This window comes from Schistocerca americana, chromosome X (assembly GCF_021461395.2).
Source record: "Schistocerca americana isolate TAMUIC-IGC-003095 chromosome X, iqSchAmer2.1, whole genome shotgun sequence".
Classification (NCBI taxonomy): Eukaryota; Metazoa; Arthropoda; class Insecta; order Orthoptera; family Acrididae; genus Schistocerca; species Schistocerca americana.
The window spans coordinates 427,466,338-428,606,519 of NC_060130.1; the positions used below are offsets into that span (position 1 = coordinate 427,466,338).

Consider the following 1,140,182-nt stretch of genomic DNA (forward strand, 5'->3'; position numbering starts at 1 on the left):
CTATTGATGGAATCTGGAAGAGTAGGAAAAAGAGGAGGAGCTGTACAAGCACACTGAAAAATTAACAGACACAAGACGGAAAAGACGGTTGAAATTTTACGGACATCTGGCAAGAATGGTCGAACACCGACTAAGCAAAAAGATTTTCAGTTACATCACATCATTAAAGTCTACCTCTAAGTGGGTAGAAGAGATTAAAGGAGATGCACATCAAACTGGTATTACGCTGCAGATGGTCGCAAACAAAGAATAATTCAGAGGAAAAATCAAGAGAATGAAAGCATTTGAAGAGAAACCATCAGCGAGGATGTCCATACATTACATTTCTGAGGAGGAGAGAAAGAAAAGAAGTGAAAGAATGAAGGGGTTCTGGGAAGAGAGGAGAAGAAAAGCTAAAAATCCTTAAGATCTACGCGGTCCACAGTTAGCCAAATTCGGGAGAAAAAAACTGCAAGATATCAACTTCTTAACCTTTCCTAAATTCACGTCTATGTTAACCTGTGAAATCCGATGATAAATACTAAGGCACTGTTTTCCCTCCATTCAGTGCAGAATTTGTGTTTATTAGTTATACACACTCTGTTCGTGCATGAGACCCAGAAAGCTGTAGATAGTGGCGCTCTGTTTGATACCGTGTTCCTTGACTTCCGGAAGGCGCTCCATATAGCTCCGTCCTGCCGCCTAAGGGACAAAAATCAGCATACGGAATATCAGACCACTTCTATAAATTGACTGAAAATTTCTATCAAACATAACACAGCATGTCTTCTCAACGGAGTGAAATCTTCAGACGTAAAAGCAACATCGGGTGTACCCCAAGGAAATGTTACTGAACCATTACTTTTCACAACATGTATAAATGACCTAGTAGATCAAGTCGGAAGTTCCATGGAGCTTTTCGGGGATGATGCTGTTGTATTCAGAGAAGGGACAATGCTAGAAAATTGTAGCGAAATGTAAGAAATGCAAGAAAAGCTACAGTGATTGGCAAGAGACACGCAACACAAACAAATAAAAAACAGACAGAAAAACCCACTATTATATGATTGCAGAACAATCACTGGAAGCAGTAACATGAAAAAATGTCTAGGAGTATGCCTACGGATCGATCTAAGGAGGAACGGCCACAAAAACTAATCGCAGATACGGCTGATGCGAGACTGAGATTCGTTGGAAGAATCCTCAATCAATATAATCCAACCACATAGGAGGTAGCTCACAAAACTCTACTTCGACCAACATTTCAGTACGATCTGATCATTACCACGGTTCGCGCGGCTTCCCCCGTCATACGTTCGAGTCCTCCCTCGGGCATGGGGGTGTGTGTGCTATCCTTAGCGTAAGTTAGTTTAAGTTAGATTAAGTAGTGTGTAAGCCTAGGGACCGATGACCTCAGCAATTTGTTCCCATAAGAACCTCCCACTTTTTATTATTATTATTATTCTTTCTTTTCTCAGACGTTATGTCTGGTCAAAAATGGAAAGTGACGCGGACCTTGATCAAGCGTGACTTCCTTTTAACTGTACGGTATATGTTACATTGCATTTAGGAACTTTCGGGTAATTGAACAAGTATCAATAATTATGGATTTCTGTAGTTGTATATATAAGTTTGGATGTAGCTGTATTGCTTTGATGTACTGGTGGATATTGTGTGGTATCACTCCTGCAGTTGATAGTATAATCGGTATAATGTCAACTTTATCCTGATGCCACATGCTCTTGACTTCCTCAGCCAGTTGGATGTATTTTTCAATTTTTTCTCCTGTTTTCTTCTGTATATTTGTTGTATTGGGTATGGATATTTCGATTAGTTGTGTTAATTTCGTCTTTTTATTGGTGAGTATGATGTCAGGTTTGTTATGTGGTGTTGTTTTATCAGCTATAATTCTGTTCCAGTATAATTTGTATTCATCATTCTCCAGTACATTTTGTGGTGCATACTTGTATGTGGGAACGTGTTGTTTTAGAAGTTTATGTTGTATGGCAAGTTGTTGATGTATTATTTTTGCTACATTGTCATGTCTTCTGGGGTATTCTGTATTTGCTAGTATTGTACATCCGCTTGTTGTGTGATCTACTGTTTCTATTTGTTGTTTGCAAAGTCTGCATTTATCTGTTGTGGTATTGGGATCTTTAATAATATGCTTGCTGTAATATCTGGTGTTTATTGTTTGATCCTGTATTGCGATCATGAATCCTTCCGTCTCACTGTGTATATTGCCTTTTGTTAGCCATGTGTTGGATGCATCTTGATCGATGTGTGGCTGTGTTAGATGATACGGGTGCTTGCCATGTAGTGTTTTCTTTTTCCAATTTACTTTCTTCGTATCTCTTGATGTTATGTGATCTAAAGGGTTGTAGAAGTGGTTATGAAATTGCAGTGGTGTAGCCGATGTGTTTATATGAGTGATTGCTTTGTGTATTTTGCTAGTTTCTGCTCGTTCTAGAAAGAATTTTCTTAAATTGTCTACCTGTCCATAATGTAGGTTTTTTATGTCGATAAATCCCCTTCCTCCTTCCTTTCTGCTTAATGTGAATCTTTCTGTTGCTGAATGTGTGTGATGTATTCTATATTTGTGGCATTGTGATCGTGTAAGTGTATTGAGTGCTTCTAGGTCTGTGTTACTCCATTTCACTACTCCAAATGAGTAGGTCAATATTGGTATAGCATAGGTATTTATAGCTTTTGTCTTGTTTCTTGCTGTCAATTCTGTTTTCAGTATTTTTGATAGTCTTTGTCTATATTTTTCTTTTAGTTCTTCTTTAATATTTGTATTATCTATTCCTATTTTTGTCTGTATCCTAGATATTTATAGGCATCTGTTTTTTCCATCGCTTCTATGCTGTCGCTGTGGTTATCCAATATGTAATCTTCCTGTTTAGTGTGTTTTCCCTTGACTATGCTATTTTTCTTACATTTGTCTGTTCCAAAAGCCATATTTATATCATTGCTGAATATCTCCATTATCTTTAGTAATTGGTTGAGTTGTTGATTTGTTGCTGCCAGTAGTTTTAGATTACCCATGAATAGCAAATGTGTGATTTTGTGTGGGTATGTTCCAGTAATATTATATCCATAATTTGTATTATTTAGCATGTTGGATAGTGGGTTCAGAGTAAGGCTGAACCAGAAAGGACTTAATGAGCCTACTTGGTATATTCCACGCTTAATCTGCATTGGCTGTGATGTGATATTATTTGAATTTGTTCGGATATTAAGTGTGGTTTTCCAATTTTTCATTACTGTGTTTAGGAACTGTATCAATTTAGGATCTACTTTGTATATTTCCAATATTTGTAGTAACCATGAATGTGGTACACTATCAAAAGCTTTTTGGTAATCAATGTATGCGTAGTGTAGCGACCTTTGTTTAGTTTTAGCTTGATATGTCACTTCTGCATCTATTATCAGTTGCTCTTTACATCCTCGTGCTCCTTTGCAACAGCCTTTTTGTTCTTCATTTATAATTTTGTTCTGTGTTGTATGTGTCATTAATTTCTGTGTAATGACTGAAGTTAATATTTTGTATATTGTGGTAGGCATGTTATGGGGCGATATTTAGCTGGGTTTGCTGTGTCTGCTTGATCTTTAGGTTTCAGATAGTTTATTCCATGTGTAAGTGTATCAGGGAATGTGAATGGGTCTGCAATGTAATTGTTAAATAATTTAGTTAGATGTGAATGTGTTGAGGTGAACTTCTTTGGCCAGAAATTTGCTATTTTATCTTTTACAGGGGCTTTCCAATTGTGCGTAGAATTAATTGCTCGGGTGATTTCATGTTGCAAAATTACCACTTCAGGCATTTGCGGTATCATCTTGTATGTATCTGTTTCTGCTTGTATCCACCGTGCATGTCTGTTATGTTGTACTGGGTTTGACCATATGTTGCTCCAGAAGTGTTCCATGTCTGTTATGTTTGGTGGATTGTCTATTTTAATGTGTGTGTTATCTATTGTCTGGTAAAATCTCTTTTGGTTTGTGTTGAATGTTTGGTTTTGTTTCCTTCTATTTTCACTTTTTTTGTATCTTATAAGTCGTTTGGCCATTGCTTGTAATTTTTGCTTCTTTTCATCTAAATGCTCTATCGCTTCTTGTTGTGAGATTTTACCTAACCTTTTTCGTTTTTTTTCTTACATTTCATTTCTTATAAATTGTGTTAGCTGTCCGATGTCTTTTCTCAGTTTTCTATTCTGATCTGTAGCCTGCGTTGCCATGCTGGTTTTGTGGGTTTCTTCTGTGTGTTGGTTGGTTCTGATCTCTGCCTAGTGTGTATATTTAGTGTAGTGAGTGCTCCTATATAAACCAGTAGTTGTAACTGTTCCATAGCTGTGTTTTCATTTATTTTGTTGTGTATGATTGTGTTGATAGTTTTTATTGTTGTTTCGACTTGTGGGTTATTTGGCGGTCTATGCAAGAATGGTCTAATGTTTGTATTTGTGTCTTTGTATTCTATATATGTCAGCTGAAATTTCTCTTCTATATCTAACATGTGTGTCACTTCGTGTTCTATTTGTGCTTGTTCTGGTGGCTGTCTTAAGATTTCGTTTTCCTCTGATTGTTTAATTGATGCGTGTTGGTCTTTGTTTGTTTGCTCTGGGATGTTTGAGTCCATTACTGTATTTTCTTCGTCTTCTGATTGCACATTATTTTGTTCCAGTATTTGTTGTACTTGTTGTTTGATGTTTTCTAATTCTGACTGGGGTATCCTGTTATTTTTGATTATTACACGGATCTGATCAGCTAGTCGTTGTTCTGTTAAAAATTTTAATTCTGGGTATCTGGTAATAAATGTTGTGTGTTGTGACTTGGCAAGACAGCCAAGCCACTAGGAGGTGAAGCCGAAAGACACGCGTTTAAGCTCACGCGGGCTGGTGTGAGGTCTGGAACAGTTAAGGGATTTGAGCCTAGCAAATAAAGTACGTAGCTGTTGGAATACTTAACTTTAATCCATAATTGGTGAACATCGGTCTGACGGTACATGCATCACAAGATAAATAGCAAAGGATAATGGCGCCTTGCTAGGTCTTAGCAAATGACGTAGCTGAAGGCTATGCTAACTAACGTCTCGGCAAATGAGAGCGTAATTTGTCAGTGAACCATCGCTAGCAACGTCGGCTGTACAACTGGGGCGAGTGCTAGGAAGTCTCTCTAGACCTGCCGTGTGGCGGCGCTCGGTCTGCAATCACTGACAGTGGCGACACGCAGATCCGACGTATACTAACGGACCGCGGCCGATTTAAAGGCTACCACCTAGCAAGTGTGGTGTCTGGCGGTGACACCACATTGTGTATACTTGTGATCTGTATCCAGTTGTGTTGGTTCCTAGGTTTGTTGCTTGGTAATAACAGAACATGAGGTGTCGATTAACTTCATCTGACCATCTCATCCTCTGTCTTTGTTTTCCTTCTAGGGTGGTTGCAGGAAGCATATCCTGCAAAACACCTCTATTTGGATTTAAATCATTTTCCAGTTGGCTAACAGTGTCTTTGCCATTGTGGGCGGGCATAGGGTTCAAGCGTCGTCCCCGACCATGACGGCGCTTGTCCGAGGCTTCTTTAGTTCTGTCCTGAACCAAGTAATCTCACTAAAAGGGGGGTTAGCCCTATTAGTGGTTTGTTCTTTTCGTCGCCTTTTACGACTGGCAGAACATACCGAAGGCCTATTCTTTTCCCGGGCCTCCACGGGGTTTATTATTATTATTATTATTATTATTATTTTCTAGAAGAGTATCGCGTTTCGTTACAGGTTCATTTGGTTAGCGCGAAAGCATCAGAGATGCTCAGCCAACTTCACTGGCAGACGTTGTAAGAAAGGCGTTCTGCATCACAGTGGGGTTTACTGTTGAAGTTCTGTGAGCGTACGTTCCTAGACGAGTCAGGCAATGTATTGCTTCCTCCTAAGCATATCTCGGGAAAAGACCGTGGACGTAAAATTAGAGATATTCGAGCACACATGGAGGCTTACCAGCAATCGTTCTTCGTGCGAACTATTCATAACTTCAACAGGAAAAGGAGGCAGTGACATTTATACACAAAAAATTCTCCGCCACACACCGTAATGGGGCTTACGAAATGTAGATGTAGTTGTAAGTGTAAATCTTCGGTACACAAAATTTTCAGTCATAGTGTCAAGTTTGGGCTCTTTTCGGTGGTAGGACTGTGCTATGACCCTTTATTTTCACTCATATTCCCGTGATTAATCAGTGTAATGATTCCCAGCATGATTCGCGCCTGTAAGTGGGGTCGAGTGCGATGATTTCGCGGCTACACGGAATTTAATTCCTTTCCTCGGTCTCCACTTGTTGGAGGAATCGGTGGGCATGGGAGGTGTACCAGTACATGTATATGAACTTATGGTCTAGGAACAAAATACACTACTGGTAATAATTTGTCCAACAGCTGAAGTTGCTTTATCGACTGCCGTCATAGTATGCTACAGCGCCTCCTTCCATTTCCTGTTTTCACCATACACGACAAAACAGAGACGAGTGCAGAGGTTATTCAATAGACTTCCTCATCTTCGCTTTACTATTGGGTATGAAATACGTACTAACTTCGTAGTTAACTAATAGCTAAAGGCCTTACAACCACCTTTCAGAAACGGCTGAAAGGACCTCTTTTAACGAAATTGTCGAGGAAAACTATTTGAGTAAGAAGGTAGAAAGAGGCGAGACAATAAGTTATGTACTGTAGCATTCAATATGTAGAAATTACCAAGCAATTAAGGAACCATCAGAGAAAGAGCGAAGAGAACGTGACGGTCATGATGATGATGAAGATGTGTCAACTGTCGATGGTTCCATAGTTGGAATTTTACTATATTTTTACGGTTATAAACTATCTTTTAACTTCTTGTTGGTTTCAGATTTTCGGACACATGCTTACGATATCATCAGTGATGCGGTGACACAATGTTTGTTGAATTCCTTTTAGCAACGGATTCATGAGAATGAAAATCGCAATAATTTCTACATTTTCCAGAAACCAGGTGTTATCAGTAGTAATTAAGAATGGAACGACAGCGCTGAATTACGGTTTAAACAACTTAAGATGTCTTAACAGTTTGTATCTGAATATACGCGACACAACAATCACTTTTACTTTGTTTTATCCATATTTAGCGGTTGTTGAATGCCTGCGAGTGAAAGAAGCAATGGTTTCCTTAATGTCAAAAGTTCTTCTGTTGCTAATCACGATTTTTGCTCTGCTTATTTGTGCAAAGTTCATTTCGGGAAGACCCATTTATTATTACTACATTGTGACAACTGAAGTTTGTGAGCTGCTGCATCGTTTTGGAAACTTCAGGCATTTTAATGTACTGTTGTATAATAATTCACAAATGCAAATCATGCTTTACACAAAGTTCACTTGTGCACCCAGAAACAAGAAAAGGAAAATAGCGTGAGCCATGTAGACACAATTATATGATGTACTTGTGAAAAACAGAAAAAAATCTTCTAATGACAAAAACAAATATTTAACTCAAGTAAAGTTACTTCCGTAACGTGGAAAGTGCAAATGATTTAAGAGTTATTGATGAAACACTTCCCAAAATTAGATGAAATGACGAATTTCTACTCGTTCATTCCGTTACGGGGTTTGTGTATGTCTTCATTTCGAATGTTTACCAGCGGTTGTCAAAGTTACGGCGATCGAAAGACGGAGAAACGACTGAACCATATCCATCACAGATTCTTACGTGTTTTCTAATTAATGTGACTCTAGCATACCTAGATTCCATCCATCGTACTAAAGCTAATACGTGTTAAAACATAGCAATGCAGGGGCACGTTGCATGCTTATCATCTTACAGGAGGCAAATGTTTGCACTGTTTTATCTACTAACGCGCATGCATGGTGTTTTACGGATTTACGGGCCCAGCTGACGTGCTGGGAGAGAATATAAATTTATCAGATTAGCGGAACAGCAAAGCTACCTTGAAATACAAAGAATTAGTGCCAAGGTGAGAAGATCAGCTATCTAAATGAACGTCAGCAGTGAACTTAGGAGAGGCAGGTTGAGATGGCGCCGTGGTAAAAATACTCGCCCTGCATTCTCAAAAGCGCGAGGTTCTAATCCGAGTTCGACCATCCGCATTCCATATTCTATTGGTTTCCACAGGACACGTCACGTCAACGCTGTGATAGTTCCTTCAAAAGACAACGTCCCATCCTTCCTCCTCAACGGATCTAGTCCTACGTCTTGTCAAGTCTAAATAAAAAAGACGAAGACGAAGTTACCTGAGACGGAAAAGACCGATAAGCGTTTCGCAGAGGGCCTCAGGACCAGATATCGTTTCCAATTTTCATATTTTGGTAAACATCATTTGAGATTTTTAAGTACTTGGTACTGCACTTTCTGGCGTCAACAACAACGGACTGAGCTGCGTGTAGGAAATAGATTTGAATCTCTAACATAACGAAAATAGTTTCTATTTTTATTTGCAAATATTAGCATACTTATCTGCTTGACTTTAACCTTTATGTAACACTTGTAGGATAGTCTGAGGCTGTGTGAATATAAGGTTACTTTTCAACAGTGATCAACAGTTCTGTCACTAGTGCCTTTTAGTGGCGGACTTGGTAGAATGGTGCACTGATTCTCATTTTCATGCGATTATGCCTTTAATCTTATACTTTAAGTCCGTGATGTGCCCTTTACCGTAAAGAAGGTACTACATTTCATGCTTCGTGGTGTTCCTTAGGGTGCTAAATGCTACACACAATCGCATAATACATAAATGATTTAATTAGTGCCTTTTTTCGACTTACACTGAAATTAAGACGTCATATGAACTATAGGACGTTGCTCTTGAGGAAGTGCACATATTTTATTTATTGGTATCATGATTGACATTTCGGTTTTCCCCATGCAGCCATCGACATAAGTAAATCTTAATGACGTACAACTGGTATAGATACAAAAGCAAACTGATAAAAACAAACACTAGTGATGATTACATAAAATAAAAACGATAGCAAAATGAAATAACATACGAAAATTAACAAAGTTATATAGTTTATGTGAGTTAGTTCATATCTCTCTTTGCGCATGCGTCAAAGGAAGTGCATATGTAGAAATGTGAAAGTACAAACACATCAATATGAGAATCAATTATCAAATCGTGTTGTGCGCAGCACAGTAAATCAGGAACTGAAATAAAACCACAAAGAGTATTCTGAATGAGAAATAGCCTTATGTATTCCTACACTCTGCGCTCTTCCACACGTCATGGTGTCAGGAGGCTTTGGTCTAGAATTCACAGAATCCTGGTATTGATGGCTCCAGTTATGCACGTGTCGATCTGTCTGATTCTGTGTACATGGAATGCATAGGGACCTTAAGGTGGTAATAATAAAAGGCCGAAAGTAGTTGCCTAAGTAAAATAACATCTAAAAATATACGGCTGTTTGGAGACTTTTCTTTCGTAAAATTTTTATTTTCGGTCCTCGATGGTTGTGCAAATTGAAGGTAATAGTGTACAAATTTGAATATCCTCTCTACAAAAGTTTATCTCGTGATCGCCAGTGCCCTATAACTCTTCGTCCGAAGTAAAACCTCACTTCCAGGAAAAGGCAGGAGCCACTTGGTGAGAGGCCCAGACTGTTGAGGAAGTGGTCCATCACCTCCTATTTGACTCGTTGAAAAATTTGTAGTGTTGATGCAGCAACATTTGTCGTGCAGAAGATCGACGTTATGTCTCTTCGTCTTTTTTGAATGGAACTGTGTAACCGTCGTAGTGCCTCACAATATGCAGTCTCACTGACTAACTATTGTCCTGTGGAATCCTCAAATAAGGAACTACATGACACCGTGAAGACATGGTTCGAGAGACAGGTACTGGGTCAGGTGGCGCTGTGGTTAAGACACTGGACTCGCATTCGCGGAGATAGCGGTTCAAATACCAGTCCAGGCATTCAGTTTAGGTTTTCTTCGGTTCTCATACATCGCTTAAAGGAAAAAATGCCACGTGGTTCCTTTGAAAAGGACTCGCAGATTTCCACCTCCATTCTTCCCTCAAACCGAGCTTGGGCTCCTTCTCTAATGACCTCGTCATCGACGGGACGTTAATCCCCTACTTCCTCCCTTTTGTGAGAGACACGATGCAGTCTTTTTTGCAGAGAAGATGGGGAAGGTGGAACCTGTAACTACAATTCTCTCAGTTGTTATAGTGATTCTGCTGAAAAATAGTTAATAGATGTTTCCCGTTAACTTGTTGCGTTAATCTGTATGAATGACTCGGTTTTTGAGAACTTCCACCGTTGCCTTCGTCAGCAAAGCAGATGACAGTTAAAGAAAAAACGGAGATCCCACAGATGCGCGATTCAACCACAAAGTGTCGATCACCTACGATTGTCACAGATCTGCCGCAGTCTGCGAAGGCTAGCCCTGGCGTAACATTCGCTGGTGTCTATAAAATTCTGTGTGAATGTGAAAGTTTCTACGTGTAATAATCTCTTCGAAACGTTCTCCAGCTCTTCACCGAACTCCAGCTGTACATCAAACACAGGACCCTAATTACATGAGGTAGTTACCGGTACAATTAATTCGAGAAGGATACGAGTGATTTCCTTCGCCAAACGGAACTTACGCTCAGCCGATAATGACTACATCGTCGACGGATCGTAAAGTCGTAATTTTCGTTCTTTGGCTCTGAGCACTATGGGACTCAACTGCTGAGGTCATCAGTCCCCTAGAACTTAGAACTAGTTAAACCTAACTAACCTAAGGACATCACAAACATCCATGCCCGAGGCAGGATTAGAACCTGCGACCGTAGCGGTCTTGCGGTTCCAGACTGCAGCGCCTTTAACCGCACGGCCACTTTTTCTTTCTTTCCTTGTTGACATTGACACTGGTTCTAGACCACACATCAAGTTAAGGTAACTCAGTCATCAAGGAGGTCGTCGAAGTTAAAAAATGGTTCAAATGGCTCTGAGCACTATGGGACTTAACATCTGAGGTCATCAGTCCCCTAGAACTTACAACTACTTCAACCTAACCAACCTAAGGACATCACACACATCCATGCCCGAGGCAGGATTCGAACCTGCGGCCGTAGCGGTCGCGCGGTTCCAGACTGAAGCGCCTAGAACCGCTCGGCCACACAGGCCGGCTCGTGGAAGTTAGTTAACTGTGTGCTGGTTTGTATGATATATCTTAATCTTTGGATCAATTCACTTTAAAGAATATTAACTTAACTGGTATTTAAATAAGACTGCATGATGACAATTTACAAATTACGTCGCATAGCAGAAATTAGTATTTAGTTTAATAACACAAGTAAGTATACAACACTTTTGCAATTAGTAAGCTAAAAGATTCTAAATTAAATTCATCTATGTAATAGAAGGCGTTTTCCAGGACAGACTTTGTCAGCACATTTGTTTCTAATTTAGCTTTACTGTCTGTGAGACATTTAATAACATTGAGTAAATGATCAAAGATTTTTCTCTTCCAGCATTTTCTGGCCTAAACTCAAGTTTAATGAAGAGTAATAAAGGTTATTTTTCTCTTTTAATATTCTCATTGTATGTGTCATAATTCGTTTTACCTCTAATGGATCAACTAGGAAAAAATTCATGAGATAAACTATATACCGTACTGTGATCCTGTAGGTAAAATACGAGTACCAAACTCGTTAATCAATTATATACAAGATGATCGAGGGTGATCTGCACACATTATCCTTGCGGTATGCATTTGGGAATGAGGACTTTATTTCTTAAAGATAAGTTGCATTGGGAACGCATTTGGGAATGAGGACTTTATTTCTTAAAGATAAGTTACCCTTGAACACAATTCCATATGAAATTAAAGAATGAAGATGAGTAATCAGTATTAATCTGCGGATTCGACACTATCCAAGGGTTGCAATAACATCAAGTGCCAAAGTGGCTGAACTGAGTTCTGCAAGAAGCTCTACAATGTTCCAATTAACGTTCTCATCAGTATCTTTACCAAAATTTTTCAAGATTCTGCTTTACATACTGACTACTGCATTAAATTTATCACAGGTACTACAACCTATGATGTGCAGAACTGAATATGCAGTACCCTGTTTTCTTAAAATTATGAGGGGGATCAGCTGCAGAAAGACAGACAATAATTCCTTTAAACACCTTATTTGCAATTTCCTCAACTGATTTGCATCAGTTGAAATTGATTATAACACCTATATCATCTGCAAAAAAAAAAAATTATGTTTGATGAGGATTATGTGGAAAACTATACACACACACACACACACACACACACACTCACATATATATATATATATATATATATATATATATATATATATATATATATATCCTCTGAATATATATTGAGATGTACAGCTTCCTGCATTCTTTTTCTTAAGTATGATATTATCACGTCGTAACTCGTAACTAGAATCATGTCCAAATATGAAGGAAGGTCGTCAATGAAGTACAACACTTAGCACTGAAAGCACGTTTATTATGACCACCGATCTACAGCCAGAATAGAACAGAACTCAACTCGTTTACGGAGACTGCTGCTATATACAGGGCGAGTCACCTAACGTTACCGCTGGATATATTTCGTAAACCACATCAAATACTGACGAACCGATTCCACAGACCGAACGTGAGGAGAGGGGCTAGTGTAATTGTTTAATACAAACCATAAAAAAATGCACGGAAGTATGTTTTTTAACACAAACCTACGTTTTTTTAAATGGAACCCCGTTAGTTTTGTTAGCATATCTGAACATATAAACAAATACGTAATCAGTGCCGTTTGTTGCATTGTAAAATGTTAATTACATCCGGAGATATTCTAACCTGAAGTTGACGTTTGAGTACCACTCCGATGTTCGATCGTGTGTATCGGAGAGCACCGAATTACGTAGGGATCCAAAGGGAACGGTGATGGACCTTAGGTACAGAAGAGACTGGAACAGCACATTACGTCCACATGCTAACATCTTTTTATTGGTCTTTTTCACTGACGCACATGTACATTACCATGAGGGGTGAGGTACACGTACACACGTGGTTTCCGTTTTCAATTACGTAGTGGAATAGAGTGTGTCCCGACATGTCAGTCCAATAGATGTTCAATGTGGTGGCCATCATGTACCGTGTGTACCGTGATGTGCCTACAACCCCAGAGGATATGAAACAACGTATTGTGGCAGCCTGCGGCGACATTACACTAGATGTACTGCGGCGTGTACGACATTCATTACGCCAGAAATTGCAATTGTGTGCAGCAAAAGATGGCCACCACATTGAACATCTATTGGCCTGACATGTCGGGACACACTCTATTCCACTCCGTAATTGAAAACGGAAATCACGTGTGTACGTGTACCTCACCCCTCATGGTAATGTATATGTTCGTTAGTGAAAAAGACCAATAAAAAGGTGTTAGCATGTGGACGTAATGTGCTGTTCCAGTCTCTTCTGTACCTAAGGTCCATCACCGTTCCCTTTGGATCCCTACGTAATTCGGTGCTCTCCGATACACACGATCGAACAGCGGTGGAGTGGTACTCAAGCGTCAACTTTAGGGTACAATATCTCCGGATGTAATTAACATTTTACAATGCAACAAACGGCACTGATTACGCATTTGTTTATATGTTCAGATGTGCTAACAAAACTAACGGGGTTCCATTTAAAAAAAACGTAGGTTTGTGTTAAAAAAACATACTTCCGTGCATTTTTTTATGGTTTGTATTAACCAATTGCACTAGGCCGTCTCCTCACGTTCGGTCTGTGGAATCGATTCGTCAGTATTTGATGTGGTTTACGAAATATATCCAGCGGTAATGTTAGGTGACTCACCCTGTATATAAACATCGAATATTCCACAATATACAAACATTACGAACATAAGTAATTTCGAGAACCTTAAATTAATAATAAATATGAAATAGCAGATAAATGTTCGTTGTCATGTTTAAGGCAGCCACCGTAGCACGCCAGCCAGCGACGCTAACTGCTGCGCCACATTGCATGCAGCAAGCACATCTCGGGGCAGTATGCCTTGTACACGTCACAGACGGTTGAAAAGACGCAGTTGTTAAACATCATTATAAGATTACAAGAAAGACTTAAATAATTATCGTTGAGTTTCACCACTTATGTCTTTCTCCAAAATATCCGAAACAGTAATGTGCTCAAGAGTAGTCTCACGTTTAAGGAGAAACAGTTTACTTAGCACGTCACAGTTTGGAATACAGGCGGGTTACTCGACTGAGAATGCTATTTATACATTCACTAACCCAGCATTACAAGCCTTTAGCAATAAAATATCGCCAGTTGGTATTTTTTTAGGCTTTCCAAGGCGTTTGACTGCTTTGATCATTCACTGTCTTAGAGAAATTTAAGTTTTTTGAAATAATGGCTTTAGTCACAACTGGTTTGAATGGTACTTAACAAATGAAAAACAGAATTGGTAATGAATAATTCAAACGAGGTTGGAAGGAGAGAAAATGTTATTTACTGCATGGGCCATTTACTGTCCTAGGGAAACTTAAATTTTATGGAATTAGTGGCTTTACACGCAACTGGTTTGATTCGTACTTAACAAATGGAAAGCAAAAATTGGTGATGAACAGTTCAAACGAAGTTAGGAGGAGAGAAAGTTTCAGTTACTGGTTTACTTGCTGGGGAGAAATCACAAAGAGAATTCAACAAGGTTCAATTTTCGGTCCAATGCTATCCCATATATATAGGGTGTATCATAATTAATGGCGTAAACGCATACAGTTGAAAGTACACGATACTAGAAGCAAAAAAGTCACAGTAAACATAGCGTCGAAAATGCATACCTTAAGAGCTACGAGCAATTTCTCATCTTCGATACTGTGAAACAAATCTCTTCTACTGAAAGTTCTTTGCTTTCTGTATTCTGTATTATGGACCAAAATAAGAAAATAAATGTGCAGCTAGCATGTGCTCTAAAACGCATACCTTAAAAGTTACGAGCACTTGATCATTAGAAGAGTTGTGTTTCAAGGTAGCAAAGATGTACAAGTGCTCATAGTTCTTAAGGAATGCATTTTAGAGAACACGTTTACTGGACTTTTTTTTCTTGTTTTGGTCCATTCTACCACTCCCAAAATATGGAAAGCAAAGAACTTGCAGTAGAAGAGATTTGTTTCACAGTATCGAAGATGAAAAATTGCTCGTAGCTCTTAAGGTATGCATTTTCGACCCTATGTGTACTGAGACTTTTTTGCTTCTAGTATCTTCTACTTTCAACTGTATGCGTGTACGCTATTAATTATGACATACCCTGTATATGCGAATGACCTTACACTTAACTTTCATCAAGCAGAATTGGTACTTTCTGCAGACGATAAAAGTTTTATAATAAATTCCATTAGAGAGAAAGCAATAGAAGAGATTGTTAATGATATTTTTCAAAAAATTATTAAGTAATTCTCTAATAACGGCCTCACCTTTACTTTTGGAAAATACACGATATTTAGTTCTATACAACGAACAGAGTCTATTAGCAATTAATGTAAAACATGAGCAGGAGTCCGCAAACAGTGTAGAATGCTCCAAATTTTTAGGGGTATATATTGGTGAAATCTTGATTTGGAAGATGCATATTACTGAGCTGCTCAATCAGTTCAGATCAGCTACTTTTCTTCTTCGTATAATCGCTAGTCTTGGAAACAAGTGAATCAGTATCGTAACATACTTAGCATATTTCTACTTAGTAATGTCTTATGGAATAATTTTCTCGGCTAACTCATCACTTAGAAAGAATGAACTGATTGTACAAAAGCAAAGTGTAAGAAAAAATGTCGTATTCACCCGCAGTCGTCATGTAGGTACCTCTTAAAGAAGTTAGTCATTTTAAGTACACCATCACAATACTTATATTTCCTAATGAAATTGGTCACAATTTGAGAAAAATAGTGATGTCCATAGCTACAACAGTAGTGGAAAAAATGGCCTTCATTACCCATTACTGAAGCTGTCAGTGGCTCACAAAGGAGTTCTATATGCAGCAACAAAAATTTTTGTTCATTTTCCCAATAACATAAAACGTCTGACAAGTAGCAAAGCAACTTTCAAATCTAACCTAAAATCATTTTTCCTGGACAATTCCGTTGAGTCAATTCACGATAATTTATCTAAAAACTGGTAGCCTCTAAGAAAATGTGTAGCTACATGAGTGCTGAGTAAGAGTAAAAAATAAGAGAAGTGAGAAAATCGATCGAGTAATACAGGGTGGTCAGAAACAGTCTGAAAAGCGTGTAGGGGTGTTCCAGGGTAGGTTGTGCTGCGAAATAATTGTTCAGAAAAAAATTCGATACGTTACACCGTTTCCGATTTAACTGGCACTGACGTTAGGCAGTCAGGTCATTATGCGCGCAAATTCAAGTACTTATACAGGCTAAAATGCAGTAATGCACGGACATCTGTGGGTCCATGAGTTGCCACTTGTTCAAATCTTCATCGCCAGTTAAAATACGCATTTTTCGGAAGTGTTAAATTTAAGGTAGGTGAGCAAAATCTATGTTCGTTCGGTTTGACGAAACCAAACGAAGTTCAAGTAGGTGACAGTGTCGCCGGCAGGCTGCTTGAATTTGCGCTCGCAACGACCTGATTGGCTAATTTCAATTCTAATTAAATCGGAAATGGCGCAACGTATCGAATTTTTTTCTTAACAGTTATTTCTCAGCACAATCTACCCCGCAGCACCCATACATGCTTTTCAGATTATTTCTGACTAGCCTGTATAATCGTTGTATAATCTGGTGAATGAATCATAGATATCATAATCAGTTGAACAGCTTTTCTGAAATCAGAATTATGACTTACCTAGTATGTTATTATCGTCAAGGTAGGAGACTATATTAGAGTCCACATTTTTTTCAAAACCCGTAGAAAATGATCTCAGTAGTGAAATAGATTTGGAATTATTGTTATCTGTCCTATCACATTTCCCACAAAGGAATTTAGCAATTTCGTACTTTAATATCCCCGTAAAAACGCCCTGACTTGATTTTGTTTCATATTATTTAATCAGGGGGATAAAACAACAGTGGATTTAGCCCCTGTTCCCCAGTTCTTGTGTGTTACCTCTTCCTGGCAGTCTAGTAAAGCCAGCCCATCATGAACTGTTCTACTAGGCGCATATCTATACGGTGCATGGTTTACCTGTAAACCAGTACTTCTTCAGGACTGAGTCTTTGTCTGCATCATCCATCGGAGTGCATTGAGAAAACTGAGTCTTGAGGAGCACATCCAGCCTGTCATGTGCTGATTTTGTGTAACCTACATACTCCTTTCTTAGCGTGCCTCCTGGATTTGTTGGTATTCTTGTGAAGGTTTTCTAAAGTCTGGCTTTGACAGCTGTACATTCCATCTCCTCACAGAATACCTTCGAGAATGATTGTTTTGCTTGCTTAATGGCAAGATTGTATTTAGCAAGGGCAGATATTTTACCCATCGTCCTTTCTTTCTTGCAAAATTGACCAGTCTTCTTACCTGATTCCCTTGCAGTTCGTTTATTGTTCCATCAAAGTGCATTCCTACTTGTACATTTCTTGTGTCTGTTCCTCTAAAGCTAAAGAATTTTTGTCGAAATTTTATCTTCAGATAAGCGTGAGTTTAGGTCTTTCCTATACACGTCCCAACGTGTTTTTCTAGGATTCCTATAGAGCATTTTCAGGTCAACAACCATTGCAACCACAAACTTGCCATGACTTAGTGATACATCACATTTTTCAGAGGGGATAGGACTTGTTTTACGGCAGTAATTCTTTAGAAATTTTACCATGAACTCTATCCGTTTTTATTTTTGAGAAAGTTTATTATTTTCTTAATTTCATGTCTGGAGGTGGGCGAGAGCATATTGCTTTCACAATATACTGCCCAGATCTTTCCACAGAACTCTTGTCCATATTAACTCCATTACATTAAAATAAACAGAGATGTTAGATACTGTGATCTATTGTCCCAACTATTTTTTCACTCTGTTCCATATACATTCAATTTTGCTATCTGAATTATTAATTTCAGACTGTTCACATAGTGCTAGAAATTTTAATAATTTTTCGTAATAATATGAAGTAATTTTTGTAGTAAGCAACTAAAGCATAATCTTTATTTGTTCATGTTAACATACAGAGTTCCGTTTCACATTACATGATATTGAGATTCCATTACATTTAGCTTCATTTCTAATTAATTTTCTGGCGATGTCTGGTTCTTACACATCAAATGGATCAGTTTACATATATTTATGTACAAGATATCACCCCCCTCTCTCTTTGCGATGTACAAAAAGATAAGCAAATTTAATGTGGTAACTACAGAAGTATCATCTTGCGGAATGTGACTTACGCGGTACTGTCTATCATTAACCTCAGAAAATTACAACTGTTCATAGCGAACAACATACAGGAATACCAAGCTAGCTTTGACCAGACTCTTCCACAATAGATCATATTTTCACCCTGATACAATTGTTTGAAAAGCACTGGGAATGTTTGTCGATTTGCAGCGTGCCTACGATAGCATCCACACGGATAGCCTATAGAGTTCAATGCGAGACATCGGAATCTCTGAGGAGCTAGTGAGAATGGTGCAATTTTGTATTGATGGATCAAGGGCAGCAATGCGTTTCGGAGGGGGTCACATCAGAAACGTCTGAGACTCAGATAGGCCTCAGGCAAGTGGATGCTCTCTCATGCGTTCTGTTCACTGTCATCTTAGGGAAAGTAATAAGCGAATGTAGGCAACAGGAGTGGGCTGGAGTGCAGGTGGATGCTAATTTCAAATGTCTCGAATATGCAGATGATACAGTACTGCTAAGCGAATCAGACCACGAGTTGAAAAAAAAAGTGCGAGAAAATGGACAACTACGCACGGGAGATTGGGCTAAAGGTAAATCAAGACAAAACGGAGCTCATGCAGTTAGGAAGATGACAAAAGAAGGAAGAATTTCTTGAGATAGATAGCATGAGATTAAAGAGATTTCACCAATTCAAATACTTGAGATCCTGGATAGTAATGGACATCCAGGAAATAATTGCAGTGGGAATGAAGTGCATATATTCCCTCGGTGAAACACTCGGTTCAAAATCACTATCAGCGAACACTACGATGAGAATCCATAACACATTGATATTCCCAGCAGTCATGTACGATTCAGAAACCTGGAGCATGACTAAACGAAAAAAGGTAAAGCTATTAATATTTGAAAGAATAGTAATGAGGAAGATGTGGGGACCGATCTTAGATAAATGAGAATGAAGGAGGAGGAAGAACGAGGAAATCTGCCTCTTGATGCAACAACTAACAATCCTACAGAAGCTAAAGATAAAAAGAATCCAGTGAGCGGGCCACGTAGCCCGTACACCAGAAGAAAGGCAGCCGAAGAATTCGCTTGAGGGGAAACCAAACACCATGGGACGACCGAGGCAGCGCTGGGTGGACAACCTGGCAGCTCTGGGGATTAGAGACACCAAGAGGAACCGACCGCAAGACACGAAGGAACTGAAGCAGTGGAAGCAGCGCATGGTCTGCATGGCCTCTCACCACTCGATGTATATGTACATGTATATGCGGATACCTATTTTCAAATAACGACGAAAACTTATGATTTAATATGTTAAATTCGACATTGGTATTCCCTTAACTACTGAGTACTCATTTATTTGCTTGTTCTGACCCTCTGTCTAAAAAAAAAATAATTCATCGGTGTTCTATCTTGATGCAAATGTGTTGGAAAATTAATTACTGAAATGAAATTTTATGATCCAAATAATGTTTTAAGTCATTTTTCCTCATAGATACCTTTAGAATATATACAGCGAAAGTACCACACGCCGTTGTTCGCTTCTTTTTGTCTGATAGACAGCATAACAAAGAATCAAGATACCTGAAATCTAGTTCAGAGTTTCTTGTCGGGGACTATATACAGTTAGATGTTATATGTTTTTAGTTTCAGCTCAAAAGGACATGCGTCTGTGTCCTGATCTCTTTAAAATGTACTTCTTTCAGTTTTTCTAAACTTGCAGTCCTAATGTATAACCAGTCATACTTAACCTCACTAGGCCTGTGGTTATATGGTATTCAGATAGTACGGGCCCTCCATCTTCTTATGACTTCGTAGACCTACCAAACAAAAAGTTCATGTACCTCATCTTTCAGTTCCCTGATATTCTGTAGATGCAAGCTAATTCAAATTTTTAGGGATATCTTACACAATTTGTATGGATCTTCTGCCACTGTAGCTTCCTTTAAAACTTTTTGTTTGAATTCTAATCTACAAAAGATATGTCTCTGAAACTAATAATCACGGTAATTTGTGTGATTGTGGGCTCCAGAACATTCTCCGTAAGAAGCTCAGATAACCTATGCTTCTCTCTCTTATTCAGATATGCAGTAGACGATGTCTGCTGCACTCCATTTTCCACTATTCTAAAGTGTGAGACTTTGTTTCAACCAGTAGGACTCAGTCATCAGAGAGGTTGTGGAAGTTAGAAAGGATTATCAACACTTCATCAGATGTACGGGCTACGTGCTCAACAATGCATGAAAGCAGGCAATTGACACCGAGAACGACGCAGCAAATTACATTTAATCGTTGACGCCAGTGTACGCTCTGGTGTCAGGGGTTACATTTACGTTAGTTGTGGATTACTGGCGTTTTCGTGATTGTCAGTTGCTTTAGTGACTAAACATCTTATCGACGTCGATAAAAAGTTACGAAAAACTGCGTCGTTGAAGCTACACGGAGTTGACCAATATCCTCCACCAAGAATTTTTCGCACAGTTGAGTTTGAAGGGACGTTGTGGTATCGTGTGGGAATAGAATATGTCTACACGTTCATAAAATACACGCTTCAAAGAATACGATGCGAAGTGAGCTTGTGGAGTAATGATTACATCTCTATCACAAATAATGTGTGCAAGCAATGAGACCAAATGAATCTGAATCCCGAGTGCAGTTCTGCCGATGCATTGTGTTACAACGCATTTATTAAGACAGGCGATCGTCACTTATAACTGAGTCCCACTATCAGTCACCAGTCTCGCACCCACAAGTAATCAAAAACTCTTCTTCCTAGTACATATATTCCTCAATAATATTGTTACCATTGGAGAAGTCTTTAACCATTCTACAATCGTTTGGGATGATTAAAGTGGCGAGTGCGACAAAACAATACCAAACGTATTTTCTCTGAAAACAGCTTAAAATAAATAGTTCGAACGTCCACTCATTGCGCATATATATTAGATCTAATTGCAAAAATAGACGTTTGAGGCTGCCAACATGGAAAGTGCTATCAGTAACCATGAGGCTATTCTGCCAATATAGTGTAACATGACGTATTTTATTGTTTTAAGATATAAACTATTCTACATCTACATCTACATCTACATCTACGTGATTACTCTGCTATTCACAATAAAGTGCCTGGCAGAGGGATCAATAAACCACCTTCAAGCTGTCTCTCTACCGTTCCACTCTCGAATGGCACGCGGGAAAAACGAGCACTTAAATTTTTGTGTGCGAGCCCTGATTTCTCTTATTTTATCGTGATGATCATTTCTCCCTATGTAGGTGGGTGCCAACAGAATGTTTTCGCAATCGCTGTAGAACTCAGTCATCAGAGATGAAAACTGGCGATTGAAATTTCATGAGAACATCCCGTCGCAACGAAAAACGTCTTTGTTTTAATGATTGCCACTCCGCTTCATGTATCATGTCTGTGACACTATCTCCCCTATTTCGCGATAATACAAAACGAGCTGCCCTTCTTTGTACTTTTACGATGTCACCCGTCAGTCCCACCTGATGCACATCCCACACCGCACAGCAATACTCCAGAATAGGGCGGACAAGCGTGGTCTCTTTAGCAGCCCCGTTGCACCTTCTAAGTGTTCTGCCAATGAATCACAGTCTGTGGTTTGCTCCACCCACAGTATTATCAATGTGATCGTTCCAGTTTAGGTTATTTGTAATTGTAATCCGTAAGTATTTAGTTGAATTTACAGCCCTCAGATTTGTGTGACTTATCGCGTAATCGAAATTTAGCTGATTTCTTTTAGTACTCATGTGAATAGCTTCACACTTTTCCTTATTCAGGGTCAACTGCCACTTTTCACACCATACAGGTATCTTATCTAAATCATTTTGCAAGTCGTTTTGATCATATGATGACTTTACAAGACGGCAAATGACAGCATCATCTGCAAACAATCTAAGACGGCTACTCAGATTGTCTCCTATGTCGTTAATATAGATCAGGAACAATAGAGGGCCTATAACACTTGCTTGGGGTACGCCGGGTATTACTTCTGTTTTACTCGATGACTTTTCACTTGTTACTACCAACTGAGACCTTTCTGACAGGAAATTCACTAATTGTATTTGTTTTCCCATGTTTTGCTCCAGATCTGAAGATGGTCATCGCTGTCCGAAACCGGTAGTATAAAGATCAAAAAGTTTTCTGGCCATTGACGGAAATAAAAGGAATTTATTTTACAGTTTCTGGATCTCTGTTTTGATCCGTGACTGTGTCGCAGCGTATGATACCGTTATCTATAATGAAGTATTGTATGAAAAAAGCTGTGCAAATATTCAACCTAGAATATTGCGCAAATGTGTGGCTAACATGTCTGATTCAGCCATCATGGTATATTGAACGTACACAAAGAAGTGCAGCACGAATCGACACAGATTTGCTGACCTACGAGAGAGCGTCACGGAGAAGCTGAAAAACCTTAATTGGCGGACACTTGAAGATAGACGCCAACCATCGCGCCGAAGGCCACTACCAAAGTTACAAGAAGCAAGTTGAAGTGAGGAATCAATGAAAATTTTACGACCCTCACGCAGTGTTGACGTAGCGGCCGCAAAGATAATATTACATCTACATCTACATACATACTCCGCTAGCCACCAAGCAGTGTATGGCGGAGGGCACAATTCGCGCCAAACCCATATTCCCCCCCCCCCCTCCCCTCTGTTCCACTCGCGGATACCGCGAGGGAAAATCGACTGTCTGAACGCCTCAGTACGAGCTCTAATTTCCCTTATCCTTGAATGGTGATCATTGCGCAATTTGAAAGTTGGTGGTAACAATATATGCTTTACATCCTCGCCGAAGAATTTAGTGAGCAGCCCACTCCACTTTGCGCGCCGTCTATCTGCAAGTGAGTCCCACTTCAAACTTTCTATGAGATTTGTAACGCTCTCGCGATGACTAAATGTACCAGTCACGAATCTTGCCCCTCTTCTTTGGACCTTCTCAATCTCTTGAATCAGACCCAACTGGTAAGGGTCCCATACAGACGAACAGCACTCTAAGACTGGACGAACTAACGTATTGTAAGCTATTTCCTTTGTTGAAGGACCGCATCGCTTCAGGATTCTACCAATAAACCGCAACCTAGAGTTCGCCTTGCCCGTTACCTGTGTAATCTGATCATTCCATTTGAGGTCATTTCGAATAGTCACACCCAGATACTTGACGGATGTTACCGCTTCCAAAGACTGGGCATTTATTTTGTACTCGTACATTAATGGGGATTTTCGCCTTGTTATATGCAGTAGGTTACACTTACTAATATTGAGAGATAACGGTCAGTCATTACACCACGCATTTATTTTCTGCAAATCCTCATTGATTCGTTCACAACTTTCGTGCGATACTGCTTTCCTGTAGACTACAGCATCATCGGCAAACAGTCTAATGCCACTGTCAATACCATCAACTAGATCGTTTATGTAAATCGTAAAAAGTAGCGGACCTATTACACAGCCCTGGGGCACACCTGAAGTTACGCTTGTTTCTGCTCCCTGTCTGTTAGAAAACTATCTATCCAACCGCATATATCATCGGATAGGCCGTAAGCGCACATTTTTTGGAGCAAGCAACAGTGCAGAACTGAGTCGAACGCCTTTCGAAGTCGAGAAATATGGCATCAACCTGGGAGCCGGTATCTAGAGCGTGTCGTATGTCATGCACAAAGAGGACCAGCTGTGTCTCGCATGACCACTCTGTGGTGTCACCACCAGACACCGCACTTGCTAGGTGGTAGCCTTTAAATCGGCCGCGGTCCGTTGGTATACGTCGGACCCACGTGTCGCCACTATCAGTGATTGCAGACCGAGCGCCGCCACACGGCAGGTCTAGAGAGACTTCCTAGCACTCGCCCCAGTTGTACAACCGACTTTGCTAGCGATGGTTCACTGACAAAATACGCTCTCGTTTGCCGAGACGATAGAGCATAGCCTTCAGCTACGTCATTTGCTATGACCTAGCAAGGCGCCATTACCAGTTACTATTGATACCGAATCATGTACAGTCAAGCGCGACGCTCATCATTAATGGATTAAAGTTAAGTATTCCACCAGCTACGTCCGTTTTTCTAAATTCTAATTTCCTTGTCCTGCTCCAGACCTCACGCCAGCCTGTGTGAGCTAATACGTGTGCCTTTCGGCTTCCTCTAATAATCACAGTGTTGGCTCACCTGCCAACCCACAACATTGGCGACGAGGCAACACTGCGTTCTTAAATATACTGCCCTGATTTACTTGTGTAATGGCTTCGCCAACATCTCCAGATGTACTGTCCGAATTTTATCGCTTACAAAATCAGTAGACGCAGGCCTTACTGGATGCCCTTGGACAGCTCATCCAGAGTCAACGTGCAATGCAAACCTATGCGGCAGCCGCCGCCCCACCGCTAACGCAGCCACAACACGCAGTTGCACCACCTTTTCGTCCTTTTGATGCTGCACTGGAAAGCTGGACGGAGTGGTCATGCCAATTTGGATTCCATCTCGCCGCCTACAGAATTCAAGGTAACGAGCGGCAGCCTTTTTGTTGTCCTTCATAGGGGTGCACACGTACCGTGTGATAGTCAAATTATTTCCCTGACGCGACATAGCAACTCTGTCCTACGACGAAATTTTGTCTGCATTAGATGCATATTTCAAAGAATCAGTCAATGTAGTTGCCAAACGGTACACCTTCTTTTGTACAAAACGTACGGCAGGTCAGACTAATAGGGAGTGGGTTGCCACCTTGCAAGGCCTTACTAGGGATTGCGCTTTTGAGTGTCAATGTGGACTCCCTTATTCAGATACTATAGTGCGTGATGCAATTGCACAGAACGTTTCTGATGTTCGTATATGGGAACAGATTTTGAAACTAGTCAATCCCTCCCTTCAACAAGTGATGGACATATTGGATCGGCAGGACACACTTGAATTTGCTCAGGAATCATTTGAAACTTCGCCACCCGTGTGTCAGGTTAACCGGCCCGCCGGGCGAGCTGCACGGAACAGTAAACAGTCCTCGCGCCCACCCGCGCCGCTGCCGCCAGGCTCTCAGCCATGTGTACCACGCCGACAAGCAAATGCAGTGCTAAAATCATGCCCGCGGTGTGCTACTAGACATTCGTGTGAGAATTGCCCGTCACGCCAAGCTATTTGCTTTTACTGCAATAAAAAGGACACGTTCAAAGTGTTTGCCAGAAAAAGCTCATATCGGAAACTCAAAATCATTCCAGGCCCTTTGCTTCGTGCCGGAATCGGAATTGAACCAAGGATACTCAGGCTCGCGACACTTCGCCCATGGGAATTCATATAGTTCATGCCACTCCACCCAGTGCCACCCTCTCTAACAGTGACTGTGTTCGTCCCACAAATAGTGTGCGTCGACATCGCAGGAACTCCCATCAAGTCGCAAGTGATTTTATACCAGTGTCAGTTCACGCTGCACGATACAGTCGCTCTTTTCGTCAGCAGGGCAATAAACTTTTTGTGGACTTGGACATTAACGGCAAAGTGATACCATTCCAGCTCGATACCGGGGCTGTAGTTTCACTGATCAATCAAGACACTTACGAACTGCTGGGCACACCTCCGTTGCGTGCCGCAACTGTTAAGTTAACTACCTATTCAGGTCACAAGATCCCTGTGTTACGACAGTGCAGCCTTCTTGCAACATACAAGGGACAAACAAAACTTGTGTCATTTTACGTCCTTCATTCTTCCTCTGCAGTGAACTTGTTTGGTTTCAATTTATTTCAGTTGTTTAACTTGTCTATAGTAAATCAGGTCCTATCAGTGAACCAGACTGTGCCTTCCGACAGTGTTTCTCGCCTATGTGAAGAATTTGCAGACATTTTTGGCCTGGGCCTCGGTTGCGCTAAGAACTATAAAGCACTTTTGGAACTGAAAGTAAACACGCAACCGAAATTTTTCAGAGCGCACAATGTTCCCCACGCATTGCGTGATGAGGTCGCAAAAACATTACACGATTTGGAATCACAAGGTGTAATTGAACGTGTGCAGGCTTCTCTCTGGGCATCACCCTTAGTAATTTTGCCAAAACCTTCCGGAAAATTGAGACTTTGTGTGGACTTCAAGGCAACAGTGAATCCACAACTAGTGACTGCAACTTTTCCTTTACCCCGCCCGGAAGGTCTTTTTGACAAACTGTGCCCGGGTACATATTTTACGAAGTTGGACCTAGCAGATGCGTACTTGCAAATACCGGTGGACGAAGAATCCCAGCGCGTTTTGGTGGTTAACACGCATCTTGGCTTGTATCGATTCAAACGACTGCCATTCGGGTGTGCATCCGCCCCTGCATTGTTTCAGCAATATCTACAAACTGTTTGTGCGTCGGTCCCTACTGCAGCAAACTATCTGGACGATATTGTGATCTCCGGACAGACGGAAGAAGAACATTTAGCCAATCTAAGAACATTATTTCAGGTCTTGCGACAAAATGGTCTTCGCTTGCGGAAGGACAAATGTGTGTTTTTTGCTCGTGACTTACCCTACCTGGGACATGTACTCAATGCCCAAGGCATACATCCCAGCCCAGAGCACCTCCGTGCCATACAAGACTTGCCTTCGCTGCAGAATTTGAAGTAGCTGTTCCCCATGCCTCTTCCAATTCAGCTCCGCTTCATCGCTTACGCCGTAAAGGTGTTCCGTTCGTCTGGACGACGGAATGCGAACGCGCCTTTCGCCAGTTGAAATCGGCGTTGCTTTCCAATACTTGCCTTACGCCATTCGATCCCCAGAAGCCCCTTTTGTTGATGGTGGATCCATCGGATTTCGGGATCGGTGCTGTGCTTGCGCATAAAGGTGGATCTCACGATCGCCCTATTGCCTTTGCGTCCAAATTGCTCTCGTCTGCGCAAAGAAATTATTCACAGATCGAGAAAGAAGCATTGGCTCTCGTATTTGGTGTTACAAAGTTTCATGATTTCTTGTGTGGTCGTCACTTTACCATCATCACAGACCACAAACCTTTGACATCACTTTTTCATCCGACCAAGCCTGTACCTCCACGTACAGCGCAGAAATTCATTCGCTGGTCTATTTTCCTCTCGCAGTACTGCTACGATATCTTGTATCGGTCCACTGCTAAGCACGGAAACGCCGTTGCGTTGCCCCGTTTGCCTGTTGCTGAGGATAGAGCATTCGATTCCTCCGAACTTGCTTGCATGTTCATTGATTTGGAAACCGATGACGTGGTCGAATCGTTTCCGATTGATTTTCGTCGTGTAGCTACAGCCACAGCTGCCGACCCTGTCCTTGCTACCGTTCTGCGTTTTGTTGCTACGCAATGGCCCTTGTCAAAGTCACGGATCGGGGATCCGTTGGTTCGCCGATTTTTTGCTCACAAGGAGAGACTTTTTGTACGACGTGGTGTTTTGCTGTTGCGTTCCGATAATGATCAGTCCAGGGTCGTGGCCCCACGTTCGTTACAATCCTCTGTCTTACAGCTTCTCCACCAAGGACATTGGGGTATAGTGAGAACGAAACAACTTGCTCGTCAGCACTGTACTTGGTTCGGAATCGATGCCGCGATTACGAATATGTGCTCTTCTTGCAGGGTGTGTGCCGAACGACAATCAGCACCACTGCGGAAATTCTTTGCATGGCCAAAAGCCACTTCCCTTTGGCAACGCTTACACATCGATTTTGCTGGTCCATTTTGGAATGCTCGATGGTTGGTTGTGGTAGATTCATTCAGTAATTTCCCTTTTGTTGTCCGGATATCTTCCACGACGTCATCTGCCACCATCCAAGCGTTATCTGCTATCTTTTGCATTGAAGGTCTTCCACAGACTATTGTTTCCGACAATGGCCCACAATTCGTGTCCGCAGAATTTCAGTCATTCTGCAAGGCCAATGGTATTCAACACCTGACGTCCGCGCCGTTTTCGCTACAGTCAAACGGTGCCGCCGAACGATTGGTCAGGACTTTCAAGTCACAGATGTTGAAGTTGAAAGAGTCGCATTCTCGGGAGGACGCGTTATTGCTCTTTTTGTCCTCGTATCGCTCTCAGCTCCGCGATGGTCGCTCGCCGGCTGAGTTGCTTCACGGTCGTCCTCATCGCACCTTGATTTCTTTGCTACATCCGCCGCATCAGGTTCCTGTGCAGCGGCAGACACCTACTTTTGCCCCAGGCGACGTTGTCTACTACCGCCACTATCGAGGTTCACGGCGTTGGCTCGAAGGGCGCATTCTTCGCTGCCTCGGCCGCGCTATGTATCTGGGTTTGGGGGCCTCTGGTGAGGTGCAACGGCATCTCAATCAGCTGCGCCTCTGTCGTCGCACGGGATCTGCCGCTCCCCGTCTGCTTTTAGCGACGGTGTCGCTCAGTCACCGCCCTGGGGACCCATCTACTGGCTCGCCTCAGCCCCAGGTGTTACCGACGCCGCCTTCCATTTTGCCCCATGGCGACGCGCCGCTGCCGCCACCGCCGCCGCCGCCGCCGCCGCCACCTGTTCTCCCGTCGGCGACGCCCGCAGTTGATGCGTCGCTGCAACCGCCGTGAGCCTCCCTGGGTCACGCGCCGCAGATCGCTTCCCGTGACCAGTTGTCCTCCGACATGGAGCTCTTGTCCGCTCCGGACCATATGTCGTCTTCGCCCGTCGGGTGCTCCTGCTCGATGGAGGTCGACCCTTCGGCCCCTCCTTTCTCTCTGCAAGCGCATACACCGCATGTTGACGTGCACCCTGGAGCAGGTTTTCAGGCGTTTCCTAGCTCCCCGCGGTCCGAATGGCAGGGTGCGGGTGGCATAGCCTCGCCTGTTGTTAGGCTCCCCACCTCGTCGCATACGTCAACATGGGGTCCTCCCCACGGCGAGCGGAAGCCTTATGCCACAACCGTACGCCGATCTGCGGGGGAGGAATGTGGTGTCACCACCAGACACCACACTTGCTAAGTGGTAGCCTTTAAATCGGCCGCGGTCCGTTAGTATACGTCGGACCCGCGTGTCGCCACTATCAGTGATTGCAGACCGAGCGCCGCCACACGGCAGGTCTAGAGAGACTTCCTAGCACTCGCCCCAGTTGTACAACCGACTTTGCTAGCGATGGTTCACTGACAAAATACGCTCTCATTTGCCGAGACGATAGAGCATAGCCTTCAGCTACGTCATTTGCTACGACCTAGCAAGGCGCCATTACCAGTTACTATTGATACTGAATCATGTACAGTCAAGCGCGACGCTCATCATTAATGGATTATAGTTAAGTATTCCACCAGCTACGTCCGTTTTTCTAAATTCTAACTTCCTTGTCCTGTTCCAGACCTCACGCCAGCCTGTGTGAGCTAAAACGCGTGCCTTTCGGCTTCCGCTAATAATCACGGTGTTGGCTCTCCTGCCAACCCACAACACACTCTTTCCTAAAACCGTGCTGGTTTCTTCAGCTGAGTTTCTCAGAGTCTAGAAAGGTCATTAAGTCTGAACGCAAAATATGTTCCATGATTCTACAACAAATCGATGTCAGTGAAATTGGGTGGTAATTATGTGCATCCGATTTTCTACCCTTTTTATAGATTGCTATGACCTGGGCCTTCTTCCAGTCCCGTGGAACTTTCCGCTGTTCTAATGATCTTTCGTAGATGATGGATAAGAATGGTGCTACATTTGTAGCATCGTCAACGTAAAATCTTACGGGGATACTGTCTGGGCCAGATGTCTTCCTGGCGTAATAGGATCTTAACTGTTTTACAATCCCAGATACACTAAACACTATGTCAGCCATCCTTACGTTTGTTCGATAAATTTGTAGCGTTCATAGATTTTACGTACGACCGAAATTTTTGGGGTTATTTTTAGAATCTGCAGATATAACATTGCTTTCAAATTCGTTAAAAGAATCTCTCACTGACCTTTTGACAACCGCTTTCATTTCGCATAATTTCTGTTTGTCAGCGCGGCAGTGACTACGTTTAAAACGACTGTGCAAAATTCTCTGCTTTCTGAGAAACTTCCTAATATGTTTGTTGTACCACGGTGGATCCTTTCCCTCCCCTCTGTTTTTGCTAGGCACGTACTTCTCTAGCACATGGTGGACAATACCTTTCAACTCCGACAAAAGATGCTCAATATCTTTGTGTCCCATGGGGTGAATGCTTGGAGCTGACTATCAAGATATTCATTAATGACACTTTTATTTGCTTTCCCAACTTCCACTGACATAGAAGCCACAACGACATTATCGTCGCTAATACCTTCTTCTACAATAACTTCCTCAAAAAGATCAGGTCTGTTTGTCGCCAAGATATCTAATATGTTCCCATCTCGAGAAGGTTTTCTAACCAATTGCTCAAGGTTGTATGTTGAGAGCGCTCCTAGAATATCTTCACACTAGTCTTTGCTCCTGACCCCTGTGTTAAACGTGTAATTTTCCCAGTCGATAGATGCCAGATTAAAGCCTCCACCTATAACTAATGGATAATTTGGATATTTATTTCCTATGTACTCAAGACTTTCTCTGAAACGTTCTGCGGCGTTTGTTGCGGATGCTGGTGGTCTATAAAAACATCCTAATACAATGGTCAATCCTTGCCTGATTGACAGCTTTATCCAAACAATTTCACAGTCCGACCCAGTATCGATGTCAACTGCGTTTAAACAGCTTTTAACTGCAATGAACACATCACCTCCCATAGCATCAGTCCTATCCTTCCTAAACATTGTCCAATCCGAGTTGAAAAGTTCACTGCTATTTATGTCTGGTTTCAACCAGTTTTCGGAACCTAATACAGTATTGGCATTGCTACTGTTTATTTCGGAGAGTAACGCGGATATCTTGCTACAGACACTTCGACAATTTACCAACATGAGATTTAGCATATTTCAACCCTTTAGAATGACCTGTTTAGGCGAACTAACAATTTTTACAGTTGGCACACCCACATCAATGCCATGAACTGGTAATTTTTCAGGCCAACGGTTTGTTTCCCGTGGGGAGGAACCTAATCTAAAAAATACCCCATGTGCACGCCACAAGTGCTGTGCTACCCATGTAGCTGCTAATTACAGCACACACATAGGTATTTAACCAATCGTTCTTCCCGCACTCCGTACGAAAGTAGGACGGGAAGAAACCCTAAGACATGAGACAGTGGAAAATATCCTCTGCCACGCTCATGAATGCGATCTGAAGAGTGTAAATGCAGTTGTAGATGAATTAATAATAGCTGCTGTGTTGGCGAGAGAACGCTTCTGCTACCAGTTGTTTGTGTCACGTGCTGGAATGATATGTCAGACCGTGTACCGGTAGTCGCCGTGAAAGTTGAACGTGGGATGGGCAAGTCACAATCAGACGTTGGCTGCCTGATGTGCGCGGTACTCCATACATGAGGTGATGAAGGCTCATGGCTTTTTAAGTTCCTTCGTATCGATGGAAAAAGTGACTACTGGTCACCGTAAAATTATCTGTCGTCGGGTAGAGCGTGTTGATGACGGGAAGCATACCAAACATCATTGGAAGGTACGAGTGTTTTATACACTCATCAAAATATAGAATCTTATCTTTTATGAAAATCTCAGCGCAATTCATCAGTATTTTAACTTGTAAACCCTTGTTAATCACCTCTTTATATTTCAAATCCTGCTGGCTTAAGAGAGGATGGGAGTGTTACCATTGACATTTGTGGGCCAAGTTGGATGAAATACATATAAAGAAAAAAAGACGAAATTATTCGTGAGCTCAACTTACTAATGGTGAATGAGGAAGCTCAGGTACTATTAGTCAGAAAAGCAATGAAGGCACTCACCAATGAAAGGACAAAACTGCCTTGCTGTTAAGGTTTCTGTAAACGACGTTTGCGCGAGACTTGGACGTTGAGCAGCCCCAGTTTTACTTTCAGCAGAGCTAATAGGTCGGTTGTGGATGACATGGTGGTGACTGCAGAGGTGCATAAGTTGCTGGGCGAAGCTTTCTGAGGTCTCAGCTACCAAGCACATAGCGACTCAGCGAAGTTTGGAAGTAATGCTATACCGTACACGCACTCGGAAAACATTTGAAATTTACCCTCGAACGGACTGCCCTGATTAAATTTGCCATTGTTTCCCCCCTCCGTCGCCAAGTTTGGTAATACAAGATTGTACACTGCCATTCGTCCGTTTGCCTTGGCTGTAGGCGGAGCCTGGTGGTGTAGTAAATTTCCATTGCTTACATGAATTTCAACAGAATGTCTTCGGTTAAATTTCACATCTATACTCTGCGTCTGACGGAGTGGGCATGTGACGATATTTATAAGCACCCGTCCAAAAGATGGGACGATAAGGATGGAGCTCTTTCCTCTCATTTTTGCTGGAAATTTGTACATATTTTAGGGTAACTCTTGTCAGAAATAGATGCACACAGGAAACGTAGCTGTAGCATAGTTATTAGGAATATAACAAAAACAGCGACAAGCAGCAAATGACGTTCGACAATCAGGCTACTTTACTGAGACCTCCTTTTGTGGTCGCTTAGTGATGTGGTACTTGTAACACCGAAAATGGAGATAATATACCTTCTGCACCATACAAAAATTTCCGCCGCTTAATATGCATTGATAACTTGTACTGTACTGTTAATTCTGAATCTGTCAGCTTTATTACAGAAACTATCAATAATACGTAATGGATGTAATAGTGTATTTATTTCTGACTGTATATAAGTGATTGTAATTATAATGTAAATAGTCTAAATTGTTGAGTAATAGCCAAGGGAGATTTACTTTCATGTATCAATACCAACTACGAAACGGCAGTAGCTGTCCCGATGTTTATTTTTGCGTATGGAGAGTCTCTGCGAGAGAGAGGAAGCACAGCATCAAGTCATGAATGAGTGTGGAAGTGTTTGTTGCACGCTCCCGCAGACACGGTGTGCAGCTATGATCGCGCCAGTGTAGGCGCACCTACTTCGTTAACCCTCGAGTATTGAGAGTGGACAGTCGGAGGAAACTGCAATTCTAACCATTGTCTGCCCCATAATTATCCGTGGCTCTGGAGACGACTCGTGTTCTCAACCCGCAGCAGCAGCAACAGCGGCAGTCGTCGTGAAAGTTGAACGTGGGATGGGCAAGTCACAGACAGATGTTGGCTGCCTGATGGAGGGTAGAGCGTGTTGATGACGGGGCGCATATTTTAGCAGCTGACAGGTCGACCACGGTTCAGTGCTGAACAAAATCAATCTGTGAGCTGCCATACCATCCAAAATCGTCATGTCACAGTGGGTTACAGAAGATACTGCACGTCGAAAAATATGCAGATTAGCGTTGGCACAGAAACCACTTTCACGGACGCTCGAAACTTGGAAATAGGTCAGTTGAAAATGCACTGAGTGGAGAGGTTGCGGGAGCTGGTCACGTCCCTTCCATATCTGAGGCCTTGGAGTGTTGGAGCCTTGCCTTCCCTGAATTAAAGCACCCCAAGACCTAACAATTGAAGTTAACGTTACTATTACGTAAGAATATGATTACCTTGCAAGAAACAGCAGACAGAATAGTCAAAAGGCATTTGGTAAACAAAATATCGCAGAAAGCAATTATTGTCGTAATTCAACAATTCTTGTGTACCAATGTGTGTTTGATGGCGTCAGTCTTTTTGGAGTCATTCAGCTAATCTCCAAGTACCTCTTACATAGTAATTTGTATGCAAATGCCACGTTATGAACTCAACGGTACGCTGAGAAAACCATGTCAGTCTAGCTCCTGAGATGTTGAAATGCTTGTACGAAACTGACGAAGGGAAAAATGAATCTGAGAGTTTAACTTTTGTTGTCAGCAGGATAATCAGAGACGGAGATGGATAAGGGTGGCGGTGGAAACCATCTCAGCATCTGGCTCATATCTTTTTGGGAAATAGCGAGAAACTTGAATCTGAATGATAGAGCAGGAACCGGAATGCCGCTCTTCCCGCACACGAGACTCGTGTCTCAACATAACGTCAGCTCGCTCAGTTTGTACGAAATGAAATGATACTACGAAAATAACAGCGAACGTTAAAGATCAAACCAAGTTCTGTTAGTGTTATTCAATTCCGACAATTTAGTTTTCAGGAGAATACAGACTTACAAAGACAGGATGACTGGATTCCGTTAATATCTTTTGATATTAATTTATTTATTGACATTCTTTAAATATTTTATAATGCGATGTTCATGGGTGCGTTTTCAGACTGTTCCTCGGCAGTATGCTTCCAGTGTCGATTAATGATGCGCAAACATTAATTTGAAGGATCACACATGGGAACTTCCTCTATTCGCTTTTATAAAGTCTGCTAGACTAAAATGAGTATTAGAAAACATGCCCCTTCTTATATAAACCTACTATCTTCCAACAACACTCCTCTACGGATTTTACAAGCATGATTGCAGTGCTTTTAGTCTACACATATGATCAAACGTACACCACAGTTTACATGTTCCCTGTAGCAAGTCTTGATCATTATTTGAGTCTAGGGTCGTCAAAAGTAACTGAATAAGGTGTGGACTCTTTTTCTCCTATAAAATGTGTTTTATCTGTTTTTCACAGGCTTTATAACTGGCCCGAAATCTATACGTTGTAGATGATACTGTAAAGACGGAAGTTTTCATGTTTGGTGTGTTTCACCTCGTATATCGGTAGCTGTTGCCCAGAAATTACCGTTATTTGCATTACGCATATGCGTTGCTTGTATTAGAATCATTTGATTTGGTTGTTAATTGACAGCTTTTAACTGCGCTTGTCTCTTCTCTCGTTGCGCCGGTACAGCATAGCTGTCACTATTGATTTGTGGCGATTCCGCGTGAGCGGAATATGGCAGGAGTTGAAATAATTAGACTGCGCACGCGAGCTTCGCGTATGAGTGCGTGTATGTGTGTGTTTGTGCGTGTATGTGTGTATGTGTGTGTGTGTGTGTGTGTGTATGTGTGTGTGTGTGAGTGAGTGTCTATATGGGTGTGTGTGTGTGTGTGTGTGTGTGTGTGTGTGTGTGTGAGTGCGTGTGTGCCAAACAAAGCTGCATATGGTTTGAAGCAAGAGTTTGGCATGTTGCGTATAAAAAACGAAACCGAGATCCATACGAGAGCAATGCTGAAAGATGGCGTGTCACGTATAGGAAACGAAACAGAGACTCATACGAGAGCAATGTTAACAGAAAGTGATCTCGATAAGGAATTGGAGCTCAAGCGGATCCAGAAAGAAAAATTCAGCACCACATCTCGCAGACTTACGGTGACGTGAAACTAAATTCCCTATAAGTGATTTGAACTGAGAGCATTGTTTCACAGACGAAGAAAGCCGACACAGAAACTTTCGGGACATACAAATCAGTAAGCTGACATTTTAGCCTATTTTCATTCACTGATGTTCTATGGGGTAATGTTTGGGACAGCTCCTTTTTCGAGAAAAGGTATCCTTTGCACAGAAAAAGTAATTAGAAGAGTGTGTGAGGTTTGCATATGCGCGGCCGTCGCAGATATGAAGTTAGGGTTGTTCACTTAAGTTGGCAATACTCTTGGCCACGCCTTAGAATCGCGAGTGCGGCCACCTACACAAAATGGAAACATTAAAGGATGCGATAGTTTACCTAGGAAATGTCTTCTGCTCGAGGTGTTCTGGTGCTGTATCTGCTCTTGAAGTAGTGGTAAATGCCACACAGTGTAAACTTGAAATCAAGAATTCGATCACATCCCTTCATATTCTGGACCGACGTTAATAGCAAAATCTTCCACGAAATAGCGCGTTGCTGTCTACACAGGTCAGAGGACTTATTGCTCAAGAGTTTATTGTTATCTGCGTGAGCAATAGCCAAAGTTTACGTGGGCGAAACTGAGAGTCCAAATCAGAAGAGGAAACAAATAGTAAAAACGCAAACGCTCTTTCTGTGGGTCGCATCGGATACAGTTTCCATCCTGGAAACACCCGTCTGAGTCGGCCGGCCGTAGCGGCTGAAGACAGGTAATATCTCAAGCCACGGAATTCTATTGATCATGTCAAGGTTTCCAGTTACACCGTTGTATCAAGCCTGCTGTAAGCACGTGGCTGCTAGCTTCCACATATGCGAACTCATAACCCAGCAGTCTTCTATGTTTAGGAGCGCTGAGCAAAGGCATTCAAGCATGGCGTCCCCACTCCACCAAAAGAAAAGACAGCATCAGCCTCGCCCCCATCAAACGCCTTACATTCGACAATAGGATATTTGACTGTTTTCTGGAAATTGTCTTAAATGATTAATTATGTTATTTCATGCTCCTAACATGCTTTTTGCCTCTTGAATTTCAGTATTCTTTTATAACAACGGAAATGTAATTCAAGTAACCTGAACGCCAGCTAAAACATTCCATTCGAGTCATGTGATGCCTGTGACGTCGCTGGCTAGCTCGTTGCTCCTAGTGTCATAATCGTAACTCACAGTGATGTCTTTTTCTGAAATTTACGTTCTGTAAAATGGATTATAAATTGTGTGTAGTACCATGTCGACACTAACATAATTAAAAATATATTGCACTGTGAGGTTGACATTAACTTATCTACGAGATATGCCCTTCCACTGTTACAACGAAGGATAGCGTCACTCAGCGAAATTAAACTCCCACTGAAAATTTCTGTGTTACCTAATAAGATACAACTCAGTTATTCAAAAAAAAAAAAAAATGTTCAAATGTGTGTGAAATCTTATGGGACTTAACTGCTAATGTCATCAGTCCCTAAGCTTACACACTACTTAACTTATAATATCCTAAGGACAAACACACACACCCATGCCCGAGGGAGGACTCGAACCTCCGCCGGGACCAGCCGCATCAGTTATTCGGTAGCTCAGTTGTTACAGCGGTAAACAGTCGAATTTTATAAGAGGACGTCCATAGGTCGCTGGTTCGACTCTTACCCGAAAGATTTATTTATAAAACGATTCGACAATTCTCTTCTATGAAACCCCAATCACAATCACAAAAATTCACCACACCGTTCAGAAACAGAATATTATTGTGTTTTCCTTGCTGTTTACATGCGCTTACATTTGCAATCGCTGTTCACACATGTCACGTTCACAAAGATATTTTCTAGTCAATGTGACCGCACACTTTTTACTTTATTAGATAAAATGTGTTTATCTCCGTACTGTCTAGCTAGGATCCTTAGTGTTTAAACTTCTGCAGTTTCATCAATTTACATAAAGGTGAACTAAGCCTGCTTCAGCCGCTAACGTTAGTTTACACTCTCAAACATCACTGCTCTTATGTTTGTATCACCTCATGTCTTACACGCTTTATAACTCTCCGTATAACCTCATCCTCCTACACCTCGTTGTACTGTGGACGTATGGTGATATCTTGACTACTGGCAATGCTTTCCGAAAAAGTGAACTGTTTGTTCATAAAGTAAATGCATTTATTCCTCCGTTGTCCGTTTATCAGACTAAGACTAATGTGAAGCTATATATAATACATCCCACAGAAACAACAACTGCTGCAATCAGTTCTAGGCAACGCTAGTTTCGTATTTCGTCTAAAACTTTTTAAAATGTGAGACCCTGCGAGGATTCGAACATGGGGTATCTTTCACTACAGTCGGATGTACTATCCGTTGCGTTACGGAACGTCCGCCGGATGGACAATATCTGTTGATTGCCTTCTACGCAGGAAATCAGCACTACGTTTTGTCAAGAATAATTTTACTGTGCTTTGGGTCGTAGCTCTTGACTGGTAGGAGGCAATCTAGTTATAATATACGGAACCATCTGCAAAAATCCTATAATTCCTTACTTTTGAGCGAGTTTAATGATGTTGCAGGGAGCAGGGAAAAGAATGTCCGTCGTTGCACACATCGCAACTCTACGTGGATGGAGCATAGACGCATCAACTTTCGCAAAGTTTCCACTATCAGCGTTCTCAAAATTCCTTTTTATTGTTACTTGAAAGTGGTAATTGCGTTTTCCATCAAAAAATGGTTCAAATGGCTCTGAGCACTATGGGACTTAACATCTGTGGTCATCAGTCCCCTAGAACTTAGAACTACTTAAACCTAACTAACCTAAGGACATCACACACATCCATGCCCGAGGCAGGATTCGAACCTGCGACCGTAGCGGTCACGCAGTTCCAGACTGTAGCGCCTAGAACCGCACGGCCACACCGGCCGGCGTTTTCCGTCACTAAAGAGCTAAACTGTTTGCAGTAAATGTACGTAAAAACCTCGTAACTTCGGCTAACGCTCCTGTAGCACAAGTATCAGCCAGTAACAGAGCGTTTTCGATCTCGTGGCCAGATCTTGATATTCAATTACATAAAAACAACGGATATTTTATGAGAAACCATATTTTTAACATAGGAAAATAGCCTATTGTTAATATTATTGGGTATCTTATCCATAAGTTTAATAAACACAACAGATATACATAACAGAGACTTTAAGGATCAATAATATATTCTCCTTGACTATTTGCAACAGTCTGAGAACGCTAGGATAACTTTTCGATTCCGCGACTGTAGGAATCGCGTGGTTTTGAGTCGAAGAACTCGTCCGGCCACGTTCGGAGTTCATTTTCATTCGGAAAGGAAGTTCCTTGAAGGCTGTTCGAGAGAGAGAGGAAAAGGTGAAAATCTGAGGCTGGAAGATCAAGTGAATATGGTGGGTGCGGACCGACTTCCCAACCCAGCTCGTGTATTGTGTTTTTTGCCAGTCTAGCAGAATCCGAGCTGCTGTTACCGTGGAGTGACATCACTTCACGCATTCTTCCTCGTCGTTGTTCTTGGATAGAGTCTGTAAGACGTCTCAGTTGTTGACAATAAATGTCAGCAGTGATAATTATACCTCGAGGAAGCAATTCGTAGTACACCACACCGTGGCTGTTCTACTAGATGAATAACATTATCCTTTATGGATACACGAAGGTCGTTTTACGGTGAGTTACTGCTTTGTTTGGTCTCAACTATACCTTTCTTTTCCTTATGTTAGCATAAAGACACCATTTCCTGTCAGCAGTAACGATAAAGGATAGGAATGGTCGGTGTTGTTCACGAGCCAACTGATGACGAGCAAGTAAAGACGCTCCACATTGATTTATGTGGTTTTGGCTCAGAGAATGCGGTACCCTTACACTCGATTTTTGAGCCTCCCTCATTGGATGCAAATGTCGCACGATGGTAGAATGATCACAATTCACCACATTTGCCAGTTATCGAGCACACTGACGTGAATCATTGTGGATTAATGCGTTTAAACGATCTGCATCAACGTCGCTGTGGCCGATCGGTTCTAGGAGCTTCAGTCCGGAACCGCGCGACTGCTACGGTCGCAGTTTCTAATCCTGCCTCGGGCATGGATGTGTGTGATGTCCTTAGGTTAGTTAGGTTTAAGTAGTTCTAAGTTCTAGGGGACTGATGACCTCAGATGTTAAGTCCCACAGTGCTCAGAGCCATTTGAACCATTTTTTTTTTCCTGAACGTGGAGAGTCACTAATGTCAAAACCATCCTCATGAAAATGAGAATGCCATCTTCTTCCCGTGATCTGTCCAGTGGCATTGTCCCCATACAAGACGCAAATGTTACTGGCTGCCTTCTAGCGTCCACAGCTCCACTCCAAATGAAAAAATGACAATACGTAAACTCAAATAGCAACAGCGAACTTTAAATAACAAATGGCGATCCGTAAATAAATCAATAGCAACCGAAATACCAATATGCAAAACAAAATGCTACGAACTATACACCATCTAAGCCCTTCCTCGTGGCGACACACGAAATGAGATGAGCATATATCGGTTTTTTTACGACTTTTCTCAGCATGAGTCACAGGTGCGCTGAAAGTGTGTCATTTGATTTCCGACCAGTGAAAGATTAGAAGTTTTGTGCAGTCCCTCTGCACCATCTACGTACGTGTTGTACAGCTGCTTATGTTAAAAAACAAAATACGTAACTACTGAAATTCAGTATTCGTTCCATGGGATTATCCTTCTTCTGAAGATTTCCTCAATCAGCCTAGTCAAATACAGCTGTCCCTATCACAGGATGCATAGCCACCCCAATTTCCTCAAAAAGTAACGACAGGTTTCACGTCAGTGGAGATGCATCTTCGGAGACAGGTTTCTTTATTTTTTAAACATATCGCCCGAAGATACACCTCCACTGATGCGAAACATGTCGTTACTTTTTAATAAAAGCGTCTTTATGTTAACTTCATAAAAAGTTATTGTTCTGTAGTAAGAACTGCTTCCTAGGGGTGTGTCCATCATAGTGGCATTTGTTACCAACAAATGAGACACTTTGCGGTCGTACTCTAAGAAAAGCAGCCAGAAAAACTGTATCAATGGCTGCTACTGCACAATAACTCCCGCCCTCTGACTATCCAGGGGCTCTGATATTGCGCGATGAAATGTTTGTCTTGTTCGCTCATTATTGAACGACCACCAAGAAAATTTTTTTCCAGACAAAAATGCACTTCAAATATGGCTTGATGAATCCAAACCAGTAGATTTCTATTGATGTGGAACTGGAAAATTACCAGAGGGTTGTCTGATCGCTGTAGATAATGTGAGAGAATAGTGTTACTGACTTAGTTTCTCTTTTTTTATCAGTGATGATCAATAAACTAACGAAAAGCTCTTTAAAATATGTAGCTTACCAATGCAAAGGAATTAGAACTCATTGTGATAACCTTACAATTGTAGTCAATTTTAACAATGCAAAAGTATCTGTATCACGAGCCTGTCCCACTCATTCGGAATCAGTAAGATATCAGACATTCTTGTCCTCGAAACAGTTTCTATCTAACGGATCTAGGTCGGCTATAAATTTTCTACATATGAACAAGTTTTCAATTTCTATCTTCTAACCTACACTTTCGTTGTATCTCGTCGAAAGTGTACGGGAGCTACGTGGGTTACTTGTGAAGAAATCCGTGATGTCTCATCGCTTCTCGCGCGCGCTCGGTCGACGAGCACAAATTTACCCCTTCCATCGATAAGGAAATGGTAACACTACAAGGCTTACTCATGCCACATTGACCACTGGCGTTTTTAGAGATTGTTAGAAGAACTATTGAGAATATATGTGAAGAATTAATAATTCATCATCGCAAATCTTAACAGAAACATCAAGAAAACACAAAAGGATGACAGATTAAACCGCAGGAAGGGGTGTTATCTATCTAGGTTGGCGAGGAATCGGTTATTAAGCAGGAAACCAGCGCATAAATCTTTATTTTGAATGCCGCCGTTGTGATGGATTACATACCTACACTAAAGAATGTCCCCGGCAGTTTTCCACAAAAACGCATTTATAGTGCTGTCGCGTTCGTCGATCTGATGAAGACAGGGCCATCGATTATCTATTGCAGGACTGTAGGGTCGGTTGTCGGCTGTGCACCGCTCACGCCGCAATGGAAAGCTGCCAGACGAGCATAGCAAACGACTGCCAACCGACCAGCGACGTGAAAGAATGTCACGCCGCTACCGAAGACACACTCGCATTCAACGACTGCCATTTGAACATCGATCCACTTCATTAAATGCAACTGAAAACTACACGATCTTCAGCTAATTACGTCAGAGCACTTAGAAACTGACCCCAGTGGAAATAAGGCTATACTGGATGCTCAGACGTTTATGGATTAAATTATGCAAGCGTTACAGGACCCTATACTAAGTATTTTGGCACAAGGAACCAATGGGGAAAAATTAATGATTCAAAACCTACGAGGTCTCGAATGAACAATGTGTATGAAGCACATGTTTTAAAACTACTTTTGTTTCACAACAAACATCTACCTACCGCATCGGCGTCGGTGACGCTACCTTAGGATGCTATACACAGTCAGCTGTGATACTTCCAAGGTAGAAATCTCCACGGTTGACAGTTCATGACTGGTTGTCAAAAACGGTGCATCACTCGTTATGGGAAGTTGCAGATGTTGTTGGTTGGTTGGTTGACTTGGGGGAGAGGACGAAACAGCGAGATCATCATTCCCATCGGATTAGGGAAGGATGGGGAAGGAAGTCGGCCATGCCCTTTCAAAGGAACCATCCCGGCATTTGCCCGAAGCGATTTAGGGAAATCACGGGAAACCTAAATTAGGATGGCCAGACGCGGGTTTACACCATCGTCCTCCCGAATGTGAGTCCAGTGTGTTAACAACTACACCACCTCGCTCGGTTGCAGACATGCATTCAGTGCATCGTGGAGCAGGATGTAATGGATGGGAAGTCGAACAAATGTCCAGAGAAAAGTTCCTCAGCAGGTGTCATTCTAACGAAGAAATTTAGCGACGTCAACAGCAACCCTCGAGAAACTGGATCGTTCATCCAACATAGAGCTGACTGAGTTTCTCGACAAAGAATATTGTTGTCCCAGTAGGATTTTATGCCGACGGCCTTGCCGCAGCGGTAATACTGGTTCCCATCAGATCACTAAAACTAAGAGTTGTCGGGCCTGGCTAGCACTTGGACGGGTCACAGTTCGGGCCGGTCGAATGCATTTGGCCATCGGGGTGCTCTCAGCCCTAGCGAGGCCAATTGAGGAGCTAACTGACTGAGAAGTAGCGGCTTCGGTCATGAAAACTGACGACGGCCAGGTTAGTAGTGTGCTGACCACATGCCTCCCCCCCCCCCCCCCCCCCCCCATATCTGCTTCCAATGATGCCTATATGCTGAGGATGACATGGCTGCCCGTCGGTACCGTTGGGCCTTCCGAGGCCTGGAGAGAGAGAGAGAGAGAGAGAGAGAGAGAGAGAGAGAGAGAGAGAATAGAATTTGAGGCGATAGTGTAGGATCGTGTGGGAGAAGATACATCATCATGTGCTAGTCAATTTCCCCACGTGTGCACATTTTATACAGTATAGGCTAGTGGTACAGAAACTTCAAACCTACGTAAACAAGCACTGGAGTCAGTTAAATCTGGATCCAGAGTTCATTTCTGCCAGTGGAGTATCCAGAACAGTATTACTATGCCGAACTTCCCGCAATCTGCATTGTTCACAGACGATGCCTTTTTAAATCGAAATGACGTTCTCAACAGTAGCAATAACCATGTAGTAATGATGAAAATTCTTACACCACGCGGGCCTCAAATCACCTACAACTACTCTTTAGCAGCTTGTGGTCTGGAATTGTACGAGACCAACTTGCGAGGCACTTACCTGCTTGCAAATCTCTGGGTTCTGGGAAGTCTTGAATAAATGCTTAATTGATGTTGCGACACAGAAAACCTGAAAGAATTCTAATATTTGCTCTTCTGGGCGGTGTCCTCAGCCTAACCTTCGTGTCTCACCAGTTACTGGCGGAAGATCGTAACGCTGGTCACGTATTCTAGTACTCATAAATAGCCAGAGGAGATAGTGCAAAGAGGCGAAACATTCGTAAAAGTTGGTTACTATGTAACCATTGATTTATTATACACTCCTGATCTTTCCAAAAAGTAAAGCTCATACACTCTTCATGTATGGCCTTTTACGTATGGTAGATGTATGGTATATGTATCAAATACGAAGATAAGAGAGGCTATGGATGTCGATAAATTAATATCAGATAACACAGAGATGAAACGCCTAAAATGGTTTGGACATCTTGAACGTATGTACGATAGCTGAGGGCCAAAGAAGGTGTGGCTGTGGGCCCCACAGAAAGAAGAAACCGTTGACGACCTAGGAGGATCTGGAGCCGAGAGCTCCGGGATGCCAGAGGATTACAAGAAGGAGACTAGCATTATGGGAAGAAGTGGAAAACTGGAAGCGAGAAGGGGCCCCGGCCGTACATTACTCGCAAGATGATGATAATGTCCTTTTTGGAGACCATCCAAATGGGTTTTGGACTGTCAAGCACGGGTACAAACGTTACTGAAAACTGATTAAAGTCCACTGTGATTGAGAAAGAGAGAATCCTTCGTTCGCATGCTCTCTCGTGGAGTTGTTGCCACCCGGATTTAGATGTACATACGTTCAGCAAAGTAAAAGTAAGAGATGCTAGCTGTGGTCAGCATGTGACCACTTAAACACGCAATTCAGGACGTCTTGTTCTAGCCACTCGGCTATCACGCTACTGTGGACTGCATCATCTTCAAGGAATAATAGGGCAAAAGAAGTTTCTCAGGCACTGACGGTGAAGTCAGACAGCAGCTGTGCTAAACTCTGCTCCCATCTGGTATGGCGACAGCGGAGCTGAGACGCGACACGCCCTACGCGTTTCGTCGACTTGTCTTTCTCTCCCTCGTGTGTCATTGGAGTCTTTTATGGCGTCCTTGGCCCTTTGCTGAGTTTGCTTTTCATTCTACAATGTATTTACCAATATTTGACAAGGTGTTTGAAATCTGAAACTGATGGAAGCGGTCTGTGAGTAGTGTGCCAGTGGTAGGTCCAGGGGAAAGAGGAAGCAAGAAGAATTCGCGATACAACACAAGTCTGAGCTGCTGCCTGCCACTGCGTCAGTGCGACGCACTTCACCTGTTGAGAAGACTGCTCTGTCCTCCGTCAAGGGGAAGCAAGCACAAAAGAGACAAGAGTCTGTAAACTGTCAGCAAATAATGGAACCCCTTAGGGAAATGACAACAAGGGATAGGAAGAATCACCGTGTGCACACAGTGCATATGTGGTGCCTGAAGGCCTCGTTCTACATGTCGAAGAGGTTGTTCTGTCAGTCACTGACGGAACTGGGTGCCACCACCTGCAGATTGTGGCAGACTAAGGAATGAATTAAATCTGTCATCCGAGATCCGATGTCATACTTGGATCATTCCAGCTACCGACGGAAAAGTTTGAAAAGATAAGCCTTCCCCACAGAATAAGAGCTCACAACTGTTTAAATGAATTAATGTTTCCGGTAACTGTCATTTCTTTCTTTACTCGTTGCGTCGTCTTAAACTACACTCCTGGAAATGGAAAAAAGAACACATTGACACCGGTGTGTCAGACCCACCATACTTGCTCCGGACACTGCGAGAGGGCTGTACAAGCAATGATCACACGCACGGCACAGCGGACACACTAGGAACCGCGGTGTTGGCCGTCGAATGGCGCTAGCTGCGCAGCATTTGTGCACCGCCGCCGTCAGTGTCAGCCAGTTTGCCGTGGCATACGGAGCTCCATCGCAGTCTTTAACACTGGTAGCATGCCGCGACAGCGTGGACGTGAACCGTATGTGCAGTTGACGGACTTTGAGCGAGGGCGTATAGTGGGCATGCGGGAGGCCGGGTGGACGTACCGCCGAATTGCTCAACACGTGGGGCGTGAGGTCTCCACAGTACATCGATGTTGTCGCCAGTGGTCGGCGGAAGGTGCACGTGCCCGTCGACCTGGGACCGGACCGCAGCGACGCACGGATGCACGCCAAGACCGTAGGATCCTACGCAGTGCCGTAGGGGACCGCACCGCCACTTCCCAGCAAATTAGGGGCACTGTTGCTCCTGGGGTATCGGCGAGGACCATTCGCAACCGTCTCCATGAAGCTGGGCTACGGTCCCGCACACCGTTAGGCCGTCTTCCGCTCACGCCCCAACATCGTGCAGCCCGCCTCCAGTGGTGTCGCGACAGGCGTGAATGGAGGGACGAATGGAGACGTGTCGTCTTCAGCGATGAGAGTCGCCTCTGCCTTGGTGCCAATGATGGTCGTATGCGTGTTTGGCGCCGTGCAGGTGAGCGCCACAATCAGGACTGCATACGACCGAGGCACACAGGGCCAACACCCGGCATCATGGTGTGGGGAGCGATCTCCTACACTGGCCGTACACCACTGGTGATCGTCGAGGGGACACTGAATAGTGCACAGTACATCCAAACCGTCATCGAACCCATCGTTCTACCATTCCTAGACCGGCAAGGGAACTTGCTGTTCCAACAGGACAATGCACGTCCGCATGTATCCCGTGCCACCCAACGTGCTCTAGAAGGTGTAAGTCAACTACCCTGGCCAGCAAGATCTCTGGATCTGTCCCCCATTGAGTGCAGGAATCGTAGTTGTCATAATATTGATTTCACATGCGCCGGTAGTACGGCTGCTCATCACAGTTTTTAAAATTACGAATATTTCGGATGCTACAGCACTCAACATACGCTTTGAAGCTGTACAAATTTTTATGTGGGCGTGGGACTACAGAGAAATGTTGGAAAGATCTTATGCTACAGTATTCACAGGAATAGAAAGACGGTGTATTCGACGTAAATAAATGATGCTTTCCTTCATAAGGACTTAAGAGTGATAAGGTAGGTTAACTTAAAATACAAGGCCAAAGTGTATAATGTACCAGTCGAGTAACTAAAATCCAGTACATGACAACTGCAGGTAGCATTACATTATTTAAACAATTTATCGCAGCTGTGGACCCAGCCCCAGTGAATATCAGTCCCCAGAGCTGACCATAGCCCTGTGGTCCTGAGTCGAGGAGAAGGCTTGAACCAGCGACATACACTCCTGGAAATTGAAATAAGAACACCGTGAATTCATTGTCCCAGGAAGGGGAAACTTTATTGACACATTCCTGGGGTCAGATACATCACATGATCACACTGACAGACCCACAGGCACATAGACACAGGCAACAGAGCATGCACAATGTCGGCACTAGTACAGTGTATATCCACCTTTCGCAGCAATGCAGGCTGCTATTCTCCCATGGAGACGATCGTAGAGATGCTGGATGTAGTCCTGTGGAACGGCTTGCCATGCCATTTCCACCTGGCGCCTCAGTTGGACCAGCGTTCGTGCTGGACGTGCAGACCGCGTGAGACGACGCTTCATCCAGTCCCAAACATGCTCAATGGGGGACAGATCCGGAGATCTTGCTGGCCAGGGTAGTTGACTTACACCTTCTAGAGCACGTTGGGTGGCACGGGATACATGCGGACGTGCATTGTCCTGTTGGAACAGCAAGTTCCCTTGCCGGTCTAGGAATGGTAGAACGATGGGTTCGATGACGGTTTGGATGTACCGTGCACTATTCAGTGTCCCCTCGACGATCACCAGTGGTGTACGGCCAGTGTAGGAGATCGCTCCCCACACCATGATGCCGGGTGTTGGCCCTGTGTGCCTCGGTCGTATGCAGTCCTGATTGTGGCGCTCACCTGCACGGCGCCAAACACGCATACGACCATCATTGGCACCAAGGCAGAAGCGACTCTCATCGCTGAAGACGACACGTCTCCATTCGTCCCTCCATTCACGCCTGTCGCGACACCACTGGAGGCGGGCTGCACGATGTTGGGGCGTGAGCGGAAGACGGCCTAACGGTGTGCGGGACCGTAGCCCAGCTTCATGGAGACGGTTGCGAATGGTCCTCGCCGATACCCCAGGAGCAACAGTGTCCCTAATTTGCTGGGAAGTGGCGGTGCGGTCCCCTACGGCACTGCGTAGGATCCTACGGTCTTGGCGTGCATCCGTGCGTCGCTGCGGTCCGGTCCCAGGTCGACGGGCACGTGCACCTTCCGCCGACCACTGGCGACAACATCGATGTACTGTGGAGACCTCACGCCCCACGTGTTGAGCAATTCGGCGGTACGTCCACCCGGCCTCCCGCATGCCCACTATACGCCCTCGCTCAAAGTCCGTCAACTGCACATACGGTTCACGTCCACGCTGTCGCGGCATGCTACCAGTGTTAAAGACTGCGATGGAGCTCCGTATGCCACGGCAAACTGGCTGACACTGACGGCGGCGGTGCAAAAATGCTGCGCAGCTAGCGCCATTCGACGGCCAACACCGCGGTTCCTGGTGTGTCCGCTGTGCCGTGCGTGTGATCATTGCTTGTACAGCCCTCTCGCAGTGTCCGGAGCAAGTATGGTGGGTCTGACACACCGGTGTCAATGTGTTCTTTTTTCCATTTCCAGGAGTGTAGAAGGTTCTTCGCATTTGTAATGGATTATCTTCCCTTACATCAGCCTGTGCACATGAAATGTTGATCACTTGAATGATTTACCTAGGCAAATGTATTCTTGAAATTTCATTACCGTACGTTAGTTATTTTTTGGTGCTGCGATTTTTTTCCATCAGTGTATAAACGGCAACTACAACGCATTGGAAGGTTTATATTTTCAGTAAGGAAAAAAATAAACTTATAAAGAAAAGGCACCAACGGCACAACAGGTGTAAGACAAAGCGTAAAACTAAAGACAGTCGCCAAATGTACACGTTTTCCTGTTGAAATGGCAATGCGCGAAGCCATTAATGACCAACGTAACAGAATCTTATCGAAAGACCTCACACAAACCCCAGTAATGGCCTGATAGTTTGTATAGGCTGTCAGTATCACGCCGGCTGGTGTGGCTGAGCGGTTCTAGGCGCTTCAGTCTGGAGCCGCGCGACCGCTGCGGTCGCAGGTTCGAATCCTGCCTCGGGCATGGATGTGTGTGATGTCCTTAGGTTAGTTACGTTTAAGTAGTTCTAAGTTCTAGGGGACTGATGACCTCAGATGTTAAGTCCCATAGTGCTCAGAGCCATTTGAACCATTTTTGTCAGTATCACCAAAGTTAGATACAAATACTCTACTGGTTGGCACAGGGAGTGAAACTGAATGTAGCAAAGCAAAATGAAAAATACTGTGCTCCATTTTTAAATGTTCCTTTAGAAAGTAAAATCCGAGTCCTGTTGCAGTAACCTCATATTTTCGTCACAAATATCAGACCAGATCTCGATAGAGATTCAAACTGATGCAAAGATTGAAGATTTGCTTTAAATGTTCATAAATGTGAAATTATGCGCTTCAGAAAAATAAAAATAACATAGAATTCAATGACTACACTATCAATGAATCGCAGCTTGAATCAGTCAACTCATATACATACGTGGATTAAAAAATTTGTAGTAAAATAAAATGGAATGATTACATAGGCTCAGTCGTTGATAAAGCATGCGGTAGACTCCGGTACATTTGTACATACAGGGAAATGTAATCACTTTACAAAGGGCCATTTTACGGTTTACAAAGTAACTCTCATACCGCCCATTCTAGAAGATTGCTCAGGTGTGTGGAACCTATATCAAATAGCGTCATCAGGGGATACCAAAGAATATAAATAAGGACAGCACGAATGGTCACGGGTTTTTCAAAGTTCCTCTTCTGATGGGTCCACAATTTGCATTAGGTTGGTCAAAGACATGGCATATAATTTTTCAACGACTTTATTAACTTATTATTTATACATGACGAGTGTCTTATTGGCTATTATGGCATTTTCAAATGATCCTGAAATATTAATGATGATAAAATTTTGTGTGTAAAGCTATGCAAATATATGTTTCATGGCTTACGCCTACGTTGGTAATTATTAGCCTTACGTTTTAGATGTTACAATACAGCGTCCTGGAATGCTTTGCTAAGACAAAATTAAATTCGCGATATCAATAAACTTCTTGGACCTGGCAATGAACAATAATAACAACCACTAAAGATTCTAAGTGTATAGGAAACCCACCACGAAAATCATTATTATTAACAATTACTCCTGTGATCCAAATTCACATAAACATACATTCCTTAGATCAGTGATCAACCGACTCACGAACTTACCACCTGACACTGACGAAACAAAGAAAAAAATAGATAAATTACGATACACTGCACAACAGAATTCTCTTAAACCTGCAATAATACTCCAACTCTTCGAGCGATAAACACAATTAAAAAACAAAACATAAGTAAAGAAATAACGCTGAAAAGAGAAGAAAAAATTGCACGCAAACCTACTTACATTACAACACCTACACTGGCTAAATTTCAAGGAACTCAGTAATCTGTTTAAAAAGACGAAGGTGTAAATATCATTTCGTACCAATAACACATTAAAAACAAAACTACAATAAGAAAAAATTAAAAATTCCGACTTTATCAAATCTAGGAATGTATAAACATTCGTGCAATCATTGTAACAAATTTTACATCGGACAAATAGATAGGAACTTTTCAGAATGAATTTTCACTCTGCAACCGAGTGCGCGCTGATATGAAATTATCCTCGCTGATTAATACTATTTGTCGGACCGGGACTAGAGCCCGTCACCTTTGTCGTTCGCGGGCACGTGCTCTTACCACTGGGCAACCCGAACGAGACTAACGACTTCTCACTGCTACATTTGCGCCAGTAACCTGATTTTCTGCCTTCAGAACTTGACAGAATTTCTCCTACATGACTTGCAGGACTAGCGCTTCTGGAAGAAAGAATATTGTGTAAACATGACTTGGCTGACAGGAAACTTTCTGGCAGATTTGGAACCGTGTGCCGGACTGAAACTTGATTCCGGGACCTTTGCCTCTCGAGGGCAAGTGCTCTACCGACTGCTCTACGTACCAGTATCTCATCTCCTACCTTAAAAACGTAACAGGTGTTCTCCTGCGTAACTTGTGGGACTAGCATTTCTGGAAGAAAAAAATATTGCGAAAACATGGCTTAGCCACAGCCAGAAAAGGCAAAGGACTTGCAAGATCAGTAATGGGCATGGGTAGCGTCTTGGGAGACTGTAAGACGATCCACATCTACATGGCTACACTGCAATTCACATTTAAATGTTTAAATGCTTGGCAGAGGCTTCAGCGAACAACTTTTACACTACTACTCAACTGTTCCACTCTCGAACAATCACGCGAAAAACGAACTCTTAAATCTTTCCGTGCAAGCTTCGATTTCTCTTATTTTATTAGGATGATCGTTTCTCCCCATGTAAGTCCCGGCATCAACAAAATATTTTCACATTCGTAAAAGAAAGGTGGTGATGGAAATTTTCTGAAAAGATGTTGTCGTAACGAATTATGCCTTTGTTTTAATGATTGTCATTCCAACTCGCGTACCCTATCTGTGTCCCCTCCTTCCCTCCCCCCCCCCCCCTCCCCAACCACCCGCTTTTCGATAACACAAAATGAGTTGCAGCCCTAGACATTTAGCTGAATTGGCACCCTATAGATTTGTGTGATTTACTATATAACCTAAATAACAACGGATTCATTTTAATACTCATGTGGATGACCTCACACTTTCCATTATTTATTGTCAAGTGCCACTTTTCGCACGACGCAGGTATCTTGATTAAATGGTTCTCTAATATTTTTTGGCCTTCTGATGACTTTACTAGACATTAAATGACAACATCAGCTGCAAACAATCTAAGAGAGCTGTTTAGATTGTCTCCTAGTTATTCGACCTACTGGATGTGACCTCTTTGGCCACCATTCGCAGTATTCTACCATATGGGCTCCTGTTGGAAATCGTCCAACACCAACAAAATTTCTAAAGAACATGCAGTACTTACTATCCGTACAGTCAGCAGGCGTCTTCTTGCCCACTCAGGCATTCCTTGAAAGGCAAACAGAATCAGCTTCTACAAATCTTTTGGCGGGTATAAGTTGAGTACTGCAAAAACCTTGCACAAAAAGAACTCCATGAGAATTACACCACTAGGACTTTATGCCTGGCTGGTATTTATGCCGACATGCCCAATTCTAGTACTGTACCAGGAACTCTCTGTTGAACTTACCAGATTTTGGCAATGCCTGCCAGTAATTTGCCATCATAGGCTCGTTTCAGACATCATATACAGACCTAACACGTACATTTGCTGACAGGTACCGACATGAATCGACTCGAACCAAACATCAAAATTATGGAGAAAATGTATGAGGCGGATCTTGGAATTCATTCCGCCAAACTCCTCCCAAGAAGGTGAGGGAATATTTAGGGTTGTGTGCCAGAGTAGGATGTCACTTACCACATAAATGAGCGACATTTCTTCCCAACCAAAAGGTTGCTGGTTCGTGCTTGTTGATATCGTTGTCATTTTTCTGTGGAAGTAAATGCTCTCTCTTGCATACAACTTCCTACCTCTGTATTTGCAATGAGAAACGATACTGCATTAGCGGTTATTGCTTCGCTCATCAGCCGGCCCACCTTGGGTAATGGCTTGCCAAGTGACCACTCTAATCAGTTTCATTTCCTCCCTATTGCTGACGTCATTGCCCACCCCTCCACCGGTAACTGCTACAGAAACCACTGACAGAAGTGGGTCTGCACCAAGTTCAGCGATTCGCCAGTTTGCTGTAACACTCCTAATCTCAGCAGTTCATAAGTCAATTTTGTTTCTCAGCTCGCTAGAATGGACCTTGATCTTTTCAGTTAGCCAATTTTTTGAATCTTCCATCTGTCCCTCTGTTTGTACCACCCTATTTTCAATGGAACGTAACAACTCTGTATGTTCCCAGGTGATCATTTTGGCTTCTCCAACCTGATCAGTCAGCGAGACTAAAGTAACGTTCTGCTCATGTGCTATCTGGGGAATTGAGATTATCTCTTCTGTATCTGTGAATCACTGATCGGCTGCGCTTAATTGTGTGCCAACTCTAGTTAAGGCCTCCTAGTTATCTAACAGCATCGTATCTATCTGCTCTCTATGCCTCTAAACCCCTGAGCATGATCATCTAACATGCTAGAGAGCTCATTACTGTGAGCCTTAAGGGCTTCTGCAAATGAACCGTTTACTGCTTGTATAGTCTCCATTTGGAGATCTAATTGTGCTTCTACTTTGTCATCTCGTGCATCTAATTTTGCAGGTAACTCTGTATATAATCAGTCACACTAGGCCTTTAATTTAGCTTCTTGTGCATCTAATTTTCCAGCAGATTGACTGTGCATGCATAGCGGCCATCAGCTGTGCAAATATTACTCGCATCATCTCTACAGAAACTGCTGATTGTGAAGCGGCACTCGACTTGGTGGAGCTTGCTTCAACAGCCAGCAGTGTCGAGGGTTGTGCTTAGAGCCCCACATAATCACAGATCTGAGTCATATTGGCGGCATCAGCGACAGTGTACGTGGCAGAGCTGGACGTCATACAGCTAGGTTGTGTGCTCTCGGCACCCGCTAGGGCGCGGGGGGGCGGGGGGGGGATGGGGGAGGGAGGACGCAGTTGACGGCCTCCATCAGTCAGTGCATCGTGGGAAGTAGGCTCTGACGTGGCTCCGGTCGGTGTCCCGGTGGTGCTGTGGGCGGTGAAGTCAGATGTGTTGCTAGTCCAGGGTGGAGAGGCAACAGGTGTCTGGCCCATCATTTTCCTTTTCAACTGCACGTGCCACTTTGCTTCATAATCTCTCTCCCATGGCCATTTCTTTATAAAGTGTGGCGAAAAAAGGTTCTCTTTCGCTCTTTGGGGAAACGAAATAATGGTCACCACCTATGGCCAGACTTGACATACAGGAAACAAATTTTATCACTGTCACCACTTGGAACTTGACTCACGCTCAGTCAATGGCAGTATGTGTGGGTTATTTTTCTGTTATTTGCACTGGTTGACCAACTGATCTGCCTCGCTATTCGGGCTTTAGGCGAAACCTCTGTCACGTCCTGTCATGATTGCCAGGTCTGTGGCTTCCTTCTTTATTATTTTATATAGCCTTGGAAACTCAATGTGTGGGTATTAAATGAAGGTTAGGCACGTTAGTCTCAACAGAATAAGGTCAAAGAGACAGCAAAATGCAATAGTGGACTACTATTCATAGTGACTATTTGACCTGCTACACAAGCTGTAACTTTCTCCAGCTATCGCCAGATAAATAATTCCTTACTTGAAAGATCTTCCTGTCTCTTTGACCACTGCAGCATCAGAGAATGGAACCTACAGCAGATGTTTCAACTGTAAACTGTTGCAGAACTAGGGATGGGGGACGGCCATAAACAAGTAACAGAAGGGCAGAAATTCGGTTGATTTTTGTACATTTTCAACCATAAACACAAATGAAATGAGAGGCAGCCTGTACATAGTGAGGCAGCAACATTCCACAAGACCAGATTGTCCACAGTAATCGCCTATCCTCCACAGGATCGTGAACTGCTAAAAAGGGTATAAAAAAAATGAAAAAAATCGCCCAGTCCCTAGGGGGTTATAACTGCTAAAAAGCATGGGAAATAGATCCGAGAGAAAGAGGGGAGGTATTGTTTACTATGAGAGTGAATGAGATTCGAATGCAAAGGGTTCATATGTGACAACTCTTACTGAAGTAGTATCGGCATGTGGTGTGCTTTGGCTCACAGAGCAGATTGTGCAAGCATGTAGTTTTGGCAACCCCAGTATCCCTGTGCATCCACTTTCAACGTGACCTGATATCTACTATAATACCTCTATACACATCTGACTCAAGGTGATGGAGGCTAGAACGTGCAGCTGGCTAAGATATTGGCAAACTTCCGTATTAGTTTCCATGCACAATCCAAAACCAAATGGCATCGATAAGAACCTGCACGAGAGTGGACTTTAGGGTGCGTATCCCCTAAATTTATTGCCTAAATGGCGCGCCTTCATCAGTAAAACTTAGCCCTGCTACCAGTCTTACAGGGGAGGCTGCTTTCTCCGTCGTAGGCGACTTTCAGGCTCTTAGATTGTTCATTCTGAAGTGGTGCCACTCAAACACACCAAGAAAAAAGGTCTTCCTCCGCTTAAGTGCGACCACGCTGCCAATTTGTACTAAAATATTCCATTTTCTTAAACAGTCCATACCAACTTGGGACTTTTTTAATTAATATATATGGTGAACACAAAATTATTTTGACCTTCTCACTCGATGGTAATATAAATAGGTGGGCCCTAAATTCCAAGCTCAATTGTTTTTATAGGAGACATTTGCCTCGCAAGTTTACCAGCTCATTTAATATGTACACTAGTGACCTGTGATTGCGGATGCTGGATTCGTAATTTCGGTGCTCTTTGTTTGTAATGGCTGGACGAAACGTTCGCTAAGGCCCCTCCACATGTATGTTAAACATCAATATCGGGCAGTCGAATGAAAACGAGACAGAACGAGAAAAGTATATAAATTGGTTATTATTTCAAAAGTAACCGCCATAACTGTTGATACATTTATCCAACTGTGGGCCGAGACTGTTGTTTATGTCGCGTATGGAACCACTGATTCCGCCGCGCGGGATTAGCCGAGCAGTCCAAGGCGCTGCAGTCATGGACTGTGCGGCTGGTCCCGGCGGAGGTTCGAGTCCTCCCTCGGGCATGGGTGTGTGTGTTTGTCCTTAGGATAATTTAGGTTAAGTAGTGTGTAAGCTTAGGGACTGATGACCTTAACAGTTAAGTCTCATAAGATTTCACACACATTTGAACATTTGAACCATTGATTCCACCCAGGGATGCACCTCTTCCTCTGAAGCATATCGACGGCTATGAATGTCTCTCTTCAGATCTCAAAAAATATGTAACTTGCCTGGAGAGAGATCGGGGTTATATTGAAGATGTGTAACGGCTTACCAGCAAAACTTCAGTAGTGTAGTCGAAAAAATCCTCACTGTTGGTTACCATATTGTTCTCAAGTAACCTGCTTAACCAAACTCTCGGAATGCTCGACAGATTCGGATAAAACAGCCAGATATTTGTGACAAGGAATAATATTAATATCATTGCTAATCCCAGAATCTGTTACAAGGGCAAAGAAGGAAAAAAATATTTTGCATATAACAGGATACAAACCTTTGTACTTCAGTTCTGTAACTCAGCATCCCTAAGCACACAGTAATGCTGTAAGTAGGAATGCAAATGGTGTTCTAGCACTGATAACGTCACAAGTGATGTCATAGGTTTCCCTTGTCTGACAAAGGCCAATTGCCCTTTGTATAAAATGGTGGGAAATTCAAATTAGTGGACTATTCAAAAAATAGTTGCATTGTGCTATTGTACTTTCCCCACTCTTATGATGTAGGGCTGTTGTCCTAAGTATATATTGGCAGGAAATTCAAAAATGCAAAATGATGCATTGTCATAATGGCTAACCATGAATATTGGCACAGGCTCTATTGTGTCATAATCCAACTTGGCTAATCTAGAATACTGACCCTGTCTCTGTGGCATCAGAATCCAAGACTTGGAATACTGCGACAGGCTCTATGACCTCAGGATTCAAGATGGTGGAGCTGGAATACAAGATGGCGATCTAACATGGCGACTAGGGCTTATTGGAGACAGCTGGAATACCAGCCCTGGCTCTATAACATCAGAAACATGGCAAAACCCTTCCATCTGCTGTGCGAGATGTGTGAGACAGGCGAAATACCCTCAGACTTCAAGAAGAATCTAATAATTCCAGTTCCAAGAAAGCAGGTGCTGATGGGTGTGAATTTTATCCATCTGTCAGTTTAACAAGTCATGGTTCCAAATAGCAAGACAAATTCTTTACAAGAGAATGGAAAAACTTGTAGGAGCCGACCCCAAGAAGATCAGTTTGAATTCTGGAGAAATGTAAGAACACGTGAGGAGATAATGACTCTACAACTTATATTAGAAGATAGGTTAAGGACAGGCAGACCTACGTTTATAGCTATTGTAGACTTAGAGAAAGCTTGGACAATGTTGGCTGGAATATTTTCCTTGATCCGAAGCTAGCAGGGGTAAAATATAGAGAACAAAAGGCCATTTACAGCTTGTACAGTGACCAGCCAACAGGGTTATGAAAGGGAAGCAGTGGACGAAAAGGGGATGAGACAGGGTTTCAGCGTATAGCCAATGTTATCAGTCTGTACAATGAGCAAGCAGTAAAGGATATGAAAAAAAAATTTGGAGTCACTTGCCAATGTCATTGTAATTCTGTCAGAGACTTGGACGAGCAGTTGAATGGAATTGGCACTGTCTTGGAAGAAAGATATAAGGTGAACATCAACAAAAGCAAAACGAGGATAATGGAATGTAGTCGAATTAAATCAGGTGATGATGAGGGAGTTAGATTAGGAAACGAGATACTTAAAGTAGTAGATATGATTTTTGTTCTTTTGGATCCAGAATAACTGATGCTGGCCAAAGTAGAGAAGATATAAGATGTATACTCGCTATAGCAAGAAAAGCGTTTCTGCAGAAGATAAGTTTGTATACATCGAATATAGATTTAAGTGTTAGGAAATCTTTTCTAAAAGTATTTGTATGGAGTGTAGCCATGGATGGAAGTGAATCATGAAACATAACTAATGAGGAGGGACTGCATAGGAGTTGGGAGAAAAGAACCTGAATAGAAGAAGGTGTTCGTTGATAGGACACATTCTGAGACATCAAAGAGTCATCTACTCAGTATTGGAGGAAAGTGTGTGGTGTGTGGGGAGGGAGGAGGGCAGGGTAAGAATTGTATAGGTAGACTAAGAGTTGAATACAGTAAGCAGATTGCGAGGGATGTGGGTTGCTGTAGTTTTTCGGAACTGAAGAGGCCTGCACAGGATAAAGTAGCTTGGAGAGTGGCATAATACCAGTCTTCAGATTGAAGACGACAGTAACAATCACACCTTCAGAATTCGCATAAAACAGCCAAATATGTGTGACAAGGAAATATACCAATTTCATTGCTAATCTCAGAACCTGTTACAAACGTGAAGAAGGAAAAAAATATATCAGCATACAACAAGAAGCAAACCTACTTTCTTCAGTTCCATAACTCAACACCTCTAAGCACATGACCTTGCTCAACACACACAAAATTTAACAATATTATTATTCGTTTAGGATCTCCTAAAAGCTTTCACCGCCATTGCCCCATTAATTGACACTTAATTATAAGAAATTGTACCAAGAGTGATGTGTTTGTGATAAATCTTGAGTGCACCAAAAACATTAGTAATATAAACCTGCACATGGCTGAAACATAGCACTTTTTGATTGGCCTTCCAGTTCTCATTCTTCATTGGCTGGTTGGTTAGAGCGCAGATGGAATGGTGGGGTTGCTACTAGACCCCATGTTATTTCTTTTCTTGCTTGGGATGATATCACATCAAATTATGAACAGTCGAAACTTTTTTATTTTCCATGAAAATAAGAAATTTTGTCTGATTTCAAAAATCTGTGGTTTCCTAACATTTGCACTTTTTTATCCATCTTTAAGGCACTTGGAATAAATAAGTGTACATGTGTTGTACCCCCTTGCAATTCAGTGACGATGGTATCTGAGAGGAAAACTCGATTTTCTTCGAGTTCTGGCACTCACATTTTCAGAATGTGTAGACAGCAGTGTTCCAGAAGGAGACGACCATTACTATACTTTATATACGCGTTTTTTGTTTTATGTTGTCGTGACTTCTTCAGTGTATGTCTGCTGACTGTGACTTTACTTTTGCAGTTTTATTTCTGGTTTCATGGTGTTCAAATGGCAAGAGTGGACAAACTTCGTTCTATGCCTTAGTTTTGTAGCAATCAATTTAAAATTACAGCTGTTATGAGGGACGCCATCGAAGCTTTATCTGCGAGACAAGAGAAACTAGTGGCAGTGTTTCCAGACAAGAGAAACTTGTGGCAGTGTTTCCAAGCGCAAACATTCTTGTACATATAGATTGTAAGAATCATGTAAGAGTAGTTAATGACAGATCATATGAAAATGATGAAATACAGGAGCTGGAGGCTTTAGGACATTCCCAGAAGATAATAGAAACCATCCTGAGGATGTTATGCAAAGACGTTAGTGGGAATAAACTTACAGACAAGAAACATATTAGAGTACCTCTTCGTCTTATGCAGAATAATACTAATCAACATTAAAGACTAACAGAAAGAAGAAATGTGGGGGAAAGAGTGGGAGTTTGCAGACCATAATAAACGCTGTCTCAGCGACTTGATACACTAAAATTTCTACGTAGTAGAATATACAGTGTGGGTTATACCCGCAAGAGTATTGTAAACAATTTTGCGACCTGCCATAGTAGGTTCTCCCTGAACCTCATCCCACTGGTACTTATCATGGATAATCTTTGCCTTAATGTTGAATCTGCAAGTCTGAACTTAACATGGCATGTAAAACAATTTCTGGTAGCTGAAATATCTGTTGACTTTACATTTGCTTTATGATACTGGTATCATTTTGTATTAACCTTCGTATTTTATTGTAATAGGGTGCGAGTTCCTTTCTCTGGACTTTTCATATTTGTTCTAATTAAATAATGACATGAATTTAGGTGCACAGAAATTATTAATCAAGCTTTCACTTATGCATGACAATCGTAACTTCCTCAATTACTTTTACACTTCTAACACACATAAGACTTGTCTGACAAGCACAAGAAAAATACCATCAGCTATGGCTGTGTGGTAGCCATCCTGTTGCTATGTGTAATTTTGTATTTCATATGCCAAATGCTATGTGCTACACCTATGCTAAATTTTGCTAAATTCAGATTGAATCAACTTCACTTATTTTAATATCGTGATTTTTCCCTCGTTGGTAGCTTCAATTAGTTGCCACAACTTAGAGAAGTAACAGCACATATGTTATGGGTAATTTTTACATCCACTCTTGGACACTTATGATTTTTAACCTCAATTGTCTGGCATTTTTATGTTATACAATTATATTAGAACAAATAAGCCCTCGGTCACAAATATTAAGTCAAAATTGACCAAGTTTCGACGCTACTATGAGCGTCGTCTTCAGAATTAAACTAACTGTTCTAAAACACCTTAGGTATATAATACATCAATAAAATTAAAGTTTGTACTGACTGGAAAGAGATGCAGTACTTACAGGTCACTTTTAAAAAATCTAAGCCGGAAAGGTGACGTCATGAATAGTTGTAAATAAGATGGTGAGCCGCTAAGGGCTGCTCGTACTTGAGTGAACAAGGGTTGCAACAAGACAAATTCATGACGTCGCCTTTCCGGCTTACATTTTTTAAAATGTAACTTGTAAGTACAGCATCTCTTTCCAGTCAGTACAAATTTTAGTTTATTAATGTATTATATACCTACTATGTTTTAGAACAGTTAGTTTCATTCTGAAGACGACGCTCATAGTAGTGTCGAAACCTGGTCAATTTTGACTTAATATTTGTGACCGAGGGCTTATTTGTTCTAATATAATTCTGAAACGGTCACTGAACCATAGCCACTATGTTCAAAGTTTTATACAATTATTATTCAGCTTTTCCTGCCTGAATGTATTTTAGTAGTTTTGCGGAAGTTCAATTTTGATTTTGAATTTTGCTTCATTCCCAGGTGAATCTTGTCACTTGTTACTTGTAAGTTAATAACTATGATACTGAATTTTACTTACTATTAGGACAGTGTGGTGGAATTTAGCCAAAATGGCCTATGGCAGCTGGTGAACGATGTGAGTACATTTGCTAAGAGCATGACATCGCCTGCAGCGCCTCTCCTGCACTTCTTATCATATCAGTTGGACCCTACATGACTCAAAAACAGTGGCCTGGTAAAATGAGTTCTGATTTCAGTCAATAAGAGTTGATGGTAGGGTTCGAATGTGACACAAACCCCACGAAGTCATGGACCAGGATGTCAACAACACACTGTGAAAGCTCCATAATGGTGTAGGCTGTGTTTACATGACATGGAGTGGGTCCTCTGGTCCAACTGAACCAATCATTTACTGAAAATGATAATTTCCACTACCTGGAGACCATTTGCTGCTGCTGCTGCTCCTTTTCTGACTTCCTCACTGTGAGGAGGTTCGGGTGGAAGTTTGTGGCCTGTTGGCCTTTACTCCCCTGGGAATCTTGTAGAGTCTTCTGTCTGTACTTGTGGTTGGATCTGTACTGGCAAGGAGTGCCGATGTCATTCTTGGATTTGACGGTATGTCGATTTTTCTTTTTCTTCTTGCTTGTTGTTGAGGGCTCTCCCTCGGTTGGGATACTGGGTACAGTGTATCCTGCTTTTTCGTATTCTCCGTTGACCAGAGCGAAAATGATGTAGCGCATTTGCCACTCTGTAAAGATAGGGTAGGAATTAATCAGAATGTAATCCTCCCTAGAAAGACCGACAAGGCCTTCTGGATACTCAGTTGGTTGGTGTGGGGGTGGAGGTTTAGGATGGTTAGGTGGGACGAAAGGATAAGGGTTGTCGTGGTGGGGGTGAGTACCATCGCGAAGCGAGTCAGCGATCTTCTTCGTTACAGCGCTTGCGCTGTACATGTCTGGAAGCGGGAGGAAAGGGACTTCTTCCCACTCTTCTTCTTGCGCTGCTGCTCCAGTGTCCTCTTTGTGCTGTGTCGCCTCCCCTTCGGCAGGCTCGTGTGTCTGCGTGGCCACCGTCGCGTAATCCTCCCGTGGAGGAGTCGATTGGGTGGCGGTGTCGACTGTGGCGGAAGCTGCTTTGGCTGAGCGAAGCTCCTGCGTCAGCTCAGCAATCTGACGCCGAGCCTCGCCCAGTTCCGCCAGCATGGCCGCCCTCTCTTCCGCCATGGCGGATTTGAAGGCGGACATGGCTTCTTGGACGGCGTCGTTGAGGCGCCTAGTGATGACGTCTTCGGTGCAAGTGACCACCTCTTCGTGTGTGGTGGTCACTTGCTTCTGCGTCTTCTTCTCCGGTCAGCGCCAATTTCTTCTGTAGGCGCAGGAACGGGCGTTGGCCGCGTGTGCGCCGCCGCAGTTGGCGCAGGTACAGGGGGCGTCCTTCTGCTTCTTGCAGTCACGTGTGTCGTGTGCTTGCGCACACTTTAAGCACGCAACTGCTCCGCTACAGTGCTTGGCGACGTGGCCAAGCTTTTGGCAGCGAAAGCACTGCGCTGTAGTCTTCTTCTTCTTCTTTCCGGATGTTCCTGCTAGCGTGAGCAGCAACTCCGCCAAGGCAGCAGCTTTGCGTCCCCTTCCGCGTCCCGACATCTCGAGTAGCAACAGCGACAATCAGCTTATGCGTAACTCTCCGTGGCGTGAGCGGGAATCCGAGACCATTTGCAGCCATTGATGGACTTCATATCCTAAACATGGATGGAATTTTAATGGCTGACAATGCACCATGTCACCAGGCCACAACTGTTCATGATTGGTTTGAAGAACATTTGAGCGAATGATTTGGCCACTCTGATTGCCTGAAATGAATCCCATCGAACATTTTTGGGACATAATCGAGAGGTCAATTACTGCACTGGCAACACTTTTGCAATTATGGACTGCTATAGAGACAGCATGGCTGAATATTTCCACAGGGAACTTCCAACGAGTTGTTGAGTCCATGCTGCATTAAGTCGCTGCACTAGCCAGGCAAATGCAGGTCAAACACAATATGGGAGGTATCACATGACTTATGACACCTCAGTGTAAGAACAACTCCATGAATTGGTTATACAAAATTCTATTAACTTATGATACACTTATTTCGGATGCTTGGTTTAATTTTGTAATGAGTTTTTATAAACTGGAGACAATGGTTTGAATATTCTATTTTATGCTAAGGTACAATTCGGATAAGGGCCACAAAGACAAGATGTGAGCAATTATGGTTTGTATTAAGGCTGTTAGACAGTTATTTTTCCCTTGCTCTATCTGTGAGTGGAACAGGAAAGGAAATGAGTAATAGTGGTACGTGGGACCCTCCGCCATGCACCATATGAAGACTTGTGGAGTATGTATGTAGTTGTAGATGTAGATAAAAGTGTTATGAATCACCTAAATACCTTAGTTCCAGTCAGTACAGCAATAATTATGGTTATTGATATACATCGTCCTTGTGTATCTATATCAGTGCCATATATATAAGTTGTGCTCCTTCATTAAATCCTATTAACCCGATAATTATTGATAATATAGCTTAAATTAATCTTAATGTTACGAAAAATCATTCAAAAAGTAATACTCCAGTTTGGAACCAAAACATCAAGAATGGAAGGATCTGAAAAGTAGCTTACCTGATAATACAAGATGTGATTGTGAAGTCTTAAGAATGGATCTGCTACTGGTTAGTGGTTAGGTGGGCAGGTACATGGTGGTGGGGAATGAGTCATTGCCATGTCCTTGAACGCCCTCTGACCAGAAACTGCGGTTTCTTTATTCAGTTCGTTGTGGCAGCTAGTTGAGTGCGGGTCTGTTAGGGCTTGTTGCTGGATTCTGTATGCGTGAAAAAGGACGCAAAAACGGAGCAACGAGTTTGTAAGAAATTTTGTTTTAAAACCGGGAGATCAGCTTCTGAGACTTGTGAAATATTAAAAACAGCTTTTGGAGATAATTGTATGAGCCAGTCAAATGTTTTTGTCTGGTTCAAGAGATTTCAAAATGGCCACAGATCATTTGAAGATGAATCACAGTCTGACCATCCTTCCACCTCAAAAACGAATGGAAATGTTGTGAATTCGCAACTTAGTGCGCTCTGATCGTAGACTTACAATTAGGGAGATGGCTGATGAATTTAAGGCTCTATGCAGTTCAGTCAATTTTAACTGAAGATCTCAACATGCGTCGAGTGTCCTCAAAATTCATTGCAAATGTGTTGTCAAGTGAACAGAGACAATACCGACTTGAAGTGTGCCAAGAATCGATTAATCAGGCTAAGAATGATCCAGATTTGTTAAACAGGGCAATTAGAGGTGACGAATCATGGTTATATGGATATGATTCTGAAAGCAAACTGCAGTCTTCGCAGTAGAAGACTCCAGGTTCACCACGACCTAAAAAGGCACAGCGAAGTCAGTCGAAGGTGAAGAGAATGTTGGTGTTTTTTTCGACTCTACCGGTATTCTGCATCATAAATTTACCCTCGGAGGACAGAAAATTAACCAGGAATACTACAAATGTGTCCGTGAGCATTTGCGCGAGAAAGTGCTGAATAAAAGGCCTGCATTGTGGAAAGACAGGAGTTGGGTGCTATACTATGACAATGCTCCGGCTCTTCGTGCCTTCTCCATCGTTGAATTTTTGACCAAATTCAAAATTCCTGTGCTTCCACAACCACCATATTCCCATGATTTGGCCCCTGTGGACTTCTACCTATTTCCTAAACTGAAATTTTCAGTGAAACGGAAGAGATTTGACTCAACTGAAGACATCCAGACAAATACGGAGGGTGTCCTTCACACACTTCAGGCAAAAAAATTCTAGGAATGTTTCCACCATTAGAGTCGGTGTGTTCAGTCAGAAGGGGACTATTTTGAAGGAGATGCATCACAGTAGCATGTAAGTACAACCAATGTACCATTTCAAGCCCATTCTTACAACTTTCCAATCACACCTCGTATTTCTGTTGTATTTCTAATACTTCCACTAGATGTTAGTTATTTTTAGGGGTTTTGTACCCATTCACAGTAGTGTATCATTCATTATTAGTTTTTGCCATACTTTTTTCTAGGTTTGGCTCATTCAGCTCTGATTTTTGGTATACTTTGAATAGCATCTTTTGGGGATACTCAATTTTATGATGATAGCCCACTATTGTTTTTTGACTCTTACTTCCTGAAAGCTGGGATTCTGTAATGTCTATCTACATTGTGGTAATATAACGAATGTGAGCACTTGACATTGTTTTTTGTTGAATGCCAACACTATGGATCTGTATTTCTAACTTTCCAAGATTTCAGACAGTGATTTGTATTCTAGGCAAATAAACATGAAGATGAGTCTATACTGATGTGAAACCAGTAGTCGCAAATAAAGCACCTTCAAAAAGCTATGATGCTTCTGGAAACACCTCATCCTTCTTGACTTTTTAATTGTTATAATTTTTAAAATAATGTGAATGGTTATTGAGTGTTATTACTGCCTTTCATAATATCTCTTAGCTCAGGCTGCCCTCCCCAGAATGTTGTTTGTAACTTCAATACCTTTTGAAAATCACATTTCTTTTCCTTCAAGCTATCATCATTAATTCTCTTAGTTGTACTCATTTGTTTCGTGTTTTTATGTTTTGGACCAAATGTCATGTGGATCTCAGTTGTGTAGTGATCTGAATCAACTACCATACTTCTCATGATTCCAATGTTCTTGATCTCTTGAAAATTATGTCTGGAAATGGTTATGTGATCAGTCTGAAACTCCCCTCAATTGCGGTTTGTTGCTATACATGTGTTTTGCTTCCTAAGTAGATTTTTGAAGTGTTTTTTATGATTTTGAGAGTGTGTGACTTGCCTATATCTACTAATCTTGAGCCCTTTGTGTTAGTTCTGTGCTGAGATGGATAGTTTCTAATAATTTTTCGGAATGATTTCTCCTTACTCAGTTGGGCATTAAAATCCCCTATCATGGTTATTATGTTTTTCTTGTAAACATTTGACAGCCTGTTTTCTGGATCTTCCCAGAAGTTTTCCACTTCATCTTGATTCTTCTTGTTGTCTTCATTTGCTGGTGCACAGCAGCCAAATACTGATTCATATTTATTCCCGCATTTATTGTCAAAGCAGAATGTATTTCACTGTAGGAGTCAAAATCAACATTTTGGATTACACTTTTGTAAACTGAGGGGTCGGACACTAAAATTGTAGGATTTAAATTTTAAACTCTACTGGCTAGTTTACCGTAAAAATTCTATAGTTTTCACTAGCCATTGTTAGGCTATCAGCTTAACTTGTATTTTGGATGGCTGCTAGTGGGATGTTGTTGCTGTTCACAATGTTTATAATTTGCTTGAGTTACTCAACTTTGCCAAGGGAGTGGATATTAAAGTTGGAAATTTATTCTTTCCCTTAAATTAAATTTAAGGGTAAAAAATGTTTTCTGGATCCCCTAACTGTTCATTACATGATGGTGCAGACACTCCAGAATCTGAAAGTCTCCTTGCCCTCCTCTGAGAAATGGTGGATTAGTCACCTATAGTAATATTGCTTTTTTCATCACAATTATTGTGGTCCTATTTTTGCAGTGTGCGTAGACATTTGTGTACCCAAGTCAAGATTAAGATTGTTAGCTTCAGAGTGAACTTTGCCAACTGCCCCTGACATGGGGTATGGATGCTGACCTAACACTGCCTAATCTGGGAACAGACATGTTCGGATTTTAGTGTCTAACTTTTAAGTTAACCCTAAGAGCAGGACTGCATCTTCTACCAGTTCCATCCTACTGAAAATCTTCATTTACACCTGCACTGCCTGACAAGGGATCCTTATGTGGTACTGTGATCTGTTACAGGTGATAGTTTTGCTAAGAATTCGAGGAATGGCAGCAATCCACCTAATGAGAGTAAGGATAAAAACATTATTCACTTAATTTCGTTTTTGTATTAGTATCTGATTAATTTTAATTGATGTAGAATAAATTCATTTATTTAAATATTTAAACTGTATTTTATAATAATTATGAAAACAGAATAAAATATAGTACTTCTGAAATAACTGAATTTTTTATTCATACTATGTGATTAATTACTGAATATGCTAAAAAATGTAATGATGTTCAATTTAATACTGGAATAACAATTCTTAAAATAGTGATTCTAGAGGAGAATGTTCTGATGAAATTCCAAAAAGATGACAATTGGAGCAATTTTTTGTCATATGTTAATCTGCTTGAATAACAATCTAATTATGATTCTTATTGATTGTATAAACTCTCTATTCTGTGGTAATGGACAGATTATTACAATCAACAAAAATAAAAAATGAATATTTTTGATACTGTTATTGAACAGAAAAAAATATAAGTATGAGTTATTATGTCTTATTATTTGATATTAAGTAGAAAAATGAAACTAAATTCATCTTTAGTCCTAACCAAAATCTAAATCAGGAATTTGAAGAATTTTAGAGGAGAGTTCCTGTGACTCATCCTAATAGGAATAGATGGTTTGTGCAGTTGGTCATAAAACAAGACAGAAATGACTAAATAAAGTAGGTTAATATGAATTGATAAGATATTAAGTTGAGGTATACTTATATGCTTTATTTACTGTATAAAGATGACTCTTTAATAGACCTATTCATTTCCCTCTCGTTTTTTAATATGTTTAGTAAAAGTTTTTTAATTTTGCGTCTCATATTGTCCTTAAAATTATTCAACTTTTGCTTACACTGTAAATTTTTTAGCATAATTAATCAAATTAGTTTAAAAACATTTAATAATAGATACCATTATAAGTTTCATTTAACTAATATTGACCGATATATTTATCAAAAGTTATTTTAAAGAGAGATGTAATAAAAATTTATAGTAATATAATTAGTAACACTTCAGTCTTCATATATACATGACAAAATTTGTTATTTAGTAGATACAAATGTAATTACTACAACTGTTATAACATATTTATAAGAAAATTGACCCAAATGGTAGACTATTTATATACAATGCAGAAGTTACTGTGATCATCTGTGATAGACACTTATCTTTTTTCGTTTATATTCTCTTGGTCCTGTTAAATATTTTTTTATTTCAGATGCTGCTACTGGCTAACTGTTTAAGGAGCCCAAACAGCAAAGATCTTCAGTTGCCTATCCACCACCAGAACAGTTGTAGTGTACCCAAACTGCCTGACTATGGTAAATTCTGTGTACAAATGTGAGAGAGTCTTCTTAATGTTTGCATAGTGTGTATATGAGGCAGAATATGGAAACCAGCCTAATATTCACCAAGTGGGATGCAGAAAACAGCCTAAACACCACATCCAGACCGGGTAGCACGCTGACTTCTCATGATTAATCTTTGAGGCAGATTCTATTCGTGGTTATCATCCATCTCTATTACAGAAGTGGTCCCCTTAACATGGACGGCTAACTGGGCAGGTGTAATTTTAGAACTGAATTAGTTATAAATTAACAGTACTATCTACTTCCTCAGTGGATTTGTTTTAGCTTATTTATTTATTTCTTTGTATAATTCGAAGGTTTTGGTAAGATTTAAGTTCTTTTACCCAATAATTTGTTATAATTAGCAAGTTATTTTGGAATAGGCAACTGACATAGTGTAGACATAATGTGTGCCAGCATCAGAGATTAAACAACTGACACATAAATCTAGGACAGGAAGAAGGTCAGCATCATTTGTAATGTCACCTTATTTTATTACAGATCTAGATTTCAGATAACAGTGTAGCTATCATCATTGTGTTATAGGTAGTCATGTAGAATCAGTGTAGTAAAAATCATACATATTACAATACAATTTTGGCATGTACAAACATTTCATAGTTGCCCTTACACGACAAAGTTACACTATAATAGGTGTCGTTATAACTATGCTGAGTCTATGTAAATACCTATAACATACTGATGAGTACTGTGCTGCTATATGAAATCTAGATCTGCAATAAAATACAAATGATATTATGAATGAAGCTGACCTTCTTTCTGTCCTGGATTACACCTGTCAGGGACACTGGTAGAATCAAACCTCACAACAAATAACTGTTATTTATAGCAGTAGCGATAAATTACATCTTTCGTTCAGAGGAATCTATCCCATGACTGATAGCACGCAGTTTGCTGTACTTAATTTTGTTGTACTTCTCTATTATCAGAAATCGCTTTTTAGATTTATATTTCTTTTGTCTATAATTATAAACTGTTTCAGGCCATAGTGCAACTTATCACTTCTTTTATAATGCATTGTTTTTGAAAGTTGTAAATAAAAGCAGATTTGACAGCAATTTTGTTTTGTTAATTTAGTAAACACTGCCTCTGTGGAGTGTACCCTTGCCAGTTGAATTCAATAGATTTATGTAGTACAGGATTTTGATAATGGTTTTAAATCACATGACAGAAGCTGTAAAAAAGTATATACACCGCTAAGAATATTTAGGTAGATGTATAAAACTAAACTCCTCCAAAACAGGCCATGAAGGCTCAACGGTACCGACCAGTCGCCTTGTCATCCTCAGCCCATAGGTATCACTGGATGCGAAAATAGAGGGGCATATGGTCAACACATAGCTCTCCCGGCCATATGTCAGTTTCCGATACCGGAGCCGCTACTCCTCAATGAAGTAGCTCTTCAGTTTGCCTCACAAGGGCTGAGTGAACCTCGCTTGCTAACAGCATTCGGCAGACAGCATGGTCACCCATCCAAATGCTAGCCCAGCCTGACAGCGCTTAACTTCAGTGATCTGACAGGAACCGGTGTCACCACTGCAGCAAGGCCATCGGCAGACATATAAAACATGAGTTACTATCAATGTGTTCCAATACCATTGGATATCTTTCTGTACAAACCACAAAGCCTTGGTTATTTATAACATTTGTTATTTTGTATTTAATTATTCTGTATAAATAATTTTGCCAAGTGTTATTGTATTAATGTAATTTATTAATAATTTGAGTCAATTTAGAAATAAGAGTTTTTAATTTACTAAGGTAAATTTATATTATTGTCGCTTTTCTATTAAGGTTTATCATAATTTAGATAATTCTATATTGATACTGATTTAGTTTCTTTTTCAATATGTCCATAATTATTTTACTGCAGTTATGAAAGAATTAATTGCAAAAATGGAAATTTTATTATGCTCTAAGTTACCTCATTGGCCAAAATATTTTATTTTTACAGTTAATTTTGTGTTTATTTAATTTTCAAGTGAAAATGTTAAACTATTTTGACTTCAGGAATAAACTATAATTTCTCTTAAAATATACTCCTGCTAAACATAATAGTAGAATTCACACCAAATATTTTTTGATTATGTTCTGTTTCATTATTCTTTTCTCTTCCTTTATAATTACTTAACTTTTTAAAGATCTTGTAAATTACTTACTAATTTTTTCAAATTTAATAAATGAACTTAGACAAATTTCTTTCTTCCTGTTAATCAAAAACATTTACTCTTGAAATTTTAAAGTCCAGATTACAAAGCATGATCTTCTTTCTGGTGTGAAGGTAGCATACACATTAATATCTTAATCAGGGGATCAAATAAACGTCTTCTTGAGGAATCAACTGTCTTGTTGAATTTTAAAATATACTTTTCAGTTATATGGGACTTTTCTTGAGATAAGAGGATTACATATGGCATGAAATTTTATTGTTATATGGTTTTTGTTGGTCTTTCTGCATTTAATGATAGTGTTTTGTTGGAGATAGTTTGTGTTTACCTTGATTTGTAATTGGTGGGCATAAGAATAAGTCGCCTTAGGGATTAGAGAAGTATTATATTTAAGAGCCCTTTGATTATGGCACCATACACAATCATTAACCTGGCTCCAGGGAGGTAGGGTGCCCTTCCCTATTCCTCCACTGGGGTAATTCCTGCCTGGCGCGTCCACGTCTTGGGGATGGGCATCCTACACTTCAGTAGGCCGGAGTGCTAGGATGGCTGAGTTCAGGCAGGGACCCAATCCCGAGGGGTATAACACGGAACCCATGCCCAGGTTTACGGGTGAAGACCTTAATGGCAGCCACGGCGGAGAAGGAAGACTTCGGAATGGCGTAGCTGGCAGATGAGGCAACCCTACTTTCTTGGGATTAAATGAGAAGGGAACCACTGCCTTGTGGTGGAGGAGAAACTCCAAAGGCTAAGGGAGACAACCCCAACAGAAAATCCTTCCTTGCGTTAGGCCTAGCAAGCCAGTAGGAAAGTCTTCATATATTGCTTTCAAAACACAGACGAGCATCAGAACGAACCACTCAGGATTTGACCCCACCGCTTCTTCAAGTACTGGTGCAAATGATGGGAGACCTGATGATATTCATCAGTACAAGAAGATGAAACCAACTGGACTAAAAAATAACCTAAATATTTTCACCCTTAATATATTAACCCTCAATGGAAAAATGGAAGAAATGACAGATGTATTAACAGAGAGGAAGTTGGATATATTGGGATTAAGCGAAACAAAGTGGAATGGAAAAGGTGAGAAGAATTTAAGAGGAGGAGGAAAACTGTACTGGAGTGGGAATAACAGGTATGGAAGAAATGGTGTGGCAGTGATGGTGAATAAGAATGTACAAAGCTGTATTGAAAATGTGAGATATATATCAGACAGGATCATAATCTTAAACCTGAGATTCCAAAAAGAAACACTAAAAGTAATCCAGATTTATGCATCTCAAGTGGGATGTAGCGAAGAAGAGAAGATGGACTTTGAAAATGTGTTAGAAAACCATATAGAGAGTGCTAATATAGTGATGGGAGATTTTAATGGACAGGTAGGCAACGACAGAAAGGGATTTGAGCAAGTATTGGGATGTTTTGGATATGGAGGCAGGAATGAAGAAGGGGAAAGATTCCTGGATTTGTGCCAGAGGAATGGAATGAAAATAGCAAACAGCTGGTTTATGAAGAGAGAAAGTCATGTTATCACCAGATACAGTTGGGATGGAAGAACGAAGAGTGTAATTGATTATATTCTAGTAGATAGGGAATGAGGAGAGAAAGTAACAAATGTGAAGGTAATTCCAAGCGTGAGTGCAGATGGAGACCATAGATTACTGGTGGGACAATGGAAAATGAATCAGTGTGTGGAAAATAGAAAACAGAAGAAAGTGATGAGGATACGGGATTGGAAATTGAAGGAGAGTGAATGTGCTGAGAGGTACAGAGAATTAATAACACAAAAATTTCCAAAAGACGTTTTCTGCGATGTAGAAAAAGAATGGAGTTTATTCAAAGACACTTTAGTCGAAGCAGCACAAAAAGTATGTTGCAGAACATCTGGAAAGGAAAAAGTGAGACAGACAAGTTGGTGGGACGATACCACAATCCAAGCAGTTAGAAAAAAAATGGAGCATGGAGAAAATGGTGGAAAACTAAAAATGACGAAGACCATAAAAGATATATAGAGGAAAAGAAGAAGTGCAAAGAAATAGTGGAAACAGCAAAGAAAAAGGCATGGAAAGAGTGTACAAAAAAACTTGAAGAAGATGTGAAGAGCAATAAGAAAATGTTCTATAAAATGATGAAAAATAAAAGGAAGGCTTCTGAAGTACCAGTAAAGATGGAAACAGAGGACGGTACCATTATTGAAGATCCAGGGAATATAAAAGATCTCTGGAAAGAACATTTTAAGAAGCTATTAAACGCTAAGGAGCAGGTACATGAGGAAACAACAAATAATGAAGAAATTGAGAGAAGTTGGGAAGCAGAATTAGGACAAATTACACGGGAAGAAATGGAAAAAGCTGTGAAGAAGATGAATGGGGGGATAGCCCCAGGACCTGATGAAGTATCAGTGGACATGATAAGAGCAGCAGGTCCAGTGGGAATTCAGTGGCTGTATAGAGTACGATCAAGCATGTGGAGAAATAGTAAAATACCTGACGACTGGAGAACGGGAGACATTGTTCCCATCTTCAAGAAGGGCAATAAAAGACTTTGTAAAAACTACAGAGGAATAACCCTCATGAGCCATACAGCCAAGATTTTTGAAAGGATTTTACTAAATCGAATAAGTGAAAAGATAGAAAAGGAGCTGAATGAAGAACAGCATGGGTTTAGGAAAGGAAGGAGCATGATCGACCTGATATTTTCTATCCTTCAACTGATGGAAAAAAGTTGGGAGTATAACAAGAGGGTGATAATGGTTTTTATAGACATAGTAAAGGCATATGACTCAGTTAACAGGGAAAGACTCTGGGACGAACTGAGGAAGATAGATATAGAAGATGGATACATTAATGTTATAAAGACAATGTACAGAGGCCACAATTGTAGAATTAGAACACCATTGGGGAACTCTGAATACTTTGAAATAAGACAAGGACTTAAGCAAGGAAGTATTCTATCTCCTGCGCTTTTTAATGTTGTGATGGAGGGAATGAATAGGGAAGTTAAAGATATAGCAAAAGAAAAAGACAAAAAGATGATATTTGCAGATGATATGGTAATATGGGGTGATAAAGAGGTAGATGTACAGTTACAGCTTGATGCGTGGAAGGAAATAATGAAACGGTATGGATTAAAAATAAATAAAGATAAGAGTGAAGTAATGGTATTTGGAAGGGAGAAAGGAATCAACGGAAATATTACCTTGAATGGAGAACCCCTCAAAGTGGTAGAAAGTTTCACTTATTTAGGGAGTGAAATATCTAGGGATGGAAGAATAACTAACGAAATTAATAGGAGGTTACAGAAGGGAGGCAATTTCTACCAAACAATAAAACATCTGATTTGGAATAATGAAGTTTCAGAAAGAGCAAAACTCCTTATGTATAAGAATTATTACATCCTTATTGTCACCTATGGTGGAGAAACATGGACAATGACAGAAAGGGACTGGAGCAGACTGCAAGCAGGGGAAATGAAATTTCTCAGAGCAGTTAAGGGAAAAAACAAGAATGGACAGAGTAAGGAATGTAGAGATTAGAAAGGACCTCAAACAAAAAAGTATGAGAGAAGAAATTGAAAGAAAGAGGATGCATGCGCAGAGACTCCCCAAAATTACGGAAGAACTAAAGATGGATGGGAAAAGACCTAGAGGGCGCCCAAGAACACGGTGGAAAATGGGAGTGAGATTATCTGTTGAAAGGAGAGGTGTGACCTGGCAGCAAGTGGAGGAAGAAAAGTGGTGGGAGGACCGAGCCAAATGGAGAGGACTCGTCAGCACCCAGACCCGGCAGCAGCTGGAACGGGATTCGGATATAGATAGATAGATATAGATATAGATATATTTAAGAGATAACTTTTGCTTGTGCCTTTATCCCGCATATTGCAGGGTTGGCATTGTTAGAATCGGATTTGGCAAGGTTAACGGTAAGGAGTGGCGGGATGTCCTTTCTGCCGTCACCCCATACCCCCAGGACGAAGTTAGTGCACCCCAGCTGTCTGTGTATAGTATAATCCACAGAACAGTGTGAACGTGTTCTGTCATCTGTGAGTCATGTAACTGTGACGGGACATGGGCTTAGCCTGGTATTCACCTAGGGGGATGTGGAAAACCGCCTAAAAACCATATCCAAGCTCTCTGTCACACTAGCCCTCATTGTTAATTTGCTAGGCAGATTCGATCTGGGGTGGCACGCCTACCCTAGTCCAGGAAGCAGTGCATTAGCGCTCTCAGCTAACCTGGCAGGTACTGTATTTAAGAAATCATACCAACAAACCTGACAGTAATATTATCATTGGATTAAGAAACAGCAGCCCAATAAATAAACCTTTAAGCCCTTATATTCTCTAAGGTCATATCATATTGAGACAGGTCAGTTTCCATTTAAATTAATTTTACTCATTGGCTATATTTATGTTCTTTTTGATAGAGTTGTTTTATTTTTGTATTGTAGTAGATAGGATATCTATACTACAAAAACTGTTGGTAGATGAAATTTCATTAATTCCTTATGAGTACCATATTGTTCTGTTGCTCAAAATACTTTCTATGAAGTTAGTTTAGCTTTATGTTTATAATCTTAAAATATTGTAATTTTTAGATTCAGTATACCTGATTTTATAAATTATATTCTTGTTTAATCTCTTATCCTGCAGCTTAAGTTGCATTGCTTCTCATTTAACTGACACAAATTGTACCCTTTTTTATTTTCTTGATAGTGAATCTGAATTAGTAGCGAGGTTTAACACAGAATACGGTAGAGATGGTTTCACTATAATATTTTAGACTGAGTGTTACACTCATGTTTTTATAATTTTACTTAGAGATTTAATTTTTGAAGTGGGGTTTTTATAATGTTATCTTTTTATCAATTTTGCCCTTATGTGTTTTGGATTTATTTATTTTCGTAGTCTGTTTCTGTTAACATTTATGTTATTATATATTGTTACAGTTGGCTTGGAAACGTTTTTCACCTTTAAGTTTAACTTTTTACTTCTTTGTTGATTTAAAGGTATAATTAAAAATGTATCTACTTAATTTTCTTTTAAATTATTAAGTGAAAAATGATGTAAATTTCTACCTTTAAATTTTTAAAAGAATGCTCTTCTTGAACCAAATAACTATCATTTAAATTATGAATATTGATTCAGCAGCTGGCAAATGAAACTTTTTTTTAAGATTTCTGCTCTGCTAAGTTAATGTTCATCTATCTGTCATTTACCAATTAATTTTATTAAACCTTTAATTTAAAATAAGGTTTGCTTAACAGGATACAATTACATGAATCAAAAATGTGTGTTATTATAATATGGAAATTTATTAAAATTATAAATGATAAGAGTAGAGCAGTAAATCTTCCAGATTTGTCTCGTAAGGTATTGCAAAACTACATATGCAAATAAGATTTACCATACTGGCTGAAGATTTACTGGAGTTATAACATCATCTATTAAAAAGAGTTCCCTGGATCTCCCAGAATATCGAAATTAATAAGAAATTAGATTGTTCATAATTATATTATTCTGAAACATAATCTAAAAATTAGAATTTTTCCGTCTCTCTATTAATCCACAAAGGATTATTTGACCATATCTGATTCATAAAGGGTATGTGAATTGCAGCAACTGGTGCAGTAGTGCACTGAAAAACAAGCTGAAGTGTAACAAGTCTATTGAATGTGGTATTACCTGCAGCAAATACACCTCAATCTCGTTGGATTGTATCTATTCCTAAGTAATGTTAATAACAGTTTCTTGATTACTCTTGGTAGCACCTCAAAACAATATTTAACTTCAAGGTTTCAAATAACAATATATATCCATACATATAAAATCATAATGCATAACTTATATTTCTTATTAATGAATACAAATGAAGGATATACACGGAAGCGCCAAAGAAACTGGTACAAGCATGCATATTCAAGTACAGAGATATTAAACAGGCAGCGATGAAGTGTGGATTTTCCTTCATGACTGTTTCCCGAGTGTATCATGAATATCAGGAATCCGGTAAAGCGTCAAATCTCCAACATCGCTGCATTCGGAAAAAGACCCTGCAAGAATGGGACCAATTCCGTCTGATGAGAATCATTCAATGTGACAGAAGTGCAGCCATTATGCAAATTGCTGCATATTTCATAATGGGCCATCAACAAGTGTCAGAATGTGAACATCATCGATATGGGCTTTTGGAGATGAAGACCCACTTTTGTACCCTTGATGACTGCATGATGCAACGCCTTACGTCTCTCCTGGGCCTATCAACACCAACATTGCACTGCTGATGGCTGGAAACATGTTGCCTTGTTGGATGACTCTTGTTTCAAACTGTATCGAGCAGATGGATGTGTACAGGTATGGAGACAACCTCATGAATCCATGGACCTTGCATGTCAGCAGGGACTGTTCAAGCTAGTAGAGGCTCTGTAATGGTGTGAGTCATGTGCAATTGGAGTGATATGGGACCACTGATACATCTATGTACGACTCTTTCTGATCACCTACATCCATTCACACCCATTGTGCATTCCGACAGACTTGGCCAATTCCAGCAGTACAATGTGACAGTCCACACGTCCAGAACTGCTACACAATGGCTCCAGGAACACTGTTTTTAGATTAGACAATTTGGCTGGCCACCAAACTCCCCAGACATGAACATTATTGAGCGTATCTGGGATGCCTTGCAACGTGCTACTCAGAAGAGATTTCCATCTCCTGTACATTTACGGATTTATGGACAGCCCTCCAGGGTTCATGGTGTCAATCCCCTCCAGCACTACTTCAGACATTATTTGAGTCCATGCTACAATGTGTAACTATGAACCAAAATTTTATCAAAATAAAATACCGTTAGTTGCTGGTAAATCAGTTTTAATACATTTAAATTAAGAATATCTTGGAAATATTATTAAATTTTACTACTGCCAGCAGTGCTAAAGGTAGACAAATTATTCTTATAGTAAAAATAATATGTTCCCTCAAGATGTTATTTAGTGGTAGTTGATTGAACTGTCGTTTTTTATGACTTCTGAAATGTTAAAGAAATCTATAACTATTTTTTACAATAATTAATATAACAATAACAAATATCCTTAAAAATATCATGGTGAATTTGGTGAATCTTCCATTACTATAAATTCTTCTTATAAAAATAAATTGAACTACTGTACCACCAAAAAATGTTGAAAATAAAATGTATGAAAATCAAAACCTCTCTAACATTGTAACTATTATTAATCCAGGAAGGAATGTCTGTAAATTTATAAAATCTGTTTATCACACACAAAGTTTCAATTCAATATCATTAATATTCATATCAATTAATAGGGGTAAATTACAATTTTAATCAAAATGGGAGTTAGCTCTATAAAACATCTGTCTTGAGTCTGATGATAGGGATATTTTCCTACCCCAAGGAGTATTTAATGCAGAGACTGGTTTTATTTCTTCCACCAAAGTCTAATATTTTTCTAAACTATGAAAATTAATGTAAAAATTTTATTTTTCTTCTAGTATATTTTAGTAGTGTTTGTGTATTTTCATCACAGTGATAATATTTACTGAAAGTTTCATTAAGAATGGGCTATACTGTTCTTCATGTATTGTTTTAAATTATTACTTTATCTTCCAGAGACAGATAACAATTTTTTATATTATTTGTTAGTTTGTTGTTTGGAAGTGTGCTGTAGGTATTTACACAGTAGTTTTTTTGGTAAAATTTTTTTAATTCTTTTAAGTTATCTGTTTCTTAAATTTTTATAATGATGTCATTTATCTTGCTATGTTCACTAAATAATTATTGATAATTAGTTGTTTCATTACTCTTTATGCACAGTTTTTTTATATTTTTTGCTAAATTAAATATAATGAAACGTAGTATGGTACCAATTATTTTATTTTTCTATTTTTTCATTAATATTTTCATTTTGTTATTAAATTATTAGTGTTCAAAGTTCATATTATTAATCTTCCTGTCTTTCATATTCTTCTTTTCTTTTAGACTTTGATGACTATACTATATTGTCCATTTACTCCACTATGAAATCTTATTAAGGTCAATTGCCAGTGAATGCCTGGAAAAACACTAAGAATTTTTATAAAGTTTATGAGGGTCTAACTACATAATGTGAACTCTGAATGCAAAGAAATTTTAGGACAATGAAAGTGTTTTAAGGATGTAGATTTTCGTGTAAGAATAATCAGAACAGCTCTGACGTAAACTTTATTATATAAACATTTATGTTGGTCAGTAATTTAAAACATTTCCTGCCAGTCTATGTTTGAAGTTATTAACTACTTTTCTTAGATGCTTAAAACATTGTGCACATATTTATGACACTCTTATCTAGAAAGCAGACTACAATCAAATGATTTCGATCAATAGCTTTTATACTATAAATACTTAAATTAGACAATCAAAATTAAGGTAATTTTTTACAATTAATAAGGATATATTTTTCCTCCTGGTGACAGTAAGCCTGACATATCATAAAAAATTTCAGACCTCTAGCTCAAATAGTTTTTTTGCATAAAATAAATATCTCAGAAAATTTGATTCTTGGGAAACTCAGTTTAAAGGTACGTTTCATCTGTTAATCACCTCTATTATTCTTATAACCCTCCAGTAGCATAATATTCTTGGTTTGTGTGTTCCTCATCTTCTCTTTTCCTTTTCTTGCTCCTCTTTGCTATTCTGGCCTCTTTAGTTGCCTCAAGAACCCATTTTTGGCACTTGGCCACTCTCAAGGAATCAATTGCAATCTAATTGTCTAATACTGAAACCAGGAGTTAGACCCAATAACTCTAAAACATCACATCTGTTAGCCGGCCGGAGTGGCCGAGCGGTTCTAGGCACTACAGTCTGGAACCGCGCAACCGCTACGGTCGCAGGTACGAATCCTTCCTTGTTCATGAATGTGTACGATGTCCTTAGGGTAGTTAGGTTTAAGTAGCTCTAAGTTCTAGGGGACTGATGACCTCAGAAGTTAAGTCCCATAGTGCTCAGAGCCATTTTGAACATCACATCTGTTTTCTGCCCCATTATTAAAGCAAAACGTCTCACCATTTGCTATTGCTTTTTTGTATCCACAGCATGTGTCTACACAACTGTCACAGAGAGCATGGTGTGGATGGTCATCCATAGAAGCTTTATGGAAAAGGTAGCCCATACTGCTTTCTTCATGGCCTCAATATTGTCCTGATTCCTTCTAATGGCTAAGCCATAATAGAGCTGCAGTTTGTCCACATCATCCTTAGTAAGACGACCCCGACCACCAATTGGTTTGCCATCACTGAGCTTCTGTTACGCTGACAACACCATTCAATGATAGGTGACCAAACTTCTGCCATGTCCAACCAAAAGCTGCAGCTATATCAGTGTCACGTTTATTGCATAACACAGTTTCTTCTACAGCTTTCTTCATTGACACAGCACTCACTTGACCAAGACTTTCAAGAAGTAGCTGTCTGTACTTCTCAAATCTTGAAGTGGAGGAAAATTTATGATAGCACAAAATGTTTGAGCCGCCTTTCTACTCTTCCCAATACATACCATTCCATACGCAAGTCTGATATTTGTGTTATAAACTCTTCCTTCACACAATCCAGAAGAATACCCACTTTTAGTTACCCCACAGAAATCACAAAACACTTGTAACTTACCAGCCACACCTTTCCTGCCTTCAAAATCTTCGACGATTTTAATACCACCTTTTCCATGAAGCACACACACAACAGCATTCTTTAGAAGCGAACATAAAGCACTCAATTCAGCAATTATGGAAACACTTTCTGTTACAGTGATTTGATCATATTTTATAGAAATGTCACTCTGGGTACTCAAATATTTTAGCTTCTGTCATGAGTCACTTGCCGGAGTCGGCATAACATCCAGTTGGTTTGTGTATATAATTACACAATTTCTACTTTCCAACGAAGTAAACCAATTACCACAAAACTTACGTTTTCCCATTCCAAAACACGTTTTTGCACGCATAACTGGTTCCGAGAATGACACAGCACCAACAACTCAACAACATACAGAAGTTTGAACACAAACAACTCTCGACAACCATAGATATACAAAGGAAAACAAAGGACCATCGGAAAGTGTGTATGCTAACAGGGTTGTCAACTCAAAAAACGATTACGCAGTGTATTTTTTTGAAGTGGCAAAATAATAATGACGCAATTTGACAGCCCACCGCAGCGGAAATACGGTCGTTGCCGCATACCGACATATATTTAAATTTGATTTTATAGATGTTCCCGATGTCTGAAACGATTCATTTAACTACCATTTTGTTCACAAAACTCTACATACTGATTTAAGATGGAAAAAATTCGAATTTTTGAAGGCAATTCACTAGCAAGTGACCTTAAGTTCTGAATTGATATCTGTGCAATTTTTCATGTAGTACACAATTATATATAATTGCATCACCTCCACAAATATTTCCACTCAGAGGGTATGGTTATTTTTGCTTTGGATCTACGGTATTTTATCGTCAAAATTGGAGTTTAGTCAACTGCAAGTTATGTATGTGATGAGGATTCAGTCTGGCACAAGAGCATTGTTTCAGTTTAACGAATTTAGTTGGTTCTCAATACCACTTATGATAATATGTGCATCACTAATCTTTGCTTTGATACAAGAAGTAAACTGGAAAGTATTACAAGGATTTTGGTCACTCTTCATGTGAAAGTAGGCGTCAGCATTGCCGTTCATAGATGCCCATACACATTCAGAAATTACAGGTGGTTTCAAATGCATGAACAACCATCCAAAATGCATTCCCAGAGTTCAGCGAATACTCCAGAGCTTCCGAATATACTAAACAAAAAAATCCAGTGGGTTCCAGTTTTGAGACCAGGGAGGCTACATTATTGGTGAGTCATTACCAACACATTTGTTGTCAAAACGATATTTATCAATACTTAGCTATCTAGAATGGTGACAAAATCAGATGAGATCAGTTTATCACTTTATATTTTATGCCTCAGTTGTGTTGTTTCAAAATAAATGTAGCCTTAGACATTAACAGTGTTGTAACACTTGCATGACTGTCCTTGTGGAGATCAGGGAAACACTGGTTTTTGGACCTATCTTCATCAGGATTATTTGCTTGTTTCATTGTCCTCTATCGTCCTCTTCTGTTTTCTCACTACAACAGTAAAAATACACTTCATATTTTCAGTAGCACCTGTAACTATTGCAGCTGCAGTTTAGGGATCAGCATCTTGCATTACCAATTGATCTGTGGTTTACATTTCATCATTCAAACAATGTACTTATCAACAAGTTTACTGTGACACACAATAAATTAATTCTCCCAAGTCATAACTTCAGAGTTGAAACTGCTGGATATATTGATCTTTTGTGGATGTAATATGGTTATCTCTTTATATTTGAATTTACTGATGAGATAGATAGTCGTTTTTCTAGTATAAATAGCACATACATATTCCAGTCAAAAAGCTTACTTATTAATCAAGAAAATCAACCTTAATTCTATCGACAACCATTGTCAGCGGATTTATTGCACACTATCTTAACTACAACAATTATATCAAAGAATTAATTAATTGTCATTAAGAAACACCAACATTTGCAAATGAATTTGAACTTAAAGTTCAACTTGAATAACTTCATTCCCACATTTTTTAAATTGCTGTTAACTTTTTTCTTCTTGATTTATGAATGAGAGTAATTTTAACAGTTCTGATTGTTTCAAAAGCATCAAAGACACTGATATGCAGAATGTAAGGGTGAAAGTAACTTGCATAGATATGTCAGTGCCAAGTAACATAGCTTGAAACTTGTACCATATATAGAAAGAACTGCTACATTGTAGTACAGAAAGTAACTGAAAGAAACGCACAATGAGATGAACGAAAAATACATTTTTGTTCAAAGACAAAAATTATACTAAAGTCATGGCAATTTATTTTGGTCCCCAACAGGACTTGAACTAGGATTTTCGCAAAGGGGACAAGCTTAAATTTGCAACCAATTCTTTCATCACCCCCCTATACAAAAATTAACAGCTTTATATAAGTAATTTAGAGAATTTGTTTTAAAATAAATATCATAGTCTGATAACATTAACTTCTTTTACTGACTGAATTAATGTCAAAGTTTAAAACAAACAAAATCATTTTAAAAAATACAAAAAAATAAAATACGATTGCTCATTGTACAAATAATAAATTAAAAATTTCGCTATTTGAGTTTTTCTACAATACAAATGATTATGGTCTGGTCATAGTTTATCAAAATGACTTCTCTGTGTTTTATAGAGATTATACTTAAGTTTGTCAACCTTCGTTGAGCAGTCATATGCCTCAAATAATGCTCATGGTGTTAGAAGCTTTTAATTTCAAACATATGTTCTTCCTTCTTAAGGTCTTCTGCATAGGTAACTGCCAGTTCCATTCCTTTGGCCTTTAAGCCCTCCACTTTGATTTCTTGAATTTGGGCACCACACAAAAAACTGAATTTTGCACTAGTTTTCTGCAGTGTCTTAAAGCTGGTGCCCAGCTCTATTACTACTGTGTCATCTATTTCTAACAGGGACAGCCTGAGCAAGTATTCCTGTGAATGTTCAGATACTTCATTCACACGAAGCTCATCGAATTTTTTTTTACTTTCCTCTGATACCTTTTTCTGAGAATTCCATTCTTATTTTATTATTTTCTGCTAATATTTTGGCCTTTGAAATTGCTTCAGGAGTACAAGAGTCTCTAGAACCTTTCAGAAAACTCAAAAGATCTTGAATATTTTGAGTTGCTTTACCAGTTGTCAGCCTTTCTCTCTGCTGAAAATGAGTTATATTGTCGCAGAACAAGCTGAGTAGGACTGTGGTGTAGTGGTTATGATACTAAACTGTTGTCTGGAGGGTCGTGAGTTCAAAACTCTATATTCGGTTCGAGTACATTCTAGAAGTATCCACAAATGTCAAGTATCATTGTACTGTAATGTTCTGTAGCTGTATAGATACTGTATGTGTTCTGGCCAGAGGCAGTTCGCTCCGGGCTCTTGTATGTGCAAGTGCTGAATAAACCTTAGTTACGTGAAGTAGGTGTTCGTCATTCATCTAATTACACCATCTTCTACGTGACATTCTTCTGGTGGAGACGCTAGGTGCTGCAATTTGTGATAGCTTCCATCAGGCCACGACAGAGCTGCCGTTTACGTGGCGAGAAACCCGAGTTCGAGCAGTATTCAACAGATCACAATCTACCGGAGACAGAAGAAGAAGAGGACATTACGATGACAGCAACGGTGAGCCACCACATGAGACATCCTTCTGGGTTCTCTGGTGACGATGGCCAAGATCCAAACAAGTGTTGAAGGTATATGAGCGTATAGCCAAATTTAACAGATCGGATGACACCGTGAGTTTGGCTAACGTATTTTTCCACTTGGAGGCCACTGCCAAGCAATGGTATGAGAACAACGAGAAGTTCGCAAGCTGGGAAGTATTCCAGGCAGAGCTGCGCAAGTATTTCGGCGACACACGACGACAGAAGTGCAAAGCTGAAGATAAATTAAAGTGCAGGGCACAGCGTCCAGGACAAACGACAGGATCCTACATTCAAGACGTCTTGGAGCTGTGTAAAATAGTGGATCCTCGAATGAAGGAGGAAGATAAGGTTGCACATCTCATGAAGGGTGTTGCTGAGGACATGTATCAAGCCCTACTCCTGAAGGAGGTTTCGACAGCAGACGACTTCATAAAATGGTGCCAGTATATCGAGACAATGCATCAAAAAAGAATTACACGCAAGAAGTTTGAACTGCTTCCAAACGTCGTATCGATGTCTGTGATGGAGGAAGCAACTGATTTCACAAGTATTCTTCATCAGATAGTGAGAGAGGGAGTTTGCACGGCGAGCAAAAAATCGGGACGCTTCAAGAGGTTGTAAGGGAGGAAATGGAACAGACTTTGAACCCAATCTCTCGTCCTTCATTTCCCCTTAAAACGGTGAAAAAGCCGAGACCCAGCCGAAGTTACGTTCCTACAATGCCGCATGAGGAACCTGTTTGGGCACCAAGGAAGACTGACGTCTGCACAACCCAGGATAACCAACCAGTGTGTTTCCACTACGAACGACCGGGACATGTGATGCGGCGGCGGATATTTGATGACGCCTGCGCCAGAAGACAGCACAGCGATCTTAGCCGACGCCAACTCCGGGACGATGAAGATGAACAAGAAGATGTGGGTGCAGGACGACGTAGGTCACCATCGCCGCAAGCTAGGCGCTGGAGAGGACGATACCCAACGTGCCGATCAAGGTCTCCATCGCTGTTTAGAAGCTCCAGCCGATCACCTTGCTGCCGCAACCTGGAAAACTAAAGGGTCCGACCTTCCTTGGAGGTGAGGCTGCTGAAGAGATAAATCCTCCACCGTCGATCACTAAAAAAATAATAGGAAACTACGTCGATATCCTCATGGCTGGCCGACCAGCCCAAGCTCTTGTGGACTCTGGAGCATCATATTTAGTCATTTAGGAGAAGTACCGTCGCCAGTCGCAGAAAACCGTATTCGTCGACAGCAAAACATCTCTGCCGAGGGTGGCTAATGGGAAATATGTAAAACCTACAGGAAGATGTACCCTTCGAGTGGGTATAAGTGGCCATATACAGCCCTTAGAATTCATCGTCTTACAAGAGTGTAGTCATGACGTCATTCTCGGATGGGACTTTTTGAAAGCTTCTCAGGCAGTTATAGATTGTGGTCACTCGAAGATTATGCTGGACGAGATGAGATACTGTGGACTGGAAGATGGACATCCGAGGGTGTGGAGACTATGTGTGCTCGATGAAGTGATCATTCCTGCAAGCAGCGCTACAAAGGTAGCTGTCATGTTTCATGCAATGCATCATCCCATGGATCTTGTAGTGGAAGTCCGCAGCTCGTGGTCGTGCGATAGCGTTCTCGCTTCCCGCGCTCGGGTTCCCGGGTACGGTTCCCGGCGGGGTCAGGGATTTTCTCTGCCTCGTGATGACTGGGTGTTGTGTGATGTCCTTAGGTTAGTTAGGTTTAAGTAGTCCTAAGTTCTAGGGGACTGATGACCACAGATGTTAAGTCCCATAGTGCTCAGAGCCATTTGAACCATTTTTTTTTTTTTTTTTTTTTTTTTGTAGTGGAATGAAAGAGAAGCATACCACTGAAGAATAACTTGGTCATCCCAGCCTCTATCGTCTCGTTTAAGAACGGATTCGGTGAATTGTGGATAGTCAACTGTCGCCGAGAACCGCAGATTCTTCCCTGACACTTGTGCACAGGAAACGCTGAGCCGTTAATTGAAGAACAGCTGAGCATCATAGAAACCTCCCATGCCGAGTCTGTGGGAGAAGTTAGCGCTACCACTACGAGACAAGATCTTATAGCTCGACTATCACCACATCTCGCTAAGGATCAACAGAAAAAGCTACTTGCCATTCTTCAAGAGACAAGATCTTATAGCTCGACTATCACCACATCTCGCTAAGGATCAACAGAAAAAGCTACTTGCCATTCTTCAAGAGTTCTCTGAATGCTTCAATCCACAGGTGAAGAGCAAATTAGACAAATCGACGGTGAAGCACCGGATTAGCACTGGAGATCATCAACCAATAAGCCGGAGAGCATACCGTGTGTCAGCAACGGAATGTCGAATAAAGCTGGCCGGTGTGGCCGAGCGGTTCTAGGCCCTTCAGTGTGGAACCTCGCGACCGCTAAGGTCGCAGGTTCTAATCCTGCCTCGGGCATGGATGTGTGTGATGTCCTTAGGTTAGTTAGGTTTAAGTAGTTCTCAGTTCTAGGAGACTGATGACCTCAGATGTTAAGTCCCATAGTGCTCAGAGCCATTTGAACCATTTGAACGTCGAATAATTCGCGACGAGGTAGAGAAAATGATGAAGAATGACATCATACAGCCTTTGCAGAGCCCATGGTCGTCACCAGTGGTCCTCATCAGAAAGAACGATGGCAGCTGGCGCTTTTGTGTTGATTACAGGAAGATTAATAAGATAACTCAAAACGACGTTTACCCTCTTCCACGAATTGATGATACACTAGATTTTCTGAAGGGGGCTAAGTTTTTCTCAACCATGGATATGTACTTGGAATACTGGCAGATCGAAGTAGATGAGGCTGATCGTGAGAAAACGGCATTCATCACCCCTGAGGGCGTGTATGAGTTTAAGGTAATGCCGTTTGGTTTGTGTAATGCACCAGCAACTTTTGAACGAATGATGGATAATCTTCTAAGGCACCTGAAGTGGACGATGTGTCTTTCTTATTTAGATGACATTATAGTGTTCTCAGAGACATTCGATGAACATATAAAAAGACTGAGGGCCGTTCTCAAGTGTCTCCAACAAGGCGGACTGAAACTTAATCAAAGATAGTGTCTCTTTGGAGCAAAAGAAATCAAAATACTTGAACACCTTGTCTCAAACGAAGGTGTGCGGCCAGACCCATAAAAGGCGAGAGCTATAACGGAATTTCCTATTCCTAAAAGTATTAGAGATGTGAGAAGCTTCCTCGGATTATGTTCTTATTACTGTCGTTTTGTATCAAAACCAGGCCATTACAAGTGTTGTTAAAAGCTGATGCTAAATTTATCTGGGGTGGTGCTCAACAAGATTCTTTCGATGTGCTGCGAGAAGCTCTGACGACTGATCCTGTAATTGGTCTGTATAATGAGAAAGCACCTACAGAACCACACACAGATGGCAGTGGGTATGGAATCGATGCTGTTCTGGTGCAAATTTCGGATGAAAAAGAGAAGATTATATCCTATGCTTCTAAGACACTTACAAAAGCCGAGAAAAACTACTCAACTACAGAAAGAGAATGTCTTGCTGTGATCTGGGCCATATGCAGATTTCCGCAGTATCACTATGGAAGGCCATTCACAGCTGTTACAGACCATCAGATTAGATTAGATTAGATTTACTTTCATTCCAATTGATCTGTAGTGAGGGGGTCCTCCAGTATGTAGAACATGTCAGAAAAACAAAAATACATGACAAATATTTACAACTCAAACAAATAAGCTAATGTACCATTCCACAGTTCCCAGGTGGGATGATTGTCGATCATTTTAGAATACTAATGCACTGAATATAAAATAAAAAAAGTTTATTTATTTATTTATGAGGTAATAAACATGTAATGCAACTACTATAATACTTATTTACAATGAACACATTACTGCACTGAAATGGTGTAGAAGTTAGATTGTACTTACACACACACACATACACACTCACACACACACACACACACACACACACACACACACACACACACACACACACACACATTTATTTACAATGAACACATTACTGCACTGAAATTGTGCAGAAGTTATATATATATATATATATATTTTAATGACAGCCAGCCGCTGTGGTCTAGCGGTTCTAGGCGCGCACTCCGGAACCGCGCGGCTGTTGCGGTCGCAGGTTCGAATCCTGCCTTGGGCATGGATGTGTGTGATGTCCTTAGGTTAGTTAGGTTTAAGTAGTTCTAAGTTCTAGGGGACTGATGACCACAGATGTTAAGTCCCATAGTGCTCAGAGCCATTTAATGACAAATTTCATTAAAGAATAAATATATTGGGAAGCAGTAGTTAGTATCCCTAGTTCCCTAAACAGGCTTCTGCAGGATGTTCTTGAGTTCACATCCCATATAACTCTTACTGCACGTTTTTGTGCCCAGAAAACTTTAGCTTGACTTGATGAATTACCCCAAAAAATAATCCCATATGACATTATGGAATGAAAGTAATCATATTATGCCAGCTTTTTCATTTTTATATCTCCTATGTGTGGCACAATTCGCATTGCATTGCTTTGTTGGCTGACAGGCCTTAATGACTCAACAGGACGACTCGCCAGTGGGTACTACGTCTTCAAGAGTATGACATCACCATAGTGTACAAAAGGGGAAGAAACCACCAAGGTGCCGCCTGTTTCTCAGGAAACCCTGTGCGAGACCATCAAGACTTTGATAAAGATATTGACTGTGTCGCAGCACTCAAGGATCTCTCTGCTCAGCAGAAGAAGGACGAGAAGATATCTCAAATTATGCTTGCCTTAAATCGGTCAGAGGGTGTGAAACGACGATTTAAAGTAGTTAATGGATTACTTTGCAAGAAAAACTTTGATCCGTTTGGAAAGAGGTGGCTACCAGTGATCCATAAACACATGCACTTAGATGTTCTACAGAAACTGCATGACACACCTGAGGCTGGACATTTAGGATTTATTAAGACATACTATAGAATCCACAAGAGATTGTTCTGGCCAGGTTTATTTAGGAGTGTCCGTCATTATGCGTCGCATTGTCGAGAGTGTCAGAGGAGAAAGGCAGTCCCTCAGAAACCACCTGGCCGACTCATACCAATTCTACCAACCGAAACGCCTTTCCAGCCTGTTGGGATTGACCTCCTCGGACGATTTCCAACGTCTGCTAGTGGCAATAGATGGATTATTGTTTGCACAGATTATCTGACACGCTATACCATTACAAAAGCCGTGAAAACAGCCGAAGCATTCGAGGTAGCCAAATTCATCGTGGAAGACATTGTATTAAAACACAATGCCCCAAGGTCGTTAATTACGGATCGACCACCTGACCGACTCATACCAATCCTGCCAACCGAAACGCCTTTCCATCCTGTTGGGATTGACCTCCTCGGACGATTTCCAACGTCTGCTAGTGGCAATAGATGGGTTATTGTTTGCACAAATTATCTGACACGCTATACCATTCCAAAAGCCGTGTAAACAGCCGAAGCATTCGAGGTTGCCAAATTCCTCGTGGAAGACATTGTATTAAAACACAGTGCCCCAAGCTTGTTAATGACGGACCGAGGGAAAGTTTTCAATCGAATCTTGTGCCAGAGATAAACCGTCGGTGCAACATTACTCATCACATGACGACTGTCTACTAGCCGCAAACTAACGGGCCTACTGAACGCCTTAATAAGACCTCGGCCAACATGCTATCAGTGTTCGTCAATGTTGAGCAGAGCAACTGGGATGAGGTGCTACCTTTCGTGGCGTTTGCTTACAACACTGCCAAACAAGACACCAAGGGATAACGCCCTTTTTTCCTGGTGCATGGGCGTGAGGCGACTACGACGATGGACACTGTGTTTCCGTTACATCATGATGACGTGGACAACGACTACATCGGCCAGGTGTTAACCAGAGCTGAGGAAGCTTGGCAGTTAGCTCGACTCCGCACGCTGCAGGCTCAAGAAAACGATCGCCGAAGGTATGACGCGAGCCACCGCCCTGGTGTTTACCAGCCTGGTGACCTCGTGTGGATCTTCACTCCTGTTCGGAAGATCGGTCTCTCTGAGAAGCTCCTCAGGCACTACTTGGGACCTCATAAGGTTGTAAGACAGTTGTCTGATGTTACTTATGAAGTTGCAGTTTTCGACCCCGACACAAGACGACGAAAGATCAGAGATACGGTCCATGTCCTTCGAATGAAGCCCTACAAGAATCCTGCAACCCAGGGTAAATCGAAGCACCAGGGACAGGTAACAAGCGGAAAGGTGACGAAGAGCGTAGCGGCAAAAGAAGTTCTAAGAAGATCACCACCAGGGCGAGCATCAGTCATCGGCAGTCGGAGTATGCAGGAGCGATGACTCGTTCCCGGACTAGGACGACAAACACCGAGACGCTGTTCGCTTAACAAGGGAGCAATGTCGCAGAATAAGCTGCGGAGCACCATGGTGTAGTGGTTATGATACTAAACTATTGCCTTGAAGGTCATGAGCTCAAAACACACCAAGACTGTACAATTTTAATTTCTATATTCGGTTGGAGTACATTCTAGAAATATCCACAAATGTCAAGCATCACTGTACTGGAATGTTCAGTAGCTGTATATATCCTGCATGTTTTCTGGTCAGAGACAGTTCGCTCCGCATTCTTGTATGTGCAAGTGCTGAATAAACCTTCGTTAAGTGAAGTTAGCGTTCGTCATTCATCTAATTACACCGTGACACTTGACAATATTATCTCACTTTCTTTTAAAAATCAGAAAAAAAAGTTGAAGCAATGAATTAGTTTTCTGATAGTCTTTAAAATAGATTTTTCCCTCACTTTTTGTTTCTAGTGTTTATAAGTTCCAAATTCTTTCAGAGCCTTTATAGCTTTATCAAAATGCTTGTAAAACTGTTTCAATCACCTCTATTCTTGCAGACGGTCTGGTATTTTTATGTTATGAGTACATCTTTTTGTAAGATTTTCCATCTTGAAGCTGAGGTGCTAAAGAATAGATATTAATGATGCATAGCTACAAGAAAAGATTGAGGTTCGTCAGATATGTTGGCTACATGTGCTTCTACTAAGTTTAAAGGGTGTGCATCACATGGTACAAAATAGGTCATTTCATTCTTCTCAAGTTTTCTTGACTGGACCCCTTTGTACTTTTGAGACATGCTTGCCCCATTGTCATAAGACTACCCTCTGCAGTATTTCATGTTCGACCCATCTTGTTCTATTTTTTCAGTATCATCATCATCATTATCATCACCATGATCATTATCAAGATTAGCTTCCCGCGAGCCAGGCAAGAACGTTGTGAAATATATGCCTTCATTGACTTCTGTCCTCTTATACGAGGGCTATTCAGAAACTAGGGAACGTTTCCGTCTGACTCCGCTAGGTGCGCGCCGATCGCGTATATTTTGGTATGTGTATGCTCTGCAGCTCAGTTGGCATCCATCCATGACAGCGGGAATGTCTCTGCGCGTCTGGTTTTTTAGATATTCGAATTTGAAATGTACGCTGCAATCGAAAATCACGCCAGTCATGAGCTGCGGTCTGTGTACGGTTTTTGTTGGCAAAAAACCTAAAACCCATTGAAATTTATCGTGAACTGTGCGAAGTGTACGTAAACAACGTAATGAGTGAATGTTCCGTCCGTAAATGGTGCATTTGGTTTAAAAATGGCCGAACCAACGTTCATGACGAAGAAAAGAGCGGACGCCCGAGCATTGTGACTAACGATCTTCTCGCTAAAGTTGATGAAACGATTCGTGAAAACCGTCGCTTCACAATAACGGAGATTTCGCTATCTTTTCAACAAGTTTCATGGACTTTGCTGTTTGAAATTGTCATTCAAAAGCTAGGCGACCACAAGTTTTGTGCACGATGGGTACCCAAAATGCGTACAGAGCACCATAAAGAACAGCGAATGGAGGCAACGTTGACATATCTGGAGGCCTACCACAAACATGGTGATTCAGTACTGGATCGAATCGTAACCAGTGACGAGACTTGGGTGAAACTTGTCATCTGCGAGACAGAATTACAGTCGACTGAGTGGGGCCACACAAGATCCTTCCAAAAACCAAGAAAATGTTTGCAAACCATGTCAGCAAGGAAGATGATAGCGACAGTGTTTTGGGATAGGTAAGGTGTGCTTCTTATTCATTTTCTCGAACGTGGAGCAACCATAAATTCTGCCAGGTACTGTCAAAACGCCGAGGAAAGCTGCAAAATTCTGTATTTGCACGACAATGCCCGACCACACACTGCAAACTGCACTAAAGAGCTCCTTAATTCATTCAAATGGAATATTTTCCCTCATCCGCCCTACAGTCCCGATCTTGCACCAACCGACTTCCACTTACTTCCCAAGATGAAGAACTGTCTTGCAATGCAGCGCTTCGATGACGACGTGGAACTCCAGGAGGGCGTGACTCATAGGCTGAAGTCTCAGGTGGCAGAATTTTACGATGAAAGTCTATCAAAGCTTGTCCACCTCTATAATAAGTGCCTCAATGTGTTTGGTGACTATGTGGAAAAGTACACTACTGGCCATTAAAATTGCTACACCAAGAAGAAATGCAGATGATAAACTGGTATTTGTTGGACAAATACATTATACTAGAACTGACATGTGATTACATTTTCACGCAATTTGGGTGCATAGTTCCTGAGAAATCAGTACCCAGAACAACCACCTCTGGCCATAATAACGGCCTTGATACGCCTGGGCATTTAGTCAAACAGAGCTTGGATGGCGTGTACAGGTGCAGCTGCCCATGCAGCTTCAACACGATATCACAGTTCATCAAGAGCAGTGACTGGCGTATTGTGACCAGCCAGTTGCCCGGCCACCATTGACCAGACGTTTTCAATTGGTGAGATTTCTGGAGAATGTGCTGGCCAGGGCAGCAGTCGAACATTTTCTGTATCCAGAAAGGTCCATACAGGACCTGCAACATGCGGTCGTGCATTATCCTGCTGAAATGTAGGGTTTCGCAGGGATCAAATGAAGGGTAGGGCCACGGGTCGTAACACATCTGAAATGTAACGTCCACTGTTCAAAGTGCCGCAATGAGAACAAGAGGTGACGGAGAGGTGTAACCAATGGCACCCCATAGCATCACGCCGGGTGATACGCCAGTATGGCGATGACGAATACACGCTTCCAATGTGCGTTCACTGCAATGTCGCCAAACACGGATGCGACCATCATGATGCTGTAAACAGAACCTGGTTTCATCCGAAAAAATGACGTTTTGCCATTCGTGCACCCAGGTTCGTCGTTGAGTACACCATTGCAGGCGCTCCTGTCTGTGTTGCAGCGTCAAGGGTAACCGCAGCCGTGATCTCCGAGCTGATAGTCCTTGTTGCTGCAAACGTCGTCGAAGTGTTCGTGCAGATGGTTGTTGTCTTGCAAACGTCCCCATCTGTTGACTCAGGGGTCGAGACGTGGCTGCACGGTACATTACAGCCATGCGGATAAGATGCCTGTCATCTCGACTGCTAGTGATACGACAGCGTTCCGTATTACCCTCCTCAACCCACCGATTCTATATTCTGCTAACTGTCATTGGATCTCGACCAACGCGAGCAGCAATGTCGCGATACGATAAACCGCAATCGCGATAGGCTACAATCCGACCTTTATCAAAGTGGGAAACGTGATGGTACGCATTTCTCCTCCTTACACGAGGCAACACAACAACGTTTCACCAGGCAACGCCGGTCAACTGCTGTTTGTGTATGAGAAATCGGTTGGAAACTTTCCTCATACCAGCACGTTGTAGGTGTCGCCACCGACGCCAACCTTGTGTGAATGCTCTGAAAAGCTAATCATTTGCATTTCTTCTTGGTGTAGCAATTTTAATGGCCAGTAGTGTAATACCTTCTATCGCCTCAGCTGCTTCAGACAGTGGTCTGTAAGGAGCTCGCCCACATCGTCTTAGTCTTCTACATCAAAATTGTTGTCGATGTTGAAACACAACCCTTCATGCTGCTGACACAGATGCGTGAAGAACAGTCCTGCTCACATATACCCACACTAACCTTGGTGATCTGTCTTGCACTTGCAAGTCGTAAGCTGAAGAAGCCTCTTGGGATTCGGGGCATTGTGTCTGTTAATGGGAGCCAGCTCAATTTTTTTTAGCTTCCACCCCATTGCTCTGGATCCAGGTAGTACACTTTATATGATTGATGGAGGCTCCTTGTTGCAGAGATTCGTACGGTCCAGTGAGCATACTGTCGAACAAATCTGCGACTAATAAAGTACAATCAAAGTTCAACAATTGTGTTTGATGGGTACTCGGACTGACAGAAAACTATCAACTCCATGGAGTGCTTGAGTAGGTCGATCAAAAAGCGATCCATGGAGATATAATTTAGCAACACCATTGCAGCAACTGTTTCACAAGTAAATTTTCTACCGAATGTGATAAACAAGGATGCAATGTCAAAATGCAATGAAAGTAGGATGGCCTTTAAGCAGGCAGCTGATGGTGCAGACACACTTACGGTTTGCATGGCTGAATCCCTGGCATCAGCTCACAATGTCGCAATTGTGGGCAAAGATGTGGCGTTCTGGTAATAATGATGGGTCTCCAAACTCTCCTGCAACGTATATTTCCTCAAGACAATGATAAGTACAACCCCTCAGCTCCTCAACCATATGGAAGGTGCAGTGTAGGAGAGTGCTGCCGACCACTTACTCTTCCTCCACACAATGAGTGCTTGTGACCCTATGCTTGTGTTATTCAACCACGGCAAGGTTAAATTTCTAGAGACTCTCTCCAAATATCAGGATTTTGAGTCATACATTAGCAAATTCACTGATCCTTAGCGCACCCAGGAGAAACAACAGCTGCTGGTGAAAGCTTTCTGACTGCTCTTTATGGTGGTAAGCACCCAATCACACAGCTCAACAAGGTGAGATATAAGCAGTAGGAGACATCAGCCTACAAGACAACACCAAACACAGCTTCTATAACTCCCACTGAAGCTGCAGCTCAACAACACCCCCTTCGAGTTTCCCATAAGGTGCATCAGTAGATTGGAAACTACAAGGCTCCAGAGCAGTGGAGATGAAAGTTGACAACATAGTGGCTTGGCTTCCATTAGTACACTGAATCACCTGCATCCTGAGAGGCTTCTTCAGCTTATATCTTGCGCATTGGAGACAGATTGCAAAGGTTGGTGTGGATGTAGGTGGTCAGGACTGTTCTAAAGGAAACTTTGCAAGAAATGTGAACAGTCATGCTCCAACATCGATGACAATTTTGAGATGGAAGACAAAGATGACATGGACCATCCCCTTTCAGTACCAATGTCTGTAGCAGCTGAGACGATAGAAGGTATTAATGTACATAATATTTGCAGTATTATGCATTTTTACTAATAAATTTTTGTGTATCATAAGATTAATGATTCAACTACAATTTTTTTTCAATTGCAGAACGACAACCATTGAGCGATTTGTGGTTTGACCAGTTGGCGGGATGTCCTAGAAGCTTAGTATAGTTCATTGCCAGATTCGCCCCACAGTGTTACTCATAGTTGAACAGTTATTTATGAATAAATGTTCATACCAAAACTCACTATCCATGCATATATCCCATTTCAAATCTATGTCTGCATCCATATACAACTCCACCATCTTTCCGTAATCTCCTCCTCACACACACACAAACACACACACACACACACACACACACACACACACACAATAGAGGGAAACATTCCACGTGGGAAAAATATATCTAAAAACAAAGAAGATGTGACTTACCAAACGAAAGCGCTGGCAGGTTGATAGACACACAAACAAACACAAACATACACACAAAATTCAAGCTTTCGCAACCCACGGTTGCTTCATCAGGAAAGAGGGAAGGAGAGGGAAAGATGAAAGGATGTGGGTTTTAAGCGAGAGGGTAAGGAGTCATTCCAATCCTGGGAGCGGAAAGACTTACCTTAGGGGGAAAAAGGACAGGTATACACTTGCACACACACCCATATTCAACCGCACATACACAGACACAAGCAGACATTTGTAAAGGCAAAGGTTTCGGCAAAGATGTCAGTTGTGGCAGACGTACAGTGGCAAAGATGTTGTTGAAAGACAGGTGAGGTATGAGCGGCGGCAACTTGAAATTAGCGGAGGTTGAGGCCTGGCGGATAACGAGACGAGAGGATATACTGAAGGGCAAGTTCCCATCTCCGGAGTTCTGACAGGTTGGTATTAGTGGGAAGTATCCAGATAACCCAGACGGTGTAACACTGTGCCAGGATGTGCTGGTCGTGCACCAAGGCATGTTTAGCCACAGGGTGATCCTCATTACCAACAAACACTGTCTGCCTGTGTCCATTCATGCGAATGGACAGTTTGTTGCTGGTCATTCCCACATAGAAAGCTTCACAGTGTAGGCAGGTCAGTTGGTAAATCACATGGGTGCTTTCACACATGGCTCTGCCTTTGATCGTGTACACCTTCTGGGTTACGGGACTGGAGTAGGTGGTGGTAGGAGGGTGCATGGGACATGTTTTACACCGGGGGCAGTTACAAGGGTAGGAGCCAGAGGGTAGGGAAGGTGGTTTGGGCATTTCATAGGGATGAACTAAGAGGTTACAAAGGTTAGGTGGACGGCGGAAAGACACTCTTGGTGGAGTGGGGTGGATTTCATGAAGGATGGATCTCATTTCAGGGCAGGTTGGGCATTTCATAGGGATGAACTAAGAGGTTACAAAGGTTAGGTGGACGGCGGAAAGACACTCTTGGTGGAGTGGGGTGGATTTCATGAAGGATGGATCTCATTTCAGGGCAGGATTTGAGGAAGTCGTATCCCTGCTGGAGAGCCACATTCAGAGTCTGACCCAGTCCTGGAAAGTATCCTGTCACAAGTGGGGCACTTTTGGGGTTCTTCTGTGGGAGATTCTGGGTTTGCGGGGATGAGGAAAAGGCTCTGGTTATTTGCTTCTGTACCAGGTCAGGAGGGTAGTTGCGGGATGCGAAAGCTGTTTTCAGGTTGTTGGTGTAATGGTTCAGGGCATCCGGACTGGAGCAGATTCGTTTGCCACAAAGACCTAAGCTGTAGGGAAGGGTCCGTTTGATGTGGAATGGATGGCAGCTGTCATAATGGAGGTACTGTTGTTTGTTGGTGGGTTTGATGTGGACGGATATGTGAAGCTGGCCATTGGACAGGTGGAGGTCAACGTCAAGGAAAGTGGCATGGGATTTGGAGTAGGACCAGGTGAATCTGATGGAACCAAAGGAGTTGAGGTTGGAGAGGAAATTCTGGAGTTCTTCTTCACTGTGGGTCCATATCATGAAGATGTCATCAATAAATCTGTACCAAACTTTGGGTTGGCAGGCTTGGGTAACCAAGAGGGCTTCCTCTAGGCGACCCATAAATAGGTTGGCGTATGAGGGGGCCATCCTGGTACCCATGGCTGTTCCCTTTAGTTGTTGGTATGTCTGGCCTTCGAAAGTGAAGAAGTTGTGGGTCAGGATGAAGCTGGCTAAGGTAATGAGGAAAGAGGTTTTAGGTAGGGTGGCAGGTGATTGGCGTGAAAGGAAGTGCTCCATCGCAGCGAGGCCCTGGACGTGTGGAATATTTGTGTATAGGGAAGTGGCATCAATGGTTACAAGGATGGTTTCTGGGGTAACAGATTGGGTAAGGATTCCAGGTGTTCGAGAAAGTGGTTGGTGTCTTTGATGAAGGATGGGAGACTGCATGTAATGGGTTGAAGGTGTTGATCTACGTAGGCAGAGATACGTTCTGTGGGGGCTTGGTAACCAGCTACAATGGGGCGGCCGGGATGATTGGGTTTGTGAATTTTAGGAAGAAGGTAGAAGGTAGGGGTGCGGGGTGTCGGTGGGGTCAGGAGGTTGTTGGAGTCCGGTGAAAGGTTTTGTAGGGGGCCTAAGGTTCTGAGGATTCCTTAATGCTCCGCCTGGACATCAGGAATGGGATTACCTTGGCAAACTTTGTAAGTAGTGTTGTCTGAAAGCTGACGCAGTCCCTCAGCCACTTACGCCTGACGATCAAGTACCACGGTCGTGGAACCCTTGTCCGCCAGAAGAATGATGATGGATCGGTCAGCCTTCAGATCATGGATAGCCTGGGCTTCAGCATTGGTGATGTTGGGAGTACGATTAAGGTTTTTTAAGAAGGATTGAGAGGCAAGGCTGGAAGTCAGAAATTCCTGGAAGGTTTGGAGAGGGTGATTTTGAGGAAGAGGAGGTGGGTCCCGCTGTGACGGAGGACGGAACTGTTCCAGGCGGGGGTCAATTTGGATAGTGTCTTGGGGAGTTCGATCATTAGGAGTAGGATTAGGATCATTTTTCTTCGTGGCAAAGTGATATTTCCAGCAGAGAGTACGAGTGTAGGACAGTAAATCTTTGACGAGGGTTGTTTGGTTGAATCTGGGAGTGGGGCTGAAGGTGAGGCCTTTGGATAGGACAGAGGTTTCGGATTGGGAGAGAGGTTTGGAGGAAAGGTTAACTACTGAATTAGGGTGTTGTGGTTCCAGATTGTGTTGATTCGAATTTTGAGGTTTTGGGGAGAGTGGAGCAGGAAGTGGGAGACTGAGTAGATGGGAGAGACTGGGTCTGTGTGCAATGACCCTTCACAACGTTTGCCAGATTTTCTGGTTATGAAACTGAAACACGCATTTCTACACAATATACTGTTATGTGAAATGCACTTTCTGTAGAGATGTGGCTTGCAATAACACAGTATTACCTGCAACTGGGGATTCACACACTAGTTGGAGCTACTTGCTTCACGCCTCAAAATAAAGCATTTCAGTTATTATTCCTGAAATTGCAAAGCACTTAATGGGTATTCTTAGTCATCATGTGAAGGTTATTTGATTTTCATTTAATTCTTGGTTTTACAAAGATATTTATTGCACAATTAACACACACACTTTCAGAGTTTAGTTGAAGATGCGAGATGAATGGGGCTGCTCCTGCAGATTTGAGGGTTTGCCAGTTGGTTTGTCAAGGGTGCTATGGTGCTCAGACTTGATCTGTCTTGCTGCAAATTTTTCTACATCGAAGCAATGCAGTGGAAGTACTTTTATTAAGATAAAGAGCAGATTTGAAAGTGTCAGAATTTGTACATGATTTCTCTGATCAATCAGTGTTAAATTCATGGCACAAAACCCTATTTCACATTCAGCTGTAGGTATAGGTATAATCTCGATTGCTTTTACAAGTTCTTTCATGGAAATGGGCTTTTGTTGAGGATTTTCTTTATAGATTCGAAAATGTTTAACTAGTGATCCATATGTGCTTTCACTTAATTTAAAATCCACCTTCTTATATAAGTGAAGAATTGACATATCACTATAAAACACACTTTCATGATCGTCTGAAGGCCATGTTTCTGAATTTAATACAGCTGCATCCGAAAAGAAACCCAAGTCTTCAAAGCGGTTTTTCATATTGTCTACCAAAGACTGGGAAAATTTCTTCTGAAATGTCAAAAATTTGTTACATTCATTTTTTCGTTAATACTGCTTTGAATGTACGCGTTTCCTCCAACTCTTGTACTAACATCCTAATTCGCAGTGAGTCATTAGTTTCCAATGTTTCAAGAGTTTTCATAGTCTCGTCAATTTCTTGTTTCGTTTTAAGGACTTTTGCATAAAGAACAGTAATACATGCAGAACGTCTTGGGCCTCATAAATCACAATTAATTTCATTATAAACAACAACTTTGTGGGATTTTTTAGCAAACCTTCAAATTTAGTTCTCTCGTGAGTTGAGTGGGAACCAACACGGTTCAATTTTTCAAAAAGATAGACAAGAGCACTGTGACTTTCAAGAAAAGAAGAACAAGAACAGCGTTAAATGGTGAAGCAATCCAGCATACACGAAAAACACACCCTGGTTTTAATATCTACGAGTATAATTCTTGTGAAACACACTGCAGTAGTCTCTGATTTTTGGGACTCTGAGAAAACACAGTATACAAGGAATCTAAAAAACCATGTGTGGTTTACATCTGCTACATCATTCATAATATTGTGGACAGTTAGTTAAACTTTTTGTGGTTCATACAGTTGGTTGGGCCTCATAAAGCACAATTAATTTAATTTTAAACAACAACTTTGTGGAATTTTTTTAGCAAACCTTCAAATTTAAGTCTCTCTTGAGTTGAGTAGAAACCATCATGGTTCAATTTTTCAAAAAGATTGACAAGAGAACTGTGACTTTCAAGAAGAACAAGAATAGCGTTAAGTGGTGAAGCAATTCAGCGTAGATGAAAAACACAGCCTAGCTTTAATATCTACGAGGATAATTCTTGTGAAACACCATGCAGTAGTCTCTGATTTTTGGGACTCTGAGAAAACACAGTATACAAAGAATCTAAAAAAAACCATGTGTGCGGTTTACTGCTGCTACATCATTCATAATATTGCGGACAGTTAGTTCCACTTTTTGTAGTTTATACAGCGCACACCAATTAAATCCTTACATAAATGATTATGCAGCTGAGTGGCTACGCCTTTGTAAGGTGCAAGCATTGTTTGTGGTTTTCGATGTCCCTTCAACCGCGTGCAATAAATCACAAGATTCATATTGCACTTTCATCATTTACTACAGTTGGTCAGGATTGTTGATGCACCACCTGTTCCGATAATTAAAGGATGGTTTTTTAGTATATCATAGTTAATGTCATAGTTAATGTCATAACTGTGTACTGAAAATGCTTTCTCCTGCCCCACTGCCCATCAACAATATCGACAAAATAATTGCAACCAACACACTCAAAGAACAAACGTACATATATTATTTAACAAGTTTTTTGGAAATTGTTCTTTCGTTCATCGTGATTCTTAAGTTTATACCTGATTCTACAAGGAAGTGACCAAGATTTTTATTCATTTCTTCTCCTATAAACATAATGATATTTCGGCATGTATGGTCAGAATGAAGCTTATGATCGAATGGTAGTTTGATTACTGCAGGATATGATTTGAATGATAATTTTTGTTTTATTATTACATATAAAGAGCTGAACAACGAAGCAGTTGTGCTCACTTTTTCTTGATGTTGCTTGAGTCAAAACTTTTCACTTTCACTCATGGATTTTTCTAAACTTTGCTTTTCTTTGTTACATATGATTTCTGCATATTTCATGCATGATTTACACCTTGCATGACCACCTGTTTTATCACTTGCCTTTTTTGCATTATAATCAGAAACTCCAGCTCAAAACGGGTTACCTATAAGCACACATTCCATGTTTTCCATCCTAAGTTCACGAATACCGGAACACACTGTGCATATTACCAAGTTTTGGTCATTTACAGACAGCCACGGCTTACTCTTTTGCCAGTTCTGAAAACACGTCAATGCAACACCATTTCCTACTATAACTTCGAGCCTACTGCCGCTCTCATTCCTACCTTAAGACTTCTCACAGTTTTCAGTCCCCAAAGATTCATTCTCTCTCTCTTTGTTAGCACCATCATTACCGTTTTCCTTTTTAGATTCACCATCTGTTTTAACTGTTTTAGCACCACTGTTAATATCCCAACTGTCAATGTTTGCACACATATCTGCTAATGCACTGCTCTTAAGGAACGACGAAATATTGCTTTGTTTGAAAGCCATGCTGAAATTCCATAGTTATTACAGGCCTGCACATACTCAACTCACTAACAGTGCTACTGAACGCTGATAACGTCGTCGTTGAGCTCCCGTAAGCACCAAACCAATGCTACTGAAACGGGAACATGCGATCACCATATTTTTGCGGACGCGAGAGAAGAACCGAAAGGTACCAATTAACTTCGCGTACGCGATACTTGGGGAACCTGCATTAAGCTCGACCTACGTGGTCCATGGTTAGCAAACTCGGACTATCGAATCCCTTATGTCAGGTACCGTTGCTCTGCTTGCCTTGCTTTGTGCTTTTGTCCCTTACGCGTTCGTCCACGCCGCACCGTTGTCAAAATCTGGCCTAACGGTAAATGTGTACTTAGGTACCAGGCTGCTCGCCCTGTGCCAGGGCCAAGGGGTGAATTTCAGCTCCGTCACTCACCTCTCGTGATACGGCTGTGGAACAGCTGTCTCACCACTTGCCTCGCAAGCTCGCAAGTAACATACGGCCGACCTTAGATGAATGCAACAATGACAACATGAGAACAACGATTCAGTTTGAAATGATTTGCAACGTTAAAATACGTAACACTTTTTCCGAAATTAATGAACAAACATGTTTATAGTAATAGTGTATTAATACTTTCTCTGTACAGCTCCACAAATTTAAATTAAATGGTATGTTTTACATATCCAGTAAGAGGAAAATAAACATCCCTGTCGGGGCGAGTAATTTAAAATCAGTGGGGAAGGGGGGATAATTTGATACAGATGGGGGGAAATCCCCCCCCCCCATCTGCCCTTGCAAATCACACGCTGAAAACAGCTCACAGTTCAGCCTGGACCGTCCACAGACCCTGACCCTTTGTCTAGACGTTCCAGTGCCCAATACCCATCACTTGGATCTCCTAGCACCCAAGAAACTTTGTCTGGACCACCAACAGCCAAATGGAGAAGAGTAAAAATCTGCACACTTGACATCTGTATAGGTATTTCTTCATACATCAACAGTTTACAATACAGCTTATCTGTCTATTGTACCCAAATTATATTATTACTATATGGATTCTTTCCTTTCCAGACAGGGAACCTTCTTTAGCTTATATAATGCAAATACTAGACAGACTGCAAAGGTCGGTCCTGACACATGTACATTACTACATACAAATTTCATTTTCATCATTCTAGTCAATCTCATGTGACCCATATTTTGTAAATATAATTAGTTAATGTTTTAACCCAAACATGTTTTCCCATCAGTTTATTAACAACCACGCTCAAGTTCGATATATCGAGCGAGGTAGCACAGTGGTTGTTAGCACACTGGACTCGCATTCGTGAGGACGACGGTTCAAACACGCGTCCAGCCATCCTGATTTAGACTTTCCGTAATTTCCCTAAATCGCTTTCATCCTTCCCTAATCCGAGCTTGTGCTCCATCTCTAATGACCTCTTTGTCGATGGGACGTTAAACACTAATCTCTTCCTCCTCCAAGCTTAATATGCCGAAAGAATAGCGCCAATGAGAGACAGAGAGGTGGGAGGGTTCATTTGCCTGTAGAGCGCATTTTTCGTAATTTTGGCTCTGCTCCCTTCCCCCGTACGAGAAAATGTTTCGTTCAGACATCTCTTGCGGGAAATTTAGTGTACTTTCACTTGGTCAGGTGGTTTTGTTTATCACATGTTTATTTTTTAACTTGGAGGGAACGAGGATTACGAGTTTTGACGTTTTCGCAGAAGGCCAAAAAACACTATTTTTCAGCATGCTGTGTCGCCGACACCATTCGTTAGAAAATCAGACCTAACTAGTGTATTTTGTAGGAAATTTGTCTACTTTAATTTTGTATAGATTGGTTATCTTCTAGAAACGCATAGTTTTAGATATATAAACGAAAAACTGTAAAAGTGAGAAAAATTTGAAATTTTTTTTTGCGCTTTTAGTTGTCTCCAATGTTCAGACTATTTGATGCAGCTCACCATGCCTGGACTATTCTGTGCAACCCTCTTCGTCTGTGCATAGTTGCTGCAACCTGCATCCGTTTGAACATGCTTTCAGTAACCAAACCTTAATCTCCCCCTGCAGTTTGTAAGCCCCACTCTTCTTCAGCTACAAAACTAAATGATTCCTTGGTGCCTCCGTGTGTGACATATCAATCAATCACTTCTTTTAGTCAAATTGTACTGCAAACGTCCTTTGTCCCAATTCGATTCATTATCTCTTCATTAGTTATTCAATCTATCCATCTAATCTTTAGCATTCTTCTGCAGCACCACATATGAAGAGTCAGAGGAAAGAACGAGGTAAGTCAACTTTTATGAAACTCGACAAAAAGCGATTTTAATATTTGAACTGTGATTACAGCAATATTTAAGTACATAAAATAACTTTTTATTTCGTAAATTAAACAGCTTGGGTGTATCGAATGTTCCCAGAATGAAGTAATTTCTCAAAATGTAGTCAAAAGTCACTCTGCATGGGGAAAGAAACGGGTAAGTCAAGTGAAACAGAAGCAATAATTCCATTAATAACCGAGACTAAACGAATTTCTGGTTGTGATAACACAGTGAGAGTACTCTCATCACGTATATTTGCCTATGGGGAAGCTGACTGAAAAACTTCACAATACCAGGAGGGCAAAACTCCACTAGGCTTTAAAAATCTTCATATTTTAGCCTGTCAACTGGAAGAAGATCTGGAGTAAATAATGAAATAGTTCAATTTATATTGTGGCAGAGAGAAGATAAGTGTAATGCTCCCGTGCACTAGACAAGTATAGAATTCTGAAGTTATGCATACCACTACTATCATGAATGGGCAGTTCAGGCAGCTCATCGATTGGTCGACATTGTCGTTTTGATACGTTTGCATTCCTCTATGATAAGTCGTTTGATATTTCAGCATAGGACAGTTGCTGGATTCAGATGACATTAGCTTAATATGTTGCATTTTGCAGTGCACTGTGAATCTAATAGTGTCTTCTAGTCCACAACAATGTTTGCTTAACACTGAACACAGTGAAAGGAGATAGCTTACATCTGTATGCTTCTATCATTTTACTTCAAATCTTCGAGTGCTTCCATCAGTGCCTTTCTGTTCCATCACCGAACATTTTTATTGTATTACCTGGTTCTTTCCTCTTACAGCAAACTTTGTATGCTAATATCTCTGGACTCGCTAAGTTTTCTTTCTACGTCTTAGCCTCTCAACACGTTTATGATCAGTCGGAATCGAGCTGTAGCTATAACTCAATTTCGAAATAATATGTATATTGACTCACTTGGTTTTTTTCCAGTTTTAACCTCACAACACATGTTTGTGGTTAGTCTGACTTGGACAGTAGCAATAACTCAAGATCAAAGAAAAAATGACTTACCTGTTTTTTTTCCTCTGATATTTCAATTATCGAGACCTTCTATTCTCTTCTTTTTTCCATGTTATAGTATCTCATTCTGTGTACTGTAAACAGGTTTGAAGTTACTTACCCATGTATTTGTTCGAAATGATCGAAGTATCAATTTTATTACATATGAATTCAAATGAAACTTCAGTAACAGCGCTAAAGGATTGGGGTATGTAGAATGATTGAAATTACTTATTACTTGCTGCATCACATCTTAGAACCTGGTTCCTTCAATCAAAGCTCTCTTCATCACATTACAATATTGTACACTGTTCCTAGTGTGCCACAACAAAACAGCAAGTCACTTGTAGCTTTTGAGTAGTACAGTGTACACACTTAAGATGTTACTAGCTACTGACCAGAAGCCCATTTATGTATCACTAGCTACAGCAGGAAAAACAGTGTTCCATTCAAATTGTACTTTGTTATCTTTGATACACTATCTTTTTTATATCACAGATGTCAATAAGTAAAGCAGGGACCAACATTTCTTAATTGGGCATATTGCATATTGATATATAGTATTAATAATTAACTCCCCTTTTTAAGAATAAAATTTATACATGTACATAATAAATGAAATAATAATGAAATATATTAAGTCACAAATGTCAAAATAAACTAAATATGTATAATATCAGACCACTGAAATACTCCATAAAACATATTATACACACACCAATGTTTGATCACAAACTTATAGTGCCACTGGTGCGCAGCTATTCACACACTCCACATTTTCCAATTTGCCAAATAGGGAAAGTAGGTAAATATCCCTCCATAATTAATGCGATTTTCAGGTCAGTAACATGAAATAGACAGTGGAAAATTATTTATATTTTTATCTGAGTCATTTAAATGGTTGTTTCTAGTGTAAGTCAATACTGTTCTCAACCTGAAGGTTTGTTTGAACACTTAACTAGGCACAATCTTACTAGACATAGTATGCTATTTCCTTCCTGAGACTTTTCAGCTGAATTACCCATGCAGTTCTGGGGGGATTGGGGTGGACCTACAGTTTTTTCTTAGTTTCTGTTTTCAGTTCTCTTTAACCTATTTAGACATTTTATGGTATGATTTTTGTCCTTTATATATGATGCTAATTATATTGATTATTTTACTCTCCTTACCTAATCTAAGTACTGCCTTATTTTTGTTTGATAATCATTGCCGGAGGCAAGTCCTACGTGAACAGAGGCCTGTGACTGTCTCTTTGGACATCAAAGTCTTATTGCTATTCATAGACTCAGGCACAATGATGATAACAATTTTTGATGCTACTTCCAGTACAAAAGTTTAATGCAAACATAGAAAAATCATATATTATTCGTTACACAGACTACTTTACACTGTACAGGAAATGAGAAATGGAAAGAAACAATGTAAACACTCTTCAGCAATATTACTTCAAACTCAACTTACCTTTAAAGCCATTATTTGCTTCGTTTTCGAGATTTTGTGAACTATACAGACTTGGAACTTGATCTACTGTGAAAAATACGGCTTTTATGTCATGTGATACAGATACATGAACATTAAAGAGCGAAAACTACTTAGGTAAAGGTACACAACTACATATAAAATTTAATTTACTTTGAAAATATAAATACCTTCAGTCTCCAGTTGCTTAATAGTCAGGCGTTCTATACTTTGGATTCATTGTTCATGAATTGGTTCACTACATTTCATATAGCCTGAAGTCTGTTGTCGGAATTACTGATTTCCGGCATTATGTGCATGTTCTTTGACTTTTTAATAACTTCTTTTTAGTAACTTTGGGTAGTTTTCGTGCTGCACAACTACTGCAGGATCTCTACTTGTTCCTGCCAACAGATATATTTCCCTTTTCCTTTATTCAATAATCAGTGGACATAAATACTATTTTCTCGTCATTTTTGGATGTAATAAGCAACTCTTATTCTTTACAAATGTTAAACACTGGTATTTGGTCGCTGTAGGAATTTTTTTAGTCACTTGATGAATGACAAAGCTTTTCCAGGAGTGGATATAATTCAGACCACAATCTAGTAGAATTAGTAGTGGAAGAAACACAAGTGAAGTTGAAAAAAGTCTGGAGAGGTAAAACAAAAGAATGACTATACATAGAAAGACTCGAAGAGGTAGGAAAGCCATTAGATTTGGAAAACAGATTTATGGAAAAATGGGAAAGAGGCAGTGTTAATGAAAGTCTTAATAACAAATGGATAAAAATGAGGGAAGGCCTCATGGACTCTGCCAAGGAAGTAATAGGAATTAGTGTATCCCAAAGTACCAGGAAAGAATGTATAACAGAAAACATGTTAAAAAAGATGGAAGAGCTGAGAAAGTGGAAAAATGTAGAAACTGAAGAAGGCAAAAAGAGGTACAGGAAACTGAATGATGAATTCGGAAGAGAAACTGAAGAAGCAAGGGAAAAATGGATGAAACAGAAATGCGACAAAATAGAGAAAATGGAGAAAGAGGGAAAGTATGAAATGATGTATAGACTGGCAAGACAGATAGTTTTAAATGTAAAAGAATCATAGGAGGTTTTGAACAGATGGCAAGAATATATTGAATGGGGATGAAATACAAAGCGAAATTAATGTTGAAGAGGAGCAATATGTGCCAGAAGATGGCAAGGGATTCACCATCTTGAAAGCAGAAGTATAAAAGGCGTTGAAGGAGGTGAAGAATAGAAAGGCCTGTGGAATTGATGATTTGACAGCAGAACTGTTGAAGAGTCTGAGAAACAATTCAAGAAAAGAAATAGTCTACCTCTGTAAAGAGATATATGACAAAGGGGAATGGCCTGAGGACTTCCTTGCAACAGTTATGCTACTAATAGACAAAAAGAGAAACACTAAAAAATGTGAAGAGGATAGGACCATCAGTCTAATTTCTCATGCAGCTAAAGTCTTGCTGAGAGTGTTGAATAGAAGGCTATGTGGCAAGCTTGACAGAGAGATCTCAGAGGAGCAGTTCGGATTTAGAAGAGGAAAAGAAACAAGAGGTACTACTGGTCTGTTAAGAACTATAGGGAAAAGATATATGGAAAAAGGTAGATAAATCTTTGCTGTTTTTATAGATATAGAAAAAGATTGTGACAGAGTTCAGTGGAACAACCTGATGGATATTTTGAAGAGGAAAAGAGTGGATTGGAAAGAGAGAGACAACTGATACAGACTCTATATTTACACTAGAAAGTAAGAATAAGGATTGGAAATGGAATGTCAGAAGGAAGCAGCATTGGATGAGGTGTTAGACAAGGTTGTTGCCTTTCCCCACCATTGTTTAACACATATCTTGAAGATATTATTGCGAAAGGCTCAGATGGGAAAAGAGGAATATGTATTGGTGGAAAGAGAATAGAATGTATAAGATTTGCTGATGACATGGTATTAGTGGCAGAAAGCGAGCGGACAGTGAATAACATGCTGAAAGATCTGAATGAAGCTTGTGTGGAATATGATATGCCAATACACACAGCAAAAACAAAGAGTATGGTCATCAGTACAAGATGCAGATTGTCCAATATTAAAATAGGACAGTCTACCATTAGCCAAGTAAGTGCATTTAAATATCTTGAAAGCACAATAACTGAAGACTTGAGATGTCAAAAGCAGGTGAAAACTCGAATTGCCATAGCGAAGGAGGCATTCAACAGAAAGACGAGACTCCTATGTGGCAAATTAGATAAAGGTGTAAGGAAAAGGCTTGGCAAATGTTTTGTCTGGAGTGTGCACTATACGGGACAGAAACATCGACTCTGAGATGAGAGGATGAAAAAAGGTTAGAAGCATTTGAGATGTGGATGTGGAGGAGAATGGAGAGAATAAGCTGGATGGAAAGAGTGAGTACCAGTAATGACAGAGTATTGGAAAGGGTTGGTGAGAGAAGATGTCTTCTGAAGGTAGTAAGAGAAAGGATAAAGAACTGGTTGGGACATTCATTGAGAAGGGAGTGCTTGCTAGCAGATGCTTTGGAAGGATTGGTTAGTGGGAGATGACTGAGAGGAAGAAGGAGAGACAAGATGATAGACGACATAAAGGGAAGAGGAAATTATGCAGATCTGAAGAGGATGGCAGAAAGCCGGACAGCCTGGATAACTACCATGTGAAAACCTGCCTTTTGGCAGAACACTGATGATGATGTTGAACAACTCAATTTTATCTACCGATACGTGTTTCGAGTGAACTCATCTTCCAAGTACCGTATTTGTAGAAAGGATACAAGAGTCATGAGGAACTACAGTTTATTTAAAACAAATAATAATAAAGCAGACAAAAGTTAAAAACTTACATTAAAATGAACATACCAAAGAAGGTAAGAAGCTTCATACACCCGTTATGGCGTCGCGTGTGAGTCACCAGCTTCATATTACAACTAACATTACGTACAAAGTAACTAACATGACCACCAAATGGCGCGATTATGAGCATTGCACACGATAAACCAGATAAAGATAGAAAAATGCTTAACAACAGTGCATAATAAATAGAAAATTATACAGTGAAAACTGTAAACACACCAATATAAAATTCTGAATCAAGAGAATAACAATACATACAAACCAAATACAAGGTAAAATACGGAAGAAGTACAGGTGGCACAGTAATTGTGTGTCATATTACATGGACGAAGTGAAGTAACCAAAATGCATAAACAGTGAGCAAAATACTGTAGTATATAAATAAAATGAAAACAATTTATTACGAAAACAAAAAAGCAGCAAGTTGGCATTATTGTGTGACGCTAACTTTAAGTCAGGGTTTTCGTAGCAAGTTCTTCATATGGCATGACGAAGATACAACATATGCCTATACCAATCTGCTATTTAATGAATATATTTTTTAAAATAAATGCATGACTTATGTCAGCTAATAGTAAAAACCCGCTAATAAAACTTAAAAAGTTTAACAGTAATACTTCAAACGCATTTGACATTCGAAAAATTAACTAAATCGTTAACAAATCTTCAATTTGTTGTTCCAGTTCAAGGCTCATAGGTCGACGAAAGCCTTTGTCGCGAGCCCCGTCATTTTTATTTTAATTTCATGCGGATATCTGAAACGAGGAGCTGTCGAATGACAGACCAGAACAATACAAATAGAGTGGAATTTATTCATTTATTGACGCCCTACCCGAGAAATATTATGGCAAATGACGGAGTGGGAAAAATGCAGATCTGCAGTGACACAGACGAATAATAATGGAAGTCCCTTGGATCCCTTTCGTTGCGCTCCGAGTTACTTGCTAGTTATCTATGGCAGAGCAGAGAATAAATTAAAGCAACTACGGAAAATTAAGGTGCCTGTTTATCAAAGTTATGCTTGTGCACGGCTGTAGATACAACAGCCGAGGAAGGTGACTGGTGTTATCCGTCGCTTTAAAAAAATTCTTCGGTTTGAAAAAGAAACCTCATAATTGTTTGTGATTGAAATTCGAATCAATAAATAAGTGTTGTTTATTGTTGCCGGACTAAGTAATGGAGAAAGAAGCAAACGAACGACATACGTCTGATATGTAAGTGATTGTTTCAGTTCCCAACAGCATTGTTTTTCGTTAAAGTGCTTCCTGTCATTTACTTTATGCTTCATGATAGTTGCGGTAGATTAGTCAGTACACAACCTCTTTACAACAAATTAATGGAATTCAATTGCCAATTATGGTTTCGTTCCCGTGATATCGTGTATCAGCTAACTTACCGAAACAAAATGTAGTTTGTGAAATTTCTCCGTGTAGATTGTTACAAATTGTAGATTTCCGTGAACTTCATATGGGACAACTAACTTTGTCGCGAAATTATAGCACTTCAGTCAGTTTCACGCTTGCACGATACATATTGTCATTTTGAGAGCTTGCTAACTCTTTTTGATCAAATCTGGATGCACTGCTGTCAATATTTAAGTTAACCTATATCAGTTCACAAACAGGTTTCAGGTTTCGTTTGGTGTTGCTGAATTTCACATTCTTGCAGTTCGTGTAAGCAAAAAGGAGGTGGTGTTACATTATGGGGGTGCTTTCTGTGGTTAAGATATTATCCACTTATTGGGGTTAAGAAAACACTAAATGTGAAAGAATATAAACACATTTTAGAGCATTGTGTACAGTCGAGAAACAGTTCAGAGACTATGATTTATCAACATTACAATGCAAGCTGTCATAAAGCAGCATCTCAGAGGTGAAGGTTTGTGCACAATAACATTCCTCAAATGGACTGGCTTGCCCAGAGTCCCGACCTAAGTCCAGTTGGAACATCTTCGGGATCATTTAGAATGTCTACTTCCCTCCAGACCTCAGCATCCGACATTACTACCTTCTCTGGTTCCAACTTGTGATGCCATTCCTTCACATACATACAGATACCTTGTTGAAAGTGTCGCCAACATATTTCAAGCCATCATAAATATGAAGGGTGGACACACACACCATATTAATGTCCACTAACAGATGTCTGGATACTTTTGAACTTTTGGTCAGATAGTGTATCGCAGAAGCCTGTCCCCGGAGCTATTCACACTTTATTAATAGATACTGAAGATAATCCCTTACATCTTAAGATGTCTACATTTTGTGAAGAATTGTTTATTTCATGTGCCGTGCAGTTCTCTCACACATAACCTTTGTTAATTTACCTTGAGTATATACCTGCATCCCTCACCCTTCTTTCCCATACCGCTGCCTCGAATGCTATATTTTCTTTGAGCTCTCTTGACTGAATTAAACTTCCACCCCCCCCCCCCCCTCTTTACTGCATGACTTGTTATGGCCGTTTGTTTCTGACTCCGCACAATCCTCCCATTTGAACATCTTATGTATCTCCCTTCACTTGAATAGCCCAAAGTCTGCTATGCATCACTGTTTTGATGCACATACAGTCTGTTCTGATTTGTAGTAAATTTTACAGTTACTTCACTATTGTTTTTCAATTAAAATTCTGGTGACATTGACAGTAAACCTTATTTAAGATAGCCTATAAATAACTTCCAACTGATAGAACTGATTTACATATTAATATTGTGGCTACTGCACTAGTGAAATAATTCTATTGATTTTTTAAATTCAGTGCTGCTGTGGATATATAGTGATAATATTTTATACCCTCTTAAAAAAGAGAGAGAGAGAGAGGTGGAAAAGTAATAATTAGGAGTGCAAGGGAAAATATCTATTGGCTTTTTTTGGGTAAAAATGTTTGTAATCCATCAGAGTAAAGAACTACTATGTTGTGGTAGCACAACCTTTTATTTATTTGATATGGTTTTAAAAGTTATATTGTATTGAATGATCGTACTTTCTCTGTGCTGGTAAGAATATCTGGCTCTTGAGCTGTCAATTCATAAAAAGAAGGATAAGCCACTTGATATATGGATCATTCCCTGCCAAGGGGTCTAACTTAGAAAAAAGTTCCTGCAACCGTCGCGGATTTCGCTGAAATTTTGTCTGAACATTAACACATGTTCCCAATGAACAGTAATAAAGTTTTATTTTAGTCAATTTAATGCATGCATAGATATAGTAATTTGTTTCACTCCCTAGCACAGCTATCAACAGTACAACTTTGAGTTTTTGGCAACTTCGAGACGTAGTGTCTCCGGAAGTATTTTCCTGGAAGGAACAAAACTACTTTATCTTGTACAACATTGTGTACTCTTTTAAACAAAAGAATAAAAATATATTTCCCAAGAGACTTGCATATAGATAATTTGAAAGAAAGTTGGCCGCAAAAGTAAATGCTTGGGGAAAAAAAGTGAAGTTTAGCTTTTTATATCTCCAGAAGTAATTTTGGGATACACTTGAAACTTGTACATAGTAACTTACCAATACAAGGTTTTTAGATATAAAATTTCATTTTCCTACTGCTTTGTAGCAGTTCGCAAATTGAGGACAAGGTTGACAATTTTTCTAAATGTGACAATTCCATGGTACTTAAATTAAGTATGACACCTTTTATTATGTTCTACAGTTGCTTGCTAGTCCCTGTGGAAGATAATATCAAAAGTCCTGATGACTAGGAAATGAGTCAGAAAAACTGTAAATAAGGGTGTTTTTTAAAGCATTCACTTCTACAAAATTCCTTTTATAAAAAGTGAAATGAAATAAGGAATCCATACAAAGAATAGTTCTCTCATTTTGTGGCTCTAATAATTTGACGTAATCACATCTGAAATGCGTAATTTTTTGGGTCCTGTATTAGCAAAATTTCTTTCCTAACAATCCCATTAGTGACATCATCTGGCCAGCCATATAGTTTTCCTCATGACATACTTCAGCAAATTAATGAAACGTAAAAAATACAAGTAGTTGGAAGCTTTGCATCAAGGTAGTCAGGTAGATGCAGTATTTCTTGATTTCCAAAAAGTATTTGACTCAGTAGCACACTTATCCTTATTATCAGAAGTACAATCATATGGGGGATCAAGTGAAATTTGTGACTGCATTGAGGACTTTTTGGTGGGGAGGACGCAGCATGTTGTCTTGGATAACATCAGATGTAGAACCGACTTCAGGTGTGCCCCGGGGAAGTGTGTTGGGAACCTTGCTGTTCATGTTATACGTTAATGACCTGGCAGACAATATTCATAGTAACCTCGTAGCTTTTGCAGATGATGCAGTTATCTTAATGAAGTAGTGTCTGAAAGAAGCTGCATAAATATTTAGTCAGATCTTGGTTAAATTTCAAAATGGGGCAAACATTGGCAATGGCTTTAAATGTTCAAAAATGTAAACTATGCACTTCACAAAATGGATAAAAAGCATAGTATCCTGTGACTATAATATCAGTGAGTCACTGTTGGAATCGGCCAGCTGATACAAATACCTGGGTGTAACACTCTGAAATGTAATGATCACATAGGATCAGTCGGGGTAAAGCAAGAGGTAGATTTCAGTTTATTGGTAGACTACTGGGGAAATGCAATCGGTGTACAAAGGAGATTGCATGCAAATCACTCATGTGGCCACTTCTAGACTATTCCTCAAATATGTGGGACCTCTACCAAATAGGACTAACAGGGGATATTGAACATACACAGGGAAGGGCAGCACCAGTGGTCACAAGTTTGTTTGATCTGTGAGAAGGTCTCAATGAGATGTTGAAAGAGCTGTACTGGCAGACTCTTGAAGATATAAGTAAACTATCCTGAGAAAGTCTTCTAACAAAGTTTCAAGAACTGGCTTTAAATGATGACTGTAGGAATGTACTACAACCCTCCATGTATCACTAACATAGGGATTGTGAAGATAAGATTAGAATAATTACAGCACACACCGGGGCATTGAATAATCATTCTTGCCACACTCCATATGTGAATGGAATTGGAAAAAACCCTAATAACTGGTATAATCCACCATGGACCATACCAACACATTTATACAAATTTTCATGTGTACACTAATGTTCCACACGAACTGCAAACTATACTAACTTCAAGAATGCTACACCTTAAGCCAGAATTAAAAGGCACATCAGTGGCATTACACAATAAAAAAACTAATAATTGTCCATAACATGAATACATTCCAAAAAACGTCAGGAAGACTGTTGTGAACTTCACCAAAATTTATACAGTTTGGCAGTGGTGTAAAACCTGCAGGTTATTTAGATGATGTGTGCTGCAGCTGTTCTGCAACTATTGTGCTGCCCTGATATCCACTGCCTTGGTAATGCACAGTTAAGTTATGAAGTGTATAATCAGTTTGATTCTGTTGGTATATCAGAACAGATTGAAATGTGTCACAATGAGTCATGACAAAATACATGTCTTTCTGGAGTTTTTCAGACTTTACCTCACTTCCTAGTCACCAAGACTTTTGTTAAAAGATTACCCAGGGAGTACTAAACAGTTGTAGAACATAATAAAAGTTGCAGTGGAATGTCGCCAATTTTTAGTGCAACTCCACCTTGTCATTGTTTTTTAGGGCCTTAGATGTTTGCATTGCAAAACCAAATACTGTTGTAACATGGTCTTTCTAATGAACACAGTGAAAAAAGATTTCCAAAAACCCTTTTTTGTAAAGATGGCAACAAATAGCCATTTTTGGAGGTATTTAGAAGAATCATCAAGTTAGCCTTCAGTTTGCGAACTACTGGAAAGCAGTAGGAGAATTAAATTTTTAAGGGTAAGTTATTACCAGCAAGGTTTCAGGTGTACCCTGCAATTACTTCCAGAGATATACAAAGTTAAATTTCACATTTTTAGTGTCCTTTTTTACGACAGAATTATTATTATTATTAATAATAATAATAATAATAATAATAATAATAATAATAATAATAATAATATTTCAGTTAAGAGAGTGCAAAAAATGTACAAAATGATGTAGTTTTGTTTCTTTCAAGAAAATATTGCCAGAGATATTATATGTCAAATTTGGTGAAAGCTCATGGATGCACTTTTGATAGGTGTGCTATGGAATCAAACAAATGAGTACATCTCTGGAAATAATGAATTAATGATCATAATCATGAAACTTTATTGATGTTCATTGGGTACATGTGTGATTGTTCATACAAAATTTCATCAAAATCGATTATGATCATGTGGGAACCTCTAGACCACTTGGCATGGAATGCCCCATATGCATCAGCCTTTACTCCAAACACATGAAAGATTGAAAGCGTGAAGTCCAGACCATGTAATGAGAAGATGGCACACAACTTACACTGCTTAATGCATAGCACCCTTAATTTTTCCCACATAATGTTTTATGAGCAGTATTGGCACTGTGACATATGATTTAGCAACACATCTTGCATTATTACTGACGAGGAGAACAGAGAAAGTGCCATAACCTGATTTCCCAGAAATTTCAGTCAGTGGAAGAGGAGTCACAATAAGCAAACATATGTCTCGGCTTATCTGTAGATACTCGACCGTTTCTGCGAAAATGACAATCAAAGCTTTTGAGATACTTTATGTGTCTTGTAGTGGGTAAATCATTCAGCCAAAGTGGTGGCTAGTGTCCCAACTCCACACTTCTGCACCTTGTGTTCGAAATCCGATTATTACTATTTTGTTTTTCATTTATCTATCCACGTCCGTGGAAGATTATTACACAAATTTTTTCCGATGTATATTGAAATAATACTATCCTTTTTCATCTACTAACTGTACATCTGGTATAAAAAGTAACAATAAATCAATGAGAAAATTATTTGAAATGGTTTTCGGTGAAATTCCTGTTGTGCATCTTGATTCATAATCAATTGCAAGCACCAATGTTCAGTAAAGTGATTTGTTATGTGTGGTTTGCCACAAAATTATTGCCAATGCGTGAAATCTTCAGCAGTGTTAACGACATTTCTTTCTCGAGTAAGATACGTATGAAGAAATGTCTCTGTAGCAAACGTGCCCTCAGATAATGTGCGGAGTGTTCAGAATTTCTCTGTTTCGAATATTTCTATGAACGGTATCATCCAAGGGAATGCATCAAATGTTCCTGAAGAATAAACATAAGAATAAAATATAAAAATTGATATAAGACTGAAATATAACTATGAGAATCGAAAACTATTGTAAAGGTTCGAATCCTGCCTCAGGCATGGATGTGTCCGATGTCCTTAGGTTAGTTAGGCTTAATTAGATCTAAGTTCTAGGAGACTGATGACCTCAGAAGTTAAGTCGCATAGTGCTCAGAGCCATTTGAACCATAACCTATGAAAGTACCACATGTGCGTGTATTACACAGTATGTGTGTGACTCTTTATTTTGAAACCCAGTTGCAATTTTGCAATTAATATAACACCCTTGCATTCCCTAACTTGATAAGAAACAATGGTGTAAGTTACCTTCTATGGACAAGCATAGATAATTGAAATTAGTAAATAAAATAAAAACAATTGGGTTTTGAACGTAGGCCCAAAAGTGAGAGGCCATGGCGCTAAGTACTGAGCCACCATTTCAGCTGACATTGGCATGCACTGAAAGGCATGTAAATTACACTGAAAACTTCGACCATCATTTTCTCAGAAACAGTTGAGTATCTACGGGTAAACTGAGACGTGTTTGTTTATTATGAATCCTCTTCCACTGAGCGAAGTTTTTGGAAAATTGGGTTATGACACTTGCCGCGTTCTCCTTGTGAGACCTTTTGTGGGGAAATGCTTGCATCATGTTCGCAACTCTGGTGACTTTCTCAATAAACTGAACTCATTATGAGTCAGTGAATCAGACTTATTAGTAAATCTCCGTGTTGTCTCACTCTTCACTAAGATCCCTCTCATAGGTTCATTGCTACTAATCAGCAGTAAGTTCAAAGTTGATATGTGCTATTTTGTCAAACCCTTTCCTCAACCTACCTTTTATTCAGCAGTGGATATTTTGAGCAAATAGACTGTGTTACTTTGGATAGTCCTCTCCTCCCTCTAGTGGCAAACTTTTTTTATGGAGGACTTTAAGGAGAGGGCACTTGATTTGGGAAAACGTAAACCAAAAGTCGTCTGGCAATATGTTGGTATCTTTGTAGTGTGGCCCCATAGTGAAGAAGGAAGTCTCAATTTTTTCAGCAGTTGAATTCAGTCCATGATAATATCACGTTTAGTGTGAAACTGGAGAAGAGCAGCCGTTTGCTGTTTCTCGACATCTTGGTCAGTTGGAAAGCAGATTGGTTACTGGGGGCATTCTGTTTACCATAAGCCAACGTATTTCCAGGCATCTAGCTTTCACCACCCTTTTCAAACTATTGGCGTCTTTCGAATATTGGTGCACCGTGCGTGTGGTATCTGATAGATACAGCCTTGCAAAGGAGCTGGATCATCTACACTAGGTGTTCTAAGATAATATTTTCCACATCAGCACAGCTTTGAGGAGGAAGAAACATGACCACTCACAAGGTCAAGAATTTCCTGTGCTGCAGTCTCTCATTTCTCACTATCTTTCCTTCTCATTCTCTCATTCTCATGGTGGCATACTTTGATGTTGACTTGGTTACTGCATTTTGCCTTCCATTTTTGGAATACTCTTTCATTCACTACATTTTAGCTGAGGTAATTTGTGATCCCATTCCGGGTTTGAGCTTTTCTGAAGTGTGGACTGACTAGGGAAGTACACCTTATACAGCACATACTGCATGCAGTGTTGCATATCATCTGTGCACAGTACCTGCATAGGCTGTTATGTGCACTTCAAAGCCAGTGCAGTAGCCAATAGTTGTGGGGTCAGTATGTACCCTTTTGGTTGAATCTCTTGACAACACAGGGATCACACTGCTGATGCCTGAGGTGCTTGCTCCCCACACATGCCAAGAAGTAGGTGCCTGTCATCATGAGGTGCCAGAACTCCAGGCAATGGCCCTTGTGCAAGATGGTCTTTGCTGCGGCTGGGTGATGCTCATGGGGAGAGCCCATGGTTGGAATAGGTGGCAACAGTGTGGATGACAGGAATTGAAACCTCAGCCCAGACAGTTACAACCCTAATGCTTTCCCTACCCTGGCTACAACATGGAAAGGAGGACAAGTCAAACATCTAGGAGTGAAAAATGTATTCAATAGAACACAGTTGCACTTGAACGGATGGGGATATTTCTACTGCAACAAAACCATTATTTTTTGTGGAACATATTGACGATACATGTAGAGAAGTTGGGTCAGTTGGAAAAATGTGCAATGGATTGCTATTGATTAAAGTCCCTTCTGCTGGACGATCTACAGCTCTTCAGGCATGTGAACATCTGGGTGGGTGACACATGAGTGAACCATCACCCTGCACAAGGCTTTGAATTTGATTCAGTGAATTCTCTTCAGGCCTTACACACCAAACAGACGAGGATCAAGTATCCGATCTTGAGAGGCAAGTATACATTTTGTCCAACATGTCCATAAAGGTCCCGAGGATAATGGAATAGGTACAAGTGCCTGAATGCCTTTGAAGTGAATGTCCTCCTGGAAGAAGTTAATCATTGTGTACATATGTGACATGAAACCTAATTTCCCACAACCCAGGAGGTGCTTCCAATGCTTGTGATTTGGTCATATTTCACTTCACTGCATGTCTGACCCAAAATGTGGTAACTGTAGGTGATCGCTCCATGAAAGTAGTCCTTGTGAACAACCACCTTTGTTAGTTCTGTGGAACACTGTCCTTCCCCCAGGGGGCTTACATCTCTTTTGAGAGTATTTGTGTGACCACCACAGGGCCCCCAGCCCTTGCAACACAACTTCCATTTCTGTGCTGCAAATTTATCCTACTGTTCTTTTTTCCCATCTGCCTTTCCATTGAATGGTCTTCTTGGTGCCGATCATGCTTCAGTTTGGTTTATTATTTTGGACACTCATTTTTTCTCCCTTGTGGCACTTTCGACAACTTTCCATCCTTCACGATATGGTCCACATTGTTGGGTTTGACCTACCATTCCAAAATTTTAGACATGAAGATCGTTCAGGGAAGGTCATCCAGTGCAGTGTACATTCTGTCTTTGCACCCTTTGATTTCTAGCAAAACTACTACACTCAAAACCCATTCCTTTTTTGTGGGGGGTGTCATAAAATACCGGCACGATGGCAGCCCCCGGACCACTCAGGGCTCACACTACTATTGCTTCCTGAGGTGGAAATTCCCCACTTATGTCAAGAAGTATGTGCCCATCATGGCTGGGGCACGGGGCCTTCAGGCAATGGGTAACCAGCCAAGTTACCGTTGCTGTGGCTGGGTGGTGCCCGGATGGTGAGCCCTACTCGGAGTTGGTGGCACTAAGGCGGATGATTCGCAAATGAAGCAGATCAAACTTTCATGTGCTGCAGTCTCTTGAGAAAGAAAGAACGAAAGAACTACTTAGATAGAAACAATTACTACGATGTGGAGAAATATAACCCACAACATGTCCTTCCCTGGCTATGTCATGGGAAGAATTTAGGGCTAAAAGGGAAGGGGAGAAATACTCCCCACACAACTAGTTTGCTCTAGGACCAACAGAGATTCCTTTTTGACCACAAAACCATTATTCTTTGTTGAATTTGTTGAGGACAGGTTATGGAAAGTAGCAGTCGTTTCAAAAATCAAAAGTGGTTCAGTTCTGATTACAACAGTGATGTTCTTATAGATATCATCCTCCCATAACAACCTTAATAGGATACAAGGTATCCTTTCACCACCACAACCTCCTTTTACAGACTGATGAGCTATATGCCAATTTGGGGTGACAGGGTGTGCATTTCGATCATCATGTCCAGTGGGAACCTAAAGACAGCAGTGTTGATACTGGCACCTTAACCTTGGCATTTGAAGGCAACTCATTGTGTGAAAAGACCAAGCTAATGGTGTATTGATCCACTGTGAAATCCCATGTTCCCCATCCCATGCAGTGCTTCAAATGCATGAGATTTCCGCACCTGTCTTCATGTTGTAATGCTAGCGCCGTCTGTAGGGACTGAGGATGTCAGTTGCACATGAATGCTCCTTGTGCCACTGTCTTCCCATTTGTGCATCAACTGTGGGAGCACTATTCCCCCTGTTCACTGCACTGTCTTCAAAAGGAAAAAGTGCCACCCTTCGTGTATGCAAGCAATTTTTTTTCATAAACTATTGCTCCTTCACCGTGGGAGATGCTGAACGCCAAATGCAGGATGCCGTACAAAAGGAACACACACTGGCTTTAACTTGTGGCTTCCAGTATTCAGCCGCCAAGATGTGTCACGCAGTTCCGACGCCTTCACATTGTCCATCCATAAATCAAACTCTACCTCGACGACCAATTGTCCATTGTGGTGGAGTCTTATCACTTTTTGGGACTTTTTTACTGGTCTTTGAAGCTCAGTTTATGTGGTTTCCTCATCTTCACCATCTTAAGGGAATGTGTTGGTCACACCTTAATATTCTTAGTAGCACCAGTAACATCGTCTTGGGTGCAGACAGCTCTACACTCTTGCAGTTTTGCAAAGCTGTGATCCTGTCACATGTTGATTATGGCATTCTGGTATATGGCTTGGCATTGCCATCAGCATTGCGGATGCTAGAATCAATACAGTGTTGTGGGGCCTGAACTGCTCTGTGAACAGCCTACTCACAGAGCTGGGGCCCACCAATATAGATCGGGCACCAACTACTGCTGCTCAACTATGTGATATACAGGGTGTACATAAAATCTGGAAGCACTTTCAATTATTTATTGCACAAGAACTAAACATTTTACAGATGTCATACATATTGCATTTTGAAGAGATTTTTTTTACAAACATTCGATATGTGAACCATGAGTGACCCAGCAGACGTCAATATGGCAATCGAATTCCGTCACAGCATGTCATCGTAGACTGTGGCAATCGCTTCCCGTATTCTCTCCCAGAGCTCTGCTACATCACGTGGTACAGGCAGTACGTACACCAGAGCTTTAATGTGTCCCCACAGAAAAAAGTAACACAGAGTGAGATTTGGTGATCAGGGAGGCCATTTCATGAAACAGCTGTCCCCTTCTGTAGCACGGCTGATCCATTGATGCGGCAGCTTCCGTGTTCAGGTACCCATGATCTTCACGATGAAACTGAGGTGGAGCCCCATCCTGCTGAAATATGAATGGAGAGTCCAGTAGCATTTGAGGCATCAGCCATTGCTGCAACATGTCCACGTAGGAATATCTAGTGACAGTGCTCTTGGTGAAGAAGAATGGCCCGTACAGTTTTCGACATGACATGGCACAAAAAACATTTACCTTTGGGGAATCACACTCAAATTCAATGCATTAGTGTGGATGCTTGGTACCCCAGATTTGCCAGTTATGCCTGTTCACTTCCCCAGTAGTGTGAAAAGTGGCTTCATCACTAAAAATTAAGCGATCAACAATGCCATCCCCATCCTCATTCAGTTGTTCCACCTGTGAACAAAGCTCAAAATGCTTGTCTTTTTCGTCATCATTGAGCTTCTGCACTAGCTCCAACTTGAATGGTTTCATAGACAGCTTCTGTCACAGGACTTTCCACACTTTCATTGGAACCATTTCAAGTTCACAGGATACACAACACACTGATTTCTTTGGACTCCTTATGAATGTCCCTTGTATGCGCTCCACATTCACTTCACTCACACTGGGACATTTGCTAGTCATTGCCAGACACAAGCAACCCATCGTAACGAATTTGTTGTGCCAGTGGTAAATGTCCTTCCTTGTTGGTGGCTTCTTACCGTACTTGGTTCTAAACATCTGTTGAACAACTGCAGCACACTTGTTTTTGTAGAATTCTAGCACACAAAAAGCTTGCTCCGCACCTGAACTCACCACGTTTGCGACTGCATGATAAATAATTGAAAGTGTTTCCGGACTTTATGTATACCCAGTACATTCGTACTATTGTGCCCTTTCTCCCTGTAGGGAGACCCACATCCTGGAACAGACGCCCAGGACTGGAGTCACAATCGTAGTTGACGTACAGTGTCTTTGCTCTGAACTCCAAATTGCCACACTGTCGCCTCTTTCAAGGGAGCAATTACGTATGCCTGCATGGTGTGTACACCATCCTCAGATCTGTCTCAACCTATCCTTTGGACTGAAAGACTCTGTGAACTCCATGGTTTTTAACCACCTATTCCTGGCCATCCTTGATACATTTCCATGTTCGGAAGTGGTATACACTGATTGCTCTAGGGACGATGGATGAAATGGTTTTGCCTGCACCGATGCAAGGTTTAGTGAACACCACTCGCTGTTGAATGGGTGCAGTGTATTTACTGCAGAATTTGTGGTGATCGCCCTCAGTCATGTTTGTTCTTGCACCAGCCCCCTTGGGTTCAGCATTCATTTGCTGAGTACAGGCTTGGCGACACTGGGGTTCCTGCGCTGGAGACTGGTAAGTGCCACCAGTCCTCTGTCACCGTAAGCTCTGGTCATACTTCAGCGAGCACTGTGCGGTGCACCGGTGGAATGTTGTGTGTTTCGGAGAACAGGGATCTTGGCTTCACCACCTGGACTGCAACAAAGGTACACAGCTCTATAAAAAAACGCCTCAACCTCAAGGTGTGCTCTGTGCTGAGGAGGTGAATGGCTGCAGAGGTAAAACGGTCTTTAGCGGGCAACCTCTGGGGCAGCGAATTGACGCATGGTGCAGGGAATGGCAATTGAATCTCAATGTAGGCAAGTGTAATGTGCTGCAAATACATAGAAAGAAAGTAGCAGGTCAGCAGCAGGAAGCAGTTAGTTCCATAAATTATCTGGGAGTAGGCATTAGGGGTGATTTAAAATGGAATGATGATATAAAGTTGATCGTCAGTAAAGTAGATGCCGGACTGAGATTCATTGGAAGAATCCTAAGGCAATGCAATCCGAAAACAAAGGAAGTAGGTTACAGTACACTTGTTTGCCCACTGCTTGAATACTCACCAGTGTGGGATCCGAACCAGGTAGGGTTGATAGAAGAAATAGAGAAGATCCAAAGGAGAGCAGTGTGCTTCGTTACAGGATCATTTAGTAGTCGCGAAAGTGTTACGGAGATGATAGACAAACTCCAGTGGAAGACTCTGCAGGAGAGACGCTCAGTAGCTCGGTACAGGCTTTTGTTGGAGTTTCGAGAACATACCTTCATCGAGGAGTCAAGCAGTATATTGCTCCCTCCTACGTATATCTCGCGAAGAGACCATGAGAATAAAATCAGAGAGATTAGAGCCCACACAGAGGCATACTGACAATCCTTCTATCCATGAACAATACGAGACATGAATAGAAGGGAGAACTGATAGAGGTACTCAAGGTACCCTCCGCCACACATCGTCAGGTGGCTCGCGGAGTATGGATATAGATGTAGATGTAGACACCAATTGCTAAGTGTAATACCTCCACACAAACTCAGACCACAGATTCAAGTACGAGCTCATGTACTTGTTGATGTACCTGTGGGGGAAATGCTCCATTTGCAACTGATGTCGTTCAGAAGCCGTCAGCAATAGACTTACCACCTAAGCCACATATCACTTCCCAACATCAGAAGCCAACTAAGCTATCCCTGCAATCCAGGCAACCACCTCCTCCTGTCAGTAAAGAAAACCGCCCTTCAAAAAGTAGTTCTAAGTCCAAGAAAGCAGTAGTTAAACCTTCGGCTTGGCGAGCTCTCTCCCTTTATGATGGGGACTATGCTGTTGAATATAGGGACTGCCATTCCGAGGAACCAGAGAGCAAGGAACCAGCTAACGTTCGCCCTGACCTCCCCGGTAAATCACCACCTCCAAGGAAGAAAGAAAAGAACAACCATCGCTAACCAATGGCTTCTACAGGGACTTCTGTGTTGCAGTGGAATGTGAATGGATGTTGCTCACATTTGGAAGCAATGCAGCTACTGGTATAGGATAAACCTTTCTGCATCTGCTTACAAGAAACACATCTTAAAGTCACAGATACACATGCATTATGGGACTACCATGTATACAGGAAGGACAATACTACTGGAGACAGGGCTAAAGGTGGAGTGGCTATTTTCCTTGATGACAGATGCCACTCCTCTCCTGTCCCTCTTACCACGACCATGCAAGCAATTGCTGTGAAAGTTCTCGCACCCTTTAATATCACAGTGTGTTCTTTGTACCAGCCCCCCAAAGATGCTTTGGATGTACACACACTGGCAGACCTCTTTCAGGCACTCCCATACCCACTCCTCCTTGTGGGGGACTTCGATGCCCACAATGTGCTGTGGGCCTCAGCTATTACTGCTCCAGGGGTCGGATGATCGAGTGACTCGTTCATTCTGAGAATATCTGCCTTCTGAATGCAGGTCAGATAACTCACTTTTCCACAGCTACAGCGATTGACCTTTGTTTTTGTCACCCAGCTATTGCAGACTCAGTTCAGTGGGAAGTGGCTCCAGATTTACAGTCTAGTGACCACTTTCCATTGTGGATCCATCTGCCGACTAGGATGGTGGCCAACAGGAGACCACGCAGGTGGGTGATACAGAGGGCAAATTGGTTACAGTACAGTTGACAGGCTGTTTTTGAACAAAAGGATTGTGCGTAGGAGGCAGTGGCCCATATCACTCGTGAGATCCAAAGGGCTGCCACAGAGTCCAGCCCCAGGTCTAGTAACCGCCTCAGGCAACGGCCTGTACCTTGGTGGAATGATGACTGTCGATTAGCAATCAGGGCCAGACGGACAGCTCTGCGGAACTTCAACCACTGTCCAACTACAGTCAGTCTTGATGCCATCAGGTCTGTGAGAGCATATGCAAGGCGAGTGATCAAAGGACAGAAGAGGGCTTCCTGGAGGGAATTCACGACTTCCATTAATTGGTCCACTTCCACTGCACAAGTTTGGGAATCAAAATGACGGATTTCAGGCAGGGGCAGTACACATCCCTTTACGGCCTTGTCAAATAACGTGGTCTTTGTGGACATGCCAGAAGACATGGCTCACGTTTTAGCTGAACACTTCTTTACTGTTACTACATCATCCAGATAAGCTCCTGCTATTCAGGTATTCTGTCGGACTGCAGAGATTAGGAAGCTTAATTTCTTCTCATGTAATGAGGAAGTCTACAACCTTCCATTCTCCATGTGGGAACTGGAATCCTCTTTGTCTGCAGCCAGAGACACTGCTCCAGGACCTGATGAGATCCATTATGCCATGCTTCGTCATCGAAGTTTCAATCATATGTGGTTTGATGGACAGTACCCGGTAACAGTAACAGTTATCGGAGTGTCGCCCTTACCAGTTGTATGGGTAAGACTCTTGAACGTATGGTCAACTGCCACCTCGTCTGGCTGCTTGAATCCTGAGGTTACCTGAGGCATTCCAGTGCAGTTTCAGGCACTACCATTCCACCCTTGACAAATTAATTCTACTGGAGACGGCGATACAAGAGTCCTTCGTACACCAAAACTGTTTGGTTTGTGTGTTTTTTGACCTTGAAAAAGCATATGACACTACCTAGAGGTACAACATCCTTCGCCAACTTCATGAATGGGACCTACTTTGACGCCTGCCACTTTTGATCCAATACTTTCTCAGGGACTGGTGTTTTCATTACCGCATTGGCAATGCCATGTCTGATTGCTATGTTCAGGAGAGTGGTGTGCCCCAGGGCAGTGTCCTCAGTGTCACATTGTTTGCCACCACTATCAATGGCATTTCCTCCACAGTCAGGAGCCCTATCAAATGCTCTATGTTTGTGGATGACGAGGCAGCTACAGCTGACCATCAGGAGGCTGTAAATATGGGCCCAGACAACTGGTTTTTGGTCCTCTCCTGAGGAGACTATGTGCGTCAATTTTAACCTTGCTCGTTGGAGTTTTAACCAACCAGTGCTTACAATGGGGGACCATATTTTACAGTTTTGGAGACACTGTGCACTTTTTTAGGTTTATTATTTGACTCAAAATTAACTTGGCTCCCACACCTGAAAGACCTACGAACAGAGGGCTTCCGGTTGTTGAATATTTTGAAATGCCTTGGCGGAAAAACATGGGGAGCTGACAGGTCTTGCCTCCTTCAGTTTTATAGGACATTTGTTCAATCACGCTTAGACTATGGCAGCCCGTCCTTCCTACCTCCAGATGTTATATGCTGTCCTCTATGAAGGCATTCGGATATCGACTGGAGCCTTTCGGACCAGCCCAGTTCAGAGTCTGTGTGCAGAGGCTGGTGAACCACCACCATGGATTCGGCGACGTATCCTTTTGGCTCGACAGGTGCTGAAAATCTCAGTGTCACCTCAGTCATTGGCATTTAGTTCAGTGATCCAACCCACCTTTGAACAACTGTTCAGGAATTGGCCCCCCTGCAGGTCCGGAGGTTAGAATACGCCCGAAGTATTCCTTCCTGTTGTAAGAGCCGACTAAAAGGAGTCCACACGTTTCAGCCTTTATGAGACAGTCCTCTGTAGGGTTTGACCTCCATTCTTCAAAATTTTCCAGAAGAGTGAGCCAATTGCGGAAGGGCGCCTTACATGGTGCATTGTGTCCATGGTGCATTGAGATTTTTAGCCCACGTTCTCGTCATAGCAATGCAGTCCCGCCCATTCTCCATCTCTTGGGTGAGGGCACCTTCCTGGGTGTGTTTTCCACCAAGCACTATGAAGTGTCGCTTTACGCATCAACGATGACCCTGGACTTCTTTGCACCTGATATCCAGCATGGTAGCCAGTGCGTTGTGGTGGGGCCGCCATATACCCTGTTGGTTGTAGCCCCCTGACCACACAGGGATTGCTCTGCTGGTGCCTGCGCCGTTAACTCCCCACATATGCCAAGGGGTAGATGCCCATCCCCCTGGGGCATCGGGACTCCCGGCAGTGGCCATCCTGCCAGGTGGCCTTTGCTGCGGCTGGGTGGAGCCTGTGGGGAGGGCCCCTGGTGGGAATGGGTGGCATCAGGGTGGATGACACACGATGAAGCGTACGTAATCCATCATCCCTTGCTGGTGGTGAAACATAAGCAGTCTCTAAGCATTCACGAGCTCAGTTCAATGCACAGAAGTATGGCCGCAAATCATTCCCCTCCCTTGCCACACCATGAGAGGAACGTCAGGCTAAGGATGGCAGCAGATCGTATTCACCCCAGTACCTTGTATGTTCGAGAGCTGATGGGAATCTTTCATGACAACAAAGCCTCAGCTTTTTGTTGAGCATTTAGAGGACACGTTTGGGGAGGTGGAGGGCTTGTCCAAAATAAGATCTGGATCAGTCTTGATCAAAACAGCATCCTCTGCCCAGTTACGGGTGTTACTCCTTTGTGACAAGCTGAGGGATGTTTCTGTAACCATCACGCCCCATAAGAGCTTAAATACGGTCCAGGGTATCATATTTCACAGGGACCTCCTTTTGCAGTCTGGCGATGAGCTGCGCGCCAATTTAGAGCGGCGAGGTGTACATTTCGTCTGGCGTGTTCACCATGGTCCGAGGGATAATCAGGTTGCCACTGGTGCCTTCATCTTGGCCTTCGAAGGTGATAATTGCCCAAGAAGGTCAAGGTGATAGTCTACTGCTGTGATGTAAAACCCTATATCCCTCCCCCAATGCGGTGCTTTAAGTGCTGGAAGTTCGGCCATATGTCTTCTTGCTGTACTTCCAGCGTCACATGTCAAGATTGCGGACACCCATCACATCTCAATACTCCATGTGACCCATCTCCCATCTGTGTCAACTGTGGAGAGCACCATTCGCCTTGCTCACCATACTTCAGGATTCTCCAGAAAGAAAGGAAAATCATGGAGTAAAAGACCTTGGATTGACTGACCTACACTGAGGCTAAGACAAAATTTTCAACGCCTGCATCCTGTGCGTATGACATCGTCTTACGCTGCTGCTGCTGCTACAACAGTTCTGGCACCATCAGCTCCACCAACCCGAGTCACCTCTCGGAGTCGGAAGACTACACCTGCCCCATTGCTGGTGGGGGGCATTTCCCTCCCCGTTGCTACTGCACCACCTACTTCGGGAGCAACACTCCCCACCCCCCAACCATCGGGGACGTCCGTCCCCACTTCTAAGCTGGAGAAGCTTAAGTCTTCCTTGGCTTCTCTTACTAGGAAGGGGTCCCTTGGGTCACTCCCTTCCCAGGTTTCTGCTAGTAGGAAATATGACACCCGTCAGTGGCTGAAGATCCCAAAAGCAGCTGGTCGTAGGGCTTCACTGTCACCCTCAGTCCCGGAGACTGAGCCAGTGAAGTCCTCCCAGCCAGGGAAACCCAAGGAGCAGCGAGAGAAATCCAAAAAGAAAACCCCTAAGACCAAGGAAATTGCTGTGGTACCCACACCACCGCTACCTACAAGCTTTGTGTCTGAGGATGGGGTGGAGATTTTGGTGTCCGCTGAGGACCTAGATCTTGCCAGACCCTCAGACACAATGGATATAGACTGCTCAGGCAATAAGTCAGTGGCAGCAGGTGACTCTGAGGTGTAAACTATGTCATTGAATGTTCCATGGCTTCCCAGTCTCATGATGACATCATCCACCAGTGGAATTGCAGCAGTTTTTTCCACTGCCTGGCTGAGCTACGGCAACAGTTAAGCTTTACACCTGCTTTCTGCATTGCCTCCAGGAAACCTGGTTCCCAGCAATGCGGACCCCTGCCCTCTGCTGCTATAAGGGATACTGCAGGAACCGTAGTGATTGTAATCAAGTGTCAGGTGGAGTTTGCGTTTATGTCCTAAACTCTGTCTGTAGTGAACCTGTTCACCTTCAATCCCCTCTTGAAGCTGTGGCTGTCAGAATAAGGACAACATCGGAAATAACTCTGCAATGAATATCTTCCTCCAGATGGTGCAGTAACCCAGAATGTATTAACTGCACTGATTGATCAACTCCCTAAACCTTTCCTGCATGTGGGAGGTTTTAACTCCCATAACCCCTTGTGGTGTGGCACTGTGCTTACTGGCAGAGGCAGAGATGTCGAAACTTTTGTGTCTCAGTTGGACCTCTGCCTCTTAAATACTGGGGCCACCACACATTTCAGTGTGGCTCATGATAGTTACTCAGCCATTGATATATCAATTTGCAGCCCAGGACTTCTCCCATCTATCCACTGGAGAGCACTTGACTACCTGTGTTGTAGTGACCACTTCCCCATCTTCTTGTCACTGCCCCGGCGTGAGGCCCACAGACGCCTACCCAGATGGGCTTTAAACAAGGCAGACTGAAAAGTTTTCACCTCTGCTGTCATTGTTGAATCTCCCCCACATGGTAACATCGATGTGATGGTTGAGCAGGTGACCACAATTGTTTCTGTAGCAGAGAACGCAATCCCTCACTCTTTAGGGTGCCGGAGGCATAAGGCAGTCCCTTGGTGGTCGCCGGAAGTCGCTGAAGCATTAAGGAACGTCGGCGAGCTCTACAGTGGCATAAGTGGCACCCTTCCCTGGAGCTCCTCATAGCCTTTAATCAGCTCCGTGCCCACATTCGCCAACTTATCAAATGATGGAAGCAGGAGTGTTGGGAGAGATACGTCTTGACCATTGGGTGCCATACATCACCTTTCCAAGTCTGGGCGAAGATCAAATGTCTTTTCAGGTACCAGACCCCAACATGTGTTCCTGGTGTTAACATAAATGGCATGTTATCTACCAGTGCAAACATGATTGCCGAGCACTTTGCTCAAGCCTCTGCGTTGGAGAATTACCCCCCCCCCCCCCACCCCCCCTCCAGCTTTTGGCACTCTCAAATGATGGCTGGAAGGGAACGTCCTCTCATTCACTACATGCCATAGTGAATCCTATAATGCCTCATTTACAGAGTGGGAGTTCCTCAGTGCCCCTGCACATTGCCCCGACACAGCTCCTGCGCATGATCGGATCCACAGCCAGGTGATTAAACATCTCTCATCTGACTACAAGCAACATCTCCTTGTCGTCTTCAACTGGATCTGGTGCGATGGCGTCTTTCCATCAAAATGGCAGGAGAGCACCAGCATTCCAGTGCTGAAACCCGGTAAAACCTCACTTGATGTGGATGGCCATCGGCCCATGACCCTCACCAACGTTCTTTGTAAGCTGCTGGAATGTATGGTATGTCGGTGGTTGGGTTGGGTCCTGGAGTCACGTGGCCTACTGGCTCCATGTCAGGGCGGCTTCAGCCAGGGTTGCTCTACCACTGATAATCTTATGTCCCACGAGTCTGCCATCCAAACAGCCTTTCTGAGATGGCAACACCTGGTTGCCATCTTTTTTTTATTTACGAAAAGCATGTGACACGACCTGGCGACATCATATCCTTGCCACATTGTATGAGGGAGGTCTCCGGGGCCCGCTCCAGATTTCTATCCAAAACTTTCTGTCGCTCTGTACTTTCCATGACCAAGTTGGTGCCTCCCACTGTTCCATCCATATCCAGGAGAATGGAGTCTGTATTTTTAATGGCCATTAACGGTCTAGCAGCAGCTGTCGGGCCCTCCATCTCACCTTCTCTGTATGCAGGCGATTTCTGCATTTCGTACTGCTGCTCCAGTACTGGTGTTGCTGAGTGTCGCCTACAGGGAGGCATCCACAAGGTGCAGTCATGGGCTCTAGCCCACGGTTTCCAGTTTTCAGCTGCAAAGTCGTGTGTCACGCACTTCTGTCAGTGTTGTACCATTCATCCGGACCCAGAACTTTACCTTCATGACAATCCACTCACTGTAGTGGAGACATATCAATTCTTAGGACTGGTTTTGGGCACTCGATTTACTTGGCTACCTCATCTTAGTCAGCTTAAGCAGAAGTGCTGGCAGCATGTCAATGCCGTCCGTTGCCTGAGCAACACCAATTGGGGTGCAGATCGCTCTACACTGCTGCGGTTCTACAGAGCCCTTGTCCAATCCCAAATTGACTGTGGGAGTGTGGTTTATGATTTGGCAGTGCACTCAGCATTGCATTTACTCGACCCTGTGCACCACTGTAGGGTTCGACTAGCAACAGGAGCTTTTAGGACAAGTCCGGTGACCAGTGTACTGGTTGAGGCTGGGGTCCCTCCATTGCAGATCAGACGTGCACAACTGCTTGCCAGTTATGTTGCACACATATGTGGCTCTCCTGAGCATCCGAATTACCGTCTCCTTTTCCCGCCTGCGGCAGTCCATCTCCTGCATCGGTGGCCCAGGTCGCGGCTAACGATTGTGGTTCATGTGCGGTCCCTTCTCTCCTAACTGGAGTCCTTCCCTTTATCACCTCTACTTGTGGTCCGATCACGTACGTGTCCATGGTGTACGCCTCGGCCGCAGCTTCGTCTTGACCCTTCATGTGGCCGTAAGGACTCCATTAACCCTGCGGCTCTCCACTGTCACTTACTCTCGACTCTTGATGTGTTCCGGGGCTCTGAAGTGGTTTAAACCAACAGCTCGATGGCTGATGGTCACATAGGCTTTGTGTATGTTCATAGAGGACATATTGAGCAGCACTCTTTGTCAGATGGCTGCAGTATTTTCACTGCACAGCTGGCTGCCATATCTCGTACTCTTGAGCACATCCGCTCATGCCCTGGTGCATCATTTCTGCTGTGTACTGGCTCATTGAGCAGCCTACAAGCTATCGACCAGTGCTACTCTTGCCATCCTCTGGTAGCGTCCATCCAGGAGTCCATCTATGTCCTGGAACTGTCCCGTCGTTCAGTGGTGTTTGTGTGGACCCCTGGACACGTCGGAATCCCAGGCAATGAACTTGCCGACAAGCTGGCCTAACAGGTGGTGCGGAAACAGCTTCTGTAGATGGGCATCTCCGAAGCTGGCCTGCGTTCTGTCTTACACTGCAGGATTTTCTGGGTTTGAGAGACGGAATGGCATAACAGCATGCTCAACAAGCTGCATATCATTAAGGAGACTATGAATGTGTGGAAGTCTTCCATGCGATCCTCTCTCAGGGAATCAGTTGTCCTCTGCCGGTGCCGCATTGGCCATACATGGCTAATGCATGGTCACCTACTCGGTCTCGAGGACCCACCTCAGTGACACTGTGACTCCCAAATGACAGTCGCCCACCTCTTGCTGGACTGCCCGCTTTTAGCCGCTCTTCGGCGGACTTTTTAACTTTCCCAGCTCCCTACCTTCGGTGTTGGGTTACAATGCCCCAGCAGCAGCTTTAGTTTTCAGTTTTGTCCATGAGAGTGGGTTTTATACTTCTATGTATGTCTTAGCACATGTCATTTGTCCCTCTGTGTCCTCCACCCTAGTGCTTTTAGAGTGGAAGTTTTAATGTGTTGCAGTGAGACTGATTTCTCCTTTTCATTCTCGTGGTTGGTGAGCCACTGTAATCTGCTATCTTGTTTTACTCTCCTCTGTTTCTAGCATCTCTGTAGTTTTCTTGTCCTATTTTGTTCCTTTCTTTCCGTTTTGTGTTATATGTCTCGTCTGTTTTATTGTCACATTTGTGGCATTGTTTTATTATGAACAAGGGACCGATGACCCCGTAGTTTGGTCCCTTCCCCCCCTCTTTTAAACCAACCAAACCAACCTCCAGGGATCAGCCCCAAGGGACCAAGCCATTTGGTGTACATGCTATAGGCTGTCTCAAGGATCTGGCTCTCTCTGGCATGAAAATGCACACCCAGGAATGGAACACACTGCCACTTTGATGTCTTCAGAGGCCCAAAGTGGTTTTGAGCTTGACAAAGTACAAGAAGAATTGTACTCCAGATTTTTGTTTTTACATCTGTGTTTTTGTCTATTTTAAGTATGTACCATAGTTTTATCGTTATTTATACAGATGGATCCCAGCATGAGAATGCTATCAGTTGTTCTGTTGTTTTCCCTGATAGGGTTTTTAAAGTGCATCTTCCAGAACAATTTACAAATTATGATGCGGAGTTATATGGCATTCTGATGGCACTGGCTTACCAGACTGGCATCAGGCATAGCCCTTTCACACATGGCGTCCTCCTCCGGCAGGAGGATCAACCACTCTGTGAAGTCTGTGGTGTGCCGCTTTCAGTTCAGCATATTTTGGCGACATGTGTCCTGTGTACTGATATTAGGGCAGTCCTCGGTCTTGCTGGAGATCTGCCCACCATCCTCGCAGATACTGATACCAGTGTTATGAGAGGAGTGAAATTTTGTGAACTGTCAGGCCTCGTCTGTAAATCGGTGGGGAAGGGTGTCAGACTTTAATACATTATAAACTGCTCTGCATGTGGTGACAGTCTTCGTCCCCACCCATGAGATTTGCATGTTGACTTTTCACCAGGGCGCTGATGACCATGCTGTTGAGGACCCCATCAACCCAAATAATAATAATAATAATAATAAGCGATGGAAAAAACAGATGCCTATAAATATCTAGGATACAGGCAAAAAATAGGAATAGATACTACAAATATTAAAGAAGAACTAAAAGAAAAATATAGACAAAGACTAACAAAAATACTGAAAACAGAATTGACAGCAAGAAACAAGACAAAAGCTATAAATACCTATGCTATACCAATATTGACCTACTCATTTGGAGTAGTGAAATGGAGTAACACAGACCTAGAAGCACTCAATACACTTACGCGATCACAGTGCCACAAATATAGAATACATCACATACATTCAGCAACTGAAAGAGTCACATTAAACAGAAAGGAAGGAGGAAGGGGATTTATCGACATAAAAAACCTACATTATGGACAGGTAGACAATTTAAGAAAATTCTTTCTAGAACGAGCAGAAACTAGCAAAATACAGAAAGCTATCACTCATATAAATACATTGGCTACACCCCTGCAATTTCATAACCACTTCTACAATCCTTTAGATCACATAACGTCAACAGATACAAAGAAAGTAAATTGGAAAAAGAAAACACTACATGGCAAGCACCTGTATCACCTAACACAGCCACACATTGATCAAGACGCATCCAACACATGGCTAAGAAAAGGCAATATATACAGTGAGACGGAAGGATTCATGATTGCAATACAGGATCAAACAATAAACACCAGATATTACAGCAAGCATATTATTAAAGATCCCAATACCACAACAGATAAATGCAGACTTTGCAAACAACAAATAGAAACAGTAGATCACATCACAAGCGGGTGTACAATACTAGCAAATACAGAATACCCCAGAAGACATGACAATGTAGCAAAAATAATACATCAACAGCTTGCCTTACAACATAAACTTCTAAAACAACACGTTCCCACATACAAGTATGCACCACAAAATGTGCTGGAGATGATGAATACAAATTATACTGGAACAGAACCATTATAACAGATAGAACACCACCACCACATAACAAACCTGACATCTTACTCACCAATAAAAAGAAGAAATTAACACAACTAATCGAAATATCCATACCCAATACAACAAATATACAAAAGAAAACAGGAGAAAAAATTGAAAAATACATCCAACTGGCTGAGGAAGTCAAGGACATGTGGTATCAGGATAAAGGTGACATTATACCAATTATACTATCAACTACAGGAGTCATACCACACAATATCCACCAGTACATCAATGCAATACAGCTACATCCAAACTTATATATACAACTACAGAAATCCATAATTATTGATACATGTTCAATTACCCGAAAGTTCCTAAATGCAATATAACATATACCGCACAGTTAAAAGGAAGTCACGCTTGATCAAGGTCCGCGTCACTTTCCATTTTTGACCAGACATAACGTCTGAGAAAAGAAGGATGATGATAATAATAATAATAATAATAATAATAATCTTGCACCAGTGAGATGTTCTTAATAGGCAGTGACTCCCTGAGCAGTCTTCGAACTATTGCCCAATGCTACCCTTGACGCCCCACTGGTCATTACTAAATAGTGTATATTCTTTGTGATCTCTGTCAAGCTGGATGGTCGGTTACCTTCACCTGGACCCTGGGTCACATTGGGATCCCAGGGAACAAACATGCTGACGGGTTGGCCAAGCTGGCTACTAGGATCCCAACTTTGGAGATGGGGGTTACTGGAACCGGGGCGTCAGTCGACTCTATTCCATCAGTTGTTGGAAGCTTGGAACACTGATTGGTTCAAACTAACTGTAAGCAGCAAAGGGGACTGTAACCATGTGGCTGTGTTCCTTTCATGCTTCTCGCAGTAGATCTACTATTCTGTTGTCTATGCATTGGCCACATTTGGCTAACCTATGACCATATATGACGATCTACCCCACTGTCATTGTGATGCCCGTCTGATGGTGGCCCACATCCTACTGGACTGTTCCCTAATTTTGGCCACCTTACGGTGAAGCCTTAATCTTGCTGACATGCTGCCTTTTTGTGCTAGTAGATGACACCAAAGCTGCTGGTCTGGTTTCGCATTTTACTCCTCTCTGTGAGGCAGGGCACTCTGGCCTTATTGGTTGCCTCGGGGATTAGAAGGGTGCCCTGTCACCTGCTCTGAGCCAGGGGGCCTATGGCGGCCCTTGCTCTCTAGTCTGTTCCGGCTCCTGCTCTTACCGCCCTTTTAATTCTTCTTATCCTTTTAGATCTGTTGTTGGTTTCATGGAGTCTTGACCATGTGTAGCTAATAGAGTGCTCACGGGTGCAGCATTCTTGGAATTCTATACAACAATTCAAACAATTAACTTTAGCAATTGACTATACTTAACTTTGAGATTTACAAGTAGTAGTAGCAAACGAGGCGTGACAAGCAATATGATTTTGAGTCCTTGATATGTGAACTGTTCAGGCAAGTTGTCACACGTCACTGATAACTAACATACACAATCTGGTGCCAATCTTAGCGGCTGAGGCTAGCAGGAGCGATGCTTATATTCACTTCTTCCAGGTGTTGCTCTTGGTGCAGCATTGTCCAATTCCGCGCACCATTGGCCAATGTTTCCTCACCGCCTTCTCTGCTCTTGCGATCTGCATCTTCATTCCGGCACTTGTGGTTACGCCAGAACAGGTTCACTGTCATCATTGTTTTCCTTCCTGATATTTTGTCGACTTGTCTGCGTTGCTAGTTTTCTCATAATAATGGAAGAAACGCTGGTCATCTGCAGAGGATGTCTCTCCCATAATATACGTCCTGGAGCCTACAGCTGCTTTCAGCTCGCCTCCCTTCACCCTCTTATCCCTTTCTCGTTTCTACTTGTGTCAGTCTCTTGGTTTTACTGATTTTCGGTTACAATCAGGTTCCTCAGGATTTGTCTTCAGTGTCTGCCCTCCTTGAGGACTCTTCTTGGATTGACGTATATGGGTTGGAGGGACTGATGAGCTCTTAGTTTGGTCCCTTTAACCCCATCAATCCAATCTGACACCATCTTCCATGTTCTCAGTTTGCCCAGTCATGAAGAAAGAAATGAAAATACAGGAATATAAATCTATTGACCACCTGTTGTATACTGAGATACGAATGCATACATCCTCTTGATATAACGTCCAGTTATGTGAAAGCCACAGCTGTTGCTCCCATTACCTCAATTTATTTTTGAAACCAGTTCCCCCACTGCCCACCTGTCATGTGATTACCACGGCCCTGTCTTCGGGAACTTCCCTCAGCCTGCTGGAGGAGCAGCTTCCTCCTCCGGTGTCTACCAGTGACAGGGCTTTCTCACGATCCCTCTCACCAGATCAGAGACCTGATGTTTGTCATTGGGTGAAGGAACCACAGCCTGTGGGTGCCAAGGCTGCCTGCTCTCCACCCATCCCCACACTGATTATGTATAGGCCCTCGCGAGAACCCCCCCACCAAAGGCTGCAGAGGAGGAGGAGGAGGAGAAGAAGAAGAAGAAGAGAAATGGGGACAAGGCTACTACAGTGACCCCAGAGGGGCCAGAGCTCCTCATGCCATCAGGTTCTGAACCAATGCTAGTTGATGTGGGTTCACCCCCATTAATGATGGGCAATAATCCTGGGGTGTCACCACGTTTACCTGGCCCTTCCATGCCTCGCCTGAATGCCCATATGATCATTCAGTGGAACTATAGTAGATATTACCATCACCTGCTGGAACACCACCACCTTATTTAATTCTCTTCAGCAGTTTGCATTGCTTTAACAAGAAACACATACTACCTATGAATCTTACCCAATGCCCAGTGCCCTATGGTTATCATACTTCACCTTATTTCCTCCTCTTCTGCAGTTTGCATTGCTATACAAGAAACACACAATAGTTATCGTGCTTTGTCAGAACTGTGCTGGCGCTCCCAGTACATCTAGAGGGGTCTATACATTGGTTAGCTCAGGAATGGTCATTGGGTCGAATCCCCTTCATTCCATGTTGGAAGCAACAGTGGTGAGAGTGCAAGTGACCTCAGAAATCATCACTTGTAATGATCATGTACCTCCAAGTTTGCCACTTACTTGCCTTGAGTTGACCACCCTAATTCAACAACCTTCCTCCCTTCCCCCCCCCCCCCCCCCCCCCCCCCCCCCCCCCCCCCCCCCCATCCTCGAGGATTTCAATGTGCACCATCCCGTGAGGGTGGAGTGCCACTTCATCTGGTAAGGGCCTTCTACTTGATCAGCTTCTTACCAACCACAATCTGTGTCTCTTTGCTGATGATATTCCTACCCACTTCAGTGTTGTCCATGGCACCTTTTCAGTTATTGATCTAATGTTCACTGCGTTGGTCACTACATGACGATCTTTTTGACAGTGACCACTTTCCACTGATGATGTCGCTTCCTTGCCAGTGCCAAATGGAATTGCCTATTGGGTGCTTCGAATAGCCAACTGACAATTGTATCCTTCTGGTTTTCTGCTCTCAGCTTCACCTCCTCTGTCAGATTTCATCGACAAGGTTGTGTAAGGTGTCTCCTATATGATCACCCACACTGCTGGAGCTGCCATTCCTCTTTCTGCAGCATCCTTTCACTGCCGGCTGGTACTGTGGTGGACAAAGAACATTGCAGTAGCTTTACAGGATTACCGAGAAGCCCTGCAACAATTCAAGTGATATCCTTTGCAGACCAACTTAATCATTTTCAAGCAACTTTGTGCTAAGGCTCACTATCTGATTGAACACAGTGAGAAGGAATGCTGGAACTACTACATCCCCTCCCTGGAAATGAATGCCTCTTCATCCCAGGTGTGTGCAAAGCTCCGTAGTCTTTTGGGCCACCATGATCATGACAACGATTCTGGGTCTTGTCCTTCAGAGGATGGTTATTGAAATGATGTATCGGTTCTTGCTGAACACCTTCCGACCCTCTTTTGACAGCATCAGCATCCTCTTCTTATCCAGCTACCTTTCTGATGCCGAAGTGACAAGTTAGGTGTCCCCTCATGTTTCACCCCCTGCCAAGCTGAATCATATAATAAACATTTCACTGAGTGGGAACTGCTTCAGGCTCTTGCTTCATCTCGCAGTACAGCCTCAGGCCCTGATTCAATTCATAATCAGATGATCCAATACTTGAATGTTGCTCAAAGACATCTATTCAAATATTTTTGGCTCAAAGATGTCCTCCCATCACAAAGGGGATATATTATCATTTTCTCGATACTTAAGCCAGGCAAAAACCCAACATTTCTCGACACCTACTGGCCAATTAGCCTGACTGGCACATTCTGTAAGCTGCTTGAAAGCATGGTTGCCCACAGGTATAGTGGATTCGCAAGTCTTAAGGCCTTTTGTCTCCATATCGCTGTGGTTTCTTGGAGGGACGATTCACAACCAACCATCTGGCCCGGTTGTAAACACTATCCAACAGGCTTTTTCTAAATACCAACATTTCATTGCTGTCTTTTTTGACCTACATAAGGCATACACCACCACTTACTGTAATCACATTATCACATTTTACTTACCCTCTGTGACTGTGATATTCATGGTTCCCTACTGATATTTGTTGTTCCAGGTTCGAGTTAGTACTTCACTTAATCCTCCACATTTCCAAGAGAACAGTGTCCCACAAGGCTCTGACCTGAGTGTCACACACTTCATCATCATCATCATCATCATCATCATCATCATCAATGTGCTGTTGACATGTGTTGGGATGTTGGTCATCCCTGCACTGTGTGTCGAGGACTTATATTTGTCATAGCACCCACTCGGTAGCCTCGGCTGAATTGCAGTTGCAAGGTGCCTCTGTGTCGACTCTTAACTGTGGTTTACAATTATCGCCTGCAGAAACATGAATCATGCATTTCTGTCATTGTGCCATGGTACATTCTGCCACAAAACTTTGCTTCCTTGGGTACCCAGCACTTGGAAGTTGTTCGTCAATTCCAATTTTTCCAGTTTTTGGGCATCCTTTTTGGTAAAAAAACTATTGTGGCTACTCCACATCCAATTAAAGACTAGTTGTATGTCGAAACTTAATGCTCTTTGCTTCCGTGCCCACATCTCTTTGGTGCAGATCATGCTATTCCTCTCTGTATTTATGGGATCCTGGTCTTATCCTGACTGGACTATGGTTCCCAGGTTTAGGGCTTGACAGCACTGTTGGCTTTAAAATGTAGACCCAGCCCATCATCGTGGAGTTCATCTGACTACTGGCACCTTCTGGATTGGTCCCATAGACGATCTCCATGCTGAAGCAGAGTGCTTCTCTCTTCCATTCTGATGGTACCAACTCTTGATCTCCCATGCAGTTGTGATTCGCCACTTCCCTGATCAACGAACATATCCTATTCTCTTTACACATGAGGGGCATCAACCTCCTGATACCCCCCCCCCCCCCCCCCCCCGGACTCCCCTTGAGTAGGATCATCTCTGGGTTTGTGCTCCCCACGTTGTCTCACACAATCACCATGGTTGGTTCCCAAACCACGAATAAGGGCTGATCTATTTCAAGGTCCTAAAGTCTGTTGCCCCCATGACTTTTCAACATGTGTTACATTCAGTTCTTCAGGACTTTCGAAGTGCTACCATCTTTTACTCTGACAGCTCTAAAACCAGGGATAAGACAGTCTGGTACACTGTTTGTTGCCAGGAATATGTAGTGTTTCTACATTGAAGCTGACAGTCATCAACTGAGACTTCTGCTTTCTGAAACAGTCCTCCATTGATTGTGTTTTAATGTGTAGTGACTCAATGAGCAGTCTTCAGGCCATTTCTTTTTGTTACTCGTCGCTGTGGGGTCTCTGCTATTCATAACCACCTTGCTGAACACTGTCTTACTGACTGCTGGGATGTCTTTCTCCATATCTCAAGTCATTAGGGTATCTCAGAGAATGAACTGGCTGACCGTTAAGCTAGAAGAGTTATTTCAGATTCCCCCCACCTCAAATTCACTTTGATGATCCCAGTTGCGGATTTTAGGGTGCAGATGTGCAAATATGACCTCTGTTCACTCTGAGGTGGATTGACGTCTGGTTGACTACTGCCCCCCTCTAATAAACTATGCTCTATCAAGGAGACTACTGCTGCATGGCTCTCTTCCTTCCATTCCTCCCAGAAAGAATCCACCATCATAGTTGCCTCTGCATTGGTCATAACGAGCCACACCCACATTGTAGTTGTGGAGCCTTACAGGCAGTAACTCATATCCTGGTGGCCCTCCATGCTGAGCATGACCCTTTGAATCCTTTGCCTCAGATATTGGCAGGTGATTGATGGGTGGTTAAACTGGTTCTCCATTTTCTCTGTGAAAGTGGTTTTTATTTTTAGATATAAGGTTTTAAGCTACCTTCGGGGTGGGATGGGGTGGAGCGGTGTGGGTAGGGTTGGGGCATCTCCCGCTGGATGCTGGGTCTGGGGAACTCCGAACCCTGCCTCCTTGACCACCTCACTCTTTCATCCTTGAGTTACTCTGCTTTAACAGCTTTTATACACTGTTTGTCTCCTTTTGTGCCACACCCCTTTTCTATTTTAGAGGTAGCACTCTGTTGAACAGTGGGTGCTCTTTCAGCACTTTGGCTACACTGTTGCAGGGGTTGGATGGCTGTGGGTGGGGTGACTCCAGTTGGATGCAAAGCCCTGAGGACTTCCACTTGCTGTTTTGTTTTTATGATTGACGATTCAGCCGATTGTAGTTAATTTTTAGTCCCCTCACTTCTCTGTTCTGAATCTGCTGACTGGAAGACATTCTTTTTCTCTGTGACTGTCTTCGCCCTTCATTGGGCTGGTAGGAATTGTATGCGGGGTAGAGATTGGATGAGCCCTGGGAGACCCCTTGTATTATCTGACCTACACTTCTTTTTTAGCTATAGTATCAGTATTGCCTTCAATACCTCGGCCTTACAGCTTTTCTGTACTTTCATCATACTTCATCAACGTCATTAATTCCAGACGAATTACCCGTGGATTAAGGGACAGTTGACCTTGCTGTTTAGTCCCTTAACCACCAACCAACCACTAGGTCAAGAGGAGATTAAAATCCAGGGCATTCCTCTCATATGTCAGCAACATTTCATCAAAATTAGGCAGATTGTAAGGAAACATTATTCTAAAAGTAATCTTTCAGCCACTTACAAACAGTTGTGTTCTTCTCAATTCAGTAAAGAATGACTTCGGATTGTGGTCAGAATCTGCAGTATACCCAACCAGTGTGGCAAAGCCTACATTAATCAGACCACACATGCAGTATGTGAAGGTACTTTGAACATGATTGCCCCACTTGTCTTTCATAGTCTTGTAAGTTGGCCATAGCTGAGCATTGTATCTCCACAGGTCGTTCTATGGATTGTCCTACCATAGAAATTGTGACCTTGATGAGGTTCTTCTGGGATTCAATTTTTAAGGAATCTGTGGAAATTGTTTGGCACAAGGTCTTGTTGATTGTGACATTGAATTTCATCTGGATAAGGTGTGGGGCCCAGTGTTTTCTTTGACATCATCAGAAAGAAAACATTTGTGCCTAGTGACACGTCAAGCAACAATTACTTTTATTAATTTGACATCTGAATTTTAACTCTGTGAGCCTGCATTGTGTGCATGTGTGCGCGTTCACATGCATGCGCCCACATGATCCACATGCCGTAAATGGAGCAATATATGACAGAGGGTCCTCATCTAGTGGCTGCCTGTGCCAATGAGTCTCCTCCATAGAATGCCTGGTAAATTGTCTGTTGTTCCCTTTTATGAATTATAAACCAGAAATAAGTCACTTTTGAGTGCAAGGACACTGAACAATTTGTTGCCATATGTGTCTGAAGCCTGAAACAAAAATAGGATTGCTTTGTTTGCTAGGCAGCTTAAAGGTGTTGCATCACAGTTCTGTCTAATGAGTGGAGCCATATGGTGGTGCCTTACCACCTTGTGCAATTGCTTATTTGGATATTCAGAGGACCATTGGACTTTTTTAGTAACTACTCTCTGGTTATCACCTTGAAACATACTCGGTTGTGCGCTTCTGTTATGAAGCCTTGCTTCTAATTCATAGCGAATATTGCTTATGAAATATTAATTCCAGAAATATGGTTCTAGCTTCTGGATTTCCTCTTCCTCAATCAATTTTTGCTCCCATACACACACCCATCTAGTTTTGAAACATGTTTGGGTTGTCAGGTTATGTCTTGTATTTAAAAATTATCTGCTAATCTGGATAGAGATACTTTTTTTCTGCTAAAAGAGAAATAGAAGTATCAGACCAAGCTAAAGTTGTCTTTCTCTGATATTTAATTGATGGGAAAGAGCCATTGTAGTGACTAAATTGCAGACTGGCACAGCTGATTTCCAGAGGCTATTTGTGTAAAACAGCTGGTGATCTTAAAGTCGATACTTAGACTGTCTAGCAAAACCACTTCAGGCGTTAACATTTCAACACAACAGTGGAAAAACTGTTTCCGAAATTCAGGTTTCATCTTCCAGAAATTTTTCCTCTTGTAAACAGAGCATTTGAGCTCTTGCAAAAGCACTGCTGTTATAATGTTGCAATAAGAAATCGTGTTACTCAAAAGCACATATGTGCTGTCAACAAAGCAAGACCAGCTGAATAAATAAATACACAAAATGTGAATCTTTACCAGGCCAAGTGAGGTACTTTGTTAGCATTATTATTCTTAAAGACAGCCAGTCATATGTATTCACAGCAACTTTGCATTTTCCAGTTCTAGCAGCAACAGCAGAATTACCAAGTGTTGTAAGTGTAGGTTTTTCTTGCTACAGGAACGTCAGCTGTCAGCAGCATTTTAGGGCTCCCAACTGCAAATTGATAACATAGTTAGGCATTTATAACTCTCATATAAAAAGGAACCACTTGTTTTGTTTGACATTATTGTATTTAATAAGAATTCTTCTTTTCTGAAAAACTACTCGAGCACCTTAAAATGCCTATAAATTTTGGGAGATACTCTTTTCAAAGCAATGTGGTACGCAGCTGCAACATTTAGAAAAGGGGTGTCTTTTCGGGCCAATGTTATTTCCACAAGTGATCATTTTTCAGAAGACTAGCATTGACTGCTTTCAATGATATTATTGACTCCTCTTGGATTTGGACAACTTTCAAATTGATACGGGCATGTACAGGATGAAGTACACAAAAACTAAAAATAGATATTTTAGACATTATCGAACGTTTTTGTTTGTACCGAAAATTTTAGTTCTCCAACAAGTGGTCTCTCTACGCTTTCTGTCTCACAGATATTAGCACTGGCTCCAAAAAGTTGATTAGTGGCAGCTGGATTTTTAATGATTAAGAGTAGCCACAAAAGCTAGAAAACTTAAACAGCAGGTGGTTATATTACCTGTGCTTGGTGAGAAGAAGGGATAAGTTCTTTTTGATGACATACGAATAAGACTTCAGCTTTCTTTGAGCCTTCCAAATTTAATCATGATTAAAAGGTTTTAAGTGGACTGTTGTGTTTATTATTATAAACTTTTGCAAATTCTGTACATCATATTCAGATTGATGAATGTAAATATTATATATACTTTATATTAATTTACTCTTTCGTAATACAAAATAACCCCCACAAACCATGGACATTACTGAGTCAGCATGGCCTGTGTGGCTCACCAGTATTGGGTAGGTGCAACCACAATGGAGGGTTATCTGTGTAGAGGGCAAACTAATCTGTGATTCCTGAAGAGGGGCAGGAGCCTTTTCAGTAGATGCAGGGGCAGCAGTCTGGATAGTTGACTGATCTGACCTAATAAAATTAGCCAACATGGCCTCACTGTGCTGGTATTGCAAATCGCTGAAACTTTTCGTGAGGTCATGCAGCTCTACTGTATGGTTAAATAATGACGACGTCCTCTCTGTTAAAATGAGTGCTGAAGGTAAAATAGTAACCCATTTGGATCTCCTTCTGGGGACTACTCAGGAGGATTTCATCATCAGAAAAAAGAACAAAGTAGCATTCTACAGTTTGAAGTATGAAGAGGAAGAGACCTGGCACACAGGAAGGTTTCAGATTGATTAATGGTTTGGCAGAGATAGGATCTGGATGAACTGAAAAAACCAGAGATTGTTGAGAGTTTGAGAACCCATTTAACAACTTTGGACTGAAAAATAGAGGAAAGAAATCCAAAGATGTAAATGGGTAGCTTTGAGAAATGAAATAGTGAAGGCAGCAGTGGGTCATATAGGTAAACAGAAAAGACCTAGTAGCAATCCTTTTATAACACAGGAGATATTAAATTTAATATAAATGAATGGAGAAAATATAAAAAATGCAACAAATTAAGCAGAAAAAAGGAATACAGGTGTCTAAAAAAAATGAAACTGACTGGAAATGTTGACTGGTGAAACAGGAATGGCCAAATTCATGGCTGCAGAAATACACATGACTAGAGGAAAGATAGATACCATGCATAGGAAAATTAGAGACCTTAGGAGATAATAGAAGCAGCATCGTGGACAGGTATGAGCACATTCTGTAAGAATTAAATAATTGATGTTGGAAGAACTAGGCATCTGAATCACTATCATTGTTTTGAGTTCCACTGTTGTCACACCCACTGATCTGCGACTCCCTACAAGAGGCTTAACAAGACAGCCCGTTCTACTTCCATCCAAATCACATTAATACTGTGTTCTCAGGTTCTTCTTATTCACGAATAATTGTGTTGCTTTCCAATATAAAGGTTAATCAAAAGTGACTATGCGTGGAACTTTATCATACACAGTTTTATTAAACTATAGCTGTATTATTCCCATATAACATTCAGTATTATGATAAACATTGGCTGCTGCAAATAGTAGTGCATTATTCTCTCTCATCCTGTGAAACACTTCTTCTTGCTATTGCAACAGTCTTTTTCGAATTTCATAAATTCTGTGCATGTAGACCAAAAACCCAGATGATGGGGAACATCAATAATAATAACTTGAACTGAAGTTGCAATATATTTGAACAACTACACACATCTGCAATGGACATATTAAAGCTCATAGGTATATAGCCCCCATAGTACTTTGGCCAAATGCATCAATTTTAGTTGAAACATCTTACTCCACAAACATTTAGGAACAAAGCAACCTTAAGCTGCCAGGGAGGTAACCCGTAGTCTTTTGTGTAGTGAGATCGTCTGTTGATGGATATGTAACTTTCTTTGTCATTTCACATCATTCTTGAGTAGTCTCACGGCTGCCTCTATTCTGGATGTGTTTTGTAATTCATGATTACAATCTTTTGAATTTACATGGTAAGATCTGATAATTTGATCAGCAGTCTGTCTTAATGTTACTATGTCAGCCTTTCGACTTTCGCCAGATATCACAATGCTTGTACCATAATGTTCTTCAAGCTTTCTTTTCGTATGTCTTTGATCATATGCTTTGCAGTCTCTTTATTCCATACACTCTTCCATTTTTTAAGTAAGATCCACAATTAGTAATTTTTCCTTACTATTAGATTGAAGGTAAGTACATGTCTTTAGGGCAACTACTTCTTGTTCTTCATTGATGAGTCGCCTTTGTTGCTGCCTCTTTCAGAACTGTTTTATATGTGCATGTGCGGTTGTAGACCATTCATCACAGTATTTATCACAACAGTTGTTTATGCTTTCAGCTAATACAGATGATTGTACTTTAACTTGATATGCTTTCATTTGTATTTTGAAGAAAAATCCACAATAGTTCCAGAAGACAAGCAGCCATTTGGGGTGAAAAATATTGCTTCAGCTAAATGGACACTTCTCTTTCAACTGCATTTATTACTTGTTGATTGTTGTTTATTCTGTATGCCAATTCTTTTCTTATCAGTGTGAGTTTTTTGGCATGCACATGCACTTTGTTTCCAGCACTTACAAAGACTTCACTTCCGCTGAGTTTGCTGGGTGCATTTATGCTGTCAGCACACTTCTGCATTAGAGTGACTGCATCTTGACCATCTTCGAAACTTATGCTTCCCCCACATCCCACAAATACTACTATATTGTCCAGCAGCAACCATTTTTAGTGAAGTGTACCTGAAACAAGAAAATATTACTTACATTAAAATAATGCATTAGAAAACATTTGATCTTACACTAAATAATGGAAACTCCAGGTTGGAATATCAACAATATAAGGAAAAGATAGGGTGCTACTCACCATAAAGATGACATGTTAAGTCGCAGACAACAAAAAGACAGTTGCACATCAGCTTTCAGCCAAAGCCTTCTTCAGGAAAGGACACACATGCCCATTCATTCATATGAGCAAGCACACCTCACACACATGTAACTGCCATCTCCAGTAGATTGGGTCAGAATACAGCTCCCACATATAACATAGTTAAAAAGGAGAGGGGTAGGGAAAGTGAAAGACAGGTGGATACATTGGCAGAGGGCAGCACACTAAAGAAGGTAGGAGACGAAAATAGGGAGGAAGTGATAAGACAAAGCAATTGGAAACTGTTGAGCGGAGGATTTGGGAATAGTAGGTTATCATAAGTTGAGGCCCGGATAATTCTGAGAGTGGAGAATGTGTTCTAAAGTTAAAAAAAGCTGGTAATAGAGGGAAGGATCCACATGAAATGAAGCAGCCATTGAAATCAAGCATGTGAAATTCAGCTGCATGGTGTGGCACAGGTTGGTGTACTTTCCTCTTGGCCACAGTTTGGCAGTGGCTGTTGATCCTGGTGGACACCTGGTTGGTGGTCATAATAGTGAACAGTCACCATCAAACCGTGGCCAAGCGCAAAGTAGGCCACTCTGTGGCACAACATGCAGCTGAACATCACCCTGCTTGATTTCAGTGACTGTTTCACTACCTCAGACATCTGGATCCTCCCCTCCACCAGCCACTTTTCTGGACTGTGCAGATGGGAGTTACCCTTACAACACGTTCTCCACTCCAGAAATCATCCTGCCCTCAACCTATGGTGACCTACTGTCCCCACACCATCCACTGGAGAGTTTCCACCCCCCTCTGTCCTGTCACCTCCTCCCTATTCTCTTCTCCCACCCTCTTTATGTGCCAACGTCTGCCAAAGTACCTGCCTGTCTTTCCCCTTCCCAACTCTCCTCATTTTTACCTCCCCGTTTTCCTCCCCTATCCCCACCTCCCTTCCCCACAGCCTCCCAATGCTGCACCTGTTGGCAGCCCAATCCCTGTACATGCTACCAGACAGCACTTTTCTTTCCCCCATCCATACCCTGCTATCCATTCCCCAACCCCTCCAGATAGCTACTTTCGGTCTACGTGACAGTAGCATTTCGATCCAAGCTGCTGGAGATGGCAGTCAGGTGTGCATCAGGTGTGTTTGCTTTTGTGAATGACCCCCAAACCCCCCTATTGTGGAGGGATTGTCAAGTACCAGCACAGTAGTAGCCCCGTGACCACACAGGGAACACACTGTTTGTGTCTGAGCTGGAAGCACCTCATTTATGCCGATGAGTATATGCCTGTCGTGACTGGGGCAGGGGGACTCCAATTAGCGGATTACTGGCCAGGTAGCCATTACTGAGGCTGAGTACCAGAGAGGCGCCATTCGGAGCGAGTGGAGTCATGGTGGATGAGCTGCATATGAAGCTCTCAGCTGCTTGTGGTCACGAAGCCCCAGCAGTCTGAGGAGGAAAGTAGGAATAAGCGAAAAGCAGAGGTCTCCCCTCAATACCTGGTTTGTACAAGGATAGATGGGAATTCTTTTTTGGACACAAAGCCTTCATTCTTTGTAGAGAATACAGAGATCAAGTTTGGGGAAGTTATAGCCATCTCCAAAATGAAGAGTGGGTCAATTTCGATTAAAACAGCATCCCCTGCCCAGTCAGGGGCGTTGTTTCCTTGTGAGAAACTGGGTAACATTCAAGTTACTGTCACTCCCCATAATAGTCTAAACATGGTTCGAGGCATCATTTTCCCTAATGACTTCGTCTTGCATTCTGTCGATGAGCTACGTGCCAACTTCGAGTGACGCAGTGTATACTTTGCCCCTCATGTTCATAGGGGACCAATGAGCAATAGGGTTGCTACTGGGGCCTTCACCTTTGCCTTTGTGGGTGATTCAATCCCTGAAAAGGTCAAGGTGATGGTATACCGACGTGACGTGAAACCATAGGTTGCCCCCTCCACCGCCCCTCCACCCCTCTATGCAGTGTTTCGTGTGTATGAAATTCAGGCACGTCTTCACATTGCGATGCCAGCACAGTCTGTAGGGATTGTAAATGACAGTTGCTTACGAACATTGAACATTCCTTCTCCCTCTCTTGTCCCCCCGCCCCTGTCTGTGTCGAGAGCACCATTTACCCTGCTCACCAGACTGCACCGTCTGGCAGAGAGATAAACAATACTGGATGGACTAACATACCAAGAGGCCCAGAAAAAGTATAAATGTCTACATCCTAAATGCATGAGAATGTTTAATGCTAGAGCTATGATGATGTCACCCTCTCTGCTAATGGTACTGTCACCCATTATGCCTCCTACAGCGAGCCCTCAGGGCTGCTCAAATGTGCCTACCCCCTGATGGTTGGTGGCTCTCCTTCTGCTGCTTCCCTCACACCCACTTTGGAAGCAATGGCTCGCCACCCACTGAAAACGCTGATCCCCATACCCCAGCCGAGTCCCTCGAGTACACTCCCCTAGTAGGTTTCTGCCAGTCTCCAACCGGATACCAACCAGTGGCTGAAGGAGTGATCCTCAGTCCTTGAAACTAATTACAGGAAGCCGTCCCAGTCATACAGATTCTCTAAGCAGAACAAAGACAAAAAGAAATCTTCCAAGATGGACCCCATGCTACCGGGTCCCACATGTTCTGCTTCAGTGGCCAAGGCGGTAATCGCAGCGGTCCCTTAGGCTCCAGATGATGCCACACAATTGTCTCAGAAACTGTGTGTGTTGATACAATCCCCTCTCATCCGGTGGCAGCAGGTGACCCTGGGACATAACCTGCCCCCGTGGTCCCTTCACACCCTCAAAGTATACCAACAGCATGATTCTCCAGTGAAATTGTAGTGGTTTTTTCCACCATCTGGCTGAGCTACATGGTCCCCTGTGCTTCGTGTGTTCTGGACTCTTTAAATAGCGAACTTGTGCCTCTTGATACAACTTTGGAGGCTGTGGCTGTTTGGATAAGGGTCAACCCAAATGAAGTGGCCCAATAAAAATTAAACTGGTTGCTTGACCATTTTTAAATATTTTACTTTTTTATATGTGATTACCCTATAATTCAGAAGTTCAAAACCGTTTTTAAAAAAATTTACCTTTCACTTTTACTGAATGGCAGCCATTTTAGTTTGTAAGCACGCGACAGTGTTTCAGTTTAGAGACTTTAGCAAAAATATGAATCTCTCTGCACTGGGTTAAGTTAAATCATTGCAATTGACATGATTGTTTTCAGAAAAGTGTCCTCTACAACATTGTCTATTACACAAAATACCCCATAACAGAAAAGTGTCCTCTACAACATTGTCTATTACACAAAATACCCCAAATTAAAAAATAACCAGTCAAAATGACCTCCAAAGCTTGGTATCCAAATTTTCAAAAATCTGCTGTTTAGGCCCAAAAATAACAAACAAGGAGTGATTTATGAGTGTCAATTTTTTTCCTATAGTTAGATATCGTACACTACTAGCCACATGTAGAGCAAGATCACTGAAATTAACATTTATATTATTTTGACATACTTAAAACAAATATTTTCAATTAACATCCTTTGATATGCGACTGTTCCTAAACCTGTTAGTGAATGTTTTATTCCTTCAGACAGCTTCTGTGATATAGAATAAGACCTCCCAGTTGCTGTGGTAAGTTCAAGCACTAGAAGTTTCCTTAAAACATTTTTCATTGGTATCCAAACTTTGTCACTAGTAGATTTCTTGAATGATGTTCTTGGGCCAGCAGGGTGGAAAAAATGCGCAAAAACATCATTGTTTTCCAAACTTATTCGTTCAACCTCTGCAAGCCACCACTGTCCATCATACACACATGCCACTATGTCATTCAACGTTAAAGACAGAGATGTAATTTTACTGACACAATGATCCTCATAAATTTCAGTTTCTGATGTTACATAGCATCGAACTAAGTTTTCTGCAGTGCCAAGGAATTTGTGGAAATGCCTTGTTCCTTCTATTGCTATACAGTTTTCAAATCTGGTTTGAAGTGTTGTTTTCATATGCAGAGCCAGTTCTTCTTTCTTGATCAGAAAATAGGTAATGCCTTTAATATTATCCTTGCAAAAGATATACATGTTCTGTACTGTGAGAATTTGGTCTGTGGTTGGCCTTTGTAGGCTGTCTTTACTTAAATCATGTTTTGTTGTACCACCTACTCCATCACATGCATTTTTACCATGGCAAGATGCGAAAAAAGTGCCATTCAGCCTCCAACCCATTGGTGTACTTTGTGGTTGCACAGATTTGAAAAATTCTTTGTTCTTATACTGACTAGGCTACCACTTCTATCTGAAAAGTATATCAGCTTCTCAACCTTGGGAAAATTTTCTGTTATGTAATTTATTACATACTTCTGAAACCCACGTACAGCCAAAGTGTTGTGCTCCAAGTAGTCACTTAGAATGCAAATTGAAGAATGGCAAACTTCATCTTTCTCATTTTTAAAGTAAAGAATGAATGGATGCACTGTTGCCTCGTCATTGATCCAGTGGTACCCTTGTATTGCATCCTGAATCACAAATGTAAAATTTTCTGCAAAATCATTTTAGAATCATAGTGGTGACTCTTGAGTTTTTATAAGTTATCAATTAAAGATTCCAAGTAATCTTCCTGAGATTTAACCAATGTTATCATTTCTGCCCTATCAGTTGTGACCCACTGTTTGAAAGTAATACTGTCTGGCATTTCCTCATCATATTCGTGAAACAATTCAATAATGGTTTCCTTACCAGGGCATTTATTACACAAACTCATCATGCAGTCACAACTGTTAATGTCACAGACCATTAAATCTTGTAACTCTTTGTAGTTAAGATAACCGAGTTTTACACCTGCAGTCATCAGTTTGACATTTTGATGATATAAACAAACACACATGGAGTTTGTCGCTGAGGATTCAGCCAAAATACACCACTTAGGGCAGAGGTCACAAAATATTGACCTTCCAATTTTGCATTCAGGTGGGAATTTTTGAAAGCTACATAAAAGTTCATTTAAATTTGACAGCACCAGTTATTTCTGCTTCGTTACTTTAACTCCATTTAAAACAACTCTTTTGCTATCTTTGCAACCTGGGCACATTCTACTGTTTTCATCACCTTCAAAAAACTGCTGGATCTTTTTGTTTCTTCACTTATACCTCCTCCTTTCTTCTTTCGCAAAACTGGAAGCATGCCTTGCTCTTTCACTAAGTTTTGGGTTAGTTTAACCAAACTATGAGAAATGTTGAATTCATGAACTATTTTTTTCTCTTGACCATGAGTCAGGGAGCGAACTTAAAATTTTAAAGTTTTTCTCTTTAGATGTCACTGAACATTTAATTTTTAATTTCTCTATTAAGCTCAAATATTCAGCGTCAGATGATGCTGGTATAGGTATTCTTTTTCTTTAGAAATAATGTTGGTATCTGTATTATTAAAGCATGATTCCAAGTCTCTTCTAATTTTGTCTGAAATTTGTTGTACCTTATTTTCCATAGCTGCTTTTCTTTTTCTGGTACATTTTTTTAAGCAGGGGATACGTCTAACTTAGTACAAACAAAATCCAATATGCTAGCAGCTTCCTCATTAGGAGTATAAATGTCATTAACCCTTTAACTGCTCTGGACATGTTAATGCGCGCACCTTTGTACCTGTCCCTGTGTGCTCTGAACGTGTTTATGCACACCACCAGTCCTTCTACCTGGTACTCTGAACGTGTCTATGAGTAGACACATTCAGAGCACACAGGGACAGGTACAAAGGTGCGCGTGTTAACATGTCCAAAGCAGTTAAAGGGTTAACAAGGTTACGTGATTCTGGTTCTGGTTTCACAAAAAATTGTTTTGAGTAACAATTTGGGCACAGGGAATTTCCAGGAATCACATTACGTTTCACTTGGGAAGCTGTTTCACTCTCACATAACAAGGACAAACATTAAAGTTTTATTTCCCTCAAACCTTTAGTAATAGGCTTTTTATGAACTTTCATCTATGTGATTACTCTGCTATTCACAATAAAGTGCCTGGCAGAGGGTTCAATGAACCACCTTCATGCTGTCTCTCTACTGTTCCACTCTCGAACGGCATGCGGGAAAAACGAGTACTTAAATTTTTCTGTGAGAGCACTGATTTCTTTTATTTTATTGGGATGATCATTTCTCCCTATGTAGGGGGGTGCCAACAGAATGTTTTCGCAATCGGAGGAGAATACTGATGATTGAAATTTCATGAGAAGATCCCGTCGCAATGAAAAATGCCTTTTAATGAGTGCCACTCCAATTCACGTATCATATCTGTGACCCTATCTCCCCTATTTTACGATAATACTAAATGAGCTGCCCTTCTTTGTACTTTTTTGATGTCATCCGTGAGTCCCACCTGATACGGATCCCACACCGCACAGCGGTACTCCAGAATGGGACCGACAAGCGTAGTGTAAGCTGTCTCTTTAGTAGACCTGTTGCACCTTCTAAGTCTTCTGCCAGTGAATTGTAGTCTTTGGTTTGCTCTACCCACAATATTATCTATGTGATCGTTCCAATTTAGGTTATTTGTAATTGCAATCCTTAAGTATTTAGTTGAATTTACAGCCCTCAGATTTGTGTGACTTATCATGTAATCGAAATTTAGCTGATTTCTTTTAGTACTCATGTGAATAACTTCGTATTTTTCTTTATTCGGGGTCAATTGCTACTTTTCGCACCATACTGGTATCTTAGCTAAATCATTTTGCAAGTCGTTTTGATCATCTGATGACTTTACAGGAAGGTAAATGACAGCATCATCTGCAAACAATCTAAGGCAGCTACTCAGATTGTCTCCTATGTCATTAATATAGATCAGGAACAATAGAAGGCCTATAACACTTCCTTGGGGAACGCCGGATATGACTTTCAGTCTATTACTACGAACTGTGACCTTTTTGACAGGAAATCACGAATCCAGTCGCACAATTGAGGGGATACTCCGTAGGCACACAGTTTGATTAGAAGATGCTTGTGAGGAACGGTGTCAAAAGCCTTCCGGAAATCTAAAAATATGGAGTCAATTTGACATCCCCTGTCGATAGCACTTTAATCCATGAGTATAAAGAGCTAGTGTGTTTCACAAGAATGATATTTTCTGAATCCGTGCTGACTATATGTTAATAAAGCGTTTTCTTCGCGGTACTTCATAATGTTCGAATACAGTATATGTTCTAAAACCCTACTGCAAATCAACGTTAGTGATATAGGCCTGTAATTAAGCGGATTACTCCTACTTCCCTTTTTTGGGTATAGGTGTGACTTGAGCCATTTTCCAGTCTTTAGGTACGTATCTTTCTGTGAGTGAGTGGTTGTATATAATTGCTAAATATGGAGCTATTTTATCAGCATACTCAGAGAGGAACCTGACTGGTATACAATCTGGACCGGAGGCCTTGCCTTTATTAAGTGATTTAAGCCGCTTTGTTACATCGAGGATATCTACTTCTATGTTTCTCATCTTGGCAGTTGTTCTTGATTGGAATTCAGGAATATGTACTTCGTCTTCTTTGGTGAAGGAGTTTCGGAAAACTGTGTTTAATAACTCTGCTTTAGTGGCACTGTAATCAGTGACTTCACCGTTATCGTGCAGTGAAGGTATTGATTGTGTCTTGCCACTGGTGTGCCTTATGTATGACCAGAATCTCTTTGGGTTTTCTGCCAGATTTCCAGACAGAATTTCGTTGTGGAAATTATTAAAAGCATCTCGGATTGAAGTAAAACTTTGCCAATCTTGGGGATTGTGTGTTCTTTTAAATTTGGTATGCTTTTTTCGTTGCTTCTGCAACAACGATCTGACCCGTTTTGTGTACCTGGGGGATCAGTAAAATCACTTACTAATTTATGTGGTCTATACCTCTCAATTGCTGTTGATAGTATCTCTCTGAAAACATTCCACAACTTTTCTACACTTACATGATCAAATGGGAAGGAGTGAAGACTGTCTCTTAAAAAGGCGTTAAGAGCATTTTTATCAGCTTTTTTTAATAGATATACAGGGTGATTCAAAAAGAATACCACAACTTTAAAAATGTGTATTTAATGAAAGAAACATAATATAACCTTCTGTTATACATCATTACAAAGAGTATTTAGAAAGGTTTTTTTTTTTCTTTTTTTCCTCCACTCAAAAACAAGTTCAGAGATGTTCAATATGGCCCCCTCCAGACACACGAGCAATATCAATCCGATACTCCAACTCGTTCCACACTCTCTGTAGCATATCAGGTGTAACAGTTTGGATAGCTGCTGTTATTTCTCGTTTCAAATCATCAATGGTGGCTGGGAGAGGTGGCCGAAACACCATATCCTTAACATACCCCCATAAGAAAAAATCGCAGGGGGTAAGATCAGGGCTTCTTGGAGGCCAGTGATGAAGTGCTCTGTCACAGGCTGCCTGGCGGCCGATCCATCGCCTCGGGTAGTTGACGTTCAGGTAGTTAACGGACAGATAAGTGCCAATGTGGTGGCGCTCCATCCTGCTGAAATATGAATTGTTGTGCTTCTTGTTCGAGCTGAGGGAACAGCCAATTCTCTAACATCTCCAGATACTGTAGTCCAGTTACAGTAGCACCTTCGAAGAAAAAGGGACCAAAAACTTTATTGGCTGAAATGGCACAGAAAACGTTCACCTTAGGCGAGTCACGTTCATACTGAGTTGTTTCCCGTGGATTCTCAGCGCCCCATATACAGACATTGTGACGGTTGACTTTCCCGTTAGTGTGGAAAGTTGCTTCATCACTAAACACAATCTTTGAAACGAAAGATTCATCTGTTTCCATTTGAGCAAGGATAAAATCACAGAAATCGATTCTTTTAATCTTATCAGCTGCAGACAGTGCTTGAACCAATTTCAGACGATAAGGTTTCATAACTAACCTTTTTCGTAGGACTCTCCATACAGTTGATTGTGGAATTTGCAGCTCTCTGCTAGCTCTGTGAGTCGATTTTCCTGGGCTGCGAACAAATGCTTGCTGGATGCGTGCTACATTTTCATCACTCGTTCTCGGCCGTCCAGAACCTTTCCCTTTGCACAAACACCCATTCTCTGTAAACTGTTTATACCAACGTTTAATACACCACCTATCAGGAGGTTTAACACCATACTTCGTTCGAAATGCATGCTGAACAACTGTCGTCGATTCACTTCTGCCGTACTCAATAACACAAAAAGCTTTCTGTTGAGCGGTCGCCACCTTAGCATCAACTGACGCTGACGCCTAGTCAACAGCGCCTCAAGCGAACAAATGTACAACTAAATGAAACTTTATAGCTCCCTTAATTCGCCGACAGATAGTGCTTAGCTCTGCCTTTTGTCGTTGCAGAGTTTTAAATTCCTAAAGTTGTGGTATTCTTTTTGAATCACCCTGTACTTTGCATTTCTTATTGATGGTTGTAGGTGTTACGGTATTCAGCCTAACAGCAACTGCCTTGTGATTACTAATCCCTGTAGTTGTCACAACGCTCACTATTTGTCGAGGATTATTTGTTGCTAAAAGGTCAAGTATGCTTTCGTAACCATTTACGCTTCGAGTGGGCTCATGAACTAATTGTTCAAAATAACTTTCTGAGAAAGCATTCGGTACAATTTCGGATGATGTTTTATGCCTGCCGCCGGCTTTAAATGTGTAATTTTTCCAGCATATCGAGGGTAGATTGATGTCACCACTGACCGTAATTGTAAGAGCGGGGTACTTATTTGAAATGAGACTCAAATTTTCTTTGAACTGTTCAACAACTATGTCTTCTGAGTCAGGGATTGGTAAAACGATCCAATTAATAGTTGAGTCAGATTGTCACGTATAATCTCTACCCATACTATTTCACATGAATCCTCTACTTCAATTTTGCTACAAGGCAAACTACCCCTGACAGCAATAAATACTCCACTACCAGCTGTATTTAATCTATCCTTTCTGAACACTGTTAGATCGTTTGAAAAAATTTCGGCTGAACTTATTTCCGATTTTAGCCAGCTCTCTGTACCTACAACTATTTGAGCTTCAGTGCTTTCTATTAGGGCTTGGAGCTCTGGTTCTTTCCCAACACACCACTTTCTTCCAAAATTGTGGTTGTACTTCAGAATTTATTTCTTCTCATGATGCTCACACACTGATGTTACAGAAGAACTTACTCGAAATTTAAACAAAGTTTGTCTAACTTCATCGAAGTAATTGACATTTTTCAAGTTTTTTGAAACTGAATGATAAACTGTTTTGTGGCACACTTCATTTGCTATCTGTCCAACAGAGCACTGTTCATCCATGTTATTGCATTCCAGTTAATCTCACAAAATTAATTACAAATTACACACAGAACAAAGCACATAACACATTCTACACTCTCGCTGAAGTATGTTCTGAAACCTCTGTTAGAGTGGATGTACAGACTGGCTACAGCAATGCCACACCCAGCAATAATTTACTTCTTTATTGACAATAAACCTAAATATAAATGGGCATTTTTATTACCATAGAACAAAAGCGAAAGCTCCTATTGTTTAGTATTACATCATTAAAAATAAATAAACCAAATGAATTAACTAAATATATGTCACAATTAAATTTTATTACAAAGAAACAATAAACAATTTAAACAGGCAACAGCCATAAGATCAGTTGTAGAGTAACGTTAATTATTTCCTCATTTTCAAAAATTCATATATTTGTTCACATTCAGATATCAGTGTTGAAGTTTTTACAGCACGTCGCTATCATATAGATGTACAAACTGTGCAAAAATCATATTTTTATACGTGGTCGGACCTAAGATAACTAACCCAAAACTTTACAAAAAAAGAAAACTTTCAAATTTCAAAAATTCATAAAAAAATTAAGGAAACATTTGTAAGTGTTCTTGCTCTATATGAGGCTAGTAGTGTATGATATCTAACTATAGGAAAAAATACACTCTCATAAATCACTCCTTGTTTGTTATTTTTGGACCTAAAAAGTGGATTTTTGAAAATTTGGATACCAAACTTTGAAGGTCATTTTGGCCGTTTATTTTTGAATTTAGGGTATTTTGTGTAATAGACAATGTTGTAGAGGACACTTTTCTAAAAACAATCATGTCAATTGCAATGTTGTAACTTAACCCAGTGCAGAAATATTCAAATTTTCACTAATGTCTACAGACTGAAAAATCGTCGCGTGCCTACAAATAAAAATGGCCGCCATCCAGTAAAGGTGCAAGATAGATTGTTGTGAAAAAACTGTTTTGAATTTCTCAAATACAGGGCAATCACGTATAAAAAAATTAAAATATTTAAAAATGGTCAAGCAACCATCACTGGACCACTTCATATGGATTGACTGATAAGGGCATTTCAGCATTTTACCATCTCTAATGTTTATCTCCTTCCTGATGATGGAATGCCTCAGACTGTATAGTCTGCATTTGTTTCTCAGCTCCCCCACCTTTCCCAATTGTGGATGACTTCAGTGCCTGGACTATGATCACTGGCCACGGTAAAAACATCAGATCTTGACCTCTGTCTCTTGAATACTTGTGCCCCCACACACTTCCAGTGTGGCACATAGGACTTACTCAGCCATTGATCTGTCTATTTGCAGCCCTGCTCTTCTTACATCTTTCCACTGGAGGGGCTAAGATGACCTGTGTGTTAGTGACCACTTCTTGATCTTCCTGTCCCTCCCCCTGTGTCACCCCGCTGGGTGTCCACACAAATAGGCTCTCAACAGTGCTGACTAGAATGCTTTCGCCTCCACTGTTGTTCTTAGCTCGGTGCTACATGGAGGCATTGACATGGCTGTCCAGAGTGCAACAGCAGCCATTCTATTGCCAGCTGATTTCACACTCCATCATTCTTCGTTGGAAGATAGTATATTGGTAGACCTCAGAAATCACTGAGGCCAATAGAGATTGCAGGCGGGCTCTCGAACACGATAAGCATCATCCTTTGATGGCACACCTCATTGCCCTTAAATGGCTCTGTGCCTACTTCCCACTTAATAAAACGATGGAAGAAGAATGCTGGGTACGGTATATTTCAACCATTGGACCATGTACACCTCCTACACAGGTTTGGGCAAAGATCAGATGCTTCTACGGATGCCAGTCCTCTGCAGGTCACCTGTTATTTCCTTGAATGGTGGTTTTGTCACTGTTGCCAAACATTTTGCTCTTCATCATGCTCGAGTCTCTGCATCTGAGAACTATCAACGTGCCTTTCATGTCCTTAAACAGCGGGTGTAATGATTGCACATACCTTTCACCTAGAGTCCTATAATGCTTCATTCAGTGAGTGACAATATCTCAGTGCCCTGGCCCTTTGCTCTGATACAGCCACAGAACCAGACCATGTTCACAACCAATTGTTCAAACACCATTAATGGACTGTCAGTATCAACTGCTTACCATCTTCAACTGTATCTGGAGCAAGGATGAGTTCCCATCTCAGTGTCGAGAAAGCATCATCGTGCAGGTACTGAAACTGGTTAAGTATTCCCTAGAGGTAAACAGCTATTGCCAAATCAGCGTCACCAGTGTTCCCTGTAAGTTACTTGAACACATGGTGAGCCTTCAGCTGTGTTGGCTCCTTGAGTCTTGGGGGCCATCTGACCCCATCCCAGGGTGGTTTTTACCATGGCTGTTCCTCTACTGGAAATTTGGTTTGCCTGGAGTCTGCCATCATGACAGCTTTTGACAAACATGAACACCTTATTTCTGTCTTCTTTGTCCTACAAAAGGATTATGAAATCACATGGTGACACCACATCCTCACTACCTTACATGAATGGGGTCTCTGGAGCTCACGCCCAATTTTTGTCCAGAACTACTTATCGCACCGTACATACTGGGTTCAAGTTGGTGCTTTCCACAGTACCTCCCCCCCCCCCCCCCCCCTTATTGAAGAGAATGGGCTCCCATCTTCCTTGTATGCTGACAATTTTTGCTTTTACTATTGCTCTTCTAGTGTGGCTGTTGCTGAACGCCGACTGCAGGGCACCATTCAAAGGACATGATTGTGGGCTGTCACCCACAGCTGTAAGTTTTCAGCCACCAAGACTCATGTCATGCACTTCTGTTGGCATTGTACTGCTCATCCACAACCAGTACTTTATTTCTACAACCACTTACTCAATGTGATGGAGACTTATCACTTATAGGTTCCAGTCTTTGATGTCTGGCTAATTTGGCTTCCCCATCTTCGCCATTTTAAGGAAAGGTGCTGACTACACCTTAATACACTTTGCTGTCTCAGTAACAGCAGCTGGTGTGCAGACTACACTACCCTTCTCCAACTTTACAAAGCCCTGATCCTGTCCCACCTTGATTACGGGAGTCTGGAATATAGTTTATCGTTTTCCCCAGCATTGCAGGTACTGGACGTGATACATCATCAAACTAGCCCTGTGAACATACTATTCGCTGAGCCAACAGCAACTCAATTATGCTGTACACATTCGCAGCTCCCCTTAGCATCTGAACCACCATGTACTTTTTTCTGGTAGGGAGATCTACCTTCCACAACAGAGACGCAGAACTGAGGTCACAATTTGAGCCTGGCTACAGTGTCTGCTCCGAACTCCAACTTCCGCCACTGTTGCCCCGTGTCAGGGAGCAATCGTGTGCATCCCCATGGCGAGTATCCTGACCTTGGATCAGTCTTGATTTATCCTTTAGATTGAAAGAGTCAGTTGATCCCACGGTTTTTTCCTACCTGTTCCTGGCTTTCCTCGATGCTTTTCTGTGTTCAGAAGTGGTGTATACTGAGGGCTCAATGGTTTGTAGCTCAATGGTTGATAGACAATCAAGTTTTGCATACACACATGCAAGGTGCAGTGAACTGCACTCCCTGCTGAATGGATGCAGTGTGTTCACTGCTGAATTGGTGGCCATCAGACAAAACCTTAGCCATGCTCAGTCTTGCACCGGCAAGATGTTTTTAACCTGAGCAGTCTTCAGGCTATAGATCAGTCCTATCCTCATCACCCATTAGTTCCACAACTATCTGGGACCTTCTTTCTGACCTCCATCAAACTGGATGGCCAGTTGTATTTGTTTGGATCTGTGGATATGTTGGTATCGCAGGGAATGAACATGCTGACCACTTGGAGCAAAGTTGGCCATAAATTCAACTAAATAACTAGGAATTACATTTACGAACAACTTAAATTGGAAGGAAAAAAAAATGTTGTGGGGAAGGCTAACCAAAGACTGTGTTTTATTCGCAGGACACTTAGAAAATGTAACAGATCTACTAAGGAGACTGCCTACACTACGCGTGTCCGTCCTCTTTTAGAATACTGTTGCGTGGTATGGGATCCTTACCAGATAGGATTGACGGAGTACATCAAAAAAGTTCAAAGAAGGGCAGCACGTTTTGTACTGTCATGAAACATGGAAGAAAGTGTCACGGAAATGATCCACGATTCCGGCTGCACATCATTAAAGAAAGGCATTTTTCGTTGTGACGAAATCTTCTCACAAAATTCCAATTACCAACTTTCTCCTCCAAATGTGAAAAGATTTTGTTGACACTGACCTACATAGGGAGAAACGATCACCATGATAAAATAAGGGAAATCAGAGCTTGTACGGAAGGATATTGGTGTTTGTCCTTTCTGCACGCTATACGAGATTGGAATAATAGAGAATTGTGAAGGTGATCCGATGAACCCTCTGCCAGGCACTTAAATGTGATTTGCAGAGTATCCATGTAGATGTACCAGGATGCCAATTTTGGGAATGGGGGATCCCAGAACTGGACCTTCGGTAGACTCTACGCCATCAATTGTTGGAGGCTTGGAACTCCGAATGGCCCATACTGCACTTCACAAACAAGCTGAGGGCAATAAAGGAGACCCTTACTGTGTGCAGTCTTGCCTTTGCACTTCATGCAGGGAATCCACTCTTCTTTGTCAGCTATGCTTTAGCCACAGTTGCTGACCCATGGCCGCTCTCTCTCTGGCATGAGGACCCACCTTACTGCCATTGTGGTGCCTGCCTGATGGTGGCCCACATCCTACTAGACTGTTCAAGTTTGGCTTCTCTTCAGCGATATCTTAAAACTTTCTGACACACTACATCTGGTGGTAGCAGAAGACACCAAAGCAATTGACGTGGTTTTACGATTTACTCTCAAAGGTGGTTTCTACTTGTCTCTGTGAGGTGGTGAACATTTGGCCTCATTAACTACCTGAGGCATTGGGGGGGCACCCATCACTTGCTCTGGCCCAGGGGAACCCGTAACGTCCCTTGCTCAGCTGTCTGGCGTGGTTTCTACCCTTCCCAACCTTTTATTCTCCTTATCTTTTTATATTTTCCGTTTTCGATGTTTTGTCTTTCCCTAAATTGTATCACCTTATCTGGGCTGGTCATTTTATTGGCGGAATGAAGGGCAAGGTAGTGTTGGTTGGATGCAGATAGTACATCTCCTACAACATACTGTGCCTCTAGGATGTCCAACTGCATTATGAGCAGAGCAGCTCACTCACCTCACTCCCTCTTCACTCCTCTCCTACTGCTCCTTGTTTTTATCTAAGTCTTATTGTGCCTTGTTTACAATTAGGCTTCCCAGGATTTGCTTTTTATATTCTACGTCTGAGGCTAATTCCTAGTTTGATACATGTAGGATGAAGAGACTGATGACTTTGCAGTTTGGTCCCTTTAACTCAGACCTACCAACCAACCAACCAACCTTTTCCGCCCCCTCCAGATTGCTGCTTCTGTTCAACATGGCAGTTGCATTATGGTCCAAGCTTCCGGAGATGGCGGTCACGTGTGTGTGAGGTGCGGATGAACCTACATGTTTTTTTCACAAAGGCTTTGGCTGAAAGCTTATGTGTGTCTTTTCGTTGTGGTTGTCTGCAAGTCAACTTGTCATCTTTACAATGAGTAGCAATCTATATTTCCTTACATTGTTAATTTTATACTAACCAATAAAATAATTTTGAAAAATGACCATCATTTGGAATTTCATGTTTAGGTGTTTTTCTATGGTCCAGTTTTGACTGATTTTGGGTATGTTAAAAAGTAATATTTATTGAGTTGAATACCATTTCAGCCACTTGTGAAGCAATTTTAACCAAGTCGAATCATAAATTTACTAGACTACAAGAATAAGCCAACAATTTTTTTATGAACTGTGACGTATTTTCTGGTGTAGATAACCAAATTTGTCTGAAGTATTTGTGTGGGCACCCAAATTTCATATCCTATAATCATTTGGAAATATCAGAGCCCCAACTGAGTGGGTATAGTAGATGCAGAAAAAAAAAATTATAAATTTTTACATACTTCGTGATAGTATAAATAGCATTTAATATCCAATGTCTCTCTTACAGGCTGACTGCTGAGAAGCGTTACAACATTGCAAAAATAGAAAATGAAACAGATGAAGATAGTATTGTTGGTAAGTACTTATGGTTATTTGAGCTCATTTTCTCATTAACATGTGGGCTTTGTGCAAGACATTGTTTACTCTTTTGGTCAGAGTAGCAAGGCAACTCTCCAAACAATTTGCAGTTTAACATATCTAATTTTTTTATTTTATTTTAAATTGAAAAATGCCCTAAACTTGAATGTGGTTAAACAGAACTGATCATCTGACTGGGGATGTTGAGTGTCATTCAAAAAGTTTTAACAGTGATTAGTTTCTGCTCTACCATACCACATCGAAGAAAGATAGTACACCTACAACCAATTTTATTTATTTTATTAATTTATTTATGTATCCATCCATGGACTAATGTATGGATGTTGTTCAGATGTATGTATAAATTTATGGGAAACCATTTCAAGGATATGGGACATACAAATATGTGCATAAAAGTAGAAACAAAATAATACAAGGTCATAGAACTCCTAGTAACGCAGCTTATATCTACAAATATGTTTACAGTATTATAAATGCATAGTTTTTTTTCTATAGAGTTTCACTTTTGTCATCCATAAGCAGCAAATCCTTATATACACTGCAATAAATCAGTGAAAATTTTACATCGTGCAACAGCTGTCAGTTAGGTATGCAAACATAATAAAAAGTTTAGGGGCATAAGACAGTATTTTCAGTCTTGCCTTAATATAAACATTATCAGAAAATGTTTATTGACGTACATAGTCAATAACCAACTGAAAACATTGTTAGAGTAGAATTTTTTTAAAAAAAATTCTGCTTTGAATTTGTTTTTGTGTTCTAGTTTTCTGCTGTAAAGTTTAGTACCAAAATGGCTCACATGCATTTGTGTGTTCATTCTTTTTGTTCATTGAGTTTGGTGTGCTCTACTATTTTGGGTATTGTAGCTGTGGAAGTTTGTCTGAAAACTTCCTAAGTGTACCCTAACATGAAACACATTTGTATAAATATGATGATGGTACTGCTAGCATCTTAAGCTTTTTGAATAAGTGTTTGCAGTGGGTCTGTGAATGACAGCATAGTATTATTCAGCTAGCCTTCTTGAGGGAAAAAAATAAAAAGTAAAAAAAATTATTAACAAGCAACAAGTGGTGGAACCGCAAAGTATTTCTCCATATGTTGCAAGAGACTGAAAATAGCCGAAATATGCTCTCCTGGCACTCTCCAAGGTACAAATGTTTACACGAATTCTAAGAGCAAAACCAACTGAATTGAGTTTCCATGCGTGTTTTATTACATAGTTGTTAAATTTTAAGTTTTCATTGACATGAATCCTGCAACATTGTGGATTTCACTCTGTGGCTTTGTCACTCCATATAATTTGTATTATTTGCATTTAATATCAGTCTGTTTGTCGTGAACAAAGGGAGGACAAGCTTTAGGACTTAAACCAGTAGTTGTTTGCAGCAGTTGCTTTGGTGCACTTGCCATCACACTATGTTGCAAGTCTTAACAATGTATTACTGTTATTAATTGTGGAAGGAGGAAGGAGCAACACTGTAGTAGGAAAGGATTCATTCAACTCCTGTCGACCATGGAGTTAAACTGTAATTGTGTGCATGCAGTTTTTTTAATGCAACAGAGTGCTGGTAGCATTTGAGTTGTGACTGAATTAAATTTCATGGAAAGATCCCTCCGCAATGAAAAATGCCTTTTGTTTTAGTGATTGCCGCCCTAACTCTCATATCATATTTGTGACACCCCCCTCCATTCTGTGGTAATACAAAAAGAGTTGCCCTACTTTGAACTTTTTCAGTATCCCTTGTCAATCTGGTCTGATAAGGATCCCATACTGCACGGCACTACTATAGTGGAGGACTGACAAATGTAGTGTAGGTTGTGTCTTTAGTAGATCTGTTGCATCTGCTAAGTGTTCTGCCAATAAAACACACATTATCTACCTGATCGTTCCAATTTCAGTTGTGCGTAATTGTAATTCCTAGGTAGTTAGCTAAATTGACAGCCTTTAAATTTGAATGATTTATCATGTAACCGAAATTTGATTGATCTGTTTTAGGACTCCTCCATACAGGTATCATGTCAAAATCATTGTGCAATTGGTTGTGATCATCTGATGACTTTACTGGATGGTACATGACCCAAAATCTGCAAACAATGTAAGAGGGCCACTCACATCGTCCCGTAAATCATTTATGAATATATAGATTACAAACAGCAGAGGGTCTATATCACACTTCCTCCGTGAGCACCAGATAACACTTCTGTTTCACTTGGTGACTTTTCATGAGTTACTATGAACTGTGATCTTTCCAACAGGAAATAACAAATCTAGTCACATAACTGGGACAATACTCCATAGGCTTGCAATTTGATTATAATCTGATTTTGAGGAATGGTATCAATCGCCTTTTGGAAATATAGGATTATGGAATCGATTTCAGATCACCTGTCAATAGCACTCATTACTTTCTGAGAATAAAGAGCTAATTGTTTCACAACAATATTTTCTGAATCCATACTGAAAACATAAATTGGCATGTGCGTATGGTTTCCCAGTTCAGTTCTACAAAGAGTACTCTACTGCACTGACCCCTTAGTTAGCTTGAATTCATCACAATTCTCTCACCCAGCGGAAAGTCCCAAGCAACAGAAAAAAGCACAGGTGACTCCTATATATCAGAAAGGTGAAAAAATGGGCGTGCAAAATTAGACAAATATCCTTAACAAGGCTTTGCTGCAGAATGCTTGAGCATGTAATGAGGTTGAGTGTCATAAATTTCCTTGAGACCAAAAAGCTTCTGTTCACGAATTGGCACGGTTTTAGAAGCATCACTTGTGGAAAACTCAGCTTGCCCTTTTCTGGCATGGTATCCTGCAAACTATGGATGAAGGACAACAGGCAGATTCCATGTTTCTTCATTTCTGAAAAGCATTTGACACTGTGCCCCACTGCGGAGTATTAATGAAGGTTTGAGTATATGGAATAGGTTCCCAGATATGTGATTTCTTATGTAGTGGAATCCAGGATATTGTCCTCGACACAGAGTGTTCATCAGAGACAAGGGTATTGTTATGAGCACCCCAGGGAAGTGTGATAGGGTCGCTATTTATTTTTATATATCTACATGAATGATCTGGCAGACAGGTTGAGTACCGATCTACGGTTGTTTGCTGATGATGCTGTGGTGTACGTGAAGGTGTCAAAGTTGGTTATTGTAGGAGCATACAAGATAACTTGGAGAATATTTGTAGTTTGTGACGAATGCTGCTAGCTATAAATGTCAAAAAAATGTAAGTTAATGTGGATGAGTAGGAAAACCAAATACAGCATTAGGAGTGTACTGCTTGACACAGTCATGTCGTTTGAGTATCTGAGCGTAATGTTGCAAAGACGTGAAATGGAGCAAGCATGTGAGGTAAAGCAAATGGTCAACTTCAATTTATTGGAAGAATTTTGGGAAAATGTGGTTCATCTGTAAAGGAGACCACACATTGGTTATGAATGTGATCTACTCTTGAGTACTGCTCATGTGTTTTGGATCTCCTCCCAGTCGTATTGAAGGAAGAAAGCAAAGCAGTTCAGAGGTGGACACTGCTAGATTTGTTACCAATATGTTTAAACAACCATGCAAGTATTACCAAGATGCATTGGGGGCTCAAATGCAAATCCCTGGAGGGTAGACTATGTTCTTTTTGAGGAATGTTATTGAGGAAATTTAGAGAACCGCCATTTGAAGCTGACAGCAGAATGATTCTGCAGCCATCAACATACATTTTGCGTAAGGACCACAAAGGTAAGATTTGAGAAATAAGGGTTCATATGAAGGCATATAGACAGTCATTTTTCCGTCATTCTACTTGCGAGTTGAACAGGAAAGGAAATGGCTAGTAGTGGTACATGATACCCTCTGTGACGTACCGAATGATGGTTTGCAGAGTATGGCTGTAGATGAAGATGACAGTGTGTCAACAGATTTTTCTCCTTTAGGTAATTCGTAATGTTCGAACACATTATATATTCCAAAATCATACTGCAAATCGACTTTAGTGATAATAGGTCTGTAATTCATTGGATTACCCCTTCTTTCTTTCTTTCTGAGTATTGGTATGACCTGAGCAACTTTCCAGTCTTCATGTATGGATATTTCATCGAGCAAGCAGTTGTGTATGATTGTTGAGTAGGGAACTATTATGTTAGCATATTCTGAAAGGAGTCAACTGGGTATACAATACAGACTGGGTGACTTGGCTTTATTAAGTAATGTAAGCTGCTTTGCTACACCCATGGTATTTACTGCTAAGTTCTTGACTCTAATTCTGAAATACTTACTTCAAGTTCTTTGATGAAGGAATTTTGGAAAAACCATATTTAATAACTCTGCTTTAGTGGCACTGTGACCAGTAACATTACTTTCACTATCACGTGGTGTAGGTATTGATTGTGTCTAGCCACTAGTGTACTTCACATACAACCAGAATCTCTCTGGTTTTTCTGCCAGATTTCAAGACAGAGATTCATTATGGAAACTGTTAAAAACATCTCTCACATTGAAATTCACACTAAATTTTGAGCTTCTGTGAAACTTCATCAATGTTGGGGTTTGTGTGTTCTTCCAAATTTGGCATGTTCTTCTCGTTCCCTCTGCAGCAGTGTTCTGACCGTTTTTGCGTACTGCATTTACTTTTGTTGGGTTTGGGCTTTATGATATTCAATCTTGCTACAGCAACCTTGTGGTCACTAATCCCTGATATGTCATGGTGCTCTACTTCCTCAGGATTATTTGTTGCTAAGAGGTTGAGTATATTTTCACAACTATTTACACTTTGAGTGGGCTCCTGAACTAATTGTTCTAAATAATTTCCAGAGGAAGCAGTTAGTAATGTTTTTGGACAATAATATTCAGAGTAAGCCATTTAGTAAGAAGTCAGACAATGTATTATCCCTACCACTGACTTTAAACATACATTTTTGCCAATATATTGAGGGCAGATTGAAGTCACCACCAAGTATAATTGTGTGGGTGGCTTACCTATTTGAAATGAGACTTAGGTTTTTTTAACATTTCAGTAACTGTATCATATGAGTTGGTAAGTCAGCAAAAGGCTTTAAAGTATAACCTCTTCCCATACTAACTCACAGGAACTACCTACTTCAGTTTCAGTAAAAGATACACTACTTCTAACAGCAACGAACACACCACTACCAACTGTGTTTAATCTATTCTTTATGAAAACCCTTAGTTCCTTTGCAAAAATTTCTGCTGAACTTACCTCGGTCTTCAAGCAGCTTTTAGTACGTATAATAATTTGTGCTTCAGTGCTTTTACTATCATCTGGAGCTATGGCTCTTTCCTAACACAGCTACGGCAATTTTCTGCTCGAATGCCTATTGTCCCTACATCAGCCCCTATGCTGTGTTTAACCTGCACCCTTTTAGGCTGAAACCCTTCTTGTTCTTTCTCAAAACCACCTTACCTTTTAAGCAGGACCTGATGCCCCACCATCCTATATCACAAGTCAAGGAATCTGCAGCCTACATAGTTGCAGAACCTTCTGAGCCTCTGATTCAGACCCTCCATCCAGCTCTATATCAAAAGTCCGCAGTTGGTCCTGTCGATGACATGACAGAGGGTGATTTTCACCTTCATCTTACAAGCAAGATTGTCAGTCTCTACCATTTCAACTAGTCACCTGAAACCAGAGAGAATCTCTTCTGATCCAAAATGACACACATCATTAGTATTGACATGAGACACTAACTGTAGTTGGCTGCACTCTGTGCCCTTCATGGCACCCAGAAGAACCTGTTCCACATTTTGGATGACTCCCCCCGGTATGCACACAGAGTGTACACTGGATTTTCACCCCTCCTTCGCAGTCATGTCCTAAATAGTCCCCGTTACACACCTAAAATGGAGCTCCTATCTACCAACAATTGATTGCCTGGATCTTGGAGGCCAAGAGGCTTCCTCTGATACAGGGTGAGCAACTGCACCTGGCTCAGGGACTTTTCATCCAGAGATGGTGCCCAAAACCTGTTTGTCAGACAAACTGGATCTTTCAATCAGCTCTCAGGAAAGTCTTCTGTTGCTTGCTATACCTTGGGACAACCAGCCTCTTGGTAATGTGTGAGGTGTCAGCCTCAGTGCAGGCAGTAACCAGGGCATCAACAGTGGTGGACCTATTGAGGGACATGTGAGCCATGTCTAATGTTCCTTGGGTTTCCCCGTCCTGCCCCCACAGTGATGCCTGCTGGCAACAGCCCGCAAGCTGCATGACCTAAGCTAGCACTGCGTGGAGCTGTGAGCTAAGGATTAACAACTCGGCTGACATCTGAATGTAGCAATCACAGTCCCAATCCAAAGGCAGCGGTACTCTGCACTACATTGCTATTAAAACGCTAGACTGTGCCTAGTAAGCATACAAATGCAAAAGAAATTTAAGAATTAGGCTAGTAATTAATCACACAGATATACTGTTATTTAGCATTTTCATCTAACTTCTGTAATAAAAGCTTATAAAAGAGAGGGTAGGTAACAGTTTTGAGAGGTCTTGCAGCTATAAAGCTACGGAAAAAAATAGCGTAGACCAGAGGTCTCCAATTTACTAGACCATGACGGCCATGTATCATGTTTTGGATCTCATTGGAGGCTGGATAACATATTTTCTCAGAAATTAAAGAAGAAAATTACAGTGAACGTATTAATGTTTAACACAAACACAATATTCAGTTAAAACCTCAAGTACACTTCATTACTCATTAGTACACTTGCACCCAAGTTCCAGATGTCAGATACTCAGGATCTGTACAAAACATTGTATATCTATAGAGTATCAACTGAAACACCAATTTAGTTTGTGATATGTGCTGTCATCCAGTAGAACATGCGTAAACTGTAATTAAAAGTAACACCAGAACTACGGAGGAAAGGAAAAGCATATCTGTGAGTGACTGTTTTGTACATCTTGCATGGGTGCATTTGAAGAGTGTGAGTTCATCGTAGCAAAGGTCCCACGTTCAAACCCCACTGAGGGGAATTTTTTAAAAATTGTTTACATGTAAAACTATTATATAGGAGAACATTTTCCTGACACATAAAAGGACTTTTCGGAGTTTGTAGCAATGTTCTTTTGGAAGTCTGCTTTCGCTTCATTAGTTGAAAGTAGACAAGTGTATAAGAGTACATGTTTATAGATAGGTTAGGTGTTCTGTCGGACATGTGCAATAGAACAGACACCACTTGTGATGAAGCAGCCAGTGCATTTGTAGTTTCACAACACAAACATAAACAATCGGAACAGTAGAATAAAGAAACAATTGCATCGCACCCCCCAGGGGGTCCACAACTCTTTTGTGGATACGTGCGTAGCAAGCACGGGACCCCGAGCTAATGTGGCCCTCCTTCCTTTCCGGGCTGCATACCTTCCTTTTCCTCTTCCTTCCCCATCCCCCATCTTCCCCCCCCCCCCCCCCCCCCCACCTCCGCCTCTTTCCTTCCCTTTCTCCCCCTCTGGGAGTATGTTTAGTGGCTACGTCCGGAGACGGACGCTCGTAAATGTCACACATTCTTCACCTTCTCTGTACGTCTTCATCCTTACTTTGGCCTTCTTTTTTCCTTACCTCTTCTCTTTCCCCTTTTCTGCGCTGCGGCGTTTGAGACCTCTCTTCTTTCCTTTCCCTTTCTTTGTTCCTCCCTTTCTCTTTTCTCCTCCCTGTGCATGTCTGAAGGCCAACCCACGCATTCCCATGCGTAGCCGGTGATGGGGTAACGCGTAATTCCCCACCCTGGGTTGACAGGTAGGACACGTACGTACCCCCTGGTAACGGCCAGTGCCGATTGGTCCCTCCGTCCATTTCTCGGGAGGTGTGACCTGAGGTGTGAACAATCACCTAAGGCGGGAGTGCCCTCAGAGAGGGCCCCCACAAGGAAGGAGTGCACCATTGGAGACGCCGGTAATCATGGGGGATACTTCCACAATGGTTTCCTCATCATCTACTATGTCTGCTCACAAGCGTAAGTTCAATGAGTCTCAGCCACGGACAGTTCTTCCATCGTTGCCACAGTTCCTTGTTGTTTCTCGGTCTGACGAAGGTCAAGACTTCTCCACAGTCAACCCTTTCATTATTCAGAAAGGTGTCGACGCAATTGCAGGTCCTGTAAAGTCTTGTTCCCGATTACGAAATGGCACCTTCTTGCTAGAAACAGTCAGTGCCCTCCAGGCACAAAAATTGCTGCGTACTACACTGCTACACGCCTTCCCTGTCTGGGTGGAGTGCACCGCACTTTAAATTCATCACGTGGGGTCGTTCATACACGCTCCCTTGACGGATTGTCCGACGAGGAAATCCAAAACTACCTGTCTGACCAGGGAGTAACGGCTGTTCATAGAGTCATGAAAAGGCTTGACACGAACATCATTCCAACCCTTGCTGTCTTCTTGACATTTGACAGAGTTCAACTTCCATTGAACATAAAAGCAGGCTGTGAGATAATTTCCGTTCGCCCTTACATCCCAAACCCTATGTGTTGCTATCGGTGTCAGCAGTTCAATCATACCAGCCAGTCCTGTTCCAATCCGGCCAAATGCGTTACGTGTGGCAAGGATGCCCATGAGGGTGCTTGTCCACCTTCATCCCCTCGTTGCATCAACTGTATGGGTGACCACGCTGCTTCCTCTAGAGATTGCCCCGTTTTTAAAGACGAACGGCTCATTCAGGAAATCAGAGTGAAGGAAAAGGTGTCGACCCCCCTTTGCTGCTCGAAAGTTATTTGCCAGTCGAAAGCCCACTGTGCCTCAGACAGGTAAATACAGCACTGTCCTTGCCTCCCCTCGGCCAACAAAGGAGGCAGCCACGCAGACTTGTGATCTCACCTTTAGTGCCACAGTTGTCAGATCGGCCAGCGCAAAGATCGCCCGTTCAACCTCCCCACTCTCACCTGCTCACTCTATGGCTCACCCTTCATCGGGTTCTGCTAAATCTCGAGCCCCAAAGTCAGACCCCCGGACTTCCAAAAAAGAGCCTACTCATGAAGATTTTTTATGTACCCCAACTTCACAACCATCGGTTCCTCCTTCATCTCGGCATCCTTTTTCCAAGAAGGCTAATAAGAAACCCAGTTCCTCTCCTTCTCCACCACAGCGTGTCTCATCTACAGCACCACCTGGCGGTAACCACTCTCGGCCATCTTCTGTGTCGCCGAGGCGCACTGCTGGCGGCTGATCAACTCGCCGATCACGGGTGGCAGGAGCTGCTCCCGAACAACCTATGGATCAGAATCTTCTGCCTTCGGCTGAATGCCGTTCCACGCTGTCGGTCGCAAGCTCTGAGCAGTCGTTGAGTTGAGGGCCACGTTGGTCACATTCTTCCATTTTCTGTCCACCCTATGTCCATTATCCATTGGAATATCCGCGGCATTCGAGCCAATCGGGATGAATTGTCGATCCTCTCACGATCCTACTCGCCGGTCATCTCCTGTCTTCAGGAAACAATGCTGCGTCCCCACGATCGCTTTGTTTTCCCCCATTTTCAGTCAGTCCGATTTGATCTGCCCTCTGTTGAAGGCACTCCAGCACATGGAGGACTCATGATTCTTCTCCATGATACTCTCCATTATCACCCAATCCCCTTAAACACTTCCTTCCAAGCTGTCGCTGTCCGTCTTTCCCTTTCTGGATACACCTTCTCTCTTTGTACTGTATACATTCCATCGTCCACACCAATGGCATGAGCTGATCTCCTTAATCTTCTTGGTCAGCTTCCCCCCCACCCTATTTGATGGTTGGGGGACTTCAATGCCTACCACCCACTTTGGGGATCTCCGCATCCTTGTCTGCGCGGCTCACTGTTGATAGGCGTCTTCCACCAAGCAGATCTTGTTTGCCTCAACACTGGGGACCCTACGTATTTGTCTGCCTCCTAGACAAATTTCTCTCATTTGGACCTTTCAGTCGGTACTGTTCTGCTAGCTCAGCGCTTCGAATGGTTCGCTCTTGCTGATACACACTCGAGTGACCACTTTCCATGTCTCCTTCTATTGCAGCCACAACTGCCATATATGCGCCCAAGACGCTGGAAGTTTGCCCCAGCCGATTGGACACTTTTTTCGTCTCTAGCGACATTCGATGACTGTCACTTTCCTAGTGTCGACGATGAGGTCACTCATATTACAGGCATTATTCTTACAGCTGCGGAACGTTCAATACCTCGCACCTCCTAATTGCCCCGGCGCCCCCCCCCCCCCCCCCCCCCAGTTCCTTGGTGGAACTAGGCTTACCGTGACGCCATATGTGAGCAGCGACGTGCTCTTCGCGTTTTCAGATGCCATCCTACTTTGGCCAACTGTATCCGCTATAAGCAGTTCCGTGCGCGATGCCGCCGTGTCATCCGCGATAGCAAGAAGGCAAGCTGGAACTTCTTTACTAGCTCATTTAATGCCTTCACTCCCTCCTCGGAAGTTTGGAGTTGGATTCGATGGTTATCTCGCGCCTAGTTTCTCCCCGGTCTCTGGGCTCACTGTTGCGCATGATACATTAGTGGACCCCGTCGCAATTTGTAACTCCTTGGGTCAACACTTTGCTGAGATTTCGAGCTCTTCAAATTACCTGCCAGCGTTTCTCCCAAAGAAACGTGCAGTGGAAGTGCAACCTCTTGCTTTCTCCTCTCAAAATCGCGAAATCTATAGTACTGTTTTCTCGATGCGGGAACTCCAACACGCACTCTCTTCTTCTCGCTCTTCCACCCCAGGACTGGATGGTATCCACATCCAAATGTTGCTGCATTTATCATACCCTAGTCTGCGTTACCTCCTTCGCCTTTATAATCGAATTTGGGCCAACAGTACTTTTCCCAGATGATGGTGGGAAGCTATCATCGTTCCTGTTCCGTAACCTGGAAAGGACAAATATCTCCCCTTTAGCTATCACCCCATTTCTCTCTCGAATAGTGTATGTAAGGTTTTGGAGCACATGGTGAATTGCCGTTTAACATGGTGGCTGGAGTCCCGCAGTCTTTTGACACCTGCCCGATTCGGTTTCCGAAAGCATCGTTCCGCAGTTGACCATCTTGTTGCTCTCTCCACTTATATCATGAACAATTTTCTCCGGAAACGCCAAACAGTAGCAATATTTTTTCATCTGGAGAGAGCATACGATACCTGTTGGAGGACTGGCATCCTCCGCACACTGTTCTCTTGGGGCTTTTGAGGTCGGCTGCCCCTTTTTCTTCATGAATTTATGACAGAGCGCACATTTAAAGTGCGGATGAACACTACTCTCTCCCGTACTTTCTCCCAAGAAAACGGGGTATCCCAGGGCTCCGTGCTGAGTGTTGTACTGTTTGCCATTGCCATAAATCCAATTATGGATTGTCTCCTTCCTGATGTCTCGGGCTCCCTCTTTGTGGACGATTTTGCGATCTACTACAGCTCTCAACGGACCAGTCTTCATGAACGACGTCTTCAAGGATCTCTCAATCGCTTCCACTCTTGGAGCATCGAAACCGGCTTCTGCTTTTCTCCCAGTAAGACCATTTGTGTTAATTTTTGGCGGCGTACGGAGTTTCTTCCGCCTTCCTTACATCTAGGACCTTTCAACCTTCCGTTCGCGGACGTCGCTAAATTCTTGGGTCTTATGTTTGACAGAAAACTGTGCTGGTCCTCCCACGTTTCCTATCTTTCGGCTCGCTGTCTGCGATCCCTTTTCACCCTCCGTGTCCTGAATGGCACCTCCTGGGGAGCGGACCGAGTGGTCCTTCTCCGCCTCTATCACGCCTTAGTGCGCTCGAAATGGGACTATGGAAGCATAGTTTACTCCTCTGCTCGGCCGTCTATTCTTCGGCGTTTAGACTCTATCCACCACCGTGGATTACGTTTAGTGCCTGGAGCTTTTTACACCAGCCCTGTGGAAAGCCTTTATGAAGACACTGCTGAACCTCCGCTGTCCAATCGGCAAGCTGTCCTTCTGAGTCGTTATGTTAGCCATCTGTCTTCCATGCCTGCTAATCCGGCCCATGACGTTTTTTTCGACGGTTCCTTGGATTTAGGGTATGCAGGCCGCCCTTCCTCCCTACTACCACCAGGAGTCTGCTTCCGTCAACTGCTCCATTCTCTTTCCTTCCACTTTCCTAAAACTTTCTTGACAACTTGGGGTACAGCACGGCCTGGGCTCCGGCCCCGGACCTGCCTGCTCCGTGACCTTTGTCAGTTTCCCAAGGATGGTACCCCTTCTCTTGTTTATCGTCGGGCATTTGCTGCTCTATGCACACAAATGAGGGATGCCAAATTTATTTACACTGATGGCTCCAAAACATCGTTTGGTGTTGGGAGTGCCTATATTGTTGGCGACACCCCAGATCGATTTCGGCTTCCCGACCAGTGTTCGGTTTATACTGCGGAGCTTTACGCTGTTCTCCAGGCTGTCCAATACATCCACCGCCATCAGCAGATACAGTACGTTATCTGCTCAGATTCTCTCAGCTCTATCCTCAATCTCCAAGCTCTCTACCCTGTCCACCATCTGGTCCACCGGATTCAGGGCTGCCTCCACTTGCTCCACTTGAGGGGCGTCTCTGTGGCATTCCTCTGGATCGCAGGACATGTTGGTATCTGTGGAAATGAGGCAGCTGATATAGTGGCCAAGGCTGCAGTCTCTCTTCTTCGGCCTGCTATTCGCATAATTCCCTTTGCCGATCTACGGAGTGTTTTATGTCGTCACGTTGCTCTTTTATGGCACGCACATTAGTGGACACTTCCCAATAATAAATTGCGGGACGTGAATGCTCTTCCCTGTGCTTGGACCTCTTCCTCCCGAATGCGTCGTTGGGAGGAGGTAATTTTAACTAGACTCCGGATAGGGCGCTGTCTTTTTAGCAATCGACATCTTTTAAGTGGCGATCCTCCCCCACTCTGTCCCCACTGCTCTCAACTGTGGACGGTGAGACACCTTTTACTTGAGTGCCCCTATTTTACTCCGTTGCGCACCTGTCTACAGCTGTCGCCTGATATATCTTCCATTTTAGCAGATGACACGCGCTCAGCCGATCGCGTTCTTGAGTTCATTAATGCCAGTGAGATTACGTCAGTCATTTGAAGCTCTTTTTGGGGACAAACAACCCCCCCTTCTATAGAGGTTTTTTAAGCTTTCCTTCTGTTTTTGGTTTCCCCACTTTTTTTGAGTTTCGCTCCCATTACTGCTGGGTTCCAGTTTCATTTTTTACCTTTTCCTAAGTCACAGACCGGGCGCTGATGACCGTAGCAGTTTTGTGCCCTAAAACCACAACAACAAAAAATTGCATCACAAGTGCGAAAATAATAATAATAATAATAATAATAATAATAATATAAACATCAGATGTGCGTGTTGTGGCTAGAGTCTCGTATTTATGCACATACAGACAAATTGGTCTGCAATTGCTATCCAGTCTGCACGCTACAAGTACTGTTGTTGTGTGGCATGAATCTGTGGAACGCTATTGACATTCTTATCAAACTGTTGCATAGTGACTGTTATTTACAACAACAGAAATAACTGAAGATGAGAGAAAGTGTGCAGCATTCCTATTGGACATAATTGATCAATGGAATGCGTCGAATTTCACCGAAGAGGAAACATTATATATCGAGGAGCGCACACTAGGTTTGTGACAAAGTGAATGGATTAGAGTTGACATCTTTCATATAGTAATCAGAAGGGCCCTCAAGCAAAGGAAATGATGAAATACCACAGAAGTAGAAAAGGGTAGTGTTTTACTAAAGAAACAAGAAAATTGAAGTGCTTCAATATTGGCTTAACGGCAAAAAGCAACCAAAGCCAACCCAAACATTGGCACATCACAGGATGTCTGCAATGAAAAACAGATTTCACACTAGATGTCCTGCATGGTGTATGTTGGATGAATGGAAACGGCAGTGGGAAAGTGGAGAGTTAATGTCTGTGGAGGAGAAGTACAAACAAATTACAGTGCATGTGATGGAGACATTCAAATACCATAGCCAGAAGATGGATATGTTCATGTTCACGATGTAGACATCAAATTGTGGACAAAAACAAAAGCAAGACAGTTAAATTTCCCCAGATTTGATGCCAGTGACAGTTGTGTCTTGCAGTAACAATATTGTAAGCCATAAAATCAAATCTTCTGTTAGAGTGAAAATGTACCACAGCAGAAACGATATCCAGAAAATGATAGGTGACTGACAACAAGCAGCTCATGCACACGACAGCCTACAGAGACACTCATATCTAAAATGTGACGAAATTGGAGTCAAAAAGGAGATGACTGTGGGTCGCACTCTTGCAACTGGAGGTCCTAAAGATATTGTAGGGGTTGTACAGTCCATTCATGCGACAACCCATACGTACACAATTATTCCATTGCTTTCACAGATGGGCAAACTTGCTCCAAAGCTGTTTGTTGTCCTTCAAGAGCTTCATTCCTTTAATACTCATACACATTGTTCCATGTTCCCAGCACCAAATAATCGTCCACTCTCACTCTTCTGGCAAAATGACCAAAGAATTGTTCAGGACATTTCTACAAGAAGCGGTAGTGGAACAAATCAGTGAAGAGAAACTTCTGCTAATAGTGGGTTCTTACAGGCTCCACAAAGACGCTAGTGTTCTTCCTGACCTGCACGTACAAAAATAATGTACCAGAAGACAAAATTACAATTCACATAATTCCAGCAAACACAACCTCCACTTGTCAATGCCTTAGTCATCATTTCTTCAGAATGTAGAAGCATATGATTCATAAAATGTCTGATGCAGCTTGAGATTCTTCAGAAGAGATTAGTCTGCAACAATGGAATAATCTTAAGCTGCAGTCCCTCACATACAATCAGTTGTGTTCTCTACGTTTCTGTAATTCTCACAGTGAGTAATGGCGGAACTGGTTGATGAATCCAGACCCTTTGGAACTTCAACGAAGTTCTGTTTCAGGCACAAGTGTTCATTGTGCAATCTAAAGGGTGGTTGCACAAATGTGGGATTCATCAAATGTGCGTGGTGTGTGAAAGTTAATTTGCTCAACATACTTCTTCGTATGCAACCATTATTGTGAAGCCTTTGTTTCTGAATGTGTCATGTTTGCAGTGATTTTTGAACATCATGTATTTAATATTGATCTTATCTTGGAAGCAAAAGCAAACAGCTAAGACAACGTTGCTGTAAACTCCAAACAGCCCTTTTATGTGTCATAAATATGTTGTCCCATGTAACACTTTCATGCATAATACAGTAAAAAAATTGGCACATTGGTGGGGTTTGCACCCAGAACCTTTGGTAGGATGATCTAATGCTCTACCACCTTCCCCACAGAAGCTATACTTTTTTTTTAAATGGCCTGGTGGTTCCTGTCGGAAGATTCAAGTGGCATCCTGGAGACATTTTTGCTGGTGGCTCAGAAGTCTGATGAGAGAGCTGTTTTGGCACCCACAAGCGAGGCAAATAAGAATCGCTCCAACAGTAGGGTTAATCGTAAGTTCGTGTCTGCGCAATCGTTTTGCAGCTAAGTTGTTAAGCCATACTTGGTCGTGCATCTTGCTTCCATCTGTAGTCAGTTTCCTCATTCGCTGCGATTATCAGCGAGTTGCTCCCACTGTCACTGTCAATATTAAATGCGCACATATCGTGCTTGATGCAATCCCTAAAACGTAGTGAAGGTCTTCCACGAGGTCTCTTTGCTCCTGCTGTTTCACTGAGTAATGTGCACCGGGGCAGACGGGAATCGTCCATACGATGCAGATGTCCTAACCACTGCAGGCGGCATTGCTTGAGTGTGGCAGAGATACTCTTGTTGTTTTTCAGTTTACAGAATCATATCATTTGTCACATGATCCTTCCATGATATTCCCAAGATGCTCCGTAAGCAGTGCAGGTGAAATGCGTTGAGCTTTCGTTCCTGTTTGGCATACGACGTCTATGTCTCGGCTCTATACAGGAGAGTACACAGCACACATGATTGATATACAAGTATTTTTGTTGACAATGTAAGATGTTTGTTGTCCCATGCTCGTGAGCGGAACTTTCCAAAAGTGCTGGCAGCCTTTCTTATTCGTGCATTTATCTTGTCATACAGGGAGAGATTTGTCATTATTGAACCAAGATAACAGAATTTATCGACCACCTTCAACAAAGAGCCGTCCAGTTTGATGACAGGTGGATGTGTGTGTCCTTGTGCCATGACAAACGTCTTCTTTACGTTTATAGACATGGAGAAGAGCTTGCATGCAGTAGAGAATTTATCCACAAGCTCTTTCAGATCGTCTTGAATATGCGCTACAAATGCTGCATCGTCAGCAAATAAAAGGCTATTTACAAGCAAGTCTTCTCAGATTAGTACTCAGTTATGCTTTTCCTGTGCTCCAGAGTTCTGGTGTTACTTTTAATTAACGTTTACATGCATTCTGCTGGATGATAGCACATAGTACGAACTAAGCCAGAGTTTTAGTCAATACTGTATCGACATACATTGGTACCGATCTGAGTGTCTGATGTCTGGAGGTTTGGGTGTTAGTGAGAAGTGTGAAATTTGTCTTTTGAGTCCAAAAATTTCTTAAACTGTGGCTCTAACTTCATTGGTTGTAAGAGTAAAATAGCTTGCAAATGTTTGTCACTCAGGCTACTTCCATATTTAGATTTTGTAAATTTAAGCAAAGAAAATGTTTGTTCACACCTTTAGGTAATACCAAATACGGCTAACAAATCACGTGCAAACTTATTGACCTTAGTATAGTTTTTATCCTAAAGAATTTTATAAAATTGAAAAAGGCTTCTTTCATTAAACGTGTTCTTCGTGGTGCTGTCAGATTGCTCAGATTGAAGATTAATAATTTTCACTTGCAGTGTTGCCTGAACATCCTCCACTTCACAAGAAACGGGTTCTGGAAAACTTGGAACTCTTTGGAATAAGCATTTAAACCTGTGAGCTTGATAGAGGATTCTTTCTTCAGATCACCAAAAAATTCGGTTGCAAACAAGAGAGGAAAACTTGAATCATGTTCACCTTTTAATAACTAACAACTAACAATAATGAAGTTTGAGGAAATTTCGTCTGGTGTTTTAAAAAAAGTGTCGGTTTCTGTCTGAATGCTTAAACATGCGGTTGAATAAAAATATGGAAAGACAGTGAGAAACGCCTGTTCGAACATAAATGTAGATGCTAGCCAAGTCTGCAGGTAGCACTGTTGTATTTGACCACAAGTGGTACCTGTGCAATGCGCCCAATACATAGCAAGTGTCAGCCATAGCCAAAACAGTGTTTTGTGGAGTTGTGAGTGCATTATGTAGGAGTGAATTTGAACATGGTAAAACTGAAGGTGCTCATATGGTGGGTGCTTCCACATCCAAGCTAGCCAAAGTGTTGAGTGTTTCAGGAGACACCATGTTGAAGATGTATATTGCATACAGGGAAAGCAGTAAAGTAGCATCTACTAACACAGATGAAAATGTGTGTTAAGTGATCATGATAGACGGTCATTGAAGGGGATTGTGATGAAAAATAAGAGGATAATGGCTGCAAAAGTCACTGCAGAACTAAGTATTTGCACTCGTGAACTCTGTCAGCACCACCTTGTGAACCCTGTCAGCACCAAAACAACACAGAGAGCACTGTAATGCATTGTAATTGCAGGGTGAGCTGGAGTTCAAAAACCACACATCAATGATGCAAATGCCCATAACAGGAAAACATGGTGCCGAGACCATGGAGCAATGGAAGAAAGTCATTTGATCAGTTGAGTCTTGTTTAACACTGTTTCTAACTTCTGGCAGAGTTTACATCTGACATATGCCATCTCAGTCGTGTAGTGCTTGCTGCCAAGAGTGAAACTTGGCAGGTGTTGTGTGATGATTTGGGCAGCCATATCGTGGTATTCCATGGCCCCCATGGTTACTCTGCAAAGCTGTAGTAGTTGCAAGTATTATGTGATCCAGTCCATCCCATGGTACAATATGCATTCATCAGTGATGATGCTGTCTTCAAAGATGATGAGGGCCCCTGTTCACACAGCTCAGTTGTCTATATTTGGTTTTGTTGTGATCAGGCGAAACTATTTTCATCTAGGTGCATGTGTGAGTTCTTTGTTGCTCAGTGAGATGGCACATAAAAATAGAACACATGGAAATATTAGTTCACTTTATTACATAAATGAATAAAAGATTTCCTTAACTGTGCCCCATTACTTTGCCACAAGAGGACCTGATAATTTACGACTTTCATTGACTAGCAAAGCACTAAATAACAAACTGTTTTCACGAATACAATGTTCGACAGTAAGACCACTGCAAGTTCTTCGACAGTAAGACCACTGCAAGTTCTTCGACGGTAAGACCACTGCAAGTTCTTCGACGGTAAGACCACTGCAAGTTCTTCGACGGTAAGACCACTGCAAGTTCTTCGACGGTAAGACCACTGCAAGTTCTTCGACGGTAAGACCACTGCAAGTTCTTCGACGGTAAGAACACTGCAAGTTCTTCGACGGTAAGAACACTGCAAGTTCATCTGAATTTTAACTATTTGTTGATCCTAGACAATGATGTTGGCTGCTGTAGCTGAGGTCTCAAACTGGGCAGAGCTCTTGCTTCACCTCACCACGAGGGTGCTGCTATGCTGAGGAGGTGTCGTGGTCTTCTGGAGGCCCTCCCATACGTAGTTGTGGATTGCAGCGAGAGCTCTCTAATGTATGTGGTATCAGTTCACATTGCCAACTTCAATGTGGCCCCACAATACCTGTACATTGTCTTATAGGGCAAATGCATGAGGGAGGGGCTGAATGCAGAGGAGGAAGCGGGGAGGGTAACTGTGGCTGATGGTACCTCCCTGCCCACACCCCGGTATCCACCACAAGGTGATCCAGAAACATCGGCCAGAAAACCAGACGCAGGGTGCACCACTCACATACAAAGATCTAGACACTGTGGCCATCTGGACAGTGAGGAGATCTTCCAGAGTAGTGTGATGATCTTCCAGGGTTGTTACAACCACAGACATCGGCAGCAACAGTGGCAGTGAAGTGTCCACCTCCATGGACACCACAGTGGGTGCTGCTGGCTGCAACTGGTGGAGAGATGGCCACAATTGTCAATGCCTGGTCCCATGCGTGGGAGGAATGATTTTCTCCATGGGAGCTGAACATTCAAATGAACTGTTCAGCTTCACTGTTATACTGCAGATAAAAAGATGCAGTGGTCTCATTGTGTATGCCATTGCTTGCACAAAACTGTTGGAAATCGGATGATGTGGATTTTATACCATTATTAGTCAGTGACCTCAGGAAGACCTTCAAGACAAGACAGAGCTGATACCATACTTGAAGTAAAACAAAACAAAACCACTAACAGCCATCATGTGTTCCAGAATGGATCAATGAAATCAATTTGAATGCGCTGTCTTGGTCCGAATGGACGTGGTCTTTCTAAACATCATTGCGGCAGTGCTGACTGATTTTCTGCACAAACTTTGCAACAAATGGTTTTTTACTCAGTCTGAGTATCCATGTCCTGCCATGTACGAGGGTGATTGAGAAGTTCTTGGAATCATCACGAGAGGTCAGCACTAGCGCAACGAGTTGCTGCCTATAAACACGTGCCACGTCAGTGCTCTTGGAAGAGAGCTGTGGTGGTGATATGGCTGTGTTGTTGTTCCCACGTAGAAATTTGCAAAGATGGAAAAAAATCGAGATTCGAACAATGATTAAGTACTTTGTAAAGAAAGGTTTGAAGGCAAAGGACATTCACGCAGATTTCTGGAATACGTTGAGGGACTCTGTTCCTTCATATTCAACTGTTGCCAAATGGACAAATGAATTTAAATTTGGCCAGGAGGGCTTAGATGATGATCTGTGCAGTGGTCGGCCAAGATGTGTCACTACTCCAGAAATCATTGCAAGAGTGCGCAAAATGGTCAAGGAGGATCACCGATTGAAAGTGCACGAAATTTCTCATTCTTGCCAGTTGTCACCTGAAAGGATATATCACATTTTAACTGAAGAATTATAAATGAAAAAATTATCTGCAAGATGGGTGCTGTGCGACTCTTGACACTAGATCAAAAATGCATGAGAATGTACATATCGGAACAATGTTTGGTCTGTTTTAGGAGAAACGAACAAGATTTTTTGTGCTCGTTAGTGACCACAGAGGAAACCTGGGTGCTCTACTATACCTCAGAGACAAAACAACAGTCAAAGCAGTGGAAACATGCTGATTCTCTGCCACCAAAGAAAGCAAAGACAATTCCTACGGCGGGAAAGGTCATGGCATCAGTGTTCTGGGATGCGAAGGGGATTCTGTTTGTAGATTAAATCCCCACTGGGCAAACAATTGCTGGAGAATATTATGCTAACGTCCTGGACAAATTGCAATAAAAGATATGTGAAAAAAGGCCAGGTTTATCAAGGAAGAAAGTCATCTTCCATCAAGACAATGTATGCCTGAATGCATGTGCCATCGCCATGGCAGAATTACACGAACTAAGGTATGAATTGTTGCCACACACACCTTGTTCACCTGATATGGCTCCATCAGAGTTCCATCTCTTCCAGACTTTCATCCACTGAAAATTTTTCTTGGTGGACGAAGACTCACTTCAAATGAAGAATTGATAATTGGAGTGGACACTATTGTGCAGGCCTGGAGGAAACTCATTTTTGACATGGGATAAAGGCACTGAAACATCATTGAACCAAGTGCATTAATCTACAAGGAGACTACATTGAAAAATAAAAAAAGTTCCAGTGATGTAAGTACTTTTTTCCTATTCCGTTCTGAGAACCTTTCAAACCACTCTCGTGCGATGAAGGTAGGCAAGTTGCTTTGTGCGAACTTTGCTCCCTATGACCTTGGTGAATACAATCCATGCATTGTTGTTCTCTCTATGCAGGATCAGAACACCTGAGTGTGCGGAAAGTGTGATGAGGCCACAAATAGTGTCACACCACTGGATGGGTAATTTCTTTCAAGGTGCATGGCCATCCATGTTTCACGTATTGCAAAACGACCTCAAGAGCTGCATCGGAAGCAATTTCTGCAGCAACATGCTGAAAGTAAAGAGGAAAAGTATGAAGACATTTAATAACATAAGAACTGATTCGAAAACTTGATTCCTCAGACAAATCAAACACCGACCGGTAACCAAGACAATGTGTCAGCATTTGAATGTTGGGCAGTGGGCCTGCACAACAGTTCATACTGATGATCAGATAATATCAGAGCCCAAAGTTGCAATTTTTGCCCTGTCAGAGATGGACAGGCTTGGCAGTATTGAACTAGGCTGTCAAAGGCAAACGATCTGTCAGCAAATAAAACTTCTGACAGTGCAAATACTGGTGGAATTTTGTAAAACCATAGAAAAAGCCAAGCACCTCTTTTTTGAAGCTGACCGTAGTTACACTGTACTTTGTTAAGAGTTTTTGGGGCAAAAGCAATAGGTCTGTCAGGAGAACCAATTTTATGGAAGAGCACCGCTTCGATCCCACAAGAAGATGCATCACGAACTAGGTAAAGGTGAATCAAACATATATGACTGAACACTGCCTCTTTCAGTTGCTGAAATGCATTCTGGCATTCTTTGGGCCACACAAAAGGAACATTTTTTCCTGGCGCATTTGGTTAAGCAGAGCAACAATTTGTGCAGAGTTAGGAATATGTTTTATATAATAGGTGAGCCACCTCATGATTGATTAGATCCCCCTTACAGGGTGTTAGCAGGTCTGTAACCGCAGGCAAGTCCAGTTTAATGGGATACAACCTTTGCATTTATTAAGTGACCTAAATAGGTCAATCCTTCCTGGAAGAAGGAGCACATGTCCTTGTTGCGCTCTAAGTCAACAGTTGAAAGAACTTGAAACAAACAGTCTAAATTTGCTAAATGTTCGGCAGGTTTATGACCACAGTACCATCCAAATAGTTTGTACAAGGAGGGACTTCTGCTGGTAATTGTTCCAGGAACTGTTGAAAAATTGCAGTAGTTGTCTTTGAAACTGGAACATACCTTAGCGAGTGTGTATCAAAATATTGCTTGGACTGTTCATCCAACGATAACTGTATGTATGCCTCTCGCAAATCTGTCTTTGAAAAGTATCTTTCCTGTCTCAGTATGTCCATCAATCTATCCAGATGGGGAAGAGGAAAAGAATCCGCCACAGTTTGTGGGCTTACTGTTGCCTTAGTCTGCACACAAATGTAAACCACCTGAAGGATTCTTCAGAATGACCAAGGGTGATGCCCATTGGCATGCTTGAATGGGTTGGATAACACCACTGCCTTGCTATCTCTGTAGTTTCCGGGCAACTTGCCTATGTATTGCATGAGGGACATGTCGTGTGAGAAAGTCATGGCTGTGAATTGTCTTTCACAGTGATGAGATCTACGAAGTCTCTTGCCCTTTCTATACCTGGTTCAGATAGCTCCTTGCACTTATTACACAACTCAGAAAAATTAGCGTGCAGCACAGAAACACTGATTTGTAACACATTATTTTCAAGACACAAGTTGAACAAATCATATAATTCTAACCCAAAAATATTTGCACTGTTTTTAGAATTGAGTACATGAAAAGAAACACACTTTGCCACACTCTGGAAAGTTGCTGGCGAACAACACATGCCAAGGACTGGAATTTCTTGTCTGTTGTAGGAAGACAAAACAGAAATAGGCTGCTGTAGCTGTGAGTTAAGGTATCAATTCTGGCTTAGGTGTCATTACTTATCCGGGAAACAGAAGCACTGATGCCCAACTGCAATTTAATTGTCTTTTGTTTCACTTGCAACTGAACAAAAAGTTTGTTTGCCTGTCTGCATGTAGCAGCAGAAGACTTCCACGATATATAAGTGCATAGTTCGGCTCACACCTGAGTGAGTGGCATGGCCTGTAAAGTGTACACTTGTGGACAGTGTTGCTGTGGCTGCTGTGCACTATCATGATGGCAGCTATCGCCTTTGGCTTGCCTGCCTCGTAAACACACAATTTGAATGCAGGAAATTTTTTCAGTCATGCCTCGAAAACTACTGAGGACACGACTTTATCCACGAGCTTTGTAACACATGCTGTGTGCTATGAGACTGCAAGTTTCTACTTCTAATGCTCTTACTGTTTTTACTGTTTGTTTGAGCTCTTTTCTGAACTACAGGGTGTTTCAAAAATGACCGGTATATTTGAAACGGCAATAAATACTAAACGAGCAGCGATAGAAATACACCGTTTGTTGCAATATGCTTGGGACAACAGTACATTTCCAGGCAGACAAACTTTCGAAGTTACAGTAGTTACAATTTTTAACAACAGATGGCGCTGTGGTCTGGGAAACTCTATAGTATGATATTTTCCACATATCCACCATGCGTAGCAATAATATGGCGTAGTCTCTGTATGAAATTACCCGAAACCTTTGACAACGTGTCTGGCGGAATGGCTTCACATGCAGATGAGATGTACTGCTTCAGCTGTTCAATTGTTTCTGGATTCTGGCAGTACACCTGGTCTTTCAAGTGTCCCCACAGAAAGAAGTCACAGGGGTTCATGTCTGGCGAATAGGGAGGCCAATCCACGCCGCCTCCTGTATGTTTCGGATAGCCCAAAGCAATCACACGATCATCGAAATATTCATTCAAGAAATTAAAGACATCAGCCGTGCGATGTGGCCGGGCACCATCTTGCATAAACCACGAGGTGTTCGCAGTGTCGTCTAAGGCAGTTTGTACCTCCACAAATTCACGAAGACTGTCCAGATAGCGTGATGCAGTAATCGTTTCGGATTTGAAAAATGGGCCAATGATTCCTTTGGAAGAAATGACGGCCCAGACCAGTACTTTTTGAGGATGCAGGGACGATGGGACTGCAACATGGGGCTTTTCGGTTCCCCATATGTGCCAGTTCTGTTTATTGACGAAGCCGTCCAGGTAAAAATAAGCTTCGTCAGTAAACCAAATGCTGCCCACATGCATATCGCAGTCATCAATCCTGTGCACTATATCGTTAGCGAATGTCTCTCGTGCAGCAATGGTAGCGGCGCTGAGGGGTTTGCCGCGTTTGAATTTTGTATGGATAGAGGTGTAAACTCTGGCGCATGAGACGATACGTGGACGTTGGCGTCATTTGGACCGCAGCTGCAACACGGCGAACGGAAACCCGAGGCCGCTGTTGGATCACCTGCTGCACTAGCTGCGCGTTGCCCTCTGTGGTTGCCGTACGCGGTCGCCCTACCTTTCCAGCACGTTCATCCGTCACGTTCCCAGTCCGTTGAAATTTTTCAAACAGATCCTTTATTGTATCACTTTTCGGTCCTTTGGTTACATTAAACCTCCGTTGAAAACTTCGTCTTGTTGCAACAACACTGTGTTCTAGGCGGTGGAATTCCAACACCAGAAAAATCCTCTGTTCTAAGGAATAAACCATGTTGTCTACAGCACACTTGCACGTTGTGAACAGCACACGCTTACAGCAGAAAGACGACGTACAGAATGGCGTACCCACAGACTGCGTTGTCTTCTATATCTTTCACATCACTTGCAGCGCCATCTGTTGTTGAAAATTGTAACTACTGTAACTTCGAAAGTTTGTCCGCCTGAAAATGTACTGTTGTCCCAAGCATATTGCAACAAATGGTGTATTTCTATCGCTGCTCGTTTAGTTTTTATTGCCGTTTCAAATATACCGGTCATTTTTGAAACACCCTGTAATTGAACACTGTGCTATATTTTAGACTGAGTGTCAGATACATTCTGTGCAATGGCATCACATAACACAATGTCACTATAATTATTTCTACATGAACATTTAAATTTGCAATGCCTGGAGAGACCTTGGAGCTCTGCTATCCCCTGTTTGACTGTTTGAGCAGGCTGCTGCTTCAGATGAAAAAATTCAAACTGTACACCTGCTACATGGATTTGACTGTCAAAATATTCATTTAGCAGCTTCACAAGATCATCGTACATGACTTTCTCAGGAACAGTTTATCCATGGAGAGTAATACAGAGGTGATACACTTCGGGACCAACAATGGACAAAAAGGAAGCATTGGACTCTGACCCTGTTATTTTGTGGATAGCAAAGTGTGCCTCTAATTATGCCCTGTAGTCAAACCATTCTTCGTCCTGGCTATGCTACGGGCAGAATTTCAGAGCAGCTTCTGGCAGCAGTGCTGCTTGCTTCTTTAGTAAAGAAATCAATGGGGTGACAGTGAGCAGCAAGCATTCTATCTGCTCCACTTGAAAGTGTGCAGGTTTGGTTAAAGACATTTCCTGTGGCAACTTGTACTTTTTGAAGTACAGGAGAATACACACTAATAGAACTGACTAGAAGCAGACCTACAAAACGTAGAAAAAAGAGATGTGTTCTAATTTGATGAGCCTTCTCCCAGAGCAATCAAAGTACCCACAGCTGTGGCCGGATGAAAGTAGTTTTCCCTGGTCATAACAAATGGCAACAATGATAGACGTTTAGGCAGCTTTGTTCCATTCCAGGTGGCACCCGGAAAGTACCCACAGCTGTGGCCGGATGAAAGTAGTTTTCCCTGGTCATAACAAATGGCAACAATGATAGACGTTTAGGCAGCTTTGTTCCATTCCAGGTGGCACCTGGAATGGAACAAAGCTGCCTAAACGTCTATCATTGTTGCCATTTGTTATGACCAGGGAAAACTACTTTCATCCGGCCACAGCTGTGGGTACTTTGATTGCTCTGGGAGAAGGCTCATCAAATTAGAACACGTGAAACATTAATTCATTTTATTACCTAAATGAACAAAATATTTACTTTCCTTTGCCACAGGAGTACCTGATCATCTACAACTATCATTGCCTAACAGAGCATCACTTGATGCACTAAATAACAAACTGTTCTCTTGAGGTACAGTGTTCAACAGTAAGAACAGTAAAAGCTCATGTGAACTTTAACTACTCATTGGTCCTAGACAATATTTGTGATTGCTGTAGCTGAGGTCTCAAACTGGGCAGGGCTCTTGCCAGCTAGACCTATATTGACCACAGCATCACCTCTGGATGATACCACAAGTTTAGTGAGTATGAGGATGAATTGTCGAATCTCCTTAGCCATCACAGTAACCAGATCTCAATAATATTGAGCCTATGTTGTTAACTTAGGAGAGAAGGGTGTGTGATCGCTATCTACCTCCATCATCACAACCTGAATTTGCCACTATTTTGTAGGAAGAATGGTATAAGATTCCCTTGAAAACCATAAAGGACCTGTATTTATCCATTCCACGATGAGTGGAAGGTGTTTTAATGCCCACCATTTTCCTACATCATATTAGGCATGGTGATGGGTTATGTTTCTTATGTTTCTGTATTTTTGTCCACCTCCTTTATGTAAAAGTGACAAATAATATTGTCATCCATGTGAAGTTTTTATTCAGTTTATTCAAATGGAGAGTGACATCAGCCAAGGAAGCTAGTTTCCGTAGTCATTCTTCATCTTACAAGACTTCCAAAAGCTGTTTTTATCACTTCGAAATCTTTCAGTGTCTCTCCTCAAGAATTGCGTGCTACTTTAAAAAACTATTGCTCAAACACAGGCCAGATTAAATCCGTTAGCGGGCTAGAAGCAACCTGCTGGGTGTATTTTGGAGACCCTTGATGTAGACGGTTCCTGCAAGATATTTTCTCTACTTGAACCATGTATTACTTGAATTTTTGTTGTACTTGTCTGTGGAAAGTGATTTTTAAGAGTACGTTGTGTGAACTGGAAGTAATATCCTGACACCCAGACAGTAGCCTGTCACTACTTTTTTGTGAAAGTACTTAAGAGTGCATCATGGACAGAGGGGCAGAGGATCTTACATGTATATTAACAAATAGTTGTGAATGACGTGAATTGTTGCATAAATTTCCACTAAAGAGAGATTCTCCGTTCTCCTGGAGAAGATTTTTACAAATTTCTTAGGGTGTTTTTTTTTTTTTTTAAATTATGTATTTATTGTTAGGTAGTCATCAATCTCATTTCCAAATTTTTTCAGGCAATGTTAATCTACATGCAACAATTTTAACTTCATACAAAAAGAGTGAAATTTGTTTGCTGTGGCAATTAGTTTAAATTTATGTGGGCTGTATTGTTATAGCTTCACCAAATGCCTGAGCCCTTCAGTCTGCAGAATTTGCTAATTCACACTGTACATGTTTGTTAGAAGTGAAGCAGTGTATATATACTACTCATGTAGTATATAATTTAACTGTTGTTAAGTATTGCCTACAGAATATGAATGTGGCAATAATGCAGTAGCAGTATTTTCTTATTTTACTGTGCTGCTTATAAAGGCTTGTTTCCAATTCTGCAATTTGAATCTTCAGTATGAATTGGAATTATTTCAACAATATCTTAATGTTTGCACCTCACATTGTACAACATAGTCTTCCTGTATCATGCACTATCACTCATTAACAGTGCCCTGCTGATGAAGACTACTGGAACATGTCTGAGGTGCATTGGAATGATATATCTTGAACCTTATGATTTTTTCTTTGGTTACTAGCAGAAATTTGGAAACAATTAATCATGCGGAAACAAATGTGTTCATCACATGTGTTGTGAATTGCACATACTTAGGTTTCCAAGAAGCTTTCACTGAGATACTGCAAAAGATATTGCGTTAATTTGTCACTGAGATGAAGATGTCTTGATGGGTAGGACAGAGCACAGTATATCAGATACAGACACATAATCAGACACAGAGGTAACTTGATATAGTTCATTAGAAACTGTCATAAACGGCAGTACTATTCATGTTGTATAGCAACAGCATAACAGCATTGTAACCTGCTTTTGTTTATTTATTTTTCAAATAATAGTAGTGATCAGTGGTACACTTTCATCTGAATAATTTTGCACAAGATCTCTTCAGAGCTCGACAGAATTGGAGCTTGGTGCACACATTGGCATCTGCTTCTAAATGAATAAAAAATTAAAATTGTACTTTTCAGTAAGTGGCTACATACAACTGGAGCAACTGAGAGAAACTGTTTATGAAGATATGAAATAAGTAAGTCACATAGTTTCAGGAGTGCTTAAAGCATGGGACCATTAGAGTGCATAGGATCAGTATCAGTTTACTTGCATATTGACAAGAGGCTGCTGAACATAATTTGGATCACAATCATTATTCTTATTGTGCCCCTCTCTGTGGAAGGAAAAAACAACATAAAATAAGGGGTGGTATTCACTTGACTGATCTTCACAATATGATGATTAGAATAATCACATAACAATAATGATAAGGGACAGCTGAAACTGCATTATAACTACTATTGAGGCATGCAGTGTAAAAATTTTCTTATACCCCTGCACATTCTGTATACCAATTTCAGATAAATGAGGTATTTTTAAATTTTGTATAAGTCATAACTGGTCAAATGGCTGTAGATGTAGCACCATTGCTGTAACTTGTATCCTTAGGAAACAATGAAAGGCACAGTTTACAATTTTTGGAGAGATTCTGTCAGTTTTCAGTGGACGTGTCAATAAATGTCTATAGAGTTGGAATATTCTGTTATGCTTTGCAGGATGTTGTATCTTTGTTAACACATTAAACAGTCTTATTTCATGTAACTTATTTACAGATGGTACCTTCATCTTGCCACGAGAGATGTGGCTTGAGATATTCCACTATTTAAGCCCAAAAGATCTCTGCAGGTGTGCCCAGGTTTGCAAATTATTCAACTCGATAGCTTATAGGCAGGAATTCTGGAAGGGATTGTACATACCATATTGGACAAAAGGTAAATATTAAACTTCCTTAATTTAAAGCAGTACAGTGTTCTTTTAAAATTTATTGTAAAATAATAGTAGCATCTGAAGCTCTTGTGAGACTGAAAATAGGTATATCACACCAAATAAATTTTTCAACTCACTGGATTGCGTGCATCTGTGTGTTCTTGTATTAATACACTGATGTGCAAAACTTAAGAACGAAGATAGCTTTCGCATGGTGTGTCACTGCCAAGTAACATAGCTGATGAAAACTTGGACCATACATAGAAAGAACTACTATAGTATAGTACAGATGATAACTGAAAGAAATACACAATGAGATGAATAGAAATGACACTTTTATTCAAAGACAAAATTTACACTGAAGTTGTACGTACATATTCATGATGGTCTCCTCGACATTATAAAAGACGGCCCATGGTTATTAATAGAGTGCGAGGTCACCATGGATAGGAATGCAGGTTCTGCAAAGTGCTCTCAAACTGGCCACAAGGTTGGTAAGGAGTTCTTGTTGTGGAGCATTTCATTCCTCCATGCGTATGGTTAACAACTGCTGGACAGCTGTTAGTGCATGTGGACATGCTGCAGTATGTCTCCCGAAAATGCTCGCATGTGCTTGATGGGATTTAAATCGGGGGGACTGGACAAGCCAGTCCATTCACCACATAGCCTCTTGTTACAAGAGCTCCTCCGCTTACAATCTGCGTAGTTAGATTTGGTTGTGCACTGTCATCCATAAAAATAAAGTCAGGTTGAGTGGGCCCCTGAAATGATACATCTAGAGAATTTATTTAGCGTATGGCGCATAACATCACAGTAAAAATTACAGAAACAACACGATTTAAGAAAAATCACATATGTATAAACAGAGCAATAAATAACAGTTTGTATATAAGAACACCGCCAATTGTAGATTTACACTCACAGAAGAGCAACCACAAGCAGATGTCCAGCTTAGATAATAGATAGTCGATTGCCTCTTGGGTCGCCATTAGGAAATCCCATGGGTCACCCTCGTATGCCCTTCGTGGGCATTCCTGAACGATGTGTTTGACCGTCTGTCTCTCAGCGCCACAGTCGCAAGCGGCCGAAGGAAGTTTACCCCATCTGTGTAAGGAGTCGGCGCATCTCCCACAGTTGGTTCTGATGCAATTAAGAGTTGACCAAACTTTGCGAGGGCAGTCAAATCATCTAGAGAAAGAGTACAGTGTCATAATATGTTTATCAGTGAGTTTACTGTGTTCAAACATTTGGAGATCAGTACAAAAATGCAACATATGCCTCTCCACTACATAACATCTGGGCCACCAAGAAATCATATTCGACAATGTTCCTGGGTGCATTTTGTGTTCCCACCTCTTGCCATATGAGGGTAAGTCCCAGATTGTCGAACATGATCATTTTGGTGGTTCAGGTGTCATGTTGTGGGGAGGCATAATTTTGCTTGGGCATACCTACCACCAAATCTTTGAACACAGTATGCTCACTGGCCAATGTTATGGTGACACTTTACTTCTTTCTCATGTGTATCAAAAAGACAATCTGCCCTGGCTTCATTTTTACAGATGGCAATGCATGACCGCATTGACCAGCGCAGGTGGAGGTGTGCTTGCAATGACAGGATATTCAGCGAATGAACTAGCCTGCCCATTCCCCTGACTTAAATCCCATCAAGCATGTGTGGGGCGCTTTGGGGAAATGTATTGCCGCACATCACATGCACCAATGACCATCTGGCAGTTGTCAACCACACTAGTGGTTGAAGGGACTGCCCTACCACAAGAACTCTTCACCAGTCTTGTGGCCAGCATGCAAGCACGTTGCAGAGCATGCATGGCCGTTCTTGGTGATCACATATCCTATTAAGATCTGTGTCCTGTTTTTTTTTAATATTGTCTAGGGGACCATATTGAAACATGTGACTTTAGTGTAATTACTGTCTTTGAATAAAAGTGTCATTTCTGTTCATCTCATTTTGTATTTCTTTAAGTTGCCTTCTTTACTATACTTGAGCAGTTCTCTGTATCTATGGTCCAAGTTTCATTGAGCTATGTTACTTAGCAGTGACATTATGTGAAAGGTACTTTCATCCTTGAGTTTGGCATACCAGTGTGTTTGTAATATCGGTAGGAGTTCAGGCAGGCAATTTATTTATTATTATTGTTAAATTAAAAGTAGACTAAGCTATCTTACAGAGTCCATCAGAGAGAGAGAGGGGGGGGGGGGGGAGCGGGGAGTAACAATCTCAACTGAGCTGTGTAGTGAGATACAAAAGAAGAAGGGGTAGGAAGAGGAAGATGGTGTGTTGTTGACTGTGGGAGTGTGCACGGACATCATGGGGACAGGATAAATGGGCTGCTATGTGCAGCAAAGGGAGGCTGTGGCCCATGGAGGGGGAGAGAAGCAGGGAAGGGGGCTAGGACTGTGCAGGAGTGTTGGGGAAGGGGGAGGGGGAGACAGAAGGCATGTGAGGCTGGAGTGGGAGCAGGATAGGGCATAGAGACAAGTGGAGGCAGGGAATAGGGGAGGATCAGGCCAGCGGCATTACGGGAACAAGGGATATGTCGCAGGGAGAGTTCCCTACAATCCAATTCAGAAAAGCTTGTGTTGGTAGGAAGAATCTGGATGGCACAGGTTGTAAAGCAGTCATTGAAGTCCTGCACACTGTTTTGAATGGCACGCTCAGCAACTGGGTGATACAGAGAGATGGCTTGTTAGTGTGCTTGCCCGTGGGAATGCCTCAGTGTTGGCAGCTAAGTTGGTAGACCACATGAATGCTTTCACAGGTGGCCCTTCCTTTAATGGCATGGGTGATATTTGTGACAGGACTTGGAGTAGTAGGTGCTAATCAGTGGAGGTGTGGGTCAGGTCTTGCTTCTGGGTCTGTTACAGGGATATGAGCTTTGGTGCAAGGAGGTTGGGAAAAAGTGTGGAGTGGGTATGGGCAAAGATACTGCATAGTTTGGGTGGACAGAGGAATACTGCTGTGGAGGGGGAGGGGTACCTTACGAGAATATTTCTGTTTCCAGGGCCTGCTGAAAGATAGTTGAAACACAGGCAAAGAACACAATTCGCTTGCCCCCTCCCCTTTCCCCAGTACATTTGCATTGTCCTTCCTTCCTTCTTCTTCTTCTTCTTCTTCTTCTTCTTGTGTGTGTGTGTGTGGGGGGGGGGGGGGGGGGACATTCGCAGGTGGTTGTGTTTCCATCTCTGAAGGTAGAGTTTGTCTTATAGCTTAGTTTACTTGTAAATGTTCTTTTCAGATGTGTGGGTCTGCTGCTCAGTGTTAAGTTGCAATTTATCCTAATTCTTATTGATGGTGTTGGTTACAGGATTTTAAGTTGTTCACTATTTGTAATATCTTATTTCTGAAAATAATACTACCTTCCTAAGTAAATTGCACAATTTTATTGCAGAGCTATGGAAAAACAAATATCAGAAAATGCCACTGGTTTGTCACTCAACTTGAATTAAAGGGTGATTAGCATTTATTTGTTTAATAATAATTAAGAGAATAACACCCCTTTCTAACAGGTAGCATCTTAAAATGTTATCTTCTTTTTTAGCACTTATCTTATGATAAACATTTTGGTCTTTCCACTTTGACTATATTTGAAGAAATTTTCTCCATATCCAAACTCAAAATAGTTATTTACATTCATTTTCATATGTCCATGTGTCCTAGAGTTCTCATATAGGGAACATGTTTTAGTAAGTTTTTCACCAGAACAATGAGAGATTTTGCATCAGCTGACTTCTACGAAGACCATTGTGCTGTTTGATGTCACATCAACAATATAACTAACTAAACTGAGCAGATATCTTCGAATACAATAATTTTTAACACCTTGGGTAAAATTTATGTGCTGTAATATTCTCCAGTCCCATCAGTTTGTCATCTCAAAATAAAATTGATATTTGACGATTCTGCATCAATCTCATTGGATTAAGGAGTATTATGGGCTATTTTTTATTGTGATTTCTTCATTTATCTATGTCTATAAAAGTGTTGCTGTCAGATTTTTTGCCATGTACTGTACGGACGTTCTTGTCTCATAATTTATTTATCCATTCATTTAACCTGGCAAGATTAGGGCAATCAGGCCCCCTCTTGCACCTAACCAGGCATTAGCAGGACATTGAATTCCGCTAAGAGTGCAGGGCAGCTTGTTCCAGAGGTGAACAGGGCAGCTTGTTCCAGAGGTGAACAGCAGTGACAGTGGAAGAGTTTGCCAGTGTTTTTGTTTTATGAATTGGCATAGCTAGGATACTAGATAGGTGAGACCGTGTGTTTATATTTATGATTGAATGAAAGATGTTTAATCTCTGAGGCGAGATACTAGGGTGCTTTCACACTGAGGAGCCAGTGAAGTAGACATAGCGTATGATAGTCACATAACATGTCCACAACCACCCTAACTGAGTTTATGATGTGCTGACATAGTCATATCAAAAAATGATACAGATGTAATGCACACAAGCATTCATGATTAGCCTTAACTGTCTTGTGCTTTCACTACTTGTACCATGTCAAATTACATCACAGCAGTGGAGGTTCAGTAGAATGAGTGATTGCATGAGTTTCTATTTCATGTCCTGTGAAAACATGTTGAGAAACATTTCAATGGCATAGAGGCAAATCGTCTTTCATATGGTGACAGTATTCTCTGTCCAGTTTAAATGCTCATCTGAAATTACACTCCAGTTATTCACTGCTTTCTGATATGGCTTTGGGATGTCATCATGCTGAATGGCGGTTGATCATGGAATTCTTGTTCACGGACAATATATCCCAGAGCTCTGGAAACAGTAGGTAATATGTTGATTGACCAGTATTCACAAAGTGATTACGGGTTTTCTATCTTAGGAATAGGTGTGACAATGCTTCTTTTCCATGAAGTGGGATGTATTCCATTCATGAGAGAAAAATTAAATATGTATGTTAAAACATATGTTAAGCTATTGGCTATGTTCTTGATCATGATTATGCTAATACCGTCATTACCTATTGCTTCAGAAGAAATTCTTATTGTTGCTTTTCTTGTCATTTGTATTGTTGTGTGGTCTTGGTGGAAAGTGTTGTGGTTAGGTATGTAGGTAGGAGACCCTTGTGGGCAATAGTTCCTTGCCACATGGAAGTTGACTAGTGCAAAGAAAAATTCATTTACTTCATTAACAGAGACCTGACAGTTTTCTTCCACAGGGTCGCAGGTGTCATATTGCTGCATACAAAGAAACAAGCTCTCCTGATGTTGGCATTGCAGACTGGTTGCCTTACCTGTTTTGTAGCCTACTGTATTCTTTGGAATGTTCGGGTTTTGGATTTTCCTTGAAACGTCTATGAGCAGCATCCCTATTGTTCATTATTTGGCATAAGTCTGTTGTCAGCCATGGAGCAGGAGGTTTTCTTACACAGATTGTGCATAGTGCCGGTTTTTTATATAGAACAGTGAGTTTATTATCAAGTTCATGAATTTTACCATCAATTTTGGGCACTCTGATTATTTGATGCCGTGAGGTATGTGGGCAGCAGGCTGTTAGTGTCACAATCCATATGTTTCATGTTCCTACACATTATATCATGCAATTTCAGCTTTGGGAATTGCACAGAGTAGGTCATGAATATTATACCGTGTGCTGAGAGGCCTGGAGCCAAGGTTTGGCCTGTATCTGTTACTCTGTCAATCTTTTTCATTGTGATCACACCTATAAGTTTGTGACTGTGTACCATATGGTGTGCAAGTTCCAACAAAACATGTTCATGTTGTTGCAACTAAACAAGCTTCTTAAGTTAACTGTGTCTCTCTCAACAAATCTATTTTCATGTCTCTCATTATGATGGTATGTTTGTATTGACACTGTACTGACGGCCTGTAATTTCAACTGAAAGGTGATCCTTCAGCTGATTATTGGTGGCTTGTAGATGACACAAGCTAAGCACTTCAATTATTTCAATGAACATGAATTCAGGCCTGTCTTTCTTCAGCAGGGTTTAATGTGCTTAAGACTTTGGGTCTGAGATCAGTTCGTACATATGCCCCAACACCTCCATCTTGTTTGTTTGATCCGTCCATCATAAAAAATGTATGGAAATGCCAGGTGGCTAGGGCTTCCCATCAGGTAGACTGTTCGCCTGGTGCAAGTCTTTCGAGTTGATGCCACTTCGGCGACTTGCATGTCAATGGGGATGAAATGATGATGATAAGGACAACACAACACCCAGTCCCTGAGCGGAGAAAATCTCTGACCCAGCCGGGAATCAAACCCGGGCCGTTAGGTATGACATTCTGTCGCGCTGACCACTCAGCTACCAGGGGCGGCAAGAAATATGTATCCTGGGAGGTGAAAAGATGCAGAGAAAGTGTGTGGTCTGAGCCACATTTCGGAGAGGAAAGTTATTTGATTATTAAATTGGTGGGAGAGGAGACTAAGTTCTTCATCATGTGCAGATAAAGATTGGATATTGGAATGAGAGCTAGTACCAGCTGTGACACATTCTGTTGGGCTGTTTGGTGGAGGCTGTCTATCTCTGCCAGGGTTTCTGCGTGCTGTTGTGGTTCTTGCTCATGACGCTGAAGCATTGTTGATTGTGAGGTGAAGATTTTCTGAGGTTACAGAGCAGTGGGAAGCAGAGTATTCATTGTGAGGAAATATGGATGAGATAGTGATGATTTTGAAAACATTTAACCCTCTGCAATAAAGTACAGTTAAGGATGGGAAACACAGAGAAAAATGGGTTTAAGAACTACAAAATCAGCACAGAAAACTACAATTAAATTAGAAGTTACTAAAATAGCACACACGTGATTTTGTTCTTGGCAGTTTTCACCAAGAAGGTGAGCGAATGATGCAACCAGTGAAGAAAGTAGTAATTATAGTGCTAATATTACAAACAGGCAGACATCTTGGGAAAATGGTTAGTGGTAGCAGTAACTAAAATTCAGTAATACTACAGTTAATTTTTAATGTATTTAGTTTACAAGACACTGGGTACCACTGACCTGCTCAACTTGAGTGTGGTTCTTGGATGATGTATCTGCTTTTGCCAAATCAGATGTTTGATGTTCTTAAAAGTTCCTTCTCATGTTCCAGAGTTGAGATACACTTAGACACTCAACTTTCACAAGTGTGTACAGGCACTATACTGTTCAGTTAAACACAGTTCTGTTGGCCTGGCTAAAGTTTTGTGTAAGCAGACACCCCAAAAAGAATGCCATTTAAAAAAAAAATTGCTACAAATCAGATAGAATAATATTAATGTGTGAACTGGGAGTCTCACCTTCCATAACTAAATAAAATGTAAAACTTAATAACAAGGTCATAAATAATCGTTGCTCCCACTTGTGACAGTGCATCAGATCCATACAGTATTATGCTGCCCCTGCATGCCTGCCTGCCTGCTTCTCTTGCTCACACAGTGACAAGAATATATAATATTCAAACTGAATTAAGTATTTGGTAAATTTCATTATTGTCAAACTGTTTTGTTGGTATGTTACTTCCTCATGCAAAGGAAGTTGTCTGCACCAGTGTGTCCTGTTAAACCATGTAGTGAAAGCTCCATAGCAGAAATTATCTTGGAAAGGTTATTAAAGAATGCTTCATAGACAGACACACAGCTGTTCCCTGGTACTCAAAATTATGCCTGTAGATGCTTTATTTCGCATTATGATAGAGGAAAGATTCATATGGAGTTATCTTGGTTGTAAAATGGATGTAGATGTGCCTGAATGTAAAATTTCTTGAGAAATGCTTTGTTTTATGGATGGCATATAAGCAGGAGTGCTTATATGGTGGAATGAGATGTTATCGATATCCACATTGACTTTTCCTGTATTTTTTTGAAATTTTTAAGAAGATATGTTTTAAAAAGCCTTTTCTTCAAGTGAAAGAAGTCACCGACTGGAAATCATGGCTATAAGGACGAGTGTGGTGTCTTGAGCGTAGTGTCATGCTCCATGAAACATGAAAGCAATATCAAGGATATAATAAATTTAATGAACAAAAACATCTGTTTCGATGGTATGAAAATAAAGGCCAAGAACACAATAACAAGAGCAACACAATAGGTACAAAGGCACTGGCACAGATACTAAAGAAACAGTGGATCACAGTAAGGTCAATCTGGCACTAAGCTCAGAGATCACTTGTTGGAGATTAAGTTTACAGAGAAAACACAGACAGTATGCTCCCTTTGGCACTAAACACTACCTGGAGCCAAGTTGAGAATGAGCACTTACTAGACACTAAGTTCAGCAATGATCAGTGCCTGGATGAAAAGTTCGTGGCCTGTAAGTCTGAGTTCTGGGTTAGGTTCAACCATATAGTACTTGAGTTTGGGGCCGACAGCTGGAACATCCAATTCTGAATAATGTCACTAATGATGAACACACTGTGCTGCTGTAGAAGCTAACATTCCTGAGTATCAGCAGGCATGAGAGTCTGTAGGAAGAAAGAAAGGTGGCTTCTGACAGTTGCATTTGTCCCTAACAATGGACTTGGAGAGCAGTCCTGTTTAATGGGATGAGTAGCACACATTGCTTGGACGAGGAGAGGCTCTTGAAGCTTAACAGACTTGTGCTGTCCTGACGACAGCTTATGTAGAAACCTGTGGCAGCATACTGTTGGAACTATTTCCCTGTCACGTGGCACGTGGATGTGAGCAGGTTCCTTGTTGGCAGCACCCTCTGCAGGCACTGGTTTCACCTCCTGGTGGTCGGTCTTGATGGCATCATGTCATTCTTTTAATGCTGGGGTGTGCGGGGGCAGTGGCGGCTGCCCATGTGATGGAGTTACCCGAATGGTTGCTGATTTACCAAATGAGAACCTCCAACATGGCAGTGAGTGTTTGTATGGATCCCACCCAAGCTTCATCTGTCAATATACTTAGTCCCTACCCAAGTTAATTTTTGACACTATCATGCAGACAGTACCTAATAAGTTGGCTGCTTGATAACCCTACATCGAATGTTATCTGAGAAAGTTCTGTAGCACGTTGACTCATTGGGAAGCAACAGTTCTCTCGCGCCATTCATTCACATTCTCAGTAGAATGTCTTAATGGAACATTAGGTGTACTACTCATTTTCTCAATGTACACGTTTCCATGGTTTACTCTAGATATATGTCAGTGCCATTGATCAATATCCTGTTCCAGATGTTCCTCTTGTCCACCTTCTTTGCACACCATGGTGCTGGAAGTTTTGCAATATTACTCATAATAGATACCTAGAGGCTAAGTTGAGCTTGTTGAGGTGGTAGCATATACTGTCGGGGTTGACGTAAGACTCCCAGTTGCCTCGAAAAAGGCCTTGTGTAGTTCTGTTGTTGACCACAGGTAACCACAAGGCAGAAGGTTCCAATGATGTCACTGCCTGTACATCAGTTCAGCAGGCAACTGAACAAGGTACACAGGCCAGAGTGTCCCATTTACGATTGGAGAGACAGCAGAATGTAGTGAACTGTGCTGAGAATGCAGGTTTCCTTCTACCTCTATTAAACAGGTAGCTGTGAGTAGTGATTTCCATTTGTTGTCAAAAGAATATTGAGAAAGAAGATTCTAATATATTTGTAAGGATATTCCACACAAGTATCACAGTTACCATATTAACAATATGGTACAGTGTCGAACACTTTTCAGAAGCAAGGTATTATGTTCATAAAGGACACGTAGTTTGATGCCTATGCTGGAACAGGTTTGGCTGATAAAACGCAATAGATTACACTTGCCAGTGAGTGTTCAACAAAAGTGAAAGTAACATAGCGTGCCCCCAAGGAAGTGTGATATGACTACGAGTGTACTACCCTCATATCTGCCTTACATTCAGGGGAAGGAGTAAATGAAAATAAGTCTTGTTTTTATTTCACAGTATTTTCTTATTTTCACAAAACAACAATTAAAATAAAGGCATTTTGATCAGAAGTACACATCTGTGGGATCAAAAATTGCTGTTGGGTAACATTCAGTACCATAATGCTCCACAGTATGCATTGAATACGCTTGTGCCTTCTTAGGCATTCTGTGCACAAAATGCTCAATACATTACTGCTGAAGCCTGCCCTACTCTTTGATGGCAGCCTTCCTCAGTATATCGTGGGATCATGCGTTGCAGTTTCCAATTGCAAAATAATAACCACAAAAAGATAAAAGAACCCAGTAGTATCCATTACAAAATCAGGGGTAAAATTATAGCACAGAAGTTAGCCATTCAAACCAGTGTCTTTACAAATTAAAGTGGCTTGCCAAATACAGTTAGTGTCAGTTGTTCTCATAGCGTAGATGATTGTGCATGAGGATGGATAGTGCACAAGACTGCTCAGCCTTTGGCTAGAGTTCAATCCTTACTACTGTCCCTTGTCCAATTTTTGTATCACTCTCTTGTTTGGTTTTAGGAATCGAAATTAAGAACATGTTCAGTGACACCATCTCTGGTGGGCAGCTTGAATTTGTGCATACAGTGGCCTGCAAAATGGCACAGTGTATTAAGTTTCTTTTCTTAACAATTATTCCTCAGCACAGCCTACCCTGCAACACCCTTGCAAGCTCTTCAAACTGTTTCTGACCACCCTGTGTAATGGAATGAACTGTTTAAAACACAGAATAGGAAAGACAAATGGAAGACATATTTGTGGAGAGGATTCTGGAAAAGGCAGTGCCTCTTTAAAAGAGACAGTGTACAAGACGCCAGTGTAACAGAGATGATTAGGCAATGTTAATTTGGAATCTAGGGAAGAAAGTGACACTGTTCTCATGTGGAAACACTCAGAGAATACTATGCAACAGTCCTAGTGGCTCCACTGTATGTCTCAATTTGGAACAATGAGAGTAGAAAAGAAAGATCAAAGCACCTACTGAGGTATATACATATAAAACTATTTTTCCCTCTTAATATATAAATGGAGTAGGACAGATAGTTACAAATATATGTACCAAGTATCCTCTGCCAACGATGGTTCAGTGGCTTGCAAAATATAGATATACTGAAACATCTACTGTGAAGGTCTTGGAGAAGGTTGCCAGTTCAATCCTCAGAGAAGAGTATAGTGTCTAACAGGCCCCGTGAGCCTTCAGAGGTGGATAACAACACAATAATTTTCAAACCTTCCAGAATTATCATCATGCCAATGGCTTTGTGGAAATTGTTGCTGTGATTAGAAATGGTTTTAATATTTATAAGGCAAATTTTTGTTTTAGGCTGGATGTTTCAAACATCATCAGCTGCAGTTTCCTGTTGTATAAGAATTAAGGTATCATTCAAAATCCTGTTTATGAATTGCTGGAAAGAATCACACTTAGAGTATTGTCGGATAATACGCCTGTGGAAAAAGTCTACCCATGAAAATACATTACATTGTTTTGGTATTGTACATAACTGCCAATTGCTGTGCTTGGGGAAATTAATATCATGTGTGGTTTCCAGTGGCACTGTCATTTTACTTTGTAAGTTATTCCATTTTTGTCAGTTTGTTGAAAATTGTTCTAACAGAAGTTAAACTGATGAACAGAATTGCTGTCTGCAAAGTGCTGATCTCTCTTTTCTTTTTTTACCTGTGTACATTCACCTTTCGATTGGAATCCTGTAACAAACTTTCCAATATTCCTGATTATAGCAACCACATCTAATATCTTTACTTTTAGCATCTTGTTCAAAAAATCCAGAAACTAAATCTCTATAACTATGTCCGAAAGACAGACACTACATGTATAATTAAGGTGATGACGGCCAGTGATCTCTCCAGTGCAGGTGCACAACAAGCTTGAACTCTTATGGTAATCAGTGAGATAGTGCGTCCAATGAGGCTAATGAGCAGGGGTGCTACATCATAGTGTGTCGTATAAGTTGAGAATTTGGATCTGATGGGAACCATACTATGCTAGTCAATGCAGCCGTGGTGACGATAGTGTCCAGATGGTGTAATGGTCAGCATACCTGCCTAGTAAACAGCAGACCCAGGTTTGAATCCCAGTCCGGCACAAATTTTCAACTTGCCCTATTGATACAAATCAATGCCCACTGGCGACCGATGTCTTTAATTTCTTTGTGCCTCTTTATAGCAAAAATTATGAAACACGAAAGTCCTCAATCCATTTGTTGGCTCACATTGTGTGTTACATCGATGAGTCACCATTCCACAGATTGTAGTAAATTATAGCATGCATAAAATAAGTTCGCTTTGTGACTGATAGGCGTAAGTGGTGCCAGCTTGTGTACAGCATTGACGTGTCACTCTTACCCCTCTACCTGTAACTACCCATGCTTGTCATATACCTACAAAATGGGCAACACAATGAAAACATGGAGCCTGAGAATGAATTGTGGATAGCTGACACTTGATCCCACTTGACTTGCTGAAGTATCAATTGCAAAGTTATTTTAATTGAAGTATAGACATTACATCACCTTTTGTCATGTCATAATGAAAACAAGCACCAAATTCTAATAGTTGAACAATAACCCATATCGTTCAAGAGTCTAATTACATACTTAAATAAGGAGAATTGTACACAAAGCTGTGTTAGACAACTCTCCTCCCCCCCCCTCCATCCCCCCCCCCCCCTCTCTCTCTCTCTCTCTCTCTCTCTCTCTCTCTCTCTCTCTCTCTCTCTCTCTCTCTCTCTCTCTCTCTCTCTCTCTCTCTCTCTAAATTATATAGGGCTCAATTGACTGATTTTCTGATTGTTTTGTCCAAGTATAGTATCTGGTATAACACACTGTTATCCAAAATTGTGAGTATTGTGTATGATAGTGCAAGATATTGTAGTCGGTACATAATAGCTTCATATTTTGGGGGCAGAAGTATTTATTTATGGAGTTTGTTCTTAAGTGATTAATAAAATTATTTTGTGTGGTTAAACTACACGGAAGAGCCAAAGAAACTGGTACATCTGCCTAACATCGTGTAGGGCAGCCGCGAGTACACAGAAGTGTTGCAACACGACGTGGCATGGACTCAGACTAATGTCTGAAGTAGTGCTGAAGGGAATTCGCACCATGAATCCTGCTGTCCATAAATCCATAAAGTATGAGGGGATGGAAATATCTTATGAACAGTACGTTGCAAAGCATCCTAGATATGCTCAATAATGTTCATGTCTGGGGAGTTTGGTGGCCAGCTGTAGTGTTCAAACTCGGAAGAGTGTTCTTGGAGCCATTCTGTAGCAATTCTTGACATGTGGGGTGTCACAGTGTCCTCCTAGAATTGACCAAGTCTGGCAGACTGCTGCCTTGACCCACCAAGCTAGTGTTAGACTGTTTATGTGGTCATTACGCTCTCCAGATCTCTCACCCATTGGAAGTATCTGGTAATGGGGTGCCTAGATACTGGCTTGCCACCAATCTGCACTAACTATGACTGATGAACTCTGCTATACAGTTGCTCCAGCAAGAAATTCCACTCCTGTATCTGTCATCCAAACTCCAAAATCCAGGCAATCAGACAGGATGCTTATGTAAGTGTCACCTGTTGCATTCATATCTAGACGTATCAGGGGTCCCATATCACTCCAACTGCACACACCCCACACCATTACAGAGCCTCCACCAGCTTGAACAGTCCCCTGCTGATATGCAGGGTCCATGGATTTATGAGGTTGTTTCCATACCCGTACACGTCAATCAGTTACATACAATTTGAAATGAGACTCGACGGACCAGGCAATATGTTTCCAGTCATCAACTGTCCAATGTCGGGGTTGACGGTGCCAGGCGAGGCATAAAGCTTTGTGTTGTGCAGTCATCAATGGCACACGAGTGGGCCTTCATCTCCGAAAGCCCATATCGCCGATGTTTCATTGAATGGTTTGCACACTGGCAATTGTTGTTGGTGCAGAATTGAAACCTGCGTCAGTTTACGAAAGGGTTGCACTTCTGTAATTTTGAATGATTCTCTTCAGTCGTCATTGGTCCCGTTCTTGCAGGATCTATTTCTGGCTGCAGTGATGTCAGAGATTTGATGTTTTACCGGATTCCTCATATTCCCGATACACTCGTGAAATGCCATTGTAGCAGCAGTAACCGATCTAACAACTGCGCCAGACACTTGTTGTGTTATATAGGCATTGCCAACCACATCGCTGTATTCTGCCTGTTTACATATCTCTGTATTTAAATGAACATGTCTATACCAGTTTTTTTTGGTGCTTCTGTGTATGACTAATGCCATAGAGGATAAAGACCAACTGTAATTGTGCTAGCTGAGGGGAATTTTCTTTATGAAAGTTGTGGAAACCTAACCTTGAATAATTGACTATGATTTCTCATTGTTCTCATGTTTATAGACTACCCTTTTCATGCAGTATTGTGATTTGGCCATCATAGAACTTTCTCATTTATTAGCAGTTCATGTGTCATTTATGATCTTTATTTATTCTATCCATTACTTTGAGATTCATCATAATGTATCGTGTTAAGAAAAAAAAAAAACTGAATCATCTCTAGTTTCGTTTAGACGCCATTTGGTAGATCATAGTATAGCATTTTGCATTCACAGGGCCAAACTTGTAAGTAAAATTTGCAGCATATTCAAACCATACCTGTGACTGGATCTTGAACACTAATCTATCAGTTGGATGGGAACCTCATATGAATAAATTACTTTGTAATGAATAATAGAGTATGGGACTGGAGATAACTTAAATGCTTCCCAATTTCTTTTCATCCATTCGAATGCATTAGGACAACATTGTATTCCAGAAACAAATTTTATACACATATTTTAGCTGTTCTGTCCCATTTCCAGGCCTATGGGAGTTTAAAGAAGCACACCGTGATGTTGAATCTGGACGGCTTCCATGTTATCATACACATCCAGCAGAAAGGCAGCTCTGTGATGATGAAATGGAGTTCTATGTGATTCATGGGTGTGTTCTTGTAGTTACTTCTCATATTACCTCATTATCTGCTTTATTCAGATTCTCAGTAGTTGTTTTGGATCAAGTAAATGAACACTTTCAGGCATCCAAAGTGAATAGTTACAGTGTGTCTTGAAAGTGTGTGATATGCTACTGCTTTCGTGTACTATAATTATATTTATAGTTACTGTGAAGGATATGTTTGGTAGCAGAACAGTGCATAGTGTGTGATAAGTCATTTATTTGCAGGATCAGAGTTTTTTACCAGGTATTATTTCACTTGTTTGCTTCAGATGCATCCAAAGTTATAAAACAGTTAATTAAATATTATATCTGAAGTTGATATAAAATATACATTACAAGAAAATAAACTGTTGCTGCTGCAACTCATTGACAGTGTTCTGAAAATGAAATACATTCTCTTCACTGCTGCTTTTTACATCATATTGAAGGAGAAATTACGCCACTAGCCATTGCATTAATAGTATACTAATGCCAATAATAGAATCATGTATTGAAACATAGTGTTATTCATTTTACTGCTTCCCCCCCCCCCTCTTTCTATATACAAAAAAGTCATTACAAACTAAAGTTGATATGCTGCCCTGCCACACACAGACATATTAATTGAGTTTCGTTTTGAAGAAAGGCAGAACATGTAGTCAATACTGAGTAGTAGCAAGTACACGAATAAACTTTTGTCATGTAAGCTCAGAACTAGACCCCAGTCCATCATGAAGTAACATGACTTGTCAACTACTCCCCCCCCCCCCCCCCCCCCCCCCCCCCCCACCCGTGTGCCTTTCTTACTCCCCCCAGTTGGATCTTGGGATGCTGTTGACTGGCAGCTATGTTTTATAACACTGTAAAGCACTAATAATGAATAACTTTCCATGTGCTACAGTGAGAAACCATATCCTCTAAAATTAAGACTAGACCAGTCAATGTGTGTGTAAACAACTGTGTGGCATTTACATTGCGGATTGGGATATCATGGCATACACATTCTCACTGAGCCTTAAGCAATGTATTTTTCCACAGGGACAGTATATACAGTGTTAAGAAACAAATTCTTGGTATGAAATAGACCTGTGGTATGGTAAAAAAGGGCTGCATTTTTATGTAATGTGGTGTGGCCTGTTTAATATCGTTTGGGTAGAAATCAAATACAGATACATTTAACAGCACAGGATTTGGTCATAAAAAATCTATAACATGTAGAGTTAATTGTGTACAGCACTGATGCAAATTAAATGCATTACATAAATTTTTCCACAGGCGTTGGGAATACACAGAAGAAGAAATATTACATCAGAAATTACGTGAAATCAGTCCTTTAGTACTATAGACCTGTTCCAAGAAGATGCGAGTACTTCTCTGCAAATAGGATATACTGTTATTATCTATATTTATAGTGCATATCCCTCCTTCATGAAGATACAGGTAATTTTACACAGTATATGTGACTGTGTTTTGGATTTAAATCAAGGAGGGTTATTTCAGATAGCAGGTATGATAGAACTGGTGGTAACATTTGCTGTTATCCCTCCCATATGGGACTGCTGGAATTTCTGCTGATGGCGACGACTACAATGGTGATATATGTATTACATCATTGTCATTGTTGTCTGTTACTGCTTAGTAGAAAGATGAAGACTGTCAAAAACTGATTGTTCAATCTGTGCAATTTTGGCAGCATGAACACTGAGTTTTCTATATTACTAAACTAGCTGATGAACCCGGCTTTACCTGGATATTTATTTGCATGCGTTGAATTTATTTTGATGTGTAAAGCTTCTTTGTATGATTGGGGACATGAACAAAAAGCATGTTCAGATCAACTAACATGGAAGAGAGCCACATTGAGCCGGCCATGTGAAAAACGACTGACACTAAGACCCACGCTCACAAAATTTAGCATCTGGCCTTGTGCTTTGTTTATGGTCATTGCATAAGGTCACTGGGAATTGTACACACTTAAAGCCGTATGGTGAACTGTTGGGAACAAGTGGGATACAGGATATAAAAACTCGCTCACCTGTGCCATCTTCCCTCTGAATTTCCACTTTTGTGATGTCACGTTGGAGAGAATTAACTTCAAGCATCTGTGAGTGAAGGCTTCATGAGGAGTGATGTAATGCATGTTGCTCTCAAGAGTTACGTCACACCTCACTGTAGGAGTAGTTTCCAAATAGCAAGTTAAAACCTGATGTTCTTGAGCCACAGAAAGTCTCACAGCACAATCTTCATTGGATTCTTGAGATCACATAGACCTCAGTTCGGGTGGATTCAGAAAGACCTGTTTCCCTAGGCATTTTTATATATAAGCAAAATGAAATCAGAATTTAATGAATAGGTCCACAAATCACAAAGGAAACTTAATAAATTTGTTTCTTCCTAGCAAAGAATATAAATAAAATGTATCTAAAGGTGCAAAGCAATGTTGTTAATTTTTTAATATACAGAGTGAAATAAGTCTGTACATCCTAGCCAAGTAAATTCGCTGTTTGCACTCAAAGTTAAGATTATGGCCCTTAATTCTGCCACTGATGTAAACTTCCGAAAATACATCTGTCACTGAGTTAAAAAAACACTGTCAGTGCCATCTATTGGTTCTTTGGTATACTGCGCTATGGTGATTAAACATCCGAACTAGTAAGCTGAGCAGTTGATCTTGGATAAAATTTGAAACTATATCTTTTTTCCATCTTAATATTTTGATGAACTAAAGCCTGTACACTGATTGGCCAGAACACTATAAACACTGACCTACTGAAACTTCCTGGCAGATTAAAACTGTGTGCCTGACTGAGACTCGAACTCGGGACCTTTGCCTTTCGCGGGCAAGTGCTGTACCATCTGAGCTACTGAAGCACGACTCACGCCTGGTACTCACAGCCCTACCTCTGCCAGTATCTCGTCTCCTACCTTCCAAATTTTACAGAAGCTCTCCTGCGAACCTTGCAGAACTAGCACTCCTGAAAGAAAGGATATAGTGGAGACATGGCTTAGCCACAGCCTGGGGGATGTTTCCAGAATGAGATTTTCACTCTGCAGTGGAGTGTGCGCTGATATGAGGAAGTTTCATATCAGCGCACACTCCGCTGCAGAGTGAAAATCTCATTCTGGAACCATCCCCCAGGCTGTGGCTATGCCATGTCTCCGCTATATCCTTTCTTTCAGGAGTGCTAGTTCTGCAAGGTTCGCAGGAGAGCTTCTGTAAAGTTTGTAAGGTAGGAGACAAGATACTGGCAGAGGTAGGGCTGTGAGTACCGGGCGTGAGTCGTGCTTCGGTTGCTCAGATGGTAGAGCACTTGCCCGCGAAAGGCAAAGGTCCCGAGTTCGAGTCTCGGTCGGGCACACAGTTTTAATCTGCCAGGAAGTTTCATATCAGCGCACACTCCACTGCAGAGTGAAAATCTCATTCTGGAAACTGACCTACTATCAATATAGATCCGTCCAGGCAATAACAGCATCACCTGGCAAGGAATTACTGCTAGTCAAGTGCACACATAGTGCATGTAGTATTTGTGAACATGCTGTCCGTGTGTAGAATGGGAATCTATCTGCGTTTGACCAATGACAGATTTGTGATGGCCCGAGGGCTCAGAAAAAGCAGTTCAGAAACTGCACAACTTGTCAGGTATTCAAAGGTGCTGTGGTGAGTTTCTTCAACACATGGCAAAACCAAGGTAAAACCATGTCCAGACATTTTGCGGCTAGGTGGCCACACCTCATTACAGATGTCAAATGTTGTTGGATGGCCAGATGGATAAAACAGGACAGGCAGCATTCTATGGTGGAAATAACATCAGTCTTTAATGCTGGGCGAATATAAGTGCATCTGAACACACAGTGCACTGAACGCTCCTAATGATGTGCCTCCACAGCTGGTGACCCAAGCATGTGCCAATGTTAACCCCACAACATCGGCAACTATGACTAAAATGATGGACACATGACCATCAGCACTGGATGTTGGTACAGTGGCAGGGCATTGTATGGTCTGTGACTCCTGATACCTACATCAGGCCAGTGGAAAGGTGTGAATCCATCGTCTTCCAGGGGAACGGCTTGTTGACACCTCTGTTGTGGGACAGAGACAAGTTGGTGGTGGCCCAATTATACTCTGGGGTACATTCATGTGGGCATTCATGGCTCCAGTGGAGCTCGTGCCAGACACCATGATGGCCAAGGAGTATCGTACACTGCTTGCAAGCCATGTACACCCCTTTGTGATGATCATATTTCCTAATGGCACTGGCATTTTTCAGCCAGATAATGTGCCATGTCACAAGGCCAGGAGTGGGATGGAATGCTCCAAGGAACACAGTGATGAGTTCCAATTGATGTGCTGACGACCCCCCCCCCCCCCCCCCAACGCACCAGATCTGAACCCGATTGAACACACCTGGGATGTGATTGAATGTGGCATCAGAGCTCATCGCCCCCCCCCCCCCCCCCCCCCGCCCCTTTCCATGGAATTTATGGGAATTAGGTGACGTGTGTGCAGATGTGTGCCAACTCCCTCCAGTGACTTAGCAGGGCCTGAACTAGATCAGCTATGCTCGAGTTACCTGTGAAAACCCCGTGAAAATTCATCTAGCAGATTTGGAGATTAATGTGTTCAGACAGACATGATGGTTCTACAGTTTCTTTATTAATACAGATTTCATTCTACACCCCCCAAAACATGCATTTTTCATGTTAGGTGCATTGTGCTGCCACCTAATACCAGGTACTCCATATCAGCAACCTCAGTAGTCATTAGACATTGTGAGAGAGCAGAGTGGGGCACTCTGCGGAAATGATGGACTTGGAATGTGGCCAGGTGATTAGGTGTCACTTGTGTCACACATCTAAACACGAGATTACAGCACTCATAAACATTCCATGGGGCACTGTTTCTGATGTGATAGTGAAGTGGAAATGTGGAGGGACACATTCAGCACAAAATCGTACAGGCTGACCTTGTGTGTTCACTGACAGAGACCGCCGACAGTTAAAGAGGGTCGTAATGTGTATCAGGCAGACATCTATCCAGACCATCACGCAGGAAACCCAAATTTCATCAGGATTCACCTCAAGCACTGTGGCAGTTAGGCGGGAGGTGAAAAAACTTGGATTTCATGGTCAATCGGCTGCTCATAAGCCACACATCATGCTATTAAATGCCAAATGACGCCTCACCTGATGTAAGGAGCGTAAGCATTGGACAATTGAACAGTGGAAAAATTTTGTACGGAGTGATGAATCATGGTACACAGTGTGGCAATCCGATGGCAGGGTGTGGGTATGGCGAATGCCCGGTGAACATCATCTGGCAGCTTTTGTAGTGCCAACAGTAAAATTCGGAGGCAGTGGTGTTATGGTGCAGTTGTATGTAACATGGAGGGGGCTTGCAGCCCTTGTTGTTTCGTGTGGCACTATCACAGCATAAGCCTACATTGATGTTTTAAGGACTTTCTTGCTTCCCACTGTTGAAGAGCAATTCGAGGATGGTGATTGTATCTTTCAATGCGATCGAGCACCTGTTCATAATGCACGGCATGTGGCGGAGTGGCTACATGACAATAACATCACTGTAATGGACTGGCCTGCACAGAGTCCTGACCCGAGTCGTATAGAAAACCTTTGGGATGTTTTGGAACACCGACTTCATGCCAGGCCTCACCGATGACATCAGTACCTCTCCTCAGTGCAGCACTCCATGGAGAATGGGCTGCTATTCCCCAAGAAACCTTCCAGCACCTGATTGAATGTTCCCCAAGAAACCTTGCAGCACCTGATTGAATGTTCCCCAAGAAACCTTCCAGCACCTGATTGAATGTATGCCTGCAAGAGTGGAAGACGTCATCAAGACTAAGAGTGGGCCAACACCATATTGAATTCCAGCATTACCAATGGAGGGTGCCATGAACTTGTAAGTCATTTTCAGCCAGGCGTCTGGATACTTTTGATCACAGAGTGTAGCTGTTTGTAACTTGATTGGGGGAGAAAAAGAAAAACTTACATAGAGTATTGTAATCCCCCAACAAATTTTGAAGTGGCTGATAGTGCAGCCATTGCCTAACATGACAAGAGTGGCATCACTAAACAACAAGACAGTGGTACCTTGAGAATCCTCCAGTTGCTATAGTGTTGACTAGGACTTATTACTTGCCACATTACATTGAAGAACAGCTGTAACTTACATGCAGAACAACATCCCACTAGACAAAAACTCCAATTTTCTGCTTCAGTGTCGCATCTTGTGAGAGAATTATTAAATGTTTCACTGAGATCATAAGTGATTTACAGTACAATTTGATGCCACTACCAGAAATAAAAGAACAGTCATGGTATTGCCACACATTTCCTACCATATTGGCATGTTAGAATTATGCTAAGTCGTAAGAACACATTCACATAGCCGTATCCTTAGCAGCATAAAGGACTGGGAACATCATTGAACAATAAAGTCCTTTGTAGTTTCCAGAGCAGTGAGTAGTAGCACACACTGTTGGCTACAGACTGACTTCGCATTGTGAAAATATCTGGGTGGCAACTGGTGCCCAGTTCATGTATTCCTTGGCTAATGGATGCTTTTTTACTGGCAGCTGGACTGCAAAGCAAACATGCCGTTGTCAGTGAGAGGCCCACTAATGAACACTGACACTATCAATTAGTGTTCGTCAAGGATGATATCAATTGTGACTGGCAGAAAGTAGTATTTTCCAATATATCAATATTGTTCTCAGCAAACAACATTCCAGGTGTGTAGGCTGCAAGGTGCCAAATTGAACCTCAAATATGAGTTTTGGAACTTAAATAGTGGCAAGTATTTATTCACAACTGATACAAAAGAGTTAAAAGTTTTCACCTGTTACTGTCCTTCAAAGTAGTCACCAGCGTTGTGTAACTGGCCTGACCCTACACCAACTACCTATGATAACCTTTGGAACATCACCCTGACTGCTGTGGAGGAGGTGGCAGGAAATGAGATATATATTATCCACCACATGGACTTAACTTCCTCACACAAAGAAACGGAAGACCTGTGCACGAACATTAAGTAGCTAGGAAACCACATTCTGTGCCATTTTAAAGGCCAAAAATATCTTATTAAGAATCAAGAACTGTTTATTCTGCTGATTTTGTGCTTTGTACTTATAAACACATGAACACAGTATCAGAAAAAATCTACCATAAGTGGAATCCAAACTGAACTCTGCCATCACACTGTTGCTTTCCAGCTTGTTGACCATTCTCTCAAGCTATAAACACATTATACTAACTGCTGCAGCGTTGAGATATATCTTGCTGCTGTTCCCCACTTGATACCACCTTATGATAGTAACGGCATTTCCTAGGGCTGTAATTTTGACTATTGCACCACAATTTCCTTCTGTGCTTTTTAGGTGCCAAGAAAACATTCTCAGGTTTCCTGCCGCATCAGTTCACAGTGATTCCATGGCTATTTGGAAGGCATATCCTCTCCTTACAGCATATTGTTAAGATGGAAAGAGAGTATATGGCATGAACTTGATGCAAATTGACACAGCAAGATTTCATTGCATTTATGCTCCTTGAACACCTTCATTTGCAGGTCAAGGTGTTAATCCTTCAGTTGCATTCACAATTACAAGTGTTTACATTTATGAGCAGTACTGTACTAATGTGATTGGTTCTTGCCATATTTTTGTAATTTCAAATGTACCTGATGGGCCTGATAATAGCCCAAGTATTAGTCATGCAGGAAATGTGGGGACTAAGTCAAAATTTAAAAAAAAAATAAATAAAATAAAATAAAAATGTGAAACAAGTTACAGATCATCCAATTTCAGGATGATAACACAAAGAAGACATGCCAAACTTTAGTTTATGAAATGTACAAATAAATAAAATACCCCATTCACAAAAAATTATGATGTACATATTACCAAATTCTAAAATTCCTTGTTTATTTATTTAGTAAAAAAATTGTGAAAATGAATTTTTATTTTCAATAACTTTGTCATCTCTGAAGTGAAGTGAACTCTAGGCAGATGTATTTTATAAAATCATTTCTCAAGTGCTGCTATAAATTACAGCAGCTTGAATGAAACAACATATGTTTATGTTTCCCTCTGCTAAACTTCAGTTTATAACACTCATTTTTGTAGTATCAGATTACATATATTTAAATACACATCAATTATGGCAGCAGATCTAGATATTCTTAAGTGAATGAGTGTAAAAGTTTCAACCTAACTTTCAAAAATTTAGCAATTCTCATGCAGTTTTTCAAGTCTTATCACTGTTCTTTAGCCCAGTCTGTGGGTGAACCAAAAACAGCACTATAAATTTTAATAAAGTGTCCATTATTGTAGTGTAAATGTTAGTGTGCAGTTTTGTATGAAGTAAAATCACACACATCATGATGTTATGTATTTTATGTATTTATTTTTATCTTTCAGTATTCTTAACCATCTTCCAACTATAGGACATGGGGTTGTCTTACTTTGCATGTCAGGTGTCAACTTGACAGATGATCTTGTGAGACTAATGCTGCTAAGCTGCCCTAATCTTGAGACCTTAGATCTTAGCTACACTTGTATTTCAGGATACTTCGCATTTAGAGGGTACGTATCAAAGATTTGTATTTCTTATGGACACCACATAAGTTACGCATCAGCAATTCAATGCAATTTTCTGTTTGGTAGCACTTGAATACTGCCTAACACTTAGCGAAGGAATCATGAAATTGAATTGTCAAATTCTGTTTGACAATTGCGTTTGTTTAATTTTTGTTCCTTTGCTCCTTCAGCTGTTTTCTCCTATTTCCATTTAATTCATCTGCATTTAAAAAGCTGTTACAGAAGTGTGCATATGAAAATCTCTTTCTTGTATTCAAGGAGGTTTCAAGGAGGTTAACTAGGCAACATGGAATTATGCACATACATACAACATTCACAGACATGAAAGCCACATTAATACCCCTTGTATCAACAAGGAACTCTACTGTGACATTGTCATCAGTAGCTTGATATTTAAAAACGAAATTTAGAAAACACATCCAGTGAAAATCAACTTCCATCAAAAATTTACTGGCTCAAATCATGTGATTATCTTCCCTTCAATTAGTTATTCTTCAAATATCAGCATTACACTGCTGTATAAATAACATAAATAACTCATTCATATACAAACAAGTTTCAGCTAATGCAACATCTGACATGTAAAAGATCTGTTATCTGCACTTATTTGAAGATGAAACACTACCCAACAAATATTCTCCCCCCTTGCCTCCCCCTCTCACCCTTGCCTCCCCCTCTCACCCTTGCCTCCCCCTCTCACCCTTGCCTCCCCCTCTCACCCTTGCCTCCCCCTCTCACCCTTGCCTCCCCCTCTCACCCTTGCCTCCCCCTCTCACCCTTGCCTCCCCCTCTCACCCTTGCCTCCCCCTCTCACCCTTGCCTCCCCCTCTCACCCTTGCCTCCCCCTCTCACCCTTGCCTCCCCCTCTCACCCTTGCCTCCCCCTCTCACCCTTGCCTCCCCCTCTCACCCTTGCCTCCCCCTCTCACCCTTGCCTCCCCCTCTCACCCTTGCCTCCCCCTCTCACCCTTGCCTCCCCCTCTCACCCTTGCCTCCCCCTCTCACCCTTGCCTCCCCCTCTCACCCTTGCCTCCCCCTCTCACCCTTGCCTCCCCCTCTCACCCTTGCCTCCCCCTCTACCCCTGCCTCCCCCTCTCACCCTTGCCTCCCCCTCTCACCCTTGCCTCCCCCTCTCACCCTTGCCTCCCCCTCTCACCCTTGCCTCCCCCTCTCACCCTTGCCTCCCCCTCTCACCCTTGCCTCCCCCTCTCACCCTTGCCTCCCCCTCTCACCCTTGCCTCCCCCTCTCACCCTTGCCTCCCCCTCTCACCCTTGCCTCCCCCTCTCACCCTTGCCTCCCCCTCTCACCCTTGCCTCCCCCTCTCACCCTTGCCTCCCCCTCTCACCCTTGCCTCCCCTTCTCACCCTTGCCTCCCCCTCTCACCCTTGCCTCCCCCTCTCACCCTTGCCTCCCCCTCTCACCCTTGCCTCCCCCTCTCACCCTTGCCTCCCCCTCTCACCCTTGCCTCCCCCTCTCACCCTTGCCTCCCCCTCTCACCCTTGCCTCCCCCTCTCACCCTTGCCTCCCCCTCTCACCCTTGCCTCCCCCTCTCACCCTTGCCTCCCCCTCTCACCCTTGCCTCCCCCTCTCACCCTTGCCTCCCCCTCTCACCCTTGCCTCCCCCTCTCACCCTTGCCTCCCCCTCTCACCCTTGCCTCCCCCTCTCACCCTTGCCTCCCCCTCTCACCCTTGCCTCCCCCTCTCACCCTTGCCTCCCCCTCTCACCCTTGCCTCCCCCTCTCACCCTTGCCTCCCCCTCTCACCCTTGCCTCCCCCTCTCACCCTTGCCTCCCCCTCTCACCCTTGCCTCCCCCTCTCACCCTTGCCTCCCCCTCTCACCCTTGCCTCCCCCTCTCACCCTTGCCTCCCCCTCTCACCCTTGCCTCCCCCTCTCACCCTTGCCTCCCCCTCTCACCCTTGCCTCCCCCTCTCACCCTTGCCTCCCCCTCTCACCCTTGCCTCCCCCTCTCACCCTTGCCTCCCCCTCTCACCCTTGCCTCCCCCTCTCACCCTTGCCTCCCCCTCTCACCCTTGCCTCCCCCTCTCACCCTTGCCTCCCCCTCTCACCCCTTGCCTCCCCCTCTCACCCCTTGCCTCCCCCTCTCACCCCTTGCCTCCCCCTCTCACCCCTTGCCTCCCCCTCTCACCCCTGCCTCCCCCTCTCACCCCTGCCTCCCCCTCTCACCCCTGCCACCCCCTCTCACCCTTGCCACCCCCTCTCACCCTTGCCTCCCCCTCTCACCCCTTGCCTCCCCCTCTCACCCCTTGCCTCCCCCTCTCACCCCTTGCCTCCCCCTCTCACCCCTTGCCTCCCCCTCTCACCCCTTGCCTCCCCCTCTCACCCCTTGCCTCCCCCTCTCACCCCTTGCCTCCCCCCTCTCGCCCCTTGCCTCCCCCCTCTCGCCCCTTGCCTCCCCCCTCTCGCCCCTTGCCTCCCCCCTCTCGCCCCTTGCCTCCCCCCTCTCGCCCCTTGCCTCCCCCCTCTCGCCCCTTGCCTCCCCCCTCTCGCCCCTTGCCTCCCCCCTCTCGCCCCTTGCCTCCCCCCTCTCGCCCCTTGCCTCCCCCCTCTCGCCCCTTGCCTCCCCCCTCTCGCCCCTTGCCTCCCCCCTCTCGCCCCTTGCCTCCCCCCTCTCGCCCCTTGCCTCCCCCCTCTCGCCCCTTGCCTCCCCCCTCTCGCCCCTTGCCTCCCCCCTCTCGCCCCTTGCCTCCCCCCTCTCGCCCCTTGCCTCCCCCCTCTCGCCCCTTGCCTCCCCCCTCTCGCCCCTTGCCTCCCCCCTCTCGCCCCTTGCCTCCCCCCTCTCGCCCCTTGCCTCCCCCCTCTCGCCCCTTGCCTCCCCCCTCTCGCCCCTTGCCTCCCCCCTCTCGCCCCTTGCCTCCCCCCTCTCGCCCCTTGCCTCCCCCCTCTCGCCCCTTGCCTCCCCCCTCTCGCCCCTTGCCTCCCCCCTCTCGCCCCTTGCCTCCCCCCTCTCGCCCCTTGCCTCCCCCCTCTCGCCCCTTGCCTCCCCCCTCTCGCCCCTTGCCTCCCCCCCTCTCGCCCCTTGCCTCCCCCCCTCTCGCCCCTTGCCTCCCCCCCTCTCGCCCCTTGCCTCCCCCCCTCTCGCCCCTTGCCTCCCCCCCTCTCGCCCCTTGCCTCCCCCCCTCTCGCCCCTTGCCTCCCCCCCTCTCGCCCCTTGCCTCCCCCCCTCTCGCCCCTTGCCTCCCCCCCTCTCGCCCCTTGCCTCCCCCCCTCTCGCCCCTTGCCTCCCCCCCTCTCGCCCCTTGCCTCCCCCCCTCTCGCCCCTTGCCTACCCCCCTCTCGCCCCTTGCCTACCCCCCTCTCGCCCCTTGCCTACCCCCCTCTCGCCCCTTGCCTACCCCCCTCTCGCCCCTTGCCTACCCCCCTCTCGCCCCTTGCCTACCCCCCTCTCGCCCCTTGCCTACCCCCCTCTCGCCCCTTGCCTACCCCCCTCTCGCCCCTTGCCTACCCCCCTCTCGCCCCTTGCCTACCCCCCTCTCGCCCCTTGCCTACCCCCCTCTCGCCCCTTGCCTACCCCCCTCTCGCCCCTTGCCTACCCCCCTCTCGCCCCTTGCCTACCCCCCTCTCGCCCCCTTGCCGCCCCCCTCTCGCCCCTTGCCCTCCCCCCCTCTCTCTCTCCCCACCGTGTCTCGCCCTCCCCCCCCTCTCTCTCTCCCCACCGTGTCTCGCCCTCCCCCCCCCTCTCTCTCTCTCTCCCCCCCCCTCTCTCTCCCCCCCCCCTCTCCCCCCCCCCCTCTCTCTCTCTCCCCCCCTCTCTCTCTCTCTCTCCCCCCCCCTCTCTCTCTCTCTCCCCCCCCCTCTCTCTCTCTCCCCCCCTCTCTCTCTCTCTCTCTCCCCCCCTCTCTCTCTCTCTCCCCCCCTCTCTCTCTCTCTCCCCCCCTCTCTCTCTCTCTCCCCCCCTCTCTCTCTCTCTCTCTCCCCCCCTCTCTCTCTCTCTCCCCCCCTCTCTCTCTCTCTCCCCCCCCCCCTCTCTCTCTCCCCCCCTCTCTCTCTCTCTCCCCCCCTCTCTCTCTCTCTTCCCCCCCCTCTCTCTCTTCCCCCCCTCTCTCTCTTCCCCCCCTCTCTCTCTTCCCCCCCTCTCTCTCTTCCCCCCCCCTCTCTCTTCCCCCCCCCTCTCTCTCTTTTCCCCCCCTCTCTCTCTCTTCCCCCCCTCTCTCTCTCTTCCCCCCCTCTCTCTCTTTCCCCCCCCTCTCTCTCTTTTCCCCCCCTCTCTCTCTTCCCCCCCTCTCTCTCTTCCCCCCCTCTCTCTCTTCCCCCCCTCTCTCTCTTCCCCCCCTCTCTCTCTTCCCCCCCTCTCTCTCTTCCCCCCCTCTCTCTCTTCCCCCCCTCTCTCTCTTCCCCCCCTCTCTTTGTGTCTCCCTGTTTTTTAAATATCTGTTTGTTCTGTGGAAAGACATTATCCAGATGCTGAGGGCAGTTTCAATCTTGTCTGTGTGCTTTGCTGATCATTCAGTGCCTCAGCTATATACTGATGTGTTAACTTTACTCCTTGTGTTATTCATGTACATAATATGTTCCATCGTGGACTTTCCATTGTATTATAGGATACCTATTTCTCTTCTGAAATTTTCCTGCCTTTCTTCAGTATGCTTGATAGTAATATCTTAAAAGTACTTGAGAATAGCTGCTAACTGCTCTATAGATTAACTGCCTAAAGAAACAGTAAGTAATTGGTTAGAAATAAATAATGCTTTCATATGACCAACCATTCTAAAATTCCCTATTTATGTATTTACTGTATTACTCATTGCAATGGTACTTTCTAGAGGAATAGGAATCTCAAATGCTTGATCTGAACCTAATTGTCATCCAAAATATCAGTACAAGAATTAATAACATCCCAGATGCACTCCTGGAAGATGGTGGAACATTATAGACAGTGTTGTCTCACATTATCCACCTCCTCCAACTGAGTGAAATTAATGTGGATCGTATACAACGCGGACACCTCCAATATTTCATATTTCGTTCAGGAAGTCAAAACAAAATTTTCAACTAGTGATTGTGCACAAAAGGATTAGTACTATGCTCAATTTCTTGTGCTCATTGAAAAGTATTTTTCGTAATATACTTTGATGACACAGTTTGTATGCCTGATAGTAGACCTAAAGTTTCCAACAAATGGTCGTGGGAGATGAGAAATGACTGTGCACAGGTTAGTTTAAATCAAAGTGACATCTCAGACAGGATGAAGTATAGGTCAGTGATTGGCAGCTCAGAAGAATTCCATGTCCAACAGAAATTAAACAGGGAATGGATAGAGAGAGAACATAAAGAAGGTGTCCAGTAATGTGTAGCTCGCACCTAACATGATCAGCAATCGCTGTTAACTAATAATTGAAAAAGTCAAGATATTTGAAAAGAACTATATATACAATAAAACAGATATAGAAACATTTATAGTGAAATACTTCACCAGAATATCCAGAAATAAGTGAGGATTAGGGCTGCCAGCTCAGTGGTGTTTTAATCAAATTTTATAATGTTTACTGAATGATGAAAGTGAAACTGTATTTAACTGACCAGTTAGGCCTCGTTAACGTGTTTCCCATTCTTATGTAAAAACATTGACTGCAGACTTTGCAACTGATACTGTACTACTTGTTTCAATAAATTCTAGTTGTTGTGCATTCACAAAGCATTAGGGTATAGAATGATAGGCTTACTGAGCGAGATGTTGTAGCGGTTACCACATTGGACTCGCATTCAGGAGAGCGACGGTTCAAACCCACATCCAGCCATCCTAATTTAGATATACCATGATTTCCTAAATCACTTCAGGCAAATGTTGGGACGGTTCCTTTGAAAGGGCGTTGCAAACTTCCTTCCCTAATCTGATGGGGCCAATGACCTTGCTGTTTGGTCCCCTCCCCCAAATCAACCAGTTATCTAATGATAAGCTTAATTCATCCATTTGCTTCAATCATTTAGTTCTAGTTGATAATGAAAGACCTATGCTGCTGAAGATACCATACATACATACATATATTCATTTGAGAGTTTGTGTCTTATGAAGCTACATTTTGGTCAGTATCTTTCCTTTGTGTATCTTTGTTGAGGTATCTTTCAGAGCTGTCTTCTCAGGAAAAACATACTACAGTCTAAATACACATATTGATGTAAAAAGATATCTGTAATTTTTATTGTAATATGGGTTGGTGATCAAATGGGTGGTTGTCAGACTACAAATCCAAGAGTCCATGGAGTGACTACTCATTCTGTCATTTATTGCTTATTTTGTCTCTTGACACTAAATGGTTAATGTGAAAAAAAAACCAAGTTGCACCTTAGTTGGAAATCGAAATTAAACTCTGTTATTCTGCAACTACCTGGGTAATTTAGTTCAAAGCTTAGAGGAAGACGAGGACATACTATATCCAGTTGATCCATGTCTTGTGAAGCAGTGCTGTGTAGACCAAATCTTTGGGTTGAAGACAATTTTACCTTTAGATTAATACATTTATTAACAGTTTCAATAACTGACCAAGACTAGAGTAACTGCTTTACAGACTCATGTGTAAAATAAGTCAAAACAAGTAAGTGTTAGAAAGACCATTCACAGTTATTTGCTGAACAAATCACACTCTGAGCAGTGTATATTATTATGGCTATAAAATAATGACACTCTTTTAATCAGTTAATAGAGTAAAGTAGTTCCTTTAGAAAATTTTATTTGGTGTGTGTAAAGTATTTTGATTTTCACTTAACCTTTTTAATCTACACAAGTTCAGTTAACAGGTACAGAAAATATTTAAATGTAATTTTTTGTAAAATATTTTACAGGCTGCACGAATACAAATGCTGTAGACGTCTCAAATATTTGAGCTTCTCAGGCTGTAGGAATCTGGTGGATGAATGCATTGTCAACCTTACGAAGTGCTGGCTATTTTTAGAGCAAACACAAAGTAATGATGATCATATTACAGGACTCATAAGTCTTAGCATGTCAGGCTGTGAGAGGTTAACATCAGGCTCTATAAGTGCATTACTTAATGTTCCAAAGTTTCTGCACAACTTAAAACATCTTGATTTCAGTGGATGCTTCAGATTTTCTTCTGAGAGTCTGTGTGAAGTTGCTAATGTGTGCCCAAAACTGGAACCAAAAAATTTATATTATTGTCACAATGTTTTAAATGGACCATTCATGCTGGAAGCTAATGGTTGTAATAACTTGGAAAGTGCTAAGCGTAAATGCTGTAGTTTTCCAGAGTACTGAACATTTGTTCCATGTGGGAATGTCATTATTTTTATAAATGTGTTAAAAGATTGTTGTTATGAGACTGTTGTACCAGATATTTTGATTTAATACTTTTCAAGTATTTATTATTTCTTGTTAGATCACCATAGCATCTTTATATTTAAGGAAGCAATGTAACCTTCCTTGTGAGAACTGTACGTAGTATTTATTTTTTCTATGTTTAAGTAAGTGCAACTTGGAAGACTACTTAACAAATTGTCTGGAGAGCTTATTCACCAGTAAAGTGTTCGTTTTAAATGTCATTTTGTACATAGTCATTGTGAATTTTTTTTTTATATAGATGTTAGTGATCGGTAGTTACCAAGTAGTGGTTTTTTGTGTGTGTGTGTGTGTGTGTGTGTGTGTGTGTGTGTGTGTGTGTATATGCATGCATTTGTCATATTGTTTGTATATGTCTGTGGCTGTGAAAATATTAATAAGAATGTTATTTAATAAAACTAGTTCTTTTTTTTTGCATTTATGAAAATGTTAACATATACATTTGTATTAGGAAGTCTCCTGTCTTAATTTGAAATAATTTGTTTCCAACAAATAGTACAAATAATATTCTGACAACATTAAGTTTGCAAAATATAAAATTAAATCAGTTATTTGTCCCCATTCAGTGTGTTCACTCCCTTCATAACACTCAGTATTGCTGAACACCATGAAAGTAAGTGGTTATTATTTAAAATTTGGAAAATGTTTCCATTACATAGCTAAAATTTAATTTACTGTAAAATATATTACACCCAACAAAAAATATTTCTGTTAGACAGGCATCCAAAAATGCAGAGTATTATGATAAACAACATACTGCTGTTTGTTAATGTTTACACAAAAACAGGGCAAACAAATGTTACAATTTTTATTTCAGGTTCAACATAAGCAATAAATAATTCCAGATAATTATGTATACAATTACCAATTCTGTAAGCAGTTGTTTGTGTAGGTACTAACATCTGTTAGTATCCCAGTTCACCTTTCATGTGTAGGACAGCAGTAGCTACAGAAAGAAATTAATATGTATTCATTCTATAAGTACATAATTAAAGTTTATCTTTATTTCTAACACATTCACTGTCTTTGGTGATTTAATAGTGTTAGATCAGTGCATCCACAACATCTCTGCTGTGAATAAGTGTCCAAAAGTGTCAAATATTTCTATGCTGTATAACCAGATCCAACTTAAATCTCATGGACATGCAGGCTTGTCAGTAAGATTTTATTTTTTGCTGTTTGTTGTTCTCTAATGTTCTCAACAAAAAGTGGTGATTCATTCAAGTCAATCTCAGCCCATGAAGAGATATGAAAAACAGTTGAAATTTACTGATAATGTCAATCAAAATATTAGAAGATTCTGGATGCAGATCTGAAATGGTGTCATGTGATGAAGGTGACAACTGTTTGGTTCTGAATGTGACTAAATATTTTTTAAAATTACTATTAGTAGTTGATAATAATGAAGGGACTTACTGTCCAATTGATACTTAGGGATGACCTGTTTGCAGTCTGTTATTGTTTGTGAGAAGCAACATGTGGATTGGAGGAAACCAAGCCAAATTAACATTTCCAGAATGAGATTTTCACTCTGCAGCGGAGTGTGCGCTGATATGAAACTTCCTGGCAGATTAAAACTTGTCAGCAGTCAATTTCCTGCAGTAATATATTTTTCACTGTCATGGGGTGTTTTTCTTCAGATTTGTACAGTGAAAATTATTAGCTTACAATACTTCAAAAAACAGACCCTGTAACATGATAATGGTATTTCAGCAAGTTTGAGTAAACGGTGGTTTCTTCTCCTATAACATAGGATTCATTCGAGCAGCAGTACGGAAGAGTCACATGTACACACACAGCAATCAATCTGAGTCTCATCAAGAGTCACAAATGGCTGCCAACACCAGAAAATAGGTGGAGTATTTTTCTCAAGTTGCTGCCTGATGGCAGTCACGTGTGTAGCTTCCCATTCATCTTATCTTATCTTATCTTAGCGTGCACAGCAAATGTAGTGTGCTGATTTTGGTTTGTGTGTTTGGTTACTTCGTTCTGCAAAAGTGATTAAGACTTGTTCATTCGTCTTTCCGCCTTATGACCAACATAAGTAATTATATAAAACTAATTTTTTCGTAATAGTGAAAAAGAATAGCAGTATTTGTGCTATTGAAGAGATGAAATTATTTATTAATGTACAGACATCTAGCGAATGTTGAAACAGTAGTTAGTCATTCATAATATGTATCATCAGGCAATAATGAGTTGCACATATTGAAACATCTGAAGTAATTTCATCACAATATAATGACTATGTTGGTTTTTTTTGTTTTTAAACTTCAAAGCCAGCAACCAAATCACTGAAAATCTCACTCAGCAGCACAAAAACTGTTGGTATTTTCAGATGGCTATGGGAAACTGGAACCACTTCACCAAATGTTAATATTTTTGTGGTTTGCTGACCATCAAACATCACACTTCAGAGATGTTGCAGATAGATGTGCTATAGCACTGTAGTAAAGAGGATGAGAGACTTTCTTAGCAGCATGTCACCCGACATTATAAAATGGCCACCAGCAGAAGAAAGAGCTGCTATAGAAAGACTTGGTTTACCAGGAGTCATTACGACTTCCAATAGCTGTCACATGAAGATACATCAACTTTCGTATGATCTATGTTGATAGTTATACAGAAAAGTCTGTATTCCACCCAGTTTCAAGTTGTAAGAGATCACGAGAGAGTAATTAGGAACCTTTTGTGGGGTGCTCTGGATCTTTTCACAGGTCATTGCATTTAGCCAACACCCTTGAAGAGAAATGATGGTGAACTTTGTATTTTGGAGGACACTGTATACCCTTGTGCTGTTTGATAACTGCTTACAGGAACTTGGAGATTTTGACAAGATAGCAGAAATATTTTAATTTGACTTTTTTTTTTTTTTTAGCTGTCTTGTTGAACAGTGTTTTTGCCTTTTCAAGCAAAAATTTCAGCAGTTGTGAATATTAAACTGCAAAGCATCCATGAGATAATTTTATTACGGCTTGCTGTGTTCTTGTTCAAAATTGTCCTCAATTGCCAAAACATATAGAACAGGTAATTGTATGAAACTCATTTGCCTGCAGTAACCATAAAGAACTAATATGGTCCACATCCAGCCTGTAGTCTCTCAACCAGAAATGATGCCTTCAATAATGAAGTCTCATGTGCATCAATGTTGTTAGTTAATTACAATGTTAAACTATGCTATGCATGAATGAAATTGTGGCTTTCTTTAAGATCCAGTATAACACTTCTGAAAGGAAAAACATTATGCTAGACGTCAAGTGAATACTTGAAATTAGAGATACATTGAACTGAAGTTCTTCACAGAAAGTCATTGCTGCTGAGTACAATCCTGGATGAGCAACTATTTATGACCAAACCTTAACAGACAAAGAGACAATCAAAAGCATGTGGGAAAGTTACAATAAACGTGATGGAAAAGAGGACATAGGAGGACAGAATATGAAGACATCTGTCATTGCTGGTGCTGAAGCTACAGGTATCTTCCTGAAGTAAATTATGTAGCAGTCAAAAACATAGAATACATCTACATCTACATTTATACTCTGCAAGCCACCCAACGGTGTGTGGCGGAGGGCACTTTACGTGCCACTGTCATTACCTCCCTTTCCTGTTCCAGTCGCGTATGGTTTGCGGGAAGAACGACTGTCTGAAAGCCTCTGTGCGCGCTCTAATCTCTCTGATTTTACATTTGTGATCTCCTTGGGAGGTATAAGTAGGGGGAAGCAATATATTCGATACCTCATCCAGAAACGCACCCTCTCGAAACCTGGCGAGCAAGCTACACCGTGATGCAGAGCGCCTCTCTTGCAGAGTCTGCCACTTGAGTTTATTAAACATCTCCGTAACGCTATCACGGTTACCAAATAACCCTGTGACGAAACGCGCCGCTCTTCTTTGGATCTTCTCTATCTCCTCCGTCAACCCGATCTGGTACGGATCCCACACTGATGAGCAATACTCAAGTATAGGTCGAACGAGTGTTCTGTAAGCCACCTCCTTTGTTGATGGACTACATTTTCTAAGCACTCTCCCAATGAATCTCAACCTGGTACCCGCCTTACCAACAATTAATTTTATATGATCATTCCACTTCAAATCGTTCCACACGCATACTCCCAGATATTTTACAGAAGTAACTGCTACCAGTGTTTGTTCCACTATCATATAATCATACAATAAAGGATCCTTCTTTCTATGTATTCGCAATACATTACATTTGTCTATGTTAAGGGTCAGTTGCCACTCCCTGCACCGAGTGCCTATCCGCTGCAGATCTTCCTGCATTTTGCTGCAATTTTCTAATGCTGCAACTTCTCTGTATACTACAGCATCATCCGCGAAAAGCTGCATGGAACTTCCGACACTATCTACTAGGTCATTTATATATATTGTGAAAAGCAACGGTCCCATAACACTCCTCTGCGGCACGCCAGAGGTTACTTTAACGTCTGTAGACGTCTCTCCATTGATAACATGCTGTGTTCTGTTTGCTAAAAACTCTTCAATCCAGCCACACAGCTGGTCTGACATTCCGTAGGCTCTTACTTTGTTTATCAGGCGACAGTACGGAACTGTATCGAACGTCTTCCGGAAGTCAAGAAAAATAGCATCTACCTGGGAGCCTGTATCTAATATTTTCTGGGTCTCATGAACAAATAAAGCGAGTTGGGTCTCGCACGATCACTGTTTCCGGAATCCATGTTGATTCCTACGTAGTAGATTCTGGGTTTCCAAAAACGACATGATACTCGAGCAAAAAACATGTTCTAAAATTCTACAACAGATTGATGTCAGAGATATAGGCCTATAGTTTTGCGCATCTGCTCGACGACCCTTCTTGAAGACTCGGACTACCTGTGCTCTTTTCCAATCATTTGGAACCCTCCGTTCCTCTAGAGACTTGCGGTACACGGCTGTTAGAAGGGGGGCAAGTTCTTTCGCGTACTCTGTGTAGAATCGAATTGGTATCCCGTCAGGTCCAGTGGACTTTCCTCTATTGAGTGATTCCAGTTGCTTTTCTATTCCTTGGACACTTATTTCGATGTCAGCCATTTTTTCGTTTGTGCGAAGATTTAGAGAAGGAACTGCAGTGCGGTCTTCCTCTGTGAAACAGCTTTGGAAGAAGGTGTTTAGTATTTCAGCTTTATGCGTGTCATCCTCTGTTTCAATGCCATCATCATCCCGGAGTGTCTGGATATGCTGTTTCGAGCCACTTACTAATTTAACGTAAGAGCAGAACTTCCTAGGATTTTCTGTCAAGTCGGTACATAGAATTTTACTATCGAATTCACTGAACGCTTCACGCATAGCCCTCCTTACGCTAACTTTGACATCGTTTAGCTTCTGTTTGTCTGAGAGGTTTTGGCTGCGTTTAAACTTGGAGTGAAGCTCTCTTTGCTTTCGCAGTAGTTTCCTAACTTTGTTGTTGAACCACGGTGGGTTTTTCCCATCCCTCACCTCACAATTTTACTCGGCACGTACCTGTCTAAAACGCATTTTACGATTGCCTTGAACTTTTTCCATAAACACTCAACATTGTCAGTGTCGGAACAGAAATTTTCGTTTTGATCTGTTAGGTAGTCTGAAATCTGCCTTCTATTACTCTTGCTAAACAGATAAACCTTCCTCCCTTTTTTTATATTCCTATTAACTTCCATATTCAGGGATGCTGCAACGGCCTTATGATCACTGAGTCCCTGTTCTGCACGTACAGAGTCGAAAAGTTCGGGTCTGTTTGTTATCAGTAGGTCCAAGATGTTATCTCCACGAGTCGGTTCTCTGTTTAATTGCTAGAGGTAATTTTCGGATAGTGCACTCAGTATAATGTCACTCAATGCTCTGTCCCTACCACCCGTCCTAAACATCTGAGTGTCCCAGTCTATATCTGGTAAATTGAAATCTCCACCTAAGACTATAAACATGCTGAGAAAATTTATGTGAAATGTATTCCAAATTTTCTCTCAGTTGTTCTGCCACTAATGCTGCTGAGTCGGGAGGTCGGTAAAAGGAGCCAATTATTAACCTATCTCAATTGTTGAGTATAACCTCCACCCATAATAATTCACAGGAACTATCCACTTCTACTTCACTACAGGATAAACTACTACTAACAGCGATGAGCACTCCACCACCGGTTGCATGCAACCTATCCTTTCTAAACACCGTCTGTACCTTTGTAAAAATTTCGGCAAAATTTATCTCTGGCTTAAGCCAGCTTTCTGTACCTATAACGATTTCAGCTTCGGTGCTTTCTATCAGCGCTTGAAGTTCTGGTACTTTACCAACGCAGCTTCGACAGTTGACAATTACAATACCGATTGCTGCTTGGTCCCCGCATGTCCCGACTTTGCCCCGCACCCGTTGAGGCTGTTGCCCTTTCTGTACTTGCCCGAGGCCATCTAACCTAAAAAACCGCCCAGCCCACACCACACAACCCCTGCTACCCGTGTAGCCGCTTGTTGCGTGTAGTGGACTCCTGACCTATCCAGCGGAACCCAAAACCCCACCACCCTATGGCGCAAGTCGAGGAATCTGCAGCCCACACGGTCGCAGAACCGTCTCAGCCTCTGATTCAGACCCTCCACTCGGCTCTGTACCAAAGGTCCGCAGTCAGTCCTGTCGACGATGCTGCAGATGGTGAGCTCTGCTTTCATCCCGCTAGCGAGACTGGCAGTCTTCACCAAATCAGATAGCCGCCGGAAGCCAGAGAGGATTTCCTCCGATCCATAGCGACACACATCATTGGTGCTGACATGAGCGACCACCTGCAGATGGGTGCACCCTGTACCCTTCATGGCATCCGGAAGGACCCTTTCCACATCTGGAATGGCTCCCCCCGGTATGCACATGGAGTGCACATTGGTTTTCTTCCCCTCTCTTGCTGCCATTTCCCTAAGGGGCCCCATTACGCGCCTGACGTTGGAGCTCCCAACTACCAGTAAGCCCACCCTCTGCGACCGCCCGGATCTTGCAGAGTAGTGATGTATTGCTTGTAAAGCTGTTGTGTGATGAATTATACTGCCATCATATATCATAATTGCAACAACAAAAAATTGTGACATGTTTCGTAGTGAGTGATACTACTGTGTAGGTACACAGTCAAGAACTAAGTTTTTTTTCTGAAAATGAATGTATCCTTGGATTTAACGATGTATAAGCCGTATGTCTTTACACTAAATTTAAGGCACTCTCAGTAATCTGCCACTTCCAGTAATCCAGCACCCATATGTGCAAGGAATGGCATTTGTAAATTTGTAGGAAGTGTAATATACCTAGAAGGAGCCATTGTTCTTTATTAGGAGTCAAACAGCTGTAGTAACATATTCTGTGAATAATATTAAGTATGTATTGTGTAAGATCTTGTTTTGAGTGTCATCAGTACTATATTAAATGTTACAAGCACTAATAAATAGAATGGTAAAATAAAATCACTTTTCGGTACATAATCTCGAATGAGTTTCCCTGTCCAGAGGTACAAGTAATATTGGATCTGATATGACAATATCTACATTATGATAATAGTCTTAGTATTGAACTGAGATGTCAGAAATTTCTGGATTTCAGTGTCAAAGACAAAAAGTGTTCGGAGTTAACACTTGCCAGTTAGAGATACTGGTAATTTTTCTCAGGATGGTTGGCAGATAAATGAGATAAAGAGTTTTTAGTGCTCTGTACTTTTGACCCCACTGAAATGACCGAACTAAATCTCCAGGAGTTGAGGTACAGTCTTAGACATTAAACACTGCCGCCAACTGCCCACTGCTGAGACCAAGTATGAGTCAAGGTGGCCAATAAAATTGGCCACCCTGTAGAATTCTAAGTCCAACCGTATGTATGATTTGATAACGTTGTAGAATGCGGAACTGTCTGGAGGAAGTATTGTCTCTTTCGCATGCTGTAGCAGTGCTAGCAGTTGCAAAATGTAGACACGAATTCGTGAGTTACAGTAACGTGATGAACTTTGGCCATTGTGTGACATTTGCACTCAATAGGCAAAGTTCAGAAGTCAGGTTAAGGAGTACTGCATGTTTTAATCTAAAGCAAAAAAAAAAAAAAAAAAAAAAAAAACGGGTGAATATTATTGCATGAACATTATCAGTCCACTCATTGAGTATTCCAATGCAATATTGTTACTGGTGATGAGTAATGATGTGGTTCCGTTAGCTACTACTTAAGATGAAATTAAAAGCTGAGACTACCAGAAGACATACTTGAGCAAAGGGCAGTGTCAGCATAATATTTTTCATCTGCTGGCTCAAAAAGTGTGTTGTGTTCTACAAACTCCTCCCTATGGGTGTGTCCTACAAAGCTGGTATTAGTCGCCAAAAACTGAGACACCTTTCGATTGCAGTGTAAGAAAAACCTCTGCCAAAATTGCATTACATGTTGCTACTACGTGGTAATGCACTCTGCTGCTATCACAAATAAAACTATCCAGCAATTTGGGAAGTCATTCCTCATACACTTCTGTCTTATGCCCTCAGATGTTTACCTTCCCCATTCCTTATCAAACAACTGTCAAGAAAAGCCCTTTAGGATAGAAATGCATTTCAAGCTTGTTTTGACAACATCCTTATCTCAGAACCAGTAAGTTTTTATGGGCATGGAATCGGTAAACTACCACAGCATTGTCAGACTATTTTAGACAATGTGAAAGAATATACAGGATGGTCCTGGAGGGATGATAAATATTCAAGCATATGACAGGAATGATCATTCAATGAAAACAGTCTGTAAACATGGGCTCTAAGATGCATACTTTAAGAGCTGTGAGCTCTTCTTCAATATAAGACATATGCTCATAGCCCTTAAGGTATGCACTTTAGAGCCCATGTTTACAGAACTTTTTTCTTAGTTTGGTCCCTTCTATGACCTGGGAAAATATGGAAAGCAAACAGTATGCAGTGGAAGAGATTTGTTTCACAGTATCAAAGATGTAGTGCTCATAACTCTTAAGGTATGCGTCATAGAGCCCATGATAACTAGACACTTCCCTTTGAATGATCCTTCGTGTCATATTTTTGTCCATTCCTCATGAAACACCCTGTGTTGTTGATACTAAATGTGTCTATGATGATTACTGTTGTGATCGATAAACTAATGGATAATGGTATTAAAATATGCACTGTACTGATACAAATGAAATAAAACTTTCCATGATAAAAGTCTAGTTAAATAAAACATGAAGTATCTGTAATATGAGCATGCTTGTATTGGCATGAATGCATAAGATATTACTCATTTTGGATTTTGATATGGTGTATGTTTACCGGCTGTCATGTGTCATACAAAAGTAGAATGGAAATGCAGTATTTCATAAATAAAACTATGTATTCATAGTTACCAAAAATTATGTAGGCAGAAGCATAAAGAGGCATTGTCAATTGTGCAGTATCATTAAGTTTTTTTGCCCGTACACTGTGCGGTCCTGGAAGTAGGTAGACTACTTTTGATGGAGAAGATTTGTTAAGGTTTCTTTACTGAATTTTGACCTGGCTGCTTGTAGCTTTGTTACGGCAAGGTTAAAAATCTGACCTTCAGTGAGAATCTGCTATATTAGTCTCTCGCTTACCCTCCCTTTGATGGGTAGAACAGAAGAATCACAGTGTAAAAGAGGAGATTAGTTGCAGCTTCCATGTGGAATGACTTTCCTGGACTTGAAATTGTAAGGCATCACATAAAGTTTTCAATTTAAATTCAAATCACTCTGATTATTCAATGGAACTGTCATGGAAAATCAAATTAATTTAGCAGGATAATTCTGAGCTGACCAAGAAGTAACTCATTAGCCATAGTGTTACCAAACATATTCTGTGGTGTTGCCAATGTTTGGCTATACTACTACCAAGAAGAATACCAGCCGATGAGTTTCTTGAGCAGCCTAGGAAGGAACCAAACTGTTTCTCCCAAAGATGCACTTGTCAAAGTCCAGAATACCAAAAGTATATGTCAGTGAGTCTTACATTTCTGTAACTAGGCTGAGGAACTAGAGCATTGTTACTAATAATAAGACTCTGGTGTTCCAACTACAAAATAAACATGGGGCGATAACAGTCGCAAGTGCTGCTGCTCAGTCTGGCCTCGGCAGGCAGAAATGTGGTCTCGTGTGTGTGTGTGTGTGTGTGTGTGTGTGTGTGTGTGTGTGTGTGTGTGTGTGTTTGTTTTTGATGAAGGCCGATAGCTCAGTTCTCAGTTCCTGACAGCCTTTTTGTTGTGCCTATCTGCGACTCAGCGTCTCCGCTGTATGGTGAATGGCAACTATCCTTTTCATAATTGTTACATTCCATCCTGGATTTTCCATTGTTTTATTTATATTTTTCTGCCTTAAGCACACTGAAAATTAAAAAGTCATACCCAAGATGGAATTCACATTTTTTGGAGTGTTGCAGTGAATGTACTATAAACATTATGAGTAAGCAATGCATATTTTGATCATTATAGACTGTGAAAATATTTTTGTTAAGAACACTGTCATTGGCACTATCCCAAAACATAACAACACAAATGAATAGATAACAACACAAACATCCACTGAGAGACTTTGTAAGCTATGAATAACAAAAGGTTACATATCAAGAAAGTTTACTGTACACACAGGCCATAGGCCACGACCAAAAAAGTGGGCTCAAAAAGGAGTGGAGAAAGTCAAATTAGCTAACATGAAGAAGCAGTTGTCACCTGAACAAGGAACATAAAATGCTGACAGTCTTTTGTAGAAGTCATCCTTAAGCAAAACTGTCATTCAGCACTCAAATACAGAGATCTCAAAAAAATAAAGAGGACAATAAGAGAGATCAGTTAATGCAAAATGCAAGACTGATAGAGGAGACCATCATAATCCTTCAGACAGCAAGTCTATCATCCACAGTATTCAGAACACCCAAGGAGAAGTTGTTTCTGAAAGAGGCAAACTTATAAAAATTCTTGAGGGCATTCATCAGAAGCTGTACAGTCAGTCACCATCAAACCAAAGCCCACATGACAAATCACAAAGATTTGTTATGAATGTGGGATCAGAAGAACTGGAGCCTATGAATAAAAATGCAGTGATAAAAAAAACTCGGAATTGTAAGGTGCCAGGAGAACGTCAAGTCACATGTAAAAGATGAAGAAGCACTCCTAAGTCTATTAGAAAAAATGTCTCAAAGAAAGGAAGATCCCAGAGTCATGGAAAAATGCAGGAGTTGTTCTCTTGAAAAAGGGTGAAAACACTAACATCGAGAATTACAGTCCTGTTAGCCTTTTATCTATATGTTACAAGTTGCTAATGTAAATCATCATGAACTGCAAGAGTCAGATATTTGACTTTTTTAAGAAAGTTGAAGAGATGGTATTCAGAAAAGGATTAGTATTTTTGGCCTTATCCAAGCAGTAAGTCCACTAATGGAGAAATGTACAGGGTATAAAATCCTACATCACATGGCCTTCATAATCAAAACCTGGCCACTATTGAGAATGATGAACAGAGTGCACATGTAATGGGTCTCTATTGTGTGTGGTGTGCAGTGGTGTTGATAACACTCATACACTGTTGAGTAATTCTTTTGCAAATGGACAATAAGTCTGATCTATAATCCAGCTAACAAAGGCACTGTTAAAATAAAGTAGTGGTAGTTTGACATCGTGAATCTGCAGTGTATGGATAGTCTCCACAACTTCTAGAACCTTCTGCCAATCTGGGCCATGACATTCTTCTTCTGCTTCTTCCTCAGGCACTAGATATCCACTCCTGTGCATAGACGTCTTCCAAAGATTTTCATGTGTATCTTTTCTGGATGGTCTGGATCCAGGTTTTTTTCCCTGCGCATCGGTGGATTTTGTGTCTCCATCTTGTCAGAGGGAGACTCCCTTGGACACCATTGCATCAATGTTGTTATCCATTTCAGTTTGTTCCAAGCTGTGTGTCCTGCCCAACACCACTTAAGTCTCAGCATCCGCTTGACAACCTTATCGAGCCCCATTCCTACCCTTATCTCTGTTCATGATCCTGTCTCTCAAACTCACTCCAAGCATTGATCTCTGTGTTGCCATTTTACATACCCAGAGTTGACTTGTGACGCTGATTGTAAGTTTCATAATTTTGAGGCTGTATGTTGTTTATAGTGGGATGTATGTGTCACAAACCTTCGTTTTTAAATTTGTTGTGATACTCAGTTTACAGAAAATGTAACTAAGTTTCCCGAATGCAGGTCAGGTGAGCCCAGTTTGCCAGGTGGTCTCTGCTGTTTGGTTATCTTTTCGAAGTTGGATTTTATGCTCCAGATAAATACATTCATTTATTTCTACCAGAGCATGTTTTTCAGTGGAGATTGTAATACTGAAAGGGTTTATAACTTTGGTCTTTTGGAAGTTATTTTGAGGCTAACAGCTTGGAAACCATCTTGGAGTTCTGAGATAATTCTTGACAGTATGTTTGTGTCACTGCTAAAGAGGATGACATTTGCAAAGCAGAGATTGTCGAGACATTTTCCATGCTTATACATTTATGTCCATAGGATAGACATTTTAACACATTCTCCAGAGTCAATATGGATAACTTAGGTGTTATTTTTTTCTCCTTATCTGACGCCACTTCTCACGGAAACCTCTCCAATGATCCAGTCTTTCTGTATTTTCAGATGTAGATGACATTTTCATAAATGTAACGGATTAATTTGGTATATCTATAGTCAATGTGGGCTCTGTTCATTCTCTTCAAATACTGCCCAGGTTTCAGTTGTGTCAAATGCCTTCTTGTGTATGAAGGCCATGTGACATGAGACATTATCCCCCATAATTTTTCTATCAGTGTGCATACTGCCTAGATATGGTCAGTAGTACTGATCCTTTCCTGAATAATGCCTATTTAACTGGCTGGTAAAAGTCAAATTTCTGAAGCAGGTGCTTTGTAGTGATTTTTGTTAGCAGCTTGTAAAATATAGATGTAAGACTAATAGGCCTTTAATTCTCATTGTTCCTGTTGTCTCCATTTTTCAAGAGGAGAATGACATGTATTTTCCCATGACTCTGGGATCTTCCCTTTCCTGAGGCTTTTATTTAATAGAATTAGGAGTGCTGCTTCGTCTTGCCCCAATTTTAAGCATCTCACAAGTGATATGATCTTCTCCTGGCATCTTACAGTTCTTGAGTTGTTTCAGAGCCTGTTTCCACTTCATTTTTATAGATAGATTCCAGTTCTTCTGATCCCACATTCATAACAAATCTTTGTTATTTGTCACGCAGGTTTGATTTGACAGTGACTGCCTGTAGAGCTTCCAATGGAAGACATTGGCAGTTTTTACAATTTTGTCTCTTTCAGTAACAACTTATCCTTGACCATTCTGAATGTTGTGGGTTATAAGCCTGCCTTTTGAGTTTGGTATGAAGGACTTCTGTTCACATTGATTTTGGTGGTCTCTTTAATCAGTGTTGTGTTTTGCATTCACTAGTACCTCCTGAGCACCTTCTTTACTTTTTTTTGGACCATACCCATTCAGCCATCTCAATAGTAATGTCAATTATGACAATGCAAAAGTAAAGACAACACAACCCCCAGTCCCCGAACAAAGAAAATCTCTGACCTAGGCCCCTTTGCTCAGTAATCTACCATGCTGACCATACAGCTACCGAGTCAGACATATATTTTTGTAGAGGTCTCTGTATTTGAGTGAAATTCTGTCTCATTGTCTTTCTTCGATAAGTGGTTCTGTTCTGAGGTGGAGTATCATATTTTTCTGTTTTCAGAGTGTACTAACTTTCTTTACCACTGTTCAAATACGGCTGGTAATTTCTGTTGTTCCATTCCTCTTAACTTTCCTGTCGGTTGTTAAGAAAATTCATTAAAATTTGTCCTCTCTGGTTTCACATTGAAAGTCCCAAATTTCCAATGAAGGGATGGCCCTGTGTGGACCACACTCCTATTTTGGTGTTAAAATCGCCACATATTACGGAAAAAATGGTGGGTTTTGAATTGTTCACTGTTGTCAGATTTCATAGAACTGTTCTATGCGGGTGTGTAGACACAACTGATTTGAAGGCTAATGTTAGTATTTACCTCAAGGATCATGTAGATCACTCTGTCTGAAATTGGCATGAGCTTAATGATAAAGTGTTCCTGTTGTGAATTAGCAGGGCTACACTGCCAAAATGTGAATTTACATCTGAGTTATTCTGAAATAGGAGATCCCCACACTCGAGGACAGTAGTCACTTTGCTTTTGAGATTCATTTCGCTGACTCCCAGAATGTCCCATTTGATGATCTGCATTTCATGGTACAAACAGCCGAGATGTTCATCAAGTTTCAGGGTGCAAATATTATATGTGACAGCATAGGCAGTTTTGTTCAAGTTGGTCCTATTTCCTTTGAGTCATTTTGTTGTTTAGTTTCATTAGTCAACTTTCTGCCCTCCAGCTCTAGTTGCCTGGGGTGTGCTTGTTTTAAGGTTCAGTATATTCATTCAGGGAAGAATTGGGCCATATCTTTTCATGCTGGTCCAACGTTGGTTGAGAAGAGGTGAACGGTGGTGTAGGAGTTAGTAGAGATTTGGATGAATAAGGGTTTTAGACCATGTTGCCCTAAGGATATCTAGGTGAGCAGGAACAGGTGCTTGTGTAGGGCAGGGTTGCCATTCCCTGACATGATCCTGCTTCCACTGGCTTATGAGAGGAACCACCTATCATTACAGCTATCGCATTACACCTCGATAATTCTCATATGAATATTGTGGTAGCCTAGAGGTGTCATTTGTATGAAACCATCAGGGACTAAATTAGTAAAACTCTGCACTGACTGAAGTGCTGCATAAACAATTAACACTATGTTCAGCTTGGATCTCTCTGTCTTAAGTTTACTGCAAGGTGGGTAGCTCTTTGACATAGACGCTTTTCACTTTTATTGACTACACATCATAGGTGGTAGGTAATATTGTAATCATTATGAGTAGATCATTTTTGTTATGTTTTCAGTATTTATACACTGAATGACAGTTTTGCTTAAGGACGACTTCTTTCACAAAATATTGTCAGCATTTTATGTTCCATGTTCAGGTGACAACTGCTTCTCCTTCATGTTAGCTGATTTGACTTCCTCCACTCGTTTTTGAGCCCATTTTTTGGTCGTGGCATATGGTCTCTGTGTTCAGTAAACTTTCTTGATATGTAATAACTTAAAAGTCTCTCAGTGAGTGTTCATGTTTTGCAATCAATGCAACATATTCATTTGTTTTCCTACTTTGTGGGGATAGTGCCAGTGTCATCAGTGTTCTCAATAAAAATATTTTCACGGGCTACAATGATCAAAATATAAATTGCCTACTCATAATGTTTATAGTAAAACCATTGCAATGCTCCAAAAGTGTGAATTCCATCTTGTGTATGAGCTTTTTAGTTTTCAGTATGCTTAAGACTGAAAAATACAAATAATTCTGACAGTTATTGCCCTATGTTTGCTTTGCAGTTGATGCACCTGAGTCTTATGAGTGCCAGTGTTCTAGTTCCTAAACCTAGTTAGAGAAATGTGAGATTCACTGACGTATACTTTTAGTATCCTGGACCTTGACGGTTGCATCTTTGAGACATACGGTTTAGTTACTTCCTAGGCTGCTCAATGAACTCATCGGCTGGTGTTGTTCTTGCTAGTAGTATAACCGAATGTTGGCAACATCGCAACCCTATGATCAGTGAGTTACTTCCTGGTTAGCTCAGAACTATTCTGCTAAATTCATTTGATTTTTCATATTTCCATTGAATAATCAGAGTGTTTTTCATGTAAGGTGTGGCACAAGGTTAACAGTTTGATTTTGAGTCCAGAAAAATAGTTCCACATGAAAATTACAATTGTTCTCCTCTTTTACATTGCAGTTTATCTGCCCTGTCCACAACTAGGATAGTACGGGAGAGATGAATGCCACATATAGTAGCTAGCTCTGAAGTAACATTGTCACCTGTAAAGTGAAGTCTGCTTTGGTTCATGGGGTACAGCTAGATTTTTTGCCTTTCTGTGACAAAGCTACAAGAGCCAGATCGAAAATCAATCACAACTAATAAGGCTATCACCAATATGTCATATACACTTCAGAGGAAGTTTGAGTATGGACCCCTTTTTTCTGTTGAGAATGGCTATCTGACCTATACTAGTACATCATTAAAAGAATCCAAGGCAGAGAAGAATGTTCATATTGCCACCCTATCCCAATTTTCAGCTTTGTGAAAATGTATGTATACTTCAATCAGGGCAGTAATAGCTCCAGCAGTAAGTAGTCTACATTAAAATTAAACATTCCAGCCAAATAACAGCAGTTTGTGCCAACATACAGTCATAACTTGTACAGGTTTCTGAGGTAAACTAGTAGAATGGGCAACCCAAATGTGGCGGAATCAAAATGGCATCGAGTTGTGGTAGGCAATTTTAGTGATGGTTGTTTTTCATTTTATCAGTTGCAGGAGAATCAAGTGAGATCAACAACACATTTTTGCAAAGCACTTGTGCCATAAATCACCATCAAATAATAACAGAATAATTACTGTGTTACACAATGTAAAGTTTTCCTATCACAGTTGTGCAAATGAAAAAGTCTGCAGAGCAGAACGTAGTAACTTTTTCAAGCTGTGGCTGTACTGTCATATGACAGTGGTGTGAAGTGTAGTGGTGGACAGCAGTGCGCATAGCTGAGGGGCTAAGCAACTGACACCTTCGATTCCTAGCCCAGTACAGAGTCCACCTCACTTGGCCTTCCGGGCAGAGACAAGCATGTAGCACCTAAGTTCATACCAGCAATTCATCACTGCATAAGAAGGAAGAAACAAATGGAAATCAAAGTGCTTCATTATGTGCGTATCATTATGGTGTCTTAGTGTCATGCCTGCAAGGGTTGTTGGTTCAATCCTAGTACAAATTTTAGATAGGTGGTGACTGATATTAATTGAATATAGCAAAGTATACATCACAAAATCAAAGCAGTTAAAGCAAATTGTACAATGTAGCATTTTAGGTTTCCTGATATTCACACAAAAGTGCAAGTTTATGAGATATTCATCAGATATTACCATGGTCTCACTCGCAATCACTTTCTCTGCTGACAGCCATCCAGTGAAGAGGGTGGTGGGCTCACAATGCGTATAGTAGGGGAACACATCACATTAAACATCCTTAACCTTTTTGCTGCTACAGACATGCTCTTTGCAATCCGTGTTGAGGGTGGCTTTTGTTATAGCGGTACTACTGCTCACCAAATTCTGGTGCTTGTGGTGAGAGATTGCATTCCAGCCAACATGAAATACTTATCACTGATTTTTCAAAAATTAATGGGTAGAAAAAGTTGACTTTTGTACATCTTATAGTCTGAAATCTTCGCTCTATGAAGAACCAAATTTCTTTTTGTTATCCATCATACCTGCTGCACTGCATTAAATTAAGTAAAACATCACACGAAATTTTAAAGTTTGCTGAGGTAAAAATGTGCTGCATAAACTTTGCATATGGTTGATTTTAGTTCGTGTGCTGCAGTGAACGAAATGTAGATAAGATATCGAAATTTTATTTAAAATTGAGAGGAGAGTGATATCCCTTTTTTTCTTGAGTTAATGGGTTTTGTGTCTAACAGATGGTTTAATGCAACATGCCCATTCGCTTCCTTGCGCATTGCTAATTGTGCAGTCATAAAACTTGCCATATCTTGTAAATGATTCAAAATCTCGAAAAGATGATTTTTGCAAATGATAACATGCAATGAGGCACATTTGACATATGATAAAACATTCAAAACTTTTTTTTATTCACCAAGATACGGAAGTAACACGTCCACAGCAGTATGAGACCAGTGGCTCAGGAAACCTACAAACATCTGTAGCATTGTAGGAAAATCCAAGCAGCACACGTATACACGTCCACAGCAGCTGGGGAATGGGATAGCAGGATATTTATATATGTCCACAGCAGCAAAAGGGCTAACTCACCTGAGATAGTTGGACCATCTTTGATATTGGGAATGAAAGCAAAAATATGAATAATAAGAGGACCAAGGACATGCATACTGGTGACACCATTTAATGATGGTGTCATTAATAGTTGGATAAGATAATTAAAATATAAGGATAATACCAAATGGGTAAGGTGGTTTCAGTGGCATAATACAGAGCATACCCATTAACAGTGGTGGCTCTGATTGTGACCATCAGTCTACATGTGACTTGCATAGGTTTCATAGGCATCACGATCACTAAGCACTTGCACTGAAAAGCTATCACACATGTGGGTTGTGCTGGTAAAAAAGGCGTAGGTATAATGTGGTGCAAGAAAATTCTATTGCCCGATGTGCAATCTCTCCACCGACTTTTACCTCTATGCTTACATGCATTTGTGCACAGCCAAGCACTTATTAAATGGCTCCCACGCTTCCCATAAGTTCGTTGTTGATACAATTCCAAAGGAAATATATCAAAGCTATCATCATAAACTATTTGTTGGAGCTTAATTTGTACAGTGTGAAATGCTCGTCCAGCCAGCAGTATGTGGTTTTATCATGGCAAGGTGTGTTTACATCACTAGCGGAGCTCACAGTTGATGGTAGGGCATGATGTGGCAACACACCCGCTGTCTGCCCAGCAGCGGTAGGGACTGATGAGAGTGGAGACACCAATTAGTGAGAGTGTGCAGTGGTGCAGGGGATAAGAGGAGGTTCGTCCCTGTTTCTAAATGACTCCTCTGCTGGTGGCATGTGGTACACTGTGCATACAGGTTTTACACACTAGTAAACAAGCATGTGGTCTAGCTCTGGCGGCTGGGCTGCAGCTGACAATGGCAAATAGCACACTTGCATGCCTATCACCAATGTTCACAACACTCTCTTTCGTTTGCATTGTTTACTGTGAACAATACTGTCATTCGAGCAAGGTGCAACTGAGAATGCCAGCATTTACCAGATGCAAATAACCTACTTAACAGTAATTAAGTGAGAGCAATAGCCAAGCAGTTGATGGTCTGTACAATAAATGTAGCAGCCTAATAAAACACAGGGAAATGCATAAGAAAATCTAATTGCCATGCTATGGGTGCACAAGAAGTGTCTCTGATTACAAACATGCATAAGGCAGAACATGAACATGCAGACAAATATCTGTTATGTTGAAGTGCAGGTAACGAATTCAAGTTTTTGTGTACATACATAAAATTAATAAATTTCTGCACACACTCATTTCATTGCCCGAAGCATATCCAGATGATAGTCCAGTTCCACCCATGCGTTGGTCAACATTTCGTGAGAGATGGATGTTATGATTTTGGTAATACTGCGCCACAATGTTGTGATGCCATTCACTGGTCCTTGACACAACCCAGCAGTTTTATGTCCAGATGTTGTGAAGGCCAAATGATGGTACCCTGTCTGACCCATCTTTCCGGAAATGTTGTATCCAAATTAACTAACTGCCAACAAGGTGTTGCAGCATCTTTTTGGAATATTAAGTCTTGAATGTCCTGAATCTGTGGCACAACAAGTGACTGCAACATATCAAGATAGACTTTTTTTTTTTGCATAAGACTGCACCACACACTCAGTTTAGGGCTGTCTCAAACACAGCATGGGGATTCTTGGAGCCCCAGATCCTAGCATTATCCTGGTTGACAACACCGTTCAAATGAAATGTGGCCTCAACAGAGAAAAAGGACACATTTCAGATAATCATCATCTTCCTCAATCTCGGCCAGCATGGAAACAGCAAAGTCATACTGAGCATTGTAACCCATTGGTTGGAGAGCTGCACAATCTGGACTTTGTAGGAGGTTTTTGTAGGATGCAGTGTACTAATGTCTTTGGAATCTGCAACTCACCTGAGGCTCTGTGCATTGACTTCTTGGGACTTCTAATGAAGATGTCCCATTGTATGAAGTGCCTGTGCACTATGTCCAGGCCTACCTGTTCCATGGAAGTCATAGACACTCCTTGTTCCCTTAAACTTTGCATATCACATTGTGATGCTTTCAACATCTGGTGGCTGTCTGTGGTAAGCAGTCTGGAATTTCCTTGGACTGTTTTTGGTGACTGTGTGTTGTGATACCAGATTAGGCTTTCTCCTAGTTTGAGTACATGTTGTTTGCAAATGTTGTCCAATTCCACTGTTGTTATGTCACTGGCCTTGTAACAAACAAAGTAACAGTAAGTATTTATGTACACAAAAACTTGAATATGTCAAAAGAGTTGGTAAAAGAGACATTACAAATGTTTGCAATCAGGGGAAGACTTCCGAGACATCCAGTATTATCCCTGTTATGTTTCAATTTTGCAGCCACATAAGGTTTGAGATATGATTACTTTCTTAAGCATCCCACGAATAGTTCAGTGTGTTCTTCACATATGTGAATCTGTCATAGAATTAACTCCCACATCATAACACAATACTTTGCATAAGGAAGTGAATGTATCTGGAAATCATAACCAAATGGGAATCATTAAAATATGTTCATACTGTCGTAGGCCTTATACTCATAGAACACTAAAATCAAGATAAGGGAATGCAATACTTTGAAACCGACAGTGGTTTCAAGGTAAGGAGGTACCCTCCACTCTCATTCTTCTGTGTGTATGATACATAAAATTACATGAAGCCTAGGACTAAAATTACACATCATCTTAAGCAGTCCATATGCAACAATTAAGTGGCACAGTTTAGCACAGTGATATGAAACATTAATGGTGTCACATTGATCCATTTTTGGAGAAAGACATGCAGGGGCTGGTCCAGGTAGCCATTGACTCGGGCAACATACATTTAATCTCATGATTGGCACCGTTCTGGCAGCAGGCAACTTGTCTTGGAGCAGCTCTAACAGAGCAGCAGACTGGGGCTGCGTAGCATTTCCTTGATAAGTTCAAAGTGAATGATCACGGAGTGGCCAGGCAGCTGTATCTCTGTTTTAACAGGAGAGGTCAAATGTGTAATTTAGTATGGACTGTCATAAGGAGGATTAAACGCATTTGTCTTCCCCTTCTGAATTACTAGGTTTAGCAACAGTACCCAGTCGGCACAGGGGCAACACTGCTCCTTTATTTGTTCTCTGCACTTGTTTGGCTGTAACCTTAATGTTAGTACAGTGTACTTGGCACTATGTCTGAGTACCAAGCTCTGCACCTCCTCTGAGTATACATCCTGTGGTAATTTGTCTATATCAAATGGGAACTTCATGAGTCAGCCATAAACTACCTCACAAGTGGTGTGTCCTGTGGACTCGTGAATTCTGTGATCGTAAACAGATTGCTCCAATGGGATACATCTGTCCAAATCAGTGTGTATTCTGTTCATGTAGTAGTATAGCATTTGAGCAATGGTTTTAGGAACTCACTAATAAAGCCATTAGCTTTAGGATGGAAGGGGTATTCCTCCACTTTTTAATTCTAAGCAGTTTACACACTTGTAAAAAGAATGAGGACATAAAATTTGTCCTCTGAATGTTTAAGATAGCATCGGGACTGCCAAATGGTAATACCAGGTGGTTTACAAATGCCTTAGCCACTGTTTGTGCCATCATATTGGCAATCAACATTAGTAGCAGGTGTTGGGAAAAGTGATCAGTAATTGACAGAATATACTTATTTCCCTTCTGTGTTTGGGAGAAGGGTCCCATTACATCCAATGCTACAGTTTCGAATGATCTGGAAGTTTTCAGTAAGCTTTGCAAAGGAATTCGTAACCGTGTCGACTCTTGACTTCTGGGTGTACAATAAGCATGCGTGTATACACGAGGGGGAATTAAATAAGTATTACAGCTTATTTTTTTCTTGGCTAATTTCAGTTGAAAAAATGTGGAATATGTTGTGGGACATTGTAGAATATTCCCACTTCAGCCCATATAGTTTTGTGAAGTTTCGATAAGTGGGAGTGCCATATGTAGCCTTCTAAATGGTGTCTGTAACAGAGGTGTGTTCCGAGCTGAGGGCTGTCATCGAGTTGCTTTTGATGGAAAACCAGAGCATCAAAGACATTCATAAGCACTTGCAGAATGTCTACGGAGACCTGTATGTGATTAATACCACGGTGAGTCATTGGGCAAGGCACCTGTCATAATCGCAGCTAGGTCACACAAACTTTCTCGATCTTCAGCATGGTGGCCAGCTGCGCAGACTGTGACTCCTGCAATGCTGAAACGTAAAGACTCTCTCATTTGAGGGGACTGATGGATGACATTCTCATCCACCAGTCAGGGTAGGTACTCAAAGGTGTGTGCCCACTAGTGGGGTTCCTCGATGCCTAACAGAAAACTGTAAAGAGCAATGAAGGACCATCTGTGCAGAACTTCTTGCATATTATGAGGCTGATCATGACAATTTTTAACATCATCACAAATGAAACCTAGGTTCACCTCTTCGATTTGGAAACAAAATGGCAATCCTCATCCACTCTACAGCCCAGATCTCGCTCCTCTCAACTTCTATCTGTTTGCCCCAATGAAGGATGCACTCCACAAGACTCAGTACATGGGTGGTGTGGAGGTTATTGATCCAGCAAGATGTTGGCTCTAACAACGACCAGTAGAGGCATCATGCAAGCATGTAGGCCTTGACAGTAAGATGATATAAGGGTGTCACATAAATGGAGATTACGGTAAGGAAGAGTGTTTTGTAGCCAAAAGAGTGGAGAATCATATGGTGTAATGGAATCCTGAATAAAACCAACTTGCTTTCAGAAAAAAAATGTGTTGCATTGCTTATTGAGCGCCCCTCGTACTTATTGATGTCATGGAGATGGCCCTGCCACCAATAATGGGTAGCAATACAGGAGTTTGTAGCCTGTTTGCCACAATGGCAAGGTTGTATGCTATCATGGCCCTGAGTAGTGATTTATGTCTGGAACGACTTTGGTATCACTTACTGGTGGCAAGAGTGGTTTTAAGGTAAAATATACCATCTTCAGACACAAAATCAGGCATTATGGACATTGGGGGTCTTCTCTCTGGGCATCTTCTAATTCAGCTACTATCACTTCATCTGCTTGCACCACTCAGACCTTTCTAGTGAGGGTGATAGCACTGTGGTGCAGTCTTCCAGGTTCATGGCACACCTTAGAATCATATTCTGCTAACCCTGTGCGAGGTGGCTTCTGGATTCAACAACCAACATAAGGCAGCATGGTCAGTTTCAATGGTAAATTTTGTGCCATTTGCAGTAATTGAAATCAAGTATCAAAGCTGACAACTCTTTTTCCATAGTGCTATAATTAATTTCAGCTTTGTTGAGCTGTAAAGAAGCATAACCAATATGTTAATGTTTGCTGTTGTACTCTTGGCTTAGGAATTACAGGAGAGTATAAATGGCTTCTGTACAATGAAAAACCAGCCAAAGTTGTGAATTTCACTTTTTTTATTCAGTGAATAAAAAGAAAGCACTCCGTCTTCAGGCCACGAGTGGCCTACCGGGACCATCCGACCGCCATGTCTTCCTCAGAGGAGGATGCGGATAGGAGGGGCGTGTGGTCAGCACACCGCTCTCCGGGTCGTTATGATGGTATTCTTGACCGAAGCCGCTACTATTCGGTCAAGTAGCTCCTCAATTGGCATCACGAGGCTGAGTGCACCCCGAAAAATGGCAACAGCGCATGGTGGCTGGATGGTCACCAATCCAAGTGCCGGCCATGCCCAACAGCACTTAACTTCGGTGATCTCACGGGAACTGGTGTATCCACTGCGGCAAGGCCATTGCCATTCAGTGAATAAAAACAGTGAAATTTGCAACTTTGGCTGGTTTTTTGTTGTACTGATTAACATAAGTTGCTGACCTACAATTACTCCAGCATGCTGGAAGTTTGTATAAATGGCTTTTCAGAGACAGGATATACCAATAAAGACAAATCTGTCAATACCTCTTTAAATTTTTTGCACAGCAGTTTCACATTCTACAGTGCATTCAAAAGTTAACCCCTTCTTCTACAAACAGGTTAGGGGTTTAGTCACAGTAGCATAATCCTTCACAAAGCATTGATAATAATTTGCTAATTGGAGGAAACTTTGTAATTATTTCACATCTGAAGGAGGAGGCACATTATCTATTACTTCTGTCAGTCATAGTTCTGGCTTTACTCCACAGGAGCCAAAGTACTGAACCTGTGACTCTGCAAAGGAGCATTTTTTCAACTTCAAACTTGCTAAATTGATTACATGTGATAGTATTGCCTCTATGCCGTAATCTGATGAATCGGTAGCACGAATCAGAGGCTTCGAGGGATCATAGGCGGCAAGGCAGGTGGGGCAGAGGAGGGCCTCTCAGAGACCAGGAAATACCTTGTCAACAGTATAATGTCACCTAAATAGACCATACAGGTCTTGTAACAACATATCAGTGAATCTCTACAATGTGGGGGAGGGCACACTTCTTAGGCCAAAGGGCACCCACAAAAACTCACATAAAAGCCAGATGGTGCAATGAAAGCTATTAGTCCTGGGTGGGGGGTGATATTGGAATCTGATGGTACACTGAGGGCAATAAATAGCAAAAATTTCAGTTCCCTAATCTGTCCAATGTTTTGTCAGTACGTGGCAAGGGGTAGGTATCGGGCTTCGTAACCTTTTTTACTGCTACTTCTACACATAGGGAATAGGTCTTTTCCCTGTCAACGTATTTCTTATGTACAGTAACAGGACTCAGGCAGGGGCTGGAAGATTGTTGAATAATCTGTGCAATGGAACTGCAGGCAAATTGAGAAGGAAGCAATGTCCATTATCTTTTCTATCAAAAAGTTTCATGACAGTATGTGTGGCCAGCACACTGCTCCTGGACCCCAAGCTGCTCCTGACCTTACTGAAGTCTACCATGCCTACATCCATCATGACAGCTCTCTGGATCCAGCATAGGGCTCTCTTTCTTTCTGTATACATGTATGACATTCAGTTTCGGTCTACAGCTCACCATGCTAATGCAGACCTTCTTTCCAGGCTGCCCGTTGGCCAAGACCAAGACCCAGACTCTGACTCCAACTTGGAGGTCTGCTCCCAGCTGGACTTAGATGCTAAAGCTGCCATGGTCCATTCCTGTTGGAAATCTCCCTCATCTAAGAACACACAACCACTGATCCAGTCCTGTGATGTCTTGGGGTTCATCAGACACATTTGGCTCGTGGACCAGAATACACTGACACACCCAAATCTGCTGACTGTCTGGGCTCAAAGCCAGGAGCTCTCCGTGGTCAGTGGCATCTTCCTCACCTTATATGGGGTGACAACAGCAGGACTCAAGTTGTCATCCTTCACACACTCCGTAGTGGGTCCTTGCACTTCTGCTTGAGAGGTACTGGGGGGCAGGGGAGGGGGGCACTCACCAAACACCTCACCCATTAACATATCTATTGGAGTGGCAGGGAATCTGCCATCATGTCCATGGTGGCTGCTCGTTCTACATGCCAAAGCAAACAGGCCATGCAGGCTTGTTGTTATTTTCCATGACCCACTATCTTCAGCCCATGGTCCCAAGTCTATCTCGACTTTGCCCGTCCTTCCTCGGTGCCTCATGGTTCACAGCTGTTGATGCGTGTACATGTTTTCCTTTTGTTACCTTATGTCCTCCACATCTTCTGCGCACACCATCAAAGTGCTGACCGTCGATTTTATCATCCCCCCCAAAGAAGGCCTCCCAGAAACTCTGGCTACTGATAATGGTCCTCAATTTACCTCTTACAAACTTACATCCTTTTACACAACCTATGACGTCACTTTAGTCCACACTATGCCTTTTCATCCAGCCTCTAACAGTGCAGCGGAATGATTTACGTGCATTTTTAAGACACAAATGTCCAACCTTTTTCATCATCACCCTCTTAATTCTTAATTATGCTGCGACTCTTTTCCTTGCCTCATACAGGGCCGCGCTGAAAGACAGCTCCTCTCCAGCCACATGGCTCCACAGGCAGCCCCCATTGTTCCTCTCTTTCTACCGTACACCCTCAAGAACAGAGCCACCACCCCACCTGCTTGCGTAGACATTGCTTCTCTTTACACAGTGATGGGTGGGTCATGATGTTTGGAAGTGTACAACCCCACTGGCATCCTAGCACAGTTATAGCAATCCTGTAACATGCTATGCTAGAAATACAGCTAGAGGATGGCTGCCGCAACGGACATCATGTCAACCAAGTGCATCCACGACACAGCCTCCTTCTGCCATCAGGCATGCTAATTCAATTCTCTGTTCCAGATTCCCAGTCCGAGATGGTGCCTGAGGCAAACATGGATGAACTTACTTCTACACTGTGGCACACTGGCACCCACTCCCATGGAGGTTGATTCTATTCCAGAGGACCGGCCAACAATGTTTCCAGTTCCAGCGTCACTGACCCTTATGCCTGTCTTTGTCTCCCTTCTATGGGTTTTTTCTGGGGAGAGGGAGGCCGGGGGGGGGGGGGGGGGGGGGGAGGGAGAGAAATGGTGTGTCCTGACTGTGCACCAATGCCACAATGCTGAAATAGCATGGCAGGTGGCCTACCACTTCATCCCTGCAGCAGGCTAGTGGCTGCTGGTGAGCATTCGGCAAAGTTCAACAGCAAGCACCAGATGGTCCCTATGGCATGGAGGGTCACACGTTGAGGACATGTGCACTGCTGACTTCATTCGTGGAGAATGGTGCACTCATGTTTCTGCAAACACTTTGCGCCACCAAAAAGAAACCTGTATGCATCCACCACCAATGTATTTAGGGCCATGCTGGCGGCTCTTCAAGCAGCTACATCACTGTCAGCTTCCTGATATCCACTGACCATTCAGTAGATCATCGCCAGATGCCACATTGCTAACTCCTCATCAGCCCACTCTGCCACAGCACTGTTCTGCTGAAAACATAGTGTCTCACCAGTTTTTGATTCCAGCCAAACTGATCAGAGAATTCATCTCAGGCTTTCATAGTGAACTTTAAATTTATAGTGGCACTTGAGGTGTGAACTTCAGTTTATGCCTGTGTAATTCAGACTTCTCCTTATACACTGAAGAAGGCAATATTTCATTGAATAGACTTAATTTTTTCATTGGCTGTCTACAAATCTTTTTTCCCAGTAAGATTAAAGGGGAAATTGCTGAAGTCTACTAATTATGTAACACTGTCACGAGGCCGCTGCTGATGACAGCAGAGCTGTTTGCTGGCAACTTTGTGCCAGTCAACATGTTAATACCAAAAAGTGTACAGTTCAAGAGTTTGTTGCCAGTTTTCTTTGGTTAAAGCAATTACAATTAAATTTGTTAAGCATTCTGGATCATGCCATAAATGGCATTATACAAGGGTGAGTCAAATGAAAACCTTAAATTTGTAATAACAAATCGGAATTTCGTGCCGTTATCCTGTAGGTTGGTAAGCATGCTACAAAAACGGTGCAAAATGGCCTGTAGGTGGCAGCATAGTGCAGATCCACACATACCATCGCAGTATAAAGATGGCGGCCCGCTTGCGAGTTGCACCATCTACATCTACATCTACATCCATACTTTGCAAGCCACCCGACGGTGTGTGGCGGAGGGTACCTTGAGTACCTCTATTGGTTCTCCCTTCTATTCCAGTCTCGTATTGTTCGTGGAAAGAAGGATTGTTGGTATGCCTCTGTGTGGGCTCTAATCTCTCTGATTTTATCCTCATGGTCTCTTCGCGAGATATACGTAAGAGGGAGCAATGTACTGCTTGACTCCTCGGTGAAGGTATGTTCTCAAAGCTTCAACAAATGCCCGTACCGAGCTACTGAGAGTCTCTCCTGCAGAGTCTTCCACTGGAGTTTAGCTATCATCTCCGTAATGCTTTCGTGATTACTAAATTATCCTGTAACGAAGCGTGCTGCTCTCTGTTGGATCTTCTCTATCTCTTCTATCAACCCTATCGGGTATGGATCTCACACTGCTGAGCAGTATTCAAACAGTGGGCAAACAAGCATACTGTAACCTACTTCCTTTGTTTTCGGATTGCATTTCCTTAGGATTCTTCCAATGAATCTCAGTCTGGCATCTGCTTTACCGACGATCAACTTTATATGATCATTCCATTTTAAATCACTCCTAATGCGTACTCCCAGATAATTTATGGAATTAACTGCTTCCAGTTGCTGACCTGCTATATTGTAGCTAAATGATAATGGATCTTTCTTTCTATGTATTCGCAGCACATTACACTTGTCTACATTGAGATTCAATTGTCATTCCCTGCACCATCGGTCAATTCGCTGCAGATCCTCCTGCATTTCAGTACAATTTTCCATTGTTACAACCTCTCTATATACCACAGCATCATCTGCAAAAAGCCTCAGTGAACTTCCAATGTCATCCACAAGGCCATTTATGTATATTGTGAATAGCAACGGTCCTATGACACTCCCCTGCGGCACACCTGAAATCACTCTTACTTCAGAAGACTTCTCTCCATTGAGAATGACATGCTGTGTTCTGTTATCTAGGAACTCTTCAATCCAATCACACAATTTGTCTGATAGTCACTAAACGACTGTGGGGTACTGTATTGAATGCCTTGCGGAAGTCAAGAAACACGGCCTCTACCTGGGAACCCGTGTCTATGGTCCTCTGAGTCTCGTGGACGAATAGTGCTAGCTGGGTTTCACACGATCATCTTTTTCGAAACCCATGCTGATTCCTATAGAGTAGATTTATAGTCTCCAGAAAAGTCATTATACTTGAACATAATACGTGTTCCAAAATTCTACAACTGATCGACGTTAGAGATAAAGGTCTATAGTTCTGCACATCTGTTCGATGTCCCTTCTTGAAAACGGGGATGACCTGTGCCTTTTTCCAATCCTTTGGAACGCTACGCTCTTCTAGAGACCTATGGTACACCGCTGCAAGAAAGGGGGCAAGTTCCTTTGCGTACTCTGAGTAAAATCGAACTGGTATCCCATCAGGTCCAGCGGCCTTTCCTCTTTTGATCAATTTTAATTGTTTTACTATCCATCTATTTCGATATCTACCATTTTGTCATCTGTGCGACAATCTAGAGAAGGAACTACAGTGCAGTCTTCCTCTGTGAAACAGCTTTGGAAAAAGACATTTAGTATTTCAGTCTTTAGTCTGTCATCCTCTGTTTCAGTACCATTTTGGTCACAGAGTGTCTGGACATTTTGTTTTGATCCACCTACCTACTGCTTTGAGATCAGACCAAAGTTTCTTAGGATTTCCTGCTAAGTCAGTACATAGAATTTTACTTTCGAATTCATTGACTGCCTCTCGCATAGCCCTCCTCACACTACATTTCGCTTCGCGTAATTTTTGTTTGTCTGGCTATGTTTATGTTTGCTGTGAAGTTCCCTTTGCTTCCGCAGCAGTTTTCTCACTCAGTTGTTGTACCACGGTGGCTCTTTTCCATCTCTTATGATCTTGCTTGGCACATACTCATCTAACGCATATTGTACGATGGTTTTGAACTTCGTCCACAGATCCTCAACACTATCTGTACTTGAGACAAAATTTTGTATTGAGCCATCAGGTACTCTGAAATCTGCTTTTTGTCACTTTTGCTAAACAGAAAAATCTTCCTACCTTTTTTAATATTTCTATTTATGGCTGAAATCATAGATGCAGTAACCGCATTATGATCGCTGATTCCCTGTTCTGCGTTAACTGTTTCAAATAGTTCGGGTCTGTTTGTCACCAGAAGGTCTAATATGTTATCACCACTTGTCAGTTCTCTGTTTAACTGCTCAAGGTAGTTTTCAGATAAAACAGTTTAAAAAATTTCACTGGATTCTTTGTCCCTGCCACCCGTTATGAACGTTTGAATCTCCCAGTCTATATCCGGCAAATTAAAATCTCCACCCAGAACTATAACATGGTGGGGAAATCTACTTGAAATATTTTCCAAATTATCCTTCAGGTGCTCAGCCACAACAGCTGCTGAGTCAGGGGGCCTATAGAGACATCCAATTACCATGTCTGAGCCTTCGTTAACTGTGACTTTCACCCAAATTATTTCACATTTCGGATCTCCGTCAATTTCCTTTGATACTATTGCACATCTTATCACTATAAACACGCCTCCCCCTTCACTGTCCAGCCTGTCTCTGTGGTATACATTCCAATCTGAGTTTAGAATTTCATTACTGTTTACATCTGGTTTCAGCCAACTTTCTGTCCCTGGTACTATGTGGGCATTGTGACCGTTTATTAATGAGAGCAGTTCTGGGACCTTTCTATAGATGCTCCTGCAGTTTACTATTAGCAGATTAATATTGTTATTCCCTGTTGCATTTTGCCTACTCCTACCTTGCCGTGTCTCAGGGGGCATCTTGTCGGGCCTAGGGAGGGAATTCTCTAACCTAAAGAAACCCACATGTGCACTCCACACGTACTCCGCTACCCTTGTAGCTGCTTCCTGCATCTAATGCATGCCTCACCTATTCAGGGGGACCACACATTTCTCCATCCGATAGTGGAGGTCGAGAAATTTGCACCCCAGATCTCCGCAGAATCGTCTGAACCTCTGGTTTAAGCCTTCCACTCGGCTCAAAACCAGAGGACCGCGACGGTTCTGAGAACGATACTACAAATAGTTACCTCAGATTCCACCCCATGAGTGGGGCTTTCCGCCTTCACCAACTCCGCCAACTGCCTGTAAGAACTGAGGATGACCTCTGAACCTAGACGGCAGGAGTCATTGGTGCCGACATGAGCAACAATTTGCATTCGGGCGCACCCAGTGTTCTCTATCGCCACCAGCAGGGCCTCCTCCACATCTCGGATGATACCCCCAGCAAGCAGACAGAGTGAACACTGGCCTTCTTCCCCAACCTTGCCGCTATTTCCCTAAGGGGCTCCATCACCCACCTAACATTGGAGCTCCCAATCACTAGTAAACCCCTCCCCCCGTGTGCCTGCTCGGACCTTGCTGAAGGAGTGGCCACATGTCCACTCACAGGCAGAGCGGGCGATGCCACACGGCCAGCCTCCACATTGACCCTCTGCCTTGTGCGCCGCAAATGTCGCTGAACCCGCCACTCCCCTTGGGGAGAGGGTGGCCCAACCGCGCCTGGTACTCGTGAGGATGTCTCAACAGCAAGGACAGTGGGTGAAGCATGTAACACCTGGGGTGTACCATGCGACGCACCAGACTTCCCACTGCCGCTACACTCCGAGGCGGCAGCCTGAAGATGGCTGACTGCGGCCATCAACACGTTCAGCTGTTCGTGAACAGTGGCCAGCTCCTCCTGCGTCCGTACACAGCAGTCACACATCCTATCCATCCTAAGAAATCAATTTACTGTAGAGAGTTAATCAACTAGACTGCTAAATCACTAAAGGCAGCTGATAGTTGACTAAACTGTGGTTACTAGACACTTCTTGTAGAAAACAATGAAAATAGCACGACCTGTCTCTGGACTGTATTCAAAACAAACATAGCACTACTGGCACTATGGCTGACTAAAGCGACTCTCTCTGACTGTATTCAAAACAAACACGAAATCTATGGAACACTATTACTAGCACTCAACAATTAAAGCTTCCTAAAAGCAAAAACACACGGAAGAAGAAGTGACAAGTAAGAAAAATACAGTTAATACTTAAATTACCGTAGCTCGCTGCATAGCAGACGTGATGCAGATGGCAGTTACGACAACACTGACACTACTGACACTATGGCTGACTAAAGGGACTCTCTGACTGATTCAAAACAAACAGCATTTTGTTATTTGGTTTTTGCATAGTGAAGGTGTAAAATCTATTGAAATTCATCGACTAATGAAGGTTCAGTATGGTGATGCATGTTTGTCACAGCAGCAAGTCTATGAATGGAGTAGGAAGTTCGTAAATGGTGTGACTTCAGTGGAAGATGCTCCTCATCCAGGTCGGGCACAACAAGTTTTGACTCCACAGAACATTGCAGCAGTTGAAGCCACAGTGAAGGAAAACCGCTGAGTGACACTGAATGACATTGCAGCATGTTTACAGATTAGTCATCAGTCAGTACACCACATGGTGCATGATGTGCTCCAGTTTCACAAAGTTTCTGCAAGATGGGTGCCACGGCAGCTGACTCCTGAAATGAGAGAATGACATGTTGATGCTTGTGAAGAACTTCTTCGGTGCTTTGAATGAGAAGGTGATGGCTTCCTTGCAAGAATCGTTACTGTGGGTGATACCTGGTTTCTGTTCCACCAGCCAGAAATGAAGAGAGCAAGCAAGGAATGGCACCATTCCTCATCACCAAAACCAAACAAGTTTCGAACAGAGCCTTCAGCATGGAAGGTTATGCTGACACTCTTTTGGTATGAAAAAGGTATCATTTTGGAGCATTACATGCCTAGAGGGACCAATGTCACAAGTGCATCATACACAGATCTCCTAAAAAATTATCTGCAGCCCTCAATCAAATCAAGTGATGTGGATTGCTGTCAACAGGTGTCCTTTCGCAACATGGCAATGCAAGGTCCCACACTGCTGGTACAACAGTTGCAACAATCACAGATCTGCATTTTGAGTGTCTTCCTCATCCACCATACTCACCAGACCTTGCCCCAAGTCATTTCCATGTGTTTGGACCACTCAAAGACGCAATGGGAGGAAAGAAGTTCCGTTCTGATGAAGAGGTATGCCACGTGGTGCACGAGTGGTTGCGCGGACTACCAAAAGAATTTTTTTCTAAAGGAATTTATGCACTTTTTAAGCGCTGGAGGACTTGCATTGAGTATGGGGGAGATTATGTTAAATGATGATACAGCTTTGTACCACTTCTGCACAATAAATAATATTTTAAAAAATATTTAAGGTTTTCATTTGACTCACCCTTGTATTAACCCAACAGTATTTAAAATGTTTACACTGAAGCAACTGAGAGCAGATAATTAAAAATTATCATATATGGAAATATATTTCTTGAAACCTTTCAAAACCAAACATGATAGTTGTACTGACACAAAAGACAAACCATCAGAGGTGCACGCTAGGTTATACAAGTGTTAACTGTAGTTACGTAAGTAAATTACTCAGAAAAATTTTCATACAAAGCACACAGCACTGCTGTGGGAAAGATGCACTAAATAGATGTATAGGCAAGAACTGGTTTCACTCAGGTATATGACCATTTAACTGTAGCAGTACATTGACATACTGAACATAACACATTTTTGAGCTGCAAATGCCGGCCGGAGTGGCCGTGCGGTTCTAGGCGCTACAGTCTGGAGCCGCGTGACCGCTACGGTCGTAGGTTTGAATCTTGCCTCAGGCATGGATGTGTGTGAGTTCCTTAGGTTAGTTAGGTTTAAGTAGTTGTAAGTTCTAGGGCACTGATGACCTCAGATGTTAAGTCCCATAGTGCTTAGAGCAATTTGAGCTGCAAATGTCAGAGAAAGGACAGATTACATTTAGCATGTAACATGTAAGGTGTGGTTTTTGTCACACTGATGGTACTGTTGGGTCATCAGCATTTCAAAATTTGATAAATGAAAATAAAACAAACTCTTATAATCAGTTTAAATATTTATTGATATTTGAAGATGAACATTCTTAAAAAATCTGAATTAGTGCTGTCCAGTGAATTGCAAACATTTTCTTGTTAAAGTAACAAACATTCAGTGTTCAAACAACTGGTGTGCTTTACCATTACAAAACTGTTAACATTCAGAAATTATTAATGGATGATAACAATAGGAAGCTTATCAGTGAAATAATGTGAACTGTAAACTACTTGAACCAGGAATTAAATGGAACTACATAGCTTTGTAGCAGTCATTACACACACCTCACACAGTGACTGTATATTGATGTGCTACAACTACTACATCAAACTTTTATTTTCCTGTCTTTTGAACTTCGACACATGTCACATCTTACTCATTTTGCTAGGTCAACTGAAGGTTTAGAAGTTTCACATGTAAGAGTTCTGGAAATTTTTCTTATTTCCTGTGGCAGGTGCAGACTGATAAGGTATCTCTTGGGATGTGATTCAATCAACTGCTATTCTGTGGGCTCGGTGAAGTTAAATTGTGACTGTCCAAAATTTTCTATCAGTGATGAATGTATCACAAACGTATTTATCATAGAAGTATTAATGATTGCATACAACAGTGTGAGACCATCTTCTGGAACACCTGCTAGTAGAGTAAATTTTGTCCTTCTCATCCAGACCAGTTCTTCCTTAGGTGCTATTATAGTACCCATTATATCAAGCTTATTTTTTATCTTGTTCAGTGAAGCACCATTATGCAAAGAGGACACTAAAATAATAGCCTTCTTAGGTTTTGGGATGAAAAACATGAAGATGCTAAAGAATTCTTCTCTCATATAACTCACATTTCCAGAAAGTAGCGTAAAGTTTAAGTTTTTGTTTTCTGAAACTTTGCACTGTTGTTTTTGTTTACACACAGTCGTGTGTAGGCCAAATTTGTGGAACCATATTTTCGTGTTTATCTGCAATTTAACTGACTTATTCGTAATAAACTATTATGTTTATCATGAGTGAAAAGTGCTAGACTTGCCATAGAATTGTTAGGCCAGGGCTTTGGTGTGACGGGTACTGTAGTTTTTTCCATGTGGGTGACTGTAGTGGTGTGGGAATAGGGGAAGTAAATGAGACTTATCAGTGTTTTGTAGGATATGTAGTAGAGATAGCAAGATACTAGAACAGAAGGGGAAAATTGCCACCCTTCAGGCTGAGTTAGACAAGGCCAGGGGAGTTCTTGACAGGTTAAGGATGGAGAAGGGTAAAGAGAGGTGGGAAGTGGCAACAGGCAACAGGAGGAACAGGCCTAGAATTTTGTCTGGTAGCTTCATGGTGAATGTAGAAAATAGATTTGATCTGTTGCTTCAGTTAGAAGCTGGTGAGCCTCAAGCAGTTGCAGGTGTAGACAGGGCACAACGAACTTTCAGCAGCAAATTGAAAAGTAAGAATGTAGGGAAATCAGTAAAGAGAAAGAAAGTGTTGCTGTTAGGTACTTTCCATGGAAGAGGTGTTGGCCAACTTTTGCAGGATGAACTAGGATCAGAATACCAGGTCGCCAATTTTTTTAAACCTAGTGCTGGTATGTAGCAGGTGACAGAGGATTTAGGATCACTTTACAAAGATTTCACTAAGGAAGACACTGTGGTTATAGTGGGTGGGGCAGGTAAGAGTATTGACAGAGATTCTCGGTACAGTATAGAGTGTGACCTGGCAAAGATCACATCAGCATCGAAGCATACTAGTGTTGAGTTTGTATCTGTTTTTGGGTGCCATGACCGACCTCATTTGAAGTCTTCTGACAAGAGAGTTAATTTGGAGTTGAAACGGCTACTTATGTCGGGTGCAGGGTCACACATTGGTGTGGTTCCTGTTGATTCTCTCAATAGGTAGGATTATACTAGGCATGGCCTTCACCTCAACAGGAGAGGGAAGGGTAAACTGGCTGGGAAAATAGCAGGAAAGTTAAAGGGGGGAGGCACTGTCATGAGTGATAAAATACCAGTGGTTATAGGGTTCAGAAAAGACCCTTTTTTAGGGTAGGGAGGACAGAAAGAAACCAAATTTTAACAGAAGTTAGGACTGAGTCAAACCTTCAGTTTGAGAAAGAAACCAAAAAACATAATTCTAGCTTTTAAATCAGCATAAACAGCTATTGGTTAAGAATTTTCAGCAGTCAGCGGATATTTCAACTCTACCCAATTTTAACTCAGTCAATGTGAAATGTCAGCTATCTTTATTGCATCAAAATATTCGAGGACTGAGAAATAAAATTAATGAATTAATTATCTGCATAGATGAATTAAGAGTCTTCAAACCCAGCTGACATAATCTGCCTCTCTGAACATCATGTGACCACTGGTATAGAACTTTTAAGCGTTACAGGATTTAGGTTAGTATCTCACTTTTGTAGAGCAGAAATGGAGAAAGGAGGAGTTGCCACATTCATCAGAAACTGTCATAAATTTAAGAACATAGACATTCATAAATTTTGCCTAGAACAGAATATGACGGCATGTGCAGCAGAAGTAGAATTTCACAAAAACTCCTTCATAATATTAAGTGTATATTGAGCACCTGCAGGTAATTTTAATCTGTTCATAAACCACCTTGAAGCTGTACTGGCCCATTTAACAACCAAAAACAAAGAAATAGTGGTTGCTGGTGATTTCAATGTAGATTTCCTTAAAACTCTCCCAATAAGAACTTATTTGAGTTAGTAACACTATCATTCAACTTAATTCCCTCTGTAAAGTTCCCCAGTAGGGTAGCCAATTGCTCACAAACAGCCATCGATAATGTCTTTATAGAAAAGTCCAATGAACAAAATTATATTACAAACCCAATAGTCAATGGCCTCTCAGACCATGAAATGCAGTTCCTTCTGTTAAATGTTAATACTGAACAGGATATAAAATCTATTAAATCTGAGCTCAAGAGGGTAATCAATAAGCCAAAAACTGATTATTTTAGGATACTCCTCAGAGACATTCACTGGAACAATGTTTACAGTGCTCCTGGCATGAATGAAAAATATAACACTTTTGTTAATAAAGTGCTTTCCTTATTTGAACACTGTTTTCCCTCAAAACTAACCAAGGTTAGAGCAAAGTCTACAAAGAAGCCATGGATTACTCAAGGAACAAAAAGAAAACTGTATCTGTCAATCCAAAACAGTTCTGATCTTGATGCTGTAGCATATTACAAGAAATACTGCAACATATTAAAGACTGTAATATGGACATCAAAACAAATATATTATAAGGAAAAGATAGTCATATCAGATAACAAAATAAAGACAATATGAGATATAGCGAAGGAGGAGACTGGTGGAACCAGACATGAAGAGGGACAAATAGCATTAAGAGTAAATGATACATTGGTTACAAATGTGTATAGTGTTGCAGAACTATTTAACAAACATTTTATAACTGTTACTGAAAAGATGGGGTTGTCAAGTTCTGTAGACATTGCTATGGAATACCTCAGACCAGACATTTCAAGTAACTTTCATAATATGAATTTGACCCTCACTACCCAGCAGAAATAATTTCCATCATAAAATATTTAAAATCAAAAACATCTAGTGGGTATAATGAAATATCAACAAAGTTAATTAAAGAATGTGATTCTGAGTTAAGTAATATATTAAGCTATCTGCGTAACAAGTCATTTATCAGTGGAATATTTCCTGGATGGTTGAAATATGCTGAAGTTAAGCCACTGTTTAAGAAGGGAGATAATGAAATAGCATCAAATTTCTGTCAAATTTCACTTTTGTCAGCATTCTCAAAAATTTTAAGAAAAGTAATGTACAATTGGCTTTATAACCATCTTATCTCAAATAACATGCTGTCAAAGTCGCAGTTCGGATTTCTAAAGGGTTCTGATGGTGAGAAGGCTATCTACACTTACAGTGAAAATGTGTTTAATTCATTAGACAAAAAACTGCAGGCAACTGGTATATTTTGTGATCTGTCAAATGTATTTGACTGTGTAAATCACAACTGGGAACTAATTACATGTGGGATCCCACAAGGTTCCATTTTAGGGCCCCTTACCTTTTCTTGTGTATATCAATGACCTTTCATCAGTAACATTACCAGATACCAAGTTCGTTTTGTTTGCCAATGATACAAACATTGCAATAAATAGCAAATCAAGTGTAGTCTTAGAAAGATCAGCTAATAAAATATTTGTGGACTTTTATCACTGGTTCCTAGCCAATTCTTTGTCACTAAACTTTCAAAAAACACACTACATGCAGTTGAGAACTTGTAAGGGGGTTCCCACGAGTATATGCCTAACATACGATGACAAGCAGATAGAAGAAGTGGACAGTGTTAAATTCTTGGGATTACAGCTTGATAATAAATTCAACTGGGAGGAGCACACCACAGAACTGCTGAAGCATCTTAACAAATCTCTGTTTGCAATGTGACTTGTGTCAGACATAGGGGATATAAAAATGAAAAAGCTGGCATACTATGCTTACTTTCATTCCATAATGTCATATGGAATTATTTTTTGGGGTAATTCATCAAGCCAAGCTAAAGTTTTCCATGCAGTAAGAGTTATATGTGGTGTGAACTCAGGAACACCCTGCAGAAGCCTGTGTAGGGAACTAGGGATACTAACTACTGCTTCCCAATATATTTATTCCTTAATGAAATTTGTCATTTAAAATATACCACTTTTCAAACCAACAGCTCAATTCATGGAATCAGTACTAGAAATAAGAATAATCTTCACGAGGATTTAAAGTCACTTACTCTTGTACAAAAAGGTGTGCATTATTCAGGAACACACATTTTCAATAACCTGTCAGCAGACATAAAAAGCTTAACAACCAATGAAATTCAGTTTAAGAGAAGCCTAAAGGATTTATTGGTGGCCAACTCCTACTCCATTGATGAATTTCTCAGTAGAACCAACTGTTTTTGTTTTAAATTCAGTGCATTAGTGTTTGTAAAACGATTCTTTCACATAGTGTTCATTAAAAAAGATGACAATCATTCCACTTGGGACCAGTGGAAGGTACATTAACTTATTTGTTTCAGTTGTAAATATTTGTCACGTATTATTGTTTTTCTGACATGTTCTACATCCTGGAGGACCTCCTCACTATGGATCAATTGGAATGAAAGTAAATCTAATCCAAAACCAAATAATGAAGAATGAGTTTTCTAACAATTTGCTTATAAGAACTGGCTTGGAATCTCTCTCTCTCTTTTCTCTTCTTTTTTTTAAATTTCTCCAGAATACATGAGGCATTTTTTCTCATTCCTTTTACCAGTTCAACTGATTAAAACCAATTATCCACTGTCACATTTTTAAATGACAAAACCATTTTGAAAAACCACCATAGGCCTTTATTGCAAACATATATGTCAATTAATTCATAAAAGTTTTAATACAAATTTTGTTATGAGACATGCAACCCCCCCCCCCCCCCCCCCCCCCACACACACACACACACATACAGAGAGAGAGAGAGAGAGAGAAATCACAATACTGACCAGTTTTGGCCTTTGGCTGTAGGTCCCTCTCACACACTACCGGAAGTGCTGTGGGTGACATGCAACTCTGTGTTCCGCACACACAATTGAGTCAAGCAGAACTACCGAGTCACCCAGAGATACTGTGGCTGTTCCAGAGCAGTCTAGAGAGCTACAACACCAAGAAGAATCACTTCTTGGCTTTTAGCAACAGCAGATTTTGTTTAAAAAGAGCCATGGGTTCTAAGGTAATCTTTATTGACGATAATAAGCAGTATAATCACCAGTTACAGCTACATTTTCACAACATCCGTGACCCTTAAACCAAATGAAAACACCTTCAGTACCCTCTACCCTACATTTACTACAAGTGCAGAGAGTCAACACCTTATCAGAATAATAATAAGACCTGCCACAATCTTTATTTGCTACCTCACCAATGTGGTGAGTGAGATAACCAACCACATTAGGAGAATCAAAGCTCTCCAACCCAGAAGCATCAATAGTATTACAACCAGTTCTTACAACAGCAACAGTAAACCAGCTGTTACCATAACTGTCATTATTAACAATACTAAAATTAAAACTACAGCCTGCAAATACACAAGGACCATGAAGGACAGAGGCAGAGGCAACTCCTTTAAGTTTGTTCTTTGTGACACCCTCTCTAGTGCTACTCTTCACTTCTATGCTCAGAATACACGTGAATACAATTGCAAATGACGCACACATCGATGACGCCCAATACGCAGCGTAGCTCAGTAGCTGTGTTCAATGCAGTTGCTGTGCAGCAGCCCAGTTGAGACTGGCAGTGTGACCAGAAGTAAGTGCGTAAGTTGACTTAGTGTTGCTGTTGTAAGAACTGGCAGTGGCACCACTGCTGTCACTGGGTTGGAGATTTTTGATTCTCATAATGTGATCACTCATTGCACTTACCACAATAGTGAGGTAGCAAATAAAGATTTTCCTACTATTATTCTGATAATGTATTGACTCACTGCCCTTGTAGAAAATGTAGGGTAGAGGGTGCTGAAGGTGTTTCATTTGGTTTAAGGGCTATGGATGTTGTGAAAATGTAACTGTAACTGGTGATTTCATTCTTTCTTGTCATCAATAAAAGTGACCTTTAATCCAATGATTAAAAAAACATGCATTGATCTCGCCAAAAGCCGAGAAGTGATTCTTCTTAGCACTGTAGCTCTCTGGGACAGTCACGGTGTGTCTCTGGGGGACTCAGTAGCGCCGCACAGCTCGATTGTGCATGCGCAACACAGAGTTGCACATCACCCATAGCACTTCTGGTAGTGTGTGAATAATTTCATGTCCATACATGTTCAGCATTACTGGTATGCTTTTCAGCATCACCATTTGCTTCTAACACCTATTCATTTTCCACCTCATTTTCACTTTCTTCTTCTTCACCCAACTCTGAATGACTGTCTTGTCTGCTTCTGTAATTTGGATCAAAACTCAAGTCACTGTTGCAGCTGAAGCCATCGTCTATAGAAGACAGCAAAAGTAAAGAAGAAATTTTAAATTTTGCATTTAAGAAATCATTCACACAGAAAGATCAGACAAACATATCTCCACTGACTGTCACACAGACTCCCTGATGTAGAGAAGTAACTAAGAGTTGAAATCAAATAAGTCACCAGGTCCGGATGGAGTCTCAGTTTGGTTTTACAGAGGTGCTGTGTGGTAATGGCTCCTTACTTAGCTTGCATTTACAATGTATATCTTGCCTAGCACAAAGTACCAAGTGGCTGGAAAGAAGCACAGGTGGCTCCTGTATATAAGAAGGGTAAAAGAATGGACCCACAAAATTACAGACCAATTTCCTTAACATCAGTTTACGGCAGAATTCTTGAACACATTCTGAGCTTGGATGTAATAAAATTCCTTGTAATGGAAAATCTTCCACCACAAATCAGCACAGGTTTAGAAAGCTTCATCTGCACAAAACTCAGCTTGCCCTTTTCTCATATGAAATTCTGCAAACCATGGATAAAGGGCAACAGCAGAGTCCATAGTCCTAGATGTCCACAAAATATTTGATACAGTGCCCAAATGAAGACTGCTAATAATGTTCCAAGCGCACAGATTAGGTTCCCAGATATGTGAGTGGCTCAAAGACTCCTTAAGTAATTAGTGGTTAAACACTGGACTCGCATTCGGGAGGACGACGGTTCAATCCCCCGTCTGGCCATCCTGATTTTGGTTTTCCGTGATTTCCCTAAATCGCTCCAGACAAATGTCGGGATGGTTCCTTTCAAAGGGCATGGCCGACTTCCTTCCCTGTCCTTCCCTAATACGGTGAGACCGATGACCTTGCTGTCTGGTCTACTTCCCCAAAACAACCCCAACTCTTAAGTAATTCAGTCCATTACTCTGTACAAGATGGCAAGTGTCATCAGTGACAAGGGTATCATCAGGAATGCCTCAGGGAAATGTGATAGGACCACTCTTATTCTCTATATACATAAACTATCTGACAGACAGGGTGAGCAAAAATCTGTGGCTGTTTGCTGATGATGCTGTGGTGTATGAGAAAGTGCCATCATTGAGTGGCTGTAGGACATGACTTAGACAAAATTTGTAATTGGTGTGAAGAATTGCAGTGTGCCATGAATGTAAAAAGATATAAGTGAATGCAGATGAGTTGGAAAAACAATCCCATAATGCTTGAACACAGCATTTGTAGTGTACCAATTGCTGCAGTCGTGTCACTTAAATATTTATGCAGTAACGATGGCAGGAGGGAAGACAAATGGTCAACTTCAGATTATTGGGAAAATTTCAGGAATGTAGTGCCCCTCCATAATGGAGACTGCATATAGAACACTAGTGTGACCCATTATTGAGTACTGTGTGAGTGTTTGGGATCCCCTCCTGGTTGGGTTAAAAAAAGTCATCAAAGCTATTCAGTGGTGTGTTGCTAGATACTTTACCAGTAGTTTTCATCTACATGCAAGTATTACAGAGATGATTTGTGGAGTCGAATGGGAATGCCTAGAGAGGAGACAATGTTCTTTTCGTGAAACACTATTGAGAAATTTAGAGAACTAGCATTTGAAGCTGACTGCAGAATGATTTTGCTGCTTTCAACATACATTTCACGTAAGGACCATGAAGATAAGAGAGATTAGGGCTTGTATGGAGTCAGATACACAGTCATTTCTCCCTTGCTTTATTTGCAAGTGGAACAGGAAAGGAAATACTAGTAGTTGTACAATGTACCCTCAACCATGCACCCTATAGAGGATTGCTGAATATATGTGTAGCTATACTTCATCAAGGATTGATTGTAGCCATTCTTGAGCTTAGGGTCACTTACTTTCATTTTTTATGAGACTGTTACACTATTTAAATCTAGGAGAGCAGAAAACAATTCATTAGAGAAATGTCAAAAGCAGTATGAACAACTAAAACAAAAATCTGGGTACAGTCACAAACTTACCTGCTGTAAACACAAGCAGTCTGTTCAACAGCTCAGAGCACACTGTCTAAAAGGTACTGACAAGGGAACAGTCCAATCTGACATGTTGAAACCTGCCCTGAAACCTTTTACACATGTAGAATACACTGAAAGAAACACAACATCCAACTTTTAGTTATTAAGACATGCTGAAAGTATTTTTTAAAGAAATGCTAAAAATTGCTAAATTGGTAGCTTGACAGGTGGCTGGAGAAATGTATACTGCTACCCTAGTTGTAATAGACAGCACAGGTGCAACATGACAGGCACATATCCTTGCTTGTCAGCACATTGATAAACAGATGACGTGGCATGATATGATTGTAAATATGATGAGTGTGATATGCAGTCAAAATCACCTACCTTTCCTGAAGAACTATATATGTGTTATTTATTAGTTAGTTACTTCGAAATTCATTCAAATGATGCCAACATTTTGCTATAAATTGTGCAAACATTAGAAGAAACGGAAAGTAACTGACAATTCCACAAATTGTGGTTTTAATGATGATTATTGTGCTATTTAAAGTCCAGAACAAAAGTACAATACCTTCCAATCCCAAAAGAAAATGTGTACCATAGTAGTTTTCAGTGACAAGGAAGAGAATGTAAATTTTTTAGTTAAACAAAGGAGAGAGGACGTGCTTAATGTTAAGCAGTGTGCAATGTTTTGTTTCACAAAATCTGAATGTAAATTGTGTAAATGGAATAAAGATTTACACACAGTATGAAATATGCACCAAAATGAAACTTGCAAAGGTGTGAAAGAAAAGCTATTTGAAAGATTTAGAACTGTCCATTAAATTTCAGGCATGCAGCCGCACAAACAAAATTTCTTCCACTGATATTTCAGCTGTGTATCATTTGGACATCCTCAGAGTGAGTCACAAGACTGATGACAAGGTGCCAAGTCCAGCCTTATATGCTTCACAGTGGTGGTAGTGCACATGCGGGTCACAGTCGCTGGATGGCAACAAAGAAATACACTTACACATGCGCCACCTGTGGTGAAGGTGTACAGATATTCGATTCACTTATCAATGTATGTTCAGCAGTGGTAACACCATGATGACTTCTTTGCAGTTTAATTACCCCAAGAGTTGGATTCCATGCTTTGTCCAAATTAAAACCATTATCTCTATTTATTAAATTATTAGCTACTCTAATCTCTATAGCTTCCTTGAAGACAGAATCCCAAAAGGAAGAGGCAGATGTTAAAATCTTCACATCGCTGTAGCTCATGGAATGTTGGCCACAGCTACTTGTCTGGTCTATGTTTGATTTGTTTGACTATGACTTGTTTGACCTATGTATTTTCTCACAATTTTGGCAAGGAATCTGATACACACCCACTTTACTTTACGAAGAATACAGATTATTGCTAATTGATGTGCCGAACATCATCACCTTAAGTACAGAAGTATTAAAAATAAGCACTTTCTAAAATCAGTTTAATGAATAAAGTCAAGATTATGTTTGAACAGATGAGAATTTTCGCCCACACATCCTACTGTTGGGTCTCTGTGATTAGGGAATCAATAGAAATTAGATAGTGTGATCACAACATTCATAGAGACACTGGCTGTGCACTTAGAATTTATTTATTTATTACTTTTTAGCGTGTTATTTAGATATAATAACAGACCAAATATTAGACATGAGCTATATTCGTGTATACTAACACACAATAATACAACACAATTTCACATGAGTTAGCATAACTAAGCAATGCATGGAACCATCCACTTGCCAAAGAAAAATTACAGAGAAAAACTTCACACAGGTCACTATCTGATATAAATTATGGCACTGCAAACTATGCTGAACAGCAAGCACAGATGTAATGTAGGGATGAAGAGGGACCATCTTAGCATGTCCTGTCACCATGATATCATCATGATGTAATTTAGCCAATCAGATGCCATCCACTTGGCATAGAAGTGTGAGCCTTGACAGTTTTACAACAGTTAGACTTACAAGGGAACATCACCAACTTCACCTCATATTTTAAGGATAAAAACAGCACACTTGCAATATATCGGCCCCAGCAATAGATACTGTCTGAAAATTTGGTCCATGATTCTGACAGAACACAGTTATGACCATCTGAAAGTACAGCTTTTAAACTTTTGCTCGCATTGATTGTTTGCTACTCGGTATGCTCCAATGCAGTTGCTTAATGCCCAAGCATGAAGTATTGCTGAGTGGTGTAAGTAAGAGGTTTCTGAATTACTGTTTTGACATTGTTTACATTCTTTGGCACTAGTTATAGGTTATAAACCATGCTCTTTGACACAGTGAACAGAGATATCTTTGTTTTGAATGTTTTTGTATTGTGATTCACAAATGCAATGTAAGTGAATGAACGAAAGAAATTAATGTGTCATTAAAGAAGTAGTGTAGTGCTGCTTAGTTATTTACATTGATATTGTGTGTTATTTTCTTTGGATTTTAATGCTGGAACTGTTAAAGTGAAGGCCATCTACAGGGAATGCACTATTCTTCAACATGACTGGCATGATGAAATTGTAAATCTAAAATCATTAACTTCACTTCACAACGGTTCTTCCATTGCTTAGATTTTTCTTCATTTTAATTTTTAGGCATATATGTAACTACTGAATATTAGTATGAGAACATTGTTAAAATAATATTAAATGCATATGTGCATGAGGTTGATATATTACATAATCATATTACTAACTATTTTTGGTGTAGAATAACGTGTTCTTGAACAAGAGCCAGCCGAAGTGGCCGTGCGATTAAAGGTACTGCAGTCTGGAACTGCAAGACCGCTACGGTCGCAGGTTCGAATCCTGCCTCGGGCATGGATGTTTGTGATGTCCTTAGGTTAGTTAGGTTTAACTAGTTCTAAGTTCTAGGGGACTAATGACCTCAGCAGTTGAGTACCATAGCGCTCAGAGCCATTTGAACCATTTTGAACAAGACTTCAAAACACATCAGGCATATGTGTCCACCTTCCCATTCCTCTTCCCTTGTCTTCAACACCCTGCAAATAGGAGGGCTCTGGTTGTCACTCTGCTGTACTGTACTTTGCACTCACATATTAGTTAGCTGCAGTGGTGCAGAGCCAGTGAAAAACAAATGGTCCACATGAAAGTTTAAAAGCTGTCCCTTCAGACAGTCATAATTGCATACGTAACATTGTGCATATGTAAGCAATTGATTTGGTCATCAAGAGTTAGTACAAGAAGAAAGGAATTTACTTGTGTGGCTGAGGGCTAGCCAGCACACCAGGCTGAGGGTGCAGTGAGGCCATGCCAGCTGAGGTGGCCGTCACTGGGTCAACCCAGGTGAGAGATGAGGAGTGCCTGGAAGGAAGTGGGTTAAACTCAAAGCATGTGGACACCAGTCACATGCTTAGAAAAAGAGAGGATGCACCAGCAAAGGTAGAGTGTCAGGCAGACTGAAAGATGGCTTCTTATAGCTCTTAGTAGTTCTATAATAAATCATAGCGAAATAACAGAGCAAATCTGCATACATCAGCAGTTTCAGAAAAATGAGGTGCAACCAGTCAAACAATAATATTTTCTATATCTTAAAACCTACAGAAGTTAATAAATTACAGAGAATAAATATTTTCATAAGGGACCTTTTACTGTACGTAAAAAACAGTGTTACATTTGAGTCCATAGACATATCACGGCACTGCACTGAACAGATATTTGAACGTTGTGCAGGGGCAGTTGAATTTAGTGAAACTAAACTTGTAATTGTTGCTGTTTATAAGTCCCCTAACTCTGACTTCAGAGCATTTCTGCTCAAGCTAGAGGGGGTTCTTGATTCATTTTTTAGGAAGTACCAGAAATTAGTTATATGTAGCGACTTCAATATAAATTTTGTATATGATGGTGCAAGAAAAAGGATGTTGATAGATATCCTAAATTCATATGATCTGATGCAGATGGTGATTTTTCCAACTAGGGTGCAGGGGAACAGTAGCACAGCCATACAAAATATTTTTATTCATTCTTCATTACTAGATGGGCATTCTGTTAGTAAAAGGGTGAATGGCCTTTCAGACCATGATGCACAAATTTTAACAGTAAAAGGCTTTTGTACTCAAACAAATGTCAAATATAATTACAAACTATTTAGGGCAGTTACTCCAACAGCAATAGAGAGTTTTTTTAAACCTTGTCAAGGAACAAGAGTGGCAGGATGTTTAGAGTGCCAATAACATAGATGACAAATACAATGCTTTCCTTGGCACTTTTCTCACGCTCTTTGAGAGTTGCTTTCTGTTAGAACGTACTAAATGGGGTAATAGCAGAAATATGCAGTCTGGGTGGCTGACTAGTGGGATAAGGATATCCTGTAGAACAAAGCGGGAATTATATCAAAATGTTAGAAGTAGTCACAATCAAGCTACAATAGCCTATTACAAACAGTAATGCAAGATGCTTAAAAATGTTATTTGGAAGGCAAAGAGTATGTGGTATGCAAATATAATAGCTGATTCACAAGATAAAATTAAAAACATATGGTCACAGCAAACATATTCGTTACTGATAAATCAGATACATGTACAGTGTTTAACAATCATTTTCTGTGTATTCCTAGTGAATTAAACAAAAATTTAGTTTCTAAAGGGAATCATAATTTTCTTGGCAAATGCCTTTCCGAGATTAATGTCTGAAATACTCCTCTGTGATATAGACATGGGGGAGACTGAGTGAATTATTAAATCACTGAAGACTAAGGACTCTCATGGATATGATGGAGTGCCTAGCAGAATATTAAAGTACTGTGCTGCACATGTTAGCCTTGTATTTAGCCACATTTGTAATTTTTCCTTCAGGACTGGTCAGTTTCCTGAATGATTAAAATACTCTGTAGTAAATCTGCTTTATAAAAAGGGAGAAAAGGATAATGTAGATAATTTTAGACCTATTTCTATGCCATCAGTGTTTGCTGAAAAGGCTGTGTATGTGAGGATAATTGATCATTTTATATCGCATGATTTGCTATCAAATGCACAGTTCAGCCTTAGAAGTCATTTAACAACTGAAAATGCTACATTCTCTTTTCTCTGTGATGTACTGGATGGGTTAAACAAAAGGTTACCAATGCTAGGCATATTTTTTGATTGAACTAAGGCGTTTGATTGTGTTGATCACAAAATATTGCTCCAGAAGTTTTACCATTACGGAATACGGGGAGTAGCTCACAATTGGTTCACCTCCTACTTTAGTAACAGACAGCAAGAGGTCATTATTCACAGTGTTGAGAATGGCTGTGATGTGGGGTCTGAGTGGGGTACGCCGGACGGAGTGGCCGTGCGGTTCTAGGCGCTACAGTCTGGAGCCGAGCGACTGCTACGGTCGCAGGTTCAAATCCTGCCTTGGGCATGGATGTGTGTGATGTCCTTAGGTTAGTTAGGTTTAATTACTTCTAAGCTCTAGGTGACTGATGACCTCCGAAGTTAAGTCGCATAGTGCTCAGAGCCATTTGAACCATTTGAGTGGGGTACAGTCAAGTGGTGGTTGCTCCAGGGGTCAGTCAGTGTTGGGCCCACTCCTGTTCCTTATTTATATAAATGATATGCCCTCTAGTATTATGGGTAACTCTAAAATATTTCTGTTTGCTGATGACACTAGCTTGGGAGTAAAGGATATTGTGTGCAACATTGGCTCAGTTTCAAATAGTGCAGTTCATGACTTAATTTCATGGATTGTAGAAAATAAACTAACGTTAAATCACAGTAAGACTCAGTTTTTACAGTTTCTAAAACACAATTCAACAAAACCTGACGATTTAATTTCACAGAATGGGCATACGATTAGTGAAACTGAACAGTTCAAATTGATAGGTGTTCAGATAGATAGAAAACTGTTATGGAAATCCCATGTTCAGGATCTTGTTCAAAGACTTAATGCTGCCATTTTTACGATTCTAACGGCATTTGAAACGACTCATTGTTTGACATGAAAATTAGTCTACTTCGCTTATTTTCATTCACTTAGGTCATATGGTATTATATTTTGGGGTAACTTTTCCCATTCTCAAAGGATATTTTTGGCTCAGAAATGGGCGGTTTGGGCAATAAGTGGTGTAAGTTTACGATCCTCTTTTTGACCCCTGTTCACGAGTCTGGGTATTTTGACATTGTCCTCTCAATATATTCCTTACTTTCATTTCTTGTTAACAATATTAGCTTATTCCCAAGAATAAGCAGCTTTCACTCATTTAATACTCAGCAGAAGTCACCTCCTGCATTTGGATTGAACTTCCTTAACTCTTGTGCAGAAAGGTGTGCAGTGTACTGTTGCATCCATTTTCAATAAGCCACCACTCAAATTCAAAAATCTTAGCAGTAATCCACACACTTTCAAATCAAAATTGAAGAGTTTCCTCAGGGTCACTCCTTCTATTCTGTCAAGGAGTTCCTTGAAAAATTAAGCTGATTCTTGTTGTATTGTTGATTACATTTGCTTAAACTTATGGACTGACTTTCTTCTGGTTCATAAACATTACATTTTTATCTGTTAGTTCTTGTATCTTGTAATTTCATGTACTGAAACATTCCATGACCTTGGAGATTCACCCCTCAATTTGGACCTACAGAACTTGAAATGTAAATAAATAAATAAAAACTTTCAAATGCTTCATGTGGTTTCTACAAACAATATCTCGGCTGATAGCACTGAACTACAGCTATCATCTGTAAAAGACACATATCTGTAACTAACTATTTTGTTGATTGATTTATTATAGTTTATATCGTTTTCTTTATTGAAATGTCTGTCAAAACACTGGATCCTTCACAATAACATAGCAACTGACTGGAGCATGAGTAATGAATACCTCATACCTTGTCATACTTCCATAGTTTTTAGATTTAAGGAATATGTTACTATTTTTGCCAGTAACTTTATTTAAATGTTGATCACAATTAATATTAAAAATCATGGTAATTTAAAAGTGGTCCATCACGTGTTAGCTAATGATGCCATTGAAAAGAGTACCACAAGACATTTCTATCAAGCAGACACTGATAATTGTTTACTCAATATTTAATCGCATTTAGCTTTCTTTTAATATGAGCACATGGGTGCAAGAATCTGGCTTATTTTTTATGAACAAACATTAATTTATGTTTATTTAGAATGGTCTAAGTGTGGTCAATTGTTCATAACACTTCTTTTATTAAAATATTGTTTTAATATATTAGTTCAGTGCAGAAAGTGGTCAACTTGAGTCAAATCATGTCTGTAGAACATAAATGTGATGTATTTTTTATTTTTGGTTGGGACAACCTTTAGCCAATCTAGAAGCAATCAGTGGCAGAACACCGCTTTAGTCAAGTGGTGACAGACATTTTTCGGGTGCTGCACTCAAGGGACTGATGCTGGACACTTTTATGACAGTTCTGGAAAAAGGCAGACCTACCTGTTGCATAGTGTGATGTTCAGACGTGTGAGTAACAGATTCTGGGCGGTGAACAGCCAGCCACTAAAATACTTTAACTATTGGTGGTATTTTAACCATTGGGAGATCTGAATGTGCTCCAGTGTGGAACTTGTCTGCTTGCTTTACAGGGTCGAAAGTAGAGAAAGTAGAGAAAGTATGAGTTTCTACTCATTGTCTTTCATGTGTTATTGTGTAAATTGTCATGCTGAACTCTGAGTTATTTTGAAATGACAAATATTTTGTGTATTGTGATCATGAAATAGACTTCGTTTTTGTGAGTGTTGGATAACTGCTTAGCTTGAGGATTCTGCTACCATTCTTGTGATGCTCTCAATAAGGTTATCATTCTGTCTGTAAACTGATTATTGCCAGACCACATCCATTTATTTGAGTTTTACTTTCATGAATAAACATTATTCATGCTGATGTCTTGCAAGTGTGTTTTTCTGTCCTTAAATGTTAGTGATGTTTCCTTGTTAGCCCCTGATAAATTGTGATGGAGATTTTATTCAAATTTGACATGACAAGTTAACTGAGAACTTTTTTATCTATGTAAGATTATTATGTAAAACTAATAGTTGAATAGCTTGCAGAAGCCTCTTCAGGGTCCTAGAGATTCTTACACTTATATGTCAATATATTTACTACCTAATGGCATTTGTGGTTAATAATAAGTGTGGCTATAGGAAAATCAGTAAAATTAACTAGTGAAACACTGGAAGTAAAATTAGTTTCCATGTAGACTATGCATCCCTGCCTAGGACTCAGAATGAAATTTTACATTCTGGTATAAATGTGGTTAATAGGTTGCCGGTAAGCATCAGCCAGAAAACTGGAAACCCCAAGATATATAAAATAAGTAACTAAATAAGTGCAAAGAAAAGAGCATCTTATTATCCTCTTGTTCTGTAATTAATCATAGCGTCTGGACTCAAGGATACATGTACTGGTTAACACTAACATATACATTGAAGCACCAAAGAAACTGGTATAGGCATGTGTATTCAAATACAGAGATATGTAAATGAGCAGAATATGATGCTGTGGTCATCAATGCCTATAGAAGACAACAAGTGTCTGGCACAGTTTTTAGATCAGTTACTGCTGCTACAATGGTAGGTTATCAAGATTTATGTGAGTTTGAATGTAGTGTTACAGTCAGCACATGAGCAATGGGACACAGCATATCCGAGGTAGCGATGAAGTGGGGATTTTCACATACGACCATTTCCCAAGTGTACTGTGAATATCAGGACTCTGGTAAAACACCAAATCTCCAACATCGCTGCAGTCTGGAAAAACATTCTGCAAGAAAGGGACCAACAATGACTGAAGAGAATCATTCAACATGACAGAAGAGCAACTCATCTGCATTTTGCTGCAGATTTCAGTGCTGGGCCATCAACACGTGTCAGCATGTGAACCATTCAACGAAATTCATTGATGTGGACTTTTGGAGCTGAAGGTCCTCTTGTGCACCCTTGATGACTGCATGACATGAAGCTTTATACCTCACCTGAGCCTGTCAGCACTGACATTGGACTGTTGATGACTGGAAACATGTTGCCTGGTCAGACAACTCTTGTTTCAAGTTGTATCAAATGGATGGACATGTACGGGTATGGAGAAAACCTCATGAATCCATAGACCTTGCATGTCAGCAGGGGACTGTTCGAGCTGGTGGAGGCTCTGTAATGGTGTGGGGTGTGTGCAGTTGGTGCGATATGGGACCCCGGATACGTCTAGATATGACTCTGACAGGTGACATGTATATAAGCATCCTGTCTGATCATCTGCATCCATTCATGTCCATTGTGCATTCTGACAGACTTGGGCAATTCCAGCAGGACAATGTGACACCCTAAACTTCCGGAATTGCTACAGAGTGGCTCCAGGAACACTCTTCTGAGTTTAAACACTTCTACTGGCCACCAAACTGCCAAGACATGAACATTATTGAGCATATCTTGGATGTCTTGCAACATACTGTTCAGAAGGAGTTCCACACCCTTGTACCCTTATGGATTTATGGACAGTCTTGCAGGATTTTTAGTGTCAGTTCCCTCTAGCACTGCTTCAGAAATTAGTTGAGTCTATGCCACATTGTGTTGGAGCACTTCTGTGTGCCTGTAGGGGCCCTACACGATATTATGCAGGTGGACCAGTTTCTTTGGCTCTTCAGTGTATATAAAACAGATTTTTAACTTTACCGTTATATACACAGCTGATAGTGCTCTTTGTAAAATTATAAAATGCTTAGTATGAAATATGAGAGGAAAAGAACAGATGGGTAAAAAACTATTTCCAGGCTTCAGGCCTCTTAGTTCCTGGTGGACAGATGAAGATGGATAGGCTTGGGAAGATTGGGAATGAGGGGAAGATCACTTAGACCAAAGATTGAAATGAACCCATCTGTGCAGAACACACGTGTGACTGACCCATTCTTGAGTACTGCTCAAGTGTTTGGGATTCCAACCAGGTCAGATTAAGTGAACAATTTGAAGCAATTCAGAGGTAGGCTGCTAAATATGTTACTGCTAGGTTCAGTCAATACAAGAGTATTGCAAATATACTTTGTAAATCTTTATGAGAATCCCTAGAGGGAAGACAACATTCTTTTCATGGAACACTATTGAGAAAATTTAGAGAATCAGCATTTGATGACTGCAGAATGGTTCTACTGCTGCCAACATATATTTTGTGTAAGGACCATGAAGATAAGAAAAATCTGGTTCATGTGGAGGCATAAAGATAGTCATTTTTCCCACAGTCTATTTGTGAGTGGAACAGGAAAGGAAATGATTAGTAGTGGTACAAGCTGCTCTCTCCATGCAACATGTGGTGGTTTACGGAATATGTATAGTAGTGTACTGATCATATATGGTCATATTAGTGCGAGCCTCAGCAGTGTATTGCAGCAGTGCTTATAGCAGGTCAACACAGGACGTTATCACTGTAATAATTCAACAAGGCTGATGGAATGTTGCGAGGCAGGTTAGTTTGTTGAAACAGCAAATGCTATGGTACTGCACAGACTACTGCAGCAAGGGGCAAGGCAGATTTCCACACTGACAATGGCAGTGGTGTTTCAAAATACATGACTGGTAGTGGTGCATATGCATAACAGGTGTGCAGTTGCTGATTATAAGTGCTGGACATTTTTGTAATGGAATTATCAATAGGCTCACAGACCTACCAGGCTGATGGGGCTGTGCTGGACAAGGACACCACATCGACCTGCCAGCAGAAGTCAGTAGTTTGAGGCCACCATAGAGCAATGGCTCTATGCACTAAGTCCCCCCATATTTTGTGCTATGACACAACTGGTCATCCCAGGTTACGAAACTTCCTCGTAGATTAAGACTGTGTGCTGGACCGGGACTTGAACTCGGGACCTTTGCCTTTCACGGGCAAGTGCTGTACCAACTAAGCTACCCAAGCATGACTCACAACCCACCCTCACAGCTTTAATTCCACCAGTGCCTTGTCTCCTACCTTCATTCTGGATCCCAGGTTATATTTGGCAGCAGGGCTGACTCCTGCTCAGGGAACATTGGGTTGCACCTCATGCATACCAACTGTCATCTACCATCTCCAAACAGGCATCTCATCATGTTGGACATACACCACAGTGACACAACCAGGCATTGCCTGGGCTCATGGTGAATACAGCATCATTAAGTGCACACTGACAGTGTGGGGAATGTGTGGTTGGCTTCCATAATTCTGAGCTACAGAAATGAGGCCACAGGTACTCATTGGCATAAATGCATCAGCATCATAGGGCATTCAGGTAGTCAGCCCAGCTGAATTCAGCAGCCAGCTGGCCATTGACCCAGTGTATCAAGTAGCACAGATGCATCAATAAAGAACTTGTTGTATTTCCAGCTGCCCTTCTCTGGAGTCTCCTGGGCTCCCACCTCTCCTCCACCACCACCTCACACCATTCTGGCTCATATCTGCTCCACCCTGCACTGGGGATGCTATAGTTTATTGTCAGAATTAACAGCATTGCCTTCTCTCAGCATAGTGTCTGGACCATGACCTACAGTCCACACAGTACAGTGATGCCAATGAATGATGTAACATTCCCTCGACTAATTCATTGCCACACAGGAAGTATGCATTTCAACTAAGCAGTTAATGCAGCAAGTAGAGCAGTTCAGGGAAGGACGACGACATTTAACTGTGACTTTGGGGGCCATAACACCAAGTGCCACAGTGGCTATAACTCTGATGTGCATAGCTTTTAGTCTTCTGAGACAGAAAATTGACTGTTAGCATAAACCACCAATAGTCCAAATTCCAGTAGACTGGATCTGTAGAGCATAATTGAGATCAAGGGTGTAACCTTGTAGTGCCAATACAGAAAAAATGTAATTGTAGGGTTAAGAGAGAAATAAGCAACAGGACATGCCATGAGAGTTAAATTGCCAGAAGTGCAAAACAATTATGATGAATAGATTAATAAATAAAGTAGAATTAAGCAACGCAATAAGTAAGATTAAATGCAGTATGTAACCCATGTGGACATGCTGTCAGTTGTTTTGATTATAAATTTTCTTTGTATTTTGTACAAACATGTAGTTTAATACGAAACTGCTTTTAAGGTAAACCCAGGGGACTGGGTCTTGTTCATAGAGGGGGTTATGTAGAGTACCAACCATATATGGGCATATTAGTGAGAGCCTGAGTGGTATATTTCAGCAGTCTAACATAATGTTGTGAGGCAGGTTAGCTTGTTGAAACAGCAAACTCAGTGGTATCGCACAGACTAGTGCAGCAACGAACAAAATTTCTGCACTGACAGTGGGAGCTGTGTTTTAGGATAAATGACTGGTCGTGGCACATATGCACAAAAAGTGTGCCACTGCAAACTGTAAGTACTGGATACATTTGTAATGGAAATATTCTTAATCTTGCAGCCCTATCAGGATGATGAGACTGTGCCAGGTGAGGATGCCACATAGACTTGCCAGCAGAAGTCATCAGTTTGAGGTCACTGCAGGGCAACAGCTCTATGCATTAAGCCCTGTGGACTTGGTGCCATGGTGCAGCTTGCCATCTCACGTCATCTCCAGTAGCATGGCTGACTCCTGCCCAGGAGGCAGCACACTGCAGCCTCTGCCCATCAGCCATTGTCCACCATCATCGGATGGGTATCTCATCCTGTTGGGCATCCACCAGTGTGATGTTGCCAGGGGTTGCCTGGGGCTGTTGTGGGTACAGCATCGTCGAGTGCACACTGCTGGCATGGGGCTGTACAGCCGTAGTGTAGCTGCATCATTATTGCAGGGTGTGCAGGCAACTAGCCCAGCAGAATTCAGCAGCCAGCCACCCACTAACTGGTATATCAGTTGCCTTCCCCACCAGCCGCAGCTGCGCCCGCCCCGTGGGGTATCAGCCGACCGCATCTTATTGAGAAAATTCTAGAGGCAGGCAGCTAAAACTGTGTGTTTCTTTGTGGTAAAAACTGAAGCCAGAAGACAATGCCATTCCAGGGTAAGTGAATAGTAGCCTCTTAATAGCTATGCCAATGAATGATGTAACATGGAATGTCCACCTACCATTGAATATGGCTGGGAAATCACCTGAGGAATTCTATGAAGACATCTTCAATTTCCTTCAAGAAGTGAAGAAAGTTCCTGTTGCTGTAACAAACAAACTGATGCAGAAAGTGTCCAAATGGGCCATGTTTCAGTCCATGTCGCCTGGTCAAATACAAAAACTGAGAGAGGAGAATGAAAGACTATGTCGAGAAATCTCTAAATCAGATTCAAGAGCACTGAAAGCCTGTGTTAAGCTTCTAGAGCAGGAGAACTTGAAGATGACAGAAAAAGCAACTACATCTATTCCTTCATATGCCACTGTCACAGCTGCATAGAAAACAGAGTTAAGTATGACATCTAAGACATAGACATTAGCAAACAGGAAACCAACACATGCTTTCTTAGATCCATTGAGAACAAGAATAACAATGACAGAAAGAAGAAACTTACTGATGCAATAAATCCAAGGATAGACATGATTACAATCAAATTGATTCATACAGCTAACAGCCAATAGCTTCGACACAGTATGAACAGAAAATGATGACAACCACAAAAATCTAGAGAAAGCTATTCAGATAAACTAAGGTGGCAAAAGTCATGGATACCAATATACACATGTACAGATGGTAGGGTACAGCATACACAATGTATAAAAGGGCAGTGCATTGGTGGAGATGTCATTTGTGTTAAGGTGATCCATGTGAAAAGGTTTCCGATGTGACTGTGGCCATCTGACAGGAATTACAGACTTTGAATTAGAGTTAGATGCATGGGACATTCCATTTCAGAAATCATTAAGCAATTCAGTGTTCTGAGATCCACAGTGACAAAACTGTACTGAGAATACCAAATTTCAGGTATTACCTCTCACCATGGACAAAGCAGTGGTTGATGGCCTTCATTTAACGGCTGAGAGCAGCGGCAGTTGCATAGAGTTGTCAGTGTTAACAGACAAGCAGTACTGCATTAAATAACCACAGAAATCAGTGTGGGATGCACAGCAAGTGTATCTACTTGGATAATGTGGTGGAATTTAACGTTAATGGGATATGGCAGCAGACGAATATGTGAGTACCTTTGCTAACTACACAACATTGGCTACAGTATCTCTCCTGGGCTTGTGACCATGTTGGTTGGACCCTATATGACTGGTAAACCATGGCCTGGTCAGATGAGTCCCAATTTCAGTTAGTAGGAGCTGATGGCAGGGTTCAAGTGTAGTGCAGATGCCATGAAGCCATGGACCCAAGTTGTCAAGAAGGCACTGTGCAAGCTGCTGGTGACTCCATAATGATGTGGGCTGTGTTTACATGGTATGAACTTGATCTTCTGGGCCAACTGAACCAATCATTGAGAGTAAATGACTATGTTTAGCCACCTGGAGAGCATTTGCAGCCAAACAATGATGGAATTTTTATGGATGATGATGCTCCATGTCACCAGGCCACAGTTGTTTATGAATGGTTTGAAGAACATTCTGGACAATTTGAGTGAATGAATTGGCCACCAGATTGCTCAATATGAATTCCATTGAACATTTATGGGATATAACCAAGAGGTCAGTTTGTGCACAAAAATCCCACATCAGCAACACTTTCACAGTTATGGACAGCTATAGAGGCAGCATGGCTCGGAATTTTTGTAGGGGACTTCCAGTGACTTGCTGAGTCCATGCCACATAAAGTTGCTGCACTACACCAGACTAAAGGAGGTCCAACATCATATGGGTAAGTATCCCAGGACTTTTGTCACCTCAGTGTACACAGCATTAAATGTGAACCACTGAGAAAGAAGAGGCCTCTGGTAAGTGTACAATCTGCCAAAGGAAGTGGACATCAATGGACTTCTCAAAGATATTTATGAGTATAATGTGTCTGAGAACATGCAAAATGAGGAATTTTATGAAGAGGTATGACTCAGATTCTAAACTAGACCATTAGGGAAAACCTATGTCAGTCACATAATGGAAATCACTTCTCATGTTCATAAGTTTCTGCAGCAAAAAAGAAAGGTGTATGTTGGCTTCCATGTTCTAGGAATGAATGATTACATAGGCATGCCAAAATTTAAATCTTATGACTTCTGTCACATGAAGAAGGTCTGTAGTACAAGTAGTGTATGTGCTCCCACTGTGGAGCAGGGGGCCACCAGAAAAGTACATGCACAAAAATCAATGAGAAACCTGTCTGCATGGTTTTTCATAACAGGAACAGAAAACGTGACTCACCTGTGAAAGGCTGTGCAACTTATGCAATTCTGGAACAGACTATAGGTCCATCTAAAACACAAGCAAACATAGAGTGGTCAATTCCATATCAAATCTATGTAACAGAGGCCATGTTGGACAGGATACAAAACACAAGTGGCTACTGACAGTAGCAAGGAATTGGCACCATTCCATAGCCTGGCATCAGTACCTTTTGATTATACTGCAAGGGAGAGGAGTGTCACCTGATGATGACATTCCAGTGCCAATCACTATGAAGTTAATTGAGAAGCAACATCTTGACTTCATGAATGTCATAGATGAAATGATACTGCAGAAGTGATTAGAGTTAGCAGTTGAAAAGAAACTTTAAAGACAGTCTTTTAAGTGGGTAATAATGCAGACAAAAATGTGTTGCGTGATAAATAAACTTGAGCTATGGTAATTTTATGCAAATGAAGCTGAACATCAGGAAGCTTAAATACAGACAATATAACTCATAATGACCTGTCCACAAGACAAGAAGGCACTTCCTCATCATGTCCAAAATCACATCAAATGAAATTTGTGAACATAGTTGAAGGAGAGACCATATGGGAAACACCTGCATCAACCCAAGCTGTAGGGGCTGTTGACAGAAGAGATGTTCCTGGCGCAGAAACATCTGCAATTGGAGACTTCCTGATTTGTCAGCTGTCCAACCTGATGCCACATCTTTATGGAGTTCTGGCCAAAGGGTATGATAAAGATAGTGATGATCATGAAGACATCAGCCCCACAGTAGCAGTATACACACACAGCTTTGACATCGTCTGCAGACCCTCCACTGAAGGTATACAGATGACAGCATAGTAGCTGTGTCTACAGACTCCAGGGTGAGACTTGAGGAAAAGACAGATGATGTTCTCGCTCAGATGCAGCATTGGTGCAAGGGCAACAAAGTGACTGCAGTTTTTCATAAAACCACATAGTACATACTTTTGAAGGGAAGACTTTCCATTGCCAGAAGTCCTCCCCTGAGCCTTTACAGAATCCCTGTAAAATGCAACACTGTTTGTAGATATTTAGGCACTCCTCTAAATGACAAAAGAAGCTTTCTGGAACATGTAAAATCCTTTACTCAGAAAGTGGCTGAAATTATGCTTAAGACTGCCCATGCTGCCACTGCTGACTATATATCACGATTGCATTTGATACAGTCATACCACAAAACTATCTTCAGTCCCGTTTTGGTCTTTGCTGCCAGTGTTTGAGTGCATCGCCTTCAACTTGGCAGCTACAAAACAATACTGTGACAAATTCAGTGAACGTACTTCTGAGGCTCACCAGTGCCTTTTGCAATACACCTTCGAGGGTTTACTTGTGATTCTCAGGACATGTCCAATGGGTGTAATGGCATGTTACAGGAAAGCACTGTATTAGTTGGGGTGTGAACAATATCATCATGTGTACAAAATCACAGAAAATAAAATTACTGATAAAAGACATTTACGAAACCGGAAGTTAGATGAATGACAGTCTGACTGGGGCACTAGAAGCACTGCAAGGTAGGTTTACAGCACATTCCCAAGCATAAGGAATCGCTCAAACTGCAGGACATTTCCCCTACTTGAGGTGTGGTGCACCTATTAACACACCCTGGTCCATATTCCAAACATCTGCATTGATTGGGATGTAGTAACACACCAATCTGTGAATGTAGAGAGGAAGGTTCCACTGATCATGACTTTTTCAGTCGCTCCCTTTTTCAGGTAAAGAGAGATACTGCAGACAATTAGACAGCATTCAGCAGACAGTTGGAAGCGACCAAAACTTATGGAGTGCAGTTAATATGATTACATATCAAATATCTAAAAGGCAACCACTGAAGTCTCAGTCTGTAAAATCAAGTGGATGCTCTGAATATCAGTATAACGAACACAAAAAAATTAAAGAAAGAATGCTATGGACATCCTCACAGGTATATGTAGACTTGACAATTGCTGAGGTGTGCAGAAACCATTGTGGGTAATGTGAATGGTGTAGCAACCACATATTTAGAATTAGGTATAGTTGTAATTAGTTAGCAAGCCTTGAGTTATTCTGAGGCTGCCTGTAACCTATGTAGAAACATACCTTATGTTCTTTTTTTTAAATTCTTATTTGCAATATTGTGTTTTATTTCTACATTAATATTACCAGTGTTTGCTGTTAATATAACTTATTATGGTATATGTAAGATAAAACATTGTATGTCACCATGATTATTGAATGTGTATGACCTTTTTAGTATTTCCAAGTAGCAGGTATAAAGTTTTTGTCAATAAACTGAATTGAACTGAACTGAACTGAAAAAAAAGCTGTATCAGGCAGTGCAGATAAGTCAATAAAGAACTTGGTACATTTGCAGCTGATATTCTCTGGAGCCTCCTGGGCTCTCACCTCATATACACCACCCGCTTGCACCATCCTGGTTCATATCTGCCCCATCCTGCACTGAGGGGTGCTATAGGATTTATGTACGTATGTATGTGTAGATGTAGACTACAGAAAATATTGTGATTGCCTTTCACATTAAAAAATATTGTTGGGAAGTAGCTAGCCTATTTTTTTTATTTATTTTAAATGTTTTGTTCCACATTTAACTGTAAATGATAGACTGTAATAGTGACTCACACCTATGATAGTAACTGACTCGCACCTATAACAGTTTTATAATTTGGAGATTTGAGTAATTTCTACATCTATTAATAATTCCTCCTTCATTTCAAAATGCTGCATACAAATGAACAGCATTATGAAAGACTACAAATAGGAGGATGCAATTGGCACATAACATTGGCATATAGCTGTTTGTTTTTCACAATAACAATGACCAAAATTTAAACATAACACATGTGTGGGCAACTGCACATATTAGGTTTAAGGGCATGATATTGGGCAAGCCCCTCTCCTTCCTCCACTAAACCTTGGTTGGGGTGCCAGGTTTCTCTGTGGCATAGTTTGAGGTCTACCTCGGATTGAAAGGCAATAATTTTGTTGAAAGCTGCCAAACTCGGTGAATATTGATGTAAAATAAAGGTTGTTATGGTAACAGACTGACATGTGGCATAGCCTAATATTTATGTTTGTGTCATATTGCAATACACATTGCTATATTTAATGCACTTTTTTTATAATAGAAATTAAAACTGCAAGGTAAATTGAGAAAATGTATGTTAGACAATGAGTAAGCACCAGACAAGTATTTTGATACATATTATGTACATATATCATATATAGACACTGCAAAAAATGCAAGGGGTGTTACACTACATAACTTTTACCCACATTTGATCTGTTTTTCTGCATTTTCTTCTGCTGCAAAGACAAGTTTGTGTTTACATATTACAAACATTTGCATGTAATTAGATCAGTAGGGAATGCTTTATATGTTGAAGAACATTGAGACATGTTGAAAAGAAAATATAGTATCATGTGTTATGCTGCTCTTTCATTAGAACTAATAACATGTAGTTACTTCACTGGCATCAAACAATTAGGTAACAGTAATCCATAACTCTGATTATCCTACTGATTAGTCTGTCACCATAATCAAGATTACTGTCATTTGAACCTGGTTTCCACATTTAATTCCCACAACCAAAGCTCCATTCAAGAATATGCACTGACCTAACATTCCAAAATTACTACTGTGGGCAGGACTGTATTTAAAAGGTTTGCTTAGCAGGCGAATGACATTACTTAGGTCAACAAAGCTCCTTACAGGTCAAGTCACCAGGTGGTGCTGTAACGGACTTTCAACCTCTCTGATGATGTTATAAATCAATTCTCTGCCATACCACAGACACACCTGGAAATAAAAATTTGATCTTTGCATCTTTCTCTTTGCATTCTCTTTAGCTACTATCAACAAGTGATTAGTGTGACAGCTGCGCAATTTGTGAGTGCATGTTGTAAGTTTGAAAGAGATTTTCTGGGCTGTTGTAATTAGCAAATGAACTGATCTTGTATTTTCTGCAGTTTATAATACCAGAAAGTAATCACATATTGGTGCATAATAAGATATTTCATGGCAAAAGAGTATGTGTGGTGTTGCAATCATAAATGGAGCTAGTATCAAAGAAGTATTTGAATGATGGGTTTTATATGGTGGTATCATATTAAAGAAAATAATTGGTATGAGAAACAGGTCAACCAAAGAGTCTGATTCCACCTGTCTGCTTGAACCGATGATGTAACAGTGTTATGAAATCGTTGAGGTGTGGCGAGTTTGAAATGGATTGTTTTTGCAAAGGGCTTGGTGGAGTATGCTGTGACACATTCTTGTGTGGGATGTTCATTTACAAATTGTTTGTGAGTGATGTTAGTGCAGCACTGGACTTGGTGCTGTGTGTTACTCTATTTCTTGGGTGTTTTATTGCCTTGACAGCAAAGTTATTTTAATGTTGTTAGCTGTTGGCTAATGATTTCTTTTTGATTTGGATATTGTTAGTTGAATGTATAATTAAGGGTTTGAAAGTTCTTTTTTTTTTCATTTGGTACTATGTATAGCTCTTACAATGACATTTACTAGCTACTGGTTGCTGCTATGAGTGACACTTTGGCATTCAAAATTAAATTTATCCTGAGTGTGGCTTGCTGATGGAATGTGTGAAGTGTCAGTATTCTGCAGAATTTATGAAACTGAGCAAATTCTCTGTTTCTCAAAAGCAGGGACAAGTGTGATGGTGTTTTCAGTGGTGGTTATTTTTGTGTGTGTGTGTGTGTGTGTGTGTGTGTGTGTGTGTGTGTGTGTGTGTGTGTGTGTGTGTGTTTCTTTTTTCCTTGCTGAAAGAGGTATTTTAAATATAATAAAGGATTACATCTTACCTGGAATAACCATAGTGTCCAATTTTTTCAGCTCATAAAAGTGCCTGTCCAATGAAGAACTGAAGCACCTATATAAAACATAGCCTTCACTTCAGTGATCTGCCTACAGAAGCACATCCTTACTGCAAACAGAGTGGAAGGAATGTGTTCCGCTATTAAAAGATATTTTCAAGCAATAAGGCAGTGTAGAAAATTGTCTGACTGTTATTTATTTGAATATAGATGAAAAACATTTACGTATTTTACGAATAGTGCACCTCATCTGTACGATGGCAACTCTAAGTGCTATAATTTGCAAGTACAATCTTACTGTAGTACACATAAGTATTTTGCTAGTCTGTTGTTTGCCCCACACATATTCAAATAAATTACAACTGAATTTTTTGTAGAATAATAATTCAGTGTATTTGAAGTGATAGTTACCCTTTGTTTACTGTTGTTCAAGTACATTGTGAACCATTTCAGAGCACTGTTTTTAATCCCATATTTATCTAATTTGTAATCCTCATTGTTGATATTCCTACCTGGAGTTTCCATTGTTTAATTTGTAGATAAGCAAGGCATGGTTCACGGAGCCAGATTCTACAGTACACTTTTTTCTAGGTTCATCCAACTCACAGTGTATTTATTTCCAAAATCAGTCACATTAAATAAGATCACAGCTATATTTATAAATCTGTATATACAAGTTTCAAATATCGTGCCTGGAAACCAAGTACCTTTCTGATTTGAACATTCTTTCTTACGCTGATTCTTCCACCACCTCCATTTCTCCCAAGAAAAATATTCTTTGTAGGTAGCACACTCGTATTAACACACTTCCATGACTTTTCTCTTTTTGTGGTGAATGCAATGGTCCACTTTCAGTGTGGTAAGACACCTGATAATCCGTAAAGTAACTAATGAAATGTGAATGGAATATCTTTTTTTCTCCCCTGCCACCTGTCTCACATCATTATAATGACATGTTACCCTAACGTCCTGATTGGCTGAACCATTTCTAACTTTTGAAAGAATCTACTGTTACCAACATTTGCTCCTTATGTAACATACTTTTATCTACAAATAGCAAGGTAAATGATAGAGAAACCTATGGTGATTATTTCAGTGCACATTACACATGTATACCATACACCAACTGTCAACAATGGAAAATGGAAGGAGGAGACATTCTACATAAGTTTTAATACCTTACTGGCAAAGGAGGTGTATAGGAACAGAGGCTATAGGATGTAAATGCTTAACTTTTTCGATGGGTAGTTCATCTGAACCTTACTGTCATTCTGGAGTGGTTTTCTTGTAGTGTCACATTGGGCATTGTTGTAAGATGTGGCAGTAATTTGGTGTGTGGACAAATACTGTGTTGTCATGAATTATTTCTGTAAGTTCATTACCAGTTCTATTATATGCACAGTCAGATAATTCTATTCTCCCCTTTGAGACTAGTCACTTCACTGATGGACCATGCCCCATAACAACAGGCTAGACCCAAATGTTGCCCTTGTATATGACAGTAGTGTGACCATAGGCAGAACATGATAAGGTGTTCCTAAGGGCATTATGAATTAGTGGCTAGAAGAATGTTGTAAATATGGTAGCTAGGACATAACATTTTATAACACTGGGTCAGACTAATGATCTACACACGACAGCAGCATCTGTCTAAAAAATATTCTGTGTTACTGAAGTCCATTGCTTTATATCCTGAGGCAGTCAGTTTAATTTGGTGGCAGGCCATGTTATAATCCAAATGCACAGGCACGAAAGAAGGAAAAATTGAGGTGAACATCAGCTGAACAAATTTCTGGAGATGCTGGCAATTATAAGTGGTGAAACATAATATTTTCTCATTATTTTCCTCAGGAAATGATGGTCCAGTACAGGTATACATTATGATGTATGTTCGAACACCAAATATGTCTCGCATTCGGGAGGACGACGGTTCAATCCCGCGTCCGGCCATCCTGATTTAGGTTTTCCGTGATTTCCCTAAATCACTCCAGGCAAATGCCGGGATGGTTCCTCTGAAAGGGCACGGCTGACTTCCTTCCCCAACCTTCCCCAATCCGATGAGACCGATGACCTCGCTGTCTGGTCCCCTTCCCCGAAACCAACCAACCAACCAACCAACCAACCAACCAACCAAATACGTCAGTAATATCACACTGGTTTGTATATCTGACTGAAACGGGGTGGAATGCTAGTGTTATGATCCCACCGTGTGACAACTCCTATTTGCGAGAAGTAACACATTTATAGTAGGATTAGTCTTCAGTACAAGTCAATAATGGTGTACATGTGGTTTCCATGGCTGAACAAGAATGCTTCTCTTGACTGATTTCCTCTGGCCCCAAATTTCAATACTATCGAAAAGCACATGGCAGAGACTGTGCGGTCTTGCCCACTCATCTCATACAGGGTACCTAAGGGATGCCGCATTCTCAGAATGCTACATATGTTGTTCATGCAAGTTTGACACACAGTTTGTGGATCACTAATAACTGCTATCATAGCACTCTCTGCTAGGCTGCACTAATACTCTGCAAATACTGTCCACTAATGTCCAGCCGAGGCTAGCAGGAGCGGCGCTTATATTCACTTTGGCTAGATGCCGCTCCTATCGTGGTGACATACTGGTCAGCGTGCTATACTGGTCAGCGTGCTATTGGACGACATCATCCCACTGCCTTCTCTTCTCTTGTGTTCTTCATCTTCATTCTGGCACTTGTGGTTATGCCAGAACAGAGATAAAAGTGATAATGTGAGAAAACTAGCTTCTCTGTGGCAGTAACTCGAGGTGCTTCCAGATCGTCATCATAACTGTCTAGACAAAGATGGTAGAAAATGATTTACTGCCCAGCCCAAACTCGCTCCCCCACAGGATGCAGATGGTGCAGTTATCAAGTGCTGAATAAATCATGTGCTGTGCCCTCTTGAAAGTTCTATACTTTTTAAGGACTGATTTGTTTGTTGTGTTACCTTGGAATTTTTTACTGATTAAACAGATTAATGCATAAACACAAAAATTGACCTTCAGTGGTATTCAAGTAAAAGATTACTGCTGCATTACTCAAACAAAATCTTGCCACCATTTCATCTTTGCCTACAGAGTACCATCTCATTCAGCCAGCTTGGCTGGATTTGCGATTTCCAGGCAGAATGGTCACAGTCTGCAGCAATCAAAAGGATGTCATCTAGTGAAACCAAAGTTGTTATGTCTGGGCTACCCAAAGGAATGGTTATAGGCCCTCCACTGTTCTTAATTTATGTAAATGATTCAGGGAACAACCCAATCTGAGCAGCCCTTTCATATTATTTGCAGAAGTTTCTGTTGTTTACTGACTAGTAAACACACCAGAATATCAAACTGATTTAGAAAATATATGTGCACGGAATGAAAAGTGGCAATTGACCATGGACAATAAATCATGTGGGTTCCTTCACATGATTACCAAACAGATTCTGTAAAATTTCAGTCACATGATAAACTGTATAAATTTGAAGGCTATCAGTTCAACTAAATACCTAAGGATATGTAATCATAAACAATTTAAACTGGAACCATCACATGGTAAATGTTGTAGGCAAGTGGAACAAAAGACCTCAATTTATTGGTAGTTAATTTCTTATTATTGCAAAATGAGAGGAAGAGCGCATCATATCTGATAAGAGAGGTGGGTTGACAATCATCTAAACAAAGGTGCATTTCATTGACAAGAACTTTTCACAAAATTTCAGTCACCAACGTTTTCTCCAAATTTCAGTCACCAACGTTTTCTCCAAATTTCAGTCACCAACGTTTTCTCCAAATTTCAGTCACCAACGTTTTCTCCAAATTTCAGTCACCAACGTTTTCTCCAAATTTCAGTCACCAACGTTTTCTCCAAATTTCAGTCACCAACGTTTTCTCCAAATTTCAGTCACCAACGTTTTCTCCAAATTTCAAAACATTTTGTTGAATCCCAACCAATACAGGGAGAAATGACCATTGTCATAAAATCAGAGCTAGCACAGAAAGATTTAGATGTTCATTTTTTCCACATTTTATTCAAGAGTAGAGTATCTGAGATACTGCTTTTAAACTAATTCTTAATTTTGAATTGCACAGTAAACAAGTAGATGTAGACATACTCTTAACTGAGCCATTATGTGGGAAGCATATTCTTCTCGCAACTATTTGCATTATCACATTTATTCATTTTCCTCTCAACTATTGTTCAGGTTAAAAAGCAGGAAAATTGCTCTAGACTATCATGACAACTCTAACAAATATCACTGTTCTGAAAATACACTCCAGTAAATACTGTTAGCATCTGCCAAGTCCTCACATTCTAAGCTAAGTACTATGACTATCATACCATAAAACTGTCCTCTGCTCCACAGAACAATGAGAGCATTGCTATACAACTTAAAGTGTCAGTGTACAATTTTTCTAGGCAGAAGTGTGATCATGAAAATCAAGTCCTGTCACCACTTGATGGATTGGCCTCCCAATGATCTCTCTCTACTCGTGACTCACGACAAATTGTTTGAACTAGCTGTTGAGGGTTTCTGATGACCATTTTGCACTATAGGTTTTTGAGTTCGGTGGTCCCCACAAATCATTGTCATCTCCAGCAGTAAATTTCTAATAATAATTGCATTTAATGCTTGCTTCACTTTTACAACTTCACAATAAGCCCACAGAAATTGAACCTGGAAAGATATTTTTAATCAGGTGCCTGAACATATTGGGCACACTACAGCCAAGCCTTACTAAACATATTTTTCATTCATTGCAACACGAAATGTCTATGACATCCAGCACATTCATGGGTGTCTGGAGATTTTTGGCCATATAGTGTAGGTTGAAAATTGCAGTTCCACTGTTAAATGGTGCAAAATTGGTTCATAGCTAGTAAAATTTGTTGCAGTTTTAAGTGCTTTTAAGTCTTTGACAGCAGAGTAATCTGTTCAGAAGTAAAGTAGCACATTGACAAGTGACTAGTAGCATCATAATTTGAAATATTGTGTCTGTAAACAAGTAAACACACGGACCGCATGTACTACATTAAAAATCACGAAGCACTACCTTGTCTTATTCAATTTTTTAAATACATACCTGAATAAAAACCAACCTCATACATAATAAACAAACTTAATTTTACATCACATTTGTGGTGTTTTGCAAGCAATTTAACAGGTAACAATGTTCAGTTGTTTCACTGTATTTGCACTTATCAGTTGGTACATCATATTGTTGATAAACCCACTGTCACAAAAACTGCGAGTTTAATTACGACATTCTGATTCCAGGGAAAAGGTATTTTTTCATCAGCTAGTGACTGATATTAATGGATATCACTGCATTTATTTCTCTCAAATAATTACACTATTGCTTTTGTCATAAATATTTTAACAGATATGACAGATCTGCTGCTATCTTGTGATAGTAGGAAAACACCGTAAATGACAAATTTTATATAAATTTATTCTTTTCCTGTAAGTACATCAATGCCACAAATTGTGAAATGTACATATTTTGTCATTAAATGCAGTGAGGGGAAACATTAAACTGTAAGGAACAGTGAAAAAGCACCATTATCTGAGTAACATAGTAGTGCTAAAACAAAGTGTGCATTTACTTTGTTCAGGACATCAACAGGTAAGTGCTATTTAATAATCACATATCTGAAGTTGGTAATACATGAATAATTCCTTATCCTAGTAGGAAAATGATGTGTTATATGGTAATAATTTTACACACTGAATCTAATAGTGATAAGTTATATAATCAAAAAATTATATTTACTCCACTTCACTTCGCAAATGGTTAAGTAATTACCAGCAGCAAATGTTTTGCACATACTTTCATTACTCAGGATAAATAATTAGATAATTTCACAGTCCTCAAACTTCATTAAAAATGAGAAATGCTTAAATCAGTCATTTTATTCCATTTTAGATAAAGGTACAACAGTAAATACACTTCCTTTTAATCAGTAACTTCAACAACAATCACTCTCAAGCTAGGGAAACAGCTATCAGTACATGGAACTTGTTTCTGCAATTTATAATTCAAATATAAATAACTATATAAAAATATCTGTCATTAAAAATCTTTTTTCCACTCTATTAAAATGCAGGACACAATCTCTACATTCAGTTCTCTTCAGAAAAGTGCATGTAACATACCGACACTAACTCAACATAAATACACATTACTAAAACACTGTACTAATATACAGTTTTCTGCCCACGGAGTAATGAATGAATGAACAATAAGAAAAGCTATTTTCTTTGGCATTCTCAACAAGAAGTCCTTATAACACCTTGGTTATAACCAAAACATTTCACAACTGGTACACACAATACCTTTCAAGAATACTCAACAATGCTAAATTCCAGCTGCGTTCATTTCCACTACTGCAAAAGAAGCATCACAATTTGCTGCTTGCATTTTCTGTAATTTTTGAATTTCTGCAAAACAAAACAGGAAATATGGATTAATTAACAGTTAATTTATGTTCAAAACACTTGATACTAATATGTCTTACACCAGTTTTATAACTAATGCATTTTCATTAATTCAGTATTCACAAATATGAAGTACAGTTTTGGGTTTTTACTACCTCTTGTGCCAAGTGTTTTGAAAATTGACAACAGTCATTTTGCTGCACAGATATGTCACTGTAAATAGCTAAAAACAAACTTAATATACCGTACTAGACAGACAAGTTTGCTTAAAAAATTTAGGCATAAATAATTTAGCCAGAACATGTCTGGAGTGAAAAACAGTTTATAGTATATCATGATATCTTGAAATGTTACAATCAAACCATGCGCCACAGAACAGCAACAATCATGCAGGAAACAAACACTACATTGAACTACACAGTGAAAATTTAACTAAACGTAGATTGAAATCCCTGCTCATGGGGGCTACAGATTTACTTCTGCCCTTCAGTAAAACTAGTTCAGTATATTAACATTGAATTTAGAAACTGTTACCTTTTCTACCACAAAATCAACCAAAACATGAAAGTTTAAAATACTCAGAGCAGACTGTATAAACATTGCTGACTGGAGATCAATTTTGACTTAGCTCATAAATTAACATGTTCAGGAATCCACTTTATTGTGTAACCCTAAACTTGGGTCCTCTGAGTGAGGTTCATTGTTGATCTAAATTAGCATAAAACATGTTCACTAAAATCAGCTTTCAATATGATTATCGCACTTTAACTGCAGATAGTAATCACACCAAAGGTGGCATGTTCTAAGGCTGGAGAAAAGCAAGCAGAAAAAGGTGCAATTTTCAAACTTCTCCCCAGCTACATAAACTAAAGTCATATGGTATGAATGACTGGGAGACCCCGAAGGGCAGGTTCAGCCACCTAACTGGAAAAGTTAAAAACTATTTATTGCTGGAAACCATACTGAATCAGTATAGAGACACAATTGAAGATAAAAAAAAACCTTATAAAGTTGCTACAGCCAACAAAGAATAGGTGCGGAACAAAGATGCCAGTGTCCAATTCACAGAACTGGGGAAAATTATGGCTGAGATGTTATGACAATGTAAAGAAAAGGTCCAAGAAAGCATTCCTGGATGAAAAGGTATCATTTTAATATGCAGTTTACAATTATTATGCTTCAGCTTAATGTAACCACATGTGCCATGTCAACTCTAGCAAAAGCAGTGTCAGTCAAAACTTTTCAAGGTTGAACTGCATAAAACTGTAGGCATAATTTCATTAGGCCTACTGCTACAGAATGCAGACAGAAGAACTTTGTATTTCTGAAGGCACAATTTATTTCTATTTCGAATCCTATGCTGACACGGACTTTCATTCAGAAGTTATATGCAGCAATCTGTATCTATTTTAATACGCTCACATTAATTTTTTGAAAAAAATTTGCTGTATAAAAGATAGTTTATAATCATTGTCAACATGTTGTTGTTCTGATAAAGATTTAAACAACATTCAACGTTGTAGTTCATTTGCAACATCAGTAAATGAGGAGATGACAAATTTAAATAAAAATATCATACACCTAATTGATGACAACGAAACAGAATCTTAAGAAGAGAATGGTTACATTGAACTGGTAAGAATGATAGTGCCATCTGACTGCGACACTAAAAACAACCTCTAAATACAATCAGATGAGCAACACATATAGCAGAGGTCTTTTACAGAATGTACAGTGTCAAAATTGTCTCCCAAAAGCAAAAGAACAGAAAATGTTCTCCAAGAGAAATAGCAATTTTACAAAAGGAGTGTTAGAGTGCTTGAAGCATGAACACAAATTAAAAGCAAAATGCATGCTCGAAAACATGAAATAACAATGGTAACATGGAAAGTATACAGAAATTAAAAAAACTGGAACAATAAAAAATGAAATTTATATCAGGCTTTCTAACTGAAAATTTGTTAATTTATTCCAATTTTGTGACTGCTTTTAAGTAAATACATTGTTAGTAAATGCTACCCTCATTGAATTGTGACTCCTGTTAACTTCATTTTCTGTTGTTACTGGAATTTCTTCGTAGACCTTCTGCTAACAAATACTGTTTCCTCTGTTTCAGGCCCATCATATGAAGCACTGGAAGCTGTATTATATTGTGCTAGTGAAATTCTTCAGTTTGAACAACTGTTTCACAATTTACTTTTACTTTGAATCTCATACAACTCCGTATTTTGCACAGTAGCAAACACTGCCACATACAAAATAAACCACCTCATAATGACTAATTGCTTTACATATGATTACTACTAGTTTTGTTCATCAATTTGTGTATAGTTGTCATAGCAATTTAAGCATTTGTTTTGTAGCTAAAAATTTGATGTGTATTGTGTAGTTACTGTTATTCAAACCTAGATCTTTTCACTACAAATATTTCAAAATTACCTTTTTTTTTTACTTCTCCTTTATGTATCTATAAAACATCTGAAACTATTCAAATTGATTATGAATCATCTCCAAGAACTGTTATTAGTCCACTTTTTACCTGCATTTATTACTTACACAACTGATCAATTCCTTAATCTAACGTTACAGACTAAGAAAATAATATTTCATGCTTCAGCAGTGTAAGTGTGTGTATTCATATATTTACTTGACAGTTTTTACGTTAGTAACAACTTCTTTAATATTTACTTCTTTGTTGTTTTTTTAATGAGTAATACATGGTGAGTGCTCAGTTGTAAAGATATAGGAAATCTTTAACACAGAGCTTAAAACTGCTGAAATGTCAAAATGCCAGTCAAATGCAGAGTGGCGTTTAATGCTATATATTAGTATCTGATCAAAGCAGTCATTACTAACTGCACAATATATTTGGTAGTTTTGTTATCTTCACATAAAAATATGATCTTTAATCTATTTTGCCAGAACTACAATATATTCCTTTAATGTTTTTGATCTGACTGCAAATTCCTGATGTGGATTAGACAATTGTTTTAAAAATATTCTGACCAACAAAGTTGGTGCAGTGGTTAACCAAGAAACACATGTTTCTAATCTGAGTCTTCCCATTCTGGTTTTCTATCTTCTTTGGTTTACCTAAATCTCTTCATGTGATTACCAGAATGGGCCCTCTCATAAGATCACAGCCAATCATTCCCTCATTATCGTGCAGCTAAACTAATTTCATAAACTCACATTTATTGTGCCATTTGTTGGTACTGAACTGGCAACAGGTAATATTTTTATCCAGAATTTTAAACTGATTACAGTCAGTAATGGAAACAGTATCACAAGCTATGAGCAAGACATGAATTTCCAAAGAATTCTGACAATGAAATGGGGACCTTTACCACTGAAGAGAATAAAATGATACCATCATCAAGAATAATTATTTCTTATTAAGACTTCAAATTTGTAAGACACTAATTGAGTATATTCAAAATACCTTTAAGTGCATAAGGAGAAGAAAGCAAGGCAGGGAGATTTACAAAGCTTCCTACAGAAATAAAAGAACGCTTTAAGAAACAGATATGAAAAACAATTTTTCAAGAATATTTTCAGAATTTGTTATTAATATAAATTTCTTGCTCTCACTGTTTTGCTCAAATATGAAATCACGCAAATGAAAGAGTAAAAATTTTGACCAATATTGTTTCTTTGTAATTCAAAAAACTAATATTACTCACAGGCAAAATGTCTTAAATATAACCTCCTAAAACTGAAAATAGCATTCTACTAGCAATTTAATTTTATGAGTCTCCCATCCAGAAACATACCTAGCACAGTTTCTCAAAATACCAATTATTCTGCAAATATCGTATACATTTGTGTTTTCCATTTCATAAAACAGACACGAGTTCAATAATGTTCTTATATGCTTTGCAGTAATCCTATTAAAGATATGCTGTTACATATACAAACAAAGGATAGTACTACTAGCCTTGGAAGGACGTCAATGAGATTTTATAGCATTCATTGTGATAAAACAACTATTTCAATTGTTTGAAAGTAATGGAGAATGGCAGCAAAGCATTGTTTTTCCAACACAGACCATAATAGTTTGAAAAGATTCATATTTGTTAATTTTGGTGCCAAAGAAGACATTATTCCATCCTCGTGCTCATGAAACATGTGTAGAGCATCATGTTCAAAATTCAGTTCCATGTTTGAAACAGTGTCTACACAATTGCATCAACATTATCACCTACAATAGTTTCATAGATATTACCAGAAAAGCCTTTTAATTCATTGTGACCATGGTACTCTTTGGAAACATTAATATAACCCTCCAAACCACTAAAGACCCTTGCTGAAGCTATGTAGTTGGAAAAAGACAAGTCTTAACAAATGCTGCATTAAACATTTCCATTGAATAACAGTTCAGGATTTGTGATCTTTGCACTACAGCAGCAGCATCCTTGTAGTCACCCAATTTACAACAGTTTTGGCAAAAGCAACACCACCACAAATTTTTCATTTATGCAGCTCTTTGGCATACTAAGCTCAGCAGTCACTTTTGTGGCATCAGTCTACTTATTAAATTTTAACAATCCACTTCGATGTCATCCTATATTTAGTGAGCATAGTTTTTCCTTCATTCTTATTTTTAACAAACAAAGTTTTCCTATGAACTAGGTACAATGTCCTAATACCATATGTAGTAGCTTTGGATACTTTTAGCACATTTATAACTGTTGTCTCCAATACTACCACTACGAGGACACAAATAATTTGCCATTGTTGGAAGTCTACAAGCTCTAACATGATTGTTGATCAAACCATTACAACAATCACTGAACACTTCCAAGGATGTTAGAAAATAATCTCTGGAAATAAGGTGCTTATATCAATGTTTTTATACTATTTTGTTCAGCCCTTTGCAGGTGAATTCTTGCATAAAACTATCATCAGTGCCAGTTGTCTAGATTCAAAACTATAAAGTAGAGTAACCTGTATCATGAACAACATTAACATGGGGAGCACATTGGGGTCAGGGATGGGTACTGAAATTAGGCTTAAAATTTGTTGGAAGTTGCTAAGTGCTCTTGCTGTCAAATACTGTATGAATGAAGTCTGGGTATTTGCACATCATCAGTTACACTATCTCAAGAAACAGTTTCTAATTGTAAAACTTGTCTTGCTGTGATTAACATTTAATATAAGATTAGTAGATTATGACAAAAATTTTAATTTTGTCAGTAATTATATGAGAGATTCAAAATCAAATTGCTGTTGGATAGTCTTTTTCATAATACAGTTACTTGTATCCGTACCTGAATGAACAACATCTAAATTATAGTACACTGCTTTCATTAGCATGAAACTTTATCACATAGAGCCATTATTTTTCTGTGGTTGAAAGAATTACAAGAGGATCCTCTTTGCACACTGCTCTATGAACAGAGTCTTGCTTTGGTAAGAGGTTTGCGATCACTTCTACACAGATAGCCGATATAATTATTATTGGTGAGGCAACCACCACTTAATGTCAAGCAGTGTGCAAGCTGTGTCACCATTTGAACATCCAATCATCCACCTTTTGGAAGGTGCCTCAAAAAATTCAAACGATGTATCTATTCAAGGTTCATACTGAGACACATTTGACAACAGGAGAAGAAAAGGCATTTTAACTTTGCTCCTTGCTTCCATACTAGGAAGTAACATAGTGGTACTCAGTCATTGAGCATCATATAGAGTGGCATAGCACATTTTCTCCCATGGGTGCAGTCAGCAGGGAACACACAGATTCGATTAGTATGGGGTCATTACTCTTGATAGATATGCATTAGGTTCCTTGGCATACAGAGGTGTAACTTCAAAGTTAGTTTCATCATTGCCCCACTGTTCTTTGAAGTCATTGGTACTTAATGTCCAAAGAGATGCAGTGTGTGTAGTTTATATTACTGTGACATACTTCGCCACTATGCAACACCTGCCCCATAGAAGACAGAGATGTACTCCATACATCTATCTCAAAGCAAGATTAATTTCCACAGCACAAAGTTAATCTGTTTCAACAACTTCTCTATAATACTTCTCTATAATAATTGTTATGTGGGGGTGAGTTTAGTTATAATTACAAACTCTTAACAGTAAATATACCATATGTTTTAATTTCTAGGAACTCCAATCAATAATTCTGTATTTTATTTAAGAAACTTAGTTGGTTTAATTATAAAATAATATGAAACAGTGTAAAACAAATAGTGGCTTCTGTAATTTTACAACCATTCCAAGTTTACAAAAAGAAACAAGAAAATTCATAATATGTGCCCATTTAGAACAGTTTGGAAAATAAAATAAAGAAGAACTCAATAAGAATACAGGGTGAGGGAGGCAGAGAAAATTAATGATAGTGTCAATCTCTACAGAATCTTACCCCCCCCCCCCCCCCCCCCCGAGGGGGGAGGGGGTTGGAGTGGAGGGACAACTCCATTGCCATGAAACCTTACAGCTAAAAATACAGGTCATGTTTTGTATGATGAAATGCTCACTTCTACTTCACTCACTTCTACGTCACTCAAGTGGTACGAATATTCTTTAAATTTTACTTCAAATATTCTTTCTATTTGTCTAACTCTGTTCACAGTAAGAAATGAGGTAACACAAATGATAAATGATAGCATGAATTGCATAATATTTGGATTATACAAATTTAAATGTAACTACCTTGTCAGATAACAAGTTTTTCAAAATACATTCTCTAAATTTGGGACACATTCACAAAAAGATGGAGAAGACAACTGAGTGGGCATACTTATTGACTCTTAATATTAAATGATTTGTGCAACCAAAAATGATTAGACAATAATGAAAAATGTGAAGTATTTATAAGAGTTTGAATTCCTGAATTCCAGTGCCTGCTCATATTCCTTGTTCTGCAAAGTCAAAATCCAGTCAGTGAGCATCTGTTGTTATGATTCATTTCTGATCATTTTATAGTGGCTTCATTATTACTCAACAATGGTAATTGGAATAATATTTTCAAATTAAAGTCAAGGATAACATGCTGCACATACAACAGGCAACATTATTTCTCCTCCAAAAAAGTGGAAGCATTTGGTGTGCCAGCTAACTATGACAAAAACAACCACCAATATTTTAGGACTATGACATCCAACACCAAAACAGATATTTTCAGGACAATATTTACTATAAAACATTAGTACTTTTTGTAGACCATTAACAAAAATAGAAAACAGAACATACTGAAACACACATGAAATCATTCACAATCTTATCAAACGAATAAATACTGTGCAACTCCTCTATAACATTACAGCTTATTACAATTGGTTGAGATCACATCTGCCACTATTCCAATCATATGACATAACCCAAAACCACAGATTGCTTTTTCATCATTTCAGAATCCTCAGTTTACAGCACCTACCAACATACTATAAAAACAATTTACTTGCAGCACCACAACCCGACATGTACAAATGTACGAACAAAATTCCACATATCTCCAGTTATTCACCATTTATTCTCCAGTGCGTAATTACATTTTCATATGGACAATCCTCATATTCTTGCAAGAATTTTGAAGTATTTTAAACAGCTAAGAATGAGGAAAAGGGTTCTCAGTTTGCATTACTATTGCTGAGTTATGGAGAAGGCTGTTACTACAAATTTTACATTTCTTAAAAAAAAATGCTCTGTCTCTCAATTATGGGCAAATGGGCAATATATCTGACAACTTTCAAGAGAAAAGGCTTGATAAATTATAAGATTATTACTTATTCATATTATTGTCACATTTATCAAACCGCACCCAACTGCATAATTTGATTGTGCAGATGGAGGTTGAATATCTAGGAATATTTTTATAATGTACAGAGTGATTTGATTATTTAAATTAATTTATGATGTGCTACTACTCTTTGTCACTCTGGTATTTTTTTTTACACTATCATTCAAAGTACAATATGTCTATACCTATAGTCTTGTCATTGAAATATTCACACAGTCATTCAAAACCTTGTGACTGTTCATAAAAATCCATGATATTTTTGGGAGAGAAAGGAAGGAACCTATAAGCATTTAACATCTCTTCACTGATGAGGTCATTACTGATTGTGCACAGCTTTGGACTGGGGAAGGAAATCAGCTGAAGCCTTTTGAAGGTACCATCCTCGCACTTGCCTTAAGCAGTTTGGGGGAAATACCAGAAAATCTGAATATGGGCATCTGTACCAAGAGTTGAACTACTGTCCACCCAAATATGAGTCCAGTGTCTTACCACTATGACACCGCACTTTGTAAAAATGTGGAATGTTTCATTATTTTGTATGTCATCCTTGCACCGGATCCATGCTAATCATCTTTGTATTGTTCCAGTCACAAAATATATCCTGCTGAGGGGGGTACAAATTTCTAATGGTTCATATATACTACTGGCCATTAAAATTGCTACACCACGAAGATGACATGCTACAGACGCGAAATTTAACCGATAGGAAGAAGATGCTGTGATATGCAAATGATTAGCTTTTCAGAGCATTCACACAAGGTTGGCGCCGGTGACGACACCTACAACGTGCTGACATGAGGAAAGTTTGCAACCAATTTCTCATACACAAACAGCAGTTGACCGGCGTTGCCTGGTGAAACGTCATCGTGATGCCTCGTGTAAGGAGGAGAAATGCATACCATCATGTTTCCGACTTTGATAAAGGTCGGATTGTAGTCTATCGCGATTGTGGTTTATTGTATCGCGACATTGCTGCTCACGTTGGTCGAGATCCAGTGATTGTTAGCAGAATATGGAATCGATGGGTTCAGGAGGGTAATACAGAATGCCGTGCTGGATCCCAACAGCCTCTTATCACGAGCAGTTGAGATGACAGGCATCTTATCTGCATGGGGCTGTAACAGATCATGCAGCCACGTCTCGATCCCTGAGTCAACAGATGGGGACGTTTGCAAGATAACAACCATCTGCATGAACAGTTCGACGACGTTTGCAGCAGCATGGACTATCAGCTCGGAGACCATGGCTGCAGTTACCCTTGGCGCTGCATCACAAACAGGAGCACCTGCGATGGTGTACTCAACGACAAACCTGGGTGCACGAATGGCAAAACGTCATTTTTTTCCGGTGAATCCAGGTTCCATTTACAGCATCATGATGGTCGCATCCGTGTTTGGCGACATCGAAGTGAACGCACATTTGAAGCATGTATTCATCATCGCCATACTGGCATATCACCCCGCGTGATGGTATGGGGTGCCATTGGTTACACGTCTCGGTCACCTCTTGTTCGCATTGATGGCATGTTGAACAGTGGACGTTACATTTCAGATGTGTTATGACCTGTGGCTCTACCCTTCATTCAATCCCTGCGAAACCCTACATTTCAGCAGGATAATGCACGACTGCATGTTGCAGGTCCTGTATGGGCCTTTCTGGATACAGAAAATGTTTGACTGCTGCCCTGGCCAGCACATTCTCCAGATCTCTCACCAAGTCAAAATGCCTGGTCAATGGTGGGCGAGCAACTGGCTGGTCACAATACGCCTGTCACTACTGTTGATGACCTGTGGTATCGTGTTGAAGCTGCATGGGCAGCTGTACCTGTACACGCCATCCAAGCTCTGTTTGACTCAATGCCCAGGCATATCAAGGCCTTTATTACGGCCAGAGGTGGTTGTTCTGGGTACTGATTTCTCAGGATCTATGCACCCAAATTGCGTGAAAATGAAAATGTAATTACATGTCAGTCCTTGTATAATATATTTGTCCAATGAATACCCGTTTATCATCTGAATTTCTTATTGGTGTAGCAATTTTAATGGCCAGTAGTGTATCTACTACTTAATTCAACTATAAAATGTGTTCTGTAAATAAAAACACTTAATAAATGAAAACTAGTGAGTCAGTTAACTAATAGTTTGGTTATGAGAAAGAGTTTGATGTGAACTTTGTTTTTAGTTCCAAATTTCCCTTTATTATTATTATTATTATTATTATCAACTGTACAGGATATGGTGGACCATTTCCATCATTCCACATTCAGTTTATCTTTCTTTGAAGTCTGTATCATTCAGTTCTTGCAATCTGTGCAATACTGTTTCATTCTTTCCAATCATAATTGTCTCAATTTGTCTGAAATTCTGTGGTCTTTCTATGTTCTATTTCTGCTGAAAAACTGTGGCTCTTAAGAAGAAGTTAATTTATCTTTCTTCTCTGCATCTGTTATCTTCAGCTGACTTTCTTGGATACATTGCCCTCCTATCTTCTTTCTAAGCCTTTTCATCAAAAGTTGTTATAAAATCATGTTTCCTTGCATTCACAACAGATGTCTGTATTACAGTGGTTACATTACCTTAGAATCTGAGTGTTGTACACTGACATACTAAAAATCCTGCTATATTAAAACATGAATCAGCTTTCCATATATTTTGTATGTCTTTTACGTCTTTAAACTTGCGTGCACCTTGAGCTCATCACAGTGGTGACCATCAACTTTCACAAATGTAGGCCATCTTATTAGATAAAAAAATTCTACTTATGGAGTTTACCATTATCTGAACCCATACTGTGCACTGTACATTATCTGAAAGAAATCAGATAATTACATTTATGTATTGTTAATTTCTGTTTTTAATTTAATCACTGGTCAGTACAAGACAGCAGCTGTATCCCTCATTTTCGAATTACAAGCAAGTTCCTGGATGTAACATGAAACTGGTAATTACAGAGTTTCCCATGGTTTTATCTAAGTTTTTCTGGTTTTTGTCTCATCTTCCTATTTACGTCTGTGCAGCAAAGAGAGACGTACTAAATTCCTGATTAGGATTTAAATATATTTTAGCAGTCAGACATTATTCCTGCACTTATCTGTAAGTGATTTAATATGGTGTGTGCCTTTACTTCCACCAAACATACCTCAAGCAGTTGCATGAAAGGTAACAATGCTGCTTTGAAAGACTGAATACGCCCAAAATGCATCTGATAATCTTTTGGTATTTTTTAAATGATTGAAACAGCAGCTAATAAACTGCAATTTTATTATTTTGCTCTCTATCAGTGCTAATACGATTTAAAATAATTTTTATGAATTTATCATTACTTGAACCAAGACATTCCCTTGTACTTTACCTACAGAGTTTAGCCTCAAAATTAATTCTGTCATTAATATTATTAGTAACACTGCATTTAGGTACTTCCATATTTTGAAAATTAAATTACTGAAATAATTAAAAACAGAAAAAATGTGATCACCACTGGCACACAGAACAAAGTACAGTCGGTCTATCAGAAATTCTTTCATCCAACAACCTATAAGAGTTATCAGCTCTACATTAATAACTCCCAGAGAAATAAGTCACATCTGGCAATAGGAGATAGTACTTGTGCACGAGGACAAACAAGGTATATAAAGTTGTGCAAGAAATTGAGTATATAACATTATTAGTAGACACCACTTTATACCATATGAGAGCTGTAAAACAGGATACAGTGCTGAGAAAGAGAGTGTAGTATATTTATTTCCCTTATTGATAACAATGGAGATACAAGCCATGACTGGTTTGTTAGCACAGTTCACCAGTGACGGAGAGAATATCAACAGAAATGAAGCAACATACTGTGAAGTATTTGGTGATTTTGGGGAAGGGAATGTATTCATATTCTAAATAAGCTAATTTCAGTTGCTTTTACATGTAACAATTCGTCAGTATCTTGCTCCATTAACATTTCGGGTAAGACTGGAGTAACTGGCTATCTCATTTTTGTGTCAGTGTTCAGTTAAAATTACTCCAACATTTTGTATTTCATGTACCCTCCCTAATAAATTCTTGTTGAGGGTAGCTACCACAATGCGATGGTAATGAATAATAAAAAGTAACATTCTGGGACCAGACAAAGATGGGTCAGTGCAAGGAAAGTGCTTAGCCCAAGCAAAAAAACAACAAAAATCACTCAACTGAGAGTCAGGTGTGAAACAAATGTTATAAAGAAGTTACACAGTGAACATACTGTATCGAAAGACAAGCTTGCTTCTATAAATTTACGTTACCTACAGTCTGAATTTTAAAGACGTGATGGACAGTGCCCTTGACTTACCACAGATGGCATGGTGCAGCAGCAGTTGACATGCGAAAAAGAGACCAGCAGCATTCAATATTTTGCATTCTGTCTTTCCTCATTAGAAAGAAATTGCTCCATCCTTTATGAGAAACAGGTAATAAAACAATGGGAACTGTTAACCACAGTTGAAATAAAACATAAATCTAACTACCCTTAACGTAAACCCATTTGTGACACGACCACATTTTTTTTGGTCTTGTTTTGTTGTAACTACTTAAGCAGAAAGAGTTATGGGGATAGCATTAGAACATTTCTATAATTGATAATCTGCATTAGCTTAGTAAATGCATCCAAAGCACCAAGACCTGTCCTGTTGTAGTTTGTATTATCATTGAAGTTGTGGGTAGTACATGAGCAAGCAAGCACATATGATTCACAAACACTGACTTCTATCACAAACAAAGTACCATTAACAAGCAGGCAACAGGCTGGGAGAGCAGCATGTTATGGAATACCAGTGATCAATGTCAGCACTATGCTGACCCTCAGAACAACCATGATATGTACGTACTGAACATTCTTTGCATTTTCTTTCTTCATTCTTGCACACCAAGGTCCAGAAAATAGCTGTCCCATCTCCTCCAGTGATTTTCCTTTGGTCTCAGGTAGTATGAAGAACAAGATAACCAATCCCAGGAGAGCTACCCCAGCATACAGATAAAATGTACCTGGAAATGAGTTAATGATACATTATGTGTGTGTGATAATCAGATTTCTATATTCAACAACTATCACTGTCTTATTACACATACTATGAACAAAAGAATGATACAATACTGGAAAGCCCCCCGGGTGAAATACAAATAATGGGAGTAAAGGCATATCTCTCCCCCCCCCCCCCCCCCCCCTCCCTCTCTCTCTCTCTCTCTCTCTCTCTCTCTCTCTCTCTCTCTCTCTCTCTCTCTCTCTCTCTCTCCCCCCCCCTCTCAGCCAAAAGTTTATTGGCTCTTGCCCGGCCTATCCTACTGGCAGTAGTTTTTGTGTGGTCAGCTGGTGTAACGCTGCAGCATTTTATTTATATTGCTCTAGCTCAGGAATCATTTGTCTGAAATTATTCAAATTTTCGAACTATTAAGGATAGATCTTTATTACAGTTAAAATGTATGTGATTACTTAAAATAAACTTTCACTGTGCTATACTTTAAACCAATCTTCAAAGCAGCATCCTACTGTACAGTGCCTTCCTGTCGATTTTGAACAGTATTGTTATAAGCAGCAGCCAGAAATTCACATGTGGTCCTTCCTTTATCTTCTCACTGGACTGGAGAGTGCACTTTGTGCTGAAAAATTCCTTAGCTTTCTAAGTATTGTAATGTACCAGTTTACACTTTTTTCCACAAGATAAGGTTGTTTCCATTTTCTTTCTGCTCATTCATTTCCTGAGAAAGAGCTTAACAGTGCATCAGCACCGATAACTAAGTTTAGCTTATGAAGTAATATCTACCACATGTCATCAACAGAAGCCAGCAGTAAATTTTTACCCATGAGACTGCACCTGACAAATGTGTGTTTGGTTTACTGCCAGTGCAGATGCTCCTAGCCTGCAACAGTGTACTCAGGTCCCATGCCTGAAGGATTATATATGAAGGCAACTAGTATGTACTACAGGAATATACTCTTAAGCACCTGACAGATGAGGAGTGAACCCCAGAATGAATTTTCACTCTGGCATGGAGTCTGTTGAAACTTCCCAGCAGAAAAAAATGTGTGCTGGACTGGGACTCGAGCCTCGGCCTTTGCCTTTCATAGGTAATTGCTCTACTGACTGAGCTATCCAAGCATGCCACACATTGTCACAGTCATGCTCAGACAGCTCAAGCAGATGAGAACCTACTCGCAAAAGACAAAGGTCCTGGGTTTGAGTCCCAGTCTGGCATATGGTTTTAGTTTGCCAGGAAGTTTGAAGAACTGAAATGGTAAGTATTTTAAATATGGAATCCGTCAGTTAGCAACATATTATATCCGATCCACTGAAACACACTCCAACAGCCAATAAGCATGTAGTTATGTTCCACTTTGATCATTTTCAGTGCAAAGTGTAATTCCTTTACGCCTGTCCTGTCCTTGTAGATGACTTTTTACAGTGTCTTGTCTTCAATATTTAGACACAGAAACAGGCAATATGTACCAGTAAAAATGAAGCACCAATTGAACTGCAAGTGGTATTTGGGAAAGGTTCTTCATAAATACCGGGTGATCAAAAAGTCAGTATAAATTTGAAAACTGAATAAATCATGGAATAATGTAGATAGAGGGGTACAAATTGACACACATGCTTGGAATGACATGGGGTTTTATTAGAACCAAAAAAATACAAACGTTCAAAAAATGTCCGACAGATGGCGCTTCATCTGATCAGAACAGCAATAATTAGTATAAAAAAGTTAGGCAAATGCGACTTCAGGTAACCCCAAAGCCAATAATCGCATGGACTGAGGTCTGGGGACCTGGCAGGCCAAGCATGACGAAAGTGGCGGCTGCGCACACGATCATAACCAAACGATGCGTGCAAGAGATCTTTCAAGTGTCTAGCAATACTTAGTCTCTTTTTTTTTTTTTGCTCTAATAAAACCCCATGTCATTCCAAGCAAGTGTGTCAATTTTTACCCCTCTATCTACATTATTCCGTGGTTTACTAAGTTTTCAAATTTATACTGACTTTTTAATCACACGGTATATTAAAAAAAGGACAGGAAATTACATGTAAATTGTGACAAACAAAAAGCATCAAACTATGCTGGAAAATCAATAAGAAAGTTAGTTATATGAAACACACATATAAATATTGTTATCAATCTTCAATACAATATGGTGGAAGGCCACAGCTTCTTTTCATATACACAATGCCAGCACAGCATTTAAATGAGACTTAACACTTAAGATCCATGTAAATAACTATGTTGTCAAAACATAATTCACATTATATATTATTAAAAATTAATTCATATCATTGCAACTACATAAGGCCACGGAGACAAATCAGTTTACCTTTGGAACAACTGGGAATGAGAAATTTCAGGAAGGAAGTTGTAATATCAGACGTAAATGTCCTTAACAGCACAGAAAGTTCACAATTCACTCATATTAATATAGAGTCAAATTTTTGCCCCTATAACCTGGAAAAAGGTCACTTTCTAGCAGTCTTAAATCAACCTCTCTTAGTTCATCTTGTCTCACAAGCAAAACATTTTTGGTTTTAGTTTTATTCATTTTCTTTATGTTAATCCCAACTTCTAGTTTCCTCAGCCACTTAGTCTCCAAGTATTCTAGTTCTTTGTCAATATTTTATGATCTCTGCATGTCCTCCTCTTTCCTCCACCCTCCATTCCTATTTCATTGTTTTATTCTGTAAAGTTTTAATACTACATTAATTTTCCTTCCATTTAGATAACTCTAAAACCAGTAATGAAAATTCAACATTATGCACTTCTCATAGTACTGGTAAATGAAACATTGTTATCCAAAACAATTATCTTCAGGAGCAGCAGTTATCTAAGTGTTTTATGCAAATTAATTTCATATCTTGTTGAAATTTTACTACCTATTACATAATAAACATTTGCACAAAATGTGATGATTTGTTAACTACTTCTAACTTACCCTCCTTGGTCAACACTTCAGTAAGTGTGAGGAAAGTCATTGAAACTATCAGATTACATCCATAATTTGTAGATGTTGCAAAACTATTGCAAAAGCTTCTGGCCCAGGTTGGATATATTTCAGAATTTATTGTCCATGGCATAGTACCCATACCTGTAAATCAGGTAACAATTACAAATAGAGCAAATTAAACAGCCTAGTATAGTCTTCAGTGAGTATAAAATACATTCATGTTGTTTATAGTATCAAGTGATGTATTACTACAAAAAAGTAATAAGTTTAGAAAATTTATCTTTAAGACTACAACATATACATCAAAGTGGAGATTTAAAGAAAGAAGGAGTGCGAGGGGTGACAGGAATGTATGGTCTTCAACAGCCTTATGCTACATGCATGTTGGTTTCCACCTTAATTTCATGATGCATTTTTCATTAAGTTGTTCACTGTCCTTCAGACCCCAAGTAAAGCATCTTTCAGTGATGGTTTATCTTTAACAAGCCTCATGTTTTCTCACTAAATATCATACCAATTCATGGTCAAACTGTTAACTAGTAGTTAAAGAATTTGCTTTCATGCATCAGAGTACTACACAAACTAACTGACAATTGTCCAGTAAGCGAGTGGCGAATGGTGAACATCTACCTTCAACATACTAACACATACAGTGGGACAACACTGCTGCAACATCAGACTTTTATAATGCATATACTATTTGTTACTCTATATTAGCTTAGATTAGCTGCTTTTTAAAAAGTATATTCAACTAACAGATTTATTTAGTTTATGATACACAGTACATTATTCCATATGCTTCTTGTAATGGCTTTGTGTACGTGTTAGAAAATATGTTGATAGACTGTCCTACCAAAGTATTTATATATTTTTAATATTCTGTCCACAGAAAGTTAGCTCAGTAGAAAATATTCCCAACAGAACTAGCATCAGTTACAGCATTTTTGAAGGGTAAAAGGTTGAAGTCGATCCCATACTCAGGAAATGAGATTCAGTGTAAGATAGGTGAAATGGGTGGGTGGGGGAGGGATGAAAGGGCAAGGTAGTCCCACACTGCTGTCCTGGCCAAGGTCCTAGTGGACGTGGTTTGCCATTGCCTTTATCTAGTCTGTTACAAGGTGTCAGGTGTGTGTGCATGCATCATGAATAACTATGAAGAGGTAGTTGGATAGTGTGATGTGGTGTTGTGTGTGTGTGTGTGTGTGTGTGTGTGTGTGTGTGTGTGTGTGTGTGTGTTATATCTGAAAGGAACAGAGGTGGTAAAAGCTGTTGCCAGCGCATAGCCTACTCCTCTCCAATTTGACCTCATTTGGCAAAATGATCGCCATCAACAGAGTCACTAAAATAAACAAATGCTAAACTAGTCAGTGAAAGAAAGTCCTTTGTGTGTGGAAAATAATTGATTACTGAACAAAGTGGCAAAATTCACATACATGTAATACAGTGAAAAATGTTGCAGAGAACTCCATCAGAGAAATAGCAAGTGATAAAATATAAATGAAAAACAGTTATCTACCATGAAAAGGATAAATGTGTAAGAGCTGCTAGGAAAGGAAGTGACAAAATTTATGTCCTATTAACAGGTGATTCCATGTTTAAAAGTGTTATTGTGCCAGACAGTAAGATCAATGTTCAACTTTGAATTCAAGCCCATTAGCCAAAGAGACATTTCTAAAAATATACTTTAGTGTGAAAAGGAACATAGCCAGAAATGATAACAAAACTGAAAGAATTGGTAACTAAAAAGGTGATTTTATCTATGTGAAAACAAAACATCCACAGCAGCAGTAAGGAAGAAATACTGAGTGGAACACAAAATCTGATCAGATCAGCAAAATCTGCATAGACAGTTTGCAGTCTGGCAATCAGTGGTATTGTTCACAGAAGATCAGCAAGTGATACTTACCTCAACATACAGATAGTGGCATTAGGGAACAGTGTGATGTTTTGGGGCAATATTGTTTGACCCAAGTAAGTTTTTTAAGTGATAAATGTCTGGGAAAAAAATTGGCCAACACCTCAATAAGTTAGGCTCTATGAACATCTGTGAAAGTTTATAGATTTGTGTGAACTCCTAAAAAGCAGGGGAAACTGATACATCAAGGTAAAAATGCCAAGTTAAAATAAAAAATCTAAATACCAAAGAAAGGACTTGCATCATATCATTATCACAATAAAATGATAGTTAAAAAAAGACTGTATAAAAGTTTTAGATAGTATTAATAATTTCAGGTAGCTAGCAGCTTTCCTAGCAGAAATAAATTCATTGTTGTTGATTCTTCAGTAAGCTATGAAGCAAGCAAAAATTTTAGTTATTTAAATGCAGAGAGAGGGTGAGAGTTGCTCTGTAGAGTTAAGTTATCTGAATACAGTGATTATAGCACTTTGTGGATTTCCTGCATATGCTATTACAAAAGTGTTAAACTTTCAATGTCTCTTGCAAAATTATAAGAAAGAAGGTAAGAAAAAGTCATGATCACAGCAGACTTCAACTTAAACACATTAGTTGAAATCAGTGAAGCCACAAAATTTTGTTTCTTATTTCAGGCATTTTTTTCAAGGTAAACTTTTCTTAAGGTACTAGAGAAAATAATAGATCAATGACCTCCACCAATAATATTATTACAAACTAACAGTTTGCAAATGCAAGTTAGTAATGCTTAGAACTAGGTATTTTGGATCATTCAGCTCTGTTTATTGAGCCGCCAAAGACAGATAAAAAAAAAGCCTTCACAAGTGCATATATCAGGGGAAGTCAAAAAGTAAAGGGACTTTTGAGAAAAGGAATATTTATTCTAATGATAGAAAACTGAAACATACATTTTTTCTACATACCCTCCCTCTACTTCAACATACTTTGTCCAATGTTTCACAAGTTTTTTGATTCCATTGGAAAAAAAAGTATTTTGGTTGTGCCTGTAACCAATTTTTCACTGCATCAATGACTTTTGCATCAGTTGCAAATCTTCTTCTCCTGATTACTTCCTTCAATAGTCCAAACATAAAGAAATCGCTTGGTGCCAGGTCTGGGCTGTATGGCAGGTGTTCCTGCAATTTAAACCCCAACTGTTATCATTTTGGCTGTGTGCTTGGCAGAATGTGGCCAAGTGTTATTTTGCTGCAGGATGACACCTTTTCACAGTTTTCCATGATGTTTGGATCTGAATGCATGTTTCACTTTAGCTCACAACATATCATAATAGTTCTCACTGTTCACAGTTTTGCCTCATGAGGTTAACTGAATAGTGTTAGCATAATTTTACCAACTGATGGTTGACATTTAATTTCTTAACTTCTGGTGATGGTGGTTATTTCCTAACTATGCCTGCAGCCTTACTTTCCGGTTCATTATGATGGACCCGCATTTCATACACAGTAACAATTTGCTGTAAAAATACAGCTCCCTCACAATGAAAGCAGGCCAAATGGTTACGGGATGTCCGTCCTTGCACACACTTTCCAAAAATTTAGCCTGTCGTGCAAGATGGAATACGATGAGCCATGACCAATATGTAAAGTATTGGTGATTTTGTCTACTGTGATTCATCTGTTTTCCACCACCATGCCCTCAGTGACATCCAAATTGTCCTCAGTTTTTGACATCAATGGCATGCCCGGTCATTCCTCATCACATAGAGAAGTTCTCCCTTGTTTGAAGTCCTCTGTCCATTCATAGATATTGCTTCACAATAAAAAGCTGTCACCTTACTGTTCTTGCATCCAGTGGATAATTTCCACGGGTTTAACATCTTCCGCAAACAAAGTGTGAATCACTGCACTCATTTCCTCCTTGGTGCAGATCAGCAATGGAGCTGGCATGTTTCATGGCCTGCTACAATACAATGACTAATGTGGGAATAAGAGTGACACATTGCATAGAATTGCTGCAGACAACAAAACATCAGCTCTGGATAAGAGCAGTGTTACTGAGCCCTATGGCAAGAAATTGCAAAAGTCCCTTTACTTTTTGACTTTCCCTCATATAAAAATGAATTTCGGCAAAGATAATATGGATTTCTTCTGCAGTAAACAAAGTGTTGTATGCTGGCCTGTAGATCACTTAAGTTCAAGCACCACATAAAACTTCTTAAATTGTTTCTTATATATATTCAATTAATCTTGTCCTCCCAGAACTTGGTAAAAGAGAATGTTAGCAGTAAGATTAAGTGGATTACAAAAGGAATAAAAGTCTCTAGAGTCAGAAAGAGAGAGCTCCACAATGAGCTAAAAGCAAGCAGAAATCCTGATTATAAAGCTATACTCAGGAAAGTCATATTGGCTGCCAAAAATGGCATATAATAGCCTACATTCATCCTCCAATAAAGAAATATGAGAAAAATCAGTGTGGTCAGTTATTCAGTCAGAATGAGAAGCCTAAATCAAATATCAAGAGATTCTGAAAATTAGATTTGAAAATAATATAGTAAACCATGTCCCGTTATTTCAGTGAATGCTGTAACATAGTAAGATCAGATGAACATATGACAGCCTACCAAGACAAGGCAATTTTCGTAAGCTTGGAAAACTACCACAACACATCTTTTAAACCATTTAAAAAATAAATACATTAAAATATATAGATAAATAAAATCACCCCAAGAGATATGAAAAATGAAATATTGTCTTAGAAAAACCTTCATCTGAGTTTGATGAAATATTCACATTTTTAATCAAGAGTTTGAATGATATCATTACACCACCTCTGCAATTATTATAACCCAATCCTTTGCACAAGTACATTTTCCAGATGTACTGTATTGTGCAGAGATAAAGCCGTTATTCAAAAGGAATCAACAGAAGATATAGGGAATTACTGTTCCGTCTCAGTTCCCCCAGTGTCCTCTTATGCATTTGAAAGGATTGCAGCAAAACAGATTCAAACATTGCTTACTATAAACGACAAATTTTTAAAACCCAGTTTGGATTACAACTAGGAAAAAGCTCTGTAAATACCATCAATGAGTTTGCTCAAAAAATATGCTCCACATTAGATAAGGACAAAAAGGTCATATGAGTATTCTGTAATAGGCGGAATCAGGGACACTGCTTTACAATGGTTCAAGTCTTACTTGCTAGATAGAAAGTAAACAATTGTAATTTCAAATTCCATCAATTACTCCTGAAACTGGAAAACAATTTTTTGAAGTAGTCCCTCAAGGTTGGATATTGGGTATCTATCTATTCCTCTTCTATATAAATGATGAGCCACTTGCTCCTAATGTTCATTCAATTTTATTTGCTCGTATCTTTTCTAATTGAAAATTATGTGCACCAAAGAATTCCATAAAGTATAAAAATACTTTTGAAAGACTTGATTCTTGTCTCCATTAAAATGGTCTAAAACTATATGGAACTAAATACAAAATAATACAATTTGAAAATTAGTCCTTAGAACAGAGCAAAATAAAAGGAATCACAGAAGCAAACCCTATAAACGTCCTTAGGCCTAAATCTTGATAAAAATTTAAATTGGGAGATAAACAATGACTACTTAGCAAATAAACATAGTACCTTAGCATTTTCAATGTGTATTTTTTCGGGTGACACAAATATAGATACCAGAAAGATAATTCAAAACAGTTACTTTGAGTTGCTGATTCATTATGACAATCTTCCAGGGATATTCAGCAAATGTCACAAGGCTCTTAGCATTATTATGAAAGAAAATACATTGTGAATAATGTGTATCATGTTTACCACCACAAAAAATTAAAAGAACTACCCATTCCCTCCCTTTACATGTATGAGGTGTTGGTTGACTTATACAAAAACAAATGTACACTTGACACTGTTTTCCACCACAACTGCAGCACTCGCTACAGAGAAAATTTTGAATGCCACAAAACATCATTTAAAACTCTACCCAATCACCTCAGAGTACACAGAGTTAAAAATTTACAATAAAATGAAAGCCAGTAATTTACTAAACATAGAGCTTCACTGAAACAATAGCTCTTTACTCACCTGGTGGAAAAGTGCAAATTCTCTGCTGAAGAATTCACTGAAGATAGTTTCACAGTGTGAACAACAGAATAATATATTTTATTCCTTTTGTATACTAAAATCTATAATTATCTGTGTAGCTCATCCACTTACTGCCAAACACTGGCGAGGAAAATTTATTCCACCACCACAATTTGAAATGGCAATTTTAGAGCCAAGTACCACCACACAAGCATACATTGTCAATCTCACTTACAGAGATGTTTCATGAAACATTTTCAGAAAACCTCAATCAGAAAGATCAGATACAAATTCCAAGCCACATTTTCCCAATTAAAAATCCTACAGATACTGTTTAAAAACAATGTTCTAATGAGAATTCTGTAACAGTCTTCCACAATGAATTAGAGAGATTGAATTTTTTGGACTACGATGTTCTTGAGCAACTTGTTTTCCAGATATTGTTAAAGAAAACTTGTTCTAGTCAACTGCTCTACTGTTTTAAAAGAGATATTATTTTGTACTAAGCAAAAATAAGTTCGCTGCTGTAAACAGCATTCTAGATACACTGGGATGTAGTCAAAGAGGCTTCCAGAAAGGTGACTCCACATACCAACTTGCCTCATGAATAGAATATTTAAATTAGAAGTTGACTAAAACTAAATCATCATCCTAGAATGTAACATTTAATTTCACATACTGTTCCACTACTTCACCTTAAGCTAGCAAAATCTTTTATTGTGGACAACTTACACAAAAAAGTTTTTAATTGCTCAGATTCTGTCCAATCCTCTTGCAATAAAAACTGAGACATACCTGGAGCAAAAAACAAAAGGTAGATGCCAAGTGCTGCAACTGCAAGAGCAGAATAACGCGATGGGCACCATCCCACAGCCAGTGTCAGCCCATCATCCACAAGAGTTGATGTCATGTTAGAACATAGCCCCACTAATGCTTCACCTTCAGGATTAACAGGCAGGCATGTTCCATTAGTTGCCACATCAAGATCCCAGTAGCAAAAGCCACATTCAGCTAATTGGTCCACACAAGATGCACATGTCCTGCAGTGGAAAATGGTCAATTTCATATTGTTAAATAATTTTATGTGCATCTATTGACATATAGTCAGCATGGATCCACAAAATATCATTCTTGTGAAACACAAGTTGCTTTTTATTCACAAAGTAATGAGTGCTGTCAACTGTGTCTCTCAAATTGATTCTGTGTTTCTAGATAAGGCACTTGACACTCTTCCTCACAAGTGGGCTTCCAATCAAATTGTATGCCTACAGAGCATAGACACAGTGTGTGACTGAATTTGTGATTTCCTGTCAGAACGGTCACAGTTCACAGTAACTGATGGAAAGTCATTGAATGAAATGGAAGTGATAGCTGGCATTCCAGAGCGAACTGTTACAGGCTGTTCTTAATCTAAACAAACAATTTAGGAGATAATCTGAGCAGTCTTCTTAGACTATTTGCAGATGATGCCGTGATTATAGTTAAGTGAAGTCATCAGAAGATCAAAACCAATTGAAAAATGATTTAGACAAGATATCTGTACGATACGAAAAGTGACAATTGAGTAAGGCATAAAAAGTGAGAGTTCATCCACATAAGCACTACATAGGATCTGTTTAATTTCTGTTAAATTATAAATCACAAAAATTTAAAGCTGTCAGTTCAGTTAAATATGTGAGGATTACAACTGGAATTATCACAGAAAATGTTTTGGGGGAGGTGAAGTGATGACAGTGTTTTATTGGGAGAACACTTAGAAGATGCAGCAGATATACTAAAGAGGCTAGTTATATTAGACTTCTAGAGCATTCTTGGGCAGTATGGGATCCTTATCATATAAGACTGATGGAAGACATCAAAAAAGTTCAAACAAGGGCAGCTCATTTTGTATTACTGCTACAGCAAGATCTTTTCAAGAAATTTCAATCACCAAATTTCTCCTCCAAATGCAAAATTGTTTTGTTGACTCCTATCTACAGAGGGAGAAATTACCATCATAATAAAATAAGAGCTCACATGGAAAGATTTAAGTATTCATTTTTTCCACGTGCTATCTGAGAGCTGAACACTACAGAAATTGTGTTAAAGTGGTCTGATGAACCCTCTACCACGAAAATTTCACTTGTGCAATGTGTAGCCAGAGTTACCCCAAACAAATACTCATGTCTTTCATGCGATGCTCAGTGTCAACAGAAAGTGCCAGTTTGTTTCCCATTACAAATAAAATTATTTTAGCACGGAATTGTGTGTGCCATTTGATAATTGGGTCCAAATTAGTATATTTCAATATTTATTTTGTTGTTGTTGTTGTGGTCTTCAGTCCTGAGACTGGTTTGATGCAGCTCTCCATGCTACTCTATCCTGTGCAAGCTTTTTCATCTCCCAGTACCTACTGCAACCTACATCCTTCTGAATCTGCTTAGTGTATTCATCTCTTGGTCTCCCTCTACGATTTTTACCCTCCACGCTGCCCTCCAATACTAAATTGGTGATCCCTTGATGCCTCAGAACATGTCCTACCAACCGATCCCTTCTTCTGGTCAAGTTGTGCCACAAACTTCTCTTCTCCCCAATCCTATTCAATACTTCCTCATTAGTTATGTGATCTACCCATCTAATCTTCAGCATTCTTCTGTAGCACCACATTTCGAAAGCTTCTATTCTCTTCTTGTCCAAACTATTTATCGTCCATGTTTCACTTCCATACATGGCTACACTCCATACGAATACTTTCAGAAATGACTTCCTGACACTTAAATCAATACTGGATGTTAACAAATTTCTCTTCTTCAGAAACGCTTTCCTTGCCATTGCCAGCCTACATTTTATATCCTCTCTACTTCGACCATCATCAGTTATTTTGCTCCCCAAATAGCAAAACTCCTTTACTACTTTAAGTGCCTCATTTCCTAATCTAATTCCCTCAGCATCACCCGACTTAATTAGACTACATTCCATTATCCTTGTTTTGCTTTTGTTGATGTTCATCTTATATCCTCCTTTCAAGACACTGTCCATTCCATTCAACTGCTCTTCCAAGTCCTTTGCTGTCTCTGACAGAATTACAATGTCATCGGCGAACCTCAAAGTTTTTATTTCTTCTCCATGAATTTTAATACCTACCCCGAATTTTTCTTTTGTTTCCTTTACTGCTTGCTCAATATACAGATTGAACAACATCGGGGAGAGGCTACAACCCTGTCTTACTCCCTTCCCAACCACTGCTTCCCTTTCATGTCCCTCGACTCTTATAACTGCCATCTGGTTTCTGTACAAATTGTAAATAGCCTTTCGCTCCCTGTATTTTACCCCTGCCACCTTTAGAATTTGAAAGAGAGTATTCCAGTCAACATTGTCAAAAGCTTTCTCTAAGTCTACAAATGCTAGAAACGTAGGTTTGCCTTTCCTTAATCTTTCTTCTAAGATAAGTCGTAAGGTCAGTATTGCCTCACGTGTTCCAGTGTGTCTACGGAATCCAAACTGATCTTCCCCGAGGTTGGCTTCTACTAGTTTTTCCATTCGTCTGTAAAGAATTCGTGTTAGTATTTTGCAGCTGTGACTTATTAAGCTGATAGTTCGGTACTTTTCACATCTGTCAACACCTGCTTTCTTCGGGATTGGAATTATTATATTCTTCTTGAAGTCTGAGGGTATTTTATTCATATGTATTAACAAAGACATTAACACACTAAGAGCAACCAGTGCTTCAGCAGTAGCTGAGCAGGTCAGGGTGCTGTTCAGTCATCATTGAAGCACTGGTTATTCTTCATGATCTAATGACCCTGTTAACATTGACTGATGAAATGAATATTACACTAGACTAATTTGGGACTGCTCTATCAAATGGGCAAGGAAAATATGCACAACTGTCTTATTTCAATACCATATTCACTTTCCAATACTGGTTGCAACAGTCACATAATATTTATTGTTTTTGAATAAGGAGCAAAAAATTCTGTAAACAGTCAGCCTTTTAATGATTTTGCAATCTCCTAAAACTTTTTGCCACATGACAGTGCAAAGATTTTTATAGCAGTGGTAAATTCTCCATATAAATAAAGGTTCTCCTACAGCTCACACCTGAAATTTTGTTCTAATTATTTAATGGTGTCATCTTTTTCATTTTTAACCCAAATTATTATGTGAAGTGCTGGGCACACTGGTTAAGCAGGGTAGTCTTTTGGTTCATTAAAAGAGTGTGCACCAAGTGTTTGATGTGCAATGTACTGAACCTGATCCAAATGTGAAAGTTGTTTCTCTGTAAATGCTGCAGACATTCACACACTTGCACATGTGCAAATGCATGTGTTGGTGTTATCAATATAATGAAAAAATGGAGTGTTGATTAATCAAGATAATGTCGAGACTTGCTGATGTTATGGTATGGTTAGTTATGCATCAAAGAAATGGTGTCCTTAATCAAACATTAATTTAAAAACAATAGACAATATGGTGACACTAGAGTTTTATTACAGTTGTGATTTAATATACACTTCTGCAAGCCGAGATGTGTATAACTGGATCTTGTAACTTCTACCTACAGAGGTTTCTTCGTTTTACTTTCCTTTGTCTCTCCATGTTATAATTTCACAATATATGAAAAGGAGAGTTCTTCCAACTACTGGGCATGGATTTTTCTTTGAGGGATATGATCGATTACAGTTACAGAAATGGCAAACTCAGTCACAGATTCAGTATAGAATCTGATAGGGTTTCCATCGAGCCCTGGAGCTTTGTTCAATTTTAATCATTTCAGTGGTTTCTAACCACCACTGAGACTATTATCTATATTACAGATCTCCACAGTGGCCGAGAAATAAGTTGGAGCAATACCCCTAGATATTAATTTGTAAAGAAATATTTGAAAATGGAGTTAAGCATTTCAGATTTTGCATTGCTACCTTCAATTTCAGTTCCTGTCTCATTCACGAGTGACTGGACACTAACTTCGGTCCAACTAACAGCCTCTACGTATGTCCAGAATTTCTTTGGGTTTCGTGAAAGACCATTTGACAGTATTATGCTATGGTAGTCAGTGAAGGCTTCACACATTGCTCTCTTTACAGCCAGACCCATTTCATTCAGCATCTCTCTATCTATAGTCTTATGCTTTTTTTGTTTTTACACCTATTATGCAGTAGTCACTGTTTCATTAGCAGTTTCTTTACAATGATTGTATACAATGGATGGTCTCTCCCATTATGAACTATTCCACTGGGTACATTTATATCCAGTGCATGGTCAACTATTCTTTTGAACTTCAGACATATTTTCTCTACATTCTCCTTTCCTGTGCTGAAAGTTTCAGGTTCCTCATTGAGATATGACGCTACTGCTTTTTTACCTAGTTTATGGCATGTATGTCTCTTTCTACTGGTTTCAGTTGTCGTTTGTACTGTTGTAATCACTGCTGCTTCAACTGCATCATGGTCAGTCATGCCAGTTTCCATGTGAACATCCTCAGTTAGGTCACATGTATTTGTTGCCATTAGATCCAATATATTTCCATCATGAGTGGGGTTCCAAACTGACTGTTCCTGGTAGTTTTCAGAGAAGTTATTTAGTAATGTTTCACACAATGTCTTTTCACATCCACCACTAACAAAACTAATTTTCCCAACTGATTAATGGATAATTAGAGTATACAGCTGTGATTTGGGAAATTTGCTTACAAGCACACTGAGGTTTTCTCTAAAGTTTTCAGTTAGATCAGAAGGCAAGCCTGGTGGGCAATAAAAGGATCCAATTACAATTTTATGCCTGCATCTGATACTGAGTCTTGCCTAACAATCTCATATGCAGCTTCAATTTCTATCTTCATGAAACTGAGTTTCTTGTCCACCACAACTAATAGACCACCTCCACTTCCCATTAGCCTACCCTTTTGATAACCACTTAAATTATACCCAAAAATCTCACTGCTGTCAACTTCAGGTTTTAATTGGCTTTTTGTATCTAGTATTACATGAGCTGCGCATTTTTCAGGAATTCTTCAAACTATGGCACTTTGATGAAAATGCTTTGGCAGTTAATTACTAAAATTTTAATACTCTTGCTTTGGGGGAGGGGACAGGGCATTCTTTTGGATCTTACACTTGCACTTCTGTATCTCCTACAGCTCATTATGTGGAGAGGATGGAGAGTCACCCAATCTAAAAAAATCCTTCTGTGCACCCAACACACAATCTATGTTTCAGCCTTTGATGTGAATTGTACACCAGACTCATTTAGGGTGACCCTAAATTTCTCTACCCAATCGTGCAAGTACAGGAAGTCATAGCCTAGCTTGTCACACAACCTTCGAAGTCTGTGGTGCAGTCCTTCCACTCAACTCAGAACCAGGTAGCCACAATCTGACATGGGGACAATGCTGCAAATTTTGAGCTTTGTTGAAACTCTGTGTGCAAGGTTGATCTTCTCAGCCTTCTCTGCCAGTCGCTGGGATGATCTGAGTGTCCTACTGTGTACACCATCTTGTACCACAACCTTTTACTTATTTCATTTAACTGAAGGTGCCAATGTAACTTCCACTGAGGTAACGAATAAACCTTTTATCTTCCTCTGCAGATAAATTAACTTGTTCTGTAGAAGTCATATTATGTGTACGATTTCGCAAGCACCATGCTTTCAGGTGTATCAAAGTAAAAAAACTAGTTTGCATATGCTGTAGTTACACAATACCGATACCTTCAGAAGGAAGTGTGAAAGTATGTTAGAAAGCAAGTATACATACATGTTTAAATATTTGTGCACATACATGATAATTCAGATTGCACACTACTCCAGTGTTTTCTATAAAAATTTCCACATGTAATTCTTCAAAGCACACTACAGTGTATTATTATTATTATTATTATATTTGACATATTATGAAGTCTGAACACTTACTCAGCTGCAGAACACGGCCCTTCCTGTGCATCAAATGGACTGCTAATGCCTGGTGAGTCTAGTGCCATCAGATGGAAAGAAACACCCAGAATGATGAGAGCCAGTACAACCCCTGCAGAAAGAATTGTGACATTATGTAAGAGATAATACATAATATATATGTACGATAGCTTCATATTTAGGTTCCTGGATGAATCATTATTTCAAGCAATGGAAAGTCCAGCATGAAATAAAAACAATATTATGGAAAGGATAGACTACTCTCTCTCTCTCTCTCTCTCTCTCTCTCTCTCTCTCTCTCTCTCTCTCTCTCCCTCTCTCCTCCCCCCCCCCCCCCCAATCAGATCAACAAAGTTAGACGTTGTCAGGCTTGGCTAGCACTTGGATAGGTGACCATTCACTCTGCTGGCAAGTGGGGTGCACTCAGCCCTTTTGAGGCAAACTGAGGAGCTACTTGATTGAGAAGTAGTTGCTCCAGTCTCGGAAACAGACATACGGTTGGGGGAGTGGTGTGCTGACCACATGCTCCTTCATATCCATATCCATACCCAGTGATGCCTGAGGGCTGAGGATGACACAGTAGCCGGTCGGTTCCATTAGGCCTTCATGGCCTCTTCGGACCGATTTAAGTTCAGTTTTTTGGCTGAAAGCTTAAACGTATAACAGTCTTTTCACTGCGCCTGTCTGTGACTCAATGTCTCCTCTATATGGTGAGTAACAATCTATCCTTCTCAGCTTATTATTTCAGTTACCTAACTACCTAATTTAAAATGTTTTAAATATGCCATCAAGCCTATGGTTGTTTGCAAAGAGTGAGAAACTTTTCGCCAATATTTAAGATACTAGGAACTTTGGTGAATTACCATGAGAATTTGCGCAACATTTCAACTCACAGTTTTAAAACGTGTTGGATATGTTGTAACATTATATCAGATTTGTTTCAGTACAGAAAAAAAGTCATTATGCCAATAATTTCAGTTTTATATAGAAAATACATTTCTTGCCATTTATTTCTCTATTTATTTATTTTACAACCTAGATTTTGCATCATTAGATCTTTGTCTATTGTAACTGACATTTATAATAGTCCAAATATATACAGCAAAGAATTTATGATCATCAAAGAAATAAGTCTCCAGATAAAACTGTGTAAATGTAGAGTGTGTTTTCTGCAGCTTCCATTTTCTGTGGTTTTCCTTAATTGTGGTGACATTTCTCCTATGAAGTATGAACCACAATCTTTGCAGCTGATGTTATAGACACCGCTTTTATTCATTGAGGATTGTGTGCCTTTGTGGTAACACACATTTTTGTCTACTATCTCAGTTGAGTAGTAGAATGTTTCATTTTCTTCAAAATATTTCCTGTTTTGGTAGACTGTCTTCCAACAAATGGAAATACACATTTTTTTGGAAATTGTTTTGGACACTGGTCATGGATGTACCAGTGATTTAGATTCGATTTTTTAGCTTTTTCTTAAGAATACTGTTGATAACAGTGAGCTGGAAACATTTTGTAACATAGCAGCCTAAATCATGGCTGTTCTGCAGTGCTCACTAATGCTCATGATATGATTTACTATTTAAATTTGTTTATTGCTATTTGCATATGCTGATTTGTTGTTAAGTATTACAGAAGGCTGATACTCTGAGAAGGTGGTGGTGGTGGTGGTGGTTGTGGTTAGTGTTTAACGTCCCGTCGACAACGAGGTCATTAGAGACGGAGCGCAAGCTCGGTTTAGGGAAGGATTGGGAAGGAAATCGGCCGTGCCCTTTCAAAGGAACCATCCCGGCATTTGCCTGAAATGATTTAGGGAAATCACGGAAAACCTAAGTCAGGATGGCTGGAGACTGGATTGAACCGTTGTCCTCCCGAATGCGAGTCCAGTGTGCTAACCACTGCGCCACCTCGCTCGGTGATACTCTGAGAAGGAAATAATCATCCCATATTTTTTAGAAACACTCTGGAGCTTGATCTTCACATTTATTTCATAGCTAAAACTGTATGAGGTGCATGCTGTTTGTAACAGTATATACAGAGTGATTCAGCTGCCCTACCAACATCATTTTATGCAACCCATGATGATCTATCTGGTCTTCAAAAACCACTCAAGATTTTCATATTCTCTTGGTTGCTAGGTGCAAACTATTAGCGCTACAGAAAAAAAATGACCAGAACCTTTTCTAGGAAATTTGATGTAGTTAAATTTTGTACTGTGATACATTTCCATTGGAGGCCACAGATTTTGAGTTAGTCAAGAAAACAAAGAGCAAGAGAGGCCTTCAGACATACCTCCATCACCACACTCATCCATCACCAGTCAGAATTTCTAGTATGTTGTTCATGTCACTCTCTCCTATCACTGTACAAAAAACTTTCGATTACATGAACTAGTCCCGATACTTCACTTTTTTTGGTCTCTATTGATTGGGCTATTACACTTCCAGCATAGTCGGCTCTTTCATTAACATTATTGATTTAAACATGCCTGTGTGGGCAATGAAAGAAAAAGAAAGACTACAATGTTATGCTAAAACTAATTACGTAGACAATTCGACTCAAACTTAGCCCTTACAAGAACATTAGTTTCATAGTCAGAAGGCTTGGCGAATACAATGATGTAATCATTTATTTTATGTTGTTAAAATTTACACATACTGTCAATTTTACAATCTGTAAGTCCTTGACTAAGCCCAGTGGCCTAATGAGGCCAGTCAATGAAGACCAAAAAATGTTGAATGTGGGAAATAATTCATGGAGTTGCAAATTTTTGTACAGTGGTAGGAGGGAGTGCCATGATAAATGTCATAGAAATCCACCAGAGGGAGCTAAGTGTGGGAGCACAGGTGTGTCTGAAGGTCACTTTTGTATGTTTTTTCTTGAATAACCCAAAATGTATGGCCTCTAATGAAACACATTAATGTGTTCTAATATCTACTAAGTTTTGCTACCATATGATCATGACAGCCCACAGTGGACCTCTGCGAGTAGCTGCACTGTAATTATAACCACCCCATATTAGAAAAAGAATACAAGCGGGAAACAGCATCTAATACGTAAACTTACAGGTATTTGAGAATTCTCCAATTACAAGAACAGCCAAGTTAAGATTATACTATTCCCTTGTACAACCAGTTGTTACATATGGGTCAGAAATGTGGACAATGACAAAAGCAGATGCGAACAACTAAGTGCATTTGATGGGACAATCCTGCAAAAAATTTATAGGCCTGTGAGAGTAGCGTAGGATTGGAGAGTGAAGTGCAATTATGAAATACAAGAGCTTATGCAAGAGAAAGATACAGTGACATTTATTAAATATGAAGAATATGTTGGTTAGGACATGTGGAGAGGAAGATGTATGACATGATGCCCAAACAAATAATAAAAGGCATACTGAAAGGGTGACAAAGAGCTAGATGGCTGGACTATATGCTTGCTGACCTTACCAAGATGGAGATCTGCGGATGGAAGAGATAAGCAGAGAACAAATGTGGAAGATGGTTGTAGAGGCCAAAGTCCATCAAGGGCTGTAGTACTGAAGAAGGAGACTGGGCGAAAGTTAAAAAAAGGTCAGAGTGTCATTAGAGCTCATCCCATGACCCAGGTGGCTTTAAAATGGACTGACTTAATGTTCTCGGTTAAATCAGTAATATGAAGTATGCAGATTTGAGAATTCTGGTTCCAGTATTTTAATATCCATGTTTCTCGTTCTGTAAAGCCACAACTTAGACAGCCTGGAATGAAAATCATAAGGTGTGCATTTGAAGGTAAAGAAGCATATACAATACCAGAATGTGAGTATTTTTGGCAGTAATAGGTAAAAACCCATTATTCCAAAGTGTATACGAAAAGTGTAAACTAATATTTTCTCATAAGTAACTGGGATTGAATTGTGTGTTACTATATAATAGTTGTATATTACGGTAAAATGGAGTGAATTTTGACCAGTCAGTGCTGCTAAAGAGGAGAATCTTGATTAAAATCAATAATTATGTGAATGAATAATTATTAGTTCCTTTACTGATCACCAAATGCCATGGGTTCAGTCTTTCATATTTTCTTCGACTTTGATTTGTACTAATAAACAATCTGTATTAACTGAAGCCTGTATTCAGACAGCTGGCCAACTGTAACTGTGAAGGAATAGAAAATAATGATTTTTTCATTTTCCATTTTCTCTTTTGCTCATGTGAAGAGCATTTTCAAATTAGGCTACTGCAATATAGCATGTGTTATGATTGAAAAAGAGGACCAGTCTTTCTTTGAGGGAATGAACCAAGAAAACAGAGGAGGCAGAGTCCACAATAATGGTTTGAATGCATTGTTTGAAAACAATGACAGAAATAGAAGGGCATTGCCAACACTCACTTCAGTTGTCATGGTAACTGGGGCAACTGACTTCAGCAACTGTGGATCACTGCTGAAGTGGGGAAGTGATGCATTATAGTAGCCTCAATGACGGCTAAGGTGCAGTGCTCACTCACACCTGATGTTATTTGTTATTTAATATTTAAATTTATTTATTGATATTTAAGTTTGTTTACTCTCATTTGCAGATTGTATTTGCAGATTTGAAATTTGTTGTAAAGGATTACGGAAGTCTGATACTCTGAGGAGCATATAAATATGTAATGTTTATCGTTTACAGGTATTGTTTTGATTGTGTGTAGTTCTTGTTCAGAATCATTAGAAGATACTGAAACTGACAGCAAAACAGTTTTTTCTCCACACAATAATACACTGCCAGACAAAAAGTTAAGCACCCAGAAAGGGAGGAGGAAATGAAATGAAACTTCATGAATTGAGAGGGTATGTGATGTTATTTCAGAGATTACAAAATTGAATCACATTTACATAGAACTTGGTAGTATAAGCTCTGTAATCATTAAGATGCTGCATACTCTCTGTCCCACATGCATGCACTGATCTGGTTAAGAAATGTGTCAAAACTGTTGTATCACCTATGAAGGCTTGGCCTTTAACTGCTGTAACTGGTCCTAGATATCACAGCATTGTAATGGGATCGATGTCCGAAATGGTCCCACACATTGTATTGGGGACAGATGCAGAATCTTGCCAGCTGTGCAAGTATGTCAACATCATGCATGAAGTTCATGGAGACATGTACCATATGTGCCTGAGCATTGTCCCATTGAGAAATGGTGCCTCCATACTGTCACAAGGGAGGTAACACAGGAGGACACATTACTGCCATGATGTACTACAGTGCTGTCAGAGTTCTCTCAATCACTATCAGCTGTGACTGTAAGTCATAGATGGATCTGCACACCATGACACAAAGAGTAACACTGCTCTGCTGCACCTCTCTGAAGCATTGGAAGAATGGGACGTCTCTCCAGGCTGCTGCCATATTTGCTGATAATGGTCATCCTTGAGAGTACAGGAATGTTATTCATCATTTAACACAATGCAATGTCATTCATTAGCAGCCTATGCTTCCTGGTCATGGCACCACTCCAAACACACCAGTTTGTGTTGTGATGGTGTTAACAGCAGCTATGCTTGGGATGGTAATTCCCTACTTCGGCTGCTGCTAGTGTCCAATGCATGTGTGGAATGACACAAAATGATGCAATGAGTCCATTACCTGTTGTTGGATGGCAGTTGCAGATGTGCTCAATACACAGTATGCTGATCCTCCCTTGGATAATCAGACTAGAACCTCGACTACAAGTATGCCTGCCCTCACATTGCCATTCAGTCCAACAATGGGACATTGTCATATCCAAGTGCCCTACAAATGTGGATATTGCACAACTGGACCAGCTGGCCAAATGAAGACCCATAATGAGACTGCTTTCAGTTTGGTCCTGGTAATGCTGTCTCATTCGAGTATGTGGTATCTCTGTATCCTTCACCATGACCACTCAACATCTTATGCTGTTCATACCTGTTGTTTACACTACCAGGCCTGACAACACAGAACACAGACAGCACTGATGTACTCTGTTGTCTGATGTAACTGTCACAGGGAATTGCAGCTCTAATCATTTGCAAACCTGCAGATACTGTTTATTTTAGCCAGTCAGGTTCTACTACAAGACCACAGAATGCTTTGATCATCAAGAAATGGATTAAAAGAGAGCAAAGTGTTATTAATACAGTAAAAATGAATTAATATTTTAAGTGCTAACAAACTGTCACTCACCAGCCTGAGACCACAACGACAAAGGCCTCCGTCCAGAAACCTCTACTAAGTAAAAGCCAATGAATGTACACAGGAAGTTCACACTTGCTGTAGCAGCAGCTAACCAAATTACCAGAGATAGGTCTTTAACTCCAGCCATCTGAATTATACTACCACTGTAATACCTGCAAAAAATAATTAAATGCGATCAAGCATTTCATACATTTTTCCCACTAATTTATGCTATGTACTGAACCAAATTCTTACTAGGTATTTTACTGTCAGCAGCAGCACCACCAGGTAAAAAGTAAAGTAATGCACTGTTAAAAATTGTATTAAATGTCTCTTGCTTTTGCCAGTATATAGACAGCTTATACTGATCTGTGTGAAAGTTACGTGAACACACTGTTTGAAGAATCAGAGAAAAAAACAACTAAGTAGTATAAGAGGAACAGCAGTAGCTTTTTTTCTTTTTAAGTACAGCAGTTGATTTTCTCCTAATAGAGACATACATATGAAGTAATGTCAAAATAATTCTGATAACCATCAGTGTGAGTAGGTTAGCAGTAATCTTAATTTATATATTTTACAGTAGGGGCCTTCAAAGGCTGCTTCTTCCTGTTCACATGTAACTTTATGCATTCCAAATCTCTGGAAATTCTCCTTCATGGTGAGGTTCATGGAGCAAAATATATGAATGGATGGAGTGCCGTTATCTATTTTTATTCACTCCTATCAGCTGTACTGGGTGCTGCATCTCCTGAAGCTAAGATACAGCCAGTCCACCTGTCCTTTTGTGAATATAACATTTTTGAATGTAATATCCATTTTTATACTAATAATTCGATGATCAACAAAAGAAATGTGTGTACTGTTCATGTTACTGTACAGAAGATAGTAGTTTAGACATTAATCCAATTTAATAGAACATATGCTGGCATACCAACTACAAAATAAGATCCACAACGCTAATACATAATACTAAAAGCACAGAATGTAAATGAACCAGTAGAAAAAGATTTTTTACTTATACTGAAATTTTTCACCATGTGCTTCCCTAGTGATATTATGTACTCTATTTTTTCTTCTCTTGCTCTCATTCATTGTGCTCCACAAATATTGTTACACATACTTTATTCCATTACCTAAGAGCAGACATTTTTCATTCAGCTTATCACCAGAAAAGGTACTTACATCACAGTGTTGATGCCCGACAGCTGTTGGAATGCTTGCAGGGCGCATCCCAAAATTAATGCATGGCGTGTGTGACTTGTTCTCAGGATTTTCACAAAAGCTGATTGCCCTGAACCTGCTTGTTTTGCTTGCTGGAGTTCTTCATCTTCAAGACATGAAGCCCTGATCAGCTCAAGTTCATCAGACGCAACTGCCCTGTCTCCTCGGATAGAACTCAGAACTTTCAGAGCATCATCGTACCTAACATACATATAAGAGTGTTATTCCCACAAAAGCATGTAATTTTTATATGCTGAAATAGATGTATCACACAAGAAGCGCAATACTCACGCTTTGTAGATTCTGCAAAACTATACTGACAAAATATGGTCAATGAGTCCGAATTCATGATAATTTGAACTGCCAGTGAAAATTAACTTAAACATTTACAATTAAGAAATATGTCTTTGTTTAGATAGTATGTCTATAAAATAAGGTCAGTGTATTTAGCAACAGCACACACTGTGTTTATGCACTTAACACTTGGTATTGAATGTAATTTTTGATTTTTTTTCCTTTTTCCAATGTGTAAGATAAAATGAATTTGTTAAATGACAATTTATATGAGACAGTAAGACTGAAGCAAAAGTTAGGTACCCCAAATCATTGCACTGGTGAAGAGACTATGTTCTGCCTCAAACTTCTTTATCACCATAAGGTGGCTGTGTGTCTACTGTACAATAATTTCCTCCTAATAGTCCTCTTGCCCCTCCCCCTATTCCACAATCCTTATAGTGGTAAGAGGACACAGATAAAATATGGGCTGTTATGTATTAGGTAGTCCATACTGCAAATCCATGGACTACATTTTTATTTTCAGAGTAATCACAAAGATATTTATAATTAAAATATGGCAAATGTTTATTATTTCGAATTTCTTACTGTTTCAGAAGTGGTTCTGTTACAGCAGTAATTTAATTGCCTTTTCCTCTCATTTTTTTTATTTTCATCAGTTTCTGCCACTTCATTTGAAATAATAGTAAAAAAATCAGAGTGATGAATGCTATCACTCAGGAATGAAATTGAATGCCATCTTTAACACATATTTTCCTGTTGTGGGATCAGGGTGACTGAGTTGTTTGTTTACCTTCAACTATCTCATCACTGGGAGCACTTTATAGATGTCTGGTCAGGATATCTCCCAGTTAATTTAAAGTGCACCTGTCATTTCTCTTTTGTAGAATATAGTATAAAAAAACCATTTAGATTGAGTGAATTACTTGTGAACAGAATTTCCTGGTATTGTGTGCATTCTGGAATAAAAGCTGATATTACTAAGGTCACATTCAACATTTATATGCAACTATTACTCTAATTATCCCAAAAACAATAAATGATAGCATAATGGGACAATTTTGCAAATGAATTTTAAACCACCTACTGAAGAGAACATTTAACGAATAAATATAAAAGGAAAAAGAAGTATGAACAAATTTTGCTGCTGTAGACTGCCACCAAGTATTATAATTACTCTCAATATTACTGGAAGGAATCACGTTAATTTGTTTCATTCCTGTGCTTTGCTAGTAAGTAGTGTATTTAAAAAATTGCTAAAGGGATAAAAAAATTTGTCCTGCCTTTGAAGAGTGTGATGCAGCATCTTCAGCTACACAGGAGCAATGTGCTTCCAAATCAGCTCACAGAAGAGCTTCATCTTTCTCTTTCCAAAGCCTCTTATGTGTTAACTGCACAGCAGCTTGCAAATCTTACAAGTTCTGTAATTAGTTACCAGTACTTCCTATGATTCAAGATTACTGGTTTAGCCAGATCATATTACTGAAAAAGATAGCAAAGATATTATATTTGGCAGCAAAATTTGCAATTCTTTGGTAGATACTTTTTTTCAGAAGTACAGTGAAATCCTGATTTTTCTTTTGTGTCTGGACACCAGGACCAAAATTTCTGAAACACAGGAAAATTTCATGTTCAGAAACAACTGAAAATGTGACATCATTTGAGCCTACTGATGTAAAATAAGAATGAATTCAAAGTTGCTCAGAAATATGACAAAGTGGGGGATCTATACCACAAATGTATACCAACACAAATCACTAACAAACTAACTACTCATCATGTTAGAAAATGTGCAGTACTTTTTCCACTTGCATGCTGTTTAAAACCATTTGTCTTTACAGTTTCCTAACCACACAATATATTTCAGGAAATTATACCTAAACCACATAAAATGGGTCTTACATTAGAAAGGACATACCAAAAATACAACACACAATTGAAATCAATCTTCACTGTGTCAGTAGAAAATTAGGATGGAGAGTGGGTGCATTATCTAAACAAGTTAAATTATTCAATGATTTTTTAAAAAAAATCAACAAAGAGGAGATGAAATTTTGCTGTACAAAGTGAACAGATTTGGACTTATTTGGGAGGAAAAGTCAATCAATAAGAATACATTAACCAATGAGCAGGTACTGTATGAACATTGCATGGGGCGGTGTACTGCCATATTAATCAGTTTACATCATAATGGCATATTATAACAGCTTATGAACACACATGCTTAAGTTTTTAGCTTGTCTCCCATTTTTTCACATTACACTTTACTGTACTGTCAGTTTACTTTATTTTTATTGCGTTCTGGCATTAAATGATACTGGATATGGTGAACTGGGAATATTTGCATGTTTAAACGCATTATGAGTTTGGATACTTCTGAGATATGATTACGCTACAACGACAATTGTTCTTGGCTACTTTTACATAATGTTTAAGCACTCCCCCATCTGTACTATCTGCCCCTTCCATAAATAAGGGCAATTCACTATGGACACACACAAGCTTGAAAACTAATAAATGACCATCACAATGAAAATGTTCAGTTTTTCTGAACTATTATGACTACTGATTTACAATGAAAGGGTTGTTATGATCAAATCAAAATATCCAGAACTGATTTTGTTCTTGAGTGCCCAGCATCTTTTCAGTACTTGTTTAGGGCAGCTCCCAAGAGAGAAATTACAAAAAAAAAAAAAAAAAAAAAAAAAAAAAAAAAATAATTTATCAAATTTGCCCATTACTTTCACAATTTTTTCACAGCAGAGAGAGAGAGAGAGAGAGAGAGAGAGAGAGAGAGAGAGAGAGAGAGAGAGAGAGAGAGAGAGAGAGATGGAACAAAACCAAATGTGGGCGATAAAATTACATCCAAACAAACTAGTTAAGAAAAGTTATATTGTTAAAAAGGGAACAGAACTATAGGCACATATTTTTAAAAAAATGTTGGGTCCATATATACACTGTTGAGCCAACACATTATGATAACTTGGTTAATCGCATGTTGGTTCACCTTTTGAACGTAATACTGCAGCAGTTCTGTGTGACAAGAATTCAACAAGTCCTTTGTAGGTTTCCCAGGGTATGTGGCACCAAATATCTATGCACAAGTCCCACAATTCCTGTAAATTACGGGCCTATTGTTAGTGGGCATGGAGCTGGCACCTGATAGCCTCCCAGATGCATTCAATCAGGTTCTGATCAGGTGAGTTTAGTGGCCAAGACATCAATACAATTTCACTATCATACTACTCAAACCACTGTAACATGATTTTAGCCTTGTGACTGACAGTTATCCTGCTCCCAGCTGCCATCACCGTCAGGGAAGACCTCAAGCACGAAGAGATGCAGGTGATCCACAATAACGTTCATGTAGTCCACAGCTCACATGATAACTTAGATTATTATCACTTGTCGAACAGAAGCCCATGTTATTGTCCTCTGTAGCACAATACTGTTCCCAACCAAATGCATCTGGGGTGTGGGTCTTGTTTTGAGCAGTCGTTCACCAGGATGATGACAAATCCAGACACTACCATGGACCTGGTGCAGCAAGAAACACGATTCATCTGACTATGTGACATGTTACTATTGATCCACAGTCCAGTGTTGATGATTCGATGCCCACTGAAATCATAGTGGAGGAAGTCACTGTGTCAACACGGAAACATGTAAGAGTCATCTGCGACAGACTCCCCTTTTCAACAATGTGCATTTGTTAGTGGGCTCTGAAACATTTTTGTGCCTGTACTCTGCCATTATCTATCACTGATCTCTGTCTATCTTGCTTCACAGAGCAGACATGCCTCCGACCTCCATGTTCTGCGATGAAGTGTGGACGTCCAACACCTTAGGGCATACTCAGTTTCACTACCTTTCAACCACTTTCTATACATGCTTATGACTGTAGCATATGAACAGCTGACCAGCTGAACCATTTTGGAGATACTTGTTCTCGTGTGCTAAGCCATAACAATCTGCCCTTGGTCAAAGTCACTTATAAAGCTCATATCAGTACTAGAATGAGTCCCTATTCATTTCTCCTCCATTTATATACTTTTCTTACCATGTTGCATGCCTGCAATATCACCAGATGGTATTCAATCCTATGGTTGGCAGTGGTCATAATGTTTTGGTCAGTCAGTGTACACTGTTCAGTGGTTGTACAAAAAATTGACCTTGATAACAGGGACAAACAAAATGTTTAAATACAAGGAATTCTCTGAATGTGTTGTTTGGCTTTAATTTTACATGTTATTAACAAGTGGGAAGTTTAGGAAACAATCTCATTTTAGAGAAGCTATAATTTGCAAACCATAAATAAGGTCAACCACAAGAACAACATAGATGAATGTGAATGTGAATAATTCGGTAATAAACAGAGTTTGTTTCATATAGAGTAAGAGTTCAAAGAAGAATGCAGTAGTCACTGCAGATTAAGCCAATAGAAAGAGTGTAATTGATTGTAATAATATCTGTATGTGGCGTAATAGCCATGACTTTCTTTTTCCTATCCATACTCTGCACTCCCACCGCGAAGTGCATGGCACAAGGAACTGCCCATTATTTTACATTCACATATGGATTGCAGGTCGAATGATTCAGTAAACACCTCTGTACATGCTGTAATTAGTCTAAATCTCCTCGTAACGATCCCTATGGGAGTGGTATGTGGAGAGGTTATAGTCTGTTCCTAGATTCATCATTTAAAGCTAGTTGCTGAAACTTGTAACTAAGCTTTCTCTCCGGAGTTTGCTTCCATCTTTAAGTGTTCGCCACTTCATTTTCTTCAATAACTCCACGACTCTCTCTCATGGGTCGTATAACCTATAACCACCTGTACTGAACCCCTCATATATGTTCAATTATCCCCTGTTAAGTTGTATTTGATACGAGTCCTAGAAACTTAAGCAGTACTCTAGAATGGGTCACAAGACTGTATTGTAAGTAATCTCATTTGTAGATCGATTGCATTTCCCTAGTATTATACCAAAAAACTGAAGTCTTTCACGTACTTGACCTACAACAGAACCTACATGATCTTTCCATTTCGTATCTCTATAAAGTGTTACTCCAGGTATTTGTATAAGCTGGTGACCAACAAACATTATATTTATAGGACACTATGTTTTTGTGAAGTGTACAGTTTTATGTTTCTGAACATTTAAAGCAAGCTGCCAATGTCTGTGCAACTTTTTTTTTTCTTTTTTCCAGACATTGCTTCATTATAGATGACCATCATCTGTGAAAAGTCTGAGGTTACTATTAACACTGTCTGTATGGTCATTAATACACAACATGAACACTAAGGATACACTCGCACTTCACGATGTATGCCTGAAATTCCTTCTGCAGCTGTTAATGAGTGTCCATCCAAGATAAAATTCTGCATCCTACATATCAAGAAATCTTCAATTCTGTTACATTTCACTATGACTGTGCTTTTGATATTAAGCATATGTATGGTACAGAGGCAAATGCTTTTACAAAATCAAAAAATGCATGTACCTGACTCCGTTCATCAGAGTCTTTCAGGATGTGTGATGCAGTGTTTCACATGAGCTATGTTTTCAGAATCCATGCTGGTTGGCATATAGGAGGTCATTCTGTCTGTGACTCCTCATTACATCTGAGCACAGAACACATTCTAAGATACAACTGACAAATGGATGTCAAGTCTATGGGGTATTAGTTTCGTGGTTACCTTCTTCTTCCCTTGTTGTTGATGGGTGGGAGCTATACCTTCTTCCAACTACTTCCTTGTTTTTCAAGGGATGTATGATATTTTATGGCTAAAAGAGGGGCTAACTCAGCCACAAATTTGGTACAGAATCTGATAGGACACCCTCTGAGCCCCCATTGTTTTGTTCCATTTTAGTGATTTCAACTGCTTCTTAACATCCTGGCACTAATATCTATAGCACTAGTCTTTGGAGTGGTGCACGAGTTGCAATACTCCTGGATTTTCCTTTGCAATGGAACATTTGAAAATGGAGTTCAGAATTTTAGCTTTCGCTTTGGTATCCTCAATTTCAGTTGTGTCTTGTCCATGGTTGCATGGGCAGTAACTTTCACACCATTAACTCCCTTACATATAACATGAATTTCTTTGGGTTTTGTCAGAGATCTTTATTTTCTGATAGGAATGGTCACTGAAGGCTTTGTGCATTGCCCTCTTGGCAGTAAAAACTGATTTTATTCAGCAACACATTATCTATAGCTCTATACTTAGTTGTACACCGGCACTGCAGAGACACTGACATGGAAGGTCTCTCATGAACAGTTCTACCAGGTGCATGTTCATCAAGAGCTTAGTTAACTATTCTTTTAAACTTGAGCCACAGTTCTTCTACATGCTCCTCTCCAGAGCTAAATGTATCAAGTTCTTCATTGAGACATGACACTACTGCCTCGTTGTCTAGTTTGCTGAACACGTAAGTCTATATGTTTTAGGCGCCCTTTGTTTCTGCAAAGCAGGATTTAAATTCCTGTCTGATAATGCCAAATCCAAAAAATCTGAATCAGTGTTGAAGAGTGCTAAGGCACAGATTTATACAGGGTGCTCTCTTCCAGATTCTTGTTGTTTTGTTTTATGACCTTGCTCCCAATGAGACATTAAACTGGTTCCACGACCATGATGATGATGGTTATAATGAAGTTTGCTTTGCTTACAAATTAGCTTCATTTGGTTACCAGCATTGAGTGATAATGGAATAGCAGTCAAAGTGTCTTTTAGCATTAATAAGAAATATTTATGGCCTGATGGAAGGATGGAGAAACCTTTTAATAATGATATTTTTTCCACCTAACTTTATTTACAATTTTTTTATGTTTAAATCTCATCCACCACCCTTCTAGTTACACATTTGGTTACATTTCATTTTGGTTCCTGTCTCATGCAACCTGTAATCCCCTTCCTCACTTTATTTCCTTTGTTTTGTTCTCTGAGCCTGACAAATAATATGCCAGTTACACAGTATTTCAAAAAATATTTATTTACAAAAACCACTCAAGGGAACACATTCATTTTCTTATCATTTTAAAAGCTCTTAATCCTTCTGGTGTATGTTAGTCTTCTTCCCATAAAAGAAAACCAACAAACTTCTTCCTCATTATTTTATTTTTCGAATTTCCTCAATCTTTTACTTTCTCCTTGGATGTTACTTTATGTCCATATTCATCAATATCATTTTCCATCTATTAATCTTCTATGCTTGAGCCATTACTCTTCTATATTAAGATATAGCCATCTCAAATATAGCTAGTACTTTTAATTTTAATAGCTGTCTACAAACTCCTTTACCCAGTTTCTTTCAACAGTTGTCGCCTTTATACACTCTTTAGTTGGCTTTCTCATAACTCGTGCTGTTTTGTGTTGACAAATAATTTGAAATATGATTCAGGCCAGTATAAGTTACACACCATTTATTTTTAATGTAAGCACCAAAAAATAATTACAGAGGTCCTGGTTCAATCCCCAGTTGGTCTTAAGATATCCTCTTTTGGTAGCAGTAGTTTAAATCGGACATCTGTAGCAGCATTGAGGTTGTGCCGACTGAACAATCAACCGTAACAAATAACTTCAACTGGGAAGTGAGCACCTTTTCTTACACTTTTAATCTTCGATTTTCCTCTGGTTTTAGAGTCTTTTTCTGTTAACATTCCGATTTTGTGCCCTTGTAATTGTGACTGTAATAAAAGTGTAAAAGACCATTCAGGCTGTTTGTACCGAGTTCACCATTGCACCAAGCATTCCTACAGTTGTGACCCTGATCAGAACGAGAAATATCGACACTGCCAGACAATGGAGGGATAAAACGGGAGGTCGATACCAAAGGGCTGTGTCCACACTTCAACGTCAGTAGAAATAATGACTGCTCCCTCCTCTGACATCAACAGTAATAGCATCAGTATCTACTACAGCCAACAGTGCACTGTAGGACAACACAACACAGTGTTCTGGATGTTCAGACCAGAACTTTTGTTTTTATATTTTTTGACAGCACAAAATAGATAAGAATTAAAAAATTGTCTCGTAAGAAACTTTTACGTCTTCTCCAGAGCTCAGACAACTGTTCGGCAAGAAATCACCATGTCAACTTCTGCACGAACTTCACTCAGTAGCAGGACAAGATTTGATACCGGAGCAAACGCTACACATGATGGGTCTTAAAAGACTTCCCGAAAATATGAGAATCGTTTTGACTGAACAAAACTGTGCCTTTTCAAGTGCTGACAGAAAGAGCAGAACTAATGGCGGCATGCATGGAATTCAAAGCAAGCAATGCTGTAGATGGCATTATTTCAGCTGGGGCCCCCAACAGAACATGTTGGAAACAAGTGAGTCCCCCTGGATCGAGCATCATGAGTGAGGTGCAATCTACCTCATCGGAAGTTAGCAGCGACAGTTCACAGTTCAGCCGTGCAGGTGGCAGCACTGCATAACACACAGCATGTAGGAGAAGCTAGCACTGGCAATGGATGACAGTGAAACTAAATGCAATATGACAAATGTTCATGAACAAACAGACCCTCATGGTGGCGGTCTGTTTCACCAAAGATCTGGCAATAGGACTCACAAATGCTCTGCTCCATGTCAGTACCCACACATTCAACGACCTCTAAAGGATGCTCCTGCTCATCGCATACAAACATTAAGTCACCCACAGGACTACGGCATTTGTTCCCTTAAGACACCTTTCGCAGTGGATTCACAGCAAATGTTCACAAATGGTAATCTCTGCAGTGCACACCCAGGTGTGCAACACAAGAAGATGTACAACTTAATGAAGTTCTCTCTGCGCCAGTCAAGCATACATGAGGTGGGTTCAAATGGAATTTCCAATTGGGTTACTATGTTCCACATACTGCAAGCAACAGGCAAGCAGTTAGGTAGCTTTGAGGCAGTAGCCAGGATAGAAGTAATACACATCATAGCAACACCAGGTTATGACATCAACTTTGAGAAGCTTTGCTTTTACAAATACTTCCATGATTGGAAGGTAGGATTTACAACCTTGGCCAACTGGGCAAAGCAGCCATTCGTAACAGATAGGTGCTCCAACATGACATTTTTGCTACATACAGGATCAGATATCAGAGTGTTACCTGAAGGATTGTTCTAACCATACAGCACAGCCACTCCTCTACATTTAGCAGTAGCAAATATTCAGCAATCAAAGTGTATGGAAGCAGATCATTGGTGCTAGATCTTTGCTTCCAAGAGCACACGACGGACTACTGTGGAAAGCAATAATAGTGGCAGTGCAGAATAGTACAAGCATTTCTGGGTATCCCACAAGAGCAAAGGTATAGGTGTAGACACAAGACAACATTCAACATTTCATCTGCACCACACCAGGGCGGCCAGTAGCAGCCAAACCACACTGTCTCATATCAGAAATATTTGCAGTAGGTAGTTAAGACACACAGAAGCAAATGCAAGAGGGCACAACAAGGCCATTATATAGCCAATGGGCATCACCTCTACATATGATCAAGAAATTAGATGGCACATGGAGGCTGTGCAGAGACTATTGAGTGTTAAATTCCGTAACTACCCTGGATAGATACCCTATTTCACATATCAAGGATATGAACAATTCAATGGCAGGTGCACATTTTTTCAGAGCAATTTAATGCACATGAGCATATTGCAAATTTCTGTGGCCCCATTGAACACTGACAAGGTGGCAGTCACCATGCTCTTTGGTTTATTTAAGTACTGTTACATGCTGTTCAGGTTGAAAAATGCTGCTCAAAAATGGCAGCGGTTTATTCATCAGCTGCTGGGTGGGCTGGAATTATTATTTTGCTACATGGGTGACATCCTTATGTTTTCAAAGGCTCAGGAGGAACCTAAGGCTTGCGACTCCAAAATGCTGGTGTGGTGGTCAATTTAGACAAATGTGTCTTTGGTCAGAACAAAGTAAAGTTCCTCTGTTTTGAGATATCGGCAGAACTCCACTGACAGAGCAAATGTCAGTCTCACAACAGGTTCCACTTCCCACAACTTTCAAAGATATAAGGCAGTTTCTTGAAATGCTTCATTATTACTGCCAGCACCACCTTTCTCAGACAGTGAGACTGTTGCAACCATTAACAAAACTACTTAAGGGCAAACACATGGCTGGTGTAAGAAAGGTTCCTTGGAGCAACGAACTGGTGATGGTGTTTGACAGAGTAAAGGAGTATGCTGTCAGGGCAATACTGCTTGCACACTCTCTGATTAATGCACCACTAGCGATTATTGTGGATGCCAGCCAGACAGCCATGGGGGACAGTACTTCAGCAACTTGTCAATGGCACTTTGCAGCTGCTTGCCTTTTTTTCCCCTCTGTTGTTCACAGCCACACAAAAGGCTTTGAGTACTACAGACAAGGAACTTTTTGCAGCATATACAGCTGTTCTTCACTTCAGAGATTCAATTGAAGGCCACACTTTCACTATTTACACAGACCGCACACCAATTACAGTACTCTTCAGCAAGGGAACTCCTAAAGACTTGCCAAAACAACTTAGACATACAGATTTTATTTTGCAATTCACCACAGATGTCCACATATTAGCAGGAGTAAGAATATTGTGGCCAATTTCTTATCATGGTGTCTGTGAGTGTAAAAGTGGTAAACTGAAAACACATTGCCCAAGAACAAACTCTTGACCCAGAATTACATGAATTACGAGTGAATGGACAATGTAGTCTGACACTGAAGAATGTAAAAACATCAATAGGAGATTTAATGTGACGATGCAATGTTACATACAATATGACACGTGTTCATCCCCAGTAATTACTGATGAGCAGTTTTCAAGGTGTTCCACAGCCTTTCACACCTGGGAGTGAGAGCTACAGTGCTATTGCTGGCAAGGAAGGTGATGTGGCCTGTATTGAATAAAGACAGCTACCAGTGTGCACAACGATGTGAGAGATGTCAAGTATGCAAGGTGGGAAGAGAGATAGCCAGCCACACAGGAAACATCATCAAGCACTCAGCAAGATTTTGTCACATTCATGTGGATCTGGTAGGGTCACTAACTTATTAAAATGGCTACTGCTATTTAGTTACTGTAGTGGATCATTTTACAAGATGGCTGGAAGCATTTCTGCTCATAGACAACACTGCCACAACAGTGGCCAAGACAGTACTCAGTGGATGGATAGCAAGATTTGGAGCATCCCAAACTATTACAACCAACAGGGGCAGACAGTTTGAGGTAGCATTAGCCCAAGAACTCTTCCATTTCTGTGGGGTGCAACTACATTCAGACAACTAGTTATCACCCTTACAGCAACGGAACAGAGGAAACATTCTACTGCACTCTGAAGGTGGCACTGATGTGCGCTAAAGAGACATGGGCAGGTGCCCCACCACTGATCCTGCTAGGATTGAGGTCAACACTCAAGGAGGACTTGGGCCACATTTCCGCTCAATTAGTCTATGGCAAAATGTTGCATCTACCAGTGGAATCGCTATTGGAGAAACCAGCAGACCTCCCCGTGACAATGGCAGTTTTAGAGTTTGGGCACCACCTACATGAAACTATGGCACTTCTCTATCTGACACTACCCAAACTGCGTGGATATAAGCTCATTTCTATGCATAAGGGCTTGTTCAGCTCTGCTGATGTGTGGCTTTGCAATAACTCAGTTCGTCCTCCATTTACACCACCTCATATGGATGCATTTCCAGTTGTGCAATGCAGCCCCCACACCTTCAAGATATGGTGCAATAATCAGGAGGAAGCAGTCTCCACCAACCATCTTAAACCAGTGCTCCTGCAAATGGATGAAACAAACACAACTACCAGCGCACACCCTCATTGCACTCAAATCCTTTCACCAGTCCGCACAGAGCCAACTACTGACAACAGCAGCCCAAGTAGCAGATGCCAGTTGCAGCCACCAGAAGTACCAACATTGAGAACTCATGCAGGGTGAGTGGTAAAACACCTGTTATGCGACATGCCTAGGACTCTGGACTTTTTTTTTTTGTTTTTTTTTTGTTTTTTTTTTTTTTTTTTTTTTGGTGACCAATTAATTGTAACACATGGTGTCAACTGGGAAGTGCATCACCTTTTTATACTTTTGATCTTTGATGTTCTTCTGGGTTTTAGCACCTTTTTCTGTTAATGTTCTGATTTTGCACTCCTGTAATTGTGATTGTAATAAATGTGTACAATGCTATCCAGTGTGTTTGCATCACACTCACCATGGCACAAAGCATTGTAGGGTCAAACTACACCATGATTTGGATTTTACGTTATAATCTATGTCCCTCCTTTGTTAGTTGTGCGAGATAATATTCAGCTCAGAGAAAGACATGTTAGGTAGCACTGTGCCTATATGAAGTACTAGCATAATCTGCCCTTCCTACTGGATGACTGATGATTTATAATCAGCAGAAAACTATTCTTCATTGAATATTACAGTTTTTCTATAAAATAATATGTTCCTGTTATGCAAAGTATGATGTTTTATTACAAAAGAACTATGTTTTCCTTAAATGTTAATATTTTTGGTCACTGAAACTCTTCTTAGTTCCAGTTTTCCTAGATATCATTCTTTGCACAGTAAAGGGGAGATGCACATTTCTCTTTCTATTGCAGAGTTAACACAACCAAACACACTCACCAGTTGCTATCGATTATGTGTGCAGCTGCAATATATACTTCAGCCAGATTCCTCAGCCACCCACTCATAAGAACTCTGCTGTTATTTGACTAGAGTGAATTCTTTTAGTTGCAAGTGTATCTGATCATTTGTATTAAGACCTAATCCATCATAAAGCCACACATGGACACAATATTTTTGTGGGGAAATTAACTCCCAGAAAATGAAGTGAAGACAACAAATGAGAGCTTCTTAAAGATTGTCATAATCTCCACAGGAACTTGTCTCTTAATAGCCTGCAGTCATTATTCATTTCTTTAATTATTAAACACATATTTCAATCTTTATATTTACTATATTTTATATCTTCTGATGTGCCTTTGATTACCAGATTATTAAACTGTAGTGGGCACATTAGTTGTATATAATCTGTCATTTCACTTGTATCATTTAATTTACTGTTTAATTGTGCTCTGTAGCATCATAATTAAACAAAATATTTTTTATCTGTACACATTTGTTTTTGATTTACTAATGCAATCTAAGCTAAACATCTTAGTTTTTTCCTTCTGCTTAGGCACATTTGCTGAAGTTCACACTGCTGTCTGTATTACAGCTCTTTCCAAACAACAGGTCACAGTCATAACTGCTGTTGTTCTCCACAGTAAAGTAACGTAGGAAAACTGTGGCTGAGAACAATAATCAAAAGATATTCAAATTTCACAGCAACTCAAAAATAAAGTGTTTCATTACATATTGCTAGTTAGTTTAAATAGCATGACTGAATTCTGACTGCATATCTGCATGCCACTGTGATGATGGTTTAATCATTCCAATCTTGTGCATTAAATATTATATAGTGGAACATTATATTAGTAATTTGTATTGACTCAGCTGACATGAACTAATTATCAATAGCTCCCCTTAAATTTCTGTGAGGTTTTAGTTATTTCATGAGAACAATTTCATATATTTCTTCTCATTCTAATACAAATGTACACTGCAGCTACTGTCATTAATTTATTTGGATTTCATATGGCTACGTATATTCACATTGATGAATACTTTGATAATACATCAGTCATTAAATACTTCTGAATATGTTGCATAAAGATAATTCTTTGAACCTAATTTCCATGAAAGAAAATCATTATTTCCAGAATATTTTATTAAATACATCACACAAATTTCTTTCATGGAATTTCTTATCTTAGGACCCTTCATAAAGTATTATCCTACATTACTGTCACTAGATCACTAGTGTGAAGGTTTTTATTTGCTACAAATTTCATTTATTCTTTTGAGTCTGATCCAATTTCCAGATCTTTTGGCTCATTTTTATGGATGGTGTGCACTTAAAATAATTTGAACAAATGAAGATGTCATGCTATGATCTCTTAATTTGAACAGTTTAGAAGATGAAATTTGACCGTGTTTAATTTGCAAGACAAACTCAATAATTTTCATATTTTAAATGAAATGCTCTTCAATATCTGCAGAAAATTCATAAAAATTAATCTATAATATTGCCACTATAAGGGTAATTTTTTCTCGGAAAATCAGGATTTCACTGTGTTTAAACAATGTGCAACATTCTGAACACAAATGTGAGATATTGGTTTCGTTTTACTTGTTCATGTGGGGAGTAGGTTATACACAGAGAAAGTCATAATTGAATGTCTACTGTGAGGAGAAATATGGAAGTTCTGATAATCGTTTCCAAAAAATTTTCAGCTGGCACAAGAAAAGCAATACAAAAACATCAACACTGTGTGGAAACATGCAATGTATAAGTTTTTTTGTTAATATGAAACAAATAAAAGAAGATTACCACTGTGTTCTGCTGGAATAAATAAGCACATAAGGCCTGAAAGACTGAGACATGCTGGTGCAGACAAGCGCCTTTGATGAACCATTGGTAGTTCATGTCATGTACTTGATCCCTTAAAATTTCACCTTACACTGCAAAATTTTCCATATGTACTGACAAACAGTTAACCAACCAACCCAGTTGTCTTATGAATGTGAAATGAAATTGCACAGTGCCATGAACTTGTTTCTCAAAGTTGATACATCTTCAAGTTTTGTAATGACAGGTGTTTCTGAGAAAACCAATTTCATAGTGGGGCTTTGAGGAGTGATACTAGGAGTGCTTCTGCTATTAGTGTCAAATTCAGTCACAGCCATTATGTTAAAAGAGAAAGAATAAAAATTAAAATTAAAACTACAGCAAAATGCTCAAGACTTGTTTATGTTCACATTTGAATTCTGTCATTTTCAAAATCAAACCCACTTTAGGAAACTGTATTAAATGACAGTATCTATCTTTTAAAACTGTTTTTCAGTAACTGAAAACCATGTGCTCATATGAGGTTAAAGAACTCTTGCTTCTAAGCAGTAACTGTACTCAACAATTACTTACAATCTTAGAAGTAGTGCTTTTTATTAGGACTGAAACAAAAAATCTTAGTGAATAAAGACACATAAAAGCACTTAGTTGAAATTAATACCCAAGTAACTGCCGCAGTTATTAAACACACTGAAAATATGCTAAGACACACTTAAAATATACTACTACATATGTCACAAAATTAAACCCAAATTTTGTTGTGTATGATGTATTTATGAAATACTTGATCAGAGAGCCTTACAAATTTTAAATAATTTTTCATGAAGATGATGAAACTGATGAGTCACAAAGAGCATTTTACTGAATTGTCATACTTAGCATTTGTATAAAATTAAAATTTTGACAAGCAATACACTATGATAACATAATCTACAAGAAAATCTACTGAATCTCTCAAATTTTAGGGTACTGTAGTCCTGAGTGGAATGTTAGATTGCCTCTTCATTTTTCATTGGTGGTCATGATGTCCACTAATGCTACAACAGGTGTGCCGTCTTGAGCACTCTGAACATGACAAAAATAAAATTTGTCTACAAAATCTGGACGATTGCATTTAGTAATAAAACCCATTAACATTATATGACAGCTAATCTACGCCATGTTTCATCTGAAACACAAAATACATGATAAATTATGTAAACAGTTACACATGAACAAATTTATGTCTCACTGAAATTCTTGGCTCATGTATTTAGTTTTGATATCCCCATCAGTATGTCACTCAACCTATTTAACATGATTTATGAAATGTTAAGTACGTACTATAATCATAACTTTTATGACAGTTTGTTCATTTAGTATGTATCACAGTCATTCCACTGCCTATTGTAAACCACTGATTATTAGGTTCAAATAGATTTTTTTAAAGTCCACATCGCACTTCAATGAAACTGACCCACACAACACAAATAGGCTGTACTAAAGATTTTTTTAAGCTAGGGAAAGAGGGAAGGAGGGAGAGGGGGAGGGAGGGAGGGAGGGGGGGAGAGAGAGAGAGAGAGAGAGAGAGAGAGAGAGAGAGAGAGAGAGAGAGTTGCTAACTGTTATACTTTTATAAAATTAATAAAGTGATTGTACCACATGTAGGGTAGGTCTATCTTACGCCTTTTTCAAGAATATGATGTACATGGTTGTTTTAAATACTGATGAAACATTATGTTGGGAAATTACATTCAGTGAAGAAATTTCTTAGAAGCATTTCCAGGAATTCTAATGTCTTGAGTGAGGATGGATAAAGAGGTAATTCCATTTTAATAGTTATTGATTGAGCAATAAAGAAGACCTAAGTTCTCTAATGCAATCAGATTACTCACATATAGAAGCAAACAGTGCTACAACTCTAGGTTACTAGAAATGACAGTAAAATGTCTGTCACTGCCGTTGCAACTGGAGAGTCATTTTGCGAGGTACTCAGATGAAAGCATCCACATACGCTTGAGAGTTTTAATTAAAATTTGTAGTTCAGTAAGCACTGAAAATGTATGAGGATCACTCTTAACATAATGTTTCATTACCCTCAGACATAAACAAAAACAGAGAGAAGCACTTTTGAATGGCCGAAATCCAATGTTTCTGCTGTATATGTAATCAGGTTTTTCTTCACAGAAGTAGTGAAATTACAGTGTAATATGTTTATTCTTTTACTGGAACACAAGTAAGTGCAGTAACTAACTCAGAGATATGCAGGTATTTTTGCCTAGACCACAAAGTGCAAAAAAGGAAGAAGAAGATGACTTACACATGTTGGTAGAGAACAAGTTTTGACTTGATCCAAGAGGGGAAATGTCTTCAATTACTGAGGCTCTCTAATACTCAAAAATCAAGGCTTCTAAAGAAGTCTTTTTTCCATTTTAATTGCTGGAGCTCTGATGTTAAATGTGGATCATTTCCACCCTGTTTTGTAGCAGATGATGAATTGCAGGCTTTAATTTGGCCTGGGGTCAGTAAAGTAGTGGGGGAAAAAAAAAAAAACGCGCAAGAGACGAAATTCAATACAGTTTGCTTTATTGAAAAAATTATAGGCACTGTTTCTATCGATGACAACTTTTTTTTTTTTTTTTTGGGCTGCAACATGACACAAGCACAGTCATTAGTCATAGATATGCAAAAAACATCAAGTAGATCATAGACATGACAAGATTTTAGCACAGTTTTGTTTCCCCACGGATAAGCACAACCTCACCCAAGTCTGAGAACACAAAACACATGAGCCTGAATTCAATCTTGCTACTCTGTCAACCATACTGCCTGAATTAAATAATACAAATTTGACCTCTTTTAATGGAATTTGAAGGTGATGAAAGTGTTAGCAAAACAGTGGGATAGTGGTTACATCTGCACATGAAACTACCTAGTGTAGGACTATACAAGTTAAAGGAAACTGATCTGAAAACCAAATATGTAAAAGAAACAATTAATTATGATTAAACAAAGTTTCAAAAACGTTGAAAAACTATAGTCTGAGAGAAAAAAAATTAGGAGAAACTTGACTTTGAGAATGACACTTGTGTGCCACCCACGATGGCAAGAGGCAGTGAGATTGAGCATGGTTCAGAGGCAATGTCACAGATATCTAGCAAAAAGAAAGTTACACTGTGAGTCAGAGAGATCATAGAATGGTGAGCAACCAAAAATTAAGTGGAAGTAAAATAAGTAGAACAATACACACATAGCCATTAACACTTTCCATAAACATGCCAGTATACTAGACATGAAATTATCTGTGACATTAACAAATAGTATCCAATTTTTAAAAAATCTGGGCATAAACTGTGGAATGATATCATGGGAATTGTGACAAGATTAAAATTTGTTTGTTTTTAAAAATCTTTTTGCAGAGGAGTACTGCAGCACAATTTTTTTAAAGTAGCAACAGCACAATTACAATTGAGCATGGTATAGAAATATGTCTGTATCATAATTTTTCTGACTGACTTCAGTGAACTACAGAGGGTGCACTATCTCATGACCTTTTTTTGTGTTTTATACTGAATACATACAATAGTTTGCTCTATCTTTTACCAGGTACGTGCCGAGTAAAACTGTGAGGGACGGGAAAAACCCACCGTGGTACAACAACAAAGTTAGGAAACTACTGCGAAAGCAAAGAGAGCTCCACTCCAAGTTTAAACGCAGCCAAAACCTCTCAGACAAACAGAAGCTAAACGACGTCAAAGTTAGCGTAAGGAGGGCTATGCGTCAAGCGTTCATTGAATTCGAAAGTAAAATTGTATGTACCGACTTGACAGAAAATCCTAGGAAGTTCTGGTCTTACGTTAAATCAGTAAGTGGCTCGAAACAGCATATCTAGACACTACGGGATGATGAGGGCATTGAAACAGAGGATGACACGCGTAAAGCTGAAATACTAAACACCTTTTTCCAAAGCTGTTTCACAGAGGAAGACCGCACTGCAGTTCCTTCTCTAAATCCTCGCACAAACGAAAAAATGGCTGACATCGAAATAAGTGTCCAAGAAATAGAAAAGCAACTGGAATCACTCAATAGAGGAAAGTCCACTGGACCTGACGGGATACCAATTCGATTCTACACAGAGTACGCGAAAGAACTTGCCCCCCTTCTAACAGCCGTGTACCGCAAGTCTCTAGAGGAACGGAGGGTTCCAAATGATTGGAAAAGAGCACAGATAGTCCCAGTCTTCAAGAAGGGTCGTCGAGCAGATGCGCAAAACTATAGACCTATATCTCTCACGTCGATCTCTTGTAGAATTTTAGAACATGTTTTTTGCTCGCGTATCATGTCATTTCTGAAAACCCAGAATCTACTCTGTAGGAATCAACATGGATTCCGGAAACAGCGATCATGTGAGACCCAACTCGCTTTTTTTGTTCATGAGACCCAGAAAATATTAGATACAGGCTCCTAGGTAGATGCTATTTTTCTCGACTTCCGGAAGGTGTTCGATACAGTTCCGCACTGTCGCCTGATAAACAAAGTAAGAGCCTACGGAATATCAGACCAGCTGTGTGGCTGGATTGAAGAGTTTTTAGCAAACAGAACACAGCATGTTGTTATCAATGGAGAGACGTCTACAGACGTTAAAGTAACCTCTGGCGTGCCACAGGGGAGTGTTATGGGACCATTGCTTTTCACAATATATATAAATGACCTAGTAGATAGTGTTGGAAGTTCCATGGGGCTTTTCGCGGATGATGCTGTAGTATACAGAGAAGTTGCAGCATTAGAAAATTGTAGCGAAATGCAGGAAGATCTGCAGCGGATAGGCACTTGGTGCAGGGAGTGGCAACTGACCCTTAACATAGACAAATGTAATGTATTGCGAATACATAGAAAGAAGGATCCTTTATTGTATGATTATATGATAGCGGAACAAACACTGGTAGCAGTTACTTCTGTAAAATATCTGGGAGTATGCGTGTGGAACGATTTGAAGTGGAATGATCATATAAAATTAATTGTTGGTAAGGCGGGTACCAGGTTGAGATTCATTGGGAGAGTGGTTAGAAAATGTAGTCCATCAACAAAGGAGGTGGCTTACAAAACACTCGTTCGACCTATACTTGAGTATTGCTCATCAGTGTGGGATCCGTACCAGATCGGGTTGACGGAGGAGATAGAGAAGATCCAAAGAAGAGCGGCGCGTTTCATCACAGGGTTATTTGGTAACCGTGATAGCGTTACGGAGATGTTTAATAAACTCAAGTGGCAGACTCTGCAAGAGAGGCGCTCTGCATCACGGTGTAGCTTGCTGTCCAGGTTTCGAGAGGGTGCGTTTCTGGATGAGGTATCGAATATATTGCTTCCCCCTACTTATACCTCCCAAGGAGATCACAAATGTAAAATTAGAGAGATTAGAGAGATTAGAGCGCGCACAGAGGCTTTCAGACAGTCGTTCTTCCCGCGAACCATACGCGACTGGAACAGGAAAGGGAGGTAATGACAGTGGCACGTAAAGTGCCCTCCGCCACACACCGTTGGGTGGCTTGCGGAGTATCAATGTAGATGTAGATGTAGATGTAAATTAGTGTAAACACAAAGAACTCTGTTCACTATAGAGTTTGACAAGTTGTCTCTCTTTCAGAGAGGACAAATATACTAACTTACAGACTAACATCACAGCTACATTTCTATTGGAGGTTTGATACACCTCACACTTGAGTAACATATTCATGACAACAATTAATGATAAATAACCCCACTGTAACAGCCAGGATTATCAAGTTCTGACTGCATTAAGAATACATCAGTCTCTTGTTTTGGTCAAGAACTCATAGAAAACTTCTCACAGTTTCCCATTATTGCCTAATACATAAACTTATGTTCTAAGAGAAGATCTGGCTTGAGATCATGTTGTCTTACTAAGTAGCAAGACGACATGATTAAAAATGATATTAGTAATGTCCCAGAAATATGTAATATGATAAGTGTGGTATGCAAAACAAGCATACATGGCATGAGAGTATGTCCAGCATTGTTCTGAAAACTCTGTTCATTGAATATCTTATGTATTCATAACTGCTGTTGCAAGAAAACTCTGAGAAATTCAAATGAATTTCTGGACAATCACTGTCTTGTGCAGTGAATGAAAAATAGCCACAAATACGGCTTCTTTTTGGAAGCAAGATGCACATGCTGATAAATAATTGGAAAAAAATCTTAGTAAACCAATCAAATTCACAAGGGCTAGTTTTCCTAATCATTTGTGTTACCCAAAAAACGGAGTACAAGCCACAACAAATCAGAATAACTGAAGGGACTGAAAAAATACAAAAATATTAACATTTTGTGATCAGCCAATTCAGTCAACAAAAGCAATTCACAAATACATTAATCAGAATTATTTGAATCTAAGATCATATCAATTTCCTCACATATGTAACATGCTGAATTGTGAGAAATCAGAACATGTATGAATATAAACAGGAGAGACCCCCCCCCCCCCCCCAACCTTTAACATCCTAACTATGAATTGAATAAGAAAAACAAATTAGATCAGCATCAGATATCCTCAATGATATCTTGTTCAACATAAAGGTAGACAGTCAAAGAAAGTTCCCGAAACCAAATATAATTTTTTGTGAGTTAGCTATATAGTTCTAATTCACCTAAGGAAATTAATTTCAGTGGTTAAATACAATAAAATATGTAAAAGGAAGATATCAAGATTTCAACAATGGCTTAACTATTTGCAATAGATTATTTATGGCTTTTGAGGGATAAACTTTTATCTTATGTTATCAAAATTGTGGGGTCAAACTTCATTGAAGGGCGACCTGTGCTATTTAAATATTCCCAGTCTTACATATATTAACAATGTAGTTCATAAAACTGCAACAAAACACAATTCTTGCAAAAATGAAAGAAGAAATGTAAACAATTCTGGGAGGCTAAATGTAATGTTATTGAATGTGATGTGCTTTAAGTTCTGAACATCTCAAGTTTTATATGGGGATGGCGCTGTTTTCATTACAAAATCAATAATAAAACATGTACCTCTTCTTTGAAACAAGCCATCTTGGACTCTCAGGCATTCCAAGGAAACCAAAAAATTGAATGCATGCTGGTATTGCTGCAAGGCCCAACATATACCTGAAATTTAGACACACATCAAAATTTGAAACAAAGAAAATGCCCTGATGCATCTTGACTGTGGAATTAGTATCTGTCTGCTATCAAAATTAAAATGGCATTCTACAGTCAAATAAAGCATGCTACTGCTTCATAAAAGCTTAACAGGATTTGTTAATGGACAGCATATGTTTATGGTTTCTCAACAGTTTTACCAACTGTTTACAGTCACTGACTGCTGTAACAGCAGCATCACCGAAAACAAACACCCTCCCCTCTCACCCTCTTCGTAAAGCATGTTTGCCATTCTGTATGATGAACTACAACTTTTTAGACTAACCTGATATGCTAGATTATCTACACAGTCTCCTACTCTATAATGCAATAATTAAGGATGTCCTGATACATTATTCTCAATTGTATACTAACTATAGTACAATATCACAAAAATATTACTACTTCCTTTTTTTTACTAGAACTGGTGACAAATTCAACATTTACTGTAAAGGTTTTGTGTAGCATTGTGAACATTGATTTCCACTTTTTAGTTAATATGATCTTTAAATACCCAAAATATAAGAACATAATAAATTTTCTGCGTGTGTTTGGTCAGGTGGATAACAATACTGGTGGTGATTGACAGAGTCAGACACAGTGAAAATTGCTCAATGTGAAAAACACTGGCAGTCACAGTACTATGGAGGTAAAGTCGGTTTATTATTTGACATTATAACTCTGCTTTAAGGCTATTAAAATTCCTTCATCCCATTAATATAGCCTCAAATCTGTAACTGCTCTAGCTGGAGCAATCTGGGCAATTTGTGACAATGCCCTAGGCAAGACATTTGCCTGATGTAGACTCAAATGGGCATTTGCTGTAGGATCTCTTCCCCAGTTTTTAAAAGGAACGAGTTAAGGGCAGCTACTGATTGGCGTTGCTTAATCTTTTCCATATCTTTTGTACTACCACTAAATATTGTTACATTTAAATCTATCAAACAATAAAGTAAAACAACAAAAACAATCAAGTATTGATCAAATTATTTAATTTAGTAGTTAAAAAATCTACTCACCAAGCGGCGGCAGAACACAAACATAAAAGACTGTTATTGGCAAGCTTTCAGAGCCAGTGGCTCCTTCTTCAGGCAGAAGAGTTTAAGAGAAAGGAAGAAGGGTGAAGGAAAAGGACTGGAGAGGTCTAGGAAAAGGGGTTGATTTTGGGAAAGTCACCCAGAACCACAGGTCAGGGGAGACTTACTGTATGTGATGAGAAGGAAAGACCTACCTTCTCATCCCACGGTTCTGGGTGACTTTCCCAAGATCTACCCCTTTTCCTAGACCTCTCCAGTCCTTTTCCTTCACCCTTCTTCCTTCCTCTTCAACCCTCTCCCTGATGAAGGAGTCGCTGGCTCTGAAAGCTTGCCAATCACAACAGTCTTATGTGACTGTTCTGCCACTGCTTGGTGAGTAGATTTTTTATCTATCCAAGTAAACAATGAAGTATGATTATATGTAAGGCAAGGTGCAAGTAATTTTTACAAAAGTGACTTTTTCCACATTTTTATAATACAAATCTAACATGTATGTGTTGCAAAAACAACTAACTAAGCAACTAACTTGTAACTTATGGTACCCTTGCCTTGTATCTGCAGACTTACACAACAGAAACATTCTTGTTTCTAACACACCACACCCCTATGAAAGAAACATACAAATGAATTTCCATTATATAATTTGTTTTGGTGAGAAATTTAGAGAAGCAATGGCCAACGTACCTCCAGCCTTCATATGTTTTACTGAAGGCACCACAAAGGACAGCTGCTAAAAACTGCCCACCAGTTATGAACAGTGAATTTGTAGTAACCATTCGACCACGCTTGCTGGGCACTGCACTCTCTGCTATGTACACAGGTACACTCATGCTTGCCAAACCTTCAATAGGAGAAAATTTGGTTTCAGACAGACAGGTAATACTGTTATTCAGCATAAGTTAAAATCTATTCATAAACTCCTTTCAAAATGGACTTTGAAATATTTTAGTGCTCCCCAAGCTATTTGAGACCAGCTACCTTCCTGGCTGTGGGGCAATCTTAAGATACGAGAGCTAACTACATCAATGACTCAAAAGAAAATTAGACACTGTTTTTTTTTCCTGTTTAGTAGTTAAGTAGGCACTACCCAAAAAACATATGCCTCCAGCAATGACCCTCTTGTTTTCACATGTATACTAGCTTCAAATGACTGCTGGTGGTATGTTCCATTGAATACAGTTGCTGATTGACATGGGTGAGGGAAAACACGGACCAATACACAGGAAATTTTACACAGAAGTAGAAAAAGAAAAAAAATTAATTTACCAGAATAACATACAATGGTAACAGTCAGATAATGGGACCTCATGAAGCCCTGCCCAAAACAAAGAAAGAAGGTGCCGGTTTCTCCATAGAGAGATAAAGTATCACAAATTGAACAAGATGTAAGGGGAGAATTATAGAAGAAAGGAAATCCATCTTATTATGTATAGCTCATTAAGATATATTCCTTCTTCCAGCTGAGAAGTTAGCACACACAGACAGTATTCAGCGAAAGAAAACTGCTACCAGATGCCAAAAAGAAAATCATAAAATTCCATTCTGACAGAATTTTGCACCTACAGAGGGATGCAATAGAAAATCCAGCAAATCCCATGGTTTATGAACATGGAATTTCTGTCTTACCTTATTACTAAAAACATAGATGCCATTGCACAGAAATTATGGCTGGTTGTAGCCAACTGATTATTGTTAAATAAGCAGAGCATGTATGAAACCTTCCCACTATCAGGTATATATGAAATTCTTGGCAGCTCAGGGAAGACACACTACTTTTGTAGACTGGATCTAGTAAAAGCCTTTTATCAAATACCTACTGAAGAGAGCAACCAGGAGAATACAGCATGCAGTGCATTATATTGATACTATGAACATAAGAGAATACCTAAGGGGGACTGAAATAGTATCCAGTACCTTACACAACCTTATGACTTCCATAATGACTTGGCTGCAGAAAGAAAATTTCATCATTTATACCATATGAATATTTAGGTCTTCTGCACACAATGCAACAGTTAACAGGCAAATAGCATAGAGTGATTAAGAGTACATAATCAGAAACTGAGTAGACAAATTTGCATTTCTTCAGAAAAAAGTACCACAAATTATCATTGACCTGGCAAGAAAGAGCAAGTCAAATTTTTCTTTGGACATAGTTAAGTATTATTGCTATTCAAATAGATAATACATCTCTGAGGGATACTAAAAGTGGGGAGGACACTATTCCAGGTGTAACAGTACCTGAAAGACAAATTAATAAAACAAATGAAGTGATTGTACCACATGTAGGGTAGGTCTATCTTATGCCTTTTTCAAGAATATGATGTCCATGGTTGTTTTCAATACTGATGAAACATTAAGATGGGGAAATTACATTCAGTGTAGAAATTTCTTAGAAGCATTGCCAGGAATTCAAATCTGAGACGATTCTTTTCCAACGACTCTCCTTGGCATTCCAATCAAATGATTTACGGAAACCACAGAAAACCTAAATCAGAATGGCAGAAATAGTATTTCAATATCCTTCCTGCAGAATAGCAATCTAATCCCTTAGTATACTCTCCTGTCGCCTTCCCCTCTCCTCTAACCACCTGATTCACACTCACTCAATCACCTCTCTCTCTCTCTCTCTCTCTCTCTCTCTCTCTCTCTCTCTCTCTCTCTCTCTCTCTCTCCACCCATCACACATGGATTTCAGATCCGCATCTGCCCATCTTGATTTAGATTCTCTCTAAATCATCTCAGGCTAATGATACTTTCAAGAAGGTCTGCACAATGAATTGCCTTCTACAATCTTGCCTAACATACTTAGTGCGCACTTATGTTTCCCGATCAACAGAGTGTTAGGCTGTTACTTACAATGATGGGTCAAAACAATATGACAATCTGCTTAACAATGTGCTGCTCCACATGTGGAATGCTGTACAGCAGTGATTCTGTAAATTGGCAGGTTTCTGGAAGAATGTGGTATGCACAGGCCACGATATTCCCTTAAATTACTTGTCAGTGGCTTGTGTAAACAAAGCTAGCACCTGGTAGGGTCATAGATGTGATCTATCGAGTTTAGACCAGGCGAATATGGTGGACAAGACAACCAAGTGAGTTCACTATCATGCTCCCTGAACCACAGTAGCACGATACTGGTTTTGTGATTTGGACAGTTATCCTGCTGGAAGATGCCATCACCGTAAGGGAAGACATCAAGCACGAACGGACGTCGGTGGCCAGCAATAACGTTCTCGTGGTCCACAGTTGTAGTCATCCTTCGAATCCTGCCACATCTCTCACTATAGCGCAGGTCAATGTTGCCCACATCACAGAACCTCCTCCCTCCAGCCTGTACCCGTAGCGTGGTGCATGTTACGAGAAGCCGTTTGCTTGGATGACCGTGTACCCGGACACAAACAACGACCAGGTGTAAGAAGCAACGTGATTCATCAGTGCAGGCAACACTGGTTCACGGTCCAGTCTCGATGAATCCGAGTCCACTACATACGTAATTTATGACATCATTGCGTCAACATGGGGACATGTAGATGTCATCTGCTGTGGAGTGCCACGTTCAACAATGTGCGTTGAACAGTGAGTTCCGAAACACCGGTGCCTGTGGACGCAGTGTACTCTGCCGTCAGATTTGCCACAGAACGCCTTCTACGCTGTTTTCCAGAGTGGGCGAGCCTCCGACCTTCATGTTCTGACGTCCACCACCATGTCGTGTACTCGTGGTTTCATTGTACTTCAGCCAAATTTCACAGACGATCACGACAGCAGCAATTGATCAGTTGACTTGCTCTGAGTTTCCGGGAAGCTCTTCTCCATGCGCCGAGCCGGCCATTGTGACCGAGCGGTTCTAGGCACTTCAGTCAGGAACCGCGCTGCTGCTTGGGTCGCAGGTTCAAATCCTGCCTCGGGCATGGATGTGTGTGATGTCCTAAGGTTAGTTATGTTTCAGTAGTTCTAAGTCTAGGGGACGGATGACCTCAGACGTTAAGTCCCATAGTGCTTAGAGCCATTTGAACCCTGCGCCGGCCCATAACAATCCACCCTTCGTCAAAATCGCTTATGGCAGTGCATTTCCCCATTTATGGCCCGTATCACCGCTTGAACGATTCCCCAGTAGTCGCTGCTCCGCTTGCGTACTTTGCTTACCGTGTCACATGTCCGCAACGTCACCAAGCGGCATTCAGTCTCGTGGTGGGGAACAAAATATTTATAAAATTTCCTTTACATTACATCTATGGTCACAAAATTTTGTAAGCAGATTGCCGGTTTCGGTCTATAATGACCATCTTCAGATCTGCAGCAAACTATGGGAAACATAAATACATCAGCAGATTGTCTACAGCTTAAAACAATAAACAGACCATAATGAAAAGTACTACTGACACACATACGCATTTGTGCGCTTAAAGTATGAAGAGGCATAGGCCTACCTGTTTTATAGAACAATATCCTAATGTGCTGGAGCCATAGTGGCATCGTCAAAGGTTAAATGCAAAATCCGCACCACCATCATCAAAAATATATAAATAACAGCATATGCACGAGACATGTTTTCAGCAGCACTACTGTTCAAAAAAAAAACTTCCGTACAGTAGCCACAAAATGTTTGTGTTGTACGTTCACCAGATGTCGCTACTGTAGGCTTACACAAGTCTTTAATGACAAACGAACAGCGTAAAATAAAGGGAGGATACAATCGGTAAAATCTGTAATGGGCTTATAAGGTATAAGAGGCATTACAGTAATAAAAAAGCGATGAAATAGTACACGACAAAAGTTAAGACTGTTAAAATGAGGAAGAGTCAAGAGACAGTATTTGACATATGCACAGGTGCCAATATTCTAGATAATGACATAGTAATAAACAGCTTTCATAGTGCACGTAATAACACAAAAACTATAAAACAAATAGTTAAAGAAGCCACAATGGAAGAAAACATACTGCTGCGCATGATCAGCGCCCTCTGTTAGCGCTAACGCCAGAATTACGCAAAGGCGAGAAGGGGTTAGAGGAATGTGACCGCCAGAGGGCCCCTCATACCTTGCGGCACGCCGTTACAAGAAAAGAATGACAAAATTCCGTATCAGTGCACGAACAACATTCTCTAGTTAATGCAGTATATTAAATGATCAGAGAAGGAATAAGAAAATACTACACTTATGCGCACAACGTACAAAAACGAAGTAAAAATGTAAGACACTCTATACTAGGTGAAACTATCAACGAACATTGATAACAAATTTCATCATTGAAGGTAAAAAATTTTAAGCTAAGACAAATTCTAGAAATTCAATTAGTTCTGTACATAAAGCGAAAAAGAAAGCACCAACAAAACTGCTTAACTGGCAGAGGGACTTCGTGCCCAATGCCTACTTTGCTTTGTTTGACAATGTTTTACTTTAATCACTGACCGCCTCTGTTATACACACATCAAAAGCATCACCCCGGTTCCCAGAATTCCTGAAGATCTGTGGATATTGTCCCTTTGACTGTTCAGAGATGTCACTAAACTCGCCCAAAGATGTAAACAACCGTGCATGAACAGCGCCTATTAGACGTATGGGGTCCGACAGCCGATCAGTTACAGTCATTCCACCAGAAAGGAGGTACCGCAGCTTGTGAAAATATTTGCAAATCAAATATAACACTGAGTTTAAATTTAGGGTCCTATCAAATATACACTGAGGTGATGAAAAGTAATGGGATAGCGATATGCACGTATACAGATGACTAAAACACAAGGTATAAAAAGGTAGTGCATTGGCAGAGCTGTTATTAGTAGCCGGCCGGTGTGGCCGAGCGGTTCTAGGCGCTTCAGTCTGGAACCGCGCGACCGCTACGGTCGCAGGTTCGAATCCTGCCTCGGGCATGGATGTTTGTGATGTCCTTAGGTTAGTTAGGTTTAAGTAGTTCTAAGTTCTGGGGGACTGCTGACCTCAGAGCCATTTGAACCATTTTTTGTTATTTGTACTCAGGTGATTCATTTCAAAAGGTTTCCGACGTGATTACCGCCGCACGACGAGAATTAACAGACTTTGAACGTGGAATGGTAGTTGGATTTAGACGCACGGGACATTCCACTCCGGAAATCTTTAGGGAATTCAATATTCAGAGATCGACTGCATCAAGAGATCACCGAGAAAACCAAATTTCAGGCATCACCTCTCACCACGACAGACAACGCAGTGGCCAAAGACCTTCTCTTAACGATCGAGAACAGTGGCGTTTACGTAGAGTTGTCGGTACTAATAGACAAGCAATATTGCGCAAATTAACTGCAGAAATAAATGTGGGATCTACGACGAACGTATCCGTTCGTACAGTGTGGCGGAATCTGGCGTTGCTCGGCTATGGCAACAGACGACCGACGCGAATGCCTTTGCTAACACCAGGACATCGACTACAGTGCCTCTCCTCGGTTCGCGAGCTTGTCGGTTGGACTATACAGGACTGGAAAACCGTCGCCTGATCAGACGAGTTCCGACTTCAGTTGGTAGGATTCGAGTGTGGCACGGACCCCACGAAGCCATGGACCCAAGTTATCAACATGGCACTGTGCAAGCAGGTGGTCGCTCCATAACTTTGTGGGCTGTTTTTACATGGAATCGACTCTGTCCTCTGGTCCAACTGAACCGATCACTGATTGGAAATGGTTATGTTCGGCAACTCTAAGACTACCTGTTGCCATTCATGGACTTCATGTTCCCAAACAACGATGGAATTTGCCATGTCAACGGGTCACAATTGTTCACAGTTGGTTTGGAGAACGTTTTGGACAATCGAGCGAATGATTTGGCCACCCAGATCGTCCGACATTAATCCCATAGAACATTTATTGGACTTAATCGAGAGGTCAGTTCGTGCATAACATCCTGCACCGGCAACATTTTCGCAATTATGGACGGCTACAGAGACAGCATAGCTCAATAATTCTGCAGGAGGCTTCCAACGACTTGTTGAGTCCACGCTGCACTACGTCAGACAAAAGGAGGTCCGCCACGATATCAGGAGTTGTCCCATGACTTTTGTCGCATCAGTGTATCAAGCGTTTGACGAGGCTGACTATTTCGCACACACGTAATACAGTGAATTGGCCTGTTGGGATTGTAACAGATTACTTCTTATTGGTGACAGTTCACTGCTGTCTGCCTTCGCAAGACAGTGCGTTAAAATGGGTTCCAAGCACTATCAGTGATTGGATATATAACCACCAAAGGACACAATGCAATTAGTGAAAGAAAAACTTAGCCAATGGCTCCCTAAATGCAGAAAAGTCTTTAAAATGTTCAAAATGAACAGAGAACTGGTAAACGTCATCTTTCTCTGGAATTTCCAGACGTTTCTAGGACAACTTTATGTGAACTGTTACAATCTCTGAGCTATAAGAAGCTGCGTGTACGTCCACACACGTTGCTGCAATAGGCAAACAACTTAAAAATTCGGATGAAAGAGTAATGCTATATGACTGCCATCTCTTGCGACAACTCGAAAACTGTCTTTCTTTTGAGGAAAGTGGAGAATAAAATCATACGCAAAGCTGGGTAAAATAGAAGACAGCGGTATTTTACCTGGAAAGTTGGAAGATGGTTATTACAAAATTCAAAAATTGTTTGGAATGGCATGTGATTGGGTGGTAATATTAAATACGTAAATTAAAGAAACCGTTATTAAAATTATCATTTTAGTTAATCGTTCCTTTATAACTGATCGGCTCTTAATTTTGAACCGCCGCTCTTACAATGTAAAAGCGTTTATTAATAAGAAAAAAAGGTTCTGAAAGCATTATAATACTTGGCGTATTTTGCAACTAGACAGGGACCCGTATTTATATCATGGAATGAAGCTTATGTCATATTCCAACAGAGAACTTACTTTCATTCCACCGTGTGTCCTGAGTAGTTCAGATGTCATGTTTGGTATACTCGAAATGAGGATCATGACAACTTCTGCGCATCATTTCCATTTAAGATCCTGTAAGAACTCATTTTATGGCACCTAAAATCGTTTTGTACAGAGGCATCTCAATAATTTCTCTTGTAAGGAGTAGTCCGCGTGGAGGAGTTTGTCTGGAGACAGGAAAAGTACAATTTACATCAATTACAGCAAACTGGTCAGCAGTGCTGTGGCCGCCTCTGGGCGGTATGCCAGATTTAATGGCGCCCAAAGTGGCCGTAAAGGACGGCCCTTAAAAACGTTCAACTCAAGAAACGTGGAATTCGGGAAGCTTCAATTGTCATAGTTAACAAGGAGCTACAACAGAACTGGCGTCTTAACGTAGACACCGGCCGCATCGTGTACGATCAGACAGTGACGCTGTTAAATTAGATCCCTTAAGCAGCCACATCCTTCGAGGATCTTAATGTTCATATCCCGCCTTACTCCACATGCGGTGAAGAACTGCATGCATTGGAAGGTCGCCTTATTTCATGATAAGCCAATACTAAAAATAAATCACGTCATCAGCAACATTTTGAAGATCAGCTTAAATGAAGTTAGTCGAGGAAAATTAAATTGCATTGACATGAACATTAGAGAGACAATCGTCTTCATTCTTAAGCAGACAACTTACAACGATTATGCTTTGTTATCAATGTACTCATGTAAATTCGAACACGCAGGTACATAGCACAATTGGGGAAGCTGCAATTTATTTCGAAGTACCGGTAGGAAGGAAGGAAGATAAGGGAAGAAAAATCTGCTGTCCCCCTTTCAGAGTAATCATCCCTGTATTAGACGTAATCGATTTAAAGAAAACCATGGAAACACTAACCCTTAATGGGAGAGTCCAGCGCGTTAACTACTGAGTCACCCGCCGCTTAGGTCACACTACTAGTACTGACAGTCATTTTAATGTTTTTGGTTCGCTTTGTCTTGGTGGAGGATATTAATCCGATTGCTTTCAGACGGAAACTAATGCCAGAAATGAATGTTTAGTGTTTCACTGACATAAACAACTCACATTCTATACCTACCATTGAAGCCCATAGGTTCAATTTGACGACTGCCAGTCTCAATGTATGCATAAAATTTTGCCGCACTCTTTCAAACATCCACGTTGCTTGTGACTGCGTAAACCTTGCCGGCATATTAACTGAGTAATCTTGTTGGTTCTGCAGCTAGATCACACAAGCACCTTGACAATTTTTCAGCGATACATCTGGCCGCCATCTTCATGTGAGAACAATATTTGCTCAATCTTGCCATCATCTGGTACCATCTGCCTATTTTTCATTCAATGATATGCATTTTGAACAAATTGACGGAGTGGCTATAGAGAGTCGATTATCCTCCACAGTCGCCAATGTATGTAAGATTTTTTAAGATAAGGCGCTGAAGGCGGCTTTTTTCAGAACTCGCCTGTTTTAGGAGCTACGTCGATGATACGTTTGTGGTGTTCCACATGGACTAGACTGTCTTAGCCACTTCATGGATCATTTTAATTGCCTACACACCAACATCAAGTTCACAGTAAAGGCTTCCTTTTTTGGACGTACTGGTCTGAAGGAAGGATGATGGGACTCTCTGACACATTGTTCATAGGACACCAACGCATCTGGAGTGGTATTTACATGCGGTAAGTTGTCGCCCATTGCACCAACGCACGGAGGTCCTAAGAACGTGGGCAAGGACGGCTTTTGCCGTCTCGGAAGCGGAAACCTTGAACAAGAATTAAAGACCTAAATTTTGGGTTCAAAATGGCTACAAGGACATTCGTCGTGATTCGAAGTTTGGACCTCCACCGGAACCAGTAGAAGATGTGCGTAGATCCGTTGCTTTCCTATTACACGCTGGTAGTGTACCTTAAGCGGTAGGAAGGATTTTAAAAAGATATAATACTGGAAGGGTGTTTCACCCGCCAGTCACGATTAGATCTCTTCTCGTCTCGGTTGACGATGATGTATGCCAGGTTTTACAAAAACCCTTCCCATCGTGGGAAAACGTTTATTGACCAGACAATCCACACTATTTCCGACAGATTGTTGAGAAACATCGCCACACACTATTACTAAAACAAGAGAAGTATGCAGTAGCGCAGCACTGTCTAACCAAGGGACACGGAGTGATGTATGTTGAGGTACATACAGTTGTTATGTCTCGCTATTGGGACTGTATCGTAAAAGAATCGACTGAAATTAGTCTGGCAGACAATCTATACTACTTTACTACAATACACTGGTCATAAACAGTCTGAAAAGCTTTCAAGGGTGTTCCAGGATAGGTTGTGCTGAGAAACAATTATTAAGCAAAAAATTCGATACGTCGCGCCGTTTCCGAGTTAATCAGAACTGATGATAGCCAGTCAGTCTGTTGTGTGCAAATTCAAGCCCGCCAGATACAATTAGTGTCAGTTGTTCTCACAGCGTAGATGATAGCGCACGAGACTGCTCAGCCTTTGGCTTGGATTCGATCCTTATTACCGTCCCATGCCCACTTTTTGTATCGTTCTCGCGTTCGGTTTTAGGAAACCAAACGAAGAACACATTTGGCAACAACGTTTCTAGCGGGTTGCCTGAATTTGAGAGATGCAGCTCCCAAGCCTCACAGTTATATGGAAGAACGCAATACGGCTACCCTGGAAGAACGCAATACGGCTACCCTAGCATGGATGAATGACTGATATCGTAAGTAGAACTAAGACATGTATATTGATAACATAATACACATAATGTAGACTTAGGTCCTCAGTCCAGTGCTTATATGCCGTCTGTAGCAGTACTAAAAATTCCAGAATAATTTTTTTTTTATACGAGCACACACCAACAAGAGTTTGCGGAATCGATTTCCACATTAAATCATTAAGATTATAAGCAGATAGATAATATTTTGCATTAGGCCCCCACAGGTCCCAGTTTAGTCGATGAATCGCACAGAACACCTAGGTAAAGACTCAAGACGGCAGCACTTTCTGTTATCTATATCTTCTAAGTGCGGATGTAATTACGTTTTTTTTCACGCGTTTCCTGCAACGTGAATAGCCCCAAGGCCTACGGGTAGGGTGAATGCAATTTTTTTCTGTACTCATGACAGCATATCAATGCAGGAAATTCACTTTAAGGACACCCAGGCCACTATATAGAAATAGAGTAATTGTCTGTTTAAATAATAACTCTCTCTCCTCTCTCCGTCCGAACAGGCCTTGGAAGGCTCAACGGTACCGACCGGCCGCCGTGTCATCTTCAGCCCATAGGCGTCACTGGATGTGGATATGAAGGGGCACGTGGTCAGCACACCGCTCTCCCAGCCGTATGTCACTTTCGGAGACCGGAGCCGTTACTTCTCAATCAAGTAGTTCCTCAGTTTGCTTCACAAGGGCTGAGTGCACCCCGCTTGCCAACAGCGCTCGGCAGACCGGATGGCCACCCATCCAAGTGCTAGCCCAGCCCGACAGCGCTCAACTTCGGTGATTTGACGGGAACCAGTGTTACCACTGCGGCAAGGCCATTGGCTAAATAACAACACATGACCGTAAAATGCTACACACAAGATGGAGAGAAGGCGTCGAAGGATGATAGACAGAACTATCAGGCGACGATGGCGATTCAGCTCAGATTAACTTACTCCACCAGACCTGGGAATGAGATACGAAGCGGCATCTGGATTAACTGTGAATTCGACCATCCATCGTCAAAGTGCGTTCACTCTCCTCCAAAACACTCAACGTTATACACTGAGGTGACAAAAAGTCATGGTGTCCCTCCTAATATCGCGTCGGAGCTCCTTTTGCCCGGCCTAGTGCAGCAGCTCGACGTCGCATGAACTCAAGTCGTTGGAAGTCTCCTGCAGAAATATTGAGCCATGCTGTCTCTGCAGCCGTCCATAATTGCTTAAGTGTTGCCGGTACATGATATTGGTTATAATGATATGCTTTGTATATCTGTAGTTTTGTTATCGATTACATGAGCTACCAAACAGCGATGCTGACAGTTCTAGTGTGGACTATCTCTGGGCTCGATGACTGTCTATTCATCGTAAGGAAACCAGTATAGGTTAGATTACATTCCCAGAAGTTTTTCTTCGATAGTGTTAAGAATAAGGTACATAAAGGAGGCAATATGCGTCGAGCAGACTTAGACCATTACCTACTAAAAGTTTTTGTATATAGAACCCTAAGTACATTCTGCAACTTGTCTACTGGGTAAGTAATACTAGTCGCGCAGGGTAACCGCGTGGTCCAGGGCGCCTTGATACGGTTCGTGGGGTGCCCCCGCCGGAGGTTCGAGTCTTCCCTCGAGCGCGCGCGCGCGCGTGCGTGCGTGCGTGTGTGTGAGTGGGGGGGGGGGGGAGGGTGTAAGCCTAGGGACCGATGACCTCAGCAGTTTGGTCCCATAGGAACTTACTACAAATGTCCAAAATTTATATATATAAGCAATACTAGCTTAGATCTTGTTGATCATGACGTCTTTTCTGGTTATGACTCCCAAAATTAGAATACATAAGTATTATATTTTATTAGCTGCATGTGTACATATTGTGGAAGACTGTAGTTTTAATGAATTATTCGGTAAGGGAAGGATGCAATACCTCGACACTCTACTTAAAAAAAGAATAAAGAAAGATTTAGGACCTATAACAGTCTATAACATCATATGCGGCATGCCTGCAGTTTGAACGTAGAAATCGATTAAACAAAAACATCGATACTAGCAGCTGTTTAGTAGCCGATCTAATGGCGGAATTCGAAGTTGCTCCGCCGGACGTCAAACTGACATGTCGTCTCAACCGGAAACTTCTGGTAAATTAAACACAGCTGAATTGTGTGGTTGCCTGTTCATTCCATGTCCTTAGGTTAGTTAGGTTCAATTAGTTCTAAGTTCTAGGCGACTGATGACCTCAGAAGTTAAGTCGCATAGTGCTCAGAGCCATTTGAACCATTTTTTCAATCGATAAATGGTTACAATTCTATGCACTGTATGTATATAATTTTAAATAATTAACATTATTATTTGAGTAACGTCTGCCCACGTTACTTCTTGTGGAACCAAAACGGGAAACTTGCTTTATTATGACCTCACAACTATGGCTGGCAGAAACAGTTTTCCCGTATGTGTTACTGTCCCACCACGCAGTGACGTTGTAAATAAATGGCGTTGGAAATAAATACCTATGATTGACCTTCGAATCTATAATTATGTATTACATACCTATCATGTTTAGGGTTTTAGAGATGCGATTATCTCCTCCAAAGATGACGGTATGATTAGGGAACACAAATACCAGCGAACTAAAATTTCGCCAAGTTTTCGGTTTACATCTCGAGGTGAGCGTGGTGGTCAATAGGAAGAAGTTGCGTCGGATTCGAGTGGCTCAGTTGTTTAAGAACAAAAATCGTGTATCCATGCTAAGAAACAGCAATTGTCCTAAATGGTTTCTGATTTAAAATTTAGTGTTTCCATGAAAGACATCCCAGAAAACACTAACCAGAGTAAAAATAGTTTAGTTAAGGCAATGGCGAGTGACTGAGGACTGAAGTAGCGTAATTGAAAACGCTTCTGGTTAATTACTTACTACAGTCTAGTGCATAAACACACACACACACACACACACACACACACACACACACACACACACACGTAATCATTACCCGCTTAATAGCGTGTTGACCCACCTTTGTAACTCAATACAGCAGCTATTCTGCGTGGCATGGATTCGACAGTTGCCTGGTAGGTTTCCAGAGGCAAAATTTTAGCTGGCCCTCATAAACCACGCGCGACATTTTCATATTCTTTCGCTTTCTGCGCGCAAACTATTAGTCCTACAGAAAAAAAGGAACAGGACCTTTTTGTAGGAAATTTAATGCAGTTAAATTTTGTACTGGAATACGTTTTCACTAGAGGCCGTAGTTTTCGAATTATTCACGAAAAAACGTACAAAAGTTACCTTCAAACGCACCGCCAATCACACACTCAGCCCCCGTTGGTTAGAGTTTCTAGCATGTTGTTCAGGGGCAACTCCCTCCTACCACTCTACAAATATTTGCGGGTACAGTCAGGAATTTTTGTATAATTGTGGGATGGAGTGCCACAAACAATGTACTAGAAATTATGACTGGTGAGTGACGAGTGTGCGTGCAGGTGCGTTTGAAGGTCATTTTGATACGTTTTTGGCCGGCCGTGGTGGACGAGCGGTTCTAGGTGCTCAGTCCGGAACCGCGCGATTGCTACGGTCGCAGGTTCGAATCTTGGTCTGCACACTGTAGTGATAGTTAACGCACTATTTGTGGATATGTGTGATGTCCTTAGGTTGGTTAGGTTTAAGTAGTTCTAAGTTCTAGGGAACTGATGACCACAGATATTAAGACCCATAATTTTCAGAGCCATTTGAACTATCTGATACGTTTTTCTTGAATGACTCAAAAACTGAGGCCTCCAGAGAAAACTTGGCCCAGTGTAAAATTTAACTGCAATAATTTTCCTACAAAAATGTCCTGCACATTTTTTCCTGTACGGATAATAATTTGGGCGAAGCGAGCGAGAGAATGTCAAAATCTCGCGCGTGGTTTATGAAAACGAGCTATATCATTGCGGGTTGCATAAAACTGCGGTAGGGGCAGCTGAATCACCTTGTTTACTGCATAAAATGTCCAGTTCTCATAGCAAACAAAAATTACTTATTACGAAACTTGTATAAAGGATTGTTAATCAAGACTGCATAGTTAAGAAACGACAAATTAAATTTGTGTTTATATTTTTGTATTTTACACTTCACCTATATGCTCATAGAACATGCACCTTCTTTTAAAAATTTGAATCCGTCCGGGATCGAATCCAGGCCGCCATACAGAGAGCAAACATTCTACCACAGAGCCATATTACTTGTCGAAAACAATCTTCCACATTTTAGCATATTAAACATGGTCGGAAAATTTAGAAGTTTATTTTCTCGAGAATCTCTATTTCCTCGAGAATATTTGAAAATTGCATCAAACTGCTTCAGGAGAAGTATATTTAAGTTCTGAACCTCTCGTACCATAAATATAAATAAAACTACAAAAATACAACTGTAGTATGGTCCCATTGTTCGAGAAAAACAGGAAATGTGATCACATGTGGAGGCACAATTTAATTCTACTGCTAGTTAGTCCAGTTCATAAATTAATAAGCTTTTTGTGTTCATCTTACTTGCAGATATACAATGCCTTGAGTCCGTCTCAATACATTGAAACGCGCCGCGATCTTAATACCGTACGCTTATGAAACCCTGGTCATCTCGAGAGAACCAGGCGTTAGCCACGACCAAATTTCACTGCTGTCACCTCCCTCGTTTAACTTCGATCGAGGTCAGTGCACAATAATTTTGCGTTTAACAGGGTTAAATGCAGAATTCACCAGAGTAAAGTTTTAATCGAGTTTGCTGCGCTCGGCTGCAGATTTCTATGTACAGTCCACGCTATTCCTATAATTGCAGACTGGTGATTTGTGTGCAGAGCTGACGCCCGATAGTGTCCCAGATGTGTTCCACCTCGCTCAGATCAGGCAGATCTTGTGGCCAGGACATGAATGTGTGTTCACGATCTAGCTCCTGAAGCCACTGTAGCGCAATTCTGGCCTTGTGACACGGTCAGTTATCCTATTGGAAGAGGCCACCACCGTCGGGGCAGACATCAAGCATGATGGGATACAGGCGGTCAGCAATTTTCACTTGGTCCACAGCCGTCACAATGCCTTCACTTACCACCACCCCCATAGATTTATACTGCTCCCAGTGGCCTGCATCCATGGCACAGTTCATGTTTCCATCAGCCGTTCGCCTGGATGACGGCATATCCGGCGACGACTATCGATCCAGTTAATAAGAAACGTGATTCATCCAGCCAGGCGACACTTTTCCACCAGCAGCATCAATCTCTCGGTAGATAGTGGTCATAATTTTTTGGCTCATCACAGCATTATCTGTTAAACTGCTATGAACGAAGCTGTAACCACACCAAAAGATAGAAAGAGCGGCGTGGGAATGGCAGTATGTACGCATTGACAGCTCTTGACCTTCCTTTGTTCACCTTTATGTAACTTCTTCACGCTCAACTAAAACAGTTTCCGATGTCTTTGGATGAAATTACGACCGATAAATAAACATTTCAGATCTAGCGAGAGGGGGAGAAGTGCTACACAAAGCACAAATAGTGCGTTAACTATCACTACACTGTTCAGACCAAGATTCTGGCAGCTACTTCATCTTACACTACTGGCCATTAAAATTGCTACACCAATAAGAAATGCAGATGATAAACGGGTATTCATCGGACAAATATATTACACTAGAACTGACATGTGATTACATTTTCACGCAATTTGGGTGCATAGATCCTGAGAAATCAGTACCCAGAACAACCACCTCTGGCCGTAATAACAGCCTTGATACGCCTGGGCATTGAGTCAAACAGAGCTTGGATGGCGTGTACATGTACAGCTGCCCATGCAGCTTCAACACGATACCACAGTTCACCAAGAGTAGTGACTGGCGTATTGTGACGAGCCAGTTGCTCGGCCACCATTGACCAGACGTTTTCAATTGGTGAGAGATCTGGAGAATGTGCTGGCCAAGGCAGCAGTCGAACATTTTCTGTATCCAGAAAGGCCCATACAGGACCTGCAACATGCAGTCGTGCATTATCCTGCTGAAATGTAGGGTTTCGCAGGGATCGAATGAAGGGTAGAGCCACAGGTCATAACATATCTGAAATGTAACGTCCACTGTTCGAAGTGCCGTCAATGCGAACAAGAGGTGACCGAGACGTGTAACCAATGGCACCCCATACCATCACGCTGGGTGATACGCCAGTATGGCGATGACGAATACACGCTTCCAATGTGCGTTCACCGCGATGTCGCCGAACACGGATGCGACCATCATGATGCTGTAAACTGAACCTGGATTCATCCGAACAAATGACGTTTTGCCATTCGTGCACCCAGGTTCGTCGTTGAGTACACCATCGCAGGCGCTCCTGTCTGTGATGCAGCGTCAAGGGTAACCGCAGCCATGGTCTCCAAGCTGACAGTCCATGCTGCTGCAAACGTCGTCGAACTGTTCGTGCAGATGGTTGTTGTCTTGCAAACGTCCCCATCTGTTGACTCATGGATCGAGACGTGGCTGCACGATCCGTTACAGCCATGCGGATAAGATATCTGTCGTCTCGACTGCTAGTTATACGAGGCCGTTGGGATCCAGCACGGCGTTCGGTATTATCCTCCTGCACCCACCGATTCCATGTTCTGCCAACAGTCATTGGATCTCGACCAACGCGAGCAGTAATGTCGCGATACGATAAACCGCAATCGCGATAGGCTAAAATCCGACCTTTAAAGTCGGAAACGTGATGGTACGCATATCTCCTCCTTACACGAGGCACCACAACAACGTTTCACGAGGCAACGCCGGTCAACTGCTGTTCGTGTATGAGAAATCGGTTGGAACCTTTCCTCATGTCAGCACGTTGTAGATGTCGCCACCGGCGCCAACCTTGTGTGAATGGTCTGAATAGCTAATCATTTGCATATCACAGCATCTTCTTCCTGTCGGTTAAATTTCGCGTCTATAGCACGTAATCTTCGTGGTGTAGCAATTTTAATGGCCAGTAGTGTAGTTAATGTTTATATCCTAGAGTTATTACCCAGTATGAGCTGTATGTAATATAAGATATTCCTGAATGGATAAATGAATGTAATTATACCATTACTGCATCAGATAATTACGTTACATACACAGTCCTCGCAATTATTGATGACGTCTAGTCCGCAGCTGTCAACCAACCTTTCTTCGCTTGAGCAGCCCCACAGCATTGTTCCACAGTTCTATTGTTAATTTCAGAATTTTGGGAAATTACGGCATTCCTAATCTAACAACATATTAGCTCGATACAAATGACATGAAACTGCTCGCATTACTAAGGAATTACACCGTCGCACCATATTGGTGCATGACTGTTTTTTCAATGTTGGAATCTCTCATCAAGCTGTGTATAGTTCTACATAATTAGCCAGTTCAGTGGCAGAGCACAAGCACTTCACCAGAGACGTGTATTCGTCCTCCTTAGGAAAGGCTCATGTACGAAATTTGACGGAACGCGAGACTGATGGTCGATGTTACGATAACAACGCGAAACCGCGGCAGAAAACATGTGCATTGTAGATAAATTATATCAAACGTGAGTGCAAAAAGGGCAGAAATGAGAGCAACAAAAGAAGTAAATGCTTTAAGACGTCCTAAACAAGAGGACCAAGACATCAACATTGAAAAAAAAAAAAAACTACGAAGGATGTAGAATGTACGGTTGATAAAGAACTACTAACTTACACAAATAACAGAATCACGCGAGAGAAAAAAATAAATTCCAGTGAAGATTGCATAGAAAGTGCGGAAACATTGTTGGGTAATAACAAAATTAGAAAACGGTATCTTGCATAAGGCGGAATTTCTCTGCAGTTTTTCTTAGCAAGCACCGAAAATAATAAGAGCTACAAATGATGATATACGACTCTGATATTTAAAGACTAGCATTTACACTCTGCTTATTAGCTACTGGAGGTATTTACGTCAAAAATTGTTTCGGATTTCAACAGCTACTGTATCTCAAATAGTTCCTAGTGTCTGCAGTGATATATGTGAAGCACTGCAAGGACTTTATTAAAAACACATGGAAGAAGATAATGCATATAAAGTATGATTAATGAAATGTGAAATACATATACAAGTCACATAGGCTACTTGATAAAATCTGCTTTATAGTTTGTCAGAGGGCAGATGGCGTGATCGCGCCAAATCTATTTTTATTTATTCGGTTAAAATATCAGAAATCTCTAACGAAACAGTGTACGACGAACATAATCAATTTGAATGGTTTTGTCTTTCGTATATTTTTAATTTTAATCAGCATAAGACATTCATATACTTGTTTACGTCAAAGGAAATTTATTGTACTGTTCCTTTTTAATAAAAGGAAATAAAAAGCTCCCACTTCTTCATTTAATGAATTTATCATCTTTCTCACTATCCCAGGTGGACTTTTGAGTGCTGCAGCAATTCTCTAGCAATCTTATTTCTGTATGAATGTATGATCTTACGGCGAAATTAATTAATAAAATAAAATCTTCTCGAGCTTCTAGCCACATCAGGCGGTTAAATTCCCCGAGAAGATTTTATTAAATCGTATTTCTTTTTTTCGGCATTTGTGCTGTTGATGTCTTTGATCCCACAAGCATCTACGACATCTATATTCTCCTAACAACAACGTTCCATTTTCTCCAGACCTCTCCGTCGTTCACGCAGCTATGTCAACAACAAAAACAGTTTGCACGCAAAATAGCAGACGACTCCCTCTGCTGCGAGTGTCGAAGCAGAAAAGACGAGAACTTCTTTTGATGGTTCGCTGCAAGGCCGACAAACAGCGTAACACGAGCGGGTACCAGCGAATGCAAACCGAACCCGACATAATGCTGTTCGCTCGCCTACTGTTTACAACAGAAAGAATTCTCTTTCGCTCGTATTCGCTCCAGTGTAAGCCTGGCTTGCCAGGTAACGTATCTGTGGTTCTTCCACTCGCCGAAGCCGAATTTGGCTCGCCACCCCTTTACTTTCCGCACGATACAAGCTGCCACACAGCGCGGTGGCTGGTGGGAACGACCGTAAAGGTTTTTCCCATTATTTTACAGTCTCTCCCATTAGCCACTGCGACGAGTATCAAGTTGGATTGCGCGAATAATGGTGGTGGTTGTCGCGGTAGTGGTAAGTAGCAGCACAATCAGCGGCAGCAACAATTGCAACGAGTGGGATGGGAGGTGTGTGGAGGGGAGAGGCGTAGAACAGCGAAAGTGGTCGGTGGCACAGGAGGGGAAGCTGCACTGATCGATGCGTCCATTTCCCGGGCAACCGCGGTCTGCTTGTGGAAGAGGTAGCAGCGGCCTAGGGCACGTGCCACGCCGCGCACCGCGCATCCAAGCCACGTCCTTTGGGTCAAGGTTGCAACTGGCATGCTTTGCGCTTCCTTCGATTTTATCTTCGCGCGTTTACACCATCTGATCAAAAGTATCCGGACACCCCTATAACGCAAAATTGACCTCTACAGCCGCGCGGTCTGGAGCGTCTTGTCACGGTCCGCGCGGCAGTGTGCAAGTCAAGTCGTCCTAAAACGTGAATTTTGCACTCCATTTCGGATAGTCGACTTTTTGTTCCTGCATTTCTTTTCTCCTTCATAACTTCAACAATAGCGAGTTTTAGATCGAAAAATCGTTCCAGGCATGGCTCCTTAATTTGGAAATTTGTGGTAAGTTCTATGGGACCAAACTGCTGAGGTCCTCGGTCCCTAGGCTTACGCACTACTTAATATAGCTTAAACTAATTTACGCTAAGGACAACACACACACACCCATGCTCAAGGGAGGACTCGAACCTCCGACGGGGGGCGCCGCGCGAACCGTGGCAAGGCGCCTGAGACCGCACGGCCACCCCGCGCGGCATATGCCTCCTTAGTTAACCACTGTATTTTGCAGTATTATATGAAGTCTCCATACTCTTCGTTCAGTTCCATTGACAACTGTTGAAACTGAGAATGCGTGCGACTCGAGAAATTTCATTATTCGCACCACAAATTTCTTCACGTGCTCTAAGTCTGCAAATTTAGCACAAAGTGCTTTTTGATGCACAGAACAATGAAATCCGTCTGTCAAAAAAATAGTTCAAATGGCTCTGAGCCCTATTTGACTTAACTGCTGAGGACATCAGTTCCCTAGAACTTCGAACTACTTAAACCTAACTAACCTAAGGACATCACACACATCCATGCCCGAGGCAGGATTTGAACCTGCGACCGTAGCGGTCACGCACTTCCAGACTGAAGCGCCTAGAACCGCACGGCGACACCGGCCGGCAATCCGTCTGTCGATCGTTGTAATTTTTGCTCTTTCATTGTCAAATGAATCAAACTGTTTCTGCGTGCTATTGTAATTTCCTTTCATAGCAAATATGTAGTACCTGTTGCTAATGCGATTTGAGAATACTCATTCCTCTTTTCTGTCAGTCCCATCCATTTTAAAGGATTGCGACAGCAGAGCTCTAGGACTGCCTCTTTTTGTGCAAACAGCCAATGGACTCGTGGACGTCGTTCATATCACGAACAAATAGCGAAGGTTAAATAGAGCTGACGGCACGCTTCTGCTGAAAGCAGAGAATTGTGCCGACCGAAAACTGCCACACCGGAATACTAAATGAAATGTCGCTCTGTACCGAGTGCTACCGAGAAGTACCGAGCAAAGCCGATTGGCAGGCTGGGTCTTGGCCACCTTTCTCCGCACACGCTGCACGCGAGAAATCAAGGGACGCCGTGGCCGGCTCTGGCTTAGCACAGTGAGACAAGTATTACAGTTAGAAACTGTGTGTTTGTCTTAAGGCAGCGTAACTAACGTTTCGCAAATACACGGACTTCATTCATCCAGTATTTGAGAATGAGAGCACTTAGCGACTTCCGACAAACTTTCCACACAGTTTCCTCGCTGACGCCTGCCAAGGAATGACAATAGGAAAGAAAGTTTATCGCTTACTACGTTTTCGCCAGTCATGCAGTAAAACTTCAGCATTAGACATGACATTTTCATTTATTACTTCTTTCCTACTAACTTTATGCACGACACACTTTGCGGACAGTAACTGCATACATCACTGAATGTACCTGTAAAATTATATCATTCTGCGACACATAGTTCAGAAGATAGGCCTAACATCGCGATGCATGAAAAACTTACTTTTGTACTCCATTCTACGCAAATTAGCCTGACTGAATTCATAAAGCGTTTCATAATTAAAGCACTTAGCAACTTCCAACAAACTTTACACATAATTTCATACTTTTTCTAAACTTTTTCTCAGTTACATGTTTAACGTCAAATATTTTACACATCAACTCATTAGTACAGCAATTATACGTTTCAAGTTGTTTTCTACGTACAACGGAGTTCGGTTCTTTAAAGAATCGGGGGTTTACTGATATTTAGAGAACCTGTATTCGACAGACTGAGCGAGAATTCTGCTGCCGCCATCGCATATATCGCGAGGGACCGTGAGAATCAGATACGCAGACAAACGCATACTCGTATAGTTAGTCATTTTCCCTCTTTCAAATTACGTATGGAATATGACAAAAACCGCTAATACTGTTACGATTTACACTTCACTACGCCCTATAAAGTGGATTGCAGAATATATGTGTAGAAGTAGATCCTGTCAAGTTTAGGACCACAAAGTCCACTTTTACATCTAACCATCAATTCTTGAAAATTTATCGTTACATTAATTTTGACATGGGTCATGTGTGCCGCATAGTCAGTATGGAACACAAAATTAATAAAAACTAAAGACAGAAATAGTAAAGTGGTAGTATCTACGACAGAATGAAAACCACAGTTTTGTCTGTTAACAGTAGAATACGAGAGAGAAATTACAGGGCGGTAGGTTTAGACTGAGACCTGTTGTAGAAATAGACGAGAGGGAAGAGATGAGAGGTGGAGAGGTAGAGGAACGTGAGGAAGAGTTGAACTGCAGATAATGAAGAGAAGAGAGAAAGAACTCAAGTGGCAGACTCTGCAAGAGAGGCGCTCTGCATCGCGGTGTAGCTTGCTGTCCAGGTTTCGAGAGGGGGCGTTTCTGGATGAGGTATTGAATATATTGCTTCCCCCTATTTGTACTTCCCGAGGAGATCACGAATGTAAAATTAGAGAGATTCGAGCGCGCACAGAGGCTTTCCGGCAGTCGTTCTTCCCGCGAACCATACGCGACTGGAACAAGGAAGGGATGTAATGACAGTGGCACGTAAAGTGTCCTCCGCCACACACCGTTGGGTGGCTTGCGGAGTACAAATGTAGATGTAGATGTAGAAAATGATGAAATGAGTGACTGGAGAAAGCACTGATCGCTCGCTTCACTGTCTGACAGAGAGAAATGCCCAAGCACGTTACCATTTGAGGAAATAATTGTAAGCTGACAAAAGCAAGTGATACAGGATTTTCTTCACAGCGTATTGTTTGCACGCTAAGTGCTGGGCAGGCTGTTGCAGAGGCCCAGCAGAAATGGAGGAGACTGAGTATATTTTTACTTACGAATAGATACAGCCAGAAAACTAGGCAAGTGAGGCTGCGTAGCTATTATGACCAGACGATAGATGTCTGTTACACTGTAGACTGAGTCTAGTGCCTTATTTTATTTATTTATTTATTTATCTATCAGATTCAGTGGGACCATGCAGTCCACAGCTACTTCGTCATAGTACTACAAATCAGTACATAGTTTACACAATGCTGCTAAGACAATTTATAAACGAAATAGTTAATAAAGCACGGAGAACTTTTAAGATAATGTATGGAGAAATAACACGTTACACAGGAAAGGTCTCAATTGCTGCGATGAATTTCTGTGCAGAATAGTAGGAGTGCGCCACAAGAAAATCTTTCTACTTGGATTTGAATACTTGGCGGCCTATCACTAATTTTTTTTGCATTTCTGCTGGAAGCCTACAGGGAAAAAAAAAACCTGCTGGAAAGTGTACGCCTTTCTGTACGATGCTTAAGGAAGTGTTAGCGAAGTACAAATCGTTTATCCGTCTAGTGTTAACTAAATTAATACTACATTTTTTTCTGAATCTGTCAATATTGTCAGCAACAAATCCCATGAGAGAATATCTGTGCAGGAGTGATAGAATTACAATGCGAAGACCTTTGAACAACGGCATACACGAAATTCGTGAACTCGCATATGAATGTAACCGTCCTTTTCTGAGCAAGGAATATTGATGACGAGCGCATGGAGTTGCTCAGAAATAAAACACCATAGAGTGAAAGTAAACAATGAAAATAAGCCTCCACGTTTCAGTGTCGCAGACGGGACATCTTTCTTATAGTGAAGGTAGCAAACAGCATTCATTCTGGTCACAAACATTCTAAGTGGGCGTAAGAGGGATTTGATAGTCAAACAGGCTAATGGTGCAAACATACCGCAAACGATTATTCAATCTTACATCTGTCTGTCTATACTCGTGCCATGTTGGATGACATCACAATAGTGGGATTTTAGCACGAGTGACTGCACAAATTTTTCACTTCAAATCCAGTAGAAAAATTCTTCGAAAATTTTGGATGGTATAGAGATAAGCAACAGTCTTTCTACATGGAACGACAGGATTTTCAGTCCGTCCTGATGACGCTGAAAGAGACAGGAAGGGGAGGCGGAAATTCTACTATTCTCGAAAAAGAACAGCGTTAGGGTTTAACGTCGCGTCGATGGCGAGATCATTATTGACCGAGCAAATCTGACTGGAGATGGGTCATGTACATGTACGAAGGGCGTTAAATACGTAATGCAACACATTTTTTCCTCGGCCAATTTCGGTTGAAAAATGCAGAATTCGTCGCAGGATATCGTGGAAAATTCCCGCTTCAGCCCTATAGTTTCGTGAAGTTCCCATTGGTGGCGGCGGCCTTCAAAATGGTGTCTGTAACTGAGGTGCGTTCCAAGCAGAGAGCTTGTAACACCATAGCTCTAATACCCTACTGATTTATTTTGCCTTTTGTTTTATTTAATGTTACATCGTTGAGATTCTGTAAATGTGTTTGATTGAATAGATAACACAAAATTGTATACTCCTTTCTTTGTTAAAACTTTGATATCATGATTTGATTCTATGCAATGTAGTGTATCTGTCATTTAAATTCTTTGTCCCATTTGGAGGGAGACTAAACTTACTGTATATAATTGTAATTTTGTTTAAATAATTTTTTTATAGAAATGTCAATATGTGCAAAGGTTCTGTTTTATTTAAAATATTTGTTTGCTGTTATGTAAACTACTGACCTTCACTTAGGATTCTTAGTTATGTTGTCTGTAAAAGGTAGTGTGGTTCCCCTCGGGAACGGAACTTAGTAGCGCGCGCAAATTGTAGTTGGCTAAGTAGAAAAGATGGAACAAGAGTCAGTCAGGGACAAGTTACCAAACTGTGCACTGCCCATGTAAAAGTTGTATATTGTGCTGGTTCCGAGGGAGGCTTTTCCTGCCGCTTACCAGTGCCTCGGATGAATGGATAAATAGCTGGAACTATCTCTGTCATCGCCACCAAGAAGGGACGGAGTCCAGCAATTATGCCTGCAAATCCACCTACCAACATGCAATCGCCACCACATTGCGCAGTCACTATGATGGAGCACTATAGTAATGTACAGTGAAGGATCAGCTCATTGGATGTTTTAGTGTGCGCAGATATAAGGTAACTTATAACTGAATTCATTAACCTACCTTGATTTTTTTCCCTATCACAACACCTCTCAGGTTCCTCTCCATTTGAACTATGATTACCAAGTGTCGTAGTTTGTGGAAAAAATGAAAGCCTCAAAGCCAAATATTTAATCAAATAACGTTGTTTGATCTTTGGTAAGAACAGAGTATTCAGATTTACTGTGGATTTAGTGAAATTGTGGGAGGTAGTAAATGTAGTCTTGTGAAAGCCTCCCAGTGATGGAAACAGCCCAGTTTAAAGTTTTTTTTTTTTTTTTTTAATTTTAAAGTCACCTATTTAATCATTTACTTGAAAGTAGAAGACTGTGGTAATAAAGACAATTTGCTGATTCTTTTAAAAATTAAAATTCTTAAAACTGAGACTTATAAAGTTTTGCTTAGTTAATGATCATAGTGCTGCCTGTAGTAAATTTTGAAAGGTGAGTCAGTTTCTTGTAAATTTGTCAACATTGTGTCTCACTGCAGTAAAAGTGGTGAATTGCAGTTGTGGAAAGCAGGATGCTTGCCAAGCACTCGTTTCTTTTGGGTATTGAAAGTGCATATTAATAGTGTAATAAGATCCACAGGTTATCCTTTACCACTATTTATGAAAACAATTTCTTTATTCAAAAGACACTACTTTCTTAAACAATTACGTTAATCTTTCTCTTACCTTATTAGGCTGGCGACTGTTCTCTTTATTCTTTAAACAGTGTAGACAGGCAAAAATATTTGTTACTGTTTGAATATTTACGTAATTCTGACTTTCACCTCCGATAAGCCACCTCCATTAGGTACAACGCGGTCAACTTAACAAAATTCCTCTCAGAGGGTAAAACTGCTCTGTTGCTTTACACCATAATTAATCTAATAAAATACACTCCTGGAAATTGAAATAAGAACACCGTGAATTCATTGTCCCAGGAAGGGGAAACTTTATTGACACATTCCTGGGGTCAGATACATCACATGATCACACTGACAGAACCACAGGCACATAGACACAGGCAACAGAGCATGCACAATGTCGGCACTAGTACAGTGTATATCCACCTTTCGCAGCAATGCAGGCTGCTATTCTCCCATGGAGACGATCGTAGAGATGCTGGATGTAGTCCTGTGGAACGGCTTGCCATGCAATTTCCACCTGGCGCCTCGGTTGGACCAGCGTTCGTGCTGGACGTGCAGACCGCGTGAGACGACGCTTCATCCAGTCCCAAACATGCTCAATGGGGGACAGATCCGGAGATCTTGCTGGCCAGGGTAGTTGACTTACACCTTCTAGAGCACGTTGGGTGGCACGGGATACATGCGGACGTGCATTGTCCTGTTGGAACAGCAAGTTCCCTTGCCGGTCTAGGAATGGTAGAACGATGGGTTCGATGACGGTTTGGATGTACCGTGCACTATTCAGTGTCCCCTCGACGATCACCAGTGGTGTACGGCCAGTGTAGGAGATCGCTCCCCACACCATTTTGCCGGGTGTTGGCCCTGTGTGCCTCGGTCGTATGCAGTCCTGATTGTGGCGCTCACCTGCACGGCGCCAAACACGCATACGACCATCATTGGCACCAAGGCAGAAGCGACTCTCATCGCTGAAGACGACACGTCTCCATTCGTCCCTCCATTCACGCCTGTCGCGACACCACTGGAGGCGGGCTGCACGATGTTGGGGCGTGAGCGGAAGACGGCCCAACGGTGTGCGGGACCGTAGCCCAGCTTCATGGAGACGGTTGCGAATGGTCCTCGCCGATACCCCAGGAGCAACAGTGTCCCTAATTTGCTGGGAAGTGGCGGTGCGGTCCCCTACGGCACTGCGTAGGATCCTACGGTCTTGGCGTGCATCCGTGCGTCGCTGCGGTCCGGTCCCAGGTCGACGGGCACGTGCACCTTCCGCCGACCACTGGCGACAACATCGATGTACTGTGGAGACCTCACGCCCCACGTGTTGAGCAATTCGGCGGTACGTCCACCCGGCCTCCCGCATGCCCACTATACGCCCTCGCTCAAAGTCCGTCAACTGCACATACGGTTCACGTCCACGCTGTCGCGGCATGCTACCAGTGTTAAAGACTGCGATGGAGCTCCGTATGCCACGGCAAACTGGCTGACACTGACGGCGGCGGTGCACAAATGTTGCGCAGCTAGCGCCATTCGACGGCCAACACCGCGGTTCCTGGTGTGTCCGCTGTGCCGTGCGTGTGATCATTGCTTGTACAGCCCTCTCGCAGTGTCCGGAGCAAGTATGGTGGGTCTGACACACCGGTGTCAGTGTGTTCTTTTTTCCATTTCCAGGAGTGTAGTTCTATTCTACAAAATGCCTCCAGCTTCGAGGTTATGGTATAGCAGTAGCATACAGAAGTGCTATAAGCTGTCATTGAGTTTCTTCTGTCGGTAAACCAGAGCATCCTGGTCATTAATAGGGGCTTGCAGACAGTGTACGGAGTGAACAAAACCACGGTGAGTCATCGGGCGAGGCGTCTGTCATCGTCGCAACAACGTCGAGCAGACGTGTCCCATGTCCCGCTCGCCGGCTGCTACACACAGCTCAGCTTGACTCTTGCATCGTTGGGATGTGCGGACACTCTCATTAGAGGTGATGACGGATCACTCCGCTGCACAACCGGACATCTCTGTTGGTAGTGCTGACTCACTCGTCCACCAGCTGGGGTACTGAAAGGTGTGAGCTCGCTGGGTTCCTCGCCGCCTAACAGAAGACCATAAGGAGCAACGAGTTTGGCTCAATGGAGGATGCACTCCGTGGGAAGCAGTACGTGGATGATGGGTAGATTATTTATGCAGCAAGGCGTTGGCTTCGACGTCGACCAGTAGAGTGGTACAATGCGTGCACTAAGGCCCTCCCACTAAGGTTGCGTAGGGCCGTCGCACTGAATGACGATTGTGTTGAAAAATACGGTTTTGTAGCCAGGAGAGTGGGGAATAATATAGTATATTGTAATCTTGAATAAAGCCAACCTGCTTTCAGAAAAAAAAACGTGTTGCATTAGTAATGGAAAGCTCCTCGTAGATAGTGAAGAAAATCGACATGTCTTTTCCAGGAGTCCTATCGAGCAGCTGCCTTACGGCAATCCCAGGAAAAATGTAATGTGGACGGCTGTCGAGAATTTGTATCGCGATCCTCCCGAATGCGACATGAATGCGTTAACCACTGCGCCCCTCTGGCTCGGTATTCCTCTCTAACAAAACACAAAGGCGGCCTCACTTAACGGCCCTGTCTGAACTCAATGATTACTATCGTTAATGTCACATGTACTCATTGCATCACAAATCCGTCTCCGTAGGCGCATGTGCTTTGGCACTGTACTCGCAGGCAGCTGATTCGAATCTTCGGAAAAAATTTTCATCCCCATTATTTGGCTGGCAACGGGAAAGTAGGTGGCGTACAGTTCTTTTGCGCGGATTTCCTGGGATAAATTCCAAACATCTCCGCAGCGAAGGCTCGTGGCAATGCTGATTGTGATCCGTCTGCTGCATGGGACCTTAAAACGTTTCACATTTTGAAACTCCATACCCTGGCGGGCCCATCGGCACCGACCGCCCGTCACGTCATTCTGTGCCAGCAGCGTCCTTGGATGCGGTATGGAGGGGTGTGTGGTGAGACCACCGTATTGTCAGTTTCCGTGATGTGGAGCCGGTCAATTAGCTCCTCAGCTGACCTCACGAGGCTGAGTGCACCTCGTTCCAGTCCTCCAACCAAGAAATATCCTCAGCAGTACCGGGAATCGAATCCGGGACTCCCATAGTCAGCCGCACTAAGCACATAGCTATGGAGGCAAACGTTTCGTCCTCTCAGTACCATCAACAACACAGGCATAACAGTAAACTCCATACGCACTTCTCAGACAGCTACATTGAGTATGGTGTATTTTTAACATTTTAAAAGACGAATGGCGAATTTGAAGTAACCTACCATTTTAAAAATCTGTATAATACTGACTTTTAAATCGTTTTCTTCAAAGAAAAATACCTGAATATACTATATTTTTTCCTTTCCCTGAGAACTGGAGGGGGGGGGGGGGGGCGGGCAGGCGCGGCTCTCCGTTGCCCATAGGCATGGGGGTCCTTGCGGGCAGTTAAACGTCCTACTGAGGTGCCACACGGCTCTACTTTCACTCACTCCGCGAGACACGGGTAATATTGAACATGTATCTCAATGCACAGATGACAGTCTCCTGTAGAATTGGCCTAACAGCCACACTGTATGTGGCCTGACATTTACTGATAGTCTTCCAGTTGGGAAATATATTTCACCATCACCTCTGCTCCTATTGCCGGCCAAACACTGGGAAAGAAAATTTCTTATGCATACAGGGTTTGAGGAGCCTGCCTCTCCGGGTCGGGCGTTAGGGCACGTTAGCAACCTCTCCTACTAAGGAGGCCGATGGTGTTGAAAGGAACCGTAGCATAGCTTTTAATAACAGGTGGAATCCAGTAAAATATTAATAAGGGGACAAAACCCTAACCACGAAAAACACCCCCACACCGTAACTGCACGTCTTGCCAACTTCACTGATGGCATTACACATTACGCATTAGCATTGACTACAGCAATGTGTCGCTTATGAGGAGCTGTTCGACCATCGCACGTCATTCTTTTTAACTCACTCCGCACAGTCATTGGGCTAGTTCGCCTGCTGAAAGCATTTTGGAACTCACGATTTCGCCGATTACGTGTGATTTTTTACAACCACCCTCCTTAATGCTCGGGGGCCCCTGTACATCATTACACGACGTCTACCTGATCTCGGTTTAACTGTGGTTACTCATTCGCGTTTCCTCTTCACAATCGCATCACCAACAGGTGATCTGGGCAACTTTGGAAAGGCTGAAATGTCCCTGATGGATCTGTTACTCAGTTGACATCCAGTGACTAGTCCCATGTTAGAAGCCAATGGGCACTCTCGACCTACCCATTCTGCTGCTACTGCCTCTGTACTGACACCAGTAGTCTCCCCGCCTCTTTTTACACTGGCGGGTCAGCCTCTCGTGACGTCTAGTGGTCAACAACGCGTCTGGGTACTTTTTATCAGTTAATGTATACTCCGGATGTCACCTTGTGGTGTGCGGCGGAGGATTCTTCCGGTAACACTAATTTTCCTGGTCCAGTCTCGAATCGAACGCAGGGAAAGAGACAGTCAGTAAGCAAGCGAGAAACTAACGATAGTATATTGCACGCGCCCACATTTCTTGCACTCTCATGATACCTCCGCGAGATATACACTATGCGATCAAAAGTATCCGGATACCCCCAAAAAACATACGTTTTTCATATTAAGTGCATTGTGCTGCCAGGTACTCCATATCAGGGACCTCAGTACTCATTAGACACTGTGAAGGAGCGGAATGGGACGCTCCGCGCCGTGGAATTCACGGACTTCCAACGTGGTCAGGTGATTGGGTGTCACTTGTGTTATACGTCTGTACGCGAGATTTCCGTACTCATAAACGTCCATAAGTCCACTGTTTCCGATGTGATAGTGAAGTGGAAGCGTGAAGGGACACGTACAGCACAAAAGCGTACAGGCCGGCCTCATCTGTTGACTGACAGAGACCGCCGACAGTTAAAGAGGGTCGTAATGTACAATAGGCAGACATCTATCCAGACCATCACACAGGAATTCCAAACTGCATCAGGATCCATTGCAAGTACTATGACATTTAGGGGGGAGGTGAGAAAACTTTAATTTCATGGTCGAGGGGCCTCTCATAAGCCACACATCACGCCGGTAAATGCCCAACGACGCCTCGCTTGGTGTAGGGAGCGTAAACATTGGACGATTGAACAGTGGAAAAACGTTGTGTGGAGTGACGAATCACGGTACACAATGGGGCAATCAGATGGCAGGGTGTGGGTATGGCCCGGTGAACCTCAGCTGCCAGCGTGTGTAGTGCCAACAGTAAAATTCGGAAGCGTTGGTGTTACGGTGTGGTCGTGTTTTTCATGGAGGGAGCTTGCACCCCTTGTTGTTTTGCGTGGCATTATCACAGCATAGGCCTCCGTTGAGGTTTTAAGCACCTTCTTGCTTCCCACTGTTGAAGAGCCATTCAAGGATAGCGATTGTATCTTCCAACACGATCGAGCACCTGTTCATAATGCACGGCCTGTGGCGGAGTGGTTACATGACAATAACATCCCTGTAATGGACTGGCCTGAACAGAGCCCTCACCTGAATCCTACAGAACACTTTTAGATGTTTTGGAACGAAGTGTCCGGATACTTTTGATCACATAGTGTACGTCGGTGTCAGCGGAACTGTCGCACATGATTCTTAGACTATCTGTTCTGTAAATTTATTCTATAGGTTTTAGAGAGAATAATGTCGCATTTTCTTCAAAAATTCCTATATCAATTCCACGAGTTTCTCTGTTACACATGCTTATGGCGTATACCGACCTGTTACGATCCCAGTAGCGCATTTCTGAATTAGTTTAATGTATGTTGTAATGCCTACTCGATAAGGACTCCAAACATTGGAACAATACTCAACAACTGGTCGCATTATCGCTTGGTAAGCGAGTACCTTTGCACCGTACACTACACTGTTGGCACCACTTCCTTTCAACTTAGCGGGCAAACTGGAATCTATCACCGCGTTCTGTAATTGTAAAGTGGCTGCACTGACATGATGGACGTGTCTAACATGGTCCTAGGGTGAGACTAGTTATCACACGGGGCGGGAACACATTTGGCGCAGCATAGTACAGAGGCCAGACTGTCGCAGTGGTGATCCCGTTTACAACAGTTCCTATTCTGGCACTGTACCACTTCCAGGGCTTACGTGATCAGAAAGGTTGTCCTGTTAACAACTGGGAGGGGTCGAGCAAACTTAACTACCGCCCGCCCCCGCTACACAGTATCTGTTCTCGTCTGCAGCTGACCCCGACAGGTACCTGTGATAGTCGATTAGACCTGATGTGTTTCATCCAGCATACTGATACTAGCACTAACTAGCACTACAGGCTGCGTCTAGTTCTTACGCTGCCGTGAGTTGGACTGCTGTCTTCCATCCGGGAGCTATCTGCTGGCTGACTTCAACCGATTTCAGAGCGTCTACCCGGGGGTCCACGGTTCGTAATTGCACCTGACTTTCTGTTGAGTCGCCACCCGCTCAATGTGCACGCACTCTGTTGCCGCTGACGCTGTGTCCTACGACGGAGTCCTCGGTATGACGATGCGCTCTGGTGCTTCCTGTACTGGGTCCGACTCAGGCTGTTCGCTGGTCGCGTTTTTGCGCCAAACGACGTGACCGTAGAGGTATAATACGGGGCGCCGGCGCTATAGACTCATGCTGTGCGTTGCTCTGAAGCCGGCGCCGCCTTGTTAGTTTGTCAAAAAATGAGCAGACGATTGATTCTTGTTCTGATTTTCTGTCGTGTTTAGACAACAGTTGTTTTAAATAGCAAAAGTTGCAGTGCTTCTGTGAGTAATGCAGCATCAGGAAGGCACTTTCAAGCGATTTTTTGGTCTTAAGTACCTATCTGAAACAGTAATACGACGCATTTCGCCTAGTTAATGTAACGTTTTTTCTGTTACATGTTTCGAATAACCGTGAAGCGGAGTATGTGATGTGAAACGGCTGCTCACGTTATCCAGCATTTTTCTTAATGCGGAATAACGAAACTTGTGTTCCACCTACGCATCTTCCCGAAATGCCGAGGACATATTTTGGTATGCCTGGACAGTTTCTTTCTCACAGCGTTCAACCAGAACGCTCTTCGAGTCCTACTGACAGTCAATCTAACGTCGAATTATAGATATAAAACAACTACAGCGAAAGTAGCCATCGCAAATAAAATTGGTGTATATAAAAGAAAATATCGCTGAACGTGACCGCTTACGAATGTAACGTGATTTCTTTAAACTTTAGACTATAATCAGAACGACTGGTACACCTGTAAAAGATGCAAGCTGGCATTTTTTATCAAAACACTTTCAGTGGGAGCTAATGTTTGGCCCTACCAACATAGCAGACCTCGGCTTCAAGTCTGTGACGTCATGACAACTCCCCTTATTACACCTCCATGGGTGTGGCCGGCTTCCAATGGAGCTTGCTGCCGCTTGCCCGAGCCTGACGCAGCCCTATGGTCGCCGAAATGCAGATATCGCTTCGTCACCGCTGCCGTATTCTCGTCTGGCGATTCCGTGAGCCGGCCGCATGCTGAGCTAACAAACCTGCACCTTGGCTAATTGAACAACTGAAACAGGTCATGAAGATCAGAGACGCTCCACACCGATCATACAAACTACGCCCAAAGCCTGAATCATATTGCTTACAAGAAGAAGCTAAACAGAGCCAGTCCAGCTGTGAGAAATGCTAAACTCAGGCATGCCCATACATTAACCGACAACAGAAACAGGCCAGCTTTCCTGTGGAAAAACCTGAGTGGTCTCGGTATACGGAAAGTAAAAGCTGCAGCTGATCCCCCTGTTCCAGCCAAAGAAATGAACCTGCAACCACAACTGAACCGCAAACGGAACAGAGGCTCACCGATTATTTCACGGGTGGTAAACGTTGTAGTTACGAAAAATTCTGCTTGTTACTTGGAATATCGTCAGAAAAGCCAACATGCATATCTGATCGGCATCTCACTCCAAGTGGTGAAGCTTACTATAGACACACTACTGCCCACTGTAAGTTATCTTCAATGACTCCTTAACCACAAGTGTTTTCCCCGAGGCCTGCAAACAGGGAATAATTAACCTACCACCTAAAAAGGACGTTGCCACAGCATCCTCTCATTACTGATCTTCCGTTCTTCCTGTATGTCCTCGGCCTTAGAATATATAGTTCAAGACCAACTAACAACCTACCTAACTACCAAACAACTTACTAGACAAATGCCAATCAGGTTTCCGTAAACATCGCAGTATAACATCCGCCTTAACAAAGATAATATATGAGCTGAAGCTCGCTGCGGATGCACAAGAGACGGCTATCACGTGCTTCTTAGACCTCAGCAAAGCCTTTGACATGGTCGATTTCGACAATTTACTTGCCGAACTTAACAACCTAAATTTCTCCGAAATGAAGTGCAATGATTGCTCTTGCACCTGACGCCTCGCCAGCAGTGCATCATGTCCAGCACGATGAAGTCACAGAGGAAGACAGGTATCTAGAATCTCAATTCCGAGCTCTGTGTACTATCAAAATGGGCACAGGATATAGGATTAAGGCTCAACCCATCCAAAACCCAAGAGGTACTGGTTGGCCATTCTAGGCTCATTAGCCCGAAAAATCGGGAATCCCTACTATCTTTAACCCTAAATGGAACAAATATTAACTTCTCTCCTTCAGCAAAGAGTCTAGTAGTAGTAGTAGTAGTAGTAGTAGTAGTAATAATAATAATAGATAAAAACCTAAATTGGACTGAGCACGTAACTACAATGTGGAAGAATGCATCAGCATCTCTCCATGCCCTACCAACATATAAAAAGCTCTTCCCTTTTGACCTGAAAAAGAACTTTTACAAACACTTGTACTTCCAATTATTGATTACAGGAATGTTACCCTGAAAGGACCTTCCTCAGGAAAGCTCATGGCGCCTGCCACTGGTTATTAATGCCTGTGTTCGTTACAGTGTGTGATTATTGACTCTTTGCTCGTATTTCACCATCATATGCACAGTTATCCTGGCATCGTGCAGACAAGCTAAGAGATTTGCATATCCCCTGTTTTCTCTACCGTTATACCAACGTACGCTGCCCCTCATGTCTCTCCTCAAACTTAACGCTCCTGTCCGAACATGGCAGAAACAACCGTTACCATCAGAGCACAATCCATTCCGTTCCTCCATCGTTCAGCCACTTTCTTGAAGCCTTTCTCAGTAGCAGGAATCCAACTCTAGAATAATCTCCCACATTATATTAGAGAAATGAATAACCAGATCTTTCTCACTTCTCAGTATTCTTAGCTGGTGCAGTCTCCTTGAATTTCCTTTTTCCAGAACTAGCTATATCGGAAAATCATCATCATCATCATTAGTGACAGTAGCAGCTGTAGTCTACGTACCGCCAGTATTAACCTTACTAGTTCATATTCAGTATTATTACACACATTGTCTGTAAAGACACTCAAATCATTTTTATACTATCCGTCATATTAAAATAATTATTTTTTAGATAACTGATGTAGAAAAGGTGCTGTATGTGTGAAATCCTATTCCGACGTAAGAGGAGACCTGATGGCCTTAATCATATCAGGCTAAATAAATAAGTAACATAAAACCAAACACTGTTCAGGGCCATCCTGCGCCACTGGGAGCTGACCACAGCAAAATGACGTTTTGACTGCGGAACTAATTGTACTGAATACATTGGCTATTGGGTTCTCATTGTTTCTACGCGTTTACGACGACTGTCCACCTAGCTCTACATACCTGCTGCTGCATCGTCATCGCGACCTGCAACGAGGTCAATAACACTCAAAGACATGCTGACCCCGTTGAAACACTTTCTCGGAACCCATCTATCAAAAAAGTCTTTCACTAATCTTCCGTACCATCGATTTTCCGTATTCACTCCATTTCATAACGTTTCTTAACGTTACATATACATCTACACCCCACAAGCCTCATTATGGTGTCTGGCGGAGGGTACTTCTAGAACCACTTACGTCCACCCCTTCCATCCGCGATGGTGTGTCGGGCAGTCTGTAGACTGTATGGGATATATATATAATTTCTTTTCGTGGTCATTTCATGAGAGAAAGTAATGTGTTGCAGGATTAGTTTTAGTAAACCTCTCCGTGATGCGCAGCACCTCTGTCATATCGTCTGCTGCGACGAGTTCAAGAGCATGTCCGTACGTTCTCGCTCTTACTAAGCGAACCAGTGACCAGAAATGCATCGCTCTTCGTAAGATACTCTTTATACTTCCTTAATGTTTTACTATTGATTCTCAACGGATCTCTGCTCGTTCGCTAAGTGGTTTTCCTCGATCGTTTTACTTTGGGACGAGCCGAAAGGATATTCTCTGACATTTTACGGTTGTTACTGTTTCCAGTTATTTATCACCAATCACGTTATCGAAAAATAATGGATAGCTCCTTGTATTTGTGCACAATTTGTTATATTCCTTTATGTTGAGTGTGAACTGCCAGGCCCTGCACCAAAGGCTGAACCTCCGCATTTCACTACTATTTTCTGACGTAGCGATTTTCCTATGTACAACAGCAACACCCTCGAACAGTTTCATGTAGAATCCTTCGCCACCATATCATTTACATATACAGTGAACAGTCCCCCCCCCCCTTATATATATACGCCGTTGGGATACTCCCTAAGTTACCTCTACAGTGCAGATGATACGTCAAGTGACTGCGTGGACGCTTTATTTTTGCGTATGCAATACATTTCTTGCACGCTGTCTTACTGTTGATGGGTTTAGAATGAAAGTTAGGGAGAGGGCGAAACAGCGTCGGCACAATGCACCAAGAAGGCCGAAGAGCTTAATGATCTCGTTCGGCGGAGTAAAAGCACCAACCTCAAATCCAGTGATGAAATTTTCTTCCAAATCCATCATTAAACTTTGTCTTCGGATTCGCCGCCACCTCAGTAGGGTGCGTTAACAATATACACTGTGTGTTCAAAAGCATCCGGACACCTGGTTGAAAATGACTTACAAGCTTGTGGCGCCCTCCATCGGTAATGCTGGAATTCAGTATGGTGTTGGCCCACCCTTAGCCTTGGTGACAGCTTCCAGTCTCGCAGGCATACGTTTAGTCAGGTGCTGGAAGGTTTCTTGAGGAATGGCAGCCCATTCTTCACCGAGTGCTGCACTGTGGAGAGGTATCGATGTTGGTCGGTGAGGCCTGGCACGAAGTCGGCGTTCCAAACCATCCCAAGAGTGTTCTGTAGGATTCAGGTCAGGACTCTGTGCAGGCCAGTCCATTACAGGGATGTTATTGTCGTGTAACCACTCCATCACAGGCCGTGCATTATGGACAGGTGTTCTATCGTGTTGAAAGAGGCAATCGCCATACCTGAATTGCTCTTCAACAGTGGGAAGCAAGAAGGTGCTTAAAACATCAATGTAGGCCTGTGCTATGATAGTGCCACGCAAAACAACAAGGGGTGCAAGCCCCCTTCATGAAAAACACGACCACACCATATCATCGCCTCCGAATTTTACTGTTGGCACTACACATGCTGGCAGACAATGTTCACCGGGCATTCGCCATACCCACACCCCGACATCGGATCGCCATATTGTGTGCCGTTATTCGTCACTCCTTACAACGTTTTTCCACTGTTCAATCGTCCAATGTTTACGCTCCTTATACCAAGCGAGGTATTTACCGGCGTGATGTGTGGCTTATGAGCAGCCGCTCGACCATTAAATCAAAGTTTCCTCACCTTCTGCGTAACAGTCATAGTACTTGCAGTGTATCCTGATGCAGTTTGGAATTCCTGTGTGATGGTCTGGATAGATGTCTGCCTATTACACTTTACGAACCTCTTCAACTGTCAGCGGTCTGTCAGTCAACAGACGAGGTCGGCCTGTACGCTTTTGTGCAGTACGTGTCCCTTCACGCTTGCACTTCAATATCACATCGGAAACAGTGGACCTAGGGATGTTCAGGAGTGTGCAAATCTCCCGTACAGACGTATGACGCAAGTGATGCCGAATCACCTGACCACGTTCGAAGTCCGTGAGTTCCGCGGAGCGCCCCATTCTGCTCTCTCACGATGCCTAATGACTACTGAGGTCGCTGACAAGGAGTACGTGGCTGCACAATGTACATAATATGAAAAACTTATGTTTTTGGGGGGTATCCGAATACTTTTGATCACATAGTTTAGTCTACTGAGTACGCGGCGTTCCCATGAATGTATTCATTTCAATCTCCTATTAGTCGATCTGCTCCGCCCCCTCTTCCTCTCCATCTCCTCCGCCCCCTCGCCCTGTCCACCTGATCGTTTTTCCTCCTCCATTTCAACTCATCCACCCTCATTCTCTGTCCATCTCCTCCTACTCCCTCTGTCTGTCTGTCCGTCCGTCCTTCACTCTCCACGTTATCATCCCCCTCCCCTCCCCCAACCTAATAAGAGATTGCTGGTTCGTACCACCACAGTGCTTATTTCCAGATAGCAAGTAATATGTGTACGAAGTCTGACTGGTGTCGATTCAAGGATTTGGGTGGAGCTTTTTACCAGTTTCTTTGTTACATATTTAACACATTTAACATGTATTTGTACACATATTTTACCCATATCTCCAGCGAATTTCACCCTGCAGTTTCGTTTTCACTCAGCTTAGTGTTTATGACGTTATATCTCCTGAACTATGTGTCGTACATCGATATAATTTTACTAGCACACCCGGTGGTATATGTAAATACTCTCTACGAAGGAGTTGCAAATAGAGTTAGAGTAAAAAAGTTTGTCTGATGCATCAGATTTATACATGAACAACGGAAATGCAGTAAGCGATCAAACGTTTTCCTTTCATCATTTTGTGCGTGGCGTCAGCGAGAAAAAGTCTTGCAAAGGTTTCAAATTTGTGTAAAGTTTGTTACATGTCACAAAGTGCTCTCATTCTTAAGTACAGGATGAATATAGTCTAGCTATTTGCATGTCGTGAACTACGATACTTTTTCACTCCCACCGCCACTCCTTTGATGGAGACGTCATTCCACCCCCGCAGTGGTTCTTTCCAAACAATAAGTGATATGTGTACTACGTTTGGTTAAAATCGATCCATTGGTTTAGGAGGAGTTGCGAAACAATCATTCATACATACATTTTTATAATATGCAGGAAAGTGTGTGACGAGGCAAAGGAGAGGGATATCTGCGCACACCACATGCCATTATCAGTCAGGTTTGCTAATATTTCATCGCTTCTGCAAAAGTGGAAAAGAATAAATTCTTAAGGGACCAAACTGCTGAATCCATCGGTCCCTAGACGTACACCCTACTTAAACTAACTTCTGCTAAGAACAGCACACACACCCATGCCCTAGGGAGGACTGTAACCTCCGTCGGGAGGGGCCGGGCAACCCGTGACATGGCGCCTCTAACCGCGCGGCTATGCAAGGGTGGATTTCAGCTGCTAAACCTGGATCAGAATGACAAAATGATTGACAGTTAGTAGTTTATAGGAAGCTACTAAAGCAGAAGTCAATCAGACAGTGAGTTTGCGATCGGCCGCACCTTCTTTTCATGGTTGTCAGACCACTGTTACCTACGATTCCTGTTAGCAGTGTCAGTTGCAGACGTCTTTTGCAACTGTTGGGGTAACTGTTGTAATCCCTATTCGTTGACTGCTTTGTAACTATGTGCTGTGGTTAATGTTACCCAACGATCCTGCAGCCACTATGAATCAAGACAAAAAGGAATTAATGACATGAACTGCCAGCGGCATTGATTAAGTCAATGGGGAAAGTTGGAAATTTTGCGCCAGACCGGTATTCGAACCCGTATCTCCTGCTTGCTAGGCATAAGTACTGATCACTGCGCTATCCGGATATAGTGGTCATCGCAACCGCATGATACAAAAATTTCATTTTTCCCCACTGATTTTATCAATGCACAACGGCATGTAATGTCATTAATTCGTTTGTGTCTTAAATCTTTATTAGGCATCGTCCTACTGCAGTTGATACCCCTCTGCCTTCCTTCAACCTTTGAACGAACTGTGGTACATGGAGTGAAATCCATAATTTGAAGTGGAATTCGAACCATGGCGAAACTTATCACATTATCACACTAAAAATACACTTGCATCGAATCTTTTTCGCCCGGCACCAATGCACTGAGCCGCAGAGCATGCGGACAACAACTGTGTGCTGTGGCCACGCATGCACGTAAAGGCCAAGTGTTCTCAGCTACCGATAACTTTGTTATTTCCTCCCATGTAGTCTACAATTCGTGTAACAGCTGAAACATATCTTAAATTCGCAGGCTAAGCAACAACAAAGAGCAAATATCTAATGAAGATCGTTCACTTTTTCCTTCCTCCTCCTCAGTAAATTAACATTATAAATTTTCCACCGCTATCGATATCGAGGACTAAAGACATAATGCTCGAATTTTTTACGCTTTTGCCGGCCGGAGTGGCCGAGCGGTTCTAGGCGCTACAGTCTGGAACCGCGCGACCGCTACGGTCGCAGGTTCGAATCCTGCCTCGGGCATGGGTGTGTGTGATGTCCTTAGGTTAGTTCGGTTTAAGTAGTTCTAAGTTCTAGGGGACTGATGACCTCCGAAGTTAAGTCCCATAGTGCTCAGACCCACTTGAACCATGTTTTACGCTTTGGGACAGAGCTTTTCAGAGGGTTAGTTATAACAACACAACGTCTTTAAGATACCTGGAAGATAAAAATTACGTATTAAACGAAGCCAGAAATATTACGTTAAATTTCTAAAGTTTAGTCTTTGAGTACATGGGTTCTCAGTCCTCCGTACAGCGAGGTCACTGCAACCTAAGTCCCGGCTTGTCTGGACAAGATTAGCCAAATAATGTATTATTCCAACAAAGGAACCATGACAGGATTCGCCTGAAGACACTGTATCATGCCGACCTGGCAGATGTTATCCGTCTACCTACCTTCTCCAACTCCCAGCACCGTGGCGCAGCCAGACTACGGGGTCAAAGGCCTGGAGTTCGATCCCTGGTCAGTACCATGACTTATCTGTCACTCTTCACTTCTTTCACCTCTGGCCATGTTTGTGAATGTAAAAAATATAGAGCTGCATTTTGGTCTGGACTCCACCTTCAGCTGCAGCTCACCCTATAACTGGCCAGTTCAAAGGTCTGTGGAAGTTTAGAGCGTATAATCACCAATAGAACCATGTCTAGCAAAATACAGTGGTACTCTAACCTATTTTTGGTCTGTTTACAGCTTCACTTCTTATTCTCTTGAATATGAGACCAGCAAGTTACCAATTAATCGTCTAGATCAGCCGGTCGATACGTTTCTAGATTATAGATGATACCCTGCTGAGATGCCCTGCTGGTAAAATGAGAAAATATGATCGGAGGATCTAGTATTGATGCGAATTATCGAATACTTGGTGGTCGGAAAATGTGCGAAGGGACATGGCTATAGTGACGTTGCGACTCCACGGCCAGCCGGGTCTTCTATCTCAAAGCGATCGCTACATGCAAATGAGCAGGAAACGCCCCGAGGGCGCCTGGTCTCATCTTCAGGACAACAGTCGGTATCTATTCAAAATTTGCGCCGTCCTGGTTCGAAAGTAAAGACAACTTCATGCGTTGAAGGCAGAAACCAAGCGAGGTGGCGCAGTAGTTAACACACTGGACTCGCATTCGCGAGGACGACGGTTCAAACCCGCAAGCGGCAATCCAGATTTAAGTATTCCGTGATTTCCCTAAATCGCTCCAGGCAAATACCGGGATGGTTGCTGTGGAAGGTCACTGCCGATATCCTTCCCCATCTTTGATACAATCCGAGCTTGTGCTCCGTCTCTAACGACCTCGATGTCGACGAGACGTTAAACCAAATCTTCCTTCCTTCCTTGAAAGCTGAAATCGACCTCCCCAGCAGCTGCTCTTTAATTACTAAAGAACAAGACATACGCTATCTTGTCGAAATGAGACATGTGGTCTGATTTAAATTATAAACCTTATAAGAACACAAACGTCTCCATGAAATGTGTTCTAAACGATAAACACATTTAAACTGTCTTTTTTTTTAACCATCCGATTAGGCTAGAAAATACACTACCTGACAAAAGAACAAGAAGCACTCAGAATACGTGGTCGTGTGTCAATGTGTACACACCATTGGCAGTTCTGTAAATGACTAGAGTTGCAAATATCTGTCAGGTAGAACGGCCACTTGAGTGCAGCATTTTCGTTCCTATTCAGCGTTGTTAACAGGCCCAGCAGGGTACATAAGAGGCGTGAACAACGTTAATTGTTGAGTGATCATTGTGAAGAACACGGAGATAGCGCGTACTCGTGTGCCATAGTGTGATCAGCATCAGACAGACTAAGTTTGAAAGGGGTCTCACTGTAGCTCTCCATTTGGCCGGCTGGTCGAATCTTGCCCTAATCAGATTTGTGGTACATTCGGGTATGAAAGTAACTAGATGCTGGACTGCATGCGAAAGTGTGAGCTGGCATACTCGTCGTCAAGGTTCCGGTCTGACCACCTCAGGGAGGACAGCCATCTTTTGCACCAAGCACATCGTAACCCCCCCACATCTGTGCCTGCCATCTGAGAACAACTACTGTGCAACATTCCGTGCCATACTGCACCTCTAGTCGGAGTTCAGCAGCAGCCAGACTAGGGAATTACAGTACAATGTGTAGGCTGCCGTTAACACCATAACGCGAACGGCTGCGTTTGGAATGGTGCCGTGACAGGGTAGCATCACGTTTAGCAATGAATCGCGGTTCTGCACTACCCTGGATGACCATCGCCGGAGAGTATGGCGGCCACCTGGGGAGAAGTCCCATTACTCCAGTGTTTTGAAGAGGCACAGCCGTGTTACACGTGGCGTCATGGTGTGGGGAGCCACAGAGTATGATTTCAGGTCACGGCTGATAGTGACTGGAGGAACTTTGGCGGCACAACGGTACGTCACGGACATGCTGCGTCCTCGTGTGTTACCTATTATTCAACAATAGCATGGTTTTATTTTCCAACAGGACAATGCTCGTCCACGCATGTCACGTGTGTCTATGAACTGTCTGCGTGATGGGGTACTCACGTGGCCAGCACGATCTCAAATCCAGCCCCGACAATACATGGGGAATCAGCGCTGGCGTCAACTCTATTTGCACTATGTCGGATATCGAGGACCAATTGCAACAGTTGTGGGTCAGCTTGCCTCAGGATAGGATATACCTGCTTTATGATACCCTTCCCAGCCGAAGTGCATGCACTGAGGCTAGTGGTGGTGGTGGTGGTGGTGGTGGTGGTAGGGGGGGGGGGTTGCAACGTCACATCGAGAAGTGAGCTCATACTTTAGTTTTGGTGCAAAAATGGTTCAAATGGCTCTGAGCACTATGGGACTCAACATCTTAGGTCATAAGTCCCCTAGAACTTAGAACTACTTAAACCTAACTAACCTAAGGACATCACACACACCCATGCCCGAGGCAGGATTCGAACCTGCGACCGTAGCGGTCGTGCGGTTCCAGACTGTAGCGCCTTTAACCGCTCGGCCACCCCGGCCGGCGACATAATAGAAGACAGCTAAAAACAGGCACGTGGAAAAAGGGCTAAGAAGACACCATACAAAAACGGAGGTCCAAAACTAAAAATTAAATGGCCTTCGCCATATTCTTTAGGCGGATAAAAAGTAAAACGCGGTCTACAGCCAACGTGTCATTTGCTGAAACGGCCGATAACTCAGACGGCAAACCCGAGCAGGGGCGTAAACGGTTAAAAATGGGCATTCCATCAGGAAGGAACCGCGGGACTGCTACGGTCGCAGGTTCGAATCCTGCCTCGGGCATGGGTAAGTGTGATGTCCTTAGGTTAGTTAGGTTTAAGTAGTTCTAAGTTCTAGGGGACTTATGACCTAAGATGTTGAGTCCTATAGTGCTCAGAGCCATTTGAGGAATCACGTACAGCGCGCTACCAGGTAAGACACATGGGAGGACTAAGGGAGTTTCCTACCGAGCATGAGCCCCAGGAATTTTGTAGTTTCAACGAACGGAAGGGCAACAGGCCCGAGATGTAAAGATGGTGGGAGAAACCAATTGCGTCGCCAGAAATTCATACAGACGTTTGTATGTGCAAAAGCGAAAGCCATTGTCAATGCTCCAGGAGTAAAGACGATCAAGACATTGCTCAAGACGCCGCTCAATAAGGCAGATCCTTGGAGAACTCATACTGTTAAGTTCTTTATAAATTTGATTCGACACTGTACTCCTGCAGTAACGGCAGATACTCTGACAAGTCATGAAGTATCATTTCGTCTCCTCCTCCCTTTCTTGGTGCTCCATGTTGCCAGGATTGGGTCGACTACGCTGCAGAAGTTTCGCTGGGAAGCCCTTAGATATCCTCCATACAATCCCGAAAACTCTCCACGTGTTTTCCATGTTTTCGAAGCCCTGAAGAAAGCCACTGGTGGTCGTCATATCCTACATACAATCCCGAAAACTCTCCACGCGTTTTCCATGTTTTCGGAGCCCTGAAGAAAGCCACTGGTGGTCGTCTATTTGCTTCTGACGAAGAGATGCACGACTGGGTACAATCATGGTTCCGTAGGCAACCGCAAACATTGTCCCATGAAGGCACAGACCATTCTGATTCACAGTGGGATAACTGTATCGACATTTATAGCGATTACTTTTGAACTAATAAACAGATTACTTACGTTTCTCCATTTGTGTCTATTTCATTTGACCGCCCCCTATATACTGCCAACATACAGATATGGCGAAACACTGTTTCCCGCAGGCACGCACGTAAGTAATCTAAATGCCGCGCGAATAGCAAAAGTAGGAACGTGGCAACTATTTCACTGAACATCTCTCAAGTTCAAATGGGTCTGAGCACTATGGGACTTAACATCTGTAGTCATCAGTCCCCTAGAACTTAGAACTACTTAAACCTAACTAACCTAAGGACATCACACACACCCATGCCCGAGGCAGGATTCGAACCTGCTACCGTAGCGGTCACGCGGTTCCAAACTGAAGCGCCTAGAACCGCACGGCCACACCGGCCGGCTCTCAAGTTCAGCTGCCTTCTAAAACAAATATTGGTATTGTTCCACGCAAACACTGCGTGTCGATTTTCAAGACCTTATCGCTCTTATGAATCGATAACTGTGTAAGCAAGTCGCATCAGACGCAGAAATCAGTCGAGCAAATCGTATGTGCGCAATAGGACGAAGATAGGGCGCGGAAAGTGACCTACGCGAATCCCTGCCATGGTAACGAGCCAGGGAAACCTCTCAAGTTGCACTCCACTGCAACAAGTGTTCCACGGCCACGTCCTGCCCTGAACGTGTTACGCAACATACAACCGGAACACTCATGTCACTTCTTTCTGGAAGCTACAAATGTCTGAAACCATTTTCCCGCTTCTTTTCCGTGGATGGTGTTCACAAACGAAAAACTTGATTAAAGATATAATGGTCACCTTTGACTGTTAAACCTATTTATTCATAAAATCCATTTACGTCATTTCTACTGTTTAGCCATTACTGCCGAGCTATTGACGTATGTGGCTGCAAATAAACACAAATTAATGGTTTAGTAAAGTAAATACAGATGCTATCAGAACAAGAGTTAGATAACAATGATCTATCACACATCACAATCATAAATTTTGATACAAAGTGTCAATAACGTATAAACAGAGCGTGTGGACGGGAACGCCAATATATTCCGCGCAGAAAAATTAAAGAAACCCCTTTTTCCAAACTGGTCTTCCATTACGGCGCATAAGCTTGAAATTTGACTCAAAGGTGCCTATTACTTTCTTCTGTAACGGTACAAAAGCCTGGCGCCCTGCCACGTCACTCTGGGGCTCCGTGACGCTTCAAACAGCAAGGTGTCGACAAATGGGAAAAAAAGGCGACAGGTCAAAACTTCCAGTGAACTGTAAGGTGGGCTAATGATGTCACGTTCGCACCATATTTCACCACAATTCTGCCCAACGCCACCGTGGACGTGTCACATGATGGGAAGTTCGTCACATCCCTCTCTTACCCTGTTCCCTTATGGGTAACCGAGGGAAACATTTCAGACAAACCGCCGCTCAGAACTGACACGAAAATCTCTTAGGGGTGGCATAAAGGGTGACAATGAAGCCACCTCTTCCATTGGAGCGTTGATTTACACACATTTCGACATCTAAAACGACGGTTTGCAGTGCAGTGAGCCACAGGACGACGTTTGTGACAACGTTCGACGCTGCTGCTACCCCTGGGCGTTTCAACCCTACTCTAAGGACACCTTGGGGCTACAAACCTATTGAACGTGATCTGGCCCCTTCGAAGCGTAGTGCGACTGCAAATTTTTGCTCTGGTATACATGGTGGAGCCACTAGGGACCATTCAAAACCATTCGACGAAATTTGGACGCGATCCGATGCGAATCAGGGAAGGGGTTTTATGCGTTCCAACGCTTCTGTTTCGCGCTCTCCTGTGGCCGTTTTGGCCTACCCTCCGCCTCCTCTGGGACCGCACCCATCTCCATTTTGCGAGTAAATTTTTGGGATCAATATGGCTGTCCATTGTGGTCACTTAATCGAAGTACCCTTACATTGAACGCATGCGACGATTATGACTGACACCACCCTCACCACCTTGGCTAAGGTTTTAGCTGTCTAAGGGTTCCCTCGCTCATTGGTCTCCGATAACGGGCCGCAGTTCACACCATCTGCCTTCAAAGATTCCTGCGATTCCAACGACATAAAACACACATACACCCCTTCATTCCAACCTTCTCAAGCGGTCAAGCAGAACGTCTCGTTTGAATCTTTAAGCAGCAAATGAGAAAATATTCGAATCCTCTGCTACTACGTCAGCCCTCACCCTGTTTTTGAGCACTTACTGAATCACGTCGATTAACAATTATAGCCCGCCGGGCTCATCCATGAGCGGCATGCTCACACCCTGCTTCATCTTCTGATGTCGCCCCCTCAGAGCGTCGCTCCCGTCCCTCCCAGTATTAAGCGCTTTGTGCGTCTGTGTGGGTCTGATCCCTATGGGCGTACTGAGGTTTGGACACCAGTGACAGCGATGGTGACTCATGGGTGGCGGATTATATCCAGCTCCGGTCTCGGGCGCAGGCGTTGTATCTGCCGCCACCTGCTCCACCGTTTCCTGGTGACAATGTGGCCCTACTGCCGGCGCCCCTGGCGGAAACCTACGACTCAGCACTGTTGCACCGGCAGTCCCTTTCGCATTCACGTGGATCGGTGGAACTCCCTAGCGCGCCCACTACCAGCGATGTTCCGATGGACGTCACCGAACACCCTCCCCTCCAGCAACCTATGGTCGAATGGAACGGATCTTGGCTCGTGCCTCCATTCCAGCCTTCATCTACCATGATACCAGCCGGAGCGTTTCCGACCACACGCGCCTGTTTCGAGTGGAAGGCATCTGGTATCCAGGTCCGTGGAAGTTTAACGCCCGCCGGATGTAATGGAGCTAGATGATCGTAGAGTAGTCTTGCTGCAGCGCTGCGCTCGCAGCGTTAGCGTATCTTTCGTCTTATCGCGTGAATACGAAGGTCAATAATGTTCCCTGCTGTCAATCAGTTCTGCACTCGCGTCTGAAATTGCCGGTTACTATCATCGCTGTACTACAGACTATTGGGTAACAACCTCACTTGACACTTTGTCTCTCTCTCTGGTCGAGATTTGGATTGTCTGTCTCATTGATCTTGGCCTACTGATATACTTGCGGCAAAATTTTCCGCTTTGCTCTTCGTTATTTACATAGGTTGTTTGGGTATTGTCCTTGTCTGTCCGCGGGGTGAGCTGTGTTTAGCTCGGCTACCGCTTGTAGTCGTGTTCTCTTCCGCAGGCACCCCAGCCGCCTTGCAGCTTCAAGCGCTTCTCTCCTGGATTCTGACGTGGACCTAGATACCAGACAGACCACTTGCGGATTTTCCTGGCTGTCAAACACGCGGACTGATTAATCCGAGTACTAAGAAGCATCAGACTCCTGAACCTGTATTGACAGTAGAGATAGGTAGCATTACCCGAATTTGCCGATTGAATGTAGAGAAGCTTAGCAGCTCTAAGAGTTAAAGCCTTTCAATATGTTAATGGAAAATTAAGCTGACACAGCCATCCTCCAAAAACAGCACATCGGAAACGAAGAACAGACAGACATCCAAAGGCAGGAGCCAAGGTTATGATTTATTGGGAGCTGCATATCACCTAAATTATCGACTCTTAACTTACATGAGAAGCAACATCGAATACGTATCCCTGGTCACACTTTCAGCGGACTGTTTCCAACCATTAGTCTCAAACAGCTTGGCCACAAAATGTTATGTAGATACTCATACACACCCTGCAATATACGCCAAGATTTCAACAGTCATCACGACGACAGGAAATACCGTACATCGGCTAAAAACGGGGAAAAGTTATTAAACTGGGCCGAAGAAATCCATTTGTACATTGTCTGTGGTGCAAAAGATAAAAGCCACTCAAAAAACTGAAATGAACCCTGACCGCCGGCCGGAGTGGCCGTGCGGTTCTAGGCGCTACAGTCTGGAGCCGAGCGACCCCTACGGTCGCAGGTTCGAATCCTGCCTCGGGCATGGATGTGTGTGATGTCCTTAGATTAGTTAGGTTTAATTAGTTCTAAGTTCTACTCGACTGATGACCTCAGAAGTTAAGTCCCATAGTGCTGAGAGCCATTTGAACCCTGACCTGAGCTGTACTACCAGGAATTCCCTGTCACATCCTATCCCCGTGCGCAGGTTAGTTTTCCACACAGTCAACACTACCATATCCTTCTAGAAATTGGAATCAATATCCCCTTACCCGCTCCTTCCTGATGGAAATTCGGAAAGGCGAAGTGAGAAAAATTTTGTAATGACACTGACCAATCTCTGCGGTGGATCCCTGTGAAGTGGTACAGTTATCATAGATTTGTAAAGATAATAACAGCACTACAAAACGATGTATTCCCCAGGCTTATCGCAAGGAATATATCCCAGGATGAATTAAAGACGGAGGAACTGTACCACAGATTCTTGTAGAATGACTTAGAAATTACCGACGAACTCCAACGAAACTTTGATGCAGCCCAAAGGAGAAAACAGAAAGAAACAACTAAGGCATTAAACTTCATCAAATCAAGCAGGAAAACATGGAACCTTCTAGGAAATTATGAGATGCTATTGTACCTGAGCGACAAATACCAGATCTCTCTCCCAACAAATTGTCTCAAGAATTGTATCCTTATCAAGAGCTAGAGACAGAAAACACACTATTTTTGTCAAGCGCCACCTGAAACTATTCTGTCAGCCGGTAGAAGCTCCAAATAAAGTCTCCCGCTACTTCACAGTTGATGAAGTAATGCCATCAGTAAGCTGAAAACACGGAAACACCCAGGATTCGATGCTGTTCTCAAATGGTTCAAATGGCTCTGAGCACTATGGGACTTAACATCTGAGTTCATCAGTCTCCTAGAACTTAGAACTACTTAAACTTAACTAACCTAAGGACATCACGCACATCCATGCCCGAGGCAGGATTCGAACCTGCGACCGTAGCAGCAGCGCGGTTCCGGACTGAAGCGCCTAGAACCGCTCGGCCACAACAACCGGCGATGCTGTGCTCTCTGAATTCCTAATACATAGCGCCGACGAGCCAGAGAATGGCTGAACCAGTTGTTTTCACATATTATGCAGAAAGGTCATATACATCCGAGTTCAAGAGAGATAAAATAATATATTTGCTAAACCCAGCAAACCAAGGGAAATCAGAAAGCTATCGCCCTAATTCTCTCCCAAGCACCATCTATAAACCGCTGGAGAGGCTCATTTGAAGGAGCATTGATCCGATACTAGAAGAAAACTTACCAGTCTGGCAAGCTGGTTTTCGTCACAACCGAAGTTGTGAAGATCAGGTACTCAGCCTAACTAGCCACATCGAAGCAGGGTTCCAATAAGGACCCAAGACGATTGTTGTTCTCATGGATCTAACCGTCGAATATGACACCATGTGGAAAGATGGTCTATTACATAAATAGTGCCGCACCATCCCATGCCTTACGCCTCGGCAGTAACATCCTACGTGACAGAACTTCCAAATAATAGTAGGTGACAGACAACGTAAGTAGCGTCCGAAAAATAGACAACGGCCTTCCTCAAGGATAGGTGCTAGAGCCTGCGCTTTTCACCCTGTACATATCAGGCATGCCAGAAACAAAAGGACGTAAATTTGGTCATGTCCAGGACCTGGCAATAGCTGTCCAAGCCAAGCGGATGGCGGATACTGGCAGTCTCCTTCTCCAAGATCTTAAAGTTGTTGGTAAAGTCTACACTGACTGGAGACTGGCTGTCAGCACAAGCAAAACGGAAACAATGTGTTTTCACCTGAATAATATGTGTGCTTCAACAATAAAGAGCCTCCTCATTATTAGTTTCGAAAGTGCCTTGGCGCATACCGGATCGCACCCTGTTCTTTAAGAAATACCTAGAAGCCACGGCAGCTGAAGTCAACAACCGCAACAATATCCAGCAGCTGGTGAGCATCTGTTTCACGCAGAGCTTTCGCTCTTTGGCTTTCATACTCTGTCGCGAAATACTGATCCTTTGTGAGGTTGAAAAGCAGTGATGTAAGGGAACTAGATGTCAAATTAGACAACACGGTGCGTATCAGTGGACGCACCAAAATTACAGCCCTGCAATCGTTGCTCGTGCTGAGCCACACTGCCCAACCTTCACTAAGCAGAAAGGGCTTCGTGGCCCGTCAAATGAAGAGGATTAAAAGTGACCCAGAATTTCCAGTGCATAAGGACGTTTCTCATTTGTCACTGAAAAGGCTGAGGTTCAGGAAACGCCATTAGTCTTAAGTGGAGCAACGACTCGACACATATTTCAACATCATGGCACAGTCCGGGCGGACTGGAGCGCAGACAGCTTGACGATCTACTGGCCCACTTCCGCCCCCCCCCCCCCCCCCCCACACAAAGACCAAATCTTGTAGCCCTCATTGTGACTGTGGTGCTCTGTGTCAAACAATTGACCATAAGTGACTGACTGCAGCTTCACATCGTATCCAGGACCATAAATAGATCCACACGAACTGAAGGACGCTGCAGTCTCCTGGCTGGATTGGTATGACATTAATATATAATGATTATGCTTGCTACCCATGTTCCTTAAAACAGTCAAATTTATTAGCGTAAATTTGTTAATTTCATTGTCCTTTTTATTATTTATCTTATTGTTCATTTTAATGTTCTTTTTATAACTGACTTTAATGTTCATTCAACAGCTCATCTGAATGTACAATTTATTGTTGGTCGTATTGGCTCCTTTCACAGCCTATATTTACTGGTCATTTTACAGTCTATCTCATCATCACACACGGTGCTGTTCATTTTACTGCATATTTTAAATCTAATGTACATAAAACTGGTGCAGTTGTTTTCTTAGCTCCTCAGCTGGAGTTATTTTTAATGTCCAGTGAACCGTACATGTTCAAGTGTTTATGCCAAACGATAAATAAAAAAATAACGACATCACGAAAAACTCTGCCAAAAGAAGCTTCCCTAGATGAAAGAAAAGGGGGGGATGTGGTGTAGCAGTCAGCGTCTAGGGGAAACGTGGGTTCTGCTATCTCAAATATTCAACCAATGCCAGCATTATGGTATGTCTTTTATTCTGTAAGTATAAAGTAAACGAACACTGCGCGAAGTATTTCTCTTAGGTTATTTGTTGGTAGCAAACACTGAAATATCTTCAGGTTATCAAGAGAAGCTGTCTATCTGCACCTACAAATAAAACAATGAAGTGTGATGTCAGAGGCACGTATATTCACGAAAGATTTTCCATTCGCAGATCTTCATATGTATATTCACGAAGGCAACAGCAGCTAAAATGAGTTCACAGAGAAGAGCGGTAGCTTCTTTGAGACTAGGAGTTAAGAGCCCGAAGGGCGTAGTCGCCGTCTACGGCAGAGCGAGCATTCCACCGCACCGTCTGGACGATATTGAGCCAGCCAGCATTCCCAGGCTGCGTGCCTCACGTTGCTCGGCTCGTGCTTCGTAACTAACTTCGTTGGCCCATTCCCGCCACCAACAAGAATACAGCAAGGCAGCGAATCTTATTAACTTTTAGGATGAAACACAATACAATTACAGAAAAGGAACGAGGCTAGTTTCCCAATTATGCAGGGTTAACGAAAATTCTCTCACTCTGACGCCACAGCGATTCCTTGTTACACTAACAGTACAAAAACGCCTGATACAACATTTCGTCTCGGGAATATTAATGGTTGAAAACGTACGTCAAGGAAAGAATTTGGTAACACCGTTATCAGATGTACAATAAGTATCTTGATTCAACACCCGGTAGCTGTGCTGCTCGTTTAGTGCAACGGATAGAGATCTGCATTGTAGTATTCGATTTCGAAAGTTCGATTACGGGTCTAGGTGCAATTTTTGTTTTATTTTCTAATTTTTGACTGTGTGACATGCTATCTGGTTTCGAAATCCTTATGTAACAGTTACAGTAGGTCTTATTCAGAGCACGTGTGAGTATTTTAATACTAACACAGAATTGAGAGCACAATCATTTTTACTATTCCACTTTTAAAGATTTATTTTGCCTTTCAAAGTTTGCTCTGTTCTCTTACTCGCACTTTACCCCTCCTAAAGAAATGTAACTGATGAACATAGTTGGCATTAATCGATACAACCAATGACAGGAAGGTATACCTGACACTAGGTTCGTTTGTAGCTGATGAAGTACGAGAGGGTACCTAAAAAACAGTTTTTGTAGTACCGCGTTTTGCCACTAGGAGAGCACAGAGCAAACATTCTAGAGTCAATATGCAGTGCCGTCGCTGACGAAGGTCGGGGACTAATTTCGGCACAGTCTATAGTGACCATTGTTTTGTGTGATTCTCGTTTTTGCAATGACTTATTTTCGTGAAAAGCCTGCGGCGGTGAAATTCTGCTTTTTGCTCGGAAAAAGTGGAACAGAAACTCTTGAAATGTTAAAAACAGCGTACATGGACGATGATATGGAGGAAACTCAAGTGTTTTGAGTGGTTTTCCCATGTCAAAAATGGTGGAATTTCAACTGATGACAAACCTCGTCCTGGTCGTCGTTGCACGGCCTGATCACATGAGAAAGGTGGGAACATTCGTGCAACCGTTAATGACGATCGACGAAGGACCACTGAAAAAATTGTGGGGCTGTCGGGAGTGACTTGGAATTTAGTTTATCGAACTGTAACAGAAGATTTAGGAATGAAATGGGTGGCTGCCAAATTCGTGCCACGACTGCTGACCGGTGAACAAAAACAAAGTCGCGTGGAAGCGTGATGTGCTTTGAAAGAAGAGTCTCGAAACGATCCAAATTTCTTTTCAAAGACTATCACAAGTGACGAAACTTGGTGCTACGCTTACGATCCTGAGTCAAAGGAACAATCAAGCCAGTAGAAGACTTCAAGTTCGCCTCGCCCCAAGAAAGCTCGTGAGGTGAAATCAAACATTAAGACAATGCTGATTTGATGTGAGGGGAGTCGTCCATTCAGAGTTTGTTTCGCAGGAGCAAACAGTTAACCAGGCTTTCTACTTGGAAGTTTTGAAAAGACTGCGCAACAATGTGCGGCGGAAGTGGCCTGATTTGTGTCCGTCAGGTGACTGGTTTTTCCATCTTGATAATGCTCCTGCTCACACAGCTTGGTCTGTTCGACAGTTCTTGACCAAAAATGGTTTGCTACAATGAAAAGAGACATGAAAGGAAGGCGTTTTGCTGATGATGCTGAGGAGGGGAAAAAAAGCCGGAGGCGCTGTCAAGTATCACAAAAGGTGAATTTAAACAATGTCTTGAAATGTGGAATAACAGATTAGACACTATATTAATGCAAGTGGAGAATATTTTGAAAGGAATTAAAGGTTTGCACTCAAAATGTGCATAAATAAGTTCAAAAAATAAGAAGTTAGGTTTCTTTGGGTACCCCCTCGCAGTGTAAAACAATACACGGCGACGAAGTGGCTATGTGATTTGCTTGGTTGGAGGTGAACTGTCTACGATAAATGTAGTGACAGACCAAGAAGTAGAGGGGTGGAGTTATTTTATTTTATTTCAGTTTTGGGGTTGGGGTATAACTCAAGAAATGGCACCAATTCGGCAAAACAATGTAAACATATTTAAAAGTGGGATAGTAAATACGATTGCACTTTCATTTCTGCATTAGTGGTAAATAACTGCACGTGTTTTGTGGAAGACTTGCCGTAATTGCTGTATGACTATTAAGAAGCGATATATCATATCACGCAATCAAAAATTAGAAAACTAAACAAATTAAAATCATACACGGTATCTAACACACGAACTCTAGTATAAAAACACAAAACTCTGCCCACTATACTAACAAAGCAGCACAAGCGCAAAGTATTGAATGAAGATACGTGTTGTACGTAAGACTTCAGTGCTGCCAAATTACATTTCTTTCACGTCCATTTTCTCCCGAAAATATGGACGGAATTAAATTTTGTTGGAGACATTTTTGTACTGGTAGTAAGCAAGAAATCTCCCTGTGACGGCCAAATACGTGAATTTTGATTCAGCCGGTATATCGTATTCACATATCCAGTGGCAACAATGTTCGTGGTGAGCGGAGATTAATGATCAAACCAGAGATCCTACGTGGTATTCTGACCCCTTCACTAGCCGGCCGGAGTGGCCGAGCGGTTCTAGGCGCTACAGTCTGGAACCGCGCGACCGCTACGGTCGCAGGTTCGAATCCTGCCTCGGGCATGGATGTGTGTGATGTCCTTAGGTTAGTTAGGTTTAAGTAGTTCTAAGTTCTAGGGGACTGATGTCCACAGATATAAAGTCCCATAGTGCTCAGAGCCATTTGAACCATTTGAACCGGTATTCACCTAGGAGAATGTGGAAAACAGCCTAAAAACCACATCCAGGCTGGCCGGCACACCGGCCGTCGTCGTTAATCCGCCGGGCGGATTCGATCCGGGGCCGGCGCGCCGACCCGAGTCCAGGAAGCAGCGCGTTAGCGCTCTTGGCTACCCTGGTGGGTTCTTTACTATCGATCTGTGCCCACTATATTATCTTCGAGCCCGCTCCTGCCAGATTCGCTATTGAGAAGTCTGTCTATCAGTGAGGAGATCACGAGAATACATTACTTGTTTTCCCAGTTGTCCCAAATACCAAATGGTTCAAGTGGCTCTGAGCACTATGGGACTTAACATCTATGGTCATCAGTCCCCTAGAACCTAGAACTACTTAAACCTAACTAACCTAAGGACATCACACACATCCATGCCCGAGGCAGGATTCGAACGTGCGACCGTAGCAGTCGTGCGGCTCTGGACTGAGCGCCTAGAACCGCTAGACCACCGCGGCCGGCCCCCAAATACCAGCTGTTGTAACATATCCCCTGTTAGCATTTTGTTACGAGTTTATTCTGGTTTCACCACTGGGCTGAGTGCGTCGATAACGACTTCTACTGTTTTACAGCGCGTAAAGCGTCTTCTTTCTCTTTGTAGAGAGGAGGAGGAGATCAGTGCTTAACGTCCAGTCGACAACAAGGTCATTAGAGACGGAGTACAAGCTCAGATTGGGGAATTATAGGGATTTGATTATCAGGTTGCGCTCCTGTGTTTGTGGTTCCAACTGAACTAATGTTATCCTTTCGTGTGACTCACGTCATTGTTAATGTTATATGCGACTAATTTCATTTCTCTACCGGCATCAATCACGTAGACTCAACTGTTAGATGTTCCTCACGGGCTGTGCAGGTGCATAGCATCGACTGTTTAGTGTATCATGGACTTGGTTTTGAGTACTGCGCAACTGAAGTGTGCTTAAATGCGGCGTTGACAGATGCCCATTTGCTGTACGGATTAGCAGATGATAATGGTCGTGTCGGTCAACATTTGTATTGGGAGGGATTTCCAGAACGAACGATCACCGATAGGAGGACGCTTGAAGCAACTGTTCGTTTTCTTAGGGAGCATGGGACGTTTAAGCCTACTACCCGCGGCTGGGGCAAGCCTAGAAGGACGACGACACGTCACCTGGAGAAGGATCTCCTGTAATCCATTAAAATTTATTAAATTTTCTAGCTGTTTGGCACAATGTTTCCGTGAACGTAATTTTTCATTTAAATAACTATATCATTTCGTACTTCGATCCTACACTATGAAAGAAAGTTGAGAAATTAGTAGTAACAGATACTCCGAAAACAATACTACATTAATTTTGCTATTTTTATAAATCTGTTTTAAATACAAGTCAAGCATGTGATCCTATTTATGTTTACATTTATTTTACTACGGATATGTAACTGATATCACAACTTGACAGAAAGTTTCTAAATTTTGTACTTACAAATTATGCAACTTTTATCATTTGATATTACTACTAAAAATCTTTGCATAAATACACACTGTCGGAAAATACTATGCAACTTAAATTTGTTAACTAACTTAAAAATTGGAAGTTGTTATATGAATAATGTGCCTCAAGGCATTCACTAGAATGCACTGCAAAGAATTACTTGTCATATATTCATTTCACGCCAGTCTCGCTTGAGTTAGTCTCGTTGTAATTTTCAGTCTGGTTTAAGTCTTCAGCCTGATATCACTGACAATCTTTGGAACTGTCAAATGGAGACAGATACAGAAAAGGTCTGTAAACGTGATGTTTTAATATTTAGATGTGACATCTGAAAAAGACTTGTGAAATGTTACGTGGAATAATAAACAAGCTAAGGTTTGTAACTTCAAATATATAATATTCAGCCCGAACTATTGAAGAACCCTGGACTCTTAGATTGCACTACACTTTTTATTTGAACTTTACGCTGGGACCAGGTAAAAGTTAAGGAAACTATTCTACGTATTATTTAATACGACGTATTATCTCTTGAACTTAGGACTGTATTGCTGAAAAATAGAATTAGTTCAGAAGCAATGTTTATGCAATTATATCAGTGTGCGCTTTGTCTATCAACTTTGGGTTCCGAAAACAGAGGTGCGTCATACACGTTGGTTTCAGCAGGGAAGCAATGTTTATTAATACTGGTTTCTGTAGACAAATACGCGTTATATGCGTGATGAAGTGCTATTCACATACAAAAGACGTCGCTCACAAAATATTCGTTCGACTAATCCTTAAGTACTTTTCGCCCGCCTATAGTAAAATAGGCGAAAGAAGATTCCCAACTGTTGCTTAGCGCACGCACCTCAATCAATCACGTAAACGCGATTTTGTACACGCCTTGATGGCAACACCTCGGTGTTGTTGCACCTCTGTAGAAGACTATTGTTTCGCCTACAGCAGTTTCCACTACGCAGCAGAAAGTTGCCAACAGCGCTGCCCCTTGAGAGACGTCTTTCGCAAACTCTACTGTAGGACCCTCACTAAGCTACTACATTACAGGCATGGATGGAGAAGATTCGAATAATGGTTGCTCGAGTCGTCACAGGTTTACTTAGTCAGTGTGATGACTGTCATACAAATACTCAGACAAACAGTAGGGGGAGGCGCGACAAAAAAGGCGTCCATCGCAGAGAGCCTCAGTCGCAAAACTTAGAGAGCCAGCGTTACAAAACCAGTGCAGAAACATACTAATTACATACAGTGATAAGTCAAACATTGTGACTACTGCCCACCGCGACGTTGGATGCCGCCTGGTAGCGTTGCAAGCACATGAGGCTGTATCAAAATTATGTGAGCGTAGCAGACAGGGATCGGGGATCACCCCAGTGAAGGTATGTACTGTAAATGGGGAAGTCCACTGAGATAAGCGACTTTGACAAAGGACAGATTATTATTATGAAGAGTCTGAACGAGTATCTCGAAAATGTCGTGGGCATCCATTGAAAGAGATAGGACAGTAACTACCACTAGGCGCTAAATGGTTGGACGTTCACGACTCTTCACAGAACGTGGGATTCGGAGGCTTGTCTCCACTGTAAAGTGGCATAGATGGTGATCTGTGGCATCTCTGCCAAAAGAGCACAATGATGGTGCACGCCCAACTGTTTAGGATCACATTGTTTATCGTATATTGTTGAACATCGAGCTTCGCAGAAGACCATCAGCACGTTTTCACATGTTGACCCAACGACATCGCCAGTTACGATTGCAGTGGGCACGGGACCATCGGGATTCGACCGTCGATCAATGTAAACGTGTCGGCTCTTCTGGTGAATCACATTTTTTTTTTGCTACACTAGGTCGATGGTCGTCTCCACAAACGCCGCCATCGAGATGAACGGCGACTCGAAACGTACAGCGGCACGGACGCGGGCTGGTGGGAGCACTATTATGCTACGGCAGACATTCTCCTGCGCTTGCATGGGACCTGCGGTAGTAGTCCTAGACACGCTCAGCTGCGAACCACCTGATCCTTCATGCTTGGTGTCTTCCACGTCCGTGTCTCGGAGCCAGAACTCACGCCGATGTCTCTGCGACCAGATTTGCTTGATGAAAATCCTCAGCTGCGAACCACCTGATCCTTCATGCTTGGTGTCTTCCACGTCCGTGTCTCGGAGCCAGAACTCACGCCGATGTCTCTGCGACCAGATTTGCTTGATGAAAATCCTATGGTACCAACTGGGTAGCTATCGAGCGCCATCACCGCGTACGCAAATCAGCGACTCGTTATTTACGCGAATTACATGACTTGTGCGTAGACATCTAATGCCACATGCCTCCACAAACCTGCCAACAAACTGTCGTATACCTGATACGCAGATCCAGTGATTTATTTCGTTCCAAATAAAGACACACAAGCTATTAATCAGGTGGTCATAATGTTTTGACTCATCAGGGTATCGCGTAATGATAGCGAGTCCAAAATGAGACACACTCTGGACCCTGGGATTCCGGGTTCAATGCAGGACGGCATGGGGAATTTTCCTTGTCACTGATCCTCCAGAATGGCCCCAGGTCCTCCATCCTGCTATCAAATGAGTACTGGGGAACTTTCCCGGGGATAAAAGGCGTGCAGGGCGATGGGCCCGCCTCTCTCCCCCTCCTAGTGCCGTGACGAAGAAAAGCTGAAAATAATAATAATAATAATAATAATAATAAAAGAGGTTCAAATGGCTCTGAGCACTATGGGACTTAACTGCTGAGGTCATCAGTCCCCTAGAACTTAGAACTACTTAAACCTAAATAACCTAAGGACATCACACACATCCATGCCCGAGGCAGGATTCGAACCTGCGACCGTAGCGGTCGCGCGGTTCCAGACTGAAGCGCCTAGAACCGCTCGGCCACACCGGCCGGCAGAAAAGCTGCACTCTACATGCAGCCACGCAGATAATATCGTCACTGGTTTGCGCCACACACCGTACCTTTTACAGACGGATATCTAAGGTCTTTCTTAACACAGATGTAGATGCAAATGCAGATCTATACTGCGTAGCTAAGAGGTTCGTACGTATACCTAGTAAAAGTTAATTCTCGAAACTGTACTGCAGGGTAAGGTAATTTTCGTTTAAGATAGCAGCTTACAGACTCTGCGTTTCACATATTCCCATTATTAATCTATGTGTAGTATTACGCCAATCTCAGCTTTCTCGGCCAGATTACCCGTCTCTGAAACGTCTACAGGACTCATCACTGTAATCACAGGTGTAATGCTACCGCTCCTGGAACTGCAAGTTACGCAACGGTCCTCTTATATCATCCAATTACTAGAGCAGTTGACACAGCCCCTTATTAAGGTGAAGATAATTAGCACTTCGCTCCATCCTTCAGCAAAGCTGTAACGACCGTTACCAGTTGTTACGTATTAAGTTATCGAATCTTTATACTTCTGCTTCAATAAAAACAGTGCTTGCAAGAACAGCTCAAGAAGTACTGTACACTAAGGATAGAATGTTACTCCGTGCCGGTCGGAGTGGCCGAGCGGTTCTAGGCGTTTCAGTCTGGAACCGCGCGACCACTACGGTCGCAGGTTCGAATCCTGCCTCGGGCATGGATGTGTGTGATGTCCTTAGGTTCGTTAGGTTTAAGTAGTTCTAAGTTCTAGGGGACTGATGACCTCAGAAGTTAAGTCCCATAGTGCTCAGAGCCATTTTTTTTGTTACTTCGTATGCTGTTTTGTTACTAACATGTGGAGGGAGTAACGGTTTATTTGCCTTTGATTTCAACTTCACCGCCGCAGCGGGAAAGCTGTGGCATTCGCATGTGACATCGCTGGGTGGAAACTACCAGCGATTAACTCTGGTGACACTGATACATCACTGAATAGTTACACACTGTAGTTCTGTTCACACTACTGACACGGCTCAAAGCGGTTTCTGTTTATTTTAATATTTTGCATTTAAGGTATGGAAGGAACAGGGAAATACTGCCACATCCAAGTGTTGCCTTTGACGATTAACGCCGACAGGCAGAAGCCTGCTTCGAAGTTCCGTTGTCCTATGTATGTTGAAGCAATGGATAATGATTAAGTTTTATTTCATGTAACGTATTCTAGGCGATTACATGAGAGGAGAACGTTTAATTAGCATATAGTTGAGAAATTGGCAGAGTCGTTGAAGTGCGTCGGTGAGGCGACGCTCACAACAGTTGCTAGCCGTTTACGAGAGTGAGCAATCCGTTTCGGACCCTCATATAGGCTGGCAGACTACATGATTCTAACTGTTCGTGGCCAGCGGTTCGAGTGTACTAGAGCTTACGTTTTGCCTCAATGCTGGAATCTACCAGTGTCGTTCAATAAATAACACTCCATTCGTTTTCTTGCGGCCGTTTTTACACACAGGGTCTTGTTAGGCGCTTCAAATATGATGTTTCTTCAGCGCGTGCACGATGTTTAGAACAGCTCCGACAGACGAAAAGTCGTAGTGAACCATCAAAGTGACAGCTACAGAAGACACTTGTTACAAATAACATGCTACAGTTTATTCTTGCCAACGAAAGAAACTGAGCTGAATATACAGAAACATTTGTCTGCAGTATACGGTAGTGATGAAGTTGATACGAGAGTGCTGGGAGATGGGTACAGAGAATTGAAATGTCAGGAAGTGCAGAAACTGAGCTCCGTGGGCGGCCACGTTCGGGGAGTCCTGTCATCGCCACTGTTCCCGACGTGGTGGATCCATCTGTTCAGGCCACTTAAGAATTCTCCACGTGGGACACTTTAAAGATAATGAGAGCGTAATTCATACAGTGAAAACATGGCTATGAGCACAGTAGAAGAGCTTTTACCAACAGTGAATACATGCTCTTACACAACGATGGCTTAAGGTCAAAGAACATGATCGTGACTGTGTAGAAAAATGGTACATGTAAGAGAAATGTTGACTGATATTGTAACCAAATTTTAACTGTTAAGATTAAATGTGCTGTGTGAAAAAACTCGTGCAGCATTATTTATTGAACGACCCTCGTACGTTTGTATTGTACAGCCACCAGGCTGTTTCATTGGTAATGGCGCGTACCACCCCTGAACGCGCTTTCAGAGGTGATATAGTTCCTTTAATTGCCCTGTATTCGTGACTTTATATGTACGCGCAATTATGAATAAATATTTCCACCAGGTCGTGTGACTAGGGCCTCCCGTCGCGTAGACCGTTCGCCGGGTGTAAGTCTTTCGATTTGACGACACGTCGGCGACTTGCGCGTCGATGCGGATGAAATGATGGTGATTAGGACAACACAACACCCAGTCCCTGAGCGGAGAAAATCTCCGACCCAGCCGGGAATCGAACCCGGGCCCTTAGGATTGACATTCTGTCGCGCTGACCGCTCAGCTACCGGGGGCGGACACGACCAGGTCAAAATCATACACACTACCTGATAAAAAGTTCAAATGGTTCAGATGGCTCTGAGCACTATGGGACTCAACTTCAGAGGTCATTAGTCCCCTAGAACTTAGAACTAGTTAAACCTAACTAAGCTAAGGACATCACACACATCCATGCCCGAGGCAGGATTCGAACCTGCGACCGTAGCGGTCTCGCGGTTCCAGACTGCAGCGCCTAGAACCGCACAGCGACTTCGGCCGGCTGATCGAAAGTATCCGGACTCTTATTACTGGACATCAGTGATTGTTTCCACCTTTCGCCTTTATGACGGTTTGAAGTCTGCTAGGGACACTCAGTGAGGTACCTGAAACCAGAGAAGTTAGCGATATTGGTCGCTGGGGTCTGGAGCGAAGTCGATGTTCTAAGTCATTCCAAATGTGTTCGAATGGGTTCAGGTCAGGGACTCCGGACAGCCCAAAACATTTACAGAAATTTTATTGTCCACGAACCGTTGCCTCACAAACGTTGCTTTATGACTGGGTACATTGTCGTGCTGATACAAACTATCATTGTCTCGGAACTGTTCCTCTACTGCACATAGTACACAATGCTGTAAAATGTTGTCATATCCTTCTGTATTTTGCGTTTGATTAAGTTCAATAAGCAGACCACACCCTAACCGCGAGGACCACCCCAATAATCGTAACAGCACCTCCTCCTCACTTCACCGTTAGCACCACACGTGGTGGCAGGTAACGTTCTCTAGACATTCGCCAAACGCAAACCATTACATCGGATTGCCACAGGCTGTAGCGTGATTCGCCACTCCAAATCACTCGTTTCCAGTCATCCACTGCCCAGTGGCGCCGCTCTGAATACCACCTCAAGCGCTGCTTAGCACCGACTACGGGGGGTCGACCATTACATTACATTTATCGTTTTCCATGGATCCCTTGGAGAGGAGTCTCTGGGATGTGGAAAGAGTCAAAGTTTTTTTTCTCAGATGCATGGATATAGTTCAATTCTAATGCAGAGCGAGTTATGAGCTGTAATCCTTGTGCAGATATCATCGATGGAGTAGAAGGAGTTGGCCAACAGGAAGTTCTTTAATTCACTCTGAAACTGATCTTTATCACTTACAAGACCTTTGATATGCTCTGGTAAGTTATTGAATATATGAGTACCCATGTATTTGACTCCTTTATGTACTAATATTAAGCTTTTATAGTCCTTATACAGACTGTTTTTGGTTTTGGTATTATAATCACGTTTTGCACTATTTTATGTAAAAAAAACATTTGTACCCCATTCTTTTTAACTCCCTATCCACAGTCACTGTGCTAGCTGGACTGTTGACAGAAATCTGCAACTTGCGACTTATTCCTTCTGATGATATGCGATTTTTTCAACCACCCTCCACAACCCAGGATGGTCCCTATTCGTCATTACATGAAATCTGCTTGGTTTTGGTTTAGCTGTGGTTGTTCCTTCGCGTTTCCACTTCACAGTCACATCGCCAGCGGTCGACTTTGGCAATTTTAGGAGGATTGAAGTGTCCCTGATGGATCCATTACTCAAGCAACATACAGTGCCTAGTCCACATTCGGTGTAAACATCTAGTGGTCAGCTCCGCATTACAAAGAGGTTTCTGGGTATTTTTGATCAGATAGAGAATACAAATTTTAAACTTAATGGTGGATTAATGCCATGTGCCGGACAGAGAATTGAATCCGGGACCACGCCTTTCGGGGAAAAGCTCTTACCAACCGAGATATCCCACCACGATTCACGACCCGTCATCGTAGCTTAGATTCTGCCAGTATTCCTCTCATACTTTCCGAACATCAAAGAAGCCCTCCCGCATACGTCACTGGATTTGCAGGGCGGGGAGAAAGGACATCGCGGAGAAATGGGTCTACCAAAAAGTAGGGGTTGCCTTCCAGAGTTAACCTTCCTTCTGCAGTAGAATGAAAGAGACATACTTCTGTCTTCTTTTTACGTTCCTTCACACTGCATCGCCGGCCGAAGTGGCCGTGCGGTTAAAGGCGCTGCAGTCTGGAACCGCAAGACCGCTACGGTCGCAGGTTCGAATCCTGCCTCGGGCATGGATGTTTGTGATGTCCCTAGGTTAGTTAGGTTTAACTAGTTCTAAGTTCTAGGGGACTAATGACCTCAGCAGTTGAGTCCCATAGTGCTCAGAGCCAGAGCCACACTGCATCAGTTTTTTAGCTACTGCAGGTATATTCATGAGCAGTTATATTATGTATGCCGAAGCTAATGTGTTGATCTGACCGCTTTCCTGGAACAGTTCGCCGTGCCAAATGACTAATGTCAAGCGTTATCCTAATGTCAACTTGACATTCGAACGCACAAGTGACAGAATGAGCGAGATTAGCGCGTTTGATCGCAGCCATATCGTGGATACTCGAGTCTTGCAGGCTTTTCACACACTAGTTTGTCAAGGATGTAGCACGAGTTCAATTCAAGGAAAACGGAGGCCGTCAGAGTCAGCTGATCAACGTGTCTGACAAGGGTCGTCATAGACTACCGCTGGGATCACTTACCTATTCAGTACTGGCCAGCAACAGCTCGTAGGCCTCACGTACGGAATCACCATCTACCTATGAGCCACAGAGGCCATCGCCCCCACACGCGACAGATCTCAGGCACTAGCACAGGTGCAGGAGCACCGCCAGTGAACCCTAGAAGCAAGGGGAAATGCCTGAACGGAGGGATAGAGTTACACGCTAGTGCTGGTATGCGCCGCAGTATGATTACACCACATGACGTCCGTTTGTCAACAAGGCACCCGTCAGACATAGGGAAGCAATTTCGTGTACAGGCGAACGCTTAACGCGCTAGCTTGCAAAAGAGGGAGACTAGCCAGATCTGGATCCTATAGGAGCGCAGGTTTATAACCGTTCGTCTACTACACTGGCCAGCATGATTTGCTTTTTTTAAAGCCAGTTTTCCTCCTCGCGTCTATACAAGTACCGGTATAATGACCAATCTCTGTAGCGGAAAAATGACAGAAAAAAAACACAGAAGAAAGATCACACAATTCATAGACACACGAATTTTTCATCAATCTTTTGATAAACGACGATTTATCGACAGGATGGGCGATTGGTTGTTACGTGTAAATTGCAAATAAACGGGACAAAACACTTTATTACGCTGCGTAGTGTGTACTACAACTGTTGGATCTAAGAAAAAACATCTTAGTTTCACAGAGTCACAGTTCCAAGATTACACCCTGCTTCGTACGGAGATGCTCTGTATTCAGGAAAATTACCGAGCGAGGCGGCGCAGCAATGGTTAGACAATGCAGTTGTATTCGTAATGATGCTGTTTCAAAGCCCTATACGACCATGCACATTTAGGGTTTTGCAAGGTTTCCTGAAATCACTTGAGATGAATGATAGGATGGTTCCTTCGACAAGACATGTTCTGATTTTTCCCAGTCCAACTCCGTTCGGCGCTTGGGCTTCGTCTCTGATCACCTCGTCGGGGGGTCGTAAAACCCTTCTCTCCCTCTTACTTTCTTTCGGGAGAAATTTTCTTGCACGAGCATAAAACGTATGGTACAGTTCTGGAGAAGAAGTAAGCAAGAGATCGGCTCAAGAAAACTGTGTTGGTTTGTAGGGTAAAGGGACTAAACATCATTGTCATCAGTCCCTTTTTTCCGTAGTCACACATGACTCTGAATAAAACCATACCCCAAAACAATGCTATCGCCTGATATCCGAGGAAGGAACAAAATGCGTAAAAATAAGTGTGTAACGACACAGAAGGAGAAAACGAAAGTAGCAAGCCACAATTGAAAAGTCGAAACAAGGCCCCGGGAGTAGACAACATTCCATTAGAACTACTGACATCCTTGGGAGAGCCAGTCCTGACAAAACTCTACCATCTAGTCAGCAAGATGTATGAGACAGGCGAAATTCCCTCAGACTTCAAGAAGAATATAATAATTCCAATCCCAAAGAAAGCAGGTGTTGACAGATGTGAAAATTACCGAACTATCAGTTTAATAAGTCACAGCTGCAAAATACTAACGCGAATTCTTTGCAGACGAATGCAATAATTGGTAGACGCCGACCTCGGGGAAGATCAGTTTGGATTCCGTAGAAATGTTGGAACACATGAGGCAATACTGACCCTACGACTTATCTTAGAAAATAGAGTAAGGAAAGGCAAACCTATGTTTCTAGAATTTTTAGATTTAGAGAAAGCTTTTGACAATATTGACTGGAATACTCTCTTTCAAATTCTGAAGGTGGCAGGGGTAAAATACAGGGAACGAAAGGCTATTTATAATTTGTACAGAAACCAGATGGCAGTTATAAGAGTCGAGGTGCATGAAAGGGAAGCAGTGGTTGGGAAGGGAGTGAGACAGGGTTGTAGCCTCTCCCCGATGCTATTCAATCTGTATATTGAGCAAGCAGTAAAGGAAACGAAAGAAAAATTCGGAGTAGGTATTGAAATCCATGGAGAAGAAATAAAAACGTTGAGGTTCGCCGATGACATTGTAATTCTGTCAGAGACAGCAAAGGGCTTGGAAGAGCAGTTGAACGGAATGGACAGTGTCTTGCAAGGAGGGTATAAGATGAACATCAACAAAACCAAAACGAGGATAATGGAATGTAATTGAATTAAATCGGGTGATGCTGCGGGAATTAGATTAGGAAATGACACTTAAAGTAGTAAAGGAGTTTTGCTATTTGGGGAGCAAAATAACTGATGATGGTCGAAGTAGAGAGGATATAAAATGTAGACTGGCAATGGCAAGGAAAGCGTTTCTGAAGAAACGAAATTTGTTAACATCGAGTATAGATTTAATTGTCAGGAAGTCATTTCTGAAAGTATTTGTATGGAGTGTAGCCATGTATGGAAGTGAAACATGGACGATAACCAGTTTGGACAAGAAGAGAATAGAAGCTTTCGAAATGTGGTGCTACAGAAGAATGCTGAAGATTAGATGGGTAGATCGCATAACTAATGATGAGGTATTGAATAGAATTGGGGAGGAGAGGAGTTCGTGGCACAACTTGACTAGAAGAAGGGACCGGTTGGTAGGACATGTTCTGAGGCATCAAGGGATCACAAATTTAGCATTAGAGGGCAGCGTAGAGGGTAAAAATCGTAGAGGGAGACCAAGAGATGAATACACTAAGCAGATTCAGAAGGATGTAGGGTGCAGTAAGTACTGGGAGATGAAGAAGCTTGCACAGGATAGAGTAGCATGGAGAACTGCATCAAACCAGTCTCAGGACTGAAGACAACAACAACGACATATATAAGGAAAAAAGCGGCAGAAAGAGTTAAAACAATATTGCAGACGACCTGGGCTGGCTGATCGCAAGAATAAAAAGGAATGAGCCAATCACTCTGCAACACACTAAAACCTCCAGCCTAAAAACACAAGGGAAGAGAAACACAAATGGTAAAAAGACAAATACCAAGTGGAACAGACAGCACTAGACGGAGCAAGGAAGAATTGAAATGCAGGTAAGGTTAAGGTCTGGAAGAGAAGGCCAGACGCCCACCATTAGATTGAGCGATAAAAACCCCCCTCTCGAATAAAACTTGAAACGAAATCAGCCGTTGAGACACTGTCACCTAACACCATAGATAGTGCGTCAGGAAGGTTAAAAGTCCGCCTCAGCGCGGCTAAATGTGGACAGTCCAACACGATGTGGTCCACTGTCAAACCTGAACCACAGCGACAGTGAGGTGGGTCCACGCGACGTAGTAGGTGACCGTGAATCAGCCAAGTACGGCCGATGCAGAGCCGGCAAAGGACAATGGAGTTCTTGCGAGAGGCTCGCTTAGAGGACCTCCAAACATTCGTCGTCTCCTTTACCGTACATAACTTATTTGGTAAAGTCAGGCAGCGCCATTCTGTATTCCAGAACCCTAAAACCTTGCGGCGTAACACCGATCGAAGATGAGATTCCGGTATTCCGATCTCCAGGATCGGTTTACAAGTACCGTCTTTGACTAGTCTGTCGGCACGTTCATTTCCCGGGATTCCGAGGTGTCCGGGGGCCATACGAAGACCGCAGATCGTCCACGTTGTTCGAGAACATAAACTGGCTCTTGGATGGCTATTACCAACGGATGGCAAGGGTAGCAATAGTCGAAAATTTGTAAGGCGCTCAAGGAGTCGCTACAAATGAGGAAGGACTCCCTGGCGCTGGAACAGCTATGCTCAAGAGCGCGAGAGATGGCTACCAGCTCTATAGTGAAAACACTGCAGCCATCTGGCAAGCACCACTGTTCAGTATGTCCTGCATCAACATAAGCGCACTCAATGTGACCATCAACCATCGAGCCATCGGCGTAAACTACCCCTGAACCCAGGGACACGTCAAGAAGAGAGGAACAGGAGGCAAAGGGCTGCAGGGTGAACTGAGTCTTCTGGGACTTGTGAAATGTTCAGGTGAAGCTGTGGCCGAAGTATATACCATTGAGGTGTATATGAGTGGACCTGGAGGAGAGGTGGTAGAGGGAAAGACTCGAGCTCAGTGAGAAGACACTGGTTCATGGACTGCAATAGTAATCCCCAATCTGGGCCGCCAGTGTGGGAGATGGATGACCATGGTAAGGAAAAGGAGACGCTAATCAGGATGTCTACGCGAGCTGCGAATGTGTGCAGTATAATTTGCAAGCAGTTTTTGCCGCTTGATCCGCAATGGAGGAACTCTAGCTTCCACGAGTAGGCTGTCCACAGGGCTCGTTCAGAAAGCTCCAGCCCCAAGTCGAACTCCACAGTGGTGTTAGGGTCCAGCATTTCCAATGCTGAGGGTGATGCTGAACCATACGCCAGGCTCCCATAGTGAAGAAGGGACTGTACAAGGGCTTTGTACAGCCGCAAAAGTGTAGGGCGATCTGCACCCCAGTCAGTGACTCAGGCATCGAAGAATGCGAAGGTGCTGCCCGCACTATTGCTTAAGCTGACGAAAATGGGGAAGCCAAGCGGGTGTCGAAAACCAGTCCTAAAAAGCGATAATAGTCACTATATGAAGGAGATCGTCATGCACTTCTGTCGCCATCATACAGTTCATCCGCACCCACAACTTTATTTTGATGACCAAGTCTTGGCGGCTGAAAACCGAAACCCATGGATGAGAGCTCATGACTGTGCCTTTCGTATGGCTACCTATAGTCGATGTTCAGCCACACCAATAGTTGATGAGCAAAATATAATGTAAAAGTCGTCAGCACATAAGAAGAGTGAGACTGATGATCACAGAGTTAAAAAAAAGAGGGACGCTCAGTACAGAGCCCTGCGGAATACCATTCTCTTGGATATGGGGGGGAACTGTGTGAAGCACCGACTGTAACTCTGGACGAGCGGAGCGATAAAAATTCTGTATGAAAATCAGGAGCGGGACCCAGAGACCGCACTCTTGTAATGTAGCGAGGATGTGGTATCGCCAAGTGGTGTTATTCTTTCGTCAGGTCGAGAAAGACGTCAATAAGGTGATCGCAGATGGCAAAGGTCGTTCGGATGGCAGACTCCAGGTATATCAAGTTGTCGGTGGTGGAGTGAACTTGGCGAAAGCCGCTCTGGGATGGAGCCAGAAGGCCCTGAGACTCAAGGAGCCATTGCAACCGCCATCTCACTTTACATTCGAGCACCTACTTTGGGAGCAATGCCCCACAAGACACCGGGGACATCCGTCCCCACACCCCATCTGGAGAAGCAACAGCCCCCTCCGTCTCATCTTGCATGGGTGCAGAAGACGACAGCAGACAATGGATGTAGATGATGCACCTCCTAAGGTGTCCTCGCCCAAATAGCTTGATTACAGATGGAGCTGCAGAGCCGTGACAATAACAGGTGCAGACGGTCTCAGGGCACGATGGATATGATGCACCATGTAAGGCGTCCTTCCCAGAATGGTCCGTACTTCTGAAGAATTTGTAAAGGTGGAGGTCAGACCCTGAAAGGGACCATAACTCGTTAAGCCAAAAGGTTGAAGACTCCTTTTAGTCGCCTCTTACGACAGGCAGGAATACCTCGGGCCTATTATAATCTCCAAACCTGCAGGCGGTGGCAGATTGGCAGTCCGTTTCGTTTCGGCGGTTCAGATTCCGTCCGGTTTTCCAGATTTATGTTTTCCGTGATTTCAGTAAATCGCTTGGTCAAACAACGGGACGGTTCTTTTGTAAACACACACCGATTTCCTTCCTCAGTTTTCGGGAACCCACGCCTGAGTTCAGTCCGTAAGGACCTCATTGTCATTAATTCTCCCTTCGTTGCTTAAGTATTCAGTGAATGCCTGGTTAGCCTTCGAGTTTCGTCTCAGAATGAATAAGAGCTGAAAGGTGGACAAGAAGGAAGATTACGCTTGAAGGAGGTAATTAGAGACTGAGCACAACTGTGAGGGTGGCTCTTCGTACACGCAATGCGCGAGCTGATACCATGACGTAACAATTTTCATAATGTGCAAGACAATCATTGTTGTAATACAAGTAAATACAAAAAATGATTATTACATAGAAAAGGAATGGTATATATGCATAGCCTGACAATGTGAAGCACCCAGAAGAACAGCAGGAAACTAAATGAAATCTGCGAACAACTTGGCAGTATGAGCATACTTATCAGTGTGGTAATACCATCTCTGGCCCGGATGCAGGCCTTGATTCGGTTGGAAAAGGTGTCATAAATTCGTTGTATCCCGTCCTGACACAGGCTTGCCCACAAATATGACGATAGCTCTTTGATTGGCAATGGGTCGGAATTTACGTCCTAGGTGGTCCCACACGTATTCTATTGGGGAGCTTACTTGACGCAAAAGTGCCTCAACATCACGCAGGCAGTTCAAAGAGACACGCCCTATGTGTGGATGAGCATTTACGCCGTTGAGAAATGCATGTGTCTCCACCTCTCGCCATAAAGTGGTAGGAAATGCATCCAAGAACATTATCGAACACGACAGTTTTGATGGTCCATGTGTTATGGTGTGGGGAGGAATAATGTTGCATGGGCGAACTGACCTCGAAATCTCTGAACACTGTATACTCACCAGTCAACGTTATTGTAACACTCTTTCCCCATGTGTGTCTTTTCAGGGGTGCATTCGACCCTGACCTCATTTTTGTGGATGACAATGCGCGACCGTATCAAACTGCGCAGGTAGAGAAACTGCTGAAACGAGAGGATGTCCGGTGAATGAGCTGGCTTACCTGTTCCCCCACTCAAGTCCCATTGAGTATGTGTGGAACGCGTTGGGGAGGCGTATTCCAGCACGTCCACATGCACCAACTGCCATCCAGTAGCTGTCAACCGCGCTGTTTATCATTATAAATATAACCAAGTTAACATTCTAATATAAATTGCAAAGCAATGTGCCATGTGTCTTAATATCTCGTGAGGCGTGTGTGTGTGTGTGTGTGTGTGTGTGTGTGTGTGTGTGTGTGTGTGTGTGTGTCTCGCACGTTTATTTGATGTTTTGGCCACTCTTCTTGTTCCACCTCCTCTCCATTTCCACAGATAATCTCTCGTTAGGTAACATCTGTGGGTTTGGGTGCCTGCATCGACTAGCGAAGGAAACAGTTTTTCTTGTGTAGTCTTTACTATGATATTGATTCTATTAGCTTCTTCCACTGCCACAATAACCCCTTAGCAACTATGGCCAGCACTGGAGGATGATGCAGAGAATGGATTGCCGTCCGAGGTGATCTCACACCCTATTAAGAACCACATCCACCCCCACTTCTAATGTCTAGGGGACCACTACGAATCACTGTGTCTTTGAATAAAAGTGTCATTTCTGTTCGTCTCGTTGCATATTTCTTTCAGTTATCTTCTGTGCTATAGTGCAGCAGTTCTTTCTGTGTATGGCCCTAGTTCTACATAACTTGGCAGTAACACGCGTAAGTTACTATCGTCTTACGCTTTGCACACTGGTGTGTAAGAACCAGTAGTGGTCTCAGCACCGACGCTAGGCACTCCCACTTACCCGTGCCCCAATCCCGTACCGTCGACGCGGCGTTAAGCCCTGACCTTCCGCGCTGGTGCGCGGAGCAGGAAAGGCGCGCCCGCAGTGGGCTAGGCCAGGGCCGGCAGCTGGAGGCGTCGCCCACTACCACCACCATTGATCGCACGCCAGCCGGAGTTCGATAAACTCTCCGGCATTCCAGAGCGCACTCGTCGCCTCTCGCCTCCCACCCATACACTTGGTGCGCTCAGTGAGTTTGTAGGTTATCGTGGGAGACGCTACTCTCAGCATGGGCCATCTTCGCAATCCGCAGTCATGTTGCTTCGACTTCCTTTTTTCGAGCTTCTGCCATTTCAGAATGTTCGGCATTGCTACAATACTCGACAGTTCGTAAAACACACATGTTACTTCTTTTGTTGTAAAATAACCACACCGAGATGCTAAAAGTTTTTCTGAGTTTCGATTCAGTGGTCATCCTCTGACAGAACCTGGACATGATACAGAAGACCACACAGTTTTTCCTCACAGAAGAGAGACCTAATACGATATAGGTTTCAGAAGTAACTGCAAGCAGTCACCTTTTGTGACGGTTCATATTTATTAACAACTCATCTTCAGGTGGTACATACTTTTAATGATTGATTGTAGCATTGTGGGTGTCTTATAGCTGCGGAAACAGACAAAACTACACAACTAAGCGCTGAATGTGGCGAGGTATGAGGACGTATTTAATCAATCACAGGATCGTCTTGAAGCTATTGGCTAGAGCTACACGACCGCCACAATGCTGCAAACAATCATTAAAGGCGTGTACCATCCGAAGATGACTCGCTAAACGTTTGGAAACCGGCCATTCTACAATAAAAATGTACGGTCACAAAATGCGACTGGTAGAATTAATTTGTGTAAACTTTTATTCATCACAATCGCCAAGTTTCACATCTATAATGGATATAAGTTTTCTAATTCAATATTACAACCATTAAACTTTTAGTTCTAAAAGGTTTTTACGGTGACTAACTTATGTCTGTAATTTTAAAATGTAATCCACAATTACTTATCGCTGAGCGAGTACGTAGCTCTGTAAGTACAAGCATGACAAATAAATGAACATACGTTAGGAATCACAAGACCATTTTACATTCAGTCATAATATCCAGGGGTTTAACAACAACAGGGAAACACCGCGAGAAATATAAGCTTGAGCATAAATGGAGACGCTAACCAAGCCAGCAGGTTGCACTGTTGTATTTGACCACGAACGGCCCCTGTTCAATGTCTCCAATACGCTGCAAGTGTCAGTCGAGGTGAGAACTGTTCTCTGTAGTCGTGAACGCACTATATCGTATCTAAGGGGGCAAATTGTTGGTTCTCGTACGGTGGGTGCTTCCGTAGCCAAAACAGCCGAAGCGTTTGCTGCCTCAGACACCGTATCACAGATTTACACTACTGGCCAGCAAAATTGCTACACCAAGAAGAAATGCAGATGATAAACGGGTATTCATTGGACAAATATATTATACTAGAACTGACATGTGATTACATTTTCACGCAATTTGGGTGCATAGATCTTGAGAAATGAGTCCCCAGAACAACCACCTCTGGCCGTAATAACGGCCTTGATATGCCTGGGCATTGAGTCAAACAGAGCTTGGATGGCGTGTACAGGTACAGCTGCTCATGCAGCTTCAACACGATACCACATTTCACCAAGAGTAGTGACTGGCGTATTGTGACGAGCCAGTTGCTCGGCCACCATTCACCAGACGTTTTCAATTGGTGAGAGATCTGGAGAATGTGCTGGCCAAGGCAGCAATCGAACATTTTCTGTATCCAGAAAGGCCCATACAGGACCTGCAACATGCGGTCGTGCATTATCCTGCTGAAATGTAGGGTTTCGCAGGGATCGAATGAAGGGTAGAGCCACAGGTCATAACACATCTGAAATGTAAAGTCCACTGTTCAAAGTGCCGTCAATGCGAACAAGAGGTGACCAAGACGTGTAATCAATGGCACCCCATATCATCACGCCGAGTGATACGCCAGTATGGCGATGACGAATACACGCTTCCAATGTGCGTTCACCGCGATGTCGCCAAACACGGATGCGACCGTCATGATGCTGTAAACAGAACCTGGATTCACCCGAAAAAATGACGTTTTGCAATTTGTGCACCCAGGCTCGTCGTTGAGCACACCATCACAGGCGCTCCTGCCTGTGATGCAGCGTCAAGGGTAACCGCAGCCAGGTCTCCGAGCTGATAGTCCATGCTGCTGCAAACGTCGTCGAACTGTTCGTACTGATGGTTATTGTCTTGCAAACGTCCCCATCTGTTGACTCAGGGATCGAGACGTGGCTGCACGATCCGTTACAGTCATGCGGATAAGATGCCTGCCATCTCGACTGCTACTGATGAGGCCATTGGGATCCAGCACGGCGTTCCGTATTACCCTCCTGAACACACCGATTCCATATTCTGCTAACAGTCATTGGATCTCGACCAACGCGAGCAGCAATGTAGCGATACGATAAACCGCAATCGCGATAGGCTAAAATCCGACCTTTATCAAAGTGGGAAACGTGACGGTATGCATTTCTCCTCCTTACACGGGGCATCACAACAACGTTTCACCATGCAACGCCGGTGAACTGCTGTTTGTGTATGAGAAATCGGTTGGTAACTTTCCTCATGTCAGCACGTTGTAGGTGTCGCCAACGGCGCCAACCTTGTGTGAATGCTCTGAAAAGCTAATCATTTGCATATCACAGCATCTTCTTCCTGTCGGTTAAATTTCGCGTCTGTAGCATGTCATCTTCGTGGTGTAGCAATTTTAATGGCCAGTGGTGCATACAGCATACAGGCAAAGCGGAAAAACATCAACTGCTAAGTCACAACGCGGATGAAATAGAGTCTTGAGTAATCGTGATGGGCAGGCATTGAACAGGTTTGCGACGAAAAATTAAGCGAAGACAGCTGCAAAAGTCACTGCAGAACCGAATGTCGCACTTACGAACCGTGTCGACACGAAAACACGAAGGGAGCTCCAGAAGAAGGGAATTACAGGGTGAGATGGAATTCCAAAACCACTCTTTAGTGGAGCATTTGCCCGTTACAGGAAAACGTGGTGCAAATGCATAAAACCTGGATTATTGAGCAACGGAAGAAAGTCATTTCATCAGATAAGTCTTGTTTCACGCTGTTTCCAATTTATGGCCAAGTTTACGTCTCAAGAGTGAACTATGGCAGGGATTCGGTAACGACTTTGGCAGTCACATCGTGTTATCCCCCGGGCCTCATGGTTACTCTGCAAGGTGGCATTACTTCCTAGTAATATGTGGCCATTTTGATTGATAAGGTCCATCCCATAGTACAATGTTTCTTCCAGGACGACAGCCCCGTGTCAACACAGCTCGCGTCTAGGACTGCTTTTGTGAGCACAAGGATGGATTTTCTGATATCCCATGGCAGACACAGTCACCGGATGTCAATATTATTGAGCCTTTGTGGTCTTCTTTGGAGAGAAGCGTGTGTGATCGCCATCCGCCTCCATCGCCGTTACCTAAACTCGTTACTATTTTGCTGGAAGAATGGTATAAGCTGCCCTTAAAAACCATACAGCACTTACTTTCATCCATTTCGAGACGACTGGAAGCTTTTTTAAATTGCAACGGTTTCCCTACACCGAATAAGGCATGGTAATGTATTGTGTTTTTGGTGCTTCCGTATTTTTGTCGACCTCCTATACCTTTCATATGGCTTGACATCCGAGTCTGAAACTGAATTAGGGCTCTACTCTATTTCTAAGCCAAACTGGGTATATGGAAATGTCAATGCGTTTAAGTAGCATTTCAATCAATATATTCAATACATGCACTAAATATTATATTACAATTCCGATGTATAATCTCTCAAAATAGATAACATATTTTGACCTTTTCAATTAGTTGTTACGTACGTGACCGCTAGGTTGAAATTAGTTTCAGAATAACGAAACAAAAACTTCTCTGCTTAGTGTGGTTATTTCACAACAGAACACCTTTTACGCAATCTGTGCCGCACAATCTTTTGTAGATTTTATAGACCCGTGAATAACAGTTTTTTTATGCCCAGAGCTGAGAACTTGAAGTAACCGACAACGCTGTTGCAGAGAGCCACAAGCAATCGAATACGCAACCAAGAAGAGAATAATTGTGTGCGTACAGTCTAGCTGCTAGGGGCTGCCTGCCACGCAGAAGGATGGACCAGTGAAGTTCTGGTCCGTTTCCGTAACGAGGGATATCACGTCGTCCGTTGAGCATCTAAATGAAATAGTTTTATGTAAATGAAGCAAAGTTACGAGGCCGTGCTGAAAAGTAATGCTACCGAATTTTTTATGTGAAAACTCTAAGCTTGTCTATATATTTATTTCCCGACAAACACATTTCTTCCATCTAGTGGCCAGTTTGCTGATACTGTCACTGTAGAATGTTTGACTTTGTTGACAGAGACACAGCCTCACCTTTGCTTGCACTGCGACAGTAGTATCAAAATGAAGACCTCGAAACTGTTCTTTAAGTTTTGGAAACGGATGGAAATCGAACGGGACCAAGTCCGGACTGTATGGAGGATGATCGATGGCAGTGAACCGAAGGCGTCGGACTGCTGCATATATAGCAGCGTTCGTGTGTGGCCTGGCGTTGCCATGCCGAAGGAGAGGATGCCCCACGTGTGGGCGAACTCTTTCCAATTCGAAACACAGAACATCATCATGGAATCGATATTACCTTAGCTCTTGGTTCCTGGACTGCCTAACACTACTTTTTATACCTACGGATACGAGACAGTGCTGACGAGCAACAGTTTAAGAGATTAGAGAGGCGAATTCTGTGAAAATTGTACGAGGTTATGCACAGATACGTCATATAGTCAATTAAAACGAATGCTGAACGCAATCGTCTGATTAAAGGAGCTAACAATCTGGGGTTAATAATGAGCACGAAAATAACGTGGTTGGGTATGACTTAAAAATGGATATCGGCAGAACAACAAAAATGTACTGGAAAGGAGGTCAAATGGGAGACGATAAAATGGCAAACGCCACAAACGTTTCATAAAATTATCGAGAAGAAAATGTCACTGAGAGATTAGAATGAGCATACATTATTTGTTTTGTACGCTCTCTCTCTCTCTCTCTCTCTCTCTCTCTCTCTCTCTCTCTCTCTCTCTCCCCCTCCCCCCAATTAGTCCGAACGATATATGTCTATATTGCTCTCAAGCGTGTCGGGTTCGGTAGTCAGTTTTTCCGTTTTATCGACTTTTTTTAAATTTTTCACCATGCTCATTGATATATCGTTAATGCAAGGGCGCTGATGACCTTGCTGTTCAGTGCCCTCAGCCACAAATCATCATCATCATCATCATCATCATCATCGGTAGCTAGACAAGTGTTTTAAGTATAAACTCTTTCACAATGGTTCACACACTGGACTTGCTGTCTGGTTGATGGAGCTAGAAATTCCCGTTCAGCCACCCCGAATTAGGTTTTTAGTGGTTGCCCTTAATCGACAGCAGCATCTTGACCTGGATATGATAAACACTTTTAAAGCCAAATTCAAAGAATCAATTGTGCAGAAGTAAATTTAATACCCTGAGAGGTAGGAAGTGATGAAACTCAAAATTCTACGGCCATTGCATATTTTTGTTGTTGTCTGGGCAATACTGTAACACCACAGACTATTAAACTGTTTCACAAAAGCTGGCTGTGGTACATCGCTGTTGACTATATTGTTCCAGAAGAACAATGAAATGCCGGGGTGAGTTCTTTGAAAAGAACATGGCAGACATCTCACTCTGAGTTTGGGTTCCGCCACAAATTGCCTCTTTGGCCACGGAACATGTAACCCTACATTAACTTATTTCATTTTACTTACAATAAACGTATGCTACACATCAACACTGTGATTTTACCCTGTGTTATCTGTGTGGCAAAACTGAGTGCACTTACGACTAACTCTCTCTGTATAAATGATGTTCTGACAGCTTTTAAGACAGCAGAGGTAGACTGTTTCCTCGTTGGTATCGTTTTAGTCTGCGACTGCGGCAAACGCTATACACATTATGCATTAACGAGTTGATGCCTATCACACCGGCGTTCTGCCTGCTAAGGACTCACCCCCAGGATAATGTGTTACATTTTGCCCATTAACCGTTCACCAGCATGCACTTGTGAAAAGACAGAACTATTTCAATTCTCAAATGTTTTTTCGACACTGATGAGACCTACGTTACTGGCATTAGGATAAGAAACGTATGAACCAAAACAAGGATCTCTGCAAGGGTGGTAGGGTAGCGCGACGACGGTAAGAGGGGCGGGGGTGAAAGGAAACAAAGAATGGGGTGGACAAAACCAAACAGGAGGGCGGCGGAAGGGAAAGAAGAGGGGGTGGCGGAAGGAGAGGAAGGCGGGAGGGATTAATGATCTAAGGAGTAGAGAGGCGAGAAAAAGGAACGTGACAAGAGAGACTAACAGTACTCCCCAACGAGCTTCTAGATCTGTGTTGCCTCTGGAAAGCTGCACGTGACGACTGAGTAATAATTCTGCGACATTACAATATATTGTTGATTATATTTGTGGTTACCCCGCCTTATTACGATTCAGGCTCCCATCCAGACTGTGGTCACCGAGCTTCAGCGGCCGTGTTGCTGTGACTGTGTAATATTTCTGGCCTTGCTACCATCATATTCAGCTACAAGAAGCTCTTCTTAGAGCAGCTGAGAAGGTAGCAGTGACTAGATGACGTAATGTGGTGTGACGTACCAATGACGGATGGTTTGTTCGGTACGAGTATCGTGAGAAAGACCGCCTAAATTGCGGTCCTTCTCCGCTACTGGCTGCTGCGTTCGGAAGTTGCGCGCCAAAACGATAAACTTCTGTTATTAATATTAGAAAAATTAAACAGTGTATTTACTTGCATTTTACATTAAAGCATCTCTCAATAGCAGGCTATCATTCCATTATTTCAGAAGCGTTAATAACAAGCAGAATAATAAACAACTGGTAAACGAAAAGACGGAAGACGCACTTCGGAGATCTTGGGATCGCACCTAGCTTCGATGGCGGGCGACGAGGTTCGGCAGTCTGAAGACAGACGGTATCGGTTAAGGACTTAATTAGCAATCTCTGGTTATTTGGATGTATAATTGAGAACAATTTATAGTAATTACGCAAGTAATTGTTTTGTTTTTATGAAAGTGTGAATATTTGAAATTATTTGAGGTTCATAAAGTGGAATATAATTATGCAGTTTCTCGTATTCTGCTAATAAAAAGCGAGTGACATCCCGCATAAACAAACTAATTGAACATTTAATTATTTATACACTATCAGTTCCTCGCTACGAGAGTTTATTACAGCCTCAAGATAATGGATTCACGACCTAAGTCCTGTTTTCTGCGCAGGGGACAACTACAGAAGACTGTAGGTTGGTGACCATTAATTAAGACTTTAATGCATCCCACTCAGGCGGTGGAAGCTAACAGGCACCTCGCGTATACTGCAATCTTAATACAAATCAGATCAGTGACACATCATCTGTAATAACACAGAGGAGATATGAAGGAGAGAAATTTTTGAGGGGAGGGGTTTATCATACACAAGTATATATCTGCCTCTCTCTTTTTCTGCTTGACGTAACCGCCGCCGACTGTGCCAGAACTAGTAACATTGTCATCCAGCACACCACCATCCCAAATACAGAAGGTCGTCCTCGCCGTAGATCCCTTTGCCTACGCCAGCCAGGTACTATTTGATGCAACCAGGAAGCCATTCTTACTACGAACATTGCTAAAGAATTGTTTATGAATTGGAATTAATTGCGGCTGGACCTTTTTCTGTATTACGTCAACTAGGCTATTCTACAGTTGCTATTGCCAGTATATTTCGATCAGCGCTGCAAATTTGTTTTGTCTGGTTTTCAATTAATCGTGTTACGCAGACACCACCACAACGCAGTGAGTTATGCATAGCTTATTTTACAAACTTTTCCAAAAGAACCATACCTGAGCGGTTCTAGGCGCTACAGTCTGGAACCGCGCGACCGCTACGGTCGCAGGTTCGAATCCTGCCTCGGGATTGGATGTGTGTGATGTCCTTAGGTTAGTTAGGTTTAAGTAGTTCTAAGTTCTATAGGACTGATGACCTCAGATGTTAAGTCCCATAGTGCTCAGAGCCATTTTTGAACCATAGCTACCACAACATGGAATACGTAACTATCATTCGCTCTTTGACTGTCAAAGCCTTTGGATTAATAACGACACAGGAACGGAAAAAACAACTTGTTCCATTATAGGTGTTCCAAGTGACCGCCACCTGCGGCTAAACATTGTCCGCTCAGCAGCGGAAACTACGGCGGTCAACGAATCTGCTGCATCATGCTTCTATGCTGTCTTGTTGGTAAGATTCGTTCCCCATGATCCGCCACAGGTTGGCATCTAGAAGCGTTAGATTTGGAGACAAATGTGGTTACTCAATAAATAAAACCTCTTTAGTTTATACCCAAGGCTTCCTCCTACGAAATTCTCTTTGTTCAAACTGAAACAATCGCGTAGCCATCGAGTTTTCCAATATCATATTCAATGCCAGCAGTTGACTGACTGATGGGATCCATGTATGCCTCTTACAGAAAGAAAGAACATCATGCCCACCTTTTATAACTATTCAGAAAAACTGTTGGATGACTGAAGTCTCCATGAACGACAGTATGTTTGGGGAAAAAGACACTAGCGAGATGAGATTTTCTCTGTAGTTTCGGTTACACCTGGATATAAGTCATACGGTCGAAGGCGGACAACCTTTACAAGCTTATGTACACTCTTGATATTGCGTCTTGTCCTACTATCTAGCATGTAGCTTAAATTTTTATCTCGGAATATCTGAGTTTCTTGTCTACTAAGACCAATACACCATCTCCATTCCTCACTAGCCTATTCTTTAGATGCACACCTAGATTTGCCCCAAAAGCATCACTTCAGTCCATTTCGGATTTTAGCCAGTTTTAACTAGAATCATCTGAGCTGCACTGTTGTTCAGGAGTGCTTCAGCATCTGGCGTTTTGTTGCGAATGCTTCGGCAGTTGACTATAGTTTTAGTAGTTTCATCTGCGCGTGATAATTCTTTGGATCATCCACCAATACTCTGAAGTCTCTTACAGCTGTCATTATTTGAACTGGATAAAGACACGCGTTATGCAACAAAGAAAACCTTGTGTGCATTTTAGACACGATGGGCTAGCTCTGTATCAGCATCTGATGTGTAGAGCACCCCCATTCAAGGGCACCTACAGGTCTCACCCCCATGGCGCAAGTCTACCAAGTCGCAACCTACCTTGTTATAGAAAATTCACGGTTCAAGCCTTTCACTCGACTCGCAAACAGGGAAAGGACCACGATCAGTTCTGGTGATAATGCTGCAGATTGTGAGTTTGGCGGAAATTCCGTGAGCAAGGCTGGTCTTTTCAACCTTTTCTGCCAGTGACAGGAATGTTCCGAGTATGACCACAGAGCCCAGACTACAGGCATTACTCGTTCGCATGTGCGCCTCAATCACAGCTGCCTACACTCTTCTCTCTCAATGACTGGAAGCAACAGCCTTTTTAACATGCCGAATGAAAGATCCAGGCATAAGCTATCCAATGGTTCAATGGTGAGTACAGCATGAGGCTACGGAGCGTAGTTGAACTGCTTAGTCGTCAAGTAACTCAAAACAGCGCTACAGTGCTAGTGGCGCTGATACAAAGAAGAGCAATGACAACGATGAACGAAGAAAACATTGCATTGTATCTACAACAACAGTTGCCGAATTTGACGTTTCGTCAGAAAGGAAGCCAAAGAATTTGGCAGAGTAAGAAAGAAGTGGCAGATGAAATATTAGCTTTTCTGCAAGATGGGTCAGTGGAATGCGTGGTGTCGTATATGCTCGACATCTACATCTACATTTATACTCCGCAAGCCACCCAACGGTGTGTGGCGGAGGGCACTTTACGTGCCACTGTCATTACCTCCCTTTCCTGTTCCAGTCGCGTATGGTTTTCGGGAAGAACGACTGCCGGAAAGCCTCCGTGCCCGCTCGAATCTCTCTAATTTTACATTCGTGATCTCCTCGGGAAGTATAAGTAGGGTGAAGCAATATATTCGATACCTCGTCCAGAAACGCACCCTCTCGAAACCTGGACAGCAAGCTACACCGCCATGCAGAGTGCCTCTCTTGCAGAGTCTGCCACTTGAGTTTGCTAAACATCTCCGTAACGCTCTCATGCTTACCAAATAACCCTGTGACGAAACGCGCCGCTCTTCTTTGAATCTCCTCTATCTCCTCTGTCAACCCGATCTGGTACGGATCCCACAATGATGAGCAATACTCAAGTATAGGTCGAACGAGTGTTTTGTAAGCCACCTCCTTTGTTGATGGACTACATTTGCTAAGGACTCTCCCAATGAATCTCAACCTGCCACCCGCCTTACCAACAATTAATTTTATACGATCATTCCACTTCAAATCGTTCCGCACGCATACTCCCAGATATTTTACAGAAGTAACTGCTACCAGTGTTTGTTCCGCTATCACATAACCATAGAATAGAGGATCATTCTTTCTATGCATTCGCAATACATTACACTTGTCTATGTTAGGGGTCAGTTGCCACTGCCTGCACCAAGTGCCTATCCGCTGCAGATCTTCCTGCATTTCGCTGAATTTTCTAATGCTGCAACTTCTCTGTACACTACAGCATCATCCGCGAAAAGCCGTATGGAACTTCCGACACTATCTACTAGGTCATTTATATATACACTCCCGGAAATTGAAATAAGAACACCGTGAATTCATTGTCCCAGGAAAGGGAAACTTTATTGACACATTCCTGGGGTCAGATACATCACATGATCACACTGACAGAACCACAGGCACATAGACACAGGCAACAGAGCATGCACAATGTCGGCACTAGTACAGTGTCTATCCACATTTCGCAGCAATGCAGGCTGCTATTCTCCCATGGAGACAATCGTAGAGATGCTGGATGTAGTCCTGTGGAACGGCTTGCCATGCCATTTCCACCTGGCGCCTCAGTTGGACCAGCGTTCGTGCTGGACGTGCAGACCGCGTGAGACGACGCTTCATCCAGTCCCAAACATGCTCAATGGGGGACAGATCCGGAGATCTTGCTGGCCAGGGTAGTTGACTTACACCTTCTAGAGCACGTTGGGTGGCACGGGATACATGCGGACGTGCATTGTCCTGTTGGAACAGCAAGTTCCCTTGCTGGTCTAGGAATGGTAGAACGATGGGTTCGATGACGGTTTGGATGTACCGTGCACTATTCAGTGTCCCCTCGACGATCACCAGAGGTGTACGGCCAGTGTAGGAGATCGCTCCCCACACCATGATGCCGGGTGTTGGCCCTGTGTGCCTCGGTCGTATGCAGTCCTGATTGTGGCGCTCACCTGCACGGCGCCAAACAAGCATACGACCATCATTGGCACCAATGCAGAAGCGACTCTCATCGCTGAAGACGACACGTCTCCATTCGTCCCTCCATTCACGCCTGTCGCGACACCACTGGAGGCGGGCTGCACGATGTTGGGGCGTGAGCGGAAGACGGCCTAACGGTGTGCGGGACCGTAGCCCAGCTTCATGGAGACGGTTGCGAATGGTCCTTGCCGATACCCCAGGAGCAACAGTGTCCCTAATTTGCTGGGAAGTGGCGGTGCGGTCCCCTACGGCACTGCGTAGGATCCTACGGTCTTGGCGTGCATCCGTGCGTCGCTGCGGTCCGGTCCCAGGTCGACGGGCACGTGCACCTTCCGCCGACCACTGGCGACAACATCGATGTACTGTGGAGACCTCACGCCCCACGTGTTGAGCAATTCGGCGGTACGTCCACCCGGCCTCCCGCATGCCCACTATACGCCCTCGCTCAAAGTCCGTCAACTGCACATACGGTTCACGTCCACGCTGTCGCGGCATGCTACCAGTGTTAAAGACTGCGATGGAGCTCCGTATGCCACGGCAAACTGGCTGACACTGACGGCGGCGGTGCACAAATGCTGCGCAGCTAGCGCCATTCGACGGCCAACACCGCGGTTCCTGGTGTGTCCGCTGTGCCGTGCGTGTGATCATTGCTTGTACAGCCCTCTCGCAGTGTCCGGAGCATGTATGGTGGGTCTGACACACCGGTGTCAATGTGTTCTTTTTTCCATTTCCAGGAGTGTATATTGTGAAAAGCAATGGTCCCATAACACTCCCCTGTGGCACGCCAGAGGTTACTTTAACATCTGTAGGCGTCTCTCCATTGAGAACAACATGCTGTGTTCTGTTTGCTAAAAACTCTTCAATCCAGCCACACAGCTGGTCTGATATTCCGTAGGCTCTTACTTTGTTTATCAGGCGACAGTGCGGAACTGTATCGAACGCCTTCCGGAAGTCAAGAAAAATAGCATCTACCTGGGAGCCTGTATCTAATATTTTCTGGGTCTCATGAACAAATAAAGCGAGTTTGGTCTCACACGATCGCTGTTTCCGGAATCCATGTTTATTCCTACAGAGTAGATTCTGGGTTTCCAGAAACGACATGATACGCGAGCAAAAAACATGTTCTAAAATTCTACAACAGATCGATGTCAGAGATATAGGCCTATAGTTTTGCGTATCTGCTCGACGACCCTTCTTGAAGACTGGGACTACCTGTGCTCTTTTCCAATCATTTGGGACCTTCCGTTCTTCTAGAGACTTGCGGTACATGGCTGTTAGAAGGGGGCAAGTTCTTCTGCGTACTCTGTGTAGAATCGAATTGGTATCCCGTCAGGTCCAGTGGACTTTCCTCTGTTGAGTGATTTCAGTTGCTTTGCTATTCCTTGGACACTTATTTCGATGTCAGCCATTTTTTCGTTCGTGCGAGGATTTAGAGAAGGAACTGCAGTGCGGTCTTCCTCTGTGAAACATCTTTGGAAAAAGGTGTTTAGTGTTTCAGCTTTACGCGTGTCATCCTCTGTTTCAATGCCGTTATCCTCCCAGAGTGTCTGGATATGCTGTTTCGATCCACTTACTGATTTAACGGAAGACCATAACTTCCTAGGATTTTCTGTCAAGTCGGTAGATGGAATTTTACTTTCGAATTCACTGAACGCTTCACGCATAGCCTTCCTTACGCTAACTTTGACATCGTTTAGCTTCTGTTTGTCTGAGAGGTTTTGGCTGCGTTTAAACTTGGAGTGAAGGTCTCTTTGATTTCGCAGTAGTTTCCTAACTTTGTTGTTGAAGCACGGTGGGTTTTTCCCGTCCCTCACAGTTTTACTCAGCACGTACCTGTCAAAATCGCATTTAACCTAGCTCGGTCGTTGAGTGTAACCTCCATTCATAATAATTCACATGAACTATCCACTTCTATTTCACTACAGGATAAACTACTACTAACAGCGACAAACACGCCACCACCAGTTGCATGCAATCTATGCTTTCTGAACACCGTCTGTGCCTTTGTAAAAATTTCGGCAGAATTTATCTCTGGCTTCAGCCAGCTTTCCGTACCTATAACGATTTCAGCTTCGGTGCTTTCTATCAGCGCTTGAAGTTCCGGTACTTTACCAACGCAGCTTCGACAGTTTACAATTACAATACCGATTGCTGCTTGGTCCCCGCATGTCCTGACTTTGCCCCGCACCCTTTGAGGCTGTTGCCCTTTGTGTACTTGCCCGAAGCCATCTAACCTAAATAAAACCGCCCAGTCCACGCCACACAACCCCTGCTACCCGTGTAGCCGCCTGCTGAGTGTAGTGGACTCCTGACCTATCCAGCGGAACCCGAAACCCCACCACCCTATGGCGCAAGTCGAGGAATCTGCACCCCACACGGTCGCAGAACCGTCTCAGCCTTTGATTCAGACCCTCCACTCGGCTCTGTACCAAAGGTCCGCACTCGGCTCTGTACTAAAGGTCCGCAGTCAGTCCTGCCGACGATGCTGCACATGGTGAGCTCTGCTTTCATCCTGCTAGCGAGACTGGCAATCTTCACCAAATCAGATAGCCGCTGGAAGCCAGAGAGGATTTCCTCCGATCCATAGCGACACACATCATTGGTGCCAATATGAGCGACCACCTGCAGACGGGTGGAACCTGTACCCTTCATGGCATCCAGAAGGACCCTTTCCACATCTGTAATGACTCCCCCCGGTATGCACACGGAGTGCACATTGGTTTTCTTCCCCTCCCTTGCAGCCATATCCCTAAGGGGCCCCATTACGCGCCTGACGTTGGAGCTCCCAACTACCAGTAAGCCCATCCTCTGCGACCACCCGGATCTTGCAGACTGAGGGGCAACCTCTGGAACAGGACAAGCAGCCATGTCCGGCCAAAGATCAGTATCAGGCGGAGACAGAGCCTGAAACCGGTTCGTCAGACAAACTGGAGAGGCCTTCCGTTCAGCCCTCCGGAATGTCTTTCGCCCCCTGCCACACCTCGAGACGACCTCCCACTCTACCACAGGTGAGGGGTCAGCCTCAATGTGGGGAGTATCTCGGGCAGCCACAGCCGTAGTCCGATCGGGGGATGCGTGGGACGAGCTGGCCGTCCCCCACAAACCCCTGTCTGGACCCCCACAGTGATGCACATTAGCAACAGCCTCAAGCTGTGTGACCGAAGCCACACTGCCTGAAGCTGGGAGCGAAGCGATGCGAACTCAGCCCGCATCCGAACACAGCAGTCGCAGTCCCTATTCATGCTAAATACTGTTGTGCAAAGAACGTGTGAAGTAATCTTCAGAGAACACAAACAATTCGATACAAAATTTAAACGATTATTAAGATACAAGACTGCCTAGTAAATGCAGTAATGCTGCTACTTGCGCACTGCTGACACACTGCTCGGCGGCAGAAGGCTAACTGTACTGTCAGTAACGTACAAAGACTATTTGAAAGAAATAAACAAATGACAGACGACTACGCGACTACGCGACTTTACACGTCACAGATATTAAAATGCCAATCTGCCCCTGCTAATTACGAAACTACACAATGATTTGACGGATTTAACTAAACAAGTGTGCTAAGAACACTGTGCATACAACGTGCATCAGGAGTAAAATGATGACGGTACGTGTTTAATAAGTGAAAATGACATTGTGTGTCGAGGTGTCGAGCCATGTAGGTCATCATCCTTGTCGGACGGGGAGCCACAGCTTCAGTCTCCAGTGAAATAAGGGCAATCGTCGTTCAAGGAGCGGTTACTGAACGTAAGTACGTTCATTGAAGATCGTCTGCGGCATGGAAAAAAAATATGAACAGATTTCCAATAAGCCAGCAGCAATATGACTGAGTAGTGCTTAAGAAAATCTACGGATATACAATGGAGGACAAGGCGCACTTGTTACAAAACCTGGTGTGTGCACGTTTCAGAGATGCTCGACACAACTTTCAGGATGTGCACGATAGTGACCTACTACGTTATGCGCATCAAACTGCGCGCGACATAGATTACACTGATTTCAAGGAAAGCAGTGAGTGGTTGCATAACTTCGAACTGTGCTGCGGAATTTGAAGACCTGAGATAACGAAATTTCAAACAAAGCGTCATCCTGATGATGCACAGCAAACTGCAGAATCGGCCCACAAATTTGTAGATGAGACAAACAAACTTATCCCATTGTTAAGTAAGAAATTTGTTTTCAAATCCGACCAATCGAGGTTTGAAAACGAAATGAATATGAGAGAAACGTTAGAAATTAGAGGTAACAAGATAGTTGTATCACGATCAACTAATATCAGTGCCTTAACACATTCGTATACAATTATGCACTGTTGATTTGGATGATAAAGTGGCTCGGAAGTTATTTGTTGTGCTGTGTAACGTTGGAAGTGCTCTCCCCTTACGACTCTTTCTCGTGTGCGTGATCTTGCAAGGGCAGTAAGGAATATTTACGTCACAGAAAGCAAGAGTAGAAAAATGTGTGTAAGAGAACTATAAGTATGGTATGAGCATTGGTTTTGGCCAATAAATGGCTCTGAGCACTATGGGACTCAACTGCTTAGGTCATTAGTCCCCTAGAACTTAGAACTAGTTAAACCTAACTAACCTAAGGACATCACACACATCCATCCCCGAGGCAGGATTCGAACCGGCGACCGTAGCGGTCTCGCGGTTCCGGACTGCAGCGCCCAGAACCGCACGGCCACTACGGCCGGCTTTTGGCCAATAGGTGGTCAAAATAACTTCCTTTTGCTTGATTCCTGGTCTGCGTACAAAAATCATATTCCTTTGGAGCAAACTACGTATTCTGAAACGTGCGTGACATTGCAGTTCATATACGCGGAATTACTGGCCAAATTCAGCCTCTGGATGTGAGTCATTAGCAGCTAGTATTTTTCCTCTCAGTTTCTAACACAACACTTTCAAATGAGACTTACTAGAGATTGAACTTCCAACCTCGCACTCAAGGGGTTTCTTGTCAGAGTTCGTGTGTCATCGAACGCGGTTATCAGTTCGCTGCCACTGCGATCTTATTTAAGACTGCTTTGGCAGTTTTTGTAGACTATTTTGGACACGTTTTCGACAGACTGTGTGTTTAGCATTGTACGACGACTTAACAGAATATGGTACGAACTGCGCTGTGTAACTGTGTTTGCGTGCTCAGTAAAGAAGCGAAAACACAGTTGACCTCTTAGCAACAGATGAACCTGAGTTAATAACGAACATCAAAATGGATACAGGGATTAGTGAACACAGGGTTGTCGTAGAGATATTGAATATTGTAACCGCCAGATCCTCCAAAAATAAACTAAAAATATACAGATTCAAGAAAAGCAGGTAAAAATTCCTGAGAGACAATCTCCATTCCTTCCAAATTAATAACGGAAGTTTAGACCAGATGTGATTTGAATTCAAAGAAATACTATCGCCAGCAACTGAGAGATTTATACTAAATAAATTAACAAACGACGGATCTGATCCTCCCTGGTACACAAAACGGGTCACAACACTGTTGCAGAAACAAAGAAATAAACATGCCAAATTTAAACAGACGCAAAATCCCCGAGTTTGGCTATCTTTTACAGAAGCTCAATGCGAGATGCTTATCATAGTTTCCACAATGAAACTTTGTCTCGAAATCTGGCAGAAAATCCAAAGAGATTCTGGTCGTATGTGAAGTATGTTAGCGGTAAGAAGCAATCAATGCCTTGTCTGCGCGATAGCAGTAGATACTATCGAAGACGGTGCTACCAAAGCAGCGTTACTGAACACAGCCTTCCGAAAAGCCTTCACAAAAAAGACGAAGTAAATATTCCAGAATTCGAATCGAGAACAGCTGCCAACATGAGTAACGTAGACGTAAATATCCTCGGAGTAGTGAAGCAACTTAAATCACTTAATAAAAGCAAGTCTTCTGGTGCAGATTGTATACAAATTAGGTTGCTTTCAGAATATGCCGATGCATTAGCTCCATACTTAACAATCATATACAACCGTTCGCTCGACGAAAGATCCGTACGCACAGACTGGAAAGTTGCACAGGTCACACCAATATTCAAGAAAGGTAGTAGGAGTAATCCACTTAATTACAGGCCCCTATCATTTACGTCAATATGCAGCGGGATTTTGGAACATATATTGTGTTCGAACATTACGTATTACCTCGAAGAAAACTGTCTACTGACACACAGTCACCGTATTTCTGAATTTCCGGGAGGCTTTTGACATTGTACCACAAAGCGGCTAGTAGTGAAATTGCGTGCTTATGGAATATAGTCTTAGTTATGTGACTGGATTTGTGATTTTCTGTCAGAGGTCACAGTTCGTAGTAATTAACGGAAAGCTATCGAGTAAAACAAAAGTGATATCTGGCGTTCCCCAAGGTAGTGTTATAAGCCCTTTGCTGTTCCTTATGTATATAAACGATTTGGGATGCAATCTGAGCAGCCGTCTTAGGTTGTTTGCAGATGACGCTGTCGTTTATCGACTACTGAAGTCATCAGAATAGCGAAACAAATTGAGAAAGATTTAGAAAAGATATATGAATGGTGCGAAAATTGGCAGTTGACCCTAAATAACGAGAAGTGTGAGGTCATCCACATGAGTGCTATAAGGAATTCGTTAAACTTCGGTTACACGATAAATCAGTCAAATCTATAGGCCGTAAATTCGACTAAATGCCTAGGAATTACAATTACGAAAAAGTTAAATTGGAAAGAAGACAAAGCAAATGTTGGGTGGTGGGGGGTGGTGGGGGGTGGGGAGGCTCACCAAAGACTGCGTTTTATTGGCAGGCCCCGTCTGTCCCGTTTTAGAATACTGCTGCGCGGTGTGGGATGCTTACCAGATAGGACTGATGGAGTACATCGAGAAAGTTCAAAGAAGGGCAGCACGTTTTGTATTATCGCGAAATGTGGGAGAGAGTCATTGAAATGGTACAGGATTTGGCCTGGACATCATTAACATAAAGGCGTTTTTCGTTGCGACGGAATTTTCTCACGAAATTCCAATCACCCACTTTCTCTTTCGAAAGCGGAAATATTTTGTTGACGCCGACCTACATAGGGAGAAACGACCACCGCGATAAAGTAAGGGAAATCGGAGCTCTTACGGAAAGATATAGGTGTTCGTTCTTTCCGCGCGCTATACGAGATTGGAACAATAGAGAATTGTGAAGGTGGTTCGATGAAACCTCTGCCAGGCACTTAAGTGCGATTTGCAGAGTATCCATGTAGATGTAGATGTTCCTGAGGATTTCGCAGTTCGTAACACTGCCTCTCTGTACCGAGCCTCAAGACATGCCACTGAGACACCACTCACAGTCATTTTGGTTAGTCACAGACACTATACTTTGTGTAGAGGACACAGTATACACTAAGAGACGATACACCGTCCGATCAAAGAGTTCCGAGCCTTGTTTTATTCCTGGCGCACAAGTGACGTCAGCGCAGTAACCACGGTGGCAGCTTGAATTAACAACTGTAAACGACAGATGTGCATCCGACCAGTCAATTGTAAGCAGGCAGTGTGAAGTAGTGGACGTGCGAGCGTAGCGTGCCAACGTCGTCGTCTTGTAACGAATCGCAATTGACCAATAAATGGTCATGACTGTCTCTAGAGTGTTTTTAAGAGGAGAGAAGTGTGTGCAAGGTTTGTCCCGTACACCTTGACAGCCGAACAAAAAACGACGTGTAGACAACTGCCACGACTAATTGAAATGCAAAATGCGGAAAATTCTTTACTAGAAACAATGAACACGGGTGACGAACTTCGTGTTATCAATACGAACATATCACAAAACGATAAAGCGCAGAAATTCACAAGAACGATCAACGATTTGACTACATAACCGACATTCAAGCCCATGACGCTCACGTTGAACAATATCCAAAAGGAGGACTTTTCTGACAGTTTCACATTGCTGTATGAAAGTTCTGTGCATTTTATTTCAGTGAGGGGAGACACCTGAAGCATTAAAACCATGTTAATTTCACTCTACTTTTTATCTTTCATTGATCAGTCTCAAAAACGTTTGGAACTGACGAGGTAGATTCGGCATTTGTTAGACGCTGGCCACAAACAAATGAGGAAATGGACGTATCCGCAGTATTTAGGCAGCTGTAAAAAGGAGACAACTGATTCTGAGGTTCGATTTATTACAGAAAAGTGGATCTTACACCTCATCCCAGAAAAGAAACAGCAGTAAGTGGAAGACAGATCTGCATTTCCTCAGAACGACAAAAACTAGCAAGTATTTCACAAGTCTTTTGGACCAAATGGATAAAAATTACGCAAGACGGCGCCTGCATTGCAAAAGTAAAAACTAGCACATTTCTTCAGGGCAAGGAATCTACCCACAAGGCTGCTTTCGTATTTGAAGTGAGAACTGGTGAAAGATTCATGGTGTTTAGTATATTTAGCACTCTAGCACTTCCACATTAAACTATAGTTGTGGGTGGAAAATACACTAAAGGACACGCATCTCAACTGGATGTAAGCGGACGCGATTTGAAGGAGCAGTAGTTATTACGAGCGGGTACGAGTCCAGATATCGATCTTATCTCAGGGTCACTGATAAGCACTTATGGTGACAGGTGACGCACTTGGGCAACTTTTATTCAAGATCACTCCCCACTCCTCTCCCTCCCAGGGACTTTATCAATGTCATATAGGGAAATCCCAGTCCTCCCCACGCACCTTACGCAACTAACCTAGTTATATAACAGATCATGACGTAAATCGATATTGGTCACGTGGTACAAAATTGGTGGGAAACTCCAGAACCATTGGGAGCACATTAAATGGCGACAAAGTGCCGCCCTCTTCCCTGGACCAATAAGATTCAAGTTCCACGTACTCTTTATCATCATTTACAAATAGTCCAATAGCGGAGGCCTCTTCATTCGATGTCTATGCATCACTGGGATAGTTTCAGGCTTGTTATAAACAAGTTCCACCCCCAAACTGAGAAATTGCTGGAGATCTCTGTAGTGGAAAATATATCGCTGCTTACTCCGTAGCATTGTCAACAGCTTCGGGAAGAAACCATTTCATGGGAGTAGGCGATTTAGACACAACGGCAAGCACTGTGTACATCACGCATATCCCTCACCAAAATCGGCAGCCATATCATGGATCTTTTCGCTCAGTCTCGTGATTTTTCTTTTGGAGATCCATCCGAACCATCCAAACAGTTGACTTTGTCGCATGACTTGCCCATAGAGGTTTCTATTTCCAATTAGGGGATGTACCTGAAGGCGTCAGATGGTCTTTACTCCTCCCCGTTCGTTCACAGGTTATTCACCTTGATGTACCTGTGCATGCACCGGCGAAGTTCCTCGCGATTACCACGTTCAAAGAAAAAGCAGCATGTCAACATAAGCCAACAATTCGATGCTGATACGTGTTCCTAATACTGCGACACACGAAAGCCCTGACACGGTGTATAGAAGGTAGGAGCTAAGGAGTATGTGCTCAGGCATACACTCTACAATTTTTCGAAAATTTCTGCGAGCTGATTTACATCTGTGTTACGTATAATTTATCATATCCCATAAATCAGTGATACTAAACTCCTGCCAAACATTCAGCGCTCCGCATGCATTATGGCAATGACTGTGAGTTTACCATCCAACACTTATGTCGAGCAACGTTGTTTCCATTGAGTCTAAGTATTCATAAGGGAAGACTATCTTTTCCATCACAAGCTGAAACTTTGAATCATCAGGATCTGCAGCTCTGATGCATTGTCTTAGCAAGTTTCTGGAAAGACGCGTGCATGAAACTTAATGAATCCACGAAGCGGTGTGATATTTTTTGCTGATTCTCTAAGAAAAATAAATGTACTTTTTGGTAGTGTCATGAACGACACCGACGTGATCATTATTCAAACCGAAATCACCCTAACGTTCAACGAGAAAGTTACCATCGTACCCGTTCAAATAGTGAAAGAAAACGGGTATGTGCACGACAGGTGGTATTTGAAGTTGCATGCATTGTGATCTACTTCGCAGATCTTCCCCGTTAGATGCAAATGGTCTCAATGTGGAGTTTCCACTCGTTTATTCAAGAGGTGTGGGGAGTGACCTTGACTATAAATCACCCCAGTGTCCAAGTGTGTAACCTGACACCTGAAGCCGTCATCGGTGACCTTGAGATAATATCACCCACCTTTGTTAACTACTGTACCTTTAAATCCTGTTATCTTCAGACGAGTGTCCCTTTAAATTAGGAACCGGCCCTTAATAACTACTTACTAAGTGGCCAAAAGTCGTGGAAAGGTAACACATGTGATACTAATTGCGAGTCGCTCCTCTGCGAGACCTCAAAACTGCAGTAACACCGAGGAAGGGACACTACGAGATTTTGGAATGGTTCAGGAGAAATTTTATCCACGCATCTTGCAGTGCTAAACACACCTCTTCTCGTATAGTTGACACTGGTTCATCGGGTATAAACGGGTATTGACGACATCCCATTAATGATTGAGTTAAGATCGGGTGACATGGAACGGTGGAAGGGGGAGGGGAGAAGATTTCATGGTGTAATTTCACTGGAGTATTCATCAAGCTATGTGCGACATCACGGTTATTTCGTTGCACGCATTCTCCTGTAGAAACACAGCAATTCCATTAAAGTACTCTGATACCAGAAAGGGATGCAGATTGTCTGCGAAAATGTCCACATAAGTCGGACCTGTCTTTGGTCCCTGAAGAGAGACTGTATGACCACAGCCCATACCTTAACTGATCACCCTCACTCAGCAGACAACATTGTTGGTATATAAGATCCATGGCATCAGGAGGCATACACCACACTCTTATGCGCTCATCAACTGGATTCGTCGAAACGCTCTACACGCCGACACTGTTCCATGGTCCAGTGAGGATGTTCGTTGAGCTGCATGTCATGGTGTAAGCAAAGGGACATCGGTCGTCGGCTGATGCAGCCTTCGCGGAGCATTTGTCTCCGTACATTCCTGACAGAAATCGGATTCTGCAACAAAATCGACTCGTGCCGTCGATCGCCTCAAATGGCTCTGCGGAGATGAGGTAAGGTCCTTTAGCAAACGCTTTTGATCGTCCTGAGCAGCAGTTTACACATGTCGAACCACTGTCCCCGCGATACTGAAGATTCACCTTAGATGCTGTAGACCTCACAAACTAATTCATGTGCAGTTTGCAAAATACTGAGACCTGCTCGTCTTGTGTCGATCATCATCTCTCAGTAATAATCAGTTAAGTCGCAACGTACTCCTCTACTCATTCATTACACACTTGGCTCTAAGTGACAACACAAATATTTGTCCACGCTCTCTTAGTCTGCATTCTAGCTTCAACATTGGGGCGTCATACACACGCATCTTCATATCGTACGACCCTTGCAGAGTTTAGTAAACACACACACACACACACACACACACACACACACACACACACACACACAGTGACACTGTGTATTGATTCCTGACGATGCAATGTCAGCCGCAACCGGGTATTTCACAGATTTCCCCTCTCAGCCAATAAATAAGCATCTTTCACTGCGATGCTGAAAAATTATCACCTAGCTCTCGTATACAAACAAAAGTTAAATTGTACTCACCGATTCCAATCCCCACAATAATTCTCCCAATGAGGAGCAGTTCCTTGCCGGGCGCTATACCCATGATCACAGAACCAGCCGTGAACACGAAACTTGCTGCTAGGATTACTGGTTTCCTTCCCAATCGATCTGAAACAGAGAAAAATATAGAGGTTATTTAAAACCATAACATTAACAGTGATATGGATGCATTATGATTCATTAAAGGTTGCAGAGACCTGAACGTTAAAGCAAAGAGAGTGACCGCCATGCCTCTTGAAAGCAACGACGTAAGTCCTTCAGAATTCGGACATAGTTCTTTCCCGAATTCCCAGTCGGGAATCGAACCCGGGCCCTTAGGACTGACATTCTGTCGCGCTGACCACTCAGCTAGCGGGGGCGGACAAGTTGGTCATTGAAGTTCATGAACGAATCCCAATCGGGTTTTTAGTAACTACTGAAATCTACAAAATTTTTAAGAGCTTACAAATACAATGTCGGTCTATAAACGTCTTGCACAGTAGCCTCTTCAGCGGGAGTTAGGTCAATAATTTTCATTTGCAGATGCTCCTTCCTCGAAATTTTCTACTTATTGTCTGTACAACGAATAATCAGAACACTTCCGTTCTCGTAAATCGGGTTATTCGAGAAGATGCATCAGATTATTACTTGCCAGAAATGTCTTCCAGAAAGTTTTAGGTTCATAACCTGTTTCGAAGTATATGACATGTCAAAATATCTTTTGTAGTTTTTTTTTAATAACGTGCGTAACTGGTGACTAATGTAGCACTAATCTTTTACGACAAGTGTACGTAAATTCAGTGTGAATCCAGAATATACAGAAATTTACTAGATATATATATATATACAAGTACTTCGTGAAGCACAGGATAATTGTACGAAAAACACACAGCTACCTTAAAATAGTGTTAAACTTAAGGAGTTACAGCCACCGATTTAAAGGCTACGACCAACTTTTCGGTGACGTGGCCTACGCCGTTGAAATAAATGTGAAGTACACATTTAATTGCGAACTTGGCGGAAGTTCTCCAATTCTGTTAGCGCAGTCTATCTGACCTGAATTAAAGCGAGAACTCGTGTCCAACTTACATTCTTACAGTCTCACACCACGAAGGGAACTAATTTAATTAAGAACTACCAGTAGTCCCAATGAGGCGGGCAGACAAAAAAGATTCCTTCTATAAATACTGACGTTATAATGCTCAGTCTACGCAATGAAATTGTAGCTACTGCCACAGACGTTACTGTCATTTTCCCAAACTATTTGTTCAGACCATTGAAGTATTGATACAAACTTTTATAGTATCGCATAAATATTGGATTGTTCATACGAAGAGAAATACTAAACTAATACGGCCCATGTTATGCGGAGAATAAATTTCAGAGTGCGCACAGTATCTTTCGAAACTTAGAGAGATGAAGACATAACAAGGAAAAAAGTTTACTCTATGTTGGCTCAGTGTTCGGAAAAATCGGTAGGTTCCTATCGGCAGCAGGGTATCTAGAGCATATGACTCCTATCAACAAAGTTAAAAGGCCTAAATATAATGTTAAAAACAACAAAGTCCTCAGAAAACCACGTGTCTACCGCATTTTTTCACCAATGCCACATGTCTAATTTGAGACAGAACAGTCGAGAAGAGGTGTGAAAGGATGGCTATGGTTCGACGTCCAGTCGACGTCAAGATCATTAGAGATGGATTTCAAGCTCGGATTTGGAAAAGAAATCGGCCGCGCCCTTTAAAAGCAATCGTCAGCATTCAGCTAAGCGGTTACTATAACCTAGATTTGGGTAGGCGGACAGGGATTCGAACCACCATCCTCTCGATTAAGAGTCCAATGTGTTGCCACCACGCTCTGAAGGAAACATCAGGGCACACTCGACTGAAACAACCTAGTATATAAGCTATGGCCGATAAGAGAGATCAGTGCCGTCACCATTTCCATGTGAGTGCAGTTCTGTGACGGGCGAAAATGATTAGGAAGGCCGAATGGAAAAGGAAAGCGAGATTGAGGCGGCGGCAGACGACGACGACTACGACAAGAAATGTTCAAAGGAACGGAAGGTTCTCCTCTTTAAATGAAACACACGAAAAGTTCGGGTTGCTTATCGATACAATACTGATAAGGAATGAAAGACCAAACGGGAAAATTTTAGAAGTTACAGCTGTGATGTGGATGGTAAATTGATATAGTAGAAATACATTGATGAAAAAAATTGCAGCACCAATATATAACGTAGAGTAATGAAAATTCGGGAATACATTTGTCTAGATAATATATTTAAGTGATTAACATTGCAAGAACACAGTTTAATGAAGCACGAGATAAGTCATTGCAAATGTGAAATGCTGGTACATTAATAACCAGTGTAACCCCCAGAATGTTGTATGCAAGAATGCAAACGTGCATGCATTGTGTTGTACAGTTGCCAGATATGTTTGTGGGATGGAGTTCCATGCCTTATGCACTTGGTCGGTCAATACAGGTACCGATAATGGTTCAAATGGCTCTGAGCACTATGGGACTTCACATCTGAGGCATCAGTCCCCTAGACCTTAGAACTACTTAAACCTAACTAACCCAAGGACATCACACACATCCATGCCCGATGCAGGATTCGAACCTGCGACCGTAGCGGTCCCGCGGTTCCAGACTGAAGCGCCTAGAACCGCTCGACCACGACGGCCGGCCTACCGATAACGCAGTTTGTGGATGACACTGGAACTGTCGGCGGATAATGTCCCATGTGTGCTCATTTGGGGAAATGATCTGATGATCGAGTAGACTAAGGCAACATGCTGAGACTTTGTAGAGCATGTTGCATTAGAACACGGTATGTGGGCGAGCGCTTTACTGCTGAAAAACACTCCCTGGAATGCTGTTCATGAATGGCAGCATAACAGGTCTAATCACTAGACTGACGTACAAATTTGCCACCATGGTACGTGGTACAACCAAGAGAGTGCTCCCGCTCACACGAAACTGCATCCCAGACCATAACTCCAGGTGTTGGTCCAGTGTGTCTAGCACACAGACAGGCTGCTTGCAGGCCTTCTACTGGCCCCCTAACACGGCCATCACCGGCACCGAGGTAGAACTGGTTTTCATCGGAAATGATAACAGGCCTCCACCATGAACTCGAATGAGCTCTCGCTTGACACCACTGAAGTCGGAAATGGCAATGGTTTGGGGTTAGTGGAATGCACGCTACAGGGCGCCTGGTTCGGAGCTGTCCTTGAAATAATCGATATATAACAGTTCATTGCCTCACTGTGGTGCCAACCGCTGCTCAGATTGCTGCTACAGCCACAGCTATACGCCTAACATGATGGTCTTCCCTCTCGGCAGTGCCACGTGGCTGTCCGGAGCCCAGTCTTCTTGCGACCTCACATTCTCGTGACCACCGTTGCCAGTAATTACGTACAGTGGCTACATTCCTGCCAAGTCTTTCTGCAGTATCGCAGAAGGGACATTCAGAGTCTCATAGTCAAAATACACGACCTCGTTCGAACTCAGTGATGTGCTGATAGTGGCGTCTTTATCGCATTAAAGGCATTCTTGACTACCAGCAACTCACGACGTTCACTCTCCAAGGTAACTAACGCTCACGACCGTTACAGTGTGTATTTAAAGCAAACGTGATTGGCACTAGTAGCGTCATTATGAGGATGCAACTCATATGTGACTCTCGCGAAACTGGAGTGGACATCGTCTTTCAGATGTAAAAGCACGTCTACCAACTTTGGTTTATGTCACATAACTCCTTGATGCTGTTGTTTTTTCCATTAGTGTTCGTCTACAGTGGCGGCCAAAGCCAATACGAATCTTTTGAATGTCATCTTTCTGCCGCACTGCAAACGTTAGTAGATAATAATTACTTTTACTTTGGATTTTCCACTACTGCATAGATTTTCCAGTTTAGTGATCATCAAGCGTCTCAAAAAAAATAACTATAATGTAGTTGAAATACAAATACAAAACTACAATTGGTTATTAATGCGAAAAAAATTAAATAAGAATGAAAAGTTTAACTCGTCAAATGCATACTCACGGAAGAGCCAGAAAAAAATGCTATAAGCACGCGTATTCAAATACAGAGATATGTAAACAGGCACAATAAGGCGCTGTGGTCGGCAACGCCTATGTAAGACAAAAAGTGTTTGGCACATTTGTTAGATAGGTTACTGCTGCTACAATGACAGGTTATCAAGATTTGAGTGAGTTAGAACGTGGTGTCATAGTCGGCGCACGAGAGATGGGATACAAGATCTCCGAGGTAGCGATGAAGTGGGGATTTTCTCGTACGACCATTTCACGATTGTACCGTGAATATCAGGATGACTGCACGACACAAAGCTTTAGGCCTCGCCTGGGCCCATCAACACCGACATTGGACTGTTGATGACTGAAAACATGTTGCCTGGTTGGATGAGCCTCCTTTCAGATTGTATCGAGTGGATAGGCGTGTACGGTTATGAAGACAATCTCATGAATCTATGGAGCCTTCATGTCAGCTGGGGACTGTTCAAGCTGGTGGAGGCTCTGTAATTGTATGGGGCGTGTGGAATTGAAGTGATATGGGACCCCCTGATACGTCTAGATGCGACTCTGATAAGCATCCTGTCTGATCACCTGCATCCGTACATGTCCATTGTGCATTCCGACGGACTTGGGCAATTCCAGCAGTACAATGAGACACCCCACACGTTCAAAATTGTTACAGAGTTACTCCAGGAAAACTGAGTTTAAACCCTTCCACTGGCGACCAAACTCCCCACACATGAACATTATTGAGCATATCTGGGATGCTTTGCAACGTGCTGTTCAGAAGCGATCTCCACGCTGTCGTACTCTTACGGATTTATGGACAGCCCTGCAGGATTCGTGGCGTCCGTTCCTTCCAGCACTACTTCAGACATTAGTCGAGTCCATGTCACGGCGTGTTGGGGCACTTCTGCGTGCTCGCGGGGGCCCTACACAATATTAGGCAGGTGTACCAGTCTTTTGGCTCTTGAGTGTAAGTCAACCGTTTTATTTACACTACTGGCCATTAAAACTGCTACACCACGAAGATGACGTGCTACAGACGCGAAATTTTACCGACAGGAAGAAGATGCTGTGATATGCAAATGATTTGCTTTTCAGACCATTCACACAAGGCTGGCGCCAGTGGCGACACCTACAACGTGCTGACATGAGGAAAGTTTCCAACCGATTTCTCATACACAAACAGCAGTTGACTGGCGTTGCCTGGTGAAACGTTGTTGTGCCTCGCGTGAGGAGGAGAAATGCGTACCAACACGTTTCCGACTTTGATAAAGGTCGGATTGAAGTCTATCGCGATTACGGTTTATCGTATCGCGACATTGCTGCTCGCGTTGGTCGAGATCCAATGACTGTTAGCATAATATGGAAGCGGTGGGTTCAGGAGGGTAATACGGAACGCCGTGCTGGATCCCAACGGCCTCGTATCACTAGCAGTCGAGATGACAGGCATCTTATCCGCATGGCTGTAACGGATCGTGCAGCCACGTCCCGATCCCTGAGTCAACAGATGGGGACGTTTGCAAGACAACGACCATCTGCACGAACAGTTACACGACGTTTGCAGCAGCATTGACTATCAGCTCGGAGACAATGGCTGCGGTTACCCTTGACGCTGCATCACAGACAGAAGCACCTGTGATGGTGTGCTCAACGACGAGCCTGGGTGCACAAATGGCAAAACGTCATTTTTTCGGATGAATCCAGGTTCTGTTTACAGCATCATGATGGTCGCATCCGTGTTTGGTGACATCGCGGTGAACGCACATTGGAAGCGTGTATTCGTCATCGCCATACTGGCTTATCACCCGGCGTGATGGTATGGGGTGCCATTGGTTACACGTCTCTGTCACCTCTTGTTCGCATTGACGGCACTCTGAACAGTGGACGGTACATTTCAGGTGTGCTACGACCCGTAGCTCTAACCTTCATTCGATCCCTGTGAAACCCTACATTTCAGCAGGATAATGCACGACGGCATGTTTTTGGATACAGAACATGTTCGACTGCTGCCCTGGCCAGCACATTCTCCAGATCTCTCACCAATTGAAAACGTCTGGTCAATGGTGGCCGAGCAACTGGCTCGTCACAATACGCCAGTCACTACTCTTGATGAACCGTGGTATCGTGTTGAAAAATGTTCAAATGTGTGTGAAATCTTATGGGACTTAACTGCTAAGGTCATCAGTCCCTAAGCTTACACACTACTTAACCTAAATTATCCGAAGGACAAACACCCACACCAATGCCCGAGGGAGGACTCGAACCTCCGCCGGGACTAACCGCACAGTCCATGACTGCAGCGCGGCAGACGGCTCGGCTAAACCCTCGCGGCTATCGTGTTCAAGCTGCATGGGTAGCTGTACGTGTACACGCCATCCAAGCTCTGTTTGACTCAATGACCAGGCGTATCAAGGCAGTTATTACGGCCAGAGGTGGTTGTTCTGGGTACCGATTTCTCAGGATCCATGCACCCAAATTGGGTGAAAGTGTAATCACATGTCAGTTCTTGTATAATATATTTGTCCAATGAATACCCGTTTATCATCTGCATTTGTTCTTGGTGTAGCAATTTTAATGGTCAGTAGTGTATTTAACACAAACCACACAGTAAAGCCGTGTTAACACAGTGATATGCGTTTCGAGAATCAAGCTCTAGTCTTCTTGCTGTTCATGTTTAAATCATAAATCGCAGGTTCGTGAGCAAGCGAAGTAGCAGTCATAAAATAATTTGCATAAAGAGCCGTCGTCTATCGCATCACACTACCCGCTCATTCACCAGAATACCTTATTCTCTCATGATTATGAGAGCGTGACTCTCGAAACATTGCCTTATTTTGTATCGTACGCTGAATCAATTTAACGTTCGAAGTTTGTTTATGTTTATGAGTGACAGAGAGACTTAACTGTTGCCCCCCTCTTTCCCATAATGCAACCACAAGCCTCTCTTCTGTGTGTATCTATTACAACTGAAAATTCTGAATAATTCACACCCAGAATGTTTTGATTCCATAAACGAAGCATCACTTGTATAGTTAAGGGCGTAGCTCACCTGCACAGCACAGTTCGAAAACACCCACGGTCTAACAAAGTACCGAAGCTTCACTTACTTCAAGATGGTTCCTCTAATCACTTTACTCCATAAGATACCATGGGGGAGCTGACGTAATATCGCGGGTAGATTTTTAAAGCAGTGAATTCTTCAACCTCAGTGTCTTAAGGAATATTTCTTTAGAATGCGTTGCAATTAAGAGCAATGTTCTATCAATGAACTAATTCCAGTCAAGGTCATGCCAGTTACTATTGAATTGCCGCTAATTTTCAATGTTCAAGAGAGCGCCACCGTTGAAATAGAGGGAAGGGGTCCTCCAGAAATTCCTTGCATCCACACACCACTGAATTTCTCTTTACGTCAGGAACACTGAAGAGCCTCCTCAAAATGGTTCAAATGGCTCTGAGCACTATGGGACTTAACTGCCGAGGTCATCAGTCCCCTAATACTTAGAACTACTTAAACCTAAATAACCTAAGGACATCACACACATCCATGCCCGATGCAGGATTCGAACCTGCGACCGTAGCGGTCGCGCGGTTCCCGACTGTAGCGCCTAGAACCGCTCGGCCACCTCGTCCGGCGAGGCGCGTCCCCGTAAGAATTATGTTCAGTGTGGAGTGAATTCGAATTCCTTTTATAAAGCGGAAAGTGCAGTCGTGTTTGTAAAGTAGATGACAATGAAATGGAAGGACGACAAGGAGTCTAAAGCGAGCAGCCTATCAGCCGATTTCAAACGCTGACAATTACGGCAAGAATACATTCCTCTTGACAACCACGTGTCAATAAATGCTCAAACGAGCAGAAATACACAAAAGTCGCAATGTTGCATAACGGCAAACAGTTCGTGTAAATATTGCGAGCAATCTTGTTGCTTTTGTGCCGAGGTAGTACACTCGTTGACGAGAAAACATTAATGCTGTGGAGTTTGTGTTGTGGTGGAACCCTTCAGCAGTCCATATCTTGCACTGCGTAATAGATACAGATATTCGAGAAAACGTTAGTCTTCGTCTGAAGCTATTTAGAACCAATGCGTACCCATTAATAACTGTTTATGTATAGATTTGTACAGGATGCGTAATGGGCTTTGTACGAGTACGATAACGTTGAATATACATGAGAGGAGGGGGGAGGTATGTGCCTATGTGGAATTGCACAATAAACAGACGCAACCTCGACGCAGAACGCCAGATCTGTCGTCTACTGGAGTGCCGACTGGTCTGCTGGAATTGGCAAGCTCCCAATGTGTGCTACGGTTGACCTCGAGCACGCCGGAGAAAGTAGACGTCGCAGCTGTATACACTCTGTATTGCCGGTTTCCTGCAGCGTTCGTTCACATGGCTTACTGCTGCCGTTAGAGCATTGCAATATCTTTCAATAGAGCTCTTCGTTTCTCCTCTGCATGCTGCGACGTTCTACGCACGTTCTCTTGTCTCTAAAGAGAAGCTATTTCTTCACCGCCTTCCACACGTCATTATAATCTAAGCTTAGCTGTTGACTGCCTGTGCTACGTCGGTAACATACCGACCGCCTCAAACTAGAAATTACACTGCCTAAGATAACAGTTAATCACGCAGGAAAAGAAGAGGAAACGAAATGAAACTTCAGAGGTTGAGACGTATGTGTTATTTCGAACCACATTTATAAATGACTTCGCAGTATGAGGCGACTTTGCAGCTCACAACTATTGTCACTAGTCCTTAATATTATGGAGACGGGAACTGGGACAGAAGTGCCGTCCGATATGGTTCCACAAGCCTTCTATTGGGGAGGGTTCGAGTGACTTGGCAATGCCTCAACATCACGCAAACAGTTCATGGAGATACGTGCCGCGTGTGGATGAGCATTACCTTGCTTAAAATTGAGACAATGGTATTGTCAAAGAGAATGCGACTCCATTCATCAGCAGCCCATGCTTCCCGATCACGGCAATACTCCAAACGCAGCCGTTTATGTAGTGCTCTGAACGTCAGCCTACGCATAGGACGGTAATTCAATAGTCCGGCTGTTGCTAGTCTCTGACCTTTAGTGCGGGATGACACAATACGTTGTAGCGAGTCAATTATCTGTTATCAGATGTACTTGGTGCACAATACGACTATCGTTCCTTGGGGGTGGTCGATCAGAAACTTGACGACCAGTTTCCCTGCCCTCGCGTTCCCATGCAGTCTAACATGAGACCAGTGTCACATCGAAATGCCCCACATATCTGGATATCGGACGTTTCGACCGGCCGACCAAATGGAGACCCACAAGGAGACACCTTTCTTCGTACGTGCACGAAGTTAACTTTGACATCCGATCAAATCTTCTGAGAGCTTCAGTTATTTTGTCAGGCAGTGTATTTGTTTTTCTAACCGAAATACAGGGAAGCTAAAAAACATTACATAGACGGTAGATGACCGTAAACTAAGTACTCTGAGATGAGCAACCAATGGCCGGAAATAAGTATTTCAGGTGCAGTTACCTGTTGGAAATTGTTTACTGAGGGCAGACACTGGAACTTAACTCTGGAGCAGTCGAGGGCCTAAGGAGCTGGGCGAATCACGTCTCCCTAGTGGACGGTATAGTTCATCTGAGTAGCTCAACTGTTGTTTGAAGTATGTCTACTACGAGTATGTTCAGGGAGTAAATAAAAAGGGTGCAAGCACCTCCAAGGAAATCACTACTGGAGTGAGCATAGAATGCCAGTATAGAAACAAAAGGCATGACTATTTAGCTACAGAAAGAATACTAGATGAACAGCACAATTCAATTAACGCTAAGTGTTTGCGCCAACGATATATCCCAGTTCCCTAGATACATGCACTGTTCTAAGAGACACTGCTCTACATTACGGAGTTCGTAACAGGAAATCTATCTTCTCTAATTCCCAGGCCGGCCGCGGTGGCCGAGCGGTTCTAGGCGCTTCAGTCCGGAACCGCGCGACTGCTACGGTCGCAGGTTCGAATCCTGCCTCGGGCATGGATGTGTGTGATGTCCTTAGGATCGTTAGGTTTAAGTAGTTCTAAGTTCTAGGGGACTGATGACCTCAGATGTTAAGTCCCATAGTGCTTAGAGCCATTTGAAGCATTTTAATTCCCATAAAGAAAATAAGTTGTCGTGTTTGAAAATATTGATATCTAAATAACTGAAGACGTGACCAACCGTTTCAATTGATAAGGCATAGACGAGCTAAGGTTTTTACGTCTTGGACAAGATTTAAAAGAAATTTCGTTTCTGTAATTCCGACTTGGGTAAAACCTAATACTTCACCTTGTTTTTATTCTTACTCTAACATTTCTCGACACCTAGGTATCATCTTCAGTGGGCCTTGTTTTATTCTTGTAAAATACTGACGAAACTTATGTCTATTTTAGGCCTGAAGACTACAGGGTGATCGATAAGTCGCGCCCATCAGCCCCAAGAAGCAAAATAAACTGTGTAATCATGTCTTGGTACACGACATTTCCTTGTGATTTCAACGAAAATGGGGCTCACTACACGACGACGCGTCACATACGTTACCAATTTTCTGACAGTGCAACGTGTTTTCAAGAAAGACATTTGGATTTCGTTTGCTCAAATTATTGTGTTTCGCTTATTCACGTATCCATTAACGTGAAACCACGTCTTATCAGTGAAGAAAACACGATCCAGTACCGCTATTCCACAGACGTCAACAAATGACCAAAACCAAGTACACTGTACAGTATGCTAGACGCTTTTCTTTGTCCAGTACCTTCAATTCCTGCACACTACGAAATTTTAAATTCTGCATCGCTTGCTGAGCACTAATTTTAAGAAATCTGAGATTGGACAGATAGTCTGCACAAGCTTTTTGAAGGCGAACGCAGAATCGCAATTCCTCGCCTCAGCCTGTTTAGCTTTTGTCAAAATGTCCGGTCTCTTGGTTCTGCCCGTGTCCGCAACTGATCAACATTCAAGGGAACGAGCACTTTATGTTGTTACTCTTTAACTGTTCGACACTGCGGTATCTGGTTATTCCCCATGAAATGCTTCTACAACACGTGCATACCAACAACAAATACTGTTGAACAATGAAAAATCTCTGCTGTTGAGAAAACAACGTATTTACCATCCAATCAACTGCGCGATATTACAGACGTCATGTGACTTCTACCCGTTACGTTGGCGTCTTCATTGGTTGTCGGTAATACTTTTAGCGCACTCTTAATTTCTGATGATTGCTCGCTTGGTAAAAAGTTACGTTCAAAGAAAAGATTGTATAAGTTGGTCTGCTTTTATGCGTCTAGGCCTAAAAACGGGAATCAGCCATGAGTTTTGTATAATACTTTACAGAAACAAAATGAGAACCACTGAAGGTGACATGGGTGTCAATATTAAAATGAGAGGAACCTTGAGTCTTTCATAAGGCTGAGTTTTAAAAGCCAAATTTAATTCATAAATATAGAAAAAACGTCACCAGCAGCTGCCAACCTCAGTAAGATGATTTTTGAAAAACAAAACAATAGCGATCACCAAGAAGTATCTACAATCTTTCTTTCGTTGAAAACTTGAATGGTCTGACGCAAAGTTGCTGTAGAAGCAGAAGGAATTGTCAAGAGATTAGGCGAAATTGTGTGCATACGGTAAACATTTATAATTTTAGGGAGGACGAAGTTTGTAACACAGGTTGGACGAGGAAGTATTGACTAACAAAGAACACAGCACCAACGCTCTCTCATCCAGTTTAGCGATAAGTCAACAGAATGTGACAAAGCTCATGAAACTGCAACTGAAAGACTTCTGATTTACTACAGTATTTAAGACTGCGAAGAGTGCTCAATACGTTTCAGTACGTATTTAATACAAGTATTCTTCAAATTTACAACCATGTGGTATGTAGGCTTATATTTGTCCATTATCTGTGATGGTCTGAATCGAAGTATCCCCGCTCTAACAGCGGTGGTGCTATTTTTATGTCAACAAACGCCAGCTCCGTCCTACTCAAAGGCAACTTTCAGTCATACCAGTTTTCGGATGAGATGTTTGTTTGTAAACTGAATACGTTGCATAACAAACAGCTGTCTGACACTTCGACATTAGTAGCGCCACCCTGAAGAACAATATACAGTCGCCTGTGATGTGTTCAGGGTGGACTTTACCAGTTTCTCCAGTCCACGACTGGTTGTCAAAGAGGGAGCATTGCTCTTTACAGCAATTTTCAGTGAATGTATAGCATGTGGAAAGTCGAACAAATGTGTGGAGAAAAGTTTCGCAATATGCATCATCCTCATAAGAAGAGCACGATCACTCCGGACAGGAACTTAACTACAAACAGGGTCATTTAAGCTACAGGCAGAACAGTTGGAACAATTTAATTCTAGGTGTTGGATAAGTAGGAGAAGATTCGTCCGTCAACTCGCCAATGAAATGCGCACTTCTAAGACTGCAGTGTGAACAGAAACGGTATGTTAAGGTTGACACGCTACTTCTGTTCTCCCACAGAGTATATGTGAGTAGCGTTGCTGGTGAACGGAAGCCGTGGAGGGCCGTTGCTTAGCCCAGCACAAACGACATACAGAGAACTAAGAAAAAAAATGTGCTGCTACAGCGAATCTTGCCTACCTTGTACTGTGTGTGTGTGTGTGTGTGTGTGTGTGTGTGAGAGAGAGAGAGAGAGAGAGAGAGAGAGAGAGAGAGAGAAACAACAACAGTTTAATAATCGTAGTAAGTGTACAGTTACATGTCCAGTAATAGTACACACAAAACAAATGAGATTTTTCGCATTACTACGACACTACGTCGTTGTGTATTAGCGCGTGACTGGTTTTCGAACATTAACAACACGCACCCTTACGCAGTGACATGTTTCAATTTGAGCGATAAATTCAATCGCGTGTTCGTCCTCTCACCAGACGGTAAAAACGTTGTACACTACACGGAATACGAAATGCCGAAATGTTAGGCGCAAGGAGTCAACGAGTGGGGACTTGTATGGGATGAAATGGATCTTGCTTTGCCTGCAACTTCCACTGATAGTGTAGTACCAAACATGTTCAAATACGTGTCGTTTCCTTTATGTCAGACCTCGTGCACGTCTGTAGAAAAGTGCTAGTCCGCTGCCACTGAATGGTTTGATTATCATGGAAATTATCTCAGCGTAAGGATACAATTCAGTGTCGAAAAAGAATCGCACCGAAGTATAATACTTTCAAGTGTGTCTGTGGCTAGTGCAAGTCTTTCAACTGGACGTCACTTCGGCGATTTCCATGGGCCTAATCGATGCAAGATACCTAAATGAGGAAAGTAAACCTATAATTAACGAGGAATCCAAACTACGTGTCATTTCTGGCGACTTCTCACGTCGTTGGGAGGTGAAGCCTAGATTACAGGCAGACTGAAAATTTCCGTAGTCCCATCCCGCGACCTCCCTGTTTCCAGGCACAAACTTTACTGCTACACCATCAGAGTCCCGACTATGCACAGCTATGTGATGACAAATACTTCCTTAATGATGTCTCTTCGCTGTCAGATAACAGCTTTTAGTAGACTATTCCCTTTGTCCGAGAGGTGTCAGACTCCAGATTCAAATGTCCGGTGTTCCAGCGCCATTCAGTCTTAGAATGGCTTCCTGCTACTTCTCGCACCTTTCGCCTCTAGTAATGAATTTCCTGTGTGAGAAATGTTACCGTGGTTCGGAATCCACGTTACTGTAGGTATTGTCCTCCCTCCCCCCCCCCCCCCCCTCTCACCCGTCGCAACTAACAGCGTAAATCAGTCTAAAGACCGGATGAAGGCACCTCAAATATGACAATGCCTAGTAAAACACTAGCGCTCAAACGAACCTGCTGTACCTTTGTTCCTACGTATTAATTCTACTGAACTGCAGTAGTGTTAGACTACAAGGATTAGCAGCCGCTGGAGCAAGAAGGAAGGGACAAACTAATAGCACGACAATACACAAAACTCTGAGGGAGAATCGTAGGGTAGTTGCTCAATGGCACCACAGGATGAACAGTTTGTACCACAGAATAAAGATAACTGTTGTTTCTTTATTGGCCTAAGCACTGGTGGTACGTCCAGGTTTGAAGGAAGATTAGGGTTTAATGTCTCGTCGACAAAGTCATAAGGAGACGGAGCACAGGATCTCACCTCATCTATATCTACACTCTGCAAGTCACCTTACGGTGTGTGGCGGAGGAGACTTCTGGTACACTTGAGTTCCTGTTCCATTAACAAGTGGTGCGTGGGAAGAACAGCGGCCGCCGGCATCCTATTCCTCTGATGTTCCTGTGGAGGCCATTTCGTGGTACGTGCGAGCGTATGTGGGAAGGAGTCGCCCCACTCTTCTCGAAACAAATGTTCTATGCATTTTAACATTAGAATTCTCCGCGCTTCATAACGCCTCGCTTGTATGTGCTAATCTGTTTGTTCAGCACCTACGTAACGCTCTCGCAGATACTGAACGAACCTGTGACGAAAGGCGCCGCTGTTCTTTGTATGTTCGCCATCCCTTCTTTCAATCTTACCTGGCAAAGGCCCCAGTCTGAAGAGAAGTACTCTAGAACCGGCCGATAGAGGGTTTCGTAAGCCGCTTCTTTCGTCGATGAATTCCATTTCCTTTGCATTTTTCCAGTGAATCTCAGCCTCTCATCATCTTTACCTGCAAGTAGTTTTATATGGCCATTACACTTTACATCGCTCTGGACGGTATCCCTACAAATTTTGCGATTAAATGTTTCCAATGATTTATCACCAACAGTGTGTTTATGTGCAATACGCTACATTTATTTTCTCTGGGGGTCAACTGCAAGTCTCTGCACCAGTCCTCAATTTTCTGCGCGTCTTACTGCATTACGCTGTAGTTTTCTGGCGTTGCATCTTCATTATAAACAGTCGTCTAGGTAATAGGCCAAAAATTTCTTAAAAGAACCATTACAGCTTTGCATTAAGCTATTTGTGGAAAGCACGAGAACTCTAAATCTGGTTGACTCGAGAGCCTCGGCCAAACCAGGGAGCAAGAGAGGGGTTGTGCCTCTGCCGTCAGGTGAAAGAGATAGCACGGCTACTGATCCCCGCCCACTGAGCATTCTGAGAAAAGCACGCTCCGCGTGTCACTTAACTCGACTTGTTTTGCGAACAAAGCCATCCACGTCGAGGGACAAGCTCAGTGACGTACTCGCACTTCGATAGCTGTGTATCAGTAAATATCCCCCGGTTTATCGTCCAATTAAAAAAAAATAAAATAAAAAGAATGTCTTCTTAAAAAGAAGAAAACCGAAGATATAGGCAAAATACTTTTATCCCCCTATAAAGTTAGCCCCATATGCCATAGCACATTTTTGACAACATTTATAAAACTACGGACATGAAGTGAATGGGTATATGAGGATGCAATGCCGCTGAAATAGGCTCATAAACACTGAACCTGCAATGTAATGTACGTTGCAGTGACCAAAGTCTAAAGTATTAGATTATCTGAGCATGCCTCTTGGCCTAAATAGAATTTTAACTGTCACTGAAGTTTTCTCCTATTAATTCTAAATAGACAACCGGAGGTTCTCCATTCCGGATTTGTATTACGAGAGCAACGGAAGTGATGGAGAACCGCGGCTTGTCCTGCTATATGGGATATATAAATAAGTCCGTCCTCAACCCGAACGTTGGTTTGACCGCTACAGGGCTTCGTTAGGCATGATCTATCGGAGGTGCAGTGCCACTGTTTTCTTCTTACCTTTGAACTGACTTAGCCAGCCAGTTACAACAGTGCGGTTTTCTGGTCTCCAGGTCTCGAAAAAACAGTTTTTTGCATATTTTGACTCCTTAGTAGTAAAAACATGTGATAAAAAGGATTTTGCCAGGAAATTATTCTACATAACTGAAAAGCACGTTTCAATGGACGGGCGCAAACGCCCACTCTAGCCGCCCTCCGCGCTTGGGCAGTTTGCGACTCCGATCGATATCTCTTTCTATGTGAAGCTATTGTAACATTCTATGTCGAAGAAAATAACGATATAGATGATGTTCCTGCCTACCAGATGTTTCACAAAAGTGAGATGAAAAAAGCGGTTACGGCGACACTATATCACAGGAGTTTAACGAATGACAATCGCCGGCCGGGGTGGCCGAGCGGTTCTAGGCGCTACAGTCTGGAACCGCGCGACCGCTACGGTCGCAGGTTCGAATCCTGCCTCGGGCATGGATGTGTGTGATGTCCTTAGGTTAGTTAAGTTTAAGTAGTTCTACGTTCTAGGGGACTGATGACCTTAGAAGTTAAGTCCCATAGTGCTCAGAGCCATTTTTTTGAATGACAATCGGCAGCTTGCTTACTGTTCTGAAACTTGATGTGAATGGATGAAAGTTGAGATGAAGAGGAAATTGGATACTTTTGATCGCAAGCCACAACTGAGGAGTGAATTTATTGATGTTATTGCTGATGTGTGCAAACGTCTGACTGACGACAATCTGATGGACAGACGCCTTGGAGCCTATACGCCGGACAACAAATTAATTTATTTGGTCTTATACTACAAAACATATGTTTTCGAAAGTAAAAATTGTCCGAACTGCTAACAATCGGGAGTGCGTCATTTTTACTGATGGATTTAGTGACGTCCTGCACAACATGAAATGAAATGATCGTATGGCATTTATTGGCCGGGATATCCCCTTCGGGGTTCGGCCGCCATATTGCGAGTCTTTTTAGTTGACGCCATTTTGGCGACTTGCGTGTCAATGATGATGAAGCACACGGAACATCCAGTCCCCCTAGCGTGGTACGCGGTAACGCTACCGCTGCGCTACGGAGTTAATTCACCATAATAAGGTTCGAGGCACGTCTCAAGCGTTCAAACCAGTGCTAGTTCCACAGCAGCGTAGAGGCTAGAATTACGGTTAGAGAGCCACGCGCTTTAGAAAATGAAATCTTCGAAGAACAGGATGGTTTACCATATGACCCAGGAATACCAGATTAATAGCAAGTTGAAAAGTTTCGAAGTTGCATAACCAAAAATCGAACTAAAACTCTAAATGCATATTTCACCAGACAACGTTTTTTAAGCTGGTTCGCACGAGTGAGAAAAACTACTCGTTAAAATTGGATGCCATTTTGGATTTAATAAAGCAGACAATCGTCAATTTAGTGTGAAATAGAAAAGCAACATTTTTATAATATTTGTTATTTATTTACGTTTAAATTGGAGAAAGAAAATAGGTCCACTTTCACTACCTATATTTGAATGTGGCCACCATATTGAAATGCACATCAGGAAATTTGATTTTCAAGTTTCACGTCATAGAGAATTTAATTATGATGATGAACATATGTTTAACTTTAATTACAGACCTATACTTCACACTCATTCATACGAATCGTTTAGTTGCGTAATCCGCGCAAAGGTATTTTGGCCGCCATTTTGTGCTGTATTCTCTCATCAATATACTGGCTAAAAATTATTTACGTAATATTTGAGATATGTACTTTCGTCTGTTGATAAAGATTCGTATGAAAAAAATAATTTCTTGCAGAAGAAAAGTTGAACTTACGCATAACATGAGGCTCCGAGAGAGGAAAACCCCGTAATGTGGTGTCCGATCTATATTTGAACTAGGCATTTTCACATTGACAAATCATTGACGGCCGTGAAAGAAGCGATAAGTGTCAGATAAAAAAATACTGGGGTGTAGACTTTAATATATAGTCTGGCTCTTACCCACCGAGCCATACAAGGGATGGAAATAAAAAAAGGAAGATGAAATAAATCAGATCAACAAGGATGAAATGAATGTAATTCAATGACAAACAAATGATATACATGAAATCCTTTGAAAAATGCTGAACATACGATTCAGTGAAATAATCGAACAGAAAATTTATTCGACACAGATTATCAAGACGTATTCATTACATTGTAGGCTCAGTATTTTAAATCGATTTTACTTAGGATTCAGATAGCCAAATAATTAACGTTACAGTGGTCGATAAGCAGAAGATCACAGGTTCGAATCTCTCTTTGTTCCAAATTTTCACTTTTCACGAAGTATTTGAAACAACATAGAACACTCATCAAACGCTTATTTTGGACTCAGTCGAAGCATTCTCTATTCCGGATCTAAATGTGAGCACCAAATTACTTCTGCCGTAACGATGCTTTACATGGAAGACGAATATTTGTTACACATTTTCAATAAAATCTCTGCCCACTTCAGTGTGTGTGGCCTTTTTCGGCACATATCAGTAACCGATCTTACGTTTATCGAAATCTTTTAGAATGATGGCTTTCACACAATCGTTGCTAATCTACCGATATTAATATTACATAGCCGCCGATTTTCTGCTAACGTCTTATGTTTTGCATGCATTTTTGTCTCCGTTATCCTCAATTCGTAAGCAGACTGTTGCAATTCTTAAAACTATTACGTTTGACAGACTGCACTGACAATTATGCTTCAGCTTTGTTCGGCGCTACATGGTGTTTGTCTATACCTTTCTCCGTGTACACGCACATGCTTAGGTTCCTGATACACATTTCCAAGTAAGTATCATTTAGTCACTTTTTTTTTTTTTTTTTTTTTTTTTTTACGCACAACGCTCATACTGAGTATCTGTGCAGGTATATGATTGGCGCCAACAGTGTATCACTAATAGAATCAGATACTTTATGCTGAACGACGAATGGTCGATACAAACAAAATTGTCATCGGCTGTGCCACACGAACGCGTAATAGGAGGCCAAATATTCTCTAAACATATAAATGAGTCATAATACGGGATCATCACCTATCATTATCCGCTGTCTTTTAAAAATTGCGTGAAAAATGTGGCTTATTTCGGCGACAACCGATTTCATTAATGTTTCAGAAATAATTGCCACTATGGAGAGTCAGATCTCAACATACACATTTTGTATCTGAAAGATGGAGGACGAAACGTTGAGCCATTACTGTTTCAAGTATGCGTCCAAAGAACCGGAACGTTGTCGGCTTTCGTGCCAGGGAAGGCGAACGTTTTCAGTTGGCTGGGAAGTAATATGGCATTCAAGCTTGAGATAACCAATGTGCTGGAATCTCGATTAAATTTATCGCTCGGATTTCGCTGCTTACTTACACTATCCTACACAGATTTTTGGTAACTCCAACAAGGTGTCATTTTATGTCACCTTGTGCCATTAGTGGGCTTCAAGAAGGGAATCTGACCAAGTGGTGTCATTCTTCTTCCTAAAGGTTTACGGATGCTAACATTTAACTTTATTGCGAAATTTCAGTGCACACGTACACATCCTAGCGATTTGTTCAACAAATTTTGCAAACTCGTATTTTATAAACGTTTAGTAATTGCAACGCAAGATAACTTACTGGCTACTGCTGAAGGCTTCACGGAAAGTTTTCGATACGTATGTGTTGAGATAAGACACTATTGCCTGATCCGTTGTAACTGAATTGTTGATAAACGCTTTAAGCCTAGTGGACAAGACTGATTTCTCGGCAGAAGAGGTTTTCCATTTGATTAATAAGCGATGAGGCAGATCTGGGTTGTTATATTTGACGCGGTGGAGTACTTAATTCAATCCTTGCGTAAAAGCTGTTATGCTGATTTACAACCTATGTTGTCAGTTGGGTAGACCACAAGTAAACAAGTGCACCAGAAAATCCGAAGTTTTCATTCGTTTTAATTCTATAAACGTGCCATAGTCTTGTTGTTTCAGATACACTGACGCGTATTGTAAATTTGTGTGTTGCGTTCTTTATGGAGAGAACTATACTCGGAGCCTAAGTACTGGTGGTGTCACGAAATGAAAAGTAGCCAACATCTGGCTATGGATGTGCATAAAAAACGCAGTAGGCCTGCTAGAAACAATAGTACATTTCTGAGTTTTTTCATTAGCTGTGCTTTCGCAGTCAAAATGTTTACTTTACAGCTGTTAGTAATGACATTCTACGTAAAACACAGAGAAGGGAAAAATAAGTCCTTTAGCCTGAAAGAACTAATGACTACGAGATCGTCTCTTGGAATTTCGTTCACCGCGTCATTCACACTATGAGATTGATCTCCAAGTTGTCATGGCATTTCATGGGTTAGTCTGCACAACCCTCCTTGTCAAACATGCAATGATTTTTCCTAATCAGTTTTATCGCCTACGTCCTCCAGTTTCTTTTTTTCTTTTTGCTCTCTTGTTACACAAGGTGTTACAAAACTACTTTTACAATTGGGCGTATTTCTCACATAAAAACAACAGAAAAGTCCTTGTAAAAATATGAGGGAAAACTTCTCTTTCGGAGATATTTCTACAAACTAACGTTCAACCAGTTTCGGCTTACAGTCGAACAACTGAAGTGTGTAAACAATAGTTAAAATGCGTTTTGTTAGATATCCGACTTAATTTATCGGTTCAAGTCAATTTAATTATGCTTGTATTACATCCTATTACGAAGACATGTTTACATTTCAAGTTTGGGGTAGGCATGTCTAACTTGTCGCACATGTAGTACCAGTAGTAATAAGTTCCCCGCAGGTGTGCTGTCACCCAAGCTCTGCTGCTATTAACGTCGCTTTTCTGAGAGAGGGACTGTAGCAACAAAAACGCTGGGAGGAGGTGCACCAAGGTTTGTTCAAATGTGTGTGAAATCTTATGGGACTTAACTGCTAAGGTCATCAGTCCCTAAGCTTACACACTACTAAACCTAAGTTATCCTAAGGACAAACACACACACACACACCCATGCCCGAGGGAGGACTCGAACCTCCGGTGGAACCAGCCGCAGCACCAAGGTTTGATCTTATGCTTGAGCAGCAAGAACGTCTTCTGCAATCCATTCAATAACATCCACTATAAGCGCACAAGTGCAAGACACTTTGCCGCTGTGCGTTACACATTTCATAGCAGCGCATGAAGAAGACAGGGAGGATGGGGATAGCTAATACTTCAGGTTCCCGTGTACGTATCATCACCATCACCATCACCATCATCATCAGCATTACAATAGCCACCACCACCCCAAGCGCGCGAGCTTTTCTCCTGTCGATCACCGACGATGTGAACTTTTGCGAATGATATGTTGCACAAACCTTCATCCCATTGTGTCAGCCGTGTTTACAGGTGAAACATCAAGTGAAGGAGTTGGGATAGAAAACCTTCTCAGCCAACGTTTGTGGGAGGATGAAAATGTTCGCAGTAAAATTCATCCTAAGCACCAGCAGTGATTTATTGTGTGGACTTTATTTGGAAAACATTCCCAGATTTGCTGCAGGATGTGCCCCTGAAAACAAGAGGAAGCTTGTTGTTTAAGCATGAGGCATTTAGTCACATTGTTTTCAAGATGCAATGGCTGTTACCTACCACGACTAATGGATGGTTGGTTGGTGGAGGATCAGTTCCAAGGTTTGCACGGCTCCCCCTTCCTGAATCCCTCGGATTATTATTTTTAAAAATGACATTATAAATGTCGTAATACAAAATGACTGACTCTCCTCTAGTAGCACGCGGTGCATGTACCCGGTACAACGTGACTAGTTGACTTTCTGGAGTTGGTAGTAAAGAAATGGAATGAAGGAAAATGCACACGGGTCATTATTGTTCTGCTAACTTATATTCATCGTGGATGAGTAGCAATTCTACTTTCTCTTCGTTGGTGTACACTGTACTCACACACAAACTTTCAATTGAAGAATGTTGACTTAACGACGGACATGAATTTTCCTTGTGATTCCATTTGTTTACTGTTACCTACAGCAAGTGGACGAATTACATTACTTTCACTGTTTACTAGTACAGAAGAGTCAAACTTAATTTTTTGTTACGATCTTAATAACGTAGTTTTTATGTGGATAGAACACTATGACACTTTTCTGAACACGTCTTGAGGAGAGGAAATGGACTGCCGAGGAAAATCATACAGGTAGCTATTTAACAAAGACATACTGCTTTTCCTATGTTCGCAACAAACGGAGTTACACGAAAGGCAATTACGCTGTTTAATGTCTCCCCGGGAAGCTAATCAACATTTGCTTGATACATTTTTTTAAATTTGCTTCTGGATAGGAAGCTGTTTGGGGGCGATCAAGATAAATGGGGTAATCTGTAGAGTTTAGTACAATTCTCGTCTGCTCACGCCAAACGAATGATACAGCTCAAATGAATGATCTATTACGTTTTGTTGTATGTTGCAAGCCTACCATGCTGCAAGGACGCTGTTCGCTAGAAATAAACGGCCACACCTCCCTTTATGAGTCGACCTATTCACCCACTTCTCAAGAATCGGTACCTGTTGCCCTCACATAATTAAGTGCCGCAGATCGTGACATCAGAACAGTCTTCATGTCCTCGATAAACTCATGGCTCATGTGCTTCATTTCCTAACCCTTGGTACAACCTTCCGACACGTCTTCCGGTTAAATTCTAGGCGAAGAAATTCGCAATAGATTATATTTAACTTCCGTTCCAACAGATCCATACTGAGGTGATCTTACAGGATGTAGAACGTATCAGAAAAACAAGAAGACACAATAAATACTTACAAAGAAAAATGAATATCCTAATGTATCTTGTACATATCCCAAGTGAAATGGCGCTCACGAATGTGGAATAAGTCAAGGTTGGTTCTGAGCACTATGGGACTTAACATCTGTGGTCATCAGTCCCCTAGAACTTAGAACTACTTAAACCTAACTAACCTAAGGACATCACACACATCCATGCCCGAGGCAGGATTCGAACCTGCGACCGTAGCAGTCGCGCGGAATAAGTTAAGGAAACCTTTTAAAGATAATAAGTAACTTGTCACAAAGCACGTATACATCGTCGTGTTTATGGACTACATAATTCCTTTGTTACCAACGCTTCCACCTGTAAGACCACAAATAACCAACACTCCTATTGACCGATGCAGTCGTTGTCGAAATTAATCTATTTTTTATGATTGACACTGATTCACGCCAGAAAGACACGAATAAAATTTTAGATATCGTAATGCTCGAGAACGTAAGAAAAATAAGAAGGGAATATAGAAAGTAAGGACCGCTTGTTATCAATTAATTCAAGAAATATTTATTTCCAAAAAAATATGCCAGTGTATTCTCTACATAATCACGCCCGTTATTTAAACATCTCTCATATCTGCCCAAGAGCTTTAGATTTCCTGTGTCGCCGTCGGCTGTCACCAACCCACTGAACCATTTCTTCACTGCATCACTTCCACAATATTTCCCTCCCAGTAACTTGCTAAGCATCGCGAAAGGGGAGAATTGCTAGTAGTGAGGTCCGAACTATAGGGAAGATGTGCAACAATTTCCCTCGCAAAATGGTTCAGCGACCCTTTGACTGCAACAGTGTGAGAGATCACCACTCCACTGAGTCCGCAGTCGTGCGGTAGCGTTCTCGCTTCCCGCGCCCGGGTTCGATTCCCGGCGGGGTCAGGGATTTTCTCTGCCTCGTGATGACTGGGTGTTGTGTGACGTCCTTAGGTTAGTTAGGTTTAAGTAGTTCTAAGTTATAGGGGACTGATGACCATAGATGTTAAGTCCCATAGTACTCAGAGCCATTTGAACCACTCCACTGATCTTATTATCCGTTGCTACGAAACCCACCACAAAGTACGCTTACGAGTCCGGAAAGACCGCTGCTATGAGTTTTCGTGTTGACGAACTTTGAATTTTCGAGGTTTTGTGGATGATGACGCTTGGTCTCTGGGAATTTATTATCAGTAATAATTTAATGAGCAAAAGGTATTTCCATCTTCGTAATACCGAGTCAGAAACTGTAGCACTGTGGCCATACTTTGTGTTTCTCGGGAACCCCTCGCCCATGCTTTGGCCAAGATGTTTGGAGAATTTCGCCAGCAAATGGCGAGAAATATTTCGAGAACAAATGTGTAACAAGTCCAGGGTTTCGTATCTGTCTGATTTTTCAGATAATCGCCGATGAGACGGAACTCCTCTTGCACTATTGTTCTTCAACTGTCTAACATTCTAAACTAACTTTTTTTATGTTCATTACTGAATCACACACACTTCCTTTCATATATATGGACGTCCAAAAATCGAGTACACCTCTGAATTCACTGTCACGTGTTCTGGAACACTCATAAAATCACAGAATTAGCAACTGCCACTCCTTAGATTGGCACTCTCACAATAGTGAGGCAAGATATCGAGGACATGCATCGGACTTCCACGAAGGTCGGACAGTCTGGGCAGCGGGAATACGCAGTACGTCGTTACTTCCTGTATTGTTCTCAGCCTCGTGGTACACGTAAACTCGATGATTTTTCTCTTTCTTGTATTACCTTTGGTAAGTTGCCGTCCCGTAGGACTAAGACGCCTGCTTATAATCCAGATCTACGTCTATATACATACTCTGCGAGCCACCATATGGTGCATGGCGGCGCGTGCTTTCTACCGCTTCTAGTCATTCCGTTTCCTGTTCCACTTGCAAATGGAGCGAAGGTAAAACGACTGTCTACAGACTGTGAGCGATAACTGTTCGTAAGTACCGTAGTAGTGTAGGGGAAGCCGATACGAACAGTTTAAAAAAGGATACTTGTGTTATATCAACGGATACAACCTCGTCTTAAAAATCCCATAAGCTACTAGGCATGGGCGCCGCGCGAGATTTTCGATATCCTCTCGTTCTTTTACGCCACCAACTTGGTTGACTCTTATTAACATTATTAATTTAAACATTCAAGTGCACTTAATGAAAACAAGACTTTTGCAAAAGTTATGCAAAAACCAATTACGGTTACGATTCGGTATAAACTTAACACTTAAAAGCAAAGTAGTTTCGAAGAAAGAAGATCAGAGGAACAAAACCATTTAACTGTCAATTTTTTTATGTTCAAATCCACAGTATTTTGACGTAAAATTTACACAAACATCAATTTTACATTTTGGAAGTACAAGAACAACGGTTTTCAATATAGGATGATTTTAGCGAAAATCGTCTACAGCACGCATGTGCTGGAGCTTAGGTGGCTTTTGCAGGCCAATTTGAGGCTGTTTCCCAGCCTGATAGACCACAAGTATCCTATATCAATTACCTACACCACTGCGGTACGCTGTGAAAAGTTAAGGTTCACACTCTGTATTTACTTACATAGAAGCCATAATTTCTATTACCTTATCTTCGCGATCCTTACATATAAGTTGGTGGTTGTAGAATTGTTCTGCAGTCAGTAACAAATCCCTGGTATCCAATTTTTTTTCTCAATAGTGTTTCGGGATGAGACCGTCGTCTTTCCTCCAGGGCATTGGCCCCTTACCTACATTGCATTTATAGCGAATTTCTCGCGCAGCACACAGCCCCAAGCGACTGTAATAAAGCGCAGGTGACTCCCGTATATAAGAAGGGTAAAAGAACGGACCCGCCCAATTACAGACCAATATCCCTAACTTGGGTTTCCTGCAGAAACTTTGAACGTATTCTCAGTTCGAATATAATAAATTTTCTAGAGACCGAAAAACTGACGTCCACGAATGAACATGATTTAGAAAGCAGCACTCGTGAGAAAAGAGCAAGCCGAGTTTCGACCAACATATACTGCGAGAGATGGATGAAGGGAAACAGACAGATTCCATATTTCTAGATTTCCGGAAAGCATTTGACACGGTGCCTCACTGCAGACTTAACGAAAGCACGAGCTTATGGAACAAGTTCCCAGATATGTGAGTGGCTCTAAGACTTCATAAGTAGTGGAACTCAGTATGCTGTCCTCGATGGCGGGTGTTCAGCAGAGACAAGGGTTTCGTCAGGAATACCCAGTGAAGTGTGATAGGACGGCTGTTGTCCTCTATATACATAAATTATTTGGCGGACGGGGTGGGCAGCAATCTGCAGTTGTTTGCTGATGATGGTGCGGTGTAAGGCAAGGTGTACTCAGTTGGGTGATATAGAGAAAATGTCTAGTTTGTGTGATGAATGAGAAAGTGTAAGTTTATGCGTATGAGTAGGGGGGAAAAACCTGCAATGTGTGGATACGACATTAATAGTGTACTGCTTGACACAGTCATGTCGTTTAAATACCTGGGCTTAACGTTGCAAAGCGATATGAAATGGAACGAGCATGTGATGACTGTGGTAGGGAAGGCGAGTGGTCGACTCAGGTTTATTGGGAGAATTTTAGGAATGTGTGGTTCATATGTAAAGGCGACCGCATTTAGGACGCTGGTGCGACCTGTTCTTGACTACTCCTCGAGTGTTTGGGATCAGAACCAGGTCGGATTGAATGAGGACATCGAAGCAATTGAGAGGCGGGCTGCAAGATTTGCTACCTGTGGGTTTGTACAATGTGGAAATATTACGGAGATGCTTCGGGAACTCAAATGGGAATCCCTGGATCGAAGGCGACGTTCTTTTTTAGTGCATTATTGAGACCGGCATTTGACGCTGAATGATTCTACTGCCGCCACATACATTGCGCGTAAGGACCACGAAGGCAAGATAGGAGAAGTTAGGACTCATTCGGAGGTATATAGACAATCGTCATTCCCTCGCTGTATTTGCGAGTGAAACAGTAAAGGAAATTATTACTACTACTACTACTACTACTAGTAGTAGTAGTAGTAGTAGTAGTAGTAGTAGTAATAATAATACAGGGTACTCTCTGCCTCGCAGTATATATGTAGATCTAGAAGTAGATACCCCCCTTGATTTCACGAACCAATTACCGTTTACAAATCTAGTAGCACTCCTCTGAATTGCTTCAATGTCTTCCTTCAATCCAGAGCTGATGGGACTCCCAAACACTTGAGCGGGACGACTCGACATACCTGGGGAGATTTGAAGACCACAAGTGTGATCTATGCAGAGTGTGTTATAGAGAGGGACAGCAAGCGTCCCTCGAGTCAGAGGTGTTTTCAATCTGGTTGGGGGAACAAGTTTGCCGGGACCGGCTCGCATGCAGTGCAGGAGAGATAAGGAGTGACCCGTTACCGCACAAACCCCTTCTCCTAGCCCCCACCTCATCCAACTGTCGCACGTGCCTTTCAATACCGAAATCTTATTTCCACTTTCGGTGCATTTAGCAAACCACACCAGGGGAAAGAGTCAGCAGCTGAGTGTGTCCTTATCACCCACAACTTCATATTCTCCGAATTCACGTTTTATCTGTATCTTTCCCGTGCACACATCACGGACTACCTCAAAACGTTTTTTGTTAACGATACGAAAATTTTTACTCTACACGTAAAAGAAGGAGCGTTAAAAATTTTGCAACACGTTAAAACTACGTGCCGCAAAGAAGTGGCAAATTGAAACAGTGTGTGTAAGACAAGACTGGATGTCCTAATTAGTAGGGCATTTAAGACTAGGGTCCGTTTTCGTGTCCCCGTCTGCCACACAAATTTAACTTGTCGCAAAAATCATCAATCATTGTGAATAGTCCGCCTGCGGCAAAATATGTTCAAAATGGCTCTGAGCACTATGGGACTTAACTGCTGTGGTCATCAGTCCCCTAGAACTTAGAACTACTTAAACCTAACTAACCTAAGGACATCACACACATCCATGCCCGAGGCAGGATTCGAACCTGCGACCATAGCGGTCACGCGGTTCCAGACTGTAGCGCCTAGAACCGCTCGGCCACTCCGTCCGGCGCAAAATATGTTACCCCTCACGCAAAATTGCTGCTTCCTCTGACAAAAGTAAATGTCCTGTTGTCGGTTGTTGACAGGTTGTGGTATTTTTATAGGCATTTTGTTTTGAATTTATTACATACACGTTTGTGAATGGCGCAAGGGAAGCACAACAAGCAAACTAGATCTTTTTTATTTATTTTTTAATCCAGCGAAATCAGTGATTCCCATTAACGAGAAAGTGTGTTGCAAGAGTCCCGTGTGCCTCTTCACCCACTACAGCATTCCGTAAGATCTTGTACAGAGTATTTAGTGTAACACAGTCATCATCTACACACATAAAAAAAAAAGTTTTCCATCACCTCGGTGAGCTCCGGAACCCGTACAGAAAATTGGAATAGAGACCAACATAAACATCATTTCCGCCCTTTTTATTGCTCACGAAAACCACACATTGCATGTTGTACCGCCGTACAGTGAGACCTTCAGAGATGGTGGTCCAGATTGCGGTATACACCGGTACCTCTAATACCCAGTAGCACGTCCTCTTGCATTGATGCATGCCTGTATTCGTCGCGGCATAATATCCACAAGTTCATCAAGACACTGTTGGTCCAGTTTGTCACACTGCTCTACGGCGATTCGGCGTAGATCCCTCAGTGTGGTTGGTGGGTCATGTCGTCCAGGAACAGCCCTTTTCAATCAATCCCAGCCATGTCCGATAGCGTTCATGTCTGGAAAACATGCTGGCCACTCTAATCGATCGATGTCGTTATCCTGGAGGAAGTCATTCACAAGATGTGCACGATGGGAGCGCGGATTGTCGTCCACGAAGACGAATGCCTCGCCAATATGCTGCCGATATGGTTGCTCTATCGGTCGGAGGATGACATTCACGTATCTTACAGTCGTTACGGCGCCTTCCATGAACACAATGGCGTACGTCGGCTCCACATAATGCTACTCCAAAACAACAGGGAACCTCCACCTTGCTGCATTCGCTGGACAGAGTGTCTAAGGCGTGACACTCATCGGTGAAGAGAACGTGACGCCAATCCTGAGCCGTCCATTCGGCATGCCGTTGGGCCCATCTGTACCGCGCTGCATGGTGTCGTGGTTGCGAAGATGGACCTCGCCATGGACATCGCGAGTGAAGTTGCGCATCATGCAGACTATTGCGCACAGTTTGAGTTGTAACACGATGTCCTGCGGCTACACGAAAAGCATTATTCAACATGGTGGCGTTGCTGTCACGGGTCCTCTGAATCATAATCCGTAGGTAGCGGTCATCCTCTGCAGTAGTAGCCCTTGGACGGCCTGAGCGTGGAATGTCATCGACAGTTCCTGTCTCTCTGTACCTTCTCCATGTCCGAACAACATCACTTTGGTCTACTCCCAGACGCCTGGATACTTCCTTTGTTGAGAGCCTTTCCTGGCACAAAGTAACAATGCGGACGTGATCGAACCGTGGAACTGACCGTCTAGGCATGGTTGAACTACAAACAACACGAGCCGTGTACCTCCCTGATGTAATGACTGGAACTGATCAGCTGTCGGACCCCCTCCGTCTAATAGGCGCTGCTCATACATTGTTGTTTACGTCTTTGGGCGGGTTTAGTGTCATTTCTAAAACAGTCAAAGGAACTGCGTCTGTGATACAATATCCACAGTCAACGTCTATCTTCAGGAGTTCTGGGAATCGGGGTGATGCAAAACTTTTTTTGATGTGTGTACCTACACTGAGGTGACAAGTCATGAGACAAGGATATGTACGTATACAAATGGCGGTAGTACTCAAATATAAAATGGCAGTGCATTGGTGGATCTGTCACTTGTACTCAGATGCTTCATGTCGAAAGGTTTCCGATTTGATTGTGGCCGCGCAGCGGGAATTAACAGAATGAACGCGGAATAGTGGTTTGAGCTAGAGATTGAATTTCCCCTATTTCGGAAATCGTTAGGGAATTCAATATTCCGAGATCCGCAGTGTCAAGAGTGTGCCGAGAATGCCGAATATGAGGCATTACCTCTTACCATGAACAACGCACTGGCCGACGCCCTTCACTTAAGTCAACAGCGACGATTGTGTGTAGAGTTGTCAGTGCTAACAGGCATGTAACACTGCGTGAAATAGGCGCAGAAATCAATGTGGCACGTACGACGAAAGTATTCGTTAGGACAGTGCGACGAAGTTTGGCGAAAGTGGGCTATGACAGCAGACGATCGACGTGAGTTCCTTTGCTAACAGTACGACATCGCCTGCAGCGCCTCTCCTGGACTCGTGACCACATCGGTTGGATCCTTGACGACTGGGAACTGTGGCCTGGTCAGGCGAGTCCCGATTTCAGTTGGGAAGAGCTGATGGTAGGGTTCGAGTGTGGCGCAGACCCCACGAAGCCGTGGACCTAAGTTGTCAACAAGGCATTATGCAAGCCTGTGGTGGCTTCATAGTCGTACGGGATGTGTTTACATGGAATGGACTGTGTCCTTTGGTCAAACTAAACCGATCATGGACTGGAAATTGTTACTTTCGGATACTTAGAGACCATTTGCAGCCTCTCGTGGAGTTCATGTTCCCAAACAACGATGGAATTTTTATGGATGACAATTCGTCATGTCACCGGGCCACAACTGTTCGAGGTTTGTTTGAAGAATATTCTGAACAGTTCGAGCGAATGATTCAGCCATCCAGATCGCCCGACATTAATCCAGTTGAACATTTATGGGACATAATCTAGAGGTCAGTTCGTGCACAAAAATCCTGCACCGGCAACACGTTTCCAATTATGGACAGCTATAGAAACAGCGTGACTCAATATTTCTGCGTGGGTCATAAAACGGCTCGTTGAAACCATGCGATGTCGTGTTGCTGCACTATGCCAGGTACGATATTATGAGGTATCCCACGATTTATGTCATCTCAGTGTGTGTATTGCATAGCCATGTGAACGCTGGTAAAAAGGGCTACGTACCCCTCCGCATAGGCCCGTATTTCTGATTTGCGGCAGTGATAGCGAAGGACGTAATGTAAGTTTTCCATCATGTTGTATCACCTGTTCTCTTGGCGTTACTAAAGTAGCCTGTTAAACATCCCTAGCACTAATTGGTCCTGTGTGTTTGGAGTAACACTGACAGGCCACTGAGCGAAAGGTGCGTCATTTGACTGGCAATGTTATCACCCCTTGCTTTTGAAACCACATAACTTTGAAATTGTTTGCTCTCTTAGTGTACACATTTTTAACCTATACTACCAGAAATATCGATAGCCTCAATAATACGGTACAGGACACTTTATCACGCTTTGATTGTGTTATCTGTTTTATACTACAGCTGAGCGATTGTGCCGAAGTACAGTAGGTCGTGACACCTTAACATTATCGGAAGAATGCCGCGATAAAATAATCTGAAACAGTAGCTTAGCCAGCAATAGTTGTGACACATTAAGCTCGTTACGATTTCTGAGATACCAGTTTACTTTAATACTGGCTCATATCTTGATGTAATTCAGATTGTCGTCTTATGGAGACGCGATTTAATTCCACCACGGAATCGAATATGGGTAATCTTTGTTTCTGATCGTAACTGCGTATGAATGATAAATTATGACAGCCTTCATTTTGCCCGCGTCTCGTGGTCGTGCGGTAGCGTTCTCGCTCCCCACGCCCGGGTTCCCGGGTTCGATTCCCGGCGGGGTCAGGGATTTTCTCTGCCTCGTGATGGCTGGGTGTTGTGTGCTGTCCTTAGGTTAGTTAGGTTTAAGTAGTTCTAAGTTCTAGGGGACTGATGACCATAGATGTTAAGTCCCATAGTGCTCAGAGCCATTTGAACCCACAGCCTTCATTTAGAAGACACTGTTTCTTCACATTGCGCAACACTGCTAGGACGATATTAATGGTCACGTTGAAACTATAACTAATACATCTTTTCCTTTTTAGTCACTCCTCAGTAAGAATATGAGACGTTTAATACGGTCTGCTTCTTTTGTTAGCGGTCCAACGACCCTCTATTGCGTCCAACTTAGCAAATAAGCAGAGCACACTTTATTACAACACTTTTACCATATGCTCCATAGCGGTAGGCAAGCGTATGTTAAAGCCACCGAAATAAATTAGTAGGAACATCCGATGCGGGTTTTAGTGTTGCGTCAGTCTTCTGTTGGTCGACTCTGTGGAATCAATCTAATATTATACCCAGCTTCTACGACTACACTACAGTTGTGGCAACCGTGCAATGATTATATGTCGGTGGTACTCTGCGATACATTTTAGTAATGTGTGTGTGTGTGTGTGTGTGTGTGTGTGTGTGTGTGTGTGTGTGTGTGTGTGTGTGTGTGTCAAAATAGGACTTGGAAGAGCTTTTTCGTCTATGGAGTTATAACGCGTCTAGAATGTGTCTAAGTGAAAACCACTATTGTCTGACCACAGTCAACCTTCTGACAATGTCAGATACAAGTGTCGCTTTAAGTGAACTGCTGACTATATAATATTTACTGTTGTGTTTCACAAGAAATTACCTTCGTATTGGTCTGACGACCGAGCGAGGACACTGGAGTCTCATTCGGGAGGAGGAATCACAAGTTAGACAAAATCAAAACCCGTTGTTTTTACCCACAGAAATAATTTGACTATCTGAGCTTCCAGCTTCCTAAGCAACTATGGCTTCCAGGAAATTGCAGGGAAACAATTAACCTTCACACACTCAGCTTGAACAAAGATATTACAAATATCAAACTCGCAAAAAAGGCCTGAATAATTTCTTTACGTAATTCTGGCATAATTTTTTTTTACTATTACGTTATGAAATACTTCAGTATTTCTTAATTACACTCAAATTCCTTATACTGCTTGCACGCTTTTCATACGCCCTAAGTGAGACTTGTTAGACCTGCATTAAGGAAAACCTCACGGTTAAGCCACTTCTGGAAACAGGTAAGTCAGAAACCTCTATATACGAGAAATAATTCCTTGTCCCCTTAGGTTTTGCTTATACAGGTTTAACTGTACTACGTTTATTGGAGAATTATACGGCTGAACAAGATTACACTCCTGGATAGAGCAATGTAAAGAGAAACTTCAGCATATTTTTTTTTTTTTTTTTCAAAACCTTGTACATATCAGGTGGTCGATCGTGATATTTTTCCAGGTGCAAAATAATGTATGTTACCTGTCTCCTGTCACCGTTCTCATCTTTGATCGTAATCAGTCTTCTGAATCAAAAATGAACATGGTCACTGCATTGCGTTGTGAAGCACAACCATCAACTGATTCAATTAAGGGCAATAAAATCCCATAAATAATCAGCAATGGCACTGAACAGTTTGTTTCCAATTTAAATACGCGTATTTTTACTAAATCTGATTTTGGAACAAGTTCCTTGAGACAAACCATTCCCAGTGGCATAAAATTGAAGATTACATTAACATCAGAAAACTTGCTATTGAACTGAAATTTGTACACATTTCCAACTGAGAGAGGCATCAAACACATTGAGAACCACAATAAATAACACACACAAAAATAAGAAACTATAAGCACTATATAATTTAGGTTGTGTCTGGTTATTGCCACACGTTTCCCACGCATAAAAAAGAGACTTCATCAAAGAATAGAAATTGTTGAAACAAAATTTGATTTTCTCATCACATTTGCCTCTCAAACGTTGTAAAAATTAGCTTTATAGACTGTATTTATAAAATTAATATAGCATTATTAATAATTTTGTTTACAGTAATACTTTTATTGGCTAATTAACTACTTCTGAACTTTTTTGCGATGAGAATTTGATGCAGATTATCAATTCTTGCAAATGTAAAGGCAGAACGTTACTATTTCTTCTTTTCCTATCGAGCTAAAATTACACAAAACTCATTTTTTGCGAAATGGACTCAAACTGTGGGCTAGCACAAACGAAAATGTGAAATTTAAAAAGTAAGAGCCACAATCTAGCTAACACGACATTCCATTCCAGTGTCCGTTGTTACTGCTCACAGTTCTCGCTCCCATTGTACTCAGCCTCATAGGTTTTTTTCCCTTTATCTAGATTGATGTCTCCGTTAACCTCCGAAACCAGATGATCAACACCAGTGTACCATTTTATTTTTATATCAGAGCAAAATCTTTGTCAATGGTGCTAAGTAAATATAAATCTCGGTGCAACAATATACTTCGAATTTGGGCTTTCTTGGTGTTATAAATGCTTTAATCCACTTCTTGTTCACCACATTCCCATGATCAGACTGGATTAATCAATCTAAGACTTCACTGTTCAATTCACATTTGGATATATGATCGAGTGAAATGCTTTCATGGCTATATCGGACTGAATCTCTTATCTTAGTATCCACTTTTTAGAGGATTTTGAGGGCAGAGTAAATGAAATGACTGGTAAAGTTAATGCACTTAACATTGTTTGTGTCGAATGGACGACATACAGAACAGTTCTGAAACAAAGAAGAACGTCTATATTGGCCGCTACATTATACTCAGACAACCCTCTTCCATGTCCGTTAGTATTATGAGCCACGTTGTGGCAGTTCAAGCTGTGCTCCTGAAGTGTGGAACCCTTAAGACGCTGTTGAAACGCATTGTTCCTGGCGCTAGTGTAATAGAGACTTGTCAACATAGCAGAATATGTTTGACATCTAGGCGACTGGCTTGCTGTGGTGACGCAAAATTATAACATCTCTGGATATGTTCGTGTAATTTCGTTTAAGCATTCTGACTAACGCTCATTTAAAGCGTGACATCGAGCCATTAAATTTAATTTTTTTTGAGTCCCAGAAGCTACAACGAATGTCGTCTTTATGTTGGGAATTATCTGTCGGCCGCTGTGGCCGAGCGCTTCTAGGCGCTTCAGTCTGGAACAGCGCTGGTGCTACAGTCGCAGGTTCGAATCCTGCCTCGGGCATAGATGTGTGTGATGTCCTTAGGTTAGTTAGGTTTAAGTAGTTCGAAGTCAAGGGGACTGATGACCTCAGATGTTAAGTCCATTGTGCTTGAAGCCATTTGAATTTGAATTTTGAGAATTATCTGTCTTAGCCATTACTATGGCAATGAGAGAGGAATGAGCACAATAGCTCGCCAGCTCAGCTGTAATGCGGTCGCACTGTGAAACGAAAGCTACATTAGAAGTTAGTTTCAGTCTCACTGGAGATCTTGTAAACTTCGTAAGTTTTTTCCGCTCTTGTGTGATCAAGTTAGAGATCGACAATCTCAAAGACTTCTGGCAACCTCAGTTTAATATCCAGTAGATTTGAAGGTGAAAATCTATGGAACTGCAGAATTTCGCATTTGTAAATACCTGCAAATTTCTGCTAGTGCCAACAACATTTATAATGTTTAATTTTTAATGCACAATTTGATTGATTAATGTGTGGTATTTAACAATTCGTTAAGTACTCCTACTACCAGATTTGCATACTTTCGTGGTAATCCTGAAACTGTACTTGAGTGTGACACGGGACTGCATGAAGAAATAGACCGTTTCACGTAGTTTCAAAAGACTTGGGGTACGTACACTTGTTTTATTAAAACAGACTTGTTATCTTGGTAAGCAACAATGCCGCTTACTTTTGAATTGATAAACAGTTTAGTTCTTTTTTTCCTTCTGTCTCGTTTTCATTTGACTCTCCCTTATAAATTAAACTCTTTTAGATCGTATCACTAAAGGGGAGACGAGTAAGTCGAGTTAAGAGCAATGCAAGATATTCACACTGAAGACGTGTTTAGCAATTCTTATGGCTGTTAAGCCAGACAGCTGTCGTTAACAACGTAACACCGAGACCAGCTGTCTCCCGCAAACAGCTTTTGTGTACCCGACATTAACCATGGCCACATAACCGTAACATTCGCATTTCGTTTTTAGTGGACGGCAAATGTACTGCAGAGGTATATGTTTCCGAGCTGAAGGTCGCCGCCACAAAATGTAAAAGGTAGCAGTATGCAAGGATTACTGCTAAACAAACTGTACAAATGGATTCCAAAAAAGAAAAATTTTGTGTTGGCGTTAATCTTCGGCTAGTACCACTAAAATTTATATTTTTGTATTGGTTTTAGCTTCTTCAAAGAAAAAAAAATCTCCAACAACAGATCAAGCCCAAATGTATAATAGAATATGTAATAAGTTGAAATATCAGACCACAGCTTGTTATCATATACACTAACACGAACCACGTTCATCTAGGTTCTCTGTAACTGCCATAAATCAAGCGGAAATTCAAATCCTGCTTGTAGCGAAATCGGGCTCAATGCCACAACCAAATTACGTCACACCCCCTGCGTCAATTTTAATTCAATTTCAGTACTAACGAGTAATGTAGCATCGAATTCATTTAGAACTAAACCACCACTTTTAAAATCTAAGAGCCCAACCAAATCCTCCTAGATATTTAGAAATCATATGCGCGGCTGCCATATACGGACGTGGCGCTACAAACTGGGACTATATTAGTTAGCTCAGGTCCGTGGCAAATGTGTTAAAATGTTTACCGCTTATGAACGTGTATGTTATCATATGCACATGTAGTTCATGTTATAAGCATGTGGTACAAATTCTATGTTCTCCATTGTCGGTTAAACTACAAAGTCCAGCAAGATCACCAACTGAGCATGTTCCTATTTCCAAGAAGTGAAGAGCTGCAGTACCCAGGTAACAACATGACTACACATCAGCCAAGGATACGCAAAGGGTATTTAATTTCTCATATGTAATACTACCGAATATTTCTCTCTCTCTCTCTCACACACACACACACACACACACACACACACACACACACACACACAAAAAAATACATATCAGCACCACAATGAATTAAGGCACGAATTACAGATATTGGCTGCGAGTGGGCACTGACGTAAATCAATGAGGAAAGTTGAAAATTCGTGCTGGACCGGGATTCGAACCCAGGTCTCCTACTTAGTGGGCAGATTCGCTGACTTCTGCTTCATCCGGACGCAGTGGTCATCGCATCTGCACGGACTACCCTAGTACGCCTCCCGTTAGATCCAAATTCTCAACTTACCTACACACTACTAACGTAATGCCCCTTGCCCATTGTCCTGATTACTCGCGGCATTTCGCCGATTCCGGTAAGAGTTCGGGCAAGTCCGAAAGAACAGGCACCACTTAAATATAATTAAGGAGCAGACGGCCAATGATCTCTTCCGTGCGGATGTATACCGGGCTCGAACTGTTACGGGAGTCGGCGAAATGCCGCGAGTAATAGGATAATGGGCAAGGAACGCTACATTCACAGTGTGTGGATAAGTTGAGAATGCTGACCTGACGGAGGCGTGCTGAGGTAGTCCATGCAGTTGTGATGACCACTGTGTCCAGATGGGGCAGTGGTCAGAGCAACTGCCTAGTAAGCAGGAGACCCGGGTTCAAATACCGGTCCAGCACAAATTTTTAACTTCCCCACTGATCGGCATTAATGCCCACTAGCTGCCAATATCTGTAATTCATCTGTGTCTTAATTTTTCCTCTTACTTTACCGCTCTTCGGGAGAACCGGAGTTCAACCCACCGTCTGTATATCGACATTTACGTTTCCCATGTTGTCCTTAAATCGCTTAAGGCAGACTCTACGCCTTGTTTATCACCAGCATGAATGGCTGTAGCGGCGGAATCTTATACGGTTTGAAACAAACGCTTTCGCGAAACCTGCCAGGCAGACGTATGGGACGGCACCACAAGTAGACTTATGTGGAATGCACACGCAACTCTGAATGCGCTGTACGTTGTGAACGAGCATCCGGGCGCGGCTTGTCGATCTCCCGTCTTGAGCCCGCTGGTGCCATCGTCATAGTTTTAACTGAGCTGCGCCCGATGAACTGGAGAACGCTAAACGCTTACTATTGCTGGATTATCACCGTGCACATTGGAGAATGATCGAGCGAGTGAATGAGCTAGGGATGGCGGTTATTGCTGAAACAACCGGTTTTCGGTTATATCGTTTATCTTCTATGCGAGTTAAAACCTGCCTGTTAAAACCGCTGAAAACAACCGGTTTCTGAAATTACCGATTTCCGGTTCTTTATTCCTATATCTTTTGTAATAAAGGTAGAAATCGAACACAGATTGAAAAATGTTGACTCCCTTAGTTTCAAGACACACAGAATCAAAATATTCAGTTAAACGCGTGTTATGTAGACACAGAAAGCAGATCACCTGCTTTGTATTTTTGTCGCAAACTACGGATGAGTTTATAAGTTCTAAGTTTTCTTCTCATATAGTGTCCCAAGTTTGTTGTGACTTTTCCCGTTTTTAATCTTTTAAAGCAAGTGGAGCATTGTGCTTCATTGATACCGCACTTCGTAAAATATTTCCAGACTAGGGATGGTGGCACTCTGTAGTGCAACTGATGGCCAACGACGACAGCGTTTAACTACCATATGGACCAGATGGGGCAAGTCCTGCACTCTGTATGTCCACTGTACCATCTAATAGACTACGCCACATGGCTACAGGTACAGTACTGCTTCAGCAACGCTGTACCAATTTTTATGTCACGTACTTGTTGCTCGTTTCTGTCAGCATTGTTACTAGAATAGCACTGGTTGCTTTTCCCATTTTCTATAACAACGCAATATCCCAAAGCAATGGAAATTTTATGAATAAATATAACTCTTTTTTTTTTTTTTAAAAAAAAAAAAAAAAGAAGGCTTCTGTAAGAAACAAAAACACCGGTCTGAGGCTCTGTGACACTGTTGATTTTGTTAACTCCATTGTATGGGAACGTGAAGCTTTTTGGTTGTTTTTGGGGAAGGAGATCAGACAGCGAGGTCATCGGTCTCATCGGATTAGGGAAGGACGGGGAAGAAAGTCGGCCGTGCCCTTTGAAAGGAACCACCCCGGCATTTGCCTGTAGCGATTTAGGGAAATCACGGAAAACCTAAATCAGGATGGCCGGACGCGGGATTGAACCGTCGTCCTCCCGACTGCGAGTCCAGTGTCTAACCACTGCGCCACCTCGCTCGGTGAACGTGAAGCTCATTAGTCCGTTTGGTAACTTGCGTTTTAAGAAGAACAAGCTAGATGTCGACAACAGATATTACTTTTCCTCTTCGTTGCACTTTTAAAAACATTTCTACCAGCATACATGGCACTAATACAGCGTAAGATCTTACTAAGAATCGCCCTTTGAATCATTGCAGGAACGTCGAAATGACGTATCGAAATAGGCAATCGCGAACAGAGAATCCTCTACATCAGTTAGAGGAAAGGCAACTGGACCTGAAAGTGATGCCTGCGTGATCCTGCGTAGATTATGCGAAAGAACTTTGTCCCTCTTGGAGCTTATCATAGGCCGCTGGTGCAACGAAGCATTTCAAACAACAGGAAAAAAATTACTCACGTTTTCAAAAATAGGCGTCTGACATAAATGCATAGCCATACACCTGTATCGCTGACCATATCAGTTTCAAAATAACAACAGAACGCGTTTATGATCACACTATATGCATTTCGCTGACCGAAGATTTCTGTAGGGTCAAGAGTACTTCCGCAAACAGCGACATAAAGTTTTCTCTGCTCGTCCACGAACTCCACAAAGCGTTCGACGCAGTTCCCCTGTGTCACGTTGTGAACAGAACACGTAATATCTCATCAGCTTTGTGCACTAGCTGATCAAATGGTTCAAATGGCTCTGGGCACTATGCGACTTAAATTCTGAGGTCATCAGTCGCCTAGAACTTAGAACTAATTAAACCTAACTAACCTAAGGACATCACACACATCCAGGCCCGAGTCAGGATTCGAACCTGCGACCGTAGCGGTCGCTCGGTTCCAGACTGTAGCGCCTAGAACCGCACGGCCACTCCGGCCGGCCACTAGCTGATCAAATATATCCGGACATCCCTAGGCAATACGGAATTGGCCACTAGTTGTCACGACAGGCGGACTCGCCAGTATAAAAGGAAGCGGGTTTTATGTTGTCAGTAGAGAAGCCATAACAGCAGAATGGGTCGATCAGGAGAGCTCAGCGACTTCCAAGGTGGATCTTACCTGTTTAACAAAGGGATGTTTCAGCCCTTCTAAAGCTGCCCAAGACGACTGTTGCTGATGCTATCGGGAACTTGAAAGGCGAAAGAGCAATCAATCACAACTAAACCAGGACTAGGTAGACCTCGTCTACTGACGGACAGGGACCGTCGAGCACTGCGGAGAGTGGCTGAAAAACAAAATCACACGAAATAGAAACTACCAGCACACTTGCGCATTGACTCTTGAGTAGGGAGTTAGAAATGTGCGGCTTACGAAGAGCTACTCGACCATTGTACCCCGTTCTTTCTGTGTTCAGCGCTAAGAGACCCTTGAGATGGTGTCAAGTGCTATGCCACCGGACGGTAGATGACTGGAAACGAGTGATTTGGAGTGAGGAATGTTTGGCGAATTCCTGTAGAACTTTACCTACCACTGTGTGCAGAGCCAACAGAAGTACGGACGAAGTGTTAAGTTACAGGGGTGTTTTTAGTGATTAGGATGTGGTTCCTTTATTGCACTTAAGAAAACGCTAAATGCGGAAGGGTATGAACACTTTTTACAGCACTGTGTATTGTGTAGAGTGGAGGAACAGTTCGGAGACTATGTTTGTATCAATATGATAGCGCACTCTGTCATGAAGCAGCATACGAGTATGTGAGGCAATGGTTTGTGGACAACAACATTCCTGAAATGGATTCGTCTGCCCAGAGTCCTGATCTAAATCCAATGGAAAAAGTTTGGGACGAGTTAAAACGTCAGCTCCAGACCCTAGCGTCCAACTTTCACTGGTTTCGGCTTTTTGATGATGAGCTGCAATTCCTCCACAACATTCTGACACCTCAGTGAAAGTGTTTCCAGCAGAATTCAAGTCGTCATTAAGCCGAAGTGACAGAAAAATACAAATAATGAAGTGAAATAGTTAACTCTGTGTAATAAATTCTTTCACGACCCGGAATTAGAACGGTTTCCTCTGGAAAATGGTTTTTGCGGACAAAGCATACATGCTGACGGTCAATTGATAGAGAATTATAGTAGTATATTTCTCCGTCTAGCGTCCCCTATTCCCATCATCATTCAACTTCTTGAAAAAGAAATACCGCTGGCTTCAATGCTTGCCTACTACGCACAGAGTTACCGTGACTCCATTCGCAGAGCGTTGCTTTGAAACGCGACACGCGCTGGCCAAACACCGAGACCAATCTGATCCGTCCCAGTGCTGTGCTCCATCACTCCACGTGACACCACTACTCCCCTGTTATTATGCAGTCATTCAGCTCTACAGTCCGTATCGCAGATCATCGTATACTTCACATCTTTTTCTAGAGAGAATTGCAATAATTTTTCCTAGATGGAACTGGAAGAAAATAAACAAATTTGTTTTTTTTTTTTACATAAGACGGGTATGACGTTCTGAATATACTTCACAATCTGAGTTTAAGAAAGTTAGAAAGTAAGAAAAGTTCAGGTTAAACACCCCGTCGACACACATTTCATTCGAGACAGTACAAGCTCGAATTTGAAAATGATACTCCCAATGCCATTCCACATGATTTCCTAAGGAACAGTCCCAGTATTTGTCTTAATCTATTTTCTAAAGCCGAGGAAAATTTAAATCCGAATATTTACACCGTGATGTAAATCCTGTCTTCTAGAATGCGTGCTCAGCGTCTTAGCTACTCTGACACTCGCCTTCCTCACGTGTTTCAGATCACTTGTAAATTATAGACTCAGTGTTTCATTAACCTAGTCTTTCATTGTAATTAGAAGTTGACTACGAGGCCGTATAGCTGTTAGATCATCTATTTTTTAAATCACAGCCATCTTTTATAAGTACTCAACACACACAATGTTGTATTACTCACTAGCATACATTTCCTTGTGTTTCAGTTGTGCGCACCCCGTGCACATTTATTTCGTGTGATTCTTCAACAGTAGGGTATAGACACAGTAAACGCATATCTAAACTTTTAAGTAATTTCCGAGACGAAATTCAAAACCTGCGATCTTGGACGCAGCTCGTCATCTGCTCCCACTTTACTGCCTGTCAATGAAATATAAAGAAAGGGGGGAGGGGGAAGGATACAATAAGAGAAAATAATTAGTGCTCCTATGAGTAACATGACAGTCCAAATGTTTTTTTATTCCAGTCTTTGATCACAATATGAATTCTTTAGACGATGACCGGTTTCAGTCCGTAATGACCATCCTCAGATTTTTTTTACACCATGTCCTAAAGTGATAAGGCCATAATGGCATCGTCATATAGATCTAAAATAAGGTGTAGAATAGGCCGCATCGTCCACACAGTCATTATTGCAACGATGCTATGCTGATTATATTTTTATGTTTTGACGATGCCATTATGGCCTTATCACTTTAGGACATGGTGTACAAAAGATCTGAGGATGGTCATTACGGACTGAAACCGGTCATCGTCTAAAGAATTCATATTGTGATCAAAGACTGGAATAAAAAAAAAATAAATAAATAAATAAAAACATTTGACAGTATTGGATCACTGTTTGTATACGCGAACATGTCGCAGTTGGTGAAACATGACTGTTCTTCCTATATTAGTCTCTCTTTCTTTCTTTCTTTCTTCCTTCCTTCCTTCCTTCCTTCCTTCCCCCTTTCATTGATACGTGACTTTTTGCCAGTCACATCTGCTTCACAGTACCTTCTGCCACTCTATATGTTCGCCGAACGACAATACCCACTTACACTGTTTACCCACTTAATTCTTCTTGCTTAGATGGCAGACAGGAACTACCGCATTTGTATCAGCATGAATTAAGTTGCCCGAGCTATTCGCTTATCAACGCCGATAGTCTGTCGTGTCTAAAAGGAATGTTGTGCCAGCCTCAGTCATGAATCACAGCCTAAGAACACTGATCGTGCGCGAGAGGGACCTGAGAGCAGTGCCACGCCTTGACAATGACAGTCTGTGACGAACCAGACAGGAATTTCTACTTTCAATGGCCGCAGGCCAATGTCCATCAGTTTATGAACACTCCGTAGGAGCTGCTTGGAGACGTGTGAAGCCATCATTGTCAATGCGCGGCACTGCTCTCACGTCCCTATCGCGCACGATCAGTGTTCTTAGGCCGTGATTCATGACTGAGGCTGGCACAACATTCCTTTTAGACACGACGGCCTGTCGGCGTTGATAAACGAATAGCTCGGGCAACTTTATTCACGCTGATTCCGTAGGTACTAAACGGAATCCGTTAAATTTCGGTTACACGATGAATCTTACAAATCTAAAGGCTGCCATTTCAAGTAAATGGAATTAAAATTACGAACATCGTAAATTGGAAGGATGACATTGATGACGTGGGGAAGGCAAGCCGAAGACTGCATTTTATTCGCAGAACACTTAGAAGATGCAACAGGTCCATTAAAGAGACGGTCTACACTACGCTTGTCCATGCTCTTCTGAAGTATTGCTGCGATCCTTACCGGGTAGGACTGACGGAGGCCAGCAAAGGCGTTTTAATAAGGGCAGTTCGTTTTGTACTATCGTGAAATAGTGGACAAAGTATCGCGGATATGATGCCCGAGTTGGGGTGGCAATCATTAAAACAAAGGCGTGTTTCGTTGCGGAGAGAGCTTTTCACGAAATTATCATCTACAACGTTCTCCTTAGAGCGCAAAAATAGCCACCTACACGACGAGAAATGAACACTGTAATTAAATGAGGAAAATCGAAGTTTGGACGGAAAGATTTAAGTGATCACTTCTCCAGCGCGCTGTTACAGAGTTAAACTTTAGAGAAAGAGTGTTGAAGTGGTTTGATGAACTCTCTGCCAGGTAGTTATGCGAACTGTAGAGTAGTCACGTAGATGTAGATGGATGTGGTGTAAGATGACTCGTGATTTTGCCTCGTTTGAAACGATGTAAGCCGTCGCATACACCGACAAGACAGTGAGGCGTTTAAGGGATACAGGGTACTTATAAATGGTGGAAAAATCGATTTTTTATGACTTATTAAATTCTGTAGTCTTTCCTTTGATAATACATTATAGGGCTTCAAATGAAAAATGACCTGTATATACCAAATTTTAAAGTTACGGTCATGTATGCTGCCACGCCCCCTTTATTTGTTACAGAAACCAGTATTGTTACAGAAACCAGTATTATTTCGAAACGAACTGAACTTTCTGTTTCCAGCAATTATATGTATGATACATTGTATGTGTTGGTAACAGTGCAGGTTTCTAGTGTCTTTAATGATTATCTTTGCTAGTATTTACTTTTGTTTCGCTGAAGCAGTTTGTCCACGTGTTACTCAATGTTTGTTGCCCAAGTGCTACATATATTTGTGGAAGGAAGTACATATCCTTTGGTGTATAATAACTATGAACTATGCCGCGCATCGAGAAATTCAGTAACAGGAAATTCCCTGGTAACTAGTTCATAAACAAAGCAAACCACATTGTTGAAAGTAACCTATGTATCAGTTCTTCAAGGAAGAAACTCCCATATGGCACGCCTCCTAGTGATTCAAATTTTTGTATTAACAATGACGCTGTTTGTAGTGGATTTGTTGTTGTTGATGTGGGTATCTTCCCTTATTTGATAAAGGAAGTGGCGAAATGTGAACAATGTTATGGTGTAGGCTGTTTGGAAATAACTGAACAACAAAGTAGCAGGAAGGGTTTAGCGTCAAAATTAGTTGTTCTGTGTAGATCATACAATAATTCTACCTCGAAAATGACTTCGAACATTTTGCACAATTCATGTGATGTGAATTTGAAGTTAGTGTACGCAATGCGTGCAATAGGAAAACGAAAAAAAGGCTGCTCAAACGTTTTGTGGTTTGATGGACCTTCCTCCCCACAGTAGGTTCAGCAAGTACATAAAAATACTTTTAGGTGCCTTGACGGTTGTGTCTAAAGCAGCTATGAAACGTGCACTAGAAGAAACTGTAAATATTAGTGGAACCAGAAACATTGCTCTTGCATTTGTTGGGACATGGCAACTTCGAGGACATCGTTCCTTGAATGGTGTTGTAAGTGATACTTCTCTGGAGAATGGAAAAGACGTTAATGTTGAGTGATTATCTAAGTACTGCCACACCTGCCATGCTAACTCTGAAGGACATATTGAACATCAGTGTTCTAAGAATTATGATGGTTACAGTCGGGCTATGGAGTGTGATGGAGCTCTAAAAATATTTCAGAAGTCGGTGCCCGTTTATAACGTTAGATATACGAAGTACCTAGGCGATGGCGACTCCAAAGTTTTCAATAAAATTAATGAGTTCAATGTTTGTGGTGATACCTTGGTAACAAAACTGAAGTGTTGTACACATGTGCAAAAGCGGATGGGTGATAGATTGAGGAAGCTCAAATGGCTCTAAACACTATGGGACTTGCCATCTAAGGTCATCTTAGGGGTAGACTAGGAACTACTTAAACCTAACTAACCTAAGGACATCACACACATCCATGCCCGAGGCAGGATTCGAACATGCGACCGGAGCAGCAGCGCGGTTCGGGACTGAAGCGCGTAGAACCGCTCGGCCACAACGGCCGGCTTGAGGAAGCTACGAAGAGAAATGAAAGGAAAATTGCTATCTGATGGAAAATCTCTGTCTGGCCGAGGCAGATTGACAGAAACTGAAATAGACCTTCTTCAGAGTTCTTATGGACTGTCCCTTAGACGAACTGCACCTCTGAATGATGTTACAGGAATGAGAAAAGCTGTATGGGCCACCTACTTTCACAAGTTGTCCACAGATGAGCACCCTGTTCAGGGACTTTTCCCTAAAGGAGCAGATTCTTGGTGTGGTTATCAAAAAGCAAAAGAAAGTGGTCAAATATACCATCATAAGCATTCTCTTCCTGAGCCTGTTACGAATTAAATAAAACCAAATTTTAGACACGAGTGACCCTGTTTGGTTTAGTAAATGTCATCATGGGGGAGCTCAGAATGAAAATGAAATTTTCACCCATTGCATATGGGAAAGATTATTCAAGAATGTTTTTGTACGACTAAATACATTAAAAGTTGGTGTACTAGATGCAGTGATATGTTTCAATGATGGAGTGATAGAAAGGTGGAAGTCCTGAGAAATGTAGGCATAAAATGTGGCTCTAATATGGAAGATCAATTGCTTGCGTGTGACAACAACGGGTGCATGAAGCTGAAAGATTCTTTTTTCAAGTTACCAAAGAAGCAAGAAGTGCTAAAAGGAATGCCAAGTGGAAGCTTGAAGATGAATAAATGCTGCAGGATGAAGACTATGCTTCAGGAATGTTCTAAGGCACAGTTTAATTGGACTCGTATCTTCATTCGCAATTTGCCGCAAATTGTAAGTTTCATAATTCAGGTATAAATATTTCCTAAAGTTTATAAAGCGTTGTTCTATTTTTTTTCTGTAACTTGCAATAGTCCATACTTATGTAGTAGACTTAAGTTTTATGGCAGAATCAACTAAATTACAGTAAAAAGAGTATTTTTATTAGGAAAAAATACAAAAATTAAAATATAAGATGTGGTTTTTTATCCTTGTAATATACATAATAGGTGGAATTAACTAGGTCTAGTACTCAGCCATCATGTCATGCACATCTGGTAAAAATTTGGTCTCCTTCAAATGTATACAATTTGATTAAATGGTACCTAAATTTGAGAAAGCATTTTGGGAAAAAATTGCATCAATTTATTTGTAATTTTCTTTAATAACTCTAAGCAGGTTCAAAAATGTTCAAAATACTTCTAATTTCTTTAGAAAGTGTGCTGCATTACCTGATGGGAATGGCTCTAAGCGCTACGGGACTTAACATCTGAGGTCATTAGTCGCCGAGACTGAGAACTACTTAAACTTAAGCAACCTAAGGACATCACACACACACCCATCCCCGAGACAGGATTCGAACCTGTGACAGTAGCAGCAGCAGCGCGGTTCCAGACTGAAGCGCATAGAACCGCTCGGCCACAACGGGCGGCTGCATTACCCGATATCAACAAAAAATCTGTACCACACACACACACAACACACACACACACACACACACACACACACACACACACACTATAAACAGTGCCTGAAAGCAATAGGTGTTGATTTTTACATAATATTGAGCCGGAAAACTACCCTGTATTCTTAACTCACACTGTGTTGAGATGTGTCGTTCAGGCTGGAGAAGGTACTATGTTGTTTTGGCCTGTTTTTCGTATCAGGACTTCAGACAGCTCATTCAGATTACAGTGTATGTGGACCATGACATTTATTTGAACATTCTGTATGACCAACTGTTGCCCTTTCTTCTACATCTTCATGATGGGTATGTGCCGGCCGGTGCGGCCGAGCGGTTCTAGGCGCTTCAGTCTGGAACCGCGTGACCGCTACGGTCGTAGGTTCGAATCCTGCCTCAGACATAGATGAGTGTGATGTCCTTAGAACTACTTAAACCTAACTAACCTAAGTTCTAGGGGACTGATGACCTCAGATGTTAAGTCCCATAGTGCTCAGAGCCATTTTTGATGGGTGTTATGCGCTACCGTCATCCAAGATGATGCACGCTTAAGTTCCTGGTTTCTATAAACACTGAGACACTACATCGCGTCTCCACTGGCCCGCTAAATCACGCATTCTTAATCCGACAGAAAATGTCTGGGATTATTTGAAAGAGTGGGTAAAACTTTCCAATCAACATACCCGCAATATGGTACCTCTACTGCACGTAATCTCTCATTATTTGCATCTGCTGGATACGATGTACCTGAATAGACACTCTTCCTCGCCGAATTGACGCCATTGCCAAGGCTAGAGGCGGTGGTCGCGTCATTTCTCCCGGGGGTGACTCGTTTTTGTCCGTCACTACTCTTTCAAAATTTTCCATTTAACTATAGTGAGCAACTCTGTTCCATGATGGCATAGGTTAAGCGGCCTCTCACGAAGCTAACAATGCTTTTCTTAACCCAGTTTGGGTTTATCCACTTGATCCCAAAAGCTAAAGCAATATTCTACAATAGGTTACACAAGCATTTGTGTGCTATTTCCTTCACAGACGTACTTCAATTTCTCACAATTTAGCAAGAAATCTAAGCCAACAAGAGATTCTCTGTGTTACTCCCATTTCACATTGCTACTTAGTATTATTTCTATAGCCGCGCGGGATTAGCCGTGCGGTCTGGGACGCTGCAGTCATGGATTGTGCGGCTGGTCCCGGCGGAGGTTCGAGTCTTCCCTCGGGCATGGCTGTGTGCGTGTGTGTGTGTGTGTGTGTGTGTGTGTGTGTGTGTGTGTGTGTGTGTGTGTGTGTGTGTGTGTGTGTGTCCTTAGGATAATTTAGGTTAAATAGTGTGTAAGCTTAGGGACTGATGATCTTAGCAGTTAAGTCCCATAAGATTTCACACACATTTGAACATTTGATTATTTCTATATACACTCCTGGAAATTGAAATAAGAACACCGTGAATTCATTGTCCCAGGAAGGGGAAACTTTATTGACACATTCCTGGGGGTCAGATACATCCCATGATCACACTGACAGAACCACAGGCACATAGACACAGGCAACAGAGCATGCACAATGTCGGCACTAGTACAGTGTATATCCACCTTTCGCAGCAATGCAGGCTGCTATTCTCCCATGGAGACGATCGTAGAGATGCTGGATGTAGTCCTGTGGAACGGCTTGCCATGCCATTTCCACCTGGCGCCTCAGTTGGACCAGCGTTCGTGCTGGACGTGCAGACCGCGTGAGACGACGCTTCATCCAGTCCCAAACATGCTCAATGGGGGACAGATCCGGAGATCTTGCTGGCCAGGGTAGTTGACTTACACCTTCTAGAGCACGTTGGGTGGCACGAGATACATGCGGACGTGCATTGTCCTGTTGGAACAGCAAGTTCCCTTGCCGGTCTAGGAATGGTAGAACGATGGGTTCGATGACGGTTTGGATGTACCATGCACTATTCAGTGTCCCCTCGACGATCACCAGTGGTGTGCGGCCAGTGTAGGAGATCGCTCCCCACACCATGATGCCGGGTGTTGGCCCTGTGTGCCTCGGTCGTATGCAGTCCTGATTGTGGCGCTCACCTGCACGGCGCCAAACACGCATACGACCATCATTGGCACCAAGGCAGAAGCGACTCTCATCGCTGAAGACGACACGTCTCCATTCGTCCCTCCATTCACGCCTGTCGCGACACCACTGGAGGCGGGCTGCACGATGTTGGGGCGTGAGCGGAAGACGGCCTAACGGTGTGCGGGACCGTAGCCCAGCTTCATGGAGACGGTTGCGAATGGTCCTCGCCGATACCCCAGGAGCAACAGTGTCCCTAATTTGCTGGGAAGTGGCGGTGCGGTCCCCTACGGCACTGCGTAGGATCCTACGGTCTTGGCGTGCATCCGTGCGTCGCTGCGGTCCGGTCCCAGGTCGACGGGCACGTGCACCTTCCGCCGACCACTGGCGACAACATCGATGTACTGTGGAGACCTCACGCCCCACGTGTTGAGCGATTCGGCGGTACGTCCACCCGGCCTCCCGCATGCCCACTATACGCCCTCGCTCAAAGTCCGTCAACTGCACATACGGTTCACGTCCACGCTGTCGCGGCATGCTACCAGTGTTAAAGACTGCGATGGAGCTCCGTAAGCCACGGCAAACTGGCTGTCACTGACGGCGGCGGTGCACAAATGCTGCGCAGCTAGCGCCATTCGACGGCCAACACCGCGGTTCCTGGTGTGTCCGCTGTGCCGTGCGTGTGATCATTGCTTGTACAGCCCTCTCGCAGTGTCCGGAGCAAGTATGGTGGGTCTGACACACCGGTGTCAATGTGTTCTTTTTTCCTTTTCCAGGAGTGTATTTAAGCTATGCAACGGGCAGTGTAAGTTTATCACTAATTGTGATCTCGTACTATCGTGATATGTATCTATGTTATGGACTCTATCTTGCACGAGCTGCCTAGTGTAAGTTCTGTATACGTCGTCTTGCAGTTCCTTCCAGTTATCCAGTGACACTACATCGCGTCTCCACTGGCCCGCTAAATCACGCATTCTTAATCCGACAGAAAATGTCTGGGATTATTTGAAAGAGTGGGTAAAACTTTCCAATCAACATACCCGCAATATGGTACCTCTATATGGTTCTTGCATGCAACAGCAATGTCAAAGGACAATTTGACTATTTGAGAAACAGTGCACGTGTATTAACAACATCAGTGGTCATTGGATCGCACGTGGTGTTACTACCGTTTCTGTTTAAGATCTGCCGTCCAGTATAACGTACTTGGTTCAATTACCAAAAATTCTTTGATCCTAATGCTTATCAGCTAACGTACTCCGTATGGTAGGACTTTGATCGGCGAAGTGATAAATGTCGAACGCCTCTCTAAAATCTACTACACGCGCATTCCAAGTAGACACACAGCAAGGTGGATGATGGGAGTAGCTGAATCTATAGAAATCTAAAGTAGTCAACCGGTATTACCTTGTCTGCTAACTGAAGTTGGTAGCCGTCGGAATATATGTTTAATCTATCAGTTAATAAGACGATTTCGAACAAAATTACATGTAACATTTCAGCACTCTTTATCTCCACGTGTTGCTGCTGGCTAACGTTGGACGCGACAAGAAATAAGTCAATACCGGTGGACGTCCTTGGTATTTTCTAACGATTTTGCTACCCCAACCAACCACCTCGCCGAGAGTCGCCTTAGAGTGCGTGGGTAGAAAAAATACTAAATCTACTTCTTAACCTGCATATACGATTCGCCAGAGATACTAAGTGAAAAAAAAAAAAAAGCAAGTTGTGTTTCACACTAGTGGTTTTTGCTGCTTCCGTGCGTGAGAGAGACTTCCATACTCTTACACTCTTTACAAATAACCAGATCGACGACATTTTACAGGTTTCTTCGCAACGACCACAACACTGTCATGGAATTTTCATCTGCAACTGTACTGACAAAGAGACCATATGACCTTGTCTTCAATATGAATCAAATCTGTGACTGGAAGACTAGATACTCCACATACGTAAACAGGAAGACAAAACTCGCAACTGCTTTCGAGAAAATCGAGTTTGAATATTTTAAGCGTCCTTATAAACGGTACTTTGTTTGGTCACTAGTAATGAAGAAGTCCGCAGCCGATCGAGTAAGCGCTTAGGTTTCACAAGAGCCAAGTCCCTGCATCGAATCTCGCTGCTGGTACTTTTTCCATACGCACGTAGTTCTAGTAATAGAACTATTATGACTATGCAAATTATCAACTTTGATGATTTATTATTTATTTTCATGGTCTATCTTCAAAAAAGGAGAAAAAATGTTGGTAAAGAGATCTCTATAAAAAGGATACATGAAAACTTCCACTCTAATTACTATAGTTATTTTATTTATATTATCGTATCTAAATTTGTGGTAAGTACAATGTGTAACCTATTGAGATTTGCACGAATCAGGACGATAGTGATAGTAGAAACACAGAAAGCAGCAATTATTGTCACATACAGCACAAACTACGAACGCCGAATATGGTTGTAATGGGAACCCACTATCAAAATTTTTTTCCAGGGTAAAAATTATGAAAATAATAAGTGATACATTAGATATTGATAATCTTCATAGTAATAATATGTTGTTAAAATTACGGTGGAATTTAAAAAAAAGTACAACACTGAGATTCGAACCAGAGACCTCGCCCATATAGCACTAAGCGCTCACTCCCTTGGCTGCAGACTCCTTGAATACTAGAAACCATACGAGGTATACAGGGTGCTCTAAAATTCCCCTTACGAACTTCTATGACTTGCAAAGCGGACTGAGTAGTCCATATTTTGAACTGGAACCCACGTCCGGAAACGCACAGTTTCCGTGCTTACGGACGTTTGAAAACATGTTTGCTAGGTAGGTATGCAACAGGGCAGGCATGGTGGAGAGCGCTTACGTCGGATTGGCTGATGCATTTGACGTCTCTTCTACCTCTTTGACCTGGTGTATGTGAGTGTTCGAGCAACATGGTTGAGTACACGTTTGCAGGATAGACCGACATGATCCTTCTGAAAGGCAAAGCTCACGATAACGAGAGCTGCTTGTCATCTACATCAACACCTTTATCTACAACGTCCACTCCAGCACATACCCTTTTCGCCACATCTAACCTTATTTGCAGTAAATCAGAATGTTAACCCTCTTTTGAAAAGGGCAAAAACGGTTTAACTGTAATCAAAAGTGTTTCTGAAAACTGATTAAGTTTCCCTTTTGTTTCTTTTATTATTACTGAGTGGAATTCCAAAATAAGTGATGTACCACGTCACGCCTAATAAATTACATATAAAAGTGGACGTGTTACCAACATGTTGTGGTACGGAAACGGTACGTTTCCGGATGTAGGTAACAATCAAAACATTATCTACTCAGTCCCCTTTACAAGTCCTAGAAGTTTGTGAGTGGGCTTTTCGAGCAACCCGTATAAGCGCGCCTAAAATTTTAGGACTGATTTCTCGAGACAGTTGAGAATTGCGTCTTCCTGTTTACAAGTTGAAGTCCTACTCATGTCCTATACTCCCTGTCAATATGAATCAAATCGCTGAGCGGTAAATATCCTGAAGTCCCCACCACTTCCCCAGTAGCTTAAGTGAGAGTTCTCTAACAGGTAGCCACGAGTATAAGCATAAATTACCAACACCGGACACAAAACCAGTTCGCGGCAGTGGTTAATGGGTCGGTTCCACTAATTCGCTAATCCACCGACTCCAGACTGCTGCATTACGAACTAAAATACTGGGCCGTTAATGACTAAACACGTCCTACAAGGTCGTCGCAAACGCTCGTACGTTGGTACTCTGCCAGTAGCGTCTAGTGCGGCGAAAAAGCGAACAACTAGCAACACAGAGGCCCCGCCGCGGAATTCCAGGGAGGGAAAAGCGTGCGACCTCGTCCATTGCTTCCTTGCGGGAGTCCTCCCACCATCTCTATAAATGACGCGTACACCGCGCAAGCAATTATGAAGATAAAACAGTGCACTAGTACACACTGGTTCCACATCAGAGTTTATATGAACTGTGATTTTTTTTTTGTTTGTTTGTATAGTTTGAACTACGTTCCAGTCTATAGTTTTGTTATGTAACGTGGCTTAGAATTTTTTATGTCGCTAGTTGGTTTGTACAAACTTTGAAATAATCTGTACACATTATCGCCTTAGGGCTGTGGTGTCGCCTGGCAACCAAGCTTAGCACGGGCTTTAAAGCGCATCGGTACAGTCTTCCTGAGTTATCGTCAACGCATCATTATTGATGCACCTGTTTTTGCTCCCGTACTCCTTATTGGTGCTATGGGTATTTCATTTAGCAAGTTTTATATATTTCGTAAACCAGTGTGGAGGTGTGTTATTGTAATTTGAGCATGTTCTCAGTGTGTCGACGAGACTGGTATGTAGTAATATTTCTGGGAGAGCTGAGAATCTAAAGATGACAACTAGTTACCGTCACTACTGGTCATGAAATATGCTATTTCACATCAAGCTATCTTGACTTGTAATATTACAAAATTAGATCGCCCCAATATCATGTGTAAGCTGACTTTATACCTGGCGTATGAGCGACGTCGGCGCAGTAACTACGGCGGCAGCTGGAACTAACGACTGCAAACAATTGATGTGCATTCAACAAGTCAAGACATTCTCCAGAATGTTTGGAAGAAGAGAAAAGATGTGCATAGTTCATACAACCATGTGAAATTGTCAGAAAAATCATTTTTTGGCATGTTGTTCAACCCGTATGTGACACTGGATTGAATGTCGGTTATGTCGCCAAAGCGGTGATCCTTCATGTGAACCTCTGCACGTTGTCGTTTCGTGGTACGTTCGTACCGGGTAACGTGAAGCATCGTCACCCTTTAAGATTTTTTCCAGAAAGGAATTGTACGCGTTTTTCGTTTCAGTCAAGTCTGAGCAGGCGGCCACGCGTTGTCGTTTTTCTTCTGGAGTTTTAGTAAACGCGAGGACTTCACTTAGTCTCATCAGACGTAACAAGGGAGGTACTGTGTATGATGGAGAAGTTAACAGTTAAAACCGCTTAGCGTACGTTCCAGAAAGAGTCTGGCAACACATTTGTCTTTCACACATACATCTCGCACGAAAACCACGATGGAAAATTCGATCTTTTCGAATTTTTTTTTTTTTTTTTTTCCAGCTTACTATTCGGGAACAACACTACCGGTTAGACAGTTCTCCTACGCGCAAATGTTTACATCGAGAGAAGTTCACCCTTACACGAAAACTAAACTTATATTCTTGTGTACAAGATAAACTCGTGTTGGCGAAAACACAGCTTTATAATATCGCGCAACTATTTATAACCACCCCATACACAGCGAATCTCGACGATCCCATGTCTCCCTGAGACACGCCAACGTTACGGGTTTTTTCTACACTTTCGTATTATTGAGAGTTCTACCGTTCATTGAGTCCTCTGTCTTGTGCTATCTTTCCCAAAAACAAAGCAGTTTCAACACACAACAGTCAACCACATTCAGGAGAACGAGAAGCTTTATATCTACAAGAACTCCGCTATCCGTAGCATTCTGCCGGCCAGTGTGGCCACGCGGTTAAAGGCGCTTCAGTCTGGAACCGCGCGACCGCTACGGTCGCAGGTTCGAATCCTGCCTCGGGCATGGATGTGTGTGATGTCCTTAGGTTAGTTAGGTTTAATTAGTTCTAAGTTCTAGGGGACTCATGACCTCAGATGTTAAGTCCCATAGTGCTCAGAGCCATTTGAACCATTTGAACAGTAGCATTCTGCATTTCTTTCACGGAGAGAGCGAGCTGAAGTCGAATGGATTCGTGCAGTTGGCGTTGAAGGGATTTTGCTCGTAAACTGTTTCAGAACGGAAACCGAAACGTAAAGTAGTGATATGGATCTGTCGTTTTACGCACACCTCAAGTAATTTTTTTTATCAATAATTCCTCATTCACGGCAAGCTGAACAACGGCGACTGTTTCACAGCAAGCGACCAAGGTCGCTTCTTACAATGGATGAATCAATACACCGACGCTGAAACGTACCTTGAAATGGTGCTGCCTGACCTATTGTCTTTTACGAAAAAACATTTAAGATCGTGGCACACTTCCTTGTTACTAACCGGAAATACTCGAATAATCGAACTTAAATAGATGAACTGGACAGCGGTTTTTATATTCTACGGAAAAAAATATGTACGTAGGTCATATTACAGAAAAATCCCTGACAACTAACAAGGCGATCGCGCCTACTCATCAGCGATTTCGTCCAAATTTATGGTGTGTATGAGACTTGGCCAGAAACCAAAGTGAAAGAAGTGAGTGCTCCAAATGGCCACGCGCTTAGAAAAAGAAAGCATTTTTGGCGTAGGTCGGGAGAGGCATAAGCCATTAATGTTAGCGTAGTTTCCAAGCAGCGGTAAGAGTACAGAATGGTGATCAGAAGTGTGGTGTGTCACCGCCAGACACCACACTTGCTAGGTGGTAGCCTTTTAAATCGGCCGCGGTCCGCTAGTATACGACGGACCCGCGTGTCGCCACTGTCAATAATTGCAGACCGAGCGCCGCCACACAGTAGGTCTAGAGAGACGTACCGGCACTCGCCCCAGTTGTACAGCCGACGTTGCTAGGAAAGGGTCACTGAGAATTACGCTCTCATTTGCCGAGACGATAGTTAGCATAGCCTTCAGCTTAGTCAACTGTTACGACCTAGCAAGGCGCTATTTATCCTTTGCTATGTATCTAATGAAGCATGTACAGTAACAAGACCAATGTTCACCAATTGTGGATTAAAGTTAAGTATTCCAGCAGCTACGTACTTTTCTTTATAGCATTCATTACGTATCCTGTTTCAGACCTCACACCAGCCTGCGTGAGTTTAAGCGCGTGCCTTTCGGTTACGAGTCACTGTGGATTGGCTGTCTTGCCAGTCCACAACAAGAAGGTTTTACGATCGAGTGCCTGTGCGTAAATTTTTTACTGTCAATGTTTATGTTATATGTTACTTACACTACAGACAAACCGGAATAATGCTCAATACACTGTATTCATTAATATTTTCGTGAAAAGCATGAAAAGAAATGGCAAAGCACACTTTGGGATTGCAAATGCATTTCCAGGAGGGAGTCATAAATCGCACACCAGAACTTCGTATATAGAGTTAGGTACTTTTATTGTGTTACAATTGATGATTTACACGTGCTGGGGTGATGTGTAGTAGCCGGCAGGGGTGGCCGAGCGGTTCTAGGCGCTACAGTCTGGTTTGATGGTGGGGGCGGGGGGGGGGGGGGAAGGGGAGGCGAATTCAATGTTCGTAATCAACAAATGGGGCAGAATCATATTCCATAATAGACTGCAGCCACATTTAGGACTTAACAATTTCGTCCAATGTTTTAGTTTATCAGAAATTTATGCCATTGTGTCTTGCCCTTCACCAGCCAATTACCGTTGATTACAACTTCTACATCTACATCTACATTGATACTCCGCAAGCCACCCAACGGTGTGTGGCGGAGGGCACTTTACGTGCCACTGTCATTACCTCCCTTTCCTGTTCCAGTCGCGTATGGTTCGCGGGAAGAACGACTGTCTGAAAGCCTCCGTGCGCGCTCTAATCTCTCTAATTTTACATTCGCGATCTCCTCGGGAAGTATAAGTAGGGAGAAGCAATATATTCGATACCTCATCCAGAAACGCACCCTCTCGAAACCTGGCGAGCAAGCTACACCGCGATGCAGAGCGCCTCTCTTGCAGAGTCTGCCACTTGAGTTTATTAAACATCTCCGTAACGCTATCACGGTTACCAAATAACCCAGTGACGAAACGCGCCGCTCTTCTTTGGATCTTCTCTATCTCCTCCGTCAACCCGACCTGGTACGGATCCCACACTGATGAGCAATACTCAAGTATAGGTCGAACGAGTGTTTTGTAAGCCACCTCCTTTGTTGATGGACTACATTTTCTAAGCACTCTCCCAATGAATCTCAACCTGGTACCCGCCTTACCAACAATTAGTTTTATATGATCATTCCACTTCAAATCGTTCCGTACGCATACTCCCAGATATTTTACAGAAGTAACTGCTACCAGTGTTTGTTCCGCTATCATATAATCATACAATAAAGGATCCTTCTTTTTATGTATTCGCAATACATTACATTTGTCTATGTTAAGGGTCAGTTGCCACTCCCTGCACCAAGTGCCTATCCGCTGCAGATCTTCCTGCATTTCGCTACAATTTTCTAATGCAGCAACTTCTCTGTATACTACAGCATCATCCGCGAAAAGCCGCATGGAACTTCCGACACTATCTACTAAGTCATTTATATATATTGTGAAAAGCAATGGTCCCATAACACTCCCCTGTGGCACGCCAGAGGTTACTTTAACGTCTGTAGACGTCTCTCCATTGATAACAACATGCTGTGTTCTGTTTGCCAAAAACTCCTCAATCCAGCCACACAGCTGGTCTGATATTCCGTAGGCTCTTACTTTGCTTATCAGGCGACAGTGCGGAACTGTATCGAACGCCTTCCGGAAGTCAAGAAAAATAGCATCTACCTGGGAGCCTGTATCTAATATTTTCTGGGTCTCATAAACAAATAAGGCGAGTTGGGTCTCACACGATCGCTGTTTCCGGAATCCATGTTGATTCCTACATAGTAGATTCTGGGTTTCCAGAAATGACATGATACGCGAGCAAAAAACATGTTCTAAAATTCTACAACACATCGACGTAAGAGATATAGGTCTATAGTTTTGCGCATCTGCTCGACGACCCTTCTTGAAGACTGGGACTATCTGTGCTCTTTTCCAATCATTTGGAACCTTCCGTTCCTCTAGAGGCTTGCGGTACACGGCTGTTAGAAGGGGGGCAAGTTCTTTCGCGTACTCTGTGTAGAATCGAATTGGTATCCCGTCAGGTCCAGTGGACTTTCCTCTATTGAGTGATTCCAGTTGCTTTTCTATTCCTTGGACACTTATTTCGATGTCAGCCATTTTTTCGTTTGTGCGAGGATTTAGAGAAGGAACTGCAGTGCGGTCTTCCTCTGTGAAACAGCTTTGGAAAAAGGTGTTTAGTATTTCAGCTTTACGCGTGTCATCCTCTGTTTCAATGCCATCATCATCCCGTAGTGTCTGGATATGCTGTTTCGAGCCACTTACTGATTTAACGTAAGACCAGAACTTCCTAGGATTTTCTGTCAAGTCGGTACATAGAATTTTACTTTCGAATTCAATGAACGCTTCACGCATAGCCCTCCTTACGCTAACTTTGACATCGTTTAGCTTCTGTTTGTCTGAGAGGTTTTGGCTGCGTTTAAACTTGGAGTGGAGCTCTCTTTGCTTTCGATTCGAGCCAGCTACCTGTGATTCGAGAGACACTGCATTAGCGCGTGATCTACGCAGACCACCTGACAGTACACCATTGGACCTAGGCCTCGAGATAGAGTAGGATGCACCTTTAACGACACTGACTGAAGTATGTAAACTGTGTGCTCTCAGTCAAGAAGCCTCTATACATAAAGCAAGATGTTACAATTCTTAAAAAATTGTGTTGCTAACAGTTTATAGATATACATTATAAAAAGTGAATGATCAGAACAACTGGAGGAAATCTTATACACAAATTACACATATTTTCAATTAACTACATGTTGCCAAGACCACGCAACTAAAAGTCTACCAAATATAGATCGGCCGCGAGGAGTGGCCGTGAAGTTTGAGGTGCCATGTCACTGATTGCGCGGCCGTCACTAGTCTGAAGTAAGTAAGTCAGTCAGTCAGTCAGTCAGTCAGTCAGAGTAGTGTGTAAGTATAGGGACCGATGACCTCAGCAGTTATGTCCCTTAGGAATTCACACACATTTGAACATCTGAAATATAGATCGAGACTCACGCCAGGATCCATCTTAATAAAACGATGGGTGCTTCAGTCAAGGAGAATAGCGGAACGTAATTTTTAAGGTATTGTATAGAACAATGAAAAATGGATGTTAATGTACATGTGTATTCGTCATTTTAGATGAAACATCATGTTTTAACGTAGCTCTATATTCTTTAGCTCTTTTGTGTGGCTCGGTGGTTAGCAATGATGTGGCTAGGCAGTGATGTGTAAACCGCGTGTTAGGTGTTTTAAGTATAAATATAGTGATCATAGTACCTTTATACGTACCCACTTTAGTGCGTTAATAATTTTTTCTCTGCGTCGGTCTCGTCGCAAACACGGCACATAATGTACTACCTGATTTTTCTGCACAGTCATAACTGCACCACTAACACGTAATCCTACTCAAGGGATACACTTCAATTTCAACCGGCTTCGAATATGTTGTAGTGTACAGTGAACTAAGAGACTTTTTATACGTACCTGTACGACCGTTAAGAAGGTGAAACACCCCCTCCAAAAAAATTGAATGTAATATTTCTGAATGTATACGGTTGAAATGGTAACAGATATACCTAAAAAAAAAGTTAAATAAGAGTTACACGGTTTTTAATGTGTGTTGTAACAGTGCACCCAGACTTTTAGAAAGTAATCTTTTCGAAATCTAAGTGCATTCAATATTTTTTACCACAATAGTTCTGCGCTTCCTCATTGTACAAATTTAAAATAATGTTACAATAATAATTTACGAACAATTTCAAATATTTCCAGAATGAGATTTTCACTCTGCAGCGGAGTGTGCGCTGATATGAAACTTCCTGGCAGATTAAAACTGTGTGCCCGACCGAGACTCGAACTCGGGACCTTTGCCTTTCGCGGGCAAGTGCTCTACCATTCTGGAAACATCCCCCAGGCTGTGGCTAAGCCATGTCTCCGCTATATCCTTTCTTTCAGGAGTGCTAGTTCTGCATGGTTCGCAGAAGAGCTTCTGTAAAGTTTGGAAGGTAGGAGACGAGATACTGGCAGAAGTAAAGCTGTGAGTACCGGGCGTGAGTCGTGCTTCGGTAGCTCAGATGGTAGAGCACTTGCCCGCGAAAGGCAAAGGTCCCGAGTTCGAGTCTCGGTCGGGCACACAGTTTTAATCTGCCAGGAAGTTTCAATTTCAAATATAATTAAAAATGAAATAATATCTGGAAAGGTCACAACCTGACGAAAAAACTTCTAATGTAAAAAGAAACAAGTCCACCACAAGATATTTTATATTTCGTAAAATTAAAAGAAAATTATATAAGTATGTTTATCTGGGAAATATCTATTAAACAACCCAACATGACAAACGGCACTGAAGCCGACAAATATCGGGCACACGTACAGCGATACAGAGATATTTCTAGCTTACTTCTGACAAATCTGTCTTTGGAATGCCACTTCATCATACATGATTGAATTTGGTATTAACGATGCTGTACGTTTTGCTATTAGTCAAATGTCGAAATGAAAAACTAAATAATGGGGGGAAGAGAGTTCGAAAAAAAAAATACTTTTTCGACAAATCTGGGCGCACCGTTGTAAAGTACATTAAAACCCACAGAACTTTTATGTGAAGTTTTTTTTTTTGTATCTGTTACCTTTTTAACGGTAGTCATTGAGAAATATTACACTAAGTTTGTTTCACACGATCAATCTAAGTGTATGTCTTGGTTAGGTTTACTTGTGTAAGTGGACTACGCCTGTCAGTAGAGAATAACTGTTTTGCTTCCACACTTCACCACCAGACCTGCTGGCCAGGGGAAAATAAGCATTAATGGCTTGATCTTGCCACATGTACTTCGAGGTACTTACCTGCCTAAAAACATACCACAGCCAATAGCTGTAATTATTAGCCTTTACGTGAATACTGATGTAATCTTGTTCAGTACATTGCTTATACCCAAAATTCAAAACTCTGCCGTGGTTCAGAAACCACGTTTAGGTTCTCCCAAAACTAAGTGAGATAGTCAATTCAAAGATCAGAGAAAAACACTTCCAATCCTACCATGTCTTGTAAAGCACTGTCGAGTTAGACATCCCGCGCGTTGACGACAGCTTGCCCTTACTTAGCGATTAGTGTTCTCTCGTTGATATATTTTCAGTTTAATGCTTCGTGAATTGTCAGAGACTGGCTGTATAAACTGACAGAGATGAATAGTGTTAGCTACATGCCTGAGCTAGGTGTTATGTGGGGATGGGTGGGGTTGATGATATTTGAATGAAGTCATTATCCAAAAGAGGTTACTACAATGACACCTTCTCAGCCAACTGCTGGTAAGTTCTTTCTGGTCTTTAAAATACCTCGGGCCATGACCGTAAGTAGAAGACAATTTCTCTTGTCTGTAACCATCTCTCGTATAAAAGCACGGCCTTTGTACTATATGCTGTGGATTTATCGCACCATTTTTTTTAAACACGGAGTTTTTCGTAGGATTACGTACGATTAAACAATACAGTACTTTCGCCCAGGCAATCACAATAACGCATGACGAATCTGCAGACTTTTAGCAAGACGTGAATGTGTGCCAACCGGAAACCCAGAGCAGGTGCATGTACACAAATACCGGCGCGGAGTCCCCCCCACCCACGCTTCGAGGCGGTCTGCCAGCGGCTTGGGGCGCCTCAGTGAAGGTCACGGCCGCCACTGCAGCGCCAGCTGTCCCAGGTGGGGAGCGCTGCATTCGTTGCACGGTGCACAGCTGCGTCCAAACTTCGCGCTCCACTGCTTCTCCCTGACGCCCTTTATCGCTACTACCACAGAACGTATCCTACCACTGAGTAGGATTATCTACTGACTCACCATTGTCAACATACATTGCCTTCAAAGTCGAGTGAAAGTGGCGCGGCGTACGGCTTGCCCGTAAGCGCTCTGCGTATTTGGCAAGTCATTTCATTGCTAGTACAGATCCCGTTCGAAAGCACTGTGGATTTAGTACACGCGTTTCAATGGCCTCTTAAGAATTTGCGTTCGATATGTGGAGTGAACTTGGCTGAAAGCTTCGAATGGATAAATGCAAAGGTATTTCACTTGTTTGCGACAAGTGTCGCAACTCGTGTCTCGAACACATTTGTTACCGGTATCGGAAAAGGAGGTATAGCTACCACTGTTTTCTATGTTTTGTACAACACTTTATCGTAATGTCGAGTCTCTGTTTTAATTAATTTTTTATTCTGGCGGTATTACGAAATGGCTTCCCAGTACATCAAAATGGAACTTCAAAGAGTTGGTGCTATGATATGCAGAAAATTGGCGATTTATCACTGATTGAAACATTTTTAGGAACGAAATCATTGTGTTTTTACTTTATGGTGCCACATGTTTGATCTTCGACCATCATTATGGAATGTGAAATGTTAATCTAACAGCCTCATTCTGCCCTTACGGTATTTGTATTACTGTTTCCCACAGAAACCACTTTCAAATAAGCGCAACGATTTGGAGAGCTGTATAATCCGTAGGTAATGACAGCCATATTTATATATAATTGCAGGCGAAAACTGCTCAAAATGTGTGTACATTCAACGGATTGATTGACATCACTCTGTCACACTATTTTATCTAGCGTTTGCCTGCATCTAAATACCGGTAGATGCTCTTCAGACCTCAGTGAAGTGCCTGCTAGGTCATGTTGCGGTTTCTTCCCATTCGAATCCCGTACAGAGAGAGGGAAGAATGACTGCTTTGTGGGTCCAATAAAATATGCTTTTTTTACGATTTTTTTGGAAAACTAAGGAAGCAATCAATTTAAGTCTTTTTGCAAATTATTTATTGATTCTTGGACAATATTTTCTGAGTTTTTTAAAAGAAATTTAGTCATTAAGGGTCCCATCGGAGGAGTGAAAGTTGCTCTGTCCAAAATAGGGTGAGGCCATGGCGGAAGTCCTGTAGTCTCAAAATCTTACCTGAAATAAAAAAAAAATTATTTAAGCTGTAAGATATTGCGCACAGAATAATTGCACCTTTTTTTCAAATTTAAAAATAATAAAATGACGAATGTTTGAAACTAACTTAGTTTTTTCGTGTATTTCTGGTCAGTTTTTGCAACAACTAATGAATAAAACTAAAATAAAAACTTAACCTATTACTCCTTGCGGACATGCAAGGATATAGGTTAAGCAATAGGTTGCTTTATTTTAATTCAGTGATTGGTTATCGCAAAAACTTATTACGCCGTGCGCAGTATCCTATATATTAAGAAAAGTGTGGTTTTTTTTATTTCAGGTAAGATTTGCAGACTGCAGGACTCCCGTCATGGACACACCTCATTTCGGATAGAGACATAACTCTTCGGATACGGAGAGTAATGATGATTGAATTTCTTTAAAAAATCAGTCCAAGAATCAATAAATAATCAACAGAAAGATTTACGCTGTTTGCGTCATTAGTTTTTCCAAAACAAAATCGTAGAAATAGCTTATTTTATAGAATGTCTGAGAAGAATGGCTCCCTAATGCTGTTACTTGAAATTCTATAAGTAGGCTTTAGGTGGGATAACTGCCGTCTGTCTTTAAGAACCGACCAGCTCTAGTTGTGCAGCATTTCCGTAACGCTCTCCTGTGAGGGTCTCACACACACATGCAGCCGTTCGTGCTGCTCTTCTTTTTATATATTTAATATTCACTGTTGGACCTATTTCGTATGGGTCCCATACACTTTGAGCAATATTCTAGGATGAGAAGCACAGGTGATCTGTAGAATGGTTCTATTTTCCCCAGTATCCGGCGACTCGTCTTAAAATGGTTCAAATGGCTCTAAGCACTATGGGCCTTAACATCTGAGGTCATCAGTCCCATAGACTTAGAACTACTTAAACCTAACTAACCTAAGAACATCACACACATCCATGCCCGAGGCAGGATTCGAACCTGCGACCGTAGCAGCAGCGCGGTTCCGGGCTGAAGCGCCTAGAAACGCTCGGCTATAGCGGCCGGCGACTTGTCTTACACAGCCTGTGTGTTTCATAATTGTGTGACAGTACAGTCGCATTAATGAGCCCTGTGATATTATTCACACAGCGCCTCGATATTTTCAACACATAAAGCGCCTCTTGTTATAGTCCGATTAAAATTACTTGACGGTTGACACTTCACGCGTTGGAGCTGGTTTCCTCCAATCAGAGCGCTCAACATCAATCCCCTACCACTCGCCATTGCCAAACTGCCACAACAATTGGTCAGTTCACTTCCAATTCCTAGCCCAGCTTTCTTTCTTGATGCGTTTCCATAACGAATCCCGGGTCTGATCCATTTATAGCGATGCTAACGAGAAACACACGTTTCATACACAGCACTAACCAAACACTACTAGACCTTTGTGCACAAGGCCCAATTCAGTGTCACATATACAGTTACTCTAATCACAGAGATAGGCTTCATTACAAATCTTCGCACGACATCACGAATCCGAATTTTAGAAGGATGCAATTCATCGCTGCGACTGGGCCACCAGAGTCAATAAATAAATATAACAACCTCACACAATGTACTAGTGGCGTAGCGCAGTGATTAGCGTATAAACCCGACGCGTTGAAGGTCGTAGATTCGAATTTCGCCATATGCACGGAAATTTTATTTCTAATTATAATCAAAACACTGATTATTATTTTATTCGATAAACTGGTGTAAATGTATTTTTTTTATTTCTAATGTTTTGCTACGTCATTTCCATTATCGTATTTGCTCTTATTTTTCTTCCTGTCATTCTGTTACCGTTTGGAGTCTTCCTGTGTCGCCCATAATCTGTAACCAAGAGCCAGGACTTCTCATTGGTGTTTAACGCGGCAGCTCGCGTAGCCAATGGGAGGATGATTTTAGGTACTTAATGATAGCGAGAAATTAAAGTTTGGTTTTAGCGTTGAAACTGAAATTTTTCTGTCTCGAGTGTGCTCGTAGAGTTTAGCTTTAATAGCTGTGAACAAAGCGACCGTGATTTTAGTTCTGCCGCCGATTGTTGACAGCCGTTTTCTCGGGTATATTGCACATTGCGAAGTTGTGGTTAGTTTAGGACATGACTTTAAATTCAGTCGTCTGCTGCAGTTGAGCCACTGGTCATTTAAAATCAGTTGTCGACAGAGCATCTCTTATTTCTGTCATACCTCGCGGTGGCTGCTTCGAACATCGCTCCGCGTTACACACTGACAAACATTTGTGAATCGATCTACTGTGTTTGTGTGTTGCCAATAACCGAGCAGTAGGCGGCATCCGATGTGGCAACACTGTAACGCCAAGTGACAGACGTCACTGTCAAGTAATTTTAATCTCTATAATGTGACAACTGCAATTAGTCTTTTGTCGAACTTACCTATGAAAAGTAACTTCTCCTCCTCCGACTTCTCTGATTTGCGTTAGCAGCAGCGACAAATATTCATTATTGCTGTTACCAACCAAAACTAAGTTTTAGTCCTGGTGCAAAATATAAACAAACAGCACTATAATCAATCCACGTGACGTTTGCCATTTGATGTTGGCAACATGCGCAGAGCGCTTTGCTCACTCTATTCGTATTCTTGCTCTATGCATTCTACCGAAGGTCTCGAGTTCATTCGAGTGCCCATGGATGCAACGTCGCGGCTTATCGACGACCGTGAAACTTTAGGCTCTAACGAATCACTGAACTCGCGAGGAACTTTTACCACACCTCGTGCATTTTATGGTTCTTTGAGAAGTCGATAAGAAGATTACTTGTAAAAAGTAAAGAAATAAATAAATAAAATAAAAAACTGTGGGTAGACAGTCTCATACAACTTCCTTTGCTACCAGTTTTTCTCGTCAGACGCGAACATCATCTGAAATCCAATGCATGCGCGATGCGCTGTGGGTTGCCAGATGCAGTCCGAATCTGCGCTCTTGCATACCTTGGGATGACGCCAAGTTGCAGGCGATCTCAGTTAAATGTTATCTTCGTGGTGGTCTGCATCAGCTTCAACTTCAGTCTTAAGTATTTGTGTACAACACCTCAGGCATGGCTAAGCACAAATTCAGGGAGCACAGGGGAAACCGGTAATAAAGGAAAGCTGTATGCGATTTATGGCTGCTGCATAATTTTATTTCTTACGGTCGCCGTTCCACTTACTGGCTTTCCTGCGCTCGCTAAGATTACGTGAATTGGTAAGAAGAGAGGTGGGCGTTCACACTTACAGCTTATTACTGTCATTTCATTACTTCAAATTGTCGTTCTTAAATATGAAGTAGTCGGCAGAACGAGTAAGGTAATCTAAATGAAGCTGAGGTGAGCCAGCTCTTTGTGCGTGTTCCAACGCACTTCCATAGGTTGACGATGCGGTACGCCCTACATCGTAAACAATAACCCTGATAATGTTGCAGGCAATCAACTTCCTTATCAACCATTTTCGCACAAGTGTTTTTGGAAACAACGAAACAGAGAGATAACCGTACCAACATTTGCAGTGTGCTACACGACTGCTTTAATAACTTACTGAAAGGGAGAATTAAAAATAAAAGTCGCATAGTTTGTTCACATAGGATAGGTGAAGAAAGTAGCTGCTTTCTGACTCCAGATAAAGAAAATTCCTAAATAACTCAAAAGACGCTTCATGTAGTTCACCTCGCAGTAATTTAACAAACTATTCGTGGACCCACATAAAAATAAAGCCAAAGCGTATCGGTACCATGTTGCGGCATCAATCTGTTTTGGAATTTTTGTTAGGCTACAGTGTTTTGATCTGTGCAGCACCTCAACCTTTTCGCAAAGTAACCAAGATGAAATAAGCAATTTCACATTCTGCACCGCTGACCTACTATTTACCAAATGCACGGACTGATATAAATATTGCAGTCGCATGTTTGTCCAGTGGTCGTATAATTTTCTTGCAATGGTACCTCTTGAATTGTGCTGTTTCACTCCTGTGTATGTAGTACTCCTAATGCAAAATGTTTTCTATTCAAAGCGATGATCAACATTTGTCAACTTTCATGCACAACGGGGCGTTCTTCAGGACAAAAATGCGGTTACTGCCTTCTTTATACACTGTATGAAGTACTACAAAATGGTAAGCTGGACGACAGCCAATAATCCTTTTTTTTTGTTAGTGGAAAGCCATCAGCGACATGTTTCAATGCTTTACGCAATGTGTCTTTCCTTGTAGCCCATATTCATCGCGGAACCACTTTCAGCATGACCGGCGACATTTCGCAATCCGCTGAGCAACGTGTCCCGCTCGGCAGGCCTAGGTTTCCAAGCCTCCTAGTACGCTGATTTAGCCACTGCACGATAGCAACTCACAGGCAGAGCTCCATTTTATCAAAATACTGTGTGTGTGTTGTACTGTTGTGGTCTTCATTTCGAAGACGCTCTTCATGCTAGTCTAACCTGTTTAAGCCTCTTCGTAACTACTACACCCTACATTCCCTTCAACCCGATTCTCTCTCTCTCTCTCTCTCTCTCTCTCTCTCTCTCTCTCTCTCCCCCCCTTCCTCTCTCCCCCTCTCTCTCCCCCCCCCCCCCCCCACACACACACACAATTTATATAGCTGATTATTTCATAACATCTCACGATTTGTCCCGTCGAGTAAAATAAGGGACTGGTTAAGATGGGTCATAGCTTTCTTTTCTTCCCGTTTCCATGAAGTACCTCCTAATTCGTTATTCTGTCTACTCATCCAATCTTTGGCAGTCTTCTATCGCATCATATTTCAAAAGGTATTTTCTTTGTGTCTGAATTGTTAATCGTACACGTTTCACTTCCGTACAAGCCTACCTCCAGACAAATATCTTCAGAAAATACTACCAATTATATTCCATGTTAATTTCTCTTTTGCAGAAACAATGTGTTATTGCTATCGGTATTTTATATCCTCTCTACTTCGGCTATGTACAGCTATTTTACTGCCTAAGGAGGCAAACCCACCTTCTATCCTGTGTCTCATTTTCTAATCTCCCGCTCATCTGATTTAATTCGACTAGACTCCATTGTTTTTCCTTTTGTTGATATTTATAAAAATGCCTCTTCAAGATACTATTCTTCCGTTTCAGCTTATCTTCCAGTTCCTTTGCCGTCTCCGACAGAATTACAACGTTGACGGCAAAATTTAAAATTCTCTATTTCTTCTTCCTGGACATTTACGCCCTTTCCAAATTTCTCCGTGGTTTTCTTTACTGCTTGCCCAATGTACAGATTGGGTAATATGGGCTACAGGCTAAAACCTTGTCTCACTCTCCCCTCACTTACTTCCTACCTTTTATGTCCTTGGACTACGGTCTGGTTTCTGCACAAGCTGTAGATAAACTTTCGCTGCCTGTATTTTTTCCCGCTACTTCAGAAATTGCAAAGAGGTGTAGTCTAGTCAATATTGAAATCTTTATCTAAATCTATAAAAGATATAAACGTATGTTCATGAATAACCGTTATTAGAGATACAAATAGATGCAGATTCCCCCCACACAAATGTGTACAAGATAAGTGACTACAGTATGAAAAGTATTTATGTACATTTCCAACTTTTTGTATTCTACAAGCTGCTGTAACTTTTGTTATTTGTTTCATTATCAGGTAACTTGAAAACGCCCATTACGGCGAAATTAGTTATTAGCACAAAAGCATGAAATAAAGACTTTATTCCAAATATAGAAGGCCTACGCAGAACAATGACTTCCCTCAATAAATTTATGTTTGCCTTTTCCGTTCTGTTTTCTAAGATAGGTCATTAGGACAGTACTGCCTCTCTGTTCCCACATTCTCTTGAACCCTAACTGATGTTTCCTAGTGTCGGCTTCCACTAGTGTTCCCACTCTTCGGTAAATAATTCGTTTCATTATTTTGTAAACCCTGACTTATTAAGCTGATAGCTCGGCAATACTTGTCAGCATTTCCCTTCCTTGATGCAGGAATTACGACTTTCTTCTCGACGTCTGAGGATATTTCGCCTGTCTCAGATATTGCACGTCAGGAGTAGTAGTTTTGTTGCAGCTGTCTTTCCCAAAGGTCTCGGTAATTTTGAGGACGTGGCATCTCCTTCAAGTGCATTTTTTGAACTTAGATCTGTCAAATTCTTCTGGCATTATCTTATTTCCCCTCTCATCCTCATCTAATACTTCCGCCTTTTCGACAGTATTAGGCCTATGCCGAAGCCTCTTTAATTTGCATAGCCCTTCTATATATTCCTTCTACCTTTCAGCCTTCCCTTCTATGCTTAGTGATGACTTGACATTTAAGCTCGTGATATTCATCAATCTGCTTCTCTTTTTTCCCCAAGTTTTACTTAATTTTCTCGGAAACGACATCTATCTTTCCCGCAGTAATGCATGCTTTTTGAACTTTGCACTACTTCTCTCACCATTGCAGCTGTTGTATTTTACATTTTCTGTCAATTGCATTTTTTTAGAAGTCTGTATTCCCTCTTGTTTCTGTTGCTCCATTTTTATATTTTTCCCTTTCGTTAATAAAACTCAATACTTCATGTGTTATACTATGATTCTCTCTTTGCTTGCTTGACCATCTGCTGCCGTAACTATTTCATTTCCCAAGTGATTCGTCTTTTATTGCATTTCTTTTTCCTGTGTGAGCCAGTCGATGTCTAATAATCTCTTTCAGACTCTCGACAACTTCTGGTTCATTCAATTTATGCAAGCCTCATCTAACTATTACGCAGTTTCTTCAGCTTTCTTCTACATTTCACAACTAAGTCACTATTTACTCTTGTCCTGTTCCACAGTTTAAAATCTGGTGTCTAAATCTCTTACTTACCATTACATAACCCATCTGTAGCTTTCTTGTGCCCTCTGATCTCTTCCACGCACACAGCAAGGATTCAGTTGTGTTGTGAAGTTCTATCAGACTGCCTCTACTTTCATTAATTTCTCTCAGTCCATGCGCTACCATTGTTTATCCTTCTGCTACTACCGAACACCAGGGCCCTATAGTGAATCCCTGGAGGATTTGTTCAGCCTCCTAATTAGAAAAGCTTTCATGTAGAGTTTAGCCATAACAATTGTGTTTTTTTTTAGGGAGGGAGAGGGAGAACCAGGAGGGCAGCTAGCCATAACATTCCATCAGAGAAACGGATAACCATCAAAATTCGTTAATTCCATTTGGAATTTAAGACAGGATATTCAAGATCGTAACTCTACGTCAACACTTTTCCGACCCTTGCCGATCAAAAATGAAAAATTTTTTTACACGACAGATTTGAACCGACTGCCTGCCGAGTCCTCTGGTCATCGAAGTCTATTGAGACGGATATCTACGCAATTTAAAGCAGAAGGTAAGGGTCACTCGAATGCGCAACTTTAAGGAATAATCCCAATATTCCCTGAAAGTTGTCTAGTGAACACGCGAAAACTCAAATAATGATAGAGTATTGGAATCTCTTTGCATGGGGTATCATTCAGCCATACATGTAGAGTCAGGAGAATTGTGCAGGATCCAGATCGGCACTGCACAATGGCAACTTCAATCACAGCTATTCATGTGTATTTCGCAACTCTTCGTTTTTAATTCAACAGAATGTGGCACTGTAACTATGTCTCGAACTACTCTTATAATAACACATTGACTAGTTGTAAATAAAGTAACATGGATAGTGTCACAAATTACTGCACATAACACAGTTTAAGTTTAAGTTTTGATTACGGTGCTACTGAAGAAACCGTATCGTGGTCTTGTTCCGCATTTCACGCAGTTGACTTAATTCTTTACTGACATTACCAGCTTACAGGCGCGAAAATTATCAGAACCGGACACGGATCTCACTTTTTTTCAAACCTCTAGGAAGCCTGGTTCGATTTCTTCTGAACTTGTTATCTCAACGAATGCTTACTCTCGAACCATCGATACCATCTGGACGTATACGACGGTAAAAACCGGAACATTTAATTGACAACTGAGTGTCTTACGTTACGACATATGTGTTGTCGCCCTTTCGCCCTCCTCGTATTCACCCTTCCCCTCTTCCACACCACCTGCCCACCACCTTCACCAACCTTGCACTCTTCTCCCCATGTCCTTCACGCAGTTTCTCTTCCTGTCTTACATTCCTCCTGAACTCCACATACGGAACTGGAAATTACTGGGTATCGATATCTGGTGATAGACGGTGATTCACAAACCAGCTGTCTCATGTAATTCTGACCTTATGACATGTCGATGAAGGCAATCCAATTTGTAGCTGCTCAGTGACCACTTTTTGCTTCCCTGGAGTTATTTCTGTGACGATCCCACGTGGTCGACTATAAATGTCACGTCGTAAGCGACCTATGGCAACATTGTGGAAACCTGGCGCTCCGCCACTACCCCAGCTTGCGAATAGGACTGACAACCACTTACGAAATTCCCTTCCGGAAAGACTTAATTTCCATTTCGGTAATGTGAATTTCAACCACATCTCTGTATTCATGGGAATACGTCGGAAAAATATTGTTTCTCGTGTGGGCTGCACGGATCGGTCAAGTAAGATGGACTCTTATAAGAGATCTGACGATAGGCATGAATGTCTGAACTGATATACATCTATGAGAATACTCTGCAGTGCATAGCTGAGATTGTCTCTTAGTAATATTACCCATTTCCTTCACTTTCCCACAGACTTAGGAAACGAGATAAAGATGGACTCTACGCTCCTTTTTCTTACTCTCGCGATCCCTACGCGACATTTACGATCCACACAGAAAAACTGATGCATAGTCTTCATCAAATACCCATTCGCTAAGTGTATTCGACAGTGTTTACAGTAATTCCCATATAACTTCCATGAGCGTCTTTGCTACACTTTCGTACGGAATATACTGACCTTTTACGATCTTAACAATGCACATCTTAATGCCTTCTAAGCCTTTAGTAAGACCACCTGAACAAGGACCACAGATACTGGAGCAGTAGTCTAAGAATGTTAATCTACTCCTACGACTGATAATTTATTAGTCAAGAACTATGATGGCTGAAAACATCTCTGCGAAAAATACCACGTTAAATTTTATCATCGTAATATGAGCTTATACGGAATAACAACAAGATCGGACGTAATTGCAACACATACACCGCAAATGACTTACTCAGTTGCACAACATGCTCCTTCTCAGAACGGAAAGCAGAAGGCAACTAATTACGCGACACCCACGCGAAGAGATTTCATGGCTGCTTTACCGCAGTTGCATAAAAGAGGCAGGTACTTTGACTTTGCTGCATTTATAGAAACAGAATTATCAAGGTAATAAAATACAGTTAGTAACTTCGGGCAATGGGATCCGAGCATCTACAAGCTATTTTCTCTTCGCAAAAGACTGCCACTAGCGTGCTGGAGGGGAGTGAGGAGACAAACCATAGTTTAGTTTCATTAATAATAGTGAGCAAAGGAAAAGAGAAGAAATGACAACGATGAAACTGGATCCATTGTGAATCTTGTGCAGAACAGTGAGGAAATAGCTCATACGTTTCCTGTCATGTGAATTTACATTATAAGTTTCTTAATTTTATATATTGTTGTTGTCAGTGTTTCTTCTGTGACTGCATTACTTTCGTAAAATAAAGAACAACCGCCTTCAGTCATTATCGTGATTTTGTTTCAATGCACAATGCATTTCGAGCCCCGGGAGCTCATCTTCAGGTGCTCTGACAGTCTACATCAAAATTTTTCTGGAAACGTACTAATGTTGTTTTAGTTGTGCAAACTTACATTAACATACCAATGCAATCTTACCAACACCAGAACCAACCCGAAAGAAGATTTAGATTGTCAAACCATCTAAATATGAGACCCCATGGCTCAAAATGCATCGCGCATTGAAACAAAATTACGATTGTGTCTGAAGGCGTTTGTTCTTTACTTTACGAATTTTTATTATAGTAATGATAAAATCCATGTCCTCATGTTGTTGCAGTCGTGGTCTTCATTCCGGCTACTGGTTTGATTGAGATCTTCATTCTAGTCTATTCTGAGCAAGCCTCTTCATTTCTGCGTAACTGCTGCAACCCACATCCCTTTGAAATTGCTAACTGTAGTTCAGCCTTGGTGTCCCTCTACAATTTGTACAGCCCCTACATCCCTCCGATACATAATTAACAATTTCTTGATACGATACGATGTTTCTATCAACATATTCCTCCTCTTGGTCAAATTATGCCATAAATTTCTTTTGTTCCGAATTCCGCTCAGTACTATTTGAAGGGTTACCCGATCTTCAGCATTGTTCTGTAGCACCACGTTTCAAATCTTCCAAGTATCTTTTTGTCTGAACTGACTTCCATACGCGTTTCACTTACGTACAAGGCTACACTTCACACAAATACCTGCATAGAATATTTCTGATTGTTAAGTTTATACAGAACGAAATTTTCATTCTGCAGCGGATTGTGCGCTAATATGAAACTTGCTGGCGGATTAAGTTTCTGTTCGATGTTAATTTCTTTTTAAGAAACGCTTTTCGTACTACTGGCAGTCAGTATTTTATTTCTCTACTTCGGCAATCGTCAGTTATTTGCTGCCTAAACAGCATAACTTATTTACAACATTTAGTGTCTTATTTCTCAGTCTAAGTCATTCCACATAGCCTCACTTAATTCGACTACACTGCGTTACCCTTGTAAAGATGTTATAAGATGAACCAACAACAATAAACATTTACTACCCCGTTCAACTTGTCTTCCATGTATTTCACCGTATCTGTCAGGATAGCCATGTTACTTGAAAAAATCGAAGTTTCCCATTTCGTGCCTTTCTAAACTTCTCTTTGATTTCCTTTACTACTTGCTCAATGTACAGGTCAAATAACAACAAGATGAGCTACAAACTTCTGTCGCTCTTCTCAGTCACTGCTTCCGTTCCACTCCCTTTTGACTGTCGCAACTACAGACTGGTATCTGTATACTTTGTACATAACCTTTTGCTGACTGTTCTGATAGTGTTGTCTAGTCCACATTGTAACCCCCCCCCCCTCACTAAATCTACAAACGCTATAAATGTAGATCTCCCTTTCTTCAGTATATGTTTTAAGGCAAGGTTCTGATTGTGTAGCGTGTTCCACCATGTCCCCCGGACCCGACTGATCTTCCCCAAGGTCGCCTTCTACCAGTGTTTCCACTCCGCTGTAAATTATTGTCTCTATTTTCCAAACCATGAATTATTAAACTGACGGCTCGGCAATAGTAACACACGTTACCACTTTCCTTCCTGGTACTGAGATTCTGGCAATATTCTTGGAATTTGACGGCATTTAGCTTTTCTCATCTACCATGCATACATTTATGAAATTTCGAGTGCAATCGGAGTATCCGTATTTCTTCTCCAGAGATGTTGGCTATCTTCAGAATAAGCTGACAGACTGAAGCCACAGATACACAAGCACCAAAGGCCATTGGTGACAAATATGCAACCATTAATTGGATCTCTAGCTACGTGTTCGATCCACGCTAGGATGTCTACGTATCATTATGAGCTGCTCTGTAGTCTTAAATTCAGTATCTCCTGTGCTATCCTAAGACTTCTAGTGAGCCTTGCATATTTGATCCTCTGCTGCCTTCCGTATTCCTTCTCTCAATGTTACCCGTTCGTGTGCCGACATTGCTTTGCTCTGTTTCAATAAACCGATGTGTCAACATCATCTAGTCGTTTCAACTTATCCAGGTACTACACTCTTAATTTCTTGCCATTGTGTGATTCTTGTCAGTTATAATCTACAGTTCATGACCAATAAATTACGGCAAGAGTGCACAACTGCCACTGGAAAATATTTGCGATTTACAACAGTTTCCAAATCTCTATGTTACAATCATTACACTCTGTCTGAAACCCTTTGGTGTTTCGAGGTATGTTCCAAGTATATAACCATCATTGATGATTCTTAAATCATATGTTAGCATCGACTGAATTTTACTTTGTGCAGAATTCTACCAGCTGGTTTCTCCTTTCATTTCTTCACCCCACGCCATATTCTCTTAGTATTCCTCCTCCTCTTTCTTTTCCTGGAGTCCAGTTTCAGCCCCAATCTCTTAAATTTTCGTCCCCCTGAACTATCTGAATTATTTCTTTTATCTCAGATATTCTTTCAGTGCAATATGCTTGTTTCTGCGTCTATCTTCTGCAACAGCTGTTACAATCAATGGTTTGCCGTCCAAGCTTACAGCAAATAATTAGAGTATTTTTCATTAGACACGTACCTGTTTTATTTATAAAGCATCTTTTGTTTTCCGAATGGAAATATGGATACTTAATATGTCTCTACGTTATGTAGGTCGAGAATATATTTTATGAATAAAAGAGAAAAGCACCGATGAAAAGTATTCAATTATTTCCAGTAAGTTTAAGATGGAATGACCAACAATTATCGATTCTTTCAATGTCTATCATCTGCGGAACTAGTGGTAGTGTAAACTATTACTGCCGAGTAGGATGCCAAGTTTTGCATCTTTTTGAGTACTTTAAGAAAATAAGAACGCGGGTGAGCTACAATGTACAGCTTAGTGGACAGACTATTCATTATCAGACACTACTACATTACTCCTACTCGAATTTGCGTTGATAAACCCGTTCTCACCTAACCAGAAGTCATTTTCTTCCTCTAACAGTATTTTACTATTTCTCCCTTTATACAATTGCAATATATCCATTTCTTTACTTAATTTATCTAACCTACCATCCAATAACACTCCAAGTTCCGACTCTTAGAACATCAGTTTTATCATTTATCACCCTCCTCCTGAGTAGTTGCCACCCAGAAGGATGCCATTATGATTAAACCATGCAGTATAGTTGCAGGTCCTCGAGGAAATACAACGTGTGTAGTTCCACCTTGCATTCAATCGTTCAAAGTACCGGCATAACAAGGCCATGCTGGCCAAGTGTTTGAAGGCCAGACCAGACAGTCATCCAAAACTTTGCCCCTACAATTACTAAAAAAAGTCTGTTGCCCCCTTCAGGAACCACACACTACCTGATCAAAAGTATCCACACATCTAGAGTATTAGTGGGCATTAGTACGGGATGTGTCCACTTTCGCCTGTGAGACGTGTTGAATTCTGCTGAGGATACTTTCAATGAGGTTCCTCAATTTAGGAGGAGTAGTGGCAGCCCATTCTTCCTCAAGAGCCCAAGCGAGGGAAAGTAGTGAAATCGAACATGGAGTCCGGAGCGAAGTCGACGCTCTAACTCGTCACGGAGTGTGTGCAATGGATTCAGTCAGGACCCTGGGTAAGACATTCCATTCCAGCAATGTTATCGTTTACAAAACACTGCTTCACAGATGCTGCTCTATGACAGCACACATTGTTAAGCTGAAGCGAACTATTATGATCTCCGACCTATTCCTCTACTGTATGCGGTATACAATGCCGTAAAATGCGTTATTATCTTTTCCCATTTTTCGTTTTCTTAAGCGCAATAAGAGAACCACACTGTAACGACGAAAACACGCTCATACCTTATTACCACCTATCCCGTACTTCACTGTTGACAATACACGTGAGGGCAGACAACATTCTCTTGGCATTCGCCAAACCCAAACTCTTCCATGGGATTGCAGCAGGGTACGGCTTGAGTCATCACTTCAAATCATCCCCCTGCGGGTCCGGGGTAAGAATAGGCCCGAGGTATTCCTGCCTGTCGTAAGAGGCGACTACAAGGAGTCGTAACCATTTCGGCCTTCCATGTGATGGTCCCCTTGGGGTTTGACCTCCATTTTTCAAAATTCTACAGAAGTACGAGCCTTTTGGGGAAGGACGCCTTACATGGTGTACCACTGGTCCTCAGTGCACTAAGACTGTGGCACTCAGCATTGGACCGGCGTTGTAACCATACCCACTATTCCTCAAATTGGGCCTAAACGCCTGATGGGTTGTACAAGTTACGCCCATAGTGCGTCCCCATCTGCACCTACGATCATGATGGACTTCCCATGGCACCAGGAATCCAGCACGGTAGCCAGCCCGTTGTGGTGGGGTCGTCATGTACCCTCTAGGTTGTAGCACCCTGACAACATAGGGATCGTACTGCCGATACCTGAGCTGCACCCTCCCCACGTCGGCCAAGGAGTAGATGCCCGTCTCCTTGGGGCATCAGGACTCCCGGCAACGGTCATCCTGCCAGGGGGCCCTTGCTGAGGCTGGGTGGCGCCCATGGGGAGAGCCCCTGGTCGGAGTGGGTGGTATTGGGGCAGACGTTTCGCAGATGAAACGTCAACACGTATCAGGTCGCTCTGCAGTCGAGTCTTTCAAAAGGAAAGGTACGTTCTCTGGTTCTGGTTCTCCTGCCCTTTCCCCCTTGGCCACTCCCTGGGAGGAGGGACAGGCCCGCCGGCATGGGGCGAAGTACTTACCCCACTATTTGGTCTGTTCTCGAACCGATGGGGGGACGTTCGCCACCTCCAAGCCCATGTTCTTTGTTCAACACATAGAGGACATCTTCAGGGAAATCGAGGCTCTCAGTAAGATGCGTTCGGGGTCCGTTCTTATAAAGACCACCTCCGCCACACAGTCGGCGGCGCTCCAGGCGTGCGACCGCCTAGGGGACATCCCAGTGCCCATTGTCCCGCATCTGGCACTAAATAGGACGCAGGGGGTTATTTTTCATCGGGACCTCCTGCTGCAATCTGATGAGGAGCTCAAGGCCAACCTGGAGCGCCAAGGCGTGCATTTCGTCCGGCGAGTCCAGCGCGGCCCCAAAGACCGTCGCATCGACACCGGGGCCTTTATCCTCGCCTTCGAGGGGGATGTTCTCCCGGAGAAGGTAAAGGTGACGTGCTACCGGTGCGACGTGTGACCTTACGTCCCACCTCCTATGCGCTGTTTTCGGTGTTTGCGCTTTGGGCACATGTCGTCACGGTGTGAGGCTGAGCCCCTTTGTGGCGATTGTGGACGTCCTCTTCGTGAGGAACATACATGCACCCCACCACCTTGGTGCGTTAATTGTCCTGGCATCCACTCGCCTAGATCCTCAGACTGCCCCGCATATGAGAAGGAGAAGAAGATACAAGAACTCAAAACTTTGGATCGTCTCTCTTATTCTGAGGCCAGGAAGAAGTATGACCGCCTCCATTCCCATGCTGTTGACCACTTCGTTTGCCTCAGTTGTGTCCACTCCTTCCGCGGTATCCTCAACCCTATCCTGTCCCCCCTCCGCCTTCTCCCCCCATCCGGGGTCTCTGCCTCCGCCTCCCAAATCCCTCCCTTCCAAATCCTCCTCCCCCATGGCCCCCGCCCCCTCTGCCCCAGGGGCCACCCTTCCTCCTCCTCCTCCTCCCCCCCCCCCCCACCGCCTGAGAAGCGATCCTCTTCTCAGGCGTCCATCGGGGAAACGTTCTGGACCCCAGCTTCCAAGGTCCGGCGTTCCAAAACGGACTCCGCGCGTGAGGACCTTCTTCGGGTCCAGCCCACCATCCCTGTGCCTCCTCGGACTTCCAAGAAGGCCTCCAAGAAGAAGTCTCTATCCCCCTCTCCACCCCGGCGCGTTTCGTCCGACGCTCCATCCGTGAGTCGCTGCTTCCGGCCGTCCTCAGTTTCGCCGGGACGCTCTGCTGCCAGGCGTTCAGCTGGCCTCTCGTCGGCAAATGATGCTGCCCCTTCTACACAACCAGGGACAGCGGCCGCAGCTGGCGACGACTCGATAGAACAGGATCCGCCTCCCGCCGGTTGTAGCGTTGTTCCCTCGAAACCTGGCCCTCCGCGGCCGTCAAGGTGACCAGCTCTTCCCCCGTCTCGTTCCCCCTCTTTTTTGACTAGCGATGGCCTTGTTACATTGGAACATAAGAGGTATTCGATCTAATCGGGAGGAATTACAACTGCTCCTCCGCCTGCACTGTCCGCTCGTCCTTGGTCTCCAGGAAACCAAGTTGCGCCCAACTGACCGTATTGCCTTTACCCACTATACCTCAGAGCGGTATGACCTCACCCCTGTGGACAGTATCCCAGCTCATGGTGGGGTCATGTTGCTCGTTCGGGACGATGTCTATTACCATCCCATCCCCTTGACCACCCCACTCCAAGCAATAGCTGTCCGTATTACTCTTTCTGCTTTTACTTTTTCAGTTTGTACCATCTACACTCCACCGTCATCTGCTGTTAGTCGGGCTGACATGATGCACCTGATCGTTCAGCTCCCCCCCGCCGTTCTTATTGTTTGGCGACTTCAATGCCCATCATCGCCTTTGGGGCTCTCCTGCATCCTGTCAAAGAGGCTTACTCTTGGCGGATGTCTTCAACCATCTCAATCTTGTCTGCCTCAATACTGGCGCCCTGACTTTCCTCTCGGACTCTACTCATACCTACTCCCACTTGGACCTATCGATCTGTTCTACCACCCTTGCCCATCGGTTCGAGTGGTATGTCCTTTCTGACACCTATTCGAGCGACCACTTCCCCTGTGTCGTTCGTCTCCTGCACCACACCCCTTCCCCACGTCCTTCGAGCTGGAACATACCGAAAGCTGACTGGAGACTTTACTCCTCCCTGGCGACCTTTCCGGACCACGATTTTCTCAGTTGTGACAGTCAGGTCGAATACCTCACGGCTGTTATCATCAATGCTGCCGAACGTTCCATTCCTCGTACTACCTCTTCTTCACGTCGCGTTTCCGTCCCCTGGTGGAACGAGGCTTGTAGACACGCTATCCGTGCTCGACGACGTGCTTTACGCACCTTTCGCCGCCATCCTACGTTGGCGAACTGTATTGGATACAAACGACTCCTAGTGCAATGCCGTAGAGTCATCAAAGACAGCAAAAAAAGCTTGTTGGGCCTCTTTCAACAGCTCCTTTAACAGTTTTACTCCCTCTCCTGTCGTATGGGGTGGCCTGCGCCGGCTGTCGGGCATTAAGGCCCACTTCTCGGTACCTGGCCTGACCTCAGGTAATGAGGTCCTCGTTGATCCTGTGGCTGTCTCCAACGCCTTCGGCAGGTTTTTCGCGGAGGTTTCAAGCTCTGCCCATTACCACCCTGCCTTCCTTCCCAGGAAAGAGGCAGAAGAGGCTCGGCGACCTTCCTTCCACTCGCTGAATCTGGAAACTTATAATGCCCCCTTTACTATGCGGGAACTCGAACGTGCGCTTGCACTGTCCCGGTCCTCTGCTCCGGGGCTAGATGCCATTCACGTTCAGATGCTGGCACACCTTTCTCCGGCGGGCAAAAGCTTCCTTCTTCGTACCTACAATCTCGTCTGGACCGAAGGTCAGGTCCCCCATGCGTTGGCGTGACGCCGTCGTCGTTCCTATACCCAAACCCGGGAAGGATAGACACCTTCCTTCTAGTTACCGCCCCATTTCTCTTACAAGCTGTGTCTGTAAGGTGATGGAGCGCATGGTTCATGCTCGGTTGGTTTGGATTCTTGAATCTCGACGGCTACTTTCCAATGTCCAATGCGGCTTTCGTCGCCGCCGCTCTGCTGTTGACCACCTTGTGACCTTGTCGACATTCATTATGAACAACTTTTTGCGAAGGCGCCAAACGGTAGCCGTGTTCTTCGATTTGGAGAAGGCTTATGATACCTGTTGGAGAGGAGGTATCCTCCGCACTTTGCACAGGGGGGGCCTACGCGGTCGCCTGACCCTTTTTATTGATTCGTTTTTAACGGATCGAAAGTTTAGGGTACGTGTGGATTCCGTATTGTCCGACATCTTCCTCCAGGAGAACGGAGTGCCTCAGAGCACCGTCTTGAGCGTAGCCCTTTTTGCCATTGCGATCAATCCAATTATGGATTGCATTCCACCTAATGTCTCAGGCTCTCTCTTTGTCGATGGCTTCGCGATCTACTGCTGTGCCCAGAGAACATGCCTCCTGGAGCGCTGCCTTCAGCGTTGTCTAGACAGCCTATACTCATGGAGTGTGGCAAATGGCTTCCGGTTCTCTGAAGAGAAGACGGTTTGTATCAACTTTTGGCGATATAAAGCGTTCCTTCCGCCATCCTTACATCTCGGTCCCGCTGTTCTCCCATTCGTGGAAACAACTAAGTTTCTAGGGCTCAAGTTGGACAGGAAACTGTGTTGGTCTCCGCATGTCTCTTATTTGGCGGCCCGTTGTACACGTTCCCTTAATGTCCTCAGAGTTCTTAGTGGTTCATCTTGGGTAGCGGATCGCACTGTCCTGCTTCGCTTGTATCGGTCCATAGTCCGATCGAAGCTGGATTATGGGAGCTTCGTCTACTCGTCTGCTCGGCCATCCCTCTTACGCCGTCTCAACTCCATCCAATATCGGGGGTTACGTCTTGCGACCGGAGCCTTCTACACTAGTCCTGGCAAGAGTCTTTATGCTGAAGCTGCCGAATTGCCATTGACCTACTGGCGCGACGTACTGCTGTGTCGGTATGCCTGCCGGCTGTTGTCTATGCCCGACCACCCCTCTTACCAGTCCTTCTTCGCCGATTCTCTCGACCGTCAGTACGGGTTGTATGTGTCTGCCCTGCTGCCCCCCCGGAGTCCGCTTCCGTCGCCTGCTTCGACAATTGGATTTTGCCCTCACTACCACCTTCCGAGAGGGTGAGAGCCCGACACCACCTTGGCTCCAGGCTCCGGTTCATATTTATCTCGACCTCAGCTCACTCCCGAAGGAGGGTATTCCGGCTGCCGTGTATTGCTCACGGTTTGTCGAACTTCGTGCTCGACTTGCTGGTCACACCTTTATTTACACCGATGGCTCCAACACTGACGATGGTGTCGGCTGTGCCTTTGTCGTTGGGGCCAACACCTTTAAATACCGGCTCCTCGACCAATGTTCCAGCTTTACGGCCGAGCTTTTTGCTCTCTATCAGGCCGTTCAGTATGCCCGCCGCCACCGCCATTCATCGTATGTACTCTGCTCTGACTCACTCAGTGCTCTTCAGAGCCTTGGAGCTCCCTATCCGGTCCATCCCTTGGTTCAACGGATACAGCAGTCCCTCCACTCTTTCGCTGATAATGGTTCTCCTGTCAGCTTTCTGTGGGTTCCCGGACATGTAGGAGTGCCTGGGAATGAGGCTGCGGATGCTGCAGCCAAGGCTGCAGTCCTCCTGCCTCGGCCAGCCTCCCATTGTGTCCCGTCATCTGACGTTCGTGGGGATGTTTGTAAGAGGCTTGTGTCGTTGTGGTGGGATGCTTGGTCATCCCTCCAAGTAAACAAGCTCTGGGCAGTAAAACCGCTCCCAACTGCTTGGACAACCTCCTCCCAACCATCTCGGCGAGAGGAGGTCCTTCTGACCAGGATGCGGATTGGGCATTGCCGGTTTAGCCACCGCTACCTGCTCTCCGGTGACCCAGCCCCGCAGTGTCCTTGTGGTCAGGCATTAACAGTGCGCCATGTTTTATTGTCGTGTCCCCGTTTTAGTCAATCTCGTGTTGTCCTGTCCCTGCCATCTACTTTACCGGATATTTTAGCTGATGACGCTCGAGCAGCTGCTCGTGTTCTGCGTTTTATAACTTTGACTGGCTTGTCCGACGACATGTAACTTTTTTACTTATTTTCTCTGCATCTTTGTCAAGCCTTTCTGGTGTCCCCCCCTCCCCTTGAGTTTTACTAGATTCCATGTGCTCTAATAACTGTGACTGGGCGCTAATGACCTCGGTTGTTGAGCGCCCTTAAACCCCACAAAAAAAAAAAAAAACTTCAAATCACTCATTTGCATTCATCCACTGCCCAGTGACGTCGCTCTTTACACCACCTCAAGGGTTGCTAAAGCACTAACTATAGAAATTTATCGTTTATGAGTAGCAGCTCTACCATTGTACTCCATTCTTTGTGACTCCCTATGCACAGACACTGTGCTAGCGAGATTGCTGTTGGCACTTTGGAATTAACGAGTGATTCCTTCCGCTGATTTCGTGCGACATTTTGCAACTACCGTCCGCAATGTCAGACAGTCCGTGTCCATCAGTGCATGAGGTGTGCTTGCTCGGTATAGCTGTGGTTGTTCCTTCGCGTTTCCACTTCACAATCACATCAACAGTCGACTTGGCAACTTCAGAAAAGTTAATGTCCCTGATGGATTTGTTAATCAGGTGACCTCTGGTGCCTAGTCCACGTTCCAAGTCACTGAACACTCCTGACCGACTCATTTCGCTGTTTCTGCTTCTGCACTGGAAACACAGCAGCCCCGTTCCTTTGACGTGTCCGCCTTGGGCGACATCTACTGATTATTCCACATTACATAGGTGGTCCACACACTTTTGATCAGACAGTGTATGTTAGACTGGCCTCTCCACAGGTACCCTTCCTATGTGGTACGTCTACGGTACGGCTACCTATGTCGTTGAGGCACAGGAACCGCCCCACCGCGGTACAGTCAATGGTTCGTGGGAATGGTAGATAGAACATTTAAAAAGAGACAATTTCGTCCACTTGTTCTGATACTCGTGGAAGACAAAATTTCCATTAATTTACCGTTCCAATATTGGAAGTTAGAAGTTAATTTAAAAATTACGAAAAATAGAAGTGTGTGTTTGCTGGGTGTTTCACGAAAGGTAAGATTTTTTGGCTGTAAGTCAACCTATCACAAGACAACGTCACTACCCATGTCTTCAGTTTTATTTATTTATTTGGCAGAAACTATTTTCGTCAGGCATTTATCCGAATAAATGCCCCAAGGAATAATGAAAATTAGTAGCACCCGTTTCATGTCTTGACTATACACTATTTTGTTAGCCAACGGGAATTTCAAAGCACAGCTTTATCTCTTGGGCTACGGCTTGCTCTACTGAGCTATATAGTTTTTAAATTTACCACGCACCTGCGAATATTGCTATCCCTTTGCACATGACACCGCAATGAAGTTTGTCGCTGATGCTACTTAAACTGCAAGCATAGTGTTTTGTGCACACTATTTTTCGACGATAACACTAAAGTTCAAAACATCGCAGTGCAAATGGGCACTTCAGTTCCTCAAATGAAACTACTAAATAGTTCTGCTGTCCCAATCGTATGTATCTCGTGTAGGGAGAACAGAGAAGGAATATCTAAGCGTACTGCGCATATTGTCACCATCTAATGCGAAATGCCACGTAGCTGTAGGTGTAGGTGTAACTCTGCATTTTGTGACAAGTGAAACTTTAATTTTATACGCATTTGTCTTGTATTTACAAATTTATTAGTAATAGCACTAGTGAATAATCAGGGTGGATAGGTGGACAAGGAAAAAAATTCCCGGATTTACCGGTTAAAAATACACTTTCTCTCGGACGAAAATACACTTTTTCGGTGTGGAAAAAAATTATATGCAGCCACAAGTATTCTGCATATTTTCATATTACAAAAGTATAAATTCGAATTCCACTAAACACGGCAAGTTAGTTTCCGAAGCACTAAAATCGAGATTGCGATGCGCTTTTGTAAGTCAATCATAGCTCATGCCATGTGATCTCGCCAGCCAATGAAAGCAGGTATCCAGAGCACAGAACACGTGATGTCGTCAGTCAACAGCAACATCACTGTTGAACAGCACGAACACACGAATACGAAAAGTTAATGGTTTAAATTAATATACAAGTGTAGCTGCAAGGGAAGCTACGATTTCACATATAATACTGATCTCTAAGATCAATTAGCCACCAGAAAAGCTAAGGTTTCAATTGGTCTTTTTTTTACGTGTGTTACACTAAGATACATCACACAAATGCGCGAGTAAAATTTTAAGTTTTAAACTAGAGTCGGATTGTCTATGATTTAAGAAATTCATCACACGTTCTCATACACAACATAATTCTTCTTGCGTAGAAGGATATTTACATTGACAGTGACGCTTTTCAAACCACCATTCGCAATATTTTCCCGCGAGCTATTAGAAAGATTCGTTTCATCAGTTGCCATTGACCGCCAGAAGCCGGCCGCGGTGGCCAAGCGGTTAAAGGCGCTACAGTCTGGAACCGCGCGACCGCTAAGGTCGCAGGTTCGAATCCTGCCTTGGGCATGGATGTGTGTGATGTCCTTAGGTTAGTTAGGTTTAAGTAGTTCTAAGTTCTCGGGGACTGATGACCTTAGAAGTTAAGTCCCATAGTGCTCAGAACCATTTTTTTGACCGCCAGAAAACAGTTCTTACTGCCCGTGCGCAGCCTGTTTGTTAGTAAGTTTAAAGCATTAAGAGAACTTATATAAGAAACAGAACACCACATGATAATCCAAGAGCATCGGAATTTCGCAAACCATACTTGAATACCCAATTTCGCTTAAAGTGTACATTCGCATGTCCAGATTCACAATGAAGTAGGCCCCAACCTGATATTTAGCTTTTCACTGTGGTTTTCGGGATGTAAATTTCCTTGGAGTACCAATACTTCATTATCTCGTGTTTAGTTCTTTATTATCGTGGCGTGGGATGAAATAAAGACTTGCACCTGGCGGCCGAACTACCCCGAATAGGGGCCTCCCGGCCAACGATGCCATACGCTCATTTCATCGATAATGCCATACGTGCCAGAAGATGAAAACGTGCACTTCCATAATTATTTGAATCTATTTTATCAATAAAATCTATGAATTGATGGCTCCCGGCCACAGAAATCCGTTTCGTTTTCATTTGATGTGAGATCTGTAAACGAAGAGGAAACAGCAAAGTAACTAAATGTAAACACTGCGTGCCAGAAAAAAATTTTCCTGGTAGCATCTGGCTGCTTGCTACGGCCACACTTCCAAGTAGCCGGAAGCGGGAGAATGTACTGTTCATACGCGACTGTCATCTTCTCTAACAAAGGTAACATAAACAATTGTGACGTCATTCTCATCGCAAGCAGTTTGCTGTTATGTAGTGCATAGCCTTTCGTCCTAATGCGTTTAACACGTTTTGTTGTTGGCAGACGTTTGCGTGTGCAGTTTGTTTTGTTGTAAATGGCTCATTTCCTTTGCAACTTACGTTTTACTTAATTTTTTTCCCTAGTTTGTTTTATTGGTGCAATGTAATTCTGCAGTAGCGAGGCAGAGTAATATTCTTTGTCAGACTATCAGTTGTTAGCAATCAAAATTACAAAAATTTGGAAACTAAAACTCTGAAAAATTCCTGAAGTTCTAATAAATTTCCGTGTTTTTCCCGGATATTCCTGTTGTCCCGGGGCGTATACACCCTGATAATTGTTGCTGCTACGAATGCAAACCTAAATATGTTTGTTTGCACGATACGTTTCTCTGCTACTTGATAGAGGAACAGTTACATTGCATAGGTAAGTACCGTAAAGCCACGTGACCTACTAGGCAAAGTATGTAGACGACAAAAATCATGTTCTGCGCGTCTGAATACTCATTCCATAGAAATTCCTACTTTATGATAGGGAGTATGGGGTTTGGATGAGAGATTGGGGAGGGTACTGATGGATACAGACAGTCATTTTTACCTCGTTCACTACGAGAACCGAACTGAATGGAAAGCTTGCCAATATTTGTCGCAAGTACATGTCACCATTTGGCTTGCGGAGTGTGAATGTAGATGCACATAGCTTATACATTAGGCTGTATACATCGTATTCTTTGAAAACTTTGTTGATGCTTATACTTAGATTTTAGTCTGACAGAATAACATTAAGTGTAAGTGTAGCTATAAGTAAGGAACAGACAAATGAAAACGAGACATGTGGAAAAAATAGGTAAACTGTTTATTATTTCAAACGTAATCGTCGTAAGTGTTAATACATTTACCCCACTGTGGGAGAAGTCTGTCTGTACCTTCATGGAAAGTGTCTGCGATTGCCTATGGAACCATGATTGTATCCTGGCGCGCATCTCTTCGTCCGAAGCAAATCGTCGGCCACGAACGTCTTTTTTCAGGACTCCAGTAACACGGAAATGGCGCGGGGGAGGGGGAGCGGGGAGATCCCGACTGTATAGAGGCCGCTGTGGTCGAGCGGTTCTAGGCGCTTCAGTCCAGAACAACGCTGCTACTACAGTAGCAGGTTCGAATCTAAGTCCCATAGTGCTTAGAACCATTTGAACGATTTTTTTTTTGAAACTTTTGCATCGTAGTCCAAACAACCTTGCCAATATATGGACAGGGATTATCCTGAAAAAGAATGGTGCTGCCCATCATCATTACTGGGAGTCTGGACATAATGGCGAGCTTCAATTTCCGTGTTCGCGAACCGCTGGCGCGTTAACTGTGGCGCTGTGTTCCAGAAAGTCAATGAGCATCTCGCTCATCGTGGCCGTCGCTTTGCTTCGAACGAAGGGGTGCACGCCTACGTACAATCATTGACCCGCAGGCAACCGCAAACATTTTTTCCCTGAAGGCATTGTTCGTCCTGTCTCGCAGCGGGATAATTACGGCGATTACTATTGAAATAAACAGTTGAAATAAACAGTTTGCCTACTTTTTCAGTCTGTCTCGCTTTTATTTGACTGCCCCTTGTATGATGCGTTTTGTCTGTTGTGTTGTTCTCATACAAACGAAATGTCAGTTCGCTTTGTGCTTTTACTATAACCGTTGGAAACAGTGTATACACAGCAGCACGTCTGCAGTTCAAATAGTAGAGGAGCTAACTGTATTGATTTCCTGTAGAAGAAAATAGCAACATTCATAGGTACACCCCACGATTAAAAAGCCCCTTACATATGTTCTGCCGTAACTTTTGTTCATTTTTCATTTAAAACTCGCTTTTACTTTTCATAGGGACGCGTTTCTGTCTACTTGACAGCACTGTACACAACTGAAGCCCTGAAAAAGACTATTTGCTTTGAAACTTATGTCAGTAAAATATGATATTATAAAGGGATCTGAAGAATTGTTGTTGTTAATCAGTCATTCAATATACTGTCTCGATTTGCCTGGAGAAGCCACTAGGGTTACTATATTTTAAAAAAAAAAAAAACTAAAGTTTTTGCGCGATTATGGTACCTGCTTTGTAGATTATCCATCAGAATACCAACTTTCAATAGCGTTCCTGTCAGGTCGCTGTAGTGGCAGAATTATCTGCTGATGTTATAAATACTTCCGCGTAGTAACGTATTTCTTGGACTTCAGTTTTGAAAATCAGTCATTAGTATTTTCACACTGCCCTGCGCCGTCTTGTTTTCTTCCTGGAATTCACAGCAAACAAACTGAGCAAGGTCGCGTACTAGACGTGTACACTCGATAGTCGGCGCCAGTTAGACCCTGCCTGCGAAACTGAGCAGCCCCCCTCCCCCCCTACAAACACTGCGCCGATTTTGGCGATCACTTCACATCTGCCGTCACTGCCTCTGTGGTCGTGAAAGGACAGGCACTTTTGTGGGCCACTGAATTTCTACCGAACGCTGACTTGCCACTGACGTAATGAACTAGAATTCTTCAACAGGTTTCGACCTTTAAACAGCAACTCTACGTTTAATTTTTCTTCCTTCTCTTTGCCTCCAAACTTTCTCAATCTAATAAGGCCTACTCAGAATTCTCACCGCGTGCTCTGGTTTACGTCATTGCATTGTAAAGAGAGAAATCCATGGATCTAGTTCGGCCAATCTAGTGGCTGTAACTGTCGCTTTCGGCGCGCAACGGTCGCAGAGTTGGGCAAACTGTCGACACTTACTACACCAACCTACCTCTCTTTATTACACGGAATTTAAGGCAAGTCCATGCTTGAAAGCACATCCGATGACAACACGGATGTTGGCTGAGGCTTCGCTTTTTACTTATTGGGCCTCTTGCTGCCTAGTTATTTAAAAAATAAGTTATTTAGTATGTTTACAAAATACGTATTCATTTGTTGTGGTCGAGTTCACGATCGCTTCCTCTGCGTGTAATAATGTTTGCCTTGTGGCGTGTTTGAACACTAACGACTTTCCGAACTATGGAAAACCTTTGTCAGGATGGCCGGAGGGCATTTGAATCGCTGCAATATAATCACGTCCTGCAATAAGTCGCTTATTCGCTAGCAAAATGCTACGTTTACGGTATGTGAAAAGACGACACTATAAATTATTTGTAGCATTTCAGCAAAGAACTGGGATCATTCATGGTTATCAGAGCGAACGTTCGGTCGAACTAAGATCTCTAATGACGCAGCCAGTAACCTGCGTGTAAAAATTCTAATTGGTATGATGTGGTTAGAATCAGTCTCAAACTTCAACAGACAGACCTCTCGGGGTGGGGGTGGCGGGAGGGTGGGGAGCGATGTGCGAACGTCTTTTCCACATCTATTAACCAATAACCCTGTCAAAATTATATGTTCAATTTTTTGTACCAACCATTCTCTAACACCAAGTTAAACCAAATTCCACTTCATTAAATAACCAGTGCAGCAATTTCTTAAAAGTGAGAAGCAATACTGGTTCAGCGCATAGTAGAAACGTTTGACACATATTTCGTCCGGTAGCAAAACTTTCAAGATCACGGTAAATCAACAGTAATACATTTACGGACACCTTACTATATGCTACTTTTGTATGCATTACCGGCGACACTGCAAGGAACTACATTTTTCATACTTTCCCCGTATCATACCATTCATGAAGCACTGCCGACAAAACCACTTTACATCGTATTGGAGATAACTAACTAACATCGCACATTCGCTTTTTGATTGAAATAGTAACGCAACGCACTAACAATTTGCTCCACCCGCTCGCAACGTTTGTATGCTGCACACACATCCCCTCCGTTGATTCGTGGAAACATTTCATTTGTTGGCTTATATTTAAGCATGGTAGTCACATCGTAATTTAGGAGGATCAGCACTTTCTGCATTCGAATAGCAGCCATTGTCACCGCTTCATTAACTGCCTGCGCAACGCTTTGAAACAGTCAGCCTGCTGGTTTATCTGCAGGGTTGACATTCTTTGCCGCCACATAGTGCCCTCTGCGGGAAGCCGGTGAAACTACTTCCCTATAGCTACTCTGGCACAGCGACCGCCAGCGCTACACGGTAAACGTGAAAACCTCCATGCACTACAGCTAGTGTTGCTCGCTTTATCTCCTCCTCTCCCTCCCTCCCTCCCACCCACCAGCACACCCGCACTCGTAACACACCGCTTGCTGCGCTTCGCAACAATGTCCAGTCTATATAATGATTGTGATGAGCATGGGGCATGCGGTTACTCGCAGTAATTGCAACACACTAATACAACCCGAGCAATCTAGGTTTCACGCGTAGCGACAATAATTAATTGTGTGCTCTTTTTCGTCCCATTTTCTGACTTGTTTTAGTTCAAAGGATCGCCTACTTGGATGTAAATTGTTCCGAAACTACTAAGGATTCGTTATCTGTGCCATTTAAGATCCTTTTAAATGAGCGACTTCTTAACTGACTATTCGTGACAAATGGGTCTACTGCAGTGCTGGCTTGTTATTCACACACTGAGAATCACACGCCACTTGTGTTTAAAAGTCTGGCCAGTATCGGGGGTGTCCTTACAGTGTTGTACGGCGGAAGTGATATTATGAGAGAACGTTTGTATTACAAAAAAAACTGAAATATACTAGCAGCGGTAAAGAGCTGTAATGAGAGTAGAGTTTAGTAATGACTAAAGCAAAATTCATAATGAATTTATTTATGAAGATAAAATTGCAATTCTAATGGAAACTGAAATAATGGGAAGAGGGTCTTCAGTACATATTAAAAGATCAACATTTGTTTGCCCGGGAAAGCATTACACACAAACACATCAAACAATATGTACGGAGACAGCACATAGTATCTTTGTAATCGTTTGAGTCTTATTTTCTATGTACCAAATAATGTAAAAAGAAATTCTCGTTGAATACAGCTGACCTTCATACTGTTGAAACAATTTATTTAAAAATACTTGAGCTATTTACCTTTTTAACTACGAACAGTGTATGCCTCTTCTTTGGCTAGATGTTGTAAAACATAACTTACTTTTCTCTTTCAGATGATTCTCGTGGGATTACACTCGCAACAGAAATATCAAGTCCTTGTGCAAACTTCGCAGTGTATCATGAAAACAAAGCAAACAACAAAATAGAGACTAGCAATGTACGAAAGCACAAAACCTATTAGTGTAACATACACAAGCTTAGATAGAATTGTTTAACTTTCAGTTAGCAGACGACGTCACCGCTCCGTCACCATCAGTAGCGTGCCGTTTGTAGGCGTTCTGTCATTTGCATCCTCGTAATTTCCTCGGTATAGCTGATCATTGGCCTCACTAACCCACTCGCGACATGGCTGTCGGCTGATTTACATGCCTTTATTTGGCTCGCTCCCGCCACGAATAGTCTATTTTGACGTCAAAGTCTGTCATGCAAAACAGGTTTTATGCTGCATAAACAAACAATTATATTATTCCAAACTTTTGGAACTAAATCAGTGGTAAAAAATATGTAGATTCTAGTCGAAGGCTTCAGTCAGCTGGTATCTGTCTCGTCTCACCATAGAGCGTTCGAAGTAACTTCGTTATTAAGAGGCAAGATTTGCGTCTCAGCGTTCCTAGTTAGCTAAAGGCGAATGGCCGGAAAGTATATTTAAAATTACACAACCGATTAACTTCCCCATCCACGTCCAGCTCGAATATGTGCTCAGTCTTTAAAGATCTTGTTGCCGAAGGTACGATAGCCCTAATTTTCTTTCAATTATTGACACGCTGATGTCTTCTCGTGTTGAACCTGATTAGGAAATTTGAGAGGAAAGCAGACTGAACTAACGTCGCTCAAGTCGCGTGAATTTAATTTCGTGCGTGCTCTGTTGGAAGGTTTACTGACTTTAGATTTTGAAAGTTAAGTACAACAGTTGAGGGCGGCTGAGAAAGAACAACCGTATCTTCAGATTTAGTAGATCAACGTGTGTTACGTCCATAAATTCAGATTTCACGTTCAGACGCCTCTTGTAATGAAACGGAAACCTGGCAATAGGGGAAAAAAGGTCCTGTGTCAATCAGAAAAGTCTCAAATGCTGACAAAAAATGCCGTGGAGATCTAAAGAGGCTTGCCAGGGGACACAATCGATTGATGTTCCGTTGGGATCAGAGCTGCTGTTTGCATAGAAGCGATGGGTGTAGCTTAACGCCCTATTACCACTGGGGAGTAAAACAGGCATGGGGTAAAAAATCGACCTCAGTTTTTCCAAGAGAACCATACCATAATTCGTTCGAAGAGGTTTAGGAAAACCATAGAATATATGTATTACTATGGTTGGATGCGGATACGTATCTCTGGAAAGTCTCGTGTTAATCACAGACAGGTCTCAGCAGCATCGCTCGAGCCAGATAAAGCCAGAACAAATCCATGTGGCGTAGAAAAGTTGATCGCCAGTATTTGGTTGACAGGGGAAGAAGACAACTTGTGCTGTACAGTTCCTAATCTCCAGATTTGAGCTACTAATCTGGGTTAAACTTCTAACCTCTTTGCACTGTTTCGTGGAGTGACGGCAGTGTCGATAGTGCTGGTGACCCGTCCATCGGACGAGGACATTAAGTTCGGTTGCTTGGTGCTATTCGAGTGCAGCAGGTACTGGCTTTTACAGTACCCTCTTTCTCCGCACTACACAACAAAACACGTTTTACAGTCATCCACTTAAGACGTATTTACAGCGGACACTCCACAGGAGATAGGATTAAGACAATGGAAGGGCACCTCCTTTGGAACTTTTTTGCAGCACGGCAACAAACTTTTCCTGATCACAAAATGATTTTGGCTTTGCAAGTCACTGTACTCGACTTCACCATTCATCCGTCTATTACGTGGGGATTTTGGAGCAGATAAACCAAACTTTTGGCAGTTATGGAGTGCTCAGTGACTAACTTGCACTTGCAGAAACTGTTGACAGTTCATCAATGAAGCAGCAGAGAGGTGAGGCTGTGGATGTGGGTAGTGACTAGTGGGATGCCTGGATGCTCAGTCGGTAAGAACATTGCTCGTGCGGTGCAACGTTGAGAGTTCGATTCCCGGTCCGGGACAGTTTTATCTGTCAGGAACTTACAATGGAAGAGAAACTTATACAATGAGTTAACTTTGTATATTGTGGTAGTCAGTTAGATATATGGGATTAGAATATGCCCACCGAGCGTTGCGCATCTCATTGCATGGTTACCATGGTGAAATTTGACGGACAGGTATTAGTTTTTGCACCAACCTACCATAGAAATCTTTCTGGAAGGATACACTATCACCGTCTTTTAGTTACCACAGCCCGAAAGTGTAAGAAGACTACTATAAGTGATGTCAGTTGACTACAAGAGCTTGCTGATGATAACTGCGTCCCTATCTCAGCATGCCCACCGTTCGTCCAGACCTTGCCCCGAAACTTCAGGTGGAAAACGACGATTAAGACAGTATTGTCCAACACGTACGCAGTCCACAGCTCGTGGTCTAGTGGCTAGCGTTACTGCCTCTGGATCACGGGGTCCTGGGTTCGATTCCCGGCCGGGTTGGGGATTTTCTCTGCCCGGGGACTGGGTGTTTGTGTTATCATCATCTGAATCATCATCATCCCTGACAGTGGCTAGATTGGACTGTGTAAGAAATTGGACTGTGAAAAAAATTGGTATTTTGTATGGGCGATGATGACCGCGCAGTTGAGCGCCCCCACAAACCACTCATCATTATCAACACGTACACAGCCACGTCACTGCAATAGAAGTTTAACACGGGCTCGCTCCAATACATTGAACTGTTGGTAGAGGCCATGTTAATGTGCCCACCGTAGCGAGAAATGTGGACGGATAGCAATCCAGGAATTCCTCCGCATAGGAATGCTGGCACATTGTTCTCCGCGAAGCGGGCGACTATGATCTGAGTGGCAGCGCTGCAATGCTCACCGCAAAGCAGCCGCGGCGCAGTCCCGTCACGCTTTGACAATAATTGTCGTGTAGAGCCGCGCTTTGATTATTTACTTCTGTTGTGCGCCAGACAGCAGGATCCTTAAGGTGCACTTACATGGGTAACATTTTACGGCAATGTGTGGCTGCAGTAGTGTTGTTGCAAACATAGCTGCAGTACACGATAATATTTTAGTATCGTCTGGGAATATTGCTGACGGAACAGGCTGTTGCAGGTAGTTGCCGAAGTGTTGCAGGGGATGTCCATCAACGGTGAAGACTTTCGTAAAGCGGGGGTCGTGTAATCTGAGCAATGAAACAATATAAATTCGTCTCATTTCGAAAGTTGACGCGTTTACGTAGAGGCACTTCATTTATTTCTTGTCTACAAAAACGTAGAAGTGGGCAAACGAGGAAATGATGAATTTCACTGATGATAAACGATCATCATCGTCCGGAGCTATGGAGTATGGAAACCAATACATACAAAGACCGCCGTCTAAAAGGAGACGAAGTTCTTGCTGCTGCTGCTGCTGCTGCTGCTACAGTCGTATTAGATCTACAGCAGAGCCATATTGTATACTATAAAAGGAAGAAAGCTGTAATGGCGATGTTGGAGAAAGATTCGCATCGTATGATAACATCTTGTGTTAACCTTTCCTTGCCGAGCATATTCTAATTGAAGTTGTGTATTTTGTGTTTTCTTAATTTTTTATTTTTGTTCTCGTTTTCATGACACATTGCGCAAGTTTCATGAGGACTTCGATATTTTGGCACGAGTGTTCCGCCGTAATATAGGTCAAAGGTCTGAAAGAAAAAATTTATTTGGACTTTACAATATATGGCCGAAGAAACAGCCTGTAACTGTGCATAAATAAGAACATAAATGTACGCTCGTATCAACCATGATTGCCATTACACTGTTGAGGTGGCTAAATGGTCACGGCCCAAAAGCCAATGAATTGAAAAAACAGTAATTTTCATTTAAAAACCTGTCAGCAACACTGAAGGACAAAAACAGAGTCCTTTTGCTTTATTTGTAGCTATTGAGAAAGAAAGCAAAACAAGGGATGAAGTAAAAAGGCGCTATGTACTTTCTTCTAAATATTGATTAATGTGTTCTTATAAATACATTTCGAAATGATTCTGTATCTAGAAATAAGGGAATGGCGTGCATCGACCGGACATACTCTTAGCTTTCTGCGAATGTATCTTGAAATTAAAGTTCCAATGCCAACAAAAGAAATCTTCCATACATGTTAAATAACCAAATCAGTGAGCAGCATGCGTTACGTTACGGAAAATATACAGATGAACATTTTCTCTAGATCAAAGCATGTTCCCACAAATTCCACGTGTGAAACAGAGGCCACTAAAGGCAAGTTCGATAGAAGGACAACGCAACTTCACTTACGTGATTCACCACTGAGATAAGCGGCGGGACGTTATGCTGTGTTCACATTCCGAATAGTGTGAACACTGTGCCATTTGAAGATGACGTTCGCTTCCGTTCCTTTAGTGTCTAGTGTGCAGCGACTGTGTTAGCAATGCGGATACCTACTGAACAATCCAGACATGACCCATGACCTCCCTGGCAGCATTGCTGTCTGTACCTGCGTACATGTAACGGATCACAAAGGGAGACTCATTTTTTGTGACTTTATTATTATATTCCTGAGCAACTAACGATTGAGATTAACATTAGTTACAAAAGTAGGCATACGACATTGTTGTGTTAGTTGGTTACAAACGCAGTATTAATTACGGTCACAGAAAACTCCGGAGAATGCAACGTCTTGTTCTCCTTAAATGTTGCTGTATCAGGGATGTGGTTCGTTTCCAGACAATAATTCAGTCGAAATTATTATTTACCCAGAGCCCTCTACAAGCCATATGAGGTCTTAAGAGGAATTCAGAAACACTATGACACTACAGGACAAAACCTGAATGCAATTCGCTTTCTCAGTACCTAAAAGGTTCTGCATTCTTCAATAAATGTCAAATCAGTAATTTCACACTTCATGCAATCGATATCATTTAATAGGAAGCTGCGCTATGTTTCAAAATAAACCGGTTATATTAACAGATCTTAAGAGCATATTTTAAGTTCCAACATTATGACTTTTCTGAACGTAAAGAAGTTTATCTCCTAGAGAAACCTCGGGTTCGGGAAACAACGTTCACTTATTTCAAAACGATAGCTTGGTAACAACAACAACATTCCTTCGCCACAATAGCCCCTTTCCTCGCGGTGTGACAGTTGGGTCTTAAATGTTTCCTTTGAGCGTAGGGGACTGCGACAATGGATGCTTATATATTGTGTGATGGTATATTTGTGTTGTATGGGGATGAATAGCACCTGAAAGTTACCGAGCTGAACGTTCCCCATCCTACGTACGGATCACCACGTACAGTGTTACATGCCCTTACTCCACTAGACCCTGTAGAAAGGTTTGGAATTCAATCCAGGAAATTGACGCAAAGTCAGGTGATCAGAAACCGGCGAGTGCTGCACAAGATTCTTTGCCTGTAACTAAGATAGGTCCTATGAATTATCTTCACAAATCTGTGTTTGTCAAGAAGAAGTTTTGATTCATGGAACGTTACAGTGAATTTCTTGTATTCGAGCAAGACTGTGCAACAACTTTATTGCGTCCCTCCTACATCTCCCAAATTAGTCTTGAGAATAACGTATAAGAATTAAGATGCATATCGAGGTTTGTAGACAGTAAGCCATGTTCCCTACAGTGGCTTACAGAGCATATCTCTAAGGAAAAAAAAGAAGTACACCACGAAGGAATTATCCGAGTGGGACGGAAATTGATAGGCGTGCGTGATGTACACGTACAGACAATTTCAGAAAACTTCCATAATTTATTGAATAGAAAAAGTTTCACAAATTGAACAAGCCAATAACGCTTTTGTTAACCTCTGGCCTTATGCAAGTAGTTATTCGGCTTGCAATTGATTGATAAGGTTGTCGGATGTTCTCCTGAAGGCTATAACGCCAAATTCTATCCAACTGGCGCGTTAGAGTGTCTAAGTACCGAGCTGGCTGGAGCGCCCTGTCCATAATGCTCTAAACGCTGCTCAATTGGGGAGAGATCCGGCGACCTTGCTAGCCAATGTAGGGTTTAGTGTCTGGAGACGCCCGAGACAGCAATGGGATACCAACCAGATGCTGCCGGCCATACGGCCCGACAACCATGAGTGACGGTCTGGGATGCCATTTCATTTTATAGCAGGACCTCTTTGGTTATCATCCACAGCATCCTTACAGAACAGCGGTACGTCGACGATGTTCTACGCCTCGTTACATCGCCCTTTATGGCAAGGCATCCTGGGCTTAGATTTCAGCAAGATAATGACCACCCGCACGTGGCAAGAGTTTCTACTGTTTGACTTACTGCTTGCCAAACCCTACATTGGCCAGCAAGGTCGCCATATCCCTCCCCAGTTTAGAACGTTTGGAATATTATGGGCAGGGCCTCCCAAGCAACTCGGAATTTTCACGATCTGACCCGTCAATTGGACAGAATTTGGTAAGATATCCCTCAGGAGGGCATTCAACAATCAGTGCCAAGACGAATAACAGCTTGCGTAAGGGCCAGAGGTGGACCAACGCGTTATTGACTGTCTCAACCTGTGAAGCTCTTTCTCTTCAGTAAATCAACCAATTTTTCTGAAATTATAATCATTTTCTTGTCTGTACGTGTACATCACATTTACCGATTGCCGTCCCATTCGGATAATTCCTTGGTATGTGACTATTTTGTTTTTCTCTTCGAGTGTATGTATATATGTTAAAGCTGCCCTTAACCTGGGAGTTGGTTTGCACACTACAGCATGTCATCGCGCATGGTCGTATTGGAGGTGATATCGCCTCATGTTCCTCCGACCTACGAACTAACCCTCCTCTCATAGGCGGCTCTGCAGATTAAGACAGACTCCGAACCACGATCCAGCGGACATTTACCACATGTGTAAATCAGTGACAAAGTCTAAAGTGGCGGAGAGTGAGGCTACGAATCCAATGGTTCGAGGCTGAATCCTATGACGGTACTAAGTTTGTTCATGACGTTTAGGTTCAGTATTCTAGAAAGGTACTGAAACTGAGAACAACAGATAAACTGTCGCTTTCGCGCTATTTCACCGTATTCGGCAGATCTTTATTGCATTAAAAATTTTTGTCTTCCTAAATTACGACAGTTTTCTTCTAAGTTTATACTCCTTAATCTTAAGCCTTACGTGGAAACAACGTCCAGCTGTGACAATGGAAATGAATGTCTGTTACTTAACGTTTAGAGTATTTGAGAAAATCATTTCAACCCCCAGGACACCAACAACCACCAGATGACGGAGAACGATAGTAAGTATTTACGAACCGACAGATTCACAGAACTTCGCCGGCGCCCTTTACGTGACCAGCAGCGGGTTCACAGACGACTGTCAATTGCAGATAGGTTCGTGTGCGAGATCGCAGAGTTCCTGACAGACTATTGCATGATGAAGCTAAACCGTGCCAAATCACGCGATGGCCACATGCTGAGGCTGGTGAGCAATGGTTGTCTTTCTGCCTCCCTCGCAAATGACGGATAGACACGAATATCTAGATCGATCTCATGACCTTGCACGTAAGCGTAGTTTACTCGGCGTCGTCACAGACTATTCCGCTCTGCGCACAGGAAGAATTAAAACATTAAGGTGACAAAACAAATTAAAAATGCACTGTAATTTCTGTAAGGATCTCAATTGACATAGGCTAAAGGTGCCATAAAAATGGGCGTAGACTTCTTTGTCCATACAGGGTGTGAAAAAAGGTGTGGCCGAACTTTCAGGAAACATTCTTCACACTCAGAGGAATAAAATGGTTCTGGAAACGATTTACTTCCATGTTGAAACTCGTTTTCTACTTCTCTTTCGAATTGCATGAAATCATGGGGAAACACACAAACAGAACGAACCAGCATTGCACGAAACTTTTCTTGCATGAAATATTCAAAATTCTTTCTTGGTGACATTTGGTTAGAATCTACAGAAAGAAGTAATTATTAAGTTCATCGGCAGTGTTTGTTGTTCCAACTGAACGAAGGCAATGTTGACATGTGACTCGCTCCATTGTTTGTATTAACTTGCTCCTAACTCCATTGCCCTACCAGCATCACTGACATAGCACCAACTCTGATTGTGTAGTGTTCATCACGAACATACTTTCTCGTACAGTGGAATGTAAGTGTACTTAAATGCACAGTCGGCAGATGCCCATTTGCTGTACACATTATCATACGGCAATGGCCTTGGCGCTAAACGTTTGTATCGGGAGAGATTTACAGAAGATATTGCCTCGACAGGACGATGTTTGAAGCAACTGATCGCCGTCATAAGGCGGCCCCAACACCTAACTACAAGCTTGCGCAAGCGTTTTTTACAAGCAAAAAGGTTGCCAAAGCCAGCGCATCGTCGTCTGAGCTCGGCATTTTCTGGTAAACAAACTAATTCTTGTACAAGCTTGCTTAAACTGCGTGTGGGCGCCAGGAATTTGTACATACTTGCTCAAGCACGTTTTTGCAAGTGTGCCTGCCAAGCATGGAGCTAGGTGACCGCCTTTTGGGAGCTTGGGACGTTTAAGCCGAGTACTCGCGACTGCGGGAGGGCTAGATAGAAGAGGGCAACTCAGCTGGAAGAGTTTCTTCGTGCAGTTAACAGTCCTAGTGTCAGCGCAAGACATGTAGCTGCAACAAGTAATTTTGACTACAGGACTGTCCGGAGAGTGCTACATGACAAACTGCTGTATCTGTACCAGCAAGCATTACCAGTAGCAATTCTCCAAGGATACATCTGCGCATCAGGGATTCAACGCGGTGGCGGGTTCATGCATACTTGCCAATTGAGAGCATTTTTAACATTTCTTTTAGGAAAGTATTTCATACCGTGCTAATGCGTTCTTTTCCTGTATGTTTCCCCTGATTTGTGTGTTTAAGAGCTGTGGAAACTAAGCTCTAACACGTAAATCAAGCGTTTCTGGACTGATATCCACGTAACACATTTTCTTCCTCTAAATGTGACGAACGTTTCCTGAAAGTTTCGCCATACCTTTTCGTTAAATCCTAAACTTACAAAAAGTGCCTCAATAGGTCGCAGCCCCTCTCCATGGACAATATAATGCTTATTCGTAATTAGGATTTTTCGAGATAAATCTGTATAGTGGCGGAATCGCTCTAACGTTATAAATTCTCACAAAATTTCCTTCAGCAATGAGCTTTGCATCAACAAAAACTAATCTAAAACTAGAGTGACCCGACAGAATGAGTCACCCCCTTGAAAGAGTCGAGCAGTCGCTTTGGAACGCTGTATAACTGGTACCAAGTCGTTACGTAATCTTCCATCGCTGAACGTGAATAATGCCAGCGAAACGGTGTGAGTGTGCCAATAGATTATGTGGAATCTGCTCAGTGGCATGGAATGACAGAGACGGGACCCAATGGCAGAAAGGAACTGTCGCTTTTGGACGTGCCCATGGCCACACCGTCAGTGGCGTTGGCCGATTTCTTGAAGTATCACACCGACTGCTAACGTTTCTACAAGGAATGGCGTACGAGTTATCAACCATGAATCACGGAATAAAAGCAGTAATTGTAAAAAAAAGTTTCTTACCGACAGAGAACTGTCACACTTTGTTAAAAAAAAATTTTCGGACTCATCAGGAATTGCTGCTGTCAGTGAACGCAGGTCCATCTCCTGCAGTTTTCGTAGGAGCATTGCTAAGAGAACTGCATTATAACCGACATTTGGAGCCGGATACTTCACCAAAGGCCATTGTCCCATCGGCACATGAAGCTGCAAGTCTATAACGGGTCAAAAAACATTGAAATCTGATAGTAGATGACGATAGGCGTGTAGTGTGCTCCGCTGAGACGAGATGTTGGTTGTTTTCAATTGACGCAAGGCATCGAGTGCATCGACAGCCCGAAGTTGAAATGAAATTTCTGTTGACGCTATTTATGAAGAGAGATTCAAAAGCAAAAAATTTTAACCAGCTCCGATAAGACTATCGTTTTACAAGTTTTAATTAAAAGTTGCCAACTACTCTACCTCTATGTTAACTGAAAGACAGCAATACTCTTCAGAGTTGCGTACAGTCTCTGCTGATGTTATGTTTTATTATAACGGACTTTCAAAAAGAAACGAGCCAGAGGCATAATTACAGAAACCAGCAGCTGTATGTTAGAAGTATTGACACTGGCTTAGTAACTTACTAACAGTTAAAATAAGCCTTTTGCGGAAGTGATAAATTTAAGCTAGCTGAGCAATAGCTACGTTTTTTCGGTTTGAGATAACCAAACGAAGAACACGTTTGGCGACACTGTCTCTAGCAGACTGCTTGAATTTGCGCGTGCGACTACCTGATTGGCTAACTTCAATGGTAACTCTCAAACGGCCACACGTATCTAATTTCTCTTAACAACTGTCTCTCAGCACAACCTCTTCTGGAACACCCTTACAAGATTTTTACACTTTGACGACCCAGAGAGAGAGAGAGAGAGAGAGAGAGAGAGAAATTAGATATGGACGTATTTTTATTGTAATGTAACTACTATTAACTTCTCATCATCATCGTACAGTCTTACATTTCCAGACTCCCGTGTAACGTTAATGTGTGTCTTCTACTTCATTATATCCATGTACAGCCAGTCTCCGAGATCATCATCCATTGTTCTCCTCTTGGCAGCGGTGATGACCGTTAGGTGCTTAGGGATACCTCTGATCGTAGGACCCTCCGGTTAATGAGAAGGTGAAACGTCTGTTGAAATCCCTCAGGACTTTGTCGTAGGAGCTACCTGGCTTTTTAAGGGACGTCGATTTACAAAAATCGTGCAAACCACGGCATTATGCGACAGTGACCTCCTTCCGTTTGCAGGTTAAAAGCATCTGATTTGTGCTAACGAAAGACACACCCCCAGCCCATCGCCTTCAGATGAACTTTGATGTAAATATTGAAAGTTTAAGCTTTTCTTGTGGTATGAATGTGATGCTGCGAAAAGTGATCACTTATAGCCAATGATTAACGTAGAGCAAACACGCTGCTTGATTCACGCCTTAAATAGGGCCCAGTGCGATGCTTTCGAGGCTATTCGGAACGGAATCACGTTCCTTGGGTTCCAATTTTTAGTGGACCTAGAAGGCACGGCAGCCGGACCGCCACAGTTATCTATTGCTCTTATCTGCAAACACCGATATAAATCATCAAAGTGTACGGATATTCACGTGATTTAAACCATCAATTGGGTTTTTGCTCGCTATCTAGTAGAGAGCCCTTGACAAGCCGAAGTAATCTAAAGAGTACTGAGACAAAGAAAAGAAACTAACTAATTTAATCCATACGCAGCTCATCAACCAACTCACTAAAACTTCTTATTAGTTAAAAACTAATTTACCAGGCCACCCTGGAAGGTATTGATGATTTAGGAAAATTGCGACAACACGTAAAAAAAGGAGACAGAGAAATTTACGTAAGTCTAAATCTGCTAGAACATTTATATATCTATCTGTTCGCACATAAAAAGAAATTTCCAAGCGGCGTAAAAATTTCCACTTGGACTGGACTCCTCTGGTTAGCGATTACACATAGGAGAAATACTGTAACTAGTCGCCTCCCCCCTCCATCCCACCACCAAGCCTTTTTTTTTTTCGGTCGAAATCAACCATCGGCGAGACACACAGTCAAGGTGAAAAGTTTTCTTCTGATGTATATGTTATATACCCTCCTCGTAGTAATTTTCGCATGTGAAGAGAGACAGTTTCATCAATATGTTGGCATTGTGTTGGGAGCGCAAGTTTCGTCATTGCGAAGTGACTGTCTATTATAACTGCTGCACAAACAGTTTTCACAGATGCTCTGCAGCTTTCTCAAATCGCCCGATTAGCTTTCTATCGTGAATATTCTCTTGTTCTAAGCAGAACATCCCAACTTTGGTTTAGACCCGTGCACAACAGCGCGCTGCTGCCACATTTTGTGTGTTCAAAAGCTGTTCGAATCCTACATTCAAATTTTACACATTTTTAACGTCTCTCACCGTCTAATACGTCTAAGAACTAATGGAAATGGCGTTTATTCCTAGACAAAACAGCAATCTTTGCTTTCTATACGACCAAAATCTTGACAGACAGGATTGTTGTAACAATTTAAGGACAGAAATTACTTTCGTAATAGCGGTGGTGGTCTAACAAGGAGACCACGTGACTCAGTCCCTGGAAGTACTGGGTTCAGTCTCACATAGCGGCGGGTATTTTTTTCTCGTTGCAGTCCCTGCACTGTCAAAAGATCTGTGCTGAGTGGCTCGCCCCCTTCCCCCCCACCCACCCCAGTACCGCGGCACCCTACCGCTACTCAGGTCGATAGGCCGGTCATGGGCTTGCGCAACAGAATTTACCTTTACCTTACTTTCTTTATGAATTACTAATCATGTTCATAAATCAAGTGACAAAACAGTTCGTGGCGAATTGAAATTAATGATGAAGTCTGAAAACCTATGTAGTTGTTGATTACACCGAGGACCCCTGAAATAAAAGCGCACGTGGCGTGGTCAACGTCTCTTACGCTCAGTACACCCGCTCATGGGTTGCACTTGCATCGTTCAAGACATAGAACTCCACGTCTTCGACTTTTGGCTTTACGCCATTCGACGGGAATATGAAATGCCACTAAGCGTTTATCTTTCCATACGCTGTGTGGATGTTAGATGAAAAATGCAAGCGTATCACGTATTTTTTTGGTGTTTCTTAATGATGCACGAGGGGCGAAATTAGATAATCGTCAGTGAATTGAAGCGTTTAAGATGAAATACAGCCTTACACCGGAAGGAAACTTGTTTCAAGAAACTGATACGGCTGTGGACCTAATCATAAAAAAATAATAATTCCTTAGTGAGGCTACCGGACTTTTTTTTTATCGAGGTACATGATAAAGTGAGTCTCTTTTATATCTTAAATAACTGCGCAGAGCTAATCTCGCTTAATACGTCACTGTGCATAATATTAACACTGCCCAGGTACACTTCGTTATAAGTTTTTCTGGCCCATATGATGTAACGTGAATCACATCGAACGACATGAAATGTATTCGCAGTTCCGAATATGGACAACTATCAGCTGTATAATGGAATGACGACAACGACAAGCATGCATATTCGAAGGAACATTGCATTGTACTTCTTAACACCACAGGCACTGCAATATCGTACCGCACATATCGAGGGAAGTAGCACAGCATTTAACGTAAAGGACTTGCATTCGTGGAAGCAGGATTCAAATGTCCGGCCATGATACTGATTGTAGTTTTCACTGTTTCCCCAAATCACTGGAGGCGTATGCCAGACTCATCTTATTGTTAGTTCTGTTCTAATTCTGACACTGTTTACCTTAAAGTTTATCTCCTCTTGGAAAATTACTGGCCCCTCTAGACAAAGAACCCCAGCTAAGGAGCCCAACATAGCACATAGAGCTAGAATGGAAAGTGAGATCATCTTTCGAACGAAGTTGTGGCTTGTCTACCTCCTTTCAGAGAGGTATCTAATGAATGATATCTCAAGTGACGCAATTGTTATTCCCGTGAGGCTGCTAGCACGCCGCCTGTGTGTCCATGACCAGCGGAAGCTCCTTAGCAGTCTCAGGGTGCAGCCCTGCGAAACGTTCGACGTGACCCGCAGCGCACACTACCTTAGACAGCTACCTGTCGGCTCGTGCCCTTGACCCTCATTCTTCGCGTGGTATGCTTTCATGCTAATCGCCCTTCGCGCAGCGATCTGTTGATCCATTTATAGGACTGTCAGGAAAGATACGACCCCGTTACAAATCGACATCTACACATGTTCTCCGCATGTAATAGTACGCTATGTGCGAAGGCTGAATTTAATTGGAAAAACCAAGACAGAATTATATTTAATGGAATGTACCGGAACCAGATTTCTTTCGCAGATCACATTGTTCGCAGTGTGCATGAATTTCGCAACGCATGGAAGAACTTAATACAGAGAGGTTGAAAGAATACCTGGAAATCAAGTATGATAGGACTTACAACACATTACAAACAACGTGTCGAAAAACTGTAACTTAACAATGAAACTATACAACCAATTGATGAGTTTCTGTGTTTGGGGCAGTTGAAGATAAGACGGCAGAGTAAGAATAGCCCCAAGTACTTTTAATAAACTAAACAGGGTTTGGGGATGTACACGAACAGGAAGGGCAGTGCCACAATCGCAACAACGGGAAGAGCCGAAATTCGACTCGTTTATTGCGATATACAACAAAGCAACAGAAAGCGAATATTAAGCATTGAAATCGGGAGGAATGATTGCAGTATTGTTCAGTATCAAGTCCCCACGCTATTACGCACCAATTAAAAAAAAGAACAGAAATGAATTCAGTGAAACTAGCAAATTACCACAGCCACAGGTGACACCTGGCAGAGGTGGTGATATGGATATGTAGCAAAAAGAAACAGTCAATACTAAGTTGGTTGAATACATGAGCATATGTTGCTACATTGGTACCAATCGCCAAGCACAGGTTACGCATTCAGTTAGGGGAGGGGGAGGAAGGGAGGGGAGGGAGGGAGAGAGAGAGAGAGAGAGAGAGAGAGAGAGAGAGAGAGAGAGAGAGAGGGGGGGGGGGGTGGTACTCATTAGCTCTTGTGACATAAAGCAACAAGCATTACCTCAGACGCAATAACACATTAGGGTCCGTTGGTAAATTAGGCAGCCACATTCGATCATAGCAAACAGAGCCTTCCATCATTACCTCACAACAGTTTCCCTTAATACCCCAGTTCTCCAGCTGTGCATTCAGTTGGTCATCAGGATCTATGGCGTTCATACCAATAGCACCGGATTCAGTGATCACTAAATTGATGTGTTAGATGCTCCACGACTTCTCATCAACACACTGCTTCTCATTCCCGAGATGGCAACATTGAAGTAACCGACCTGCCATTTATGTTCGATGCTGTCTGCCACACTCCTGATGGTGAGACTGAAGGTCATTGAACATCAGTGCATCTCACAGTGCTACATCATCATCATCATCATCATCCACTGCTGGGTGAGAAAGCCATGTGGTGCATCTGTTCCTGATCATCACTGCAGGCATATTCGAGTGCCTGAGCCCACCTGTGGCTACACGACTTCCGACAGATCAGTGTATTCCGATGGGTCATTGCGGGTCATCGTCATCTTTCAGAGTGGGTCTGAGGATGCTCTACACAGTATGGGACACATACTTATGCTATGGCTTCGCCTGCAGGCTGCCAGATGGCAGCCTGGAAGACTTCAGCCAAACTGGTCGAGTAGCAACCTTGGAGACCAGCCAAGCTGAGCCAACAACAAGAGTCGTCAGAATTCCACAAAATCACTGACACCAGGTGTCAGCTCAGGCTGATGAGAAGCTACTGAACTGTGAATCTGAACCAATAAATTTTAACAAGCTAATCTTAACGCCGAAAGATGCGCTACAGTACCCAACATCACCCTGACAATGTAAACGTTTCTCTGCTCGATACTCCTACGTATCAGTCTTACTAGCGAGTTCTGAGGCAACTCTTCATAACTGTTCGGTTGTCTTTACCTGGCCGGTACTAACAGCAAACTATCTCCTGGGAAGGTATCCCTGTCCTCCTGGCATCCCTCCTCAAACCAAGGAGCTTCTCTAACAGTCACTACCATATTTATGGCCACCAACAATTACAGCTTGAAAGGCATTGCCTTTAAATTAACCTGGCCCAAGAAGACTCCTGTACAAAGGGAATAGTGTGAAGTAATTTCCATCTCACTCTTCATCTTGGGGACACACAGAAAATCTAGAGACAAGATCTTTTTTTTTATTTTAATTCACAGCTCAATTTCCTTATAAACGCCGGCCGTGATGGCCGAGCGGTTCTAGGCGCTAGAGTCTGGAACCGCGCGACCGCTACGGTAGCAGGTTCGAATCCTGCCTCGGGGATGGATGTGTGTGATGTCCTTCGGTTAGTTAGGTTTAAGTAGTTCTAAGTTCTAGGGAACTGATGACCTGAGCTGTCAAGTCCCATAGTGCTCAGAGCCATTTTAACCATTTTGAACCTACCGACTCTTAAGATAATGAGTCCACCTAATTTTCAACATTTTTCTGTAGCACCACATCTCAAATGCTTCGATTCTCTTCTTTTCCGGTTTTATCATTGTCTATGTCTCACTGCCGTACAATTATATACTCCAGACGAAGCTTCTCAGAAATTTAATCCTCAAATTAAGGCCTATGTTTGGTACCAGTAGACTTGGCCAGAAATGCGCCCTTTGCGAGTGCTAGTCTGTTTTCTGTCTCCTCTTCGCTTTGTCCATCAGCGGTTACTTTACTTCCAAGGTAGTAGGATTCCTTAAATTCACCTGCTTCGTGACCACCAATTTTGACAGGTTTTTCGCTATTTTTGTTTCTGATACGTCTCATTACTTCGGTCTTCTTCCAGTTTAGACTCAATCCATGTTCTGTACTTGTTAAACTGTTCATTCCATTCAACTAATCCTGTAATTCTTCTCCACTTTCACTGAGGATAGCAATGTGAGACTACTTTTACTTTGTAAGGAAAAATGGTTAAAATGGCTCTGCGACCGTAGCGGTCACGCGGTTCGAAACTGAAGCGCTTAGAACCACACGGCCACACCGGCCGGCGAGTCTGAAGGTTCTCCAGAGAATCGGCGAGAAAAGGAACATATGGGGAACACTGACAAGAAGAGACAGAATGATAGGACATCTGTTAAGGCATCAGGGAATAACATCCACTGTACTAGACTGAAGAAACATGGATTTCAATGAAAAACCTTTCCAAAATTGAAGGTTGCGCAGCGAGCGTTGAAGAGTCGTGTAGGAAATTATTAGAAGAGACAGAAGAAAAAGGAAATGACCCAAGAGACAGAACAGAGTGGAAGACGTAACCACGATAGTAATGAAAATGTAATGTTCGATGGTGAGACATGAAACCAGGAGAATGGATTGTAGATGTACCTAGCAAGTTGCTTGCTGGATTCCAAAAGATGAGAAAAGTCTGCGATGGTTATGTGGGTAGCCAACAGAAATGGCAAAATCTAGAGGAGGCTTTTATCCAAGTAGCCGATGATAAAGAGCAGCGGCCCTATGACATTATCTTGAGGTACTTTCGCCGCTGACTATACTTCCCCTCCAACTCGATACCACCTACAATTGTACTGTAGAAACACTCATCATGCTTCTCGCACTGCCACAGGCCGCTGGGGCGTCGCCTTGTGAATGAAGAGTGCGGAGTAATTACGTTGACGGACGTCAGCGTTTCCGTTTTGAGTTTGCCGACTTGGGCAGTCGGTAACCTGCATGCAGGCGGCGTCGTGGCCGTGAGCCAGTGCGCCGAGTGGTCGAGCTTAATCGTGCCAAGGAGGCATTAGCGCTTCCTAATCAGACGTCGGTTACATCAGCTGTGGACCAACGTGCTCCGACACCAGCCTCCACTACAAATAAGGCCCAGTAAATACAGCAGCTCCGAACACGGTTAACAGCAATAAAGGAAGCCACATCTTTATCCTGATGCCTAATACTTGCGAATAGCTAAAAAATGGTACGTATTCTGTACTTCCAGTTGACGCCACACAGAGGCGATGTTTTCGTGTTCCACAGTGGTTACGTTAGTATCTTACTTGGAGAAATAGTACTTGGAAGATCGCATGAACTCCGTGAAAAGCATGAAAACGATAGCGAAAGTCTTTTGTATACATAGGCCCACAGCTGCTGCGAATTTCTCGAGGGGAAGTAATTTTCCCGCGTTGACTGTTCTTACTTTTGAAATGAACACTTTATTTCACGCTTTTAGTATTAACTAGTTTCGCGCCCTTGGAAATTTTTAAGCTACCTTTGCCACAGCGAAAAACTGTGGTCATGTGTCATCTTACCTTAATAGACTTGCGTAGAGGAAGCTCTATCTAATAGTGCCCTTAACAGAGGTATCTTATGATTATGGTAGTAACGTGTGCAATTATGACAGATGTGAATTTTTTGTGCAAAATGCAATCATTATGTGGGTTTTGTCATATGTAGTTTCATTTGCAACGTGTAACTAACGTATTTAAATGTGGTGTGCGCTGTCAGAGTGGCATTCCTCTCAGTCTGCAAGTGGAATTCACATATGTGATAGTTGTGCCCGTTATCACCATGGTCACAACAAACCTTTATTAAGAACACCATTAGCTGGAGCTTCCTCCACACAAATGTGTGAAAGATAATATGATACGGGACAGTTTTTCATTGTGACAGGAGTAACTTCAAGATGCCCAAGGGGATGAAATTAGCTAATAGCAAATCCATGAAGTAAAGTGTCGATTTCAAAAATAAAAACAACTTACCTAGGAAACTGATTTCCCTCAACAATAGCGGAAGTTTCAGGACTGATTATGAAATCACTAGCTGGTAGTCACCACCACTACCACTAGCAGCCACAAGAGATCTGCCTCAGACAGCTTCATCTAGATTTCACGCATTACAGCATTCTGCAATATACATCTATGTTGTTCCTCCATGGTTTCTAATGAAAGCTACCTTCCAATAGGTCGTTGTCCCCATCTTCTCTTGAATCCAGCAAACAATATTTCTGGTCCGTCTAGCATCCGTTCGCCTGTCTCGCTCGCAACCATTTTATTTTCTATACAATGATAATTATGTCTTTCACTCCTGTCTGTTCTCTGATACATTAGTTCATTTTTCTGTCTCTACTAATTATTCCCAATACACATCTCCAAATTTCGCGCTGTGTAGCTTTGAGTTTCTTTGTAAGTTTTAACATTGAATGTTGCTGTAAATAGCATACCCAGCTAAGGGCATGCGAGGGCACCAGCCACACACTACCCCCCCCCCCCCCCCCCTCCTTTTTCCCCGGTCCCCGCACCAGGGAAGAGAAGTTCGCAAACCGAATACGCATCCAGACGGACGTATCTATTCAGTATCAGTCTGAAGAGATCCACAACTTGTAATGGATATTTAGTAATAGGAAGTCCACTCAGGTTAGTCGTAATATCGCTTCCCCGCTTCCCACATCGTCTCCTGTACACACTCTTGGAGTGGTTTCTGTCTCAGCGCCACAAAGAAAACAAGTAACATACATTAATAGTACTATCTCATTTTCAGGCGCAACGAAAGCTTATTTATGGAAAACCTATTTAGTTTATCAGACACACTCCAGGCCATTTTCATTCTTACATTTACTTCCTTTTCTGTCATTCCAAGAGTGTCTTCAACTACCCTTAATAAAAAAAAAATTAAAAAAATAAAAAAAAATATAAAAAAACCAACCACAACTTCTATAGCTTCACTGTTTTTTGCACTTGTTTCTTTTCAGTATGTTGGATATACATTTCTAATCCTGATTATAAATGATTTTCAGGCCACTTCCCTGCTTTACCTTTTAATTTTTTTCGTTCATTAAGTTTATGTGCACTAGAGGCAAACTGTATCCTGCTCTATCCTACTCCGCTTTATAGATTCGAGGATCTGGAAACATCCTCTAGGCTTGCTGAGAATTGTTTTGGTGGTATGTAGCCACACTGTTCGACTCCTCTGTCGGTTCTGATTTTATCATGATCTTTGTAATGCAAGCTGAAACATTCCCTTATATATACCATTCCGTATACTGACGTAGATTCAATCACTTATTTGTTTTTCAAGGGCTGCTACACAGATTTTTTTGAAGCGGAGTTAAAAGGTTTCAGAAAATCAATAAACTTGAGTCAAGTGGAAATTCACACAGCAAACAGCGGCATTCTTATGTACTTTTATTTATGCCAATACACGTTCCGGGCTACTTCGCTATCTTCAGATAGCTTGTCATAATTTGGATGCTGCGACTGGCCTGTGCCAAATAACAAATGGTTTAAATGGCTCTGAGCACTATGGGACATAACTGCTGAGGTCATCAGTCCCCTAGAACTTAGAACTACTTAAACCTAACTAACCTAAGGACATCACACACATCCATGCCCGAGGCAGGATTCGAACCTGCGACCGTAGCGGTCGCGCGGTTCCAGACTGTAGCGCCTAGAACCGCTCGTCCACTCTGGCCGGCTGCCAAATAACAGTTTGGTTTAGCTACTATACTTCACGAGATTTATGTTTACGATAAATTACTCGTAGTATGTACCTGTTATATGTACCTGCTTCTAGTTATAGTTCCGATTTTCGCATTTATAATCATGGCACAAAAACTTTTTCATTTGTATGTTGTACAAGAGCAGCACAGTATCAATCATGTTGCCAGCTGACATTTTTGTGTAAATCGGAAAATTATGTCTATGGTCAAAGTTCCATTTAACTTACAGGTTCTGAAAGTACTGTTTCAACCTTCTGTATGACTAAAAAGTGAAATTGCTTAGCATGAGTCTAGTGAATACTATGCATGGTTAGTTAATAAGTGTGGTAGTGATTGCTTAAATAAACTATACTGAATGTTTAAAAATATAGTACTTTTTATATAAAAGAATTAATATGTATATATTATTCATAGTGGGAGCGAAATTTACGAACAATAAGGGCAGAACAAATGACTCACATGATGTAGAACAACTATATGCATGTAAGTCAGTTGTCCCGCCTTTTATCCTTTATAAAAGTCACTCACACTAAGGGTAAAATATATAATATTAATTCTTTTATATGAAAGGTGCAATATTATTTTTTAGGTATTCGATATAGTTTATTTAAAAATCACTACTGCGATTATTAACTAACCATACATAGCACTCGGTAGATTCATGCAAAGCATTTTCATTTTTTAGTGACTCAGAACTTTCAGAACCAGAAAGTAAAATGTAACTTTGACCATAGACAAATTTTTCCGTTGTACACAAAAATGTCAGCTGGCAACATGGCAGATACTGCGCTGCTTTCGTGCAATATACAAATGAAAATAATGTCTGCGTCACGGTTATAAATGGGAAAATGGGAACAACAAGCAAAGTAGAAAGTATGTACATACAACGAGTAATACAACGTAAAAATATATATCGTGTAGTGTAATAGCTAAACAAAACTTAATTTGCACAGTCCAGTTGCAGAATCCAAAACACAGTAGATGTTTATGACGATGTACTACCTAAAGACTAGGGTTACCAGACGTCCGGAAATTCCCGGATATGCCTTACATTTTAACCGTTTGTCCGGCGTCAGGGGGGAATTTTTGATAAGTCTCTAATGTCCTACATTTTCAGAAACAAACGGTGATCGTTAGAAATGAACTGGCAGCTGTGGAAATAGAAACGAACACTTGGTTATTAGCCGCAACTGCAAGTCGCTATGGTAACACAGCATTTGAACCCTGGGTTAAAATGGACTTCGGTGTCGGCGCTATCTGCGTGCTGCACGGATGTTGTTAACGGTGCGATGAATGACGGGAAATCGAGACAACGAATCATAATACAGATGCGAAGATCCAATGACTTTATTTTCTCTTTCTTCCATTTGCAGTTTGGTTATCGAAGATTAAGATTGTGGAAAGTCAACAGTTAATTCACAGTGCTTTTTTTACAAGCCGAAATGACGAAACGAAAATGCAAATTCAGTGACGCATTGTCGTTAAAGTGTAAGTGTTTCAAGGCAGGAAGAAGCGAATATGAAGCACAATGCCTTATTTGTATTCCAGGAACATATGTTTCTGTTGCACACAAAGGTAAGGTTATGAAATAGGTTTTTTTTATCTTTCGTCTGACTTTGATCGGCATATTGCTATGGCGATTATTTAAAGAGTTTTAATTTATAATTGCCAATTTTGGTATATTATCTCTATATTAAGACGGAAACGTTTCTCTTGTAGGTGCACAAGATTTGGTAGTACACCTGTCTTCCAAGAAACATCTCAAAATTCTGGCGGTACTTCAGATATTAAAGGCTTCTTTGCTCAGCCCACACAGTAAGCATATTGTGTTAGTGCTGCAGATGTAACGCTTGCATTTCACGCTTCTAATCACCACACATCATACAAATCCATGGACTGCACGCCGAAAATAAACGCAAAACTATACAGTGATTCTCAAATTGCGAACAAGGTTTCGTGCACAAGAATAAAGACCGAAGTGATTATTAACAAAGTCCTTGCACCACATTCTGTTGACGTCACGATACAACGTCTAGAAGAAATTTCTTTTTTGAGGTTAGTACCGACAGCAGTAATCATGGTTCCCTGAAAGTATTCCTTATTTTAATACAATATTTTGACCTTAAAGCTGGCGGTATGCAGACAAAGGTAATCGAAATTAAAACTACATCAAATGAAAGTGCAAAAACAATATCATCATATGTTCGAGACACTTTAGTAGGGGTAGGAATAGAAAAGAAATGTGTCGCATTTGGTACTGACAATACGAACACAAGTTTTGGTGGTATAAGTCGATCAGAAGGCAAAAATGTATTCACCAAGCAAAAGTCCTATATTAATGAAAATTTAGTTGGAGTGGATTGCCCAGCTCACATTCTTAACAATGCCATTCAGCATGGATCGGATATTTTACGTGTAGATTTAGAGTGTATTGTTTTCAAGCTGTACACTTACTTTTCTACGCATATAGTAAGAACTGATGAACTCAAGCATTATTGTGAGTATGTAGAAATTAGTTACAATCAGCTTCTTAGTCACATTAAAACCAGGGTGTTATCTGTGTTCCCCGCACTTGACTGAATAATTGAAATGTATGAGGCTTTAAAATCTTACTTTTTGTCTATATCCAATGCTCCTGAAGTTCTAAAGATTTTCTTTGAAAACAGTTTGAGTAAGACTTATTTATATCACTTTCATTCATTGATGTCTGTGTTCCAACGTGTGATACAACAACGTGAAAGTGAACAAACATCCATTGTTGAGATGATCGCAATTTTAGATAATGTGTGTTGTCTTCTTAAGAATAAATTAGAGAGTACTTTCATGTCACTGAAGACGAAAAAGGTCTTGATAAGTGCTAGGGAGGAGGGCTTTGATGAAGAAGTTGACAAGTTTGAGCAGGAGGCTGTTTCGTTGTATGGCGAATGTCTGGGTAATTTAGATAAATGGTGTGTGTTCTTTTCAGAAACCAGTTGTTTTAGGTGGTTAAATTTAAATGATAAAGTATGCATGGATGATGTACAAAAGTGTGTACAGTTCTTGAGTGATAAAAGCATTGTAATAGATGCTGCCAAATGTTGTGATGGGATATGTAATGTGGACCAGTTTTTGCAGCATCGTAGCTCTGGACTTGAAGAATTGTCCTGTAACGGTAAGTGGGTTAGACATTTTAGTTGTAGCAAACATGAAGACTGCCATTCTGAGCTGTTGAAACTAATTCAGTACTTTTTTGCTATTCCTGCACATAATGCCAATTTTGGAAGAGTATTTTCACTAGTAAGAGCACAGTGGACAGGTGAAAGAAACAGATTATCTGTTGTTTCGGTCAAAGGTAAAGTACAGTTTTAAAGAACTTCAGTTGTTTGGAAATTTTTGACTATATTTCAAACAAGCTAAATGTTTTGCACGGGATTAGTTCTTCAGAGAAACATAACTGGCTGTTGTTGATTATCATATTTAACATTGTATGTGTCAGAATTAAGATAAAAATATTAATGTATATGCCTGTGGGTGTGTCTTGAAAGGAAGATATAAGATGAACATCAACAAAAGCAAAACGAGGATAATGGAATGTAGTCGAATTAAATCGGGTGTTGCTGAGGGTATTAGATTAGAAAATGAGACGCTTAAAATAGTAAATGAGTTTTGCTATTTGAGGAGCAAAGTAACTGATGATGATCGAAGTAGGGAGGATATAAAATAAGGAAAGCGTTTCTGAAGAAGACAAATTTGTTAACATCGAGTATCGATTTAAGTGTCAGGAAGTTGTTTCTGAAAGTCTTTGTATGGAGTGCAGCCAAGTATGGAAGTGAAACGTGTACGATAAATAGTTTAGACAAGAAGAGAATAGAAGCTTTCGAAATGTGGTGCCACGGAAGAATGCTGAAGACTGGATGGGTAGATCATATAACTAATTAGGAGGTATTGAATAGAATTAGGGAGAAGAGAAATTTGTGCACACCTTGACTAGAAGAAGGGATCAGTTGGTAGGACATGTTCTGAGGCATCATGGGATCACCAATTTAGTATCGGAGGGCAGCGTGGAGGGTGAAAACCGTAGAGGGAGACCAAGACATGAATACACTAAGCAGATTCAGAAGGATGTAGGTTGCAGTAGGTACTGGGAGATGAAGAAGCTTGCACAGGATAGAGCAGCATGGCGAGCTGCATCAAACCAATCTCTGGACTGAAGACAACAACATCAACAACAACAACAACATCAACATGCCTGTGGGTATTATAAATAGCATTTAAATTTGAAATTTACACAATTTTTTCATTGAGCGATAATGTCCTACATTTTTGACAAGTGTCCTACATTTTTTACCAATGTGTTCTACATTTCCGTTAAATAATCTGGTAACCCTACCTAAAGAAGAACATGTATTACGACAAATGAAGACGGGTGAAAGCCCGAAATGTGTATTGGCATAAACAGGCAGATTAAGTAGCTGATTGCTGCACTTTTTAAAATAATAAAATAATATAACCCACAGCCACGGAGCCCAACATCCAATGAAACAGATGAAATATTGGTCATTCACTTTGATGCGTTTTAGAACTTTGTTCACGAGTTGCAAATAGTAGAATTTTAGTAGACAAGGAAATCATGTAACCAGACTAATAAACCAAAGAACCTAGTATGTCAATGACACTTACAGTCTCCTATGGAGGTAGCATTATTCATGCTGAAGGTCAGGATATGGACCGGCACTTACTTTTGTCTTCAAAAACGTGGTTGTTACACAACGTGGTAATGAAAGTGTGGAGTAGATCAGTAGTATTTGCTGGGGACTTGCGTCCGTTTGTATCGTCATGTCTTCCACAGGGGCATGGCATTCCCTAGTGAGGTAACTGTTCCTGACCTAAGGCAAAAATCGTGATACAGTAGTTTGGGGAGTATAATTATGAATTACCGTGAAATTCACCGGATATCCGTGCCAATGAAATGATCATATGGCATCGTTGACCGGAAGGCCCCGTCCGGGGAAGTTTGGCCGCCGTGTTGCAAGTCTTATTGCATGTGACGCCACATTGGGCGACTTGCGCGGCGATAATGATAATGATGATGATGATGAGGAGGAGGAGGAAGAGGAGGAGGAGGACACAACACCCATTCCACGGGCGGAGAAAATCTCCAACCCGGCCGGGAATCGAACCCGGTGCCGCTGCATGGTAGGCACGCACGTTACCATGCTGCTAAGCAGGCCGACTCCGTCCCAATGATTACACTCAACGGGTGCCACCGTAGAGCTTACGTAAAATCAGATCGTAATCTATTTATATGATTCAAGTTACGTCGCTTCCCTTAGATGACAAAACGAGCACTTGTAAACAGCAGTTTTTTAGAACCAAGGATGGACGTGGCGGTCATCAAATGGTTCAAATGGCTCTGAGCACTATGGGACTTAACATCTGAGGTCATCAGTCCCCTAGAACGTAGAACTACTTAAACCTAACTAACCTAACGATATCACACAACACCCAGTCATCACGAGGCAGAGAAAATCCCTGACCCCGCCGGGAATCGAACCCGGGAACCCGGGCGCGGGAAGCGAGAACGCTACCGCACGACCACGAGCTGTGGACCGTGGCGGTCATATTCTGGTTGATCAGTGCACCTTTCTTAAATTAACTATTTGACATTAACGCCATAAATTGTTTCAGTAAGCCTTGGTACGTTTTTTCATCGCAAGCCTTCTCAAATCCGTTTCTAGGTCAATGTAGGAAGACACCTAATAAATCACTGTAATTTTCGAATCAGCCTTCGGGTCGCGACCAGCTTTATTAAGACTTGCGTTTGTGAGATATCGACGGCGTGAATAAAATTCACAGGAAAATGCTGCCAACAGTTTTAATTGCGGGAACGCTAGCACGCCGGAGGGCGTTGGCAGCGAGGTGTGCTTCGGGTTGCAGTCGTTGTTTACGGCAGGGCGCTGGTGGGGACGCCACCTGAGTGCGCAGAATGCGCGTGCGCAGACTGCGGCGAGCAGCAGACGTCAGATACGAGACAGCTGACAGTCGGCAGCCTGCAGCCGCCTCCACGTGGCCCGGCTGCCTTTCACTGCTGCCGGCGCACTTCCCGGCTCCTATCTACCGCAGACAGCCCACCAACTTCGTGGCCGCAGCGCTACTATCTCGACAAGGAAAGTCGCGCTCACGCTGTCTACTACTCGTTGTCTTTCCCTTCAGCTCTAAAGGATATAACTCAACCTGTCGTTTTTAACGCGGCGAAATCGTCAGATGAGGACGTAACTGCGAGATTATGCCAAGACACTGTAGTAGGACCGTTACTGTGCAGTAAGTATATAGAGGGTGGTCAGAAAGTCTGAAAAGCTTGTAAGGCTGTTCAAGGGAGATTGTACAAAGAAATAATTATTACCAAAAAAATTGATATGTTGCGCCGTTTCCGAGTTATTTAGCATTGAAGTTAGCCAATTAGGTAAAAGCGTGAACGAATTCAAGCGGCCTGCCAGTGAGTGTCGCCAAACTTTTCCTTCGTCTGGTTTTTTCAAACCGAACAGATTTAGTTTTTGGTCACCTAGCTTACATTCATCACTTCCGAAACAAGCATGTTTTTACTGGTAATGAGCATTTGAACAAGTGGTTACTCTGAGACCCACAGATGTCTGTGCATTACCGCATTTAAGCGTGTGCATGTGCTTTAATTGCGCGCGCGACGACCTGATTGGCTAACATCAATGCTGAATAGCTCGAAAAACGACGCAATTTACAGTATTTTTTTTTCTTAACAATTGTTTCTCGTCACAACCTCCCCTGCAACACCATTACAAGCTTTTCAGACTGTTTCTGACCACCCTGTATATTATGTGTTGGATATTGTTGGAAGATGTGTAAGGCTGTTCGCAAACAATCCTGTTGTGCAAAGGAAAGTCGCGACGCTAAAAAAATTGAAATGAGTGCTGAGAGACCTGCGGAGGACCGACGCAACAAATGAAGTTTCATTAAACCAAAAATCCATTCTTTTCATACATATAACAAGGCACTCTTGTGCAAATTTTGCTTCAGAAAGTTGAGACATACCTCCCTGTGTAACGATCTACCAACGAAAGTAATTCTCTCACACCAGATGACAAAACACATCCCCATACTAGAATATTTACCTGGCTCTGTTCTACAGAAGACTGAATATGTTGCCTACGTTCCGTCGTTTCATTTTCGCCACACCGTAACTTTACTTTCTATTGAAAAGACGTTTATTTTGATCTCATCAGGAAATATATCATCATTTCACCTCTATGACGCTTTGTTAACGCGGTCCCTCGCGAATTGGAGCCTTTTCATTCGGCTCATTTTCTTCACGTATGGGATTTTCCTTGCCTCTTTACAGCTGCAGTCGTCTTCTCTTATTATTCTCCGGACAGTTCGTTAACGTACACATTAACCACATTCTCGCAGCAGATGGACTGCAGTTTTAGGGGCACTCAATCGAGGATAATGCCACGAGCCTTCCAACGGTGAAAGATGACAAGTTGCCACTACTCTAACGTCGTGTTAGTTCCGTTGCGTCGCAATGCGACCTTGTAGACCACGAGGCAAGACGCAACCTAAGTCAGCAGATAGGGACAAACAGGCATACCTTTTCATTTTTTATTTATTGGGTTTTTAGGTCTTATGTACATGGAGAGATTTTCTGTCGTCTTGAAAACACAGCTGAACGCACCGTACGGTAGCTTGCGGCGTATATATGTAGATGTAGACAAACGCAAAGCAGTCTTGCTGGGTTTTTCGGCTGATGTTGACACAGCGACGACAACAGAATGACCTCACTGGACACATCTACCAGGAAGAATGCTACGTGTGTCGCTATCTCCTGCGTAATCGCGCCGCTGCTGGTGAACGTAAATCGTCGCACCGCCCTATCAAGAGCACTCACCTCGTCACGGTTCCGCTATCACTAACCACCTCACTCAGTTCCCAAAAGAATTTCGGGGATTTTAAAAGTAAGTACAGGCCATGGCTGATAACGCAACAGTTTGCGATGCTTCCTGGAGATATGAGCAACAATAACAGGAGGATTTGGATAAATATTCCATTCAAACGAGAGCTTCAGCATTACCTGACCTAAATACACGGCCTAGAAAAAAGAAGTGAATTACTCGGGAGACACGGTCGGATGTCAATATAACTTCTTACACATTATCAGCGGGTACGAAAATTACAGTTTCATTTCTTTGTGACAGATAAAACAGTAACCAGAATGAATTAGTGCTCTTCATATTTAGTGTCGTTACCGGACCTGGTAGAGTATACAGGGCGGTCCATTGATCGTGACCGGGCCAAATATCTCACGGAATAAGCGTCAAACGAAAAAACTACAATGAGCGAACCTTGTCTAGCTTGAAGGGGGAAACCAGATGGCGCTGCCATAGGTCAAACGGATATCAACTGCGTTTTTAAAAAATAGGAACCCCATTTTTTATTACATATTTGTGTAGTACGTAATGAAGTATGAATGTTTTAGTTGGACCACTTTTTTCGCTTTGTGATAGATGGCGCTGTAATAGTCACAAACATATAGCACACAATTTTAGACGAACAGTTGGTAACAGGTAGGTTTTTTAAATTAAAATACAGAACGTAGGTACGTTTGAACATTTTATTTCGGTTGTTCCTATGTGATACATGTATCTTTGTGAACTTATCTCTGAGAACGCTTGCTGTTACAGCGTGATTGCCTGAAAATACGACATTAATGCAATAAATGCTCAAAATGATGTCCGTCAACCTCAATGCATTTGGCAATACATGTAACGACATTCCTCTCAACAGCGAGTAGTTTGCCTTCCGTAATGTTCGCACATGCATTGACAATGCGCTGACATGTTGTCAGGCGTTGTCGGTGGAACACGATAGCATATTATGCCGGTTTACGTTACCGCTGTTGGTGGATGACGCTTCGTCGCTAAATAGAACGCGTGCAAAAAATCTGTCATCGTCCCGTAATTTCTATTGTGCCCAGTGGCAGAACTGTACATGACGTTCAAAGTCGTCGCCATGCAATTCCTGGTGCATAGAAATACCGTATGGGTGCAATCGATGTTGATGTAGCAATCATTCTCAACACCGACGTTTTTGAGATTCCCGATTCTCGCGCAATTTGTCTGCTACTGATGTGCGGATTAGCCGCGACAGCAGCTGAAACAGCTGCTTGGGCATCGTCATTTATTGCAGGTCGTGGTTGACGTTTCAAATGTGGCTGAACACTTCCTGTTTCCTTAAATAACTTAACTATCCGGCGAACGGTCCGGACACTTGGATGATGTCGTCCAGGATACCGAGCAGCATACATAGCACACGCCCGTTGGGCATTTTGATCACAATAGCCATACATCAACACGAAAACGACCTTTTCCGCAATTGGTAAACGGTCCATTTTGACATGGGTAATGTATCACGAAGCAAATGCCGTCTGCACTGGCGGAATGTTACGTGATACCATGTACTTATACGTTTGTGACTATTACAGCGCCATCTATCACAAAGCGAAAAAAGTGGTCCAACTAAAACATTCATATTTCTTTACGTACTACACGAATATGTAATAAAAAATGGGGGTTCCTATTAAAAAAACGCAGTTGATATCCATTTGACCTATGGCAGCGCCATCTAGCGGGCCAACCATGGCGCCATCTGGTTTCCCCCTTCAAGCTAGACGAGTATCATTCTTTGTAGTTTTTTCGTTTGATGCTTATTTCGTGAGATACTTGGCCCGGTCACTATCAATGGACCACCCTGTATGAGAGGCGAGAACAGGTTCATATGTTGAGTGAAGGACGCGGAGACGTTTATTCTCGAGAGACAGCGTTCATGGCACATGATGGAATTTGCCAAATTATAACCCTTTCACGTACCAGGTAAGCTGCCGTCAACACGCAGACAGAATTGAATGCATTTGCAGTGGTCCCGTGATTGGAAACCACGGGCTGCTGATGTATGGAGTCGCAGTGTGTCCAGCTGTGAATCACGGTTCTGCGCTGCCCCGAATGACCATAGTCAGCTATCTGGCGAGAGGTCCCATTCTGTCAGTGTTTGCGACAGGAACAGCGGCTTTACTCCTGGCGTCATGGTGTGTGGAACCATCGGTTATGCCTTCCTGTCAAGGCTGGCAGTGATTGCTGATTGCTGGACATGGCAGCGGGGAGAGAGAGAGAGAGAGAGAGAGAGAGAGAGAGAGAGAGAGAGAGAGAGAGAGAGAGAGAGTGTTTCACAACTGTCAGCTACGTAACATGACTTAAGAGACTAGTGGAGACGAGTGCCACGACTTGTCAATGAAAATCTGCTTGAAAACCGACGGGAATTGCTGTTGTCAGTGAATGCAGGTCGATCCCGTGTTCCGTCCAGTACCTCGGAAAAGCCAATTGTTTAAGAGACCCTCACATGCCAATATTTATTGAGCAATACTATTGACCGCTTGAGATGATTATTGATGGTTTACACAATATACCGAAGAAGATTGCAGAGCATTAAAAACGTTGACGCTCGCTTAGCAAACTGTACCTTGTAAAGGTGGTATTACGCAAGACGCGGCACTTCCTGCCGAGACCAAGAGAAATACAAGTACGATTAGTTTCGAAAGTATTTCCGAGAAGAACTCAAAAAAGTAAATGACCAGGAAGTAGGCCTGAAGTCGTGTATGAAAGCACCATGCGATACTTTGAGAAATGTAATTAAGGATTGAACAGGAAAAGCCAGATACCTCATTATCCACTATAGCAGAGGAAACTGAACCTGCGGAAAAATGCTCCTGTCGGAGAACAGGAAAGGGAAACACGCTCCTGTTTCAGAAGTGATTGAAAAGTGAGGTACCAGCTGCCTCATTCTAACTTCCTCAGCACCTTCAAAATTTTCCCAAAAATTTTAGCACGCGATCATATGCGCGCTCTTTTTGACGTGCAGCTTGCGCATCTGACTCCCACCAGCTCATCTAAATGTGACTCGCTAACACGCTCTAGTCAATCGCTGTAAGTCGCTCATACCCATCCACTCCCAGTTGTCATTTCTCACTTACCCATTCAGCCCAACGCGTTGTCATTATAAATTTTTCTCTCTTTTACTGTCGCTGTCTCCTTCGTTCTCTCTTATACTGTCTCCCTCTTGCTCTCTCTTACTGCTACTATTTCATTCCTTCCTTTCCACTGCTGCTGTCTTCTCGCTGCCTTTCTTGCCCCGTCGTCTTTGTCAGAGACGATCTCTCATTACCCCTGGCTTTCACCCATTTTCATTTCCCCGTCTCATTGTTCCATTCCCAATGGCACTGTCTTCTACATTCCACTGCTAATGTGTCCCTCTTTTTCTGTCACACAGCCATTGTCGCATTCGCTCTTTCTACACCACAACCACTGTCTACTATCTGCGAGTATCTACCTTATTCTGTCTCATTTCTACTGCCACTGCCTCCTCCCCTCTCAGCACAAAAAAGCGCGAATATTTTCGCATCCCAAAATTTTTGATAAAAATTTTAAAGGTGCTGGGGAAGGTAGAATGAGGCAGCTGTACCCTAAATTTCAGTCAGAGTCTTTTAAAACAGAAGCATATTATCTTTTCTTGTTTTCCAATACAAGTACTCGTATTTCTCCGCTGGTTTCCTTCTTTTCCCTGCTACACCAGGGCATGTCACTCATATGACAAGATCTTTGTGGGTCCGTAAAATTTTGATATTTTACTTGTGTGGAATTGAAATAATGCAGAACTAATTTTACGCCTCATACCGGAATTTACAGGCACAAAAATTTCGCGTGTGCTTCACTACTACAACATGAGGTTCCCAGAACCAATTTGATAACAGAGACGTTTCACAGAATATTTCTCCGTGCTATGTCACTTTATAAATTATGTTTTCGTCGCACGGCAGATATAAGAAGTAGGATAACTTTGAACATATGTATCTCGGAAACAGATCAAGATATAGAGAAAATTTTCAAGGTCGTTCGAGATCTGGATGTTAGGAATATATTGTAAAAATTTCAGCCGTTTGCTGTGCATAGCCGTCTTGGAATTCGCGGCTCGGTTTTGATAACCAAAAATTATGTTTTTCGGGTTTTCTCAGGAACCGCCCATGAACTAAACTGTGCCTCCATAAACTCCTTAAGATGCACCATACACCACATATAATGCAAAAAGAACAACCGGTTTTCTCCATTTACCTACGCAGAAGGAGGAGTGTAATATTCAAATTTTGAACCTGTACCATAGAATAGTGACAGTAAGACGATCCTTCTGTTGGGTATACAAATGGTACCGAGCCCAAGGGCTATCTGAAAACACCTGAGCCGACCCTTCGATCGGCAATAGAACCCGACGTATGAGCCCCGGAAATATCCCGTTTTTATGCGTGACGTTTTGGAACATATTGTGTAGCACATGCTGTGCCATCATGGTGACATGACACTAAGCAGAAATGTTTATTTTACTTGCAGCAGTTCTAAGAATTTAAAAATAAGGCGAGGTGATCTACCCAATTAGGATTCATGTTCATTTTTCTCGCAACCTTTGTCACAGCACAGACAAAAGATCAAGTAAGCTTTCAACCAGTAATCGGTAAATAACTGTTTTATTTTGTTTGTTGTTACGGAAGAGAAATTCATAGAAACAGCATTAGTATATGGTAATTATAGCTCACTTGTTGAATTTGTAATTAGTTATTGTTGTGGTTTACGAATCTATGCTGCAGTGAATGAGGCCCTGGTCCATTAAAATGTTTACTGGTATCTTTCGAGACTTGTTTCCGGCGTTTGCGTAATTTCTGCTTGTGTTCTGCAGGGTAAGCTACTCAGTCGCTATACATCCGAGTTGCACATCGTCGAGAGCAGAGATGTTCGCTACGAAAGTAGAATTCTAACCGTCACTTCCCGGACATAAACACTGCGCATTATTGTTGCATCGCACATAGCCTCGCACTTCGCGCAATATATTGCCACATTAATAATGTGTCAATGTTAAGCGTGTGATGCCCACTTTTACAGCGGCACATGAAAGTGAAAGACTTCAGTAGGCGGAAAAAAACAGAAAACTGGACGGTACCTGACTGGATGCGTACAGTGTGCTGCGACGTTTCGTGTTTTTGCCCGTTTCAAACGAAGCAAGACATCGAGTCCAGACAACTTAATGAGGCGTTTAACGCGCAGTGTTTGGAGTGTGTAGTTAGGCCAGAGATGGCTCTGCGATGCTTTGGGGCTGTTTTTCGTACCGTGACTTGGGGCCACACATTTAGGTTACAGTGAGCACGAACGAGTGTCTTTATTTAAGCTTTATGACAAGTTGTTGACATTTCTTCTACATAACCATGATTACGTTGAGTACGCTCCCGTCATCCGAGATCATGACAGCCGTGTTCACTGGGCTGCACGTATACGTTCATCTTAACGAAGGAGTGTGTCACACTTCGACTAATCGACTATATAAAGTGTCTGGGGCTATTTCGAATTTGGCAATGAAAATTTACGCAATTTGATAGCTCGGTGGGTTCGAGTCATCAGTGAGTCTCTGCATTTGTATATGGCATACCCGAGGAATACTGTAGACTTTTCCTCGCCGAATGAGGCCATTAGAAATACAAGAGGCGTTGTTACACTTTATTACACCTGAGAGCATTTATTTTTACTGATGTGGTTCTACAGATATTTTCAAATACATTTCACTAGACCCTGCCACGGCAGCTTTTACAAATTATCGGTTACTGCTGCGCGTTCCGAACTTTGACGCATTTGTACTTAATATCCAAGGATTAAATCACGAAGTGCAGAGTGACCCAAAAGTGCATTAGCTTTCGAAAATGCACTAATTCACGGAATTATGTAGGTAGAAAGGTAAAAATTGGCACACACACCTGAAACAGTATGGGGTTTTATTGAAACCAAAAGAGAGTGGAAAAGCTGACAGACAGATGGCATTAGATAGCAACACATCCATGACGCCGCAAAAGAATCATGTATAAAATGAGCAGTAGTGAGAGAGGGAGTCAGATCAGCCCTAGCCTGGCTGATAAACACCTCATCAGGTGTACGACTTTTATGAAGGATGGCGCTCCACCCCGTATTGCTACACGTGTGGAAGATTGCTTCTGCACATCGCCTTGGTAAGGATCGCGTGCTGAGCCGCCACGTCCGTCATGCTTGGCCTCCCGGGTCCCCAGACCTCAATACTACGACCGTCCGACCTCAATAGGAATTCTAAAACAACACCCAACGGCAATTTCTCGCCATACGTACTGATGCGCTGTACAGTGTTGTTCACTACATTGTCCCTTGACTACATGTATTGTTGATGAATGAAGGCCGACATATTGTGCATTTGTTATAAAGAACATAGTCTTTGTAAAAAATCGATTGAAATACTAATTATATTTTTTGTATCATATGACGCACCACCTGTTGGTCACTTTGTGCACATCTGTTTGGTTTCAATAAAACACCATGTCATTTCAAGCACCTGCGACAATGAAGACTTCGGGGTAACCATCACCTCTCAGCTTCTCTTCAGCCCCCTCCCTCAATCAATCAACCCATCAATCACAAAAGTCTTAAATACGTCAAGCAGTTAATGTAATTCGTTCAAACTGCCCACAACTCCTCACATACGTCACAGTCATTTCGTGTTAGCAGAAGAGCCAACACCGTGTCACGAGTGGACGCCGAAATGCACGCGTTTTAGCTCAAGCAGGCTAGCGTGAAGGGGGAAGAACTATACTGACGTTGGGTCTGGAACAAGACAAGGAATGAGAATTCAGAAAGCGGACGTAATTAGTTTGATACTTAACTTTAATCCATTAAATGAGGAACGTCGCTCTTGACGGTACACGATTCACAATATTATCTGTTCAGAATACATTCTTGAAGATAGTTCTTATAGTAACTAAATATGGCGCCTTGCTAGGTCGTAGGAAATGACGTAGCTGATGGCTATGCTAAACTGTCGTCTCTGCAAATGAGAGCGTATGTAGACAGTGAACCATCGCTAGCAAAGTCGGCTATCCAACGGGGACGAGTGCTAGGGAGTCTCTAGACTAGACCTGCCGTGTGGCAGCGCTCGGTCTGCAATCACTGATAGTGGCGACACGCGGGTCCGACGTATACTAACGGACCGCGGGCGATTTAAAGGCTACCACCTAGCAAGTGTGGTGTCTGGCGGTGACACCACAGTCATCAGCGCAGATCTCGAGAACGGTTGTGAGTCACGCAATGCGACTTTTCGGAGTGTAGAACAAACACTGTGCTACCACAACAGCCCCTGACACAAATGTAGATCCATCAGGAATCACCTGCCTCACAAGTCTTATACATCCAGTCTGCTGCAAACGACTATGCTTGCTCTGTGTACCAACAGGTAGTCATAACGTGAAGTGACGGTGTAAGCTGGTTGCAACTGTCTAGCTTACTGCGTCACATTTAACAGTTCTAGAACACAGGGAAAACATTTCACGTTTCACTATGCACCATGCGGGAAATGTGTGTTTCTACTGCACATAAATTCTGTTAAGTACTAAAAGATTATTTTTTATGGAGAATTAAACTGCAGATATGATAGTTCCTCGCCCCATAACAAAGGTATGGACCGTAAAGTTCTTTACTTCCTTATACGCTTTTTTACGTGTCCACCGCTCATTACACCCTTATCGCGTTGATAGTAGACTTCCTCCGCTTATCATTCCGTGCAGATAACAATGACATCATAGTTCAGTTGAGCGTGGCGGCAGACTTTATGCAGTGTCGCAGATCCATAGTGTTTGCTTGTAGCGAAGTCGTGTATATGGCCTGATGCAAAAAGTGGAGCTATTTCTCTCAGGCTCTAGGTGGGGACTTGTTACTTACAGGGTGTTACAACTAAAGCGCAGCTACCCACGGAGGTCTGGTGTGGGCTGTAGCTATCGTATTGCAGCGAAACTTGGTAGATATGCTAATGCGTTAATGCGGCACCGATTTACGCTGAAAAATAAAATAAAACAGAGAACAGTTGCAATTTTGACTACCAGGAGCAAATCTGACGCTCTACACTCTTTGGATGATGGTATGAGATCCACGCTGTCATTTGACATGCCACAATTTGAGGGAACAGTATGGTTGTCTGAAGAGAGACCGTGCGCTGATAGTGATATAATTGTGTGAACGGCAGCAATTACAGTACTGCATTGGGATAGTATCACCGACTGTAAGATCTGAGGAGAGCCGACGTCATTAAATGGTTTAAAGAAAATGATAATGAAATTCGAAAACACAAGCAACCTTGGTGTGGGACCTAGAAGAAGAAGAAGGTGGAAGTTACTGACGAGGTTGCTGTAGCTGTAACTGACCATGCGGCATGTGCCCCGAGCGGTGCTAGGGCTCGTGCAGTGTCACGAGCATTGTCACTCCCATAGTCAACAGTACACAAAGTCTTGCTATGTATTTTCCATTGGTACCCGTACAAGCAAATGAAACCTCATGATCCGCATCATCGTTCTGAATTTGCTCTTCAGTTTCTGGCACGGATCGAAGTTGATATGTAGCCGGGCAAAATTCTACAGAGTGACGGAGCATACTTTTACGCTACAAGGAGCAGCGAATACACAGAGCTGCCGAATCTGGGATAATTTTAAACCGCATGTTGTGTACGAAGGGGCACTGCAGTCGCCGTATGTGAGTGTGGTGTGGGTTCGCAACCACCTTTGTGCTTGGTCCGTTCATCTTTGCAGAGAATGCACCCGGAGGGCATATCAGGTGTACTGTGAGTCTGCACGTTATCGAGACCATCTTGTACAGCAGATGATTCCTGCTTAGGAAGAGCGCAACTGTGTAGAAACCACTATTTTCATGTAAGATGTTTAATAACAAAATGAATATTATGCGTTCCTCGATAGTTTGACCTTTTCTGCCCACGTTCCGTTCGTAATCCGTTACATATGGAAACAATTCTATACGTCTTTCTTGCATTCACTGCGTCAGATTTGCACCTGACGGCGAAAATTTGAACCTTTGTTTTCGCACTTCACTTTGTAATATCATCACCCGGTACTTTTGACTTATTTCCATTATTAATTGGATTCCTTTACGTATTCATCCAAATTATTGTGTCTTCCGTTTTTTGTTTATTTTACGACTCCAAAAACATCTACAGTGACAATGACGCAATGGAATGAGCACACAGAAACTATTGTACACAGGACAAACGGAAGATTGTTTTTCTTACGAGAAGTTCAGCGCTACTGTAACGGAAGTTGTGCCGTTTCAATATTAGCCATCGGCAGTATAGGAAGCGGCCGAGTGCAGAAGCTGAACCTGTCGGTTCATGAGGTGTTACGGATGTGCTGTGGGAATCTGCTCGAAGAAGTCAGGAAGGATGGTCGATAGGCATCATTAGAGTCGAATTACGAACCCAGATTGATGAAAACAATTGCAGTGCCAGTTTCGAATACAGCTCGGCTCAAAATTTGCATTAAACAATTTAGAGAAACCAAGCAAAGCCCATACCTGGATCAGTGGACGGACATTTTAACAGTCATCCCAAATGAGAGTTCTAAAGCACTGCACAACCTCGCTCGATGCCATCGATCGAAGAAAGCCATTCTTACGGAAGTGTGCTGAATAATATCAGTCCTCGTGAATCGTGAGAATTTTCCTACTGGTTCCGCTGTGTATTTCGTGTGAAGACCATAGCGACATTATAGGGAGATGGAAGTTGCATTCACTAATTGGGCAGGACAGTGAGTGAGTGAATTGTTATGGAATGAAGGACTCCCTTATATGCACAACTGAAATGGCGTGGGTATTGCTCCTTCCACATTTAGAAGCAAAGAAAATAGACCGAGCCATTCTGTGAATAATTTAGCAAAAAAAACTTAAGAGATCAAGTTTGTCAAATGGAAAGAAAAATCATTCTGTCGATAGAATGTTACAGCTTGTAGATAGAAATGTGAATGAGATTTTTGTGAACTTTCACTTTTTACATGAACATAACACGGTTTCAAGATTTCTGACAGATTAAAACTGTGGACCAGACGGGGGTTTTAACCCGGAATGTTTACAAACGTATGCAAGAGAATGTTCCTCTCCCACTTCCTTTTCACCGATACTGACAGAATTTAAACTGTGAATGCGGTTCGTTTCTCGATTCATCAGTCCATAAGAACAAGGCTGCGAAAACCAATTGCCCCGGTCCACAAGCAGCTTTGTTCTCTCTCAAACTTTCCCCAAAGTGCATGCTCCGCTATAAAGAATAAGGTCCATTACAGCACGCTTTGATTTCCTCTAACAGAAGTTTTCGTAACATTAACGGTTTTCGTCGTCATTAGTTGCTCGTCCATCTAATTATTGACCCACATGTAGATATTTAGACTCTTCTTGTTAATTGTCCTTAGAACTAATACACTGCCTGACGAAAAGAGTGAAGCACCCAGAAAGTGAGGAGAAAAGAAATGAAACTTCACGGACTGAGAGCGTCTGTGACGTTATTCCACTGATTACAATAACGAGTAGAATTTACAAATAACTTGGCAGATGAGTCCACAAATCAAAATGATGTTGCACCCCCTCTAACGTGGTCACATGCACTGTTTCAGTTGGGAAAGGTGTCAAAGCAGTTGTATACCCTCCTGAGGCAAGCTGACCTACAACTGTTGGAATTGGTCCTTGACAGCCTGGATATTGGCACTGGACGTAGCGGACGTCCGAGCTGGTCCCTTCCATGTTCTCCGGGGATCAAGCTGGCCACGGGAGTACCTCAACATCACGCGAGAACTCAGACACACGTGACGTGTGTGGACGAGCATTGTTCTGTTGGAAAATGGTACCACGATATGTACGCATGGTTTGTCTTTAGTAAGTAGATGCGTGTCAGACGCCACTCGTGCTTGACGCCGAAGGAGCACTGAATGTCTCACATGGGGGTTCTTTGACTATAGCAGCTGGGCAGACGATTCAAGCAACGAGATCAAAAAATGGTTCAAATGGCTCTAAGCACTATGGGGCTTGATATCTGAGGTCATCAGTCCCCTAGACGTAGAACTACTTAAACCTAACTAACCTAAGGACATCACAGACATCCATGCTCGAGGCGGCATTCGAACCTGCGACCGCAGCAGCAGCGCGATTCCGGACTGAAGCGCCTACAACCGCTCGGCAACAGCGGCCGGCGCAACGAGATCCATTTCAGACTTCACAGGATCGCAATACATGAGAGATTTCATGGCTGTCCACAGAGAGAAAAAGAGGCCTCGTAAATCTAGTGAGCGTGTGGGCAAGGGAACCGGTCCACCGCGCCCAATCCATTGGTGCGGGAATGACCTGCTCAGATGACTACGAACAGTCAGTCCAAAATGAGCAGGCGCGCTATCATGTTGGAACCTCTTGCCGCGCCTTTCATTTGCTGGAACATCTTCAAGCAAGCCGAGAAGAACCAGTTTCAAAAAGGTCTGATAAATCGCGGCGGTCAAGCAGGTTGACGGTCCGACTAAGCAGTCGCCGACCAAACCCGCCCACACATTAACCGCGAAGCAATGTCGTGCCACGTAGTGCCACACACCGTGGGACTTTTCTGGTGCTTACAGATGCTCACTGTGGCGATTGAATATGCTATTTCTAGTCAATGTGGCCCCATCTGTGAACAACAGATAAGATTGGAAAGGCATATCTCGCCCACTTTGTTACAGAAACCAATGTGCGAAACGCACACGCGAAGGACGATCATCGGGATGCAATAACTGCTCCCTTTGGAGACGAAAGGAGTGTAAGGAATATGCGTTCAAAACAAGCTCGACATTGCTACGAGACATTTTTAAGTCCGAGGCAGCGGCACATATGCTGGAGCTTGGATTGGCTCCACGGCATCGAACACAGTTTCTTCCTTAACAAGGGAACATGTCGATCGTGGCCCGCCTTAACCAGCCCGGCCACTTCTTAATGACTCGTACTAGCACAAATTACGATGCAGAGAGTTCGAACAAAATGTGGTGTGGTTCGATATTGGTCTCGAAAGCGTTCTCGATAAATGCGTCCAGCGGTTCGTTTACTTCACTCGACATGTCCGCAAGCTCACCGTTCGTATACCGTTCCATACTCCTCTTATGCTGGCTAGCGCTCTAACGAGGAAATCCTCGCGTTCTCTTCCAGTACTCTTGCATACAACACCACCTAGTAGCGTTGAAAGGGTACAGTACCGCCCGACATTGAAAATAGGTACAACATTCTTCGTTATTCTTGTCAGAACAACATATTTTTTTGTAATAATAACTCAATTTCACTTAATACACCGAAGCCGGATACTAGTGTAGGAAAGAATGACTATTTATTTAATTGATCACATGTGTACTCCCACAAAATAAATCCCTACATCCAATTTGGTGAGATCTGCGAAATGAATGAATGTATGGTCGTCTGCTAACCACAGATAGTGAATGTGCAATATATGATCATCTATGAGACGGTCCTTTGGTCATCTTTGGTGGAACCAATGAGATGAAATTTACCTGAGCTTTGAGCGCCTGAAATGTGGCTGACCAATACGGTAGCAAGGTGCTCCCCCACCTTGATGGGGGTGCGAGCTGACCTGAAGAACGGCCATGTTTCAGCACTCTGCCGCTGGATCTTGTGTTGGTAAGACCTGTCTTAGGTGTGCTCCGTAAAAGCAAAAGAGTGGATAGAATGGTATGCATGTGGAATACTTAAGAGTAGTTTGGAATAATAATTTCTCTATTTCAGGAACTTTTGTGGGGAGAATTAAATGTCAGGCAGGTAATATTAAGGGGATCGTAGTAATCTTCGGAAGTGACCAACGGTCACAATGAAACCACGTGCAGCAATAAGTTGAAATACTTCCGAGTGCTAAAGTTAAGCTGAATTACTGGCGTGTGTACTACAAGTTGGAAATATTTAAGAAATGGCGTGTGCAGGACTTGAAATTAGAGACATGTACTTCCACATGGTGAGTACTGTGTGAGTCTCAATCTGTGTATGAGACAAAGGATAAGGAGAAGTACTCGTCCATGGTATCAGCTGAGGACTCGCGTGTGTGATGAATATGTTCTTAATATTACTTTGCGTGTTATGTTTCCGTGTGACGCTTGATTCAAACTATAATAGTCAGAGAGAAGCAAGGTGAGTCAGCCGTCTATCCAGCAACGCCACTCGGCTTGTATTGCACAGGAAGACGTGCATATATCCTCCAGAGTTCATAGTAGGAAAGAAAAGTTACGAAGTGGGGCAGTGTCGTGTGAAACTGGGATGAATACTAATTGAAGTGGGAAAGCTGAAAGTGATGTGATTATAACGTTGTGACTATTCCTTGTGTTGTATTCCATGTTGCCAGTGTGGTGTATTTAATGTAATTTAAGTATATGTGGTTTGCATGGGAGAGTAGCAAGATAGGTTCAGAGGTAGTGGGTTATGCATGTTCCTTTTGTACCGCTCGGTCTGGAGGAAATTTTCGTGATGATGGGTGTGAGAATCGAAGTGTGAGATATAGCAAAAGATCCACCATCCTATCCAGAAAGTGCACTGTAGTGTTAGATAATTACGAGACCATAAGATAGAGAATCACCAATGAAAGGCCATGCCCACTGGGCGGAGTTTCTCATGTGCAATTGTTGTAGAAAATGTAATGGTGTGGAAAATGTAATGGTATGGAATTTATCGGAATAAAAAAAGATAGTGAAAAGAAAAAGATTGGTAGCCTTTTCCTTCGAATTGTATGTTGTCATGATATCCAGAATTTATAATATGTGCGCCATTCATATTCAGTGCGATGGCCACGTGTTGATCAAAGCCGTTGGGTAAGAAAGAAAATGTGGTATTGCCAGTGCGTAGTGAACAGTCAGAGTTGTGTAAATTACTAATAGATGTGCGTTATCCGTTTCCGTTGCGTAATATTCATACAGGAGAATAATTTGTAACTGAATTGTGAGTACTAGAGCTCCTGTTACTCGATAAATAAGAATGGGTCCACTCGCTTGGTAGACCACTCATCTTGCAGGCCAGACTGCTTGATGCTACAGTATGAGCACGGCATGTGGGTGCCTCTCAGCGTATAACGACGATTGCGATCACGGGTTGCTATACAATTCTTAATCCTTGTGATCTGCCCAATCCACCCACAACTTTTCTAGGACAGCCTGTATAGGAAACTCGCTAATGACAGTAAAACTTCATTGAAACACACACTATGTGATCAAAGGTAGCCGGACACCTGGCTTTTCAGACTTACAAGTTCGTGGCGCCCTCCATCGGTAATGCTGGAATTCAATATGGTGTTGGCCCACCCTTAGCCTTGATGACAGCTTCCACTCTCCCAGGCATACGTTCAATCTGATGCTGGAAGGTTTCTTGGGGAATGGCAGCACATTCTTCACGGAGTGCTCCACTGAGGAGAGGTATCGATGCCGGTCGGTGAGGCCTGGTACGAAGACGGCATTCCAAAACACCCCAAAGGTGTTCTATAGGATTCAGGTCAGGACACTGTGCAGGCCAGGTCATTACGCGGATGTAACCACTCCGCCACAGGCCGTCCATTATGAACAGGAGCTCGATCATGCTAAAAGATCGAATCGCCATCCCTGAATTGCTCTTCAATAGTGGGAAGCAAGAAGGTGCTTCAAAGATCAATGTAGGCCTGTGCTGTGACATCCACGCAAAACAACAAGGGGTGCAAGGCCCTTTCCACGAAAAACACGACCACACCGTAACACCACCACCTCCGAATTTTACTTTTGGCCCTACACATGCTGGCAGATGACGTTCACCGGGCATTCGCCATACCCACACCCTATCATTGGATCGCCACATTGTGTACCGTGATTCGTCAGTGCACACAACGTTTTCCCACTGATCAATCGTCAAATGTTTACGCTCCTACACCAGGCAAGGCGTCGTTTGGCATTTACCGGTGTGATGTGTGGCTTATGAGCAGCTGCTCGACCACGAAATCCAAGTTTTCTCACTTCTCGCCTTAGTGTCATAGTATCGGGTGATCAAAAAGTCAGTATAAATTTGAAAACTGAATAAATCACGGAATAATGTAGATAGAGGGGTACAGATTGACACACATGCTTGGAATGACATGGGGTTTTATTAGAACAAAAAAAAAAAAAAAAAAAAAAAAAAAAATACAAAAGTTCAAAAAATGTCCGACAGATGGCGCTTCATCTGATCAGAATAGCAATAATTAGCATAACAAAGTAAGACAAAGCAAAGATGATGTACTTTACAGGAAATGCTCAATATGTCCACCATCATTCCTCAACAATAGCTGTAGTCGAGGAATAATGTTGTGAACAGCACTGTAAAGCATATCCGGAGTTATGGTGAGGCATTGCCGTCGGATGTTGTCTTTCAGCATCCCTAGAGATGTCTGTCGATGACGATACACTTACGACTTCAGGTAACTCCAAAGCCAATAATCGCACGGACTGAGGTTTGGGGACCTGGGAGGCCAAGCATGACGAAAGTGAAGGCTGAGCACACGATCATCACCAAACGATGCGCGCAAGAGATCTTTCACGCGTCTAGCAACATGGGGTGGAGCGCCATCCTGCATAAACATCGTACGTTCCAGCAGGTGTTTATCAGCAGGCTGGGGATGATGCGATTCTGTAACATGTCGGCGTACCTCTCACCCGTCACGGTAGCAGTTTACAAAACCAGAATCAATCATTTCCTCGAAGAAAAAAGGCCCGATAACGGTAGATGTGGCAAATCCAACCCATACTGTGACTTTCTCGTCGTGCAATGGAGTTTCCACGACAGTTCTATGATTTTCGGTAGCCCAAATTCTGCAGTTGTGGGCGTTGACAGACCCTCGGAGCGTGAAATGAGCTTCGTCGGTCCACAACACGTTACTCAACCAATTGTCATCTTTCGCCATCTTTTGAAACGCCCACACCGCAAATGCCCTCCACTAAATCGCCAGGTAACAGTTCATGATGCCGATGGACTTTGGACTGATAGCATCGGAGGGTACGCCTCAGTGCCAACCAAACAGTAGTGTACGGAATGCCGGTGCGACGTGCGACTGCACGAGCGCTGACTTCCCCGTGCGTAGACGAACCCGCTACAGTATCCATTTCTTCCTGAACTGTCTCAGCAGCATTACGCCTTGTGCTCGGTCGGCCACTACGGGGTCTATCGTCTTAACAACCCGTGGCTTCGAACTTCGAAATCATTCTCGCCACAGCTGCATTTGTCAACGGACCTTTACCCGTTCGAATCCCCCTTCCAATGGGTTGGTTGGTTGGTTTTGGGGAAGGAGACCAGACAGCGTGGTCATCGGTCTCATCGGATTAGGGAAGGATGGGGAAGGAAGTCTGCCGTGCCCTTTCAGAGGAACCATCCCGGCATTTGCCTGGAGCGATTTAGGGAAATCACGGAAAACCTAAATCAGGATGGCCGAACGCGGGATTGAACCGTCGTCCTCCCGAATGCGAGTCCAGTGTCTAACCACTGCGCCACCCCGCTCGGTCCTTCCAATGGGGATAGGATCGTAACGCTGAACTAGCACATTCCCCATTCTGATAATACAGCTTCACTAAAAGCGCATTTTCAGGTAATGTCAACATGCTGCGACTGCTGGCGCATCTGATTCTCTCATTACAGCTCCTTTTATACACGATTGTCATGCGCAGTCACTGACGTTTTACTGTCCAGCGCCACCTGTCGGACATTTTGTGAACTTTGTTTTTGTTCTAATAAAACCCCATGTCATTCCAAGCATGTGTGTCAATTTTTACCTCTCCCTCTACATTATTCAGTGGTTTATTAAGTTTTTAAATTTATACTGACTTTTTGATCACCCGGTACTTGCAGTAGATCCTGACACAGTTTGGGATTCCTGTGTGATGGTCTGGGTAGATGTCTGCCTATTACACACATTACGATCCTCTTAAACTGTCGGCGGTCTCTGTCCGTCAACGGACAAGGTCGGCCTGTACGCTTTTGTGCTGTAGGTGTCCCTTCACGTTTTCACTTCACTATCACATCGGAATCAATCGACCTAGCGATACATACGTATGACACTCGTGACACCCAAACACCTGACCACGTTCTAAGTCCGTGAGTTCCGCGGAGTGCCCCATTCTGCTCTCTCACGATATCTAATGACTACTGAGGTCGCTGATATGGAGTACCTGGCAGTATGTGGCAGCATAATGCACTTAATATGAAAAACGTATGTTTTTGGGGGTGTCCGGATACTTTTGATCACAGTGTATATGAGCGAAACAATGAGGGCAGAATTCTTTCAAAAGTTATTTACTTGAAAGCAAAGAAGAACATAAAAAGTGAGCTTTAACCTCAACGTGATCATCTAATTTCGTCAAAAAGTAGAAGCGGACTGCCGCTAGGTGGCGCTAATGGGAGGGATGCTACGGTGTTTACTACGAAGTCTTTCACATTAAAAATGAATCGACAAGTGTGTGAACCTTTGCCGATATACAATGGCACTCTTCGGGTCGGTGACCATTTTACCATCACATAATACATACAGTATCTTAACTACTCACCATTAACATTTTATGTATAAAATTTTGCTGTGTGTTTTCGCTTCCACTTTAGACTTTTCAATACGTCTCTGATCTTTTTCCTTTACTTTTCCTTACATTCGTCCCGTTCACTGTTTGATGTTTTATTTTAATACAATTTATGGCAGTCTTCAAAGTTGTTCAATAGAAATCAAAGTATTTTCAATATTCCCTGTATTTACATACATGAACACTTATCGTCATCTATACCAATCCAGATTTATTTATAGAAATCCTTTTTTCAAGGTAAGTCTGGTGCTGGAAAGAATAAAAATTTTATATTACCATGTCTGAAGTCTCAGTACATGGCTACGAAAATTTACAATACTGTAAAACTGAACGATTTTGCAATACTGAACTATGTTTGCTGAAAAGAAATTACATTTTATCTTGTTCAAAAATGTCATTATTCAGTCACCGATTTTTAAATGACAAATCTATCTTCGTAGTGCGATTTAATAAACTTATACTGATAGTTGTAAATTAATATTAATTTGCGTTTTCTCGACACCTTCTGACTCAGTTATATTACTTATATTGACGTGTCTGCTCTACATTAAACCAATGATTTGTTTATGTACGTAGTGAGATTATAAAATCCTGATTGCGAGACGACGCGAAGAAAGCGCTCGGCGACGAGTAAAAGGTGGCGATGTGGCAATGTAGTAACCTCCACCAAACAGCGTATCTGGCGCCCTAGTGCGCCGAATTTTTGCTGGTGGCTGGCATTCAACAACACGCTCAATTTGGCGATCCCAAAAGCCCGCTCCAGCCGAGCAGACCACGGACCTCACAGCGGTAGCGCAACGAAGCAAGGCCAAGCTTTGTCAGTACCAGCTGGGTTGCGCATCAACGGACACAAAAGCCTTTTCAACCACCGTGCATTTAGCTTCGAATACTTTCGGACTCTCAGCTTGAAGACAATGAATTCCTACGTTCAGAACAGGCTTTAACTGTCATTCATCGTGTTTCACACTTTTACCGCTCGTGTGAACTACTACTGCTGCAAATGCATCGACTTGTAAACGCGGCGGAATTACTGAAGTTTTCGAAGAATGTGTTTGATATCGCAACACTTAAAACTTTCCTTGTATACTGAATAGTCCAGGAAATTTGGGGAAACTGCCGGCTGTCCACATCTTACTGCCGCATAATTTCGATATCGAATCTTCAGGTGTAAACTGCCGAAAGGTCGTGGAACAATAATAAATTTCGTCAAATGTAAGACGAATAAACGGCAACACGAAAAAGAGGAAAATGTTTCCTTCAGAATGTATAGAGTACGGACGATACATTAAGTTAAGGTACAATGAAGGCTTTCACGGTCGGTGTTTACTTCCGGGGTGAGATGGTGACTGAGATAAATATTTGCTGGGCGTACATCAGGGTCTGTAGCGCCCTTACTATGATCTTGACGACTAGTGTGGCTGAAAGAAAACACACACACACACACACACACACACACACACACACACACACACACACACACACAATCAAATGAATGTAATCATCAATTCCGGAACAACCAGTTGAAAGAGGAAAGACAATGAACGGTGAAAAACTGTACACCAGATACTGGGGCTGATTGATCATACAATTAAAGGATGAGCAACGACGTAAGAGCTTAGGGTTGTGTCTGGACGGTTCACAAAATTGTAAAACGTGGCCCACAATCCTCTAATATAGAGAGCAGATCACCATTTAATCCTTTCAGACGATGTGGTTCTGTTTTAAGCCACCTACGATTTTCTCATTTCGTAATATATGCTCAGTAGCTATATCTGTAGCCGTCGTGTGCGTCTCCAGTAGAGGCTGCCCTGTAGCGAGCGGCTGCAGCTTGAACAACTTCATGTGTTTCAAACATTAGCAGTTAGACGAGCAAACATAGGACTCATTTTTGTATGCAGTGCGCGACTGTCTGTTTTCCAATTATTATTGAATTTCTCTCTATAATGCATGTTTTAAGTACACAAAACTGTTCTATTCAAATTTGTATCCTGTGTATTGCGATAATAATGAAATTTATGTATTTATTTACATAGTCATTGTGATGGTTCCTTTTGAATCCACTGTGGCTCGAAGTGCAACATGCGTAGCTGCGACAGGTGGTTGCATTTCCATTTTCACACATGCACTCTCGGAGAATGACAGAAGAGGACATTCTGGCGTGCCTTTTGGAAGTGATTTCTTTTGATGCCAACTCGGTTTGACAGCAGCAGTGAAGGTGGAGATGAAGTGTTAGCTGGAGCAATGATCTCTGTTTTCGAACGAAGTAATCGGTGTTGCCTTGCGTTACTTCAGAGAGCGAGAGCAAACAATCATAAGCAAAAAAATGTAAAAATGTTGTTCCAGTTGAGAAACATACAACAGAAGCAATGCATCTACGAATACGTGGCATCTGAAGTCACTGTGTACACAGAAGGAGCGCACAGACGCAGATCGACGTGTACTCTCTGTCACGTAGCCCAAAACCTAACTGAAGAAGGGAACTGCGTTTTACCGTATCACAAGAAGTAACGTCATTTCATGCACAGTGACTCAATTTGGAACTACACTGTATGTCTTCAATTAATGTACGAAACACTTGTTTTTTTACATTGTTCTGTCTCAATTTAAATAAGCTAAAAAAACAAAATTAAAAATTTATTTTTTAATATTTAGAATCTGAAAGAGTTAAATCTACTACTGCCCTCCCGTCAGAACATGAAACGCACTTCTATAAAATACAACGCACAGGAACAAGTACAAAACTGGCGTCATGAACAAGTGGGTCCTCCTGCAAAATGCCATGCGTAACAGAGCTATGTCCTAAACGAAGACGAGGGAGTAGGACTTCATCCCGCCTGCGTGACCAGGAGGAGGAAAGCCCCAGACGTATAATGGGTTTCACAGCCTGCAGTTTGTTCACCCTCACCTCCATCCACTATTCTTCCATCCGATACGGGAGGCAGCGGCCGATGCAGAAAACGACACTGCTCTGCAAAACTTAAGGACGAAAGTAACTTTCGCATGATGTGTCGCCGCCAAGTAATACAGCTCGACGAAACTTGGACTACACATAGAAAGAACTGATACAGTCAGTACCAAAGGTAACTGAAAAAAATGCGGAATGAGGGAACAAAAATGACACTTTTATTCAAAGACAATAATTACCAATGAAGTCACCACGATTTATGATGATCCCTTGGACATTACAAAAGGCTGACATGGTTCTTAATACGATGTGTGATCACCTCAGAGTGCAATGCATGCTCTGCAACGTGCGGCCATGCCAACCACAAGGTTGGTAAGGGGTTCTTGTGGCAGGGCGTTCCACTGCTCCACTGGAACGGTAGACAACTGCTGGATGGTCATTGGTACTATTCTGCAGCAGTTTCTTCTATGTGTAATCCAAGTTTCATCGATCTATGTTTCTTGGCAGAGATACGCCATATGACAGTTACTTTCGCCCTGAAGGTCTGCACATCAGTGTGCTAAGTCTCATTTCTGCGGGGACATCTTCATAATTGGAACACTGACAACTCTTAAAAGTGTCTACCGCAGACGGGAAGAATAGGCTAGCCATCAGTTTTACGTGTTGACCACGGCCTCTCAGACAGAAAGTTTAAGCAGAAGTCAGAGTGATAAATTTGTACCTTAGCTACACCTCTGACGTGTCTGGGAATGGTCAAAGACAATACCGCTCAAAGCAGGACTTTACAGGATTCCGCGAGAATGTGACACGGTGAGAGACTATCCCAAATGTATCCAGAATGAGTAATTGCAGGGTGAACAGTAATAAAACCGACGAAGTGCAGGGACGTATTCCTGACTGGGAATGGAGGAAAAAAAAGTCCTATGAACATATCTCCGGAAATGCATTCTTGCCACGGTAGAAGGCACTGACTAATGGAAGTTCGTCTGACCAAGTGCCGTGTCTGTAGCCCACAGATGGCGATTATGCAGATTAATGATGCCAGTTCTGGTAAAGGTTGCTTCGTCGGTAAAGAGGACTGATGAGAAATCCCAAAATTGTGATAGTCTTGTGCAAAAGTCATCGACAAAACCCTTCCCGTAGAGGGAAATCCGTTGCCGATAATCCTTGCACTCGTTGCAGGTGATAGGGATGGTAGCGGTTGTCATGCAGGATACACATAATCGTACTTTGGTTGCACCGTGTTAGCGGGCCACTTGCCTGGAGCTTGTACTAGGGTTCGTCTCAATATCATGTCGACACCGGTGCTCCAAATTTGGTGCACGCTCAGTTCGCTGCCTCCCTGTAAGTTCGTCTGTCTCAAAGGACCCATGATCACACAAACGCCCAAAAAGGGCTTGAAATGTTGTGAGATGTGTTGGTCTCTGTGAGGGTATTTTTTTTTGGTACAGCCGTGCTGCCTCTCGACCGTTTCCATCTGCTTGGCCATGCACAAACACCATCTCGGCTTGTTCCAGACATGAATATCGGACCGTTCTGCTGCCAACAATACGCTGCGTCAATCACAAAACCTGCAACGCACAAGAAACGCACGGCACGTGGTCAAATGAACTTTCATTCGTCAGTGCCATCTACCGCGGCATCAATTAGTTTCCGGACACATGTTCATATCATCTTTTTCCTCCATTTCCAGTCAGGAATCCGCCCCTGCAGTTTTTCCGTTTTACTGATGCTCACGTTGTATATTTAGAGGTTTGGTTTCGCTAACTGGTGGCGGAAAATACAGCAAATTTTCCGATTTGCATAAGTGATTCTGAAGTCTTATAGCTGCCGAATAAAATAAACTTTTTAAATGTGACTACAGACGTTTTGTGTGGTACTGCAAACGGACTTCAAACAGTTGGGTTGATTTGGTGGTAGAGACCAAACAACGAGATCATCGGCCTCATCGGATTAGGAAAAGATGGGGAAGGAAGTCGGCCGTGCCCTTTCAAAGGAACCATCCCAGCATTTGCCTGAAGCGATTTCGAGAAACCACGGCAAACCTAAACCAGGATGGCTGGACGCGGGATTAAACTGTCGTCCTCTCGAGGACTTCAGAGAGGACTTGAACGACTACTATATGTGGAATCAAATAGTAAGAAGGTAACACTGCATCAAACCTCTGTGCCGCCGTCAGTATTACAGGGTCCACTAATGTATGTCACACAGTATCAATTGGCAACAAACTGGTAACTCAGGTGCGGTTTGTGTGTTTATTACTACGGCTGTCATGTCAAGGGCGCCAAAATGTTGACCTTGGGCACTAATACTATGCACAGAAAATACTGGATGTTTAATTATATTTGAACATATTGCTGTACAGGCGTGTGTTGTACTGCATTTCATGTCTTCGGAAGTCATCGATGTTTCCTTGCAGACCTGGTGTTTTACCGCACGGGTGAGGGTGCAGGCCCTTGTGTGTTTGCCGAACGAGTCCTCTAACGATGCCCAGATGTTATGCTCATTCCGCAAAGATAACTACAGTCCTACCTAACAGGACGTCTGACGCGTTTTTACCGCATGGACTGCTCAGATCTACGGGGTTTAAATGTTTTATCTAGCACAACAATGAAATACTTGCCAGTATGTACGCTTTGGGAACAGTAATAACAGTGCTCCATTTTTTTACGTATTTTGAAGTCTGTCATGACTTTTTGGGTGATAAATATTCATACCAATGATTCAGGAGCACAAAACTAGAGCTGAAAACGTTCGAAAAAAATTTACAGGAAATTAATGTTTGCTTCAGTTAGTAAAAATAGTAACATTCCCAAAAGACTGACTCACAACCAGCTTTAGACCATACATGTGAATCTACATTGGCAGCCACTTCAGCATCAGCATCATGACTTTCATGAAATTATTCTTCAAGCATAGGCAAAAAGTCTACCGTATCTACTGCATATGTAGTGGCGTTTAATCCAGTTGTCCATTTGGCACTATGTTTCAACAGACAACCATCAGCTACTGTTTTAGTGTTCAGAACTGTAGAAACAGCAGCTACAACATCTGCATCAGAGTCTCTTCGAAATTCTGAATCGTCTGCGAGCTGTTCTGTAACATCTTCCCAGCCGTTCATTACGCGATCAACCAAAACAACTGCCACGGAACTATGCCACGTTCACGAAGTCGGTCTTGTAAATCTATAAGAACTATTCAAAAATATCAACAAGAGCCCTCTGACTATATAAAACAACCAGAAATGGGTAAATATGCATAGTATGTTCAAGTATGTGTATAAAGCGTTTTCGTCATGTTGCGTATTTTCAGTAATCATCCTACATGAGCACTATCAGCGGAAATAATTCATATATGATCTCAGTGTCTAACATTTCCGAGATAATTTGTGAAAAAATATTATCTACGATGTTCATTCTTCACTAGAAGAAGCATTTCACAGAATATAATCAGTAAAACTCAATACACGGCAATCTATTTGCTTACAATTACGGTGCTGAAGAATATAGCTGAAAATATGCTTACAAACGACTCTCACTGATTTTATATTTTATAAGACAGAGAATGTTACTCGGAATTGAACTTAACGTCTTTTATATCGGAAGATATCAGAAGAATACATCCGCACGTGATAAGTGCTAACTGAACGCAAAACCAGGTCTGAAGACGAGTGCCTCACATGCTATCGATAAATACTCATTTCATTCCTCACTTATTCGCTGAAATCTCAATCCTACCGAGTTATGAACATGGAAATGGTATTCATAATTGTCATAGAAGCTATGGTGAAAGTATTAATACCAAAAAATCGATCGTGTCTATTAATAAAGCAAGAAACAGAATTTTAGACCAATGATATATGTATTTACCAATGCGACTTAAGGGGTTAATGTCCAGTGGAATGTCTTACACTAAGTGCATCAACGAATCACTTTCGAACTGTATCTACTTGTGGCTATTTCGAGTCCCTCCAATAAAATAAAATGATTCGATTCTTGCAACACTTGGACCACACGTTGACCGAACAAGTTCTTCATTTATCCGCTTCTCTCAGCCATCCTAATTTCTTTTTTTTCCCAACAGATCAGTTACACAATAGACGGGCAAAACTCTTGCGCGTTTTCTCGGAATTCTAGAATACTGCACCTTACTTCTTGCGCATTATGTTGTTTTAATGGCCAACTGAAGGTGTACAAAGTTTGAAGTAAATCTGTGATCCCAAGGTCGTGGCCTCGCCTTGTTAGGGGGAAGTTAGTTAAAAATGAATCACAAAATTTGTAACGAACAGACAAACCAGAAAACATCTAAATAAAAACGTGTTAGGATAACAAAATTGAAAAGTGGAACCCATATACGGGTTCTGTCACCATACCAGCATACATAACACTTTACAATACGTCAGTAAATCAACTGTTCTGAAAATACACATGGCTTAGTAAACATCTAAAAACCACATAGGATGCACGTTTGCCGGCCAGGGTGGCCGAGAGGTTCTAGGCGCTACAGTCTGGAACCGCGCGACCGCTGCGGTCGCAGGTTCGAATCCTGCCTCGGGGATGGATGTGTGTGATGTCCTTAGGTTAGTTAGGTTTAAGTAGTTCTAAGTTCTAGGGGACTGATGACCACAGATGTTAAGTCCTATAGTGCTCAGAGCCATTTGATGCACGTTTATGAACTTAGGAGCACAGTCTATTTGTCGATACTGTGTAGTACTAGCAACAAAAAAGGATATTTTACCCCAACCAATGTCAACTGGTGTGGTAGCATGCTTTTATTCAGACAAGTAGTGGTGGCTACAGATCCTGTTGCAATCAAAATATAACTACATGAAATTGGGCAGCAGTGAAAATGGAGTTGAGTTAAATTAAGCTAAAGCTGTTATTTTTTCCTTCTGTACTACTGTTCTGAAGATTTAACTGAGATAATAAGAGTCATGGGATAGCAATACGCACATATACAGATGGTAGTACTACCGCGTACAAAAGATATAAAATGGCAGTATATTGGCGGAGCTGTCATTTGTATGCAGGTGATTCATGTGAAAAGGTTTCGAACGTGGTTATAGCCGCACGACGATGATTAACCGACTCAACGTGGAATGGTAGTTGGAGTTAGATGCATGGGACACTCCATATGGGAATCGTTACGAAATTCAATATTCCGAGATCCACAGTGTCAAGAGCGTGCCGAGAATGCCAGATATCAGGCATTATCTCTCCCCATCGACAACATAGTGGGCGACGGCCTTCACGTAATGTCCGAGAGCAGCGGCGTTTGCGTGGAGTTGTTAGTGCTAACAGACAAGCAACACTGTGCAAAACAACCGCAGAAATCAATGTGGAACGTACGAAGAACGTGTCAGTTTGGACAGTGAGGCGAAATATGGCATTAATGGGCTATAGCAGCAGACAACCGACGCGAGTGCCTTTGTGAACAGCACGACATCCCCTGCAGCGGCTCTCCTGGACTGGTGAGCATATCGGCTGGACCTTAGACGACTGGAAAAGAGTAGCCTGATTAGATGAGTCCCCATTTTAGGTGCTGATGGTAGCGTTCGAGTGTGGCGCAGATCCCACAAAGCCATGGACCCAAGATGTGAAGAAGGCACTGTGCAAGCTAGCGATAGCTCCATAATGCTGAGGGCTGTGTTTACATGGGATGGACTAGATCCTCTGGTCCAACTGAACCGATCATTCACTGGCAGTGGTTATGTTCGGCTACCTTTGAGACTGTTTGTTCCCAAACGACGGAATTTCTGTGGATGACAATGAACCATGTCACTGGGCCGCAACTGTTCGCAGTTGGTTTGAAGAACATTCTGGGCGTTTCGAGCAAATGATTTGGCCATCCAGGTCGCCCGACTTAAATCCCATCAAACACGTATAGGGCATAAGCGAGAGGTCAGTTCATGTACAAAATCTTGCACCGGCAACAGTTTCGCAGTTATGGACGCTATACAAGCAGCATGACTCAATATTTCTACAGGCGATTTCCAACGACATGGTGAATCCATGCCACGCGATGTTGCTGCACTACGCCTGGCCAAAGGAGATCAAACTCGATATTAGGAGCATCTCATCATTTGTCACCTCAGTGTAGACGCTATTAGGTCTACGGGACACAAATATCCATGACTACATTACCACAATATCAAGTTTTGATTAACAATTGTTCATAATTCATTTAACGGAAATATTTTAGGATAAGCAGTTTCCTGTAATACAGTGATGGTGATTTATGTTTCGGTTTTTGGTCGGGCTGTCTTCGGGAGGGACGTATTGTGTTGTGTACCAATTCGAAGGCCAGCATGCTTGTCTGAGATATCAACCCCTGCTACAGTTTTAACGCTCACAGACTAACACTCTAGAGTCTAGAGGGTGCAACGATTGTTAGTTTTTCTGCGGTGTATCACACGACCGATATGGGTTACGCTAAGGGCTTTACAAAGCTGACGTGCATCGAGATACGTTAACAGGTGCTCGAGAAGACGCCGCATGACCCGCCGGGACAGCCTTGCGCATTAGAGGAGAGGTCCGGTGTGCCAGCCATCCTGGTTTTTAGGCGGTTTTCCACATTCGACAAGGTGAATACCGAGCTGGTTCCCACATCCCTCCTCAGTTACACGATTCTTAAACATTTAGGAAACGTTTGCACACTATGATGTGGCGTAAGACTAGACGCAGCAAACTGGGGTATACAAATGCCATCCCAGGGGAAAGTGTGGCGACCCTCTACCACTGACATGGCAAATCTAACTAAGAAACCGATCCCGCGAAGATACCGGATAAAGGCCAGGAAGAAGAAAGACGAAGGGAAGAGGCCGCACGTTTCAAAAGGGCGCCCGCAGCGTATTTGTTCCGGAGAAGAGTACGGGAGGAAATACGGTTACAACTTTCGAGCTGCCTCCTTTAAACGTAGCTCACGCCCCTAAAGGTAAAAGGTCAAAACCGGCAGTCCTTGGTACCACGAAGTTGAGCGAGAAGCAGACGCTCTTGTTGAAAGACCACAAGAACATTCCGCTTTTTACCGGCAGTTAACTTTAATAGCAATGTTTTGCGGCGCCACGCAATTGATCCTGGAGAAATTAAGCCTTCCATGCACTTGACTCGACCTTAATGTATTGCTTCTAGCACTGATGAACCATTATCTGTCTCTACGTAAGGATCTGAAAAGTAGAGCTTGTGTTAGTGATCTTACTTGTCAGTAATGCGTTAATCCCAAATAAAACAAAAACTATCAGTTTTTCGTCAACTTTTGATATCATGCAGTGAATTGCTTTCGCCCAAGGTTCGCGGACAGAAAGGAGAAGTTTGCTGATGAGTCTTCGGTACATTGTGACTCAATGGGAGTGTCAGGCTGAAAATCCGAAAGTTCGGGGTTCAATTGTCAGTCTGTCCGAGAACTGACTCGGTCATTTATCGCATCTTCTCTCTCTGGCAATTATTTGTCAACGGGAGGACTGCCAATCAGCAGTTTGGTTCCCAGTCCATTATAAACTCGACGCCCCGTACAGCCTGAAGATATCACTACCGCAATCGTCCACACGAATGACGAACTTTCTCCAGATGACGGAACAATCTGTAACTTATCTAAATTCGAAGAATTTCGAAGTAGTTTTAGTATCCCACCACGTAATTAGTTCTGAACTATGCGGACACTGGTCTCCTATTCTTCTCGACGGTATACCAATACCATACCAAAAAACAGCAAATAACTTTACTGTAACTTCGGAGGAGCACATTTATATCAAACTGTACCACAGTAAGCTTCACAGAAAGTGACGGGTAATAATAAAAGTACTTTTATTACGACCGGTCACTTTCTGTAAAGCCTACTGTGGTACACTTTGACATACACTACGTGTATACTCTTTCTATTATGCAGAGGCCTGAAGATGGCATATTGAACTGCCGAAACGAAGCGATAATAAAAAATATATAATTTCTCAATTTGCACGGCTGTTTGGCGAGTTTCTTTGTTAAATATTCGACCAGCCGTTGTCCCACGTCCACAATGGATCCACAGAGATTTCATTACAGATGTCTGACGTCGTAGCCTGTGCAGACTCGTAAAACAGGACAGGCAGCGAACTGTGGCGAAACTAACATCAAACTTTAATGGTGAGCAGAGTACAAGTGTGTCTGAGCACTCAGTGCATCGAACGATGGACCTCCGCAGCCGACGACCCTTGGATGTGCCAGTGTTAACACAACATCGGCAACTACGACTGAAATGGGCACGTGACCATCGGCACTGAAAGTTGGTGCAATGGAAGAGCGTTTCACTGTCTGATGTATCCCGGTACCTTCTTCATCGTGCCAATGGGAGGGCGCGAATTCGTCGCCTTCTAGCGGAACAGCTCCTTGACACCTATACTGCGGGACGGAACAAGCTGGCGGCCGCTCCATTAAGCTCTGGGGAACGTTCACGTGGGCATCAATAGGTCCAATGGTGCTCGTGCAAGGCACCATGACGTCCCAGGAGTATCGTACACTGCTTGCGGACCACGAACACACCTTCACGACGACCGTGTTTCCCGACGACAGGGGCATTTTTCAACTACACTCCTGGAAATTGAAATAAGAACACCGTGAATTCATTGTCCCAGGAAGGGGAAACTTTATTGACACATTCCTGGGGTCAGATACATCACATGATCACACTGACAGAACCACAGGCACATAGACACAGGCAACAGAGCACGCACAATGTCGGCACTAGTACAGTGTATATCCACCTTTTGCAGCAATGCAGGCTGCTATTCTCCCATGGAGACGATCGTAGAGATGCTGGATGTAGTCCTGTGGAACGGATTGCCATGCCATTTCCACCTGGCGCCTCAGTTGGACCAGCGTTCGTGCTGGACGTGCAGACCGCGTGAGACGACGCTTCATCCAGTCCCAAACATGCTCAATGGGGGACAGATCCGGAGATATTGCTGGCCAGGTTAGTTGACTTACACCTTCTAGAGCACGTTGGGTGGCACGGGATACATGCGGACGTGCATTGTCCTGTTGGAACAGCAAGTTCCCTTGCCGGTCTAGGAATGGTAGAACGATGGGTTCGATGACGGTTTGGATGTACCGTGCACTATTCAGTGTCCCCTCGACGATCACCAGTGGTGTACGGCCAGTGTAGGAGATCGCTCCCCACACCATGATGCCGGGTGTTGGCCCTGTGTGCCTCGGTCGTATGCAGTCCTGATTGTGGCGCTCACCTGCACGGCGCCAAACACGCATACGACCATCATTGGCACCAAGGCAGAAGCGACTCTCATCGCTGAAGACGACACGTCTCCATTCGTCCCTCCATTCACGCCTGTCGCGACACCACTGGAGGCGGGCTGCACGATGTTGGGGCGTGAGCGGAAGACGGCCTAACGGTGTGCGGGACCGTAGCCCAGCTTCATGGAGACGGTTGCGAATGGTCCTCGCCGATACCCCAGGAGCAACAGTGTCCCTAATTTGCTGGGAAGTGGCGGTGCGGTCCCCTACGGCACTGCGTAGGATCCTACGGTCTTGGCGTGCATCCGTGCGTCGCTGCGGTCCGGTCCCAGGTCGACGCGCACGTGCACCTTCCGCCGACCACTGGCGACAACATCGATGTACTGTGGAGACCTCACGCCCCACGTGTTGAGCAATTCGGCGGTACGTCCACCCGGCCTCCCGCATGCCCACTATACGCCCTCGCTCAAAGTCCGTCAACTGCACATACGGTTCACGTCCACGCTGTCGCGGCATGCTACCAGTGTTAAAGACTGCGATGGAGCTCCGTATGCCACGGCAAACTGGCTGACACTGACGGCGGCGGTGCACAAATGCTGCGCAGCTAGCGCCATTCGACGGCCAACACCGCGGTTCCTGGTGTGTCCGCTGTGCCGTGCGTGTGATCATTGCTTGTACAGCCCTCTCGCAGTGTCCGGAGCAAGTATGGTGGGTCTGACACACCGGTGTCAATGCGTTCTTTTTTCCATTTGCAGGAGTGTAGATAGTGCGCCACGTCACAAAGCGCCCCCCCCCCCCCCCCCCTCCTCGCAACTCGGCGGATCTGAGCCCGATCTAACACATCTGGGATGTGAGTGAACGTGGCATCAGCGCTCATCTACCCCTCCCAGAATTTACGAGAATTAGGTGACCTGTGTTGCCAACTCTCTAACGCGACCTACCAAGGCCACATTTGCTCCCATGCCAGAACGCTCGCCGCAATTATTCGTGCCAATGGTGGACATATCGGCTATTAGATAGGTGGTCACAATGCTCTGGCTGATAAGTGTACGTGGTCTCTGGGCTGAAACGCTGTCGCGCCGTTCGAGGATTGCAGGTGCGAGTTTCTCTTCGGGCGTCGATATGGCATTTAACTTTGCCTTTTCCATGTGAGACCTCCACACCTGTATTTGAAAAACAATGGAATAAATGTTTACATATGTTTCCGTGGTGACAGAAAATGCAAAGATTAAGAAATTCATTGAAAAAAGCAAAAGACGTACGAAGCTTACGGTTTAATGTCTCGTCGAAACAGAGGCATTAGAGACAGAGCAAAAGCTTGAATTGTCCTAAGGACGAGGGGGGGGGGGGGGAGAAGGGGGGGAGGGGGGAAGTAAATCGGCCGTTCCCTTTCAAAAGAAGCATTCCAGTATGTTCCTGGAGCGATTTGGGGAAATCATGAAAAATTTAAACCTAGATGGCTGAACGCGGATTTGAACCATCGACCTCCCGAATGCGAGTCCAGGGTGATAACTACTGTACCACATCCATCGGTTTGAAACATGAAAATTTAAGAAGTACAGCTAATAGCAACCAACAACTAAAACTTACTGTAAAATTCTCAGTTATTTGGTTATGTTATTTTCCGCTAAAGGAGTTTTTGGCTAATAAAAACGAGATATGCTGAGGAGTCGGCGCACTTTGTAATATTACTATTCAAGGGTCAATAGTTTACGTTCGCTTATTCAGACGTAATTGGATGAAACTTTTAAGGGCCTCCTTGAGTCTCCAGTACGTAGTTTATACCTTCGTTGAAATTAACTGACAACTGGGAAAGTTCACAAGCTTAACTACTTTGCTGACTGCAGAAAATCTGTTTTCAGAATTAATTAACCCCCCCCCCCCCTCCCCTCCCCTCTCTCTCTCTCTCTCTCTCTCTCTCTCTCTCTCTCTCTCTCTCTCTCTCTCTCTCATAAAATTAGTAACTAGTAAGTCAATAAATTGTTCTTAAATAGAAATACAAAGTTGAATGTATCAGCCGCGCGGAATGGCCGCGCGGTTACAGGCGCCATATCACGGATTGTGCGGCCCCTCCCGCCGAAGTCCTCCCTCGTGTGTGTGTGTGTGTGTGTGTGTGTGTGTGTGTGTGTGTGTGTGCGCGCGCGCGCGCGCGTGCGTGCGTGCGTGCGCGCGCGCTTAGCATAAATTAGTTTAAGTAGTGTGTAAGTCTAAGGACCGATGACCTCAGTAGTTTGGTCCCTTAGGAATTCACACACATTTGAACATTTTAACGTATCAGAAACACCGCAGTACTGACAACTAACGAACTAACCTTTGAGATGACCTCTGTAACTGTAGAATACGAATTTTATTATACATAAAACGAAAAATTTGTAAGATCGAAATAAAAGAAAAAAATTTTAATTTAACTAGGTGGACTTCTTCGCTTTGTGTTAACAGTTTCCAGCACGCAGAAGAAGTTCATGTAACCGAGTGTTTGACAAGAGCCGAGTATTTTATTTTATAGTTACTACTTATTACTATTTCTTTTGTGTAACAAGATGTCCGCATTACCTTAATGAATCTAAAAACTCTTCGAAATATGGTTGTGGCAAAGCAACACTTGCTCAGGTTAATACTGAAAATTTTCGCCTAAATCAGCTGGCTAAGAAACAAGCAAAATTGATAGGTCAGAGCAGTTTCCGCTCCATGTGGAATGCTTACGCGTCATTAGGGACGAAACAATGTATTATCAAGAACTGTTTGTCATACTTTTTCTCAAGCGCAGTCGTATAGGTTCGTTTCATAACAGTAGTTACCTCAATGTATTTTTAGACGAAAAAAGTAAATTTAATGATACCGAGCGGGATAACGCACTGGTTAGCACACTGGACTCTCATTCGGAAGAACGACGGTTAAATTCCGTCTCCGGCCATCCTGATTTAGGTTTTTCGTGATTTCCCTAAATCGCTTCAGGCAAATGCCGGGATGGTTCCTTTGAAAGGGCACGGCCGATTTCCTTCGCCATCCTTCCCTCACCCGAGCTTGCGCTCCGTCTCTAATGACCTCGTTGTCGACGCGACGTTAAACACAAATCTCCTCCTCCTCCTCCTCCAAAGCACTGAGGTTTTGAAACCAATCAGAGTTCAGGCCAGTTTTCGTACTACTATTTAATTAAAATAGCTTTCTATAAATTTTAAGCAAGGCTCCATATTGCGGAACTACCTCAACAGTAATTTATACACTACTGATCATTAAAATTGCTACACCAAGAAGAAATGCAAACGATAAACGGGTATTCATTGGACAAATATATTATACTAGAACTGACATGTGATTACAGTTTCACCAATTTGGGTGCATAGATCCTGAGAAATCAGTACCCAGAACAACCACCTCTGGCCGTAATAACAGCCTTGATACGCCTGGGCATTGAGTCAAACAGAGCTTGGATGGCGTGTACAGGTACAGCTGCCCATGCAGCTTCAACACGATACCTCAGTTCCTCAAGAGTAGTGACTGGCGTATTGTGACGAGCCAGTTGCTCGGCCACCATTGACCAGACGTATTGAATTGGTGAGAGATCTGGAGAATATGCTGGCCAGGGCAGCAGTCGAACATTTCCTGTATCCGGAAACGCCCGTACAGGACCTGCAACGTGCGGTCGTGCATTATCCTGCTGAAATGTAGGGTTTCGCAGGGATCGAACGAAGGGTAGAGCCACGGGTCGTAACACATCTGAAGTGTTACGTCCACTGTTCAAAGTGCCGTCAATGCGAACAAGAGGTGACCGAGACGTGTAACCAATGGCACCCCACACCATCACGCCGGGTGATATGCCAGTATGGCGATGATGAATACACGCTTCCAATGTGCGTTCACCGCGATGTCGCCAAACACGGATGCGACCATCATGATGCTGTAAACAGAACCTGGATTCATCCGAAAAAATGACGTTGTACCATTCGTGCACCCAGGTTGAATACACAATTGCAGGCGCTCCTGTCTGTGATGCAGCGTCAAGGGTAACCGCAACCATGGTCTCCGAGCTGGTAGTCCATGCTGCTGCAAACGTCGTCGAACTGTTGGTGCAGATGGTTGTTGTCTTGCAAACGTCCCCATCTGTTGACTCAAGGATCGAGACGTGGCTGCACGATCCGTTACTGCCATGCGGATAAGATGCATGTCGTCTCGACTGCTAGTGATAAGAGGCCGTTGGGATCCAGCACGGCGTTCCGTATTACCATCCTGAACCCACCGATTCCATATTCTGCTAACAGTCATTGGATCTCGACCAACGCGAGCAGCAATGTCGCGAAACGATAAACCGCAATCGCTATAGGCTACAATCCGATCCGACCTGTATCAAAGTGGGAAATGTTGTTATACGCATTTCTCCTCCTTACACGAGGCATCACAACAACGTTTCACCAGGCAACGCCGGTCAACTGCTGTTTGTGTATGAGAAATCGGTTGGAAACTTTCCTCATGTCAGCACGTTGTAGGTGTCGCCACCGGCGCCAACCTTGTATGAATGCTCTGAAAAGCTAATCATTTGCATATCTCATCATCTTCTTCCTGTCGGTTAAATTTCGCGTCTCTAGCACGTCATCTTCTAGGTGTAGCAATTTTAATGGCCAGTAGTGTATATACAAGGGGTGAACAAAAACATAGAAACATCAAAAACACAACACATTACCATACTCAATATGGTGTAGGAAAACTGTTGAAATTCAAAATTGCTTTCAGTCGTCTCGGAATAGATCAATACAGGCCCTTTACGGTTTTCAAAGGAATCATACCATTCTTGCTGCAAAATGGTGGCAAGTTCAGCTGACGATAATGGAGGTGGATAGCGATCACGCACCCTTCTCTCCAAAGAGAACACAAAGTCTAAATCATTTTCAGATCTGCCGACTGTTGGGGCCGGGGGAGATGCGTTAATTCATCTTCATGCTCACGAAAGCAACCTGGACGGTGTTAGCTGCATGAACAGGGGCTCTGTCGTCTTGGGAAACATCACCACCATTGGGGGACAAATATTGTATCGTGGGGTGGACCTGATCAGCTAAAATGAGTACATAGTCCTTGGCAGTAATATGATGCTGCAGAGTAACCATGGGCCTATGGAATACCACGATATGGCTGCCCAAAGCATCACCGAACCAACCACGTTTCACTCTTGGCAGCAAGCAGTCTACCTCGTACAAGAACTCTACCAGAAGCTGAAGACAGTGCGAAACAAGATTCGTTCGACCGAATGACTTTCTTCCAGTTTCCCAAAGGCTAGATTTTATGTCTTCGGCACCACATTTTCCAGTTACGGGCATTTGCATTATCGATGTGTCGTTTTGGAATTCCAGCTTGCCCTACTAATCCCAGATTAACGCGATCCCTTCGTGTTTTGGTGATGACAGGGTTCGCGCCTGCGACATTCAGTTCTTCAGTGACTTTACCAGCTGTCGTCCTCTTTATTTCTCGTTACAATCTTCTTCAATCATCGTCCGTCACCATCGCTGAACACACACTTCAGTCCGCGTTGTGACTTAGCCGATGACGTTTTTCCGCGTTCCCTCTATGCCGTATAAATCATGGATACGATGCTTCTTGTACAACTAATTACTTCGGCTCCCTTGATTACGGCAGCACGCTCCGCACGAACACCAACAATATGCCCACAGTCAAATTCACATAGCTGACACACAATGCAATCTCATGTGCACAGAACACCGTTCTGGCTACGACTGACGCTGGCAACGTATTGAAGACATTGCACAGGTGCCGTTTCAACAGCGCCATCTGCAGACTTGGATACCGCCTACTTATATATTCAAGCAAGCATTTCTCGTTGTGTTCCACATTTTTTATCGAAGCCCCCTACGCCTACACTAGAAAGAAAAAAAAATGTTCATTTTTTTCTTAATATGATTTTCGGTTGTGGCCTGAATATTGCTTCCGTTGAATGCCTATACAACTTTTCAAAATTTCGTTTTTCCCTTTTCTTTCTTTTTTTTCCTGAACTTATTAGCGTATCGTGTCTTACTTGTCTCACAGTCAGCAAGTATAATCTACGTATGTCTTCATGACTTTCATTGGGCTGTTTTACTTATTATGCAGATACTGAATTTACATGTATGGATTTAAACAGTATGTAGAAAGATAACTTGAAACAGAGCCGGTGTTTCGATATTTCGATACTGGGCACGTAATCTGAAAGAGTCGGATTCATGTGTTGCGTGATTACGTTTGCTACGTTTCAGGAGAATCATCTGCTTATGCAAATGCTGGGATGGTTCCTTTAACAAAATCAGGGCCGATTTCCTTCATCATATTCATGTACAAGAGCTGGTGCCCCGTCATCAATGATTAAGATGTCGACGGGGGTTAAAATTTTACAGTACGGCGGAATACGTACATCCATATGATTCTACTGTCCGTATGGACCAAAAATACAGCATCTTTTCTAGATCTGAAAAAGCTTTTCCGTTAAGTTACGTTCGGAAACTACAAAATGAAGGTTGCTGAAATGAGAAAACTTCGCAGTTAATGAAAAGTTATGTATCATTTCGACTCAAATTTTATTTTCTACTTGACTCGGATTTGTAGTTTTCCAGTAACGACAGTTGCTACGCACTTAAAAGTAGTTGCTGAAACACCCACATATTCACTGATGTTGCCTTTTCACTACAGAGATCTGTCTAGCACCTAAAGAACGAGATGGTCTGCTATAGAACTACCAGGCACTCTAATGAATTCCTCCCCAGCCCCCGCACACACACACACACACACACACACACACACACACACACTTGTTGCAGATCTAGTTGCCCTCCTTACGAGCGCCACTGGATCAAGCGCTTTCACTTTTGTATTAGTCTTCAATGAGAAGTAAGACTGCCAGAGTCACACTGTACGCATTCTTTGGTAACAGTCTGCAAGCTGTTACAGATAAACGTTTATGAACGCAGTCTTTATATTTAAGCTCCACAACCATTTTGAAGCAGTTATTACTTTACAGTCTACACAATTTAGTGATAACGCCGACAACACGAGATACTTAACAACATAAAATAAAAATATGGCATTTTAGTCTTTGATCGCTATTTTTTATTTTCGATGACCGCTTTCAGGCTAGCTGCCCATCTTCAGATCATATGTTGCAGTTACAGAGTAACTTGTCAGTACAGAACTATCGGTTCACTGTCATAACTCAATGACAGTGAACCGATAGTTCTGTACTGACAAGTTACTCTGTAACTGCAACATATGATCTGAAGATGGGCAGCTAGCCTGAAAGCGGTCATCGAAAATAAAAAATAGCGATCGAAGACTGAAATGCCATATCTTTAAATAAAGAACGATCGCGGAAATCCCATGAAGACAATCATGTCTAGTTTTGATATACTTGACAACTGCTGCTTAACTTTCGCAGGGATAGCTCTTTCGCGTGGTCAAACTGCTCACTGCCTCATACAAAAAAATGGTTCAAATGGCTCTGAGCACAATGGGACTTAACTACTGAGGTCATCAGTTCCATAGAACTTAGAACTACTTAAACCTAACTAACCTAAGGACACCACACACATCCATGCCCGAGGCAGGATTCGAACCTGCGACCGTAGCGGTCGCGCGGTTCCAGACTGTAGCGCGTAGAACCGCTCAGCCACCTCGGCCGGCCACTGCCTCATACAGATATCATCGCAAACGTACAAGATTACTATTTATGAGTGGTTTATCTCTGCACGAAGCGTCGAAACTCTCATTCATGTCCACAACCATTTGTAAGTTACCAAGATACGAATAATAAGCAGCTGCTGTTAGTTTCACGTTCCGTAGAACCTTCCACATTACATTTATAATTACTTTTCGCATCACTGAAGGAAAGTCTGCGTGCGCGTTGCAGCACCGTACACAATTTCGAACTTGGCATACTTGACGCTGTATCAGTTTACTCAGAAACATCAAAACCACGAGGGACCGACTTGAAGAACCACAAACATTATGGCCCTTGTCATTAACAGAGATAATGAAGCTGCGAGCTAATAACTACATTAAAGTTTAAGAATACAAACGAGGCTGAAACTTTGCTCCCACCCCTGAGTGCGATAATCTTATCGATAAGCGATCGCATCAGAAAGCAATTTCCTGTGTTTCAAGGACGATTTCTGCCCGCTCCTACTATTCCTTCGCACTAAGGCTGACGGCCTGGGTGCTGCCTGCTTTGTTATATCTACACCTCGACAAAAAGAAACCAGATAGGTTGTGGTACCACGGAACTACACTGTACAACACAACTGAGGGATCACTTCCTTGAAACCTTGTGAGGCATGACACGAAGACGGCGTTCCAAAACATCCCAAAGGTATTCTATAGGATTCAGGTCAGGACTCCGTGCAGGCCAGGCCATTACAGGGCTGTTATTGTCGTGTAACCACTCCACCACAGGCCGTGCATTACGAACAGCTGCTCGATCGTGTTGAGACATGCAACCGCCATTCCCGAACTGCTCTTCAACAGTGGGAAGCAAGAAGGTGCTTAAAACATCAATGTATGTCTGTGCTTTAATAGTGCCACGCAAAACAAAATGAGGTGCAAGCCCCTTTCCACGAAAGACGCGACCACACCGTAACACCACCGCCTCCGAATTTTACTGTTGGCCCTACAGATGCTGACAGATGACGTTCACCAAGCATTCGCCATACCCACACCGTGTCATCGGATCGCCACAGTGTGTACCGTAATTCGTCAGTCCACACAACGTTTTTCCACTGTTCTGTCGTCAAATGTTTACGCTCCTTACACTAGGCGAGGCGTCGTTTGGCATTTACCGGCGTGATGTTTGACTTATGAGCAGCTGCTCGACCACGAAATCCAAGTTTTCTCACCTTCCGCCTAACTGTCGTAATACTTGCAGTGGATCCTGACGCAGTTTGGAATTCCTATGTGATCGTCTGTATAGATGTCTTCCTATTACACATTACGATCCTCTTCAACTATCGGCGGTCTCTGTCAGTAAACGGATGAGGTCGGCCTGTGCGCTTTTGTGCTGTACGTATCCCTTCACGTTTCCACTTCACTATCAAATCGGAAGCAGTGGACCTAGGGATGTTAGGAGTGTGGAAAACTCACGTACAGACGTATGACACACGTGACACCCAATCACCTGACCACGTTCGAAGTGTGTGAATTCCGCGGAGCGCCCCATTCTGCTCTCTCACGATGTCTAATGACTACTGAGGTTGCTGATATGGAGTACCTGGCAGTATGTATTTTTGGGGGTGTCCGGATACTTTTGATCACATAGTGTAAGTCGATGGGGAGAGTATTACGCTTTGGAAGACGCTCAGCTGGGCTTCCACGAGATCAGTGATAGTAATCAAAGGTATCACGACAACTGTGTGGACTACATGAACACTACTCGGACCACTTGCATCCCTTCGTGTTTGATACCTTCTTCGATGGTGATGGCATCTTCTAGCAGCGTAAGTTTCTGCTTGACAAGGCCAAAATAATGCTACAGTGGTTTGAGGAGCATGATGGTCTAATCACATTGAAGTCTTGGCAACCGAATTCGTCTGATCAAAACCCGATGTGACGACCATTTGCATCCATGACACCCTGCAGCAGCACTAAAGATTGTTCTACTGGAGCCCGAAGGAAGGAAGGAAAGAAGGGTAGCGTTTAACGTCCCGTCGACATCGAGGTCATTCGAGACGGAGCAGAAGCTCAGATGATTTGGCTGACTGGGCGGGCAGAAATCTGCGGTTATTTATAGATGATGGTGTTGTGTACAGTATGGTGTCGAAGCTGAGTGACTGTAGGAGGATACAACACAGCTTAGACAAAATTTATTATTAATGTGATAAATGGCACCTACCTCTTAATGTAGGACAATGTAAGTTAATACGGATGAGTAGAAAAAAAAATCCGTAATGTTTGGATACAGCATTTGTAGTGCCCTGCTTGACACAGTCAATTCGTTTAAATATCTGGGCGTAACATTGATATGAACTGGAACGAGCGTGTGAGGAATGTGGTAGGGATGGCGAATGGTCAACTTCGGTTTATTGGGAGAATTCTAGGAAAGTGTGGTTCATCTGTAAAGAAGACCGCATATAGGACGCTAGTCCTACCTATTCTTGAGTACTGCTCGAGTGTTTGGGATACGTACCAGGTCGGATTAAAGTAAGACATCGACGCAATTTAGAGGCGGGCTGCTAGATTTGTTACTGGTGGGTTCGAACAGCGGAAGTGTCACAGAGACGCTTGGGAACTCAAATGGAAATCCCCGGAGGGAAGGCGACGTTCTTTTCGAGGAACACTGTTCAGAAAATTTAGAGAACAGGCGTTTGAGACTGACTTCAAGGAGAGTCTACTGCCACCAACACACACTTCGCATAAGGACCACAAGAAAAGATCAGAGAGATTCGAGCTCATACGGAGGCATGTGGACAGTCGTTTTTCCCTCTCTATTTGCGAGTGGAACAGGAAAGGAAATCACTAGTAGCGGTACGGTGTATCACTCCACCACGTGCCGTACGGTGGACTGCCGAGTATTTATATACACTCCTGGAAATGGAAAAAAGAACACATTGACACCGGTGTGTCAGACCCACCATACTTGCTCCGGACACTGCGAGAGGGCTGTACAAGCAATGATCACACGCACGGCACAGCGGACACACCAGGAACCGCGGTGTTGGCCGTCGAATGGCGCTAGCTGCGCAGCATTTGTGCACCGCCGCCGTCAGTGTCAGCCAGTTTGCCGTGGCATACGGAGCTCCATCGCAGTCTTTAACACTGGTAGCATGCCGCGACAGCGTGGACGTGAACCGTATGTGCAGTTGACGGACTTTGAGCGAGGGCGTATAGTGGGCATGCGGGAGGCCGGGTGGACGTACCGCCGAATTGCTCAACACGTGGGGCGTGAGGTCTCCACAGTACACCGATGTTGTCGCCAGTGGTCGGCGGAAGGTGCACGTGCCCGTCGACCTGGGACCGGACCGCAGCGACGCACGGATGCACGCCAAGACCGTAGGATCCTACGCAGTGCCGTAGGGGACCACACCGCCACTTCCCAGCAAATTAGGGACACTGTTGCTCCTGGGGTATCGGCGAGGACCATTCGCAACCGTCTCCATGAAGCTGGGCTACGGTCCCGCACACCGTTAGGCCGTCTTCCGCTCACGCCCCAACATCGTGCAGCCCGCCTCCAGTGGTGTCGCGACAGGCGTGAATGGAGGGACGAATGGAGACGTGTCGTCTTCAGCGATGAGAGTCGCTTCTGCCTTGGTGCCAATGATGGTCGTATGCGTGTTTGGCGCCGTGCAGGTGAGCGCCACAATCAGGACTGCATACGACCGAGGCACACAGGGCCAACACCCGGCATCATGGTGTGGGGAGCGATCTCCTACACTGGCCGTACACCACTGGTGATCGTCGAGGGGACACTGAATAGTGCACGGTACATCCAAACCGTCATCGAACCCATCGTTCTACCATTCCTAGACCGGCAAGGGAACTTGCTGTTCCAACAGGACAATGCACGTCCGCATGTATCCCGTGCCACCCAACGTGCTCTAGAAGGTATAAGTCAACTACCCTGGCCAGCAAGATCTCCGGATCTGTCCCCCATTGAGCATGTTTGGGACTGGATGAAGCGTCGTCTCACGCGGTCTGCACGTCCAGCACGAACGCTGGTTCAACTGAGGCGCCAGGTGGAAATGGCATGGCAAGCCGTTCCACAGGACTACATCCAGAATATCTACGATCGTCTCCATGGGAGAATAGCAGCCTGCATTGCTGCGAAAGGTGGATATACACTGTACTAGTGCCGACATTGTGCATGCTCTGTTGCCTGTGTCTATGTGCCTGTGGTTCTGTCAGTGTGATCATGTGATGTATCTGACCCCAGGAATGTGTCAATAAAGTTTCCCCTTCCTGGGACAATGAATTTACGGTGTTCTTATTTCAATTTCCAGGAGTGTAGATATATTGATTCAAGGATGGGGAAGGAAATCGGCCGTGCCATTTCAAGGAACCATCCCGGCATTTGTCTGGAGTTATTTAGGCAAATCGCGGAAAACGTAAATCAAAATGGCCGGACGTGGACTGAACCGTCGTCCTCCCGAATGGGAGTCTAGTGTACTAACCACTTCACCACCTAGCTCGATACTGTAGCCCGAAACGTCTCAGGCGGGATTTTGGCTACCTCTCTCGCTATGCTCAGCTTCACCCTCCAACGTGTGTTCGTGTCCCGTTGATAAACGTAACAGTAACTTTAACAAATTGTGCCGCAACTGGCCATCGGCCTCTCCAAGGAACAATTCCGAAATCACCAGTTAATTCTAACTTCCGACTGATGTTCTTCGATCCCGGTGCGGAAAGAGGACCTCTCCGTATTCCTTTAACGCGTCGATATTCGTGAAGGGCAGCAGAACTCTTACTGCTGTTTAATAAAACAGCTTTACGAGAAAGCCCTGCTCACCTTGTCCAGATCCATGCACACTAATCTTTGTATTTCCACCCGACGTCATCGCACCAGTACTGGTGGCCAATGGCACGACATGAAACTACGTAACACTACTAGCAACGCAAATCCTGCAGCGCACAGTCGAAACATTATTCCCATAAAGTTGAGTTGCCATAAGGTAAATAGCTTTCCGTCTACATTGGCTCAAGTAGCGGAGGTTTAATATTATAACCGTCGTGAAGCATTGTTCTGATGGAATGCTAGCTAACCAAAGGGCTGAAGTGAGGCTGTTGCTTCGTTACTACACGTTCTTCGGCGAGGGAGTTGTTGGTCTGCTTGCATTAGTGTAAGTCAATATGGTCCAAAGGTACTCGGCGTCACCAAGGTTGCAGTTCGTACAGTATATCGCACTGATATGCGTGCAGAACCCTATCGCCCTACACGTCTCACAGACGAAACTGTTGTTCCAATAATTTTGTATAGCCATTAATTGTGTCGCATAGCGAGAGAACAAAGATTTAAGAAAACAGTGGAAGTTTCCATGGTTAGTTTCCCTGTTTTTTGTCCCGGTGGCAACATTATAAACCGACAAGCTCGCCGCTGCAGTTCGACGTCACTCAGATAAAGGCTCATCTTAAACTCACATACGGGAAAGGTCACTGCAATTAGAGAAACAAACTTGACAGTAAACTTTCCGACGGTTCCAATGCAAACATCAGCATATCATTTCCATGACGATGTGTCTGTAGAGCAAAGGGAGAGTCACGCTAATCTTCCATTCTCAAGTGGGGTGTTCGCTAGTACCAGAGTGCGCAACACACAAATCGGCTACGCGACTCTGAAGAGATTTCTGCACTCTAATTAAAACATGAGAAACATTTTAGAAACATCTATAATTTTCCTTTCCAAAATGAGATTAGAACAGTTTGCTACCGGGCAAAATCTGTCCTACCACTAATCAATACTTTTATCTGGTTGCATGTACGCGTACACAACTGCACACGTTATCGAGGCGTGGCAGATCAGCAGAAACTATCCATCGTAAAATCGCCGTATTTCTTGGCGCTCAAAATTCCGAAACATTTTATTTTTTGAGGAATCGGTAATAACATACAGTACGACTTTCCACTTGGTAGCTTTAAGATAAGAAACAACATGATATCGTTAAGATTCCAGCTTATCCAGAAAAATAATTTCTAGAATCGGAATACTTTTACAGTGTAAATTTCCTTTCTCTTATATACTACTGTTTGCGAAAACTGTAACACCAAGAAGTAGACGTGTGATTACAACGAAAATAATTCCACAGATTAGACATGACAATACACAATTAGAATTTAGAACTGTACATGCATTCTCACCGCTCTAATTCAGAATTGTGGCAGTTGCCACGTGTTGCAATCAGAGGCTTTAGACGCCGTGGCGTGGAATCAAAGAGGGACTGTATATGGAGCTGGAGAACACACCGTTACGCTGATTCTAGGCGCGTCCACGAAGCATCGACAGTGTTTGCAGGAGGCCAGAACGAACAAATTGCCGACCAAACGATTCCAGACATGTTCAATGGGCATGTCAAGTGAAAGCGGTCTTCTCGTTCTTCGAAGATGGCTTCTACATTAGTCACCACGTGTGGCCGGGCATTGTCCTACTGAAATATGGAATGCAGAGCTACCTGCAGGAGGGTCAGTGCCTCGAGTTCTAAAACCTCCCCGATACAGCGGTTGCCGTTCAGTACGGAGGGACCGAGATGGCATGTTATAGCCAATAGCGACCCAAACCATCACACTTGTGCTTCGTCCGCTAAGCCGCTCAAGAATGCAGTCTGTCCGATTGCGTTCACCACAATGACGCCTAATACGCACGCGGCCATCACTGTAGGACCGGACTCGAAACTGGGACCTTTGCCTTTGTGGACAAGTGCTCAACCGAATGAGCTACCCAAGCACGACTCATGACCAGCCCTCCTCAGCTTTACTTCCGCTGTTACCTCATCTCCTACCTTTCAAAATTCGAAGTTCTACCGCACACCTAGCGGACTAGCACTCCCGGAAGAAAGGATATTGCGCAGACACGGCTGAAACACGACCTAGGCCACTGTTTCCAGAATGAATTTTCATTCTTCAGCAGAGTACGGTATGCGCAGAGGTACTGAGGTGAGGTACTGAGAGAAGTACAACTTAGAGAGCGGCTCGTTAATCGCGCTTGGATGCTCAGTCGGTGGAGCACTTGCCCGCAAAAGGCAAAGATCCCCGAGTTCGAATCCCCATCCGGAACACAGTTTTAATCTGCCAGGAAGCTTAAAATCTGCGAACACTCCGCTACAACGATACACGCAGAGCGGCAGCGGACGCTAGCGTCACAGCCAGGAAGGCTACAGAACAGGAAAATTCGTTCTCGAAGTATGACTGGGTGTACCAGTTCTCAGATATGAAGTTCTAGCTACTTTATTTCAGTTTTAAATCATCACTTTCAAACGTCGCCTACACGCAACACATACCATCAGTTAGAAATCTATTTTATTATTAAAGTGAAGCATGAAATTGCAGTTTAATTCGCTTTCCTGTGGTCACAGCCAACTAGATGCTGTGTACAATTCCAATGCTATCATCGTTGCGGTAATTCGAATATCCCGCAACAGGAAGTAATCACAATCTTTCCGATCAGAGGACTGAATCAAGTTTCATGAGAATCAAGGAGGCACTCCACATCAATCGAATAATCAACGAGGGCAAATGCCTCTCTCTGTATACCTTCCACGTCCCTTAATCTCTCTCTGCTTATGATCTCTACGCGAGATCTGCGATGGATAGTAGAAATGCCGCACAACCTCCTTCGAATATCGAATCTTTAGTTGTACCTGATTATGTTTCGTGAAAATAACGTTATAAAAGTTTCCCCATTTAAGTTCTTTCATCATTTCTGTTATCCGCAAGAGGCGATGGGTGAACTAAATAACTCAGAGTCTCCTGCTAGCCTTCATTATTCCTTTCCCATCTTTTACTTGGGTATAATATGGTAACCCCAACAGAAGAGGAACTGGTCCCACAGGTTGGAGGTTATGCTTCGGGCTAACAACTATCTCACGCAAAAAAGTTACAAATACCTTGCTTACGACTCTAAATGATTTAAAAATCAAGCTTCTACGCTGACATGTCAAATGGAAAACTGACTTACGAATCGGTATATGGAATGCAAAGAGATTGGACACCTGAAAATATGCAAAGACTGCAAGATATAAAATTTACTACAATACAAGTAAACTATTTTCTGGAGAATACATACAGAACCTACTACATCAACATTAACATTGCTGTACAAACTGAAAAGCGCGAATCTGGAACGGCATTTCTTGATTCTAAGGAGTTAAACAGTCATCAGGTTTGACAGAATTAATGAAAGAATATGCTAGGCACGAGCAAAAAGTCGATGATTAATTGTGACCGCTATCACATTCATGCACCTACATATGACGAAGGAGATGCTGTGAAAGATAGTTTCTATGAACTTCTAGAAAATGTATTTAACCAGCGTACCGGAACACAACACCAAAATAGTACTCTGAGGCCTTAATGCCATGGTAAGAAAAGAGAAACATATCAACTCATGATACGCAATGAAAGCCTCCACGAGATAACAGTGAAAATAGATTCAAAATGACTTATTCGCTGAATCAGAAAGAATGTTAGAAGTATAACATTTCTATATAAAGGTATACGCAAAGATATTCGGCAGATGGAAAGACAGAAAACGAAATCGACCATATATTATATTGGTGGTTGCATCAATATAAGTCAAACTGAAAACAAACCATCCAAAACACGAAGGACGCACAGCGCAGCACGAAGTTCAACCATAGAAGGACAATGTTGATACTTTTCAGTATCAAGAGGAAGTAACCAACAGATTTGAAATACATTACAAAATAAGAAACGAAGTGACTGAAAGCGAAACTACAGATATAAATGGATATTAGTAGAAGAAGAAATACCTCAACGATACATACAAATCGACGGAATCAGCTAGCACCACAGCCAGAGGCGCATGACTTCAGGAAAAGAAAAAAATAATTATAATAGGGCTACAAGGAGACACAGAAGGAAATAAGAGAGACTCTACGGAAAGAAAAAGGCTGTGTCCCAAGCACACAATGGAGTGCTGCAAGCGACCAGGAAGAAAACAAAATCCGCAAAGTATACGGAACGCCGTAAATAATATCAGAAGAGGATACCAATTGCGGACAGCAGCTCTTAGCGACAACAATGATAACATTATCGCTGGATCAGATTACACATTACAGGCTTGGAAAGAACACTGACGTCTTATTGAACTACCCCGAACCGGAAAACAAACCGGAGGAAGCTTTCCCTCCAGCAGTTGACACTCTTGTAAATGACACCATATTAAGGGGTAAAAAAAAAAACCTCAAAAAGCAGCTGGAACTGACGGAATATCAGTGGAACTTCTGAAATATGGCGGTCATAAAGGTCATGAGAAATTTTCAAGTTATTCTTAAAATTTAGTGAAATGAAAAATGCCGGATTGATGGAAGGGATCTATCATTGTCCTTATTTCAGGAAGGGGATAAACTAAACTGCGGGAATTACAGATGAATCTCCCTTCTTAGTTGCAGACTCATCTCTTATACCGAGGATATAAAATTGGGGACTAAAACAGTCTTAAGGGAAACAGAACAGTCAGCATATTTTGCATCAGGGTCGTCAACGGAAAACATGGGGAATCAACAAGAACATCCATTACATGTTCATTAGCATTCTGAAAGCCTATGATTCGGTGCACAGGGAAACGGTGGGGGAAATCATACAGAACACGGAATCTCTTAGCCAGGACAGAATGTGTATGGAGAGGTGTAAGAAAGGCGACATCCGCGGCTCGTTATCGGTGTGTTCTGAGCACGACATTTGACTGAAGCAAGGTGACGTGCTCTTTCCATTTACCTTTAACATGGAAAAAGTAGTAACAGAAGACAAACAGGCAACAAATGGAAACATTACACGTACCCAATCGAATATAATGGCCCACGCAGATGACATAGGTTTAGCAGGCAGCTCCAATGGTAAAACAAATTCGGTTCTAGAAACTAAATTAAACATCCATGAAAACAGTATCAAAACTAAATGAAGAGAAGGCACAGCACATGTTCATACGAAGGGAAAACGTGACTACAGAACAAAGTGGTGACCTTCGTATGGAAAACTACACTTTCAAGAACATCCCCAACTTCAAATACTTTGGTGTAAATATAAATGACTGCAATGGAAATTAGGTCGAATACCAGATTCGACTACCGAACACAAACAAAGTTACTTCTTCCCCCGAAAACCTCTATTCTCCAAGCTCCTGATCAGGAAAACCAAGTTGAAACTCTTGCAACACAATCATGAGGCCACTAATGTTGTATGGAGTAAAAACATGGAGGGCGAGCAAAAGAGAAGTGTTCCAATCCGCTATCTTCCAAGATAAAGTGTACACCAGAAAACATTTGACAAAGCAACAACAAGATGGGTCTAGAGATACGACGAAGAACTAAGAGTTCAGCTAACCGACCAACCCTCGGTAGCCAGTATCAGCAAAGCGAAACGTTAGTAATGTACAGGTCATTTTGATTTATTATTGTATAAAAGCAGCCTCTTATATCTAACTGGTTTCGAAAATTTTGTAGTATACACAGATAAGGATGACTTAGCAATTCTCTCTCCGCTACATCGAGAAGTGCTAAGTTCCACCATAAACAGTTGTGAATCGTACAAATTTTCCAAATTTCTTTTGATGCAATATTTCCTTTTTACTATCGAGAGACATAAACAGAGCGAGATCCACGTATAAAGAGTTCTACGTCACCAGCAATGAAATTGCAGAAGCGTTGCAACAACTTTGTTTCATCGTCTATTGTTCAGGGGAAGGCAGGTAATAAACAGCGTTTCATTTATATCACACAGACGAAAATCAAAACTTAATTGCAAGTGTGCTGAAAATATCTTGGCATAACGACAATTAATATCGTAAATGCAGGCCATTAACAATATATTTCGTGACAGGTCGTGGTTGCAGGATTCGGTACGTAAGGTGTGAAGTTCATAAATGTGGTTATCGGCAACACAAATCTTTCTTCCGCAGTGCGCCAGAAATGTTATCTTCCAGGTGGTTTCCACACAGCGTGGTTTACAGCCACACGGAGCCAGATGTTAAAACGTTACGAAGCCTTAACGACGCTACTACGCTGTGGAAACTATAAACGGCACAAAAATGGAAAAGAGTCAAATGAAAAAGTGAGAAAACCGTTTCTTATTTCAAAAGTAATCGCCGTAACTGTTAATACCCCACTGTGAGATAAGACGGTCACTACCTTCATGGAAAAATGTGTCCGACTGCAGCCGGCCGCGGTGTCCGGAACCACGCTGCTACTACGGTCGCAGGTTCGAATCCTGCCTCGGGCATGGATGTGTGTGATGTCCTTACGTTAGTTTTGTTTAAGTAGTTCTAAGTTCTAGGGGACTGATGACCACAGATGTTAAGTCCCATAGTGCTCAGCGCCATTTGAACCATTGTGCGACTGCCTAGGGACTGCATGCAACATGGTCGAAACAGCCTAGGAAACATACGTCCGATTATTATCCCGCAACCGAATGATGCCGTCCGTCAACATTCCTGGGCGTTCCTACTCCGCTGCAGAACTTTCGCTGCGATGCTCTTTCACATTCTCCACCCAGTCCCAGTCTCTCCTCATGCCATTTACATATCTTTGGAGTCCGTAAGAAAGACATTCGTGGACGTACATTTGCTTCGGACGAAGAGGTGCACGTCTGGGTACCGCAGGCAACCGCAAACATTTTTGCATGAAGGCATTCACCGTCTTGTATCACAGTGCGAGAAATTGCTGTATTTGAGCTTACAATATGCTCAAGCATCCTTAATTGGCTCATACTTTTACGGTTGTGTCCTTCAAAGAACTATCCCGAAGTGAATACTCATCATGCATTTGTATCACCTGGCCTATTGCATCTAAGCAGACTCTCATATTGAGGAAACATATTACAATATGTTTACCACACGAACAATATTCAGAGTGTCCCAAAAAACCAATGACAACCTTCAGGCACAGGTTCCTTACACAAAAGCAAGAAAAAATGTCTGTTAAACATAGGATCGAAAACAAAAACCTTAAGAGCTATCAGCACTTGTTCATCTTCTATACTACGAAACATATATCTTCTACAGCAAGGACATTGCTTTCCATATTTACCAAGCGAGGTGGCGCAGTGGTTAGCACATTGGACTCGCATTCGGGAGGACAACGGTTCAAATCCGCGTCCGGCCATCTTGATTTAGGTTTTTCGTTATTTCCCTAAATCGCTTCAGGCAAATGCCGGGATGGTTCCTTTGAAAGGGCACGGCCGATTTCCTTCCCCATACTTCCCTAATCCGAGCTAGTGCTCGGTTTGGTCCCAAACCAAGAAAGAGATGTCCAGTAAACATGGGGTCTATAACGCATTCTTTAAGAGCTTTGAGCAATTGTTCATCTTCGCTAGTGTGAAACATCTCTTCTGCCGAAGTATTGCTAATAGCTCTTACGGTATTCATTTTAGAGCCTATGTTTACCACACTTTTTTTCCTTGTTTTGGTGTCAGTAGAAATGTACGACAACAGTAAAGAAGAAATCAATGTAGAGAAAAAGCTAGAAATAATAGGATAAGATTACCAGATGAGACGGAAGAAATAAAACAGAAATTGAAAGGGAGTGAGAAAAGCATACATTGGTCACATTGTGACACGGATACTGGTTCCCTACTGTACAGAAAGAAGAGGTAAGCAGCGCAGATACTAGAGTAAGATTTAATCTCCTCTTGAACGTAGAGTGATTTTGGGTACGTCGCCGGTTAGAGGGTAATATGGGTGATCCGACGGGGTTTTGAAAGTCCCTTCACACGAACCAACTCTCTTAGCAACGGCATCACCTCGTGCTTTACTGATTTCCGAACTTTAACAAAGAAAAAGTCAATTATATTTTGTACTCGACACGTGATGTCACAAATCGATGAGCGTTTCCACAGTCACAGGCTGACACGAGCTGCACGAAATGCAGCCTCAACGGGGAGTGATCCGAAACACCTGGTCGTCACGAAGATGGTGTCAAGAGCGTGTGACGCAGAGTAAGTCTGGAAGATATAATTTTTGAAAGCATATCAGGAGCGGCAACGATCTGTATCTTGTTTTACTGAAAACGGTCATTAAAAGAAGTATACAGTTCCATTTAAAAACAAAGTTGGTCTCTCATAATTTGGCATCTAAAAAAGTTAAAAATTGCTTGTCTACGTCGAAAATTTGCCACATTGTCTGCTACAGTCTTTTACACCATGTGATAAAAAGTATCCGGATACTTGGCTGAAAATGACTTACAAGTTCGTGGCGGCCTCCATCGGTAATGCTGGAATTCAATATGGTGTTGGCTCACCCTCAGCCTTGATGACAGCTTCCACTCTCGCCGGCATACGTTCAATCAGGTGCTGGAAGGTTTCTTGGGGAATGACAGCCCATTCTTCACGGAGTGCTGCACTGAGGAGAAGTATCGATGTCGGTCGGTGAGGCCTGGCACGAAGTCGGCGTTACAAAACATCCAGAAGGACTTCTATAGGATTCAGATCGGGGCTCTGTTCAGGCCAGTCCATTACAGGGATGTTATTGTCATGTAGCCACTGCGCCACAGGCCGTGCATTATGAAAAGGTGCTCGGTCGTGTTGAAAGATACAATCGCCGTCCCCGAATTACTCTTCAACAGTGGGAAACAAGAAGGTGCTTGAAACATCAATGTAGGCCTGAGCTGTGACTACACACGCTGGCAGGTGACATTGACAGGGCATTCGCCATGCCCACACCCTCCCACCGGATCGCCACATTGTGTACCGTGATTCGTCACTCAAGGTTTTTCCACTGCTCAATCGTCCAATGTTTACGCTCCTTACACCAAGCGAGGCATCGTTTGGCATTTACCGGAGTGATGTGTGGCTTATGAGCAGCCGCTCGACCACGAAATCCAAGTTTTCTCACCTCCCGCCTTAGCGTCATAGTATTTGCAGTGGATCCTGATGGTCTGGATAGATATCTGCCTATTACACATTAAGACCCTCTTCAAATGTCGGCGGTCTCTGTCAGTCAACGCCGGCCGCGGTGGTCTAGCGGTTCTGGAGCTGCAGTCCGGAACTGCGGGACTGCTACGGTCACAAGTTCGAATCCTGCCTCGGGCATGTGTGTATGTGTGTGTGTGTGTGTGTGTGTGTGTGTGTGTGTGTGATGTCCTTAGGTTAGTTAGGTTTAAGTAGTTCTAAGTTCTAGGGGACTTATGACCTAAGATGTTGAGTCTCATAGTGCTCAGAGCCATTTGAACCATTTTGTCAGTCAACGGACGAGGTCGGCCTGTACGCTTTTGTGCTGTATGTGTCCTTTCACGTTTCCACTTCATTATCACATCGGAAACAGTGGACCTAGGGATGTTTAGGAGTGTGGAAATCTCGCGTGCATACGTATGACACACGTGACACCCAATCATTTGACCACGTTCGAAGTCCGTGAATTCCGCTGAGTGCTCCCATTCTGCTGTCTCACGATGTCTAATGACTACTGACGTCGCTGATATGGAGCACCTGGTAGTAGGTGGCAGCACAATGCATCTAATATGAAAAACATATGTTTTTGGGGTGTCCAGATACTTTTGATCACATAGTGTATTTACGCTGCCTGACAAAAACGTGAAGCACCCAGAAGGCGAGGAGCAAACTAAATGAAACTGCACGAACGGAGAGGTTGAAAAAGTGGTTAAAATGGCTCTGAGCACTTTGGGACTTAACTTCTGAGGTCATCAGCCCCTAGAACTTAGGACTACTTAAACCTAACTAACCTAGGGACATCACACACATCCATGCCCGAGGCAGGATTCGAACCTGCGACCATAGCGGTCGTGCGGTTCCACACTGAAGCGCCTAGAACCGCTCGACCACCCCGGCCGGCCACGATATTGTCACATGAAAGAGAATACATCAGGACGAAGGACATCCGTGACGTACCGTTTTGCATCGTTCCCTCACCCACTACCAGACTGAAGTCATATTCCATGGTTCACCACACAGTGACACCAAGAGTGACACCGTTGCGCTTCTCCGAAACTTTTCCAAGTCGCGAAAGCTCGGTCACGCCGCTGTGAACACGCCCCAGGCGTTTGCAATGCACGAAACGCTATTAGATAACTCGCGGCAAAAGAATAAAATCTCTGCATAGTTATATTAGAGAAATGGCTTTTTAGAAGAGTCGACAATCTCACTTTAATCCGCGATACAGGTTCAAAAGCCGAAGCAACTAATGACTAGGAGGCTGTAACCCGATCACACTAAGAAATTCCAAGAACCGATCGCTGGACTGAATACATGCAACCTGACCAATCTCCGTAAATCCTATAACTGGCTCTTGCAGCGTTCTCAGCGAACTAATAGACACGAGATGAGATTTTAAACAAAATATGGTCAGAAGTTCGCACAAAATCAAACACTAAGTTCCACGAAACCAATTTAGTTTATTTCCATTTTGATAAACCTTGCCAAATACGTTTCTTTCACCGGTACCTCCACAGCATATCATGTCATCTTTCAAAAGCGAGGCTGGCAACAATTAACCATCTCTTGTGGCTAAATCGCCGACCATTAGACTTTAAAACAACTTACACTCCGGCAATATGCCAGTGCTGCCGTACTTACCCTAGTGCACCAATGATAACGATACAATGATTATCAGTCGCAACACTGAACTGCCGACAACAGTCCATGCACTTCCTGGGTAACTCAAACTTTTTAAACATTTAGGGCTCTCTCAAAATCAGCACTGTGGCTGCTACTCGCCGATTCCGCCCTCGCCCTCTACGGTTAATTATGGTGCTGCTGCCTGACAAAACTCACTCGTTGTCGAATATGTTTAAACTAATAAACAGAAAATTTCCCATAATGATATAGAGAATTCTCTAAATAATCCACGCAATTAAACGTTTTCCAAGTGCCACATTATGCTGTGATTTCGAGGAAATCCATTTCCCGTAAGGCAGGCAACGAAGGGAGAATCATAGCTTCAGTACAGCTTGAAACGCTTTCCGAAGTTTCTAGCGGATGTTTGCTTATTACAGCGGTTTCTGTCCAGCGAACTTAAAGCATACAAAAGTACTCCACATACTGAAATGTGAGTCGAATAATTAGTCTTCCGACAACCCCTCCCTATGGGCTTAGAAATGATTCGGTACAGCCTGTCAGCACCTGGCAATCATTTCCAACTCTTCTACCTGTGCTCTGTATCAATAGTTGACGGTTACTCTAGATGCTCGCAGGGTATAGCAGCAATATTGCCTGGCAGTGCCTATGGTCCACCTCGCTGATGTGCTCAGCACTAGTGAGGCGGCAGAATGTGCGATGGACTCTGTCGCTGTCTACGGCAGCCAAGCAGCCATCCCGAGTTCATCCCTTCCCAAGCAGCGGTCAACTTCTAAAGCGTCCTCTGACAACAGCCACAGTTTATGTCTATGCCTATCTTGATTGCGAGAAGAAAGGAGCACGAGCCGGATCCGACTGGCTGTTGCCCCCTAATTGCAGCTATTCACTATGCCGCCCATTGGCCTCTCACAGGCAAAATAAAGGCGCTACGTGACCTGGATGATGCTGTCATCCAGCAGAGAGTAGCAACGCCATTCTCATTCCACATTCGAGTCTGACCTACAATTGTATTAATACCACTACCGAAATGTTAAATCCTCCAGGAAACTATTCTGTCTAGCTCTTGGGGCCGGCATTAGCGGTATCTCTTTACACATTCACTCCATTCTGATTTCCTAAAAAGAGCCTAGCCATTATTTTCAGATGCCACTAGTTCTTCCACTCGCCTGTGGGGAATGCACTTAAACGAAACATGTCAGATGAAGCATATTTGGCAGATCGGAATTCCAAGCCTTTGGCCAACAGTACACAAGCAGCTGAGTCAACCAAACATGCCACATGGATCTCCTAAAGGGCCCAGTTTGCCAGTCTCTCTCATTAACGTGGTAGGGGAATATATAGCATACTATCAGAGCACAAAAAGGTTAATATGCTACCGTTTTAAAAGAGTGATTGAGAAGTGGGGTATCAGCTGTCTCATTCTGCCTTCCTCAGTACGTTTAAAAATTTTCCCAAAAATTTTGGCATGCGAACATAGTCGCGCTCTTTTTAATATGCAGCTCACCTCATATTCCCATAAGGTACCCTAACACACCTCTACTTCATCGTTGTCCGTTCATGCCCATCCATTCCCACTTGCCTATTCTCGCCCAGAGATTCAGCCCAACTCATTGTCATGACCTCTTCGTGTCTCCGTAACTCTCACTGTCTTGTCTGACAGCCACAGCCACCTCTGTTCTGTTCTGCTACTACTACTACTACTACTACTACTACTACTGTCTTCTGTCACTGTCAGTATCTCCCTCTTCTCTCTTCTCTCTTACTGCTACCGTCTCATTCATTCCTTCCCACTGCTTCTGTCTCCTCTCAGAGTTAATATCTCTCTTATTGTCATTGAGCCGGCCGCTGTGGCCGAGCGGTTCTAGGCGCTGCAGTCTGGAACCTGGTCGCAGGTTCGAATCCCGCCTCGGGCATGGATGTGTGTGATGTCCTTAGGTTTAAGTAGTTCTATGTTCTAGGGGACTGATGACCTGAGATGTTACGTCCCATAGTGCTCAGAGCCATCTGAACCATCTATTGTCATTGAATGTCTCACTAGCACCTGCCCTCACTCACTTTTAATTTCTCCCTCTCTTTATTCCTCTCCCACTACCACACTTTTCTCAGTACAAAAAGAAGGCGTATATGTTCGCATCCCAAAATTTTTGGGAACATTTTTTAAAAGTGCTGAGGAAGGTAGAATGAAACAGATGGTGCCCCACTTTTCAGTCAGAGTCTTTTAATAAACAGGATCATTTTCCCCTTGTTCCCTTCTTTCCCCGCTATAGCACGGGATGACACTCATATGAGAAGAAACTAATGGGTCAGTAAATTTTTTATAGTTTGCTTATGTGAAATTTAAATACCGCAAACCTAATTTACGCTTCATACCGGATTTTACGTGCACAAAAATTTTACATGTGCTTCAGTACCACAACATAGCGTTCTCAGAATAATCATGGTAATGGAAACACTTTCCAGCGTATATCTCCGTGCTACGTCACTTTATAAACTAAGTTTTCGCCTCACACCGGATATTACGTGCGTATTTTACGTGTACAAGTAGGCTAACTTGTATTTCGGAAAAGGATAAATATATAAAGAAAAATTTCAAAGCCGTCCGAGATCAGGATGTTAGGAATATATCCAATAAATTTCAGCCATTTCCCATGCATAGCTGTCTTGGAAGCCGCGGCTCGGTTTTGATGCCCAAGAAAATTTTCGGGTTTTCTCAGAAACCGCCCACGGACTAAATTGTATCTCCAAAAACTCATTAAGGCGCACCATACACCCCATGTGATGAAAAAAAAAATTTACTCAATTTGCCAAAGCTGGAGGAAGTATACAATATTTGAACTTTGACCTTGCATTTCATGACAGTTACAGTAAGATGATCCTTCTGTCGGGTATCCAATTGGTCCCTAGCCAAGAGCTATTCGAAACACTTGACCCTATCTTTCTAATACCAATAGAACCGATGGTACGATCCCCGGAAAAATCCCGTTTTTATGGAACATTAGGTAGAGCATGCTGTCGTACGCGTATCGATTCCGTAGACAAGCTGCCGGTGATATATTTTTTTTTCCGTAACTGCACACAATCGTTCAATCTTAATATATGTACATTTTTCTGTGATCTGTCTCCATAATCAAGGTCATCGAATATGCGATTCGGTGGTGTTCGTCACGTAGGTAGTCGGTTCGAAGACCAGTGATGAAAAAATAATAATAATTCACCGCCAATATTTGGCTCGAAAGCGGTAGAGAGGCGGCAGTGTAAGCGATTAAACTCTGCGCCAAAGTTTTAAGTTTAGCTCATAACACCTCTCTGCAGATTCTTACGAACCGAGAGCAAGTGACACATCCCTTACGTTACGTTATTTGATAGGAACTGGCTATACATCAGCAAATGATTTCAATATCTCTTTCACCCCGAGTGAGGTGGCGCAGTAATTACCACGGTGAACTTGCATTCGGGAGGACGATGGTTCGAACCCGCGTCCGGCCATCCTGATTCAGGTTTTCCGTGATTTCCCTAAATCGCTTTAGACAAATGACGGGATGATTCATTTGAAAGGGCACGGCCGACTTCCTTCCTTAATCCGATGGGACCGATGACTTCGCTGTTGGGTCTCTCTCCCCCAAACCAACCATGTCTTTCTGTCATCATCATCACCACCACCACCACCACCACCACCACCACCACCACCTTATCAGCATAAATTATCTCCACTGAGGAGTATTCTGTGCCTTTAATGGAATTTTACTGTGGCGGACGAAGAATGATTTGCACATTACGTCTTACCGACGACACAGTATCATTAGAGACAAGAATGGGGAAGAACGTTTGTCGTATCCTACCTCATCCACACAAATAATCCTGGCATTCACCTCAACACATTTCGGGGAACCACGGAGAACAGGGAACTGAACTCGCTTCTTCCGACTGCGAGTCGAGCGCACTAACTACTGCACCACCTGTCTCGCTGGAACTGCTATAGTCTCGTAAGTTCGGCCAAACGAGTCCTGGTGGTTCCCCTTTGGTGCCGTAATAGCTCCTTCCACAACCGTGTTTACGAGCGTAGCATTTGCTCTCAACCTCCGGAGTCCTCTTTTATTACAGTTTTTACTGATAAACACAACAGCCGCTGCAGGAAAGACGTCGCTGTCCTGTGCCGTTTCCACATGTGGGCTTTATATTTCTGGTTCGCCTGTCTGTGACGCCACCGCGGCTTGCTATCCAACCAAATTAAACGGACACATGGGACCTCGTTTCAGTTTGCGGTTGATCCGAGCAGCTAAGATAAGCCAGAACGATCATCGAAGAAATACAGTACCGTCTTCAGATCTGCAAAAATATAATTCAGTTTTGGAATTGTTATTAAAACTACTGACACTGTGCAGAGAGTGTAAAAAGGGTAGGCCTGGAATTGTGGGTCAGAGATTTCGATAAAATTTAGCACAGGTGTTATTCATCGGAAAAAGAAGAATCATCACGAAATCTCTTTTAGCTTCACATTCCAAAGTTTTTAGAGAAAATCGACATGGATATTTTCGGCGTCGTTTGAGTTCTAATAACCGTAATCTGTTAGCGAGCTGTTCAAAATGTGTGTGAAATCTTATGAGACTTAACTGCTAACGTCATCAGTCCCTAAGCTTACACTCTACTTAACCTAAATTATCCTAAGGACAAACACACACACACACACACACACACACACACACACCCATGCCTGAGGGAGGACTCGAACCTCCGCCAGTACCAGCCACACAGTCCATGACTGCAAGGCCTTAGACCGCCTTAGCGAGCTGTTCCACAACGGATCCTGGAGAAAGCGTCAAGCTAACCATTTGTGGACACTAATCATACAGATTGCTTCCGTGACTGCGTAGAACGGCTAGTGTATCACTCTGCGACTGAAAATCAATGCTGTGTATTACCTCGTTCAAGCTTTGTATGACAGAATAAACGGATTTATTCCATAAATGTGAGCAGAAGTATATGCCGTCTGTACAGTATAGGTTATATGTAGAGAGACGTTTACATGTCATATATCAATTGGAACAAACCTGTACAATGTTCATTTACTGCATACAGATCAACAAATGGTTGCATGAATAGTGTATAAAATGAATACCACTGAAGATGCCTAGTAACAATTGGCGAAACATGTTCGGCAGAGAGAAATTTAGTTGCAAAATACGGAACTTTTCTCGTGTATATGATAAAGCATAACTGGAGCAACAACTGAGGAGAAATGACTGCAAATATTAACAGCATTATTACGTAAATAGTTGGTAACATGGTAGGGTACACAAATCTGACCAAACCGAAGGCGAACATAATTAAGCTGGGGACGAAAACCCCTCTAACGCATTTCAGGTGGCGTGATGTGTACACTGAGACTGGTCACCACTTATGAATAGTATGTAAGACCACAGCTCGTCCATGTGAGTTGAAATATACAGGCAATTCTAGAGAGGAGGTAGAGTATCCGATTACGGAAACAGCAGCGCCTACGCACAAGGAAAGGGAAACCGACAGATTTGTGCTCCTTATTCATTGGTTATGAATATTTACGGCCCTAATATGGGTGGTGCACTTATAGATACATAATAAATTGAGACTTTGCTGATTACTATACCCGAAGCGTACATACTGACTTGGTTTTCACTGTTATGGTGGATAAAACATTTTGTCACTCAAAGGGTTAAGGCTGTTTCTAAATTAAAGCAGTACCGGGAAGTGATCCGGGTAAGCCTATAAACGTTTCCTTGCCGATCAGTGGCGCCATACGTCACGTAATTTATTTCACGCCCTGCACCTATTTACGAATGCAAAGAATGCAGTCGAAGTCGCGAGTGAGGTATCAAGCTAGTTCTGAGCACGAGTCGGAGGTATGTTTCAAACTCTGCCGCTAACTTCTTTGACGAAAATTATTGATTTCTTCAGGTGAGGCATTCAAATAACACAAAGACTGGTCACGAAGTTGTCGGTGAAATGTTGGCAGTTTTGCGTGAAATTATTCTATCGGGGAGTGACTGTAGGATCGACGCAGCATTAAAGAAGTAGTATACATCGCTGACTAATCTAAAGATTAAAAAAAATGTTAAGCACTCAAAAATGAGTTAATTAATGTAAAGTTCTGCGCTTAGCGCAATAAACAGCAACTGAAACGCGACTGGCAACGAATGTTCCATTGAAAAGTAAGCTTGACACTCATGGCTTTCTCGCAACCACTGAATAATGGATAAAGCGAAATAACTGAACTAGTCTCTCAGAGAGGAATGAGTACTTGTGTTAAAAATCGATTGCGATAGGCTTGACATATGCAAATCTCTCTCTCTCTCTCTCTCTCTCTCTCTCTCTCTCTCTCTCTCTCTCTCACACACACACACACACACACACACACACACACACACACACACACACACGGGATAAGCAGGTTTCAAACCCACTTTTCGACATAGAAAAGTAAGTTTTCCGTTTCTTTAAGAAAAGTCAGATGCTGTACAGACAATTCTGTACAGCCTAGTACATCAATAATGAAATCTCACATTCGTTATTTTTATTCTACATTCATGCCGCTGGCCGCGGTGGTCTCGGGGTTCTAGGCGCGCAGTCCGGAACCGTGCGACTGCTACGGTCGCAGGTTCGAATCCTGCCTCGGGCATGGATGTGTGTGATGTCCTTAGGTTAGTTAGGTTTAAGTAGTTCTAAGGTCTAGGGGACTGATGACCACAGCAGTTGAGTCCCATAGTGCTCAGAGCCATACATTCATGCTGCGCGATGTGAAGGCATACTCAGCCTACCGAAAGAACCAGTATTCACGGAGAGATTCAAATCTGGCCAAGTTAATTGGCCTGCCAAACCTCACGATATAATAAGAAAACACAGAAGGGCTAACCAAAGAAAAAACAACGCATTTGTGAAAAGAAATATGAGACGTCGACAGTGACGTAGCGTTTCCAAATAAAATAAAATAAGAAGTATGTGGACACTAAGGAAGTAAATTTCAAACATATTAACTATGTACTTGTCCTGGGCTTCATGATACAGTGGATGTGTTAAAACACGATTCTGAAGTTGGAGAGGGTCCGGTACGAGAATTTTCCGTACGTGGATGATTCATTTCCAGAAAACAATTGTAACTTGTGTTAATCCCTACGAGTTAATGAAAGAACTTTAGATTTAGAAGCAGTAGTCTAATTGGAATTTGGTACAATTATTTGCCATATAAAGGTTTTACCAAAAAGGAAATCCATATTTGTGACTATAATGCAAATGCCAACATACTTGAATTTTGAACTAAAGCCCTTCATCAAGTGTGACTGCCCTGAGGATTCATTCCATGGTTGCCCTAATGACGTAAGATAAACATTCCACTGAGATGGCAAAAGTTATGGAACAGCGATATACACCTGTATATCGCGTACACAAGATATAAAAGGCAGTGCATTGGCAGAGCTCTCATTTGTACTCTGCTAACACGTGTGAAAAGGTGTCCGACATGAATACGGCCGCACGACGGGAATTAACTAACTTCGAACGCTCAATGGTAATTGGAGCTAGACGCATGGGACATTCCACTTCGGAAATCGTTTGGGAATTCAGTATTCCGACATCCACAGTAGCAAGAGTGTGTCAAGAATACCACATTTCAGGCATTACCTCTCACCACGGAGAACGTAGAAGCCGACGGCCTTCACGTAACGACCGGGAGCAGCGACGTTTGCGTAGAGTTGTCAGTGCTAACTGACAGGCAACACGGCGTGAAATAACCACAGAAATCAATGTAGGACGTACGACGGAAGTATACGTTAGGACAGTGTTCCGAAAATTGGCGTTAATGGACTGCGACAGCAGACGACCGACGTGAGTGCCTTTACTAACAGCACGACATCGCCTGCAGTGCCTCTGCTGGCTTCGTGACCGTATCGGTTGGACACTTAATTACTGGAAAATCCTGGTCAGATGAGGCCCAATTTAAACTGATAAGAGCTGATAGTAGGGTTGAAGTGTAGTGCAGCTCCAAAGAAGCCATGGACTCAAGTAGTCAACGAGGCACTGGCAAGTTGGTGGTGGTTTCACAACGGTGTGGGCTGTGGTTACATGGAAGAGAATGGATTGTGTGGTCCAACTGAACCGATCATTGTCGGTAAATGGTTGAAATGGTTACGTACGGCTACTTTGAGACCATTTCCAGCCATTCATGGACTTCATTTTACCAAACGTCGACGTTTCGTCATCGGGCCACAGCTGCTTGCGACTGGTTTAAAGAACATTCTGGACAATTCGAGAGAATTATTTGGGAAATCACATCGCCCGACATGAACCCCATCTAACATTTATGGGACATAACTGAGAGGTCAGTTCGTACGCAAAATCCTCTAACGGCAACACTTTCGCAATTATGGACGGCTATGGAGGCAGCTTGGCTCAATATTTCTGCAGTGGCATACCAACGACTTGCTGAGCCCATGTCACGTGAAGCTGCTGCACTACGCCGGAAAAAAAAAGGAAGTTGAACACAATATTAGGAGGTATCCCATGACTTTTGTCAACTCAGTGTGTATCCGCCGCAGTATGTACGACAAACTTCCGAACAGGACAAAACGGCACAATATCAAAGTATCAGTTTTCTTTTAATTTTAACTGAGGCTTTATGCACAGACGAAAGTTATTCTACCATTAGTAGTTCAACAAGCTCTGCAAATTTTTGCAGATAAATATTGTACTTAGAAAGCAAATATCGTTTCCATAAGCTATCCCGCATGACAGGAATACTATCAGTTCTCAGACGAATTAATCAAACACGGTTCCAGTAATTACATGTTCATTTCGGTCATTGAAATCTGTCTGTTTCGTCTTTACTGGCAAAGAATTTCCAGCTGAGTACCGCAGTGGCGCACTGATAATTTAGTCCATGGACTCTTACTGGGGAGGACTGCACCTTGAAAACTTGTCTGGCCACCCAGACCTTGGAAATTCTGGAATAATCGCTTGGAGGAGGACACAGGCGATTTCCTTCCGCATCTTCCTCTGACGAGAGCTCGCGCTCTGTCTGTGATGACCACGTCGTCGAAGGGACATTGAATCTTAATCTTCCTTCCTTCCTTCCTTTGTTCCTTCCTTCCAAAGAAGTGGTGACCGCTGTCTTTTCGCATGTGATCATCTCAGCGCAGAACAAAACGCGGTTTGGACATCGCCTACCCAACAATGAATACCTCTGATCCCGAAAGTCATACCGGTACAGAGATTCTTAGCCCGAACTAAGTCCAGAACGTTACTGCGACGCAAACCATTATGAGGGTCGAGCTCTGCTTCATCCCGTAACTAACAATTTGTTCCCGTTACAACGGATACGACAATATTCAGAAATTGTTCCTTCTGATGTCCTATACATGCCGTCTCTCACCTCTCTGACGAAAGGAACTTCCCATGATGAGTCAGTGCCAAGTAACACAGTTTGATGAAACTTGGACCATACATACAACTGATACAGTACAGAAGAAAGAAATGCGCAGTGTGACGAGCAGAAATGACACTTTTAATGAAACACCTTAATTATCCTGAAGTAACGGCATTCATGACGGTCCCCTGGACATTACAAACTGAGGGATATGGTTCCTAATAGGGTGTGATCACCAAGGACGGCAACGCCTGCTCTGCAACATGCTCCCTTTCTGGCCACGAAGTCGCTAAGGAATTCTTGTGATAGGGCGTTCCATTCTTCCACGAGCACGTCTGAAACTGCAGGATAGTCGTTGGTGTATGCGGGCGTGTTGGAATAGCTTTCCAAGCACATCCCACACGTGATCGATGGGATTTAACGGGGAGAGCGAATAGGCCAGTCCATTCGCCGAATATCCTCCTTCCTTTCCAAGAGTTCCTCCACTTGTGATGTTCGATGCAGTCGCGTGTTGTCATCTACGAATATATAATCAGATCGAATACACCCCTGAAAAGACGCACATGGGGAAGAAGTACAGTGTGACAATGTCGTTGATTGGTGAGTGTACCGTGTTCACAGATTTGCAGGTCAGTAGGCACACGTAACATTATTTTCAACATTTCCCGAATGAAAATGATATAATAAATCTGCGAGATATGCTGATGTTTGCACAAACTGGAAAACAAAAATATGTATGAGCCAAGACAGTGAAATTTACCAGACTGATTAATCGAACAACGAGGAAAAGAAGATAAGGTTCTAACGTCTTAATTGGACGCTGAGTGTAACTGCCGACTGCACCAGGATGAGGAAGCTATTAGGTCTTGTCAGTTTCGAAAGAAAACATCATGGCATACGCTTTAAGCGATTTAATGAACCCACAGAAAACTTGATCTGCATGGTGGGATGGGGGATTTGAGTCTCACTCCTCACGAATACGAGTTCATTGTCTTAACCACACTGATTACTTCAGAGAGACACATTGAGTAAGATTTATTTTAACAGAGTCTGGATCTTCTTAGCGGAGAGACAGACGACATCATTGAGATAAAGATAAAAAAAATCGAAGTGGTGTGGCGCTTTGCGACATGCCAGTTGCTTATGAAGTTGTTTTAAGATATCTGATCACTTTATCCAAAAAATAATACTGAATACATGTAGATGCCCTGCATTAAAATCTCCCCAAAACGATAACGCAGAATCTATCAGTAATTATGCCTTCCAGTTTTTAAAGTGTCAGCAACATACCCACCAGAATCTAAGCACTACATCAGTTCTGATATCGACTGAAAGCATTCAAGAAAAACCGTAATACCATAATGTATGGTCAGGATGTCACGAGCTGAACGGTCGTGAGTGTTAGTTACCTTTGAGTCTGGGCGTGGTGCGTTGATGTTAGTCAAGAATACCTTTAAGGTAACGAGGACGCCATTATCAACAACTCCTCACTGAACGAGGTCGTCTTATAATGTTATGACAAGCTGGAAATTCCTTCTGCGATATTGCAGAAAGACTTAGCAGGACTGTAGCCATTGTACATGATTGCTGGCAACGGTGGTCATTAGAATGTGCAGCGGTCACGATAATGTACGGTCGCAGGGAGACCAATCTCCGGCCACATGGCACTACTGAAAGGGATACCCATCATGTTCGGCATGTGGCACTGGCGCATCGTACTGCATTTTCAGCAGCAATCTGAGCAGCAGTTGGCGCCACCGCGACACAACGAACTGTTACAAATCTGTGACTAAGAACAGCTCCGAGCCAGACGCTCTGTAGCGTGCGTTCTACTGACTCCATACCCCCACCATTTGCGACTTCAGTGGTGTCAAGCGAGAGCCCATTGGAGGACAGGGTGGAGGTCTGTTGTGTTTTCTGATGAAAGTTGGCCCTGTCTCGGTGCCATTGATGGTCGTGTGTTGGTCAGGAGGAGGCCAGTTGAGGGCCTGCAAGCAAGCTGTCTACGTGTTAGACACAGAGGACTTACACCTGGAGTTATGGTCTGAGGAGAGATTTCGTATGACAGCAGGAGCACTCTCGTGGCTATCCCACGCAGCCTAACTGCAAAACTGTACGTCAATCTGGTGATTCGATCTGTTGTGTTGCCATTCATTAACAGCATTCCAGGGGTTGTTTTCGAACGGCATAAAGCTCGCTTACATACTACTACCGCGCGGGGTAGCCGCACGGTCTTGGGCGTCCTGTCACGGTTCGCCCCCCCTCCCCCCCCCCCCCCCCCCCCCGTCTGTGTGTGTGTTTTTTTTGTCCTTAGCGTAAGTTAGTTTAAGTTACATTAAGTAGTGTATAAGCTTAGGGACCGATGACCTCAACACTTAGGTCCCATAAGATTTTACCACAAATTTCCAATTTCCATACCACTGTTGGAACGCAACATGGTTTACAGGGTGTCGTCATGTTGCCTTGTCTTGCTCGATCAGCGAATCTGTCTCCAGTCGAGCACACAGGGGACATCATCGAACGGCAACTCCACCGTCATCCACAAGCAGGATTAACGGTCCCTGTATTGACCGATGAAGTACCTGTGATCTTGCAACGTTGATCACTTAAATATGTTACCTGGATAAATGTGTTCCCGAAATTTTATTACTCTGAATTTATTAATTATTCTTTTGGTGTTGCGATTTTTCCGTCAGCGTAATTTACGAAGTGTAAACATCAGGAAAAGCCCTAGTTTGGTGAAAACTTTGACAAAGTCATCACCAGGTTTCGAAACAGTGACCACTGAAAGAGGATAATCAGGTGTTGATCCCTCTAACTAGGTGATTTGGATGTACCCCTTTAACAGCTGTGACAAGGGGGTAACGTTGTGTGCTTTTTCAGATTTTACCCGCAACATTTAAATATTGTATTTTTTCCATAATACTTCCGCCATGTTGAATTATTCTGTCAGAAATTGACAGATTTGTCTCTTACCCTGTTCAATTTTGCCACAACACGTGTAGGGCTGGATCTGGTATTAGATAGCTACTGACTTAAACGTTTACATCATGCCTGAGGACGGGAAGTATCTACGATCAAGCCTAAATGGAAACAAGCTATGAATCGTAGAAACGTCCGAAGCATCTAAACCACAGAATAGTTAGAAAATACAAATACATAATCCGATTCTACATCTACATCTAAGTGATTACTTTGCAATTCGTACATACGTGTTTGGCACAGGATTCACAGAAACAATTTCAGACTATTTCTCCTTTCTTCCATTATCGAATAGCACGTGGAAAATATTAACGTCCAATTTTTTCCGTGTGAGCCATGATTGGCTCTGAGCACTATGGGACTGAACTGCTGAGGTCATTAGTCCCCTAGAACTTAGAACTACTTAAACCTAACTAACCTAAGGACATCACAAACATCCATGCCCGAGGCAGGATTCGAACCTGCGACCGTAGCAGTCTTGCGGTTCCAGACTGCAGCGCCTTTAACCGCACGGCCACTTCGGCCGGCAGCCATGATTCTACTGATTTTATAACGATGGGCATTTCTCCCTATGTAGATGAGAAACGACATAGTATTTTGTTATTCGGTGGAATAACATGATGACTGAAATTTCGTGAGAAGACCTCGTCGCAACGATAAATGCTTCTGTTTCAATGATTGCCACCCCAACTCGCTTGCATATCCGTGGCACAATGTTCTTTTTCAGGATAGCACAAACCGAGATGCCCTCCCTTGAATTTTCATTATGTCCTCCGTGAATCCTGTTTGGTAAATCTCGTAGCGCGCAAGAAAACTCGAGAAGAGAACACACGAGCATACTGTAGGCAGTCTCTTTAGCATATTTGTTGTACCTTCTGAGTGTCCTGCCGCAGGAATAGGCACTGCGTCGACTACAGCCTTTATGAAATACATTAAAAGTATTGAAATAGTGAATATGGACTACCATCAGCTGTAGAATGGAATGGAGACAATGAAAATTTGTGCCGGACAGGTACTCGAACCCGGATTTCCGGCCTATCGCGAGCGATCGCTTCACCATTTCCGTGCACGACTCACGGCCACACCCGGACTTCGGCATGTTTTCAGCCATGCGTCTACAACCCGCCAAAATGAAGTTCTTGGTTCTATTTCTCCACACTTCAGTTGTTCGTAACTGTAATCCTTAACTTCTCAGTTGAATTGACAACCTTTAAATTAGTGTTGTCTATCGTGTAACGGAAATTTAACGGATTCTTTTTTGTATCATGGAAGAATTAAATCCAATATAAAACTTGAAGTCAGAATTGATCAGAAGAAACGTTTTTGTTATCGCGGTAGTATAATCACAGATGACAAAAGATGATTAATGGAAGTGAAGGATTGCATTGGCAAAACAGGCGTTTATGATTATGAACAATATTTTTTCTTCAAAAACATATGAATACATACGTCAGAAAATACTTTGTAAAATCATTTGTATGGAGTAAACTTCCCTAAGTGAAAGTTGTATTGTGGGCAAACTGGAAAGCAATCTACTTAAAGCTGCTGAAATTCGGATACGGCGGAACTGGAAGTCTTGAAGGTAATCAACGAAGAGAGAAGATTGGTAAAGGAAAAGGGAAAGAGAAAAATAAGATATACTAGACATGTCGTCAGAGACACTACCTTATTCATTATCATTCTTAAAGGGAAAGTGCTGGGAAAAAAAGTGGAAGGCCTAGACAGAAGTATTTGGAAGATATCGAGAAGAGGATATGACAATTACATGAAACTGAAACGAACAGCCAATGACAGGATAGTGGTTGCATCGACAACGCATTAGCCCTTAGAACATGTATGTACGTGGATGACCTTATACCTTTTTGTTCAGGGTCAATTGCCACTTTCCGTACCATACAGATATCTTGTCTAAATCATTTTGATGTTCTGATTAATTTAAACGACGCAAAAAGATAGTATCTGAGAGAGGTGATGACATGTCTCCTAAATCTTTCATGTATATTAAGAAAAGCACAGGGCCTCTGACCTTGGGAAATCCCAGCTGTATCTTCAGTTTCACTAGATGACCTCTTGTCTATTATTATGCCGTGTGACGTCTCTGACAGGAAATTACGAATCCAGTCGCACAATTGAGACGATACTCCACAGGCACGTAGTTTGATTGGCAACCGCTTGCGAGGAAGGGAGTCAAAAAGCTTCATGTGAACAGACAGCCAGTTGTTTTTCACACGGACGATATTTGCAGAATACGTGATGGTTGTCGCGTGGACGCCGAGCGGAGAGGACCTCGCAGCGCAGCCGCCGACCGCCAGCAGCCGTAGCTCGCCCGTTACCCTCTCCAGCCGGCCGCGCGCCAGCCGGCCGCTACCAGGGCTCCGCAGCCAGTCGCCCGGCAGCGCCCGGGGAGTGCGCATCAGCCGCTCCCGGCGCAGCCGCCCAGCGGCAACCGGCCGAGTGCCGAAGGGTTGAGCCTGCTCCCCTTCGACGCAAAGCCGCGCAACCAGTCGCGGACTGCCGCGAAAGAGCTTCGGCTCGTAGCTCCCGGTAGCCTCCGGTTACCCAACGCCCCCAACGTGATTCTCACGTTCTTTTAGGGACTCTGAGGCAGTACCAGGGCTCCTTCACGGGACCAAGCCCGCGTGCTGCAGGTCATTCTCCTCCCGCACCTCCTTTAGGTGCCGCGCTTGCACTAACAGCGCATGTTAGCGTAAAGTAGGGACTACCCACTTCCATAGGGAACAAGTAACACTTCTCTCGCCTTTCGAGAAAAGTAAAATTGTCGTTTCCCCCTTCCCACCCAATAAATAATCCTAAGTGCGAAATGGCGGACGCTACTAGCACTTCCCCTGCTATCACCCGCAGCAAGACTGCAACACAAGAGGCGCGAGGATCGACTGCACCCGCCGAAAATCGCGCCCCGCCCGCTACCGAAGGCAAGGGAGCGGCTGGCGACGCTCGACAGCTTGGCGCAAAAGCAGCTCGAGTCGCGCCGGCTAATCACCGAACTTTTCGGGGCGGACGTCTCTCCCACCAAAACAACTACACTAAACATCACTTTACACTCACCTGTCACTGGACAGTCATGTACCATTCTGCCATCGGCGCCGCAGCCTCAAGAGACCGAGGCAGCGGCGGCGGATGTGGATACAGAAAACCACTACACAGAGCCCTGGCAGGTGGAGGGCCCAAAACGCAGACCCAAAAAAACACCAGCACAAACAAGCGAGCAACCAAACTCGCTAGACAACCGAAAGGCGCTGTTGCCTACACCCACTAGCTCATCTCAGGCTAGCAACATTAACACAAAACAAAACGCAAACACAGCTGTGGCGAACAACAACAAAGCACACAAAGCCACAGCAGTGCCCACACAACACAAGACTGGTTTCCCCCCAGTTGTTATACGAAACTATTGGAACCTTAGTGCCCTTAACACTGCCTTCGCGGAGAGGCACATAAACAGCACATTACATGCAAAGTACTCGGGAGATAGGGCCTCACTATACGTTGCCACAGACAACGAAAATAAAGATCTTCTGACCTTCCTCAAAGATCGGAAGATTGAACATTACACGTACAGAATGCTGGACGAGAGAACCCAGCAGTACGTGATCAAGGGAGTGGACCCCAGCACCCCCAACGAGACAGTACATGCGGCCCTTTGTTATCTGGGATTCGACTGCAAAAGTGCCTCCCGGATGACAGGGTTCCGTACACACGCACCGTTACCACACTACATAGTTGAGTTAGCCGACACGGCTGATTCCCGCGCCATCCTGCAGATAAAGAGCTTTCTGCGGACGGACGTACGTGTAGAACTTTACGAACCACCCAACGTCCCGCAACAATGCAACAATTGCCAGCGGTTCGGCCACTCGGCCCTCCGCTGCGGCCTGGCAACTCGCTGCCGCGGTTGCGCTGGCAACCACAGATCCAACACTTGCACACAAACACAACCAAACCAGTGACGCTGTGCCAACTGCGATGGGCCCCATGCGGCAAACTTCAGACAGTGCAACCCATACAAACAGGCGCTGAAGTGAAACAAGACAAAAGTAGGGTACTGTACGACATACCACGTCCAAGGCCAGCGCCGAACCCAGTAAGGAACGGCGTAACGTTTGCCACGGTTGCACGCCCTGGCGGAACGGCACAGGCTGCGGAACCTCAGCGCCCTACACACACACGTGAAACAACCGCTGCAACAGCCACACAACAACCACAGGCAACACCTGAAACCCAGCAAGCATCGGTACCAACACCTATGCCCCGAAACAACACGACCCCACTCCCGTAAATCACGTGCTGCGAAGAAACGCACCATATACAGGAAAACACACCCACACAAGAACCCCCCGAACCCCAAGCCCAGAGGAGGAATAGACGTACACGCAAACACAGGGCGGGGAACACGAAATCACCACAACAGGCCACACAGCAACAACGGAACAACACACAGGAAAACAGTCAACAAGACACTGAGACTGTAACTCACACTACCATCCCCCTCACCACAGAAGTAACACAGGTGCCACAACCTCTGTCACAAAGCACAAATGCCGCTCCTAACAACGCACCAATACCCGCACAAGCGGCCGCTAACTCCACAACAGCACCTCAGGCTGTCACACCCAACACCAACACACCACCTGGGGGAATACTGGAAACACTATTCCCCCGACACACGACCGTTCAAATCCTTACCAAGGTGCTGATGGCCGTCACTACACTCATCACCCAGCTCATGAGCGCCGAACCCGGGCAATACTGGGCTGTCATACACACTGCCATCACAACACTCTTTCACACTCTTACATGAATAATATACTACACCCGGCCCATAACGCAGACCCGCATACACTATCACGGATCCTGTTCTGGAATGCAGACTCGATCCACAACAAAAGGGCAGAATTTGCCGCGTTCATGGAGCGCAAGGGAATCCTTGTCGCGCTACTGAGCGAGACTAAACTTAAACCGCACAAACAAACTTTCCTGGCTATTGTGTCTATCGTACCGACCGACCGGGCGACGCCGTGGCAGGTGGAACTGCAATCGTCATACACAAAGACATTGAGCACACAAACATAGAGCTCCCTGAACTGGAAAAAATCGAGGCTACGGCCGCCAGAGTCAAGTTCAACGGAGCCTACACCACACTGATATCGGTATACAACAGCCCTGTAGGCATCTCAACACGCAATATCAGCACATTACTCAACATTTCACCCCGAGTAATAGTCGCTGGAGATCTGAACGCAAAACACCCAGAATGGAATTCACGCATACGAAATCCCAACGGCAAAAAACTGTACGAACATTCGCTAGGTAGAAACTACATTATACTAGCGCCGACTGAACCGACGCACATTCCCTATCAGAGGGGACACAGGCCAGACGTGAAAGACATGGCCCTCATCAAGGACATTACAGCGACACTCAACGTTGCCGTTGAAAACTATCTGCCCTCAAACCACCAACCTGTAATACTATACATTGAAGAAACACTGCAGCACACGGAACAACGCAAGATGTTGGACTACGGGCGTGCGAATTGGACATTGTTTAAGCAAACGCTTGATAGCCACATCCCACCTATACACGAAATTAACGAAACAGGACAAATTGACGAGGCAGTAGAAACCCTCACTAACGCCGTCCGGGACGCAATGGCAGGCACCATACCTGATCGCACCTCGCAACAACGCAGTGCGGCCCTGCCCCAGGAAATCCTGGGCCTAATCTCAATGAGGAATCGCCTCAGGAGACAATGGCAGCGCACCAGGCGTCCGTACTTCAAACGGCACATTAACAGACTACAGGGCATCATACACGATAAAATACAAACACATAGAACACAACAGTGGAATCAAAAACTCGAAGGGCTGGACACCGCACGACCTGGCGTGTGGCAGCTAGCCCGACACTTCACCAGGGAGAAAATATACACCCCAACGCTACAAGGGCCTGACGGACCTGCATACTCAGCGGAAGAGAAAGCAGAACTAATGGCTCGAACACTCGCAGCGTCATTCACACCGAACCTGGTACCATCAGATCCAGTGTTCACACTTGCTACTGACCAAGAGGTTACACGCATTCTAGCCCAACCATCGCGCGACGACATTCGACATGCTAGCACAGCCGAAGTCTCCTGGGCTATAATGCATTCCGCTGCTAGGAAAGCCCCTGGTCATGATGGCATTCAAAACCGTGTCCTCCAGGAGTTCACGGATAAAGCAACTGAGTACCTAACACACATAACGAATGCCATACTAAAACACCAACACTTCCCCGCCTTTTGGAAGACGGCCAAGGTCCTGATGTTCAGGAAGCCGGGGAAAGACCACAGCCTCCCACAAAATTACCGACCCATCAGCCTTCTGAGTTCGCTCAGTAAGATTGTTGAGAAGGTGATTCTCAAACGCATCACTAGGCACTGCATAACAAATGACATCCTGAGACCGGAGCAATTCGGCTTCAGGAATCACCACTCCACAACACAACAACTCCTACGGGTCGTTGAACATATAACACATGGCTTCAACATAAACAAAGCTACAGGGGCAGTGTTCCTGGACATCGAAAAGGCTTTCGACCGTCTATGGCACAACGGCCTCATCCGCAAACTCAGCGACGCGGGATTCGCTGACGGGCTGCTGCGTCTAATACACTCATACCTCACAGACAGGAGTTTCAACACTGACGTGCAGGGAAAACAATCAACACAACACGGTATACACGCGGGAGTACCCCAGGGAAGCATCCTAGGGCCCCTACTGTTTAACCTCTACATAAACGATCTCCCAACCACACACAACACAATGATGGCAATCTAGGCGGATGACACAGCCATCCTTGCGCAAGATTGGAAACCATCATACATTACGTCACGCCTACAGACTGCACTCAGAGCGGCCGAGCCTTAGTTGGAGAAATGGCGTGTTAGAGTAAACGTCGACAAGTGCAAAGCCGTTCTGTTCACTAGAAGACCGAAGCAACTGCGCAAACACCGCTACTGCAGACCAATAACTCTACATGCACGTCCAATACGTTTCCGCGAGAAAGTCAAATACCTCTGTGTCTGGCTGGACCGGAAGTTACTCTGGGGGGACCACATACAACACATGACAAAACCGAGCTAGCGCGAGGCTCAAACAGCTCTATCCTATGCTCAACAGGCGTAGCACACTGAACAGAAGGGTGTCGAGGTCCATGTACATGACACTTATCCGACCCCTGATGACGTACGCAGCTCCTGTCTGGGGATACGCTGCGCCTACACGCCTGCGCCGTCTGCAGCTCATACAAAACAAAGTACTCAAAATAATAAGCAATGCTCCACGATACACATGCATCGTGGACCTTCACCGGGAATACAGACTTGAGACTCTCACGGAGGTAATCCACAAACTCACCGCAAGACTATACAGAAACTCCAGACATTCGCAGAACCAGTTTATTCTGAATCTGGGGAACTACGACCACAACCATAGATGGAAACATAAAAGACCAAAAGACATACTTGTAAGGACATAACATCTATGGCCAAGCATACGCAAACATAACGGCACAGGCGAGCCCCTGTTAATCAGACGCCACTACTGGATATCCAGCTGGAATACACTGCCGAATAACTGGCACCACACAGGGAAGCCGTACCGTACACTGCATGCAAACAAGCTCCACACATCCTCCACACAGTGAGATGATCTATGGCCGATCTCCCACTACTGTATAACGATCTTGATTGTTCCAGGAATGCAGCAGCAGCAGCAGCTGGGACACATCGCCATCGCTTGTCATGGTAATGATGCATGATACCTATACTAACAAATCCAACCTTGCATGAACTATCGCAGCTAGTAAGCCACTACTGCTCTTACTACCCATCCCACTGTCGCAGTGGTTTTTTTCCCACGGCACGAGCCATGGCACTTTTTTCAAAAATGGTTCAAATGGCTCTGAGCACTATGGGACTCAACTGCTGAGGTTATTAGTCCCCTAGAACTTAGAACTAGTTAAACCTAACTAACCTAAGGACATCACAAACATCCATGCCCGAGGCAGGATTCGAACCTGCGACCGTAGAGGTCTTGCGGTTCCAGACTGCAGCGCCTTTAACCGCACGGCCACTTCGGCCGGCGCACTTTTTTCCTCTGCTCTTCAAATCGCTACCCTCACTCGCGTTTCGTCCACTATCTATCACCTGATGGACCGTGTTAATGCGTAGCCTTACCCAGACGCACGGACATCACAGCCCAGCATCCTGTGATCCACTTACTAGACAACTAACATGTTTACGGAGGTGACAGTAGAACTTTTGGTTTGGTCACCACGTTGGTGCGGGCGTGGAGGGGCCCCATCTCTATAACGTGATGGTTTCATGTCAGTAGATAATTTTCTTCGTGATATGAGTCTACAAATTAGCAGATTTATTCCATTTAAATTCTGGTGTGTTGGTGTGACCTGTGCAACTCTCCAGCCATTAGACAGGTATTGTATATTACTGCTGAAACGGGGAAAAGTCATCAGCATACTCGGAGAAACCTAATTGGTATACAATCTGGACCGGGAGACACTTTTATTAAGTGACAAATTTCTTCGCTATGGAAGAGAGACCCGATCCTAAATTTCTCATGTTGGCAGCTGGCTGTGATTCGAATTCTGCAGTATTTACATCATCATCATCATCATCATCATCATCATCATCATCATCATCATCATCATCATCTTTGAAGAGACATTGGCGGAAAATCATGTTTAGTAACACCGTTATAATGGCGCAATGGTTGGTAACACCACCACTGTTATCGCGCAGTGAAGGTATTGATTGTGTCTTGCTGCTACTACTGGGAACTACTAAAATTATCTAGCATTGAATTCAGCACCACGTTTCGAGCATCTGTTAACCATCGCCAATCTGGTAGATCCTGCGTTCTATTAAATCTGACATGCTTTTTTCGTTACTTCTGCAACTGTATCCTGATGAGCTTCGTGTACCATAGGGGATCTGTTCCGCCTCCTATTAATTCATGAGGTATAAATCTTCAATTGCCATCAACGCAGATTATCTGATTTTAATCACATTTAATCGATGCTTGCTTGTTATTGTGGAAGGAATGGAGACTGACTTAGGTTCAAATGGCTCTGAGCACTATGGGACTTTACATCTGAGGCCATCAGTCCTCTAGAACTTAGAACTACTTAAGGCTAACTAACCTAAGGACATCACATATATCCATGCCCGTGGCAGGACTCGAACCTGCGACCGTAGCGGTCGCGCGGTTCCAGACTGAAGCGCCTAGAACCGCTCGGCCACACCGGCCGGCACTGACTTAGGAAGCCGTCAAGCGAATTTTTGTCAGCTTTTATAAACAGATTTTTCTTGGCAGGTTTGAATGTTCCGGTATTCAATCTCGCTACAGCGACATTATGGTAACTAATTCCCTTATCCATATTGACGATTTGTATTTGCTTAGGGCTGTTGGCTGGTATGAGTACTAATATATTATCGCAACCATTTAAACTTCGTGTTGGTTCCTGAACTCAAAATAATTTTACGAGAAAACATTTGGTACAGTTTCAGATGAAGTTTTACGCCTACCACCGAATTAAATTCGTATTTTTACCAACATATCGAGGGTGGTTAGAAGTCTCTGCCAACTATAATTGTACGAGTCAGGCACGATTTGAAAATAAGACTAAAATTTTCCTTGAACATATTAAAAACTGAGTCGTTTCGGTTTTGGCTTTATAACTCCCACCAGTGCTAGCTCACAGCAACTTTCTACTTCAATTTCACTAAATGATAAACTACTAATAACGGTAATGAACACGCAATCACCCGCTGAATTTAGATAATCATTTCTGGACGCCGTTACATCGTTCGTAGGAAGTTCAGCTCTACTTATCTCCGGCTTTAGCCAGCTTTCACTACCTATGACAATTTCTGTTACAGTGCTTTCTACGAGAGCTTGGATCTATGATTTTTTGACAACACAGCTACAACAATTTACAGCTATAATGCTGATGTTTTCCAGGTCTACTCTCATCCTGTTTTTGACTTGCTCCCACTGACACCGTATCCCTGTTTGAAGTTCCGGAGACACCCCCCCCCCCCCCCTCCTACCCCCAGTGGACTCTTGTTCTATTAATGCATTAAGCGGATACCGACGTCTCTCGTCCTGTGAATCAAGTCAAGAAATCTGCAGCCCACACACTCTTAGAACCGTTTGTACCACTGATTCAGATCCCCTACTTAGCTCTGTAGCAAAATTCCATGATTGATCATGTCAACTATGCTGCAGATAGAGAGGTTCGCCTTCATCTTCGAAGCAAGACTGGCTGTTTTCACCACTTCAGTTAGCCGCCGAAAATCAGAGAGAATCTCTTCCGATCCGAAGCGGTACGTATCGTTTGTACCAATAAATATGAGCCGTTAACAGCAACTGGTTGCGACCTATGCTCGTCATGGCATCCAGAAGGACCTGTTCCATACCTGGGATACACATAGAATGTACACTGGATTTATTTCCCTCCTTGGCACTCATACCCCTAAGGGGCTCCATCAAGCACCTACCATTGGAACTCTCGAACACCGAAAATCTCACCATTTGTATACACTGTACCAATTTCTTGCAGGCTGAGAGCCATTCCCTGATAGGGCAAACGTCTACAGTTGTCTCAGGGTCATTATCAGCCACAGACAGCGCCTGAAATCTATTTCTCAGGTAGGTTTCCTTAAAAGTCTTTCGTTGCCTGTTACACCTTGGACTCGACCTCTCGCTTGACCACAGGTAGAGAGACAAATCCAGCGCGGGCAGTAACTGGGCTGAACAAAGCAGAGAACTGTCGGGAGACGTTAAAAGACGTGGTGGGCGTCCTTTGGATACCACCATCCAGCCTCGCCGCCCCCCCCCCCCCCCCCGCAATAATACCCACGGGGAACAGCACCAAGCTGCATGTCTGAAGCAACACTGCTTGGAGCTGCGAACTAAGGGACTCCAACTCAGGACTCATCTGAACACAGCATTCTCAGTTCCCATTCATACTAAATTTGTCGACAACAGCGCTAAGGACGGTGTAAATCTATGTTACACATATAGTTAGTCCATGCCTCATGTATGCACGAACACACGAGAATTTAAAAATTAAACTTTGGAAGCACAAAGACAAAACTAAGTAAGTGACTCAGTTCTACTTAAAAATCTCGTAATATAACGAATGATCCAAATTGCTGGTGCTGCTCACAAGGAGGTTGACATCTTTCAGATTGAAAGAATATGCTGGCAGGAAAGTGCACGTGGTACAGCTCTCTTACTGTTCATTGCACAGATACAGGGATTGGACGTAGTAAGGACACCTATGGAAGAGAGAAAGAAGATTGATTAGTATGCTGCTGGTCTCCTTTGGCATGAACAACAGATTGTATATGTCGTAGAATGGATAATGCGTAAAACTCTGAACATTCAGAGGAATAGATACTTCTCGTGCAAAGTGGGTGCCATTTTCGAATATGTCCTTGGAGGACGAAATCGACTGTGCAACGTGTCCTCCGATATAACCTACAGAGGCTCAAGCATATTCGGATCTAGAAAGTGGGAGGGCCTCCATCATATTCATCATGCGTGTCTCTCACAATTCCAGCACTGTTAGCAGAATAGTCTTAGCCCATAGATCGTTCACTTTGAAACACAGTTTGCAGCATTGGATGAAGACCGTCACCCAGGCTACATGCGTAACCGCCCATACGGGACAACAAGTGGACCAGACATAGCAGCCCACAACATCACTGAACCCAACACTGGGAAAGTAAACATTGTTCTCCATTTCTCTGGAATAATGTGATCGACGATTCGTGCTACCAGAGGTACTGCACGGTGTAATCAACTGTTCTGGAACAACGACATTAGCTGCTAGTGGGAATTTAGTTTAATCAATTGGGAAAGTTGAAAATTTGTGCCGGACCGGGACTCTAACCCGGATTTTTTCCGTTTCTGGTGAACGGTCGCCGTGACCGCCTCGGCTATCCTGACACGGTTTCTGACCAAACCAAGTTTCCAACCTATCCACACTACTGATGACGTGCCCTTGCCATGTCCGAAAGAACAGATACCACATATATACGATTTTAAATAGCCGCTCTATCGTGAATGTTTCCACATGCAGTTCCTCCGAGTAGTTCTTCATAAACTTCCCGTACATGTGTGTTCGTCTCATGTTAGTGTCTTGTATTTTCTGGCCATAATTCACTTCACAGTCTTCCTGCGTCTATCATTCAGCTTCGTCTTTAGGTCTCTGTAGCTAACTTTCATAGGTGCTCTTTTAAGGCCGGCCGGAGTGGCCGAGCGGTTCTAGGCGCTTCAGTGTGGAACCGCGCGACCGCTACGGTCGCAGGTTCGAATCCTGCCTCGGGCATGGGTGTGTGATGTCCTTAGGTTAGTTAGGTTTAAGTAGCTGTAAGTTCTAGGGGACTGATGTTAGGTCCCATAGTGCTCAGAGCTTTTTTTTTTTTTTTTTTTTTTTTTTTTTTTTTTTTTTTTTTTTTGCTCTTTTAAAGGAATCATACCGGCATTTGCCTTAAGCCATTTTGCGAAATTGAGGGAAACGTAAATCTCACGATGGTCCTCCCGAATGCCAGTCCACAGTCCAGTGTCGTATCACCACGCCAGTGCGCAAGACCGTCTCCAACAACCATGCCTCTTTGTATATCTGAAGAATCAGCCCTAATGAAGTTCTGACACGACTGTCACTGCTAGCAAGAGACTGATGTGCACACATTCATCGACTAGATGGCACGCTTCAATACTACAGGGTGGGAGTATACGACAAGCTTTATTGAACCACTGTCATTACATGTGAGTCGATATTATTTTGTCCAACCCCTGGATAATGAGTTGCTCCGTACTTACCAGTCAGCCAGCCTCCCATCAAGGCAAACACCCAGGCTGCTGCAATAGTCGCCGATACAATTGCCTCATGCCAGGCAGTAGTCAGCGCCAATTCCTTCCTGCAACACAGAACCGTTACGTTATTAGCTAATAACTGGGTCACGTCCTTCTTATTAAACATACACTGCTTGTTGTGTGTAAGTTTTTCACAACAACCCGTATGTATTAAGAAGTTCCTCTCTGCCAGTGCTCTCTTCCCCCCCCCCCCTTTTTTTTTTTCAACCTACTTAGTCTTCCAGTCACGATAATTGTGAGGTAACAGGCGAGTCGTCGCGCCCTGATATAAGTTCGGAGGAAGCAGTGGCCGCACGGGCCGCTCGGCCAGCCGGGGTCCGACAGCAAACGCGTGGTGCGGAGCGTTAGCCGGACGACAGGGGTAGCCCCAGCGCGTGGTCCATCGAGCACATGGCTCGGAATTCCTTAGTGACGCTGTGCGCTGGGAGGGCCAAAGATGGCGGACCTTGTGAACCCTTAATGGCAGACATTTCACAGTTCGTATAGAAATTAATAGGAGCCAGATGAATCATGATACCACAAAAAGAAACATGTACATTACTACTATTTGCACGACGATTCTGATGGTGTAATCAGATTTTCAATATCTTTATTAGTTTGAAGTTTAGTATATGACGGTAAATTATAGAAGTAACATCCAGCAACGAAATTCCAAAATATAAACGCTTCATCCGATTTTGTCAATCGCTGTGTCTTTAGAAAGCTAATAGTGTAAACCTAAATTGGTATGAATTACAGGCATGTAACTTGAATAATACATAAGTTATTGGAGGTCAAAGTGGCCGGTTACTATCGATCGCGTCAGGCCATAAGTACTCCAAGTTACACGAAAAAACGGTTGCAGCCTGCTTATAAATATATTTATTCATCTATGTCTTTATTTATATCCTATATATACTATTCATGAAGAAATTGGTTAAGTATTTACTGTGTTATAGAAAGCACAGAGCCATTAGGCTACTGACTCACCTTTTTTTCTATTCCTTTGATATATGTTTATTTAATTTGTTTATATATCTAATAATGTGTGTTAGAGCGTGTTTATGGTCGAGCCATACGAATATTTATATAATTTCAAGTTATTTAAATGCAAATCCAGTACTTCGAATGTGTTTCATTATGTTTGTGTGGGCGCGTTGGCATGAAGACATGGTGCGAGCGCCCTAGCCAGTCACAGCGCTCGTGAATGGGGAGACTGGATGGAAGCGAGTTCGGGTGAAGAGTGCTGGACAGTACGGGGACAGTCGCACAGGAGAAGACACGGGAGGTGCGGGACGCGATGGCAGGGTGGACGCACGGTCGCGGGAGACACTTTGACAGTGGGGAGCGGTATGCGCGTGGTCGCGGCAGATAGAAATACTTTGGAGTGCCGACTTGTGCACTTGTGAGATTTCCGTGGCTTCTACAGTGAAGACGTAGTACTCGTTTAGAAGTAAATATCTCGCGGGCTGTGTTGTTGTTCATAACTAATTACGTGCTGTAGGAATCTATTGTCTCCCTGTTATTCAACTTATATTTTATTTAATTGCTGGACCATCGACACCAATAAGTGTCTCGCAGAAATATACCGCATTCTCAGAAGTACTTCTACTACCGTACTCATCATTTAAAGCCGTTAAGATAGTACCTGCAGATCTTATTTAATTGCAATCTTTCATTTATAAATTGATATGTTACTTTCATAATTCGCAATTGCCGAGTGACAGAAACCTTCGACTATTCGATTCATGTGTGTATTCTTATCGTATACTGTAGACTCCGCTATATTTGGCCTGTAATGCGGCAACTACGTATCCCAGCCCCTAGACAACGAAACCAGGCAGAACTTTTAATATTGCAACTCTGAGTTGGAGGGAACGTAGTTGAGGGCCACCAACATCATTTCATGTATTATTAGAAAGTCCGCATAATGCAGTACAGATTTTACACTCGCCCCTTTATTGTAGAACGCGATCGCTTCACTACGGAAGGGCGTCCCGCGAGGCAGCAAAATTCTCATTGGATAGGCGTCAGCTGTACTTTCACTCGCCGTCCGTCCGAGCCTAACGTGGCACTATCAGTGTATAAATCATTGCAGATAAATCAGCCAGCAACGACTCACAGTGTCAAAGCTATCCTGTTTGTCTTAGAATATACCTTAGGTTATCTATCGCACCAAGACTGTCGTGTAGAACATAAGAAACGTGAACCACTTTCCCTCCTCTTCGAACCTACTCTTACGTGAAGTAGGAATAGGATAGGCAAAAAGTTTAGCCATCCTCATTTACTAAGTTAACATAGGCTTTTTTATTTATTCAGAAACTTTTTAGTCCGACGAAGTTTCCAGACCGACGGGGAACAAAAACGTCCCTGCAGTGATCTGTTCACATTTTTCGCCAAAATACACTTTCCACGACGCTTTCCCCCAGTACAGTATTTCAAATTCTCTTCTTGAACCTTCTCCACTTCCTTGTCTTCCTCTTCCTAGCGACATACATGCGCAACTCTCACCCTTTTTTCCTTAAAAAAGATATGTAGGTAGTCACAACCTTACGTCACCGCTCTAACTAAATCAGAACAGACACCACTCGTGTTAAACAACTGGCGCTCGTAAAACCGATTCAGGCCTAACATGACCGAAGGATTTGAGTGTCTTCTGTTGTGTCGCGACCGTGTCCCCGTCCACCTGTGGCGCTGGCAGGAAATGCTGATTTGCCCCCGGATGCCTGGCCCGCTTGATCGCATTTTCTGGCAGAGTGGGTCGATACAGGCCTCTCTCTCCCCGCCTCGCCTCTTAGTGAAGCTTCTGGCTAGCTTCCGGCACCCTCCTCGCTCCGACCACGGTTTCTGGGAGCTATAATTTGCAGTGTCTGTCCCCATTTGCTGTTATGAGAGGCAGCCGCTAAATGATCAAGCTTCCTCATTACAAATACGACACTATCGTTAATTACTTCGGTACATACAACTTTTGGCGCAGCGCAAACCGACAACACGCGAGCTTGCGGCCAAAGAAGGGCTAAACACAGTGCACACGCTATGTAACATATATCTGGTTGGCTGATTTAGAACTAGGGCAAAATATAGTCCTTATGTGCGCACAACATAGCCATGAAACTGGACTCCTCTCCACAAACTATACACGAAAAAGTAAGTGTTGTATCCACGGATCCAACCAACCAACTCGCGCACGCGCGCCCTGACCGTGACATCGCTGGCCACAGTTCCTGTCGCGGCCGTCGGCGTCTACCGCCGGCGGAAGAGGTCGCGCCATGGCTGATCTCGGGTCCGCACCGCCCTCTGCCTTTTGCATATAAGGAGGAGCGCTGGCCCCGAGACGGACAGTCGATTGTCTATTGCTAGCCTTTCGTGGAGTTTATAGCGGAGCCATTGCAGTGTGATATTTGCTATTGTATTCGACTAGGCTCAGTACCCGGATCACTCTTGGATATTACTTGGACTTGTATTGCTGGTGCACGTTTCGTCAGAAATAAAGATAAGTTATCTCTTAATTCTAGCTGGCGCAATTCTTGTCAATTATTTTTCGGCCAACAGACATAGCTACATCCTGGTTACTACCCACTACTCCACAATTTGTGGTGGCTTCCCCAAAAGTACCGCCGAGGACCTTGGGTTTGGGAGCCGTCACAAAAGCAAGCATATCAAAATATCTGTGAAAATAACGTTACATCGTACTTACGCCGAAGAAAGAAAATGCAACGCTGTACATACCTACGAGACAATGAGGTACTGTACTAATATGCGCTAGTCGTCTGTGTGCTCATTTGCAAACTTCTGCAGGACTACGAAATCGAGGGTATTATTTTTCCTTCAGCGGCTCCTCGCCAGACTATGAATCCGAAGGTCTGGGGTTCGTTACCTGGCCAGTCCTAGGATTGTTATCTGTCACTGCCGAAAGCCTGAATAAAAACCTTTTGCAGCGCGGACTGCTGCGAGACGTGCAGAAAGAGTGTCAATGAGATTCTGGAAGGTATCGACGGGAACGTGGAGCCATGCCGACTCCTGTGACACGGCCAGCTGCACTCGGTTGGTCGGTTAAGGATCCACGGCGCCTAGAGCCCGATCGAGGTGATCTCTCAGATTCTCGACAGGCGAGTTGGTCGCCAAGGGAGTAGGATAAACTCATCCTGTTGCTCTCCGAACAACGCACGTATATTACGAATTTTGTGACACGTTGTATTGTCCTACTGGTTGATGCTATCGTACCGAGGAAAAGCAAATCTCATGTACGAGCGGACGCAGTCCCCAAGGATAGATCCATTGTGCCTTCCAGAATGACTTAATCGCCACGAGAATGCTACGAAAACATTCCTAAGACAATAAAGCTCCCTCCTCCGGCCTGAAACTTCCTGATAATTTTTGCTGGGTGTTTGTTTTCATACATTTCACGTCGTACACACCAACGGTCGTCTGTCCAGTTGAGCATAAAAAGTGATTGATCTCAAAAGGTCACCTGTCGCCACTCAGTGGACGTCCATTGGCGGTACTGGCGTGCAAATTCCAGCCATCGTCGCCGATGAGCAGCAGTCAGGATGAATGTATGAACCGAGCGCCTGCTGCGGAGACCCATATGCAGCAATGTTCGCTAAACGGTCGTTGCGAAGATACTGTTGGTAGCCCCTTGCTTCATCTTGGTGGTCAGTTGCCCAACAGTGGCACGTCTGTTCGCCCGTACACATCTCCCCAGCCGTTATTCACCCCCGTATTCGATGGCCCTTGGGGCACCACAGTTACCTCGGCGTCAGTTTTGGATAGCGCCATTTTGCTATGCACTGTATACTTTAACCATGCTGGCACGAAAACAGCTTACAAACTTAGTCGATTCGGAAATGCCTCCACCCTTGGCCCGACAGATGATGATCATGCCCTTTTGGATGTGACATAAATGGCTCCGTTCCCTCACTACGACAAAAACTGCACTGCTTTTCCTCGTCTCCCCCTTCCCTCCCCCCCCCCCCCCCCACAATACTCTTTACATATCATTCACTGCTAATGCTGCCATTTGCCGTCCGTCATTGGTTATTGCACGATGCTGTGGTGTATCGAGAGGTTGTAACAATGGAAAATTGTACTGAAATGCAGGGGGATCTGCAGCGAATTGACGCATGGTGCAGGGAATGGCAATTCAATCTCAGTGTAGACAAGTGTAATGTGCTGCGAATACATAGAAAGATAGATCCCTTATCATTTAGCTACAAAATAGCAGGTCAGCAACTAGAAGCAATTAATTCCATAAATTATCTGGGAGTACGCATTAGGAGTGATTTAAAATGGAATGATCATATAAAGTTGATCGTTGGTAAAGCAGATGCCAGACAGATTCATTGGAAGAATCCTAAGGAAATGCAATCCGAAAACAAAGGAAGTAGGTTACAGTACGCTTGTTCGCCCACTGCTTGAATACTGCTCAGCAGTGTGGGATCCGTACCAGATAGGGTTGATAGAATAGATAGAGAAGATCCAACGGAGAGCAGCGCGCTTCGTTACAGGATCATTTAGTAATCGCGAAAGCGTTACGGAGATGATAAACTCCAGTGGAAGACTCAGTAGGAGAGACGCTCAGTAGCTCGGTACGGGCTTTTGTTAAAGCTTCGAGAACATACTTTCACCGAAGAGTCAAGCAGTATACTGCTCCCTCCTACGGATATCTCGCGAAGACACCATGAGGATAAAATCAGAGAGATTAGAGCCCACACAGAAGCATACCGACAATCCTTCTTTCCACGAACAATACGAGACTGGAATAGAAGGGAGAACCGATAGAGGTACTCAAGGTACCCTCCGCCACACACCGTCAGGTGGCTTGTGGAGTATGGATGTAGATGTAGATGACGTCAAGCATAGGCGGTGGTGATGTTAATGTGACTGGAAGATGTAGTTTCAGATAATTTTGTACGACGGGTATGCTCCTGTTAGCTCCGGGACAACCTTCTGCAATTCTCAAACTTCATTTACGTTAATGCTGCGATCAGTTTCAAGTTGCGGCTTATTCTCGAGTGAAACAATACCCAAGACGCACAGAAATACAAAATCATGTATCAAAATTTTTGCATGAGAACGCGTAATGACGTAATTACTCTAGGAGTCTTAAGCAATTGAAAACAAGCTCCACGCAAAAACAGCTTCAGAATCCATGAAAGTCACTGATACATGCAGGAGGTACGCATGCACTATATAGAAATCATGTCACCCTTGGAAAGGCAGCGAAATAAAGAACGACGATTTGGAGTCATACTGTCTGGTACTAGGAGTCTACCTACGGTATTCCAAAAGGGAAAGAAGCGTTTTATTACACATATATAGCCACTCGCACGTAAGTGTAGCGTATGCAAAGTATCAGCTAACAACGAACAAGATTAATTAAATGCACTGACATGAGATATATGCAATCAGTGGGGACGAAATGCAGTGAATGTAATGATAGCAGCGAAATTTGTTCTGAAACGCTGAGCCTGCAGTGCAATAATAATGTTGTAATTAATAAAATTTTATGTTAGTCCGAGATTAGAACCTGGATCTCAGACTATTCGAAAAACGTCACTCCAACAAATTTCCACACACACTTCGTCCACCGTTCCTACCAGTGGCGCTATTTCCACATACTCCGTGGGCGAAGCACTGCTAGTAGTGCTTGGAAACAGTGCGAACATGTGTGACAACATTTAAATGCCACTTTAGTGAATTTACTTCAGTTAATGTGCATCACCATGTCAACGTACTCCACTGTTTTCCATCACACCGCATCACCTGGTAGTGCTATTTCTGAAAGAGGAACATCTGTCTATTTGTTCGGAAAAACAGGAACAAATCTTAAGTGGCAGTGAATGCTTGGATCGGTCCTGGAAGCGTGCTCGTATGGCCTAAATAGTTAAGTTTCGAATCCTGGTCCTACAATAAATTTGAGTCTTCAAGGCACACTCGAAATGAGCAATGGATTACTTTATAGTTTTAAATAAAAGAAAGCTGGTGTTGACCCGATTTTTTTCCGAGCACGTACGCTGGGTGACCCAGGAGAAATGGTCAATATTCAGGGATATCACAGGAATGATCATTGGTGCAAAGAAGTCTCGTAAATATGTGCTCTAAAATACATACCTGAAGAGCTATGAGCACTTGCTCAGTAGAAGAAATGTGTTTCACAGCAGCAAAGATGGTGATGGTGTGCTCGTAGCTTTTAAGGTATGCATTTTAGAGCCCTTGTTTACTGGACTTGTTTGCTTCGAATGATCGTTCCTATCATATCCCTGTGTACTGAGCATTCCTCCTGTGACACCCTGTAATACAGCTCTAAAAACAATGGGAGAGCTTTGTTTCATTGTTTTATCCACGAGCCTTACGAGAATGCGACAACTCCAGTAGGCTTCCACAACTGCTTTCCGAGGAATGAGGTGACACACAGGAGATATGAATGTAATGACATGTTTCGGGTGGTGTAACTATCGCTACTTTAACGAGCCATGAAACAAATCAAACACACTAGAATTATCATATCTGGAACTTCGTGAAGCTATCGAAAAGCAAGGCGGCTATTTTCAACTATATACTGACCTTCGATATGGACAATTTTCTCAACCAATGGGAGAGAAGCCTTATCAGCGATGATGAAAACTGGTATGAACTAGAACTTATCAATTAGTAATCGAAATTACTACAACATTGCAACTTCCAGAATTTATCTTTCACTCTGCTCTCTTAGCGGATTAAAACTGTGTGCCATACCGGAATTCGAACCCAGCACCATGCGGTTCGCGGGCGATGCTCTTACTAACTGGTCTATCCGCGCACGACTCCCGATCCGCCCACATAGCTTCACTTCTGCCAGCACCTGACTTCTACTTTCCAAAATTCACATAAGTGCTCTTGGAAATCTTGTGAGACTGGCACTCCTGGAAGAGACGATACTTGGGAGGAATAGCTCGGCCACAGACTAGGTGATCGAATCCAGAATGGAAGTGCGAGAGAGGTATCGGCGGAGGTGAAGCTGTGAGAGTGGTTTGTGAGTCGTGCGTGAATAGTTTAGTCGGTAAGAGCAACACTTGTGAAAGGCAAGGTCGCAGGTTCGAATCCCAGTCCGGTACACAGTTACTATCTTGCGAGAAAGTTTTAACTGTGTAACTCCTCTTCTTTCGAGAAATTCCATGCTTGCATTTTAAAAATAATCCTAACGACGCTAATATTCTTGAAAGTAGAACTTCACAAGCAGCCTCAAGTAAAACACACACACACACACACACACACACACACACACACACACACACACACACAAATCTTTGTCAGAGGTGCAACAAGTGACAAGCGCCAGAAAAAAATATTAGCACTGACTCATAACTGAATTCTGGACCTTCGGACTGGTCATCTGACGCTTCCTCATTTAGCGAATAGCTGCTGAGAAACTCACAGTTGGCAAAGGGACTGTTCTAGGAAATACTTTTTCTGCATAATAATTTATTACGTCACGATCGCTTAGGTGTATAAAAAATATTCAAATTTCTGATTTCGCCAAGTATTTGCTGTCTTCAGATGCGCTTAATCCCCATAAAAGCTTCTTATAGATGTGAAACTGCGTCAGAAACAGGCCTCAGAAGGTCTAACGGTACCGATCTATCAGCATGTCATCCTTGGCAGACAGGCATCACCGGATTTTGATACGGTGGGGCATGTGTTCAGCAAACCGCTCTCCTGGGTTCCTGGCCGTTGTCAGCTTTCGTGACCGCAGCCACTACTTCTCAGTCAAGTAGCTCCTCAATTGGCATCACAAGACCTGTGTGCACCCTGCTTGCCAACAATACTTGGTAGACCCGGAAGGTCACCCATGCAAGCCCAACCCGACAGCGTTTAACATCGATGATCTGACAGGAATCGGTGTTAACACTGCCTGCCTAGTCTATTAGCTTTGCATAGATATATAAACAAATATAGTTAGGCACTTCGAATATCATACGATAGTCTTGACAAGTAGAGCGTATTTCTATCCTAATATCAATTTATTTTACCGTAATTGAATTTTAAAAGTTTTTAATGATAATTGTTTGCACTCTATCACCGAGTTACCGTTTGCAATTTTTTTTTGTATTAATGACTTTTACCTGTTTATTTTTCTCATTAATGGCACATGTTTTTATAAAAATGTACTTCATGGTTCTTTCAGTCATTTAGTTATACACATATGGTTGGTTAAATAAGAGCACTTGGTTTAGTACAACATTTTTAGGAAATATGCTCTGAATGTTATATTAGGCGTAAAAAGTCCGTACATTTTATACGCTTTTAAGATATGATAGTCACTGACATTTGCGTATGTTTTAAATTTTGATACTACTACTTATTAAAAATAGTCCTTACAAAAGTTTTTTAAAATTCTTATCTGCATTCTTGGCATCGCGTTTTAAAGTTTCTATTTTACGCGATTTTACCACAGAAAACAAGAACCATTCAGGCACACTGTCTCTACTGTCAAGACCTTATCTCTATCGTATTGGCCAGGAATTCTCTTTCATCGAAATGCAAAATAGAAGCTTTTTTCCAATAAAATTGCGTACATGCTCGTAATCCGGGGCTAATTGGTTCAAACGTAAGAACTGTTTACATAATGTGTTGACACATAATCAGTGGCGGAGGGGAACATTTACGATACGAGCTACTTTTGAAGCAAGCATTGTTTTACAATACTTCCATCGTGTCGTCGTGTGCCTGACTTTTGACATGCACATTGAATTCATTCGGTCTTTCATTCATTAGCCATTAGCTGTCACATAAGAAGGTTACATTGCTTTTTCACCATTTTTATCAGTTGTTCATCTCACAGCCATTCTTTCTTTTATCCTGAATTGTTGAAGTTAAGGTTCGTTTCCAGAATGCAATAATCTAAAACAGACGGACATTTGTCAATAATTACGTGCGGTTCATGGCGAAAGGGTAATGCGTCAATTTTTGTAAACTAAGGACAAGACATATACTGTAGACTTGAGATGCACAGTGAGTTATCTTTCATTCAAGCGGCTGTCCAGGAACAAGATGCTTCCTCCCAGAGCAGCTATAGATGAGACACGGATATTTCGTACCAACTCTAGATATCGATAAGCACTCCCAGGGAGCAGAAGTATTTACTAATTACAGTGAAACAGAAATTCCCGCAATTCACTCGTCAGAATATGCGCATGGTGTGTTGTTACGGGAAATGAGTTCACACACACACACACACACACACACACACACACACACACACGCAAAGAGAACAAAGAGAGAGAGAGAGAGAGAGAGAGAGAGAGAGAGAGAGAGAGAGAGAGAGAGAGAGGGGGGGGGGGGGGCGGGGGCGGCACCAGCCTGTACTCGGCAAGCCAAGATATGATTAGAGTACATTGTTTGCCGGAAGAATTTTCCTCCATTTCTATTCTATTCGTAGATGATAAGCGAGAAAAACGGACCCGCAAAATTACAGACCAATATCCCTCATATCGGTTTGATGCGGAATCCTTGAACTTATTCTCAGTTCGAATATATTAAACTTTCTTGAGACTGAGAAGCTTATGTCCATGAATCAGAATGGTTTCAGAAAGCATCGCTAGTGCAAAACTCAGCTTGTCAATTTCTCATATGATATACTGCGAACTATGGTTGAAGGGCAACAGCCAGATTCCGTATTTCTAGATTTCCGGAAAGCATTTGACACGGTGCCCAATTTCAGACTGTTAACGAAGGTACGAGCATATGGAATAGGTTCATAGATATGTAAATATGCTTGGTTAGAGTACGCTTGATGTCTTGCACGACGGCAATAGCATCTTCCAGCAGGATAACAGACCTTGTGGCAAGACCGAGTTCATTCTACAGTGGTTTGAAGAACAAGTTATTGAACTCGTGTTAATGTCGTGACCACCAAGTGCGCCTGATCTGAACCCGATGGAACACATGTAGGATGATGTCGGTGCCAGCTCGGTGCGCACAAACCACTCACTGGTTCGTAATTTGTGACCTGTGCGTACACATCTGGTGGCACATACCTCGAGAAATCTACCAAGGACATTTCTAAACCGTGCCACGTAGGATCGCTGCTGTAATGTGTTCAAAAGGTGGGCCATCACGCTATTAAGCAGATGTTCATAGTTTTTAGCTCATCATTGTTTGTTGTGAACAGTAACGGCTGTGTAAAACTCACTTAAGGTACTAAAGAAATTACATCTGTCCATTTCAGCCTGTTATGAACAACGTTTTTTGAGTCCTAGCTGCTCGGAAGTACTGAGCCCAGCCACAAATCTAGACCGATAGTTGGCAAGATGGTTTATTACTCACCGAACTGATTGATGGCAGTGGTTCTGTCCTGAAATCGAAGTACGAACTGCTTACCCTTGTCAATGGCATACGGAAAGCCCAGTGCCTCTAGACAGCTGAAATGGAATGCCCTATAGTCGGGCATCTACTTTCTCCCTGCGATCAAATGTGCTGATGCTGCGCGTCATGCTCATCCTGTCATCGACTGTTACGCTGACGGCTAGTACAGTACATGACGTCACAGTCACCTGACTCGGCGAACTGTTCCACTCCCGGTAATAAGGATGCCCTGTCCTACAAGAGCAGCTGTCTCCATTTGTTCTAAAAGTATATAAAGCTTCGTGCAATACACGAATTCACGATTTTTCCGCAGTACTGCCAATTTTCGTTCCTGAGTAGATGCAAGGTATTAATATTTTGGTAGCTGTGGCCGAACGGTTCTAGCCGCGTCAGTCCGGAACCACGCGGCTGGAAGGGTCGCAGGTTCGAATCCTGCCTCGAGCATGGATGTGTGTAATGTCCTTAGGTTAGTTAGGTTTAAGTAGTTCTAAGCTCTAGGAGACTGACGACCTCAGATGTTAAGTCCCATAGTGCATAGAGCCATTTGAACCAAGACCTGTCCATTTATACAGCAACAAGTAATATTTTCTTATCTGTGATGTGTTCATGTTATGGACGACTATAGTTTGAAAGAGATAGTCCGCACAACCAGTTTCCGACACAGAGCCAACCAATTAAGGGCTTTTCTTACTCTTTATTCATTCACCACTTTACTTTATAGACTGTATTACCCGAATGTAAGGTGGCAATTGGCCGTAATAAGCCGATTCCACGGGAAACAATCCACAGTAGTTCTGGTATAGCAGTGTCCTTACACCGATCTCTGCTCGTCCTTCACGGTGTCTAACTAGTTTTTTGGTGCACGGCTGTGCAATCGAGAGACTTTCCTTTCTTCTACCTACTGCCCATTCTCTCATGCTGAGTTACGTCAGAATGGTGCAATAAAACAAACACAAATTATTTATACACATGTCGACCCAGTTTTCTCAGAATGGAACTAGCACGTTTAAGAATAATACCATCTTACTTTCATGTCTGCTAAGTAACGATATAGGACCTCTTGCGTCCCCATTTGCCCGTTTCCTCCCTGGAATGTGTCACACTTATTGAGAATGTTGCACCGTGTAAGTATTTAGGAGTATTTCTAAGAATGTATATGAAATCAGAAATAGGGAAGGCGAAGGGAAGATAAGAGTTGTTGGAAGGGTTCTGGGGAACTGCAATGCTTCTGTAAACGAAACCACATACGAAACTAGTACGACCATTTCTAGAACACTGTGCAGTCTTTGGAGTCCTTACCAAGTAGGCATGACAACAGATACGGAACAAACTTAGAGACGTACTCGTAGGATCGTAACAGGTGGTTACAAACAATATGAAGGGTAACAAATGTTCATGCAACTTCGACAACGCAATTTTTGCGAAACTCCGAAGGATAAATTTAAAGAACGTCTATGTGAGGAAAATTGTGTGACCATTCTGCAGCCACCATCGAGTATCTCTCGTAAGTATTGTGAGAATAAGATCAGAGATAAGGGCGCTTACAGAGGCATATAGCAGACTTTTTCCTTATTCAATACGCGAATGGAATGGGAACCAAGATCGATAATATTGATAAGAAGTAACCAACACGCACTGTACAGTAGTTTGTAGAGTATGTATGTAGATGTACACTGGAGGACTGTGTACCATTGTGTATCACTGTAGTAAGATGCGGATGGCCCACAGACTTCTAACGTACGGCGCGGATCTCAAGTTACGTCTGCAGGAGAGAAAACTGTTAGTGAAGCCCAAGTCCGGACGTCGCAAATGGGCCTGATGAACAAGTGTGTCACAACGATAGGCAGATGCACAGTTAGGGATCAGTGGTGCGAGAAAAAGACAGTGCAGAACCAGTTGAAAGCCTCTCCCACAAAGCGGTGGCACCCGTACACTCAACTACTGCTGGCGCCCATCTGTAACAGCATTATCTCTGGCAGGATTTGCCTTCTAAAATGTGACGTCTACTGCACGACGATTTCGTTGTTGGGGTTTGACTGATCACACTTCCATTTTTTCTAGGAAGCAAGGAAGGTTTCGGTTAACGTCCTGTTGACGGCGAGTTCATCATTCATCAGATACACTGCGCATGTTCTGAGTGGACAAGGAAACGAAATCGGGCGCGGCCTTTCAAAAGGTATCATTCTGGCACCTGCATCAAGCGATTTAGACAAATCACGGGAAACCCATAGCTGTGTGCCTGACGGAGATTTGAACACCACTCCCACCGCTTGCGAGTCCAGTGCATTACAACTACACCACGTAGTTTGCTGTTCAGCTGGGATGCCTCTGTCAGCATAGAGCAATTTCAGTCAGTCGACTAGGATATCAGGAATGACGTGGTCCTCGATAAATTTCCTTACCTGATAGTGATATACAGTAGCGAACCAATATCAAGGACATAAACAGCCACCTGTCCATGATATCAATCTAAAGACGTTATGAATCATGGAGAGGCTTTCTCACATATTTCATGCAGCCTACGTTCCAAAACGAGACGAGAAACGTACTACTTCACCAACACCTATCTCGCGTACTGACACACCGCTAAAATTAGAGAAATCCAGACGAAAACACTCTCTCTTCCCACGTACCATCAGCGGAATGACATTTATCAGGCAGGCTTCAGCATTCCATACAGTGCAATGGTCCGTCTGCAAGCCATAAACCAAATTAGAGAACTGAGCAGATAATATGAATTACCACTTTGCCCCGAATTCATTGATTCTGAGAAAATTTTACCTTAGTTTCAACAGAAACAGGGAAGTGACTCAGTCTAAATTAACAAAAGGTTATTTGTAAGGACCTCCGGGATATCAAAAGAGGACTGCGCCAAAACTACAAGATATACAGAAGGAAGTATACTGCTTATTACTTCAAAAATAATCACCGCAACTGTTAACACATTTATTACATTGTGAAGCTACACCGCCATGGAAAATTTTGCGTCGAGGTCACGTTTCCAACATGATGCCAAGTTTATTTCGATTACACTGCAGAAGTTTTACTGGGAAGCCCTTACACATGCATCATACAGTCCCGATCTCTCCCCAAAGGACTTCCATATTTTTTAGCCCTGCACAAAGATATTCGTAGTTGTACACTACTGGCCATTAAAATTGCTACACCAAGAAGAAATATATTATACTAGAACTGACATGTGATTGAATTTTCACGCAATTTGGGTGCATAGATCCTGAGAAATCAGTACCCAGAACAACCACCTCTGGCCGTAATAACAGCCTTGATACGCCTGGGTATTGAGTCAAACAGAGCTTGGATGGCGTGTACAGGTACAGCTGCCCATGCAGCTTCAACACGATACCTCAGTTCCTCAAGAGTAGTGACTGACGTATTGTGGCGAGCCAGTTGCTCGGCCACCATTGACCAGACGTTTTCAATTGGTGAGAGATCTGGGTAATGTGCTGGCCAGGGCAGCAGTCGAACATTTTCTGTATCCAGAAAGGCCCGTACAGGACTTACAACATGCGGTCGTGCATTATCCTGCTGAAATGTAGGGTTTCGCAGGGATCGAATGGAGGGTAGAGCCACGGGTCGTAACACATCTGAAGTGTAACGACCACTGTTCAAAGTGCCGTCAATGCGAACAAGAGGTCACCGAGACGTGTAACCAATGGCACCCCACACCATCAAGCCGGGTGATATGCCAGTATGGCGATGACGAATACACACTTCCAATGTGCGTTCACCGCGATGTCGCCAAACACGGATGCGACCATCAAGATGCTGTAAACAGAACCTAGATTCATCCGAAAAAATGACGTTGTGCCATTCGCGCACCCACGGCGTTCCGTATTACCATCCTGAACCCATCGATTCCATATTCTGCTAACAGTCATTGGATCTCGACCAACGCGAGCAGCAATGTCGCGATACGATAAACTGCAATCGCTATAGGCTACAATCCGACCTCTGCAAATGTCGGAAACATTATGTACGCATTTCTCCTCCTTACACGAGGCATCACAACGACGTTTCAACAGGCAACGCCGGTCAAATGCTGTTTGTGTATGAGAAATCAGTTGGAAACTTTCCTCATGTCAGCACGTTGTAGGTGTCGCCACCGGCGCCAACATTGTGTGAATGCTCTGAAAAGCTAATCATTTGCATATCACAGCATCTTCTCCCTGTCGGTTAAATTTCGCGTCTGCAGCATGTCATCTTCGTGGTGTAGCAGTTTTAATGGCCAGTAGTGTAGATTTGCTTTGGACGATTACGCCGCTTACTTTTGAAATGAACAGTTTACTTACTTTTTCCATGTATCTCGTTTTTTTTTGACTGCCACCTTATACATACATTGTGTCCCAGGAGAAATGGTCAATAATCAGGGACATGAGAGGAAAGATCATTCCAGTTTCAGAGGAAACCTCTCAGTCCGCAAGATCCGGACAATCACGGAGGGTGGGATTATTGATAGTTGGGAGCTCCAACGTTAGGCGCGTTATGGGGCCCCTTAGGGACATGGCTGCCAAGAAGGGAAGGAAAACCAATGTGCACTCCACGTGCATACCGGGTGGAGTCATTCCAGATGTGGAACGGGTCCTCCCGGATGCTATGAAGAGCACAGGATGCAGTCAACTGCAGGTGGTTGCTCACGTCGGTACCAATGATGTGTGTCACTTTGTATCAGAAGAGATTCTCTCTGGTTTCGAGAGGGTAACAGAAGTGGTGAAGGCTGCCATTCTTGCTTGCAAGATGAAAGCAGAGCTGACCATTTGCAGCGTAGTCGACAGGACCGATTGCGGATCTCTGGTACAGAACCGAGTGGAGGGTCTGAATGAAAGGTTCTGACGGTTCTGCGACCGTGTAGGCTGCAGACTCCTCGACTTGCGCCAAAGGGTGGTGGGTTAGGGTTCCGATGAATAGGTCAGGTGTCCACTATACGCAGGAGGCGGCTATACAGGTAGCAGGGGCTGTGTGGTGTTAACTTGGCGGTCTTTTAGGTTAGAGGGTCTCGGGAAAACACAAGAAGGGCTTCAGTCACAAAGGGTGCAGGCCGAACAGAGGAAGAACGTAGATACAGGAACCATCTGTGTAACAGTTGTAAATTGTAGCTGTGTTGAGAAACTACCAGAGCCCCAAGCGCTAATATAAAGCACTGATGCTCAAATCGTTATAGGCACTGAAAGTTGGCTAATGCCGTAGATAAGCTCAGCCGAAATTTTTGCTAAGAACTTAACGGTGTTCCGAAAGGATAGGCTAAACACAGTTGGCGTGTTTGTTGTTGTCAGAAGTAGTTTACCTTGTCGCGAAGTTGAAGTAGATAGTTTCTGTGAGTTAGTATGGGCAGAGGTCATTGTTGGCAACCGGGATAAAATAATAATTGGATAGTTTTACCGACCTCAAAATTCAGATGATACAGTTGCTAAAAGGGTCAAAGAAAACTTGAGTTTGATTTCCAACACGTACCCGACTCATTCGATTATAGTTGGTGGTGACTTGAATTTACCCTCGATATGTTCGCGAAAATGCATGTTTAATTCCGGAGGTACGCATAAAACATCATCCGAAATTGTGCTAATCGCATTCTCTGAAAATTATTTCGAGCAGTTAGTTCATAAGCCCACGCGAATGGTAAACGGTTGTGAAAACACACTTGACCTCTTAGCAACAAATAATCCTGAGTTCATGAAGAGCATCAAAGCGGATACAGGGATTAGTGAACACAGGGTTGTCGTAGCGAGATTGAATATTGTAACCCCCAAATCCTCCAAAAATAAACAAAAAATATACCTAATCAAAAAAAGCATATAAAATTCACTTGACGCCTTCCTGAGAGACGATCTCCACTCCTTCGAAAATAATAATATAGGTGTAGACCAGATGTGGCTTGTATTCAAAGAAATAGTATCGGCATCAATTGGGAGATTTATAACAGATAAATTCAAGGAGGATCAGCTCTGTCGTTTGTGGTCAGAACAGTGTTGCAGAAACAACGAAATAAACATGCCAAATTTAAACAGACGCAAAATCCCCGAGATTGCCGATCTTTTACAGAAAAAAATGGTTCAAATGGCTCTGAGCACTATGGGACTTAACATCTGAGGTCATCAGTCCCCTAGAACTTAGAACTACTTAAACCTAACTAACCTAAGGACATCACACACATCCATGCCCGAGGCAGGATTCGAACCTGCGACCGTAGCGGTCACACGGTTCCAAACTGACGCGCTTAGAACCGCACGGCCACACCGGCCGGCTCTTTTACAGAAGCTCGAAATTTAGCGCGGACTTCAATGCGAGATGCTTATCATAGTTTCGACAAAGAAACTTTGTCTCGAAATTTGGCAGAAAATCCGAAGAGATTCTGGTCGTAAGTGAAGTATGTTAGTGGAAAGAAACACTCAATGCCTTCTCTGCGCGATAGCAATGGAGATACTATCGAAGACAGTGCTGCCAAAGCAGAGTTACTAATCACAGCCATCCGAAATGCCTTCACAAAAGAAGATGAAGTAAATATCCCAGAATTCGAAAGAAGAGCAGCTGCCAACATGAGTAACGTAGATGTAAATATCCTCGGGCTAGTGAAGCAACTTAAATCACTTAATAAAAGCAAGTCGTCTTGTGCAGAGTGTATACCAATTAGGTTCCTTTCGGGGTATGCTGAATTAATAGTTTCAAACTTAACCACATACAACCATTCGCTCGACGAAAGATCCGTACCCAAAGACTGGAAAATTGCATAGTTCACACCAATATTCCAGAAAGGTAGTAGGAGTAATCCACTAAATTACAGGTCCATATCATTAACGTCGATGTGCAGCAGGATTTTGGAATATATATTGTGTTTGAACATTGTGAATTATCTCGAAGAAAACGGTTTATTGACACACAGTCAACATTGATTTAGAGAACATCGTTCTTGTGAAACAACTAGCTCTTTATTCGCATGAAGTGTTGACTGCTACTGACAAGGGATTTCAGAGCGATTCCGTATTTCTGGGTTTCCAGAAGGCTTTTGACACTGTACCACACAAGCGGCTGGTAGTGAAATTACGTGCTTATGGAATATCGTCTCAGTTGTGTGACTGGATTCCTGATTTCCTGTCAGAGGCACAGTTCGTAGTAACTGACGGAAAGTCATCGAGTAAAACGAAAGTGATTTCCGGCGTTTCCCAAGGTATTGTTATAGCCCCTTTGCTGTTCCTTGTCTATATAAACCTGAGTAGCCGTCTTCGGTTGTTTGCAGATGACGCTGTCGTTTATCGACTACGAAATTCATCAGAAGATCAAAGCAGATTGGAAGATCATTTAGAAGAGACATATGAACAGTGCGAAAACTGGCAGTTGACCCTAAATAACGAAAAGTGTGAGGTCATCCACATGAGTGCTAAAGGGAATTCGTTAAACTTCGGTTACACGATAAATCAGTCGAATCTAAAGGCCGTAAATTCAACTACATACCTAGGTACTACAATTACGAGAAACTTAAATTGGAAGGACCACACAGAAAACGTTGTGGGGAAGACTAACCAAAGAATGCGTTTTATTGGGAGGAAACTTAGAAAATGTAATAGATCTACTAAGGAGACTGCCTACACTACGCTCGTCTGTCCTGTTTTAGAATACTGCTGCGCGGTGTGGGATCCTTACCAGATAGGACTGACGGAGTAAATCGAAAATATTCAAAGAAGGGCAGCACATTTTGTATTATCGCGAAGTATGGGAGAGAGTGTAACTGAAATGATATAGGATTTGGGCTGGACATCACAAAAGAAAGGCGTTTTTCGTAGCGACGGAATCTTCTCACGAAATTCCGATCACCTACTTTCTCTTCCGAATGCGAAAATATTTTGTTGACACCAACCTACATAGGGAGAAACGATCACCATGATAAAGTAAGGGAAATCAGATCTCGTACGGAAAGATACAGGTGTTCGGTCTATCCGAGCGCTATACGAGATTGGAATAAGAGAGAATTTTCAAGATGGTTCGATGAACTCTCTGTCAGGCACGTAAGTGTGATTTGCAGATTATCCGTGTAGATGTAGAACCAAAAAGTCTAGTAAACATGAGCTCTGAAATGCGTACCTTAAGAGCTATGAGCACTTGTTCATCTTCGCTACTATGAAACACTTCTGTTTTACAGAAGAATTTCTCATAGCTCTTCAGGTATGCATGTTTAGTAGACTTTTTGTTTCCAATGATCGTTCCTGTTTTATCTCTGAATATTGACCATTCCTCCTGTAACACCCTGTGTATGATTGGATAAAGCGTCTCTCCATCTTTCAATACATAACACGCGCTGTCGTCCGGTTGTAGAGTGCACCACTACAGGGCAAGTCTGTCAGAAGGTGTAGATAAATTAACTGCTACGTATCATTGCATCGAATTAGTTCGCGTTATAAAAAACCAATGCGTGTTTGGTGGCAGCATATCAAACACGCAGGAATAAAATTTTCGTGCCGATATTTGTAGATGTCGTGAATTTTTGAAGACCCGCGTCATATAGAGCCAAGGGACAAATATGACAAGCTTTAACAAGGGGAAGAATACTTTTTTCATTTAAGCCTTAAGCTATGAAAAGTTTACAGAAAAATTGAAGTCATTATGTTTCCAGCATTAGCGTTTAAATATGGAAACGTTATGGAAGAACCAAATACTTTCTGGGTCTTTTTGAAGGGAAGTTAACAGCAGGGTTAATCGCGGCTAATCCTAAGGATGTGGGCGAATAGGAAGGGCAGCACCAGATCCATAACATGGGAAAGAGCCCAAATTTGACTTAACTGAAACGTACTACACACCTAAGATTTACATGTATTCAAGAAAAAAATATTTAACTCTGAAATTGGAATGAAAACACTGCGCTAGTATTGGTCATATAGTTTCATTAGTTAACAAAAACGGCAGTTTAAAAAACGAAGAAATCGAATACCCTCCGATATATAGAAAAGCACTGCATGACTGCGAGCATTGAGAAGCGACAGTGGAGCATGGCGACAAATTACTTTGGCTACTGGCGGCAGCATCTCAGCCTGTAGTCGCGGATGCCGGGTTGGCGGTTAGTCTTTCGATCGCATGAATCACAAACGTAATTGACGCATCGCAAACTGCGAATGTTACAACCTATATTTCTCCTCTGAGTGCCAAAGGTCTCTGTACTCGCCAACATGGCGTCCAACACAGAGGCCACTGGACTGGACTGCGCGAAGTGGACGTCATATGTATGCTGCTTTAAAAAAAAGGAAGGAGGGAGGGGGGAATGAGAGGACCCACTGGCTCCGATTTGAAGACGGTCAGCAAGACAACAGCATACTGTCGTGCTTTGCAATATTTTATATTGCCATCATAAATGGACATTAAAAAAACAACAAAAAAACAGTATTGGATTAATCACAAAAGATCGTACCAGTTTCGATATAGGACTGTTCTTCTGTAGATAAGAGTTTTTAAATAGGGCCCAGAGAGAGAGAGAGAGAGAGAGAGAGAGAGAGAGAGAGAGAGAGAGGAGAGCAGGACACCTTTTAGCTAGACTTCAAAGACATAATACACGCTACCGAAACCTGTGTAGTCTGCCGGCAAGCCATGTGAATTCCAGTTTAGACGCCATGTTGGCTTAACAATTTACTGAGTTCTGAAGGCACGTAAGACGACTAATGACAGCAACTACACTGGCGGAAAACAATCGCAAAACCAAAAAAATAATGTAAATTAATGAAATTTCGGGAATACATTTGTCGATGTAAGATACTGCAAGATCACAGGTTAAAGTACGCGCGAGATAAGCCACTGGAAATGTACATTAATAACCGGTGTAACAGCCAGGATGTTTAATGCAAGCATGCAAACGTGCACGCATTGTACAGATGCCGGATATCAGTTTGTAGGATGGAGTTCCATAACTGTGGCACTTGGTCGATCAGTACAGGGACAGTTAATGCTGCTTGTGGATGACGCTGGAGTTATAGTCCGCTGAGGTCCCATATGTGCTCGATTGGAGACAGATCTGGTGATCGAGCAGGCCAAAGCGAAATGTAGATACTCTGTAGAGCATGTTGGGTTACAACAGCGGTATGTGGGCGAACGTTATTCTGTTGGAAAACACCACCTGAAACGCTGTTCATAAATGGCAGCAAAGGAATTCGAATCACTAGACTAACGAGCAAATTTGCAGTCAGGGCGCTTGGGACAACCACGTGAGGGCTCCTGCTGTCATACGAAATGGCACTCCAGACCGTAACTCCAGGTGTAGACCCAGTGTGTGTAGCACACAGACAGGTTGTTTCCAAGCTCTGAACTGACCTCCTCCGAACCAACACGCGGCCATCAATGGCACCGAGGCAGAACCGGCTTTCATCGGAAATCACAACAGACTTCCACCCTGTCTTCCAATGAGCTCTGGCTTGACACCACTGAAGTCGCAGTTGGTGGTGGTTTGGGGTCAGTGGAACGCACGCTACAGGCCGTCTGGCCCCGAGTTGTCCTTGAAGTAACCGACTTATAACAATGTGTTGTGTCACTGTGGTGCCAGCTGATGCTCAAACTGCTGTTGAAAATGCAGTTCGATGCCTCAGAGCCATACGCCCAACACGATGGTCTTCCCTCTTGGTGGTGCCACGGGCCTTCCCGAGCCTGGTCTTCTTGGGACCGTACATTCTCGTGCCACCGCTGCCAGCAATGATGTACAGTGGCCACATTCTGGTCAAGTTTTTCTCCAATATCGCAGAAGGAAGATTCAGCTTCTCGTAGCCATATTACACGACATCGTCAAACTCAGTGAGGTGTTGATAATGGTGTCTTTGCCGCCTGAAAGACACTATTTGTTAGTATCAACTCACCACGTACAATCTGGAAGTTAACTAACGCTCACAACCGTTAAAGCGTGCATTTAAAGCAAACCTGATTTGCATTCTCATAATGGCACCACAAGCGCCACTCTTATGCAACTGGTGCGAAATTTGAATAGACACCATCTTTCAGATGTAGAAACACGCCTACCAACTTTCGTTGATGTCGTCCAACATCTTCGTGGAACAAGAAGTGTAGCCCCGAAGACGAGTGATTTCGTTCGTTTCATTATTTGACAGTTGCGACAGGGCATCCGCTGCTTTTAAGACGGTGGCACGACCACCGGCATGTAGCTGCCGCTAAGGCGTCGCCCTAAACAATCTTGTCCGCGTTACTGTCTAAACTTCCTTGAAGCCTCTGTTATTCAGTTATCTGGGAAACGTCTGCTGTTACTTGTTCTTGTATTTATGTGTGATGATTACTGCAATCTTCACAATCTTCTCAGTCCTGTTTTTGTCAATCAGTGTGTTCTGATTATCTGTTTAAATACTATAGTACACTGGTGTGTAAAACGAACGTGACTTTCGCTTGATGCGGCGCTCCTATGTTACGTAACTAGATGCAGCTTGGTCCATACGTAGAAGCAACTGCTACAGTACAACAGAGAAGGTAACAAAGAAAAACGCAATGAGACGAACAGAATCCACATTTATATTCAAAGAGAATAATTACACTGAAGACACTGCGATTCATGAAGGCCCCCGGGACATTATCAACGGCGAGACATCGTACTTAATAGGGTGTGTGATCACCATCGATGGCACTGCATGCTCCGAAATGTGCGCCCATGAAAGGGACCTCTAAAGACGCTTGTATTTTCGGTAGACAGAGCGATCGTTATTGTCGCTATTACGCGACCAATATTTATTGGACAATGCCAGTTTCGCTGTCTCTGTCAATGGCTGGAATACATTTCGCAGCATGAGGGGTATCAAGCCTCAGCTCTTCCAATATCCGAAGAGGACCAGCGGTCTGCCTCTGCAAAAGGATTAAATCACCCACTGCATTACAGCAGATTACTGCTCTACACTTTAACACCATTAGTCCCATTTCATTAGACATATTCACATCCATCTTGGATTATACACTATGTGATCAAAAGTATCCGGACACCCAACAACATATCTCACGGACTTCGAAAGTGGTCAGGTGACTGAGTGTCACTAATGTCATACGTCTGTACGCGAAATTTCCACACACCTAAACATCCCTAGGTCCACTGTTTCCGATGTGATAGTGAAGTGGAAATGTGAAGGGACACGTACAGCACCTAGGCTTATAGGCCGACGTCATCTGTTGACTGACAGAGACCGCCGACAGTTGAAGACAGTCATAATGTGTAATAAGGCAGACACCTATACAGACCATCACACAGGGATTCCAAACTGCATCAGGATCCACTGCAAGTACTTTGACAGTTCGGCAAGTACTTTGACAGTTCAATGTCGAGCGGCTGCTCATAAGCCACAAATCACGCCGATAAATGCCAAACGACGCCTCGCTTGGTGTAAGGAGCGTAAACCTTGGACGACTGAACAGTGGAAAATCGTTGTGTGGAGTGACGAATCACGGTACACAATGGGGCGATCCGATGGCAGGGTTTGGGTATGGCGAATGTCCGGTGAACCTCAGCTGCCAGCGTGTGTAGTGTCAACAGTAAAATTTGGAAGCGGCAGTGTTATGGTGTGGTCGTGTTTTTCATGGAGGGGGCTTGCACCACTTGTCGTCTTGAGTGGCACTATCACAGCACAGGGCTACATTGATGTTGTAAGCACCGCTTGCTTCCCACTGTTGAAGAGCAATTGGCGATTGCATCTTTCAACACGATCCAGCACCTGTTCATAATGCACTGCCTATGGCGGAGTGGTTACACGACAATAACATCCCTGTAATGGACTGGCCTGCAAAGAGTCTTCACCTGAATCCTGTAGAACACCTTTGGGATGTTTTGGAACGCCGACTTCGTGCCAGGCCTCACCGACCGACATGGATACCCCTCATCAGTTCCGCCTCCGTGAAGAATGGGCTGCCATTCCCCAAGAGTGTGCTCCCTGCCGCCGTTGGATAAGCAGCTGCAGCAGCAAGTCGTATACTCCTAGCTCACTCATTTGTTACATAGTTTAATTCTTAATTTCTTTGCGTGTTTTTGGTACTTGCATTGTTTAATTCATAAATTTCGAGCGTATTATAGTATTTGAGAGTTGTAGCATCGTGTTTTAGTACCTGAATAGTGTAATTTCGCTTAGTCTCCTTCCGCCGCCGAGCAGTGTCAGCAGTGCGCAAGTAGCAGCATTACTGCATTTACTAGGCAATCTTGTATTTTAATAACCGTTTAAATTTTGTCGATTTGTTTGCGCTCTCTGTAGATTAGTTCAGACGTTCTTAGCAAAACAGTTCTTAGCATGGATAGGGACTGCAACTGCTGTGTTCGGATGCAGGCTGAGTTGGCATCCCTTCGCTCCCAGCTTCAGGCAGTGTTGGCTTCGGTTACACAGCTTGAGGCTGTTCCCAATGGGCATCACTGTGGGGGTCGGGATGGGGGTTTGTCGGGGACGGCCAGCTCGTCCCACGCATCCCCTGATCGGACTACGACTGTGGTTGCCCGGGATACTGCCCGCATTGAGGCTGATCCCTCACCTGTGGTAGAGTGGGAGGTCGTTTCAAGGTGTGGCGGGGGGCGAAAGACATTCCGGAGGGCTGAACGGAAAGCCTCTCCAGTTTGTCTGACGAACCGGTTTCAGGCTCTGTCTCAGGCTGATACTGATCTTCGGCCTGACATGGCTGCTTGTCCTGTTCCAGAGGTTGCCCCTCAGTCTGCAAGATCCGGGCAGTCGCAGAGGGTGGGCTTACTGGTAGTTGGGAGCTCCAACGTCAGGCGCGTAATGGGGCCCCTTAGGGAAATGGCAGCAAGAGAGGGGAAGAAAACCAATGTGCACTCCGTGTGCATACCGGGGGGGAGTCATTCCAGATGTGGAAAGGGTCCTTCCGGATGCCATGAAGGGTACAGGGTGCACCCATCTGCAGGTGGTCGCTCATGTCGGCACCAATGATGTGTGTCGCTATGGATCGGAGGAAATCCTCTCTGGCTTCCGGCGGCTATCTGATTTGGTGAAGACTGCCAGTCTCGCTACCGGGATGAAAGCAGAGCTCACCATCTGCAGCATCGTCGACAGGACTGACTGCGGACCTTTGGTACAGAGCCGAGTGGAGGGTCTGAATCAGAGGCTGAGACGGTTCTGCGACCGTGTGGGCTGCAGATTCCTCGACTTGCGCCATAGGGTGGTGGGGTTTCGGGTTCCGCTGGATAGGTCAGGAGTCCACTACACGCAACAAGCGGCTACACGGGTAGCAGGGGTTGTGTGGCGTGGGTTGGGCGGTTTTTTAGGTTAGATGGCCTTGGGCAAGTACAGAAAGGGCAACAGCCTCAACGGGTGCGGGGCAAAGTCAGGACATGCGGCGAACAAGCAGCAATCGGTATTCTAATTGTCAACTGTCGAAGCTGCGTTGGTAAAGTACCGGAACTTCAAGCGCTGATAGAAAGCACCGAAGCTGAAATCGTTATAGGTACAGAAAGCTGGCTTAAGCCAGAGATAAATTCTGCCGAAATTTTTACAAAGGTACAGACGGTGTTTAGAAAGGATAGATTGCATGCAACCGGTGGTGGAGTGTTCATCGCTGTTAGTAGTAGTTTATCCTGTAGTGAAGTAGAAGTGGATAGTTCCTGTGAATTATTATGGGTGGAGGTTACACTAAACAACCCAACTAGGTTAATAATTGGCTCCTTTTACCGACCTCCCGACTCAGCAGCATTAGTGGCAGAAAAACTGAGAGAAAATTTGGAATACATTTCACATAAATTTTCTCAGCATGTTATAGTCTTAGGTGGAGATTTCAATTTACCAGATATAGACTGGGACACTCAGATGTTTAGGACGGGTGGTAGGGACAGAGCATCGAGTGACATTATACTGAGTGCACTATCCGAAAATTACCTCGAGCAATTAAACAGAGAACCGACTCGTGGAGATAACATATTGGACCTACTGATAACAAATAGACCCGAACTTTTCGAATCTGTATGTACAGAGCAGGGAATCAGTGATCATAAGGCCGTTGCAGCATCCCTGAATATGGAAGTTAATAGGAATATAAAAAAAGGGAGGAAGGTTTATCTGTTTAGCAAGAGTAATAGAAGGCAGATTTCAGACTACCTAACAGATCAAAACGAAAATTTCTGTTCCGACACTGACAATGTTGAGTGTTTATGGAAAAAGTTCAAGGCAATCGTAAAATGCGTTTTAGACAGGTACGTGCCGAGTAAAACTGTGAGGGACGGGAAAAACCCACCGTGGTACAACAACAAAGTTAGGAAACTACTGCGAAAGCAAAGAGAGCTCCACTCCAAGTTTAAACGCAGCCAAAACCTCTCAGACAAACAGAAGCTAAACGATGTCAAAGTTAGCGTAAGGAGGGCTATGCGTGAAGCGTTCATTGAATTCGAAAGTAAAATTCTATGTACCGACTTGACAGAAAATCCTAGGAAGTTCTGGTCTTACGTTAAATCAGTAAGTGGCTCGAAACAGCATATCCAGACACTACGGGATGATGATGGCATTGAAACAGAGGATGACTCGCGTAAAGCTGAAATACTAAACACCTTTTTCCAAAGCTGTTTCACAGAGGAAGACCGCACTGCAGTTCCTTCTCTAAATCCTCGCACAAACGAAAAAATGGCTGACATCGAAATAAGTGTCCAAGGAATAGAAAAGCAACTGGAATCACTCAATAGAGGAAAGTCCACTGGACCTGACGGGATACCAATTCGATTCTACACAGAGTACGCGAAAGAACTAGCCCCCCTTCTAACAGCCGTGTACCGCAAGTCTCTAGAGGAACGGAGGGTTCCAAATGATTGGAAAAGAGCACAGATAGTCCCAGTCTTCAAGAAGGGTCGTCGAGCAGATGCGCAAAACTATAGACCTATATCTCTTACGTCGATCTCTTGTAGAATTTTAGAACATGTTTTTTGCTCGCGTATCATGTCATTTCTGGAAACCCAGAATCTACTATGTAGGAATCAACATGGATTCCGGAAACAGCGATCGTGTGAGACCCAACTCGCCTTATTTGTTCATGAGACCCAGAAAATATTAGATACAGGCTCCCAGGTAGATGCTATTTTTCTTGACTTCCGGAAGGCGTTCGATACAGTTCCGCACTGTCGCCTGATAAACAAAGTAAGAGCCTACGGAATATCAGACCAGCTGTGTGGCTGGATTGAAGAGTTTTTAGCAAACAGAACACAGCATGTTGTTATCAATGGAGAGACGTCTACAGACGTTAAAGTAACCTCTGGCGTGCCACAGGGGAGTGTTATGGGACCGTTGCTTTTCACAATATATATAAATGACTTAGTAGATAGTGTCGGAAGTTCCATGCGGCTTTTCGCGGATGATGCTGTAGTATACAGAGAAGTTGCTGCATTAGAAAATTGTAGCGAAATACAGGAAGATCTGCAGCGGATAGGCACTTGGTGCAGGGAGTGGCAACTGACCCTTAACATAGACAAATGAAGTGTATTGCGAATACATAGAAAGAAGGATCCTTTATTGTATGATTATATGATAGCGGAACAAACACTGGTAGCAGTTACTTCTGTAAAATATCTGGGAGTATGCGTACGGAACGATTTGAAGTGGAATGATCATATAAAATTAATTGTTGGTAAGGTGGGTACCAGGTTGAGATTCATTGGGAGAGTGCTTAGAAAATGTAGTCCATCAACAAAGGAGGTGGCTTACAAAACACTCGTTCGACCTATACTTGAGTATTGCTCATCAGTGTGGGATCCGTACCAGGTCGGGTTGACGGAGGAGATAGAGAAGATCCAAAGAAGAGCGGCGCGTTTCGTCACTGGGTTATTTGGTAACCGTGATAGCGTTACGGAGATGTTTAATAAACTCAAGTGGCAGACTCTGCAAGAGAGGCGCTCTGCATCACGGTGTAGCTTGCTCGCCAGGTTTCGAGAGGGTGCGTTTCTGGATGAGGTATCGAATATATTGCTTCCCCCTACTTATACTTCCCGAGGAGATCACGAATGTAAAATTAGAGAGATTAGAGCGCGCACGGAGGCTTTCAGACAGTCGTTCTTCCCGCGAACCATACGCGACTGGAACAGGAAAGGGAGGTAATGACAGTGGCACGTAAAGTGCCCTCCGCCACACACCGTTGGGTGGCTTGCGGAGTATCAATGTAGATGTAGATGTAGATGAAACCTTCCCGCAGCTTATTGAACGAATGCCTGCGAGAGTGGAAGCTGTTATTAAGGCTAAGAGTGGACCAACACCATATTGAATTCCAGCATTACCGATGAAGGGCGCCACGAACTTTTAAGTCATTTTCATCCAGCTGTAGGGATACTTTTTATCACATAGTGTGTACTGTGGATATGTTAAGTGGCTCCACTCGGTGCAAGCCACTCTGGAAGTGCCAGAAATTCCTGAGTGGCCGGCCGTTGTGGCCGAGCGGTTCTAGGCCCTTCAGTCCAGAACCGCGCTGCTGCTACGGTCGCAGGCTCGAATCCTGCTTCGGGCATGGATGTGTGTGATGTCCTTAGGTTATTCGGGTTTAAGTAGTTTTAAGTCTAGGGGACTGGTGACCTCAGATGTTAAGTCCTATAGTGCTCAGAGCCATTTGAGCCATTTGATGAACAGCAGCAAGGTGCCCTATTTACAAATCCAATTCTTTTCTCAGCAACTCTTCAAATGCCATTTACAAAATCATACTTACAAATTATACACTTTTCAGCAATCCCAGAATGAGATTTTCAATCCGCAGCGGAGTGTGCGCTGATATGAAACTTCCTGGCAGATTAAAACTGTGCCGCACCGAGGTTCGCAGGAGAGCTTCTGTAAAGTATGGAAGGTAGGAGACGTGATACTGGCAGAAGTAAAGCTGTGAGGACGGGGCGTGAGTCGTGCTTGGGTAACTCAGATGGTAAAACATTTGCCCGCGAAAGGCAACGGTCCCGAGTTCGAGTCTCGGTCCGGCACACAGTTTTAATCTGCCAGGAAATTTCTTTCTCGGTAATTGTTTGCAAAAACGTATTTTACATACAAGCTCACTTAGGAACTGCAAATAAATACTCAATAACCTGAAAATAATACCACTATATAAACACCATTTCAGTGAAGTTAATTTGTTCTCTCACATAAGAGAACTGGTCAGGAAATACTGGGAAGGTATATTCTGTCTAAACTGAAAAGCGAGCAGCACTCCTGGGCATATCTCCACACTGCGGCGCGTGATTCACAACGCATACTGCGGGGTGTTGGTATGACTTTGTGAAACACCCTGAAGATGCGTCTTGTGACGTAGCAGGAAGAGAGAATGGGCAATCCACCTACTCGCGTTTCAGTTTGCCGACCTATGAAGAACGGAACTGCATAACCACAATTCCTCATGCTTCTAACCCCTCCCCCCTCCCCTACCCCGTTCCTCTCCGCCCAGTCAGATCCCAGCAACACTATATATTTCTTAATACGGTTCTACTACAGTTACATGTGGTACAATAATTTGATGTTTGTTCTTGATCAACGTTATTCAACAACACACATTAATTTGGTATCATTAAAGAACTGTTTTTGATAATCAGATTTTCATATCCCCTGCAACGCAGAAACTATTGGACGTAGAGAAAAAAATAATAGGACTTTTTTCTTGTAGAAAATTTCATATAGTTCAATTTTGTAATGTGAAACATTTTCGCTAGAAACCTCAGTTTTCGAGTTTTTCGAGAAAAACCAAAAAGTGACCTTTAAACGTCACTCCCACGATAGCATGTTGTTTCTCACACTCCCTCCTACCACGGGACTAAAATTTGCGACTACACGAATTTTTCCCCCTAATTTTCCTTCGTTGACTGGACTAGTATGTGAGTGGAGCACGACAGATAACCGCAAATACTGACACGAAATATCCTTCGCCATTGTACAGAGGTTTGCCGAGAATGTACGTATTCAGACTCAGACGACGACGACGACGGCTGTCTTTGAAAACGTGAGATTTTATCCAGAGTTGACAAGGCAAACTAACGGAGAACTTTTTGTTCTAAGACTCCGTCGTGGGAGACTTCATAGTGAATACCACGAATTGTTTCATGTGGCAGGGATTCTGAAAGTTTCACTAGGAAGCATCTTCGCAGATACTAACCTTGTTTTCGCTTTATCAGTTTTCATAGTTTGCGAGGACGTTGCCGCCCTGGAGAGCATGGGTCAACTGTCGAACCGGGGACTCTGGCAAGCGCTCTCGGCGTGTAGGCGCCCTCGGATGTGCGTTTAGCGACACGTACCGCGATCAATATCCCGTGCACTTGCCACCTTTTCCCACGGAGTCAAGGGAGCGCGCAAAAATTCTTCCTCGTCCGGTACCTCGTGCCATCATGCCGCGAATCGCGCTTTCTATTTTGTCTTCAGCCAGTTTCCCAACCATTCCATCAACAAAACTTTACACAATCTCAGCCTCCGTTTTATCATGTACTATTTCCACATGAAATTCCTTTTTTACAGATAAAGTGACTTTTAAATAGAATATTAAGATACCTCTATTTCCGCACTCACACTTCCTTTAAAATTTTTTGACACCACGTATTAAGTATGAGGTGCAGGGACTTATACCGACGTATCAGACAGCTGTTGTCCACAATTGTGACAACCGCTCCCTCACCAGCTTCCCTAATCGTCTGACAGCTCCGTTACCCAGTCGTATCTGAGAGAGACATGCTAGCCCGTTTCACGTGAGTAATTTCTTTATGGAAATTACACAGCGTTACATCTCATCTGTGACGTGTATGTACTCGTAGGTAAGATGGTTAGTGGTATAAAAGAACTAGTACTGAAACGGGCGAGTTAATTTGTGTATAGTTTATCCTCTACTCTGCAACTGCCGAGTTAATCAATCAGTAACGTCTTTATTAACGGAAATAATTTTTGTCAGTGTTCATTTCCGACAAGAACAATCTTGTCAACGCTTCGAATAAAAACTCTCCCAAAAATCGAAATTAAATGTGTAAAGGCCGAAATGTGCCACCACAGTTTAGTTTCTAGCATATAGTCGATACTTACATAGCAATCGAGGTGAAAATGGCGGATCAATAGATCTTTCACGCACATTAGCACGCTTCCCAGTTACTTAGAGACAAGTGTCACTGCGAACATTGACATGGGTTCTTTTTACGAGAGACCTCACGCCGTCAAAAACTGCACAGTTACGTTGAAAACAACAGTTTCAGAATTTTTGTAGATATGAAAAACAAAAAGAACTTGTGTAATAATAATTGCAGAAAATTCATGAAACTCAAAGACGATATCTGAAGTTAAATTTATCGGAGAACTATCTGAGCCATTTGAAATAAAAACTGGTATCAGACAAGGACATGGTTTGTCAACTTTACTGATTAGGTGAGTTCTAGAAAAAAATTGTAAGGATCTGGAATTTGAAGCTAAAGAATCAGAAAATTGACCAATAACTCTAGGAAAGAAATCAAATGGAATTAATGTAGACTGACTTTTGCAGATGATTTTGCAAGACTTCCAGAAAGTCTGACAGACTCAGTTATTCAGATAAACCTTCTTGAAGAAACAGCAAATAGAACTGGTCTCAAAATTTCAGCTGAAAAAAAAAATCATGACCAGCATAAAAAAATGCACCAAAATTCACAGAAACTCAAATAGGTAAAACAGAGCGAGTAAGTAAATTCAAATATCTTGAAGAAACCAACAACAGAATGGTCTAGAAAATTTTATATCGACGTGAATGTCTAACAATGATCTATAAGCTGGACAGAACAGGGGTACTTGAAAGAGGTATTGTTAGAAAAATAGTAGTGCAATACAAACTACAGATGGGCAGGAAAATGAGAAATAATGAGGAGATCTGCAAAAATAGAGAGAAAAATCTCAGAATTAATGGCTAAAAGAAGATTAACTACTGCTTCCCTTTCATACCCCTGGACTAATAACAGCCGCCTGGTTTCTATACAACTTGTAAATAGCCTTTCGCTCCCTGTATTTTACCGCTGCCACCTTTAGAATTTGAAGGAGCATTCCAGCCAACATTGTCGAAAGCTTTTTCCAAATCTACAAATGCTATAAACGTAGGTTTATCTTTCCTTCACCTATCTTCTATGAGAAATCGTAGGGTCAATATTGCCTCACGTGTTCCTATATTTCTCCGAAATCCAAACTTACCTTCCCCAAGGTCGGCTTCTACCAGTTTTTACGTTCTACTGTAAAGGATTTGTTTAGTATTTTGCAACTGTGACTTATTAAACTGATGGTTCGGTAATTTCACATCTGTCAGCGCCTACTTTCATGGGACTTGGAATTACGATATTCTTCCTGGAGACTGCGGGTATTTCACCTGACTCTTACATCTTGCTCACCAGATGGAAGAGTTTTGTAATCGGTGGCTCTCCCAAGGCTATCAGCAGCTCTAACGGAATGTTGTCTACTCCCTGGGCCTTGTTTCGACTTACGTCTTTCAGTCCTTTGTCAAATTCTTCAAGCAGTATCGTATCTCCCTTCTCATCTTCAACTACGTCCTCTTCCATTTCCATCATATTGCTCTCGAGTACATCTCCCTTCCTCTATATACTCCTTCCACCTTTCTGATTTCACTTCTTTGCTTAGGACTGGTTTTCCATCAGAGCTCTTGATATTCATACAAGTGGTTCTCTTTTCTCCAAAGGTCTCTCTAATTTTCCTGTAGGCTGCATCTGTCTTACCCTTAGTGATATATGCTTCTGCCGGCCGGAGTGGCCGAGCGGTTCTAGGCGTTACAGTCTGGAACCGAGCGACCGCTACAGTCGCAGGTTCGAATCCTGCCTCGGGCATGGATGTATGTGATGTCCTTCGGTTAGTTAAGTTTAAGTAGTTCTAAGTAACTGATGACCTCAGAAGTTAAGTCCCATAGTGCTCAGAGCCACTTGAACCATTTTTTGATATATGCTTCTATTTTACTACACTTTAATATTTTATCCTTTTAATCTATGAAAGGAATAACATCAAAGAATCAGAAAGAACTGAAAGAAATCTTTTCAAGATGTTTAGATATTTAGTAGACTTTCAGCGCAGAAGAAAATAGAAATCGGTAACAACATGAACAGAAGAAAGGAAAAGACGACATGGGGAGAAGCTGCAGTAGTGGAAAAATAGAAAACAACAAGGAAAGAAGAGGAATTAAGTTGTTGCGTGATCCTAGTTGGTCAATATGAAACTAAAAAAAAATGCGGAAAATGACTTTCTTATTTTGTATCTTTCATGAAATTTAAGATTTACACGTTACTCACGTCACACTATGTGAGATACATGAATGTGCAGGGAAGTGAAGTCACTGTTTTAGGGCCCCCTTGTTAGGACTATAGTTTCCTCATTTTCCTGGGCTTTCCAACACATCTGCTGAAGTTACTGGATGTGAGACACTTACTACATACTATTGACCACAATCAACAACGAAACTTTTATCATAGAGCGCTGAACATAGGGTGAGTCATCTAACGTTACCGCTGGATATATTTCGTAAACCACATCAAATACTGACGAATCGATTCCACAGACCGAACGTGAGGAGAGGGGCTAGTGTAATTGGTTAATGCAAACCATAAAAAATGCACGGAAGTATGTTTTTTAACACAAACCTACGTTTTTTTAAATGGAACCACGTTAGTTTTGTTAGCACATCTGAACATATAAACGAATACGTAATCAGTGCCGTTTGTTGCATTGTAAAATGTTAATTACATCCGGAGATATTGTAACCTGTAGTTGACGCTTGAGTACCACTCCTCCGCTGTTCGATCGTGTGTATCGAAGAGCACCGAATTACGTAGGGATCCAAACGGAACGGTGATGGACCTTAGGTAGAGAAGAGACTGGAACAGCACATTACGTCCACACGCCAACACCTTTTTATTGGTCTTTTTCACTGACGCACATGTACATTACCATGAGGGGTGAGGTACACGTACACACGTGGTTTCCGTTTTCAATTACGGAGTGGAACAGAGTATGTCCCGACATGTCAGGCCAATAGATGTTCAATGTGGTGGCCATCATTTGCTGCACACAATTGCAATCTCTGGCATAATGAAAGTCGTATACGCCGCAGTACATCTGGTGTAATGTCGCCGCAGGCTGCCACAATACGTTGTATCATATCCTCTGGGGTTGTAGGCACATCACGGTACACATTCTCCTTTAACGTGCCCCACGGAAAGAAGTCCAGAGGTGTAAGATCAGGAGAACGGGCTGGCCAATTTATGCGTCCTCCACGTCCTATGAAACGCCCGTCGAACGTGTACCTCACCCCTCCTGGTAATGTACATGTGCGTCAGTGAAAAAGGCCAATAAAAAGGTGTTAGCATGTGGACGTAATGTGCTGTTCCAGTCTCTTCTGTACCTAAGGTCCATCACCGTTCCCTTTGGATCCCTACGTAATTCGGTGCTCTCCGATACACACGATCGAACAGCGGAGGAGTGGTACTCAAGCGTCAACTTTAGGTTACAATATCTCCGGATGTAATTAACATTTTACAATGCAACAAACGGCACTGATTACGCATTTGTTTATATGTTCAGATGTGCTAACCAAACTAACGGGGTTCCATTTAAAAAACGTAGGTTTGTGTTAAAAAACATACTTCCGTGCATTTTTTTTTATGGTTTGTATTAACCAATTACACTAGCCCCTCTCCTCACGTTCGGTCTGTGGAATCGATTCGTCAGTATTTGATGTGGTTTACGAAATATATCCAGCGGTAACGTTAGGTGACTCACTATATATATATATATATATATATATATATATATAGAGAGAGAGAGAGAGATATATATATATATAGATAGATATATAGTTCCGATCACATGATCTGGGATAGAAATGTATAACATCCTCCAAGGAGTTAGCTGAGAAATCTCTCAATTAGTCGAATAGTATCACACTAATTGAAACAGTCAGGATGAAAACCGTGCAGATTATTTCCAACATTTGAATTTTTAGCTCTTAGCACACTCACTTCATGAGCGAAACACTACTGAGATATATCGAGCAAGGTGGTACAGTGGTTATGGCATTGGACTTTTAACACCTGTCCAGCCACCATAATTTAAATTTTCCATCGTTTATTCAAATCGAGCAAGGCGATTGCAGGATGGTTCCTTTAGAATGTGGACGGCAGATTTCCTTCACCATTGTTCTTACATCTCTTTCGTAAAGCGACGTGTGTGGTTAAGGGTGTATACGTGAACAAGGAAAAAAAATTCCCGGATTTTCTGGTTAAAAATACACTTTCTCCCGGGTGAAAATACACTTTTTTCCATGTTAAGTGACAGTATACTCTTCCTCGACACTGTAAAAGTCATCAATCCTGTGTATGTTTATGGTTTGATATACAGACGTAGAATTTCACGGCACTTTAGAGAACGAAACTCAAAGGGGAAAAACAGGTTTTGAAAGACCTTTGATGTGCAGCAACATGTATGCTGCATATTTTCATATTACGAAGGTATAAATTTAAGTTCCACCAAACACCGCATGTCACTTTCCGAAGCATTGAAATCGAGATTGCGATGCGCTTTTGTAAGCCAGTCATAGCTCATGTCACGTGAACTCGCCAGCCGATGACAGCATACGACACGTGATATAGTCAGCCAATAACAAGATCACTCTTAAGTAGCGTGAACACACAAGTAAGAAAAGGCAATGGTTTAAATTAATATATATAGCATTCACATATAATATTGGTCTCTAAGATTAATAAGCTAGAAGAGAAGCTAAGCTTCCACATATATTGTTTATCTTCTTTGCGCGTGTTACACTTTAAGAGACATCGCACAAATGTCCAAGCAAATTTTTTTAATAACGACGTAATGTCTGATCTTCTGGGATCGAAATTGGCGTCCTCAAAGAGTTGGTTTTTTTAAATGAGAGTCAAACAGTTTGTGGTTTAAGAAATTCACTGTACATTCTCGCACATAGCTCATCTTGCGTAAAAGGAAATTTGCTTTGAATGTAACGCTTTTCAAACCACCATTCGCGATATTTTCCCGCGACCTGTTACAAATAGGTTCATTTCAGCAGTTGCAAGAGAGCGCCAGATAGCAGGCGTCACCGCGCTTGCGCAGCTACGATGACGAAGGAAGCCCATATGTTCGGACATGTAAAACATTAAAAGATCTTACATTACGTCATAAAAGAAATAAGACATCAGAGGATATTTCAAGAGCATCGGAATTTCGTGAACCATACTAAAATGCATAATTCGGCTTAAAGTGCACATTCGTATGTCCAGATTTGGATGTCAATTTTCTTGGAGTAGCAGTACTGTATTATCTCATGTTTGGTTCTTTATTATGGCATAATGCCACACGTGCACTTGAAATGCAGCGAACAGTTGAAAGCAGCCAATAATGTGAAAGTTAACACTTTGTTTCAAATAAATTGAGGGAGTGCTCTGAAATTGTTGTCTTACCGGCTGACAAAGGCAATGCTACAGTTGTTGTCTTCCATAAGGACTACACTGATAAGATGCAGAGCCTGCTAAATGACGATTCCTACCGGAAGATCAGCGTTGACCCTACAAAGAAGATGGAGAACAAGACGAGGGCGCTTCTCAAGGACGCAGATTTACCGGAGGGTGACGCTAAGCAATTGTTACCCCAAGGTCCGGTACCGCCTAGACTATATGGACTCCCGAAGGTTCACAAAGAGGGGGTACCATTACGCCCCATTGTCAGCAACATCAGGGCACCTACATATTTGTTGGCCAAATACCTGACGGGAATATTAAGTCCTTATGTGGGTAAATGCCCTCATCACATCCGTAATTCCGTGGATTTTGTTAAACGCCTTGATAGCTTCAGGTTGGATGAGTCAGATATCATGGTGAGTTTTGACGTCGTTTCCTTGTTTACGAGGGTACCCCTGCGAGAGTCACTAGAATTGATTAGTCAGAAGTTTGACGAGAAGACCACTGAACTTTTTAGGCATGTCTTGACTTCCACGTATTTTCTTTTTAATGGAGAATACTACGAACAAACGGAGGGAGTCGCCATGGGTAGCCCACTCTCACCGGTGGTAGCAAATTTGTACATGGAGAACTTCGAGGAGGAAGCCCTGTCGTCATCCGTATGGAAACCTACTTGCTTTTTCCGTTACGTGGACGACACGTTCGTCGTCTGGTCACATGGTATGGATAAACTCCTTGACTTCCTTACACATCTTAACTCCATATACCCCAACATCAAATTCACTATGGAGACTGAAACGGAGTGTAAATTACCTTTCCTCGACGTCTTGGTCAAGAGAAGGGCTGACGGCACCCTATGTCAAGGGGTGTATCGGAAGACTACGCACACTGATCTGTATTTGCACGCAGATAGCTGCCACCACCCTTCACAGAGGAATGGGGTACTTAAAACTCGAGTACATAGGGCGCGGACTATCTCTGACGCAGAGAGTCTACCCCAGGAATTGGAACATCTGAGAACTGTATTTAAAAAAATGGGTACTCAGAGTGGCAGATTCAACGTGCTCTCCGCCCAACCACTGCAGCACAACCTGTTGAGATGGATGAAGTCACGAGGGAGGAGGTAGGCACTGCATTTGTTCCATACACAGGCGCACTCTCGGGGAAAATCGCCCGCATTCTGAAGAAACACCGGGTCGGAACTGTGTTTTGTCCTCCAAATAAAACTCGTGCACTGGTGGGGAGTGCCAAAGATGACCTCGGTTTGAGGAAGGCCGGCGTGTACCAGATTCCGTGTCAATGTGGCAAGTCGTATATTGGTCAGACGATGCGTACCGTCGAGGATCGATGCCTGTTAACACCAGAGGCACACTCGACTGATGTATCCGAGCAAGTCGGCGTTCGCTGAACATTGTTTGTCGGAAAATCACGCCATGGAGTATGACCGCACGAGGATTCTGGCACAGACGTCGAGATACTGGGACAGCGTTGTTAGAGAGGCCATCGAAATTCGCACCAATGACGACCTCATAAACCGTGACTGTGGCTATAATCTTAGCAAGGCTTGGGAACCAGCGATCGGGTTAATCAAGAGTAAATCGAGCAAACGTATAGTTGTGACGACCACGGCGGACAGAGCCATCACACCGACGTCATCTCAGACGCCGTCGCAATCTGTTCCACCCCGCGACCGTGGCGCGGGGCGCGGACGGCGGAGGGAGCGCGCCGCGGGCGGAGGGTATTTAAATCGGCCGCCACCGCGACCGAACCGAGTTCCCTCTGAGCAGCCATAACGTACGGATCTCCGTGCCGGCACGTTCACAGGAGCTCAGTCCGTCAGTTCACCTGATGATGGCGACATGTATGATCGCCGAAATATTGTGCCCGTTGGACACTATAGACCGGCAGCATACCCGTGGATATTTTGATTATCATATTTTTGCCTTCCGCAATTATGCGAACGTGTTTTAATTTATTTTATAGCTCCCGGCCACAGAAATCCGTTGTGTTTTCATTTAATGTGAGAGCAATAAATGAAGATGAAACATCAGAATCACTGAACGTAAACACAGGTCACGTGGAGACGACGCACCTCCCCACCACAACTCAAACTGCTCTGTGCATCAGCCCCAGATTTACTGTATTTCCGAACCGAGGCAATATTAGGTAGTGCCACCCAGCCACACTTCTGTAACTAGAAGCGGAAGGTACTAGTCATACGCGACTCAACTGCGCATGCGCAAGAGACCGCCCGCAACTGCTCAAACGAATCTAATTTAAACAGTTGTCACGTTACGCTCATCAGTGGCTATTTGTCGTTATGATGCATTGCATAGTCTTCCTAAAGCCTTTGACACACTTTGTTGTTGGCAGACGCTTTATGAGCACTGTGTTTTGTTGTTGTATACGGCGCATTTCCTTTGCAACTTAAGTTTTATTTTCGTTTTTTTTCTTCTTCTTCTTCACTCGTTCATGTTTCGTTGCTGCAGTATTATTCTTCAGTAGCGGGATACAGTAATATCCTTTGTTAGAGTATTGGTTCTTACCAGTCAAAATTACAAAAATTTAACTGAAAACTAAAACAATGAAAAATTCCCGAAATTCTAAACAATTCCCGGATTTTTCCCGGTTTTCTCCCGGGTGAAAAAATTCCCGGGTTTTTCCCGGATCTCCCGGGTCGTATACACCCTGGTGGTTACATCATTATTCTACGCGAGTTCTCTTCAGGTTTCCCTTTTTGCTATGTGACTTGACGCTGTCTATAAATTTGAGTAGTTTAGTGTAAGTGGACTTACCACGGATGCCAGTATACCGTGTCATCCATTTCTTGGATTTTTACACACCACGCTGAATGTAGCAATCCACTAGAGACAACATATCATCAGCAGCGCGTAGTTTTCAGATACTGTTCTCGTCAACCGCAGTAGGTCCGCCATAAACTTTTTCAGGTTAAGTTTTCACGTCCCGTTTACAAGCGGTTACAGACGTTTTTGCTGTGTCGCTGATAATCACTAACTGTTTAACATATCGCGCTTAGCTCTACTTGTCACTTTTCCTTCGGCCAACCTTGTATCTAAGAGTAAAGACTTAACATATTTCAGGAAGTCACCGTAACCGTTTCTAAGGTCGGAAGGCGAGGCCACAAGCCACGAAAATGTTAGACACACGTTTCGTATGTGAAAATAGATTTTTGCAGATAAGCGAGTCGCGATGGATCGTTGTTGCCCATGGAGAGTAGGTCCTTGGGGATATGAGCTGAATCTAGTTATGTTTATCCGGCTGCACACGCTCGGCGCCGTATACACCACCTGTGCGGTCTCAGCTACTCCCGTCAATGAGATTCCAGAACGAAGACGTTAATTTTTCTGAAACTACCTATCATTTGTTTGTATGTATGTACATAACATCTATCCATTTCCGTCCCTTTCAAATAACTCCTTCGCAGTGCGTCTCCTTTCTGGTCTTAGAATGTATTTTGTAAGTTAAGAGTTTAGTTTCACAAGCGCCACGTCTTGAGATCAAATCTCCCTACCAGCACTAATTGTAAGAGAAGATTTATTACGACTGTGTAAATTATCAATACTGATTGAACCATTTATATTTTCATAATCTTTATGCTGCAAAAACTATAAAAAAATTCGTAAGGAGATGGAAAGGTCTTGTATATCCTTTTTCCTATTTCCAATAAAATCAGTATACTCATTTTATTTAAATTATTGTATCCACATTTGTGACAATAGTGATTTGTAACCTACGGAGCACTGCACGGTTCAGGATGACACTGACTACATAAATATGGCAAACTTACTATTACATACAGCAATTTTAATGAACGCCGAATTTTTGCCTGTGTGTGGTTTTTTCAGTGTTTTCTATCGCAAAACGAACTTCGTTTATATTCATAAACGGTTCTCGGCCATCACTCAGTTTCGTGGCGGACCATGCATATCTGTTGTTAGAATAACGTGGTAATAATGAAATAATAAAAAAACACACAAGAAATCAAAGTAGCGGCAGCGAGATTCGATCCACAAACCTCGCGGCTGTGAAAGTCAGCGCTTACTCGCTGGGTTGCGGAATCCAATGCTAGCGATCATAGCATAGTATATAGCACGTCTAGAACTTTCAAACTCTATTTTCTCGAAAAAGTTTAATGTTTTCCTCTTCCTGTTGCATATGTTGAAGTCCTAGTCGTGCCCTACACATCCTGTCAGTATGAATTAAATCGGCCAGTGAAAGTTCGAACGGTCCCCTAGTACGCCAGGGTTCGTCAATCGTATTGGCTGGCGTGTGGTGGACTGCCAGTATCTCGACAACCCACGACCATTTTCCTCTTTTGAGGAAGAGAGATCTGGAGAACGTGTTGGCCAGGTAACAGTCTAACACACTGTATCGGGACAGCAACATGCGGTACTCCGTTATCTTGTTTAAGATGTCATGGACACCAAATTTAAGACGGGGCATATCTCAAATCTTAACATATCAGAAATTTAACGGTTGCTTTAATAAATACAAGCTTTGTGTCCTCAGTAACGACCCTACCGCTACGTATGACGATAACCAATGGAATCTGTTAGCATTCATTCTCCTCTGAGCCTCCACACATGATATGCCCATTGCGATGCTATCCACAAAAGCGGCACACTCTTGGTAAGACGACGTGGTGCCACTTGGGTGCCCATTGTTAGGCTCACCACTGTCGCACACCTCTCCTTACTGCCGCATAAGGGGAAGCCGCAACATCCGCAGATGTACTGATGAACAGGAAGTGAGGCGTACTTACCGCGGAGTCGAATGATGGCGGAAATCGTTGATCGGTCCAAATGTGTCCCCGTAAACCATGACCTTGTAGGAATATGTGAATTTACTCGGCATTAATACCTTGCATTTCTCTTGCTGGAGCAGTACCTATATATCTTGCCATTTACGTTTTCTGTGGTTCTTGACTCTACCCAAGTCGTTTGTACACGGCGTGACAAATCGAGGCCAGTTCCTATAGACGGAGCTTATTTCGCTAGTGCGTCAGCTTCCTCATTATAGTGGGTGACAGCTTGGGAATGCACCCACAGAAGCTAGATTGTCTGCCCCTCTCCGTTTACTTCGAACGTATTCCAGCAGCACATCCAGTATACAGGGTAGTCAGAAACGGTCTGAAAAGCATGTAACGGTGCTGCAGGGTAGATTATGCTGAGAAATGACTAAGAAAAAATTCGATAGTTGCGCCGTTTCGGAGTTAATTAGTACTACAGATATCCAAGCAGGCCGTTGCGAGCGCAAATTCAACCGTCCCACCGGATACAATTAGTTTCAGTTGTTCTCATAACGTATATAATAGCGCACGAGACTGCTGAGCCTTTTGCTAGGGGTCTATCATTACAACCGTCTCGTAACCAATTTCTGTACCGCTCTCTTGTTCGGTTTTAGGAATCCAAACGAAAGACATGTTTGGCGACGCCGTCTGTGGCGGGCCATTTGAATTTGACCGCGCAACAGCCTGTGGCTAATTTCAATACTAGTAAACTCCGAAACGACGTAACGTGCGGAACTTTTTTCTTGGTAATTATTTCTCAACACAACTTACCCTGCGACACCTCACAACCTTCTCAGACCGCTTCTGACCACCCTGTATAACAGTTGGTTGATTTATTCTATTTCCGTTACTAAACATTTGTAATGGCGCTCTGGGAGTGGACACGGTCGACATCTTTAAAAAGACAGTTGACAAACTTCAGTGCTTTGGAAACATGCAATTTCTCCACCGAAAACCTAAAGCGCTTTTCGGTAGTTTAAAGGTTTTACTGACTTAGATTTGAAGGTATAGAAAAGTACAACCAGTATACTACGCTTGGGGCATTGTGGATCCATTTGAGTACATAGAGGTGTAACCAGGCCTCTGAGCGTCAATGAGACCATTAAAACTGCCATATATACTTTCCGAGTATGTCTTATTCAGACAGTAGACTGGAATCTGACAAAAGAGTATGTAACAGAATGAAAGATAGGAAGCCAAATTTCAAAGTTATTACATACGGCCGGATTTGTATTTCTTCTGTTGGAGGTAGTCAGTAATTGGTAAATGCAGTCTACTTTTATGGCCGGGACTATCAATGAATGCCATACCCCGAATGAAAAATCGATTGGACTGTGGTTAATGTGTAACGCTCAGGGACATCTCTCCTTCTTCCAAGACGGATACGTATGGATTTCTATTGAAGTGTACACAACTTTGTGGAATAAATCTTAGCCGTATCATGATACAGTGTAGAGCTGTAGTTCAATCTAGATCGAATAAACCCTCGGTACACGGTGAGTAGAATACACTGATGCGTTCCCTACTACATATGGGCGAGAGAGAGAATTACATTTAATCTTTCTTCGCACTTATTAAAAGTAGATTGTATGTGAGGCGCCCGTCATAGTTTTTATTCATATATCATTCCCAGGAATCTAGCATGTGGCTTGCCATTCAGTGCGAACAGCGTTCGATTTGTAAAAAGTATGATCACCGATCTCTTAAGCCCATATCTCCAGCCCATTGGTAGACAGCCATTCGTCGATGTGTTCAATAGTAGTAATTCCACTTTGGTTCTTTGAAACGAGTTTGTAGTTGAATAACACAATCATCTTCTGCATACCGGAGTATTTTAGTGAGAATAGTAACTGTAAGCAATGAGTAGACTGACGGCGAGTATACAACAGGGGCTTAAAACTGCACCCCAAGAGACAAGAGGGTTCGAGCATTTTTCCGTCGAATCTGACAGACTTGTTTGAGCGAGTAGGGTCCCGACAGTATGTATCATCCACGAATGAATTCAAAATTTCGTCAGATTGTCCAAGACAGTCGGTATCTGAGCGTGATCGTAAGCCCCCTAAATGTCACGAAAAGCGGCGACGACTGTTTTTTTTTTTCTTTTTTTCTTCATTTGGAAGGCTGAAGTAATTCCACAGCAAGCGAATACACATCGCCCATAGTCCGTTTGCCTTTTCTGAATCGTATTGACTCCGAAGCATCAAATTATTATTTTCAACCACTATTCCAGTCCAGTGTTCCTGCTGCCCACGACAACAACGTGATCGATCGATAACTGAAGCGCTAGTCGCCGAAGTGGCGTCAAATAAAAAGACTTGCTAGGCGGCCGAACAAACACAGATGCGGTCTCCCGGCCAATAATGCCATACTAACATTTCATTTCACTGTAATTTTCTTGTATAAGTTACTGATGATTGCGTAGATAACGACGACGACAAGTAAAGGATAAAATCACATTCTGGCACATACTACACTTCACTCGTGTAGCACGAAGATTGAGGTAAGGCGTCTTCCAGTCCTTTTCACCAATAATAAACGTAAAAATCCACCACACATTCCCTCACTCCACGAAACGTAGCGAAAAAGTTTCAAATTTAAGTCAGGTCATTGACGCCAAGTCTGGGCATCGAGAACATTATGCCATCACGACTCTTCTGCTTGCCAGCCAACCACAGTTCATGAAAAATTTTTCCCTCCTCAGAATTATGAACCGCTACCTGTTGTCAACTACCGGTTATCCAGTTTCGATACTCTCCACTAAATTGATGTCTTCGCACTTATGCATGGGCGGGTAAATGACTTCTTTCCTCCTAAAATATGTCAGTGGTAAAATTGAGGTTTTGGAACACAGAGGTGCAAAAAAGTTACTCGTCTTCGAGTAGCGGTTAGGACGTCAGTATCGAAGGTTCTACACGAACAATATTTACCAATGAAACAGCCGTAAATTTTGAGAAGTTATTTTACTTAGACAGCCAGTTAGGGCATCTCAATAACCCCATTTTCATGCCCTTACACACTCCATGTACAGACAATCAGACATATCGATATTTGCATACTAAAGCCATCAATATCTGGATACTGTAATTCGTTTTTGTTTGTTTTATTTTGCTTTGCTTTATGGCGCAAAAAACAACTGGAGTCATACGCGCCCATGTCAGAACTACCGAACACGAACACAGAGAGGAGTTAAGCTACTATTCGTCAGTCCCTATTGACAGAAGAGAACGTAGCTCAAAACAGGCACTTGGAAAAATAGCTAAAAAGAGACACCAGACAGAAACGGAGGTCCAAATAAAAATTAAATGGCCGTTTTCCTGGACCCGCTGCACTAAGGGATGAGCGTTGTACAGCGCACATAGACTTCCAAAAAGGCACTGAATTGGTTGATTGGTTTGAAAGAGGGGGGAAGGGACAAAACTACGAGGTCATCGGTCCCTTGGTCCAAAGAAAACAATGCCACAAGGGTGAGAATAATACAATCAGACTTACAACACAGAACAGAATGAAAGGAAAAACCACAACAACGACTGAAGGGCAACAAACACTTAAATGGACAAAAGGGGACAAGAAAACGACAAAGACGCAAGAAACAGGTAGAAGAGGTTAAAACAAGGAAGCAGTTTACCATGGCTGGCTCACCATGAGGACAAAAAGGGAAAGCCAGCTACTCTGCAACACATTAAAACCTCCACCCTGAAAGCACTAGGATGGAGGACACAGAGGGACAAAGGACACGGGCTAAAACTTACAGCAAATGATAAAAGTCATCTTCACGAATAAAACCTAAAACTAAAGCTGTTGAGGCATTGCCGCCCAACACCGAAGGTAGGGTGCTGGGAAAGTTAAAAGTCCGCCGCAGAGTGGCTAAAAGTGGGCAGTCCAGCAAGAGATGGACGACCGCCATTCGTGAGCCACAGCGACACCGAGGTGGGTCCTCGCGACGGAGGAGGTAACCATGCGTCAGCCACGTATAGCCAATAGGGAGCCGACAGAGAACCACAGAGTCCCTGTGAGAGGCGCGCACGGAGATCTTGCACACATTCGTGGTTTCCTTAATGGCACGCTGCTTGTTGTGCGTACCGAGGTTATGCCATTCCGTCTCGCAAAGCCGCAAAACCTTGTGGCGTAATACTGAACACAGTTTCAGAGAAGTCGATCTCCATAAGCTGTTTTCGCGAAGCTTGTTTGGCCAGCCTGTAGGCAAGTTCGTTGCCTGGGATTCCGGCGTGACCTGGGGTCCAGACAAACACCAATGAACGACTGAATCGTTCCAGGGCATAGATGGACTCCTGGATGGTCACTACCGAAGGATGCCAAGGGTAGCACTGGTCAACAGTTGGAAGGCTATTCAAGGAGTCAGTACACAGGAGAAATGACTCGCCTGGGCATGAGCGGATGTGCTCAAGGGCACGAGATATGGCCGCCAGCTCTGCAGTGAAAACAGAGCCACCTGGCAAGGAGTGCTGCTCAATTATGTCCTCCATGAACATAGGCAAAGCCAACATGACCATCAGCCATCCAGCCATTGGTGTAAACCACTTCATGGTCCCGGTACATGTTAAGAATCGAGAGGAAGTGATGGAGAGTCGCAGGGTTAACTGAGTCCTTAGGGCATGCGAAAGTTCCAGGCGACACCGCGACCTAGGTGTACACCATAGAGCTGTTCGTGAATGAACCTCAAGTATAGGTCGTAAAGTCAAGGACTCCAGTTCGGAGAGAAGGGACCGAACACTAACTGCAATTGTAAGCCCTGACCTCGGCCGCCGATGCGGGAGATGAAACGCCGTGGGCGGGAAAAGGAGACGGTAATTCGGATGCGCAAGAGAACTGCGAATGTGTGCAATGCAACTGGCGAGCAGTTGTGCACGCCTAACCTGCAATGGAGGGACTCCGGCCTTCACCAGGACGCTGGTCACTCGACTCGTCCTAAAAGCTCCCTTTGCTAGTCGAACCCTACAGTGGTGCACAGGGTCGAGTAAATGCAATGCTGAGTGCACTGCCAAATCATAAACCACACTCCCACAGTCAATTTGGGATTGCACAACGGCTCTGTAGAACCGCAACAGTGTAGAGCGATCTGCACCCCAATTGGTGTTGCTCAGGCAACGGACGGCATTGACGTGCTGCCAGCACTTCTGCTTAAGCTGACTAAGATGAGGTAGCCAAGTAAATCGAGTGCCAAAAACCAGTCCTAAGAATTGATATGTCTCCACTACAGCGAGTGGATTGTCATGAAGGTAAAGTTCTGGGTCCGGATGAATGGTACAACACTGACAGAAGTGCGTGACACACGACTTTGCAGCTGAAAACTGGAAACCGTGGGCTAGAGCCCATGACTGCGCCTTGTGGATGGCTCCCTGTAGGCGACGCTCAGCAACACCAGTACTGAAGTAGCAGTATGAAATGCAGAAGTCGCCTGCATACATAGGTGAGACGGAGGGCCCGACAGCTGCTGCTGCTAGACCACAAACGGCCCCTAAAAAGAGAGATACACTCAGTACGGAGCCCTGCGGGATCCCATTCTCCTGGATATGGGGAGGGGGGGGGGAACTAGGGGATGCGCCAACTTTGTAAAGGGAAGTACGAAGCGACAGGAAATTGTGGATAAAAATCGGGAGCGGGCCTCTAAGACCCCACACGCCTAATGTGGCAAAGACATGATATCACCAGGGCGCGTCATATACTTTTCGTAAGTCAAAACAAGACGGCATCTAGGTGTTGGCGTCTGGAAAAGGCTGTTCCGGATGGCAGACTCGAGGGACACAAGAATGTCAGTGGTAGAGCGACCCTGGCGAAAGCCGCACTGACATGGAGCAAGTAGGCCACGTGACTCCAGGACCCAACCCAACTGCGACACACCATACGTTCCAGCAGCTTACAAAGAACGTTGGTGAGGCTGATGGGCCGATAGCTATCCACATCAAGAGGGTTTTTACCAGGTTTAAGCACCAGAATTATGGTGGTCTCCCGCCATTGCGATGGAAAGACGCCACTGCACCAGATCCAGTTGGAGATGAGGAAATGTCGCTTGTAGTCAGACAAGGTACGTTTAATCATGTGCAAGAGCACTGAGGAGCTCCCACTCTGTAAATGGGGCGTTATAGGGTTCACTGTGGCGTGTAGCGAACGAGAGGACTTTCCTTTCCATCCGCCGTTTGAGGGTGCGAAGGCTGGGTGTAGTTCTCCGACGCAGAGGCTCGAGCATAGTGCTCAGTGCTCAGCAACCGTGTTTGCGTCGGTAGATAACACGCCATTGATGTTAATGCCAGGGACAACTGTTGGGGTCTGGTACCCAAAAAGACGTTTGATCTTCGTCCAGCCTTGGGAAAGTGACGTATGGCACCCAATGGTCGCGACATATCTCTCCCAACACTCCTGCTTCAGTTTTTTGATAAGCTGGCGAACGCGGGCACGGAGCCGCTTAAAGGCTATGCGGTGCTTCGGGGAAGAGGGCCGTTTATGCCGCTGTAGAGCTCGCCGACGCTCCTTAATTGCCTCAGCGATTTCCAGCGACCACATAGGGACTAGATTAGAGATTAGATTAGATGGCTCTGAGCATTATGGGACTTAACATCTGTGGTCATCAGTCCCCTAGAACTAAGAACTACTTAAACCTAACTAACCTAAGGAAATCACACACATCCATGCCCGAGGCAGGATTCGAACCTGCGACCGTAGCAGTCGCGCGGTTCCGGACTCAGCGCCTAGAACCGCGAGACCACCGTGGCCGGCAGTTGAGTTGGAAGATGAGCTTACATATACTGTGCACAAGAAAATGTACAAACAAAACCGACATACTCCCTCAAAATTTCTCCCAGCCGAAGTACACACACACACACACACACACACACACACACACACACACACACACAGGATGAACACAAACCAGAATCATCATCACATGGAAAACCCTACGACACACGTAAATGTGAACAGTACATCAAACCAGTCAAATTTGTCTCGGGAGGCACTCTTCACCCCGGGAAAAAGGAACAAGGAACAGACAGGCACGCAGTCCCTGAATCAAAACACATCGAAACACTCAGGCTACAGACCAATACAAAACTCAAAACTACCGGACCCAGACTTATAAAAGTAGACCAATTAGATGAGGACAAATCTGAGGGAGAGAGATGTGACATTTGCAACGATGTCAACGTGTGTCTAGCAACAACCTCAACTCCAAACACAAACAAAGACAACATAACACGTACAGTCTGTCCCATACAAATCACCACCATCGCTGACACCACGCCAGCAAGCACCACCAATATCAGTGAAAAACGCGTGAAGGCAAACAGCATTGAAGAGGCGTGTGACAAAACGAGAAGTAACCGTGTGACATCCCAAAGAGGTCTTAAAATGTCCCCCAGTCAGCGGCCAACACCAGGCCACAATCCGTCTAGTACCACCTCAGAGACCGCAACAGAAACCAGCACCAACAGCAAGCCAGCTGCACCTAATTATGATAATTTAGAAGTTAACTTACTTTGAAGTAGGCTAGAGAAAAAAGAGATACTGCAGACAGCGCAGCGGATGCTACTTAGATTGTGCCATCCAAAGGGAGATTCTCTCTGTTTTCCAGTAACTGAGCAAACCGACAGAATCATCCTAAAGACAGAAAATATTCCTACATCAGCAGAGCCACTGCTCGATCTCATGCTCCAGGTCTGCCTGCGCAGGTCAGAATCTTTCAACTTGGACAATATATATCATGTAAGAGCACACGGACGAACATATTTTGATTACGCACAGACTGGCAGTACATGGTTCGTACACGTAAAACACCCAGAACACATAGACAAAAAATGAATATCTTACAACATAATACAAAAAAACAGTACGACAGTCAGCGCGGAAATCCCTAAAATAGCACAAGACCTGCAGGCAGACATCATGTGCTTACAAGGACCTTATAATAGAAACGGGCAACTGATATGTCTACCAAAACATGCTACCACAATAACAGGCAGCAATGACTGTAAGGCTGCAATAGTAATTCTAAATAGAACTTATAATTAAGGTAACACAGTTATGCAATCAACACTTGGTTACCATAGAGATAACTAAAGGGAACGTCACATGGGTTATTGCATAAATGTACGCCCAATATAGCCATCAAATACAGCCGTATGCAGACTACATCAGAGACCTAGCAATGTATGCCAGAGGCAAAAAATTAGTGATAAGTGCTGACATTAATTCCAGATCGACCCTCTGGAACTCAGACAGAACAGATGACAGAGGACGCATAATCACCGATCTAATACAAGAATCACAATTACATGTAATGAATACGGAAGGACCTATACCAACATACGCAGGGTTCGATGGTACGAGCGGTAATATCGACTTCACGCCAGCAAATAATGCAGCAATGGCATGCGTAACAAACTGGACTGTACACGACAACATAACCAGTAGTGATCATAATGTCATAACATACACACTAACTCACACTCAGAACACAATGACCAAATCACACACCAGACACTTGCTGTTGCACAAAGCAGACTGGAACAAATTAACGGAAATTATCCAACGACACGATCTACAAAACATCAATGGAAGTATCGATTATAGAGCACACAAGCTAACACAGGTGATACAACATGCACAAAACACTTCAATACCGACAGCAAAGAACACAAATTGCTCACCAGTACGACGGACCAACGAACTTACGAGACTCAAACAAGACGCAAACGAAAATTATATCAAAGGGCGATAGCAGATAGGGACAGACGAATAAGACTTTAAGCATATAGGCATGCACAAGACTTATGTAGACAGACCCTATACAACACGCGTAGACAACAATGGGAGCTATTTGTAACAACACAAACAGAGCAAAATATATGGGAGGAACGATACAAAATACTGACAGAGAAGATAAAAACCCCACTAGTTCTGGGAACGCTAAGGCAGGATGACGGCACGATGACGAGGGGATGGAGGAATACAGCGGAGTTTCTGCTGTATAAACTGCTCCCTGACGACGTTATCGATACAGACGCACAATATCATGCAACACTAAGAGAAAACCTATACACACCATACAACACTGCAACTGTCACCTGCCCTTTTGCGTAAGAAGAGGTTGCGCTAGCAATCTCAGATCTCAAAAGCAAAAAAGAACCTGGACCAGACGGTATTCACTCGGAAACACTGAAAAAACTAGCACCGCAGATCACCCCGTTCCTAACAACGTTACTGAACGATGCCTTACGGCTGGGCAGGGTACCTACAGTAAGGAAAACCTCCAAAGCAATCATTATTAAGAAATCAGCGGACAGGGATCCTTCAGATCCAAAGACTTACAGGCCAATATGCCTAATTAACACCCTAGCAAAGATTCAGGAGAAGCTACTGTGTAAGCGCCTGCAAACACACAGAGCTCTCAGGGGTATGAGCCAACACCAGTTCGGCTTCAGATCTGGCAGATCAATAGATGATGCCATCAACCAGGCCCTGCACATAGTTAACAACACAAAACAGAAATACGCCATGGCAATAATGATTGACATTGCCGGAGCATTTGATAATCTTTGGTGGCCAGCACTGTTTCAGAGGCTTAGACATCTGGAGGTACCGCAATCACTGTACAACAGTTTTCTAGACTACTGTAAAGACCGAGTAGTCGAATGGCAGATGGACAGCCGGAAAGTAATTAAAAGAATTACCAAAGGCTGTCCTCAAGGGTCGATCTGCGGCCCTATCTTCTGGGACATAACAATCGAACCCCTCCTACAGCTTCTGGATGGGGATGACAGGTCAGACGGAATTGTCGCCTACGCAGATGACCTATTAGTTGTAGTCACTGCAAACAACAAAGCCCAGTTAGAAGAGAAAGCCAGTGGATTACTACAAACAATTACTCAGTGGTGTCACAACAACAAACTCAGGATAGCCGAAAACAAAACAACATACACCTTACTGAAAGGATCACTCCAAAGGAATCCTTCGGTTAAAATTGAGGACACAAACATCAAACGAGCACGCATTACACGCTATCTTGGGGTACACATAGATGAAAAATTGAATTTCCTCGAACACATAAGGCTAACAACAGACAAGGCAGAAAAAATACTCCACAAACTGGTGAGGCTAAATTCAAAACAGTACAGACTACCTCTACCAGTCATACGTACATACCACTGTGCGCTCTTCGAATCAGTACTCAGCTTTGCAGCTAGCACGTGGGCACATAGACTGAACGTGGTCGCCAACAAAACATCAGTCAGACGAGGGCAGAGAAGTGTCCTACTTAGGTTATCTGGAGTCTTCGGTACCACCTCAGCGGATGCACTGTGTGGTGCTCGGAATATGCCCCATAGATATCACGATCAAATACAGAGCTGCAAGGTACTGGTTAAAGGTGGGGAGACTAGATAAGGTACACACAATAACCGGTGTGGCCATAGAGACGATACGTCACCTTAAAAGTTGGCGTTCGGATACATGGCAAGGTGAGTGGGATTTAAGTGATAAGGGACGTAGACTGCACGACTTCTTCCCTGGCATAAGACATATCGATCCCAGCCGCGGTATGGTACATTTCTTAACCGGGCACGGACGTTATCCCACGAACCTAACTGAGGCAGACACCTACATGCACATGCGGTGAAGAAGGTTCCCCAGAGCACACTGTCTTTTTCTGCGGGCAATACGCGAACAATAGACATACACTACACTTAGATTACACAGATACAGACATAGATATATACACAGCAATAAGAGACGAAGAACAGTGGGCACAATTAAACGCACTGACAAACAGTATTTCAAAAACAACACATGAAGAGTATATGCGGACACGACATTACAGACATGCCTATGTGCAGCGTAACAGAAATCTCCAGAGGATGGACAGCGATACCCACAGTGACAGTGAAAATAGCGACAATGAGGAGGAACAGGAGGAGGAAGCTGAGATGTGACAATAAATAAGCAAATTGCTAGCAATGTAGCCAAGAAAACACCAAATGCTGTACATGGATGCGCACCTAAAGTAGTTAATACATAGGATTAGTAACAAATATGATAAGCAACATTATTTCTCTATTAATAACCATTTGTGTTTGTGTGTGTGTGTGTGTGTGTGTGTGTGTGTGTGTGTGTGTGTGTGTGACTGGCGGTCAACGGCTCGAAGAAACCATTCCGAGGTATTCACCGTCAGTCACATCAGTGATGGTACTAACAAATGTCTCGTCTATTCTATCTTCTTTCTATATTCTTCTTAAAAAACAACAAAATTTTATTTATATTTCAACCTTAAATTGTTATTTTGAAAAGTGTCATTCTTTGTAAATTTTGTAGATAAAACAAAAGGAAATAAAACTGTAAAAAGATGAAAAACGAAAATTGTAAGATGTACGACCTGTTTTAAACATCAGGTAACAGGTCTATAATTTGGCAATAAATAAATAAAATAAATATTCCATGATTTTCCGCTCTTTCTGTAAAATCCTGCAGTCTGGCGAGCAAGGTGAATGATGCTCTCTGTAGATGACACAGATGGAGAGAGAGAGGTGGGGGGGGGGGGGGGGCACATGGAGTATTGGGATGGGATGGACGTCCACAATCTCGACATGTGATGCTGCAAGTACTGCGGGAAGACGTATGGCCAACCTTCCAGTGCTTAAAGCACCGCATTGGGGGAGGGATACATGGATTGACATCATAGTGGTAGACCATCACCTTGACCTTCTCGGGTAAGGTATTACCCTCGAAGGCCAAGACGAAGACACCGGTGGCAACCTGATTATCCCTCAGAACCCGATGGACGCGCCGCACGAAATGAACACCTCGCCGCTCTAAATTGGCGCGCAGCTCGTCGTCAGACTGCAAAAGAAGGTCCCTGTGGAAGATAATAGCCTGGACCATATTTAAGCTCTGATGTGTCGTGATGGTAACAGGAATATCCCCCAACTTATCACAAGTGAGTAATACCTGTGACTGGGCAGAGGATGCTGTTTTTATCAAGACTGACCCAGAGCGAATTTTGGACAAGCCCTTCACACCTCCCTGAACTTGTCCTCTAAATGCTCTACAAAAAGATGTGGCTTTGTCGAAACAAAGGAGTCCCCATCAGTTCTTGTACATATGAGGTACCGGGATGAATAAGGTTCACTGCCATCCTTAGCATGGCGTTCCTCCCATGGTGTGGCCAGGGAGGGAAATGATTTAAGGTCGTACGTTCTTGCATTATACTGAGACTTGGAATGCTTAGAGACTGCTGGTGTTTGATCACCAGCAAGTGATGATGTGGTATGCTTCATCACTAATCATCCGCCCTGATGCCACCCACTCTGACCAGGGGCCCTCCCCACGGGCGCACTCAGCCGCAGCCGCCTGGCAGGATGGCCATTGTTTGTAGTCCCAATGCGCCAGGATGACGGTCATCTTCTCCTTGACATACGTGGGGAGTTAATGGCACACGCATAAACAGAGCAATCCCTGTGTTGTCAGGGGGCTACAACCAACAGGGTACATGGCGGCTCCACCACAACAGACTGGCTACCGCGAAAGATGTGAGGTGCTAAGAAGTCCATGGCCATCGTCCCAGCAAAAAGCGACAGTGCATAGGGCATGGTGGAAAACGTACTCAGGAAGATGTCCTCGCCCAAGAGATGGAGAATGGACGGGACTGCAGTGCGACGATGAGAAAGTGGGCTAAAGACCTCAAGGCATGATGGATGGACACAATGCACCATTTAAGATGCCCTTCCCCAGTTGACTCGCTCTTCGGGGCCTTGTCTAACCCCCGGACCTGCAGGAGGTAGGGCAATGAGTGAGTCTGAGTAGAAGACACAATTGAAAAGTCGGATGTATTCTGTAGCCTGATACAGGGCGAAGAGCTCGGCTGTAAATACCGAGGATTGTGCCAGAAGCCAATACCGAAAGACTCAGGTGCCAATGACTAAGGCACACCTGACCCCACAGTCAGTCCGCGAGCCATCAATGTACACGAAGGTACTATCATGAAGTTCCATGCAAAGGTCGTGAAACTGAAGGCGATAGACCGAGGCTGGAGTAGTGTCCTTAGGAACCGAATAAAGGCCAAGGTTAACATGAGCCACTTCACAAAGCCAAGGTGGTGAAGGGTTCACACTCGCTGAGAAAGGTGCAGGTAGTGTGAAGTAAAGCCGTCATACCAAGTGCCGAAAGTGGACTCCAGGAGGTAACAGTGAAGATGGACAAGCCCCATAGTGACGATCAAAGGAATCAAAGAAGGAGGCATAGGAGGGGTGGCCATGCATGGCAGACAAATGGCATGCATACCTACTGAGGAGAAAGCCATGGCAGTAGACCAGTGGTAGTTCAGCAGTTTCAGCAAACAGACTCTCAACTGGGATAGTGTCAAAGGCACCTGTGGCCAAACTGATACCGCAATGGTGGATAGTATTGAGACGGCGTGAGAGGGATGGGCATGCAGACGCATAAACATAGCACCCATAGTCGAGTTTCCAATGGCCAAGGGCCTGGTGCAAACGGAGGAGGGTGGTTAGGTTGGCTCCCCAGGAAGTACCATTGAGGATACGTAGGACATTGAGGGATCAAGTACAGTGGGCTGCCAGGTAAGATAAATGGGAGGCCCAAGAGTGTTTCCTAACGATCATGAACTCCAGGAATTTCGTAGTTTCAACGAACGATAGGCCAACAGGCTCAAGATGGAAAGATGGTGGGAGAAACTACTGGCGCCACCAGAAATTCATATAGACTGGTTTGACAGTGAAAAAGCGAAAGCCATTGTCGATGTTCCAGGAGTAAAGACGTTCAAGACAGCGCTGAACACGCCGCTCAGTGAGGCATGTCCGTGGAGAACTGCAATAGATGACAGAATCGTCAACAAAAAGAGAGCAGGAGATGCCCAGCAGGAGACAGGCCATTATAGGGTTAATGGCGATAGCAAAGAGGATGGCACTCATGACGGAACCCTGAGGCACACCATTTTCCCGGATAAAGGTGTCCGACAATGCAGAACCCACACATCTTGAAAACTCCGTCTTGTTAAAATGTCCGAAGAAAACAGGGCAGGCGCCCACGGAAGCCTCACGTGTAGAGAGTATGGAGGATACCAGTTCTCAAGCAGGTGTCATAGGCCTTCTACCAAAACGAGAAACACGGCCAGTGTATGGGATTTCCGCAGAAAAACCATTCATTACCTGAATGGACGAAGTAACGAGATGGTCAACTGTAGAATGCCGCACTCGAAATCCATACTGTGCAGTCGTTAGTAAATGGCGAGACTCTAGCCACCACACCAGATGGGCATGAATCATACGTTCCATAACCTTGCAAACGCAGCTGGTGAGAGAGATGGGGCGGTAGCTAGGAGGTGGTCTCTGTCCTTACCGGGCTTAGGTATGGGTATGACTGGCTTCACGCCAGCGTCCAGGAAATGTGCCCTCTGCCCAGATGCAGCTGAAAGTGTTAAGCAGAAATTGCTTGCCAGCAAGAGAAAGGTGCTGCAACATCAGAATGTCGATGGCGTCTGGCCCTGGGGCGGAGGATTGGGATGAAATGAGAGGATGATCGAGCGGAATTTTAGCACTCACGGTTCGAAGAAGAGAAGGGCATAGGAAGAGCTCGAAACTTCTGCAAAATGGCGGCCAGAGGTGTTTGAGACAGCAATAGGGTCCACAATGGCATCATCAGCCATTGTCATGCTGGAAACTGGGGAATGGATCTTGGTTCCAGCAAGCCGTCGGAGGTTGGCCCACACGACAGAGGAAGGTGTGCAACTGTTGAAAGACCAAGTGAATGAAATCCAGGTAGCTCTTTTGCTATCCCGAAGAACGCGACGACACTTTGCACGCACCTGTTTTTAACGAATACAGTTTGCCTCCATAGTGTGGCGGCTAAAAGCGCGGAGAGCACGTCTCCGTGCGCGAACTATGTCAGAGCATGCCTCAGTCCACTAAGGGACTGGGACACGACGTGGTAAAGAGGAAGTGCAGGGTATGAAATGTTCTGCAGCAATAAGAATAACGTTTGTGAGTTATTCTACCTGGTCATCACTACTGGAGAAGTCTCGTTCTTCGAAGGTCGCCAGGGAGGAGTAAAGCTGCCAGCCAGCCTTAGGAAGCCTCGATTTCGGGGTGCACAGAGGTGGAGTAGGCGTCAGAAAACTGACAGCACACAGGAAATGGTCGCTCGAGTAGGTGTCAGAAAGAACAGACCAGTCAAAACGAGGGGCAAGCTGGGCAGTGCAGAAGGAAAGGTCCAAATGGGAATACGTGTGCAAGGAGTCAGATGGGAAAGTGGGTGCTCCAGTGTAAAGGCAGAAGAGGTTAAGTTGGTTAAGAAGGTCAGCCAAGAGGGCACCTCTCTGACAGGTCCTGGGAGAACCCTAAAGGGAATAATGCGCATTAAAGTCACCGAGTAGGAAAAAGGGGGGGGGGGGGAGGTAGCTGCCCAATAAGTTGCAGCTGTAAATCCTCTTTGTTGGACCGAAGGCCGCGAACGTTCCATTGAAGGAGAGTTAAGATGATTAAGAGCTGCAGGAGTGTCACCTCGGCAGCTGCCGAGTGCCAGCTGGGGAAGAGGCGCTACTACAGGACACAGAAGCAGGAGGATCCTGCTCCGTGGGGTCCACAGAAGCATCAGTTTGTTCGTGCTGTTAGTATGTGGAGTCCAACGCTGGAAAACGGATGGTGGTGCGCACCAGCGACATGGAGGCTGGCCAGACTAAGGTATCACGTGACGACACCATCGAAGAGGATCTTCGATGTGGCGAAGTAGAAGACCGTTTGCCTTTGGTAGACTTCTTTGAGCCTTTACAATTAGATGAAGACTCGGGTGTTGCTTGGCTGGAGGGATGGGGGAAGTCTGCACAAGAGTCCTCCTCCTGTCCTTTCCAGCCTACCAGTTGTGTAGCTGGTGGCTTCTCCCCTTGAGGTCAGAGTTTGACGGCTTGTTGCACAGCTGGATGGGGGATGGCGATGCTACTTGACACTGGGCGATTTCACAACGTCAGAGCTGAATTGGAGGTCATATGTCTGCGTGGCCAGATGCTTCGTGGAGCGAGGGTTACCAAGAACAGAACTATAGGTACCAGACGGGAGAATGCAGGGTTTGAACTAGCCAGTAACTTGCGAGCAACTATAAGGCACCCTTTCCTTTACCCAGATCTCTTTAACAGCTCGCTCATCAAGATACACTGGACTATCCCGAGAAGTGGCGGCAGGCCGCCATTGAAGTTTATACAGCAAGCAGAAGGAGGTGGACCAATGTCCTCTCCCGGGTTCGATTCCCGGCGGGGTCAGGGATTTTCTCTGCCTCGTGATGACTGGGTGTTGTGTGATGTCCTTAGGTTAGTTAGTTTTAAGTAGTTCTAAGTTCTACGGGACTGATGACCATAGATGTCAAGTCCCATAGTGCTCAGAGCCATTTGAACCAATGTCCTTGTTCGCATCCGTACCATAGGTGACATGTGGCTGGGTGTCGACAAGACGTTCTAGTGTGGTTGAAACGATGACACTGGTAGCAGCGCATCAGGTTCGGAATGTACAGCTGGACGGCAATAATTTCATAGCCTGCTTTGAGCTTGGACGGAAGCACCACTCTATCATACGTGAGAAAGAGTGCAGGTGAGCACTAAGGAGGAACCTACCTTTTGCATTACACGATGGACGGCAGTGACACCCTCATCACAGAGGCAAGACTGGATTTCAATCTCGATAAAACCGTCGAGCAGCCTGCTGTAAATTACACCATGGGAAGAATTCAAAGTTCTATGGGCCCCGACACGAACAGAGTAACCATGGAGAAGCAGTTGTGCTTGAGAATCAGAAGTGGTCTCCAAACGCAAAGTGCCATTCTGTAAAAGAGAACAAGATTTCACAGGGCCAGCAATTGCATCTACACCTTTCTGAATGATAAACGGATTTACCGTGGCGAAGGACTGACCGTCTTCAGTACATGAGACCACAAGGAGCCGTGGTGCAGAGGAAAGGGTCTTTGAATCATGAGCCTCATTACGTTTACGTTTTGTAGATGTTGAGTGGGAAGGAGATTGACTCATCGTGAGGAAATCCCCCATGATTATCAATGTCTCCGATGGCGCGCTCCTTCCAACAGGGGGCTCCCTTCACAAGGGGGGTGCACCCACCGTAGGTGATTGTTCACACCTCAGGTCTCACACACACCGAACACCTGACAGAGGAACCCATCGATAATTTTGGAAGGTTACAGCTCAGGCAATCACCCCTCCCTGGGCCTGGCCTGTACCAGGGGGTACGTGCGAACCCTACTTGTCGACCCAGGGCTGGGAATTACGAGTTATTCAGTCACCTGTTACGCGTCAGACGCGTGGGCTGGCCTTCAGCAGCGCACAGGGAGGAAGAAAAAAAAAGAGGATCCTCAAACGCTGAAGCGGAGGAACGAGACGAGAAGGGATACGAAGAAAGGAAAAAGCAGCGAACAACAAAGGTGAGACTGTTTGCTCGTCAGCGACAGAATGCAGAACATTCTCAGTAATACCCCAGACACGTTCCCCTAGGGAGGGGAAAAAGAATAGCAAGAGGATACACATGCAGCACGAAAGTGAAAAAATGCTGCAAAGGCTGGGGTCGCGTGGTAGCTATGTATGAACCCGCCAAAGAGTGGGGACGAGCCCCCTTGGAGGAATTCGTTTTTGGAGTGTGTACTTCTAAGATTTGAATTGTTGTCAATTTTTCGAAATAAACACTCCAAAAATGAATTCACGGTATCCAGATTTTGACGGCTCCAGTATGGAAGTATCGATTTGTCTGACTGCACAGGAAGTGCATAGGCGCCTAAAGATGGCATTATTGAGATGCCGAAACTGGCTGCCTAAATAAAATAACTTCTCAAAATGTATGGCTGTTTGGCGATTTTCCTTGGTAAATATCTGACCGGCCGCTGTCCCGATAACACAGTGGACCAACAGAGATGTAAATATGGCGCTGTATACTGCTTATATGACGGTATGGCATTTACGCTGTCATATGACAAACTATAACGTGAGTGAACACTATGGTATCGAGAATAGAGACCATGTGCTGTAAGTGAAACTGTTTTATATGAGCGGCAGCAATTGCAGTGCTGCAATGAGAGAGTATCGCTGACTGAAAGGGCTCAGGAAACGCTCAGTGTCATTAAATGGTTTAAATAATATGATAACGAAATTCGGAAACAGGCAACCTTGGTGTGGCACCTGGAAGAAGATGTGCTCTATCCCAGTGGAAGCTACAGACAAAGTTGCTGTTGCTGTAACTGACCATGCACTATGTGCCCTGAGTAGTGCTAGTACTCGTGCAGTGTCACAAGAATTGCCCATCACGTGATCAACAGCACAAAGTTTTGCTGTCTATTTAACAATGGTACCCGTACAAATCCAGACAGTGCAGCAAGTGAAACCTCATGATCCGCAGCAACGTTCTGAATTTACTGTTCGGTTTCTGGCACAATTGTAAGTTGATAACATGTCGAGCAATATTCATTGGAGTGATGAAGCATGTTTTATACTACAGGGTGCAGTGAATCACCGAATATGGGGTACTGTTAAAGCGCCTGCTCTGCACGAAGAGCCACCGCACTTTCCACACGTTACTCTGTGGTGTAGATTCACAAGCAACTTTATTGGACTCTGAGCACTATGGGACTTAACTTCTGAGGTCATCAGTCCCCTAGAACTTAGAACTACTTAAACTTAACTAACCGAAGGACAGCACACACATCCATGCCCACGGCAGGATTCGAACCTGCGACCGTAGCGGTCGCGCGGTCCCAGACTGTAGCGCCTAGAAGCAACTTTATTATCGGTCTGTACTTCTTTGAAGAGAATACATCCAGTGGGCCTATAAAGTATACCGTGACGTCTCCACAGTTGCGCTCTTGCAAAGCAGCCTTGTGAGGCATGTGATTCTTGCTTTGCAAGAGCGCAACTGTATAGAAATCACTATTTTCATGCAAGATCGGTTAACACCTCAAGTCGATCGCCCAGTGAAAGATGTGTTTAATGCAGCCTTCCATGAACGTGTTACCTCCAGAGGTTTCCCAAATGCATGCCCTGTGCCCTGCAGGAGCACCTGATCTGAATCCATAATGACTTTTGGCTCTAGGGATAAATAAAAGGGCGCAGTTACCAGGGACACTTTCGGTCTCCACCAGATCTGAAGGCCAATATAAAGGAACACGTTGCTCAGATACCATCGGACCTGTGCGAGCAACTATTGATCACAGTGTTTTACGGATACAGCATCTCGTCGAAGTTTTCAGTGCTCGTATTGAATAAATTGTGTAAGCGGCTGGCAATAATAATAATAAAAAAATGATGATAATACTATTAACATTATGTCCTCTCTTTTTTGACCTTTTCTGCCCACGTCCCGTTCCTGATCCATTAAATATGTAAACATTTCTACACATCTTTCTGGCATTCATAGCGCCAGATTTGCGCCTGATGGCCAGAATTATAACTAATTTTTTTTCCAGCGTACATCGGTTCTGTATTAACGCATTAGCATATGTACCAAGTTTCGCTGCCATACGATAATTACAGCCTACACTGGAGACTGCGTGTAGCTGCACTTTAATTGTAATCGCCCGGTAGGACTTTTGAACAGCAGGTTTTTGTTATTTTTAATCGCTAACATCATTTCAGGAAAGATTAACTCGGTCCACAAAATCTTGTCTTTACTTACTAGGGGGATAGCGGAATAGGACATTACGTACGGAAGTGAATAAGCGTACACAAACCTTTTGTTGAGCCGCTTTGCGTGTCTACGGGTGGCCGAGTTGTGGGCATTGGCGAGTGCGCTGGAAATAGACCCGTGTGTGTCTTACAGGAGGACGGCCGCAGCAAACACCACCGGCAATGTGATCTGCCGGATACTTGCAAGTGTACCTTCTCTGCCCTATCAAAGTAGAAGTGCAGCCGCTGGTGTCGATCTGAAAATATCTCGCTCTTTACAATTTTTTAACACATCTCTATTAGATTCTCAACTTTTATCGAAAAATAATGACAATTAGAACAGAATTAAGTGAGTTACAAATTAAGATTACTACTCTACCATACTGATGTGTGTTCAAAAGCCTTTTAACAAACGCATTAAACTGTCACAAGCGTCAGACGACAGGGTACACTACATTTTGACTCCTCACCTGCGTCAACTACAGTGAATTTCAAAAAGATTCACCCAGATTCAGATGGCTGCATCTTCTGTGCAAATGAAGACAGAAACTTAAGGTATATTTTAACTTACGCATAGGACTACAAAGATCATCTACATCTACATCTGCATTTATACTCCGCAAGCCACCCAACGGTGTGTGGCGGAGGGCACTTTACGTGCCACTGTCATTACCTCCCTTTCCTGTTCCAGTCGCGTATGGTTCGCGGGAAGAACGACTGTCTGAAAGCCTCCGTGCGCGCTCTAATCTCTCTAATTTTACATTCGTGATCTCCTCGGGAGGTATAAGTAGGGGGAAGCAATTTATTCGATACCTCATCCAGAAACGCACCCTCTCGAAACCTGGCGAGCAAGCTACACCGCGATGCAGAGCGCCTCTCTTGCAGAGTCTGCCACTTGAGTTTATTAAACATCTCCGTAACGCTATCACGGTTACCAAATAACCCTGTGACGAAACGCGCCGCTCTTCTTTGGATCTTCTCTATCTCCTCCGTCAGACCGATCTGGTACGGATCCCACACTCATGAGCAATACTCAAGTATAGGTCGAACGAGTGTTTTGTGAGCCACCTCCTTTGTTGACGGACTACATTTTCTAAGCACTCTCCCAATGAATCTCAACCTGGTACCCGCCTTACCAACAATTAATTTTATATGATCATTCCACTTCAAATCGTTCCGCACGCATACTCCCAGATATTTTACAGAAGTAACTGCTACCAGTGTTTGTTCCGCTATCATATAATCATACAATAAAGGATCCTTCTTTCTATGTATTCGCAATACATTACATTTGTCTATGTTAAGGGTCAGTTGCCACTCCCTGCACCAAGTGCCTATCCGCTGCAGATCTTCCTGAATTTCGCTACAATTTTCTAATGCTTCAACTTCTCTGTATACTACAGCATCATCCGCGAAAAGTCGCAAGGAACTTCCGACACTATCTACTAGGTAAGAATCATTCGCTTTGATAAGAGTACATCTTTTACATGCGCGCACATACAATCTCGGGGTAATATTTACAATTACGTGTAAGAGCAAAGTTATTTTCTTTTTGGCCGGGCCCGCAACATAGTTTTAATTTTCAAGTGTGTCTAGGAATGTTCCACGCGGCTTAATATGACGATGGAATAATTCATTATAAAATACCAAAGTTTTAATTTATCTTTCACACCAATGTCCAATACGATCACCATTGGACTGACAATTATCCGGTCGATAGACCAATCTGTCCCATACTTTTGAGAGTATATCTGGAGTCACTGCTTTCGCTGGTGCTGTTACGCGGTGTCGCTGTTCACCCAAGGTCGTTATAAGGAGAGGCACAAACGCCCACAAACCTATCACGTACGGTGAAGTCAGGTAGCATTAGAGGCAAATGGTGCAATACGAGACCCCTACGCAGTTTACGGTCGATCCATCATTAAGGCCGTGCTCTCGACGAAAACCACGCCGCACAGATGTGGATATATTCCATCTGTTGAAACGCAGAATGCGAAACGCCTTTCGTTACCGTCTTACTGCTTGCAGACTCGACACACATTGGGTTATGAACGAGCGAGATGTACCCAGGAGACGCCAACCGCCAACCCCATCGACTGGAAACCTCCAGCTGGCGCAATGGTAATCTTTTAGTTTCGATGCGGAATTTAAAATTTTCCTAAAGTTTCTATCTTCATTCAAGTAGACGATATAGTCTTGCGAAATGAGGTCAATGTTTTTGAAACACCCTGTACCTAACAGGAAAACGACGCCATGTCCCAAGTATTTTAGAGTAAGCGCACTTTACTCGCTAGTCTCCAATAAGGTTTTGAATTTCTTATTTGCAGATGCTGCTAATGAGCTGTAGGGTCGTCAAGATGTGTATACCAATTTAATTTTTGTCAGCGACTCATAAAATTGTGAGCATTAATATTCCAGTGGAAAAATGCTGCTCTCGGGACACAAAAAATGCGAATATGCTCATTTTTCAAAGACTGACGCAAAAGTGGGGCACTAGTTGCTCCTTTCTACCTTCCTGAGCACCTTTAAAATTTTCGCGAGAAGTCTTTTAAACATGAGCATATTCGCCTTTTTAGCGCTCCAATAGGAGCATTTTCCTCCTGGTTCTTTTCTTTTCCCTACTACAGCAGGGCACGTAAATCACACGAAAAGAACTTTCTCGGGCAGTAATTTTAATAACTTACTTATGTTACACTGAAATAACACGAATCTAATTTTACACCTCAGTCAGCATTTTACGTGCCCAAAAATTTTGCATGTACTTAATTATAACAACACGAGGTTCCCAGCACCCTTGTGATGATAACGGAGATATTTTTCAGCATAGTTCTTCCGTATTAGGTCCCTTTATGAACTAAGTTTTCGCTTCACACCGGATTTTATGTGCGTATTTTACGTGTACAAGTAGGGTAACCTCGAATCTCTGTATCTCGGTAACGTATAAAGACATCAAGAAAATGTCCGAAGCTATTCCATATCGGGCTCGTAGGAACATATCGTAAAAAGTTTAGCCATTTGATGTGCTATCAAAATACCATATTTGTGTGTGTTTCTCGATAACAGATAAAGATTTTTGGAATCGGGAAGGTGGCACTTCTAGATAAATACTCAAATTTCAATGGTATATGCTACACGCAATTTGCTAGTGTTAATTAGATATCCGCTGCTGATGGCGAAATAATGGTGAAAAACGCTTTTTTCCAGGTTTTCTCAGGAATCGTCCATAAACTAAACGGTGCCTCCACAAGCACCTTAAGAGGCACAGAAGACCACATCTAACCCAATAAATACCAATCGATTTGCTCCATTTGCCTAAGCTGGAGCAAGTGTGTGATGTTGAGGAATTGATCTTGTGCTGCAGAATGGTTACATTAAGACAAATCTTCTGCTGGGTATACAAATGGTCCGTAGTCCAAGTGCTATCCGAAATACTTGATCCTTCCTTTCTTGTAAGTCCCTGTTTCGAACGTAGTGGTATCGCATGCTGACACATGCGTACCGATTTATTATGTTGTTAAGTCTACTGCACTCACGTTTTGCCAGATTTAATTTTATTTAACTTTCCAGCCGGATGCCCTTCCTGTTGTTGCAGTCGTCAGTTACTTAAGGGACGGAAGTCGTGTGCACCGCCTGTCTTTATTGTGTAAGCTTTGATGTGTGTTTAATCCTATTTTAACTTTGTTTATCGTATTTTCTGAAGCTGTAAGTGGGGATCAGACCAGCATTTGCCTAAACGCGAATGACAAACCGCCTAAAAAATAAAAATAAAAAAAATAAAAATTATCATACTCTTGCTCTGCCGGTCCACCAGCCACGATCGTTAATCCGCCGTGAGGACTCGATTCAGCTCTGGCTCACCTTCCTGTACCGGAAGCTGGCGCTCTACTCGCTACACGAGCAGGCAATAACGTTTATGTACGTAAATTACAGTCCGAACAACCAACAATAAGTAAGAAGATTTGGCGTCCTCAGCTCTCCGTGTAAAAGGTGAGTTAGAATTAACGCCTACTCGACGGCGAGATCATTAGCGACTGAGCACAAAAACGAAAAGGACAAATCTGCAGTAGGAAATCGGCTACGTCCTTTCCAAAGGAACCATGCCAGCATTTGCCTATTTAGCGAAAGCGTTGGAAACCTTAAATATGGATGTCCGGAGAGACGTTCTCCGAAATGCCGGTTCACTGCCGTAATAGCTACGCCCCCTAGCGCGGTGTACTCTGTACGGGTCGCAGCTGGAATACAAGTGCATAATCATTACCACTGCGAAGATATGTTATTCAACAACAGCGTTTTCTCGCTAAATATAGAAAAAACAAGAGGACAGCAACAGCTAGGTTAATTGGCTGATTTTTTTTTCGTGGGAACAAACTGCTCATCAATTTAAGAAATTACTTCCGTGCGAAAACCAGGCACCGAGAAATTGAAAAAGACTGGAGGATTGCTGTTATTAAGAAGAAGCAGCAATTTTAGAATTTCCACGACACAATTTGACGTCTGCTGAAGAGGGCATAATAAGATGGCAAGCTATACTTACGTACGCGACAAACTTGTGGCGACATTTGTCGCACGGAAGTCACCCCAAGGTCTACCTCATTCAACATTACTTCGCAATTCTTTAACCGGGCCACTATAGATAATTTGGAAGATGCAACGTTTGAAACCCCATCTAGCCATCCGTTTTATGTTTTCCAATTCGAGCTCGAGTTCGGTCTCTAACATGATCGTCGACGGAAACTTAACCTCTGATGTCCTTTTTCCTTCTTTCCCTTCAAACAGAATGGTGTTAAGGCATTCGTACTTCCACATATCTCCGAGGCCAGTCATATTAACATAACCTTAGCTCAAGCGGGCGAAGAGATCCGCTACTGCACAACTAAACGGTTAGCGGAAAATCACTGTAACCAGTAATTACCGTAAAATACCTAGGATTGGCCATTCGGAGCTACCTAAAGTGCAATGACCATATTAAACAAATACCAGGAAAAGCAGATTCCAAATAGAGATCCACTAGGAAAATCTTCAGGAAATTTATTTCATCCACGAAATAAGTGTCTTACAAAAATCTTTCGACCGATTCTTGATCGTTATTAATCAATTTGGGACCTTTACGAAGTAGTATTAATAGAGGAGAGAGAGAGAGAGAGAGAGAGATCCAACGAAAAGCGGCACGTTTCGTCACAGGATTTTTTACGCGCCGCGAGAGCGTTACGGAGGTACTCAACTCCAACGGCAGATACTGGGAGAGGCGTTGTGCATCATCGAAAGATTTACTGTTGAAGTTTCGAGAGCCAACAGTCGAAGAAGAGTCGGGCATTACTTCCTCCCACATACGTCTCGCGAAACGACGAAGACGAGAAAATTGGGTCACAGAGAGCTTTGCCGTTAATGTTTCTTCTCGCACACCATTCGTGAATGGAGCAGGAAAGGGGAAAAAATAGAGGCATTAGAAGTACCCTCTGCCACACACCGTAAGGTGGCTTGCGGAGCATATATATATATATATATATATATATATATATATATATATATATATATATATATAGCAACCTGATAATACACTTCTCCCCTTTTTAACGATGCAGAGTCCGAAACCACATTCGTGGCGCAGTTCCCATGTTTCACGCCTTTCTGACGAGACTTGCATGACGAACTTATTGGCAGATCCTGCTCCAATTTCTGATAAAATATACAAGCGACGTGGTTCTTAATATAGGTCGCCAGCCTCTCTTTAACCCGCGAGACAAGCTTCAAAAATTCACAACACTCTACAGGAGAACTGCTACGGTGCTCTGATCAGTAGTCAGCCGGAGGGATTCCAACATACCACAATCGGACCCGAAGCTTACACCGCTGACAGTCTGATCAATGCAACTGGATACTTGCTACTTCCTCAGATATTTTAACAAGTAAAAACCCTTTGTGTTTGAGTTCAAACATGCGAAACTCTGAAATTAACACTATAACAACGCACTTCAACTTCCACGGAAGCAATACAGTTTATTCCCACTCTCGTAAACTTCGTCAAATCACGTCACTTTCCTTCAAGTCTGTTAAATGTCTAGGCGTAATGCTGCGACACGAAATGAAATGGAAAGCACCCTTAAATTCAGTTGTAGGACCGACTGCGGCTTATTGCGAGAATTCGGGGGGGGGGGGGGGGGGGGGAGGGGGGGGGGAGAGGGGGAGAGAGCCGGCCGCGGTGGCCATGCGGTTCTAGGCGCTGTAGTCCGGAACCGCGCGACTGCTACGGTCGCAGGTTCGAATTCCGCCTCGGGCATGGATGTGTGTGATGTCCTTAGGTTAGTTAGGTTTAAGTAATTCTAAGTTCTAGGGGACTGATCACCTGAGATGTTGAAGTCCCATAGTGCTCAGAGCCATTTGAACCATTTTTTGAGAGGGGGGGGGGGGGGGGGGAGAGAGAGAGAGAGAGAGAGAGAGTAGGGCGTTGAAAAGTACTCGCTATTTTGAGAGGTGGTAGTATTGACCAAAATAAAGAAATAATGTTCAGTAATTATGGGTTCTAAAATAAATACCGTAAGAGCTATGTGCACTTGTTCATCTTCGCCACTGTGAAACATAATTCTGCTGAAAGCTCTTTGCAATTACGAACGACCTACAGGACGCAGTAGCAACTGAAGACACGTTGCACTGTTATTGTCCATGGATACAGCATGCAGTAAACGTCTGTTACTGTTGTTACCACAAATCGTATTCACAGTTCTGGGTAAGTAGTTCCAATGGAACTAGTTTGTGTTTCGTTACGTTGGTGAAACGCTTTCACGCTATGATTTTATCTTTGCACTTACCAGCGTAATGATAGCCTATTATCCGACACAGGAAATGGCAGACATCATTGTCTGCTATACTCTGGCAAATGGAAGCAACTCTCGAGCCCATGTCCTGTATACTGAAAAACATCCAGAACACACAGTAACAGAATAATGTTTTCTCATTTGTTTACTGCATTCTGTAGGTCATTCGTAATAGGATGACTATTGGTTTGTGGGGTTCTCAACTGCGCGATCATCAGCGCCCGTACAAAGTCCCAAATTTTACACAGTCCAATCTAACCACTGTCACGAATGATGATGAAATGATGAGGACAACACAAAAACCCAGTTCTCGGGCAGAGAAAATCCCCAACCCGGCCGGGAACCTAACCCGGGATCCCGTAACAGGAAAAAAGCTTGCAGTGGAAGAGATGTGTTTCGCAGTACCTAAGATGAACAAGTGCTCATAGCTCTTAAGGCCTACGTTTTGGAACCAGCGTTTACAACACTTTATTTTCCCTTGTCTTGGTCCATACTACCACCTCTCAAACTAGGGAGTACTTTTTCTAATACCATGTATGAAAGAAACCGCGTATAGAACACTTGTGTGATTCATTCTTGAGGACTGCTAGAGAGAAGTGTTGCTATAAGTTGGTTTGGTATGTACGAGACTGTTACAGAAATACCCTGTGAGGTTAGGTAGGAACCCTTGGAGGGAAGAAGACGAGCATTTCGCAAAACGCTATTGAGGAACTTTATAGGAGAAGCACTTGGGACAGACTGCAAAAATATTCTCCTGTCTTCAGTGTTCATCTTGTTTAAGGACCGTCAGGAAAAAATTGGGAACATTATTACTCTTGCAGACTGGCGCTGGTCAACCTCTCTAGTTAACCAGAAAATAAGTCGTATTTCCGAGCAGTGTGCTCCCTCCGGTTATCTCCGATGCTGCCGCAGGAGCCGACGAAAGAAAGGAGCCCCGCAGGAGCAAACGGAGGCCGCGGACATTTGTCTGGGGCACAGATAGTTAGTTGATCCTGTTAAACGACGAGTAAATCGGTGCCCTCCTTCCTGTTATTCACAGCGGTATAGCAAGCGACAAGAGAACGGATGAAAAGGTCATTTACCGAAAGAGTGAACGATCATTCACACTGTGTTCTAGTGCACTTCACATACTTCACAGAGAAGCAGATACGTGTCTGTATAGGTTCACAGATTCTTCTAGTAAAAGTGCTTTGAGATAATTATTGTATTTGTAACCGGTATTTTCTATTTAAATCACTGCCTGACAAAAAACATCCAGAAGACATGGTCGGATGTGAATGCAATTTCGTACATGTACACGGTGTCGGTGGATACGTAAATGGTTAGAGATACACTCCTCTCTGACAGGTACAACGGCTACCGGAGTGCATTAGTTTTGTCCGTGTTTGATGTTGTTACTAGACCCGGCGGGGTATATGAAGGGCGTGAACAGCGTCAGATGTTGAGTGACCACTGTAAAGGACGCGGAGATTCCGTACTCTTGTGACACAGCGTCATCACAACCTGACAGGATTTGAAAGGCGTCTCTCACGGCTGCTTTCCGGTTTGGCCAGCTGGTCGAATCGTGAAATATTCAGATTTGTGAGGTATTCGGGTGTAACAGTGGCCCGATGCTGGACTGCGTGGGACTGTGAGGGCAGGCGTACTCATCGTCAAGGTTCTGGTCGAACACGTCAGAACACCACAAGAAATGATCGCCGTATAGTGCACCAAACACATCGTAAGCACTTAACATCTGCGTTTGCCATCTGACAAGGGAACCTCCCCATCGCACCCCCCTCAGATTCAGTTATAAGTTGGCACAGTGGATAGGCCTTGAAAAACTGAACACAGATCAATCGAGAAAACAGGAAGAAGTTGTATGGAACTACGAAAAAAATAAGCAAAATATACAAACTGATTAGTCCATGTGAAAGATAGGCAACATAAAGGACAATGTGAGCTCAGGAGCGCCGTGGTTAGCGTGAGCAGCTGCGGAACGAGAGGTCCTTGGTTCAAGTCCTCCCTCGAGTGAAAAGTTTACCTTTTTATTTTCAGACAATTATCAAAGTTCAGGCACACACATATAATCAACTTCGCTCTCCAAAATTCCAGGACATGTTCAGATTTGCTTGGACATATGCAGGATTTGACAGTCTACACACGGAAAAATTTGAAAACGTTAAAAACATATGTTTTGACAGAGCACAGGGAAAGCTGTGCGACTGTGAAACTGTTGCAGTCATTTGTTGCAGTTTATGTGACAAACTTATGTTTTCATCACTTGTTTGGGAGTGATTATCTCATCCACAAGAAAACCTAAATCGGGCAAGGTAGAAGAATCTTTTTATCCATTCGCTAAGTGCACAAGTTAGGTGGGTCGACAACATATTCCTGTCATGTGACGCACATGCCGTCACCAGTGTCGTATACAATATATCAGACGTGTTTTCCTGTGGAGGAATCGGTTGACCTATGACCTTGCGATCAAATGTTCCCATTGGAGAGGCACATCCTTTCGTCTACTAATCGCAGGGTTTTGCGGCGGTTTTGCGGTGCGGTCGCTAAACACAGACACTAAACATATTAAAGTGAACAGAGACGTCAATGAACGAACAGACAGATCATAACTTTGCGAAAATAAAGAAAGTAAAGTTTTCACTCGAGGGAAGACCAAAGACCTCTCGTTCCGCAGCTGCTCACTAAGCACGGCACCACGGCACCACGGCGCTCCTGAGCTCACACTATCCTTGATGTTGCCTATCTTGCGCATGGGCTACTCAGTTTGTGTGTTCTGCTTATTTTTTTCATAGTTCCACACAACTTCTTCCTGTTTTCTCGATTGATCTGTGTTCAGTTTTTCAAGGCCTATCCACTGTGCCAACTTATAACTAAATCTGAGGGGGGGGGGGGTGTGTGCGATGGGGAGGTTCCCTTGTGAGAAGAAGTAATGGACTCCCTACAGCTTCCTGCGTCAACGTGCACCATTGGTTGGAGACGGTTGCGTTTGGAATGGTGCCCTCACAGGGAGGCATGAACTGATGAATGGCGTAGCATTATGTTCGACGTTGAAACCCAGTTCTTCACTATTCTGGATGACCGTCGTCAACTAGTATGGCTGCGACCTGGCGAAAGGCCCTCTTCTTCCAATGTTCTGGAAAAGTACAGCAGCTTACTCCTACCGTCACGATATGGAGAGCCATCAGATTTGTCTTTAGATCACAGCTGTAGTTGTTGAGGGAACTCTGACGGCTCAGTGGTACATCTCGGTCGCCCTGCGTCCTCGTGTGTTACCTCTCAGGCAACAATATCGCTGTCATTCTTCAACAAGATAATACTCGCCCACACACAGCCCGTGTCTCTAAGAACTGTGCGTGTGGTGTTTAAGTATTCCTGTGGCCAGCAAGATCCCCCAGTATGTGTCCCCGATACAATATATGTGGGACCAGCTCCGACGTCAGCTCTATCCCAGTGTCAGTATAGAGGATATCACGGACCAGTTACAACAGTTGTGGACCAGTTTGTTTCAGGACGGGGTACAACGGGTTTTGACACTCTTCCCAACTGAATCACGACTGGCAAGTGGCCTCATACTGCCACGTTCTTCATAAATTTGACTCTATATTGTTATCACTGAAATACAATTATATACGATCCTAATCCATGAAGATTAATTTCGTTTCCTCCTTTCCTTCTGGTGCTTCACTTTTTGGGCCAGGCAGTACATGACAAAAAAATCGGACGTTTGACAGCTTTCTGAAAGAGTGGACGACCATAAACAAGCTATATTTAGCACGTGTGGGTGGTTGTAGGCTGAAAGTGGAAGAACGTCTAACGTCCACAATCATTTTAAATGGTGCCACAAAGATTGTTATAATCATGAGTGGGCAATAAATAAATATGACTGGAGGTACGAAAAGAAGCATGTGTATGAAAAATTCAGAGGATATTTTTATACAAACTTATTAGAAACTTTAATAGCGAACCCTCCCCCAGGTACACACACACACACACACACACACACACACACACACTCTTTCTGTTATACTTTTGAATACAGTTACCATCAGAAATTTTCGTTTACATGTTTTCGTACTGCAAGAGTCCCTTCTTCATAAACTTTATATTTTTCCTCAACAGTAAACTATCTTAGTAATACTAACAACGTGGGAATTCATTGAGAATGCATGAAAAGCTGCAGAACACATCTAATACTACTATTCTGGGACAAAAAAAACCTGCATAGTTTCGTTTGAAAAAATTTTATACCTGCATCCCGTTGGTTAACAACATTAAGATTACACAGTGCTCGTTATTTTATGAGGCCATATAGTCTATTCTACATAAAGTGTAAAATTGCCTCTCCTATCTTTCGGATTCAAGGAAACGACGCTAGCCGAGACTACGGAGGCCGGTTGTTTGAATTCGGCTCCCTCCTTATTGAAGCACCGCAACTGGGAGGCTGTGACTGGTATGTCGCATAAGCTCCAGAAATACCGCTCCGTGAACAGCACTGCTACAGAGGCATACAGAGAATCACTCTCCCGCGCTACACTTGCGACTGGTGCAATAAAGGGGATGACTAGCTGTGGTACAAAGTACCTCCAGGACGTGTTGCGGAACATGAATGTGGATTTTTGCTTTCTTTATCAGCATCACCGCCGCCTATCAGGTCCTGTATCTAATATAGTGCTGACACTGAATGATAACATCGGTTGGAGCTAAAACACTGCATCCTCGACTTCCTCCCAGCTGTCAGTACAACGTAGTTACTGCCAAATCTCCCTGACTTGCACAAAAAGAACAACCACAACTTTGACCTACCATGTACAGGTCCTAGCAGGTCCAGCGTGCTGTTATTCTTTTCTTACCTGCCGTAGGATAAACACCGGTGCACATACATCAGAGAATGAAGACTGCGTATGGGGGAGCGTGTCTATCGAAAACTAATGTTGTGGTACGGTGCGCGTAGTTCCGTGCTGGTCTCGATACGACACAAGACGCCGATCGATACGGGCGGCCAGCCTCATAACTGACAACAACAAGCGGGCGGTTGATGATGCCCTATAGGCCGATCTCTCCCTATGCGATTATCACATCTTCGGTCCCTTGAAAAAGGCCTTGAAGGGTCGACGACACCTGTCAAACGAGGATGTGTAGCAGGCAGTTACTGATTTCTTTACGCAGCAAGTCATAGTGTTTTACCAGACCTGATGCGTCGTTGGGATGATTGCCTCAGCGCTAACGGCGACTTTGCCTGATTGACACACCGAGTCTGGACTGTACAGCCTTCAAACGGGAACTTTTAGATCGGCCCTTATACATTACAACGAGAACGATCAGTGTGGCAGAACATACCTTCAGACCCAAATTGCAATCTTATAATGGCGAACGTCTACGCTTCTGACATGATCATCGTATAAAGCTGACAAATACTAAAATCTTTCAGCTATGATGTGCACGTCTAGGAAAATTGGACTGGAACATTTTCAGTGACTTGTCCCCACTGTCAAGGGTAATCTGAACTTCAGCGCCAGAATACGTCCGTCGGCTACCTTAGCTTTTCAGTCATGCAAACCTCTCAGTTATTGCGAACGCAATTACTTGCTATCTTCCTGAAAGTGTCAAATCCAGTAGCCTCCACCAATATCCGTGTGCATCAAGCAATTTAGCAATGATGATGTTTCGGAGCTATGGTATGAACTACAGCAGAAATTCCCGCGGCCAATATGGGAAGGAAGATTAACAATTCCACTAATAGACATATTAACGCTAGTTTTTCTGTCGTTAATAAAAAGAACCCTGTTGATTTATAAACTTCCTCCGTCTATAATGCAACAGCAATAGTAAGAACAAGAACTCGCAGTTGCATTTATCACCTCAGTTGGCTCCACTGAAAGGTGACGAGGACTTTAGCACAAGTTAAAGAGTCCTCACACAGCTCAGCTGTAAAACTTATTTCTCGAATGTAAAAGATTCGCAAAACTAATATTTGAACTTACGGACTGATCGATTACTACAGCAGTAGCAGTCAGCGGCTCTGTGACAGGTATGTTCAGTTGCCAACAGAAATATCAGTTTTCTGTTTAACGAAATGAAACGCTAAACCTAAGAAAATAGAAAGAAAAAGCGTAATCTATGCAGTTACATATTGAAGGAACTAATTTTAACTAACTTTTAAAATATCCCTTGAGAACTCGAGAGAGAGAGAGAGAGAGAGAGAGAGAGAGAGAGAGAGAGAGAGAGAGAGAGATCACTTAATTAGCTCATTGTCATATTTAATCAGTTACATATGTAAGCTTCCACTCTTTTCTATATTCCAATGGTTATTAGGGGACGTAAATTTAACTGTAGACAATCAGAAATTATTTGGTTGCGGTGAAGCATCCGCGTAAAGGTAATGAAGAGAAGATAATGAGCTGAGGCCGTGTACATAGTGCCCATCCCAGATCCTGCTTCGATATTAATATAGTTTCATTATTGTTCATCGTAATTTAATAGATGATAGGATGTGCATGGTTTATATTGAGGAAGACTTGTTTTTATACCCACATTTTGTTACACAATAATTTCAATCCCAAATAGCTTCAGCCCACACTCACACTCATCACTACTACAAGCACAACATAACTCGACCCTTTTTTAGGACCAATGGAATCGGTAGAAGTCGGGTAACTTCGAGCCGGTACGGAATCTCTCCGCTCGTTGTAAACCTTAGTTACTAGACAGCACAACATTAAGTAGCAGTGTAGTAGGTCCTGTGAATGCAATTTTTATACCAGTGTGCTGCCTTCTCTTCGAGAAAGTGGTGGGGCTTGTTTCCTTTACACCTGCCCCCCCCCCCCCCAACCATCCACTAAGTTAGAAGGCTATCGCGTGATTATGCTCGCACCATCTCCTGCAGACAGGCCACGTTAAAGTGAGCGTGCAGTACTTTTAAAATACTCTGGTTTCCCGTGAAAATTGCTAAAGCTTAAATGAAGACTCCTGAAGGATAATTACCGTTTCTTATCATTCATATGCTATCATTAACTTTAAACATGTCTTGATGCATTTCCAAGAGGTAGGTACCTGGATCGGATCCGAATGTGTATAATCCATTTTGCAGAGAAAAAAAAATCCAATCAACAGCTAATTTGAACTTCACTCCTAAAGCGGTGTCAGAAACTTATATTTCCATTATCAATGCTCTATAATGTGCCATATCATGTATAAGAGCCGTAGCTATAAATTCCCGAAAAATCACTGCTGCGGTGCTCAACTACGACAAGACTATCGGATTATGTATATGGATCGGGTGTGTTGGGAATTTATAGCGGCGACTCTTCTACGTGGTATGGCGCGTATCATACAGCAATGATAATGGAAATAGACGTTCCCGAAACCGCTCTGCGAATCAAGCTCGAAGAAAACTTGCAACTAAAACTTCCCAGCAGATTAAAACTGCGTGCCGGGCCGAGACTTAACCTGGGACCTTTGCCCTTCGCGGGTAAGTGCTCTACCGACTAAGCTATCCAAGCGCGACTCGCAGTCTGTCCCCACAGTTTTACTTCGCCTTTCTCTCATCTCCTACATCCCGAAATTCACGAAAGTTCTCCTGCATGTCTCACGGTACTAACGCTCCTGGAAGAAAGGATATTGCAGACACAGACTGGGGAACTGTTTCCAGAATGAATTTTCAGTGTGCAGTGGAGTAAGGCTGCGTGGACAGATCGTGAGACGTGTTTGGATAGCCCAGTCACCGGAGCGGTGAAGCACTTTCCCGCGAAAAGCAAGCGTCCCAGGTTCTAGTTCTGGTACGGCATTCAGGTTTAATATGCCAGAAAGTACCCAATCAGAGCACAACCCGCTGTGAAGTGAAAATTCATTCTGGAAAAATGTAGCTGTTCGGTGAAGATCCTCCCCTACAAAATAAAAATAACCTAAAACACAAAATCTGAACACAGCGTACTTTAATGATTGCTTATTGCCATCATTTCCTGTGAATTAATGTTCTTCCTGCCAATTAATTCCCGCTGATCTCGTATTGTTTACATTTATTCCACTTCCAGTATTCCCTCACATTCACTGTTCCTCAAAATCGTCCCCATATCCACTCGAGACGCGGCCCACTGACTCGTACTTCAAATTCGGAAAACTAACATTGTCAGCGCGACAGTGCCCAAAGAACATGCGCCTCCCAAAGTGGAAAGCGACTTCGATGTTTTCTTATGTGGCCGGCCGCGGTGGTCGAGCGGTTATAGGCGCTTCAGTCCGGAACCGCACGACTGCTACGGTCGCAGGTTCGAATCCTGCCTCGGGCATGGATGTGTGTGATGTCCTTAGGTTAGTTAGGTTTAAGTAGTTCTAGGGGACTGATGACCTAAGATGTTAAGTCCCATAGTGCTCAGAGCCATTTGAACCATTTTTTTTTATTTTCTTGTGTGTTTGCACTAATCGTGTCCTGCATCTTTGTATTGTCGCGAATGCAATTTTTTATATATATATATATATATATATATATATATATATATATATATATATATATATATATGAGATTGAAATTTGCAAATAAAGACATGAAGCTTATTTTCAAAGATAAATATATCTACAACGACGTCTAGATTTGTTTCCGGACCTTGCAAATGCAGGCTCAATTTATTATCCACAAGATAATCCAAAAGTATCTGAGATGTCAGTTGAGAAAACTGCTCTAGTAAGATGTATCTTTTTTTCCATCTAGAAATAACAAAACCTCTCCTTTGAGGTTCAAAAAATGGCTCTGAGCACTTTGGGACTTAACATCTGAGGTCATCAGTCCCCTAGAACTTAGAACTACTTAAACCTAACTAACCTAAGGACAACACACACATCCATGCCCGAGGCAGGATTCGAACCTGCGACCGTAGCGGTCGCGCGGTTCCAGACTGAAGCGCCTAGAACCGCTCGGCCACACCAGCCGGCTCTCCTTTGAGGTCGTAGAAAGTATAATCTGCCCAGTATGTTAGCTTTCGAAAGCCAACGAATTTCTGTGTGACAGACAAGGTATTGTGTACAACACAGTACGATTGACGTCGATCACTTAACTGCCACAGAACCGAAGAAACATTTAATCTCAACCAAAAATTTAAAATTGTATTTGTACCGTGGTAACATGTTAAGAAATACTGCCAACATCGGATTAAAACTATATGCTCCAGGATTAACGTTCACAATTTAAGCACGAGGAAAGAATCCCTCGAGTTCAGGCTGTTCGTTTAGAGTATCTGGTCCCACTTCAAGTACACGAAGGAGATCGTAGAACCGTGTTCTAAATGGCATCGGTGCGCCTTAAATCTCACATTTAGTCAATGCCTGACTACACTATCAAGATGCGGTCTGAACAGTGCGCTATGCAACACGTGAGACATTTGAAGAGTCTGGTGTAGTGAGTGGCGATCAAAACAATGGTGTGTTAAATTTTATTACGATGTGAGACGTTATCAACACCGACACACTGACATTTACGTCGGACCAAGCTTTTTTTTTTTTAAAGAATCTCCTTCTTAGTTTTAGTACACAGTGATGATTTATGCAATAAACAACATATTGATAGTGTACTTGGTATTATTACATACAGTGAACAACAAAATGCAAACGGCCCCCGTGGTAGAAAAGAGAGAATACTCCATAAGAAGGATGCACAGAAAGAATTATCATTTACATTTCTATGTTAACAACACACCAGTAAACGCCCTCCAAAACGTGTTTTACTTACCTTTCTCTGCATGTAGTCAGCAGTACACGATGACACTAAAATGCTATCGTGACATCTGTGTATATTTAAGTCAAAATTTCTCGTATTGCGATGTATACCTCACAATTAGGCCGTACCCAGAAACGTGTTGCAGAAATAAAATAAATTAAGCGGGATAATGTAGAATTGTGGTAGGTAGCAGTCTCTACAAAACTTTTAAGAATAAAATCTAAGTCTGCGTGACAGGTTAAAACTGTGGAGCGGACCGGCATTCGATGCCGGATCGCTGCCAATTGGACGACAGGAGCACGTCTCCCAGATCAACTTGAAGCTTCGACGTGTCGCAGACTCCTCGCCTTTCCTTCCTAAACTCCAGAACAGCTCCCCGGTGCAGAGCGGTTAGCACATCCCAGAGAATACAGCGTGGAGTTTGGCTTGTCACACACATGCTATCAAAAGTACAGCGTATGCTGCGTCAATTATAAGAATTTTCCGTCTTTTAAGCAAAACATACCCGTACCGGGGTCGTCGTCTAATCCTGATTCGGGGACTCGATCCTATCGCACTTTTCTCCCTCACCCAGGAAGTTTTGCAACAGCACGCGGCTATCTTGTGTCCTCGTGGCCGCGTCTCGACGTACCTGTGATGACAACGCTAACAAATCCGCCTGGTATACGGCCGTCGCGCTCGCCCGAGCTGGTGTCAGCGCGCGCGCCGCCTGCGTAAACACCGCCAGTAATTACACAAAAGGGTTCCGCTCCGCTTCTGAATCAATTCCACTGAACTGACTCACTCCAAACCGCTAAATGAGAGACGCTGCTGCTGCTGCTAAAAAAAAAAAATCTTCCACTGTTTACTCCTCAACATGGGAGACGCTCTCTAATAACGGAGTTTGTATCGTTTTGCGCTATGTTAGACGTCAGTAGCCAGATATGTCACCAAGTGCTGATGAGAATGTCGCTTCAGTTTCAGCCATTTTGAATGATATGTCTGTGCTGCAAGATTTATCAGTCGTTAACTGTTCTCGTAAAAAGCATAAAACTCGACGAATTTCTTGTTGTGTATTTATTTTCGCTTATAGCTTGCCTTTCCATTGCCCTCGAACGGCGACAGATTAGGAGCGTTAAAAATGTGAAGCAGCCTTGCGAGTTTAACAATGAGGCCCATCAAGTCGATAGCTACATTGCGTAGCGACCAATGACATTTAAGAAACTAACTGCACACTAGTGACACAGCTAAGTGTTTTTTTTAATGACTCCGTGACACAGGTAGTTTCTAAAAAGAAAAAAAAAATCTATCGATATGAAAGGAAAGTTTCCTTTCTTGGCGACGCCATAATAAATTAACCATTTTCAGTCTGCCTCCATAGCTGAATGCTCAGCGCGGCAGAATGCCATGCGAGGGGCCCGGGATAGATTCCCTGCCGAGGCGGAAATTTTCTCCGCTCGGCGACTGGGTCCTGTCTTCATCATCATTTTACCCTCACCGATACGCAAGTCGACGAAGTGGCAACAATTAAAAATACTTGCACCGGGTGTCAGGTATATCTGAAGGGACGACCTAGCCACACGATCATTTAATTTCAGCTCATTTTTATTATCTTTTCTGATAAAGGGTGCAGACGAGAAAAATCATCACTAAATCATTTTGCTGGCGTTTACTTCTCTTACAGAAAAAAACTCGTAGAATGACTAATGGCGAAGCAGGCCGTTGTGACCGAGCGGTTCCAGGCGCTTCAGTCCGGAACCACGCTGCTACTACAGTCGCAGGTTCGAATCCTGCCTCGGGCATGGATATTTTTTTTTGTTTTGTTTTGTTTTAGGGCGCAAAATTGCTACAGTCATTAGCGCCGGTCTGTGGCTTAGGAAAAGGTAAAAAACCAAATTGGAAATTAGCAGCAATGGGAGCGAAACTCAAAGTGGGGAAACTAAAAACCAGAAGAAAAGCTTTTGTCCCCAAAAAGAGCTTCAAATGACTCACGTCATCTCACTGACACTAATGAACTCGAGAACGCGATCGGCTGAGCGCGTGTCATGCGCTAAAATGGAAGATATATCAGGCGACAGCTGTAGACGGGCGCGTAACGGAATAAAATAGGGGCACTCAAAAGGTGTCTTACCGTCCACAGCTGAGAGCAGTGGGGACAGAGTGGGGGAGGACCGCCGCTTAAAAGATGTCGATGGCTAAAAAGACAGTGCCCTATCCGGAGTCTAGTTAAGATTACCTCCTCCCGACGACGCGTTCGGGAGGAAGAGATCCAAGCACAGGGAAGAGCTTTCACGTCCCGCGATTTGTTATGGCGAAGTGTCGACCAATGTGCGTGCCATAAAAGAACAACACGACGACATAAAACGCTCCGTAGATCGGCGAAGGGAATCGATCGAATAGCTGTCCGAAGAAGAGAGACTGCAGCCTTGGCCGCTATATCGGTCGCCTCATTGCCACAGATACCAACGTGTCCTGGGAGCCAGAAGAACGCCACAGAGACGCCCCCCAAATGGAGCAAGCGCCGGCAGTCCTGAATCCGGTGGACCAGAGGGTGGACAGAGTAGAGAGCTTGGAGACTGAGGAGAGAGCTGAGAGAATCTGAACAGATAACAGTGTATCCGCTGATGTATTGGACAGCCTTGAGAACAGAGTAAAGCTCCGCAGTATAAACCGAACACTGGTCAGGAAGCCGAAATCGACTGGGGGGTGTAGCCAACGATATAGGCACTCCCTACACCTAACGATGTTTTCGAGCCATCAGTGTAAATAAATGTGGCTTCCTTCATTTGTGCACATAGAGCAGCAAATGCCCGACGATAAACAAGTGAAGGGGTACCATCCTTGGGAAATTGACAAAGGTCACGGAGCAGGCAGATACGGGGACGCAGCCAAATGGTTCAAATGGCTATGAGCACTATGGGACTTAACTTCAGAGGTCATCAGTCCCCTAGAACTTAGAACTACTTAAACCTAACTAACCTAAGGACATCACACAACACCCAGCCATCACGAGGCAGAGAAAATCCCTGACCCCGCCGGGAATCGAACCCGGGAACCCGGGCGTGGGAAGCGAGAACGCTACCGCACGACCACGAGATGCGGGCCGTCGTTCAAGAAGGCTGGTCCGTTGAGAGCTGTAGAAGATCGCAAAATCGTCCACAAAGAGGGAGCCCGAGACATCAGGAAGGGGACAATCCATAATCGGATTTATGGCAATGGCAAAAAGTAAAACACTCAGCACGGAGCCCTGGGGTACCCCGTTTTCTTGGGAGAAAGTACGCGAGAGAGTGGTGTTCACCCGCACTTTAAATGTGCGCTCTGCCATAAATTCGTGAAGAAAAAGGGGCAGCCGATCTCGAAAGCCCCCAAGAGAACAGTGTGCGGAGGATGCCTGTCCTCCAACAGGTATCGTATGCTCTCTCCAGATCAAAAAATATTGCTACTGTTTGGCATTTCCGGAGAAAATTGTTCATGATATAAGTGGAGAGAGCAACAAGATGGTCAATTGCAGAACGATGCTTTCGGAAACCGCATTAGGCAGGTGTTAAAAGACTGCGGGACTCCAGCCACCAAGCTAAACGGTAATTCACCATACGCTCCAAAACCTTACATACACTACTCGTGAGAGAAATGGGGCGATAGCTAGAGGGGAGATGTTTGTCCTTTCCAGGTTTCGGAACAGGAACGACGATAGCTTCCCGCCATCGTCTGGGAAAAGTACTGTCGGTCCAAATTCGATTATAAAGGCGAAGGAGGTACATCTACATCTACATCTACATTGATACTCCGCAAGCCACCCAACGGTGTGTGGCGGAGGGCACTTTACGTGCCACTGTCATTACCTCCCTTTCCTGTTCCAGTCGCGTATGGTTCGCGGGAAGAACGACTGTCTGAAAGCCTCCGTGCGCGCTCTAATCTCTCTAATTTTACATTCGTGATCTCCTCGGGAGGTATAAGTAGGGGGAAGCAATATATTCGATACCTCATCCAGAAACGCACCCTCTCGAAACCTGGCGAGCAAGCTACACCGCGATGCAGAGCGCCTCTCTTGCAGAGTCTGCCACTTGAGTTTATTAAACATCTCCGTAACGCTATCACGGTTACCAAATAACCCGGTGACGAAACGCGCCGCTCTTCTTTGGATCTTTTCTATCTCCTCCGTCAACCCGACCTGGTACGGATCCCACACTGATGAGCAATACTCAAGTATAGGTCGAACGAGTGTTTTGTAAGCCACCTCCTTTGTTGATGGACTACATTTTCTAAGCACTCTCCCAATGAATCTCAACCTTGTACCCGCCTTACCAACAATTAATTTTATATGATCATTCCACTTCAAATCGTTCCGCACGCATACTCCCAGATATTTTACAGAAGTAACTGCTACCAGTGTTTGTTCCGCTATCATATAATCATACAATAAAGGATCCTTCTTTCTATGTATTCGCAATACATTACATTTGTCTATGTTAAGGGTCAGTTGCCACTCCCTGCACCAAGTGCCTATCCGCTGCAGATCTTCCTGCATTTCGCTACCATTTTCTAATGCTGCAACTTCTCTATATACTACAGCATCATCCGCGAAAAGCCGCATGGAACTTCCGACACTATCTACTAGGTCATTTATATATATTGTGAAAAGCAATGGTCCTATAACACTCCCCTGTGGCACGCCAGAGGTTACTTTAACGTCTGTAGACGTCTCTCCATTGATAACAACATGCTGTGTTCTGTTTGCCAAAAACTCTTCAATCCAGCCACACAGCTGGTCTGATATTCCGTAGGCTCTTACTTTGTTTATCAGGCGACAGTGCGAAACTGTATCGAACGCCTTCCGGAAGTCAAGAAAAATAGCATCTACCTGGGAGCCTGTATCTAATATTTTCTGGGTCTCATGAACAAATAAAGCGAGTTGGGTCTCACACGATCGCTGTTTCCGGAATCCATGTTTATTCCTACATAGTAGATTCTGGGTTTCCAGAAATGACATGATACTCGAGCAAAAAACATGTTCTAAAATTCTACAACAGATCGACGTCAGAGATATAGGTCTATAGTTTTGCGCTTCTGCTCGACGACCCTTCTTGAAGACTGGGACTATCTGTGCTCTTTTCCAATCATTTGGAACCCTCCGTTCCTCTAGAGACTTGCGGTACACGGCTGTTAGATGGGGGGCAAGTTCTTTCGCGTACTCTGCGTAGAATCGAATTGGTATCCCGTCAGGTCCAGTGGACTTTCCTCTATTGAGTGATTCCAGTTGCTTTTCTATTCCTTGGACACTTATTTCGATGTCAGCCATTTTTTCGTTTGTGCGAGGATTTAGAGAAGGAACTGCAGTGCGGTCTTCCTCTGTGAAACAGCTTTGGAAAAAGGTGTTTAGTATTTCAGCTTTACGCGTGTCATCCTCTGTTTCAATGCCATCATCATCCCGTAGTGTCTGGATATGCTGTTTCGAGCCACTTACTGATTTAACGTAAGACCAGAACTTCCTAGGATTTTCTGTCAAGTCGGTACATAGAATTTCACTTTCGAATTCACTGAACGCTTCACGCATAGCCCTCCTTACGCTAACTTTGACATCGTTTAGCTTCTGTTTGTCTGAGAGGTTTTGGCTGCGTTTAAACTTGGAGTGGAGCTCTCTTTGCTTCACGCATAGCCCTCCTTACGCTAACTTTGACATCGTTTAGCTTCTGTTTGTCTGAGAGGTTTTGGCTGCGTTTAAACTTGGAGTGGAGCTCTCTTTGCTTTCGCAGTAGTTTCCTAACTTTGTTGTTGTACCACGGTGGGTTTTTCCCGTCCCTCACAGTTTTACTCGGCACGTACCTGTCTAAAACGCATTTTACGATTGCCTTGAACTTTTTCCATAAACACTCAACATTGTCAGTGTCGGAACAGAAATTTTCGTTTTGATCTGTTAGGTCGTCTGAAATCTGCCTTCTATTACTCTTTCTAAACAGATAAACCTTCCTCCTTTTTTTATATTCCTATTAACTTCCATATTCAGGGATGCTGCAACGGCCTTATGATCACTGATTCCCTGTTCTGTACATACAGAGTCGAGAAGTTCGGGTCTGTTTGTTATCAGTAGGTCCAAGATGTTAGCTCCACGAGTCGGTTCTCTGTTTAATTGCTCGAGGTAATTTTCGGATAGTGCACTCAGTATAATGTCACTCGATGCTCTGTCCCTACCACCCGTCCTAAACATCTGAGTGTCCCAGTCCATATCTGGTAAATTGAAATCTCCACCTAAAACTATAACATGCTGAGAAAATTTATGTGAAATGTATTCCAAATTTTCTCTCACTTGTTCTGCCACTAATGCTGCTGAGTCGGGAGGTCGGTAAAAGGAGCCAATTATTAACCTAGTTCGGTTGTTTAGTGTAACCTCCACCCATAATAATTCAGAGGAACTATCCACTTCTACTTCACTACAGGATAAACTACTACTAACAGCGACGAACACTCCACCACCGGTTGCATGCAATCTATCCTTTCTAAACACCGTCTGTACCTTTGTAAAAATTTCGGCAGAATTTATCTCTGGCTTAAGCCAGCTTTCTGTACCTATAACGATTTCAGCTTCGGTGCTTTCTATCAGCGCTTGAAGTTCCGGTACTTTACCAACGCAGCTTCGACAGTTTACAATTACAATACCGATTGCTGCTTGGTCCCCGCATGTCCTGACTTTGCCCCGCACCCGTTGAGGCTGTTGCCCTTTCTGTACTTGCCCAAGGCCATCTAACCTAAAAAACCGCCCAGCCCACGCCACACAACCCCTGCTACCCGTGTAGCCGCTTGTTGGGTGTAGTGGACTCCTGACCTATCCAGCGGAACCCGAAACCCCACCACCCTATGGCGCAAGTCGAGGAATCTGCAGCCCACACGGTCGCAGAACCGTCTCAGCCTCTGATTCAGACCCTCCACTCGGCTCTGTACCAAAGGTCCGCAGTCAGTCCTGTCGACGATGCTGCAGATGGTGAGCTCTGCTTTCATCCCGCTAGCGAGACTGGCAGTCTTCACCAAATCAGATAGCCGCCGGAAGCCAGAGAGGATTTCCTCCGATCCATAGCGACACACATCATTGGTGCCGACATGAGCGACCACCTGCAGATGGGTGCACCCTGTACCCTTCATGGCATCCGGAAGGACCCTTTCCACATCTGGAATGACTCCCCCCGGTATGCACACGGAGTGCACATTGGTTTTCCTCCCCTCTCTTGCTGCCATTTCCCTAAGGGGCCCCATTACGCGCCTGACGTTGGAGCTCCCAACTACCAGTAAGCCCACCCTCTGCACTGCCCGGATCTTGCAGACTGAGGGGCAACCTCTGGAACAGGACAAGCAGCCATGTCAGGCCGAAGATCAGTATCAGCCTGAGACAGAGCCTGAAACCGGTTCGTCAGACAAACTGGAGAGGCTTTCCGTTCAGCCCTCCGGAATGTCTTTCGCCCCCTGCCACACCTTGAAACGACCTCCCACTCTACCACAGGTGAGGGATCAGCCTCAATGTGGGCAGTATCCCGGGCAACCACATTCTTAGTCCGATCAGGGGATGCGTGGGACGAGCTGGCCGTCCCCGACAAACCCCCATCCGGACCCCCACAGTGATGCCCATTGGCAACAGCCTCAAGCTGTGTAACCGAAGCCAACACTGCCTGAAGCTGGGAGCGAAGGGATGCCAACTCAGCCTGCATCCGAACACAGCAGTTGCAGTCCCTATCCATGCTAAGAACTGTTTTGCTAAGAACGTCTGAACTAATCTACAGAGAGCGCAAACAAATCGACAAAATTTGAACGGTTATTAAAATACAAGATTGCCTAGTAAATTCAGTCAGTAATGCTGCTACTTGCGCACTGCTGACACTGCTCGGCGGCGGAAGGAGACTAAGCGAAATTACACTATTCAGGTACTAAAACGCGATGCTACAACTCTCAAATACTATAATACGCCAGAAATTTATGAATTAAACAATGCAAGTACCAAAAACACGCAAAGAAATTAAGAATTAAACCATGTAACAAACGAGTGAGCTATGAGTATACGACTTGCTGCTCAGCTGCTTATCCAACGGCGGCAGGGAGCACACTGACTGTGACCAACCGACACTGGCCGTTCAAAACAAAAACAGTAGACAAACGACTACGCGAATTTACACAATTCAGGTACAGGTACAGGCACAGGTAAAGCAGACTATGGTATGATAAATGCAGCAACATTTGGATGTGGATACCATCCGGTCCTGGGGCGGAGGAGCGATAAGAAGAGAGTGCATGTTGGAGTTACCGCATGGAGAAAACAGTATTGTAGCTTTCGCGATTTTGAGAGGAGAAAGCAAGAGGTAGCACTTCCGCTGCACGTTTCTTCGGGAGAAAAGTTGGCGGGTAATTTGAAGAGCTCGAAATCTCAGCAAGGTGTTGACCCAATGAGTTAGAAATTGCACGGGGTCCACTAATTTATCATGCGCGACAGTGAGCCCAGAGACCGGGGAGAAACTAGGCGCGCCTGAGAACCGTCGAATCCGACTCCTAACTTCCGAGGAGGGAGTGAAGGTGGTAAATGAGCTGATAAAGAATTTCCAGCTTTCCTTCTTGCTATCGCGGATGACGCGACGGCATCGCGCTCGGAACTGCTTATAGCGAATACAGTTGTCCAAAGTAGGATGGTGGCGGAAAACGCGAAGAGCACGTCGCCGCTCACGTATTGCGTCACGGCATGCCGCGTTCCACCAGGGAACTGGGGGGCGCCGGGGCAATGCGGAAGTGCATGGTATTGAACGTTCCGCAGCTGTAAGAATAACGCCTGTAATATGTGTGACTTCATCGTCGACGCTAGGAAAGTGACGGTCATCGAATGTCGCTAGAGACGAAAAAAAGTGTCCAATCGGCTTGGCCAAACTTCCAGCGTCGCGGGCGCATATATGGCTGTTGAGGCTGCCGTCTAAGGACACATGGAAAGTGGTCACTCGAGTGTGTATCATCAAGGGCGAACCATTCGAAGCGCCGAGCTAGCGGTACAGTACCGACCGAAAGGTCCAAATGAGATAAATTTGTCGTGGAGGCAGACAAAAATGTAGGGAACCCAGTGTTGAGGCAAACTAGATCCGCGTGGTGGAAGACGTCTAGCAATAGTGAGCCATGCGGACAAGGATGTGGAGATCCCCAAAGCGGATGGTGGGCATTGAAGTCCCCAACCAGCAAATAGGGGGGTGGAAGCTGACCAAGAAGATGAAGGAGATGAGCTCGTGCCATTGGTATGGACGATGGAATGTATACAGTACAAAGAGGAAAAGGTATATCCAGAAAGGGAAAGACAGACAGCGACAGCTTGGAAGGAAGTGTTTAAGGGGATCGGGTGATAATGGAGAGTTTCATGGAGAAGAATCATGAGTCCTCCATGTGCTGGAGTGCCTTCAACAGAGGGGAGATCAAATCGGACGGACTGAAAATGGGGGAGAACAAAGCGGTCATGGGGACGCAGCTTTCTTTCCTGAAGACAGAAGATGACCGGCGAGTACGATCGTAAGAGGATCGACAATTCATCCAGATTGGCTCGAAGGCCGCGGATATTCCAGTGGATAATGGACATAGGGTGAACAGAAAATGGAGGAATGTGACCAAGGTTGCCGTCAACTCAGCGACTGCTCAGAGCTTGTGACCGACAGCATGGAATGGCAGTCAGCCGAAGGCAGAAGATCCTGATCCATAGGTTGTTCAGGAGCAGCTCCTGCCACCAGCGATCGGCCGCCAGCAGTGCGCCTCGGCGACACAGAAGACGGCCTAGGGCGATTACCGCCAGGTGGTGCTGTAGATGAGACACGCCTTGGCGGAGAAGGAGAGGAACTGGGTTTCTTATTAGCCTTCTTGGAAACATGATGTTTAGATGAAGGAGGAACCGATGGTTGTGAAGTTGGGGTACGTACAAAATCTTCACGAGTAGGCTCTTTTGTTGAAGTGCAGGGGTCTGACTTTGCGGCTCGAGATTTAGCAGAACCCGATGAAGGGCGAGCCATAGAGTGGGCAGGCGAAAGTGGTGAGGTTGAACGGGCGATCTTTGCGCTGGCCGATCTGACGACCGTGGCACTAAAGGTAAGGTCACAAGTCTACGTGGCCGCCTCCTTTGTTGGCCGAGGAGAGGCAAGGACAGTGCTGTATTTTCCTGTCTGAGGCATAGTGGGCTTTCGACTGGCGAATAATTTTCCAGCAGCAAAGGTCGACACCTTTTCCTTCACTCTGATTTCCTGGATGAGCTTTTCGTCTTTAAAAATGGGGCAATCTCGAGAGGAAACAGCGTGGTCACCCATACAGTTGATGCAGCGAGGGGATGGAGGTGGACAAGCACCCTCATGGGCATCCTTGCCACATGTAACACATTTGGCCGGATTGGAACAGGACTGGCTGGTGTGATTGAACCGCTGACACCGATACCAACACGTAGGGTTTGGGATGTAAGGGCGAACGGAAATTATCTCATAGCCTGCTTTGATTTTCGATGGGAGTTGAACTTTGTCAAATGTCAAGAAGACAGTGCGGGTGGGAATGATGTTCATGTCAACCCTTTTCATAACTCTATGAACAGCCGTTACGCCCTGGTCAGACAGGTAGTGCTGAATTTCTTCATCAGACAATCCATCGAGGGAGCGTGTATAAACGACTCCACACGAGGAATTTAAAGTGCGGTGCGCTTCAACCCGGACAGGGAAGGTGTGTAGCAGTGTAGTACGCAGCAATTTTTGTGCCTGGAGGGCACTGACTGTTTCTAACAACAGGGTGCCATTCCGTAATCTGGAACAAGATTTTACAGGACCTGCAATTGCGTCGACACCTTTCTGAATAATGAAAGGGTTGACCGTGGAGAAGTCGTGACCTTCGCCAGACCGAGAAACAACAAGGGACTGTGGCAACGATGGAAGGACTGTCTGTGGCTGAGACTCATTGAACTTACGCTTGTGAGCTGATGTAGTAGAAGGTGAGGAAACCATTGCGAAAGTATCCCCCATGATTACCGGCGTCTCCGATGGCGCGCTCCTTCCTTGTGGGGGCCCTCTCTGAGGGCACTCCCGCCTTAGGTGATTGTTCACACCTCAGGTCACACCTCCCGACAAACAGACGGAGGGACCAATCGGCACTTTCGGTAGGTATCAGCTCGGGTAATCACCCCTCCCTGGGCCAGGCCGTTACCAGGGGGTACGTACGTGTCCTACCTGTCTACCCGGGGCAGGGAATTACGAGTTACCCCGTCACCGGCTACGCATGGAAATGCGTTGGGCCGGCCTTCAGACACGCACAGGGAGGAAAAAAGAGAAAGGGAAAGGAAAGAAGAGATGTCTCAAACGCCGCAGCAGAGAAAAGAGCAAAGAGAAGAGGTAAAAGAGAAGGACAAAGGAAGACGAAGACTTGCAAGCGGAGAAAGCAAAGAATTTGTTACAGTTTCGAGCGTCCGTCTCCGACGTAGGCACAAAACATACTCCCAGAGGGGGAGAAAGGGATGGAAAGAGGCGGAGGTGAGGGGAGGGGGGGCGAAGAGGGGGGATGGGGAAGCATGCGGAAAGGGAAGGTACGCAGCCCGGAAAGGAAGGAAGGCCACATTAGCTCGGGGTCCCGTGCTTGCTACGCACATATCAACAAAAGAGTGGTGGACCCCCTGGGGAGGGGGGGGGGGCGTGGATGTGTGTGATGTCCTTAGATTGGTTAGGTTTAAGTAGTTTTAAGTCTAGGGGCCTGATTAACTCAGATGTTAAGTCCCATAGTGCTTAGAGCCATTTGAACTAATGGCAACCCACAGACTGCATTTTCCGCATGTTACCTGCTCAAGTAATCTCGAGCAAATGGTTTGGCCTTGGTTTGCCATAAATACTAATGTTCAACACTTAGCCGTTTTAATAGAAGATATTTTACAGACTCTGCACACAATACAGCTCTCTATCTAGAACAGCGTAACGATATTTGCTTAAAATTGAGGGAGAGAGCAGTTTTGAGAGATCTGCACGACAACGTTACGAATGCATGGCTCACCCCCTATCGACACAGCACCTTCAGCACGTGTAGGTCACTCACCGGGAGACAGAGGCGGTTTAAGATTTCATACGCCACTCTCCGTCACATGGGCGCGGCCAATCAGCTCATACCGTGGTTGCATTGGGCCTCATGCTACCTGACACCAATGATACCAGTATCTCCGCCTCTCTCTCTAAAAAAAACAACCACTCCGTCGTTAGGCCACGAGTTGCTTCCTCCGAGGAGGATGCGGATAGGAGGGGCGTGGGGTCAGCACACCGCTCTCCCGGTCGTTATGATGGTATTCTTGACCGAAGCCATTACTACTCTGTCGAGTAGCTCCTCAATTTAGATCACGAGGCTGAGTGCACCCCGAAAAATGGCAACAGCGCATGACTGCTGGATGGTCGCCCATCCAAGTGTCGGCCACGCCAAACAGCGCTTAACTTCGGTTATCTCACGGGAACCAGTGTACCCACTGCGCCAAGGCCGTTGCCCCCCAAATTCTACAAGCCGCTCGGAAATCTAGAAATCTTCCGTGTCTGCCTACCATCACCAACTCGCATTCCGTATCAACTCACCGATTTCCTACACTATCTTATTTGAGCATTTCCGAACGCAATGCACAAACCGGAAACGCCATTCCCAGCATCCAAACAGCTAACCACAAATGACCAGTCCACTTACCCTGCTGCGTCACTACGTCCATAGCCTATCTTCCACGAGCCTCCAGGCCTTATCCTTTGACTACCACCAGAAAGTCAACCCAATCACACTACGCAACGACGAAATCCATCCACAGATTTATCCTTCGTTTCACCTGTAATCAAAAACGCTCCAGTTCACCCAGTCCTTCCGTATCCCCCCTCCCCCCCCCCCCCCCCCACTCCTACAATCTCCATATCAATAGCTGTTAGATGTTCTCAGTGGTTCCAGAGAGCCCTATTGTAGTACTTGTCATTACACCAATATAATAAACAATCATTTCGAAGCATCACAAGCATCAAAAATATATCACTGAAGCTTCAACATCATCATTCGTAATTAAAATTTAGCTGTTTTAGATCTTATTATTAAAAAAAAGGATTATTTTACACTTGAATGCATACTTTAAAACAGAATACATTTAATCTGTTTCGTATGATTAAAGCTGTATTGAACATGTGAAATCTTTCGTTGAAGAGCGGTATTATCCACTACACTCGTGGGAAATTGAAGCAAGAATAGAGAGAAAAATAAAGAAATACCAATCAGTTGAGGTTCTACACCTACACGCTGCCTATCTACAAGATCTAGGGAACTATTACGACGACGACGACGACGACGACGACGGAGGCTACTACGCTACTCTGACTTCGATCTGCACGGATTATTATTGACTGTGCTGGTGACAACGCTTGGCTAAGAATTTGGTTTTCGAAGTGAATCGTCTCTCGTAACTCCATCGAGTGACGATCGGTCTGGCTTGCATTCTGCACTTGTGCAATGAAGGCCGGCGGTGGGCAAACATAAAATCAGTAGCCCGCACGATTGTCGCGAAACTTCGCGAAGAGTGGTACGCTATCACGCACTGCAATCGTTCCATCTTTCATCTAACATTACCTATCGTTGCTATATCTGGATCACGGGGTCCCGGGTTCGATTCCCGGCCGGGTTTGGAATTTTCTCTGCCCGGAGACTGGGTGTTTGTGTTGCCCTCATCATTCTATCGTCATTCATGAAAGTGGCTAGACTGGACTGTCTACAGATTGGGAATGTGTACAAGCGCTGATGACCGTGCAGTTGAGCGCACCACAAACCAATCAACATCCAGCATTACATTTTTATCGGACGTGTCACTTAGCTGTCAACAATTTCCGACGACCAGTGTATCTTCACGTCATAATTTGTCTGTCTTCCCATTACCAGACGCCAATCGTTAACCCAGAGAGAGGGAGAGGGGGAGATAGAGAGATATGGATAAATGGGTAAATGTTTCAAATAAGGATCCAGTTACGAATTCACTTTCTGTCTGAGCACAGAATTTCAACGAATCCGCCTACAGAAGCGTCCTGCATAACGCGCGGCATTCAGCCGGAAAGAGTTCTGTTGGTGGGATATTTTCAGTGTCACGCCATTCCAATCTAAGTTAGTTTCATATAAATTCCACGATGTCGTATTTCTGAAATGGCAGTGGGATCCAATATGGGAGCACGATAGTAGCCTACAGATGCTTGAAGAGCATTCTGGTTGTTAGCATGCTATCTTGACGTAGGAAGCCCAGGTCAAGAAGTAAGTAGACTATGCTTTGCGAAAACCACGGAAAACTCAGACAAGGGTGGCCAGACGGAGGTCTGACCAACGCTTCTCCCAAATACCAGTGTAGCCCATTAATAACTGCACTGCCTCGTCCCATACTTGCTTGTTTGAGTCATCAGTATTCTGACAAGACCCGCTGCGAATTATTCTCCATCTCCCAGTAGCTCTTTTACCCAATGCCCTCAGTTGTTTGTTGGATGTATTCCAGTCTCTGTCTTCCTTTACATTTTTTATCCTCTATAGCTCCCTCTAGTACCATGGAGGTTATTGCCTGATGTTTGTTAGTTGCATGTTCCACAGTCCACCTGAAAGATTGTTTTATCGAGATGGTGTGAAACGAGGCTGATTACAGGATATGTATATACGGTTAGTGTTAACATTAATGATCAGATTCTTTTTAATTTTCCTCATGCAACTACACATAAAAACTAGGGTTTCTTGTTCCATCATGCTGTCCCATATTCTTGTGTTTTCCAACGTTCCTTTTTTCGCCGATTCTTTGGAGAACCTCTTCATCTCTTACCTTATCAGTTCCCCTGATTTTCAACACACTTTTGTAGCGCTACAGCTCAAACATTTCGATTCTCTTCTGCTAGGCCCTTGTCAAAGAAAGCTGAGGAGCAGGAAATGCCTCTAAAAGGTGGCGGAACCTGGGAATGCAAAAGGCAATGGATCGCTACATTTAAGATAAATTATGTGTATCTACAGGACATGTGGCCTGTAACCGAAAGAAGTGTCATGATGATTTCTCCCTTGGCAGAAGATTCTGGATTATTCCCCCTTTCAGATATCCGGGAGGTACTGCCACGTGGGAAATAACCATGAGAAAAAGAAGGAATAGTCATCCCTTACTGTGGCTGTATTCTATTACTAAATCCACCTTCATTTAAAGCATCAGAGCCTAATGTTCTACTGCGCCATGCCTCTGTAAAGAATACCGCACACAAGATTGTAACGGGACCGATTCCGGAGTACTGCTCCGACGTTTGGAGTTCTTATCAAGCATTCACGATAACAGGTATCGGAAAAACAGAGAGACGTGCCGCTAAGATCGCGGCGGGCCAGTACATCCCTTACGGGAAGTGTAGCAGAGATGATCAGGAAAGTGAAACAAAACCGCCAGTTCTGTGATTACTCTGTTGGGTAACTTTTAGAGTTCCTGTATCTGAGGAAGACTGCAGTCAAATCTAAACTCGAAAAGGGAACTAGGTGTCAAAATTTCGCATACATAAGCTCGCAATGTGTCTACATCTACCTCACTACTACGCAATTCAAACTTAAGTGTCTGGTAGAGGGTTGTTATCGGACCATTTTCCCATTATTTCTCTACCGTTCTACTCTCTAACAATGCGCGGGAAAAACTCGTACTTAAATCTTTCCTTGTGAGCTCCGATTTCCTATTTTATTACAGTGATCAATTCTCACTATGAAGACAGGTAAAATGCGAGTATTTTCGCATTCGGAGGAGCGTTGGAGATTGAAAAACGCCTTTGTTTTAATGATGCCACCCCAACTCGCATATCGTATTGGTGACGCTTTCTACCCTATTTTGCGATAATACACAAAGAGCTGCACTTCTCTGAACTTTTTAGATCTCTTCCGTCGATCCAACTTATTAAGGATCCCATACCATACAGCAAAAAACTAGCAGCGAACGGACAAGCGTTGCGTAGGCAGTATTGTTAGTATAACTGTTGCATTTTCCAAGTGTCCTGCCAACAAAACGTAGTCCTTTGTTTGCCTTCCCCACAACATTATCTATGTGATCGTTCCAACTTCAGTTGCTCGTAACTGTAATTCCTAGGCATTTAGTTACACTGACAGCATTTATATCTGTGTGATTTATTGTGTAACTGAAATTTAACGTATTGTTTTAGTTCAAATGGCTCTCAGCACTATGGGACTTAACATCTGAGGTCATCAGTCCCCTAAACTTAGAACTACTTAAACCTAACTAACCTAAGGACGTCACACAGATCCATGCGCGAGGATTCGAACCTGCGACCGTAGCAGCCGCATAGTTCCGGACTGAAGTGCCTAGAACCTCTCGGCTACCGCGGCCGGCTTTGTTTTTAGTACTCGTGTGGATGACCTCATACTTTTCATTATTTAGGCTCAATTGCCACTAATTGCACCATACAGATATGTTGTCTAAATGATTTTGCAATTGTTTTTGATCTGATGACATTACTAGACCCTAAATTACAGTATAATTTGCAAACAATCTAAGAGGGCTGCTCATATTGTCTCCTAAACCGTTTATGGAGCTTAAGAACAGCAGAGGGCCTATAACACTTCCTTGGCGAACGCCAAATGTCGCTGCCGTCCTACGCTATGATTTTCCGTCAGTTACTACGAACTGTGCTCTTTCCAGCAGAAAATTACGAATCCATAGGAACGTAACTTCATGAGAAGCCGCTGAAACTGCGCTGACAATGTGTGTCAACAGATAGTTTTCTTCAAGGTAATTCATAATGTTCGAACATAGTTTATGTACCAAAATCCCGCTGTAAATCGACGTCAGTGATAGGGGGTCTGTAATTCACCTGGTTACTCGTATATCCGTTCTTGAGTATTGGTGTGACCTGTGCAAATTTCCAGTCTTTCGGTGCCAGTCTCGTCGAGAGCGCGGGTGTATATGATTACCACATACGGAGCTATTACATCAGCACACTCCGAAAGTATTATAGCTGATATACGACCTGGACACGAAGACTTGCCTTTATTAAGTTACTTGAGTTGCTTCGCTACACCGGGGATATCTACTTTCAAGTTACTCATGTTGACAGCAGTTCTTGATTCGAATTCTCAAACACTTCTTCGTCATCTTTGGTGAAAGAATTTCGGAAAAATCCGCTTTATTGGCACTAACATTACCTTCTCTATTGCACAGTGAAGTTACTGATTGTGCCTTCCTACTGCCGTACTTCAAATACGACCAGAATTTTGAGGAGTTTGCGTCTTTTAAAATTTGGCATGCCTTTTCCGTTGCGTCTGCAACAGTGCTCTGACCTACGAAATGTGGCTAGAAAAAAACCGGACTAGTACTGGTGAAACAATAAAACGAATGCAATAAGGCTGAAAGTCGCGTGGCCTGTCACGTGACTCTCGCTCCGCCTACTGCTCGAGTTTCATCTGCCTCCTGCACTCAGTCTGCCCGTGGCGTCTGTTTTAAGTAGTTGACGTTTTGTCTGTGCGTCGGAAAATGTTGAGAGTACAGAAAGAACAGCGTGTTAACATCAAATTTTGTTTCAAACTAGGAAAATCTGCAAGTGAAACGTTTGTAATGTTACAACAAGTGTACGGCGAAGATTGTTTATCGCGAACAAGTGTTTGAGTGGTTTAAACGATTTAAAGATGGCCGCGAAGACACCAGTGATGACATTCGCACTGGCAGACCATTGTCAGCAAAAACCGATGCAAACATTGAAAAAATCGGTAAACTTGTTCCTTGTCAACTCCTGTTAACTCAGACACTGCTCTGATTGTTAAACGGCGATCTTGTCGAACAAGTTTACAGATTTTTTCAATGTTTGCATCAGTTTTTGCTGACAATGGTCTGCCAGTGCGAGTGTCATCACTGGTGTCTTCGCGGCCATCTTTAAATCGTTTAAACCACTCAAACACTTGTGTTCGCGATAAACAATCATCGCCGTACACTTGTTGTAACATTACAAACGTTTCACTTGCAGATTTTCCTAGTTTGAAACAAAATTTGATGTTAACACACTGTTCTTTCTGTACACTCAACATTTTCCGACGCACAGACAAAACGTCAACTACTTAAAACAGACGCCACGGGCAGACTGAGTGCAGGAGGCAGATGAAACTCGAGCAGTAGGCGGAGCGAGAGTCGCGTGACAGGCCACGCGACTTTCAGCCTTATTGCATTCGTTTTATTGTTTCACCAGTACTAGTCCGGTTTTTTTCTAGCCACACCTCGTATTTTGTGTATTCTGGAGGGGAGAGTGGCAGTTCCATTTATTATTTATTTACTTGGTATATTTCGATTCGGTACAAATCCTTATATTACTGTCTATACTATTTTACAGAATCTAAGCCACATCCGCACGCTGGAACTACACTCCTGGAAATGGAGAAAGGACACATTGACCCCGGTGTGTCAGACCCACCATACTTGCTCCGGACACTGCGAGAGGGCTGTACAAGCAATGATCACACGCACGGCACAGCGGACACACCAGGAACCGCGGTGTTGGCCGTCGAATGGCGCTAGCTGCGCAGCATTTGTGCACCGCCGCCGTCAGTGTCAGCCAGTTTGCCGTGGCATACGGAGCTCCATCGCAGTCTTTAACACTGGTAGCATGCCACGACAGCGTGGACGTGAACCGTATGTGCAGGTGATGGACTTTGAGCGAGGGCGTATAGTGGGCATGCGGGAGGCCGGGTGGACGTACCGCCGAATTGCTCAACACGTGGGGCGTGAGGTCTCCACAGTACATCGATGTTGTCGGCAGTGGTCGGCGGAAGGTGCACGTGCCCGTCGACCTGGGACCGGACCGCAGCGACGCACGGATGCACGCCAAGAACGTAGGATCCTACGCAGTGCCGTAGGGGACCGCACCGCCACTTCCCAGCAAATTAGGGACACTGTTGCTCCTGGGGTATCGGCGAGGACCATTCGCAACCGTCTCCATGAAGCTGGGCTACGGTCCCGCACACCGTTAGGCCGTCTTCCGCTCACGCCCCAACATCGTGCAGCCCGCCTCCAGTGGTGTCGCGACAGGCGTGAATGGAGGGACGAATGGAGACGTGTCGTCTTCAGCGATGAGAGTCGCTTCTGCCTTGGTGCCAATGATGGTCGTATGCGTGTTTGGCGCCGTGCAGGTGAGCGCCACAATCAGGACTGCATACGACCGAGGCACACAGGGCCAACACCCGGCATCATGGTGTGGGGAGCGATCTCCTACACTGGCCGTACACCACTGGTGATCGTCGAGGGGACACTGAATAGTGCACGGTACATCCAAACCGTCATCGAACCCATCGTTCTACCATTCCTAGACCGGCAAGGGAACTTGCTGTTCCAACAGGACAATGCACGTCCGCATGTATCTCGTGCCACCCAACGTGCTCTGGAAGGTGTAAGTCAACTACCCTGGCCAGCAAGATCTCCGGATCTGTCCCCCATTGAGCATGTTTGGGACTGGATGAAGCGTCGTCTCACGCGGTCTGCACGTCCAGCACGAACGCTGGTCCAACTGAGGCGCCAGGTGGAAATGGCATGGCAAGCCGTTCCACATGACTACATCCAGCATCTCTACGATCGTCTCCATGGGACAATAGCAGCCTGCATTGCTGCGAAAGGTGGATATACACTGTACTAGTGCCGACATTGTGCATGCTCTGTTGCCTGTGTCTATGTGCCTGTGGTTCTGTCAGTGTGATCATGTGATGTATCTGACCCCAGGAATGTGTCGATAAAGTTTCCCCTTCCTGGGACAGTGAATTCACGGTGTTCTTATTTCAATTTCCAGGAGTGTAAATAGATCCTTTTCCGCATTACAAAACAAAGACTGCACTGTTTTTACATGTGTGTCCCCTTCTCACCTCCCTCCCTCCCCCCCCCCCCCACCACCTCCGACATTATATAATCCTCCGCTGCTACTACTGCCACCTGCCATCTGTGAGTGTGTATGGCACGTTGATGTCGAACATAGGCGCTGGTCACATTGACATGACTGGACAGCGTATAAACTCGTTTACAACTACAATAAACTCTTCTATTGTCATAATATAACGCAAGAAGTGAATAGAAGCTTTTGAAATGTGATGTTACAGAAGATTGCTGAAGAACTGACGGATAGATTGGGTAACTACTGAAAAGGTATGGAATAGAACTGAGGACAAAAAAAGTTATGGTACAACTTTACGAAAAGAAGGAAGCGGTTGATGGGACACATTCTGAAGCATTAATGAATATTGAAATTGCTTGTAGAGGGAAGTGGGGAGTTAAATTTTACAGGGAGATCAAGGCTAGAAAGCAAGTTCATGTGAAAGTAGGTTTCCATAGTTATGCAGAGATAAAGAAACTTCTACAGGGTATTACAGCCTTTTATTATTACTTTTTATTATTATTATTTCTTTCTTGTCTCGGACGTTACGTCTGGTTAAAAATGGAAGGTGACGCGGACCTTGTATATATAAGTTTGGAAGTAGCTGTATTGCATTGATGTACTGGTGGAAATTGTGTGGTATGACTCTTGTAGTTGATAGTATAATTGGTATAATGTCAACTTTATCCTGATGCCACATGTCCTTGACTTCCTCAGCCAGTTGGATGTATTTTTCAATTTTTTCTCCTGTTTTCTTTTGTATATTTGTTGTATTGGGTATGGATATTTCGATTAGTTGTGTTAATTTCTTCTTTTTATTGGTGAGTATGATGTCAGGTTTGTCATGTGGCATTGTTTTATCTGTTATAATGGTTCTGTTCCAGTATAATTTGCATTCATCATTCTCCAGTACATTTTGTGGTGTATACTTGTATGTAGGAACCTGTTGTTTTGAAAGTTTATGTTGTAAGGCAAGCTGTTGATGTATTATTTTTGCGACATTGTCATGTCTTCTGGGGTATTCTGTATTTGCTAGTATTGTACATCCGCTTGTGATGTGATCTACTGTTTCTATTTGTTGTTTACAAAGTCTGCATTTATCCGTTGTGGTATTGGGATCTTTAATAATATGCTTGCTGTAATACCTGGTGTTTATTGTTTGATCCTGTATTGCAATCATGAATCCTTCTGTCTCACTGTATATATTGCCTTTTCTTAGCCATGTGTTGGATGCGTCTTGATCGATGTGTGGCTGTGTTAGATGATACGGGTGCTTGCCATGAAGTGTTTTCTTTTTCCAATTTACTTTCTTCGTATCTGTTGATGTTATGTGATCTAAAGGGTTGTAGAAGTGGTTATGAAATTGCAGTGGTGTAGCCGATGTATTTATATGAGTGATTGCTTTGTGTATTTTGCTTGTTTCTGCTCGTTCTAGAAAGAATTTTCTTAAATTGTCTACCTGCCCATAATGTAGGTTTTTTATGTCGATAAATCCTCTTCCTCCTTCCTTTCTGCTTAATGTGAATCTTTCTGTTGCTGAATGTATGTGATGTATTCTATATTTGTGGCATTGTGATCGTGTAAGTGTATTGAGTGCTTCTAGGTCTGTGTTACTCCATTTCACTACTCCAAATGAGTAGGTCAATATTGGTATGGCATAAGTATTTATAGCTTTTGTCTTGTTTCTTGCTGTCAATTCTGTTTTCAGTATTTTTGTTAGTCTTTGTCTATATTTTTCTTTTAGTTCTTTTTTAATATTTGTATTATCTATTCCTATTTTTTGTCTGTATCCTAGATATTTATAGGCATCCGTTTTTTCCATCGCTTCTATGCAGTCGCTGTGGTTATCCAATATGTAATCTTCTTGTTTAGTGTGTTTTCCCTTGACTATGCTATTTTTCTTACATTTGTCTGTTCCAAAAGCCATACTTATATCATTGCTGAATCCTTCTGTTATCTTTAGTAATTGGTTGAGTTGTTGATTTGTTGCTGCCAGTAGTTTTAGATCATCCATGTATAGCAAATGTGTGATTTTGTGTGGGTATGTTCCAGTAATATTGTATCCATAATTTGTATTATTTAGCATGTTGGATAGTGGGTTCAGAGCAAGGCAGAACCAGAAAGGACTTAATGAGTCTCCTTGGTATATTCTACGCTTAATCTGTATTGGCTGTGATGTGATATTATTTGAATTTGTTTGGATATTAAGTGTGGTTTATTATTATTATTATTATTATTATTATTATTATTATAACTTTAGAACCACTATGTTTCTCGGGGCATTACTGAACCCACGACACACCATCTGAGGGTACATCCAGCGTTATCGAACATGATCATTTTGGTGCTCCAGGTGTTATCGTGTGGGGAAGCATAATTTGGCATGGTGGTACTGACTTCCAGATCTTTGAACACTGCACACCCACTGAACAACGTCTTTGTGGCAGAGTTGTTCTCCACGCGCTGCTTTTCATGGGTACATTCCGCTCTGACATAGTTTTGGATGACAACGTGCGATCGAAGAGCGAAAGTGGAGCAGCTCTTTGAGCTAGACGATATGCGGCGAATGGACTGGCCTACCCATTCCCCCCGACGTAAATCCCATCGAACACATGTGGGGTGCGACAGTAAATAGCGCCGTTGGAAGAACCGAACGTCCTCTTACAAGAACTCTTTATCAACCTTGTGGCCAGCATGGTAGCACGTTTCAAAGCATGTACTGCGGTCCGTAGTGATCACACACCCTATTAAGAACCGTGTCCCGCCCTCTGCAATGTCAAGGGGCTCACCATGAATAGCGGTGACTTCAGTGTTATTATTGTCTTTGAATAAAAGCGCCATTCCTGTTCATCTATTCTTTCAATTATCTTCTGTACTATACAGTCTCAGTTCTTTCTATGTATGGTCCAAGCTTCATCGAGCTATGTCACTTGGCAGTGACATCATACGAAAGTTATTTTCGTCCTTACGTTTTGTACACAAATGTACACATGTGTTATTTCCCTTCTCTTTCTTTCTTGGTTTGAGTTCTCTCTCTCTCTCTCTCTCTCTCTCTCTCTCTCTCTCTCTCTCTCTCATAATCTCCCACCCCGCTAAATGAATAGGAACACACGTTGCGTAATCATGCGCTGCAGTTAGAAATCTTCAAGTTTCTGGAGCTCTCCCTACACGGAATGGTGCAGAAGTGTTGTCAGCTACCAAGAGGTCACATTCATCGACATGAGGCTCAGGCACTATAATGCTTTCCTAGTTCCAATTCTATTGGAGACGGCACACCCTAACACTTATAAGGAGACGTACAGTTTATCATAACATTAGAACCACGGCGTAAGGTATCACTTTAATCACACATAAACCTTTGATAGGATCAAGCAAAGGAGAAATCCTGAAAGTTTGATTTTTTTCCTGACACGATTAGAGCGTCGGAGGATGGTAGCTAACGTTACATTTTCTCACGCCATGATTTCTACCATCAAAGTAAGGGAAAGTTAAATTTAAATTCTCTTATTTTTTAATACTGGGAGAGCTACAGCCTCTGTTCCATACACATGGGAGAATCTTCGAGATGGCAATTTTGTGTTTGCTATTTTGTTCGTACGGGATATATTGATGAATAATTTCGAAATACATATTTGAATTTTGATAACTAGAATAGAACACTTGCGACAGAAGAACAGTTTATTATAGGCATTTGTTCTTAAGCTATTGATTACTAATATTTTAAATTCTGAAGTGTCGAGTTAGAGAGATTTATCAATATTGATAACTCCGTGTAAGCAGTCATGTAATTTTTTTGAGGTAGTCGCTGTGTTCAAAACCATTCAAGGTGCATCAAAATATTACCACTTCTGACCACCTGTTACAACAAGAGCCACTTTTCTGACATAATCTGAAACAACGACGTGACTTTGAAAGGTTAGATTACACATTATTATGGCAGGCCAAGTAACTTTTATTGACTGCTGCACTACACTTACAAATGAGAGATACACGACACTATTTTTCAACAGGATGACCAAATCTCTGTAAGTGACGGTCGGAACGTTCTACCAATCGTTCAAGTCATCGACAATAGAAATCCGACCGTTGGCCACAGAGCCATTCGAGAACCGCAGTGTCAACACTCATCGTTGGAAAATTCCTTTCCCACCGTATGTTCTTTCAGCTTGCCGAAAGAGGAAGATACTGCATGGTGCAAAATCTTCCTTCTCGATCAGCATCACCCAAGCCTGGGCAGCGTTGGTCAAATTGTTGGCGCCATTAGACTACGGCTGGATGCGACACTGCATTTGGTCCACATAGGGCTTGAATTTAAAGGTGAGGTTGTGAGAAGTTTAAGCGTTTCCACCACAAAAATTGTAATGTGTCCAACTCTGGAACAGGTTTCCAGTTGCCGCGCCGTTTTACTCGCATACTGCGATGCATCTGTTATCCGTACCGCAGCCGAATTACCTCGGCAGGAAACACAGAACATGCACTCTCTTCTGACAATGCGCCACTCTTCTTGCGCAATGGTCTTAGCGTGCGACAACATTTGTAACTTACTTTCTTACGTACATGTATGAAGTTGGTTTACATGTGTTCGCACAAGCAGAGACGTTAACGTCACCCACCGTTATCTTGGCCTTTAGGAGCCACCGGGCCATTAATCACGGCCACTTTTCAGTGATGATCACAAACTACTGCGTGTTATTTTCTACGTTTTGTTGGTAGTGATAGAAAATGCGATAACTACCCCTGTTGCACCCTCTCAACCCCATGTGTAACAAACCAATTTTGACAGCGTTTGTGACCTGTCCACGCCATCTTACTAAAATTCTCTATAAGGGTGTGCGCTATTTTGTCAGTCTACAAAACCAAATCGTCTGGATTCGATCCACAGTTGGTCCTACGATCTTTTTCTGCGAGTTAAAGTAACCCCCGATCGACAATGCTCTGTGTACATCTAACATTGAAGCTGCACAGTGTTTCGGATAGAGACTTTATTGTGGCAACATACACAGCAAAAGCAAGAGGAGCTGTACGGTCGGTGGACTTCGTGTAAGCGCTCGATGGAATAATTCACAAGTAGTTACCCAGTGTAACGATCGCAAAAGGATTCAGTTACATATTCATAAACGCCATTAAAACATATACCCTAATTTCATATCGAGAATTATGATTATCGCTCCGTCACTTGTCCAGGTATCACAAGCCTGTAAAACAAGATGTCCTTTATTGATGATAATTATGATGATGACACCGCAGTATCCTTTTAATCGGAGTTGGTTGGTTTATTTCGAGTACGGGATTAAACAGCGAGATCATCGGTACTGTCTTATTAGGCATGGATAGAGAAGGAGGTCGGCATTGCCCTTTTAAAGGAACCACCCCGGCATTTGCCTGAAGCGATTTGGGGTAAATCACATAACACGTAAATCAGGATGGCCACACTCGGGTCTGAACCGTCATCCTCCCAAATGCAGACCAGTGTGATAACCACTGCGCCACCTTGCTTGGTCTTTTTGATCGGAGTAAAACTCAAAATTTCTACGGTGTGGACTTTACATGTCAACCTTATGCAGATAGCGTCTGAATTGCAGCAAAGAACCAAAAAGATCGGACGAAAGCGAGGGGCCGGCCGAGGTGAACGAGCGGTTCTAGGCGCTACAGTCTGGAACCGCACGACCGCTACGGTCGCAGGTTCGAATCCTGCCTTGGGCATGGATGTGTGTGATGTCCTTAGGTTAGTTAGGTTTAAGTAGCTCTAAGTTCTAGCGGACAGATGACCTCAGATATTAAGTCCCATAGTGCTCAGAGCCATTTGAACCATTTTTTTAAAGCGAAGGGCAAGTGCGGCGTAGCATCAGTGGCTAAACATAATACCGACACGACCAATATTCCTTCATTAGGAAATGTTTAAGAAAACGAAAATCGACAAATTATTACCTACAGACATGCAGAACTACCCTCAAAAATACGGCAATTAAAACGAGAAAGAAGTTCCTTGAGGGCAACTGAAAGAAAATGCTTGCAGATGCATTTTATTGTTCCAAAAGTTGTTAATTCTGTTTTGAATAAAATATAGTACCAGACACAAATAGTACCTATACCGAAACAATTTACAACAAGGAAGAAATGAGATATACATTATTTTCGCTGTAGGTTGTGAGTTAACGAGCACTGCGCTCTCATTTAAGTATATGGCCGAAAGAGTCAGCCTTCAGGAATTGTGAAGCAAGAGCCATACCGCCTGCCATAGTACTGCGCTTAGTAAATCACTGTGCCTTTCAAAGCCAACCTTCCCGTTTAATGAGAGTTTCGTTTAGTTTTGACGTAAGGAATTTCAGCATCAGATTTTTGACATTCAGTACCGGATAAAAGCCTCCTCCTATCTCCCCAGCGAAGTACTGTCTTCAGTTACACACACCGTTCATCTTGCTCCTGCATATTTTCTAATGTAATCTACCCACGTTCCTTCACGTTGCTGTCGTCATCATCTGCCTCAAGACAGCGAAGAACTTCTTAGTACATTTACCATCCATTCACCTGCCTACGTGTCTCTCCGTTATCTTCTCGTTAAGGACGTAATTACTTCGTCACTCCGATCAGCCTGGTGACCCTTTTCCTTTGTTCTGCTGCTTCTACCAAAAATTCCTAAAGTGCGACACCACTTTGCTCGGTAAGTAAACCTACCCTCTCAATCTAAAAAATTTCGACATAGAATTAATGACAAATAGAAAAGCTAAAATGGTGATATGAATGTTTCCAGTGTTCCGCATAGCCCCCTGCCACTTTAATACATCGCACGGAACGTTCATACAACCATACGAAACTGTCAGAAAATCCTTCTTTGGGGCGTTGTTCAACTCGCGTATCACATTGGCTTGAATGCCTGCTATGCGTAAAATGCATTGATCTTTCTTGCAAATTTCTGCACTTTGTCGGTTTGTGGTGGATTCGTATCGATGACACTAAGTGTCGTCACCTGTGATGATTTTTTCAGAAAGTAATTGTCTACGTTTTGCTTTTCAGTCAAGACGCGGCGGGCATTCACGTATCTGTTTTCTTCGGGAGTCAAGGTGTGCAAGACAAAGTTCGCACACATTTCTCTCCTTCAGTTCTAGAGAAGATCTTTAACACGTCAGTTAGACGACACCGTAGTAAGTGTTTTAGTAGTTTCGTATCAAAGGCTCATGGCTCACAACAATTTTCTAAACTGATGATATACATTGATTGTAAAAACACAGTCCTTGCCACCCTAATTTTCAAAACCCTCTTTAGTTTGCCAAAAGCACTATTGACTTTTTTTACTTTTTTTGCTGTCCATCTAATCGCCGTCCAACTGTTCTAAATATAAATACACAAACTGGTTCTAAGACTATATTGTTAGTTTGTACAGTTTTCTACTTTATAAGCTGGTGTACATTATTTTAGTGTAAGTGTAACTGGTTTTCAGCTCTACTCACATATTTGCTCTATGACGTTCTTCTATTCATTGTTGGAGTTTGTACCAGAAGCAAACCAGTACAGTATTACTAGTGTAAAGAAGGTAGTTAAAATACGTTGTGTTAACACTTCCCCAACCGAGAGAGGTGGCGCAGTGGTTAGTGAATGGAATACCATTCGGAAGCGCTACGGTTCAAATTTCCGTCCCGCCTTCCAGATTTTGGTTTTGTGTGTTTTCCCTAAATCGCCGAAGGGAAATGCCACAATGATTCTTTTCATTTCCACGTTCGGCCTAATGCTCAGTTTTTAACGACCTCGTCGTCGACGGGACAACCTCTCATTTTCCATTCTTAGTCCTTCCCTTTTACCAGTTTAGATATCAGAGGACGTCCTCTCGCGCAGTAGAGAATAGTTTTGATACACAACCATGTATACTAGGCATGTACTGCAGTCGTATTAGATTCCTGGATGGAGCAGCCTCAGGTGTAAATTTAAGTGAGAATGAATGCGCCTGATTAAGTTTCACGGTCACTGTAGGCACCTTCAGCGAAGTGTATTACGCAACTACCGCCGCTCTTGTCTAACGTATGTCTACACATGTCAGCGGACCATTGGCATAGCGTCTAGTTTCCTCCATCATAATTCTACTGATTTTGTGGTGGAAATCACAGTCAGGTTTTTCCTCGCATAAGCCGAGAGTTTAACTACAGTTGTTGGGTGGGTATAACGGCGAAAACTGCGACTTGTACGGCCTCGCATCTTACTGTTTAGGAATTCTCATTCCTACCGTCAAGGTCCTGCGGTGTTTCCTCACTACAGCGACCGCTCTCACGCTCTCTCAAGCGTTCTATTAGTAGCTTCTGAGACCACTTCAATCGTGGCGTTCATTCACGGGCTGCATTGTTCCACAACTCCACTCTGACACGACGTTCTTGTGAAGTGTCGTATACTGCTGCGCAGTTCTAGTCAACACCTATACACGGGGCTGTCCCAAACCTACTAGAGGAGCCTACATTGAGTGTTCTGAAATATGGAACCAATGTTCTTGAATGGACAATGCGTGAGGTAGGTTTTTGTCACATGCTCATATGCCACAACCAACGACTGCCTGCCGAACCGACAGTGTTGCAGCTACCTTAAAGGGGTAATGCAAATTCTATTGTCCGTCGACGGTATTTCCAGTATTTCAAGTTCATGACTGGTTACCGAAGACGGAGCATTACTTGTTACAGGAACTTGCATACTTATATTTAATGCATAGCACAACAGGATGCATTGCCTGGAAAAGCCTAACGAATGAAAAGCGCCTGTTTTTCAGCTCTACTTACATACTTGCTCTATGACGTTCTTCCATTCATTGTTGGAGTTAGTTTGTACTCGAAGCAAACCAGTACACTATCATCAAGGTAGTTAAAATACGTTCTGTTAACACTTTTCCAACCGAGAGAGATGGCGCAATGGTTAGCGAATTGAATACCATAAGGAAGGGCTTCGGTTCAACTTTCCGTCCAGCCGTCCAGGTGTTCAGGCCGGGGACCTGAGAGTTCAGATATTGGCGAAGAAGAAGAAGAAGATTCGTGCTACGTATTCCCGTGGGAGGGGGAGAGGGACGGAAATGCAACGGGGGGGGGGGGGGGGGCGGGGGGGTATTTGAGAGGTGTGGCGAAATGTCTCTGCCCTTGTAATACTGAGACTGGCGGATGATACTTTAAATAGATGATATAAGCTTAGGTGATTGCAGTAAGGTTTAACATATTTACATCAGTAAGGAATTAAATATTCAGTCAGGCCATTACTTCCTTATGTCAAAGCATTCGGTTTAGGATCATAATTTCTACCTTGAGCTTAAAACTTTAGGTTTTGAATAATAGAGCTATTACCGAGGTTTCTTTTAACTTCTCACTGGGTGTGGAATTAAATGTTTATCTGTATGCAAATCCTTTCTAGTATTCACACTTAAATTTCACATCCAACCAGTTGTATAACTAGGGTAACCGGCGCCTACTGCAAACTTTGAAAGACCAAAACATTTTAGTATTTTTTGTCAAATCGGTGGATAGAATTTGCTTTCGAATTCATTTAAAGTTCATGCATGCCTCTCCTTACGCTATACAGCTCATACTAAAGTGCTCAAAAAAAGCTGCTTTATTCTATCGAAGCCTGCTTCGTAAAATTAGAGAACCAGTGTTAGAAGGAGAGAGTCGAACATTGAACAATTCTATATTCATAGTAAATAACGAATAGGAATGAGGAAAATTATGAGAAAAATTAGGCTGGAAGTAATTAAGGCTGTTATCAACGTGATGGGTAGATAAAACTTCACAATGATTTACTACGCACGGTGTTATTTGAGGTAGTATGCAATTTCCTTGCTCCGAGCTTTCGACTTACGCAGCTAGACCTATAATTTCACGTGAACTTAGAACCGCGACGCAGTTCTGCATTTTTCATATAAAAAACTCACTGCGATTAGAGAAGAGAGCACGTGGCAGAAGTAATCCTAGGATCCAGAGGACCTAACACTGGACGTTTGGATTTGTAGTCTGGCACCCACCCTCTGAGCCACCGAGGTGGATTTTATCAGTGTGTATCAGTCTCTCCCACCCCCACCCCCCTCCCCCGCGCTCAATAAGCGAACGGAATAACATAGAAAATCGCTAAGATTCGTATGGCGCTTCCCCTGTGATGTACTATACAGTGACTTTCCAATTATACAAAGAGCTTCACTATTATAGGTGTAAACGAATGGAGCAATTAGAGGACAACGAAATAAGCAAATAATCACAAACACAGGACTGGAAACGTATGATTTCCCCGATACGATATATTACGACTGGACACATAAATACTTAATAACAGAGTCCCCGAGGATCTAAACTGTACATCTGCACTTGAGTACGAACACATTACAACAAGTATTCCGCATAGCCATCGTTCATGTGAAGGCAGGCTTCAGCACATCTGCTCATCGATGATCACACGTTCTAAATTCCCAGGCGTGTTCCGACTGCACTGCCAACCATTCACAACGTGACCTCGGTGTTCATCAGCAAGATCAACAGGGATGAAAGCTTTTAAACATTCACACAAAAAAATCCGTCGTGTTCAGGTCGGGGGACTTGAGAGACCAGGTATTGGCCAAGCATGACTGGTACCCTTGTTGAAAACTCGTGTTACATATTCCCAGACAACCACATGAAAGTGTGTGCAGGAGCACCATCATGTACATGTACCACATGCGCATCTTTTCGCTATCTGGAACATCATCCAAAACTAGTATGAGACATTACTAGTGTTGCAAAATTAGTGTTACTGCGTATGTCGTATCGGGGAGATCACTGGTTTCCAGACTTATGTTAATCAGGATTAATCATTATTTCAGTGACATCTACTCGCTCCTTGTGTTTGTAACTAACAATCAAATATGTTGTGTATGTGGAACTACTAGATGTTTATAATTAACTTTCGATGCGATCCAGGTCAGTGCTCGAATGAATATGTAACGTTCATGTTGGTGCGCGTCGCACTAGGCACCTTCTTAGCTGTATCAGGGTCAGCGATGATGAGGGTGAAATCGATAATTTTAACAGACTTCATACCGTCGTAGTCGGTCTGCTATCTAAGATTCTAAGATCCGTCGTTTCACCACAACACACTGTCAAGGGATTGCGCGGGGGGGGGGGGGGGGGGGGGGAGTGAGGGAAGACACCAGTACTGTTGCAGTGTAACATACAGACCTGCGCGAAGTATGTAGTGACATCACCACGTATGTCACCTGAATTCTGTTTCACACTCAGAAATCAGTGAATAGGGAGTTGGGGGGTGGACGGGGGGTTGTAGCTAACACTGTGGGCAATCACATCGACCAATGACACAAACACACCAATAGTGAGAATAATCGTGTCTTGACAAGCGGAAGACTGGGATTTATCGTTACGCTGACGTCGAGGTCATTAGTGACAGAGCACAGGCTTTGACTAGAAAAGCATGGGGAGTCTTCGTTTCGAAGGAGGCACCCCAGAATCTGCCTTTAGCGATTTTGGGCATTCGTAGAAACATCAGTGTGTACAGCCAGACGAGGAATCTTATTCCGATCCTCCCGAATCTGGGTCCTGTGTCTTAATTACTGCACCACATTGATCGGTCGAAGGTGCCGTGAGACGAGCGTAATTGCCATCGACATGCTTTCACAGTACCGAATCGCTCGCCAACTTGTATGGAGAATAGCTAAAATTCTTCTAGTTTTGCAGTTTTGGTACTTCGGACAATCAATGATGTAATCTAAAATCCATGCAAATAGTCCATGCTCTGTTCCACATATTTACGATTTGTAACAACTGTGTAACATTTATTCTCCTGTAGCATTATATCAAATGATAGTGTTCCTGGGACCACACCTGTCTATGTCAAGAGCATGAGAAGGTAGGTCGTTGTTTCTACATCTAGCACTCCGTTTCAACTGTGTGTGTGTGTGTGTGTGTGTGTGTGTGTGTGTGTGTGTGTGTGTGTGTGTGTAATCTTATGGGACTTAACTGCTAAGGTCATCAGTCTCTAAGCTTACACACTACATAACCTAAATTATCCTGAAGACAAACGCACACACGCACGCACACACGCACACACGCACGAGGGATGACTAACCTCCTCCGGGATCAGCCGCACAGTCAAGTTTCAACTATGATCCAGGTGACGTGGATCCCGTCTTGATCCTTGCTACCAGACCATATTGGTCCCCTGTTGTGTTGGACTGTAAGGCGATCAAACTGGTATGTGCACATTTGCCTCAGAGCCAGGTAACTATCCACAGCACTCCGTTCCCTAACTAGTTCGTGCCTCAACTACGGTGATCTCCTTAGGCCTCGGAGACAGAACCCCGGAATTGTCCTTCGACAGATCTCTACGACCACATAGTCACCGTCTTTTGCGCTTTCTTGGCCACTGGATGTAATAACGATGTGGGCGTGGAAATCCGAAACTCTGCTAGTGACGAACTGCACTGTGTAGTGTGGCATCAACCGTGAACCTTAAAGTTCCAGTAGCCAGGAGGACAAATAGATGTCAATCGCATATGGCGGCCAGTACTAGGGAATACGTCCGTTTATTGCAGTCGAGAAATTGACGGGGCGTGCCAATGAGCCGTGGGCACAGGGGCGCGGGCCCACCTCCGTTGCGCAACTAAGTGGCTGATAGACAGCTCGCCCAACTCAGCGCCGAGACAGTGGAAAAACACGGACCCCCTAACTCCAGACGCCATCCCCACCTCTCGGCAGCGCCTGCCTGGCCTATACAGGAGCAGCAGTACCGCACGGCAGCGAAGCACTGGTTTCTCGAAATTTCCCCGAAAGATTAAAGCTGTGCAACACAGCGCCTCGCTCCCTACCTCTGAACTTTTCTGTACCGATTGAGCTATCCAAGCACGTCATACGGCCCAGAGCAGTATCTCTCGACTCCAATTTTCCAAGTCGCACAGAGGCTTTCCTGCATAGCCCACTGGACTAGAGATGGGTAGTTCGCGAACGAACGTGTGCAAAGGAACGGTTCAACAAGATGAACGAAAGGACCGAGGAACGAATTCCAAGGAACGATCGGTTCATAGTTCACTTCGGTCGTGGCGGTCTACTTATAGTTCCCGGGAACGAGGAACGATCGGTTCACTAGTTCACTTCGGTCGCGGGGGTCACTTCGGAAGTTCTCGTTCTAGCCTCGGTCTCTGTCTCCCTCGGCCGCACTCGTCGTTCTTCGCATGACCACCTGTCTCAGTTCCACTGCCGACTGCTCCTAGATAGTTCAGTATCTAGTTGTTCGTTTCGTTCACTGCGCTCGCCTATTTTACGTGTGTTCCAAACTGTCCCTGCACTTGGTTCTGGCTATTTAGTATCCACGACCGGCAATCAAAAAGTATTTTATAGTTACGTAAATTATATAAAAATTACGTTGTATGTAATAGGTATGTCTTTTCAGGTAACAAAAGTGCATATCAGCTCACTTCATTATATCGATGAACAGCAGAAGACATACTTATAACAAGGCAAGGTTTTTATTTTTAATTTTTTATTTTTTGCTATTCGTATATTTTTTGGTTTCATCGACTTGATTTAGCAGCTAACTTTCAATAATCTGCTTAATTTTTAGTGTAAGAAAATTCATATAAAACGATTTTCGTGTATCTTTCATATACAAAACATTACATTTAGGAAGGCTCTAATTATTTTTAAGTTTGGTTGTTTCCAATTAGCTTTACCTGCTAGTTTCGTTTCTTCGAAAAAAAAAAAAAAAAAAAAAAAAAAAAAAAAAAGTGTTGTGGGCCATTTTGGCTCAGTAGGAAAAGCGGTGCCTCTCCATTTGAAAAGACATAGGTTGCCATAGAATTGTATTAACTTATTATCTCAAAAACATTTGTTCAGAAGGAGCTTTCAAACCAAAAACTTTATTATTGCGAACTTTATTATTATTTCTTTCTTGTCTCAGACGTTATTTCTGGTTAAAAATGGAAGGTGACGCGGACCTTGATCAAGCGTGACTTCCTTTTAACTGTACGGTATATGTTACATTGCATTTAGGAACTATCGGGTAATTGAACAAGTGTCAATAATTACAGATTTCTGTAGTTGTATATATAAGTTTGGATGTAGCTGTATTGCATTGATGTACTGGTGGATATTGTGTGGTATGACTCTTGTAGTTGATAGTATAATTGGTATAATGTCAACTTTATTCTGATGCAACATGTCCTTGACTTCCTCAGCCAGTTGGATGTATTTTTCAACTTTTTCTCCTGTTTTCTTTTGTATATTTGTTGTATTGGGTATGGATATTTCGATTAGTTGTGTTAATTTCTTCTTTTTATTGGTGAGTAAGATGTCAGGTTTGTTATGTGGTGTTGTTTTATCTGTTATAATGGTTCTGTTCCAGTATAATTTGTATTCATCATTCTCCAGTACATTTTGTGGTGCATACTTGTATGTGGGAACATGTTTTATAAGTTTACCTTGTAAGGCAAGCTGTTGATGTATTATTTTTGCTACATTGTCATGTCTTCTGGGGTATTCTGTATTTGCTAGTATTGTACATCCACTTGTGATGTGATCTACTGTTTCTATTTGTTGTTTGCAAAGTCTGCATTTATCTGTTGTGGTATTGGGATCTTTAATAATATGCTTGCTGTAATATCTGGTGTTTATTGTTTGATCCTGTATTGCAATCATGAATCCTTCCGTCTCACTGTATATATTGCCTTTTCTTAGCCATGTGTTGGATGTGTCTTGATCGATGTGAGCTGTGTTAGATGATACGGGTGCTTGCCATGTAGTGTTTTCTTTTTCCAATTTACTTTCTTTGTATCTGTTGATGTTATGTGATCTAAAGGGTTGTAGAAGTGGTTATGAAATTGCAGTGGTGTAGCCGATGTATTTATATGAGTGATTGCTTTGTGTATTTTGCTAGTTTCCGCTCGTTCTAGAAAGAATTTTGTCTACCTGTCCATAATGTAGGTTTTTTTATGTCGATAAATCCCCTTCCTCCTTCCTTTCTGCTTAATGTGAATCTTTCTGTTGCTGAATGTATGTGATGTATTCTATATTTGTGGCAATGTGATCGTGTAGGTGTATTGAGTGTTTCTAGGTCTGTGTTACTCTATTTCACTACTCCAAATGAGTAGGTCAATATTGGTGTGGCATAAGTATTTATAGCTTTTGTCTTGTTTCTTGGTGTCAATTCTGTTTTCAGTATTTTTGTTAGTCTTTGTCTATATTTTTTCTTTTAGTTCTTCTTTAATATTTGTATTATCTATTCCTATTTTTTGTCTGTAGCCTAGATATTTATAGGCATCCGTTTCTTCCATCGCTTCTATGCAGTCGCTGTGGTTATCCAATATGTAATCTTCTTGTTTAGTGTGTTTTCCCTTGACTACGCTATTTTTCTTACATTTGTCTGTTCCAAAAGCCATACTTATATCATTGCTGAATCCTTCTGTTATCTTTAGTAATTGGTTGAGTTGTTGATTTGTTGCTGCCAGTAGTTTTAGATCATCCATGTATAGCAAATGTGTGATTTTGTGTGGGTATGTTCCAGTAATATTGTATCCATAATTTGTATTATTTAGCATGTTGGATAGTGGGTTCAGAGCAAGGCAGAACCAGAAAGGACTTAATGAGTCTCCTTGGTATATTCCACGCTTAATCTGTATTGGCTGTGATGTGATATTATTTGAATTTGTTTGGATATTAAGTGTGGTTTTCCAATTTTTCATTACTATGTTTAGGAACTGTATCACTTTAGGATCTACTTTGTATATTTCCAATATTTGTAGTAACCATGAGTGGGGTACACTATCAAAAGCTTTTTGGTAATCAATGTATGCGCAGTGTAGCGACCTTTGTTTAGTTTTAGCTTGATATGTCACCTCTGCATCTATTATCAGTTGCTCTTTACATCCTCGTGCTCCTTTGCAACAGCCTTTTTGTTCTTCATGTATAATTTTGTTCTGTGTTGTATGTGTCATTAATTTCTGTTTAATGACTGAAGTTAATATTTTGTATATTGTTGGTAGGCATGTTATGGGGCGATATTTAGCTGGGTTCGCTGTGTGTGCTTGATCTTTAGGTTTCAGATATGTTATTCCGTGTGTAATTTTATTTTATGCTTTCATAAAGTCTCTACTACGCCTTCGAACTCAGAGACAACGTGAAGTATATATAGGGTGTAAACGATTATTGTTTACAACGTAGCATAGCTATGTAGTGGAAGGCGAAACGAAGAATTTTATGCACGACAGTTGTGGTCTGTTAAGTTGGGAAACAGCCACCAACAGGTTTACAAGACTACATGAGCTATAGCCCATGCGCGTCGCGTGAGATTTTCACGTTCTCTTCTCCAGCTCTTTACACATCGTCATCGATTGTTTCGCTATTGTTGCTTGCATTAGCTTGTTATCTCTTCACTGCCTAATTATTACATATTTGTCTGTTTGTTGTATCTGCTCGTAACGGGCAACACATCGTCCGTAATTGGCGAGCAATCTGTATTCGGGGCCGGTTTTCCGTGCGCCACCCTATATTATTTCCCTGCGATCAGCCACACAAGGCTACAGTTGGCTAGACGAGAGGTTCTGCAGAATCACAGAAATTACTTCTAGAAGTGTGTAAGAATCCTGTAATGAATAAAAACTCTATACTCCAAAGCGTAGGCAAGTGCCCCCTCTTGGTGCCCTCCATCCTTCAGTCACCTACACTACTAGTTTTCAGTTTTTCGTAAGAACCATATACTAAGCAAAAATGAACGGTGAACGAGTAAAAATGAACGGTTCCCAAAAAAAAGAACGATCAGCGGTGAACTAGTTCCCAAGGATGAAAGAGTTTGCCCATCTCTACACTGTACTGGCACTGCTGAGAAAGACGACATGCGTAGTCACAGCCCTAGTGTTGCTAGAAAATGAATTTTCACACCTTAACGGAGCGAAAATTTAACCTGGTTCCAGTGTATGAGAGGTCACCCAGATATCGTTACCTACGTGTACTTCAGTTTCCCGGCACTACTAGTACGATTAAAACTACACCCCGCAACCCACTTTACGGAGTGTGGCGGAGATACTCTAATCCCCTCCCCCCTTTCTTGATGCATTCCTGAACACTGTGTCGTCATAGTCATTTCGACATATGCATAAAGAAAGGTATGAAGAAGGAAACGCTAAAAGGTCTCTTCGTATTCCATTTCAAGCTTCACACGTGAGACGGTGTTTACCGATAGCAGATTTAGTAGGCTCTGAGTCGGTTGTAACACTTTTTCTTTATACGTCTTTAACAATTCCTATACATCCTAGTGTTGTGCAAGTTTCCTCAAACGACGAATTTCTTGAACAGTATAATACAGGATGCAATCGAGATTAGAAAGGCGGATCATTTAATTAAGAGGAACAAAGGCTTTTTGTTTAAGTAAAGTGTGGGTCAGTAAATCAAGTAAAGCGGGCTTCAGCCTTCTTAAAGCTTGGAAAAAATATCATTGTTGTCAAATCTCTTATTCCATCTGATTCTGCTGCGTTACTTGCACTCGAGGCCTGATTACTATATTTTTCGACTTCTGTGTTTGTCAGCGGGGCCGCCCATACACGTTGTGCTCCCGCTCCATGAAACTCTGCTGTGCATCTGTTCCTAACTTGTGCAGCGTCCTTTACGCATGCCAACGAGTAAGGTAATTAAAGGATTTTTCGGTATTTATTTCCACAGTCTACATAGCCGCTCTTTTCAAATCTAATTAACTCCGGTTATCAAACGTTACAATTTTCTCTCTGCAGTTTTTCATCGTTCCGGTCCTTTTCAGAAACCCGTTTGACAGACATTGGGGATATTCAATTTTTTGATATCCTAATCGCATTTTGCCGATGTATTCGCATCGTGTAATCGTTTTTATGAACGGCGCGCCTTGACTAGTTTCAATTAGTTTGCATAGAAACTTTTCCAGCACACTATGTTGTTTCACAAGATAGGATTATTACGTTTCCTTCTACCTATTTTTGTAATTTTTTTTACACTGCACTTAATCTCAAGATGCCCACTACAGGAAAAATAACGTCACTGAAATTTGAAAATATCAATGTTGGCACTACCCGTAGAGAACGCTTATTTGTTCAAAGGTCCTCACAATTTTTTACGGCCTGGCATAGAGTTTTGGCTGGCTTTAAATTTGTTAGAGAGTATTTTATTCCTTGCCAGCTTAGAGGAACAATCACAAGCGCAGCGCACAGCCTGCCTCATTCACAGTTTGCTTGCAGCTATCAACGAGATCCGCACTGCACACCAGACCAAGACAACTACGGAAATTGGCGAAAAATTGTGGAAGGAAACTTTAAAATCATTAATTTTGCCGAGAAAGCCTGCAAGATGACAACAAATAAATTAAGCTCTCTTATAAATACTGACAGTCACTTCAGATTTGACTCAGAAGGACCCTTATGAATGTCGCGGCGTAATTTTAGCACGTTGAACATACGTAATCTGATTCACCGCTCTAAAACAGCGTGCATCGAGGAAAATGCTAACGTTAAGTGTCCTTCCTGAAGTGCCTTACCGGTGCTAAAATACCGTGGCTCCCCGTGGTGCTAACGGATTGTACTACATGCCACAGATAAAGCGTAATGTGTACGCTCACGGACAGGTGGCTTACAGATAGCTCCACTGAATGTGTGAGGGGGGGGAGGGGGGGGGGGGCGTCAGAGCTCCTGCCACTATGACGAATGGAATAGTTTCTGCGTGATAGGCGACTGTGATTTGCCGGCAGATACTAAGAGGCGTGCGAATTCAGCATTTGTGACTGAGAACGTCTTCAACTGCGCGAGCGGAAAACTATTAATGAGAGAGCGAGAGGGCAGCTGCATTCCAGGGCATGTCTTGGGTACGGCGTTCCATACCACAATCTTAATTTATGTTGGCTTCCAGAATCTAAAATTGGACTCGTACTTCAGGTCTTCTTCTATAAAGAAAGGCACAGATCCTCAAAACAGTAACCACGTTTTTGAAGTTAAGGAAATATCGGGGGAGGAAGTGACCGGCAAGTGTTTAAGAAAGAATGTTCAAATGTGTGTGAATTCCTAAGAGACCAAACTGCTGAGGTCATCGGTCCCTACCTAAACTAATTTATGCTAAGAATAACACACACACCCATTCCTGAGGGAGAACTCTAACCTCCGGCGGAAGGGGCCGTGCAATCCGTGACATGGCGCCTCAGACCGCGGGCAGTATTTAAGAGAAACTAGTCTTCATGACCAATCTTGTGCGGTTAAAAATCGAAGGAAGTTGCATATATATGTTTATTGTAATAGTGTAATAAGAGAATGTTACGCCTATAACGTTAAAAGAGGCCTGTGCAGAGAACTAAAACGATGTACTTCTTTGTGAATCTAAAACACCCTAAAAGCAAGTACCACGCAGAAGAAGTACAGTAATTTAAATCCTTGTAACAACAAACAGTGGACCACCTTTGTCACAGCCTATCGGAAAAAACTACCCTATTACCAGGTCATCAATCATACCGCACGAGATGTTCACTGAGAATCTGACTTGGAATCTAGTAACATCGTCCGTGTATGATAACTGCGAATGTTCATGATACCACTGCGTGTAACTGTAGCCTCGTCTGTAAATAAACTGTACTGCACGACGTCTCTGTATACAGCTAACCATTCACGAAATTGTTATCTATTTACTGAAGCAACTGAATGCACATATTGCACAGGCTGCCAATGGGAGGAGTATAAGCGCTCAAAATGTAACGTACGCCACACTCGCATTCGTGGAATATCTAGCTGACGGCTAATGTGCTGTGTACAGGTGGTGCGAACTCCAATGTACCATTGCAATAACGTATTCCCTTTCCTCAACCGTCTGGATGGTCTCACGTTCTGATGTTACGTGTACACTGGGCAATGTTCTGGACTATCGTAATGTTTGATAAACCCCGGAAAATACCCTGGCAAAGGGGGTTCGCCGTCAGGGACACGTTTCTGGTATTCTGTGACAGCCGCACGGGCACTGTCGCAGTACCCCCACACAGCATATCTGTTTATTCTGGATGGGTGAATGTATGCAGCATGTTGGTGTTCATGGACACAATGGTTTGTTCAATTGAACACCTCTCATGCAAGACATACACACGGTCTCACGACTGATCACCGATCCGACCCACGATTGAACACTGGGTACACCTGCAGTTGTTGCTTCGTGGCGACGTCACAGTGCTGCCATCAGTTTAAGAACCCCCATACCTCTTGTCTCTTGTATGATGGATCAGTCATCTGTCCCATCATTATTCTGTCCACCACAGCGCCTACACAGCATTTCAGCAATATTCACACTTGTCGTCATATCCCTTTATGATGTGAAGAGACTTCAACCCGCTCGCTTCCTGTGTGTGTGTGTGTGTGTGTGTGTGTGTGTGTGTGTGTGTGTGTGTTCACGTTGGACGTGATGATGCTTAATGTCACCATCCGGCGGACAGGTGGACTACCAACCACAATGTCGCATACCCTCACTTTACGGCACACTGCGAAGAGGTTTGGAATTTAATCCAAGACATTGGCGACAGGACTGGTTATCAGAAACTTTACGCCACTACTCTTCCTGTCCCCTCTGTCGCAAGGGCAAAGGGAAAGGTGGCGACGTGTGGAAGTGCTAGACTGCATATCCTTACATCCGGCGCAAAATCCCTAGTTGGATTTGGAACTACGTACTTCTGTGACTTAACGCTCTTTCCGCCTCTGACAATGATTTACATTTGCGAAAAATGCTGAGTTACACTACTTTTTTGAGCCCACGTTGAAGTTTAAGTCTATCTATAAATGACTGGGTAGTCGGTCGAGAGATCGGAGGAGGCAAGAGCATATCAAACAGAACCACGCCTACTGAAGCACTGTCATGTTTCAAATCAAAGGGTTGCCGACAGTTTTTACTCAAGACGACCACATGTGATGGCATCGATTATTTCGTTGAACTTTAAAGAGAGCACAAATAAAACAAGGTTTTCCGCCAGCCGTACGTTCACCGAGGAGACGGCGTGCGACCTATGTAATTCACATTGTCTGACGAGAGGGTACGGGGCTCCATTCGAAATATTTGACGAGCCTGCGCTTAATAAAGAGGTGACGAAGATGGACAGCAAACAGGAGCTGGGGCATTACTTTTATTAATCCCAGTGGGTGACAACTCGGCACAAACTGTTTACATCACGCTCTTAATTCCTCGTGCTTGACGAACAGACTCAGACTATGTACTTTAACCGTATTATTGGGTGGCTCTGCGCAGTATATTGAAGCGTCTACAAGGATTACACATAGGCGACAGAATTAAAAACCAATGGTCGGAAAGAATATTTCAAGCGGTACGAGATCTTGAAATAGCACGTGCTTGTAAACGGTTTACGTTTCGTAACTAATAAATGCCTGCCGAATCAGCGTTGGTAGCACTATCTTAAAAACAATTCACAGTGCCTGAAGTGTTAACGGTGGAGATCACCACCGTTTACAGATCATGAATGGTTGTTGAAGATGGGGGAATTACTCGTTACTGAAACTGTGGGAAGATTCACCTATAAGGGTCCTTCAACATGCGCGTGAAGTGGACACTTCTAAGAACACAGAAAAGATGGTACTGGTGACGTAGCATTTACGCCCCTATCACAAATACTGTGTGCAAGCAGTGGAGCGAAATTATTTTGAACCCAGAGCTCCATTCTGAGACCGACCGTCGTCATTTTGACTAGTTGCTATGAGCTTAAGTTGTTTATGTTACCAAACGGAACTATTTTTCTCTGTCATTAGTTCCTTGCACTGAAGCACTCAGTACCTGATCCTCTACAATCTGCATAATTTTGATTCTGAAGCTTAGAGGTACTTTGTACAACGCCGGTGTTTCAGGACGTTCAATCAACCTTGAACACGTCACACGACAGTCTTACTTCAGGACAAACTTCCAGCACGCTGGAGTAATTGCAGGGCAGTAACTTGCGTTAATCAGTACAACAGAATAATAGGGACCAATTTTCAAATCATCCTACAGGACAGAAAACCGAAGTTATAATCATGTACAATAGAACTGTTACCAAATTACTGAGAGCACGACAAAAATACGGAACGTATCGTTTCAAGATATACGTACCATATAGTTAAAATGGTATTTCCCAGAAATATAGTCCGCAGCTCGTGGTCGTGCGGTAGCTTTCTCGCTTCCCACGCCCGGGTTCCCGGGTTCGATTCCCGGCGGGGTCAGGGATTTTTCTCTGCCTCGTGATGACTGGGTGTTGTGTGATGTCCTTAGGTTAGTTAGGTTTAAGTAGTTCTAAGTTCTAGGGGACTGATGACCTCAGATGTTAAGTCCCATAGTGCTCAGAGCCATTTGAACCAGAAATATAAAAACCATGTCAAGATGCCTTACGGCAGCAGGAATAGAGATTGCCAGTTATCTGTGCGCTCTGGAACTGTTCATTTGCACTTCGTACAGTACCCTGACGTGGTTTTTATATTTTGGAAAATACCATTTTGACAATCTGGCACGTATGGCTCTGAGCACTATGGGACTTAACATCTGTGGTCATCAGTCCCCTAGAACTTAGAACTACTTAAACCTAACTAACCTAAGGACATCACACACATCCATGCCCGAGGCAGGATTCGAACCTGCGACCGTAGCAGTCGCGCGGTTCCGGACTGAGCGCCTAGAACCGCTAGACCACCGCGGCCGGCAATCTGGCACGTATAACTTGAAACAATATGTTCTGTTTTTCTGACGTGCAGTCAATATTTTGGTAATAACTGTATTGTACATTATAGTAATTTTGGTTTTCTGTCCTGCAGGACGATCTGAAGATGGGCCCCAACCAGAAACCGCACATCAAGTAAATGATAGTGAAATCTGCAACTTTGGCTGCTTTTTTTTCCATCGTGTTAATCTTACTTCAGGCCTACGACTATGGCAATGCTGTCCCTTGCACTTAAGCTGCGCATCATGTTAGCCTACGTAACAAGAACGATCCTAACTTTCCAAAGCTCGTCAAAATATTTAAACAAGATCTTCGGTAGGTGACACTACAACAGAAGAGCGCGTACTTCGGTGTATGATCAGTTCACTCAAATTTTTATCTACCGAGGTTTTTTATTTTTTTTTCCTTGCTGGCATTGATGGCTCCGTAATAACGAAGTATAGACATATGATGCTTATTAATGTTTGAAGATATGTACCGGAAAGAAAAACCGGGAAGTGCCAAAAGTAACAGGCAATGTTGGCAGCGCAACGCACTTTCATCTCTACTTAGCACGTGAACATCGCGAACACCACTAAAACTTTACAGCGACAATATTTCCCGCAATTCCAGTGGTTAACATTAACGAGAGCTATACCCTCGATTCTTAATATACGTTAAAAAGTGATAATTTCATCGAAAAGGCATTATGTATTTCTGTACACTAAAAAGTAACGTGTATTAAACAGAAATAAATCGTTGTTTCTGTATCATAAGTAATTTATGAGAGATTACCCATGTCCGGGTGACGTGAGAATATTTTGTTGTGAAATGAGAAGCCATGGCAAAATGAAAGCTAATGGGTATATACAGTATTCCCTTACTTTGTTTGCCGGCCGCGGTGGCCAAGCGGTTCTAGGCGCTTCAGTCCGGAACCGCGTGACTACTACGGTCGCAGGCCTCGGGTATGGATGTGTGTGATGTCCTTAGGTTAGTTAGGTTTCAGTAGTTCTAAGTCTAGGGGACTAATGACCTCATATGTTAAGTCCCATAGTGCTTAGAGCCATTTGAACAATTTTTTGAACCTTACTTTGTTTATGGCTTAGTATTTCTCTAACCAACAACATGTCGTAATTAGACACTACGCGTAAAATCGGCTAGATGGCGGGGGCTTGATGATACTTTCGAACACACCACTGATGAGACGCAAAATATATTGTTAAAAAGAAAGTGAAGGTTCTCATTTCAGTGGAATAGTTTTCTCAGAAAACGTTGTACGTTAATAATCAAAGCAAGCTATAGCAAACCTAAGGCGGCTATTATTCAGTACAGCTGAGCCAATCAAGACCATATCTAAACTATAGCAGCTGGCTTGTTCAGTAACGGAAAGAAAGACGACCAGAAATAAAATTTATCTGTTCTCCTAACTATATTACTACAAAAGATAAAACCGTGCAATGTTCATTTCAAATTTTGTGATAGCGGTCATAATTCACAGCCGAGCACTAACTTTTAAAAAGAACGGACAACGTTTGTGGCTCATATACGGCTTAGTACCGCCTTGTGGCGGTCCCACCTGCTTTTGATTCTTCGTTTGTTGATTGCTGTTCTCTGTGTCGACGTACTGCGTTGCTACACTGGCTGAAAAAATGGGTTGTGGTTTCCGACACTGACTATTGCAAATTATGTAGCCGAAAAGTGCACAGTTGTGTTTCATAGTACTTTGATTTCACTGTTCACAACCCCCAATAATACAGTGTCATATGTCTAGTGGACTATTGTTTAACTTGAAAAAAGCCTCATTAATAGTTTGCGGGCGGAACTCCCCATACTGCTACGATAGTTTACTGTTGAACAGCTACGAGCAGAAAAAACATAACCACAGAGTCTACAGTTCTTGAAGAATAATCAAGTACGTATGGAGCTGTCCCTGTCATTGGTTTTTACACGCGGCCTAATTGTTTAACACTTATTTCACAGTTAAATTGAAGCATTGTTGTTGTTTTAACCAGCACAGGTTACTCGTCTGAAACCCGACCATGGACTGACTGTCTCGTGACAAAAAATCGCGCCCTTATATATCACAATAATCGGTACTGAAACTATACATTGTTCGAAGTTAATTTACAGAAAGTACAACTAAAAGTTAACTCATTATACTAACGGAATACATCGAAAAATTGGTTATTTTTAACAGTTTCTTCTACTGCAAGAATTAAGCCGAATTGTTTGTTTAAATCGTGAAATTAACATACGTAGTTACGCAAACAATACTTTTGACAAAACTGTTAATTACTTTGGAATTAATGAAGGACTGGCTATGCTAACATGTGTCCGACTAGAGCCAAATAGATACTTTAAGTCTGCTAATATTTCGTCCTCCAAATGTTTATAATTATTACAGAATTTATATTTGTTTATACATCAACGATAGACTTTCGCCCTATAACAGAAGATATTAACTAGGAATATTTGAAATAAATTAGAAAATTAATTACACACATAAGACTAAGCACAAAATTAGATCTGGTGTTATATTCTTTAAAATGATGGTCACCCTTTCTCTTTTATGAAAATGCAGATTATATTCAGGTGCGTAAATGGTAGTTCGTTAAGAACATTAAAAAATGAATTTAAGGAGGCAGATGGCTAAACAAGAAGGGAATTAAAAATATCCCAACTTTCTTCGTCATAGCCTCTAAAGCCGCGTTCGAGGCTTAACAGGTTGCGTTAACAACTACGCATGTTCGCAAGTATCGCAAGAAAGAAAAATATCCTGACTTCTGCGAAATAAGTCACGCGTATTGTAAGGACATCTATTACTTCGAGGAAACATAGTGCGACAAAAATAACATGGAAAACCATCTCAAACGAACGCGATAAACTTTCCACACAGATGGCATGCAGGCACAACTTGACAGGTTTTTGCGAAATGGAGCATATCAACGTACACGATGCTCATCCAAAAGGTTACCTATTTCCATATTTGGCTTATAGCCAACCATTAGTAATACTCTGAACTCAGTGAAGAGGGAAATTAAATATTCAGAAACAGGAGCTTAGAACTGTGGAAGACATTTCCATGCATCTCTCAACGTTATTTACACGCGGCTGAACACGTGCGTCACTTACACTCCTGGAAATTGAAATAAGAACACCGTGAATTCATTGTCCCAGGAAGGGGAAACTTTATTGACACATTCCTGGGGTCAGATACATCACATGATCACACTGACAGAACCACAGGCACATAGACACAGGCAACAGAGCATGCACAATGTCGGCACTAGTACAGTGTATATCCACCTTTCGCAGCCATGCAGGCTGCTATTCTCCCATGGAGACGATCGTAGAGATGCTGGATGTAGTCCTGTGGAACGGCTTGCCATGCCATTTCCACCTGGCGCCTCAGTTGGACCAGCGTTCGTGCTGGACGTGCAGACCGCGTGAGACGACGCTTCATCCAGTCCCAAACATGCTCAATGGGGGACAGATCCGGAGATCTTGCTGGCCAGGGTAGTTGACTTACACCTTCTAGAGCACGTTGGGTGGCACGGGATACATGCGGACGTGCATTGTCCTGTTGGAACAGCAAGTTCCCTTGCCGGTCTAGGAATGGTAGAACGATGGGTTGGATGACGGTTTGGATGTACCGTGCACTATTCAGTGTCCCCTCGACGATCACCAGTGGTGTACGGCCAGTGTAGGAGATCGCTCCCCACACCATGATGCCGGGTGTTGGCCCTGTGTGCCTCGGTCGTATGCAGTCCTGATTGTGGCGCTCACCTGCACGGCGCCAAACACGCATACGACCATCATTGGCACCAAGGCAGAAGCGACTCTCATCGCTGAAGACGACACGTCTCCATTCGTCCCTCCATTCACGCCTGTCGCGACACCACTGGAGGCGGGCTGCACGATGTTGGGGCGTGAGCGGAAGACGGCCTAACGGTGTGCGGGACCGTAGCCCAGCTTCATGGAGACGGTTGCGAATGGTCCTCGCCGATACCCCAGGAGCAACAGTGTCCCTAATTTACTGGGAAGTGGCGGTGCGGTCCCCTACGGCACTACGTAGGATCCTACGGTCTTGGCGTGCATCCGTGCGTCGCTGCGGTCCGGTCCCAGGTCGACGGGCACGTGCACCTTCCGCCGACCACTGGCGACAACATCGATGTACTGTGGAGACCTCACGCCCCACGTGTTGAGCAATTCGGCGGTACGTCCACCCGGCCTCCCGCATGCCCACTATACGCCCTCGCTCAAAGTCCGTCAACTGCACATACGGTTCACGTCCACGCTGTCGCGGCATGCTAGCAGTGTTAAAGACTGCGATGGAGCTCCGTATGCCACGGCAAACTGGCTGACACTGACGGCGGCGGTGCACAAATGCTGCGCAGCTAGCGCCATTCGACGGCCAACACCGCGATTCCTGGTGTGTCCGCTGTGCCGTGCGTGTGATCATTGCTTGTACAGCCCTCTCGCAGTGTCCGGAGCAAGTATGGTGGGTCTGACACACCGGTGTCAATGTGTTCTTTTTTCCATTTCCAGGAGTGTATTTTAACACTTCCGTTGCGCACTCTCGGAGTGCTAGACATGAATGTGAAAGGCATGTCAATTCAATTATATAACAAGGAAGTGTACAAACTGACAAGACGGCGTGTGAGATGACTAGCTATGAAGCTGTCCCTCTACGGAGAGGTCGGTCGACGTACATTCAATTCCGAGTGACAGGCTCCCTTTTAAACCATATTTGTGTGGAACTGGGGACCTAGAAACGACGTAGAGGCTTCATCCCCCCTGTATCCCTCAGTGGTTAACAACCCCACAACAGCTTACAGCAATCCACTCACCCCACCGCCGCCCCACACCGAACCCTGCGTTATTGCGCTGTTCGGCCCCCAGTGGGAAGCGTAAAGACTGTTAGATTGAAATTTGGACACTATTACAAGCCCACAGCTTTGCCACGCCACTTTAGCACCTCCTTCAATATGTTCCTGGTAGAAAAGTTGCCGTCACTGACGTTCCAACAAGAACAGCACAAAGATTGCTTTTTCCCTATTTCTCGCATAATCGTTAGTGTTCTGAATATACATCTACATGACTACTCTGCAATTCACAATTTAGTATCTAACACAGGGTTTTCTAACCACTTTCATTCTATTTCTTTAGCGTTACCATCTCTAACAGCGCGCAGACGAAACGAACACTTAAATCTCTCTCAGTGCGAGCTCTGATTTCTCCTTTTATTACGATGATCATTTCTCCTTGTGTAAGTGGACATCAACAAATTATTTTCGCATTCGGAAGAGAAAGTTAGAGATAGTAATATCGTGAAAGATCTTGCCGCATCCATAAACGCCTTGGTTTTAATGATTGCTACCCCAACTAGCTTATCATAGAGTCCCCCTCCCATCCCCCCCCCCCCCCCCCCCCCCGCCTCTCTCTCTCTCTCTCTCTCTCTCTCTCTCTCTCTCTCTCTCTCTCTCTCTCACTCACACAATTTAGTACAAAACATACAAAACAAGCTGCTTTCCTTTGAACTTCCTCGATGTCCTGTCAATCCTATCTGTGAAGGATACCATACCGCACACCAATACTCTAGCAGAGAACGGAAAAGTGTGTGTCGGCAGTCTCTCTGGTAGATTTGTTGCATCTACTAAGCATTCCGCGGTATGTGACAGAATCATCTACAAACAATTTAAGAGGCAAATCAGGAATGTAGTCGCACAACTGAGACTATATTCTATAGGCATGCATGTTATCTGATGAGAAGCCGCTTGTGAGGAACGGTAGCAAAAGCCTTCTGGAAATCCAGAAATGTGGAATCAATCTGAGAGCCCATATCGATATCACTCATTACTTCCCAAGAATGAAGAGCTAGTTGTGTTGCACAAGGAAGATATTTTCTGAAACTGTGCTGACTATATGTAAACAGTCAGTTTCTAAGAGGTAAAATGTTCGAACACAGTCTATGTTCCTAAATCCTACAACAAATCGACGTCAGTGATAGGAGTCTGCAATTCGGCGGAATACTTATTTCCGTTCTTGTGTACAACTCTGACCTATGCAGCTTTCCACTGTTTCGGTACGGATCTTTCGTCGAACTAGCGGTTCTGCACGACTGATAGTAATCGAGCTATTTTATCAGCATTCTCTGAAAGGAATCTAACTGTTATACAGTCTTATCCGGAAGACTTGTCCCATTTGAGCTGCTTAACTATACTGACGATATATATAGAGTTATTCATGTTGGCAGCAGTTCTCGATTCGAATTCTGGAATATTTAGTTCGTCTTCTTCGTTGAAGGAATTTCGGAAAACCGTATTTAGTAACTACGCCTTAGTGGCGCTGTCATCAATAAAATTATCATCGCTATCGCGCAGTGGAGCGATTGATTGGGTCTTGCCGCTGGTGTACTTTACACACGACCAGGATCTGTTTGGAGTTTCTGTCACAGTTCTAGACAGTGTCACGGTGGGAGTTATTAAAAGCATCTCATACTGAAATCTGCACTAAATTTCGAGTTTCTGTAAAACTTTGCCAATCTTCGGGATTTTGTATTCTTTTAAATTTGGCATGCCTTTTTGTCGATTCTGAAATAATATTCTGAAATAGTGTTCTGAACTAGTTTGTGTACCATGGAGGATCGGTTCCGTCTCTTTATTAATATGTTTGGTACAAATTTATCAAGAGCTGACAGTACGACTTCTTTGAATTTAAGCTACTTCCGGTCTATACTCTCATAGTTGGTTCGGAAGTAATGGAGACTGTCTCTTAGGAAGGCGTCAAGCGAATTTTTAACTGCCTTTTTAAATAGATAAATTTTGCGTTCATTTTTGGTGGGTTTGGGTGTTACGCTATTCCCTCTCGCTACAACAACCTTGCGGTCAGTAACCCCTGTATCAGTCATGATGCTTCCCAATCTGATAAAAACATTTGCTTTCGGACTGGACAGTAGAAATTTCGTTTTTGCGGACTTTCCCCTCAACAGGCAAGATAGCAGCCGCAATAGATATATGATGTACTACTAGTCAGGTATGAATGTGTGAGTCATTGCTGATGAGTTAGTCGATGGAAAGTCAAATCTTGTAAAATGAAGTAACACTGACTACAGTAGCTAGGTTAAGTCACATCGTACATCCTGGAGAATTGAAACTGTGTGCTTGGCCAGGAAACGAAACCGGAATCTTGCCTTTCTCGGATGATGCTCTTATTGGTAAGAGTCGCGGTCGGACACAAAGTTTTGATCTGGCAGGATGTTTCGCAACAGCTGACACTCCGTTGCAGAGCTAAAGACTCAATGTGGAAGCTTATGTTACATCCCCACTTCCGCAAAGGCCGGAATGACTAACTGTCAGTTCAGATCTCTCTAGTTGGACGGATTCTCCGAAACACTAAAAAGATATCCAACCTTTTTATCGCCTTACATTGTAACAGGCTGCCCCTTCAATAGGAAGAAACAGAGGGTACGTTCGTAAGCAGACAGTTGTGCACCTCCGTGGTATGTATAAGAAGGCCGAGGCCAGACAGCCGTGTAATGCTCTGTGATTCATCTGGAGCACCCTAGCGTCCCGGGCTCACATAATGCAGGCTCCCTGGGTCAACAGCGTCTAACTGGTATCAAGTCACCAGCAGAAAAGGTGCCGCCTTCTGCCCATTAAGCGCAGTAGCCATGTCATTGCGGGATAAAAGAGCATCCTCGCATTGCTTTAACTAGGCAGTCACATTCGTACTCTGCAAGCTACCACAAGGTACTTGGCGGATGGTACCTTACACCACTACTACTCATTCTCTTTCTTGTTCCACTAGGAAATAGACCAAAGAAAAAATGTCTATACACTTCCGTAAGAGCCCTAATTTCTCCTATCTTGCGTTAGGTGTCCTTAAGCGAAATGAAAGTTGGCGGCAGCAGAATCATTCTGCAGTCAGCTGTAAATGTGGATTCTCTAAATTTTCTCAGTAGCATTCCGCGAAAAGAAAATCATCTTCCCTCCAGGAATTCCCATTTGAGTTCGCGGAGAATTTCCGTGTTGATCAAACCCGCCAGTAATAATTCTAGCAGCACCCCTCCGAAATGCTTCCATGTCTTCCTTTAATCAGACCTGCTGGAGATCCAGAACGCTCCAGTAATGTTCAAGAATGGGTCGCACTGTCGTTAGATAAGCGGTCTCCATTATAGATGAGCTACAGTTGCCTAGCATTCTTCCAATAAACTGAAGTCGACCATTCGCCTTCCCTACTACTTACTTATGTGCTCGCTCTAGTTCATATCGCCTCGCAACGTTAGCCAATAATAATTATAAAGGCGCATAGGACACTAATTTAATGGCTACAAATGAATATTTTAAGCAGTATGAGGTATCAGAAATAGGTGTGAAGCCCGTGTTTGTAATTTCCTCGTACTTCGTAACGAACAACCGAACGCAGCACGTGGGTTGGTTGGTAGAGTGTCGTAAAAGAACATGTAATTGTCTGTGCTGTCCGTGGAAGAATTTACCAGTCTCCAGCTCATTGTTGGTTTCGGAGATGGAGATTATTTGTCTTTGAAACTTGCAGAATACGGATCCGTCAACTTACCAGTGAAATGTATATTTCCTAGAATACCGAGTTGAGGCCGATCTGCACTTCAGTCATGAACCACGTCTGTAAGCAAATGCGCCAAATGTTGAAGATGGTTGAAATCCATATAAGCTCGTACGAGATCGTCTCTACATTTTTGGAGTGGACAGATCTTCAAGGTCAACTTATAGGACAATCCCGTTTGAATGTTAAACGCAATCAGGTGGTCAAAAAATTAAAAAAAATAAAAATAAAAAATGGTTCAAATGGCTCTGAGCACTATGGGACTTAACTTCTAAGGTCATCAGTCCCATAGAACTTAGAACTACTTAAACCTAACTAAGGACATCACACACATCCATGCCCGAGGCAGGATTCGAACCTGCGACCGTAGCGGTCGCGCGGTTCCAGACTGTAGCGCGTAGAATCGCTCGGCCACTCCGGCCGGCTTAGGTGTTCATTCTTGCTGTTTTGACACAATAGTTGCCCCATGTCCATCGTTATCGCCGGATCTCAAGACCGCCAGCCTCAATGTGTGCATTACAATGACGCAAATAAAAATTGCCATTTAAAGAACTGGAATCTGCCGCAGTGGTAGCTTTAGGGCTTTGACGCGCTGAAGATGCTATGGATACAACAACTGTTCATCAAGTACCGTCCAGACGAGAAGATTACTCAACGCCTTTCGCTGCTGCTAGTCGTAGAACACTGGTTCAAGGATTTTCGCCCACTAAATGCAGTTTCTTCAACTACAGCGCGACGGCTAAACGAAGCTCTCTACTGCTTACCTTGTGGGTCCTAAAGAACCTTTCTCTCAAAGTCACTGGAAAAACCACCCGAAAAGTTTGTAAGATGGTACTCAGCGACATGGGTACAATTTTTGCTCAGACGTGACGGGCTCGCAGGCTACTTCCATTTGCGAACCCATAGCAGGAAATCACAGCCGCCACAACAAAGAAAAAAAATTCGTGGAAGTAGATAAGACAACACGATATATACACATAGTAGCGAGTAATTTATTGTACTGCAGCACAGATCGGTTGACTGCAGACTCCCGTTGCTCAGATTGATGTACAGCTTGAGTACTGTGATACAGAACGACACTGAAACAATTTGTTGATACGTCGACGGAATACCAATACGACGACTCTGTTCATATTCGTAACAGTATGTTTGCAGCCTCTCCTATCAACAAGTGTTCAGCTCTCAGCCCGAGCACGTTTCCAGACAATAGTTTACTGTACTTTTTTCCTTGTTTCGATGAGTCCTACCATCGAAAAATTTTCGGTACTTTTTTAATGACCTTTATACTTTGCAAGCCACTGTTTAACACATGGCTGAGGAGACTTTGTACCAATGAGAGCCCCTTTTTCCTGTTCCTTTCGTGTACGAAGCGAGGGACAACCGACTATGTATTTGACTCGGTGCGTGCCTCGTCTCTCTCGTCTTATTCCTATGATCCCTACACGAGATGTACGAAGAGGCAGTAGAAGTTACAGTCTTTCACAGATACCGGTTCTCTAGATTTATCCAACAGGATAAAACTCTACCTTTCTTCCAAAAAGTCATAATACAGTTTCTCTAGAATTTCTTTTACGCTTTCAAATGGGGTGTAACGACATTTTACGATGCTTGCAGCTTGTCTCTGAATTCGTTAGCTCTGTAGTACTACGCCTACCTGGTAAGAACAGCAAACCCTGGAGCTGTACTCTAGAATTGTGTATGTTCGTTCTTTGTCCACTAGCCAAGACGGAAACTGGTTTCCTAATCATTACTACGTTCAGGTAGTAAAAAGAGTCCGCGAGGCGCTGCTCACAAACACGCATCGCTCTGTGTCGATCATACCATTAGGTCTCGCACCCCTACCGCCGGTCACATAGATTGGATGGAGGGATGATTTGGGGGAGGGGACCAAACAACGTCGTCATCAGTCCCATTGGATAAGGGAAGGATGGAGGAGGAATTCGGGCGTGCCCTTTCGAAGGAACCATCCCGGCATTTGCCTGAAGCGATTTAAAGAAATCAAGGAAAACCTAAATCAGGACGGCCGGAGGTGGGTTTGAACAGTTGTCCTCCCGAATGCGAATCCACTGCGCTAACCACTGCGCCACCTCGCTCGGTCACACAGTGTTGAGCAACGGGCGGAATTTGGCTAAAAACAAAATTCCGAGGTTTCACGCCCGTTGCAACTAGCAACCGGGAGGAAGAGTGTTCAATTTCGACGTTGGCCGTTCAGATTTCGGCGTTCCGTGGTTCCGTTAATCGCTTAAGGCAAATGTTAGCATGATTCCTTTGGAAACGATACGTCCCATTTCCTACCTCACCGTTCCTCAATCCTTACTTGAGCTCCAGCTCTTCATGATCTCTCATCGTCGAAAGCACGCCAAACACATATATTCCCTACTTGCTGCAAATCTAGAGCCACCGCCTTCACCCGCCAGATGTTTGAAGCCTACATTTTTCTCTTGAATGAACTTGCTTTAATTGCTATACTGACATGATATCACGTGACATGACAGGAAGTTACATGACGTAACATGAGATGAGATGACAAAAAAATAATGTAAATTCGCTTACTAAAAAAAAATCCCAGACGAAACTACGCAGGCCGAGAATCTCAATAAAACAGAAGTATAATTAACAAGTTTTAAGAGAAGAATGACAAATACGTCCCTTGTTTTGCGGGAGCGATGTTTCACGGCAGGTGAGGAAATGGAGCGTGCAAACGGCGAGCGGCCCGCAGCCAGGGTCCCCGAGGGTAGGGGCGGTGTTTCCTCTTCCCAGTGATCCCTCAGGGAGGCTGGCCCGGACACAGATTGCCTTGCGAGCGCCTCGCTGCACTTCGCCAGTGACATGCCTCTCTTCACCGTCGACAACCACCCCACTATTTCTACGCACTTCCCCTTGCACTGAACGGATGCAGCTTGCTCCATTTACACCGCGCAGCACAATTAAAGGCTCACTTTTTCGAAACCCTGTAATTGTTTCCCATTGTGACGCGTAAGTTTGAAATTTGGTTCACAAGTGACTACAACCTTCCTCTATAATGATGTAAAAGCGTGGCGCCCTGCGACGTCACCCACGGGCTGGGCGACGCTTTAAACAGCATGAAAAAAAAAAAAAAAAAAAAAAAAAAAAAAAAAAAGTCGCATAACAGACTATATTCTACAGGCACGCAATGTCACTACAAGCCGCTTGTGTGGTACAGTGTCAAAAGCTTTCCAAAAATACGGAATCGATCTGAATTCCCTTGTCAATAGCACTTGACACTTCATGCGAATAAAGAGCTATTTGTGTTTCACAAGAACGATGTTTTCTAAATCCATGTTGACTATGTGTCACTAGATCGTTTTCTTCGAGATGATTCATATGTTCGAACACAATATATCTTCCAAAATCCTGCTGCATACTGACGTTAATAATATGGGCCTGTAATTAAGTGGATTACTCCTACTACCTTTCTTGAATATTGGTCCGACCTGTGGAACTTTCCAGTCTTTGGGTACGGATCTTTCGTCGAGCGAACGGTTGTGGGTGGGTTGTTTTGGGGAGGAGACCAGACAGTGAGATCATCGGTCTCATCAGATAAGTGAAGGACGGGGAAGAAGTCGGCCGTGCCCTTTCAACGGACCCATCCCGGCATTTGCCTGAAGCGATTTATGGAAAACCTGATTCAGGATGGCCGGACGCGGGATTGAACCGTCGTCCTCTCGAATGCGAGTCCAGTGTGCTAACGACTGCGCCACCTCGCTCGGTCGAACGGTTGTATATGATTGTTAAGTATGAAGCTATTCCATCAGCATACTCAGAAAGAAACCTCACTGGTATACAGTATGGACCAGAAGACTTGCTTCGCTACTCCGAGGATATTTACTTCTACATTATTCATGTTGGCAGCTGTTCTTCATTCGAATTTTGTAATATTTACTTCATCTTCTATTGTGAAGCCATTTCAGAAGGCTGTGTTTAGTAACTCTGCTTTGGCAACACTGTCTTCGATAGTATCTCCATTGCTATCGCGCAGAGAAGGCATTGATTGCTTCTTGCCGCTAACATACTTCACATACGACCAGAATCTCTTCGGATTTTCTGCCCGATTTCGAGACGAAGTTTCATTGTGGAAATTATGATAAGTATCTCGCATTGAAGTCCGCGCTACATTTCGAGCTTCTGTAAAAGATCGCCAATCTTGGGTATTTTGAGTCTGTTTAAATTTTGCATGTTTGTTTCGTTGTTTCTGCAACAGTGTTCTGACCCGTTTTGTGTACCAAGGAGGATCAGTTCGGTCGTTTGTTAATTTATATGGTATAAATCTCTCAATTGCTGCCGATACTATTTCTCTGAATTCAAGCCACATCTGGTCAACACTTATATTATTAATTTGGAAGGAGCGGAGATTGTCTCTAAGGAAGGCGTCAAGTGAATTTTTTTCTGCTTTTCTGAATAGGTATATTTTACGCTTATTTTTGAGTATTTGGGGATTACAAATGGCTCTGAGCACTATGGGACTTAACATCTGTGGTCATTAGTCCCCTAGAACTCAGAACTACTTAAACCTAACCAACCTAAGGACATCACACACATCCATGCCCGAGGCAGGATTCGAACCTGCGATCACAGCACCAGCGCGGTTCCGGACTGAAGTGCCTAGAGCCGCTCGGCCACACAGGCCAGCGTGGTTCCATTGACGCCCATTACGCTGCCCCCTCAGCCCTTTTCGCGTCGATTCTGAGCAGTGGTGTGTGTGAAATTTTTTGTCGACCACACGTAAGAAAGCCGAGTGATTTCAACGCTGGGTGTCGCGTTTCTGACCTCCACTGCGAAGGCATCAAAGGAAAGGGAGAAATGTAGGTAAGAAGGGAATGCGACGATCTTCAATGGTGGTACATGTCCACGGTGGTGTTGGGTAGAATTGGGGTGCCAACGTGACACCGTTAATCCACCTGACACCTCACATGATGGTCTGTTTTCGCAAGTGTCGACATCCTGCTATTTGATGCGTCGCCGAGCCCGAGGGTGGCGTCGTAGGGAGGCATGCTTCTGCCACGTTACAGAAGATTTTTGCGAACATTGTTGAGCCAACTTTCAAAACTATGCGTCGCAATGCGGGAGAATTACAGGATATCGAAAAAGTGATCCTGTAATTGTGATGCGCAGTGTATTCGTCATTTCCACCTAGCGTACGCTGGCCAGCTTAACTCCGGCCAACAAGACCGCTTCCTCCCTTCCTCTGGACACCGATTGCTTCGCAGGGAAGATAAGCGGAGTTACAGAACTCCGCGGGAACTCCTACTTACAGCATTCACTGATCATCTCTAATTACAGACAACTTAAGCGGTGAAAGAATGTACAGAATATGTGGCACTGTGCATGTAAACATCTAAGCAAGAAAATTGTGTTTTTGTTGTCCACAACTGACGTCAGACATTTCACTTTTAAACAGGTTAGGTCACACAGTCTCTCCAGCGACTGCACGAGAGAACAATAGCAATGTATCATTATCCCCTTTTAGTATCAGTACCTATTTTGCTGTTTTTGCAACTGAAGACATACTATATGGAGTGTCCATAGTTAACAGAGGAAACTGACATCGGTGAAGTACGAGGTGTGGCTAGAAAAAAACCGGACTAGTACTGGTGAAACAATAAAACGAATGAAATAAGGCTGAAAGTCGCGTGGCCTGTCACGTGACTCTCGCTCCGCCTACTGCTCGAGTTTCATCTGCCTCCTGCACTCAGTCTGCCCGTGGCGTCTGTTTTAAGTAGTTGACGTTTTGTCTGTGCGTCGGAAAATGTTGAGTGTACAGAAAGAACAGCGTGTTAACATCAAATTTTGTTTCAAACTAGGAAAATCTGCAAGTGAAACGTTTGTAATGTTACAACAAGTGTACGGCGATGATTGTTTATCGCGAACACAAGTGTTTGAGTGGTTTAAACGATTTAAAGATGGCCGCGAAGACACCAGTGATGACACTCGTACTGGCAGACCATTGTCAGCAAAAACTGATGCAAACACTGAAAAAGTCGGTAAACTTGTTCGACAAGATCGCCGTTTAACAATCAGAGCAGTGTCTGAGTTAACAGGAGTTGACAAGGAAAGTGTTGGGCAGATTCTTCATGAAAGTTTCAACATGAACAAAGTGTGTTCAAAAATGGTTCCAAAGTGTCTCACAATTGAACAGAAGGAACGCCGAAGAATGATTTGTTCTGACATCCTGGAAAACATTGAAAGTGATCCCACCTTCCTACAAAATGTTATTACTTGCGATGAATCGTGATTTTTTACTTACGATCCCGAAACTAAACGCCAATCGATGCATCGGCAAACTCCTGGTTCTCCACGACAAAAAAAAAAAAAAGCACGAATGTCAAAATCGAAATTCAAGGCAATGATGATTGTTTTTTTTTTTGACATCAAAGGGATTGTGCACATTGATTGGGTACCAGAGAGACAAACAGTGAATCAGCATTACTACATTAGCGTCCTGGCTACCCTACGTGAGCGAGTACGGAGAAAACGGAACGATTTGTGGAGAAAAAAAGTCATGGATCCTTCACCAAGACAATGCCCCAGCTCACAGTGCGTTGTCAGTGAAGACGTTTTTGGCAAAACACAACGTTCCCATCTTAGATCATCCACCCTACTCACCTGATTTGGCCCCCTGTGACTTTTTTCTTTTCCCTAAAGTCAAGTCAGCTTTGAAAGGAACTAGATTTGAGACTGTTGAAGCAGTAAAAGAAAAAGCGACGGAAGTAATGTATGGACTTACCGAAAATGATCTGCAGCATTGCTATGAACAGTGGAAAATTCGTATGGAGCGGTGTAGAGACCGAGGAGGAGAGTACATTGAAGGAGATAACATGAAATTGTAAATAATTGTAAATAAATGTTTTTTTTCCAGCATCAGTCCGGTTTTTTTCTAGCCGCACCTCGTATACTATATTAGAAGCAAAAACGTCGCAGTAAATATGAGTCAGGAAACGAGCAACTTGCGATGTAATTGCAAATGTGTGCTTGCGAAACACTACTCACTTTAAAGCATTGTTCTAGTTAGTACAAACATAAACTTTTCGATTAAGTCCTCATCTAACTGGGCTCAAATTTCATCCATGGCCTAACTTAGTATGACGTACTGTGCAACTCTACTCAGCATATTACGTGTTACAATGCACTGTACACGCGTATCTTTTAAAAGTGGTGTTTCACGTGTTGTCGGATACAACACCGCACTTCTCTTTGAAGGGAGATAAGACATCTAAGTATAGAGAAGAATGCGCAATATTCTTCTCCAGTCCTTCAACGCTCAACACTGTCAACGAGAGCGCTGCACACCTCACTTGTGTGACAGACCAAACCAGAAGATTGAGGTCAGGTGATGATGGAGACAAGAGCACAGGACCTGCTCGACCTATCCGTCTGGACGAATTACATGTCTTACATCAGCACCAAAATGCGCTGATGTCTACCGTGCAGGTATCACATGCGTCAACGGCTAAATTTGATCCAAATTAGTTGGTGATTTAATCGGAAACTTGACATTTCCAACAAATTTCTGTTAACTACCACAATATTTCATTCTGAAGTCAGTGTTCGATCGTACCCGCATATTTGGTTGTAGAACCGTGTTTAGTGGAATGTTTTTTTTTTTGTTTTTTTTTTAATTCTTCTATTATCATGACTTTCACCCGTGACAGTCTTCGCTTTTATTTATAATAAGCCATGTCTGTTATTCCTCATACTATTTTATTTGAGCCTAGCTCAATTTTTTTGCAGCGGTGGGCGAAATAATTTGGAAAGACTTTAGCTCCTAAAGCAAATGCGCGACTACGTGTTTTCTCCCATTTGGCCCGCTTGAGTTTCAGAAGTCATTAGCAGGCAGATTACGTAATCAACGTGCCGCTGCCGTTGATGACTATTCAATCGCCCGTCGGCGTGACTGGAATTCCGTACCGAGAGCGGAAGTCTGGAACAATTACAAATACATGACGCAGCGCTGTAATGTAGGTACCCTGGCCATGGCAGGAAACTTTAGCGAGATTGGTACATTGGGCTCCTCGCTCTGTTGTTCGTAGATCAATACGGACTTACGGACGGCTCTATAATGAACGTATGCAACTCGCACCGCTAATTTAAGCAGAGTATTTTCTTGCACTGTTTAAACGTATTCATACACTACAGAAGACGATGTGACTCCTTAAAGGGCTAAATGAAAAGTGACAAAACCGTATCCGATTCGTAGAAGACTACAAATGCCAAATGGATGAAAGACTATAGTCATACGCACATACAAAGTTAGTCAACATGAAGCTGGCGGGGATTGCTGAAAATCCATACAAATTTTCATGGAAACATCGTTTTTGGCGAAGAAAATCTTGCCATTTGCTGCGGTTTTCTTGGCGCATTACGTTCAACGATATCAAGATTTCGACGACTTCCTTCGTCGTTGGGAGCTGACAGTTAACTATTATCAAACCATCCAAGTAGAGAAAGGATATACTATGCCCAATAAATGCCTCGAACACTGGGAAATACAATATGTTTTGTGAAAGCGGCAGCTGTTTACGCGTTGTATCCCAACGTTATGCGGAACACCTAAAAAAAATGGTTCAAATGGCTCTGAGCACTATGGGACTTAACATCTGAGGTCATCAGTTCCCTAGAACTTAGAACTACTTAAACCTAACTAACCTATGGACGTCTCACACTTCCATGCCCGAGGCAGGATTCGAACCTGCGACCGTAGCGGTCGCGCGGTTTCAGACTGAAGGGCCTAGAACCGCTCGGTCACAGCGGCCGGCTAACCAGCGAAGTATTTGCTTAAGCGAGCGTGGGAAACCACACTCTTGCTATGATGTACCGCTCCAACGAGCTACAATGATAACTAAGTGCTACTCGCAATGTGATGGAGGTTCCATCAAAGCAGAGACGAATTCCCTACTTGTTACAGCTCGTAAATACGCTATCATTCTAATCATCCACAATCTATAGATTATAAAGTAAATGAAAATAACTATTTTGAAAATGTCACAGCTGTTACACAAGAAACCGTCAAAATGTAAACGATTGTCTATGCCTCTCTGCAACTAGAAATTTTCCACTGTATGTCTTAATGCTATACCACAAATTTGTCCTCAGTGTTACTGTTCGCTTTGCTATCAGCTTATCAATGCAACCCATTCATCGGTAGCGGCAAGGAACAATGGTAAGATGTACATAGTGGATTTTGCTCTTGAGGCTTACTGGAGCCTTTCGCTTAACACCATTAGAGGGCTAACTGGCGACCATCAGATGTTTAGTAGTTATCATGGCACTTTAAAAGGCTAGAAGGGGCACAGTGCTGTCGAGTATATGAGATCACTGGAATCTGCAGATATAGCACAGATATAGCAAGAATACGAAGATTGGAATAATGGCAGTCAGAATGATACACTAGGAGCACTGGAATGTCCAAGAGGAGCATTTTCCCTTGCATTAATGACAGGCTTAGAACACTCATTAGTGTTCCTACTCAAGATATAGTGCACCTGTTGACATTACGGGCCATATCAGGCAACCAAGCACAGTTGTGCAGTGGCCTCATAAGCTAGTGCGCTGCGCCATAAACTGTACGAGCTGGTCAAACACCAAAAATTAATGCCTCCCATAAACGAATCGAGTTGATAATGAGGACAAAGTGTAACTTCCACAGCAGTACATACTTACTAGGACGGAATTTTCAAGACACTGGACTCGCATTCGGGAGGACGAAGGTTCAATCCCGCGTCCGGCCATCCTGATTTAGGTTTTCCGTGATTTCCCTAAATCACTCCGGGCAAATGCCGGGATGGTTCCTCTGAAAGGGCACGGCCGACTTCCTTCCCCATCCTTCCCTAATCCGATGAGACCGATGACCACGCTGTCTGGTCTCCTTCCCCAAAACCAACCAACCAACCAACGGAATTTTCGACATAATATTATGTCAATTAGTATTGTAAGATTATTATACTAAGTGGTCATCCACACAGGAATGCTTAGAACCCCGAGCCAGGCACGTACTGGTGAGGGACAATGCGTAATAATCGTAGTAGAGTTGGATGTAGTTCTGTCATGTGGAGGACCCAGATTCAATCTCTGGTACTGCCGGAGATTTGTGAGGACTGAAATGGTGTGTACTGAGCTTAGTGATGCCAGATGACGAGTTACTCTAGAGTGAAGTACCGGCTTTCAAGATTTGGAAAGCAGATAACTGCCAGCAGAGCGGTGTGCTGACAAGGCCCCTCCATACCTCATCCAAACGATGTTACATGGCACAGGATGACATGACGACCTGACGGCATTGCGCCATTTCTATAAGCTTGATAGCAGAGTCAGATATATTTTAAAATTTTTCTCTAGGGTTGGACGTAGGATGGATATATTTAGATTTAGCACGGACTTTGTAAACCTCTGGCACTTACAAAGCAGCCAACAACCATTTATTTGCGGGAAGATTTGAACAATAATGTCAGAGTGAGACGAGGTTGCGCACTCTCTCTCTCTCTCTCTCTCTCTCTCTCTCTCTCTCTCTCTCTCTCTCTCTCTCTCTCCCCCCACCACCACCACCACCACCACCACCACCCGTCGCCCTATTGCTCAATGCATATAGTGAGCACATTATGAAGGAGCTTATCTAAGACTGGTATGACGACACCCATGCCTAAGCGGCAGAAAAATTAATTTCAGGTATGGAGATGACACTCTGAAAATTACAGCAGACGAATATCAATTGGAAACCATCATACGAAGGATGGCCGAGCGAAGCAGAGAATACGGTCCTTAAATCGGCAACACAGGCCAAAAAGATGACTGTAGATTGCCCTACTGGTAACAGACCTTACAACACAATAATGGCTGGCTAAGGGGTCATCAGCCCCTTCGAGTGTTTAGTATGTGTCGTTCCTGATACTGGAGATTGCGGGCCTGAGATTCGTACGCGCAATCCGACTGCCAGAAATTCTACAGGGAAACTTGCTTGCATCTGGAAGGCCGCCTCCATCACTGACAAGATAAGGCTCACCCTCGTCCGAACTTTAATCTTTCCTAGCGTGAGCTATGCAGCATGAACTTTGACGATGAAGGTGGCGGATCGTAGCAGGATTGATGCTCTGAAATGTGGTGCAATAGAATATTACCTCGAACACTATCGGCAGCGCATTTAATTAATGCGTAGATCCTGAGGCAGCTCGGTATCAGAACAAGACTCTCGATCCTCGTCAACCAAAATCAGCTGAAATACGTATTTTGGCCACACTGCCAGAAGGCAAGGGGCAAAGGAAAGAACACTCACAGAGGGAAAAGTCAACGGCCGAAGAAAAAGAGGACGTCCACCAATGCGGTGGATAGACAGATTAAAAGCCTGGTCGAGATGGACTTGCAGCAAGCAAGTCACCATACCGAAGACAGAGCTTCGTGGAGGCAGGTCGTCAAGGGGCTTACTACGTTATGCCTCTACACCCATGCGTAGGATGGAATAGAAGGAAAGGTGAAACGTTATGGAAACAAAGAATTTAAGGGAAATTTTACCCGTAGATGGTTCTGTAAGCGGCAGAATGCGCAAAACAAATGATGCTGGGTACACGGCTGTTTCTGTTTGTATCTGAGACGCTCGGCATGACTGTCTCACTGCAGGATCGCACGCTGCTGGCGAAGCTGTTTTACAAGATGATTGTGCGCCAGTAGCTCTGCAAAACTTCCGGACACTCAAGGGTATGAAAAAGGGTATCGGCCCGCTATCTGCAAAGGGCCTGGAGAAAATGATTACGAAATTCGGAGAGACAGGTTCTACTGAAGTGCAATGTGGCAGAGGGAGGAAAACAAGTGATCTGATTTCAGTAGAAGATGTGGCCGCAGCATTTATGGAGGGGTCGAGCGGTAGTGTGAAACCATGGAGTGCAAGGGGAATTGCCTGAACATTGGACATGCTTGTGAGCACAATGCATAAAATTCTAACGACTATCCTGCACTGCTATCCATGTGCAGGAGTTGCTTCATGCTGACCTACCTGTAAGACAAACAAACGTTTGTTCTAGAATTTCTCGCTCGCGCAGAAGTGAACAACGAATGGCCATGGAACATTCTGTGGACAGGCGAAGCCCATTTCCATCTCCAAGGACATGTGCACTACGCAGAATTGCAGAATATGGGCACTTCAACCGGTACTGCTTCATTCTGCAAAGGTAACTGTGTGTTGCGGATTGACGGCATTAAAGGCCACGAAAGCCATTGGATTCAACTTTCTGTAAGAAACTTACTATAAAAACCCATTCTTGTTGAGTAATCTAAGGTAGGAAGTAGATTAGGGTTTAAATCCCAGTCCACGACAACGTCTTTAGAGGTGGACCTCAAATTCTCGTTGGACTATCATGGGTAACAAAATCGGCCGTGTACTTTTTCAAAGTGATCATCTAAGCAGAGTTTAATCCAGCTCCTCCCTAATACGACTCCGTCTTAACCACTACTTGGCGAAAAATGTGGAGCAATCTAAGTAAATTACAGTGTGGTTGACCCGAAATCCGAATAAGCTTCTTAAAAAAAAATGGCTCTGAGCACTATGGGACTGAACATCTGAGGTCATCAGTTCCCTAGAACTTAGAACTACTTAAACCTAATTAACCTAAGGACATCACACACAACCGTGCCCGAGGCAGGATTCGAACCTGAGACCGTAGCAGTCGCGCGGTTCCGGACTGACGCGCCAAGAACCGCTCGGTCACCGCAGCCGGCAAGTACGCATGTTCACTGTGGAACAGTCCTCCTTTGCAATGATCGACATGGTATTCGTAATACAGTCAGTTATTGATACCTACACACGTTTTACATAAATCTTTGTAAGGTGGTAAAAGGGTTCATTTGTACACTCCAATATGGTATGATTGATTGTTTCGACCATTCAGCTGCACAAAGTTAGAGAAGGATGTCGGCTGAACAATAACTTAAATTACAAACATGCTGAAATTAAGTTAATAGGAGAAATTTGATATGAGGTAGACCGTGAGTCTTCATACACGACCTATCGAAAGATAAGTGGAGAGTAACCGTCGGCAAAAATGACTTCAGTTATGTGTATTGCCGAACACAGAAGAAAGTAAAGGTAATGTGGCGTAAAGTGAACACAATTTAACGAGCAGCTCTTAACAATTCGTTTCTGTCAGCAAATGTCCGACTCAACTTGCACTATCTGTTTCATTGCAGCTGAGTATCAATCTTAAAACATCTCACCGCCACTAAGAAGCCTGCCGTTTATGTAATTACTGTTGAGACGAATTAACACGGATCAACAGTGACTGGGAGAGATCAGAATCATTCAAAAAGCTATGCTTCGATTCTTTTTTATTCAATTAAACTTAGCTGTTGTTACTATATTAGCGAAAATGAGAGTGTGGCATTCTCGGCTGAGGTCATGACCACAATTTCGTTCTTCGATATTACTGTTGCTATCTAAGACTTAAATCTAAGGGTGAGTTACGTCCAATGATTACGTTGGTGTTTTAGGTGAATAAGTATCGTATGCTGTACATGTTGCCCAACAAGCACGTCCTCCCCCAACTTGACATTTACGCAGTTCACACTGGTACTTCTAATCAAGTGCGCTTTTTGGTGTCCGTATAATGAATGTGAAGTGGCAGAAGAGTAAATTATTTCGGATTCTCCGCAGTTTACTGTATCTTCTGCAGGAAGATACAACCTTTCGACCTACTTATGGCATTCAACCCTTTGTCTTCCTCTACAACCACCCCCGATCCACCACACCATATACACGCACTACCCACCCTTTACTATATTACATATTCCTCGTTGCCTCAGGCTACCTCGCGACAGCCTATCCCTTCGATTCACTACCTCTTCATTAATTATTCGATCTATAGATCATATTTTCAGCATTTTTCTGTAGTATCACATTTCAAAGACTTGTTTACGTGTCTAGTGTTTATCATCCACATTTCACTTCCGTATTGGACTAAATTCCAAACAAATACGTTTAAAAATAACTTCCTAAAATATTTTGTTTTTGAGTGTAGATTTTCTTACTATAACCATTCTAAATTTTATAGTCATTTTTCCATTCGCCATTAGTTTCCTGGCTACAGAAATAGCGAAACTCGATAACTACGAGGGGGCGTTCAATGTTGTTGTTGTTGTTGTTGTTGTGGTCTTCAGTCCTGAGACTGGTTTGATGCAGCTCTCCATGCTACTCTATCCTGTGCAAGCTTCTTCATCTCCCAGTACCTATTTCAACCTACATCCCTCTGAATCTCTTTAGTGTATTTGTCTCTTGGTCTCCCTCTACGACTTTTACCCTCCACGCTGCCCTCGAATACTACATTGGTGATCCATTGATGCTTCAGAATATGCCCTACCAACCGATCCCTTCTCCTAGTCAAGTTGTGCCACAAATTTCTCTTCTCTCCAATTCTGTTCAATACCTCCTCATTAGTTATGTGATCTACCCATCTAATCTCAGCATTCTTCTGTAGCACCACATTTGGAAAGCTTCTATTCTCTTCTTGTCTAAACTATTTATCGTCCACGTTTCACTTCCATACATGGCTACACTCCATACAAATACTTTCAGAAACGTCTTCCTGACGTTTAAATCTAAACTTGATGTTTAGAAATTTCTCTTCTTCAGAAATGCTTTCCTTGCCATTGACAGTCTACATTTTATATCTTCTCTACTTCGACCATCATCAGTTATTTTGCTCCCCAAATAGCAAGCTGGCCGCGGTGGCCGTGCGGTTCTGGCGCTGCAGTCCGCAACCGCGGGACCGCTACGGTCGCAGATTCGAATCCTGCCTCGGGCATGGGTGTGTGTGATGTCCTTAGGTTAGTTAGGTTTAAGTAGTTCTAAGTTCTAAGAGACTTATGACCTAAGATGTTAAATCCCATAGTGCTCAGAGCCATTTGAACCATTTGAACCAAATAGCAAAACTCATTTAGTACTTTAAGCGTCTCATTTTCTAATCTGATTCCCTCAGCATCACCCGACTTAATTCGACTACATTCCATTATCCTCGTTTTGCTTTTGATGTTCATCTTATCTCCTCCTTTCAAGACACTGTCCATTCCGTTCAGCTGCTCTTCCAGGCCCTTTGCTGTCTCTGACAGAATTACAATGTCATCGGCAAACCTCAAAGTTTTTATTACTTCTCCATGGATTTTAATTCCTACTCCGAATTTTTCTTTTGTTTACTTTACTGTTTGCTCAATATACAGATTGAATAACATTGGAGATAGGCTACAACCCTGTCTCGGGCGTTCAATAAGTAACGCAAAACTTTTTTTAGGCCAATTTCGGTTGAAAAACTGCGGAATTTTTTGTGGGACATGGTGGAATATTCCCGCTTCAGCCCCTACAGTTTCATGAACTTCCGACAGGTGGTGGCGCTATACGTAGCCTTCAGAAAGGCGTCTGTAACGGAGGTGCGTTCCAGTGGGAGAGCTGTCTGAGTTTCCTTCGGCGGAAAAACAGAGCATCACAGATATTTGTAGGTCCTTGGAGAATGTCTACGAGTACCAGGCAATGAGCAAAAGCACCGTGAGTCGTTGGGCGAGGCGTTTATAATCGCGACAAAGTCTCACAACCTGTCCTATCTCCTGCGTGCCGACCGGCCGCACACAGGGGTGACTCCTGCAATGCTGCAACGTGCGAACACAATTATTCGAGATGATTGACGGAACGGATCACAACTGGGTGTGTCTGTTGGAAGAGTTGATACACTCAACAATTTGGGTGCTCAAAGGCGTGCGCCCACTGGGTTCCTCGCTGCCTAACAGAAGACCATAAAGAGCAATGAAGTACCATTTGTTTGTAGACGCAAAAATTCAAACGAATTTCTCCTTCTCCATGACAACGTAAGGCCTCAAAAGTCTGTGCACCTGAGAGGAGCTCGCAAAACTTTACTGGACTGTTCTTACTCATGCGTCCTACAGCCCCGATATCGCACCTACCATCTGTTTGGACCAAAGAAGGCTGCACTCCGCGGGAAGCAGTACGTAGATGATGCAGCAAGACGTTGGCTCCAACGTCGACCTGTAGCGTGTACCATGCGGGTACACGGGCTTCCCAGTAAGGTGGCGTAAGGCCACCGCATTGAAAGTAGATTACGTTGGAAAAAAAGGGGGGGTTGTAGCCAAAAGAGTGGGGAATAATATGGTATATTGGAATCTTTAATAAAACCAATCTGCTCCCAGAAAAAAAGCGTTTCATTACTTTCAGTGTTGTATTTTCTAATATAATTTCTTTAGCATCGCCTGACTTAATTCGACCGCACCCCATTGTCATTTTATCTTCATTTCCGTTCAACTTGCAACTCTTTGCAAGGGACTATCAATACTATTCAACATGTGTTCCACGTCTTCGACATGGTGGTGTAAATGTAAGTACCACTTCCATGCGCACCGCCATATTTTTCCGAGTATGGACGTAGATGAATTACTCATTGTCTAGCCCAAAAATTGATTTCTTCTCCCTGAGCTTTATTTCTCTGTCCCAGATTTCTCCTTAATTATATCCTTTCCTGTGATGGAGCGGTTCTGCTACTCTAGCGCGCAGCTGGCAGACAACAGCGTACTGGGAGCTTCCATCCAGAGGCAAGAGGACGCGGCATTATGCGCTGGTGACATGCAACAGCGGAAAAGGAGCAAGCTGCTAAGTTTTTCAGGACTGCGCAGGCGGTAAAAGACGACAATGAAAGTGTACCGAGGTACTCAGCCATCACGCAGCCAGAAACACCGCCGCGTCCCACAGGCAGCGGGCCTGCCCCTGCTGCTACTACGTGCCCGCAATATCACTAATACTTCCTGCGGGATTGTTGAACCTACCGACACCGGATGTCGGCTTTGATTCGTTAAGTAATAACAGTGTGTATACGTGGACAAAGAAGAAAAATTCCTAGATTTCTCTCCCGGATTTCCCAGTTAAAAATACATTTTCTCCCGGATGAAAACATACTTTTTCCCTGTTAACTGACAGTATATTTTCTCTCAAAACTGTATAACTTATCCATCCTTTGAATGGTAATGGTTTTATACATGGGCGTAGAATTTCCTGGCGCTTTAGAAAATGAAACACAGGGGAAAAAAAAACTCTTTGGAAAGATCTTTGATGTGCAGTAACATGTACGCTGCATATTTTCGTATTACGAAAGTATAAATTCGAATTCCACCAAACACTGCATGTTACTTTCCGAAGCATTGAAATCGAGATTGCGATGCGCTTTTGTAAGCCAGTCATAGCTCGTGTCACGTGATTTTCATCAGCCGATGATACCAGGTATTCAGTGCTTATGACACGTGATGAAGTCAGCCAATAGCAACATCACTGTTAAGTAGCGCGAACACACAAACCGTAGAAGTTAATGGTTTAAATTAATATACATAGTGTTGCTACAAGAAAAGTAAAGCTTTCACTTATAATATTGAGTCTATAAGATTAATACGCTGGAAGAGAAGCTAAGCATTCACATATAATGTTGATCTTTTATGTGCGTATTACAATTTAAGATATATCACACAAATGTGCCATTAAAATTTTTAATAACGACATAAATGTCTGTTATTCTCGGCTCGAAATTCATCTAAATGGCTCGTCATCAAAGAGTATTTTTAAACGAGATTCAAACGGTCTTTGATTTAAGAAATTCATCGTACATTCTCGTACGTCATTCAACTTGCGTAAAAGGAAATTTTCTTTGATAGTAACGCTTTTCAAACCACCATTCGGGATATTTTCCCGCGACCTGTTAGAAATGGGTTCGTTTCTGCAGTTGCCAGAGGGCGCCAGATGACAGGCGTCACCGCGCTTGCACAGCTACGATGTTGTAGGGAGCCGTATGTTCGTACGTGTAAAACATTAAAAGATCTTACATTAGGTCATAAAAGAAACAAGAGATTCGAACCTGCGGCTGCTTACACAGCCAACAGCCACATTTCTGTAGCCAGAAGCGGGAGAAGGTACTACTCAACGGCGCATGCGCATGATTCCGCTTGTAACTGCTAAAAAGAATCTAATGTAAAAAGTTGTGACGTCACGCTCATCGGAGGCAATTTGTTGTTACGAATCATTGCATATTCTTCCTAAAGCCTTTGACAAATTTTGCTCTTGGCAGACGCTTTTATGAGCACTTTGTTTTCTTGCTGTATATGGCACATTTACTTTGCAGTTTAAGTTTTATTTTCGTTTTTTCACTCGTTCATGTTTTATTGCTGAAGTATTATTCTGCAGTAGCGGGATACAGTAATATTCTTTGTTAGAGTATCGGTTCTTACCAGTCAAAACTACAAAAATTTGACTGAATACAACGAAAAATTCCCGGAATTCTAAAATATTGCCGGGTTTTTCCCGGTTTTCTCCCGGATGAAAAAATTCCCGGATTTTTTCCCGGATCTCCCGGGTCGTATACACCCTGAATAACGTAGCGTGTGATGTCGTGCATTAAACCAGAGATAGGGAACAGCACTGATCATACATATAGTCTAGTATATTATGTTTTAGAATGTAAGCTGTTGTGGCATGCTGATTTGTAGCGCAGCCCATAGGTCAACATTTGGATGAAAGATGACATTTACACGAGAGCCAGCGAAACGAATGACTTATGTCGTCAGAATAACTAACAGCCTTCTTATGGAATGTAATGCATATACGATTTCAATGAACGGTCTACTTCAGCTAATTTGATGACGTCATGAATAAGCAAGGCGTGTGGTATCGATAGGTTCGTACTACCCTTCCTTCCAACTGAAGCGTCAGATCGTTCCACAGGCTGTACTCTTCCTTATTTTCAGGGAAACAATCAGGGGTATACCACACGGACGAATTTTTCTGCATAAAAAATGTCAATGTTTATTTTCATTTTCCAACGGCGACCAGAGAGATGCCACGGACTCTTCAGCTTCAGCATCGGTCTAACGGAACTACTGCTTCGAAACTGCAGACGACATAGCTGCAGCTGTGAAAGTTCTGCACATGCAAACCACTTTACTTGCAAAAACTGCCGAAACAAATAAGAACTGAATCTGCATTGTTAAGGGAATAGGACAGTTACGATCCAACTCTCTTTTTGAGTTGGAACTGGTAGTCTGATACCATGACCAGAGTAAGTCTCCCTTCTGCTTCCCCCCCCCCCCCCAAACAAACACACACACACACACACACACACACACACACACACACACACACACACACACACACCCCGATCCAGATGCCACTCTTGTTCCCCATGGATATACACACTCTGCAAGCCCCCTTATGGTGCGTGACGGAGAGTACGATGCAACAACGTTAGTGATTTCCTTTCCCATTCCATTCGCGTAAGGAGAGCGAAAAAAAAAATTGGAGTATATTGCTTGGTACACACCCAAAACTCGGCAACCTTATTCCGATGGTCACTTCATGAGGCACACGAAGGAAGCTGCAGAATATTTGTCCAGTATTTTTCGAACAGCGTTTCTCTTTATATATGCAACAGTGCTTCGCAAGAACGTCGTCTCTTCTGCGGAAATTACTATTTACGTTCCTTGAGTATCACCGTTATACTTGGGCTATACACCGACCTCTTACTTTGCTAGCAGCGAATCCCTAGTTCGTCTGATGTCTTGTCAGACATATTGGATAACGCCTCCAAACGTTTAACAATACTTTAAAATTGGTCGCACTAGTTAATTTTTCATTTTCTGTGTGCAAAAACGGTTTTCATAATTCTCCCAACAAATTTTGTTTCGTCACCTTCCCTGATTCTGATTTGACGTGTTTCTCCTATTTCATAGCATTACTCCTAGATGGAATAGTATAACACTACTGGGTTTGCGTGCTACCTGTTTCCTCATAACCGGTCTTCTAGTCCTGTCATAGGAAACCCAAGTATAGCGCAACCGCGGAATGTTGACTGCCAAATATGACCTTAACATGCAGTAAGCATTACCCTCTGGGAGGAATTTTGAAAAGTTTGACCGTGCATTAACCTAACGAATAGAGTGTATCGAACATGAACTTCGTATTATGGTAATTAGTACAAAGCAGAAAGACTATAATTTTGAAAATAATGAAAGTAGTGAAAAATTTACGTAAATGAAACAAAAAAACGGTCGCCAGCCTAATTAGACATAATAACGTGAAAACATTGTTCTCAAAGGATTTAAATATACTCTTTTGAAAAGGACTTTAATTCTTTCTTAGTAGAGTGCAATGAACACCTATAACGACCAGACGAACTATACACTGGGTAGCAATAGTTATCAACAGCATAGGTTAGCAATCCCAGAAATGTAAAAGAAACTTTACTCCTTTTAACTGCAAACATCACTTCAGCCTTTAATTCAGCACAAAATGTTCCCAAATACAACACGAGACTAAGTAGCACCTGACAAGAAATCAAGTTTAACTTACACATATATACACATCACAAAAACAATAATGACACTTAAATAACACATTTAATATTCATTCCACAGTTGTAATGTTTCAGATTCATGTGCAAAAACACAGACTCAAAGTAACTTTCTCCTGCCATTAAAGATTAAAGTGGGGGGCCCTTAACTGTTCCTTCCTTTATCATCAACTATGCACACCTTACAGAAACACTTCATTATAATAATACTGGTTTCCAATCCCACTTGATATTAATTATTTTGCAATGCTTTATAACCATTCGCACTGATAATATACTTGATTAACTTCAAAATGATTTCACGTTAAATTTCAAATAGGATTAAAATTAGGTGCCTTATAACACCACTCGTTAAACAAGTGATTTTAACTAACCACAAATATGTTCATTAGTACTAATACTTTGGCATTTTCAAATTAAAAGCAGTTCATAGCAAATTAAAGATTTTCATCAGTTCTGGACGCAGCGGAGTTCACAGATCAGTTGTACACAGGGTGTTTCACAAAGATTAGATATTACTGGACTGCATTTTCTACAGGAGTCAAGACAGCAACTTGAGGTAGTTTTTACCTAGTGCATGGAACTACAAAGCTTGATTTTCAAAAGAACCATCTGATTTTACAACGATATTTCTTTTAGACCTACATGCGTGCGCATATAGCCTCGCCATACTGTTTACGCTTAAATCACAGTTTTATATAGCTTTCATAAATCCTCGACGCGTCTCCATCGCATTTAGACTAAGAACCAGGCGACAGCAAAACTAGGTCCGAACTCTTTCGAGAATATTTAGCGTTACTGGATTCATCGGTATTGCTAAACGGCAGCTTAGTCACCCGAAAGTTGTTAAAAGGGGAAGGTCATAAACTGAGTATTACACAACCCCTCCACCTCCTCCATACACAGATAAAAAAAAACACACACACACACCGCGGGCTAATGTGACTTTTGAGGCCACTAGCACAATGCGAAATCGTCGAATGTTTTTAGCTGTTGGAGGCGCAATGCCGAACTCTAGAGGAAAATCGCGCCATAAAGTTTTAACTGAATTGCACCCGTTGAAACGGAAAACGTAGAACGCTTTGTTACTGCGTAATCACCTCCTCGACTGAACGCCCGCTGCGTAATGAACGAAGGAGCGTGCGATGGAGATAGCTGCATCAGGTAGACCACTACCGACAACCGTATGAGTGGCCAACTCACAACTGCTGCCAAGGTAGCTTTTAGAGTCTATGTTAAGTTAATATTTACCTCATGTTTCTATCTTCACATTTATATGCAGAATAATGTTTTGCGAAATCAGATGAATATTTTTGAAATACCTTGTATACTGGGGCTGCACAAAAATATGGAGATACCGAGAGAAATGTACGCTTGAACATAAATGCAGATGCTAGCCAAGCCTGCAGGTTGCGCCGTTTTATTCGGCCACGAACGGCACGTTGTAAGAGTCACTCGTGGTCAGTTGTCAGCACATTATGTCGAGGGTCATTGAATTCGGAAGTGAGCAAACTGTTGGTGTTCTTGTGGTTGGTGTTTCCAAGGTATCCGAAGTGTTTGGTATTTCCAGGAGACACCGTGTCGAAGTTTTATACCGAATACAGGGAAAGAGGAAAAACATCATCCACTAAGTGATAACGTGGACGGAAGTGGTGATCGCGACTGACGATAATTGCAGAGGACTGAAGAAAAATAAGGCTACGACAGCTGTAAGTCATTGCAGAATTGAATGTCGCACTCTCGAAACGCTGTCAGCACCAAACTAACACGAAGAGAGCTCCACAAACTGGAAATTTCAGGGCAAACTAGACTTCCAAAACCACACATCAGTGATGTAAACGGCCGGAACAGGAAAACGTTGTGCCGAACCCATTAAACCTGAAATATGGAGAAATTAAATAGTCATTTCGTCGGATGTCTCTCGTTTCACACTCCTTCCGACTTCTGGCCTGGTTTACTTCCCAATAATGAAACGTGGGCCCCATGGTTACTCTGCAAGGTCACACTGCCGAGGGTTGTGTGACCATTTTGGCTGGTCAGGTCCATCCCATGGTACAATGTTTGTTTCGCAGCGGTGGTGCTGGGTTCAAAGATGACAGAGCCCCTGTTCATACAGCTCACATCGTACAGGACTGATTTTGTGAGCACAAGGATGAACTGTCGTATCTCCCCAGGCCACCACGATCACTAGATCTCAATATTGTTGAACCTTTGTGGTGTAACTTGGAGAGACGGGTGCGTGATCGCTATCCACGTCCATCATAGTTACCTGAACTTGCCATTATTTTGCAAGAAGAATGACATAAGATTCCCTTGAAAACCCTACAGCAACGGTATTTATCCATTCCGAGACGACTAAAAGTTGTTTTGAATACCAGCGGGTTCACTGAATAGTTTTAAGCATGGTAGTATGTTGTGTTTTGGACATTTCCTTATTTTTGTCCCCCCCTCCCCCTCCCGTACATACACGGCCTATAGCAGGTAAACTCGTTAGCACGTCCTGTAACATCTCCGAACTCGCCAGCTCCATTTGCTCGGCGAAAGGACTCTCCAGTATCCGCCGCTGCCCATTTAAGCGCAAACTCGTCACTTAAGTCTGTTGTGGATTACTTACTAGTGGACTAGACCAGCGTAGAAAACAGGACGAGTAAGCGAGTTGGGAAATATAACCAAGAAGTCGCGACATTGCCACGACATACGCAACCGCTTTGCATGACTGTTATTATATATCAGTACAATGAACGCCAAGTTAGCAGTGATTTTTCTTCTGTTTGTACACTAATTTCTATAGCGTGTATGTATGTAACTCTTTCGAAGACTGCTGTAAATTTATTTAAATATTTAATCTCTATTCAGAGAATATCTACCAAATACGTTGAAATACACAAACTATTGACATATTACAGGGTCTGTGACGACAGTACGAGAAAATAAGACACGAGGACGAAGCGAATCCTCTAACTGGTGGTTAATTATTAAAATAAATTTACATCTGTCTTCGAAACAGTTCCAAAAATAAATGATAAGTTTCACAACTGGCTATTAACCATAAATACAAGCTACCATGACAAAAAGTATGCAGAAACGGCGCGCTTTTTGGTCGTATGCACGTAACAGTGACGTTGCTCCGTGCCCCGTTTTCGTTTGGCGTAGCACATATATTCTCATGTTGAATGTGGAATAAACGAGAATACAAACTAATGTGACATTTTATAATGAATAATTCCAGATGAGCTGTAATAGTTTAATTAGCAATGTTTCTTCTTTTCTAAAAGCTTGTTTCGGCTGTAGCGCCATTCTCAAGTAAACGTGTAGGTGTTACGTTTGGGCCGGCCGGAGTGTACGAGCGGTTCTAGACGCTACAATCTGGAACCGCGCGACCGCTACGGTCGCAGGTTCGAATACTGCCTCGGGCATGGATGTGTGTGATGTCCTTGGGTTAGTTAGGTTTAAGTAGTTCTAAGTCTAGGGGACAGATGACCTCAGATGTTGCACTGTCCAACACGTTCCCTTTATCTCTCACCCACTGAAAACATTCAGTCACGGGCTCTCGTGAGATTGGAACGCTACTACAATTGATGGACTCAGGCATAGCGTTGAAGCAGCATGAAATGACGTACGCGTATCTGTCATCCAAGCACAGTTCAACTCTATGCCCAGTCCGGTTAGACACGTTGTTGCTGCCAGAGATGGCTGATCTGTGTACTATATTTCGTACCTTGTACACCCCCAAAATCACCCATATTCTTCCTACTAAGCTGTATACGCACAATAAGAAAATTTTCGTTGTTTCATGTCACTCCCAAAGTTGCAATTTTAACCCTTTGAATAAAAGTGGTTTCTGCGTGAAAATACCTTTTTATTAATGTATTAAGTACCAAGGCCTTTAGCATGAAACCAAAGATGCTATTGTTGGACAGAGACAGGCAGTGATACTGTGAGATACTATTACGAATGTAGTGCATTGTAGCAGTCACTTATACCGTTTAAAGCAACAGCTGGCGCGGAGGTTGTGCTACTTGACTGTAGCAGATTGTGTCTATATATAAACTGTTTTTAGCATTATGAGTTCACGGAAGTTTCGAGATGTGGAACTGAATCTAGTAAAAGTGCAGATTTGCTGTCAAATGTATCACATAAAATTATGTGTGGTTGAAAACCGTATGTCCTAGTTCCAAGTGAAACCACCTCCTTGAAACAATAGAGTTTTTATTTTTTATCCATTTCTTCTTGGATTTGCTGCTTACTGTGATAAAGGTTAATTATATGAAAAATTATAAAATTATATTTCTTTTCATATTGATGGGACTAGAGGGTTTATGGCCAGCAGGGTAAGTGAGTCAGGCATGGAAGCCTGCTCAGATACAGTAGCTTAATGGTTAAGGCGACTGTTCACGCAAGGCAGGAAACCCGGGGTAAAGTCCCCCTACGGTACTGATTTTCGATTGCCATTTCATTCTAATGAAAACATCGCGCGTTATATTGCTCTCATCCTCCTGTAAGGACGCAAAACGCCTAACGACCAAAGAATCTGCCAGTCGGTCAGACTGTAAATCTGCGCCGAGGAGCTAGGAGAGAGGGAGGGAGAAAGAGAGACGGGGAGCCACAACTGGCGTGAGAAGCGCCGTGATGTAACGGCGACGCGAATGTCTAAACGAGGGTGCGATTATCCCAAGATAACTTCCCGTCGCCAGGGTGGGGGCAGCGCCGCCGCGGCTGTCACAGCCTTGAACCTCCATCCCGCCGATTGGCCACAAAACAATAACAGCCACAGAGTCCGCCCCTACAATTTAGCGGCCACAAGTTATTTCGTCACAGCGGGCGGAAACGTCAACGCACTGGACGTCACGATCATTGGACAACTTGCAAGATTCGTAAGGAAACGAGCCATTGACGCGTAAGTTGCGATTCGGTCCTTCCGCAACGAAGCTCGCCTATCTTACGCAAACATTTTGCGAAGATACCCGGCGAGGCAAGCAGTTCCAGAACAGAGAAGTAAACGTCGTACGTACTACACAGTGCAACAGTGAAAATATGAATTGCTTGAAGCTAACTAATATTTATCAATTGCATTATGCCAACAACGAATATCACAAAGAAAATTGAAACCTAGCTGTGATTTTTGTTTTACAAAGGTTTTCACCCACAAAGGAAATTAGAAGAAATTTATTAACTAAGTACGTATAACTCTTACATATTTCTGCGGGCTGACTTTCTCGCAGTTTGCTGCAGTTGAGCATGCTGGCGTACTGTGGATCGCCGGTTCAAAACCGATCATCAATAAATATTTATTACTTAGTATTTATCATTTCTATAATGTTCTCGAAATTATGTTTGCATATTCTGCAATATTCAGTGATTGCATAAATAGCAACACACTCCATCCACGAAGCAGATCTGCACTGTGCCTGTAATAAACGTGCTTTCAGTGCTAAGTGTTATACTTCACTGATTATCCTATTTTAGGATTTTGACTTTATTGTGGTTACGAAGTGACGTCGTTTGGTGGAGACGCCGGGTATTTAAAATCATTTAAATACAGTGGCGCCAAGTAGGCAAAGTGAAATCTGTCGTCTACATGGACAGGAACCGGAAAACAAGCAGTAAATCTTTCCTAAGTCCGTGTATTAATGTAACCAAGGCTCCCAAAACAGTAGGAAGTCAGCTGCACACCAGGCATCCATCAGTATTTACCGGAGACGTTGGTCAGGACGGCACAGCACGACAGTGACTCGAGAAAAAACGAAGAGAAGTTCTAAAGCTGAGACAAATTCCAGGTGGAACTGAAGAAAACGACAATCAGCAGCAAGTCTGTTTATCTGAAGAACAAGGCCAAACTTCTTGGGGAAAACAGATACTTACATACAGAAAGTTTTGGTCCTATGCCACATTCTGAATCCGACTATGACACAAGCCGACAAAATTTCACACTTTATGCAAGGCGTCGCATGAGGTTTGTATTAAACTCTTCAGGTAAAGGATGACACAACAACAAAGAATTTGTCAAGTGATGTCAGAGCATCGAGGAAATCCAACGGCAACAACTCGGACCAAAGAAGTGACAGTCAGTTGTGGAAGACAATAATGAAGTCGCCTCTTTCAAATGCTAGGTAGTAAGAGAAGAGATAAGCAGTTTATGGCAGCCATTAGTGTCGCACCGAATACACCAGGGATATAAAACACCAATGTCGACCGCATGCGTCAGAAGTTAATAGAAAATGTTGAAGAAAAGTATCTATCTTTAGTACCAACCTCAGCCACCAGTCGAACGCGCCAAGAAGAATGGTCTCTGCAATCTCTGGATTATGTTGCAGCTATCAAACGACAGCCCAGCATCCGACCAACGCAGGTATACCCAACGCCAAGCAGAACAACAGACATTTGGAGGACAGAAGAACACGCCGGTATGTTTCCATCGTGAACGCCCTGAACATGTCGACTGGCGAGATGGGCACTGAAGCTTCCGGAATACAACACAGTGATATACAAATGTGGACGCAAACACAAGGACACTGATTGGCTTTCAAGGATTGCTTTGGTAGAACACAGCTGCGTGGACGAAGTCTCAGTCATAAACGTCATGGCTGCAGAACAGAGGGAAGATCCATCACTGCTGGAAATAACACAGAAGCCTTGAAGGAGGAGGAACCAATCAAACAAATTACAATTAATGCTATAAGGTGAATTGCTGATAGTCATCCCGGCTCATCGACGGCCAACTATCCTGAAGTATTTCCACGCCGCACCAACACTGGTCACCTAGCATTCATGAAGACTCTGGTCCGTTAGACACTATGTGAACCACTGTAAAGAATGCCAATGACATAGGCAGTGTCGCAGTTACTTCCATGGCAACTGATGTCAACTCTGCCTGCAGCAGCGCTTTTCCATAAAGTTGGAATCTACCTCTTGGTGATGTTCCCAAAGTCGACAAATAGGAATCCACTATCTCCCTCGCTACTCTGTCACCAAAGCTGTTCAGACTGCCAAAGCTTCAGAACTGCAAAGTTTCTGCAAGAAGACCTTCTGAAAAATGGAGCCCCCATGTCATCTATGATCGTGGAAAAGTTGTCCAGTTGACGGCTGTTATTGGAGATAATTTCAAACTGAGACATCACACACAGGATAGCAAATGCCTTCACCCACAGACGAATGGTCTCACGCAACGCTTTAGTATGGTATTTGTAAATTTTCTCTCAATGTACGTTGGTGTCCAACAGAGTGTGGTATAAGTTACTGCCCATCGTGAGGTTTGCATAGAACGCAGTGAAGCAAGACACTACAGGCTTCACGCCATTGTTTCTGCTCCATGACAGTGATGCCAATATGGCAATGGATACACTGTTCCTGATTCAATCAGGCTATACGTAAGACGAAACCGTGAAACACCTCGACACCAGGACTGTAGAAGCAAGGTAGCTGGATCATATATGGACCCTGGATGCTCACGACTCTAGCCAGTGAGGTGAGCCTGTGAGACTTGGTATGGATTTTTAGAGCTGTGCCGAAAGTGAGACTACCAGAAAAGTCAGTAAAGTGCTATTTTGGGCCATATTTTATCCCTTGTCGCTTGTCGGGCGTCATATACATGACCCTTCATCGAGAAGACAAAAACGCAGAGATTTCGTCCACGTCCTCCGAATGAAGGCCTATTACAATCCTAGGTGCATATCGATGACAGGTGTTTCTCGTTCAAGTAAACTGAAAACCTTCTCGACCGTCGTAAACCTCCAATGGAAGGGGCTACCTTCAATCCTCCTCATGGTGATGAGCATGTGACAACACAACCTGAATGGGGGGCGGAGGAGAGGGGGGGGGGGGGGGCATCCTCCAGCGCTGGAATACAGAGTACCACTGAAAAGATCTACATCGAGGATGCTGCAGTCAGCTCAAATGAGAACATCTGAAACAGCACGGTGTTCTTTCTCCAAGAGAGGGAGCAATGCTTTAAGCTGTGCTGTACACAACATGGAGTAGTTGGTTGGTTTAATGATTAAAAGGGACCAAACTACGAGGTCATCAGTCCTTTCTATCTGGAACACCCAAGACAACAAAACTACACACCAAGTAAGTGCCTAGTGTGCAAAACCCCTAAGTCTATCGAAAGTCAAGAAAGCCTACAGAAAGGAACAAAGAAGAAGAAAAGGAGGGAAAGGAAGAAAGGAGGCACGTAGGGTGCCTCAGTCAGGGAGCAGCTGGAGGCCCCCAAAGGCAGAAAGGGAGAAGTGGCACATACCCCAACCCCTTACGAAAGGCACCCCGCACACCAATACCCAGGAAAGACTAGCAACATGGACAGAGCATCAGAAGCACAGGAAGACAACGATAGAACACCTAGTCAAACAGAACACGAATGGTGAAAGAGCAAACCAGTGGGTAGGCGAGGGCTGGGGTGGACCACCAAGCCCAGACAGCTGCTGCCCATTCAGAGCAGAGGAGGCAACAGGGCGTTCTGCCAAACTCCTCAACGGGCTTACACGAATGAGGTGCCCTCAGAGTGTGGTAAAAAGCCATGTTAAGTGAGAGGAAGTTTAAGAGTCCGCCACAGGGCGGCTAGGTTAGCACAGTCATCAAAATGTGGATCACCATCAAATGGGCACCACAACAACAATGGGGCAGATCCTCATTACAGAGACATTACGATGAGTCAGCTGAGTATGGTCGATGCAGAGCCAGCAAAGGATGACGGAGTCCTTGTGAGAGGATTGCATGGAGGGCCTCCTTTATGGCATGTAATTTGTTCGACAAAGTCAGAGTATGCCCTTCCATATTCTAAATCCTTAGAAATTAATGGTATAATACTGATCCCACGAGCCAGACTGCAGGTAGCCTATTTGGCCAGCTAGTTGGCGATTTAATTGCCCGCAATCCCAGCATCTACATCCATACTCCGCAAGCCACCTGACAGTGTGTGGCGGAGAGTACCCTGAGTACGTCTATCGGTTCTCCCTTCTATTCCAGTCTCGTATTGTTCGTGGAAAGAAGGATTGTCGGTATGCTTCTGTGTGGGCTCTAATCTCTCTGATTTTATCCTCATGGTCTCTTCGCGAGATATACGTAGGAGGGAGCAATATACTGCTTGACTCTTCGGTGAAAGTATGTTCTCGAAACTCTAACAAAAGCCCGTACCGAGCTACTGAGCGTCTCTCCTACTGAGTCTTCCACTGGAGTTTATCATCTCCGTAATGCTTTCGCGATTACTAAATGATCCTGTAACGAAGCGCGCTGCTCTCCGTTGGATCTTCTCTATCTATTCTATCAACCCTATCTGGTACGGATCCCACACTGCTGAGCAGTATTCAAGCAGTGGGCGAACAAGCGTACTGTAACCTACTTCCTTTGTTTTCGGATTGCATTTCCTTAGGATTCTTCCAATGAATCTCAGTCTGGCATCTGCTTTACCGAAGATCAACTTTATATGATCATTCCATTTTAAATCACTCCTAATGCGTACTCCCAGATAATTTATGGAATTAACTGCTTCCAGTTGCTGACCTGCTATTTTGTAGCTAAATGATAAGGGATCTATCTTTCTATGTATTCGCAGTACATTACACTTGTCTACATTGAGATTCAATTGCCGTTCCCTGCACCATGCGTCAATTCGCTGCAGATCCTCCTGCATTTCAGTACAATTTTCCATTGTTACAACCTCTCGATATACCACAGCATCATCCGCAAAAAGCCTCAGTGAACTTCCGATGTCATCCACAAGGTCATTTATGTATATTGTGAATAGCAACGGTCCTATGACACTCCCCTGCGGCACACCTGAAATCACTCTTACTTCGGAAGACTCCTCTCCATTGAGAATAACATGCTGCGTTCTGTTATCTAGGAACTCTTCAATCCAATCACACAATTGGTCTGATAGTCCATATGCTCTTACTTTGTTCATTAAACGACTGTGGGGAACAGTATCGAACGCCTTGAGGATGTCAAGAAACACGGCATCTACCTGTCAACCCGTGTCTATGGCCCTCTGAGTCTCGTGGACGAATAGCGCGAGCTGGGTTTCACACGACCGTCTTTTTCGAAACCCATGCTGATTCCTACAGAGTAGATTTATAGTCTCCAGAAAAGTCACTATACTCTAACATAACACGTGTTCCAAAATTCTACAACTGATCGACGTTAGAGATATAGGTCTATAGTTCTGCACATCTGTTCGACGTCCCTTCTTGAAAACGGGGATGACCTGTGCCCTTTTCCAATCCTTTGGAACGCTACGCTCTTCTAGAGACCTACGGTACACCGCTGCAAGAAGGGGGGGGGCAAGTTCCTTCGCGTACTCTGTGTAAAATCGAACTGGTATCCCATCAGGTCCAGCGGCCTTTCCTCTTTTGAGCGATTTTAATTGTTTCTCTATCCCTCTGTCGTCTATTTCGATATCTACCATTTTGTCATATGTACGACAATGTAGAGAGGGAACTACAGTGCAGTCTTCCTCTGTGAAACAGCTTTGGAAAAAGACATTTAGTATTTCGGCCTTTAGTCTGTCATCCTCTGTTTCAGTACCATTTTCGTCACAGAGTGTCTGGACATTTTGTTTTGATCCACCTACCGCTTTGACATAAGACCAAAATTTCTTAGGATTTTCTGCCAAGTCAATACAAAGAACTTTACTTTCGAGTTCATTGAACGCCTCTCGCATAGCCCTCCTCACACTACATTTCGCTTCGCGTAATTTTTGTTTGTCTGGCTATGTTTATGTTTGCTGTGAAGTTCCCTTTGCTTCCGCAGCAGTTTTCTAACTCAGTTGTTGTACCACGGTGGCTCTTTTCTATCTCTTACGATCTTGCTTGGCACATACTCATCTAACGCATATTGTACGATGGTTTTGAACTTTGTCCACAGATCCTCAACACTATCTGTACTTGAGACAAAACTTTTGTATTGAGCCATCAGGTACTCTGAAATCTGCTTTTTGTCACTTTTGCTAAACAGAAAAATCTTCCTACCTGTTTTAATATTTCTATTTACGGCTAAAATCGTCGATGCCGTAACCACTTTATGATCGCTGATTCCCTGTTCTGCGTTAACTGTTTCAAATAGTTCGGGTCTGTTTGTCACCAGAAGGTCTAATATGTTATCGCCACGAGTCGGTTCTCTGTTTAACTGCTCAAGGTAGTTTTCAGATAAAGCACTTAAAAAAATTTCACTGGATTCTTTGTCCCTGCCACCCGTTATGAACGTTTGAGTCTCCCAGTCTATATCCGGCAAATTAAAATCTCCACCCAGAACTATAACATGGTGGGGAAATCTACTCGAAATATTTTCCAAATTATCCTTCAGGTGCTCAGCCACAACAGCTGCTGAGACAGGGGGCCTATAGAGACATCGAATTACCATGTCTGGGCCTGCTTTAACCGTGACCTTCACCCAAATCATTTCACATTTCGGATCTCCGTCAATTTCCTTCGATACTATTGCACTTCTTATCGCTATAAACACGCCTCCCCCTTCATTGTCCAGCCTGTCTCTGTGGTATACATTCCAGTCTGAGTTTAGGATTTCATTACTGTTTACGTCTGGTTTCAGTCCACTTTCTGTCCCTAGTACTATATGGGCGTTGTGACGGTTCATTAATGAGAGCAGTTCTGGGACCTGGAGTTCTGACAAAGACTACTAACCATTGACATTGAGGGCACAAAGAGCTTTCTGGATAGTTAGAACCAAGGGATGGCGAGGTTAACACTGGTCAAGAGCTTGCAAACTACTTTAAGAGTAGCTACAAAAGTGGAAAGACTTACTGGTGCAGGAACAAATATGCTCAAGAGCATGAAAGATGGCTACTAATTCTGCAGTGAAAATACTGCACTCATCCAGCAAGGAGTAGAATCCAGTACATCCCGCATAAAAATAAGCAAAGCTAGTGTGACCGGCAACCATTAAGCCATCAGTATAGACTACTTCTGGACATCAAAACGCACTGAGTGTAGAGAAGAAATGGCAGCAAAGGGCCTAAGGATATTCGCCTAAACGAGTGTGGGGAACTGCCCAAAATCCACTCAGGCTGGCTGATTTCTTAGTCCGTCTCACCTGCCTATCTCTTAAGACAGTGCAGTGCACGTTACACTACATTGTGCAAAAGAATGAAAGGATCACTGTTTGAAACCTCGACATCCCCCCCCCCCCACCCCCACCCATTGTGAGGCGTAAGTTTGATATTTGGCTGAAAGGTGCCCACAACCTTCCTCTGTAATGGTCAGAAGTGTGGCGCCCTGCAACGTCACGCTCGGTCTCTACGACACATCGAACAGTGAGGTGTCGACACATGCGAAAAAAAGCCAGAGTTCCGAAGTTCATGCGGCATGTAAGGTGGGTTAATGATGTCACGTTTATATCGAATTTCACCAAAATTTTACCCAACGCCACTGTGGCCTTATCACACGATGGGAAGATCATCAATTCCTTTCTTACCCTGGAATCATGCGGTTTTCTTATGAATAGCAGAGGTAAAGATTTCAGACAGACCGCCGCTCAAAATCGACAAGAAAAAGCATCAAGGGGTGGCGTAAAGAGGTCAATGAAACCATCCCTTCCTTGGGCATTCATTCAACACATTTTGCAGCCGGAAACGACAGTTTGCGCTGTGACGCGCAACAAAACGACATTCTTGATAACCTTTGTCACTGCTTACAGCCTTCGGACGATTCAACGTTTCTCTAAACACATCGCACCGCTGCAATCTCATTGAACGCGATCGCACCCCTTTTGAGCGCAGTGCGACTGCAATTTTTGCTCTGGTGTACAGAGTGGAACCACTAGGGACCGTTAGAAACCCTTCGATAAAATTTGAAAGTGACCGCAAGGGCGAATAGTGTTTACGCTTTTTCAGCCCTCCTGTGGCGTGATCATTGGGGCAGCGACATTGACACGTGGGTCAATAAGACCGCAAACGGTCCCTCTGAAACCACCCGGTTCAGCAACACCCTCCGTGCCACCCACTCATCTTTGTTGAGCATTTTAAAACTGTACCGATTTCCCGCAGCCAGGTAACCCCTTGCGATATCACCCAGATTCCCCATGCCCACAAGCACATGCTAGGTACTAGTATAGTGCTACTCAGCTGAAGGTTGTCGAGGTGTTGCCTGGGGTTCGGTCAAGAGTTGTTTCTGTCTCTGTACAAATCATTTTAAAGTGCTCAACAAAGGTGTGTGGGATTACTGAGGCGGTTGTCGAACTGGGGCGTTTTACATGAATCCTTTGCCGTTTTATTCACGCATGTGTCAACGTCTCAACCCTCCCCTCCCCACAGTGGTCACACCACATGAGGGCTGAAGAAGGAAACACTCTTCGTTACTTGAACCACGTTCCAATTTCGTCGGATGTTTTTGAAGGTACCTAGTGCCTCCACCCTGTATACCAGGGAAAAATTGTGGTCGCACCACACTCCAAGAGTCGGATCAGGTTCAATGGAGTTGCAGCCTTGCTATGTCCTTAGAGAAGGGCTGTATCGTCCGGAGGGTGTCAGCAGTGTCGAAGGGTGTCAGGAATGTCGTTCTGTTGTTGCGTATCGCACTGTAAACTGTAGTTTTCGATCGTAAAATGTGTTGTAAACGGACGCCCCAAAAGAAGGTGTGGATTTATTGATGCCTTTTGTGCCACCTCCTGAGGTGTTTTCGTGTCAGTTTTGAGCAGCTGTACGTCTGAAATGTTTTCCTTTGCCACCCACAAGAAATCCGCGCGAATTCAACGCCAGGCGTCGTGATTCTGACTCCCGTTGCAGAGGCGTCAAAAGAATGGGCGAAATGTGGGAAGAGGTGGTGTGATGACCTTCCCATCGTACGAAACGTACACTTTGGTGTTGGGCAGACTTGTGACGTAATTTGGTGCCGATGTGACATCATTCATTCACTTTACACCCAAATAAAGTTTTGAGCTCTGACCTTATCCTCAGTTGTGTTGACACCTTTCTGTTTGAAGCGTCAAAGAGCCAGGGGTGACATCACAAGGCTCTAAACGTTTGCACTGTTATAGATAGGTGCAGTACGCACCTTGGAACTAAATTTTACTGCGTCGCAATGGAGTGAAATTGAAGGGATTTTAAAAAAGTGACTGCGCACTACATTTATCTTCTGGGATAGCATTGTGCGTGCCCCTCTTCAGGGGCCTCTTGGCCAAGTTTTACTTTAATACTTCCTGCGTGTCGTCCTGCAGCGCACATCACTGCCACAGTTTTTACGTTTTTGCTCTGCTGGTATGAATATTTTTCATGAAAGACAAAGGCTGGGTTCGACACATGTTCAGCACACGGTTCTTATCTCACTTTAATTTTCATTACGACAGAAGGTCAGCTGCATTTTGAATGATTCACTGGACCCAGAGAGTGAAGCACTCTTAAGCAACGGCAGCCCTTAACGCTCTAATTGCAGACTTAGCGAGCACGCCTAACCCAGTAAATCACGAAGTTGCGTTTTTTCCCAAAATCTAGGGCCATTCAGCTGCCCATGATAGTCTGTCCTGTGCAAGCACCTGCGCTTCTGTATGACTACTGAAACCTACACCCAGCTGAACTTTATAACTTTAGCCAAGTGTTGTCGAGCTAGTCACGTTTTTTCAACTAATACTCAGGCACACCCTAAAATTAGGCTACCAGCAAGACCATAAATTTGGGCAACAAAGTATATCACGTCCTGTCCATATCTGATAAACGCGTGAAGTGGCGATGTTTGCCAACTACAAATTATTTTATGAAATGGGGACAAACGTGGGTGAAAAAAGTAACGTCTACCAGTAGCTTCCGTTCATTGTTTTTCTCCGCCCTTCGCCCTCGAGAATCTTAACAAAGTGGCCCAATAATTAACGCATAGGATTCGTTTTCTGGAATAATTTGTTTAAAATCCCAGCCATGCAGCCCAGGTAAAGTAAACTTTCCGCGTGAATTACGTCCCTTTAGAAGACAATAACTCTTCCTCCGAAGCCGAACGACGTGGAGCAATTATAAGCCAATATAAGGATTGAACTTTTTGAAGGTGAGGGAGCGGAAAAGGCGTACTCACTGACTCCTTTATCATCACGATGTCGCAGTAGTGAGAAATTCATACAAAGTTGCGGAAATACTACTGAGTAAAGATTGCTGCACGCACCTCAGCGTGGCTCAAAGCTTTCTTTTCTGCATTTCATACCCCACAATAACGAAATAAGATTAGGGTTTAACGCCAAGACAACGAAAAAGCTACCCAAGTTGGACTACGGCAAGGATATAAGCCGCACCCTTTACAAAATGAACCATTGCGGTGTTCGCCTTAAGCGATCTAGGGAAACCACGGAAAACTTAAATCTGGATGGTTGGACGGTGTTCCAGTACGTTAAACACTGCGCTACCTCACTCACATCCAAACGCCAGAGGCTTTACTGCGTGTCTTGCTGGAACTACGAGTTGGTTGATGAAGGGTGACTGAATGCGCATTGCCCGGAAAACGCAAGAGTTTGGGTTCGGATGTCGGTCAGGCGCACAGTTTTAACCTGACAGGAGCAGTCACTTCAACACGCATTGCGCAGAACAGTTAAACATTAATTAAATAAACATATGAAGTTTTACTAACCAACGACCACATACAAAGAGAAAAAAATCGACGGATTGCGATAAAAGTGTTTGTACCTACGCGTGTGAAGGCCATCAATCTGCGCTCTACTGCTGTAGCGATCAAAAATCCTGCTCGTAATGCTATTCAGACATTCCGACGTGTAAGACAGTCTGAAAAGTGGTTAGTTATCGTTTGTGACAAATGTTAAACAGCTACAGTAGTGATGCAGATGTTTATTGGAGTGTATTCAAATGGTGCCAGGTTATCATGGCCTGTCTTTGCTAACCTTATGCAATACTTCAAGAAACAAGTGTGAAGAATAAAAACCGGCCAATGTGGCCGAGTGGTTCTAGGCGCTTCAGTCTGGAACCGCGCAACCGCTACGTCGCAGGTTCGAATCCTGCCTCGGGCATTGATGTGTGTAATGTCCTTAGGTTAGTTAGGTTTAAGTATTTCTGAGTTCTAGGGGACTGATGACCTCAGATGTTAAGTCCCACAGTGCTCGGAGCCATTTGAACCATTTTTGAAGAATAAAATGCGCAAACAAAAAGTATCAGCAAGTGATGAGAGAAAGGCGACTAACATTTTACTAGTGGGAATACACAATCACCATTTCTTGCCTTACAATTTTCGCTTCATCAACAGCTTCATGACAGACTTTGAAAATCTTTTACAGTTCTTTGAACTGTGTCTACGAATAATAGAAAGTGATGCGGCGTTTCCATGCAAGATTTCGTTGAAAATCCGCGCTGCCTAGGAAAACTATAAGTATCGACCATGATCTGTCAACGTGTGGTCCTGGAAATTTACAGTCATCACTGTTTCCAATTTTGATAAGTGTAAACAGTCAAGTATCTACAGTTCCTGCAAGATATGCCACCGCTCATACTGGAAGATTTGGCAGACGATATTGTAATCCATGTGGTACTAACATAACGGATGTCCCGCTCCTTCTGCACAGAATCGCAGACCTAGCAGAACATTTGGACCTCGTTGTATGGGACGTTCGTGAAACACGAAAGGCTTGCACGGTCCCCTGATTTAATATTTCTGGACTTTTATCTGTGGGGAAAACTGAAGGAAGAGGTCTACAAGGAAACACCGACGACTCATGACACGAACTGTAGAGTACGGACATGACATGCGTAAAGTCAAGGTGAAATTCAACGTGCAGTATTGCCAGAATCACTTTATAACATATCACTGCTCAAGGCCAACATTGAGTACTTGAAATGACACTCGTAACAACAAACTTACGAACGGTACTAGAGTACCTTGTTTGCGTACATATGGTTATGGTGCAGTAAGGCAGACGTTTTTGCGCTCTTGCCTTCGGAGTGCGTGACAGTGGCTTGTGGAACTGTTATTTTGTTACTATTTGATAAAGTTCCACACACGTTGTGTCGTCGAATTGGTCTCCGGAGTCTCTTTCCACTGCCACGGATGAAATATACGGGTAGGTCAGAAACAGCCTGAAAAGCTTGTAAGGGTGTTCCAGGGTAGGTTATGCTGAGAAATAATGGTCAAGAAAAAAAAAATTCGATACTTTAGGCCTTTTCCGACGTAGTCTGATAATTTGCCACATTTTCCGCTATAAGCTATCGAAAACCACACCAGGACATATTTAAAGATTTTCGACAAATTTTAGGTGGCGTGTCTTGGCTACATCATCCTGCGCTTACACACAATCAAATCGAACAGCTGAACGGAAATTGGAACCACGGTCCTTTTGAGTTCAAGTTCCATGAGTTAACCAGGCAAACAATATGAGAAAAGGAGGCAGAAATGAGGCTCGATGTGCGTCTGATAATCGAGTGTATCGCAAAACAAACTTAGCAGCTGCACAGAATGTTGCCCGTGAAAATCAGATAGTTCTGAGAAGAGCTTCGATGTTTGTTCCTACACTGCTGGCCGTTGTGCAACACCATGAAAGCGAAATGTAACAAATGTCACATTGGTAGGAATCCTACAGCAAGTTTCGATATGCAGATTGTTAACGAAGGTATGAGCACACGGAATAAGTTCCCAGATATGTGAGTGGCTCTAAGATTTCTTAAGTAACAGAACTCAGTACGTTGACCTCGATGGCGATTATTCAAAGACAAGGGAATCGTCAGGAGTGCTGCATGGACGTGTGATAACACCGCTATTATTTTCTATATACATAAATGATCTGGCTGATATAGTAAAAAGCAGTCTGCGGTTGTTTGCTGATGATGCTTTGGTGCACGGCAAGTTGTCGGAGTTGAGTGACTGTAGGAAGATACAATATAACTCAGATAAAATTTCTAGTAAGTGTGATAAATGGCAGCTAGCTCTAAATGTGGGAAAACGTAAGTTAATGCGGGTGAGTATGAAAAATAAACCTATAATGATCGGATACAGCATTAGTAGTATATTGCTTGACACAGTCATGTCGTTTAAATATCTGGACGAAAAGTTGCAAAACGATATGAAACGGAATGAATATGTGAGGAATGGGTAGGGAAGGCGAATGGTCGACTTCAGTTTCTTGGGAAAATTCTAGGAAAGTGTGGTTCGTCTGTAAAGGAGACCGCATATAGGACCGCAGTGCGACCTATTCTTTAGTACTGCTGGAGTATTTGGGATCCGAACCAGGTCGGATTAGAGGAAGACATCGACGCAATTCACAGACGAGCTGCTAGATTTATGATCGGTACGTTCGAACAACACGCGAGTGTTACGGAGATGTTTCGGGAACTCAAATGGGAATCCCTGGAGGGAAGGTGACGCTCTTTCCGAGAAACACTACTGAAAAAATTTAGAGAAACGGCATTTAAAAGCCGACTGCAGGAAGATCCTACTGCAGCCAACATACATTTAGTATAAGGGCCACGGGGATAAGATACGAAAAATTACGGCTATACGAAAGCATATAGACGGTCGTTTTTCCCTCGCTCTACCTACGAATGGAACAGGAAAGGAAATGGCTAGTAGTGGTACAAGGTACCCTACGGAACGCACCGTACAGTTGCTCGCGGTGTATGTATGTACGTAAATTTAGGAGAAATGGTCTGTGCTATGCATCACGAAAATTTTCATTGTTACAAGTACGATTACGAAGCAAAAATGGACAAGTTATGGTGCTAGAATATACCTTCTGCTCACAACTGCAAGTAAGAACTGAATACACAATACAACTTGAAGCTAATCCGGACAACTCAAATACTTAAAAAAGCTGAGTGGAGGTTTAAAAAAAAAAGGAAGCAGAGAACAGTCTCAGGATATAATGTGTACTGCCGGAAGTAACTGTTTTGTATGTAAGCCTGTCATTTTATTGAGGGTGCTCTTTCCGCGAATTACGCAACATGGACCAACACTGATTTGAAACCTACAGTTTTTGCGCGGATCCTCTATGGTTACTCTCCAGAACTGGTATCAGCCACTGAAGCCTGGATGTCACTACAGTGTTCTCGGAGAAGAGTCGGTGAAGTAGCACATGGTAATATCTACTGGCAAAAATTTATCAATTTTCTTGTCACTTGACGCTCTCGCTGTCTGCTAAGCAATTGAGAACCAGGCGGAAACAATGAGTGAATTTTCGTAAGAAATATTGAGTTTGGGCAACACTTCAGAATAAATGAAGGACAGGAGTTTTAAAAAAATATGCAAACACCACGAGAAACGCATGCCTGAACATAATTGCAGATGCTAGCCAATCCCACAGACTGCACGGTTTTATTTGACCACGCACAGCACCTGTGCCATGTCCTCAATACGTTACAAGCGTCAGTCGTGGTCACAACAGTGTTCTCGGTAGTTGTGAGTATTATGGCGGAGCTACGTGAATTCAAACGTGGGCAAAATGTTGGTCCTCGTACGGCGTGAGCTTCCGTAGCTAAGACAACCGAAGTGTTTAGTATTTCTAGTGGCATCATATAGAAGATTTATACCGCATACTGGGAAAGTGGAAAAATATCACGAAATATGGGCACGAAAGTCTAAGTTGAGTGATCGTGACAGGCGGTCACTGAAGAGGATTACGACGAAAAATAGGACGACAGCTGCGGAACTGAATGACGGACGCGCGAACACTGTCAGGGCCGAACCAAAACAAAGGGAGCTCCATAAGCAGGGAATTGCAGGACTAGATGAAACAATAATATCACTCATCAGTGATGCAAATGCACATATCAGAAAAAGCCGTAAAACCTGGACTATGGAAGAAAGTTCATTCCATGGCGGGGTTTCGGCGATGATCTGGGATGCCAAATCGTGGTATTCCATGCGCTCCAAGGTTACTCTGCGGAATCGCACCACCCATTTTGGCGGATCAGGTCAATCCCCTTGTACAATAGTTGTTCCGCAATGGCCATGCTGTTTTTTTAAGACGACAGAGCCACTGCTAACAACTCCCATCGTCAAGGACTGGTTTTGTGAGCACGAAGATTAATCGTCGCTTCTCCCCTGGTCACCACATTCACCAGATCGTAATACTGAGCCTTCGTCGTCTACTTTCGAGAAAAGAGTGCGCGGTAGCTATCCACCTCCATCATTGTTACATGAACACGCCACTACTTTGCAGGAAGAATGATATAAAATTACCTTGAAATACATACAGGGCCTGTATTTATCCATTATGAGATGACTGGAAGCCGTTTTGAATAACATCAGGTTCCCTGCACCACATTAGGCCTTGTCATTCACTCCGAAACCAACGAGCTGAGCCCCGCCCACTTCGTCTCCCAACCTCCACAGCTTAGATTCTAAACACGCTCTTGACAGTAGTACTGCTTTCACGTAAACAGCAGTGTTATCATCAAACAAACTACACGATACCGTTTCTGAACTGACCAGCCCAGCGACCAGTATACAATGTCACATCGAAGTTGCAGAAGGGAAAACGCGCCAGACCTAGTGTCAGCAAGACAAGTTGCGAGCAACCACCTAATAACGTCGCTTTTACTTAGCTCTTGTTAAGTCCCTGTCTCAACTCGTGAATGCATGTGAAAACATTTAATTGCACTATTCACATCATCTTTCAGTATCAATAGAGGTACGGTGATCTATTAGCAGTAACGCCGGACCTAGTGTCAACAAAGCATGTTTGCGTAGAACCTAAAACAATTGTACAGTATGTGAACGACCACCGCCTTAAAAAAACCGAAGTGGGTGGGAGCTAACATAAACTGGTTTCTAATGCTTGTCGCACTAAAATGAGTTAATATTTTGCACTGATACACACCAATAAAAGAAAGAGCGAGAAACGTTCTGTTTACTTCTCATCTTTTATACTTCTCTAGTGTTGCTGGCGACAACTGAAAGATAAACAGCAAGATATTTTGGAAAGCGGTATTTTGTTGACGGATTTACGCGCAAAATTAAATATGCAACATTTGAATCGCTTACCCTGAGCGTATGTTGCAAAGAGAGAGAGAAAAAAGAAAATGTTCCAGTTTACTAATGGCAATCCCACGCAGGTCGATTTACAAACTTAAGCAAACAAAACAAAAAAAGCATTTAAAGAAGCGGAGACAATGTAGAAAGAGTCGCTCACTGCTCATACCCACACCACTACGGTCGTGGGAATTTTCCGTTCAAAGATCTTCACCGGAGCGGGAAAAACAAAAAGCTGACACCGGCGATCTTTCATTGTAAGGATGTACCGTCCAACAACAATATAAGTCACACTTAGAGGACGAAAATGTGAATCTATTAGACAACAGTCACAAAGCTTCACGAATAAACACGTGCTCCTTCCACCAAGAGCTCTTTCACTAGCACCAATCGGCAGGAGTGTATTCTAAACTTGAAGGCAGTATAAATAAATTTTCAATGTTTGTTACATGCCAGGAGAGAGCCTTCCTTAAAACTGCAACAATTTTTTTTGGTGCGCAAACCCTGAATGATGTTGCACGTCGTGGAATTTACTTTCACCATAGCAACGTGGGGGTGGCCGCATTTCTAGTAGCTTCCACAGCGCACCGTTACGAAATTTAACAGTCTACGCGATTACATTTGAATATCATCACCTTGGTTAACTTTACGCCAGTAAATGTGTAACCTCCAAGCAATTTTACACTGGCTACAGTATATTAAAGATTAACTGACCTAGGAATTTCATTCTAGGATTTAACCTGAAGACATCTATTTTCCGTTAAAACTGAAACTTTCTGCAATATAACAACACTCTATGATCACTTGTAAAACAAAATATAATAGAACAACTTCGAACTTTCAGAAAATTTTCGGTTATTTATAAAAAGCCGGTTACAGCACACACACCTCTGACTCAAAGCAGAAGCCGCACGAGAATATGGGTACAATGCAGGAAGCATGTCATGCCATTACTGCGGAACACTAATTTTAACACGAAATCGAAAAAACTAGTTTACTGGAAGAATGAACTTACCTTATGAGCAACATAGCACCAGACACCACACCCGTGTCATAGCCAAAAAGGAATCCTCCAATTGCGCTTAGAAACGTCAAAACGTAAATGTATTTTGAAGAACGCTCCGGGTTAACCTCCAAAAAGTCGCCATTGTTGGCCACGTTTGTTGATGCCTCGTAACCCGACATTCTGTTATGAATGTGACAGTGCCCGAGTTTCAGTCCCCAACCGCACTACGCGCTTGCTAACAACCAATTGACTATCGCCACTGTGCCGCGTGGGTATACAAATAGCGAGATGTATCGATTATGGAGTCGAGGCGCGGGGCCGCAACTATCGATAGCATCGCCTCACTGCAAGGCTGACGACCAGATCTGCCATCTAGCGGACGAACTCTGTAACCTGCTAGTACATTCGAGATCTTGAACGCAAGTGATTTTCCGATGAGTTCCACGGGTATAGATTGCCCTCAAGTTGGCATCCGCATATTTTAGCACTTTGGCACAACCACACTCTGATGTACTACCTGATACCAAACGTAAATGAGACTGTTGCGGGAATACAGTGAAACAAAGAAACTATTTCTCAGCTACAAGAACGGCAATCGTACGCTGGTAATAAATCCGCATCATCAGAACATTAAGTATTATCACTCTATTTATTGAAACGTTAAAAATCTTTATTCTCTGACACAGCTGAACAACTCTATACATTCTGTTAAATGAATAATGTTTTTTTATTAAATAATAATGACGAAGAAACTGTATGTGGAAACCGGGATCATCAATTCGCGTTGTTTTTAATAGTTAACGATCGTAAGTTAAAATAGTTTTGTAAACTAACTATTCTTTTAATTTTATATTCCGGGCAACCGCAGCTGTTGAAAGACATGATGTTAGGAAGAACTCCGCTTACAGTTGGAAAATTGTTGTTTATTAAAGCTCTCTCTCTCTTTGAGTTTGCCCTGCTGTCATACCGATGCAAGCAAATTTTAAAGAATGGGGAACTTCTACTTTACCTTTCGTTCACCATAGTATTGACGATATTCTCTGAATAGTAAATTTTGACTAGGAGTGATGGGTATGCCTATGATCTTTTAACGTTGTTCACCATATTATGCGACTTAAAGCCACGAAACCGGCCGTGTTTTAATAAACATAATTTTACCAGCTGTAAGCGGAGTTCTTCCTAACATCAATAAGTTAAAAATCTGCAGAAAAATTATTTTTCTATTCAGGTAGTATTAAATTTTATTCCCGTGTTTCATTCGTAGCGGTGAAGTCATAAAAGCTGTAATAATTCGGAGAATCGTCTTCACCTGAGGTTTAGCTTTGTGTAGCTTTAGCATTCAGCGCGAAAGAACATGTTTAATCACTATATACCATTTCGTTATGCCTTCTATACAACTAAAGCGACAGCTACTATTTTGCCAACAATTTTTTGCGGTATCTTTAATATCCCTCTGAGAGTTGGTTTATTTCATTGGATGTTCCCGCTTGTCGCACTAAACTGTCAATCAGTAATGAGACGACGTCATGAAGTACCGTACCTGCTTTTCTTACTACTTTAGTACTGCTTTTTTAGTACTTTATAAGCTGTTTAACCTTGTCGGAACTCATTGTCGCAAAAACGCCCCGCTTGAATCGCAGAACGACACGAGAGCAACGTCCCTCGCTCCAACGAATGTAATGCTTTCCTAATTCCAAATTTCAGATGTGGCTTCCGCAGCTGCTTCTAATTTGTAGTCGTTATAATGCTCTGTATATTTCCTCTCTTTTGAAATAATAGATATATACTCTTCACAGCCAAGAGGGCATCTGAAAATCCTCAGGATACATGTTACCAGAAAAACTGGGAGAAACAAATTCACGTCTCTGGCGTTACTAGTTTTTCTTTTTTTTATATAATTCCATTTCCTCTCTGTCTTTGCAGCCGAATGGAAAATATTCTAGGTACATTTTCAGAACTTTGAGTGACGGCCAGTTTCTCACGAGAAGGGTACCAAATCGTAGCATAATGGCTGTCAAATGCTGAGACAGTTTATTATCTGGTCGTATTTTCTGTGAAGTCTCATCATTCGTTGTTGCATTATGCCTCTGTAAACAAGAGAAAACGTTATATCTAAAATGAGGAGAATATTTCTGAGATGGAATGGTGCTACGCCCGTTCTCTTACTCACCACATGCTTTAATTAAGTTTTGAAGGAAGTAGGATCTCTGGTTTGTACGTCTACCAAAAGAGCACTGCAAATTTGTTTGAAATCTTGTAACAATATTAGAGAATACAAACTCACTGTAAAAGAGACAGGCCATATAATAAAACATTAAAAAATTAAAAAATAGGACGGAGGACAAAGAAACTGCCGGCCGGAGTGGCCGTGCGGTTCTAGGCGCTACAGTCTGGAGCCGAGCGACCGCTACGGTCGCAGGTTCGCATCCTGCCTCGGGCATGGATGTGTGTGATGTCCTTAGGTTAGTTAGGTTTAATCAGTTCTAAGTTCTAGGCGACTGATGACCTCAGAAGTTAAATCGCATAGTGCACAGAGCCATTTGAACCATTTGACAAAGAAACTAGCCAAACATGTTATGTGCTACAATGTTGCCGACGTATTTATTGTGTATTTCATCATGTTAGAAGGGTCAAATGTTTAGATATGACGTATTTGGTTTCTCTACACGGAAAATTGTTTTGTCGGAATATAATGCAGTTGTTCATAATTCTCTTTAAAAAATATAAAACAGATGTCCATACATAACTTGTGGTCTTGTTGCCTCTATTTTTTTTTAATATTTTGTATCAGGAGATCCTTGTTATTTTTCGTTTTTAATGCGCTTAGATGTTGCCTCGCTGCTTTATTGTTCGAATATATACATACAGTGGAGGGGCATTGTGAAGGATGGTATGCACAGCGTCCGGTGCTATTGATTAGGTCAAGCCACGGCTCTACGTGCGAACACGAACGGGTACACCAAGTCTCAAGCGAATGCTCTTCAGGAAGTGGCTGCAACAAGAATATGTTCCTTATTTCGTTAGTTCTGAATGTACGTACTAGGAAAATGAGCCTGACACTTTGCACACGGGCCTACTGTCATTGAAATACCCTGCCGCCAGAGAAGTGTACATTACGATGCAGAATATATTTTATCAGGCTTCCGTAATAAATTAGAGAAACTACTTATTTTATAATCCAAGTTAAAAACTCTTCTCCTGGCAGACTCTTTCTGAGGTTCACTTAACTGTCATCGTTATTATGATGATAATCAAAACTGAATGGAATCCAGTAAAAATCGTACTCACGGTGATGAGTACATCGGATTAGGTAACGTGTGTAGAAGACAATTCCTGCCGAAGAGAGAAACTAACAGGACAAACTGAATATTTTAAGGGGTACACAGTACTGCGACAAAGATATGCCATCTCACATATATTATTTTAACTTATTCTATAGAAAAGACTGAAAGAGAATTTGCTAAAACTGACCCCAAAGGAATCCAACACAGTGTGTGAAGATTACTCGCATACGCTGATGATGTACGAGGGGTGGAACTTTCATCGTTACAACTGTTTATTTACAACTTATACAAAATAGATAGTTGTTTCAGAGTTTTACTGTGCTTCAGAGTAGTCACCAGCATTGTGCATAGCACTTTGCCAGCAATGTGAAAGTCGTAGGATACCCTTAGCAGCACCAGTTGTGTTGATAGTTCGTGTGGAGCGGTCTGTTGCCCGACGAATCTCTGTAACAGTTCTGAAGCGAATGTCATGAAGTGCTCTTCCATATTAGGAATCAAGTTGAAGTGAGAAGGGATTAAGTCCGGGGATTTTAGTGCATGGTACAGTATTTCCCAGCCGGCCGTGGTGGCCAAGCGGTTCTAGGCCCTCAGTCCGGTCGCAGGTTCGGATCCTGCCTCAGGCATGGATGTGTGTGATGTCCTTAGGTCAGTTAGGTTTAAGTAGTTCTAAGTTCTAGGGGACTGATGACCACAGATGTTAAGTCCCATAGTGCTGAGAGCCATTTGAACCATTTGAAGTATTTCCTAGCCCCATAGACCCAACAAATCAGTCACAACTTGCGCCTTATGAGCCCGAGCATTGTCCTGACAATGATGGGCCGGTCGTGCAGAAAGTGTCACTGCTACTTTCTCTAAACTGGTTGCAGGTTGTGTTCCGAAAATGAGCAGCCTAGAGATATAAGCGGTGACATTTTCTGCACAACCCGCCAATCACTGTGCGAACAACACTCGGGCCCATATGGCATAGGTTGTGACTGATGTGTTCGATCGATGGTGTTAGGAAGTGCTGTACCATCCACCACGTTCCCTGGTCTAAGTCCTTCTGACTTCAACTTGATTCCTAAGACGAAGGAAGCACTGCATGGCATTCGTTTCAGAACTTTTACAGAGATTCGTCGGGAAATACACCGCTCCACTGTAAAAATCCAACCCTCCTAACATCAATAAGCAATTCCAGGACAGCAGTAATCGAAATGATGCACAACTATTGTAAAAGTACTTCGAAAAGGGGACTAGGAGATAATGAGCGGACGACAGATCATCTGATGGTCAGTAGGGCACCCTAACTGATGCACCCTTGACTGTACGCGGGTTAACATTCACGCTTCCGTACTCGGGGAGTCTCTTCAGTAATGACAAGAGAACAGATATAGAAAATCACACACGTTTTAGCAAGTAGTAGCAGAAAGCCTAAGAAAAAGAACGCTCAACACCAGTTTAAAAATGTCAATCTAGTATAATGTCTGTATTATTACTCTATACTTAACTACATCTTTTGTTAAGAAGTGAGGATTAATGAAGCTTGAGACAGTTAATCATATGGTTTTATTCCATCCAAGGGCACTTTCACTTACGATTTGGTTTTATTTAAGTAGAAACGAAAAATGCATCTCAGATATGTCCCGCGACCAATGTTATCGAGCAGGAGCCGTAACTAACACGTTGTTAAATACAGGTACTAAATTTATTTTTTGGGAGCAGTGGCGGAGAGGTCGGGTCGAAAGCAAACTACTATTTCACTTAAAATGAAGACGAAGGTTCTTAAGGCAGTTTACGAAAGAAGGAGCTCGAAAATGGGAATCTGTAAAGATTTTGGCATTGCTGTCTCTATATTGTTGAAGAAAATTAAAAATACAAATAAAATTACTTGATTGTTTAATAGCAATTTCTCGAGCCAGTGAGATAATATATGAGAGCAGCTAAACACAATGATGTAGTTGATTGGTTCAAACATGCTAAGACTCATAATTATCCCAATTAGGACCATTATTACTGGAAAAACCGTACGAACTTTCAGAATAAATGAATATTGAATTTTTCGCAATCTGAATTTGGTTGGAATGTGTCAAGGAAAGGAACGCAAGCAAAGATCCAAGGTCTGGCCCTGATGGGCCAATTGGGACGGATCTACCGCCGTGTCATCCTCTGCCACTTGCATCATTGGATGCAGTATGGGGGTCCACGGGAAATACGGGCACTGCAACGAACCTGGTGATGTCACACTAGTCGCCTTGTCCGCCATAATTTGTGAACACTTGGATCTGCGCAGGGCCTACAGGAAATCAAAATACAAATGAAAAGGTACCCACTGAAAGTTCTAGCTTTGTCATGTGCTATCGATGGCTTACATGCATTTAAACGAGCACTTAAGAATTATTACACTCGTCTGAAATACACAGGTGTCCATAATTAACGCAACAAACCGCTGTTTCCCCGTCTTGTGTTTAAGTCACGAAGTAATCATACAAACTCTCAACAGATTGCCGTACGATCGTGTTCTGCACGGAAAATGGCATTTCAGTCAACGGAAAACCACGCCAATGATGACGTCAAGGCACCTATCAAACGGAATAGTATTGACCGAGTACTCACACATCCACAATCGAGCGAGGTGGCGCAGCGGTTAGCACAATGGAATCGCATTCGGAACGATTCAAACCCGCGTCCGGCTATCCTGATATAGGTTTTCCGTGATTTCCCTAAATCGCTTCAAGAAAATGCCCGGATGCTTCCTTTGAAAGGGCACGGCTGACTTCCTTTCCTGATCTGATAGGATCGACGACCTCGCTGTTTGGCCCCTCCCCCCATTTAAACAAACCAACCAACCATCCACAATCGCTGCGTACACAGTCATAGATGGTGCAGTATGGTAGGCGTCTGCCTACCAGATCTCTATGGTGAAGGGCCATAGGAGGAATGCAAGCAGGACATTCGAAAACTCATGTGGCGCGATGGCTGGACGTGAATCACTCTTTTGTTTCTTGGATGTGGCGACAGTTTAGAGAGACCGAAACTGTACTCCGAAGACCAGGGCAGGGCCGACCACGTGTGACATTAGAAAGAGAGGACCGTTATTTCGCTGTAAGGGCTCAATGGCACCGCGTTAGTGCTGCGCAGCAACTGGCATCTGTCCTCGCAGCATCCACTGGATGTACTGTATCGAGGCAAACGGTGTAGAGAAGGCTTCGACAGCGTGGGCTTTATTGTCGGAGACCTGCTGTATGTGTGCCTCTGACGCGTCTTCACAGAAGGGAACGTCTAGAGTGGAGTCGTCAATATACCAACTGGACAGTTGAATAGTGGGCCAATGTTCTTTCCACAGTGAGTACCGAATAGGTCTGGAGAGTGATTCTCGAGGGCTTCGCATCTCAAGGCAATGTGGAACACGATTTCGAGACCCGACCACTGTGGAAAGAGACTGATATCGAGGAGGATCGTTAATGGTCTGGGCAGGGATTATGTTGACCACTCGAACACCTCTCCATGAAATTGTACGGGTGAATTGGCAAGGGTTAAGTGCTGTCAGGTACCATGACGAGATCTTTGGATCTCATGTACGGTTGTTGCGAGATGCTGTGCGCCAAAAGCTCGTATTGATGGACGATAATGCTCGACCTCATAGAGCACAAGTGGCTGATGTTTTCTTGGAAACATACTGCACGCCTGGCGTGGCCTGCTCGCTCTCCCGATTTGGATCCCATAGAGCATTTCTGGGATGCACTAGGGACATGGGTTGCGTCACGTCAACATCCACTAACCACTCTCCAAGACTTGCGAGCAGCTCTGCAGGAAGACTGGAGGTTATTGCCTCAACATGACATTAATGAAGTTATTCACAGCATGCTCCGTCGTTGTCAGGCCTGTATTGTTGCCAGATGAAGTCACACCCCATAGTGAGCACATTAACCAGTTGTCGGAATATGTGTGTAAATCTGTTAAGTTGGAAAAAAAGAAGAATGTTTGCATCTACTGCTATGCTTTTTGCAGCTGTTTGCGTTCTGTATTCTTTACATTGTTTCTCCTTTGCTATCATTTGTTTATATTGTTTTGTGGCAAAATAAACACAACCTTGAAAAATTTCCGTTTGTTGGTTTAATTTTGGAAACCAGTGTAGTTAATCGCTCCGTGCCGGAGACATCTGCTGGCACTAGCAAGGACTGCGGCGTCACGTGCTTTGACTCGGCCTGTCATTTTTGTGGGCTTCGATGGGGCGTGCATCAACGCCTTCTAGCTACACAGGCCTACGCACAGCTGCCAAATTGGAACGTAACGTCACAAATATTTGACCATTTGTTACAGTAAGCTTCACCTCGCGAATGTGTTCTATTGAAAGTTCGTGCCACTTGAAAGTGTTATGTTTCATACACTACACTCCTGCAGTTCTTGTCCCATATTGCCAGGGAAATTATAAACCCAAGGTAGGATTAAAAGTTCTCATGTTCCGGTTTTCCAAATGCGAAAAGCTGAGAAATCGCTGGCTCTCTGCAACACACAGAAAGGATTTTGTGGCTACACATCATTCAACGATTAGTGAAGGAAGATCAATTTATAGCGTGTTATTTGTTTCCGCTGCAGCACAGTTGACAAACGTTTATAACGGCATTTATGGTATGTATGAAATACCAAGATTTGCTGTTTCTTGATCTAACACCATAGTTAACAAGATTAGTATGAACTGGCTGTAGAATGCTTGTCAATAACGTAGGGGGCAAAAGATCAATTTTCGTTTGTTCTGGACTGTCATCAGCAAGACAGACCATCTAATTTTTGTTAACATGGAGACACCAGGAGCTGCACTTCAGTTGTGTCATTCTGAAGTTATTAATGAACAGTTGGAAGTTTCTGTTTTTCATAAAGAAATTTTAGTTAATAGCTTGCCGAATATATGCAAATTTCCTATGAAAGTAAATTATTTTAATGATATTGAAAGTATACTGAAGTCTGCTGAAAACCATGCATCTCCAGAATTTGAAGATAAACAGCACTTACCTGAAATAATGCAAAGTACTTTAGATAAATTTATTGAATTCTCTGATGAAAAAGGTTTTTTTTCAGTTTGTGAGGTCCCAAATGCATCTTGTGAGTATCAGACACGGACTAAGATACAGACCAGAGTACTTTCTGTTGTTTTCTCTTGTGCAAATTATTTCTACAGTTGCCTATAGATTCATCAGGGAATCTGGAAACTTGTTAATGCCCCATCCAAGCACAGTACGGAGACTTTGTTCTGCACCTAATGTTGTCCCTGAATTAGAAAAACTTGACAGCAGTTTCTCGCATTACATTAAGAGTACAGTTCCTCTGTTGTAGTCCCAGGGTGTTATCTCTTTCGACCACTGCCTCACGGGACTTGGTACTTACGACGCTGTCAGACAGCTCTACTTCAATGATCAAACCTCCGTTCTCGCTGAACCTTGTTAATGGTGGATATAAAGTAACCTTATTTCTGTTTGCCTGGAAGTATCTCATTATTTCGTTCTTGTCATCAAGCAGTGACTGTTTACTTTCCTATTACTCATGTTCCTTGTTTATTGACTTAATAAAGTGTTGTTCACCACTTCTGGTGGCGCATGAATAAGTTTGTTGTCCCCTTTGTGGTCACAGACATAACATTGGTAACGAGGATAAAAGTTTCGTGATACGTCTGATTCTCCTAGTTTGTGTGGTTTCTTAGTCCAGTGCCCTTCTCCATGAATATCATGGAGCTTGTTTCACTTCAGCGCTGGGAGCAACTGCAGATATCGCAGCAGAAGGTGTTGCAAGCGACCGGCGCAGTACCACCAACCTGCACCCACCCCCTTCCACTGACAGCCTGTCTGCCTCCCACCAACACCACCTGGACTACAGGTCTGCGTGCTGGTGACGTCACCTATAGATGACCGAGTCTGTGTACGAAGTTCGCTGTGAGCATGATGCAGCTATAGGGACTTCAAATTTCAGACCTGAAACTACGCCGGTTTTCCATGCTTTCTTCTCTTTCACAGCCTTGTAATGAAACTAAGGAAATTTTTACCATTGCGTAAAATAACTGACCAAAACTGCTCTACGATTTTTGAACATGTAAAATTGTTTTGACATTTTACTGTAAATACGCATTTGTAGAAGATAAACTGAAGTTTTAAATTCGTTCTTTCCCTCTTACCTCAGGGGTTATCTGGCAGTATTAAAAAGAAAATCCGTCATACGTACTAAGAAACAGACGTTCCCCTTTTGAAATCAAACAACAGTGCTCGTACAGGAAGGACATAAGAATTTATTTCCCTGGTTAGTTTAGCAAATTTTCGTCTCCATTTATCCTTGCTGACTGCACACGGAACCTGTATCATTTGACGGAATGGAGTAGATACCACTACTCCATTCCGTATCTTCCGAGACAATGTTCATTAGATCAAAAAACACGGCGACGATCTTTTATTTCCTTGATTTTTCAGGCCTGTAGCAACCTCAGACAAGAAAAATTTTGGGTGTCTTTTATATTCTTGACTGAAAGTATTGTCAGAGAATGATATTACATTCCTCACAAAGTTCTTACATCGAAATTCTCTTTCCCGCATTGCATAGTAGCCAACGGCCTTGCTGCAGTGGTAACATCGGTTCCCGTCAGATCACCCAAGTTCAGCGCTGTCTGGCTGTGCTAGCACTTGGATGGGTGACCATCCGGTCTGCCGGGCGCTGTTGGCAAGTGGGATGCACCCAGCCCTTGTGAGGCAAACTGAGTAGCTACTTGATTGAGAAGTAGCGGCTCCGGTCTCGTAAACTGACATACGGCCGGGAGAGCAGTGTACTGACCACATGCCCCTACATATCCGCATCCAGTGACGCCTGAGGGCCGAGGATGACATAGCGGCCAGTCCGTTCCTTCGGGCCTTCATGGCCTGTGCGGAAGGAGGAAGGAAAACATTGCTTGATATGTGAAACACAGGATTCATCAAAACAAATTTCAAAGATAATTTAAGTTCAAAATTATTTCAGAAATTGCGATATTTGTATAAAGAGCCAAAATGATTCTGTAGATGTTTGTATAATAGGCCATAATGATCCTGTAGCTCTGTGAAACAAAAAACCTGGAAACTAAAAAATCTGGTAGAACGATATGGAATATAAAACGTTTTTGTGCCACAGAATGATTGAAAATTTATTTCACAGCACAGAAAAGTTGCATGACAATATCAATAAACTGTTACAAAAAGTCAGACGGATACATAACACACACAGCAGTAGCGTATAAGATACTGAGATGTTTGTCTCACTATAGAAAGAAAGCTATTTCTTAATATCAGAATATACTAAAACTGAAGAAAAAATATTTTATTTCATGCATACTAGAAACAAAAACGTGGTTAAAAATTGCTCAACATACATCCAGCATCAAGCAGAAAGTTAAGTTTTTCACCAGTAATCAATGAATCAGAGTCAAGTAATAACTACATAATTTCTTGTAACTCCCTCAAAGCACACAATGACACTAGAAGAGGATTGCTTAATGTAGGCACACCACTCAAAACCAATAATTTCACACTCATCTATGAGCACATATTGTGTTTCTTGACATATAACCCATTCAGAAAACTTGACAAACATTCATTGTAAGGCACAGCGTTAACAGAAAGAAGTTGTGCACATAATGCAATACAAACTGCACTGAAATAAAACTATGCTGACTAACATTGTGGTAACACATGTATCAAAATACATTTGGACATCAAAACATGTTGTTGTTGTTGTTGTGGTCTTCAGTCCTGAGACTGGTTTGATGCAGCTCTCCATGCTACTCTATCCTGTGCAAGCCTTTTCATCTCCCAGTACCTACTGCAACCTACATCCTTCTGAATCTGCTTAGTGTATTCATCTCTTGGTCTCCCTCTACGATTTTTACCCTCCACGCTGCCCTCCAATACTAAATTGGTGATCCCTTGATGCCTCAGAACATGTCCTACCAACCGATCCCTTCTTCTGGTCAAGTTGTGCCACAAACTTCTCTTCTCCCCAATCCTATTCAATACTTCCTCATTAGTTATGTGATCTACCCATCTAATCTTCAGCATTCTTCTGTAGCACCACATTTCGAAAGCTTCTATTCTCTTCTTGTCCAAACTATTTATCGTCCATGTTTCACTTCCATACATGGCTACACTCCATACGAATACTTTCAGAAATGACTTCCTGGCACTTAAATCAATACTGGATGTTAACAAATTTCTCTTCTTCAGAAACGCTTTCCTTGCCATTGCCAGCCTACATTTTATATCCTCTCTACTTCGACCATCATCAGTTATTTTGCTCCCCAAATAGCAAAACTCCTTTACTACTTTAAGTGCCTCATTTCCTAATCTAATTCCCTCAGCATCACCCGATTTAATTAGACTACATTCCATTATCCTTGTTTTGCTTTTGTTGATGTTCATCTTATATCCTCCTTTCAAGACACTGTCCATTCCATTCAACTGCTCTTCCAAGTCCTTTGCTGTCTCTGACAGAATTACAATGTCATCGGCGAACCTCAAAGTTTTTATTTCTTCCCCATGAATTTTAATACCTACTCCGAATTTTTCTTTTGTTTCCTTTACTGCTTGCTCAATATACAGATTGAACAACATCGGGGAGAGGCTACAACCCTGTCTTACTCCCTTCCCAACCACTGCTTCCCTTTCATGTCCCTCGACTCTTATAACTGCCATCTGGTTTCTGTATAAATTGTAAATAGCCTTTCGCTCCCTGTATTTTACCCCTGCCACCTTTAGAATTTGAAAGAGAGTATTCCAGTCAACATTGTCAAAAGCTTTCTCTAAGTCTACAAATGCTAGAAACGTAGGTTTGTCTTTCCTTAATCTTTCTTCTAAGATAAGTCGTAAGGTCAGTATTGCCTCACGTGTTCCAGTGTTTCTACGGAATCCAAACTGATCTTCCCCGAGGTTGGCTTCTACTAGTTTTTCCATTCGTCTGTAAAGAATTCGTGTTAGTATTTTGCAGCTGTGACTTATTAAACTGATAGTTCGGTAATTTTCACATCTGTCAACACCTGCTTTCTTTGGGATTGGAATTATTATATTCTTCTTGAAGTCTGTGGGCATTTCGCCTGTTTCATACATCTTGCTCACCAGATGGTAGAGTTTTGTCAGGACTGGCTCTCCCAAAGCCGTCAGTAGTTCTAACGGAATGTTGTCTACTCCCGGGGCCTTGTTTCGACTCAGGTCTTTCAGTGCTCTGTCAAACTCTTCACGCAGTATCATATCTCCCATTTCATCTTTATCTACATCCTCTTCCATTTCCATAATATTGTCCTCAAGTACATCGCCCTTGTATAGACCCTCTATATACTCCTTCCACCTTTCTGCTTTCCCTTCTTTGCTTAGAACTGGGTTTCCATCTGAGCTCTTGATATTCATACAAGTCGTTCTCTTATCTCCAAAGGTCTCTTTAATTTTCCTGTAGGCGGTATCTATCTTACCCCTAGTGAGATAGGACTCTACATCCTTACATTTGTCCTCTAGCTATCCCTGCTTAGCCATTTTGCACTTCCTGTCGATCTCATTTTTGAGACGTTTGTATTCCTTTTTGCCTGTTTCACTTACTGCATTTTTATATTTTCTCCTTTCATCAATTAAATTCAATATTTCTTCTGTTACCCAAGGATTTCTACTAGCCCTCGTCTTTTTACCTACTTGATCCACTGCTGCCTTCACTACTTCATCCCTCAAAGCTACCCATTCTTCTTCTACTGTATTTCTTTCCCCCATTCCTGTCATTTGCTCCCTTATGCTCTCCCTGAATCTCTGTACAACCTCTGGTTCTTTTAGTTTATCCAGGTCCCATCTCCTTAAATTCCCACCTTTTTGCAGTTTCTTCAGTTTTAATCTACAGGTCATAACCAATAGATTGTGGTCAGAGTCCACATCTGCCCCTGGAAATGTCTTACAATTTAAAACCTGGTTCCTAAATCTCTGTCTTACCATTATATAATCTATCTGATACCTTTTAGTATCTCCAGGGTTCTTCCATGTATACAACCTTCTTTCATGATTCTTAAACCAAGTGTTAGTTATGATTATGTTGTGCTCTGTGCAAAATTCTACCAGGCGGCTTCCTCTTTCATTTCTGTCCCCCAATCCATATTCACCTACTATGTTTCCTTCTCTCCCTTTTCCTACACTCCAATTCCAGTCACCCATGACTATTAAATTTTCGTCTCCCTTCACAATCTGAATAATTTCTTTTATTTCATCATACATTTCTTCAATTTCTTCGTCATCTGCAGAGCTAGTTGGCATATAAACTTGTACTACTGTAGTAGGTGTGGGCTTCGTATCTATCTTGGCCACAATAATGCGTTCACTATGGTGTTTGTAGTAGCTTACCCACATTCCTATTTTCCTATTCATTATTAAACCTACTCCTGCATTACCCCTATTTGATTTTGTGTTTATAACCCTGTAGTCACCTGACCAGAAGTCTTGTTCCTCCTGCCACCGAACTTCACTAATTCCCACTATATCTAACTTCAACCTATCCATTTCCCTTTTTAAATTTTCTAACCTACCTGCCCGATTAAGGGATCTGGCATTCCACGCTCCGATCCGTAGAATGCCAATTTTCTTTTTCCTGATAACGACGTCCTCTTGAGTAGTCTCCGCCCGGAGATCCGAATGGGGGACTATTTTACCTCCGGAATATTTTACCCAAAAGGACGCCATCATCATGTAATCATACAGTAAAGCTGCATGCCCTCGGGAAAAATTACGGCTGTAGTTTCCCCTTGCTTTCAGCCGTTCGCAGTACCAGCACAGCAAGGCCGTTTTGGTTAATGTTACAAGGCCAGATCAGTCAATCATCCAGACTGTTGCCCTTGCAACTACTGAAAAGGCTGCTGCCCCTCTTCAGGAACCACACATTTGTCTGGCCTCTCAACAGATACCCCTCCGTTGTGGTTGCACCTACGGTACGGCTATCTGTATCGCTGAGGCACGCAAGCCTCCCCACCAACGGCAAGGTCCGTGGTTCATGTCTGACATGATATGGAGCAGCACCTAAGAAGACATTACTAATGAAACAAGAAACATGATTCGTTCAGCAAGAAATGTCTATGAAGGATTCCAACTGATACTTAGCAGAATCATAAAAAGAAGGTTAGTGAGTGACAAATATTATCTCCAAAGTAAACTGTGCCATCAGTGAATAATGTGTTTGTATTGGGGCACTTTTCACAGGCCCCAAACAAATTTTTGTGTGAAAACTACCTAGCAAAGGATGGTATGCATTTAAATACAGTGGGGTCTGTTAACAGTCAGCAGAACACTCACAGATGTCTAAAAAATCATTAAGAGCAACCTAACTAATATGGCCTGGTAGGGGTGAAATTGTCAGATGCTCCAGCTGGTAAAGCAAAATATAAGCATCACACAAAAAGAGGGGATTACAGCCCACAACATTTACATTATCAAAAGAAAAATTACTTACAATTACTACACACATAGTACTGAGTACATTGGCAAACAGAAATTAGAGCAGAAGTACTTTTAAGGGAAATACAACCAGACATATGGTATATCACTGAACATGGGCTAACCAAAAGTTAGATAGCTAACTTGACAAAGGCCTATGTCTTATAAAGTTACTTCTGTAGATCTAAACATAAAGGTGGTGGAGTTTCTATATACATTAAAATGAGAAACAGTAAAAGTGTGAGATTACCCACAGGTAGAGAAAAAGACTTTGAAATTACTGGTGTAGTGATATATGACATTAGAGTGTTTTGTGCGTACAGATCATTAGCTAACAAGATTAGCATCTTTCTAAAAAAAGATTGCTAACTTACTAAGAATGAATAAGAAGAAAAACATTGTTTTATGGGAAAACGGCAATATTCTTCAATATTGACGCGGGAAAATGTAGAAAAACAACACAAATTTTGAAGACTTGTTAATACAGTATAATATGTAAGCAAGAATATGTGCAGTAACAACAGTTACTTCTCAAAGTCAGACAGCTATTGACATCATGATTACCAATATTAATTGCAAGTCTCATGTAGTCTAAATGGAATGGAATGGGAAGAAACCCTAATAAATAGTACAATGGAATCTACCCTCTGCCATGCACTTCACGGTGGTTGGTAGAGTATAGGTATAGATGTAGAAACAGAATTATCTTATCACCATGGACAGCTGGTTTGCTTCTCGATAAGTAGTGACATAGTATCTGAATCAATACAAACATCCATAGAGAAAAGAATCAGCAGTGAGCAAAATGTTAGTTACTTTATTAGAACAATTAAATCCCATTTTTTAAATGTACCATTCCCTGAAGTAAAGAGACAAGAAAATCTGCAGAATCACACACAGTGGATGAGTAAGACAATAAAATAGTACAAAAGAAGTACAGAAAAATAGTAAGATAGTAAGAGGGGCAAAAGCAAGAACAATCAGTACCACCATAATGAACTAAAAAAAGAAAGAAGGAAAGAAAGATAAAGGCAGCTTGCAATGTAACTGATGGTGAAATAAAGGGAAAAGAAAGATCAAACAATAAAACAGAGATCCTATACATGCAAACAAACAGCACAGTGGTAACAGATGGTAGAGAAACAGCCTCAATCATAAATATGTTAGTGATACTAAAATTGGAAAGAAACAGTCCAAAAAGCATTACTAAAGTATGTAAAATATATCAAACAGAACCACGTTCTTGAAACCAGTCACAGAAGAAGAACAGAGGAAAACTGTACAGAATTTGACTTCCTAGAAGTAACAGACGGCATTTTTCCAGAAAAACTGAAAATAAGCTGGGTGATGCCAGTCTACAAGAAAGGGGAGGAGGACGACCCCTACAATTACAGTCCAGTTCCACTGATATCAGATTTCTCAAAAATCCTGTAAATGCTTATGTATAAGCACCGTGTTGATTACACGGACAAACATAACATTCTTGTACATCACAGAATGGTTTCAGGAAGGGTAAGTCAACAGAACCAACAATTGTCAGCCTGACAAAATACATGATATGGTCCTTAGATGGAAAGAAAAGTTGTATTTGCAATATTCTTGTATCTTTCCAAAGCATTCAGTGCTACTGAGCATAAAACACTGATACAAAAATTGGATAACTGGTATTCAAGGGCAAGCCAGGGAGTGGATAGAATAGTACTGATGCAAAGGGAAACAATACATATGAACAGGGAATGCATATTCGTCAGACACAAAAGCTGTGAAATATGGAGTACTGCTTGATCCGTAAGAGGGCTATTGCCATTTAATCTATTCGTTAATTATATAGGTGTTGAAGAAAAAGAGAAAAAAATATTTTATACAGATGACATGACAACACTGAACAGTGACCAAAATTTGAACAGCTTGAGAGAAGGACATACATTTCTTCAAACATCTCAGATCAGTTGTTCTTGGAAAATGGATTGGTGATATACCTAAAAAGGACTTTTTTTACAGCGTTCAGAATTAAAGAAAGAGAGGCTTGTGCACATGGGTTTAGAAGTGGATAAAACGAGGCTCACTAGAGTTTTAGGTGTTACTATGGATAATGAGATGGCATGGAAACAACATATTAATTCTGTCTGTAAGAAATCAGATCCATGATATTCATGATGAAGCAGCTAGTGCAGTATGCAGACAAACAGCTTCTGTGCACATTTTACCTCAGACTCTTTGAACCACACATGCAGTACGGAGTCTCATTGTGGGGAAACTCAAACATTCAAGAAACAAAGATATTGTTCACATTACAAAGAAAAGCAATTATAATCATTTTAAGAGGAAGCTGCTTTAAATATCTAGGCATCTTAGCTTTTACATCTTTGTACATATTTAAAACAATAATATACATCACAAAACATACTGCAGAGTGGATTACATATGCTAATGTACACAGCCACAACACACAGAGGAATAACGACATACAAAGTATACCTAACTGACTGGCAGCATTTGAAAAAGGACCTTGGTATTCAGGTATCAAATTACTAACTAGTCTGCCTAAAAATCTGCCTGACAGTGTACATGAAACTAACTTTCCAAAGAACTTTAAAGAATGTCTAGTGGAAAAGTAATATTACAGTGCTGAAGAATACTTATCACATTAAAGTTGTTTATGCTGTTATTTATAATCAGTGACTTTGGAATGTAAGAATAATTGTTAGAAGTATGGGATAATGTATATTTACTTTTTTCCATGTGTCCAATATTACATGTACATTTACTGTACACCATGTTATCCTACAGGATCAAATAAAATTCCATTCAATTCAAAATGTAAGAAAGATGAGCTTAACTGAAAATCAAAAGGTAGTTCTACGGTTGCATTATATGTGACAAAACATCATCTTGAAGTAATATAAATTGAGCACATGTACCTACCAAAGCAAAATAATTTAGAAAGTTGCTCTTACTAATCCAACCAATTTAGTCTGTGGACATGATTCTGACTGGGGAGAAATCACGTATGGAGTTCCCCAAGGCGCAGTCTTAGGTCCACTATTGTTCATCATACACACATCAAGAAAAATTTTATATCACCTCCGTTTCGAGAGTTCCGGAATCTGTACAGAAAATTGGAACAGAGATCAACATAAACATTATTTCTGCCCTTTTATTCCTCATGAAAACCACACATTGCATGTTGTACCACCATACACCTAGACCTTCGGAGGTTGTGGTGCAGATTACTGTACACACTGGTACCTCTAATACCCAGTTGCATGTCCTCTTGCATTGATGCATGCCTGTATTCATCATGGCATACTATCCACAAGTTCATCAAGGCACTGTTGGTCCAGATTGTCCCACTCCTCAACAGCGATTCGGTGTAGGTCCCTCAGAGTAGTTGGTGGGTCACGTTGTCCACAAACAGCCCTGTTAAATCTATCCCAGGCATGTTCGACAGGGGTTCATGTCTGGAGAACATGCTAGCCACCCTAGTTGAGCGATGTTATCCTGAAGGAAGTCATTCACAAGATGTGCCCAATGGGGGCACGAATTGTCATCCATGAAGATGAATACCTCGCCAATATGCTGCTGGTATGGTTGCACTATTGGTCGGAGGATGGCATTCACGTATAGTACAGTCGTTACGGCGCCTTCCATGACCACTAGTGGTGTACATCAGCCCCACATAATGCTACCCCAAAACATCATGGAACCTCCACCTTGCTGCACTCACAGGAAAGTGTGTCTAAGGCATTCAGCCTGAATGGGTTGCCTCCAAATACGTCTCGGACAATTGTCTGGTTGAAGGCATATGTGACACTCATCAGTGAAGAGAATGTGATGCCAGTTCTGAGCAGTCCATTTGGCTTGTTGTTGGGCCCATCCGTACCATACTGCATGATGTGATGGTTGCAAAGATGGACCTCGCCATGGACGTCGGGAGTGAAGTTGCGCATCATGCAGCCTATTGCGGGCAGTTTGACTCATAACACGACATCATGTGGCTGCAGGAAAAGCATTATTCAACATGGTGGTGTTGCTGTTAGGGTTCCTCTGAGCCATCTCATCGACAGTTCCTGTTTCTCAATATCTCCTCCATGTCCGAACAACATCGCTTTGGTTCACTCTGAGACACCTGGACACTTCCCTTATTAAGAGCCCTTCCTGGCACAAAGTAACAATACGGACATGATTGAACCATGGTATTGACCATCTAGGCATGGTTGAACTACAGACGACACGAACCGTGTACCTCCTTCCTGGTGGAATGACTGGAACTGACTGGCTGTCGAACCCCCTCTGTCTAATAGGTGCTGCTCATACATGGTTGTTTACATCTTTGGGCATGTTTAGTGATATCTCTGAACAGTCAAAGGGTCTGTGTCTGTGTCTGTGTCCACAGTCAACATCTATCTTCAGGAGTTCTGGGAACTGGGGTGATACAAAATTTTTTTTTTATGTGTGTATATGTAAGCGATCTTCAGTCATACAATGAGCAGAATTAGTTCATTTTGCAGATGATACTAGTATTGGAATGAGTCCAAAAAAACATACAGAAACAGAAGAAATGGTGAACAATGTTCTTAAAAGTATCATAAGTGGTTTTCTGCGAATGGTCTCATCATCAATTTTCAGAAGACACAACATATTCAGTTCTCCACATCTAGGAGTATTACACCAATGATAAGTGTAGCACATGATGAGGAAATAATAAATAGAGTGGAAACTTCAAAATTCTTAGATGTCCATATTGATGAAAATTGAAATTGGAGAAAGCACATTTTGGAACTCCTAAAACAACTTAGTTCAGCCATATTTGCACTTAGAATCATTGAAAATCTTGGCGAGAGACAAATCAGTAAGCTGACATATTTTAAGTATTTTCATAGTGTGTCATTCTGTCACAACACAGATAAAACTAGTGAAAGAAAAAATATAGTATACTAGTGAACTAAGCTCAAAGGAAATATTATACAGAAAATATTTACAGGCAAAAACAATATTCAGAATAGACATAGAAGAAGCTAAGAGAATGATAGGTTGGTTAAAGGAGCTCACAACCCATACAGTTCTGGATCAGCATTACTGGAAGAGGCAGATGAAAAAGAATTGTCATTTTTTAAATAATCTTTCCAGCTTTCTCTTCTTGTTACCTTTTGACCCTATACCCAATGTGTTTATTTTTTAATGCAGTAATTTATCAATAATGAATTTTTTGCAACCCAGATAATTATTTTGAGTATGTCTCCAGTTGTATGATTGCCACAGAAATCGAGCTTCTCAAAATTTGATGCAAAATTAAGCAGTATAAAACTTGTAGCCTCTTGTCTGTGTTTTTGCTAGTGCAGCAAGTGATTTTCATATTCAGGATCAACAAGCTCAGACATAGTGTTATATTTGAATGCAACAGCATTCACAACAAATGGATGTGAGTGGAGTAAGCCTCCTCCATCTAGTTTCTTAAAAGCTTGAAGTACTCCTCATAATGCATGGCTTTGTGAAATACGAAGCTACCCTTGCATACATCACACTTTAATTTTGTTGTGATTGTGTATGCACAGTAGCCAACAAGATATGTTATTGCGGACAAGTAATTGTTAACGCCAGTGATGTCAGAAACTGATATGGATAAAGAAACAATGTTGTGTGGAAATGGTGTATGTTCTGTCCTGTAATCCTTTCAAGGCCCTAAACCATCAAAATAATTCACTTAAATTGGTCTGTCTATTCCATATTTTAAAGAAATTAAAACTGTAAAAAAATCACTGCTTTTTCTCTACTTTAAAAATTTGTTTGGTGGAATATGGTATTGTGGCCTCGCCAGTTGCCTGCACTTTCCAAACCTGTCTTCAAGAAGGTCAGTTTGAAATTTTTCATGCAAAACATATTTTAAAGAAAGTTCAGGATAGAATGTAACAATATTATGAAAAGAAGAGTTACTACTCACCAGATACTGGAGATTCTGCTCATCTACACAGTAATTTGTAATAACAAGAATGGAATGTGTAGACAGCTTTAGAGCAGACAATGTTTCTTTTTTAAAGATTCCTATGCCTTTTGCCAATTCTTCCTATTTTTCTAGCCATATAAGAAAATTGTTTAAGAAGACAAACTGCTTATCTGTGTTTACGATGAGAATGTAAAATGACTCAGTCCATGTTATTATGATTTATTGTACAAAATTATCCATGGCTCATGACACTAACTACTTGTATAAATAAAAGGTTCTTGCATATCATCCCTGCTCAGTAAGCCTATGTGAGGTGTCTTCACATTTAAAACTTTCCACCACAAAGAAATAATTCTGATGCACTCTGCTGTACCTTCATATATAAGTTATTGGATGGACTCAATGCCTTTAATGCTTTCAAAATGCAGTCATTGAAAATTTGGAATACTAATTTAACATTTTGATTTTCTAAAGAAGAAGGATACAGTGTTTTCAGTGACAACCTATATTTCAACAATTTAACAGATTCTAAGTTGTTCAGTTTTCTTATTTCTGAAAACAAATCTTCTAAAGTGAATCTGAGCTCCCGTCAAATGAAGGAAATGTGGAAGTTATTTTCTGGTTAAGCCAATTATTTTTAATGCACTTAAATAATTGCACATCAATTATGACAATGTGAGGCATTGTGCTGATTGCAGAATGGGGATAAGCAATACTCAGCTTAGGCTTGTCTGAGGAATATGTCATAGCCTTCCTATCTGTAGAATTATTATCACTTACTACTGCAAGCATTCTGAACCCTATGTCTTTCAAGCCAAGAACTACCTTCTTCAGAATAGTGGGCAACAGTTCAGCAGTTATAGTGCTAACAGGAAAAAAGTGTACAACATCTTTGAAATGGAAATAATATGCTACTTATCATAAATGTTCGTGCACTACTAGCTAACTCTTGAGAATCAAATGCATTTCCAACAACACTGCCAGCTTTACAATCAAGATATTGCTTAATATAGACCTCATCAACCATTAAGGCTACAATCATATCCTGGGACTGCAACAGAGGAACTTTACTCTTAAAGTAAAGTAAGAAACTGCTTTCAACTTTTTTTCTAATTCAGGGCACCCATTAAGTGCAGAACAAAGTCTCCCTATTGTGCTTGGCTGGGGCATTTACAAATTTCCAGATTTCAAAATGAAACTATAGTCAGCTGGAGAATAATTTGCACAAGAGGAAACAACAACAAGTTCTCTGGTTTGTATCTTAGCCTGTGCCTGCTACCCATAAGATGTATTTGAGATTTTACAAACTGAAAAAAAAACTTTTGAATCAGAGTCTTCAATAAGCTTATGTAAAATACCTTGCATTGTCTCTAATAAGTGCTGCTTATCTTCAGATTTTCGGGATGCACGGTTTTCAACAGACTAAGCATACCTTCAATGTCATGAAAATAATTTACTTTCATATGAAATATGTATATGTTCGACAAGCTATTAACTAAAATTCCTTCAAAAACATGGAAACTTCCAACTGTTCTTTAATAGCTACAGGAGAGCGCAACTGAGGTACAATTTCTGGTATCTCCACTTTAAAATATTTACACTATCTGTCTTGCTGATGATCGTCCAAAATAAAGAATAGTTGATTTTATGCCCCCTAATAACTGAGAAATATTTGATATTTTATTTATTTTTCATACAGCTCAGACGATTTCACACTTTAATTATGGCTTTCTGACGTTGTGCTGCTTCTGATCCATTCGACATTCCCTGAAAGCCAGCTGCGATGAGAAGTAAGACGGACAATCAGGAAGTATTGACAGGAACATCCGTCTTTTATCTTCAGTCGTTCGAGATTTATAATTAAAGTCCACCCTGTTTTGCCCTAAAAGTGATTTGATGTCCGAACAATACTTTCCAGGTGAAAAGGTTTTTGACAAATCTGTTACAGCACAACAATCAATATAACTATCCTTTGTCAAAACAGTTACATAAATGACAATGAGTCTACAGCCAGCTTCGTACTTATTGTCAGGAATTTAGCCGAAAGCATCAATAGTGCATTTTGTATAGTAGATGCAGAAGCCCGTTATCATCAAGATTGCTATGCTAAATTAGTGTCGAACCTCTCCTCTGCTCGAAAAAGATGCCGCCCTCAAGACACTAACTTCGATGCCGCTTTTCAAGAATTATGCAGATTTATAGATAGCGCAGGGGAACGTCAATTTTCACCGGTATATTTGTTGCAGAAAGTTAATGAATATCTCCCAGAAGGAGAGACAACGACCATAAAAACTCTGAAAAACAAACTGACTCAACACTTCGGTGATGGGTCTTGTTTGCCACAATGCCAAAAAATCCCCCAATTGTATGTTTTCTAGCAGTGGCCACAAACTTTTGAATCACTGGCACAAGGAACGAGCTGTTAATGAGAATGATGAGAGCAAGAGAATAGTAGAAGCAGCAGCAGCCATCATCCGTGAAGATATAAGAATGACTCCTTACAGTATTGCCGATTATCCAGATATCAATGACTTGACAGAGAATGCTGAAGTTATGGTTCCTGACACTTTACAAGAATTTTTGAAGAGTGTGGTTTTGTGAAAAAAGAAAGGCATTGAAGAGTCCCCTTTAAAAAATGTCCAGCAAAAACTCCTAACGACTGTGTCAGCTACCAGGTCTCGTTCATTTATCTCCCCACTGCAACTTGTTCTTGCAGTATGATTGTTTCGTAAAGTAGGATAAAAAAACATTGCTGAAATTGTCTCAAATATGGGTTTCTGCTCTTCATATAGCAATGCGGCTTTATTTAAGGCTTCTGCCGTTCAGTTCTGGAAACCAAATATTTCAAATGATTCGTTCTCGCGGTTCGTTTTCGATAATGCTGACTTCAGTACTGCAACAATGGCAGGCAAAGGTACATTCCATGCTATGGATGGAATCAGGTGTGTGACTCCCGGGAGAACGATAGAACATCAGGCAGTAACGAAACTCTCTGTCATGCCGAGCTCTACCGAAACAGCAAGTGCCCAAAAAGTAAGTCTGCTAATATTCCGAAGGCAGAATAGAGTTGAAATTGAAGAAGTTGTTCAATAAAATGTCTACTCAGAACAATCATTCACTAAAGCAACAGTGCCTACCAATCACAATTTTATTTGGACGAAGGGAAAATTTTTACAGCTTTCTATTCGTCCATGGCAAGGTTTTATGAAGAAAATCACAGCTGGAGAACCTTATATGCAATCAAATGTATTAGCGCTTCAATTCATCAACAACCCGGCCACAAATTATAGTACTATTTTAGGTGCTTTACCTTATGCCATCACGGAGAGTAATGAGACCACACAGCAAACATGTAAAGTGATGTTTGATCAACCACTCTACATGAAGCAAAAGATATAGTTGCAGTGGAGGCTAATGGAGGAATGAGCTATTCACTAATGTAGTTATTCAATTAGGAGGATTTCACTTGATAATGCCTTTTCTAGGCGCAATAAGGTTCTTAACGAGAGACAGTGGACACTCTCAACTTTTGGAGACTGTATATGCTGCAGCTTCTGTACCCCATACACTTTCTGGTCGTGCGTACACTGAAAGATACCATGAAACCCGCGGAATTCGATAAATTCACCAAGGACAGCTTCTTCACGGTTCGACGCTCTGATAAGTATTGGTGTGGAGTATGGATCGACATGACGATAAAACAAACGCTTATGAAGAACCTGGAGAGCACTGAAGGTGTTTCACACGTAAGGGGCTTCACCGATAGTGTGTTGAACCGACGGATTTGCGGTATACCAATAGCCCATCACATATCTGAAGCTAGGGAACAGTTCTGAAATTTACATTCGGTTTCTAGTGGTCAGCATATTGAACTGATAAGTGGGAGGATAGAAATTGACGAGAAAATTCGCAGAACATTTAAGCTATGGTTGCAACAACACACTCCATTTGTTTATAAGGAGCAATTGTATTCGTCAGGATACGGATTAGTAGTTCTCAGGAAGTAAATTGCTACAAAGCTGTGTCTGCTGATGAAAAAGCTCTTCGAACCATCGTTACTGTCTCGCCAAAATTTGGTTCTCTGAAGCTTAAGCGATCCAGCATGGTTAGGACAATGTGCATGTCAACTGTTAGGCTTGAAAAAAAAAAAAAAAAAAACTAAAGCAGATACAACGCAGTTATTTCAGAGAATACTGTGCACGTTTCATTCACTTGATGATCTAAAGGATTGCTTCACGGACGAATTATTGAGTATATCAATGTCTGTGTTTGACAGCAGTGGATTGATGAGGGGAAACAAAAATTTCGCCGCTGTACAATCCTTTCAATCAAGTACCTGACAGGAATATTGACAATAATGAATCTAAGTTCTTTGTTATAGATGGAGGGTTTCTTCTCCACCATGTCGTGTGGCCCGAGAATGGAACTTCTGGTGACATTTATAAAACCTTAATAGCCTATATTCAGAGACGTTATGAAGATGATGTTACTGTTGTATTTGATGGTTATTCAAAAAAATGGTTCAAATGGCTCTGAGCACTATGGGACTTAACATCTGTGGTCATCAGTCCCCTAGAACTTCGAACTACTTAAACCTAACTAACCTAAGGACATCACATACATCCATGCCCGAGGCAGGATTCGAACCTGCGACCGTAGCAGCCGCGCGGTTCCGGACTGAGCGCCTAGAACCTCGAGACCACCGCGGCCGGAATGGTTATTCAGAAAGTTCTCTGAACATAAAAAACTATTGAACGCCAAAGGCGAAGGATGAAACGGATCTCACGAGAAATTTTCTTTAATGACGGGACGTTATGTGTTGAACAGTCCGCCTTTCTTAGTAACCTCAGTAATAAGGAAATGCTTATTACACAGCTTGTGCAAATACTAGAAAGTTTTGGTATTGAAATCAGGATTGCGGATGACGATGCAGATGTTGAAATAGTTGCAAAAGTAATAAATACCTCAAAGTTTTACCAGAAAGTGATTGTAGTGGGTCAAGATGTAGATCTTGTGTTACTTATCGCTCTTGCTCCAGACGATACAGACATAATCCTGATGAAGGAAGGTAAAGGTAGGATCAGAACGAGGTGTTACAGTTCTAAAAATATACGTGCTCCTCACTCATTCATGAATGCAAGAATTCAGTACTGTTTCTTGATGCAGTAAGTAGTTGCGACAGCACTTCAGCCTTGTTTGGGAAAGGAAAGCTGCAAGCTTTCCAACTATTCAACCGGTATTCCCAACTTCATAATATTCCACAGATATTCAACGATCCAGCTTCCTTTCCTGCTACCATTGCAAAAGCAGGAGAGAAATGTATACTCTTTCTCTACGCAAAAACAGCAGAGAGTCCTGATGATGACAACTTAAATGCCATTCGATTTAAATGTTTTAATGTACTTGTGGGTCAGGCAAACAATGCTGTCATACTCTCTTACTCTCTCGTTTGCCACCCACTACTGATGCAGGACGCTTCCACTTTTACCAAGTTTATCTTCAACTCCAGCTATGGCTGGGGAACAACTTGGATCCCAGAAACTAGGGCTGGAGGGAATCAAACTCATCCCTATCCCCGATTCACATGAAATGACCACCTGCTCCAGAGAATATACTGATTTCATGCGGCTGAACTCAAGGCTGCGGAAGAAAGTGCGGATGTGTGAAGGCTGACGTACATTGCACAACAATGTCCAAAAACTGACGTTGTTAAGGCTGCACTAATGTGCCTCGCAGGGATTTGACAGAAGATTTGGATGATGGTTTTATGCAAAAGAAAATACAATAATTTATTTGTTTGATAGATATTGTGGTATTTTCATTGTCTGCTTGCTGTACACATGATTGTAAATGTATTACAACAAAACTAATTGTTGATTAGTTTTACAGTAATTCTTAATTTTCATGAAAAATTGTTTTCATTGCTATATTTTAAGTTTCATAAATCTAAAGTAAAAGACTATAAAGCAAAATTGTTTTGTATAAATAAAAGTCTGTTCTAAAAGAAATTTCACTTTTTTTACCTTCAAATTTTAGCACTCATGAACTAATTACCATGATTAAACATGCATTTGACTTTCTCTGAGTAGAATTTCAACAGAAATATTTTCTATCATATAAATAACTTCGTTAAATGAACCGTTTTTAGTAAAGATTGAAAAAAGGAAAATAAACTACATTAAGGGGTGAGGGAATGGGAAGCTCACCCGATAGGGGAGGGAACTTTTCTGTTTTTTACTTCTATATCCCCTAAGAGTGCTTTCACAAAGTTTCAAAACCTTATAAATTTTTTCCCCCATTTTTCCTAACTTGCCTGGACTATTACCCAGCCGGCCGGAGTGGACGTGCGGTTCTAGGCGCTACAGTCTGGAGCCGAGCGACCGCTGCGGTCGCAGGTTCGAATCCTGTCTCGGACATGGATGTGAGTGATGTCCTTAGGTTAGTTAGGTTTAATTAGTTCTAAGTTCTAGGCGACTGATGACCTCAGAAGTTAAGTCGCGTAGTGCTCAGAGCCATTAGAACCATTTGACTATTACCCTTGAATGATGTGTAGGCACAAAATCGTTTCTGGGTATTGCAGCGAGCCAGCGATTTCTCACAGCTTCTCGGATGTGCACTTTTATTCCTTCTTTGGATTTATGATTTACGTGGCAACAGGAAACGCAGCACTCGTATCCCCTACTTTAAATAAGAACTACAGGTGTTTCCTGTAAGAAGTATAACACTTTCAAGTGGCACAAACTTCAGTATAGCATAATTTCTAAATTCAAGGAAAAATTCATTTGCACCAGAAAATAGTTCCACAACTTTATTTGTCCTTTTGTTTGCAATTAAATAAAACAAAGAATTGATGCCAAATTTGGACGCACTGGTATATTCAGTTTAGTTCTTGTTTAAAATGTTCAGCACATTCTTTCTATTGCAATTATTTTGGGCAATTTCAAAACCTGAGGGCAAAAAAAAAAAAAAGAAAAAAAGATAGCATCTGTTAGCCCCAATCAATTTTAAAGCAGTTGAGGACAAAGTATGAAAGCTGAAGACTGTTCCCAGACAAAGACGACGACTGGTCACCTTAGTTTAATGATTAAATGTATAATAGGAGATCTGCATTGTTACGCCTATGGATGTTGTTGATGAAAAGGGGGGGGGGGGGGGGCGGTTCGAGGAGACCGACAGTAGTAAAAAAAAGGGGGCAGTGATTTTACAATTCTCGACTAGGGCAACAAAATGTCGAGGAAAATTTTGCAGCCATTGAACGACGGAATTTTTATGGATGACCAAGGGCCATTTCACTGGGCCACAATTGTTTGCGATTGGTTTGAAGAACATTCTGGAGAGTTCTAGTAAATGATTTGGCCACCAGGGTGCGCGACATTTATCCCATAGAACACTTATTGCATATAATCGAGAGGTCATATGGACCGTTATAGATGCAGCATGGCTTAGTATTTCTGCATAGGACTCCCAACGACTTGCTGAGTCCATACCATGTTGAATTGCTGCGCTGCGCCGGGCAAAAAGAGGTCCAGCACGACATTAGGAGGTATGCCATGACTTTTGTCACCTCAGTGTATGCTGCTATGTGAAGACAGTCTTAGTTTAACGTTATTACCAAGAATATTGAAAAGTTTTTGATTGATATACTTTACATTTTTACATGTCACCCTCCCCCAAATCAAGCAACTAACCAGTGTAATACTCGTTTTCCCCCGGACACACACACACACACACACACACACACACACACACACATACACACATCAGTTAAAGGGGAAAGGTTTTAAGAAAAAATCTTAGAAATTTCTTGGCTGATCTACTACATTTTTACATACTCTTATAAACGTATGTATAGATATATGCAACATATATATACCAAAAATCTCGAAAAGATCTTGATGATTTACTTCGGATTTTTACATTATATTCTAATAAATGTACAGACGGACACAGGCTACACATTTTTAAATACGTATCACATATAAGTTCATATGTTGTCATCAAAAATCTCTAAAAGTTCTTCACTGATTTACTTCCAATTTTAACGGACACTCCAATAAACGCTCAGACGGACACATGCTAGATATTTTTTCATAAATATGGTACATAAATATATATACTACACTCCTGGAAATGGAAAAAAGAACACATTGACACCGGTGTGTCAGACCCACCATACTTGCTCCGGACACTGCGAGAGGGCTGTACAAGCAATGATCACACGCACGGCACAGCGGACACACCAGGAACCGCGGTGTTGGCCGTCGAATGGCGCTAGCTGCGCAGCATTTGTGCACCGCCGCCGTCAGTGTCAGCCAGTTTGCCGTGGCATACGGAGCTCCATCGCAGTCTTTAACACTGGTAGCATGCCGCGACAGCGTGGACGTGAACCGTATGTGCAGTTGACGGACTTTGAGCGAGGGCGTATAGTGGGCATGCGGGAGGCCGGGTGGACGTACCGCCGAATTGCTCAACACGTGGGGCGTGAGGTCTCCACAGTACATCGATGTTGTCGCCAGTGGTCGGCGGAAGGTGCACGTGCCCGTCGACCTGGGACCGGACCGCAGCGACGCACGGATGCGCGCCAAGACCGTAGGATCCTACGCAGTGCCGTAGGGGACCGCACCGCCACTTCCCAGCAAATTAGGGACACTGTTGCTCCTGGGGTATCGGCGAGGACCATTCGCAACCGTCTCTGCTGGGCTACGGTTCCGCACACCGTTAGGCCGTCTTCCGCTCACGCCCCAACATCGTGCAGCCCGCCTCCAGTGGTGTCGCGACAGGCGTGAATGGAGGGACGAATGGAGACGTGTCGTCTTCAGCGATGAGAGTCGCTTCTGCCTTGGTGCCAATGATGGTCGTATGCGTGTTTGGCGCCGTGCAGGTGAGCGCCACAATCAGGACTGCATACGACCGAGGCACACAGGGCCAACACCCGGCATCATGGTGTGGGGAGCGATCTCGTACACTGGCCGTACACCACTGGTGATCGTCGAGGTGACACTGAATAGTGCACGGTACATCCAAACCGTCATCGAACCCATCGTTCTACCATTCCTAGACCGGCAAGGGAACTTGCTGTTCCAACAGGACAATGCACGTCCGCATGTATCCCGTGCCACCCAACGTGCTCTAGAAGGTGTAAGTCAACTACCCTGGCCAGCAAGATCTCCGGATCTGTCCCCCATTGAGCATGTTTGGGACTGGATGAAGCGTCGTCTCACGCGTTCTGCACGTTCAGCACGAACGCTGGTCGAACTGAGGCGCCAGGTGGAAATGGCATGGCAAGCCGTTCCACAGGATTACATCCAGCATCTCTACGATCGTCTCCATCGGAGAATAGCAGCCTGCATTGCTGCGAAAGGTGGATATACACTGTACTAGTGCCGACATTGTGCATGCTCTGTTGCCTGTGTCTATGTGCCTGTGGTTCTGTCAGTGTGATCATGTGATGTATCTGACCCCAGGAATGTGTCAATAAAGTTTCCCCTTCCTGGGACAATGAATTCACGGTGTTCTTATTTCAATTTCCAGGAGTGTATATAAAAGAGAAACGTTGTTGGCAAAGATCTCTAAACTTTCTTGACAGGTTTTCTTAAAATTTTTACACAATACTCTAAAAAACAAATGGATGGCATAGATTACATATTCAAAATATATGAGGCGTATAAATATGCATATAAAATAGAAAGTTGTTGGCGAGAAATCTCGAAAAGTTCTTCATCAATTTACTTCAGATTTTTACATCGTACTGTAACAAACATTTTAACTCACAGAGACTACATCCTTCTTCATTATATGTAGTGTGTAAGTGTATATATCACGTAACAGAGAAAAGTTGTTGGCAGGAATCTCGAAATGTTCTTGTCTGAATTACTTCCAATTGTTACACGATACTGTAATAAAAATTTGGGCAGACACAGGCTAGATATTTTTAAAATATATTGTACATAAATATATACGTAATATGCAAGTAGTAAACATTGTTAGCAAAAATCTCGAACAGCTCTTTACCTATTTACTTCAAATTTCCACACGATATTCTAATAAAATTTGGACGGTCATACACTATGTATTTTTTAAATGTGTATAGTATATAAATATATATAAGATATAACAGGCAAACGTTGCTGATAAAAATCTCTAAAAGTTCTTGATTTGTTTATTTCAAATTTTTGCACAGTGCTCTAATAAACATTCAGAACATAGGCTCTATTTTTTTTCTGTAAAAACCCGACTGCAAGTGCTGCGCTGTGCTGTGAAAATGTGTTGTTTAGTTTTCTTTCCTGCTGCCAGTTTAAACTATGATATCAGGCTACTTAAACCATTAGAAAAATTGTTTCTCCCAGGTACAGGGTGATCGTAAATAAGACCGACAAGCTGGAAGGACGAATTCCTGATTGGAAATGGAGGAAAAAAAGGTCTCATGAACATGAGTTCGAAAATGCATCGTTGCCACGGCAGATGGCGCAGACGAATGAAAAGTACTATGACTACCTGTTATGTGTTCCTAGCGTGTTGCAGGCTATGTGATTCAGGCACGGTTCTGTATAAGTGGCAGAATGGATAAACATAATCTTACTTTGACTTATACCATGTTGGCGAGCCACTGTCCTGGAGCTTGTACAAGCGTTCGTCTTTAGAACCTGAAAAACCTTGTCCTCCAAATCTGGTTTATGCACACTCCGCCGCCTCCATGCAAGTTCGTCTGTATGACAGGATCCATGATCACAGAAACGACCAAAAAGAACTTGAAAATTTTTGTTATGTGGTTGGTGTCCGTGAGGGTACGTGTTTTGGTATAGCAGTGATCCCTCTCGACCGTTTCCGTCTGCCTGGCCGTACACAAACACCACCTCGGCTTGTTACCGACATGATACGTGATCCCGGACCATTCTACTGCGTACAGTACGCCGCTCGATCACCCAGCCTTGGCACACGAGGAACACTGGATATATGATCAAAGTAACTTTCATTTGTCAGTGCCCTCACCGTGGTGACGATGTATTTCCGGACACATGTTCATAGGGCCTTTTTTTCTCAATTTCCAGTCAGGAATCTGTCCCTGCAGTTTGTTGGCTTCATTAATGTTCACCCTGTATGTTATTTTTCCCTCACATTTAATTTTAGGCACATTTACAACAACGTACTGTTTCATTTTATTCCTCACAGTTATAACAGAAAACAGGAAGCTTATATTTATGACTTAACGGCTTATGATTAAAATACTATTACAGAATCTGAATCGGCCGAAACTTTGTAATCCTACCCATTTGCAGATTAAAACCATGCAAAATTGTGTCGTCGAAGCTACTATCCTCACAGATCCATCAGCTGGAGAGGTCACTCTCATACCCTGTATAGCAATGATCCCAACTGATTTAACCATTCATTTAAAGCTGCTTCAGTTTCCTATCAAGGTTTCCTTTGTAACACCAATAAACAAGGCTCAAAGTCAGAAAAAAGGAAGAGGAAATGAGCTTAAAGAGGAGGAAGGAGGAGATGGACAGAAATGGACAGAGAGGGAGGGGAGGATGAGAAGGAGAAGGGGAACAACAGAATAAGGGAGGGAGGAGGAGGAGGAGGAGGAGGAGATGGACCAAGCGAGGTGAAGCCAGAGAGAGAGGTGAGGAGGAAGACGAGGTCTAGACTTACATCCAATTCCCATACATATTTAGCAATTGCGAGGCATTGCGGGTTCGCTATTAGTCTAGAAAGTCACAGGACGCAGCTCTGAGGTACAGGCGCCAGCGAAAAATTCTGTATGTCACGATTCCAAACATATGCACGTTAACAGCAATAAGCGACGGGTCGTACTCGGTTGTCATCTTTCTCTCGATGTATTCCATCACACTGCACAGGTAGTCTCATCCATACCACGCGCACTGTACTCTAATACAGAGCCGTTGGACATTCTCCACTTCAATAACACTACATTCACACGTTTTGATCTGTTAGCAGCCAAATTGTAGCAACTGGCGAACTGCAGCCTGAGCGTGCTCCGACGGCGGCTGCTGCTGCTGCTGTAACTGTGATGGTGCAGCATAGCCCGATTCATCCAGAAGACCCCCTGTGTGTTGCTGTGGTGGTACAGATAGCAGTGAGTGGTCTGGTCAGGCATTTCCACTTGTACGGCATCAGGGACCTTTTGCGCTGTCGGAACAAAAAAAAGTAAGTACAACACATACGATAGTAATAATAACAATAATTTTTCATAATACTAATAAAGGATTGACAATTACTCACTCTTCTTCTTATTGCTCCATTTCTGGTGGCATTTCATGGTGGTCCTTTTACTGTTAAGTACAGACCTCAAATGAATGACGAAATTCACGCAACTGGGATAAAGAAAACGAGGGGTGAGGAGGGAGGGAGAACTTTATTTCTATTGGCCTAGTGACCTCGGCGTACTAGAACAATAGCTTCTTTCCCCAGTCCCAGACATGTGGTTCAACAACCGCACCACATGTCGGAAGGAGGGATGGGAGGGGGAGGGAGCTCATCTTACCGATGACCTCGGTATACCAGAAAAGTAGCCCTCTCTTCCAGTGTTGTGTTCTACCCACTCGTCTAATATAGAGTGCCTAGGAAAGCTGCTTTCTCGCATCGCTAGACAACTAGACAACAATTCAAGCAAATCGTATTAATGGATTATATTACAAAAGGAAATGATAACAACACTTAACTTTGTGAGATATAGACGTGTCGCAAGCAAGGGCGACAGACAAACATTAGCAAGCTCTTCAGTATATACAGTTCGTAATACAAGTGAACCAGCACTCCTGTAGCGTTCGTAGGTCGGCTCGACTTGGGCGGCGTCCAGACGGAGCGGCTCTTATATTCTCTTGGCCTAGATGACACTCCTGCCTCGGTGTCGTTCTAGAGAGAGGTCTGTCAGCGTACTATTGGCTGACGTCGTCTCACAGCCTTCTCTGCTCTTCCATTCTTGATCGTCGTGCCGGCGTTTGACGTCACGCCGGAAAACCCAGAACCAGCCCTATGGTTCGATGACCTCACCTCATCCCTCGGGGGAGGAGGAGGGTTAGGGGCGTATCTTATCAATGACCCTTGCTATATGAGAACAAAGGGCATATTTATTCCCGTTCTCTCCTGGCCCTACTACTAACTTATCATCATCCGTCTTTATTCTGTGCACTGACTAGCCACATGCCCGAACCCATGACAGTTACCATAAAGTACAGTTACTGACTCCTTACAAGGTGCAGAATGCTCTGGCAAATTACATTCACCACATCTCACAGGTTGTAATAATGCTCCAATGTACTATTACCATGTAATTGTGAAAGATCAAACCCCCCCCCCCCCCCCCCCCCCGGTTGCACACACATAACCATCAAATCCCTGTGCATCACACACTCAGATTATATACTCTCTTCACATAAAACAGGGAAAACAACCGGAAAAATCATAGTTTCTTCCCTCACCCCACTGTCTGACGTAACTGAGTGCTGTGACTGCGAAGTTGTGCTGTGTAGAGGTCGGCTGTGCTGGTACCAGCAGCCAGACGAGGTCCACTGATACCAAAATTCTACTGACACCACTCTGTACAGACCTGGAGTGAGTGGAACCCCTGTGGGTAGCGGTGGTGGAGTAGTGGGTTGTGAAAGTGGTGGTGCTGGCCAGGAGTGGCTAGGAAAACTCCACTGCAAGACGTTACACCTTTTATTTAGTCTTGAGCTACAATGATGAAATGATGTGACACCCACAGATACGTCCTCTGCGGGCACGTCGTCTAACTGCTGTGGCGCTGACGTCGTGATGTCGCAGGGCAGGATGGCCATTTGACGTCCGCGTCCTGCTTTGCTGACTCTGTTTACACCACTCGGCAGCGCATTCCTGAGTGGTACCGATGCATAGTGCCAGTGAGACGAACGTCCGCTACCAGGCTGTGGAATGTCGCACGCGTCTAGCTCCAACTGTCATACCGCGTTCAAAGTGTGTTAATTCCCGTCGTGCTGCCACAATCTCGTCGGAAATCTTTTCACATGAATCACCCGAGTACAAGTAACAGCTCCACCAATGCCCTTGCCTTTTATATCTTGGTACGAGACACTATCGCCATCTGTATTTGTGTATATCGCTTTCTCACGACTTTAGTCACGTTAGTGTATTTACGCTGCAAAGTTCCTCAAGACTTGAGTGGACTGGAAACAGATGAAAAAGTTTGTGGAGACTTTCCTCACACATGTCGAAGTAATACAACCAAACGGCTGGAATTGGTTACCCGTAATATAAAACTTGTGCTGCTGGAAAAAAGCAAACAGAAAATGCGTTACTTGTCAGTGGTCTGACACTGTCGAAGCTTAAAATGGCTCTGAGCACTATGGGACTTAACATCTGAGGTCATCAGTCCCCTAGAACTTAGAACTACTTAAACCTAACCAACCTAAGGAAATCACACGCATCCATGCCCGAGGCAGGATTCGAACCTGCGACCGTAGCGGTAGGGCTGTTTCAGACTGAAGCGCCTAGAACTGCTCGCCCACAACGGCCGGCACTGTCGAAGCCAATAAAGAATAAAACTTCCGATCTATAATACAAAAATTTTACTTAAAGTATTTTGTGCAGTTATTGATCGAATTTAAAAATTTAAGGTGCTGTCATAATCTGCTCATTAAGAGGTATAATCGTAATGTTAAAAGTTTAACACAGTAAGACATGTATTACATCTAGGAACTGCGTGTCTTGAGGTTGCGTAATTGACGGCGCGCAGATGCCCGGACTTATTCATCCAGTATTTGAGAATGAGAGCACTTAGCGACTTCCAACAAACTTCACGCGTAATTTCAAACCTCTACGAAATTTTTTCTCGCTGTCACTACCCCCCCCCCCCCCCACCCCGTCCCTCCCACACACAAAATGGTGAAAAGAAAAAAAAAGTGAGTCGCATTCTATCTTTTCGCCTTTCATGCTGTAAAACTTCAGCAGACATGAACGTTTTAACTGAACGTACCTGAAAAATTATACCGTTGTGCGACATATAGTTCAAGAGATATGACGTCATAGACATATAGGTTCGTGAAACACCAACTTCTTCTTAAAATGGCGCGCATAAAACATCATCGGGCATAACGTTTTAATTTTTCACTTCTTTACTACCAATTGTATTCACATTGCAGTCTGCAGATAGTGTCAACACTACTTGGCATTAAAATTGCTACACCAAGAAGATGACGTACTACAGACGCGAAATTTAACCGACAGGAAGAAGATGCTGTGATATGCAAATGATTAGCTTTTCAGGGCATTCACACAAGGTTGGCGCAGGTGGCGACAACTACAACGTGCTGTCATGAGGAAAGTTTCCAACCGATTTCTCATACACAAACAGCAGTTGACCGGCGTTGCCTGGTGAAACGTTGTTGTGATGCGTCGTGTAAGGAGGAGAAATGCGTACCATCACGTTTCCACTTTGATAAAGGTCCGATTGTAGCCTATCGCGATTGCGGTTTATCGTATCGCGACATTGCTGCTCGCGTTGGTCGAGATCAAATGACTGTTAGCAGAATATGGAATCGGTGGGTTCAGGAGGGTAATACGGAACGCCGTGCTGGATCCCAACGGCCTCGTATCGCTAGCAGTCGAGAAGACAGGCATCTTATCCGCATAGCTGCAACGGATCGTGCAGCCACGTCTCGATCCCTGAGTCAACAGATGGGGACGTTTGCAAGACAACGACCATCTGCACCAACAGTTCGACGACGTTTGCAGCAGCATGGACTATCAGCTCGGAGACCATGGCTGCGGTTACCCTTGACGCTGCATCAGAGACAGGATCGCCTGCGATGGTGTACTCAACGACGAACCTGGGTGCACGAATGGCAAAACGTCATTTTTTCGGATGAATCCAGGTTCTGTTTACAGCATCATGATGGTCGCGTCCGTGTTTGGCGACATCGCGGTGAACGCACATTGGAAGCGTGTATTCGTCATCGCCATACTGGCGTATCACCCGGCGTGATGGTATTGGGTGCCATTGGTTACACGTCACGGTCACCTCTTGTTCGCATTGACGGCACTTTGAACAGTGGACGTTACATTTCAGATGTGTTACGACCCGTGGCTCTACCCTTCATTCAATCCCTGCGAAACCCTACATTTCAGCAGGATAATGCACGACCGCATGTTGCAGGTCCTCTGGATACAGAAAATGTTTGACTGCCGCAGACAGCACATTCTCCAGATCTCTCACCAATTGAAAACGTCTGGTCAATGGTGGCCGAGCAACTGGCTCGTCACAATACGCCAGTCACTACTCTTGATGAACTGTGGTATCGTGTTGAAGCTGCGTGGGCAGCTGTACCTGTACACGCCATCCAAGATCTGTTTGACTCAATGCCCAGGCGTATCAAGGCCGTTATTACGGCCAGAGGTGGTAGTTCTGCGTACTGATTTCTCAGGATCTATGCACCCAAATTGCGTGAAAATGTAGTCACATGTCAGTTCTAGTATAATATATTTGTCCAATGAATACTCGTTTATCATCTACATTTCTTCTTGGTGTAGCAATTTTAATGGCCAGTAGTGTACTTATACGTCTGAAAGTACTTGCAAAATATCACTGTAAAGTTACATACTTCAGGAGATATGTCATAGATTTTGAGATGCGTGAAAAATTTTCTTTTGCTTAAAATGAAGAGCAAATCACCCACCCTATATTCATTTAGTGTTTCATAATGAGAGCATTTAGCGACTTCCAACAAAGTTTAAGCATAATTTCAAACTTTTTCTCCCTTACATGCTTCACGTAAAATATTGAATACATTAATCTATTTGTAAAGTAATTAGACGTTTAAAGGTGTTTTATAAATGGGAGTTCGATCCTTTAAAGAATCGAGGGTTTACTGGTAAGAGGGGCTCCACGTATGTGAGTATACGCGGTGCAGCCAACACCCCTTCGCTTTCAGCAAGTGGCTGATGCGAAATAAAAATAGATGGCGAGCGATACACAAGTTGGTGGCACATAGCGGAAAAAAGCAGGCGAGCAGCTGCAAGTAGACGGCGCAAACGAAAATAGGAAACCAGCAAGTTGGCGACACATATCGGTACGAGCGAAACGCAGGTGGGTGGCGTGTGCCCAAAAGGAGAAACCGCTGCTGACAGGTAGGTGGCATTTGATGTCAGAAATGCGTGAGTATAAACGAAGAAAGCCGAAGCGCCACACGACTGTGTCAAAAATGCAGTTTACGCCTCAGTACCACGAGGGCCGTGATATCCCAGGCGCGGATCGTTTTTAGTGTTACTCAGAGAACTCAATCGACCAGCAACTCATTTGAATATTTTTTCACTAAAGGAAGCGTACAATAAAAATTTAACGCTCGGTTCAACCCCAATTGTCTTCTATACAGCTGTTTACGGAATAATCTTTTTAATCACAGTTTCACATGTACATACGTTCCCTAATAAGATTTCTTCTAAATAATGCATCACATTTTAGCAGGAATAAATATGTCCGTAATTCCAATACGCTACAAGGAGCAAAAAATAGCGTTCATTGAAAAGTTTCTTGTGAGCGACTCGTTCAGTTTTGTGGAGGAACTTTTATTCTGGAACCTGTAGCTTGAGAAGTGGAAAATAATACATGCTTGCTTCAGTTATTAAACTGAATATTCCTGTACTGTTATATCAAGTCTTCTGTAAATGGTAAGAAAGTGGCATTAATAAAAATCAAATTCTGTTTTATAGCATATAAAATAACTTGTTCAAAGTCATTACGAGATATTAAAGTTATGACCCAGGGAACAAATAACTGAATTATCTAAACTGTACAGTCTTAAGTTACAAGGCAGCATTACAAGATTTTGGTTCTGTTTTGAAAGCAACTAAATCACAATTTTAATTAATGTTCAAAACAAGCGTATTTTATAGCTTGCGGTTTATGTATAAAAATGAAAAACAAATAAGTAAAGTGGAGACAGCCCACAGACGCGGATTCCCCCTTCGCCTTTCCCCCCTCATCCACTGCAAATGGAACTTGCCGTCAGACTCACTTCTAGTGCACAACAGTTGCCTACCGTTCAACGAATCATCATCGATATGGACTTCCGGAGCCGAAGGCCCATTCGTGTATTCTTGATGACTGCTCTACACAAAGCTATATGCATCGCCTGGAGCCGTCAACACCGACATTGCACTTTTGATGACTGGAAACATGTTGCCTGGTCGGACGAGACTCATTTCAAATTGTATCGAGCGGATGGACGTGTACGGGTATGGAGACAACTCCATGAATCCATGGATTCCGCATATCAACAGGGGACTCTTCAAACTGGTGGAGACTCTGTAATGGTGTGGGGCGTGTGCAGCTGGAGTGATATAGGACCCCTGGTACGCCTAGATACGACTCTGACAGGTGACACGTACGTAAGCATCTTGTCTTATCACCTCCATTCATTTATGTCCATTGTGCATTCCGACGGACTTGAGCAATTCCAGCTGGGCGATGCGACACCCCACACGTCCAGAACTGCTACATAGTAGCTACAGGAACACTATTCTGAGTTTAAACACTTCCATTGGCCACCAAACTCTCCAGACATGAACATTATTGAGCAAATCTGGGATGCTTTGCAACATGCTGTTCAGAAGAGATCTCCACCTTACGGATTTATTGACTGTACTGCAGGATTCATGGAGTCAATTCCCTCCAGCATTACTTCAGACGTTAGTCGAGTCCATGCCACGTCGTGTTGAGGCACTTCTGCGTTCTCTCGGGGACCCTACACGATATTAGCCAGGTGTGCCAGTTTCATTGGCTCTTCAGTGTACGAGGTGGTCAGAAACAGTCTGAAAAGCTTGTAAGGGTGTTGCAGGATAGATTGTGCTGAGAAATAACTGTTAAGAAAAAGAATTCGATACGTTCCGCCGTTTCCGAGTTAACTAGCATACAATTAGTGTCAGTTGGTTCTTGTGCCGTAGAAGACAGCGCACATACATCTAGAGGCTCATCGTCTTGTAATCAAGGGATGCCGGTCTCGATTACCGGTGAAAACACTCAAGATCTCGGAATCAACTTTCATTGTAGGTCCCTTTCTTACACCTCGCTATTGTAAACGGATGTTAAACCACGATACTGAGACAAATTTGAATACAGCGAATGGACACGTCAATGAGCGGACGGACAGTTCATAATTTTATGAAAAAATAATAAATGTGGCACAAGGGAGATCTGAACATGGATCTCCCGTTTTGCAGTACAACACCGTGACCCCATAACCAACACGCCTTGGCTCTTTCAATTCGCTTCATGTTGCACATCTTGAGCGTGTACCGTTCACTGTTTCTATTTTGCTCCTTTTTATGGTTCAGTACACGTTCTTCCATTTTTTCATGCTTGATCTGTGCTCAGTTTTTGACGCAGTGTTCACTGGGTCATCTTACCACTAAATCCGAGGGGGGTGCCATGGGGAAGTTTCCCTAGTTAGCACGATTCCCCATTGAGCTCCTTAACCATGTCTCGTACAATTTTGTGTCCACTGTTGGTAGAGCCGTGCCTCTGTATTCATTCGACTTCTGCCTTCGACGTGATAAGTATCCCAGACACTGTTGGAGTATGCCACAAATTAAGTCGCAGTAGAGTATTGTATGTTGTATAATCATCAGACGAACTTCACTTCCACAGAAGCCTTCTCCCAAATCTGTCTACCATTCATTACTATTGATATTCCACTTCAGAAAACTTCGCAGTGTTATCCCTAGTTATTTAAACGACGTGACAGCATCAAGAAGCTTACTTTTCATCGTACAGGGTGGTCAAAAACAATTTGAACAGGTTGTAAGGGCGTTGCAAGGGAAGTTGTGCTGAGAAGTAACTGATAAGAAAAAATTCGACACTTTGCGCAATTTCCCAGTTTTTTAGCACTGAAGTTAGCCAATTAAGTCGTTACGCACGCAAATTCAAGCACTTCCACCCACTAAAATGCAGAGACATGTGTAGGTCCGTGAGTTGCCACATGTTGAAATGCTCATTACCAGTTAAAATGTACCTTTTTCGGAAATGATAAATTTCAGCTAGGTGAGCAAAAGCTACGTTTGTCCGGTTTGAGGAAACCAAACGAAGAACACGTTTGGCGACACCGCCTCTGGCACTTTGCTAAATTTGTGCGAGGGACGATCTGACTGGCTAACTTCAACTCAGAAACAGTGCAGCATATTGATTTCTTTTAACAGTTATTTTCAGCACAACCTCCGCTGCAGCACCCTTACAAGCTTTTCAGACGGCTTCTGACCAACCTGTATCATCTGATACCGTTCGTCTCGATATTTCACATACGGGTATTATCCTGCATTGATCCAAGTTTGAGAAGCGGTGCCACTGAGGCCACATGAATAACCCGAACACTTTTAATGATAGGCGTAAATTCTTCAATGTGAGGCAATATGCGGTGCATAGGTGGACGGATCGATAAATTACAGCTACCAATTTCATTACTTTACCTGGAACTGTGATATATTGTTTTGGATCTGGAAGAGAAGTTCTTGATGTGCCCATTCAGTACCAAAATTATTTCGTACATCTGACTATAAAATGCGAAGTAAAACTGCATCAATAAGTACGCTGTTTTTTCGCTTGGAAAGGAAACGTGCGTCGCCGAGGTAAGAGGTACTTCATTTCATTTTTCTTGAACTCCAGAGTATCTGAGTGTAATATCCGCCGCCTACAGAGATTAGGTAGTTTGACAGGAATTCCTAAATTCATTTACAACTGGTTATCAACAGCATAATTATTTCCTTGCGGGAAAACACATTAATAGTGTCTCATTAGTCAAAATGTTCAAATGTGTGTGAAATCTTATGGGAATTAACTGCTAAGGTCATCAGTCCCTAAGCTTACACACTACTTAACCTAAAGTATCCTAAGGAAAAACACACACACCCATGCCCGAGGGAGGACTCGAACCTACGCCGGGACTAGCCGCACAGTCCATGACTGCAGCGCCCTAGACCGCTCGGGGTTCTCATCAGTCCAAAAGGGTTCGAGACTGGGTTAATAACAAACAGAGAAACGTTAAGATGGGTTCAAAATGGTTCAAATGGCTCTGAGCACTATGGGACTTAACATCTGAGGTCATCAGTCCCATAGAACTCAGAACTACTTAAACCTAACGAACCTAAGGACATCGCACACATCCATGCCCGAGGCAGGATTCGAACTTGCGACCGTAGCGGTCGCGCAGCTCCAGACTGAAGCGCCTAGAACCGCTCGGCCACACCGACCGGCGTTGAGATGGGGTTTCAGTGCTTCAGGTGTTTTACATAGTCTGCCTCCCTCTCCTGCACACTTGTGTATAACACACAGAACGTTCATACAACCACAGTGGCGGGTTTACCAGCAGGCTAAGTAGGCAGGAGATTAGGGCGGCAGATTTTAGGTGCTGCAAATCTGTGCAAAATATTTTATGACTTACAGAAATAAAAAAAAATCATGTTTATGTACATACAGGGTGTTTCAAAAATGACCGGTATATTTGAAACGGCAATAAAAACTAAACGAGCAGCGATAGAAATACACCGTTTGTTGCAATATGCTTGGGACAACAGTACATTTTCAGGCAGACAAACTTTCGAAATTACAGTAGTTACAATTTTCAACAACAGATGGCGCTGCAAGTGATGTGAAAGATATAGAAGACAACGCAGTCTGTGGGTGCGCCATTCTGTACGTCGTCTTTCTGCTGTGAGCGTGTGCTGTTCACAACGTGCAAGTGTGCTGTAGACAACATGGTTTATTCCTTAGAACAGAGGATTTTTCTGGTGTTGGAATTCCACCCCCTAGAACACAGTGTTGTTGCAACAAGACGAAGTTTTCAACGGAGGTTTAATGTAACCAAAGGACCGAAAAGCGATACAATAAAGGATCTGTTTGAAAAATTTCAACGGACTGGGAACGTGACGGATGAACGTGCTGGAAAGATAGGGCGACCGCGTACGGCAACCACCGAGGGCAACGCGCAGCTAGTGCAGCAGGTGATCCAACAGCGGCCTCGCGTTTCCGTTCGCCGTGTTGCAGCTGCAGTCCAAATGACGCCAACGTCCACGTATCGTCTCATGCGCCAGAGTTTACACCTCTATCCATACAAAATTCAAACGCGGCAACCCCTCACCGCCGCTACCATTGCTGCACGAGAGACATTCGCTAACGATATGGTGCACAGGATTGATAACGGCGATATGCATGTGGGCAGCATTTGGTTTACTGACGAAGCTTATTTTTACCTGGACGGCTTCGTCAATAAACAGAACTGGCGCATATGGGGAACCGAAAAGCCCCATGTTGCAGTCCCATCGTCCCTGCATCCTCAAAAAGTACTGGTCAGGGCCGCCATTTCTTCCAAAGGAATCATTGGCCCATTTTTCAGATCCGAAACGATTACTGCATCACGCTATCTGGACATTCTTCGTGAATTTGTGGCGGTACAAACTGCCTTAGACGACACTGCGAACACCTCGTGGTTTATGCAAGATGGTGCCCGGCCACATCGCACGGCCGACGTCTTTAATTTCCTGAATGAATATTTCGATGATCGTGTGATTGCTTTGGGCTATCCGAAACATACAGGAGGCGGCGTGGATTGGCCTCCCTATTCGCCAGACATGAACCCCTGTGACTTCTTTCTGTGGGGACACTTGAAAGACCAGGTGTACCGCCAGAATCCAGAAACAATTGAACAGCTGAAGCAGTACATCTCATCTGCATGTGAAGCCATTCCGCCAGACACGTTGTCAAAGGTTTCGGGTAATTTCATTCAGAGACTACGCCATATTATTGCTACGCATGGTGGATATGTGGAAAATATCGTACTATAGAGTTTCCCAGACCGCAGCGCCATCTGTTGTTGAAAATTGTAACTACTGTAATTTCGAAAGTTTGTCTGCCTGAAAATGTACTGTTGTCCCAAGCATATTGCAACAAACGGTGTATTTCTATCGCTGCTCGTTTAGTTTTTTTTTGCCGTTTCAAATATACCGGTCATTTTTGAAACACCCTGTAAGTGTTATTAGGTCCACACACCAATGCCACGTGTAGTATGTTCCACTACTTAGAAAAAATTTCTGCTACTTGGGTAGTCGCGTTTGGTTGCTGTGCGGGATCGAGTGACATGAATGTTTACTAAGCGTGTCTGGCCGAACTGAGTACACGAGTGCGGCGCGGCAGCCGGGGGAGCTGCAGCGGGGTCGTGCTGTTTGTTGTATGGCCGGCTCCCATTACGACCCGGCAGCGCGGCACGCCCCAACGCCGTCGGCAAGCGTTCTCTGCGGTGACGCGCGTTCCCATCTGGAGGCGGCAGACCCTAGCGGTAGCCAATGACTGACCGCCATTGAGGTATGGGGCGGGATCCATTGGAAAGCGCGATGCATTTGATTAACTATACCGTGAAACTACACGAAAGAAACAAGAAGTTTGGCGAGGACAAATAATTTTTTTATTGTATTTGTGATAAATTATTTCGCATATTTCATTACTCGTGTTTTATTTCAGATTTGATGAATTACAAATATTTACTATCAAAAACAGTCTTAATCACAATTTATTTATTACGGTGACCAGTTTCGACCACTACTGTGGTCATCTTCAGACCTACAAGTCGTATACAAAGCTTTAATTAGAGGGCTACATACATTAAAGAAAATACATAAAGTTATAAAGCTATAAAACTATGAATTACCAACGAGTAAGGACCTCCCTCTGCTGGAGAATCACTACTGTAGAAACCAGTGCATGTCTTACTATATACACTCCTGGAAATGGAAAAAAGAACACATTGACACCGGTGTGTCAGACCCACCATACTTGCTCCGGACACTGCGAGAGGGCTGTACAAGCAATGATCACACGCACGGCACAGCGGACACACCAGGAACCGCGGTGCTGGCCGTCGAATGGCGCTAGCTGCGCAGCATTTGTGCACCGCCGCCGTCAGTGTCAGCCAGTTTGCCGTGGCAAACGGAGCTCCATCGCAGTCTTTAACACTGGTAGCATGCCGCGACAGCGTGGACGTTAACCGTATGTGCAGTTGACGGGCTTTGAGCGAGGGCGTATAGTGGGCATGCGGGAGGCCGGGTGGACGTACCGCCGAATTGCTCAACACGTGGGGCGTGAGGTCTCCACCGTACATCGATGTTGCCAGTGGTCGGCGGAAGGTGCACGTGCCCGTCGACCTGGGACCGGACCGCAGCGACGCACGGATGCACGCCAAGACCGTAGGATCCTACGCAGTGCCGTAGGGGACCGCACCGCCACTTCCCAGCAAATTAGGTACACTGTTGCTCCTGTGGTATCGGCGAGGACCATTCGCAACCGTCTCCATGAAACTGGGCTACGGTCCCGCGCGCCGTTAGGCCGTCTTCCGCTCACGCCCCAACATCGTGCAGCCCGCCTCCAGTGGTGTCGCGACAGGCGTGAATGGAGGGACGAATGGAGACGTGTCGTCTTCAGCGATGAGAGTCGCTTCTGCCTTGGTGCCAGTGATGGTCGTATGCGTGTTTGGCGCCGTGCAGGTGAGCGCCACAATCAGGACTGCATACGACCGAGGCACACAGGGCCAACACCCGGCATCATGGTGTGGGGAGCGATCTCCTACACTGGCCGTACACCACTGGTGATCGTCGAGGGGACACTGAATAGTGCACGGTACATCCAAACCGTCATCGAACCCATCGTTCTACCATTCCTAGACCGGCAAGGGAACTTGCTGTTCCAACAGGACAATGCACGTCCGCATGTATCCCGTGCCACCCAACGTGCTCTAGAAGGTGTAAGTCAACTACCCTGGCCAGCAAGATCTCCGGATCTGTCCCCCATTGAGCATTTTGGGACTGGATGAAGCGTCGTCTCACGCAGTCTGCACGTCCAGTACGAACGCCGGTCCAACTGAGGCGCCAGCTGGAAATGACATGGCAAGCCGTTCCACAGGACTACATCCAGCATCTCTACGATCGTCTCCATGGGAGAATAGCAGCCTGCATTGCTGCGAAAGGTGGATATACACTGTACTAGTGCCGACATTGTGCATGCTCTGTTGCCTGTGTCTATGTGCCTGTGGTTCTGTCAGTGTGATCATGTGATGTATCTGACCCCAGGAATATGTCAATAAAGTTTCCCCTTCCTGGGACAACGAATTCACGGTGTTCTTATTTCAATTTCCAGGAGTGTATAACGGAGGCTCCGCCCACTTCTGACGGAGTGATGTCATTGCCAACCAATGGGTTATAGGACCAATAACAATGTAAAATTTCTTAGTTAAAAGAACATTGTCAAGAAAGGAAAATAAACACACACTAAACTTAGCCTATTTAACAGCTATTGTCGATTAAGAAGCGTTAAAATATTTAAACATGTAGGATAAATGAACTTCGTTTTGACAGTGCGTGGGTTGCCCTCTCGAGGCCTGTTAGTGAACCATTTGGAACCACTGTTTGCCATGGTGAAGTTGGACGCCGTTCCAATGCAGTGGCAGCAGGCTTCTTTCCACTGAAGTTGTTGTAAAGTCGATAGGCAAACTAGTGGTTGCCATGGTGAGGATAAACGCCAGTGCAAAGATGTGACAGCAGGCTTCTTTCAAACGAAGTTTGTACGAAAATGGAATGGCAAAGACTGTCACGTCAGACGATGTACTACTGAGCAGCAACATGTCTTCATTGAAACGATTTTCAATGAGTAGGCTGCAATAATCGTTAACTGACATGTGTAGTACATGCTGCACAGATACGATTTACTGGTGTATTACACTTCGTTAGAAAGAAGCCTGCTGCCACATCTTTCCACCGGCGTTTATTCTCACCATGGCAACCACTAGTTTGCCTATCGAATTTACAACAACAACTGCAGTGGAAAGAAGCCTGCTGCCACAGCTTTGGAACGGCGTCCAATTTCACCATGGCAAACAGTGGTTCCAAATGGTTCACTACCAGGCCTCGAGAGGGCAACCCATGTACTGTCAAAATGAAGTTCATTTATCCTACATGTTTAAATATTTTAACGCTTCTTAATCGACAATAGCTGTTAAATAAGCTAAGTTTAGTGTGTGTTTATTTTCCTTTCTTGACAATGTTCTTTTAGCTAAGAAATTTTACATTGTTATTCGACCTATAACCCATTGGTTAGTAATGACATCACTCCGTCAGAAGTGGGCGGAGCCTCCATTATATATAGTAAGACATGCACTGGTTTCTGCAGTAGTGATTCTCCAGCAGAAGGAGGTCCTTACTCATTGATAATTCATCGTTTTATAGCTTTATAACTTTATGTATTTTCTTTAATGTATGTAGCCCTCTAATTAAAGCTTTGTATACGACTTATAGGTCTGAAGATGACCACAGCAGTGGCTGTAGGCATACGCCGCGTGGTGGCATTCAGTTCGAGACAGACATATATAGAGTGGCTATAGAAACGGGAAGTCCCGTCCCGTATTTATTTCTAAAACAAAAGAAAAGCCGCCTTAGTTGATTGCGTCCTGCAATTTCTAAAACTGTCTAGTCACGAAAACTTGTCGATTCGGGCGGTAGCTGCTGAGAACGGCCTTGCCCCACACATTAAAGCTTACCCTTAACACTTCACGTCTACGGGCAGCTTAACGTTGGCAGTGCTTGGAAGCAAATGAAGATCTTTCAACTAGTGCCGGTATTCTCAGCTTGTGCCAGCTCAACCGCAGTCTCCAAGTTATCATGGCCAGTAATACATATCAATATTTTTTCTGGTTGTGTGCTCTAATTTTTCAAATTGTTTCATAGATTGTATGAATAATTTCATAACATAACATCACTGGTACATACAAACTTATAGTAGATAAGTAATCATAATATATTACAATAAATCATCCGTAACGAATTAGTAAAACGTAATTTATCTTGATAAATAGCTGTTTCGGAAGCTATGCAAAGAAATTTAGATTTTTGTTATATAATATTTAAATATATGTCTTGTGTTTACGTTTGATAATTATTCAATGTCCGAAGTCTGAACACATGATACTGCTAATTCTGTACGAGAAATAAAACACCAAATGTAATCTTTTTTATTTCAGTGATGAAAGAAAGCGACTTATAGGGACTGAGTATAAAAAGAAGGCAATAATGAAAGAAGAAGAACAAGAAGAGATTATCTGTAAAACGATAAAAATTGACAGTTTTTTTGAAAGTGGAAGTGGAGGTAGTGTTGAAAGACCAGGAACTTCAACAACATGCACAAACACAATACAATTTGGAAAAGATAAAACGGATTTGAACTCTGCAACCCAACAACAACAGTCATCTGTTGAACAATCTATGTATTTCTGGCGAAGAGGAGGTAGACGAATCATCAATAACTATAACAACTGAAGGTGCGTCTCGGAGTCAGACGTTAAGTAATGACCAACAGCAAGCAACAGTAAATCTAAACAAAGATCCAGCTTTTGGGAATCAACGATACCTTAAGGGAGATTATCGCAAGGTACGGCTTCGATCAAAACAAGTCTTGTGACTTCTTTGAAAATGAAAAAATATGTGCTGACCAGCGTCGTTTCTTGCCAGTGATTACCTTCCAAAGAAAAATGAAAAACAATGAAGTGAATGACCGAAATTGGCTGGTTTATCCTGAAAGTAAAATATCTGTAAGGTCCTGTTTGGAATTCGGCCCATTGGAGAATAAGACTCAGTTTGAGAACGAAGGATTTAATGACTGGAAAAATGCAGAACACTGAGTAGGACAGCATGAAAACTCTATGAGTCACAAATCTAGTATCCTTAGCTTGAAAGTAAGAAGTGAGATTGATGACCGACTCGCCAATTACTGCATATCCAGATTGATGAAAAATTACTTACCGGAGAAACGATCTGAAGACTGTTGTTACCGTAGTGAAACGACTGTGTTCAACAGGTCTCGCTTTCGGAGAAAAAAAATGAAAGTTCGGTGACCCGAATAAAAGAAATTATTGTATGATTTTGGAACTGACACACACGCGCACACGCACACGCACGCACGCACACAACATAATATTTACCATAAGTATTTAGCTATGTTACCTTGACATCCCCCAAATGTAAAAGGGATTGACCTCATTTACAAATATATCATCACACCAACAGCTCCCTGTCAGCTTGAAACTGTATGTACATCAACTAATGGCACAAATTGTACATCCATCTGCATATTTTAAAGCATTGACCGACGTATTACCCGAATCTTTAGGCAGTTATTACATGTAACAGATATAATCTTAAAAATCCCCTGCTTTGGAAAGTTTGCTCTCATCCAATCACTCCTTCCATCCTCTCTATCCCTCTAACTTTCTTTTTCTCTTTCTCTCCCTCTGCCACCAGCCTTTCATTCCCATCTGTGAATCCCAACCAAATTGTTATTTACGTATAATTTTACCACTTTAACCAACATAATTATTGTAATTACAGTTTTCAACATGTTATCTGATTATATAAACGAATATTTAGTTTAAGCTTTATTAACTGGACAAAATTGGATTTATATACCACGTGGAATAGTTAACACATGTGTTCAACATCTCGAAACAAAGATCTCCAAAATCTTTTAAAACTTATTCTGAAATAATGTTGTTGCGACGTGTATTCTTTTACTTTGTAATAATGTTTCTCTTCTGGTATATGACCCTTGCACCTAATAGTTTCCAGACGCCATATTTATTTACAAAATATGACAGTATACATGTGATGTGTCACGGCAGTGAAAAGAACCTGTGACCACTGGAGGTATTCTATTTAACTTATTTGATTTTTACCGTTAGATATACGTTTATTTTTCTGTCAAAAGAAATCCAAAACCATGCACTGAAATTGTGTTTTGTTTCTCCACTAGACAGTGCAATACGTTCCTTCAAAACTCGTAACACAAAAAACACACACACACACACACACACACACGTCATAGTAACAAGTGTAAATCCTCCTGATGATGGAGGTTTAAACCATTGAAACGCGTTATGGAGATGAATAAACAGTGACTGGAAACAGTAAACTTACTGTTTTATTTAATGCCAATAACAGTCACGGTAAAGCCTAACCTAAAATATTCGCATTTAATGTTGGAACTGTTAGCTGAATTCGATACTTTTTTACCCAATCATAATGCACGATTTGCAAATCAAGGATCGGGAAGTAGTAGTTACTGAGCAAAGACCGTTTACGATGAGTTTATTGTCTTGACGGGTCATAAAGTCTTAAAACAGATTTGAGACGAGAAAGAAGGGTGAAATATTTTTCATTAACCATCGATCCAACGCCAGATACAGCGCATGTGGGCCAACTTGCCCTCGTCATTAGATACATTTTGGAAACAGGTGAACCGTGTGAAAGATTTCTCAAGTTTTTGCTCTCAGTGGGACATAAAGTTAAAGAAATGTTTTCTGCCATTGTTTCGGAACTCGAAATACTGGGCATAAATACTGAAGACAGTCGTCGACAAACATATGATAATGCCGCGAACATGTCTGGTGTGTACAACGGCTTACAGGTTAAAATTCAAAGCCAAGTGGCAACTACGGTTGCTGACTCTTGCACCGATGCTTGTCGCTTCTTCATGTTGCTTCAAGAAATCTACGTTTCTTTTTTTTTTTTTTTTAATTCGACACAAAGCTGGCAAAGATTAATGACTGAAATCGAGAAAGGGAAAATTAAAGAGAGTAAATCTAACACTTTAGTCAGCTAGAGAGGAAAAGTTTCAGAGATTCTTCTCACGAAATCCTTAAAACTTTAAAATCACTCAAAGACGATTGTACCGAAAAGCCTGTAACGCGAAACGAAGCGACGGAAATACTTTTGTAATTAGAAAACCTGGAAATGGCGGTATGGTCGTTGTGTGGAATGATTCTTTTCAAAGAATAAAAAAAGTTACTGTTCAAGTTCAGGCTTCTACGGTAGATTTGATAACTGTTGGTGATGTTTACGAATCTCTTTGCAAGATTTTCGTATAGCTGAAGGAGAAAATTTTAAGTATTTCGAAGAAAAGGCGATGGAATTAAACGTGTCGAAGCAGTAAGCAAAAGCCATGGGAAAAAGACAACCGAAGACGAAAGAAATTTGTGATGAAACACACGATGAAGAAACGAGAATGACTGCTAGTGTTTCTTTCAGGATTAACACATTTCTTATGCTCATTGATAGACTCGTATCCGAATTTTAAAAAAAATGGCAAGAGGCCTACCACAGGTTCAATGAAAAGTTCTCATTTCTGACCAAAAATGATTGATTTGTCATCATCAACCCTTTCGGAAGACGCCCTTTTCTTAGGAGAAACGTATCCTAATAATGTAGAGACTGACTTAGTCCAAGAATGCGTACATTTTCAATACTACCTTACTTCTGAAAGAATTTTGGTAAAACTAGATTCTGGATCATTGAAAAGTCTATCTTCGTTCCTGCGAAAACAGAATTTGCAAAGAGTTTGTCCAAACTTGGATACAGCAGTTCGCATGGCTCTTTGTACACCGGCGACAAATAGTTCGCGTGAGAGAAGCTTTTCTTGCTTAAAACGAATGAAAAATCTTCTGAGATCTACCGTAAGCTAAGAAAAGCTAAACGCCTTAGCTATTTTGTGCACAGAGTCAGAAATAATGAACGGGATTTCATACGACCATATAAATGATGATTCTGCGAATAGAAAATTGAGCAAGAACGTTCTGCAAAACTTTCATAACTCAATTAATTGACTTTCATCATCGTCATTAGCCATTCTTACCAGATAATTGAATATATTGCTTTTAAAACTGTAAGTAAGCGCAATACAAATTTTTAATTACATTTACCGAATGAGCATTATTGTGTACGTGATATTAAGCCACACCTTACCCCGCCTTATTAGTACTACATGATTGAGCTTTTATTAGCTCAGAAATAGACCCAAAAACTGTTTCTTGTGCAATCTTAACTAAATCGTCGAGTTGTAAAAATAATCTAGGAACTGGCACATCGACCCCATAGTTCAAAGTCATACTAATTACGGGAAAAAGGTGGTGTAGTTAAGACGAGACTGCATAAAGATACTGGTTTATTGACAAAAATGTAATTATTATGATTGTGAAGTAGGGTATCGCGGCCGGCCGAAGTGGCCGAGCGGTTCTAGGCGCTACAGTCTGGAGCCGCGCGCCCGCTACGGTCGCAGGTTCGAATTCTGCCTCGGGCATGCATGTGTGTGATGTCCTTAGTTAAGTTAGGTTTAAGTAGTTCTAAGTTCTAGGGGACTGATGACCTCATAAGTTAAATCCCATAGTACTCAGAACCATTTGAACCATTTTAGGGTACCGCATTGTAGAGGTCGGTAGGGGCGTCAAAATTCGGGCGGCAAATGTGTAAATCCGCCACTGTACAACCATGTGAAACTGTCACAAAAATCATTGTTTGGAATATTATTCAACTCGCACGTCGCACTGGATTGAATGTTGGTTATGTCGTCAAAGCGCTGAACCTTCATGTGAATTTCTGCACTTTTTCTTTTTGTGGTGGGTTCGTATTGATAACGCCAGGTCTCGTCACCCGTAATGATTTTTTTCCAGAAAAGAACTGTCTGTTTTCCATTTCAAGCAAGTCATGGTATGGGTCTGCGCATTGTCTTTTTTTGTTCAGCAGTCAAGATGTGTGGGGCAAACTTTGCACACAGTTTTCTCTTCTTCAAAATATTTTGGAGACTGTCTTGAACACCTGATTTAGGCACGTTGCTCCATTGTAATTTGTGACACGTCGTACGTTCACTGCTCAACGCTGCCTGTTCACAATTGACTGGTCGAATGCATATCTGTTATTTACAGTTGTTAGTTCAGCTGCCATCATAGTTACTGCTCTGACGGTTCTTAAATCTCGGGAATAAAAAATCAGTCTATTAACTTTTTGGACGTACTGTGCAGATTTCAATGGCGACGAAGAATGCTCAGAACTCCGTTCGATTGATATCAGTCTAGTTTCATATTATTGTAATAATTTCGAAATTGTTTGCATTCTGCTATATAGGTAAATGTTCTGATGCACTTAGAGAACTGTTGTGACATTTTTGATAAATTAAAACCCCAACGATCTATTCTTCATTTACGAAAGAAATCCTTAGACACCTAAAAATTTTGCAAATTAATGACAGATAATGTAAATGTTCCATAGCCACGATGTAAAGTTACTTCTTTACACCTCATAAGGAACTTATTCTACGTAGACACCGGTTCCCTGGCGCTACAAACAAATACTTCAGTCAGAAATACACAATCGCGGATCTCTTATGTCTTCGACAACAAGTAGAGTAAATTTCCAGGTGGTGTACACCTCGACCGACCTGAGGAACAACAGACAAGTTCCATTATTAATTCTTTTTCCATTCTGCCATAGATGTATTACCGAATTTTCCAAATGAACCACTGCGGTTTTAGAACCAAATGACAGCATGGGTACTTTAAATAGTTAAAAAACTGACTTGCATCACATCCACACATTAATTTCACCCTGATCGTGAAGGAGCAAATTGTTGTGATTCAACATGGAGTCGGAAAGGATGTTGTTAGAGGCGACGTAATGACTCAGCTTTGGTGGATATCAGCAGTGAAAGTGACCACCTCGCTACTTGCGCTACTGCAGCGATAATAAAGTGAATGAGACAGAACGTACGTTAAGCTGACCAACTGTAACTCCTGCTTCATATACAGCAGTCTTTGGCTGTGAGACGTCACTTTACTGGCTCCTTGCGTAACACATGTTTATAAAAACACGTCACGTTCTCTGTTTTGGTTTTATATTGTGTAAGAGTAGCGTACATGCTACGTTTGTAAGAGAACATTTTCTTTTCCTGTGTTGTTTTAAAATGACAGAGCAGGCTGAGTGTCACACTTACTGGTCATGCACTAAATGTTATTTCTCTTTTAATAGTGAACAACGAATCAGAATAAACATAGTGTGTTGTCTTCTTGCTGATTACAAACTGTTCATACTAAATTTTACATGCACATATCAAGCAAAGGTGTACGTTTCAGCCCCCTTAAGAAATGAAAAAAATTAAATTAAATATGAAATAAAAATGAAACAATATCCAAAATAAAATCTTGGAAGAAGTAAGCCATGACACGTTTCGAAGCAGAGAAATGGATATTGTGGGAGAAGAAACAATCCTGGCACTTGCTGAGGGCCGGTCTCTGTGGCCGAGAGGTTCTAGGCGCTTTAGTCCGGAACCACGCTGCTGCTACTGTCGCAGGGTCGAATCCTGCCTCGTGCATGGATATGTGTATTGTCCCTAGGTTAGTTAGACTTAAGTAGTTCTAAGTCTAGGGGACTGATGACCTCAAATGTTAAGTCTCATAGTGCTTAGCGCCACTTCAACCATTTGAACTTGCTGACGATGTTGTGATTTTTGGCGACATCCTGGAGCAAGCGTGCGCTGATAGTTCCACGATTTCTATACAGTGCAAAGAAAATTGGGATGGTGGCGAATAATGATAAAATAAAATATCTCGTTGTTTCACGCAGTCAGGTTCTCCTTCCTTCTTCTGTTGTTGACGGGCATACCTTTGAAAGAGTTTAAGAATTCAAGTACTTGGGATCCATGTTGACTTATAAAAGTGAAGTGACGAAAGAAGTGCATCAAGGAAATATCAACGATAATCGCATGTTCTTGAGTCTGAACACTTTATTCAAGGTACATATGATACCACAGAAGAATAAAATTCAGCTATACATGACACTAGTACCACCAGTACTTTTATAGATATGTGAAACCTGGGTGATACTAGCAACAACTGAAGAAATAATCTGAATCTTCGAGAAGAAGGTACCTCGAAATATCTATGGTCCTATCAACAATACCACGGAAGGTAAATGGGAACGAAGAACAGAAGAAGACCTGTACCAGCGGTCTGGAAAACCATACATTGGCCATCTATTAGGGCTGTGGAGACGTTGCTGCTCTAGCCAGTCCCACTCTTCAACGGCGGCCCTCCTGGGGTTGTCCAATGTATGAGTTTTCTGAGCGATGCTCTGGAAGTTTCAACTGGTCACAAGTGTACTCAGTCCGGTCCATGTCAGCAAATACCGCAGGCATTCGAATGTGTTGATTCCCCTTCTTGGAGGCAGGTGTTCGCGAGCTGGGCCTGAAGTGCTTGTATATTATTGTCATGAAAGACGAGTTCATTGCCGAAATATTGACAATATGACAATATGACAATATGACATCAGATACTACACATCCCTCAAATTACTCTCTATAGTGTTGAGTGGTGCCAGAGGTCTGTACATGATACTGGCACAAACCATGGCTGTCCCAACTACCTGCAGAATACTTGGGACTGTTTCCTGAGACATGCATTGGTATTTGGCCAGCTCTACACTCTTCTATGACGATCACCAAGTGTCATACAAATCCTGCACTCATCGGGGAAGTGCTCCCGACACCACTACGTAAAGTGTTGTCTTGCCCACCTCCTTCGCCCACCGCGTTCTGGGGGGGAGTGGGGGGGGGGGGGGGGTAGCGGCCGTTAGCTTAGTGTTGTTGACTGATGGTGACCAATACGAGCCAGACATTCAGTGTTTTGTGTCACACGATAGCACATAAGCAATTGAAACTGAAAAGAAATCCTCAAAACATGCCATTCTTAGCACAGTAAAGCACGCGAACGGTGGAAATTTCAAACGTTGTAAGTGTGAAGCCTCACATTTGTCAGAAGAATTAGAAAGCGATGTTTCTCTTTTTGTACATATTTTATTTGTATCCAAAAAATGAAAAGGTCTACCACAGACTTATGCTGGCCACCTCATCGCTACAAAAATAATGAGACAAATTAGAAAATAAATAACTTATTTTGAACATTCTAGGCGCCGTCCTAAGGAACCGACAGGTTCTAAGTGCCAATAAGAAATTGAATTTTAATTTTATCCATATTTCGAAGCTTCATTTGTCGTTCTCATTTCTGTGAGAGGTCTATGACGCATCTCGCCTGCTCTCACTACTCGTCACATTTACTTGCAACGGTAATATATTCCTACCACATGGCTCATATTCTACAACCAATGTATATTATGGCAGTTGCCACGACTACAAAGGAGAACACACACGTCAAGGACCGGACGGACAGTTCGTAAATTTGTAAAAAAGAAAAATGGGACACGAGGGAGGACTGATCTAGTGACTTGTGGTCCAACACCGTGACCACATAACCACCACACCGCTCAATGTTGCACGTGTTGCTCATGTTGGACCGTTCAGTTTCTATTTTGCTTCTTTTTTCACAATTCAGTATACCTCCTTTTTTTCGTGCTTGACCTGTGTTCAGTTTTTGACGGGCTGTCCACAGGGCTATCTTACTGCTAAATCTGAGGGGCTGCGATGGGGAGTTTCGCTTATTAGAGTTACAGGTCGCCTCCTTGCATCTTCTGAAGAATTCAGTGCACCATAAGAGTTGCTTCGAGGGTCTGTATCTATGAGAGCTTCGCAGAGAACAGGTGTGGGGGGGGGGGGGGGGAGTTCTATGTGCTGATTCACTAAGATAATCCACGACAGGATCATCTTAGCAGCATAAGAATTTTTTTGTTTCAAATGCAGTTAATACTTTTTACCTGTGTTAATGCAAGTACAGAAATATAGTGATATCTTACCTGACAATTCATTGGTCACTGCTTTCTGTTCTTTTACAGTTTCCCCTATTTTTTCGTCTACCTTTTTAATCAATTTGTCTGTATTCTTAATGTTTTCGTCTGATCTACCATTAGACGCTTTGTTAGCCTACTGACTGATTTTCCTTATGTCGTCAAACCTTTGTTCTATTCCCTAAAAAATTCTTCCATGCTGTTGTTAAATGTGTCCATCTTGCTGTTGACCTCTTCTAATTATGGTTAGTTTCCTTGTGAGAGTGTTCTAGTCTGTGATTAGTATCACTAGAAGATTGTTATAATTTATTGTTAGTTTCCCAAGAAGAATCTTTTAATTTAGGGTTAGTCACATTAAAAGATTTGTTAATTTTTTCCATTTTACTTATCAAGTTTAACAATAGTTCCTGCGTATTAAAGTTTACATTCTCATTTCTTTTGGCCGCACCGTCATTAGTAACGTTATCTGCCAGGCCTACAGTCTTTTTGAGACATCATATGCTCCCCATTTATTGTTAAATCATTCATTCTACTTTCCTGACTTTCATCAGAGTCCTCTGTCGAGTTTAAATTACTAATATTTTCTGCTGAATCTTCATATTCTTGAACCATATTCTGCTCAGCGCTTTCCACAAAATTATTCATTCTAACTTTTTGGCTTGTCCTGCCACTCCTAAGTATTTTATATATATATATATATATATATATATATATATATATATATATATATATATATATATATATATATATACGAACTTATTTTGTACGCCCTGTTTAGTTGATGTAAACTTCAACTTACTCTGGATAAGTGTCATTGCTCTTTGGATGACGTAGCTATTTGCAGATTACGCCGATGTCGAACCCCGAACATACAAGTGTGCCCTCCAGCACCCCCACCCCCCACCCCCCCACCTGCCGCGGAGCTCACTGCAGCGATGCCTTCTCGCTCTACGTAACTGGCCTCGCCATGTTTGCTGCCACTGACCACTGTCTTCTTTCTTCTTCACCATGATGTCTTCTTGATGATTGTTCATTATACTTCACTCACTAAATGTTTGTAATCCTTGGATGCGGTTTAAATTTTCCACGATGCGGACTTATGTTTAGTGACACACTTCCGCACACCGCAACACACACAACTTTAACTCGACGTTGCTACCCGCGAACCACAAATTTCAGTCACTTTCAGTTCACAGTTCACCTCCTGCTTTTGTTGCTGACGCACTTGATTTCAAATTACATCTTCTATCCTGAACACGTATTTTTTGACAAAGGCTGTCATGTGCAAAATCCACCATGATTGTCTTCTATGCTATCTGTGACTTTTTTTTTCTTTTTTTTTTTTGGGGGGGGGGGGGGGGGGCAGCATTATTTCCACACGTAGGCCGTGCGCAAAATCACCTCTCGGTTCAGCAGCGATCCATAGAAGGTGATAAAGGTGACGTACAGTATACTGGCCAAGCCTTCCCACCTGAAACTCTACTGATTAAGATGAACCTGCCGTGGATTATCTTAGCGAAGGAGCACACAGAACTTCCTCATATCTGTTCTCTGCGAAGCTCTCATAGATACAGACCCTCGAAGCAACTCTTGTGGTGCATTGGATTCTTCAGAAGATGCAAGGAAGCGACCTGTAATTCTAATAAGCAAAACTCCCCATCGCAGACCCCTCAGATTTAGCAGTAAGATGGCCCTGTGAATAGCCCGTCAAAAACTGAACACAGGTCAAGCATGAAAACAAGAAGGGGGTTTACTGAACTGTGAAAAAAGAAGCAAAATAGAAACTGAACGATCCGACATGAGCAACACGTGCAAGATTGAGCGAGTTGCAAGAAGAATGGCGTCGTGGTTATGCGATGACGGGGTTGGACTACAAGGCTATCGCTCAGTGTTCAAACCTCCCTCATTTCCCACTTTGTTTTTTTTTTTTTTTTTTCAAATGTAATTTACGAACTGTCCCTCTGGTCCTTGACGTGTGTGTTCTCCTCTGTAGTCATGGCAACTGTCATAATATACACTGGTTGTAGAATATGAGTCATGTGGTAGGAATATATTACCGATGCAAGTAAATGTGACGAGTAGTGACAGCAGGCGAGATGCCCCATAGACCTCTCAAAAAATGGTTCCAATGGCTCTGAGCACTATGCGACTTAACTTCTGAGGTCATCAGTCGCCTAGAACTTAGAACTAATTAAACCTAACTAACCTAAGGACATCACACACATCCATGCCCGAGGCAGGATTCCAACCTGGGACCGTAGCGGTCACGCGGTTCCAGACTGAAGCGCCTAGAGCCGCACGGCCACACCGGCCGGCCTAGACCTCTCACAGCAATGAGAACGACAAATAAACGGGTGTGAACTATGTTACAACGAAGGAATTCAAGAGTCAAAACTTCCAAAACGGAATTCAAGAGGCATAACATGTGGTACTTGTGTAGAACAAATAGGAAGTATGGACGTCTGTAGGTCCCTTAGTTAAAACTCGCGCTTGCAAACGGGCGCTACAGAACGATACATACACTAATTTTAATACAACGAACATACACGTCTATGTCTAAACGACCAGGTCATTATTTTATGTAAAAATAAAACGGTCAGGAATAAGGGAGACTTGAACCAGGGTCTACCCCGTCACACTCTAATACCGTGACCGTATGACCACGACACCCTGCTGCTTGTAAATCGCTGAACGTTGGACATACCAATCTTGGACGGTTCACAGAGTTCATTTTGCCTCTTTTTTTCGCAGTTCAGTACACTTTCCTATTTTCATGTTTGATCTGTGTTCGGTTTTTGACGGGCTATGCGATCGGCCATCTTACCTCTACATATGAAGAGGGTGCGATGGGGAGTTTCCCTTGTAAGTGGAATTGCTAATTTATATGAAATAAGTCCCAGAATGCCATTACAGGGCGTTTATTTGCAAACTCCGTACAACAGTAACAGTTTAGCATTACAAGCTCCGAGTACGCCCTATCGTCGACTGGCGAGATAAGCGTGCAGCCGAATTCTCTTACTTACACCGTAAAACACTGTAGCCCTTCAGTAAGATAACAATACCCATTTGTGCTGATTTCTAGGTTTACTGCACAGCGTTATTATTGTAATGATGCTCTGACGACCCATGGGCTCCTCCTACTAACAGTTATGCCAAATGTGGACTTCAGTCATTAATATTTACTAAAGTAAATGCGGCGTTTCACGCCAGAACACTCACCGTTACCATACATATTGATTTCGAGCAAGGTCCATGCTCAAGGCTCGCGTTCCTCTATGCGCGGTCCAGTCGCTACCCACGGCCTCCGTGGGAACGAGCTTCCTACTCGCTGCCGTTTTATTTTGCAGCACTGCTTAAGGTAGCGAATTGACTTTTGTTGTCTGCCGAATTCCAGTAAACGAAAAACTTGGAAAAATAAATATACTCCAAAACAAGGGGAGCCTCACAGTCTCTTGCACTAGGTGGACCCCTCCCCTAATGTTTTGCATTATGTGGGTGTGCTTCTTTACCTGATTGGACAGCTCACGTTCTTTGTCCCGCCAACAAAATTATTTAACAACTTTCATAGCTTTTTCGTAATGCCTTCTTTTCAGGTGCTAAAAACCAAGAATGTTTCTTTGTACTAGCATTCCTTCATTATCAGAAGTTACATTTTCACTGATATCTGCAAGTTATGAATGTGGTGAGCATGTCTCTTTATCAGTTCTGTCTTCGAGAAGCATCATTCTTGTGCCAATGTGTCTGTCCGTGTAATCAGCCATACACGTGTATGGTTGGACAATGGCCACAGTACATCCAATTTTCTGGTGTAAAAGCACAGTTCCTTCAATAAATATAACACATCAACAGAAGTCAGTAGCCAGGGTAGAGCATACTAAGTTTTTGGGTGTACGTATAGATGAGAATCTTAACTGGAAAATTCTTATTTTGTATCTCCTAAAGTGACTAGGTTCATCAACTTTTGCGATCAGAATAATTGCCAATTTAGAGGATATAGAAATTAGTAAACTAACATACGTTGCATACTTTCACTCTCTGATGTCATACAGAACAATATTTTGGGGTAACTCAACATTTAGACAAAAAGTATTCACTGCTCAAAAGAAAATGGCTAGAATAATGTGTGGGTTTCATAGTCGCACATCTTGTAGGAATTTTTTTAAAAGATTGGGATTTCTTACAACAGCCTCACAGTACATTTACTCACTAATGAAATTTGTTCTCAACAACATGGACCAGTTTAAAAACAACAGTGACATTCATGATTACAATACCAGAAAAAGGAAAGACTTACAGTATCCTTTGCTCAACCTATCTTTGGTACAGAAAGGGGTAAAATATGCTGCTATAAAAATGTTCGACAAATTACCAGATGAAATAAGGTGTCTGATAGAATGCAGTAATAGCTTCAAAAATAAATTGAAATCATATCTCCTTGACAACTCCTTCTATACAATAGATGAATTCTTGAATAGGAATAAATAAATCTATAAATATAGTACATGCATTTTGTGCCATTTAATGGAATGGGGTAATAGAAATATTAATCTTTAACTCTATATTATATATATTAAAATATTTACTTTCATATGTGCATTTCTTGTGCAGTTGACACGTTCCACGTCATAACGGCTACCGTACCGTGGGATAGATAAATGGAACACGCAACCAACTAACTAAGTAACTAACTAACTAACTCCTCGCTCTCGATCAGGCTTTCCCTCTATCTGACTGTACACTCCTGTGGTCTCTCTCAGTACACTACTGTACAGAAAATAAGTGAATATTTTACCATTTCAAGATTTCATTTGTACATTCTTTGAAAGAAACTATAACAAGTTTAGGATAAATACATAACATATATAATATAAATATATAAAACTAAATGAAGGAACTTGAGGGTATGGTTCCTTTTTTGACCTGTGTACGGAGTGGTTGTAATTACTTTCGATACTTGAGAGGGGTACCCATTAAAAATGAGTGATAGTAGAACAATGAAACTTTCTGGATACGCTTGCAAGGACATGCGGAAAAGAAATAACGAATAAACCACTGAAAAAACACTCTTTAATTTCCACATGAGAGGGTAATATTTGTTCATTGCGTACCATGTTTATGTTCCACGTTATAATCATTGCTTAGGGTGACGACCATCTGCACCCATAACCGCCTGCAACCGCACTAGAGATTGCTCTAATGCTCCACGAAACACCAGTTTTTGAATGGTGGACCATGGAATGTTCAGATGTGAGACCGCTCGTGTACTGCTTGAAGATCATACGTTGCGTCCAGAATTCTCAGCCATGGCAACAGTAAGTTCTTCAATAATTTGTGGGCAATCGGTCGTCGTCCTCGCCCACAGGCAATACCCAAATCGCCAGTTAATTCCAACATCCGAATCGTCTTCTTCAACTGCGGTGCGGAAAGAGAACAACTCCGTGTTTCTTTAATGCGTCGATACTCGTGAAGAGTAGCAGCATTATTGAGGTTGTTTTGATAAAACAGCTTTACAAGAAAAGCTAGACTTACCTTGTCCAGACCCCTGTTGACTCTCTGCAACTATAATGCACACTGATGCTTGTGTTTCAGTTCAACGGCAAGTCGTGACTCTATCACTACTAACAACGCAAATCCTGCAGCGCACAACCTGAACTTCATTCCTATAAAGTTGGGTGCTCATACGGTAAATAATTTTCCGGCTACAGCTACTCAAGTTGCGAAAGTTTAAATACAATCACCTTTTAAGGCACATTACGACAGGTTCTTCAACTTTCTTACATGGATTTAATGGGGCAACTTGGATAAATTACTTTAAGTATTTTAAATGTGTTCATTTACCGTACACAGTCCTAAACGGAAAGCAACGCTATCTTGTATGTAATTTAACTGAAGCAACATACATTAGTTGCTGCCATTAAGCGAAATTAAAAGTTCCTACCGCAATAAAGCACTTTCCCCTTACATTCCCTGGAAGAAGAAAAGTAAGATACTAAGATGGATGATAACAGTATAAAAGCGCGAAATCTCTATTTATACTAGATCCACGATTCTATTTTTAGAAGTACAAATTGAAAGTTATGTTGTTTCTCGTGTGATATAGAAGTACGGGAAGTTCGCGAGGACTGACACAAAAATTCTTCCACTAGGCTCGATCACATCAAACGGCGTCATTCGCGTGAAATATACCCAACATTGTAGGTTTCAGACACCTTGTTTAAACACTTCATGCAGCGTATATACTACACACAAATTTTAATTCTTTTGTGCATCAGGCAATTAACAAAATTTGCTGTGCCTGATTGTAGCGCGTACTGTACATCATGTGCGTTCTTGGATGCACTTCTTTCCGTTTCTGCAAGCTCCTACTAGGTTTCAGCACCTGACTGAAGAAAGTTGTTTATCGCAGTTTTAGCATGACTTCGAGAAATAAAGTAGTTTCCGCTGGTTTTTAGTAATTCTGAATTATAATTTGTTTACATTATGCTGTAGTATACTAGTAAACCCTGCCGAATAAGTGATTGTTTATTTCCTCACATCAATATCGCGATACATTTTTTCTCTGTAGCACTGGGTCTACAATTAGAAAGGACCTAGACTTTCACGACCACAAGAGAGAATACGAGAGGAGGAAGAGTGTGAAGAGCAATGTGATGACGAATATGGAAACGCCCCAGAACATAAAATTCTGTGCCATGACCAACAGGAAGACGTTATACATCATGCATCTTCCCGAGATCATGTACTAAACGCAAAATATATTTGTTTAGCAAAAAGAAAAAAGAAACGGAACTGGTTTTTCTTAAAATTTCATAAAAATAGCACAATGGATCATATACGTAGGGACTTCAAAAATTTTTTGTTACGCATGTCGTCCCACGCTAACGCCACCCTACGACAAGTATTGTTAGAAGAGAGAGTACATGCCCCGGGTGTCCTGGAGATACAGTTCTACTGCGGTACGGATAAGAGATGCGTTACAGTGTGGGAATGAAATGGAATGGCAACTGGAAACAATCTCCATGGTTGAAGCAGGCGGAAAAGTATGATTCCTGCCGACAAAAGGTCTAATTTGCACACAGTTTCTTCGAGAAATTCTGGCTGTTTACCGATTGATTGTAATGTCGTGTTCAGCCGTAATGAAACGGAGGCCACTATTTGACCATTGCTACACAGAAGTGGGTGATGCTAATCGGAAAGGAAGGTCATCGACAACGACCACAGACGACTACGTACAGGTAATCGAGGAACTGATTCGCAGCAATTGCAGATTTTCTGACGATGAAGTTGTTCACTCATATGTCCTCGCATGGCTCCATGACCAGGTAGCGGATTTCTATCGTCGAAGATTGAACGATTGGTAGAATGTCTGACTTGTTTACAGAGACATGGAGACTATGTTTTAAAATAGTGTTATGCAACTGTGTCATTTCGAAGTGCATTAAAGTATCCAGTAAATGTTACTTATCTTGCCGTAATAACGCGTAAGTCAGTGTCTGAAGTCACCTCGTGTGACAAGTTTTCAAATTGTTTTTTCAAATGCAATAATAAAATACAAACTTGTGGTACTTACGTACATATCACGTAAATAGAGTTATGTATTTCAGTGGTCCGTTTATAAAAATATCCATCAAATGAATCCCTGAAACATATCATTACTACGGCAAAAAACCTCTTTGAGTCCTGCTGTAGCATGGACATGCTACATGTCCAAATATTTTCGTGAATCTCAACTACTTAGTAAATTTAGCATTTTAGGCTTATTTTATCCCAGGACAACCCATTAACCACCAATATAAAGTTTTTGTTCACAAAATCGAAGCTCAGGAGTGAGGAGATTAATTCACATGATGCTCTCTTCAAATATAAAGTACGGAATCCCTTTGTGTTATATGTACGTCTCCGGAAGAACTGAGGTTTTATGTCAACGAATAAAAAGAAAGGTCTTTAATTCCATGTGTAGTACGTACACGTTGCTGATGTATAAAACTGAAATAGAGGAAATGATGATGGATACGCAATCCATTGAAACGTTGCGACTAGAAGACGATGCCACTCGACTGATAATCCGTGAAGAGTTCATAGATGTCTTACACAATACAGCAACGGAATGACGTGGAGCAGCGGCAGTCTGCCTCAAATCTAGCACGAAGAACGAGTCGGTCAGCTTAATCTATAGACTGTCTGATTCATTTTGTCGGCCTGCAGTGTAGCAAGTTGGGTGGTGGTCACTTCCGTTGTCCACATCCGTCAAAGCTGTTATTCTTCATTTAGTAAAGTTGTCTTCTACTGGATGTTACCAGATCAAATACGCCTTGCTCATTACGCATTTCCGGAGCAGGAAGAAATCAACACGAGTGTGCTGAAATGTTTTCTTTGCTGTTATATTTTGCTCACACATAAGCACTTATATCATACAAAAGTAAGATGAGAAATTTTAAGTGAGTGGCAATAATATTTGGAACAGATGTTGTGGGAAAAGCGACACAGAGTAGAGTTAATAGGCTGTGCATAGGTCGATGGAAGCAGGAGGTACAATACTCTATTTTGCTACATTTTATGGACACATGTTGTGTTTTGGCGTTAAAGCAACACTTCTTGACGTGAAAAATTCGCTTTGGATTTAAAACGCTTAATAAGTACATGTTTATCCAAAATCACAGAACACGTAATTCACTTTCAGTAATCAAAAATATGAAGAACACGGTACACGACAACACTTTAAAATATTCCATTTCAGTTTGGGCGGAGAAGATCGGGGAACTCACAAAAAGTTTTAAAAATCACGTGGAATTTCTCCGATTGACAGGTGAAGTAACTGGTAGTATCATGTTTCCCTCTAGAAGAGGCACTTATCAGTAACAAAGAATATTTTGGAACTTGGCTCAGTCAACATTATTAAGCTACTTTAATTATTGTATGCAAAACTGAGTTAAAAAGGAAACAACTTTGTTAACGTCGCCTTACGGCGTCTGTACGCTAGAGTGCGTTATGTTTTTCGTGGTTTGCTGGTAGCATTAATCCTGATCGAGTGCTCTCTAATCTACAGGCCTGAGAACGAGACTGGATTTACTGCTTTATCATACTTGTAGCTGAGAATATGAAGACGCGTTTCCAGAAATTACCTCAGTTATGTGCTCATTTTCTTAAAATTAATTTCTTTTTGATTTAATTTTTTTGTAACCAGAACAATATGCATCAGATATACATAATTAATCTAGCATAACGCTGCAAAGCGATGAAATGGAACGTGCTCGTAAAGTTGGTATTAGAGAAGACGAATGATGACCTCGGTTTATTGGGAGAATTTTACGAAAGTGTAGCTCATCTATAAAGGAGATCGCGTGTAGAACACTATTTCGATGCATTATTTAGTACTGCTCAAGTGATTGGGATCCCCACCAGGGCAGATTGAGGGAGAACATTGAAGCACTTGAGAGGGGTGCTCCTAGATGTTACCTGAAGGTTCGATGAACACGCGTTTACGACGGAGATGCTTCGTTAACTAAAATGGGACCTCTGGAGGAAAGACGACGTTTTTCTCGCGAAACACTACTGAGAAAATTTTGAGGATCGGCATATGCGTCTGACTACAGAACGATTCTACTGCCACCAACGTACATTTTTCGTAAGGAGCGTGAAGAGAAGATAAGAGCAATTAGCTCTCGTACGTAGGCATATAGACAGTTGTTTTTTCCTCACTCTATTCGCGAGTGGAACAGTAAATGGAATGACTAGTAGCAGTAGTAGTAGAATGACCTTCTCATTGCCAACCACCATGGATCCGAAAACATCGATCATGTGATGCCCACTAGCTCTTTTCTCACAAGACTTACTGAAAGCATTGGATCAAGGCTGTCAGGTAGATGCAGTATATCTTGATTTCCGAAAACCATTTGAGTCAGTACCAGAGCTACGCTTAATGCAAAAGTACTTGGGTATCAAGTGAAATTTGTGGTTGGATCGATGACTTTTTGGTAGGGAGGATGCAGCGTTTTATCTTGGATGGAGAATCATAGTCAGATCTAGAAGTAACCCCGGGTCTGCCCCAGGGAAGTCTATTGGGGCCTTTGCTGTCCATGTTGTATATTAATGACTTTGCAGACAATATTAATAGTGACCTCAGACATTTTGCCGATGATGGAGTTATCTGTAATGAAGTGCTGTCTGAAAGAAGCTACATAAATATTCAATCAGATCTTGATAAGGTTTCGAAGTGGTGCAAAGATTGGCAGCCTGCTTTAAATGTTCAAAAATGTAAAATGGTTCACTTCACAAAACGAAAAAAAATCATAGTCTCCTATGACTATAATATCAGTGAGTCACGGTTGGAGTCGGTCAACTCATGCAAGTACCTGGGTGTTCAAATGGTTCAAATGGCTCTGAGCACTATGTGACTTAACATCTGAGGTCATCAGTCTCCTAGAACTTGGAACTACTTAAACCTAACTAACCTCACTAACCAATGCACACACATCCATGCCTGAGGCAGGATTCGAACCTGTGACCGTAGCGGTCGCGTGGTTTCAGATTGAAGCGCCTAGAACCGCTCGGCCACACTGGCCGGCCTACCTGGGAGTAATACACTACTGGCCATTAAAATTTCTACGCCACGAACATGACGTGCTACAGACGCGAAATTTAGCCGACAGGAAGAAGATGCTGTGATATGCAAATGATTAGCTATTCAGACCACTCACACAAGGTTGGCGCCGGTGGCAACACCTACAACGTGCTGAGATGAGGACAGTTTCCAACCGATTTCTCATACACAAACAGCATTTGACCGGCGTTGCCTGGTGAAACGTTGTTGTGATGCCCCGTGTAAGGAGGAGAAATGCATACCGTCACGTTTCCCACTTTGATAAAGGTCGGATGGTAGCGTATTGCGATTGCGGTTTATCGTATCGCGACATTGCTGCTCGCGTTGGTCGAGATCCAATGACAGTTAGCAGAATATGGAATCGGTGGGTTCAGGAGGGTAATACGGAACGCTGTGCTGGATCCCAACGGCCTCCTATCACTAGCAGTCGAGATGACAGGCATCTTATCCGCATGCCTGTAACGGATCGTGCAGCCACGTCTCGATCCCTGAGTCAATAGATGGGGACGTTTGCAAGAAAACGACCATCTGCACGAACAGTTCGACGAAGTTTGCAGCAGCATGGACTATCAGCTCGGAGACCATGGCTGCGGTTACACTTGATGCTGCATCACAGACAGGAGCGCCTACGATGGTGTACTCAACGACGAACCTGGGTGCACGAATGGCAAAACATCATTTTTTCAGATGAATCCAGGTTCTCTTTACTGCATCATGATGGTCGCATCCGTGTTTGGTGACATCGCGCTGAACGCACATTGGAAGCGTGTATTCGTCATCGCCATACTGGCGTATCACCCAGCGTGATGATATGGGGTGCCACTGGTTACACGTCACGGTCACCTCTTGTTCGCATTGACGGCACTTTGAACAGTGGACGTTACATTTGAGATGTGTTACGACCCGTGGCTCTGCCCTTCATTCGATTCCTGCGAAACCCTACATTTCAGCAGGATAATGCACGACCGTATGTTGCAGGTCCTGTATGGGCCTTTCTGGATACAGAAAATGTTCGACTGCTGCCCTGGCCAGCACATTCTCCAGATCTCTCACCAACTGAAAACGTCTGGTCAATGGTGGCCGAGCAACTGGCTCGTCACAATACGCCAGTCACTACTCTTGATGAACTGTGGTATCGTGTCGAAGCTGCATGGGAGCTGTAACTGTACACGCTATCCAAGCTCTGCTTGACTCAATGCCCAGGCGTATCAAGGCCGTTATTACGGCCAGAGGTGGTAGTTCTGGGTACTGATTTCTCTGGATCTATGCACCCAAATTGCGTGAAAATGTAATCACATGTCAGTTCAGATATAATATATTTGTCCAATGAATACCCGTTTATCATCTGCATTTCTTCTTGGTTTAGCAATTTTAATGACCAGTAGTGTACTTCATAGGGTTATGAAATGGAATGATCAGATAGGCTCAGTCGTGAGTAAAGCAGGTGGTAGACTTCGGTTTATTGGCAGAATACTGTGGAAGTGCAATCAGTCTACATTGGAGAGTGCTTAAAAATCACTTATGAGCCCGGTGCCAGAATACTGCTCAAGTCTGTGGGACCCATACCAAATAGGACTAGCAGGGAATATTGAACGTATACAGAGAAGGGCAGCACGAATGGTCACAGGTTTGTTTGATCCGTGGGACAGTGTCACAGAGATACTGAAGGAACTGAACTGGAAGATTCTTGAAGACAGACGTAAACTGTCCCGAGAAAGTCTATGAAGAAAGTTTCAAGAACCGGCTTTAAATGATTATGAGAATCACGAAAGCAACCATATCCCCTCTTGAGAATAATAATGCTAATGACCATGAAATGGTTATCTGTTGCACATCCTTCACAAAAGCACATGAATATCTGAAACAATTCTCAAAGCGTGGTACGTAGGTGATACATAATTATAGATTAGATCGACCCACGTGGGTAAACATTGAACGACGCATCACTTCCAGTTTGATCACGTACCGTAGTGTGTATTGTATAGGTAATTTGTAAAGGACACGTCACTTCCAGTCTGTTTACATAAAATAGTGTGTTTTGTATGCGTAATTTGTAACGAAAGACACGTAATCTTCCTCTTCTTCATGTTCTTCGCGCTTTAACTCTACTACAATAAATTACATCTACTACAATAAGATACATCTTAAGGTAGCACGAATTAACCAATCTCTTTAGGAACTGGGTGCTCTTATTGCTGTAGGAACATCTCAACACATTGTTAAAAAGTACAATGTAAACAATATCATCACAAAATGGTATAACATAGGAAATGTATTTTATTTAAAAAAATAATTCTGATGTGCAGGCATAAAGGTATCGTTGTCCCCAGCGACAGTGCACCGACTCGAGAGCTAGTGGGGAAGACATCGTCTCTCTCCCACCCACGTACGGTACATGAAGGGTGAATTAGAAGGAAAGGTACATGCTTTGAGGAGTGTTAGTACACTTTAAGACAAAAAAAGAGGCATCACGAAGGACTGATCCGAATGAGACGAAAATCGGCAAACGTGATTTACTACAATACCCAAAAGTATCCTAACGACCTGAATCGCGCGTTTCGCCTGATTCGCATGCAGCCCATAAGACGTAGCTGTCTTGCAGGTCCTCTAATCGCTTTGCAATTCAGTCGTTTGACTATACAAAGTGGATACCACAAGAGATCAATAGAGAACACTGTCCCTTAAGATAATCAGTGCAGATCTAAATCAACACCACGAGAATGCAAATACTGGGAAACGCGTTATTAAAGATGAGACAGTCCTTAACACTTGTAAACTCAATTTTATTACAGTAAGTGACATTTCAAAATCACTACCGCACTAATTACAATCTGAGTAAACTAACTCCGTCACATAAGTCACTCTAGGAACCTTTAGGCAAAATTAAATATGTTTATGAACAAGAGAGTTTGAGACAACATCTAGAATCCTAAAGTTCTATGACAATTCGAAATATGTTTGTTCTTTAAAAGTTTTTCCCACACCTGTAAAACATCATTTCTGATACGAGAAAATGGATATTGAATTAAATATTTGTGCGCATGTTTGAAATCCAAACAACACGACGAACTTTTTTGTCCTGGATCTGGATTGAAACACCTATAGCCACTGTAATTCAGCAAAGCTTTCGTGCCTGACCGAGACTCGATGACAGAACGTTCGTCATTGGTGGCTAGGCATAAAGAGTCATGAAATATCGAAGTTTTCACCGGTGTCAGTCAGCAAATCCGAATTTGAACATTTTTGTGCTTTACCTGGAATCCTGTCAAGATCCTTACCTGCCTGTTAACTAGCTACGAAAAACATATAATATTGTACATGGCCTGGGAAGGGGGAAAAGATTGTTGGATTCTGCTTATGACGACAATGTATAGGAGGTTGAGCGGTCAGGAGTTGTGTGTCGTCATCCAGGGCTGCTGTTAAATGACAGAACGAAAATTAGGTAAAATAAAGAGAATATATTTCATTGTACGGAATACAAAGCGCGCGCCTAGGTCAGAAATTATCAGATGTAGGCCAGTCCAGGAGGACGAACAACGAAATCAGTGGGCAATGGATGGCGAGGCGGTTCATGTTAACTTATGTTAGTGGCCGGTCATGGAAGGCAGAACCAGAGGCTCTGTCTCCCAGGAAAGACTTCTGTTCTGCTCGAAGTCTGGATCACAAGAGAGAGAAGCAACAGTGTTCTGCACTGCAGAGTGGTCCAGTGTCTACACACGTGACTCGTATTCCACGCACACTATTGGCTAAAACTGATGGCTTGACTCCGCTAGCAATTTCAGCATAGGGCTCAAGGCGCTTCTTGTCAGCAGCTTTAACTGCACAGAACTGCCTCGGTTCTGAAAGGCAGGTAACTTTTGTCATGTAGGCACAGTGGAAGTGTAAAGAGTTGACTGAGTCTAAAAAATAAATTTTTTAAACCAGTTCCCTAAAGTATTCCTTGACTGGCTGTCACAATATAATTTCAGATAGCAAAGTTTCCGCGTGTTTAAAACGAAGTGCCATGATGCAATGATTTGTGACGGGGACTCGAACCCTGCGAGTAATAATGTTGTTAACTAGTAAAATCAGATGTTCTGTTTCGGATTTTTTCAACAGCAGCGAGATGTTCGAATTTCAGATCAGGGTGCAGTTCTTTTGCCTGACCAGAAATCGAATCCGGCACCCATCGTCGTTGTTTTCAGTGCATGAATTGTTAGCTCACTAGCAGTGAGATGTGCTTGACTAAAAATAACGGCATCTATCGCTTCATGTGGGTCAGATACCATAAAGAGGAGATCCGAATTCAAATCCTGGTCCAGCAATAAATTTTTCACCGTCTCAAGTTCGAATAAAATAAGAACCCTGTGACCTTAAATGACCATTGACTCATTAAATAAAATTATGTTTCTAGTGTAAGGAAGCTCACTGTCTGCCGCGACTTCCGACTTTGTTATGGTCCAACCTAAACCGGCTCTGCCCCAGTTGGAAGGGAGGATATGATTCTCACAATGCGAATTCTGAACTAATGTGGGACTTGACGGTCTTCATTTGACATTAGTAGAGGTGTAGGAGATCTGATCGGGTGTGTTTAAAATACAAGAAGAAAGTAGAAATAGAACCCATATCTCGCAACTAACGTAACGAAGGATGCGCTTAGCTTAAAAATTAGACACGGTGAAAAAATTTATCTTCTCAATTAACTGATTAATTATCAGCAGGCCTCTGACATGGGAACTGTGCTAGTCTCACGTAAGCAGGATGCAGAGACACTTTTAGTAGTCACAGCCTCGATTAGAAGCCATATTGAAAATTTCACTATTCCGAGAAATTTCTTGGCTCGAGAAGTACAATTGCAGAGTATGAAGTCAACAAATACTTCGATTATTATTGTCATTATCGCTATTAACTTCTTCATCCTGCTGCTGTTACCCGCGTGCTTAAAGGAAGCATTAAACGCTTCTGGTCATTTTTAGAAGCAGTTGCCAAAAACAGGTAAATATTTAGTTCGTAGGAAATGGTTACGACGTTATGTGGCAACAGGACCGTAACAGGTAGTTATTTGTTTCTTTCCGTATCTAGCGAATACTTTTCTAGTTAATATCGGACATCTGCAACTATTCGTAGATTAACTAATGTAGACGTTACTTCAGAACAGACATTGCGTTGCATTACTTCATTTACTTGCGCTTAGCAACGACGCTTGTAAAATGCTAAAACTGGCGGTAACCGCCACTTTCAAAGCCAGAGGATATTAACGTTTCTGTTAAATGTCACGATCTTTCTGTAGTGACTTGATCGACGTCACCTATTTCAAGTAGTACATGGAAGAAAAACTCACATCCGATTCAGTGGCCTTACACTTAGTCGCCAACCAGAAATTTTAACACTGTGGAACATCAGTTTCATAATCTGATATAGCGAAGACTGTTTACCGCTGCTTTCTCTCACCGGAAAATACACATTTGACTTACTGGGCTCCATAACTATACCAGAACAGTCATTTCACGTCCAAGCAAAGCTTGCAAATAGCAGAATATAATAGAGCCGTGGCTTCCAGTTGTGTATATTCGTAACGTAAACTGGCTCGTACTGCCAGCTTCATTTCACTTCATTTTGTAATCACTGAAATAAAAGTCACATGTTCTCCCAACATGAGAGATTTCGTTTCGTTCCTCCTCTTCTTCTGAGAGATTAGTTTCCTGGTCAGGAAGCTATTTCCCTTCTAACCAGCGAAAAGAGGCAAAATGCGACGAGTAATAGCTTCATAAAACCTCTGTTTAGTGCTGTTAAGAGGATGTATTTTAACGATGTCGTAGGTGAAGGAACTATGCTTAATCTTAAAAAATCTTAAAAAGCAACGTTCATAAATTTACCGAATAACAAATGCTTATCGTCCAGGCAGGAAAAGGTTTCAAAATAAAGTCAGCACATAAAGGGCCAGGTCGATCTCTTCGTCTGATAGCACTACATTATAGTTCGTCTGAGAGATATCACATGCTGTGCTCTTGTAGCTGTGGAAATCATTAGTTGAAACCGAATTCAACATATGAGCGTATGGTATTGATAAAAATACAAGAAGAGTAACAAACGAAGACTGAGTTCATCCTCAAACAATAATTCGACTACACTATAAAGCGCTGTTACAGATTAATGTGGTGTAATATTTGTGTTTACACTGTTGACTCAAATACGACAGTGAGAGCAGCATGACCTTCAGTACAGCGTGACTCTAAATTTTACTTTTAATCTCTGAAAACGGTGTCATTATTATTATTATTATTATTATTACGTGTAGTGAGGTGAAGGAAGTGTTCTCGACTTTGTATCGCACTTCGTTTCCTCCTGTCCTGTTAGTAGATTCTTACTTGCGAAATGTCACATCTCAACGAATGTGACAATGGACGCATTCTTGCACTTTATGAATATGGATACTGTATCAGCACCATATCCCGTGCCCTAGGATACAGCAGATCAACGATACAAGTCTGGGTGAAGAGGATGGCGGAGGAAGGCCACGTGAACCGTCGTCATTGCCCTGAACGTCCACGCACTGCCACGCAAGATCTACTATTGTATAATAGTATACTCCACTGCAGTGATGAACACCTTTTCAGGCCTAGCAAAGAAAAGAGGAACATCCTCCAGCCGAGTGTGAGCAGGTCGACCGTTTGTCGTCGTCCCAACGACAAAGGAAGTTATTGACGAAAATCAGTGGTTAAGGAAATGTTGAAGGAGCAACATAAGGCTGCCAGATTAAACTTCGTACAGCCGAATAGAAGAAAACCGCTTTCGTACTGGGAGCAAGTTATATTTACGGACGATAAAGTGTTTTCTACTGCATCAAATACTTCAGTCCTTGTTATGTCGACCAAGTGGGGCGAGATTCGATAGCAAATACGTCTATCAGACGCAAAAGTATGGCCGAACTACTGTCATAGTTTGGGGACTGATATCAGCAAGTGGTTGAGGTATTCTGTGGCAAGTGGACCGTCCGTTTTTTAGTCATTACTACTGCGAAATACTGGAGTACGTAATGCTTCCTTCTGTTCGTCAGAGATTTCTGGAGAGTTGAATAATCTTCCAACATGACCGTTCTCCTGTCCACATTGCGAAATATTTAGGACACTGCTTTCAAATGAACATGTGTTGTTGGACTGGCCTCCAAAAAGTGCTGACCTCTGTCTCATAGAGCACATATACGCAGAGAAGGAAAAATTTTTTAGGCATATAAGACCAGTACACACAGCCAAGCCAGCGTTGTCCAAAGCACGTCATGACATATGGGAAGATTCATCTGGAAACTTGTTGTCTCTATTCCCTGACAGCTAAATGCAATTGTAGAGGAGGATGGAAGTAGTAGGGCAACAAGGACGCCACCTCACTCTTCATTGTTGCCAAATTCATTCAAGATTGCAGATCCAAGATGGCGGCGATAGATGTGACAACGTCGCACTAACATCATGTCAGGAAGTTCAAATTTGGCAGGAAAATACGTCTACTGCGCTGCCTCCACTGACCTAAGAAAATGGTGGGAAAATTTGAGCTGGTAAAAACGGAGGGAATAAGCACAATATGGCTACCTCTACTAACCTAAGAAAATGGCAGGGAAATTTTGGCGGGAAAATAGGTCAATTGGGCTACCTCCACTAACCTAAGCCATCCAAGCACCACCTCTTCCTTGGAATTGGCGGGAAACTGTCAGTCTCCGTCCAGCTGCTGGAGAGGAAGGAGTGTACTTTATTTATTTTTTGAATGATTTCTTGAAGCCTTCAGCTGCCATTTTCTTTATTTCCTGTACGATTGTACAATTTTAGCCTTAGGATATGGGTTGCCGGCCCTCATGGGCTACCTTGGCTCCGGTATAACAAAGAATGTATGTCATGCTCTGGAAATATATTTCTTACATTGGGATAATAACAGCGTTACATTCCACACTACAAATAGGTCGGAAACCGCAACGATCTAACACTACATTCTGTTTTAAGTGCAGAACCATGTAGCCTTAGGAGCGCATGTGGTTATGTTCTCTCTTACCATTAGCTTCTTGGTACTGACTGGAGACACTGGAACAATACTTCAGAATTGATTAAAGTAAAATGCTTCAAACTCCAACCGGCTGGAGCTGCATCATGCATAAAAACCACCCATTTCTTGTTCTTATGTTATATCATTACGGTAGTTTCATATCTACTATACACTGATAAGGGGTGCTAACCTCCTCGACATTTGCGCGTTTGGAGAAATTTTGTGCTCTTGGATGGGTGCAGGACAGCAGTTACAGACTTGGTTCGCACTGTTCCTTCATGAAACAAGGAATGTAGCTGTCTACTTCTGGTCAGATGCAGATTATAAATTGGTGCCAGTGCTGCAGGCAGTGTTGAAACTGGAAATTTGTAGTAAGTTCTTATGGGACCAAACTGCTGAGGTCATCGGTCCCTATGCTTATACACTACTTGATCTAACTTAAACTAACTTATGGTAAGGACAACACACACACCCATGGCCAAGGGAGGACTCGAATCTCTGACGGGACGGTCCGCACGAACCGTGGCAAGGTGCCCCAGACCGCATGGCTACCCCGTGCGGCTACCCCACGCAGCCAGGCACTGTTGGTCAAAGACAATGCGAGGAGATCTTCCAATCTCTAACTCTGTCCTGATAATGCGAGAATGCCCTGTGACTCGCATCCACATAGAGAAAGATCGTAAATTACGCACGATGATGGAAGTGCTAGAGATACGTAGATTGCTGACTGGTACACTATGGTTCATTAACAATGAATAGACATATTGCACAGTCATCTATCTACATTCGCAATGGTACTCGCAAAGTAGAGGAGGGGCGGTTTAGCGATGATACAGAAACTGGGCCACGTCATTCGTCAGTGTTGAAATTACGGTAAAACTGCTAAAACTGATCGCACTATCAACTGTGATGCTTATTATTACAGTACATCGACGGTGTCTTTTCCATCCCACCTCTTCAATGGTACGCTGTTGATTACCACATAATGACTGACTGACGACTCTTGTTCGAGATGCAGAAAGAGTCTGGGTGGAGGGGCAACACCTTCTGTGGATGGCTAACACCGAAACAGTGATTGCATACATGACTGCTACATGAGGAATCGATCGAAATGGAACACAGATCCATCGGCTGTTTCATCACTGTGACAGATGAGTTTAAATGTTGAGGTCATCAATAACCGTCGGAGACCTGCTTGAAAACGCTCCACAATGCCGTAAAATTCTTCCAGTTCCCCTATAGTGACTGTGTGTGTTGTGGAAGCAGCAGCAGCAGCAGCAGCAACAACAACATGATTTACACTGTCAGATGTCTAGTTTTCTATGAGAGTCAATGGACCTAAACATGTTAATGTCAGTTTAGAACCTGACACAGACCTCGAAGTCGTGGTGAAAAAAAATGTATAGCTGTGTACAAAGCCGAGTCATACGCTGTTTGGACGTGTTACAGCATAAAAAAAACAATGTTTCAAAGAATGACACAGGGTCACAGAGAGCCCCTCTTGCGACTGAATCTGTGGGATAAGGCCCTCCTCCTCCTGCAGTACGGGCGTTGACATTTGAGACTGGTTTGTGCAGGGGACTGAGGTGGATCAATACCTGTATATTTAATGAGATCGGCGCTTATGCTCGATGCAAGCCCATAGACAATATTTGTTTTCGATATATATACAGGGTGGTACATTGATCATGAGAGGGCCAAATATCTCACCAAATAAGCATCAAACGAAAAAAACTACAAAGAACGAAATTCGTCTAGCTTGAAGGGGCAAACCAGATAGCGCTATGGTTGGCCCGCTAGATGGCGTTGCCATAGGTCAAACGGATATCAACTGCGTTTTTTTTAAATAGGAACTCCCATTTTTTATTACATATTCGTGTAGTACGTAAAGAAATATGAATGTTTTAGTTGGACCACATTTTTCGCTTTGTGCTAGATGGCGCTGTAATAGTCACAAACGTATGGCTCACAATTTTAGAAGAACAGTTGGTAACAGGTGGGTTTTTTTAAATTAAAATACAGAACGTAGGTACGTTTGAACATTTTATTTCGGTTGTTCCAATGTGATACATGTACCTTTGTGAACTCATCATTTCTGAGAAAGCATGCTGTTACCGCGTGATTACCTGTAAGTACCACATTAATGCAATAAATGCTCAAAATGATGTCCATCAACCTCAATGCATTTGGCAATACGTGTGACGACATTCCTCTCAACAGCGAATAGTTCGCCTTCCGTAATGTTCGCACATGCATTGACAATGCGCTGACGCATGTTGTCTGGCGTTGTCGGTGGATCACGATAGCAAATATCCTTCAACTTTCCCCACAGAAAGTAATCCGGGGACGTCAGATCCGGTGAACGTGCGGGCCGTGGTATGGTGCTTCGACGACCAATCCACCTGTCATGAAATATGCTATTCAATACCGCTTCAACCGTACGCGAGCTATGTGCCGGACATCCATCATGTTGGAAGTACATCACCATTCTGTTAGGAAGTGAAACATCTTGTAGTAACCAGAATGAGATTTTCACTCTGCAGCGGAGTGTGCGCTGATATGATACTTCCTGGCAGATTAAAACTGTGTGCCCGACCGAGACTCGAACTCGGGACCTTTGCCTTTCGCGGGCAAGTGCTCTACCAACTGAGCTACCCAAGCACGACTCACGCCCGGTACTCACAGCTTTACTTCTGCCAGTATCTCGTCTCCTACCTTCCAAACTTTACAGAAGTTCTCCTGCGAACCTTGCAGAACTAGCACTCCTGAAAGAAAGGATATAGCGGAGGCATGGCTTAGCCACAGCCTGGGGGATGTTTCCAGAATGAGATTTTCACTCTGCAGCGGAGTAGGCAAAGGTCCCGAGTTCGAGTCTCGGTCCGTCACACAGTTTTAATCTGCCAGGAAGTTTCATATCTTATAGTAACATCGGTAGAACAGTACGTAGGAAATCAGCATACATTGCACCATTTAGATTGACATCGATAAAATGGGGGCCAATTATCCTTCCTTCCATAATTCCGCACCATACGTTAACCCACCAAGTTCGCTGATGTTCCACTTGTCGCAGCCATCGTGGATTTTCCGTTGCCCAATAGTACATATTATGCCGGTTTACGCTACCGCTGTTGGTGAATGACGCTTCGTCGCTAAATGGAACGCGTGCAAAAAATCTGTCATCGTCCCGTAATTTCTCTTGTGCCCAGTGGCAGAACTGTACACGACGTTCAAAGGCGTCGCCATGCAATTCCTGGTGCACAGAAATATGGTACGGGTGCAATGGATGTTGACGTAGCTTTCTCAGCACCGATGTTTTTGAGATTCCCGATTCTTGCGCAATTTGTCCGCTACTGATGTGCGAATTAGCCGCGACAGCAGCTAAAACACCTACTTGGGCATCGTCATTTGTTGCAGGTCGTGGTTGACGTTTCACATGTGGCTGAACACTTCCTATTTCCTTAAATAACGTAACTATCCGGCGAACGGTCCGGACACTTGGATGATGTCGTCCAGGATACCGAACAGCATACATAGCACACGCCCGTTGGGCATTTTGATCACAATAGCCATACTTCAACACGATATCGCCCTTTCCGCTATTGATAAACGGTCCATTTTAACACGGGTAATGTATCACGAAGCAAATACCGTCCGCACTGGCGGAATGTTACGTGATACCACGTAGTTATACGTTTGTGACTATTACATCGCCATCTATCACAAAGCGAAAAAAGTGGTCCAACTAAAACATTCATATTTCTTTACGTACTACACAAATATGCAATAAAAATGGGGGTTCCTATTTTTAAAAAAAGGCAGTTGATATCCGTTTGATCTATGGCAGTGTCATCTAGCGGGCCAACCATAGCGCTATCTGGTTTCCCCCTTCAATCTAGACGAGTTTTGTTCTTTGCAGTTTTTTCGTTTGATGCTTATTTCGTGAGATATTTGGCCCGGTCACTATCAATGGTCCACCCTGTATATATATATATATATATATATATATATATATATATATATATATATATATATATACAGGGTGGACCATTGATAGTGACCGGGCCAAATATCTCATATATATATATATATATATATATATATATATATATATATATATATATATATCGAGTTTTCTGCCGGATGAAGTTAGCGGAGTTTTTTATAGTTCACAGTTTTTTGTTCTCTGTTGGGTGGGACATGATAGAGAGAATGTTTGGGTGATAGACGTGAATGCACCCCGAGAGACGCAGATCTCCTTCAGACTTCAGTACCTGTATGTAGTTTGGAGGCGCACCGCAATGCAGTTGCAAAATCCTCGTCCTTCTACCAGTTGCCGTATTGTATTTTTGCACTACGACCTCGTGTTGTAGGAGAAAGCTTCGTTTGGCGCTGGCCTTACACATCATACACGGTTGGCGAAGTTGCGACAACATTTTTCCATTTTCACCAAAAAACACGGTCCTGTCGCACTAGCTCAGCTTACCCTGTCTCTGCACTGGTCTCAGGAGGTGGTAGATATAGTGCTCTTCAACTTCTGTTCAGTTCCGATTTAAATTGGAACGATCACATGCACAAATTTGCAGAGATGGTGGGCAGAGTCTGAGGAACAGTTGCACAAGGCACAGGGACTGCCTTAAAAAACCACATTGGAGTATTACTGTAGCAGATAGATTCCAAAAAGTTGACTCGTTTTGAGATATGAGAGTGCCACAAATATAATTCACTTGTGGCTGTGATCATTAAAAGACTTCTCCATAGGATCCAACGCAGGTATGTGGTTGATTTCAAATCGCAGACAGCATTTCTACCAGAAAGCGTAACAGTATAGATCTGAAAAGCTAGTGTACATTTCTTTCAACCTCAATCTAGCGTTGCATTTCTTTTAAAGTGAATCGTCGCATAGCACACCATCTCCTCTATGTGTTTATTCTCAATCAACCATCGCCTATAATCCAGTGGATATATCACAAGGCCTCTGACCTTGCATCGAGATAGAATGTGCTAGTTACTGGAGAAACATCTAGCAGCGGCGTGAGGGAGTTGCAAATGGCGGCTTCATACCATGTTCCTTAGCTGAATCACTTTTTAAATTCGATGATTATTTTTTATGAGGTTACACAGCTGGCGACATGTGCCTGCACTGTCAGTCTGTTAATATAGACCCAAGCGATCACCGTCTGTATTCAATGTCGCGGTATTTGGGTGGAAAATCATTTCATTCGGAAGGAATACCATACCTCCATTTATAAAGCCAGTATAGTTTTTAACATGGATAATTGTGTGGGCCGGTAGAACCAAGACCGATTGTGATAGCAACATAGTCGTTGCGATCGTGTTTTTAACATCTGGTGGCTTGTAAAACGATTACGTCTCTCTTCCTAAGACACTTGTTCCACTCGCAAGAAGAATTTATGAGACATATCCATCCAACACAGATTTTTACTCAGTATTGTGTGGTATCGCCAGCATTCAGTTATTGGTGAAGTATTATACTTAGTTGTAGAGGGTGTATGATAGGTTCACTGTGATCAGCTGGTTTGTAAAGTATGTGTGTGTTCCGACATGTGCAAAGAAAATGACTGTGTGTTGTTATAAGGAAGATATGGATTTTATATGAGAAACTGTGATAGCCGCAAGGGAAATGAAAGATAATTTTTTGCTTTGAAAGGTATTTCCAGTCGTAGGAAAGGTACAGCCACAGCTGTCAGGAGGGAATATTTCCGATATTTCGTTCATTGTCGAATGTCGTCTAATTGAGGCTGCAATTGTAATATTTCATTGTTAATACAGTGATAAAATATATGTGGCCGGTTTCCTAGGATGGTTCTGTCTGGTGTGCTGGGAGTACATGGCGGCGGTGGCCTGTGGCGGGAACGATTGACGTTTCTGGGTTACGGTGGGACCCACCCAGACTAGAGAGCCCGGCTGGTGTACAGGGCTTAGCTGACCTGACCATGTCGCTCTCTAGACGGTTGAACAGGGAACTAATACTCTGTATGTGTTGGGCAGCTTTTGTGATCATGTATGTTCTCCATGAAAAGCTGAGAAGATTCAGTATGGACGTGTGTTTGTAGTGGGCCATTATTCCCTCCCATGTAAATTGTCCAGTTGACTGCTTCTGCACATTGCCCATCATTACTTGGTTGAGAGAACATCGATTGTGGTGTGTGTTGTGTGCATCCAGATGGTGAAAGACAGGTGGAAGACGTGTTTGCTGGTTCTCTAGACATGAGAAACACCTTAGTTGACTTTTTAAAGCAGAATGGTGGTTTGGAATATGTTATATCATTGACATAGGTATTCATGAGTGGAAATATCAGTTTCCTCTATTTTTTCGAGTTTTCATGTAAAGAACTTCGCAGACGAGATAAGTTTCTAGTTAGGCAGTTTTGCCTCACTTCACCTCGCTGAAGTTTCAGGTTTCTAGAAATATAATTTCCAGTCTTCCTCTTCGGAATTATAATGTGGAGGCGATCGGAAACACACTACTATGTGCTCGATATCGAGAACTATCGTGCAAACGGTATGATATTCTGGAAAAAACACTGTGAAAATGCACATGTTCTTGTAATCTCAGAGTCAGGAGATGGTGAAGAAAGCAAGTAGGTTGGGGCCAGAAACAGTAATGTCTTTGTGCCGAGGGGAACCGGCCCAGCCTTTGTACGACAGTTGTCTGTGTAGGGCGCTCTGGTCGTGCGTCGGGCCAACATGTGTATGGGGGCAGTTGCCGTGTGACCGATGGCTGCAGTGGATGACCACCTGACCCTGTGGGAAATAACTAGCGGTGCAAGGAGTATATACGGTGCATGTGCTTATGTTCTTTTTTGGGATCCATCTGTCTTCACGGTGTATGAGTGTCTGGTGGTCGATAGCTATATGCAGCATGCAGAAGTGATGATTTTGTAAAGTGCAGGATACGAATTGTGTATTTAATACATCAATGTGATATGCGGTGATATAGCTCTGATAGAGATAGGTTTCATGTTGGAAAATTCGATGACGATGATGATGATGATTAATGTTTTAGGGCGCACAACAACGAGGTTATCAGCGCCCAGAAAAATTCGAGTTTTCCTCGACATTAGCAGAGCAGTGTCATTGAGAAAGAGTCTTTCCATGTATCATGATCTGTAGATCACTTTTGCAGGATTTAACAGTCAGTGAAACATGGTTGCCGTATGTTTCTTTTTCGATCTGTGCAAAATAGTTTTACCGCTGAAAGTCTCATCTGCAGAAAATGGAGGACAGCGCTCCCACATCGGCAGCAGCAGAAGTTTGGTGGGGCAATTCAGTAAGAGCCAGTCAGAATGCTCCATCCATTCACAAGACATCCTATGTGCCGTGGATGGGAGCCTATACATCTGATTTGAACAAGATGGGAGCAAGGTATCTATGGAAAGTTCTCAGAGTAACGTGATGTCTTCTTTGTTCAAGCGTTCAGAGACAAATCACTATTTCTTGGAAGGGCCTCATGTTATCATCATCTCTCTTTACAAACAACAAGAACACTTTTATGATTAACGGTGATTTTTCAAGCATGCACTCACATGATGAAGGCTTTCAGTGGTGAGAAAAAGAGCGAACGTTTACCGTTTCTGAGATGTCTCTTGAAAGCAGGACGTCACGATTTCTGGGAAGGGTAACATGTGATGGGTTGGGTGCTTTGTTTGGACCATCAGGAAGAATACATTTGATGTTATTCTGGGATGTTTTCATAAACAGTTTCTGAAAGCAGTGCAAAAGATTTATATAGTATACGTCTGTCCAGAGGGAGATTTGGCTGTCAGCTACATCGACGTCAAACGTCTGCATAGCATTGATAATCTTTTAGCTGTGCCATGATTTTGTTCCTCGAAGGCAGGTCGCCACAGACGTTAATAACATGTGCTGACCCATGTTTTGAACAGGCTGTCCTGTTAGGACAAGAATTTCCATTCAGACAAGGTGAGACATCACGAAAGCTCCTACAGCAAAAGCGATCGTCAATTATTTCTGTGGCACTTTACGATTTCCGGGAAGGGGTGATATGTAATGGATGGGCTGTCTGGTTAGGATCGCTAGGAAGACTGTACCCTGTGTTATTCTGGGATATTTTCACAAACAGTTTCTGAAAGAAGTGCAAAATATATCTATAGCATGTCCAAAGGAAGACCTGGCTGTCATTTATGTAGGCATGATACATCAGTATAATACTGTCAACCATTTAGCTGCGCCTGCGAGGGTGGGTCACTAGGTACACACCTCGTTCGACAAATAGGCGGCGCTGGACCCGCAGGTACAAAGGCGATGCATCAGTGGATCAGCCATGGTGGCCAAGTAAGGACGTTACCACCCTCTCCAGACGTGTGAAGCCAGATGTGTCTCACCTGTGGGACAGGCTAGACCGGTGCGCATGCCCGACATAGCCGGCCATCATTCCGCCTTGCACCTCTGTAGGTAACAGATCGCTGATATGTCGTGGTCGAATTTCTTAACAATACTTCAAAAGCGTTTCTGCATGAGATGAGTGTTTTTACACTGCATTATTTCGGCTGTTTAAGCGTTGCGAGAGTGTCTTTAGTGACTGGATCCCCCTACGCACCAACTTGGAAGCTATAGTGGTTTGAGTGCAAACGACTCCAGCAATCAACATCTGCAATGTGTACCTCCCTCCAGATAGGCCACTTCCTTACATTGCACTATGTACCTTAATCCAACAACTCCCGCCCCCATTTCTCCTCCTTGGGGTCTTTGGTGCCCACCATCTATTGTGGGGGAGTGTCAGTTCAATGGGTAGGGTTATCCTAATTGACTAACTTATCACGGACCTCAATTTGTGTCTCCTCAATGATGGTTCCCCTACGCACTTCAGTGCTGCTTGCCACCTTCTCTGCTATCGATCTCACGATCTCCTCCCCTGCCCTCGTGACTTCCCTACGTTGGTCATCCCATGATGATCTTTGTGAAAGTGACCACTTTCTGGTGATTCTATCGTTCCCCTGCTGCCACCAGAGAGACAGGCCCCCACGTTGGGCATTCTGCAGGGCCAATTGGAGTTTATGTACGTCTGCTGTGAACTTTGACACCTACCTCTCGAATTCCATTGATGTATTGGTGCAAGGCATCTCTGCCACTATTCTTCATGTTGCTGGCACTGCTGCCCCCCTATCCACAGATCCCCCTCGTCGTCGACCAGTACCGTAGTAGAGCAAGGATGTCGCAGTCAGTTTCCAGGACAGATGACGGGCGATGCAGCGATTTAATCGACACCCTTCACAGACCAATCTTCTTACTTTTAAGCATCTCTGTGTTAAGGCTCGTTACCCTATTCAGCAGAGTATAAAGGAAGCGCTATGTTTCCTCCCTGGGGACGTGTGCCTCTTCATCGCAGGTTTGGTCCAAGCTCTGTAGCCTTCTGGGCCACAACTGACAGTCAACTGTCCAGGATCTGAACCTTGAAGGTGCTCTGTGCACAGATCCATTGGTCCTCGCAGAACACCTCGCGGCACACTTTACGACGCCATCGTCATCCTCTTCCTACCCTCCCACCTTTCTCCAGCAGAAACGCAGAGTTTCGGGTTTCTATAAATATAATTTCCAGTCTTCGTCTTCAGAGTTATACTGCGCAGGCGATCGGTTACATACTGCTATGTGCTTGATATCGAGTATTATCTAGCAGGTGGTATGATATTCTAGCAAACTATGTGAAAACTGGCAGATTAAAAAAGTGTTCCAGACTGAGTTCAAGTCTTGGTCCAGCACATAGTTTTAATCTGCCACGAAGTTTAATATCAGCACACACTCCTCTGCAGAGTGAAAATCTCATTCTGAAAATATCTCCCAGGCTCTGGCTAAGCCATGTGTTCGCAATATCCTTTCCTGCAGGAGTGCTAGTTCTGCAAGGTTCGTAGGAGAGAATATGTGAAGTTTTGACGGTAGGAGACGAGGTACTGGCAGAAGTAAAGCTGTGGGGATGGGGTGTGGATCATGCGTGGGTAGCTCAGACAGTAGAGCACTTGCCCGTGAAAGGTAAAGGTCCCGAGTTCGGGTCTCAGTCCGCCACACGGTTTTAATCAGCCAGGAAGTTTCATATCAGCGTTGTGAGTGTGTTTTCAGAGTGTTATACATGCATTATTTTGACAGTTTTACCCGTTGTGAACACCTCTGTACATCAGTGTACTACATTATTTCGTGAACGTGTCTGTAGGCTGTACAATGCATATTTTCGACAGTTTATAATTAGTGAGCGTGCTTGAAGAGCGTTTTACATGCCTTACTTTAACAATTTAAGAGCTGTTTGCGTGTCTGTACATCAGCGTACTGCATTATTTAGGTAATTTATGAGTTCAAATGGCACTGAGCACAATGGGACTTAAAATCTGAGGTCATCAGTCCCCTAGAACTTGTTGTTGTTGTGGTCTTCAGTCTTGAGACTGGTTTGATGCAGCTCTCCATGCCACTCTATCCTGTGCAAGCTTCTTCATCCCCCAGTACCTACTGCAGCCTACATCCTTCTGAATCTGCTTAGTGTATTCATCTCTTGGTCTCCATCTACGATTTTTACCCTCCACGCTGCCCTCCAATACTAAATTGGTGATCCCTCGATGTCGCAGAACATGTCCTACCAACCGATCCCTTCTTCTAGTCAAGTTGTGCCACAAGCTACTCTTCTCCCCAATTCTATTCAATATCTCCTCATTAGTTATGTGATCTACCCATCTAATCTTCAGCATTCTTCTGTAGCACCACATTTCGAAAGCTTCTATTCTCTTCTTGTCTAAACTATTTATCGTCCACGTTTCACTTCCATACACGGCTACACTCCATACAAATACTTTCAGAAACGACTTCCTGACACTTAAATCAATACTCGATGTTAACAAATTTTTCTTCTTCAGAAACGCTTTCCTTGCTATTGCCAGTCTACATTTTATATCCTCTCTACTTCGACCATCGTCAGTTATTTTGCTCCCCAAATAGCAAAACTCCTTTACTACTTTAAGTGTCTCATTTCTTAATCTGATTCCCTCAGCATCACCCGACTTAATTTGACTACATTCCATTATCCTCGTTTTGATTTTGTTGATGTTCATCTTATGTTCTCCTTTCAAGACACTGTCCATTCCGTTCAGCTGCTCTTCCAAGTCCTTTGCTGTCTCTGACAGAATTACAATGTCATCGGCGAACCTCAAAGTTTTTATTTCTTCTCCATGGATTTTAATACCTACTCCGAATTTTTCTTTTGTTTCCTTTATTGCTTGTTCAATATACAGATTGAATAACATGGGGGATAGGCTACAACCCTGTCTCACTCCCTTCCCAACCACTGCTTCCCTTTCATACCCCTCGACTCTTATAACTGCCATCTGCTTTCTGTACAAATCGTAAAAAGCCTTTCGCTCCCTGTATTTTACACCTGCCACCTTCAAAATTTGAAAGAGAGTATTCCAGTCAACATTGTCAAAAGCTTTCTCTAAGCCTACAAATGCTAGAAACGTAGGTTTGCCTTTCCTTAATCCATCTTCTGAGATAAGTCGTAGGGTCAGTATTGCCTCAGGTGTTCCAACATTTCTACGGAATCCAAACTGATCTTCCCCGAGGTCGGCTTCTATCAGTTTTTCCATTCGTCTGTAAAGAATTCGCGTTAGTATTTTGCAGCGGTGACTTATTAAACTGATAGTTCGGTAATTTTCACATCTGTCAACGCCTGCTTTCTTTGGGATTGGAATTATTATATTCTTCTTGAAGTCTGAGGGTATTTCGCCTGTCTCATACATCTTGCTCACCAGATGGTAGAGTTTTGTCAGGACTGGTTCTCCCAAGGCTGTCAATAGTTCTAATGGAATGTTGTCTACTCCTGGGGCCTTGTTTCGACTCAGGTCTTTCAGTGCTCTATCAAACTCCTTACGCAGTATTGTATCTCCCATTTCATCTTCATATACATCCTCCTCCATTTCCATAATATTGTCCTCAAGTACGTCGCCCTTGTATAAACCCTCTAGATACTCCTTCCACCTTTCTACTTTCCCTTCTTTGCTTAGAACTGGGTTTCCATCAAAGCTCTTGATATTCATGCAAGTGGTTCTCCTTTCTCCAAAGGTCTCTTTAATTTTCCTGTAGGCAGTATCTATCTTACCCGTAGTGAGATAAACCTCTACATCCTTACATTTGTCCTCTAGCCATCCCTGCTTAGCCATTTTGCACTTCCTGTCGATCTCATTTTTGAGACGTTTGTATTCCTTTTTGCCTGCTTCATTTACTGCATTTTTATATTTTCTCCTTTCATCAATTAAATGCAATATTTCTTCTGTTATCCAAGGGTTTCTACTAGCCCTCGTCTTTTTACCTATTTGATCCTCTGCTGCCTTCACTATTTCATCCCTCAAAGCTACCCATTCTTCTTCTACTGTATTCCTTTCCCCCATTACTGTCAATTGTTCCCTTATGCTCTCCCTGAAACTCTGTACAACCTCTGGCTCTTTCAGTTTATCCAGATCCCATCTCCTCAAATTTCCACCTTTTTGCAGTTTCTTCAGTTTTAGTCTACAGTTCATAACCAATAGATTGTGGTCAGAGTCCACATCTGCCCCTGAAAATGTCTTACAATTTAAAACCTGGTTCCTAAATCTCTGTCTTACCATTATATAATCTATCTGATACCTTTTAGTATACCCTAGAACTTAGAACCACTTAAACCTAACTAACGTAAGGACATCACACACATCAATGCCCGAGGCAGGATTCGAACCTGCGACCGTAGCGGTCGCGCGGTTCCAGACTGTAGCGGCTAGAACCGCTCGGCCACTTTGGCCGGCTGGTAATTTCTGAGTAGTTTGCCGTCTGTGGGCTATGTATTGTTACCCAAGTTACATCATGGCCACTTTTACGTATCAGAGTAATAAGTAAACTACGTGAAAACCACCACCTAAATAAATTGTTGCAGCTCACCAACTGAAAATAAATTAAGTACACTCCTTCCCATCCTGCATCTGCGTATGTAGGCTATGTACTGTGATCCCTGCACGTCAGGGCGAGTGTTTTGTATCAGTGTGATAAACAAACTACGTGAAATCCATCCCTAAATAAATTGTTCCAGATTCCCACTGAAAATAAATAAAGTACATTCCTTCCTCTACAGCAGCTGGACGGAGACTGTCCATTTCCCGCTAATTTCAAGGAAAAAGTGGTAGTGGTATAACTTAGGTTAGTGGAGGTAACCCAATCGACCTATTTGCCCGCCGGCCGCGGTGGTCTAGCGGTTCAGGCGCTCAGACCGGAACTGCGCGACTACTACGGTCGCAGGTTCGAATCCTGCCTCGGGCATGGATGTGTGTGGTGTCCTTAGGTTAGTTAGGTTTAAGTAGTTCTAAGTTCAAGGGGACTGATGACCACAGTTGTTAAGTCCCATAGTGCTCAGAGCCACAGCCACCTATTTGCCCGCCATTTTTTCCCACCAAAATTTCCCGCCATTTTCTTAGTTTATGAAGGTAGTCCAGTTGACCTATTTTTCCGCCAAAATTTGAACCTCCCGGCATGACGTCATCGCGACGTTGCCACATCTATGGCTATCATCTTGGATCCGTCATCTTGAATAAATTTGGCGACCTTGTTTCCCTATTACTGACGAAAGCTCGTCACGGTACTGAATTATTGTGGTGTTAACTACAAAATTTTGATTATGACAAATGAGCATTTTGTTATCCCTCGAAGAAGAGGAAATTCGGTTTATGTTATCTTTAAGAAAAAAAGGGAAGAGGGGCTGATTATACATAAAAACTAGGGTGTCTATTTCATTCTTTGCAGTCGTTCAACTGCCTCCAACTTCAAATTATTTTAAGACCTTTGATCAAAAAGACTGAGACAAACATGAAACTAATTTCTTTTGTTGCATAGCACATGACGTCAATGGCATCAAAGAGAAAGTATTTAGTTTTTTATGTCAGATAAAACCATCACATTACTTTGTGTTCTCTTTATTTACACTCAGGCAGGTGGCAATACCGAAATAACCACAAAAGAGATATCATTTTCTTTTAATGCCAACCAGGAATCACAAAACATAAACAGAAAAAGTAATACATAACCGGCGGTATAGACGTAAATTCGAGCGTTTATGTCCACTACATCCTCAGTTATACAGGGTGGTCCATTGATAGTGACCGGGCCAAATATCTCGCGAAATAAGCATCAAACGAAAGAACTGCAAAGAACGAAACTCATCTAGCTTGAAGGGGCAAACCAGATGACGCTATGTTTGGCCCGCTAGATGGCACTGCCATAGGTCAAACAGATATCAACTGCGTTTTTTTAAATAGCATCCCCCATTTTTATTACATATTCGTGTAGTACGTAAAGAAATATGAATGTTTTAGTCGGACCACATTTTTCACTTTGTGATAGATGGCGCTGTAATAGTCACAAACGTATAACTACGTGGTATCACGTAACATTCCGCCAGTGCGGACGGCATTTGCTTCGCGATACATTACCCGTGTTAAAATGGACCGTTTACCAACTTCGGAAAAGGTCGATATCGTGTAGATGTATGGCTATTGTGATCAAAATGCCCAACGGGCGTGTGCTATGTATGCTGCTCGGTATCCTGGACGACATCATCCACGTGTCTGGACCGTTCGCCGGATAGTTACGTTATTTAAGGAAACAGGAAGTGTTCAGCCACATGTGAAACGTCAACCACGACAGGCAACAAATGATGATGCCCAAGTAGGTGTTTCAGCTGTTGTCGCGGCTAATCCGCACATCAGTAGCGGACAAATTGCGTGAGAATCGGGAATCTCAAAAACGTCGGTGTTGAGAATGCAACATCAACATCGATTGCACCCGTACCATATTTCTGTGCACCAGGAATTGCATGGCGACGACTTTGAACGTCGCGTACAGTTCTGCCACTGGGCACAAGAGAAATTACGGGACGATGGCAGATTTTTTGCACGCGTTCTATTTAGCGACGGAGCGTCATTCACCAACAGGGGAAACGTAAACCGGCATAATATGCACTATTGGACAACGGAAAATCCACGGTGGCTGCGGCAAGTGGAACATCAGCGAACTTGGTGGGTTAACGCATGGTGCGAAATTATGGGAGGAAGGATAATTGGCCCCCATTTTATCGATGTCAATCTAAATGGTGCAATGTATGCTGATTTCCTACGTACTGTTCTACCGATGTTACTACAAGATGTTTCACTTCCTAACGGAATGGTGATATACTTCCAACATGATGGATGTCCGGCACATAGCTCGCGTGCGGTTGAAGCGGTATTGAATAGCATATTTCATGACAGGTGGATTGGTCGTCGAAGCACCATGGCCCGCACGTTCACCGGATCTGACGTCCCCGGATTACTTTCTGTGGGGAAAGTTGAAGGATATTTGCTATCGTGATGCACCGACAAAGCCTGACAACATGCGTCAGCGCACTGTCAATGCATGTGCGAACATTACGGAAGGCGAACTACTCGCTGTTGAGAGGAATTTCGTTACACGTATTGCCAAATGCATCGAGGTTGACCGACATCATTTTGAGCATTTATTGCATTAATGTGGTATTTACAGGTAATCACTCTGAAACAGCATGCGTTCCCAGAAATGATAATTTCACAAAGGTACATGTATCACATTGGAACAACCGAAATAAAATGTTCAAACGTACCTTCGTTCTGTATCTTAATTTAAAAAACCTACCTGTTACAAACTGATCGTCTAAAATTGTGATCTATATGTTTGTGACTATTACAGCGCCATCTATCACAAAGCGAAAAATGTGGTCCAACTAAAACATTCATATTTCTTTGCGTACTACACGGATATGTAATAAAAAGTGGGGGTTCCTATTTTAAAAAAACGTTGTTGATACCCGTTTGACCTATGGCAGCGCCATCTAGCGGGCCAACCATAGCGCCATCTGGTTTCTCCCTTCACGCTAGACAAGTTTCGTGCTTTGTAGTTTTTTCGTTTGACGATTATGTCGTGAGATATTTGGCCCGGTCACGATCAATGGACCACCCTGTATACTTGTGAATACTTTAAAATTATAAATACTTAATAATTCTCGTTGTCCTCTTAAACTAATAATTAAGTTCATAGAAGTGATAGGTAATTCGAGCGTTTGAGTCAACTACATCCTCACCAATCGGATACGCTAAACTTAAGTATGATATGGTTTGTGATGTCACGCGATTTCCATGAAAAAGAAATGGAATACCGAGAGAAAGTGGCACAGTGCGAGTTCGACGGAAATGCAGACAGTCCGTCTGACTTCGAATTTCATGAACGGAGTTAGGAAGAACGTAAGCAACTTGAAAGTGGCACAGTAGGTATTCTGCTAGGTTTTGTCAGACTTGCTTGTTTGAGAGATGCAGTGTGTGGGAGGGTGTGAGAAATTAAAATCTGATAACGTAAGTGTCATAAAATACATGTATTCTATAATCTTGGTTGAAATGTATCAATAAATGCAGTTGAATTATGCACTTATCGTATCTGTATTAACATGAAAGTTTGATGTAATGAAAGAAGACTGTTTGTTTCAGGCATATTTGCGAAGTGATTCGAGTATATCAAGCAGTAATCAGAATGTATATTTACAAGGAAAATGTATCGTATCTGATGCAGATACAAAAAGAAAAATATGAAAAAATTTCAATTCTGTTATTAAACACATTTTCACCTCTAGATTTAACTCAGTATGGTCATTGGTTCCGTAACGTTTTTCTCAGGTGATGATTCGCTATATGACAAACAACACTCAAATTACTGACATTAATGGTCCCTTGGAACCTTTTCTGAGCCTTTCTTGTGAAGTAAAGCAGTATTTCAAAAACAGACACTTCTGCTCACTCCTATAATGTACTGAATAGATGCTGTGAGATGGCTTATGATCCCTTGGTTGGCTTATGAATAAGTCATTGAATTTCGTTCTAACCGTTTGCAGATCGAATAAGGAAAACGAGAAATAGACGCAGAAACTGCGTTTTTTTCTCCAACAAGATTCGAAGCGCGTTTTATATCTACTAGCGCACTGGAAATCGGGCATGTTACCGCTAAGCCAACATAACACTGCTGCAGTGTACCTGTTTCCATTACGTTCGTATTTATAATATAGATAGCTCGGATCGTGACATTAGAGAGTAATCCTAGCTTAGGTGTCAAACGTTAAATCTAGGTTCAAACAATGATTTTTACTCACTCGGTGTCACATCTTAAATGGAATCCATTCAGAATATTTCGTCGAGGTGACATCTCAGAAAAAAATACTTCCTTGTTTACTGTTATCAAGTGCAGAAATGCTCCTTAATTCTTTTCGTATATAGTGTAAATTCTGGTGTTACCTCATCTTATTTTGTGAGATGGCTCTTTCTTTCTTGGGGTCAAAAAGGAGTGGACACTATCATTAATTAATTTGCTGATGACTAATGGCAGAATACTGCCGACGGCCTTGCCGCAGTGGTAACACCGGTTCCCGTGAGATCACTGAAGTTAAACGCTAGCACTTGGATGGGTGACCATCCGGTCTGCCGAGCGCTGTTGCCAAAGGGGGTGCACTCAGCCCTTGTGAGGCAAACTGAGGAGCTACTTGATTGAGAAGTAGCGGTTCCGGTCTCGTAAACTGATATACGGCCGGGAGAGCGGTGTGCTGACCACATGCCCCCCATATCTGCATTCATTGATGCCTGTGGGCTGAGGATGACATGGCGACCGGTCGGTTCCGTTGGGCCTTCCAAGGCCTGTTCGGACGGAGTTTGGTGTAATGGCGTGATACTGGTTCCACTTGCTCCGTCGGATGTGCGAATAGAGTTTCACTTTGTCAAATTTCTTAAATTTCCTTGTGCGGCTGCTGCCTGTCACTCCATCGAGGGTATTTATTTGCGCTGCACTGCTGCAACGCAGAAGTCTAAATTGACCAATGTTTTCTGTGTCCCAGTTCGACACCACATAGTTTGTATCTGATTGAACCAGTCGGTCTTAATGTGGCTTTCAGGCAACGACTATCGTCATATGACGAATCGGGAAAGCATCTTCCTGAATGGACTGTCTAGACCTCTTAGCTGTGACCAGACATGAATTCTTAATCGCTATAAACATGCTAATATCCTGTGCCAATTACAAATACGGTATTTAAATAAAAATAGATGAAATATATAGATAACAACTTATTTACAGGACCATCTGTTAGAGCAGAGCTGTTCAGGATTGGTTTCGGTGCTGAGACAGACTAAAACTATTGGCGTTCGCTCCACGATCACCCGACCTCAACCCCACAGAGAATATGTGGGCCGAAGTGCCGAGGTCATTGCCTTGTGGACCTAGAAATTCAAGTGACCTGTGGACAATTGTAGAAAACGCGTGGTGGGATATAAACAATCACCTTACAGTATCGAGATACTTAGCGGAATAAATGCCACTACGACCTCGGCAAATCCTAAGCAATGATGGTGGGTGGGTTGATTGCTGTAAGTATATTCTACAGCAAAACGCATGCTCTCTATCTTCTCATAAAAACCGAGCGCTGCTTTTTACCAGCTCTTGGAAATAAAAGTACATTATCTTCCGTCTCCTCCTCACGTTTCATGCACTGCCAGGCAATTGAAAATTCTCTCCCAGTTGACGGCAACTGAGAAATGGATTGCTGCACATATTGTAGAACAGGCATTAGTAGTCTCTATTATTGGACATAATGGTTGCGTGCATTTGTGTGTATGTGTGTGTGTGTGTGTGTGTTTTGTGTGCGGTATTTTAATGCGATAGCAAGTGTTAAAATTAATGTGTACTCCACCTGATTCCTGCATATTACGTTAATTAAATTCTTGGAGGACGTATTACGTCAGTAATGTATTTAGCACAGACAGTACGCTCTTGAAGTAGTGGCTCGCGGCAAGTGCAGCGGTAAACAATGCCCAATGTGTTTATGTTGGCTGACCGATGTATGTTGCGGTAGACAGTGAGACAGAAACACATCAACGAGGCTCTCAGTGCAGTGTGCCGACAGACTATTTGCTCGTTCTTCGAGAAGCCGAAGTGAAACTCTTTTTCGCATATCCGACGGAGCAAATGGAACCAGTATCACGTCATTAGTCATCAGTAAATTAGCCAGTGATAGTGTCCACTCTCTTTTAACCCCAAGGAAAGAAGAGCCTTTTCACGAAGTAACATGGACTGACATCAAAATTTGCGCAATACACAAAATATCTAAGGAGATTTTCTGCTCTTGACAGTAGTACACAAGGAAATACTTTTGCCGGCCGGTGTGGCCGAGCGGTTCTAGGCGCTTCCGTCTGGGACCGCGCGACCGCTACGGTCGCAGGTTCGAATCCTGCCTCGGGCATGGATGCGTGTGATGTCCTTAGGTTAGTTAGGTTTAAGTAGTTCTAAGTTCTAGGGGACTGATGACCTCAGATGTTAAGTCCCATAGTGCTCAGAACCATTTTTGAAATACTTTTCCTGAGAAGCGTATAATTCATTTCTGCCTCTCATATTATAACATTTGTTTCAAGATGAAATGAGAAAATAAACATTTTAGCATTCTGAAGCCTAATATGACACCAGACCCTTGCCATAGTCCCGACCGGTAGCGTCACAAAAATCAACAGTCTCATTCCTTTTATGCATTACTACGGCTCGCAGATTCTTATTGACGGATTTGTGGACACCAGGTTTTGCAGCAGAATCAGTCTTATGTTATGTTACTAATTACGGTATGGGCAATATGTGTGAAAGTAGAGTAGGGCCTAAAGCAGTGAAGATCTTTGTGTCCCTGGCTCCAGTCTGCATTCAGCACTGACTGACAGCTGCCACAACCATTTACAGAACTTTACAGAATTGACGCGGCAGGGAATGCCATTATCAGGGTATTCTAAACGTCTTTCATTAGTCGTCAGGAGGTGGACTGCAAGTCGAAATAACGCCTTTCCGAGTCATATTCAACCCATAATGGGGTATTACATAAGGTAGTCGTATGTTCCAGCAACTGCAGTTTGATAATTCCCATACGAATATTCTGACCGGTTAATGTGTGAAACTATCAAGCATTAATTAAGATCAAGCTGCAAGAACTCGAGGTGTACAAGTGGAAATTCTCATTCAAAAGGCTCTTTCCGCTTTTCTTGGCAAAGCATCAGCTGCAGTTATATTGTAATCATCACGAGTAGATCATAGCAACAACAGTATGATCAGAATGCTATTGGCGCTCAGAGAATGTGGTAGTGGTACGTGGTCCACCTGTTCTGGATGACATTAGTGGTTGTGCACTTAAGGTAGCGCTGCCCACCTAAGCAAAGATGGCGTGGTGTCTTTGTCTACAACTCTGATTAAGCTCTACCTGTATCATCTTGCTCCATTAGCTAGCATACACTATGCACTAATGTGTGACTATGAACATCTGCCCTCATATTCCGCCTTATGTTACCCTCAAGAACAAGCAATTAATGGAACCAAAAACTCCGAACATGCAACTGAAATGACAGCCACTACGAAACACGTTGCATATGTTACAATTAGTTAAGTTATCAACTTGATGCAATGTTGCCCCTACTGTTCTGAAATATACTGACCATTAGGTATTTGACTAAGCAGACGCTTCATCCTGGGTCACATTTATCTGACATGTTTTAGCGCCATCTCAAAACAATGACTCAGGAAAGCATGTCGTTAAAGCCCCATTACACAAATAGCAAAAAAAAGTTCGCAAATCACTTGCCGTTTCTCAGAAAATAAAATGCCATACGGGAAATGTTTCGCACTCAGTGACAGCCGATAGACTTCGAGCCTGAAATTACATTATCCTACTCAGTTCACTAGATATTTACTTGTAATATGATGAAATTTTCTGAACAGTTTGTGCGTAATACGATAGGAAAGTTTAAGTTTCGGACTGCAAGGAAGTTATTTAACAGGAAAATTACTGTATCTCTAGTCAGTTACTTTGTGGGAAACCTTCCTCTTTCTTCATTAAATGTTATCACATTTACCAAGTTCAGAAATCGGGATTCTGTGGAATAATTACGTCCAAATCAGTGTCAGATTAAGGATTGCAACAGTGCAATGTTACAACACACCTCCTCCAGAGTACCAAAAAAGCAAATGAAGTTTGGGAAGCCTAAATCGTAAGTGAACAACTGACATACATAAAAAAGGATCACATACCGCAGCACGATACTGCCGCCAAACTATCTGTTTCGCACACAGGCTATGGTGTCAGTCACAACGAGACACAGTTCCACGCCAGCAGGAGGCACCACTCGACGTTCATTAGTGGCCACCCACTGACACCCCCTCTCTCAAATACTACAATAGCCATTCCAGCAGCGAACACTCAACAAAGCAATTCTGCGTCAAGTTAGATAAAGAGAATTCATCTTTATGTAACAGATTTCTATATGCTTAAGCACCAGATGATGAGCAAAACATGCTTGAAATGTGTTGCAATATGTTAAATTAAACATAAAAATCAATAATTAAACTGCTTCTCTTTGCTTTAGTCTGTACTACATCAAGGAAAGAATGTTCACATTCTTGATTCTTCAGTAGTTGAGTGGTACTAAAACTGTAGCCATAGGCTCAAATCTCGCTGGAATAGTATACTTAAAGTTAGTCTTTTTCCTCCTCCTCTCTCATCATTGACACAGACCGCAACGAATTTAAGGAACAGATTCCAACAAAACCCTTAAATCTGTACTGCAGTGTTGTGTAGGTCAACACGCCAAATTTCCCTGATTATTATTTATTAATTCATAGGAGCTTCTCTGTCGCTTATTTCCACAATTTTTCAAACAATGGACCTGGGAGAATGGAAACATTATACACACATAAAAAAAGTTTTGTATCACCCCGGTTCCCCGAACTCCTGAAGATACGCGTTGACTATGGATATTGTATCACAGACCCAGTCCCTTTGACTGTTCAGAGATGTCACTAAACCTGCCCAAAGATGTAAACAACCATCCATGAGCAGCACCTATTAGACGGAGGGGGTCCGACAGCCGATCAGTTCCAGTCATTCCACCAGGAAGGAGGTACAGGGCTCGTATTGTCTGTAGTTCAACCATGACTAGACGGTCAATACAGCGGTTCGATCGCGTCCACATCGTTATTTTGTACCAGGAAGAGCTCTCAACAAGGGAAGTGCCCAGGCGTCTCGGAGTGAACCAAAGCGATGTCGTTCGGACATGGAGGAGATACAGATAGACAGGAACTGTCGATGACATGCCTCGCTCAGACCGCCCAAGGGCTACTACTGCAGTGGATGACCGTTACCTACAGATAATAGCTCGGAGGAACCCTCATAGCAACACCAAAATGTTGAATAATGCTTTTCGTGCAGCCACAAGACGTCTTGTTACGACTCACACTGTGCGCAATAGGCTGCATGATGCGCAACTTCACTCCCGACGTCCATGGCGAGGTCCATCTTTGCAACCACGACACCATGCAGCGCGGTCCATATGGGCTCAACAACAAGCCAAATGGACCGCCAAGGATTGGCATCACGTTCTCTTCACCGATGAGTGTCACATATACCTTCAACCAGACAATCGTCGGAGACGTGTTTGGAGGCAAGCCGGTCAGGCTGAACGCCTTAGACACACTGTCCAGCGAATGCAGTAAGGTGGAGGTTCCATGCTGTTTTGGGGTATCATTTTATGGGATCGACATACGCCGCTGGTGGTCATGCAAGGCGCCGTAACGGCTGTACGATACGTGAATGCCATCCTCCGACCAATAGTGCAACCATATCGGCAGCATACTGGCGAGGTATTCATCTTCATGGACGACAATTCGCACCCACATCGAGCACATCTTGTCAATGACTTCCTTCAGGATAACGACATCGCTCGACTAGAGTACCCAGCATGTTCTCCAGACATGAACCCTATAGAACATGCCTGGGATAGATTGAAAAGGACTGTTTATAGACGACGTGACCCACCAACCACTCTGAGGGATCTACGCCGAATCGTCGTTGAGCAGAGGGACAATCTGGACCAACAGTGTCTTGATGAACTTGTGGATAGTATGCCACTACGAATACAGGCATGCATCAATGCAAGAGGACGTGTTACTGGGTATTAGAGGTACCGGTGTGTACAGCAATCTGGACCATTATCTCTGAAGGTCTCGCTGTATGGTGGCATAACATGCAATGTGTGGCTTTCATGAGCAACACAAAGGGCGGAAATGATGTTTATGTTGATCTCTATTCCAATTTTCTGTACAGTTTCCGGAACTCTCGGAACCGAGGTGATGCAAAACTTTTTTTGATGTATGTATGATCGCTATGCAGAATATTCGTATTTACCTTACGTATTTCTCTTCAGAGCAACGGCAGAATATCCAATGAAAAAACCTGATAAGAAGCTGGTGAATGAAAGTGTAAATCTCCGTTCGATGTCATAATTTATGAGACATCCACTGTGGGTGCGGTGGGTGTGCGGTGGAAGCGGGCGTGAACGACGGTGTGCTAGTTGATAAAAATTGATTATCGTTTCGGCAAAGGGAGCGGTTCTTTCACAGATAGAAATTAAGTATGGCTAATAATCTGATGCAGTGGTAGTTTGACTTTATGATTTAGCAGAGTACTGACAGTCTGTGCAGATTCTAGAACCGTCTGCCCATCTGTGCCGCAGTAATAGAACTCGGTAATTCTCATATGGTTATTGTGACAGCCAGAGGCGTCGTTAATGTTAAAAGGTTAGGGGCCCCATTAATAACACTCTGCGCACGCAATGCGTAGAATCTTAGTACCACGCTCAGCGATGCATAGAATCTTAGCACCACTATCAGCTTGGTGAACCTATTGTTATTTCGGGTCCTCTCTGGGTCTAAGTATGCTGCACGTTGAAAAGCTCTTCAGCATAGGTGCTTTTCCCTTTTATTGACAAACCATCAGCAGGCAGTGTATTTTAATCATAAGGGAATAGATGATACGTATATTTATTTTAGTGTTTATGAACTGAATGACAGTTTTACTCGAGGGTAACATATTCTAGACCTTCCTGTCAGCGTTTTTTGTTTCTTGATCGACTTCCTGTTAACAACTGCTTCTCCTCTCACGTTAGCAGAAGCTGGAATCGAAGTTGCGCTACATACATTCGTTAGCATAATTTTCAATGGAATTTTGAGCCTTCGTTTTCTGTCATTTCTTATGGTTTCCCTCATAGTAGCCTTTCTTGATTTAGAACTTCACGTTATTTGTAGTTTATGAAGTCTCCCTGTGGATGTCACGTTTTGCAATCGATGCTGTGTTGTTTTCTATTCATTTGTACTCCTGTCTTTCAAGAATAGTGCCATTGACATCGCTCTCAAGACGACTGTTTTCCAAGTCTTTTACTATAAAAAAGACGTGTTGCCTATTCATAACGTTTGCTGTATAACTACTGCAGATGTTCGAAACTGTGAATCATGTCTGATGAGCTTTTTAGGTTTAGTACGCTTAAGACAGAAAAACACAAATAATTGTGACAGTTAAAGATTTGTGTTGTTTAGTCTGTAGTTGACACATCTGTGTATTACTATTAGTGATGGTGCTCTACTCCCTAAACCTAGTTAGAGAATTGCAAATAAGACCCACTGACTTATACTTCGGGTATTTCAACGGTCGGTCGCTACGTGCTTTAGACACGAACTGTAGTCACTTTCTAGACGGTTCAAGACTGGTATTCTTCCTGGTAGACGTATAAATGAGTCTTGGCAACAACTCAGGATATGTTACATCCTGGATGACACAGAACTAGCCTACGAAATTCACTTGAAATATTCATGTCATTCCCACTAAATAATCTGAGTGATTTTCATATAGGTGTGAAAAAAGTTATCAATTTATGGTTCAGAGTCCAGGAAAGTCATTCAACATGGAAACTGCAATTGACCGCGTCTTTTACATTGCAAGCTTATCTGTCCTAGCCAGCACTGGAGCAATAAGGGAAAACAATGCTGCGTTATTCTGCTGGCTGTGAGGTAGTGTGGTTGCCTGTAAAATGGAGGCTGCTCTGATTCCAAGTTACAGTCTCGCAGACTGAAACATTTTTAGCCATTTCGTGACAGAGCTGCAAACAGTCCTATCGAAAATCAACAAGGAAATTTTATTTATTTTATTTACGAAATGTCACATTTCTGTACTACTTTATTGTGCCACAGGACAATAAGTAAACATAGACCGTTTCGAAGTTCGGAATTGGTAACATCTTACTAATTCATGCTGGTATAGGCATGCTCCTGTCACAGAAACATCATGTTTTATTAAAAATATACTTTCGTTATAAGGATACCGTGGTAATCGGAATTTTATTTGAATTAGTACAGTGTATATTTTAATAGCGTTGTCCATTATTTTATTGAACACAATAGTAAGCGTCAGAGAGAAATTAATAAACAACAGTATATTCTCTCAAACTATCTAAAACAGTCTGACAACGCTCAGGTAGTTTACCGATTCAGCACCTGTAGAAACCTGTTGGATCTGAGTTAAAGAAATCATCAAACCATCTTTGATGCGCATTGTCATCCAGAGAGGAATTTTCTTAGCTGTTTTCCGATAAAGGAGTTTGAGAGGCAAACATTTGAGGGCATAAGATCAGAAGATTAAGTGTGTGAAGGATGACTTTCCAAACTCCTGGATACTTTTGTTAGTGAAATCGCCAAAATGCGTTATCGTGTATTATCAACACATGATGTAATTTTGTCTGTCGTGTTTCATACACTGCGACCGATACGTGACTTAACTGTTGACAGAAAATAACAACTGCTATATACTCTTTGCTGGGTGGTTGTTAGTAACACATAATACCCTTTTTGAGCCACCAGATGCAAAGTATTACTTCACACTGCTCTTTGCTCGAGTGTATGTCTTTTGTTAGGGCTCAGTCATTAATTCTTCTTAAGAAGTTAATATAAAGACATCATAACTAGTCACCAGTAGAAATATTGCATCGGTATTCTCCATTAGCCAACTGATGACGATCAAGGAAAAATGAGTTAATAGTCACCACTTTGATTTTTGTTGTTTTAAATTAGAAGATGCAATACTACTGCTCCAGACTTCTGAACTTTGCCTATTGAATGCAAATGTAGAACGACACTTAAATGGTTGCACTTCATTACATATGTCTGTTATAGAGACCTCCTGAATCTGCAAAATCATTCATGACAGAAGATCTTTCTCGAAGAAAAAAATCTTTTTATGACGTGTTTTGCCAAAAAACATTCGCCCCTCACATAATATCAAGGTTCAGAGCTTCCTCTGTTGCCTTCACTCCTCAACCAAACCCAAAGCGAAAAATATGTCGCAAATGTTAGACCTTTTCCACTTGGGACTATATTTTATCATACTTGTACGACGTTAATAATTTTCTTGTCATCTCGAGAAAATATACTCAGTGGCTTCCATTTAATATATGACACTGAGTAAGTAACATTAATTGTCTGAACCTAGGTATGATGTTTGGCATCTGAGCTACGATTGATCTCTGATGTCACATTTCGAGTAATCTACTTTAGGAAATACTTCGGGTTAACACGCTCGACCTCCAACGCACTGGTTGATATGCAAGGCGGTTCGGACCTCGCTGGAGAAACCCTGCGGTTTATAAGTCCTTTTCTCGTTTTATTTATTCGCTTTTCAATCGGGCAGAACGAAATTCAGTGACTAAATCATAACATAAGCTCTGCGTTATAAGCCATCTTACAACATCTATTCAATACATTGCAAGAGTGACCAGAAGTGTCTGCTTTCAAAATACTGAGTTACTTCACCAGAAAGGCTCAGAAAAGGCTCCAAGGAACCATTAATGACTGTAATGTCCGTCCCCGGTAGCTGAACGAACACATTTTGATTACGCCGGCACGGTAACTCAGCGTGTTCGGTCAGAGGGTTAGCTGCCCTCTGTAATAAAAAAAAAACTGAGTTAATGGATCAACGACGAACTGAAACGGCTAACAAAATGAGATCAATTACAAAAAAAAAACGGTCAGCGTGACGAATTGTCTATCCTCTGAGCCCGGGTTCGATTCCCGGCTGGGTCGGGGAATTTTCTCCGCCCCGGGACTGGGTGTTGTGCTGTCCTAATCATCCTCCTCGACTGCTGGTCGCCGAAGTGGTCTCAAATTGAAAGACCGGCACCCGGTGAACGGTCTGCCCGACAGGGGGGGGGGGGGGGGGGGGGTAGCCATACGATAAAATAAAATAAATAAAATGACTGTAATTTGTGTATTGTTTCTCATTTAGGAAATCATCACCCGAGACAAATTTTACGGGATCAGTGAACATACTGAGGTAAAACTGAAGGTGAAAAATATGTTTAATAGCAGAATTTCAAATTTTTTCGTATCTTCCTTTTTGTATCTGCATCAGATAAGATACATTTTCCTTGTAAATAGACATTTTGATTACTGCGTGATATACACGAATCACTTCGCAACTGTGCCTGAAACAAACAGTTTTCTTTCATTAGATCAAACTTTCCTTGTAATATAGGTATGATATGTGTATAAGTCTCAACTGCGTTTTCTGATACATTTCAACCATGGTGACAGATTATATGATACAAAGATTCTAAAGGCATTTTCTCACGAGTAATTGCCATTTGAGTAACTTTGCCATCATCGTGTCGAAACTGTATGACACTCGCGTTAGCGGTTTTTCATTTCTCCCACTCTCCTACACACAGCACTTCCCAAACAAGAAAATCTGACAAAATCTAACAGAATATCTACTGTGCCACTTTCAATTACCTTATGTTCTTCATAACTCCGTTCATGGAATTCAAAGTCAGATGGACTGTCTGCAGCGCGACTCCCCGCGTCGGAGGTTCGATGGCTCAAATGGTTCAAATGGCTCTGAGCACTATGCGACTTAACTTCTGAGGTCATCAGTCGCCTAGAACTTAGAACTAATTAAACCTAACTAACCTAAGGACATCACACACATCCATGCCCGAGGCAGGATTCGAACCTGCGACCGTAGCGGTCACGCGGTTCCAGACTGAAGCGCCTTTAACAGCACGGCCACACCGGCCGGCTCGGAGGTTCGAGTCCTCCCTCGGGCATGGGTGTGTGTGTTGTCCTTAGCGTAAGTTAGTTTAAGTTTGATTAAGTAGTTTGGTCCCATAAGACCTTACACAAATTTCCATTTCTTTGGACTGTCTGCATTTCCGTCGAAGTTGCACCGTGCCATATCTTTTTCATGAATATCGTATGGCATCACAAACCATATCATACGTCATTTTGCATATACTGTTGGTAGAATGGCGTGGTGGATAGTCCCGTCAGTTTCTAATCTGTAGGTAGGGGGCTTCGAATATTGTCTCTTCCATTAACTTTAATTCGCTCTATGAGTTATTTTTTGGAAAGACAACGAGTATTATTAAGTATTCATATTTTTAAAGTATTTGTAAGTATATAACTGAGGATGAACTAGACTGAAACGCTCGACTTCACGTCTATACCACCGGTCGTGCATCACTTTTTCTGTTTATGTTTTGTGATTTCTGCTTGGCATTAAAAAACAGTATACCTCTTCTGTGCTTTTTTCGGTATTGCTGTTCTGCCTGAATGTAAATAAAGAGAACGCAAATTAATGTGATGCATTTTCCCGACATAAAAAACTAAATACATTCTCTTTGATATCTTCGTCGGCATCGAAGTCGTGCGCCACGTGACAAAAAAATAAGTTTCATGTTAGTCTTTTTGATGAAAGGTCTTAAAATAATTTACAATTGCAGTCTATTGAACGACTGAAAAGAGTGAAATTATTATGTATAATCTGCTCCTCTCCCTTTTTTTCTTAAAGATCAGACAAACGAAATTTCCTGTTCTTCGAGGGTAAACAAAACGTTCATTTGTCATATGAAGTTTTCTAGTTAATAACACAATAATTCAGTACTGTGACCTGTTTCCGTTCTCCTATACACCCGCAATTAGCCGCCGGCGAATAGAGGCAACATGTTTCCAAATGAATCTATTACTCTGTGACATCTCTTCCATGCGTCATGAAGTGATGTGACCTGCGCTTGGTTGTAGGTACTTGTCTTCTACACCTAATAATTTTCTCCATCTCTGCCCATATGCTCTATGGGACACAGGTCAGCAACTTTGGGAGGCCAGTCCAACAGCACAATATCTACGTTCATTCAAAACCAGTGTTCTACACATTTCGCAATGTGGACAGGAAAATGGTCATGTTGGAAGATTATTGTACCCCCCGAAATCCCTAAACAACAGAAGGAAGCATTACGTTTTCCAGTATTTCGCAGTAGTAATGACTAGAAAACGGACGGTTCACTTGCCACAGCACGCCTCAACTACTTGCTGATGTCCATCCCTAAACTGTGACAGCAGTTCGGCCACGCCTTTATCTCTGTTGGACATATTTGCTATCGAATCTCGCTCCACTTGGTCGATATACATAGACTGAAGTATTTGGTGCAGTAGAAAACACTTTATCGTCCGTAAATGTAACTTACTCCCAGCACGAAAGCGGCTTTTTGCTGTTCCCCTGCGCAAAGTTTAATTTGGCAGCCTTGTGTTGTTCCTTCAACATTTCCTGATTTTCGTCCATACCGCCTTTTTTTTGTTGAGACGAAGACAACGAATGGTCGAACTGCTCACACTCAGCTGGGGGATGTTCCTCATTTCTTTGCTAGTCCTGAAAGGGTCTTCATAACTGCAGTGGAGTATACTATTGTCGTGATCCTCTGTGGCGGTCCGTGGACGTCCAGGTCGACGACAACGGTTGAGGTGGCCTTTCTCCGCCATCCTCTTCACCCAGACACGTATCGTAGATCTGCTGTATCCTAGGGAACGGGAAATGGTGCCGATACTGTGTCCATCTTCAAAAAGCGCTAGAATGCAACCATTATCAAATTCCTAGAGATATAACATCTCGCAAGTAAGAGCCTATCGACAACACAGGTGGAAACGACGTGCGATGCAAAGTGGAGAGCACTTCCTTCACCTCAGAAGTCAAATCCTCTCCCTATTACACGATCTGAATAAAAAACGATTTAATAAATTATTTCCTTGTGCGTATTGTTGAGAGTATCGTGTAAATTTATTTAGTTTCCAAACATCTTTCGTGGTAATAATAATGACACCGTTTTCAGAGATTAAAGGTAAGATTTGGATTCTCGGTGTGATGCAGGTCATATTTATTCCACTATTATATTTTAGTCAACTGTGTTACCTCACATATTACACCACATTAACCTGTAACAGCCCTTCATATAGTTGTCGAATTATTGTTTGGGAATGAACTCAGTCTTCGTTTGCTAATTTTTTGTATTTTTAGCAATACCATACCGTCAGATGTTAAGCTAGGTTTCAACAAATGATTTCTACAACTATAGGAACACACCATGTGATACCTCTTAGGCAAAGTATAATACAGTGCTATCAGACGAAAAGATCGATCTGGCCCATACTGTGAGACTTTGTTTTTAAACCTTTTCCTGCCCGGATAATAAGCTTTCGTTATTCGGTAAATTTCTGAACTTTGCTGCTTAATATGTTTTAAGATGAAACTAAGTTCCTTCTCCTACGACAACGTTAAAATACATCCACTTAACAACACTAAACTGCGGTTTGTGCAGCAATTCAAATGTTCGAATGTGTGTGAAATCTTATGGGACTTAACTGCTAAGGTCATCAGTCGCTAAGCTTACACACTACTTAACCTAAATTATCCTAAGGACAAACCCACACACCCATGCCCGAGGGAGGACTCGAACCTCCGCCGGGACCAGCCGCACAGTCCATGACTGCAGTGCCTGAGACCGCTCGGCTAATTCCGCGCGGCTGCAGCAATTACTGGGCACATTTTGCCGAATTCCGCTGGTTACGTGGGACATAGCTTACTGTCCATAAAACTAATCGCTAAGATGGAAAAGAGGAACGAAATGCTTCAGTGATTACAAAATCAAGTGAAATGAACAATTAAGTTGCCAGTGCGAACCAGTTTAGGTCAGGAATATAGACAACTGGAAGCCACGGTACTATTAAATTGCGCTTTTCTTAAGCTTTGCTTGGATGCGAAATGACTTGTGGTATAGTTATGGAGTCCAATATGTCAACTGCGTATTTTCCGGTGAGAAAGAGCAGCAGTAAAAAGTCTTCGCTACATCAGATTACTGGAACTGGTGTTACACAGTGTTAGAATTTCTGGTTGGCGACTAAGTGTAAGGCCTCTGAGTCGGACATGAATTTTGCAACGTTGAAATATTTATCTACATCGCTGAATTGGATACTACAGTAATAGTGATTCCATAAAAATATGAACTAGGACCACGTGGACTGATTTTATTGCAACGGAAAACATTTGATCTTCTGCAATATTTTCTTCCTTGTACTACTTGAAATAGGTGACATGGACGAAGTAACGAGAGAGTGATCGCGACATTCAACAGAAGACATCAACATTCTCTGGCTTTGAAAGTGGGGTTTACCACGAGTTTAAGCATTTTACAAGCGCCGTTGCTAAGCGTAAGTAAATAAGTGATGCAATGCAATTTCAGTTATGAAGTAACGTCTTCATCAGTTAATGTATTTTTATTGTAAGCTACTAATAATTGCAGATGTCCGTTTTCACATGAAAGGTATTCGCTAGAGATGGAAAGAGCTAAATAACTACTTGTTACGGTCCAGTTGCCACAAAAAATCGCGACCATTTGCTGCGGACTAAATATTTACCTGTTTTTGGGCAACTACTTCTAAAAAGGACCAGAACCATTTAATGCTTCCTCAAAGCACGCTGGTAACAGCAGCAGGATGAAGAAGTTAATAGCGATAATGGCAGTAATAATTCAAGTATTTATTAACTTCATACTCTGAAACTGTATTTCTCGATCTAGGGAACTTCTTGGAATAGTGGAAATTTCAAAATGGCTTCGAATCGATGCGGTGATGGCTGATTGCGTCTCTACATCCTGCTGACATGAGACTAGCATAGTTTCCGTGTAGAAGCCTGCTGATGATTAACCAGTGAATTGAGGACTGAAATTTTTTAATCGTGTCTAATTTGGTTGGTTCAAATGGCTCTGAGCACTATGGGACTCAACTGCTGTGGTCATCAGTCCCCTAGAACTTAGAACTACTTAAACCTAACTAACCTAAGGACATCACACACATCCATGCCCGAGGCAGGATTCGAACCTGCGACCGTAGCAGTCGCACGGTTCCGGACTGCGCGCCTAGAACCGCGAGACCACCGCGGCCGGCCGTGTCTAATTTGTAAGCTGAGCGCAACCTACGTTACTCCAGATTACGAATGTGGCAAATGTATGTTTCAGCAGTCATGTGAATTGATTCTATTTTGTTAGCTGCGAGGTATGGTTTTGATTCCTACATCACTCATGTACTTTAAACACACTCGAACAGATCACCTATACCTCTAGTAACGTCATTGAACAACGTCAGGTTGCGCAGTAGTTCAGAATTCGCATTATGAACAACATATCGCTTCGCTACCAACTGGGGCAGAGCCGGTTTAGGTTGGACCTCAGCAGAGGCGGATGTCCCGACAGACAGAAACTCTGTGTCCAGTGAGCTTCCTTACACTAGAGATTATATTTTAGTTAATGAATCAATGGCCATTTAAAGTCAGAGGGCTGTTATTTCATTTGAACTCGAGACGGTAAAAAATTTGGTGCTTGACTGGGATTCGAATTCGGATCTCTTCTTTCGTCGTATCTGATCCACACGGAACGAAATACACTCCTGGAAATTGAAATAAGAACACCGTGAATTCATTGTCCCAGGAAGGGGAAACTTTATTGACACATTCCTGGGGTCAGATACATCACATGATCACACTGACAGAACCACAGGCACATAGACACAGGCAACAGAGCATGCACAATGTCGGCACTAGTACAGTGTATATCCACCTTTCGCAGCAATGCAGGCTGCTATTCTCCCATGGAGACGATCGTAGAGATGCTGGATGTAGTCCTGTGGAACGGCTTGCCATGCCATTTGCACCTGGCGCCTCAGTTGGACCAGCGTTCGTGCTGGACGTGCAGACCGCGTGAGACGACGCTTCATCCAGTCCCAAACATGCTCAATGGGGGACAGATCCGGAGATCTTGCTGGCCAGGGTAGTTGACTTACACCTTCTAGAGCACGTTGGGTGGCACGGGATACATGCGGACATGCATTGTCCTGTTGGAACAGCAAGTTCCCTTGCCGGTCTAGGAGTGGTAGAACGATGGGTTCGATGACGGTTTGGATGTACCGTGCACTATTCAGTGTCCCCTCGACGATCACCAGTGGTGTACGGCCAGTGTAGGAGATCGCTCCCCACACCATGATGCCGGGTGTTGGCCCTGTGTGCCTCGGTCGTATACAGTCCTGATTGTGGCGCTCACCTGCACGGCGCCAAACACGCATACGACCATCATTGGCACCAAGGCAGAAGCGACTCTCATCGCTGAAGACGACACGTCTCCATTCGTCCCTCCATTCACGCCTGTCGCGACACCACTGGAGGCGGGGTGCACGATGTTGGGGCGTGAGCGGAAGACGGCCTAACGGTGTGCGGGACCGTAGCCCAGCTTCATGGAGACGGTTGCGAATGGTCCTCGCCGATACCCCAGGAGCAACAGTGTCCCTAATTTGCTGGGAAGTGGCGGTGCGGTCCCCTACGGCACTGTGTAGGATCCTACGGTCTTGGCGTGCATCCGTGCGTCGCTGCGGTCCGGTCCCAGGTCGACGGGCACGTGCACCTTCCGCCGACCACTGGCGACAACATCGATGTACTGTGGAGACCTCACGCCCCACGTGTTGAGCAATTCGGCGGTACGTCCACCCGGCCTCCCGCATGCCCACTATACGCCCTCGCTCAAAGTCCGTCAGCTGCACATACGGTTCACGTCCACGCTGTCGCGGCATGCTACCAGTGTTAAAGACTGCGATGGAGCTCCGTATGCCACGGCAAACTGGCTGACACTGACGGCGGCGGTGCACAAATGCTGCGCAGCTAGCGCCATTCGACGGCCAACACCGCGGTTCCTGGTGTGTCCGCTGTGCCGTGCGTGTGATCATTGCTTGTACAGCCCTCTCGCAGTGTCCGGAGCAAGTATGGTGGGTCTGACACACCGGTGTCAATGTGTTCTTTTTTCCATTTCCAGGAGTGTAGTTCAATCATTTCATTGTCTTCCCCAAGACTGCAAATTCCTCTAGGTCTCATGAAAGTCATATATGTGGGTTCGAATCCTGGTCCAGCACAAAAATATTCATGGTTGCATTTCAAGAATTAGTGTATGCACATCAAACTACTAGTGTCAACAACAACGATATGTGCCGTTACTTCTAGTCAAACATGTACACGTCTCACTACTGGTGAGTAAACAATTCTTGTATAGAAAACAACGGCGGTGGCTTTCGGATTTGATTCCTAGTCAGGCAAAAAATATGTATCCTCATTTGAAATTTAAACATCTCGCTGATGGTGTAAAAAGTCGACATGGAACATGTGATTTTACTTAGTTAACAATCTGATTACGCGCTGGGTTCGAGTCACCGTCACAAGGCTTTACATCAAGGCACTTCGTTTAAACACGTGCAAACTTTGTTACTCTAAATTATATGAAACGTTTTTCGTGCTTAGTTAACAGGGAGATAAGACTCTTGACAGGATTCCAGGCAAAGCACAAAAATGTTCAAGTTCAGATTTGCCAACTGATACCTTTGAAAACTCCGATATTTCACAACTATTTATGCCTAGTCACCGATGACGAACGTTGCTGCGATCGAGTTTCGGTCAGGCACGAAAGCTTTGCTTAGAGGGCTTTAGGTGTTCCGTTTCAATCCAGATCCGGAACAAAAAACTTCGTCATGTCGTTTAAATTTCAAACATATGCTCAAATAATTGCTCAATCATGGTTAGTTCAATATCCGTTTTCTCCTTTCTGGAACGATGTTTTGCAGGTGTGGGGAAATATTTTAAAGAGCAAACATATTTCGAATTATCACAGAACCTTAGGATTCCAGATGTTGTCTCAAAATCTCTGGTCCATAAATATATTTAATTTTTTCTAAATATTGCTAGAGTGACTTATGTGACGGAGTTAGTTAACTCAGATTCTAATTAGTGTGGTAGTGATTTTGAAATGTCACTTACTGTAATAAAACTGAGTTTACAAGTGTTAAGGACTCTCTCATCTCTAATGATGCATTTACCAGAATTTGCAATATCGTGGTGTTGATTTAGATCTGGACTGATTATCTTAAAGAACAGTATTCGCTAGTGACCTCTTAAAACTTCCTGGTAGATTAAAACTGTGTGCCGGACCGTGACCCGAACTCAGGACCTTTGCCTTTAGCGGGCAGGCGCTCTACCAATTGAGCTACCCAAGCACGACTGATGCCCCGTCATCACGGCTTTACTTCTACCAGTACCTCGTCTCCTACTTTCCAAACTTTACAGAAGCTCTCCTATGAACCTTGCAGAACTAGCACTCCTGAAAGAAAGGATACTGCGGAGACATGGCTTAGCCACAGCCTGGGGGATGTTTCCAGAATGAGATTTTCACTCTTGCTGATATGTAAGTCCAAGAAGGCTTACTATGAAGAGCAACAAAACGGGGTGCAACAAATCGTCAATATACGGCTGTTCTGTAAGGGTGCGGCAGATGGCAACCTGCTATGAAATGAGATGACACCCCAAACCATCACCTACTGTTGTCGGGCCACATGGCGGGTGACGGTCAGGCTGGTTTCTCACCGCTGTCCAGGGCGTCTCCAGACACGCCTTCGCTGGTCATCGGGGTTCAAATAGAAGCGGGACTCATCACTGAATACAATTCTGATCCAGTCAATGAGATTCCAGACACAATATGCCCGACACCACTGCAAGCAGACTTGTTGGTGTACAAAGGTCAGCGGTATTCGATACAAGGGCGCCCTGTGCTGGGCCCTCTTTCTGAGTGCTCAGAAACCATTCAGAATAGGGCATATGTCTATATGAGGTTTTTTTCAATTCAGAATTACTGTCACCCCTCAAAGTAAGTACAGTTGACAGCAAAAAAGTGGGTCACTGCTGAATGCAACCAACATAACGGTGCTGTGTCGCAGGCCCTCTGAACGTAGTCGGGTTGGGTTGTTTCTGGAGGAGGAGACCAAACGGCGAGATCTTCGGTCTCATCGGATTAGGGAAGGATGGGAAGGAAGTCGGCCATGCCCTTTCAAAGAAACCATCCCGACATTTAGCCTGGAACGATTTAGATAAATCATGGAAAACCTAAATCAGGATGGCCGGATGCGGGATTGAACCGTCGTCCTCCCGTATGCGAGTCCAGTGTGCTAGCCGCTGCGCCACCTCGCTCGGTAAACGGTAGTTTGACTATTCAGAATGGTTACGACAAGAGACCATTAGAGAAAACTGCTCATTATGGCAGGTAGTCCAGATGTAAATCAACACCGACATACACGTTATTAGATATGACACAGTCACTAACACGAATAAATGAAACTTCATTACAATAAGTGACACTGCAGAAGTCTTATCACTCTCACTAAATGACATGATGAGTTGTTGTTCGTGATCCGCATTTGAACCCACTGTTAACCAAACAAAGCTTACACGTCTGATTGTGACACGACTGGGCATAAAGAGACGTAAAATATCGAAGTTTTCACCGGTATCAGTTTACATGGCCGAATGTCCGAACCTGGAAATAGATGTCAATGCGTTTAGCACTGCACCGGGAACCCAATGAAGCTTATACTGCCCCTGAGAAGTAACCACGAAAGATAGGTAATGAAGTGCAACGCACAAGTGTGAAATGCCAGGAAGTAAAATTGTAGTGATGGACGGGCAGTAGAACCCAATATCTGTTTGAATTGTTTACTAAGCACAATCAGATATCAGATATTAAATATGTTCACCAGTAGCGTGATACCGGAACCTGAAAAGATGATACAAATGACTTTTGCCTGGTAGGGATCCCAAGCCGACACCTTTCACTGTTGTCTTATAGCTACGAATAACCACGAAATATTTATTGTTTATTCACCAGTGACGAGATGTGCACTTGTTCGGCTAGGGGTAACACAATGAATAGTTCTGTGCTGCCTGGGACTCCAACCCCGCGCATATCGTCGTTGTTAACCGTAGACGCAGAGGTGTCAACTATCAAACACCGTCTCACTAGTAGTTACAGCAGTTAGGATCACGCTATAGGTAGAGACCTGGAGAAGTTTGGCATCGTGAGGAAACAATGATGTGCTGGGACAGTAACACCTCGAAGGGTTCAGATATAGAGAAAAATTGAAATCGGAGCTCAAATCCCAGTCGAGCTACAATATTTTCAAAATCTCAGGGTCACTTAAAATAAGAAATGAATATCATATGACCTTACATGACAATTGGTTTGTGAACTAAGTAACATTACTAGTGCAAGAAAGCTTACGAGAGGCAGAGTTTCTGCAAGCAGCGAGTTCCGCCTCTGACAGCCACAAGTAATTCAACTCTTTTCCAGTCAGTAACAAACATGTGTAATGTTGATTTGGAGCCACACAGTCCTGCGTTCTTTACTTAGTGTTGTTGTAGGTAAAGGGGATATGTTTGTGACTTAAAAACTGGAATCCCCAGCGGGTATCGAACCCACGCCTTATAAACTAGAAGCTAGCTTCAGTCCAACTAACCACCGAATTTCACGTGTTAGGATCACGTTTTGTCGTAATGGGGTACCCACCACATGCTATGAAAAGTGTTGACTTCCACTTGATGTGTTATTGTAAATAACCTTTTCGTTGTCTACTAGTCAACGTCATGCAGTGCGAACGAACTCCATGAAATAAAACCCATCCTTTTCCTTTTTATTTTTTTAAGCCGTATTCCGTCTGCCTGCTAAGAGCATCAGTCTCACAAAAGGTCAGAGGCAGTTTCGTTGTTTTCTAAACAACCAGTAATAGAAAAAACCACGCGGAAACTGTTTGCGTGGTTGTCTGTCATGCTAAGACCAATTTCAGCGTAATCAGATAGTGGCCGCTTGATACAGACCAGCGCCTGCCCAAGTGATAGCGACGCATTGGACATACAGTCTGTGATCTCTAGCGCACATTTCTGTGCTCGAATCAGCAAGTATAAAGCACTCCGTCTTCAGGCCACGTGTGGCCTACCGGGACCATCCGACCGCCGTGTCATCCTCAGAGGAGGATGCGGATAGGAGGTGCGTGGGGTCAGCACACCGCTCTCCCGGTCGTTATGATGGTATTCTTGACCGAAACCGCTACTATTCGGTCGAGTAGCTCCTCAATTGGCATCACGAGGCTTAGTGCACCCTGAAAAATGGCAACAGCGCATGGCTTCGTTGATCTCACGGGAACTGGTGTATCCTCTGCGGCAAGTATAACAGTATGAAACGTTGTGTGTGAGATAGTACTACGTTTCAGCATACTTCGTATGTTACTATGGGAGTATGTAACTATGGTCATATTTTGTTCATGTTTGTAGTATAGCTCATACCATGACGGCTTGAATATTTCTCATTTTTAACGTTATGAGGAGAGTCGTTTATCCATTAGAAAATGGAGTCTAAAATGGAGTAAAGGCTCACCTTTATGACATTGTGTTCTGTTTGTGTTTAATAAAAGGATGAAAGCAGTGCAGGCAATTTTAAACACCTATCCTCTGTATAGAGTGAGTGCTATCGAGAAAGTCAAGTTGTATCATTCCTAGTACCATCGTTTGGGGATTAATTCATCACCACATTCAGGAAGACAAACGGGCGTTGATGAAGGACGTTTGCGTGATTTACGACTATGGTTCAAAAATGGTTCAAATGGCTCTGAGCACTATGGGACTTAACTTCTAAGGTCATCAGTCCCCTAGAACTTAGAACTAATTAAACCTAACAAACCTAAGGACACCACACACATCTATGCCCGAGGCAAGATTCGAACCTGCGACCGTAGCGGTCGCGCGGTTCCCGACTGTAGCGCCTAGAACCGCTCGGCCACCCTGGCCGGCCTACTATAGGCAATGACAGTGTATCCGATAACTGGAAAGTGAGACTACCAATTAACCTTCATGCCACACTTTTCTTCAGTAGTCATATTGACGTTAAAAGAAGTAAGGAGGATTACGGTACAACGTCTCGTCGAAAAGCAGATTAGACGCGAAGCAAAATGTCGAATTGGGAAGGATGAGGGAGGGAGCAGTCTGTGCCCTTTCAATGGACTGATCCTGGCATTGGCGTAATAGATTTAAGGAGGACACCATAAACCCAAGTCAATGCTGCCTGATGGCAGTTTGAAGTACAGTATTGTAACTTCATAAGGAGAAGATAGCAGGTAAGCCATAACAAACATTTTATCGAACGAAGGCATGTATACGTCCACTAATATTGGTATGCATCTGGTGGCACAAAGAAGGTGTTTTGTGTCAGGAACTGATTCACAGGGATGTGTTCTTCGCAGCTGACATTTGTTGCCAAGAAATGAAATGCGCCCTGGAAGACAGTACCAAGGAGATTGGTTGGCAAACATTCTTACCGCACGTCTTCGAATCTGCTACCCGCATATGTTTTATCATTCTCTCCCCTTATCGATCAACCACCAAGAGAGTTAGTTTTTGTTTTCTTTTGTTTATTATGTTTTGGCAATTGCACTTTAAACTTGGGTTAACTCAGAATCAGCAAATCGCCACAGGCGTGGGATTGAAAAACTACATGCTCATCATCAGGCGGTTTTCTATAACGAGGTGGATTGTACTGTGTCTATTTTGTTCATTAACCTAGTGGGAAACGGTACTAATATGCATCACTGCTCACATCCGATCACGGTTCAGAAATTATACTATTCCCCGAATCAGTCCTATATAAAATGATCGTTAGTAACGGAGAATACCTCTTACAGGGAGAGAGATAAACACATAGCAGCGGCGTCCGACATGTGAAATTACACGTCATGCCGCCACTATCTCTATAAACAGCACATCTGTCGAGTAGATGTATAGACGGGGACTGCAGTGTCTGACGAACACCTATCGCTAACTTAGAATCATCTTAGTTATGAAACTGAAGTCTCGATTTTATACCCAAGTTGCGACAAGGGAATGGAGCACATCGTATAAATCTTCGTTCGTTTAGAGGAATGAGTCGAAAGAGGAGGGTCACGTTTCATCACACATGAGATGGAAGTCCTCTGATGACCGAGAGGTTTGCTGTTATTGATCGAGAGTAGACAGTGCTCTAAAGTCACTTACAGGTCACGTGGCTGTATACGAGTCGAACGCAGGTTATGTCACGCGACCGTTGCATCCTGACAGAAAAGCGGAAAAAATGACCTGCAGCAACATCTCCCTCTCTAGCATGCATCATCAGTCTGCCATTAAATCCTACCTCGTTACAGCTCCATCTCAATCGATCACTCCGTCTTCTCTCTCTCTCTGCACATGTGGGTAGCAGATTCGAAAACGTGCGGTAGGAATGCTTTCCAACCAAGTTCCTTGGTACTGTCTTCCAGGGCGCATTTCATATGTTGGCAACAAATGTCAGCTGCGAAGAACACATCCCTGTGAATCAGTTCCTGACACAAAACACCTTCTTTGTGCCACCAGATGCATACCAATATTAGTGGACGTATACAGGCCTTCGTTTGATAAAATGTCTGTTATGGCTTACCTGCTATCTTCTCCTTATGAAGTTACAATACTGTACTACAAATTGCCATCAGGCAGCATTGACTCGGGTTTATGGTGTCCTCCTTAAATCTATTACGCCAATGCCAGGATCAGTCCATTGAAAGGGCACAGACTGCTTCCTCCCTCATCTTTCCCAGTTCGACATTTTGCTTCGCGTCTAATCTCCTTTTCGACGAAACGTTGTACCGTAATCCTCCTTACTTTCTTTTAACCCCAGTATGATTATTAAAGGCAAGTGTCGCACTAAGGTTAATTGGTCGTCACACTTGACAATTGTCAGATACACTGACATTGGAAAAACTCTCCGCATGTACAGGTCATGAAGACCCAACAGTACCGACTGACGCCGTGTCATCCTCAGCCCACAGTCGTCACTGGATGCGGATATGGAGGGTCATGTTGTTGGCACACCGCTCTCCCGGCCGTATGTCAGTTTACGAGACCGGAGCCGTCACTTCCCAATCAACTAGCTGCTCAGTTGGCCTCACAAGGGCTGAGTGCACCCCGCTTGCCAACAGCGCTCGGCAGACCAGTTGGTCACCCATCCAAGTGCTAGCCCAGCCCGATAGCGCTTAACTGCGATGATCTGACGGGAGCCGGTGTTACCACTGTGGCAAGGCCGTTGGCACACTGACACTGGTCATAGTAGTAAATCACGCTCGTTTGTCTTCCTGAATGTGGTGACGAATTCATCTCAAAACGATAATACTTGGAATGATACAACTAGACTTCCTCGATAGCACTCACTCCATACAGGGTACAGGTGTTTCGAATTGCCTTTACTGGTTTCAAAAGGTCACAAAGTTAGACTTTACTATATTTTAGACTACGTTTTCTAATTCATAACATCGTAAATGGGAAATATTCAAATTGTGATACCATGAACGATGCTACGAACTTGAATAAAATAAGACCATAGTTAAATACTCTTATAGCAATATGCCACACAAAATTTCCACGGAGTATGCTGAAACATAGTATTATATCAGACACAACGTTCATACTGGTATACTTGCGAATTCGAGCACAGAAATGTCCGCTGGAGATGACACAGACTCTACGCCTGATGCGTCGCGATCACTTGGGCAGACGCTGGTCTGTATCAAGCGGCTACTGGCTGGTGATGCTGGAATTGGTCTTAGCGTGACAGACAACCACGAGCCCTTTCACAAACATGTTTCCGCAAGGTTTCTCTATTATTGGTTGTTTAGAAAACAACGAAACTGTCTCTGACCTTCTGTGAGACTGATGCTCTTAGCAGGCAGACGGAATACGGCTTAAAAAAGAAAGGAAAAGAATGGGTATGATTTCATGGTTTTGTGATCGCACTGCATGACGTTGACTAGTAGACAACGAAAAGGTTATCCACAACAACACATCAAGGTGACGTTAACTCCTTTCATACCGTGTAGTGTGTACCCCGTTACGAGGAAAACATGATGCTAACACACGTGAAATTCGGTGGTTGATTGGACTGAGGCTAGCTTGTAGTGGCTAAGGTGTGGGTTCAAATGGTTCAAATGGCTCTGAGCACTATGGGACGTGACATCTATGGTAATCAGTCCCCTAGAACTTAGAACTACCTAAACCTAACTAACCTAAGGACATCACACACATCCATGCCCGAGGTAGGATTCGAACCTGCGACTGTAGCGGTCACGTGGTTCCATACTGAAGCGCCTAGAACCGCACGGCCACACCGGTCGGCGGTGTGGGTTCGATTCCTGCTATGGATACCAGTTTTTAAGAGCCACATACCCTCTTCGCCTATAATAACGCCAAGTAAAGAACGCAGAAATGTATGGTTCCAAATCAACATTAAACATGTCCATTCGCTGCTGACTGGAAGAGAGTTGGATTAGTTTTGGTTGTCAGACGCGGAAGTCGCTGCTTGCAGAAAATCTGCCTCTCGTAAGCTTTATTACTCTAGTAATGTTATTTTAGTTCACGAACCAATCGTCATATAAGGTCATAGGACTTTCAATTCTTATTTTAAGTGACCTTGAGATTTTGAAAATATTGTTACTCGACTGGGATTCGAGCTGCGATTTCAATTTTTCTCTATATCTGAACCCTTAGAGATGTTGCTGTTCCAGCATTTCATTGTTTCCTCACGATGTCAAATTTCTCCAGGTGATCCTAACTGTTGTAACTACTAGTGAGAGGGTATCTGATAGTTGACACCTCTTCGCGTGCGGTTAACAACGACGATATGCGCGGGATTGGAGTCCCAGGCAGCACAGAACTATTCATTGTGTTGCCTCTAGCTGAACAGGTGCACATCTCGTTACTGGTGAAGAAACAATAAATATTTCGTGGTTATTCGTAGCTATAAGACGATAGTGAAAGGTGTCGGTTCCGAATCCCTACCAGGCAAAAGTCATTTGTATCATCTTTTCAGGTTCCATTATCACGCTGCTAGTGAGCATACTTAATATCTGACATCTGAATGTGCTTAGCTAATACTTCAAATGTTCAAATGGCTCTAAGCACTATGGGACTTAACATCTGAGGTCATCAGTCCCCTGGACTACTTAAACCTGGCTAACCTAAGGACATCACACACATCCATGCCCGAGGCAGGATTCGAACCTGCGACCGTAGCAGCAGCGCGATTGCGGACTGAAGCGCCTAGAACCGCTCGGCCACAGCGGCCGACAACTAACAATTCAAATAACTACTTTCTACTCCCCTTCACTTCATGGCGTTTCTTACTCGTGCGTTGCACTTCATTACATACCTTTCATGGTTACTTCTCAGGGGCAATATAACCTTCATGGTGTTCTCAGTGCAGTGCCAAACGTATCGTCATTTATTTCCAGGTTCGGACATTGGGCCTTGTATACTGATACAGGCGATCACTTTGATATTTTACATCTCTTTATGCCTAGTCTAGTCTTGATCAGACACACAAGCTTTGTTTTGTTAACAGTGGGATCAAATTCGGATCACGAACAACTCATCATGTCATTTAGTGCGTGTGATCAGAGTTCTGTAGTGTCACTTTTTGTAACGATGTTTCATTTGCAAGCTTTATGAACTGTTTCATCTCTAATAACGTGTTTGCTAATATTTTTTGTGTAACGGTATTACTTTATATCTGGACTGACTACCATAATGAGCAGTGTTCTCTAGTAATCTACTGTGGTACTCATTGTGCATAGTCATACTACTGTACTGCTGAGGGCTTAGAGGACCAGCGATACAGTTATGATGTGTTGGTTGCATACAGTCAGGCGCGGCCTACAAATTGGAATTCAGGGATGGCCCACTTTTTCTTCTGTCGAATGTACCTTCCTCCTGACTCACCTTGTATAATAGGAAGGAGCAGGACTTAACTGCTCATCACGAGACACAAAACATGGCGGAGAATACAGACTTGGCCTTGATTGACAGTAACTCACCAGACTACAGTCTGAATTAACTTTAAGTACATAACTTCGAGAATTATTCCAGAAACGACACGTCATTAAAATTTCACATGCTCGAAAGCTTAAATAGGTAATGGTCAAGTCTTCTCAACACGACGGCTCATTTAGGTATCCATGTATACTTGCCAGAAAGGCAGCCAGGCCTCTAGAGCTGTAGAGGTTTTCTTTGCGTTCTGAGATTTATTGTCCATAGAGTTTTCCACATTCTTAACACTAGAGAAAACCTCTGAGAAGCTTTTGTAACCTATACTAATATTGAGTTGTGATCTGCTTATGACGAAGAGACAGTCATCCTGTTGCACGACATAGAATACAACCAAGATACAGTCTACAGCAGGGCTGTTAGCATCGCTGTTTGATGGCTTGTGTAACCGATTTCCATGTCAAATAACTAAAACAATAGACATATAGAGAATAGTTTTATAAGCAATTATCGGTTCTGATTACCTGGAATGTGTCTACCCCCAAACAAGTTGGTTGGTTGGTTGGTTGGTTGTTTTTGGGGGGAAGGAGACCAGACAGCGAGGTCATCGGTCTCATCGGATTAGGGAAGGAAGTCGGCCGTGCCCTTTGAAGGGAACCATCCCGGCATTTGCCTGGAGCGATTTAGGGAAATCACGGAAAACCTAAATCAGGATGGCCAGACGTTGGATTGAACCGTCGTCCAAACAAGTTGACAGTATTTTCTTAATTATCTGGAAGTTGCTGGTTTAGATCCCATGTCAGTCTGCCTTAGTATTCTCCGAAGTGTAGGGAAAACACCAGAATGCATTTGAGCATAGCAATATAGTCAGAGCGTCCTCCAAAAGCAGATACTTCTTGCTGATGATTATTATTCACACTAGTGTCAGAAACATTTTGCCAAAGATCATGATGATATCATTACCAGTCACATGATCTTCTGGTCATACGTTCTAAATCTGATTAGACTTGCAATTCACTTACACTATTTTGTGTGTGCTGCTACGTGGATACCATAGGTCCATGGCATAGAGTGTGAGTCCAGCAATTGCAAGCAACATGCATGTGTTTGTTTTGTATGCATGGTGTTACTGTACATACAAAAACATAAAAAAGAGATATTTCTGTATGGATTCTAATTTATTTTACCTTATCTTACGCAAAATGTTTGTTGGCTACGGATATCAATTCTCAATAGTCTTATCACGAAAAGAACGTCATCCAATTTGAGTTAAGAACTTACTAGTAACAACTCTAGCATTAAATTAATGTTTTGGGGAAGTCTTCTATTCAGTTAGTAAGAAGGGATGTGTGTTACAGCGCTTCCACATGCAAAGGAGGGTTTACTGCTATCAATTGTGGCTAGCAACCCTGTAACATGCACGGGTTGAATATAACTTTCTCATTTCGATCTTTGTTGTTCTTTCTAGAAAGTCGCATGTGGACCTTTGTTGTGATTCAGCACCCATAGTTTACGCCACATGGCTGAACAAAACACATATTTAATGATCCCATCTCTCTGGTCAGACTGTCAGCATGACAGTACTTACTGTATATTTGTCATTGCTTATGTCTAAGAACTTTTTTTTCGGGTAATAAATTCCCGCTGCACGGAAAAACTCTGCTAGCGTGAGTAGTATGTCATTTCTGACGTTATTCTTGATATTTAGATCGACACGTAATAAAAGACTTTTACAATGCGTGAGTGCTTTGCACGCCGCTCCTACAGCGACCACTTCGCGCTACAGCATGACACGTGGCCATTCACACAGAGACCATCACACAGCTTACTATCTGAAGTATGGACAGTAGGATGCATGCGTTCATGTTACAAACGAAACGTTTCAGAAGTAAATTCCAGAGCTGAAAATTATTCAATTGATGTCCACACTATTCTAACTCATACTTCCAATTCGCATCAAAGGTGAGGCTTCCACATGTGGATGAATCTTAGTAGACGACGTGAAAAAAAGTTGCGTTTGAAAACGCGAAAAAATTGAAAAAAGTAGACAATAACTGGTGGCTCGATAATACTTATATGTATGTGTAGTCCTGTGCAACAAATGCAGTCTTTATTAATACTGCCCACAGATTTATGAAATGAGATTTTGCTCTATAGTGACTTCATAGTAGAGCATGAATCACGGAAATAGTAGAAGGGCTTAGCATGATTCAGGATAAAGCTCTAAGTCAAAGCAATACTTTCCACTAGAAGGTCATTTCCTTTGCGCATGTGTAACCCTTTGTCTGTTCTTTCACACATGTAACATCGAATTCATCTACAGTACTGATTATGAAAATGCAGAAATTTAAGCTAAAATGAAACAGCTGATATATTTTAAAAAATTGACAGTCTCCTGCAAACAAGGAAATAAAAAGAGCAGTACACGATCAAAATGTTCGTCATCTGAAAACTTATATCATAAATGTTAATTGTTCTTGAGCAGAAGAAACTACATTTTGCTACGGAGCCAGCGTGAATCCCTGAAAACTCCTACAGTGAAAGAATACATAAATTATTTTGGGAGCTGGGGTTGTATCAAGCTACAATAAACAGGGATTCGTCGTAAATTATTACAACGTTCTTTTTTTTTACTTTTTCTGATATTTTTGTTTCATAATTACTCAGGAAAATAGGAAATAGAAAGTATTAATATTAACTATTTTTGTGAAGTATATTCTTGGATGAAACTGATGTAAATTTCGTGGTTCTATATTTGAGGTTTTCAAATGCTAGTATTGCTAAAATCTGTGGATTAATGTATATTATCTCTGCCCAAATAGTTTCCGTCAAAGTTTGTTGATATTTTGAAGGGCGCTAAGTTAAAATTTTGCTGCAAGAAAACAAGAGTATGTGACGGTGTAGAACTGTAAGTAGTAAGCACACGTAAATATATCTGTGATTTTGACGTGTAACTTTTAAGCCTTAAACAGAAAGAAATGAGTTTAATTTAAACACGATAGTTAATTTATATGGAAAACAAAACTTTATTCTGTTATAATGACAGCTGCTTATCCGATTTCACCAGGATGCAATTTCATTTTCAGCCCACGGAATATAGTAAAGTACCAAGTATGGCAATAACTTTCTTCAGAAAATCATTGAAGTAGCCTTACATTAGCAGTGACGACGTTTACGTGTTACGAATAATTGCTATACCGCCAATATGAATTTGAATAAGAGATGATATGCGTTAAAGGCGAAAGAAAAATGAAGAAAATAGACGGTTAATAGTTAAACCCAGAAGTAAACTTCTTAAGAGTTATTGGTGCCATTCTAAGGCAAAAACAGGTTTCTGAAGAAAGTGTGCATGATATGGTTAGCACACTGTTAAACTGGCTGTACTATAGCATTTTGTCTACAGAATTCGGTTAGCAGTCAGCGTACCACGTAAACATTCGTGTAGTTCCAAATCGCCGTAATGAATGTCCCCGTCGCCAGAAAAGAATCGCATAGCTAAGAATTGTGTATACATGGGAATAGGATGTCACTACAAAACACCGGCTGTTGTATTCTAATGACATAACCTTAATGGCATAACATGCTTTTAACATTCTCTTCACCAGTATCCTCATGTGTATCCTCATCTAGATATGATGGGGTTTCCAACAGACTACTGAATACTTGTTCCCGTACAATAACTACTGTCTTTCTGAAATATGTAAGGCATCATAAATTCAGAGCATTTTCCAGAGAGACTGAAATGTAACTTTTGTAAATCCCTCTATAAGAAAGGTGGTAGAGATGTCAGTAACTAACGGTCTCTTTCACCACTGACATCATTTTCCCAAAATTTTTTTATATGATCGTGTATTCTAGAATAGCACCCCAACTATATCGTCAAACAATCACAGTTTGGCCAACTGATAACGCCATTGACACATTCGCTCACCAAATTTTACAAGCACAGAATAATAAAATAGTACCACTTGGTATTTTCTGTGATCGATCTAAGGCATTTGACTGTGTTACTCATAGTATTCTCGTGGGTAAACTTAAGTTTTTTGGAATTGATTGTAATATCAAACGAAAGGATAATGTCATATCTAACTAAATCAGTGCAGAAGGGTCTGCGTATAAACAGCAGACTGAAGTGGGACTTCCATAGTATTTTCTTTCCACAAAACAAAAAAGTGTTCTATGCATAGAAGCACACTATTAGAATTGCGGGGAGTCCATCCTAGGCACTTGTTTAGAAATCTATTTAGAAATCTTCAAATCCTTAAAACAACTGTGTAATATTTTTTTCCATGATGTGCTTTGTTACTAAAACCAGCAACTTACTCAAAACCAGTAGTTCATTCCAACATTCGGAGGAAGCTTGATAAACAATATGGAAAAAAAAGGGGGAAGGGCAATGGTGCAGAAGGGGTTCTGTACAGTGGCATCACAGATTAAAGATGTGGCTGGAAACATACCCAAGTTGAAAGAAAAACGAGAGAGATGTTGTAGTATAGATGAATTTCTTAATCACAATGCATAATCTGATTCCTAGTATATGTACAGCATAACTTAAAATCAAATATAATTACAAAACATGCTTACCCTGCACAACACAGTCTCAACCATCTCACAAATAAGTGTGTCCTCTAATAAAAGCTCATAAACTAACATTGCACAAGCCTCCCTGCAAAAGAACAAACTTCAGCACAATTATGATGTACATGGTATAATCCCATCTGGCAATACAGAAAACTTCAATTGACCTGTCCATTCATGCCTTTAGAACAGACTGGCACCTTATGTAGGCCTGCCAACTTCATATTTTGTAATTTTTGTGTCGTGTAGTTGACTTATTGCTCTGCAGTGGGCCACAGTATCATTGTGCTGGCTATATAATTCATTGTTGGTGCTACACCAGTTTTAGGGAAACATTTTTGCAGCTTTTCTACAATACCTGCAAAGTGCAAGAGAATGCCTCTCATAGCGTAATACTGCTCCCAACAGCCTTCATCCGTGGCGCGCTGCAATTTTCGAGCTGCCATTCACCTTGATGGCGTTTGTCGTGATGACCATTGACCTAGTGTTCCAAAAATGTGATTCACCCAAAGAGCCAACATGTTTTCCATTGATTGACAGTCAAATCCAGATGGTGCTGTGCCCATTGCAATCATAATTGACAATCTCATCGAGTCAACATGTGTACACGTAGGGGTGATCTGCCGCAGAGCTCGACATTCAAAAATGTACAACATATGGTGTGCTCTGAAACTCTTGCACGTGCACCAGCACTGTGCTCTTTTGGTAGAGATGCCACAGATCACCGTCTATCCTACTTTACGGAGCAGACAAGCCTCTGAACCCCACGTTCTGTGACGAGTCGAGGACGTCCAACCATTTAGTGCCTAGTGGTAGTTTCACTGTCCTTTTACATCTTTGCAGCGATGCTCATGATAGTAGCATTTGTGAACATTCAACCAACTTCACCATTTTTGACAGACTGATTCACAGGTTCTGTGTAGTAATAAACTACCCTTTGTCAAAGTGACTTATCGCAATGGATTTCCCGATTTGCAGCTCATATATTCACTAGGACGATCCCTCGTGTGTGACTGCTCCGCTCATATACTTTTGTTACTGTGTTTGGCTTATCAGTATATGAAGCATACAAGTAATACACAACACCTAACAAATAGCACCACACCAATCCAGTTGTGCACTTACATCACTTGAACGCAGATTTGAAACATTGATGTTCAACAATACAGTGCGACAAAGTACTTCATATCTTCCTATTTAAACACAGTCCATTTGAAGTACGCTGGCAAACATGTCACCTAACACACACTGTTATATTATGGGTCAAAACTGATGGACAATACCCTACATTTCATATGCTCTCAGTGGTCTGTCATTAAGTTTACAGCAGATTCAGTGAAATCATAGAGCAAAACTGCCCAATAACGTAACACAGCATTAGAAAGATCCAAGCAGTGGGATCAAAACATTGATACAGGGAAGGTTCTAAGAAGAGTTCCATGGCACAACTACTTAGATGATTTAGTAGCGTATATTTGTCTATTTGAATAACTTCTTTTTGCAGTTAATACTGTCCTCAAAAGCATCTAACTATTGATAAACAACCGCATGAGGGGATTACAGAAGCGTCCGATTCCACCCGTCTGCTTTGACTTATGACATCGCCAAATTGGTGGAAACGACCATTCTCAACGTCTCCAATATGGCGCCTATGACGTCATTACATAAACACAACAAACACGGAAATACATATAAAACCAACAAACACATGTCCCTCCAAAAACGTAATCAGACTAACAAGACCAGCACGAGAAGTTGGGGGTTTTTGGGTGGGGACAAACTAAATATAAAAACATACAGACACACACCATGATCCCAAACCATACAAAATGACGACATAAAAGTGCTACAAAATTCCCAAATACTGCTACACTTACACTATCAACAGGAATCGGTCACTTCCCTTCACCTACATAGCTCAACCACAATTGTCAATACCACCAAATAAAAACTAAAAATTATAATCACACGGCAACTGTCAGTACCACAAAGCCAACACCTCAAACAACAAAAATTGGGAATCGGACACTTCCCTTGACCTATATAGGTCAACAGCAGCCCATGATATCAAAACACATAGCCACAACGACAAATTAGAATCGGTCACTTCCCATGACCTATATAGGTCAACAGCAGCTCACGATACCAAAACACAGCTACGATGACTATTTGGAATCATTCACTTCCCATGACCCATATAGGACAACAGCAGCTCACGATACCAAAACACTCGTAGCTGATGATGATGATGATGATGTCACATTGGAATCGGTCACTTCGCATGACCTATATAGCTCAAATACAACTGACGATACCAAAAAAATTGAAATCGAGTACTTCCCCTAAGATACATATATCAACCACAAGTGCCGATACCAAACCATCAACCACCAACATATGCAGTAAATAACACTGACCCAACAACACATAAAAACCCCACTGAACATCATAACATGCAAACAATAAACCCCCAAAAAAAACGACTACTTACCACAAAAAAGTTTCAGCGCTACACACTAGGTCAGCCACCCCAATCACACACACGCACGCACACACAAAATATTCTGCTTGCATATGCCGCTTTTCACTATCTCCGCCACAAGCCCAAAAAGTTGAGGAAACTTAATGAAGGACAACATGTCGTCCCCCATTTCAGCCTTCAGACGCGTACTATTAAACTTAGAAGTCATATCCATACCTAACAAAACAAGACACAAATTGAATTAAACGACTTACCACACGACAAACAACAAACCAGTAACATCAAATGACACCACAATGGAAACTTAATTCTTAACTCACTGAAACTAATTTCCGTTCTTCTATAACAGTCACAACTGATAAATGCACACTTCAGGCACCGACGCCCAAATGAACCCAATACACCACATAACACACGGGCCATACACACACCATCAGAGGACACCACCAACAGCAACAAGACAACATCTACAAACACAACAGTCATAAACTAAAATCTGTGCCATCATGACGTCACACAGCACAACAGCCTTACGTCACGGGTCAAAGCCGATGGGTGGGATCGGACGCCTCCGTTGACTCCCACATGAGTGTTTTCTTCATACATGCTGTTACTTTAAAGGACTGCAAGCCAACAATACTAACCTCTGCATTATCAAATTTATATGCACAGATGGTTCTAAGTTGTCTGCAGAATTTGTCTTTTTGTTTATGATAATTATTTTCTGGGCATAAGGCTGTGGTCCAATGCATAATTTTGTGCCTAACATTTCGTCTTCTACTGGTGGAGACATCATCAGAGGCATTAACATTTCAGCAAGCTCAAGAAGCCAAACTGTTTATATGTATCCACACAACATTCAGTTTGTGAGGTCGACTGGTGCCCGAGATCACGGAGTCATATTGACGTATGCTATGGAGTTTGTGGTGGGGAAGAGTTGGTGCTGTTTGTTATTTAGCACTAAGGCCCACAACTTGTCTAATTTGAATCCTCCTCCTTTTCTGTTAAAGTTGTTTTTATGCATTAGATTTTCTGTGGCCATATTAATGAGTAGATCTTGATAAAACCATAGTGTCAGAAAAATGGATGTTATGGTTCCTTGGTCCCAGCTCATGATCTGCCATTCCCAATTTATCTGTATTGCACAGGCAACAATGCATCTTGTGTTCCTGAAAGTGAGGTCAGTGCTTATTTTTGTAGCTCATATTTACATTTGACCAGTAGCACCAGGTATTTGATATACTCCTGTTGTGCAAGTGGCAAGCATAAGTCCTTTGCAGTGTACAAATATTCGCACACCTTTCTTTTGGTTTCAACACTGCATCAACTCCATGTTTGCTGAGTACTCTGCTGATGCGATCTGTGACAGTTTTTATCAATGGAGGCAAAATTTTCCTTTTAGTTGGCTCTTTCTCATTAGAAGCTTTGGACCTTTTAGGGTGTTGTGCCATATTTATCTCTTTGTCAGAATAGATGTTTTTTCTGAAGGTAGTTCTTAAATGATTGAGCATGCCCTCCAAGTACTGTGGTTCACAGATTCTTCCAGCCCAGTCCACCAAGGTTTTTATGACTCCTGTTTTCTGCTTGGGGTGGTAATTGGAATTTCTGTGAAGGTATCTATCTGTGTGTTTACCTTTCTGTAGACATTATGTCCTTAAGTTCCATTAGGTTTTCTAAGCACCTGTACATCCAAAAATTGGGATTAACATTATTCAGAAAATTTAGAATTACAAGAGTTCCTCTTCTCCATGAGGCCATGTAATGAAAATATCAACCACATAAACTGATACCAACATGAGGGCTTTTTATTTTTGTCTGAAGGGCTTCTTCTTCAAATGTTTCCACATAAAAATTTGCTACAGCCATGTGAATAGTGGTCATTGAAAGCCTACATTCTGTAGTATAGCATTTGTCAAAATTTGTATAATCCCAGAGGCACTAGAAACTCTGGAATTGATCAAAACACTTGAAGTCCTTACTTACTGAAATTACCCAGTGAACTGCAACCCATGCTCCACATGTGCTCAGCAGATAAACTGCTTCAAATATTTGAGATGCCAATTTCCAGTTACAATAGCAGCAGAAGGAAGATAGGAAAGTATCATGCACCGCTAAGAGAATGTTTGTCTTCCTTGAGGTGAAGAAACTGACAACACTAGTCTTTTCATTTCAGTAGAGTTCAGTGTTATTTCCTCGCAGCCATAAAAACAAGACATTCATTTTCACTTACTTCATTGATGGTATACTTCCCAATGACAAAAACATCTTTCCACGTTGGATGCAGGGTTCATAAGTGTTTCATTCATTCATTCATTCATTCATTCAGTTAATCATGGTGTTCTACAGATTTCACGAATGAGAACCTTTAGGGATAAGGAATGAGTGAAGGTATACTTTAGTGAAATACAAACAAGCCTTTAATTCTACATGGTTTCAACAATAAACTATCAGTATAATGCTTAACTCTATTTGTGCTTATGCTTACTAAATTTAGCCTGGTATACCGTCATTAGAAGGAAAACTGCTGCTCCCTATGTTATATTAAATAGCTGCTGAATATCTCTGATTGGCAGCTTAATATGTACTTAATTACAATGATATTTCTCAAAGAAAATAGGTACCTGGATCTGTAAACAGTCCTTTCGCGATGCTTTACTACTTGTTATTCAGCTGTACAACAAACACTACTTCCTGCTGTGTAGCTGACAGATCTTTTCAGTCCACAATTATAGATATTAAAATAATCTGTAGGTGGGGTGGCTAATGGCATAGTTTTTCAGTTTTTGGTACAATTTATAAAAGGCTGCCAGTTTCTTTATTTATGTTGTTTTAGAGCTTGTTGAATGCCTTTATCTCGGAGTACATAACCCCTCTCTGAAAGTCTACCTGCAAACTACGTGCCTGTCTTGTGTTGTGATTGTGTAGATAGCAGTTCACCTAAAACTGTTGTTGGCAACAAAAATCATCAAGGAGTAAATTTACTCACATGTGAATGTAAGAATTCCAAAACCCTTAAAAAGTCCTCTGCAGAATGAGCAGTTATCTACTTTACACAATATTTTTAGTGCTCCTTTCTGTTGGATAATCACTCACTCACTTTGGGTTCACTGCCGTAGAAGATAATTTCCTGAGATAGCAGGAAGTAAAAAATTGCGGAAGTCAACATTCTTTCCTTTAGTTCAGCGCAGTGATAGATGCTTGTAAAGCATAAAACATTCTGAACTTAGCCTATCCAGTTTATCTGTGTGTTGACTGTATTTTAATCATTGCCCAGCTGGCTCCAAGGAATTTTACACACCATCTTCCATTTAGTGTACGGCCACTTTTTTTTTTTTCAAAAATTGCATAATGTGAGTATTTGTGACATTAAGATTGAAACTGTTTGGATTGAACCAGTTGTAGGCCTGCTCAGCTATAATCTGAGTTGTGTCTGCTTGAACCCTTGAAATCTGATAAACTAACGTAAAAAAGTGAAGAGAACAGCTGGCCGGTGTGACCGAGCGGTTCTAGGCGCTTCAGTCTGGAACCGCGTGACTGCTACCGTCGCGGGTTCGAATCCTGCCTCGGGCATGGATGTGTGTAATGTCCTTAGGTTAGTTAGGTTTAAGTAGTTGTAAGTTCTAGGGGACTAATGACCTCAGATGTTAAGTCCCAATTGTGCTCAGAGCCATCTTTTTTAAGAGAACAATTTTGAGCATTTGCATCATATGTTGTTTACTTTGTACAATGTATTTAATTTCCTGTATGAACAGAATAAATTGTAATATACATTCCGTGAATCCTGTTGTCTTATACCTACCACAGTGCCTGCTTGTGTGGTTCCTCCTCATTTTGTTACATTTATGTGCAATACACTGTGGATGGAAGCCGTGTCCAACACCATCAGTCACCATGGCAACAGATCATTGCAGTCATAGGAGACAAGGCCTGTCTGTGCGATAACTAACTCCATCTGCTCCGCTGGCAATTGTGGCAATTAGACACAGTCACAGAATATCAAAAATTGCTTTTATGCATTTGTAATCATGCTCACTTCCCTGCATGTGTCCACAAGGGAATAGTGATTCACATTTGTGTCGAGAACATATAACCTGCAACTGTCCTGGAAGATCCAAGCTATGCTAGTGGGGCTCAATCATTTTGAATGTAGGTGCTCCTGAAATGTGCTGCAACTCGTAGCACCTAGTGGAGGTTGCATCTGGAATTTGGGTGGGAGCAATATGCAGAGCACTTGTTAGCACTATTGTGAAAATGTATGTGGAACCAGTATCACTATGTCCTCTCTCTCTCAGATGTAGGTAGAACTCTGATTATTGTCAGCTGTGGGCTCATGTACTAGAAACAGCTGATGTTTGGGACTCCTGTGAACAGCCATTGTTCACTTGCTGTGGCACTGTCATGTCCCTCTGTGTGTGCTTGGCACTCTTTGACCACCTAATGCTGTGTTGGAGAGGTGAATGGCTGCTGTCACTGTAACTGTCACTGCCTCCATTGTAATAATGCTACAGTTCTGTGAGTGCAAAAATCTGATAAACTACAAGTAACCAGTGCTCTCGTGTATCGCCTTCAAAAGAAATCTTGTAAACTTCTATGTGTGCAAGCAATTTATTTTACCATATAGTCCACAGTGTTAGTGCTGAACCAATTAACTCATGTAGATGCCTCCAGAACTGGAACAGCATTCTGCCATCCAACTTCTCGTAATAAACCACCCACCATGTCTGTTGTTTAGGTGATATGGACAAACATTGTCATGAAGCAGCCTTAGCTATGTCAAATTTGCCCGTGGCTGGAGGAGATAGAATCACATAGCTATGGGAATGCATTGTCACCAACACTCCATGATAAGACAGAAAACTTTGACAAACTGTCTACTGGATCATGACCAGTGAAAATATCTCTGCAATAGCAAATCATGTCTGTAGATATTCCACTTGAAATGGAGGTGGAGGTAACTTTGATGGTGAATATCGTGATGACAACACATTGTGGAAAACATTTTCGTATGGTGCTAGGTTATGTGGTCCAAGGGTGCCAGCATACAGGATCCCATTGATCATGCATGCCATGTGAGAAAAACTGAAATTCTTGTTGTATTACTTAGCAGGCTGTGCTCCACATAATGGGAGAAATGGATTCAGTTGCACTGTTCCTGGTCCAGAAGCACAAGGGTATGGACTGGGGAGTTGTCATGTTGTTAAATTGTGTGGAAATCAGAATCAAGTCACATGAATGCTGTCATGTACCAGGGAAACCTGCTTTGTATTGTCTGTGGAGTCACTGGCCTATTTCATATCATTCACTACACAGTGATACACACTGAGATCACTCTGTTGCTAAAATGGTCCAAGCAACCTTTGTTTGATGGAGCAGTCCATAGTTCCAGTGCAGCACTCCGTTGAGAGTTTGGGATGTAATTGAAAAATCACCATGCTTGTCCTATAGGAAATTGGTTCGATGAGGTATCCAAAATAACACTCGTGGATGAGAGAATGAAATTTTGATACTTTTTTGCAGTTAGTGCGGACAATCGCCCTGACACATTAGCTACAAGTCAGATACAAAGAACGGAGCAAATCACTCTTAAGTAGCGAAGAAGAAACATCACACCAAATAAAACTGGTCACTCTAAGATTAATGAGAGATCGGATTAGAGTCTGTTTTCATTCCATAGACCCAAAGATGAGATGATTCTTGTGGGTGTGAAACAAGTCATAAAGTATAGCATAAAAAAAGAACATTTGAATATAATACTCACTTCTGTGCTCTTTTGTCACAAGATTGTCAAAATATATAAATATATTACAGTAAACTGGAACTGCTAATATTTATGGAATTAATACACTGTCAGAATGAAACATAGTTATGCTCATTTCATATATGTATCATACACAAAATACGTAATCTTGGCTGTTGTGACCAAGTGAAACTGAAATCTAACAGACATTTTTACTTCAGCTAGTCTAACAGTTGCTGTTAAGATATGAATCTACAGAATATAAGGAGTTGCTTATTAAAAAGTCTTTCAAACTCTGTTTAAACTGTTCAAATAAAGCACAGTTTAAACAAAGTTTAAACATGTGCAACTGATATCGATCAGTAAAAACTCCCCACATTTTTATCAACAAAAAACATCACTAATTTTGCCCCTTTATTATTGTAACTAGTAGATTAATAATGTAGTGCAGTTAACTACATCCTAATAATGGTCAAATTTGTATCATATCAATGGAAAATTATGTTAACAATATAGGCAAGCATTCCAGTTTTATAACTTTCCTTCAACATCATTGGATGATCACATGTGTAGGTTAAGAACAACAGTGCTTCATATGAAAGCTTTTTGTACTCAATATGAGTAAGTCAAGATCTGACATTACTTGCATACTACAAAAATACTGTAGTGTTTTAAGGAAAGCCATTAAAATATCCAGAAGTATGCATGTCATGACAGAAACAAATACTGCAGATAGTAAGATTAAAACTATACAGGACATTGTCAACTGGGAGACAGGATTGCCAGTCAGTTTATGAGATTCTATAACAATTAAACTAAATGACAGTGTTTTGACTGATAATTCACAAGCTGCAAGTACTTTTAACAATCACTTTCTAAATGTAGCAGTAAATAGAGGATTAAATGTTTCAATTGAAGAAGCAAGAGAATGTATTAAAAATGTCATTCCACAAAACTTTAAGCAACTAGAAGTAGCACCAACATCCTTCACCGAACTTAATATAATTCTAAAAATTCTAAAAAACAAAAACTTGTGGGGGATTGATGGATTTTTTGACACAATTCTGAAAAGTTGTTCCAACTTAATAAGCAATGTCATGAGTGATATAGACAGTTGATCTTTGGCCTAGAGAATTTTTCCAGACAGGTTGCAATGTGCAATTATTAAACCACTTCATAAGAAAGGTGACAAGACAGTCTTAAACAATTATTGTGCAATTTATTTGCGGATGTCTTTTCACAAAATATTTGGAAAAGTAATGTACTCAATAGTAGTTGCACACTTAAACAGAAACAACTTACTTAGCATACCACAGTTTGGTTTCCAGAAAGATTGCTTGACTGAGAATGACACTCAAGTTTCATGGAATTAGTGGCTTTTCACACAGCTGATCTGAATCGTACTTGACAAACAGAAAGTGAAAGGTTGTGCTGAATCAGACAGTATCAGAAACCTTGAAAATTTTAGTGACTGGGATAAAATTCACAAAGCGAGTCTCACAGGGTACAGTTTTGGGTCCACTCATATTCCTCGTATATGTGAATGACTTTCCACTTAACATTCAACAAGCAAAATTGGTACTTTTTGAAGGTGATACTAGTGTTGTTGTAAATCCCACTTGAGAGAAAGCAACAGAAGAATTAGAAAATGATATTTTCCAATGAATTATTAAGTGATTCTCTAAAAATGGACTCTCCCTATCTCCCTTAAATAAATAAAAAAAACAACACTACACTCAGTTTTGTATAAAAAATAGTCATACCAACAACTGATGTAGCACATGAACAGGAACCAGTAAGTAGGGTAGAATGCCCCAAATTTTTGGGTGTACGCATTGATGAAAACTTGAACTGGACCAAGCATATTACTAAGCTTCTCAAACAATTAAGTTCAACTACTTTTGCTCTTCAGCTAATTGCTGATCTTGGAAACAGATATATCAGCCTCCTGACATATTTTGCTAATTTCCACTCAGTGTTACATGGGAAAATTTTCTGGGGCAACTCGTCACTTACAAAGAAAGTATTGATTGCACAAAAGCAAGCAGTAAGAGTAATGTGTGGTGGTCACGCCCAAATATCGTGTATGTACCTCTTCAAGGAGATAGGCATTTTAACTGCGCTATCACTTCTACATATTTTCACTAATGAAGTTTGTCATAAACAATCCATCACAATTTAAGAACTACAACAGTAGAGAGAAAAATGACCTTTATTATACGTTTTGATATCCTGTAAACTGACTTGACCCACTTCATTTTGATAAAATAATCATTCAAATGATTATCTGTAGAACATGAAACTAACTAACTAACTAGTATGTTTGTAATCGGTAAACCTTACCAGTTTGGAACCATCCTTTGTGATGCTTTATGGCTTACTACTCTTTGTAATGCTTTATATTTGCATCCATTTTATTCACTCTGGTGGTGTAATAGCTAGTTCACTACTTGTAGAATGACAGTACCAGAATAACAGTAAATGGAGTAGAAATATAACCTACCTTGTAACGAAGGCTTATAAAGTGCAGTTACAGAAAAAGTGAAGTTTCCTAGAAGTACAGTACAGAAACCACAAAAAAAGTAGGGGGAAATAGGGACAAAGAAATGAAAATAAAGGAGTTAATTCATTCTATAGTTTGACTAAAATTCTCACAGTTTGGATTTTGGAAACAAATATTTCATTTGGCCCACTTGTGCCATGCAACTGAGATCCAAGTGAATGGGGACAGAGTTGACAGAGAAATAAGATTGACACATAAATCAGGCCAAGAGTTTTGATGCAGTATTACAAACAATGTACTTTCTTATATTTAATAAATAACAACTTGAATTTGTCTTTGATACAAGTAGCCCCTTTTGCTATATTTATCTGTTTAAAATTGATTAATAGCACTGATGCTGGTGTTTTTCCTGTAATGATAAGTACTGGAATTCTGTGTTCCACATAGATCATACATAACTCTTTGCTAAAAGATGGTAAGGTGAATAGTTCAATGTGACAAACTAAGCTTCACCATACGTTTGTGATATTCTGATATAGTAAGTAGCCATTCTGTCGGAAAGGGAACTATACTTATCAATGTCAGTGGTGGCTCATCTGTTGGATATGTCCGATACAACAGATACCACTCATATCTAGAATTCTGTGGGTGCAACAGCTGTTTGATGAAAAAGTTTAAGTGTGGATGCATAACCAATACTACAGTAATCAGAAATCTGCGGGTAGGGGTTAATAGGCAGTGGTTGTTGCAGAGCATCCGATTTCGAGTCCCACTTTTGCACAAATTTTCAACTCTCACCATTACAGTGCTGCAATGTCCTCTGCAGCTGGAATTGATTATTTTCTCCCTACCTCTTTCCCATCCTGTTTACTTTCCATTCCTTTCATCCAAATTATTTTTACAGAACTATACCTGAAACAAAATAATCTAACTGCTACATCACCACCATAAATTGGTTTATGAAATTCTTGAGAAGGCCCCTGCAGTTAAGGTGAATCAGACGAGTTCCAGCACTCCAACTACAGAAAGAACATAGGGAAAGAATACTGTCATTTAGCTCTCTTTTAAAAGTGAAAAATGATAAGCTCATAGTTTAAAAACTTGTGTATAATCAAAACAAGAAGTGAGACATGGAAGAAAATGTATCATCCTAAATTAAAGAGAGCTTGAGCTGTCATAGTACATCATTGAAGTCTATGAAATGAGTAATACTGCATTGCATTTGTGCACTATTACTGAGCTTTTGGAAATGTGTAAAAGAATTGGTGTCAGAAGTATGTAATGTTAAAAGAAGCACAAAAATTAGAAAATAAACTGAGTGAGTTGGTCCAGTAGATAATACTCAGGAGAAACCAGTACAAAAATTCACATTGTGTCATCTTAGTGTGTATTTTTTATGATTTCCCCAAATCATTATTGGAAAGGCTGAGATTATTCGTTCATCAAAGCTGCTACAACCCAGCCTCCATCATTGTTCTATCCACCACAGCATTAGGAGGGGATGGGTGGCTAGTCTCTTGTCTGAACTGCATTTTACCCTCTGGAAAGATCCCCAATACTCAATTTGACAGTAGACAGAGTGGTCCTGGGGCCATTCTGGAGGGAAAAGAAGAGCAGAAATCGCTGCGCATACCCATGTTTGAACCCGGGTTCCCCAAGGCTGGGGTCAAGTTCTTCAACCACTAGACCATTGCAGCCCAATTTGAGATAGTGCTCAATTTCAAATATGGATGTAGGGTAATTCCACATCCGATCTCTCAGGTCACGCACCCGACATCTCTGATTTTTATGAAACTTTGTATATTTGCTTATACTTGTAACATGAGAAGTTCTGGAAATTCTTTTTGGCCTAAAACTTTATTCTTTATTGAATTTTCAATGTAGTGATGTCCTGATATTGGGATCTGCAGGCATATCCATGCAAAGTGATACTTATCTACAGAAATACTCATAACCCAGGTATATATGAAGCTTTTGATTTGGATTTTTTTTTCAGAAGTTGAGAGAGGCATATGATTAACAAGAATGCATTTATTTAAGCAGTAAAGTTATAAAGAAAACTACAAAAAATATTAATGTAGGTCACTTTAAACTTTCTAGAAAAAATTATAGGCGTGTTGAAAAACACTTATATCACATTTCTCCAATCTACTGGGAATCTAGTTTTGATTTTAAATGATTCCCAAGGTTGTAGGCTTTCTAATAATATAAAAATATTAATGATATTGTTGTGAATGGACACACACATTTGAAATCAAAAACCTCTTAACTATAATGAAAAATGGGCCATTCCTACTAACTTCATCCAGGCCTGACAGCGACTGCCTTAGATTTTTTTTTCAGGTATTAACCAGTGTAAAATTTTTTCCTTATATTTCATATACTTTTTTAAGGAAAATGTGGTTAAACATTCGAAAAGCTTACTCTGTGTCTGAAGCTTTTTATTTGGATTGCATTACTTTAGGAAAAAAACCCAGAACTTTGTTAATTTTCAAAAAATCACTATCATATTTTTCCAGATATCAGTAAAAGAATGTAACTTTGTGGGGAAAAAAATATTTAGTAACTCGGCCTTGATTTATGGTGACATTGAAAATCAGATTGTTATGGCCCAAACAATGATTTCTTAAATATTCATAATACTTTTAGGTGGAGCTGTTATCAGGCCAGTTTTTTTTATTGAAGCTCAAATATGATGTGATTAAAAACACAAAAAAGGCATGGGTTGTGACATACATAGGATTTTAATTTATGTCTTAAAATATTTGTAACATTGTTCAGCAGTCTTTTAAAGCACATCATGTTTAGTACATCTCACATTTTGTTAAAATAATAAAAGCACAGATCCAAAAGTTGTAGTTTTAGTTGAAATATTTTTCAGTACTAATGTTAACTTTATTTAGGGGTATCAAATGAGCATATTTAAATGACAATTATTCTACACAGACAAATGTTTAGATTTAAAACATACATGTTCAGCAGTGAAGATCCTTGGAGTTCTCAATTGATAGTTTCAATAGTGTCTTTGTTTTGAATCCATTGTGAGAAATTAGATTCTGTTAACTTCATATCATTTTCATGAAAGTAATCCATTCCTTCTAAGTGTCAGCTACACTCAAGGTACATAAAATGTTTTCCAAAGGCACAAAATAATGGTCTTCCTACTCAGGCCAAATGAATGACACTGATGGTCCAGATGAATGGAGAAAAAGTGGTTCAGCATCTCCTCCTCCATCACATACATTCTTGATGAAGGCAAAGTACCACCTGTCATCATATACAGTTGCCACAAAAGAGTTTTGTTGAGGACGGGTACGTGTCCATTGCGGGGCATTTTCATTGAATGAGAAAATCGAGGAAGACCTTTCAGAACAAGTTACTTTTCTTATTTGTAATGGACAACAGGGAAATTGTTTGTAATTGTGAAAATTCCTGGTAGCATTAATTTTGCAGGTTGTCAAAAATCTCTTCTCAAGTTTCTTCCACAGGAAATCTACATTGATTTTCTCTAAGAAATGAGAAAAAAGAAAATTGTCAGTGTTAGCCTTGCAGAAACTGTAAACACCTGATCCAGTTGTTATTTGCACATCAGCTTCTAGTTGAAGACTAACTTTTCTCAATACACGTTTTACATTTCGTCCCAGCCTATCACACAGATTTACCATGGCTAGCAGCAAAAAAGGAATGTTCAGTGGCAATGGAAAAACCATTTTTGTATTGACACAAGTTTTTAAAGTTTTTTGTGTATTTATATTGAGCAGCACATCAATCAGTGAAATAATGCAGTTTCTTGACTTGTGGGTAGTGTACAGCCAACCACTTAACCATTTCTTTTGGAACAGCATTTACATATACTACATCATGATCCATATCATCACTTACAAAGCAATGGTTTGGTATTATCAATTTATTTTCCTTATTTATCACATAAACACAAACAGGATGGATTGAACAGCTGCTTCTTGTCCAGTGCTAACTTATATTTTGTTCTGAATTGCAAAACTGTAGTTTTCAACAAAGACCATTAACAGAATTGCTTTTTCAGGGGTTAGATTTTCTTTCAAATTTTTCAGGGACTTGCCTGACAGTTACATATAAATGAGTGTGGTTTAAGTGCCTGTAATTTTGTTACCAACAAATCACAACAAATCAGTGTATTCCTCAACAGTTGCAGATTGCTTTACTAGTTCAGTCCAATGGTCTGTGTTAATCGACTGGCTGTACTCAATTTCATCATCAGCATCTTTGAAAGATAATATTTCTTTCAAAAATTCTAAATATTTGTCATCACTGGGACAACTATCGCAGTGATTAAGCTTGCAGTCGTAGTTTTCCGAGTCACATGCAAGAAATTGTAAAAATTGTTTATATCTTTATTGAATTTGTTCTGCATCCAAAAGCAGTTTTACACTTTGGTGGATATTGCAGACACATGCTGAATGAGTGCCTGCTAAAATACACCACTTTGTCTTTGTGAACAAAATTTAGAAAACCAGTGTTAATGTTTGGGTTTACCCATTTAAAACAATAATATCATTCCTTAAGGTTGCAATGGACCTTTTTTGCACAGGCAGATTCTCCTGAATGCTAACGTTGTCCTTTGTCCTTTGCTCCTGGTAACATTTATGTGTATTAATCATTTCGGTAATCAGTGAGAAACTTCACAGCTTTATCAATCATCATGTTACCTCATTTTGGCTTAGGAATTGATAAAATACCCATCTCTATTTTCAGTGTCCATGCCTGTCGAGCTGCATACACACTAACATTGAATTTTGATATTTTTTCTTTTGACCAAGAGGCAGGAGCTATAGTTAAAACTTGAATTATTTCAGATTTTCTTACACCAGCTACTTTTTCTTTCATTAACAATATCATGGCATCAAAATCTTTCTTAACAATTTCATCATCCATTTTATCCACCCTACAGTCAGAAATTTCAATGCTGCAATCCAGTGTCTGGTACAGATTTTCTTCCAAAGCACGCTTCCCTTTTTCTGGCATCTGTTTGCCATACGAGACATTGCTGTGATTTAGAGTTTTAAGGGAGAGCACCCCAAATCAACTTAATTTGTATATTTGTCCTTATTATTTTCACTTTTTAGCACTGACTCATGAACTGTCACCTCCAGGTCACTGGCAGCACTTTCATTTCCATCGCTGATTTCAGTTTTTTGTTCACAAATCTTACGACATGTTGTACAAAGCTTTTTCTTTGTTTGACATAAATTCTCCTCTCACTTAATGATTTAGACAAAGCCAAACTTACAGACCTCAAAGATGTTTTAACTTTCTGCCCATGTATTTTGAAAGAATCGCAACATGTTCTTTGATGGCTTTGGAAAACCATTTAAGTAATAATATCTGTGATGTCCACTTATAGTTCTTTCTTGGTCATCTGGGAAATTTGTATTGGACCATAACATGACCAAATCTTGTTCGTCTTCACTTAGTTCTAAAAATTTTTGAAGCATTTTTGCTGAGGTGTAGGTCATCAAATGACGTGGCATTGTAGGTAATTGTCTGACATTACATGAATTCATATTTTCCATTGTAAGTAAATGAACACTGTGTTCTTGTATCTTCAGTCCAGAGACTGGTTCTTTCCAACTCTCCATGCTGTTCTAACCTGTGCAAGCTTCTTCATCTCTGAGTAACTACTGCAACCCACATCCTTCTGAATCTGCTTACTGTTTTCATCTCTTGGTCTCCCTCTACGATTTTTACCCTGCATGCTTCCCTCCAGTACTAAATTGGTGATCGCGTGATGCCTCAGAACGTGTCCTACCTATCAATCCCTTCTTCTAGTCAAGCTGCACCATAAATTCCTCTTCTCCCCAATTTTGTTCAGTACCTCATCATTAGTCACATGACCTACCCATCTAGTCTTCAGCATTCTTCTGTAGCTCCACATTTCGAAACCTTCTATTATCTTCTTGTCTAAACTATTTATCATCCATGTTTCACTTCCATACATGGCTACACTCCATACAAATACTTTCAGAAATGACTTCCTGACACTTAAATCTACACTCAATGTTAGCAAATTTCTTTTCTTCAGAAACACTTTCCTTGCCATAGCCAGTCTACATTTTATATCCTCTCTACTTCAATCATCATCAGTTATTTATTTAGCTCCCCAAATAGCAAAACATGTCTACTATAAATGTCTCATTTCCTAATGTAATTCTCACAGCATCACCTGATTTAATTTGACTACATTCCATTACCCTCGTTTTACTCTGGTTGGTGTTCATCTTATATCTTCCTTTCAAGACACTGTCCATTCCGTTCAGCTGCTCTTTCAGGTCCTTTGCTGTCTCTGACAGAATTACAATGTCATTGGCAAACCTCAAAGTTTTTATTTCTTCTCCGTGGATTTTAATTCCTACTCCAAATTTTTCTTTTGTTTTCTTTACTGGTTGATCAAGATACAGATTGAATAACACCGGATCGGGGATAGGATACAACCCTGTCTCACACCCTTCTCAACCAAAGCTCCCCTTTGATGTCCCTCGACTCTTATAACTGCCATCTGGTTTCTGTACAAATTGTAAATAGCCTTTCACTCCCTGTATTTTACCCCTACCACCTTCAGAATTTGAAGGAGAGTATCCCAGTCAACATTGTCAAAAGCTTTCTCTAAGTCTACAAATGCTAGAAACGTAGGTTTGCCTTTCCTTAATCCATCTTCTGAGATAAGTCGTAGGGTCAGTATTGCCTCACGTGTTCCAACATTTCTACGGAATCCAAACTGATCTTCCCCGAGGTTGGCTCCTACCAGTTTTTCCATTTGTCGGTACTGAATTTGGGTTAGTATTTTTCAGCCGTGACATATTAAACTGATAGTTCAGTAACTTTCACACCTGTCAAAACCTGCTTTCTTTGGGATTGGAATTATTATATTCTTCTTGAAGTCTGAGGGTATTTCACCTGTCTCATACATCTTGCTCACCAGATGGTAGAGTTTTGTCACGGCTGGCTCTCCTGAGGCTGTGAGGAGTTCTGGTGTCTACTCCCGGCACCTTATTTTGACTTGCATCTTCATCTATGTCTTCTTCAGTTTCCATAATATTGCCATCAAGTACATCGCTTGTGCAGACCCTCTATATACTCCTTCCACTTTTCTGCTTTTCCTTCTTTGCATAGGACTGGTTTTCCATCTGAGCTCTTGATATTCATGCAAGTTGTTCTCTTTTCTCCAAGGATGTCTTTAATTTTCCTGGAGGCAGTATCTATCTTATCCCTAATGATATATGCCTCCACACCCTTGCATTTGTCCTCTAGCCATGCCTGCTTAGCCATTTTGCACTTCCTGTCGATCTCATTTTTGAGACGTTTGTATTCCTTTTCACCTGCTTCATTTACTGCATTTTTATATTTTCTCCATTCATCAATTAAATTCAATATCTCTTGTTAACTAAGGATTTCTACTAGCCCTCACCTTTTTACCTACTTGATCCTCTGCTGCCTTCACTATTTCATCTGTCAAAGCTACCCATTCTTCTCCTACTGCATTTCTTTTTCCTGTTCCTGTCAATCGCTCCCCAATGCTCTCTATGAAACTCTGTACAGCCTCTGGTTCTTTCAGTTTATCCAGGCCCCATCTCCATAAATTCCCACCTTTTTGCAGTTTCTTCAGTTTTAATCTGCAGTTCATTACCAGTAAATTGTGGTCAGAGTCCACATCTGCCCCTGGAAATGTTTTACAATTTAAAATCTGGTTCCTAAATCTCTGTCTTACCATTATATAATCTGTCTGAAACCTTCCAGTGTCTCCAGGCCTCTTCCACATATACAACCTTCTTTAATGATTCTTAAACCAAGTGTTAGCTGTGACTAGGTTATGCTTTGTGCAGAATTGTACCAGCCGGCTTCCTCTTTCATTCCTTACCCTCAGTCCATATTGACCTACTACTTTTCCTTGTCTTCCTTTTCCTACTGTTGAATTCCAGTTCCCCATGACTATTAAATTTTCACCTCCCTTAACTATCTGAATAATTTCTTTTATCACATCATACATTTCTTCAATCTCTTCATCATCTGCAGAGCTAGTTGGCATATAAACTTGTACTACTGTGGTAGGTGTGGGCTTTGTGTCTATCTTGGCTAAAATAATGCATTCACTATGCTGTTCATAGTAACTTATCCGTGTTCCTATTTTTTTATTCATATTGAACCAACTGCTGCGTTACTCCTATTTGATTTTGTATTTATAACCCTGTAGTCACCTGACCAGAAGTCTTGTTCATCCTACCACCGAACTTCACTAATTCCCACTATATCTAATTTTAACCTGTCCATTTCCCTTTTTAAATTTTCTAACCTAACTGCCCGATTAAGAGATCTGACATTCTACCCTCTGATGAGCACTACTTTGATTAAAAATGCACTATGTTATAAACGGAATGATAAATGGCTGCACCACAAACAAATATGACTTGTCTCACAGAAAGCCAAGGAGCAACTGAGGTCAAATGGACTGATTGTTGCTTGCCAGTTATGTTCATCAACTGATGACAGTGATGTTGCAATGTTTTCATTTATTTACAAGTTTCAATCATGCTACTGCAATCACACAGAATGCTTTATCGCTGTGAGCTGGTGGTTAGCTGCACGGATAAATGTGACACATTACATTCATTCAAAAATCAGTTAGTTAATAAAATGAAATAAATTTTTCACACTTAAGATTAATTTGTCTGTCTAGAATAATTGATATTTAAATATGCTAATTTGAGACCTCTGCATCTGAGGCAGTGGGTGTCAGATATGACTGAACTTACTTAGAATGACTTGTTTTTTCATCACAGTAAAAAGTTATTTGGTTTCTGATTTATTTGTGTATCCATTCACAGAAAACCCATTAATATTTTGATTTTATTAGAATGCTTATAACCCTAGGAATATTTTAAGACCAAAACTAGGTTCTCAGCAGATTGGAGAAATGTGATATAAGTGTTTTTCAGTTTGTGATTTGATATGGAATGGCCCTGTAGAGAGAGAGAGAGAGAGAGAGAGAGAGAGAGAGAGAGAGAGAGAGCATAAATATTTGGGTAATCGTAATTTGTAAATTTTTTATTGGAATTGTGGCAGTATTTCCCTCAGTGCAGAAGTGTTAAATTCCACACGTCTTTCACATTTCAGATTTAATTTGGTGGTCTTCATGATTATGGAGACCGTTTATACCACCACTGTGTTTCATTCCAGTTGTGAAGCATAAAGAGTGGTGATGGTCATCCGCTATCTTAATTATGTGAGTTTATATTTAAATGCTGTTAATACATTGTTGTTTCATTGATAGTTATAGATAAGTAAGTGTCCAGTTATACGCTTCAGAAAGTATTCTGATTGCTGCATGTTATCAATTTGGGATTTGCCAACATTTTGGTTGTATGTTTGATAAGCAGGTGCCAGATTATGTGTATCATAGTGAAAGTTCGCTTACATTCCATTTGTAAGTTTGTCTGAAAGTGTGTTTCTGATTTGTAACCTTATACTTTAGAAAGGTCATGCAGTAAACCATGTACAATGATTTTGTTACAATTCTCCACCTGTTATCAAGCCAGGTGTAGCTGTGGTTGAGGCCGTGGGCTCATATTCTGAATGAACATGGCTGAAATTTCCTTCCGTTCACAATGATTTTGAATTTTCACGATTTTTCTAAATCACTTCAGGTAAACACCATGATGGTCTCATTAAGATCGCATGGTCAGTTTGCACTACCATCCTTGTCTAGTTGGACCTGTGCTGAGTCTCTAATGAAGATAATACTTGCCATATCTGTAGCGTTCAGTAACCCACAAGTCATATTGCAAGTAGGCTTTTCTTGGCAGAGTGCTGTTTGATGGTCCTGTGGAGGTTTCTGATCTAGAGGCTGGAGAGCTCAGGCAGTAGTCCTATAACCATAAACTCCAGTGTGCTTCGGCGACCACCTTACAGATCATACAGTGTGATGATCAAACATTGTGCATTACAGAAAATGGTGATCTTGGCTTAGTTACCTAGACAGCATAGATGGTGGACCCCCTCCCCCCTTCAAGACATGCTGTGTGCCAATAGCATGGACAGCAAAACTCTTCTGTAGGTAACCTCTGGGACCTGTGTTACAAATCAGTTGTTAAGCTTGTCCAGGGAAGGTGAAACTAAGTGTCTCTCTCTCTACCAAAAATCCTGCAGTGTGTTGGATGGGCTGTTGAAACTATTCCCAGGCACCTAAGAGTTTGACATTCCTCCTTCCTGATGTTAAGGATCAATTGTAAAGGGGTGTATACATACTGTAATTAAAAGAGAAAAAGTGGCATTTGATGTGGTGTCACCCTTCTATTTAAAAAAGTTATAGCATGTGTAACTATAAGCCTAAAGTTTTTGACATGAATTTGGAATGTGGAGTTGCTTATGGAGAAGTCAGCAGTCACTCATATTGAAAAGATTATTTAGTGAAAAAAAGTTAGGGAAATACTCAATTATTGTTGAAAAGGACAATTCTCTTAAGTTGGCCTCAATATTTTGTGAACTGACATAAGAATTATCTGATGAAGAGATGACTGATGTAAGAAACATTATTATTATTATTATTATTATTATTATTACTATTATTCATGAATGGCCCAATAGGACCATGCGAGGCACAATCCATCAATGTCACTTTTGATGGTTGGCCTTCCTTTGTGTCCAAATTTCTTTCATCCTTACACAATGAAGTCTCCTTCTTTCATCATTTTCTAATTTCCCTCTGACCAACTTTTCAAGCGAATATCTTTTGCCTGAAAGTTTTTCTATCTGTAACATCTGCCCTAGTTATACTGGCTACTTTAAGATCCCCCTTAATCACACTGATCCATTTAATTGGCTCAGTTTTGGCCTTACTTCTGTTTTTGTAGAATTCTTCTATTTGTTTTATCAACCTAGTGGGGGCCATTCTTTTAATGTGCCCATAAAATTTAAGTCTTCATTTTCTCATGTCACCATGTATGTCTGTGTATTATTCTATTTCCTTACTACTTCTCAACCTATATGTTTCTCCATCAGTAATTTTTGGGCATAATATTTTCCTAATAATCTTTCTGCTTTTCTTTTGAATTTCTTCAATATCCCTCTTTCTGTTTGAAATTAAACTCTCTGCTCCATAAAGACATTAATGTTTGAAACCTAATAGTTTCTGATAAACTATACCACCTGTCCTATCTCTGTACTCCTCCTATCTTATCCTCTTAAAGCATGTTATGTATGCTGTGTGTTATATTTTGGCCCATTGATTGGTTAAATAAATAAAATACCATCTCATATAACAGAGAGCAGCAAAATATCCAAAAAGCAGTGTACTGAAATGTCTTACTGCCAGCACTGACATAGGAAGAAAAACACCAAACAGATAAACTGTGAATCAAAAGCCATCAGACTATCCTATGTTAAAGTTCTCTGTCTAGTCTGATGAGGGCCTGTTCACAAAAGTAATGAAATGTGAAGTCCACTGAAGCAAATCAACCAGCCCCCTCTGCTGCCACATTGTTACAATCTTGGCTAGAAAAAAAAAGGGGGGGGGGAGCAGACAAAGGCAAAACTCATCAGTCAGGTGGCTGTGCCACAACAGTGGAACCAAGATTGATTCAGGACCCATATGTGTCTATTGTTATAGGGAAGGTTGCTTTCAAAGGCATGTTTTAAAGTAATTTGATGTGTTTCACACCACCTCCCCACCATATCAATGACTTATTGCAAAGCCAACTGCATTTATTTTTATTTTTAATATGTCTGTCTGTTCTTGAATATATCAAAACAGGGTTTGTTTATTTAAGAGTCTGGCCATACATATCAAAGCCAGTAAGGTGCTTAAAATGTCAGCATTTCTGATGCACTATGCTGGTCAGACAACTTGTTGAAATTGTGAAAAAGCTGTGCATGAGCTTGCTGCTGCATGTTCAGCTCCCCCCTCAAGTGTTATGGGAACTGTGCTATCTGAAACTGGGATTTTCTTGTTTCCTTGTAGGAGAAAAAGATTCAGGAAATGACCAAGTGAGTTCAGTACATTGTGTCCAATATTACGTGCAAACAAAGTGAAAAAGTTGCCACAAAAAGTTACTTTGCTGACACAGACTATACAAATATTGAAAAAAGGAAAAGTGTACCTGCAAGTGCGCTTTTAGAAGTGCAGTATGTATGAAACAAATTACCTGCTCCAAGAAGCTAATGAAGCCACTACTTACGAATAGTGAACATCAAACCGCACTTATGTGAACAACAGACAAAGACAAGTCCTCTAGGATTTGTTCAACAGTTACACCCCCACCTTTATCCCCAAAAATTAAGCACAGAATAAAAAGCAGAAAACATGAAAGCTGTCAGACCACTCAACACTAGTTTTATCTGACGGATATAATGACACTTCTGTGGGCACTACAAACTAAGAAGTGTGTGTGATGGAACCATTGAGTGCCTCATCCACCTTCTGGGTGTATTTTTTGACATCAAGAAGGCCCGTGGTACTACTTGGCAGCCTATTATTTGTGGGCTGCTTCATGAATGTGGTTTCTGAGGATGTCTCCTTATATTTATGTGGTCCTTCCTCTCATCACACTATTTGAGACATGAGCTAGTGTCATCCTCTGTGACCGCTTTGAGCAGGAGAACAGTGTCCCTCAAGGTAATGTTTGAGGGGTGACTGTCTTAGCAGTAACTATTGATAGTATCACATCTGTTTTTAAATATCCTTTGCAGTGTTCTGTTTTTTGTTCTCGACTTCTCTTGTCTTTTGTTCCTTTTCAAGCCTTGCAACAATAGCTTGTCAGTTGCAACTGACTCTTCGACGGCTGGATGAATGGGCCGAGAAGAAAGGTGTTAAATTCTCAACTGAAAAGTTTGTGTGCATCCTTTTTAACTGTTCTAGTTTGGTTTTACGCTTTCTTCAGTTGTTGATGAGGGACACTGTCCTTAATTTTAAAGACACGGTGAGGTTTCTGGGCGTCAAATTTGGCTTGAAACTTACGTGGTTGCCACACCTTAGGGACCTGAAAAGACACCCCCTGAATGCACTAAGCATTTTAAAATGTCTTAGCCACAATTCATGGGAATCAGCCAGAATTTGCCTCCTCCAGTTGTACAGAGCCCTTGATTATGGGTGCATGGTGTATGGGTCTGCAGGACCATCTTGTTTAAAGATGTTGGTCATGGTGAATCATGAAGGATTTAGGCTGGCTACTGAGGCCTTTCAGACCAGCTCCATGCTGAGCCTCTGTGTTGACTGGTGAGCCATCTCTTCACATCTGGCGATGACTCCTCATGGTGCCAGAAGCCTGTAAAATGCTGTCTACTACATACACACCTGCATACCATACTACTGCTTGGCCACCAAGAAATGCTGTTCCCTACTTGACACTTAGCAGCTAGGTGCTATGGGATTCACATGAAAGATTGCCCTTCAGTGACGGGTGTGGCTGGTTTTAATGTTTTACACCAAGGTTGGAGCAGATTTCCGCCTTGGCCTGGAATTATTGTAGACTTAATGAATTTTCAGAAAGAGTGCACTCCCACTTTTACATTTTAATCTCTGTTTATAATTTTAGATAGGCGTCATGGTTGTACAGTAAGGTACACAGAGGACTTACAATGAGGGGACTCCCTTGGTTATTCAGTTGTATTCCCTGAACATGTATTCGGGATTCACCTTCCCCACACCTACACTGTCTTTTCTACAGAGCTTCATTTGATCCTGATGGCATTGGAACAGTTGAAATGTCTTCAGGGAAAACAGTTTCTCATCTACTCTGATTCATTTAGTGCTCTAAAATCATTGCAGCACATGTACCCAGCAGAGAAATTGGCCCAGCTCATACAGCAGTGGGGGAAGAAGGTGTCATTCTGCTGTGTACCAGGGCATGTGGGAATTCGGGGAAATGAACAGGCTCACAAAGATGCCAAGGAGGTCTGCAGGGAACATAATGTATCAGAATTCACCATTCTGCCACCGGCTGTCATTTCACTGGTGGGTTGCAGCTCCATATTGTTCTGAGGAGGAGTGGCACGCAGTGACAGACAATAAGCTGTGGCGATCTCATGCCGGCTGCTCCGGCAAGTTGTGCTCATCGTTGAGCACTATCCCCTAACATGTGGCTTTTTACTCCGGCACAAGGACCTGGGGATCTGTCTTCTATTTTATCTAATGACGAGGTGAGTGTGCTTTTAAAATTTTTTGATATGTCTGGACACTGGCCTAAGCTTTTACGCTGGAGATTTTAGTGTGTTACAGATTTGCTGGCTTGGCCTCTTTTATTCTGGCAATCAGCCAGCCACAAGTATCTGCTGTCTTCTTTTATTTTTTTCTTAGCTTTTTCCATTTTTACCAAGCGTTAGATCAGACAGCCTGATTTTGTGTGTGTGTGTGTGTGTGTGTGTGTGTGTGTGTGTGTGTGTGTGTGTGTGTGTGTGTTTTTGTTTTTGTTTTTGTGTTGTGTGTAAGTGGTTAGGACTTTCTTTACGTTTTTATTCACAGTTCTCATTTTAGTAATTTTACAGTCTTCCTCCCCACCTGTCTCATTACATTTTTGTGTGGGTACTAAAGACCTTGCTGTTGTGTATCCACAACCTTATCACCATCATCACCACCACCACCACCACCACCACCACCACCACATATCACTATGAATCCAGTTACCACATGGAGCAATCATAGAAAGGAAGCCACCAATATGAAATACCAGCAGAACCAGTCAGATTAATGGTGTGTTTCCAGGAGTTCAACCAAGTTGTTCCCATTTTATGCACAATATTTCAACAACCAATCCAGTCAGCTTATTCAGGTGCTACATGTTGTGCTTTTATGTGTACTTGTTGCCTGGACTCCGACTAGACTGAAAACCATTCATGGTCTCGTGCTATTTACAGTAGAGTTTGACTCATATTGGCCACTGTGCCCTTTGATACTCTTTTGTTTATCAGAGCCTGCACTGATATTTCTCAAAACACATGCTCTGTCAGTGTTTCCCTGCTCTGGTGGGTGGTACTGCTGGTGAGATCTTAATAAATTGAGTGCCAGACCCTAAGCCTTGTTTAAAATGAAACCTGAGTCCTGATTTATTAGGTTTTTCATACATCTTTATTTCGATAGATTCCTTAATTACACTGTCCCAGAAATGTGGCAGTTGCACCACAATAGAGTCTCCACATATTTCTATTAGAGCAGTCAAGGAGAGATGCGAGGAATATCAGTGACACACACGACTAAACAACAAAGTAAAGCAGATGTTGCCGAGCAGTACATTGAATATAATCATGAAATTAAATAAGAAGAGACTATTACTGTGGTGGAAATGCCGAATTTCCTGGATGACATAATTAAGGATTCTTTCAAAGTGATGATGTGTGAAAACCTCACAAATCAGAACAGAGGGTCAACTCAAATAAGGCTTGGGATGCAGCACTCAATTCATTAAGATCTCGCCAGCCATCACGTCCACCCGAGCTGGCGAAAGATGTGATGATTTAAGTTTCATCGAATTTCAGTGTGGACTCTGAAAAACAAAAGACCAGCAAGTCAAACTCTGCTGTAACTAGTGGCATGAAAGTAACAATAGTTCAGTCTAGTTGGAATCTAGGCAGCAAGTACAGACAACAGCACAACTCGCAGCACCTGAAAGGAGTGTGTCGTTTATATTGTCGGGTAAATATTGTAGTAGTAAAAATGACAAATCATTAAATATTTTATTTTGTTTTAAATTTCTGGCTGTTGCATTTAGCATGTCAGCACACTTTCAAAGCTATTGGTTGATTGACAGGTTTGAAGTTTTGGAAGTAACACACACTTTCTTAAAAAGATGTTCAACAATAGCGAACCAGCCAGAAGAATTGTACTGCAGCAAAGTAAAATTGCATACTCAATTCTTTATGAGATTACGCTTTATAATAAAGGTAGACTAAGGGATTCTATAACTTCTTGTAATCATTTTGTTATAGGATTTGATAAGTCACTCAGTAAAGTTTGTCAATAAACTCAAATGGATATAAATGTCAGATTGTGGAGCCATGAAAAAAAATGAAGTTTGTACACAATACGTAACATTTACTTTTCTGTGTCATACAAGAGTTTTTGACCTCCCTCCGTCATTCACGAAAATGCTTCTACTTCTTATATACCTTCATGAAATTTTACAAATCACAGTTGATGGACCAAATGTAATCATAAATTTTTCAGAGATGTATTGCCAAAAGATTTGGGATATCCCATAAGTTTTTGGTAAGTGTGCTTCCCAAGGACCACAAATGACAGATTAATTTTGTTGTAAATGTACTTCCCAAGCCACTTCCAGAAACTACTTTGGCGGTGACCATACATCCGTATAATCATTAAAACACCGCTGTTTGGTGGGATAGATACTTCCCACAGTTCTGAAGGCTAAATTTCACAACAAAGAGAAACTACAGCTGGTGCAGCAGACTGCCACTAGATTCCAGGAGTGTACAGTGGTGGTAAAACATAATCCCTCAACTGCTGTAAAGAAATACATTTAGTTGGAAGTATATCCCCCCCGGCCCGTGAAAGGGTTAAACAAATGTAGTGGAACATGTCTTCTTAATTTTTGTGAGTTTTATATCAGATTTTATTATTGACAGTTACAAAACAATTGAAACTTTGTCTTCATAATACAAATAAAATTTCAGAATCAGGGGAAGTATTACAAACTTTAATGGAAAACCTGGGAATATCAGAAAATTTTTGAATCATTTCTTTGTGGTCACCTTGCAGGAAGAGTTGGTACACTTCGAAGAGATACTCAGTAAAAGTGTATTTACAAAACGTCAGATTAAGAGAGCTGTGCTGATGAAAACACCATGCCAACCAAAGAAAGAATGCGAGGGAAGAGAGAGAAATTTTACAGACTTTCTACCATATGTGGAAAAAGATTGTTTAAAAATTGCCAGAATACTGAAGCAGCATAAAGTAGGTATGATCCTCCACCCACCGGCCAGGATGCCAGCTCTTTTGGGATGTCCTTTTACAGAAGACAGATGTTTATGAAATTTCTTGTCAGTATGATAAAAGTTACATAGGAGAAATAATGCGTACTGTACAAGAATGGTGCATTGAACACCAGACACTCACCCACCTTCTGTGGACCAATAAATTTGTAGTGTTTGAACCTTAAGTTTCCTCTGGTAATTTCATAGACTATTGGAAAGCCAAGATACTGGCTAATGCCTCATCCTATTCTGATCTAGTGTGGAAATACAATTAACAGACAACTTGCTCAACTGAGATGAGGGTTTCCAGCTCAACAATTCATGGAAATCAGTAATTCATGTCTGTGCTCTCTCAGAAGAATTATTGTTCTGAGTCCATGCTCTGGCATTCAAATGCATGCCATCAATTCCAATAATTAACCACATAGTTCATAAGTGCTGTGGATTTGCCTACTCGGCACTTGTTAGATAGTATTCTTAGACAGATAAAATCCTATCTGTCACTGACACTCTTGTGCCAACTTCCTTATTTCTGGCATGCTCACATTTAAACCACAGATATTAATGTGTCAAGTGGTTTTGATTCAGTCTCTGACTCACCATGGAGATGGCTGTATGATTATCAACCAAATTATCAGAAGAAATATTGCTGTCCTCGATTCACATCTGAAACTTGATGGATTAACACATCTGGGGACATCACCAAACAGTAACAGATCAGTCTGCAGTCCATACCCAGTCTTTGTGTTGAAGCTGGGGAGCCACTGATTACCTTCTTGTGACATCTCCTCGTAGTGCATCAAGCGTGCGGGTTCTTTACAGTTCCATAATTATCAGTGTACCTCATCATTGTTCATCCTGGTACGGATTTTTTTCTTTTTCTTTTTTCATTAAGTCTGGGTTTATTTAGGAACTGTGCAGAATGTGACACAGTGGCAACTGGTGTGGAGAAGACACCAATGCTAACCCATGGTTGGAGCCAACTGCTACCCTGGTTACTAAATAAACCTGAAATTACTGATATGTGGGAGTGTTGCTACTCCTGGACAGTTCTTTAACTCTACCATTTATGAAATTTTAACTCATTCAGATACTTTGTTTATATGATTATTTTCCTATGATTGTGTGGAAAATGTTGGCATTTCCTTATCCATCCTCTCAGTTAAAATAAAATTCTGCTGTAATTTTCTAGATGATCTGTTAGGCATAACTGTATTCTGCATATGTTGCATATTTTGCAAAGAAATTTTAATATTTCTTCAATAGACATCAATTTGTAACAGCAGTAAATTGATTTTGGAAAGTTCCTTGTCTGTACATGGCTCATTAATTAGTTAAACCAGCAAAATTTGACTGTATCTTTCAGTTATGGAAATTGAAATTACTAATTTTCCATATTCTTCAGTTGTGTGCCCTATGGGAACAAAAATTATGCATCGAACTCCAGTTAGAAATTTTGATTTGTTTCACTGTTTTTTGCTTGTAATTCATGATTAATGTTTAGTTGCTAGTCAGGTGGTTACATTGTAAATTAAATTGTCTACCTATCTCGTTGCACAACTATTACAGATAGTTTGTGGATTTCAATCAGGTGGTGGTTGTATCTTCCACAACTTGCTTGCTTATCATATTTGTGTATTGTCAGAAAGAGGCATTGGAATGAAACATTGGTATTCTTGCATGATTTAACTCTTTACAGCATATATGTTACTGACATATTTGTCCTTGTGATTATTTGAGACAAATGTCATAGGTCATAGGAACAGTCAGCGTATGCTGTTGTATTCATCACTCATACAGCCTGCTTTATTAGCGTAGCAAAGCTACACTGTAGTGAAGACTTAAAAGTTCCATTTATACATCCACATCTACATCTACATTTATACTCCCCAAGCCACCCAACGGTGTGTGGCGGAGGGCACTTTACGTGCCACTGTCATTACCTCCCTTTTCTGTTCCTGCTTTGTAAATGCCAAAGACCTCCAATAGATTCACTGATAGTTTTTGTGACTGACCAGTCATTTGACGTAACAATTTATTGTTTCTTGTGTGTCCCTCTGAAACCTCCCTGATTTCAAGGACCCAGGAGAGAAAAACCACAGTAGAAATGACAATGAAAAATGTACCACATTGTAGAGCATCTCACAGAATTTATATTCCTGCATCAGAAGTGCCAAGTATCATCACCAGAGTGCAGCATGGTTGCTGGAAGTGAAAATGGCGACTCCACAGCAGCGCGCACAAGCAGTAGTGTGGTTTGCAGAAACAAAATCGCCGATTACTGTGCAAAGAAATTATCGTCATGTGTATGAATGTGATCCACCTGATGTGCAAACAATTAAGGAATGACATAGGAAGTTTCCGGCAACAGGAAGTGTTCTGCAACATTCTGGCGGTGCACATTACGGAGTTTGAGAAGAGACAGTGGAGGACATCAGACAAACGTTTCTCAGAAGCCCACATAAGTCAATTCGTCAAGCATCTAGGCAACTTGATGTACCTCGATCAACATTGCATCGTATAGTTCACCAGCGTCTTCGTATGTGTGCTTACAAAGTGCAAATTCTGCAACATCTGACGCCGAACGACAAACCATGTTGACAACAATTTGCTGCGGATATGCTGCAGCATATTAATATGTATGCGAGCTTCCTGGAAAGATGTTTATTCTCAGATGAGGCAACCTTTTATCTATCAGGATGGGTCAATAGGCATAATGTCCAGATTTGGGGTTCACAAAATCTGCACATTGTCATTCAACATGTTCGTGAGAGCCCTAAATTAAACATCTGGTGTGGGCTAATGCACGACAGGATTGTTGGACTGTTCTTCTCTGTGGAACAAACAGTGAATGGGTCAGTGTATCTGGACATGTTGGAGCAGTTTGTGTTCCCTCAGATACAAGACTTGCAACCCAACATCATTTTTCAACAAGCTGTAACTCCGTTGCATTGGTCAACAGATGTTTGCAAGTTCCTGGATAGGAAATTTCCCAATTGTTGGATCAGACGTGGAGGACCCATTGCCTGGCCACCACGTTCACCCGACACCGACATTACGCCGCTTGATTTCTTCATGTGGGGATTCGTGCCGAACCATGTGTATGCGACCAAAGTAGACGATATTCCTACATTGCGACATCGTATCACTAATGCGATTGCAACAATAACAGAGGAAATGTTGCAAAGAACTTGGCAAGAAATTGAATACAGACTCGATATTCTTCTTGCCACAAATGGTTCACATGTAGAGGTGCATTTATGATAAATAAATAAATTCTTTGAGATGCTCTACAATGTGGTGCAGTTTTCATTGTCGTATCTACTGTGGTTTTTTCTTTCCCTGGGTATTTGAAATCTGGGAGGTTTGAGTGGGACACCCTGTACATGGCATATTTGATAATTTTTAATGACAAAGGAAGTCTAGAGCTTAATCGAGTTTTGATATCTACAACATTAGAAATGACTTCTGTGGCTTGGGGTTTATTCATATGACTTTCTTTCTGTAGCATACAGCAAAAATCTGATTTACAAAAGATTGATAGTTGTTAGCTAATTCTGTGTTCCATAGTTCATGTGCATGATTTCTGTTGAAATGATACAGCAAAGTCATTTAAGAGATACATAAACATAACAAAAATCAATCTTTTAGTCTCAGAGTCTTATATCTTTGCTACCAATAGACCAAGACACATTGATGGCAGAGATCATGTACATTATAAATTTTATGATTCTGCTGCAGGTGATGATAACTACACAACCTGGCCCCCAACCACACAGATCAACCACCAGTAGACCTATGAAGATAGCAATATAAGAAACTGTAGAGCAGTTCGAAGTCAGTTTCTCTTCAGACTGGCAGCTGAACCTGTTCATCGGCTGTACTATGCCATCATATTATCACTACCTCTGCTGCTCAACTATGTTCACAGTAACACTCCACTTTGTTGGACTCTGCTGAATTCATCATCTCGCCCCGCTATACTGGCCATGGGGCTTTGATTCTGCCAGCAGTATTTGACTATAGGTGATTAACACAGAAATTTTTCCTAGAGATATCTGAGCCTACCATGTCCTCTTTCATAAGGAACATGCTGAACTTGTTCATGACATCAAGTGTTGTTGATTGAATTTTGGAAGTTATTGTATCATTTACTTCTACTTCACTTATTTTTCTTGTGGAGTTTAATTTTTCACAGATACGTGGATCCGGTGATGTAAATTGTATCAATTCTTTGATAGCCAGTAAATACTGTAACCATAAAAGTATTTATTTGCTGTGGTTACAGCAAATGATGATAAGGTATTAGTCTCATCTGTGCAAGACAGCTGCAATATCAGTGACCATTAACATTATGAATGCAGAGCAGCATCTAGTTGTAGACAGTTTGTATGGACAAGATTATATGTCAAAGATAGAGGCAGCATTTCTTAATATCACTGAACAGCAACAAAAACAACTGCAGCTACAGGTAAAACAGGAACAGGATGATCTGTACTTTCAGTGCATTCACTTTGCTCAGGGCAGGGTATCGATGTGGAGGCTGTCTGTCTGGCCTCGCCCATTCACTCTGTGAGTGGGAAGGTGGGCACTCCTTCAACAGGGTCTTAGCAGGCACACAGAAATTTAAATGACAGGTGCATTATGGATCTCCTGAGGGAAATAATGTCCAGGACTGGAAAGAAGTCCAGTGTGCACTCGTTGTATCTGCCTGGGAGGGGGGATGAACGCAAGTTAATTATTGGATGTTTTTATGAGCCATGAAACTTTTAGACTCATTCAAATAAAGTCTGTGCTCATGGACCTGGAAATACCCAAAGCATGCAGTATAAGTTGGAGGTGACTTTCATCTGCAGAGTGTAGATTGAGACAGCTATGTACTCCTTGCAGGTGGTATGGACAGACTGTCTTATGAAGTAGTTGTGAAAATATTCTCCAGAAACTGTCCTGAGCAGCTAGTTCAGTGACCCACAAGCCATGGAAACATTGTAGACCTTGTAGCTACAAAAAGGCTTGATGTTATCAACAATGTCAGTATAGAGATACAGATTAGTGATCATGATATCAAAGCGACCATGGCTACCAAAGTTAAGTCCATCAAAAAGGCTAGGAGAGTTATTGTGCTGGAAATATTAGGTAAGCTGTTGTTTGCTTCCCACTTAAACAGTGAATGGACATCATTTAATTCCAATATAATGGGTGTAGAGGAATTATGGGCAAAGTTTAAACTGAATATAAATCGCACTCTGGAGAAGTATGTACCAAGTAAGTGGATTCAGGATGGAAAAGTCGAACCATGGTTTAACAACAAAATTTGTGAAATGGTGAGAAAATATAGATTTTTGTACTGCCAGTTCAAATAATAATGCAGAAATGTTGACAGCTGTAAATTATTAGAAATTCATGGATCTGTAAAAAGGTTGATGTGCAAAGCATACAACAACTTCAGTTGTCATAGTTTGGTGAAAGATCTTGCAAGAACCCAAGAAAATTCTTGTCCTACATACATTCACTAAGCAGATCAAAGGCTTCTGTATAGTCATTCATTGATCAGTCTGTTGTGGCAATATAAGATGGCAAAAGGAAAGCCGGTTTTAAATTTCATTTGAGGAGGAGGATCGTACAAGCATACAGTCATTTCACTGTTACACAGACTCCCGTATGGAGGACATTGTAATAGGTACCACTGGTGTAGTGAAGTAGCTGAAAGAGTTGAAAAAAAATGTCCCCAATTTGGTTTTACAAAGAGTATTCTGGGGTATTGCTCTGTCTCTTAGTTTGCATTTACTGGAATCTCTCAGCCAGCAGAAAGTTTCCAAGCAACTGGAAAAAAGTGCAGGTGACTAAGGGTAAAAGAACAGACCAGCAAAATTACAAATCAATATCCTTAGCATTGGTTTGCTGCAGAAGTCTTGTATATATTCTCAGTTTCAATATAATCAATTTCCTTGAAATCAAAAAGCTTATGCCCCAAAATCAGTATAGTTTTCGCTTGTGCGAAACTCAGCTTGCCGTTTTTTCACATGATACCCTGCAAGTTGTGGATGAAGGGCAGCAGACAGATTTCATATTAGTAGATTTCCGAAAAGCATCTGACACAGTGCCGCACTGCAGACTGTTAATGAAGGTATGAACATATGGAATAGGTTCCCAGATATGTGAGTGGCTCGAAGACTTTGTAAGTAATATGACCCAATACATTGTCCTCAGTGATGAATGTTCATCAGAGTCAGGGTGTTGTCAGGAGTGCCCCAGAGGGGTGTGTGTGTGTGTGTGTGTGTGTGTGTGTGTGTGTGAGATATGGCAGACAGGGTGAGCAACGATCTGCAGCTGTTTACTGGAAGTTGTCATCATTGAGTTACTGTAGGAGGATACAAAATGACTTGGACAAAATTTCTAGTTTATGTGATGAATGACAGCTAGCTCAAATTATAGAAAAATGTAAGTTAATGCAGACGAGTAGGAAAAACAAACCTGTAATGTTTGAATACAGCATCAGTAGTGTGCTGCTTGACATAGTCACATCAGTTAAATATCTTGCTTAACATTACAAGGCAATATGAAATGGAACATGCATGTAAGGCTTTTAGTAGGGAAGGCAAATGGTCAACTTCGGTTTATTGGGAGCATCAAGAATTGTAGGAAAGTGTAGCTCATTTATAAAGGAGACTGCATACAGAACACTAATGTGATACATTATTGAGTACTGCTTGAATGGTCGGGATCCCCATGAGATCATATTAAAGCGAGAGATCAAAGCAATTCAGAGGTGTGATGGTAGAGTTTTTACCAGTAAGTTCGATCAGTGAGTATTAGAGAGGTGTGTCATGAACTCAAATGGGAAACCCTGGAGGGAAGAAGACTTTCTTTTCATGAAACAGTGCTTGTTAGTCATTGAACTAGCTGCTCAAGACAGTTTTTGGGGAATATTTTCAGAATTACTTCATAAGACGGTCTGTCTGTACCATCTGGGCAACACTACAGTGAAAATTTAGAAAAACGGCATTTGAAGCTGACTGCAGAACAATTCAGCTGCCACCAACGTAAGATTCTGCTGCCACCAATTTACATTTCATATAAGTACCACAAAGATGAGATAAAAGATGTTAGAGCTGGTATGGAGACACATAGGCAGTCGTTTTTGTCTCACAGTATTTGTCAGTGGAGCATGAAAGGAAATGACAAGTAGTGGTACAAGGTGCGCTCTGCTATGCACCATACCGTGGCTTGTGCAGTGTGATTGTCAATGTAGATACAGTAACAGCAACTTAGGGAACAGCTATTGTCTTGCTCAGAGACGGCCCCACCCGCAGACGACACTGACCTCATTCTGTGTGTTCAACAGCAACTGCAAGGAAAGGAGTTATATGCAGTACAAATTTGTCGTCACTTTACTGATGCTGCTTGTGACCTGGGCTATTTTCTAAAATAGTGTGGACTGGAAATTTTTCACATGATACAGGTGGTCTCCCAGCAGAAAACTGCTGCTTTCACCAGAGGCAAACTCATGGATTAACTAGCCCAATACTTTGACAGTAGAATGCATGTTGTATCAGAACAACTGTGTGTATTTCATCGTCCTAAACAACTGGGACAGACATGTTTACAATGGGCTAGCAGATTCCATGGCATTAGTCACACTGTAAATTTACTTGCACATAAGAAAGTTGTGCCAAATCTTATGCATACAGTCAAATATGAAATAGATTGGTTCAAGATACACCTGACCATTAAATCTGGGTCACTGACCTCTAGTTATCAGATCCCAATGTGGAGGAAGTCTCAACCATTGCACGGTCATCTGAAAGAACACAAACATCCTAGTGTCCAAAGTCACTTCTGACAGGTGTCGCCTTTACACAATTCAACCACAGCTGTCCTCTTATCCGCCAAGGGCCAATCCATCTCACCGGCATCAAAGGAGCTTCCCTCATGACCAGAGTGCCTATGCTGCTGCAGCCATGACACCTGGCCCCAACATAGAGCCGTTTGTTTTGAAATGCTTGCAATCAGACAGGCCACATTGTGGCTTTCTGTCACAGCACCAAGATACGGTCTGCAAGGCCACTACCACTAGTGTCTGTAAGTCCGTATTTGTACAAGATGGTTGAGGGACTTCGGCTGTTCAGTACAAAATGTAAAATTAAAAACACTTTCAGCTGTCTACATTCAAAATATAGGTGGCTGAAGGTGTTTTTAATTTCACGTTTTATATTTTATGTTAACATCTTGCACAGTGCAGGACTGGTGCCACGATGGATGTAAAAGGGCACACCTCCACATTGTTGACCACCAGGTACTGTTTCAATTTAATACTGGTGCTACAGCAATATTGTCCATGCAGATGTACTGACAGTTGAGCTCTGCTCCTCTCCTGCCCTGTACCACACCTATGTTTCAGTATGACCAAGCACCAATTCCAGTTTTAGGCATATGGTAGGCCATAGCAAATACAAATTTGTTATCCTCTATCCTCGATATGCAGTAATCGGCCATAATGATGTCCCAAAGATATTCGGCATACGCTCTTGTACTGCATGCCATTTCATGATTATGGACTTTGTTCTGTTCATGTGGTATCAGTAGTTGTTCATTTCCAAGACATCAGCAACATGTGTAATAACTTACCCTCCCTGTTTCATCAAGATTTAGGATGTGCAAAAGGGTCTTCAGCACATTTAATTTTCTGTGCCCACAACATTTCACCATTTGCGTGTGTTCATCCTATAACTTGTGCAGTCAGGGAGTCTGTATAGAAAGAACTTGATCACCTCATGCATTTGCATTCTGTACCAAATTCTACCTCTGTGGAACATACTTCTAGTTTCCCCTAGATGCAGTCTGAAACACTCATAGTCATCAATAGACCGTATGGGTTACACTGAAACCATTGGCAGCTGTTTGGTATAGTGAGGGCCCCCAGCAATATTTTTAAGGTTCCTGGAACAATTATTGCAGGAAATTGTCCTTTGATTGGATGGTGTCAGTAACTGGAACCAGTAAAGAAGATTATTTATGAAATCTCCAACAGTTTTTAGCATTGCTGTAGCAAACAAATCTCTCTTGTATCCCAGAAAAGCACTCATGTGTCCAGAAAATAATGTCACTAAGTCCATAAAAACTAATTAATGATCAGAAGGGTACAGTGCATCAAAATCCTTCAAAGTAGGACCCTCCTGCATCAATAAATTTTTGCCAGGGAGATTTGAAAATGTTGTAGACATGCTGGAAGATTCAGGTTGGAATATCTTTTAGAGGACTCATACCAGCAGCTTTCATGTTGTTGATGGTCTTGAAATGATGTTCAGTCAAGCACGTCTTGAATCAGGGAAACAAAAAGCATCCAAAGAGAGGTTGGTACTGTAAGGGGGCTGTATCGGTATACCATGTTGATATTTAGCAGATAATTCCTCACCAAGAAAGCAGTGTGGCTGAGTGCATTGTCTTGGAGGCGTCTTCATCACAGGGACATACTCTGAAATCCAGGACTGATCTCCCATTACAACATTTTCCAGAAAAGTCATTTCTTTGGTTGAACTTGTGGTAAACAATCTAAATTTTTGAGACCAGTTTTGCACACAGTTTCTTGAAATGCGATTGTTGAGTTACAGTCCCATGGAAAATGATTTTGGTTATATTCAGAATCTGAGTTATCAGATGAACATTTATCGTATGGTCATGTTCAAAAGTTCACACACAAGAGTCACACTATTATCATCTTTAATTGTTGTGCACAGAATTTGACTGCGCACCTTTGTTTAAGTGAACGTTGAATTGCAGCTGGAACCAGACCACCCAACAGATTTTCACGTAGGGGGCACATCCCAGTTCACCAGGAGCCCAATAAAGGAAACAGGGGTTGGTCACACTGGGAAGCACACCTTACCCCCCCTCCCCTGGTCCCTCGAACTAGTCCAGGTGGGTAGACCATGCTCTGACTAATAATAGTGTGTCAGCTTAAAGATGATGATGATGATGTTGCTTTTCAGACAAACCTTGTATTAGGGAAAAGACAGAGTGAGATCAACAAAATGCCTATGAACCATACAGAAACTGTGTGAACCAAGCAGTCTAAAAGATAAAATAAATTATTATAGATGGATCATTTCCAGTGCTGCCATAATACCTGTCCTGTGGAACATGTACTGGAAAACTGGCATGCCTTTTGAGTGGTCTTCCAAAAATGAACAACTGTTCTCTGCTCTCAAGTGCTGTTCAATGCAATCTGCATCTCTCACCCATTTTTCCGTGAGTGTACTCTCGTCCTGCCAACAGATGCCTCCCACTATGAGAGTGAAGCAGTATTGTCGCATTGCACAACCTATAGGTCTCAATGTCCAATCACATATTCATCTAAAATCTGTCACCTGCCCAAGAATTCTTGAAATTGAAATTTTTGCTTTGTCTATTATCTACGGCAACCAAAATTTCCAGGAGTATTGTCCAGTAGAGTATTTGAGTTGGCTACTAACCACAAGCCACTGCTGTCAATACTTGAACCTAACAGTTGCATTCCAGAACTTTTGCACAGCCTAACTCCTACAGTATTTGTTCCTGTTTCACAGTAATGGTAAGATCGCATATAGATCCACAGCTGTTGCAGGCAAAACATCTCTTGCCTCCTCACAGCCCTGTTGTCAAATAGACAGCCATCAGCACTTTGAACAGATCTTCTGCTGACAGTCTCTCAAATGGTAGATGTGCCAGATCAAGACTGACTTCTTGGCGTATTTCTGATTACACACGCAATGGTGGCCACCAGACTTTCAACCGAGAAAGCAGGTGTCCAGAAGAGTGTCTGTCTGCTACCAACTTAGTATGCCAAGAAATGCTACTGTTATTGGTAACCATATCTACATCTACATCCACATACATACTGTGGAAACCACCATAGGGTACATGGTAGAGGGTACTCTGTACCACTACTAGCCATTTCCTTTCCAGTTCCACACACAAATAGAGTTAGGGTAAAAACAACTGACTGTATGCCTCCATACAAGCCCTACTCTCTGTAATCTTATCTTTGTAGTTCTTACGCAAAATGTACGTTGATGGCAGTAGACTCATTCTGCAAGTGCCTCAAATGCTATTTCTCTAAATGTTCTCAATAGTGGCCCTTGAAGAGAGTGTCGCCTCCCCTCAAGTGATTCCCATTTGAGTTCCCGAAGCATCTCTGTAATACTTGTGTGTTGTTCAAACCTAGTAGTAACAAATCTAGCTGGTCACCTCTGAATTGCTTTGATATCTTCCTTTAATCTGATGTAGTGTGGATCCCAAACACTTGAACAGTACTCAACAGTGGGTCACACTAGTGTCCATATGCACTCTTCTGTACAGATGAACGACATGTTCCTAAAATTCCCCCAATAAACCAAAGTTGACCATTTGCCTTCCCTATTACAGTCCTTATGTGCTCATTCTACTTCATATTGCTTTGCAATGTTATGTCTAGATATTTAATTGACATGACTGTGTCACACAATGCACTACTAATGCTGTATTTGGACATTATGAGTTTGGTTTTCCTACTAATCCGCATTCACTTACATTTTTTGTACATTAGAGCTAGATGCAAGTCCTCACACCAACTAGAAATTTTGTCTAACTTATCTTGTAATTTCCTGCAATCACTCAACGCCAACTCCTTCCAGTTCACTACAGCATTATCAGCAAACAGCTGCATATTGATTCTCACCCTGTCAACCAGAACATTTATGTATATAGAAAATAACTGAGATCCTATCACACTTCCCTGGGGCATTCTGGATAATACCCCTATCTCTGATGAACACTCGCTGTCAAGGACAACATACTGGGTTCTGTTAAAGTCTTCCAGCCACTCACATATATGGGAACCTATTCCGTATGCTTGTACCTTTGTTAAAAGACAGCAGTGTGGCACTGTGTAAAGTGCAAAAGCAGAAGGCAACCAGGTTATTATCCTTGAAGATCTAAGATAAGAGAGGTTAGCATGTCTCCATCGACGGCATTGGGGCATATCCAGAGCCAAACATTATGCATATATATGAAGATGGTACCTGTTCTTTCAGACATGTCTGAAAGAACAGATACTGTCGGTGACCGTGCAGCTCTCTAGAATGAAATGATATTTAAATCAACCCCCTATGCTGCCAACAGGCACTGATGTACATCAACGGGGACAGTTGAAAATGTGTGCCCCGACCAGGACTCGAACCCGGGATCTCCTGCTTACACGGCAGACGCTCTATCCACCTGAGCCACAGAGGGCACAGAGGATAGTGCGACTGCAGGGATTTATCCCTTGCACGCTCCCCGTGAGACCCACATTCCCAACTTAATGTCCACACGCTACATTCGTAGTGCCACTGCCCATTACACTCATTACTCGCGGTAGACAATCTTACCGAGTCCCGTAAGAGTTTGGGCAATGCGTGTGCATCCGCACAGGAGGAGGTCAATGGCCAGTTAGCCTTAACTGTTGGAAGATGGTATCATCTTCATATAGTTAAGGCTAACAGCTATTGACCTCCTCCTGTGCAGATGCACACACATTGCCCGAACTCTTACAGGACTCGGTAAGATCGTCTACCGCGAGTAATGAGTGTAATGGGCAGTGGCACTACGAATGTAGTGTGTGGACATTAAGTTGGGAATGTGGGTCTCACAGGGAGCGTGTAAGGGATAAATCCCTGCAGTCTCACTATCCTCTGTGCCCTCGGTGACTCAGATGGATAGAGCGTCTGCCGTGTAATAAGCAGGAGATCCCGGGTTCGAGTCCTGGTCGGGGCACACATTTTCAACTGTCCCCGTTGATGTCTGTCAATGCCTGTTGGCAGCTTAGGGTCTTGATTTAATTATCATTTCAAATATTATGCATGCTGGTCAATATAGTGGCATGGTATAATGAAGATGGTTACATGGTCTGCATCATATCCCATCCAGCAGCACATCAGCAGTTTCATTCCTTGCTTCCACTACGGTTTCCTGGGACCACATCCACATAGACTTTGTGGGGCGTTTTTTGCAGAGTATGTGTAAAGGATGTCTGTTCACATGTCTCCTGTGCTGTACAAATGTCCTCCACCCTAGCAGAAGCCACCATTTCAGTGTTGGCCCATACATTTGCAAAAGAAGGCATCCGTACTTGTGCATCTACACACATGCTTCACAAGATACCGCAAACAGAGTGTGTCGGAGGGTACCTTGTTCCACTACTTGTCATTCCATTTTGTCTTACGCTCGCAAATGGAGCAAGGCAAAACATCTGTGTGCATGCCTCCACATGATCTGTAATTTCTCGTACATTGTATTCACAATCCTTAAGCAAGATGTATGTTGGTTGCAGGACAGTCATTTTGCAGTCAGTCACAGATACCAGCTGGCTAAACTTTCTCTGTAGGGTTTTGGGAAAAGAATGTCGTCTTCGCTCCAGGAACTCCAACTCCCATTTGAGTTCACAGAGCATTTCCGTAATACTCCTGTTGATCAAACCTACTTGTAACAAATCTGGCAGTATGCCTCTGAATTGCTTTGATATCTTCCTAAAATGGGACCTGATGGGGATCCCAAACACTTGAGTAACATTAAAGAATGGGTTGCACAAGTGGTCTGAATGCAGTCTCCTTTATATATGATATACACTTTTCTAGAGTTCTCCCAGTAAACCAAAGTTGACCATTTACCTTCCCTACAACCAAAGTTTCGTGCTCCCTTCATTTCACATTGCTTTGCAGGGTTACACCTAGATATTTAATTGACATGACTGTGTCAAGCAGCTTACCACTAATGCTATATGGGAATGTTCCAGGCTTTTTATCTATTCACCTGAGTTAGCTTACATTTTTGAACATTTAGAGCAAGCTGCCATTCATCACACGACAAATAGAAATTCTCTCTCTTTCTCATCTTGTATAAGCCTACAGTCACTCAATGAAGAAACTTTGCTATACACGACATTGCCATCAGCAAACAGTTGCAGATTGGTGCTTACCCTATCTGTCTGACTGTTTATGTATGCAGAGAACAAGAGCCATCACATGTTCATGTTAATAGAGAACAAGAGCCATCCTGTCACTTCCCTGGGGCACCCCTGACAATAACCTAGTTTGTGATGAACAGTCACCATCTAGTAGAACATGCTGGGTTCTGTTACTGAAACAGTCTTCAAGCCACTGACATATCTGGAAACCTAACCCATTATGCCTGGACCTTTATTGTCAGTGTGCAGTGGGGTACTGTGTTAAATGATTTTTGAAGATCTAGGAGTATGGAATATGTCTGTTACCTTTCATCTGTTGTTCACAGAATATCGTGTGAGAAAAAGGCAAGTTGAGTTTCACATGAGTGATACTTTGTGGGTGTAAGCTTTTCTGTCTCAAGGAAATGTGTTGTATTTGAAGTCAGATTATGCTCAAGATTTCTGCAGCAAATCAGTGTTAAGTATTTTGTTCTGTAATTCTGCATGTCTGATTCTTTACCTTTCTTATATATGAGAGACACATGCTTTTTTTCACTTGGGACTTTGCATTGGGTGAGAAAGTGGTCATAAATGGATGCTAAGGAAGAGGACTTCCTGTAAGACTGAACTAGAATTCCATCCGTACCTGGCAACTTACTTTTTTTTTCCACCAACTCTTTCCATTGCTTTTCAGTACCACAGAAGCCTATTTCTGTATCTTCCATAAAGGAGTCTGTGCAGAAGTCAAATAATGCTATGTCTGATTTTTTTTAATGGAGAATTTTTTAACTTCACCCTTCCTTTTGCTGTCTTACACTATCACAATAGAATGTTTGATGAGTGACTGAATAGAAGCTTTTGAGGTACTTAGTAATTTTACATAAGACCATAATTTTCTTGGGTTCTTGTCAAGATCGTCCACTAACATGTGATGGTGGAAGCTATTGTGTGCTTTGCTCATCAATCTTTTTACAGATGCACAAATTTCTAGTAGCTTACGGCTGTCAAAATTTCTGCATCCTTTTTTGACCCAACAGTACAAAAATTTATATTTTCTCAGCATTTTCCAATTTTGTTATTAAACCATGGTGGGTCTTTTCCATCCTTATTCCATTTATTGGAACACAGTTCTCGAGAGATGATTTACAATCAGTTTAAACTTTGCCAGTAATTCCTCTGTGTCCACTATACAGGAATTAAATGATGTCCATTTGTTGTCTAAGTGGGATGCTTGCTTATGATTCTAAGACTGAAAATTTCATCAGCGGGAAGTGCTGTGTTTACATATGGACACTGTGAGAAAACATGTTCTGGAAGGCTTTTTCATTACAGCAGCTCATGTCACTGCTAGCTTACCCTGGAAGCTGATCTTGTGGTAGGTCATGTGCTATGTGACCTGTGCATGACCAACATTTTTCACTTAAAGGATGAGCAGTGACCTAAAGATGTGGAAACACATTGATCTAAGGCTGTTGGTCGTAGGTGACAGCTTTTGCTGGGACTTGGTGAATGACACACACATTGGATGGTCGTGTAAGCAGAACTGCCATTCGTTGCACATGCTGCACTGTGAACACTGGGAAATGCCTGTTATGAAGGTAGTATTAAGAAGACATATACTCATCTGGAACCAGTGGAGATGTAAAGAAGACAGTACACTGCTGCACATCATGTACCTAGTTCCAGGTGGCAACACTGCTAGCTTTTGCTCCATGGTCCATCCTCTGCTAGTCCTGGGACCACATACACCTCAACTTTGCAGACATATTTTTGAACAGAATGAGGTTACCCATCATGGATGTATACTGAGAAACTGTGTATGTTGTAAGCTTCGTGTCCACCTTGACAGAAGCCACATTCAGTGCATTCACCCAGGTTTTGGCCATTTGAGTGTTACCCTGCATGCTGGTGTCAGACAGTGGGTACAATTCATTGTGGCCACGTCCAAGGACTTCTGTGTAGCGGATGTCATAAAACATGACTTCAGTCCTCTGTTCTGTCCATCCTCCAAAGGTGGAACTGAAGGCTTGATAAGACATTTAAATAGAAAATGTTAAAAGCTGTCGAATCCACTATGACATCATCAACCGTAATTCTTTTTTGGTTCTAACAGGATGACACCAGCCAACAAATGTAGCTCAGCTGAACTACTCCATGGGTGAAAGCTGCAAATATTGCCTCATCTCCTGACACTACTCCTTCCAGAACCCTGCATCCAGCTCTCACAGTGCTACTTGTAAGGTGTCACTGTCTGGGCTCATTCTTACAGAAGTAATGACAAATAGGCACCAATATGTGTGTGTGTGTGTGTGTGTGTGTGTGTGTGTGTGTGTGTGTGTGTGTGTGTGGGGGGGGGGGGGGGGGCACTTGCATTTGTTTGTTCGTTTTAAGCATGGGGGGGGGGGGGGATCTGGTACTGTGGCTGGATGAATTTGAATGTCTGCCGAAAGAAATGGGCTTCACGATCAATGGGCAGTGGCAATACCCGTGATGCCCTACTGTAACATCTTCTCAGCACGACTGCAGCTAAGCTCTGTTCGTGACAGGACTCTGCTCCATTGGAATTTGCCAAATTCGTCATATTGCCGTGTAGTACCACCATGGGACTTTGACTCAGTTAGCAGTGCTCAACTTCAGGTTTTAAACTCGGAAATATTTCTTTGGGATGTCTGTGCTACTGTGGCCTATGTCGTGTAGAATAATAAATCTGCACTTGTTAGTATGTATCACTCATTGCATCCTGTAAAAAATGCTGATAATCTAGAAGTTCAAGTGTCTGTTTGCTCTAATTTGCTCATGTTTCTTGCAGACTTTAAATTTTCACAGATTCAGGGCTCCAGTAATTTAAATTGTATTAATGTTTAATGGCCAATAAATACTATAATTGTAAAAGTTTTTGTTTGTTTATTGTAGTTGTCTGCAGTGATACTACTCATTACGCTAGTGATACAAAGATATACATATTATTCTTCTACACAATACGTGCTAGTGGTTTTTATTTTAATTTTTTTTTAATTTAATAGAAAAAAGTGCTCAAAAGAATTTTTTTTAGTTTCAATTACAAATTTGCTTTGAGATTTGGCTGACATTTTATAAATATGGCAGGTTAGTAAGACAATTGTTTTAGGGCTATTTATTATCTTTCTGAAAGTCATTGCTTCTAGTTTTAACATAAATTAACCAAAAGTTTATTTTCATTTTTTACATGCCTACTTCTTGTCACTTGTATATTTTAGAATTTTGTTTTTTTATTTTCAGGCAAAGATTAGAGATTAAGAATAATGGCCTTGCCAGTCTTTACCATTAACCTTAACCACAAGATTTTGCCTGGCCTTGTTACAATTGGAAAGTATGATGGCACACATGCATGTCTCACTGCTGCCACGACAGCTGACCAGGTAATGTATAGTCATTGTTAATTTCAATATACAGGTTTGTTATATTTATTTGTTAAGTAATTTCTTGTGAGTGAGTAATATTTAGCTTGTTTTGTAGCTCACTTATTGGATCGAAAGATAGCATTCAGGTTATATCTGTCGCTCATAGTCCACAGATATAGTACAAAGTTCTTAAATATTTAAGTGTAACTTACCATAAGTGTTCAATAAATTTTATTATCCTTCTTTGATGATTCATGTAAGAAAAGTGTAAAAACAATAGTAATTTTAAAAGGGATATTTCTTTCTTGTCCCTCTTACACAAAGATTTATTTTCTGTACGCCATTATTTCTTCTTCACAACTGTCCCAATTCTGTAAGTGAGATTTCTCCATCTTGGATAGTTTGTAATTCCATCTCTATATTTAATTTGAATTCCTAGTCTTCTATTTCTCTCTCTCTCATTTGAAGTATGTCACAGTGATTATTTGTTGTAGTGGATTTCATTATTGGGCTCACTTCCTTTTACAAGAATTTTCCAAACCTTTATTTAGATATCAGTGTAGGGTTACTGACATCAGTTTTCCTTAGTTTTCCAAAATTATGCTTTCTGAATTCTGGGGCAGTTCCTTTAACAAATTTGTAAGTTTTGCATTGCTTGATCATTCTCCTGTGAGCCAGTTCTCCATTTTTAATCAGATGCTTGTATTTACAGTGGCAAACCAGTAGCAAGAAAAATGACTGCAAATGCCAAATAAGTACATTATTTGGGCTACAGTTTCCATTTCCCACATTGTCAACCTTGGGAAGCTGCTCTCTTATAATATTATTAATGGGATGTTTGTAATACAATTTAAAAGAAGAAATCCTGGCTTCTCTTGCTGTATTGTAAATCATGTGTATTCCTTTCACTAAGTGTTTACCATTTTGAATGTCAATTTTAGATTTCTTTTCCCTCTCCTTTCTTTCACACTGCTCACAGTTGATCTGTTTATTCTCCTTCATGCAGCATCTGCTGATCACAGAAAAGAACAATAGAACTTTTTGGACCTTAGTTGTTGCATATACAGAATTTTATTTAAAAAAATGTTTAAGGTGTATCTGTTTCAAAAGTATATCCTATGCAAATGCAAGTCTCCTGGGCTGATTGGACTGCTTGCTGGTTCGGACTGCTTGCCCATTATCAAATAAGCCTGAGGAACAAAATACTGGAGATGTTACAGTATATAGCAATAAGGTTTACAAAATTGCATTACAATAGAAACTTAGGCTCTACAACAGTAGTACTGTTCAAAATAGATGACATACAATAAATGTAACTCTTGCATTACACCAGTCATACAACTGGAAAATTGACCATGAGATCCTACTAACATGGTCTCCAGATGTGCTTATCGCTAACTGTCAGAACGAAAACTACAGCATCAATGTGACCTAGGAGTCACTGGTGGCGACATGCATCCAAGGAGTGGGGCATTTTATTGTAACCCAAACATGATCTACAAAACTTTACATGAAAGGCATTGTTGACAGGTTGTTCATTGAAAACATGAATAAACATATAAATCACTAAGTGGAATGTACAAACATTAGATTCAGTGATGCCACACATGATGTATTTTAGAACATCAGGCATTAAAACTGCATAACAGGATTTGTAAATAATAGATAGTAAGATTATTAAAATTAATACAGTTCATTCTTGCCAAGTTGTTGCAGGTACAGGACTAAACTTTATAAAATGTAAATCAGTAATTCTATATAAAGATAATTTGTAGTTTAACATTGTTAGCAAAATTCTCGAAAAGTTTTTGTCTGATTTGCTTCAAATTTTTATGTGATACTCTACTAAACATTCAGACAGATATAGGCCACATATCTTTTTAATACATAAATATGTGTGTAGTACACAAAAGGAGAAACATAGTTAGTAACGATGTTAAGAAGTTCTTGGCTGAGTTATTTCCTATTTTTGCATGAAACTCTAACAACCTTTCAGACAAATATAAGCTACAATTTTTTTTAAAAGTTTTGTAAACAAATATGTATATGTAATATGTATAAGGGAAACATTGTTTGCAAGAATCTCGAAAGTTCTTGACCAGTTTATTTTAAATTTGTACCCAATGCTCAAATAAACACTTGGATAGACATTGGCTATATATTTTTTAAAAATATATCTAATGTATAAATACATATTTAATATATAAAAGGAAAATGTTGATATCAGAAATCTCAAAAAATTATTGCATGTTTTACTTCAAACTGTTAGAGATAGATATGGTCTCTCTACTTTTTAAACAACAATGTACAGATTTTCTGTTAAAACCAATTGCTACAAATAAAATGTGGCACTGTGAAAAAAGTGTACAGTTTTGTTTTCTTTCTTGCAGTCAGTTTTAACTTAGATGTCAGGGCATTTAAACCATTAGACAACTTGTTTCTTCCATATATTTACATAAAACACTGTGCTGTTTTGTTTCCTGTGTCACAGTAAGTTTCAAGAGGAAAGAGGAATGTTGTATTTATGGCTTATCAACTGATGACTAGAATACTACAGTGGAGTCTGAATCATTCAAAACTTTGCAAGTCTATCAGTTCACAGCTTAAAATTATGAGAAATATTGTCATTGCAGCTACTATCCTCACAGATCCAGCAACTGGGATGTCTCCCAACTGATTTACCCATTTATTTTAAGTGACTTCATTTATTAGTCGATGTTTTAATTTGCAATAACAATAAGAAGAAGGGGGAGAAAATGTACAGAGAGGGGGAGGGGGGAGATAAACAAAGGGAGAGGTGAGGACGAGATGGAGAGAGATGGGGGGGGGGGGAGGAGGAAATGGACAGTGTGAGAGGGGAGGAATAGGTGATGGGTAAAGAGAGATGGGAGGAAGATGAGGTGGGCAATAGAGAGGGGGAGGAGGAGATGGAAAGAGAGAGGGTGGAGAAGTAGATTAGGATGTATACACAATTTCCATACACATGTAGCAGTTATGAAGTTCGCTAGTATAAGTACATCAAGTACCAATGATGCCACATATGGTGTATTCTGAAATCATTGGGTAGCAACACCATGTCAAAAGCTTTGGGTACTTTATTACAAGCAATTTACAAAACATTGGTAAGATGCCATCATGACAAAAATTAGCAGTTTAAATAAAACCTTATGAAATATAACTAGGATCTGCATGTAAAAAAAATAATATGATGTCACATGCAGTGTATTCCAAGACCATTGTAACAGGACCTAAGATAAAGCTTTGGAAGTTAAAGTGAAAAAACAAGTTGTATCACAGTAGGGATTAGTGTGAGGCATCTGTGGTGTGGGCAGGATGCCTCATGTCGTATACACTCATATACAAAAGGTCTTAAAGTAGATAAGAAATGCCTGTTGTAAACATTGTCTGCATAAAAAGGACCCTATCTCTTACAGCTGTGTTCAATTTCTGTTAAGTACTCCATGCCATGTTCTAACTTTTGCCCATCACAGGGTCTTAATCAAGGAAAAATACTTCCTTTTAAAGACGTGTTAGCCTATTTAGCACGCGGGTGGTACATGAGTCAGTGGGCCATAACTATGGTACCTTAAGCCTTATGATAAAAGATGCCCATTTGATAAAGCATCCCAAAATTACACAAGCTGATGGGCCATGGTTAAGCTATGTTACCTCAAATGCTAAAATGCTCATTTGATCACAAGAAGTTGTTCACAAGAAAAGCATCATACCTCACACAGCTGTTTGACAGCCTTTGTGAAGTACTTCATGCCGTATAGTTATTCGTGCCTGTCGTGGAGTCCTGATAGGGAAAGGATAACACCCGTTTAAAGATCTGCTAATATCTAAACCATGCTGGTATTGCACTCGTCGGTGGACCATAACTAACCATGTGACCGCCCCCGGTAGCTGAGTGGTCAGCGTGACTGAATGTCAATCATAAGGGCCCAGGTTTGATTCCCAGCTGGGTCGGAGATTTTCTCCGCTCAGGGACTGGGTGTTGTGTTGTCCTACTCGTCATCATTTCATCCCCATCGACATGCAAGTTGCCTAAGTGGCATCAAATCGAAAGACTTGCAACCGGCGAACGGTCTACCCGACGGGAGGCCCTAGTCACTCACACACACACACACACACACACACACACACACACACACACACACACACACAAACTAAGCATGTTACGATCACAATCAGTGCACATTACTGACAGAGATACGTAATGTCGAGGAAGTGGTAGGTCATGTAGATACAAATGTGTCCACCTATTATTCAAGGAATTATGTTTTGAATAACCATTTGTTATAAATGTCTAATCACTGTCTTTGTTAGCTGGTAAATATAATGTAAACCTTGCAAATTGTCTAGATTGGTTAACATGTGGGATGGGGATGAGAAAGGGTAGTATGAGATCAAGAGAGATGAGGTTGTGGGGTGGGGGGGTTTGGTAGAGGGGTCAGGTATGATAGGGGGGCTTAGTGGTAATATGATTTGCCCTGAATTCTTGGATGTGACATTATCATATGAGATTGATGATCTTTTTTGCCAGATGCATAACATGACACAGGTATATAGGTAGCTCATCTAGGTTGTGCCAAAGTAATCTATACATCCACTTTTCATGGCATGATGGGATTGTAGATGGTAAGGCATGGAAAATTGAGGGAGGTGTCCATTATTTTAGTCTGAACTCTGTGAAAGAATAATAATGTCTTACAATATTTTGGGTTCCAAGCTAGACACAATCATTCCATCTCAAATATGAGCGTTCACCCTAAGCTCTAATAAGCTATCCACATCTACTGCACCTGATGTCATACAGAGGTGTACAGTAACTCGAATGGGAGTGAATAACACTGAGTATCAACTGCAGGGACTGACCTAAAATATGCCCAAGGAATAAAGTGTATGAGAAAAAGGGGGAGGGAGACAGAAGGGCCTGGGGGAGGTTTAGGTGGAGTAATGCAGTAGTTGGGAAAACTGGGAAGATGAATGGGAAGTTCATATTGGTAATAGGGATATTTAAGCAGTTCTGGTACACATTGCCACTAGTGCAGGGCTTCACAACATACGTGCTCGCGGAGCAAGCTGTGAGCAGCAAGGCGCGAGCACGCTACCCCCACTACCGGACCAGAGGGGAGAGTGGGGAGAGTCACGTGGGGCACACAACAGCTGCCGCCAATCAATGTAAATCCGCGGCCACCTGCGGGGACATCACTCACGAATTAATACTGCGACAAATGAAACAAATAAAGGAAAATGTACACGTGGCACATAATTTTATTAGCTTAGTGTATGCCTCGACATTCGTATTAATTTGTGAACTGTTACAGAATAAAAGGTGTCACTGAAGTGTGGGGTTCTCGGTTATCTTGTACTTTTTGCCCTTTACAATTGCGTCTATGTTCGGAGTAATTGTTCTTGTGCATTGTAGGCGCAGCGTGCCGTTTAAATTTCGATCAGACAATGCGTTTCTCAGGCGCGTCTTGTTACATTTCATTGCAGAGAACAGTTATTCACAAACATACGTGGAACCGATCATTGATATTATTGTAGCCGCCAGTTTGTGCAAATGAGGAAATCTATCCTGAGGGAAGTGTCTGTAGAATTCCAAAATGTTTTTCTTGTTCTGAAATTTGTCTCTGTATTCTCTGTCACACTGCAGGTCAATAATTTCTAGTTGCAGCTCAGGACGAATCTCTTCAATATTCGCTGAATATGGAGAGGAGAACAGATCAAAATCACTGTCTAGTGCTGTCAGATCTTGAAAGTGTTGATCAAATTCTTCCTTAAGGGCAACTAAACTATGTGAATAACGTTCACAGTCTTTGTGAACATCTTGCATGGATGATAATTTAGGAAAATGAGCTAGATTTCCTGTTTCCAGCTGACTCACCCAAAGCGTCAATTTCATTTTAAAAGCTCGTATTCGATCTATGAAATGAGTAATTAGCAGATCTTTACCTTGTAGTGAAATGTTCAAAGCATTCAGATGGCTAATTAAATCTGCTAAGAACGCGAGATCACATTTCCATGAAGGCTCTTTCAATTCAGGAACACGCATATTATTTATTTCCATGAACATATTTATCTCATCTAATAGGCAAAAAAATCGATTTAATAATTCGCCACGACTAAGCCAGCGGACCTCGCTGTAATAAGGCAGGCTACCATACTGGCTTTCTACATACTCAAGAAAGCTTTTAAATTGCCTGTGTTTTAGCCCATGCTTCCTTATATAATTAGTTGTACGAAAAACAACACTCATCACATTTTTTACAGTGATACTCTTTGCACATAAGTTTTCCTGGTGGATCAGCCAGTGAACGCCCCTTGTTTCATTCGGCACGGTCAGTTTTTGCATTTTCTCCTTCAACAGCGCGACGAAACCTGATTTTTTCCCTGTCATCGCTGGTGCACCGTCTGTAGACACTGAAACCAAAGAATTCCACAACAATCCTATATTTTCAACACTTTCTTCAACACTACTTAAAATATCACCTCCGGTTGTGGTGTTCTTCATGGCTACTACATCGAGGAGCTCCTCCCTCACCTGAAGATCTCTATTAACACCTCTAATAAATATGGTAAGCTATGCTGTTCCTGTGATATCAACACTTTCGTCCAGAGAGAGAGAATACGCCATAAAATCTTTAAGGGTATTTGCAAGCTGGCTCTGGACGTCGTCTGCCATGTCCTGTATGCGACGCATAATGGTCATGTTAGATAGTGACACAATCCGAAACTGTTCAACTTGAGATGGACACAAATGTTCCGCGGCAACTACCAAACATTCTTTTATTAAATCGCCGTCAGTGATGGGGAGCAGGGATTTTGCTAAAAGCAAAGCAATTTTGTAACTCTCTCTGAGAGCTGCAAATTAAATTTCCTAAAAGAATTCAGCGTTTTGTGACATACTAAACATTTTGCAACACCATCTTTTTCTGTAAACATATACAATTCCTCCCAATGGGGGTTGAACTGCGAAAGCATGGTTGGGGTTACACAACGGCGACTTGACATGATTCTTAACCAGCGAAGTGACTGTTAGAGCTGATCGTAGTACTTTAAACGTTACGCAGTCGGCGCGAATTCAATAGGCACGCTGCGGCCCTATCCGAATGTGTGCGCGCATTTCCCCTCCTTCCCCTCTCTCCCTACTCCACGACCTTGCACCCGCTCGCGAGCACGTGCCTGAGCAGACACGAGTACTCGCGCTCAAAACTGGCCAGTTGTTAAGCCCTGCACTAGTGACTCCTTGGTCACGTGGATGCTGTAAGCACCTCTTAGAGCTAGATTTCACTCTGACAATTAGGAATGACCACATTTGGAGGCCACTCACACTTACTGATTTTGTGGTTAATTTTGCACTTGAATGACTGGTGTAACACAATACTTACGTTTATGGCATGTCTCTATTTTGAACAGTATTAATGGCATTGGACTCGAACAACAAGGTGGATGCTGAAGTGAACTGATAGAGATAGCAAAGACTGACACTGTAGCTTCTTTTTGAGTGTATGTACCACAGTAGGACATTTCAGTATATGTGACACATTGTGCACAATATACTGTCCAAACTCATCTGCAGGGGATTTCCTAGATGGGAACTGGCTACACTCCTGCCCACAATAGATATGAAGGTAGACAAATTGGCACACTGGATGTCAACAGTCCATGATTTTGGCTGAGTCACTGAATGTGTTTGCACAGTGGTTGAAGCACAGCACTGTCTGTATGGCCTTTTTTTTGGGGGGGGGGGGGGGGGAAGGGGGGGGGGGGTCAGACAAGCCCCCTCTTTAGAGAGGACTGGAAGATGTTGGGATGGTTCCTTAATCAAAGCTTGTGCTCTCTCTCTAACGACCTCATCAGTGAGACATTAAACTAGGACCTTCCTTCCTTCCTTCAGATGAGTCATTTTTCTTATTGATTTGGACAACTTTACTGGGTTCCAGTAAATTGGGGAATATTTAGGTGACAACAGGGTTATAAATGTTAAAGAGTGTGATACTGAATCAAAAGCAGATAAAAATATATGAGATACCAGTAATTAAAATATCGGATAATTTCACGTTATCTGAAGCTGTCCTGTTGAAATTTACCAGAATACATGAATGTTAGATGTATTGTAATGCCATTAATTACAGGTGCTTATACACAGTCCACATCGAAGAGTTGGATATGAAACTGGACGCATGGTCTCACATGAGAGAAGTAAGGAATTGGTACTTCTTAACATCAACCAGCCAGTAACAGCCATATGTGCAGGACGCCTGGATCCGAGCAAGGACTGTGATATATTACTTGTTGGAACCGCTACTAATCTTCTAGCATATGATGTGGAGAGAAATATGGATCTTTTCTATAAAGAGGTTTGTAAAACAAATCTTTCTGTTCCATCTGAAACTGTAGTCCCAGGGAATCTTATAAATAATGTTTTAATAACATAAATAACTGGTTCCAGTTTTGATTTGATTAATAATGATAATATTAAAAATGATAAATAAATTCTTTCTAGAGTTTTTCAGTGCAGAGGAACCCATATGCTTTGGTCCTGACCCATAGTTTCTTAATTTTATGTCAGATTTAATCATAATTTTAAATTAATATCTTGGTCTTATTATTTTAACTTGGCACTTGGATGATAAGTGCAGAGAACAAGTAAATGTTCAAATGATGTACCACAGTGAAATTCAAGTATACTGAGAACATAAGCAAATGCAGTCTCAAGTTTTTAATTTGGGAAATGAGACTAAGAATATATAATTACATAACACATGAAAACTATGTGCAGAATAATTAATATACAGTATGCGACATACCACTTTAAATTGTAATAAAGATGTCATTAGGTAGAATGATGTAATGAACCTCGACACCAAAGTCCAGCAATAAGAATTGAAAGACAGGGCAGTTGTGAAGAGAGTGCACAGGGAACCCTGCAAGACTGTTATCCCCTCTTTTTAGTTTTATTGCACCACAGTTAGTGCAGTTCATTTCAGTGTATTTCATCTGCCTGTAAGTTAGGCATTATGCATTCAACACAAAACACTGCTTCAGCTGCCAACAACTTGGGCACACTAGCATTCATTTCAATCACAAGGTGATATATGGCAGGTGCTATTCAGCTACACACAAATGTACTCAATGTTGTTCTCAGATCATATTTGTCAACTACAGCCTAAACCAGTCGGTTTGGGGTAGAGAATATCTGGTCTTTGTCAGAGAGAAAAACGTTGAGTAAGGCCATTCAGCTGCCCATCTTACTGCCTTGTAAAGTCATTTTGCTTATCAGTAACATGATCCATTCCAAAGAGCTTTATTTGCTCCACAATTGTGACTAGTACTGCAGAAAAAGCTGTACCACCACCACTATTTTTCAGCAGTATGGAGTTAAATAGCAGCGTTGCCGCAGCTGTTGAGAAAGGGCCATGAAAGTCAGAAAGAACAGAGCTGACCAAAACACCATTACATCAGATGCAGCAATGCCACCAGCTGTTTCTACATTGAGAGCTAGGGGCCAGCGTCCACAATAGCGACACAGCAGGACCGTGGCAGTTGCAGGGCAGTTGCTCTGCTTTCTGGCTACTATCTTGTTGTGGTGTACATGGTTGGAAGTGGCACAACAAATAGGCCCCAAACCTATAATTTTTCTATTCTATTCTGTATGTATACACATCATTTTTAGCCAATGGCATCTCAGCCTGGCAGCACTATCTACAAGAGAAGAACTACATCAGGCAGCAGGGTGACATGGTTCTGCAAGCAGCCACTATGAGACATTGGCTCCAACTTGACAAGCCTAGTGCTGGTTCTAAGTCCACTCCCATGGACTTGGCACCTTCTTGTGGTTGGACTACCTCCAGGCTGACTTCAGCTGCAGCTAGCCTTCTGACCTGACAGTTTTTTGTTACTGAGGCAGTGCAGCCATTCCACTGCCTGCAACTGTGCAGGCAAATGGTGCTGTAAGCCTCCACTCAAGAGGGCGGACACCATGACTGGAGGCTGTCTTCCGCTACAAGAATTGTGGCAGGTTCCTTCATCTGCTGATGCATCTTGGCCTGAATTCAAGTCATGCCAAGGACAGTGCACATGCTGCTACAGACTTGGCATGTCAGCATTCCAGTCCAGCTGTCAGTAGGCTACTGGCTGCCTGTTGCATCGGCCATACCACCCTAGCTGATGTTAGCACATGCTGAGGGAATGTTGCCTCTAGAACAAAACTATGTGTGCTGTAGCTTATTTTCTTATAAAATGTGTGACTGTTGATGATTTTTCTTGAGGTATCACTACCAACATCCTGGGTAACAACCCCCCATCTCAACCCTGCCACTGTAGAGGCCACCCACCCCAGACCTCTACATTTTGGTGTCAGTACCTCTTGTAGAGGTATATCAGCAGCTGGGCTCAGTACCATGTGTCAGCCACAGCAGGTATCGAGAGCTACGGGGGGGGGGGGGGGGGGGGGGTAGTTGATGAGCTGTTTTGTTTTTCTTCTCCTACTTTCATGTGCAGGGGAGACGAGTTAAAGGCAAGACTGTCATTTTAACTTGAAAGTAACATTTGCGAAGCTTCAGGAACCGGCTGATTTGCCACAGTTCCACATCGGTGCATGCGAGCACGATTTATAACTAGTAAGGTGCTCACAGTGCAACCTGTTATGGCACAATGCACCATGTGCCGAGTTGGTATCACTGGAATGTTTCACATCTCACCATTATGACCCTATTGTTAGGTAGTGTACTGAGTTGAAGTGGCTGTTGATTAGACGTATGGTGCAAGTAGTATTATGTAATTGTATTTATTGTCCTGGTGTTATTGTTTTATTGTACTTGGTTGTGTGTTGTAGATAAAGGTCTCACAGAATTAGGGATGCAAGATGTTTCTGGACAGGAGGCAATTCAGTTATTAATAAATCAGGTAGTGCTATTATTGGCAGATAAGGCAGAGATGCCTGTACAGATGGTTTCCGTGGAGGAGGGTAGGGTATTATCCAGTTTGTCTACTTGATTGGTGAATCCAGCTGCTAGAAATTTTATTACTCCCTTTTTGGGCAAACCAACTGAGGCTCTATTGTCCTTGGTGGATGATCTGGAAGCAGTATTAAAGATTGGGTTTTGGTCCGATGATCAGCTATTGCAAATTGCACTGACAGTGCAGGCAAAAGTGTTTGTGAGAGATAATGGAGAGTTAAGGCATGCACTAAAATTTCAGCGATTAGGTCAAGGGCTCCAGCAATGCTGTAAGGAACAGAACAGTGGGAGGTTTTTCTGGGAGTGTTTCAGTGAAATGTCACAGAAACAGAATGAGTCGATTGACTGTTTCAGTGACAGGGTAAGGAGAGTGAATTGACCTACCTATGAATTAACAGAAAATGGTGAAGCAAATAAGCAGATTGTAGGGCACTAGACGCTTTGCTGAGGGGCCTGCCAACTGGTATGTCTAGGAGGGTTCAGACAGGTACCCCAAAAGACCTGAACACTACCATTACGATAGCTACGGAGCAGGAGGTAATAGATACAACAGCAGGGGTGCACAATAGGTAAGGTATTTTATGTACTGAAATAAGGTGTTATAGGTGTGGTTGTGCAGGGCATGTTCAGAGGCAGTGCCAACAGCCACAATGTGAGAAATGTGATGTGGTTCGGCACCAGCAGCAGCAAGGGCCAGAATTGACACAGTGGAATATTCAGGCATAAACCACAAACTGGAACCAAAAGTCAGATGGGCAGCATTCCCATTAAATTTCAGTGCTGCAGAAATGTATGCAGAGGCAAAGTGTGGTACATTAGGAATTGTAAGGGGTAAGAAACAAATTTTTGTTGGGCACTGGAGCACACCTGTCAGTGGCAAGCCAGGGCCTTTTAGGTAGGGAATCTAATTATTGTGCTATAATGTTTTTAGAGTAGGAGATAGTGATGTGAAGTCACTAGGTTTAGCAGTATTAAGTTTCCAGGTTGGGGTGGAATGAGTTGAGGAGTGTGTGAAAGTGGTGTCACGTGTAAGTTGAAGGTTGCTGCACAGCCCTGGGCTAGATTTTCAGTTCAAGCTTGGCACCACAATTGACCTTTGGGAATGTACAGTGGAACTCAAGGGGACAATGTTCCAACTGGGGGAAGCTGTCACCAATGAAATTCTGTCACTAGGTGCATCTACCTTATGGGGAAAACCGGCTAAACTGCAGACAAGATAACTAAAGCTTAATAATATGATATATTGCTGGAAGGCAGTGGGAAACTCCTTTGGGATGAGAATTGTCTGTTAACATATTGTGTGTGATATAGCCACTATAAGAGAATGATATATTTGGTGCATCATGATGATTTATATGGAGCAGAATTGTATGCATAAGGAGATGGATGGGAAGAATGTGGCACTTGTCAGTTTAAATAACTTTGGCAGCACTGAGATGAAGCTAACCAAAGGATTGTTGGAAGCAAGTTTATAAGTACTGGATGAAGACGATTTGGGCATGTCATGTGTGGGCTATAATCGTAAGCAAGCTGCCATTACAACTGCATTACATGTAAATGTAGAGTATTTGAAGGGAACAGAGTAAAAATGAAATAATTGATACTGGAATCTGAAGATCTATTTAATCCTCAGAGCTAATTACTAGCGACTCTCACAACACAACATAGAACTTCATTGGGGAGCAAATAACCTGTATATTGGAAACAGTATTGCATACCTTTTCGTTTACAGCTGGTTATGGAGGATATCATTGTCAAACAACTGAGCGTGGGGAGCAGCAGTACCAATAAAATCGGCAGATACAACAAAAAAGTATGGACTTTGTTGTGACTATCAGATCCGAATGGTAAAACAATAATACATTCATACCTGGTACCCAGCATTACAGAAGCCCTTGACAACTTAACGCACTGCCTGTACTTCTCTATGACATAATCGAAGAGTGGGTGTCATCAGTTCAAGGTGATTCCAGAGGACTGGCCAAACACTGCATTTTTGGTCCCGTGGGCTCATTACCAGTATTGGTGATTGCTGTTTGGGTTGAAAAATGCACCAGCCGTGTTTCAGTGGTTGTTGGACAGAGTACTGTGGGGTTTGAAACCTCAGCAATGTATGATGTACCTCTATGATATAACTGTATTTTCAAGGGATGTGAAGGAACATACGCTGTTGTTGAGGGAAGTTTTCAAGTGATTATATGCCATGTGTCTTACATTAAGTTTGGAAAAATGTGATTTTGTCCAGGAATAAGCGAGTTTTTTGGTATGTGTGATTAGTCAGGAAGGGGTAAAAAAACAGACCTGAAATCAATACAGGTGGTGTAGAATTTTCCGTTTCCTCTAACAAGTAAGGAGCTACAATCATACTTGGGGTTGGTCAATTACTAAAGAAAATTCATGAAGGGTTTTTTGGACATTGCATAGCCCCTTACACATTACTGAAAAGGGTGTACAATTTCAGTGGGCAACAGTGTGTCAAGTAACATTTGAGAAGCTAAAAAGTCTTTGGTGTTGAGTCTAGTGTTGGTCTTTCTGGATTGTGAGGAGGAGTTTGTTCTATCATGTGATGCTTCCAGCAAGGCACTGAGTGTGCCTTGAGTCAGGTAATATGTGGTGAGGAACATCCTGTTGCTCATGTCTTGTGGCAATTGAGCAAAGCATAGAAGAATTACTCGACAACAGAGAAGGAGATGTTGAGCCTGATATATGGGAGCTACATATTTTAAATGTTATCTGTATGGTAAAACATTCAAGATAGTAAACAATCATGCAATGTTAAAGAGGTTGTTAGGGTTGAGCGATCCATCAAGCAGACTCATGAGGTGGGCATTGAAACTGAGTGAGTTTAACTTTGAGGTAGTCAGTAAACTAGACAGGAAGCATGGAAATGTGGTTGGATTGAGCAGGAAGGTTACAGTAGTATGGGCACTGGGTCACAGCTTTGTGAAGTGACAAACAGCACACACCGGTGATGCGGCAACAGTACATTGTGCACGACTGATTTTTATGTAGGTCAATGACACTGGGGCACTGCATAGTAGTGCTTGGTAAACTAAGGGAATGAGTGGTGGAGGAAGCATACGATCACATACTATCTGTGCTTGGGGTTGTACATCGATGTGTCAAAGGGTGATGGAATGTTCCTGATGGAGGACAATGAAAAGGAACATAGACCAGTATGTAAAGAACCTGTGTGCCATGTTCACAGCAAGCAGATCTGAGCCATTGGCAAGTACCACTACACACTACAGATGTTACTGGGGACAGTTGAACCTTTTGGTATGACAGGAATTAATATCTTAGGATCTTTTAACCAGATGCCAGTGGGAAACTGCTATGTTCTGACTATTAAATAGTATTTCTCACAATATATGTTAAGAGTATCACCCCAGCCAACAAGCAACTCCAGTGGCCTAGGCCATGGAGAATAACTGGGTGCTGAAATTTAGTGATCCTGAAATGGTAATCATGGACCAAGGTACCTAATCTTATGTCAAGCTTAATGAAGCAGTTATATCACTTATCACAGTGCGAAAACAAAAGACTAGTTCACTGCACGTGCAAGTTAATGATAGAACAGAGCACTCACATCGTACTATAGGTAAGATGCTGAGTTACTATGTCAACAGCCACTGTAATGATTGGAGTGTTTACCTAGCATCTGTCATCACGGCATATAATTCCAAAGTGCACACAGGCACTGGGTTTTCTCTGTGTGGGTATTATATGGGAGGAAGATGCCTTTATCATTTGATATAAGCAGACCACAGATCAAGAGGAATGGGGAGTCGGTTCAGAATTTGACAAAGACATTAAGGGTAGGATGGAGACAAGTCCAGATGGTAAATTCCAAAGCCCTGGAACATCAGGAAGAAGTAGGGAAACACATAAGAATGTTACCAGAGTATTGGTATGTCTGTGATTGTTGCTATCAGGTACATACACGCCAAAGGGTGAGACCAAGAAGTTTATTACACAGTACAAGGGACATATGAAGTGATCAGAGTGACATCACCAGATATCTAGTGCTGTCACTATTGTATGATGCTACAGAGTAAAATAGCAGTGCTGTCATGGCTGTTGGAAAAGGCTGTGGAAGCCAGCAAGCTCAGTGTTGAACGAAACACTGTTACATCAAATGCAGCAATACCACCAGCCTGTTTCCACATTCCGATCTAGGGGCCAGTGCCTGCAATACTGTCAACACAGCAGAAAGGCGGCGTGATCACGGCAACGGCAGGCCAGTTGCTGTCCTTCCGGCTGCCACCTTGTTTTGGTGTGTGTGTTTGGAATGGTGGTGCGGCATGACAAATAGGCACTGAACTGATATAAATACCCATCATTTTCAGCCAGAGGCGTCTGGATGCACCATTCATTAGGGGAGGACTGTGCTGGGTGACGTGGCAATATTATTTAGCAATCAGCCTCTACAAGACTTGTGATTGCGACACCAGTGAGCCTAGTGCTGGTTCTGAGTCCACTTACATGGACTTGGCATCTTCCAGCTAATGGGCTGCCTCCAACCAACCGTCTGCCCTTGAGGGCAGTCGTTCATGAATGGGGCAGTTCCACTGCCTGCACTTGTTCAGGCTAACTGGCAGAGTGTACAGCTCTGTGCTCAAGGGAAGACATCATTGCTAGGGACTGTCTTACTCTATAAGAATTATGACCACCCTGCCCAGAGTTGCAGAGTCGTGCCAAAACGGTGCCCGTGGTGCCGCTGATGTCGCGCATCTCCATCCGGCCCAGTTTTCCATCAGGCTGCTGGCCACCTGTTGCATTAGCACTGCTGTGCTGGCTGCTGTAAGCACACGCTCAGGGGCATTGTCACTATGGAATGACACTGGGAGCACTGCAGCTTGTTTCTAATAAAATGTGTGGCTGTAGATGATGGATGATGTCTTGAGCCACCGGACTACAACTCATTGCCTCAACTCAAGCCTGTCGATGAAGGGACCATCCACCCCAAGCCTATACATGACTAAACCCATAAATATGATTGCAATAAATCAAATTTTGGAAGTACAATGTAATATAAGCAAGACAGAAGCATCTTCCCAGCAGGGTCACCACTCCTCAATTAGGATTCACCTGCTAGAGGAAGCAATATTGAAAGCTGGGTGCACAGTAAGGCATATTGGACACTCTGTAATCAAGACACCGTGTTTGAACGTCTTCTTACTATCCAATAATGGTTAGGTTATACACTATGTGATCAAAAGTATCCGACATCCCCAAAAATGTATGTTTTTCATATTAGGTGCACTGTGCTGCCACCTACTGTCACGTACTCCATCCATATCAGTGACCTCAGTAGTCATTAGACACTGTGAGAGAGCAGAATGGGGTGCTCCGCGGACCTCATGGACTTTGAATGTGATCAGGTTATTGGGTGTCACTTGTGTCATATGTCTGTATGCGAGATTTACATACTCATAAGCATCCCTGGGTCCACTGTTTCCGATGTGATAGTGAACTGGAAATGTGAAGGGACACATCAGCACAAAAGCGTACAGGCCGACCTCATCTGTTGACTGACAGAGATGGTTGACAGTTGAAGAAGGTCATAATGTGTAATAGGCAGACATCTATCCAGACCATCACACAGGAATTCCAAACTGCATCAGAATCCACTTCAAGTACTATGACAGTTAGGTGGGAGGTGAGAAAACTTGGATTTCATGGTCGAGCATCACACATCACGCTGGTAAATGCCAAGCGACGCCTCGCATTGTGTGGAGTGACAAATCACGTTACACAGTGTGGCAATCCGATGGCAGGGTTTGAGTATGGCGAATGTCCGTCGAATGTGATCTACCAGCATGTGTAGTGCCAACAGTAAAATTCGGAGGCGGTCGTGTTATGGTGTGGTGGTGTTTTTCATGGAGAGGGCTTGCACCCCTTGTTGTTTTACGTTGCACTATCACAGCACAGGCCTACATTGATGTTTCAAGCACCTCTTTGCTTCCCACTGTTAAAGAGCAATTCGAGGATGGCGATTGCATCTTTCAACACAATCTAGCACCTGTTCATAGTGCACGGCCTGTTGTGGAATGGTTACATGACAATAACATCCCTGTAATGGACTGGGCTGCACAGAGTCCTGACCTGAATCCTATGTAACACCTTCGGGATGTTTTGGAACACAAACTTCATGCCAGGCCTCACTGTCCGACATCAATACCTCTCCTCAGTGCAACACTCCATGAAGAATGGGCTGCCATTCCCCAAGAAACCTTCCAGCACCTGATTGAACATATGCCTGTGAGAGTGGGAGCTCTCATCAAGGCTAAGGGTGGGCCAACACCATATTGAAATCCAGCATTACCGATGGAGGGCACCACAAACTTGCAAGTCATTTTGAGCCAGGTGTCCGGATGCTTTTGATCACATAGTGTATTAAGAATAATATACTCTGAAGTAGCCGTCACACAGTTTTCAGACAAAATGTGAAAGCATCCTGTCTGCTGGTGGAATCACAAGTATGACTCCACAATCAAGGACAAATAGGTAGTTGTGCCTAGCTTCAAATGCTGTCCAGCTGCAGAAAACCTGTCAGCCTTTTATGACATACACACTCTGTTCACATTAATGTGACCGCCTGTCAGAAGCCTGATGCAGTGTTTCATAACCGTTTTCTCCTGAGTTGTCACACTCTAAACAGCTTCCTTTATGAGCAAACCAATTGTGAATTTATGTGATGTTGCTCGCACCTTAGATAACTGGACTATGATGTAGACTACAGAGAATTATATTGAATAATAAACGGAAAGAGGTCCTGCGATATCCAATTAAAAGGCAGATAGAAAATAACCTTATCAAATGCAGTAAAGCTGCATTTAGAGCATTATGAGAATGGTAGCAGATTCTTCATACTAAGTAGTCATCAAAGATTTAGGTGCATTTAGAGCATTATGAGAATGGTAGCAGATTCTTCATACTAAATAGTCATCAAAGATATTTGAAACTAAGTCCAGTTTGACCACAATACACAAAATATTTGCCAGCTCAAAATAGTTCAGGGTTTACGTGATGATTCCCAAATTAACCTGAGGGATACAAAAACTCACACTCTGTCTATTCTCAGTTTTGTAATGCAGGTGGAAAAAGTTAAGTGTCCTACACTGGAGTACATTTAAACCTCTCAACATATAAGTCATTCCAGAAGTTAAAATATGGTAGTGGCCATTTCCTGCCTGGGATTCATCACCTACACGTTGAAATGCCACACAATGCCATAGGCAGGTGTGCCTTCATCAAGAATTCCCCACAAAAATTACCAGAATCGCTCCCTTTAGCTTTTCACTAGAAAGTGTCGCATCACCATTTGACTTCAGCAGTGTTCCACCACTGTTCAACTCTCATTTGCTTAAGGCCATCCCCACCAATAATACATTGTTCGTAAGTTCTAGAGACATGATTTGACTCAACTTGACCACTTAAACCAATATATTAAAAGAATTGTTAAATATTTAAATAAATAAATCACAGTAATTGCAAATAAGGGTTTGTTCATTAGTAAATGAGCCAGCATTCTTACACAAGTGTGCCCACATTAAATGACAACTGGTTGTTGCAGAATATTGTTTAAACAATTATTTAAGCATGCTTGACAGAAACGTTTTTTAGCACTCTTCAATGGTGGTGTCAGTTAACACACACGATTGACCATTTTGTATTAACAGTTGTAATCAGTAGTTAAATAAATATCCGGCAAGAATAGTAACATATTCGTTAAGTAAATACACAAATATGACAAAACATACAGTATTCATGTTGCATTCATTTGCTGTGTTTTTGCAAAGAATACAATGACAAACATTCGCATCATGAAGAGATACGAAAAACATAATAAATCAAGAAATGAAATAAATACAGATATGTAGCTTTAAAGGATGATAGCTATAGTGCAACGCTGTCATCTGAGATATCGGTTGTTGAAATCGCGTGAAGCATTTAAAAGTTGTTAATTAAGCAGTTCATTATGAAAATCTTTATTCAGTGTTAATTATTCACTTTTGTTGATTTATAGAGATTGAAAATATCGATGTGTTAGGGGCTCACAGCAATGGTTGCTTCAGCTGGACCAGCCGCAGCACTTTGGCAGCCTTGGGGCTGTCTGTCAGGGTTCAGCTTCACAAATAAATTCACCTCATCTCCTTTGAAAAGAACACAGGCAATTTCTGTTTCAACAAAGAAATAAAAGGCTGGAAGAATGAGCAAAGAAAAAAGATTTTTAAGTTCTCGCCTGAGAAATCCGTTTTCTTTTCTACAGCTCATAGTGTGTTTATCTCCATGAACTTGGGATGACGTTTTCTGTTGTAAATATGAAAGATTAGGACTTTGGTCCTCTCTTCTGATTGTAAGCTTACTTGACTTTCACACCTTAGGAACCTGAAAGCACAGTCATTAAAAGCATTGACTATTTTAAAATGTTGGCTTGTTGCAGCCCTACAGGACATGTGCATGGATGCTCGTTTTATGGGTCTGCATGACCACTGTTGTGGTACTGAAATGTTCTATACTACCTTCCACTATATTAAACTATTTAAGATGTTTTCAACAATTTGTAATAAACCCAAACACCTTTGCTGTGTGTCAGAAACCACATTTACATCTGTACTTTACAAGCCGTCTTACAGTGTATGGTGGAAGGTACTTTGTGTACCAGTCACTTTCCCTTTTCAAGTTGCATATGGTTCATGAGAAAAACGATTCCTGGTAAGCCTTGATGTGGGCTTGAAATCTCTTACTTTATCTTGATGAACTTTTCATGAGATATATTTAGGAGGAAACAATATATCGGTTGACTTCTGTAGGAATGTACATTCATGGAACGTTAACAGTAGACCATATTGTGATGGAGCATCGCTGTCTTCATGATGCTGTTGCACTTACAAAATGAGCCTGTAATGAAAAATGCTGCTCTTCTTTGGCTCTTCTCTATTTTCTGTCAGTCCTATCTGGTACTGATCTCATACTGACAAACAATATTCAGATGTTGGTTGAACGAGTGTTTTGAAAGCTACTTCTTTGTTGATGGACTAAATTTCCTGAGTGTTCTTCCAATGAATCTGTCTGGCATCTGCCTTACTCATGATTAGTTTTATGTGGTGGTTCCAGTTTATATAACTCCATACATATACTCAGAGATATAAGGAAGCAACTGCTTCCAGTGATTGTTCTGCAGTTTTTTAATCAAATGATAAAGGGTCTTTCTGTCTATGTATTCACAAGATACTACATTTGTTTATGTTGAGAACAAGTTGCTGCTCTCTGCACCAAGCATCGATACTCTGCTGCTCTTCCTGCAATCTGTTACAGTTTTCTAACCCTGTGACTTCTCTGTATACGCACTGTCAGCTGCGAGATGCGTTGTGGAACTTCTGACGTTATCTGCAGGTCATTTGTATTTATATCATGAAAAGCAGTGGTCCTATAACACTCCACTGGAACATGCCCAAAGCTACTACATCTGAAGACTTTTCTCTGTTTAGAATAACTTGTTGTGTTATGTTTGCTAGAAACTCCTCATTCCAGTCACAGAGTTGGCCAGGTATTCTGTACACTTGTATTTTTTTCATTAGGTGGCAGTAAGGAACTGTATTGAATGTCTTGCAGAAGTCAAGAAACACAGCATCTATCTGGGTGCCTGTATCTACTGCTTTCTGGATCTCGTGGATGAATGGAATTAGTTGTATTTCACATTATCATTGTTTTTGGAACCCATGGTGGTTCCTACAGAAGAGATTTTCAGTTTTCAGGAATGTCATAATATGCGAGCATAAAACATGTTCAAAATTCTACAACAGATCAAAGTCAGAGTTGTAGGCCTTTAGTTTTGTGCATCTGATCAACAACCCACATTGAAAACAGGAATAACACATGCATTTTTCCAACCATTAGGAACGCTTCACTCCTTTAAAGGCTTATGGTACACTGGTGCTGGAAAAGGGGCAAGTTCTTTCGCATACTCTGTGTAGAACCAAATTGATGTCCTGTCAGGTCCAGTGGCCTTTCGTCTGTTGAGTAATGTCAGTTGCTTTCCTATCCCTTGGCCTATTTTGATATATGTCATTTTGTCATCCATTGCGATGATTTCAAGGAGGAACCACAGTGTGATCTTCCTCTGTGAAACAGTCTTGAAAAAAGATGTTTAGTATTTCAGCATTTTCCCTGTAATTTTCTGTTTCAGTGCCATTATGTTCACAGTTTGTCTGGTCAGATGGCTTTGATCAGTTTACTGGTTTAACATAAGACTGGAACCTCTTAGGATTTTCTCTCAAGTTGATAGACAGCTTTTACTTTTAGTATTTATTGAATGCTTCACACATAGATCCCCTTTATCATAACTTTGCCTTCATTAAGTTTTTGTCTGTCTGCGAGGCTTTGGTTATGTTTAAATTTTCTGTGAAGCTCTCTTAGCTTTTGTAGCAGCTTCCTAACGTGGTTGTCAAACCACGGTGAGTCTTTCCCATCCCTCACAATTCTGCTCAGTACATAATTATTGGAGGCATGTTGTATGATGATTTTGAACTTTGTCCGTTGATGTTCAACATTCTCAGTTCTGGACATGAAATTTTTGTGATGACCTGTCAGGTAATCTGGTCTCTCTCTCTCTCTCTCTCTCTCTCTCTCTCTCTCTCTCTCTCTCTCTCTTGTCACTATTGCTAAACAGGAAAATCTTCCTGTCTTTCTTTGTATTCCTATTTACAGCTATATTCAGTGGTGCTGTAATGGCCTTTTGATCACTGATTCCCTGTCCTACTCAGAATTCAAAAGTTTGCATCTGTTTGTCCCCAGCAGGTCCAAGATGAATCAGTTCTCTGATTTACTGCTCAATGTAATTTTTGGCTAAGACACTTAGAACAATGTCACACAATTCTATGTCCTTACTGCCGACCCTAATCACTTGAGTCTCCTAGTCTATAGCTAATAAGTTAAAATCTCCACCTAAAACTATAACATGACCAGGAAACTTAGGCAAAATATTCTCCAAGTTTCTCCTCAAGTTTTCCATCACTACTGTTGCTTGTAGCACCTGATAATGTCAGCTAACCCCAAAGCAACCACTTTGTTATCAGCAAAAAGCTGTTGGTTAAAGTGTAACGTATTGTTATAAATGGCTCACACTCTGTACCATGCATAGTTGCTATCGAAGACTCTGCATTGGAACTGCTTTGAAAGGATACTCCTCTTTAATGTTATTAGGTCTAGTCAAAAAAATAATTCAATGCTAAATGGATTTCTCTACTGAATCTGCTCGCTGCTAGCTTCCTCCTACTTTAATGTAATACAGGCGACATAAATCATTCACACATACACTCGCACATAAAATAGTGGTATGAATCAGAATGCAAAGTTTTACAAGGACTATGCTATTGTAGTAGAAATTGATACATCTGGTACAAATTTGTAAGGTCATGCCCATTAAATTCAGGGACTCAAAAGTAACTGTAATGTAAAATGTAAATTTCGCTATTTCTGTTACATGCTGTAATGTATTGTAGCTTTTTGTCTTGTTCTTGCTAAGCAAATGAGAACCTATTTTTTCCTTTATTGTACTCAAACATATTTAGAAAAAAAATACAACACTTCATTAATTACAAGGTTATTTGTCGTAGTAAGAGCAAAGAACATACTTTATTTTACACACAAGTGGTAGTGTTTTCACAGTTCTTTTAAGGGATATGATTGCAGATTCCAGCTGATGGAAATTTTGAGCTAATAATAAATTAAGATGTGATAGAACTCAAATCATTTCTTTACGTAATGAAATTGGTTTATCTGTTCTGTGATCTTAGACGTGGCTACAAGGTAGTCTGTTATGATGCTGTCTTCACATATTGCCAAAACAAAGCTTGTGTCTGCATATAAATTGTTGGAATATTCACTTTTCTCACATGGTGTTGCCATTGCTGAGTTGGATGCTCTTTGGTGTCAGCGCACCACAGCTGTTTTTGATGATCACTGAACCCAGACATATGCGGGCGCTATCTCAACAATGACAAAATTAATTAACAAAAGTATCAAATTAATTTCTGCTGCTCCTCTAATGTGGAACTGTGTCATAGAGTGCACACTGTAAATATTTTAGGTTGTGTAAGAGCAGGATGTGAGTTCGGAATGTTCTGAGTGAGTATAGTAGACACAGTTTTGTACGCTTAACGATCAACAACTGCTTAACCATGTGTTTAGGTGATGAGTTGTCACTTTTATTGGTTTTCACTTTCATATATCCTAGCATGCTTTGGTTCTCACTCAGATTAAGCTAACTTTTGTAAAATGACTCGCAGTCGGTACACAATATGGCAGCAGTCAGTTTCTACTCATTGCATAGGCTGTAGAATGGGTGAAATTCTAAGTATCTCTTCTTGTTCAGAATAAGGTGGAAAAATGGTTGGGTATACTTTCAAAGAGAAATTATAGCTGATGGACGAAAATGTGGATACACTAGAAACACAGCGCATTACCATGCCTAATACAGTGTAGGAAACGTATTGGCAGTCAAACTGGCTTCCAGTCATCTCAGAATGAATAAATACAGGTCGTGTGTCTCATACCACTCTTTGTGCAAAATAAAGGCAAGTTTAGGTAACGAAGGTGGAGGAGGATAATGATCGTACACCATTCTCTCCCAAGTAGACCACAGAGATTCAATACATACAAATCTGGTGACTGTGATGGCCAGGGGAGATGCAACAATTCACTCTCGTGCTCACAAAACCAGTCCTGGATGATGTGAACTGTGTGAACAGGGGCCCTGTCATCTTGGAACACAGCATCACAGTTGGAAAAAGACATTGTTACATGAGACTGACCTGATCAGCCAAAAGGGTCAGATAATCCTTGGCAGTAGTGTAACCTTGCAGAGTAACCATTGGGCTCATGGAATATCATAATATAGGGAAACGGTGTGAAATTTGACTTCCTTCCATTGCTCCATAGTCCAGGTTTTATGGCTTCAGCACCACATTTTCCTGTTATGGGCTTTTGCATACTGGTGAGTGGTTTTGGCATTCCAGCTCACTCTGCAATTCTGTGGTTATGGAGCTCCCTTCATGTTGTTCTCAGGCCGACAGAGTTCATGAGGCTGACATTCGGTTCTGCAGTGACTTTTGCAGCTGTTGTCGTTTTATTTTTTGTGACAATCCTATCCAATGAGTGTCTGTCATGACTATTCAACACACACTTTTATCCACACTGTGACTTAGTGCGTGATGTTTTTTTACTTCCCCTGTATGCAGTATAAATCTTCATTATGGTGCCTCTTGAGAAGCCAAACCTTTTGCCCCTCCCCTGTGGTTACAGAACACCCTTTCATCATACAAGCACCAACAGTTTGCCCATGTTTGAATACACTGAGCTCCAACATATTGTGCTCACAACCATCCAGGATACTGTTCTGACCATGACTGACACTTACAATGTATTGAGCGCATTGCACAAGCACCGTTCATGTCAGATAGGACAGCTTGGTTAGAAGTTGCATTTATGTTCAAGCATGCATTTCTCACAGTGTTTCCATATCTGTGTGTGATGTTCTTGCATTTTCTTGGCGATATAGCGTCTGGTTCTATGGTTCTTCATGTACTGTTAACTTCAGCCTCCTTTGTCTTTTGTGCTGGCTCCTGAAAAATCTTCTGTATTTTAGTTTTTGTTGTTGCCTTTCTTCTGTCTTCAAAATCTTCAGCTGTTGTGATTCTTCTTCTATGACAAATTTCAGAATTTGATGTCTTGTTAAGATGTTGATATGCTATTTCAACAGTGGTAAAGCAATTGTTTTCTTGAAAGTTCTGTTTCCTTCTAGTATCTATAAATTAATAATGTGTTCTTCATCTCAGTACTGTGTGTCTCATATCTTCTTGAACTTCTCCAATTTCAACTATATGAAAGCTGCTTATCTCTCTTCCAAAATTAATAGATTTTCCACTAATTAACTCTGCACCCACACCCGTCCATCTACATGCTTCAGAATCCCAAACAAGATTCACTATACTTCAAAACTTCCTGTTCTCTTTTACCCCATTGATTCATTACTCTTAAGAGAAATGTTTACCTGTTACAAAATACAATAAATTTTTCTACTTATAATCAGACATACCATCTTCATCCATCTTAATGCTTTACAGTCTCCATCTAGACTAGATTCTTTCATTTGTTACTTGTGCATTAACAAAAATGTCAGATATCAAACTTTCCCTGGTGGACCAAAGCATCAGAATACATAGAAGTTACATACAGTTACATTTACAGAATAATATAACAAAATGATAAAAAATTATCATACCTTCTGGTCTAAACATCAGACATGTATAAAGCTGCTTGATGTCCATTCTAGTACACAATGAGGGAACTAGGCTGCCAATAAGGGCCTTTTAGCCCACCTGTAATCCCAGTCTCTGACAAAGCTGCTGAGCCACACATTCCAAAGCAGATGTCAACTGCTCATTATATGGTAAGCTTCTTAAGATTTTATCTGTATGATAGGCGTATGCATACCCCACTGTTCCTTGTCCACCAAACGACTAACTATTTAATAGTAGTATGCGGGCTACAAGGTCTTTCGAAATCTGTGTGAAGGATGGCTTTTAAGACTGTTCTTTTCATCCCATTATTTATGTCGTGTTTGGAGTCAATCTTCCCTATGATTTCTTAGGATGTGTAGTTTTTTTTCTTAAAAAATTAAGTTGGAAAATAGGTTTCAAGTCTTTCTTTCATAATATTTTAGTCAAATATCTCAATTTCACTGTAGTATACACTGATAGTTCAGTGCAAGTGAGCGTTTGCAGCTGTTCAATAATTTTCTCATTATGTCTATTCACAATTCACCATTATAATTAATTCATTATATACAGTGAGCAACCAGGATGATTATCCAGAAAGTAAGCTTATCTGGGGTTGTAATATGAGAGACAGCATAATTATTGAGAACCAGCCTTTTACTAGGACAAATAACATGAGTTGTTGAGCTACTTCTGAACACAGTCACCATTGGAATTTAGTTCCTTGGTGTACTGTGAGACTGACTTTTGTGTTCCTGGGTCATTTATCTGCCACCTGGTATTGGAACCAGTATGTAACAGCTGTCTGCACATTTTTTCAACAGAAAATGTTCACTGAACAGGTTTTTCTCAATGTGTGAGAAAGGCCAGAAGGCAGGGGAGCAAGGTGAGCAACACTATATGGAAAAACGAAAACCTCGGAGTGTATAACATGTTTAAAGTAAAGAGTGAACAACACTTGTAGTAGGGAATGTGACATTTTTTGGAAGCATGCTACAACATAATTATAGGAACACTAAGAATCTGTTTCTCATCCAACAGTGCAGTGTAGTATTTGGTGATTTACATAGATTCTGCAGGTCTAGCATTAGTTACTAATCGTAGTGTTAACACATTTAGTGAAAACTAAATACTCCACAGGTGTGTCTGAGATTTACTTTGCCACAGGTTAAAAAAGTGTGATGTGGAAGGTCTAGCATTAATTTGTAAAACAGCTCCTTGGTGCTCATTGTGATGTAGCAGGATAGACTGAGCAGGCATTTGCTTGCTTGTTATTTAGTTTGTCAGTGAACTATAACACCTACAAATACTGTGCACTTAGCTATCTGAGGATGCTGATTCTTGTATATCGACATTACATCTTGAATCTTTGTTTTTGAATAATCCGTTGTAAGTTCCATGAATTGGTGCAGTGCTTTTAGCACTCTAGATCAGAGGTAGTCAACTGCTTTTCGACTTCTGCCCACTTTTGTATCTCTTTTAGTAGTAAAATAGTCTAACTGCATACAAGTTCCACATTAATGGTGGAATAGGAAAGTACTTTTATTTAATAACGTTTATAAAGCAGATCTACAGCAATATAAAGCATACAATAATAATTACTTACTGTACACTTTGCCAAAATTTTATGAAAACCTAATGAAAATGTTTTTAAAACCTACTGGTCACCATGAAAGCTGGAATGCTCACTAATGGGTGTTAGAGACCACCCTTACTACCGCTGCTCTAGACACTCGTTCAGGAGCAGCAGCGTTTGAATTCCAGCTCGCACATTCTGATTTCAGTTTTCTCTTGTTCCCCTAATTTTGTTAAGGCAAAAGACAGTATGATTTCTCTGAAAAGTTGGTGACCAATTTTCCTTCACAACATTGCACTTCTGAGCTTGTGAACCATCTGTAATGACATTGGTATCAGTGGAACGCTAAACCCTAATCTTTCTTTCCTTAGGTCCCTACTGTGTAAGAAGGTGCACTGCATTGCCACTGTTAACCTGTTACTAGAACTTGTAAAGTCGTTTGAAATGCTTATCATCTGTGCTCAGTTGCTAGTTGCCAGCTCAGTTTCAGAAAGCACCTACGGGACAAGTGTGCAGTTGATTGGGCTAAAGCAGGATGAGTGTTTGAACAGCACTGATTCTGCTAACCAGATGGTACTTCTGCTAAGTGGACTGAGCAGCAATGTCATGCACTAATTTTTCCTTTTTTACCCTTTAGCATTTCCTCTGAAGTCACAAAACTAGTCACTGATGATGTGCCACGGTTCTTCACAATGTAAAATAATATATCTCTGAAAGTTTATTAAACACAGCATGTGCACCTAACTAAAGAGAAAACTACAAGGCAAAAACAAATGAAACAAAGTTTCAGTTGTGATTGTGTAAGTTTTACCAGTCAGTCACTAACAGTCTGTACGTAATGTGGAGATACAGGTCATGGAAACCAGCTGTGGTGAACACCAGTTCCAGAGGTGGTCTGTTGTGGTCCATGTAGCCTATAGGAATGGTGTCATTGACTTTCACATCAGTAGTAGGCCTTCGTCAGAGTAGGTCTCCATTCATCAAATTTGGAGACAGAGGAGTAGACGATGAAACAGACGTGTAGATTGAGTTCCCTTGTAAATGTCAGTTTCCTATAACAGAGCAGGCCAACTGAGAACTAAGTGATAAACAGCTCTGTCAAGAGCTGGTCCATGTGAGATGGAGGTGCTGCAGGTCTATTTTGATTAGAGTGTTAAATCATCTGAGTGAGATACCAGATTCATTTACCCTTTGGCAAAACCACCTTAAAGTAAGAAAACTGTGTGTAATATAGATACTGCACTAAGAAGTGCAGAAGAGCAGATTGCACATTGCATTTCATGGTGCTAAGAAATTCACCTTGTGACCTTTGTGACAGGAAAACATGAATCCAGTTGCACAACTGAAGCAATACTCCATAGGCACACAATTTGATTAGAAGTCTCTTGTAAGGAACATTGTCAAAAGCCTGAAATATGGAATGAGTTTAGGATTCCCCGTCAGATAGAATGCATGCTATGGAAGAAATTTCTTGACGTCATTTAGCTTTGCCCCTCTGATTGTTATTGTTATTATTATTATTATTATTATTAATGTATTTATATATTTTTACCCTTCTGGGTACACCACCTTAGTATGACCTACCTTCCCTCTAGCAAAGTCCACACTTCTCCCATTCTCACTGTCATCCGTGGAATGTTTGAGTTCCATTACCATTGGATAGGTATGTTATATGAAGCCTCTTAAATTACAACATGTTTGTAGCCATGCATCACTAGTCTTTTTTCTGTGAATGAATGGCTATCGTTTCTGCCTACACAACAACCGACAGTAGTTCTCTACGTTCTCACTACATCAAATAGTTTATTGTTCTTTGCTTATGAAACTATTTCCATATCGTGCTTAGACATACAGATGTGTTTATAGTGAGCTTACTCAGTGACAGAAAAATGTATCATTTCATGGAAAACTGTGGCCTGTTTTCATTAATTGTTCCTCGAAGTTCATTTGCAGACAAGAGAATATCTGGACCATAGAAATTTTGAAATTCATAATTTGTCCCACACAACTGTTGGAATATATCACAGTATCCTTCAAGCAGTTAATCAGTTTCTCACTACAGTAGTAAATTACGTGTCATCCAACTTTGTCTGCTCTCCATCATGTCACATAAACACTGTACTCTCCTCACTATCAAGGTCATTAATACCAAGATTGTATAAATGTAATTGTTTGCAGTCATAGGGCTAGGTTAGATGAAAAGAAACTGAAAATAAGTGTTTCCAGAGAAGCTTCATTCTTTGCATTTCTGATGCTTTCTTGCTGCCTGTGCCTTTCCATTGTTTCCCTTTTGTACTTCATTTCCATTATGGTTATCAGTTTAATGTTCGTCACTTGTTTGGCAGATGTGTTTCCTTGGAATACGGAAAGATCTTCATTGAAACAATGCGTGTAGATCCATTTTTAACGGGGTGAAATTCTCTTGCAGTGCAAAAACTAAATATGGATTATTTCAGTACAAACCAGTGTGATAAAGTTATCCTCTTATCTCGTATTCCACTATACACAAATTTTAACTTAATTTGAATAGGGTTGAACTATGATAAGTGCACATGGATGCTTGAGTTAAAAAAATGGACCTTGTCCATATTCCAAGTCTTGGAATATGCAAATATGTAAGGGACTGTTTTGTTTTTAAGTACTTTTATTGTCTCCTGAATTACTGTGAAAATCCGAATCATAGTCCTCCATGTTCAACACTAAATGGAAATGGCTCATTAAATAATTATACAAAAAGATTTCACCTCTTAGAAGTACATGAATATGTTAACAGCTGGAAGGGGAGTACACATTCCACAACATAGTCTTCTTTCCCTTGACATAGCTCTGTTTTGCCTACAGGAAGCAATGCAACATAATAAAAAAAAGTCAAAATTTGACATGGTAAATGTTACTAAAGCATCCTTATGCAACATAACATTTATTCAGCAAGTTACAAAATTTTTGAAGTTATTGATTACATTAGGGATTTTATGGTGGAGCACTCACAGAAGTAGGGGAGTGGATGGTAAGTTGAGTGAGTTAGTTAGTTTGTTAGTTACATGTTCCATGGATCATTTTGCACAATGTGAAATGAGTCATTTTACATTGACATTACAAATTAATTCGTAAATATGGCTACGTGCTTAACATTTATCAGATGTGAGCTAGTAATAATTCCTACCCACCACGTTTTATACATTACAATAATAGAAATTCTTCTATGGAATAGGAGTACTTGTCAAGGAGAAACTTTTTCAGTTTGTTTTTAGCTTTTGCATTGCTGTCTGCCAGTCATTCTATATCACTGGGTAAGCGATCAAAAATTTTTGTTGCAACATTGTGTACCACTATTTGTGGTAAAGACAACCTTATGTGGAGTAATGAATGTCTTTTTTTTTTTTTTTCCTGGTATTGTGATTATGAGGAGTGTTCAATAAGTACTGCAACCCTTTTTTCTGAAAGCAGGTTGGTTTTATTCAGGATTCCAATACACCATATTATTCCCCACTCTTTTGGCTACAAAACCACATTTCTCAACATAATCTCTATTCACCACAGTGGCCTTACACCACCTTTCTAGGAGGGCCTGTATGCCCCCATGCAACCACTCTACTGGTTACCGTCAGAGCCAATGTCTTGGTGCATCACTAACTTCCCCATCATCCACTTACTGCTTCTCACAATATGTCACAATAAGTATCCTTCATTGGACCAGACAGATGGGAGTCAGAAGATGCGAGATCTGGGCTGTGGGGTGGATGGGGAAGAACAGTCCACTGAAGGTTTGTGAGCTGCTCTTGGGTGCGCAGACTTGTATGAGCCCTTGCATTGTCATAGAGAAGGAGAAGTTTGTTTGCATTTTTGTGATGATGACAAACACACAACCTATTTCTTCTATTTCCTGCTGGTAGCACAATACACTTTTGAGTTGATTGTTGTACCATGAGGGAGGTCGTCAAACAGAATAACCCCTTCAGAGTCCCACAAGAGTGTCACCATGACTTTACTGGCTGAGGGTGCAGCTTTGAACTTTTTTCTTCGGAGGAGAGTGGTGTGGCACTGCTCCATGTATTGCCATTTCGTGTCTGGTTCAAAGTTATGAAACCATGTTTCATCGCCTGTGATGATGTATGACCAAAAATTGTCATGATCAGCCTCATAACGTGCTTGCAATTCTGCACAGGTGGTCCTTAGTTGTTCTTTATGGTCTTGCGTTAGGTGGCAAGGAACCCAGTGACACACATCTGTGAATACCCCCAACTAACCACTACTAACAGGGACGCTTGATTGAGCAGTGAGTTGTTTGATTGTGATCCATCAATCACCTTGAATGAGATTGTCCACACATTCCAACATTGTGGGAGTCACAGCTATGTGCAGCTGGCCAGCATGTGGGAGATCAGATGGGTTTGTGTGAGTTTGTTGCAGTGATGATAGATGCATTGCCTAATGACTCATCATGCTTTTGTTCATTGCCAGGTCTCCATAGGCATTCTGCAAGTGTCTATAAATATGTCAGATGCTCTGATTTTTTGTCAAAAGAAGCTCAATGACAGATCTTTGCTTGGGACACACCTCTGTTACAGAGGCCATTTTGAAGGTTATGTATAAGGCCGCCACCTACTGGAACTTCATGAAACTTTTCCACAATGTCCCACAAGAAATTCCAAATTTTTTTTATCCAAAAGTGACATAGGGAAAAAATGTGTTACATTACTTATTGAACACTCATCACATGTACGTCTTCGTTTCTTTTGATCTTTAGTGGATTGCTTGCAACAAACTTCATGAGGGAACAAATATACTGTGAAGCAGTTGTCAGAATGCCCAACTCTGTAAACAGATGCCTACAATATGATTGTGATTGAACCCCACACATTGTTCTTAGAGCATGTTTTCAAGCAATGAAGACTTTCTTTCTTAAAGATGGGTTGCCCCAGAACATTATGCCATATCACATTACTGAATAAAAATATGCAAAATATGTCAGCTTACTGTGTTTGCCAAATATTTACAATGAGTCTAAATACAGATGTGACTGAACTAAGTTGTTTTAGGAGTTCCAAAATCCGCTTTTTCCAGTTTAAATTCTCACTAATATGGAACCTAAGAATTTTGAAGTTTACACACCATTTCTTATTTCCTCACCATGTGTTACACTTGTCATTGATGTAGTACTCTAGATGTGCAGAACTGAATATGTTGTGTCTTTTTAAAACAGAGTGTGAGACCATTCGCAGAGAATTGGTCAATGATACATTAAAACATATAAGTGACAACAGCGGACCTAAGATTAAGCTTTGGGGAAACCCACATGATTTCTCCCCATTCAGAATTATGTCCCCAGACTATATTGGTTGAATTGCTAGTTACAACTTTCTGCATTCTTTTCCTAGATGTGTCATTATCCATTGGTTGGCTTTACCATCAATCTCATATAACATAAATTTGTCTAGACGAATACTGTGATTCACACAGTCAAATGCCTTAAATAGGTTGAAGAAAATACCAACTGGCACTGTTTTATTATTTAACTTTTGTAAAATTTGGTGAGTGAACATGTAAATTGTATAGAAGACATGAGGGCATATGCCTGTTGTTGTTGTTTTTGTTGTTGTTTTGAAGGACAATAACAACATCAAATGTGTAACATTCCTGTCAGTGAAACTGGTTATCCATAGTTATTGTCTGTCAGGTAATAAGTGTCGCTATTGCATTGTTCTTTGTATGCATCATACCCTGTAATGTAAAAATTTGTGGCACATTATATCTCATATCACAGAGAAATTCACAAAAATTTCGAAAGAGGCACATTTCCATACTTGGAACATATTTTTACCCAGTCTAGTGTGTTGTTGAAATAGGGGATAAAATGCAAAAACTAGTCAGTCATGTAAAATTGTGATGTAGGACTTCAGACAATTTGAGATGGCAAAGATTTCGTTTTGTAAGTGGGCTAAGCCTTTTTGAAAAATTTGTCATCATTCGGAAATGTATATAGCTCTATATGTCTGTCATTTGGAGGATAGGTTGAAAAGTTCGCTTAAATATTTGTTTTTTATGTTACAATGAAATTGTACTTGATGTCACCTGTCCATAGCTGCATATCTCCATAATAAATACAAATAAAGGTAAACATCATTTTCAAACACCAAAGCAGTTACTGCTGCATTTGACTATTAAAGTATTGAAATATGGAATAAGGAGATGGACCTCTGCATACAACAGCTGTTTCCTTCTGTGGAAGAAAAGAATGCTTTAATCTCTCTCGGCATTTGAGTGTTGGTGCTTTGATTATAATCAATAAACTCTGTTCAGAAAATGTGGTGCTGTTACCATATCAAAATTCTAGGTGATGGATGGAGTGTCTGCCATTACAATTGGGAGGCTAGGTCATTGGAAGAATCCTTTGGTCATTGTTGGTGGTAACTGCTCTATTCAGGGATTTGACTATGAAGGTAATGAGCCATTTTGGACAGTCACGGGAGACACAGTCACCTCGCTTGCTTTATTGGACTTTGATGGTGATGGTGATAATGAGGTGAGTGTTCTTTGTTTCTGCCATATCTTTTAACTTTCACAAACTAGCAGTAGTTGTTATTTTTTAGCATACAAACAATATAGAAAGTAGTTTTCATTTTTAAATTTAGCCTTGTATGAGTTTGCAGACACAATGTTATATGAGGGTTGCCGAAAAAGTAATGCACTGCATTTTTTTTTCTCAACTGAAAACAGTGCTCTGAATACAAGACATTTTGTATGTATTATTTGAAGTCTCCTGAGTGAGCGTGCCAAGTTTCCATCACGTCTGACAGATAGTGTAGCTGCAGGACAGTTTCAAAATAGCATCTGTAGATGATGTGCATTACAAGCAATGTGACATCATTGAATTTCTCACCGCAGATAAAGAAACTGTGGGGAATATTAACAAATGCTTGTGCAAAGTCTATGGAGCACCTGCTGTCGACAGAAGTATAGTTAGTATTGGGTGAGGTCATCAGAAGGCAGTTAGGCAGAGCTCCATGATTTACAGTGATTGGGGAGACCATCCACGTCTGTTACAGCTGACATGTTGCAGCAAGCTGATGTTGTCATTTGCCATTAAAGGATGCCATTCGTGGAAGACATTTTGAGGATGACGAGGAGGTGATTCCATAGTGAAGCACTGGCTCTGCCACCAGGACAAGGATTGGTACTGACAAGGCATACATGCCCTTGTTTCGCGCTGGAGGAAGGCCATAGAACAGGGTGGAGATTAAGTGGAAAAATAGAGTGTGTAGATAAAACACCATTCTCTTGTGTGTGTAATTCCCATTATGTTCAATAAAGTATTGTTGAAGAAAAAAAAATGCAGTGCATTACTTTCTGGGCAACCCTTGTAAATCATAAAATTATGTACAGGGTGTCCATAATTAGTTACAGTTTCAAAACGGTGTAGAAAGAAAACCACTACTTAGAATGATGTCAGATTTAAACAGCATACTATTAATACAGGGCAAACATAAAAAAACAAGAATTTGATCACTAGATGGCACTGTAAGAATCAGTATATTCATACCAACAGATGTGCAGCATGCGGCTGTTCCTCAGTTTGCATCTGAAATGCCTAACATGGCTGTCTCCATGAAGGATTACATGCTGATGGTACAGTTATTTTACAAGAATGGGGACTGTGTGCCAGTAACCCTGCAGTAGTTCCAGATACTCAAGGTATGAAAAAAGCATTGGTACAGTGCCTGCAGAGGATCTGGAGAAAATGATTACAAAATTTGAAAACATAAGGTTTTTTGAAGTACAACGTGACAGAGGGAGGAAGGCATTGATCCAACATCTGTCTAATATGTCGTCACAACGTTGCAGGAGGGGTTGAGTGGTGGTGTGCAAACATGCATTTCATGGGGAATTGTCTGAACACTGGGCATGCCTGGGAAGCACGGTGCATAAAATCCTACGAAACATTCTGCATTACTAGCCATACAAAATTTCCCATGTTCTGGAGTTGCCTTTTGCTGACCTGCCATCAACAGAAACATTCACTCTGAAATTTCTTGCTCACTTGGAAGTGGACAAGAATGACCATGGAATGTTGTGTGGACAGGCAAAGCCCATTTCCATGTCAAAGGACATGTCAATACACAGAACTACAGAATACTGACAACAGAAAATCCACTTGCATATTGACCGCTACCACTTCATTCTGAAAAGATGACTGTGTTGATGGCATTGTTTTGAGAAGATGAGTCTTGATGGTTTTGTTACTTGTACTGTCACTGGTAAATGCTATGAGAGTCTTTTGTGCACCAATGTAATTTCAACCCTTCAACAGCATGGATGTGTGGGCAGGATCATTTTTGTACAAGACAGTGATCCTCTGCAAATTGCACAGTCAGTTTTTTGAAAATACTAGAATTATCAGTCGTCATTTTCTTACAGCCTGGCTGTCCAGATTATGTGATCTTAATCTGTGTGACTTTTGGCTGTGGGGTTATATAAAAGATGTGCTCAGTGCTGCAATTAGGAATGTAGCTGAATTCAAGGCACACATTGTGTAACGCATTCTGAACATGACCCCGGAGACACTAATCTGTTGTGGGACATGCTGTTTCTTGACTTCAACTTGTGGCAGAAAATAGTGGACATCATGTTGAACATGTCTTCTGTCAGTCTCACGACAATTAGAAACTGATGTCATTTTGCTTTTTATGCTGTTTGTGGCCTCTGTACACTTAAATGCCGATTTTCTCATCTGACGCGGTCCTACCTGTCCTTGGTGGATGAGATTGTCTTGCCAACAGTGCCATAAATGTTGAGTGCTGTACTTGTGCAGTCATTCACACTGAATAGTGTGGATAATGTAATGTGCAACTCAAACCATAGCCATCATATTGCAATCCTCCTGTCATTTATAGCTGACCCCATTTATGTTAAGATGTTTACAGTGCCATCTGTTTGTAAAATTTTCGGTAAATTTTTTCTTCCTTGATGTCCTTCCCCCCCCCCCCCCCCCCCCCCCCACACACACACACACAACATTAATATGCTGTTCAAATCTGACATCATTCTGAGTAGTAGTTCTCTTTCTACAGCGTTTTCAAACTGGAACTTTAATTATGGACATCCTGTATATGTTATATTTTTGTACTAGTAAATCATTTCCCTTTATATTCTGTGTATTATGTGCTGTGGTATTGTGTCAGGTTTTGCAAGGGACATTGAGGCTAAAACATAAGTGGACATAGACTATGCACCAGATTCTTGCTTCAGTTGTTGTTCTTGTTGTTGTTATAACTGTGGAAGAAGATATATATGCTGCAACTCATTGATACTGCAAAAATGCAGTGATGAAACATACTAAATTTTGATACCCATCTCATAAAATCTTGTTTATATAATGCTGTTATGTAGAAACATATGTATTAACTCACATTCATATCTGAAAAAGGTATTTCACTTTTGTCACTTTCAGAATAAATACAACGTATCTTACTAAACCCTGTGTTGAATGTGAGGGGATTTCTATTTTTATGGATAGTGAATACTGCTGCATTCCTATATAATTTCTCCTTATTCTGCGGATACTGATTGGTACTGAGAGAGTATATCTAAATATTAAAACATATTTTAAAGTTATAAATTTGTGAAAGTTTGTCATACTGTGTAGCGTGTTCAAAAAGTATGTAAGTTATGTCATCCCACATTAAGTCCACTGCACAACAAAAATGGTGTATTGTGAGAAAAAAAAGTGAATGTTCCAGATTTTTTGCAGACACATACTGCTGTGGTACAGGTAACAGGTGTATAGCCATGTGAGACTTGAATGGTATGGGAAGTGGAAACTTACTCCAAAGTTGAAGTACACCACGCAGAACAATTCTTGTAGGCAAAACATTCAAATTGCACACAGACCACCATGAAATTATAGTAATATGTGGACCAAATGCAATTTCACATCCAGCCATCGTGAAATGGTGCCAAGATTTTGATCAAGGTGGCACAAATGTGGTTGATACTGATTGGGGAATCCAGCTCTTGCACCATGTGATCGATCATTTTAACAAGCTGAAAGAATATCTTTGAGCAGGGGTGGGGGAAGATTTTCCAGTGATGTTGATGATGATGATGATGATGATGATGATGATGATGAATGGTGGTGGTGGTGGTGGTGGTGGTGGTGGTGGTGGTGATGAGTACACAACAATACAGCAGTTCTCGAATGGCTCCATGACCCAAGTAGTGGATTTCTGTCTCTGAGGTGTAATGTTATGGACCTATATTTTACATCAGTAGTGCTGCTTCTTTTGAGCATCTACCTTCTAGTTATTATATGGTTTTGTGACATTTTGTTAAATGAAAAACACGGGATCTTTTCACATTTATTAGTATCAGTAAAATAGTGATTATTTGCTTCTATTCAATATTTTAGACAGTTCATATATCAGAGGTCAGCACCTACATTACAAATGTTTTGACTGAGTGGTAACACTTTTACAGTGAACTTTCACTGTCTAATTCTGTCTGACAAACCACATGAAATACAAAATGAGATTTTCACACTGCAGAGGAGTGTGTGATGATATGAAACTTCCTGGCAGATTAAAACTGTGTGACAGACCAAGACTCAAACTCAGGACCTTTGCCCGCAGAAGAGCTTCTGTGAAGTTTGGAAGTTAGGAGACGAGGTAAGGCAGAATTGAAGCTGTGAGGATGGGTCGTGATTCGTGCTTGGGTAGCTCAGTTGGCAGAGCACTTACCACTGAAAGGCAAAGGTCTCAAGTTCGAGTCTCAGTCTGGTACACAGTTTTAATCCGCCAAGAAGTTTCAATTTGAAATACGTTTTAGTTACAAGATATTTTCAGAAAGTAAGAGTACTAGATTTTTATATATGCATATATATTTTTTAAAAAGTGTATTTGAAAAAATTACAGGATATTGTTGATACGCCTGTTGACTATTTTTCCACATAATCACCATCCTGTTCAGTGCATGTGGCCACCTGTGGCACAAGATTCTTTATGCCCACCTTGAAGAATTCTCCTACCAGCTCCTTTCCACACTTCAGAACCTCTTTCTGCTCTTGCTGCGTGGTTGAAAAATTAATTTCACTGATGTGTGCCTTCAGGGAGGTGAAAAGATGGGAATCTAAAGGTGCCAAGTTTGGGGAGTGCAGGATGGTGTTTCAAAACATCCCAGCCAAATGAGTCCAAGTCTTGGTGACTAAGGTTGTATGTGAGGACAGCTGTTGCCGTGCGTTAAGCACACTACTCGTCAGCATTCCCCTCCTTTTGTGTTGAATGCCCCTTTTGAGTTTGTTCAGGTCTCATAATATCGTTGTGCATTATGGGCTCCCTCTGAGGCAAAAATTCAACCAAAATGATGCTTTTTCAGTGCCAAACCACTGCTGAAATGTCATATGGGTAATTTGTGTGAAGCCACTGTAATGACTGTCTTTTTGTGTCAGGCATGTAGTGAGCCACCCATGTTTCATCTCCAGACACAATAGAGCTCAGAAAATCCTCAACCTTCAATTCAAGTCACTCAAGAAACTTGAGGGCGCAACTGATCTGATTTTTCTTGTGTTTCTCTGTCTGCTGTTTTGGGACACGTCTCATGCACAGTTTCTGACCCCACGTTTCTGTGAGTGTCTCATATAAGAGAGTTCTGGAGAATTGTGGAAACATCACAGAAATTTCATCCTCTGTCAATTGGTGATCTTCATGAACAGTTTTCTCATTTATTTGCACCAACTTATCAGTCAAAATAGGTCTTCCACTCCTCTGTTTGTCATGAACATTTTTCCTGCATCCACCAAACTCCCTACACCACGTAAACATACTCATTCTGCTCACAACACCTTCATCATAAACCATCTTGATTGGTGAAAAAAATTTGGTAGGTGTTATTCCTTTTGCAAATAGGAAGCGAATCACAGCATGTGGACCACATTGGTGGGATTTCTTGTCAACACCTTTCACACATCTGGACACTACAATGTGAGTTTATGTAATACTATGTTCATATGATTCTCACTGGGGTCAGGGAATCCCCCTATACTGCTCAGTGTTGCAACCCTTAAAAAAAACTGCAGCTTATTATGATCACAGTACACTTACTTTCTAAATATGCCTTGTACACAGAGATGGCACATTATAGCTGTTCACTTTGTATAACTTACTACATTATTTTTACAATTTAGCGGCTAACTTCAGACTGACATACTTCACTACAAATTAATGCATACTCATCCATGATTCACCAGGAAGTTTACATTTAAATGGCTAACCATGGACTGACTGACTGAACCCAGCCAGTGACACAGATATGTTCACAGTTTAGCTGTTAGGTGCTGATTGACTGAAGCATTATCCTGCACACCTACTTACAGATGCATGTAAGGCTAAAATAAAATAAAAAAAATGTTATATTTGTAATATTAACATAAAAGAGCAATATCACACAAAATAATGACAACCAAACGAGTAAGTCTGTGTAACTCTAACCTATATTGCAAAAAAAAGATACTATTGTATGTCAATAATTTCTACTTTCACAGGAATTACCAGAACTGGACAAAAGGTGATAAAAACTGAGATTTTCCAAATTAAATCATTAGCAAACTAAGAATATCTTGTAGTAGCTATGAAACTATTGTTCATAATTTTGGAAATAACCATCTATGTCAGTAAAACACTATTCCAGAACGTGTTGCCAGTTGCAGTGTATAGGCAACAAAAATGAGATTTTCAGTAATTCACATTAATTTCGACCAAATTTTAAAAAATTAACCTGCCATAATAATCAGCTCATTAAGAGGTATAATTTTATCTTAAAAGTTTGACACAAATATTATAGTTAGAATCTGTGTGTTTGTCTTGATGCAGCATAACTGACGTTGCGCAAATACACGGACATCATTCATCCAGTATTTGAGAATAAGAGCACTTAGTGACTTCCAAAAAAGATTAGACATAATTTCAAACCATTTTGAAATTTTTTCTCATCACACCCCCATAAAAATGATGAAAGGAAAAAAGTTTATCACTTATTACATTTTCATGCTCAGACTTCAGCATCCCACACAACATTTTAATTTATTACTTCTGTACGACTACCTCTATTCACCATGTGATACGCAGACAATATACCACTGAACAAACCTTCAAAATTATATCATTGTATGGCACACAGTTCAGGAGATATGACGTTGAACATATTGAGAAATGTGAGAAACTAGCTTTTGCTTAAAATAGAGCACAAATTACCCAGTTTATATTTATCCATTGTTTCATAATGAGAGCACTAGCGACTGCCAACAAATTTCAAGCACTATTTCTAACCTTTCTTAAATTTTTTCCTCACTTACATGTATAAATACAAACATTTCTCACATTAACTCATCTGTAAAGTAATCAGACATTTGAAGCTGTTTTATAAATGGAAAGTAAGTTCTTTACGGACTTTGGGGTTTACTGGTTATTTAAGATTCAAACCTTCTGGAACATGAGAACTTTGATTAAGAATGATTTTCGAAATAGGAAATTTTCGGAAAAAGTAAAATTTTTATGGCAAAGAGGAGAATGAGGGCTTTTAAGTAAGCTGTGTCAGTTTATAAACAAACAGCTATTTGCTCAGTAAAATACTCAGTTTCACATTTTCATTACAGATCTTCAGTTATAGATATTTCATTATAAAAATTATTTCCAAGTAAGCTAACTATAATATTTCTGTTAGTGATTGAGAAATTGCACAGTGAATAATAAATCTCACTGAAACAGGGCACGAATAAGAAATTATATATTCTATATAACTGACCTTTGCGTGTTCTCAATGAAACTAGATTAAATAAAGAAATAAAATAAAATACTGATGTAATGAGTGGTAGAAGAACAAATGGGATGGTTCCACCATGCTCTGTTACAAAGAAATTAAGTGATTGGTAGAACATTATGACCATTGTTCACTGATATTTGGTGACTGTGTTGAAAAATAGTCATTTGTCTGTGTCACTTTGAGGTGTAGTGCAGCATTCAATAAAACATATTAGTCTTGCCATAATAATGCCTAACTTACTTTGTGAAGTCTTCTCATCTCAGCTGGAGAAAATCTACAACACTTCATTTATAATAGTTTCTTTTAATGTAATGTATTGTCATACTTACTTTCACAGTGTCGTTCTTAATAGTTGCGGAGCAGTCAGTCAATTTCATGTAGAGTGCACAGCAGCCAGAAGTCACTTTGGCCGTAGGGACACTACATGCAGCACATGAAAGCAACTCACTGCTCTGCAACTTCAATGGACATGAAGCTCGTCAATTAAGAATGAAACTGGTGGCCAATGGAGATTAATAAGTCAATAATAGATTGCATTAAGAGACGTTATTAAATTTATCAATGATGAATATCTGTCGGTAAGAATCTGCTCAGTTGTAGTATTCGTGGAGCATTGTTTTGTTACAGTTAATTGTTGGCTCTCGAGATTTTGATATCCGTGTCTTCAAGGAGGACAATATAATAAGTGAACATGCAGAACTTGAAGCAGTAACTGTGCTGACCCCTCTTAATGGAAGTGGATTTGGCTATGGATTGGGTAATGGCACTGTTGGTGTATATCAGAAACTTCAGAGGGTTTGGAGAGTTAAGGTATTAACTTTTGCAATGCAATTTAAATCACTTATGTACATGTTTGTGTTTAACTATAAGCTTCTTATTCTTTTTTATGGAATTTATAATTAAAATTTTCTTAATTGTGAATATTGTTTCTGATTTGTTCTTTCATTAATTCATTTTGGATTTATATGTAGTTACGGAAATAAAAGGATGGCGTCCAAAATTAAGTATGAAAAGATTGAGGAAATTTTATCCTGATGTGGAGCATGTAAGTGCAGTTATGGGACCACAAGGAGAAAGTTAGAAAAGGAAAGCATGGGGCAGAATGTGGACCGTCCAGATTGGAAGAAAGAGATAAAGAAGTAAGGGAAGGTAACAATAGATGAACTAATAATGGAGTAGAAAATACTGGGGGAGGAGAATAGAAAGGGGCAGAAAGTGGAGGAAGGGGAAGAGGTGTTGGAAGCAAGTGGAGAACAGTGGCCAGCAGAGACTTGAGGCCAGAGGGAATATGGGGATGAAGAATATGTTGCAGTTAAAGTACCTTACTCTGAGCAGTTAAGAAAAGCTTGTCTTGCGAGGGAGGATTCGAGTGGTGCGAGTTATGAAGGAGCCACAGAAGTCGACCACATTATTGTGTGTTATGTGCTTCACAATTGGATGCTCAGTTAGTAGGAACAGGAAAAATCATTTTATTTTATGGCTAATTTCAGTGTTATTTTTTTGCCAAGTTTAGTTTTTTTTCCAAGTTCAGTGTTTTTTTTTTTTTTTTTGCCAAGTTCAGTGTTAATTTTTTTGCCTGGTTTGTTACTATTTCTTTACTAGTTTCAGTGCAATTTTTTGTCAATTTTGGTGCTATTTTGTTATGCAGGAAATGAACTGTCATTTTAATATGATACATGAACCTCATCAGTCTTGATGAAAAAAGATGGCAAAATGCAGTTTCAACATTCAGTAACTATCAGTTTTACAAATATTGGTAAACAGTCACCCTCAGATGTATAACATTTTTTATAGTGGAAAATGACCAATTTCAGGATATTTCTTAAAAATTGCAGATATCACATTATTTCGCTTAAAACCATCAATTTCACGTTATTTTTTCATGTTATCGTTTTCGTGAAATTTTATTGTCGTTATTGTTTAGACCTTGACCACAGTTTGGCAGTTGTGATACATCCAGGGTGGTGGTATGCTTTTGGTCACATTCTTGAACAATGCTGAGCAGTGACTGCAACAAAATTTATAGATGATGTAGCTGCTTTCACAAATGCTCCTATCATTGTTGAGGTAGGAAATGCCAGTGGTAGATTTGGATTATGAGATGGAGGGAAGTTGCGAGTAGGATATTCCTCTTGCCAGGAAACAGTTTGAGGCAGTCGAAACCCCTGCTGAGAATGTGATTCAATTGATCAAGTTAGTGTAGTACTGAGTAACAACAGGTGTGTTGCTTTGTAGCTGACCATCAGGTGTGCAAGGACTGTTGTACGAGGCTTGGGACAGCTCTTCCTGAACAAAATGGAACAAGTTTGTTAGGCTATTTTCATTCTGTGAACTCCTCAGAAAGGATGAGATCCTGCAACACATCCTTTGTTCCTGCAACCCCCTTGCCTCAATCTCCACTGGTCCCTGTCCTCTACCTGCCTCCACCAACTCTCTTCTGTTGCCACCCAATCCAGCCACCTACTCAAACACCAGCCTCAGAATCACAGAACTACTACTCCACTCCACACTAGCTTTGCCATTGTAGTTTTCCCTTCTCCCTTTCTCCTACTCTGGAATCTCCACCTGCCTCAACTACTAGTTATAATAGCTGAAAATATTAATCTTGATAATACATTAGAGCCAATGGAGTGCCATAACTGAAGGACACCACCACCACGTATGTGCCACAGCTGCAAGCCTTGTAGTCTTACTCATGGGTAGGACATAAGGAGCAACATGGCAATGCATCACTTCAATTTTTTCTTGGTAATATAACTGTTACTGTTGATGTGATTACACTTGAATTCTCCCATGATAACCTTTGCTAAACATGGACTTTGGCTACGGATTTTATTTAACAGGATTGTGTATTTGGTGCTGCTGCTGCTGCTGCTGCTGCTACTACTACTACTACGACGATGACTACTACTACTACTACTACTACTACTACTACTACTACTGATTTTTCTTCAGGTCATGAGTTGGGCAGTGTCATTAGTGTGTCATACTATTCCAAATACTATATGTTGACCTCTGTAAGTTCTAATCTTGTACTACTGTGTTCACAATACAGTACTAGTGTTCTGTAAATGCTTACCTATTAGAGACAAAACTTGACAATGTGTTGGTGTCTACTTTTCGCCCTGGTGGCTGTAACTTGTAATGGATCTGGTAATTTTAGAACTTCTTTAGCAACAGGAAAATCACTACCATCCATAACTGATGCTGCAACAGCAACACATGGCACAGCAGGAGAAGCACAAGGCTCTATGAGAAACACTATCAGTAGGAAACTGAACAGCTGCTGAACTAGTTCCTACAGCATCATCAATGGACATCAATGTCTTTTCAGTTTCACGGCAACCATTGTGCTTCCTCACTTGCACTTTGCAGTTGACCATTCATTGTGGGATTAAGGGTGCATAGTGTACCAAAATCATTTTCACTCTTTCTAATCTATCTGTGGATGGTACAAGAGAAGACTGTTGACGCCCATCTGTATCAGCCCAAATTTCTATAATTTCACCAGTGTTGTCATTGAGTGAGATATATGATGAGCACGGGACATGAGGATGAAATATAGGCTCAAAATAGTTGTTAATTATTAAAATAAATTTACAGCAGTTTTGATAAAGTTACAGGAATGAATGATAAACTACGCAACTAATTATTAACCCATAAACACAAGTCACTATGATCAAAGACAATAAACAAATAGCACTCTTTTTGGTCACACGAACATGACAATGACCTTGTTCTGTGCCCATTTTTTGTGTGATGGAGCACGTATCTTTTCTCTGGCGAAGGTGGAATATATAAGAATACAACAATATTTGTTTGCGTCAAACGAATGTATGTTTTTCATATGAACTGTAGACTACAGCGTCCAACTTTTCCCAGGTGTGACTCTTCCTGCAATGGAGTGTGTTTGCAATTGTGTACACTGCATCACATAATTTTCATCTTACACCCTTCACAATCTCTCAAAAAACAGCTTCATTAGAAGTCATCTCATTCCAACAATTGGTCGTACTCAGTGACAGCTAGCCATACATGCCTGTACACCTCAGCATGAGAGAATGAGTCAGTGAGGAAAGCGCGACTGCAACACCACTGTTCTCAGGCTCGTCAGACTTCAGTGGGGAGGAAGGAAGCTTGTATAGCACTGATGTAACAGTCGCACCTTGGTTTCTGATGTATGCGACCTTCAACATCACTCTCATACTCAATCCGTTTCTAATTTCTAGTAGTTACATGCAGGCCATTTACAGATGACTGATTATAACAGTGACTTTGTGTGTATGTGTGTGTGTGGGGGGGGGGGGGGGGGGGAGGAAGGGAGGAAGGGGAACGGGGGGCACCTGGCCCCCATATGTTGGTTGGGAGGTGGAAGGGTTATGAATGCACACACTTTTGTTAGGTCAGGAAAGAATGAATATAACGTGACTGACAACGAACACAGAACTAGGATAACAGAAATACTAGGTATGAGGGTGAACTAAAGCTTTTAATTACATATGTGCCAATATTGGGATCCTCACTACTAATGACTGAAAGAGTTTGTCATTTTTGGGCAACTATTCAAAAAGTAGGTGTGATAAGTAAGAAAATTTTAACCATGTGTGTGGAAATCATTTGTTACCAAATATCTAGGAGTGATAAAATAGTAAAATTTTAAAAGCTATTAGCCTAATTGGCTGCCTTTATGACTGTGAAAAATGTGTAATGAAGGAGACACACAAAAGCAAAATGAAGATTAGTGGTTAGACACTGGACTCGCATTCGGGAGGACGACGGTTCAACCCCGCGTCCGGCCATCCTGATTTAGGTTTTCCGTGATTTCCCTAAATCGCTCCAGGCAAATGCCGGGATGGTTCCTTTCAAAGGGCACGGCCGACTTCCTACCCCGTCCTTCCCTAATCCGATGAGACTGATGACCTCGCTGTCAGGTCTCCTTCCCCGAAACAACCAACCAACCAACCAAAATGAAGATTATGGAAATGAGTTAATTGAAGTCAGTTAATCTAATCTTCAGCATTTTTCTGTAGCACCACATATCTAAAACTTCTATTCTCTTCTTATCTTCACTGTTTACCAATGACATTTTGCTTCCACATAAGGCTATACTCCAAGTAAATACCTCCAAAAATACCTCTTGACACTTAAATTTGCATTACATATTGATATTTTCCTTACTATTGCAAGTCTAAATTTAATGTCCCCTTTATTTCTGTCATCAGTTATTTTGCTGCCTGAATATCAAAACTAGCCTAGTTTTAGTCTCTCATTTCCTAATCTTAATTCACTCAGCAACACCTAATTTAATTAGAATACACTAATTTACCCTTGTTATACTTGTGTCGAAGTTCATTTTATGATCTCTTCACAAGACACTATGCATTCCATTCAGCTGATCTTCCAAGCTCCTTTGCCATTGATCACAGATCTACCAAGTTATTGATAAACATTAATTTTGTTAAATTTCTTTGTGCCTGAACGTGAATTTATTTTCCAGTTTCGCCTTATGTGGCTTTATTGCTTGATCTATGTACAGATTGAATAACACAGGTGACAGGCTAAGTGCTGTCTCTGGCCCCCTCAACTTCAGCAACACTGTCCTTTCATGTCCCCCTTCTCTGACAACTGCTGCTGGTTTCTTTACAAGTTACAGATAACATTTGGCTTCCTGTGTTTTACCTCTGCTGGCTTCATAACTTCAAAAAAGTATATTCTAGTAACCTGCCCAGGTAGATGTGCATGTTAGCATGCCACTTTAGGGAATCAACCGGGCAGATTAATTGAAGAGGGCTGGTGCGCTGGCCAGCCTGGATGTGTTTTGTAAGTAGTTTACCACATACGATGAGGTGAATACTAGGCAGGTACCCAAGCCTGGCTCCCCCTGCGGGTCCGGGGATTAGAATAGGCCCGAGGTATTCCTGCCTGTCGTAAGAGGCGACTAAAAGGAGTCTCACACGTTTCGGCTTTATGTGATGGTCCCCTGTCGGGTTTGACCTCCATCTATCTAAATTATTCCGAAGAGCGAGCCAATTGGGGAAGGGCACCTTACATGGTGCACTGTATCCTTCGTGCAATTAGACCTATAGCCGTCTTTCTCGTCGTTGCAATGGTGTCCCGCTCGTTTTCGATCTCTTGGGCGATTACCACGCTGCCCTCTGCAGTATTTCTTTTAACTGTGACGACGACCTTGGCCATTTTTGCACCTAAGATCCAGCACGGTAGCCAGTCCGTTGTGGTGGGGTCGCCATGTACCCTCTTGGTTGTAGCCCCCTGACAACACAGGGATCGCTCTACTGATGCCTGCGCCGTTCACTCCCCACGTATGCCAAGGAGTAGATGCCCATCTCCCTGGGGCATCAGGACTCCCAGCAATGGCCATCCTGCCAGGTGGCCTTTGCTGTGGCTGGGTGGCGCCCGTGGGGAGGGCCCTTGGTCGGAGTAGGTGGCATCAGGGCGGATGACCCGCAATGAAGCGTGGTACATCATCTGTCGCTGGCGGCCAGCCGTCAGCAGTCTCTAAGCGTTCGAGAGCCCATTTTAAAGGTAACGTTTATGACCCCAAATCGTTCCCCTCCCTCGCCACACCATGGGAGGAACGACAGGCATTGCGTGACACTGAGACGTATTCGCCCAGATATCTTGTCTGTACCAGAGCTGATGGGGAATCCTTTATATCCGTGAAGCCTCAGTTCTTTGTAGAGCATTTAGAGGACAAGTTTGGGGAGGTGGAGGGCTTGTCCAAGATGCGGTCCGGATCGGTGTTGATAAAAACGGCATCCTCCGCCCAGTCGCGGGCCTTGCTCGCTTGTACTAAGCTGGGGGATGTCTCCGTCACTATCACGCCCCATAAAAGTCTGAACATGGTCCAGGGCATTATCTTTCACAGGGATCTGCTTTTACAGTCCGACGACGAGCTGCGCGCCAACTTGGAGCGCCGAGGTGTCCATTTCGTCCGGCGCGTTCATCGGGGTCCGAGGGACAATCAGGTTGCTACCGGTGCCTTCATCTTGGCCTTCGAGGGTGATATGTTACCGGAAAAGGTCAAGGTGATGGTCTACCGATGTGACGTCAAGCCCTATATCCCTCCCCCGATGCGGTGCTTCAAGTGCTGGAAGTTCGGCCATATGTCTTCCCGCTGCACTTCCAGCCTCACATGTCGAGATTGCGGACGCCCGTCTCATCCCGATACTCCATGTGCCCCGCCTCCCATCTGTGTCAACTGCGGGGAGCACCATTCACCTTGCTCGCCTGACTGCACAGTCTTTCAGAAAGAGCGCAAAATCATGGAATATAAGACCCTGGACCGGCTGACCTATACTGAGGCCAAACGGAAATATGACAGACTCCATCCTGTGAGAATGACATCTTCGTATGCAGCTGCTACAACAACTGTGCTAGCTCCATCAGTTGCGAGACTTCCAGCCAGCTCGATACGCAGTACGACTCCTTCTGCCCCCTTGCCCGTGGGGGGCTCTCCCCAACCGGTTGCTCCTGCACCACCTACCTCAGGAGCAACCTCCTCCCACCCGTCGGGGACGTCCGTCCCCGCTTCTCAGCCGGAGAAGCGCCTAACTTCTTCGGCTACTCTCGCCCGTAAGAGTTCCCTTGGGACGCTCCCTTCCCAGGGTTCCCCCAGCGGGAAGGATGACGGCCACCAGTGGCATAAGTCCTCGCCAGCAGCCGGGCGTAGGGCTTCACGATCCTCCTCTGTCCCGGAGACTGAATCGGTGAAGCCTTCCCAGCCGGTGAAACCCAAGGTTCAGCGAGAGAAGTCCAAGAGAAAGACCTCTAAGGCTAAAGAACTTGCGGTGGCACCAACCCCACCGCACCTTTCGCGCTCTGCATCTGAGGATGAAGTCGAGATTCTAGCGTCCGCTGAGGACCTTGATCTCGCTGGTCCCTCAGACGCCATGGATGCCTCTCGTCCGGGTACTGAATCGGTGGCAGTGAGTGAACGAGCGGCGTAAATTGCCTTCCCAGTCCTTTCACGCCTTTCTCAGCCATGGACAATACCATCCTCCAGTGGAACTGCGGCGGTTTCTTCCACCATTTAGCTGAGCTCCGCCAACTTATCAGCCGTCATCCTTTCCTTTGCATTGCTCTGCAGGAAACTTGGTTTCCAGCAATGCGAACCCCCGCCCTCCGTGGCTATCTGGGTTATTTTAAGAACCGGGCAACTTACGAAAGGGTGTCTGGTGGCGTCTGTATATATGTCCTGAACTCTCTTCACAGCGAGTTTGTGCCTCTACAAACAGCTTTAGAGGCTGTCGCTGTTCGGGTGTGGACGCCCCAGGCCATTACCGTCTGCAGTATTTACCTTCCACCTGATGGTACTGTCGCGCAGCATGTCCTGGCTGCTCTGATAGCACAACTGCCGCCACCTTTTTTGCTGCTGGGCGATTTCAATGCCCACAACCCTCTATGGGGTGGGAGTGTCTCCGATGATCGTGGTCGGGCCGTGGAGCATGTGTTGGCTCAGCTTGACCTTAGCCTCTTGAACACCGGTGCTCCCACACATTTCAGTGTGGCCCACGGCTCGTTCTCGGCCATCGATCTCTCTATTTGCAGCCCTGGACTTGTCCCATCCCTCCACTGGAGGGTGCATCCTGACCTGTGTGGTAGTGACCATTTTCCCATCTATTTGTCACTGCCACAGTGTCATTCTTCTGGGCGCTTGCCCCGCTGGGCTCTCCACAGGGCTGACTGGCCAGCTTTTACTTCCGCTGTAACCATTGCGTCTCCCCCACAGGGTGACATTGACGAGGTGGTCTGTGTTTTAACCACGTCCATCATTTCAGCGGCCGAGGCTACCATCCCCCGTTCCTCTGGCCTCCCTCGGCGGAAGGCTGTCCCCTGGTGGTCGCCGGAGATTGCTGAGGCTATTCGCGACCGTAGGCGGGCTCTCCAGCGTCATAGGCGGCACCCGTCTCTGGAGACCCTCATCGCCTTTAAGAGGCTCCGTGCCTTCGCCCCTCGACTTATTGCACGGCGTAAGCAGGAGTGCTGGGAGAGGTACGTCTCCTCCCTGGGCTCCCGTGTCTCGTCCTCGCACGTGTGGTCCCGGATCCGGCGGATTTATGGCTCCCAGACCCCTGTGGGTGTCCCTGGGCTCTCCTTGGACGGCGCTGTCTGCACGGACGCTGCCGCCATTGCTGAACGGCTAGCCGCGCACTTTGCTCAGAGCTCTGCGACTGCATCCTATCCCCCCGCCTTTCGCTCTCTAAAGGAGCGAGCCGAGCGGACGCCGTTCTCATTCCACACGCGTCATTATGAAACATACAATGCTCCTTTCAGCGAGAGGGAACTCCTCGCTGCCCTCGCCGATTGCCCTGATACAGCACCAGGACCGGACTGCATCCACGCGCAGATGCTGAAGCATCTCTCCAGGGACTGCCAGAGACACATCCTCACCATCTTTAACCGCATTTGGAGCGAGGGCGTGTTCCCGTCGCAATGGAGAGAGGGTCTTATTGTCCCCATCGTGAAGCCCGGTGCGGACCCACTGGCGGTGGACAGCTATCGTCCCATTACCCTCACCAACGTTTTGTGCAAATTGCTCGAACGTATGGTGGGGCGGCGTTTGTGTTGGGTCCTTGAGTCGCGCGGTCTCCTCGCTCCGTCCCAGGGTGGCTTCCGTCGGGGCCGGTCTGCAGTGGACAATTTGGTGCGGCTGGAATCTACTGTCCGTACGGCTTTTGCCCGACGTCAGCACCTTGTTGCTGTATTTTTCGATCTGCGGAAGGCGTATGACACCACATGGAGGCATCACATCCTCGCCACGTTGCATGGGTGGGGTCTTCGTGGTCGGCTCCCGGCTTTTCTTCAAAGCTTTTTATTGCGCCGCTCTTTCCGGGTGCAAGTCGGTGCCACCTCTAGTTCCTCTTATATACAGGAAAATGGGGTCCCGCAGGGCTCGGTGTTGAGCGTCTCGTTATTTCTAGTGGCCATTAATGGTCTGGCTGCAGCAGTGGGGTCGTCGGTGTCTCCTTCTTTGTATGCCGACGACTTCTGCATCTCATTTAGCTCCACGACTACGGGAGTCGCCGAACGCAGGCTGCAAGTCGCCGTTCGCAAGGCAGCATCATGGGCTCTGGCTCATGGTTTTCAGTTCTCTGCTGCACTCGGGTTATGCACTTCTGCAGGCGTCTGACGGTCCACCCTCATCCTGCACTTTACCTCGATGGCCACCTGCTTGAAGTGGTGGACACTTGCCGCTTCTTGGGACTCGTGTTTGATGCCCGGCTCACATGGGTTCCTCATGTTACTCAGCTGAAGCAAAAATGCTGGCGGCACCTCAACGCCCTCCGCTGCCTTAGCCACACGTCTTGGGGTGCAGATCGCTGCACGCTGCTGCGGTTGTACAGAGCCCTTGTGCAGTCTCGGCTTGATTATGGGAGCCTGGCCTATGGGTCTGCATCACCCTCAGTGTTGCAGTTGTTAGACCCCATACACCACTGTGGGGTCCGGCTTGCAACTGGCGCTTTTCGTACGAGCCCTGTGGATAGTCTACTGGTGGAGGCCGGGGTTCCCCCGCTGCGGATTCGCCGCCATCGTCTGCTCGCCGACTATGCTGTTCACGTGCATTGCTCGCCAGGCCATCCCAATCGTCGCCTGCTTTTCCCTGCCATGGTCCTCCATCTGCCTGAACGGCGACCTAGGTCTGGGCTTTCCGTCGCTGTCCGCGTTCAGTCCCTGCTGTCGGAATTGGGTTCTTTCCCTCTTCCGCCTCCCTTCCGGGTCCGTGCACCTACGCCTCCCTGGTGTTTGTCCCGGCCGTCCATCCGTCTGGACTTGGCACAGGGACCCAAGGACTCGGTTCCGCCTGTGGCCCTCCGTCGCCGTTTTCTTGCGCTCCTCGCCTCATTTCCGGGCTGTGAGCCTGTCTACACTGATGGTTCCCTGGTTGATGGTCGCACTGCCTACGCTTTTGCTCACGCTGCCCATGTTGAGCAACGCTCCTTGCCGGCTGGCAGCAGTATTTTTACTGCAGAGCTGGTGGCCATCTTGCGAGCTCTTGAGCATATGTGTTCCTGCTCAGATGCGTCCGTCGTCATCTGCAGTGACTCCCTGAGCAGCCTTCAGGCCATCGATCGCTGCTATCCCTCTTCTCCTCTGGTGTCCTCTATTCGGGAGTCTGTTTCCACCATTACCCACTCTGGTCGTTCGGTGGTTTTTGTTTGGACGCCAGGTCACGTTGGCATCCCGGGGAACGAACGTGTTGACAGGCTGGCCAAAGGGGCGATAGACGCCCCAGCTTTGGAGATCGGCCTTACGGCTCGCGACCAGCAGCTGGTGTTGCGCCGTAAGGTACTTGGGATGTGGGCTCCTGAGTGGCGTGGCATGACAGCCCCGAATAAACTACGGGCTGTCAAGGGGACGACCGATGTGTGGCGTTCCTCCCTGCGGGCTTCTCGCAGGGACTCGGTAGTCCTGTGTCGGCTGCGCATCGGCCATACCTACCTGACGCACGGCCATCTGTTACGTCAGGAGGATCCCCCCTTGTGTCAGTGTGGGTCCCGGCTGACGGTCGGCCACATTTTGCTGGAGTGTCCTCGACTGCGCACACTCCGGCAATCTTTTAATCTCCCGGGCACTTTGGCTTTGGTTTTATCCGACGATGCCTCCATGGCTGATACCGTTTTAAATTTTATCCGTGGTAGTCCATTTTATGGTTCGATTTAGGGAGGTCCTGCGCCTTTCCCTTTCTGTGTCTATTGTCCTTGTGTCTGTTGCTGTTCTGGTGTGCCGTGAGATGGTTGACTCTTTCCCATTTTTGATCTCGTGGTCAGTCAACCAGTCTCCGGCCATCTTCCTTTCTTCTGTTTCTTTCTGTCTGGTGTTCCTCTGTCCTGTTCTTGTCTGTAGTGTTTGTTGCTGCATTTGTGTGCTTTTAGCGCCTGGGGGGACGTCTCCTCCCCCTTTGGTTTTTACATGCTCCGTCGATTTTGGGCTCGCCTGATTTTGGAATGGGGGACTGATGACCTTCGCTGTTTAGTCCCCCTTAAACATACCAACAACCACCACCCAAGCCTGGCAATTTGCTAAACATGACAAAATGTCCACACTCTTTCCCAAGGATAACATTACACACATGGGGTACATACATTCCCTCTGTGGGGAAGGAGGGAGGGAGGGATGTCATGGGATGACAGTAGGAAGGGCACCCAGTCTCATCTCAAGTTAATCATGCCAAATCCAATATTAAACATGCCAACCACACCTTGTAGTCAACATCATCAGAAGCTGTTACTAAATCTATAAACGCTGCAAAATACTAACGCGAATTCTCTACAGATGTATAGAAAAACTGGTAGAAGCCGACCTCGGGGAAGATCAGTTTGGATTCCGTAGAAATGTTGGAACATGTGAGGCAATACTGACCCTATGACTTATCTTAGAAGAAAGATTAAGGAAAGGCAAACCTACGTTTCTAGCATTTGTAGCCTTAGAGATAGCTTTTGACAATGTTGACTGGAATACTCTCTTTCAAATTCTGAAGGTGGAAGGGGTAAAATACAGGGAGCAAAAGGCTATTTACAATTTGTACAGAAACCAGATGACAGTTACAAGAGTCGAGGGACATGAAAGAGAAGCAGTGGCTGGGAAGGGAGTGAGACAGGGTTGTAGCCTCTCCCCGATGTTATTCAATCTGTATATTGAGCAAGCAGTAAAGGAAACAAAAGAAAAGTTTGGAGTAGGTATTAAAATCCATGGAGAAGAAATAAAAACTCTGAGGTTTGCCGATGACATTGTAATTCTGTCAGAGACAGCAAAGGACTTGTAAGAGCAGTTGAACGGAATGGACAGTGTCTTGAAAGGAGGGTGTAAGATGAACATCAACAAAAGCAAAACGAAGATAATGGAATGTAGTCGAATTACGGGTGATGCTGCGGGAATTAGATTAGGAAATGAGACACTTAAAGTAGTAAAGGAGTTTTGCTATTTGGGGAGCAAAATAACTGATGATGGTCAAAGTAGAGAGGATATAAAATGTAGACTGGCAATTGCAAGGAAAGCATTTCTGAAGAAGAGAAATTTGTTAACATCGAGTATAGATTTAAGTGTCAGGAAGTCGTTTCTGAAAGTATTTGTATGGAGTGTAGCCATGTATGGAAGTGAAACATGGACGATAAATAGTTTAGACAAGAGGAGAATAGAAGCTTTTGAAATGTGGTGCCACAGAAGAAATCTGAAGATTAGATGGGTAGGTCACATAACTAATGAGGTGGTTCTGAATAGAATTGGGGAGAAGAGGAGTTTGTGGCATAACTTGACTAGAAGAAGGGATCGGTTGGTAGGACATGTTCTGAGGCATCGAGGGATCACCAATTTACTACTGGAGGGCAGCATGGAGGGTAAAAATCATAGAGAGAGACCAAGAGATGAATACACTAAGCAGATTCAGAAGGATGTAGGCTGCAGTAGGTACTGGGAGATGAAGAGGCTTGCACAGGATAGAGTTGCATGGCGAGCTGCATCAAACCAGTCTCAGGACTGAGGACAACAACAACAACAACAAATGCTGTACATATAGATTTTTCATTTGTATGGTCAGTATCACCTGACATATTTTTCCATTTCTCTAGATCACAAATTTATCTTCCATAGTAAGTTTTTATTATCCTGAAGATCATTCATGTTACTATTTTGTAACTATGACTTACTAAACTGGCGGTTTGATAATACTCTAACCTTTCAGCACTTGCCTTTCCTGGTATTTAAATTATATATTTCCTCTTGAAGTCCGAGGGTGTTTCAGCTGTCCAGAATACCAGGTGGAGCAGTTTTGTCACAGTTGTTTCTCCCATGATTCTTAGTAATTTCCTTCTTTTAACTTTAGGTCTTTCAGTACTTTGCCAAATTCTTCTCATAGCATTGCATCCCAGATCTCTTTTTCATCCACTTCCTTTTCCTTTCTGATAATGTTGTCTACAAGGTTTGGTCCTTTGTGTAGCAGTTCTAAATATTCCTTACACCTTTCAATCTTCCCTTCACAAGTTAGTGCAGGCTTGTCATCTGAGATCCTGATATTGATGCAGCTGCTTCTCTTTTCTCCAAAGGTTTATTTTTTATGTTCCACTACATGGCACCTATGTTTTCGTCATTCATGTATGCTTCTACAGCTCCGCATTTTTCTTCTGGCCATTCCTGCTTCGCTTTTTTTTTTTTTTTTTTTTTTTTTTTTTTTTTTAACTTCAGTCTTTGCACCTCTGTATTCATTTCATTTTGCCTGCATCATTTGCGCATTTTCGTATTTTTTCCTTCCATCAATTACGTACAATGTCATGTGCATTATCAGAGTGTTACTATTGGACCTTGATTTTTTCCCCTGGCTGTTCCTCTGCTATATTCATTATTTTCCTCTCTTTGCTATCACTTCATCTTCTGTTACATTTCTTTTGTCTACTTCAGACAGTCATTACCACAGGCTCTCTTTGAAATGCTGGCCGGAGTGGTTCAAATGGCTCTGAGCACTATGGGACTTAACTGCTGTGGTCATCAGTCCTCTAGAACTTAAAACTACTTAAACCTAACTAACCTAAGGACATCACACACATCCATGCCCAAGGCAGAATTCGAACCTGTGACCGTAGCGGTCGCGCAGCTCCAGACTGTAGCGTCTAGAACCGCTCGGCCGAGTGGTTCTAGGCGCTTCAGTCTGGAACCACGCGGCCGCTACGGTCGCAGGTTCGAATCCTGCCTTGGGCATGGATGTGTGTGATGTCCTTAGCTTAGTTAGGTTTAAGTAGTTCTAAGTTCTAGGGGACTGATGACCTCAGATGTTAGGTCCCATAGTACTCAGAGCCATTTGAACCATTTCTCTTTGAAATTCTCAAAACTTTCTGGTTGATTCAACGTATCTAGCTGCTCTTTCCTTAAATCCAACCATCCTGCAATTTATTCAACTTTAATCTGCATTACATAACTAATAACTTATGGCCAGAGTCCCCATGCACTCCTGGAAATTTTTTGCAGTTCAGAATCATGCTTTTATATCTGTCTTATGATTATGTATTGTATGTTTAACTGTCTCTACCATGTACAATAACTTCTTCCATGATTCCTAAAGCATGTATTAGCAGTGAATAAATTGTATTCTGCAGCCTTCTACTGAACACCTTCCCATTTCATTCCATTCCATCAGTCCATGTCCTACTAATTTTTCTACATCTACATCTACGTGATTACTCTGCTATTCACAATAAAGTGCCTGAAAGAGGGTTCAGTGAACCACCTTCAAGCTCTCTCTGTACTGTTCCACTCTCGAACGGCACGCGAGAAAAACGAGCACTTAAATTTTCCTGTGCGAGCCCTGATTTCTCTTATTTTATCGTAATGATAATTTCTGCCTGTGTAGGTGGGTGCCAACAGAATGTTTTCGCAATTGGAGGAGAATACTGGTGATTGAAATTTCATGAGAAGATCCCGTCGCAATGAAAAATGCCTTTGTTTTAATGAGTGCCACTCCAATTCACGTATCATATCTGTGACACTATCTCCCCTATTTTACAATAATACTAAATGAGCTGCCCTTCTTTGTACTCTTTTGATGTCATCCGCCAGTCCCACCTGAGATGGATCCTACACCGCACAGCAGTACTCCAGAATAGGGCGGACAAGCATGATGTAAGCAGTCTCTTTAGTAGACCTGTTGCACCTTCTGTGTTTTACTAGTGAATTGCAGTTTTTGGTTTGCTCTACCCACAATATTATCTATGTGATCGTTCCAATTTAGGTTATTTGTAATTGTAATCCCTAAGTATTTAGTTGAGTTTAGAGCCTTCAGATTTGTGTGACTTATCGCGTAATCAAAATTTAGCTGATTTCTTTTAGTACTCATGTGAATAACTTCACACTTTTCCTTATTAAGGGTCAATTGCCACTTTTCACACCATACAGATATCTTATCTAAATCATTTTGCAAGTTGTTTTCCTCATCTGTTGACTTTACAAGATGGTAAATGACAGCATAACCTGCAAAAAGTCTAAGACGGCTACTCAGATTGTCTCCTATGTCATTAATGTAGATCAGGAACAATAGAGGGCCTATAACACTTCCTTGGGGAACACCGGATATTACTTCTGTTTTACTCGATGACTTTCCATCTATTACTACGAACTGTGACCTTTCTGACAGGAAATAACGAATCCAGTCGCACAACTGAGGTGATACTCCGTAGGCATGCAGTTTGGTTAGAAGACGCTTGTGAGGAACGGTGTCGAAAACCTTCTGGAAATCTAAAAATATGGAATCAATTTGACATCCCCTGTCGATAGCACTTATTACTTCATGAGTATAGAGAGCTAGTTGTGTTTCACAAGAATGATATTTTCTGAAACCATGCTGACTATGTTTCAATAAATCGTTTTCTTTGAGGTACTTCATAATATTCGAATAAAATATATGTTCCAAAACCCTACTGCAAATCGACGTTAGTAATATGGGCCTGTAATTCCTATTTGATTTTCTGCTCTTGAACTCCAGTCATGCATCATAGCTAATTTTTCATTTTCCATAATTTAGACAATAATATATTTATCTGATTTGGTTCAGTTTCTTCACTATCTTCAGATCCAGTAGGCAAGCATACTGTATTTACCTGAGTATGAGAAGGCACTTTGAGGAAAATTTTATTTCTAATATATTTTGATTAATCAAAATTACAGACTGTTTTATTGATGTAAAAAGTAATCATTATACCTGTTCTAAACTTACGCCATGTCTACATTTTGATAATACACTGAGAAATAAAATATGCAAAAAAGAATAGTTTACATTGATTTATATCGTCATGATCACCACCACCACTGTACTTGGGATGATAGTTTCACTAGCCAATGAAAGGTGAGAAAAGAGGCAATTTATTTCTATATATGAGCAACAATGAAATGGTTGTCACATTTATGTGACTGTTACAATTTCCAAGGTTGTGGTTATAGCGGGACTTGAGAACACAGCTGTTTTTGAATACGTAATGAATTTCACATCCATATTGATGTGAGAATGTGACAGTATTCCTTTGTCTTTTGCTTCCAAACATGTCGTCTGCTTATTTCTCTCTCATTGGCTGTGTAGAACCAGCAGCTGACACACCCCCTTTTGTTCCATCATACCTCACAGCAAGCTTTGACAACATTGCTGCATGAAACACGTGTGAAACTGGCCTCTATGTAGACTTTTACTGTCTCCTGCAGAAATGTATACTGTTGTTGAATATTTGTCCAATTTTAAAGTCACTTTGATACTGCCTACAAATGGGTTAAGGCAACTGCATTTTAAATGTGACAGGTGTTCATAAAAAGACAAGGTACACAGTTAACATACCCTGGTTGGTAGCACAATGAGGTTTGCTGTCCTCTCGCCACACACACACACACACACACACACACACACACACACACACACATCCTAGTCCACAGCCAGGCTGATGTCTCTGTTCTCCTTTGAACTCTTCCAAATTCTTCAGAATCAACCTGCATCTGACCTCAATGGCCAAAGCTTCATCTTTAAATGTAAGATGACCCTTATATTAATATGTTAAACAACACAAAAATATTGATCCGAGCAGCAATAGTTTAATCTTTGAATATAAGATGACCCTGTATTTTTTGAATGACAAATATGGGAAAAGAACAATTTCTTACAATTATATTGCTGTAGTGGGTTGTGGCTCTGTGTATATTTTGGTTATGAAATCCATTCACTGCACTATTCACAGTACTTACCCTGCATTATTAGACCTACTCCTGCATAACGTCTGTTTGATTCAATCTTAATAATCCTGTATTTTCTGACCCAATGTCTTTTTCTCTCTACCACCATGCTTCATTAATTCCCTCTGTATCTAACTTCCACATATATATTTCTGTTTCAAGTTCTCTAACCTTCCTACACGATTAAGAGATTCTATCAGTCCAATGCTAGATTTGATTTTATGACAGCATCCTCCTTACTAAAGTGCGCGTCATATATCTTGGCGGCCGAGTTTAGGTTCGTTCTGTGCATCTGACGTCACAAAACACAGTCAGCCAATGAACAGAGAACGACATTGCCAGATCTCGACAGCAGTGCAGAGCACGGACGAGTGTGTTCAGTTTTGGAAACGTTCATTCATAAATAAAGTAATATAACAAAAGCAATGTCTTGATAGCAGACTTTCTTTTACAGAAAGTTTGGAAAAAGCATTCTTTATACCAATTGCTTCATATTCTATTAATTAATTAAACCAAACAAGCAACAAGACTCCTAATTCAGGCTATAGCAAGGAAAGGTGTTTGTTTCAATCTCACGAACTGCTTTTTCGCAATAAAGAACATCGGTAATTGTTTATTTCCTATTGTACTTCGACGAAGCGTGAGTAATTCATAGTCATACCAACAGTGTTTATAAGTAGCTGCGTGAGGTGTTAGAGTCGTTATGGAGTTACACTGATCAATGAGCTGAAGTAGCGGAATGGTTAAGGTGTTGGGCTGCCAAGTGAAAGGTAGTGAGTTCAAACCTTGTGCGGTGCTTAAAATTTTCTTTCTTTAAAAACAATATTGGAGTGCCGTACTTCACGAATTTTATTCGTTTGAATGAAATTTCTAGTGCTTTGCCTCTTCATTAATTTTTTCGCTGCTGCAGACACGTGCTCCCCGCATTCCGCGCTGTGCGCGATTTTGTCATCACTGCACTTCTCGCCTGTGCAGACACATGGTGTTCCCACTGCTTTGACACACTTATCATTCGATTTCACAAAAACTATTTGGCCAAAAAATTTGATTTTTACACGTCTTCTTGCCTGATACCTTCCCCCCATAAATGACTTAATTTTGTTTTGACGTGCAGCATTAAATGTAGTAAACCATTGCACGAAATTTTGAAGAGTTTGCAGAGGTAAAAGTCCATAGCGTATACTTTCCGTATGGTCGATTTTAGTTGCCACAATGTTGAGAATGAAATGTGGACAAGATACCTAAATTTCATATAATATTTACTGTATGACAATATCTCATTTAATTTAAGTACCACATAGGTGTCGTATGTAATATTGAGAAATATTCCGTCTTTCGCGACTGTAATAAAAGTTTAATATAATGGAAGGAAACATTCCACGTGGGAAAAATTATATATAAAAACAAAGATGAGGTGACTTACCGAACAAAAGCGCTGGCAGGTCGATAGACACACAAACAAACACAAACATACACACAAAATTCAAGCTTTCGCAACAAACTGTTGCCTCATCAGGAAAGAGGGAAGGAGAGGGGAAGACGAAAGGAAGTGGGTATTAAGGGAGAGGGTAAGGAGTCATTCCAATCCCGGGAGCGGAAAGACTTACCTTAGGGGGAAAAAAGGACAGGTATACACTCGCACACACGCACATATCCATCCACACATATGTGGATGGATATGTGCGTGTGTGCGAGTGTATACCTGTCCTTTTTTCCACCTAAGGTAAGTCTTTCCGCTCCCGGGATTGGAATGACTCCTTACCCTCTCCCTTAATACCCACTTCCTTTCGTCTTCCCCTCTCCTTCCCTCTTTCCTGATGAGGCAACAGTTTGTTGCGAAAGCTTGAATTTTGTGTGTATGTTTGTGTTTGTTTGTGTGTCTATCGACCTGCCAGCGCTTTTGTTCGGTAAGTCACCTCATCTTTGTTTTTATATGTAATAAAAGTTTTATATACACACGGCGCGTTTGGCTTTATTTTAAAGCACTTCCATCGGTGAAAGGTATGGCACATACACAATGGTATTCATGTTCTATTTCTTGTTTTTGTTCCACAGTCGCAGTTTTACCAATGGTATTGAAATATATCCCTCTTCTGCAACTGTAATAAGCGACTTATTTAGACCAGATGCGTTTCTCTCTTTTGAAGCATCATAAGAGGACTGTATTTTGTGTCCTCCATTGCCAAGTCACCTTTCGTAGTTTTGTGCTGCGGTAGCACAATATTCAACGTTTGTGTTGGCTCATCAGTGTTTTAGCAAATAAATGCTGTTTGTGTGTGCCACACACAAAATTATATTTGACATAGCTCTGAGCGCTTCACTGACAGACGGTATATTCAAGTCCTAATATTTTTGTAAGTCCACAGTTTTGATTAATATATTTTGTCTACTTCCTTTTGATTGATTGAAGTGCTTTAAAATAAAGCCAAACGTGCCCAGTGTAAGTAAAACTTTTGTTACAGTCGCGAAAGGTGGAATATTTCTCAATATTACATACGACACTTATGTGGTACTTAAATTAAATGAAATATATAGGTATCTTGTCCACATTTCATTCTCAACATTGTGGCAACTAAAATCGACCATACGGAAAGTATACTCTATGGACTTTTACCTCTGCAAACTCTTCAAAATTTCTTTCAAAGGTTTACTATATTTAATGCTGCATAATAACTGCGTTGAACATCGAAACAAAATTAAGTCATTTATGGGGGGAAGGTATCAGTCAAGAAGATAGGTAAAAATCTAATTTTTGAGCCAAATAGTTTTTGTGGAATCGAATGATAAAAGAGTGTCAAAGCAGTTGGAACACAATGTGTCTGCACATGCGAGCAGTGCAGTGACAAAATCGCGGACAGCGCGGAATGCAGGGAGCACGTCTTTGTAGCAGCGAAAGGGTTAATGCGGCCGTGTTGGCTTTACTTCATGAACTGCGCGCTCCCCCCTACACGTAAGCTTGCGAACTATGCTATACTATGGCGCTGCTTCTATTGGCGCGTGCGTCGTGTGCAACTGGCAACGCAGCAATCTCCAGCGTCTAGGCGGGCATGCGCGAGCCGCCAAGATAAAAGAATTGAACTATAGTCACCACTCGTGATCCAAGTGGTGAACTATTTTATCTCCAGAATATTTTACCCGGTACAGCTTTGGGGAAAATATTGATTGTAGTTTACTCATGCTTCCAGCTGTGCTGCAGTGTCAGCATAAAATGACCCTGTTGGCTGTTGCTACAAGGCCAAATCAGTCATCCAGACTGTTGCTCCTGTAAGTACCGAAAAGGCTGTTACCCCCTCTTTGGGAATCATATGTTATGTGGCCTCTTGACAAATACCCTTCTGATGTGGTTGCACATATCATACTCCACAACAGTGAGGTCCACACTTGGTGGGGTATGGGAATGGGCGAGGCACCTATTATTTGTTTTTATTTTATTTTATTTTATTTTATTTTATTTTTAATTGACATTTCAAATGTAACATATCTTCTCAAAGACCTCATGGAGAGTATACTACTACTTCCTTAGTAATTTGAAATTGCTGCTAGGAAATTACTGGGATTACTCTGTTTCGAGTGTGCCTGGGTTCTTGTAGATTGTCGCTGTTTCAAGGAAAACAATCAGTATCATTATTCAGTCACGACTATTCAGAAAGTATAAGAAAGTCTTGTATTGTACTCATTGTGGTGTTCAGTTGCTGCCAGTTTGGGAGTTCAATTGGAAGCATTTATTGCAACAATGTTTGTAGTTTCAAAATAAGTAAGACCCTTCAGCAGTTGAATGTAACACTTGATTTGTCTCCTGTGGTGGCTATGGATTTTAATTTGCTCAATAAATTTAGAGATAAAATAAATTTACTTCAAGTTAAAAGACAGCCATTATATAAAAAAAAGTCGTTTCTTGGTGGAAGGAAGGAAAATTGAATGCCTTCAACATATTCAAAACCGGTATGACCAGGGATTTAGAATCCACTCTTTCCAAATGTGACTCCACTGCCTTAATCACTTTACAGTGTGATTCAGTATCTAACGTAGTTACGTGTTAGAAGGATTTGAAATCTGATTTTTCCATATGCAAGTCCAGTGCCTTATCCACTGCGCTATCTTGATCTGTCCTTTACAAGGCAGTATATCTTTGAGTGTTCACTAATTGATGTACTTTCTCAGACTGTCATTATGCCTTTATGAACATCATGTTTTCTTTACTGTAGTTGTGCATTTGTATTTCAGTAATATTTGTTTTGATGGAAATGCTGTTAGAATATTGATAACAAAGTATGTTTTTCACAGTCAAAAAGTCGTGCTATTATCATCTATAGCTTTGATGTGGACGGTGATGGTATGGAAGAACTGATAACTGGTTGGACAAATGGGAAGGTGGATGCCAGAAATAGCAGAACAGGTGAAGTCATCTTCAAGGATACATTACCTCATTCTATAGCAGGGATTGTAGAAGGCGATTATCGACTTGTTGGAAAGAATGACCTCCTTGTTTGCACTGTTGAGGGAGAAGGTAAGAGCTTTCAGTCAACCATTTTAATTCTGAATTTGTATGCCTAATTTTAGTTACTCATGTAATACGAATGTAGTCAACCTTTTTTATCTGCCGCACACTTTTGCATCTCTGAACATAGTAAAATCTTCTAACTGCCCACTAGTTCCACCATAATTATGATTTATAAAGTAGGGAAGTAAATTTTCCTTGTAAAATTTATAAAGCAGAGTTACACCAAGTTAAAGCAAGTAATAATAATTATTTAACAAATACTTTGTCAAAATTTTATGAAAACCCAGTGAAAATGTTTTTAAGATACTTACTGCCTGCTGCCGTCTATGAAAACTCTAACATCCACTAGTGGGCGGTATGGACCAGGTTGACTCTCACTGATGTAATATTTCCTGTACCTTTGGACAAAAATATCGGGCTACGTTATGTTGAGGTGTCACTAAGGTGAGGGAGGGAGAGTATTGTTTCTTTTAAAAGAAAATTGATTCATGTTAAGGCCCACAGTCCCACATTTCCTCTGGATTTTCATTCTTCAGGAGTATAGTGTGTAGAGTGGAGAGAGAGAGAGAGAGAGAGAGAGAGAGAGAGAGAGAGAGAGAGAGAGAGAGAGAGAGAGTTGTTTCAACCTGTGCGTCATCAGCAAAAAGCTTGTTTCATTAGAGGTAAAAAAATGCAATTTATCATGATCTGAATTTTAAATTTGAGTGCTGAAAAACTATAGATATGCACAAATTTTGAAGTTGTTTGCTTCCGAGGCACATATACTCACCTTTGTTTCTATTGAAATAATTAATCAACAAACAAGCTACCTGTTCTTTCTGCCAATAGAACAATGCAGATTGGCCTTTTCTGTGGCATCTGTGTGCAGATTTCTTCCAAATTGTGAATATCTTGGAACTTCCTGGCAGATTAAAACTGTGTGCCAGATGGGGACTCAAACCCAGTACCTTGCTTTCACAGGCAGTGTTCCTACAAACTGATCTGCATTATAAGTGAGAGGTACTGGGAGAAAACAAAGCCGCGAGGGCAGGTTAACAGTCATGCCTGAATAGCTCATTTGGTAAGAGTATTGCCCACAAAAGGTGAGGTTATAGGTTTGAGTTACAATTTGACACACCACTTTAATCTAACAGGAAGTTTCAAAAAACAAGCACACACTCAGCTATAAGGTGAAAAATTCATTCTGGTATTAATATCTTGATCTAACACTTGCTGATACTTTGCAAAATGTAATTGATTGTGTACTGTTAGAGATAAGATTCATCAGGTAGATGTATATTTCAAAATTGCATCTGACAAAATTTATCATATATTAATTATTGTTATATGATGAATCTTAAGTATTTTTCTTATTTAGTGAGGGGCTACAAACAGGCAAAAATTATGGGAACAAGACCTGATGTGAATGTGGAACAGGAGACAGTCAGGGAATTGTTATCAAGGAAGCAGGCATTGCTTACAGAGCTTCGTATGTATGAAAGTAATGCACAGCTCTCTGGCATTGCACATAGTGATTATGCTGAAAGTATTGCTCAACAATTGCAGCAGCAAGCTGGTGTAATACCTGTGAGTGTTTTACTATAATATTTACATTTGAAAATGCAGATATTTCTTTGATTGTTTCATTATTAAAGTACTTCCTTTATTCTTTTTCACATAGGTATCTCCTTTTATCAATGATTTTTTGTTTTTTTTTTCTGCAAATGAGAACAGCTAGAGTATTTATTGTTGTGCTTATTGTTAGAGATGACATTTTGAGAAACAATAAGATTACCATGAATATAGCAATTAGTCTGAATTGGACAAGCCCTGTAGAGTTGACAGAAAACATGCCACAATTACTCAGCAGTTCAAACCCCACCTCGCAAGCTTAGTTATCCAGAAGATGGTAAACCCTAACAGAAGCATAATTTCAACTAAAGGTCAGTGTCACTGTGAATATGGCTTTAACCAGTCAGAAACGGTAACTTTAAGCTGTTCATTTCCATATTTTTGGAGCCCTGAAGAAAGACATTCATGGCCGTTGATTTGCTTCGGATGTATGGGTGCATGCCTGAGTGGACGTATAGGTGCAAGCCTGGGTACAATAATGGTTCTGTAGGCAACCACAAGCATTTTTCAATGAAGGTAGTGACCACTTTGTCTCACGGTGTGATAAATTTATTAACATTATGGCAATAACTTTTGAAATAATAAACAGTTTACTTACTTTTTTTCCGTCTGTCTCATTTTCATTTAATCCATGTGAAATTTTATAAGAATACTTTGAGAAAAAAATAACACTTCAGCAAGTATTACATGAACACCTTACAATAATAACATAAGCAGTCCTTAAACAGTTACAAACCTGTTTAATAAGTTAACAAATGCTGCCATCAACTGCTATGGACACAACAAACGATAGCCATCAATGCATAGATAAAACCGCCACAGTTAGTGTTTTGTTTGATTTGTTACTGATTTTGCTCATCAGATGCAAATATCTTGAAATATTCATTGCCCAGATGGTAATATGTTTAAGGTTTAAAGCTATACTGAACATTGTGTATAACCCATTGCCAGCGATGTGGAAGTCGTAGGATACCCTTAGCAGTGACAGTTGTGTTGACAGTTCGAGCGGCGCGGTCTATTGCCCAACGAATTTGTAGCAGTTCTGAAGTGAATGCTGTGAAGTGTTTCCTTCAGTTTAGAAATCAAGATGATCTCACTAGGGCTTAAGTCAGGGAAGTGCAGTAGGTGGTATAGCACTTACCAGCCTCATCAGTCAAACAAATCAGCAACAGATTGCACTGTATGTGCTTGAGCATTGTCCTGCAAAACAATGGTCAGGTCCTGCAGAAAGTGTCATCACTTCTGTTTCTAAGCTGGTCGTAGGTTGTGTTCCGAAAATGAACAGCATAGAGACAGAAGTAATGACACTTTCTGCAGGACCTGACCATCATTTTGCAGGACAATGCTTAAGCACATACAGCGCAAGCTGTTACTGCTTTGTTTGACTGATGGGCTGCTAAGTGCTATACCACATCTGCTACATTCCCCTGACTTATGCCTTCATGAGTTCAACTTAATTTCTAAACTGAAGGAACCACTTCACAGCATTTGCTTCAGAACTGCTACAAATTCGTTGGGCAACAGACTGCACCGCTCGAACTGTCAACACAACTGGCACTGCTATGAGTATCCTACGTCTTCCACATCGCTGGCAACAGGTTATACACAATGCTGGTGACTACTTTGAAGTCAGTAAAACTTTGAAACACGTATCTATTTTGTACGAGCTGTTAATAAATAGTTGCCACTATTAAAGTTCCAACCCTTGTACATATGTAGCCTTGATGTTAAGAAACTCAAGCAACACTGATATTGCTGTTTGGGAAGTTATGTATAGTTTTAGGATTTGCAAGGACAAATCAGTTGGTGATCTTACCGTAAACGATAAAGGAAGTGCTATCAGATGCCAATATCAGACTTCATACGCTTTTAGTGAGTACCTTTCTTCTGTTGGAAAAACCATCAATGACTTCTTCAACAATATAAAGTATAGATATACGAGCATTCCAGGAAAAGAAGACTTACACTAGGCCCCAATGTCAACGAGATAAAATACATAGTCAGTTCACTAAAAAATTCAAAATTAGTAGTCTATGATAAACTGTTTATCAGCACATTAAATAGGTGCATAGACAACATGTCTGATGCCATGGTCACAGCAGCAAATAATTTAATTGCATAGGGTAGTTTCCAAGACAGTCAAAAAATAGCATAAGTTGCCACAATTTACAAGAAATGTGATAAATGTGACACTATGACCTCATCTCAATCTTACCTACATCTTCTAAAGTGATTGAGAAAGTTATTTACACTAGACTAATGACATTCTTGAGTCAACACAATCTAATATTTGAAAGTCAGTATGGCTTTATAAAAAAATAAGTCAACTTCAGCAGATGCAGGTCACTTAATAGATGAAATAATAATGCAATATGGAATAAGCAATTTGTTACTGAAGTGTTCCTCGATAAAAAAAATTATGATAATATCAGTATATTACCAGACAAGATATGGGACTTTAGTGTTAATGGAACTGGCTATGAATTGGTATAATTGTATATGAGCAACAAGAAAAAAATGTATGCCGCTTAAAATGAACAGTGGGTCATTCAAATAAAAAATTTACCAATGTCAAATACAGAGTGACTCAAGTTTCTATTTTGGGTTCCCTCTTCATCATTGACAATAATAATATAAAGTACTGTTCTTCTAGCTCTAAAAAATATACTGTATGTAGATGATACATCCATTGTGTAAGAATACAATGTCTGTGGCAATCTAGTAGTACAGCATAAGAATGTTATGAATGAAATTGTCTAGTGTTTCTGTTAAAGCCACCTAAATGTTAATGTTACAATGAGTGAAATTATGGAATTTACACCAAAAAAATAGTGTTTGGTATCAAATAATTCATAGGAAATGATACTGTAAAAAAGAAAAAACTGGATAAGATTCTTTGGGATTACAGTCTGGGATAATCTTTAAATGCAATGCAAACTAATTCATTATGCTATAAGCTATCTAAAAACATAGCAAAGTCAGAAGATATATATGTGCTAAAAATTACATATCATTTATTGTTCTAAAGCAACTTGAACTATGGAGTAGAAGTATGGGCGAAACAATAAAAACAAATACACCACACACATTGCAGAAAATAGCTACCAAAATTATTTGTAGTATGAAACCGAGAGAATCACGTCATAAACTTTTTCAAAATTAGGCATGTTTACCATTATAAGTGTATACATTATAAAACTAATATTGCTTGTGAAAACAATGAAACCAAATTTAACCTGTGACCTTCACCAAAATACTACTGGAAAGAAACACCAAGTAAATAGCTATAGATCAGCATTATATGAAAAAAAGCATGTCATGCTGGGCTGAAGCTAGACAATGCCCTTCCTAAAAATTTAACAGCCTTTCCTACCGCCAAATTAAAATACAAAAATAAACTGCAATTCATTTGTTTACAGATTTCTTTATTTGATACATATGATCTGTATTAACAGTGTGTGCTACAGATGCTGGACAAAATGTTAAAATTTACAATGGGTATATTACAGTTTACAATCAAGTGCAACAGGTTTGTATGAGGTTTGCTTCACTCATTAGTGCATCCACTGCACTTAATCATAACAAGAGCATTTTCTATTCTAGTTATTCTTTTATAGAGACATGCAGTGATACAGCAAATCAGACTTTTACATCTACATATATGCATATGCTCTGCAGTTCGCACTCAAATGCCTGGCAGACAGTTCATCAAACCACTTTCAGATGATTCCTCTACTGTTCTACTCCTGAACAGTGCACTGGAAAAACAAACACCTACATTCTCCATACAAGCACTGAAATCTCTTATTCCACTCATCATTTCTGCCTATATAGGTAGGCATCAATACAATGTTTTCACATTTGGAAGAAAAAACTGATGATTGAAATTTTGCGAATAATGAATAGTCGTGTGGCTAAGGCCTCCCGTCGGGTAGACCGTTCGCCTGGTGCAGGTCTTTCGATTTGACGCCACTTGGGCAACCTGCGCGTCAATGGGGATGAAATGATGATGATTAAGACAACACAACACCCAGTCCCTGAGCGGAGAAAATCTCCGACCCATCCGGGAATCGAACCCGGGACCTTAGGATTGACATTCCGTCACGCTGACCACTCAGCTACCGGGGCCAGCACAATAAAAAAGTCTTTGTTTTAATGATTGCCACCCCAAACTGCGTATTATATCTGTGACACTCTCTAACCTATTTCGTGATAATACAAAATGAATTACCCTTCTTTGAACTTTTCTGATGCTCTCCATCAATCCTGTTTGGTTAGGATCCTATACTTTGCAAACAATGCTCCAGAAGCTGATGGACATGTAGGATAGGCAGTCTCTTTAGTGTATCTGTTGCAACTTCTAAGTGTCCTGCCAGTAAAATGAAGTCTTTGGTTCGCTTTCCTCACAACATTTTCTATGTGATAATTCAAATTTAAATTGTTCATAACTGTAATCACTAGGTATTTAGTTGAACTTACAGCCTTTAGATTTGTATGATTTATCATGTAACTGAAATTTAATGAATTCCTATTAGTAGTAATGTGGACGAACTCTCACTTTTCATTATTTAGAGTCAATTGCCACTTTTTGCACCACACAGATATCTTGTCTAAATCATTTTGCAATTGGTTTTCACCTTCTGATGACTTCACTAAATAGTAAACAACATCACAGTTTTACAAAATTGTTTATTGTCTTCAACAGACTTTATATGTACTTCTAGGGAGCTTATTCAGCAACAGAACACTTATGTAGAATGCTCTCTTTTGACAGAGTTGTGCAGGTTTGAATTTATTATAGTGTAATATTTGTGGAATTTACTGTTTTTGTTAGGTCAGCATTTTCTTGGCACTGTGTGGTTTTCAGGAATTTTGCAGTTCAAGTAAGTATAAGCCATGCAGTGCTAGGATCCCCAGCTTTCTGCAAACGAGATTACAAGACTCACTAGTTTTGCTACTGCTAATGATCCTCACGGCTCTCTTCTCGATTCTGAAAGTGTGAGGGAGAGCTGGAAAATTACTCCAGAATATCACCATATCATAAGTTCGCCTTTTACTTTTTTTGGGTAGTACATGCTTGTAGTGCACTCTGTGCATGCCAACCAGTACTTATTTCAATGTTTACCTGATCAATATGTTTATTCAATTTCAGATTATCTTGTAACCACAGATCCAGGAATTTCAGTTCAGTGTTACTTTCTACTAGCTAGTTATTTAATGTTACAAGTGGGTTGAGACAGGTTTGCGTTTTGTGTGGTGTGGATGTTCATGGAAACGTTCTTTTTAGTGTTGATAGTCTGTTATTTATAGCCCACTTGCTGAGTTGTTCAGCAACCAAGTTCACAGGTTCACTGGTTCCTGTGCTGCCACTGAGTTGTCCCCTTTGACGAGTACTGTTGTGCCATGAGCATCTACACTCAGGCTCAGTCATTGATATACAGGAGGAAGTGCAGAAGTCTCAGGACTGAACCCTGAGGAACACCTTTCTTGACTCTTTTACTAAATTCAGTTCCTTGTCTGTGTACATCATACTGGCCTTCTGTAAGTGACTGCTTAGGAATGATGCAATCCATTTGTTTGTCAGTCCTCTGATATGATACTGCAGTTTTTATCAGTAATATTTTATGATCCCATTGGGTCAATAGCCTTTTACAGATCTAGAAATATACCTCTAGCACACTGTTTTGCTTCCAAAATATTTGCCATTTTATTAACGTCACAATGTACAGTAATTTTTATAGATTTGCTGTATCTAAACCCAAGGTGAGATACACTCAGTATACCATTTTTTGTCAATGAAGCCCTTCACTATTTTTTTTATTCCAAACGCTTTAGAAAAAGAGGAGAAATTGTGACAGACTAATAATTGTTCATTTCTTTTTCTTATAATTAACTCACATACTGAATAATGTCCTATATGATGTCCTGAAATCTTTTTTGTTCTACAGGCTGTATTGACTGTTCAATGCTGAATAAATTTTATTATTGTTGTTGTTATTTTATTTTTGTTGTTATTTTATTTTTGTTGTTATGCTTCCAAACACATTGTAAAGAATTAATCAGCTGATTCTAAGTAATATGGAAAGACTTAATTTTTACTGACAAAAACAGTCTTAATGACAATTTATTTATCACGGTGACCGGTTTCGACCACGACTGTGGTCATTTTCAGACCAATGAGTAAGAACCTCGTTCTGATGGTAATTATGTAGTGATTTACCACCAGAAGGAGGTTCTTACTCATTGGTCTGAAAATGACCACAGTAGTGGTCAAAACCAGTCACCGCAATAAATAAATTGTGATCAAAACTGTTTTTGATAGTAAGTATTTGTAACACATTGATCACTGTCCACTCCTACAATGTATTCAAAATTAATTAAAGACTTAATTGATTAACAGTATTCAAAAGCAACTGGTATTGGTAAGGTACAATAATCAAAAGTCTGAGGCACCCACTGAAATGCTAGCAAGTGAGAATACGAACAAGGATGGGGTACCCCAGGTCTCAGTTATGGGATCCTCACCTGTTTCTCCCATGCAATAATGATCTGAGTCTAATTGTGGAGACACCTAAAACTGTCTTATTTGCAGATGATACAACAGCTCTAGGAGCAAGAATTGTGGGGAAATCTGTGAACTTGTGTCACGAAGCAAATCAATAATGAGTCTATCATACTGATTTTCTATTATCATCAAAATAGAGATCCCCTTAAACTTACTGTTTAAATTAATAATTAAACTTTGTTAAATTGCACAGAAACAAAATTCCTAGGCACATGGCTGCAAGATGATTTAAAATGGATTGAGCATATTGGGTACATTAGTGGTACCTTTGGTAGAGATGTCTTGGGAGCTCTGAACCTTGCACCAGTATGGAAATAATTATGAATCCTTACTATGCCTACAACTAGGTCTACCTACATTATGATATACTATTCAAGGCCAACTCTTAAGTATCTCTCAGCACTTTGAGGATGCAGAAGATGGACTTTAAAATCACAAATGGAAGTAAAAGAAGACAATCATGCAAATCTGTTTTAACAACATCTAATGCACTATTTCTGGTATGTATTTGTAATAATAATAATAATAATAATAATAATATGAACATGAACAAGGGGGTAATACAATTTCAGGAAATCAAAAAAGATATTATTCTGAATATCGTAGATAGGAATACTGAATTTGTAAAATATAGTTTTGAGTTTAAAAATAAATTTTACATTTTAATACACATTATTTTTGTTAACATAAGAAAGTGTAACTCTTTTTATCATAATTATATAGATTATGTTTTTAATACACGTTATTTTTGTTAAATTAAGAAAGAGGGTAAGTCTTTTTATCATAATTAAATTGCTTGCAAGTTACATAATACTATGAACTGAAATACTTACAAAAGTAGAATATTTCTGTTTATTTTGCATGAAGGTGAAGAACTCATCTAGATAGTGAAATGAATGTTCTGTTAAAATTACTTTAAGTAGATCTTTAAATGTGTTACTAGGAAAGCCAGTGGGATTTTGAGGAAGAGCATTGGCTGGCTTCAGCCCAGCGTGAAGTGAATTTGGCATATAGTGCTCTTCTGTGGTTATTTACATACTATTTTGATTCTTATCTAGTATTGTGCTGGTTTATGTCACAATATAAGTGTTGTTTCATGTTTACGTACACAATATTACTTTAAAAAATAAACTCTTCCAGTGACATGTACATCAAATTCTGGAAACAGATCTCAAATTCCGTAATGTTCAATCCTTGCACAAAAAAAGGCTTTTGTGATCAACCAGGTCAAAATCTTCACAAATCTAATAATAGTCCCATCGTCAACCGTTCATTGTCAGTTAGATTTACTGCACTATTGAGGTATTCATATATTGCTCTCTGTGTTGACTTTGAACTTCTGAAGCCATGCTGTGACCCAGAAGTATATTATTTAACAATGGAAAATCCAGGCTGGAATGTAACAGTATTATGAGAAGGAAAGGTGCTATTCGCCATATAGCGGAGATGCTGAGTTGCAGATAGGCACAACAAAAAGACTCTCACAATTAAACAATTAAAGCTTTCAGCCATTAAGGCCTCTGTCAACACTACACACACACACATTCATGCAAATGCAACTCATACACATTACTGCAGTCTCAGGCAACTGAAACCACTGGTTTTCTAGTGTTGACAAAGGCCTTAATGGCTGAAAATTTTAACTGTGATAGTCTTTTTGTTGTACCTATCTCCGACTCAGCATCTCTGCTATATGGTGAGAAGTCTATTATTATTATCTAAGTAGGTTATCAGTTTTTACACATAGTTTTCTCTATACTGGATGTACTGGACAAAGTAATAGTGGGCCTATAGTTATCCGTGTTATATTTTACACCATTTTTGAATGTTTGAATGACTTTGGCTGTTTTAAAATACTCAGGAAAAGTACCAGCTTGCAGAGGAGAGTTGCTCAAGAGTCATTATAATCTAGGCACACTTTTTAAAAATTATTGTGGGTATGCCATATCTCTTACTGATTTTGAAACTCGATCTCTTGTGCAATTACTGATAAACAGTGTCTTGGAATAATATTCTGTTTACTGATTTATAGATGCTAGTTTAATTTTTATGTTCTGTTGTATTACATTTTTTGCAATTTCCATTTGTAAGTTATTAAACAATTAGTGTACACGCAAAACTGCCACACTTTTCCCCCTTATGGTATTTTTAGATTGTCTTGGAAACTACCTTATGCAATTAAATTATTTGCTGCTGTGACCATGGCATCAGACATGTTGTCTATGCACTTATTTAATGTGCTGATAAACAACTTATCATAGACTACTAATTTTGAATTTTTTAGTGAACTGACTATGTATTTTATCTCGTTGACGTTGGGGCCAAGTGTAAGTCTTCTTTTCCTGGAATGCTCGTATATCTATACTTTATATTGTTGAAGAAGTCATTGATGGTTTTTCCAACAGAAGAAAGGTACTCACTAAAAGCGTATGAAGTCTGATATTGGCATCTGATAGCACTTCCTTTATCGTTTACGGTAAGATCACCAACTGATTTGTCCTTGCAAATCCTAAAACTATACATAACTTCCCAAACAGCAATATCAGTGTTGCTTGAGTTTCTTAACATCAAGGCTACATATGTACAAGGGTTGGAACTTTAATAGTGGCAACTATTTATTAACAGCTCGTACAAAATAGATACGTGTTTCAAAGTTTTACTGACTTCAAAGTAGTCACCAGCATTGTGTATAACCTGTTGCCAGCGATGTGGAAGACGTAGGATACTCATAGCAGTGCTAGTTGTGTTGACAGTTCGAGCGGTGCAGTCTGTTGCCCAACGAATTTGTAGCAGTTCTGAAGCAAATGCTGTGAAGTGGTTCCTTCAGTTTAGAAATTAAGTTGAACTCATGAAGGCATAAGTCAGGGGAATGTAGCAGATGTGGTATAGCACTTAGCAGCCCATCAGTCAAACAAAGCAGTAACAGCTTGCGCTGTATGTGCTTAAGCATTGTCCTGCAAAATGATGGTCAGGTCCTGCAGAAAGTGTCATTACTTCTGTCTCTATGCTGTTCATTTTCGGAACACAACCTACGACCAGCTTAGAAACAGAAGTGATGACACTTTCTGCAGGACCTGACCATTGTTTTGCAGGACAATGCTCAAGCACATACAGTGCAATCTGTTGCTGATTTGTTTGACTGATGGGGCTGGTAAGTGCTATACCACCTACTGCACTTCCCTGACTTAAGCCCTAGTGAGATCATCTTGATTTCTAAGCTGAAGGAAACACTTCACAGCATTCACTTCAGAACTGCTACAAATTCGTTGGGCAATAGACCGCGCCGCTCGAACTGTCAACACAACTGTCACTGCTAAGGGTATCCTACGACTTCCACATTGCTGGCGATGGGCTATACACAATGTTCAGTATAGCTTTAAACCTTAAACATGTTACCATCTGGGCAATGAATATTTCAAGCTATGAGCACTGATGAGCTGGTGATTACTTTGAAAGTTAGTAAAACTTTGAAACACATATCTATTTTGTACGAGCTGTAAATAAATAGTTGCCACTATTAAAGTTCCCACCCCTCATACTTGCAGTTTCTAATTGTAGATCTTCATAATAATCTTGATAGTTCCTAAGTTCTACTCTTAGTCTAGACTGTAATTATTGCAATCCTTTAGCATTGAACATTGAAAAAGTCTCAGGTTTCTCACCTGCTGTTTTCACTTCAAGATCCAGTTACTTTTCATATTTATTGCTGTCATAATTGGCAAGGTCAGTACTGGATTTGACTCACTGAAGCAATAATGAAAGTAAATATGTCAACAAGAAGGTCATTCAAAATTTCAAAGAAAATATCAAGGCTAATTTCTCTTTTCTCCACTTGTAATTAGTTGGTGCAAGTTCTATAATACCCTCTATGCTAAAAGTACTTATATCCATTACATTACATTAGCTGCCTCTCACAGCTACCAGCGAAGCACTCCTATTTCTTGATGTACATGTAATTTACAAATGCAAAAGGACTGCAAAGAAGCTGTGATGTTCACAAATATAATATCTGACTGAACAAAAACACAACTCACACCAATACTGAACAGTGCCAAAAGGGCATTTCACATCAGAAATTCCTTGACAATATAAAAAAACATCAAGGATATGAAGCTCTTTAAACAAATCTGTACATTCATATTTACAGAGCCACTGCTTCTACTCAGTCAGTAAATATATGGACTTGTAAAGTACTGCTTTGGGTTCAGTTTCCTGTTCATATATGGTTTATTTAGATGTACAAGCTGAGTGCTAATAGTAGATTTAGAATTATGATAGAGTTTAAACAGTGTAGCAATTTAAGGAATTATAACAATAATGGAAATTTCTGGATGGAGCAATATGTGAAATTAGGGAAATGCAACCACTTACTCATAGCAAATCAATGCATGGAGCACAGAAATACGTAACAGAAAACATTATTCACACTAGCTTTCAAGCTCTAGCTCTTTTTCTAGCAATAGTACACACACACACACACACACACACACACACACACACACACACACACACACACACACACACACACACACAGTCTCCAACGCATGCTCCCGTGGCCGTGATTAGTCATGTTGTGGATGCATGAGTGTGCATTTGGGTGTCTGTGTGAGAATGTATATACTATTGCTAGAAAAAGAACTAGTGCTCGAAAGCTAGTGTGAATGCTGTTTTCTGTTATGAGTTTCTGCACTGCACACCGATCCACAGTATGTGAGTGGTTGCCTTTCCCTTACTACACATAATTTAAGGAATTAGTAACACAAACATTCTGTAAAATTTCAATGTATCTGGCATGTCCAGTACCTGTAGGACTCAGTGATACTATGGATAAAAGGGAGCAATAAATAAATAAACGCGATAAAATCATCTGTAATATGACATAGGTTTAGTAAGACATGTAGTCAAAAAGAGAAAATGAAATATAGAGGTCTGGGGAATGTGATGTTATAAGTTTTGTAATATGAACAATGTGTGAAACAGTACACGCTTAGGGGCCCCACACAGTAAATACAGAAAAAAACTGATTAGGAGTTGATATTTGCACTTCAGGTCCTGGTTGTTTGATGGATAATTTCCTGATGGGAATCAAGGTGTAAATATGAGACACTGGTTCAAGGTGTGCTAAGATGATTTTTATCCAATAGATTCATCAATCTTAAAAACTGTACCAGTTGTACGTTTCAAATAAGATTGCTGTTGTGCTGCTTGATATAAGGTTATTCTTAATCCTACTCACGCTTTATCTGGTGCAGTGTAAGTGACTTACCACGGATCACATTCAAGTTTCTATTTAATCGAATGGCTAGGGGCCCCCGTTGAGCAGACCGTTTGCCAGGTCCCGGTCTTTCAATTTGACGCCACTTCGGTGACCTGCAGTCAATGAGGATGAGAGGATGATGATGATGATGATGACAGCACAACACCCAGTCCCTGGGCAGAGAAAATTCCCCGACCCAGCCAGGAATCGAACCCGGGCCCAGAGGATTGACAATCCGTCACGCTGACCATTCAGCTACCGGGGGCGGACACAATCAAGTAGATCAATGTGAAATAGTTTTGTCACAATCTTCATGAAGATATTGTTATTTCCAGGTGCTTGCAATCTGGGTTTTAGTCACAGCTTTTAATAAAGATGCAGAAAATATTATTAATAGTAAGAAAGTAAAGCCGTCCTCAATCTGTAGGTTGGTTTGAACACCATAGTGTTTTATTAGGTGATGTCCTTTTGGAGGTGATATGCCCTTGGCTTCTTCTGACTTCCGAATTGACATACTCAGTCAGTTACATTGGGATCTACAAATTAATGTGCACTCTAAACCACAGTGTAACATGTTGTTTACATGTATCATCATTTTCCCAGAGATAAAAGGAGTGATAAGTGATGAAAATATACTTAGACAGACAAAGGATTGGATACCAGACCTTTGGATTTGTTGTCTGTCATTTACCCACTTAATCACTGAGCTGAATACAAACTAGAGAACTCAAGTGACCCAAATGTATTTTTTATGCAACTTTGGAAAACAAATTGAATCAGAAAGCTGGATGATTTTTCAGTTCCACATCTTTTTTCATTATATAAAATTTGCATAGACACATGTCCCTCTACATTTCAGTAATTGTTGCGTACTTTGTTTGATAGTTGTTGCTGTTGATGACTTCCTCAGTGTTTTTGTGATATTTCAGTGTGAATTTTAATGATTAGTTATTTTACAGTTTTATACGTTTCTTAAATACTGTGAGTGTTTGATGTTATATTGTTGTATTTGTATTAGGCCAAGACTCGGCTGCAGACTGGAATCTCCATTAATATGGGGAATGAAAAGAAACCGGTAAGTAGCTTGCTTGCTGCTTGTTCTTCTTCTTCCCCCCCCCCCCCCCCCCCCCCCCCCTCTCTCTCTCTCTCTCTCTCTCTCTCTCTCTCTCTCTCTCTCTCTCTCTCTCTCTCTCTCTCTCTCTCTCTCTCTCTCTCTCTCTCTCTCTGACTTCAAAGGGTCTTCTGTATGTTCCATAAACACAACATTTTATCTGCAATGATGTTGTGCCACCCCATATGAGGTCTGATTCTGGGACCATCTGTGACTCATAATAAGCCACCTAGTGACATACATATCTAGTACAGGATGTAGCTACATGTTGTGAATTGATTAAATAAAGCCTTCAGGTACATTCTGGTTAAATCTGACTCTTGGAACAATTTCTCAACCTGAGGAAGAAAACAACCCTAATCCAAATCTCAAATCAAAGAATTAGCCAACTCTACTAGTACTCAACACAGTTCTATATTAACTAGTGTTTTGTGAAAATGCAATACTTGGACTGTCCCTTCTAGATTCTAGAAGCAACGAAATTCTTTAATCATGTCTCAAGTGGGAAGCTGTGTGAGGTCTGAGTGGACCTTTATTCCCCTAGGTTTCTGTGGAACTGAGGTGGAACCCTCAGACTCAAACTTATCAAATCCTTATCTGATGGGTGTACTGCCGGGGAGTACTCACACCAACTCATCCAAACAAATGATGGCCAAATTTTCAAAATCAAAATGTGGGACTTTCATTGTTTTATTGTTTCACATCCAAACACAGCATATCACAATAATATAATGATGTCTTTAACTAGGGTAGAAAATTATTATTGTTTACATTGGTTACTTATTTTTCAGTCTCAGTTGTCCTGGAAGTTTAGCTGTGGGTAATTTCTGGGAAACCTTTTTTTGTTAAATTTTTCAGAAGAATGTGTGTCATTCAGGAGCTTCATGTTTTCAAATGGAATTTTATAAAAATCAACACATGAAGTATCCTGAAAATCAAACTTAGTTACAACTATTTCCTTAATGGCTTCGGCACTAAACATCTTCTCTTCATCAATTCATAAATCATTTGCGATTGAGATCTCTCTTTCTGCAGTAGTATTAGTGCAAGGTAGAGCCAGTACGTAGAGTTATATTGAGATATAAAGAAGTCAAAATTGATAGACTTCGTTCAGCTTGGTTTAATCAAAGAGTGTATTTTCATTATTTTTTGGGTGTGACCATGTTTGCTCTTCATTTGGTTATCCTGCACATTGCTTAAAAACATAGACTGCCACCTTCAGTTCTTGAACGTCGCCAGAACACGTCATGGCAGGGTTCCTCTGATTTTGGGTTAGGCCATACATACCTAAATGTGTAAAGTGCTACAAATGCCAGTGGGTTGCCTATAAAACGCTAAGTTGTGGAGGTGAAGCAACTTGTGGGAAGTGTGAAAAGGCAGCCCATGAATCTGGAACTGACTACCCATCTCTGGCAATATGATTAAACTGCTTTGGCAGCCACCCAGCCTGCAGCAGAGACTGCCCTGTTTTTGCTGAGAAATGCAAAATTCAGGAAATAAAAGTGACCAAGTGGATCACCTATGCAAAAGCCAAAAAGGAATATAAGATGATGAAACCCCACTTTTTATGCTTTCTTGGTGCAGAAATCTGTTCCCAATGTCGATGCTTCGACACAAACAATGTCCAGCATATCATTATCCACCACCAGCACATGTACATACCAAAGCAAAGTGAATAAAGATGTAGTGACCCAGGCAGCTACGACAGAAGAGGCCAGCAGCATTTTTGCAGTGAGCCTAAAAAATGCACCCCAAAAGCACAGTGCCTCTCAATGCCACCTTTCCCTCATCCTTGAAGGGAAAGGGAGCAGTGAAAGGGTCATGATGTTTTGGGTCAAAAGCTGACCCAGGCACCATCAGATATCTTTCTGGCATGTCTAACTGATGAGGATATCATGGATTTCGATGCCTAGTCACTGGACCCAGGCAGCCCCTCCAGTCCCGCTCAGTCTGTGAGTGCCTCACCACCTCAAGGGGAACTTGCATTCATTAAGTCGGTTTGATCTGGATTTTTACTATAGTGTTTTAGCACATGAGTCATAGTGCAAGAGATATTGTATTTTTAAGTCAATCCTTTGCCCCTCTTAAATGAGTTGAATTATGGTGCAGTGAACACATACTGATGTAAGTTAAGGAGAGGGTCCATCTTGGATGCTCCATCAAACTGTATATGCTGTCGTGTGATTAGATTAAATATGATGTAAAGGGTACTTGAGTAGTTGAGATAGGATCCTTCTGCCGTGTTCCTAAATTACTGTAAATCAATGAGTTAACCTTAAGGTACGTCCACACAATACCGTTTTCCTCTTCAAATTTGTGTGTGCACTCACATTCCAACAGTGCAAACATGCACATGTATTAGTTCATACGTGATTTGTTAAAATTGGATGGCATCATGTGTTGTAGCACATTGCTTCCCAGGTTGGGAATCTCTTGTGCTACATAGCAGACAACAGCCAGCTGGGGCCCATATGTATTTCATTGTGTAGTGTGGTGGCAGACTAACTTTTACCATAGTAGCTCACAAAGATAACCCAAGTAAGTAAATGATGTTGATATGGACTTTCATAGATATGTTGAGTGTGTGCTTATTAGGTGCTGACAGGATTTTTGGTGGGGTGAAATATATATAGACTGGTGTAATGATACTTTTTAATCTTGTATGTTAAATATTAGTTTGTAAAGCTTAAGGGTGAAAATTTACTAATGTAGTTTCCAACAATGATTTGCTTTAACTTAAAGATAGGCGTTTAGGAAAGCACACTGTATGGCTCTGAAGTGAATTCCTTAATTCCATGTAAAGTTTCCAGATTTAAAATTTTGCTTATTTATCTAAATTCTTAATTATTGGCCTAATTGGTTAATGAAGAGTGTTATTTGGTTCAGAAAAATTGGGGCAACAAAACTATGACATCAAGTCTGGGAATTAAATGAGTTGAAGTGCCCAAATGATGAAAGTAATTGTGGACGTAGCCGGACTTTAATTACAGTTATTTTTGAAGTAAATTAGTTTCTTGAAAAATTAATTTTATTGCTAGAAAGTATGAAATTAGAGCTTTCTAATGAGTGATATCGATCCTGTCAAAACTACTGATTAGCTCACACTAATTGTTACGTAGCATGCCACTGTAATGGCTTTCATTACTAATGTCTTTTAATTAACAAGGTTTTAAACAAAACCACATGTACCATTTTAATCAGCAGACTGTGCACTATCACATGGATAGTAAAATTATGTGAATGTACAATATTTTGGCATTTTAAGTACCATATGCACTGCCTACATAGTAGTACATATAAACAGATTCAGATGAAAGATAAGAGGGAAAAATTAGTTATTTAAGAGAAGCAGAATAATAGTAATTGTAATAACTCCACTTTGCTATATTTCACTCTGTTTCTCAGTTTCAGGAATAATCACCGAAATACTGTGATTTGAGACGTGAAATAAATAACTCAAATTGGTATATAAGTTGCTGCCTTACAAAATATTATTGCCGGCCTTATCACTGCAGAAATTGCATTACGTATAAGAATGTCTTGTTTAGAGGTACAAGTTCTCAGCTTCCCAAGCAGAAAATCTGAAAGCTTGTTGTAACTGCCTCCTGAAATTTGCAAACAAAATACCACTGTCACTTTTTATATCTTATACTGTACTTCTGTTATTTAAATATTGTGTGACCGTTAGTTGCCTTAGCAGTTTTTGTCACCTTTCATGACAGTAAACATGGCACAAATTACTGTGCAAAGACAGGGATGCACAGCAGACTACTTTGACTGTGAGCCATTGTGTGGACATGATAGCGCACTTGCATACAGTATGTTCTATTCACTAAGTTTTGTTCATATGTTTTTGTTCTGATGCATTTGCACTAGGAAAAAAGGAAAGGTGCATCATGTGGACATATCATTAGAGCTGTCAAATGGGGGCACATGAGATCTTAGACAATTGAGCTTTCCAATGAGTAGCTAAGTAGGATATGTGGAATATACTGTGATATAATGAATAATTTCATTGAATTCTTGTACTTTGTTATTAAGGCACAGTGTGGAGGTGATGTGTCTATGGGAGGAACTATATGGGTTGAAACCAAACACTTAATAGTGACATTCCATCTTTACTGCCACACCAGTGATATAATGCTCTAAGAAAATTCAAGGTGTTGCCCTGTGATGCTTAGAGGCCCCTCCTGCTCGTAGTGTGGAATGAATATGACCTTTTCATTTTAACTAAAAATAGTGTGTATTTTTTGAAGAGTGCACACTGATTCGAACAATTTTTTTAATCATGCTCACTCATCCATATTTTACAGATTTAGTATTTCATTTCAGTATAAACCTTTCATTCTGTGACAGAGTTTGCACTGTTATGCAACTGCCTGACAGATAAAAATTTTTTGCATGTGTAGCTCAAATCTTTGTTTTTTTGCTGTTGATGCCATAAACAGTTGCTATATTACATACAAAAGGCAAAGATTCTAATTTGAGTGCCACCCCCCCCCCCCCCCCAACCACACACACACACACACACACACACACACACACACACATACACACATACATACTGGCTATGTTGCTCAGATCAACTACAGTGTACCACCGCTGTAGCTTGGCTATGGCAAATGCTGTGGCTCACACCAGTAGAGCTGCAGAGCTGGTACACTATAGTCAACCAGAGCATTGTAACCGTGTTTGTGTGGAAATTGACTAAACAATAACACATTTGTAAAACGAGATGGAAATTACAAAATTTAAACTTGTTTATTTCTAGTATGATTAGTGTTAGAAGCTAGTTTGCAAATCAAATATCATCTTTGTCTGACAAATTATACAATATGCTGACACTTCTTTTTTCATAAATTTAAGTACGTATTTATTTATTTTTAGACTTGGGTGAAAATGTATTCTAAATCTTTTGCTTCATTACTAGGGTCACATTGAAGTCGCTCTTGCAACAAACAATGAAACTGTAATAAGAGTTGTAATGGTATTCGCTGAGGGCATATTTGAAGGTGAGACACATGTTATCCACTTAAAAGAATCAGAAATATCATCTAATGTGAATGTTGCACTCTATCCTCCAAAGGATGTGCCAGTAGACATTCACATAAAGGTAAAGTATTAGTTTTGCACTGTGTGTTCAGTTAATAGGATATACACTTTCATTTTTCAAGATTCTTTATCATTGGTCAACTTTATATGTATGTAGGCCTTGGTGGGTTATCGTGGAAGCCAGCATTACCATGTTTTTGAGCTTACAAGGCAGCTACCACGTTTTGCTATGTATGCTTTATGCGAGGAGCCGGGTAATTTACCCTCCAGCTATGTGTCATTCTCTTTAAATGAAAGAGTGCAGAGGGTAAGTACTTGTTAAGTTTGGAATATTTGTTCCAATGAATGACATGAAAGTTGTCATATTTATTCTGTAACATAAATCAATCAGATATGTTTATTTTGTTTCATGCATCCAGATTGCAATGTGGATTAATCAGAATTTCCTGGTTTTGTCAGATATTGAAGCAAACACTGAACTGAATGTGACATTTCTTTCACTAAGAGACAACACGAGAGTAAATATATCAATGCAGCCAGAAAATAAGTTTGTTATTGCAACACACAGCATGGCTGTTGCAGGTGATATCGTACAATCTCTTGCAGCTTTTTTAAATTTGGATGAATTGCAGGTAAATTTCAGAAAAGTTATTTAAGACTTTTGACGATTTGCAATGTAGTAAGGGGCATACAGACACAACATTGTGTTTTGTTTGTTAAACTTATTGTAATGTGCGCCATGTTAGGTCAAGGACCTCCCATTATTGTTTTTGTTTGAAAACCATTGCTACTGTAATAATGGGTATGACAAAAAGATAACCTGTTTTAAATGTGAGACTGAGAAAAAGGTTCTATATTTCTTCATTTTTAATCCTGAAAATATTTTAATCTCTCTACCATATGTTGTTTACACTTCTCGAGAAGTACTTATAAATAGTAGAATTTTGAAATGATAGAAAATGATTAAGTGGACAGATTACTCACCAATTCTACAGTGAACCTGTCAATTCATGTGAGCGCATCTGTCCCCTCATCACTTTTAAGTTCCATTGTGACTACACTTTGTCATTTATCTAGTATTTTACATTATTGTTAATTGATTGTAAAATTGGGTTCAAATCTGTACCCCATAATCCTGGAGCATTTAAAATTACTTCTTGTTGATGTAATGCACATTCTTCAACAAGGTTATAGCTGATTTCCTCCTCTATCTTTGTCTGTGGAAGTACTTTTTTTCTCATCACGTTAATATCAATGAAAGCTTAAATTCCAGGAATATTCATTTTGGAGTGAACACAATGTAAAGAATACAGTATGTTTCAGTGGCTATTCACTGTGGGGTTCTTGTTACTGTAGATGAGTTGTTTGTTGGAATGAAAAAATTGTTCCGTGGAATCCAGGAAAAAATTATATTGAGAGTAAACTTGACACATATCAAGAAATAATGTAACATCTGCAACAAGAAAATTGCTCTCTGTTGGAAGAAACAGTTTAGATGGGAGACATCTGGAGATAGTGTTTCCTGAAGAGATACCAGAATCATCTGTTTTGCTCTTCTCTTTGGGATTATGATAGTTAGGATTCCAATTTGTACGTAATTTAAATCCCCTGGGCATCTGTAAGGTATCTGATTTACCACCAAAGCTGAAATCAGCAATGTGTAATACTAAACCAACCCTTGGTGATATGTTTACCTGTCACTTCAGTTATAGCTCAAACTATTGCAGTAAAGCAGTTAGGAACCCTTTGGACAGAATTTTCTCTCTTGGTTAAAACATTTTTCATAATTTGGAATATTAACTAGGTGGATTACCTGTGGTATGAGAAAGTTCTTTGCTTATACACAGTGATCTTCTTCAAAAGTATCTGTTACAGGTTGATGTTTTTTGACCTTCTTGATGTTGCATCGTTATTTCATCTCACAGCCACTATGAAAAAAGTTAGGCCAATAAGCAGTCGCTATGGTTCACCATAGCTCATCTCAAATTTCACTTAAAGCTGTGTGGATTTCTGTCATGTTACTATGTAAATGTATGAATTTTTATCCTGAAGTGTCACAGTACATAGGATCAATACAGGTTTCAGTCCAAGCTTAAGAACAGATGCTGCACAGATGAAACAAAATAGGCCTTCCTCAAGCCAATCTTCAAATAAAATTTCCATCATTCCAGGTATTGTTGTGCCATCAGTCATCAGTATTGTCACCATGTGCATTATTTCTTCAATTATTAGTATCACTTTAGATCTCTCCTCTCTCTCTCTCTCTCTCTCTCTCTCTCTCTCTCTCTCTCTCTCTCTCCCTCCCCTCCCCCCCCTCCCCCCCCCCCTCCCTCCCCCTCTCCCTCCATATATGTAATTATTGTTTCTAATCGTCACATTTGTCTCCGACAGCATAATCTTTTAGGTGAATTACTTTTTATGTAAATTGTGGTTTAAATTTTTATACAGTTACATGAATCCTGTTATGGCATCTCACATGTTGCTACACAATTGATTAGTTCTTTTCTTTCAGCTTATAATGTTTCAAGAAAATAACTTAAAATAAAGACTAGTAATTTTGAAGAGAAGTGAATTATAAGGAAAATAGTAACGCTAACATGAAAAATGAAGCGAGATGATAATAAATCACTTGAAGGGATTAGATGAACTCAAATCCAAGTTAAACTTTTTTTTTATAGTTTCCTAAGAACATGTTCCAGAATGCTGATAACTTGTAGCTGTCAAACAGAAAAATCCACTTTTCTAAGTTGGCATATCTGAGTGCCAGACTGAAGACATTGGTTCAACCATCAATACTGCAAAAGATTTTCAGTTTGTGGAAGGAATGACACAGGACCCATTCAACCATATGAGAACAACTGAAGAGCTACCAGAAGCATAAGTGATGGCTTTGATTTCAAAACCTGACATTAACACATCCGTGGCATAGTGTTATTCACTTACCTTTTGCTCTCCAATGATGCTGCTGGTAGGAGGTGTTTTCACCACACACACACACACACACACACACACACACACACACACACACACACACACACACACATTGTCAATTTCAAACATTAAGGTCCAGAATCTTCTGAAAATCAAATTACTAAAAGAAATGATGAAATGTAATTGTTCAAGAAAACTGATGATAATGTGGTGGAAGTTTAAATAAAATAAGGAAACTGATAAAAATTACGAAGAGTGTTGCAGTCTCCCTGTGAAATTACTTTCTGGTAGTGCTAGGTGTCAAACAATAATTAGATTAGTATTTGTAATGTCTAGTTAATCTGTTTATATATTTTTATAATAGAGGGAAACATTCCACGCGGGAAAGATATATTTAAAAACAAAGATGATGTGACTTACCATACGAAACCTCTTTGGTCTTTAAATATGTCTGCTTGTGTCTGTATATGTGTGGATGGATTTGTGTGTGTGCGAGTGCATACCCATCCTTTTTTCCCCCTAAGGTAAGTCTTTCTGCTCCCAGGATTGGAATGACTCCTTACCCTCTCCCTTAAAACCCACTTCCTTTCGTCTTTCCCTCTCCTTCCCTCTTTCCTGATGAGGCAACAGTTTGTTGCGAAAGCTTGAATTTTGTGTGTATGTATGTGTCTGTTTGTGTTTCTATCGACCTGCCAGCGCTTTCGTATGGTAAGTCACATCATCTTTGTTTTTAAATATGTTTATATATTTTGTTTAGTTAGCATATGTGTGTGTTACAGGTAAAGGCAGAATTTTCTGAAGAAGAACAACGAATTGCTGTTTTGCTTCAGCAAGTAAGTGATCTTCAAGAAACCAGGCTTCGTTTGGCAGCAGAAATGGCAGACCATTCTGGACTTGTTCGTAGCTTGGTGATGCGTGCAGAAAATGCCCGGCACTTGGGAGATGTGTATGTTTTGCTACTATTTCATATTTCATTTGAAATTCACGTTAGTTTAGTTATTTCTTCTGTTAAAATGCCATGCTTATTAAATCACAGTTGATTTATTTTCCTAAAATTGTTTGTTTGCACTAAAGCTACATCACAAGTGACCATAATTCAACAAGTTGCTTATCTGTAATCTCCCCTCTTCTTAAAGAAAAGCACCAAATGTAGCTCAGTCGTGTGTGGGGGGGGGGGGGGGGGCAGCTATTTGAGAGTGAGAGAGAGCAAGTATGTCTGTCCAGGAAGAGGGCTGTGTCCAAAAACTTATCAATCAATCTGTCATGCCTAATTGTGTGTGTGTGTGTGTGTGTGTGTGTGTGTGTGTGTGTGTGTGAGGGGGGGGGGGGGGAATGGGGATATTTGAGAGGTGGAGAGAGCTTGTAAGTCTGTCTGGGAAGAGGGATTTGCCCAAAGATTTGTCAGTCTGTCATGCTTTATTGTGTGATTGTTTGCTGCCCAGTCACTCTTATATTTACTGAGTAGTAACCTATTCATATGGGGATTTGCAAATCAGCTATAATGGGGGAGATGTCTGACAATCACTGAAAATTTTGTGTATAGTTCAGCTTGCATTGATTATAAGCTGATTTCCAGACTGACTGATTTTACTGTTGCATGGATCATCTGTTTCTGCCTCAGACATGTTTTACACCATATATTGAAGAAACACGTGACAATATAATATGATGATTAAGTTTTTGGCTTTCATGTAATGTTGTAAAAGCATACTTGTAGCTGCTAATGTAAGAATGCAGTTGCTGTTATATTGTTGTAAGTGGATTATCAACAAACAACTATTCAGTTAATCAATGGCAAGATTAGTTTCCTCAATTTTTCTTTGTAGGAATACCCAACTCTAAGCTGTGTGTAAGCATGAGTATTGTGTACAGGCATGCCATATGATTCCTGAAATGCTACCACAAGAGCCATATGAATCTAGTGTTGAGGCTCTCTCCATCCAAACTCCATAGGTAGGAACATTCTGTTATGTGCAATATTTATTAAATATTTTATTTTGACATTTGTGCATATTATTTCTGTTTATTTATTATTTTATTTTTCAACTGCAGTACTTTTTATTCCCTCTGTAAACACTTTTGGATTAAAGAAGACCACTCACAGATAAGCAGATGTGGTCGAATTATTGATAGCACACACAAACCAAAAGAAAACTTACTAGCTTTCATTTGTGAGTGCCTATTGATGGCTCAGTGCTTCTGCTTTTCAGTGAGGGTCTCCTTTAAGCCAAAAGTATTTACATTCCACCAAAAGTTTCCTACAACATTTGTACTTTCTGTCTACATTCTGCCTGCGTCTCCCTTCCCCATGTCCTGTCTGATCTTTGTTTGTTCACACAGTTTAACTCCATTTATTGACAAGCTACTTTCACCTCCAAATACTTAGCACACAGATCAACACACAGAAAGGAAGAATCTAAAATTACTGGGAAGGAGAGGGACCACAATGAGTATTACGTATATCGTTACGTACCTAGAAATCTGCAAATAAGTACATTCATGTTATTATCAGAACTCTTTCATTGTCTGTAGTATGTACCCTCAACTAAGAAGGAAATTAATACCATTTTCCATTGTTCTCACATCTCCACAAAAGGCTTTTAACATGGCAGCAATTATCACTCATCACTTTTTATTAGTGGCTGTAAACATCCTGCCAAAGCATTGGTATAAAAAAAAATGGAGGTTCAGTTATGCGTCTTCTGTTCTGTAATGACAAGTAGTAGGCATAAAAAGTACTTTTGCTTATCGGAAGTTGTGTTTGTATCCTTTTGAGTATATTTCATCTTAACAAATTCTTTGACGTAAGTACAATGGAATCTTAATGCTTTGCCCTCATATTATTCATTTTCTATATTAATAGTATCCTTTGGTTTTCGGGGATAGGGAAAATTAGCAGATACTTTTATGTCCTGCTTGTATTTTTTGTTACTGTTGTATTATTTCTTGACTTGGTACTGGCCATGTAGTAAGTGAATAAGCAAGAACAAGTATTAATAGACATGAACATGATTCACCACTATGTACAAGGCAAGTTCTTTATAATTTTCAGGAATTAGATAGTTTGCACCTCTGTCACTGCTCCACTTAATTACAACTGATGTCATGCATTTAACAAGTGGTTTTATTTTTCCGTTCTTTTTGCCAAGGTCTGAAAGTACCCCCAATGTTATTCTACCACCAATCCCACTGTGTTACTTTTTGGCGCTTTTTCGTAACACTCAACTGTGTGTCTCAAAAGATTGTGCTCTTATTTATAGATACATAAAGTACTCTAACAAATTCTAAATTTCTGTGAATAAGTCACAGAACCTTCCAGAAATCACCAGTGTTAAATTATAAATAATTGTAAGAGGTGGGAATTGAATCAGTGACCTGCACACCACTAGACAGCCAGTGACAACTGCTACACTTCAGCAGATGAAATGTAGCATGTATTTTATTGCTTTTGTTTTGCCCTCCAAAAACCATAAACAATGATTAAGGAATATTAGAAAGGGAAATGGAGCATGATACAAACCACAGGGTATTAGTCGCAAGCTTCTTTGAAATTGTTTCTTACTTCCCATCCTCATATCAGACTATTTAATATGTGCTAGATCAGTAATGTTATTTCAGATTTTAGTAGTGTAATTCTGTACTTCCATAACTGCCACTGTCATTTTGTTCAGATATAGATGCAACAGTTAGTTCATACTGTGTCTGAGCAGCAGCAGCAGCAGCAGCAGCAGTGGTGTTGCTGGCCTCATCATCTAAAGTAGGATACTTGCCTATGTACTAGTAAAACTAACACTCACTTTTCCCCCCCTCCCTTCCCCTCCCCCACCCTCACCCCCTCCTCTCCCTTTCCTTTCCTACTCCAGTTCAGTTGATATTTTTTTTCTGATAGACAGGTTGTTGTGAGTTTCTTTAGACTGATTCCTTTTTTATTGTCCACTGTCTGGGTAGCTAGACACTGTGTTGTCAACTGGTGCAACAGCCTGCAACCTGCATTGAGGGTAGCATCATCTCCTGTCATTACAAACATGTTACATAGCATGTCAGGTTGCAGGATTGCTGACGTGATCAACAGGGGATACCCATCTGCCCCACAAATGATCCCTGAAAATTACTTTATAATCTGTATTATAGGATGAACACGTGTAATATTGCCTTGAATGGGTCAGCTGTTCATTTGGCAGAGTGTAAATGGAATTCACTTTTTTTTTTTTTTTTAAGGCTAGGCAAGTTTCTGAAATGCTTCGTCAAAAGTCCATTATCCCAGAAACCAGATACTAGAATGGCCCAAGTATCAAATATGGAGAATAAACAAATGTGTAAAAATTAAATACTGAAGTATTCAGACCTAAGGCTCAGAAGCTGCCCTTCTCCAAGAAACATGTCACCATTACACAGTACTTGAAATCTGATGTAGAAAACAGTTTCTTTTCAGACACATGTGGAGACCTATTGGTAAGATAAATAAGACTCTAAGTGGTGGGTTTTAAAAGCAAATAGAAATATTAAGTCTAGTGATGTCAAAAGTGATTCCAACCATGAGATTATATGGCTGAAGATACCCAGTGCAAATAGGCTTTTTGTTGGACTGGTAATTGGATGTTTTACTGGCTGCTGGTCTTAATTGCATTAAACACAGTCATTTAAAGGGGGGTGATTTTAATTTGGCAAGCTTTGACAGGAAATATGTGCTTTTAGTGCTAAAGACAGACTTCCAAAATATTACTGAACACCTAATTAGATAACTGTCATGAACAACTAGTTTTACAATCCAAATGTTGGGGGAAAAAGTACTTAGACCCCCAAACTAGAAACCAACCTAACCATTTTGAAGGTGTTAACAAAAAGACATGATTTAGTGACCATGATGGTATTATAGTCAAAGGAAGATTTGGGGGGGGGGGGGGGGGGGGGAGGAGTGGTGTTTGCATATGCCACCTCTCATCCCCCTCCAGCAGCACAAGGACCAGTGCTGAAAAAGACCAGATCCTCATAACTCAGCCTAAAAATGATGCACTTTTTTATATTTTTCCAACAGCCCTAAATGTCATAAATCTTGGTAGTAATCATAAAAAGCACCATAAACAGTTTAATTAAGTGGTAATAGACAACAGCTTCAGATCATTGAAAGATCCCCCCTGCCCCTCCTGAAAAAAGTTAATGGTGGAGGTAAGGAGAATGGGTGACCTAACACTCCTTTTCCAGGCTGTTCCTGGCTGCATTAACTAAAATTCATGATCAAATTTTTAAAGTGTTTGATTCATTAGATATACAGTCTAGAAAAAGCGTATGCATAATATTAATAAATGCAACTAGTGAACAAGAACTTTACTGTAATGTACTGTGCATCAAGTTAACATTCATTGATTCAGTGATCAAATTTTATTACCGAGTGATCTGATAAGTATTTCATAGTCCCAACGTAACATCATATGCATAATATTAAGTCCTGCGACCTTGCAGAGAAGTGGCTGTATGCCTCTCACAAATAAAAGTTAAACACCAACCTTACTCTTCTACATCTCCAGAAAAGCATCCGTTCTGTTTGGTATCCAACAAGTACTCCACCTTGCTCCACCTATTGGCTGCAGCTGTCTTTGCTCCTCTCCCACATGCACAGTCATTAGTCTCACAAATCTGTAGACAGTGCCAAAATTACCATTGTCAAGTCATTTGGCCGAGTTAAATAAACAAATTACAGAATGTGTGTTAAGATGCTGACTAATTCCATATAAAACAAGATATGACTATTTAAATCCTTATTCCCATAAACTTATTTTAGCAATAAGCTGGCGTTATGGTCTGAGGTGCAGTTTTGTATGATAGCAGGAGCACTATTGTGTTTGTTCCGTACATCCTGACTACTGAACTGTACATCAGCCATTGATTCAATTGTTCTGCCATTCATGAACACCATACCAGGTTGTGATTTCCAATAGGATAATGCTCACCCACATACCACTATTGTTGTAACCCAACATGCTCTGCAGTATGTCAGCATGTTGCCTTGGCCTTCTGGATCACCAGGTCTGTCTTCAATTGGGGCACATACGGGACATCCTCGGATGACCGCTTCAGGGAAATGCCAGGATGGTTCCTTTGAAAGGGCATGGCTGACTTCCTTCCCCATCATTTACTAAACCAATGGGACCGATGACCTCACTGTTAGGTCCTCTCCCCCAAATCAACCAACCAACAAACTAACCTTAGCTGACAACTCCAGCATCGTCCACAAACTGTATTAACCATCTCTGTATCCACTGACCAAGTGCAACAGGCATGGAATTCCACCCCGCAAGCTGTCATTCGACACCTGTACAATAGAATACATGCATGTTTGCAATGTTCTGACAGTTATAACAGTTATTAGTTTGCCAGCATTTCACATTTTCAATGGATTATCTCATGCTTACATTAATCTGTGATCGTGCAATGTTTATTCCTTTAATATGTTTCCTAGACAAATGTATTCCCTAAATTTCATTTCTCTACATTAATTATTTTTTGATGTTGTAATTTTTTTCCTTCAGTGTATGTGACTCCATTTGATGTGACTTTTTTAACTTTCTAGTGGTTAACTGAATTTTGTATTGCAGTAAGGACGTTCGGAGATGGTATGCAGAACTGAATTACATTAGCACTGACTTGGTACGGGGCTATAACATACGCTGCATGAATCATCAAGAACTTGTAGAAGCTCTGAAACAAGTCAATCTCATAATAGAAAAGGCAGCTAAGCTAAGAGGTAAATTGAAATATTTATTTGCGTATGTGTGTGTGTGTGTGTGTGTGTGTGTGTGTGTGTGTGTGTGTGTGTGTGTCTGTGTCTGAGAGAGAGAGAGAGAGAGAGAGAGAGAGAGATAAGTGAAGCAGAGACAAATGAGGAATTATTCTAGCAACATTATAGGCCAAAAAAGCAGGAAATCAACTGACATAAGTAACTTTGACAAAGGCCAAATTCATATGTCCACCTCCTGGAAATAAGCATATCAGAAAAGATGGAGCTGGTTGGCTAGTCACACGCTACTATCATGAGCATCTACAGAAAGTGGTTGAAGGATGGTGAAACCACAAGTTGCCCGCTGTGGACCCTAGGATAGGCAGTGATCTGTGGCAGGTGTGATGACAGATTACAGTGCTGATGGTGCAGGTACAAGTGTTTCTGAGCACACTGTTCAGTGCACATTGTTGAATGTGTTGCTCCACAGCAGACACCCCTCTCCCCTCCCCCTCTCCCCTCCCCTCCCCCTCCCCGTCCCCGTCCCCTGCCTCTCCCTCACCTCCAGCCCACTGTGCTCCCATGTACAGCCTATGATATTGTCAATTATGATTGCAGTTGGCATGAGATTATTGAGATTGGACCTCAGACCAATGGAATCATGTCTCCTGATCAGAAGAATCATGTTTCTTATTGCAGCAGTGGATGTTCGTGTCCGGATATGCTGTAATCCAGGTGAACTCCTGCTTGTAATGTGCACTGTGCCACAGATACAGGCCGATGGGGGCAGTATTATACTATGGTATATATTCACTTGGGCTTCCATGGAAACTGTGGTTGTAATCAAAGGGAATATGACGGCTGTCGACTGTGCAAACGTTATTGCATATTACCTGCATTCCTTCATGCTTCTCGTCTTCTCCAATGGTGATGGTATCTTCCAGCAGGATAAATGTCTATGTCACATGGCTAGAATTGTTCTACAGTGGTTTGAAAAGCATGATATTGAACTCACGTTGATGTGTTGGCCACCAAATTCACCTTATCAGAACCTACTGGAACCCATCTTGGGACTTTATTGGCCACCAGCTGTGTGCCCTCAAACCACTGGCGCTTAATTTACAGAGACTGCATGATGTGTGCATAGACATCTGGTGCCACATACCTCCAGAAAACAACCCGGGACTTGTCAAATCCATGCCATGTAGAATAACTGCTGTATTGAATTCCAAAGATGATTGAATAGGTAGTCATAGTGTTTTGACTCATCAGTGTATTTATACCAAAAATTCAGTACATGACAATACACCCATGTTTAGAATCAGAGAATTTTTTATCTTTGTCTTCTAAGAATTCAGTATTATGTTATGCCTCCCTGTTCCATAATTAGTGCATCTAAACATCATAACATGAAATAAGATATACCTGAAGAATTGTCATCCTTGGTTGGTAGGAGTCTCGAAAGTGTCATGTTGAAGGCTCAACACCAACAAGTGACTGATACATTGTTTCCCCACACATCTTCATTATGTGAAATACCAGACAAATTTTGAGACCAAGGAAACAGCAGCACAGATAGTTTTTTCAAAAGAGGTGTTCACATTCCTCGACATGTGTGGCCGGACATTGCCCTGCCAAAATATGGTATGTGGTGTTGCATGAAAGAGAAGCAGTACTACAGACTCATAAGCCACCATGACGTAGGTGTTGCTGTTTAGATTGCCTTCAGTATCTTAACAAGAAACTGCCCACGTAGCCTCGTGTGTGTTGACATGGCTGCTTTCGGGACGGAGAGGTATGTCGGCCTGGGATCGAATCCACTTGGCAGATTAGCAGTGAAGGGTTGGTGAGCTGACCGGCCTGGATGACTTTTTTAGGCAGTTTCCCACATCTCACAAGATGGATGCTGGGCTGGTTCCCATGTTTCTACTCGGATACACACTATGAAAGCATGTAGAACACTTTCTCACATTTTCACACAGATTTTACTCTGTATGCAAATAGATTGAGCACACTGTTTCTGTCCAGGTGCATGAATAGGAGACTGATGACATTAGATGTTAGGTCACATTAAACATTTACTCGACATTAGCAGCCTCACCACACAGTTGTGTGCTGAATCCAAAGGTGCTCCAAACCATTGCACTTGGTGTTTGTCTTCTGTGCTGTCACTAATGCAGACTAAGGTTTTGGTCATCATGATAGCATGTAATATATATGCAGCCATCACTATAGGGCATGTTGAAGTAAGAATTATTCTGAATGCACTATAGTTTACCACTTACTGAGCCAGTCATTGTTTTCACATGCTCGTGGCAGTCTGAGGCATTTTGTTGCCTCTGAACAAGAGAAACGAACGCTGTGGGGCCTTTAGCAGCTTTGAAATGCCAATGTTGAGGGATCCATAACTGGTACAGTACTCCAACCTCTGACCAATATTGTCAACAAAATTGTATGGTCTCTTTCTGCATAACAATAAGATTGTGGTCTTTCATGTTGTCACATTGCATTGTCCAACATTACTAATCACTGCATACATTTCTCTTCTAGCTATTAGTCCCATTACACATCACTGTGATATCAATAAGCCCTCTGTCATATTATAATCGTCAGTCTGAAAATTGGTTTCGTGCACATCTTTATGAGTCTATCTTGTGCAAGGCTCTTCATCTCTGCGTAACTACTGCACCTTCATCATTGAAATTTGCTTACAGTAGCCAACCCTTGGTCTTTCTCTACAGTTTTCACACACACCCCCTCCCAGACTTTCCTCCATTACCAAATTGACAGTTACTTGATGCTTATAATATGACTTACTATAACACAAAACCACAGTGTGCTGTAATAAACTATGGTGCTGTCTCTCCTCGCTCCGAGAAGCTAATGACTAAGGCCCATGTTTTAATGACAAGTAATACTTTGTCCTGAATTTGAGGGTGAATTTTACAACAATTTATTCATGAATCTAGGTATTTTGGTGTAAAAAAAATGTATTCTTATTGTCCTTATAAATTCATATTTACAATTTTGTTAATAATAGGTTATATTTTGGCCAACTTTTGCCAAAAATGCGTATATTTGTTGTATCTCTAAGAACACAAGAATAAAAGCATAAAAATGTTGCTCACATGAAAAAGTTTCAGATGATATTGTCACACATTATTTATCGGGACTATAGAGACAAGTAGTGTGACACACCGTTTTGTTCGCTGATGTAAAACATTGGAGCACAGGCTTGACAAAATGCTCTGGAAGCCAACAAAGGTGGCTTCAGAACATAATAAACATCACACATTGTGGTCACATTATACAACCTGAATACAGTTGCAGTCTGGTTCAATATCATGAAGTTGTTTGTGGTTATGGAGAGAAGTTCTTCAGCACTGACGGGGAAATGTTATTTTGCAAACTATATAAAGTTAAAGTTAGTGTAAAAAAGCACTTTAATGTACAACAAAACTGTAATAACACCAAACAAAGGAACTGTGTAAAGAGAAGTTCTGAAAATGACAGCAGACAAATGCTGTCATTTGAGCAGACAAGTCCATCTTCAACTGTGCAATCATCTTTCGAGGATTTGTGTGAGATGATGGTGTATTGTAGCATCCAATTGGAGAAGATTTCATGGTTCTGAGAGTTCTTGGAGAAGTACACAATACTTACAGTTCCAGAAGAATCTACATTTCGAAAGAACTGTTTATCTGTGTGCTACGAGGAGATGCTCAACAAAATACAAATTAGTGTTGCTGGTCAAAACGTCTGGGTGTCCGTAAATGAAACCACCGATGTGGGTGGGTGTTACATTGCAAATGTTAAATGCTCCACTTCACGTGTGAAGTTCTCGAGAGAGTAAACAGCTTGACAATTGCCGTTTTATTTGACAGCCCTATGAAGCGACTGTGGCCAGATGGTGTGAACAGAGACAATGTTCTGCTGCTAATAACAGATAGTGATTCATACATGGCTGAAACAGCCAAGGGGCTTCAGATTCTCTACCCCAGTACATCACTTGCCTTGCACATACATTACAAGGAGTTGCAGAAGAGGTGTGATCAAATTACCCTAATGTGGACAAAGTGATTTCCTGTAGCAAGAAAACTATGTAAAAGCTCCACTATGGCTGCAAAAATTCAAGGAACACCTTCACTGCCTCTTCTCACATGATGGGGTTCTTGGCTTCATGTTGCTGACTGGTACTGCACCAAAACGACAACAACCTTTGTGACCCTGATAACGATGAATCAAGTGCTATGAAAACTGTGAAAGATGTATTTACCGATACCTTTTCTGGAAACTTGACATATGCCAATGCCAGCTTTTCAGTGATATCAAAAGCATCCACAACTGGTAGCTGCTGGTACTCAACTGTGTGACACTCTGGATAGTGTGGAACATGTGCTGTGTGAGTTTTCTCCTGTTTGTGGTCATGTGGCTCACAAAGCGAACAACAAGTTGCAAAGTTTTCTCCAGTGGAATCATGGATATTCTAATGTGCAAGATTAATGACACACTTTCTGCAAATGCCACAACATTTGAAGACAGTGAACCACAGCAGGCCTGTAGTGACCTCACCACATTCAAATATACTCTTGTGGCATTTGTGATGTGAGACAAGAGGTGTGAAGTGCAAAATGATCCCCTGCAGCAGCCATAGATCTTCAAAAATGGAAAATCTGAAAATGCACCTTGGGATCAGAGCAATTCTCCAGAAACAGAAGAGTGACAGGACTTGGTAACTATTTTGAACACTTTAAACAAGTGGTGTGCAGTAGTAAAAGCACCATTCTGTTGTTTTGATAGGTTACATAGTTTTCACTTAGCTTTTTTTCGGACATATGCAAGGATTTCAAAAATATGTGCTAGTTAGTTTCAAACACTGTAAAAAGTAAGTACTATACTCACAATTTGTTCAGAAGTTAATTTTGTATTACATGGTATATATAAAAAAATCAACAAGCACGTTTTTGACATGTTGAATAATTGGGTCAACTGCCGAATGTTTGTGTCGCTCTGGCACAATATTTCGGCCACGTAACTCGTTGCCTTCTTCAGGTGCTACCTGAGACTGCCGTATTGGAGGATCTTGTCCAGTATTTGTGCCCCGAGGGCGCTGGGTGCTCTCTCTGTCGTCCTTGCCCATCTGGCGCTGCTTTACTGTGTTGTCTCTTCCCCGGTGCTCCCTCGGACGTCTGCGCCTGACTTGGTTGCCATCTGTGGCAGCTGTCTGACACCTGTCCTGTGTCGTGCGTTCCGTTCACAGTCCGCGCCCGCCTGGTGCTGCTCCTGAGGTTTTGGCCCTTCCCTGGTGCTCCCACGGATGTCTGCGCCCGGCTCGTGCACCATCTGTGGTCGTGGCAACTGTCTGGGGATGGACCCGCGTTTGGCATTCCGTTCATGGTCCGCGCCAACTTGGCACTGCTCCTGAGGTGTTGGCACCTCCCTGGTGCTCCCACGGACGTCCACGCCCACCTCGTCCACCTTCTGCAGTTGTGGCAGCTGTCTGAGCCCCGTCTCGCGTCGGGCGCTCTGTTCGTGGTCCGCACCCGCCTGGCGCTGCTTGTAAGGTGTTCTCTCTTCCCTGGTGCTCCCTCGGATGTCCGCACCCGACTTGGTCTCCATCTGTGGCAGCTCTCTGAGTCCCGTCCTTTGTCGGGCACTCCATTCACGGTCCACATCCACCTGGCACTTCTCCTGAGGTGTTGGCACTTCCCTGGTGCTCCGACGGTCTTCTGCACTCGGCTTGTCCATCATCTGCGGTCGTGGTGGCTGTCAGAGGCCCGTCCTGCGTCGGGAGTTGCAGTCACGGTTGCGGTCCGCGCCTACCTGGTGCTGCTCCTGCAGTGTTACTACTTCTTGAGGAGTTTCTTGGTTCATTTTGTTGGGCCCTGATAAGCTCCAGAGCCAGACTCCATGCTGAGCTGAACTGGTAACCGCTGTCTCGGTTTATTAGGTTGTCTGTGAACTTGATCTCGATGGCCTTCTTTATGACTCTGTCCCAAAATCTTGGAGTCTGTGTCACAATTTTGGTGTTGTTGTAGTCCATTGAGTGACCGAGCTCAGACAGTGCTCCACTATGGCAGATTTGGTTGCCTGTCTGAGTCTGGTGTGCCTCTGGGGTTCTTTGCGCCTGATGTCCACCGTCCTGGTTGTCTGATTTTCCACACTGGCATGGGATGTTGTAAATGCCTGGTTTATGTAGCCCCAGGTCGTCCTTCACACTCCCTAACATTGTCCCAATTTTGGAGGTTGGACAGTCATCTAGTCATCCAAAAAGTCATCTAGCTTCTCCCTGCCATGGGGCCAAATGACAAAAGTGTCATCGACATACCTAAGAAAGCACTTGGGTTGATAAGTGGCTGATGCGAGTGACTCCTCTTCGTACCTTTCCATGAGAAGGTTGGCTACCACTGGTGATAAAGGGCTGCCTATTGCCACTCTTTCCGTTTGCCATTCACCGATTCACTCAATATCATTGGAGAGATTTTCGATGGTGCCCTGCTCGACCTGTTCAAGCATGTACTGAATTCAACATATTTTCTTTACGGGGGTGAATTTTATGAGCTAACGGAAGGAGTGGCAATGGGCAGCCCTTTATCACCAGTGGTAGCCAACCTTTTCATGGAAAGGTACGAAGAGGAGGCACTTGCATCAGCCACTTACCAACCCAAGTGCTTTCTTAGGTATTTCGATGACACTTGTCATTTGGCCCCGTGGCAGGGAGAAGCTAGATGACTTTTTGGAACATCTAAATTCACGCCACCCAAGCATAAAATTTACTATGGAGCTAGAGAAGGATGGACAGCTCCCATTCTTGGATGTCCTGGTCAAGAGGAAGGCAGATGGCACTCTGGGACACAGTGTGTATGGTAAGCCCACCCACACTGACTTATACCTTCAAGCCAGCAGCTGCCACCACCCGGCACAGAAGAATGGAGTCTTGAAAACATTAGTTCACAGGACTCGGGCTCTGTCGGATACGGAAAGTCTGGCCACAGAGATTAAACATCTACAGCTGGTGTTCAGCCGAAATGGATACTCCTCCACAGACATCCAAAGGGCACTTCGTGCTACCAGCCAATCACAGGGTACAGAAGAGGAGCCAGAGGAGGCAAAGAAGGTGGCATACCTGCCATATGCTGGACCTATTTCTGCAAAGATCAGCAGAATTCTTTCGAAATATGATATAAAGAGTATCTTCTGTCCAACCTCCAAAATTGGGACAATGTTAGGGAGTGTGAAGGATGACCTGGGGCTACATAAACCAGGCATTTACAACATCCCATGCCAGTGTGGAAAATCCTACATTGGCCAGACAACCAGGACGGTGGACATCAGGTGCAAAGAACACCAGAGGCACACCAGACTCGGACAAGCAACCAAATCTGCCATAGTGGAGCACTGTCTGGAGCTTGGTCATTCAATGGACTACAACAACACCAAAATTGTGATACAGACTCCAAGATTTTGGGACAGTCTCATAAAGGAGGCCATCAAGATCAAGGTCACAGACAACCTAATAAATGGAGACAGTGGTTAGCAGCCCAGCTCGGTGTGGAATCCGGCTCTGGAGCTTATCAGGGCCCAACGAAAGGAACCAAGAAACTCCTCAAGAAGTAGTAACACCGCAGGAGCAGCGGCAGGTGGGCGTGGACAGCGACCGCGACTCCCGAAGCAGGACGGGCCTCTGACAGCCGCCACGACCACAGATGATGGACAAGCCAAGTGCGGAAGACCGTCGGAGCACCAGGGAAATGCCAACACCTCAGGAGCAGCACCAGGCGGACGCAGACCACGTACGGAGCCCTCGACGTGAGACTGGCCTCAGACAGCTGCCATAACTGCAGATGGTGGATTAGGCAGGCATGGACATCAGTGGAAGCACCAGGGAGGGCCAACACCTCAGGAGCAGCGCCAAGCGGGCGCGGACCACAAACAGAATGCCAAACACGGGTCCGGCCCCAGACAGCTGCCATGACCACAGATGGTGGACGAGCCGGGTGCGGATGTCCGTGGGAGCATCATGGAAGGGCCAAAACCTCAGGAGCAGCACCAGGTGGTTGCAGACTGCGAACGGAACGCCTGACACGGGACGGACCTCATACAGCTGCCACAGATGGCAACCAAGTCGGGTGCGGACATCCGAGGGAGCACCGGGGAAGAGACAACACATTACAATCAGCGCCTGGCGGGCGCGGACGGCAGAGAGAGCACCCAGCACCCTCTGGGCATAAATACTGGACAAGATCCTCCAATACAGCAGTCTCAGGTAGCACCTGAAGAAGGCAAGGAGTTACGTGGCTGAAATATTGTGCCAGAGCGACACAAACATCCTGCAGTAGACCCGATTATTGCACATGTCAAGATCTCACCGGGAAAGCCTGAAGAGTTACAAGTACATTTTTAAATAAAATTACATATACATTTATTTTACTTTTATATATTTTTATAAGATTTGGATCTAAAATATTTGCAAAAAAAGCCCTGTTTTTTAGGTCATTAAAATCTGGACACTACTGATGATACATTTTCTTTTTATGGTACTTTTTAGGAAGTAAACGGTGATGGGTTCGATTGAGAACAGTTTGTGAATCACAGACTATATGGTTTATTACTGGAAGCACTCGTGCTGAGCAACAACCACCCTACCTTGGAATGCACTTTCAGAGGGCAAATGCTCAAATTGCAGCGGCAGCTGCAGTAACATAATAAATAATGTGTGATGAAGCAAATCAATAAGTTTACAATCAAAGGTCACAAAGAAAAACCAGTGTATTGTCATGGTAGGATAAAGGATCCTCGGGCCTAAAAATAGAAAAAGAAAGTAAAATGGAGGGGGTCTGGGAATCCATGGCAGTGTGAAATTAATCAGTACAGTAAGTCCTTAGTAGATAGGAAAGAAGGAATAGTTAAATACTGCATAATGGTTAATTAACAGGCACTTGAATTATCTACATTTTATGGATGTCATCATATGAAAAACAACTTCAAAGAATAAGTACGTATGATATCAAATAAAAATCTCTAATATACGGTATCCAAGGAAATGTTGGCGGAAAAAGATAACAAATACAACTGTTTACAGAATGTGTCTGTTAAATGGAACTGTAACAGCTACTTACAGGAAATATAACTGTTAATTAACAGGCACATTCTTAATGCAAAAATCCATAAATATTCCATCAGACAAAAACAGAGGCACAATTTGTAATCAGAATGATCATGATATACAAATGTCATCTTATTACATAGTCATGTAATGAGTGATCATGTCATTAGTAAAGTTTATACCCAAGACACATAATATTTTCAAATTAAATACAGAAATTGTAATAGTTGGTAGATTCAGAAATGAAGAAATGGAAGTAGGAGAGTGCGTAGGTAAATTTGTGAGACATACTTTATATACCTAAATACTTAAATATCTCAGTGTGAGATGTCCATATCATACTTTACGTTGCACTATTTTATCTTATCATCGACTGCACTCACGGGTGCTGTGCTGTGTTGAGAACCTAACCGGCACTGTGAATGCATCATATGTAAGTGAAGACTCATGTTGTCTCCGTGTTCCATGTAGCTTTGTTGACAGACAGCCTACCTCAATGCTGGCACACGAGTACACTGCCTGGTCCGTATGGCACAGAACAGTGGCATCATGAGTTACTGCACCTGGTCGGTCCAGTAGACTGATAAACTTCTTATTGCTGTAAGATTGAGACTGAACTTCAATCACCTCATCATTTTTCTCTTCACTGTGTTGTTTACTGCCCATTGTATTGTCAGACTGTTCAGTTTTTGCCAGTTCTATAAGCTCAGTCTGCAGTTCCTTGGATAACTGTTGGATGTCGTCATGAATGTCTGTTACTTTTTGATCCAACATTTTTTCAAATCAGTTTCCAATTTTTTATCATCATTTGGTTTTTTATCCAAATTTTGCTCATGATCATAAAGTCGTTTATTAGTATTGTCTAGCCTCATGTTCAAATTTTGATTATTATCATAGAGGCTTTTTACCCAGTTATCATAAAAGTTGGATTATTACATCAAACTTGGCAATATTATTGATATGATTGCTGTCTGTGCCTGCCTCTCATGTTTCAAGGTCTGTGTTTGAATTTGAACTTTCATTTTCTGTTGTCTCTACAGTTAAAATTCCGTTAATTAATCCCAATTCATTAATAACATCCATGTTCAAAATATCCCAATCTCTACTGCTCTCCTCATTGATTAGGTTATGATTCTCAGTTTGATTACCTATTGTTATTCAAATATGTATACTGCACACACAATTTATAGCGAACTTATTATTTACTGTCTTTATCATTTTTCCTGTCCAGAGTGGCTTGAAAAATGGAGACAGCACTGAAAATTACGAATTCACTTGCCGTACACTGACGCTGGCAATCAGGCACTGAATCCAAAGATTTTTGCAGGATGTGACATCCTTGTCACCAGTCCCAATTAATAACACCACAGTTTGGTGTTCTATATTAAATGATGATGCTGCCTCTCTCCACTCCAAGGAGCTAATGACATTTTTTCTTTCGCTAGTACTTTTTAGGAAGTGGACAATGACAGGTTCGAGTGAGAACAATTGTTAGCAAATGACAGACTTTATTACCAAAATAAATGCTCATTTCAAACATGTTTAAGGACACTCAGCTTTATCAGCATTCCACTTGCCATGATACAATGTTAACCATTTTATGCTGAAACTTTTCAACTGTCAGAATGCGATGCAAATGAAAACATACCAGGGAGCACATCCAGCCAATGCCAGCATACAACCCCCCTCTCCCCCCCGTCTCCCTCTGTCACACACACACACACACACACACACACACACACACACACACACACACACACAGAGTGGGAGTGAGTCTGAGTCTATTATTGAACTCAACTGCCACCAGACAGCAACAATCACTACATCAGAACACATTGTCGGTGGGCAAATGCTGGGCTCGACTAGTACCTGCTGTAACATAATACATGATATGCGATGAAGCAGATCACTAAGTTTATGGCGAAATGCCACAAACAATAACCAGTATATCATTGTGGTAGGATACAGGATCTTCATACTATCAACCAACCCTTTCTGTTAATCAGGTTGTACCATAATGTATTTCCCAGTTTGATTCAGTACCTTTTCATTAGTTATCCTATCTACCCATCTAACCTTCTGCATTTTCCTGTAGTACCACGTTCCAAAAGCATCTGTTTTCTACATGTCGAAACTGTGGGTCACCCACATTTCACTTCCACACACAAGACTACATTCCAGACAAATACCTTCAGAAAAGACTTACCACCATTTAAGCAGACTTTATCTCCAAATCCAAAATTGAGGTTTTTTTCCTCAAAATTTCATGCCCAGAAGTAGGGCATTCGTAGGATATGATGCGGAGTTTTTCTTTTCTTTACAAAATAGAACATTGAGCTTCCATTCAGCTGTGACTCTGCTCTCTGCCATGCCTACTGCTTTGACCTTGAATGTATGCATTGTGCTTTGAGGGCTATTGTATGACAGCAGGAACTGTTTGTGGCGGCAATTTTTTTTTTTTTCAGTTGATGTTTGACTTTGGAGATACCACTTCTAAACTGCATAGTAAAGTGTGTAATGAATCATGATATGGACCAAAGTGGTTCAACATCGAATTTTTAAACAGGATGCAGACAATACTATGGTGTAAATTTTAGAATCACGTTTGTTTGGCATGCAGAAGCAACAAATGATTGTGCGGCATCCAGTAAGTATGGAGCTGCAGAAGTCAATGTTTGGAAGTGGCAAAAGGGCAAAGGACGTCTGAACTATTTTCAAAGTTTTCGAATCACTTTGGGAGTGTAATGATTCATCTATATCTTTGGCAAATAATGTGTTATTTGTGGCAGCATTTGTTGCAGTAGTACTGAACAGATTTCTTCTGGTCCCATGACATACTTTTTCTTGAACTCAAGAGCTGTTGACATAGCATTCTTTTGCATACATGGATAACTGATGACACCGTTGATATAATTGGCTCTTAATTCAGCTATGTGATTGATGTGTAATCATAAATTAGCAACTATATTGTCATCATGGAGGGGTTTATACAGCACATATTCTAATATTTTCCCCCACTCTTTAATCATTGCACTGTCATTAAACCTCATTGTGGGTGCTGTCAGCAGAATTAAAAATACTCGTATCAGTAGTTTACATGGCACACCAAACATTCTGCTTTTAAATAAGATGTTCTACCACCACCACACCTGTTTCGGTGTTTTAGAACAATGTATGGTATTTGGTTTTCATACACCTCCGAAGCTGAGTGGTCTGCACATCTAATTGCCATACAGAGGACCTATGTTTAATTCCCGGTACTGACAGAGTTTTTTCCTTTGTGGGAGGACTGGAATTGGGTCCACTCATAATGCCCCTTGAGGAGCTACTTGAGTGAGAAAGAGCAGCTTTGAGGTCTGAAAAATCGACAGCAGCCTGGAGGGCTGCATACTGACCTCATGTCTCTCCATACTGCTTCCAAATGATGCCATATGGCGGAGGATGACACAACACCTGGGCTGCATCACACAGTCCTCTGGGCCTGATTGCAGAGTTTAGAGATTATTATAATAATATTATTATTATTTTAATTATTAATTATTTACTTTCCATATATCTATATAATTGGGACCTAATCTCTCACGTCATAGTCTTCAGGCACTTCCACTTTGTGTTCTTGACTGTTAATTCTTGGTTAACTTGGTTAACTACACCCTTTATGGCTTTGTGGTAATATTAAACACGGCATATTCTGTATAAACGAGACTAAAATTTAATCTTTTAGTGTGTACAGCAGTGGATTTCATTAATCCGTTGCAGTCTATTTTAATTAAGGCCTGTCACCTTGTTCCAAGTGCAGCATTTGCATTTATTGTGTCTCTGCTGTGATATAAATACTGTTATGGTCATTTGCTATTACACCCTCAAGAATTATCCAGTTGTTAATAGTGTTTTGTTTTAATTAGTTAAAAGTTTATATTGTTGTAGGTAATCCTCGTTGAAGACCTCAATGCACATGGTGCTTGCATGTTGTAGAAGACTATATAGGTTGCTGTGTTCTCTGATTTCTAAATTGACCTGCTCACTTTATTTGCAGTTGTGGAATAACAGCTGCTATCTCATAACTTGGTCCTATCACTAAACTTTGATGTGATTGGAGAGAGAGAAAAATTCTAACTTATAGAAATGTAAGTTTATTTCTGCATTGCCATAGCTCAAAGTATACACTATTAATAATGTGGTCTTTGTCACCCTCTGGAAGTTCTCTTTCTTGTGCCGGGTTCTATTTTTATTCTGGTTATTCTGATTTGTCCTTGCCTAATTTTGTCTAGAATGTGAAAAGCCTCAAAGACAAACAACACAGCACACTGGTCTACCATATTTTGAATCGGTGTCATACTCAGTTGTTGTTGGGGAGCTATCTAGGGTTTGTGATATGGTTATATATTCAGTGTTGTGAAATCTTTGTTGTTATGGTAAACCTATATTGTGTGAAGGTGAAGGCCATGTGTTTTTTTCCCTATTTATTTTTGTATTTATATTGTAAAATGCTCTCCTCTCATTCCTCATTTTTAGAGAGTGGGTGCATTTGAAAACTTGCCCAAAGGAGCATTTGTCATTTCAATTCCCTTCGGACTACATGTTCAGTCAGTTACTGCTGCCACAGTCATTGAGATAATCTGTAACACATGAATATATATTTTACTAACTATACCCAGCGAACTTCGTTCCGCCTCTGAAAATCTTTGTGTGTTATAACTGAGCCAGAAAACATTATTTTGCCATATAAATTATCTCTAGTCTATAAGAATAATGTATATGTGTAACACAATATATAAGTGTAACATAATAGCCATTGTTGGCGGGAGCTCATGACACAAACAATAATAATGTTCAAAAACTGTGTAGGGAGTGAGAAGAGGCTTAGGGGGAAGTCCGGCAGTATTGGCCAATATTAGTTGTAGCGTTTCTATGGTAGATAGCGCGGATTTATCAATTGCATCCAATACATGGCTCGCCCATGAGCAAACATAGTGGCAATTTCATGTTGAAACGTGTTTGCCAGCATTATGAATAAGGACAAGTGGACATGCATTGATTTTTTCGTATGTAAAAATATTATACGATTAAATTCTTTTAGAGGAACAAAGGAGAGCATAGGAACTTCTTTGTTCCACTAAAAGAATTTGATCGTATGATGTATTTAAATCGATGCTTGTGCGCTAGGCCCAAATGTCGGCTTGGCGAATGATGCATGCTAACTAGTTAAACTTCTCGGTCTAGTTACGTCGATTCAAAGAGAGATATTCGAGTCGTTGCTTTTGGTACAATTTCTCCAATTACCTATCTATCGAATAGTGAAAGACTATCACCTGTAGACACCTGGCGGGGATAATTGATGAAGTGATAGTTGATCAGTTATTGACCTGGGTTGAAAATGGTTAAATTACTAAAATCGCTATTAAAAAATAGGGGTTGGTGGCAGAAGGGCGAAAATTTAGGGTTGTGTGTGTTTTTTAATGCCACATCATAAAAAAATAAAAATAGAAAGTTCTGTCCAAAAAATAAGAAAAAATTTTTTGGGGTGGACCACCCTTATCACTTAGGGGTATGAAAAATAGATTACGGCTGATTCTCAGACCTACAGAATATACATGTAAAATTCCATCAGAATCGATTGAGCCGTTTCAGAGGAGTATGTCAACTAACACTGTGACACAAGAATTTTATATATAAGGATAAGGATTTAGCTCCTACCGGTATTGCAGTTATGGGGAAAGGTGGTGTACTGGTGAAGCCACCAGATTATTTTAGTCCAACTGTAAAACCTCTTTTGTCTATAATTATTTATGTACCTATTAGCCTCTTTTCTGGTACCGTGTTTACTCGAATCTAAGCCGCACTTTTTTGCTGGGTTTTGTAATCCAAAAAACCGCCTGCGGCTTAGAATAGAGTGCAAAGTAAGCGGAAGTTCTGAAAAATGTTGGTAGGTGCCGCCACAACTAACTTCTGCCGTCGAATGTATGTAGTGCTACACAGACATGCTTTGCAGGCACAAAGATAAATACTGGCGCCAAAGCTTTTTTTCCTCCGCCCCGAGTTTAGACCACTGCATTTTCATACATTATACAATGAAGTAAATACAAATTAAGTATTGTTCATCTTTGAATTTAGCAGCATTTCAGTGTACTACAAAAATCCGACTGGCAAGACTGTTTGGGATATTTGCCAATATGGCCAACTCTATGTTCTGAATTTTTTCTTACCTGTGAGAAGAGATGGTTGCTAATAGGAACATTCTTTCGTGTTTTCTGCTATCTCATTTAAAACCTGTCTGCCAAATAAACTACGAAACTAGAGTGAGACAACAGCAAACGCGGAAGAATATACATATCATGTCATGTTTATATTCGTATTATTCTTGTGCCTAATAGTGATACAGTCAGAAATGAAGCACGGCAATTGACTAGAATTTTAAATCTAAGATGACTCTAATTTCAGTGCAGAATGTAATGTACTAAAGAGGCGTCTTCAAAGATTTTCAAACGAAGAAAAATGTTCACTAAACTCTTGTTCAGAACATGTTCTATCATACGCATTCTATTATTTGGTTCTTGTTGATCGTTATCAAAGAAAGCAGCAGTGTAAGTAACAACAAATAGAAGTATCTTGCCATTGTTTCGCTAATGAGACGATTCCTCTCTCTCTCTCTCTCTCTCTCTCTCTCTCTCTCTCTCTCTCTCTCTCTCTCTTTCTCTCTCTCTTTTTTTAAATTGTAAGCAGTGGTGGCATGCACAAAAGCAAGCCATGCCGCGAGCAGCGACAGGCAGTAAACACAGAATGCAACAAACAATGCATGACACAGTATAGTAATACATTTTTAACTTAGAGTGACGTAAACACCTATGACAAAGAGAACGGCACTTATCATATCAAAGAAAAATAAGCAATCAATTCAAACCGGACGAAGCACGTGAAAAAGGAAGGGTACCCGGATAAATACGGAGGAAGTGCCTGACGCATAGCAATGGCTACCTGGCGTAGCTTAACTGCTAAGCTTACGACTCGAACCAAACTACTGTAGCTGTATCGTCATTCATTCGACCTAAATTGTGTCTCATATTACAATGGACCGACATTGTTTCGATTTGGAGGTGCGGCCTAAAACTTTTCTCTCCCCTTGAATTTCGAGTCTCAAATTTCAGGTGCGGCTTAGATTCGAGTGCGGCTTAGATTCGAGTAAATACGGTATTTATAATCTTTTGAGAAGTTGATTCCAAATACCTTTTTGAAAAAGGTTCTGGAATGAGTGGTTATGAGTTTTTCACAGCATGGCATAACATATTAGTGTTTTCTTTCTTCTTGTGGTCAGGTGTTCATACAGTGCATATTTTGCCTATTAGCCTAGAGAGATATAATAAATAGTTATTTTTCAGTAATAAATCTACTGAGACATTTAGCATTCAGAGCAGGATTTACAGCAATGCCCTGCATCATGTACAATAATCATTGGCAATACCTGTCTGATAGGTTAAATACATAACACTTTAGAAGCAAAAGATTCAGAGCGCACAGATATTGAGTTCTTGCATGAATTTCTGTTGCTGACTCTTACTTCTAAAGCACATAATTTCTTTACCTATGTGACGCTAAATTGTGCTTAATTTTGTTTCGAGATCATTGTGTAACAGATATAGTATTGGCTTTGAGGGATTGTCATAACCACTATTAATTCATCAGATGCACAACTGTATTTTTGCGTATTATTGTTTTTCATAGCAGTGTTTTTAAAAAGTGAATTTTGACCCTTTTGCAGTGTAACGGAAATATAAGGTTACAGATGCATAGGGGGAGACATGATTACTTTATACATAAACCACTTTCAGAGGCTGTGTTCCATATTTTATGTAGTATCTAATTGCGTATATAACTGCATATGGTGTTTGGGTAAAAGCTATGTTTTTCTCCTTCTCCTGTGAAATATTAATTCATTTTAGTATCCGTGATTATATTTATTTCATCCTTATTCTGTAGAAATATTGCATATTATGGTCTGCTGTTCTGGATTTTAATTTCCTGAACTTGTAGAAAGGGAACTAATGCTTCCTTATTTTTAATACTGTTCCCTTTCAGTTGGCAGGTTTAAAGTCTCAGTCATCAATGCTTGTCGTATGGCACTGAAAAATAACAATGTCAGTCTGCTTGTAAAAGCGATAAGAATAGGAGAAGTATAATTACAATATACCTTGAATCAGACACATATAAGGTAAACATTTTATTTTATTATTTGTTATTTTTTGTGTGTGTTATCTGTCCAACTTTAGGTGCTTTGCTCAGTTTCATTTCCTAGACTAATGCATGTGTCATTAAGCCCAGGCTGTAGATCTGCTTATTACCTCTAGCATTACTGGCACCGTAACTACCATCACCACCACCTTCATTGTATAGCATTGCTTCTCATTTTTCTCTTCCTACTTTCTTAACTGCCTTTGTTTTGTGCAGCTTTCGGCATTTTAAATTTAATATATTGATTTATTGTACCTGGTATCCTGTATCTAAACAGATATCTTTCTTGAAGTACTCTTTAGCAATATCATTACAGGACATGATAATACTTTCTTATTTAATTGACGTGATACATCACATAGAATAATTCTACATATGTTGGTTTACTTAATTATCACCTTTGTTCAGTGTCATTAGGGAGGCAGTTGAGATTAAATTAGCGAGCAACCTCGTTAACAGGGATGGAGGTTTCTGTTTAAACTCTGTTTGGAATCCGGCTCTCTCCCTTGTCAAAAACAGAGGAACAGAGTCAATGCCGCCTCACCTGCGAATTCACAGTCTCACTATCGGTAGCTCTGACTTTGGTCATCTTTGGTGGCACTAGTGTTCAGTGTGTGTGTGTGTGTGTGTGTGTGTGTGTGTGTGTGTGTGTGTGTGTGTGTGTGTGTGTGTGTGTGTGGGCGCGCGCGCGCGAGGTATTAAATTTGCATGTACGCCGCCTGTTCGTTGCAGTTTGCCTTGAAAATGGCGGGGTGTTCTCCCGCCGATATATCGGCGGTCGCTGAAAGTGTTACCTGGCTGAATTCCCGGAAGTTATTTGAAAGTTGTATACGCCAGGAGAAACTCAGGTCTCACATTGTTTACCTCTACGGGGAGGAAATGTATCGGTGTTTACGTAAGTTGGATAAACTTCGTAGCTGTCGAGTTAGACTGCAATGTGCTTTGTCTTTTTTATTGAGGTGTCGTGATGAAAATCATGTCCCAACATTTGCTAAGGTTGTGCACCATATTAATTCTCCTGCCGCCAATCGTATCAAGCATCGTGCTGGCTCGGCTCTTGTTCGCGAAGGGATTCGTTTTACTCGTCGATGTTTGGATTCTGTTTCCAAAGAATTGTATCGTTTTCATTTAATGGTTGCATCTGAAGTGTCTGATTTCACTTGGGATTGGTTGGACGGTGCCTCATGGACCCAAGCTGACTGGGAGTACAACTCCGTTACTGCCCGGCATTTGGCAAAGTTTGAACGTTTTCATCGCCCGGAGTCGGATGTATTATCTCGACGTTCTGTGATAAATCTCACAGAGAAATCTTTTGATGACGCAACCTTATCCGTGCTAGGGAAGGGTTTAAATTTTGCACTCACTCCGAAGAATTTGCCGGTGGTTGATTTTATTAGTTCAATTGAACAGGCAGTTTGCCAACTACCTCCTGACGCTGCAGAAGAAGTTAGGAGGGAGGCATGCCGTGTTTTGACTAGGGCTCGTCCACCCAAGAGTAATGTAACAGCAGCAGAGAGTGCTGCTTTATGCTCTCTCAAAGTTGATCCCAGTATTGTTATTTTACCTGCTGACAAGGGCAATGCCACCGTTGTTTTAAATAAACATGATTATGTACAAAAGATGCAACGTTTACTATCTGATTCAGCGTATAGCAGAATCGATGCTGACCCCACGAAAAGTGTTGAGAGAAAGACCAACAGCCTCCTGAAGAAAAGTGGTTTGTCGCAGGACACAATCAAGAGGCTTAACACCTATAGTGCCATTCTCCCTAGGTTATATGGCCTTCCAAAGGTTCATAAGGAAGGGGTTCCTTTCCGTCCTATAGTGAGTAACATCGGCGCTCCGACATATTGTGTATCCAAGCATCTTGCTTCTCTGTTGAGTCCACAAGTAGGACGGAGTGAACATCTTATTAGGAACTCAGCTGATTTTTTACGTCGTTTGGAGGGACTGAGGCTGAATGACTCTGATATTTTAGTGAGTTACGATGTGGTCTCTCTCTTCACTTGTGTTCCTCTGTCTGATTCGGTGCGGTTAATTGAAGCCAGGTTTGGTGCTGATTTAACTAATCTCTTTAGGCATGTGTTGACATCCACTTACTTTTTATTTAATGACCAGTATTACGAGCAGACAGATGGAGCTGCGATGGGTAGTCCGTTGTCTACTGTGATCGCAAATTTATTTATGGAAGACTTTGAGGAACGTGCATTGGAGTCGGCGCCTTTAAAACCCGCCTGTTTCTTTAGATACGTTGACGATACCTTCATTGTTTGGCCTCATGGTAGGGAGAATTTGAATGTCTTTCTAGAACATCTGAACTCAATCCACCCGAACATTCGTTTTACGATGGAGGTGGAACAGGATGGTTGCCTTCCCTTTCTCGACGTGTTGGTTAGGAGGAAGGATGATGGATCATTGGGACATGCAGTCTACAGGAAATGTACTCACGCCGATTTGTACTTACAAGCTAATAGTTGTCACCATTCGGCTCAGCGCAAACGGGTACTTCGTACCTTGGTACACAGGGCACATGTCGTTTCTGACGCTGAGACTTTGCCAGCTGAGCTGTCCCATCTTGAAGTTACATTTCGTCAAAATGGTTATAGTGATAGACAGATTGAACGTGCGTTGCGCTATCGACCAACTGTACATCGGGTGATTGATGATAATTCTGAGTCAACACCTAAGTCTACTGCCTTTTTGCCTTACGTAGGAAACACGTCCAATAAGATCGGTCGTATTTTATGGAAATACGATGTGAAATGTGTTTTCCGACCTCCATCTAAAATTAGAGCACTTTTGAGTTCCGTTAAGGATGATCTTGGACTGCGTAAGGCGGGTGTATATCGTATTCCTTGTAGCTGCGGCATGGCATGTATTGGTCAAACCATCAGGACCGTGGAGGACAGATGTACTAAGCATAAACGGCACACACGATTACAGCAGCCAAATAGATCTGCTATTGCCGAACATTGCTTGGATACTGGTCACCCCATGTTATATAATAACACCAAGATATTGGCATGCACGTCCAGCTATTGGGACAGTGTCATTAGGGAGGCAGTTGAGATTAAATTAGCGAGCAACCTCGTTAACATGGATGGAGGTTTCTGTTTAAACTCTGTTTGGAATCCGGCTCTCTCCCTTGTCAAAAACAGAGGAACAGAGTCAATGCCGCCTCACCTGCGAATTCATAGTCTCACTATCGATAGCTCTGACTTTGGTCATCTTTGGTGGCACTAGTGTTCAGTGTGTGTGTGTGTGTGTGTGTGTGTGTGTGTGTGTGTGTGTGTGTGTGTTATCTTTCCTGTTTCTGTCGGAGAACTGAGGTATTATATTTGCATGTACGCCACCTGTTCGTTGCAGTTTGCCTTGAAAATGCCGGGGTGTTCTCCCGCCGAAATATTGGCGGTCGCTGAAAGTGTTACCTGGCTGAATTCCCGGAAGTTATTTGAAAGTTGTATACGCCAGGAGAAACTCAGGTCTCATCACCTTTGTTGCAACTACAGTACATATACAGGGTGGCCAGAAACAGTCTGAAAAGTTGTAAGAGTGTTGCAGGAGAGGCTGTACTGAGAAATCATTGTTAAGGAAAAAATTTGATATGTTGCACCATTTCAGAGTTATTTAGCATTGAAGTTAGCCAAACACATTGTTGCATGCACAAATTCAAGCAGGCTGCCAGAGACAGAGACAGTGTTGGCAAACTTGTTTTTTGTTCAGTTTCCTCAGACTGAGCGAACATAGCTTTTGCTCATCAAACTCAAATTTATCACTTCTGAAAAAGGTACATTTTAACTTTTATAGAGCATTTGAACAAGTGGGAACTCACAGACGTACATTTGTCTGTATGTTACTGCATTTTAGCATGTGCAAGTGCTTGAATTTGTGTGTGTAACAACCTGATGGCCTAACTTTAATTATAAATAATGTGGAAACTGCACAATGTATCAGTTTTTCTTCTTAACAATTATTTCTTTGCATAACCTTACTTGCAATGTTGTACACGTTTTTCAGACTGTTTCTGTCCACCCTGTATTTTAAATAGTACATTGTATCTGTTACAGATGTTAACTGGCTAAAAATTAATTTTGAGGTTGTCTTAAAACTAGGGAATGAAGGGCACTCATTTAGATATTTTATTGATATAGAGAAACGATAGAGAAGCCATACCAGATCACTGTTAACAGCCAGCCATTACTATATTTTTTGTAGTTTATGTCTCACTCTATGCAGTTTAACTAAATCCCAGTAATAGATATAGGAGGGAAAGTTCTGGCAGAAAATAAATAATTTAGGAGCAGATGTAACAACTTGCTGGGTAGTAGAGACATTGAGTCATCAATAGGCATACAACCAAATTGAAAACCATGCTAGCTTTTGGACAAAATTTTCTTGTGCTAGAGTTCATACACGCACGTCCGCACCCCCTCCCCCCTCCAGCCCCCCTCCTTCCCCTCCATGCCCCCCCCCCCACACACACATCCTTATCTTTAGCTAGTGAAGTGGGTGAGGGGAGAAAAGATACAGGGAGCCATGGAGTGGGAGGGGGGATTGGGAAAGAGAGGCTGGCAGCAGGTGTATGAGATAGGAATGCAGGAGGAAGAGTTAGCAGGTGCAAGGGATAGGAATGCACCAAACAGGCACTGGAATCAGCAAGTTTGTGCAGTGCTCCATGATGATGATGATGATGATGATGATGAAGATGAAGGTGGTGATGATGTGAGGGAAGGGATTGGAAGTGGGTGACAGAACAGAGGAAAGGGAGATTAGGTGAGGGGATATGGATGCAGTGAGTTATCAAAAACTGAGACCAGGAGGTTTATGAGAACTAACAATATTTTGCAAGGACAACTCCCATCTGTGTGATTAGTGCTGAGGGTAATGATCCAGATGGCACAGGTTGTGCAGTACGGGTTGAAATTGAGTGTGTTGTGCTCAGCACAGGGTTCCACCAGTTGGTGGTAAAACATGCCACACTATGGCAGAGACCATTAGCATGGGTGGACAGATGTTTGGTGGTCATGTCCACATAAAATGCTGAGCACAAATTCCAGCAGAGGTGGTGTATGATGCTATATGACATGGCTACTTTAGCTAGTGGCCCTACCTCTGATGGGATAATATAAGCCCATGATAGGACTGGAGTAGGATGTGCTGGGTAGGTGAATTGGACAGGTCTTGCACCTGTGTCTACCACAGGGATATGAACCATGCACCAAGTGATTCTGTAACAGCATGGTCCACAGCCAAGTATCATGTTTAGGGCATTAGCAGCCATCTTCATCAGCTGCAGATGCAGCACCCAGTTGCAACACCAAGAAGGAACCATGTGCTTTCGCAGTTCCACTCACCGCTATGTAGTGACAGCCAGGCCTAGGTCACTGGCCCCTTTCTGAGATGCTTCCTTGTGATGTATAAATGTGGCTTCTCTCTAATGCTCAGCCCCGGACAGCAATATTTAAACCCACCGTGGTCAGCCCGTCGTCATTGAACAGTTGGACTGTGCCGGGACGTCCACCAGATGGTGACAGTCAACATCACCACTGGTGCCAGACCTTGAATTTTCGACCTTCACGTGACTGCTCAGGAACTAGGCAGGTCTGCTGCCATCATGGATCTATGAGACTGGGATCTAGCTATTGCTGCATTTTCTGAGGTTCAATCTGAGGCTTCCTCCACCCTGTGCCACTGGGGCAAGATGCAGCCTGCCATATATTCTGTGATGGCAGCCAATGCCCCAGCCAGCCTGCTACAACTGGGAAACTTGACACATCTCTGAAGCAGCAGCAGTGTTGGCACATGGTCTGTACTACCACTGACCAGGCTGAAGCTGGGAAGCCAACACACTGGGAGGCACCATATCTTTGTATTAACCACACTCGCCACAGATCAATACTAGCAGCATCGAAGACTGAATGAGTGTAAATAAACAACAGTAAAGAGTTTCTTGTAGCAACAGACCCTTTCTCTGCTGCATCATTATACATGGTCCATCATGGGAATCATGTGGTTTTCAAATAAGATTTGCTTAGTTTTGCTAAAAAATATTGTTGTTTGTGGCAATACATTGTGTATGTTGCCCATTTATGTTTATGTATGATTGCAGCCGGTCCTTACAGTCTGAATAGTGTCAATTAACATCTGGCATGGGATGGGAATGATTTCCTCCTGGCCTATTGTCTTCAGATCTTCAAGGCAATGTGGCTTGTTAACATATATTCAGAACTTGAGATATCCTCACAAAGAAAAGCCACATAAGCTTATATCAGGGAAGTGAGAAGGCTAATGAAGATTGCCATATCTGGAGATAAAGTGGCATGGAAACTGATCCTGTAAGACAGTCTTGTAGTTACGAGCTGTATGTGCACTTGTTACATTGTGTTAAAACCATACTTTTCTCATTGCCTGTGTGCAGTGTCGACATTCTGGGAAGTAGCAGTCTTAGAGTATCATAATGCACTGCTCTGAATAAACAGTCACAGTAATGTTGTTTTTCTCATAAAAGAAAGAGCCAATAATGCCCTTCTCCCCAGCTGCACATGTACTGTTACATTTGGGCTGTGTTCAGGGGTCTTGTGTAACATCTGAGGATCTTCATTATGCCCAATATCTATAGTTCTGTTTGTTAATTAATCCATTTAAATGAAAATAGGTTTCATCACGCATAAGAGAAATTATGTTCTTATTATTGCCCCTGGTTTCAAACATTGTTTCACTGAAGGCAAGACACTGTTCATATTCACCTTCAGTAAATTGCTGACATACCTGAACTTTTTGTAGGTGATAATGAGGATCTTCATGCAGGATCCATCGCACTGTTGACTCAATATCCCCTAAACCCACAGCACAGAAATGGACCAACCATTTAGGGCTCTATATTGCAGACGATGAACTTGGACAGTGCTTTCAGGTGTTTGGCCTCTGTTGACTTGGCCAGGTAATTTCTTCTTCAGTACAGAGCCAGCTGTGTTGAAGTTTCCTGGCCATCTAAAAATTGTATTGCACCCTGGAACAGGTTAGAGGACCAGAGTATTAAAATAGGTGTCGAAGTCATGTGTCTACGTCACAGACTCACTGTATACAAAACATCATCGGAGAGCGAATGTACAATGCCCCACTTTCCATGACATCACACCAACTAAACTTCCCACTCTAAATTACCCCCCCCTCCCCCCCCCCTCCCCACACTGTCACACACACACTCTCTCTCTGAGGCCAACCACTTGACTATACCACCCAGTATGAAAACATGCAGTTTCGTGACAAATCGTGTATTTCATGTCAGAAGAATCACTGAACATGAAGATGGTTAAGCAATGGAAGACAGCAGTTGGTTACCTGGTTCTACAGCAGGAACATTCAATGCAATTTGAGGGCAGCACCTTTCCAAAGGGGGAAGGGAAGTGGGTAGATGGAAAAGAAGGATGACTGATGGAAAGAAAAACTATTATAAGAGTTGTAATGGGATGACTGGAGCGGGTGCCGTGGCTGGGGTTGTAAGGTGTGGCTGGGTAGAAGAAGATGGCTGTTTCTAGCAATCTTGCTCTTTATTGTTGGTTCTCCCAATACATTTTCCGGGAGCTCAGCCCCACCGCTCGTGTCGTGGTGGAGACGAGCTGATGCACACAGTCCGGGGAACGTGACACCGCGCTCGGTCAGTGGCTGCGCAGGTGGTAGGAGGTTAGCAGTACGAGGCATGGCCCAGCTCGCAGACACGGCGGCTCTTGACGACGCCGGAAGTCGCCGATGCAGCAGCGGGCAACGCCCCCCGCCGACCGGTCCTCGGAGACAGCATCACTGATGACGACGATGTGACAGCGACTGAACGCCCAGTCGGTCGAACCAAATACTGACACCCACCTCTGATGCCCTTAAATAGTGCAGACCGCTGCTGAATCCACCAGTTACGCAGCGGCATGTTTATTAGAAGGTTCTCGATGAGTTGGCTAACGCAACCGCGCCACACGCGGCCCACGCCTACGTAATTCTGCTAATGTTGCGTTCTGATAGCTGCCACACACGTACCGATGCTCGTTGCAAAACTGTGTCACTTGCATAGCGCGCCGGCCAGCCTTCATCCGCCATTTGCCACAAGGCTGGCGCATCACGCACTGAAACACACTAAATCACAATTTCGCACCGTATTTCCTAAAAATAACCCTCTGTCCTCTACAATTCCTCCCTCATACGAAAAGAATTCGTCCCCGAATTCAACCAAAAAGTCAAAACAAGTACACTTCACTTCACAAATACCACAAAATGCGATTGATTCACTATTTACACTGTGTTCAGTCACTTCTATCCTCAGTCCAATCTTTGTCCATAAACATTACTCAGTGTTCTGCTGCAGTGCCTCACAACTGTTCCGTGATTTTGTCTGGACCCTTAGCTTAAAGGTTGGAAGGGGCGGGATTTGGGCTACCTTCCTCTTGAGCCGATACTACACTAATCCTACGACAAAGATAAAAATACAGGTGGCGGTGGTTGATTATCCAATAACTAGAAAGCGTTGCTTATGCCCATTACGGTACTCGTGCACTCGTTGAAAAAGATGTTCCATAGTTATACGTCCATCCTGAGCTGCTAGCATCCGGTCCAAAGAGGCGAGCAAAGTCGGGCTAATGTGCTATTCAAAAGAGTGAGATTTTCTTTCGTGATGAATTGCACCGGTTGGTCGGGTACCTAGATCAATGTGCGTGTTACGTTCATGATTGTAGCTCCAGTAGTCACAGCTGGGAAGCGGAAAGTTGGCCCTGAAATGTCACACTGTGTGCCGTTAATTAACAGTTCTTTCCCCTGCAATTCTATTCTTTGCGTACTCCCTTGCTTACCCTGCTCGTAACAAATGCAAATAACGACTGTGTTTTCCGTTTCTGAAAATACCCAATGTGGACCCACTTGCTGAAAGAACTGCTCCGTGCCTGCTATAATTTCCTTAGGGCATTCCACGACTGGTTCTTGAGAGCGGAATAGAGAATACTTACAAGATTTGAAACAGTGTGTAACAATTTCGCGGGGCAGATGGTAACTGGACCTGTTCGACAATGCAGCAAGTCTTGTGCAGTGAGGAACGCATGAGCTTGTCTGTTATGTGCCACTAACAGTATTTCCCGTATGGTTAATTGTACGAATTTCTGCAAAATTTCCCACTTCATTGGATACATAAGCGAGGCGTAACATTCAAATTTACAATCGTTACATGTTAATGATATTATGATATGAATTCTCAGCAGGGTACTTGTCCGCGTGCTGGTAACAGTGGCCATTTTGTAGTACAGAGATAAGTGTTCATCTGTTAATGTCGTCAGTAGCTCCAGGGATGTGGGCAATTCAGATTGAACTTTCCGTAACCCTTCCCAAAGTTGTTCCAAAGGTAACAGTACCGGGGTTAGGTGCCCGCGCATTGCATGCAAAAGCTGATCATAGTAGCTGATATTCCCCCTGTGTGTCATTAAACCTTGACTGATTAGCCACCATGGAATGAAGTTCATTAAATGTATCCTCTAATTTACAGATTTCATTGTCAACCGCCCAAATATTACAGTCCACTCTTAAGGTCCATTGATGTCCGGACATAATTATGTCCCCTTGTCACGAGAACAAAACATCACATGATACAGGACGTATCTTCAAGGCTTCAGCTAAGTTGCAACAGCAAAACAGAATAACTATACTGAGAGATAGTGCACACCTTCCCTCTTCAGTGCAACCCATGGTGCTGGAACTGCTGTTCTTACCAGAACGTCACACCTCCTGAGAAACAAAAGAAAAACAACTCACATTAGCTCTTCCTTTTTACGCGTGGCCTAAGAGCATAATAGCATGTCTGATCGCTTCCACAATTAACTTTGTTCTCTTATTTATCTACTTCTTTCTTATTCTTTTTCTTAGATTCATTTTTCTCTCCACTTAAAGTTACTGCAGACAATGAAGGAAGTTCCTCAAAATTCCCCTTGAAAGGCCTAATTCGGCTCACTTGCACAATAGTTGGGCGAGTTGGAAGCTGTAATTTGAAACTCACCGGCAATGTCATCTCGATCACCTGGAAAGGACCTTGATAACAGGATACAAATTTTTTCGCTTTGCCTTTGGCACATATGGATTAGTCATCATCACCCATTGTCCTACATGATATTTGGGTAAAGCTGCCTTTCTACTGTGAACTTTGTCCTGTCTCTCTAACACTTTAGTGTTCATTTTTTTCAACCTGCCACCAGATTGTTTTCAACTTTGTCGATAAATCCTTAACAGCCGAAATATCGGTTCCTGGTGGGGTCTTGAGCAATTCAAACGGAGATGGCATCTTCTGACCGAACAGTACTTCATACGGAGACAATCCTGTACTTTCATGCACTGTTGAATTATACGCCGCGGTTACAAACGCCAATAGGGTATCCCAGTTGTTGGGTTGAGAATTTACATAATAAATTAACATCTTAGCTATTGTACGATGAACTCTCTCGGTCCAATCATTAGCCTGCGGGTTTAACGCACTCGTTCTCAATTTCTTTACATGCAACAACTTGCATAACTGTTTCGTCAAATCGGACATGAAGTTAGACCCTTGATCTGTAATTATAGTTTCAAGTGTTCTGAATTTCAATATCCATTGATGTACCAAGGCGTGAGCCACTGTTTCGGCTCGCTGGTCCGGAATAGCTGTCATAGACACATAGTGCGAAAAATGATCTATTATTGTTAAAACATAGTGATTACCCGCTGGTGTTTGCACAAATGGTCCGAAGACGTCTAAGCCCAGTAATTGGAGAGGTCTATCCACTTCCGGTAGTTGTTGCAACACAATTTTCTGATGACTCAATTCCGCCCATTGAGCACGCTGAATGCAATTCTTTACGTACTGATCGATATCCTGCTTACGCAATGACCACCAATAACTCTGTGCTACCCTCTTTTCCGTTGCTCTTCGACCCGAATGACCAGAAAACATTGAATCATGTGCTTGCCTTAAAATTTCGCTTCTCAATTTTTCTGTTACGACTATGCGTGGACCGTTCCTAGTTTTACGGTACAATATCCTGTCTTCCATGACGAACTGTTGCTGTGAGGTAAATTGTTGATAATCTGTGTCGGCAGTTTGTGCCTCCACCCATTCGTTCTCATTTATTCCTGTGCATTCCATGGCGCATACCTTAAGACTCAGACCATCCGGATTTCTGTGCGATTTACTCAGTGTATTAATCACTTCAAAATCGTACTCACTAAGATGCAAAGCTCACTTAGTTAATCTACTCATTGGGTCTTTAAGCCCTAACAACCACGTAAGTGCTGCATGGTCAGTAATCACCTTGAAACATCGTCCATACAAATAACACCGGAAATAGGTTATTCCGAAAATTAATGCCAATAACTCCTTCTCGGTTGTTGAGTAATTTTTTTCTGCATTATTTAGCTGTGTGGAAGCATATGCTATCGGGTGTTCCTGCCCATCTATTTCCTGAGATAATACGATACCTAAAGCAAAATTGCTGGAGTCACAAGATAATATAAACTTTTTACTAAAATCTGGAAAATCCAAAACCGGACTAGATGTTAACAAATTTTTTAACTTTTGAAAAGCCTCTTTGCATTCTTTTGACCAGTGAAATTTTGCTCCCTTCTTCAACAACTGTATGAGTGGCCTTGCAAATTCCGCAAATTTAAGAATATACCTCCTGTAAAAATTGGCGAGACCTAAATAGGATTGCAACTCTTTTACTTTTGTAGGTGTCCGAAAATTCATTACCGCCTCTACAAGTTTTGGATCCATGCGGACACCCTCCTGTCCTATAATATGACCTAAATAACGGACTTCTTGCAACAAAAAATGACATTTTTCCGTATGAAGAGTTAACCGCGCTGCTTTCAGACGATCGGAAACTTCGCGCAAATGGCGCACATGTTCTTGCACGTCCTTCGAGAAAACAATTATGTCATCCAAATATACCATACCCTGATTAGGTTTCAGCACTCGTAACACGCTATCTAGTAACCGCTGGAAGGTTGCTGGAGCATTTTTGAGTCCGAAAGGCATTCACCAATACTGAAAATTACCTGTAGGTGTTGAAAAAGCTGTCTTCGGTCGGTCTTCCTGGGTGACCTCCAACTGGTGGTACCCGCTTCGATGATCCAAGGTCGTGAAGTACCGACACTGACCCAAATTATCCAGAGTTCAGTGATATTAGGCATTGGGTATGCATCAGATACAGTTTTTTGATTCAGGAAATGATAATCACAACAAAAACGATATGCCTTGCCCCCCATCAGGTGATTTTTTACCTACTATTACGACCGGAGCGGACCCGGGGCTACTACTGGTTTCTGTTATCACATCCCTAAGCTGTTGATTAATAAATTCTTCCATGACAAGCTGTAAACTTTTTGGAACACAATATGGACGTTTATACACCAGTGCCTCATTCCCAGTGGGGATGTAATGCTGAACTAATGGTGTGGCGGGCAGTGGACCATGAGAATTAAATAACTCTTTATATTCTGTCAAAAGGTTCTCCATGACTTCTCTGTCTTACCCTTCTAAATGTGCTGTTTTACCCCTCAGTGGACGACAGTTCAATCCTGCGTCCGGCCATCCTGATTTAGGTTTTCCGTGATTTCCCTAAATCGCTCCAGGCAAATGCTGGGATGGTTCCTTTCAAAGGGCATGGCCGACTTCCTTCCTCATCCTTCCCCAATCCGGTGAGACCGATGACCTCGCTGTCTGGTCTCCTTCCCCAGACAACCCAACCCCAACCCCTCAGTGCGGACCAGGTGACAGACTCTCCCGGCATTGTGTGATCTGCTGCGAAATCCTTATCCAGTTCATCTTCTCCTATTATCTCCAGATTCGCTATTATGGTACCCCATGCTAACTGCACCTCTTCAATCCCAAAATTATCAATACTGACAGGCACGACCTTTTTTCCTTCTATCTCCTGCACGTAGGACACACTACAGCTCGTAAAACACTTCATTTTATCCAGCGGTCCATTCTCAGACAAAGGTTCAACGACACACTACGAATTTACCGGCACGCTAGCTCCAACAGATTATTTTCCCTATACCCTTCAGTATAGTATCCCGCGAGTTAACCCTTAGGGACCATGTACGCAGTTTAGGTGACCCACCCAACGTCTGGGTGGTTCCTTGCGACAGTAATGGTTTTTCGGCCACAGAACCTAGGCGAAATTGTATTCTGTCCAGTTCTACTGTATGCTGTTCCAGGTTAACTTTTGCATGATGCGCAACCAGGAAATCCAATCCGAGTATGACATCATAACTACTGCCAACAACTGGAAGAACTTCTACCTTCACCTGGAAGTTCCTCATTTCCACTTGGAAGTTTAACACCGCTGATCTGAGTGACTTTACCTGTCCCCTACCCACACCCCAGCGTGGTGGTTTTGATTCTACTTTACCGAGTACATTTCTACTCGCCTGAGACCCGGTATCCAATAAAAATTTGCACTGTCTGCCCCTCACCAAGCCGGTCAGAAAAAAATCTGCCACTGATTCTGCACTATCATTAATCCTTACCGGGGGTGTTGCACAGTGGACACACCACCCCCTGCCCCATTTAACTGATGGGGATGAGGCCCACCATGCAGTTTCCTATTGTGATTCTGCCAGGACCCATTGCAGCTACGCTCCCGATGACCCCAATGTCTGCATTTCCTGCACTGCACTTCCTTGCAATCGCATCTATTGTGTCCCATCCGACCTAATCTGAAACATTTTATTTCTGCATTAAATACTGCTTTCCTGTCCCGCGCCTTTGTTACTGCTTCTACTTCCTCTAACGCCACAGCTGACTGCCTCATTGAGAGTCTTAGGGAATTCCATCCTAATTTTGCGGGAGGTTTCGGGTTGTATTCCCCGCAAAAATGCATCTAGTGCCCTCTGCTCAGCTTCCTGCAGAAAGGCTTCATTAACCCTATCGGAATCCGTTAGCTCGTAGGTGTTAACATTAATTTTTCGAATTCGATCTACAAAAGCGTCTATTGACTCCCCATTTCTTTGGTACAGTCTATTCAATTGTTCCCGATAATACCTAGACGTATTTTTCCTCCGATATCTTTCCAGCAACCCTTTTTCGAATACTTCAAATGTCCGAGTATCCCTTAATTCTTCATGGCATGTAACATACGCTCTGGTATCCCCAGTTACTTTCAACTTAGCCACACGCAAAAATGTTTCTCCACCCCAATTTCCCAATTTAGCGGCCGTGCTAAGGTTCTCAAAAAAAAAAAATCCTAACATTCTCCCCAACTTTGCCTGAGAAAGGGGTGACCAAAGACGCAGCATTAGTGTCAAGAATTACTGCATTAACAGGAAACCGTTCAATGCTCGCTTCTTTAGACCGAGCAAGCTCTATCTCTAATTCCGACACTCGCTCAAGTAGCTGCTGAATAGCCACCTCAGCTGACAGACTGCTCCATCACTACCAGCTAACGAATCAAGACTGCAGTAAGCCCAGAAAGAAGAACAGGAAGGGAAGACAGACTATGCTACAGGTTCAGACAAACCACCAAACGAAAAATTGGCACTTACTTGTCATGTTGCAGGAGTTGCTGATCCATTGTAGCCCTTCTCAGGTGCCACATATCCTCGTCGATTACGAGCCACAATTTCCTCCAAATCCAGGGAGAAGACCACTACTGTCACCAATTGTAACAGGAGTGTGTGATGCGCAGGTTGCCCGACTGACACCACTTGTAATGGGATGACCGGAGCGGGTTACGTGGTCGGGGTTGTAAGGCGTGGCTGGGTAGAAGAAGGTGGCTGTTTCTAGCAATCTTCCTCATTATTGGTGGCTCTCCCAATACATTTTCCGGTAACTCAGCCCCACCGCTCGTGTCGTGGTGGAGACGAGCTGATGCACGCAGTCTGGGGAACACGACGCCGTGCTCGGTCAGCGGCTGCGCAGGCGTTAGGAAGTTAGCAGCATGAGGCACGGCCCAGCTTGCAGACACAATGGCTCGTGACGATGCTGGGAGTCACCGATGCAGCAGTGGGCAACGCCACCCACTGACCGGTCCTCGGAGACAGTGTCACTGATGATGACGATGTGACGGTGACTGAACGCCCAGTTGGTCAAATCGAATGCCGATGCCCTTAAATAGTGCAAACCGCTGCTGAATCCAACGGTTAAGCGGCGGTGTGTTTATTAGAGGGTTCTCAATGCCCTAACGCAACCGCGCCTCACGCGGCCCGCACGTGCGTAATTCTGCTAATGCTGCATTCTGATGGCTGCCGCGTACGTACACACATACCGATGCTCGTTGCAAAACTGTGTCACTTGCATAACGCGCCGGCCAGCCTTCATCCGCCATTTTCTGTGAGGCTGGCGCATTGCGCACTGAAACACACTAAATCACAATTTCGCACCGTATTTCCTAAAAATAACCCCTTGTCCTCTACAGAGTAGAAGGTGGTAAGAAAGCACAGATGGAAGACAGAGGGCTGAAGAATCATTGTGGACAGCAGTAATATCTGTAAGTAGCAGCTTGGACTTAAGTTTAAAACCACTCTAGGAATCCCTACAACCTTGGGCTTCACCTCTCTGTAGTGTTTTCATAATGTCAGGATTAGATATGGTTGTTCTTTTGATGTTGGGATTAGATATTACTGTACATTTTGGTAGAAAACCAAGGGCTGAACCAGTAATCCCTGTCACATGCACTCAGTGCAATTCGCCTGAGAACTTCACTCCATGCACTGAGTTGCACCCTGTAGTTTGCTGGGTAAGCCATCAAAAAGCGCATTATGCCAGCCAGTGCTGTAAGTGCACCTGGCTCAGGTATGGGAAGCCTTGGTACCCCAAAAAGTTGGGTAATTTTTTTGAGGATAGGCCAGAATAGCTACAAGATTTTTATTTTAAATAGAAAGTCTATAGAGTAAATACTTTAGGATGGTTAAGTACAGTAGAAGTACCTTGTAAATTGGTAACTAAAGGTGGGTATCGTGTAGGATTTAAGGTCATGGCAACTAAATATAAGTCAATAATATTAGGTGGTGCAATCTGGAAAAATATGACCTCCAATGAAAATAGTTAACAGCCACAACTTAGTTCAATAAGATATAGTTAAGCTGTGATAACAGCACCAGTGAATTAGAATAATAATAATAATCAGTCATAGTGGTATTATGTGGATAGGTTTTATTGTCTTCAGACAATGTCTCAAAACAGCAAAAGTACTATGATACCTCAAGGAAGTGAGATGTGTCATTGGCCACGATGTCATCAATTAAGCTGCTCCAGGTCCCTTGAGAAGCAATGTTAATGATAGCAGTAGATTCACCAACCATAGCCAACTAACCAAAACATGTAACATAAGGGGATAGATAAAGACTAAAACAGTAAAAGGTTGTGGAAGTTCCAATAGATTCCCGATCACTGGGTCTTAAAAATGTGACAAAAGCAAAGTCACCACAGATTTCTGACTGTTGCAAGTACATTTTTCCTAATTGCTAAGATATAAGGTATGGTACAACAGGACAGTGCACAAACCACAAAATTCACACAGGCCAATAACACCAAACTGTAGAGCAGTGTATGTACTGTTCAGTTTGCATAGGTCAGTTTTGTTCTCCATGGGTTAATGAAAGGCTTAGACCACAGTACGTGTATAGTCGTTAACAATAGGTATTAAATTATTAAAGTAAACTTGTAGAAGATTATACAGAAAGCTGCAGATAAGGAGGAAATTAAATCATATTGCTAGTATCACCCTGATACCTGCCCCCTCCGACATAGTGGTGCCAAAAGCTGCCCACCAACAAAGAACAAACTGGCAAAGGACAGAGCCAGTCATGAAGCAGGAACTTAGCGTATGTGCCAAATGCTAGTGAGACAGAAAAGGACATTTGAACAATGTAAAGGATCAAGTATCACTATGAGAGAAGTATGGGAGACAGAGTGTAAATAATAGTGTATATATAACAGTGCTTATGTTTCAAAAAGCTCACAAATAGGCATCTAGAGGGCAGGAGTTTCCTAGGAGGGAGGAAGCATAATGGCACATGCCACAGCTGCAGCCAAGTACCGTATTGAGGACATTAGTAGCCATCGCCTTCAGTTGATGTCAGTGACCTGCCGGCGCAACATCCAGCAGGAGCCAAGCACTTCCACAGTTCCACCCACTGCCATGTGGCAATGGGTGGGCTTACATCACTGGCCACTGTCCAAGATGCTTTCATGTGACATAGGTACTCAGCTTTTTCTGCATACTCAACCCCTGAATGCAGTGTTTAACACCCCCTCCTCCCCCCTCACTACCCCTCTCTTCCCCCTTCTCCACCCCTCCCTTCCCCCATCCTCACCCCTCCACACCTCACCACTCCTCCCCCTCCTTCCACATCCTGCCACAGCCTCCTGCTCCTCCCCCATCATCCCCCTCCCATCCTCTTCCCATAGCCGCCATCTCCTCTTGCCTCCCACAGCCTTCCCCTCTCCTCCCCCCTTGTAACTCTCATTGCCCTCCTACGCTCTCCTATCACCTACTTACCCCCCACCAAATCCTCCCCCTCCTGTGTCCCCTCCCATCTCATGTGCCTCCTCCCACCCCCTCCGCCTCATTTCCTGTACCTCCTCCCATCCTCCTCTTCCACACCCCTCGTCCCCCTCCATGCCACTCCACATCTCTCCTCCCTCTCCACGCCAATTCACCCCTCCTCCCCCTACTCCCCATCCTTGCCCATTCCCCATCCTTGCCCATTCCCCATCCTTGCCCATTCCCCATCCTTGCCCATTCCCCATCCTTGCCCATTCCCCATCCTTGCCCATTCCCCATCCTTGCCCATTCCCCATCCTTGCCCATTCCCCATCCCTGCCCATTCCCCATCCCTGCCCATTCCCCATCCCTGCCCATTCCCCATCCCTGCCCATTCCCCATCCCTGCCCATTCCCCATCCCTGCCCATTCCCCATCCCTGCCCATTCCCCATCCCTGCCCATTCCCCATCCCTGCCCATTCCCCATCCCTGCCCATTCCCCATCCCTGCCCATTCCCCATCCCTGCCCATTCCCCATCCCTGCCCATTCCCCATCCCTGCCCATTCCCCATCCCTGCCCATTCCCCATCCCTGCCCATTCCCCATCCTTTCCCTCCATGCCCCACCTCCCCCTCCATACCACTCCTCTCTCTCCACAATCAACCCTTCTCCCTCTCCACACCCATTCTCACCCCTTGCTCTGCCCTCGCCCCCCCCTTCTGCCCTCGCCCCCCCCTTCTGCCCTCGCCCCCCCCTTCTGCCCTCCCCCCCCTTCTGCCCTCCCCCCCCTTCTGCCCTCCCCCCCCTTCTGCCCTCCCCCCCCTTCTGCCCTCCCCCCCCTTCTGCCCTCGCCCCCCTTCTGCCCTCGCCCCCCTTCTGCCCTCGCCCCCCTTCTGCCCTGGCCCCCCCTTCTGCCCCCGCCCCCCTTCTGCTCCGCCCCCCCTTCTGCCCCCACCCCCCTTCTGCCCTCCTCTGCGCCCCCCTTCTGCCCTCCTCTGCGCCCCCCTTCTGCCCTCCTCTGCGCCCCCCTTCTGCCCTCCTCTGCGCCCCCCTTCTGCCCTCCTCTGCGCCCCCCTTCTGCCCTCCTCTGCGCCCCCCCTCTGCCCCCCTCTGCGCCCCCCTTCTGCCCCCCTCTGCCCTTCTCTGCCCCCCTCTGCCCTTCTCTGCCCCCCTCTGCCCCCCCTCTGCCCCCTCTCTGCCCCCCTCTGCCCTTCTCTGCCCCCCTCTGCCCCCCCTCTGCCCTCTGGCCCACACCCTCTGCCTCCACCCCCCTCTGCCTCCACCCCCCTCTGCCCTCGACCCCCCCACCCGGTCCGCTGCCCTGACTGCAGGGCACACTACCGGCCAGCATATTCACGTGGAGAGAAGGGTGGTGAGCTAGCTATGCATGTGCAGCACGTATGCTATACTCTACCCCCTGTCAATCATCTAGGTCCATGTGCTCCAGCAGGCATAAACTTCTGCATCGCTTGGTACTAGACCCCCCCCCCCCCAAAACGTGTATACGGGGGGAAATGGCCTGAATGGTGCCATGGGGGGGGGGGATGTAGGTACGGGAGAAGATGCAGCCCTTTGACTGCTGGCTGTGGGAAAGGTGAGTGTTTCGCTGAGTCATCATAACATGACTGCCAGATGTTTCAACTGATCCATGGAATTGCAGTAAGGATCAATGGTGCAACAGTGGTGGGGAGTCGTAGGCAGCCACCAGGGCCATTGGCCATCATGGATATTAAAAGTGCAAAGTTAACCAATCTTGAATAATGTACTGTAAGATGTTGATGATACAGGCTTACTCATAATCCAGGATCACTCGTTAATCAAGGATCGCTCATTAAAAACAGGAAGCTTATTGACTGTCATTATCAGGAATATGTGGAATTAAATTTGTTCTTGTTTGTCAGGATGCAGTGTTATGGAGATATTTGTATTTGTTAGGACTGGGACAGTGGTTTTTGCAACTCCTTTTGACCATACCAGTATTTGAACCGTCATTTGTCATAACCTCATAGGGTTCTCGTAAATTTTTTTTTTTATTTTTATTTTTTTTTTTTTCAGGAAAATTATCTTTATTATGAGAGTATGTTACACTGCATTCAGAGAGACAAGGAGCAAGTAAAAACAAAGTGCATGTTACTTTAACTGCTCTTGTGACCGTTGTTCAGAATCTGACTGTATGGCATTGTGCATTAATCTAGCGACCTAATATTTACATCATTTGGGAAAAATAATTTCCTCCAGTTCAGTTCAAGGTCTCATTGATTATTTTAACAGGCTCATACTGTGGCATACCTAAAAACAAAGTTGTTGAAATATACCTCAGAAATTATTTTATGTTGTTTTTAGATTTAATTGTGATGCGCCATTTGCTGTTGAAGGCATTTTTTACAGCTAGCTACGAAAAGGGGCTCATGTGGGCATGAATGATACCAGCCACCTTGTTGTCTTAGATATCATTCTTTGTTTCTTTAGATGGTTTTGTGAATTGGTGAAGGCAGATAGCCTTGTAGACAGGGTGGAAATATGACTCAGGATATAGAGCATCATCCTCAGAATTAATTATGATACCCTAGTTAGGAGCTGAGTTGAGTGTTTAAGTGGCAAACTCAAATGATTTGCCACAGTCTTGAATGATAAATTCTTCATTTCTTTTGTCAAATGTAGAATTGTAGGATCCCACTGTGTAGGTCATTTGTACCCTACATAAAGGAAGCAGCTCTTCATGTAGTGGGTACCTGAGGGCTCTTCTGGTTAGAAGAACCCATCCATAGGCTTGATGATGAATTAAGTGTCATATTCAGAAAGAGGACTAGCTCAGCCACATCACAGAGGGGTTTCATCTTTGCAGATAAGGGGGAGGAAACCTTAATGTGGTACTGATTGCAGGAGCATTCATTATAAAGTCCTACAAATAATCTTGCTTATAACAATAGTAATGACCACACAGTAGCAGCTGAGACTTGAATTCCTATTTAAGAATATACTGCAAGGATAGGATGGACACCAGTTGTGGCATTTGTAGTGCTGTGAACAACTTGATAAGATCTAATGGCGTTATCACTGGTTCAAAATAGAAAATAGTCTGGTTAAAATTAGGTCAAGCATATTAATTGGATGCATTTATAGATCACCTGCCTCAGCAGCTTTAGTGACAGAATGGTTCAAAGGACACTTGGAGATAAAATTTCTTGGTGAAACTGGTGCCAAGGACAAGGATTCATATGAGATTGTTGTGAATGTCTTCTCTGAAAATTACCTTGGAAAATCACTCATGGTAACTAACAGAGTTAAAATATCTGATTGAGAAACAAAAAAGAGGGAATCAGTTATTGTATGGTTATTATAATATCAATGATTACTGGTGTTAAAGGTAATATTAGAAAAGGTTGCAAAATGTTTCTGCCTAACAGAGGTCACCCTCTGTTTCTTTAGATAGCTGGCTGTCTCAGTGAAGACAACTAGCCTTTCATTCAAAGATCATTTAAACAATTGACATTCAGCATTTGTTTATAGGTGTGAGAATGTGGAATGTCAATGGAAATGGTTAAAATCATTGTACAGTATGCTGAAGACAATTATATCCTGAGCAAGGTTGTGAGGAATGGAAAGGAGTGCTGTGGTTTAATACCCAGATAACATTATTACAAATTTAAACAACGGCAAAGCCTAACCGACAAACAAAAATTATATGAAGCCAAAATAAATGTAAGCAGAGAAAAGTGAGAAGCATTCAATGAACCCGAAAGTAAAATTCTGGTAACCAATGTGATGAAAAATTCTAAAGTAATTTTGGTCTTATGTAAAGTCAGTAAATGGAGCAAAGCTGTTTATCCTGTTGTTTAATATTAATACTGACACCAAAGTAGTTGTAGACACCGAGGAGGCCAGCACACAGAATTTGGCATTCCAAAATTGTTTCACTGGGGAAAAATGTTGTACGGTTCCCTTTCACTTTCATTGCACAAACACAGAAGTGACAGATATTAGGACAAGTGACAGTGGAATGGAAAATAACTAAAAATGAGAAAGGCAGTAAGACCTAATGAGATACCTGTATTACTCTGTACAGATTATGCAAGACACTGTAGCAATGAAAGCATTCTAAAGGACTAGAAAGAGAAGGTATTGATGATTCCCATTCTCAAGAAGGGTCGGCAGACAGATGTGTATAATTATAGGCATATACTGTTACCTAATCTATTTTAGAATTGTCGAACATGTTTTACACTACTGGCCATTAAAATTGCTACACCAAGAAGAAATGCAGATGATAAACAGGTATTCATTTGACAAATATATAATATTAGAACTGACATGTGATTACATTTTCATTTTCACGCAATTTGGGTGCATAGATCCTGAGAAATCAGCACCCAGAACAACCACCTCTGGCTGTAATAACGGCCTTGATATGCTTGGGCATTGAGTCAAACAGAGCTTGGATGGTGTATACAGGTACAGCTGCTCATGCAGCTTCAACACGATACCACAGTTCATCAAGAGTAGTGACTGGCGTATTGTGACGAGCCAGTTGCTCGGCCTCCATTTACTAGACATTTTCAGTTGGTGAGATGTCTGGAGACTGTGCTGGCCAGGACAGCAGTCGAACATTTTCTGTATCCAGAAAGGCCCGTACAGGACCTGCAACATGTGGTCATGCATTATCGAGCTGAAATGTAGGGTTTCGCTGGGATCGAATGAAGGGTAGAGCCACGGGTCGTAGCACATCTCAAATGTAACATCCACAGTTCAAAGTGCCGTCAATGCGAACAAAAGGTGACAGAGACGTGTAACCAATGGCACCCCATACCAACACGCCGGGTAGTCGCCAGTATGGCGATGGCAAATACACGCTTCCAATGTGTGTTCACCGCGATGTCACCAAACATGGACGTGACCATCATGCTGCTGTAAACAGAACCTGGATTCATCCAAAAAAATGACGTTTTGCCATTCGTGCACCCAGGTTCATCGTTGAGTACACCATCGCAAGCGCTCCTGTCTGTGATGTGGCGTCAAGGGTAACCGCAACCGTGGTCTCCGAGCTGATAGTCCATGCTGCTGCAAATGTCATCGAACTGTTCGTGCAGATGGTTGTTGTCTTGCAAACGTCCCCATCTGTTGACTCAGGGAGCGAGACATGGCTGCACGATCCATTACAGCCATGTGGATAAGATGCCTGTCATCTCAACTGCTAGTGATACGAGGCCGTTGGAATCCAGCACGGCATTCCGTATTGCCCTCCTGAACCCACCGATTCCATATTCTGCTAACAGTCATTGGATCTCGACCAACGCGAGCAGCAATGTCGCGATACGATAAACCGCAATCACGATACGATAAACCGCAATCACGATAGGCTACAATCCGACCTTTATCAAAGTCGGAAACGTGATGGTACACATTTCTCCTCCTTACACGAGGCATCACAACAACGTTTCACCAGGCAACGCTGGTCAACTGCTGTTTGTGTATGAGAAATTGGTCGGAAACTTTCCTCATGTCAGCACGTTGTAGGTGTCGCCACCGGCGCCAACCTTGTGTGAAAGCTCTGAAAAGCTAATCATTTGCATATCACAGCATCTTCTTCTGGTCGGCTAAATTTCCCGACTGTAGCACGTCATCTTCGTGGTGTAGCAATTTTAATGGCCAGTAGTGCATGTATATTTTAGCACCTTTTTGGAAACTGGAAATCTACAGCATTGGAATAAACATTATTCCATGAGCATAAACCTTGTGAAACTAATTAGTCTATACTTTTGTGGAATTTGGGTGGCAGTAGATAATAGCACCCATGTTGATGCTGTGTTCCTCGACTTCTAGAAGATGTTTGATACAGTTCCACACTGTTGCTTAGTGAACAAAAGATGAGCTTGTGGGATATTGGACCAGATATGTGATTTGACCAGTTACTTCCTACCAGATGGAACTCAATATGTTGTTCTTAATGGTGTGAAAGATATAAAAGTAATTTTTGGTGTACACCAAAGATGTCACAGGACTGTCTCTGTTCCTATTATATATCCCAGATCTTTTGAATAAAATTGAAAGCTCCATGAAGCTGTTCGAAAATAATGTGGCATTATATAGAAAAGTCAAAATGTCAGAAAATGGAATTGAAATGCAAACCTTGTGTAGGAACTGGCAATGATCCTCTTGCATCAATTCCATATTCTCACAAATTATGAGATTACAACAAAAACGAGCAGCAATGTCGCTGACTGATAAACTGCACTTCATGCCTGTTTGACATTTGTTACATGCCACATGCATGGTATACAATTTTTATGGTCAGCAGTATAACATATGTCATGATTTCTTAGGAGGTTTCTGTTCTTTCTGTATTCTGTTACAAGTTTTTCGAAATATGCCTTGAGAGTTCATTATTTTTACTTTTTAAATTCTTGTTTGCATGTATTACATCTCTGTTATTAGCTACTTTGTTGCTTATATGTAGTAATATAAAATAATTATACCTTACTCATTTTCAGATTTGAGTGCCAAAACAGTGCCTACATAATTGTGTCTTCAGTTGTTAAGAGGTTTTGTTTATGCTCTCTTGCACATGTTGAAACACAATGTTAAACAAATATCCTGAAAACCACTACCTGTTTGATATCTTATTCTTTGTAAGACGGAAAGACAAATAGAAGAAGATAAGGAGCTGGAATAACACATTTCTAACACAATGACCACATTGCCTTTGAAGTTAGGCTGTGCTTAAAAATATCCATGTCATCTCTTAAATATACCCTGTCCTCACTGTGCTGACATTTACTGTCATGTAATTGAGATCACAGTTTTGTTACTCTTATTCATACTTATGTGCTGTGTAAACTTGTGTGTGTTACTTATAGGGCTGTGATATTGATTTCATAAATTAAAAAAATTTAAAGAAAAATTTATTTCTCTCCTGTCTATTATTCAGAACCCTTCTTTTAAATATTATACTTGTGATTTTTTATTTTTCCATGTTTGACACACCTTTGTATCTGTGAACATAAAATGGGCGACTTAAGGCAATCATACTTAACACAGAAATCCAATATTGTATATCCTTTAAAAACTAAATTATGTGTCTCAATGTCAACTTGGTTCATCAGAATGTGAGAGGGATAAAAAATAAAGTAAACGAACTGTTAGTTAAGATGATCTCAGCTGTTGGAAAGAAATGTATTTGTTTGTCTGAACACTTTATGGCCAATGAGACAGAATCTCTCATTAAGTGGTTGCAAATAAGCTGCTTAGATGCACCATGGATAAGGGAGAAGTCACTTTCTTATAAAAATGTATGTGAACTCAAAAATATGGAGATAAGTACATTTTTATAGGCTAGGATATAGAAACATTTGCTTGTGAATTATTGTACAGTATAACATTTGTGATTGTTACAGTATACAGATTTCCATTGGATAATTGGGAAATTTTCAAGACCAATTTCTTTTCCTTATTGTGATATCTCAGGCAGAAAAAAGGGATTATTGATTTGTAGCGATTTTAATGCAAATTTCCTAAAGGAACCTGTCAAGAAAAGTGAGCTAGAAATATGGTTTAGTGTCTTTTGTAAAGGTGCGTTACACCTGAGCTAATGGGGACCTGCGAGGCTTATTTATAGTAAGAGATATATCTGACGCTCCTCTGAAACAGCGCAAGCTAACTCAAGTCCATATCCCAAAGCAAAAAAGTTCAGTTTGTACCATGTCAAAGGTTTTCCAATGACAAATAGCGTCCATGATATTAGCATCCAAGACAGACCAGTAGCACACTTGCCACGCATTCCACAGGTCACATCACAACTGACTCTGACTGGCCTTCGGCCTGCTTATATGTCGGATCATGGCATGGTCCCATCAGAGTCACAGTTTGGGCTTCAAAAGGAAGCTTTTTATACTTTCACTGAGCACATAATAACTATCATCAGTTGGGATGTTCTGTGACTTATTACATTTGATTATGTCATTCATAATATTCTATTAGAGAAATTAAATTTTTATGGGATATAGTGTCCAGCACATGCCTGGTATAGTTCCTGTTGAAGTGGGATGCAGAAACTTACACTAGGATGTTTGAGTAATATGAACAGAGATGCCATCTCACCAACATTGGAAGAAATCACAATGGGCAATCTGCAGGGTTTGATCTTGGGATCTGTTACTGTCCTAGCTCTTTGTTAATGATCTACCATTTTATTTGAATCAGGAGGCAAAATTAGTCATTTAGGAAGATGATAAAAGCATTATTTTCAAGCATTCAAATAAGCATAGAAAAAATAGTAATTGATGGTTTTGTTAAAGTCATTAACTGGTTTTGCCCTAATGGACTAGCATTAAACTTTGAATAAAACACAACTCATTCAATTGTGTACTGTAAAGAAAAACCCATCTACTGTAAATGTAGACAACAAAAAAGTAAGAAACAGAACAAAAAGTTCCAAGTTCTTGGGTGTACATAATGATGAATGCTTAAATGGGAAAAAAAACATATAAAAGATCCGCTAAACACTTTTGCCATAAGAATAAGTACTAAATTTATGGGCATAGAAATCAATAACTTAACATATTTTCATTCACTGATGTCCTATGGGTTAATATTTTGGCTTAACTCCTCACCCAGACAAAAATAAAGCACTTAGAATTGTGTTTTAGTTCGTACGCCTACATCTTCCAGGCTTCTGTTTAAACAATTACAGATATTAAACCACACTCTCATGGTGCATTTATCCGTTCTCGAAATTTGTAGTCAACTGTTCATTGCAGTCTGAGAGTAATAGAGGTAAAAGCTCATGGAAATATAACCCTTTGACTCGGCTAGAAGTTTCTAACCATCTTCTCTTTGGTAAGTGCACAACATTACTATATCACTTCCATGCTATGGTATACACACTCTTGACCTTCAGAACACATGCAATGCCTATGTGCATTTTAATTGTGCTACTGTTGGTGAACGAACTCTTAATCGGTAAACGAGAACCTACTCTTTGCCTAACTGTGTGAGTAGTGTAGTATTTGATAAAGGCTGACAGCCTCATATTGCATCATGAGAGAAGTTAAAAAGTCACAACTGTCATTACTAACCACCGACCTTTAGCAGTCCAAGTGCCCTTTAATAAATTTGAAGAACCAACTGCTGGACTGGACATATGCAGTTCTGTCAATCTCTGATCAATTGGCTCTTTGCAGTATCTCAGTACAGAAAAATCTCAAGAGAATAGTTCAAATATATGAAGTCAGAAAGTCACTAAAGAAACAATAATGTTTACTCACACTTCAATAAACCTTTCTAAGTATATTTATTTGACCAATGTCTTCTCCAGATAACCATTAACTCCCTGATTTTATTCAAGGCTGCTACCAATAACAACATGTAATAGGGTCAGATCACTACACCCTAACTTTGATGGTCATATCTGTCAATTAGTTATACCTATAACAAACCTGTCTCCATAAAGTATGATATGCCCAGCCAAAAATAATAAAGTATGTCTATCAAAGCCAAAAATTTCTGATAACTCTCCTCGTCATGGTCTTGCTAAACTTGTTTTCTTCCCTTCTTGAAAACCCATTACTGATTGTCCAGTTTAATGATTTCTAAGCAGCTCTCCAAATTAAGCATTTAGGCCTCGTAGCTAATCAACACTGTGACTGCAACGTGATTGGCTTTTTTTCTCATCCACAGACATTCTTCTGTGCAGCTAGTAGTAGATACCCCGTAGTTGGTATTCTCATCTGACAGAATCATTCATAAATGAGTTTTGCAATATTAGTGACCAGAAAATATTGACATTGCGGGTAACCCTAAGAATACTGGTCTAGTGAAAACTTACCCAAGTACCACACTGTGCTCAGACTTGAGCATCACCCATCCCCTTAATGCTACTAAACAAGAGAATATTCCAGCCTATCATGCAGTTTGGAATATCTGAAGATACCACCATGGCTCACGCCTGCATCATTTACATCATCTGTTTCCTCCATTGCAATGAAGCATGTGAACTAACTCTTTGTATTGAAATCCAGATGAGATGATTATTCTTCCTAAAACCATCCTTGCCAGCTTGGAAAAGGTATATTTTAAGCTCAAGATGATTTTATTATTTCATTGTCCATGAGAGTAAGCATTCATAAAGTAATGATAGTTTAGTGTAGAGTTTATTTTATTTATCCTCAGTGTAGCAGCATTGTGCATACAATACTGAGTACTGGCAACTGGTTGATACCAGGAAGGAACATAATTTGGAGTCTGTAACTGGACCTAGTAACAAGGCAGTGGCATAAAAAAGTATATTTCTTTAAAGTAATTAAAGTCAACAATACGGTAGTAAAATATAAAGAAATTGACATATAAGTGTATTGCTACAATAACAGTGTTCTACAAAATTACCACATGCAAATCAGTATCATTGCTATCTACTTGCACCAGTAGTGTGTAGCAGACTATATATTTGAGAGTGGGATGGCTGTTCGTTGTATGAGAGTAAGAGAAGACAAATGGTATAACACACGTAGTTGAATGATATGAGGGCCTCATTTACCAGCTGAACTACAGTGGGCAGCCACTTGCAGATTAGAGGCAAACAGAGCTAGCCAAATGGTTAAATGTCCATTTTTCTGTTGTTCAGAGACTGTAGCAGTAATGTCTAATTACAGGCATCAAGAAAACTCGATCAAGAATGGGCCAGCTTTACAGCGACCACCAATAACTAATATCTGCTGTTAAAAACTCTAAGGAATAAGACTATGACCCTGTAACATTTACAGTCTGTCCTTGGTGCGCCCATTAAAAGGGTGATATGATCAGGTACTGTGTCTAGAATTCTTTATGAAGGTGATGCTTATGTTAGCCAGGTAAGTATATGTATACCATTCACAGTTCTTCATTCAGGAGATTTTAAGCAGTGGCTGTACTGTATGCAATCTGGGCTGCTGATCAATAAGGACCATTCACTTCATGGACAAGTCTGACTGTCATCTCTGTAAGGGTTAGTGTGGTTAAGCAGTGTCTGTATTTAGACTGGTGTATTTTTGTGTGGACACACAAACCTACTCATCATTGTCATGGAACTGCGATGGCGAAGGCACGTGAGAGGCATAGCTATGCGGTGGTGGTGGTGGTGGTGGTGGTGGTGGTGGTCTTTGGTGCTTACCGGGACACTGACAAGATTGTATCAGCACTGTAACATCATTTAGCTATCATTGCCAGAGTTGATTGCAGTGTTGCTTGAGGTGTTCTTATTTGGCTGCTACTTCAAATATTTGATGCCCCCTGTGTTTGACTATGGCTCCAAAGGCCTTGCTTTTGATCATTGGTTTGGCTGTCTGTCACTTCAAGGGTCTGATAAAGGAAAGGGCAACATACAATCTTCCACAGCAGTGTGCTTAGTAAAAACACAGTTGTGTTCAAACCAACCTTTGGATTGATGACAGATTTACTTATGACCAATGATGACCTCTCAAGTTCAACATCTTGGTAAAGGTCACGGCCAGCACTAGCAAGTTTACGCCCACATTTGTTATGAGCGAAACATAAAGCATTGTGCTGTGGCTTATTGCATCAGCTTTGACCACAGAAACACTCAGTGTCAGGTGTCCTTAATTTGCTCCACCGAGTCAGTAGTTACAAGCACAACTACTTCCTGAATTAAAGATTTGACATAAAGACATTTTGCAACTTCCTGCGGGCCCAGGGGTTAGAATAGGCCCGAGGTATTCCTGCCTGTCGTAAGAGGTGTCTAAAAGGAGTCACACCTTTCGGCCTTTATGTGATGGTCCCCTGTAGGGTTTGACCTCCATTTTTCAAAATTTTCCTGAAGAGTGAGCCAATTGGGGAAGAGCGCCTTACACGGTGCATCGTGTCCTTCGTGCATTGAGATCATTACCCCACTTTCTCATCGTGGCATTGCAGTCCCGCTCATCCTCCGTCTCTTCAGCGAGGACACCTTCCTGGGGACATATACTCTACCCACTGTGCAGTGTCATTTTCTGCGCTGACGAGGACCATGGAATTCCTTGCATCTCATATCCAGCACAATAGCCAGTCTGTTGTGGTGGGGATGCCATGTACCCTGTTGGTTGCAACCCCCTGACTACACAGGCATCGCTCTGCTGATGCCTGCGCTGTTAACTCCCCATGTATGCCAAGGAGTAGATGCCCATCAGACTGGGGCATCGGGACTCCCGGCAGTGTCCATACTGCCAGGTGTCCTTTGCTGCGGCTGGATGGCACCCGCGGGGAGGGCCCCTGGTTGGAGTGGGTGGCATCAGGGCGGATGACGCGCAATGAAGCATACCACGTTGTCACTTGCTGGTGATCAAACACCAGCAGTCTTTAAGCGTTCAAAGTCTCAGTACAATGCAAGGAAGTATGATCCTAAATCATTCCCCTCCCTGGTCACACCATGGGAGGAATGCCAGGCTAAGGATGACAGCGAACCTTATTTGCCCCAGTACCTTGCATGTACGAGAGCTGATGGGGACTCCTTTGTCTTGATGAAGCCTCAGTTTTTTGTAGTGCATTTAGAGGACAAGTTTGGGGAGTTGGAGGGCTTGTCCAAAATGTGGTCAGGGTCAGTCTCGATAAAAACACCATCTTCTGCCCAGTCACGGGCATTACTCACTAGCAACAAGCTGGGGGATGTTCCTGTTACCATCACGCTTCATAAGAACTTAAATATGGTCCAGGGTATTATATTCCACAGGGACCTTGTTTTGCAGTCTGACGACGAGTTGCGTGCCAACTTAGAGCGATGAGGAGTTCATTTTGTCTGGCTTGTCCATTGGGGTCCGAGGCATAATCAGGTTGCCACCAGTGCCTTCATCTTGGCCTTCGAAGGTGACACATTACCTGAGAAGGTCAAGGTAATGGTCTACCACTGTAATGTCAAGCCATCTGTCCATCCCCTTTGCTCACCAGACTGCAGGATTTTACAGTGATAAAGGAAGATCATGGAATACAAGACCCTCGACCGACTGACCTACACTAACGCCAAGAGTAAATTTGAGCACCTACATCCTGTGGCCATGACCTCCTCTTATGCCACCACTACAAGAATAGTTGTAGGTACATCAGTTCTGTGAGTTCCAGTCGGCTCTCAGAGCCGGAAGACTACACCTGCCTCTTTGAAGGGGGAGGGCAGCACTTCCCTCCCTGTTGCTCCCACACCACCTACCTCAGGAGTGCTGTCTCCCCCCCCCCCCCCCCCCCCCCCCCCGTAACCATCAGGTACACCAGTCGACACTTCTCAGCCAGAGAAGCATAAGTCTTCTTCAGCTCCTGTCGCTAGGAAGGGGTCCCTTGGGTCACTCCCTTCCCAGGTTTCTGCTAGTGGGAAAGATGACACCCACCAGTGGCTGAAGTGCCCAAAAGCAGCTGGTTGTAGGGTTTCCCAATCATCCTCAGTCACAGAGACTGAATGAGTGAAGCCCTCCCAGCCAGAGAAACCCAAGGGTCGGTGAGAGAAATCAAGAAAGAAGACCCCGAAGACAAAGGGAATTGCGGTGGCACCCACACCACTGCTGCCTACAAGCTGTGCGTCTGAGGATGAGGTGAAGTTTCTGGCATCTGCTGAGGACCTAGATCTCACCAGACCCTCAGACACAATGGATATAGCCTGTTCAGGAAATAAGTCAGTGGCAACAGGTGACGCTGAGGTGTAGACTACCTCATTGAGTGTTTCATGCCTTCCCAGTCTGATGAGCACATCATCCTCTAGTGGAATTATGGTAGTTTTTTCCACCACCTGTACGAGCTGTGGCAACTGTTAAGCTTTACACCTGCTTTCTGCATTACCCTCCAGGAAACCTGGTTCATGACGACACGGACCCCTACCCTTTGCGGCTACAGGGGATATTACAAGAACTGTAGCGAATATAATAGTGTGTCTGGTGGAGTTTGCATTAATGTCCTGAACTCGGTATGTAGTGAACCTGTGCCCCTTCAAACTCCTCTTGAAGCTGTGGCTGTCAGGATATGGATGACGCAGGAAATAACTATCTGCAACGTGTATCTCCTTCCAGATGGTGTGGTACCCCTGAAGGTATTGGCTGCACTGATTGACCAACTCCCTAAACCTTTCCTACTTCTGGGAGATTTTAACGCCCATAACCCCTTGTGGGGTAGTGCCACGATTACTGGCCATTGCAGAGATGTAAAAAATTTACTGTCTCAACTCAACCTGTGCCTCTTAAATACTGGGGCCGCCACACATTTCATTGTGGCTCATGGTAGTTACTCGGCCATTGATTTATCAATTTGCAGCTTAGGACTCCTTCCATCTATCCACTGGAGAGCACATGACGACCTGTGTGGTATTGACCAGTTCCCCGTCTTCCTATCACTCCCCGGCATCATGCCCATGGACGCCTACCAGATGGTCTTTGAACAAGGAAGACTGGGTAGCCTTCACCTCTGCTGTTACTGTTGAATCTCTGCCATGTGGTGCCATCGATGTTGTGATTGAACAGGTCACTACAACGATAATTTCTGTGGCAGAAATTGTGATCCCTCATTCTCTAGGGTGCCCCGGCAAAAGTCCCTTGGTGGTCGCCGGAAGTCACTGAGGCAATCAAAGAGCATGGGCGTGCTCTACAGCAACATAAGCGGCACCAATCCAGCCTTTAAGTGGCTCTGTCCCCGCATTTGCCTGCTTATAAAATGACGGAAACAGGAGTGTTGGGAGAGGTACGTGTCAACCATTGGGTGCCATACGTCACCTTCCCAAGTCTTTTTGGGTACCACAACCTAATGTGCCCTGGCATTAACATCAATGGCGTGCTCTCTACCGACACAAACGCGATTGGCAAGCACTTTGCTGAGCACTATGCTCAAGCCTCTACCTCGAAGAATTACCCCGCGTCCTTTCGCACCCTCAAACGGTGGATGGAAAGGCAAATCGCCCCATTTACAGAGTGGGAGCTCCTCAGTGCCCTTGCACAATGGCCTGACACAGCTCATGGGCCAGATCAGATCCACAGTCAGATGATTAAACATCTCTCTTCTGACTACAAGCGATATCTCCTCATCTTCAACTGGATCTCATGGGATGGCATATTTCCATCGCAACGGCAGGAGAGCACCATCTTTCCGGTGCTAAAACCCAGTAAAAATCCGCTTGATGTGGATAGCTATTGGCCCATCAGCCTAACCAACATTCTCTGTAAGCTGCTGGAAAGTGTGGTGTGTCGACGGTTGGTTTGGGTCCTGGAGTCACGTGGCCTACTGGCTCCATGTCAGGGCGTCTTCTGCCAGGGTCCCTTGAGTCTGCCATCCGAAGGGCCTTCTCCAGGTGCCAGCATCTGGTTGACATCTTTTTTGACTTACAGAAAGCATAAGACATGACCTGGTAACATCATATCCTTGCCACATTGTATGAGTGAGGTCTCTGGGGCCCGCTCTTCATTTTTATCCAAAGCTTTCTGTCACTCTGTACTTTCTGTGTCCAAGTTGGTGCCTGCCATAGTTCCCCCCGTATTCAGGAGAATGGCATTCCACAGGGTTCCGTATTGAGTGTATCTCTATTTTTAGTGACCATCAATGGCCTAGCAGCAGCTGTAGGGCCGTCGGTTTCCCCTTCTCTGTTTGTGGGATGACTTTCGCATTTCAAATTGCCCCTCCAGTACTGGTGTTGCTGAGCGGCACCTACAGGAAGCCATTCACAAGGCGCAGTCATGGGCTCTATCCCACGGCTTCCAGTTTCCAGTCATGAAGTTGTGTGTCATGCACTTCTGTCGGCATTGTACCATTCATCCGGAACCTGAACTTTACCTTAATGACGATCCACTCACCGTAGTGGAGACGTATCGATTCATAGGACTGGTTTTCGATGCCCGATTGACTTGGCTACTTCACCTCCATCAGTGTAAGCGAGAGTGCTGGCAGCACCTCAATGCTCTCCGGTGCATTAACAACGCCAATTGGGGTGCAGATCGCTCTACGCTGGTTCAATCCCGCCTTGACTAGGGGAGTCTGGTTTATGGTTCTGCGGCACCCTCAGCATTGCGTTCCTTGACCCAGTGCACCACTGTGGTGTTCACCTAGCACGGGGAGCTTTTAGAATGAGTCTGGTGACAAGTGTCCTGGTGGAGGCCAGAGTCCCTCCATTGCAGATCTGATGTGCACGACTGCTCACCAGTTATGTTGTACACATTCATAGCTCTCCTGAGCATCTGAATTACTGTCTCCTTTTCCCACCCACTGCAGTTTATCTCCCGCATCGGTGGCCCAGGTCAGGGCTCACAACTGCAGTTCACACGCGATCCCTTCTCTCCGAACTGGAGTCCTTCCCTTTACCACCTCTACTTGAGGTCCATTCATGTACACCTCTATGGTGTACACCTCGGCCGAAGCTTTGTCTGGTCTCTGTTAACCCTGCCACTTTCTTCTGTCACTTCCTCTCGATTCTTGACGTGTTCCGGGGCTCTGAAGTTGTTTACACCAATGGCTCAATGGCTGATGGTAATGTTGGCTTCGCCTATGTCCGCAGAGGCCATATTGAACAGCATTCCTTGCCCACTGGCTGCAGCATATTCCCTGCAGAGCTTGTGGCCATATCTCGTGCACTTCAGTACATCCATTCCTGTTCTGGTGAGTCATTTCTTCTCTGTTCTGACTCCCTGAGCAGCTTACAAACTATTGAGCAGTGCTACCCTCGCCATCATTTGGTAGCGAACACTCAGGAGTCCCTCTCTGCCATAGAATTGTCCAGTCGCTCAGTGGTGTTTCTATGGACCCCAGGACATGTCGGAATCCCAGGCAACAAACTTGCTGACAGGCTGGCCAGACAGGCTACGAGGAAACTGCTCTTGAAGATGGGCATCTCTAAAATTGACCCGCATTCTGTCTTAGGCCGCAAGGTTTTTTGTCTTTGGGTGACGGACTGGCATAACAGTATGCGCAACAAACTGTGTGTCATTAAGGAGACCGCAAATGTGTGGAAGTCTTCCCTGCGGGCTTCTCGCAGGGAATCAGTTGTCCTTTATTGACTCTGCATTGGCCATACATGGCTCACACATGGTTAGCTCCTCTGTTACAAGGACTCACCTCGGTGTCACTGTGACTCCCAAATGACAGTCGTCCACCTCTTGCTGGATTGCCCACTTTTAACCACTTCGCAGCGAATTTTTAACTTTCCCAGTACCCTAACTTTGGTGTTGGGTGACAATTCCTCAACAGTAGCTTTAGTTTTACGTTTTATTCATGAGGGTTGGTTTTATCATTTGATCTGAGTTTTAGCACATATGAGTTTTAGCACATATCCTTTTGTACCTCAGTCCCCCTCCATCCTAGGGCTTTTAGTGTGGAGGTTTTAATGTGTTGCAGAATGGTTGGCTTCTCCTTTTTTACTCTCATGGCCAGCCAGCCATAGTAATCTCCTTTCTTGTTTTTAATCTCCGCTCCCTGTTCCTTGCATGTCTCTGTGGCTTTCTTGTCCTGTTTTGTTCATTGTAGTGTCTGTTGTCCTTCTGTCATTCTTTGGGTTCTTGCTTTCTCCTGTTATTGTGCTGTACATCTTCCTTGTTTTCTTCTTTCCCTTGGGTAATTGTTCTACTGGGAACAAGGGACCGATGACATTGCAGTTTGGTCCCTTCCCTTCCCCCCCTCCCCCCCCCCCCCCCTCCCGCTTTTAAACCACCCCACATTTTGCGTTGTGAACTCAGAACGTTACACTTACGATGAGGACCCCATAGATTAGCCAACTGGGATTTGTACAACTGTTTCACATTCTTCTGACACCAGTTTCAACTTAGTTTAGCAGTGTGTGTGTGTGTGTGTGTGTGCGTGCGTGTGTGTGTGTGTGTGTGTGTGTGTGTGTGTGTGTGTGTGTGAAAACGATTGAAGAGAAAACTACACAAGATGTTGAGCAAGAAGTACTAGGTTCTAGGACTGGTTGTAATTTGTGAACCAGCTAAAAAATATAGCTTCTAGAAGATAATAAAAAAGCAGACTGAACTGTTAGTAGCGTTACAAAACAATGCTCTGGCATGCTCTTCAGCAGGTCACTCTGCTGATGATACTGTGTATCAGACTCTTTCTGAATTTGCTGTTGCACTTGTTGTGGCTGTTCCCACCATTCAATAAACTCTGCATCTCTGATGAACTAAGAATATGTGATGGTTTGAGTTCTCCATCACCACTTAAATGTGACAACCTGACATTACCAAGACTGGTCTCTTTCGCAGACCATATACCATGCAGTGACCAGTGCTATGTCAGCAGAGTGAACATTATGACTACAAGTAACATAAGCCTGAATCAGTACCTATGAATTGAAGCCAGCATCATTCTACGCAATAACACTCATTCCAACAGAATTCCAAATCAAAGGCCAGGTCCAGAAACCAAAGTAATAGCTGTATTCAAGGACTGGCTTCAGTAATGAAATACAAACTGCTCAATCCTCCCACTGTGTCAGGTAACTGTTTCTGGTAGAGGGCTAACAGTTATCTCCATGTAACATGTTTGTCGTGATCCCTACATGGCTGCTGAGGACAGAACTATCAGCTGTACAAATAATATCACAGCTAATCTTTAAGTTCATCTCCATATTGCTGGACTGGCAGTATATTAGATCTATCATCTCACAAGATCACAACGCTCAGTGCAAGTGGGCTTGACTCATGAGCAGATATCTTCAACAGCAGAAAATTTAGTGCTTGCAGTAGAAAATTTCCTGGCCGGAATCCCATGTAGCATGTTTCACATGCTCTCGGGTATGTACGTATGCTTGAATTGCTCTGTCCCAGACCCTTTCATTACGAGGAGCAGCTCTGCGAGAAGTGCGACATTCACTTTCTGTTGAAATTATTGACACTACTTTGACTGCATCACACACCACTGTCTGTAGTGTATTGCTGCTTCTTGGATTTGTGCTTCATGTTGACATTGTGTATGCTGTACCAAATGAACATATATCTCTACATGTCAAACAGGACCTCAGGTGGAAGAGAAATAATTTGTATGGAACTGTGTTTGCATATTTGATGTATTCCATGGCATGTGTTCTACAGATTCATCATTTTGTGCTCATATTTTTCAGCTAAGAATATTTTTGATATTGTTTCTCTTGATTTGTGGAAACCAGTCATCTACTAACAGATGAATAAATGCCCTTATTGTTGCAATACATCAATAGACATTGCTGCATTGTACAAACTACTGGTTTTTAACAATACTTAAGACATTCTTTAATGGCAGAAATATAAGAAAGTGCCAGATCCTTTAGTAGATATAGTAATAGTACCCACAGATCGGCCAGAAAAGTATGATCATCCCCTTAGTATCTTGGTGGTCTCCCTTGGCTGTTGGACAGTAGAATAAATAAAATGAATTGTTGCAGCATTATCAGCATTCTCTGTAACTGTTCATTTGCACTTTGTTATATGTGTATGTTTGTTATCTTGACATGGTTCTTATATTTTGGGAAATACTATATTGACCATCTGGATGATATCAAAATGAATCCTGACCCGAAACAACTCATCAAGTAAGTAAAATTGAAGTTAGCAACTTTGACTGTTTTTCTGTTGTATTAAGTAGTGATCTACCTTAATACATATTGCTATTCCATCCAAGATTTTCTGTTGTTTCAGTCATCTTGTAGTGTTCTTATCCCATGTTTCACTCAATCATTGCCTAGTTCTGCATTAGAAACCCTCAACTACTAGTGGTTCTTTCATTTTACTCAGGTCACATCACCTTAATTTATTAAATTTCTGCAACTTCTTCAGTTTTAATCTGCAGTTCATATCTTTCTGTGACAGTTGTTACAAAACTCCTGTACCACATGTAGTATATTGTCCACAGATGCTGTTATATTGGGAGGGGTTATCGGAATAGGGTGGTGGGATGCAGAATTTCTTGTTCTTAAAAAAACTGTTAATTGGTTATTTGTTTTAACCCTTTAATATGTTGACTGCCACAACACCACCAGCAGCCATAGCAAAGCCTCAACCCTTCAAGCGTGGCCTGGCTATGAAATATCTGTCACTATCCTTGTGGCAGTCAATGTGTTAAAGAACTTCACATTTACGTTTATGACAGTGCTTTTCCTGATCTTCCAAGCTCTTCTGGAGCGCAGTTTGCTCTATGATGGTTAGTTCTTTCAGTGGTTCTGTCTTAATTTGTTCCATACTAGCAGAATGTCATCTTGTCATAATAGTTTTTCAGTTTTGGTAATAGCAAGAAATCACAAGGGGTGGTGTCAGGAAAGGCTGAAGTATCATAATGATGAAGTTTCTGGCCAAAATGTCACAAACAGGGAGTGAAGATTGATCAGATGCATAACCATGTAGTTGTCATGAATTGTTTCGTCAAAGTCTTCCATTCAAACTGTGGAGAATTTCTTGAAAGTACTCTTTATGGATCATATATCCTGACAGCAAGAATTCATGACACACTACACCACTGAAATGGGAGAAACAGTGTGTAGAACCTTCTCATTCAATCACACTTGATTAGTGGTTTTTTTTCCCTTTCATTTTTCCTGATGCTTCCAGTGGAAACAATAGGCCTTAGTTTTAATACACTCTTGGAAATGGAAAAAAGAACACATTGACACCGGTGTGTCAGACCCACCATACTTGCTCCGGACACTGCGAGAGGGCTGTACAAGCAATGATCACACGCACGGCACAGCGGACACACCAGGAACCGCGGTGTTGGCCGTCGAATGGCGCTAGCTGCGCAGCATTTGTGCACCGCCGCCGTCAGTGTCAGCCAGTTTGCCGTGGCATACGGAGCTCCATCGCAGTCTTTAACACTGGTAGCATGCCGCGACAGCGTGGACGTGAACCGTATGTGCAGCTGACGGACTTTGAGCGAGGGCGTATAGTGGGCATGCGGGAGGCCGGGTGGACGTACCGCCGAATTGCTCAACACGTGGGGCGTGAGGTCTCCACAGTACATCGATGTTGTCGCCAGTGGTCGGCGGAAGGTGCACGTGCCCGTCGACCTGGGACCGGACCGCAGCGACGCACGGGTGCACGCCAAGACCGTAGGATCCTACGCAGTGCCGTAGGGGACCGCACCGCCACTTCCCAGCAAGTTAGGGACACTGTTGCTCCTGGGGTATCGGCGAGGACCATTCGCAACCGTCTCCATGAAGCTGGGCTATGGTCCCGCACACCGTTAGGCCGTCTTCCGCTCACGCCCCAACATCGTGCAGCCCGCCTCCAGTGGTGTCGCGACAGGCGTGAATGGAGGGACGAATGGATACGTGTCGTCTTCAGCGATGAGAGTCGCTTCTGCCTTGGTGCCAATGATGGTCGTATGCGTGTTTGGCGCCGTGCAGGTGAGCGCCTCAATCAGGACTGCATACGACCGAGGCACACAGGGCCAACACCCGGCATCATGGTGTGGGGAGCGATCTCCTACACTGGCCGTACACCACTGGTGATCGTCGAGGGGACACTGAATAGTGCACGGTACATCCAAACCGTCATCCAACCCATCGTTCTACCATTCCTAGACCGGCAAGGGAACTTGCTGTTCCAACAGGACAATGCACGTCTGCATGTATCCCGTGCCACCCAACGTGCTCTAGAAGGTGTAAGTCAACTACCCTGGCCAGCAAGATCTCCGGATCTGTCCCCCATTGAGCATGTTTGGGACTGGATGAAGCGTCGTCTCACGCGGTCTGCACGTCCAGCATGAACGCTGGTCCAACTGAGGCTCCAGGTGGAAATGGCATGGCAAGCCGTTCCACAGGACTACATCCAGCATCTCTACGATCGTCTCCATGGGAGAATAGCAGCCTGCATTGCTGTGAAAGGTGGATATACACTGTACTAGTGCCGACATTGTGCATGCTCTGTTGCCTGTGTCTATGTGCCTGTGGTTCTGTCAGTGTGATCATGTGATGTATCTGACCCCAGGAATGTGTCAATAAAGTTTCCCCTTCCTGGGACAATGAATTCACGGTGTTCTTATTTCAATTTCCAGGAGTGTATCATACTCTCAGTGCTGTCACCAATTATGACCCATTTGAGCAGTTCTGAATAATCGAGAACTCTGTTCGAAAACTCTGGGAAGTGTTCATTCAGCAATGCCTTTGATTGGAATTCAACAGTTGCAGAACAAATTTTGCTGCTACATATTTCGTGCCCAAAACGTCTGACAAATTGATTAGAATGAGTCAAATAGTGCACCAACATCAGCAACCACTCTAACCATAATTTGGTAATTTTCAACTATCATTTTCTGCACTTTTTCAATACTGTAAGTAATCATTGACATATTGAGGTGTTCATGGTGTTTGTAATTTTTACTCGCCTTCCAGTATTTTTCATACAAATGACTTCATTGAAGTTTTTAGTGGAGTCAAGTTTTATACAACAATCAGTTAGATACTGGGTCACAGAAAATAGCTAGCTTATTTAAGATCTAAAACTTAGGAAATATGTATATTATAATTATTAGTTTCTAGGAGTTCTTCAGCTGAATAGAATTCTTTATCTTTTAGCCAACTTTATAATATGCTCTTATATTTATTTACTGATATTGTACGACCTGAGTGTAGTAAATTATTGAAAAAAAATTTAAGCTGTAAGAGTTATAACATAAATGGTTTTGGCTACAAATGACAGATGAACTGAAACATGACAGCCACAATGTGAGTTGTACATTAAATCAACCATACTGTGCAATTTGCCTGATCCCACAAGTTTGAGAGAAATTTGCTTTTAATTGTCGTGAGGCCAAAAATGGAATAAAAATCAGCAATTAAATCTGTTTGTGATTGTCCTGAGACTGGTGCAAGACATGTTCAGTATACTGGCCACCATTTTCTGCCACTAGCTGAAATCTGAAATCGAGAAACAGCATTTTCCACGAGAGATCGGGGTGTCTCAGGGCTCATGTTCTGAATGTGGTGCACAGTGTGTGCCTTCAGTTCAGCTACGATTGTAACTGGAGCACTAAACACAGCATTTTTCAGGTAATCCCACTGCCAGAAGCCACACAGATTAAGATCAGGTGATCTGGACAGCCAGTCTGTAGGGTAATGATGGCTGATAATTCTAGCATTTCCAAAATACCTCTTCAGCAGCTGCTTTACTGACTGTGCAATGTGCACCATCTTGCATACGTCCACACTCTTTAAGGGTTGGAATAATGTTGGTGCGCAAAAGACTATCATATTGTTTACCAGTGATGGCACAGCTAACAGGACCCACAGGACACATCTCCTCAAAAATATATGGCCCTATGATAAACAGTATCGTTCCACCCACACCACACCTTTGTAGAACGAAGTGGTACTGGTTGATGTGTGAGCAGATTTTTACATTGCCATATTCTGCAGTTCTGCATATTTGCATGTCTCTTGGAGATGGACATGGGCTTTGTCTGTACACAGAATGTTCCATGGCCACTCATTGTTCACTTCCATGACTGACACTTGTTAAAATGAAAAAAATTTTAAAAATGTTTGAAAAAGAATTAATTGCACTAATTACATTATAACTTTTTAAAAATATTACGGAATAGTCCTAGATTATGAAGCATGAAATTTCATGAAACAGTTTCTTTCTGAAGTAAGGTGCAAGAACTCTTACATTCAGAACACCTCACATTGTTGGTTTTTTAACAACCCAGTCCCTTAAGCCATGATCTGTTCTTTCCTTTCATAGTCATTTCTGCCATTTGCAAAGTACCTTTATATCCTTTGGCCATTGGCAGTATTGGCTGAACTAATCTTCTCTTCCTTTCATTCTCCCCTTCCCTTTTTTCAGCTTCTTCTCCATTAACATCCAGAAAGTTTATGATTGTTTTTCTTCGAGTGGTATTCTACATCACATTTTCACCAATGTACATCTTGAAGGAAAAGTATTATATTATTTTTTTCTTTTGTCATTTCAATTACAGCATTCTTGTAGTCAACATGTGATGCAACAATTGAAAAATAAAAAGAAAAAGCTATGTAGTATCCTTGTTGTTCACTTCGTTGTTCTCCTCCCATGGTGTATTTCCTAATGACTCTGTCCAAAAGATCCACACCTCTCATGTGAGAATTGAATATTTTTACTGCAAATGGACAAGAAATCTCTGGTGACTGACTTATTATAACACTTTTTTATTTTTTACACAGTTAGTTATTATTACACAGTCATGATGAGTTTTTGCCCACAATGGCCCTCTTCAGCTGCTACAACAGAGAAAAGAAAAGCTTATGTTAAGACAAGAAACACCAGGTCTACTTGTGAATTAGGTGCTATTACCATCACTTATAGGTGACATCTGGTGAATAAATGTTCATACATTTGTCAACTAAACATAATATCGGAAACCAGATAATTATATACACACAACTAAGTGTACTTTTCCTTCCCTATGGTTTACTAGATGCGTACATTGTCTATGAGATAATCTCCACTCATGAAACCCATAAAATATGACAAATATTAAAAAAATATTTATGTGCAAAATATGAAAGTAGAATACAGGTTGAACAGAGTGATGTCTTTACAATATAAGAGACTAAATAGCAGTTCTTTTGGTACATGTTTCCAGTGGCTGGTGGTGCTGCTCCTCAGGCTGCAGGATGTTTGTGCCACTGCACATAAATTTAGAAGAGAGATGACACGGAATGGATGACCGGGGTAGTTCCCTGTTGCAGCTCACTGACACCCTTCTTCTGGCTGTGAGATGTTTATGTTAGATGGGCAGATGTTAGGAAGTGCAGGCATGGCCTGGATGGTGGTGTGCAGCATGTGTGTGCAGGGAGGTCTCATCATCAGCTGGAGCGTGTATGTAGTATCAATGTACATCGATTAAATGGGTTGTTAGGAATATTAAAACATGCATTAGTTGTGTTTCATAATATTTGTCACCAGTTATGCTAAAAAGTCTAACCATTCACTTTTTTCAGCATCATGTAAAACTTTAAGTTGTTCATCATTGCTACCAATACTATGTCTCTCCTTTTGTATATGCAAGCTTAATACTGTTTTATTGCTGGTGTAGATGTGTTCTTTAAATCACAAGTCAAAGGCCATCACATGTCTCGCCAATATAGCTTTTATCTCAGTCATAGAACGATATTTTATAGACCCCAGATTTCCCATATTCATTATTGCTATGTTGCAAGCTCTGACACACTCGTGTTTTTATATTATGATATCGTAGAGTTAAAGTATGTCTGTTTCGAACATAGAGAATGATTAGAGTGGGCATTGATAATTACTTCAGAACGTGTCGGTTTTCTGTATATTTGGAATGCATGTCTGCCATTTTTGTGATATATTGTTAAATCTAAATCCACCATACGTAGAATAATATGGCTTCCACTATGCCAAGTAGAAGCGCAGAAAGAATTAGGCGTATTAAGATGGGTCACCCTTGCAAATGAATATGACTCAGATGCAATGAACATCATATATGACAAAATTAAAAAGTATATAAGGAAGTGAAATAAACTACATGTACAGATGTCTTTCAGTGAGGTCAGGTACACCACCATGGAATACGTAGGCAAAACACCAGACAGAACTGAGAACGTATTCTAGAGAAAGGGAGATAGAATGTACCATAGTCAGGACATCTGATAATATAAAAACGTGATTGTGATATAACTCGCAACACAGGACTAATAAATATGGAAAATCTGTAATAAAACCTATAGCAGCCAGACAAGCAGGTCCTTTGACTTGAAATTTAAGATCACATTTATGCCAGCAATAAAATATCATTAGGCTTACATATAAGAAAAAGGAGGGACATATTATTGGTAACATTGGTGAACAACTCCAAATTTTACATAATTTTGAAAAAAAATAATGGTCAGACACCTTAGATGAACTGGAGATGTATTATGAAATGCAAAGAACTGGATAAACTCCTCAATCGGCACAATATGTTTACAACTAACACATATTTAAATATTTATGATGATCCATTTAACTGAGGTGGTTGCTGAATTTCAACATGACTATGCTTGTCCACACATGGCACATGTCTCTGTTCACTATTTGCATCATATTGAGGAACCCTTGCCAACCAGATCCCCAGATCTGTCCCTGATAGAATGTGTGGGACCATCTCAAATATCAACTCCGTCCCTGTGCGAGTATCCATAATAAGGGACTAATTACAAGAGTTGTGGGCCAGCTTGCCTCAGGAGAGGATACAACAGTTTTATGACTCCCGTCCCAACAGAATCAGTGCATGCATCCAGGCCAGAGGGGGTATGATGTCATACTGATTAGCAGGCTCGTACTGCCACATTCATTATAAATTTGACTTGCTTTTGTAATCACATGCTCGAGCTTATGATGAGGCCTCCCTATGAATGAGTGCTGTGTGACACCATCTGAGTCATGCCTACACTTCTTAATATCTACCCCGCTAATGCAAAAACCTTCAAGTGAACTGCAACAGGGAACTGCCCCAGCCATCCATTCCATGTCTTCTCTTCTAAGTTTATGTGCGGTGGTGTAAACATCCTGTAGCCTGAAGTGCAGCTCTGTCAGCATTGGAAATACATACCATATGGACTGCTACTCTGCTTCTTTTATTGTTAATACCTCATTCTGTTTTAAAAAGGCTTTGCTGTTTTAACAACCTGTATTCTACTTCCATATTTTATGAATAAGTGATAGAAATATTATTACAATATTTATCATATTTTATGGTTTTCATGGGTGAAGGTTGGCTTGTAGAGGATGTGTACATCTAGTATAGAGTAGGGAAGGAAAAGTACACTTAGTTGTATGTATATAAGTCCATGATTTCTGATATTATGTTTAGTTGACAACACATGAACATTTGTTCAGCAAAGGTCACCCATAGGTCTGAACCATATGTATGTTAATAGCACTTAGCTCACAAGTATACATGATGAAAATATTTGTACTTGTTTCAGGGCTCAATATTACCTTTTCTTTCCTCTGTTGTAGTGTCTGAAGATGCCATTATAGACCAAAACTGGCCATAACTGTGTCATAAATAAGTGACTGTGTCAAAAATAAATAAATAACCTTATTTTATAAATTGTTATGGCTAGTTTTGATCATAGACCACTATCACTTGCTCACTGTGATAATGGTCCAAGATCAAACCTGATCATAACAAAGTTCATCATACAGTCGTGTCATGATTTACTACTGTAACTTTTCTCATAGGAGACTATGATAACAGTTACAGCATGCAAGTAATCTGACAGATATGCAGTGACAGTATTACAGACAATAAACTATATATTTCACAACATGTTGTTGATACAGAGACTTGTATCAAAATGAGTTTTCACAACATCTGTGTCATACATAATTACTTGCAGCTACTGCACCATGTAAAATACATTCTCAACATTTGCTATGACAGACATGCTATATTCAGAAAATCCAGAAGCTTCAAACCAGAAGAAACCTTATATTCAGTCTTGAAGCCATGATCCATAGTGACCAAAGATTGTAGTATCATGGTTTGCCCAACTAAAATCTCAGTAGACAAAAAATACACCTACATAGTCACTTCTCACTACAAAACATGGCCACAGAGGTTCAGTACACTCTAGCTTAATTTTCACTTATGATCAAATACAATGCTGTTGAGCATGTGTTGGTCAACTGGTCATGACAATAAGGTACAAAAAAGACTCAAGGAATTATTAAGAATATGCGTGTAGTAACCAAGTACCAGGGTGTTGCATGTGGAGGAGCAGCCAATGGGACTGGGGCACCTCCACAGCAGGTGACAAAGGGCTCAAGGCAGAGGGTCATGGGATAGGCTGCAGTGACAGGGCTGCACCTACAAACCAGTAGCTTCCGGGGGTGAGTGGGGATGCGATTGATCAAAGTGGCCCGCCACCAGGCTGGTGGCTATAGGACACCATGAAGACAATGTCCCTGGCAACAGATGCAGAGGCCAGTATCCTTTTGGGCTAGCGACCAAACACTTGTGCCCATGCTGGCAATCCTGATGCAAAGTGGCCAGATGAACCTGACCGTGGCAGGTGCAGGCCACAGAAGGTGGAGGAGCGTGTGTGGGTACTGGCTGTAAAGCATTTCAGATGGGCTTTGCTTCCCCCAAAGGCGTGAGGTGATAGGTGCTCAGAAAACGGAGAAGGGGTCATCTGGTGAAGTATCCACAACAAACCTTTTCATTTGGGACTTGAACATACACACTAGTCATTCCTCCTTGCGATTTAGTTTCCATGGCTGGCAGGGAGTGGGCCAGAGGGACAGAGACACCCTGGGAGCTGCCTGTTGTCAGGCACACTGCTCACAGTCCACGACAAAACAGACAATTTTGCCATCGTCCATAGCCAAAAAACGTGTGTCCTAGATAACAGTTTAGTGCTTGAAAATCCTCAATGGCTGTGGTGGAGAAGATGTAGAACTGAGCTCTGTAACATGGTGTTCATCTGCAGAAACCAGCACAGTTTTAGGAAACAGCGGTCATGCGAGACACAGCTGGCCCTCTTTGTGCACGATATACAACAGGCTCTAGATACCGGCTCCCAGGGTGATGCCATATTTCTCGACTTTTGAAAAGCATTCGACTCAGTTCCGCTCTGTTGCTCGCTACAAAAAGTGCGCGCTTACGGTCTATCCAATGACATATGTGGTTGGATAGAAAGTTTTCTAACAGACAGGGAGCAGTATGTCGTCCTGAATGGGGTAAGTTTAACAGAAACAAGAGTAACTTCAGGTGTGCCCCAGGGCAACATAATAGGTCCTCTGCTATTTATGATTTACATAAACGATCTGGTTGACGGTATTGACAGCGGCCTTAGACTGTTTGCCGATGATGCTGTAGTCTACAGGAAAGTAGTATCACACAAATGTTGTGAACAAATCAATGAGGATTTGCAGAAAATAAATGTGTGGTGTAATGACTGGCAGTTATCTCTCAATATTAGTAAGTGCAACCTACTGCATATAACAAGGCGAAAATCCCCATTAATGTATGAGTACAAAATAAATGATCAGTCTTTGGAAGTGGTAACATCAGTCAAGTATCTGGGTGTGACTGTTCGAAATGATCTCAAATGGAATGATCAGACTACACAAGTAACGGGTAAGGCGAACTCTAGATTGTGGTTTATTGGTAGAATCCTGAAGCGATGCAGTCCTTCAACAAAGGAAATAGCTTACAATACGTTAGTTCGTCCAGTCTTAGAGTACTGTTCGTCTGTATAGGACCCTTACCAGTTAGGTCTGATTCAAGAGATTGAGAAGGTCCAAAGAAGAGCGGCAAGATTCGTGACTGGTACATTTAGCCATTGCGAGAGCATTACAAATCTCATAGAAAGTTTGAAGTGGGACACACTTGCAGATAGACGACGCGCTAAACAGAATGAGCTGCTCACTAAATTCCAAAATCCAATCTTTGCCGAGGATGTAGAGTATATAGTATTATCACCAACTTTCAAATCACGTAATGATCATCGTTCAAAGATAAGGGAAATAAGAGCTCGTACTGAGGCATTCAGACAGTCATTTTTCCCTCGCGCGATCCACGAGTGGAACAGAGGGGCGGAAATATGACTTTGGCGCGAAATGTGCCCTCCGTCACACACCGCTTGGTGGCTAGCAGAGTATATATGTAGATATAGATGTAGATGTGTGAATGACTAATCTGGGACAGACATCTTCTATGGACAACAGCAAAACACTGTCAAAAACAGAGAGGCGATACCGTAAGGAAAAACAGTTGCACAGGGGGTCCAAAGCCTGATTTGGTGGTTTATATGGCCAACCCTATTGAACAAGCAGAACCACCTGGTGAAGAACTGGGTTGGCAGCAATGGCAGCTGATATGTGAGAGTTCATGATTGAGAAGTCCTCAACTAGAGCGTGCATTTCAATATCAAGATGAAAGCAAAGAAATTCTTCATGATCAAAGTCAGGGTTAGGACCCACAGGAAGGCGGGACAAGGCACCCACATTGGCATGTTTAGACGTAGGTTGAAAATGGATGTTAGTGAGACCAGAACAGTGCTCAGTGTTGTAGGCAGTGTACTACCTAGTCAGGCGAGGAAGTGTGAGGATTAAACAAGGAAATCAACGGTTTATGGTCAGCAATAAAGTGAAACTTGCAGCCATACAAAAAAAAAAAAAAAAAAAAAAAAAAAGCCCGGAGCACATTGAGTATGGCAAGAACCTCTTTTTCCACCTGAGAATAATGCTGCTGCGCTGGAGTGGGAGATTTAGAGGTGAAAGCAATAGGTCATTCAGAGTCATGGCATATCAGTGTGCTAGGACCACACAGAGGCTGTAATGTGAGGTGTCAGTCACCAAAACAATGTGCTAGTCCGGAGAGTATGGAGCTAAGCAAGCTGCTGAGAGTAGTTTCGATTTCAACATTTGAGAAGCATTTTAGCAATTCAGGCTCCAGCGAAAAGGTATGTTCTTGCATAACATTGTATGCAATGGGCATGTCAATGTGGCCACCCCTGGCAGGAATTTATGTTAGAAGGCTATCTTCCCTAGGAAGGCCTGAAGCCTCTTCAGGGGAAAGGGGTGAGGCAGAGATGTAACAGACCTCGAACCCCAAATAAACAACAGAAGGTTGAAAACTGAGATTTCACAAGGTTTTATGATAAGCCTGCAGACAGTAAGACAGAACACAAAGTGCATAAATTTCTCAAGTGATCAGCTGTGGAGGAGCCTGTGGTAACATCATCATCCAGATAATGACTGCAACCTGGGACAGGCATAGTCATTTGCTCTAAAAATCATTTGAAAATAGCAGGGTCACTAGTCACACCAAAACAAAGGTGCAAATATTGAAAGAGACCAAAACTAGTATTCAAAACCAATATTTGTCAAAGTTCTTTATCCACAGAACCTGCAGATATGCTTCAGACAAATCAAATTTAGAAAAGTATTGGCAACCCGATATTTTTGCCAACAGTTCCTTCTGGCATGGGAGAGGATACGTATCCATGATTGCCTGCACGTTGACAGTAGTACTGAAGTTGCCACATAGACAAAATTTCCTCCATAGCTTCTGAACTACATACAACAGAGACAACCATTGACCAGCCATAACAGGTTGCACCATCCCCAAAGATTGAAGTCTGTCCAATTTGGCTTTTACTTGATCTTTCAGGATGACAGGAGTAAGATGCAAATGACAAAAACAAGGGCAAGCTGTGGATTTTCACAGAAATATGAGCAGGAAAATTTGTAGCACACCCTATATCTTCTGAAAACATCTCCAGAAACTCCTTACACAACATTTCCAATTGATAACATGGTAACTGATCGGGCACTAGGTGAACTGCATCAGTGACAGAAAATCCAACTGCCTGAAATGCACCCTCCCAACCAAGTTCTCAACACCAGCATCAGCAACCACCAAAAATGTAATAGAATGAACCCCTGACTTGTCATAATTTGTCCCAACAGTGCAATGTTCTGTTTGTTATAACTGACCAGCTTCGATGTCACAGTGTTAACAGCAGCGGGCCTAAACTCACATAGGTTTGAGAATTCAATAACATTACTGCAGCACCTGTGTCAACCTGTGGCCTCAGCAATTGGCAAAAACCACTTAACTTGATAAACAACTTGAGAGAGGTCACAAGCCTTGGAGTCACACAGTTTATATCCGTGTCCATATCCTGAGCAACCTTCGGCAATGAGACATGGAAGCAATGTGACCTTTCTTCTGGCAAGCATTTCAAGTATTCCAGCACAGAGGGCACACCAATCATTCGTGCTGGACAATACAGAAACAGAGAATGCTGACACTGACACTGTGGTGGTCATGGCTACTTGGGCCACCCTTAGTCTGCTCGGCATTGGGCCCGCATGTTTACCACTGCCATTGCCACTTCCTTGGCAAGTTACCTGTTGTCCTATTGGGCACATCTTGTGATAGTACTGCCACATCACCTTATGCTTCAATCTGATTACCCACTGCCCAAGAAACCTCAAAAGATAGTACTATTTGTAAAATTTCTTCCAATGGGGGTTTTTCACAGAGTAATGCCTTATGGTACTCTTCCTTGTTTTGAGCTAACCAGATAACTGCATCGTGCACCATAGAGTCTGCATAAACATCATTATGGGCATCAGTAACGAATTGAGACCTATGACTAAGTTTGTGTAACAAAACCGCCCAGGCCCTGTATGACCAGTTTAGCTTCTTGCAGCATTGGTAGAATTCAATTCGCGCCACTATGACAGGCATTTGTTTGCAATGGAAGTTGGACAATAAACTGCACATGTGATCAAAATTAAGAGCTGACATTTCTTGTAAAGGGGTGAGCTGAAATAGTAACTGATACAACTTAGGCGGAAGCCACAAGAGGCACAAGGCTTTGTCCAAATTTGAGTCTCTTGCATTGAAAGCCAAAAAATGCTGTCTGAGTCTTTTTTCATAAGCTTTCCAATCCTCTGCTGAATCATCAAACAGAGTAAAAGTTGATGGGTAGACCAGAGAATGGTACTCTGTTAATGAAGCCAACAAAGTGGTCACTGCCAAAGTAAGCTTTTCAATCTAGGCCAGTATCACAGTGTCTGTAATGACTAAAGCTGATGAAACTGTACTTAAAGACTGCACATGCAGAAACCATTACAAACTTGTTGTCAGTCATGTAGTAATCAAGTAATACACAAGACCAATCCAAGCAACACACATATGGCTTTATCAATAAACCTCTGAACAATAACAGAAATAAGCCTCTTGTGACTCAACACATAACAAGAAAAAGGAATCCTATAGAGGGTGCAACATAAGCAATACACAGAACAACTGACATGAGAAATACAAACTAAGAGAACATAGTGAGTGTGAGCCAGCAGTGCTCTGCTCGTATAGAGGCACAGTCTGCTGATATTGACTGATGACCTCAGATGTTAAGTCCCATGGTGCTCAGAGCCATTCTGCTGGTATACAGCTTGGCCGAGACCATGCCGTGTCCACACTTCCTACAGGTGGCCTCTATAGGCTGGCCCATGCTAATACAGTTTGTGGTTGATTTAAGTACACATGTATAGTGACACTACACTCACTGCACTCTCACTCACATGTACTATAGTCCAATCCAAGAATGATGTCAGTTTGTGCATGCATTGTTGATGATTCCAAACAACAGTTGTGGTACGTGCATTCGCACACTTTACACTTGGAGAAAGTGTATATCCTATGTCTCTCGCTTACTTATGCAGAATTTATCAATTACCATCACTACCAGTGATGACAACTCACAGCAAATGGAATCGAAAGTCACTAAACGACTCGTTACAATAATGTTCAATGGTCGCATTAGTTAGGGCATTCACAGCAGAGCCCTCAGAACATACTGAACACTCATTGGCTGTTAGAGTATATGTGGCATAGGTGCACAGAACAAGCTTAAACTTGACTGCCATTGTTCATGACTTCAACTATAGTATCATGATACAGCGATGGGAGTTTAGAGATTGTATGCTATCCGAATTGCTCCACTGTCTGGAAGCATTAGCAAAAACTGCAGTAACTGATGGCACCCTGCATAATGTAATGATATCAAATTTACTGGCAGATTGTATAAAATATGATACTTTTTAGGTTTACCAAGTTTTTATTGACATGTCATCTACAATTTTGATTTGGTGACACCACTTCACACGTTTCTCAGAGGCACTCATAAGCTGTAAGACAATTACAACAGACAG

The 1,140,182-nt window shown here is 42.2% G+C and overlaps 3 protein-coding genes and 1 non-coding gene across 11 annotated transcripts; 2 read left to right on the forward strand and 2 right to left on the reverse strand.

Moving 5' to 3' along the window:
• Positions 1–109,100: 109,100 nt before the first annotated feature.
• On the forward strand, positions 109,101–222,456 carry LOC124555268 (F-box/LRR-repeat protein 5-like). Its single transcript, XM_047129137.1, has 6 exons — positions 109,101–109,395; positions 161,902–161,969; positions 190,508–190,666; positions 205,397–205,517; positions 213,947–214,111; positions 220,926–222,456. The coding sequence occupies exons 1-6, from the start codon at positions 109,358–109,360 to the stop codon at positions 221,356–221,358; spliced, it is 984 nt and encodes a 327-aa protein (XP_046985093.1). The 5' UTR covers positions 109,101–109,357; the 3' UTR covers positions 221,359–222,456.
• Positions 222,457–289,154: 66,698 nt separating this feature from the next.
• Positions 289,155–811,496, reverse strand: LOC124555614 (proton myo-inositol cotransporter-like). 2 transcript variants are annotated; one of them, XR_006968572.1, is made up of 13 exons: positions 811,274–811,496; positions 640,171–640,268; positions 443,864–443,992; positions 349,858–350,014; positions 348,008–348,103; positions 326,184–326,423; positions 325,011–325,174; positions 318,839–318,950; positions 312,746–312,990; positions 305,975–306,127; positions 302,886–303,042; positions 302,351–302,453; positions 289,155–290,283 (listed from the first exon to the last, which is right to left on the reverse strand). XR_006968572.1 is itself a non-coding variant. In XM_047129583.1 (12 exons), the coding sequence occupies exons 1-12, from the start codon at positions 811,441–811,443 to the stop codon at positions 290,244–290,246; spliced, it is 1,761 nt and encodes a 586-aa protein (XP_046985539.1). In that variant the 5' UTR covers positions 811,444–811,496; the 3' UTR covers positions 289,155–290,243. The 2 variants fall into 2 exon arrangements, 1 of the variants encoding a protein (XP_046985539.1); XM_047129583.1 differs by lacking the exon at positions 302,351–302,453.
• LOC124557490 lies at positions 298,544–298,648 on the reverse strand. The gene has a single exon (XR_006968746.1). It is a non-coding gene; the product is annotated as a U6 spliceosomal RNA (small nuclear RNA).
• A 121,418-nt stretch (positions 811,497–932,914) lies between the features above and the next one.
• LOC124555569 (Bardet-Biedl syndrome 2 protein homolog) lies at positions 932,915–1,113,436 on the forward strand. 7 transcript variants are annotated; one of them, XM_047129529.1, is made up of 17 exons: positions 932,915–933,000; positions 954,540–954,648; positions 966,087–966,371; positions 979,543–979,682; positions 987,809–988,033; positions 1,012,830–1,013,018; positions 1,020,932–1,021,114; positions 1,042,304–1,042,526; positions 1,043,878–1,044,086; positions 1,056,972–1,057,028; positions 1,061,995–1,062,177; positions 1,062,274–1,062,423; positions 1,062,536–1,062,748; positions 1,065,827–1,065,993; positions 1,071,641–1,071,789; positions 1,088,942–1,089,074; positions 1,113,072–1,113,436. In XM_047129529.1, exons 4-16 carry the CDS (start codon positions 979,566–979,568, stop codon positions 1,089,040–1,089,042), a joined length of 2,166 nt encoding a protein of 721 aa, XP_046985485.1. In that variant the 5' UTR covers positions 932,915–933,000; positions 954,540–954,648; positions 966,087–966,371; positions 979,543–979,565; the 3' UTR covers positions 1,089,043–1,089,074; positions 1,113,072–1,113,436. The 7 variants fall into 7 exon arrangements, 5 of the variants coding, with proteins under 5 accessions (XP_046985485.1, XP_046985484.1, XP_046985488.1 ...); XR_006968563.1 differs by lacking the exons at positions 966,087–966,371; positions 1,113,072–1,113,436 and adding an exon at positions 1,084,796–1,084,995 and having other exon boundaries at positions 1,088,942–1,089,069; XR_006968564.1 differs by lacking the exons at positions 966,087–966,371; positions 1,113,072–1,113,436 and adding an exon at positions 1,084,905–1,084,995 and having other exon boundaries at positions 1,088,942–1,089,069.
• The last annotated feature ends 26,746 nt before the right edge of the window (positions 1,113,437–1,140,182 follow it).

Bases quoted from the DNA above. Each gene is read 5' to 3' on its own strand.
- LOC124555268 (XM_047129137.1), top strand. From the start codon at position 109,358: ATGGAGAAAGAAGCAAACGAACGACATACGTCTGATAT. The intron at 109,396-161,901 runs GTAAGTGATTGT...TCTCTCTTACAG, and splicing joins GAACGACATACGTCTGATAT to GCTGACTGCTGAGAAGCGTT. The intron at 205,518-213,946 runs GTGTGTTCTTGT...TTTATCTTTCAG, and splicing joins GAGTTCTATGTGATTCATGG to TATTCTTAACCATCTTCCAA.
- LOC124555614 (XM_047129583.1), bottom strand. From the start codon at position 811,443: ATGTCGGGTTACGAGGCATCAACAAACGTGGCCAACAATGGCGACTTT. The intron at 325,175-326,183 runs GTAAGTACCTTT...TATTTTTTGCAG, and splicing joins TCGGGCATCAACACTGTGAT to GTATTACAGTGGTAGTATAA. The intron at 318,951-325,010 runs GTGAGTGACAGT...TTCTTTCTGCAG, and splicing joins GTCGTTGTGGTCTCAGGCTG to GGGTTGTACTGGCTCTCATC.
- LOC124555569 (XM_047129529.1), top strand. From the start codon at position 979,566: ATGGCCTTGCCAGTCTTTACCATTAACCTTAACCACAAGATTTTGCCT. The intron at 988,034-1,012,829 runs GTTTGTAAAACA...TCAAAATTCTAG, and splicing joins TGGATCTTTTCTATAAAGAG to GTGATGGATGGAGTGTCTGC. The intron at 1,062,424-1,062,535 runs GTAAGTACTTGT...TCATGCATCCAG, and splicing joins TAAATGAAAGAGTGCAGAGG to ATTGCAATGTGGATTAATCA.